This window comes from Marmota monax, unplaced genomic scaffold (assembly GCF_021218885.2).
Source record: "Marmota monax isolate L192 unplaced genomic scaffold, Marmota_monax_Labrador192_F-V1.1 WCK01_AAM20220418_F8-fsc00031, whole genome shotgun sequence".
Taxonomy (NCBI): Eukaryota; Metazoa; Chordata; class Mammalia; order Rodentia; family Sciuridae; genus Marmota; species Marmota monax.
In genome coordinates, this window is record NW_026695197.1 from 7,295,340 (window position 1) to 8,179,145 (window position 883,806).

At 40.1% G+C, this 883,806-nt stretch overlaps 5 protein-coding genes, 1 long non-coding RNA gene and 1 pseudogene across 23 annotated transcripts; 3 read left to right on the forward strand and 4 right to left on the reverse strand.

The window, feature by feature from the left end:
• Nucleotides 1-5,100: 5,100 nt before the first annotated feature.
• Nucleotides 5,101-58,372, forward strand: Mocos (molybdenum cofactor sulfurase). The gene is made up of 16 exons (XM_046428452.2): nt 5,101-5,264; nt 5,399-5,804; nt 12,454-12,543; nt 15,232-15,298; nt 16,412-17,053; nt 18,933-19,009; nt 20,906-21,105; nt 25,709-25,825; nt 27,172-27,621; nt 29,315-29,477; nt 37,248-37,326; nt 39,561-39,685; nt 43,738-43,843; nt 46,911-47,049; nt 52,016-52,120; nt 53,877-58,372. The coding sequence occupies exons 2-16, from the start codon at nt 5,663-5,665 to the stop codon at nt 54,027-54,029; spliced, it is 2,655 nt and encodes an 884-aa protein (XP_046284408.1). The 5' UTR covers nt 5,101-5,264; nt 5,399-5,662; the 3' UTR covers nt 54,030-58,372.
• A 10,991-nt stretch (nt 58,373-69,363) lies between these two features.
• Nucleotides 69,364-530,397, forward strand: Fhod3 (formin homology 2 domain containing 3). Of its 12 annotated transcripts, XM_046428244.2 has the most exons (29): nt 69,364-69,660; nt 123,761-123,867; nt 136,594-136,658; nt 261,218-261,285; nt 265,899-266,004; nt 332,459-332,553; nt 353,641-353,752; nt 359,881-359,975; nt 366,592-366,735; nt 379,356-379,597; nt 401,173-401,253; nt 403,854-404,210; nt 404,701-404,778; nt 431,814-431,948; nt 437,087-437,137; nt 443,574-443,788; nt 461,491-461,769; nt 467,673-468,559; nt 479,445-479,603; nt 486,865-487,047; nt 488,591-488,710; nt 489,779-489,940; nt 493,204-493,394; nt 496,980-497,172; nt 501,135-501,158; nt 503,049-503,223; nt 517,723-517,884; nt 529,832-529,951; nt 530,053-530,397. In XM_046428244.2, exons 1-28 carry the CDS (start codon nt 69,496-69,498, stop codon nt 529,912-529,914), a joined length of 4,734 nt encoding a protein of 1,577 aa, XP_046284200.1. In that variant the 5' UTR covers nt 69,364-69,495; the 3' UTR covers nt 529,915-529,951; nt 530,053-530,397. The 12 variants fall into 12 exon arrangements, with proteins under 12 accessions (XP_046284200.1, XP_046284199.1, XP_046284203.1 ...); XM_046428243.2 differs by having other exon boundaries at nt 529,832-530,397; XM_046428247.2 differs by having other exon boundaries at nt 431,850-431,948; nt 529,832-530,397.
• LOC124081885 (transcription initiation factor TFIID subunit 13-like) lies at nt 123,207-123,649 on the reverse strand. The gene has a single exon (XM_046428257.2). The coding sequence runs from the start codon at nt 123,598-123,600 to the stop codon at nt 123,226-123,228; it is 375 nt and encodes a 124-aa protein (XP_046284213.1). The 5' UTR covers nt 123,601-123,649; the 3' UTR covers nt 123,207-123,225.
• Nucleotides 326,385-326,502, reverse strand: LOC124082027 (small nucleolar RNA U13; annotated as a pseudogene).
• On the reverse strand, nt 440,746-457,341 carry LOC124081886 (uncharacterized). The gene is made up of 3 exons (XR_006848176.2): nt 457,122-457,341; nt 450,204-450,350; nt 440,746-449,114 (listed from the first exon to the last, which is right to left on the reverse strand). It is a non-coding gene; the product is annotated as an uncharacterized LOC124081886 (long non-coding RNA).
• Nucleotides 530,398-537,471: 7,074 nt separating the features above from the next.
• Nucleotides 537,472-572,554, reverse strand: Tpgs2 (tubulin polyglutamylase complex subunit 2). Of its 2 annotated transcripts, XM_046428441.2 has the most exons (7): nt 572,249-572,540; nt 563,839-563,918; nt 553,890-553,977; nt 551,746-551,874; nt 543,453-543,566; nt 541,920-542,080; nt 537,472-540,523 (listed from the first exon to the last, which is right to left on the reverse strand). In XM_046428441.2, the coding sequence occupies exons 1-7, from the start codon at nt 572,433-572,435 to the stop codon at nt 540,296-540,298; spliced, it is 987 nt and encodes a 328-aa protein (XP_046284397.1). In that variant the 5' UTR covers nt 572,436-572,540; the 3' UTR covers nt 537,472-540,295. The 2 variants fall into 2 exon arrangements, with proteins under 2 accessions (XP_046284397.1, XP_046284398.1); XM_046428442.2 differs by lacking the exon at nt 543,453-543,566 and having other exon boundaries at nt 572,249-572,554.
• Nucleotides 572,555-572,687: 133 nt separating this feature from the next.
• Kiaa1328 (KIAA1328 ortholog) lies at nt 572,688-866,231 on the forward strand. 6 transcript variants are annotated; one of them, XM_046428260.2, is made up of 12 exons: nt 572,688-572,796; nt 579,562-579,597; nt 580,328-580,473; nt 595,092-595,186; nt 623,469-623,584; nt 688,896-689,023; nt 740,118-740,240; nt 746,154-746,827; nt 756,099-756,206; nt 811,045-811,226; nt 823,262-823,370; nt 863,600-866,231. In XM_046428260.2, the coding sequence occupies exons 1-12, from the start codon at nt 572,739-572,741 to the stop codon at nt 863,808-863,810; spliced, it is 1,986 nt and encodes a 661-aa protein (XP_046284216.1). In that variant the 5' UTR covers nt 572,688-572,738; the 3' UTR covers nt 863,811-866,231. The 6 variants fall into 6 exon arrangements, with proteins under 6 accessions (XP_046284216.1, XP_046284217.1, XP_046284218.1 ...); XM_046428261.2 differs by lacking the exon at nt 756,099-756,206; XM_046428262.2 differs by lacking the exon at nt 740,118-740,240.
• The last annotated feature ends 17,575 nt before the right edge of the window (nt 866,232-883,806 follow it).

The window sequence follows — 883,806 nt, forward strand, 5'->3', positions numbered from 1 at the left end:
CTGTCTCTAAATAAAATACAAAATAGGGCTGGGGATGTGGTTCAGTGGTTGAGTGTCCCTGGTTCAATCTCTGGTATCCCTCTCCCCCCACAAAAAAGTTACAGATATTGCACAGCAATGAGAACATACCAAATTGCCAACTTAATGTTTAAGATGGTAAATATTATGTTTGTTTTACCACAATTTTCAAAAAAGTGATCCAAGGCACACCATTTCCCAGAATGTTGTTATGCATTTTTTTAAAGTGTCATAAAGTAAAATATATCTGGGAAACACTCGGCAAAATAAAGTGAGATATCTTGAAGCTGTGCTTTGGAGGGTCATTACACTATCCTTTAAAAACATTTATATAATTTAAATTTGCCTATAAAACTTTTTTATTTGTTCTAATTATACATGATAATAGAATGTATTTTGACATAATATACATATATGGAGTATAACTTCTCATTCTCTGGTTGTACACTACGTAGAATTACATTGGTCATATAATCATATATGCACATAGGATAGTAATGTCCGATTCATTCTACTATCTTTCCTAGTCACATTCCCCTTCCCTTCCCTTCTTTCCCCTTTTTCTAATCCTATAAAACTCTTTTTAATATTTATTTTTGAGTTGCAGTTGGACACAATACCTTTATTTTATTTATTTATTTTTATGTGGTGCCAAGGATCAAACCCAGAGCCTCACATGTGCTAGGCAAGCGCTCTATCATTGAGCCACAACCTCAGCCCCCTATAAAACTTTTACTGAAGAAAGAATGAAGCCAGTTGGGGTGGTGCATGCCTATAATCCCAGCAGCTTGGGAGGCTGAGGCAGATCCTCCATTCCTCAGCTGTTTTCTCCGATCATGAATTCAAAGCCAGCCTCCAGATAAGAGTCCCAAAGTAATTGATGAGTCGGGTATAAATGGGTTTGGATCCAGGTTCACACTGGCTCTCACTGTGGGCAAGCTTCCCCTTCTCTTCTCTATAAGTAAAAATACTAGTGTATCAGTCTGGCTTACATACAATGGTGTGTGAAAGAAAATGCAAAATTGTCTTTCAGTTTGTACAAGTCAGAAAATTTCTCTTTAAAATAAAAGAAGTTCATTTAGGCTGACCAAGATAGGCATGGAACTTCTTAATATGATCTGGATCTCAGGCTCACTTTATTCTGCCATCTGTGGCTTCTACCTGCCAGCATGGCTGCTTGTCCTCCTGCCATGATCTCTGCACTCCAGATAGCAGAAAGGAGGAAGACATAAGGAAAAGCCTGTCTCTAACTTTAAGGACATCCTAGATAGTTCTGCCCAGATCTCCTGGGCCAGAGTTTAGTTTTGTGGCCATACCTAGTGTTAAGAGAAAAATGAGAAACTAAATCTGTATTATAGATGGCCATCTGCTCAGTGAGAATTAGGGTGTTTCATTCTGGGAGAAAGATAACAAATGATAATCTAATTTCATAAAAAGTAACCACTTCATAGATTGTTTTGAGGATTAAACGGGTAATGCATAAAAAGAATAAGACAACAATACTTTGCATCTATTGCTATTATGATTAAATACAGCTCAGTTCATGCCACCTCCTTTACTTCTTTCCTTCCTTCTTTCTTTCTTTTTGTTTCAAATACTTTTAGTTGTAGATGGACACAATACCTTTATTTTATTTATTTTTATGTGGTGCTAAGGGTCAAACCAGTGCCTCACTAAGCAAGCGCTCTACCACTGAGCTACAACTCCAGCCCCTAAAAGCCTTCCTTAATCTCTTTGTTTCAAGTATTCCTTCCTTTCTCTGAATTACATAGTATTTGATACTAATACATAATACTTTTGGTATCTGCCACTTTATTCTATTTGTGTATATGTCTAAAGCTATTTCAATAAGATGCTTTCTGTTTTAAGAAAGTCATCTCCAATAGGCAAAAGGGATTATTGGCTCACATAGGACAGGTTTCAGTAATAGTTTGATCAGGTTCCTATTTCCCTTTCTTTAATTTTCTCACCTCTGCCCTTTCCAGGTCATTTTTCTCCTAAGAGTGCAGAGGAATGCAAACAGTCCCTGAGATTACATATTTTTTTGCATATAACCTTTAAACATCATGTCCCTAACTTTCCTCTGACTGGACTATCCCTACATGAATGACAGGGCAAGAGAAAGCCACACATTGAGTGACTGGGGCCAGCATGTTGGATGTAATGAAACATGAGATGACCTATCCTGGAGCTGGAGGCATAGTCTGACCACATGGCTGCTGTGTTAGGGTGGTTTTCTAAAGCAAAACCAGGGGCAATGGGTGTTGGATGGGCAACCAATGCAAGCCTATTATAGAAGCCTACCAAAGTCTAAACATTGGGGCATTAGATGGTTTTCTTTTTGTCCACAGCATCTAGCACAGTGTATTATCACATCTTTGCTGAATCCACAGTAAACTTGAGTTAACTTGACCACACAGATAGTTGAGAGAAAAAGCATTTGCAAATGTAATTAGAATACCTGGTATCCAATCCTTTCCCTGTCTTGGTGGCATAAAGAGGAGGCAAAGAGCAAGAGGTAGGTAAGGTTTCAGCACAGAGTGGACTAAGAAGGGGCTGGCTGGGCCTGGCCATGGACCTGCTCCTGAATGAACACAGGGAGCCATGCTCCCAGGGAAGCAACTTCAGGAAGATATTCTGGGTGTTCCTGCCCTCTCAGTCCTGTGGTCTGCCTAGTACTGGTGGGTTTTTGTTGTTTTGAACATTTTGAGTGTAGATATAATGGAGCCTTGTTCCCGACCATGCCATGATTTCAAGCTGCCCTTTTAGCTTCTATTCACAGCAAAGGTCTCATTTCACTCCAGGGGAGGGAGCTTCCTGGGGTTTCTGGTCCCTCTTTCCACTGCTCTCAAGTTGCTTCAACCAGGGCACACTGCCAGGCTTTAGCAGAAACCTGTCCCTCTGCTGTGCCAGCCTTCTTGTTTCCTAGCTACCTTAATATCTAGCTCTGCAGGATCTCTTCCTTAGGGAGGTGTATATTTCACTCTAACAGGAAATACTAAATTAATTTCATTATCCAAACCAAACTTGGCCTTCTTGGAAATACCCACCCCCACATCTTGACAAATTGGTAGAAGGTTTGATCCATCCTAATTGTAGCCACACTACCATCTCCGTCCTTGCCACCAACTTCCTCCAAGACTGAGAGGCAAAGGTCTTCCAGGGCTGGCTTGTGAGACAACCTCTAATCCATCTCCTAATCGGCCTCTCAGCCTCAGAGATGTCAATGGCATTCGGCTCTGGTTCTCTCCCTCGACTCAACCATCTATGGCATGAGGCAGGAAACACTTAAGTGCCACTGATCCCATAGCTCCACCAGCTTTCCTGAGCTTCTGGGCTGCTCTCTTCACAAGTCTTCCATATGACTCCAGACACTGCATCCATCTTGAGCTCTGCACCTGAATTTCCACTTATAAGTCCTGATTCAAGCTCCAAATTGTCTCCTTGTGCCTGAGCCCCATCCTCCCTGCATTCACTTGGTCTCCCCATCCCACAGCACCACATACTCCCAGCCAGTCCTACTTAGGCTTCCTTTGTTCCTGAATTCAAAACTTCTATACCACCCAGGCCTCAGATCAGCACTCACTGCTCCTCACCAGGAGAAACACTCAGATCAGCACTCACTGCTCAACCTCTGACAGTCCTGTCTACAGTCTCCCTGAAATCAACCCCTCCTCAGTGCCACCAAAGATCCAGTCACTGTACTACAGTGAGACTCCCTAACATCTTCCTGTCCCTACCTGACCAAGGCCACATTGCAATCTGACTCCACTCATTTCTCTTGCTCTCCATCCCACCCTTCATCCCCACCGAGCTCCAGAATGTCCCAGCCTCATTGAATGTCCTGCTTCTGGAATCTGCTGAGCCATTTGCTATCTCTAGGCTCTTGCACATGGAATATTGTCTTTCCTCCCCCTGCTTCCTCTTCTGGGACCCTCTGGGAAGGTATCTCTGCATTCTCCTAGTAGGGAAACTCTCTTCCTGTCGGCCTTGGCTTTCAGCAGAGAAGTCCTCTGCTCTCATTGTCTTTCCAATGTCTACCATGTTCCTTGTAGGAAGCAGCTGTCCAAGAACACCAAAGGAATGCCCCTTGACAAAGCCTCAGGCTTCATCTTCAGGGACTGGAGCCAGAACAGTTGCAAGAATTTACAGCTGGTTTCCCTGTCCCCAGTTTTCACAGCTTCATCTAGTCTGGCCATGGTCATTAGACAGGTCTACTTAAATCACTTCTAGGGGCACTTTTGCTCCAAAGCCTTAAAAATTAAATTCTAGCTCCTCAGCATGAGGTTTCTTCCTCTACCACCACAGAGCCTAAATCTGAGAAGCACTCATCCACATTTGGCCAAGTGAATGAATGAAAGAAATTGTGAATGAAGGTCTTATATATAGAGGACATTCTTGCAAATGGATCCTATTGATAGGGGACCCTGTAAGTAGGGTCTGTTAATCTGAAATCAAGGGCATTTGGGGAGACATCATCATGAGGCAGGGAAGGGGGCCGTGGGAGCTAGATCAGGGACAAAACCTCGTGCAATGGGAGAGAGTGCGTAATTGAGCCCATCTCTCCTGTCTGCCCAAATGGGTAGGCAGAAAATTTTCAGGTTCTTGGTGAGAGAGGTCTCTAGGAGAGGAAAGAACTGTTTCTGCAGAACTGGCCTTCTGGGACCTCAGCATGAAACAGCTCAGATTCCTCTTAGACTACAGGACCGACAGTTGGACCAGTGAGGCAGGCCTGCAGCATGACTGTAGGCACAGTACCTTCACACTTCCTTACCATTCGCCTCACTTGGATTCGAAGTCCTGGTCTCCTGATCTCTGGGTAGCCCACCACGTACTTGGGATCGCACAAGTACCCCACACTTCCGGGGCGTACCTGGCCCACGATTAGTGCACCTGACACCTTCAGACCCCCAGCCTCACACTTCCCGCTCCTGGTTTTCCGGCACCTCCCTGCTTGACAGACTAATGCCCCGGGACACTCTGCCGGGGCTCTCCGGGTGCGGCGCGAAGGCGGAGCAGAGGAGGCGCTCCCGTCCGGGTCGCACCCAAGCTTCCCGGTTCCAACCGTGCGCAGCCGCAGAGAGCTTTATTAACCAGCTTGTGGACTGCGTAGTGATTTTCCTATCTACCCTTTGCTTAGCCACATTCTCAGAAACGCGGAGCACACGTCCCACCGGGGAGCAACAACTGGAGAAATCCAAATCTCTTCGTAAACGCCCGCTGCACAGAGGCCGGCTCACACTACGGTGGGTGAAGATCCCCGGGGTCGCCGTGCGGAATAAAATCACGGTTTTCAGGATGGCCAGCAGGGAAAACCCTAGGTTGCTTTGTGCACCTGCATTTCCATGACAAACAGCTAAACAAGGATTTTGCATTCCAGGTGTCTGGGCAGCTCCGCGGGCTACACTGGGAATTCCTTCAAAGAGGCAGCAGAGCGGGCTCTCGCTCTCTCGGCTCCAGGTGTAAAAAAGGCGGACCGAAGTGAAACCCCTGAGTCAGCGCTTCCGGAGAGAGCGGGACAGTCCCTCGAGGCGCCGCCCCCGGGTCACGGACCGGTGCTGCCCCAGAGGCGCGGCCGGGGCGGAGTCACCGTGGATCGGTCTTATGTACCTCCCAGACCCTGCCGGCTTTGACAGCTTGGGCCATGGCTAGCGAAGCGACAGAACCCGGGGCCGAGCTGCTGGCTTTCACGCGGTTCCGCGACTCGAGCGCGGCGCGCCTCGCCTACGGATACGGCGCGCGCAGCCTGCTCGACATGCGGGAGAGCGAGTTCGGCCGCCTGGCAGGTGAGGGGGCCGTGCGGGGCACGCGGCTCCTGTAACCCACAGAAAAGGCGTCCAGCTCCAAGTGGTGGCGGCGCTGTCATTCAGGGCGCGTTTTGAATTGAAAAGAGTAGGAAGGATGTCTCCACGCGTCGGTTTCATGGAAGTGGCTCCCTCGTCTATCGCTCCAGTGGGACAGGACCAACCTAGATCCTTTCCACCTTTCCCCAGCCCTGGCGAACCCAGCTTAGGATTCTTCTTGCCCTCCCGTCCCCTGTATTCTAAAGGTCCAACTACACCACGGGTGTTGCAAAATGCAAGAGGTCCAGCGGCCTTGACTTCTCTGATGCACGCCCTGAGACAGGAGCGGTGCGTGGGCGGCCAGCCAGTGGAGTTGGGAGAGTGGCTCTGAGGGATCGCGAGGTGGGGACCCAGAGGCTGAGGTCGTGGGGCAGGGGTCTTCCAAAGCGGCACCCCAGACTGCGCTGGCAGGGGCCACGAGTAGCTTTTATTTCCCAAACCTCATTTTTCTCATTCCCGCAGTTAGAGCAATGCCTCCCAGGTCTTCCTAGCTCTAGCTCTCTGGGGGATTAGAAGAATTAGCGAACCCTGCAATTTGAATTTTCAAGAACAGGACAAGCCAGTAAATTGGACACGAAGATCGGGATCGTGGCGTGCTTTTGTGGAACCTGTTGATTGAATTGGAAATCAAGATCGAGCTGGCGATGACTGACCCCAGCCCCACTGCTGCGGGTTCGGGACTCACCCTTGTGCCAGGAACCTTAGGGGTGGGGGATTAGTCAAGCCTCAGAACCCTGTGCCCAAGGGTGGAAGCGGGCAGATGAAGTGGACAGGTCAGGGGCCAGGGCACCTTGGTTTATTTGTCTCATCGTGATAAACTGGTGACTGCTCCTGTTTGTGGCAGGATAGCAATGATTTGAGTCGTTTCCTTGTTTTCTTTTTCTTTTCCTTTCTTTCTTTCCTTCCTTCCTTCCTTCCTTCCTTCCTTCCTTCCTTCCTTCCTTCCTTCTTTCTTTCTTTCGCTGTTGTAGATGGACCACATGCCTTTATTTTATTTATTTTTATGTGGTGCTGAGGATTGAACCCAGCGCCTCGCACATGCAAAGCAAGTGCTCTGCCACTGAGCTACAGTCCCAGTCCTCCTTATGTTTTATAATGGTAACTCCCCCCCCCCTTTTGGTAGGCTTTGAGGATCCTGGCCTCCTCCTTGTGTTGTCCCCTCTATATTTAAGTAGAGAGAGTCAGGAGGGACAGGGTGGTCTTTGCCAGCCTCTCTACTCCCTGCCTATTCTTCCATGTCACACTGTCACCTGCTGGACATATCCTTCCTCCCTCTTTCTCTCTCCTTTTTATTACAGAAATTTCCTACCACACAGAAATAAAGTCTTATGCTAAGAATACCCACAGGTGCAGAGGGAGGGAGGCCCTCTATTCTTTTGAAGCAAATCCCAGTCTGTGTCATTCAGTCCATAATGCTTCCAGGACTACACCTCCTTAATCTCCTAAATCTCCTCTAAACTTGGATCCCTGAATTGGCTGACTTCTCCCAACACTATCCTGAAAAGTAGAGGTACTTCTGAGTTCCTCCTGGTTTCACTCTGATCCCTCAGAGATAACCCTCTTACCCACCCCCACCCCCAGAGACTTTTTAACATCAATTGTATTTGTGACCGTGTTGTGTGTGTCCTCTATTTACTTAGTGCAATTCCCAGTATTTCCTCTACATTTTGGTTGTCTGGGAGTCTCAGAACTGGTTCACTTTTTCCCCCTTATGGAAATAAATGAACTGGAGAGAGGGTAGGAAAGATCCAAGCATCCAACCAAACCAAACTAATATAACCTTCACCTTCTCTCCTTTCCTCTCCCTACTTGAAGGTTTTCTGTGGGTTTGAAAGTTTATCTGGCTAAGTGTGGGTCTGTATAATTAAATCCTGAACCTTTACAGCTGAAACGTTTTACCCAACCCGTTGGCTGGGAATTTCCTTGTCTTAGCGAAGGGAGCATATTGAATACATAGATTTAGTTCAAGTAGTTCTTGAAGACTTAGGGAGCTGATTGATAACAACTCACTGAATGAAACAGAGAATGGCAGAGGCATGGCTCGGAATAGACCTGGAATTCTTTTTCTTGGTTATGAGTCATTTGCCTGCTTCTAATGTCAGCTAAAACTGAGAGGTGTTTACTCTGTCCCAGGCACTGGGCTGGGTGTTGTCATATATCAACTCATTTAGTCCCATCTGCAGATGTAGGAACAGGGTCCCAGAGTGGTTAGTGGTGGAGCCAAAATTTAATCCAGATTGGTTCACTTGGGTTCTGCACTGTTAACCACTCTGCTGCTCTACCCACCCCCAAATCAGACCTTGGCTGATCTAACACCGTTGCTCCCCCCTACCCCAAATTAACTGTTGGACCAAAGGTCAGAGAAAGCTTTTTTAAAAATGGTTCTCCAGAAGACTCTCATCAAGGGGCATGGAGCTTCACAGGAGTTACCTGGGTCTCAACTGTGTATTGGGGCTTCATGTGTACACTGTTGGGCCTTGAAGCCTGGATGAACAAAAACATTTCTTTTAATTTTAAAGTTATGTTTCTGAAGCTTTAATAAAAGAGAACCTTATTTAAAAAATTTAGACTATGTAATACATTTTAATGGTATCAGATTCAAAAGGTGCCAAATGAAATTGAAGAATGGCCAAAGAACCTCTCCATAATTCTAGCTGCAGCCATCGTAACCACCCCAGAGTCAGTTGCTGTCAGTTGTGTCTTGTGTGCCTTTCTGGTGGTTGTCTATATTTGTATGTGTGTGCACTTTAAAGAAAATGTTTCTTAAGTGAGCCATAGCATTTCTCACTACCTGCCATAGTTTGCATTTATTTGTTTATGGTAATTCTCTGCCACTATCAGGCTAGCTTCTGTTTTGTTCATTGTTGTGTCTTCAGCTTATATACAGTGCCTGGTACAAAGTAAGTGCTTAATAAATATTTGTTGAATGTAAAAACACTCAATAGACTAGAAATAAAAGAAAATTTAATGAACTTGATAAAGGTCATCATGAAAACCTCCACAGATAACATCATACTTAATGGAAAAAGACTGAAAGCCTTCGTCCTGAGATATGGAACAAGACAAGATGTTTGTTCTTACCACTTTTATTCAACATTATACTAAAGGTTCTAGTTGGGGCAATTAGGCAAGAAAGTGGAATACAAGGCATCCAGATTAGAAAAGAAGAAATAAAAAATGTATCTATTTGCTGATAACATAATCTTGGATGTAGAAAATCCTAAGGAATGCACAAACCAAAGTAAGACAATTAAAAATCTAGTTCAGCAAGCTTGCAGGATATAAGATCAATGTGCAAAGATCAAGCCAATTTCTATACCCTAGCAATGGATATTATAAAAGTGAAACTAGGAAAATAATTCTTTATTCAACAAGAATAAAACATACAGGAAAAATTATCAAAATAAATAGAAGATAGGTGGGTTCCATATTACCTACCTTTAATCCCAGTGACTCGGGAGGCTAAGGCAGGAGGATTGCAAGTTAAAGGCTAGTCTCAGCAACTTAGTGAGATCCTGTCTCAAAATAAAACATAAAAAGGACTGAGGATGTAACTTAGTGATAAAGTGCCCCTGGGTCAATCCCCAGCACCAATAAAATAAGTAAATAAATAAGTGCAAGACATACAATGAAAACTGCAAAACATCATTGAAAGAAATTAAAGACCTAAATAAATAGTAAAAGAACCTGTATTTGTGGATTGAAAGACTTAATTTTGTTAAAATGGCAATAATCCCTACACTGATGTACAGATTCAATTCAAATCTTATAAGAATACCAGCTTCCCTTCCCTTTGCCCCCACTGGAGCAGCTTTGATAAATTTATTTAAGTTTGATTATCTAAGTACTTAAATGGAAAAATAATGTTAGTGCAAGAGGGAAAAAAAGTATTCATGAAACAGTGTGCTTTTTATGTTTTGTCTAACATAATATGACATTCTTATGAGATACATTAATACTCTATTTTTAAAATAAAGATTTTACCAAGTTTCACAGTTAACAAGAAAAGGATTTAATATTAAAATCCTTCTTTATCCAACACAGTATGTAGGCCAGATTTGCTCTACCTACTTCAGAATCATTCTAGCTAGCTGAGTTTTTGCAGAAATTGATAAACAGATCGTAAGATTCATATAGAAATGGAAGGACTCAGTAGAGCCAAAAAAATCTTGAAAACAAAGTTAGAAGATCCACACTTCCTGGTTTCAGAACTTACTGCAAAGTTATAGTAATCAAGACAGTGAGGTATTGGCATATGGATAGACATAGAGACCAACAGAACGGATGGCATACGGATAGACCAACAGAATAGAATAGAACTGTTGGTCGAGAAACACATGCCTCTGTGGCCAGTTGGTTTTCATCAGGGATGCTCAAACTGTTTAATGGGGGAAAGAATGTGGTCTCTTCAACAAATGATGTTGGGACAACTGGATATCCACATGCCCTCTCCCTCACACTTTATTCAAAAATTAGTTCAAAATCAATAAAGACCTAACTGTAAGAGCAAAACGTATAAAATTGTTAGAAGAAAGCACAAACATAGATCTTCAGGACATTGGATTAGGTAATGACTTATGATAACAAAAACTTAAGCAATAATAACAACAGAAAGAGACAATTGGATACTAAATTTATTTATTTAAACATTTATTTTTAGTTGTTATTGGACACAATACCTTTATTTTATTTATTTATTTTTGGGTGGATCGAATGTAGTGCATCACACATGCTAGGCAAGTGCTCTACTTGTGAGCCACAACCCCAATCCCTTGGATACTAAATTGAAAAACATGTGTGTTTCAATGGATACAGAGGATACTTCACTGAATGGACACAAAACATATGTCCATGTAAAAACTTGTGCATTAATATACATGGGAGCATTGTTTATAATAGACAAAGTGAGGACAATCCAAATGTTCCCATGCAGATGAATGGATGAACAAATTGTGGTATATTCATACAAAGGAATAATATTTAGCCATAAAAAGAGTGAGTTCTAATACAGGCCAAGATATGGATACATTTTGAAAACATAACACCAAATAAAAGAGGTCAGATACAAAAGACCTCATATTGAATGGTTCCATTTACGTGAAATGTTCAGAATAGGCAAATCTTTGGAAACAGAAGATTAGACTAGTGACTGCCGGGGTGAGGCTGGGGGGACTGGTATATGAATGATAATGGTTATGGGACTTCTTTTGGGGTGAATAAAAATGTTCTAAAATTAGTAGTGACAGTTGCGTAACAGTGTTAATACACCAAAAATCACTAATTTCACAGCTTGTGGATTATATATCAATAAAGTTGTTGTAAAATAAAAATTCACCCTACCTGACTAAAAAAAGATATTGCTAAGTGAACAAAGGAACAAATGGATCTATTTACTTTGTAGGCTGTGGAAAGTGCATCTCAGAGTTTGTTCCATAACAGTGCTTATAATGTACTAGGATATTCAATAATTGGGTTAGGTAATGACTTATGACAACAAAAACTTAAGCAACAATAATAACAAAAAGAGACAGCTGGATACTAAATTTATTTATTTAAACATTTATTTTTTAGTTGTAGTTGGACACAATACATTTATTTGATTTACTTGTTTTTGCGTGGTGCTGAGGATCGAACGTAGTGCCTCATGTAGGGTATTCAATAATTCTTTCTTTGAAGTACATGTTGATAGATGTTTGTCCTTATTCTTTTGCTATTACAGTAAATATTGCACTGAATACCCTCATATACAGTTCATTTCACAAAAGCTTGGGTCTTTATAAGATAAAATACCTAGAGGAGGAATTGCTCTTTCAAAGAGTATCTGCATTTTAAAGTGCTACTTATGCTGCCAAATGACTGATCCATTAAGCTGTACTGAAAAAAGAGAAAGAGAAATCGCTGGAAAATTTAATTGCTCAAATTGTTATGTACGTGTACAAATATGGCATCATGAATCCCACTAGTGTGTATGATTATAACGCATTAATAAGAATCATAAAAAAAGAGTTGTACCAATTTCTAGCCAGTAGGGTGCTGCCTAGCTTTTGCCCCCATAGTGAGACATACAACCTTTTGATCTCTGCCAAGCTAACAGATAAACCATGGTATTTTATGTTCATTAAATTTGAATTTCTTTCTACAGGAGAGAGACTGGAAGGTTTGTTTCTTTCTCTCAAATTCTCTGCAGTTCTCATAGCTATTCTGGGTTTGAGGGTGAACCCAGGCTCACCCATCAGGGGAGTGCACGGAACCTCCAGGACAGGGTCTGAGTCACAGCTGTATTCATCCCCAGGGTCTTTGGGCACCTCCACTCTGTGGGACACTGGTCCAGCTTCATAAGAAAGCTGGTTAGTCAGGAAGGCTCTCTGAGGGTCTTAAATGTCACTCAACATTAGAAGGGCATTTTCTGCCATTGTTCATGCCTACACTTGGATTAAGAAGCTCTTATCAAGAGGTGCAGGGACATCAGTGTCCTGGTGTTAAAACATTGACATGCATTGAAGGGGCACTGGTCAGACTCACACAAACCAGATGTAGATGACTGGAAGGTCTATGAGCAACAAATTGCGATATTTTTTTTCTTTCTTTTCAGGAACTGTCTACCTTGACCATGCAGGAGCCACCTTGTTCCCCCAGAGCCAGCTTACAAGCTTCACGAATGATCTCATGAAAAATATTTATGGTAAAGAAAAACACCCCCAAATTGACTTTAGCTAATTATATATGCAGATGATTAATCTATGTTTAATAATGTTGGATTAATAGATGGAGAACATGCTGTGCACACAAAGCTGACTAAGCCCTGTATCAGATGGGAAGTCAGACAAGCACCCAGGATGATTCTGTACCAAACACATGTTTGGGATGGAAGGTTCTCGATCAGGGATAAATAGGTTACATCCAGAAGAAGGGGTCTGTGTCTGGCAGGCACAGAAGTTCAAAGGTGCTGTGTTCGGTGTTGTGAGTGACTCTACAGTGTAGAGGGTGGAACAGCAGGAGGGACACACTTCATTCATTCATTCATTCCATACTTATTAAACCACCATGGTACATGGGCTTGGTGCTATAATGGGAGAAAAATAAACACAGACCCTTTCTCCATGGAGACTATCATCTAGTCCTGGTAGACAAGACTATAATTAAGTAATCTCCAAATAAATGTAATTAACAAGTGCGTGAAGGGCTTTGAAAAGGTGGCTGGCGCCATGGGAGTCTACATCTGCCGAGAGACAGTGGGGTTAGCAGTGTGTACGCCAAGGAAAGCTTTCTTGGGAGTGGAGTGGATGCTGAAGGATGAGCTGAATTTCACTTGGACAAGAGGAGGAGAAAGCCTGCAGGTAGTGGTAACAGCAAGAACCAAGATCTGGTAGGGGATTCAGGAAGCAGCCCAGGAACACAGAGGGTAGGAGGGTGGTAGAGGTCTGTGTAGAGAGGGAGGTGGGGGCAGGGCATTGGAGATGCTCTGAAGAGCTTGATGGTTCCTCTAAGAACAATGGGCAGTCACTGAGGGTATTAATCAGCAGCACAACATGATCAGAAGATAACCTTGGATGGAAAGGAAATTTGTAATACTAGCCACAGTAGCAGTTATAATATTTGTAATGATAATAGTGATAATACCCATCTAGGGCTCAGGTATTTCTCAAACGCTTACATGTGTTAACTTCTGTTCATCCTCACAATAACTAAAGAGCTATAGGTTCTGTTATTACCCTTGATTCATCTGTGAGCAATTAGGGGCCCAGAGAGGGTAAGTAACTAACCTGAGGCTACACAAGTCAGGAAGTATTGGAGCTGGGAGAGTTGAGTTCTGAATCCTGACATTTTAACTCTAGAACCCAACCCCACACTCCCACAGCTGTCTCAGTTCATGACAGTCCTGTTATGCTATGGTAAGGGCTTTGAATCATGGCTCTGAGCAGACAGCAGATCTTTAAATCTGGTGAAGCTTTCAGGGAAGGTGCCAGTGAGGAACTTTATCTTGATTTTAATCTATGATTTGCAAAGAGCCCCGCAGTGTTTCTGCTGTAATCTTTACAAGAGCTACAACTATGGGAAATATGTAACCCTACGAGATGGCTGCAGAGAGATTCAGGGTGTCCTGATGATGCAGGGCTAAAAACCAAGGTGAGTCTGATTGCTTCAGTAGCCATAAATCCAGTGTGACCCTTCAGTGTGGTCTAGGGGAAAAACAAACGAAACACAAACTAAGGCTGTGCACACTGTCCTGCACCTTCTGAGATGCTGGTCCCCAGCCCCTATATGTCAGGCCTTTCAGACATCTGGATTCATGTCTGAGAACCAAGTTTTGAGGGAGATTCCAATACTCTGGGACACACAAGGAGGATACAAAGAGGGGGGAAAAGACTAGAATCCATCAAAGAGAAGGGTGAATTTGGGAGAGCCTTAAGTTTTGGGAGTGGGAGGATGAGGGGACATGTGCTGGCCCTTTTATGTATCCAGGGTGGTGCACTTATGCAAGGACAGTGCCAGCAGCAGGGGTGGGAATGGCAGGGCACCAAATGGGGACTAATAAATGGTGTCATGGTGTGATTATGCTTGGAGGAGAGGGCAGGCTCCTGAGGTTGTGCCTCTGGCCACCTCTCGCGGAACCTGGCCAGCTACCTCTGAGCTGACTGCTAGCTCCCAAACCCTCTTCCTGGGTCCCAACTTATTTTACAAGTAAGAGAAGGGTTTTGTTTTATTTGTTTAAATGGCTTTATTGAGTTATATTTTACATAACCCAAACTTCATCTATACAAGTCAACGATTTTCAGCATTTTGATTGAGTGATTGCAACCATTGCGCATCAGCTGGAACATTTTCTTCCCACCCCACCCTGAGATTCTCCACACCCATTGACAGTTAATCTTTGTTGCCACTCCTAGCCCAGGCAACCCATAATCTACCACTTTCAGTATCTCTATACAGTTGCTTTGCTAGATCTTTCATGTGGTCTATGGAATCATGGTCCATGGAATCATGCAACAAGTGGGCTCTCGTATCTGGAACCTTTCACTTAGCATGCTTTTGAAGTTCATTCACGACATAGTAATTTGTTCCTTTTTATTGCGAAAGAATTGTCCTTTGTGGGGAGGTACTGTATTTTGTCTGTCTGTTCACTAGTTAATGGACATTTATGTTATTTCCAGAATTTGGCCTTAATAGAGCTGCTATGAACGTCCATGTGCAAGTCTGTGTGTGAACATAAGTTTTTATTTCTTTTGGGTAGATTCCTAGGAGTGGAATTTCTGGGTCATATGGGTCTTTTATGCTTCGACCTTTAAGAAGTAGAGGGTCAGGGTTTTGAAGGGACATAAAAGGAGAGATCATGGTAGTAACTCTAAGGCTTTGTCTTTGTAACCTGCAGGTAATCCTCACAGCCAGAATACCATCAGCAAGCTCACCCATGACACTGTGGAGCACGTGCGCTACAGGTGAGCAACAGGGACACCAGCCTGAGCTGACCACCTTGGTGGACACACTTCCTTCCTAGCACCTGCCTTAATCCCGAAAAAGCTCTGAATGGGTTTCAGGAAGATCACACTTAGCTAAGAAGCGATGCACTCATGACAACATAGTCCGGGGTCAGAGGACAGGAAAGCAAGAATGCATTAAATGTAGAATGGGGCTGACGAAACACAGGTATGTGGCTTTGAGGTCACATAGCTGTTTGATGTGCCTCTGAGCATGTGTCAGAGTGCCAAGGAGTGAACCAGGTTCTGAGGTCTTGTTCTCAGAAAGAAGAAAAGCACTGCTCCACTTTTCATGTTTTATTAGGCATCTGTTTTATTCCTATGGTACCCCCCCATAGGAATAGTATTTGCATATTAAACAGCTCATTGTACTAGTATTTGCATATTATACAGCGCATTGTACTTTTCCACATAATTGGTTTCTGGAAAATAATTTCCAGGTGGTCCCTAAAGTTACTTGGATTGACACAATTTCTTGTTATTTCAAATTTGAAACTAATACAGTTTTTGCAATCGGGTTGTCAGTATTAAAAGCTATGTGAAATAAGCTGATGACTTAAAACTTGTCACAGAACTAGGGAAGAAGTGTCAAGTAGAAGGGCTTTTCAACCAACATTTAGGTCATTGTTGATTTTTGTCATTCAGGTTGAAGATGGGATTTGTGATTGTGGATTTGAGCCTGATCTCTCCCATGGCTTTCTCAGCCTCCCACCCTAATTTCACAATGTGGCTAAGCCTATCGGGATTTTTCTCTAGCTTTTCAAGTAGAGATGTCCTTTCAGCAGAAAGAAAACAACATAGTCAGGTCTGGTGGTATGCCCCTGTAATCCTAGCAGCTCGGGAGCCTGAGGCAAGAGGATCAGGAGTTCAAAGCCAGCCTCAGCAACTTAGCGAGGCCTTGCCTCTAAATAAAACACATATACACAGACACACACAGAGAGGGGTGGGGAATGTGACTCAGTGGTTGAGTGTCCCTGGATTCAATCCCCCAGTGCCAAAAAAGAAAGAAAACAACCTTCAACCATTCAGCGCTGGAGCTGAGACCAAGGCTCTGCATGATGCTCTTTCTTGCAGGATCCTGGCCCACTTCCACACCACGCCAGAGGAGTACAGCGTGATCTTTACTGCTGGGAGCACAGCTGCTCTCAAACTGGTGGCCGAGGCCTTTCCATGGGTGTCTCAGAGCCCAGACAGCAGCGGAAGTCAGTTCTGTTACCTCACCGACAGTCACACCTCCGTAGTAGGAATAAGGAATGTGGTCATGGCTATGAATGCCACATCCACCGCGGTCAGTCCAGAGGATATGTGGTCAGCCAAGGAACAGGGTGCTGTGGCCTGTGATCCAAACTGCCAGCTTCTGCATCTCTTTTGTTACCCAGCTCAGAGTAACTATTCAGGAACCAGATACCCGCTGTCCTGGATAGGAGAGGTCAAGTCGGGGCGGATGAGCCCCGTGAGCGTGCCTGGGAAGTGGTTTGTGCTGCTGGATGCAGCCTCCTATGTGACCACCTCGCCTTTGGACCTGTCGGCTCATCAGGCCGACTTTGTCCCCATCTCCTTCTATAAGATCTTTGGATTCCCCACTGGCCTGGGTGCTCTGCTGGTCAATAATCGTGTGGCTCCTCTCCTGAGGAAGAACTACTTTGGAGGAGGGACTGCCGCTGCCTACCTTGCAGGAGAGGACTTTTACATCCCAAGGCAGTCGGTGACTGAAAGGTAACTTTGCCATGGGGGTGGCTGGTGGAGTCTCCAAGGCAGGTCTGGCACATGCAGCCTTGGGATTGTTCAAGCCACGGGGTCAGGGGAGTTAGACATTGTTGGCAGGGATAGGCTGGTGGCAAGGCTCAGATCTGGGAGGCAGAGGTCACTGGAGTGTGCCACAGGCTTCATGGTGACCTCTGCCCCTGTGTGTAGGCTTCTTCATAGTACTAACCATAGTACTAACCTTTCATAGAGGTGAACAGGCCCACAGGGAAGTAAAGAGGTCATGGGCCAGATTGTGATTCCGTAGCACCCACAAACGGTGGCAGCAAATTGCAACAATGATCTTGACAGAAAACACCCTAAGGAACAAGAGTGCACCCAGTCAACAGCAGCTTGGGTCAGATCTGGTTAGCAGAAAAATGAACTGAGCCAGAGGTCCCCAGGCCTGCACTGCAGGGGTTGGAGCCTCCGTGAGCCCCCACAGTGAGTCACCGAGAGAGTTTGAGGGCTGGCTGTCACTGACCCTCAGTGGGCAAGGCCTTGCCTAGCTTTGTTGGCTTGTGCTTCTTCCTCAAGCGTTAGGGCAGGAGGTATGGGTCATGGCCAGGATTCTCCCAGATGGTGATGGCGAGGTACTGATAGGCCAAATGTGTAAGAGGTGAAAATGTCCCCTGACCCAAGGTTCTGCTGGTCTAGCAGCAGGGGACACCATGGAGTTGGGATAGGGAACTAATCACCCTGCTAGTTGAGGTTGCCACTAGATGCTAACTAAACCTTCTGTCTGCTGGGCATGGTGGCTCACGCCTGTAAGTCAGTGGCTTGGGAGGATGAGATAGGAGGATCTCAAGTTGAAAGCCATCCTCAGCAACTTAGTAAGGTCCTAAGTGAGACCTTGTCTCTAAATAAAATATAAAAAAGGGCTGGGAATGTAGCTCAGTAGTTGAGCATCCCGGGTTCAGTCCCCCATACAAAACACAATTAAGACAAACAAACAAATACCAAAATTGAGTTCTTTCCCTTGCTCCTGACTTCACTTGGTCTCTGATTAAATGAGCTTCCTCAGATAGGACTTACCTTGAGACCTGGATTAATGTAGCCACCAGCCCTTCTGCTTATGCATCTTCATGGCACTTACCACCCCCTGCCATGTTCTGTGTGTATTTGCTGGGTTTTATTCCTTGTTTCATAGAATGTGAGGCTGGAATGGCAGGGATCTCACCTACATTGTTCACTGCTGTATCCTTAGCAGCTAGAACAGGGCCTGATACACAGTAGGAGACTATAAAGATTCAATGAAAATTCTAATGAAATTAATAATTATGAAATTCAAACATAACAAATAATTTGGTTACCAAGAAATTATGTATATACTGTATAAATAAAAGCTTTGCAATTTTTAACCCAAACCCGTGGTTCATATGCTTTGGAACCATAGGCTCCTAAAGAATCTCTCAGCTGCTTCGCTGATCATTCTGAATTGGCATCTTGTCAGTGGTGCCCTCTTGTGGTCAGATGGCATTATTTCAAGATATTTCAAGGGCAGTTATTTCAAATTCAAAGTCAAGTCCAAATTCTTCTTGGGGGCAGCAAAGCATCTTTTGTCTCCTTAGCATCTCAAGATGGTGAATATCTTTTAGGTACTTTTATCACAACTGCCAGCCTGCCCTAGGAAGTTTGAAGTAGTTGGAGAAAGCTGAAGAGCCAATCAGGGCTAGAGACAGCTTGGCTCTTGGTGAGCAAAGCCCCTATTCAGATGGGAAAAGTAGTGTCAAAGGCAAGCTATTAATAGATATCACTCTGGCTAAAGTCAAACCCTGGCTACATACCTCACAATTCACATGGAGTCTGTTGGCCACAGCTTGATCTTCTTCCCCTCACCCCATGGTTATAGGTTTGAAGATGGCACCATTTCATTCCTTGACATCATAGCACTAAAACATGGATTTGATGCCCTGGAGCGCCTCACAGGTCAGTGGACATTTTATCTGTATGGAATTGCTTGTGGTCTTGAGGGATTCCTGGCACGGGTGTGGTTCCTGCAAAGGAGACAATATCAATGGAAGTAAGTAATACATAGTAGCTGGACATTGAATGCAGTTAAATATGACTCTAAATATCTTCAAAACAACTTCTGAAAGAAAGGGAATGAGAAGGGTTTTGGGGGGTTGTTTTACTTTGCCAGCTAAAAGAACATTTTAGCAGGTGGGAGACATTTCAAATCAGAAGATTAATAGCTGCACAGAAATGGAGGTACTGTCCTCATTCTCTGAACTGGAAATGGTTATAGATCCTGAGGTTTCATTCAGCTGTTGTCCTGCTGGATCCTCTCCACAGCCCCCCCCCGCCCCCCCAGGAGCTGATGACAAGGCTGTCTCATCCACAGAAGAGTGGAGGGTCAGAGAGGTTAAACATCTTCCCAGGCTGGGGAGCTGGGAACTGGGAGGATAGGATTTAAACGCAGGTCTTACATAACTCCAAACCCCTATCACTGTCTCTGTCACCAGCTTTTGTACAATGTGCATCTTCTTTCCTGATAAGTACTCAGGGGTGTGGACAGGTGGGGCTGCTCCCCAGAGGCTGATACACAGACAGATGCCTTTTCCCATCTCACAGGGATGACACAAAGGTCCACGCCCGGAAGAAGACTTATCTAGTCAGCATGGCTCACTCATGGTGCTGTGCTCCTGGCCACTCCTTGAGAGGCCGAGTATCCAGAATTGGACGTGCTGCCTGTACCGTCCATTCAGAGTGGGACTGTGACTTAGCAGTTAGGCAGCCCTTCCTCCCTCTGTCCTGTCATACTACTAGGACTCTCCAGGTCCTCAGCCTCAGCCCAACCCTGGGGCAGATGGGATTCATGGAAGGGAGGGCTGCCCTGATGGAGGTGTAAGGAGTAAGTGGGCCTCATCCAGGACCAAGGGAGGAGCTGGTAAAGATGGGCATAGAAAAACCACTTTCCAAGGAAAGGTATCAACAGGACACTGAAATCACAGGTGGCAGGGGTGCCTTTAAAGTCAAAAGTTTGATAATATCAGTCCCTAATATGGCAAACTTTGCTTTTTTATTTTCCTACTCAATTGCTTTTTCAAACAATGGTGGTGAAATATACATAAAATAAAAATTTCCATTTAGACCATTTTAAGCATGTAACTCAGCAGTTTTAAGGACCTTCACATTGCTGTGCATTAATTGCCACTACCCACATCCAGAATCTTTTCACTACCCCAGACTGAAACTACCCCTGAATCAATAGCTGCTCATCCCTTTCTCTTCCCAGCCCCTGGTGACCCCTGATGGCCTTTCTGTCTTGCCTTGTAGATATTTTATGTGAAAGGAATAACACAATATTTTTCCTTTTGTGTCTAGCTTATTCCACTTAGCATGTTTTCAAGGTCTGTTCGTGTTGAAGCATGTTCTCTTCATTGCTTTGCATAATTAAAATGATTTAAACATTAGCAGGCACAAACAACAAAAAATGATATTTAAAGAAAACATACATTTCCCCAATCTGCTACCAAAGAGTATAAATTATCTACATGTTCAAGTTCCATTAAGTATGCATATATATGTATACATGTGTGTATATGTACATGTACATACATATTTAAAATACATATATATTTAAATAAGAGGTACAACAGAATTCCTATGGAAAAATTCTACAGAAACAGCAATGTCAAACTAATTTTTAGTCCCAAAGACCTAAACCTTTGTTATAAAGGCAATATCCTACCATACTTACAAGTACTTAAAATTATTACTATGAGGACCAGGTTGATCAGTTGTAAGGATCTTGTTTTCTTAAAAATGAGAGGGCCTTTCACGTAGAATTCCTGACACTCGGCATTTCACCTTTGTTTTGAGGTGGCATGGAGAACATCAGGCAGCACACCTTCACGTTGGCTCAGTACACCTATACAGCCCTGTCCTCTCTCCACTACCCCAATGGAGCCCCTGTGGTGCGGATTTACAGAGACTCGGATTTCAGCAGCCCTGACGTTCAGGGTCCCGTCATCAATTTTAATGTACTGGATGACAATGGGAACGTCATTGGTTACTCCCAGGTGAGTTTTCTTTTCATCCTGCTGACCCTCTTCCAACAGAATTGCTCTTCCTGGAACTTGGGAGCCTTTCTGAGCCCTGGAATTTGCAGTCAAAGCCTCTGTGTCCCGGAAACATGGTGACAAAATTCAGGTGCTGTTGCAAGAGCCACCTGGCTCTCATTCAGAGGCTTCTTAATGCTCACTTACACTCAGAACAAGCTTGGCTATGTATTTTTTCAGCCCTCTTTACTCAGGCATGGTTGAAAGTTTCAAATTGGAAAGAGAGAGGCTGATTCTTCTGATAGCACTGGCAATGGCAGGGTACAGGTGACAGCTTGGCAGCAAGGGAAGACACCCTAAAGTAATCTAGACAGAAAAGTACTAGGGACAAAATACCCCAGCTGAGGTATTTCATGCACAGACTGATTGGTACTCCATGATACATGAGATTCAACAGCATTTATTGGTGTGTTATTTGAAATTCAGAGTTTTTTTTATGAGACATAAAAATGATTCACTTTTTTTTTTTTAAACTCACAAAAGCCCTTATTTCTGCCTATTTTTTGCATATGATGAGTTCAAAGGTTTGGTGAGTTGGCTAAAGATTTTCTGCCTACTCTGCATGTATTTTCTCATTAAAAAAATGGAAACTGTGCTTAGCAGGTTGGGAAGTATTTGAGTTGGGGTCCATTTGATCATAAGTTTAGAAGAAAGTATTTATCTTCCCCTGAAAGCCACAATCCCTATGCACCTTTGATAAATTTCAAATATCCCAAACAAAATCCATTTCCTAGCCAACCAGTGTGGTGCATGCCTGTATTCCCAGCTATTCAAGAGGCTGAGGCAGGAGAATCCCTTGAACCTAGGAGGTTGGGATCTGCCTAGCCAACATAAGGAGGCCCTGTCTCAGAAACAAAAACATAAAAGTCCATTTCCAAAGGAACCTCTGCCCCTGCTCTTCTAAAGAGCCACAAACTTTATAAAGAACACAAAGGGAACTATTCTTCTGGGGGATGCTGCTCCCCATTAACATTTAGAGAAGACACTCTACAACCCCAGGTGTCTCTTGAGTAATTTGACAGTGCAAACTCCCCACTCCCATGGCCCTCAGCTCTCTCACCTGCCACAAAACCAGCCCAGCACCACCGTGAAGCATGTAATTTTAAATGTTTTGCCTGTGTATGTTGGGGTAGAATATGCATCAAGAAAATGCATATTCTTAAATATGTTATTCTAGGTAATTGGTAAAATAAATTTTACTCTTGAATTTAAAGTAAATTTGTATTTCCTGAGGGACTGAGAGAGGGCAATGGGTGACCATGATGTGTCCCATGGCAGGTGTCGCTGGAGGAGAAGACTCAAAGAGGAGGAGTCACCAGACTGAGTGAACAGAGGGGTGCTCACTCCCTGAGGTTAGGCACAGGGCCAGTCTTTTCCTTTGAGCATTGATAAGGGAAAGCACCCCGTGAACTTCACAACTGGGGTGTAGCCACCTGCAGTGGTTCAGGAAACTCCAGTTATGGTTACCCTGGGCTAAGGAAGCTTCACAGTATGGGAATTCCACAGGGATTTTGATAGCCTTCAGAAAGATCTGATGGCATCATGGTTGGGTTTGGTTATCTCTTTTTCTGGGGCTAAGTGAAAGAATTTAACCTTCTATGTGAAGTCTTTGAGCTCTTGTTTTCAATTTCCGGGTCTCCTAATTTTGTTCTCCCCACTGGTGGGGGTCCTTACTGTGTATGGTGACGAAGACATGGGATCAGATTCTGACCACTTCTTGCTAGCTCTGTGATCTTGGGTAAATTGTCTTAAGCTTTCTAAGACTCTAAGAAACGAGGATGACAATATGCCTTGCTCATATTGTGGTTATGAGGGTGAAATGAGATGTAATATATACACATCACTTACTACAGGATCTGGGATAAAGTAAGGGCTCAGTGAACATTGAACACCAAGCCTCCTGGCTGGGATGCTTCTGTGCATTGCACTTGGGCTTATTCCCACCCCTCCCTATGCTCATCCTGCCTCTGTGATCAGCCTCCTACACCTGGCTGGGCCTGGGTGAAATTCCCTAGGGATGAAGGCAGGAGGAGACTGACTCATAAGTGGGAAATTGGGACAGAGTGTAAGCATGGTTGCAGTAATGTCTTCCCTCCACATCCTTCTGCCAGGTGACCTTGACACTCCTTCCATGGAAGGCTGGGGCCAATATTTCTTCCCTTGTATCTAAGCCAGTTTGTGAATCACTTGTAACTAATAGAATATGACACAGGGGACCCTGTGTGGCTTTTAAGGCTAGGTCAGAAAAGGTGATGGCATGTTTTGTTGCCTGGAACACTCAGTTATGGAGCTCTGAGTTACCATGTAAGCTGCCATCTTGTCCCCTGAGGTTGCCATGCTGGAGGGAGGTAAACCAAATGGAGAGGCCACGCCCAGCCACTATGGTTGTCCACCCTAAATTGTGATCCCTTCCAGCATTGTAATCAGACACCCAAATGAGTAAATAAATGGGTCTTCAGATCATGTCAAGCCTTAGACTTTGAGTCGTTCCAGTTAGGACTTGAGATATGGAACAGAGAGAAGCCTCCTCTGTGAGCAATCTGAATTCCTGACCCACTGTCACTATGAGCACAATACAGTGGTTTTTGTCTCATTCTACCAAGTTTGAGTGGCTTGTTTTACAGCAATGCTAACCAGAACAGTGAATATGGGAGAGGAGGGATGGCCACTGGGGGCTTCTATTGTCCTTTCTGATACAGCTGGTCTGGGAGAGGGGCGGGGCTTCCCTAGATGGTGTTCTGTGAATGGAGACTGGACACTGAAGAAGGAGCTGGCTGGACCCAGAAGTTCTGCCAAGTCTCACCTCACAGTGCAGAGACCTCCAGGACGTCACTAGTAGTCAAGGGTGAAGGGACAGAGTTGTTCTCCAAGGACCTTCAGGTTCAATCCAGAAAATGAGATGGCTTCTTCTCACTCTGACAGACCAGGGGAGATGGCAGAGCGAACACGTCATGAGCTTGACAAGGGACTATGGGAGGCACGGTTGCTCAGCCAAGAGCCAGTCTGACTGTGGTGACTGGTGGTCTGCAGGGGACACTATGTTCCTTGTGGCTGCCTCTGGACACTTGGTATGTGACGTTCAAAGGCTTACCCATGTGGGTAAGATGTCTTTGTTTCCTTGAATGTAGTTAGATGACTCTCTCCCTGAATTCAGCCTGACCTACCTGGGCTGAGGACCCACACAGGGTGCCCCAAGGGAGTAGAGTCCTTGACTCACAGCCAAAGAGTCGGCACAAACATTCCTGTGGGCTCAAGTGAATGTGAACCACCTTCCAGAGTCTTTAGAGATCAGAAGAGACTTGGGAACTTCTGAGTTCCCAGCTCAGACTGAGCGACTATTCCGGTTGAACCCAAAGTTTGAGAAACATGAAAAGGATATGCATATGACACAATGATTTCCAGATTGATTGAGAGCCCAGGTGGTGCTACTGGGAATGGCACCTTGCTGGGGCTGGCTCTGTGATCAGACCCTGTGGCAGCTGATGCCAAGGAGCTGCCCAGTGGCGCCAAAGTGTTATTCTTGTGAACTTTGCTGGAAACATCTGGGCTCATGGAATTTCGCCTGAATTTGATATTTTCACTTTTCTCAAGCATATTTCTGTAATTTGACTGGCTGAACCTTTGTTTCCAAACATTTATCAAATCTTTAATAAACCTGTCATAGAACATGCCATTTTAGAGCAAACTTCCAGTCTCAGACTATTACTGAATCCAGGTCCAGGGGCTCATCCCACTGAAAAATCAATGTCTGAGAGAGAAGTGTTGGGGGGAAAGAAAGGTTTTATTCAGTAGCCAAAAATGGAGAAGAGGGAGTTTTACTCATAAATCAGCATCTCAGCACCAAGGGATTGAGGGTTCTGGGTATAGAATAGGAGCCATGAAGAGGGAGGAATACTCATGTCTTTTCTGGGGATAGATGGAGAGCTTCCAGGAACCTGAGGGCTACCTCTTCACTACCTTCATAGTCTGGTGTTTCAGGTCATGGCACCTAATAGGTGTCTTTAGCTATAAGAGGGGAGAGACCAGGCAGGTCTGGGTCAAGTTATAACCCTCTGTTGTATTTTGGGACAAGACATTTCTGAAATGTTCAACAATGTTCTATGTGCAGAACTACATAGAATCTGACCTAAAAATGAAGGCCCTAAAGGAGACAGATACAATCTGAAGACAGAGAGGTCAAGTCTTTTCATTTCATTCCAGTCACTTCTCAGACACATGTAGGCCCAAGTAAGAGTCAGTGTTTTCAACAAAAGTAGCCATCAGGTCCCTGAAGAGTGATGCAGGCAACTGTTGGTCATCATAACCCACATGTCAGAGGAGGAGCCACAGCATAGCTGGTGGGAGACTCATAAGTATTGCCCTTGCCCAGTCATGTGACCTCAAAAATCAGTGATTTTTAAATCAACTAACAAAGCTAGAGGGTTTATTTAGTTTTTTTCCTTAGTAACAAGATCATTGTTTTATTATTGGGAAAGGCCCTAAATGCTGACCTGAAACTCTCCCAGGCAATTAGAGTACCACTGGACATCTGTAACACCTGCTGTGTGTCATGTTTAATCCACAGGTAGACAAAATGGCCAGCCTGTACAACATCCACCTGCGAACTGGCTGCTTCTGCAACACTGGGGCCTGCCAGAGGCACCTGGGGATAAGCAATGAGAAGGTCAAGAAGCATCTTCAGGTCAGTGCCATGGCCCAAGTGCTGTGACTCAGATCACCGAGAGGGGGTGGGGAGGGGTCAGCTGCACTTTGACTGGTCATGTGTCTGGTGGGGCTAGTTCTTTGGCTTGATTTCTTGTGGCCTATTCTGAGGCTATACAAAAGAAAAGGAGGTGAATGAGTAGAAACTACTTCAAGATATTATCTTGATGGCAGTAGTTTCTGATTCACTTTTTACTTTGAGGGCAGAAATTTAAAGGCAGAGAGAGCTGTTAAGGAGGCATGTGCAAGGACACACCCTTAACTAGTTCAGCGTTCCTTGGGGACAGTCCCCTAGCTAGAGTGAGCCTCTCTACAAATCGTGAACTCTTCTCTGGCTCTGGGGATTCTTTGTTTCTCAGAATCCCTGCCTTCCCTTCTCTCCTGGGCCAAGGTTTTGCACTTCAGGGTGCAGTCTGTTTTGAACCATTTCATAAGAGTAGAATCGTTTGAGTGGCAAAGAGCCCTTATTTATTTTGGAGGTTTCTAATTTTGAGTTTCTTTTGATTGCTGCTGAATTTGTTTGTACTAGATTCCAACTAACCACAAACTGGATTTTATTTAAAAGGAGTGATGGGGAAGAGATGGAGAGAAAGAGGGTGGGGTGGGGAGAGAGGGAGAGAGAGGCTTAGAATAAATGCAGTTGTAGATGCAACATTTGATTGTGTGGAACGGCATGGTCCCATCTCTTTGGCTGACTGGACTGGAATTAGCACTTGGGAGGTGTAGCCTTATATGCTACATTGACCGGTGATCAGTACCAGGCAGCTGGGCTAAGAGATGGACATCTTTCTGCTTCTTTCCTCCCTTCTAGAGGGGACACTTAGGTTGACTTGGGCCTAAGTCATTTAGGGACAGCATCTCTCTTTCGTTCATGTCAAGGGGCATCTCTCAGGGATGTAGGCTTCTCTTTGGTTCTCATAGGGACTGAGGGGCTGGCCAGCAGGTATTTCTTTTGCTTCAGCCTTGGTTTTACAGGGAAGCCAACCCTCAGGGCTTGTGAAACTCTGGTCTGTTCTTTGACCCCTCTGTGGCCAGCACTGTGCCAGCTCTGGGTTCAACACTTTACAAGAAGTATTTCTGCTAAGCTCTTTCACGGCCTTTGAGAGATTGGTATTGGTTCACAGCTAAACAAAATGGGGTCCAGGAAGCTGGCCCCTGAGCATTCAGAGCTGAACCCCGTGTCTCATACATGCAGCGCATGTTGGTGTAGTAGGTCTGTTTTCCTGGGTTAATTTTAAAATTGACAAAATTTGTTTTACAAAACTGTTTCTGATTGATCCAGAAGGCGTGAGTCCCTCTGGCTGATTTACCTCCCTTGTACTCCAGGCTGGTCATGTCTGTGGAGACGACGTCGACCTCATAGATGGGCAGCCTACAGGATCTGTGAGGGTTTCATTTGGATACATGTCTACACTTGAGGACGCCCAGGCCTTTCTCAGGTTCATCATAGCTACCCGCCTGCGCTCACCAAGTGATCAGCTTCCTGCTGGTCCCAGGAAAGCTGGAGTCCCATCAGCAGAGGGCAAAGCCCAGGACATGCCTGCTGTCACAGACAGACATGTCCTGCCTCAGAATGACATCGGCACAGGCTCTGGGGTTTGCCCTGACTCTCATCCAGGTTCCAATGCCATGTGTTTGCATCCACCACAAAGTGAGGCCACCAGAAACCAGCAGCTGTCTTTGGAAAAAGCTGCAGGTGCCCTGCATGGGGACCATGGGCCACGCGTTGTCACCAACCTTTACCTCTACCCCATCAAGTCCTGTGCTGCCTTTGAGGTAAGAGCTTTTGCTGCAGCACAGAAACTGCTTCTCTTTGCTTCCTCTATGGGATTTTTTTTGAGGGGGATAAATTGAAGAAAAGATGTAGCAGGTGAAGAAAAGCATGCAGAAATCAAAGTACTATGTCAGCGTTGTCGTATGAAACGCTGTTCTCATTCTCGTTCTGCCTCTCTACCTACAGGCTGACTTCTGAACATGATTCTGCTCATGGGGACCCTGGGATGACCCTGTTTCTGAGTGTCACACACCTGTTAGTCATTATAGCTGTCACTTTCCTTGAATGCACGTGCTAGCTCCTTGCTGAAGCACTTAACATGCTTCATTTTATTTGATCCTTAAAGCAGCCACACGAGGTGAAGGGTGACATTATCCCTATTCCATAGATGTAGTTCATGAATGGATTAAGGTTCAGCACTCTGTTCAGGTCACCTGTAAACAAATGACAGAGCAAGGATTTGAACATGGGTCTGCTGACCTTTGGGTCCATGCTCTGAGATTTGTTCTGCTCAGAGCTTCCTACAGGAAAACTGTACCAGCCTTCTGTATCTATCTATGGTTCTGCATCTGTTGATTCAATCAACTTCAAATCAAAACAAATTATTTTAAATGCATCTGTCGTTAGCATTTATAGACTTTCTTTTTCCTTGTCATCATTCCCTAAACAACAGCACATAACAATTATATTGTGCTAGGTAGTACCAATAACCTGGAGTGTGAAAGTGCATGGGAGAATTTTTGCAGGTTATCTGCAAATACTGTACCACTAATCAAGGGGTTTGAGCATCCACAGATTTTGTGTCTATGTGGGGAGTCATGGAACCAATCCCCCACAGATATTGAAGGACAACATATGTTATATCTGCAAACATATTGGCTGGGCCCTCTTTGCACCTGGGGGACAGGAGTCTTCCCTTGTCTGGCAACTAGCCCTGGTTTCCAAGAAGCCATTTCTCCTGGTATGGCCAATCTGAGGCTCTCTTTCTATAATCTCCATGTGTGTCTCAAGTTCCAGGCAAATATTCCAGACTCCTAAGCCTCTGGGATGACAGGCTCTCTGGCTCCTCATTTGACATACCAAGGTCAGGGCTGTTTGTTGGCCTGTGTTTCAGAGTGGTCCCATAAGGGCCTGGCCTCCAGGCTAAGATCATAAACCAGCAAATTCACTTCTTCCTGAATGAACGCAGGTGAGGACTCCGTGTTCCCCTTACCAATGAGGGATCTGTTTTCATAGATGAGTTTTGTTCTCTAGGATAAGCAAAAAGATGGCCCAGGCAGGCATTGGTGTCCCATTTTACAGATGAGGATATGGAGACTCAGTAGAAATTTATTTTTCCATGAACCAATAGGCCTATAAGACTAGAGTTACAGAATGAGTCTTAACATCTCATTCCTCCAAACTGACCTGACCTGGTCCTAGAATGACCATTTCTTCACCCAGTTCTCTCTGTTGGAGAATAGTATTAGACATCAAGATCTGGGCAGTAGGTATAATTTGTATTTTGAAGGGAAATCTCGCTCCCTGCTGCCTCCATTTGCCTTGTTCTCTTCCTCCACTTTCTCCTCCTCCTCTCTTTCTTCCTTTGAGAATATGTGCTGAATTCATGAAGTCCATCTGGATTTGTGCAGCCCCTGTTCAATAATGTGAAGATCAGTTTTGCCTTGGTCTAAAATACTCCTACCTTTTGTTTAGGTGACCAAGTGGCCTGTAGGCAACCACGGGCTGCTGTATGACCGGAGCTGGATGGTTGTGAATCACAACGGCATTTGCCTGAGTCAGAAGCAGGAGCCCCGCCTCTGCCTGATCCAGCCCTTCATTGACCTGCAGCAAAGGATCATGGTCATCAAAGCACAAGGTCTAAAAGGGCTCCTTCCCACAGGGCGGCTTTCCTACTCGTGTGATGGGAATAGAATGGCTTTTTTTTTGTTTTTAAAGTTTTTATTCTACTTAGTTGTACATGACAGCAGAATGCATTTCAATTCATTGTACACAAATGGAGAGCAACATTTCAATTCTCTGATTGTACACAGTGCAGAGATGCACCGTTTGTGCAATCATACATGTACCTAGGGTAATGATGTTCATGTCATTCCACCATCTTTCCTACCCTCATAACCCCCTCCACCCTCCCCTTTGCCTAATCAGAAGTTGGAATGGCTTTTCTTTTATTACATATTAAAATTATTCTAGACTAAGTGAAATGGTACCCAGCAAAATTTCCTTTTGTTTTGGAAAATTTCTTGGGAGAGGTGACAACCCGACCATTCAATCAGTAAGTAACTAGGTATAAACTTTGAAATTATATGATGCCCTTTTTACCTATATTCTTTTTTTAAAATATTTTTTTAGTTGTTGATAGACATTTTTTTAATTAATTTATATGCAGTGCTGAGAATGGAACTCAGTGCCTCACACATGCCAGGCAAGTGGCTACCACTGAGTCACAGCCTCAGCCCTTTACCTATATTCTTAATTCTTTCTCTTGTTATAATATGTACTGTAGGCATTAACTCTTCCTTTCTCAGTGTGTGGTGCTGGGACTCCAATCCAGGGCTTTGTGTATGTTCAGCAAGTGCTCTACCGTTGAGCTATGCCCCCAGTCCTAATTCTTCCTTGCTAATAATTTTTATTGTGAACTAACATACAGAAATGTATAGACCAGCTCTGTTCAGAACTTTCTGTGATGATGGGAATGTTCACTATCTAGTCCAATTGTTAACAACCAGTCACAGGTGGCTAGTGGGACACTGGAACTGACTCTTAAAATTTATTCAATTAATTTAATTTAATTTAATTAGTTAAAGGTGTCTAGTGGTTAGTGTTGGACAGCAGAGGAGAATAACACAATAGACAATTATATCATCCACACTTCTAAAAAATCTTAACTCTTGGTCACATTTCCTTCAGATTCTTCTTTCCTCCTTTTTTTTTTTTTTAAAAAAATAAAGAATAATAATAATAAATATTGCAAATAAAGTTGAATTTTTATTTGTTCTTTTTAGGTACACATGACAATAGAGTGTATTTTGACATATTGTACATATATGGAGTATAGTACATCCTAATTAGGATCCCATTCTTGTGGTTGTACATGATGTAGAGTTTCACTATGGTCTATTAATACACACATATAGGAAAGTTATGTCTGATTCATTCCACTGTCTTTCCTATTCCCATTCCTTCTCTCTTCTCTTCATTCCTTTGTCTAATCCACTGAACTTCTATTCTTCCCTTCTCCCCCTGTTGTGTGTTAGCATCTGCATATCAGAGAGAATATTTGACCTTTGGTTTTGGGAATTGGCTTATTTCATTTAGCATGGTAGTCTCCAGATCCATTAATTTTCCAGCAAATGTCATAAAGTCATTTTTTTATGGTTGAGTAATATTCTATTGTGTAAATATACCACATTTTCTTTATTTGTTCATCTGTTCAAGGGCACCTAGGTTGGTTCCACAGCTTAGCTATTGTGAATTGAGCTGCTATCAACATTGATGTGGCTATGTCACTGTAGTATGCTGATTTAAGTTCTTTGGGTATAAACAGGAGTGGAATAGCTGGGTTAAATTACAAGTTTTTTGAGGAATATTCATACTATAAAGCTGAATTATTCTATGTACCTCTCCTAGGTCTTTTTGCTCCTCCTTCCTCACCCTACCTACCATTTACAGAATATTAAAATTTCTCTCCTAACTTGTAACTGATCTTTTGTGACATCACATTTTCATATATATACATATATTTGAAATTTTATTTTATTTTTTATTTTTACATGGTGCTTCGGATCAAACCCAGTGCCTTACACATGCTAGGCAAGTGCTGTACCACTGAGCTACCACTGCAGCCCAACATTGTTATATATGTATGATTGTTTTCTTGGCTGTATGTTCTTCTGTTCCAAGTTTTTTTTTTTTTTCCTTGAGCCAATAGGCCAATATTACTAGAGTTACAGAAGAAGTCTTGTGAGCTCATTCTTCCAAACTGGTGGACAACTCTTGGCCTTCTGTTCTCCCATATGTGTGTAGCCAACTCCATAATCCACATACAGAACAACTCCATCACCCCCAAAGAATTCCCTTATGCTAGTTCTCTGTAGTCTCCCCTTCCCTGCTCTTAACACCTGGCAACCAGTGATCTGCTCTCCATCACTGTAGATTTATCTTTTTGAGAATGTTCTATCCACAGAATCATACAGTATGTGATCTTTTCAGATTACCTTCTTTCACTCAGCATGATGCCTTTGAAATCCACCCCAGTTACTCAATGTAACAATGTAACAGTAGTTCATTCTTCTTGATTGCAGAGTAGTATTCCAAGGTATGGAAGTAGCAGAGTGTATTTATCCATCTATTCATTGAAGAATATTTGAATTGTTTCTAGTTTTAAATAATTTTTTTTTATTTTTGCTTGTTCACTATTTTTGAGTAGACAAATGGTATCTTATTTAAAAAGTGAGTTTCTTTTGTTCCAACCTCTGTCTCCAGTGTCTTGGGAACCCTTCCTGAGACATCTCAGTATGTATAAGCCATTATGTACAAATAGCCTCCAGCCAGGTCTGCAAACACCAATGGACTGACCAGCCCTGGGGGCTTGTGGCTGGACAGCAGCCTCCTGGAAACTAGGCCTTGTGCCACACATAAGCCAAATATTGTGTTGCCCTTGACTCTGGCTGTTGGACACAGGATTATAGAAATTGGAGATGTGGTTAATTTTCCCCTCCCCTGGAGGCATTACAGATAGCACTGTCCAGTTTTGAGCAATTATGAATAGAACCAATGTGAGCATGCATGTGCAGATATTTGGGTGATAAAAAGTTTTTATTTCTCTAAAAAATAACTAGGAGTGAATTGCTGAGTAATACAGCAAGAATATGTTTATCTTGAAAAGAAACTGCCCAACTATTTCTTAGAGTTGTACCATCTTGCATTCCCAGCAAAATTGGGATTGTCCGAATATTTTTAAAAATTTTTAAACATTTATTTTTATTTTTAAAATTTGTTCTTTTTAGTTATACATGACAGTACTCTACTGTCATGTATAACTAAAAAGAACAAATTTATACAAACATGGAGTACATTCTTATTCTAATTAGGATCCCAGTCTTATGGAGGCACATGATGTGGAGATTCACTGTGGTTCATTTATATATGATCAAAAGAAAGTGAAGTCCGATTTATTCCACTGACTTTCCAATTTCCTGTCCCCCTCCCTTCCCTTCATTTTCTTTTGTTTAATCTACTGAACTTTTATTTTTCCCCTACCCCTCTTGTGTGTTCGCATCCACATATCAGAAAGTACATTTGACCTTTGTTTTTTTGGGGATTGGCTTATTTCACTTAGCATGGTAGTCTCCAGATCCATCCATTTTCTAGCAAATGTCACAGAGTCATTATTTTTTTATGGCTGAGTGATATTCCATTACATATATAGGACACCTAAGTTGGTTCCACAGCTTAGCTATTGTGTATTGAGATGCTGTCAACCTTGATGTGACTGTGTCACTGTAGTATGCTGATTTTAAGTCTTTTATTTATATAGTGAGGCATGTGATAACTGGGTCAAATGGTGGTTCATTTTAATGAAAGTGTAATATTATTTCATGGTTTAGTTTTCATTTACTTATGTCTAATGATGTCAAGTATCTTTTGGGGGTATTATTTATGCCCTTTACATTCTTTTGACCCCTGAATTACCTAGAAGTGTTGTTTAAGTTCTAAATGTTTGGAGATTTTCTTCTTATCTATTATTGATTTGAATTCCATTAAACTCTCCAAAAGAGAAACATACTCTGTATGATTTTAATTCATTAAAGTTTGCAAAGGTTTGGTTTATGATCCAGGATATCTTCTGTTTCCATGAACATCTCATGTGTATTCTGCTGTTATTGGGTGGAATTTTCTACAAATGTCAATTAGATCCAGTTGGTTGATGGTATTATCCAGTGTTTCTATGTAGTTGCTGATTTTTCTGCCTATTAGCTCTATTTTATCACTGAGAGGAGTGTAATTATGGCTTTGTCTAATTTTACTGAATATTTCTGTTAGTTTTGCTTTACTCAGTATTATATCTTCTTGGTGGATTGTCCCTGTTTAAGTAATCTCCCTCTTTGTACATGGTAATCTTCCTTGTTCCAAACTGTGAAGTATGAAATTATCTATCTGATATTACAAGTGACCCCAGCTGTCTCTTGATTTGTTGGCCTGGTATATCATTTTCTATCCTTTCATTTTTTCTAACTTTGTTGCTATTTACTTAACATACCTTGAAATTCATCTATTTAATAAAGTTTACAGTCAGTGTTTTCTTTAGTGTACTCTCAAGGCTGTATAACCTTTACCACAACCAATTTTAGAACATTTTCATCAACCCCAAGAAGAAGAAACTCTATGCCCATTTGTAGTCACTTCCCATTCCCAGGCTCATTTCCAGTCTTTGGCAACCACTAACCTACTTTCTGTTTCTATGTATTTTCACATTGTAAATATTTCACATGGATTGAATCATACAATATGTGATAAGCTTGTTCACTTGACATAGTGTTTTCCAGAGGCATTCATGTTGTAGCATGATCAGTACTTCATTTTTATTGTGGAATAATGTCCCACTGTATGGTGTGCCATATCCACTCATCACTTGGTGGTTATTATATTGTTTCCTAAATTATTGTCCATTTGTATATCTTTTTCAAAAGAATCGCTTCGATTTTTTTTTTTTTTTGCCTGTTTTAAAGTGGATAATTCGTCCTTTTTATTATTGACTTGTGAGACTATATGTTCTGGATACAAGTCCAGAACTTTACAATTCTTTCAAGTATTTGATTTTTTTACTTAAATTTTTTTTTTTGTACCAGGGATTGAATCCAAGGGCACTAAACCACTGACCTATATCCCCAGCCCTTTTTATTTTATTCTTAATTTTAAGGCAGGGTATTCCTAAATTGCTCAGGGCCTCTTTAAGTTGATGAAGTTGTTTTTGAATTTGTGTTCCTCCTGCCTCAGTCTCCTGAGCCTTTGGGATTACAGGTGTGCACTGCCACACCTGGCTAATTTTTGACAATTTGATTATTTGTGTCATAGTGTGCATGTCTTTAGGTAAATTTTATTTAGTGTTTTGGGAGTTTCTCAGATCTGGATGTCCATTTGCTTCCCTGTATTTGGGAAGGTTTCAGCCATTATATCTTTGAATAAACTTTTTGTTCTTTTCTTCTCTTTGGACTCCCATAATGGGTATACTGATCTACTTGATGGTGTCTCATAATTCCCTAATTTTTTTTCTTCTTTCTTTTTTGCCCCCTCTGAATGAATTTTTTTGCAGGACACATGCTTAAGTTTACTCATCCATTCTTCTGCTTATCTAGTTTGCAGTTGAAATTTTTTTTTTTTTAGTTCAGTTATTTTGTTCTTTAGCTCTATAATTTTGGTCTGGTACTTTTTAATTTTTTATCTCTTTGTTAATATATTCACTTTGTTCATGAATTGTGTTCTCTCTCTCTCTCTCTCAATTGTAGATGGATACACAATACCTTTATTTATTTATATGTGTTATATGTGGTGCTGAGGATTGAACCCAGGGCCTCACACGTGCAAAGCAAGTGCTCTACCACTGAGCCACAACCCTAGCCCATGAATTGCCCTCTTTATCTTGGTATCTTTTATAAGAGTTTGAGAAATATTCTTTATCAGGTAAATCATATAGCTCCATTTCATTAGGGTCAGTTTCTGGAAATTTCTCTTATTCCTTTGTTTGGAACATCTTTTTCTGATTTTTTCATTTTTCTCAGCTCTCTATGTTGGTGTCTGTGTATTAGACAAAGAAAAAACCTCTCACAGTCTTCATGAACAAGCCTCATATGGGAGAAGACCCTTACCAATGAGCCCAGCTAGAGATTCAGGGTCACTACTAACTCTTTCTCTCCCTTAACAGAAGTTGGCAGCTTTGGATTTTTGTCTGTTTGCTCTGAGAATAGGGAGGATCAATGGCATCTACCAGTTCAAGTTTCTGCCTCCCTTCTCCCCTTGGTGGCTTAACTATGCCAAACTCATGCATAGCTCCGGGCTCCAAGCTATGAAGGCAAAAGCCAATCCTCTGGGGAGTTCCCTTGGAAAAGTTGGGTACTGACTATGTAAACCAACCCTTTCCCTTTCCTAGGTGAAGCTGAGAGATAGGGGGGTTCTTTTCCTAATTATATGGTGCTGCACTAGGAACAGGGTCTCTGGGGATTAGGTGTAGCAAATCTCTCTGCTGCCTTCAATGTTTTCCCAGGGTAAAGAAGCCTTTTATTTAATTTCTGATTTCCTGTTTCTTCTAATAATTGTGGTTTTGTTATATTCCTTTCCAATTTTTATTTCTCTTTTTCTTACATGAGCACATTTTTCTAAGTTTTCTTTGGTAATGTTGAATGGAGCAGTAGTGGGACTGACTCGAATGGAAAGTTTCCGATATTTCAAAAATAAGAATGATGTTTACTTTGGAGTTTTAAAAGATTTATTTTTTTTTCAGGCTAAAGTAGTTCTTATTTTATAAAACTTTTATCAAGATTAATTGTCCATTCTTAGGAAGATAATCTGTTGGTTATCCTATTTTTCTCCCACAATCTATTAATGAGATATTTTACATTTGTGGATTTTTTTATATTGAGTATCCCTGATATCCTGAGAAAGAAAAATACTACTTGGCAGTAATTTTTTTTTTCTTTTCTTGTGGTACTAAGGATTGAACTCAGGGTCTTGTGCATGCTAGGCAACTTCTATACCATGGAGCTACATCCCCAGTTATTGGCAGTAATTTTTAAATACATTCCTGGGTTTCATATTTTTGTATCTATTTTTGTCACTGAGAATGATATATAATGTTCTCTTATTGGACCCTTATTGTTCAAGTTCAGGTACCCAGGATATTAACATGTTAATTATTGTTATTTTTCCAATGCATGTATGTTACACACTCTTTTATAAAGAAGAAAGTATAACTTTCCAATCCTGCTGACAAAGTAAGTTTTATTGTTATCATTATTAGTTTTTTTTTTTTTGCAATAATGATGATTGATGCAGGAATACAATTTGATGCTGATTCCCAGGGATTGAGAATTTTGACACTCTATGCGGATGTCTTTATGGAATGCAACTTCATGCCTGATTGCTTATTTCTAAAGATTTTAATGTACCTTAGGGCTGGGGTTGTAGCTCAGTGAAAGAGCACTTGCCTAGCATGTGTGAGGCACTGGGTTCGATTCTCAGCACCACACACAAATAAATAAAATAAAGGTCCATCAACAGCTAAAAGATATTTTAAAAATATTGAAAAAATAAAGAATTTAAGGTGGCTTAGAGAACAATGATCACAGGATGTGGGGTAAAATGGAATAGAGAAATCTTTCAAAGTAATTTACAGATTATGGATGCAGTTGTCCCTACATAGAATCTTTCATGAGAAAATTGCTTAAAGCACATGCTCTTGGTGGCTGAAGAAAATCTTTGTGTTATTAAAAGGTTTCCAGGACCCAGACCCTTTCTTGATGCAACCAAATTCCAGTGTCATTGAAATTCCTGTGTATTTCAGGGCAACGGGCTTTTCTTGCATAGCTGTTCTTTGTACGTAATGATGTTTGTCTTCATCTTTGTTCACTAGGGATGGAACCTATAGAGGTGCCTCTTGAGGAAGACAGTAAACAGGCTCAGATTTGCCAGAGCAAGGTCTGTGCTGACAGGTGAGACTCTGAAGCAGGTAAAATCCTGGCTGTGTTGGCAGGGTGGCATGGAGGGGGACGAGGGCATTGCCCTGAGGAACCCCTCGTTGGCCACACCCTCCATCCACTCTGCTGCATGCTGCATCCTGATCACATGGGCTCCATGGAATTCTTTTTTAAAAAATATTTATTTTTTAGGTGTAGATGGACACAACACAATGCCTTTTATTTTTATGTGGTGCTGAAGATCAAACCCGGGTCCCACCCGTGCTAGGAGAGTGCTCTATCGCTGAGCCACAATCCCAGCCCCTCCATGGTATTCTTCACACCTACCAATCATGCTCCTTTATCAAGTCTTTGTGCTCGCTGTCCCTTCTGTTTGGAATGTTCTTCCACTGCTTAGAACTCTACAGGGCTCATTCTCTCCCTCCCTCAGGGCTCTGCCCCAAAGCCTCCTTCTCAGATAAACACCTGACCACCCACAGAAGTTGGCTTCACCTCTCTATTTGCCCTGCTGTATTTGTGTCCTTCTCATTTATTGTTTCCCACATATTGTGTGTGTTTATTTGTTTTGAGTTTCTCCCACTAGAATGCCTGTGTTCTCCCTGCAGAGTGTGGAACACTGCTAGGTAGAGGGCCGGAATAGTTTGGAGGCTACTGCAATAGTCCAGAGCAATCCGATGGGGAGGGAAGCAGTTTGGCTCACATTTTGCAAAGACTGGCTGGTGGGTGGAGAATAGGTAGAAGAGAGAGAGGTGTAGGCAGGAAGGCCAGCTGAGCAGCTGTGCTAGCAACACAGGTAAGATGAGGGGGAGGACGAGGGTCAGAGAGAAAATCAGGTAGGCATCAGAGGTATTCTACAAACAGAAACACCATAACCTGGACTAGCTGATGGGTTGGGTGAGAAGGCTGAGGGCAAAGGGGGTGTCAGGATGTCCCCAGGTTTCTAAAGTAGAGTGTTCAGGTGGTGACTCATATATACCATATAATAGTGAAGTATTACTTAATCTGGGTTGTTGATGATAAATCATCTGCTAAAGTCTAGGAAATGTAGAGTGGGATTCAATGTGACAGCACTTCTTTTTTATTTCTTTTCTTTAAATTTTTTTTTTTTTTTAGTTGTAGATGGACACAATACCTTTATTTTATTTTTATGTGGTGCTGAGGATCAAACTTAGTGCCTCACACATGCTAGGCAAGCGCTCTACCACTGAGCCACACCCCCAGCCCTCTTTTTGATTTCTTGATGGTACATGTTTGTTTATAAATCTCTTTACTGAGTACATCAAATGTCTGCACCCCTTGTGATCTTAATTGAAAATGTGAAATAGCTTTCCAATCTTATGGAAAACCTATGCCATCTAATACCAACCAATTCTACGCCTGCCCCCACAATAACAGCTGACTATGTAACAGTTCAGTAAATAATGAAAAGTTTTCATATGTTAATTACCTGCTAGCTAGCACAAGGAACTTGATAGTGGGTAGGTCTAGTAGGTGGTAATACTGCATGGATATCAAACCAGATTACGTTTCTATCTGCACTGCTGTGAACATACACAATCATACAAATCATGATGTAATATATTAAATACTAAAGTTACATTCAAATAAGATTCAAGACATTGGTGTCCCTGGGTGGAGGATCCCTTTGGGACTCTGAGGGGCCACATCCCCAGGAAAGTGCTTGAGGGAGCTTGTGAGATGACTGTCAGTACAGTTGAGCATCTTGGGCCCAGTCTCCACTCTGGAGGCTGAGGAGTGGAGCAGCTCTGCCTTTTCTTCCTGGCACTTTGCACCAGCTTAACTATTTTGGCCAATGTAGACATTCATTCTAGTGCATTTTCAGTTAGGACAATGATTTTTGGGCAAATATTTTTTTTTTTTTTTACATGTTGCTACAGCAAATCTTCTGATAGAAATCTTGCCATCTAAGAACATGCTCAGTTATTTATCAGGCTCATTCCTGATTGTACATTTCGCTTGGCTGCATTGTGAGGAATGCAGTGTTTTGGTTAATAAAGCTTTTTGGATAACTAAAGGTTAGATGTATTTACCGTTGGAACATCAGTACTAAAATAAGGAACATGGACTTGGGTTTCAAAGCACAGGAGAGAGAGCAGCAAAGAGGTTTCCTGCTCTCTTGCCACCTGCTACTTCAGGATGTCTTCTCCTTAGGGGCTTGTGCAATATTCTATTTTTAATCTGACTATATAAAAGTTCATCTTTTTCTTTACTTTTTTTTTTCTTGCCAGAGTAAACACTTACGACTGTGGAGAAAAAGTTGCAAGCTGGTTGTCAAAGTTTTTTGGCCGTCCATGTCACTTAATCAAACAAAGTTCAAGCTTCCAGCGAAATGCAAAGAAGAAACTTGGAAAAGGTATTACATTTTAGATGGATTCTTAAAGAAGAGACCCTTTCCTCTGGCTTACTCTGCACGTGTCAAAATCAGCTGATGAAATTGATTTATAGGGCTACTTTCACACATGCAGAAAGCAGGGGTGGTCCCCCCTTAGCAGAAAGCTGCTGTGGTGACCCCAGATCAGTGGAAGAGTGGATGCCATGATCCCCCAAGGAGGTCAAGGAGGGCTTAGCACCAACTTCCCGATCCCTGCTCAAGCCTTCAGCCTCCGTCCCATATGTTTAGAAGCACAATTCAGTTGTGGCTTGCTGTGTCCTCAGATCAGATCTGGAAACAAAGAATACTGGGTTTTTAGTTATGTCACCAAAGAGACCTGAAACCTTGACAAATCGTAGAACCCCCGGTGCCTCAGCTTCTGTAAATCTTAACTACTCAACTTTTAAGCATTTTGAAATTTTCCCCACTGTGAGCCATTGTTATAATGAAGTGAAACAGTACAGAAGAAGGTTCTTGGAAAGTCCACTGGTCCTTGTGTGCAGAAAAGATCCTTTTCAGGTGTCACTCAAATGTCACCTTCTCAGGGAAACCTTGCAGCCCACCCCCTGCAGAATTGGTCTGTGCTTGAACCTCCTCAGTGGCCTTCCCTGTTAGATTTTGTAAATGGGCTTTTCTCATTTTGTTCATCCTGTGTGATTTTCACTATTCTTTGTTCTGTTTTCCTTCTCCTAGAATGTAAACTCTGTGAGAACAGGGATTGTTGTCTGTTCCCTTTGGTGCTGTATCTTGGAGCAGAACCTAGCATGTAATAGTTGCTCAGTAAGTGCTAGATGAATGACTGAATGGATCAGTTACATTGCCAGTTGATTTAGAGATGAGCTGGCCTAATGACCAGTCCCAGAGAGACTGGCTTGTAAATATGAACAGCATTTTGACTATTAATGATCAATTACCAGGGGCTTTCCTAGGTTAATCTATGAATCCTTGAAAATTTCTGATGTAGAGAGGAGTCAAAGGGTATAATCTATTTAGACTTTTAAAAGTTTTGGAAGGAATTTGACTTGCTGTGTGATGGGGAAGGGACAATTTCATGCTTATTTCATTGACAAGATTAATTGGTAGCATTTGGATGTGGGTAAACTTCAAGACATGATTAAAGGGGAGAAAGAAATGGGCATTTCCATGGATAGAGAAATGCAAGTGTGGGATTTTTCAGGATTGGTACCACTTTTATAAATTACCTGGAGAATGAGCAGCAGTGAAATCTCTAAGTTCCAATCATTCAAAGCTCCTGCTGCAGAGCTGGGTTTGGCTGGGTCCTGGGAGGCTGGCTGAGAGTATTGCGCCTTGTTCCTGGTCCTGTGAAATGACTTCTCTGTAGACAGCCACACTACAACATAAAGAATGTCACGTCATGAAGGTCCACATGAAGGGCACAGGGGTGTGGGAGAATCCTCTGCACTTAAAATGAACCAGAGGGCTTCAGAGGAGTGTACAGTTACATTTTAACAGGAAGCAGGGGTTTTCTAGAGGTGGGAAGGTTTCTCTGGAGCAGTGGGAGCAGGTGGCAGAGTTTAGGAGGGTCCAATGTGGGCAGGGGAGTGCAGCAGGAGAGCTGGAGAGAAGGAATGTGTGCCACTGAGGGGTCAGTGCTTTATCTTGTGGCTGCAGGACTCATTAGTGAATTTTTAATGGGGGCATTTCATGACCCCACTTGTGTTAGAAAGATACTTCTGGCTTGGCATGGGGGCAGCATCAGCGCAGGAGACTTGGAAATCAGAGATTCAGCGGGAGTTTGGGGCCTGGGTGTGGCAAAGGTGTTAGGTTCAGACACAAGCCTGTCACCTGCACCTCAGATCTTTGAACATTTTTGCATTGGCACATCTTAGGAGTCTTTTTAAAAGCCACATTCCCCTCTTGTATATTTTTACATCCTTTAAATTTTTAAAATATTCTAAACAGTTGAAAAGGATGTTATTTCTAACACATTATAAATATTATCATTTTAAGGTAAAAGTTGTTTGGGGCTTTTTTCAACATAACCAGTGAAATCTTAATTCTATACAATTTGAATCTCGTGAGTATTCTTTTTTATATGTCTTTTAATGAACAGAAATTGTCTTTCTTTTCTTTTTCTTTCTTTCTTTTTTTTTTTTTTTGGTGGAGGGGTGGGTACCAGGGATTGAACTTGGGGGCGCTCCACCACTGAGTCACATCTCCAGCCCTATTTTGTATTTTATTTAGAGACAGGGTCTCACTGAGTTGCTTAGCATCTCGCTTTTGCTGAGGCTGGCTTTGAACTTGTGATCCTCTTGCCTCAGCCTCCTAGGCTGCTGGGATTATAGGTATGCGCCACCGCATCCGGTTCCTTTTCCTTCTTCAACTTTTATTTTCTTCCCACTTCTTCTACAGAATTTTATCTTAGTGTTTTATATTTTATGCTTGAAGTCTTTTATTGATCACCCTATCACATTTGTATAAAACTAAAATTGAAATATATTAAATTTATTTTGGAGTTTTCTGTGATCATAAAACTCTATGTGTGTTAGGAAATTATTATTTTTTGGATTGAGTTTTTATTATAATTTAAACAGTATCCAATTGATGAAAGCAATATAAGTATATTATATATTTTGAAAACCACTTATTAAACATAAAAGTAAAAACTGCTGAAAATTAATCCTTTACAGAACCAGCTGGGTTCCCAGTCACTGGTTCCCACATCTGTGAATGAGTCACTTATGGCCAGACCTGTTTATGCTCAGCATGGCTCTCTTCTGAGAAACCTCATTTTAGTAATAATGAGGGGTTGGGGGGGCAGGAAGGAGGTTTTGGTTACCATACTGTCACTCAAACCTTTCTTCTGAACTTCGTGACTGAAGCACAGGGATCTAACATTAAAATGCCTTTAATCATCTGTCACTTGAAAACTTACTTAGGTTCTTTAGTTTTGTGTTTCAGTGAAGAATTAGAGTCCATTGGACTTACCGGGAGGGTCATTTGCCCAAAACTTTGGAGACATTTTCTCAGCCCTGGCTCTAGGGTTTTGAATGGGGCTTTTGTTTGCCATTCTGGATATTTTCAGCCCCCAGGGCCAGTGTGTCTTAGGAGACCTGTGGCCTTTCCTCTGTGAAGTGGGAGAAGGGCCTTTTGTGGAGGGGCTGGGATTGGACTTCCCTTTTCTGGCAGAGTCTTTTTTTTTTTTTTTTATCAGTGAGGGTGAATGGAAGTAAAGGAACTGCACATCTCATGTACTCTGGGATTCACAATCCCAGTTTGGAGATATTCACTAGGCCCAGACCCAGCCAACCCTTTTTATCAACAGGTAGGGTAAAAATAGTGAGGGCGGGCCCATCAAACAAAGCTGAGTGATAGAATGCCAGAGGATTTGAGGTTTCTTTTTAATAGTTTTATTTTCCTTTCAGTAATTAAAAATCTTTCATTATTTGTAAAGTCAATATCTTTTCCTTGATTAGACTCAGAAGTTCTTCCTGGGCCTGCCGCCTTATCAAGTCCCCTGCTTTGTCCTGTCTCAGGGAGAGCTGCACCCACTCCACCCCTCTACCTGTCTCTCCTGCTCTAAGAATCGCCTCCAGGTCTTCATTGTTGAAATTTATTATGTTATTTTCTCCATATTATTTAATTTATTTATTTTTTTTGTTATCAGGGATTAAACCCAGGGGTGCTTACCCACTGATCCATATCCCCAGCCTTTTTAATTTTTATTTTGAGAGAGTCTTGCTAAGTTGCTTAGAGCCTCATTAAATTGCTGAGCTGGGACTGAACTTGGGATCCTTCTGCCTCAGCCTCCCAAACTGCTGGGATTACAGGTGTGTACCACTGCACCTGCTTCCTCCAGATTATTTTAAACTGAGCATTCTAGAAATTCATTTTTCCTGCTTTTTGGGAGGTCTGGCCCTATGCTAAAAACATTTTTGCTTTTGCCAGGGTGTGATTTTCTTTCCCCTTATAGAAATTGTGTCTACCTTTTGAAAATGCATGTTCATGCAAACAAGATTCATTAACCTTCCAAGAAAGCAAGCTCTTCTTTTTCAATGCTCCATCATTTTCAGATCTGCCTCCTGGCACAGCAGCTACCCTTTCCCTGGTGAATGAGGCACAGTATCTGCTGATAAACACATCGAGTATTCTGGAACTTCAGCAGCAATTATGCACCAGGTAAGATCCCTTCCTTGGAACTAGCAAACCAGTTAACTACCTGCCCCTGGGAGTGAGGCCCAGCTCCTACCTGCAGAGGAAGGCTCTGAGGGTCAGTGAGTTCAGACTTCATTTATATATGAGCCTGCAAGGCTTAGAGAAGTCAGCAAGCCCTATTGACCAGTTCCTATTAATCTGCCTGAGGGTTCTCTTTTCCACACTTTATTAGTCAGCTTACTGTTACTATAATAAGTACCTCAGAAAAAAAGTTTTATTTTGGCTCAAAGTTTTAGATGTTCTAGTCCAGGTTGGCCCTGTTGCTTTGGGCCTGTTGTGGCACTTTATGGTTGGAGCAAAACTGCTGACCTTAGGATGGGCTAATGAAAAAAAGAGAAAGAGACCAGGGTTCCACAATCCCTTTCAAAGTTCCCGCCCTGCTTTGCCAGTGACCCTTCTACTAGACCTTACCTCTTAAAGTCTCTACCACCTTCCAATACTGCCACAGTGTGACCAAACCTTTGCCACATGGATCTTTGGGGAACACTTAAGATCCAAACTATAGTATAGCATCTTCCAATGCTCCTTCTTGACACCCTCAGGATCTTAGTGGAGAACCCCTAGTTCTCATTTCATTGTTCCATTTCATTCATTCATATATATATAGTTGGACACAATACCTTTATTTTATTTTTTTATTTTTATGGGGTGCTAAGGATTGAATCCAGGGCCTCGCATGTGCTAGGGGAGCGCTCTACTGCTAAGCCACAATCCCAGCCCCTCATTGTTCCATTTCTTAACATTTGTTTTAATTAAGTTGCCATCAATTTGACCCAGTTTCATTGCCCACCCTCCTATTGTCTCCTGTCCCCTAGGATCCCTGCCCTACTTCATGCAGGCATTTTGAGGACTGAGAAGGAGTGGCTGTAAAGCTTTTAAAATTGTAATTTCAGGGGGTTGGGGTTGTGGCTCAGCGGTAGAGCGCTTGCCTAGCACATGTGAGGCACTGGGTTCAATCCTTAGCACCACATAAAATATACATAAATAAAATGAAGGGATTGTGTCCATCTACAACTCAAAAAAATATTGAAAAAAATTGTAATTTCAGGCATGCTTTATTTGTCAGTTGCACCATCAGACAGGGCTAGCACCCCTGCCTACTCATTCCCACCCAGGACTCTTCTGAGGGTCCTGACAGTGTTAGGAGGTCACCTCAGGTCTAGAAAGGGTCTTGGTTGGGCCACCCCTCACTGTTCTTTAGAGGAAACTGAAATCCCAAGATAGTCAGACTATTAGGGAAGACCCCACTCATTTTGCCAGAGCTATGATAGCACTCCTCATTCCTATTCCACTGGCCAGGGACACCTGTGCACATGCCAGGAGGACTGAAGCTGGGCCTCCTGTGACGCTCATGTGCCACGTGGTCATGTGCATGCATGTGCACACTCAAAAACAACTTAATGAAAACAGCCAACAGACCCTCCAGGGTCTCTTAAAAGATAGGTTTGTAGAAATTAAATACAACAGTCCTCCTTTGCCATAGATCAGCTTGTCCTCCTTCTGAACAGAATTGTGACAAAGTTTCAGGGTCTTGTGTGTTCACTGAGTTTTCTTGGCCCGAGGGACCCTTATTCACAAGCACTCCAACCAGGAGAGAGTGGGTCTGCAGTTGTGTGGGATTCTTGGTGTGCAAAAGATAGGAGGTGCATATAGACTTACTGCAATCCTAGTTTCTACCAGGAGGAGGCGACATTTTCCATCATCTGGTTTAGAGCAATGCTGATGAATGGCGCAGGCAGTCAAAGGTGGGCCCTGACAGTGTTAAGAGGTCACCTCAGCAGTACTGAGCCCATGACTCAAGGCGAGGGTTTCTGGGGCCCCTGTATGGTATTTTTTTCTGTGCTGAATCTGAAAATTCAGTGGAGTTTCTCATGCACAGTGGCTTTCAGACTTATAACTTCCCCTTTTACAAAACACAAAGAAAGTGTGTATATCCCAGAATGCAAATTCAGAATCAAAGGACTTTAGAACTGCAAAGTGCTAACCCTCTCATTCAGCCAAGGAAGCTGCTGTTCTCATAGGGTGTGGGAGCTGCACATGGCTTGTGGTGAATCTAAACTGGTCCCTGGCTTTTCACATGCCCTTCACCATCCAGAAGGAATTGGTATAACCTTGATAGCCCTTCTCCCCCAGTCCTGTAGCTTTTCAGTTCTGTTTCCAGGGCAAATTCCACCATGTTCAAGGACCCTTGCCTGTGACTTAAAAACAAAACAAAACAAAACAAAACAGAAGTACACAGAGTGCAAAAACCATAAATACAGAGCTCAATGGATTTTTACAAATGGCTGCATCCATATAATCCATGCCCAGATCAAATAGAGGACATAGCCCAGAAACTTCCCTTATGTTCCTCTTAGTCAACCCCACTGAGGGTCACCTCTTTTTTTAACTTTTTTACTTTAGATAGTTTTACCTGCTTTTAGACCTAATGTAATGGGATCATACCGAGTATGTTCTTTTGCTGGGGAAATGTTAAGACTTATTTTCAGTGCATTTCTCTGCGTGGGGGTGAGGGATGCATAGAGGTTCAGAGCACCATTTTGTGGTAATAAACAAAAATTCAAAACAAGAATGAAAAAAATAGCAAAGGCTGATTAAAATTGCAGATTGGGTGAAAGTCAAGAAACTCCCTCTATGTTTCTTTATGATGTTTTAATATCCAAAAGAGTGTGTGGTCTTGGTGCTTTTGTCAATTAATCCCATTGACAGCTGTTTGAATATCTTGTCCCACTTTGTAGAATTGGTGTTTTCTTAACCAATTTATTAATTGGAACTTTGTTCATATGATTTCCAAAGTCCTTCATCTCTTCAACTAGGTCTGCCTTTGTGGGCTGCTCCCTGGAGGTGAGACTATATCTCAAAGGGGTTGCTGATGTGTCCTTAGCACATGAGTGTCTCTTGGCCTTATTCTCTCAGGCTGGAGTAGAGTTGATAAAGTCAGGCATTGGGTGGCAGGCATGCTGAATTATTACAACAGTGCAATCATCTGCCACCCTCCCTCCACTCACCCTTTTTGGTATGTCTAAAACAGTGATGAGAATGGAAAGAAGGAATTATTCCCGATGAAAGATCTCATCTCGCGTTTCCGTGCCAATATCATTACCAATGGAACAAGGGCTTTTGAAGAAGAGAAATGGGGTGAGATCTCAATTGGTCCCTTGAGATTCCAGGTAAGTTCCAGGAAGTTCTAACATCTTTCCTCAAGGGTTGCCAGTGGCGATTGACCTCAACCCCATACCTGGGTGGTGACAGGTGGAAATCCTTGTTTCTTACTCAAAGAATCTCAGCGGAAGGACCTCAGCATTTTGGGATGCCTCTTAGAATGGTCTAACCTTTACTTCTTATGAGTGTGCAGTGGTCAGTTTCAGATAAGGAACAGAGAATGTGCCCCTAGACCATCAGAGGGCTTGGTGCGGTCTCTATGTCATCATCACATCTAGGCTTAAACTCTGTTTTCTTAGAATGTTTGTCTGTAAGAACTCATGCTCCTGAAACTTGGGTTTCTGCCATCTGGAGCACGTGGAGGGGGACCCAGAAGCCTGGTGATCCCTCGATGACCATGTTCACTCCATCTCCTCCATGTGCTCTGACTCTGTCCTCTCTGGCAGCTGGGGAGGAGATTGCATGCAGAGGGAAAACCACTGATGCCATCTCTCCCCAGGCTCTGAGCTCCTCAAATCTTTGGGTTTCAAAAACATGAGAAAGAGAAGAAGAGTCTTAGGTTAAAATCTGTACTTCACATGCTGATAAGTCCCCGTGAGATCTGACCCTACTGTCCTCTAAGCCCATCACCCCTTCTGCTCTGTGTCTCTGATATTAAACCTCTTTCTCCATCCCCTAAACAAAATAACCCACTTGCCTCTGCACCTTGTCTTTGCTGTCCCTTCTGCCTGGCATGTGGCTCCATGGTCCCAGGTCAGAGAGTACCTCCTTGGAAAGGATGGCCCTGATCCACACACTCTGCATGGTACCTGCTCATCTCATCCTTCCAGAGCATATGAAGGTGGAGACCAAAACTGTTTTGTTCCCTGCTATACCTCTTAGACCTAGAATGGTCCTGGCCTGATTAGCACCCAAGACGTAATTGTTGATGGAATGGACAGGAAAGATAAGAAATAACTAGGGTCAGAAGGATATCGCATCTGCAGAGAATGCACTCTGCTCTGCAGAGGGGAAGGAAATTGGTTTAATAATAGTAGTGTATTAGCCAGTGGCATAAACTGGCTTTAATATGGCTCCCTTGCATGCAGGCTCTGCACTGAAAGGGACCATCACCTGACCATCCAGAAAAGCACTAAATGTTTAGTGTTCATTAAAAAATTCCAGATCTGGGACAGGGGAGGGGGTAAATTACATGATATAACAAAAGGTCCCAGGGATCTCATTTATTCACTTAACTCTCAATCTTCCTCTTGTCTTGGCAGCTGACCTTCCACCATTCATAAAGCTATCTTTTTTCTTTCTCAGATTCTGTCCTACAGACCTGTCTCTGGCTCCGGCCCTCCTGCCGTTTCTCCTCGTCCCTCCATCCTGACCTCCTCTACTCTTCCTTGTTTCCCATCATGGGGTCTCTGCTGTTTTAAAGATGCCTGCTCTTGAATACCCTGCCTGGCACAAAGTAGGCACTAAATATTTCTTATTGGCTATATGAGAGAGGGAGGGAGGATGAAAGGAAGAAAAGAAAGAAGAAGAAGAAGAGAGAAAACTAAACTAGAGTGGAGCACTATCAGGAACTCACCTGGAACAGGTACCTGAGACATAAATACAAGGAAAACTCATTAGTCAAGGAACCTTTCTGAGATGACCTCTCCTCATGCTTTGTTGTCTGTAGGTCGCTGTTCTGAATAAACAGCAACTAATAAGGCTAAGATTTGCCTGCCCTTTGGCTCAATGATGTTACTGCTAGAAATTATTTAAAAAAAACTCATACAAGTGTGCAAAGACATATTACCAGATTACTTATTGAAGTAATATTGTGATTTTGAAAAATTTGGGAATATCCTAAGTATCCATAAGGAAGTTGGTTAAGCCAATTACGACAGATTCATAAATGGAATCATGGACAATCATTAAATAATTATAGTTAACACTGTGTCTTTTAGAAGGTCTTTGGAAGTTTTTTGTTTGTTTATTTGTTTTAGTTTTTGATGGATATAATACCTTTATTTATTTATTTATCTATGTGTGGTGCTGAGGATCTAACCCAGGGCCTCATACATGCTAGGCGAGCGCTCTGCCACTGAGCCGCAACCCCAGCCCATGGAAGGTATTTATTGATGATAATACTCTGTGTTGAAGCAGTTGCTCTGAGACTGGCACATCTCTTTTAGAAAGCAATTTTTTTTTTTTACCAGATATCATTAGTCATAAATACTTTTACACTGTTGACTTTATCATCTTACTTTGGGAAGTGGATCCTTAAACAAATCCCAACAAAAAAGAGAATTGTGTGGATTAAAACCTCTGCTGCAAAATTATTGAGAATATTTATGTGGCTCCAAAGGAGAAGAGCTAAGTTTATCAGCCCACGGGAATGCCAGGTCATCCATGGTGAAAATTGCAAAACCCGAGGATGAGGTGGTTCTTCCTGCCCTGGTGTGGAAGGATGTCCATTGTGCATTGTGGAATAATTGGAAAGAGACCTAAGTGGCTTCTCAGATGTCAGGGTGTGTCCACACACTGCAGATGTGTGGTTGTATGCAGTTTTGTGCCAGGATCTTGGATGAGCCATAGTCCCTAAACAGTGTTTGTCCTGAGGATGGGAAGGGGAGACCCTGAGAAGTGTTTTCTCTTTTCTTCCTTCAAGCTTCTGGATTCTTTGACTTAATTTTCAATGAGTTTATATGCACAAGTTTTAAAAATACCAATTGAGTACCAGAGAAAAGACCTAAGAGGACAACATCCTAAGAAAATTATTTTCTTTGGATCTGTACTTGAAGAGGGAAAGTTTTTCTCCTTCTGCTACTTTGAGAAACTGCTTTAAGAGGGTCTTTAGAACAAAGTGACAGGATTTGTACCCAGGATGTTGTCTATTGGGGGGTACTGAGGTCTAGACCTGGGGCTGGTGGGCTCTACTGGGTCTTGATGTCCCTTCCCCAGGTGCCAGGTCCAGGGAGTCTGACATTTCCTAGCTGAGGGCAGTTCTGGCTCCTGTTCCATCTCAGGGATCCTCGTCTATAGCAGTGATAGTTTCCACTGTTGAGCATGATCGAGTGCCAGGCCTGGGCTTGGCATCTCAGAAACAGTGTCCGGAATCTTTGTCAAAGCCAGCTAAGCTGCTGGATGTGGAGATGAGGTTTGGAGAGATGGTGGGTCTGCTGAGCACCAAGGGCAAGCTGTGGGACAGAGGTCCAGTAGAGTACACCTTGTTTGAGTGGCCTGGGCATCTTGACTTTGGTACCACAGAGAAGTTATTTCTCCACTAGTTTAATGCCCACTGACCAGAATGTGATTGATAAGAACAGGCCAAGACACTTCCAGAGTAGGCAAGTGCTTCTAATTTTAGTGCCCATGAGCGAGCAGAGGAGGAATGGTTATAAAAAAATCCAGTAGCTGGGCTGGGTGATGTGCTTCTGTGGTCCCAGCTACCTGGGAGGCTGAGACAGGAGGATCATTTGAACTCAGGTGTTCATGGTCCATCTGGGCAGCATAGCAAGATCCTGTCTCAAAAAAACAGAAACATAAACATAAACCCAACAAGCAGTAAATGAATACCTTTGCATCTTTTATGTGTGCAATCAAAGAAATATCTCACTACAGTTAAATTGTAAACTTCCTTTTTAAATATTAACATTTGTGGGGGATTTTCTTGCTATCAAAGCAGTAAAAGATCATGGCAGGCCACCGAATGTAGATGTTCTACTGCAGTATGACCTGTGTTAGGCAGTGTGGTATTACGTTTCATGTGTTTTTGTGTGATGTATGGATGTATGTACATAAGTATACACACACACTTTAAAAAATTCACTCTAAGCTGGGCGTGGTGGCACACACCTGTAATCCTAGTGGCTTGGGAGGCTGAGGCAGGAGGATTGCAAGTTCAAAGCTAGCCTCAGCAACTTAGTGAAGCTCTAAGCAAATTAATGAGACCTTGTCTCTAAATAAAATATATAAAGGGCTGGGGATATGGCTCAGTGGTTAAGCACCTCTGGGTTCTGGGTTCAATCTCTGGTATCAACCAACCAACGAACAAACAAACAAACAAAAAACCAAAACCAAAAAAAAAAAAAATCCCACAAAATACTCTAATAAAAATAATAATAAATGAATAATAAATGAACAAAGTGACAGGATTTTTACCCAAGATATTGTCTATTGGGCGGTAGCTGAGGCCTGGGCCTGGGGCTGGTGGGCTCTACTGGACCTTGGCATCCCTTCTCCAGGTGCCAGGCCCAGGGAGGCTGGCCAGGCCCAGGCTCCATCTTATTTTCCTTTACATTTCCTGTTTACTTCACTTATAAAACAAATATTTCCCCATTATACTTAAAAAACTTTATACATTAATTTTTAATATAGGTCACATCTATGCAGCATAGTCTGCGTCACCATTCTTCTCTACTATGGCCATTTATGATGTTATCAAGTTTTCCCTACTATCAATGATATGAGGGCAAATCCTCACATTTAACACTGTGTTTGCACTTCTGGTTCCTTTCTTAGGTCAAATTCCTAGACATGAAGTTTCTGGGTGAAGGACATAAGCACATGAAGGTTGTTTCTGATGGCTTTCCCTCAGTGGCCCAATGCTTACCCTCTGGGGGTTTCTCTTCTCCCAATTTGTTTTTCTCATCACTGAGTGCTTTCCTTCTTTCCTTCCTGATCTCCCAGACCAGGCACTCTTCTTTAAGTCCTTGCTTTTTGTTTTTTTTCCTCTCCCACAGTCCTGGGATTTGGACCCAGGGCCTCCTGCATGCTAGGCCACTGAGTTACACCCCCACTGCTACACTGGTCTTTTTCTTTTCAGTGCTAAAGAAGTAGCTTTTGGGTTAACAAGCAGGCATTTGGAGGAAGTGCCACTTTGGGGCTCTGTACTTAGGCAGGAGGATTGCAAGTTCAATCTGTATGATTTCTCCTTGCAAAGTGTGATGGTCTGGTTACTTTCATGGCAACTCTGTCTTTCCCCATCTCACCTGGCAGGTTCTGGGGCCTTGTCACAGATGCCAGATGATTTGCATCGACCAGAAAACTGGGCAACGAAATCAAAATGTTTTCCAAAAACTTTCTGAGAGTCGTGAGAGAAAGGTAGGCATGACTGCAAAACATAATACCCTGTTTAAAAATCTTGGTGCATGATTGACACCAGAACTATATTTATAATAATGCCAAGTTACTTTTACCAGTGGAGAATTTGCTGCACATTCCAAGGCTGGTGTGCTAGTTTTAAGGTCCTGACCTTGTCTGTGGCTCCATCTTATTTTCCTTTACATTGGTTCCTCTTTTTTTAAAAAAAATACGTATTTTTATGTTTGCAAATTTTGTCGAGGACATAGAGAGCATCAAAATAAATAAGGTTATTTCTTTTGTCCCAATTATTCTTTTCTTCACTGTAGTGATCTCATGGAGAGTCAAATGCCTTACTGTGAATAGAGTAATACATAGATTCAGTAAAGTTTACTATATATATATATATATATATATATATATATATATGTATTCCTGCCAGTTTATCTTCTTGAAGGTTAAAATGATTAACTGTTGTTGTTATAGATTCCAGGTTATAAAAGTTGAGCTAACATGTTCATTCTTAGGAACATTTGTTTTCAGTCTCATATTTTCTTTTGAGACTCTTTCTTGGTGAAGAATTCCAGGGAGCCAAGGAAGCGATCATGAAGCATAAAAGAATTCGAGAAAATTAACGGAAATAATGCAAACATTTAATCAATTTCTAACACTAAGGTGGTAGGGTAGTTCATGGTTAAATGTTCTGTACTGTGTTCATTCAAAAGCAGGGTTTTAGGGCTGGGGATGCAGCTTAGTGGTGGAGCACTTGCTTAGCAGATGTGAAGCCCTGGGTTCAATCTCTAATAGATTTTTAATAGAAATTAAAAAAAGCAGGGTTATGTTCCACAGTTTTTGTCTTATACAAGTGTCTATATAGATGTGGTCTGCAGAGGTATTGCACTTGAGTGCTATACCAAGACATCTGCCCAGTTGATGAAGGCTACATCCACTGGGGATATAGTGCACACAGAGGTACCTACAGAAGGGATGGGTGGGCCCAAAGTCTCTGGTATACAGGAGTACTGTTTCTCAGCATTGTTGCACAAATCTTTTATTTTTTAAATTTTAGAATACTTTAAGATAGAAAGTTGCCAAGAGAGTACAGAGGGGATTGTGTACTCTTTACCCACATGAGCATAAGTCTTAAGGAATGAACTTGAGATTTAGTTAATTCCCAAGCCTGCAGCCTGAGAACAAAAGCATCCACAGAGGTTACGCAGGAACTAACAGATCTGGGGGTATATCATGTTCTCCTAAGGGTTCTTACTGGCTCACTTTCATTGATGGTGAACCTTAGGCAGATTTACATAATTTTTCATTTTGGACCTTCCATCTATATTTTGAGGGAACTCAGAGAGCTTAATTTATAATTTTTAATTCTCAAGGAAAAGTGCAGAATTGGCCATTTTGATTCCCAAATGACTTTTGCATTATGGAACAGAGGAAATCAGCCTGGCAGAGGTCAGAGGCTAAGGGCAGATAAAAGATGCTTCTGCAGGAAGCACAGGATGTATGAGAAATGCAAAAAGAATCACCTAGCTAGAAAGCCATGTGGGGTGACTGTAGGTAGAGGACACCTTGGAAAGAGAACCTTTGAGGTCTGGAATTAGGATTATCCTCATGTTCATTGTATTCTATTATGTAACAGGTAGAACCTACCAAGTAACTTGGCCCAGTGTGTTTCTAGAGATCTAATTTTATTGTAAGGATTATTATTTATAAAGTTGATTTAACCACTAAAACAACCTAGCCTTTCTTGTCCCTGTTTTGTTCACAGGTGAACTTTGGTGTATACCTGATGCATGAATCTTTGGATTTATCTTCTCCATGTTTCCTGTCTGTGGGATCTCAGGTGCTCCCTGTGTCTAAAGAGAATGTGGAACTCCACAACTTACCTGCTCTGAAGAAACACCAGGATGTTAGCTCCTAAAATTTGTGTGCATTAATTTTCTTTCTTACAATGATTTCTGCTATTCTTAAGGTTTGGTTTAGTAGAACTTGGTCTTTAAATAAGGACAGTTCTTTTCTTTGGAGGTAAGCGCATGCTGTCTTCTGCTTTCTCTGACTTCTTACTCTGCACATCTGCAGAGGCTGCACCCAGAAGAGCAGTTCCGAGGCCTCAGGACTGAATACTGTGCCTATACCTGGTGAGGCTTTCATATATATTTGAAATATGATCTGTTGTGGTCAAAGGAAAAATTCTGTTTTAAAGGATGGTGTCTCCTTATGTTGCTCAGGTTGGCCTTGAACTCCTAGGCTCAAGCCTGCCTCCTCAGCCTTCCCAATAGCTAGAATCATAGGTGTGCACAGGCTCCAGATAAAGTTTTTATGAAATGAACTAGGACTCTTGAACCTACTATCAGTCTTTATTTCACCATTTTCTTAGGAAGAATCTTCAGCCTCTTTCCAACTTCTCTGTGCTGATGAAGGGTGTCTATGCCCACTGATCTTGAGGGCATGAGATGTCCCTGTCCTCCTGTGTACATGGTGGCAGTGGGCCCAGATTAATGACCACATTCCTTAAGGGGAGTTTTGACCAGAATATTTATATGATGATCCAGGAACTTCCTGTTTCTCTTACTTCCTGTCCTTGACCACCATCCTTGTCCCCTTTTTAGTTGACACTTTGAACATAGTTCACAAGTTTGAAGTTAATCAGATTAGTGCAGGGGCCAGACTGGATTTTGTCTTTTTTTAACAAATTCTTTCTTCTGTACAAGATAACAGGAGCTAAGTGTAACATTGAGGTAGGATAGAGTACTGGGGGAAAAATGAGGCATTTGGGAGGGCTCTTCACATTTATGGTGTTCCTATTCCTATTTATCTCACTGAGAATCATGTTTTTAGCTCCGTTTTCTAGAGGAGAAGCCAAGGTTCAAGGTAATTTGCACAAATCCACCTAGTTGGTAAGAACAGAATGGTGCTCCTGACAGGCTGTGCATAAAAAGTACTAAAGCCTATGTTTAAATCTTCATTGTTGTTGTATAGAAATAGGACTTACTTTCATGGGTCATCTCATATCTTGTGACCTTTTGAAACTTGACAATTTAGTTTTTCAAAAAAGATGTCTTTTAGAATTTGTTCATGAAAAATCATCTTACCTTGAATATAAGTGTTAATTTTTCCTTTTTCATCTCTATAAATTTTATTGCCTTTTGACTTATTGCCCCAGCTAGAATTCCAGAAATATTGAATGAGTGTCTTAAGAGTGGATATACTGCTGGGTACAGTAGCACACACCTGTAATCCCAGTGGCTCTGAGGTTGGAGGATTGTGAGTTCAAAGCCAGCCTTTGCAACTTAGAGAGGACTTAAGCAAGACTCAGTGAGACCCTATCTCAAAATAAAATATAAAAAAAGGGCTGGGGATGTGGTTTAGTGGCTAAGAACTTGTGTTCAATTCTCAGTACACTCCCCCACCCCCCAAAATAGTAGTTATACTTGTCTTTTCTCAATTTTGGGATAAAGTATTCAATCTTTCATTCACTGTATGATTTATTTATAGAAATCTCATAGATCAGCTCTATCATATTGAGAAGATTCCCTTTTATTCCTAGGCTGCTGGAAATTTTTATTATGAATGGATTTGAATTTTGTTAAAATTCAGAATGATTTAACTGCCTTGTGATATGATCACTTGCCTTTTCTTCTGTGGGCATATTCATGGAGGGTTGCATTGATTGATTCCCAAATATTGAAACAGCCTTGCTTTCCCAGGTAACCCTGTAGGTTTGCTTTGCTACTATTTTGTTGAGAATCTGTGTTCATGAGGGATACTAGGTTGTATTTTTCTTTCCTTGTATCGTGTGTCTTGTTGCTAAAATGTCTAACTACAAAGTGGATTTGTCTCTTTCTCTTTTCTGCTCTATCCATTTTTGATTTATGAAGCTACATTTTTTTGGTGCATTCACACTTAAGCTTGCTGTTTTCTCAATGAACTGCTTCTTTTATGGACATATAAACTCTTTTAATTAGTAATTTTCTTTGCTCAGGAGTTCGATATATGTAATGTTAATATAGCCATTACTGAGAATTATGGGCCCCCTGTCACTAGTGAACATAAGTTCTGAAATTCTTTAAAAAGTGGCAAACTTAGTTCAGAAGTCTCTAAAATGATTATACATTATGACTCTGTAGGGTTTACTTCAAGTATACTATATGTTGCTTTTATTTTAGAAAATTAAACAATAAGAGATTTAAAAAAGCAAGTCTAATTATCTTAATAAATAAAGAAAACAATTTTGATAAAGCATCAACATTTATAAACTAGTAATTTTTTAGTAAGTGGAAGGAATATTCTGGCAAACAACACTAAATGCTGTAAAAAGTAAGTAAAAATCCCTGTGGCTTGATGGAGGCAGTTTGGGTGGCAGTAGACATGGTGGTGATTTGCGGTGCTGTGCCTGGCACAGTCTGCAGGAGTCTACCCTGTGCAGCCTCCATGACTGGTTCTTAGTCTTCTGGGGGGAACCTATGAGTTACACAATATCCTTTAATCCACTTCTTTTCTGCTTAATCTTGCAGGTGTTAATTTTGTTGTTTCTAAGAATTATGATGGATACAGAACCTGGTATCTGATTGTACCTTACTAAAATACCACCCCCCCAAGCCCATTATTGGCTGAACAGAGGAGGAGGGATAGCAGATAGTAAGGTTCTAAATATTTCAATTTGGAAAGTAGATAACTTTGTTACACCATGGTAAAATATTTGATCAAACTGTTGTCTATTGTCTTCGGAGACACCAACCTCATGCCAACGAAATGACGTGTTAGAGTAAACAATAGGAAAAAAATATCAGAATATTGGGGTTCCTTTTTTGCAGCTTCAGCAAAGTTCCGAAGGAGAGAGATAAACTTGGGCTAGAGAGAACCACATCAAGGCCACAGCCGTCGTGCTGTTAGATAAGAAATCTGAAATAATTAAGGTAGACTGGACTTCCAGAAAGCTTTGAATGTGTAGTACCATAAAAACCTAATATAGCCAAAGAACTCAAAGTTCTTGATTAAACATTGTCACAGGGGCTAGGGTTGTGGCTCAGTGGTAGAGTACCTGCCTAGCATGTGTGAGGCACTGGATTCAATCCTTAGCACCACATAAGTAAATAAAATAAAGTTAAAAAAATTGTCACACAACTTTTAATATATAGAGTTGACCAAAATAATACCCCTCAATTTTCCCCAAGAGCTTTGTATTAGCAAAAGTACCACCATCCTGTATTAAAAGGACTGAAACTATTGGAAATGTATAAACAGAATTCTAGACCTCTTTCTTCCTTTGGGAAGAAAGAGGGACAACAAAGCTACTCAGTTGAAGAAATTGTGTATTCTGCAGAGCACAACCCCTTTTCAGAAGTGGCCAATGCAGGTTATGGAAAGGAAAAAACTTTCAGAGGTTGGATCCCAGCTCACAGAGAACAATAAATTGATACAGAAATAATATGCCCATTGTGGGAAAAGTAGAAAATACAGCTGAGCAAAAAGAGAAATAACCTCTGAAGCTGCCACCCTGTCAGAGGAACATAAGACCCTGAATGCTTTGTGCCTAGGATTCTAGACATTTCTCTGTGCAAATACTAACTCCTGTCCTTTATTGTGTCTTTTCTTAATGCTTATTTTCCTCTGTTCTTTATTTTTGATGGTCTCTCCAGGATTCTTGCAATAAGCTCAGTTCTTGTGGACTTTCTGGGCAGCTCTTTAGGAGATAAGTGCCTGGTTTAATCATCCCTTTGAAATCTCGTCTTGCTGTTGTTCTGGGCTCCATGCATGTACCTGTCATCTCCTCCTAGTCGTCTCACTAGCTATAGTCAATGAGTATTTATTGATTGTTGTGATGATCACCATGCTTGGTGCTGGGGACAAAAAGATGCATTTGATACCTACAGCTCCTACAGGGCATCTGAGGAGCTGTCAGATGACAGTTGAGCAGAAACCAATAAAATAATTAGTCATTTATTACAACATTATTCTCATGAGGAAAACCACCTTTTCTGTAACTTGCTTTGCTGTTTGGAAATTAGAGTGAAACACTTAAAACACACTGTTTAATTGTTCATTCCGAAATGTATCATATGGCACACAGTAATGGATTTGTTTTATTGTTTGTTAACACTTTTTATTTTGCAAATAAAAATTCTGTCATCATAAAAACAAACAAACAACCCCACTGCCCCCACTGTTTGGTCCCTAATTTAAGAAAGAACATATAAACCTGTTGAAATATGGTTTCTGCTAAGAAGTCCCAACTGAATAAAAATGCTTATGTTGAATTCATAATAGTTGGACTCTTCTAACATGTTTTGCTTGTGGTTCAAATTAGCTGGTTCAAAAATAAAGTTACTTAATGATGTGAGTCATTAATTCATTCAGCAACATTTAATTCTGTGGAAGCTGATAGCTTCCCACTCGGTTATAAAATGTGGAAGAAAACAGATCATTTGGTGAAGTGGCAGAGCAGTATATTGGAATTTTGACTGTAGTATTTAAAATTGATACATACAAAAAAGTATTCTTCTCTATACATTAAAATGTGCTTATTTCCTTAACAGAGCTTGTTAATTTCAATATTTGTGAATGAAAATTGATAATGCCTTATGGAACTTTAATTCTTGCAACTCTATGGGATAGGTATTTAATCTTTACATTTTGTAAATGAGGAAACTGAGGCTTAGGTTAAGTGACCCACTTAAGATCAGGGAACTTGTACATAGCAGGGGTGAGATTTGGGCCCAGGTTGGTCTCTTCACTGTTGTGCTAAACTGGCTGTATCTTTGTAAGTGTGGGAACTGTTCTAAGCCCTACAAGTGCGTTAGATCACTTGATCTTTTTTAACACATGTATGAGCAAGCTACTACTGCTATCAATCATCTCATTTAGAGATGAGGAAACTGAGGCACAGAAAGGGTAAGTCACTTGTCTCTGGTTCTTGAGCTGGTAAGTGGTGAGGCTGGGATTTGAACTGGAGCCTCTAATTCAGGTGTCCATGCTCTGTTCACCTCACTCATATTGTTTAATGAATGAACAAATTGCTTTCCTTTTTACATACCTCAAAAACATGATAAAAAGCATCGGTAAGAGATACAATCGGGAGCTGTAAAGGCCCCTGTACCTCCCATTTTCCTGCATTGTGAGAAAAGGAAAAGCCACATGTCTTGCATTCAGGGAGCTTGGTGGTTCATATAGGCCAGCAGAGGGCTGGACATCCAGCTTTAGCAGATGTTCAGGGGCAGGGCTTGTGTTAGTCAGGTTTTCATCTCTGCGATCAAAATACCTGACAAGAACAACACAGAGCAGGAAAAGATTCAGACCAACACCACTGCTTGAGGCCTGAAGTGAGGCAGAACATCATGGTGGAAAGGTATGGTACAGGAAACCTGCTTAGCTTGTGGTAGATGGGAAATGGAGGTGCAGGAGGGACTGGGGACAAGATAAATCCATCTACGATTTGCCTCAGTGGCCTACTTCTTCCAAATAGGTCCCACCTCCCCATAATCCATTCAGCCAGTATTGGGTCAATTCGTGGATGAAGTCAAGGCCCCTATGATCTAATCACCCCCTAACAGCTCCACCTCTGAACCTTGGTGCATTGGGGATCATGCTTTCAACACAAGACTTTGGGGGACATTCCAAATACAAACCATAATAGTTTGGGAGGGGGAAGGATAAGAAATTCGCACTATGATAGAGCAGTGTCATCTGTGGGGGAAGCAGGAAGCTAAGTTTGACCTTTCCTGTACACTTCCATCCATAAGTTTCTGGCCTCCAGGGTCCTTGGCAGGGGAGATGACGTGTAATTTGGGAGCATGCCCCAAACTTTCTGCAGTGGTGAGGGAAGTTAGGTGCTGGAAAACTGGCTCCAGTGAGTGGCATTTGCTCTTTAGTGACCTTGCCTTGATTAGAAGAAAACATCAGGACCAATTATGCCCCATCTTTATCAACTTTCCTTTATCTAAAACAAGGGTGGAAAGTTGCTGAGGAGAGCACCAGCTACAGGATCTAGTGTGTAGAGATCCTCTGTTGGAACCAAACACTGGCTGGTACCTGAAGAGGGTCCTAATACAAAGGTCCTGCCATGCACCCTAGTAGCAGCAATATCCTTCACTGGGCACAGGGTATTCTGAGCACCCCAGATCATTGAGAAAGGCTGGGGCTCTTTCTTCCACAGGGAAAGGTTGCAGGTGCCCTTGGAAGCAGAAGGAAAGCTAGGATGCACCTGGCAACATCTTGCAATCTGTCCTTTTCCAATCTCTTCTCATGCTGATGAAGTTAACTTCTACATATTTCACTGTGCAGATCCCCAAATTAATATCATGGCACATACTACTGTTTAGAAGTGAGTTACTATGTCTCACTTGAAAAGTGAGGAAAACCACAGTACTTATCTTATAAAATTGTTTTAAGAATTAAAGGAGACATTTTGTGTTTAGTACAATATCTTAAAATTATTAAGTCATAGGAAGCCAGGTCTACCACCCAGTGGCAGCATTAGGTCAGTGCAGATTTTCATGTCTTCAGGAGATTGAAAACTAGTTCAAATGGGATCAGTAAATCTGAACAGAAGACTGACACACAGTATGGCATTTTGGACTCTGCCTGGCTTCCTGAATGGACCAGATCTGAGAAAATTTTCATTACTGAAGTTGCCATCCTTTAAAAGTTAGTTCCTGAGTTATTTCTCAGATTACTTTTCAACCTACTTTGCATCCATCATTCTTTTGGGGTCTCCTATTTTCCTTAGGATTTTTTTTAAATGCTACTTTTAATTGGGTATTTTGCCAGGTCTGTCTGTTTCTTTCTTGTATGTATGACTGTGCTCACACACACAGATATATACAGAGAATGGTTAGTATATAACAAGCTTATATCTAGCATAATGTAAGGTAGCATAACATAAGCATATGCAACTCCTTGGCGCTCTGCACAGGAACATGAAGGCCTAAAGAGAGCTGGCCCAGCGGCTCTGGTTGCCATCTATGGCCTACACCTTTGCTCTTTCAACCTCTGAGCCATGAACCTCAGAAGTGTAGAAACCTGAGCCTATACACCCAAATGTCGTCACTCTTCTGTAAACAGCTACCTTCTCAGGTTAGGGGTGAAGTGGGGTCTACCCTTAAAAGGATGATTTGGAGAGGAGGCATATAGAAGCCTTGGACACATGTTCAGAGCCATTTGGGTAAGAAATTATTTTGTTCCAGGTGCCCAGAGAACAATCTAGAGGGAGCAGCTTGGTTCGTACATAATATCTCAGTCCTATTGACTCCTAGGCCTGTGAGGGCCAGTGTGAGGCCTCTAAGGCATGGAGTCCAAGGTTGGGGCCCTTCTTGCTCTGAGCTAGAGGTAATACTGGTAAGAATCTGGATAAAGCAAACCACCCCAGAGAGGGGACAAAGATACTCAAGGAGAAATCTGTTTCCCTAGTGGCTGGGTCTGTAGTGAAGCCCACCAGGTGAAGCACCTCAATATACCTAAGAGCTTCTAGTCAGCTTCCAGAGTCAGAGAGTCATCCACAGAGCATAGGAGCAGTGCAGCCAAAAAACGAAAACCTGAAAGAAAATGTAATTATTGATAGCGAGATATTTTAAAGACAAAACCCAAGAAACTTTAAAAATTAAAAATGCAAGTGCAATAAAATTCAATATAAGAGAAGGAAAAAATACTTGAGAAATTTGAGAAATTCCTCCAGAAAGTAGAACAAAATAATCAAAGAGACTAGCAAGACAGAGAAGTTATAAAAAATGAGAGAATTTGTTTAGTGGTCCAACATGCAAAAAAAAAAAAAAAAAAAAAAAAAAGAAAAAAGAAAAGAAAGAAAAAAAAAGTTCTAGATAGAGCAGAGGGCTGGGGGTATAGCTCAGTAGTAGAACACTTGCTTAGCACACGTGAGGCCTTGAGTTCAATCCCCAGTAGGAGGGAGAGGGAAACAAGCAGAGAACACTGTGGAGAGGACATTATCAAAGATATGATACAGGACATTCCAACAATGAAGGACAGAATCTCAAGATAAGAAAAAAAAATAACAATGCACTGATAATCTGGAAAAAGAGCACAGATCAGCATAGCTCATCATAAATTGTCAGTATATTAGAAATCATAAGAAGGTTCTAAAAGAAGAAAGAAGAAAGGAGGGAGGGGAAGGAGAGGGATGATGAGGAGAGAGAGACAGAAAAAGAGAGTGTGATCCTCAAAATTCTGAGTCAAAATCACTTTTGGCATAGAATCATATAGCGCCATGTATTAGATTGTTAGGAAGCTGACTGCAACAGTTTCTCCTACTCAGTGACTTTCCAACAATGTGTTTTACTTTCTTACCATCACGGCGTACAATGTATCTTCCCATTCCTTTAATGTCTGGGTGGCCTTGGCTTACTTCCGTACTCCAAAGTAGAGAGAGAGAGAGAGAAAAAAAAAAAAAAAGACAAAGCATAAAATCTAAGCCCAGGACTCAAGAGGTCCTACAACTTTTGCTGTTGACCTCTGAGAATGGTACCCTGAAGACCACCAGTGTGCAGAGGCCAGGCCTAGCCTGCTGCATGAGAAGCCACCTGGAGACAAGATGAGCAGTCCCAACAGAAGTCTCCTAGACCAGTCAACTGACAGCCAGCATATATAACCAGACTCAGAGGGAGGCTATTTTAGTCCATCCAGCTCTAGTCAAGCTTTCAGGTGACCCCAACTGCATGAGTACCCCAAGATGTGCCCTCTCAGATTGCTGGTCCACAGAATCGAGAGCAAATAAAATGGTTACTTTAGGCTAGTGCATTTTGGGGATGGTTTGTTGTGCAACAAAGACTAAATAAAATAGAAATTGGCCTTAGCAAAAATTTGAACTGATTAACATAGATTTTAGAATCAGGCATGGGGCACAAGCTGAGAAAGTGGCAAGGAAGCTTCTGTTTGAATCTGTGCACAGATGAGAACTTTCAAGAGCAACTCCTCAGATACAACTCCTTCGATCCCTAGACATTGATCTCAAAAGACAAGATACATGCCTCTCATTCACCCAATGTACCATGGTGAGACTGGGGCAGAAGAACTTCAACAGGCACTCCTATTTATAAATGGAGAGATTGGGAGACACATAACAATTGAAAACTCTGGCCAGGTACATGTTGCCAGCTCCTATTCCAGGAGAGTAGGACCCAGTTCTGCTCCCAGGGATAGTCCCCAAGTCCACTATTCTCCTGGCTCTAAGAGCACCATGCTATGATAAAAGATTCCATTTCCTAAAGAAATGGCACCATGCGTTCACCTGAATACTTCTCATAGCCTGCTTCTTACCTATTGCAAGTTGGAGTTACAGAGGCCTCTCTTTTCTTTCCCTTTTTCCACATTTTTTTTACTTGATGCATTATAGTTGTAAATATTGATGGGATTTATTGTTACATATTCATACTTTCATACAATGTAACAATATAATTTGACCAATATCACTCTCTAGCACTTCCTCTCTTCCTCTCCTCCCTCAGTCCCTTTCCTCTCCCTTTGTTTTTTAGGAGATCCTCCCCTATTTTTGTTTTCCTTTCTAGCTTCTGTATATGAGAATAAACATATCACCCTTAACCTTCTGAGTTTGACATATATTGCTTAATATAAAGGCATCTAATTTCATCCATTTTTCCTGAAAATGCCATAATTTAATTTTTCTTTATAGCTGAATAAAACTTCACTATGCATATATACCACCCTGGGATATATATACATATTAATCATTCATCCATTAATGGACACCTAGGCTGGCCCCATCGTTTGGCTATTGTGAATTGTGCTGCCATAAACATGGGTCTGCATGTATCAGTGTAGTAAGATGACTTTAATTCTGCAGGGTAAATACTGAGAAGTGGGATAGCTGGGTCATATGGTGGTTCCATGCCTAGTTCTTTGAAGAGCAAAGGCTTTTTTTTTTTTTTTAAATTTTGTACAATCTTAGTCCCTTTGATTCAAGGTGGCAGTGCTTTTAGCAATACAACTATCTTAAAAACTTTGTAGATTTTTAATGAATCATATTAGGTTTATTTCACATGTCAAATGCTATATTCAGAATTCTTTCTTCTTTGGCCTGTCAGGTTGCTAGGGAACACAACCCTTAGGGCCTTAGAAGTCCCTTTGTCTACATAAGAGGATCAACTAGGCATTGCCTTAAATATCTCTGAGATTTTTAACAAAAAGGTTTTATATACACATTTTAAAATTGATCTTTATCAAGGTAATTTCTTACTTTGGTAATCTTTTGCTATCTGGATAGGCTTGGGGCTGAGAAATTGTTTTATTTTATAAACCAGGAAATATTAGGCACTTTATAATTTCTCTAAATTCTGCTTCCAGAGAGAATTTATTATAATATACAGCTAGAAGAAGGCAACAAATACTTTCAACATTCTGCTTAGACATCTCCTTTATCAACTCTCTAAATTCATTACATTCCTTTTGTGTCTTCTACATTATTGTAGGCGATTTCACTTTGCCAATTGTTCATTGTTATATAACCCAGTAACCATTTTCCCCCTAGTCAGTAGCAATTTTCTGAGCACTTCTCCTAAGCTAGACCTGGCATCTTGAAATGGTAGTCTTTGAACAGTATTCCAAGAGGGTGAGAGAAGATGCCATAAGGTCTCTTGAGACCTAGCTTCAGAAGCCACACAACGTCATTTGTGCCATATTGTTTTGGTCATCTCAATTTACAAAGCCAGTTCTATTAAAGGGATGAGGGAATAGGCTCTACCCTTTAATGACAGAAGTGGCAAAGTCATAGTGCAAAATAGTGGAGATACAAGGGGTATGAGGACATTTTTATTGTTGTCATTTTTGCCACCAAAACTACTATACCAAGGCAAGTATGAAGACAGTGAATAAAGGTGCTCTAGGGCATGATAATTCCCAAAGATTTACCTTTCTCAGAAGGGTATATGTATACTTAAGGGGTTTCTACAAAGGAATCTGCAGCATAGGTTTGAGAGAGCCACAAAGACCAATTTGGAACAAGATAGTGAAAGACTTGATGAACTGTTTCCATCAGGGGAAAATGCGGAATTGAGAGGTTTTGACAATGTTTACAGAGGCATTTTGTTTCCAAATCTTTATTGGTGCATTATAATTATATATAATGTGGGATTCATTGTTATATATTTGTACACACACATACCAAAACAATATGATTTGGTCAAAGACAGGCATTTTCTGAGCTATTGAAAGGATATGAGAAGACTTAGTTGTTCAAGAAAAAAATAATAAAAAAATTGAGCTGTGTGTGGTGATACATGTCTGAAATCCTAGTGACTTGGGAGACAGAGACAGGAAGATTGCAAGTTTGAGGTCAGCCTGAGCAACTTAGTGAGGTCAGTCTCAAAATAAAAATAAAAAGGGCTGGGGATGTAGCTCAGTGGTAGAGTGCCCCTGGGTTCAATTCCAAGTTGGGGAATTGAATAAGGAGGGACCAGGGGGTAGGAAAGATGGTGGAATGAGATGGACATCATTACCCTAAGTATATGTATGAAGACACGAATGGTGTGAGTCTACTTTGTGTACAACCAGAGACCTGAAAAAATGTGCTCTATATGTATACTATGAATTGAAATGCATTCTGCTGTCATATATAAACAAATTAGAATAAATTTAAAAATTATAAACAAATTAATTAAAAATTTTTATTTTTATAAATAATAGAATGAAGAGCCTTCTTAAAAAAAATAAGTTGGGCTGGGGATGTGGCTCAAGCGGTAGCGCGCTGGCCTGGCATGCGTGAGACCCGGGTTCTATCCTCAGCACCACATACAAACAAAGATGTTGTGTCCACCGAAAACTAAAAAATAAATATTAAAAGATTCTCTCTCTCTCTCTCTCTCTCTCTCTCTCTCTCTCTCTCTCTCTCTAAAAAAGAATAAGTTAAAGATTTCATCTTAAGTGCCCATCACTGAAGTTGTAAGATTAAAAATAACACGAATTCCAATCCTAAAAATATTCTGGTTTAGTGGGGTAGGCAAATGATAAGATAGGGTAAACAGGCATTTATAATGCAACCTGGAAAGTGCTACAGTTGAGACATAGTTAAAGTTATTTGAAACTACAGAGGAAAGGGAGACAATCCTTGTTTAGGTGGAGTTGGACATAGCTCTCCAGAGTTGGTGTTAGAAATGAGCGTTGAAGGACAGGTGGGTTCACCTGTTTACTAGACAGTAAGAGCATTCTAGGTAGACACGCTCACCATAAATAAGCTCAGCCTGTTTTGCAAAGGGTGATACATTCATTGTGACTTGAAGGCAGAATGTTAAGTGGAGGAAAGACCAAGATATGAGCCTAGAGAGGTAGACAGGGGCAGGACTTAGAGGCCCTCCTGAGTCACGCCAAAGGGTTTGGAATGTAAAGACTTTAAGGTGTGGCACATCAAATGTATATCTTAGAATGATTACTAGTTCTGGGGCAGTCAGTGGAAGACTACATGCAGGATGTAAGACTGGAAAAAGGAGACACTTTAGAAGACAGGCATAGGAAATATCCACTCATTCATCAGAAATTTATTGTGTGACTTCTCTTTGCTAGCCATAGAACTAAAAGTGGTATGTCCCCTGCCCAGAGTTTTCCATTTGTTGGTGGCATAGAGAGTAAATTAACAGTAACAATTACTGCAATGCCCAACACTGCAAGGGCTTGGAAGGCATTGGAATCAATGGACAAGCAGGTAAAGCAGTCTTTTACAACCTTGCAGAGGAGGTCCTAGATGGGCAGCTGGGTTGAGGTGTTGGGTTGAGGGTGTCATTTTGTGTGGTGTGATAACCAGGGTAAGATGTTGAATTGCCTCATGAAAATTGGGCCCTAGAAGTAAGATGAATGGGCTCCTTCATGAGTATAAAGTTATATGTCATATACACACAGATTGAGGTGTATGGAAGCCAGGGAATTTCAGGAAGAATGTGAAGAGGGCCAAGAAGAGCACAGAGCCAAGGACTCCAAAAGGAGCTGAGAAAGAGGAAAAGTGAGAATCTAAATTGGGTAGATCACTGAGGCTGAAGGAAATAGTTTGGGAAAGGAATGGGCCATGGTGACATATCCTGCCAAGAAAGGCGAAGGCAGGATTGAAGTCCTGCTCCTGGATGAGGCAATTAAGCTGGCATTGGTGATCTTAGAATGGCAGAGATGTTGCCCTCTGGCGCCATTAAATTGGGCAGAAGAGGTGATGAGGATGCTGAGAGGTGAGTGAGTGTCTTTCTCTTTTGGAAGCTGGTTAGGAAGTGAGGGAGAAGAGTCAGTTTTCATAAAGATATAGCTTTTAAGGTGGAGAACACTTGAGTATTTATTCTCGTCAGGCCTGGCTACGTTCTTTGTGGGTTCCATGCACACAATGAAAATGCAGGGCCTATTGCTAAAACATTCTTAAGAATTTCAAGACACCAATGGCAGAGCATTAAATCAGTTTGGGGGTTCTTTTGAGAGCAGGGTCCTGTGTGGCTGCATAGGTTGCACATCAGGAATCTAGTCCTGATTCCCAGGGGGAAGGAGCCCAGGGAGAAAAGGGGCTGTAACTATATCAGGGCATGATCCAAATGGGAGAGGGGGAATCTAGAGTCTAGGTGGAGGCAGATCCTTGAGCAGAGAAAATCTGGTCATTTTCTGAGAGGGCAGATGGAGAGTGGCCAGGAGTGGGTACTAGAAGTTCATGTTTGCTAAGCTTCATCAGTACCTGCTGGAGAGACTGATTTCCTACTGAGTAATCCATGGGTGGAGAAAAGTGGCAGAAGTTTGCAGCAGCATGAGGGGAGGGGGATGCCCACTGAGGGAATTTAGGGTGATAATGGATCACAGAGAGGCCCCGAGGTCAGTAGGCACTTGGCAGATAGGGCAGGAGTAAACCAGGGACTTAAAGGACAAGTGGGGCTGAAGGAAGGGCATGCAAGGAGACATGAAATGATGGGCTGGGATCCAAGTTAGCCCAAATTCAAGAAATAGGTGGCCAAAAGTTCTGGTTTGACTTTCAGGAAGGAGGGAGGTGGATGACCAAAGTGGGAGCCTGGGAAACTGGTGTTAAAGGTGTCGGGTTTATGGGTTTATTTATTCTGGCCTTGAGGAGATGGAGAGGTTGGTGTAGGGCCTGTCTAGAGGACTCAAAGAGATCAGGAGCAAAAGTACTGAGAACCAGAAGCTCAGCTGGAAGGGGCAGGAGTACCATGGGATGATGATGATTATTTTAAGACCAGGCAAAATGTACACTTACGGTGGGGAAGGAGGCCCCACTGAGGGAATGATTAAAGCGTGAGGCTTCTAAGTATGAGATAAGGGTTTCTTAAGGAGCTGTTTCACAGAGACTTAGGTGTTAATAGTGATTGGATGTCGGGCGACCTACAACTTCGAATTGAGCTAGAGCCTGGGAATGGAGAGAGCCGTTAATTCTCACTGGAAACAAAGGGGGTCGCCCGTGAGCAGCGAGGAGAGCAGAGCAAGGCAGCGCCTCCTCGCTGGAGGAGGTTTCCCTCTAAGTCCCTAGATTACGAGGGGATCCCGGGTTCTCCGGCACCGTCCGCAATCCGGAGACCTCACCGGAAGCTCACGCCTTTCCCAGGCTCCAAAACGCCCAGTTAAGGCTTTCAGAGACCTAACTGGGGAGGGATGCGGTGATGATGCACAGCCCAATTAGCGTACCCCGGCCAGGCCCTGCGCCTAGTCTCGCAGCCCTCCAGGCCTCTCCTTGTGCCCCGGGGTTTCCCCTAAACTTGTCGTCTGAGAAGAGCTGCCTGGGGTCCCCGGCTCTTCTCTCTCCTCTAGCCTTCCTTCTCCCCAAGAAAAACCTCCCGGAAGCCCACATCTGGGCTCCCGGTGCTGGGAGGCGATTCCCTCACCCCCTGGTGCCCAGCTGGGCTTTCACGAATCCGGGCAGCAAGAAGCCGGCCGCTGCCACTTTCATCTGTTAAGGGTTACCCCCCCCCCCCGCCCCAGGTGGGGAAAAAGCCGGAGGGCGGCCCTGTCTCCCAAACCCTGTTCTCAGGGATCCAAGGGGCTGTAGCGGGGGCCAAAGCTGCGGGGCCACGTGCAGAGCAGTCTGCCGGCCGTGCGTTCCGGCCTGCCGTTGCCACGCGTTTTAGCGCTGGGCTGCGGATGCGGAGAGAATCCTCCTCCCTTTACTTGTCGGAGCTGTAAGGGTCGGGTGGCTCTGGGCACTCGGGTCCCGCGCAGGGTGCAGCAGGGAACGCAGGAGGGGAGGAGCCGGAGCAAGAAGGGAAGGAGGGGGCGCGCCGGCCCCGCCCCCGCCCCGCCCCCCGCGGCCGGAGCCCGGGCTGCAGCCGGGCGCGCCGGAGCCTGCGAGCCCGCGAGCCAGCGAGCGGCGGCTGCGGCCTCCCTTACGCCGAGCGATCGGGTGTCCCGGCCCGCGGCCCCGCTGACCCCGGGGCCCGTGCCCCCCGCGGCAGGGATGCATCATGGCCACGCTGGCTTGCCGGGTGCAGTTCTTGGACGACACCGACCCTTTCAACAGTACCAACTTCCCCGAGCCCAGCCGGCCGCCGCTGTTCACGTTCCGCGAGGACCTCGCGCTCGGCACCCAGCTGGCCGGGGTCCATCGGCTGCTAAGGGCGCCGCACAAGGTACGACCCGGTAGGGCAAGCCAGGTTCCCTGGACTCGGCCCCTGCCGCGGTGCGCGCGGGGGTGTGGGCGCCGCAGGCGGGCTTGACTGGGCGCGGCCCCCGGGGACAAGCGCCCTAGCGCAGATCCTTCTCCACTTTAAGCGGAGGGGCTCTGGGTACCCGCGGACTGGAGCGGAATCCTCTTGGGCGGGCGGGAAGGACAGCCCCACGCTCTGGCTCAGAGCTGGGGCCGGTGCGGCCGAGCAGGTGCGGTGATGGCCGGAGGCGGGATGGAGAAGGTTCCCAGTTGCGGGCCGTTAGATCGGTGGGGTGGGCGGGGTGGGTTTCAGATGCCTGTGTTTGGCCCTGAAGAAGGCGCGGAAAGAACCTAGGGGAGAGCTCTGGGCGACGCCGGAGACAAAACCTCTCTTGGGCCTCTGGGGAGCTGCGGGCGGCCTCGCGACCCTCGCGACCCTCGCGACAAAGCATGCTTCCCGGGGACACCTCCCCTTCTTTGCCTCGGGGGGCAGCGGCGAGGACGCCCACCGCGCACTGCGGTAGCGCACACAGTATCCCCTTTTTCTTCTGAGAAGCAGGTGGCCTTGGAAACCTTGGAGGAGCGGTCTCTGTGGGAGGAGGGGTGGGGGTGCGGTGTGGGGGGCGGCGCGCGCACAAAGCCTTAGCCTCGGAGCCCCAAATGAGTGTCCCCTGGGAAGAATGGTTTCTCAGTCCACCCGTTAGAGAGTTTTCTTTCATTCTTCTTTTTAAAACTCTTTGAAGGAAGACAGCGTCTTGTGAAGTGATTGTTCTAAAGAGTAGGGTATTGAAAGCTAATCATTTAGTTACCCAGAGAAACTCTCTCACTTAAATAGATTTACTGCACCTTGAAGAATTACCACTTCGTTATATTTTCTGCGTAGGGTTCATGTCAAAGCTTGGAGATGATTTGTTCCTTGAAGATCAACATTGACAAAAATGTGGCAAGATAACCCTTGATGCCAAGAAGAACAAAAGTGATTTTGAAAAATTCTTCATATTTTCTATATGGTGTTCACCTGCTTTGGAAGTACAAGAGGAGGTTGTTTCTGGAAATCAATGGACTTTGACAGTGATGTTTACCCCTTCTATTAGTATATCAGTGCTTCCTCTACCCCACTTAACTAGCAATCCCTTTTCAGGAATGAGAACTGGGGCAGTCCCATCTCATTCTCTTATTGGTGCAGGATGGTTATACTTATTGTACATGAAAACCTTTCTGGCCATTAAAAACACCCTGGATTGGGGAGACAGAGGGACAGAATGCTGTATTATGGGTTCAGCTTATCAGAATCATTTTAGTAAATTCTTTGGTTCTTCTCAATCTGTGGATTCAGTTAAAAGTTTTCAGTTTCTTCTACATCATGATTATTCCATTCATTATGGTCTCTGATTACAGTGATCTTTTGTTGAAACCACAGAAGACTCATAATTGTGGCCTTGTGACCTTGAAGTGGTTTCCTTGGATTTCATACCCTATATACATGGGTTGACCTTTCAAGCTGCAAACTGAAGTATATTTTTATGTTTCCATGGAAGAGCCCCAGTCTTGATCCAGTGTTCTTGGCATGGTAGGAGGAAATCCTGGTGTACCCCTCCTCCCCACCCCCCACCAGAAGCCACAGGATAGCAGTTGCACTGGCTCACAGAATTTTCTAAGTTGTCCATTGTGGGACAAACAGAAGATAACTTACAGAGACCCTTAACTCTTGTCTTGAGGGCCTGCCAGCCTCAATCTCAGAATCTTTTGAGCAAAAACTCCTGGAGCATATTCATATGATTTGTATTTTTTTCCCATTCAAGAGCAGAATTTAGGGCATTTATGTAGCTAAGTGCACATTCTTATCTTTAATTTCTAGGAAATTTATTTATTTATTTATTTATTTATTGTATTGAGGATTTTTTTTAAAATTTTTTATTGTTGGTTGTTCAAAACATTACATAGTTCTTGATATATCATATTTCACACTTTGATTCAAGTGGGTTATGAACTCCCATTTTTACCCCTATACAGATTGCAGAATCACATCAGTTACACATCCATTGATTTACATATTGCCATACTAGTGTCTGTTGTATTCTGCTGCCTTTCCTATCCTCTACTTGTATTGAGGATTTAACCCAGAGGCACTTTTTAACACTGAGCTACATCTACAGCCCTGTCTATTTTATTTTATTTTTTTAAAAAATATTTATTTTTAAATTATAGGTGGACACAATAACTTTATTTTTATTTTATGTGGTGCTAAGGATCCAACCCAGTGCCTCACGCATGTGAGGAAAGCGCTTTGCCTCTGAGCCCCAGCCCCAGCCCCTCTATTTTATTTTTTATTTTTTGGTACAGGGGATTAAACTCAGAGGTGCTTAACCACTGAGCCACATCCCCAGCCCTTTTTATTTTTTACTTTGAGACTGGGTCTTACTAAGTTGCTGAGGCTGGCTTTGAATTTGCAATCCTCTTGTCTCAGCCTCCCAAGTTGCTGGGATATAGGCGTGTACCACTGTCCCTGGTTCCAGCAGAAATCTTAAAATTGGATGATCCACCTATGGTACAAAGAGCTAGTGAGTTTTAAGCACTTGTCATCCCTGCATGTGCTCCACTGGGGCTCTCAGTGCATGATCTCATTCAATACTACACAGCTCCAAGAAGTAGGGACTTTTGTTTTCTTTACCTTAGAGATGAGGAAATTCACTTAAATGACCTAGTTTCTCTGCTTAGAGTAGGGAGCTAAAGAGTCTAACCAGGCAAGCCCTGGTTAGACTCTTCACTCCCAGGACCAGCTGTCTGGCCGTAGGCAGAAACTGTACCTTCTGGGTCTTCAGATCCATTACCTTGGGCTGTTCACCCAATCACCTTTGTGTGCCTGGCACCTTTTGGCCTGAGGGCAGGTGAATGTTAGAAGCATGAGTAAGAGCTTGCGGAATTCCTGGTCTGGTAGAGTTCATAGTCAGAGGTGGGAACTTATATTACCAGCACTTCTGTGAATTAGCTTATGGTGAGAGTGGACTAACTGTTATTCCAGGAGCCTGCCACAAGTAAGCTCTCTGGGGCTACAGAGAACACTTCTCCCAGATCCACCGACTTTGACCTTGGCAAGATGGGGAGTTGCTTTGGGCAGGGGGAGGGCACTCTGGGTGGTGGAAAGGGGACAGCATGAGCATGGAACGTGCACACACTCCCAGTGTTCTCAGATGTCCTGCATGTTCAAGTCTCTGAGGGAGTAACTTATGATTGAAGTAGATTCCCCCAATCCTCACAGAAAAATACAGTGCATTAGTGTGTGGCTGGATGAGTTTTCACACACACAGGTAACCAACCTGGAAAAAGCTACCCCAGAGGAACTCAATTTTTAAAGCTGGTGTAGGGATTCTCTTGTCCCGGGAGCCGTTGAACTGGACAACCTCTAAGACCTTTCTGGCTGAAGCTTAAGCCTGGACATCTTAACTAATGATCTATTAATTTTACTGATCTCTGCTGATTTCATTAGAAGTTATTCATTAAACAAAACTATTGTCTTGGACAAAAACAATATATTATACTTATTATGCTTTATCTCCTTCCTACCCCCTACCCCGGCCCCACCAGCTGACAGAGCTGGGGAAATAAACAGAATCAAACCAACCAAAGAACAAAAAACCCCTACCAGCTTTTCATAGTAGGTAAGATGATTAAATAAATCATTAGTTTGGTAATAAAAATGGTCAAAACAGGAGAGATGTTCATTTTGGTGGTTATGTTTTGGCTGCAGTTAGTGAAGCCTTTTGTTTTTGTCTTCAAATGATGCATAATTAGGTGTTTATTTCTGGCTTAATGATTTTAAAGAAAAGTTGTAATTATAGGACTTCTAATTTAAAAAAAAACATTGCAGCAGAATTAATAGCATAATGGGCATTTTAAAGCATAAAATGTGTTTTGGATTGTCTGATGCTAAAGGAATTTAAGGATCCAAGGATTATCTTTTTTCCTCTTTGATGGACAAAACTGGAATTGTAGAATTGTAGATTTTTTTTTTAACAAAGTGATGACTATTAGCATACACATCAAAACAGTAAGTTTTAAAAATGATGTTGTAATTTAATTCAGAAAATGTTTCATTGCCTGCTGTAGGTTAGAGAGACTAGTTATAATAGCTACTGTGTCCTAGGCATTTGTCTGAGTCAGGGACTATTCTAGACATGTGTCTATTCACCAACCCCATAACCATCCCCGGGCCAAGTACTGGTGATATTGCATGTCATACCAAGAGAGACCAAGACTGGAAGGAAGCCACTTGGTCACACAGTTTGAAGTTGCAGAGTTGGCTTCTGACATCAGATCTAAGCTCTTAGTGACTCTTCTTTTGTGTCTTAAATGTTCTCCTTCCAGGCAGCTGTCCACATTCCAGCATGCATCCTCATTGGATAAGACTTGAATGTTCCCTGATTGTTCCTTTCTCACTACCTTTGTTTTGGTGGTTGCCTTGTTGCCTCGGCTATCCCGTCTGTAAACTAACCCATGACAGTGAGGATTAGATCTTCCTACTATATGGAGTGTGGGTTGGGCATCATCTGGGCCTTTATTAGAACTGCACACTCTCTGACCTCCCTTGACCTGCTGAATCAGAACATGCATTTTACCAAGATGCTTTGGTGATACCTGTGCATGCTACAGTCTGAGCAGCACCTATTACAGGTGATGTAGCTAAGTCACTCAGTGCAGGGTTTCTCACTGTTTCTTATGTTTGCAGATAGCTTCCTTGAGGGCGAAGACCCAGCTGCCCATTCTCTATGTTGCCTCTAGAAGCTAAGTAGTGCTAAGACAGGGTGTGCACTAAGTTGATTGATTGGTGTTAGTTTTAGAACACAAATCCACTGGTATTATTGCACTAATGAATTTCCACCTTAATCCTCTTAAGGGACACATCTGTTTGCTACATTACATTAAGATTTTTAAAAGATGAGATCATTAGTAAACTTGGCAAGTGTGTCTTGTCATAGCATCTTAGGACAATGCTGTTTAAGAATGTTGTATGAATTGCTCAGAGTATCTTGGTATAAGTAGAGTCGAATTTGACTCCACTGTAATTAGCTCAGTTGGTTGGAGCCTTGCTATTGAGATCAGGATCATGGGATTGAACCCTTTATGGGTCAGTTGGCTTTGTTTCATGCATGGCCACAGATCTTGTTGGTAACCCAGCCAGACACCCAGCAGGTGCTGTCATGGCTCCTTGCAAGGATCTGGGTTGGAACCAACTGGTAGCAATCTTTGTGGGGGTCAGGGATAGCATTTGATGAGCTTGTTCTGGGGACTGTACTGTAGGCCCCCCTATGAAACTTCACGTATCCCCATAACAACTCTAGCAGGCAGACAGAAGAGAAATCCTCAGTTAACAGATGAGGAAACTGAGGAACAGCTAGGATAAGCAGGTTGTCTAAGGTCACACTGCTTTGAGTGAAAGAGCTGGGACTTAAGGTCAAGTCTTTTTTTTTCTTCCAAAGCCTGTAGCCAACTGTGTCCCATTATTAGAAAACCAGCAGAGCACATGCTGTCTGTGAGGGTGGGGGTGGGGTGAGGGTGGCTGCCTGTCACAGGGCTATGATTTAAATGGCTCTGCTCTGTTAAGTCCTTCCAGGGTTGACGCTCTGTGTCTGTGCCTTTTGTCTTAAGAGTCCAACCTGAGTCCCTCTGGAAAACTAGGGGACTGTCTTTGCCCTCCCTCGCCAGACTGAAATGCTAGTTCTTACTGGTGGCAGCTTTAAAACTGATTAACATGCTGAGGCCAACCCACGAACACCCCTCCCCCACACTCCTTTCTTCTCGTGGTTTATTTCTTTCTAATGATGAAACTTCTGAACACTTGGGAACTTTTCTTTCTTAAGACAGAGGACAGCCACCGCTTCTCACAACCTCCACATCTTATCTTGAGGTCTACTCCTGTTGGCTGTGGCTGACTTGGCAAGGTCCCCCGACTGAAAACTGCCTTTCTAATCAGCATAGCTGGGTCCACCTCTGCAGGTCATTTGCAGAGACTCTGTTTGTCAGCATTTGTTCCTTTACAGAGACATTCAGACTTTTCTGGGCTTGGGAAAAGAGGGAGGTGGGGAATGTTTCTAGGGCTTTTTCTGAACTGATGAAGAAAGAAATAGGGACAATTAAGTCATAGTGAATATCAAGCCTTATCATAGGGATGTAATCAGCAAACTATTGATTATGGGAAATAACATTTCTCCAACAAATAAATTGCAAAGGAAAAAAAAAAGAGGGGCTTGGATTGTGGCTCAAGTGGTAGCGTGCTCGCCTGACATGCATGAGGCACTGGGTTCGATCCTTGGCATCACATAAAAATAAAATAAAGATATTGTGTCCACATAAAACTGAAAAATAAATATTAAAAAAAAGTTTTAAAAAAAGAACAGAAGGAAACAGCACATGAAAAGAGGTTTGAAGCTGGGCATGCCTGCTTGTAGTCCCAGCTATAGGAGAGTCTGAGGTAGGAAGATCTTGAGTTCAAGTCCAGTCTGGGCAGGTCTAAAAAAGAGAGACTTGATTTGAGACGTATCAACCAATGACAATGTATGGTTCTAATTGAATACTGATACTGATTCAAACACACACATTGAATGTATGTGTTTAATAAATATATGAGTTGATTGGGAAACTTTGAAACAGTGATTGGCATTTTATATTAAAATTAATTTTAAAGTTGTGATAGTAGTATTGTGGTTGTGTTTAACTCAGTATGCCCCAATATCCTATGTATAAAAACTTAAATTGATTTATTAACTAGAGTACAATGTTTGTGTAAGATTCTTGTCTTGGTAACCTTATAATATCCAGTCAAATTGCTATTTTCCATGGTGGTTTATGTCTATTGCTTTCCCCCTACTTCTTTAAATGAGGTCAAGTAAAAACAAAACTTCTAAAACAAAAACAAAAACACAACACAACACAACAAAATAACAACAACAAAAACCCTTAAACTGAGCAACAATTGATACTCTTACATCTTTCCCTAAGTACTCATGGAACAAGGTAGATCATGAGTTAAAGCTGTAATGTGGGTATATATGGGGAGGGGTCAGTCTTATAATATTTTCTATGCTTTTGCATATGTTGAAAAACATTTTTTTTTTTTAAATAAAAGAGCTAAAACATTAGTTTGAGTTTCAGTGTTCCCTTTGGGATCAGGGCTTTTCCATCAAGCATCACTGAGCGTGGTATGGCTAAGTATCAGTGAGTTTTTCGTCCTTTCTCTATGGACATTTTTTCTTCCCACTCTGGTGATCATGTTCTCCTTAGGATCTTAAAAAGACAAGTGTAGGCATCCGACTGTTTATGGTCAGATTGTCTTTCCAGGCTCAGTCATCTCCCAGGATGAAGTCAGTGATTGCCAGTTACATAAACTGTTAGGTTAGTGAAGGACATGCTGAGGTAGAACTATACCTGTAGCTTTAGTATAGACATCCGCATTTTTAAAATCTCTAAGTCAAGATGTGGCTAAGATACAATAAATTATACCAATCTAAAGGCATTGAGTTTCTTAGTGGCTATTAGAGCCCATGACTTGCCTGGCATGGACACAACAGGCTCTTTTTTTAAAAATATTTTTTTAGTTGGACATGATACCTTTATTTCATTTATTTATTTTTTATGTGGTGTCGAGGATCGAACCCAGTGCCTTGCACATGCTAGGTGAGTGCTCTACCGCTGAGCCACAACCCCAGCCCTACCACAGCAGGCTCTTACCTCTTTCCTAGTAAGCCAGCTTCACCTTCATCTTTGGTATGCCTCTAAAGAGCATCCCAGGAGACAGTGAACAGCAGGCATGCTGTAATGTATATGAAAATATAAGGCTATATGAAAATATAGCCCTTATTATTGCAGTCAACTTTTGATTTTTTTTATGGTCAGATGAACCCATTTGTGTGTTAACTATTGAGGGGGAGAAAGATGGACCATTTTTGAAAGCAAAAATTTTAAATTACTATGAATCAACAAGAATACCTACCTAGTAGTTTTTCTATTTTTGGAGACATAGAGTAACAAATGGAATCTACATTGTATCCATTTACAACTTGGGAACATAACTTCTCCTTACTAATTAGTTTGTAACTTAGATGTTAAAAGTTAGATTCCAAGGAAAAATGTTTAGAACTTAATGTTGGGGAGGGGGGGACTTAACATTTTTGAATAAGTTGAAAAGGAACAATGTTAATAACGCAATTCAATGTAGAAAACTATCCTTGGATTTGGAAAAGAGGAAGCAAATAAATTTCTTGAGCACTGTATCAAATATTTTTTAGCATTATTAGAAAATAAATGAGAAGAAAGCTTCTTTAGCATAGTCTGCTTCTTCATGCCTGATTTTTATGGTAGGGAATGAAGTGCCAGAGTCTTAACCAAGATTATATGAGACAAACCCAAGATTTTTAAAAGTTCTCAGAATGAAAAATAACCAAGGCATCTTCTGACTGGTCCCTTAAATCTGAAGGGGATTTGGACTTTATAGCAAATAAATTGATGGGCAAGTGCCCTGGAGCTTGAATGACTAGAACTAGCATACTTAAAGCAGGTGGGTGACTCTGAGAGTGGGTCCTTGGAGGAGAGAATGGGGACAAGGTTCATTCCTCTGTACCAATTGTAGCCATTCACTGGCTACAATTTTGAATAAAGATGTTTATAACAGTTACATTTTATATCACTTATGTGCCTGTTTTATCTATGATTCAAGGTCACCTTCTCCAATCTTCCCCTCATTACAATTTTAGCACAGAATCAGTGGAAACAGCCCTCATGACTAGGTGGTGATACTAGGATTGAGACAACTGGTTTAAACAATGCTCTGTCTCCTATTTCTGAAATTTCATTAAATAACAGCAAAATGTAATATCATTAAAGGTGCTATACCCCCAAACCTAGCTTTCAACCCTTGTGAATAATTAGGAGGAGGCTTCTTTTTGAGAGTCATTGTTGCTATTTCTCTAGGCACGCTGTGTGCAGTTGGAAGGGCTTAGGGTAGACTCCCTGGGAAGCAGTCAAGGTCAGGAGGTTGGGGGGGTATCCAAGTTGTGGGGAGTACAGCACACTGTTCAGGGCTCACTCTGTATCATTTATACAGACAGGGTGTGTTTCTGGGCTCTCTGCTCCATTGTCTGTCTATAGTTATTGTGCTAACACTACACTGTCTGTCTGCCATTTATGGTTAAGTCTTGATGTCTAAGGACGTGCAGGCTTCCTCTTTACCTTAGAACATAGGCATTAGCAGGGAAATAGGAAAAGGTTAGAGAACTAGACATGATCCCTTCAGTGGATTTTAACATGAAGCAGCAGCTTGGCAACAGGTTTGTGTGGTTAGCTACAGAGCAAAAAGTTACTTTAAAATGAGGGTCAGATCATGTCACTCCTCTGTACCAATCCTTCTTTAGGCACCTCGTCATTCAGACCAAACTCCAAAGTCTCCTACTAGTTAGTGGCTGGTTCACTGATCTGGGAGAGCAAAAAGAATTTTTTTTTTTGTCTGTTTTGTTACTGGTGTAGCTCCAGATTGTAGAACAATGCCTGGCACATAGTAAATGTGCAGAAATATTTGTAAGGCTTTTTTTTAAAGGGGGGCACTGAATTATCATAATTTAGAATTGGAGGGAAGAGTGGTCTCCTCATCCCAGATGTTTCCATGCAGAAGTCCCAACTGTAGAGTGTCTAATGAAAGTACCTTCTGTCTTCTTCCTGTGACTGATTGCCTCCAAGGGTAGGCTCTCCTGTTTCTGAGCTGCATTTATCAGATGACCATTCCTCCCTGATTTTTTACTTGGAGAGGTAGACTCTCATCTCCCAACAGATGGGGACAATTAATTGGTTGGCTTTGCCTGAAAGGGTAGAAGTAGGATGGATGAGCTGGAAGAACCATGACCCCAGGGTATGGTAACATGACCTGTAGGTAGTGCCTGAACCAGGTAGCTGGAAATATTAAACCTGTTACCTTTCTTTATGATGGCAGAAGTAAAAAGCTTCTTTTTTCCTTGTGACAGATGACTAGTGTAGGCTATTTCTAGCACTCAAGTTAATATATGTTTCTTGGTATTTGCATGCCTTACCCTACAGCATCTTCACACAGCAGCTGTGAACTGTATGTGGAATCAGGTGATGCTGTTGGCAAGAGGTTACACTGACAAAGCTAGATTCCATGAGCGAAGGACCAAGGCAAGGTTTAACCTTAAATGATAAACGACATCTGATCCCATTACCAAATGAGCATGTGTATAAGTTTGTAGATTACAGAAAAGCACATTGAAAAAATACAAATTCCTTTTCTCATCACCCAAGGGAACACCTCCTAACACTTTTGTGTCTTACCAGAATTTTAGTATCTATGAATATTAAAATATTTTATCTGAGTACTTTTCCAAGTCATTAATTGTGCATAGGGCACATCATTTTTAATGATAACATGGTAATTGAGTCTGTGTGTGGACCACAGTCCATGTGACCATTGCCCCCACATTTCATGAGGGAAAGTGCTTCGTCTCCTTTAATGTCTAATTTGTTCCATGCTTGGTATCTAATAAATATTCATTAGATGCATGCATGCATGCATAAACGAACCATTGAATATTTAGGTAGTTGCCAAAAAACAAAGCAAAACAAAACAACAACAAAAAAACCCCAGATAATGCTCTAATATGTATACTTGCAGAAAAAAATCTTCATGCTTGTATCTGATTATTTCCTTAAGATAAATTCCTAGATGTTTAATTGCTGAGTTGAAGGGTAAAGGTTCCATCTTGGATGGGAGAAGTTTTCCCCATTTTAAGTATTGGAGTTGCTTGGAGAGCTAGTCTCTAAATCAGGGTAGCTGGTCGAGAGCTGGGTGAGCCATGAAGCCCAGGGCCAGCCTGACTTTTTCCTTTGTATGTAGCTGGAGTTATTGCCAAGAGTGACATAGAGATGACAGTTGAAACCCTGAATAAATTATGTGTGCATATCCCATTTCCTCTCCCTTCTTGGAAGGACACAGTCATGCTGGGTTCTCCCCCAGTTGTGCACTGTGCTCCCCCTACCCATGACCCCCTGGTTCTTATTTTATTCTGTGGCTATATCTCCTGGACAGGTGAAAAGCTCCAGGAGCAGGGAGGGTGTCTTAGTGCCTCTTTTCCTTCAGAGTTCCTAAGATAGTCCCCGATACATTATATATATTTATGTGCAATTAACAAGGCACTGGGATGTAGGTTAGCCTGGCTGATCCTCCCACAACCCTGAAAGGGGGTGAGATGGACATCCAGGCGCCTATCTCATATTTCAAAGAATGTTAAAAGGGAAAAGTATAGTATATATGTATATATGTGATGTTTGTAATATTGGAAACATGTTTGTAGGGTGGGCCTTTAACCTTCAAGAGCTATGTCCTCAGACCTTTGCCACATCCCTGATCTGTCCATGTGATACTTATGAATTGTAACTTCACAAACTGCAGGTGAGTCTTGGGGAGGGAGAAAAGAGTTGTAAACTGTGCTGAGTGCAAGGTCCCTGAGGCCTGGGCAGCTGTGGCAGCATTAGCAGTTGTGATTAATGGATCTGGAGAGACAGGAATGGTGAATGCAGAGTCTGACTCTCCACATGCAGAAATGCTGCCTTTTGACACTCACGGAGGTGCTAGGTGGAATTTGTTTCAGGTGACATCACTCACCTTGGAAGGATCTATTACCCCTTCCTTTCTGTTGGATAATAGCCATGGCCATAGGTGCTCAGGCTGGCTTCTGATTGAAGCTTCCATAAACCACCAGGCCTCAGCAGTACCTGAGTGGCTAGTGTCTGGGTGGCCAGCGTCAGGAGGTGGGTGAGGCTATCCAGTCTTCCTCCAGGTCTTCCATTCAGGCTCAAGAGCACATGTGTCTGGAAGTAAGGAGAGGAGAGCTGTGGGGCAGTCCTGTCTAGAACAATAGTCAGTGATGTGAGTGGTTTTTTGTTCCCAGAACTGGGTGCATTTTTGTGGACAATGATTCATCACTGAATAGGCCAGTATTAGAATCGTGGCGTGTCTGTGCAGTTTACAAGGCACTGGGATGTAGGTTAGCCTGACTGATCCTCACACAACCCTGAAAGGGGGTGAGATGGACATCCAGGCGCCCATCTCAACGACAAGAAAGGTGCAGTCAGGTTGGTTGTCACCGATGCACAGTAGCAGCCTCCCACAGGGCCACAAGACTGGAACTTGGTGCACAATTTTGGTCCTTCATGCCTGACTCTCTGATGTGGGCTCCATAGCTTGGTCTGTTGGAGATAAGTGAACAATTTTGACATCCAGTGAAGTGTGTCAAGTGGAGAAAATCAGGGAAAAATCCAAACTGAGTTCGGATGGTGTTCTGCATAACCAGTCAGTGATGGTTTTTACATGGTCTGGGGGTTAGAATTGGCTCAGTGGAAAGCTTCACTTCTATTGAGACTGATGATTCCAGGAATATGAAAATTATCCCTTTTCTTGTTAGGATTTTTTTGGAGAAATAAGTCATAAACACCATAAAAAGCAAAGTAACAACTGAATACATCATATGACTCACGTCAACATGTGATATAGACCACCAAAGCTATAGAAATGTCAGGCTTGGGAAAATTCCTTGTGAATTGCATGGTCCTGCAGGCCTCCTGGGGAAAGGGTGTTAAACCCCACCTGAGATGAAAAGGCAGGTGGAGGGTGCTCCATGCAGGTGAGAGGCAGGCAGGTCTTGGGAGTCAGGATCAGCCTTGATAGCTCTATGAATGAAGATGGCTTGCATAGAGGAAGGTGACCCTCAGCTGTGGGTGCCAGGACTGGGTGGGTTCCTGGGGCTTGACTGGGGAACTGGGCATGTCATCAGTGAGCACAAAACCATTTCAAAAGTTACTTCCACTCTCCCTGAGAAACGTGATGGGAAAGGAAGAGAATAGATGGGAAGAAAACAGTTATAAAGAACAGGTGAGGGAAAGAGGAATGGGGAAAGAATGGAGATGAATGGATAGGTAGTCACTGAAAGAGTCACCTACCAAGATATCTTGGGAAGGAGGAGAGAGAGGCAGTGCCTCAGAGGGTGTGCTGGCTGGGCAGAGAGGGCAGGGACTCCCGTTGTCCGTGGGTCTGGCTACTGCTAATTCCTGGTGAGCTGATTATTCTGGGTGTTAGCCAATGAGGGCTTAGGACTTGTCCCTTTACAGGGGCCCTTTCTCCTTCCTCCCTTTCACAAACATCTGTGGGTGTCTGCCTGGTGTCAGACTCTGACCTGGAAAAGTAAGTAAAAGAACCAACACCGAGCGTTGGCCAAGCGGCAGTGGCTCTGCCTCTGACAGGTCTGTGCCTTCCACGTTCCTTCTCCTAAAACCTTGAAGAGTAGCACCTGCCTCACGGGGCTGTTGTGGACAAAAACAAAAAAGGGCCACTTTTTTTTTTTTGTATGTCACAGGGGTCTATGTGGCCTCCAGCCCCAGCTGCCTGTGGACTGCAGCTTCTTATGGACCCCAGCTTCATCATTGCGTTGTCCACAGTTGTGTGCTGCCAGACCTGCTCTCCCTGCCCCACCATGGCGTCCCCACCCTTAGCTCAGGTCCCTACCTTTGACTGCCAAGATGTAGCAGCTCCTAGTGCAGCCCTGCCCTACCTGCCTGCATTTACCTGTCCCTTTTTCTCTGCCCTTCTGGCTTAGGCCAACTCCTTTCCACTTTACCCTGGACCTCCATCTGGATCCTTCCTTTAGTATTTAAACAGCCTAAAGTCTTCTTCATCCAGAAAAGTCCTCTTCCCTGGCTTCTCATTCAGTGTTCTTTCTTCCACCCTTCCCTCTTCTGCATCTTAGAACTGTCTTCCCTCCCTGTCCCTTTTGTTCCCTCCAGTTCCCATCCCTACCACCACAATGAACCTCCTCTTGCTAAGGTACTTGTTTTTGAATTCAGTAGATACTTTTCTGTCTTTATCTTAACATCTTAGCAGCGCTTGCCATTTCTGCTCTTTCCTTCTGAGGAATGCTCGCAGTTCTAAGTTCAGACGCTAGGATGTTCTGGCCTCTCTGTTCCTCCCTTGTCCCAAGACCACATCTTCTCTGCACAGTCAATCTGCTTTCCTTCAAGGACTTTCTGATGACCTTATATTTCATATCTCTGGTCCAGGTCTCTCTCTGGACCCTGAGGCCAAACACACAGCTGCCTCTTGGACAGCTCAGGATCATTTAGGAGGCTGCATCTCTCTTTATCTCTCTATTGTCTCTCCACAATGCCTCATGGTGGCTTCCAGGTATTTGGATGTCCATGACAGCTTAGGACTCCAAAATGATAGGGACAGGCAGATGCCATCTCACCATTACTAATTAAAAGGAAATCACTATGATTGGCTCTCATTCAAAACAATATTATTGTTTTGTAGGAGAAATGCCAAAGAATTTGTGAATTGAAAAAAATCATATACAGTAAAATAAACTTTTATTTTTGGTGTGCAGTCCTATGAGTTGTAACATATCGTAGGTCCTTATAATTGCTACCACAAATAGGATACAGGACAATTCCCAGGTTCTCCCTCTGCAGGCAGATAGAGTTTTGCTTTTTCCAGAAAGCCACATGAACAAAATTATTTATTGTGTAATCATTTTGTTTTCTTTTTATAATGCTGGGGATCAAACACAGGGCCTCACACATGCTATGCCAGCACTCTACTATTAACTACATCCTATGTTGTTTATGTTTTTATTTGGAGATAGGATCTTGCTAGGTTGCCCAGGCTGGCCTTGAACTTGTAGTTCTTTTGCCTAACCCTGTTAAGCTGCTGGGATTACAGGTAGATGCTACAGTGTCTGGCTAGTATATAATCATTTGAAACTGGTTTCTTCATGCTGCATAATACCCTTGAGATCCATTTAAGTTGTCAGGTGCATCAACTGTCCATTGCTTTTTATTGCTAAGTTGTAGTTCACAGTACGGATATACCATAGTTTGTATTTCTTCATCATTGAAGGACGTTTGGGTTGTTTATGATTTCTGATAATTTTTAATAAAAGCGGCTATAAACACTTGTGTGCAGATTTTGTGTGAACGTAAGTTTTCCTTTTTCTATGGTGAATTCCTAGAAAAAATGGGAGGCTCTCTCCTTAGCAGTATAGTCAGGAGGGTTGTTTTTTTTTTAAATTATTATTGTAATGACAAATACCCTTTGTCACAAGAATTTAGACTTCAGAGTCTAAATACTTTTTTAAAGTACTGCCTACAGAAAGGACCATTCATTTTGATTTCATTTAGCTATTCAACTGTTCTTTACTCCTCAGCCTGCTGAGGCTTTGTTGTGGATGGATCCAGATGTCCTTGTGTAGCTTTGTCACCCTGGACTCTGATGTTAGCCAGCACTTGCTGTTTACCTTCAATCCACTGCTTTTGCAAAACAATGATACCTGTGGCAGGGCTTTGAGGGACTCATTTCTCAAACCCCACAGAGCACATATGGATCACCAGAAATTCTATCAGTTGTCAAGATACAGTTGGCCCTCTGCATTTGCAGGTTTTGCCCCTTGGAGTCAAAATATTAGAAAAACATTTCATCTGAACAAATACTTTTATTTGTTGTCATTATTTTCTAACTTTCTATGTAACAGTTACATTGTATTAGGTATTATAAGCATTCTAGAGATGACTTAAACTATATGAGAGGATACTTAAAGTTTTTTTTAAATACCTTTTATCTTATTTATTTATTTGTACGTGGTGCTGAGGTTCGAACCCAGCACCTCGCATGCGCTAGGTGAGTGCTCTACCACTCAGCCACAACCCCAGTCCATACTTAAAGTTTATATGGAAATACTATGCCATTTTACATAATGGAGTAGAACATTTGCAGATTTCATTATCTGTGGGGTCTTGGAGCCAATTCCCAATAGATACCAAGTGACAACAGTGCCATCAATAAGTGAATGTACTGTGATCATTGTGCACTGAGAAGAAATGAGAAGTGATGGAGCCTTGTGGCCCAGTGGATGTGGCTCTTAGCCTACTTCCTTAGCCACCTAAGACCTCAGATTCCAGATCTGCCACCTGCAACCAGTCTTCCCCCTCCCATGTGTCACCCTAAGTGTGCAGAAGCCTTGACCAGGTTCCCTTATGAATGAAAATGGGAGGCTCTTGCAGAGGGGTTCTGGGGGTTCAGGTGGAACTTGGGGGAACCTGGTGCAGCCTAAGACTTTGAACTTTGCTTGTAACATTAGTTGGTGAACAGCCCTTTGGTTGAAAGCCAACCTCAGATCAGCTGTCAGGGAGGACTTCCATGAAGCCCAGAGCTTGTATTCACAGCCTGCTCCATCAGTTCCTCTGGTAGCCTGGGGACTGGAGAAAAGTCCCCAATCTGTGATGTCCCATCGAATCCCAGCAGAGCTCAGTGCTCAGTCTGTAGGTTCCCTGTCACATCTGCCAACAGTCTGACTTTTGAAAACATGATTTGGTGTCCTGATGGGTGGTGTCTCCCCTTGGTAACCTGCCCCAGGGCTGCGATCTGCCAGGCCCTGAGGTGGCTGTTGTGTGGCCGCTGTTGCTGCTGCAGCATGTGCTGCTGTGTGCTGAGACAGCCATGAGTAAGACCAGAGCTAATCCTCAAGCGAGAAGCGGGAAGGGGAAAGGAGGGGCCGTGCCCTGGGCCTGAGGTTTCTTTGTGTCTCAGGGCTTTGGTATCTTTAAGCCTCTTTTCTTCCCCCACACTCTTGGAGAGCCATTGCTCTCGTTAAAAAAAAAAAAAAAGTTTCTTGGCTTGCCTGGTCTGTAAAGCAGAAAACCCTGGCCTCCTTAGATTAACGTATGCAACTCTGCAAAGTCTAAACAGTTTAAATTTCATTATTCTGCACGTGTTTGTGGGGGGACTAGAGTTTGCCAAAGCAGGAGGAACCTGTGGGGGGTAAGAGAGGCTTTGCCCCTTGTACACTTGGGACTGTGTTTTGCCTCTGTCCTCTTGGGCAGGTAGGGAGAAACCTGGAGCCCCTTGCCATAGCTTTCCCAATCTGCAGCTGTTCAGAAACAAAACGGAGTGTCCCCCATCTGCTTGCATGAGCCACTGGGGCTAAACATCCCTCATATGGGAAGAGGGGTCTGCGCTTTGGCTTTATGAAGCTGTGTATATGTATTTCAAAGTGTATTTTGATCATATTGAGCAGTCATTTGTGGTGGAAGGGCCTTAAGTGTCCTTAGTGTTTCAAAAGTTTCCAATCACTTTATATAAGTCTCAAAATAATCAGTGGCTTGAGGCACAGCTGTTAAGACCAATTATACCACCCACCTAATGCCCTGTCATTCTGCAGCACTGTTCCTCTTATTGTGTGTGGGAGTGTGTGTTTGGTACTCAGTATTGAACCCAGGTTACTCTACCACTGAACTACACCCCCAGCCCTTTTTAATTTTAAGACAGGGTCTCATTAAGTTGCCCAGGCTGGCCTTGAACTAGTGATCCTCCTGCCTCAGCCTCCTGAATAGCTGAGATTACAGGTGTGCACCACTGTGCCTGGCTGGGCTTCACTTTTTCAGGTTAGGGTCTTGGTTTGTCCTTCTAGGATCAATAACTGGTAGTGTGTTGAGAAGCAGTGTGATGTTCTCAAAGCACATTGCTCCTGAACCTAGGTAATTAGTTGTGTTATTAATTTGTATGTCCACTCAACTCTTTTATTGAGCTCTGGCTATGTGCTAGACTCTTGTGAGCTCTGAAGAAATAGCAGCAAACAAACAGACAGAGATCCTGACTTCTGTGGGTCTCACATCTGTGGGAGATGCAGATAAGAGGGTAAATAGAACAAATTAGCAAGTTATGTGGTATGTTGGGAGGTGACCAACCCCTCTTCCTTGGCCTTAGGTCCTTCATCTTCAGAATGAGAAAACTATTTCCTAATTTCCACTCCTCTCTGTATTTCCTTGTGAATCTATTTTGCTGCATTTCATAAGGATATCTAATTTTTTTTTTTACCTGTAGATATCTTAATGAGAACACAGAAGTGTTTCCAACAGTGTGGTTCTGCAGTATTCTCTTGGTGGCAGTGTTTGTGTCTCCGCAGGTACGCAGTGGGATGTGGTATCACTTGATGGTCTATCTAGGAAGAGGCCAGAGCTGATCCATGCTCTGGGGGGTTTGGTTAGCCCAGCACTTCCAGAGTGGGCTGTAGGAAGGTGGTCAGGCACATCTAGAAACTGGTGTATGTCTAGGGGCTGGGAGGTCAGGAAGGATGGAGGGACCCAGTTCTTCTCAGGACATAGCTCAGACTCCAAGGCTTCTGGATCATGGGGCTGTGGAGTGATTTTCTTATTTTCTCTCCTGGCTCAGGACTTTTAGCAATCTTTGTTAATACATATTGCAGTTATAGAATCAATGCAACTCTTGCTTTCCCCTTAGTTTAAAACACGTGTACCCACCAAACACTAGTCACCAGTTAAGCTTCAGGGGCTGTGGGGAGGAGGAGGTAGCAGATGCCCCTTTGGAGAGTTTGAAGTTGGCTGGGGATGCCTAGTGCCTGGGAGCAGCAGTCGGGGCTGTCAGCCCTTCATGTGAGGTGCTATCTACAGTAGCTGGAGAACCAAGAGGTGAGTCCATAGCGAGGGACAGCTGCCCTTCCACGGAGAAGAGGAGTTGGTTTTCTGCTATTGCCTATGTCAACTCTGCCATTTCCCCTGAGCCACAAGGCAGGATGTAGAGCTGCAGGTGACATGCATGCTCTTGGATGCTGTGCTCTCTCTGCTGCATCCTCTAGCTGGAGTGCGAGAGAGACCGCAAAGCCTTGCAGGTAGTAAAGCCAGTGGCAGAACCTACTGCCTCAAGAACACTATCTTTGGATGGCTTCTGAGAGTGAATTTGTCAGCTTTCTGGATGTGAGTTGGTATGGTTGGTAGACAGGACCCAGTGTTAGTATGGCTCCTCCCACTTCCCTTTCTTTCAGAGGAGCTGGGTGCTAGACTATTGTGTACTGGGGGAAGGTGGGGTATCTAGAATGGTGGCAGGCATTGGATGAAGGGAAGAATGAGAACAGGTGCCAAGATCGGGTATGGGGTCAGGTGTGAGCAGGTGTCCTGAGGTTAAGTATGAGGAGGGATGGCAGAGTGTGATGCCATGGTCCTTGAAAGCAAGAGAGCAGCCTGGCTAGGGTGGAGGGCAGGAGGGGAGGGAACTGCCTCAGTGGTGAGAATTATGAAGCAGGCACTGAGGCTGGCGGAGAGGGAATTGTTCCTGTTGCTGGATTCAAGTGCTTCACTTCATTTGACCACAGGGTAACTCTGGGAGTAGGGGAGAGGTGTGAGGAAAGGGTAAGTAGGGGTGTTCTGATGCACTTGGGCCTGTGACCTTCAAACCATCATGGGCTGTGGAGTCCCACAAAGAGTGTCTGCATTTTTGAGTCCAACATGCTATTTGAGGCCTCCTCCTTCTCTGCAATCTTGCCTCACAGAACTTCCCAAGCTGGATGGGAATTTTAAGGAAGTCTTTTAAGGCAGTCTTGTAAGGAAAAGCATCTCCTTTGCCATGACGTTAAGTGGAAGAGTTCGAGGGTGTGCCCTGTTGCTTGTCTTCGTGTCCCACATTTTCCTTACCATCTACTTTGCTTCTTTAACAAATCCTTTTGCAGCCTGGGCAGATTGCACCCAGGAGAGAACTGTTGAGCTGAGTCCAAAGAAGAAATGTGGTCTGCTGAGAAGAGCTTTGCTTTCTCTGGGTCTGTTTTGTGCTGTGGTAGCAGAAGACCACAGGCTGGATAATTGTTAATAAACAGAGACTTTTTGGCCCACAGTTCTGGAGGCTGGCAAGTCCAACATTGAGGGCCTTTTTGTTGTGCCACCCTGTGGTGGGAGGGCAAAAGGAGGAGAGATGGCCAAACTCATTCTTTTATAAGAAACTCACTCTCCAGTAATGCCACCGGTCCAATTCACTAGGGTAGAACCCTGTGACCTAATCACCCTTAAAGGTCCCACCACCCAATACCACTAACTGGGGAAAGTTTCCAACACATGCACTTTGGGAACATATTAAAACTGGAGCACTTTGGATCATGTGGCCAAAGACCTAGGAATTTAAAATTCTTTTTTTTTTCTTTTTGGTACTAGGGATAAAACCCAGGGGCACTTTACCACTGGGCTACATCCCCAGTCTTTTTTATTTTTTTATTTTGAGACAAAGTCTTCTTGCTAAGTTGCTAAGGGCTTCACTAAGTTGCTTTGAACTTGTGATCCTCTTGCCCAAGTTTCTGGCATTATTGGTGTGTTCCCCCCAACCCTGCCAGAATTTGCTAAATATTTTCAGCTCAGCTGCAGAGGTTGAAAGTGAATGTGGGAATGATGGGCATGACCAGGTCTGTCTGCTCCCTGCTCTCAAGAATAGCAACCTGCAGAACCAAAAGAATGATCTTTCATACCACAAAGAAACAAATTTGAAAAAGATTCACTTGTCCTTGAAAATCAAAGGAATAAGGAACATATGGAACATTTTGGGATGATGAAAATTTTCTATACATGACGATTCACATGGGTGAATACATTTGTCAAAACTGATCAAACTCTATAATCAAAACCCATGCATTTAATTGAATGTGAAGTATACTTTCCTAAAGGTGACAAGAGAGGACTTTTGCTTCCTGCTAGCTTATAGTACTCCTATCCTCTCTCTGCAAACAATGACAAGAAACTGAGTAAACTATAAATATGTGAGAAGACATGTAAGTAACCAGGATTTCTTGGGTCAAGATATTGGAAAAAAGAAAAATTAACTGAGGTGAGTCCAACATTCTTTGAGGAATTTGTTGAGTATTAAGTAGCACAGGCTGCTTTAAAGTTACAGTGACAAGATGCTTTTGGTGTTGGTGCAAGGGTAGATAAACACACACATTGGGCCAGTGTAGACTCTTTTTTTTGTGTGTGTGTGTGTGGGGGTACCAGGTGGCACTAGGCCACTGAGCCACATCCTAGCCCTATTTTGTATTTTATTCAGAGACAGGGTCTCACTAAGTTGTTTAGCGCCTCACCATTGCTGAGGCTGGCTTTGAACTTGCGATCCTTCTGTCTCAGTCTCTAGAACTCCTGGGATTACATGCTTGTGCCACCATGCCTGGCTCAGTGTAGACTCTCGAAACATACCCTCAGACATATTGATGATGATGGACATAGGCAGTTAGATGATTAATTGAATTTTTAGCAACCTATGCTAAATCAATAGATAACCACATGGAAACAAATAAATCTTGACCCTTGTCTTGCACTGTATACAAAATTCAATTCCAGATGGATCATAAATCTAAAGGTAAGGTAAAACAATAAAGATAAAAAAGGAAAATATATTTAATACTTTGGGTAGGCAAAGATTTTTAAACAGGATACAAAAGTACTAGCTATAAAGAAATAAATGGGATAATTTGTTTTTTTCCTTTCTTCATTTGTGCATTATAATTATACACAATAATGGAATTTGTTGTTATATATTTGTACATGAACACGATATAATAATACAAATTGGTCAATTTCATTCCCTAGTTCCCTTCCTAAATGGAATGATTTTGAACACATTGAAATTAAGATCCTCTCTTCATTAAAAGTTCCTAATATGAGCAAAAAGGGAAGTCACATAATGGGAAAAGATATTTATGTGTTCTTTATCTGTGAGTATGTCATTCTTGAATGAAGAACTCATATCCAAAATATACGAGGGTTCCTACCAAATAAATAACAAAAAGACAGACAATCCAATAGGAAAATGGCGAAAGACTTGAACAGGCACTTTATTCATATGATATAAAAATAGCCAATAAACTTTATTCATTGGGAAGTACAAATTAAAATCAAAGAGATACTGCTGCATACCACCAGAATGGTTACAATTTAAAAGCCTGATAAAACTAAGAGTTGGCAAAGATGTGGAACAAAGGAACATCCACACATTCACTTTTTAAAACTCTTCAACAGCTATGGAGCTGAACCTTTATATGCATGCTCAATGACCTAACAATTCCACAGTTAAATATAGACCCCAAAGACATATACAAAAGTGTTCATGGTAATGATCTATGAGATAGCAAAAAGCTGAATGCAATATCCATCCACAATGGTAAACTACAATATATTCACACAGTAGAATACTACACAGGGCTGAAAATGAATGTACTGTTATATTCATGTAACAACATGAATGGATTTCACAGACCAGTAAAAGAAGCCAGGCAGATGAGTATATACTGTACATTTATATCAAGTTCAACTAATTTATGATTCCATATAAGTTAATAGTTGTTTGTAGTGGGAAGGGGCGTTATCGACTGGGGAGAGGAGCCTCTGCAGCACTGGCAATGTTGTTTATTTTTCTGAGTGACACTCAACACAGAAGTGTTCACTGAAAATTCATCGATAGTTACACTTTTCTGAATGTGCTATGCTTAATAAACTTTTCTTAAAAATACGGAGGGTAGAAGCTGTTGGCCTTCAATCTCTTGGATTTTGCCTTTTTGGAATTGGAAATCTGGAAAAGGGGGAAGTGACGATGAAATCCAAGACTCTTTTCAGATGATCTAACTTCAAGATCATACGGATTAATCCTCCTTCCAAGGTGTGCCAAGTGCCCAGTCAACAATGGTCTCTGAAGAGCCCGAGGACCAGGAAGCAGTGAGATGCCCATTTCCATGGCCCCTTCTGTCCTCAGGAGATACTTGGGCTCTGTGATCTATGCTCTATCCCTAAGAGATGGTGCTGGGTGCCTGCCCCGCTCCCCATTCCCCATCTTAGCCCTCCTTTTTACTTATTCTGCTGCAAAAAGTCAGAATTCTTGCTAGAGAGCCCACACTCACAGACTAAGAAGACAGAAGGACATTTATTAAAGGACAGATGTGAACAAATTAGTATTTTGTGGACTGAGATATGTGCTAAGATTGAGCGTGTAGTCAAACTTAGACCCAGTGCGCACTGTAGAGGGCTGCTTTGAGTGGGCAAGAAGCTGAACAAAAAGCTGTTTCAAAAAATTGATGGATGGATCAAGAAAATGTGATATATATATATATATATATATATATATTTTTTCAGTGAAATATTACTCAGCTTTCAAGAAGTGTAAAATTATGGCATTTGACAGTAAATGGTTGGAGTTGGAGAATATCATGCTAAGGAAAATAAGCCAATCCCACCAAACCAAAGTCCCAATGTTTTCTCTAAGATGCGGATGCTAATTCACAATAGGGCGCTACGGAAGATTAATGTTACCTTAGATTAGGTAGAGGGAAGTGATGGGAGGGGAGGGAGGGGATGTGGGGATAGGAAAGATAGTAGAATGGAACATACATTATTACAGTATGTATATATGTGACTACATGACCAATGTGATTCTGCAACATGCACACTCAGAAAAATGAATCATTATATCCCATCTATGTATGATAGATCAAAGTGCATAAATGCATTTTATTGTCATGTATATCTAATTAACAAATTAAAAAATTTTCAAAACTTGGAAAAATAAAACTTCATTTGGTCCAATAACACTGATTCCTGCATACCAGGGAGCAGGAGTGGCCTCTCTGAGGGGTTTATCCATGCGTGTGGCATGGGCAGTCAAGCCATGTCCATCTTTTGTGAGCATCGTGGTCAAGTCAAAATAAGAAATTACCTTTGCAAGTGCCAGGGTTTTCAATCTGGCTCCATCTTGGTTAATAGGGAAACTCACAATGAGTCCAGGAAAGAAAAACAAGAAACTTTGAACAGAAAGATTCAAATATGCCTGTCCTGGGCATAATTGGGTTGACTTCAAATCCTGCTTGTTTTTTAACCTGACTAGATAAGTTAGAAAAACTCATTAACTCCTTAACAAAAAAAAAAGTGTCCATAAAAGAATCTGTTCTTGGTTCCTAATTAGTACTGCTTCTCATACTACTCAGAGTTGAAAATTCTGTTCACTGATTTAATGGACACTATGTTTAAACACTGTAACCTTTTCCCACGTCTTTAATGCTAACATAGCATTTCAAATTGTCATGCTTTTTGAGAAAATATCTGAATTATCTGGTTTGTGGAAAAGTCAAGAACATCATTGGCTCAGGAAGGAGAGACCTGATGAGAGCTAGTGCCCTGGCCAGCTGGCCTCGGCTGCATGTGCCCTTTCTGGGCTCTGACTCTGGCATTGTTCATCCAACGATTCAAGAGTTTTGCCCTTGCAGGGACCAGCTATCTTCCAACCTGCCAAAAATAGGCATGAAATCAGTTGCTTTCAATGGTATCTCTGCGAAGTCTGTCACGAGGTTTCTTTGAATTGGGAGATTCTCCTGCTAATTTGGGAAGCAGTTCATGAGGCTCTCCAAGGCGGCCCCGATGTTTCCCTGATTCCCCAAGAGTCAGCCCTTTCTCCACCAATGCTGACAACACTGACTGCGTCTCCTTTATTTCTATTTTTAAAAATTGTCTTCATCTCAGGTAAAGAAAACCCACTGGAGGGCTGGCAGAGCCCTGTGAGAATATTCACGGGGACTGGATACATTAGTGCCATATAGTTTCTTTTTTTGGTTTGGAAGAAAGTCATTGTCACAATAATATACAGCAAAACAAGCAGTAGGAACAGGGAGATTTCCCTTTTTCTAAAAAGTGTCACCTATACTCCATTAATATACATTCTTCTTTCCTGCATTAAAAAATTTTTATTCTTTTTAGTTATACGTGACAGTAGAATGTATTTTGACATATCGTACGTAATGGAATATAACTTCCCATTTTTGTGGTTGTCCATGATGTGAGGGTAACTGGTCGTGTATTCATATATAAACATAGGAAAGTTATGTTCTATTCATTCTACCATCTCTTCTATTCCCATTCCCCCTTCCTTCCCTTTGTCTAATCCAAAGAACTTCTATTATCCATTTCCCCTCTCCCCTTATTGTGTGTTAGCATCTACATAACAATAATTTAACCTTTGGTTTTTGGGGATCGGCTTATTTCACTTAGCATGATAGTCTCCAGTTCCATCCATTTACCATCAAATGCCATCATTTCATTCTTCTTTAAGGCTGAATAACATTCCATTGTGTATATATACCACATTTCATAGCAGCTTCTTGGGGGTACTTGAAATGAAGCAAATCCTCAAAAAAATATTGCAGTGTGAGCTAGCCGCTGTCAGATGCTTTACCTGTAAAATCTTGCCTCCTCACAATATTTCTGTGAGGTGGTTGATAATATTCTCCCCTGGTAAGGAAGAAGTTGCAGAGAAATTCAGTAATTTGTGTAAGGTCCCATAGCTGGTAAATGGCAGCTCTGGGGATTGACCCAAGCCTTCCCTCTGTACCACCACTATGTTGGCTCCTGCAACTATTTTTCGACAGGTATTTGAGTCTCCTGGAAGGTCTGTGGGTCTTGGTGGAAGTGGGGGTGGTCCATGAGTTTTGCAGTTGGGAAAGTACTGTCTTCTGTCAGGGATTGACAAACATTTTCTATAAAAGGCTGAGGCTAAGTACTTGGGGCTTGGTAGGCCATCTAGTCTCTGTTGCAGTGACTCAATGCTGCCCTTGTAGCATGGAAGCACCACAGCCAATACTTCACTATCTGTGTGTATGTCTATGATCACCCAACACTTTATTTATAGAAAGAGATGATAGGTCAGATTTGGCCCATGAGCCACAGTGTGCTGACTCCTGTTCAGTCCATGCTGTCTTCTGTTCTCAGGCCCCACACCCCTAGGTACTCCTACCTTCCTGGTAAAGACGTCACTCTGTCATCTTGGGAGCTTTCCCCTTTATCCATTCATTGTCAAAGTCACACATTCTACTCATGTTTGAGCAGATGCCACATGCTGAGCGCTGCGTATAAAGCAGTGGCCAGAGTGAAATTCCTGACCTCATGGAACTAGCATTCTGGTGGGAGATGGATGGGTGTATGTCAGGTGGTGAGGGGTAAGAAGAATGGGACAAAGAGGTGCTTTTCTACATGGGGTGGTGGAGGAGGAACTCTAAGGAGGGCATTGGAACAGTGTCTACAGGCAGGAGGAGAGTAAACCTCATGCCTATCAGAGTGAAGTACATTCCTGGGAAGAGACCATACGTGCCAAGGTCCTGAGGTAGGAGTGTGCTTGGCAGGGTTGAGGATCAGGCAGGAGTCCAGAGTGACTGCAGTAAAGGGAAGAGTGGAAGGGGAGAAGTAGACCGAGAAGGGGAGGTTCATATAGGGCCTTATAGTCACTGCAGGGCTTTACAGTGGCAGCCACTGGAGGGGTTTTGAGCAGCAGTGTTATGATTTGGCATATAACACGGGATTCCTCTGGTTTCCAGGTGGGGAGAGCCTGAGTCTGCATAGAGTTGGACGCCAGGAACCTCAGGAGTAAGATGCCAGTGGAGAAGCCCAGAGTTTCTAACTATATTATGACATCAGACTCCTCTGCTTCCCCAGAGGCTGTCAGTAGGATGGAGGAGGAAGAGAGTGGTCAAAGATGACTTGAGTTTTTAGCCAGGGGAACTGGAAGGAAGGATAGACTGCCCTTTGCTGGAGGGCATACAGTGGGGCGGCAGGTTGATGAGGAGCTCAGTTCGAACATTGAAATTGTCATGTCAGTTGAACATCCTAGTGTGGATGTCCAGCAGGCCATGGATGGTCAGTTAGGAGTCCAGGGAGGGCTATACGGGGGGAGTGGACAACATGTAGATGGTTTTTATACCATCTACATGGGATTGCCCAGGGAGTGAGACAGGTTGGAGAAGGTTGGAGATTGCTGTCTTCTCTTGCCCCTGGTCCTCTGCCCCTGTTGACTTCACACATTAAGGTGCTTCCCTGAAACCACTTTAGTAGCTTCATTCCTAGTCTGTTACCTATGGGGCCACCAGGGAATCCAGGGCCCAGTTCCAGCTGCGTTGCTCCCCTCAGCCGTGCCTGAACAGCCTGTAGCAGAATTTGCAGGCACCTCTGTCTCATGCATGTCGCCCTCTCTGCCCTACCAAGGGACAGCTCACTGTTCACCCTCACTCGGCCTGTGAGCAAAACAGTGGAGTGCAGTAGTTCTCATTACTTGTCCTGGGTCTTCGTGGTTCTTCCACTTGGAATCCACTCCCTTCCCCAACATTATGTAATAACATGCAGCCACTGTGCTAAAGATTTAGAAAGATTCTAGAGTGAGGCCAGTCATTGTATTGCAGACTCACCTCTTTCTATAATTTTCCCTCAAGATGATGACAATGTGTTGGAGATGTGATCTCAGCCATGCTGTGGCCCTCGGTAGTGGGTGGCTTGTGTGATGGGTGTGGGTAGTGCAGTGCATGGTGGTACTGGGGAGATGAAGAAAGAGGGAGTAGATGGATCTTTTTACCTTTTGATGGAGGAAAATTGTATTGAAGAAAGGATGAAGCCAGCTTGCAGTGTGGTCCTGCCCAGGAGTGAGCAGCCTCCCATGCTACATACAGATGTCTTGGAGATGCCTTGCTGTCCCAACAGGAGAGAGAATTCCAGGGAAGAACTTAAGCAGGGACTCCAGGGTACTGCTGGGCCACCACTGACAGCCTGGGACTTAGGAAGGGTCAATAGTTTTTACTTGCATATACCAAGTCTGATCAACTGATAATACCTGCCTTCAGGTCAGGTCTCAGAAGAAAGAAAGACTTGACTGATTACTCACATCTGCCAGGGAGTACATGGGGCCAAGTATTTGCAATTCTTGTCTAGGAGGGTGTTTCCAACTACTGAGAGCTGCCCCTACTGAGTTCAGAAGTTCTTGGCACTCCTTATATACCCATAGGTAATTATGCTGTGTGAACCACACACCCACCAAGTTAGATCTGGCTTGAAATTTACCAACTCAACTACAAACTAGCCTAATCTTTAAAAAATGGGTTAGGCAAAAGCCATAGTTTATTTTTATTTTTATTTTTTGATGTGTGTGTGTGAGTGTATGTGTGTGTGTGTGTGTGTGATTTTTTTTGTGTGTGCTTTTGTGCTTTCTGAACATTGTTGTTTCTGTGTTCTGCATCATGAAGTGAATTACACAGAAGCTTCTAGAGAAGTAAAAACAAAACATCTGCGAGAAAAAATATCCAAAGTAGCATGAGATTTTCTTCATCAAAAGGAAAGTGATGTTTGTGAATGTATTTTGAGCATTGTCAAGTGCTCTATAAATGTAAGGACTTATTATTGTGCTTCGCTTGAGGAAAACCAGCTTGGCCATAATGTTAACAATTACAGAACAGACTTGCCTTCTTACCGTTCCTTCCTACAATTAAGTTCCTCCTCTTGGAAAGTAAAGAGAAACACTGGGATGGGCTTTGCCTGTCCTGGGTGAGTCCTGGCTGGGGAGGGCAGGCTGAAGACCTGGAAACGTGGCTTGACGGGCGGAACCACCATTGATTTGGTTGCCGGCTCATCCAAGTAGGGATCCAGCCTCTGAAAAGTTGGCTGTTGCTTCCTGTGCTTGACATGGATGAATTGACATCTGGACACACATGTGGGGAAGCCAAACTAGTAACTGAAAATGACTTTGCCTGCTGGACAGCCTGCTGTTTATGGTCACCCGCTCCTCCTGCTGCAAGGCCTCCTGTGGATACCACATCAAGGTCAGGGGTATCTTGCTCAAGGAAGCTTCAGAGCCATCTCTCTTTCCATTCCAGCCAGAGGGTGCTCAGTACCCAGCTGACGAGTACATGAGTGAATGAGAATGGAATCAGTGAGGTGGCACAGAGCATCACAGGCCAGGGACTGAGCATGCTCACTTAAAAGTGGCCACCTCTGCTCCCTATTTTTTTTTTTTTTTTTTTGAGAGGAGACGTTCCTACTGTTTCCTGACCTCTTCTTCTGACCCATAAGTTCTGATGACATCCAGTTCCCACATGCTTCTGGGTACTAATCTCATTGTATGGTTTTGCTTTTTCTTATTTCATCCAAAGAGGCGTATACCCAAATATTTCCCATTTTCTTTTGCCAATAGGTGAAACATTATAAACAATAAGGTGTAATTTCCCCAGCTGGTGTTCATTGGAAACAGACTAGGAAATATTCATTGTTAGTAAGTGTTCAAAAAAATATTCAAGAATATTCAAGAGGAGGGCTTACATTACTGTACTTGGCTTCTCTATACTTAAATGACAAAGGGACTGGATTGATTACCTCAAATTACATTAGAAGTTAGTTACTATGATTTATATGGACCCCTTGTTCTTTGGAGAACAGAGCTTGCTGGTCGGGATACTCCATAACTGCAGGGCTTCTGTGGAGTGAGAGTTGGGGCTGTTCTGCTGTAGTAATCTGGATCCCACCAGGGGAGAGAAACCATGCAGTGATTTAAACAGGGGGAGTTTAACATGAAGAATCATTAAATTATGATAAAGGAGTAACTATAGGATCAAAGAAAAATCTTTACGTTTCTGCCGGGTAGGGCTGAGGGTACCTAAGGAAGGAAAGTTGGAAAAGGTTCAGGCTTGCTGGAGAAGGAACAGTGGAGCACTCTGGATGGCAGAAGAGTTTGCTGGTTTAGCCAGTCTGTAGTCATGGTGCAAATAGGAAGCAACCTCCAGATTTTAGATGGGGTGGGGAGTGCAACTGGTGCTGGTGTGGTTGTTCAAGGGGGTGGGTCACTGATGTAGGCAGGATGTTGGGCAGGAGGCCTGGATGTACTTTGATGTCTGTGGGAAGCCAGGTGTGCATACCTTGAGGGCGGCGGGAAGGTGGTTGCTATGCTGTGCAGGGGTGGTGAGTTTGCTGGAGATGGCATGTTCTGGACGTCCTCTCACCCTTTCCCCAGCAGCTCCTCTCTCCTGCACTGTGCTCTCCAGCCAGCACTTTCTGCTGAGGCTTAACATTATGCTTATTGTGAAGGAGAAATGCCTGAATGACCTCTTTCCAGAATTACAGAGCATGTATTGAAGGGTGAATTTGGAGCTGAGAGGCAATCTGTTGCTAACTGGCATACCAGAATTGCCCTTCCTTGCAGCATGCAGGGCCCCAGATGTCTGTGAGGAAGTAGACTGCCCCCCACAGCTTTGCCGTGGGCAGCTGGGTCAGCTAAGGACAGAGGCCTAGATGGGGGATCAGGATCCTCTTTCACAGTCCTGCCAACAGCTGAAGCAGAGCAGTACTCCTGCTGGAGATGTGTGTGACTTCAGGACTTAAACTTGACCGATTGTGTTTTGGGCAGTGGGAATTCTGATGGCTCACTGAATGTGCCTCTCTCTCCCACTCTCTTCAAGTCATCTGTAGGCACAAAATGCTTGGAAGATGTGTGTCTCCACAGTCTTGGACTGCTGCTCTGTCCAGTTCAGGAGTACCTGGGAAGAATGTTTCCTTATCAGTGCACATCAGGCGAGAGAGCGGCTTCTGCACCATTGCTGTGACCTCTGTGGCCCAGGTTGGGGTGGGTTGGCATGACCATAGAGCTAAGGTGGCTGCCAGGTTTTATTTCCTTAGTATCCTTCTGCATGGGTCCCAGCCTTGGAGACTCTGACTTAATTGATCTGGAGCAGAGATCTGGCGTCATTATTCTTTATATTTTTTTGGGGGTAGGTGGATACCAGAGATTGAACTCATCAGGAGCACTCAGCCATTAAGCCACATCCCCAGCCCTATTTTGTATTTTTATTTAGAGACAGGGTCTCACTGAGTTGCTTGGTACCTCACTTTTGCTGAGGCTGGCATTGAACTAACAATCCTCCTGCCTCAGCCTCCCGAGCCACTGGGATTACTGGCGCATGCCACCATGCCTGGTGTCATTACTCTTTAATAGCACTCTAGCCCCTGACATGTGGTTTTAAAGTGAAGCCAAGGTCAAGAAGCTTGGTTTGAGCCCATCTCTGTCCCTGGAGTGGGCCACTTAGTGCATTTCTGTTTGTTTGTTTTGCTCATTGATGGTGGCTATGAACATTTTGAAAGCAGAGATTGTTTTCTTCTCTTTGTACATCAGTGCCCCCCCATCCTTGGTGAATGGCAGCTGCTCCATAACTTCCACCATTCTGATCAGGTAGGGTTTCCTTGAGCAGTGGAGGTGACTGTCCTGCCAGGTGTATCCCAGAATCAGCTCGGACCGTCATCAAACATCCCTCTCTTTTATTTATCCAGAAAGTCTGGGATGGGACTTGTCTCCACCGGGAGGTCTGACTTGCTAGACTTTATCAGGGATTCTCACTTGGCAAGGGAGGGAGTGAGAAAAATGAGTCTTGGGGAAGATGGCTCCGGGGCCAAGACAACTGACCTGGCTGCCTTGGTCCTGGAATCTGGACCTGCTGACATGTAGGGTTGGTTGTCTGTCAATTCTGATTGAGGAGTTTGTTTACAAACAGAAAACATTTCTTGTAGTTCTCACGTAATTCTGTGGGAAGGATTCAGCTACGGTTGAGCCAGTCCAGAGGATGTGCAGTTCTGTCTCCTCATTTTTGCTTGGCGGGATCTAACACGAGCTATCAGGGCCACTTTCAAATGTGAATGACACAATCCATTTGTTCTCCCTGTAGTGGGATGGGGTGGAGGTGGGGAGAGTCCTCTGTCTGACCACAGTTCTCAAAGTATGGTCCCTGGACTAGCAGCTTCAGCATCACCTGGGCAAAGTGAAATTTTTTTTTTTTAACACTTCTCTCTCTTATTTATCCAGAAAGTGTGGGATGGGACTTGGAACTGTTTTGTGTGAATGTCTTCAGAAAATTATCCAGGCTTAAATTTGAGAACTACTGCTCAGTCCAGTCATCAAACTGAATGGACACAGTGCATCGCAGCCTAGTTGTACTTTCTTTTTCTTTTTCTAACTTCCTAGGCTTTTCCTTATCCTTCTTTCTTCATGTGTACTTTAAAATATTTTTTTAGTTATTGTTGGACATAATATCTTTATTTAATTAATTATTATTTTTTTAATGTGGTGCTGAGGATCGAACCCAGTGCCTCACATGTTCTAAGCAAGCACTCTACCACTGAGCCATGACCCCAGCCCATCCATGTGTACTTTAAACGAATTTTTCATTTGTTCTTTTTAGTTCTATAGAATAGTGGAGTCTATTTTGACATATTTATCCAAACATGGAGTATATCTTATTCTTTTTTTTTAATATTTATTTTTTAGTTTTAGGCGGACACAATATCTTTATTTTACTTTTACGTGGTGCTGAGAATCGAACCCAGGGCCTCACGCATGCTAGGTGAGCGCGCTGCCACTTGAGCCACATCCCCAGCCCAGTATATCTTATTCTAATTAGGATCCCAGGATCCCAGTTCCATGTGTACTTTTTGTATGCTCCAGTGCTGGTGATCTTGCTCTATGACCTCCACCACATGTGTCCTCAAAAATCAGCGTCACTCAGGGCTTCTAAGAAATATGAAATCCTGATCCTGCTCCACCTGCTGAATCAGAATCTCCATTCCATTGTAGATAATTACTACAGATAACCAGGAGGCACTGGTTAAACCACTCTGATTTAAAAAAAAAATAAAAAAAGTTTTAATAAAACTTATCTATCAGGGAATACAGAAAAAGCCCAGAGAAGCTAAGGCACTCAAGTTCAGGAGCAGTAGCTTGTGCCTTAGCCTCTCCCAGGAGCAGGCTCTCTGGTGTCACCATGGGTGTACCTAGCTCACCTTTGTCCTAGTAGGAGCCATATTCAGATGACCTGCTTTTGAGACAGAAACCATGCTTCTGTCTTGCATGTGTCTTGCATACAGCAGGTATTTAATAACTGTGCAAGGATTTCAAAGATTCTGTATTATGTAAGGTTATCGTTGCCTTTCTGGAAGTTGGAGTCCCCAGTATGGAAATGAGGCAAGTCAAGGATGTTTTTGGCTGAACTTTTCATGGCCATAAATCTTAGTGCAGTTACAGAGTGTCTCAGCCTGGAACCTCTGAGTGACAGTGAAGCTCAGGGAAAGACGATTGCATGCAGCTCTCATTCATAGCCAAGATTGCTCTGTACCAGGAAACCTACTTTCTGACCTACTGCGAAAACTCTAATTAATGGATTTAGGTTTTACTAGAATGAGAATGTGAATGAGAGAGGGTGCGAGAGAGAAGGAATTGTCCTGGATGCCATTTTGGCTCAGAGATAAGGGACTAATTTAATTAATCCCGTGGAGTGCCCTGGCAGCTGGTGAGAGGCGTTCTGACGCATTCCAGAAGCCACCTTCAGTCCAGCACCCCTGGCTCCATGCCTGTCTTTCAGTAGGTGTGCCTGAGGCCTGTCTCCATTCTCTCTGGCCTTGGGAGCAACTGCAGATCATCAGGGCCTGGTCTGGGCTTGTGGATGCACATGGGAGTCTCCTAGAACAGTTGTCACCATGGAGTCATAAACTCAAGGTTTTAGACCTGTCCAGCATTTCTCAGCTCTGCCTCCATAATCCAGCTTTGTAAGAGAGATTTCCTAATTAATAAGCGTCAGAGTCAGCTCCTTGAGGACCCTGATATGGATGCTGCTGTCACATCCCTGTTAGATTCCACAGCAATCTGAGGCTGAAAGTTATCAAAGGTCAGATTCTCCAGACTCTTAAATAGCTGTTCCTGGAGGCTAAGGGTGCAGAAACTTGGATGTTCTTGTGCTTCTGCCAGTCTCTGCTACTAGACAGCAAATGTTCTGAGCAGTAGGTACAGGGGAACTAAAGTGTGATCAGTTCTAGCCCATTTGAGCATTACCTTCACTCAGGGTGCATGAGGACATGTGGGGATGCTGGGTGCTGGTGTTATGGGTAACCTTGTGAGGAGGACAGGATTTAAGACATGTGCCCCCATCAGACATATCTGGAGCTACAGCATTGGCCAGAGCATTTCTCATTAACATCTGGGAATGATTACCCTCTGCCTAAAACCCAACCATCCAGCAGCTGTAAGAAGCTCCAAGTTTAGCTAAATGAAAGCAATGGAGGAGCAGCTGTGCTCACATGCGCTCCTCCTTAGAGATGGCAGGTGCAAACTGCTTTCCAGAAACACCCCCAACAAATCCCTTCACTTTGGGTGCTGAACCGGAAAGGCACCAAGTCCAGTCCTGTCACAAACATGCAGTGCCCTGCCTGTGATTGAAGCCACTTGCACAGTTTCTGGAACCTGAAGGAAATTTTGATTTTGGCTTAAGTCAACATCGTAGCATGTGTTTTAGCTGCAAAGAGTCTCTCCATTTTAATAAGATCCTGCCTGAGAGTGGATCTGAATCTCAGAGAGGATGGTTGAGAAATTCAAAATTTCACAGCAGATTCTCATTCACCAGAAAACATGCTGTGTTTAAAATGGTCATTGATTCCAAAAACTTAATCCTCAGCAATCTTAGATTGAAAGTTATTTTTTGTGTCAAAGGTCAGATTCTCCAGACTCTCAAATGAGCTAACTCAGAACATTCCTAGGGTCATGGATTGATAATTTTTACTTGGCTACAGAAGTGCATCTCATGCTCAGTGAATGTGACCTCTAAGTGCTCCAGACCTGCTTATGTGTTAGCCCTGCTCACAGTGGCTTTGTAACACGGATGATCCCACAAGAGGCATTCACTTTTTCTCTCCAAATATGTCTCAGAAATGAATCAAAGATGGCAATGTGTGTGTGTTTTTTTTTTAAGGGGAATATTTATTTGAAATGTATGGCATTACAAATGGGAGTGTTTCTCTTTTGCTGTCCCACAGGTGTGGCAGGGTATCAAGCATCCCACGATGGGGCTGTTTGCTGTGGATTGAGACACATGGAAAGGAGGGGAGGCAGCAGATGCTGATGTAGGCATCTGGGGCTCTGAGGATCTTAAGACTGCAGGAATCTCAGCGAGCCGCTACAAGAAGAGGTGTTTTGTTGAGAGATTCCCACTGATCACCAAACCAGGGCTGTCTGGTCAGATAGTTAATGAATGACTAAGGGAATAGAGTAAAAGACACTGCTGGCTTTGAAATTATTTGGTTATTCAGAAGGTGTTAGGTAGAGTGATTCTTGTTGTGTATAGCTGAAAATAAATGAAGAGATTGCACAATCATGCATGGTTGAAGGAAAAACGGCTTTTGAGTCCTCTGAGCTAGTGTCATAGCACATGAGCCAGTGGGCAGGTGTCCAGGAGACTTGGATAGTGTGTGTTCAGATGGAAGGGTGTGTGCTACTCAGCCTGGCCTCTCTGGGCCTGGAAAGGAAGGCCTAGGATTTCTGGATCTTCCCATTCTTCAAGAGAAGCTTGCAACCTGGATTTTTATGTACAGTCTCTCTAGTTTTAACTATTAACAATTAACCATACAGGCCAAACTGGGCATGGCAGGTAACTTCCCGTTTGTACCAGATGTCTGCCAGTCTCCTCCGTTTTACAGCTGGGATGAGCTGGCATGGGGTCCTGCTTCTGGCTTGGCTCTGTGGCTTGTTTTCTTTTCTTCTTCCAGGGCTGTTTTCTGGGGATGCTCTGAATGACTCGTGTTCTCAGGGTTTTCCTGGCTAGCAGGCAGCTCACCCTTTGGAATTCTTGAAAGCTTTCCCTAGAAGTCCACAGTGGCAGCCAGCTGGACTTCCTCTGAGGTGTAGCTTCTGCTCCTGGGCCCTTGGGTCATGGATGCCAGGTGGAGCTGGCATCTTGGCATGTTTGTGTTTTTTCCTAGGATCTCAGGGCATCTTTGCTGGTTTTTTTGGCTAAGACCCTGAGATGTACTTACTCAGCATGAAGAATCCCACCTGGAGAGCTGGGGACTAGGGGAAGAGGGACAAGTTCTGAAGAGATGAGGGCCCTTGAGGTTCTGCTCTTGCTTTTCTTCTTTCTCTCCCCTGGGGAAGTTGAAGTGGTATCTCTGGCCTCCTCTCTCAGAGTAAGGGCTTCAAGTTCCTGTGTCATATCGCCTTGGAGTGATGGGAAGTATGTGGCATCCTGGGAGCCACCTGCATAGACCCACAGAATTGGGATATTTGGGTGTGACCCAAGAATCTGCATTTTAAGCATACCCCAGGAGGCCACTGTGCACACAGAAGTTTGAGAACCACTGATGAGGGATGGCAGAAGTCCTGGCATCAGGGTCTTGTGATTTCAAGTTATGTTCCACAAGCCTTCCACGCAGGAATGTGAGTGGATCCCAGAAACCCACATCAACTGGTTGGCTCTGGCCCACAGCCCCAAACCCAGCAGCCAGTGTTAAGTGGTAGCCCATGACCAATGTCCTGGGTGTGTAACCAGAGCAGTTGCACAGGGCCCCACACTCAGAAGGGAACCTACACTTGGGGTTTAGTACTCTATGACCACAGTCTCAAAATTCCTTTTATTTTAAAATATGTGTCTTTTAAGCCGTTGAGGTTTGATGAGACAATGGAACTGTTATTATTGACACTTGGCACCTGTGCTCATGTGCAGCTGGGCCTATCTCTGCTTTCTACCTCCCTGTGACACCGTACCATGCCTTCTGCCCATGGGAGCTTGGGTGCAGGCATAGAGAAGGTTAGGGTTGGGCATGTATTCTGTGTGTTGAGTGGTGGGGTTGGGGTTGTAGGCACCGTGATTCTCTATGTACACTTACTGAGTGTCTCTGTGCCTCACAAACTGCAGTAGTAAATAGCAGATTTAAAAAAATCCAGCAGTACTGGTAGAAGGAGAGACTGCTAATGAAAGGAGAAAGGTGTTTTTTTTTTTTTTTTCTTTTTGAACACGAAGACCCACATTTTCAGTTGACATTACAAATGATGTAGCTGGTCTGAGTGATGTTGTATATAAATCCTGTTCTTGCTGGGTCTTTCTTACTGGTGGCTCACATCCATGAAATAATGTCACCCTTACTTAGGTCTTTTTCTTATTTCAGCAGGTCTTTGATCTAATGATAATATGCAAAGTGTTCCATGTGTTTTCAAGTTTCTTTATGGTATACAATTTAGTATGTTTCTTCTGGTGAATATGAATAATAGGAATTTAATAATGCCATAAAATATTAAAAGTTCCTGGTGAATTTTGTACAAGAGTTTTAGGATTTAAAAACCGGGGGGAATCAGTGAGGGCCGTCATATTTGCATGGTTTCTCGAACCACAAAGCATTCTGTGTACAGTACAGTCTAGCTGTGAGTGGTTCACATTGCCTCACCTTGTCAATCAAAGCAAGCAGGGTACACTGGGGACTCGGTGTGTGCTCAGTCAATGTCTGCAGAAGAGCAGGGTGTGAGGATTGGAGTGTGCGTGTCTTGGCAAAGCTTTTTATTGTTTAAAGGGATAAGCAGCTGACAGCACTAGGCCTACTTATTTCCTTGTGGAAATCTCCATAGTCTGAGTCTCACTTCACCTCTCAGCAGCATTTTCAGTTGTCCAAGTGGAAAGATTCTCTTCCCTTGGCTTGGAGGACAGGCTTCTCTTGGTTGCTCTGTGGTCCCCCTGGCTGCTGTTTTTCTTTGACCTTGTCTTTCAATGCTGGAATTGCTGGGGACTTGCTCCTCTGCCTTTCTTTCTTCTTCATTCTGTGTTTTGTTGCCCAGTAGCTAAGAACATGGTCAAAGGAATCTTTGTGTTTGCTACTAATTGTGATGATCTTAGGCAAGTCATTTTGTCAAGATATAGGTTTCTGTGAGTTTATGCTCCACAGTTTTATACCAATTGAAGAGGAAAATAATCAATGGACATTCCTCATGAGCTTGTGCAACCATTCATGTTAATTTTTGTAGGTAAATAGTGTTTGTGGCTATTGCAAGGTAGATGTTTGGGCATCTGCTTCTGGCTATCGTGAACTAGCTCATGGAAGATGAATCCTCTTACCCAGGACAACAGAAAAGCTAGCTAGAGGACGAAAAAATAGGATTGAAGGCTCTGGAATCTACCGAAGCAGCCAAGAATGATCAGGCCAAGATGTCAGAGAGAAAGGAGATTCAGTGAAGTCACTCTCACTGGGTGGGACACACTCAATTCACTTTCACCTCCCATTTACCAGTTCACCAGTGACAGATGCAATCATAAAGAGGCTGAGAAGTTAAGCAGTGCTAACAGCAATTTCATAGTACTGGGGAGAAGAAAATGGAGATAGGGCTCATTAAGGTAGAAGGATTCTAGGCATTTAGTTTAGACCCCTAAAGATTACATCCAGGAAATAAGAACTAGTGAACAAAGACTAGGCTGTACAAAGATTGAACCCCAGTTTTAAATGAGTTCAGGTCTTGATTTAAGATGATCTACTTCTGTGGCTTCCCAGAAGATAAGGAAAATACTCACTATTATCCAGTGTCTTTGAACATTTTCATAAATAATGATTAAGTTTAACAAAACTTTACCTAGTATGTCTAGAAATCTGACTAAGAGAAAGAGCAAGATGGGGGGGGGAGAGAGAGAGAGAGAGAGACAGAAAGGGGGTGGTGGGGGAAGATGATGTATTTTATATTTAAAGAAACTGTCAGACTGTCTTCCAAAGTGGCCGCATCATTTTATCATTTTACATTCCCATCAGGATGTGTGGTGGTTCCAGTTTCTCCAGAGCCTTGCCAACTCCTTTGTTTGCCTTTTTTTTAATGTCCATCCTAATTAATGTGAAGTTGTATTTCATTGCCTGATTTGCATTTCCCTGATACCTCTTGACTTTGAGCATATTTTTATGCAGTTATTGGTCATTTTTTCCCCACTTCGGAGAAATGGCTATTCAAATCTTTGCCCAGTTTTAAATTGGGGTATTTGCCTTTTTGTTGTTCCTTTGTAAGCATTTCTTGTGTATTCTAGTTTAAGTCCCTTATCAGATATGTAATTTATAGAAATCTCCCACTGAATGGGTTGTGTTTCTTTTTCTTTTTTTGATGGTACCTTTTTTGAAGCACAGAAGTTTTTAATCTTGATGAAGTAAAATTTACCTATTTTATTTTGTTGTGTACTTTGGTGTCATATCACCTTTACTTTGAAGGACATTTTTGCTGGTGGATACAGAATTAGAGATGAGCAGTTATTTTTCTGGGAGTATTCTTAAACTACTATTCCACTATCTTTTAGCTAACATCATTTCAGTAGAAACATCAACTGCTAGTCTTACTATATTGCTCTTTGAAGATAATCTATTTTTCTCTGGCTGCATTTTCTCTGTTTTCTTTATCTTTAATTTTTATTAGTTTTGCTATAATGCATACACATGTGGTTTACTGTGTATTTGTCCTGCCTAGCACTTCTTGAACTTATTAATTGATATCATTTGTTGGCTTTAGAATATTTTGACCATTACCTTTTCAAATATTGCTTCCATCCATTCTCTTTCTTCTCTCATTGTTGTACTTCAATTCATGTATTTTAGACCCATGGCCAATATGCTTCTTAGGCTCTCTACTACATTTCCCATTTTCTGCTCCTCATGAGTTGGTCTTATTATCTTCTTCTGATCTATATTCCATATCATTAGTTCTCCCTTCACCTGTGTCTATTTTTCTGTTGAGCCATTTATTCCATTCTTAATTTTCATATTTCTCATCTCCACAATTTTTCTTGAATATTATATATTTGTGTTTTGCTTTGTTAAATTTCCCTGTCTTGCTTTTTTTCTTGAATGCATTTTGTTAAAGTTGTTTCATAGATTATATCCTATAACTTTAGTATCTGAACCACCTATAGTGAATTAAATATCAGTAGTGATATAACACTAATGAGGCTCAAAGACATAATTCTAAGTGAGAGAAGCCAGTCATGGAAGAACATACACTGTATGATTCCATTTATATGAAATGTGCTAGAATAAGCAAATCTATAGACACTGAAAGTAGATTAGGATTTCCAGGGGCCATAGTGTATGTGTGTGTGAGAGAGGGTGGGGGGAGAGAAGGAGGGAGAGGAGATGAGCAGGGAGTAGGGTAAATAAATGAATGAATATGATAATACCTGCTAATGTACATGTAGTTTCTTTTTCAAGTAGTGAAAATATTCTAAAGTTGACCATGGTCACAGATGAACAACTCTCTGAATATAAGCCAGAGAATTATATACTTTATGTAGGTAAACTATGTTATGAATACTATATCTTAGTAAAGCTGTTACCCCCTAAATGGAGGGTAAATAAAGATGCTTCTAGAAAACAGGACACTGAGAAATTTTGTTTTCAGCAGACTCTGAAAGTTAGAGAGTTCTTGAGGAGGAAGGAAATTTTTATAGATAGAGGCACACAAGTGCAGGAAAGAATGAAATGCAATGATTAATGGTGTGTATAAATTTTCATGAATATTGGTGGCTCAGGGTATATGATTTCATGGGGTTTAAAATACATTTCTTAATATCTCAAAAGGTATCAACCATATCAAAGTAGTGTAGTGCCCTTAAATTGTCTTGGTAGTCATAACACTAATTTATAATAGGTTTTGCTGAGTCAGGAATATATGCTATTATCTATAGGCTGAGTTACTAAAAGAATTAATAGAATGGGTAACTAGGAAAAAATAGAATAATATAAAGGAATCATAGAATAATAAAGAATAGTAGATTAAACAAAATGTGGCAATAAAAAAGGAAACTAGAACATGCAGATTAAATGTGATACATGTACATTTGAACCCAAACATCAGCAATCATTTACATTAACAGACTTTTATGACATGCTTTTATTAAAAAAAAACAAAACAGATTGAGTTAAAAAAAGAAAAACTTGTATTCTACTAATAAGAGACATCTTAAATATATGGCCAATGATGTAAGTAAAAACTAGAAGATAAACCATGCAACACTAAACAAAAGAAAGTGGTATGGTCGTATTAGTAGCAGATAATGTAATGTAGTGGTTAAGGAGGAAATCTCATAGTGCTAAAAGAGCCAGGGCACTAGGAAATATTTGTCTGCAGTCAATAAATAGCCAAAATAAACAAATCAGATATTGAAAGAATTAGGAGGAAAACCAGAAAAAACTCACTTATAGTGGGAGATTAGTGCGCTTCTTTGCATAATAAGCAGATAAACAGCAGTAAGCATAGAGCAGACTCAAGCATCCTGCAGCTGTTGAAGATGTATCCTTTTCATTTATTGGGACACAAAATAAATCTCAGGAAGTTTCAAAGAATTAAAATCATATAGAGTCTGTTTTCTGACCACAGTGACATTCAGCTAGAAACCAACAATGAAGATACTAGATTTGAAATGCTTAGATATTTGGAAATGATGCAATATACTTCTAAATAACCCTTGGTTCAAAGAAGAAATACCATTGGAATTTAGAAAAATATTTTGAGCAAAGTAAATGAAAATATGGCATATCAGATCTTGTGTGTTGTAGCTAAAATCTATGTAGAAGAACATTGTAGTCTCAAATGCACCTACAGTCTTCTCTTGTGGGGGGTTGGATTCAGGACCCCCTCCCCCACAGATATCTAAATCCATGGATACTCCAGTCCCTTACATAATAACATGGGGTAGTCATTGCCTGTAAGCTATGAACATCCTCTTGTATACTTTAAATCATCTCTAGATGACTTACATTATCTGATACAATGGAAATGCAATGTAAATAGTTGTTATACTGTATTATTTAGGTAATAACAACAAGAAAAAATGTCTGTACATGTTCCCTACCTACACAGTTTATTTTCTGAATGTTTTTCATTTCATGGTTTGGTTGAGTCCTTGGGTGCAGAATTGGCAGATATGGAGAGCTAAATATAATTGAAAAGAAAAACTAAAAATCTTAAGATTTTAGAGTTTAGGGGAAAAAACCCCCACAAAGAATGTAAGAGAACATTATATGTCGAAGACTGTTTTAACAAAGAACAGAAATGAACGTGTTAGAAAACAAACTTGCAATAGAGGAAAGGCAATGTCATCAAGAGTTGGTTCTTTGAAAAGATAAGCAAATCAATAAAGAGCCTCTCTTAAGTTGTGAAAGAAAACAAACAAACACAAAACAAAACCACAAAAACAAAGGAAGCATGAATCACCAAACTCACGAATACGGGGAACCACTACAGCCCCTTAAGACATGAGGGGCTTGTGCAGGCTCACCAATGCACTGGTGGATTCCAACTGCAACATGTTTTTGTTTTTTGGTACCGGGGATTGAACTCAGGGGCACTCAACCACTGAGCCACACCCCCATCCCTATTTTGAATTTTATTTAGAGACAGGGTCCCACTGAGTCGCTTACCACCTCACTTTTGCTGAGGCTGGCTTTGAACTTGCGATCCTCCTGCCTCCTGCCTCTGCCTCCTGAGCCATTATGATTCCAGGTGTATGCCATCATGCTCAGCACAGCCATCACATTTTTATTCACACTCAAACCCTGAAACAGCTCCACTTGTTTTAGATACAACATATCAAAAACAAAACTCCCAATTTATCCTATCTCCCTGACACCAAATAGCTTTTTTTTTTTTTTAATTGTACTAGTGATTGAACCCAGGGGTGCTTAACCACTGAGTCACATCCCCAGCTCTTTTAATGTTTCATTTTGAGACAGGGTCTCACTAAGTTGCTGAGGCTGTCCTTGAACTTGTGATCCTCCTGCCTCAGCCTCCTGAATCTCTGGGATTGTAGGCGTATGCCACTGTACTCAGCCCAAATAGCTTTTTGTTTAGTGTTTGCCATGTTGATAAATGGTACCAGCACTTATTAATTTGCTTCAGCAAGAAACTCAGTATTTTGGGTCTCTGGTGGATCCTTCCACATCCCCTCACTCCACAGGCCTCTGATTTTTCCTTCTTCCCTCCCCTTTTGCCTTCTATCCCCCTTATCCCTTACCTTCTCTCCATTTCCATCACTTCTACTGTTTTCCAAGCCACCTTCAAATTGACTGATTCCAGCAATGGTGACTACATTTATCTCTACATTTTCATCTGCATGCCACAGAGCTGGTCCTGCACACATCCGCTTATAGCTCTTCTCTTGAGTCAAGTCTAAGCTCAGCTGTGGCCAGGAGCCTCCTGAGAGCCCTTGGATTTCATTCATTTGGTGCCTTGACTACTCAGACTCCTGTGGCAAGGCTTTTGCATCACTGTGTTTCAGTCCCCAGGATGAAAACAAGAACCAAAGCCACAAAGGTGACTCACTCGCTGTGCTTCTCAATTTCCTGAACTCCAACTGGCTGCTGGGTGATCCTCCTGCCCCCAGTCCTGAGAGCTCCCTGAGACCTGGCCTGTCTTGCTCACAGTCACAGCCTAGCACGGAACATAGGAAGGGACTATTAACCTAAATAAGTGAATAGATGAAGAATAATGGATAATAATAATCCTGAAACAGTGCTGATACTATTTTTCACTTGAATAATGTGATACAGAAATTAGAAAAGGTACCTATAGACATAAATATGTTCTAGCTTTTTCAAATAAAAAATGTATTTTTGGTAATTTGTGTATTTGATACGAAAGCATTCAAAATAATTCAGATATTTACCTACTTACCAAGTGTCTTACTCTAAATTTAAGCTCTTAATGAGAGACACTTGCCTTTGTGTTTCTGCAGAACTTGGCAGAAGCTCTTGCTGTTGATTGGTGAGCTATCCATGTTCAGGGTTATGGTCTGGAAACTACCTAAATCAATTTCAGGACATTGCTAGTCTTACTTAGGTTGGTGGTCACAAATAGCATAACTTATCAAAGGTTTCTGAGGAAGTAAAATCCAACCACTTTCAAAGAATATGTACTCACACTATTTAATCACCTGTATGTGTTGGATAAGTATAAGTGTCCTTATAATTTGTCCTAAAACATTTATTAAAGTCCCTGTGTGATATTTATTCTGAAGAGCCTAAATGGGTCTCTAGGATTGTAGAAGGGCAGTGGGATTGTTGAGGTTAGTTGACAGGACCTATTTTCTTCTGATATCATGTAAATCAGTCTTTTGGTCTTTCTCTTTAAGGAAACTGACCAGGGTTACTTGTATTTCTAAACTTAGTTACATCTCTGTAGGAAACTAATATTTTTAAATGATGAAATGCATCATATTGTTACCCCTTGGAATCCATGGGGGATTGGTTTCAAGACCTCTGTGGAAACCCAGATCTGTGGATGTTCAGGTTCCTTAAATAAAATGGCATAGTATTTTCATGTACCCTACACCCATCGTCCTGTATAGTTTGTTATTTATATATATCATATATATATATATATATATATATATATATATATATATAATGCCTAATACAATGTAAATGCTGTGCAAATTCTTATACTGTATTTTTTAGGGAATAACGACAAGAAAAAAGTCCAACATGTTCAGTACAGATGTAATTTTTTTCTGATTATTTTTACTTCACAATTATTTTAATTTGTGTATGTGGAACCCGTGGCTATGGAGGGCCAACTGCACATACTAATGAATATATATGAGAGGTATACATATTCTGAAGGATATTGAAATGAATAACATGTCCTTACTGTCCATTTTAGGACAGTGTGTGAGTCTTCCAACTTGTCCCTCTGCAGTAGTTATTATAGGGAGCCATTGCCCATAAAAGCCTAAATGATCAAACATGTGTTGTGTTGGTTTTATTAAGAATTGCAAAAGGGACATGTGATTCTGCCTGCTGGAAAGCTCTCTTTCTTAACTTCTTTTGTTTATTGTCTAAGTCTAGTTTCTTGTCTCTCTTGTGTTTAGAAGGAACCACAAAATCTAGGAAAGCCACAAGCTTCATGGCTGCCTAGCAGCAGAAGTACCATTTGAGGGAGGAAACGGACATAGCTATTCTGCAGGTGACCAACTGAAACATGTTGACTGCTTTGGTGCCACTCTTCGACTGGGATGAGTTTGAGTTGGGATGCTCAGGGGGCTGACAGTAAGCTTATTTTTGGAGAGAGCCAGGGCTCACAGCAATGCTTCATTTCTGAGCCACGAGTGGGCTGATTTGTGGGCATGGGACCAGTGCAGTATGAAAGGCCTGAGTTTGCAGTTGCTTGAAATTCTTAACAATTCTACTTTTCAATTTGCAGTTTGCAAGTGGAGTAAGGTGGAACATGTTCTGGGGTCTTGGAGCCTCAATCCACTTGATTTCTCTTCCTGCTGCCTCCTCACACTAGAAGGGGATCTCAGCTTACTGTTCCTTCATTTCCTATTTGGCTTTCCCCTTCTTGCTTTTACCCAGTGTCTGCTGCTGTCCTCTGCCTCCAGCAGGGAATTTGGGCTTTGGGGGAGTCTGGGTTAAGTGTGTGTGTTCGTTGGCATCTCAGGGCTGGGCATGTGCTGCCCATCCCTGCCTTGAGCTGGCTGTATCATGGTGTATTCATTAGGCAACTTATGGAGGCCAGTCAGTCACCTACCACCCATCCAGATACCGAGCACTCCAAGGGTGAAAGTTGCCTTGCCCATCTGCCTTCAGCTGTTATGACAACTCACAGGAAAGAGGTGACTGACTTAAAGTAACAATCGTGAAGTGTCTTATAAGCCTATGGGTCTCTGGGGCATTTGGTTTAGGCTAGTTTGATTTCTGCTGGGCTCCCTCCTGTCTCTGTTATCAGCTGGTGGGTCCTCTGTAGGCTTGAAGATCCAGGTTGGCTTCCCTCAATTGGTAGAGTTCCAAGAGCAACCAGAGAGGGCAACCCCAGTGAGCAAGTGCCCTGCACACACCTGCTTTGTCATGTTTACTACCACTCCACTGGGCAAAGCAGGACCTAGGCCAGCCCAGACTGCAGGAGTGGAGGAAGAATCTGCCTGTCAAGTTGCAAAAGCACCTGGGAAGGGTGTGGATGCAGGGATGGGGGGATGAATCAAATGACACAGGCAAGTGATGTTGATTTGTGCTTTTCTTTAGACTTAGTTTTTCTTTTTAAAACTGGCATCTATTTTTCTACTTCTGAATTACTACCAACATTACTTTAAAGGGTAACCTTCAGGGACTGGGGCTGTCGCTCAGTGGCAGAGTGCTTGCCTAGTACATATGAGGCACTCTATCCTTAGCGTCACATAAAAATAAACAAAATAGAGGCCTTCTGTCCACCTACCATTACAAAAAATAAAAAATAAATCAAAAAGGGTAGCCTTCATGTATATTTATAGAGTGGTTCTGTAAAAATCTATTTAGGGGTTACACAGAAATTTTATTGCCTAGACTAGGATCACTGTAGACCTGCTGCCAGAACCCAGATAATCATTAAACTGCCCCAGTAACACTCCACTTCACTGGCTTAAGGAAGGGAAAGAATATATAAATCGAGACGTGACATCAGCCTTGTTTTAGATGTTTGGGGTTTTTCTGGGATGGTGAACCAGCCTGCTTTTTTGAGCACACTCTCTTTGTAGGAACAGTCAAAAGAACCCCAGAGGGACTTTGTATAGCCTCTCTACAAGGAGCAGAGGGCTCTTTCTCTGTCTCTAGAGAATGAGGGTCCATTTATATGGTGTGTTTTGACCCTGGGGGAGTGGCACAGAATGCAGCCTATCTGGAAGGACCTTATTGTGGATCTGGGACTGACTCCCTCCCGAGCAGCCCACCCCCTGCCAGAATCCTGGCCATAGGTTGACAGCCCGCAACCTGATCTGAAGTCTCCCTGCTGCGCCACTGTCACTACCCCTAAATTCCCTAATCGCCACCCTTCTATAATAGCCCTGTAATGCTATCTTCCCACATGGCTCCCTGCTTTGTCTTATGTCCCAAAGTGCCACCAAACCTACAGCCAAGAAAGGAGTGCAGGGGACGTGCTGCCAGGGGATCAGGGTTGACATGAAAATTGTCGGAGTCAGGAAATTCCAGGGCCCTTAAGTCATCCGGGAAGATATTTGACATGAGAGGCCAAGGGAAGGGATCAGGTTGCTCCCTGTAAGCAGGAATTGAGGTCAGGGATTGGGCTGGCAGGGAGGTGTTGGAGTCCTTCACTCTGTAGGGAAATTTGGATATTTCTGCCTAAATCTTTATAATAATGCAATTGGAATTAACCCCAGTCACTGCCCATTGTTTTGGAAGTTTATAACATCAGCTATCACTAACAAGATTGAAGAATTTCCTTTAGGGTACTTATCAATTTGTTTATTAAAATGATAACCGAAGCTGACCCTTGTCATCTCCCAAATATCTAGGGGATTTTACTCTTTCAGTGTGTCATTCCATCGGAAAAACCCTTTATTCTTGCTCCTTGGCTCATGTGATGGTTTAAATATTAATCTCACATGTCTGGGTGCAAGACTAAGGCAGGGCCTGCATTGTGGAATGGCTTGGGCAATGTGTGCTGACTTGTTTGGCATCCTCACAGTGCACCTGTGCTGTTAGGATCCCCTTTGGGCACTTGTGTCTCATTTCTCTAAGGGCAGCTGATGTCTGATTTTTTGCCCCCATCCCCACATGTGCTTCCTGGGGAACTCAGACACACATAGTCATCTTTTCTTTTTCATTTGAGGGACTCACTAGCACAAATGAGGAAGGACGTGCCCACCCATTAATTATGGGATTGGGATGATGACTTCTGGCTCAGGAAGTCATCCCAATGGCGGTTTTCCTCCTGGAAGGGGGACTTGGGCAGTTGTATGGAGGATATTTGGGTCTCTCATAATTACAGTGACAGGAATGCAACCGAGGAAGAATATACATACATTTGGACAGTTGATTTAGATGGCATTTTACTTAATTCTGTTTTATTTGCATGTCATACTTACTCAATGAATCCATCTTTTTGAGGGAAGGAAGTGTTTCTGTGTTCCTGGATACCCTGCCTGTGTCTGGCACATAATTGGGTCAGAATAGGGCTGTGGTGGTGGTTAATGATGTCCAGAATGTGAGGAGAGGAATGGTGAGAATGGGCAGTTGGGCTAAGTGTGGTGGTGGTGGTGGGGTCCTGTGTCAGAAGGCTGGGGAAATTGTATTATTTCCTGTTGTGATTTGGGGACAGCCTGGAGCACATTGAGGTAGATGCCTGGCAGGCCAGGAGATGTCCAGGAAGATGGGATAGTCACTTTTGGTTGATGGGAATAAAATCAGAGAGTGCAGGATGGAGATGATATGCTAAATAGCCCGCAATGCCATTAAGGACAGGACTATATCTGTGGCCATCAGTGCACCCCTGCTTATGCCCCAGCTGAGGCTATGGGTACAGAGGTTACGTGGGAATGGAGGGGACTGAAATCCTAAGCTAGGGAGCCTTAGCCCTTGTCTCCACTGAGTAAAAGGGAGGGATATAAGAAATATGCCCTGGCCCTGGCCTGGGTAGCTTCTGAGCACTGACTGTTAAAGTCTCAGGAGTTTTATGAGTCAATTGTTAAACACAGTTATTATTAAAAAATTGAGTAATAGAAACTTATAATTGAATAAAAAGATTTAAAATTGAAGGTAGTAAGTATTCAAAACACATCACTTTCTAATCATCTGACTGCTAATCTCTGCTCCTGAGGGAGGGTACTTCTCACATAGTTGTGGGAGAAAGACTGTATTGGTGAGTTTTTGTGTATCAGTGACCCCTGTTGGTATTTGAAACAGACTGGTGGGAGCATTTAGCCACGTCTATGCACGCTTTCTGCTCCAGGGTAGCACTTCCTCTTGCTCTTGGTTTCTCCCTGGGCTGAGTGTGGACCACGACTTCAGCATGACTCAGACCCTTTTGAGGAGAAGCAAAGACTCTTGATCCAAAAGCTCCTTTCTCTGGACTCAGATGTTTCCAGGGGTGGAGGCAAAAGAAATTGTTATGGCTTAAAGGGCTTTCGTTATGCCATCTGCTAGGCTGCTGATTCTATGTGGGATTAAGCATAAGTAAAAGTGTTGACACTGCCAACAGAACTAAGTAAGCTTTATTAGTTAATACCAGCTGTAGAAGTTAAAAGAAAGAACACGTTTCCAATGACGACAACTATACTAATGGTTGTGTGTGTTAACAAAAGTCCAGTTCTTAATGGAATTTTCCACCTAGGGATGATAAATTCTTACTTCTGTTCACTGGTGACCCTTGGCTAAAGGGGTGTCTTTTGCAGCAGACTTCCTGTTGGCTGCTGCCATAGACCAGGGAGGGCACTCTCTTCTGTCTTTTTTTGTTGTTGTTGCTGTTGTTGTTACTGGGGATCTAATCCAGGGGCACTTTATCACCCCCGGCCCTTTTCATTTTATTTTTTTAAATTTTATTTTTGTATTTTTTGGTACTTGAGATTGAACCAGGGACACTTAACCACTGAACCACATCCCCAGCCCTTTTTGTATTTTATTTAGAGACAGGGTCCCACTGAGTTGCTCAGGGTTATACTAAGTTGCTGAGGCTGGCTTTGAACTCACAATCCTCCTGCCTCAGCTTCCTGAGCTGCTGGGATTACAGGCGTGTACCACTGTGTGGGCTCCTTTTTATTTTTTATTTCAAGACAGGTCTCACTGAGTTGCTGAGGGTCTTGCTATGTGACTGAGGCTGGCATCATACTTGTGATCCTCCTGTGTCAGCCTCCCAAATCCCTGGGATTACAGGTGTGTGACACTGCAGCCAGTTCCCCTGTATCTTTTCCCCAAACCCTGGCTACACCTCTGACACCACAGTAAATGGAGTTTGGCCATTTTGATTTCTGTATTTAAATGCCTTCATAGATCAGATGGTACATCAATGAAGTGCCACTCAGGAAGGCTGAAATACACCCATATGCCTTTAGTTTGTCATTAGAGAAATAAGACAAGTGAATAAAATAGGATTAACCTTCAAATGATTTAACTTGGTATTTCTCACAAATACTAAAGAACAAATTCCTTTCATTTTGTTGAGGGATGTCAGCATTAAGGAAGTGTGGGGTCTCTAGCAAGAATTGTTACAGATGCCAATTCTGAATAAGCTGACAGTCTAGATTTTTACATGTTGAGGGTATTGAGCAAAGCTTTCCCATCATAAGAGACTAATTCCTTGTTTGAAATCTCACTTAGAGTGGCTTAGAGGCATTTATCTAGATGTTTTAAAGCACTCACATATTTGTCTTCCCTTTTCCCCAATCTCCTGTCATTTTGGCTGAGAGTCTTAACTCACCAACTAGATGAATAACAAAAGCCACTCTTACAACCTAAGAAACCAAAGGTGAAGTTATACGTTTGGATTTCTTCATAATGTTAATCTCATTCTTCTTTGTTAAAATGATTTTTCTATATTTTGAAGTGTAATCATTCTAAATATAACAAAATCCCTTTTTCTAATACTTGGAATTGAACCCAGGGCTGCTCTACCACTGAGATACATTCCCAGCCCTTTTTATTTTATTTGGAGACAACATCTCACCAAGTTGCCAATATTAGACTTGAACTTGTGATCTTCCTGCCTCAGCCACTGGAGTAGATGGGATTACAGTTGTGCACCACTGCACCCAGCAACAACCTGGTATTCTTTTTTTTTTTGCAGTATAAATAGCTGATATTATTGTTTAGAAAATAATTACAAGAAAAAATTCTGTTCAGTACAGACACAATTTTTTCTTCTCCCCCATTTTTTTTTAAATCGGTGCATTATAATTATATATAATAATGACTTTTTTGTTACACATTTATACATGCACACAATATAACAATATAATTTGGCCAACATCCCTCCCCAGCACTCCTCCCCTTTACCCCTCCCATCCCTTTCCTCTATTTATCTCCCTTTGATTTTCATGAGATCCTTGCCCCACCACTTTCTTTTCCTTTTTTCTCTCTACTTCAACAAATGAGAGAAAACATACAACCCTTGACTGCCTGAGTTTGGCATACTTTGCTTAACATATGGTCTCAAATCCCATCCATTTTCCTGCAAACGACATAATTTCATTCTTCTTTATAGTTGAATAAAACTCCATTGTGTATATGTACCACATTTTCTTTATCCATTAATCTATTGATGGACATCTAGGGCAGTTCCATAGTTTGGCTATTGTGAATTGTGCTGCTATAAACATAGGTAAGTATGTATTACTGTAATATGATGATTTTAACTTTTCAGAATAATATACCAAAAGGTGGTATAGCTAGGTCACATGGTAGGTAGTTCCATGCCTAGTCTTTTGAGGAACCTCCATATTGATTTCCCTAGTGATTGTACTAATTTACGATCCCACCAACAGTGTAAAAATGTTCCTTTTTCTCCACATCCTTTTTAGTATTTATTATTGTTTCTATTGTTTTTTAATATTTATTTTTTTTAGTTGTAGCTGGACACAATACATTTATTTCACCTATTTATTTTTATGTGATGCTGAGGATCGAACCCAGGGTCTCGCACGTGCAAGGCTCCACCGCTGAGCCACAACTTGAGCCCCTTATTGTTTGTATTCTTAATGGTTGTCATTCTGACTGCTGTGAGACGAAATCTCTGTCTTGATTTGCATTTCCATAATTGCTAATGATGTTGAACATTTTTTCATATATTTGTTGGCCATTTGTATTTCTATGTAATTCATTTGCCCATTTACTAATTGGGTTATTGTGGGGGTTGGTATTAAATTTTTTCAGTTCTTTATATATTTTAGATATTAATCCTCTGTCAGAAGAATAACTAGCAAAGATATTCTCTTGTAGATTCTTTCTTCACATTTTCAATTGTTTCCTTATCTGTGCAGAAACTTTAATGTGATGCCATCTCATTATTAACTGTTGGCATTATTTCCTGATCTTTAAGGGTCTTAAAAATCATCGCCTGTGCCTATATGTTGGAATGCTGACCCTACACTTTCTTCTAGGAGTTGCATAGTTTCTGGTCTAATTCCTAGGGTTTTTTGATCCATTTGGAGCTGATTTTTGTGCAGACAACCTGATATTCTTAATAACTTATCACAGCAAAGGTTTATTTCTTGATCTTGTCACAACCCAGGATGGGTCATTGGAAGCTGGGCAGCTCCTCTCTTCCGTGTACATGCAGGAACACAAGCTCCATTTATCTGGGGCTCTTTCGTTTTCTGGGGTTTGGTGTCTTCCTCTTTTTCCTCGGTGTCTGGCTACAGGCAAGAGTAGAAAGGTGCAGGGGTGTTATGGCTAGGCTTCTTGGGGACTTTCTTCACTTTCACCCACATTCTATTGTTTGTACTTAGTCTGTGACCAGAGCTCAACTATAAGGCTTGGATATGTAGCATTTGTGCCCAAGAAGAAAAGAGAATGGGGTTGGTAAACATGTGGCCTTGCCTTGGTCACATCAGAATGCCCAATGACACAGCTGCATGTTGGAGTGTGATGAGTTTTCAAGTCCCTTGAGGGTCTTGATCCATAGAGAAGATGTAGAGTACAGTGGCTCAGTGCATGACCTTGACCAGACTGCTAGTATCTAAATCCCAGCTCTACCATTTACCAGATTGTGACCCTGGGTGAGCAACTTAATATCTCTCTAGACCCAAGTTTCCTTATCTATAAAATGGGTTTAACAATAGAACAAAGAGTTCTTGTGAGAATCAAATGATTTACTGTGCCTATGTATTCAGAAGAGTTCCTGGAAGATAATTAATGTTAGTTGGTTAAATTTAAAAAAAGGAGACTAGTGACAAAGAGACCTAATTTCCTCTTGTGTGTGTTGTACTTTGGATATGTTGCCATTTGGATGGAACTGGTCTCTTTGAGTTCAACTGTAAAAATGTTTATTGGATAACTATTATTTGCAGTGTGCCAGGTGTGACCATAGAATCTAAATAAGTAGGCCTCTCACCAAGTCAAAAGAAACAGCATGTATTCCACACCAAATCTGCCTTTTAAACTTGGTGACTCTTAATCCATGGTTACACCAGCATCATGATCTTGGTCCCCACTGAGCAAATCCACAGCTTTCTCTGTACCCTCTGAATGGAGAGTGGCAGATGCCTAGTGCCCAGAGGGCTATTTCTCCTGCCCTGTCTGTCTTTTGGGCCTGTCAATGCCAGTCCTTTAACAGTTGCCTTGTCTGTCCACTTGGTACCTGGTTTGTTCCTGATCTATTTGCACTAGTGTATTACCTCTTCTAGTTAGGCTGCACAGTTCATCATGATGCTTGCTTTTATTTTTATTTTTTTTCTCCTTAAATGCAATTTTAATCTTTATTTTAAGCTAAGAACAATAATTTAATGCAATAAGCTAAATTCACACAAAACCTGTATACTCTGAGCTACAAAAGTGGGTTTTGTAGCTACCTATGGTTTTAGTCAACTACACATTTCCACAAGTACTTACAAATATGTTAAAAAATACTCTACCCCAAATGCTTATCCTACCATTAGCTTATTAAACATTAGTACCCATTCCTTCTACTAAAAGTAGATGATCAGGAAAATGAGTTCTAAAACTTAAAAAGTAACCTAAGTCCCAAAAGGTTTTAAATCAAAAAAAATCTTTCAACATGGAAGCATCAAAATGAAACTTTAAGTTTCTAAAAAAAAAAAAAATCACTCTTTAGAAAATATTAAAACAAATTATCATTTAAGACACATAAACATTTTTATAAAACTTGTAGTTTCAAATATCATCTCCTTAAAAGAAAAACCAGTTCACTATCTTTAATAACATCTCAGACCACTGTTGTCTAAAAACTTCAGAATATGTAAGGCATATGTCTCAGCTGTCATAGTCAAAATGACATCTAGATTTCACCTATTAAGCAGCTATAGTATAGCTTATAATGGCACAAGTATACCTAACACATAAATACTCCTTCATCCTTTAGATAGGCAAAAGTCAGAAGGAACTGCATAATTTGTAAGGTATTTTAACTTACATGTAGTCATTAAAACTCAGTAAGTAATTCAAGTATAGTCATGTAAAGCCAGGCAATTAAAGGCTCAAGGATCACTCTAAAATCAAAGACATGAAAATAAAGGCTGAAACTTTGTTTTTCCATCTTTCATTTACATGCCTAGATATTAGGACATTACTGTACAAAATACACAATTATTGTATATGATTTCCACAGAAGATAACGAAATTTCATGAAGTACAAAAATTATCAAGATCCGTAGTTTGCTTCATCAAATGCTTTTCTAGCTCGTTTCAATTCTTCATTCTTGGTAAGCAAGTCTTTAGCCCTAGCAAACTTCCTTGGGTCCTTTCGAATCAAGAAGACGATATCTTCAATTTGTACTCCACCTTGTCTTCCAATTGACATTGCCTTGTGGGTCATTTCAGAGATGAACTCTATGACAAGGTCTTCAAGAATATCCACTGACTCAGTGTAAGGATTCTGGTCATCCCCAAACCCATACATCATACATCGTAATTCTTTAGAAAAAAGTCTCTTTCTTTTACCCTGTCCACCTTCTGCATCTCCTCCAATTTCTTCATTTTTCTCCTCAAAGGTTGGGTCTTCTTCCTCATCTGCCATCCCACTAGCCTGCCAGCCCACAGCGCCTCGCTGGCTAGCTGCTGGCTGGTTTTACCCATGATGCTTGCTTTTAAAAAACACTTGAAAGTTAATGTGACTTCTGCACAGGATGCCCCCACCCCAACAGCAGACTGGGCTTAACACATTCTTTCTCTCACAGCTGGACGACTGTACTCTGCAGCTGTCCCACAATGGCACCTACCTGGATCTGGAGGCCACACTGGCAGAGCAGCGGGATGAGTTGGAAGGCTTCCAGGATGACGCTGGGTAAGAGCAACTGTTGTTCCTGCCGACTGTTCCCCACTTACCAGAATATGTGGTGCATTGGTGGCTTCAAATACTTTGGAGAAATCACAGTAACTTTGACCTCTTCAAAAGGGTCCTGCAGGTGACTCAGTGGTGACTGCAGACCCTTTTCCATTTTGAGGAGCTTTTCCTGATAAAGCGACTCAGGGATAGCCCACCCAAGGAAAATTTCTGGCATTTTAATCAAACACATGGTACTTACCCTCTAAGTTATTTTTCCATTTAAATATCACAATTAAATGAACATCTTATGCCTGTAATTCCAGTAGCTTTGGAGGCTGAGGCAGAAGGATCACAAGTTCAAAGCTAGCCTCAGTAATTTAGCTAGGCTGTAAGCAACTTAGTGAGACCGTATCTCAAAATAAAAAATATAAAGAGCTTGGGATGTGGCTCAGTGGTTAAGTGCCCTTGGGTTCAATCCCCAGTACTAAGAAACAACAAAACAACAACAAAAAAACCCATCAATATCTTTCAGATTTTAGTGGATTGATAACTGTTTTAAACATTGTTTACAATCATCTGTTGGATATTTCATTTTCTTGGCAGATGCCCTCATGGATGGTTTTATAGGCTGTTATCATATTTCAACTCATTACAGTGGAGAAAATAATTATTAATTATGTTCATGAACATCAAGTTACATTTAGCCTACAGATTGCTTAATACTGAGTGAAGCAATACTGACATAACAAACCAGAGGTGTGTACAGAAAGTGAAATCTCTGTTGGATGTGCACAAGGAGTCAGCCATTAGGTTACTGAAGTCACCTTTTGATGGGGCCCCTGCCTCCCTTTCCACATCCCCATCCATCTTCAACCAAGTGTATCTCTGATTTTATCACTTTCCTTAGAGACCTTCAGAGGCTCCCTAAATAATGCTCAGGTGTCTTAATCTGGTATTCAGAGACCCCCAAAAGTCATTTGAAGCTACCTTACCCAATTTAAAAATACAGTCAGGTAATAACTGTCTGAGAGTATTGATTTTTCATAAATAGCTCAAAGAGTGGGGAAAATAGCTCGAAGAATTGGAACCTTCTTAGTGTTAATTTCATGTAGCTGACTCAGGAGTGAGCTGGTGGCCTCATGGGTTTCCCATTTTAATACTCTTCACAACTATGGTCATTCTTCTTCTAATTGTTCCTCTCTCCCACTGAAACTCCATGATGTCACAACTGTTCCATCTGAATCTCTAGCATCTAGCACATTATAGGCATTTAGTGGATATTTGTGGTCAGGTGAATGGAACAATCTTTGAATTGATTCCTGAGTGGCATGGCCACTGAACACCAAGGAGACCAAGAGCCTTGACAGGATCTAGCAAGGATCCTGAGAACACCCTTCATGCTCCCTGTGTGAGGGCCCTAACAGTAGTGGATGCTGGGAACCACCACCATAGGCCCATCCACCACACTCTGGCAACACGGGTGTCCCTCAAAGAACCTTTCTGGCCTCCCTAGTCACACCAGAGTCTACTATCCATCATTTTAAAAATTAACATTATAGACTGATAGATCAGGGAAATTCCATTGTGATATTTTTTTAACAAGTATCTGGCAATGACATTCGTTTATGTAAGATGTCAGGGTGTAGGCTGGATGACAGTCTAATTGGATGACTTCATGGCTCATTGATCAAACAGACCCCAGGAGTGTTATGAGTAGATCATTGTCAACTTGAAAAATGTTTAAAGTGGTGTTATGCTTGAAGATTTTGTCCTTTTGATTTTGTTTTCTTTTTTACCAAAACTTGAATAATTTAGAGATGGCAGCTCAGGGGGAAAAGTGTTGATGTATCAGACGACAGTATAAGAATAAAGGGTGAAGAAGGAACTAACATTTATGGAGCATGCTAAAGTTACATTTATGCTAAGCTCTATTTCTAGACACCTATTTACACTGTCTTTGTTTAATAGTTCATTTTCATAAGAGTCATGTAATTGTATTCGTTTGTATCTATTTTTTCCATCTCAGACACCTGAAGTTCAGGAGTTAAATTACATGTCCAGAGTGGTAGAGCCAGGAGGTGGTGAGCCATATCTGAACACAGGTGTGCCCCAATTCTCAGGTCTATAGTCCTCTGCCACCCCAGGCCAGGGGCTTCTGGGCACCAGCCCTTCAGGGTCTACTCAGCATGTGCATTGCACCTTTGGTGATGGGTGTCCGGTTTACACAAGGACATCCATTCTGATCTTCAATACTGCTTCCAGTGAGAACAACATGTAGCCATACTGCAGAGTGGCTCCCGGGAAGACACCTTTGCCACCATGATGCATCACTGACACTGCAGCTCCAACTGGTGACACCAGCATCCAATTGTTGGGTGTTCTTCCACAGCTGCTCCCAAAAAGCCAGGGGATCCTGGGGCAAGCTCGCCAGGGATCATGGTGCCTGCTTTATCATTTTGCTCCCTTCTGAATCCCCACCTGGCCACGGGTCCTATGGTATCTTGAGCCTAGATACCATTTTTGCACTCTAATAGTGAGAGATGCTGGGAAAATGAATTACAGCATGAAGAACAGGAGAGACTTAAGACATGGGGAATGGCAAACAAGGGAATTTGGCCCAAGAGATGGTGGGTAGCTACATTTTGGACACACGTGTCTCAAACTCACCCCAGAGGGAGGTTTTATATCTTTGAAAAGGTCTTCATTTATAGTGACCCACCCCTTGTCCTTTGGGACACAACCAAGATGACATCCCCTTATGGTCTGAAAAAGTGTGAAGGAGCTACCTCTTTTGATCTCCGGGTGGGGGCCCCTGCCTGTTCCTAGTCCAGGTTGCAGAAAACCTGCCAGGTTACCTGTTATCCCCAGGCTATTTACCACCATTTATTTATGAGCTCGGGAAGCACATAGCAAGTCTGTGGGCACTGGCCAGCAAGCAGTGGCAGATTGAGCCCCGCCCACATGGGTAAGCAGGGTCTCTGGGTTATTTGCTGTGTCAGTTGCACTGAGGGTCCTTATTAGATCCTCTCCCAGATGTGTGGCGTTTGGCGTAACTGTGGCTGAGAACTCACTTATCCCATCATTAGGAGTTAAAATAAAATTATTCCCTGGTTAAGGTTTGGCCTTTTGAGGTATGAAAGTGGCACAGGGAGGTATTATTTTGGCCTCTAATTTCTTTGTGTAAATGATAGGAAAATATCTGCTAATATTGTGCCCATCTGATGAATATGGATGGAAATTGTGGTATTTTTCGTATGGTGTGTTCTGAGTCGAGTTTCCTTGCTGGAGGGCTTCGTTTCTTTTTCTTGTCCACTATGCTGCTCTTTTGTGCCAAGACTAAAAATTAACTTATCTGTTGTTTAGAGTTATCACTCAGGCTATCAAAGAAGAGGAGAAAGACCTTCAAAAGTGGAAGGACAAAGCAATTATTATGCAAAAAAAGAAAAAGAAAAAAGGGGCAGCAAGGTCTGTCCATTGCTTTCCACGGCCGGGAAAATTAGCAAGGAAAACATGATGCAGTGGAAACAGAAGCCTCGAAGCCTCTAGGTTATTCCTGACCCCGCTACTGTGTGACCTTGTGCAAGCCACTTTAAGCTTCTGATAGTTTACAAAATGGGGACATTTATAAAATTTATTTATACAAAAAGGACAGTATTTCCCAACCCCATTTCTCTCTCTGTGTGAGCAGGGTCTCCTGCAGGGTCTCTGACACCCCTGTTGGGTGTTGCACAGTGGTTAGGGATATGGGCTTTGTGTTTAGTCTCATGGCTGGGTGACCATGGGGATACAACTGCACCTCTCTGAACCTCAGTTTCCCTATAATATTATCATGATACTGACTCCTTGAGTTGTTTTGAGGTAAAATGTGATGATGTACCTAAGACGTTAAGTTAGTTCCTGGCACTCAACCCACACATTCAAAAATCGTAGCCATTGGCACAAATATAGTAAAAATTTGGGAACAGATTTTACATTGAAATGGAGGTTGTGGAAGGAAGAAATGAAGAATCTCCCTTGCTTCTTCAGACAGTTAGCTTCAGCTGAGAGCAGGCCTGCAGCTGAGGAACTTGTGGGATCAGTGGTGAGGGGCACGAGGGGTCTGCTGCACTCACTCCCCATGCACAGCACAGCTCAAAGTACAGATCACCCACACCTGCCCCATTGCGCTGGGGGAGAAGCTGACCCTTCAGAGGACTGGGGACTGTTGGGGTGAGTTCAGTGCTAGAGTTAGGCCAGCTGCCCCCGAAGACTCTGGAAGAAACTGCTTAGAAATACTAATCTCTAGTTTCTGGGCTTCAGGAGGTTTGGAAAGGGGCCTGAGAATCTTGTTTTTCAAAAAAGCTGTCCCAGGTGGTCCGATGTTTGGTCAGGACCTATAGCAGTGGTTCTCAGTCTTGGAAAATATTGCAAACAACTGAGGAGCATTAAAAACTCCACCTTCCACGCTCAGCCTCGGGCTCATAAAATTAGCACGGGGAGCGTGGGCCCAGGCCGTGGCAGTTTTAAAAGCCACCCCAGGTGAGTCCCACGTGCAGCCTCGGGTGAGAACCACTATATAAGGGAGTCAGCATTCTCAAACGGGCTGCAGGACGCCAGAAGAAGTAGAGGTGCTTCTATGTTGACTGCATAATGGGCTCAGAGCGGCTGGCCAGTACCTCGCCGTGCTAGACTGCAGGACAGGAGGAGGAAGACAGCTGGTAAGTGTGGGGGCCTGAGCTGGGCTGCGGGGTGTGGGCTGGAGTCTGCAGAAGACAACTTACCTGAATAATAGGAGCTTTCTCAGAACCAGTCTGATGAGCGGGGTGGGCGGAAAGGACTTGGAGCAGGGGTTGGTCAGGTGAGGGCCACTGTAGGGACAAGAAGGGAGTGACCTAAACCTGGTGGCTGAGAATTGTGAGCCTGGATGAGTCAGGGGAGGTGACGGACGCTGTGACTTAGGAGGCTTGGTACCAGCTTGTGTGGAGAGGACAAATGGGCCCATGACATGAAGTGGAGTGTGTGTGGAAAGCGGGAAGTGGTGGAGTTCTCACTGGCAGTTTGGGGAGGGGGGTGTATTTATACATTTGAGGTTGTGATAAGCCACGATTAAGTTGTGAGCTGGTCCGTGAGAGCTTGGCCTGGGACACAGGTGAGAGGCATCAAGGACCAGAGAAGCTGGGAGATGACTTGGAGGGAGGGTGCTGCACACTTCGGTAAGCCTTATCCCTGGGGGACAGGCAACAGAGTGAGGTGAGATGAGTAGGATCTGCTGGTAGGGACCAAGGGGTTAGCTGTTACTCAGGTGGCAATATTTGGATGACCAAGTATTATATCTCGGCAAAAAGCTGAGTTTAGCTGCACGTAACCAACAACCCAGACAGGGGCTCACCCTGTGTAGAGTAGGGATAGAACCCAGGGTGCTTAACCAGTGAGCCACCCGTGTCCCCAGCCCTTTCTTCGATGGAGCCTTGCTGAGTTGCTTAGGGCCTCACTTAGTTGCTGAGGCTGGCTTCAAACTTGAAATCATCCCGAGTCTCGGGATTATAGGCATGGGCCACGGGGCCTGGCTACCATTTGTATATTTTTTCCATGGGAAAAGAAAGGATATTAATATGAAAAGATAGTCTTCAGACTGGAAGAAAGCATTGATAAAGCATATATTAAAGGATGAAGTCTTTAAAAACTCCATAACAAACCAAACCACCCAATTACAAATAAGACTTAAATAGAATAAGGCTGCACGTGGGACTCACCTGGGGTGGTTTTTACAACTGCCACTGCCTGGGCCCACGATCCCCGTGCTAATTTTATGAGCCCGAGGCTGAGCATGGAAGGCGGAGTTTTTAATGCTCCTCAGTTGTTTGCAATAGATTCTAAGACTGAGAACCACTGCTATAGGTCCTGACCAAAGACCGGACCACCTGGGACAGCTTCTTTTTTTTAAAGAAGATTCCTTGCCAAGGAAGACATTAGGGTGGTATATGGACAGATGCTCAATATAATGTAGTTAAAACCAATCCCGTTACATCCATCTTAGAATGGCTGAAACCCCAAACACTGATGCCATCAAATGCTGGTGAGCACGTGGAACAGGACATTTCCTCACTGCTGGTGCGAATGTTACTTTAAAACAGTCCGTTTCTTGCACTGTAACAGTGGGTGGCCAAGCTCCCAGGTAGTTATGCAAATGAACTGAAGATTTGCATCACCACAAAAACCTGTGCATGAATGTTTTTAGCCCTTTTCCTCGTAATTGCCCAAACCTGGAAGCAATCAAGTTGTTGTTTAGTAGGTGAGCAAACTGCAGTATATACATACAATGTTACTCGGTTATTTAAAAGGGCTATCAAGATGGAAAACTCAGAGGAAAAATATTCATATTGTGAAGTCTGTGAAAACTCTGTACCGATTACAAACCTGGCCTTCTGTAAAAGGCAAAACTATGGCCTCAGTAAAGGGCTTTGGTGGTTGCCAGAGATGGGGATATGGGGGCTGTGTATTGGAGTGAGTAGATGGAGCACAGGGGCATTAGGGTGATAGGACTATGCTGTCGTTAGTGTTGGCTACAGGACATATTTGTGAAAACCCTTAGAACTGGTCAATACAAACTGAATCCTGAAGCAAACTGTGGACTGAATAATTGGTACACCTGTCTAACATCTTGCATGGTTACACTTGTTAACAGGCAAGGTGGTGTAGGGTGTGGCCACAAGGGTATCTTGGAACACTCTATTCCCTGCAATTTTTCTATAAACATCCACTCTAAGAAAATGGTGGATAACTAGGCTATTTCAAGGACAATGTTGATTCCATGGTGTTCCTAGAACTCCAGCTCATCTATCTTTGCCATCCTATGGGTCTGGCTTTAGTCTTTCATGCTTTATCATAATTACAATATGGCTCCTCCCATTCCATTATACAAAGGCCTAATGCCCCTGTGCTCCATCTACTCACCCCAATACCCATTATATGAAGGCCTGTATTGGCTAGGGCACAGACTTCTCAAGTCAAATCTTAAAATATGACAGCTAAAATAAGTTTAGGGCTGGGGATGTAGCTTAGTGGTCAAGTGCTTGCCTAGCATGGGTAAGGCCCTAGGTTTGATCCTCAGCATCACATAAAAAATAAGATTAAATTCTTTTTTTTTTCTTTTGTGTGTGAGAGCCCAAATCTAGTCCCCATTCTTGGAATTGGTAAACCAGGTATGGCATCAACAAAACAAAGATCCTATTTCTGGGTTTGAGGTGGCTGCTTTAATTCTTACTGTATCATCCTCATCTCAGCCCCTTGAGGGAAAAGAACAAAGGGAGTGTATCCACATTCCTGTTGCCATAACTTCTCTCATGCTGTTGGCCAAACTTGAGTTCATGGTCATACCATGAATTGTGGACTTGTGTCAGCTAACCTTCTCCATTACTCTGGATATTGGGTGACGGTCGTCCCTGCCTCAGAGGGAAAGGGTGAAGAGATCCCTTACTTATCCTTAAGGCTGTGTGTACCCTGCACAGATTCTTTTTCTAGAATGACTTTGAGATAACCCTCTAATCTGAGGATAGCATCCTAACATCTAAATATTGGTGCTCGCTGGGTCTGCTCCCCCTGTTTAAAGAGCTTTCCAGAAGCTCCATCAGCAATTTCCACCAATAACTCGCTGAGAACCTTGCTGCATGGAGGATGTACATTGTCACCCCAGAGAATGTTTTTAAAATACTTTTTAGTTGTCAATAGACGCAATACCTTTATCTTACTTTTTACGTGGTGCTAAGGCTCAAACCCAGTGCCTCAACACATGCAGGCAAGTGCTTTACCACTAAGCCACAACCCCAGCCCCAAATAATGGTCTTTTTATAAGACGGGGAATATGGGTACAGGATAGGTAACCAGCAGTGCCTGCTCTGCAAGGGGAGAGGTGCTCTCGAAGAGAGCAGTTAAGTACACCAGACCACAAGGTCGGGCTTCGAGAGGAACCAGGCATGTCAAAGAGATTGAAGATGCCCTTGGGAAGTGGGAATCCAAAGCATAGGGGAGCTGAGGATGGTGGGGGATCAGTGGGATTGCCTGGAAACTGTAGATGTGTCAAACAAGGGCTTCTCTGCTTTTGGAGGAGAGCCACGTATAGAAGGTAAGAAAAAAGGGTCTGAATATGGGGGGATTTAAAGCATGCACAGAAATGAACAAAATGGGTCTTAACTCTTACATATAAGTATCAAATTCCTAGGAAAGTCTCCATAGCCTCGGGTTAGGCAATAGTCTTAGACATGACACCAAAATCACAAGGGACAAAATGCAAATTGGACTTAATCAAAATGATCTCTTTTACCTCAAAAGATGTCATTGATAAAGTGAAAATTTCAGCTTCAGAATGTCTTCAAGTTGCATCTGATAAGGGACTTACAACTAGAATAGAATTTTTGCAATTTAATAATAAACCAATTAAAGCAACAAGGGATTTGACATTTCTCCAAGTAAAAATACAAGTGGCCAATAAGCAAAGATGCTCAACATCGTAAGTCCTTAGGGAAAGATGGATCAAAACCATGGGACGTCACTTCACACTTACTAGGATCAACATGACAGTAACGTATTGACACTGGACCCCTTATACATTACTGGTGGGAACATAGTACAGCTGCTTTAGAAGAATCGGTGTGATAGTTTCTTAAAATGTTAAACTACATAGCCCTACAATTTTATCTCTAGACATAGGCAAATGTTTTATCTCTGGGAAAATTTGTTTTTTGGTACTAGGGATTATACCAGTAATCGAGCCACATCCTGAAACCTTTCTTTAGTATTGGAGATGGGCCTTGCTAAATAGCTGAGGCTGACTTTGAACTTGACATCCTCTGACTCGGGGATTGCAAGTGTGTGCCACAAAGCCTGGCTTACCTAGGTAAGAATTTGTACTATTAACTCAAATGGAAACAACTTGTCCCTCAACAGATTTATCGAACATTGTCTTGATAAGAGACAAATCCTTGATAAGGATTTATCAAGAACATTGTGTAGCACTTACCGCATGCCAGCTAGCCAAATGCCACATGCATATCCAATAGAATACTACTTGGCAATAAAAAGTGAAGTATGTGTCATGGGATGGATGAGGCTTGAAATCGGACCCAGCAGAAGAAACCGGACACACAATGATGCTGTATAATTTGTATGAAGCGTCCAGAAAAGGAAAATGTGTAGAGACAAGGTAAACTAGTGTCAGGCTGTGTGTGGCACTAGGCAATGATGGCAGATGGACATGAAGCTTCTCTTGGGCAGTGAAGAAAAATTAGATTTTTGCTGATTACTGGTGTATTAATAGTTGTACAGCCATCAATTTTATGGTCCCTAATCATACCTCATTAAAGGCTACAAAGATGTCAAGGAATGCTCATGGATGAGATGCTGGCTGAGCTTGTGACAGATTGGGCTGGGTATGGTAAGTTCCAGCTTTTGGGATGAGGAATTATGGTGGAGGAGAGAACAGCAAAAAGATAGTGGAACTGGCCTCTGAGAAAGCACCCAGGAATCAGAGCTTTGGTTCCCTCTGGACACATGCAGGGGCTTCATGCTTGGGTCACAGGATGTATACTGCAGGGCACTTCCAAATTAATCCTGTGTATCTTGGGACTCCTTACAGTTAGAGCAGATAGCTCCTTCCTTGGAGATCTGTTGCCAAACACTACACAGAAGGGACAAGCTTTAGTAGGGTCCCTTGAAAAAGTTCATGTTAAATCCCTGGAGTTTTAATTGAGCAGGAAAGAAGCAATAACAAATGGGTCATTGCTGTGGATTCTTGAATGGGTGATAAAAAGGGAGAGAAGGGAAAGATGGGAGAGATGGAAGTAACAAGGCAGACTGACATGAAGAGGAGTGGATAGCCAAACAATTAGGACAGGAATGGAACAAGGGAAGTGAAGGTGGCTTGGAGACTGCCACCCTGTACCCTCACCAAGAACATTGTCTAGCACCTACCACATGCCGGGCATGTTCCTAGCACACTGTTTGCGTGTTCCTCTCACCCTGCAGAGAAACTAGGCATTATTATCCCATTTTACAGACTTGGGTTAAGTAACTTGTCAAAGATTGCACAGCTGGCTTGAGTCTGGTGTTTTCTTAACCCCCACGTCCCCCAGTGTAATGGGAGAGACCGGAATATTTTGGGAGGTCAGTATAATGGCAGCTGGCTCTTAGACGTTGAGCTTCTAAGTAAATCTCAGCATGTACTTTTACTAGCTGGTGACTGGTTGAAATCCCCCTTCATATCTTTATCCCCAGGCAGGAGTGTTGACTGAGGCTTCCAGCTCTGGAAGCTGTTAAGAAATTTCTACTTGGGCAACTGCAGAGGGACCCTGGTCTTGCAGGATAGTTAACCATGGAATTCTAACCTTAAGATTGGTTCTTATGAGACTGGAGGAATATTTGGGTCACTAGTTCCACTGTTGGTACCAAAATGATCAAGCCTTTGACTCTGCTCAAAGGCTTTGACCCTTGCTTTTATCTCAAGGTCTTTGGTTTTCGGCAAAAATGTGCCCTTGAGAGGGATGGAATGGAAACACAGGCTTCTGGGAGCCTTAAATGGTTAAATCAGATTTTTGCTTCCCCAAGGCCATAGGCATAATAAGAGAAACTCGTGTTTTCTGAGAATCCAGGAAGTTTTGGGAAATTTAGTGGTAGTGCCATCGCATCCCTTATGCACAGGCCTTGACAGGCATTCTCCTTGAGTTGCACATCTGTTTTAGATAATTCCATTGTCACTGGGGTGGTGTTGGCCTTGGATGTGGCCTCAGGTTGAGGTATGGCCACTGGTTCGGAAGAGCAGCTGGACTTGAACTAGAGCCGTTTCCCTGCATTGGCCACGCTGATAACAGGACTGGAATCCTCCCGGAGCAGTTAGGTCACACTGAGCTGCCTTCAGAGTTCTGGTACTCCGTATATTCTGCCCCCCCCCCCCGCCACACTGCTACTGAAGGGTGACTGGGAAGATGTAGTTGTAAAGGGGCTCTGGCACACCCATCTCTGGGAGATAAAGGGTTATTAAAGTGCTTACCCTAGTGTCCAGTGACAGCTTCTCCAATTTAATTTCTGCAACATGGAAGCTCCAGGAAGGCAGGTACCAAAGTTTGTATTAGGAGTCCCTGGAGAAACCATACCAATAAGCTCTATCCAGATAACCCAAGAAACTTTAGGGAATGGGCTTATGTAGTTGTGGGGCTGACCTGTGGGTAGGCCAGAAAGCTTGCAAATGCAGGTTAAGAACTGCCGTTGCTGTCTGAACCCTCTTGTGAATCCTCCAGAACTTGGGGTATTCAGAGATGTTATCTTTGGCCAATTCATGGTCTATCAAGGATCACATGATGCTTACTATTGAATTACAACTGATGTGGGTTACAGAAATTCCTCGGGATTGGAAGCCATCAGGGCTTTATTCTTGGCCGGGTAAGACAAACACACCTGCTGGGCCTGCCCTACCTCAGAACATCTTCTTGGCAGTCAAACAAAAGGAAGTCCAATAATTCAGTTCAAAACACCTAATGGAATTTTTTTTTTTCATAGGATAACAAGAGTTGGAAGAAAGTCTGTCATAATTTTTTTTTTTGAGGAATAAAATTTTGCAGAAATCTGTTCATAGAAATCTCAAACCAGACTTATAGACGGGCCAGGTGTTGAGTATTTGTAACCTTTTTAAAACTAATGCCCAGCATGTAGGAGGTGTAAACCAGTCAAACACAAAAACGGACAGGCTTCACTGCAATTCAAAGGCAGCCCAAGATTCTCCACCCCATGAGCAGTTGCTGGGCTGAAGGCTAGCATGTTTCTAGGACTATAAAACTGGTTTTACTAAAGAATCAGCCTGTTTTAATTATCTGATCTCCAGAGTAAAAATAACCAATGCAGTCACTACTGTGGATAATTCATAACTATATTAACAGTGTGCCTTGGTGAGTTCTAGGGCCTCTTCTCACAGCCACAGCACCAGGAAGTAGGAAGCCATGCCCAGGCTTTCCCCGTGGGGAGAGATGAGGCTGGGACAGAATTCAGCCACTAAGTACTGCTGACACTGTCACACTGTGGCCCTGTTTAACCTCTGCCCCTTGCCCATGTGTCTAGGCTCAGGGTCCCTGTTCAACCCCAGGTAGCAAGGACTCAGGTTCTCTTCTTCCATATCCTACCTGATGCTCTGTACTTCATAAGGCCTGGCACTATGGAGGGTAGGCCCTGGTAGGAGTGGAATTGGGGAGGACCCTTCTCACTGAGAACCAGAGACAGACAGAAACTAGTGCGATTGGGGGTGGTGTCAGTTGGCCTGTAAGTGCTCTTCAGTGGATTCTCGTCCTGAAAGAGGACAGAAAAAAGCGGAGACGACTGAACTTATACCCGGCAGAACAGCTCTGATTGCCCTGTGATTTGTTTCCTTTTCCTGTAACTATATAAAAAATATAGCTATGGGAATGATCAAACAATTGTTACATTCCAGGAATTTCACTTCACAGACCCGGTTCTTAAAAAAATTTCCCAGCATAATCAAGCATGACTATGTGCAAACTCTGTGGATGGAACGAGTTGATGGGACTTGACAACAAAACACATGTGCCAATCCAACAAAATTGGTCTGTTTTTGCTTCCTTGAAGCCCTATAATGTTGCATTATTTCAGGGTAGATTCTGGTTCAGTTTGGGATCCTGCTTATTAGAAATCTTTCAGATGGCTGTTGATCAACAGCATTGGGTAAATTTGTTGACTCACACGCTGTTTTGTCACTGTTTTCCTTAGGAGGGGCAAGAAGCACAGCATCATCTTGAGGACGCAGCTGTCCGTGAGGGTCCATGCCTGCATCGGTGAGTGACACCTACAGCAGGGCATGTTTGTTGTTCATACTTAAAGATCAAACATGAGCTGAGAAACATCACTGTTACAAACTCGGGCATGTCATATGCTTAGTCCACGCCTATTGTGGGCTCTTGTAGTTTTAGTGAAGCATTTTGAGCAATGATTTCGAGTCCTGTTTCATCTTGGCTGCTTTTGCTCTTCAGATGTGACTGGAGCTTGAATTTCAGATTGCTAGTGAGATTCTTGCAGTGCTGGGACAGAAGAGGTTCTTCCCGGGCTCTAACCAGTGTGAGCCTCTAGTCTTTGGTGTGATCCTTCAGGTGCTTCTTGGTGGATCTGGGAAGCCCATTTGTGGGGAAGCAGATCTGATGTTCTAGGCTTGGCCAGATGATTGGAAAGGAAATCTTGGGTCAGTGAAGGCACATGTGGATATAGAGCAAAATGGTATTACTTGGATGAATATACTTGAGGTTCAGAATGGCTTGCCCGAGGTCAATTAGACACTGCAGGGACCATTCCTGTAGCCACTGGTTTTGCTGAAACCCTTGGTTTCCTCACCCGGAGACACTGATTCAATGGTGGAAAGTAGATTTCTTGCCTAAAATGGGCAACCTCATGTAAATGGTCTATAACATTGTGGCCCGTTTCCTCCTGGCATTGGGTCAAGTTGAAGCAAGAACATAATTTTCTAAGAAAAGGAACTAAAACTCACTTTGTGTGGAAGTACTTCATATCTGTAATTTTGCTTTTAATATACGCAGTGGTCTTCATTCAGGTCTCTAATTAGAAAATAATTTTTGTTGAGTCCTAGTCTGCACCTGGAATGTGGTTTCATGGGTGGAGTGAAAGGAATAGTTTCTGGTGGTTTTTCCTTTTTGCTTTCTTGGAGAGCAGGGATGGATGGGGGGAGCTAGAGATGGAGAGGAATCTGTCATTTTACTTGCAGTGAAGTGGTGAGGTTGCAAGTAAGAATGAGGCTCTGACTCTGTAATCAAAAGTGACTACGCAGGTGACTTCAGATGGGAAGGTCAGGATGTTGGGAGGATTTAAATGTTTTGGGAAATAAGTCGAGGACCTGCATCCAACCTTGGCTGTTCTACTTTATAACTGCTGGTAGCACTGAGTGACTGTAAAACATACATGGGCCTTGAATTATATCTAATCACTTGCTTTTTAATTACCTGTCCATAATTTCTGTTATATGTATCAATCATTTCTCCCTAAAGAAAATGCATGTAACTCATCACTTTGGAATTTGAATAGGGGAAAGTTTATCCAATCTAGGATAAAGCCAGGCACATCATATATGCTGAGCACAACTAAAGGTCAACAATTACACATAGCTGACAGCCTCTAGACACTTGTGACATGAGTATACACTGGCATTTCCTAGGGACAGGAAAACGGACTGTACAAAAAGGCTCAAACTCTGAACAGACTCCTTCTAAAAACAAACTATTTTGCAGTATATACTTAAATTATATCAAGTACAGGAGTTTCTCCAAACAACTTCAATGTTGACTCTCTGCATTAACATCTGTATTCTGAAGTCCTGTGTGATGGATGAAAAACGGCCATCCTATCCCATGGCGTGCTCAGCACAGTAGCCAGCTGAGCCAACCCTTGACTGGGACACTCCTGCCTTACTGCTGCAGGGGCTCAACTGGTTGGTGAGTGTGTGTGCACTTAAACCTCCTTATGTCAATTGCACCCATCATTGGAATTATGTAACTTAATGATCCCCAAGTATTTTATAAATGGAAGATATGAATATACAAGTTACTGCTTTGAAAGTTCACTGGATATTCTGTGGAAAATAGGTCATTACAAAAGCATTTGTCAATATAAGTGGGTTATAATTCTGAGAAGTGGAGAATGTGGGAAACCTACAACTCTTTCTTGGTGCTGGAGATTGAACTCGGGACACTCAAACACTGAGCCACATTCCCCAGCTCCACTTTGTATTTTGTTTGGAGACAGGGTCTCACTGAATTACTTAGCACCTTGCTTTTGCTGATGCTGCCTTTGAATTCCCAATCTTCCTGCCTCAGCCTCCCGAGCTGCTAGGATTACAGGCCTGTGCCACTGTGCCTGGCTAGAAGATTCTATTGTCAACTGTCTTTGGTTCTTGCTTGAACCAGAGGGGGGCGGAGGAAACAGATGGGAAGTTGTAGACCATGTTTTTAGCATGGTTCATGAAAGAAGATCCTTGTTGGAAGTCCAGTGAGTAGCTTCTCAAAGAACCAGTTTGGCCTCTTCATAGGTAAACTGTGGCATGTGGTCCCTGTAGGTACAAGTTTTCAAAGTGTGTACATTGTTTTTTAAAGCATTTTCTGCTTTAATCAGCTTTTACCATTAGTTACCTCAGGCCTCAGTATGCCAGATGAGAGGGCTTGAATGTAAAATGAACACTAACACCCAAGAAAGCAGTTTTTTTTCTTTGCATTAAAACACTTGTTTCATTTTCTGTTGGCAATATCTGGATTTATTATAGCACTAAACAATATCCTTTGGCTATGTATAGAAAATGGAATGTATGCGTCATGTTTATGAAGCACCTCCTCCATTGTAACATTCTCTACTTTTCCAAGGGGCAACATCAGAGCAGGATTTCTTTGAGGTGTTGTTTGGCTTCTTAATACCAATCTCCAGTTGAAATTACAAAGGAAATGGCAACGGGTGGGGTGGGGGGAACCCATTGGCTGAGTCCTCCTTTCCTCTACAGATAATATCCCTTCTTAACCCTGTGAGATGAATTACTGTGGACACTGGACATAGCAGCTGCTGATGTTAGACTAACATCACATCCAATACCGCAAAGACCCTCCTTTTCTAGAAGGATCCAGTGTCATGACACAACTAAACCAGCCAGGGTCACTCCAAGTAAACTTGGACTAAATAAAGACAAAGTAACTTTTATTTGGGTTCAGTGACCACTCCTCAGCCACAGCTCCCACAAAGGGGGGCAAGGCAGGCAAGAAAACACCCCTCAAACCCAGGTTTTATTGGTGAGAAGCCATTCAAATGCCGCAAAGGGTTAGGTTTCGGGGGGTTGAGTCTAGCTTTGTGATGTCTTGCTGTCAGCAGATTGACATGGTGGAAGATCACACCTGCCTCATGTGCTGTAATCAAAGGCAGAGCACATGAAAGGGACACAGACGTGCACAGCCCTGACATGGCGGCAGCACCAGTCCAGTCAACTCTGCTGTGAGCTCAAAATGCTCATAACTCGCATCCCGTGGCTGGCTTGCCATAACCCAGGATCAGCTTTTGTCTTATGGGTCTAAAATACTACTAAATGCATGTCTCCAAGTCCTGTCTTCCTTATCCTACCTTCTCTTTCCCCCTCATTCCTGCTTTTATTAAGTATAGGAATGTTCAGAATCCAGGATGGTGTTGACAAATTGGAGGTGACATGTCTTTGGCATTCTCCATTTAACTCTGGAGCCCCGTGGGATGAGAGTGGAGCTTCATGGTTAGCAACCAGCAAGCCTCACTAAAAATGAAGGCTACAGGGGTTCTGCTTTGATAGTCGCAGCCAGATCTGAGATGGGTCTCTTCTATAGTGCTGTGATTCTGATGGATTTGTCAGGAGATTGCAATGAGATTCTGGTATAGCCCTTGGTCCTTCATTCTCTAATTTTTCTTTGTACATTTTTAGCATGAACACTTGATGTAACACTGCAGCAAAGAACGCATAACTTGCCTTTTATTTTTTGGTGCTAGGGATTGAACCCAGGGCCTTGTGCATGCAAGACAAGCAATCTACCAACTGAACTATATCAACTTGCCTTCTTAATACAGCTTCAGTCTAAGAAAAGTATGGATAGCCCTATCGTGGGCATTGGACTTATGCCTAGCAGATTTTGTACTTAGACATGAGAAATGTGCACTTCATGAGGTTGATAGGGATCAAAAAGTTCATTTTTCTCAGGGATCCTATTTAGATACCAGAAAACATTCTGATGGCTAGGTATTTTCATGCAGAGAAAAGAGCTCAAGAATTGTGGGTGAAAGAATAGAATCAAGGATATAAAACATGAAATTGTTTAGGATCTAAAATTTGTTTTCTACTGGTAGACAATTTTGCATTTCTGTTTGGCTCAAAATCTCTTGTGCTTCACTTCTCTGAAGTCTTTCTATTAAGGAAGTAAATCCTGTCAATTGATTCTGAGACCCAGAAAGCCTATGCTTATGCCTACCAAAAGAGTAAAAGGGTAGAATTGGCTGAAGATTCCAAAGTGTCACTTACATTTGAAGCTGAAAAAGATCAGCTTGGCACGCGGTCTTCGGAGGCATTTCTCCACAGCCTAGGTGACAGGTCTGCCCATGGAGATGGGGTGTGAAGAAGCTGGCAAGGTGGCTGCGAAGTACCTAATCTCTGCATGAGATTAGCTTCCTTGCTCAAAGGATCAAGTTACAGGGACAAAGACGATTTTAAAGGAAGAAAATGTGAGAAAAGACTGCTTTGTCCATTGATGCAGTAAAGCAGACTATTTCCAGCAAGGGAAACATAGTGAACAAGGCATCGATACATAATTTGCAAAGCATTTTCTTGTAAGCCAAGTCACACAGCTGTCTATGCTCTGCATTTTAGTATGGCTACAACAAAGAGGTGAATTGCAAATAGCGGAGCACTTCTTCAAAAGCGGCCTTCTAATGTGAATGAGGGGGTTCATTTCACATGCCAGCCAATTTTGGGAAGTGGCCGCCTGGGGCACAGTGTTGAGGATCCTGAAGCCTTAATGGGAAAGGATCCTGTGATAGCATCGGCTTGTATTGGTGAAGGTGGCCTGTGTTGTGTGGGGTGGAGCCAGGTGAGGTACGAGTCATGTCTAAACCTCTTGCAGTGACTTGAGTGTGGGGTCCTGGGCTTCTGGATTCAGTGTGGGGAGTAGAGCTGTGACCATGGCTCCCACCACCCTCCCTGCTCTGCTCCTGCATCCTTCTCGGGCTTGGCCTTTCTTAAGCTTATAGTTCTGTGTGGTTCACCCATCCTTTACCTCTTCCTGTGCTTTCTGACCAGGCCGGGTACCACTCCCCTTACCTCTGAGCATCTTTCCCTCTGCTCAGATAAGTTTAAGCTGTCTTCTCACAGGTGGCAAAGTCCTCCTGGCCCTCACAGGGAGGCACTCTGCCAGCTTCCTTTTTTGGCACCACCCTGGAGAGGGCTTCAGGGGGTTGCTGAGCCATGGAGAATTATCTAGATCTCAGTGCAATTTTTCCCTGCTTCTTGGCTAGGTGTCTGTCTGAAGTCTGTTAGAACTAGGTTTTCTCTGGGAAACAGCAAATTACCTTTTTGACCTTTGTGGGCCTGGCAGCACCTTTGGTGATTCTGTGCTGGGTAACAAAGACAAGGTGTTACCGAGCACAGTGGCTGCCTTGGCAGCACTGTACAGTGACGTGTGATCTTGGGTGCTGTGGGGCCCATGAAGGTGCTGCTGGCCCTCTGCTGTCCGCCCAGAAGCTCACACCTATATCCACTGCATGACTGAGAACTGGAGTCAAGATGACTGTTCCCTGGTTGAGACCCCCTGACCCAGAGCCATTGTACCCTCTTGTCCCCACCCCCAGATTAGGCTTTCTGTATATTCAGGCTTTGGACGTGGACTTCTTGCGGATCCCATTTTGCTTTCCAGCTACTTCAGCTACCTCTGCCATCAACACCACTGCAACCTTGGGAGCTGCCTTCACGCCTTGTCCCTAGACTTTGTGGTGTCCAGGCTCACCAGCTGTGCACATCCCTGGAGGCATTGGGTGCAGTGGTTACTATTTTTGCCTCCTGGGACCCATCTGTCCCTCATTCCATGAGAAGTGCTCATCCTCCTGCAGAGCCTGGTATAAATGGTCTCCCATGCAACAGGGGACTTCAGGGCCCTTTTTGAAAACTACCTCCCTTTTATACCTCAAGAAGTTTGTGACCCAGTTTTGCCTGTGGTTCTCTTTTCAGTGTAAAAACAAGCTCCATGGGTTAATCGGATAAGTACCTCCCGTCATCTGTTTTCTTGCTAATCTGCCACAGGTTCCAGGTGGCAGACTCCCCAAACGTCCATGTTTCTAAAAGGCCCTTGGATCTGGGTTGGATGAGATTTCTTAAGTCTGCCTGTCAGCTGCTGACCACTCTAGGTGGCCACCTTCCTAAAGTGCCTTATCTGTTGGATGTGCTGATCCCCATGTCCATCCCCAAGTCCTAAATGGGAAAGAGTATGAGCAGGATGTGAAACTTGCTACAAGTCTTGTTAACCTTTGTTGGTCTAGTTTTGAAATGCTAGTGTCCAGTTCTGCTTCACATATTTTCACAAGTGCTGTGACTTCATGATACGTAAGTCAAGAATGAGCTTTTACCCCAAATGGAAAGAGCAACTAGAGAATTCTTCACATCTTTTTAGTTGTAGTTGGTGCTAAGGATCAAACCCAGGCCCTCGCATGTGCTAGGCGAGTGCTCTACCACTAAGCCACAACTCCAGCCTTGGAGAATGAACTTAAAGCTTGGCTCTAGTGCCTGCAGACCTGCAGGTAAACAAATGCAGGAGATGAAGACGCACCTGTTGAGGTAGCATGAGAACCTGCCAGATATGGCCAGAAATTCAGGACACTTATAGGAACCAAGAGGCATCAGGAAAAGAAATATGGATGTGAACATGTGAATTGAAGATCTCACGTGGCAGCTTTGTTTGTTTGTGCTCTACCCCTCCACCCCTGCTCTACTTAAATTACTTATTGTATCTTTAGTACTTGATCTTTCATCTCTAAGGATCTCAAGATAATGGAATTTGAACACTGCCTTAGAACCATTATCTGTTCTGTTCTAGTAATCGCATCCTGGTCACTTAGAGGATCATGACATTCTGGCAAAACTGATGGAGAATGTAGTCATATTGGTGAGCATACGTGCAGCTAGGAGATGGGAGATATGTGCTGGCAGTTAGACTGTGAAATTGCTCTCCAGAAAAACCTTCAGTTTTAACTCCTGGTAGGGAAGATGCTATGCTTTTGAGTGACTTCTAACTGGACTGTATACACATGCTTTTCCCCCTTGCAGGTCTGGCCATTTTTATGCTACAGCACAAGCTCTACTGATGGTAGTTTGTGCCCATGACTGTCCCCATAGAGGGACAACTTCATTTTTGTCAACAGTAGGTCGATTTTTGGGAAACAAAAGCTTTGTCTTGCTATCAGATTTTGACATTCAGAGATTCGAGGAGGATGGATGCTCACTAATGTCTCGTTAAATGGAGTTCTCAAGATTGTGTTAAAGTACCAATCACAAACCACTGAGACCCATGGAAATGGATTCCTGGGGGATCTTGGAGCATAGTCCCATTTCTGGTCTAGAAATACCTAATGGGTTTTATTTTAAAACATACATGTGTGTAAGACAGGTAAAACATATAACCAGTTCAAGACTTAAAGAGGGTAAAAGGCACACCTGTTGCAAGGGCTGCTATCTCAAGTTCATGCACTGGAGTAATAGGGACGGGATAGCCAAAGGGAACTGACAAAGTTTGGATATAAACTGAGGAGTGGGATAGCTGGGTCAAATGGTGATTCCATTCCAAGTTTTCTGAGGAATCTCCCCACTGTTTTCCAGAGCAGTCGCACCAATTTGCTATCTCGCCAGCAACGTACGAGTGTGCCCTTTTCCCCATATGCTTGCTGACACTATTTTTATTCTTGACAACTGCCATTCTGACAATGGTGAGATGAAATCTTAGTAGTTCTGACTTGTACTTATCCAACTACTAGGGATGTTGAACATTTCTTATTTTTTGGCTGATTATATATCTCCTGAGAAGTCTGTTCAGTTCCTTGGCATGTTTGATTGGGTTGTTTCTTTTTGGTATTAATTTTGAGGTCTTCATATATCCGAGACTAATGCTCTATCTGTGCATGTGGTACACATTTGCTTCCATACTGTAAGCTGTCTTCACTGATCATCTCTTTTGCTGAGCTCTTTACTTTGAATCCATCCTGTTTATTGATTCCTGACTCTATTTCTTGTGCCTTAGGGAGCTTAAGGAAGTCGGGGCCTAGTCCAACATGAAGATATGGGCCTACTTTTTCTTCTAGGTGCAGGGTCTAAAAAAAATAAAAACCAAAAAAACTTTTGTGCATGGTGAGAGATAGGGGTTTAACTTCATTTTGCATATGGATTTCCAATTTTCAACCATCATTTGACCCAGCTATCTCCTTGGTGTATATCCAAATAACTTAAAATCGGCATAATATAATGACATCGCCACACCAATGTTTATAGCAGCTCAATTCACAGTAGCTAAACTAGAACCAACCTTAGATGCCCATCAATAGATGAATGGATAAAGAAACTTGTATATACACAATGGAATATTATTCAGCATTAAAGCTAGAGAATAAAATTGTGGCATTTGCAGGTAAATGGTAGAGCTGGGGAATGCTAAGCAAAGTAAGCCAATTGCAAAAATAAAAGCTGAATGTTTCCTGAGTGGATGGTGATCTGTGATGGGGGAGCATGGGAAGAATGCAGGAACTTTAGGCAAAAGGGAGAGGTTAAGGGTAGGAAAGTGGTGGAATGAGATGGACATCATTACCTTGGGTACATGTATGACTGCATGAATGGTGTATCAATACTGTGTACAACCAGAGAATTGATGATATGCTCCACTTGTGTATGATGAATTGAAATGCATTCTGTCGTGTACAACTAAGTAGGACAAATAAAAAAGCTTCTCAATTGTTAGCATAGTTGAAAACGACAGAATGTTTTGTGGGTTTAATTGTGCCCAGAAGCAACATGCTTTATCTGTAATCTCAGCACTGCATCGTGAGCATGTGGGCTGGAATGCAAGGACTTGGAGCAAACCTTGACAAGGGATGGGGCCAGACACACAGCTCATACCCCACTTCTTACCCTTTACAGTGTATTTACTTCAGATCCACTGGCCAATTTAAGAATGGTCTTAAAATTAGTGACTGTCTACATGTTTCAAAAGTAGACAAAAGCCTACAAAGATCATTGGTTGGAGAGGAACTCTATCAACAAATGAGAAGTCCTGATGGTTTATCTGAGTCCCTAATTACTGACTCACATTGGCAGTTTGGTTCTTTCCCACCCAGTTTCATAGCCTCACTATGCCTCTGAGCCATAGAGGAGCTGGGAAGGTTAGCCCACAAGTACTAAGTTGTTCTCTCAAGGTTTCGGGACTGAACATATAGGATGCAGGCTGGAGTCCCTGATGGGTGTTGCCTGTGCTGACCTGGTGCTCTTGTGTCTAGCTCATGGAGCCCATCTCAGCCCTTCTCCAGATATAAGATTGTAGAAGCTAAGGTCCTTCCAGTCCAAGAAGCCTGAGCAGTACTGGCAGAACTTCTAAATGTCTTCTGAAACACTTTCTGTGAAGTGTTTCAAAGGCTTCAAAGGATGGGGTTCTGGCTGAGCGCCAGTGTTTGAGATTGCCTGAAGGGAAGGTAGGTTAGCTGAGAAACTGGTTTTGGCCCTTGGTGAGCTTTGTTTAGAAATCCTTCTGAGCCAAGCTGTAGATCCTACAGAGGGAGGTGGGACTTCTGGTCCCTTCTAGGCTTCTATCTCAACTGACACACGTGCCTTAGTCAGCCCTCATGTTGAGAAATGCTAGGAAACTGGCTCTTCACTGACTAGAACATCATATGGTGGTCTCTGGATTTAGGAGGTGCCCAAAAGGAACCAGGAGGGACTAGCTGGAAGCTGGGAGTCCTCTGTGCTCCTGACTTTGCCTTGGTTCTTGTCTGAGAAGGTCTATGTGGCATGGACGCTGTGCCTGGTAGCACCTTGCTCCCAAGTCCTTGAAAGTGGACCATTTGGTGCCCTCTGTAGAACAGAGGGGACCCCTAATTGTTTCAGGAAAGCGGGTAACAGGGATGTAGTGAACATGAATATATCAAGTTTAATTCCTTCAGAAAGAAATTATAATACTTGGTCAGAAGAATAAGATGATGAACAGAAGGTGAAGAGTGAAAACCTGTGAAAGTGAGTAGCATGTCACTTCCAGGCTGGCTCCTGGCCCTGCAGGTGGTGTGGGAACCTGGAGCAGTGCTTTCTGGTAGCCTGCATGTGTGTTGGGCAGAGTACTGTGACCACGAGTGCTGCCATGGTCACGTACGTTGGCCTGGAGCAGTGTGAGCATGAAGCTTGGGCCTGTGGTTGGAGTGCAAGTGGAGGTGGTCTGAGCTGAGGTGGGACTAGAGCTTCTGTAGCTCTCTGTTCAAGGTGGCTGCTCCCATTCTCCTGGGGAATGGGGTAGGATGCTATTGTCCTCAAATTCTTTCTTGTTAAGCCAATAAGCAGCAGCAGGAGGACACTTCATTGAGGGTGGTCTATGGACTTTGTGTTAGTGTTCCAGGGGGACCGTTTCAGCTCAGTGTTGGTATGGGATGACTTTGGAGAGTCTAGCCCTCCTGTAACCTTCTCTCTGGTAAACTTCCTCCTGAGTTGGGATTGTCACCTAAGAATGGATGAATGGAAGGAGCATAGCTCTTGGGTATGAGGATTTTGTCTGAAAGCAATCTGAATCATGATCTCTGTGCCATGATAAGCCTGAGGTCGGGTGACTCGGAGTCTTGTGCTCCATCCGAGTTAGGACTAGGGCCACCATTATTGAGTACCTGCTGTGTACAAGGGGTTCAACAGGTTATCCCATGTATCCTCCTGACACATTAGGGGGAGAAATTCAAAGAGGGTTGGTAGCTCACCCAGGGACATAGGCCAAACAGAGCTGGTATTAAAACCCACATCTAACTTGTAAATAGAAAAGAATGGTCTTGTTAAATTAGGCTATTTACTGCCCCCAAATTTTTTTATACAGAAATTTCCACTGAGCACTTAATGCTTACTTTCTACCAGGCACCAAGGAAAGATCTTGGTAGATGTCATCTCCCTTAATCCAGACAGTAACCTCTAGATGGGAATTAGTCTGGGACATCATAGATGAAGAAACCAGGCACCCACGGTACAGCTGCTTAGCTAAGAGCCCTCAGTACAGAGCTGAGATTTGGATTCTGGTCTGCTTGACTGCAGGGTGTTGTGCTCAACCTCTCTGCTATTGCTCTGTCCTTGACTGGGAACTTAATGTGGCCATCTCTTCTGGCTGAGCCCTTCACTAGTACTATTACTGACCAATGAGAGAACACGGGTTCCAGCATTAGACCCGAGAAGCTGTGACCTATCCAGTGACTCCAGTTACCAAAAGGGGGTGATGGTTCATTTCTGAACAGTCAAGAGAAATAAATTCATTGGTCCTGGATCCAGTCAAGCTTACATTTGGTGTTGACTAGTGAACCCAAGAAATGGGAAAGAGGGAAGTGTGTGCTTCAAAATCGGATAAACTGGAGTTTGAATCCGAGCCTGCCTAACTATGAGCAAAACTACCCCTGTAGGCTGATCTGCTCCCTCAACAGGGAGGGCAAGGGGACCTCATGCCTTGACCTGGTAGTGATAGAAGCCCTCAAGCATATGTGGGCACAGGTCCATGCATAGTGCCCTGCCCATGCTAATCCCTGGGCAAATGGTGGCAGATAGTATCATCCTAGAGAAATTTTTTGTCTTGTTCCTGTACAGGATATTGGAGCAAAATATAAATGTGGTTATGGAGCAGTTCTTACAGGAAGGCATCTTTAGAGGCTCTATTCCTAGAGGCAGAACTGACTTGCATGCAATACCTGCCTTCTAATTCTCAAAGGGTCCCACCTTCCTCATTCAGGACTGGATCCCTGAATTGTATTAAATGTTAAACTTGGGCAAGAAACTTTAGATCTCTTAAATAAAAGTTCAAGTATGGCTTAACTAGCATGTTTAAGTTTTAGCTGCTGGGTCTTTCTTGATGGGTAGACTGCTTTGAGACTGGCTTAACGTCCGTTACACTTTTTTCCCCAAAACTGGAGTTGGTCGACCCAAGGCCTGGGGGCTGTTCTGATCTCGGGATTCCTGTGTAGCTACTGGCACTGGGGTCAATGTTGTGGATCTCTTCAACTATTCCACTTTTGTGGTACTTAGAATACTCAAGTTATGGTAAGCACGGAAGAGTCAATGTTCCCTGAGAAAACTCCCCTCTGCTGAAACAAGCATGTCTTATAAACAGGTGGTCTCTTTGTGCTCTTGGGTTGTATTATTCTTAAGGATGCAAAGGAAGGACTGGAATGGAAAAGTGAGCATTTACTTAGGCATTAATCAGCTGGACGTGTGAAAAGGAATGAAAATAACAAGTGCCAGTTATAACCTACAATTAAGTTGAAATTATCTAATCACTACCAAAATAGCACAAATGTAGGAGCTGACATTTACAAAACACTTGGATTATGCGAGTCTAGTAGCATGTAAAACATGACCTGTTTTTCACTATTAAATAAACACTAGTGATGGCAGTTTTTAAAAATTACTCAGATAAATTTACCATTAGATATGTATCTGGAGAGCTTTTTCTTTTTGACTTAGGCCTGGGATTTCTAAAGCTGTCTCAGGAGTTTGTGTGGCCCTTCCTGTCTTGTCTCCCTGCATGGTTTAGTGCCTCCTGGCACCCTGGGTGTGGGGTGTGGGTGCTGGGGTAAGTGTGATGCTGGTGGCTGAGAAGGAGCTGACCAGAGATTGGCTCACAGGCCCCTGGGAAGCACTAGTGTGCCACAGAGCACTCGGCACTTCATCAGAAAACCATAAAAATAATTATCAGCCTGTTAGGGACTTGGAAAAGAAGCTCCACAGATCTGTCCTGGCAAGGAATTCCCAGGCCTGTGTGAGTCACCCATGTTGCTGTGCATTTTCTTTGAAAGATGGATCTGGAGATCAAGCTAGGCATGTTGACTGAGATGCCCTCAGAATGCCTGGAGCAGCTCATACCAGGCTTGTGGAGGGCACTGCTGGCACAAGTGGGCATCGGGATAGGGATCCTTCATGCAGCCTGGCCTTGGGGATGCAGGTGCAGCCTGTCCTCCCTCTGGCTGTCCACCAGCCTTTGGCTTTTTCTGAGGCCTGATCTTTGTCAGGACTTGCTGTATCTGATGGTGGGTATTGGGGTTCTGAGCAAAGCATGCCATTAATGGATCAGGTGAGAGTTTACTGACCTGGGCCTTGTGGGAAGGAGTTCAGGTGTCACTCACAAATGAAGTTGTGCCTAGAGTCTAAATCTTTCAAACATGCCAGTTTTTTTAAAACAAAAACGATCTCTTTGGAGTGTCTTCATTTTGCTAATGCAAATGGTGTAGGAGCCCAAACCCCAAAGCAGCAACCAAAAACATGCCCTGGACCATGGCCTGGATTAGGTCCTGCTCAGGCCTGAGGGTCTAGACTTAGCACAAGGGTGTTGGCCCTCCCACAGGATATCCTGCTTGAGGGGAGATGGTGGTCAAGGGAGGAAGAACAGGATCTCAATTCTGGAACTAATATTGTCTAGCAACTGAACTTGGTATGTCACTTTGATCAAAGATGGGGAACCCTCACATTTCCCTTATGAGCTTCCAAAAGTGAGCCTAAAGGGTATATTTGTTCAAGAACCGGGTCTCTAGCAGCCCTGCAGGATTTTCATTAACATGAGCTTGGCTGATGTTACTGTCAAGATAGTATCGGACTGAAAAATGCCACTATCGTTGAAGTTACGTGTGAAATTTCCAGACTTCCACTTGAAATCAGCATTCAGTTAATGTCTAGTTTGTGCAACCACTATGTGTTACAAAGCATAGGCATTTAAGTTAAATGAGATACAGGTGGGCATCACAGCTCTAATGTCTACATGCTTGGTGTCTGTAACACTCAGGTGAGTTCTGGATTGGTCATTGACATGACTGTTGGCTACTGGATACTTGTTACTTTCTCATATCCATCAGCTGTGCTGTCCCTTGTTGGCAGGGCTTGGGCCCACCAATCCTGTGTTCCTCAATGCTTATAGCACCATTCACCAACCACTGGCCTCTTCAGTGGTGCATTGTGATGTGTCAAAGCACATCTGGTGCAGTATGCTCTCGCAGCAATGACCAGGGTTTGTGCCAGGGCAGAACTCGGAGGTACAGTCTTCACCAGAACAGCAAGCACAGAGAGAGGCTCTGGTTGCACTCCCAGCATGGTGTCATTTAGTTGTAGGCTTACTCCTTATCTTTGACCTCAAATACTCTGAGCTTAGAAGAACAAAACTCAGGGTACCTCCAGTTTCCACTCAGCTTGGCACAGCCATGCTTCTTCAAGCCAGAATCACTGCAGAGGGAAGGAAAGCAGGAACAGCTGCCCATCATGACTGCACACGTGGACACAGCTCATCTGCCTAGATTGCAAGACCTGCAGGAGGCGGGGCTAGATCTGAAGTACCATGTCCCCAACTCCTGCACATACTGTCAGGAATCTATGGGGATTCTGGGATCCACAGGTAACACTGCTCTTTCTCTCCTGAACTGAGACACATGGGCAAACAGGCAGGCAGATAAAGCCTTTCCAGCTTATTTAGCCAAAGGGCTTCCAGACAGGCTGTCGCCCTTCCCCGAGCAAAGTCCTCCAGGGTCCTCAGAACACTCGCTGCTGAGCGTCACCTGCTCTGCCTTTCCGCCTTTTATCCTTAGGAAAAAAGGGAAAATGCTGGAAAGCCACAAGCATACCCCTGAGGGGCTGAGATTCCTGTTCTCTCTACAATAGAGATGAATCCTCAAATGGAAATGAAGATCCATGCCACATCCTCTTAGGGTCTACAGGTAGAGGACGCTCATCCTTAAGCTATGCTCCAGGAAAGGACAGTAACTGAGTCCACTGAGAAGCAATGGGGTGGGAAGTGCATAGGACTATTAGAGGCTAAAGTCCACACACAGCTCTGGATGGGCAGAGAATAATCTAGATCTTATGACCAGTAAAACCAAAAATTCTGACACTCAGTTTGGATGTGATGTGTTCTGCCTCATCTCAAGCCCCGAGGAATGGAACCAGCCGTCCATGGACTGAGACCTCTGAAACCATGAGCCCCCAAATAAACTTCCTCCATTTAAGATTGTTCTGATCAGATCTTTTAGGCACAGCAGTGAAAAAGCCAACAGACACCAGACACAGAATCCTGTATATTCTCCAGGAATTGATGTACCAGTGATAGAATCTAGATAACTAACACTGCAAGAACAGGTGTGGCAAATGCATTCCTCAGTCTTTGGATCTGAGATTTGACCTCCAGCAAAAGAATGTACTTGAACGGGCAACTTTCCCCCACTGTCTTCCAGGGCCTTCCCATGGGGCTAAGCTACAGTTCTAAGAACATATCCCGCCCCTTTTCTTGATATAATACAATAAGATTTCCTTTAAAAGTTTTGCCAGGTGTGGTGGAGCACATCCATAATCCCAGAGGCTCAGGAGGCTGATGAGGATCGCAAGTTCAAAGCTGCCTTAGTAACTTATTGAGACCCTGCCTCCAAATAAAAGGGCTGGGGATGTAGCTTAGCTGTCAAGTGCCCTGGGTTCAATTAAAAAAAAAACAACCCATAAGTCTAACTTTAAATACGCTTTGGAGAAAGTTCAGATGTGTCTACCCCTGATTCCCAGTGAGTTATGGGCAGGGGTGGAGACCATGTTGATCTTGGGGCACAGGTAAAGGGAGCTTGACAGAGCAAGGAGTCTGGGTTTTCTAGAAGCCAATCATGGAACTACCCTGAGCCTCAACTTCCCTATCTGAAGTCCGAGTGATATAGCAGAGAACCTGTGCTTACCATGTGATGGTGGTGGTTATATCTGGAGAGATGCTCTGCTCCCTGTAGCACTTGGAGGGAATGAAGGGAGTTTTTATGATATTGAACACTTTAGGGCAGGGCCATGAAATAGGTCATTTTGCCAAGGGTTGGCCTGTTCCTAGACAAGTTCCAGGGTCCCTGTTTGCAGGGATGCTTGCAGGTACCAGGAGTCCAGTGGGGTTCCTTATCCAGATTGAGTTACCTTGTTCATGGAAGAAGCATCCTCCTCATAGGAGAATCCCACACGGGATCCTGTGGACAATGGAAAATCCAGGGAATGGGAACTTGGGCAAACTAAAGGCCACAGTGGGTGGCATGTTATGGATCTTAGCAGGATCTAGGAAACCAGGGCTATGAAGCCAGGGATGACCATGTTGACCCTGGTTCTACCTCAACATAGGTCACTTAATCTCCCAGGCCTCAGGTGACTATCTCAAAGTGTTCATTGTGCATGCCTCAGTGGTTTTGGAGTGCTTGGGTAAGATAATACCTCCTGCTATCCCAGCTTCTATTCTGGTGACTTTCCAGACAAGATGAGTGGTCCATGACTTGTCAGATTTTGAGTTCTATTCACAGGTCCCAACATACCACAGGGAAAATAGCATATGGTCTCCCATGCTCCCCACAGATGAGATGGGGCATGTGAAGCACTTATCACTCCTGGGTATAGTTGGATATGTTAGGTCAGCTTTTCACCTGTGACCAAAATAACTGATGTAAACAACTTATAGTAGGACTTATTTTGGCTTATGGTTACAAAGGTTTTAATCCCTGGTTGACTGGTTCCATTGCTTTGGGCCTGAAATAAATGCAGAACATCATGGTGGAAGGGTATGGCAGAGAGAAGCTGCTCCCTCATAGCAGCCAGGAAGCAGAGGAAGGGGCAAATGGCCAGGAACAAGATGAAGTCCTCAAGAGCATTGCACTCCCAATGACCTTCCAACCATGCCCTACCTGCCAAAGGTTACAACCTCAGTCCATTTAGCTATCAATGTGTTAATCCACTGAGGTCAGAATCTTCATGATCTGATCACTTCCCCAAAGTCCTGCCTGTGGTCCCAGCTCCCAACACAGGAGCTTTTGGGGGACATTCTAGATACTAACTCATAGCAAAGACTCGCTGCATATGATTTCCAGTTGTCCTGCCTGGTGCTGGTCCCCTGTGCAGGAGGGTGAACTCTGGAGTTGGTGCCTGGTTCGTACTCTGGATCCATCTATAGGCTTTGTGAACTTGAGCAGGTTACTTCTCCCTGCCTCCACTTCCTCACCTGTAAAATGACAGTTGTTGGGAGGGGTCAATGATAGTCTATATCAGGCACTCAGCACAGCACCTGTCATGAAGCAGACACTATGTATCGGGTAGCTATTCTTGGCTTTTGTACAATGCACACCACATGTGGGTCTCAATATTATCTATGTGAATAATAGGAAGAACTTTGAGATTGTAGGAACTGGAAATATCAGACCAGATTCATCTTCCCTGAAGTGCTGAGATGTAGTGGCCAGAACTGCATAGTATCTGCCTTAAAAGTGTGTGTGTGTGGGGGGGGGGGTGGGGGAGCCCTCTGAGCAGAGGACAAAGGGAAGCCTGGTCCTACCCTCCCAGGTCCTAATCCTAATCTTCCAACTGGTCACTAGGGACACAGTAAGGCAGAGCTTGACTGGGACCAAGCAGGATGCATGTCTTGCTTGCCTTTTGTCTGGCCTTGCCTGGGTTTTGTGCTTGGGCAGCTAATTTATACCTTGCTATGGAGGAGATTCTTTTTCCTTTGGCTGCTGTAATGGCAGATGGGAAGGGTGGCTTTAATGAATTACTGTTTTCTTTTGGAGATTAAGCTTTCATTATAAATATAATTGCTGACACACAGCCTTCTGGTAGTTACATATCATTTGCCAATTAGGATAATGGTCTCAAAGTCCCTTGGAAAGTGACATGGACAAAGTTAAGCCTGTAACTAAGCTTGGGGTACTGGCGAACGAAGTGCTTTGCCAACTGGAAGCGATATGTACCAAGTCTGCCCACAATAAGCTTGTGCTAAGAGGTCTGAAAATATTCATGACCTTCGAGAAAGATTAAAATTAGTAGGAGAAACACTGCAGCCAGCTCCAGAAGTTTGTGATGTGGTCATTCCGGAGTGTCTGCCATGCCTGCCGCATGCTTCTGGGACGACTGAAGGGCAGAATGCTGCACTGATTAATTCAATAATGTGAAAAGTATCTAGGCTTCAAACGAGGGATGAATGTTGGGACGTTTCCACTCCTTTTGGAGTCTGGGTCTCTTGGGTACTTTCTCCATCTTGGCAAAGTTGACATTTTGGGCCAGATGCCTCTTTGTTAGGGCTGTCCTGTGTACCGTAGGATGTTGAGTAGCATCTGGTCTCTACCCACTAGATGCCAGTAACAATGCGTCAGTTGTGATGGCAAGAAATGTGCCCAAACAGTTCCAGATGTCCCTCGGGAGGGGACAAAAGTGGCCCTGATTGAGAACCACTGCTCTGGAGCTGGCCCCAAGTAGAGCTGGAGAGGGGCTTAAAAAGCTGCCAGCAATCCCCACAGTAGCTCAGTGTGTGGACAGGGTGGTGAGATGGGACTGATCTGCTCAGACAATTGACTCATTCTCCTAGGAAACCAATACTTCTGCAGTGCCAGCTGTGTGCCTGGTACTGTGTTAAGTCAGACACTCAACGTGGGAGAAAATGACTCTGGCATTCCGAGTAGCTTAAGGGAATGGTAGTTTTGACTGGTCCAATTGACCCTATTCTAGGGTTGTCATGGCCCCAAACTGGATTCTGGAGGTGTCTTATGTGGGCAGGGAGCTAAACCCTCTGGATCTTACCGCCTGGTTGTAAATAAAATGGTGTTGGTAAGAGACGAGGGAGAGGAGTGGTTTGAAACTGTGGAAGGATTTGTGGGTAACAAAGAAGGGGCTGAGGGAGTGAACAATGAAGAGATGCCAATGGTGTGAGCAGGAGCAGAGTGAAGAAGTTGGCAATGGAATGAATCAGACTTTCTTTGAAAGAGATCAAGGCTGGAAATGGCCTTTGTGTGGTAGTGGTTAAGGAGTTTTGGGCTGAATGAAGACCTGCGTTTTTTTTGAGTCCTCTACTGGGGAGGATGTTTTCTGCCTCATGAGTTCATTGTTAGGTTCAGACAAGATACCAATTTAAACAATGGGCCAACCAGATGAAGACTACTGTTCAGGTCTCTGTGTAGACAGTCTTTATAAACAATGACATTTTTACCTTCCCAAACAGAAGAGAAGAGAATCGCTGAAATTGGATTTTGAATATGGGGGTAATGGGAGTAGAATTTAAGGGAGAATATTCTGGGATGAAATAAAAACTTGCTCAGAGGAGTGGGAGATCAGGGTGAGGGAGAAACATGTGGTCTAGCTGACCAGCCTCAACCAGAGCACTGAAAGGGGCCCTGCTGTGTGGGGAAGGGGCTGAGTGGTTGGAGGAAGCAGAAGTTAGCCCAACTTCATGGCTGACTGCGGTGACACTTCCTCCTCCCCCAAGTAATGGCAAGTGGAGTATGTACAGTACTAAAAGGACACACAACCTGGACAAACATGGACTTGAGACATTACAAGGGACAAAAGATACCTAGTGTCTTGGTAAGTTACTGCAGCTGGTTATTGAAAGCTAGTGCTGAACTCTCTGGTAAAAAGACTACTGGAACTAGAACCTAGATAGTTCTCTTAATAGGAAATTCACTTGAGATAGTATGAAGGAAGAAGCCACAGAACATGCCTTGAGCAACAGGACTCATTTAACCAAACAAAACAAAAACCCACCCAAACATTGTTTAAAAATGAGCATTTCTTGGGTTGGGGTTGTGACTCAGTGGTGAAGTAGCTTGCCTCATACATGTGAGGCACTGGGTTTGATCCTCAAACACAATACACCTTTATTTCATGTGGTATTATCTACAACTTAAAAGAATTAAAAAGGGCATTTCTTATGCTTGTTTTTAAAATATGCTAACTTTTTTTTTTAAATCTCAGATGCACCCCCCTGCCCCTACCTCTTTCGCCAAACTCTTTCCGAAGCTCTGATACCCATGGAACATGGCAGACTTGGGCCCTGGTTCCCTAGAGTCCCTAAGGGCCACATGGCTTACAACGTCAGTGTACAGATGTTTCACTAAAGTATATGTAGGTTGAACTGGGTAGGGAAACGAGCTCATGCTTTGAAGAGATGAGTAGAGCTCAGAAGCCTAGAGGAGGAAAAACACATTTCTTTTAGTCGGTTTGTATCTGCCATGGCCTATGGCAAGGGACCTTGCACTAGTTGAGAAATACCAGGGAGTTTTCACTTGAGACAGACTTCAATGACCAACTTGGAATTTTACATGAAAAGAGATTAATGTGCCTAATTTACTCTAGCCAATGAAAGCTCATTCTATATCTTGTTTATAAATTGATATGCTCAAATTATTTACTGGTTCCTGTATACAGGGTTACTCACATTCTCAAAGTAGGTTGGATTTAGCAATTAAACTAAAACTATGTTCTTATCAATGCAATGATTTCAAAATTGAGTCTCAAAGGACAAAGTGAACAGTATCTCCAATCCCTGCCCTAGTCACCTGGTTTGTAGGTATCGTATCGCGCATCTTTATGCGTTGGTCTGTGTGTGAGCAAGTGTGCACACATACAAATGCACATGTAATGCTCCACTATCTGATATCATTATTTCTTTAGCTGCTTTCTCTTGAGGCCACCAAGTAACTGAAGCTTCATCAATGCTGAATGGAGTATAAATACTCTCGAGTATTTATGCTGGCACAGGAGGAAACTCGGAAAACTAAAGGCTTTCCAACCCAACATGGTAGGGGGTGAGTATGAATCCAAAAGGGAGGGGCTCCAGGAGGGCAGCTGACTTTGGGGAAGACGGCCATGAATTCAGTTTTGGGCATGTTGAGGTTAAGATAAGGATGACTGTCTTGTTTAGGGAGGTGGTACTGGAGCTACATGGGAGGGGAGACTTGGTTATTAAGCTTAGGGTTGCTGCTGATGCTGCAACAGCTGGGCGCTCAAGGGGCAAGTGTCGAGATAGGACCTGGGGAGATCCAGAATGAGGTGGCGCAGCATGGAGGCAGTGGAATGTTGGAACTGGCAGGCAGGGATCAGGAGGGGCAGCCGGATGTCCTTTGCAAAGGATGGCTGCAGTTTGGAATAATAGTTTAGTTAAATAAAAGATATAAAACATTACACAACATAAATTTATAGCTTTAATGAGTTCATTACAAGCTGAATACTCCTGTAATCTTCCCCCACAGGGGTACAAAATAAAGCTTTGTCTGCTACCTCAGATATACCAATTTCAACTCCTTCTCTCCAGTAAAACTTATCTGGGCTTCAATAATCCTTTGTTTATAGTTTTAACACCTAAATATGTGTCCTTAGAACTGTTTAGTTGACCCATAGTTACTGTGTTTTTATTAGTCTCGGGTTCCTTCCTCTACCTTCTCAAAACAACTAAACCCCCTGTGCCTAACATCTATTGAATCCAGTATTCTGTAGAGGGTTCAGGTGTGGGCAACAGCATCTGTCATGTTTTCTGCATATTGGCCACTGATTCTAAAGGGTTAATGTGACTCCCCCAGTCTGAGAAGACGGCAAGGGGGCAGCTGTAGCCTTTGGTCTGAGGACACTCAGTATCTGGTACTGTTGCCTAAATAGCTTGATGCCTAGTCATTCACTAGTGTATAAAATGTGATATTCTAGAACTACTGTTAGCTTTCCCTTGCTGTGGCCAAAATAGGACACAACTTAAAGGAGGGAAAAGTTTATTCTGGCTCATGGATTCAGAGGTTTCCATTCATAGTTGGCCAGCTCCATTGCTCTGGGCCTGAGGTGAGAACATCATGGCTAGAAGGTCATGGCGGAGAAAATCTGCTCAATATGAACAGTGTGGCAGCTGAGAAGCAGAGTTGGGGAAAAGAAGGGCTAGAGAAACCCTTCCAGGGCACACCCTCAGTGACGGATTCCCTCCAGTTTGGCTTCTTCTCCCAGTAGTCCATCTAATAGATTAATCGACTGAGGTCAGAGCCCTCATGATCCAATTACTACCCCCCAACACCCAACCCCACCAACACAAGACTTTGTGGTTTGCACCTGGAATGTCCTCAAAGTCATTTCCTTTAAACTGATTTGTTATACTTCTGTAGAGATGTGTTACAAGTATCTCTTCATTGGTCACCCGGAAATACACTCCAACTGGGAAAGACTGAATAGTGCCTAGATTTTTTTCACATCTCATCAAGATAATGATTGACTTCATGAACACATGAACCTAAATGTATCTGGGTTTGATCAACTGCAATTACTGTTTGAAGGTTGAATTGTTGGAATTTTGGCCACTGGAACCCACCTTCCACGTAGCTTCTTAACCCTTGGTGTTCTTGATAGCTTCCTCTTACTGGTATAATCGGCAAGATGTTTCATTCCTCGGCACTACTTGCCCCAGGCCTGGAATTAGCCATTGCTCCAGGAAAGCCTGGATTTTTTAACAAAAAACACTCAAGACTACAGTACGTAGTGCTTCAATAATCATGTTGCTATTGGGTTGTCCGTATTTCTGAGCTGCTTCAGTGGACGAAACTGAGTTATGTTTAGGCATATGTTCAATATGTGTATTTATCTAGGATCAAATAGCTTATGAAAGCATACTGAACACAAAATCAAATTCTATACTACAAAGTTTTCATATAAACTCTGTTGCACTGATGTCTTACTTTTTCTACCCTAAGTATTCAAGTTCTCAAGAACATAGTAGACAGAACTAGAATATCCCATATTCACTCATTCTACTTCAAACTCCATTCACGGAAGTCCTGGAACAATACTAATGTCACAAGTAATGTAATAGCTGAGAACAGTGGAGATTGTTTTCACTTATTTTTAGTAATTTTATAACTTTTTCAGAATGCATAGCCCTTGCAAATCATGTTTTCTTCAGCTTAGCTCCTGTTGAAGTCCTACAAGTACCTTCATGTTTAAAGTTCACCAACTCTTATGATATTACTAGTTATTTTGTATTATAAACACTTCTCTAGATTAAGGGGTTTATTGAGGTTAAACACTTCTGATAATTTCAAGATACCATTTTTATCCCCCCCTTCATACATACGTAGTAATTTTCCAGAAGCTGACTTTGAACATATTAAACACATAACAGATATGCAATTCTAGTTGTTGGGTATTGTAAGATAATAAATGACTTATGAAAATACAAACATTTTGGAACAGTTCTTTCCCCCAAAACATGTTATTTGTTAGCATATACTAGGTAAGTTGCTTTAAAAAATTTTAAATGTTTCAATTTCTACTAGGTAATTTGTCTATAGATCCACTTAAACACAACTCCTTGGAAACCTCGAGTTGAAGAATGTTAAAGTTGGTGATTAAAATTCTTTTTTCAAAAGGGCTGAGATTTTGTATGTTAACATTAGTATTCATATTGAAAAATTTGCTATATAATGTTCATTTTCTTTTGTATAAAGTGCTAATTTTGGAAAGTAATACTTATTTCTTAAATCACTTGTTTTCACTGATTCCCCAAAAATACACATATTGTAGGAAAATTTTCTTAGTTTTGTGTTCCCTTGCTTTGGGGACTCATTTGTATTGTAGACCTTCTTTGCCTATTTGCAATGAGTGACTGTCTATACATCAAAGAAATGAATATGATGCAAAAGTTTAAAGGGGGACATTTCTCTAAATCTCTAAAGCATTATCTGTCATGTTTCCTCTTCTAATTAAGTCTTTTAAATTCAAATTATTTGAGTTCTGTCATCTCAAGTTTTCCTAATTACAATTTGTTATATCGTTTCTCTCATTGTGAAAAGTAGGTTACAAATTTGTTTAGGTATGCCTTTTTTAACATGTTTTCATTGTCCTTGGGGATATTTGTTTAACTCCTTTTTCTTTATAATAGCTCTGCATGAGATTTGACCTCAATACAACTGTTGCTCATTTCTAGGAAACTAGTTTTCCTGAACCTTGATAAAGAGGCTTGGTTCATAATTCTTTGAGCTTGCTTGTCTATTTATGATAGCACCCAGAAACATGACTGAATTGGTTTATTTCTGGCGTCTGTTCCTCTCACTTATATTTTCTCCATATCTTACCTTTACATTATCTTCCTCCATTTTGCTTCTACTTGGAGCAGTTTCTCCTAAGTACTGGGGGCCAGATGTAAAAATAATTTTTAATTCTTTTTAGTTGCACATGATGCTAGAATGTATTTTGACATACATGGAGTACAACTTAACATTCTTGGTTGTACATGATATGGAGTTACACTGGTTTTGTATTCCTATATTGAACATGGGAAAGACGGAATGAATTAAACATAATAAACATGATTTTCCTATCACCCATCCCTTTCCTTCATTCTTCTTTGCTTAATCCAATGTACTTCTGTCTGGGGCCAATTTTAAGAATGTACAAGGACTAGATGGCTCTAGAGCCTTGAGCCCAAGATTTGGGCTTGTTGACTTTGCAAGTTGTTGGATTGGTCAATGTCTCAGTTTAAGCTGTTCCCAAACAGACCTGCTACTCTATCCAATGAATACTTGCTATTTTGGGTTCTCTTGTTCCCAGGTCTACTGGGTGCCTCATTGCTTCCTTTCAATTTCTCTTGTACAGACAATAATACCCTGCATATCTCATGGCTGGTGGTGGTTTGTCCTCACCCACTTAAATTTTAGTGTTTTGGAATTTGTTCTCACCCACTTGTATTTTGACATTTGTCATTTTATAAGTTTTTATAGGGTCTCTGGCTGTCTGGTTACTTTTAAAGATGCTTTCAGAAAATGATCTGTTTTGAGACTCAAAGTTGTAAGGGTAGTCTAGAGATTATACCCTTCCCCCTACTATGTTTTTGAGGTTTTTAGATTTCAGAAGGTTATTGTTATTGCCTCCACCTTTATTGAATTCTCTCCCCATTGGTGATCTTAGATACAATTTTTATGAAATTCTTTCATAGAATCTAGTTTTTCCTCTAACCCCCTCCCCCAAAAAACTCCACAATAACAAATGGCTTCAAGATAGAAGTTTCCTACTACAATGGGAGAAAGTCCAGGGGCTTTCTCAAGGGCTACTGTGAGTTTCAGAGGCATCAAGGATGTGGTTACCTCTAGTGTTTCTTAGCAAGTCTCCTTACAGTGTAGAATGTTTGCTTGATCTCTGGTCACTGCTGCTGTATTCCAGGCAGCAGAGAGCTGAGGAAGGGCTTCTTGCTGCCTTAAGACTTCCTGGGAGTTTTCTCAAAACACTTCTGCTTGCCTCTGGCCAGAATTGGCTTACAGGTAGCTGTCAGTCATGGAAATGAATCCTTTTAACTGGCTGCATATCTATCTGGAGTAATAGTGGAGTTCTTTTAATGAGGATGGTATTGGACTAGGTAAGCTGGAAAAGAATGGGCTTTTCCCATATGCTTGAACAGACTTATAGAAAATTGGTAACTATGCAGGAATTTAAAGGGTATTTTGAGTATGATTTTAATTGGAATACTTATCAAAGCAAATGAAAGCAATTCAGTGCTCTGAAATGAACTTTTTGCACATACCTTGAGATGCTGATGGTATCAGTGTAGATTTGCAGTGTCTTGGAGGTGGCTGTAGTGGGAAAGATGGCTATCATGGTCTTCCCAGCTGTGGTTTCTGTGATGCTGTTCTTTGAATAGTGACTCCGAGTCCTGAGGGCACTACAGTGTGGATTGAGGGAGTTACTTGGCTTAATCTTGTCTCTAGCATTAGGTAACCATGCACCTAGACTTTGAACATATGCACAATGGTGAGTAGTGAGGGCTGGGGCATCTTTTTTTTTTCTTTTGCACACTGGAACTTCACTGATACACTAGAATTAGAGTCTGAGTCATACAATGGTGTCTTGCGTGAAGTCTTGGGTAGAGAGAAGTCTCTCCTTTTTGACATTATATATGGCAAATATTCATAATCTTTAGATTTTTAGTTTAATTTTTATCATACATCAGAATACATTCTACTATCGTGTATCATACATAGAATATAACTTCCCATTTTTGTGGTTGTAATGATATATTACTGGCTGTATGCTCGTAGACGAACATAAAAGTTAAGTATGATTCATTCTGCTCTCCCATTTAAATTTTTTAGTTGTAGTAAAAACATGCATCGAACTTAACATTTTTTTACTTTTTCCACATTTTTATTGGTATGATAGTTATACATAGTAGATTTGTTATATACTTGTATATGTACACATTATCACAATATAAATTGGCTGATCTCTCCCCAGGACTTCACCCCTTCCTCTCTCCTACCCCTTGGTCCCTTTTCTCTACTGATCTTTTACTGTTTACTTGAAAGCATCTTTAATTTTGATAAACAAAAGTATTAATGAGGTTAAATGTGATATTTCAACAAATGCATACAGCATAGCATGCAGTAATCAAATCTAGCCTCTATTCAACCTTACACTCCCTCCACCTCTTAAACCATTGTATATTCTGATTGGCTCTCTATTTTGACCTCTATTTTGAGATAATATGCACTACATGTCTTCTGTGTTTGGATGGAGCCAGAACATTAAGTAAAATAAGCCATTTTCTGACAAGATTTCAGTTAACCAGATGACCTAAGGGACTCCAAAAACTCAAGTAATCAAGTTAAAAAATAATAGACACTTTTCAAAATGCAAAATACAAATAGGGAAAAATATTAAAGGCTCAGTATCATTAGTCATCAGGGAAGTGCAAATCAGAACTACTCTGAAGGCTAGAGTTGTGACTCGGTGGGAGTGCTTACCTCACACATGTGAGCCCTGGGTTCTATCCTCAGTGCCTCATAAAAATAGACTGTGCTCATATATAACTAAAAAAAATTCAAATATTTTTAAGCAGATATACAAAGGATATTTTTTAAATGCCCTAACTTTTTTTTATTGCTAACCATTAAAAAAAAGCCTGCTGCTGATAGATTAGAGTGATAGTTCTCTAAGACCCTCATACCACTGAGACTAGGGGAAAATGTCTTGTGCTGTGACTTCAGTTGCTATAGTTGACGTTTTTTCCCTTGTCATTAAATCCTATTCCCATTAAAGAAACATAAATCGGGAATCTTAACATGAGCAGCATGTGTGTGGTGCAATTATTCACAAGTCATTGCTTCACTTGCAGGAAAGTGGATGGAACTAGACCATTATGTTAAGTGAAATACTTCGAAGTCAGAAGGCTAAGGGTTGTAGGTTCTCATACACAAACTAGAGGAAAAGGGGTGGGGGCAGGATGTCATGAAAATCAAAATGAGATCAACAGAGGAAAAGGATCAAGGATGGGAGGCAGGGAGGAGGGGCAGTTCGGAGGAGTGATATTGGCCAAATTATATTGTGCATTCACCTAATAGATGTGTAACAAATCACATCAACATACACAACAATAATGTAATAAAAATGAGGAAAATAGTCATTGCTTCCAACTACCTTCAAATACCAACAGGTTCTTCTCTCAAAGTTCAAGGGCTTCTTTGATATAGACTCCAAAAATATACTATAGCTAAAACTACATATTTTTATACTCTACTGATCTTTTTCTCTGTAGAAGTTCCAACCTCATCTTCCTCTAGCCTGTGCATACGAGAGAACATACGACCCTTAAGCTTCTGAGTTTACCATTTTAATTGCATAGTTTGGTAGTGTTAAGTACACCCACATTGTTGTAGAGCCAATCTTCAAAATTTTTCATCTTTTAAAAACCCTATTAAACAAGGCCCATTTCCCACCCCCACTTTCATTTAGGTCCTGACAACTCCTAAGGCAAATGATACTCCATCATTTGTAACATTCTTTCTAGATTCTTCTGTCACTGGAGAACCAAGTTGCTTCCACTCTGGTTCTTGTGGATAATACTGCTATAAACATTGATATATGAATGTCTGAGACCCTGCTTTTGAGTATTTCTGTGTATAGATACACATGGAAGTGGTGGTGACAGATCATATGGTAGGTAGGTGTATGTTTAGTTTTTTTGAGGAACCAGCGCATCATTTCCTGCAATGGCTGCACCATTTTACCTTCCCACCGACAACCCGTGGGTGTCGGTTTCTCCACATCCTCAACACTTACTATTTTGATACAACTTCTAATGGGCGTGAAGTGAGACAGCGGTTTGGAATAGCTGCCATTATGTTTTTAAATCCTTAATTGTCTCTAAGGGAAGAAATCCTAAGGTATCCTCCCCAGAATAAATAGGTATTTGGAGTATTGCAGGTTTTCAGGTGGCCCAGGTGCAGCCACCTGGACTTAATGAAGCTCCTTATGCACTTAGAGTGCTGTGGTTGACACTTACTGAAACTGTAACCTCACTGTAATTGTGCCTGTAGGCTGAGGAACTAACTTAAAAATATAGAGTAAGTACAGAAGTTAAAGCAAACTGTTTCTTTATAAAAATCTTCACAGGGGAAACTGGTTTGCTTTTTTCTTTAAATGCAAAGAATGAGTTACTATTCCTTAAACGACTTGCTGTTTTTTTTTTTTTTTTTTTGGAAGGGTTGAAACAATACTCGTGAGATGCTGAGCTCTGAATATTGTCATTACTTCTGATTCTCTCCCCCCCCCCCCCCCGGAATAAAACTGTCAATGTAACTAACATCCTGCTGTAATTTTGGAAGCTGGTGTTCAAGTCCCTCAGTGGTGATACAAATGAGGTCCTTTGCATTTGCAGGGTAAATGGAGTTGTAGAATAATGCTAAGTGAGGTAAGCCAATCCTGAAAAACCTAAAGACTGAATGTTCTGATATGAGGATACTGACTCATAATGGCAATGAGGGAGCATGGGAGGAATGGAGGAATGTCAGGGTGAAGGGGAGAGAAGGGAGGGGGGAGAAAGGGTAATGTCTAACTCATTCCACTTCTTCTACCTCTAAGTACATGTATGAAGAAATGAATGGAGTGAAAATACTTTGTATAGTGACTTGAAAAACTGCTGTAATAGGAAATGACATGTATAACAAGTTAGAATAAACTTAATAAAGGAAGAAAAACAAAAACAAAAGAAGGTCCTTTGGTCATAAAAACCTGGAATCTTGGCTTTCAATTTCCCCTTGGTTTCTGCTGTTGGTCATTCTCCTTTGCTATTCTGTGTGTTCCGTGCTTGTTTCACCTTGTCATTCTGGAACACCTTTCTCAAGTCATGCTTGCTTTCCATGTTTGAGGATGTTATTGACTGACTAGCCATTTTAATAGAACTGAGTTGCTTGAATGATGAAATTTAAGTGCATAGTTACATAACATTAAGTACATGTTATTGTGTCCCCTCATCCATCATAATCATCCACATCCAGGTCTCATCTTGCAAAACAAACTTAATACGCATTGAACTATTGCTTATTGGTCTCCTCCCAGTCCCTGTTGGCCCTCATTGACTTGTCTCTACAAATGACTATTCTAGGGATCACCTATATGTAAGTGGAGTTAAAGAGTATGTCTTTTTGTGACTGGACTTTCTTTACTTGGATTAATATTCCCATGTTTTGGCATGTGTCAGAATTTCTTTTTTAAGGCTAAATAATAATACATTGTATGTACATACCACATTGTTTAACAACTCCTGTTGATGGATGTTCTATCTCTTGGTTATTGTGATTGCTGTGAACATGGGTATGTGAATGTCCAACATACTTCTTTTAATTTTTTTGGACATATACCCAGGCATGGGTTTGCTGGATCCCATGTTAATTTCATAAACACACTTTTGAGAGAAGGAAACTGTTGCCGTGCCATATTGGTTTGGATTTCAGTTCAGTAGATGCTGAGCGCCTGCAGGGGGTGGAGCCGGCTGTGGTCTTGCTGGCTTGTTCTGTTACAGGGTCATAGGATGTCAAACAGCTGGCAGGTGAGGGGGATCATTGCACATGGACCCTCATGCTACCTGAGCAGAGCTTTAAGCCAGTGGCCCTGTACTTATCCACATGTGCTTTGTACTTTACAGCCTCTGCCCCAAGTTCCCATCAAAATAGGTAAAATTCTGACCATTTTCTGCAACGAAGAAAGTTGGTAGTACTCCGACTCTCTGGCCATCTTTGCAGGGATGCTTCTGAATGCAAGTGTGGTGATGAGGGAGGCATGGGGCAGAGATAGGGACTGAAGTGTCCAAGTGTGGCATACAAGAAGAGGTGGGTCTCTTCCCTTGGTGTCTGACTGCTGTTCCGTGGGCTCTACACTCAGTGTGGGATTCCTTGATGTAGTACTTTTCTACCCCAAGCTGCCTATTTTTCGGGATTGAGTGTTAAACCTTAGGTCTGACAACAGACACCCCCAACCTGTGGGAAAGGGACACTGATGTTTGAAAATGGGCTTAACATAGTTCTAGGCCTTGAGTCTAGATAGTGTTGGAGCACTGGAAGGTATAAGCCGTTGGCTTTCTTCCATGGCCCTGAATTTCCAGCCTTGCCCAAGTTGTGTCCTGTTGACTGAGGACAAATGTCCAGGTCAGGGGTGGTCTTTCATTTTTACTTCTGTGGTCTTCTCCCACCTGCACCCTTTTGGGACTGAGTTATCTCACTGTCTAGGCACATGTTTGGGCACATGATTAATCCCCATCTGAAAACTCGAACAGAATATAGTGAGAATCTTCTAAAGATCTTTGAACTCCATTAGGCTGCTGGTTTAACAATGAACCATGGGAAAGGGTCTCAATATCCTAGAATCAAGTATCTCCATGACATATTGAGACCCATGTACAGCCATGGTCTGGGGTCCTGCCCAATCCCTGAGCTCACCCTTGGCTGGCTGGTGCAGGAGGAGTGATACTAGACAGTTTACCCCAGCTGCCCATGGGGCTTGCTGCATGTCCCTTGGTTGGCCAGTCTCATGCTCAGGGCCCTTCTAGCTCCTATGCCTTTTCCCCTCAGCTTTGGCCCTGCCTGGGAAGCTCATTTGGACTCAGAACCTCAGACAGAGCTATTAGTGGGAATACAACATTTTCTCTAACCATTTCCGGGTAGATGCTTCTGGTTCCCATTCCATCTTGAAGACCACACAAGGGTGCAATTGGAGGACCCTCTTGGGTTTGGAGATGAAGTAGCTGATGGCTGACAGGCCAGGCATGTGCCTGAGGGCTCAAGCAGAATTTGACTCCAGTCCCTCTGAGCTATAGTCCCTTCACTTATCTCAAGAAAATAATATGGATATGTTCCCCAAAATTGGGTAGGAAGTGTTGAAAGCACAAATCCCAGCAGCAGGTGTCCTTCACCTCTCAGTTGGCCATGCTGCTTTCTGCAAACCTTCTCTAGCTTGGGCTGTACCTAGTAATTTATGGATGTTAACTTCTCAAGGTTTATTTTTCCACACTTATAGAGCCATGGAAAAACTGGAAATATGCTTTTGAAGAAATAATTATGTGCTAGACATGCTCCATCTCAGACAACTAGTTTTCACTACATGGTTTTTAGATATTACAATAAATTGTTACCTCTTTGTGGGAATAAAAATTAGAACTCCTGTTCACTCCCCTTCTAAATGGATGGGGGCAATTTTAAGCTTGTGTGTGGGGGGGTGGGGGACAAGCAAGAATCAACACCTCTTAGGTCTAGTGGGGAGACAATTGATGTCTCCAGACCAGGAGCTTGGAACCTCAGGCCCCGCCCACAGGCCGAATCCTCCGTGATTCTGAGTGAATCCTGCGACATTCCAGTCTGAGAAGGGCTGCTCTATTGGGTTTGAGGGAGGCCTATGGCCTCGGGAAGAGTGGGCAAGAGGGGCACTTCTTGATCAGCATGTCCGCCAGATACTGGGGCAGGGTGGCTCAGGGCGGTGATGGTGGCTGGGAAGTGGAGGTCTTGCAAACATGACGACGAAATGGGTGCTTCCTCAGACGTGGGATCCTCCTTTCCCCTCTGGACAGAGGAAGAGAACCCAGTCTAGAAGCAGAGTAAAGAGGTCAGAAAGAAGGGTCAGAAGGGTAAAGATACTTGTCACTGAGGGAGTTTTAAGGAGAAATGGAAGGGATGAGTTATAAGCTTTGACCTTGGCATCTTATGTTTGAAGATGGCAGGTTGGGCCCTTGGTCCAGGGGAGAGCTTGGTCACTCTGGGATTGCAGTGAGCCACTGGATGCTATTTTAAAGGAGCAATTTTCTGAGCATTTGGATGTTATGCACGGCCTGTTATGGTCTGCAATCATTGGTTCTGTACATGTCAATTGGGGGGGACATAATCTCCAAAGCAGTACTAGTAAAGAGACTTGAGGGCAGAGCGTTGATTGAAAAGTAGTAAGTTGCCTTTACACAGACCTTTGCCCCCTATATAAACCCAGAACGTTACAAGGGACAGATTCTTACCAGACAGAGTTAGCTGCAGCTTTGACTTTTGGCATCCTTGCTCAGAAATGTGAGCAATAAATTTAAGTTACTCAGTCTAAGGTATCTTGTAGCGACTGGCATGGTAACATAGGTGAGTATTGCATTCCTTTTTATGCTCAAATAACATTCCGTTCTATGGACACACCATATTTTGCTTATCCATTCCTTAGTTGATAGACATGTGGGTTGTTTCTATTGCAGAATGCTGTGAACACCTATGTATACGTCTGTGAACATGTTTTCAACTTGTAAATGTTATAGAATTCTCCTAAAAAAACACATTGGTTTCTTTAGGCAGGAGAATATTTTAAACACGGTGCTTTTGAATTTGGGATTGCTCCATTATAACCCTTGAAGGCTGGAGAAGCCCACAGGGAGCAAGGGGAGGGGAAGGGAGAAGTACCAACTCAGCTGGAGTTGCCCACCCCCTCCCCCTTTTCTAAGGCAGAAAACTGCTGAAACTTCCCGTGTGGCATGCCAGTCATATTCTGTTCTTGGGTTGTTCATCATGGCAGTGAAGAGGCCTTTTGAGTAGGACCTACTCACTACAAATTAAACATCTAGGACTGCAAACAACCGGAGTGCTTATCTGGATCAAGCTTCGCTTCACATACATAACTCTCTGGAGTATTTACCATTTTAAAACACACACACACACACACACACAAAATAATACAATTACAAAAAACGCATGATTTTATTGTATGTTAGTATAAATGTATTTGTATGAAATCGCCTATGCATACATGTGTGTCTGCATGTGTATACATACATACATAAACATACAACTTCCTCCTCAGAGGAGACCGTTCCAAGGTCTTGAAGTTAGCAACTGGCAAAGCTAAGACTAGAGTCCACTTTCCCTGACATCTGCTTCTTAATGTGACATTGTGTATCCTTTTGGGCTGTTCTCTTCCTTTGTCTAGTGGGAAACAAATTGGCTTTCTGCGGGGTGGAATTATGTAGCTTTCCAAATTTTAAGGTCTTACCCTGAATGCTGGAGCAGTTCTTAGTATCTGAACTAGAACCACAATGAGTTTCCATCAGCTACAGAAAAAACCAACGTTTACAGAGCAGCATCTTTTATTTCACATCTGCTGAGAGGCATGTCTGCAGGGCTGAAGCTGTGGTCAACAGCATTGTAAGTTAGAAACTCGAGCTGGCAAAGCCAGAGGAGCACTCTCCTTGCTTAGACTTGGCGAAGCCATACGATGAAGTAAAATCTTGCAGGACAGTTCTGTTGGGAAGGGTCCATGGGTGGTACAAGGCATAGGGTCTGGGCTTTCTGAGGTACTCGGAGAAAATCCTCTAACACGACAGCTGGAGCAGTCTTCACCTAGCCACAAAAACCCTGGGAAAGTTGAGTGGTTCCAGGGCTGTTTCTTGACTTGCCTCCCTCCACCCTTCCCCCAAGGGACCTACCTGGTAGTCACCAGCACCCTTCTTTCCTCTGCACCCTTCTCCCAGCTGCTCACAGAATGTGACTGGTAGAATGGAGTAGGCATTGCTTAAAGTGAGTCGGCACACACTCTAGTGTAAAGTAGAACAAAGACACATAACTCAAATCCCATAATTCTCTTCCCATCTCTTAAAAACGTGTTCTGGTATTATCTGCAAGATGAATAGCCAGACTTCTGTTTGTACCATCTACAGTATTGCAGCATTAAAAGCCCTCCCGTGTGCCAAGACTATCTTACAAATACAAGGTGACATCTATAATCGGTCTGAAATCCTCAAATTCTAAACTTTTTTGCGGTGTTGACATGTGAGTGGAAAATGCCATGAAACCGTCCTGCGTAAAACTATTAAATACTAGGTTATCTTTGGTCTAAGTGAACAGCATGTGTAGAAAGCATAATGAATTTGTGCTTGGGCCCCATCCCCAAGACACCTCGTTTTGTATAAAAATATTTCAACGTCTAAAAATCCAAGATTGCAAATACTTCTGGCCCCAACCATTTTGCATAAGGGGCTCTCAACCTCCATATGTACTAAATGTAGAATTGGTCATGGAGGGATCACATTACTGTCTTCAAGATATGCTCCAGTAGATTGTCAAATTTATTGTAAGTTGCTGGCCAAAATCAGTTGTTTTTTTTTTTTTTTTTTAACTATCAGTTGAAGACATCTTAAAGGTAGGAGTGGGAGTAACTGACTCCGCCATGTGAGCAGTTGCAAAAAACTGGTGCCCGGGCCCCGTGGCTCTCTAGGCATTGGGCTGGGCCTTTGTCCTTTAAGAGCCTTTCCAGGTGACTCTCACGGGTGGCTAGGGCTGAGCGTGCTGGACTACTTACTTTATGCCCCAGTGCCTATGGTACAATTTGAGCCAGCCCTTGCTCTGTGTCCCACCTGTGCTGAGCACTTTCCTCGTTCTTGCCTCATTAGCAGGAAAGTTCTATTGTCTCCTTTACATAGAGGTAGAAATTGAGCTTCCTCGGGTTAAGTAATTTGTTGTCCGTCCCCTGTCTCCCTTGAAAGTTTGGGAAGGGTTAGCCTCTAGCCCAGGCCTCTGACTTCCTTCTGTGTCCCCCTCTGGACTCTCATTCGACAAGGATTTCTAGAAAGCTAGTTCTAGTCCATCTAGAAAGCTAGTTCTAGTCCATCTAGAAAGCTAGTTCTAGTCCATCTAGAAAGCTAGTTCTAGTCCATCTAGAAAGCTAGTTCTAGTCCATCTAGAAAGCTAGTTCTAGTCCATCTAGAAAGCTAGTTCTAGTCCATCTAGAAAGCTAGTTCTAGTCCGGTCACATGCTCAGATGGATCTGCTTAGAATGCTGGTGACAGACCTCCCAGGATGGAAACGGAAGGGTCTTGGGTCCAGTGTTGGTTCACTTCCCACCTGACCTCTTGTTGATCTGTGATCTCAGGTAATGCCTCCTGGTTCCTACTTCCTTACCTGCCTCCAAATTGGGGAATGTAGAGCCCTCCTCGAATGGCTGAGTGGGGGGAGGTGTGAAACGAGATGGAGGCGTGAAGCCATAGAACAGTGACCCACACACAGGAGGAATGCAGGTTGTTGCTGTTGTAACACTCTGTGCCTGACTTCATGTTAGTCCCCAGATCCCTGAAGGGCAGATGGTCAGGTGTCGCTGCTCAAGTATATCTAACCTGAGGTTGTAGATTGCATAGATCTGGGTAAGGCCTGAGCCCTTGCATTTCTGACAAGTTCCTAAGTGATGCCAAAGGCTGAGTGTTTAGCTCCTGGGATTCACATGCACCCAGTCTAGTAGCAGAATTTCCAAGGCAAAATTACATGGTGAGCTAGTCGTCTTTATAGACTAATGTGTCCCTTCCTTCCCAATCACCATGCCTACTGTCCTCATGGTGTGGCACTGTGTCTACCCTTCATCTGGAATACTCTTAAAGACCTTCTAGTTAGGAATCATGGGTTATATAAAAAATCAACTAGATATCTATACTCTGATATGAAACCAGTGAGCTAGTAAACAATACATCTTTTGTCCTTTACAACATGGTTTTTGTGAAGTTACTGTTCATTTTTTTTAAGAGAATTTTTTTTTTAATGTTTTTGGCGGATGTTGTCCTTCACAACATCTTTGTAGGTGGTGCTGAGGATCGAACCCGGGCTGCACGCATGCCAGGCGAGTGCGCTACCGCTTGAGCCACATCCCCAGCCCAATTTTTTCTTAATAAAACATCAGATCCTATCAGACATGGATGTGGGGTTGAAAGTTCAGGGTTTGATTCCTGGTTCTACCCAAAGTACCTGTTTCCCTTGACTTCTTCATTCCTCCATTAGCGCATCTGTGAAATGGGCCTAACAGAACCTACAGCTCTAGGTTGTTAAATGGAAATGGGGAGGTGGCTCAGATTCCACTTTTTTGTCCAACTATATTCTAAGTAAAAAGTCCTCTTAGCAAAACAAAAGATTAAAACATAGGCCTCAGAGGTTTGTCTTGCTCTTTCCAGTTTCTTTGGCATCATGACAAATGGACGGGAAATGCTTACAGGATGCAATTTAAAAAAAGTTCTATGTATTTTCTGCCCGTTACTTGATATGTGATATATCAGTGTAGGATTTTGTGAATACATAAAACATAGGTGAAAAATCTAATAGTAAAAGAGGGAATGAAGTTAAGGACCAGAATTTATACAACTCAAGATGAACAAAGGCTATATGGTTCATAAAATTCCCGAGGAGCCAGCTGTGAACATTTTTATCTGACCACCAAAATATGGAACAGATGTGCTTCTTGTTCACAGGGAAGAGTTAGTCTTGACTGTGGCTGAAAGGTTCATGTATACTAGGAATTGCATAATTTTCCATTTTCTCCCTTTCCTTTGGTTTAAATGAAGCAAGGCTGTGTTTCAGTTGGAGATGATACTTAATTTTGCCTGTGGGTTCCAGAAGCTGAATAAGCAGTTCAGTGGTGCATTAGTGCAGTGCTAAGCTCATAGTAGGTTTTTGATAATGGCCAGTTGGCAAACTCATTCCAGGAGTGCAGACTTTGATCTGTCTTAGGGTCACAAGGTGACCTTATCTGTCCTCCTTAAAGCAAATTGGCACCTGGAAATGCTTTTCAAGGCAATGAAAAAGGGATGCTTATTTTCAGGGATTGCTCCCTATGCTGGTGCTGGGTCACCTGTCACACTGTATGGAGTTCTTGGGCATTGCCGCTTCCAATGAATCTACTGAACTATGGCCTGCAACAGATGTATCTGCACTACCTGAGCTGGCTAGCTCACAAGCATATTAACCCTCTTGCCTTGCTTTACTAAGTTCATGTTTTTAAAATTTGTTCTTAGTTATACTCCATGTCAGTACTTTTCTACTATCACATGTAACTTACTATTATAGTTCTACACAATGTAGAGTTACACTAGTTGTGTATTCATGTACAGACAGTAATGTCATTCATTCTACAGTAATCTTGTGTATAAAAATAAATCACAAATTTGCCACTTGAACCATCTTTTAAACTTTATTCTAACTAGTTATGACAGCAGAATGCGATTCAATTCATATTATACAAATAGAGCACGATTTTTATGTCTGGCTGAACAAAGTCACACCATTTGAGTTCTCATAGCTGTACTTAGAATAATGTCTCATTCCACTGTCTCTCCTACCCCCATGCCCTCTTCCTTCCCCTTTGCCCTAACTAAGATTCACCTATTCTTTCCATGCTCCACCCAATCCCGTTATGAATCAATGTCCTTATATTGGAAGGCATTTGGTTTTTTGGGATTGGTTTACTTCACTTAGCATGATATTCTCCAACTCCATCCACTTGCCTGCAAATGCCGAGATTTTATTCTTTTAATGCTGAGTAATATTCCATCATGTGTATATACCACCTTTCCTTTAGACGTCTGTTGAAGGGCACCTAGGTTGGTTCCATAGTTGAGCTATTATCAACATTGATGTGGCTGCGTCACTATAGTAGGCTGATTTAGTTTTTTGGGTATATACCGAGGAGTGGAATAACTTGGTCAAATGGTGGTTTCATTCCAAGTTTTCCGAGGAATCTCCATACTGCTTCGCAGAGTGGTTATACCACTTTGCAGTCCCACCAGCAATGTATGAGTGTACCTTCCCTGCACCCCCCATCCTTGCCAACAGTTACTTGTAGTATTGATAATTCTGACTGGATTTTATTATGCTTTGGAGGGCTGAATTTTACATGTGAGTTTCCTATCAGCATTTCTTTTTTTTTATTTTTAATTTTTTATTGTGGGTTGTTCAAAACATTACAAATTTCTTGACATATCATATTCCACACTTTGATTCAAGTGGGTTATGAACTCCCACCTTCACACCATACACAGATTGCAGAATCACATCAGTTACACATCCATTTATTTACATATTGCCATACTAGTGTCTGTTGTGCTCCGCTGCCTTTCCCATCCTCCACCCTCCCCCCTCCCCCCTCCCCACCTCTCCCCTCCCCTCCCCTCCTCTCTCTACCCCCTCCACTGTATAACCCTGAGGGTCTCCTTCCATTACCATGCAATTTCCCTTCTCTCTCCCTTTCCCTCCCACCTCTCATCCCTGTTAAATGTTAATCTTCTTCTCCTGCTCTTCTTCCCTACTCTGATCTTACTCTCTTTATATCAAAGAAGACATTTGGCATTTGTTTTTTAGGGATTGGCTAGCTTCACTTAGCATAATCTGCTCTAATGCCATCCATTTCCCTGTAAATTCTATGATTTTTGTCATTTTTTAATGCAGAGTAATACTCCATTGTGTATAAATGCCACATTTTTTTTATGCATTCGTCTATTGAAGGGCATCTAGGTTGGTTCCACAGTCTTGCTATTGTGAACTGTGCTGCTATGAACATCGATGTAGCAGTGTCCCTGTAGCATGCTCTTTTTAGGTCTTTAGGGAATAGACCAAGAAGGGGAATAGCTGGGTCAAATGGTGGCTCCATTCCCAGCTTTCCAAGAAATCTCCATACTGCTTTCCAAATTGGCTGCACCAATCTGCAGTCCCACCAGCAATGTACAAGTGTACCCTTTTCCCCACATCCTCGCCAGCACTTGTTGTTGTTTGACTTCATAATGGCTGCCAATCTTACTGGAGTGAGATGGTATCTTAGGGTGGTTTTGACTTGCATTTCTCTGACAGCTAGAGATGGTGAGCATTTTTTCATGTACTTGTTGATTGACTGTATGTCCTCCTCTGAGAAGTGTCTGTTCAGGTCCTTGGCCCATTTGTTGATTGGGTTGTTTGTTATCTTATTGTCTAATTTTTTGAGTTCTTTGTATACTCTGGATATTAGGGCTCTATCTGAAGTGTGAGGAGTAAAGATTTGTTCCCAGGATGTAGGCTCTCTATTTACCTCTTATTGTTTCTTTTGCTGAGAAAAAACTTTAGTTTGAGTAAGTCCCATTTGTTGATTCTAGTTATTAACTTTTGTGCTATGGGTGTCCTATTGAGGAATTTGGAGCCCGACCCCACAGTATGTAGATCGTAGCCAACTTTTTCTTCTATCAGACGGCGTGTCTCTGATTTGATATCAAACTCCTTGATCCATTTTGAATTAACTTTTGTGCATGGCGAGAGACAGGGATTCAGTTTCATTTTGTTGCATATGGATTTCCAGTTTTCCCAGCACCATTTGAAGATGCTATCCTTCCTCCATTGCATGCTTTTAGCCCCTTTATCAAATATAAGATAGTTGTAGTTTTGTGGATTGGTTTCTGTGTCCTCTATTCTGTACCATTGGTCCACCCGCCTGTTTTGGTACCAGTACCATGCTGTTTTTGTTACTATTGGTCTGTAGTATAGTTTGAAGTCTGGTATCGCTATACTGCCTGATTCACACTTCCTGCTTAGCATTGTTTTTGCTCTTCTGGGTCTTTTATTTTTCCATATGAATTTCATGATTGCTTTCTCTATTTGTACAAGAAATGCCGTTGGGATTTTGATTGGCATTGCATTAAACCTATAGAGAACTTTTGGTAATATCACCATTTTGATGTTAGTTCTGCCTATCCATGAACAGGGTATATTTTTCCATCTTCTAAGATCTTCCATTTCTCTCTTTAGGGTTCTGAAGTTTTCATTGTATAAGTCTTTCACCTCTTTTGTTAGGTTGATTCCCAAGTATTTTATTTTTTTTTTTGAAGATATTGTGAATGGAGTGGTTGTCCTCATTTCCATTTCAGAGGATTTGTCGCTGATATACAGGAATGCCTTTGATTTATGTGTGTTGATTTTATATCCTGCCACTTTGCTGAATTCATTTATTAGCTCTAATAGTTTCTTTGTAGAGCCTTTTGGGTCTGCTAGGTATAGAATCATGTCATCTGCAAATAGTGATAATTTAAGTTCTTCTTTTCCTATTTTGATGCCTTTAATTTCTTTCGTCTGTCTAATTGCTGCGGCCAGTGTTTCGAGAACTATGTTGAACAGAAGTGGAGAGAGAGGGCATCCCTGTCTTGTTCCAGATTTTAGAGGGAATGCCTTCAATTTTTCTCCATTCAGAATGATGCTAGCCTGAGGCTTAGCATAGATTGCTTTTACAATATTGAGGTATGTTCCTGTTATCCCAAGTTTTTCTAGAGTTTTGAACATAAAGGGATGCTGTACTTTGTCGAATGCTTTTTCCGCATCTATCGAGATGATCATATGGTTCTTATTTTTAAGTCTATTGATGTGGTGAATAACATTTGATTTCCGTATATTGAACCAGCCTTGCATCCAGGGATGAATCCTACTTGATCATGGTACACAATTTTTTTGATATGTTTTTGTATCTGATTCGCCAGAATTTTATTGAGGATTTTTGCATCTAGGTTCATTAGAGATATTGGTCTGTAGTTTTCTTTCTTTGAAGTGTCTTTGTCTGGTTTAGGTATCAGGGTGATGTTGGCCTCGTAGAATGAATTTGGAAGTTCTCCCTCCTTTTCTATTTCCTGAAGTAGCTTGAAAAGTATTGATATTAGTTCCTCTTTAAAGGTTTTGTAAAACTCTGCTGTATACCCATCCAGTCCTGGGCTTTTCTTAGTTGGTAGTCTTTTGATGGTTTCTTCTATTTCCTCAATTGATATTGGTCTGTTTAGGTTGTCTATATCCTCCTGACTCAGTCTGGGCAGATCATATGACTTAAGAAATTTATCTATGCCTTCACTATCTTCTAATTTATTGGAGTATAAGGATTCAAAATAATTTTTGATTATCTTCTGTATATCTGAAGTGTCTTTTGTGATATTGCCTTTTTCATCCCGTATGCTAGTAATTTGAGTTCTCTCTATTCTTCTCTTCGATAGCATGGCTAAGGGTCTGTCGATTTTGTTTATTTTTTCAAAGAACCAACTTTTAGTTTTGTCAATTTTTTCAATTGTTTCTTTTGTTTTGATTTCATTAATTTCAGCTCTGATTTTAATTATTTCTTGCCTTCTACTTTTGCTGTTTTGCTCTTCTTCTAGGTTTTTAAGATGAAGTATGAGATCATTTATTTGCTGGTTTTTTCTTTTTTTTTAAGGAATGAACTCCAAGCAATGAATTTTCCTCTTAGAACTGCTTTCAATGTGTCCCATAGATTCCAATATGATGTGTCTGTGTTTTCATTTATCTCTAAGAATTTAATTTCCTCCTTGATGTCTTCTATAACCCACTGATCATTCAGTAACCTATTGTTCATTCTCCAAGTGATGTATGCTTTTTCCTTCTTTTTATCGTTGATTTTCAGTTTCATTCCATTATGATCAGATAAGATGCATGGTATTATCTCTACTCCTTTATATTGTCTAAGAGTTGCCCTGTGACATAATATATGATCTATTTTTGAGAAGGATCCATGTGCTGCTGAGAAAAGTGTAACTGCTTGATGTTGGGTGGTATATTCTATATATGTCAAATAAGTCTAGGTTATTAATTGTGTTATTGAGTTCTATAGTTTCCTTATTCAACTTTTGTTTGGAAGATCTGTCCAGTAGCGAGAGAGGTGTGTTGAAGTCTCCCATGATTATGGTATGGTGGTCTATTAGACTCTTGAACTTGAGAAGAGTTTGTTTGACGAACATAGCTGCACCATTGTTTGGGGCATATATATTTATGATTGTTATGTCTTGTTGGTGTATGGTTCCCTAGAGCAGTATGTAGTGTCCCTCTTTATCCCTTTTGATTAACTTTGGCTTGAAATCTATTTTATTTGATATGAGTATGGACACTCCTGCTTGTTTCCGAAGTCCATATGAGTGATATGATTTTTCCCAACCTTTCACCTTCAGCCTATGTATGTCTTTTCCTATCAAATGCGTCTCCTGTAGGCAGCATATTGTTGGGTCTTGTTTTGTGATCCATTCTACTAGCCTGTGTCTCTTGATTGGTGAGTTTAAGCCATTAACATTTAGGGTTATTATTGAGATATGGGTTGTTGTTCCAGCCATATTTGTTTATTTCTGTTACTATACATGGTTTGTTTTCCTCTTTGATTATTTTCTCCCCCCTTTACTGTCCTACCTCCCACTGTTGGTTTTCATTGTTATTTTCCATTTCCTCTTCCTGTAATGTTTTGGCGAGGATGTTTTGAAGAGATGGTTTTCTAGCTGCAAATTCTTTAAACTTTTGTTTATAGTGGAAGGTTTTAATTTCATCTTCCATCCTGAAGCTTAATTTCGCTGGATACACAATTCTTGGTTGGAACCCATTTTCTCTCAGTGTTTGAAATATGTTATTCCAGGATCTTCTAGCTTTCAGAGTCTGTGTTGAAAGATCAGCTGTTATCCTGATTGGCTTACCCCTAAATGTGATCTGCTTCCTTTCTCTTGTAGCTTTTAAAATTCTCTCCTTATTCTGTATGTTGGGCATCTTCATGATAATGTGTCTAGGTGTGGATCTCTTATGATTTTGCACATTCGGCGTCCTGTAGGCTTCTAGGATTTGGGATTCTGTCTCATTCTTCAAGTCTGGGAAGTTTTTCATATTATTTCATTGAATAGACTGCTCATTCCTTTGGTTTGGAGCTCTGTACCTTCCTGTATCCCAATGACTCTTAAGTTTGGTCTCTTAATGTTATCCCATATTTCTTGGATGTTCTGCTCATGGTTTCTTAACAGTCTTGCTGAGCTGTCTATGTTCTTTTCCAGTTGAAATACTTTGTCTTCATTGTCTGATGTTCTAAGTGTTCTACTCTGCTGGTAGTATTCTCCTTTGAGTTTTTAAGTTGGTTTATTGCTTCCTGCATTTCTAGGATTTCTGGTTGTTTGTTTTTTTATAACCTCTATCTCCCTGTATAGTTGATCCTTTGCTTCTTGGATTTGTTTATGTAATTCATTGTTGAAGTGATCTTTCATTGTCTGATTTTGCTGTCTAATGTCTTCCTTGATACTCCAGATCATCTGAAGCATGTATCTACTGAATTCTTTATCTGACATTCCATCTGCTGCAGCTGTTACCTCTTCTAAAGTTGCATTGACCTGCATTGCTTGTGGTCCTTTCTTTCCTTGTCTTTTCATACTGCTTGCGTATCTTTCCTGCAGGCGCGGGCGGCGGCTCTGCTCTCTCCTTATCCCAATTGGGGTGTCGTGGCTACCACGCCGGCAGGTTACTGGGCCTGTTCTGTGCGCTGGCGGCGGCTCTGTTCTCCCGCTACTCCAATTGGGGTGACAAGTGTACCATTCCGGCAGGCCACCAGGCCTGATCCGCCGGTCGGTTGCAGGTTTGCCTACCCTGCAGGCGTGGGCGGCGGCTCTACTCTGCCCCTACTCCAAATGGGGTGACGTGTCTGTCGTACCGGCAGGCCACTGGGCCTGTCCCGCTGGTTGGTCGCAGATCTGCCCAGCTTTCGGGCACAGGTGGAGGCTCTGCTCTGCCCCTACTCCAATTGGGGTGTCCTGACTACCCTGCCTGCAGGACGCTGGGCCTGTTCCTGGCACAGGCGGCGACTCTGCTCTGCCCCTACTCCAATTAGGGTGGTGTGTGTACCATGCCGGCAGGCTCCTGGGCCTGATCCGCCAGTCTGTTGCAGGTCTGCCTACCTTGGAGGCGCGGGCGACGGATCTGCCCTGCCCCTCCTACCATGCCTGCGGACCCCTGGGCCTGATCTGCAGGTTGGTCACAGGTCTGCTCACCCTGTGGGCACGGGTGGCGGTTCCGCTCCGCCCCCACTCCAATTGGGGTCACGTGACCACCACACCGGCAGGGCCTGATCCGGGCGTGGGAGAAGGATCTGCTCTGCCCCTACTCCAGTTGGGGTGACGTGTGTACCACACTGGCAGGCCACTGGGCCTGACCCGCCAGGCTGTCACAGGTCTGTTTACCTTGCAAGCGCGAACGGCGGCTCTGCCCTGCCCCTCCTACCACGCCCATGTACCACTGGGTCGCGGGTCTGCCCACCTTGCGGGTGCAGGTGGCGGCTCCGCTCCGCCCCCTCTCCAATTGGGGTCACGCGTTCACCACGCTGGCGAGCTGCTGGGCCTGCTCCGGGCGCTGGCGGCGGCCCGGCGGCGGCCCGGCTCCTCCCCTCTGGCTCGATGACAAATTGAGGAGACTCGGGTGTCTGTGCCTCACCCCCCTACCAAGAGACCAACTGTTTCTGTCGCCGCTGGTATTGATGAAGTTCTCTCCTCCGCCGCTTTCTGCTGACATCAGATCTTTGCCATGTTGGTATCCTATGCGAATGGCAGCATTTCGTTCCCCTTGCCGGGCATCCAAAGCAACGGGTGAGTCCTGACCGGCCCTCAGCAGGACCCGGACCGAGAAGCAGTTTCCTCGGGCTCCTAGCCCTGGGCCAGGGAAGTTCCGGGAGCCAGAACTCAGCTGCTCCTTGCTCGGTGTAAGCTCCTATAAGGGAAGGCTCCAAGAAGCAGTCCCCGTGGGCTCAGTTCCGGGAGCCGGAATTCGGCTGCTTAGTGCTTGGTCTCCTATCAGCATTTCTGTATCTGAAAATAGTCTTGGATATATGGATGAGGATAGCATGGTTTGTATGACAACCTTTTTGCATGGGACTAAGAATGGGCTGGTGGGCAAGAAAGGATGTAAATACCTCTTACTAGTGACATGAAAAGGAAGTGTATTTGGATTAGCAACCTCTTTTGAAAACCTGCCCACCTCTGGTATACTAGTCACATTAGAATGAGTGAATTTGATCTAATTATCTTAGATCTGGCTATGTGGACTAGGTGTCCTTATTTCTGGAGTGTCATTTGGGAATTTTGGAGTTAATGATGCTGTATGCTCTGGGAAACTCAAGAGTTAGAATAAACCAGCCAATAAAAGTACTTTATTAAAAAAAAAAGGCTGGTAAAAAGCCATACACTAATGGTATGTCCCCACCAAATGGTACAATCTGACCACATGGGGGTTCTCATTCTGGCTTGTTGCATCACCGGTCTTTATACCCGCCCTTCCACCTCCTCACCCACCAGAGATAACTGAGTGAACATGCTTCTATGCCTGTTATGGGATGAGGTCCTGTACAAGTTCAGAGCTCTGCAGATCATTGGTGTGCAACAACATCTCGGTTCACTGGATCAGGGATGAGGTTCTTTCTGCCTACCATCCCCTGATTTCCCTCCCTGTCTCTGCTCACGTCTCATCTTGCTCCTCCAAGGATTGCTTGTTGCCATCCCAGTCACCAAAGTCCCAGCAGGGAGAATGAGCCAACAGCCCTTCCCATCAATAATGATGGTCACATAGTCAATGTATTACCATATGACTATTTCCTCAGTCATTTCATGTTTTATACAGCCCAGAAATATGTCCCTTTAATGTCAGTCCTGAGGCCCACATCCTCCATGGAAATGCTCTACCACTGCTCTGGGGTTGGCTCCTCGGACTCGATATTCTTGGTCCCCATGTTGGACTCAGTCCAGCTCTGGCCAGATCCTAATGTCAATCTCTGGCTCCTTCCTGCCGACTCCTTGGCTGTGCTGGTGCCCCTTGCTGGCCACCCAATGCCCAGTCCAAGTAAAGCCAGCACTATGTCTTGGGTATCAGATGCAACATACTCTACAATTCCCACTTTGAAGTATACAACTGGTGGACTTCTTGTATAGTCAAAGTTGTGCAGCCATCACAATTTTAGGAAATTTCCATCATGCTCAGTAGAAAATCCATACTCACTTGCCCAAGACCACCATTAATCTGCTTTATCTATAGACTTGCATATTCTAGACACTTCATTATAAAGGGAATCATGTGTGGCTTTTTGTATCTGGCTTATTTCACTTGGTGCGTTTTCAGGGCTCAGCATGTTGGAATATTTACTGGAACTTCTTGCCTTTCTGGCTAATCTGTTGTAAAGAGATGCAACGTCTTGTTTATCCATTCCTCAGCTGATGAACCTGTGAATTGTTTGAACTTCTTGGATATTATGAATAGTGCCGATATCAACATAAGTCTGTGTGGATCTGTGCTTTCATTTCTCGGGTATACACCTAGAGTGGAATTTGTAGGTCACATAATTGCATGGTTAATACTTTAAGAAACTGCCGTGCTATTTTCAAAGATGCTGTACTATTTTTCATTCCCACCAGTATGTGAAGGCTTTTTAACTTCTCCACATTGCTTGCTGACATGTTATTGTCTTTCATTATAGCCACTTCAGTGACAATGAAATTATATTTCCTTATAACTTTGATCTGCATTTCTCTTATGGCTAATATTGTTGAGCATCTTATGTGCTTATTAGGCATTTTTATCTGGGGAAGTATTCTTCAAATCCTTGACCCTTCTAAAGACTATTTGGCTTTTTGAAAAATGAGTCATATATTGTGGATACAAGTCCCTTACTAGAGAAGTGACAAGCAAATACTTCTCATTCTTTAGTTGTCTGTTCACACTCCTGAAGTTCCTTTAAACTGGAAAAGTCCAACTTTCCTATTTCTTTCCTTATGTTTGTGATTTTAATATCACATCTAATAAACCATTGCCTAGTCTGAGGTCATGCAGGTTCACTCTTCTGTTTCTCTAGTAGTTCTACCACATTGGCTTTTAAACTTAGGTCTGATTAATTGCATATGGTGTAAGGGAGTTACAACTTAATATTTTTCCATTTTGATGTTCAGTAACTTTGGCATCTTTTGTTGAAAAGACTATCCCATTTTTGTTGAATTAATACTTTAAAACTCACGAAACTTAAGTACTTTTGTAGAGTTCTCTGGGATAAACACAACTCCTCAAAAGGGTATCATTTATACTTTGATTCTGAATGAGGAATTGATGATATGTACTTGAGACTAATGATCAGAAAAGGATGTTTGACTGAATTCTAGTTCTAAGACTATGGATATCTGGTCTTGACACCTTTGGTTCCTATTTTTCAGTGGTTTCCATTTTATTGGCTGTTTCCTACATTTATTTCTCCTTTTAGCCCATTCTAATAATCTGGAGTGCCCATGTTTTAAAATACTTGAAAATATTAAACAGGGATGAGAGGTGGGAGGGAAAGGGGGAGAGAAGGGAAATTGCATGGAAATGGAAGGAGACCCTCAGGGTTATACAAAATTACATACAAGAGGAAGTGAGGGGAAAGGGAAAAATAATACAAGGGGGAGAAATGAATGACAGTAGAGGGGGTAGAGAGAGAAGAGGGGAGGGGAGGGGGGATAGTAGAGGATAGGAAAGGCAGCAGAACACAACAGACACTAGTATGGCAACATGTAAATCAATGGATGTGTAACTGATGTGATTCTGCAATCTGTATATGGGGTAAAAATGGGAGTTCATAACCCACTTGAATCAAAGTGTGAAATATGATATGTCAAGAACTATAATGTCTTGAACAACCAACAATAAAAAATTAAAAAAAAATAATAAAAGAAATACTTGGTTATGAACTCCCAATTTTACCCCAAATAGATTGCAGAATCACATCGGTTACACATCCACATTTTTACATAATGCCCTATTAGTAACTATTGTATTCTGACCAACTTGAATCTAATGTATGAAATATGATATGTCAAGAGCTTTATAATGTTTTGAACAACCAATAAAAAAAAGAAAAAAAAAAGAAATACTTGAAAATAGAGCAATAACCTCCATAAATACATCATTACCACCTGGCCTGAGTGGTCAGGAGAATGTTGCAGTTAACCTCTAAAATGTGAGAGGAACCAAGGTTCTCATTCCTCTTCCCCAGATAAGGGAACCCATATGATTTGAGTGCCATTTAGCCCTCTCCTTCCTGCCTCTGATCCTATAATGAAGCCACCATTTGGCCATAAGGAGATTGACCTGCCTGCTGGCGCGCTCAGTGAGTCTCCCCTGCTTGAGGCAATGGCTTGGCTTCTCCTTTCTGTCCCCCACCCACAGGCTCCAAATATAGACCGTGTCCCTGTGGACCATCTGCAGGGTGACAAATGGATCACTGGAGTAGGATTTGAGCTCCTTACGTAAAGTGTGCTCTGTGCTTGCCTAATTTTAACCAAGACTGTTGGTGGCCCAGCCTTACCCTGTGAAGGCAGCAAGAGGGTGTGTTTAACAGTGCTCAGAGCCACCGCCTTAGGGGGTAGATGGTAGGGGAATAAAAAAAATGCTCAGACCCAGGGCTTGCTATAGCACTTTGAGCAAGATATGAGAAAGGGAATTTGTACAAATGCAATGCCCTTCTCTGTGTGCTCAAAGCTGCATTAGAAAAAAAAAATTGGAGAATTGGCTACTCATTAAGAGAACTACTTGAGTTCTAGATCTTAAACTAAAACTTACAGAATTGTCTCACTAGCGGGGAGAAGTGGTGGCATCCTTCAAAATGCAGTTTAAAGTCAGGTGATAAGTGGCAAGGAGTGAAATGGGACTTGTCCTTGAACAGCTGGGGAAGCTGTGCTTTGTGGAGGGATGCCTGTCCTCCCTGTGAGTGTAAACTGGCAGAAATCGAGCCACCCCGATGAACTTACTCCTCCCAAATGCAGGACTTAAAAAGCAGATTCTTCTACCTTAGGAAAAGGTATTCTGATTTTTTATAAAATTTCTTATCACTTTAGATTTTTTTTGTGTTGATTAGAAGAAATTTGCTGTTGAATTTGAACAAGCTCTGTGACCATGGTTAGGTATAGAAATCTAATACTGAAAATATCAAAGCTAGTATTTCTTTCTTTTAAATGATCAGTTTGAGAATTTCCTCATCTTCCTGCCAGCATGCACTGGTGAGGGTTGTCCCTGCAGCTTGGTGAGGGCACTGCCACTGGGGAACCTGGTCAGGGAGTTCAGTGCAGGATAATCGGCAAGCTGGGAGACTAGTAGCAGAGGACACACCTTTCCTAGACATGGTTTCCTAGTTACCAGGTACCCTGGTTCTCGGCAAAACTCACCAGAAACTGGTCAAAAAGGTAAACTGTTGGACTCATTCTGGAAAATATAAGTAACATTGTTATGAGATGATTGGGGGGTGGGAGACCCTAAGATCTCTTGGTGATGGGGGATGGTGATGTCCCACCCACCAGGGGACGAAGAACCTCTTTCCTGGTGAGCAGTGCTGACCACTAACTCCACATCCAGAGTGCGAACACGGGGGACCCCTGTGAGACTGAAACCTCCTCCTAGGGGTTTCTTTAATGTTTCCCTGAGTTTAAAACAAAAAAGCGACAAACTGACATGTTGGACTTGGAGCCCAGGGACATGGCCAAGGGTTTCTGTGCAGCTGTGCAAGGGATCCTTTGCCAATCAGCTGACCTGGCATGACTGGGGCTGCTTTCTTTGTGGATAGCAAGTTGTTTTTGGAGTTGATTGCCATGCAGCACCAAGTTCCGATCATTCAGTCCAGCTATAGCCACACCCATTTGGGCAACCTTAATTTATATATCATTCATGGTCAATGTTGAGGCTCATCACTCATTCCCAGGTATCAAAATACTAACCCTTTCCTTATCTTCTAGAACTTAAAATGTCCTACATGTAACTTAAGTAACATGCATTTTTAATGTGGCAAAGTATGTATAATATAACATTTGCCATCTTGACCACTGAGTGTACACCTCAGTGGCATTAATTACACTCAATTCTTTGTGACCATCACCAGAAAGTAGCCCATCTTTTGCATATTCCCAAACAAACTCTGCAACTACTGAGCAAAACTTGCCCCCTCCACTTCCCCTCAGCCCTTGTAACCTCTTCTTTCTGAATTCACCTGTATAATCTTAAAGTTGCATCTTCAAAAATTTTAAGTTGGGCTTAGAGGTAGGTTTCAAAGGAGTGCTTGAGGTCTTAGTTTTTCAATAGAACCCACTTAAATCACAGGCCTGCCTTATTTTGCATACTGTACAGTTGCTAGGAGAGTCAGAAGATGGAAGCCACAGTGGCCGTTTGTGAGGATCTGTCCTGCTGTGTGCAGGAGTGGCTGGCTGCCTGGAAGTCTGATCCCAGTTGTTCTGCATGGCAACCTGAGCAAACTATTCCTCTGGGCATGGACATGAAAGTTCCATTGCTTAACAAATTAAAAAGCAAATCCTCCTGACCTCAAGGAGTTAATTTGTTACTTCAAGGATGCACAAAGGACACACAAGGGTGGCCCATGTACTTCAACCCGTTATTTAGCAGTGACTTCAGAGCCAAAGGTGACCACAGTTCAAGGTGGGCTGCTGCCCAGAGTGCTAGAAAGGCCCTGCCTCCCCTGAAGCTGTTGGTTCATCTAGGTCAACTCATTCCCGGATATTTTTTGGTAACTGGGGCTAGGCCTTGGGATGAACCAGTGGCCCCTGCTGGCCTTGGGAATAACATAGGTGTTGTGGCTGCTACTGTCACTATGTATTGAGCACATTATTAGAAACTCCTTTGGGCCTAATTTCTGTGGCCTGGGACTAGGGTGTTTCAGGAGCTTTAACCCTCACAGCTCACATGAGGGATGGCAATGGGTTTAGCTTGGAGAAATGTCAGCTCACAGGGGTCAGATCAGAGCTGTGGAGCACCTGGTTGGCTGTGGCAGCACGGGGCGGAGTGCCCTTTTCAGACCGTTGCTCTTGTCAAGACATGGACGCTGGAGTAGCTAAGAGACCTTGGCAGTAAGTGGTAAGGGTCCTGAGGAGCAGGGCCTGCAGGGGGAGGTGTTGGATGCCTCCATTTCTGGACCCTGTTATGATTCCCCCTTTTTTTTTTTTCTTGGAAGATGTGGGGCCTCATTGTGAAGGCTGAGGTAGGGCAATTGGAGAATGAAAGTGAGTTGGCCAGTGTGTTCCCTCCTACAGAGGAAAGGCCTTGCCTTGCTGCCTTTTTGCATGTTGCATGCATATCAGGTTTATTCATTCCTTCATAACAAGTTAGCCAAGTTTAGTTAGTGGAGAGGAGTGAGGTTCCTGAGATGGATAAGCAGTGGGGGTGTGAGGAGGCTGTTGATGGTAAGGGGGTAGTCTGCAAGGATTTGTCAACATTATTAAAAACTATGTTACATAAATAAGCCTGTCCCAGAGGATAAATGGCCCCTTTTCAGTTTTGTTTCACTTAAGTATTTATTACCTGAATAAAAGTTTAATTGCCTAATGCTTTAAAGTTTACCAGACTGCAGTAAATCTATATTTAGTATAAACCCAAGTAGTAGCATAAGCCATCTCTAGTAGGATGAAAATTATCAGCATGTTCTCTCAAATCCTAAAAGAAATATCAAGTTCTGGACTACCTTTCTCCCCCCCGCCCCCCACCAAAAGACATTCTTGGTCCATCAAGTAATTGTTTCCAAGATCACACATCAAGGGTTGCATTTCTCCTTTTCATGCTTTGGAGTCAAAGACAGATGTAAATCTGGTCTTCTCCATGAAGACTCGGTATGGAAGACTGTCTTCCATACTGTTAAACTTGTGAAGCAACTGGGAAAATTTTTTCAAACACATATCTGAGTATCTCATACATGGTACTTCATAATCATCTATGATTATACTGAACTACATAAATCGGTATGGAGGTTCCTCAAAAGACTGGTAGTGGGACCACCACATGACCTAGCTTTCTTACACATTAACATGGATCCAAAACCTCTAAAGTCAGCATATTACAAATAATGCATTCGTGCATGTTCACAGCAGTGCAATTCACAGTAGCCAAGTTATGGAACCAGCCTAGGTTCCCATCAGTTCATGAGTGGGTAAGAGCATGGTGTATAAACAAGAGAACTCTATGCAGTGGTGTGAACCAAAATTTATTTTTCAGGTAAACAGCACTAGAGAACATCTTAAATAAAAGGTGCCAGACTGAGAAAGTCAAGTGTCTTGTTTTCTCATGTAGAAGTTAGGCGGGTGGTGGGGTGGGTGCGAAGATATTGATGGAAAATAGAAGAGACCAGTAGAGGATGAGGGTTGAGAGAAGTGAAAGGAGAGCCACTGAGTACGAAATGGACTGAATTATTTGCATATATGAATATATAATAATGAATCACACTACTTTGTGTATTTATAATGCACCACTTAAAACTGTCGGTAAATGTCATATTTTTTAAAGGAAAAGATGGATTGGGATTGGGTTGTGGCTCGGGGGTAGAGCGCTCGCCTAGCACGTTCGAGGCCCTGGCCTCGATCCTCGGCACCACATAAATAAAAATAGATTGTCCAACTACAACTAAAAAATATTAAAAGATGTATTGGACATCACTTAGTGTGATGGGCAATTTGCTCACCTGGTAGCTGTGGCCTGGGCTTGAGACTCAGGTGGCTGAATGAGGCATCCACTCATTAGTACATCTCCCTGCACACCCATGTGATAGCACTGGTTTTGTTGGGTCTCACTCCTAGGAATTACGAATACAGCGTTTGAGTTTGATATTGTTTCCAAGAGCCCCTTCTCCGTGCCTGAGGCTGCCAGTTTTGAGGCTCTGGGTGCCTCTGTGTTAAAGCGATCTCTCCATTCCCTCTCCTCCTGTGGGATTCTCTGCTAGCCTGTCCTCCATCCCTTTGCAGGATATTCCTGAAAAGCGGTTCTAACTGGGACACTGTTGCTTTAAAACCTTCCAACACCATCCCCCGACTCCCTGGTTTTCAGGCCACCTGTGTCTTCAGGATGCTGTTCTAGCACCTTCTCCTTGGTTCTGCCTCCTGTCCGTGCTCAAATATTGCTTGTCTAGCTTTCCCTTGTCTGCGAAGAAGCAGTTGAAAAGAGGTCTCTTTAGAGTTCTATTTCAATGACGGGCATCAGGGAAAATCAGAATATAAAATACATGTGCTTTTATTTCAAGAGATCATTAGGAATCTCTAACCACACACTTCACATCGCTCTTCTATGTGCTTCTGAGCTAGTGATAGTTTTTATCCTGTCATCATCCTTTCTTAACCGTCATGCCCTCCAAAGACATTGGGAGAACAAGCCACTCTGCAAACTAGCCTTAGAAATGATGTTGACATTTTTTTTGTTTACCAATTTTCACTTCCTTTATGTATCTAATTCACTACTATGAACTGTCATTGGAATGTTTTTGGTTTCACAGGTTTTTTTCCCTTAAATGCACTAACAAAAAGGAAACCTTAGGAATACTCATAAGGTGCAATCGGGTTTTTCCTTCTTCCACCAAGAGTGACACTTGTCAGTTTTCACCATGGTGATGTACCATCATCCTGCTCCTTCAAATGGAAATCCCTTTGGCATATGGGAATGCTGTGGATTCAGTCTGTTTAGGCCAACATCTCTTCCTACGTTCAGAGTGGTGCTGGCATCTCAGAACAGATGGGTCACTGGGTTCATAAATGTTATGTACTCTGAGGGAATTTCAGAGATCTGCATTTAGTGTTCAATTCCCAATGAAGCCTTTCAGGGTGGAAAGTTGGAATAAAACACTTCTCATAGATTCACAAAAAGCAACACGTGCTTTCTACAAAAGTGTTTAGAAGATGTTCCACATTAGCCCCAGTGCTTCGTTGGCTATCTGAGTCAGCTTTTTCACGGTTATCACTAAAGGATCTGACCAGAACAACTGCAAGGAGGAAAAGTTGGAGGGCTTGGGGTTTCAGAGGTCTTAGTCCATACAGAACTGGCTCCATTCCTCAGGGCTTAAGGTGAGGCTGAATGTCATGGGAAGGAGAGGGTGGCAGAGGGAAGCACCTCCCATCACTGATCACAAAGCAGAAAGTCCACTCTCCAGACATACCCCAAAGCCACTTTCCAATTCCCACCTTCTCCAGCCACGCCCTACCATCCAGTTATCATACTAACCCAATCAGTGATTTAGTTCCTTGATTGCGATGGTCTTAATCCTATCATTTCTCCTCTGAAGTATATCTAGTATTGTACAACATGTGGGCTTTTGGGACAAATTGCATAGAAACCATAAACATTGGCCCTTGGAGACTTGGATGTACCATTGAGCCAGAGCAATGGTGCATGCCTATAATTGCAGCTACTTGGGAGGCTGAGGCAGGAGGATTGTGAGTTGGAGGCCAGCTTCAGCAACTTACAGATGCCCGTCTCAAACACTGAAAGGGCTGGTGGATGTCATTCAGTGGCCAAGTGCCCTTGGTTGCAATCCCTAGTAACCCAGAAAAGAAAAAAGGGGTGGGGGGAACCCATCAAAGGCTGGGGAGCAGTACTGTAAAATTGAGGCCTTAGGGAGGTGAGGTTTATCATGCTGAAAGTGCGTGGAAGGCACGTGGCAAGGTGTATACTGTTGCTGCCTGGTTTTGGCTGTGGGACACATATGGTCCCCTTGATCACAACCAGAATTCTATGGCCAAGGAGGAATTTCATGAACAGGAAGGACTAACTGGTCAGGGAGGAAATTCTCAGTGTTAGGAGAGAAAGGGTAGAAAAAGTATAGGGATCTAAGAATTTACTAAAACCAAGGTCTACGTGCTTTACAAGTCTGGATCTCATGATGAACTCCTACCCAATATCAAATTTGGGGAAACTGTTGTGAAAGACTGGATGCCATCAAAGGAATTTTAAAAAAAATTACAACTTGCTGAATTCCCCTTAGTCCAAGGGTGCTTAAGAGTCCGACTTTCCAGCTGTGCAGTCATAAGGAACTAGGACTCTCCCCCTCACTACTTGGCCTTGCTGTGACTGTCCCCCTTGGGCTCAAGTAGAGGCCTCCTGGACAGCTGGTGGCCTGCACAGCTGTAGTGACCCAACTCTAGCATGCCCCCTTCCTAAGGCTGGAGCTCCCAATTTAGCTGTTGGGTTTGTGCATAAAATGCCACAGCAGACATCTGAGCTCTCGCATTCTGTTTAAATAAAAGGGCAGATGCTTCACACATGTTTTCACGAATTGACACAAACCATGGAAGGAAAGAATGCTGATATTCAATAGGAACCCTGTAGCAACTTGTTACTTGTAATTTTTAGGTTTACAACAAGAGCAGATGCAGAAAGCAAACCTGCATCTGTGCTGACATGGGATTAGGAGTCACTCCTGCTCTTTCAAGTGCCTGAACAGCCGCAAGTGGGGCATCTATAAATAGTGAGTGGGGTCTGATGGACCCCAGAGGCGGGATGGTTTCTTCAGGCCAGTGTTCTTATGTGGCCACATGTGGCCAGGGAGGAACAGGGCCCTGGGGGAGGGAGTGGCACACTCTTATCAAGAAGAGCAGATGCGGGAGCCATGGAATGAGCCTGTTGAGGTGGAAGACCTAAAAATAGGGCTGAGAAAGGGTTTGCCTCTCTGGAAGATACTGGCCTACTTGACTTGGAGGCCGTTGGCTCTCAGTGGACTGTGTTAAGTCACACTTGCTGAGCTCTGCTCTTCCTGGGCTCCACTGTCTAATGGAGCTGAGGTTCTCTTTGCCTGCAGAGGCTGTGGGCTCTGAGCATTCCTTCCAGTTGTGGATTTATAATCTGTCCATACTGTGGCTTCTTCATGACAGTGCCAGGCATGTTCCACTGTTGGATTAATTGAAATGGAGATGAACCTCAGTTTGAGCATGTAGACTGTGGCTATCAGAGGCAGAGAGGTGTATTTGGACTGAGGTATATGGTCTTGGCATCACCAGCTAGTAGGGTACACTCGGGAAATGAACTAACTCAGGCCAGTCTAGGACATCACTCACTGCCTGGAGAGGCCACACAGCTTCCTGATCACACATGGTGGTGGGCCAGTGCCTCTGTGCTGCCTCAGGAAGGCAGCAGTGTGGGACCTGACAGTAGACTGGGACCCTTCTGTTAAATAAGCTAATGAGTTTTATATGTGGATGACTCTTGTCAGCTCAAGACAGCTGTTTTTATACTCTTTAGATGATGCTAGGGTAGAAGTTTGGTGTTAAGTATTTCCCTTATATTAAAGGGTTTTGAAAAGTGGTATTTGCCTGAAATAAGAATCAGCTTATGAGAAAGAGGCAGGATCCCAGCACGTAGCTGACAGTTTGGCTAATCTGTGATTAGATTAGATGGCTTCATACATTCTTTATCTGTTCTAGAAACCTCAGGATCATCAGGATCTGTCCAGTGGCAATAAAGAATAAGTGGAAAGCCTTAGAATCTGACTAATGTAAACACCAAGTGGAGACACATCCTCTCCTGGTTTTTCATTTCAGCTGTTGAGTAGCACTGGATTTTTGATGGTTATCGCTGTCTTTCACCCTACTTTTTTTTTTAAACCCTAGAGACAAATGGTGAGGTTAAATATGGCCATGACTCAGATGTTCAGCCAAAGTCTACAGTAGTAGCCAACAAGATAGACACTGTCACATGCAGATCCAGCACCTGGGCCCAGGAACTTTTCTTAGCATTCACTGAAATGGAAACCACTCTGGTTGGCCTTACTCTGGTAATATGATAATACAATACGCCTGGGCATTTTCTAAAATCTAAAACACTTTTTAAATGAAAAATTGATCAGGTTGACTTGCTACGAGATGTCATGAGTGAGGATACATGCACAGCTGAACTGGGTCTGGCTGTTTTGCCCAAGAAACAAAAAGGAGGTACTTTTGAATGTCCAAATACTGACAGTCATCAACTGAGGCAGTTGGATAGCATCTTTCAAAAGTTGGTTCTCATTCCTAAAGTTAGCTGATTCTGTAAACTTCAGTTGATCCAAAAGTTTATGGAGTTGATACTTCAAGAATCTTAAACTTTGCAACCTAAAATCACACTGAGATGGCCTCTGATTTGTTTTTGAAATAAACTTTAGAATGAGGATTACAATAAGTGGTGACGGGCTTCATTTTTTCCTCCCCTTAGAAAATGTTTCAGAGCCCTCAAGTTCGCGCATGCTATTAACAACATAAATGCAATTCTGAACCCAGTGGGGATTGCTGGCAGATCCTTTGGAGCCAGCGGGTAAACATGAATGACTTACTACCTGGATGTCCAGCTGGGATTGCTATGAGGGTGGTGGTTTTGGGTCCCCTGCAGTTCTAGAGAGCAATATGTCCAAGCTTGTTCCTGGGTGGGAGCACCTGTGTAGATTGTCTGTAATGGAGAGGGAGGTACCTGAAGAACTACAAAAGAGGTAGCCTAGGAATGGATGGGGAAATTGTGGGCTAGAAATACAGCCCAGAAGGGAATAGCCCAGGCCTGTGGATCCCAGTATATCCCAAAGCCCTCCTTCTTAGATGAGTGTACCACAATCACTTTTGGACCCAGGATGGTGCTTCAAACAAGGTGAATAGTACTCTAATTTTAGACAGCTTCTTAATTCTGAATTTAATTTTTTCCCCCTCCCTCTTGAAAAGGTAGCAAATCCACATAGTTCTCAAACTATAGAAAAGACAGTAAAATATCCCACCTCTTACACCTTCTGACTTTGCCCTCTACTTTTTTGCCCAGAACTACCCAATTGACCATTACATGTAATCCTTGTTAAATACATGTTTTTTAGATGAAAAATTTACCTTAAAAAATAACATTATGCACAGCTTTAAAAAGTTTTTTTGCTTAGTATTTCTCTGGGCTCTTTCCATGTTAAATATCTCCCGCAGTACATAATATTTCACAATATGTACATAGCAATATTAATCTATTCCTGTGTATGGCTAGTTGGTTTGTTACCTATTTTTGGCCATGGTAAAAATTGCAGTAAATAACTTTGTATATGGTTTGGTCCTCCCTATTCATTGCCTCCATATCTGCAAATTGAACAAACTGTGGATTAAGAACATCTGAAAGAAATTGTATCTGTACTGAACACGTACAGACTTTCCCCTTGTCATTACCCTATGAAACAGTATGCTGTATTGGGTATCACAAGTAATCTGGAGATAATATAAAATATACAGGAGGAGATCTGTATAGGTTTAAATACTGCATCTTATGATATACCAAGGATTAGGGGATCTGCAGGGTATCCTGGAATGAGAATCCCCTGCCAATACAGAAGCAACTATATGTGTGCAAGTTTTTCTGTAGGATGAATACGAAGAGGTGGGTCACTGGGTCAAATGGTCTGTGCACTTACAATTTTGAGAGTGCTGAAATTCCTTTCCATAGGGTTGTGGCCCAGGGCACCCACCCAAGGGAGAGTGTATAAGCCAGAGGTCTAGCTCAGCCTTCAGCTTGGTCGGGGAGTACCCCGCCTGATGTTGCAACAGCAGCTCTGGCTGAGAAAGCCTTTTGAGAAACAAATCTCGGGGACACTGGTTTGTGTATTTCTAATCTAAGACTTTGAATTTAGAGAAATGCAACCCTGACTGAAACAGTCATTAGCATGTATATGGGAGAAGAGCAGTCGGATCAAAATTCTTAGTGTTTTTGAATTGGAGAAGGGTTAATATTTCTGTCCTCAAATGGACCAAAAAAAAAAAAAACAAAAAAACAACCCCCCCCCCCTCCCGACACACACACCAAGTGAGAGGTAGGTTAGGTAACGGTCTCTTCTTGTTCCTTTCCTAGGTCTCACTTCCCAATCACTGCTTGAGTCAGAGCTCAGCTTCTTGGTGTTAAACATGTGCGCCCCCCCCCACTCCCCGGGCCACTTCTCTGCCTCCTGATGCGCATGTCCACATCCTTATTATACTTTCAAATCTAAGGATTTTTGATAAGAGTAGTAAAAGTTTGAGAACTCTATAGTGTTTGATTTAAAACTGTTTACAATTCTGGAACCTTGATCACATTGGGTTGAAATAAGGAATGAACAGGTATGGAAAAGCGGGTTAGAAATGGGCTGAACTGAATTTGGGTGAAGTTCTCAATCTGTTGAATGCTGAAATCATCTCAACACCTTCTGAACATTGGAAAAACGTGGAAAGATCTAGAAGCGTTTTGCTATCGTAAGTTTGAGAATTCTTGAACTAATTGAGTGTAGATGGTCAAGAATATGTGCAGTCACTGAGTACATGGAGAGGGGCTGTGTTGGAGGAAAAACTGCAATGCATCCATCTGTTTTGCCGTATAATGGTGCACAGTAGCAGTACCTGGAGGCCTCATAGAAGGGAGTACATGCAATGGTCAAGATTGGAGAGGACATGGGACAACATCACATACCTGGGTCTGCAGAATAAGCACTGGATGTGGAAAGAGAAATGACTGCAAGTTCATAAGCAATGTGCCTTTCAAGTGCATTTATTAACAGTGGTATAGAAAGAATACAGAGGTAGAATAGCATTTTTAAAAACCGGAGAATCCCCAGTTTCTTGTTTTCGATGGCAATCGCCACCTTCTACTGTACACTCAGTTCTGTCACTTTTATAAAAGTGTCCTAACATGATTGACATTCTAGGGAACCATTTGAGCATAACAGATCTCATGTTTGTGGTGCAATTCTGTTTGCAGAAGCTGCGGGTGAATGAGAATACTGCACCCGGCTGAACAGAGCTATAGAGGAAAACACAAGCATTCATGTTCACACTTGAAGCACCTGTCTGCTTCTGCAGTTCATTTTTCAACTATGTCCAAACACCCGTGGCATTGCAACTCTTTGTGGGAAGGTAGGAGTATTGGGAATAAGGCAATCTCTCTCAAGCCAGGAGATCTAATGCCCACTTCCACAAGCACACTTCATACTTAAATATTTGTTTCTTAACCATTCAGACTGTGTACAACTGTGCTATAGTTCTTACTTCATCTTTCCCCCGTATAGCTTCTGGTTTTCATGGTAAGGTTTTTACACAGCTTGGTGATTTTTTTTTTTTTTTTTTTTTTTTTTAATGTGTTGTTGTGCCCTTGCAGAACTGAGCATGACGGGCTAGTTGTCAATCTTGTCCTCTGCCTGAAATGCCAGCACATGAAGGCAGAGCTTTTTGCTCCCTGTTGCATCCCCAGCACCTATGTCAGTGTCTGGTACAAAGTATAGGTTCAAAAAAATCTGCCAAATGAGTCATCTAACGTGGTACCCAAACTTCCTAACTGTATTCCATGGTAAATTCATGTCTCTTAAAGTTAAGAGATCTAGTAGAGTTCAGATGTCTAGCTTTTTGGCAAATAGTACTTATCAAAAGGTGGAAATGTGAAATAAGGGTCAGTGTTTTAATACGTGGATTCAGACAACTTCATGGTCTAATAACTTATTCAACTAAAAATTAGAAAAATCAGAATAGCAAAAGTGACCAGATGAATGTGAATATAGTTATGCTCATGTAATAAAATGAGATCCCAATGATGGCATTTGACTCAGTTTAATGAATTAAAAAAAACTCTAAAATTGTCACCTTTCTGAATTTAAATCAGTTGCTAGGAAGGAACAGTTTTTATCAACTGAAACTTATGTGTCAGGGCCTGAAGCAATGATATTATGAACATGGTTAATGTTTACTAAGTGTGTACACTTATAGATACGTGCATATACATCTTTATTTTACATTGCTGTAACACAATACAATGGACTATGTAACTTAGTTAGAAAAACTTACTACTGAGGGCTGGGAAATCCATTGTCAGGAAGCCCGCATCTCGTGAGAGCTTGCATGCCACACCACAGTAGGGTGGAAGCTACAAGGGCAAAAGGGGGCTGAACTTGTATGTCTCAGGGCAGGGTGGTTCTAGAGGTTAAACCCAGCACTCCTGCACTTAGCTTTGCTTTTGTGATATCCTTGCTCTTGAAAAGGAACCTATTATAATGCAACAACACTGATCCATTTAAGATCTTTTTAAAACTTATTCTAACTTGTTACATGTGACCACAGCATGGATTTCAGTTCATAGCACACAAATGGAGCAGTTCTTCCATTTCTCTGGTTGTACAGTCACACCATTCGTGTCATATAGGTACCTAGTGTAATGATGTCCATCTCATTCTTTCCTCCCCTCCATGCCCCCTCCCTTCCCCTCCCTCTCCTTTGCCCTATCTAAAGTTTCTCCATTCCTCCCATGCTCTTCCCCACCGCCCCCATTATGGATCAGCATACTAAGTGGGATCTTAGACATCCCCGACACAACTATGTCTAACACAAGAACTCTGGGGAACATGTTCAAACCACAGCAACATAATGTGATGTGTCTTATGTGGCGACTCTGGAAAGCGCTCCACCAGCATTGCTTATTTTCTTTGACACACTCCACAGTAGTCCTCTTTCCTCAAATGAGGAAGATGATGCAGCTGGGAAGTGGAAGACCTGGCTCCAAGTGTGGAGAGCACTTATGCTAGGGTAGGTTTTGATGGTACCAGAAGGCTCACCCCACCCTAATCAGGAGGAGATGGAGGTATATGTGGAAACTAAAAATGGGATGGGCGTCCAGGCTACTGGAGCATGGGGAGTTCTGGGCTGGGGAGCAGGTGTTTAACTGCTCTCTGTGGATGGCTCACCTTCTATTGACCAGATGCATTGGTAGGTTCTCCATATTGAAAGGAGCCAAACTTGCCCAACGAAGCAGAAAGTATAAACATGTACATGAAAGATTTCTTGGAGCCCTGCCTTTTTCCAAGTTTTGGACTGCTTGCTTTTTGTACACTTAGACACTGGTTTTTGGATCTAGACGCTTTTGAAAGTGCATTTATTCTGTATGTCCCAAGGCTGTCTTTTTCTTTTCTATAAAACTCAATGTGCTCACTCACACAGTTAATAAGGGGCATTATTTACTCACTGCCTACCAGTGAGGTAGGAATTATTTTTGGAAATAAGGACACATAGTGGAAAAAATGGCAGTCATGACTGGAACTCAGGGCTGTATTCAGTTATTCATTTATGCATTGTACATGTCACGTAATGAACTGAGGTCTTCCTAGAAAAATATTGGAAGAGATTTGAGACAAATGATTAAATTCCTCTAAGTAAAAAAAAAAAAAAATCAGAATAATGGAGCTCTTGGCTTCAGAAGAAAATTGGGAAATGGCGTAGCAATTAAAGAACATAGAAGACATAGATTGTAAAAATGATAACTGTAATGCAAAAGATCACACTGGAAATGATTTTTTAAGTTTTAAATTTTTACTGGACAGAACATATTTTGACATGTGATACAGGGGGTACAACTTCCCACTCTCGTGGTTGTACATGATGTGGAGTTACACTGGTTGTGTGTATTCATATAAACATGGGAAGATGACTCTTTAAAACCAGGTTGATCCTACCTACCCCCACCAAAAAAAAAAAAAAAAAAAAATCTTGGCATATATGCAGAACATGAATCTTGGCATGTCCTGTGCTGTGGACAATTTTCTATCACATCCCGGAAGTGCCTCTTCGGCCTCATCCTGATTTGGCTCTGTAGTTTCATGTAACGATAGCAATTTTAACAAAGACATCCTCTTAACAAAGGCATCCTTCCCTGCAAAATCGGGTTGGTTTCATTGCCTTGGGAAAGACATCTCCAAATCCTTTAGGCAAACTTAGTTGCTATACTACATTATCCCAGATGGTTGTCACTTTTATGAATTCAGTACGCTGGGTTGTAAACATAGCCTCAAATGGCTGAAGGGTTTTCCATGGGTCTAGGTTAGGTTTTATCTGTATCCATGTTCATGTCACCTGTTCCAGAGCCTTAGGTGCATTGTCAGTGTTTGTGAAATGGGTAGGTAAATGGATGATTTAGATTTCATTTATTCATCACATAAGTGACACACGGTTAATATTGTTTCAAGACAATTGCAGCCACTATGACTGCATGGTTTCTATAATTGCTAATTGCATTGTTTCTCAAAAGCAATTCTTAGAAATCTGATATAAAATAATTTTTGAACAAGATGATGTTGGAGGTGTCTTCTGGTGGATCACAACTAGGAAGTGTTAAAATTTTATGTGTTTGTTGTCCTCCCCCTCCAAATTGTAGGTATTCTTCTAGGCCTGAGTGAAGCACTTCTCACTCGCCTGCTCTGTCCTTTGTTGGCTAGACGTGCCTCATCAGGAATATCTAGAGATGTCTTTGACTTGGCAAACTGCAAAATGCCTCCTTCCTCAGCTCACTTTGCTGTGAGAAATAGTCCGCTCTTGCGTGCTTTAGTACAGGAGCTTGACTACAAGGAAATGGGTGTGTCTTTAGGGAACAGGGAAGCCAGAGGTGCAACCAGGCATTCATAGAGAACGTGGGGAGTAGCAGTCCTTGGGAATTGGAAGAGGCTCTGCCTGTCTGACTTGATGGTCTCTTGTGTTCCCTAGCCTGGGGTAAGTGCCTCAGCTTTTGGTTATTTGCTAACTGGAATGTTTTGGTGGTTCTTGGAACACAGCAACATAATGACTATGCAAGGGACCATCATGACCATACTTCCTCTCCGAATTTTCAGAGGCACAATCTATGACCTGGTGCTCCTCCTCACTGGGTTCAGACAGCAATGGCCAGAGAGATGGGATCACTAGGCATCCAGTTTCAGGCAGGATTGTAAAAATGCATCTTAGCATCTATAGGCTGGCTGGGCATGTCAGATTTCTCTAGTGAAACTTAACATTGTTGACTGCTGCTGAACACACTTTAAGGGGCCACATGTCAACATTGCTTGGGATAGAGATGTACACCATACTGGTACCTTCAACTTTGGCCTGAGTGGTTTCCAGGTCTCATTAGACATAGAAAGCAGTTTCTCCCGAGGTCTCTGCCACTAGGATGTCTGGCAAAATAGCACAGCAGAGTTGATGTCATTTCTGTGGCTTGTTGTGCTTTGAGAAGCAATGCAGTGAGGCAGAGGTTGTCATCAGGGTATGATGTACGTCTGTGGAAGGGGGACAGAGGGACACGTTGTATAATTGCAGCTACTCTTAAAAGATGAACAGACTAGGGGTGGGGGGAGGAGGTAACTAACCAAAGAAGCTATAACTGAGATTCAGGGTCCCAGCAAATGGGTATAGCAATGTCCCAACTCCATAGTAGGTGCTGTGTGGTAGGGGTAGGAGTCACAAGGTTCTTTTAACTTATAGACAGCTGCGGTGCTGCAGCTGATTTACTTTGAAACGACCATGTTTTGTCGGTTGCCAAAAACAAACAAAAAAACTCCTTTGCTGTGGAAAGAATGGTTTCTAAACATCTCCTTAGCTTGTTAGTGCAGGTAAGAATTCTTGGGATTGGAGGAAAACTCGGGGCAATGGTGGAAAGGTGAAGAGCACCTTGCAGAGGGTGAGAGGATGTGGCAGATCTGACGGTACCAAGGTACAGATGTGTGCTGGTGGAGTCATGTGGGGACAGCATGCACTGTTGTAGGACAAGGCTCTCCTGTTCCATTGGACCATCTAGAAGATAGTATGTCAGCATTGAGGGAACTGTAAGGTAAGGAGGGAGGCCTTCAGAAACACGGATATGCTAGCAGACCTGGGTTGTGATCACTGGGAATAGATGCCCATTGCCTTTTGAAGGCGCTAAACCTTGGAGTTGATCTCCAGAGACCTTGAGGTTCTGGGTGTGAAACTGAAATGAACATCAGAACCCAAGAGACTCCATCTCTTCTTGGAGCCAAAGGATCTTCATTGGACAGAACAAAATGTGGAACTTTGACAGTTTCTTAATGTTGACCCAATTTAGACTATTTTCTTCAGCATGATCTCCATGGGAGAATAAGCCAATTTTTTTTTTTTTAAAAAACACATGATCTCCATGGGAGAATAAGCCAATTTAAAAAAAAAAAAAAAAAAAAAAAACACATTGGCTGCAGAATCACTAGGAACCAATATGGGTGAGCTAAGAGTAAATGGTGCTAAACCAGCTTGGGATAACATTGATAGGTCTGGTTTGGGGGGATAGATTTGGTAGGGACCCTTGTATTATGCTTGTTGGTTATACATTAGTGTTAGTTTGAAGGAGCCAGTTTGTTTACAAACAATCTGGTTGTGTCATGAGAATGGAATGGACAGACTCATTGGATGCCAAGACTGTCATGTTATCATAAATCGGTGTCCTGTATCTGAAGAACTAAAAACAAAGTTGTCTGATAAAACAGCTGATAGGAATATCCAATGTTACATAACAAAGTACAGACTTCAAGAGTTTGAAGTTGACTGAAAGGTAAAAACATAATTGAAGTAAATGCTCTGCCTCTTAGATTAAAAATGTTCTTACAGGAGCATGGAAAGTGTCTTGAAAAAGCCGCATTTGTATAAAAGACCTTTGTGTTCTAGTTGACTGTGTTTACAGAATAGAAAGCTTTCAGGATGAGCTGGTCTGTAAAGCTTTTAAAATTCGTTTAAAAGGACAAAGTGCCCACAGCTGCAGTGCTCTGCAATCTGTATGTTAGAAAGATCCTGACTGTTCAGAGGGAATCCTGACAGAATAAAGGCAGGAGGAGAGTCTTGGATGGCCAGAGGGCCAGGGTGAAGCTTGACCTTGAGACCCTGGCAAGGATGAGCAAAGCTCTCCCCAGCCATCAGGTTTGTCCTGGGGAGGGAGTGGAGCTGTTTTGGGCAGCTCCTGGGGGCAGCACCACCTCCTGGGGTGGAGGTTACTGGTGGACAGATTGGATTCAGATTTGGGCATGTTTGATGGCGGGGTTGGAGTGTCTTCAGTGGGTGAAGAGCTGAATTTGGCCTCTGAGGTTTCTTCCAAATCTCAAATTTTTCAGTACTAGACAGTCCACATTTCATTGCAATTTTAGAGCCACTAACACATGGTTTGGAGATGGGTTTATCATTATAATTTGGGTTATGTAATACTATAAAAGGAAGTGGTGATATGACTAGCCCTTAAGTGGGAAGGCTCAAGGAAGTTTACAGAGAAGCAAGAGAAGCCACGACTGTTTTTGCAGAGAGCGAGTTTTGTTGGATGTAATTCTGATGAGGAAAATGAACTGTTCCCTTAAACAGTGATGGAAGAGAGCATAAAGAGGCAGTGTGGGTGACGTGTCTGCAAAACTGCAGTTTGTATTCAATTGGTAAAGGTTGACACTGCTGGAAGGAGATGAGGATTTAAAAAAAAGTTTTTGATTCTTAGCATTTCCGCTTTCCAGTAATCATAGCTTGTGACCAAGCAAACCCTGCTTCTCGGGGCCCTGTGTTTTACAGAGCGGTTATTACAGCTGGCACGGGGACTAGTGACCCACTGGGGCCATGGCTGTCCTGGAGATTGTCTTCTGAAAGAGACCCTGATTGCTCTTTATTTTTGCCCATGTTTTACTCTGATCTATAATTTAAAATCCATTCTACAAAGAGTCTACAGAGCGCCAGCTGGATGCTTTGTTTCAAGACCTTTCTTTTTTAAAATGTTAAGTAGGACTCCTGATTTTGGTGTTTGCTGTTAGAAGCTGGTTGAGATTCATTTCTTGGTTCCCTTAACTTCAGTACATCAGTTAGCATAAATTTCCAATTCGTGATTTTTCTTTAACAGTCCCTCCTGTCTCCCCCCAAGAAAAGAGGCAAGGGAGCCCTCTGCCAACTTGGCCTCCAGTGGGTTTTGGAGGGAGTCTTTTTTTCACAGCCTGGGAGACTGATTTCAGGGAGCCTGAGTCTCTGCCTGGTGCCTGCTTCTCTTGGTTATGTTGGAAGAGGAAGATGGGACCAAGTGTCTGTGTATTCACTAGGTCATTGTCAACCACAGAGGGCAGTTAAGTGGCACTTTCTTGCAGTTCTTGAAAAGCAGATGCTTAACTGATCTATAACAATTGCTGGCTCTTGTATTCAATGCTTTATCATGTTTGGATTATTTTTTTGGATGCGTGGGTCTTTGATTTTTTTTATTCTCTACCTTTTAATGACTTACCTTTTTGTTTTAATAGCTCTTCCACTTTCACATACTGAATTTCCTACAAAATGATTTCTACAATCTGCACCTCATCCCTACAAAATGATTTCTACAATCTGCACCTCATCGGATACTGAGCTAGATCTTGTCATATTCCACTTCAGCTCTGGAATTTGTTTCTTCAGAAAATTGGACAACATACATTGTTACTACTCTCACTAGTGTTTTCAAAAGAACTTCAAAGATCTTAGTAATTTAGCTTCTAGGAATTGAGTGTAAATCTTACAAAATACAAAACGTAAGCGTGTTCATCTTAAAGCATTCTTTGCAGTAATGAATTCTGATAACACCACCCCATTAGACAGTTGGTCTTTCTACTTATCTGCATATTTCAGCATTTTGATGTGTTGATTTGAGTTGCTTCAGCTAGTGGGCCGCAGAACTGCCTCTTTTACAAATGAAGGGGGGACTAGATGGGCTTTAAACTATTTTGCAAGAACAGTTGGTGTAGGGAAAAAACAGTCATGACTTAAAATGCCTTCTTACTTGTCTTATACCCTGGGACTTTGGTTCCAGGAACTATGGCAAGTGGGATATCCTCCACTCACTACTGCAGGTACAAAAAGCTTCCAAATGTGATGGATGACAAAGCATGGGAACCATGTGAGGTAATGACAGAGCAGCTCCATGAATGCAGGACACCTCGAGACAGTATGCAGATAAAGTGACACCTGAGGCCTCAGGAGGATAGGGATCTCTGTTTAGGATTTCTGTTTAAAGTCAGGTCTCTAAGACTAAATTCTTGGTGAAAGAATGAACCTCACAAAATGCACTCCCCAAAGCTGGGGAAATAATCAGGGATCTTGTAGGCTTGGCTAGGCATGATGGGATTTGTACCCCTCCAGGTCTGTCTTGATTTGAGTTGGGGGTTTGAAGTGACATTATTCTGTAAGAGTCCCCAAGCTGTTAATACACAAAGCATCCCAGGCTGGCCATGCCCACCTTTTCTAAGATTGTCTTTTTAACAGTCGTGCTGTACGAGTTTCTCACACATAAACATCCTACTGAAGATGAGCACAGACTCGAAAACTAGGCTGTTCTGCAGAACCATGCTCCATACCTGAGACTTGGCATACAAGGTAATCAATGCTGGAGTTAGAATGCTATAAAGTTAAACATGGAGAAGGTGAAAAAAGTTGGAGACAAAAGGAGGAATTTAAAGGATAAAAATAAAGATGCTCTGAACGGTGAAAAAAGTAGATATGAAAAAAATCGACTATGAAGTAAATCTGAAAACTCGGTGGATAGGTTGGGCATCAGATGAACAAAGTAGAATTCATATTGAAAGGTACACTAGAGAAAATGACTCAAGTGGCTCAGAGCTGCAAAACCTTCTAGGATATTTTCTGGGAGTTCTAGAAGAACACAGGGTCCCAAAAGATAACCTGCAAATCATGAAAGCTAATGAGTATTCTAAAGCGGCGTATAACTTTAATGTGTAGTTGGATTATGGTCCCAACTCTTTCAGCCATTGACAATTTGACTTCTCTGACAGCTGGCCCTGTATAAAGCCTGTCTTTCGTGCTCTCCTCTCTGGGAGGCCCACTGCAGTTTTCCTGTTCACCAGCCCCCACCCCACCTCCTGATAGTCCCATTTCTGTGGGGGCCACCCTTACCCTGGGGCATGCAGTTGTGCTGGAGGCTTGTCTGGGAATCACTTGCACCAGACCTTTAACAGAGGCCCCTGAAAAGATTCACTCGGGGTGGCCAGTACCCAGGCCCCTCTGCTTCTAGCCCTTCCAAGGCCTGGAGATGAGACTTTGCTGATCTGGAGGGCCACAGCATACTTCCAGTACAGTTCTTCTGCTTATCTTATCCTGTTACACTCCCGCTTGAACTCATACAAACTTAACTGACTTACTACATATTTAACCTCCCTGTTTTTTGGAAAAAGGAAAGAGAAATGTAGGAAAAGGTTACTCCTCACAGGTCAGAGACCTGGCTGAAGTTGAAGCCAGGCCTGGGGTGTTCCACAGACTGCTCTTGGCCACTCATTGCCATAGCCTTTCTCCAAGTGGGCCCTGCTGTCCAGACACGAGGTACTTCCAGCCTCTACCCTGCTCTCCTTGCCCAATACTGTGTGCTCCAGCATCCCTAGGGATGGAGACTTGTTGAACTATATTTTTGGACTCATTGTTTAGTTTTTAATTGTTGAGTAAATGAGCGCCAAAGTACTAGCTTAAAGCAACATGCATATTTTGTTTTCCTGGTTTACATAGGTTAGGACCCCGACATTGCTTAGCTGTTCCTCTACTGAGGGTCTGAAAAGGAGTCGGCCAGGCTTTGTTCTCATCTGAGAACTGAATTCTTCCAAACTGTGCTTAGTTTGGTTTCTTGAGGTTGTCGGACAGAAATCCTCAGCTTTTCCAGACCACCTGGTCTCCTCTCCATGTGGCCTTCAGGTAACATGGTCATTGCTTTTTCTAGGTCACCAGGAGCACTCCTCTGCTGTCTTACCTTCAGGTTCTGTGGAAAGGTTCTCCTGACTAGGACGGGCCCACCCAGAATGATCTCCCCTTTGACTGACTTGAGGCCTATTGATTTGGGGCTCTATTACATTGGCAGAATCCCTTCATCTTTGTCATAGTATAACAATCACAGGGGCACTATGATCATATTCACAGGTCTTACCTACATTCAAAGAGAGGGGATTATTCAGTGGGTGCAGCAGGGAAGGGAATCTTGGCTGTGCTTGTATAAACATTTACTCACCTAAGCCTTAAAGAATTGCACGGGATTAGTCAGTAACAGTTTTTTCTTGTTTAAACTTTTCGCCTCAAGTCCATTCATACTTGATGATGTCACCAAACTTGCAGTATAGGAATTAGCTGTAGTACTACTCGGAGCAGAGGAGACAGGTTATCAAATTGGCTCAATTTCTGAGAATATTGGGATTGTACTGGATCAAGAATATGCTGGTCATGTCATCTTGCACAAAGTTATTCATAAGTGTGGTTGACAGATTCCTGCCAAGTTGAAATCTTGTTACCCTTTCCTAGTGAGGTAAATACAGAGAAAGCATTCAAACACTGGTAATTGAACATTGCCACGGAATGCAACAATAGTCAAATTTCTTGACCAGAATATAGGACAGGTTGGGTATTGGACTCATGTGAAGAGTTAAGTGTGACAAAAATGGAGTACCAATCACGTTTAGAACTGTTACAAGATAAAACTTTAAACTTTGAGGTATAACTTTGAAATATGCACCCTTTTTGGGTACTAGGAATTGAACTTGTGGGCACTTGACCCCTGAGTCATACCCTCAGCCCTATTTTGTATTCAGAGACAGGGTCTCGCTGATGCTTAAGGCCTTTGAACTCACGATCCTCCTGTCTAACCCTCCCAAGCCACTGTGATTACAGGTATGCACCACTGTGCCCAGCTAAACATCAACCCATTTTAAGCAGTAGTTTTGAGTTTTGACAAATGTGTACACCTAGGTAAATACCACTACCAAAATCATACTATGGAATGTGCTCATGTTCCCAAAGTGTCCTTGTTCCCCCCCCTCTCAATCCGGGCCTTGTCCACTTTTCCACCTTCAGCTCCAAGCCACTGGTGATGAAAGATACGCTTTTTCTGCCACTATAGATCTCTTTTCTGGAGTCGCAGAAAAGACCTTCCTATGCCTTTATTTTTTTTGACCTGGCTTTTATTCATGATTTTGAGATTTTCATTATTCATGATTTTGAGATTCATTCATGTTACATGTTACCAATGGTTCATGAATTTTTATTGCTGATAAGCAAATTTGTACAGCCATACAATGGACTATTTATCATTAACATCAAATGTTGACTTGCATAAAGCTGTTATCATTTGTTCTACATTTGTCCATTTTTCTGGAGTTCATACCTAGGATTGGTGAATCTTTTGTAGGTTTCATGCTACTTTAAAAACTGTCAACCCCATTTCTAACAAGAATATACCATTTATACTCCTTCAGCAGTGTTTCTGGGCTCCACGTCCTTGCCAACCCTTGCTGTTCCATTCTTACTATCGTGGGTCTACCAGAAGGACTAGTGTATCTCATTTTGGGTTTAGTTTGTATTTTCCTGATGACCCTTGATAATCATTTCACATGCTTATTGGCCATGCAGATAATGGATACACAGATCTTTGAACTATCTACTGTCATTGTCCATATAGGCATATTCTTACATCCAGGAGTTCTTCATGTATTCTGGTGACATGTTCTGACAAATGTATATATTAGGATATTAGGGATATTTCCTGTCTTCCTGGGGCTTTTTACCCACAGGAGTAGAGGCTTTTACTTTGAGGAGGCTCAATTTATCAGGTTTTCACCTTCATGGTTTACACTTCTATGTCCTACCTGAGAAATATTTTGCCTATCCCAAAGTTGGGAATATCTCCTCCCTCCTCTTTAGCAGAAGTTGTATGGTTTTTTTTAAAAATTTTGATGGTGTTAATTTACATGGGTGATGTCAAGTGTGGGTATTGACTTGAGTACCATTCATTGAAAATGCTGTCCTTGCCTACTGAATTACATTGGCACATTAAAAACGAATTGACAGTACATACATGGGTCAAAGTATGCATTCTGTACTCTGATCCATTGCCCTGTATATACTTAGTAGTCTCATACCATACTGTCCTAATCACTTAATTACTGTCTGCATCTTGATTAAATCCTCAAAATCATTGGCAAATTTGTCTCCACTATCCTACGTGCTTTGCATTTCCATATACATTTTAGAAATTGGATTACTCCAATTTTAACTGGGGTTACAGTAAATATGTAGACCAATTTGAGAAACTAACTTCTGAATATACTGAATCTTCTGATCCATTTATCAACTACATTTTTAGGAATTCAAGTTCAGTGTTGTACAGTCTCCAGGTATAGGCTTAATACACAATCTAATTCATTTTTGATGCTATTAACATAAATTTTCAACTCATTGGTCATGTATAGGAATAAAATTGGTATTTGCACATAACTTTATAACCTGAAATATTGCTTAAACTCGGGACTTATGGTCTCTTATTAATTGGAACATTACATAAAATAGTATACATTGAGATGTTTGTATATGCACATAACTTAGTAACCCAGTACCTCCCTTCTCTCCCTACAAGTCTCCATCTTTTACTGATCTAGTACCTTTTTAATGAGATTATTTAAGATTTTCTACAGGCATAAGTGTTATGTGAAGTATGGTACAATCTAAATATCAATTCTCAATATATAGTAATTATTTGTAACTTAATTGATGCAAAGCAAATTTTAGTGGACTTTAAGAAAAGGCTCCTTTCTTAAAGGAACAGTAGCAAGTAGCAAACTAAATGAAGACAATGGAAGTCATTTCAAGATAAAACATCTGTTTTACTTGGTGATATGAATCCTTTCATATTAAACTTTGTAGTCATAATCAAACTGCTGAAACTACAGTGTCCTATTTTGTGAGAATGTGTTGCTAGAGAAGAGATAGACCATGAATGTCTGAATGATACTGACATATAAATCAAGGAACTATATTGCCTATTCTTAGGAAACCTAAGTATTAAGCCTATGAAGTATTTGTATTAAGTAGTTAAGACACTACCATAAGACTGCATGAAACATTTTTGGAAATGTTGGATGAATTAATTCAAGGAGAAGTATCTCTTTATAAGGATAGTCAGAACTTGGTTAATGACACAGAAAACTACCTCATAGAAACAAGAGTCAAGAATTTTTTGCTACAGCTTAAATAATGAGCAAATTTGCTATTGTGGCAATTCTATTAAATGTAATTTGGACATGATGTAGATAATGGTGGAAGTCTATTTAGTTTCAATGCTGAAACAATTCTGAACTGAATAAAACTATGAAGAAATACATTGCCAATAAGTGTTTGGGATTACAATTTTCTATAGGAGAGCATGTTCTGACAACACTGTTGGAACTACAGGAGAATATTCTGGGGCAAGTGCATGGAACAAAGGGTTCAATGGAATTGTCTTTTTGCTTCATTGAAAGTTATTAAGTCCCCTGAAGTCAACAGAATGCTTTTGCTTAGTAATGGTGTAAGAATTGTACAACATAAAGGCAGAGCTGTCGAGGATTGTGCTTCCAATTATGTAAGAAAGCTAACCATAAAGAACTGTCATTACATGCTGATGTATGGCTAGTGGAGTATTCATTGAAAAATGTAAAATAAGCACAGTATCATCTTAAAGACGAGGAAATAAATTGTTCTCAATGTCTTCTCTTTTTTTTTGTACTGGGGATTGAACCACAGGGGTGCTTAACCACCGAGCACATTTGCAGCCCCATTTTGTGTCTTAAAGACAGGGTCTGAGTTGCTTGGGGGTCTTGCTAACTTGCTGATGATGGCTTTGAACTCATGATCCTCCTGAGCCACTGGGATTACAGGTGTGTACCACCATGCCTGGCTTTGCTCTCAATTCTTGAAAGGTATGGATTAGAAGTCAGATTGGCTTATTTGTAATCCTAGGTATTAAAACTTTGATGCAACAAATCATGTTTTTGTAATAGCAAGCAAGATCAAAGAGCAAAAATGAAAGGTAAGTTTGAGAATAGTTTATAGACTAATACTCCATGAATTGATAATACTCCATGAATTGAAGTATCAGTATCTGTGGAGTAGATGATCTGTTACATATCGAGGAAACTTTATTACTAAAACTTAAAGGAATCAAAACACTATTTCCTATGTTCATATATAAATACACTAAATACAGGACCAGTGTAACTCCACATGTTCAACCACGAAAATGGGATCTTAATTAGAATAAGTTACTCTATGTACATGTTAGAATTTTCTGTAAAAAGAATTAAAAATTTTTAAAAGTAAATGACCCATAATTGACAAATGAAAGCCTACAAAGATAAACATCCCCCCCCCCCAAAAAAAAAACCCTATGCCTAGGAAATTTATGGATCTAGTAGCTACTAGTTCAATGAAATTTATTGATAACTGCACAGGATAGACTGTAGAGCTAGCAACTATGAAAGGATTAAGGATGTATGCTGAAAATACAGCCCTCACTTGATTTTAATCTTGGATGAAGGCTAAAAACTGTTCTGAGCTTGCCAAAATTATGCTAAAACTTCTTTACTTCCTTCAATAGACCTGTTAGTAAAACAAAACATAAAAATAATTTAAACTCTAATCTTCGCAAGTAGCTTAGTTGATTTAACCTAAATAATGAGCAAAAAGCTAATTTGTCTCATTAAAAACTTTGAATATGGTGTATGCCACTTTTCTTCACTATATGCATATTGGGTTTCAATACAGAGATCTATTTAGTGTGGTACTGGGGATCAAATCCAGGGCTTCACACATAGTAGGCACTCTAGCACTGAGCTACTCCCAAGCCAGAGAATCTATTGCACTTGTAATTCTTTGCATGGGTGACAACAGAGTAATAATGACTTTCTATATTAATTGCCTGTATGCTTGCAGTATGTAATGGTTTCCTCTTACTGGAAGTTTTGTTTAATCAGATCACATCTATTAAAGAATCTTGTGTATCAAGTTTAATGATGAAATGCTTGGCATATATTTATGTAGCATTTATTTCCTTTATTAGTCATTACTTTTTATTGCATTTTTATGAAAGCACTGGCCAACGGCAGATTTGAAGTGATAAGGAAACAAACCCGTCCTTTTATCTGGATAACTTGGAAAGTGCTGAACTGAAGTTGTGGTTTCTCCTCGAGAGCACCTAATTAGGATGCCAACCCCACGTCTCCAGGTGCTTGGAGGGTTTGCTTCTGGGTTTGTTTCAGGCAGTTTCTACAACATGACTGTTGGGAGTCTCCATATAGCCCTCAAGTTTGTCCACAAAGCTGACAACAGAGGGTATTACCTAGAAACATTTCTCTAAAACGTACTAAGCGGATCATGGTAGTTTTCAGAGTGTCTTCCCTCCCATTTTTATTGGTGCATTATAGTTGAACATATTGATGGGATTTCTTTCATATTCATGAATGCACACAACAGAAGAACATAACTGGGCTGATGTTATTCCCTAGCACTTCCTTCACCCCTCCCATCCCTTGGTCCCTTCTCTACTGATGTCCATTTGATTTTTTAGGAGTTCGTTCACGTTTTTCTTTTTCCTCTAGCTTCTGCATATGGGAGGAAAAGTGACTCTTAAACTTCCCATGTCTGACTTATTTTGCTTAACAAGGTGGTCTCTAGTTCCACCCGATTTTCCTGCAAATGTCATAATTTCGTATTTGTTCATGGCTGAATAAAACGGCATTGTGTGTGTACCTCATCTTTATCCATTCACATGTTAATGGAACCCCAGCTGGTTCCACAGTTTGGCTATTGTGAATCCTCAGTATGACTTTCACCTCCACTCTGAGGACCCACCAAGCTCCTTAAATCGAGCCTTTCCTCATTGACCCCATAACTGTCGGGTGGATTTACAGGCCACCAGCAACCTCTTCATTGTCAAATGCCAGGGACCCTTTTCTTCAGTAATGTATAATAATCATACATATTAATGGGGTATAGTGTATATTTTAACACATGTATACATTGTGCACTGGTCAGGATAACTAGCAATTCCCTCTAGTGCCATTTTTATTTGGAGACTTCCTGATCCCTCTTCTAGATCCTCATAAAATATGTAATTGTAGACTTCTACTGTGCTGCAGAACACCATCATTTCATTCCTTTCAGATAACTGTTAGTGCCTGTTGTCCCACATCTTTATCCTCTTCCCCTCCCTTTATAACTTCCAGTAATTACTATTTTTAGATTTTTCTCTATTTAAGCATGAGAATATGATATTTGTCTTTGTGATCCAGCTGTCCCACTTCTGGGTATATATCCAAAACAAGAAATTGGTGTACTAAATTCCTCCACACGCATGTCTATTGTAGTACTACTCACAACAGCTCAGATGCAGAACGAATGCAGGTACACATCAGTGGTTGAATAAAGGAAACATGTTAATCATGGAATACTACACAGCAATGAAGAGAATATAAATCCTGCAGAGTTTAGTAACATGGATTGAACTACAGGGAATTTGTGTGGCTATTTTTTTCCCAGCCCTTCTTTCAAGGGAGGCTTTCACCATTAGTCATTTGAAACACCTTTCCCCACTGATGGTCCTGGAATAGGCTCCCTTTTTCTGGAAGCTTCTGAAAATCTGCTTTTCTGCCTCATCTACCCACATTTGATCCCTTTCTCAGGTCTTACTCTCCTCTGCTTGCTTTTCTAGTGTCTTTCAGCCCAGACCCTATCCACCCTCACTCCAGCCTGCACTTGTGTTATGTCTAGCAGCTCTTCAGAGCATATCTAGTTGGCAAAAACTTGCTGATGGTCACCCAGTCTTGAGGCTGGGCTATGTCCCCTTGCACCCATTCACTTATTATTGAAAGTTTGTTTTGGTTCTTGCTGTTGCTGTCCGTTGTCTGAGCACCTTCCAGCCTTGCTTTCACTGTCTGTCCTGTGCAGCCTCAGGCCTTCTTTCCTCAGAGCACTGAGACATGGCTCCCCATCCTCCTTGCAGCTCATTCTCCACTTTGGTGCCTCAGTGTTTAATCAAAAAATCAGATCTGATCCTGAACTGGTATGTGATATCTGGGTGAGACCAAGACCTTTTGCAGAGGGCATTTAGGTAGGACCAACATTATCTGGTACTTCAACAACCACCTGAATCTCAAGGAGACTTTGCTAGAGAAGGGTTTGTACATTCTTGAGCAGAGAATGCTAAATGGAAACAACTACATGGCACTTCATTTACTTGCTTTCTTAAGCTGGAAGATGCTCTCCCACAGGGGTGAGGGCAGATCTGCTGACTCAACTCACTGATTCACTTCCTGCAGATATAACCAGAAATGATATTTGACCACTATCTGGTTATCCCTAAGCTCAGTGAAGTTAGCACCTGAGATGCAAAACCCCAGTGACTCTTCCAGGGACTTCATGTGAATGACACTTGAGTAGGTCTGGGTGGACAAAAGTTGTTTCTAGCTTGGACCCAGGTGAGGCAGCTGGGGACCAGCAGGTCTCTGCTTTAAGTAGCTGAGAATTAAACTAATCAAAAAATGGGAGGGCACTCGGGTTAAGCCAGTCATCACTCTAGAGACTGGTGCAGCTGTCATGGATCAATCTTTGTCACCAGGGGGAACTGACTCTTCATGACACTGGCTGTGGCTACTCATCTGGTCTCCTTGCTAGCTGTCCTCTTTGGATGAGCTCCTTCAAAGAACCATATGTGGGCTGGAGAGGGAATGAAGCACCAGCCCACCGAATCTGTACCCATCAGATGAAGGGGCTCCACTGGGTCTCCATGGCCCTCCCCGAGCTCCTGTTCTGACCCCAAGGACCACCAGTGTTGCTATCCTCACTACTCCGAAGAATATCTTGAGGCAGGAGTGGCTGAGGCTGTTCGGGAATTTTTAATAATAAACCTATGCACCTTATGGTATGTGTGGGGGAAACTTCCTAGTAAACTCTACTAATATCTCCTCACTTATCGACATACTTCACATACTTGTCATTTTTAAATGGCTCAATGGTTGCATTCCCCTAGGTTGCCTTGATAGCCCGTTTATGTAGACTTTGCTCTGAGGCTGGGCACTTGGCACATCTCCAGTCGTGTTCCCCTTGAGTTTTAGATGGCGGGGCTGTGACTACCTGATGAAATTACTTCCACCCCCAGCTTCTTGCCCAAGTTTGGCCTTGAGTAAGCTCTTCAAATCAGCAAGTCTCCTGGTCACCTCGTCTTAGAGCCTGTAACACTCAACAAGCATTTTTCTTTTTTTAACAATGTTTCCTCATTGTCATTACATAATCACTTGTAAGAATCGGCCTAAAATCATTTCTGAGATCCTCATTTCCACAAGGATGGCCTGCTCCTCTCCCTCTGTCTTCATAGCCTCCTCCTGGCACGCTGAGTTCAAGAAAACCACCTGGATAAGCAGGTGTGACCCTATAGCTAGCACGTGGATGCTGAGGTGTCCTTGCCACAGGCTGTCAACCAGTGTAAGAATTTGCACAGGCCAGGCATTGTTGTAGACCCTGGGAAACACAGAGGGGTGGGTACGGCTCCAATCCCCAGCAGGGAGAGGGAAGGAAAAGGCCAATTGTACTTGCCTATGGCAGGTGCTAGGATAGGTGGAGCGTCAGGGTTCTGTGGGACAGTCTGCCTGGACACAGGCCTCAGTTGAGCCCAGAAAGGCTTCAGGACACTTCCTCCGACTTCCTGCAGGCTGCTGGGTGGCTCCATAGCTGTTGGAGTGGGCTGAGCCCTTGCTGGCAGGCTTCTCAGCCTTGTGTGCTGGTGGGCTCTTTTATTTTAAGCTCATGGTACAGATGATGTATTGGGAAACCACATGTTACAGGGAAAGCATCACACAGCCCCGCCATACAGTTGCCTCTGCTGCTTCTTAGACATCACTGACAAGCACCGTCTCAACATCACGTTGTGGAAGCACTGCCTGCCCTGTGCGGCGAAATGTACCTACTCATGGAATTGGAGTCACCAAATTCTAGTTGAGCTACAAGGGACCTTGTTCATGTTATAGGGATGCATTGCCCAAGAACAAAATGAGAAAGGCCAAGTCAAACTGTTAGGAATTCTGACTTCAGTCCACGAGGGTTGAATAAAGCTGCAGAGCCTAATAAAACTAATAATCGGAAAGTTTGCTCTGAGTCATAGTATGAGACGGTGTCACTATTTTTCACAATCTAGACAAGTCTCAAGGAGTCAGCAACAAGGAGTCCTTAGGAACTTCCAGACACTGGACATGCCCTGTGTTTCTAGAATGTCCGCTCCTCCCTCCTGTTCCCCCACATCCCATGCACTTTCCCCTGCTTCATGTACCATGTTAGCAAGGTTGTGGTTCAAATATCTAAGTCTAGCATTTTTTTGAGTTGAAAATAATCTATGGAGGCCAATGGTTGACTCATGTTTCAAGATGTATTCATGATAGTATGTATTTGTCCTACAGAAGAAGGCCAGTTCTCATATTTAGCTCTAAATGAGTGGGTTTTAGTCTTTGTAGACAGGAATTTTTGCTTCTAAGATATATCAGATGATCTTGTTGTTTGAACTTCTTGCAATTAATATACTCATTTCTCAGTCTATTTCCTTGTCTCAACTTCTAATTACACAAGGAAAAAAATGGGCAAATTCTGAACCAGAACCTGGGACAATTTTGTTAAATTTTATTAGCTTTTCGTCTTGAGTTAACTTTGGACCCCTCAAAGTTGCAAATATAAACACTTTGTGTATGTCCTTCTCCGTTTTCTCAAATGTTAACATTTGAGCCACAGCATAAGATTGAGACTGGGAAGTTAACATTGCTACAACTTTATTAACTCTTGTATAGACTATACCTCAGACTTTAAATTGTCCCAATGCCACCTTTCCTGTCCCAGGGTCCACTTCAGCTTCCAGTCCAGGATTACTTTCTATTTTAGTTTATCATGAATCCCTCATCTCTGGCAGTTCCTCAGTCATTCTTTTAAATTCATGACCCTGATGCTTTTGAACAGTAATGACCCAGTTGTATTGTAAAATATTTCACAAGGTGGTTTTGTTTACTTTTTATCAAATTCAAGCTATGCAACTTTGAGAGAAACACCATGGAAGTATATCCTCCTCGGTGCAGTGTAGGTGGAGGTATCTGCTGCCCCCATATCTCCTTCCACTTGCTGAGAACTCTGGGGAAGGTGCTTCTGCATATTTTCTCCACTGGAGAGTTACTGCTTTTCTCCTTATCCATGAGCATCTTGGCAGGAGATGCTCTAAGATCGTGTAACTTCTGCTTCCCATCAGGCTGCCACTTTGTCAAGAGCAAGAATCACTGAAGACAATTGTTTACTGTGGTATTTGTCAAATGGAAATTATGTTTGCATCTGCACTGCATAATTGGAATTCCACTGTGAAGAAGAGCTTCCTTTCTATGTTGACTTACCCATTTATTAATCAGTATGGACTCATGGGTACTTGTTTCATGGATTTTGACCCATTATGATCATTTTTCTAGCTCAGATTGTTGGATCATTGGGAGATCATTAATGTTGACATATCTTCTAGACATTCCCCAATTATATTCATAGACATACACATGAGGTATATTTACATACATAAATCTTCTAATATCTTAGGAAGTCTCATGTTTTATACCTTCCCTGCCTTATTCTGGAATTGGCCATTTCCCCCAAGAATCCTGTTTCCTTTTAGTGGATAGAAAATGGTGTTTAGAAACCAACATCTTGGAGGCCAGGTATACTCGTGGAGTATCATTGGTCTTATATCTTAGAGCACGGAGCTGGAAAACGCATGTAAATATGTTTGTGTACTGATGTAATCTCTCCTAATCCAATATTTCAAATCTTTTTCACTTATTTGTAACTCCTTTCTCCATCATTTGTTTTCAAATACACACAAAACGTTTTCAGAAACTAACCTGTGTGTCTGTGGAGGCGGGGGAACCCTACTAATGAGAACACAACAGTTTATTGTACAACCCCCCCTTAGCTTCCCAGTATCTAGGGAAGGTATTGTTTTCCAAAGTTATCCGAGTTCTTTCTTTCCCCCACCTTGGTAGGGTTATAGTATTTGTAGTACAGTTAATGTGAAGAGTAATAAATGAATCTGTTTTGAATTCCCCTCAAATCTTGGTTGGTTGATAGTTCTGTTTCCTCACGTATTCCAAAAGCTATGACACAAAGCAGACTTGAAGGAGCTATTTACATGCATTTCCATCACCCTATTCCCGTTCCCCTTCTTTACACCTTGTTCCTTCTTATAGATAATTGGTCTCTTTCTGGTTTATTGTTGCACAAATGAGCAGAGAAGATAGACGAGCACTTTCTTATGTCCCTCTACCCCGCTTTTGGTTAAATACGAAGGGATATACACTTGTCCTTTGCTTTTTTTTATATGCAGAATGTTCTGGAAGTCCAGAGGTGGTCATTTTTTAACAGTTGTCTTGAACTTCACTGGCTTACTGTGTCAGTTTATGCAATTCTAATGCATGAAAAGTTATTTAGGCTGTGGTCAGTATTTTTCAATGACAGTTCTGCAATGCACAACCTCATGCATGGGTATTGTGTTTTCATGTTGTTGGGTAAATTATTGTCAGTGTAAACTCCCAGGAGTAAGACTACATACAGTTTGAATCTTGCCAAATTACTTCCAAGAGATTGTGGTAAAGTTGTCTCATTCAGACTACCTTATCAAGTTGTGACTGCATGTGCCAAAGATGGCCATCTGATTGGGTATTGCAGAGATTGGCATAGGTTTCTCTGTTGGAGAGGGGACTTAACCCCATGCCCTTCCCCTCATGATGTCTTATAAGGTCAACAGCCCCGTATAGGGGAAAAGCAAAGTTCCACAACTAGATCTGAGACTTAAATCATGAATTCAGCTTTCCCAACTGAGAGTCTACAATCTGCCGCTCTTAATGGTGTATGAAATGATCCCTTGGGGAAGGAGCATGAGCTGGGGTTGGGGTGTTGGTTTAAAAAAAAAAAAAAATCTTGGTTTGAGGTCTGCCTTGAGTTTTGGCAGAATGACTCCTAAGCAGACATTTTGTTTAACTTTCCTCAAAATGAGAATGATAAATAGTAAGGTATGGAAAGTACTGTCCGTGGTGTCTGGTTGGGTTGATGTGGTTGATCTGAGGAGTAAATAAACTGTACATGGAGAAGTGATTTCCCCTCTCTGCCCTCTAATGCTGTTCAGTTTATTTGAAGTAAGAAGAGGGACTTTAAATCACTCCATTGACCATGAGGCAGTATTTAAAATGCCTACACAAATAAGCTTTGCTTTCCCTCAATATTTCACAGCCTAGCTAAGAGTATGACTAACAGTTTGAGCCTTTGCCTCCTCCAAAGTTGTCCCTTTCCAGGTGAAGATGACCCTTTAGTGTGTTCCAGAATGGCAGGCATGTCTAGGTAGTGACACTAAAGCTCTATTTAGCTGTATCAATCAGGATCACATCCACTTTATCTTTACTGAAAGTCAGATTGAAACTGAAGTTGCACTTCTAAATCAATGAATAAAAAGTTCCTGACCTGTCCTGGGATTCCCCAGTGCCTGTGGTTCCATCCACAGCAGTAGGGTCCCCCCTCTGAGCCTTCATTCTGTCCTGGCTCCTGTCCTGGGCAGGCTCAAGGACTGGAACTTCTGACTGGGAGAGCAGATGTTAAAGGGTTTAGGATTACCTGGGGAACTATGCAGTTAACCAGACGAACTGCAAATAAGGGACTGAGCCGCCTGGACAAAGCAAGATGTTGGAAAACCAGACCTCATAGCTTGTGGCAGCCACCCAAGGCCTGGCCTTGGGGATCCAGAGCATCAGAAACCTGGCCCTCTTCAGCCCGGAAGAGTCCCAGTAGTTACAAAATGTCGCATCCTTGTCAGTCTGAAATCGCCACCATGAGGAGCCAGCCATGAGTCAGGCTGGCTTTTAATAGCTCTGAATCTACGTATTGATTTCTCCTACTCAGCAGCAAAGGTCTCTGTGGGCATTTTCCATTTCCAATGTGCTCTTTCTTAAGCATCCCCAGAGAGGTCGGGGATGATTTCTGATCAGCAAATGTTGCTGTCCTTCAACACGCATGTCCCAACTTGAACCCATTTTGAAGGGAAAGACTTCTAAAATCAGTATGTGCAAGTACAGTCTTGAAGGAAAGCCTCCTGGTTGGCTTTGGCCAGTTCACACACCAGCCATACACCAGCTCAACTTGAGTTGTTATCCACCCCCTCAAACATCCCTCAGGCCTTAGTGGACTTCAGTACATCAAGGGTTATTGAATGTATCTATCTCTGGCCACTAGAATGAGCTATTGAAGGACAAAACTTGGCTTATTTGGTCACTGTCCATCGGCGCTTCCCAACAGAATGCTCTACAAGGAGTATAATGGCTGACTGGGGTGGAGGCGGGGAGAACAGAGCCTGCCTCACACTTCCTCTGCTAGGGAGGTCAACAGTGGCAGAAACCCCCAGAGCTTTGTGACCTTCTGTGACCATATGAAAGATGTTCCTAAACACCTGTGCAGTTCCTTTTTGTATTTGGGATGAGTTTCTATACATAGGCCATGGCATCTTTGTGGGTTAGCAATAAGGATTCAGGATACACCTGTGGTAGTATTCCTCAAAATGGGACTTCCAAGAAGAGTTCGGACAGGGCCCTAACTGCTTGCCTCTGCTGGAAGGTCAAAATCTTTTTTTCTTTGACTTGTTTAAAAAAACTCATCTGGACTGTGCCCTTTGCTTCATAAAGTTTATAAAGTTTCCATGACTGATACCCAAAGATGTAGGCAGTGAGACATTGCCTGTGTTTAAAAAAACAAAACAAAACAAAACAAAAACACCAAGGGAGAGAATTAAATTACAGCAGATGGGATAGAGAGAAGATGGGATGGGAGGGGAGGGGTGATAGTACAGGATAGGAAAGGTAGCAGAATACAACAGTTACTAATATGGCATTATGTAAAAGTGTGGATGTGTAATCGATGTGATTCAGCAATCTGTATTTGGGGTAAAAATGGGAGCTCATAACCCACTTGAATCGAATGTATGAAATATGTCAAGAGCTTTGTAATGTTTTGAACAACCAATAAAAAAAATGATACTGTGGATGGACTAAATCAACCTATGGATCAATTGTCACTTTGGGTACCCCAAGGTATGAGCATGTGTCAGAGGCCCAGGCCAGAGCATCTCTCAAGATGTGTCATCTGCATGTCTTTGTGCTTAATCTGGGGCTTGACGTATGACTGGGCTGTAGAATGTGACCAACACTGAGCATCAGCTTGACTCTACCTAATCTGTGGAGTTTTCTTACCTGAGCTGGCCTTTTCCAACAGGGTTGTAGTCTACGCAGGTGTACACTGTACTGAAGAGCTTGGGGATGGTGTGGACTGTTTCTCTTCACTGATGGGAAGTTCCAACCTCAGAAAATACTCCAAAAGTTGGTCAATGCCTGCGATGGTCATTACAGCATTATTTAGAATACTGATCTGAAATAGGCCTTAATATGTAACTCAAAAAGGCAGAGTTTATTTGAAATATCATGCACTTGTTAACATAGTTTCAGCCTGGAATAAGGACTGTCACTAAGGTAAAAAGTGTTCATATTAGGCTAATATGCACATCAAGATGTAGATCTAAGCAAGAAACTGGTTAGCTGGCTGCCACTGAGGAAGGGGAATCAAGTAGCTGGAGGAACAGGAATGTATTTCTACCTGCTAGGACCTTGTGGCTCCAGTGGGAATCCGTTGCTTGGTGTGTGGGGTTTTTTCCCCCCTCAGTCTTTGCACTTGTGCTATTATTCATGTCCCAGACATCATCTTCCAACTTCATGAAAATATTGCTCTCTGGAAATACTGTTTACCTGTTGTAACAGACTGTTAAACTGTTAAAGATGCCATTCAGTGTTTTTCTCTGAATCCTTAACTGTTGAGCCCTTCACGGTTACCTTTTAAGGTGAGGGTAATGAACACTTGCTGTACCTTCAAATCACCCAGCTAGTTGGAGCAGAGCTTCCAAGGGTTTGTCTGGAGGGCTGGCAGGCTTCTCCCCATCTCCTCCCATCTTCCCACCCTGCTCTTGGAAGCAATTTGTCAGGATGTCCCAGCCCCTTAGTTCATCTTCATCTTTCACAAGTGACAGAAGAATTCATAGATAACTCATGTTGGCCGGGGCAAAAACCTTTGACATGAGTTTTAAGTAAATAAGAATCTTTTGACTGCCAGAAATCCAATGACTTCCACTTTGTTTCTACAGTTGGCAGGATCTGTAAAGGGCTGGTTGCACCCTATTCCTGGAAGAACTGGGAGGTAGGAGGTTGTTGGAAAATGGAGATAATTGATTTTCTTACCTATAAATTGGGGAATGATAGTCTTCCTTGTGAGACTGAGGGAGAGGGTACCAATATCATCCTTCCCCCACAGGAGTGCTCAGTAATGTTAGTAATTCTGCTGCTACCCTTGGCCTGTGACACTGCTGTAATCTCTGCACTGATAAGATCTTGAAGGGAAAAGTGAAAACTATGAAAAGTAAACAGACTTACTTAACCAAAATCAATGCAATACTTGGTAATAGTAATGAGCATGGTTAAAATTAAAAGGTTTCTAAAGTTGTAAAACAAACTAAAAATATTCAGAAATCACTTATGATTTTTCCCCAGAGTGTTTGTGATGACTCAGTTATCTTGTTTAGGTTCTTCCAAATTTGATTGGTCAAAACATTACGTAAAGTCACTTGGAAACAGCAGGCATTGGCCCCTCTGTCTACAGTTTCCATTCTCCGGAGTAGCTTTCAAAGCCAATTATCACGTCTCCATAGTTCTAGGTGGTTCATCATATTGCCATGTTGATCTTCGGCTTTTAGGAGTCTTCTTTTTTTCTTTCTAAAATGAAAGATGTTTTGCTCTTTATGACACTCCATGCCAGACAACATATGTGGACCCATGCTGATGCAGACACAGGCACATGTGGGGAGACACAGGTACCACAGAGGCCTTTACCATTCTTCCCTGACCCTCTTGGTGTCTTATGTTGTTAAATGGGTATCTAGTATTTGTTTTTACATCAGTATTGCTCACACTCAAATTAGATAGTAGACTGACTGCAGTTTTTCCTCTCTAGTAGAATGTTTTCTTGGAAATAACCTTATTTTTCTTGTGCTTACTTTTCTATGTACTTATTTGTGAACTTTGTCAAAGAAAAATTACTAACTTGTTTGAGCTGATAGAATTTCTGATAAATCCAAACTTTTTCTGGTAGACTTTTATTCCAGAGCCTATTCCTCCAACCTCTTCTCACCACCTCCTCTACCCCTTTTTGGCCTTGTAGTTGAGGCTCGTTTGGTTCCTGACTATTGGGCATGGGAAAGGATATTCCACATCTAACTGGAAACTTCCAACCTTACTCTTTGAAGCCTTGCCTTTTATCAGCTTCTAGAGAGACCCTACTTTGTACGTTCCCGAGCCCTTTATGCGTCATGGACTGACATGCTTCTTATTGCTCCCAATGATGTTTCAGAACATGTGCTTACTCAGTTCTCCTTGCTGGGCAGGCCCACCTTTATGATCACATTTAACAGAACAGAGTTAAACCCCCCAAGATCAACCAAAGCTGGAGAAGAAATGATAGCAGGGCAGGGTTATCAGTAGCATTTCTGAATCTAGAGGACATGTACCCACTCTGCCCTGATCAGCTTGAGGTCTCTTATTTCTCATTGATTCCCCAGTATGTGCCTTGCTGTCCCCACCCACTGCTGTCCTCTCTGCAGAGCTGTAAAAGCAAGTCCACCTGCCTGTTCCCCATGGTCTGGAAGAAAAAGTTAGGATTTCTAGGGAATTATTCTAGGATGTGTGGTGGGAGGAATTGAAGTATTTTTCAGTGTTTCATAGATCATTTGCTTAGTGTCTACACAATGGTGCTGTAACAATTTTTTTCCCCAGGGGCTAAACTTTAATACAATCCTATCGAGTCAGTTTTCATTTAGATAGATGCTGGCAATATTTTGTCATCCTAAAATTGTCTAGGCATAATAGGCAAATAAATGTATTTAACATGGGAAAGAGTCAAAAGAATTTTTAAAACAATTAAAAAAAAATGAAAGCCATGCTATGGGCCTGCTATGCCCAGACTGAATTGGTAGTCACTGGAGCATACATGGAAGTCTTTCCCCCCACACCTTTATTCCCCACACAGCTAGTATACGGGGAGAAGGTATAATCGGATTAGGCTCAGACTTTCAGGAGAGTGGCAAACTCATTCTTATCCATCTAGGGTTTGGTCCTCTGCTTTGTGTCTCTTAGAGGTACCATGTCAATGGTTGGAGCCACCTACAACTTCAGTCACCTGGGCATTGTACCCTAGTGCAGAAGATCTCCATATAAATGTTGAAGGCCATGTGTATCCCACGTGTCCTGGCATTTAGATCTGCTATGCCCGAGGAGCTGTACTTTTCCAATGTTTTCCAGGCCCCCTGTGGAGTTAATGGGCTTCAGTTCCCATTGAACTCCTTTTGTCCTGAGCAGTGAACAGTGACAGGTGAGCACACCTCTGGCTCCTGGTGCAATTATAACTAACTGTGGGCCTCAAGCAAATCCCTTAGCTATGCATAATTTTAGCTCTTGCATGGTCTGGGACAAATCAACTTCTGACAGTGATTGGAGAGTAGTTTTCCAACACATGCAGATTGCCCAGGCTTTATCAGTTGTATCAGCTAGAGAGCTTGCAGGCTAGACAAGTTGATGGTTTTTCCTTTCGAGATAATAGAAGAAAAGGCAAAGGCCACCATCTGATGCAATGCATTAGAAGGCATTTTAGGGGCTGGGGATGTGGCTCAAGCGGTAGCGCGCTCGCCTGGCATGTGTGCAGCCTGGGTTCGAGCCTCAGCACCACATACAAAGATGTTGTGTCCGCTGAAAACTAAAAAATAAAAATATTAAAAAAAAATAAAATTAAAAAAAAAGGCATTTTAAAAAGAATGGTCTTTGCTCAGGAAACAATATGGGTTTCTAACATCATGAGTAAGAATGAAAGATCAGGGCATAGATTGACCCATCTTGCTGCTTTCAAACTGCTCATCGAGGCTGTTCATGTTCTTGGAGGTTACTAGAAGGGGCCGGATATTGTTAAGGACCCTCAAGGGTGATGGTATCAGTAATGGTGCAAGAAATGCCTTCTAAACTGCCTTCTAAACTACCTTCTCATTTTGACTGTCAGGGCTGCATCAAGGTTTGTTAGAGCACTGCGTGTACACATCCTGGCTCTGTTGGCCCATGTGGAACAGAACCCCTGAAACTGGGATTCCCATCTTGCCTCTGTCGTGGGGTCACAGTGCTACTTGGTGCTAACCAATGAGTCAGAAGAAAAACATCAGTGTTAAGTGTTCATCTTCAAAGGAGTCCGTGCTCAAATGGGAATTTGGTACCTGCACCTTTGGTTTTGTGAAATGGTGAAGAGAAGCTTTGGAAAGAGATGGGTGGATGGAACATGGCTATGGCCGAGTTCCAGTAGGTCAGGGATAATGGGAGATAAGGCAGAAAGGTCTGAATGTTTTGGAAGTAGAGCTGTTGTAAGGGAAGAGCTGCCAAGATGGGTGTGACTTGGGTGAGGGAAATGAAACACTGAGGGTTTTTTCCTAGGTGTGGATACATTTTCAGGAGACTCCAGTATGGACTAAAATGACATTGAGGAATAACTTGATGTCTGGCTTGCATTTTATACAGCTGTGAAGATTACTCAGGTTGGGATCATCCTGTCATTGCTGTCATGTGATGTCCTAGTGAGGGTTGCAGCTATTAGCTTTGGTAGATTCACTGAGAAAAGCATCTTCAGATGTGGTCAGAAGCTGTTTATTTTAAAACAAAACCAAAAAACCCTACAAGCTTCTGTGAAGAACATCTGGTTTTTGCAAGAATTTTGGCTTAAATACCAAAGGTGTTTGAATCTAGCAATAAAAAGGAGCAAATGGAAGGAGCACCTTCTGTAATTTGCTGCTCTTGGTGAAGTTGAAACTAGTTGCCAAGGGTTTGAAAGTCTTTCTGGGGAGGATAAAATTGAGGGGGACCACAGGAGCAGCTGACAGGAGTAGAGGTGTGTTTGTGCCTCAGGTACTGAGTTGTCCCTGCTCTTTGTTTTTCTGGGAGAGATCCCTAGAGTTAATGAGTCAGCTGAGCTCAGGAGGTCACTGCCTGGAAAGGGTCTAGGGCAAACTTTTGTTTTTGCTTCATGCTGGGTAGTAGGCAAAGAGCTATGTAAACTGATGGTAGCCTCATAATCTATGTGTTGTTTAACGTTCTAATGATTCTGAACACTCAGAGGACTTAGAAAGCCTTGAACTGTAGGGATGAGGTGGGCAAGTTCTAGAGTACCCAAGAAGGAGGGGAACATCTCAAAACCCATGTCAAAACCACACAAGGCGGGGAGCAGGTAGCTCCCTCTGCCTTCTCATCCACCTGTTTGCACATACCTATAACAGAATGCTCTGGATTAAAGCCAAGAGACTACATTGAAGCAATAGCTAGTGCAGTGTTAGTGGCTAGTCAGAATTGACTGGAAGTATTTGGAGTTTGAAGAATGTACACGCTCATAAGAAGGCCTTTGGTGAAGTGACAAAGGACGGCATTGAGCCTAACTCGGTGATAAGACCGAGCAGTGAAAGAGGGAGTTGGTTTGGGGTCCCTCTGGTTGCTTTTTTGTGATGGCTATTTCAATCTCTTCTGATTAAAACAAGAACTGAACAGTTACTAAAACATTTTCTGATAGTGTTTGCTTCCGTCCTCTTGCTGCTGACCTTCACGAGCATGTCTGTGTACCTGTTGCTGCAGAGATCAGGAGAGGTGAGAATTGAGGCTGCAGTGTCTCCAAATTAAAATAAGTCCTTACTTCTGAGGGCCTCTTACCTGAACCTCTGCTGGCCTGTAACCCTGTCTGGCTCTGGGGACATGGAGCAGTGTCGGGTGTTTCAACAAGGCATGTCACTTGCTCTGAGTAGAAAACCAACACCTGCTCCCCATGAAAGCTCCAAGGGAGGTGCTCAGTTGAACCCCTGGGATGACTTGGCTTACCTGGGTCTCATGGGGCTCCCCTACCACCTGTATCATATTTCCTTTCACACAGGTTTTGGAAACTAGAGATTTTCCCTGATGTTGAGTTTTCCTTGACTGCGTCACTTTTTGCCCTGACTTGGCTTTGCCCATCAGTGTCTTTCGTAACAGTGTCCGGTTCAGCCAGGAGTTGGGTGACATTTCCTCGACTATCTATGCTTTGTGAGAAAGTCACTCTTGAAGTTATTGTCCTTGGTCCATTTTCTCTCCTTGCCTGTTCTTCTCAGCACTCGTCAGCAAGTCTTTATACCCCGACTGCTTTGGAGAACAGGATCTAGCCTAAGACGAGAGACATTATCAGTAATAAACAGGAGCTGGCATTCTAGTTGGGGAGCTTAACACATCCATAGGAAAGCAAATAAGATGGAACAAGATAAAGTGGCTCACCTGTGCAGTGTGGTCACTAGAGAGTGGGAAAGCAGTACGGTCACGTGAGGCATGAGGATGTTTTGATCAACAAAGGACCATGTATGATGAGGATCCCAAAAGAGTATAATGGAGCTAAGAAGTTGATACTGCCTAGTGACACTGTCATGGCCACAATATTATGGCACAATGCATTCGCATATTTGTGATGGTGCTGGTGTCAATAAGCCTCATATGCTGCCCCTCATAAAGATAGCATATAGTTACATAAATTATGTAATACTAGAAAATGATCGTAAATGACTGTTACTGGCACATTTACTTTTCATTGTCTTAGAACATACTTACAAAGTTTACAGTAGGACAGTATGCTATGTTCCAGTAGCAGTAGCTTCAAACATGTTGTGTTCACTGCATCTCTTGGTTGTATCAAAAGGCCACATTGATTGACTACCTAGGTTTGTCTGATGTTCACACAACACTTTTCTCAACTTTGCTCAAAACATACCATGTCGTTGTTACGCATAACTGTAACCTGAGTTTGATATGAAAAGGTTCTGTAAAGAGTAACTAAGAGAAACTGAATGCAATCCTGCTCAGACCCAGAGCTCGGCATTGGGTAAAGGGCTTCTGTGACTGGGCTGCCTTTGGGGATGGGCTGTTGGGGGACTTGGATGGCAGTTGCCAATTTGTCTTCCCATGAAAGCATCATGTAGAACAGTCAGGTGTTCATAGATGGCCCTGGCCACCTGCCGAGCAGGAGAGACATCCCAGCAACTCCGCTCATCCTCAGCTTTGAAGGAGAGAGGGAGGCCATCGCCAAATAGGATACTAGATGATCATGTATACGAGAAAGATGTTTTGGTTTTATCCATTTTAAAAAGTGCACTTAATTTTAGAATAGTTTTAAATTTATAGAAAAATCGTAGAGATAGTACAGGATACACATCCACTCAATTACTTCTGTTATTACTCTAACAGCTTATACTAAAGAACTTTTGTCACCCTTGTTACCTAAAGTTTCATACTTTATTCACATCCCCATTGTTTTTCCTATTCCAGCATCCCATCTAGGACACACCATTTAGTGGTTACATCTCCTAAATTTCTTCTTGGCTGTGACAAATTTATTTTAATCTTGAAAATTTTGATCAGTACTGTTGAATGTTTCATAGAATGCCCCCTCAATTGCAGTTTTTCTCTTGTTCTAATTTTGAATGGGGTAACATGTTTTGGGGAGGTAGGTCAGCACTTACTTTGATCAGGGACTCTTGTTAATGTGACTTGCCACCATTGATACTGACCTTCAGCACCTGGCTGGGGGAGTGTCGGGTCTATCACAAAGTTCCCCGCCCACCCCCCTTTCCATACTGTGCTTGTAGGAAGGAAGTTACTATTTGTACCCCAGCCTCAAAGGGTAGGGAGTACTCCTCCGTGAGAAAGTTACGCTTCTGCCTGAGAATTTGTCCATTCTTCCTGTTTTTGTTCAGTCATTTATATCAGTGTGGACTTGGGGATATTTGTTTTATACTTTGGATTATAATCCAATACTGCTTATGAGCATGGATTTTGTAAACCACACGTCACTACACACATGACATATAATCACAGCATTGTGTTAACCTGGAGGTCAGTTTCCCTGAAGCTTTGCTCTTTGCTATTATCTGTGGAAGCCCAACAAGCTTCATAATATACAGTGAGGGCAGTGGAATCCAGAAGCTCCTAACTTGTGTAGTGGTTTATGGGAACATGTGTTCAGAGTGCCAACTGATGGCAAGTACAAGCGTTCCACTTCTGCTGGAGGTAACTCGGGGGAATCGGGATTCAACACTACACCTATCACTGTGTGACTTGTATTAGTCACTAAATCTTAGGTCAAGTCAAGACATTAAGACTATATCGGAGAACTTGTGGGAAATAGAGGAGCCTTTGCATCTGATGGGGGACAGATGATTATTAAATTCCCTACCTACCTGACAGTGACTGGTGACTCATCTGTTCTGAGCTGATGACAATTGTTGAGATTGGTGAGTCTCGGTACATGGAGGGACCTGAGACTGAGTGGAGAGGTTTCCTCACACAGCCAAGGATAGTTGGTTGGGAAGGGGCTTATCTGAAGTCCCCAGCCACCTCTGCTGCCATCCCATGCTCTGGAGGTACCTGCCTGCTTCCTTTTCTATTGCTATCAGCCATTGCTTCTGAGCAATGCTCCTCTTTTTCTCTTGAGACAACACCTTCTTGCCATTCCTCTCCTCACCTGCTCCTAAAGGGAGAAGGAAGCACCTAGGAACACCTGCAGTCTAGGATTCCCTTCATTCCTTCCTCCTCCTCCTCTGCTAGATTTCCGCTGAGGGAATAGTCTATTGGTATCTGCAGGGTTGGGTGAACTTGGACTGGTTTAGTCCCTGTGACTTTGCATTTACTTACTTATTGTTTGACAGTGACTTGGCTCAGTAGTATGCTTGCCTGACATTGAACCTCAATTAGAGGTATTGGAGGACTTAGAGAATCTGCCTTCAAAGATTATCTACTTATAGCCTCCAAATTCACTTTTGTAGGCTAGCTTGGGAACTCATCCAACATAGGAAACATTGCTTTCTTTTTCTTTTTCTTTTAATATTAGTTGTTCAAAACATTACAAAGCTCTTGACATAGCATCTTTCATACATTTGGTTCAAGTGGATTATGAACTCCCGTTTTTACCCCTTTTACAAACTGCATAGTGAAACTACTTCTTAATTTTAAGTAATTTACTAATAGGTTTTTGGAATACAGATAGTTGGTCTTGCAGAGTTGGGGTTCTGCCTGTGTTGTATAAGACAAAGAAGGATTCCAGTGAGGAAGGGGTGATGTAGTGGAAAGAGTGTTGCACCAGGAGTTGGAAGGCCTGTGCCTGAGTCATGGATCTGTTACTGTGATCCTGAGCCAGTCCCTTCTAAGCTTGAGGTTTTCATTTTTATTTTTTTTTTAGTAAAATCAAGTTGAATAAGATCTGGAAGATCCTTTTCAGAATAAATAACTTATTTACAGAATAACAGATAAAAGTGAACATGGTCGATAATTTTTATTAATTTTTTTTTAAAAAATAACAATGCATTATGATTACATGTATACAGCACAATTTTTCATTTCTGGTTGTACATAAATTATGTTGACACCAATACGTGTCTTCATTCATGTACTTCGGATGATAATTTGTATACAAACCAGTGTTCATTAAAGTTTTCTAATTAAAAAATATTTTCAGTTGTAGATGGACACAATACCTTTTATTTTTGTGGTGCTGATCAAACCCAGTGCTTCACATGTGCTAGACAAGCGCTGTGCCACTGAGCTGCAACCCCAGCCCCTCTAATTTATTTTCTTTATAAATAGAAAATGCTGGGCTGCCTTAGTTTTTCTATACCTTGGAACATGTGTTCAGTTGGATTGTTCGCTGGCCACTAGAAAAATGGAGAAACATGTCCTTGTGGCTGGTAGAGCTACTGAGGGTACAAGGAAGTAGATTTCTCTTCCACTACTTTAAGTTCTCGGATTTTTAATCTACTAGATGATTATGTTAATCTGTAAAAACAACTTCACATTCTTAGCCTTAGGACCTTCCCAGGAGTTTCAAGACAGTATCAAACAGTAATCTGTCACCCATTGCAGCTCAGATAAAAAAAAAAAAAAAAGTCCATAGGCTTTTTTTAAAATGTGAACTTTTACTTAATTAAAACTGTTCAGTGAAATTCAAATTAGTCAGCTGGCTATTTTTGATTTCCATTTTTGAACACTTAAAATTGAATACTTAGCAATTTCTTTCTGATAAACTTGCAGGCTGTGAAGCATTTAGCCCAAGTGACAATAGACTTGTGGAAAATGTAGTGCCATTTTTATCTTTCAGTGATTTTCAACTCATGTACTAGAAGCTAGAGAAATTCAAATCCAATCGTTTCTTGGACATGCTTCACAGATGTATAAAATAATAAATGCATCATTAATGTATCCATTTTTATTTGGGTTCCTGTTTACTAAAAAAAATACTAAGACATGATATTCACTTAAACAAAAAACTGATAAATGTTGTCACTCAATAATAGAGGAAGGAGTTTTTGCAATATTAGAGCTGGTTGCTTTCTCCTGATTTTATTTGCTCAGAAGAACCTCATACTTTCAATAACTGGCATTCAACTTGGACCATATCTGTGGCCAGGTTGATAATTCTCTTGAAGCATGCCACCACACTTGAGTTTTCAGATGATTATGTCCATATTGACGTGTGGAAGAAATGAACTGTATGCCTCTCTGATAAGATATCTGGGAAAAGGATTAGCAAAGAACAAATCAGTTAAGCAATAAACATTCCTTTCATTAATCACATTTGAATGGTTCCTAAGGACATTTTACTCTTAAAGATCTCCTGAAAGCTATTACTGATATTTGAGATGTGCTGTGAGGCCAACTTTTGGGTACTTACAGAAGCTTTGTGCTGTGCTGGGTGATGCTCAGTACCCAGGGGGCTCAGGCCAGGGATGGATCAGCTCCTTCACAGTGAGTTGGTCCCAGCCAGGGAAACTTGGGTCAAGAAGATAAAAAATTCCATCAACTGACACTTGAGAGACATTGCATTTCTTTTCCTTTGGTGACTGCCAGTGTGATAACTTGCAGAAGTGGAAACGATCTGTGTGCAAGTGGAGAGAAAAAGGGAGGGCCAGGAGAGAAGGACCTGGATGGATCCCCAGTAGGCAGGGAGAAAGAGAAGGCAGTGCTTAGACTTCAGTGGAAAGAACAATGACCTGTCTTTTGGCCCTCTTAATCCCTCACTGTCTCTCTTCCTTTTTTTTTCCTTCAGTACCATAAGGCCCTGAACATACCGAGGAATTGCTGTCTTCCTGTGTCCTTTTCTTCTCTGTATGCCCCCCGTCCCCACCCCGTAAACTACCAATGGGATACTTTTTAATACCTCTATTTTGCTCTTATTTAAAGTAGTGGGATGATCTTAGGGGAAAATGTTGGACATGGATCTCAGAACTTTAGAGGAACTCGAGCAACGATGGTTGTGGCTGCATCTGACAGTGGGCCAGAAGTGTCCCAAGGCCTGGGCTGCCCAGGGATGAGGCTGTAGCCTGGACTTGCTTCTGCAGAGCTCTAGTGTGGGAGCCAGGAGTTGGCACAGAGGGTAAAGGGCCACCTTAGTCTGATGTGGAAGACGTTCTGGTTCATTTTTCTTTCCCTGATACTAACATTCAGGAGTATGAGAGATGACTTGGCTGGTAACCTGATGTCTGTAGGTTCACCAGACATCCATGAGAAAATGATTGACCATCCACACAATGATATAAGTCATATCTAAAAGTACACTTCAAGGCCAATACCTACTGATCGATCCTAGGGTTCTGAAGTGCTTTGTTTAGGATGACTTGAGGCCTCGTCTGGGCTTGGTGGGCACAATTAGTATTATCTGCCATGAAGGTCAGGGGAATTTTTTTTTTCTTGTGTGAATCCTCCTAAATTTTATAACTTCCCCATACACAGATATGTTCTGCCTTACTCAGACTGCATCTGAGACTGGATTTGACCTCAATTCTACAGCATAAAATTAGAACAAGTTCTGGAAGTAGATAATACTTGTCAGTAGCTTGTCAACAGTCTGGCTTCCTTTTCCTCTCTCCCCTCTTCAACCCCGGTACCTATAAATCCCATGTAATCCTGCCATTGCTGCACAAATGAACACATGCTCCCTGTCCTGCCAGGAGCTGCCCATGCCCCTGGCTGGGGTGGATTTCATTGGTCCTAGATTTTCCAGGAGAGGAGGGGGCCATCTCTGGTTGTCGCACAGGAACATGATTCACTGAAAATGGGCAAATTGCCCTTCAAGCCTTGCATGAACTCCTTTGAGGTTTTAGAATCTGGCCAGTTTCCTCAGACCTGGCCACTCCTGACCAGCAAGACTGTGGACCTTTAAAACAGGTGGACATATGTGACCTTAAGCGAATAAGAGGCGGGCTTCCCTCCCTTCATTTCTGTCTTAGGAAACCAAAGCATCCACCTTTGTTTCCTTTTTGCTTTATGAGGTTTTCTTCTAGTAGCTCTAACAAACCTCAAGCACTGAGCAGCATGATTTTGCTTTTGGAGTATTTAGAAAGTTGTGTATGGAGTACTGTCAACATTTAAAGCTAAAAATATGCTTTTCACTGGACCCTGTGTTCTGAGAACAACCTGTGCTGGTCAAAGAGCTGTGACCTCCACCTATGGTGGCCCTAACTGCTTTCCAGCTGGGGACACCTCCTCCATTCTGGGGAAGAAGCTCAAGGTTGCTGTAGGCTGACCCAGCATCACTTTCAGGGGGAGACCATGAGGAAGTATGGAGGCTACAAGGGCAAAGGCTTTGAGCCTGTACTCAATTCCCATCTCCTTACGTTGTTGCTGGCGGGGAAGGTCCCATGACTTCTCTGTGCTGAGTTGACTCAACTTATAAAACTATTCCTCCTTACGGGGCTGTTATGAGGATTAAGAGCATGCGTTCCACTTGGAAACCATGTGGTATCTAGAAGTACTCCATGCTGGCCTTCGTATTTGATGGACATTGTCCTTTAGGACGTGCTTCATTTACTACCCGGCTCTTGGGAAACTTGGGTGCTCTCCTGCTGTGGGCAGGAGAAGAATGACTCTAGGTATCCTGTAGGCTTGTGGGACATGGGGACACCTGTTAAAATAAATCCAAAGGACCCCCAACTGACTTGCACTGTGAAGGCAGAGGGTTAGTCTGTCCCACAGATGGACAGGTGGGTGGCACTTGAGGGTGTAGAAAGGGGAGCAACAGAATAAGAACCTGTGGATGCTGGACTCGCAGTGCTGACTGGCAGCTGTATTTTTCCTCACGGGACACCAGTCTGCCTAGGTCATCTCAGATGCCCCTGCCACTTTAATGATGCTACAGCACTGAGGTTTAGTGTGGGTACTGTTCCCCTAGTCTGGGTCATGCAACAGGGAGCCCATACACGGGGAGACCCAGACAGTGAGGAGGACGGGGCCATTAAGGAAAAATGTGAGGCTAAGAATAGCCAGCTACATATGGTGATAAGGGTCCAGATGGTCGGGGACGTCAGCTGGGGACAGGGAAGGGCGGAGGTGGTAGAGAAAGAACAGGGTGATAAGATAGGACACAGGAATGTAGTTCTGGGGCTCTGGGGCTGTGTCAGGGAGCCCTCCTGGCTGTGCCCTGCAGGTGTGAGCAGATGAAAGGACCAGCTCCAACCTGAGCAAAGCACAGCATTTGAGAGCTGGCGGGTTGTTAGTGGGGTAAAATTGCATGATACCCTTACTCCCTAGGCACTTCATAGGGACCCCACTCTGGCACTTCATAGGGGAATCTGGCTCAAATGTGCAAAGGGACCTCAAGGTTGGTGGCAGAGTTTAGTCCCACCCCAGGTTTTCTGGATCCTTCTGCAGGTTTCCTCCTGCCCCTACCCCAGGCTCTCCCATGGCTGGACTGTCCTCCGCAGGAGCGCAGGATGCTTTGAGGGCTGGCAAGCATGCAGCGTGAGTAATCCACTATAAACATAGAACCCCTTCTAGGCAGCGGGTCTGAGAAAAAGACTAGGCCTGTACCTTCCTGGAGCTTGGGAAGGGGAGGAGATGGGTATGAGTATTTATTTCAAATTGTGGCAAGTGCTAGGAGGACTGACATGGGCTTCAGGCTTTGTATGCCTCAGGACTTTGGCATCACTGTACTTGGATCTTCTTTCTGAAACTAACTGCTGTGAAGATCGCCAAGACTTAGTGTGACATTTTCTGTTTTACATGTACCCTATATTCTTGATCCCAACCCCCAGCTTGTAATAAGGGCAGAGCTGCAGAATTGAAGATTGACCCTTTTGGGGTTGGATGGTGACTATTTGTTCCTTCTTTGTGAAACTTAATTAGGCCTTTCACCTGTGGTCAGTTTTTGTGGATTTGGATGCAGATTAGGGGGCATATGCAAACCACACTTGGAGGTCTCTAGACTGAGTCTAGAGCTGCCATCTCTGCTTGATCAACAGTGTGGACAGTGAACTTATCCAGGGCTATGACAGTGAGGCAGATTAGGGCTTCAGGCTTGTTCATCTCTACCCTTGATCCCATGCACCGAAGGCTGGCTGAGCTTCCCTTGAGGTATTCACCCCTTAGTCCTTTGGTACATGAACACCAAGCTACTTCATAAACATCCAGAAAGCAAACCCTTTGTACTCGGCTTTGAGTCCACCAAGAAGCAGCTGATGCTGGGACAGAAATAACTTGGCAGACATGTTGGGCCTGATGGGGTTGTGAGGCCTCATCACCTTTGGTTGGATCTTAATGTGAAACCAGTTGGAGTTCTGACCAGGACTTAAGAGTGTTCAAGTTGTTCTGGAGTTGTGAGCTGCAGCTTAAGCCCTGAGGGGAGTCGTCGGAGGGTTAAGCGGGTGGCGGTGGGTCTGTGGGGAAAGCGCCAGTGCTCTGTGGCTAAGCCAGAATAAGCATGATTATTTCCACAAATCAAGCCATTTTCATGCATATTTCCCCTTGTGTCCTGACCTATGTAATTATGGAATGCATATGTGTGGGAAGGAGTCTTTGGAAAACTAGTTCCTGTTCTTTGTCAAGAGGCTGAAAAGCTTAGGAAATTGGTTCATGAGGAGATTTTGTAGTGGAGAGCTGGCAGGAGTTCCAGATAGTGGGAGAGGTTGGCTTGCCTGGGGCAGAGGTCGTACTGCTTTGTCCCCTGGAGCCTAGCAAAGATGAAGACCTGGTGCATGAGGAGTAGATGTGTGGCAGTGGACATACTTTTAGAAACTCTGGATGGGTTTCTCTTCTATCCCCAAACTACACTTCCTTTTGTGGGTCATTGTCTTCCTCAATGGTACCCGCCTTATAGGCGATGCTCAGCAGTGCTGTGAATGAGCACCCCATTATTTCTCTGGCCTCACTTTCCTGAGGTGCACTGAACAGGAAATGGATTAGCAGAGATGGCAAAGGGTTTTATGGTTTGTCTAAGACACTTGTCTTGCAGGGACAGGGTAGCTTTATGGGGAGGTTTCTGGGACACAAATCCTTCATGGTATGGGTAGAGGGGATAGCAGAATATATACCCAAGGATCCTCCCGGTGGGACTTTACAGGTCTGAGAGAACAAAAAGACTTTGCAGAGTTCCGCACTCTTCCTGAGAGGGCAGAAAAGTGGAAAGTTAACTAGAGGTTGGTTCAGATTCCTCCTTTGCCCTAGAATGTGAGGGCAAGGGCTTAGACACTTGGATATTGATGTCCTTGATAGCCGTAAAGGATAACAAGGCCAAGGTCATGGAGTTGGAATAACAGGTAAAGAGCCTAGCCAGGTGGTAGGTGGTGCTGAGTGAATGGCAAGCTTCTCATGGAGGTGCCCACAGCTGACCATGGAGGTGCCCACAGATGACCATGGAGGTGGTGGCACCTGCTTTACCCCTCTAGAGCAGAGGCGTGAGGGTCTTGGCTGAGAATGCCTGTGGCTTACGTATCAATGTCCCAGAGTTAAAGATGTTAATGCATTTCTGTCCAAAAATAAACGGGAAGAGGGGGTGTGCTTTTTCTCAGAGGGTAGATGCAGGAAGCTGAAGATGCTGCTCCTGGTACTCTGCCCAGCTTGCAAAGCAGAGGAACATGAGCTCTTGCCATGTGGATGCTGTCTCGAGTGTCATGAGTTCTGACGGCCACGCTCCTTCCTCCATGGTGCGCCATCTAACCCTGAGGCTGCACACACCAGCCCTTGTATCCTGCTTGGTCACATGTCCCCTGGAGGTTTCTTGTAGCTACACAGCCTCCCAAGGCTTCCCAGTTGTTATATGTGGAAACCACTCGCTGTGTTTCACTTGGTCACCCTGTGTCCCCAGCAAGTGACTGGACCAACTGCCCTGCCCTTAGTGGCTCCTGATCTTTTCCTTAGCGCTTGGCTCACTTAGTCCAGAGTGCTGAATTTGCAGTGTTCTTCTTGAGGCTTGGTTCAGTAAATTGGAATCACCAGAACAAAGATGGCAAAATTTCCCCATGGGATAATGACACTGTTTAAAGGTGGTTGTTTTTTTGCTACTCTCGCAAATGCTTGCTGTCTACGCACAGTATAAGTGATGTTTTCTTTGCAGCACATGAGAAGATTATTTGCTTTAGGGACATAGCTTCCAGAGTGCAATTTTGTTTCCATCCCAAGGTTGTTTACATGGACAAGAGGAATGATTTTCATAGTTCTTTGTGGGCAGTTACCAATTACCTGTGAAAGACTTGGACCTAAGTAGAGAAGCAATTGTTTCTAGTCTTTCAGTATCGAGGGTTCCTGAAAGCCAGCCAGTTCTAATTGGGGATAAAATTTTTAAACTTGGATAACAATCTTGCTGTGAGTAGGGGGTGGGGGAAGGAAGTCTCTCAACAGAAATGGAAAGGATGCTAATTGCAAATTCTACTTCTTGGTACTGCATTTTGTCATAATCATAAATAGGATCTTTACCTGATTTGTTAGAGATGTGACTTCTCCAAACTTTCAAGGTTGACTATCTGGAGTGTTTTTGGCTAATGCTTCAGAAGGCTGTGAGGAAGCTCAAGACTGCTGATTTTGATACCATGCCAGCTAGTCTTATGATAGTCCTACACAGGTTACTATGACATCATCCGTCTCTTATGAATGTAGAACTTATGCAATGTCACATGCAGTATGTGGAGCTTAGAAGTTTTAAACAGCTTTATTGAGGTAAATTTACACACCACAGGATTCATCCTTTTAAAGGATACAATTCAATGGTTTCTAATATATTCACAAAATTGTGTAGCCATTGCCAGTACCTAATTACAGACTTTTCCCATCATCCCTATGGAAAAAACCTCATTGCTATTAGCAGTCACTCCTGACTTCCCATCTGCTTCTAGTCATAGGTAACCACGCAGCTACTTTGAGTTAGCTTTCTATTGTCACAGAAGAACTGGGAAAAATGAACTTAAGGGAGGAAAGGTTTACTTAAGTTCAGTTTCAGAGGTTTCAGTCCATGGTTGGTTGGCTACATTCTGGGACCTGTGGTGAGGCAGACCATCACGGTGGGAGCTCTGGGTAGAACAAAGCTGCTCACCTCATGGTGGTCTGGAAACAGAATGAAAGGTGGTGGGGTTTACAATATCGCTTCAGAGGCACAGGCCCAATTACATAACTTCCTCCAACACAGTTCTACCTCTCAAGGGTTCCACCACTTCCCATAAGCACCACAGGCTGGTGTTCTTGGCATATGAACTTCAGAGGGACATTTGTAGAGCCAAACCATAACACTCTCTTTGCACTTGCCTATTCTGGACCATTCATATAAATAGAATCATACAATATGTAACCTTTTGTTATTGGCTTCTTTCAGTTATTACACAACTTCTGAGCTTCATCTGTGCTCGGACATAAGTGCTTCAGTTTTTCCTTCTGCTGAGTAATATTCCACTGTATACCTACCATTTAACTTATCCATTCAGTCAGATGATTCAGTTTCCAGTTTTGGGCAATTGTGGGTGTAATACGTCTATGAACATAGGACATAGAGAGCTAGAACTTGAAACCACTGATATCTGTGTGTGATTGTCACTAACACTTTACATCTACTCCAAACGGTCAGAATCTTATAATAGGCAGGTCACTAGAAGCATACAAATCCAAATATGAGCCTCCTTCACTTTCAGGCAGGACATGAACTCAATGAGGTACTCCAACTTGATGTACTTCACGTGTGGTCCTTGGACCTGCAGTGCCAGCTTCTTTCTCCTGGAGACCGTAAGAAATCCGGCCCTTCAGAGCTGCCACAGACTTGCTGAATCAGACCCTATACTGTCACTCAATCCTTTATCCCTGCTAAACTCATTCAAGTATGAAATGCTACACTCACCCAGCTAGATCTAGAGCTGATTTCTAATTACGGGGGAGTTTAACTCCTCTATATAGCCACTGGACATATTCAGAATGCATTGTTCTACAAGATGAACTTATGTTCAACACACAAGTTAATGGACCCATAGCCTTCCCACTTGGTCACAGTGGAATCAAAGTAAAAGGAAGCCGTGTTAGAATGGCATTGTTTTCCAAGTCTGTTGCTAATCCTCAGGTACCGTGTCTGGCATCCCTTTAAAAACCTTTTTTTTCCCCCATTCCGTGGGAATGTATCAGTTTGGTAAAGGAAGCTTTATATCCCAGAAGGAAGCTTTTGAGGTGCATCCGTGGTGTTTAGCAACACTTGGAACCCATTTTGAAACAAATCTGATCCCAATACTGCTGATCCCCAATCCCACCTTTTTGTCGGATGTCAGTGCCACATGACCATATCAAAATTCTCCAAGTATTTGGTTCTTTTACTTTTTTCACTTATTGACCCTGAACAGTTTTCACTAATGGATACTACAAAAATATATCCTAATACCTAGGCATCAGAACAGTAAAAGGATTGTGGGAGGGACTCGAGAACCATCTTGATTTTGGGGTGATCCTGTTAAACACCTGTACTCCCAAAGTTTCACCTGTTCCTTTGCTCTACTGACTGCTATGTCCATAGGCACAAAGTCCTTTTGTTTGGTCTCAGGAATTCAGTCCCTATAGGAGGGAGATACTAGTGGTGATGGGAATGGAGGGGAGAGGGTAGGCTTTAGACATTGATGGTTGTCAATTTTGGCAGATACTCTAAAGTCAACTTGTATTCTGTCCTGGTGGTGATTAGGGGTGTTAACACTGTGATGCTGAGTTTTTAGACTAGGATGCAAATCCCAAACTGAGGGCTGAGCCCTCAGCTTCCCTGAAACTGGAGCCTTAGAGCTGGATAGTCAATGGGGTCAGAGGAGGCTGACCCTGGGAAGGCCAGTGTCCAAGGAGCAGTGGATGAGAGGGTGAAGTGGAAGAGGGTAATCCCTGGACACTTCAGAAGAACCTTGGTGGCTGAGATCTGGTGTAGTTGGCTTAGTGGTTCCCCCTGTTAGACTACTTGTGCCTCTACTCGGTACCAGTCTGAGCCTCTGGGGTGGCTCCCGTGTGAACCAGGAGGGCCAGATGCCCTGTGGCTTTGGACTAGACTAGCTTCCTGAGGCTTATGAGCCTTAGTCAGTGTTAGGCCCTTTGGATACTTTAGTCCATTCTCTATTAGATGAGCCCAAAGCTACCTGGAACTCGGGCTGTTTCTGTCTAGTTTTAGGCCCAGGTCTTCTGAGGAGGCCAATGTCCTAAGTCTCCCAGGGAGAAGGGTAAGGGTTTTATAGTACCAGAATACTCAAGGCATCGAGGTCTTCTGGGCAACTGGGGTCATCTGCATGTTGTGGAATGCCGGGGTCTTATGTGTTTAGGTCGCTGACAATGAAAATGAGGAGTGAGGGGGCTAAAGAGATTTTTGTGGAGAAAAATAATTCCTATGAAACTAGGGTTATATAAACATCGTGTAACAACATTTCCTGGTAGTTCTAGGTATGAATATACCCAAGAGAATTAAACGTTTTCTACAAAAGCTCGTTCACTAACATTCACAAGCGCCCAAGGGTAGAAAAACCCAAAAGTCCATCAACTGATAGTTAACCAGTGTGATGTATACACACGGAAACATTAGTCACAAGGTTCTGATGTATGTATGGCACGTGCAACACTCATAAACCTAGTTAAACAAAAAGCCAATACTCAAGTCCACATGTTGCACAAATCCACTTGCATAGTTACACGCGTTCTTTGGAATAGGCAAGTGCATAAGATAAAAGACTAGGGGTTGCTAGGAGTTGGGTAAGAGTGTAAGTGGGTATATGTTTTTATCAGGGTGATAATGTTCATAATCAGTGGTGGTTGTTGCTGAACTCTTGGAATGCACTAAAAATCACTTGTGTAGAAGGGTGTATTCTGTGGTATGTGAAATGTGTATCAATGCAAAAACAAGGTTTGTGCCTTCACTTGGAGAACACAGGATTTGGATTATTCTGTCATTGAATCTAGAAGGGGCTTTGCGGAGTGGGGTAGGAGAGTGGACCTTTCACAGCAATGTTCACGCCACTTCTCCCTGCAGTGCCTAGGTGCTCTTGTCCCTGCTCAGTGATGTGGCTGCATCTCCTTGTTTTGATGGACCCAAGTCTCACCTGTTCGTGGAGACTTTAGGAGCTTGGTAGCATCTTGTGGGGCTGAGTGACACTTGGGAGTGCTGTCTTGCAGGGCCCTGGTATCTTGAATGATTGGAATTCTTGGCCGCTTTATAGACCTTGCCGAGACCCCAGCTGTGTGTGTTGAGGACTGTCACTCCTCATTGGCTGCTATAGAGGATTTTTACATAGAAGACCAAGTAGTCTAAACTCGGGAGTGAAGACTAAAACAGCAACTGAGAACTCTAATGAGAAAGCTGTGCCGTGGAAATAGACCAATACAGAATTTCTGAGAAACTTTCTATAACATTATTAGGCACAGAAACTATTATTCACATTGCTTAGTTTGAATGTACATATAATTCCTCACAAGTGTAGGGAACATACAGCAATCTACAGGGGTATGATTACAGGAGATTTACTTCACATGTAGGTACATAATTGTTCACTACTTTTTTAGAAATAATAAAACTGGAGCTTCTCAATGGTACTGTATTTTATAATTGGAAGAAACAGCATTCTCTAGGCCATATTTTTACCTATCTAAAGTTCACATGCTGGGGCTGGGGATGTGGCTCAAGTGGTAGCGTGCTCGCCTGCCATGCGTGCGGCCCGGGTTCGATCCTCAGCACCACGTACAAAGATGTTGTGTCTGTCGAGAACTGAAAAATAAATATTAAAAAAAAAATTCTCTCTCTCCCCCCCTTTCTTAAAAAAAAAATAAAGTTCACATGCTTAAAGTCAGTGTACATCTCACTAGGTATGTTAGGAAAAGTTGACCCAAAGATTGGTCAATAGTATTTATTCTCAAAAGCATTTTATAATTACAGTGATCTACAGTTACAAAGCATGTTCTTTTACTCACTCCACCTACGATCCCATTGCTCCTCTGTTGAGGTGCTGCTACTTGTCAGTGCTGAGCATGTCTTGAATGCTGATCATGTGCCCTTGCCACGGAATTTGCTCTCCCAAGGTGCATAGTTGGTTGACTTATACCATGTTCCTGCTGGATGCTGCTGGTGAGGAACATCATATAGGCTTCCAGGGGGTCTGGAGAGGCATGATCCTCTCTGCCAGGGATGTGTGATGTCACCAGGTAGGCAGGAAGGAATCCTTATCTTTAGCCACCTGTATTCCTGTTGGCCACAGGATTATGGGGTACCCTCACAAGGCCAGTTTCTCATGATCATTCAGGCCCCCACAGAGGGTGGGCAGACAGTGGTGTAGAGTGAGCTGGGAGCCCAAGGCTGGCAGCTCCTATGGTGATCCGTTTCCCACATCCCTGAGACTTCTGCATGCAAGTTCTGTGTTTTTGGGCCCCTGTATCCAGGAAGGGGCTGGAGGATGTTTAAGTCTCATTATGTTTAAGTCAGCTCTTAACCAGTATGAGTCACTGAATCCTTATGATCAAAGGCAGTAATTTTGCCCCGATTAGCTGCTTCAAAGCAAGTTATGGGGAAAATTAGGAATTGTGAAGCAAATTGCTTTTCTTTGATGCATAATTCAATCTCCTGACCTTTCTTCCAAGATCTGCTATTCAGCATAAGAATTCAGGCTGGGTATAGTGAAACTCAATATGTGGGGCAGAAGGGTAGAGTTCCATTAAACCACAGGTCTCCTTGAGCACTTTCTTTACCAAGCAGTGTTCTGTCACTATCGGCATGTGAAAGAAGTGTACAGGGTTTTATCAGGAAAACGGAGTTTGGAAAGTAATACCTGCACATGGAAAAGCTGTCATACAGTGTCAAATGGTAAATCGGCTATGGCAAGCTGAAGGGTGTTAAGGTCTCAAAGAGAGGAGAGCAGTCATGGCTGAAGTTGTCGGAGGATGGACTTCTGAGGGTGGATGTCAGAGGTGGATAGATTTTGACAAGATGAGGGAACTCAGAGTGAGACTTGGGGTGGGGAAAGGGGTATTGTTAGATGTATGGAGTGTCTTCCACTGAAGGCAAGTCCCTAAAGCTGGACAGAGGCCTGTAGACTTGATGAGGCAGGAAACACTGATAGTGCCTAAGGAGGGTATTACCTGATGAATACTAAAGGAGATCAGATTGTATTGAATATTAACCACTTTTCAATGAATTTTAGTGCCACAGTGACCCAAGAGATCATTGAGCTCAAAGCCCTTTATTTAGAGGGGAGGCAGCTGAGATCCAAGAGATCAAATGATTTCTCCTGTACCAGAAATTTGGGGGGAAAAGTGTACTAGCAGTCTGTATACACTCAAACAATACCAGGAATGTACTGGGCCAGTATGACGGGAAGCACAGAAGTTATAAATCTTTGGCCCTGGGATGCCCAGTCCAGTGAAAAGGTACAGATGTATAAGAAGTCAGTAGCACTTTCAGAGACATTGAGTCAATATGGCAGGGTACAGTTCTTGGCTCGGAAATCTCAGAGTGGAAGAAGTGGCAGTCCCTGAACTGCGATGGTCCAGGAGGGAAGCCCATGGCATGCCAACACTGGGAGGACCAACATGCTGATGCCCAACACTCACTTTGTGAGGCCTGTATTTGGGAAAGACTTGACCAAAGAACAGGGATCTGTGAGGCCCCCGAGAAACCCAATGTCTTTTTCAGGAGGAAGTGGTTGTAGAGGGCTCACGAAGGGCAGCAGTTATTTGGTTTCCTGTAATGCTGATGTATAAAGATTTAGTCTTTTCATGTCACTTTTCTCGGTCTACCTGTCCCCTGTAATGCTGGCAGAGTGTGTTAGTCCAACCATGGACATCCCATGTGTTTTGATGAATGTGGTATCTTTAATAGATTTCCCTCCTTCCTTCAGTCCACTCGACAAATACTTGGGAACTCGAATTCCTCCACAGGATTCCCCATGCTGAAAGTAGCCAGAGGGATCTTTCTAACGCATGTTGAACTGGGCCTCACTTTAGTTAAAACTGCTCAGTGGCTTTGTTACGTGTCTCTTCTCTTTGCCATCCATTTATCCAGCTGAGTTACTGATAATCTCCTCCTCTAGACTCTGGATGCCCACCTCTTCAAACCATCCATGAGACTGTCACTCTCGTCTTGTAGACTTACCACTTGAGGTCTTATTTTGTTATCTTTAAGGTTTGAAATATCAGATTCTAAATACAGCTTTTACTGTAAGTATAAAGACCAAATCTGGACTTTTAAAAACTTTCAGATAGTCAAATCAAGTTCCAACAACCACACCAGATTCTTGGGCATTGTTATCCCTCCCCTGCTTGCCTTCCTGGTGGCTCTCCCTGTGTGTCTTGGTGTTCAGGTGTTCACACCTACTACAGATATGGTGGTTAACATCTATTTTGCAGAGATGAGAATGAGTTGTATGAATAAAATATTCAAGAAAATTGAAGTTATCCCTTAAACTTCAAAAACTTAAGATGGATACTATTCATTTCCTGTGTCTCTTTTGTTTAAAGGACCCCAAACCAACTTGTATTTTAACCCTTTCTGTGGTTTGGGGTGAATGGCAATATAATGGGACTCTGGTCCTTTTCATCTAGTGACCAACCTTTCAGGCTTGTTTTCTCAACATGTGAGTGTATAACCACTTAAATTGCTACTGTCATAAGTTCACAGCTTTTGACCATTTCTGGCATGTTTTAGTTGGCCTGGTTTTCTTAATAACAGCATTTTAAGAAATGTTGATTGGTTCATAAAAAGCCATCTTGGGAAAGTATAATTCTTTAAAGAACTTCTTTAGTTGCAGGTGGACACAATCTTTTGTGGGGCTGAGGATCGAGCCCAGGGCCTCATGCATATGAGGCGAGTACTCTACCACTGAGCCACAACCCCAGCCCATGGGAATGTATAACTGTTGAAATAAAATTGTTATGTGAATATTCATTATCCTTACATCTGAATTCTTAAGCTTTTTCTAATATACATCCAATACAATCAAAAGATTATGTGTGAAAGTGATCACTTAAAATGAAACACATGCATAGATGTATGAGAAAGGGACTGACACCTCCATTCCTCCTTCCCTTTCAGTCTCCTGCCTAGGTAGGCTGGTGCAGATGATGTCCTGGTTCTGTTTCCCCAAACCAAGGGAGGCTCTTCTGCAAACCATTCTGCCCACAGCTTTCTTCTTGCAGCAGCTGTAGGGGGGCTGGGTCAAAAACAAACCATGCCTGAAAACTGGTCATCCAGAACTGGGCAGAACAAGCTGGTAAAACCAACACATCCAAATTGCTGGAAATTTATAGGTAGTGAAGAGAAACGAGCAAATTCTGCCGAGTGGATTTAGGCAAATGGACTCTGACAAATGGTCTGCTTCTATGCACTGGCACCTTGGAGGCCTAGGGGAAGGCGGTTGATCCTTGAGACTTGACTAGATCTGTGACGCACTGTGCAGATGCTGCCACCTCCCCAATGCTGCTTTAGGTACATTTTAACCTTCCCACCTTATGCCTTGCACTATGTGCTGCTTCTCAGTTGCTGTGTTCCAGCACCTGGTCATAAGACACATGAGAACCTTAGACAAAATTTAATTCTGTAGGCAAAAAGAATTGCACAACTATTGGGAGATGGACGTTGAATGTCCATACATGTTTCCATAGTAGAAAATTGGGGGAAGCTGAAGTGCCCATCTGGAGGAAGAAACGATAACTCCTTCTGGCCTAAAGACATGCAACATGAAGCTTTTGCCTGTGGCTTCAAGTAAGTTATTGTTATTGATACATTCTAGGTATTCAAAGATCTTTTCATCCTCAGTTGTTCTGGAGTTTGCAGTTTCTGTAAGACTGTAGAAAAACAGGATAGTATCATTTTACTTTTAACTCTTTGGACTATGTGCAAAAAACCCTATGTTCAGGCAAATGTCATCTCTCCTGAATTTATCTTTATAACCTGATTCAGTAGAACAGACCAATGATTTCAATGAATTTTGCAGTGCATTTGTGTAAGAAGACACTAGCAATTATGTGCATTAAGGTTCATCATCACACCAAAAATTGTTTCCATTTCTTCCCTCTGCTGGAATCCCCACTTGGAGAAAAGCAGTTTTTAGGTGCTATCTTGGGCCTTTCATTCCTTGTGGCATTAAGGAAGTATTGATACTTGTCTAAAAACTCACATCATTTCCAACCAAAATTTCCCTATGCTGGCTGTGGGCCAGGCTGGGGAGTGTTTTTTGCATTTGAAGAGCATCACTGTTTTTTTTTTTTTAAATGTTTTTATGGCGTTCTCCAGTACGTATTGGAAAGGAACCTTAATTTTCCTCAGCTTACATTGAAAAGGAGAAAAGCATCTGAATTAGAGGAAGAAGGGGAGTGGTGGAGAGTCATTGTTGCTTTCTGGGTTTGTTCACTGGTCTCTTTTCTCAGTTTGCCTCAGGAATTCCTGCAGCCAGCTGTAATCAGTTATTGAAAGACTTTTTTTTTTGGACCATAGCTGTTGAGTGAGCCAAAGCTCTCCCTAGGACTGCAGGGTTTGGGAGGAGACAATGAAAGGAAAGGCAGTATTAACTGTAGGGAAAAAGTGAGATGGGATTTCCTTAAAATGTGGTAAAGGGCTGCAAAGGCAGAAAATTGTGCTTTTTACCTAATTTCCCACATCCCTTCTTCATGGTCACACCCCCAAACGGGATGCAACAAACCTTTTTCATATGGCTCTTAAAAAAAAAAAAAAAAGTGGGGGGAGCATTGGGGTTCTACTGGTACCATGGACAGATACCAAGTGAACATTTTGATGTCTTGAATTTCAAAAAAGCATCTTGCCACATAGGATGCAAAGGATAAAAATTGGAGTTTCACAATCACTTCCCAAGTCAATTAAACATGAAAATCAACGTCAAAAATAGGATAAACAATTTTCATACAAACCACCAAACACAAAGGTATTCTTATGGGGCTGATATTTTTAGGCATTTCTTTTTTCCTATGAACTGAAGAAAGTCTCCACACTACCCCAGCTTGGAGCTGATTCTAAACCTGTTAATCTAGTGAGAACAAATTAATTCATGTTTCTTACTTCCAAATGATGACATGAAGGGAGCTTATTTCTATTTTTTTGCTAGGATATGGGTTAGTTTAAAGGAATTATTTAGGCAGAAAGTGGGTGTGTGTCACTTTATCTGTCCTGATTCTGAAAGTTATTCTTTGCTCTCAAATTATAAAAGAGGGTGGAAACTGACATCAGACCCCCTCATTCTTAGGGCGGAAGGAAGAAGACTGATCAATCTACCAAATTTGACTGTGCCTATTATGTCAGTCCCTGTTCTGGGGACATAGTCATTCATAAAGGTCCTGGGGAGAGTCATTTATAGAGCAGACAACCCCCTGCAGAGTTTTGATTTCAGTGGGGGAAGACAGTAAATAAGTAAAATATACAGTTGAAAAGATGAGTACTGTAAGAGAAGCAGGCAATCGATTCCAAAAGGAAAGTGTATTTGGGTGCATGTCTATGATTTTAAACAGTGTAATAAGGGAAATACCAGGAGACTTTGCCAAGAACATAGATGTGAGGGCATGAACTATGTAGGGACAAGGGGAGAGGAAGGATGGCCGGGGAGGTAGTCACTGTATGACCACATGAAGGATGATGGCTTAGAGCAATGGTGTTAGCAGAACAATGGTAGAAAGTTTGGGATGTGGGAGTTCTTCACGGATGGGACTGTAGGAGAGATACTGTCCCAAGTATCGGATGTAGACCCCGTGGTTACCAAAGCAGAGTTACCCAAGACTCAGTTTATCCTGTCTCATGCATTGTGCCAGCTTGCAAACTCCAAGAGCAAGCCTGTTCCTTCATCTGTTATGTCTCAGGGAGTCCAATAGGTGTGTGTTGGCTTCAGTGGAATTGACTATACTCCAAGATCAGCACTTAAGACACACACAACATTGTAGAATACCTACCAGGTTTATGGTGTGTGACTCATCTGTGGTAAAAAATGATAGCCAAGGGCCTGGATGGAATCTTCCTGAGCCAACCATACCCACCTTAGTGAGTGGGCACCCCTCAGAGCCCTGCAGGAATGATTAACCATATGCCCAGGGGGCAGTGGTTCTGAGTGTAATCCTGGAAACATCCACCACCAAGGGGCACCACCTGTGCATTTGGTAGAATCTTGGACACCACCCCAGCTCTATGGAATTCCAAACTGCATTTGGTAAGTCCCCAGAGGACTCTTGTGCACATTCAAGTGAGAAGTTTAAATGTTAACTACTTAAAACGTAGCATAGAAGGCAATCCAACTATTCTTAGCAAGTCCTCCTTCATGGAGGCAACCTGTGCCTCTCATTGGGTCCCTTTGAGAGGATTTCTTGAAATCTTTGTCATTCGTCCAGTTCCTTTATGTTGCAGAAATGCATAGGCTAAACTTTCTGTTTTAGTTATACATAACAGTAGAATGCACTGACACATCATACGTAAATGGAGAAAATTCTCTCATTTTTCTGGTTGTACATAATATAGAATTCTACTGGTCGTGTAGTCCTGTAGGTACATAGGATGATAGTGTCTGATTCATTCTATTATCCTTCCTCCTCCCAGACTCTCCCTCCCCTAATAGCCTAAACTTTTGATGATTATTTTGGAGCGCCTGTATGTATCCCTTCTATGTTCCTCAGTCTGTCATATGCACACTGGGGAGGAGTTGCCCTTCAACTTTACTTGATTCATAGACAGTAAAAAGGTGCTTCCCCGACTAAGGCTGACTCTGCTTTAGTATCCCCCTCAATACAGGTATTAACTGGTAACAGAAGGCTAAAAGTCATCTTAGGTCTTAGAACATGAAACATGGGCAGCCTCATAATTTCCAGATGAGGAAAAACAAAACTCCGCTCCCTTGCAAAGCTAAAGCATCAGTTTGGGTGCCTGGTTTTGTCCTAATGGCACCTTCATCGGCAGTGGGTGTTTGAGGGAGCCTCTAAGTGTGGTATAATGACGGGTATTCATGTCTCTTCCTGGGGCCATGTGGAGACACAGGAAAATGCTCCAGCCCCCCGGGGGGTGTGGTGAAGGCTGGGGCCCTGCTGTCGGACCACAAAGATTACTGAGGGCACTTTCCATGCCTGTGGCTCTGGCCTGCGTGGAGGAGGGGGAAACTGAAGGGAGATCACCCTGGGGGCAGCAAAGGCAGCCATTCCTGCAGCTCCCCATTTCTGGTCTATAGCTCTAGGTGACACCCTGCCTCACAGTTCGGCATCTAAACTGCCACCAAGATAAGGACTCGCAGAAGACATAGGTCAGTTTTTTTCCCCATTATTTGATTTTTTTTTTTTTTTTTTTTTTTTTTCCTCCTGTGATATCTCTGCCCTTGGGAGAAATGGCAGTGGCTGTTTGGGCCTTTGAATGTGGGTGGTAGACTATTGTGAACCAATGAGAACTTGATTCTTGGTAAATGTAACTTTAAGTCCCTCTTTCCACCCCGGCTTTTATCACAAACCTGTCTGAAGTTGACTGACTTTCCCAGCCTGAAATAATTCAACCAGTGACTGGCTTGCCCCATTCATGGTGATATGGGGACTGCATTGTGATGATGGGACAGTGGTCACTTCTGCTTCTGTCAGTGGTTTGTGGCCTTAACTTTCTTCTAAAGGTTCACTTGGCTCAGACTGAAGTAAGAATTGATGATGAAGCCACCGGGGAAGAGTAGGAAAAAGCAAGCTTGTGAGCTCCACAGGTAGCCAGTCATGGTCCACAGCCGGTGGGTAATCTCCTTGCAGCTCCCAGCCCCTGTTTCCCATAATTCCTTGAAAACCAAGTGACATGACATGAATGAATAAGCAGACCCCAATGTGAAACTGGTACTGTGGGCCACAGACCCTGGAGGGGAAGGGAAATTCGACAACTGGGTTCCAGAAGTGAGCTGAGGAACAGTGTGGGGAGCCCTGTGGGAGTGCTTTTCATCTAGTGACAAATGGCATCTGTTGGAAGACACCATCTGCATTCAGTGAACCTGAAACCTAGCATGAATCGGGGTACATAATGGCAACATTGTGGTGATTGAATATCAGAAAGTGTCACTCGACTGACCTGCCATGAGCATGATTGATAACCATTCCAGGAATCAGCCTGTGGCTAACAGGAAATGACAATGTCCATCACAGGCCAGCGAAAGTTCCCCAGCAACTCCAAGCTGTCTCATCAATGAGCACTGTCTATTTCCCCAGCCTGGAATGCTGCCCCAGCCTTCCTTCAACTAAGCGGCTGGCTTACTTACCCAGCATTTTCCTGGGGGGTGGTCTTCTCAAAGCCTCTCTAAACCCCACACTGATAAGGGCCTTCCTCTGCTTCATCACGTTTTACATTAGATCGTGCATATCTATTTGGGAGTCGGTTGGCTTTGCATTGCTGTCACTAAAATACCTGACAAGGAAAACTTAGAGGTGGAAAAATTTACTTTGGCCTCCAGTTTGAGGTTCAGTCCACGGATGGTCAACTCCATTGCTCTGTGCGGGACTTGGGGTGGAACCTCATGGTGGAACAGTGTGGTGGAGGAAAGATGCTCAGTTCATGACAGCCTGAAAGCCGAATAAGCTTGAATGCAAGGAGCCATGGATCATAATCCTCAAGGGCACACTCCTAATGACTTGATTCCTCCAGTCATGCTCTACCTGCCTATAGTTACCACCTATTGGTCTATTCAAATTAGTAGCCTATCAAATGGGTTATTCACTGATTTGGTTATATTCTCAATCATTTGACCCCTGAAAATTCCTCCATTGTCTGACACGAGCTTTTGGGGAACACCTCACATCCAAACCATACAGGGTCTCCTATCAGATTCCAGTTCTTCACAAGCACCATGTTGTAATCATCTTTGCATTCCCAGCCTAGGTAGCAAAAATGAAGTTTCACCTCTTGTTCGGTGAATGTTGTCACCATTGCTTACTGGAGCTCTGGCTTCCCCTGCCTTTGCCCTGACAGGCTCCTGTCTCCCAGCCGTAGCACGAGGGGCCCACTTGCAGAGTTCAGCCCCTGGGTCACCAGTTTACCTTATCTGTACCTTCTCGGAGTGCTTTCAGAGTCGGTAGTAATTTGTGCTTTGCTTTATATCCATGGGTTGCTATATAATGATCCCTTTGTAAGTTTTCAGGGCATCTTGTGTCTGGTGTTATCTAGAAAGGAAACGGTAACTTAAGGTAAATGAGTCTCCTAAGAGTTGGAACTCCAACTGAATTATAGACTCTCTAGGATCAGCCCTCCTTTTCTGTGAATTTTATTGAAAACAACTGACATGCAACAAAATACACTTTTAATGCATAGTTCCAAGACTTTTGACAGCCATATATACCATTACAAGCAGGACAAAGGAGATTTCCTTTAGAGTTCTTCCATGCATCTTCCTCATAATCCTCCCTACCCCCAATCCAGGCCTGCACTGATCTGCTTTCTGTCTCCATAGATCAGATTTGTCTTTCCTAAAGCTTCATATAAATGGAATCAGTCTTTCATTTAGTATAATGTTGGAATATATCCTTGGTTTCACATGAGCCAGTAGTGTTTGTACTGTGGATTGGTGCTGTTTTGTATAAATGTGCCGTGGTTTGCTTGTTCAGCAATGGATATTTGGGTTGTTACCAGGAGAGTTTTTGCCACTATGAATGAGGCCACTATTGAATCTTGATGAAATATTTTTTACGAAAGTTTTCACTGTCCTTGAGGAAACTTCTGGTAGTAGCATTGCTGGATCTAAGAGTAGGTGTGGATTCCTGTTGACAGGAAGATATCAAACTGCTTCCAAAGTGGTTGCACTATCTTGCATCCCACCAGCAGGGGATGGGTCTTCAGCTGCTCTGAGCATTCAATAACCTGTATAATCGGTCTCTTTAGCCGTTCTGTAGTGTAATGTACCAATCCCTTCTTTGGCAGATGGAAAATATCAAGGGTCTTGCCTAAAAGCACGTAGCTAGTCAGTGCTGAGCCTCGGGTCCCTGGGCTCTGGTCAGGGCAACAACACTGACCTGGCTGATAATTTCCACATCACTTTTTTAAAACAATGATATCCTTCCAGGGTGAAATTGAAAGCCCACTGGTGCCCTTATAATAGAAAGTAAAGGTTTTTCTCTGAAGTAACTGCTTGCACTTAGCTCAGGGTCACCAGTCCCATCTCCATATTGGCCCATTATTCATTGGGTAGATGATGAGCAAATAGTCAAATTCATAAAAAAAAAAAAAAAAGTACATAGGATGGTTGGGAATGCTAATTTCCTTGAAGCTTCCAACTGTACACTCTTCTTCTTTGTAATTGAGGTCCCCCAGCAACTTGAAACTGCCTCCCCATTGTCTCCTGGTGATATTCTCAAACATACCGCATTCCCTTTGTGTTCCTTCAGGGGCAGAAATGCTGATCCTTGCCATGGTGTATTTTCACTGCAATACTTTGCAACAGCTAAAGAGCACTCTGGGCTCAGCCCTGCATAGCATGGGACCTACAGCCTGGAAATACAGAAGCATCGGGGTGGGTGGGAGGTGTGTGCAGCTTGCTCTTTTAGTGACTAAACCTTTGGTTAGATGTGAATTTATTGCAGGACAAAATCAATAAAGTTTGCACTTGTTAAAAAAAAATGCAATGCTATACTTCTGTGTTTTTTTTTTCTCCCCTCCATTGTTTAGTGAATAAACCCTCCTTAGAAAAGCTGTTTAAAAACTCAAATCTTTGCTCGGGTCCAGTTTTGTTTGCATTATAGGCTACTTGCCATGGATGGAATAGCTGCTTCCATCTTGAAGGATGCTTAGAGGGCACTGGCTCCATGGGGTTGGGCAGGTGGACTCCTGAGTTTTGCCATCTCTGCTTAGTGACATGATTGATACCAGATTGTTCCCTTTTGACCCCAGCTAATCATCCTTACCTTCTTTCTAAGGATTAGATATCTACCTCTTTTTCTCAGGGTATAGGGCAGGAAGGGTGAACATTTTCCCAGTCAAGAGTCAGTGACCCCAAGAAGGAAGAGGCCCTCCCTTCCAGGGAGTGATGGTGCCTTGGAGAGGCACCACCAGGGCCAGTAGGGGCTGACTGACTCGGGTGACCCTCTCACCTCAGTTGGGAAGACCCAACAGGTGCTGGGAGATGCCTTCCTGATCCTGGGTGCAGGGCCCAGGAAAGGCCTGATCATCCCCTAAACCTATGGCCATAGGTAATTTTTTTTTTAGAAATTCTGCTGAAGCCTTGGGGGTTGGAGGATGAAGGCGGGTGAGCTGTTGACATATGCCAAGTTCTTACCAGCAGTGCATGATCATGTAGCTTCAGAAGGTTGGAATGTGTTTTGATCCCGTTTGACTCAGTTGTCTTCTCAGTAATAGGAATACCTTCTGAAATGTGAGCGTTATTTAGGAGTCTGGGTGGTGGTAGTGTCAATTATGGCGCAGGAGGCAAGAGTGCAAACCAAGCACAGGAGCGAGCAGTCCATGGTGTGAGGATGTTACTGGCAGGGAGTATACAGGTGGTGTGGATAGGGGCTCAGGATGCATGGCTAGTAGGGTTTGAGAGTTTATTCCCAGGGCTGGATTGTTTAGCAAAGGCTGAGATGGCTCCATCCTGACTGTAATCAGTGCCTTAATGGTGTGGAACACCTTCTCATGCGTCCTGTCCTTGGGCTGCTGGGTCTTAATGGATTTGGGGTCTTTGTGTTGGGGGTGGAGTTTTTCCCAAAATTCCTCCCCAGAGAGGGGAGCAGAGTTGGGCTTCACACTCCATTGAGAAGGATGGTCCCTTGTGGATGCCAGGGAATCTGGATCCTTCCAGAAGAGTCCAAAGAGGGCTCCTTTGGTTCAGGAAGCTTCCTTTTGTGCCCTGACAGTAGCAGTGAGAAGGGCAGAGCTACAGGGCTATGACCACCGTTGTGCTGCATGCAGCCTTCTTGGAGAAGAACCCCACGCTCGAGCAAAACCGACTTGGCAGTGCATGTCCATGGTGGTTTTCAAACGAGAACTAGGAGATGTGGAAGGTTTAAAAATTAAGAGAAATAGAAAAGCTGAATAAAGTATCTTGAAGGTTCTGCAGATCCCCGATTAAGGGTGAAGAAAACAAGAGAATGAAATGGAGAAAGAGAAGGCGGGTGGGCAGTTAGTAGAGCCATGTGCAGCACAGGAGGTAGATGGAAAGCAAAACCCCCACCACCTACCTTGCCCCATGTCTCCCTGCTGCCTTCCACATGCAGAGGATCTGATGACAGAGCAGTCTGTTGAGGGGAAGGCTCAGAGGTGCAGCCACTTTTGGTACAGGTGCGGTGTTCTTGGATTGGACAAGAGAGGTCACCTCTCTGCAGAGGGAGGAGGTAGATCTGGGTGATCTCTGAGGACCCTCCTCTTCCTACCATTCTTTGATCCTAGAGGCTAAAAAGTCTTTTTTGAAACAGAATTCTGTTCAAGCTGATTCAGGCTTTTTTGCTTTCTGACGGGGGATGATTTCAGAAGCTCAAAGACAAGAGAACAGAAGTATGCTTTACTAGATTCCCAAAGCTAACTCACTTTCTCAAATTCAGAGAGGAAAATAGTTTCCCATGAATTCATGCAGATGGGGATATGAAGGGTTTAGCCTAGGCTGTCCTCAGTGGGGATGAGGATGGTAATAAAAGATGAGCAATCCAGTACCTCATTGCAGAATTGAAAGTCTTTTGCAGCTTCTTGGTCAACAGCTCCGTGGAAGTTGTTTGCCCCCCTATATTAAGGGGGGAGGGGTTTCCCCACATCTGACACCTCCCTGGGGCCCTGCATCTGTAATTACTGGGCTATGCTTTTTGTTGACTCACTGAGCATCCTGAAACTTGGGTTGTGCCCTGAGTATGGTTTTACTTACCTATCATAGCCCTTGTCCCATAGAACATGGTCAGTGAGCAAGGGAAGGAAAATGGAAGGAGTCAGAATTGCATGTTCAGGGTTACCAAAAAACATCCTGGATTCCCAGGGTCTTAAATTGTGCTTTTCCCTTTGGCACTCAGAGTAGGCATAGGCATGTGAGATTCCATCCATGCTCAAGGATCCCAGGTTAATGGAAGTCTGGCCGTAGATAGACTGATCCCCCTCATATTAGTCATGTATACCAAGCACTGACCATAGGTCAGACACTGCCAGGGACTGAAGGGATACCAATATGGATTGGAGTTGGCTCTGCTGTGGGAAAGCACATAAGGGTGCCTCGAACCATGAGGAATGATTTGTGGCAGAAAATGCCATGCCCTGGCTCCAGGTCATGTGTATGCAGAAGTATTGTAAAGAGTCATACATGGGGCTTGTGGTCTGACTTCCTGTGCATTTGCTTTGGATAATTTTGGGAAAAAAAAATTTAGGGGTGTGTGTGTATGTGTGGGGGGGTTATTTTATGAAAAAAGGAAAAGATTAGTCCATAACTACCCTTTTTATTCTCTGGCTTCCTGTTTTTGATCTTATGTGAGTGTAGTGCATTTGTTACAATTGGGTCAGTGTTCATATGTTAAGGGCATAGGTCACATTAGAGTTTATTCTGTTATATATTAGATGGGTTCTGCAAGTGTAAATGACGTATCTGTCATTAGAGTATCATACAAAAAAACTTAAATACTCCCAAAATCCCCAGTGCTTTACCTATTCATCCTGCTTCTCCCCACAAACCTTGATCTTTCTATTCTCTACTTTTTCTATTTCAGAATGTCACATAAATGGTTCCATGGACATGGTATGTAACTCTTAGAAATTGGCTTCTTTCAATTAGCAATGCACATTTTAAAGTTTCTCCATGTCCTTTTGTGGTTTGAGAGCTCATTTCTTTTTATCACCGAACAACAAATTCTCCCTTGTATGAATGTACTGCAGTTTATCTACCTGTTGAGGTGTATCTTGGATGTTTTGAAGTTTTGGCAACAATAAACATAGGATATGACTTTCATGTCTATGGTCATGTAGCCAAAGGGACATGACAGAGTGGGGCTGTCTTTTGGGGCTAGGCCCTTTCACAAAAGGCAAGACTCCCAAATGTTCTCAGGTTTGACTAACCTGTAAAGCTATGACCAGGCTGGATGTTGGGACCTTGGGAATTTGAATGGAATATGATCTTCCTGTGTTCTTTCCAGCCCTTGTAGCCAACTTGGTCATTTAATTATTTATTGAAGGATTAAGTGCTGGGGACATGAAGGTAAATTATTCACAGATGGAACATCAAGGAGGTCACGCTTTATTTGTGGGGGAAGATTTCAAAAGAACCAATCTTTTGAACCAATTTCAAAATATTGAGAATCTTTAAATATCATGAGAAATGAACACAGAAAGATGGCACCACCATCAACACTGATTTGAGCCCCACTAACAAGTGCATAACAAAGGCAAATGTGAGGAATCCAGAGAGGGAGGGGAGGACTTCTGCAGGAGTTGCTGACCTGGTACCCCAGGAGGAATGAGATGGAAGCAGAGAAATGCCGTTCCAGGTCAGCATGTGAAGGCTGGGGAGTGAGGCTGCTTCTGACCCTTGATCACTGCCCAAGGAGAGTGCTCGGCTGTCTTGGGAAGGGGTCTGTTTCATGAAAGTGGCCTAAGCTGCTCCAGTGTCCCATTCTAAAGGCCTCCTAACTGCTCTCCTATTCCTACCCATTCCCTGTCCAACTCATCTGCCTTGACCTGATACGCAGGCCATGAATTTGAGAGAACCCTATTTCATCAGAGTGCTTTTCTAACTTCCCTTCAGAGCTTTGTAACTGCCTATGAGACAGTTGAAATGCCACAGCATGGCCCCATAGGTCCCTCTCTGTGCCCACTCTCCCCACAGATCTGGACGACCTCATAGCTATGCACCTGCCCATATTCAAACACTGCCTAAGTGGTTGTCCTCTTGGGACACATGGCTTTGCTTTTATACCTTGTGCTTTCTGTTCCTCATGTGGCCATTTTATACAGCAGTTCTCAAGGTAGCTGATCTTGCTCAGGGTCATGTCATCTGAATCTTCATTTCTCTGTCCCACACTCAGTTTTGCCACTCCAGGGCCCTAAGTGTTGCTGCCGCTTTCTCACATGACATTGTCCTGACACTTGTGTTGTCTCCTCCACTAGGCCATATAGTCTTATTTGACTGAGACTCTCTTCATGTGTATTTGTGTTCCTAGTGCATAGCATGGTATCTGTTGATCATCAAAACAATAAAACATCTTAATGACTATTACTCCAAATTATTTAAGGAATGACAGAAATCCAAGGGAAATTGGATTTAAATAAGGCTTTTAAAAATGTTTAATCTGTTCTAATTATGTGACAATAGAATGCATTTTGACACATTGTATACAAAGGGAGCATAACTTTTCATTCCACCATCCCTTCCATCCCCTCACCCTTTCCCCTCACTCCCCTCTGCATAATCCAAAGTTCGTTTATCCTACCAGCTCCCTCCCCAACCCCCATTATGGATCAGTATCCACTTACCAGAAAATATTTGGCCTTTGAATTTCGGGGTTTGGCTTATTTTGCTTAGCATGATATTCTCCAGCTCCATTCAATTAAAAAACGATTTCTTAAGCAGTCTTTTGTCTTATTGGGTCACATGATCCTGCCATCACTCCTATTTAGCGTCCTCTTCATCAGGCTGCTATGCTGCCACTCAGCTGATGGGAGGATGCTGTACATGTGTCCTCTACCATTCCCACAGGTGGGTAGGAGGAGCCAGACTTCTCAAAGGCCTTTGGTTTTGTCTGTGTGTTCTCTGAATTTACATGGCATCATAAGTGTTGTGGTTAAGACTTAAGCAGGTTTCATTAGTTTGGGTGTTTACGTTATTTTTTGATCAAACAGAACATATGGTCAATTCCATTTTTATTGGCCATTTTCAGTCTTTTCCATTTCCGTGAACCTCCAATCTCAGGTCTGGGCCCCGAAAGCAACTATGTCACCTCTTAGTTTCTTCATCTGTAAAATGGAGATGTTTGGTCAGATCAAGAATTCTTCCCTGGTAGTCCATAAAATCTTCCAAAAGCCCACTGGAAGTTTCCATGTACCTGTGCCTTCTGAAACTGTTTTTTAATGTCTGAATATATTTTTGAATACTCATTAAATCAGTGTGTTGTTCCAAGAAACTTAAAATTATTGGAAAAAGATGACTTCCAAAGTTAGACCTAGCCATTCTAATTAAACCAGTTTTCACGATGCCTTTTTCTTTAAAATATCAGCCTGTAGCTGTGCATGGTGGTGCATCCTTGCAATCTCGGCTACTTGGGAGACTGAGGCAGGAGGATTGTAAGTTTGAGGGTAGCCTGTTTTGAGACCCTGTCTCAAAATTGAAAAAAAATTAAAATATTACCATGTAATAATGAGGCAGCAGTTGCAGGTTGAATTGGAGAGTACTTCCTGGTGATCCATGAATCACCTGAAATGTCTGAATTCATGAGAAGAATATCCAGAGTGGAATCCTTGACTCACTCAGTGCCAATAAGAATTTAGGCTGAGTGCTTCCTGTCTTGGAACATCACCCAACCCTGGCCATTGTTTTTCTTCAGACAGTCTTTAGTCTCATGAAGTTGATTTTTTTTTTTTCCCCCCATCTCTCTGCCCAGTGTCTGAAGAGTACATCACAGTTCAATTCCTGGTAGACAAGGAGCTCATTTCTTATGGCTGCTCCTGAAAAATCAACAGTTGTACACTCCATAGCTGATAGTTTCAAATGTAGGCTCGGGCATCTTGCCTCTGAATGTATCTCCTTTCAGTGTGGTGGATTTTGTATCTGCACAAGGAAAAAGGAAAGTCATCTTCTGCCCTGAGCAGAGGAGAGAATCCTAGGTCTTGGCCCAAGTTTTCCCTTGGAGTGCTTGGCTAATGTGTTTGATACTTGGTGATAGAAGAGTGTTTCGTAATTATCGATTTGACAAGCCTGGTGGCTTGATATTCTAGATGCATCTTTCACTCTACCACATACCTTCTCAAAGGTGATCTTGGTTCTTAACCTCCACATTCTCTACTGATTTAAAGTGGTTCTAATTCCCCCCCCTGTTTTTTTTTCTTAATCAATGTTCTTCATTGTGCTTTTGGCTGAGCAGGGGGCACAGGACACCTTTGGCTGTGCTTTTCAGCACTGATGTTTGTGGGCCACACAGGGAGTTTCCCAATGACAAAGCAGGCATGGTCTCCATTGGCCTTTAATTTTTTGCCCTCTACTTTTTATAAACTAGCTTAGAGTATAATATACTAATTGCATCTATTAAAGGAACAGTGCTCACTTTAAAAGGCAAGAAACATGGAGAGGAAGGATGAGGGCACAGTTTCAAAGACTTCGGCAAGGTTCAGACTAGAGCTCGCTACCAAATGTAGGCCACTAATTGCCCTTTACATAAAAGCTAATGTTCTGCAAATGATTGCAACCTGGGCAGGGTTAGTTTGAAAGGGGTAAAAGAATATATATTTTCCTTTCTTCACTTAGGGGCCAAGCCTGGACTGTGCCTAACTAACAATAGGGATGTAAAATTAGCTCCCTCTGGATCTCCTCAGCTGCTGGAATCCATACCACATCTTCCTTGGCACTCTGCAGGCATGAGTCTCATGAGTTGCTGGCCACTCCTCCAAGCACTCTCGAAATTTCAGGAGAAAAGCCACCCTTTACACTCCAGCCTGACCCCAGCCCTGCATTTCTGCTTTGAGTTTTAATATTATACTTTCTTCACAGTGACCAGGAAGGGACCCAGCTCTATCTTGCTTGCTCAGGTACCTTTTTGCCCTTATGCTCTGACTTTGAGCTCTCCTGAGTCGGTGATAGCAACCATAGCTGTCCCACATTCTCTCCTGGTGGAGGCTGCATCGGCTTTGTTGGCGTGTATTTATGGCTGAGGAGGAGAAAGGAGAACCTCTGTAGGGTCAGAGAAACTGGAGGTGAAGCTGTATTGCGTTGCTGCCCTCTTGATGGCTTAGGGTGGGCTCCAGATACCTCTTGGTCTATGGTGTATGGTCTTGTTTTACACCGCCTGATTTTTCTTTGGGCAGTAGACACTTGGAATTCCTTCCCTTGGCATTCAGGCTGTTAGAACAATCTACACAGTGAACCAGGTATAGTTGGGGGAGAGAACCTTGCAAGCTCAGCTCCACTAAGCACAGGCAGAAGCCACACATGCATATGAATCTGCACACACGGACTTACACATGAGAGCACAGCCCATAGAGGATGGCACTATATTGCAAACCTAGGGAGTGCCAAGGCTAGTGATCCTCCTGTGTCGAGGAGGACTTACACCCATGTAACCCAGGACTGGGACTCATGCCTGAATCCACATAAACAGGCTGCTTCTAAAGGAGTAATTGGAGTTCAATAGGAAATGGGCCCAACAGTGTCCGTGAGCCCTTCACCCGCTAGACTTACTTGAAGGGGGGGAGGCCTGTACCAGCCGTGGTAACCGTAGAATGCCTGGGGTCTTGAGCTCAATGTCACTCAGTGAAAGCTCCAGCCCATGCTTCCCATGGTGATGTCAGGCAGCAAGAAAGCCAGGACCTGAGCTATGAGAAGGAGTGCTTCTCCTTTAGGCCTGTAGGTTTCTCTGAGCCACATCAAAGGGTGCTCAGCAGTCACTTTTGTGGGCAGGAAGTCTGACATAGGGGAAGGGCTTGCTGGATCCTCCCCTGCCAGCAGGAATTGTACCTTCTGTAAAGGACAAATTACATGTCATTTATGAACATCCTTGGTCCCTAGTTCTTGCTAAGATTCTAGGTAAACTGGCGTCTCCTGTCGGTGATAGCAACCATAGCTGTCCCACATTCTCCCCTGGTGGAGGCTGCATCGGCTTTGTTGGCGTGTATTTATGGCTGAGGAGGAGAAAGGAGAACCTCTGTAGGGTCAGAGAAACTGGAGGTGAAGCTGTATTGCGTTGCTGCCCTCTTGATGGCTTAGGGTGGGCTCCAGACCCCTCTTGGTCTATGGTGTATGGTCTTGTTTTACACCGCCTGATTTTTCTTTGGGCAGTAGACACTTGGAATTCCTTCCCTTGGCATTCAGGCTGTTAGAACAATCTACACAGTGAACCAGGTATAGTTGGGGGAGAGAACCTTGCAACCTTGAATAAGCAGAACAAGTTGGCATCTAGGCTTTTTTTGGTGCCACTGTTTAAAAAAATAGCTAGCAATTTTTTGAGTTAGAATTAAGCACCGTGATTTCGTTTCCTACCATGGTGTTGGCTCTTTGTAGAGAGGGATTGTCTTGTCTTTTCAAAGATCAGTGCTCTAGAGTAATACTCGTTTCAGTGAATATTTAGTTATTTTTATTTCAACCATATTGAAGATGATTCCAGTATTGCTTTCATGTGATGAAGGGATAACATGCTTTTAACAAAAGCTGACATTTGTTAAAATGACTTGCATAAGAAAGCTACAGGTTTGGAGTACTTTCGCAGATGACATCTTTGTAAAAATGGAATGGCACTAGCAGGACCAAGCGTGGCTCCTGCAATGTTAAGCAGACTCCATGCTCCCAAATGTCCTGCAGATACCAGTACTGAACTCTCCTATGTATCCTTAGCACCTTGTAGCATTACCCACTGGCCACCTAGTCATTGTGGCATACTTGTCTCTCTGAGTTATACAAGTCAGCCCAAGTCTTGAGCTAGGGAATTTGAAGGCCAGACTCGTCCTTCTACCTTGCTGTGGGCCGGGACCATCCTTAAACATGAGTCAGTGCCCGTGCCTGGGGAGGAGGTAAGGTTAGCTTCTAGAGGATCATTGCAAGACTACAGGGAGCGAGTTAGTCTATACAACCATCTCACAGCATTTGGGTCTTCTGTACTGCATGGGGAAGTGGGGCCCATAGGTGCGTTCAAGGCCACCAGCAGACCCAGGAAAGGGGAGGGCCTCTGAGGCTTTCTAAGCATAAATGAGGAAAGTATAGGATACAGGGGCTCTAAGGCCAGGAAGGAGTGAGGTAGAAGGATGCATTGTTTTGGCTACAGAGATTTTCTGGGTGTATGTGGCCATCAAGTGGAAATAGCTGTAAAACTGGAAAAGGGTCTATGACAAAGTGTTAAATAGTGATTTAGAGAAGGAAGCTGGGGGCCAAGAGTGCAAATCTGGGTGTATCTTGTTACACAACTCTCCTGTCTCCTCTCTGCCATTATTAGCAGAGTGTGTGAATCATTCTTTCTGGAGTGAGGGCTATATGTATGTGTATATATGGAATGGATGTGTCCGTTCCCTGTTCCTTTTTGAGTAGAAATTGTTAACCTTCATAACCCCTTTGTATTTATGCCATCTGTTGAGTCACATGAATTAATTTACATTCTTCTTTATTTCAGAAAAACTGTACAACTCTTCTGGACGAGATTTAAGAAGGGCCCTTTTCTCCCTGAAGCAGATATTTCAGGTAAAAAGAAAAAGGTACTTCAGGTCCTGTTTTGCTTTGCTTTGGGATTAGATCAAAGTTGCTGTTCATTACCAAAAGAAAGGGCTCTTTGGATCACACTTACAAATCAGGTCAGAATATCCGTGAAGAATATTTTATAAAATCAAACATTTCAAATATAAAAAGTAAAGATAAAAATTATTGAATCATAATTTTGCCATATTTACTTCATCGAAAAAGAAAATCTATATGAATATAATTGAAAATCTGTTCCCTAATACCAGCCTCCCCCAACTCCTGCCAAGATCCCCTCTCTGTTGAATGGTATTTATCGTGCACATGTATGTTTCCTTTTTCTTGGTAAATATTCAATGTGGTAACCTTGTGTTCACTTGATGTCCATTCTGTGCTGCCTGCTGCCTGCCCCAGTTTACTTATGGGTATAGGCATGATGGATGATGCAGCACTGGTCAAGTATTGCATTATATAAACAGAGCACAAGGTGGGTGGGTGGTTGATCTTTTGGCAGATGGTTAGTTTCCAGTGTTATCGTTACTACAGTGTTGTGAACATAGTCTCTTGCATGTGTGGAAGTCTCCATCTTGGGTTCCATCTTATCCCTCCCTCTCTCCCCTCTAGAGTCTGCAGTTGGGCCATACTTACTGTGTCTCCATAGGACCACACACTACTCTTCACTCCATCTTTCCAGCCTGCCTCTGTCTCCATTGCTCAGCTTCAACTTTCCCCCTGAGTATTGAGTTGTTGGTAGAATCACAGAAGCTACCTACCAAAGGGATTTAAACACGTAGTTTCTGTACCTTTAGTGAAGACACCCCATGCCCCATGGACTGATTATAATAATTGAGGGTAATGGTGTAGGTATCATTGTGAGGGTGTGTGAAGCTTTAGAGTTCTTAAAAAAAAAAATTATGATTCTTCAGTTAAAAACTTTCCTGAACTGAATGGGAAGTATCAGAATGAACCCATAGTATAGATTATCTAGAAGCATCTGTTTAAAAGAACTGAAAGCATAATCATAAAAAGCAATGAGATTGCAGGCTAAAACTGCAAGGAAGGAATGAGAGCGGCTTGGAGAAGTGGCTCATTCTTGGTGTGTGTAGGAAATGTTATAAACTTGGAACCTCTTACTGTACAGAGAGCGGAAGCTATCAGATGATACTAGGATTATTTCTAGAGGCACTGGGAAGCAAGTTACAGGGTCTCCTGCTGACTGACTAGAGATGGGGCAATAGGCAGTGGGCCTAAACACATCAAATAGGTTTGAATTAATGAAGTTATAAGTACGCTAAAAATAACAACAAATTGTCAAAATGAGTATGCAAAAGATGTACTTATGAGAAAATGTTAATGAAGTAGCTCACTATTTTGAAAATAGGTGAAGATTTAGAATCTCAATTTTCTTTCCTTTTCATATGTGAACTTGAGGATAATCAGTAGTCAGGAGGAAGTCTCATTTGTAGCAGTATCCCAGCTAGTAAGGACTACAGTACTACAGATATAATTAAGCCACTAATGAATCAATGGATCTGTGTATCAAGCATCAGGATTGCTGTCATGATAGAAATAGGATACAATCAGATATTATGTACCTCCTAAGAGGAAAAAATGCCCTGTGGTCAAGCCAAGATCCAACCCTGGATGTGATCATGCCTCTGTGTAGTAACCAACTTATAAATGATCCAGGACAGATGTATGCTAAATTTGTACCACAATGTTGTAATCAATAAAATCTAGATGGATCTCTCCAATGATTAAACTTCAAGGGGAAAAAAATAACCATGAATGTCAAAGCTGTTGCAGTTATATCAACTAATTATGTGTGGATCTTATTTGGATTCTAGGACAAACTGTCAAACAGTATTTATAAAAGAGCTGGGAATTTGGTTAATGACTGGATTAAAGTATTGTTAATGTGACTATATATTAAGAGTTCCTAGAGTTTGGATATACATCATTTAATCTATAGTTTTCTGATATGTGACATCTGAACTTGATTTAGACTGACGGGAGAGACTGGGGGTGATGGGTGAAAGAGGGTTGGCATAAATTGGCACCTACGGTTGTGTATAAATTATTTAAAATGAAGAGTTAATAAGCCTAACCAGGTTAGTTACTACAGAGTATATGTTGCTCGAATTCTCAAAGCTGCTGTTTCCACTATTAAACATATTTCTGTGTGGCCTGGTTAGCAGTGTAGAGTTCAGGAAGAAGGTGCTTGTTACCAGGAGTTGGGAGTGGACTTGAAGGCCACACAGGTGTGCACAAACAGCTCTTGGCCACAGAGCAGGTCACTGGGGATTAACTGGATTACACAGGCAGCAAGCTGTCTGGGGCTGAGATTGCCACCTTCTCTACCCTTAGGTCCATCTCCTGTTTGCTATGTGTGGAGATTCTTTTTGAAACTAGAATTTTTGAGCTTAAACAATCACGACCATTGATCATCTGAACTGAGTATTCCTCAAATGACCACAGGTTAATGCAGTTATAGAAGATTCCGAACTGCAGCCATTAATCACTGGTTAGTGCTAACATACATCCCATTTTAGTCTGACACCAGTGTTTAAAAAGTCATATTTATGCCTGTTTGGATATGTGTTCAAGACCTAGCACACTGCCAATTTGGAAGATTTTCTGTACATGTATTATCCATCAACTTGTCTCTCCTAAGTGCCTTATCTACATGTGTGCATACATTTTAAAGTTCTGAATTACTTCTATAAACACTGTCTCGCCTGTCCAGTGTTTTTTCCGAGAGCCTTTGCCAGTCCGGCCTCTGCTATATTACTATTAGTGATTAGCTTGAGCCATTTCTTGAGCTTGTCCTCACTTTTTCACCATGAAGTCATGTGTGAATCTAGTTTTAGTTAAAGTAATAAACATTTGTAACATGCTTGGAAAAAACCTGACTAGACATGAGCTCATCTAAATGTCCACTTTTCACATATGCTGGTGGAAAAGGATATGGATGGAGAGAGAATTATTTTTTATTTCCCTTCTACATATGAGTGTAAAGTAATTTTCCAAAAACTCATGACATTGTCCCATTTTCTTTCTTCCACAGTCATGATTATCTCAAAGTCTGAGTTAACACAGCTGTGTTTCATTACTTTCAGGGCGCAAGCATTGCTCACCCACCCTCCCCCCTAGAGCCAGCTCTGACCCTAGAGTGCTGTCATGGTTCCCAGGGTCCCTTTGCTGCATCTGCCCACACTTGGCTCAAGACCCCCATCCATCCTATTGGAAAAAAGCATAGGAATCAAAGAAAAGGGCTACTTTCACGTGGGGACAGGAGAATTACACCAGTTCGTCTAAATTATTTTTTCTGTTAGAGATAAACTGTGGTTGCTGACTATTCCTAGAACAACCGTTTCATTATTCCATTAAGTGTTCTACTCTTTACATCACTGAGGTTTCTCATTTTTGCCCTGTTAAATCAAATAATGGATGTCCCAGCCTTATCCTAGATGTATTTGAGACGAGGCACACTGTTCAACTGAGGAGCTCCCAGTTTCAATGGAGAAAGCAGTGATGGAAAAACCAGTCTCATAGGGCTCCACTGAACTTGGTTGGTACCAAGAACTGTCAGGGTTTGGGGATTGGCCAAACATGGTTAAATGGTCTTGGTCAAGCACTTTTTGCCACTCTTGAGTCTTAAACTATCTGATCTGTAAAGAGAATGTAGTATTAGAATAGTGATTCTCGAATGGGCGGCCCTGTAGGATTTCCCAGGCAATTCCAGGGTCCTACCCTGGAAATTCGGATCAAATCCATCTGCATAAGGTCCTACTTGCTAATCCCTTTAAAGTTCCCTAGATGATCCTAATGTGAAGGAGTCAGGGATGAGACCCATCGGAGCCTCCAAGTCACCCAGAGGGCTCCTTAAACACAACAGGCTGGGTTTGGGTGGGGCCAAGACATTTGCATTTCTAACAAGTTCCTAGGTGAGTCTTGCTGCCTTCTCTGTGGGTCTGTGTCCTTTGGGAACCACTGAATTAGGTCACCTATGTTCTTTCCATGTCCTGCCTTCCACTGACCCAGACCACCCTGGCTCTTTGAGGGGTGGTGTGGCTAGTCCTGAGCTCAGCTTCCTTCCTTGGCCTGCTAGCAGCACAATACAGAAGGCTGAAGAAATGGGTTCTCAGAGAGCATTTGCAAGTCTCATTGTAACTACTGTCCCGTGACTGTCATAACACAGAAGTGGCTTTGAGTCCTTAACTTGATGGTCTATGCTATAATAGAATGTTTCCTATAGTAAAAATCCAGCCAACCTTCATGTGGCCAATTCCTGTGACCTGTGGGGGAGGGTGGCATAAATCCTGGTAATTTTTGAAGAATGAAAAACAGTCCTACCACTATTTCTGATAGGGAAGGAATTCATTTGTTCTTTCCTTATTAGATTGCCCAGAAGGCAATAACTGATCTTCACCAAGTGACAATGTGAAGGCTGTAAAATTCCTTGGCAAGAGTTAAGATGCTTCATTTGAATAGAGCAGAACAATCCTTAGGGGTCATTCTGGCTTCAAAGGCTTGTACTTAGTTTGAACAGTGCAGCCTGGATGAAAGATGGGTGGGGGACTATATTTGAAGTTTAAAAAATTTTTCTTTCCTGTCAGGATGACAAGGATTTGGTGCATGAATTTGTCGTGGCTGAAGGTCTGACGTGTTTGATCAAGGTGGGAGCTGAGGCGGATCAGAACTATCAGAACTACATCCTGAGGGGTAAGTCCCCCCTGCACGGGAGGCCAGCGTTCTTCCCCAGGAACTTACACTGAGAGCTTTTTAAAAGACTCGGACTCCGGAGTGTGGTGGTAAAGATTCCTTTTGGCAGAAGATGGCATCTTCATAGGCTTGTAGCAGCTCCTAGTAACTAGTGATGGAGTTTATTTTACTCCCTTGCCCATGGAGCCTCCTCCAGGTTATGAATAACCTACAAATGACCTCAGAGTAAGTGGGCTTGGTAGAGTCTGCATTTTAGCAGAATGCCACCCAAACCAAAGAGGATGACTTTTTATTTCTTGAAGGAAAATCTTTTCTCCAACTTGAGTTATTACCTGGGGCTCTTGTGAGGGCACACACCCCTCATCACATCCTCCTGTTTCTAGCTGGAAAGGTCTGAGGCGTGGGAAATTGCATTGTTGCCAGGTTTTTCTCACTAATAAAAGGCTCACGGGTCACTCCAGTTGAACTGGGCTAACTTGGCTGGGCAAAATAACCACACAAGAGACACAAATACCTTTTTCTTTGGGGTCGCTGTGATGGCTCATCTGACCTTCAGGGTCCACAGGAAGAGCGAGAGCATGTGCTGACCCTTTTTATTGAGAAGCCATTCAAATGAGGCAAGGGGTCAAGTTTCAGGGGGCTGTGTCTATCTTTATGATGTCCACTGTCAGCAGTTTGACACCTGGGTAGGCCACACCCAAGGGCACAGTAAAAGGGGACACACACAAGGCACTTCGATGGAAGATTCTATCCTAAACAGGGCAAGGGGTTATATTACAAAGGAATAAGTGAGCATAGCTCCACCCGTGGGGCTGTAGCAAGACACACCGATGCACGAGACACCGAACCTCCAACCTAAGAAGGGTGGGGAAACTCTGCCACATTCCTGAAACTGAGTCACACTCCCCGGCTGGGTGCTGAGGTGCTCAGTCATGTGTAAGGTTGGTCTCCCACACTTGTAAAGAGGGATCAAAATGCTGCCTCCAGAATCACATGTATAAGGCAGCACCTGGGTGGCAATCAAAGCATGGATTCCTATTGTGCTAAGAGTTGATGGTCTTTTATAGGGTGGTGGTTTTTTTTTTTTTTTTTTTTACCTTCATCAGACTACTGTTTGATTTTTTAAGAAAAACAAACTGGGTAGATAGGGCAGGAATGATTAAGTTGCACCCTGGGAACTTGCTGCTGTGAATAGTTTGGACCTACAGGAGGAGAAAATTCCTATAGATCAATATTATCTCCATTTGATAGTTGGGGGGGAAACCCTCAAAGTAGTATTTTGCGTAATAAAGTCACTTCCCCTGGGGTGTACAGCCAAGCAGTGGCTGTGCCCAGGCATTGGGACACTTCAAGACTGTTGTGGTTTTGCTCCCTGTCATCCTGTGCCTGTGACCTCACAAACTGCATGTTTGTGTTCACGTTAAAAAAACAAAAAAAAACTCAAAACGTTTTCCTTGGGTGAGGAGGAAAAACCAGAGATGTAACTTAACATCATCTAACCGTGGTTGAGTCGGGCAGGCAGCATGACTGTCATTTCACTATTGTGTTTCGATCCGAGTTAAGATGTTTCATTTGAATAAAGAACAATCCTTAGGGGTCATTCTGGCTTCAAAGTCTTGGACTTAGTTTGAACAGTGCAGCCTGGATGAAATCTGGGTTCGGCATTGCTGTCTAGTCTAGTAGAGTTTGTCTTCCCTCAATTCATGGAAAATCATTGCCTTAGGGAGATCCCAAGGGCTTGTTTAACATGGATTTTTCAAGTTGGTGTTAATTGCTTTCCTGGGCTTGGATAAATGCTGGGTGAAGGAGAGTGTATCTTCAGACACTAGTTCTGCACTCTTGAGTTGTGTGTTCATGGCAGAGTCTGTGAGGCTGGGGACTTGGCTCCTTATGCCATCTTCTGCCTTTTCCTGAACTTACAAGTCCTTAGTTTTAAGTTTTTCATGGGAGGTGCCTTATTGATGAGTTTTATGATCCCTATCCTTCATATAATCTAAGCACTTACATAGAAACTGTAGTGGTACAGGTAGACCAGTTAACCACAAACCGCCCTGCTGTGTTGTATCCAAAGGCAGCTGTCTTCCTGTGTGGAGTCAGGACAGGCCTGGATTCTCATTGTCTTATTTCTATGCAGGCTGGTCCAATACCTAGAAAAGGGGAAGCCATAGAAATGAGGACGACTTCCCCTAGTTGATTTTTATTGCTTGTAAGATAGACAGTCACAAATCAAGCCATATGACAGGAAATATACCTAAAATCATCTCACTCTGAATAGTGGGTTCAAACCGACAGTATCTTTTTGTTAAAGTATGCATCATTTTAACTTTACCCCCACCCCCCCAAAAAAAGTCATCCCAACAGGTGCACCTCTATGGAAGTAGCATGGTAACTACCCACAAGTTTCTTTATTCCTCAGTTCCTCAAGAGCGTAAGTGTACTTGTCTACAAAGTGGTCGTCTGTATAAACATCTATATCCAATTCTGGGCGAGGGACTTGGTGTTATCACTGTGGTCGATCCCTTTTATCAGAACTCTCCCCAAGGTCCCATAGATTAGAAATGGATCACATGACCACCTGAGTTAGAAGGGAGGTGGGCAAAGAGTTTTGGCTTCTTGGACTCAACAGAAGAGGCAGAGAGAAAGGCTGCATTTGACCTATTATTGGTCTTTGCCACACAGTTGGAACCCTTCCTAGTCAGCAGCAGGAAGAGCCTCTTCACAACTTTATAATGCTGAAAGAATGTCATGAGGGAGCAGACTAAGCTCAGTAGCTGCATGAGGGAGCAGGCTAAGCTCAGTGGCTGCATGAGGTCCCAGATGGCAGAATGGGTGGACTATGATACGCAGCAACAAAAGATGGTGTTGGCACAGGGAGCTTCAGTGCAGCTGCCTACCTGAGTACATGCTGATCATGATGCTCACAGCAGTCTATCAACCTGCAGTTTTCTGGTGCACATAGGTGCCAAATGCAGTTTACTGAATGTTGAAGTATGAGAATGACCACTCATGACCCCGTGAGAACCATCTGCTGCTTCTTTGTCCACTTAGAAAATGTGAGTGAGGCAAGATCCTCGCTGCAGATAGCAATTCCTAAGATGTTGAGGAAGTCCCGTGTTTGCATCATCACCACCAGAGCCTCATCTTCCAGTAGTAGCCATGTATGGGAGACCAGAGAGCTCGTCACATTACCTGAAAAGCAAGTGAGTGCTTATGCCATCCGGTCACTGCAAGACAACGTGCTTTCCCACAAGGTGCTTTGGCAAGCTTGTTCCATGTTCTCTGAGTCTTAGATGACTCGGGTAACCAAGACATTGTGCTAACCATCAGCACATTTTGATGTATCTGGTTGAACTGTGTGCCAGCAAACGTACTTTCTGGAGCATGGACAGGTTTCTTGGTGTGACTTCCTTCTAATACAGGGAGATAATCGTTTATTTTCATCCACATGCTGAGTCACCTCTTTGACTCTGAAGAACTTCTCATGCAGGCTTTTTTGAGGTTGTGCTCAGCTGCTGACAGCCTCCAGGCCTGTATAATCGAAAACAACCCTTGAACTGTTTGTATGTGCTGGGCCATGCTGCAACCATATTACACTGGGTGAGGAACAGGGAGGCCAAGTGCAGATCAAGAGACAGACTTGAAAAGGGTTTTACAATTTGGCTACTTGGAGCTCTTGGGGAAAACACTTAGGCCACTTGGAAGGTGCAGGGGTGGGTCTTGAGATGGGTGATGAGGGGACCGTGGGCCTGCACCTTCACTGTGGTTTCTGAGAAGGAACAGATGAGGAAGGGAAAGTAGGCTAGTAGAATTGGATAGTTTGAATAACTACAGTTGGGCAGAGAGTAAAGGGAGTGATCAAGGCTGGTGTAGGGTGACCTGGGCTGTGACATTCTGACATGGCTAGTGGTTGGGGGTTTGGACTTCATGGCCTGCTTAGGAAGGGGGAAACTGACCTCCAGCCAGGCCCTCAAAGCTGGGTCAAGACAGCCTTTCAAAAATGCTGCAAATGGTAGGGTGCGTCCATTGGCCAAGTGCCTTGGAGAGGCATGTCCTCAGTGGAGTCGCACTGAATGACCACATGTGGCTCCTGCAGGCTTGAAGGAAAGACAGGTCTAGCATAGCTCACGTATCTGATAGAGCATTTCTGGTTTCTTTATTTTTGTGCTCAGCCCTCTTTTAGCTCTTTTCTTCATGAAAGCCCAGGAATCATTGCTTTCAGTTGAACGTGTATCCGAGAGGTAAAGATAGGTTTGAGTTACAGGGCCGCCAAGTGCTCTCCACAACTGTGAGCAGGCTGCCGGGAAGAGGCCTTAACTGCACAACACGGAGGAATAATATTTATCTGACTTATTATTCTTGGATGGGAGTAGCTAGTGATCTAAAGTCTTTCAGGATAGCCAGTATTTAATATAAATGTACTGTGGAATTCTGCACTGAGTAATCCTTATATAAAGGAGGACCTAGAGTGGTATATTCCTGGGAACTTCCCGCAAGCATTGCTGAGCCCCTGCTATGGACCATGTGCCACATCAGGCCTGAAGCCAAGAGCCAACTCTGCCCCCGGATACTTGCCTCTTATGTTGTCACATGTCTTATATGTATAGAAACTGCATATCCGTGGCATACTCTGGAGGAGGAAAGAGAAAGCAATAAACCTAGCTGCCCTTTCTGGTTGTATCTCAGGGAAGCTGCTTCTGATGGGCAGTTGCGTACGGAGACATTAGATAGGGTTACTTCACTCAAAGCAAAATGCCAATTAACCAGAAAATATTTCAGTCTTTATCAATTATTTTTAAAGCTAGATAAGATCTTAAAACTCAACTTTACATTTTTTCTTCTAGAAGGAAAAGTTGGAGCTGTTTTTCCCCCCTTGCCCTTGTGTATTAGTTTTAAGGGGTATTGACTTGTAAAAACTAGGAGATATGACATGTTAAAATCTAGAGTTGCCCTTGTTTTCTTTTTGAAACTGGAATCAAATTAACTATTCCACTGTTGGGCAAGATATTTAGAGGTTTTCCTACTAGGGCATCCTCTGACTGCAATCAGGATGCTTGGTTGGATGGTGTTTGGTCTCTACATCATTAGAAGAAAAATTAGTATAAAAGCTGTTTGATATCAGAGAACAGATGGACACAGAATGATTCGGTGGTGATTAAGCCAATTTCCTCTGTCCCAGAAAAATAAGTGGAAAGTTTGTATTTGGCGTTTCAGAGCAAAGTGGGTATTGAAACTAAAGGGTATTAGATGACCCCACAGTGAGGGAATGAGCCCAGAGTGTATGCTGCTCATTGCCTGAGCCAAGGTTAGATTCTCGGTTACTGATTTCTATCAAATGGCCCAGTCTGACTCTCCTCATTCCTCCTAAACCTGTGCCATACCCCACTATGGCTTGGAGGAATCCCTTCTGCCTCTTGCAGGGGCCGGGTTTCTGCTCTTGGTCAGGACTTCAGGGGTTAATCACTGCAGCTGCATGCCTCAGCTGTGTTCTGGATGTCACAATTGGACAAGTCCCAGTGGCATCCCCAGCACCAGGTGGATGGAGGCCAGTGTCAAGGATAGTCCTTCCTTGCTTGATGACCCTCTCGTTGCTGAGTCAGTGTGATGGTGACTAGTCTCAGCATGGGATCATGTTAGCTGTCACAGACTGGCTGCCTATGGGGTCAAATTGGACCTGCAGGTATTTTTTGATCTATGTAGTATGTTCAAAAAGCTCAAATTTTCCAAACATAAGTTAGACTTGACATAAAAACATGGGTCTCAAGCTTTTCTTGAACTCAAAGTCCAAGCCAACATAGTGCTCATTGTGGCATGACCACAGATAGTTGGAGTTAGAAGAGGCTGCTCCCTGTGCATGGTGCACATGGAAATGGGTTGCCACAGTCCCTACTGCTCCCTAATGTGTCATCCCTAGCAAATGTGAGGCACTGGGTTTGATGCTCAGCAGCCCATATAAATCTCCATCAACAACTTGGGGTGGGGGTAGAGATACAGACCTGGGCAGAGGGAAGATGTGAAGATACAGGGAGAAGACTGTCCTCTACCAGCCAGGGAGAGGAAACCAATCCTGTTCATTCTTCTGTCATGGGTTTTCCAACATCTAGAACTTGAGGAAATGAATTTCTGTTGCTTAAGCCTTCCTGTTCGTGGTGTTTGTTACTGCTGCCTGCGCTGACTAATCCATTCTCTTGGCATAACATTCTCTGGGAATTATTCAGGCAGAAGTCCTAGGAATGGAGCTGCATGTTTCCTGATTTAAGGCTGAATAATTGCTCTTCAGACTGGCTGAGCAAAATTATCTTCCCACCAGTGCCCCTTGTTTCTGCTCATTTACCTGATGCCGGGGTGGGTATCATTCTTAGTCATCTGTGTCCTTCCTTGGTGATGACACATTTTTGTCAATGAACTTGTCATTTTTAAAAAGTAATTTTAGTTGTCATTGTGCTAAATTTGTCAATTGACATGGGAAGAATTGACATCTTTACCCAGGATCCTAAACTACTGTTTCCATGTACTTCCGATGCCTTTTCGGTGCCGTCTGTTTCTTTTGGTGTAGAATTTCATGCCTCTTCTCCCTCCACAGTGATGGTCTTTCCTATTTCTCATTTTTGAATTGGGCTGGATGCTTGCCACAGAATGAAGCAAGAGGACTCTTTTGGGTCCTTCTGCTGTTTGCTTGTTCTATCCACTCAGTTTGAAGTTCCCCTCCTCCAAAGCCACCTCCTTCCTTTCCTTGAGATCGTTTGCCTCAATCAGGGAGCACTGTGACTTGGGGCTGGGAGTCCTTGGTTGTAGCAATCACGCAGGAAAGACAAAGGCTCACTTGAGAAGTACTCCCTCCCAGAGCCAGTGGCATGTGCCCTGTGTTCCCAGGTTTAAAACTCCCTGCTTTTCGTGATTACATTGGTAGTATGTCTGGCAAAGACTTCTCTGTTGGTTCTTGCCTCACAGCTGCAGGTAGGGCCTGGGAGGATGGAGAGACCAGGCCATTCACAGCCGAAGGGTGTGGTCTCTGTCTTGTTTACTCCTTTACTGGAGTAGCCAGAGCCAGTTTTTGGTGTCTGCTCTTTTGTCCTGGAGTGTCTGCCCTCAATGGCCTGCAGCTAGGGATGCAGCTTCCAGGTAGAACCAGCTACATGCCGAGTTTGGTCAGGCCAGGGAAGCCATAGCCTGCACTACATGCCTTTCTGGTGCCGCTGTTGTGGGTGTGTGGTGATAGAAATGCTTCCCCAGAGTCCTCTGAGGGTCCCATCTGGAACCTCATTTGTGTTCCTGGTGTGCCCTGCAGCAGGCCTGCACCCTCCTGAGAAACTGAGACTGCCAGCACCTATTCTTGTGTCCTCTCTATTCCAACCCATCTAAGGGCCAAAACATGGACTCAAACTGGGATGGTTCACAGCTTTCCCACCCAGATCAAGGGATACTCCTGGGCGCTCACCTGATATTGCTGCATCACTTCCTATAGCAATGCATCCTCTGGGAAAGGTACTAGATAATATCCTCATTGTACCTTCTGGACCAGCTGCAGTCTTTGGTGCATCTGGATGGGCCTGTTTGGGTCAGTGGTAGGCAGTCATTATACCATTAGTCTTAGGTCTCCTGAGATTTCCTCTGCATTTGTGCTTCTCTGGTCATTTGGGTCAATTTGCCGGAGGGCATTTAGAAGCCTCCTTGTTTCCCCATTTTTTTTTCCTGGGAATGCCGAGTTGGCTGAGTTATCACTGCTCAAGGTCTGTCCTAACATTCTGCCAGCCCTCAGCACTCTGTGCAGGAACGAGGTGCAGGTGGTCAGGGGAGCTTCTGCCAGAGGAAGAAGGAAAGGGCAGAGTCGGGTCCTGACCTTCAACAGGACCAGATGCCCTTCATTTCCCATTCTTGAGGCAGAAAAGGCATATAACAGAAGAGGCACGTGTCAAATGTGCCCCTGAGCTGCACCACGTTGTTAACAGCAAGTGGTATTTGCTGCCAGTTTCTGACTGGAGATAGGCACGTTTAATTAAGATGGTTTTTGTGTTCCAAAGTACTCCTATAATTAGCAGATGCTCATATCTGGGTAATCTGAGTTTATGCTTAGGAAGACTTTTGTTTCAAGTGTTAATTCTTTAAGCAGAAAGTTACTGAATATTGTTAAATGCAGCAAGCATTAAGTGATGACAAATAACCTACTGGATCAGTCTTCATTAAAAAAAAAAAAAATGCATAGCTGGAGGTACCTGGAGAACTCTACCTCCAACCTGCAGCATCATTAGGCTGAATCATATGAGCTTGCAGACCAGACATTTTCCTAGTTTTTACCTAGAGAAATGGCAAGGTGAGATTTTAACTTGGTTGAATTTCACTGTGCATTCCAAATACAACCACATCTCTGTGGAAAGTTGGGCTAGTTTTAAGGGCCCCACACAAATCCTTTTCACTCCTGTGCAATGGGCCTCTGAGTGCTTCAGCTGAAAGAACCATTCCTGTCTATTTTGGCCAGAGATATCTCCAGAATTGGTCTCTTACAGAATCTCCATCTTCCTTTTATCAGAGATGAGGGAGAAAGACGAGCAGAGTTATTTGGCCGTTCCTATACACAGTGTGGAATTTTCCAGGACCAGAACTCTGCTGTGTGTTCATCAAGAATTTTTCCACTTTACTCGGACCAAAGATGTGTCTCTGCATGTGTCCTTTGCTTGATCAGTAGGCTTTTCCTGAGGAACTGCTGGCTAGGTGTACCTTGAAGCATAATCATTGCTTCCTTGGCTGTAACTTTATCTCACATGTGGTCTTCCTTTATAGGGCTTTGGCTTAGAAATCCAGGCTTATGATAGAACAGAATGTCTTTAGCAAAATTGAAACTATTTTCTTAGCTAGGATTTGCTGGGAGGAAAACAGTGGGTATGTTCATAGAATCCTTCATTTTGGTCTAAAGGGCTCTTGGTGGACTGCATCAGCCTCCTGGCAGGGAACCACTCTTCCTGATATTGTCTTCTCCTGCCACTGATGTCCCACAGCCTAGATGATACTGACTCCAGCCCTGTTGACTCATCCATGTCCTGGGTCTCTGCATCCCCAGTTCACCATGTCCAAACCTGAAGCCAATATTGTCACACCCTAGTCAGCTCCCTGAAACTTGGTTTATCTCAAAGAGCACAGTCATCTATCACATTGAAGCCGGCCACCTGGGGGCCATCCATACCCCTTTTTACCACTCACCTTCTGTAATTGTAAACGATCAAATCCAGAGTTCTCTACCCTTCCTTCCAAGTCTTTTCATCTCTTCATTCCCAGAACGGCTTTTGAGTTTAGAACACCATTTGTTCTTTTCTAACATTCTACCAGCCTCTGACTCATCTGTTGGCTTTCAGTCCTGTTTCACTTAGGTCCACTTCGTGTCCTGTTGGATGCGTTGACCTTCTGCATTGCTGATCTGTTCTCTATAGTTTAAATCATTTGGTTTTTTCTCATCCTCAGGGTGAAGCCCTGGCCCTTCCATGTGGGTAGGGCCACCTGCATCCTGACTTGGTGTCTGTGGGCCACTATAGACCAGTCTATTGGAGCTACTGGAGACTGTACCTGCTGTCCCTGGGGAGGGTTCTGTTTTCTCCTGCAGCCTGTGAGGTTCTTGAACACCCTCTTTACCTGGTTCACATGTTGTATTGTGTTTTTCTCGTTACCAAATTTGGCTCAGTGTCTCGGAGATTTTAGAACATGGTTAGCTGGCTTCACTGCTTTGGAGCTAAGATGAGGCAGAACATCAGGGCTGAAAGGTGTAGCAGAGGAAAGCTGCTCAGCTCACGGAAGCCAGGAAGCCCAGAGAAGAGAACCAAGGACGAGATAGTCCTCAAGAGCACACCCCTAGTGACCTCCTTCCTCTAACGATGTCCATTCTGTGTACAGTTTCCACCACCTCCTGGTAGTCCAGACACCAATGGATTAACCCACTGAGGTCAGAGCCCTTGTGATCTAATCACTTCTCTAAAGCCCCATTTCTGGATATTGCTGCATTGGGGACCAAGCCCTCAACACATGAGCCTTTGGAGGGATGTTCTGGATCCAAACAGTAATACATTTTCTTTGCATGCTATTTATCCTCTAAGGTAGGGCTCAGATGTGACATTCCCCAGGAGACCTTTCTTGACCCAGTGTATTGGCCCTCTGGGCATAGTCTGCTCTTCCCACTTACCTCACTGGTGAAACACATTTGAACATACACCAAGGGTCACGGACCCTCGGTTAATTTCTTATACCATATTTGCTGTTGTCAGGTTTCATCTTCGCTCTATAATGTTCTTGAGGCCAGGAACATCCTAGGATGTGGTGAAAACTGGCTGAATGGGGTAACAAGTAAACAAGAGTGTCTGAGGAAGCTGCTGATCTGTACTGATAATTTGAGAGCACCAGAATGTGTTCATTTGGAGCTTTAGCCTACCCGGTCTTGTTTCTAAAACTCTGTGGCAGAGTTTTTGTTTTCTTAGCTAAAAATGCCAAATTATTGAATTTTCTTTTTGTTAACTTTCGCTAGTTTAAGATATATACCATTGGGTCCTGCTAGATTTAAAGGTCACGTATTCTGTATATAAAATACATGCACACATGGATTTTACTGTATAATCTGTTCCTTATGGAGAAGCATTATTTACCTGCCTCAGAGACAGATAGAGCGGGAGTTCCTTTGTGGCAGGAACAGTGTTGTACAAACACAGCCCCAGCACCAGCCTGCTCCTTAGTGCCTCATAGATAATCAACAGATAGTGGGTGACAAATGTTGAAGGAGCAGGAGGGGAGTTCCTGGAGCCATGCATGAAGCTATGTCTTGGTTTTGTTCTGGAGTTCACTGAATGATTGTGGGTAAATACAAAAGTTCTTCCAACAACTATGCAGGCCTTGCTCAGAAGACGTGTAATTGGGAGATGGGGGTTGCATGAAAAATGATCAACTAATATATAGGGTTTTTATTTGCTTTGGTTTTCAGTATCATTGTTATCTTGTTATCCTGTGCTTTCGTCACCTACCCCCAGCTTCTTAACGCTGAAATCTCCCAAAGTCGGGGAGAGTTGACCTTGATCCACTTCTGGAGCCAGTTCACATAGGGAAGAGTCCTTCATAGCCTCCCAGCTACAGAGTAACTTATGCCACCGCTGGGCCCCCTGATTATCCCGGAATTGCTCTACTCTTTTTCTTCTGAGGAACCCCATTCGTGGGGCTGGGCTTGAGCCTGCAAGTGGTCAACTGGAGGATGAGTTTAGATGCAGTTAGCTAAGGAAGGGGGGATGGTTTTGGAGGAAGTGACAAAATTGTTGGTTTTCAAAGGTGGATTTGGAGCAATAAATATAAGTTATAAGAAAGTGGGTTTTGACTGAAGGCAAGCTCCAAGAACCAAGTTGGAAAAATTAGTTGACCTCCCTTGCCAACATAAACTGATCAGTAGTGCCTTTCTGGAGCGGTCTGTTGAGGATTCTGAAGCCACATCCAGCATCAGCAGGAGTGAGCGCCACAGCTGATTAGTGATGTCTGTCAACAGCTCATGAGGTGGGAGAGGGGGCAGGAAGACTGTATATGGCATTTGGTTATTTTAGAGAATACAAGGCATTTTCCAAATGTTTTGAGTTGATTTCAAACAGGAGTGTGGCCAATAGTTTTTCCAATCACAGATAACACTACTTTGGATTGGAGATCCTTCAGCAGAGATTAGATGACGGGTTAGGGCTGCTGGTTTGGGGTCAGGGGCTACTGGATGACTTCTCAGATCCTTTCCATGTCTGTGATCCTGTGGTTCCAAGTAAAATATGAGAAGCAGAAGTGATGACAGCAGAGCTATTTGGTCCTCTGTCGTTCTCATACTTACTTGATGTAGGATCCCTAAACTGTTAACAAAAGTATATGGTCCCATTGTCACTTCAGAAAAAGTAATTGGCTTAATTTAAACATAGAGCCTAGCCAGGTCACTGTTTAGAAACAAAAAACTTCCCTTGGTTCATGCTGATCTACAGGCTCTGGAAGGGTTGGTAGAGTGCAGTTTCTATGCAGGAATTTACATATGTATAGTGAGGCCAGATGCATAGCAGACAGTAGTGGGTTTGCAGCTTCAGAGCCTGAGAACTGGGACCCAAGAAGGCTTGCAGAAATACCAGGAGTTTGGGCTAATTGGTCAAATCAAGCTGGACGAAAAAGCCAGTAGTACTCCTGAGTACCCCAGGTAGGGCCACCCTCACTTCCTTCCCATCTTCCTCTGTATCCACAGATGTTCCCAGCAAGGTCCATAAATTTTGTGCCCTGTGTGTATCTTATTGGTCCCACTTGTCTTCCTATATTCTTTCCCCAGTTCCTCTTTGGAAGTTTATGTAATCATCACCCTCCCCTGAATTCTAGGGGTTTTTGGGGTCAATTCCCACCCTCCCCCTCTATGGTTGGGGCCTCAAAATTGAATTCACTTATTCGTGTTATTAGATCACTTCATGTAACTTGGTCATGTGGGGGTTCAACAAAAGATAGCAGAGAACACAAACTAATGACCAGTTGTGTGATGAAAGCCCAGAATGAGGTATTAAGGAGAGTGAGCCTAGAATATTGTAGAGAAAGTAGCTTAAATACTGTCATTGGAATTCTAAGATGGTCCAGAATGTTCCTCAAATTGGTATATACCATGCATAATCCTCTCCCCTTGAGTGCAAGCCAGACCTGTGAGTATCATGGAATCATGATCAGGTTACATTATATAGCAAAGGTAACTTGCAGATGTGATTAAGGTTCCAAATTTTTTTGAGTCATGATTATCTTGTATAGAATGGGCCTAGTAGATGGGACCTTAAAAGAAGGTCCAAGAATCAGACTGTGTTCTGCTGACCTTGAAGAAGCAAGCCACCATAAGTTGTACAGCTGCAAGGAAATGGATTCTGCCAATAACCACAAGAGCTTGGAAGAGGACCCCAAGCCTCAGAGGGGACCACAGTCCCAGCTGACACCTCGGTTGCAGCCTTGTGAGACCCTGAGCAGAATGCCTGGTTAAGCTGTGCCTGGCCTCCTGCCCCATGGAAACTGAGATGATAAATGCATGATGTTTTAAGCGAAGTTTGTGGCAATTTGTAATACAAAGTTAGAAAAACAAATATAGTTACAAAGAATCTCAATACAGCACCATCTGGACTTGCTAAAATTCATACAAAATGCCTATGCTACCTCAGAAGAGACAGAGGGCTTTGGGGGAGGGTATAGGTGAAGGTTTCATAGGACAGCAACTTTTATTTCTTCCTTGGCTTTTCGGGCAACTTGATAGCATCCATTCAAACTGGACTCCTCTCTTTACTGTGCCTCTTCTTCCATGGTCATCTCATACCACCTGGGCAGGCCCTCATGCAAAGGAAACGGGCTCATGTGAGTCTTAGTGGTTGCTGATGTTCATGCCCATTCAGATAAAGGATGCTGACACACACAGATGAGCAACTAACGGGGAAGACAATTCAGAAAATTAAAAAACTGACTAAACTGTCAGTGTTGAACAAGCACAGCTGCTGTGTAAATATGGGGCTATTTCAGGAAGAGAGATCTTGGGTGATCCCGCCCGTGAAGACACAGGACTGGGGCCCTTCTGCAGAGGTGGTCTTGCCTCGTCTTTGTTTGCATCCCCCATTCTGCATGCCCTGTGCAGAAGTCTGCAGTGGAGGCAGAGGGGCTCTGGCCAAAGCCCCTCACTACAAGGAACTTGGCAAGTGGCTTAGGACAGGAGCCATCTAGCAAGGATGGATATACGTGGAAACACTGCTAAGTTTTGGATGAGAATCCTGAAAGTCGTCCCTTTCCCCTCGTCTCAACTTTGCTTGCATCAGCAGTATGTTTCCAAAGGTAGTTGATAAATCCTAAGTAGTTCAGTCCTATATCATTCCTTTCAAAGACACAGGAAACAGTTACTCAGTTATTCTTTGCTTAGTCGTTCAAGATGTTTGCTTTTCATAATTCAGCTTTTCATTTTTATAGTCAGCTTAACGTATCATGTTTCATGGGAATTTTGTAAAACATGAAGTGTACTTGAGTCAAATGCTCATTCTCGTGTAGACAAAAGCAAAAGGTTTCCAGTAGCTATCGGGCTAGAAAATAAAGGAAATGTGGAATGTGATGGTTTTGTTTCTGAATTCTGTGTGGATTTCAAAGTCTCTACATCAGTTGAAGTCCTAATGTGGAAGATGCTTAGAACAAAGAATGACTAAAGGTTTTGTAACTTAGTTAAAATATTAGCTTTTTAGACCTAGTAAGAAGCCCTTTCTGTTCCCCATCTGCTTGGGCTAGCACATTCTCTATGAAGCCTGTGTCTGGATGTTGTGGCTCCACAAACAGTGGCCAACCAACTGCTCTTTCCAGTGCCTAGCAGGAAGATGTTGGAACCATTGTCCAGGCTCTGGCTCCTCTGACCCTCCTTTATGGAGCTGTGCCTGGAGCAGGTGTTAAATTGTAAGATTTTTGCTGCTGTACATACTAAGCCACAGAAGAGAGACATCTCATCTGAGTCATCTGTCTAAATTAGGTTTTCTGACTTTGCACTGAGAAAGGAGTTCTCAAAGAACTGAGAAGCTTCCTTGTGCCCTCTGAGTGTCCTCCAAGCTGCCAAGTCATGAGGGACAATAGCAGGGCAACCTTCCCCTTAACCTGAGGAGCCTCTTGATGAAACAACTGGTTGTTTTCTTCACTTTGGTCTTCGTACCAGGAAACAAAACCTGATTGCAGGACACTGCAGGGAGAAATGGTTTTGTGCTGTTGGCTTCTCATGTGGCTGACAAAGGTGGTGGGTGGAGAGGAGCTTCTCGATCCCACTGCTTGTGTCAGCTTCTGGGTATGAGATACTGAATGCAGTGGCAGCTCTTGCAAGGTACCATTTGGGAGCACCATTTGACAACAGAATGTTAGGGCAGCCATGGGGCATGCTCACTAGCTTGGCAGTGTAGCGGAAGTGAGAAGGTATCTGAACCACTCCATAGGACAGTCTCCACTATGGCTCTGGGTTGGGGTCTACACGAGGCCAAGCTGTGTGGGGGTGTCAGAATCTTCAGTGTGCTCCATCTCTGCTGGTGCTGACCCTTCTGCCACCTTAGCTTGCTATAGGCGGTCTCTCCATCTTTTGTGGCTCCTTTTCTGGGGAGTTCTTCCAAAGAATACTCCCAGCATGTGACCTTCCTATCTCACAGTATTTGTAACTATTTGTCCCTGCTCTCCTCCCTGATGGAGTCTTCCTGGAGGACCACACCCTCTGTTTGTCCTCCATCACTCAGTGACTGGTGCTTCAGTGATAGATGCTTCAGTTATGTAATCAACCAGTGATTTCCCACCCCCCCCACCCCCTCGCCCTAGAGGATATCAGAGAAAACAAACCCTTAGCACAAGGATTGGTTCCAAGGCTTCTCTGTCCTATCTAGAAGGAACTCATATGTACATGATTATAGCCAAAGTCATGTCCACATATGTACAGACAGAGGTGTTCTTGGCTTCTCCCATTCAGGCTGCCATACTTCATGGTGGGAAACTGAAGTAGCCCATTCTTGAAATAGTTGGCTGGGAGCAAGGTCCTCTGCCTTTCTGATCACAGAACATGGTGTTTCTCAGGAATCGAATCTGCCTTGCAATTGCTCACTTCCTTTCTGCCTGTGCAAAGGGCACAGTGCTGAAAAATTCAAGGGGAATTTCAGAATGTGCTTCTCCATTGCCCTCCAGGATAACAAATGCCCTAACCTGGGTGGATCTGAGCCAGTATTTTGTGTCTGTTCCTGGCTTTCTGTTAGCCTCTAATAGCTTTGGAAGTTCATCCCTATGGTCCTCTGGGTCCTGGGTGATCTCAGTCATTCAGGTTTTATTTCAAAGCCATTACCAACACTGCTAAAATGCCACCACCTTTCTTTATCAGAATTTTTAGAGTATTAAAAAGAGGACATGGAGACTGGGGCTGTAACTCAGTGGTAGAGCGCTTGCTTAGCATGAGTGAGGGGAACTGGATTTGATCCTTGGCACATAAAAATAAAGGCCATCCTGTCCATCTACAACTACCCCTCTCCCCAAAAATGAAAAAAAAAAGGACATGCTGTAAGATTATACCTTGAAGGTTTTGAGTGCTGAAAAATTGACCTCATTGCACAGCTTCTGCCCTTTGAGAAAGCTGTGCTGATGCGCATTACCTTACCCATTCCCACACCTTCTGTGATAACTTGCTGTGCTGAATCACCGTTCATCCTGATCCTTGACATTTAAGTCCCTGATGATGGATTAGTATTATCTGGATAGAATGCCATGCATCACAGGTTAGTAGCTCATGCTCTCAGGAAGGGATTCTGACCCTAGGCAAACCTCACCATCTTTTGCTGCTTAAAAAAAAAAGGGTGTGTATCTGGAGGGCAGATGGCAGCTTTCTCATTTGGAGTGTTATAAATAGACATAGTTGTTGGTGATACTCATGCCAGCTTTGGATGGTGCTTGTCTAGATTTAGCTAAGCAGCACAGTGTTTAACTGAAGAGTCTATTGATGGAAGCTGCTGTGGTTTTGGAAATGTGGCAGCAAAGAAAGATGGGTTTAAGTACCGATTCCTTATTGGGTTGATAGTTTGACATGCTCCTTGTTTAGCTGTCGAATATGATAGAGTAAGGCAATGGCCCAATCTTTCCAGTATTTTCATTATCGAGATTGATCAAGTTTCAGAAGCAGTCTACTTCAGCCACTTTATCTCTTTTGTTGAGAAATTGCATTTTGTTATCTTTTCAATGTGAAAAATGCAGGGTTTGGGGGGATTGTTCATTTTTCTTAGAACTGTAAAAAGGACAAGGTGGCTTAAACTTTGAACAGGCCATGTGATATAGAATTCCAACATTTGGACGCCACATCTCCAAAGTTCCCCACTAGGTTGGTAGCACACTTGATGAGGGTTGGTAGGATCTAGGAGTACCACTCTTGACCTTGAGAACCTCTGCCCCTTGATGAGTCTCCCAAGGCGGGAGGTTTGGGCATGTAGAGGTGTGGAACTCATGACTTGGAATCATAACCGTGGATGACAGTACTCTCATACGTTGATAACTTTCCTTACCAATCATGTTTATGAATTATTTTAAAACACATTATTCATGACCTTTATCGAAGTCTAATGAATCCTCATGCACTTACCACTTAGGCCAAATCAGATTGGTCATTCTTATTTTAGGCTTTCTGACAGGTAGCACCTTCTCCCCACCCTATTTTCCTTTGCTTCATGCCCTTCTGTAGTGTTTGACAGTCTGCCATGCTATGTGTTGCCTGGTGGTGTTTTTCTCTCCACCCCCACAGGGGCAGAGGCTTCATCTGTTTTACTCTATGGAGTGTCCCCCTGCTAAGAGCAGCCCCTTGACAGTGTGTGTTTTTGAGTGCTTATGGAAATAACTAGTGGCCATAATGATACTGTTAGGCTTTTAAAAGCTCTCCAAAGGCCCGTGTTGCAGGCTTGGTCCTCGGTCCGTGGCACAGGAAGTCAAGTCACTAGGAGTATGCCTTGAAAGGGAAGTTCGGTACCCTAATTCTCTCCTGTCTTTGCTTCCTAGTGGCTGTGAAATGAGTAGCTTCCTACACCAGGTGCTCCCCACCATGATGTACTTCCTTGCTACAAGCCCAAAGGCAACAGGCCAATGATAGATTTGGCCCTATAACTGTGAGCGAAGATGAGACTTTCCTCTTTTAAAGTTAGCTATCTCAGGTATTTTGTTAGTGAAGAAAAGCTGAATAACACATGTGAGATTCATGAATGTTGACAATGTGGCCTCATCTGTCCATTTTCACTACTGGATAGAACGGTTCCCTGAATGTACTGCAATTTCTTATCAGTTTTCTTGGTCCCCATTTAGATTGTATCCAGTTCTTGGGACTGCAGACAATGGCAGCATGAACATTCTTGTTGTGCTTCCTCGTACATTTCTGAGTTTCTTGAGCCATACCTAAGAGTAGAATTGCTGGGTAGAGGATATATTCATATTCTTATCCTGTTATATTGTGTGTGGGTGAGCCCGAGTCAGAGCTGCTCCTTCTGAGCACAGGAATCTGCATTTACGGTGGGTTGCTTCTCAGTAGTTGGGACTCTGAGTAGTCTTCTCCTTAAGGCCCTTGTGGTAAGTGACCATGTGAATGAGATCCTGGAGTCTTTGGGCTGGGAAGAGACTTTCCTTGGCTTATTTCCACTGGTTCTCCAAGGCCTTGCCTCTGTGGCCGTGGCTAAGCTATTTCAGTGTCCAATCCAATGCCTGGCCAGGTGGACAAAGGATATTAGAGTCAGAAGGTGCGTTAGGAGCCCCCTGCTTGGGCCTTCTCATTTTAAACATAGGAAACTGATGTCCAGATGGCTGCAGATTTGCTCAGTCTCCCAGTGGGACATTGAGCTGTGGATGTTCCTCAGGCAAGGTGCTTTCCACCTTAACAAAAAGAGGATCCAACAGCAAAATGTACAAACAGCCTCCATCTCCACTCAAACATCCTTTGCTCTTCCTTATGTCCTTGTGGGTATTCTATATAAGCGGTGTTCCTCTTTCCTCTTTGATAACCATGGTTCTGCAGTTTTTGTCCTTTTGGTTTTCAAACTGTGCTTCGTGTTCCCTGTAGGTGTGCCACCTGCCTGTCCCCCTGCTCAGCTGCCTCTGCACAGATCTCCCTATCATGTGGCTTCATGGAATCTCAAGTTTCTCCCATACCCTGAATCATTCCCCTAAATGTATTTTCTCCATAACTGTAATTTGGAACATCAGCAAGGCTCTGTAATTTCAAGTACACTGAAGTGTGCAGCATCTGTTTCAGGACATAAACAGCTGTGACTGTCACGATTCAGTCTTTACTCTTGGTCTGCATGCTTGGGGAAACTCGAGTGCCCTCGTCTGCCTTTTTCTCCAGCCACTTTCTTTCAGCCCCACCCTTCCTGGAACAGTAGAAAGGAAGGGGTCCATCTGCAGTGGCTTTTCAGGGCCCCAGGAGTGGGGCCCCGCTGAGGCCTCTTCAGTGCATCACAGCCAGGGGAAGCCCTGCTGTAGTCACGGTCTGTGTCCAACCTGGCTGAGGGTGCTGCTGGCTTCCTGCTCCACTGGGAGGGCTTCAGGGCTTCTGGTACCTGCTCCATTTTGGGTGGGAGACCTGAAACCAAAACCTTCCCAAGAGTTGTTATCTGTCAGGTTCATTGTTCCACTACCGTTGTGTGGGGAGCCAGGGGGTCTGTTTTATTCCATAAATCTGGGGTCCCTGTGAAATAGGAATAGCACGGTACCTCAACTAAACTTTGACTTACGATATTTCAGGCTCGAACCTAAGATTTCTCTTGAGAAAGATTCTGTTGTTAAAACCAAAAATTTAGATGAGGTGATAGGCAGTGTGAGTCAAAGCCCCCTTTACGTGGTGCCTACTATATTGGATGGTTTCACTGACCCCAGTATGACATCCTGCTCATAGGGTAGCATCTGCCACCACTCCTGTGGGGGAACAGTTTTATAAGGCGCGCCCCCCCCCCTTGAGCTATTTGTCCTCTGCCGTGCTGTGCCACCTCAGGTGACTATATGTGGGATCTGGACCCAAGCCAGTGGACCCAGGATGGGGTTCTGGAGTAGATACTGCTCTTGGGTCTATCGGGACTTGCCCTGCCCTTTCCCCAAGCAAACCTTTCGAGAGCTTGGATATGGGCCGGAGCTTGAATGCGGTGCACCTATCCTTTTTTTTTTTTTAAAATTTTTTATTGTTGGTTGTTCAAAACATTACATAGTTCTTGATATATTTCACACTTTGATTCAAGTGGGTTATGAACTCCCATTTTTACCCCATATACAGATTGCAGAATCACATCAGTTACACATCCATTGATTTACATAATGCCATACTAGTGTCTGTTGTATTCTGCTGCCTTTCCTATCCTCTACTATCCCCCCTCCCCTCCCCTCCCCTCCCCTCCCCTCCCCTCCCCTCCCCTCCCCTCCCCTCTCTCTGCTCCCTCTACTGACATTCGTTGTCCCCTTATATTATTTTTCCCCTTCCCCTCACTTCCTCTTGTATGTACTTTTGTATAACTCTGAGGGTCTCCTTCCATTTCCATGCATTTTCCCTTCTCTCTCCCTTTCCCTCCCACCTCTCATCCCTGTTTAATGTTAATCTTCTTCTCATGCTCTTTGTCCGTACTCTGTTCTTAGTTACTCTCCTTATATCAAAGAAGACATTTGGCATTTGTTTTTTAGGGATTGGCTAGCTTCACTTAGCATAATCTGCTCTAATGCCATCCATTTCCCTGTAAATTCTATGATTTTGTCATTTTTTAATGCAGAGTAATACTCCCTTGTGTATAAATGCCACATTTTTTTTTATCCATTCATCCATTGAAGGGCATCTAGGTTGGTTCCACAGTCTAGCTATTGTGAATTGTGCTGCTATGAACATCGATGTAGCAGTGTCCCTGTAGCATGCTCTTTTTAGGTCTTTAGGGAATAGACCGAGAAGGGGAATAGCTGGGTCAAATGGTGGCTCCATTCCCAGCTTTCCAAGAAATCTCCATACTACTTTCCAAATTGGCTGCACCAATCTGCAGTCCCACCAGCAATGTACAAGTGTACCCTTTTCCCCACATCCTCTCCAGCACTTGTTGTTGTTTGACTTCATAATGGCTGCCAGTCTAACTGGAGTGAGATGGTATCTTAGGGTGGTTTTGATTTGCATTTCTCTGACTGCTAGAGATGGTGAGCATTTTTTCATGTACTTGTTGATTGATTGTATGTCCTCCTCTGAGAAGTGTCTGTTCAGGTCCTTGGCCCATTTGTTGATTGGGTTGTTTGTTCTCTTATTGTCTAATTTTTTGAGTTCTTTGTATACTCTGGATATTAGGGCTCTATCTGAAGTGTGAGGAGTAAAGATTTGTTCCCAGGGTGTAGGCTCTCTATTTACCTCTCTTATTGTATCTTTTGCTGAGAAAAAACTTTTTAGTTTGAGTAAGTCCCATTTGTTGATTCTAGTTATTAACTTTTGTGCTATGGGTGTCCTATTGAGGAATTTGGAGCCCGACCCCACAGTATGTAGATCGTAGCCAACTTTTTCTTCTATCAGACGGCGTGTCTCTGATTTGATATCAAGCTCCTTGATCCATTTTGAATTCACTTTTGTGCATGGCGAGAGAAAGGGATTCAGTTTCATTTTGTTGCATATGGATTTCCAGTTTTCCCAGCACCATTTGTTGAAGATGCTATCCTTCCTCCATTGCATGCTTTTAGCCCCTTTATCAAATATAAGGTAGTTGTAGTTTTGTGGATTGGTTTCTGTGTCCTCTATTCTGTACCATTGGTCCACCCGCCTGTTTTGGTACCAGTACCATGCTGTTTTTGTTACTATTGCTCTGTAGTATAGTTTGAAGTCTGGTATCGCTATACCGCCTGATTCACACTTCCTGCTTAGCATTGTTTTTGCTATTCTGGGTCTTTTGTTTTTCCATATGAATTTCATGATTGCTTTCTCTATTTCTACAAGAAATGCCGTTGGGATTTTGATTGGCATTGCATTAAACCTATAGAGAACTTTTGGTAATATCGCCATTTTGATGATGTTAGTTCTGCCTATCCATGAACAGGGTATATTTTTCCATCTTCTAAGATCTTCTATTTCTCTCTTTAGGGTTCTGTAGTTTTCATTGTATAAGTCTTTCACCTCTTTTGTTAGGTTTATTCCCAAGTATTTTATTTTTTTTGAAGATATTGTGAATGGAGTGGTTGTCCTCATTTCCATTTCAGAGGATTTGTCGCTGATATACAGGAATGCCTTTGATTTATGCGTGTTGATTTTATATCCTGCCACTTTGCTGAATTCATTTATTAGCTCTAATAGTTTCTTTGTAGACCCTTTTGGGTCTGCTAGGTATAGAATCATGTCATCTGCAAATAGTGATAATTTAAGTTCTTCTTTTCCTATTTTGATGCCTTTAATTTCTTTCATCTGTCTAATTGCTCTGGCCAGTGTTTCGAGAACTATGTTGAACAGAAGTGGAGAGAGAGGGCATCCCTGTCTTGTTCCAGATTTTAGAGGGAATGCCTTCAATTTTTCTCCATTCAGAATGATGCTAGCCTGAGGCTTAGCATAGATTGCTTTTACAATATTGAGGAATGTTCCTGTTATCCCTAGTTTTTCTAGAGTTTTGAACATAAAGGGATGCTGTACTTTGTCGAATGCTTTTTCCGCATCTATCGAGATGATCATATGGTTCTTATTTTTAAGTCTATTGATGTGGTGAATAACATTTATTGATTTCCATATATTGAACCAGCCTTGCATCCCAGGGATGAATCCTACTTGATCATGGTGCACAATTTTTTTGATAAGTTTTTGTATCCGAGTGGCCAGAATTTTATTGAGTATTTTTGCATCTAGGTTCATTAGAGATATTGGTCTGTAGTTTTCTTTCTTTGAAGTGTCTTTGTCTGGTTTAGGTATCAGGGTGATGTTGGCCTCGTAGAATGAATTTGGAAGTTCTCCCTCTTTTTCTATTTCCCGAAGTAGCTTGAAAAGTATTGGTATTAGTTCCTCTTTAAAGGTTTTGTAAAACTCTGCTGTATACCCATCCGGTCCTGGGCTTTTCTTAGTTGGTAGTCTTTTGATGGTTTCTTCTATTTCCTCAATTGATATTGGTCTGTTTAGGTTGTCTATATCCTCCTGACTCAATCTGGGCAGATCATATGACAAGAAATTTATCGATGCCTTCACTATCTTCTAATTTATTGGAGTATAAGGATTCAAAATAATTTTTGATTATCTTCTGTATTTCTGAAGTGTCTGTTGTGATATTGCCTTTTTCATCCTGTATGCTAGTAATTTGAGTTCTCTCTCTTCTTCTCTTCCTTAGCACGGCTAAGGGTCTGTCGATTTTATTTATTTTTTCAAAGAACCAACTTTTAGTTTTGTCAATTTTTTCAATTGTTTCTTTTGTTTCGATTTCATTAATTTCAGCTCTGATTTTAATTATTTCTTGCCTTCTACTTCTTTTGCTGTTGTTTTGCTCTTTTTCTAGGATTTTGAGGTGAAGTATGAGATCATTTATTTGTTGGTTTTTTTCTTTTTTTAAGGAATGAACTCTAAGCAATGAATTTTCCTCTTAGAACTGCTTTCAATGTGTCCCATAGATTCCGATATGTTGTGTCAGTGTTTCCATTTATCTCTAAGAATTTTTTAATTTCCTCCTTGATGTCTTCTATAACCCATTGATCATTCAGTAACCTATTGTTCATTCTCCAAGTGATGTATGCTTTTTCCTTCCTTCTTTTATCGTTGATTTTCAGTTTCATTCCATTATGATCAGATAAGATGCATGGTATTATCTCTACTCCTTTATATTGTCTAAGAATTGCCCTGTGACATAACATATGATGTATTTTTGAGAAGGATCCATGTGCTGCTGCGAAAAAAGTGTAACTGCTTGATTTTGGGTGGTATATTCTATATATGTCAACTAAGTCTAGGTTATTAATTGTGTTATTGAGTTCTATAGTTTCCTTATTCAACTTTTGTTTGGAAGATCTGTCCAGTGGTGATAGAGGTGTGTTGAAGTCTCCCATGATTATTGTATGGTGGTCTATTAGACTCTTGAACTTGAGAAGAGTTTGTTTGACGAACATAGCTGCACCATTGTTTGGGGCATATATATTTATGATTATTATGTCTTGTTGGTGTATGTTTCCCTTGAGCAGTATGTAGTGTCCCTCTTTATCCCTTTTGATTAACTTTGGCTTGAAATCTATTTTATTTGATATGAGTTTGGACACTCCTGCTTGTTTCCGAAGTCCATATGAGTGATATGATTTTTCCCAACCTTTCGCCTTCAGCCTATGTATGTCTTTTCCTATCAAATGCGTCTCCTGTAGGCAGCATATTGTTGGGTCTTGTTTTGTGATCCATTCTACTAGCCTGTGTCTCTTAATTGGTGAGTTTAAGCCATTAACATTTAGGGTTATTATTGAGATATGGGTTGTTGTTCCAGCCATATTTGTTTATTTATGTTACTAAACATGGTTTGTTTTCCTCTTGGATTATTCCCCCCCCTTTACTGTCCTACCTCCCACTGTTGGTTTTCATTGTTATTTTCCATTTCCTCTTCCTGTAATGTTTTGCCGAGGATGTTTTGAAGAGATGGTTTTCTAGCTGCAAATTCTTATAACTTTTGTTTATTGTGGAAGGTTTTAATTTCATCTTCCATCCTGAAGCTTAATTTCGCTGGATACACAATTCTTGGTTGGAACCCATTTTCTTTCAGTGTTTGAAATATGTTATTCCAGGATCTTCTAGCTTTCAGAGTCTGTGTTGAAAGATCAGCTGTTATCCTGATTTGCTTACCCCTAAATGTAATCTGCTTCCTTTCTCTTGTAGCTTTTAAAATTCTCTCCTTATTCTGTATGTTGGGCATCTTCATGATAATGTGTCTAGGTGTGGATCTCTTATGATTTTGCACATTCGGCGTCCTGTAGGCTTCTAGGATTTGGGATTCTGTCTCATTCTTCAAGTCTGGGAAGTTTTCTCGTATTATTTCATTGAATAGACTGCTCATTCCTTTGGTTTGGAGCTCTGTACCTTCCTGTATCCCAATGACTCTTAAGTTTGGTCTCTTAATGTTATCCCATATTTCTTGGATGTTCTGCTCATGGTTTCTTAACAGACTTGCTGAGCTGTGTATGTTCTTTTCAAGTTGAAATACTTTGTCTTCATTGTCTGATGTTCTGTCTTCTAAGTGTTCTACTCTGCTGGTAGTATTCTCCATTGAGTTTTTAAGTTGGCTTATTGCTTCCTGCATTTCTAGGATTTCTGTTTGTTTGTTTTTTATAACCTCTATCTCCCTGTATAGTTGATCCTTTGCTTCCTGGATTTGTTTGCGTAATTCATTGTCGAAGTGATCTTTCATTGTCTGATTTTGCTGTCTAATGTCTTCCTTGATACTCCAGATCATCTGAAGCATGTATATCCTGAATTCTTTATCTGACATTCCATCTGCTGCAGCTGTTACCTCTTCTAAAGTTGAGTTGACCTGCATTGCTTGTGGTCCTTTCTTCCCTTGTCTTTTCATACTGCTTGCGTTTCTTTCTACTTGGTGAAACTGTTGTGTTTTAGAAAATTTTTTCCCCCTATATATTTATATTGCTCTTGTATAGTTGAAAAGTCTCCCTTGCAGGGTCGGGCGGTGGTCTGCCTACCTTGCAGGCGCGGGCGGCGGCTTTGCTCTACCCCTCCTCCAATTGGTGTGAGGTGTCTACCACGCCCGCGGACCCCTGGGCCTGTTCTGGCGGTCGGTCACAGGTCTTCCTACCTTGCAGGCGCGGCTGCGGCTCTGCTCTGCCCTTACTCCAATTGGGGTGACGTGTCTACCACGCTGGCAGGTCACTGGGCCTGTTCCTGGCGCGGGTAGCGGCTCTGCTCTGCCCCTACTCCAATTGGGGTGACATGTGTATCCCGCCGGCAGGCCACCGGGCCTGATCCACTGGTCAGTCGCAGGTCTGCCTACCCTGCAGGCGCGGGCGGTGGCTCTGCTCTGCCCCCCCTCCAATTGGTGTGACTTGTCTACCACACCCGTAGACCGCTGGGCCTGTTCCAGGCGCGGGCGAAGGCTCTGCTCTGCTCCTACTCCAACTGGGATGACGTGTCTGTCGCACTGGCAGGCCACTGGGCCTGTCCCGCTGGTTGGTTGCAGGTCTGCCCACCTTTCGGGCACGGGTGGCGGCTCTGCTCTGCACCCCCTCCAATTGGGGTGTCGTGACTACCACGCCGGCAGGTCGCTGGGCCTGTTCCTGGCTCGGGCGACGGCTCTGCTCTGCCCCTACTCCAGTTGGGGTGACGTGTGTACCACACTGGCAGGCCGCTGGGCCTGATCTGCTGGTCTGTCGCAGGTCTGCTTACCTTGCAGGCGCGGGCAGCAGCTCTGCCTTGCTCCTCCTACCACGCCCGCGGACCGCTGGGCCTGATCTGCAGGTTGGTCGCAGGTCTGCCCAACTTGCGGGCGCGGGTGGTGGCTCCGCTCCGCCCCCTCTCCAATTGGGGTCACGCGACCACCACGCCGGCGAGCCGCTGGGCCTGCTCTGGGTGCATGCCGCGGCCCCGCTCCTCCCCTCTGGCTCGACGACAAAGCGAGGGAGACTCGGGTGTCTGTGACTCACCCTCCCTACCAGGAGACCCACTGTTTCTGTCGCCGCTGGTATTGATGAAGTTCTCTCCTCCGCCGCTTTCTGATGACATCAGATCTCTGCCATGTTGGTATCCTATGCGAATGGCAGCATTTCGTTCCCTTTGCCGGGTGACCAAAGCAACAGGTGAGTCCTGACCAGCCCTCACAGGCCCCGTCTCAGTCCTGTTGCCACTGCCCACGAAGGCTCGGTTGGTATTTACCTCCACAGTACTCAGCAGGACCCGGACCGAGAAGCAGTTTTCGCGGGCTTCTTAGCCCTGGGCCAGAGCAGTACCGGGAGCCAGAACTCGGCCGCTCCGTGCTCGGTGTATGCTCTGATAAGAGCAGGCTCCAAGAAGCAGTTTCCATGGGTTATTTAGCACTGAGCCTGAGTAATTTGTCTGCAAGCCGCAGGCGAATGGCAGCCTGAAATTACCTGTTCTATGGCTGAATGAGCTGTGATCAGATGAAAACAGGGATGGTGACGTCAGCTCTCCATGATGGTGGCCGCTGGTCTGACCGGTGTGGAGAACTGAATTGGACCGCTTCCTTCCCCCGTCTCAAACCCAGAATTCAGCACTTAGTACGGTAATTGCACAGCTGGCAGAAACCCATGGAAACTGCAGCGCTGTATCCCTGCGTCGCTATCTCCTCGTTTCCCAGTATGCGCTGCAGACTCTAGCCGCAGGGCGATTTGCTGAATAGGCTGTGTGACCCTCCGTGCGGACAAATCTCTCGCATTTGAGCCCCCGTAGCCAATCCTCGTGCGATGGAAATCCTTCCTCCAGGTTCTGGAGCACCCCACTATTGCTCGAAATTCCTAACAAGATAGCCTTTAGCCGTCCTGACTCGTCATTCTCCCACACTGTGACGCGGCACACGGGGGCAATGCACTCCCCCAGCCGCCATCTTCCCCCAGCCGCCATCTTCCCCCAGCCGCCATCTTCCCCCAGCCGCCATCTTCCCCCAGCCGCCATCTTCCCCCAGCCGCCATCTTCCCCCAGCCGCCATCTTCCCCCAGCCGCCATCTTCCCCCCGTGCACCTATCCTTGTATATTCCTCCACAAACACTCCTCTGTCTGCCATGTCGTGATTGCTGTCTGAAGCTACCTAGGAACTTTGTGTTTAGATTGCATGCCCACATGCTCCCATGGCCAGAGGGATGGGGCCTTTGCAAAATGAGAAAGTAAAGCAGTGACAGAAAAGTCATACTGAAGGCCAAGCACGGGGCTGAATTGTGTTATTAGTTGTAGAGAAGGAATTCGAGATACTGTCTTGTTGCCTGGTCTCCTTAATCTGTCCACTGCTGGGTCGGGAAGGCTGCATTGGCTTCAGGCAGACTTGGAACCTAAATGAAGAGCCCGTTCTCTGGAACAGGAAATGAACAAGGATTCACTTGTTGGTTGTGGGGGCGGGTACAGCTGAAAAAATCCCTGGCCTGAAGGAATTATGTGATATGGAAATCTCTCAGCAAAGCCCTATAGTTGTGAAATTCATTTGTTCCTTAATATGTATTGAGGATTGCTAAGTGCTGGACATAGAGAAAAATGAGGATGAAGCCCCCACCACACTTGCTAGCTGGGGAGGTCAGCCACCACCTCAGTTGCCATCACCATGTGGTCATGTTGTGACAAAAGAATCTCTAAAGACTTTTGTAGGTACCAAACAGCCCAGTAATAGATGGGGAGGGGAAGTGGGGAAGAGGTGATAATTGAATCAAGTCCTGGGGTAGAGTAGGTTAGGGGTGGAAAATGACGTGGACATGATGGGCAGGGGACACGGGGAATGAATTAATGAAGGTGAGGGACAGTTCAAAGCCTGGTGCATCCTTCTGTTTGGGTGATAAAAGCAAGAGGTGGCTGGAGGAGGAGCAGGGCCCTGTGGTACTCAGGTTGGATGTTCCTCAGAAGTTTGAACTCTTCCATAAAGCAGAGCCCTGAACACTCAAAGGCCCAGGTGGGAGAGTGCCACCGTCCTTCAGGTTTGGTTTGGGGAGAGACCTTGGGACTATGGAGGTGGGTGAGTGAAGGGTAGGTCCTGAGCCCAAGCAGTGGGATGAAGGAAGCAGAAGACTTACACTCTTCTGAGCTCCTGTTCTATGTGGGAGATAGGCTGAAAAAGGGAGGCATCAGGTGATGAACGCACTTTCAGCTAAGTAATAAGGTACCCTCATGTCACCAAGTTAAGCAGAGGACAGTAGAGGAAGCACTTTGAGGGGTGTGTTGTGGAGTTGGAGCTGCTCATGGGAATTTTATGTGGACCTATCAGTGGGTAGTAAGATAACTGAGTTGAAAACTCGGGTGGGAGATTGGAACAGGTTCCTCAGGTTTGGGAAGCATCAAGGTTACCTGGAGACACAGCAGGGCAGCTAGGCCTTGAGGGCTGCTCTGGGCCCTGCTAGCCTGGGTGCTGGGCTCTGGTGGGCATTGACTTCTCTGTCACTAGGATTGAAGGACATCAAATATAACCATTCAAGTACTATGAAGTCACCTTGTGGCCAAGGTGGGAAGAAAACATAACATTCTACAGTCCAAGCAGGTGTCGGGGTGCAGCCTGGTGACTCTAGGGTGGTGGGCGTGGTGCACAAGGAGAAACTAGAGAAGCCAGGAGGAAAGCCTGAGGTCGAGCAATCCCTGCAATCCAGGAGGCACATGCTCAGTCCCTAGGACATAGGGCTTCAAGCATATTTGACTGTTTCCTTATTCCAGCACAGAGGAGCTGGGTCTCGGGATACTTTCATCAGAAACTGAAACATTGAGGTTCCTTTGAATTTGAGTTGAAATTGAACCATTTAGTGAAAATGTACAGCCTGGTTTTAATACAGGATCTCAAAATCCTCAAAGGCAATTTCTTCTTGTGTAAGCTGGAGATAAGATACTTGTATTTGTTGGTGTAGGATTAAATGGATGGTATACATAAATAAAAGGGACTTGAGATTGGCTCACAAAATCCGGAGGGAGGCAGTCCCACGATGGTTCTCTACAGACTAGAGAGCCAGAGGAATTGGTGGCTGCTCGGTCTAAGAAGCTGGAGTCTCAGAACAAGAGGATCCAGTGATACTGCCTTGGTCCAGGAGTGAAGGCCTGGAAGTTCCCTAGAGAATTGCTGGTTAGAGTCCACGTTGGATGAATGAAGGAGCTGACTGACTTGCCCCCCATGGGGCTCCTTCCTCCTTTTCCCATCTTTTGCTCTGTCTGAACCCTCCACCTATTGGATAGTGCCACCCACATTCAGATCTCCCCACCTTAGTTTACAGTCCCACATGCCCCTTATTCTGGAAACATGCTTGTAGGTGTAGCCCCCGTAGTCTTTTTTTTTTTTTTTTAAATTTTTATTCATTTTTTTTGTGGTGCTGGGGATTGAACCCTGGGCCTTGTGCATGTGAGGCAAGCACTCTACCAACTGAGCTATATCCCCAGCCCCCTCCCCCAAGTCTCTCAATCTTGGCCATCTCTCAAATTGAGCCCAGCACTGCCTGGACCAATTGCTTTTGAGTTATCGTGGACTGGAACCTTGAAGAGATGAGAGGGGAACTGTCTGGAATGCTGGGGTCTCCTTTCCCTGGTTTTGTAGCTACTTGCTGAACCCCGTGGTTAGACAGAAGAGGGCTTGTTTCCCTGGTGCTAATGTGCAAATGCCAGGTTTAGCTTTTACATCACTCTGCAGATTTGTTTCTGAAGACCATTCAAAACCCTCAGGCACATCTGTCAAGGTTTCCCCACCACAGGGGCTGAGGGCGGCATGGAGATCCTACTGGGCCAGCGTGGGCCACTTTGATGTCTTTGTAATGTTTTCCTGACTCTTGTGCTGCTTGTTTTACTAACTTGGCCCATTTGTTCTCTCCAAATCCACACCGCACCATTTCAGGAAACCCATCTTTTCAGATTAGGGAAAAAAAAAAAAAAAAAACTGTTACCAACAAAACAACAAAATGCAGTGCTACCAAAACTGTGCTCCAGACACACTGGGCTGTGAGCCGAACTCACGGCTCAGTGGGTGGCCAGCTGTTCAAGTGAGGTGTGAGTAGTTTTTACCCTCTAAGTGAAAGTCTTGTGCTCTGCACTGATGGCTTCATCCAGAATTGGAAGAACCAGCATGGATCTGCAGACCCCGGGGACACACGCCCATGTGGTGTCTGAGTGGGCTGCAGAAGCCACCCTCCCCTCCCCTGCCCTTGGTCTCATGCTTCACCCCTAACATTCCTAGTTAGGAGTGGTTGTGTGGATCTGAGTTGTAAACAGTTGAAGGTTATCAATAGTAAACAGCCGGGCCACTGAGGATAGTTGGCTCGAATCCCTTGAATTGGGCTCAAGGTTATTTCACTTACCTGAAAACAGAACCCCCCTTGGAGGGGAGGGCTGCCCAACTGTGTAAAGTTGAACCTAGAGAACAGATTAAATAAATGTGCCTGCTATTTTTGAAAGAGTTACCGTAAGATAAATTTAATGCTGCTTAATTGTGCTTTATTTAATTTTTACAAAATCAGCATGTCTTTGGTTATATGACCTGGCAATATTTAATAATATCCCAAAGGCTTTCTACTGGTCTGTTTATATTATTTATGCCAGAGTTTGGCAGACTTTCCTGTAAAGGACCAGAAGATAAATATTTTAGCAAAATTGAGACTATTGAGTAGGTACCATAATAATGAGAGATTTTTTTACTGACCAAACTCAATATAATAGTAATAACTGAGTACAATGCTTTTATAACTCAGATCTAATGATATGGATGGAATTTTGAGAGAAGATAACGTTTCACTTAACTGGGATTCAAAGTGTTTCTTATCGAATTGAATGCAAATGTTGATCTATAAAAACCATTCTTTGCAGCCGTGCAAAGACCAACTTTGGCCCATAAACTGATTTGCCAATCCCTGATGTATACAAATGATTTGCTAGGAAAATTCTTTTGTCTTCCCCACAGATCAAGGTACCTGCCTGTATGGTCCTGGACAAATACTGTTTCATCCAAGTCTGTTAGTGTTAATTGAACACTGTAACACTTTGATTTTTAAATCAAGGCTCCGTATGTTTGCTTAATTATGCAAATAATCTCCTGTTATGACAAAGTAAGTCATGCCCCGTGGTGCGTGTGCGGGTGTCTTATGGTTGGCTGAGGACTGCTCTGTCCAGTTTCTCCCTGTGTGCTGTCTCCCTCTGGGCCCTGTGTGACCCTGCACATGTGCTGTCTCCTTCCCCTGCCTCTGTCCCTGCAGCCACCTGCCAGACCAACTTCCCTGAGTACAGCAACTCCCTGCTGGGGGCAGAGTGGCCAAGCAGCATTCTGGCTAGGATCAAAGAAGGGAGGACTGGGGAAGGGCCTATTGCCACACTTGTGCATTTTTACTGAGCAGAGCCTGCCCGTGGGGTGGGTGATGGCTGCATCCCACGGTGCCAGTCGGGACACACATTCTGCTAGCAATCTTGGCCCAATGCATATTCCCAAGACAAAGTCCTTTTCCCCCTTATTTCAGCTGAAATACTGTAACTTTTCAAATGGAACCTTTTCTAGAAATAACAAAATAGGAAAGAAAAACAAAAGTAGACTAAATAGAGCTGGATGAAATGTTCTAACCTGACTGAATCTGTGGCCATGGTCCCCTAATCACCCAGTCCTGGCCCCTTGCCCTCTTGATTTAAAGCCCTGGCTTTCCTTACTGCCTGTCTGCAATATTCGGCGGTGCTTCAGATGTAGCTTCCAGGCTGAAGCTCCTCGTTGGGTGGTCACTTTATGCAGGACACCCCATTATTATGCTCTAACTTCAGGGTGAAGGGCTCTGACCTATGTTGTCATCAGAAACTCATTCATGCTTGCTGTTAGAAGATGCCAGTTTCTTCCCTGCCATTCTCAACATTCCCACTTGTCACTCTGAGTTCAAACTATTGCTCTGGGTTTGCTACCACATCTGACTACCCTCTAATAGTTCTCCATACTCTTCAAGAAGAACTAGTATGATCACATCTGTCTGCAGATGAGGTCCTGGCTGGCTGCCCCAGCACCTTAGCCAGGAGTCAGTGAAGACCACGTGGTTAACCAGGACTTATACCCTCACCTGCTGGTAATGAGGGGCCCTTATTGATGCTCTTGCTGCAATGGAGTCAGAGGCGGCCAGGTGTACTATCAAGACTTTCTACTGTGCAGTTGAAATGAGGCAAAGTACCAGAGACAGAGGAGGACACTATAATGAGATGATCAGGTCATTTGGAAGCCATATCAATTCTGGGTGTGCATGCCCCAAACAAGCTGCAAAATGTGTGAAGCAGACACTGGTAGAACTGAAGAAAGGAATGGACAAATTCATAGTTAAATCTGAAGACTTCAGTATCCCAATGCTAGCAGTTGTTAGAACAAGCAGAAAAATCAAGGATACAGAAGTCACTAATACATTAACCAAGATGCAATCAATGTTTATGTAGAACACTCTACCCAACAATAGCAGAAGACACATTCTGTTCAAGGGCCCAGGGAATATATACCAAGGCCATGAAACTAAACCTTAACAAACTTTAAATAACTGTATACCACACAGAGCGCATGTGTTTCTCCAGCCACAATGGGATCAACCTAGAATCCAAGGTAACAGGAAAATCTAATGATCTGGAAATCAAAGAATACTCCTCTGAAAACCTGCAAGTCAAATTCTTAAAGAGATTTTCATTTACTATTTTAAAAATTTAACACATCAAAGCAGTAAAAGCAGGGCTGACAGGAAAATTTTTAGAACTAAATATTTACTCATTTCTGACTAATTTTCTAATATAATCTGAGCTTGCCACCTTCAGAAACTTACGAGCAAAGACCTAAAATCAGAAAAAAGAACAGAAATTGGTGACAATAATGAAAATGACAGTAGATAACATATTGTTTCACTGCTTTTTATTTTAAAATATAAGTAAAAATAAGTCTGTAGCAAGAATTGCAAACAAAACAAATTACTGATGTTGGGTATGAAAAGGATTATCCCTACAGATATCAAATGAGTAATGAAAGAAATACTACAAATAACTTTACCCAGAAAACTTTGACAATGTCAATAGAATGAACCAATTGTCCCTCAGTGGGTGAATGGTTAAACTACAGTTAATTCATACCATGAAATACTATTCTGTAATGAAAAGGAATGAACTGTTGGCACATATGACCTGGATAGATTTCAAGGACGTTAGGCTGACTTACAAAACCAACTTCCAAAGGTCACACAGTGATTCCATTTGTACGACATCCTCAAAATGGTATTAATTAGATGAAAACCAAGGTTTTCCAGGCATTAGCAAGTGTGGTGGTGGGGTATAGGAGAGAGGTGCCTGTGAGCTAGTAGCACGAAGATCTTTGGGTGATGTAATAGTTTTTCATTTGACCTTGGTGATTGTTATATGAATCTGCACACAGATGAGATGATGTGCCTCTACCCATGCACACTGCACCAATGTGAAATTCTTGGTCTTGACATTCTCCAATAGCCATGTAAGATGTAACTCTCGGGGGGAAATTGGTAAAGAGTATATGGAACCTCACTGTACTACCTTCGTGTTTTTCTGTGTATTAAAAAAATCCCTAGGCCTCACCTGTTACTTGGCTACCACCAAACACTCCTGCCTCCTGTTTTTTCCTCTCCCCCTACCCCAGAAAACACACAACTATCATAGGCTACATTAATAACGTCTGTTTTTGATGACAGGATGCCAGGGTTTCCCTGCTGTCACCAACTCATTTGCTTTAATTCTGTGCTCCTGACTGCAGTCTTTGTTTGTAGATGAGTAGCTGGAATCCAGGGCATGATGAAGTAACTGGGGGAGGACTTGCTGGGGAGGGCGTGTCCTAACTTGGGACTATTGACATCTCCAGGAGCATAGACAGTTATACTATATGTAGCTCCAGAGGTCAAAACCAGATCGTGTGGCTGGAAAGTGTCCAGAGTGAGATTGGGCTCAGTATGAGGAAGTCCTTGTCGATATCCAGAGAGGAAGATGGGCCCGGGCTCTTCCACTGCTCAGATGTGGGCAGCAGTTCAGTGAATATCGGTTTACGAATCGGGGTAATTGTTATGTGGGTGGTGACTGCGGTGGCAGAAATGGGGCTCCATAGCTGCTTTCATTAGCATCCCAAGGCTGCTGGCAAATAGCCATGAGAGAAAGCCAACACCAGGTGGGTGGAATCGGGCAACAAAACTGTAAAATGGACAATTTCTCTATTGACTAGTTTTTAATAAAAACATTGTATTTTTGACATATTATGCACAGATGGAATACAACTTCGCATTCTGTTGTACATGCTGTGGAATTACACTGTTCACATACTCACACGTACGCATGTAGGAAAGTAACGTCTGATTCATTCTACTAACTCCCCTACTCCCAATCCCCCTCCCTTCCCTTCATTCCCCTTCATCTAATCCAAATTACTACTTTTTCCCTACACCCTACCCCCTCATTGTGAGGTAGCATCTAATATCAGAACATTAAGCCTTTGCTTTTGGGGTTGGCTTATTTCACTTAGCATGATAGTATCTACACTATTGTAAGAAAATTAAAACCAAGCAGGACTTTCTAGGGTTATTTATGAACTTGTATATACAAGTCCCTGGGTACAACTTGCAGGATTTAAGGGTGTTATGCTTATTAGTCTCCTGGAATGGAGAGAATAAAAGCAGGTGGCTCTTGAGAAGCCTGGTTCTGATGGGGCCGTGAGGTGGGCACAGCTCGGTGGTGGGGGGTGTCTCTGCACTTTCCTACAAAGACTACTTCTCTACAAGGAGGCCCTGCAGAATCAAGTGGGTTTCCTGTTGCCTCTGGCTTCTTGTCACCTGCATTTAAATCATGATCCCTTTCATTATATCGCTTCAACAAATAAGCTTTCCACATACATCAAAGCAGATTGCTTAATGACTACAGAAGAACTAGGGTGGCATTGGCATGAAGTACTGGGCAGGTTGGTAGGGCCTTTCCCACTATGGTCCTAACACGCAGCATCAGGGCCTCAGGGGTCTCGTTAGTTTTTGCTGAGCGTACAGAGCACCTGTATGTAGGTTCCTTCAAGGTTTCTTTCTGGTATAGCTCTCAGAATCGTAATGGCTGAAAGTATAGGTTAGTTGGTTAGTTGAGACTTAAAAGCCTCCATGAAGAGATCTCCATGTCGGGCATCCTTGTGGCTGGAAGTTGGGGTTACTGGAGATTGGAGGTTTACCTGGGGAGAAAGGTGTTTTCCATGCCAAATGCAGAGAGCTGGTGAGGGGCTTTCTGATGAAGCTGATAGAGTTGAAGTCACTGATTTGACCCTGCTGTGATCTATAAGCCCCTTCCTGCCAGGTTATGTTCTGCTTGCTCAGTGGTACTGTGCCTAGTGATAGAAGTAGGCACTGGGGGAGAGGGTGGGATGGGAGAGTGATAAAAAGGGGTGCTGGACTAGACAGCACATTGCAAGGAAGGAGCTGGAAGTGCCCTACTTCATCTGATGTCCCTGTTTCCAGGCCCCCTGGTAGGAATTCATTCACACCCACATGGGCCTCTACTTCTCCTAGCTTGCTGCTTCAGCTTGGTTTGTCTCAGCAACAGGAAGAACACTTGGTTCTGTTCCTCTTAAGGCAGCTTTCCAAAAGGATTAAAAGAAACTTTGCTTTTTTTTTTTTTTTGCTTTCAATTTCAGCAGTTAGAACTCTGAAACGGGATATGCACGTGTGTGTTTACTCATTCCAAACAAAGTGGGAAATGAACCGGTGGTCAGTAAAATGTGGAATGAGCCCCAGGATATTAGGATAACAGGGAAGCTGTTACTGGGTTAGGGTTCTATGTCCAAATTCTGCTAAAACCTTTTAAAGTTCAACCTTCTTAAAATTGGCATCAAATCTAACATTCTATTCATGGGACAGCATTGGAATTGGACCTCAGAACTGAATTGAACTCAATCTCCGTATTATCCCCCTTGGGAATCTTGAGAAGTTAATGCCCTTTCTTTTAAGTACATGGAGATCTTCTGATGACAATACTCTATGCTTGTGAAGTATCCTTGGCTAATAACTAGCCTGAGGGAGAGGTAGGAGACTTGTGCCAGCATCTCAAGGCTCCCAGGAAGTGTTCACCCTTGCTGGTCCAGTCCTCACCAGCCCCACATCAAAGCTTTTTTTTACAAATGGGAATTTGGATCCCAGTGCGTAAGACTGGAATTAAAAGGCCAACAGGCCATGTTAAGGCTATTTATAATAAAGATGGTTTTAATGGGTTTCCCCACAGCTCTTTGTAGAATGAGTACCATCTTGTCTTTATGAAGACAGATGTCCTGTGCCAATTAGATAGATCAGAGCTAGAGCCCAAACAGGAAGTCGAACGCATCTTGATGGCTATGATCAATGTGCTTTTCAACTCAAGGATTTCAGGGGATGGAGATGCGTTTTTTTTGTTTTGTTTGTTTTTTTGACAAACTTAGGTTTAAAATTTATTTTTAAGGATTAAAGAAATTATCATTACTTTTAATATATTAAAAAGGGGGGGAAACGCTGGGGTTAAAAAACAAACAAACAAAAAACGCTATGTGGCAACTAGGGAGGGTAAGACAGGAGGATCACAAGTTTGAGGCCAGTCTGAGCAACTTAGGAAGGCCTTAAGCAATTTGGTGTTGAGAGAGGATCTCGCTAAAGTTAAAAAGGGGTAGGGATGTAGCTCAGTGGTCAAGTTTCCTTGTACTTAATGCTTAGTACTTGCAACATCCCTCCCCCCAAAAATTCTAACACTATTTTTTAAAAGTAAACTTTGCTAGATGTCACTTTTTCCCCCCCATGAATCAACTAGCTGAAAAGGAATTGTTGGAAAACGCACGTTTTTCCTAGTTTCAAAGTTTTATTGAGGAGGTGCGAGGGGATGGTATATCTGGACCATGAATTCTTGAGATTTGGGCACTTTCTTTGTACAAGCTAAGCATTTGTAAATTGTCAGAGGTGGTTCATAGTTTTTAAGTTTCAAGAAGCACTACGTAGCCAAGAGACATGCTATTTTAAAAAAAAAATGTACAAAGCTCAGAAAGCAAGGAGTAGCTCTATGTGATACTTCATTTTTTTGGGTCAACTTGGCAGGGCCAGTTTCCCAAGTTATGTGGTCTAACATTCTGAATGTTTCTGTAAGGTGTTTTTTTTTGAGGGGGGGGGGCATGTCATGTAAGGAGGTAGTCTTTGAATAACCAGATTACCTTCCCTAATGTGGATGGGTCTCATCTAATCAGCTGGGGACCTGGATGAGCAAGAGAATGATCTATCCAGAGCAAGAGGGAATTTTGCAGTAAATAGCTCTCAGACCACAAGTGCAATATCAGGTCCTTTCTGGGTCTTCAGCCTGAAGGTCTTTGGACTTGTCATTCATCTCTTTCTTGGTCTTGAGCCACCAGTCCACCCTATAGATCTTGAACTTGACAGCCTCTGTAATTGTGCAAAACAATTCCTTAAATTAAAAAAGAATATTCATTTTTCCTTGTCCTATGTATAAAATATTTTATACACATACATACACTCTTGGTTACTTTTCTCAGGAAAACCGTAATATAATTCCCTTTTGGAGGGATCCATTAACACAGAAATCTGATTAAGAAAATAAATTGGCCAGCACAGTGACACATGCCTCTAATCCCAGTGGCTTGGGAGGCTGAGGCAGGAGTATCTCGAGTTCAAAGCCAGCCTCAGCAAAAGCAAGGCACTAAGCAACTTGGTGGGACCTGTCCCTAAATAAAGTAGGGCTGGGGGTGTGGCTCAGTGGTCAAGTGCCCCCGAGTTCAATCCCCGGTACCTACCAAAACAAACTGCATGGTGTCTTCCTGGATAGCCTGGTGGGACCCTTTAGCTAAGAAATTCTAATCGGTTAAACCACCTAGGATGAGCAAAAAGGAACATTCTTGAAGTTTCCAGATGCTGGAAAGGTTTTGAAGCACAGCTGGCCCCAGACGTCCCCCATCCGTGTGGTATTGTGTGGGAGGTGAACAGCAGGTCCCTGTGTTGGCTCAAGCTGAGGTTGCTCTGAATGCTATGGAAAAGACACCATGTGTGACCATGTGCTGCTTCCCCCAAACTTGTTCTCTTTACTCTTTAAATTAGCATTTGGTACGACTGCCAGTGCTGAGTGTTTCAAAAAACAGTTCCATTTCTTAAAATAAAAGTGTTTATGGAAAAAGATCACGCTTCTAATCTCTTTCAGTTATTTATTTCTGTGATGGAAGCTGGGAACTGTCTGAAACCCCAGATGAATTGTCCTTGGAGTCGGGCAGGAGGGGTGATCGAATATCACTGTAGCAACTGAAGTCTTCAAACAAAACATATAAAATGGCTTTAACTCATTTATGGGCTTCTGGCACACAGTAGGTGTTCTTGAACTATGTGGTGTGAATGAGAGGTTCTTGAACTGTTCCCAGGCTAGGTGGCTGGAAATGTGCTTTTTATCTGTAGCCTCTTGCTTGAGGACTGGGGCAGGAAGGTGTTAGGCTTGGAGAATGAGCTGCTGAGCAGACTTCAGGAGGAGGATGTGGGGTGGAGAGGTTGGGTCCGAGGCCCTCCCACCCCCCAGCTGAGCTACCCTCAGCCCACTCAGGTAGTTAATGAGGAGGTGCAGACGCTGCCTGCTCACTACTGTCAACTTTCCTTTTTACTTCTTGTTTGTTTCCTGGGTAATTGCCTCCAGTCTGTGGGTGAACGCTTTATTAGTTGGGGCCAAAGCCCAGGCATTCTCTGGCCTGATGAATCAGGTCGCGTCTCCAGGTAGCTCCCGGTGTGAGGTGCCTGGCACCTGAGTCATTGGCCGTCAGGTGGCTTTGGACGCTGTCACGGCAGCCAGCTCCCTTGGTGCCTCTGAATGTGGAAAAAACTTAGTGATCTAGAAGGGTGGCCACAGCTGAAAAGAGCAAAGGAGACACAGGGTGCCGGAGCAGTTGGCGTTTTTTGCAGGAGACCTACAACCTAGGTGAGTTCGTGCGGACAAGTCGGGGCTTGGCTGCCGAGGACCACATTCCCCTTTCTGGTGAAGCCTCTCAAGTGCAGCCACCTCCTTCCTCAACATCTTCCCCAGGTGTGTGTGTTTTTTTTTTTTTTTTTTTGTTGTTGTTTTTTGTTTTTTTAGCACTGGGTGCTTTTCCAGCAAGATAATACTGCCTGCAAAATCTGTTTAAAGGTTTCTAATTTTTAAAAAGTAAATGAAGAACAGCCTTGCTTCGGTAGCTGGGATTTTTTTAGGTGGCAGTTCTAGAAAAATTATGTAAACATTCTTTTTCTCACACTTCTAACTAGGTTAATGATGCTATCTACCTGGTATTGGCATGAGGGGTCCACGTGGGATTGCTTGCAGATTCTCTCCTTGTTGGATACTAGAACTTGATTAGCACTTGCGGTGTAAACGTGTTTGAGAGGATAGGTACTGTGGCTTGAACCCAGGGACACTTTATCACTGAGCCATATCCCCATCTCATTTTAGTTTTTTGAGACAAGGTCTTGCTAAGTTACTGAGTCTGGTCTTAAACTTGTGATGCTCCTGCCTCAGTCTCCCGGGTTCCTGGGATTACATGTGTGCGGTACCAAGGTCACCTGGCAGTGGAAATGTTTACCTGCCTCAGCACTTAAAAGTTGACCCATGATCACTCTCTCTTCCCGTCTCCTCCCTTTTTTTCTTCCCCTCTCCTTCTGTTTTCCTTTCTCTTTTCTGCCTCCTTTGCTTTTGATCATCAAAAATTGATTCTGTGTCTGAGGAGCTAGGACCTGCATATACGCTACTGATGAAGACAGTTGTGCCTAATGGAACTTTCCATTTTGGCCAAGGTGACTAGCAACAGATAAAGGATATAAGTAATGACAGGTGGTGGTAACTGCTGTGATGAAAACTAGGGAGAGGAGTTGAGGGCTGTGGGTGTGAGGTGGGCAAACGCTGTTTTATAAGGGGTGGTCAAGGAGAGCCTCTCTGGATGGTGACCCTTCACTGAAGAGTGGACAAAGCTGGAGAATACTCGGCACACACATAAAAAGACAATCTTCTGAATCTTGAGCAACCAACAACCTGCTGATATCATCTTAGCTCAGAGATGGTCATCATGATATATTTTTAAGTTTGAGAAACCACTTCTGCATCTGTGTTTTGATACATACAGGGAAAGTGCCTTTTCCTTCACTTGGATCAATCTCTGCCTTTATGGAGGATGCTGTTCAAACTTGATGATTCAGCAGAACATACCCAGGAAGGAGAGCAGTGGGGTGAACCAGTGGTTGGTTCTCATGAAGCAGTAGTGAACATTGCTGCTTTGATATGTGTATCTGAGTAAAATGGCTTACAGATGGTTTTGTCTTTTGAAAAATATGCTATTTGATATCTTTTTAAAAAGCTGTTTAAAGCCAGTGTATGTCCCTACTGCTACTGGGAATGCAGGAAACGGGCAGCATGTAAGAAGTTACTGTGAACATTGCCCCCAAAAACCCCTTTCCTAGAGAGGACTCTCCATGTGGCGTGAAAGGCTGCATTTTGGATACAGCCAGTGTGAAATCCTTCCCGGATCTGTGGGTGTGTCAAGGTAGGGTTCTCCTGGTGAAGTGTGAGCTACGTGTAAGGGGAAGCCCTTTTCCACAGGAGTACAGGAAGAATTTCTGTTCGTTCTGCTGTTCTCGGGCTGCTGCTGCACTACAGCTCACCTCGAGATGCTTCTGGTCACCCTGTGTCTCCAGTGTCACCACCTTAGGGATTAATTTTCTCCCTTGGAATAGGCTTACTGCAAAGGTGCCCAGTGGCACTGTAGCTGTTAGGATTCTGTTCACAACAGCTCCTAACATCTTTCTTCAGACTTGGGATGTTTCATTTAAAAAATTGACCTAGGGCACCTTAAGGCAGCCTGGAACGTGTTTGCAGTGATTGGCTGGTTGAAACTTTGATGCCATTCCCAGGGGATGGCCTCTGTGGAGCTTATTGGTTTTTCAGATGCTGTTCTATTGTTGGCCACAGTGGTATTAAGGAGCAGCTCTGGAAAGTAGCTGCTCTTCCATATCCAGCTCCAGGAAGGGAGAGCAGCAGGCTGGAATGGCCATTAGGGCTGGTGCAAGTGCTTCTGTGACAGCACAAGGAGAGTTGATTTTTTGATTTGGACTTTGGGATCTCCACTGAATTAGCCCATGGGCAGATTTGCTGGGGCACCAGTCTTCCCACTGCTTGCACACGGTGTGCTCCGGCATAGTAGTAAACGGGTGCTGTGGAGGGACCCTAGCACATGCAGCTCAAGGAGGTTAGCAGTGACACAGAACACTTGCTCCATGCTGAGTCTCAAGTGCTGGCTCCCCCAAATCTGTCAGCCATTCTTTTACTCTAGTTATGGGAAAATCGGTATAAGAACCTAAAGCAAGAAGTGACTTTGAAGCCAGTGTTGCCCATGGACATGGATAAAGTGTCAACTTGTCCTGAGTTGATCCTGATGAGTGTGCAGTCTGTCACTGCCCTAAGGCATCTCCTGGGAGAGCCTGCATCCCCCCAACCCCGCCCCAGTTCTCCGCCTGCCAGGAGCGAATTGGCTGTGCTCACAGGGACACTACAGGAAGTGGCATCTTGAGGGATGGAAGGCATGGGGGTGTGTGACTGAGGAAAGCTTAAGCCCTTAAAGCCCATGGCAGCACCAGGGTTGGTCCATCAAGGTGTGATGCACTTGATGGGTGGAAAGTTTGCCCCTCCCTCCTCCTCAAGGGTCATGATTTCAAACCACACCAATGGCCAAGACTTAAAGGAGAACTACCAGAAGTAGGAAAGGCTTTTGGTGTTCTTTTTGAGGTAGATCCGTCACCAGTTGAAACGGCTCATTATAAAACCAGACGCAAGGAGCTTAAATATTTATCTCCACAAATACAATAAGACAAACCAGGGAAGAAGGCAGAGAAGGAAGTTCAGAAAGGAAACAATGTTGGTGGGAGTTGGTCACCCACTGAGTTTCACAGATCTGTCCTTTATTCCCACAGCCAACTTGTCACCTTGTCAGGCCCAGCAGGAGCCGAGGCGAGGGTGCTGTTGGGCAGGTTCCTTTCCGAAACCTGCAGATTAGATCCAGGCCTGGGAGGACGAGGATTACAGCAGAGGAGTGAAGTTTCGATTGCTTAGTGTTTAAGAAAAAAGTTTGTTCACTCAGACATCAGCTGAAAGTTGACTCTCTGCCAGGCATTGTTGAGCTCTGGGATGTGAAGATGCCCCAGAGAGATGGCACAAAGCTCTGACATGATATGCTGGGGGAGAGTATTAAGTCACGGTGGTGTTAGTTTTGTAAACTATTGTCTTTTGTTAGGTAACTATTGATATTTTAAGGCATAATTTACAATATATTAAAATGTTGACACATTTTGACACGTATGCACTGGAAAAACCATTGCCTCAACCAAGATAATGAATGTATTCATCATCCCAGAGTTTCCTCATGCTCCCTGATAGGCCCTGTGGTTCCCAATGTCTCCTATTTCTTCCCATCACCACTGATCTTCCTAACACCATAAGTTACAGTCTGATTTGTACAATTTTATGTAAACTGAATTATATAGTGTGTGTTTGTTGCTCAACTTTCAGCAGAATTTTTTGGAAATTCTTACTGCATGTTTTGATTGCTTTGTGGAAGATGCTGTAATTTGGATCATGAATGTCCCCAACGATCCATATGTTGAAGGCTTGCTTCCCTGGATGTGATACTATTAGGAGGTAGTAAAACCTTTAGAAGATGGGGCCTGGGGAGAGGAAGTTAAGTTATCGAGGGAATGTCTATGAAGTAGATATTGGCATCCCAACTCCCCCTCCCCTTCTCTTCCCTTCTGGCCATAAGGCTAAGAAGCCTTATCTACCAAGCGCTCTTATTGCAATGTCCTGTGCCACCACAAGCTCAAAGCAACAGGATCAAGTGACCACGGACCAAAACTTCTGAAATCACCAGCCAGAATGAACCTTTTCTCTTACTAAGTTGATTAGCTCCAGTGTTTTGTCAGAGATGGAAAATTAATAGAAGAGTAGCATTCCATTGCATGGTTTTACCACAGTTTATTCATCCATGAGCTGATGGGTATTTGGTATTTCCAGTTCTAGACTGTTCAAAATAAAGCACTGGTGAACATTGGGGTACAAGTGTTTGTATGGACATATGCTTTCATTTCTTTGTGGTACAAACCTAAGAGGGAAGGGTTGAATCATAAGGTAGGTGTATATTTAACCTTTCAAAATGCTGCCAAACATCTCCAAAGGAGTGGGGCCATTTTATATTCCCACAGTAGTGTGTGACTCCAGTTTGTTCATCACATGCTTTTTGTTATGTGCCTCACTGAGGTTTTAACTTCCATTTACCTAGTGACTAATGATATTGAATCTTTTTATGTGCTTATTCACCATCCATTCATCTCTGGGTGGAATGTTTGTTCATCTATTATCTAGTTTTTAATTTTCCTGTTCCGTATTTTTTCTTACTATTTCTCTTATTGACTTCTTACTGAGACTTCCTTAATATTCCAGATATAAGCCTTTTAAATCTGATTTGCAAGAATTTTCCCTACCCCGTAGCCCCCCGTTCTATTTTCTTAAGTGTCTTTCAGAGCAGTCACTTTTAGCTTTGAAGACATCAAATTTATCAGTTGAACAATGCATTAGTGTTGTATCTGAGAAATTTTTACCTAAATTGGTCAAAAAGATCTATTGTCATTTTTCTTCTAAAATGTTTGTACTTTTAGATCATACGTGAAAGTTTTTAAACTATCTTGAATTAGTTTTTGCCTATAGTCTGGATCAAAGTTATATTACTCTACCAGTGTATGAAGAACTGTTCCAGTACCATTTGTTAATACAGCGTTTCCCCCCCCCCTGAATTATCTCAGCACCTTTGTTAAAAATCACTAATCTCTATCAATTATGGGACTCTATTCTGTTTCATTGGTCTATGTGTCTATATTGATGCTAATGCCATACTGTCATGATTATTGTAGAATAAGCCTTGAAGTCAGGAAGTTAGAAGTCTTCTAGGTTTGTTCATGTCTTTTGCTTTTTCAAAAGATCTATACTTGGTCCTTTGAATTTCCTTATGAATTTTATTTTGCCTATCAATTTCTATGGCGGGGAAGCCTGCTGGGTTTTGATTGAGCATGTATTAAATCTATAGATCAATTTGGAGAGAACTGATATCTTCAGAATTCTTTTTTTCATCCATGAACATGGTAGTTCTCTCCATTCACTTAGGTCATGAATTTCTCCAGGAATATTTTGTAGCTTTCAGTACATAGGGACTACATACCTGTTTTGTAATTTATCTCTAAGAATTTTATGGTTTCAATGTATTAAATTGTCAAATTCTAATTGCTCATTGGTACCATTTAGATATGCAACTGAATTTTACATATTGATCTCGTGCCATGCAATGTTGTTGAACTTAATCATTTAACTAGTTTTCATAGGATTTTTCTGAGGTGTTCATATCAGTAAATAATGCCAGTTTTGCATTTTTGGTCCAATCTACATGTCTTTGAATTTCTTGTACTGGCTATAACGTTAAACAATGTTGGGTAGAAGTGCTAGAGTGGAAATTCTTATCTACCTATCTTGAGAGGAACATCATTCTTTTACCATTTGATAGTGTTTCTAGAGGGTATTTTTTTTTCTTTTTTGTTCTTTACCAACTTGAAGTTTCCATTGTTTCCTTAGAAAAGGAATACATGTTAGATTTCGTTAAATTTTTTTTCTTAAACAGTATTTTATTGATATAATTTAAAATTGTTAAACAGGGACAAACTGTACTTGGTCATGATGTATTTTAATGTTGCATTTGGTTTTCTAATTTTTACATAGTTGCATCTTTGTTCATGTTGCTCTGTTTTTTTTTTTTTAAATTAGTTGTCAGTGGGCCTTTATTTTTATCTATTGATACGTGGTTCTGAGAATCGAACCCAGTGCTTCACACATGCTAGGCAAGCGCTGTACCACTGCGCCACAACTCCAGACCTGTATTTTTCTTCAATGCATTTGATGTTGTTAGTGATTCTAGTCTCATTGGGTGAACCCTTCAGTTATCTGAAAGAGTTTGGGTAGGATTGTCATCATTTCAAACTTTTTGGAATTTACCAACATAGGCAGTCACCTGGGCCTGGGGAAGCCTTTCTGGGAAACATACAAGTACAAATTTTATTTCTTTAATAATTATTGGGCCATTTAATTTATTTATGGTTCTTGATTGACACTTCACTAGAAAGTTTCAGTCAAAGAAATTGGTCTATTTCATGTAAGTTGTTGCATATTTTGGCCTAAAGTGGTTTTTTCTGGTACTTTGGGTTGAACTCACAGGCGCTCAACCAGTGAGCCACATCCCTAGTTCTGTTTCTATTTTATTTAGAGACAGGTTCTCACTGAGTTGTTTAGTGCATCGCCATTGCTGAGACTGGTTTGAACTCGTGATCCTCTTGCCTCAGCTGCTGGAATTACAGGCGTGTGCCTCTGAGCCTGGCTGGTATTTCTTATATTTCCATATGTGCAGTTTATAGTGTTATCAACAAGGCAATTTGTGGTGTCTTTTCTGATCACCCTAGATAGAGTTGTATCAATTTTATTGATCTTTTCAAGGAACCAGATTGATTTTTATCTTTGTCAAATTTCACCAATGTCATCTTTGATATTACCCTTCCTGTTTACTGTGGGTTTAACTTGATCTTTTTCCCGTTTAAGGTGGAAACTTCCGTCATTAATTTAAGACCTTTATTGTTTATAATTTGGACATTTAGTGCCATAAGTTTCCCATACTTCTCTTTACTAGTGCCTGATCTATTTTGATGTGCTGTATTTTCATTTCTGAATACTTCGAATTTCCCTTTTGGTTTTTTGCTCAACCCTGGCTTATTTAGAAGCATGTTACTTATTATAAAAATATTTGAAGATTTGGCAGAGATCTTTCTATTATTGAAGTTAATTCCATTGTTCTTGGAGAACATGCCTTGTACAACTGGAATCCTTTAAATTTATTGAGACCTTTTATCGGTCACAGTCTGGTCTGTTCATGGGTACTTGAGCAGAATGTACAATCTGTGTGGAATAGTCTATAAATGTCAATTAGGTTAAGTTGGTGGATAGTTTTTCGAATCTACATACTGACTTTGTCTTTTATAGATTGCTGTGTGTACTGTTGAAGTTTTCGACATTAATTGTAGGGTTTTTAAAAATCGGTTTCTGCTTCAGATACTCAATTCCTCTTCACAAATTGACCTCTTTACTGTTATGAAAAGATACTTTTTCATCTCTGGCAATATTTTCTGAAAATCCTTATTGGCTGAAATGAATAGTCAGTACTATTTTGTTTGGATTAGCATTAGCCTTGTATATTTTTTCATTTGTCTACTTTAAGTTTATTTTTGCCCTCACATGAGAAGTTTGCTTTTATAGGAGTCATCTAGGGTCTCGCTTTTTTATGCAATCTCACTCTAAATTGGCTTATTTAGATTATTTAATTTAATTTGACTGTTTAGGATTGAACTTATAATTTTGCTTATTATTTGTCTCATCTGCAACTTCATTGCTTTTACCCCCTATGTGCTTCTAGAATTATTAAAATTTGTGTAGGTTTTTTTTCTTGCTATAGTTTCTTTCAATGGACACCATTGCACTAGGGATAATAGTGTATATTTTTAACTCATCAGATTTTAAGTGATATTAAATCACTGTAGACAGTATAAAAATCATTCAACACCATTGTCATACCCTTTATTTTCATGTGTATTGTAAATTCTATATAACATTGTTACGTTTAAGCAGTCTATTATCTTTTCAATGAGCTTTAATAAATGTAAAATAATACCATAATAGTTACCTTTTCAATGTTCTTTATTCTTAAAGATGGATGGTGACATTTGGCACCATTTCCATTATGCCTGAAGGACTTCTTTGTAGTGCAGTCCTGCTGTCGGTTAATTATTTCACCTTTGCATGTCTGATAAATCCTTGGTTTTTCAAGTATACTTGCATGGGGAGTAAGACCCTAGGTTGGCAGTCTGTTTTTATTATAAAATTTCAATTTTATATATGTATTTAAAAATGACTAATTCTTTCCCAATGCTCTCTAAATCTTGTCTTTGGATATCTTTCTTCAAATTTATTCTAATTGGTTTATATGACAGCAAAATGCATTTTGGTCCATTTTACACAAATGGAGCACAACTTTTTCATTTCGCTGGTTGTACGCGATGTAGAGTTGCACCACATGTGCAGTCATACATGTATGTAGGGTAATGATGTTCATCTCATTCCACCATCTTTCCTTCCCCCCATTACCCTCCCTCCCATTTGCCCCATATAAGTTTGTCTTCTCCCCACGCCCCCTCTCCCCATCATGGATCAGCATCCATTTACCAGACAACATTTGGCTTTTGGGTTTTGGGGATTGGCTTACTTCATTCAGCATGATATTCTCCAACTCTATCTATTTACCTGCAGATGCCATAATTTTATTTTTTATCAGTGCTTTTAATATGTTCTGTTCTCCTCTCACATCATTTCCACCAATAAATCTGCCGTTATTTGTCTTTATTCCCTGTACCTGTGTCTACTTTATTTCCCTTTATCAGTGGTTTTGATCAATTTGGTCTGAATTTATGTGGTTTTCTTCATGTTTCTTGTGTTTATGACTTATTGAATATCTTAGATCTGTTGACTTAAAATTTTCATTAAACTTAGTGAAATTCAGTCATTCCCTCAGACATTTTTGCCCTGGTCCATCTTATCTCCTTCAGGGACTCCAATAAGAAATATGTGCCACAGCTTACCAATGCTTGGTTTACTTTTAAATTATTTCCCCCTATGTTTCATTTTGGATAATTTGCATTAAGTCTTCCATTTCATAAATCGTTACTTTCATTGTTTAATCTGCTGTTAATTCTATCAAAGTTCAGTTTGGATATTGTTAATCTTTCATATCCCTAACTTTTTGAATATAGGGGTCCTATTATAAGGAGGTTTCTAAGGTTCTTGACTGATATTCTAATATTAATTTTAATAGATTAATATTTCTCTAGTCTTATTTTCCTGCTTCTTTGAATGCCTAGGTAGTTTCTCCACACATTTTAACTTGTACTGGTTGCATGCTGATGTTTTTGTACTCTTGCAAATATTTGTAAAGTTTGTTCTGGGACACAGCTACATGGACAGTTTTGTTTTTGCATATTGCTTTTGTGTTAGATGGAACCAGAGAAGCATTTAGTTTGGGACTAATGATTTCTTGTGAATAGAACAAGATCTTTCTGAATGGTGTACCAAGTGCCCCAAGAGACTTCGTAGTCCGGCCGTGGTAATAGTCCTGTATCATGCTGGTAACTTTCTTCCCATTCCCTTTGGAGGTTCTTTTCCTGTCCTCAGGAACTCTGAATACTCACAGGGGACACTCGGTTGATTCCCAGGTTTCTTTCTTGGGCATTTCTCTGCTATATTTCCTCTGAAGTCTAATTTGCTCCCCTAGGTCTTGTAACCTGGGGAGTTTGAGCCTTGCAGGCTTCCCCTCCACTGTCATGGCATAGAATCTTCTCAAGGCAGTAAGCTGGGCTAGTTGAGGACTTAACCTCCTTTGTTTTCCAACTTTCTGAAATAGCATCTGTGTTGCTTGATGTCTAGTATCTTAAAATGAGTTGTTATATTTAGTCTAGCTTTTTGTATGTTTCAGAGAGGAGAAATTTGATCCATGTTTCTCTTGGCCAGACACACAAGTCTTGCAACCATTTGTATCTAAAATGTATTGACAATGTGTAGTGACCTACAACAAAATGATTAAACATTTTCACCTAATATTCTACCTCTATTGTTAAATGTTACAAGTTTATAGAATTTCTAACATATTCAGCATTAAGACACTTAACGCCAAATTTGTCAGATATATTAAAATTCACAGCATATCATAATTATAACCTCACAAAAGTATACATTTGTATGAATAAAGACTCAGAACACAGTCAGCCCTCTGGATCCATAGATTATACATCCATGGATTCAACCAACTGTGCGTGGAAAGTATTAGGGGGGGGGGAAAGCATCTGTACTGAACATGTACAGATGTTTTTCTTGTGCTTATTTTCTGAACAACAGTATAATAACAATCTACAACATATAAAGGATTAAAAGTAATCTAGAGATTTAAGTATATGGGAGAAGGTATGTAGGTTATATGCAAATAATGTGCTTTTTTTTTTTTAAAGGGACTTTGAGCCTCAGTGGATTTTGGTATCTACAGGGAAGTCCTTGAAGCAATCCCTACAGATATCAAGGGGTAACTGTACACAAATGATGCATCCGGCACTTCAGGGAAATGGAATTATTTCCTCCTCATTTAGGAAATGTATTCATTACTGCATTAGAATGTATCAACTTAGAATTAATTTGATCATCCATTTTGAACTATTATAAAACATTACAAACATACAAAGGAGAGAATAAATACGTGTGGACATACCACTGACCTTAAAAAAAAAAAAATCGGCATTAACAATGTAGTTGAAGGACCTTAGTGCAGGAATTTGTAATTACCTTTTGTTTTCCTCTTTGATTATTGCTGTGCTGACCACTGCATATATTAATCTCCAGGCCATATGTAGTACTGTTTTTATTTTTGCAAACTATTAATAGGATTATACATATTTTCTGTGATGTTGTCATTAAGTATTCCAAAGACCTCCTCATGATGAAGTGTGTTTCTGGATGTATATAGTTTCATAATCTTCCTTTGGATGGAATTAGATTGCCTTAATGTTTTACTCTTAAAAACATGCTAAAAATTCTTGTCTCTGTACATGTGTGGATTTCTCTAGGTTAGAGTATATAGGTATGAGAAAATTTGTAGGCTTTGGGGTTGATAATTGTTTTATGTAGACAGATTTCATAACCTCTCAGGTATTACCTGTTCTCTGGAAGTAAGCTTGCTTTATATCTCCAGGTACATACTTTTTCCCATATGATTCTTAAAAGCACCATAAATTCCACTATTAATTAGACCAACTGATACTGAGAGAATCTGGAACCTTCCAGATTTATCTGTAATTGTCTTAGTTACCTAGCATTAGGAGAGTCTTGTAGAATGTCATGTTTATTTTGGCACCTTTCATGAATGACTGCTGATGCATAAAGTCACTGTATAATGAGGCCCTTGGAATTTGCCTGCTTGGGCCCACCTTGGACTGAATTCCTCTTGGCTACATCATAGTCAAGCTGCAGCGCTTCCTGCCAGTGTCCATGTTCATGTTCAGATCCTGTGCTTGGCTAAGCTGCCAGTTCTGCCTTCTCTGAAAGGCTGTCCTCCTTACATGATGGGAAGAATCACCTGGAGACAACCAACTGGGTCCTCTTCACCTATTGTTAAACACTGTCTTCTCTCTTCCGATCTCAGACCACAGTCGGTCATCACTTTCTAATATTCCTCCATGATTTCTTGGAGGAGAATTCTGCAAAAATTGGCTGGTTTTCAGGGCTGGGTGATTTGGGAAAGTCTGTGGTTTCAAAGACCTCCAGGCTTTGGTCACCTTACTATCTATTGTAGAGCCATCTCAAACCCACTACACAACATTGTTCTTTGTTTTCTGAGGACCCCTTATTCTGCTACAGCATCATCTGTTTCAGCAAGAGGAGGAAGGAGGGTAAGATGAGTGACAGCATATGGTGTGACATCAGTCCCTTCTCCACTGGGAAGAAAGCTGTTAAAATAGGTCCCTTGACTTTGCTCTGGCCTCCTTTCTAATAGGCTGCCATTGGCATGTGATTATTGCTTACTAATTAAATACGACTCATTTGTAGCCCCTACCCATACTTGCTCCCCAGAGTCCCTCTACTGTATTTTAGCAACTTACCTGGGTACAACATACATCTTAAAGATAGTCTTTTACTCCCTTTGTCAGGCCTGAACTCTCCCTGAGGATGCGTGTGTTTTGGTTATCCTCACGGTTTTATCCTTACCCAAGAGGACTTGATGTAGAGGAATCAGCATGGTTAGTAGATGATAATCTGAAGTGATTGCTGTTAAAATGTCTGTCTTTTACAAATTGTGTAAAACAAAGGACCATGTGGATTCATTGCTAGGGCCCCTTCCCAGACCTGATGTGTGGGAAGGAAGGACCTGGAGGCGTAACACTGTCCCACAGTATGAATTACAGTGTATTAACCACCACGGGGGATGCACCCTGGAGCCCTTGCCTCTATTAATGGCATGTGCACAAGCACAGGGGGAGAGGGATATTTTTCAAAGTATTTTGAATCTTTTTGGGCAACCTGAAATCACACTCTACACTTTACCTCCTTGCTAGTCTGACTTTTTGGACGTGGTCCATTCCACTGTGCCTTTGAGCAGCCGGAGTGAGTGTGCCCCATCTTGGCTAAATAGACTAGCATAAAGGGAATACATACTGCTCAAACTCTTAAGAACTCTGCCTTTTATCTGAAGGTACTTTGGGCTGAACGAGAGCCCAAAGCTTACCTTATAAGTCAGGGCTTGTTGGAAAGATGGTTGCAGGGCCCTGGAATAAGAGCAGTGGAGTGTGTTGGTACAGAGTATCCATGGCTGGAAACCAGGTGAGGAAATGCCCTTAATGACAGGGAACTGTCCACTTAGTAGGTGTACAGTAGTTCGCCCATGATTGCTTAAGCTTTCATGAGACTGATACATATATATTTCTGTCATTTGACTGTCATTGCAGTTCCTTGAGAAATATCTCCATGTGTGCTGGTTTGTGTTTTTCCTCTGAGGAGGAATTTGAAGCCCCAGAGGTCAAACCATGTGCTCACAGTTGCTTGTTGAGTAGAGACAATGCCAGGTGGCCTCAACCCTGAGTTCCTTTGGCTTGAGAGCCCAGACTTGCAACACCTCCCTGGCCCGCCTCCTGCTTCTCCCCTCAGGCCCATCATGGAGCATGGGGTTCTGTCGGTCTTCACTCCTGACTGATGCAGTGTTCGGTATGGTACGTTTGGCCAAGGTGGTTCCTGCCAAATGGGCCTAGCAGAGTGGAGTCTGGCGTGTCACAAACGCCGGGACAGTTCGCATAAGTGCATGCGTATGGTGGTCTTAAAAGCTAAGCATTTGGGCCAAATGGAGGGCAATACTCGTCACAAATAGATGCATACTGTGCTGAAAAGTTTTGCTGCAGGCCTCTTTAATCTTTTCAGTTAAAAAGTGACTTTTTTTCAAAGTCACTGTCTGCGAAGCGTATGTTTTTCAGTTTAAGAAATTATGGGTCACAAGGCAGTATTTGTCAACTTTCCCCCATTATCTACCTAAGGAACTTCTAATACATTTTGTTCTTAATTACCCTCTACTCTCGGCTTCCATGAAATTTGAATTCTGCCTCTACACTGTATACTTATGTGCTATACTTCTGTGAAGACCATGAACTTTTGTAATATTTATTCTGTTTCTGCTCCCAAGAACCAGTGTTATTTCTTGCTCCTGTAGGAAATTCGTGGTCTACAGTATTTAGTTTCAGTAGAGGACATGAGAAATGCTTGTATATTTTTAGAAATAAAAACAAAATACTAATCACTGACAGCCTGTAATGACTATTAGGATGGCAAAACAATTCATGTCTAATGAGCATGTAATTATAGCTGCCAGGAAATAGCTATTAAATAAATGGAATCTACTGCATTGGCCAAGGAGACGGGATGGGTGGTGGCAAACAGCCTTGAACGCATGGCTTTATTGCCTGGGTCGGTCTGCAAGGGCTGCACAGGGCTCGGATTTATTTGCACACAAGGTGACACCCCCAGAACTATTAGTGCATACTTCCAGGTCAAAAGGCCATGCCACCTGCATCTGGAAATCTTTGTCTTGCTGTTACGATTTCTGCGGTGGGCCTTACACCATTTGTTTTCAGCCAAGGAGTATTTCTGATAAGACTTTGACTTTTTATTATTGTGGAAAAATACATATCATTAAACCATTTCAACCATTTTAAATTGTAATTCAATGGTATTAGTTACCTGTGCCGCCGCCACCGTTGTCAAAACTTTCATCACCTCCAATTCGCTACCCATTAGGCTGATGTAGCACAGAAGAGGCTGGAGATGGATACCTGAGGAATTACCAGGAAGCAGGTTTATTGGCTGTAGCCAGTTCAGAGGGGCTTTCATTTAATAAAATTTTCCTCTGAACTGGTTACAGCCAATAAACCCAACACTAGCTTCCTCAGCTGGGGACTGTGGGTTTGAGTCCCATCTGGGTCACCAAACGATGTCCTGTGTCTGACAAGAAGAGGAACATAGATGTTACAAATATGGTGGGGGGTTCTCTTTAATAATGGTAAGGGTTTTCTGAGGGGGGAGTCTCTGGGCTACTTCAAGGCAATTACTCCACGGTCTCTCTCCCCCTCAACCCCTCTTAAGTTGCCCATACTAGATATTTCACATAAGTGCCATCATTATTTGCTCTTTGTGTTGGTTTACTCCACTAGGCATAATATTTCCTCAGAGGTCATCCATGTCCATGTCGTAGCATGTATCTGATTTTTAAATGTATCCTTTAATGGATCCATATCAATGTATTTGCATATGTTTCAATGTTGGAAGGCAAATAATAGTGTGCATAATCAACCCAGATTTTAGCCACTGTTTTCTCTTCAAAAGGAGATTCCATTTTTCCATCTTCTGTGAGCATCTAAACTTCAGAGCTGACAGATAACTGAATACGGTCAAAATTAGATGCTTTCCCCCTTTTTGATTATGATATCTTATTTAGTGTGTATCATGATCTACAAAAGTAACATTAAAATACATTAAGCGAGCTATAACACACGGAATTTAGATTTAAATGGTAGGCAAATGACTACATTGGAGCTTCATTTTTAGAAAATCTCACTGTACAGATCTACAGTGAAAGTCCTCTAAGAATCTAAGATTCTTGTAGATGTTACTATATTATAGTATATGAGAATTGTAACATAATATTTAAGAGTTGAAATTTAAAACTGTATAAAAACTTGCAGCTGTATGCCTTTGTAAACATGTGGGAATCATTTCCAGCAGCTGGGAGTTTGAGGTGAGGGTCAGGATAGGACAGGCTGGGCTGAATGGGAACAGGGCCACCTATAGGTCCTTATGCCCAGTTGTCTGCCTTGTTGGTGGATGTGAAAGATAGTTATTGGGTATTGGGGCAGGTGGTGGGGCGTGTGTTTGCTTCTGGTTTTAGGTAGAGGCAGGTGCTGCTGCCTGACAGGTATGCATGGAATTTAACTTTCTCCATTTCAGTTCCCGATGCCATGTCTTTCCTTCCTTTCCCTTGGTATGTGCTTTTATTTTAAATAATTCTCAAAAGCATATTTCTGATTTTTTATAGGGTTTTGATTTATATAGTTGTATATTAAGGCAGATTTGTAGAGTCATCTGGGAAGCCTGGGATGGCAGGCAGAAACATCTAGTAGAAGCGCGCCCTCTAGTGCCAGTCACTTCACAGTGCATACCCACAGGGGCCTTGGAGTACTGTTGGGAAACATGGAACTTGGGAGCTGGGAAGCTTTGGAGGTCTTTAGGTTAAATCTCCATGATTCTCAGATGATAATTAGCATAACAGCATCAATAAGCACTGCCTGAGAGTCAGCCTTGTGCTGTGATCATATGCAATCTTACTGCAACAACATAGGATCAAGTTTGGATTTTTCTGCTTTACAAATGCATAAGCTTTGGGTCCAGAGCCTGAGTATCCTGTGCTTTTCAGAAGCAGGAAATGGTGAGGGCATTTTAAGAGCCAGTATGCTAAAAGTGTCCCTGGGTTTGAGTCCTGTGAGTTCTGCTTGATGCTGTACTGTTCTGAAAGGAGAAATGAGAGGAACTGTTTGTATACTTCTCAAGTCCTAGATGGTCACCTGTCTTCTGCCAGCTAAGTGCACTCCATCCTGAAAGAAACTTCACTTATCTTCCTCTGCCTCCACAAAAATCTTAATTACTTGGACTCATAGCATCCACAGGCTTCCCTGGATTTAGGTATTTATGAGCTCCTTCTCATGTGCTTGGGCTTAATTATTCTCTCCAAACCTCACATGCCTTGTGTCTGTCACCCAACAGGCAGCAATGCCATTCAAGGGTGGATGCCCTGTGTCATTCCTCCTGCATGGATCTCCTCTAGTAGGAGGAGCCATATCTCCCAGGGTCACTGGTCAAGTCATTATCTCTTACTCAGGATGTCATACCAGGTCTCTGTGGGAAAAACACATGAGGGTGAGTAAAGCCACTCTGGCTGCTACTGACCCTGTAGAGTCCATTTCTGGTTCATTTCATCTCTAGTTCTGACTTGCTGTGGGGAGGCTGTGAGCTCACTGGTATTTCATCAATGGAAGTCCTGGAAGATCATTATACAACAGATAATTAAAAACGACTATTTTTCTTTCCATAGAGAAATTAAGAGTCTGCCAAAAATTAGTAGAGGCTCAAAACCTGCTAATGTATTAAAATTTTCTTCATTCCTTTGGTTTCTCCTTATGTAAAGAATGGGGGGGGGCGTGTTGTGGAATGAGAAAGACTAAGAGGCTGGGGCACTTTGGTCTCACCAAGGTCACCACAGCCTAGGATAATGAGGCCATTCCTGTTCTGGTGACTGGATAGCAACGCCCTTGTTTAAACATGGAAAGAAGGTGAATTACTAGTTCAGAAGGAAATCGGTTTTCTGTATGGTATTAGATGGGAGAAGAGGCAAAGCACTTGACCGCAGAGCATCCTTATGGGAAGGAAAGTTGAGAAAGATCCACATCAGTGATACTAATTGAGGCCCCTCACACCCCTAGAGTTACTGATTAGCTTAAAAGTATTAAGTGAGAATCTTGGTCCTGAATTTAAATTTAATGTTGGACTTTTTTTTTTTTTTTTGCATTGAGATGGGCGTTTTATGTTTTTTTCTAACAATGATGCTTTAGGAAATTTGTTAAAATACTGCTTAATGTCAACAGGGAACTCAAAACTTTGACACCTTGTTGGAGCTCTTTGTGCTGATTAAATTCTTGTCTCCAGCCTAGAATTGGCAGCATATTCTCCTTAATTTTCATGCAGTCATGGGTGTTGAAAGAGTATTTCTTTGACAGTTGCCCTTGGGGAAGACTGAGCCAGCACTTGTTATTTAGGGCAGACAATTAAGAGGAAAAAAAAGTAATGTGGAGTCCAAGGTGGTCATTTAGTTCCAAGAATGTCAACATTATCAATATGTTTACAGTACTTAGGTGTAAGTTGGGGGCTTTGGTGAATAATGGAAAGTAGAGATCAGCGAATCCATTTCAGTGTTAATCAGACCATTAAAACTCAGTTGTCTTAGTTGAAATTCCATCTTCTAGATGAATTAACTCTTCCCAAAAGAAAAGGTTTGAGTGGGATAGGGGTGGGGGGCGGTTGTAGTCTTTTCTCCCCTCTGTGGAGTTTTCTTTGAAAAAATACAGCAAGAGTTTTTAAGTCAGAGACCCTACTCAGTTCTAACTTGAGAAAGCATCGTGCCATCTTGGTGTTGAGTGTGGCCCTCCAGGAAGGACTGTATCCAACAGCATAACAGCATCCCTGTCTTCATTCCTAACAGGTCACTGGTCATCCCACTAAAGCAAATCCCCAGTGACCACTGATATATTTCTTGTCACAGAATATTGTCCTTGTGGTGAGGGAAACTTATTTTTTCATAGGATTTATCTATTTTTTTTCTGTACTTTCGTTAAATAGGAGTTACTTCCAGACACATTTTTCAAATGGTAATGTTTCAGTGGCTCTGGGACAGTCTGTCACCAAATCAGTTTTGCCCACTAGGTGGTGTGTCACTGAAGTAATGGGTTTTGTTAGTTTATTTGCAAGATGGCCAAAAGTCGGAGCCTCAGGTCTGAACTTCACCTTCCCAGTGTTGGGATTTGGGGGCATATATGGAATTAAAAAAAAAAAAAAAAGTCTGAGGCTTAGAAAGATTATCAGATAAAAAAAATGAAATAATCAGTAATCTGCTCATGCGTAATCGAATATAATGGTCCTTCATAAGATGGATGTTAAGGAAACGGCAGCATTTGTGTGTGTAGTTTGGGCCTTCTGATATCAAAAGGTCACTCATTGGACACTGTACAGGCCCAAGTGAATGGTTGGTGGTTTCAAGCAGTTTGAGATAAGAATGAACTCGAGTTCCTGAAGGAACTTTTAGATGACCTTGCCTTCTCTACTGGAGGTGTCACCTACAGCAAGGTGAACAGGAGTATACTGCTTACCCACCTGACCACTAAGATTGGGGATAAAAGCAAGCAGCTAAAGGCAAGGGAAGCTCAAGTTTATCCAGATTTCTCCTTGGTTTCAAGTCTTCTGTTGATACTGCTTTTGGAAAAGAAAATGAAGAGTGGGAAGACCAGAGTCAAACCAAAACACTCGGGCTTCCCTGAGAGGAATCTTTTGTTCGTGGTAGAACTAGTCTCATACAAGTGGATGCTTCCTTTAAAAACATGAAAAGGGCTGGCTTACAAGCAAAACTTGTAATATATCTGCAGTCATTAAAAGTGCACTAATAAAATGGCATTAAAAATACGTCTATCCCCCTACCTCCTTGGGAAGGTGTTCCAGTGTTTGAATCTCTGCCCATTCCCAGATCCCAGGTCTGTCTTAGGGTGAAAGGAAAGACGGGACAGGGGGCTGATTAAATCTAGACAACAAGGCAGCGATCTTTAATAGCTCTTTATTTAACGAACCAGATGGTTCTGCCAACAAGAGATTACCTGTCAACTCTTTCCGTGGCATTTTTGGTGTCTTTGGCTGAGGAGAAGGACATGAAGAAGCAAGCACACAATGAATTTGGGATTCTATTCTTGTGCCTCCAATGTACAAGAAATTCCTCTTAAAAAAAAAAATCCGTGCTAACTCTAGTTTGTAGAATGAATATATATTTTATATATGCTTGATATGAATGCAAGGAATGTGAAACTAATTGAAAATGGATAGACTTGAAATCAAAGCCCTGAGATGGCAGCAAAAGGTTTGGAGAAATGGGGGCCTTGGATGGTCTAGGCAAGAAGCTGGAAGGTCTGGCAGGCTGGTAAGAGGCAGGAGGAGCCCAGGGCCCTTCCTGAGACGAGAGGAAGAAGCAGCCCTGTCTAGCTGGCATGTCTAATGCTGAGGAACATGCAGTGGTAGGAACAGCTATTACAGATTGGAAATGGGGCAGAGGTCAAAGGTTAGAATTCTTGGGACCAGCAGTTTCCATAATCCAGGAGTGATGCTGGAAGCTAGACCTGCAGCAATACTGGAAGGAAGAGAGCTTTCAAAAAGAAGGGAGGTAGAGACAGAGGGAGGAATGAGAAGCTTAGACTGAGACAGAACTCATGGTGGACCCCAGGCTACCATCCACATCACGGCTGAGGTGGCTGTTATAAAGTGAGAGCAGAGAAAAGTTTTGATACTGGGTATGATGGTGTAAGGACACGTGACTGTCATTCCCACTGAATCTAGCTATAAAACCTGGAGAAAAAGGCACAGAGGGCTTAGAAGAGTCAATGGTGGTAAACAGACTGGGGGAGAAGACTAGAACTTGAAATAGCATTGAACAGATGGTGCTTTTCACATACGCATCTGGCGTTCTTGGTCTGGACTCACATTGGTCCCAAACCCCAAAGTGGGCATTGGTGTGGGCAGAGTTCCAGAAGCCTTCAGCCTCTATTTTGAGTAGTAGACCCCAGATGGCATGTTTTTCTATTTTCTGTTCCCCGGGACCCCACTCCCAAGGTGATACCTGCTGTGGGAACAGGGAGGGCCTGTGGCTACCTAAAACGGAGTAGCAGGGTGTAAATTTGAATGGGAGGAACTATGGTCACAAGAGGACTGAAGTGAACTCTGGTTATATATTTTTTTTCTTCCTTGTTCTGCTTGGCCCCGGATGTGTATGCAGTCATAGAAAGCAAGTGGCTGAGTGCATGAAATAGTGCCCCAGCTCTCTGGCTGAAAAACTAGAAGGGAGAACCTGAGGAAATCTCTAAAACTGTCAGGAAGATAATGGAGGAGGAGGAAGGAGGAGGAGGGGTTCAGGAACCTGACCCTGAAAGTTCTGTGGAGTCTCTGGGCTTACCACAAGCTGTCAAAGCATGAATCTGCTCCAGGCAGCACACCAAAGCCTCTGAGAACCAAACAAGGTAGTTCACTGCCCGAGTCCCAGGCTGTCCCTGGTACTCTTACAGGACTGATCCGAATGGTTCAGAAAAGGCTTTGAAAGCTGAACGGACATTGGATCCACAGACCATGAAAGGAAGGTGGGTCAGGATTGGAGGCTCAAAAGGCATCAGGTTAATTGCCTGGTTAAACAAAAATGCCAACATTTTCTGTAATATTTAAACAAAAGCCAGAGTTTCATAACATAATCTTCAAAATATCTAGGATATAAGCCAAAATTACTTGGCGCACAATAAGCTAGGAAAATCTCAACTTGCATGGGAAAGACAGATCAACAGACCCCAGTGCCAAGGTGATACAGGCACTGGACTTGTCGAAGTACTTAAAGCAGCTATTATAAAAGTGCTTCGGAAAGTAAGGGTGAACCTGTTGAAACAAATGGAAAATCCCAACGAAGAAATAGAAGACTAAAGAGACCTGATGAAAGTTACAAGTGAAAAACATAACTAATAAAATATAGGGAGCTCACTGGATATGCCTGGTAGCAGATTGGAAATTACAGAACTCAATTCAAACACATCAATAATTATATTAAATAAGACTGTCTAATACAGTTATCAAATGGATAAAAGGAATAAGACCCAACTAAATGCCTACATGAAATGCACCTTGAGGATAATGCTAGTTGGAAAGCAAAAGGATGTAGAAATCATGCAAACACTAAAGAAAGCTCAAGTGGCTATACTAATGAGGAAGTACTTAAGAGCGCAAAAAGAGGAAGATGGACAAAGACATCATAATGACAAGAGGGTTAGATCACCCAGACAATTAGAGCTTTAAAATACATAAAGCAAAATGACCTCAAACAGAAAAATCCTGTTATGGAAGAGACTCCAACACTGTTTTGGTGATCAATAGAATCGATAGACTGAAAATCAGCAAAGTTTTGGAGGAGCTGAACAGCACCATTAACCAACTAGTTCTGATGTTTTTTTAGACCACTCCACTCAGCCACAAAACAATACATATTCTTGTCAAATATGCACATTCACCAAGATAGACCATATCCTGGGTCATAAAACAAACCATAACAAATTTAAAAGTGAAATCATATGATGTATTTTCTGACTCTAATGGAATTAAACTAAATCAATAACAGAAGGATAACAATATGTACAAACTTAGAATTTAACACTTCAGAATAACCTGTTAAAGAGGAATTCTCAAGGGAAATAGAAAATATATTTTCCACGTCTGATGGCGTAACAAGGTGTAGAGGAAGGCACATCTCACAATAGCGTGAACTACCCAATCATCACACTTATGAACCGAAGGATATTTAGTACAAAATATCAAAATTTGTGAGATACAATGCACATAGGATAGTTTTAGAGCATCTCATGACTATATTAGAAAATTCTAATCAATAATAAACATCTACCTTTAAGAAACCAGAGTAAGAAAAGTGAATGAGGAGGAAGGAAACATAATAAACATAAAATTTGAAAACCAAGAAATGATAGAAATCAATGGAACAAAAAACTGCATCTTTGGAAAGACGAATGATGAACAAGAATGACAAAGTGGGGACACTCGATTCCAACATTAGAAATGAAAGGAGCCTGGTGGCACACGCCTGTAATCCCAGCAGCTTGGGAGGCTGAGGCCGAGGATCTGAATTCAAAACCAGCGCTAAGCAATTCGGTGCTTAATACAAAACAAGGCTGGGGATGTGGTTGAATTCCCCTGAGTTCAATCCGCTGCCTAAGAGATACAGCCTACAAATATTAATAATAGAATAGTGTGAACAACTCTGAGCATTCAAAATTAATACCTTACATAAAAGGACACATTCCTCAAGTGGGTCAGTTCCTTATAAACCACAAATTACCAAAACTCGCCCAAGATGAAATAGATAACGTGACCCAGCCCTATTATAACTACTACTAATTATAACTGCTAAAGAAATTTGCAATCAACCTTCCGAAAAAGTAATCTCCAGCCCCAGATGGTTTCCTGGCAAGTTCTACCAAACATTTAAAGGCAAAACTAATTTTATACAATCTCTTCCAGAAAATAGGAAGGAAAACTTTCCAACTCATTTTATGAGGCCAGTATTACCATAATATGAAAACCAGACAAAGATGGGATACCACAGACCAATATTTGTCATGAACAAAGATGCAAGACTCCTTAACAAAATAGTAGCAAATCAAATCCAGCAATATATAAAAAGAGCAACATGCCATGGCCAAAGGGATGCGAGTCTTGTTCAGTATTTGAAATTGAATCAGTGTAACGCACTACTTTAACAGTCTGAAGGAAACCCACATCGTATGAGTTGATGAGTTTTGTCAAATGATTTTCCGGACTCAACAAACTCTTAGCAAACTAGAAATTGGAGGAAATTTTCTTACCTTGGTAAAAGGTAGTTTACAAGAACCTACATCGAACCTTATGCTAGTGAAAGACTAATGACTCCCCCCAATACTGGGAACAAGGCAAGCCCACCCAGCTACTCCTATTCAACATTATACTCAGTCTTGACCAGTGCAGTAAGGCACAGCAACTGGTATAAATTGGAAAGGAAGAAACTGTTCTTGTTCACAACACAACATTGTCTATATAGAAAATGCAGTGGAATCCACAAAAACAAATCAGTAAAACCCAAAACATCCAAGAATTAATAAAATTGCTATAGGATCTGAGGCTAACACACCAATTTTGTTTCTTTATACTAATAAAAAAACTGGGAATGGAAGTGTTTTTAAAATACCATTTACAGTAGCTCCAAAAAACATGAATTTAACAGAAAATGTGTAGTAGAATTGTAGTTAAAAATTAAACTAACAAAATACAGAATCTAAATAGGCCTACTGGGTATGTGAACTCAACATAGAGCAAGGATGTCAGTTCTCCCAAAATTTACCTACACATAGTTCCAATATTTTCAGAAACAGTTTTTGTTGCTGCTAGAACTTATGTGAAAAGGCAAAATAACAAAAATAGCAATTTTGAAAAGCTGAGAGAAGTGGGAGGAATCACATTCCCGGTACTTCTGATAATGGGTCTTGCCTAGGGCCAAATAGACTAGTGGAACGGAAAGAGACCCAGGTAAACACAGCCAAGTGATTTTTGGCAAATTTGCAAAAGCAATTAGAGAAAGGAAGTCTCTTAAACGGTGTTAGATCAGTCGGACATCCATATTTAAAAAAAACCAAACTCGATCTAAACCTCATACTTTATACAAAAATTATCTCAAACTTTATCATGTAGTTATGCAGAAAGTAAAACTCCAAATGTCTTACAAGAACACAATTTTGGTGAGTTTGGGTTAGAAGAGTTATTGCATTGCATCTCATGGTGAACAGTTGAGTAAGGCCAGCTGTGAGGGCTGGAGGGCTCGCTCCCCAGCCTTGTGCCTTAAGGAAGCGTTTAAGACATGCTTCTGATGGTGCAGGAGTGAAGTTTGATGGTAGTGAGGTAATATTTAAGGTTACGATTCATTGAGAACTTACTGTGGGTCAGGTACTGTTCTAACTGAATCCCTACAACATAGGTACTATAGAACTACTCATTTTTGAAATTGAGAAGTCAATGCACAGAAAAATCGATAATTATGCCAAGATTAAGTTCCACGAGTGGCAGAAAAACTCAGATCGTTAATTTTCATGGCTCCTATAACAGTCTGTTTTTTAGGACGTCTACTTTTCCATTGTGGGTTTTATTCTCAGTCCACCTGCAGGTTGCTGAATCTGCTGTTGAATCCTAGCACGACATTAACCCACTTGAGTCTATTTAGTGCCATCTTGTGTCTGGAGTGGATTTTGCAGGAAGGATTGCTTCAGCATGAAGACTGGGTACCAGCAGGCAAGCTTGGATTTTGCATGTCAAAATTGGATGCCAAGTCAGTGTGATCAGGAACTTGAATTGGACATGAACTTTCTGGTACACACTTCTCGAGTGAGATCAGTTCGTATAGTTTTGGGGAAAATGAAGTTGGTGGTTAACTCTTCATTGGTCTTCTTCCTTCTGTAGTAGTCTCCCAACTTCTAGACATTCATGCCCTAATAAACCGTGAGCAGTTAGGTAGAGACATTTATTCCTAGCTTATCTGTTTTCAGGGTTGGTCCTCTCCATAGGCTGTACTTTCCAGAAATTTGAAGAGCCCATTTATCTTCCTGTGCCATTAAGTTGATATGTATATATTAGAAAATGCTAAAATGTACTTCAAGATTGGCTTTTCAACAGTGAAACTGAGAACTGGAAAAGGGCTGTGGGGCCAATTCCCCTTCCCTAGAGTCTTGACCCTTTGGGAGGAAAAGTGGGGAAAATGTGGGCAGGATGTGCTGAATTCTCTCGGCTCCTCCATGAAGTTGGGGCTGCATCTCTCGGAAGGAGGATGGATGGGGACGAGTCAAAGATTCTAAAAACAGCTGGGTGTGTTGGCACAAGCCTGTAATCCCAGTGGCTCAGGAGACTGAGGCAGGAGGATCACGAGTTCACAGCCAGCCTCAGCAAAAGCGAAGCACTAAGCAATTCAGTGAGACCTTGTCTCTAAATAAAATACAACACAGGGCTGGAGATGTGGCTCAGTGGCCAACTGTCCTGAGTTCAATCCCTGGTACCCACTCCCTTCGCCCCTGCCAAAAAAAAAAAAAAAAAACTATGAAAAAAGCATCTCGCAACCTTACTCAATCTTATTTTTTCCCCTTTTACATATTGTTTACTTTCCTATTACAGAAGTGATTTTCATACTTGAAAATGGGAAAACAGGAGTAGGAAAAAGTACATCCAAAGACCATATATTCAGTCTTAATGCTTAATATTTTATGAACTTTCCTGCTAGGTACAAGGATTTGAATGTTTCATTGAACTGATACACTTTTATACCTGCTTTTTAATTATCAAACATTTTATTGACTGGGGCATAGCTTTGAGTTCTGGAACCTGGCTGGTCACAGTGTTGATTGATTGACTTGATTTTTTTTTTTTTTTAAAAGCTAGTCATGTGCCAGTGATGAAGACTTGGTCACATTCCTTCACTTCTCAGTCTGCTTTTTCCCCCATCAAATAGGAGTACTAATAACCATTATGCAGACTGTTAAAATAATAACATGCCTAAAATCCCCCCCTCAGAGCTTATACACAACACTAAATAACTGGTAATTTAAAAAAAAAATATAGCACAAAATATCCTACCAGGGTTTCTACTGTTTGCCTTAACATCAGGGATATGAAGTTACTTAACCTCTGAAGTGTCATTTCTCTTAAAAATATATTGCCAACTTAACATGCTATTTCATAATTGTCTCAATTTGTGTTTCACTATAGCCAGAGTGAATGATTTTGTGTGTAAACCAGCTTATGAAATGATTTTGCCTTCTATTGGCATTTAGTGTTTTCTTAACAGGTAATTTGAGCTATTAACACAAGAAATTAATCTAATGTTATATTTGCTGTTATATACATAATCTGGTATTACATTTTTATATCAGACTTGATTTTCTCGGTATGTTATATCTAAGGTGAGAAATAATTGTGATCTTTTTATGAATTTTTGCCTATATTAACAAATGACAATATTATGTATTCATTTCCGACCATTCTACCTCTTATTAATGACTTTTTATCTTACTAAATTCGTCTGAAATTCTGTAGTGTTAAATTATCATAGACTTAAGTTACCATCATTTAAAAATATTCCTGATTTTAATAGGAATATGTCCAGTGTTTTACCACTAATTACAATGGTTTTATTCCCAAATATATACTGTTGATTGTGTCAAGGTTATGTCAAAATCATCTAAAAATTTTTTGAGTTCATGTGCATAGCAGTTTTCAGAATCATTATTGTTTGGTCATTTTCTGTATAGGATAATTTTCTAATGTCACAGAATTGTATAATTAAAATTGGTGCATACTCAGTATTCCGACTTGCCATTTTCAGTCACCACCATTTTACATATTGTTTCCTACAACCTATGTGTAAACTTCCTATTGTATATAATGCATAAAAAAGATTAAAAGAACTATCACCGTATTAAGAATTATCGTTAAGTTATGGAATTATGAATTTTCATTTTATTCATCTGTTTTTCCAAATTTCTAAAATGAGATGTCCTACTGCTACCAGCAAAATAAAAAAAGTTGCCTAACAATATCAATGTTATATCAATTAAGGATGAAATGATTGAGATCACACGACTTAAGGAAACCTACTCATGTTGGGTGTTACTCTATTCATTATCTAGAGTCCAAATTATTTTGATGAAATGGAGCTGAAAAAATGGAATTAATGTTTAAAAAGCAATATGACTTGTAATTGTGCCTTTTTTTTATACCGGGGATCGAATTTAGGGGCATTTGATCACTGAGCCACATCCCCAGCCCTATTTTGTATTTTAGAGACAGCGTCTCACTGAGTTGCTTAGCACCTCGCTAAGTTGCTGAGGCTGGCTTTGATCTTGTGATCCTCCTGCCTCAACCTCCCAAGCTTCTGGGATTACAGGCATGCACCATTGTGTCCGGCTTGCATTTGCTTTTTGGACAATGACAATATGTGAATTAAGACTTGGTGGGTGAGCGTGGTGATGCATACCTGTAATCCCAGTGGCTGGAGAGGCTGAGAAGGATCAAAAATCCAAAGTCAGTCTCAACAACCTAGTGAGGCCCTAAGCAACTTAGTGAGACCCTTTCTGAAAGAATAAAAGAAGAGCTGAGGATGTGGCTCAGTGGTTAATCATCTCTGGGTTCAATCCCCAGTAAGTGCCCCCCCCTCCAAAGAAAAAGGAACTTGGTGTATAACAAATGACTTTCCCATAACAGACATCAGAAAATCGGAAAAATCTTCAAAGGAAATTATAAGTACTAAACATGCACTTAGTTATTTAAGGGAATAAAATTGAATTAGCTTGTGGTGGTCCTGTAGGACCTGCTGACCCACTCTGGGTCCTCTTGGCTCCAATGGGGGGGGGCCAGACACCATTGCATGCTATCTTTGTCCTGTCTGGGTTACACAGAAGTACAGGAAAGTATGCATTTATTCATTAAGGTACACATAAATGACAATCACTGGATTTGGTATTTTCATGTGTCTTCCACATGTAAGGAATATATCCTTTATTTTGATTTAGCCAATACTTTCTCTCTGAAACGAGATTTAGCTAATTTCAAAGCTCAGTACTTTTCAGATGTGGTTCCTAAGATACTGTGTACTTAAGTATGAAAATCTCAATATTGTGATCATTGTTTATATAGATGTCCATAATGTCTCCTTTTTTCTTTCTATAGCTTTGGGCCAGATTATGTTGTACGTGGATGGGATGAACGGAGTAATAAACCACAATGAAACCATTCAGTGGCTGTACACTCTTGTTGGCTCAAAGGTAAGAGAAAATTATGATTGAATATTTTGTTCGGTTTGCATACCGTATGCCTTTCTTTTACTTTCTCTGAGATGGTTTGGAAAAATGAAATCCTGTCTCAGTATAAGGAGGATTACTACTTTACAATTCAAGTGTAATTTAAATCTGCAAACAGTTTATGAAATTTCAATTCAGCTTTATTCAGCTGTAATCAAATGGGTTTGGCACCTTTAGTTTTCAATGTTACAACATAATACTATAGCTGTAGTATCTATGTACCTCCTGTATTTCATGTTCTTATCTGTTAAGATACTTATGTACCTCTTCAAATGTTGTGCACATGTATATGCACATCAATATGTGTACATTAAAGAATTTGAGATTGCCTCTACCATCAGTTATAAAACCAACCAACATTTATTAAAGGTGTACCAGGCACCATGCTAGGTGTCTTACAAGCATAATCTAACTTAATCCTTGTGAAATCATTCTCAAGGAAATAATGTCCTTATTTTGTAGTTGAGGAAATCACACTTGGTTATAAGAATCTAATCAATTTTTCTTGGCATACACCTGCCCAGCTGTGGCTTTACTTGAGATTTCCCCCACACCCTGTGGAAGTGCTGCCAGGAGGCAGATCCACCTCTTCACTCAGTGTGCCTGAAGCTAGGTGAAGGTCTGGCCTTGTCCCCTTTAGGTTCTGGGTGGTGAGGATGTTAATGACCTGGCTGGAGGGTGTTGGGGGGAGAAGTGAAGAGTCCTCTCCTGGGCAGGTGTGTGGTGCAGCAAGGCTAGGGTAGGGGTGTGGGAGAGGAGAGAAGTTACCCTGGGCAGAGGGTTGAGCAGGGAGCATCTTGGGGACCAGATGTGGAATTTGAACAGATTGCAGAGTGAACATAATTTTCTTGGGTCCTTGCAGGGGATGTGGTCAGCCAGACCCTCTCTATCCCATGTTCACTGCCCACCCTGACTTAGGCAAGACCATGGACGCTGGTTGAACCACATTCTCGGCTCTTGTTCCTTATGTTACTTCTTGGGGACTTTACTGTCCCCCAGATCACTCAGCTATGACTGATTAGTGTGTGGCCAGCGTGGTTCTTGTCTTGGGCTGTACATTCACTTTCAGGCTTCCAGGCTCCTGGCGATGGTGCCCTCATGTGGCAGGATAGCTTGTTCTCTGTGCACGCCTCCTGGGTCCCAGGGCCTTGATTTCCCCCCACCCCTGTTTCCTCCATTTTCCTTCCTCTCTATTACTGATGAGAATTTTTTTTTTCCTGTTTCATAGTAGAAAAAGCTATGGTTTCTCTCAGGAGATTGAAAACCTGCCCTCCCTTTTCTTTTTTTTTCCTATGGAAAATGGAAGTGACTCTATTTTGAAACTGATACAAGTGACCTTAGGAGGATAGTGGAATGTTGAGTTTACTGGGATGACTTAGCCAGGCGGAGGGAAGATTAGTATCTGATATCCGGTTTCAGTGTTTGTGTTTTCCGTGTGTCTATTGGGAGCCCTTTCCAACCTGCATGTTCATTGATCCCTCCCCAAAGCTCCCTGAATGGTCTTGAGGACCTAAAAGCTAGTGAGATGGGCGGAAATTTTACAATAAAAATGGACTTTGTGGTACATATGACAACTGAATTAATAAATCAGTAGTTTCATTATAAGCTTATCATGGCTATAATAAACTCCAACAACCAGTCCTGGTCCTAAAAGATCATGAAACCTAGTATACTCAGCGGTAGGAAAGTGAGACTCTTATTACCTTTCCAGGAAGGAAATAGAATGAGGGCAAGATTGGGGTGGTGGGGTGGGAACAGGGAAGAGAATCAGTCTGGGCAGAGAAGATAGAGGGTGTCATGGTCTGAGTGTGTCCCCCAAGCCATGTGCTAGAAAGTTGATCTCAATGTACCAGTATTGGGAGGTGTAGCTTTTGAGGAGGTGTTGAGGTATCGAGTCTCTACCCTCATCTTGGAAGTAGAGGGACTAAGTCCTCACCAGCTAGCACCTTGGTCTCGGATTTCCCAGCCTCCTATACTGTAAGAAATAAAATTCTGTTCTTGACAAACTACCTAGTCACAGGTATTTTGTTTTAGCAGCACAAACGGAGTAAGGGAATAAAGCACAATGATGGGAAGAGAAGTGAGAGAAGGTAACAGGGAGAAAAAGGAGATGAGTAAAAAAAGAACAGCGGTAATGAACACACCTCTTGGTGCCCAGCCTGTGGTATTGCAACAACTATGGGGCAATTGTTCTTTGGAATCATGTTGTAGGGAAAATAACTGAAACAATACATAGAAAAATCCTCACTGCATTTCTAACTAACATGGAGAAATCATTGGAAAGCCTCAAAAGATGAGTTTGGAGGAATTGTGCTTTCCTTGCAAGGCACACATAGTGTGTGCTTACTTTCTGGTTCCCCAGGGCTGCTTCCCCACCCAGCTGGGGAGCACTGGACCAGCAGGGACTTCTGTCTCCATCTTTAATCTTTCCAAAGGCAGGTTCGTAATAGTCACTGGCTCTTGACACCATGAGAACAGGAAAACAGCCAAGAGCCAGCCTGTGCCTTGGGGCTCCTACTGCTGTTCGACAGAAGGACCCTGGTGACACCCACAGCCCGTGTCCTAACTCAAGGTGATGTCAGACGAAAGTCTTGCGTGATCCTGCAGGGTATGCTCAGTTCCAGGCCAATGGCTGAAATTCAACAACAGCAGTAGCCATTAAATTTATTCTCTGGATAGTTCTAATGAAATCCCCTCTTTACAAAACCAGAGCACTATCTGCAGAGACTTCTCCCCAACACCACTCTGCATAGTGAAGCATCTGAAAGCAGTAGCTGCACCAAGACCTTAGGTTTTGAGAACAAAGTCTATCCCCTCTCTAAATCTGTAAACTGGGGTGAATCAGCTGCAAAAGATCTTCCCAGCTCAAGTTGAGTTAAATCCAGGGTAGCCTGGGTACCAGCATTTTCCTTTGACAGAGTCAAATTCTCTCTCACCTGAGAGCTTTGCTTTGATGTCCTCTTTGCCTTAAACAGGCACAGAGCTGATAAAGTAGTGGGTTAGAAAGACCTTGTCATTGTTTTCATAATTCTTTCCCTTCCATGAAAGGCAACAAGATGTGATTTTGCAGCCTGCCAGAGGGTCATTATGCAATGCATATTTGCAGATATTTGAAACTCATAGCCAGAGAAAACGAGGCACTTGAAGCCAAATAATGACTTTTTAAAAGAAAGAAGTGTTTTCAGTAGTTTATTTTTATTTATAAGAGCCCATCTTTAAACTTGCCAGTGAGAGGTGAGAGGCAGATGCCCATCCCATGACTGGTCACGGGGTGTGGGTTTTTTCTCTTCATACATCTGGAATTCTAATTAATTGAGGTAAGATGATTCACTACGTACAGCTTGGCCTTTCCCCACCCTAACTCGGTCTCTGGCCCACTGGGGTGGCTCCAGGGGCTTCATGACTAGCAAACCCTCACCTCTTTCCCAGTTTTCAGGGATACTTCTGATGCTTGCCTGCTCTGTATCTGCTTCCTTCAGCTGTGCCCCAGGTTGCTGATCACACAGATCTCCAAACTTACTATGTACTGGTGTGGAGGTGGCCAGACTTCCCTCCTCCTGCAAAGTCCCTGCTATTGAACCTGAGTTGGGGGAGTCCTGGCCACAGTGCCTCTGTGTCTCAATGCTTGCTCCTTGGAGCTGTTGCTGAAAGTTTCCTATTGGGACAGTAGGACAAAGAAGTGACATGGCATGTAAAATGGGGGGGGGGTAGAGGAAGGAGAGATGGGCAGACTTAGGGATGGGGCAGTGTCACAACTGTGAGGTGACAGTGCCTGGTTCAGAGCTGAGCAGGAACAGGGAATGTTAGAACTGTGACATCTTGAGGAACGGGGTTTCTGGATGTAGAAAAATGAGAGCAAGTCAGCTCTGGGAAGCGGGGAGATGGCACTACCCCTGACAGGAGTGCAGACACTGAAAATTGGGATTCATTGGCATATTTGAACGCAGGTTAGAGATGAAGAAAATGCCCCTGAGGGGAACTCAGCAGGTGCCTTGTGCTGCCTATGCTCCAGGAAATAATGGCTGATCAAGGGGAAGAATCTGAGAGCCCTGTGGTCTGCTGTCTGTGTTACTATGAGACCCACCGGAGATAACCCCCAACATAGTGAGATTTGCAGTATGATGTAACAGAATCCTAACCTTGAAGAGATGAAGTCACTTTAAAGATCCTCCTGACATCACAAGTCATCCTCGATACCAGGAAAGAGTGTTGTCTCCCTAGGTGAACCAGCCATTATTGGACTCTGGAATTGGTGAAAAGTTGCCTTTTGGGAAGCATCTTTTCTGCCGTCAACCAATTACCTGTGCTTTGCTTGCTAGAGCAGCACACCTGGACTTCTCAGACTATCTAGCACTAGAAGGCATTTTTCTTGTAGCTCTGTTCAAACTGCATTCATGGTTTCTATGCATGTCCCTGGGGACCTGTTTATTCCAGTTTCTTATACTGGTGATGAGCTTTTCTGTGCATCCCAACAGAAAGACTGTAATATGCTGGCCTTTTGGGATAGAAGACATTTTTCTTACATAAATTCCACTCCTGCTTCCTTGTGTGTCTTGACTGCAGTCCTGGGCGCTGCCTCAAACTGAACAGGCAATCCACTAAACCTCCCAGAATTTTTTCCCCATACAACTAGGTCTGCCAGTTTTTTCCTGTTCATGTCTGTGATTGATTGATATCTAAATGCAGAGCTTTGCATTTTTCCCCTCATTGATCAGACCCAGAGGTCCAGCCTCAAGCTGATGGATTTTATTTTATCATATTAACTGTTGGTGCTAGTGTTGTTTTTTTTTAACACAAATTTAATAAGCAAAACTTATCTCTCACAGATGGAGATGGGGAATGGGACAGCAATAAGGCATACATAAATTGCTGCAGCCTGCATGTTGACAGAGATGGGTCAGGACACTTGGGGCCATCGTGCAGTCAGAGGGGAAATGTCGGACTCAACCACACAGCTACCTTTCTTTACCGGGCTCAAAAGTCTTTCCTGAAATCAAGATAAACTTCATCTGCAGTAATTGCTGGAGATTTGGGGCCCAATCCCCTATTATCTTTTGGATAGATTATCTCCCTTTTATGGATGAAAAGATAATCTATAAAATGGGAAAACTAGAGAAGAAGAAAAAACAATGAACCTAGCACTTGGTATCCAGTATTAGTAAGAATCTTCCTCCTCCACCCCGCCCCCGCCCCAATCCATTGACCCTCTAACTTAGAGATGTGCAGTTTGCCATGACCTGCTCATCTCGATACTACCAGTTCCTGGTGTTTTCCCTTTATTAAATTTTGTACCAAAGATCAAACCCAGGGGAACTTAACCATAGAGCCAATCCTCCAGAATCCCCCCCCCACCTCCAGACACCCTTTGGGACATAGGATTTTGCTGAGTTGCTGAGGTTGGCTTTGAACTTTTGATCCTCCTGCCTCAACCTCTCTAAGTCTCTGGGATTATAGGTGTGTGCAGCTAATACCCTGTAATGTAACTTTTCCTTTTCTAACTGCCTGAGACATTCCTTCATAATTTCTCTAGATAATTTGTTAGGTATCTTTGGGTTTAATAAGCTGTAGGATATGATTGTTTGGACTTCATCAGTTCTCTCCCTTTGATAGAGTTATCTGCCTGTCTTGGCTGTCCACCCACAGACCTGCACCATGAGAGACTTTCTAGGTCTCATCCCTGCTTCTGACTTATCCAAGAGGGTCCCTGGACAGCAGCTGAGGGGCTGCCAGTTCCCTTTCATCTGCAGTTTTTCAGGTCTTCGTGTTTTCATGGTAATCCACTTTCAGTCTTCGGCAATTTGTTAACTATGAGTTTTTCTTGCTGCATTGTACGGTGGCTCCATCTTTCTTTCCTCCCCTGTCTCAAAGAGGCCATTGCTGGCATCCTTCCTACTTTCCCTGCTGGAAGGACAAATGTCCCTCCTCAGAATTCAGGCCACTTATTTTCCTACCATCCTAGCTCCATGAGCTAGACGAAGTCACATTGAAGATCCACCTGACATCACGAGTCATTCTTGATACTACTATAGGCAGAAAGGGACTGCTGTGGTTTTTAAAAAGTTAAGATTTCAATGATTATTTGGCTTTTTCTTGTTCAAGAGTGACATACTCTTTCCAGCTTTCTAAGTCGAAGTTCAATTTTGAACGTTAAACTGTCAATATATTTAATACTACTTGATGGCTCCGTATATACTGTCCGGCAGCCGCACCTAGAGGTTGCAGCTGGGCTGCGTGCCGAGCCCTGTCCTCCGAAGGCTGGACTGCAGCCTCGAGCGTCTCTGTGGCCTGTTCGCCGCTGCACCTTCGGGCAGAGCCTGCTCTGGGGTCGTTCTGCACCCCCCTGCCAGGGGACCCGTGCTCCGGAGGAGGGGGACGGAGAGCCGCGGCGGCAGCCGCTTGGGCCCCTGGGGCCTGGCACCGGGCTGAAGAGCTGCGGAGGCCAGGGCGGCTCTGCTACGGGCGCAGACAAGCGCGGACGCTTGCCAGGGCGGCTCTGCTACGGGCGCAGACAAGCGCGGACGCTTGCCAGGGCGGCTCTGCTACGGTCGCAGACAAGCGCGGACGCTTGTCAGCGCGGCCCAGAGTTTCATTTCTAGAAATCTGGACTGGAAACAGAAGCAGCAGTTTGTATAATCCCAAGAACTTGCTTATACCAGGAAGCTGTAAGGGCAACATGAATATTACTGAGGAGATGTAACATGGTGGCAGGCGCAGAGAGATCAAGTCTCTGACATCTTCAACTGTGAGGGCATAGGGAGCCGTAAACTGTCTAAATGCTGTTTGCTCAGGATCACTAGGCAATGCTGAGCTGACGTGGATCTGGGGTGTACAGGCTGGACCCCTCAGAACACACACACAGAGCCCGAATCGGAGGCAATTAAGCTCCGGTTCGCCTGCTTCATGTGACTCAGCACTAACGATCCCGCTGAAATAATTGGCCGGCCCTTAGGAACTTACAGAGGTAAAAGCCAACCGAGCCTTCATAGGCAGTGGCCACAGGACTGAAACGGGGATTGGGAGAGACAGTCAGGACCCACCCGTTGCATTGGTCATCCGGCAAAGGGAACAAACGGTCACCATTTGCATGGGATATCACCATGGCAGAGAAATGGCGTCATGGGCGGAGGAGATAACTGCAGTGAAACCAGCGCGACAGGTGTGTAATCCCCTAGCCATCTCTCTCCACACAGCGGGGGAAACCTTAAGGGCCACTCCCAGCTCTCCTGTGAACGCAATAACCAGACCGAGGGAACCAGGAGTGGCGCAGGACTCGCGGCGCGGAACTCCCGGCTACCGCTCCCACCAGTGCTGACAACTGAGGTCTCTTGCACCAGCTACCGGGGGCGTGGCTACAGGAGGGCAAGCAAACTCGCTGGGGGATCTCAGCCCCAAGCTCTACAAACTTAGGGTCTGAGGGAGGCAAACAGGGAGAGTGAGCCCAGGTGTTCATGAAAACAGGGCTCCCAGGAGCAGCAGACCTGGCGTGTAGACAGTATTGTGGTGAGCGCCACAGGTGAGCACGGCCTGGCTTGAGGAAACACAAGACAAGGCCCTAGACACTCAGGATTGGAGACCCGCCCAGTCTAGGAGAAAGAGCTGCTGCACAGTGAATGGTTCCCACCTATTGACAGGAGAAGCTTGGCCCAGTGGGCACAGCTCCACCTACTGGAAGAGAAGTTAATAGAACTCTAGGACTGCATTTATTATTATTATTATTATCATTTTTTTTTTCTTTTCTTTTTCTTTCTTCTTTTTCTTTCATTTTCAATTTTTATTTGTTGTTGTTCTTTAATTTTTTTTCAATGTTTCTATTTTTTTTAATTTTTTTAATTTTATTATTATTTTTTTTTTAATTTTAATTTTCATTTTTTATTATCACTATTATTTTTGTTAAAATTTTTTTTCCGTCTTTTCTTTCTTTCTTTATTATCTAATCTTTGTTATTCTTGTTTCTTTTGTCTTTTCATTTCTTTTCAATCTTCTTATTCCCCCTTCCTTGAATTCTACCTGCCTACTCTCATTCTCTTTAGTGACTTCTTCCCTTCCCTTCTAATATCTTTCCTCTCAAGCATCAAATAAATCTATAAGAGTAAACAGTAACTCAGCAGTCAAACAGAACAAGAAGTAACATGAGCAGCATAAAAAAGCAAGGAAGAAAAGGAGTACAAACAATGAAGGACAGCCTAAATATTCAGGAGGACCTAGAGTCAGCAGAAAAATGGTCATATAAAGAACTCAAGGAATACCTTAGACAGATGGAATGGAACCTTAAAGAAGATACGAGACAGCAAATCCAAACAGTGAAAGAACACTTTGAAAATGAATTACATAGACAGATAAAAGAAGAAGTTAAGCATCTTTATCAGGAGATTGAGATTATAAAAAAAAACCAAACAATAATTCTAGAAATGAAGGAAACAATAAACCAAATTAAAAACTCAATTGAGAGTATCACTAACAGAGTGGAGCAAGTAGAAGCCAGAACATCAGATAATGAAGACAAAATATATCATCTTGAAAAGAGCCTAGCCAACTCAGAAAGGCTGGTTAAAAACCACGAGAAAAACATCCAAGAGATATGGGATAACATAAAGAAACCAAACCTACGAGTCATCGGGATAGAAGAAGGTACAGAGATTCAAACCAAGGGAATGAGTAACCTGCTGAAAGAAATAATTACAGAAAACTTTCCAGAAATAAAAAAGGAAACGGATATACAAATTGTAGATGCATACAGGACACCGAGCACACAAAATCACAGTAGACCAACGCCAAGACACATTGTTATGAAGATATCCAATATACAGAACAAAGAGAAAATACTAAAAGCTACAAGAGAAAGGAGGCAGATTACATTCAGGGGTAAACCAATAAGGTTAACAACGGATTTTTCATCACAGACGCTGAAAGCGAGAAGATCCTGGAACAACGTATTTCAAACACTGAAAGACAATGGATGCCAACCAAGAATTCTGTATCCAGCAAAATTAAGCTTCAGGTACGATAATGAAATAAAAATCTTTCATGATAAACAAAAGCTAAAAGAATTTGCAGCCAGAAAACCAGCATTGCAAAGCATCTTGAGCAAAACACTACACGAGGAAGAAATGAAAAACAAAAACCAAAACCATCAGTGGGAAGTGCCTCTATAAAGACAGAGGGCGGGGGGAAAGCTAACCATGGAGAAACAAACTAAATTAAAAAAAAAAAAAAAAAAAAGAAGATAAATAATCAAACATGGCTGGAAGTACAAACCATATATCAATAGTAACTCTAAACATTAATGGCTTAAACTCTCCAATAAAGCGACATAGGCTGGTAACATGGATTAAAAAAACAAATCCAACAATATGCTGCCTCCAGGAGACACATCTGATTGGAAAAGACATACACAGGCTGAAGGTGAAAGGTTGGGAAAAAATATACCATGCACACGGTCCTCGTAAGCAAGCAGGGGTGGCCATCCTCATATCGAATAAAATTGACTTCAAGACTAAATTAATCAAAAGGGATAAGGAAGGACATTATATACTGTTAAAAGGAACCATTTACCAACAAGACATAACAATTATCAATATTTATGCACCAAATAATGGTGCTGCGACGTTCATAAAACAAATTCTCCTCAAGTTCAAGAATCAAATAGACCACAACACAATAATTATGGGTGACTTCAACACACCTCTCTCACAATTGGACAGATCCTCCAAACAAAAGCTGAATAAAGAAACTATAGAACTCAATATCACAATCAACAACCTAGACTTAACTGACATATATAGAATATATCAACCATCATCAAGTGGATATACTTTTTTCTCAGCAGCACATGGATCCTCCTCAAAAATAGACCATATATTATGCCATAGGGCAACCCTCAGTAAATATACAGGGGTGGAGATAATACCATGCATTTTATCTGATCATAATGGAATGAAACTGGAAATCAATGATAAAAGACGGAAGGAAAAATCCTACATCACATGGAAAATGAACAATATGTTACTGAATGATCAATGGGTTACAGAAGACATAAAGGAAGAAATCAAAAAATTCTTAGAGATAAATGAAAATACAGACACAACATATCGGAATCTATGGGACACAATGAAAGCAGTTTTAAGAGGGAAATTCATCGCTTGGAGGTCATTCCTCAAAAAAAGGAAAAACCAACAAATAAATGAGCTCACACTTCATCTCAAAGCCCTAGAAAAGGAAGAGCAAAACAACAGCAAATGTAGCAGAAGGCAAGAAATAATTAAAATCAGAGCGGAAATCAATGAAATTGAAACAAAAGAAACTATTGAAAAAATTAACAAAACTAAAAGTTGGTTCTTTGAAAAAATAAATAAGATCGACAGACCCTTAGCCATGCTAACGAAGAGAAGAAGAGAGAGAACTCAAATCACTAACATACGGGATGAAAAAGGCAATATCACAACAGACACTACAGAAATACAGAAGACAATTAGAAATTATTTTGAAAACCTATATTCCAATAAAATAGAAGATAGTGAAGACATTGATAAATTCCTTAAGTCATATGATTTGCCCAGACTGAGTCAGGAGGATACTCACAACTTAAACAGACCAATAACAATAGATGAAATAGAAGAAGCAATCAAAAGACTTCCAACCAAGAAAAGCCCAGGACCGGATGGGTATACAGCGGAGTTTTACAAAACCTTTAAGGAAGAATTAATACCAATACTTTTCAAGTTATTTCAGGAAATAGAAAAAGAAGGAGCTCTGCCAAATTCATTCTATGAGGCCAACATCACCCTGATTCCGAAACCAGACAAAGACACCTCAAAGAAAGAAAACTACAGACCAATATCTCTGATGAACATAGATGCAAAAATCCTCAATAAAATTCTGGCGAACCGGATACAAAGGCACATCAAAAAAATTGTGCACCATGATCAAGTTGGATTCATCCCTGGGATGCAAGGATGGTTCAATATACGGAAATCAATAAATGTTATTCACCACATCAATAGACTTAAAAATAAGAACCATATGATCATCTCAATAGACGCAGAAAAAGCATTCGACAAAGTACAGCATCCCTTTATGTTCAAAACATTAGAAAAACTAGGGATAACAGGAACTTACCTCGACATTGTAAAAGCTATCTATGCTAAGCCTCAGGCTAGCATCATTCTCAATGGAGAAAAATTGAAGGCATTCCCCCTAAAATCTGGAACAAGACAGGGATGCCCTCTATCACCACTTCTATTCAATATAGTTCTCGAAACACTGGCCAGAGCAATTAGACAGACGAAAGAAATTAAAGGCATAAAAATAGGAAAGGAAGAACTTAAATTATCACTATTTGCAGATGACATGATTCTATACCTAGAAGACCCAAAAGGGTCTACAAAAAAACTACTAGAACTAATAAATGAATTCAGCAAAGTGGCAGGATATAAAATCAACACGCATAAATCAAAGGCATTTCTGTATATCAGCGACAAAACTTCTGAAACGGAAATGAGGAAAAACACTCCATTCACAATATCCTCAAAAAAAATAAAATACTTGGGAATCAACCTAACAAGAGAGGTGAAAGATTTATATAATGAAAACTACAAAACCCTAAAAAGAGAAGTAGAAGAAGATCTTAGAAGATGGAAAAATATACCCTGTTCATGGATAGGCAGAACTAACATCATCAAAATGGCGATATTACCAAAAGTTCTCTATAGGTTTAATGCAATGCCAATCAAAATCCCAACGGCATTTCTTGTAGAAATGGATAAAGCAATCATGAAATTCATATGGAAAAATAAAAGACCCAGAATAGCAAAAGCAATTCTAAGCAGGAAGTGTGAATCAGGCGGTATAGCGATACCAGACTTAAAACTATATTACAGAGCAATAGTAACAAAAACAGCATGGTACTGGTACCAAAACAGGAGGGTGGACCAATGGTACAGAATAGAGGACACAGAGACTAATCCACAAAGCTACAACTATCTTATATTTGATAAAGGAGCTAAAAGCATGCAATGGAGGGAGGATAGCATCTTCAACAAATGGTGCTGGGAAAACTGGAAATCCATATGCAACAAAATGAAACTGAATCCCCTCCTCTCGCCATGCACAAAAGTTAACTCAAAGTGGATCAAGGAGCTAGATATCAAATCAGAGACTCTGCGTCTGATAGAAGAAAAAGTTGGCTCCGATCTACATATTGTAGGGTCGGGCTCCAAATTCCTTAATAGGACACCCATAGCACAAAAGTTGATAACAAAAATCAACAAATGGGACTTACTTAAACTGAAAAGTTTTCTCTCAGCAAGAGAAACAATAAAAGAGGTAAATAGGGAGCCTACATCATGGGAACAAATTTTTACTCCTCACACTTCAGATAGAGCCCTAATATCCAGAGTATACAAAGAACTCAAAAAATTAAACAATAAGAAAACAAATAACCCAATCAACAAATGGGCCAAAGACCTGAACAGACACTTCTCAGAGGAGGACATACAATCAATCAACAAGTACATGAAAAAATGCTCACCATCTCTAGCAGTCAGAGAAATGCAAATCAAAACCACCCTAAGATACCATCTCACTCCAGTAAGATTGGCAGCCATTATGAAGTCAAACAACAACAAGTGCTGGAGAGGATGTGGGGAAAAGGGTACTCTTGTACATTGCTGGTGGGACTGCAAACTGGTGCGGCCAATCTGGAAAACAGTATGGAGACTCCTGGGAAAGCTGGGAATGGAACCACCATTTGACCCAGCTATTGCCCTTCTTGGACTTTTCCCTGAAGACCTTAAAAGAGCGTACTACAGGGATACTGCTACATCGATGTTCATAGCAGCACAATTCACAATTGCTAGACTGTGGAACCAACCCAGATGCCCTTCAATAGATGAATGGATAAAAAAAATGTGGCATTTATACACCATGGAGTATTACGCAGCACTAAAAAATGACAAAATCATAGAATTTGCAGGGAAATGGATGGCACTAGAGCAGATTATGCTTAGTGAAGCTAGCCAATCCCTAAAAAACAAGTACCAAATGTCTTCTTTGATATAAGGAGAGCAACTAAGAACAGAGCAGGGAGGAAGAGCAGGAAGAAAAGATTAACATTAAACAGATACATGAGGTGGGATGGAAAGGGAGAGAAAAGGGAAATTGCATGGTAATGGAGGGAGACCCTCATTGTTATACAAAATTACATATAAGAGGTTATGAGGGGAATGGGAAAATAAACAAGGAGAGATATGAATTACAGTGGATGGGGTAGAGAGAGAAGATGGGAGGGGAGGCAGGGGGGATGGTAGAGGATAGGAAAGGTAGCAGAATACAACAGTTACTAATAGGGCATTATGTAAAAATGTGGATGTGTAACCGATGTGATTCTGCAATCTGTATTTGGGGTAAAATTGGGAGTTCATAACCAACTTGAATCTAATGTATGAAATATGATATGTGAAGAGCTTTATAATGTTTTGAACAACCAATAAAAAAAATAAAAAAAAAAAAAAAAAAAAAAAAATATATTTAATACTATGAGATATCTACTCAATAAATTCTATATGGTCCAGCCAAAGGAAGTTACCAGAACATTAGTTCCTTGAATTGTACTATTGTTTTAAATCAATACTGGATACTTAATTTTGCATTTACTGCTTCCAAGTTACTTAAATTAATATGTATTTCATTAAGAGGAATTAGGTAACACTAATTTTTATAATGGAACTGATCCTAGATTGAAAAATTTATTGGTGTTATCTGGAAATCTTTACTAAAAAGTAACATTGAAAAGTTTTCACTTTTATGATTAGTGTACTCAATGTAAAACTCTAGAAATACAAAGTTTTTAAAAATACAAAAAAAAGACTAACTTTTGGTACCTTTCTGATTTTTTCATTGAATTTTGCTTATACTATTAACTCTGTATTATAAGCATTTCCTGTTATTAGGCATTAATTATCTGATAATATTCTTTGTGGTGTTCTGTCATGTAGTGTTTTTCTTGTATTAAATAATCAAATCGTTTGATTCTCTATCATATTTAAAGAGCCTTGCATGTTACGTGATAAAAGCCTATTTTGTAGGTGTAGTTTTGCATTTTTTGTCCCTTTGTCAACATTTTATTCAGTAGGGTTTTTAAACTCTGCAGGGTTTTAATGGTGCATGCTTGCGCTGTTGGTGTGAGGGCTACTGTGGGTGCACGCCACCCACTTCCTCTTTGGGACTGTTGCTTTTCTGCTGTTCCTGGTGTTCACATGCAGAACACTTACTCAATTTCTAAGATTTTCCCCATTGGTGATCATCTCAGTAAGAGAAATAAGTGGGGAAAGGTTTCACAAGTCCTTGTTCTTGGAAAACAGTGGAGTGAGAGGCCAGAGGTTAGTCCAGCCCTTGATGGGGCAGACCACAAAGGCACCCACTGTCTAGGGCAAGTTCAGTTTCTGCAGTGCACTCTGGAATGGTTGGCTTCAGGAAGTTGGTGTAGCTCCTTCACTCTCAAGAGGCTTCTAGATTAACCAGAACAACATCTTAGCAAGTCACATAGATGCTGTCTCCATGTGGACAAGGAATAGCAGAGGGGATGGGACTTGGATGCTGCTTCTCATGGTATCCAGGGCCTAGCAGCTGAAGAAAATACAAATGTGAGTTTCTAACCTGGAAGAACATTCAGAATGATGCAAAAACTCCGGAGCAGCCAGTGTGCTGTTCCTCTGAGGAGAGGGACACTGTCTTCTTCTAGAAGTGGGGGGCGGAGGCTCCCGGCAGGTAGACCTCTACAGTTGCCCTGCAGGCTCTGTTTTCCCTCTGCCAGCGCTGACAACCCCCTTTCCCATGGGCTTCTGCCTCTCTCCACCTGCCAGCACTTACCTGCCAGCCCTTCTCCACCCACTTCAAGGAGACTCTAGCGAGCTGGCTGCCAAACCCTTCTAACAGCACCTTCACATACCTGAGGCTAGTTGTTGTCCATTGGCATGTTTCCAGAATGGAATAAAAAGTTTAAGGAACTCTAATAGACATACACCTTAAGTGGACAGAATTATTATTTTTTACTTGTAAGCAGTATACAACATTCTAAAATGCTGGTAAGCTTGTAAACAAAATGGCAAAGCTTTATAGATGAAGTTATCTTACCAATTTCCAATTGTTTTAACAACCAGAATCCATTTATATAACATATATTCTGTCTTCATGAAAAATGAAACAAATAAAATCAAGCATGTTTTTCTAACCCATTTTGTAATTTAAATCCGGAGGTTTGGAAATTGTTTTTTTATGGTTGTTGGATTTTTAGAAGAGGAATTAGAAATTTGAAGGTTTTTTGGAAGACTTTTATTTCTACTTAATGAGCAGCATATTTGACCTGCTAAGTGCAGTTCTTGTGTTTCTCTAAGTATAATAAAACATGAGAGTTCTAGTTTGTTTTGTAAAAGTATTGAGAAATGGGCTTTTATTCCTTTCCTGTACATCTGGTTGTAACGTTTTATCCAAAACCTAAGTACCCAGGTTCTGAACAGGCTGACTCCACATCCTCACTGGAGGTTATTCTAGAAAATAAAATGGCATCAACACCATCCTGCTATCCTTCCTTCTGGCAAGTGTCTCCCTGAAAAAGAGGTGACATTGTAAAACTAAAGTTATTTATGGACAATGGAGGCTCAGCTTCTGGACTAGGCTTGACCTGGCCAGTGTTGATTTCCTGGGTCAGCAGGCATCTCTGTTCCTCTGAAGGCTCATGGTCTTTGTTTTATGCTAATGAGGAACAGGGTGTGCAAAAATGATAGCTGTGACGAGGTAAAGCCCCGCTCGGTCATCCGCAACATGTACCAAATCACGAAGAAATCTGCAATGATTGATAGTGGCCATGTTCCTCTCCTCTGTACTCTACTACATGAAGAGATTGTCTGATTCCTGTTACATACTGAGATTTTAACTACATCTCTTATAATAAAAATAACGTTTTGTTATTCTAATGGGAAAACTTCAAATGGAATACTAGCCTTTCTTAGAATGCAAATAAAATTTAGGTTACAAACCTGAAGGGCAGAGTCTAGTGCCTCAGTATAGTTTCTCCAGATTGAGGGAAGGGGGATTATTTGTGCAAACAGGAGCCCAAATGCCATCACACAGCTCTGCAGCTCCATGGAAGTGTGACAGCCCGCTCTGAGCCTCCCCGTCATCCTTACTCCAGGACCTGCCCCCTGGGAAAACTGTTTATCCTCGGCTACCTGGCTCTGAGGGTCTCCAGTACAAACATTCTTAGTCTGTATGATGTGGCGGGTCAGGGTCCCTTTGAAGCAGCTGTGTGGTCATCTCCTTGAAGCAGAGTCCTGGCTTTGTTACTCCCTCACAGAACTGGCTGCGTGCTGGGCATCTGGAAGCAGCTGCTGATGCTGACAGTGAAAGTGGAGAAATTTGGATTGGGAGGTAACTTAAATGGTGTCAGCCAGTTCACTGCCATCCAGGTCTGAGTTCCTTTCATGACAGCCTTTGGAAGCACCAGCAGAACCTCCAGAGATGGAGGAATTGGCTCCTACCCCATAAGCTAGTTTGTCTTTGGACCCATTATGCAGATTCCTTGTTGCCTATGGCCCTGTCACTGCTCAGTCTTTCTGTAGCATCAGATGCTCCCCAACAATGAAGATTGGTTGTCATGGATTTCATCTTGGGGCTGGATGGGCAGGTGTCTGAGCATTGGATCACCATAGCAAAACCCTCCATTACACTATCAAGGGGCACCTGGAACAGCTGAGAATCAGATTCAGACGGACGGATGCTTTCTGACACATTTGGGGTGCTGTCAGTTCCAGGCCACAGAATGATGTGCACTCTGGCATCTGTGTGGCCTCCTCCCACTCCTCCTTGGTGATACTCTTGGTGCTACTTTAGGTCTCTGATTTTTCTTCCCAGCTGGTGTGGGCTGGGACTCTCAATAGCTGCTCCTATGCAAATGTGTCCACAGTTGGCACAAGTGGCATCAGGGTTGGATTTTTAAGAGCTTTGAGGTGAACAGTACATGTGGACCTGGAGGAGTTGGGGGTGTGGTCCCCATGGAGGCTGTTCTAAGCTTTGGAGGTTGTTGACTGCATCCTGGATACATAAGGGCGTTAAATTAAGCAGTTTCTGGATGAATGAGTTTGTCATAGAATTTTCTCAGTTGTCTTTGTATTTCCAGTGGTGCTAGTAAGGAATTTCTGAGGAGGAGCCTCTGAATGCTTTTTGATGATTAGTTAGGACATGCTTGCAATTCGGGCTGGGTATTTCCACAAAATCAACGTTCTGATGCTTTCTTCTTTCTACTTCAACTATCTGATACATTTGCTATTAACTTACATAGTAAAACTTCCTAAAGTACATGAACATAAACTTAGGTTTCTATGAATTTGGCTTCTATTGAGTCTAAAATTATGAATCATAAAAGTTTGGGAACTTTTAAAAAGTGAAACTATAGTGCCAAAAAAGCTCCAAGCAGCCTTCGCAGCAAAGGAGAGGATAACATGAATAGGCATGTTAAAACTGAGGGGAAAGGAAGACTTGGCTAGAAAACAGTGGTTCCTTCATTAGCCTTGGAAGGGAGAGTGGTTTGGGCATTCTGCGTGCCTGAGACCATGTAGGTCAGGGCCCCCCCGTGACCTCACGAACGCTTGGAAGGAACCTTTATGAGATGGGCATGGGGGCCCCTGCTGGGACCCACTAACAGGGTAGGTGGGGTTGGGCAGCAGCCAGGTTCTTTCCCAGGGAGGCATTGAGAAGGTTTAAACCACATAATAACAGTCTACCCACTGAGGAAGTCGCCAAGCTTGGACTTGCTAGGATTTTTATTTACATGAAGCAATTTCTTCAGCTCTAAGTGTATAAAACAGTTTATTATAGCATATCTTCCCTCTGGTACCCCCAGCCTTGTAACTGTTGAGAAAATACTCTCAAATTCACTCTATTCCCAGTGGGGAAGCAGAGGAGCATTTGGGGAAGAGAGCAGAAACCTTGTAACGAGTTCAGAGTCCTCCAAGGCTGATAGTCTCCTGCGTGGGGAGGACGTGCCTGAGGATGATGCCCACGGTGCTATGTGCCCTCCGCATGATTGTGGTGGGGCCTTGGCTCACCTGCAGACTCCAGAGGTGGCAGCTGGAGGCCAAGAAGACTTGGTGCACACATTATCAGGGTGTGACGGGTTGGAAAGAGGAGCCTCAGGATGGGCTGGTTTGCCCTTTATGCACAGTACTGATGAGCAGCTCCTCCTGGGGCAGTGTCTCTACTGCTCGGTAACTGTGTACTGAGGGACAGCAGGTGAACACATGTGGGCTGGGCAGCCCTTCCTGCCTCTATCTCTGGATTCCATATGGTACGTCAAAAATATTCCAAAAGTAATCATCAGTACTGAACATGAAAGACTCTTTTTTTGGGGGGGGCCATTATTACTGAAATATCACAGTATAACAACCATTTGCATAGCATTTATATTGTGTTAGGTGGTATTAGTAATTAAGTGTGTATATAGGACATGCAAATACTGTTTTATCTAATTCCACCCATGGACTGTGGTATTCATGGGGGTTTTGAAGCCAGTTCCCAGTGGATACTGAAGATGACTGCATAGCAGTTTCAGGTCTTGCTAAAGGATGTGAAAAGCCAGGTGTGGTTGTGAATGCCTATAATTTCAGTGACTCAGGAGGCTGAGGCAGGAGGATCACAAAGTTGAGGCCAGCATTGGGAACTTTTTTTTTTTTTTTTGGGGCACTTAAAACCCTGCCCTTGTGCAGAAAACCTCGATGGTTGACATTTGCCAACTGGGCTGCTTTGCTCTTTATCTTTTTTTTTTTTTTTTTTTTTTTTTTTTTTTTTTTTTTTTTTTATTTTTTTATTTTTTTATTGTTGGCTGTTCAAAACATTACATAGTTCTTGATATATCATATTTCACAATTTGATTCAAGTGGGTTATGAGCTCCCATTTTTACCCCATATACAGATTGCAGAATCACATCAGTTACACATCCATTGATTTACATATTGCCATACTAGTGTCTGTTGTATTCTGCTGCCTTTCCTATCCTCTACTATCCCCCCTCCCCTCCCCTCCCCTCCCCTCCCCTCTTCTCTCTCTGCTCCCTCTACTGACATTCGTTTGTCCCCCTTATATTATTTTTCCCCTTCCCCTCACTTCCTCTTGTATGTACTTTTGTATAACTCTGAGGGTCTCCTTCCATTTCCATGCATTTTCCCTTCTCTCTCCCTTTCCCTCCCACCTCTCATCAGCATTGGGAACTTAATGGGACTCTTTAAAAAAAAAAAAAAACAAAAAAACAAACTAGGGATATGGGGACAATGACTTGTGGTTAAGTGCCCCCTGGGTTCAATCCTTAGTACAAAAAAATAGTTAAAGGGTGATTAATCAGTGATGAGGTATTAGCCAAGGGCTCTTCAGATGGTGTCATGGAGGCGTTCTCCATGAGGGGATTTTTTTCAGCCCTGAAGGATGAGAAAATGCCAGGCCTGGGGTTGGGGGGTCTAGTTCCAGGCAGAGAACAGCAAGGAGGAGCTGAGTCATGAATAAACTTGGCCTGTGAAACACTCACCTAATTGAAGAGCCGATGGAGGTAGTAAACTGAACAGGAGTGGAGGTGATCAGAGAGGAGGCTGGAGAGCGTGCAGAGGCCAGGACCTAATGACTGCAAGAGCCATTCAGGTTGCTGGCCATGACAAGGTCTAGGGATGGTGAGCAGGAGGGTCGAGTAGTTACTCTGGCTGCAGTGTGGATACTGGAGGCACAAGACTGGGGCTCAGATAGGAGACTCAAAGGAAACTGTCACGTGCTGCTGGAAGTTGAGATAAATAGGCTTAGAGACGTGACCTTTGGGATTGACAACATGGAGTCCACTGTGGGTCTTGAAAAGACTAAAGTGGTGGTGGTAGTCCCATGAGTGAAGTTAATGTGAAGTTAGAAAGGGCACTCAGGGGCCATAGTCACTCTTCAGGGAAGTTTTTCTATTAATAAGAGTTGAGAACCCTAGGGCACTGGCTGGAAAGAGATGTGGAATCAAGGAAAAGGTAGTTTCTTAGGTAACACAGCAGAAAAACAAAGACAAGGGGACAGAGGTGCTCATGACTTTAGAGAAGTGACTTGGTGTAGGTGATGTTCTATTCTGTTCCCTGTGGACTTCCTGCTCCTTCCCTGGAGTTACCTGGCATCTCCTTGTGTCCCTACCACTTTAATGTGAGCAGATACCTCTGGGAGGCACTGGCTCTTCCTCTTGTGCAGAACAAATGAAGATGATGTAGCTGACTGACCACAATATGGCAATAGAGGCTCAGGGGTAGGTGAGGGGGTCATTGAGTGACTGACCTGTTAGTCAAGTGGTGGATTCATTCAATGAGCAAACATCTCCGAGTCCACTCTGGGCCAAGTGCAGTTTTAGACTTTGGAGAAGCAATGTAAATAAGCCTCCCTCTTCCCTTGAAAGAATTCAGTGCTATGGAGGTTGCAGGGGTGGGCACCAAAAGGCATATGGCTTGGGTGGAGTGTACAGTTCAAGATCTCTGAAGTCTGTGTTGCCCCTCACAACTGCAGAGCATGAGGGGCCTAAGAGCATGGGTTCCTAGGTCCCAGGGATCCTCCTTCACATTCTCAAAAATGGGTGATCTGGCTCAGGTTCCTGTTACCCAACCTGGCTGTTGTGACCTAGGGCAAGACATCTAACAGAGTTGCTGGGATCAAATGTAGTAGCAAACTGAGTACACACTGTCCCATTTGCTGGAACCTGTGAGGTGTATGCTGTGCAGCCAAATGTCCCACATTCAAATTCTGGTTCTATTTCCTATTAGCCCTGTGACCATAGACATGGTCCTTTGTGCCTCAGTTTTCTGGTCTGCATAATGGGGAGAATACTCATCTCCGTCTGCTGATGCATCCAATGAGAGATTAGTGAAGGAATCACCTGTGTAATTGCTAAGAGGAACACCGAGGCCCGGGAGGTACTGGGTGTTGATTACGGTTAGGAGAGTGTACTCAAGTCCAAGGCCATGTGTACACTGCCTGATGGTTTTGTTTTTTTCTTCTAGTTCCGCCTGGTGGTGAAGACGGCCCTGAAGCTGCTGCTGGTCTTTGTAGAGTACTCGGAGTCCAATGCACCTCATCTCATTCAGGCTGTCTGTGCTGTTGACACCAAAAGAGGTGAGCAGTGTGTTTGCCCCTTATACCAAGGCAAAAATGTCTGTGGGGAGGATTCCACGTCTCACAGCAGAATGAGGAATTGGCACCATTTCCTGTATGGACATCTCACTGCAGAAAAAATTTAGGATGATCAGTACACAGAGATCGGGGCTGGAATGTGCTGGGCTGATGAAGGCCAAGTGCAAGAGCCTCCCCAGGGTGGTCAGGCACTGCTTGCCTTTACTCTTTCCCAGCTCCCACTGAAATCCACAGAGAACCAGCACCTTGGCCCCTTCCTCTCCCCACTCCACAGCACTTTCTTGATCCTGACTCCTAGACGTTCCGCAAACCTTTTCCCTCTTTCCCCATGCGCCTCTTTGCTCAGGCCACTCAGTGTCCCTCATCACCCTGAGTGCAATTGGAAGATTTTCTAAAACAGATCTGATCATGTTCCTCATCTAAAACCCGCCATCAGCTCCCATGCCTACTGTGTGAAGCCCCACCCCATGATACCCTTCACCTGGCTTAACGAACCACCTGCCACTCATTTCCTGTCTGCTCTGCACCATCCATTCCCACCTTATTTGGGTGCTCTTGGGAACCTAACATGTTCTTTGCTGTATTGTCACCATTGCTGGTGTGCCCTGCTCACAGGCAGGATCTGTTTCCCAGCTTGGTGTCCTAGCTCCACCCCCACTCCCACCCCTGTCTGAGCTGGCAGGTGGCCAAGAGGAAATTCTAGATATGGATTAGTGTGTGCCATGCTAAGGCCTCTCTAATGGCATGAAGCTGACACTAAAATTCTGGAGATTTTATTATGTTTTCCTCCTTAATGGAACCCAATTAGGATTATCACCATCCTCACAAAGACTTTTCTCTTCATGATTATAACAGTAACATTACTGTAGAAAATTTGGGGAAAAAATGTAAAGGCAATCAAAAATCACCTTTGATCTCAACAAAGATAATGGTGAACATGTTGATGTGTTTTCTTAGAGCTGTGTGAGCATATGCAGAGTTCTGTACAAATCTGCCTAGATGTGACAGTCGGGAAGAACAAGGGGCCTAATATCGCTTTCAGTTCAATCCAGTTGTGTCTGAGTCAACATTACTCTGAGATATCCTGTAAGAAGTTGAATCCAAATGCAAAGGGAGGTAGTTTCCTAGTTACTTCGAAAGTTAGGATATAAGTTAATGCAAGCCATTCAGGATCCTAAATTGGGGCTCCACGAACACACAGGCAGACATCGGCCCCAGGCACGATGGGTCCAAGCCAGGAGACAACTCCAGGCCTCAGTGTGGGTGTGTGATGAAGAGGAAGCTTAGTGCACAGACAGGGTCTGGGAGGTGGGTCCCAGAAAGGGCAGGTTTCCCACCACCACAGCATCTTGCCACCTGGTGCCAGATAAGAGCCTTTTGGCCAAAAGCAGATCCTGTGCTAGCCAAGAGTCCTTAATTAGGATGGCTGATGGCTCAGAAACCAGGTCTGGTTTTTCCAAGCCAGAGGTGGGCATTTGGGAAGATAGTAAGGTAGCTCCCTCCATTTGTCCTTGGAGGAATTGTTCTCCATCCTCCGACTCTGGAGGTTACATTAGGATAATTAATGGGCTCTGTCATCTTGTTCTAGATTTCAGGTAACATGTGGGCTCTTGCCATGGCAGCACGTTAGAAGGGGGAACTTTCTCATGACCTTGGCGTCATTCTTTGGCTTTGCTGAGCTGGGAGCTCAGAGCCTCCTTCCTTCATAAGAGGCCTGTTGTGAGAGTGGGAATGATCCTGAGATTAACCCAGGACTTGGTGCCCCACATCCAAGATTCAGCCACAGCCCTAGCCAGGGGCACTCTGCTATCCTGAGTGTCTCCACCAAGCCAACATGATGGCCATCTTTTTCAGTTAGTAAAAATAGAAAAGCTAACGGATTGTTTTCTCAGTTTTGTGGGGTTTTCTGCCCATAAAATGTCTTATACTTTTGCCAACTGCTATCATCTGTCTGCTACTGCACTAGCAATGAAAAAAAAAAAAACACTAATGGAACTCAGAAATAGCTTATCACACGTGGTTCAATAGCATGTTTCTTTATGGACATGGGTGGTCTTGGCTGTGATTTTATAATACATACATATAACATCATCCTATTTTACTGCTAATAAAATTATTCCAGAATCCTATGATGGAATTAAACATAAATATGTCATGGTTTTCTGCAGAGAGCAACATGACTGCCAGGTGTGTTTCCACCTAGGATTTAGAGGCAGCTCTCCAGTTCTCACATGGACCAGAGAGCAGCCCCAGGTGCCAGAGGTGACCAGGGACAAACTGAGCATGTCTCTTTGTGCACACATATACAAACAAGCCATAAATTTTACTCAGAGTGGCTTTAGATTCCTTCCCCAGCAGGGTGAATGGCATGCTATAGACAATCCTTTTTTTTTTTTTTTTTTCAGACTAGAAAAACTGTCAGATTCAAGGAATCAGCACATAAAACCAACAAAATAAACTATAGGTCCTCAAACATCATTACCACCTCAAGCAAATGCAGTTAGCCCGGAACAGAGTCCTCTGATTGCTCTACAAACATCATGCGTGGTTGCCTGTGGTTTAACCAGAAGGCTCATTCACAGTGTAGCCAGTTTGCTCTGTGGCCTAGAGTGGGCCACTTAAAGAACAGGGATAAAACCTGAGGTGGTCAAATTCCGTATGGGTAGTAATTATTATTTATGAATGACTGAAAATTTATATTACCTCATTTGACCCAGGCAATTGGACTTCCGTTCAAGAGCTAGAGTAAAAAGGTTAATTGAAGTTAGTTCCTGGGCATGGCTTGTTATTGCGCCTATTTGCTGGGTCCCCTAGATCATCTTCTCTTCTGTTTGCATTTTCAACCACTTTTCCCTTCTGGTGACAGGCCTGGCCTGGTGGGAAGAAAGGCAGCAGAGCTCCTGGTAGCCCTTGAGGGGGCTTCACTTTGTTACTATATCAGAGACTCCTTTTCTTTGAGGTCTTCCCTATGGTGACTGACAGGGTGTTGGTCAAGAACTCGCTGCTCCCTGAGCAGAGGACCTCCCCTCCGTTTGCCTCTCCCACAGAGGATGGGGCAAGGAACCAGACAGGGTAACTCATTTCAAAATTTCTGTCATAAATCTCAGGTCATATTAACTTGGCTCAGCATAGCTTTTGAAGTTCTGTTTTTCATTTGAATGTAAAGTGATGAGATATGACATAATTCTTAAACATGTGTCACACATGATTAACGGGGTTGGGAGGGTGGAGTTCGGCCATCCTTTTAGGCGATCTGTTTCTGCTTGAGAACATACTGATGGGTGAGGAATGTTCAAAGCCTGGTGGAAACTCGAGGTTGACAGAACTCCAGCTCCATCTCCGCTGTCCTTTACAGAAATGCCTCTGGGGTGTATATCCATTATGGAGAAAGGCATGGAGCACACCAAGAGAATCTTCTGTTCAAGTGTTAGGCCAGCTTGCGTGTGAATTGTGCTGCTGTCTTATTTTGCTTTAGTTTTAACAGAGGCGAGTAGGAAAGTCCTGAGCCATTTCTCTCTGCTTATTTATTCTGGGTTAAGAGAGGCCCTGTGCTTTGGTGAAACGAGAGGGCTGGCTCAGGAGTCTGTAGAAGGTCCGCCCTTGGGTAACCGTGGATGTCACCACAAACCACTACCATCATAATTATAGCCACTGATGTTCAAGTGCCTGTTGTGTAACATGATTCTCCATATCTTCATGTATACTCAGTTATTTGGCAAGTATCCGCCATGCGTATGCAGACATCAAGAAATGACAGGCTTACAGAGCCTGTACTCCAGCATTTGGGGAGTCGGGGCAGGGAGAGACAGATAATAACTGTTTTCCAACTATCCTGTCATTGCTAAGGAAAAGACAAAGTGCTTTTTTTTTTTTTCTCAGTGACACCTTGAAGAAATACTGCAAGGTAGATGCTTCTACATGAGTCTTCTGACTTGACCTTCATTCCACTGCTCTGGGGCCCAGTTTGTCTTACGTAAAGGGGTGGGGTTGAAGGGCTTATTTCGATACAAAAATGCCCCCAACACACATAGTGTGGAAGATGGAGGATGAACTTAGACTAATTGGTACTGATGGAGCAGCTCCTAAGAGTCCCAAGTGCTGGTGCTTTACACAGGTCTAGCCTACACCCCACCAAAGTTGTTTTTGTTAAACCCAATGTTTTCTCCCCTTCGCCTTCATTCTAAATGGTACCAAACTATCAAAGGGAAGAGAGCATTCATCCCAGCAGCATGTAAATATATGCATGTTCCCAGACTTAAAATCCTTAAATGATAATAGAATCGGGAACCATAGATGGATAACACTTTTCTCAGTTAAAGTAAGCTCGTGTTTGAGTGTTCTAATCATAATGGATTAGATGATGTGCACGCACGCAGCGCACACACACGTATGTGTCCGTGGGATGGGGGGGGCTGTAGTCTGGCTACTCTGGGCTGCAGGCCTCTGCTACTTGACTTTTTCTGAGCCCTGTTGCCTCTTTAGCTTCAAAGTAAGAAACCAGGAAGCAGTTCTGGGTCTGCTAGTACTACTAGAAATTCTTGGCTCCAGTGTGTTCTCCCTTACGCTATGTTCCTTTTAACCACAAGTGGGTAACACTCTGACATGTTTTATGCTGAGGTTTGGTGCTGTGTGTGAATGATAAGCAAGAGCAGAGGCACTCAGCTCTTGAGCTGCACCTGGATAGTGAGACCATAGGCCTACTGACTGCATTGATTGACTGTTACTTTGGTAGGGTTAAAGAACAACTACGCTGTGGTGTAGATTTAAAAGAACTTCAATATCAGCCAGGATAATTTGCCTACTAGCAAGGGAATGGAGCATGCCTTTATGCTCAGTTTAAAAGGTAATGGAAGAGTGACTTGATAAGACTTTGAGTATCACTTGGTGGGAGAGCCAGAAGATCTCAATGTGAAACTGAATCTGTCTCACGTCTTTAATCCTCTTATTTCCTTACTGTGTGCATCTGCTGTCTCATTCTTTTAAAATTGCTCTAGCTTTACCCACTTCCTACAGAAATCTTTATTACTCTTCAGCATTTTATTGAACACATTATGTGTCAGGTAAGAGCACAGAGATGAATAAGACAGGTATTTCTCTGACCTTGGGAAACTTGCATGTCAAGGCTGTAATCAGCTGTGAGTGACATAAACCATGCAAGGGTCAGAAGTTGGAAACTACTAAAGTTATTTCAATTTTACTTTCATCATGCAAAAATAAGCAGTGTCCCTTCGAGGCTTTTATAAAGAATTTCAGGTCCCAAACCAAGAAGCCAAGGGCAAGGCGATGCTTGCTTCACTTCAAACATTGCTCTCAGGTGTGGGAAGCCATGTCAGGAGAGTGTTTCCCCCTTTGCAATCTTGCCTTGTGGGTCCTGAATTTGATGCATTTTCTTGCCACCTCTGAGCCTGGGGAGAGCTGCTCATGGGCCTTCCCATACAGAGGCCACTCATGAGCCACCTCTTGTCCTAAGCCCTCTATAGCCACTCCCACTGCAAGATGCCTCCCTCACTAAGTGATGCGATTAGCTAAATGCCTGCCTCTCTTCAGCTGTTCTGGGCCCATATTTATTCTTATGTCTAACTGCTCCTGTAGATGGTAAACCTATTGCAGACAGCTGCCCACTAGACTTTGTAACTGGCTGATACCAAGGGACTAGAGGAGCATTCTTTTTAAGATGTTTGTCAGATAGGTGAGTCACTGCTAGAGTGCACGAAGAACTTCTGCATGCCATGGGACATTCAGAAAACACCTAGGGGGAGTTTTCCCAACCTGAGTAAAGTGTATGGCCCAAAAAGTTGCACATGAAAAGAATTTTAAAAACTGCATATTGGATATAAAGGGAAACTTTCAAGTGAGCAGATAAGCATCTTGATGCTGGAGAATTTATGATATTTGATTAAACAGGATGAAGCTGATATGGTACAATGTTGCCTCTAGGATATCTTAATTCTAAGCATGCTCAGGTCCACTCTCAGGATATTATCACAAAAATTTGGCAGTTAAAAGACACTGCTATGATGTGGGTGGGGGGGAAAAGTCCTTGGATATACTATGATGTGAACTGGATATTGTCAAATTATTGTTTCTAATGATTTTTGCTTCACTCATAGGCATTAAGCCCTGGTCAAATATCATGGAAATCCTGGAAGAAAAAGATGGCGTTGACACGGAGCTGCTGGTTTATGCAATGACTTTGGTGAACAAGGTTGGTTGATGTGTTATGTATCAAATTGTGCCCTCAAAAGATATATATTCACATCTTAACCCCTGTACCGGTAAATGTGACCTTATTTGAAATTAGGCTCTTAGCAGATGTAATCTGGTGATGATGAGGTCATCAGGGTAGACTCTAATCTGGTGTGGTGTCTTCATGAGAGGAAAGAGACACAAGGAAGATGATGTGAACATATGCATGCAATGAAAACAGTCATGTGAAGACCCAGAGATTAGAATGACATGTATATGAGCCCAGAAGTGCTGAGAACGGCCACCAACCATCCAGGACGAGGCAAGGAGGGAGCTTCCCATCGAGCCTTCAGAGGGCGCTTCCCATCGAGCCTTCAGAGGGCACAATGGCACTGCCGATGCCTTAATAGCAGATTTTCAAATTCCTGCTTTAAGCCACCTAGTTCATGGCACCTTGTTTTAATAGTCTGTATACTAATATGTAAAAACCTAGTTTTTCCTTCACAAGCCACACTGTGTGGAGACCCCCATCATGGCAACTGGAACCCCAGCTGCTTCACAGGAGAAAGCCCTTCAGGCTGTGCATGGTGTGTGTGGATGCATGCACACAGATGCCTGGGCCCATGAGGGTCTGTGGGTGTCTATATGCTTTTATGCTTTGGTCTTTCCTAGTAAAATGAGAAAGTTGACAGCAGAAATTTTGTGATTGTTATTCCTATTAAGGTAATTTTAGGGTATATCTTAAGAATATCAACAATTTTACTCTAAAGAAATAGTTCACAAAACAGGAAAAAAGTCTTTTGTTCCATGGGGAACTAAGTTTGGATTCCTTGGGCTGAGATGAGGTTTCCTGTGAATGGATCCCATCCTCCTTATATGAGAATGACTGCATCTTTGCACTCCTGTCTCCCCTTCACGTTCCTCTCTGGTCACTGACTACTTGCAGGGCAGTAGCCGTCCTTAGACCTAGAGATGCTTTGAGGCAGGGGGTCCCATAAGGACCAGATTTGGGACTGGAGCTCCTTTTTTGAATTGTTATACCCTGGACCCAAGGCATCCTTGTCAACCATCCTGTGGACTTTCCTCATGTGCTCCAGCTTGTTGGGTGGGAACCTTCCAACTGTAGTGATAATAAAGGCTTCAGAAAGATCCAGAATCCCATCCTGGCATGTAACTGGAGAGATGTTTCTCCTGATGAACCGAAGATGCATTCGTAGAGCAGTATAATTATAAGGAACCCTTTCTCCCACTCGGTAGTAACATGTGCCCACTAGAAGGATTGAGGGTGTAATCTGCTGTTTCCTCAGCAGTCTGTGGACTCTGCTTAGGAGCCTGAAACAGACCCCAGTGTTCAGAACAACCTGCCACACAGTTGGACAGGGTAGCTTCCTCCATGACTGGGGAGGTGTTGCTAAGTGGAAATACAATTGTTCTTTGACTAGATACCACAATAAATCCCAAAGGGACTCGAGAGTTCAATGTAGCCCATTAAACTTGAGGGGGGGGGGAAATGTAGAAAAGGGGAGTTATATTTGTCTAGTTGGTAAAGATGCCAACTTAAATTGAGACAGGCTGACTTTGCAAGAACAAGGAGTTTATTTGGGATAGCAAGGGATTGCAGTCTGGGATACACACACAATGGGAGGTCACAGGCACGTTCTAAGAGGTTATGTTTAGAAGAACACATGTAGGCTGTTCTGAAACAAAGATCATTAGTTGCAGGAGTTGGAGCGAGCTCATTGGGGGAGACAGCATTGTTAGCCAAGTATCCTTAAACAAATAGCTTATCTGGAACACTGCAGTTTTCAGGAATTCCTTGGATAGTTCGTAACATGGGTATACGTGCATGAAGGCCCATCTTTTGTGGCGGCCTGGCTCCGTTCTGTTTAGGTTTGACATAATTCGATTTTGGTAGTGACAACTTTCACGAAGATTCTTTTTACTAATGAAATCAATAAAAGGTTCCAATGGAAGGGATTTAAATGTCACTGCATAAAATTGTTAATGGTTTTGTTTGTGAAATGAAAAATCACAAACTATGCTAAAAGGTAAAGGATAAACTACAAAATTGTTTGCCAGAAGCAAGGCCAAAAAAAAAAAAAATCTTAAGTACATTTTAGAACCTAGTAGAAAAATGAAAAAACATTAAAGCAACTAAGAATAAAAAAAAAATTCAGTGAATCAAAACTTTTTTTCTGCAGCTACATGACAATGATTGCTTTTTAATGAGATGTCCCTTGTTGGTGAGCCCATAGGAAACTCTCATATGTCCCAATGAGAAATGGAAATGCACACAACTTTTCTGGTGCAAAGCCTTAAGAATTCTGCCACTTAAAAATCTATTTGTGTGCTAACTTCATGTGATTTGAAGCAATTTTCTGGTTTTTTCCCCCTCAAATTAAGGTCCTCTATTTCCTGTCCTTTTTCTGTCCCTGACATTGTTTTGTTGAAACATTAGAATCAGCAAAAATAGAAAATACTCTTGCCTGCAGTTCATCACAATCCATACCAATAAAATTGTCTGTTGTATTGGAAGAGGCCATGCCCAGTCGTGTTTAGGATTGCAACAGCACCTGGGTGACATGGGAGCTCTTGTCAGTTGCTGGCAAGGACACAGTGCTATGGGACACAGTAGGTGTCTCCTCTGCTGGATGTTGTGGCATTTAATGTCCAGGAATGCCTCCCTTGCTCCTTTTCTTGTGGCGGTTCTCATTTTTTGTTCTGGCTTAGGACAAGTCCAGAAAGCTCCTGGAGGATACTCCTCCAAGTGGTAACCCTTTCCTTAAAAAGGTCAAGAGACTGCTGCCACTCATACTGGGTTAGGCGTGTTTATTGCCCCAGTGAGTAAGATGCTCTGAGATACCAAACAGAATAGCAAATTGAAATGTTAAAATGGGTCTGGAAGAAAAAAAAATGCAGACTCTGAAATCTGGGAAATTATATTGCAAGTTGGGTGGTTTCTAACTTGTATCGATTTCAGCAAAATAAACGGTGGTGTAATAACGTGGAATTAAATAAATTTGACATTTTCATGGCAAAAACAAGGACAACAAATCCTAGCCTGCCCAGGGTTCTGAGACTGAAGTGGGCCTCTTTGTTAAGGGATGTTAACCAGACTCATTATCCCCCGTTTCCCCCCACCCCTTGCCCTGTCCCTTGTCCTCAACCAGGGCTTCAAAAGATCAGAGGGAATGTGAGAAATTAACCCCTTCTTACCCTGATATTATGCCCTGTATTGACCCAGCTGAAATCCCCTTGATACTCCCCTATTCTGGGGGTCTCGGGTATGGATCAATGTAAAGTAAAATGAGGCAGATGCAGGGGCATGAATAATAGGAGAGGTTACTATGGGACTGCCCTGGGGAGAGGAGCTGCTTCCAGGCCGAGGAAGTAATTAACCCATGTGGCATTCATACTGAGTTTTTTGCCTGTGTTCTTACATTTTGTTACTTTTTAAAGAGCACACAGTAAAATGAACTTTCCCTTTTGGTCTACAGCTCTTTGAGTTTTAATGTACGGATGGATGGATCTCACCTTCACAGTTAAGGGACTGATTTCGTTTTCCCCATGTTCTTTCATAGTGACTTCCTGACCCTCTTATCCGTAACTCTTGGGGCCTTGTTTATTCTCTCATCACTACAGTTTTGTCTTTCCAAGAATGTCAGATGCAGTCATACCCCTTGAAGGCCTGGCTACTGTCAGGATAATGCCAGAGATCCTTCTGTGTCCTGTCTCTGTTGTGAAGACATGCTGTGTGCTTATACCTTCTCTGGAAGGGGGTTCGGTATATAAAGCTTCCCTCCCATGCACGACACTGCTGGGAATATTGGCATGTAGGCTTTGCCACACTGGTTTTATTCTACAAAAAAAGATTTGATGCAATCCATAAAAACCCAAGGAGTGGGGGATGTCCTTTGGGACATGCTTTCCCTTTAGGAGATTCCAGTAAAGAATTCCTTGTCACAAGCCCTGCCAAGACAAAAATCAGAAAGTGGAAGTTGGAAGCACCAGGTATCAGGTGGCTCTCTTGTGGTATCTGAGGGTAAAGGTGGAAAGAAATTTCAGAGTCATTTGGCAAAACTGTCACCTTCACCAAACGCAGGCAGCCTGGCAGTGAGGGTGACAGGGTGGAACTTGGAGGAGAGGCCCAGGGACATGTGGGAGCTTGGTAAATTAACTGAACTTGTTGGAGAATCAGCTGAAAGTAGATAAATGCATGTTTCTGGGAAGTCTCCCCACCCCCCATCATAGGCGGAAAAGGAAGCTGTTTGTATTTGTGGTGGAAGGACCAGCATCTCCCCTACAGCCAGGCATGAGAGCTGGAGTCCCCAGGCTTGGCTCAGATTTTCACAGCGGAAATGACAAATGACCTTTCAATACCTTTGATTTTGTGCCTATTATTGAGTGAAGGCTCCTGGAGTCTGTTTTGGTCTATAGATTTAGTTGTTTAATTACTTAATAGTGATCCCCCTACCCTTCATGGTTGGACTCACTGAAGCGATGGAGATTAGGTCTAGGATTTTAATCCCCTGGAAACTTCAGAGTGAAAGAAGGTCAGCTGATTTCAGGTCAGGAGGAAGGGGAGTGGAGAGGCAGAGACATCCTTCTGGCTGTGTAGAAAGTCTTAATTCTGATTCTAAATGTTGAAGTGCCTGCTTTCTCCAAGTTGTATATTTTACAGGGTCTATAGGCAGTAGGGCATCTCTATTTGTCCCCTGATCCTGGGACTGGTATTGCCATTTTAAGAAGTTCTAGAGTTCTTGTTGGAACCAGAGGATAATTGTCCTGATAGGATTATTAAACTTTCTTGGTAGTGGGAACTGAACTTCAGTTCTGAGCTACATCTTTTTAATTGCTTAGCCTTGCTAAGTGGCTGAGGCTGATCTTGAACTTGAGATCCTGCTACCTTTGCGTCCCGAGTCTCAGGGATTGCAGGCTTGCACCACTGAGCCCAGCTGAAAATGGGATTCTTTGTGATTTCTTGGTTCATGATAGAAGCAAGCGCTTGGGTGACTCTTGCTACTGGTTATGCAGTGTTGACTGTCACATCAGTTGCCCTGGGTTCATGCTTGGCCATGCACATGTGAGAATCTGTTTACTACAGCTGATTTACAGGCTCCTCTCTCATACCCAAACTGTACCTTTTACTGGAGTAATTCACTACCACACAAGCCTTTTTTCATGAGTTCCTAATCTTTTTTTCTCCACTGTTTTATTTTTTTTAATTTTTCAAAAAATAAATGACAGCGGAATGCATTACAATTTTTATTACACATATACACCAGTTGCAATGTGTAGTATTCTCTTACAGAATAAAGAGGAATAAGCCATTTTGGGGGTTATTGGTAGATTTCCCTTCCAGTCCTTGACAGCCCCAAAATAGATGTCAGAATTAGGGCTGGAAATGAGGCTTTAGAAGCCTTGATCTAAGGTCTTCTGAGGCAAGTTAAACCTCCTTCAGAGTCACTTTGGAAAGCATGCAGTGTTCTCAGAAATGCAAAGGTGGTGAAGTAGGTAGGGAATGGAGACCAGTATCTGAACTTTCAGCCCAGAATAACTCCTGCAGAATGCAGGTGTGTGCATGAAGTGGAGACCTAATGGCAGCTCTGAGCTGGGATTTTATCCAAGGACTTCCTCTTGCCTCAGGCAGATCCTGTCTTTCCTTGGACCCCTCTCCCCCTCCCTGATAAGACTAGTGGCTTGAAGTAGTTTTCCCCAAGGCTCCCTCCCACTTCTGAGCAGGGACCTGGTCTGAGCCATCCTCCTCCTTTGAAGAAAGGCAGAATTCAAAGAGGAGTTGGCTTTTTCTCAGGTTATGTGTTTGTCTTATGGTTGCCACTTTTAAATTTCTCTTGTTTTTCTGAGTTTCATAGAGTGAGAGGAGGCCCTGCTGAATTAAAAGGGAATCACTAAATTATTATAACACCAGCTGTTGGTGTATTGATTATACTAGGAGTAATCCCAAGGTATATTAGTTTTCTATTGTCATGTGACAGAAATTTAGTTACTAGGATGGCATGCTTTTACTATCTCACAGATCCTGTGAGGCAGAAGGCCAGCATAAACCTAGCCAGGGTCCCAGAGGGCTGCAATCTAGGTGTCGGCCGGGGCTGTGGTCCCCTCTGAGACTTGATCCTCTTCCAAGTTCTTATGAATATTGGCAGAATTCATTTCCTCACAGCCAAAGAACCCACGGGGGTCTTGCTCCTCCCTAGAGACCAGGAGGATAATCTGTTTCTGGTCTCTGAGTCAGTGAAGACCTAAGCCCTCTTTTGAAGGACTCACTGGATTATTATTCAGAACAATCTCCCCTTTGATTAACTCAGAATCGACTGATTTGGGGAACTTAATGACACCTGCAAAATCCCTTTGCTTTGCTGCATAACATGAGCTTACAATGATGTGACACCCCACTGTATGAGTATTGAGCCCATATTCAAGGGAAGAGAAGCAGGAATCTTGGGCTTTATCCCACCCCTCACATTAAGGAGTTTTCTCGCCCTCCTGAAATGAATGTGCCATCTGCTTGTTCTATATTGTTATAATCAAAGGCCACTGGCTAACATGTAAAAATGCTTTCAGAACCTTGTGACTGTCTCTTAAGTCGTGTCTGTATTGGGTTCTTCTTTCTCCAGACGTTGTCAGGATTGCCAGACCAAGACTCCTTCTACGACGTGGTGGATTGTCTGGAGGAGCTGGGTATTGCTGCTGTGTCCCAGAGGCATCTGAACAAGAAGGGAACTGACCTGGACTTAGTGGAGCAATTTAACATTTACGAGGTAATAGAACATGTCATTTGTAAGTCATCTTCAGCTTCAGCAAATGTCAAGGGCAGAAGTCACGTGCGCTGTGGACCAGGGGTTCTGGGTGTGGCATAAGAGCATCCACATCAATTGAGGGGAATTTGCTCAAAATGCGAGTTCTCAGGCCCCTGCAGGCCTATTAAATCAAATTCTGAGCGTGGGCCCAGCGATCTGTTCTGTAACAGCCTTTCCAGGAGGCCCTGATATTTAAGTCTAAGACCTTTGATGTAGGGGAAACTTGGAGCTCTTTTATTTTTTAGAACATGGACCCTGTCGGCACCTTCAGTCAAGGAGTAAGGGGTTGGGGGAGTGTGTCAATGAGAGAGATCCAGCTACATAATTTGTAGGTCCCAGTGGAAATCGGGGCCATTTTGTGGGGATAAAAAGTGCTTTTAAAGATACTCATTTTTTTTTCCTGCCTTTATGATCTCTCACCTTCTGTGTGGTTTTATATTTTTTTTTGTTTTTTGGGGGTTTTTTTTTGCTACATTACATCATAAGGAAAAATTAAAATTTATTGGGAATATTACTGCTCATCTTTGTATTATGCAATGTCAGTTTAAAATGCAAATATAAGGGCTTTAAACTTGTGGGCAGAATCGGCAAAATTGTCCCACTCATAATTCGTAGCCCCTGTGTACACGTATTTCATTCTTAACCACAACAGGGGAAATGCTGTACAAAATCAACTGGACTATTTTCATTTCATTTCTCATTCTGTGCATTCTACCAATGTTCTGCCTTCAGTTTACTGATGAGTGAAGCAGGGTTGAAAGAAAAAGGATCTCTGGGTTGCTCTGTCTTGTCATGTTTTCTCATTGTTTCAAGATAAGCCATTGACTTAATATGGGGAAGTAACAAAGCGATAGAGGCGCTCGGGGTGTTTTCTCTCTGCAGTCAGCTCCCAGAGCTGTTGGCACCCCTGCTTGCTTAGCTGTGGGTCTGTCTCACTCTCACATATCTTAGGTCTACCTGATCCTATGCTCATGAGCGACAGGAATCGCAGATGTGGATATGGTACCTATCTCCTCTGCCTACAAGCATGCTCCTGGGTGCTACTGGACTCGCATCACACGGTTACAGATAAAATTTATAGGAACAGAAGCTCATTAAATCAACCGCAGGTCCCTTGTGAGCGTGGGCCTTGTGTAGCTGATCCCAGCTCTGCTTTAGATTATGTAGCTTGGTTTCATGGCCTGTTGAGTTGGGGGGAAAAGATTCTAATATTCTGCCTGAGTGCATGTACCTTAATACATATAATCAATTCTCTAGTTTTTCACATTTCAATTATTTCTGAAGTTTCAATTATAAATGTTACGACAAACTTCTTCATTCTTAATTATTATGTATAACTAGAGTTCTAGGGGAGAGATTTCTCAGTTTAATGGTTCCATTGTGATCTTTATGAGGTGGAAATGGAGACATTGACATGTAACTCATTATTTTCTGCAAGTTAAGTGTCATAATAACTCGAGGAACAGCAGAATTGTATTTATATACTCTGGAGAAGAAATTGAACGCCAGATACTTGCTTGCAGAACTGAAAGCTCCCCACATCTGCTCATCTGGTCAGATCTTTGTGCCCATCGTTTAGGCATCTTCTCCAGCTAAGATTTCTGTTTTTCCCTACTAACCTGTAGCACTGTAAATCAGGTGGTGGAGGGGTATGTTCTCATGGTTCCTAAAACAGCAGGAAAGAATAATAAACTGTAGGAGGATGGGAGTTACAGGGAACTGGTTTACATGAAAGCAGAAGACAGACTTTGGTTATCTCCTTTCCCTCGGCCCTTCTCCACCCTGGTCCAAACTTCTATCTCTGAGACTCTGCTCCATCAGAGGTGCAGAAAATCCCAGCTTTGGATTCTATAGGGTGCTTATATATCTAGAAGATGGCATGATGCGTGTGAAAGTACCCTTAATAAACCACTGGGCAGAGTATTAGAGTAGCCTTGATATGTGCTCCAGGGCACTAGAAACTTCTTCCTGCTCAGGTGCATTTTGTTTCTTGCCTGTAGGGGTGCCTCCCCATCTTCCCCTCTCCCTCTATGCCCAAGTTTTTAAAAGTTGCTGTGTTTTTGCCAAATTTATATTTGAGCATCAAGTATTTATCATTGACAAATGTAGCATTTATAGATCATTTAAAGAAAGTAAGACAACCATCTATGCAATAGCTTCAAGAACTAGAAAATTACTGCTTGGAAGCATCCCAGATAGCCCCTTTGATGTCATCCCACTACCCCCACCTCAAAATTATCTTTTTATCACTTTACCTAAAAGCAGCTTAATCTGTGAGCTAACACAAAGGATCAGATTAGCAAGTCAGAATTGACCACAGATCTTGCCCACTAACTGTACTAATAATTTTAAGAATGCAGGCTATTGAGGTGCATGTGAAGCTGGGAGCAGTCTGAGACATCCCTTGTGACTCCCCAGGTCCTTTCCTCATGTATCAGACATGTACTTTGACCAATAATAACAGACAAGATCCCTGAAGTTTCCGGGTCACCTCGCCCAGCGAAGAACATTCAGTTATGAAATATTTTCACATCCTTTCTCAGATTCATAGTTCATACACCCATACATTCTGGGTTTATTTATTCTTAGGAACATCTTGTTAAGGGCATTCCAGGAATAAGAACTCAAAACAAATATTTGTAGTCTTATTTTTTAGGTATTCCAGTTGTTAGCACACTTAGATTAACTGCCATCACCTGGCTGTCTCTTTCCCCAGAAGCATCTATCCTCTAAGGACTGTAAGGACCCCAGACCAGATGCTTTAGTTACCTCCTCCCAGTCTGTCCCTAAACAATATATTGCCAGTTTGCAAGCTCCTTATAAACAAAATCATATTTGGATCCTTCTACTTTGTGCCCCTTTTCTCAACATTTTTGAGACGGACACCAAAATGGGGAAACCTAGTTTGTTCATTTTCACTAATATATCACCTTTATTTATCTTGATGGATGTTGGCTGTTTTACAGTTGTGCGCCATGGCAAACGATGCTGCTGTGAGTGCTGTGCTTTCCTTGGGCTGGGTGGGTGGGTGGGTGTGGATGCATGAAGTACATGTTTAGGTATCAGTTTTATTCATGCTTCATAAAAAATACTTTAAGTTTTTTCTTCACATACTGGAGAAGTTCACATGGCATTTCATTCATTGCCTTTGAAGGCTTGTTAGAATTCCCTTGGGAAATTGTGTAGACCTGTGACAGTATGATAGGGGAGGATAAAGAGTGGGGGAGACCTTTGGTGTCTTAATGTTTTTTCTTATGGCAATTTGTTTAAACTTCCTAGCTAGGAATGGTGGTGCATACCTGTAATCCAAGCTACTCAGGAGGCCAAAGCAGGAGGATGGCAGGTTCAAGGCCAGCCCCGACAACTTAGCAAGACCATTTCTCAAAAATTTAAAAAAACAGCTATGGATGTAGCTCAGTAGAATACCCCTGGGTTCAATCCCTATTATCAGAAAAAAATAAAAAAAATAATAAACTTTTCCCTAACGGGATCAATTTTCTCAATTATAATTGCCTAAGAAGTTGTATTTTTCATCTGACTTAGAAAATTAGGAAAGACAAAGTATCTAATGAATGTTTTAAAGTTGGTCTTTCATTAGTTATTACTTTAATTCTTTGTAACATTTCCCTCTTTTTCACCTCTAGTTTAACTAGTGGTTTATTCATTTTTTCCTCCAATAATTTTATGTATGATTTATATTGTTTTTTGTTATGACTTGATACATTTTGCTTTTGTCTTTATAATTTGAGTTATTTTTCTAAAATTTTTTTGAGTTGGATATTTCTTTTCATTTACCCATCCTTGGATTCCTGTACTATAATTCACCTGGTTGTGATCCTTTTAAAAAAAGTATTGTTGTAATTCTGTTTGCTCTTTCAGATTTTTGTATCCATATTCATAAGTAAGCTTTGTTGGAGTCCCCTCACCCCTATTCTTCCTTCTCTTTGCTATACATCTTTCTCAATTTGAGCAGCACTGTTATACCAGTATCATAATAGACTTCCTGGATACTTCCTGCACAATGTTGCTGGTGGCTGTCTGGGTATCGCCAGAATGTCTCTGTTCCTCCTCAGTGTCATCCCTTGACTCCTCCTTCCCTGTCCTCTCCAAATCATTGTTATGTCCTATTCAGACCTCCCTGGTCAGTTTATGACCTGCCTATGATTCACCCTGGTGCTTTCTTCCAAGGCCCACAGCTGCCTGCCTGCCTGCCTGCCTGGCTTCCTGGTTTTCACCTTCAATTTCATTCATTCATTTGAGGCTTTCTGTATGTCCCACACTCTAGTAGGGATGTAAATAACAGATAAAAGATCTGTCCCTGTTTCCAAAGACCCTCCATTCTGTATTCTAAAGCAGGTAGGTAGCTGTTTCCCCTAGCAGCTAGATACAGTGATGCAGAGGGACCTCTATACCTGACATATCACAGCTGAAGCCTGCACCCTAAATGCAACCGAGTCCTACATGAACCCCTTATTTTCTTCCCCCAAACAAAAATCCTTTGTTTCTCCACCTCTACAAACAGCAGTGTCTGTGAAGTTATAAATGTAGAGTTGTCCTGGACTCCCTTATCTTTCCCGGGTTCCCACATTTAGAAGTTTGATGTCTGAAAGACTTTGACCCTTTCTCTGCATCATTCCCTAGCCCTGGCCCTTGTGGTTTCTTGCTGGTACTATTTATTGCAAGATCTTCTGATTCATTCGGCCATCAATTTTTACAAAACTTTATTAAGCACCTTAGTGCCAGACACTATCTAGGACTCAGACATAGCAGTGAACAAACAAGACCAGACCAGCACCCTAAGGGGGTGTAGTAACCAAGTGCACAAGTCAGAGAACCCAGGACTGTGAGCATGCCTCTCCAGAGGCAGATTGAGAGCTAGGCATGGCAGCTCATGCCTGTAATCGCAGCAGCTCAGGAGCCTGAGCTGAGGCAGTAGATCTTGAGTTCAAAGCCAACTTCAGCAACTCGGCAAGACCTTGTATTAAAATAAAAGCGGGACTGGGGATGTCACTGAGGGGCTTAAGCACCCCTGGGTTCAATCCCTGGTACCCATCCCCCCATAAAAAAAGATTGCGGTAGGGGCAAGGAAGGCCCGTCTCCTGTGATGGTCCAGAGGAGGAAGAAAGCACTGGAGAAGGTCCATCTTGGCAGCTGTGGAGGTTTGGAATGAAGGTTGGGGTTGGTGGAGTAGCAAGTCCTGGCACAGTAACCTGTGCACAGTCTGGAGACACTGGTGTCCTACAGGGGCTGTGTCTTTTCTCCTTCCTAATACCCTCTGACTGAAAACAATCTGCCGTTTCTGTTTAGGAAGACAAGAATGAGTGACCTTTTCGTGACCAGCAGGATCAAACCTACTTGGGACAAAGTAGGTTTGACTTGAGACAAAGCCCTATATATAGTCTGTGGCCTTCGTGCCTGTGTAACATGGTCTTCACCACTCCCAGATGTCTCTGGAGTTTCAGCCACACTCGACTTTTCATTCCTTGGGCAGGAAAGGCAGGTCTTTTGGGGAGCTTTCCTTTATCTGTTCTTTGCTCAGCCTGGGTGTTCTTCCTTCCCATTCTCCAGTGGCCTAAGTTCTCATTCAGGAATCCCCTGAGATACAATCTCCATGAAACCTTTGGCAAGTAAAAGGGACTCCTGCTGTTTGCACCCCCCCCCCAATCTCTACTGTTTGGATCTGATGAACAAGCCATTTGTCTCTGTCAGAACCATTGCTAACAGTCCACAGGAGACTTTTGGCTGTCTGTTCCCCTTTGAGGTTCCCCAAGTCACGTCTCACACTTCTATTTAGCCTGGGGGCACAGGTGCCCAGAGAAGTCCAGTAAAAGCTCTCATGAAGGTCGCCTTCCACTATCATGCATTTTATGAGTGTTGGCCAGGTGCCCTGAAAAATACTTCAAGTTAACAGAATGTTTCAGGTCTTAGGCAGAGGTGGGGGCAACAGGGGGGCGGGGTGGTGTCCACAAGAAACAAATATAGCCCCATTGCCAGCTCCACTATGTATATGTAGGGGCAGTAAGAAAATTGTCATTCTCACACAAGACTTTGAATATTCTCAAGGGCCTGCAGAGAATTTGGGTGGACTTGTAGAATTCTTTCTAACAGTGAAAAATGTCTGGTGGCCATATGTCCTGGACTTTCTGGGGACAAGCCCAATTTCATGTAATTTAATTCCATTTCATAAAGGTGATTTGATCCATGTTTAATTAAATTCATTTGAATTTTTATAGCCTCATATGATTTTTCAAATACATAGATTGCCAGAACAAAAAAAATCTTGTCAATTTATGTGTGCTAACTTTCAGTTCTGAATATATGGTCTCTGTAAGGGGAAAGGCATCTTAAGGCTGAAGACTTTGAGGGTGAGAAATAGCTCTTGCTTTTAGGACTAATTCGTAGATTCTATTAAAGATTCTTCCATTTTGTAGGTGATAAAATATGTAACAATCATATTTTGCTGTATAACATACACCCCAAAACTTAGGGGCCTTGAACAACAGAGATCACAATTCTATGGGTCAGGTCTGGTTCTGGTTCTGCTGGGAGATTTTAATATACCTGCAGTTGTCTCATGGATTGATAGGGACAGAGTGGCCTCACTTACCTGCTCTGGAATTTGATGCTGGTTTTTGACTGGGCCACCTCTTCTGGCCCACACTTCTTTGCATGATAGCATTTCAGAAAGGCAAGACCTAATACATGAATGCTTTTCGAATTCAGAGGCCTGCATTATATTTACCAATGGCCCAGAAGCCAAAGCGAGTCTTATGGCCAAGCCTAACTTGGGGAAGAAACGGCACAAGGTGAGGAAGCAGGGAGGTGGGATTTCCTGGGACCCAACATTGACAGTCACAGTGCGTCACCAGCAGATCCTCGGTGAAATGTTACTGTCACACCTATTTCACCAAAAAGCTGAATTGGATTGTATGTGTGAATCAGAAGAAGGTATGAGATAGCAATATAGAAAAGGAGTGCCTCTGTTAGGGGGAGAAGGCTGGGTGCTGAGAGAGCAGCAATATAACAGTATAAACGCCAACTGAAGGGGTTTTGATCTCCCTTGGAGATGTTCAGATTGTTGGTGTAACACAACTTTAGAGCATGCACAAGGCCCCAAGTTCATTTCCCCTGTGTGGAAGGGGAAGGAGGAGGGCAGGAAGGTTGGTTCTACTTGTTACCATATCTGATATTAAGTGGAGCCAATAGTATGAAGGTTCATTCTTTAGAAATCCTTATTTTTAGGGATATAAATGTACTTGCAGATGAGACAACATGATCTTGAATTTCCTTTTTAAAAAATTGGCTATGGGGTCAAAGGAAGGAGTGGGGTGTAAATGGGACAAGATCATGAGTTGGTAACTGTTGTACAATCACAGGTGATGAGCACATCATGGTATATACTCTGCATTCTGTATGTTTCAGAATTTCCATGACAAAAAGTGAAAAAACTTAAAATGGGGCTGGGAATATGGCTCAGTGGTAGAGAGCACTTGCCTAGCACGTGTGAGGCTCTGAATCTAATTCCTAGTACCACACACACAAATGGACCTACACACAAATACATGAAACTACCATGTCTATGGTCCAATAATCCCACTTCTGGGTTTTTATTCAAAAGTTTTAAAATCAGAATCGTGGAGAGATTGGTTTCTCCTATGTTCACTGTAGCATTATTCACAGGAGCCCAAGTATGAAAACAATGCTGATGGATGGATGAATGGTTAAAGAAAATGTAGTACGGATACACACTGGAGTATTATTCAGCCTTTAACAATAAGAAAATCTTGATATCTGCAACATGATTGAACCCAGAGGACATAAGTGAAATAGACCAATCATAGGATGACATATTGAATGATTATGAAACATAATAGCCAAACTTTGGAGAAGCCAAGAGAAGAATGGTGGTTTCCACAGGATAAGGGGAGGGGAACATGGAGAGTTGCTAATAGGAATAAAGTTTAAGTAATAAAGGTGAATAAGTTCTAGAGATCTGTGCAACATTGTTAACCATATTATACACTTAGATTTTAGATGTTTTTATTGAAAACAAGTCTATCCGCAGATTTTTTAAATTTAAAAAGATTCAGATCATTCAGTGGCCTCAGACTGGTAGAGGTTGTCATAGCAGTTGAGTTGCTCCTAACTACTTCCTGGTTAAGTGGGGGTGTGCAAGCCATCAGTGCCGAGTTCTGGATCTTATTTACTCCTTGCCTGAGGTTTAAGTTTACAATGCTTTATATTTAACTGAAAGATCTAGAAGATAATTGATGACGGGTCCAGTGAATGGGTCACTCCCATCATTTGGGAACCATTAGAGATCTTTCAGCGCAGACTCACTCTCACCCTGTTCCCCTGGAAGACTCATTTCCCTAGTAGTTGATCATAACTGACACTCGCCACAGATGCTGCAAAGCCTGGTTTCAAGAGTGGTTCTCTCTAGGTGTTTCCTAGGCCTTTGTATTCTTGACTTTGAGCTGCATGGGTTCTAGCATCTGAAGGATTTGGAATGGCCACTCTGGCCCTGTATGTGCAAGTGAAGTCTCTCCTCCTGACATCCCTGGCACTGGTAACGCCAGAATTCTTATAAAAACCATCAGTGACACTAGGCCAAATTTTCATGGTACATTGTTCCTGGGGGCCAAGCCCAGAGCTGCCATTGGTTCTGCTGGGATTCTGCATCTACTCGCCCCCTCCTACACTTTCATTTTTTAAGGAAATATTTTGTCAAGGGTTGGAATTTTAGAAAGCTCCAGGTGAGTTCTACTTGATGTTGCCTTGATAATTTCCCCAGATTTTTATTTTCCTTTTCAACTTTGATTGTTTCCCTCTTCTTTGATGCAGGGCAGTGAAAGCAGATTTTACTCTGTGCCTCCTTGGTAGGAATTGAGTGGAATGTTATTTGATCCTTAGGCCTCTGAGGTTAGACAAGGAATTAGAAATATCTGAACTCTACTCTAAACCCTGATCTTCTCATCCCCAATGTGTGCTTAATAAGAAGCAGAATCAATACTTCAGGTCAGAATAAGTTCAAATGGTCTAGAATTTTCATATCAGAAATAAAAGAAGAAACAATGGACTAGAAATGTTCAAAACTACTGCCCCTGGTAAGGTGTGTGCTGGTTCTCAACTCTTCTCCAAAGGATGTTGCTTAAATTTCTGAAGTTGACAAATGTGACCAAATGCATGATTTCATTTTTAGTTACAACAGAAAGAAGGGGACTCCTGAGAAAATGTCTAAAGAGATTTTATAAAGATAGAGCTTTAGGTGAACTCTTATCAAATCTTGCCTCCAACTTCTCAAAAGATTGTTAAATTGCCTTCTTACATCCGAGAACTTATTATGAAATGCATCTGTCATGTAGATAGAAGAGTTTACCCTAAATCCCTCTTACCTGAGAGCTGGAGCTGGAGGAAGCAGGGAGTAGGGGCAGATCGAGGAGGACACACACCTGTTCATAGGCTGCATGACTCAGGTACTGGTAGGGCTGGAGTGGGAGTGGCGAACCATCTGGTCTCAGCCCAGCTCACCTTGTTAGAATACCAGTGTGAAAACTGTGGACTTGAGGCAATTTTTGATTTTTGCAATGACCAGGTTTTTCTATTGATGGGCAATGTTAAAGCCACATAATATGGTTAGCTATCTGGGTCTTCACATTGTTTCCTTTCTCTTACATGGAAGGACTGGGTTATGAGTACTTACAAGAGTAGAGAACTTGCATGCTTAGGGACTTAAAACCATGTGGCTCCATAGTTGCTGAAAGAATGCTGGACTTGGTGGAGCCTGGCTCACCTCATTCTGTGTAATGGAGGAATTTAGGGACATCCTGGGCCACTTCATCTAAGAATTTGTGTGGGGAAAGGGCATCCATTTCTTGGGTACCAGACAGAGGCTCATCTCTACATGCTTGATGCCAGTTATCCTCATCACAAATCTGCAAATAGTGTTCTCACTAGGTGAGCCAGAGAGGGGGCAGGGGATTTGTGACAGGCCACACCTGGTTCATACGTGGCACAACCATCATGATACAAAGGTCTAGGCAACACCAAAACTGGTGCTCTTTTGCTATTTTTTTTAACTAAAGCTTTATAGTTATAACTAAAACTTTTCCTTCCCATCCTCCCTCCCTTCTCTCTACTAGGCTTCCTGTCACTCATCTATTTATGTTTGATTGGTTTTATCTATGCATGAAGGTGGGGTTCCCTGTGGTACATTTATACATGCACATAACATGATTTTCTAAGAATTCATTCTGCTTTGCCTCCCCTTACCCATCCCTCCACTCTGCCTCTTGATCTATTTCTTCTACATTACTGATCTTTCCTGAGTTAATTTCATTATTTTGCTATTACAATAAACAACAAGGTGGCTGTATCATTGTGATATTCCAATTTTAGATCTCTGGGGGAAAATACCAATTAATGGGATAGCTGGGTCATTTAGTGTTCTATCCCTAGTTTTTAAAGGAATCTCCATATTGCTTTCCAGAGTGGTTGTACTGGTCTGTAGTCCCACCAGCAGTGTACAAGTGTTCCTCCCCCTGCCCCACAATCTCACTAGCATTTGTTTTCTGTTTGTATTCTTGATCATTGCTGTTCTGACTACACTAAGATGAAATCTTGATTTGCATTTCTTATTGCTAGTGATGCTGAACCTTTTTGGTTGGCCATTTGTTTCTTTTGAAAAGTTTAGTTCCTATGCCTACTTATTGATCAGGGTATTTGTTTTCTGGATAACAATCCCCTGTTACTAGGAGTAGCTGGCCAAGATTTTCTCCTTTTCTATAGATTCTCTCTTCCCATTTTTGCTTCCTTTGCTGTGAAGAAGCTTTTTAGTTTGGCATCCCACTTATTGATTCTTGATTTATTTCTTGCACTTTGACAGTCTGAAGTCAGTGCCAGAGCCTATATGATGGAGTATACACCCTAGTTTTCTTCTAGCAGTTGTAAAGTTTCTGGTATAATTCCTAAGTTTTTGATCCATTTTGAGTTTTGTTCCAGGTAAGAGATGGGGTTCTAGTTTCATCTTTGTATGGCTATCAAGTTTTCCCAGCACCATTTGTTAAAAAGGCTATTTTCTCCAAAATATATTTTTGGTGCCCTTGTCAAATATGGGACAGCTATAAGTATGTGAATTTGTCTCTGTCTTCTATTCTGTTCTATTGATCTTTGTGTCTTTTGATGCCAATACCATGCTGTTTTTGTAACTATATCTCTGGAGTATAATTTCAAATCATGTATTGTGATGCCTCTTGTATTCTTCCAAATTTAAGAATTGTTTTTCCTAATTGTGAATAATGTCTATGGGGATTGCATTGAAACAGTACATTGCTCTTGGTATTATGGCCATTTTCACAATATTCTGCCTGTACCAGAACAGGGGAGGTCTTCCCATTTTCTAAGCTTGTCTTCAATTTCTTTCTTCAGAGTTCTATAATGTTCATTGTAGAGATCTTTTACCTCTTTGGTTAGATAAATGAAAACTCATGCTCTTTTGATGGTCCGTTCTTAGAGTATACATATAAAAAACTAAAGAACCAGAGATGCAGATGGGTACAGCCTGCAGCTAAGAGGAGTAGGCGAGACTAAGGAGCAGAACTGGCTGCAAGTTGGGAGAGTTATATAAAAGGCCAGACAGTGTGCTCTAACTGGAGTTGAGAAGTCCCCGAGTAAAATCCAGGATGGAGCAAGATGAAGAGCTGGACAATCTGGGTTTCTGCAGGGTGCACCAATTAGATATGAGACTAAAATATCCCTTGGAAAATGGAAAAGTATACAGTGCCAGTTGGTGCAGGTTTCTCCCATTAAAGCCAAAGTAGCAAAGTATAAGTCAGTTATTCTCTGCAACTGTACATCACTATTAGGATATTTAACAACAATAACAACAACAACAACAACAAAAACCAACAAAACCTTATTCTAGAGGTCGAGTCTGTTCCTGTTGTGTCTTGTGACTGCACGTGTAGGCTGTCTAGTGGAGCTGCAGGTTCCACCCCCAACCCTGGGCTACAGCTGAGGGTAGCCTGAGAGCAGAGCGGCTGTCAGCCAGGACTCTGAAATCAAGCAATACACCTGCTGAACTAGGTGCCCAGAAAGACTTACGAAGCCGCGGTTCTTGCTCTGCTGGATCTCATGGCACTCATCTCTCTTGTGCTCTTCGCAGCACCCTCTTTAGGAAAAGCAGCTCAGAAATGATCAGGATGTGGTCCCTACTGGCCTTCAGGAGGGTCTGTGACACCTGGAGCAGAGAACAACTATGGGAGGGCAGGGACAGATGAAGGCCAAAGAAATGCAAATGCTCACAGCAAGGGTGACTTAGATCTCATATGATTACAAATTTTACTCAGATTTCCTTATGCTCTCAGTTGTCCTTTATGTACCTGTTGTATTGGAAGAATGAACGTTTTTTTTTTTCAGCCTCTGCTTGGCTTTGGGAGGCACAGGGTTGGGAAGATCTTGCTGTGAAAAGATGCAATAAACAGCCTTAAAGCCACATTAGGGCGAACCTGGCATGCTAAGTTACGGCCCAAGTCATAGGCTGTCAAATCTGACCTTGCCCTGGGTATGCTCTGCTTTTTCAGGTGGCGCTCAAGCATGAGGATGGTGAAGAGATAGCAGAGCCACCCCCCAGTGGGCTCCGGGACCGCAGGAGGGCCAGCGTGTGTTCTGGTGGCAGTGGGGGTGAGCAGCAGAGCATTGACCGCAGGAGGAGCCGCAGGCACTCGGTTCAGACCCTCAAGAGTCCGCTGTCGGCTCCTACCAGTCCCTGCTCCCTGTCAGCTGCTGCCTTCAAGCCGAACCAAATACGAGACCTCTGTGAAAAGTAAGTTAAACCCAGTGTTGGGAGAGGTGAAGGGTAGCCCCCCAAAGAGGGAGGGAGGCCATGAGCCATAGATGCCCACGGCCATTGGCTCTCCACCAGCCAGAAGAGCCCCTGGCCGTCCCCCTGCCTTTTCTCTACCATGAAACCACCAATACCAGGAAACACCCCCAGCAAGGCACACCCTGGTGTGCAGAGACTTGGTGACCTTGTCTTCAGCCACCTGTGTTTTTATATTCTTTAATATCTCCATATCATTCATATCCATTCAGAAAAGCTTTTAGAAAATGGAAAAGAATCCAAAACACACAACTTTTGTCTATAAATACGGTAGGCTACCACAGTAGTATAAAATGATAGACTCTTGAGAAACCTGTAGCAAATCACAAAATTGGTTTTAGTTAAGTATAATAAATCCGTGTAAGTTTAGAAACATGTATTTCTTTATATTTCAGTAAATTCTTTCATTTAGTTCAGTGAAACATGTTTATTGAGTGTCCACTGTGGGTCAGGACTACTCAAAGGCAAGCAGATATATAACTAGAAGTGGTTATGGTCTGTGTCTTTATGAACCTCACATCTGGGCTGGGAGGGAGAACAAGAAAGAAAGGAAGAAATGAAAAGATTGACAATCCTGTGAGAAATTATTTAGGTTCAAAATTTGAAGTTTGATCCAATCTGAGGAAGCCCAGAGTGATTCTGAAAACCTCCGGTACGACACAGGGATGGCCATGCTCTCTGGGATCTGGCGAGTTGTGTACTCCCCAGCAGATGCTGTCCATTCACTGGGAAGAAGCGCTTTGTGGACCAGTCCATAGCGCTGATTCATTCATTTCCTGCTGCTGGTGGGAGCAGTGCTTATGTCATTTGGAGCTTTTGCCCCCATCGAAGGAGACATTCCTGGGACCAAATTCAGGTCACCCAGCTGCAAGATGAACAAGAAAATAACTTGAAGTTGCATGAATTTTTGAAAGTGTACCATCAAGATGTGCCCCCCAGTCTCTGAGGGAATACTCTACTATCTTCATCACCAAGAAGTGGCCCAGGTAGCTTGGACCTCATGGAGTCATACTGGGCATGTACCAGGCTATATCTTTGGGTACCTACCACCCAGAAAGTAGGAGAAGGGTATGGCCTCAGAGTGACATGCAATGTACAAGTTGTAAGTTGAAGTTGTTTTTCTTGTTTGTTCTCTTTAGATACTCAAGACAGTAGAGTGTATTTTGACATACTATGCGTACATGGAGTATAACCTAAGATCCAATTCTTGTGATTGTACATGATGTGGAGTTTCGCTAGTCAGGTGTTCATATATGAAGTAGGAAAGTTATGTCTGATTCACTCTACTGTCTTTCCTATTCCCATGCCATCATTCCCTTTTGTCTAATTCACTGAAATACTATTCTTCCCTCCCACCTCCTTTTGTGTGTTACCATCCACATATTGAGGACATTTGGTCTTTGGTTTTTAGGGATTGATTTATTTCATTTAGCAAGATAGTCTCCATCTATTTACTGGCAAAAGTCAGTCATTCTCTTTTTATGTCTGAGTAATATTCCATTGTGTATATATACCACATTTTCTTTACCCATTCATCTATTGAAGGGCACCTAGGTTGGTTCCATAGCTTAGCTATTGTGAATTGAGCTGCTTATGAACATTGATGTTACTGTGGTACTGTAGCTTGCTGATTTTCTTTGGATCTATGCCAAGGAGTGGGGTAACTAGGTCAAATGGTGTTTCCATTCCAAGTTGTCTGAGGAATCTCCATATTGCTTTCCAAAGTGGTTGTACCAATTTGCAGTCCCAACAGCAACGTGTGAGTGAACCTTTTTCCCCACATCCTCAACAGTATTTATTGTTGGTTGTATTGAAGTGTCTTTCTATCTCATATCCCCAGGGACACTTCATCTATGGGTATCTATGTTGCTGAGAGGCTCTGTACAACCAGTTCTGTTTTAGTGAGAAAACCTCAATTTTCCATCAGGTTGACGAATGAGAACATTTACCATGAATGCTGCATTTGGTGATCTAGGATCTTGAAGAAACTAGGTCAATAATATGCAAAGAAAAGGCCACCGAAATGCTGCCCTAGCACTGCTCCTAGTTAATGGCCCTTGAAAGTTGAGGACACCGTACATGGGGATGGGGAGAAAAATATATATTTAAAACCACCAATGAGGTTAAGATGGTAGTGAAGGGGGTCCCTGTTCTGTTGCTCTGACTTGTGTTCCTGGCCTGCTTCTTGCTGTTAGACTTCTCAGAGGTTGTCAGTTCAGGTGACAAAGCCTTGGGATGAATTGGCAAATGGTGGCCAAGAGAACCATCCTGGGCACTGTTCATAGTCCTAAAATTCTGGGCTTGGTGAGAATGAAACAGAAGGCTGGGGACACTTCCCTGAATGCCATTTGTTTCATCCTTTTCAAATAAGATGGATTTTTTTCATTTTACTCAAATTTTATTGCCTTAACATAAATTTAATAGTGCTTGAGGAAAAATGCATTTTTCAGCTTATAGAGATAGAAAACTTGTCTCAACATTTTTTTTAAATTTATTTATTTTTTATTTATTTATTTTTTGGTGGTGCTAGGTGGGGATTGAACCCAGGTCTTGTGCATGGGAGGCAAGCACTCTATCCCCAACCCTGAGATAGAAAACTTGTACGAATGTGTTACAAGGTGACTTCATCCATGAAGCCTGTTGAAAGAATTTTGCCTCTGGTCCCAAACTGACAGACAGTTTGTCAAGGAGAGAGTGAGATGGAAGGGTGGCAAGAAGCAACATGGACAACAGGCCCTGCTCAGTCACCTGCTCACCATCAGCACCTCACAGTAGTACCTTAGCATAAAGAAGCCCTGTGTCTCCTACAGACCTGGACATACCCGGAAGCATGCCTGACCTTAGTTGCTTTTTGTTGCCTGAGCACCCTGGTCATACTTCTCACTTGCAGCAATGTGCTTGCAGATGCTACCCATGAGGAATTTGAGGCTGGATTTTATCACTCTGTGACCCCAGTGACGAGCATACCTTTTCTTGCAAAGGAGATAGAAATATGTGTAAGGTTAGAAAGCAATTTGTGTTGTTAAAACACTTATGGAACTCTCTATTCCCGTGGTGGTCTTAGATCCTTTGAATTTAATTCTCACGATGATCCCCTGTAGGATCCAAGCATCACTATCATCCATATTTAACAGAGGAGACAAAAGGATAGGTGCCTTGTGTCAAATGGCAGGACAAGTGGGTGGGTTAAGCCCAAGTCTTTGGTCCTTGACTCTCAGTTTTTATTGAGGTAAATACAAAAATTAAAAAAGTTGAAAAGGAGATAATTTCAAAGTCTCCCTCCAGGTCTAAGCCAGCTAAGCTGTGTGCCGTTGTTCTAATAAGGACTAATCAGCTTCCTAATTCATATTGCTTTACTTCAGTTTCTTAAATAGCTCCACAAGGCACCTTTACCAGGTAAGAGTTTCTTGTCATCTGTCCCCTAAAAGCATCTTAATGTGATTGTGTGCCATGAGTTTCAACTATGCGCTTAAAATGTACAGATCTGATTGGAAGAAAAATGTGGGTGCTTTTTATTACCAAGAAAATTATTTTGGACACCTAATTAGCAAAAGAAGTTTAAACAATGATTATGTATAATCAGTCTTAGCACTATAAAGTTTTTGAAATTCGTTCATCCCAAAGTGGGAGCCAAGAGATGGGGTACACTTACAGGCTTAGTCTCACCCTTTCCTGAATAGCCCATTATATCCATGCACATATTTATCATATATTTCTGCTTTCTGGGAAAATCTCTGACCCTCCCTCTCCAGTTGATTCTGTGTTCATCTTGGATTTTCCTTCATCAATACCCAACAGGCCTCTGGATGCCAGTCTTTGATATTGAACACTGCACAGGACTTAGTGCCTGAACTGTAAGTTTCATTCTGTTGATTTCCACAGAACATTCCAGCCTGAAGAGGTAATTTTGAATTTCATTCAGTCATTGATGTTAGCCGTTGTGCCATCCAGCATTCAGTCATGTGTATATTTTAATATACATGGAAGAGTGACTTGGCCAAGAGTGGATGATGATGACTGTTTGGGGAGGTGGAAGGTACAGACCAGTCCCGTGTGCCCCAAAAGCAGAGGTCGGCCAGCTTTCTCTGTCTGGTGCCAGATAGTAAACACACTGAGCTTTGCAGGTCGGACAGGCTCTGTTGCAACTATTCCACTGAACTGTGCCTGTGTGGCACAAGATCAGCCATCAACAACAGGTTGGCAAATGAACACGGAGGCATTCCAGTGAAATTTTATTTATGACATTGAGGTTTGAATTTAACATGTCGTGAAATATTAGGCTTCACCCTCCCAACCATTAAAAATGTAAAAAATCATTCTTGGTGCACAGGTCATCCAAAATGGGTAGTGGGCCAAATATGGCACCAGTGTCTTAGTTTGCCAGTCCCTGTTCTAAGGGGCCAGCTTTTTTGAGGGAGGCTAGAGGAGGAAAATGGCCTGGAATTGGCCAAGGGGAGTGTGTGGGGTAAGAGAAACTCATTGTGCCATGTGAGAACTGTGCTCTTAGGTTTGGAGTTACAGCAAGGAAGTTAAGGGCTCAGTAAAGGGATCAACACTACAGGGAGTCTTGAGGGACAAAGTAGGAAATTGAGGAAGTTAGAGAAGGGCAGGAGATAAGTCAGACTGGGGAGCAAGAGGCTGGTGGTAAGTCCAGGGAAGGGTGGAGAGTTGGGGAGGTTAATGCAAGCTGATATTACCTCCAGTGGTCCGTTAAGGCAGTGGTTCTCAACCAGGGTGATTTTTGCCCATCAGGACACCTGGACCCATATTTAGTTGTCATACCTGGAGTGTGGTGGGTAGAGTCCAGGAATGCAGTTTTGGTAAGAATGTCCCCTTGCCAAACAAAGAATATATCTGCTCTAAAGTGTCAAGAGTACTGAGTCAGATAATTGGTTAATAGTTGTACCTCCTCCTTGGGGCGATGCCCATGTAGGGAATGTCTTGGCTGTTGGAAAGGGTAGCTTTCTAGAAGCACATGGAACCCTCCCTCCACCAGTGTTCCTTAAAGGCTCCTCTGCATAGGTCAATCTTGACTTTTTTCAAAGAATATTGTAGATTGGTTAAAACATGAATTGACAGCACGTATTTCAAGTTAAGCAGTATCCTTTGGTACTTGACAAATGCCGTGGAAATAGGATTTCTTAGCAAGGAGATTGAGGTTGTGTTTAACGGCTGACTGGGCTACTCTGGGCTACAATGTGTAAGTCGAGTCCTTTTTTTCTCTCCCCTCTATTCAGCATAGTTTTACCCTTCAGATTCTTGGGATATGTGAATCCTCTTAGGGAGGTAGAGGCTTGACTAAATCTCAAACATAGCCAGTTCTGATGGCTCCACATATATCACATTACAAAATAATTGACATCATGGAATGTGACACCGGCATAAAACAAGCTGTCAGGACAGAGACCTGATTATGTAATAGAGGTGTGATAGTCTACAGCCAAGTTCCACAAACCTGTTCGGAGAAGAAAGGACACGGGCCAGTCTGATCAGAGATGTCTGGAATTGAAGAAGGGGCATTGAGGAGAGCCATGGACAGCTTTCCTCTTGGCTGCTGAGATTTGTCAAGTGGTGGTCAAGAAGTGAGAGTTCAGTATGAGAATTGCTGATTTCCCTATGTGAGTTAGACTAGGGATAAAGATAAGCAAAAGTAACCTGATATATGTGGCACAGAAGTGCTCATTCTCATATACTGCACCTTAATCAGGCCACAGACCGAGCCCTTGAGCTCCCAGTCAGGAACCCAGAAGTTTGACCTGCAGACATATCTGACCCTTGGGCAGCAAAGAGAAGATGCGGCTGGGCCTCAGCTGATCCTGGAGAAGGGAATCCAGGAGAGGCCAGGGCCAAGAGGTGTGCTGACCAGGGAACAGCTCACCACCCAAGCTGCAAGGGGAAGAGGAGGAGCTTAGCAGAGAGCTCGTGTGGGGCAGAGAGAGGTTGCCAGCATCTCAGGCCATTCTTGGGCTCAAGAAGAGGCCGTGGCTCCTAAGGAGCAGAGGAACACTGTTCTTCACAAGTGCTCCCAGGGAAACATTTGGGATTCCTGTAGTGTTGGACAGAAGGTGGAAATGTTGAAGTAGAGGAGAGGAGGCCAGAGCCCTGTTCCTCAGCAGCCATGTGTCAACTTACATATGGCCATTGCCTCACAGTTTGTCCCAAATAAATAGCAACTCTGCAGTCATAACAGCTGCAACAACCTCCAGCCTTTATTGAGAACTTGTCAGACATTATGCTAAGAACTTCAGGTACGCTGACTCCATTTTCTCCAGTAACTCATGGCCTAGGTTCTGTCATTGCCATGTGAAAGGAGGGGAAGCTGAAATGCCAGGAGTTTGAAGTAACCCCCCTGAGGTCCCACAGCTCATGTATGGAGGAGCTGGTTTTAGAGTTGAGTGGGTCTGACTCCAAAGTCCACTCCCTCAACATTCTTGATTGCCCATCTTTCTGATTCTGTAGAAATAAGACAGACTGAGGAGTTGGCAATGAGGAAATCATTAGTAAATATACACGTCACCGTGTTTGTTACTTCTAGAGTTTTTCATATAAGTACATGTAAAAATCATGGCTTAGTATCCCACTGCACAGATATATCATGATGCCATAACTCATTTCACTCTGGCCCAATTCCCAGTTCTTTTCTGGCACCAAACTTGCTGTAATGAACATACACATGTTTATGTATACTTACCAGCATTTTCACCTTTTTAGAATGAATTCTTACAAGTGGAATTCTAGATCAAAGAGTATTTGTATTTTAAATATTCATATTACCATATGGTTCCTTAAAAAGGCTGTAGCAGTTTTTGCTATATCATCAGCCAATCATTGGCTATTTTTCCACTATCACCAGCACTAGATGCTATGAGTTTTTCAGATTCCTAAGTTAAATGTGATGACTTTTAATTTGTATTTATCACAACTAGTAAGGTTGAACATTTTTAATTGCTTCATATAAAGGAATGCTATTGACATTTCCTGTTCATCGTACTACCTGTTTCCATCCTCTGCTCCTTTGCCTCCTGCATGGCTTATCTGTTTTAATTGAGAGATGGCTACTCTTTATTTTTCTTAAGGAAATTTACAGATACAATGTGCACTGTAAGTATTTTTTGTTTTAAATATTAGCTTTTGGGCAATATTATCTCCGTTGCTCAAATATCTATCAATGAAACTTATGATGTCTCAGTGTGAGTGTCCATGGTGTTAGTCTTTTCCTATGAGGCCTTGAGGTGTCAGGTTTGCTCTTGCCAGCTGTAACCTCTGTTGTCCTGGGGAAATGCTTTGCTCTTCATCCTGGAGTATCTAGAGGGCGAGGAGTGGTAGCTGCCGTGTGGGAACCAGCCCAGATGAAGGGCTCACGTGCCAGCTGCTGTGTTAGGCCATTTTACATGTACTGTAAAGTCATGGAGGAGGAGTTAGTGTCCTTTCTACATTACAGATGACAAAGTGGAGGCACAGAGAAATAAGGAGCTGGCTCCAGAGCATAGAGGCAGTAAGTGACACTGCTGGTTTGGGACCTATGCAGTCATGGTCCAAAGCCTGCCCTCGAAAGCAAACATCCCTGGAGCCACTCTCTGGTCCTGTACAATGTGTTCAGTGGTGATATTGTTTGGTCTTGTAATGATGAATTAGATTTGTTGGGAAAGCAAGAAAATCATTCAGAGCAAATGTTTACTTGAACTGGGAAATCCTAATGGGCTGTATTGTTCATTGATTTTTTTTTTTTTGTTCCTGAATTAATAATTGATTGCCTTTTTTTTTAATGGCATGAAAATCAGTTTCTGAAGAGGTGTTCTCAAAATGTATGTTCAGAGAAATAACTGCAGCATTGGAGTGAGCCTTCCTTGTTAATGACAACTAACCTGCCGTTACCTGGGTAATGGAGGAAGGAAGGCAAAAAGCACAAACTCCTGGTTGAGAGGAAACTGCATCTGACTAAGCCATCCTAGTGTTTCAGGGACTCGCAGCCAATACACACCAGTTAATGGCACGGTGGGTGGTGGGATGAGAGGAGCCAAGCCCTGGAGCTGAGCCTGGGGGAGGGGGGAAGGCAGGGAGAATGTAGGGATATAGTCTACTATGTTCCTTCAGGAGTAGGGAATAATATTGGCACCTTTCCACCAGCCAGGGAAAGCAGTGGGCAAATGAGGGACCCTAATTATGGAACCCATTGGGTGGGTGAGCTCATCTTCCTGGTTTTTTTTTTTTTTTTTTTTTTTGTTGTTGTTGTTGTTTTGACAGGAAGGGAGATGTGTTTAAATGACTGAGTTCTAAGGCAGCATCTTGCTGTCAGGTCTATCATACTTGTCCATTGAGCTTCGTTGCCAATGTTACCTGCAGAGTCTGCAGCAAGGTAGAAGAGCAGCCCTCTGTCTTTTCTGGTAGCAGTTGTCAATGAGCAATCAATATGCAAGGAAAAAAAACTACATGAGACAAGTAGGTGTTATATAATGCTAACCTACCAAAAAAAAAAAAAAAAAAAAAAAAACCTGACTCAGGTGACCTGCTTTTTCCCAGCTCCTGGAGGTCAGTTTCACCACAGGAGCAGGTATGATGTTAGAGAAATAAGTGCAGCATTGGAGTGAGTCTTCCTTGTTAATGACAACTAACCTGCCATTAGAACCTTGACCTTCTGGCTTGACCTCTGTCTCCTCCTGTGTAAACTCAGGATGAGGATACCTCTTTAAGAGGTTGGTAGGAGGGTAAAGGCACAAGTATGCCTTTCAGTGGTGTTAGTCACTCCATGCCCTGGAGCTTTCCCGGATATTGTTCTATTAAAGAAGGTAATTGTTAAATAAATATGGACATGAACTGGAGAGAATATTTCGTGCACTGGCATAAACACGCTAGAAGGTTTCATAACAACCAGATTAACAACCACTGGTCCCATGTGCTGCAAGTAGCTACTTGGAAGATTTATCTGATGGTAAATGATCTGTTATAAACGGGATTCACTGACTGGGCTGTGACCTCCTGAAATAGGTATGACTGGAACACAGCCAGTGATTCAGAGACGTCTGGATGTCTAAAGCTATTCCTGAGTATGAGTAGCAAAGTGGGCTCAAGGGGATGAGCGAGAGTGAGCTGGAGAGAGGAGAGACCTCCATCAAGTAGAGATGGACATAGAGGCATGAGGAAGAAGTCACTTTGCAAAGCTCCTGATTTCTGGAGTAGGATTTCTGAGCACTTGAAAATTCACTCTGACTAGATTGTGGATTTTGTGGGGCATTTGGATTTTGCAGAGTTGAAGGTGGTGATCTATGTAGAGACTAAAGAAACTGGCAGACTTTTATGCTTAAAACTGAGCAGCTACTGGTGATTTTCATGTGGAGAAGCGAGATGAGGGTTGTGTTCAGCAAGAGTGTGGAGCTGGAAGCATGGGGTGAGGAAGAGGAGGCCACAAATAGGGAGACCTGGAGGGGTTGGAGCAGCATCCAGGGTAACAGAAAGCAGGGGGAGGTGATAGTCGGGGAACACGGTTTGTGGGAGAATGACTGGATTATGTGGTGAAGTCAGAGCTGACTCCCAGGCAATCCAGGGTCATGGGTTGACTTTAAGAACACTTGGGAAGCTTTGGGCAAGTTAAAATGTTTGAGGTACCTATGGGTGAGATGAGCAGGAATTCCCCCAGTCGGGTGGAAGGCACTTCTGAAATTCCAGTGCCTATAGATAATAGGTGAAGCTGAGGCCATGGCCCAGTCAAAATGCAAGTAAGCAGAGGAGATGACAAATCCCTGGAAAAGGAGGTGTAGAACCATCATCTCATGACATGCTGAGATTGAAATCATCACCTGCTTTCCAAGTCAGGGAGTCCTTAGATTGGTTATCTTCCCATATGAGTACTGCTCAAGCAGGAGTGAACACCTGTGGCACCAGGTTTCAGGAGGACTCAAACTGTTCACTTAGAGTGATGAACACAATTGGGACAGAAGGTCAGGTTCATGTTCTAGGTGAATCTTTGACTTCTTTTGGCGCCATACTTGCTTGCTTCTGATCCATCCTAATCCCATATCTCCTGTAATGTGCATCCTGCCATCTCACAGTCTGCATGTTCACAGCCTTTGTTCCAGAGCTTGATTTTCTCAGGCCATCCATGCAGGTGTGGATGCGGCTGGTCCCACTGAGAGGACACATCTCAGAGTCCGTGCACATGGCAGGATGCCTTTGAAAGTTGAACAAAGGCTTTCTAAGCAGCACTCAGTGGAGCTAATTGAATCCAGCCATGGCAAAAGGGATGAGGTTGTGCGTGCTTGATAAGTCTGCAGAGGGAGCCTGGTGGTACCACCACGCTGGTGATAATTAAACAGGGGACTAAAATCCTGGCAATGGAGGTTGAAGAGTCCCCGTGCAACAGCAAAAGAAGTCTTTACTGGACACAATGATGCTGGTGAATTGTTTTGCAAGGGAGCCCTTTAGGCTTTGGTAATTGAGGATTGGCCCAGTGAAAGACCTGGCTAGACTAAGGTCAAGCTTGTGTCACTCCATGTCTCATTGAGCTGATGGTAATGACAGGAATGTTGTGCTCATGTTGAAAAATACTTTCTCTAAATGAAGTAATTTTCATGTTTCAGAGACTGTTCAGAATTCACATGGGCCATAATCATAGTACAGATATGATGTCCTATAACCTCCATTTCATCCATCCTCCTCCTAGTGGATGTGGGATGTTGTGAGGAGGGGCAGGGAAAGCATTAGAGGCAAGGGCTGGGAGCTGGTAGAGTCCCTGTGCACATGAATATGGTCAGAATGACCCTGGCATACAGGAAAGACTCTGGCTTCTCCCAGTTATTGAAGAGGTATTTTCTTCCAGCCACAGACTTTAAAATAGGCAGAAAGAGCCTAGCAGATAGGAGCATGATGCTAAAGTCAGATATCCTGGTTTACTAGCTGTGTAACCCTGGGAAGACTTTTTCTTTTTTCTTTTTTGGTACCAGGATTAAACACAGGGGTACTTGACCACTGAGCCATACCCCTAGTCCTATTTTGTATTTGATTTAGAGATGGGACCTCACTGAGTTGCGTAGCGTCTTGCTTTTGCTGAGGCTGGCTTTGAACTTGGGATCCTCCTGCCTCAGCCTCCCAAGCCCCTGAGATTACAGGCATGTGCCACCACGCCCGGCCTGTGAAAATTCTTAAACGATTTGAGCCTCAGCTCCTAGTATGTAAATAGTGGTAAAATAGTAGCTACTCTCCCAAAATTTCCCATAAGGACTAAAAGTGAGCCATATAAACTGCTTCGCATAAAGGTACCCAACATGGGGTTTAGTTTGTGGAGTAAACAGGTGACTGCATCCCTCCCAGGGAGAGCCTGTTTCCCCAGAGGTCCTTGGGGAACAAAGCCAAGCAAGGAACAGAAAACCCTGTCCCTCGGAAAGCTCCCTGAACTGGAGGCAGCCTGGGCACATTTGGGATGGGCTTCTGCAGCCTGAATGCCTTCAATTGTCCTGAGGGAGCAAATATCCCAAAGAAAGGGTGACTCAGTGAGGAATCCAGAGACGATTGTACCACACTTCAGGAATACTCTATTACAGTATCCACATTGCCCCAGAGAAATACTTTCATTCCTGAGGTTTCTCCCCCTGCCCAGCTGTGTGGTTCTGGTTTCATAAACATGAGATTAAAAATTGACAAGAGACAAGGCCCCTATGAGGAAGTGGCCAGTGAGGGCTGGCTGCCTGCTGGCATTTATCTCCCAGACGTCCTTGGACAGGACAGGATGGGTGAGGAGAAGGGGATCATGGTTGCCCATTGTGGCCAGGCCTTCCAAAATGGAACAAACAATTACTGGACTTGAGAAGGTATTTTTCTACGTATGTACATATAGTAAGCTTTACAAAATTGTTTCCAAATAAAAGGGCAATAATTTGGATCTCAAAAATGAGAAAAGGAAAATTAAGAAGTGCCTTGGACCTGTATTTTTCTATTTTTTTTTAGTTTTAGGTGGACACACTATCTTCATGTGGTGCTGAGGATCTAACCCACTGCCTTATGCATGCTAGGCGAGTGCTCTACCACTTGAGCCACAACCCCAGCCCCTACATTTATTTTTTTTCTTTGTGTTTGTAGACTTGGGTCCACATCTATGATAGCTCATCTCTGTAAATAAATAAGCCATTAGAACAATCCAGGGTATGTTAGTTCAGAGTAGCCTTATTTTTGCAGATTTCTTTCCATTGACGTTTTATGAGTGTTGTTTTTAATGACTGGATTCTGTTGAAGTCATTTTCATTCATTTCCTCAGTTTCTATTTTCTTTTGCCTACCATATTCTTCGATCTGAAAATATAATGGTGATCCTTACAAAGCTCAGCTTAATAAGATAGTTTGTGCAAGTGAATGTTATAGAGAGTAATCTTGGAAGAGGGCTTTTGAAGTAAGCAAAGAGCTGTGTGGTAGAGGGTAACAAGATGTGTCAGATTTTCATAGATGTGACAAGACTCTTGAAAAGAACAACTTGGAGGAAAGATTTATTTTGGCTCATGGTTTCAGTCCATGGTAGCTGTCTCCGTTGCTTTGGACCTGAGTCGAGGCAGAACATCATGGAAGAAGGGCATGGCAAAGGAATGCTGCTCAGATGAAGATGGCCAGGAAGCAGAGAGGAAAGAGATGGTGACAAAATAAAATCCCCAAGAACCTACTCTTCAAACAGTTCCCACCTCCAACTTCCCCCACCCTCCCCCATAGACCATTCAGAATTAGTCCACTGATGGGGTTAGAGTCTTTACGATCCATCACTTCCCCCAAAGCCCCACCTCTGAACACTACCACATTGGACACCAAACCTTTAACAATGAGCCTGAGGGATACTTCAAATCCACATCATAGCACAGGGATATAAGGATGGTCTCTTGAGAACTTTCAGAAGGGCACAAGTATCTGGGCAGACATGATCATTACAACATCACTTATAGTAACAAGGAGATGAAGAATGGCTAGATAAGTTAAATATGAAATATCCATAGGAAGGATGAACCAGGTATTATAGGAAACATAATACCAGAAATATATTTTTCCAAATCATTCGCTATATAAAAGGATTGTAAAATGTTCCAGTTTTTTAAAAAATTTAGATATTTACTCACCAACTTTATAACAATTGTTGCCTCTGGTCAGAGTATTTCATTTTTATCAGTAATACACTTTATTAAAAGGAGTATGAATTCCTATAATTCTTTGGAAAAGAGGGTAGTGGTATGGGACTGGTACAGGAGCCTCTCCAGGCATTAGGCTGAATTCTGGGAAGAATCGTCTAGGACGGGAATACCAGGTTCAGTGGCAAAGGGAGAGGACAGCATGGTGTACCTGGGCATCTACCAGGTGTCTGGAGAGGTAAGCTGGTCCTGTGGAGGGAGAGGGCCTACACAAGATGTGGTCGCACAGTGAGCTGATGATTCAGGGCTTTGGAAACCCCAGCATGGAATCTGGTGATTATTTGATATGTGATGCTTTGCACATTCGAAGAGATGCCTGTCTGCCTGATGGACAGATTGGAGGTAATGAGAGTGGAAGTGGGCACAGATGGTACCTACTGATGCAAAACCCCTGGGAAATATTGGTAGCTTAGCCTAGGTCAGTGGTTTTCAACCCTGTGGAATATCTAAAATAACCCATGCTGAAACCCCATCCTAGAAGAGTGGCATGCAATTTCTAAACTGTCCTGAGAATTCATGTTTTTAAATTATTTATCTCAGGGTGGGGGCAGATCACCAGGCTGGAGGTTGCTACTGGTTGTAGAGAGACATGGAGGGTTTGAGGCATATGTTAGAGAAAGAGTCAGTAGGCCTTATTGTTGGATATCCCACTCCTGTTCTAGGATGAGTTCAAAGGTACAGTGGGGACTATGTGAGTGTACAAGGCACCCCAAGGACAGGTGACATGTGTCTGGTTCCTTGGTGATCGTCTTCGCAGATAATTTTGACTCTTTGCTGATTTTCTTTTTTCTTCCTGTTATCTTGTTTGTATATAGTTCATTCCTCATGGACATCTCACCAGATGAAGGTCAATGAAGGAGAAAGCTAAATGCTCCCCCTAACAAGTCAGTGTGGTTACTGTTGATAATTTAAGGGCATGACTTAAGCGGGTAGAAAACGGAAAATGAGGTTATTGGGGAGAACCCTGGCTGAAATACAAGGTTTGGGGTTTATCCATAGAGTCCTATTATCTGTACTTGATTACCATATTAAGAATGGATTGTGGTTAGTTCAAGTCCAAAGCATGTGAAAAGGCAATTAGAAGTTCCAGGATGAAACTGAGTCATGAATTTAAAAAGATTACCACACACTGAAACTCTGGAACACGTTTGTCATCATCCTGGTGGTTACATTTGATATCTGCTTAAATACGGAAATATCATGTCTCGTTTATTTCTCAGAGGCTTACACTCACAAATACTCTTCTCCATTGCTGAAAAGCACTAGAAGGAGAAATTGTATGAGAAGTGCCATTACAGACTGTGTCTCCCTTATCCAAAATTCTTGGAAACAGAAGGGTTTGGGACTTTGAATTTTTTTTCCCCACATTTTGGAATTTACTTAAGGAGATATCTTGGGAATGAGACCCAAGTCTCAACAAGAAGTTCACTTATGTTGTTTTGTACATGCCTTTCTTGCACGAAGATCATTTTATTCAATATTTTTAGTGCACCTGTGTTTTGACTGAGACTTATTACATGAGGTTAGGTGTAGAATTTTCCGCTTGGGATGTCATGTGGACGCTCAAAGTTTTGGACTTTAGAGCATGTAGATTTTACATTTTTAGATAAGGGAAGTTCAACTTCTATTTGCATTTTTTAAAAAAAAGTTGATTGGAAAACACAGATCAATAACTATACAACTTCCAGAAGTAGGAGAGGAAATCTAATGTTCACAGTTTCCTTTCTTCACCTACAACAACCCTTCAGAACTGGAGGCTCCTGTTCTGCTGTTATACTTTATATTACAGGTAAGATACAAGAACCTCTAGGTTGACCCAGGTCTTGAGACAGATTCAAGCCAGACCTGAGGCAGGTCCTCTAGATGGTTTCTTTCCTCAATCTCAGCCTGGAACTATACTGTGTCCCCACTGTTTCTATGATTTCACATAGATTTGCAGTCTACCTTTATCCTAGTTTCATTTCTTTCTCAGACCTCTCAGGGACATTTAAAGCAACTAATAACTGTGACTGAGAACCAAGTTTTTAAAATATTTTATTAAAATCAAATTTATGTGCAAAAGTAGGCAGAGGCCTCTTAATCTCTAGCTATCACTGGATTAATTTGTTTTACACTCAAATCTGCAATCCCAGCTACTAATTGTGTTTTTCCTATTGATGTTTACATTCTGCAGATGTAAATTCCACTGTATTAAACTACTCCATGCTTTAGCAGTAATAGCATGATGGGTCCATTCATGTTTGATTCTAAAACAAAAAATAGCAAAATAAAGGCTTGTGCATTGAGGTGCTGGCCAATGGTCCAGCTTTTTGGGTATGTCAGGATCCATGGGCTGTTCTTTATACTCCCAAACTGCATGCTACAGGGACAATAAATACCTTCCTGTCTGACTTTGGGTTTTCACCATGGAAACATCCAGCAACAGCTGGGCTTTGTTAGATGTCTTTTAATTCACTTGGCTGGTACAAATCTTTTCAGGGATATTTTATTTAATTTGGTGGATACCAAACTATTTCTAAATGAAATTACTGCTTCAGATATTTGTCACAACTGATCATGATCACCAATTGGAAATTGTGAAACTGATCTTGGGTCCTGGGTAATCTAGAAACAGCCTTAAAGTTAACATGTGAGACACTGAGAGGCTATGTGGAATCTGCAGTTTTAAGTATGTGCAAACTGAGCCTTAGAGGCACTTTGTCACAGATTTAGCAAAATGTTTGAAATATTTTTTTCATCTAATTATGATATAAGCTGTGTACATTTTACAGAACTAAATGGGGTATTTGAAATATCTACTCATCTTTGGCCTCCCAAATTTGCTCTAATAGAACTGTGAATGTCTTTCAGGACACTTGCATTTTCCAGGATAAATTCTTTCTGGGATAATTATGTGTGTGTCTTTCTCATGGGCCTATAACACCAAGGGTAGGATTCTTTCTTAACCACTATACGCTAATGTTTCATATAAGGTTCAATAAAACATTTGTTGATTAAGGGAAGGTTGAGACCCTGCCTCATGGACTGCTTTGCTTTTTCAGAAATTTTACTTCTTGACGCGCGCGTGTGTGTGTGTGTGTGTGTGTGTGTGTGTGTATAAAATGTTTTTTAACTACTACTACTAGTTGCCCTTAGCAACTCAGTGAGACCCTGTCTCTAAATATTTTTTTAAAGGGCTGGGGATGTACCTCAGTGGTTAAGCACCCCTGGGTTCAATCATCATTTCTAGTACTGGGGTTTGAACCCAGGAATGCTTAAGCACTGAGCCACTTTCCAGACCTATTTTGTATTTTATTTAGAGACAGGGTCTCACTGAGTCACTTAGGGCCTTGTTCAGATGCTGAGGCTGGCTTTGAACTTGTGATCCTTCTGCTGCAACCTCCCAGGCTGCTTGGATTACAAGAGTACACCACCTTGCCTGGCATGACTTTTTTTTTTCTTCATTTTTTTTTGTACTGTCATGTGTAACTAATGACTTACTTTTAAAAACATCCTAATTATATGGATTTGGATTTATTTTACAGAATATTAATATAAAGAATATCAGACTCTGACCTAATTAAAAACTACAGCATTACCCCAAATTTATCCCTTTCTGCTCACTCTCCCATCCCTAGGCCTGGTACCAACATTCCTAAATATGTTTATTGTAGACTCATGTTTTTATTTATTAGCATTATCTTATGTAGATATATGTAAATAACGTATTATACAACTCTGCATTTTTTAACTTTTAAAAAAAAATGTGCCTTGTGTGTTCGTTTGGCCTTCTTTTCCTCCATATTTTTTTTTTTTGGTCATATGCATCGTCATAGGAAGCCGTCATCCATTTTTTACCACCTGGAGTAGATCACATTCTTTCATTTTTTCCATTGATGGGCATTTGGGTCATTTTCAGCTTTTGACAATTCCAAGTAGCACCACTGAGAACATTCTTAGACTCTACATGCACTTCAGGATCCCAAGGGAAGGTTTCTCAACCTTGGCACTGTTGACATTTTGCACCCAATAATCCTCTGCTGTGGGACTGTCCTATGCATGGTAGGGTGTTTCTGCCTTGTCTTCTACCACTAGTCGGTAGCTCCCTTCCACCCAGAGGTGACAACTAAAAATGTCCCTAGGCATTAATGAATATCCCATGGAGGATTGGAGTGGGGACAGGTAGGGGACACAGAATTGACCTGGTTCAGAACTGCTACCTTTGGGTATAGCAGCGCCACTTTTAGATCATGATGTGTTTTATATCATGCTTGTGTTTTTGAAGCCTGAGACATGACATTAACCTGAGACCCAAATTTTAGAAAGTTAAATTAACTTTGGAAACTCTGTGCCTTTGAGTTGCCTCAAATCTTGAATTGCTTTCAATAAAAAGGATCCCAAGGGAAGGTTTCCCAGCCACTAGTCCTGGCCGGTCGCTAGTGATAGTCATGTGACAAGTGTATGATGTAACCTTGCTATTTATCATAGGAGTTGAGAATATGGATCCCAAAGAGCTTATGATGTAGGTCAAGGTAGCTATATTGGAGGGTGAAGAATGGGAAAAACGGGTAACATAAGTGGAGGTCACAAAAGGGAAAGTGTTGCTATCCATGGTGCGAAAGGCTCACAGAGGACTGTGCCTTCTGTCTTGGGGCCATGAAGCTGAGTGGTGTTGGTGGGGGAGGTTAGATTTGTCCTCAGGGCCTGAAGATGATGGAGACAAAGATGATCCTAGTTAACAGCTAAGACAAGCTGATGTGCTTACTGTGAGCCAAGTCTTTTGCATATTAGTGCAGTCCTCTCAGGAGTCCGGTACTGATCTACCCCACATGGGTGCAGCTGGGAAGTGGTGGGCTGGAGAGCAAACCAAGCAACCTGGCTGAGAACTTCTCCAACCACACCTGGGTTAGTAAATGGAATCAAGTCATTTTGGAGGGTGGGGTACAGTGTTTTGATTTAAAGAGGAGAGACCCATGGAGTTGGCAAGGTCAAGTGCTTTCTGGGTAGACTGGAAGTAATAACATCTGCGAATGCCTGATGAAGCTAAGGGAAGGTGGCTTCAGGCTAGAGGTGGTGAGGACAGTTTGAGGTTGGTGCTATTGAAATGGAGGAGACAAGGACTGTGGCTGGTAAGGGGCGGCTGTGAGGGCATGCTGTGCCATTTTTTTGGAACAACAGATGAAATGTATAGTTAGGGCTCTGACATTACAGGAGGCATGCCACCCTCATTGTTCACCTGGTCTCCTTGCTTCCGATGGAGGTCCTGCCAGCCAGGTTCCTGAGACATGGCCATGAGATTTTGTCGGGGCTTCCCTCTTCCTTTCTGCCACATCTAATTGGTCACCAGGTTCAACTGAATCATCTGTTTTAATCCTGTTCCAGGTCCATCCCTTCCTCTTCGTTTCCGCAGCTGGTCCCCCTACCAGCCTCTGTATTGAAGCCTGTGTGACTGATTTCAAAACTTTACACATTTTAAGGAATGGGGATTACAGCTCAGAACCCAACCTCACAGAGAGGATAATAGATTCCAATGAAGTGGGGTTTGTCCTGGTGTACACAGGTTTGGTTTAATAGTTTTAAAAAATGCAGTTGTAATTTCTTACATCTTAGAAAAAGGGGGAAGATCATATTGATAAATACATAGAAAAGTATTGGACAGAATAGCTTTAGAACCTTGATATAAGCAAGAAAAATGTCAGTTTTTATTAGTATGATAGTTATACATAGTAGTGAGGTTCATTTTGATGTGTTCATATCTGTACGTAACATAATTTGCTCCACTTTAATCTCTACTACTACCACTTTTCCTCCCCTCCTCTCTAACCATACTCCCCTTCCTCTTCTCTACTGGTCTTCCCTCCTTCCTTCCTTTATCTTGGTGCTCTATAGATACACATAAAGGTAGAATTCACTGTAATATACTCATACATGTACTTAGAAAAATGTGGTCTGTTTCTCTCCTCTGTTCTTCCCCTTTTCTATCCCTTCTTACCTTCAATTCCTTTCCTCTATGCCACTGTTTGGGATCCTCACCTTAAAAAAAAAAAAAAAATTCCTTTCTCTAACTTCTGCATACCAGAGAACATTGGACCCTTGACTTTGAGTCTGAGACTTGACTTTGACTTATTTCACTTAGCATAATGTTCTCCATTTCATCCATTTACCAGCAAATGACATAATTTCATTCTTTATGGCTGAGTAGAATTCCATTGTGTACATATGCCACATTTTCTATTGACGGGCACCTGGGCTGGTTCCATAACTTGGCTATTATGAATTGCACTGCTATAAACATTGATATGCATGTATCACTAGAGTATGCTGATTTTTTTTGTAGAATAAAAAAATTTAGAACACAGTGCACAAAAGCACTGATAAATAATAGGACCTTGTTAAGATTAATAACTTCTACTCATTTAAAAGGACATCATGAAGCAATCACAAAGGCAACACAGGGAAAAGATGTTTGTAACATATATAAATGCCAGAGGGCTTATATTCAAATTATGTAAAAACTTCAAGTGTAAAAGAAAAGTCAATCTAGTTTTGAAAAAATAGGCAAGATACTTCAAAAAAGGAGATACCCAAATGGACATTAAAAGTATGACTATGTGCCCAAATTCATTAGTCATCTGAGAAAGCAAACTAAAACCACAAGAAAACAGCACAGTTCAGATGGCTAAAATAAACAAAATATTAAATCTTAAGGATGTGGAAAACCAGAATACTCATATATATGGAAGTGTAAATTAGCCTTATCATTTAAAAAATAATAAAGATGAACTCGAGCATATCTTATGACCCCCAAATCCTGTCTTTGGATGTATTCAGCACAGCAATAAATTCACATGTTCATTAGAAGTCATGCGTTATAATGTTCATAATAGGCATTATTTAAAATAACAAAACTGAAAAGTACCCAAATATCATCTGCAGTGGCATGGATAACAAAACTGTGGTATATTCAGGATAACTAAACTGTCCTATATTCACTAATACATAGGATCGTTCTATGTATTAATGAGAATGCCTGGTATTTAAATACACACAACCATATAGATGAATCCTACAAGTAAGATGTTGAACAAACGAAACTACACACAGTATGATTCCTTTTAGATAAGAAAAGCAAGCAAATAACTCATGCTCTTTGATACAAGTTGGGGGAATGGAAGCAACTGAAACGGGCTGTGAAGGGGGTGCTGATTAGAAGAGGGAATTTTGTGAAAGCTCAGTGATTTGTGTACATATTTTATACTTCAGTAATAAAAACAGCTGAAGGAGAACGGTGCAGAGGGGTTGAACATCTTGATAAAGTGATGCCTGAAGGCAGGAAGATGATGGTAGGCAGATAGAAGAGACAGGTATTCTATGCAGGTGAAGGATTTGGGTGGGTGGCTGCTGTGGTTGGGGAGGAGGATGGCCGAATATCCTGGTGGACTAGTTCTGTATGTTGAGATCCAAAGTGTAAAGGGCTGATATGAGAAAAGGCAAAGATCCCTGCAGTTCAGGAAGGCAAGGGATTGAGAAGCCCGGCAGGGCATTGCTCAGGTATTCTCCAAGGACAGCCATGTAAGTCAGATGTTGTCTGGGCTGAGACTGAAGGAGGGTAATGACACAGCTATCAGAATCTTTAGTTTATACACATTTAGCTGCAAGGATAAAACCTAACTTAAATTCTTCTTCTTTTTTTTTTTTTTTTGCTTAAGATAGTCTGTGAAAGGCTATAGCAGAGCTACATTCTCCTCTTCCCTTTTCAGCCTTGCTTTTCTTTAATGGGCTTTTGTATAGGCCACCTTCTCCCATCAGAAGGTTCAGGCAGCTCCAGACTCAGGGTGGTGTGAGTTATTCCTGAAAGCACCAGGAGAAACTTCACCTAATATGTGTACCCTCCCTCGAAGAGCAGGTGGATCGGCTTCCCTGGAACCCCACATTGAGAATGAGGAGAGGCCATCCAAAGTTGTATGTCCGCCACAGGGTTAGTTAATGCCAGATTGACCTGCTCCTGGATGGTTGCTAACCAAGAGGGATATGATGAAAATGTGAGGAACTGGTCATCACCAAGAACATGATGATTCTGTATGAAGGGGAAACCACATAGGAGGCTCAGAGTCCCATGGTGGGGGTAGCGGCGGGCAGGATGTTGTGCAAGGTAGTGGGATCCGGTCAACTTGACCAAGAAATTTGACCTCTTCTGGGTTATGGTGTCTCTTCCCCACAAGTAACGTTCCTCGTCTCAGAACTCACTCTCCTAACAGATCGAGAACGCTCCTTTTCATTTCGGCCAGCTGGACCTGCTGCTTTGTCTCATCTCTGTCTGTAATGCTCATCTTGCTTTTTCCATCTTGTCTCTGTGTGCCTTTCTCTCTTCCTGGCATTGTCTCAGGGATGAGGAGGAGGAACCAGTCACGGAACCCAATTCAGAGGAGGAGAGAGAGGACGATGCCCAGTGCCAGGGCAAGGACAGGTACCAAGGGTTGAACCCTCCCAGGCTCACACTGAACACCTAAGTCTCCTCCTTAACAACAGTTTGCTGCCACCCCTTTTAGTAATCTCCGCCCCTGCACTTACCCTGTGCACGGAACCACAGAATGACTAATCTTGTGGAAATAACTGAGCACATTTTCATTTGAGAATAGCACTTTGTAATTCAACTCCTGCCTTCCATAATTTATGGAAAAATTATGCAATTGGTTTTCTCCTATTCTTCCCTCCCTAAGTGCTTTAGTTCAACCAGATTGACAATGACTGAAACGACCCATCTTTAAGATTTTAGGTCTGTTAGCATGTAAGATGTGTGTTTCCTTCCTCCTGCTGATTTTGCTAATACAATGTTAGATAATGTGTGTGGATGAGTACTGTGTTAATGATTCACGTATGATTTTTTTATCCAACCAGACAGGAATATTTTTCACTCTGGTATTTTTTATGCCCAGAATCACTAACATAGTTGTGCAGACTTTGGGGTGAGTTTGCTGTCCTCTGTTCACCTCAGTAAAGTGCTTTTTTTTTTTTTTCTGTCTTCAGGTACCTTGTAATGTTTTAAAAACTTGTATCCATTTTCTCAAAAATTTTTTATTTAAAAAAAGGATGTCATTTTCCAGTATTCAAAAATTATTCTGAAATCGAATGGCTTCCTTCATTTAGTTGGTTGCCATTGCAAATTAACATTTTTTTCTACAAATGAGCAAAATCAAAAGGATCTTAGATGAATTAGAGCAAAATATTTCTCTTGTCAACCTCAATGTTCATGGGGTCCCTCATCTGCTGGGCTGTCTGTGCATGTGTAAGTCTTTGTCTCTGAGTTTTCTACCATTTCCCAGCATCACTGACTCCTCTCCAAACCAAGAAACTAATGAGTGCCTCCCCTCCCCCTTTGAAATATCTGCAAAAAACCTAGCAGGATGTGGACAGAAGAAAGAAATGATAGAAAATTAGTCACATACATTAGAGGGGAGGAGGGTCAGCAGGAAACAGCCCATGGCCCATGCTGATGTACCAGGTTAGTTATGGGTCCTCTGGGAAGGAAGTTTGGTTGACAGTACACTTTACTTTGAAAATGAGTCACAGGAAAGTATGTAGACTCTTATAAATAGACTAGTATGACTCCAAGTGTGCTTAAGAGTGAGTGTTTAGTCTCATCCAAAGACAAGCAGATATTCACATGGTTCAGGACCTGTAGACTGGCTAGAATAATCTTGCTGAAAAGGGCAAACTTCAGAGACATCCCTAGTGATGATGTGCTGCCTTCGCCTAGGATTGTTGTCTTCGCAGGTAGATGATTATTCACCTTAGTTCTTGAAGTGATGCTGGAGGGCGTCCTTCATCAGAGACTAGTTAGGCCTTTCAATTTTAGGAAATAAAAATGTGCACATTAAACATGGAGTTTAATCATAATACCTACGTGTGCATTAACTTTGATCTAGATGTTGCTACTTAGTGGAAACTTAAAGTGCCAGAAGAGATTGCCACTTATGCAGGGCTGATCTCCCTCCTGCTCTGTCTTCCTGCTGGATCCTACTTACTACATGCTCACGCCCGTGTTCCCATGGTGCTATGCACTCCATAGCATGGCAGTGTGAGCTCCTCCCATCAACCCAAGGAAAACTTCCCCTTTAGACAGGTGCATCTCTGAACTGGAGGTAGGAAAGGAAACAGTTCAAAGCTCATGACTGGGAGTCAGGCTCTCCTGGAGAGGGCTCTGGTTTTGAAAATTGTGGACTCTAACCCCATTTCTCAGGTGGTAAAGGTATGTGTTAAAGTATTCAAGTTACCAAAGCCAGTCCCCAAAGATAGGAAGATTTTTTTTTAATTGAGGATGTTTAAGGCATACCATATGATGACTTGATGTGTCTATACATTGTATATTGATTATCATAATCAAATGAACAAGCGTCCACCACCACCCATAGTTACCACTTGGGTCTATGTGTGTGGGACCCGTGGTCTATAACTGGGCCTTTCTGGAGAAGCCCAGATGTTGAAGGCTTGGTGACAGGCACTAGAGAGTGCAGTGCATGAAATCTCTCCCCTCATCCCTACACCACCTCCTTGGCTCTCATTCCTCATGGGCGTTTCTTTTTTTCTCCTCTCTATACCTGTTTCAAAAAAAGGCTCTGAAAGCAGTTATAGATAGGCCTTTTGGATACTTCAAGGTTGGGCTTTTTAGCAGGAGGACAGATCCTCTATTTGACCAAGACAAATAGATGAAGTTCAAACTGTGGAAATTCAAGTGCCAACACAAGCAGCAGGGAGTGACGCAGGAGAGCCTTCAAGATTCTCACAAATCCCTCCCAGAGCCCAGAGCCCAGACTTGTTCTGGGAGATGCTTCCCTGCACCTCTAACCCCCAGCCAACCAACTGGGCAATCCAGGGGCCAAGAGTGACAGACAATCTGAAGCTTCTGGTGATGGGTGTTGATCCTGTGCTCAAGAAACACAGCTGGAACTGGAGTCAATGGCTACCACAGAGTGGGTTTTACATATGTCTTTCTTTCTCTCTCTAACTTTGATTCTTTTTTCCCAAATTTCTTCCCTCTCCTGCCTCCCTCTCCTGCCGGGCCAACAGAGATACCAGTCCTGCCTTAGAGCAGGGCACCACTGAGAAGGGTACTGCTCCCCAGAGTTCGGCGCTCCCAGACACCTCAAGTGACACCTTACAGGAAAAACGGATCCCAACCAGCACAGCAGCAGGGAATCTCCTGCACAGAGCATCCTCTGGGCTTGAGGCCACCCGGCCTGCCCTCCTGCCACCCCCCAATCCTGCCTCAGCTTCTCGGCCCCCCTCCACCACACTGAAGGTGTCGCCAACCACAGACAAGCTGCCCTACGTGCCCCACAGCCCCTTCCACCTCTTCTCCTATGACTTTGAGGATTCTCCCTTACCCACCAAGGAGAAGGAAGCAGAACCGCAGAAGGAGAACAGGTAGATTTGCCCGTGTGGGGCCCTTTTGAGGTTAACCTGGGGGAGAACACAGCACCTTAATTGCATTCTGTGACATGTCTTCTGCCCAGCTTGTGGGGTGTAGTCAGAGCGGACAGATGTAGCCTAAACTAAATCCCTGACCACTGACTGATCAGTGACAAGTATTTATATAAGAGGCAGAGGACCTGGGGGTATAGCTCAGTGACATAGTGTATATGTGCCTTGCACGTATCAGGAGCTAGGTTCAACTTGCTGAACCACCAAAAAATAAAATCACTGTAGATAAAATGCAAAGGAAAACTGTCATGTGTTTGAACTAAAAAGATCTTTTGTTTTAATATAATTGCAAACGATGGATTTTTAAACAGTCTGTCAAAATCTATCCATCTCACACCCACCCATCCATCAGCATGGAGAACTTTTGAACAGCAGGCAGGGGGAAGTGCTTCCCCCTCCATACAGCTTGGTGAGTGGGTTTTCCTTCCTTCAGCAGTTCCCCTGACTCTTCTCCTTGGAACACACACACTGCTTCGGAGCCTTACAACTTCCGGTCTTTCTCTTCTAATAGGTGGGTGTCTTACTATTTCCTCCTTTCCCTATTCTGTAGCTGTCTGTTTTCTAATATATGCGTTTTTCGTCTCAAAGATTGCTAGTTGATGACACACAATTACAGTTTGAGCCACTTCATGGGGCCTTGATATAATTACACTACTTAACCATGATCATTTAAATAAGTTATATAATAAGAAATCTTACTGGCAATAGGGATGGAGATGCACAAGTCCAATCACTGGTAAGTTTAACTGATGTTTGCCATATGAATGCTCTTCATTATTGTCTGAATTAGGAGCTCTCTGCTGGGGTAGAGAACTGGGGAACAATGGGATTGTATATTTCAAACAGTTGTCTGCAATCGATAGTTGATCATTCTGATTGGCCACCTCACGTTAGAATAATAATAATTAACATTTATTACAAGCCAGGCCCTGTGTTTTCCATGAAATTAGTACTTTCAAGTACCACTTAACTCTTAAATAGGTTCTATGATGATCCCTTATTTGTGGAGAGGAAACTGGGGGCATAGAGAGGCTAAGCAGTTTAACCCGAGTCACTCAGCTAGCGAGTGGGAGAACAGACAGCCTGTTCCACAACTGGGTCCTCACCTGAGCCTTGAATCACTGGCTGTCTCTAGCAATCTGTTGCTGTCTGCTCTGGGCTTGCCATACCTCTGCCAGGGGTCTTTGGGCAGATCCTTATCAGAACTTTCAACAGAGGCCTGTATTTGGGGGGCCCTGAGCCTGGGTGCCTGGCAAGAAGCTGTACCTCATTTTAAACGAAGCCTTATAAAACCTGAACCTGGAGGGTGGCTGTTTCACACCATGAAAATGACCAATCTCCAGGGTTATCAGACCTTCCATCTAATAAATAGGAGGAGTAATCTGTGGTCACTTGCTTACCTATAATCTAAAAGATTTTTGAATCTTGAAGTTTTAAGTAGCCCGTCTAAACCATTTTTAATCATAAGTTTCAATCGTTGTAAAGGGTGTAATTTGTCTATGGGGTATGGGTTGATTTTTGTCAAAACCTTCAGATGTCACTCACTCAGTTACTAAAACATCTATATATACCTAATTGGCAGAACCAGTCCTCCGTCAAATGATATCTAATTTCCATCAGAAGTAGCCTGGCTTCATGTTTCAATTCAAACAAGCCAGCTCATCTGTGTCCCTGTGATAGCCATCTCTCTCCAGGGGCTCAGGTATGTGTGCAGGTAGATGGAGGTCAGGCATGAAGCCTTGCTCTGAATTTGTCCCTGGATAGATATAGCACCATCGTCTCCCTCTAAGAATTCCTGTGGGACTAGTTGCTTTCCCAAGTTCTACCTCTGCTTGGCCCCCTGGAGTCTACAAGGCAGTGGCCCATTTGGCCACCACCCACTTGAGGTTTCTTCTTTCTAAAAGTGGAAAGCAAATGTTGGGGAAGTCCTTTGGGGTGGCTCAAGCAGATCCACAGTAGGAAGAGTAGCGCTGGAGCTAGTGAATCTGAAAATCCATTTCCCCTTGTTTCCATGATGGCTTTGTATTCCTCTGGGGGTTACAGCAGAGTTTTTCTCCTGCTTCTCATAAGGTAAGTTTTTTTTTAATTGCTTTTATTTTTTAAATACAGGACAGTGAAATGCATCACAATTCTTATTACACATGTAGAACACAATTTTTCATCTGATTGTATATAAAGTATGTTCACACAAATCCATGTCTTCATACATGTACTTCGGATAATAATGTCCATCACAATCCACCATCATTGCTAAGCCCCTGCCCCCTCCCTTCCCCTTCTACCCCTCTGCCCTGTCTAGAATTTGTCTATTCCTCCCATACTCCCCCTCCCTACTATGAGTCAGTCACCTTATATCAGAAAACATTCGCCATTTGTATTTGGGGGATTGGATAACTTCACTTAACATTATCTTCTCCATCTCGATCCATTTACCTGCAAATGCCATGATTTTATTCTCTTTTATTGTTGAGTAATATTTCATTGTGTATATATACCACATTTTCTAATCCATTCATCTACTGAAGGGCATCTAGGTTGGTTTCACAGGTTAGCTATTGTGAATTGTGCTGCTATAAACATTGATGTGGCTGTGTCCCTGTAGTAAGCTGTTTTTAAGTCCTTTGGGTATAGACTGAGGAGAGGGATAGATGGATTAAATGGTGGTTCCATTCCAAGTTTTCCAAAGCTCCATACTGCTTTGAGTTTGAAATACCTCAAAACTACTGGTTATCTATTGGTCTATTCCAAGTTCAAAATCCTGGGATTGGCCAGGTGCAGTGATGCACACCTGCAATCCCAGCAGCTTGGGAGGCTGAAGCAGGAGGATCATGAGTTCAAAGCCAGCCTCAGCAACTTAGCAAGGCACTAAGCAACTTGGCAAGATATTGACTCTAAAATGTAAAAAGGGTTGAGGATGTGGCTCAGTGATTAAGTGCCCCTGAGTTCAATCCCTGGTACCCCCACCCTCCCCAAATCCTGGGATTGTGGTGATCATCCACAGTTTTAAGGAATGAATCAAAAATGACTCCTGGTGCTCATCAGAACAGTGCCTATGTGCACTTTAGGAGCTGTTCCTTTGACCAGGAAAAGATAACTTTGGCAACCTCATCTTTCCTGGCAGGGTGTAAACCACGTCAGTGATCCTGGACTTTCTGGTGATGGTCTCTGCTTCTGATGGGGCTTACCCAGGCCCCAGGTCCTTTCTCCTATGGTCTCCAGTCTTCACCACTATGTACAGACATGGGGAGTGAGAGCAGTAGGGACATGAGTTACCCAGTCGAGTATGCTTGTACCCTGAAATGCAGCTCCGTCCTTGTGAAATGAAGAACGATGTTGGTTTAACTGAGCAAAGTTTACAATTGATCTGATGAGAATTTCAAGACTGTATAAATATTGTGCTTATTGAATTTTCTGATGTTCACTTGCTGTGCTTTTCATAGGCCTGTGTGGCCACAGATTTGACTGCTCAGTAGTTGACTGCAGTTGAATAGGTTGTGTAAGAGACCCACCCGTTAGTCATAAGGAACCCTCCCGGACTTATATGTAAAAACGCTGAACAGTGGAGTTGTCTGATCCAGTTAACTTGGCTGAAATTGAGAAGCAAACTTGGGCAGACGATAACATATTTGAATTAATTGCTTAGTCATTAGAAAAACCAAAGGAGGGAAAAACACATTATGCTTGTTTTATTTCCATAACGTCATTGAAGCAATTTTAGCAACGCGATCCTGTTAAAACATTCTGCAGGATGAACACTTGTGGTCAGGGGGGATTGTTTCAGCTGCTGGGGAGGGACAACAAACTGAGCGTCCAGACAGCTGGCACTTGTCCAGGCTGGAGTTGGTGCACAGTGGAGGCAGCCCAGCCTCGTCCCTGGAGGCTCTGGCTCCTCGTTCCCTTCCTCACGGCAGCTCTGTTCTCTGCCTTTTTCTTTTTCTTTTTTTGCTTTTGCTTATGAGCTTTTCTCCTCCCTTCTCTCCTTTTTATGGTCTTTTCATTGTTCTGGCTTCTCCGTGGCCTCATGAAAAATCAAATTAATGCTCACTTGGAGAAGCAGTTAATCTGCTGGACCTGTGGAATGTTAGGTTTTTAAAGAGGGGAAAAGAAAAATGCCCAGAAACCAGGTCCACGAAAGTGATGTGTTAACACGGTAGGACAGCGGGGTGAAACTGTGTGGCGAGTCTCCACCTACCTGGCAGCGTGTCTGACCCAGAGCACATGCCCAACATGTGACACCAAATAAACAAAGGGCTATAGCCAAGCTGACCCAAGTCGTCAGCACAGGATTTGAGGAATAGAAATATTCTCATTTTTATTATGATAATGTTCGTTCTTTTTGGAAACTGAAATTTCATCTCTATTCTCCTTTTTAAAATAGAGGTCCTATGTTTACATTGTTAACTCATAGCTTTTTACTTTTGAGAGTATTTTTATACAGTTGTGATCAGACACTACAGTTTCATATCCTGATATTTTCATTCAGCTTATATGTCAACATTTTCCACATTATCGCAAGATAGAATATTACAGAACCATTAAAATGATTATCAGTAAATAATATTGGATTTCCTTAGCCATTCCTGCATTGAACCTGATTGGTTAGTTAACCACGGTCTAAATAATGTGTTCCAGTGAATAGTTTCCTGCATGTCACTTTTAGTGTATAAATAACCATGATGCCATTTCATTACATTAGGTCCCCAAAGTAGAATTATGCTCTTCAAGGATATATACACTTTGAAGTCAAATTGCTTTTCAGAAGGGTTAATACTAATTTCAGTTGCACATTTATCATAGTGACCTTTAGGGTTCCACACACCCTAACACAGTACCCCTAAACAGTTGAGAGTAAGGAGCTGACCTTGCCCTGTGCCCAGGTAGGCTGAGAGACAAAGCTCTCAAACCTTATCATTTGTAACGAATCATGGGTGTCTGGTCCCATAAAAGGGCTCCAAATAATGATTTGTTTTCTGCTAATTCTGAATAATGACAGCAAAAAAAAAAAAAAAAAAAAACTGCCGAAGGGCATCTGTTCTGAAGACAGCTCCAGAATTTTATAAATGCTGAAATTCCACTTGTCACAGATGACATGGAAATGATCAAAGCCCATGTAAGCATAATGGCTATAACTTTGGTTCAGGAGAACTGTCGGATGAAAGTCTGGATGTATCTGTAAATAGTAAGCTGGTCCAGAAGGCCTGGGCAGAGTTTCCCCTTTGTCACAGGGCATGTGATGGTGAATGAAATTGATTCAGAAGTATCTAAATCGGAATGATTAATTTTAGTTTCCTTGGCCCAAGTGTATGATGTTTTCTACAGAACTTTGATAGAATTAACAGTCATGGTACCATCCTGAGAGGCAAGAAATTGTGTTATGGTTCAAATGAAAATAACTTGGATTCTTAATTTATGTTAGCAATTAATTTCAATGTACATTTAAACAGACAGGAAATGTGAGGGTTTTCTTTAAACCCTTTTTCATAAATCCTGCTGCCTAATGGTTTGGGACTTTGAGAAACTTCTCTAATGAGCTATTATCAGAACAAAGCAGTTAGTAAATCCCTGTGGTCTACATAATCACTAATAGTGACAGTATTTACTGAGCTGTTTTGCAAAAATTAAGATGGTTTGCTCAAACTTGGTGATGGGTTGACTTGTTCCTGTTCCTCCAGTCTTTTCTCCCCAAGTGAAACTTCTGCACTTTTTAGATACAGCAACTTTGGTAACAGGTCTTTCTACTCCTCAAGATTCTCATCTGGACCCAGTGTGCCCCCCATACCTTTATCTCTCACCCCCACCCCCAGGAGGGCAGGTTGAAGAGGTGAGTCTGTGAGGATTGCTGACAGCTCACTGTCTTCAAATGAAGGTAAACGATCTGATGAAGCATAGTGGAAGGGAAGGGACAGATAAAAGGCAGAGTCAGAAGCGTTTCTTGACAGAAGCAGTTCCAGAGGCAAGAAGGTTGCTCCATCTTTCACACTGCAAAATATTTTGTTAGAGGTGATTTGTTGCTATTATCATATCACCCCCTCAACATGCTTCCCAGAGAAAGTATAGAAATGTCTTCTAAAATATCTGTGAATGTTTTTAACTCACACCTTAAAAATGGTTCAGAAGTTATGTAAGCTCTACAATTTGTCTTAGGCACATTAGTTTTTACCTTCGAATGATTAAATGTATGTAAGTCAGAAGGTAGTGGTACTATGTAATTAATAAGAAGGTAAGGTGCTATAATTAATCCAGGACCTACCAGAAGAGAGAAAAATTATAAAGGTACATGGAAGGAATTTAACTTGGCAAGAGTATTAGACCACCAGAAATTCACTGATTATTCCTCCTAGAAGCCAGCAGTTGCACAAGGATGTGTTTACAAGGGAAAGGTAAGACCTGTAATTTTAGAACAATTAAAAGTAGTTACCCTTACATGGCAAGAGTGCTGACTGCTAGGGTTCCAACTCACTCCCTTGGAAGTCATTTAATCCTTGAGGGTAAAATACCAGTTATGCTAACCTTTACCTTAGAGGGTGATTTTGGTGAGCAAGTAAAAATGTCCACATACTGTGTGAAGTCCCCTGGGTACAGAGGGTGATGGCACATAACTTCCAGCAGCTCCTGATTCATTAGGAATTGCAACCCAAATCTAGGTCTGAGTAAATCCCAAATTTAAAGCAAGCGGGACTATATTTTACATGCAAGTCCTTTTCTGTGTATTGTGAAGTGTGTTTTGCTCTGTTCTGCTGGTGATAGGTGCTTTTGTCAGATTGTAGAGCAGACCAGACTTCACAATCCCAGGAAGAAGGGGTATCCAGTGGGATTTGCCTAGCTGCATGTCACCATTAGCCTAAAATGACATATCACTCCTGTGGTGTCAGATTCTCAGTTGCCACAGCCCAGCATGGCCCTGGGTCTGGTGTTCTCGGGCAAAGTTGAGTCTCGGTAATAAGGAAACCAGCTGATGACACTGAAGGTACCCTTACCTGTCTGTAGCTCTGTCCTTTAGCCTAGGGCACTTTCTGTTAGGATGACTACTTGAAGAGATCACCTTAGAGATGACACTTGTCATATAAGATGCAAGATTTGGGGCCAAAAGAGGAAGATTGAAGTTGGACTCAGGATACTTGATGAGTCTCTCACATCAGCTAAGTTACCAATTCTTTTGGACTAGAACAGGGCTATGTTCACTACTGTGTCCCCTTCAGTACCTGAGGCCTGGCCATTGTAGAACTGGGGTAAGCACTGGTTGAAGGATCTAGTGAATTCACCATTCACTGGTTGGGAACGGTTTAGAAGTCCATTATATTAAGAAGCTGTAATGACAGGAGATCTAAGTTGTCCCCAAGCTTATTAAAGGCCTGGGTTTGGGGATGTTCTTCCCAGGTAAAAGGAAGCCCCAGGCTCTACCTACTTCCCAACCCCTGGAGAGCAGGCCAGGTTTTAGCTGGCAGGTCCGGGACCAGATCCTGAAGGATTCTTGTCTGATTTCCTTCCCTGCTTGGACTCCTTGCTGTGCCTTTGCTGGAGTGGTGGTGAAGTTAAACCACGAAGGGTTGGGCTGGGTCCTGGGTGCCTTGAATATACTCTGGGAGGAGGATAGACTTTATCCTGAGATCATGGGAGCTGTTCATGTTTGGAAGTGGGAGAAGAAGCCAACTCTAATTTTTCAGCAGCAGAGACTGAGCCAGCAGGGGAAGCAGAATGAGTGAGGGTCCAGGCTTGTACAAGTGTGTGCATGCTAGAAACGGGGAACTAAGACCTGGTGGAAGAAAAGCAAAGTGGGTGTAGAAATGTTTGGCCTGGGGTATGCAAAGTGTGACGCCAAGGGAGATGTACTGGAGGCTCCAGTGTGGTGAGAGTCCAGTCCTCAGCTTAAAGCAGGGATGGTGATTAAGTCCTCCAGAAGAGTGCACACCCTGAGACCAGGTCACTAGGGAACAGCAATGGCAGGAACAGCTCCTCTTCCCTTTCAAGTTGCACTATTGCTATAGGAATTTGGTTTGCTTTGCTATCTACTGGCTCCTGTCAGTTAAGTCATTCCTAAGAATTTATTACTTACTTTACATTTGCATGTCTTTTGACCATCACTGTGCGGTTTTGAAAAATCATGCAATGAGTCATTTGAAATATCATGCCCAGTTTCATTAATACCAGGAAGCTCCTGGCTGCACCACCGCTGCTTTCTCACACCATGCTAGCCTGTACTCTGTGACTGTAAAAGTAAAGAAATGTAAGGGCTGCTCAACTCACACCATTGTCCAAGCATATTATGTCAGTTGCACTTGTGAAAACAGTTATTTTTGCAGTTTATTTTTTTTTCATTTTGACGACTTAATTCTTTAAGTGACTATTTTTACTGAGGTGTAAACTCAGTAGAACTTGTAAGATTTTGTTGTTGTTGTTGTTGTTATTGAAATGTTTTATATACACATATATTATTGAAACCCAAAGGAAAACTCTCCGGAAAGAGATTGAAATATTAGACAATAGTCACATATATTTTTGCAAAAAGAACCCACACCTACCATCAGCATACCCCTAACTAATGAACATAGCACCAGAATCCTGTAGAGTACTAGAACTTTATAACTCCATTGCCTTAATTTAGAAACCGGCTCAATTTTCTTAAATCCTAGACAATCAGGCTAACTAAACAACCCCTTCAAGCCCTTGGGGCCACTTGGAAATGCAACTGGGCATCATCAGGAGCTTAGAGTTTTCCATTTATTCCAAATGTGTTAATATGTTGGATGCTAATAAAACTTGGAATGATAAATGGACGAGAAAGAAACTGCTGAAGAGAAAAATGCATAAAATTAAGGCAAGGCAGGAGTATTAAAATGAATCCATCTCTAGCCCTCCTCTTACAGCTTTACTTAAAAGTGCTCTTTTAGAAACAGTGTAGCATTAATTTTCATGAAACTGCCAAAGCACAACAAAAATCCAGAACTATTCACACAGACCCCTGGGGATATAATATGCAACTGTTTAATGAAAGCAGACTTTATAAATGCTTCAACTTTGAAAATGTACTTTTTAAGCAAAGAAGTTCTAAATATTTCCTTTTTGAACACAACACAATTACTGGAATATGTGAACCATTCGTTTCAAATATTCAGATGAACAAATGAGCAATAATTACACCACAAGCGAGTTTGCCGCCTTGGGGAAGGCAGAGGGCTTTTCTCATCCGCGCAGTGATATCTCCATCTTGTGGGCATTTTCAGAAATGGCGGCTGGAGGCTTGCTCACTGGTGATGACTTTAAATTTGCGAGGGCCTGCAAGGGAGTGATAATTCCAGGACCTGGGATGATGGTGCATTGAGGCAGTCTGTCCTTGTGCTGGGACTGGGGAGTCTACTAAGAATGAGGTGTGTGCTGAAGTGCTCAATGAGAGGATGGGGGATCTGTGGGCCGAGATTGCAGGGAGACTTCCCTGTGAGCATGTTAGGCTAAAACTTAAAAAATTAGAATGGACCTCAATCATTCATTCTGTTCTTTCCACTTAGGATATCATTGTTTACTATAAACCACCGTTACTGCCTGTTTTACAGATTGATGTCCAGAGCCCTCGAAAGAGGTAGAAAATGGCCTGGCCCATATAGCGCCACAACAGTTTTTCCGTTCTTCCCAGATTATAAGCCCCGTAATGACATTCCTCTGCGGAGTAACAATGGATAAGAAGGGGTAAATAAAGGATGTGACATTTTGTGCTGAGTGTATATACTGTGGTCAGAACACCTAACATGAGGTGTGCTCTACTAACAAATTTAAGTACAGTATCTTGTTAACTACAGGCACTGTGTTATGCAACAGATCACTTACTTTCTCATTGTATATAACCAACTGTATACCCACTGAACAAGTGATTCCCCACATCCCCCTTTTTACATCCCCTGGAAACCACCATTCTATTGTCTGTTTTTGACATTTTAGATGCCTCCTATGAGAGGAATCATGCAGTATTTATCCTTCTGTGACTGGTTCACTACAATTTTAAACTTTATTGTTTTATGAGTTTTACATATATAAGAATAAAATTAGAAAGATGTGAAGGGAAGTAAGGTGCAAGGGGAACTCCGTATCCTTGCAGAAGCAAGAGTTCCTAGAAACTTCTCATGTCTACTTCCAGGGTCATGTTTATATAAGCTTGTAAATGTTTAATAGTTTTACTCAAATAATCACTACACAAACTATTCTGCATCTTCTTTTTTTTTTTACATAAAAATCCTGTCTTGATTCTCCTTCCATAGCAGTACTTGCAGCTGTTGCATTTGTTCAATTTTAATGGCCATGGTGTGCTTCTTTACCTGCATGCTATTCTATATACCTAGACTGGTCCATGATGCTGGGCCCCAGCCTTTTGCTGCTATGAATGATGTTGCCTTGTAATACTTACCCATGTGTCATTTTGTACAGGTGTGGTTATGGATTCTGTAAATCAAAATGATTACACATTTTTAAATTTTGATTTTTTTTTCCCAAATTGGTTTTTGCAAACATCATACCAATTTTGATTCTCAGTCATGCATGAGAGAACTTATTTCCTGACACCTTTGCCAAGAGGTATTAAACTTTAAGTTTTTGTGTGGTAGTAATGAAAAGTTGTATGTCATTAAAATTTTAATTAGCATTTCTATCCTGACTGTGATTGAACATGCTTTCAGGATGCTTTTATATTTCCTACTTTGGGTTCATAGTTGAGAGGTTTTTTTTTCCCTTATTGAATTGTAACAATTTATAACATGGGAAAGGAGTAGCAATTGTTTGCATCAGCCATTGGTGTTTATATTTGTGGAGTTCTTAATATAGAGAAAAATGTCAGTTTTCCAAATCTGTTAATTTTTCCTATCTTTCAGGTTTTGTGTTCTGACTGAAGAAAGCCTTTAATCCCGTGGTTTCTAGTAGCACTTCTAGAGCTCTGCTTTTCACGTCTAAATATTTTTCTACTTGGAAATTATTTAGCAAACCAAATTATTTTGGTGTGAGGAAGGGGCCCAACTTCCACATCTTCACTCATTCTAATACCTTTTATTGAGTAGGCCACCCTTTCCCTACTGATTAGTCATATACCAGCAGGAATGCGGCCTGTTTATGTGTCTGAGTGTTCCATCTGTTCCCTTAAGAACATCGTCTGTCTCTTCCATTGTGTGTCTTCCCTGATCAACCATCCTGGGCTAACAGGAACTACTACCCTTCCTCTCAGGGTTTACCATTTCCTTGGTAGTCATTGCAGCATGGCTGTATCATACTATCTTGAAACAGGCCTGTTGTCGTTCTTGTTGTCCGCCGTTTTGAAGTTTTGTACAGTGATTGCCGGTTCTGGGATAAAGAGCACATATTGGGATGCTGGGACCCAGTAGTGGGAGCCTGCTGTGCTAAGCAGTAGCGTCTCCTACCAGCTCAGGCTTCCTTTTATTGGAATCTTCCTTATGACCCACTTGGATACCTGCCTCCATCACTTGGGTGATGATTCCTCTCTAAAATGTTTCCTCCCTGCTCTTCTAGAGTTTACCTGCTGAACTGCCTTTGATAATTGCTCCACATGGAACTTGCTGCTCCTTGTGTCTTCCTCTCCTAATGGCCGCCTCCCAGTGGACCATTTGTTCTGTGTGGACCTGGATGCTGCATCTTTCCCTTGCTGTCTGCTTTGGCTTTGGTGATTTCTGGTTCTGACCTTGCTATATCTCTATGCACCTTAATGTGGTCCTGAAAGTCTAGTTTTTGGAGTACTGTGCTCTTGGCAAATATGTGGTCTGTGTGCTTTTCTGGATCCCAAATACTTGAGGGCTGCGTTTCATCACTTGATCTGTCCATTTGTTTTAAGAAATTGTTCCGATGGAGTTGAAAGTCCCACTGTCCAAAGGAACACATTTAAAATTTTTAATTTGATCACAGTAGATTTAAAAAACAAACTAAATATCACTGAAATTTGAAGAAATCCCCACAATAACACACAAATCGGGATAAGAGAGATGACCTTTCTACACCATGGCAGTAGGAAAGAAAAGGTACCAGCACAGCCCGACTCCCTGCCATTCAAACAAAGAAGCCGTGTGCGCCCTGTTCAGTGCAGCTGCAGGCTTCCCACTTGCCTGCTGCTGGCTCCTGATAGCAATCTTGTTACAAACAATGAAAGTCCCTGTAAGGCAAAATGTGGTCCTAATTAATTGATGGTGTTACATCCAAAGTGCACAAGAGGAGGAATGAAGGTCCCCCATTGTCTGAGAAAGTTTACGTAAGGTCTGGCTCCTGCTGGCAGCTTCCCGTTGCGACTCTGGGCACTGGAGGACCTGGGCTTTGAGTCAGCTCCCTGCCCTGCCTAAGGACTCTGGGTCCTCAACAGATGCGAGAGATTCTTTGTCCCACATCTGTTAGGGATCTGACACCTTCTCATCATTTCTACCAGCCTAGATTTAGTTCAAGATCTGTGTCATGCCTGGACTATACATTTGTGGTGATGCGTGTGTCAGGTCCTTACTGAACTACAGATCTGAGCCGGTGACTTTTCCTGCTTAGAAACTGATAAAGGTCATATGTAGGAGTTCTTGTGTGGCCCCTGCATGCACCATTCAGCTTCACTAGTGTGCCCTAACTGTATGCAAACCCCACACACATTCTCCCACGCCATGGACATACCAGCCTGGCCTGAGTTCCCTCCTTTATATTTGCTGTCTGTCTATCCTCTTTCCTTCCTTCGTTTGGTTCCTCTTCATCCTCCCAAGACCCAAATAGATGACATCTGTTCTGAGTAACTGATTGCCCAGAGTTATCGTACACTTTGATTCATACACCTCGGTTCTGGCTCAGTCCTTGGAGTCATTCTGTTTATATGCATGTTTCTAAATTGAGTCTCACCCTTTGGCCTGTGATGGTACCTGGGTCCTACAAAGTCACTGAATGCAATGGTTTGCCTTTCTGACCTTGCCATATTAAAAGATTCAGAGAAGATGTTAAGAGAAGCAGGTATGTGCCCTGGGGAATCCAGTGTTCACATGGATTTGAAAGATAGAGGTCTTTGTGTTTGCAGGGGGTATATTGCGCTGTTCTGGTATTCTCAGTCTTCTGCCTTTAGGGCTTCTTCACTCTTGTACAGCACCCATTTCTGTATTTTCGTGTCTCTCCTGTTGAGGCTAGGAGACACTTTAGAAGCAACTGTTCCCTCACATCTTCAGGGTCCCTCACAGCCAGCTCCTCTGCTGCTTTGTTAAATAACAAATGCACGGGCAGTTTTTAACCTTCCTGAATTGTTTTTTTTTCCCCCCCCCTTTGGAAAGTGGGATTTTTTTGAAAAATTTCTCTCCTCCTCCGCAGGAAGTGTGTGCATAGCAGCCTTAAGGACTGATACTGTAATTCCTTTTGCAAATGAGAATATCTTGCTCAATAGTTGCAAATCAGATGAGGTCTGTAGCAAGGAGGGTAAATATCCCCCAATGAAAACCGTACAAGGTGAAGTGTCACTACCTCCTCCCCACAGATGTAGACAAAGCTAGTCAGTGCTATAAACAGAGTCCTATGTGCCACCACCACTTTCTATGTCCCCTCTCAGTGTGATGGGTTTCCAGCTGCCACTGGCTATAGTGGTTTTGCATTGTTGTACAAAGATCACAGAGCAAAAGGGAGTGTGTGTGTGTGTGTATTGAGATTTCCACTGAAGATGATGTCCTCCCAGGTCTTCGATATTTGTTCCCTGATCCCATTTCCCCACTCCTCCTCTCAAAGCCCAGCAATGAGGATTCATTAAGTTTTACTGTTTTAATGGAAGGAGACTGTTTCTGGGTTGATTTTTGGAAATCTTGTACATAGGATGCACAAGACCTGTACACTCATGAATTTCATTCAGAAAATATTTATTGCTACTCCTAATGTTCCCTGTGCTTGGCATGGTAACCCAACACAGATTGAATCAGACCCAGTCCCTCACTGCATAGGGTTTACACATCAGTGGCAAAAACAGATGATAAGCAAACTGTCAGCAAACGGAGTTTCTGTTGTCATAAAAACTGTGAAGAAAATGAATCTTCCTAAAGAGCTAGAAAGAAAGGCCAGTGGGGGCCTGGCACAGGCGCTTCACTCTCAAGAGACACCCTGGCAAAGGGTCTTGGAAACTGAGTCACCATAAGATTAAATGGCGGTTTGACCTGAGACCTTCCTGTTGGGGATCAGGGAGACGGGAGGTCCAGAGGGAGAGAAAGAAATGGAGTGAGCCCACATCTTTCTTTAAAATGCAATCCTGAAAAACTGTATGAGCTGAGACTAGAGTAAGTTCAGGGGTTAGAGTTCAAACTGATGGATGTCAGTCCAGGCCAGCAAGACCTGGAAGCCATGGAGCTAGTGGCAATCGGTGCTTCTGGAAGCTGCCAAGAGAATGATTGAGTTGCATAAGCCAAGCAGGGGTGGACCTGGACCTGGAGCTGGGAGGAGAAAACTGGCCTCCCTGCTGCCAGAGGACTTGCTCAGTCTTGGACAGAAGGATGGAAATTAAAAGGGAATGAGGGAATGGGCAAGAACTGCCGAATGCCAAGGTCAGGGCCTACAGCAGAGGCCAGAAGATGGGCTGAAGCGTGACGACAACCAAGGCCTGGAGGACTGGCGGCGTGCTCTGCTCATGAGCCAGCACAGTAACCTGAGACCCCTCATGGGACCAACCTCCTCAGCGCACTGCATGCACCCTGCCATTCCCTCCCACATCCAGGAAGCTCAGATCTGCACTCAGGCATGAGTGCAACCAGCTGGAGAAGAGAAAGCAGGAGTGAGACTTCAATTCATATCCCTGTCTTGGACGGTGGGCATAGTCAGGATTGTAGCACTGAAGATAGGCAGTAGTTATGTGTTTCTTGGAGTTACCTCTGGGGTTCACTCATTTCATCATTATTGTTCGGATGCAGCTCCAAAGATGTGAAAGATCCTTGTGTTTCCTTGTTTTAGGGTGCTGTAGTTGGGATGTTGAATGTTTCTCAAAGACCCATGTGTTAAAGGCTTGGTCCCCAATAACACTATTGGTGGAAACTTTACAAGGGAAGTGTACAAATTGCCCTCAACAGGGATGTGAAACCCTGACACTTTCCTCTCTTTGCTTCCTGGCCATAAGGCAAGTGGTTTTGCTCTGCTGTGATACGCTACCTTGCCACAGACCCAAGAGCAACCGGGCAACTGTTCATGGATGGGAACTTCCCAAGACTGTGAAAACAAACCCTTTATAAGTTAGTCATCTCAGGTATTTCATCATGAGGGAAAGGTGACTAACACAGGGTAGGTGAATGACTTTTACAACTAAGCATAACAGTTACCTCTCGTCCTGTCATGTTTAGATCAAGGTGATGCTCAATTTCACAGGTTGTGAAACCATGTCACTGTTCAACATCATTTCATTCCCATTTTATGATGACTTTTTGACCTTTAAGCTTTCGTATTAAATTTTCTGCTTGAGAATTGATAATTTCAAATACCAGACACTTTGTGAACTTAGTTTGACGTTGGTTAATATTTTACCAGACATTGTTTCTAAGATAGATAATGTTAAATGTTTCAGCATTTGGCTCTTCTAGTAAGAGCTTATGTAACTCAACAAACAATATTTTAAAGCAGTTTTTGCAATAAAATTATCATGAAAAACTATTTAAATTTGGGCCAGTGTATTACCACAATCAAGGTAATGCCCATATCCATCACCCCCAAGAATCTTCTCGTGCCTCTTTGTGGTTCCTGCTGTCCTTCACTATCCCTGAGTAACTGCTGATGGGTTTTCTGTCAAATTTTCATTTGTGTTTTCTATTAATGTAATAATGAACTCTTTAGGGTGGGTCGACTTAATTAGCTAAATTTTTGAGATTGATTTATTTTACTTTGTTTCAATAGTTCATCTCTTTTAGTGCTGAGTAGTAGTCATTATATGAACAAACCACAATTTCTTTGCTTACCTGTTGGTAGGTACTTGAGTTGTTTCAGACTTTTTTTTTTTTTACTATGAATGTTTTTTAAATAAATTATTCCTTTGTATATGTGTACTGGGGATCAAACCCAGGGCCTTGTGCATGCCAGGCAGACACTCTACCACTGAGCCACATCCCCAGCCCCTAGTATGAACATCTTATATACAAAAATCTTTGAACTTTCATGTGTCTTCATTTTTCTTATATAAATGCTTAGCAATGGAATGGTTGTGTCATACATGGGGGTTGCATGTTTAGCTTTTAAAGAAATTGCCAGACTGTCTTCCGGAGTGACACTATACCAGACTGAAGCCTCTTCAACTTTCAAGAAAGTTATTTAGATTAGTATTACTTGTACCTTAAATAGTTTTTAGAATTCAACAGTAAAGCCATGTGGTGCTATAGCTTTCTTAGGGGAAAATTTTAAACTATAAATTCAATTTATTATTTGATATGAATCCATATTAGATCATCTATCTCTTCTTCAGTGAGCTTTGGTGTTTTTTTGTTTTGTTTTGTTTTTGTCTTTCAAGGAATTTTTCTATTTCATGTAAGATGTCAGATTTATTGATATACATTTGTTCAAGGTAGTCCCTTAATGTTTCAGAATTTATAGAAACTGTAGAAGTGTCATTTCTCACTCTTAATATTGGTAATAGGTGTCTTTTTCCTGATCATTCTGGCCAGAGGCTTATCAATTTTACTGATCCTGAAGAATCATATTTTTAAATTTCATTTGATTCTCTATTTTCTATTTTATTGATTTATATTCTTATTTCCTTTCTTTCTTTGGGTGAAACTTATCCCATATTTTTCTATCTTGGGAAAGAAGGTCATTGATTTGAGGCTGGGTTTTTTTTTTTTTTTTTTTTTTTTGGTTCTGGTTTTGTTTTTTGAGTGTTTTTTTTGTGTGTGTGTGTAGGCATTAGTATTATAAATTTTTATGTAAGTATTGCTTAAACTGCATCCTCTAATTTTTTGTTTTATTTTCACTTTGTTCAAAAATATTTCTCAGATTTTCCTTTACTTTGTATATTATTTTGAAGTGTTTATTTGGGTCCCAGGCATTGAACTCGGGCACTGGAACACTGAGCCACATCCCCAGCCCTATTTTGCATCTTATTTAGAGATAAGGTCTCACTGAGTTGCTAAGCACCTTGCTTTTGTTGAAGCTAGCTTTGAACTCGTGGTCCTCCTGCCTTAGCTTATAAATACTTGTGGATTTCCAAATTATGTTACTGATTGCTAGTTTAATAAAATTGTATCAAAGAGCATACTGTGTATGGCTTGAATTCTTTACATTTATTGATGTATCATGCCAGATTTATCATGGCAAATATCCTGTGTGCACTTGAAAGAACATGTACCTGATGAGGTTAGGTGGAATGTTCTGTAAATGTCAATCTGTTTGCTAATATTGTTGCAATATTCTATGTCCTTAGTGATTGTGTGTGTGTACACATTCTATCAATTACTGAGAAGATAGGAAGAAATATTATAATTTTGGATTTGCTTATTTCTTGCAGTTCCATTGGTTTTCCCTCATGTATTTTGGAGTTCTTTTATTAGATGTATAAATGTTTATAATTCTTATGCCCTCCAGGTGACTGACCCTTTATCATTTGAAATTACTTTATCCCTGAAAACATGTTTAATTCTTTCATATATTTTACATCCTTTTGTTTGAATATAAATTAGATTTTATATTTTAAGTACATTTTGCAAGCAACCTTGTTGGATTAAAAAAAAAAAAAAAAAACTGATCCCTGTCCTTTCATTAGGATGTTTGGGTCAGTTATTTTTTAATGTAATTATTGATTTAGTTGAATGTAAATCCATGTACTCTGTGTTTTTTCCATGTCTTCTTTTTATCTTTTTCTGTCTTTTGAATTGTGTATTCATATTTTTTTGTCCCTTGTTGACCATTCTGCAGTACCTCATGCTATTTTGTGGTTGCTTTGGTGTAAGTAGTGTTCATTTCAACTTACTGTAGTCTACCTTTAAGTAGACTATATTCATGCACAGTACAAGTCCTGCAATAGTAGACTTGTGTTTCTTCTCCTAAGGCCATTATTGTGTTTTACTTTTAAATGTGTATTGAACCTCATGATACATTGTTGTTAATGTTCGTTCTACACAGTATATTATCTTTTAAATATGCTTATATAATAATAAGGCTTTATGGAGCTGGGGTTGTAGCTCAGCAGTAGAGCGCTCGCCTAGCACGTGCAAGACCCTAGGTTCGTTTCTCTGTACCATTAAAAATAAATAAAATAAAGGTATACTAAAAAAATAAGGCTTTATATCTATTCATGTCCTTTTCTGATTATCTTTATTCCTTTGCGCAGATCAACATAGCCAGGTGGTACCATTTACCTTCTGTCAACATTTTTGTTTCGTAGGGCAGAGCTAGATGATGAATTTTGTTTCTGTATTTGTGCCTGAAAACTCTTCCCTGCAACTTTTTGAAAGATAGCTTCTGGTGGATAAAGAATTACAGGTCCATAGGGTTCCCTTCCTTCCTTGATGTTGCTGTTTTCTTCTACTGTATATTGCTTCTGACAATGTCTTCAGCCCCTTCACTTTTGTACCTCTGTGTGTAGTGTATCTTTTTTTCTTCTGGCTTCTCTTAAGACTTCCTCATTATTATAGGTTTTTAGCAATTTGGTTGATATGTCTTGGTGTAGTTTTCTCTGTTTCTTGTGCTTGAGACTTATTGAAATTCTTGAATCTGTGGGTTTACAGTTGGATTTTTCAGTACTTATTTCTTAAACTTTTTTTCCACTTCTTTTATAACTTTAATTACATGTGTACTAGGAAACGTGAAATTTTCCTGGTTTATTGACACTCTGTTGATTTTTTTTTTTCTTCATTATTTCTGTTTCATTTTGAATAGTTATATGGCCATGTAACTAATCATTTTTTTCCTGCAGTGACAATCTTTCAACTGGGTTCTTTTTTATAACTTATGGAGTAACATGCTAAATCTTTAGCTTCTTGACTGTGGGCTATAGTTACAGTAACTGTTTTCAGGTTCTATCAACCACTTCTGTTCTCTGTAATTTCTGGATTAGTTTCAAATGATTTATTTTCCCCCTCATTATGGCTTGTGTAATTAAACTTCTTTGTATAGTCATTTCTTTATTGGATACCACATCTTAACAAATTTTATCTTGTTGGGTGCTACAAATATTCTTGAGCTTGGTTTTGATGTAATTAATTCAGGAACAGTTTGATCCTTCTGGGTCCTCCATTCTTAGCTTTGTTAGATTGAACCAGAGCTTCATTTAGTCCAACATTTTTCTACTTCTGAAGGAAGACACTTGTTAGAACTTGAACCATTGCCCCCTAGATTACCAGGTTTTTCCCTCTGATGGGAACAGCCCTGCTCTCTGTAATCTCCAGACACTGTTTGCTCTAATTCTTTTGAGTCTTTCTCTTCTTGGCCTCAGGTAATTTCTTCACACATGTGCTGATCAGTCCTCAACTGAATAGTTGATTGAAACTGCAGATGCACTGAAGTCTGTCTCTGTCACCCCTTTCTGGTACATTGCCCTGCCAACTTGGCCACCTTGGCATCTCCATACTCCAGCTGCATCTCCTCTACTCAGACTTCCCGACTTCCCTTCCTGTCACAGCCCAAAAACTTTCTCCAAGCAGTACATGAGGGCAATACCGGGAAATCACCTCTGTTGCTTCTCTTCTCTCAGTTGTCATGACTTGCACCATCTGATGTCCAGTCTTTGGTGTGCCATTGTTCTGTACATTTTGTCTGGTTTTCAGTTATTTCAGGTGCAGGCAGATCTGGCTCTTGTTACTCCATGTTTCCTGAAAGTAGAAATCCCAAAGCCCAAAGCTAGCTTTTCTTTTTTTTTTTAAACCACCAAAATAGACCTCGAATTATATGTAGAAAATATATTGTGTTCAGTGTGCCAAGATTTATTTTATGGTAACTTGTATTGGTAAAGCTAATTTCTCTAAAGAGAGAGAAAAGGAAAAAGCATGGACATAATGGGATTGCGGTCTGTACATCTATCCACTTTCTGGAATCACTGATATAATTGAAATTGAATTGGTGTGCATTGACACTCAGCTTGAGATATAACAGGATAAGTGTGGGGGGAGGGAGGATGAGGAGATGAGGACCATGCTCTGAGTTTACAGCCTCATTAAAAATGGTGTTCATTCACCAGACAGTTAAAGATCAAGCCAATCATTTGTAATGATGTGCCACATGGATACAACTAAGGGTTCGGGGAAATAACATGTCCTCTGTGATCATTAAGGGAGGTATCTTGAAGAACTTGGGGAAGATAAAAGGGGAGAGTGTTTCAGGAAGCAACAGGCTGGTAAACAAAGAAGACTGGCCTGTTTGGGAAGCAAGGTAAATAGCTTGAGTAGCTGGGGGACATGAGATGAGTTTAGTTGATCGGTTAGATTGCAAGATGACTTTAATTGTGCCTACATTCAGATTTTTTTGAAAGTCAACGAAAATGTACCAGCTTCTTCTGACAGAGAAAATATTCTAAAAACCCATCCTGTTTCTTATTATGTAAGAAAACATTAAAACGACAACCGTGGCTTAAAACAACAAGGATTCACCAAGTGATTCTGCTTATTTTCTGTTTTGGCCAGGCTCACCTTGAGTGGACTCAGCTGGGTGTGTTTAGGGGTTAGCAGCCAGATGTTGGCCTTCCTGGTTATCTGTATCCAATGATTGGCCCACTACCATTGGTGCTGACAGGGTTGCTGGGCAGTGGGCTTGTCATCCAGTTGCCTGGTCCCAGCTTATTTATGTGGTGGCACTTGCTGGGCTCTCATGGGCAACATGGGAATAACCTTTGGTGGGCAAATGGTTCAAGCCTCTGCTTTTATCATGTCTCTGATTGATACATTGGCCAAAGCAAGTTCCACATTCAGCCCAGATTCATTTTTTCCCCCTCACATATATTTTTATATGTTGCTGAGGATCGAACCCAAAACCTCACATATGCTAGGCAAGCGCCCTACCACTGAGTCATAACCCCAGCCCAAAAGACTGTTTTTTGAAAGAACCTGCCACAGCATTTTGTCTGTTTGGTACACCCATTAAAAACTGTGTAATAAATGAAGAGGATCAGCCTGCTGAGTGTTGAATTTAAAGTTATCACTGCTCAAAAAGTAATTTACAGACTAGCTGGCAAACTTAAAATTATGTTTTGCATGGTTCTCAAGTGTTTATTTCACTAATATATTTTCGTCTCTCCCATTTGCCTTAGCTTTATCTTTATAAAGACTTCTCATTTTTGTTTAGTCTATTTGCAAATTATTAGGTCAACAAATGCTGACCCATCATCTAAAAAGACTGTTTACAACAACAAAAAAAAATTTCCCGCTCCACTTTTGATCAAGTTATCTCTGTCAGTTGTGTTCGCACAGTTTGGGCAGTGGGTTCGCTCTGTGAAGAGCCAAGAAACGTTCCAAACAACTCCAGGTCCAGATCGGACTGGTTGGGTGTCTTGAGTTGTTTGGGCAGGTCACTTTGCCACTGGAAAGGCAGGGAAATCTTGGGAAAAGGAAAAGTTATTGTTTATATGAAATTCCCTTGTGCTATAGAACACATGTAACTTTATAAATCTAAGAAATCATTCTGCTTATCACATATATAATTTTGGTTCTTCCTGGAACCAGTCCTTTTGCTACTCAAGTTAGCATAATGGAGATAATGCTGAACTCATGAAAAAAACAACGTAAGTCTTTGGACTTTCCCTCTTCCCCTCAAAAAATGGGGGATGGTATAGGAAAGAGACTAAGCTAAGGTAAATGCTCCTAAATGCTAATTACCATGTGATAGGCTTTTGGGCAATAATGAACACTCCCAGAAAGCACAAAAATTGAAGCAAAGTTGGAGTTCCAGAAAGCCCTGTCATGTGGTCAGGAGAAGGAGAATACAAATAACATTAACTGAGGGGAGTTCCTCAGTACTGCTGTGAGCCTTCATGTGAAGACAACCATGTCATGTAAGCACGTACCCCTGATGGTGAATTCTGGGTTAAGATATCACATGAACTCTGGTGCAGAGAGAAGGCAGCTTTGATAATACTCACTGATTTTGGATTTGGCTCTGTCAGTACAATTTTATCTAAAAATTTAAACCTAAAATTTACTGTTACTTGCAGGGCTATTTCATGCTGGTATAATTTTTTGTATTCTCTTTCTCTTGTATTAGTAGTTAAGCTCCTTTGAGCTTGGGGTACTCCCAGAGATGGGAAGCTAGGTAACAACTCCCAGGACTATCGGCACCATGAGTTGTCGGACATGGTAAAGACCTCTTGTGTATCCAGGGAAGGTTGAAGGGCCAGACATACACCATCTTTCATGGCCATCTTCTGCACCAAAGATCAGAGCCATCAGGTGTCCCTGGCAGATTTCTTAGCTTTGTGGTCTGTTGTTTAACATGTCTTCGTCCCTTCCCATGTGGTTCTCTCCTGAGTCTGTCCCTTTGCTTACTGTTTCCACCACCTCTGTCTCTTACATTCTGTGTCAATTTTTATGCTCAAAAGACTTGGGTTTGTTTTCCATAGTTTGGCCTCTTAATTGGGTCTCATACTGGGCCACTAAGAGCCTCCTACCTGCAGATCTATGACTTCTGTTTCTCCCCAGCTGTCAGTTCAGAGTCTGAGTGTGGATCTGCAATTAGGTCAGCCTTCTGCACTGGAAGCCTCTGGTGACACTGCACAGCCTGCCTTTGGATGGCTGCTTCAAGGCAGGAACCTACTCTGCTTTCACTCAGCTGGTGCCAGGGGACAGGGCCTTGTGCAAGCAGCTCCTTCTCCATAGATCATCGTCATGTGTTTTCCTATAGAGAATGGGCTAGGGGTTGGAGGCAGCACTGAGACTGGGACCTACAAGTTGTTTTCAATTCATACTTCTTACTCAATAGTTGATCGATTCTTCAGGCAGTATGGTTCTTCCACGTGCCAGGCCAGAGAGATGAGCCACAAAATAGGATCTGATTCCAAAACCTAAGCTGTCAATAGAAAATGTAAGAACATATGGGGGGCAATGATAAAGACACAATTTAAGGTGGTGATCATCTCTAGGGAAGAAATGAAAAAAAGTAATTATGCTGATAGTGTACTGTGACAGGTGCTGTGCCCATGGTACTCTCCATACAAGAGGTATACGAGAAGGGATGCTGGTCAATGTGGACTCTGGCCTTACAGGCCAGTTTAAAAGCCCCACTCTTCTACATCCTCGATGTAACTTCTTTGTGCCTCAGTCTCCTCATTTTCTAAAGGGGACAATGAGAAAACTTGGTATAAGAGGTTGTATGGATTAAAACAGCTGGTTCTATCTGCATAAATGGGAGCTGCTACTACCAGTCATTTTCTACTCGATCACAGGCCCTGTTCCAAATGTTCCAGTGAGGGAGGCTTTAGCCAAATGAAGGCTGAGGGCCAATTCTGGGATTAAATATTGCAGCTTCTGTTGCTCAGAGTATATCATCCAGTCTCTGGCAAACTCTCCCCCTCTGGCCTCTTGCCACCTGCTTTCCTATGGCTTCACTTGGTCACAGCTGCCTTGGATGTAACTTTCAGATGACTTCAGCTTTCCAGGTGTATTTTCGGGTGCTACACAGTCCTGACGACTGATCCAGCTGGTAGCCATGATGGGAAGGTTCATGTGGAACCCCTGCCCGCTGGCATCTCTCTGGCTGGTAACTGCCAGGGTGATTCTCCAGACATGGTTTTTTGAATTGCACTGTGCATCCCTCTCCGTCGCCACCTACAGATTTTACATTCCAACATGCAATGTGGTATCTTTTGAGGGCCTACCATGGCCCAGATGCTATTTGAAGGAAATTCATGCAGACATTCTCATTTAAACTATATGGTATCTCATGAGTTGTATGTATGGCTATCCTCGTTTTACAAAGAAGTCAACAGTGGCTTGAAAAGGTTAAGTGACTATCCCCACTAAAATTTTCTCATTCTAAGCGCTATGCTCATTCCTTTACACCACTTTGTCCCCAAACTAGCTAAGAAACACTGCAACAACTTCCAAACACTGTAGGTGTTTCTAGAGAACTTACTATAAAAGATAAATGCTTTTTAATGGTATCTTTTATATTTTACCATGCTAGCTTGAATTTGGGAGATCTTTTTGTAGTGATGATTTGGGCTATTCCCTTTGTATGCTGCAATGTGGCATTTGTATTACGTTGAGAAACTTCCAGAAATAGGATTTGTAGGACCAGGTTGATACTGCCACGTGCTGAGCTTATCTGGGTGGCAGGAGACCTAGAGAAACTTAACTTTTGAATATTGTATTTATAACTGTTTCTAGTATGACTAAAATGGTTTATATATATCCAGGACAGACAATCTCAGAGTCCTTTAATCTTTTTATGTTATAGGGATCAGTTAGGGCACGAAGAGAATGGATCTGAAATTTTACTGTTGGGTTTAGCCTGCATTTCCTTCTCCTGATTTTCTAGTGAAAATGAGCATCGTTCACATGTTTATTGGATATTTAACTTTGTTATTCAGTGAAATACCTATTATTCTCTGCCTGTTTTTTTCTACAGGGTAGTTTATCTTTTTCATACTGATTTTAGGGTATTATATTTGTACAATGTATACAAATCCTCTGTGGTTTATACATGTCATAAGTAGCTGCTTCTAGGCCATTGATTTTCTTTATTATGTGGTTTTTCAGTGTACACAAATTTTAAAATTTATACGTATTTATCCAGTTTCCTTTTTCATCTAAAAATTTTTTTTCTATCCTGGGATATAAAAGTTGTAAAGGTTTGCTTTTTTCACTTAAACTAGCTAGATTTTTTTTGTTTGGGTGTGAGGCAGAGCTAGTTATATTTTACTCTTACAGCTAACAGTAGTCCCAGCAGCATTTGTTAAATAGTCTTTTACTTTCCTTGAAGATATGTACTGACATATCTGTCATGATTCTTTATTCCATCTATATGAAATACATACATGTACATGTTATACGTAATTTATAATTTAATATAAAATTTAATATGCAAATCAAAGTAAAATATACATTTTAATTTTATAATTTATATATAATATATATAGTGTATCTTGTATATCTTGAGCATCTATGTCCTGGCTCTACTCATTCCATTATTCCACATTTCAATTCATGCACTTGATCATTGTGGTTATAGAATAAATTTGATATCTAGTGGGACCAATGCTGTTTTGTTCTTGTTCAAAATTGTACTGATTATACTTGGGCCTCAGCTTGTAAAGTTTCATGAAAAGTCCTTTTGGGAAGTTGAGTTAGAGGTATGCATAAATTGTATTAATTGAGGAAAAGAAGAATTGGTATCTTGACTGTATCTTTCTATTCATGAATATGATACAATTTACCATGGACTTGAGTCTTTCATACATACTAGGCAAGTACTTTACCAATGAGAAATACTCCCAGCCCATAATTGAGTTTTAAAATAATATTTTATAAAAATAATTTTTATGGTCATGAATTATGAGTCACATAATTCATAGTTAACTTATGGCTAACTTAGTAAGGTGTATATGAAAATACAGTTGATTTTTGTATATTTTGCATGTAGAGACTTACTGGACTTGTTAATTTTAATAACTTGATCTCTCTACATACCTGATAAAAGTTATCTGCAAATGATGGCATTGAATTTCTTATGTTTTTTATCTATTCTTCATGTATTGGCTAGGGCCATCAGAACAATGTCAAATATGAGCAATGATAGGAGCATCTTCATATCATTTCTAACATGCAATTACTTGGTGTTTCAGCTTTAAGAATAATGCTCACCATAATTTTTTAAAATGTCTCTGCTGAACATCCATCAGATTAAGAAAGTTTTCTTCTATTTTTAAGTTTGATAAAATTCTTATAAAAATAGGTGTACAACTCAAAGTTTTTGTTCTTTCTTTCCCTTTGTCTTTGAATTTATTCAGTTTTCTAATTGTTGGATTGATTACTCACTAACTTTTGCTCTTTTTAATATAAATACTTAAGCAATAGATTTATTTCTAAATATGTTAGAAGCATCCTACAAACCCTGATGTACAGCTTTTTCATTATGGTACCCTTTGTGTATTTTTGAGCTTTCTGTATTTTTCTTTTTTGACCTGAGTTGTTTAGAAGTAAACTAAATTTTCCAATTATGTAGATTTCTTTTCAAATTTAGCTTATTTTCAACTTGATTGCATTATGGTCATGAGGGAACCAATTCTTGGCATTCATTCAAGATGGTCAGTTTTTAAAAAGTCTGTGGATCTAATGTATTTTCTCAAATTTGGGGTGCTGGGTTCATCTATCAGATAAAACTCATTAACCCTGTTATGTCTTTAACAATTTCTATCAGTGTACAAGAGATAATAAACCCCTTCACTTTGACTGTGGATTACATTAGTTTCATATAGCATTTGAAAACTATAACAGTAAATCAAAGAAGACAGAGGTCAGATAGGGCAAGGTCTGAACTTATTTTATATGAAAGATAAATCTGTCTATGCCCAAGTGTCCAGGGTTGATGTAGAAGCTCCACTGTGAGCCTGGAATATAGGACTTGGTTACAGGGCCAGTGAGTTTTTTTTTTCCTCCACTTCCTTCTCCACACCAATTGACAGCCACAGTTGACTCACCTTTTCTAGTGAGAACAGCTGTGGCACTCATGGCAGAGTATGTGACATCTTTCTCCTGCACTAAGAGGCCTTGTGTTCCCCACTATAAAGGCATATTTGAATTCAAGTATTATTTTATCCCAGCTATATCCTTCAATAAATTGAAAAAAATACATTTCATAAATGTTTATATCTTGGCTTTGGAAGTTTTGTTGTTTCATAAATGAAAGCAACAACCTTCAGAGGCACAACAGACTCCCCAGATAACCCCTTTATTTGTCCATGGAGTTACCTGATTTTTCTCTTTCCCACCCATTCTCTGCTGACATTTCTTATGATCTTTACCCCTGTGATTCCCCACCAAAGCATCTACATAGCTGACATCCCCACAATGTCATCCTTAGTGAATAGACCAGACTGTGGTGTTAACAAGAGCCAGGGATCATTCTTTGAACATGGGAAATTCTTGATACAGGGGAAATTTACTTAACTTTATTTGCCTTTTAGACCATTGCTGTTCTCATCTGTCTTCTCAACATCTTTTAAGATGACACTGTTGTTTTGAGGTTCCATATTTAAAAAAACTGGTATATGGTAAAATATCTTTAGTACATGCTTAATAGAAAACATTTTTAGTTAGAAAGGTGATTCCAGGTTATCAAAGTCTTAACATAGATCTTAAAGATATATTTTTTTATTTTATGCATTTTACTAAAATACTTTCTATTTAAACAATGCCTGTGATTGATGACTACTATATGCCAAGCATGTTGCTTGGTATTTTATGTAACCACCTTTTTGTCCTAGCAGTGCTTGAAGCAGGTTGCCTATCACCATTGACAGACAAAATTCCTGAAATCAACCTGAGACACTCAATAATTTTCCCCAAGCAGTGCCTAGATACTGGCAGCGCCCTCAGTTCTAACCAAGCTGAGACTGATTCCTGCTTCAGTACTTTTAACAGTCCAAGCAACTAAAACATGAACTCATTGTACCTTCAGGTCATCACTGAGTGGTCTTCTCACATCATCCTTTAGGCAGCACCAAGAGTCCCTGGCAGCAGAGAGAGAGAGGCGGCGACAGGAGAGAGAAGAAAGGTTGCAGAGAATAGAACGGGAAGAAAGAAACAAATTCAAGTAAGAAGGATTTAAGATTCTTTTAACAATGGATTGCAGCTCAAATCATCTGACTTTATAGCTGTGTATCATCAATACGGTGCCAAAATGTACAAAATAATGTATTTGTTTTTAATTCTGTGTATATCTTTAAGGAAACAAGACTTACCTACAGTAGGCTGGAACTGGTTTGTTCTGACCTTTCTCTAACCATAGGGCAGGAAGAGCCAAATACAATTAGGGATTTGTGTGTTCCTGGGTCCTCCATTATCCAAAATGGTTCTATCCAGGCCTTCCTGAGGACAACAGAGGCTAATTGCCTTAATCTGATTTGCTGTTTCTCTCTAAAGGTCCTCATGTTTTATTCATATTCTATTGGATGCCTCAAAGAAAATGTTTTTCTTACTGTAGCAATCTTTAATATTATTTTATATATATTATTGTTACATATGTATTTTATATATACTATATATAATATATGTATATGTGTGTATATATATGTACATAGCAATAATAATCCCATTTCATGATGGAGGAAAATTCATTCTGTTGATTACCCCCAACCCATTGCCCCTTGATTTCCAGGTCTCTGTCCAGCTTCAAGGATGTTTCCCTGTTTGTGGCCTATTGTAGATTTCATGTCTTGGGTTGTCTTCCCCCACCGAGTCCAATGTCCCTCCACTTCTTCCTCTGCTAGTTCACCTGTTCTCTCTCATCTAGGACCACCTCCTTCCACCCCCATCCCTGGTCTTCATGGAATGCAAACCACTTGCTGAATCTTTCCTTACACATTTTCATCCATTCCCTCTAAGTTTACCTGCTTTCCATTTCTACTTTTCCCCTACTTCTGTACTGTACTCCCCTTCTTCATCTTCCTAGATCTCTCCTAGAGCATCTACATGATCTCGTTGTGGCAACCTCTCACTATCTCTGCATCCTGTTTCCTTCCTTCAGTTCCTCTGCTAATTATTTCTATTGATCATTCTCAATTGGATCAATAAAGGATGTAAGGCATTGTCAGTGAGGACTTAACAAATTGAACAACTTAGTTTTTCTCCAGAAGCCAGCAAGAGTATGTGTAATTGTAGAAATGATAAAAATTGCTGGGTGTGGTGGTTCATACCTATAATCTCAGCAGCTCTGGAGACTGAGGCAAGAGGATCACAAGTTCAAAGCCAGTCTCAACAATTTAAGGAGGCCCTAAGCAACTTAGCAAGACCCTGTCTCAAAATAATATATAAAAAGGGCTGGAAATGTAATGTGGCTCAGTGTTTAGGCACTTCTGGGTTCAATCCCCGGTACCAAGAAAAAAAGTGATTGTGAAGTTGTTAAGCGATAACTCACTACTTCTTGGAAACAGATACCCCAAGTTCATGGGCAAAATGCTAATCCTGGCTTTTATAAGAGTGGGTGTATGAATCACGTGAAGTAAAGCATTGCTGCTTTACCATACTTAAGTGGCACACCCTGAGCTGTCATACTTCTACTGAAAGATATTGGAAACGTCATCCCTGTATTCACATTTCTCATGAAGTAGTTTGAAAAACTGGTCTTTTCTGTAACAATTTATCTTTAAAACTCCTGGAACTAGTTAAATGCTTCCTGATTTATGGCTTTCTGAAAGATCTGCATACTTTGCCACCAAATAGCAACAGGGAATTTGACTGAAAGATGTGGAAAATTCAGAGATTAGCCTACATACCCCAAATTTTTGATTGGTACCCTATCTTAAAATGCTGTCGATGTTGAGACAAATGAAATTGGCACATTGTTTCCTGTCACTCCTATCGAATCACTGAGTACACGCATAAATCATGGACAGAATCCAGAGCTGAAAGCTCTGAAAGAGCAGGTGAGTGGAGGGAGGAGACGAGCATTTAAAATTCCACCAGGGAGAGTTCACTATTTTTCTCCTGTATCACATGACATGACCTCAATGGCAACCCAAAACTTAGAATTGCAAATCAATATAGACCAAAAGAACTCCAAAAGAAGCCCTCTTTTCCTGGACTGAGGCACAAGGGAGTTCCTAAGGATCAGAGTAGAGAAATTCTCCATTTTTACTTTTTTTCTATTTCTCCTGGCCCAGCTTCCAAGCAGTGTTGTTTCAAAGGCACAGGATAGCAGTAATACCCAGGCAGGTGCCTACACTCTGATAGGAGAGCCCATCCCCTGTCCAACGGAGCAGTGGCCTGGTGACACTAGGCAAATCATTTTCCTGTCTGGCCTTCTGCTGTTCTGCTGGATAAAAGTGCAGTCAGCAAAGTATGCAACAGAGCAGGGCAACTAAAGCCACAAGCTTTGACTGAAGGACCAGCAAGGAAACCAAGGAAGCCTGAAAGTGTTAGTCACAAAGAGCAGGGAGATCGAGTGAGCACTCCTGAGCCCATCTCTGATGTGTGCAAGTGAAGGCTCTGAACGTGAACCGCATACCACAGCTTTTAAAAACTAAATAGAGGATCATCACCCAGGTCCCTGACTCGTCAATGGGTGGAGCACACAGGGCCTGATGTTAGTAACACTAAAAGTAGATGCAAACTGAGTTAATATTGGAAACAACATCAGAAGGCAGGCCAGAACTCACAGGCTGAACCTATCCTGATTGTCTGCTAAAACAAAACAAAAATCAAGATTTTTTTGGTAGAAATGCCCAGAATCTCATTATAGGATATTTAAAATTTATAGACAACAATTCAAAATAAGTTGTCCTGCAAAGAACAGGAAAAAAGCATTTCTAAACAATATTTTTATTGTAGATGGTCATAATACATTATTTTTATGTGATGCTGAGGATCAAACTGAGTACCTCACTTGTGCTAGGCAACTCTCTACCACTGAGCCACAACCACAGCCCAAGGAAAATTTTAACTTGAAAAGATAATCAAAAGATAACCACAAAATGAAGAAGATGTCATAATTATTACAAAAGACTTTAAAGTAGCTACTGTGAATGTGCTTCAAGAAGTAAGGACAGTTGAGCATGGTGGCAATGCCTGTAATCTCAGCAACAAGAGAAGCTGAGGCAGGAGGATTGAAAGTTCAAGACCAGCTTCAGCAAGTTAGTAAGGCCTTAAGTAACTTGGTGAGACCCTGTCTCAAAAAATTAAATGGGCAGGGGATGTGGCTCTATGGTAAAGCACCCCTGTGTTCAATCCACGGTACCCTCCCCCAACAACAACAACAAAAACAGGAGGAGGACAAATGTACTGGAAACAAATGAAGAGGTATCCTGCGAAGAAAAAAATGCAAAAAAAGGCTGTATACATACATGTAGAACTCAAAAATGTTTTAAATCAAAATGAAAAATTACGTTAGCTGAGCAACAGAAAAGAAAGGAGTCGGTGAACCTGAAGGTGGTACAGTAGGAATTATCCAATCTGAAAATGAAACAAATTGAAAAATATGAATAGGGGCCGAGGTTGTGGCTCAGTGGTAGAGCGGCTTGCCTAGCATGCATGAGGCGCACTGGGTTCAATCCTCAGCACTACATACAAATAAGGGAAATAAAGGCATTCTGCCAATCTATAACTACAAAAAAAAATTTAAAAGTATGAACAGTTTTTGAGACCCATGGAAAACATCAAAATGTCTAGAATTCATGTGTAGAGTCCCCGAGGTATAAAAGAATAGGAAAAGAATGTGTTGTAATATATATTGAGCCCCTTATGTGTGACACATGCACAGAGAGTTGAGGATTAGACTTGGATACCCTGCCATAGGAGACTGTTCATAGCTGTCTGCCATTTGCTCTTGGTTCCAAATGATTTTCACTTCTCATTTAAGAGAGCAGAGATACCCAGCAGAACGACTTTTTTTTTTTCCGGAAAGGAAGCTAACATCAGGACAGAGCGTAGGCAACTCAATTATAGTAATTGCAATTCCATATTCTGAGAATGAATGAAATGAGATTTGAAAAAGGATATAGGAAGAGCTTCACATGGTGGTCTCTAGTGTTATCTGAAAGGACACCTCTCACTGGTTTCATTAACTTAAATTGTTCACCTTTCTGTGATTTTTTTGTTATTGTTCCTTATCAGTTGTTGTTTTTGTTGAATGTGGTTTTAAGCTTTCAAGGTTATGAGAAATTTTATTTCTTGTGTGGAAAATGATAATGTTTATAAGTGATGACCAATCTGAGTCCTAGTTGCAGCCCACCCCCAACCTACTTCAGTCTTCATGAAGTACTGTCCCTTTTAATCCAGTTAGGGACTCTATTCAGTTAGGAATAGAATACTAAGCTCCATCATGAGGGTCATTGTAGAAAACCATGTCTTGATTCTCCAGGAAAATAAACAGTCCACTGAGAGGTGACTGACCAAATAGTCTTAAACTCAGATTCGAGTTGGAACTTGATCAAGAGAAAAACAAAATGTTAAAGTTGAACAAAGATGGGCATCATATGGATGCAAACAAAGAAAAAGTCAGAGCTCCTAACATTCCCGACCTAGAAACTGAGAGAGTGATGATGGGGAGAAAGAACCCTGGACTATGGAAGGAGTGTCCAAACTGTGGAGTGCAACAAAATGGCCACAACCTTTGGGCACACATTGATTTTTTTTTTTTTTTTTTTTTTTTTTTGGTGTGTGTGTGTGTATGGGGGGAGATTGAACCCAAGAGTGCCTTACCTCTGAGCTACATCCCCATCCCTTTAATATTTTTGAGAGAGGATCTCAGTTCATGAGGCTAGTCTTGAACTTGGTGATCCTCCCGCTTCAGTCTTCCAAGTGTTGTAATTACTTGTGAGCACAACCCTGCCTGGATGAAGTTTATTTCATGAGATAGATATGATGGAACTACTGGAATTCAGTCAAATATTAATTACCTCCAATATCTATTGCCTACTCATAGTCACCACATTTTATAAATGTATATTTTAAAACTTCTCTTCCTCACTACTTACCTTTCCCCCCCCATAGAGTAATTAATAGTATTGCTGAGTGAATCCTATTTTTGTGTTTTTTGATGTCTTTGTGATTTTATTGAAAATCCATTGTTTAGAACTTTTAAAGTACAGCCTTTAAACTTTAAAAAAAATTCAACATGTTTTTCGTTTCTGAATAGCAGGCTTTCATGATATCTTGTTAATAATAACTTTGTAATTTTATAAGCATTTAATTTTATTATTTTCCTTCCCCGTTTGTTCTGCATATTTCTATTAGCCGAGAGTATTTAGACAAAAGAGAAGAGCAAAGACAAGCAAGAGAAGGAAGGTTGGTATCTCTTCTTTCCCATTCTAACCAAAAGGTATGTGACTTTGCACTGTTAACCAAGCATGCAGAGGAGACTGTGTTCATTAAAATATATTAACTTCTTAGGCACCTAAAGCATTGTGTAACTGGCATTTTGTGGGGGAGGACCGCAAAGAGTGCCATAGTTGTGTAAGTTTTTCCAGGTAAAGTTTTATCATTTAGTGTTATGGTGAAATGTATGTGTGCTCCTCTCCAAATGAGCACATTACTATTACCTTACTGACACATGGTACATGTATTGTCACTTAACTGCTGGGATCTGTCCTTGAAATTACTTCTATGGGACCATTGTTGTATATATGATCCATCAATGACCAAAACACCATTGTGCAGTGTATGACTGTTTGACATGGCATGGACCACCACTGCTCAGCCCAGGTTAGATACCTTTAGCATGTGCTTCCATGTCACTTCATTGCCATTCCTTCAACAAATATTTGAGCGTACACATAGTAAGGGGTGATAGACACACCCAAGAGTCACATATGACTCTTGCTGGTTGCACCTGATCATACCCCCGTCTCCTGAGTTGCACCCAGCTTCTGAGTGTCAGGAATTATGCCTATGGTTTACCTTGCTTCTCCCAGTGCCCACGACAGTGTGTGGCATGTAGTAGGCACTTAGGAATGTTATGTAGAATAAACAAATGAGCAAATGAACCAGCAGCTTTATTTTAAGATATTCAAGCTGTAATCTAGCTTATTAACTTCAGTGGAAGCAGGGCTTGAACCCCAATAAAAATAGTTAGCGTACTCAGTGTTTGATAAATCTAGGTAAACATAAAAAAACTGGTTTTAGACAAGTTTTTACCCTCTACACTGTACAGACTGCAGTTGTCACCTCTGCCACCAGATGGTGTTACAGCATGGAGAGATGGAAAGGCTCATTTTACACCTTTTGTACTGGAGCCAGCTGGGAACCTAACAATTTCTGGACTGTGCCAATAAGATGTGGAATCATGCTAATTTTTTAGACACCATCAGCTAAATAGATCAAGACAGTCTGAGCAGAGTGGAGACTGTCTGTGCTCAATTAAAAAATTAGGTGCTTAAGTCAGCCTCATAAATAAAACTACAGCAATGCTTTATTTTCAACATTCTATTAGATTATTGTCATCCTAACTACCAGTTGTGGCTAGTAAATTCAGAATGAAAGATGCTGGTAAGGAAATAAGAAACTTCTGTTTCTCTAACCAGTGTCTGTTTATAACATGGGGTGGGGGTGTATAAATTACACTCCCTCTTACTGAAAATATTGTTGACTTTCTGCCCAGGCTTAAGGAATTTTTTTTAAAGTTTTTCCTCCATAGTCTATACTTTGAGCTTCCTACAACTTGACCATCAGATTATATAGGCAAAGCTTGACAGCCCCTGGGGAAATGTCAAGGTGCTTTGTGGTTCAGACTGACTTCAGAATTTTTCTGAACCATTGAAAAGCCAGGGGTGGTTATTTGCTGCTCTTTTTTCCAATAAGGGCTTATGCCTGGCAGACTTGTATAAAGGAGGTTGTCAATCCTCTCCTCCCCTATTTTTCTCTGCCTTTGGTCCTCAACCACAATCTGCCCATCTGCCTGGGTTGCCTTAGCAGGTGCAGGAGGAGACTCCCCATGGCCCCATGAGGGCTCCTTCCCTCAGCCCACTTTGGGGTTCCACAGAAGTTTGATAAAAAGCAGCCAATAATTTTCCTTTGGTTTGGATCAATCACTTTTTTGGGTAGTTTGTTTCTTGAATTACCTGGTGATAATTAGAGTGAGGGAGAGAGACTCTAATCCCTATGGAAAGTTTTGAGTATTCCTGGTAATCCAGGAAATAATAAGATCTCCAAATATAATGGAATTTGGAAATAAATGGAGCAACTAAGTGGAGATCAGAGGTAGAAAGAGGTTCAGAAATAAGAAAGGACTCCACCTATTAACTCTTCAAGATAGAGTATGGGGCGTTTCCAGGATTCAATGTGACTCTTAATGAAAAGACTCAGAGAATGATGGCCTGAGTCATGACCAATGGTTTCTGGGTTTGTATCATGTTAGTTGAAGAAGATAAACATTGCTTTGCTATGTTGAGGTCCAGTGACCATCCAGTAAAATTTTATTTCATATCTTTCCATGATTTCAGACAAACTTTCATTGACAGTGATAGACCAGGAATGTTTCTATGGAGTTGCTGCTTCTATTTTTTTAAAAATAGAAAAGTTTTTATATGATCCATTTAAGGGAAGTGCATGAATTTTTCAGAAAGTGGAGTGGAGTATAAGGAGATCCAGTCTGGGGACATGTTGGGGTGGAGGTGGGGTAGTTGGTACATCAGTTTGGCCTAGGTTTTTTTTTTTTTTAGTCTGAGGGGGGAGCTGGGTAGCAGGATCCAAAGAGGAAATGCCACCTGGTGAGCATGGCTTTCAGAAACCAAGCACAGGAAGATTTAGGGGCTGGTTTGGGAGTTTGGAATTTATACACAAAAGTCAACAATGAAGCAGTGAGAAGGGATTCTGAGCATTGCTTAAAAGGACTGAGAATAGAAGTTAGAGGAGCTAAGCTTGGGAGAGTTTCCAGGAGGAAGGAAGCAGGAAACATCGTCGGTGACTAGATTTAGGTTAACCTTAGGTCGGGTTTCTATAAAGTTCTGTGCAAAAAGCCTGAGCCACAGCTCCAGCCCTGCCACTAGACCCTGTGGATGCTGGGTTTATTCCAGCAGTTTACTTACCTTTCCTTTTCTTGTTTATTATTAAATCTCTGCTACTAGAGTTCTTAGCACATGACAGGGACTCAGCCAATGTCCAGTCAATAAGTGAAAAGATGAATGAGCAAACAGGATGAGGCACAATGAGGAGAAATGGGAATGTTTAGATGAAGGCAGCAAAGGTGGAAGGTCTGTGCCTGGGGCCATGCTCTGTAGAGTGGAAGCCACACCTCCGGCTTTGCACAGGAGGTTCCGTCATGCTCTGTTCATTGCTGTTGCTTCATGACGCAGTAGACACATGACAGCCACTGCATGGGCTGATGGGCTCCCCAGATCAAGTGTGTTTGGGCCCCTGAATGCTGGGGCTTTTAATCACTATCTAAGGGAAGGCCATGATACAGGTCCAACTTTCTCTCCAGGGCTCCAGAGAACCTGTGGGCAGGAGGGTCGCTCAGCTGTAACTTCTCACTGCTGGCTACTATGCCTCTTTCCATGAGTACCAGCCCACCACCCTCACCCCGATTGCTATAGACAAACACTGCTGCTCCTCTTCCAGAAAAGTTCAGTGTTATTGTGAGCGCACAAATGACGGAGTCGGGGAGCAGATCTCAGATCAGCAAGCTTCTCTTTATTCTGCAGCGGGGTCAATCGGACAAACACCTGCTGTGGCTCATTTTCAGGGATAAAATGGCTGCTGGCCGCGAGGTTCTGGGCTTTATATACAATCTTAGCAGAGCTAGGCCATGGGAGGAGTTAGTCACTTTTGGCAGGGCTCCTTTGGGGGGCAGGGGGTTGGGCCAGGTCATGGGAGTTATGTTGACAGGATCATTTAGGGTGGGAAGACAGGTAACACTGTCTCTCACTCTTGTCCTCCGTGACACTCTGCCCCTGCCATTTAAAAAAAAAATTATATATATATATATATATATATAAACAGATAAAGCACACAGGACACACTTGGACATTTTAACCATTTTAAGTGTATAGTTCAGGAGTTTAGTACTATCAGGTATATTCACATTGTTGGGTTACCAGTCTCCATATATCCCTTATCTTTTTAAACAGAAACTCTGTACCCATTAAACACCATACCTCACCCCAGCCATTTTTGTCTACCACGTAAACATCCTCATTCTTTGGGATGATTCTGGTTAAACCATTGACTCTTCCCCAGGATGGCATCCGCAGACCAAGGGATGCATAGGAGTAGTCTTTGTATTTTATCTATTCTGGTTCTAGGATCAGCAGCTGGGATGAGAGTCCCCCAGAATGTAGTGTGAATCCTTTGTTTGCCAGCCCATGCCTGCCCACAGGGAAGTATAGGGAAGGATATGGAAATCCAGGACCAAGGCTGGACCAGCTAACACGAACCCCGTTTGGAAGTCTTCACCCTGTTTGGAAGTCTTTTGTGCAAGGCCTCATTACCATACTTTCTGGTTTCCTGTTCTTGGATTCTGATCTTCTAGACCTCTGTGGATAGTCTTATTTGTACTTCCTTCCTTGCCTGCCCCTTTCTCCTGTCCTAGGCATGGACTCAGTGTGAGTATGCCTGGGCTCCCTCTTCCTGGCCTGACAGCATTCATGGCCTTGAGTAAACTGTCTGAAAAGCTTCTAGGGGTCTCAACATACTGCCATGAAAATCCTTTTATTTCCCAGCCTGGCAGGGGATGGAGGGCTCCTTGCTCATCTTAACTGAGTTCAGAAACATGTTCTTTGTTAACTTTTTTACCTTTTGTGTTAGTCAACAACTTAGAGGAAAGGTTTATTTTTGACTCATTGTTTCAGAGGTTTCAGTTCATGATTGGTTGGCTCCATTGTTCCAGGCCTGAGGTGAGGCAGAGCATCATGGTGGAGGGGTGTGTTGGAGGAAAGCTGCTCATCCCCAAGTAACCATGAAGCAGAGAAACGGGAAGAATGGGAGGGGCTGGAGAGAAGATAAATCCACCCAGGACACGACCCCACTAACCTCCTTCCTCCAACTAGGTCTCACCTCCTAGTAGTCCATTCCATCATCCACTGTTGAGGTCAGAGCCCTCACTTTCCAGAAGTCCCACCTCTGAACACAAGAATCTGGGGAGATTCCAGATCTAAACCATGACACCTTTAGAAGAGGTGATGTTTTTGGCAAAGAAGTTCAGAGTGTGATTCTTTCTGGGTATAGCCTCATCCCTTGTGAGGCATCTGCTCTGGCACCAAGCCTCAGATGTTTGTACCAGGAAAGCAGGCTCACTGCCCATGAAAATGAAATGGGGTGCCTTTGCTCCTTGGCACCCTGGGCCACAGGTGGGCCTGTGCAGGTGGAGGCTGCTGTGCAGGTTTCTCCCTGTGCACTTTGCCTGCTCTCCATCAGCCGACAAATGCAAGGCACTGAGGGAGAGAACAAAGGATGATAATCTTCCTTGTTCTGAAAAATCGTATTAGCTGCTTGTTGAAAACAGACGTACACATGTGAAAAGATGACTATGCCAGGCCGTAAATGTAAAATGCCATCCAAGTTGAATGGGCTACATATCCGACATGAGTTCAGAGGCAGGACCGAGATCGCTTCCAGCTGTGGTGGTCAAGGCAGGCTTCACAGAGCGGGAAGCACATGCAAGAATGGGTGAAGGACAGTCTGCCTTTGTGCTGGCCGGGAGAATGGGTACTGGTGACAGGGAGCCACGCCCACTGAAGGATGGGATGGAGAAGTGCATGCTTTCTAAATGCATCCTTCGTAAAGATTCTAAATATGTGCTTTGCCTTTCTCATCCTGGTGAATTAGGAGCATCATGTCCAATGCCTGGGTGGGTCCCTGGTGGGTTGGGAGGGGCTGAAGCAGTGCATCCGGATGGGTGTGGAGTGAGGGTCCCAAGTAAGCTATTTCACAGTTCAGCGGTAGGTAAGATCCTCAGAGACCTGCTGCAGCTGAATTCTGCACAAATAATGGTGGGTAAAATCAGCAGACATCTGGACGAGGCACATATTTCAGAGTTATTTTGGTCTGATCTATAAAGCACACTATGAGGAATATGATTGGTAGCTGGTCTTAATAAACAGTGGGTTTTGCCTGCCTGAAATGCAAAACAGATGTATCTTTGTTCTTTTAAACTGACTTTGATGAATAAACTATATGTGACGTCAGGTCCAAGCTATTGGATGTCTGAGTCCTACTCAGAAATATTTTAGAATATAAAAAAAGTTTCCATGGTTGATGCTGAAAGAACAAAGTAAATTCCAGTTGCATTGCTGTTAGCATTGAAGCAGGTTCAGAAATTCCGAGAGGCCTTCATCCAAGCAGACCCTTTTGTTATTTTGGGACCATTGTTTCTCTCCATCACATCGAGTCCAGGCGTGTCCTCCTATTTCGCAGCTGTGCGCTCTGAGGGTCTGGTTCTCAGCTGTCACTGTTAAAGCTTCTAAATGATTGTTATTACTATTTTGCTTATTGGTGCAAATGGTTCCTAAAAGAGCAAAACGGAATGCTGCCGCAGTGATGCAGGATCTGGGACTCTGCGATGTGGCCACTTCCCGCAATTTGTTTGCTTATGAATGATGCAGGGTTTTTAATCATTAGCATCTTGGCTCCGCTGGGTGTTTCTGGCAGACTGACCCTCCAGTCAGCTTTGCGCTGCGCTCTGTGCACCAGGAAACCAGCTCACCCTGCAGGTGTTTCATCCATAAACAAGCATCGGCCACAGGCTCCTCTTTCTTTTTACGGAAACCCTTTGGAATTTAACTTTCAGATACAAGTACTTGGAACAGTTGGCAGCTGAGGCACACGAGAAGGAGCTGAGAAGCCGGAGTGCAAGCCACGGCAGAACTGACCTCTCCTTGGACCTGACCTCACCGTCAGCCCCTGCTTTGCCTGCCCCTCTGAGCCAGAACTCTTCATCCTTAAACCCGAAAGAGGCTCTCCACGTGTTACCCTCTTCCCTAGGAACACCTCTGCATCCCCAAGGTGAGTTCAGGGAGAGTAGAGGGAAAACAGATGGGTTAACATCAGACAGGTTCTTCTGTGCAGCCTTAAGGATTCCAACATGCGAATTAATGTGAAGACAGTCATGACAGGTAAGTTTGGAGAATGGCTGCAACCTGCACTGTCAGTAGACATCTTCAGAGCCACTAATAGTAGAGCAAAATCATTTCTAAAAGTGGCCATTGAAAAGGGAGAGTATAAAAAATAAGACACACCTAATCCCAGACATCAGGGTCTTAATACTTTATAATTTGGATATATGGGTCTGCTCAATAAAGCGAGCAATTTTGAATTTTCTTACCCTGGGAGCTGTTAGGTTTAAATTAAACTGATGAATAACAAAATTAATGAAAGCAAAGAAAATGTAGACCTAATTAAGATAGAAGTTAAATACTAAAGAAAAAAGTTAAAATTACTGGCACATGTTGTGTATACCGGCTATGTGCAGACTGGCAGGCTCTCCTGGAGAAATTCTGTCTTAGTTTTATTTGGAGAAAAGCAATAATGTTGTTCACTGCAGCCTTGAGCATCAGCTGTCTCCCAGATTGCTCTATGCACTATGGGTTTGTTTTCTTTCACATTAACCTGCAGCATGGTTCTCAGGCATAGGTGCTTGCACAATGCATGCTGGTTAACACTGCCGTGAGCACTGTTTGGTCTTATTTAGTGTTATGGCTTACAGCCCAGTGTAGACTTAGCCAAACAAACACAGCAGAGACACTAAACTTTTAACTCTAGGAGGGTTGACTAAATATGGCATAAAGTTTAACTTAAGCAAGACAGTACTCCATGACCTCAGCAGAACTGGATGTAATGGAACGACATTGTCTATCCAATTTTTTTTGCTGGCTCTCGAACCTCAGAGCTCATTCTGCAGGAGCAGGCTGGCTCCACCACAGCTTTCAATCATGTCTAGTTACTCCTGGTCCTTAAGCCATAGAAGATTGTCCCAGGCAGATGGGTCAGTCATGGATGAGTAATGTCAGTCTGAAAATATTGAGACTCTGAGGATCAGGAAAACAGACTGATCCGTGACAGCCAGTGCTTTCCAAATGCTGCCTTCTATCATTGCTGTGTCTACGTTGTGGTACTTCCAGAGGCAATATAAAAAAAAAAAAAAAAAAAAAAAAAACTCCCTGCAAAGTTGTAGCTCAGCACTTAACCTTGGGACTTTGCACTCAAGAGTTGCACCTTCAGTCTTTTTCTGAATGATTATGTAATCCGGGAGATACAGAACAGCCCCAAGCTGAGAGGGACCTGTTGGTATCTATTCCTGGTGTTTTTCCTTAAAATTTTAAGCTTAATATTTGTGGCAGAAAATGGCCCCTCAGGTATTTTGTTCAATCAGAGCTGAATTTGAGGTCATCCTATCTTTTAAAACAGAATATGTTAAACTAACTTCAAGAGCAACACAGATAAGTGTTTTGCACATATACATAGCATGCATTTGGGAAACACTAGTTATGTCAGTATATTTTCAGGAAGATAAATGGCAAATGTCATTTTCCTCTTTGGTGAAAGGGTAGAAATGGAGAAAATGATTAAGTAAAATCACACAGCTGATAACCTGTATCTGAATATGGAATACAGGGCTTGAATTCATACATAATTACAAATTAGTAAGACAGCATCATATGGTGATGTTGGTTTTTTTTCCCTGGGGTAAAAAAAAAAAATTCTTTTAGTATCTAGAAGAGCTATCCATCATGTTTAATAGTTCAAATCAGAACCAGCAAAGAAATCTAGTTTCCTTGTCCTAATGTGTAACTGATGAATAAAATTGGAAAGGATAAGTATATAAAAATTCCATAAGAGAATGATCTCAAAAAGAAGACTTGAGGCTTCCTTCTGATTTGAAGAGTTTTGCCTTTATGACAGAAATCGTGTTGGGGTGCCAGAAAGCTTTTTCTCAGTCTATTTTGTTATTCTTTGAAACATCCTGGTAGCATCTCATTGTTGGGCTATTTTGACTGGATCCTCTTTTTTTTTTTTTTTTTCTTCCTTCCTCTCATATTGGGGATTAAACCAGGGGTGCTGTACCACTGAGCTACATTCCCAACCTTTTTTAGCTTTTATTCTGAGACAGGGCCTCGCTAGGTTGCTGAGGCTACCCTCAAACCTGCAATCCTCCTGTCTCAGCCTCCTGAGTAACTGAGATCACAAGCATGTACCACCATATCTAGTCCAAGTCTCATTTTCAAATTTTTTAAAAGAACTTTTTGCTTATTCCTAACATTTATTACATCTCAACATCTGGAGGAAGAATAAAAAGTATAATCACACATGTAGATGTTTGTCTTGCATCAAACACCTGGCATTATGTGGTCCAGTTTTGCCAGGGATTTACTCCCTTTTTTGCTCTTGACCCTTATGGAATCATAGGATCAAAATACACTTCACATTTTGTGTAGCAATCTGTCCCTTCCTCCCAAATGCTATAATTTAATATCATGTTGTGCATTTGGATAATTAGGGAAATGTTATCCTTATTTTCCTGAGGCTCAAATGGGTTGGAAGATTTGCTTCAGATTTCCTGGCACAATGCTGGGAGGAGAACCAGGTGTTCTGACCCCATCACAACCATTTATCATGGTTCCACAGAATTCATGGTGGTGTACAAATCTATACTGCCCCATCCTTAAGCCTACCTTCTCCCTGCACACTTCCCATTTCTTACCACAGATAAAAATAGTTGCCTGAGATGTGCTTTCTTGCATCACATCTACAGAAATTGTGGCCTATATTTCAGAATTGTATCTATAAGAAAAGGAAAAACTAATATTTATGATTGACTTACATAAACTTCCAGATGATTGTTCATTTTATGGAGTCTTTTACTACAGATCTTTATACAGATTCTGAAGAGCTTTTAAAAGCAGAAAATACAGCATTTAAAAAAAAATCTTCTCTAAAATGTTTTTAGAAAGAGAAGGGCTAATGGTTAAATACCAATAGCATTATGTGCCATCTAGTGAGATCTGTCAGCCAAAATTCTTCCCAGCTAAATCTGCTGTAACTCTTGTATAAATGATGCCACTAACCCCCACCATCAAGTCAAAATGTGTTTGAATTACTTTTCCATCTGGTCCTCTTGTGGCTCACAGCAGATGTGTGTCCCAACACTGCCTAGACTTAGTGGTGATGGTCTCAGTATTTTTCCTCTGTGTAAAACTACTAGGCCCAAGTGAGGAAAAGATATCTGCATGTGTTCTCATTTGTACTGTTCAGAAATTGGTGCAGACCATTATCTGAAAGTTCAGGTATAAATGGTAGGGTATCTCTTTGCATCCATTGCTGTGAAATCCTTACCTTAATTTTTACAAAGCCCTGGAGATTTGCATCAGAATATCTAATAAATTTATGTCCTATTATTAGGAAACTCATAGATGATTCTGAAAGCAAAAAAGTCGTTGTCACTGATTGGAGAAAATACTGTGTTCCTATTGGGATAAAATTCTTTAGTACGATTCTTCAGAAAGTTGTACTGAGGATTAAATAATAATGCATGTGTCCATAAATAGCCAATATAGCCAAGTAACCTATCATCCCCATAGGTATCAGACCTAAGTAACTTCTTTCCTGGAAACTAGGTAGAGAAAAACCATTCACCTAAAAACCAGATTTTTTTTTTTTTTTTTTTAAGAGAGAGAACTCTTTTAATATTCACTTTCTAGTTTTCGGCGGACACAACATCTTTGTATGTGGTGCTGAGGATCGAACCCGGGCCGCACGCATGCCAGGCGAGCGCGCTACTGCTTGAGCCACATCCCCAGCCCCTGAAAACCAGATTTTGACAGAGGTCCCTGTAGTGTGTCCTCGGACTGAATTGCCTTCCCCAGAGAGCTAGAACTATGTCTCCACCTTGCTCTGTCCCTCACACGAGTCTCTCCTGCGGTCAGGTGGAGATAAATGAATTTTCCCAGTGGAAGAAGGCTGCTAGCAAGATTTGATAAGTGACTTTTGTCCGCTAGCTGCTTCATGGAAGCATGCATACTGGCTAGGTTATTTTTGTTGGTAGCTTGACAGCCCCATGTTGTACACAGCAAATGACACTTTGGAGATGTACTTGAAAATTTTTGCCACACTGTTAATTTTGTGTCAGGAAACATAATATTCAACAGTTGTTTCTTTTTCTACTTATTTTTATATTAGATATTTCCACGTCTCCCTAGTATGACTCTGGGGATGTATGTCCTATCCAGTCAAGCTTTTACCAAAATTACTGACAACAGCATTCTGATATTTTTCTCTCAAGCATTTAAAGTAGCAGCAAATATGACAATTCCTCCAGCCTCCTGATCCTCAAACCTGTAAACAAAGCTTAGACATACAATTATGAGATGTCTGCTAAAATGGATAGTCACTTTTCAGGGAAGCAGCCATTCCTCATCCTAGCTGGGGTTATTGTTAGCATCAACTGAACATCTTTGTCACCTTCATTCTGTTTAATATGTTTGACTCTTGTTCAGATGTAGGCATTCTCTTAAGTTACCTAATCTACACGGCATAAGTCATGAAACATCTGGAATCCTATTTCCACCTGGCAATGGAATATCATTAGTCATTAGCTTCATGCTTGCTGGTTCACTAGCATAAAGCTTTTGGACACCTCCAGTCTAGTGCTTCATGAACTGGCAGGAAACCTGATTCTTTGTGGGTCTGTGACTCTGGTCTGCCCTGTTTCCCCTGGACCTCACCTGCTGCTTCTTGATACCATTCGTTCAGTTAGAATCTCTCGGGAGCTGTATCCAAGGCCAAGGGTCTACCTGCTACACCTGCTGTGGGGCCTTACTAAGCGGCTTTGCCAGTCATTGGATTTTTTTTCTCTTGCTATTTCTCATTCTCTAAAAATGTAAAAAGACAACAAATTTTTCATTTTTTTTTGCACTACGGAGATTGACAGTTTCCTGAAGTGTTTTTTTGCATGGTATTTCGACACATTACATAGTCTTTCGTATTTTTGAAGTAGACAAAGAATAAACCTTAAGACAAAGCACAGGATGGCATTGGAAAACTTTGTAAAGGACATTAATTGTTAAACATGGTAATTCCATAGGCATCATTGGGTGTCAAGAATTATGAACATTCTGAGACTTAATCTATTTATAACTTACATGAAACTTATGCCTACTTATAAGGTATTAAGTAGGACTGCCACTGTATCATGGAAAATGGCAGAAGATGCAAGATATCAAGGTCATACACAAAGGACTTTGTTACTTGTGCAAACAGTCATTTTTCCTAGCTTCATTTTCCATATTTGAAGTGGGTAAGTTCCAATGATACCAGTCTACACAGTGTGAAGAACCTGAGGAGAGAGAGACTCTGATCATTTTTTTTTAAAAAGTTTTAGTTGTAGATGAACACAATACCTTTATTATTTTTTTAAATAAGATACTGAGGATCAAACCCAGTATCTCACACATGCTAGGCAGGCTCTCCATCACTGAGCCACAACCCCAGCCCCTCAGATAATTTATAATGGGCAATAAGCATGTCTCCCTTTCATTCCTGGGTAGGCAATTATAGTGGGTAATAAAGGAAATAGTGCTTTGTTCAAGAAGGGAACACCAGTCTTCTCTTGAGAAAGATATTCCAGATCAAAAAAAAAAGTTATTGGTGCCTTTGTTTGCAAGACTACAGAAATATGGGAGATCCGTAGACAATTGTTTCCACCCCCAAATTATGATGATTTTTTAAGTAAAGTTTACTATTAAGTTTGTCTTAAGTCTGTTTAACATAAACAATTTTTGAACAGCAATTATTTGTCCTCATTTAACAAAAAGGAGTGTCAGGGGCTGTCACCTACATCTGGAGGTGTTCACAAAGAACCTGGCTTATTGACTGGGTGAGGCATCAGTGCCTTTCAGTCAAGGTCCGAGCCTTGGGTCAGTGCTTCCAGGTACCCTCAGGAGGTACCAAATATGATGCAATGAGAATTCTTCAGTGTTTGGGACTTTGGGTTTCCAGTCAATAACTGAAACCTAAGAAGTAGCAAAGAGTAACAACTCTCAGGCTTCTTCTAGCATCCTTATCTGAGCTCAGGAACTTAATCTTTTTTAAAATATTTTTTTGTATTTGTACACAATAACGTTATTTTTATGTGGTGCTGAGGATCGAACCCAGGGCCTTGCACATGCGAGGCGAGTGCTCTACTGCTGAGCCATAACCCCAGCCTCACTTAATCATCATTTTGTCATCTCTGCCACTCCTCCTCTCCCTCCAGTACCCCCTTGCCCTTCCCCTATCCACCCTGTAAAGCATTTGTTCAAAATGACACAGTACCTTCAGTGTAGCCAGATAGGTGCACATTGATTTTTTTTTTTTCCAGCCCCTAAAATTATGCTTTTTCAAGAAAACCCCTGGGTTCAGAGACCCTGCAGTGCATTTTATCTACCTCTGAATGTGGCATGCCTTTTCAGTCTTTTGAAGATGGAATTTCTCTGAGAAAGCTGCCTCTGGCAGATGCTTTGGGAAGTTCCAGTAGCTTTTGTTGACTTTTTGGATCCAATCTTTCTAGATCCTTCTGCAACCTCTAGACAATCTGCAGAATGAATGTGTTATTTGACTTTCATATCATCTACATTTCCCTTGCTTTCTCTTAATGTTTCCCATTGTTTTGTTGTAATCTTACTACTCCTTTTCTGCCTGCCCCTGAAGTGGTTGGTGGGTTTTCCTGACTTTCTCTCTAGTTTCCTCGTTTCATCCACACCCTCTCACCACGCCCTCATTTTCCAGGATTGTGATTTTTAGTTACTTTTTAGATGCTGAAACCTGCCATGTCTCTTTCTCAGTCTTGGCTTGCTTGGGCTTAGGGGGGGAGTGTCTTTCACCTTTTCGGATCTCTCCATCTAAATGCCCCTCCTACACCTCAGGCTTGCCAGGTGCCATTCTGAGGAACATTCAGATGGGAGGTGTTTCCCATCTTCATGCATAAACTGCTGCCTGTTCTCAAACCAGCTTATACCTTCTAGTTCTCATCTGGAAAAGGCCATCTCTGTTGGACCAGTCATTTAAGCTGGAAGATTATAATTTTTGGCCTCTCCTTCAAAGCTCACCCCAGATCGGGTCAATCACAAAGTGTTCTGCTTTCTCTCAAATCGGCCCTCTTCCCTCCTTCCCATCACTGATGGACATGACCTTAACTATCACCCATATGAACCATATCAATTGCTTCTAATAGTTTTCACTGCTTCCAGGTTCTTGCAGTAATCCAGACCCCCTTCCCCCAAATCACATCTATTCTTAGATTCCGACATCCTCTGGTGGTTCTCCATAGTCTACAATGTAAGTTCATATCTTACATGGTGTTTAATTACCCTTTGGTTTTTTGGTTTTTGGTGGGGTTTTTTTGTTTGTTTTTTTGGTCGGTCCCTACCAGCTTTTATCAGTATAACAAACTACTACTAGTACCTGAAAAGAGCCATGTTCTCTTAGGTGTACATCTGAGCAGAGTCTGCTCCCTTGATGCCCATTGGACCCTTACTCATCTAGTTGAAGCATTTTTCTCTTCTCAAAAGCCTCCTTTGATTCCTCTTGTGTTTCCCTTTTATCTTGCACTCATTTAGGATACAGGACTTATCACACAGTGAGATAAGTGGCCCTCCCACTTATCTGCATGCTTCTCAGGAGAGGGCTCACACCTGCACTTATGTCTGCCACCTCCTGGACTAGAATTAGAATAGGCATTCAGTAAATGCGTTATGAGTTGGCGAATGAACAGGGAGAAGTAGACACTTCCATCTGCCAAGAATGTTGTGTACCTTTTACCCAGAAAGAAATTTATTACGTGGGCCATGGATAGAGGACATAGATTTGACTGTATAGTCTATATTATGAGGGCAGAATATATAATGTTGACCTAATTGAGAGGGAACTTTTAGAAAGATCTGACATCATATACCTGGGCCACTTATATCTGAAAAAATATGGGAGAAAATTCTGATGATGATTCTTAAAATTGTGATAGTTAAATAGTTGTCTTTTAAAATGCTGTCTTATAAATATAAATCAGTATGGTCACTATGGAAATCAGTATAGAGGTTCCTTAAAGCTAAAAATAGAATATGTATGACCCAGCTATACCACTCCTTGGGACTTACCCAAAAGAACTGAAGTGTTCGTATATATTAGAGATACATGCATACCCATGCTTATTGCAACAAAATTCACAATACCCAAGTCATAGAATAAGTCTAGATGTCTGTCAACAGGTGAATGAATAAAGAAAATGTATATAGTTTTATTCAGCATAAAGAAGTATGAAATTGTCATTTGCAGGTAAATGGATGGAGCTGGATACCATAATTTTGAGTGAAATAAGTCAGACTCAGAAAAGTATGTTTTCTCTCATGTGAGAACCTGTGGGGGAGGGGAAAGACTGTATGAAATTAGAAGGGAGTATAATAGGAGGAAAAGAAGGTGGAAAGGCATTGGGAAGTGAAATTGATCAAATTATGGTATTATGTATGTCCAGATATGCCACAATGAAACCTAGCATTCTTTATAATGAATATTAACAATAAAAATTAAAGTGCTCCCCAAATTCATTCAGCTGCTATAACAAAATAATATAAACTGTGTGTCTTATAAACAGTATTTCTCAGTTCTTGAGGCTGGGAAATCCAAGACCAAGGCACTATCATTTGTAGTGCCTAATATAAGGGCCCTCTTTCTGGTCTATAAATGGTGCCTTCTCACCATGTTCTACAATGATGGACGCTATCTGAGGGCTCTGTCTCTTTAGTAAAGGTACTCGCCTTTTTCACATTGGCTCTGCCCCAATAACCTAAAGGCCCTGCTTTCTGATACTACTACCTTGGGAGAAGATCAATAACATAATGCGGTGGGGGGACGGGGGTGGTGGTGCAGGGAGAGGTAAGCAGCTAGTCCATTGCTTCTCTTATTTTAAAGTGAATTTTATTTCAATTCCACATCTCCTTTTCTTTGTGAATTAAGTGCAGATACACTGGGTTGTTAAGAGGAAAGCCATATCAGTTGGTCAGGAAGGGCTTTTTTGAATGAGAATTCAGAAGTGATTTCTAGCCATGCCCCTATCTCAGGCTGGCTGGTTCTGCTTGGTCATGGTCTACAGGCAGGGGCTTGGGATGTAGTTCAGTGACACAGCACTTACCTAGCATGAGCAGGGCTCTGGGTTCAATTTCCAATACACACACTCACACACCCACCCACACCCAGCAGGAAGAGCTATTAAGCTATTAGTTTGAACCTTATAATATCTGTTCACTGTGGTTTAATAGGGAAGTTTAGCTAGAAAATACTCTGAAGATAAATCTTTCTGAGTTTGTGATCTAGCCCTGTGCCTGGCATATGATGGGTCTCAAATATTTATTGAATTAATGAATTTTGCCTTAAATAGGTGCATCAGTGCACCTATTTAAGAGTAACCACATCCTGCTAAGCTTGAATAACTGAATTAATCAAAAAACTCAAGCTCAGGCAGGCATGGGTAGTGTACGCTGTAATCACAGAAGCTCAGGTGCTGAGACAGAAGGATCTTGATTTCAAAGCCAGCCTCAGCAATGGTGAGGCCCTAAGCAACTCAGACCTTGTCTCTAAATAAAATACAAGATAGGGCTGGGGATGTGGCTCAGTGGCCGAGTGCCTCTAGGTTCAATGCCTTGTACCCGCCCCCAACCCCCCAAAAGCTCTAACCATTTATGTACAAGGCGCTTTTATTTCAGGACTGACCATTTTAATGTTAGAGTGCACTTTTAATGAACCGATGTTTCTGTCTGAGACTTGAGGAGAGTTAGAGGGATATTGGAAAGCACTGCCAGTTTGGAATCAGTGTCTTCATTCTTGAGGACAGGTTCCTCTTTGTCCTTGTGAGAAAATGGGTGTCTGGTTAACCCAGGTGCTTTACCAGTCTTACTGGGCATACAAGAACAAAGGTAAGACTGGAATGGATCCTGTTTGATACATTCAAACCAAAATAAGACGTGTCTGTCTGACTTAAGAGAACCAAACAAGCTCAGAGGATGTCTTCATGACCTAGGGTTGGTATTTTGGTTTGATTGCAAGATAATGAAATATGTAGCAACAGATAATCCAATAATCCTTAAACTGCTTTTTCAGTTTCCATTCATACTGAGAAATAGAATATTCACTGTGTATATTAAGAGCATAATAATTGGACCTGGAACTGGCCGCTGCTTTTTTATTGTATATGGGAAGCTATGCTAGAATTACATCATATACATGTTTGATCAAGCGAATTCAATCAGAAACATAATCTGAGGGGCAAGAGGGGGTAATGGAATTTATAAGTTAAATAGCCCTTATAATCCTTTCCAGTATCCAACTCAAGTCCAAGTCCCTGAGCAACATGACATGAGGGATGTAGATCTGTTTTTTTGACAGGAGCCATTCTTGATTGCCATGTGTCTCTTGTAGCATAAATTATGTGCTGCATCAAATGTGATTTTACAATTTAAGTATTTGACCTTGGGGTAACATGGCCTGTGAGGGCAAACACAGATCTTCTTAGACTGCCAATAAAGCTGAATGAAAACTTTGATCGGAGGGGGCTATGGGACCTATAAACTAACACCTTTAAAGGAAGCTTAAAAATTGGCTTACACATGAACCTGTTTAGATAGTCTAGCTCAAAAATTTGAGAAAAAAGCTGGACTTAAGTTTTGAGAACAAATGAACCATTAAATCAGTATTTTGCAGGTGATCATATGGTTCTTTTATAAAGTTTGAGTAGCCAAGCTAGTACGCATCCAGTAAAGCTATTCCTGTGAGTAGAAATTCTCAAACAGGGTGATTTTGCTCTCTAGGATATCTTTGGTCATCATGATAGAGGGCAAGAAATAGGTGGTAGATGCTAAAAGCCTCTCGTAAGTAGAAGCCAGGGATGCTATCATTCCCGCAACAAGGAATTATTCGTCCCAAGTGCCATGGGACTGAGGCTGAGAAAGCCCACTTTAGATGAGTCTTAGTGAACAGCTTAGCAAGACCTGGATCCGTACCAAAGACAAAGTCTAAAGAATTTTCAAAGTTGTGAGTTTTTTCTCTTGGGACCTTTTTTCAGATTTATATGATTAAACCATGAGTTTAAAGTCGATGGTGTTAGCTATTAGCTCTGAACTGGGGAGGTCTCTGGAATCTACATAGTTTGGGCAACTATTATAGAACTGGCGGGCCCAGCCTTTGGTTTCATAAGACCTGCCAGAAAGCCCAAGTCCTGGCAGAGTCATCTAGACACTACCACAGACTGAAACTGATTGAAGCCACCCAAAGATTTATTAAGTTTCGCTCTTTCAACCAGCAATTCATCTTTTCAAAGAAAAGTTGCATGACAGATTCCAAACGGATACTCTGGACTCAGCTGTTGGGGACATTGATGAGAGCAGAGTTGGAATGTTCGTGCCCACTGTACTTTTTTTTTTTTTTTTTTTTAATAGGCAGGGCTTTTCAACCTGGGCTCCAGTCCTAGGTGTGTGTCATGGGCTCTGCTTGTAAGTGAGGCTCTGCTGAAAACAGGTGGCATATACTCAGAGGTGGCTGAAGGCATTCTATGTAGAACTGGCAGAGGTTCTGGGAGGTCAAGGGGCTGTCAAAAGGTGGTCAGGCACCCAGAGAAAGCAGCTGGAAACATTTTCCCACCTTTAGATATGAAGGAATTTGGTGCATGACTGGGATTTTGTAAGTCATAGCCAGAGGACAGAGACCATGGGAGGAATTAATGGTTTGAAAACCTCTGCCACACTTGTTACCCCTGTGAAGGGACCACGGATTTATGACTCTAGCCTCTCTTTGCTCCAACTTTTTTTGCTGGTCCTTCCCAAGGGTCGTCTGTCTGAAAGTGAAAGGAGCAAAAGTGGGCAGTGTTCCCATAGAGGAGAGCTCCTAGGGCACAAAGCAGGACAGAGAGCAGTCTGCGGGAGCAATCTGAGGGTATCCAACCAGCTGTGTGGTCCTGGGCAAGTTGCTTAATCTCTCTGAATGTGCTTTCGCATTTCTCCCGAAGAGACATTAACTTCTACTTCATGGTGTGAGAGTGGGAACTGAATAGGATGATGTAGTATGGTTCCTAGCAGAGTCCCCCAGTGAAGAAGGCACTCGATATATATTAACTTTGTTTCCCTCACTTAAAACCAGGGTCTGACCTGCAGTGAGGTTTGGGAACTAGATGAGGAGGTAGTGTTGGGCATTTGCAGGGACCCAGAGTGATGGTAGGTAGGAACGAATTCTGCCCCAGGGGACATCTTCAGGTCCTTCGTCACTTCTCCCCAGTTCTGTGATCTGCATGAGGGTGCACCACCCGATTCTCCACCCTACTGGGCAGGCTTTTTTATCCCCGGGAAAAACACCAAGATGCTCTGTCTTGCCCTGGCTTCTCGTGTCAGTGGAATCCCATCCTCTCCAGCCACGTTTACTCCAGTAATGTCCATTTCCTGGGATAAAGAATTTCTTGCAGTGGCTGTGCTAACTCTAGGTCCTTCCCCCACAGGATTGTGACAGCGCAATTCTCTGTAGATCCCTTTGTGACACAGTGAACCTCTTCATATTTCTTATAAATGATCCATCCCCATGTTCTTTTAATTAGCTTTTTTTTTTCCTCCTCCTCATATTCCTCTCACCCCAACCTTAAAATCTAGTTTAAAGCCCTCTGAATCAGATCAGCGCAGTTCTGGCCAAGTGCATTCTTCTGCTCTTTGCTAAGTGCATTCTGGCGATGCTGAGCTCTGTCAGGCTGCTCTCAGGCTGCGGTCCAGGGAGACAGATCCCAGTTTTGGACTCTGTGAACACTGCCAGGCCATCTTTGCCATGTCCTCTTTTCACTTCCAAACTCTCACCCCCTGCCAGGAGAAGGGCTGCCTGGGCACCAGCCCAAGTCCTTGCCGTCCTCCTTCCTGGCACAGCTCCAAAGATGCAGGCAGATCTCTGTGTCCTTCCATCTGAGGTTACGGACCCCTGTGTAAAGCCCTGGCAGCTCTTGCCCTGAAGCGTTTGCTGAATCACAGTCATTCCTGAGCCTGCCTCGAAGATAGTGCCGTGGGGCCCTTACTAGGGAGGAGACACCCTGCCCCTTCTGTCTAGCCCCCTTGGCAAGATGCTGTGTTCTGCTTTTCAGCCTCAGCTTTCTGGGGGTCATCACAGAGCCCTCCCCCCCCCTAGAGGGGTCACGGGGACTTCAGCAGACAGTTCAAGTGAAATGCCCTATAGTCATTCCTCAGAGGAAACCAGCAGCCCTGGCCAGCCCACTGCTTCCCTCAAATGTGAACATGACACAGCTCTTCCCCCCAGTTCATAAACCAGTGTTCCTTACCCGTGCCTGACTTACCTGCAGGGTGCTGGGTCCTCCTTTGTTGTCTTCTCTCGAGCTGGCTTCTCACACCCTCTTCATCACAGGGTGTGCTCCCTCAACTGTTTGTGCAGCCTTGACCAGAGCTCCCACATAGCTCATAGGAACACCTGAACTATTCCCAGGAGGAAGCATGCCCGTGACACAGGCATAGGTTGGGAGGCCTCTGGACAAATGAAATGTGACCTGTCTCTACCTAAATCAGCTGTCACTGCCCTTAGGGTAAAGTCCTAGGTCCTTCTCTCGGGCACATGAGGCCCATTGACCCAACCCCCAATTGCTGTCCACCTTCCCTTGCTCTCTGAGCTCCCACCGTACAGGACATCTTTTACTTCCTCTGAATGCTGTGTGCTCCAGGGCTGTGTGTGGCTCTTCCCTCTGCCCAGAATGCTTTCCCCCTTTAACTCCCTCTCATATTTGGAGACTCTGCTTAAATGTCCTTTCAGCACAGAGATATAGCTCCCCTCCAGACCTTGCAAAAGACCCTTACCATATTTTCAGGGAGCCATGCTTTTAATCTTAGAACATATATAACATTGATAAGTGTTTTTTATTGTCTGATGGGAGCTGAGAGGCTAGAATTTTCCCATGCTCATTGGAAGCAGGACATTTAGGATCTGTGTGTGTGTGTGCACGCGCGCGTGTGCGCACGCGCACGTACACACTAGGGATTGAACCCAGAGGTGCTTAACCACTGAGCCACATGCCTACCCCCTTTTACTTTTCTGAGATAGGGTATCACTAAGTTGCTGAGGCTGGCTTTGAACTTGAGATCTTTTTACCTCAGCCTCCCAAGCCACTGAGATTACAGGCAATGTGCCATTGTACATGGCAGGATCTTTTCTCTCTGCCCTTCTACAGTCTCTGTACTGACAGAGCTGGGTCTATCTGGATCAATGTGTGTCTCCACAAACACCATTGCTGGGTCAGAGAAAGGCTCAATAACTATTGTGATTAGTAGCAGTTAGGAATGTAAACCCTGTGCTTTGAAAGATCTTAGTTCCCTATAGACCACAGATTTACATAGTTCCTCCTGCTTCCTGAGGACTCTATTCGTAGATGACAACTTTCTCTGTATCTGTCCATGGAGCAGCAGGCCTGGCTTAGGGACAGTGACTCAAAAGGAATGGTTGTGCATATGTGAATGGGGGTGTTGAGGAGGTCTTGATGAAAAAACAGGAATGAGGAGGAAGAACATTCTGAAATTGGCATAGGGTCTTAGAGGTCATCCTGGTGCTTCCTACTGACCAGAACTGACAAGAAATTTGTGAGCCAGTACTGGCTTTGCGAACATCTGAGGACCTTCCAACATGAGAAGATGAGGTAATGGCTCCTGGGGACATTTTGCCCTTGTTGTACCTGTGTTTGATTAAAACAGCTAGGAAAGGGCTATAGCACAGAACCTGGCTGCTCCCTCCAGGCCTCCTTGTCACTGTATCTAGTACACACTGTGACCACTGCAGATAGGTTCCTGTGTCCCTAGCCCCATAGTGAACTTCTTTGAAGGCAGAGGTGTGTGGGGTTGAGGACATGGGTGCTACCGTAGTGCACGGCTTGTCTGTTTGCTCTTGATTATCATCTTTTCTCTTAAATCTTTGCTTATTTTAGTTGACTTGTGTGTGATCATTTAATTTGTTCATCATCAGGACAGCCTCACATGCCACAGATTTGCAGTCAGACTTTTTGGACACAGTCATGTGTTCTGGGCAAGAGGCAGCTTCAGAAATGATTAACTCCCTTGTTATTAAAAAAAAAAAAAAAAAAAAAAGTCACTTGGGTGATTGGAATCACTGACTTGAAGATCTGAGTCCATGCAGTTAGGCTTGGAATGAAATGGGTCTGTTTCTTCCCATGAGGGTGTGGCTTTGCCACTGCTTATATGTCCATTACCACACCAGTCCATTCAGCCCCTAGCCATTCAGGGGCCACGTTGCTGCATGAGTCTCATGTGTCAAGTGGAATAAGGCGGTGGGTTTACGTGTGCTGAAGTCAAACAGCCATCAATCATGGATCTTCTCTACTCCTGCCCAACCTCCTGGGGATGGTGAGTAGACCTGGCTGTCCCTGCCGGTGACAGAGCCACCAAGAGGCCCCCAACCCGTGTTCCCCAGATGCTTGCCATTGAAAACTCAAATGCATGCCACATGCCAGGCTGCTGGAAGTGTGTTATTGTTTTGATGTGGCTATTCTGAAGTTAAGTGTGCACAAACACACATGCTTTCTGTCAACCAAATGATGACGCTGCCATTGCTGAAGCTCTGCCTTTGCCATGCTTGTAAAACTAATAGGGTTTTGTATCTCTTGGCTAAATACTATATTATCAAATAAAAAGAAATTTCCATAAAAGTCTTTCCACACCAAAGGGGATTTTTTTGAAAGTCATATTCACTCTTTTCCATTCTGTCGTCCCCTTCTTGCAAAACTGTACAATGTGCCCATTCTCCAGCACACGGGCTCACGGTGTTCTGCCCTTTGGCTTCTTCCTGGTACTGCCAGCCTGGGCATTTTGTCTAGGAACTGCTCTAACACCGCCTATTCCTAAAACCTTCCCTCTAGGGACAGCCCCCAGGTGGCAGAGGGCCTTTGTTGCCCCTGCTTCCTCCCACCAGGCTCTTGGAGGGAAGGAGATTCCTGGTCTGGGCTGGAGTCCGCAGCTGAACATGCACAAGGCATAATTAAACCCCAAACAGGCAGATGGGGAGGGCTCATTCCTCCACCCCCATATCCTGCCTGAAGGGCATTGAGGAGATTCCCGTGGAGGAGGTTTGCTTCTCTGTGTTTGGAAATCGCCCAGGAACACAGCAGACAACTGGCATTTCATACTGCTTCCCTCCGTGCCCAACTTAGCTCCCTTGTTCTCAGAGGAAGAGGTCAGGGGTACTGTCCCAGGTAAGTCCTGGCAGAATGAGTTCTTACTGAGCAGCTGGGGACCCCTGCCCAATAAGGCCTGGATTTTCCTTCCCCACTGAAGGGTTGAGAATGCTCTGCATGCCCCATCACCAGTTGTCACTTGAGCCTGCAGAATTTCTCCATAGAGAGCTGCCTGATCTGCCTATTCCTCTAGGGTCCAGGCAGATGTAGTTCCTGCTATCTGCATATCCTGCCTGGATTTCTTTATCTCATATAGTAGTGTGTGCCTAGGACCTGAGCACTGCCCTTGGATGCGCTGCCAGGATTCCAGCAATGTGGCCTTGCCCAGCCCCAGGGTCCTATCCTCAGGAAGGACCCATCCTCCTCTGGGTTGTGCATGTGGCAACTGGCTCAGAGGTTTTTGTACTATCAGTCATTTTGCTGCCCATTCACAGTTCACAGCTGATGGCTTTGCTCAGCAAAAACATGCATAAGCCTGACTGCCATTTCCCTGCTCCCTAGTGCACAAGTGAGAATGTAAGCATTTCATCTTGGTGTGAGCATTCAATCACCAGTCTTGATGGGTTTATAAATAGTCTTTAATGCCCATGAGTGAATCTTTTAAATGTTTTTCAAAATCGTGGACTAACTTTACATGATGAACAAACATCATCCAAGCAATGGGTGATATGCCTCGTTGGTTTAGCCAATGTTTCAGAAAACATCAGGATGCTGCTGCTTGTCAGATCGATTCCCTGTGGATTTTGTCACTTTTCACCAGAAGAAGTTAAAAGAGCATGTGTTTTCTATTGCTGTGTAGCAAAATACTGCACACACAGTGATTGAAAACGGCATTCGATTATTGTCTCCCGGTTTCCCTGGGTCAGAAGTCCAGCTTGGCTCAATTAAATTCTTGGCCTTGCCTGTCATGAGGTGAAAATTAAGCTGGTGGCCAGCTGGGCTCTGATTAGGAAGCACTGGGAAGGGTCCACCTTCAGGCCCATTCAGGAGGTAGGCAGAACCCACCCAGTTCCTTGCACTTGTTGAACTGGGGTCCCTGTTCCTTGTTTTTATTCTCAGCTTCTAGAGGCCACCTTCATTCCTGTTGCATGGCCCTCCATCTTGAAAGCCAGCAGTATGTGAAAGAAGATCCTCCTGCTTTTCACCTCTCTGGCTTTCTTTTCTGTTGCTAATTGGAAAATTCTTGATTTTAAAAGGTTCACCTGATGGACTTGGGCCTAATCTCCATATTTTAAAGTCAACCGATTTGGGACTTTTATCTCACAATCCAGGATCCTTGCATGCGGTACCCCCTCCCCCCTTAGTATCTGACTGGATCACCGGGGAACAGGAATCTTGGGAGCCATCTTGAGACTTGTGTTCATCACAGAGCAGCACAGAGGAATCGACCTCACATCCGTTCTCCCATCTTAGGTGACCCTCCCCTCTGCCAAGAAATCCCTGTTGTCAATGTACTCTCCACTCTTATCTTCACCAGTGAGTGCTGGGGATCCTGAGCCTGAATTGGAGGCAGAGGCAAGGCAAGTTGCCAATGAAGCCAGCCAGGACATAGCCTCTTCCCAAGGGGAAGCGGAGAGTGAAGGGGAGCGGGCACTGGAGCAAGAGCCAGAAGAGCGAGCCTCCCTCAGTGAAAAAGAGAGGCAGAACGAGGAGGTGAACGAGAGGGACAACTGCTCGGCCTCCAGCATCTCGTCCTCCAGCAGCACCTTGGAAAGGGAAGAGAAGGAGGACAAGGTCTCCAGGGACAGGGCAACTGGTAAATGAAACCCCTTTCTGCAGGGAACCCCAGATAGAGGACCTGGTTTGCTGCAGAGCCTGTCCATAGGCTGGCCTCCAAGGTGAACTGCTGGGACAGCTCACGTCTCGAGCTATATCACCCAGCATCTGGACAGGAGGAGTATGGTCACACTAACAGCATGCTTCTCCCCCAAATCCTCTGCCCTGCTGTTGCATTTCTCACTTCCACAGGGAACAAAAAGGGCCCAGGCAATGAGTGCTTTTCCTGAAGAATGAGCCTTGGAGGAGAAACACATTTCACTATTTGCTTAGTTGTTGATATTAGTATGGGTGCCTTTTTTTTTTTTTTTTGGTTTCTGATTTCAGTTTAGAGACATGTCATATTGTTATCTACTCCCTACTTTCAGAGGGAAATAGATTTATTAAATGAGTGTTTCTGAAACTTTGTGGTTCACAGTGTATTGAGGTCAATTTGATATGCTAAACTGGAATATACCAAATTTAGGTAGTTTTCTCCATTGTACTCAGGACTCCTGTTTTTCATAGATGTACATGCATTTTCTTTATGAAATTTTAAATATTACCCCTGTTATTAATTCAGTTCACCTGAGTATGGGTACTTTGTAGTTAAGGATCAAACGGAATGCTAGATTATAGATTTGGCCCCTAAGGACCTCACCTGAGATTAAGGAGATACCCCAGAAGGTTATAGATGTTGTTAATTTTATAGAAATTAACAAGGCATTTCAGGTTATAGATGTTGTAACCATTCACGACATCTGTGACACCACCAGGTTGATTTCCTGATGTGTGTGCTGTCAGGGTGTGCTGCCTTCCTCACCAACCCCTCAATAGTGAAGCCTAATCGTACAGGCTTCTCTCTGTAAAGCTACATACAAGGGACACATCCTCAAGTCCCAAAGCTGTAGAGGGACTAATCAGCTATTGCTTGTACTTGTTAGTTCCCAGACTGAAAATATATTGGCTCTGAAGCACAGAAGAATGAAAGAAAAAGGAATGAGTGAATAAAATTAGTCTTCTAAAATACCTGTCAATCAGTAGTATAGTCTAAAATAGTTCCTTTTAAAATATTTTCCAGTTTGGATGTGCCACTTGGTTTTTTTTTCTAATCATGATATTATAATTAAAAAGTGAGAATTTATTAATTTATGTCCTAGAAATTGCCCTCAAAAATCTTGTGTGTTTAGTTGAAGATGTGCCAAAAAGCATTACACAAATTGATATTTACTTAATTTCCTTCAAAGTCAGATTGTAGTTAGTATCACAAATTCTACTTGTACTATTGATGCTCATTGAAATTTTGATCATAGCTCATAGCGCACAGGGTGTATGGTGAGTCTTCTTGATCACTTTGGCCTTAAATCATATTTTATGTATTATGAGTAGCTTTAAGTATTACTCATCATATCTGGGTTTAGCATGCCCCCAAAACATCAACAAGTTGGATTAGTAAAAATAAGATGGGGAACAAAACTTTCTTGGATCAGGTTGTGCAGTATTTTTACCAAATAAGGTCAACTTTCCAGAAATGGAGACTGCTACCAGTGAAGAACCATTGACTTTCTACTAAAAGTGGATGGTGTCCAAGTTGTGTAGACTCAGGAACCAGGATTTCACAGTGATTTCTCTCCAGTGCTGTGAAGAGATTTGATCATGTTTATTTGCACTAGCTTATTGGTTTTTAAAAACCCCCACTGCTCCTAGGCACCTATAGCCACAGAGTCAGGGCAGTTCTGTCATAGTAGCTTTTGCTTTCAAAATGTTCTCAGTTAAATTATAAACTTTAGAGGTAATTGAAATTATTACCAATATCATTTCTAATCATTGTGTCTATTATTGACAAATGAGTGGTCAGCCTGAAAGGGACTCATCTTATTCCAGTCAGGTGGTGCTATTTTTCTTTCACATGTTCTGCTCTGTGGCCCGAGTATGAGAAGCTTTGACATAGCATTCATTGCCCTTAGTTAAAATCACTTGTGTAATTGTCTGTTGTTTACACTTAAATGTCAGCTTTGTGATGATGAAATGTCTATCAGGTTCACTGTGAGCCCTCAAGTCCTCACTCTGTGCCTAGAGCACAGTAGTGTCTCACAAAGTCATCAGTGGGTAAATGAATGAAGAGGCGTCTGGTCCCCTTGTTCTTGATGTCAGTGGAGCCCAGCAGAGAGCTGAGCCTTCATCCTCACCTGGCATATACAGTGGGTAATACTGCATTTGGAGGGAGCGCTAGTCTGCAGTGATCTCCCCAACCCAGAGTCAAAGAGGACTGATAGGGAACATAGCCTCCACCTCTACCTAGAGACGATGATGCAATATAAATCAGTGGTCTGCTTTCCCTGGGAAGATGGCTGTGGGACCAAGAAGGTGGGGGGAACTGAAATTTTGTCAAACTCATCTGTGCTGAGACAGTGTGAGTCAGCACCCTTGCCAGGGTGATGACAGCATCACACACCAGGGAGCTAAACACCTATTTCCACCAAGATCTGAATGCTATACCAGGAAAGGGTGACTGCCTGCTAAGAGAGAAGATTCAACAGGATGCAAATAAGACACAAACTTGCTAGGATATGATTGAAAACTATCCACCCTATCAAGAACCAGAGCAAGTACAACTTGAAAAAAAGAGCCAACAGATGCCAACACAGATGAGTTTCACATTGGAGTTATGTGACAAGAATGTTGAAGCAGCCATCATAATAAATCTTCAGTAACTCAGGATGTACATGAAGAAAATGAAGTTGAATATGTATGAAAAAGAACCAGGGGTAAATTACAGAACTAAAAGGGTTAATAACCAAAATAAGTGCGGTGGATTTAATTAATAGATTAGAGACAACAAAGGAAATAGTCAACTCAAAAACAAGGTCAGTAGAAATAAACCAATCTTAACAGAAGAAATAGCAAAAAATTGATAGACACTACAGTTCCTCAGAGACGAGTGGAACTAATAATAATAGGTCTGACATCCTTGTCACTGGAGTCTGGAGAAGGAGCACAGGGCTAAAAACATGTTTGAAGAAATACTGTCCAAAAATGTCCCAAGTCTGTCAAAAGGCATAAACATCCAGGTTTATGAAGCTGAGACAACTCGAATTTGGTCCAAAGACATCCACACCAAGACAAATAATAAACTTATGAAAACTAAAGAGCTAAAACAAAGTTTTAAAGGAGGCTAGAAAGAAATATGTGACCAATAGGGGAACACTGATTTCTGGGAGAGCTCATCTACACACACAGAAGCCAGTGGGAAGGGCACAGCATTTTATTAGTGCCAGAAACAACTGTCAACCATAAGTTCTGTATTCAGCAAAAGTATACTTTAAAGAACAAAGGGAACATAAGGCTTTCTCAGATGAATACAAACTAGGAGAATCCATCACTGGCAGACTTTCCCTTCAAGAATGGTGGAAGGATCTTCTCTAAACAGAAATGAAATGATAATGGAAGGCTTGTAATTTCAGGAAGGGAAGAACAGAATGCGTGGAAACAGGGTAAAGAAAATAGACTTTCTCCTCAGAGGTTTCTGAAATAATATTTGAAAGTTGAAGCAAAAGTTTTAATATCATTTGATATAGTATTTCTCTATATATAGAAGAAATTTCAGATAATTTTGAAAGCATAGATGGTAAAGGGAACTACACAGAAAAGTTTTCTTCATTGCATTTAAAGTGGTTAAACATCAACACTTGTAGATCACGGCAGGTTAGTGTGTATGTTATAACACCCACAACAACCACTGAGAAAAATGCTTTAATGTACATAAAAACACTAAAAATAATTTCTAAAAAATTCAAATAATGCACAATAACCAAGAAAGGAGAAATGGGGGGGGGGACCAAAATGGCAGACTTAAGCCCTAACATTTCAGTTACTTTAAATTAAGAGATTGACAGTGGATTTTTTGAAAAGCTTAATTATATGCTGTTATATGCTGTCTGTATGGAACTGTTTTCAAATATGATGACCCGAAGATTGAATGTTAAAAGTTGGGAAAAGGGATATCAAGCAAACATTGATCAAAGAAAAGTAGAAGTAATTATGTTAATATCAGATAAAGTAGACTTCAGAGCAAAGGAAATTACTAAAGACAAAGAGACACCATAAAATGATTAAAGTAGATAAATGATAGAATCAAAGTATGTTTTATGTGTATATGAAAATGTCACGCAGAAATCTATTATTTTGTATAATAATCTGCTAATTTTTAAAAGACATAAAAAGAAAACTAGCCAGGTACAAAAACTATCTAGAAATACGCTTTTCCCTGTTGCCAGAAAATGAAAGGCCAACATTTCCCATCAAATGGAGAAAGAACCAGCCTGTCTGTTGAGCCTCGGCCACTCACCTACTGTCGCATTGAATAGTAGGACAACTTTACAGGGACAACTTGTGCAGGCTGGGCCCAGGGTCTTGGCAGTAGAGTGTGATGAGGAAAGTGGCTGGATTCTGGCTGTAACATGAGGATTTAGTCAGCACAGGAGGCTCCTTGGTATGTAGAAGATGAAAAAATAGGAGTTGAGGGTGATCTCAGTGTGTTTAGAATTGGCAGCAAGGTGCATGAAGCCACCCCAGCTGAGAGCGCAAACCACTGCAGAAGATGCTATGGTGAGGGCAGAGAACCTGGGAATGTGAAAGCCCTGAGACTAGATGAACTGATGACTATAAGAGTGGGGTAGATGAAAAGAGGAGAGCAATGGACATTCAAAGGAAAAACAAGGAGAAGTCGGGGAAGGAGCAGCGGAAAGAAGGAAAGTGAATGTTGCATCCTGGCAGGGGATGGAGAAGAAGAGGGAGATCAGCTTTGTCTAGTGAAGGTCACGGTCACTTGGAAAGGAGCAGCTTTGAAGACCATTGGGAACAAAAGCTCTATTTGATTGAGTTCTAGAGAAAATAAAAGAAAAATTGGAGACGGTGAGCAAAACAACTCTTATACTCTTGTAAATGGTGTGACCTTAAAGGAGAAAAGTTGGGTGACTGGTGAAGACAGAAATGGGGTCAAGAAAGTCTACTTGGTTTTATTTATGGGAGAAATTAAATTACTCAGCCTGGGGTTTGTAGCTCAATGATACAGCACTTGCCTAGCATGTGTGAAGCCCTGGGTTCAATTCCCAGCACCACATATAAGTAGTAAAGGCCCATAAACAACTAAGAATTTTTAAAGTGAAATTATTCATATTCTTCCAGTAGGAGAAGCCTGGGAGATGCAGGACAGAATAACTGGCATGGGCTCCTGATGTAACAGTTGAACCCTGCTAAAGGACAATTTGTGGATAGTCACAGGAGGGAGGCTTCTGGTTTTAGGTGCAGGTGGGAGGGTAGAGATGGATTGGAGGCTCTGGAAGATCTTCTGACTTAATCTGTTAAGTTGGTAAATTAGGCGAGGTAATTAGCTGAAGATGAGATGGGAAGGGAGGAGAAGGGAGGGGTGTGGAAAGTTCTGGTGGTGGTAAGCCATCATGAACTTCACTTGAAGCCGATGGCATGGTTTGTATGGATACAGAGTTGGAGTCTGGGGAGAGACAAAGGTAACCTTACAGCCCCTTTCCAGTGCCTGCTCTGGGCCAGGGAACTGCTTCCTTCCCTTTTTTATATAGTTAGAAAAGAGGCCCCTTGCCTGTGACCTGGTGGGTCCTGACCAGCTGCCACAGGAGGGCAGAGAAGGTGAGGAAAATTTCTCCCGTGAACCCAGGTGGGAGCCAGGAGCACTATGATACAGGGAAGGGGTCCTGGTCATGGAGCAAGCCGTCAGTCTCAGGCCTTTCTGCTTTAATTGCTTTATTTCAGTGTCTTTTTCTGAAGTCACTGCATGTGTCCTGTCCCTGTGTCCCCTCATTGGTTTTCTCATGGACGTAAAGCCTCCTTGCCACCTTCTCATTTTTATTTTCTTCTGTGTGCCTTCAGGTGTGTGGTCCGCAGGCATTCAGGATGGAGGTGTAAATGGACAGTGTGGCGATATCCTCACCAACAAACGGTTCATGCTGGACATGCTGTATGCCCATAACAGAAAGTCCACGGATGACGAGGAGAAGGACGAGAGAGAGACCAGGAGCAAGGAGCCGGAGGCGGAGGCGGAGGCGGTAGCCAGCCTCGCCTCCAGAATATCCACCCTGCAGGCCAACTCTCAGGCCCAGGACGAGAGCGTCAGGAGGGTGGACGTCGAATGTTTGGACAACCGGGGAAGCGTAAAAGCATTTGCTGAGAAATTCAACAGCGGGGACCTGGGGAGAGGCCCTATCTCTGAGGATGGGTCCAATGACAAGGTCCCCGAGACAGCACCTGCGCAGCTGAAAACAGAGTCCGACTACATCTGGGACCAGCTCATGGCCAATCCTCGGGAGCTCAAAATCCAAGACATGGATTTCACCGATCTGGGAGAGGAGGACGACATTGATGTCCTGGACGTGGACCTGGGTCACAGGGAAGCCCCAGGACCACCACCTCCACCCCCGCCCACCTTTCTGGGTCTGCCACCCCCGCCCCCACCGCCCCTGTTGGACAGCGTCCCACCTCCTCCAGTCCCTGGTAATTTATTGGCTCCTCCTCCTCCAGTGTTTAACTCTCCTCAGGGCTTAGGGTGGTCCCAGGTACCCAGGGGTCAGCCCGCATTCACCAAGAAAAAGAAGACCATCCGTCTGTTCTGGAATGAAGTCAGGCCTTTTGATTGGCCATGTAAGAACAACCGCCGCTGCAGAGAATTCCTATGGTCGAAACTGGAACCCATTAAGGTGGACACTTCCAAACTGGAGCACCTGTTTGAGTCTAAATCCAAGGAACTGTCTGTCACAAAGGTAGGTCTGGGCTCTAGCATGCTTCTTGATTTGCATTGGGGTAGGGCTGAAGAAATAAAGACCCCACCCACCCACCAGTGTAACTTTGGCTATTTGGTTTAAAAAAAAAATCTGACCTTTAGGATAGTAATCCTGTGGCACATGCTTGATGTAAGTTATGTGAGTGGAACATCGCTTCTATCATGCAAAGCAGTTTTCAGAGACTCAGATAACTTTTTTTTTTAAGGTTAACTACACAGAGCACAGTCCAGTAGCAGATGTTAGATAACTAGAGGAAAGTGGCCTTGCTGATTTAACAGACTCAGTCAATGTGTTTACCTTCAGGGATTGTGGTTGATAGTAGTACCTTGAATTTCATTTGTGGCTCCTCAATGCTTTTACAAAGACAATAATTTGGTGACATTTATTTGGATAATCCCCTAATTGAGACAACATAGTACAACAATCCTGATATTTCCCAATGGCCATATATTCAGCATCCTATAAATATTACAATGCATCTAAATTTCATTTTTTAAAAAGTATTTTTTAGTTGTTGATGGACTTTTATTTATTTGTATGAGGTGCTGAGAATCGAACCCAGTGCCTCACACATGCTAGGCAACCTGAGCCACAACCCCAGTCCTAAATTTCTTATTGTTCGAAAATGTTTGGTAACCTGTAAACCTTCCTGCTGTGGTATTAAGAGATGTTGGGTCCACTTTTATAGATGGGAAACACTGCCCATGAAATCATGGTTAGTGAGGCAATATATCAGAACACAGCATGCGTGTCTCACCAGTACAATGCAATAATGTCTCCTTCACACATTTTAAAGAACTAAGAAAACAACCAAAAACAAAAAAAAAAAAACTTGTGACTCAGGGTATATTCCAGTTTTAAAACAGGCTTGAAACCATCTGCTCTCCTTAGGAACTTGGAGTGAACATTGCAAGTGTTTGTTATCATGAGTCAATTAGAACTCTATATTGCTGCCCTGTCCTTGAATCATCTTTTGGGGTGAATAAAGCTGCCTGAGTCCGGCCTTCAGAACTGACTGAAGAGTAATACACAATCAGCCCTCCATGTCCATGGGAAGTATTCAAAAACTTTTGTCTGTACTGAACATGTACAGACTTTCTTGTCGTTGTTTCCTGAACAATAGTTTAACGACTATGTACATAGCATTTATGTAGTATTAGGTAACATAAGCAACCTAGAGATAAAAGTATATGGGATGATGTGCATAGGTTATATGCAGATGCTATGCTACTTTATATAGCAGACCTGAGCCTCTGAGGATTATGGTGTCCTTGAATGGTGTCACCAATCTCCCATGGATACTGAGGAACAAGTATATTGAGAAATTTTGTGAAATTGATTCTAGAAGTTGAAGAGTCAAGCACCAATTCTGAATCCAAACTGTGCAGGACAAGAGTACCCTACAAACAAGGTAGTGCCTGTCCTTGCTGTGCGATGCCAAAAGGCCAGTTAGGGGAGCTGTCATTGATAAATTTCCTCTTGAAACCCATGTTGAGGCTCTTAAACTACTTGCCACTCTTTGCTGGTTGGCATTTGCCCCAGTGTCTCTTTCTGCCCAGTCTGAGTGAGGATGTGATTCTAAATTGTTTCCAGCCTTAGGAATCCCCTCAAATAAAAATTAAAGCTTTCTCATTTGTAAACCCAAACTGCTGAGGTCTAACATTAAAAAAAATCATGTTACTCTTGCATTTCAGTTAAAAGTGGGTCTAGCTTTTGCCCTCTTAAGAAAATAACACCCAGGAAGGTAGTGCTGGACCCTTACTCTTGGTGTGCTTGTGTCCATACTGGTTCCACGTGGTGTTGAGCAACCCACATGCCCCTTTCTGATTGTTACATTCAGACTGGCATTTGGGAGAACAGCTGGGGTTAAGACAGCAGTCCCTGGCTGCCAGAAGTCACCCACAACCTGCTTTTCTGGCACCACCCCTGACCCACTGATCCAGTTAGCCAGCCTCCTCCTCCTCTTCCCCCCCTTCCTCCCCCTTCCTCCCCCTTCCTCCCCCTTCCTCCCCCTTCCTCCCCCTTCCTCCCCCTTCCCCCCTCCCCCCCTCCTCCCCCTTCCTCCCCCTTCCTCCCCCTTCCTCCCCCTTCCTCCCCCTTCCCCTTCCTCCCCCTTCCCCCCTTCCTCCCCCTTCCTCCCCCTTCCTCCCCTTCCCCCTTCCCCCTTCCCCCTTCCTCCCCTTCTCCCCTTCCCCCTTCCTCCCCCTTCCCCCTTCCTCCCCTTCCTCCCCTCCTCCTTCCTCCCCCTCTCCCTCCCCCCCTCCCCCCCCTCCCCCCCCCCTCCTCTTTGTGTGCTCTTTCTGCAGGTTGTGCTCATCACCCTTGGAGTTTGCTGGTGAGAGGCTATCCCTTGACTCAGGGTTGAGAAGAATGAAAAAGAGTAATGGTTTGGCAGCATAGGCACTTCTAACTTACTTTTTTTTACAATGGAAATAGTAAGACTAAGTTGCCCTGAGAAGACCCAAAATGAGTGATTCACCTGCTCCCTCCTGTGCTTGGTTCCATGTGGCTAGATTGGTTGATGATAAGATTGGGGTTTCTGTCCTCTCTGTACCTGGAGGTTTCATTTTTACCTGAACTATGTAGTTACCTCTTAAAATACTGTAATGACTAGCCGATGGATAAATGTTTGCCTAGTTTTTGTCCAGTGTGGACATAAGAGGAAAGTAATATACAATCATCCCTCCATATCCAAGGGAAAATATTCAAAAACTTTTGTCTGTACTGAGCATGTACAGACTTTCTTGTCATTGTTCTCTGAACAATAGTTTAACAACTATGTATGTACATAGCATTTATGTTGTATTAGGTAATATAAGTAACCTAGAGATAAAAGTATATGGGATGATGTGTACAGGTTATATGCAGATACTGTGCTACTTTATATAGCAGACCTGAGCCTGAGGATTATGGTGTCCTTGAATGGTTTTGTCACCAATCTCCCATGGATACTGAGGAACAAGTATATTAAGAAGTTTACCAAATTGATTCTACAATGAGACACAGGAGCCTGTACCTTTGGGTTTTTGGAAAAGAAAATGTGAGCAGGAGCTTATTTTAAAAGGTGACCAAAAAATATTCAAATTAGGACTAAAACACATCACTTTGGAGAGGTGTATCCATTTTGTGTATGGTCTCAATTCAGACATAACCGATTTCACTTCTGTTTCTAATCATTGATTTTCATAAAAAACAGCTGTAAATAGCCACTTCCGAATTCTGGCTCATGAGAAGTTTTTCATTAAACACAATAGACTGAAACCAAAATGAAATAGACTTCACAAGACAGCAGAAAACAAAGGAAATGGGTTTTAGTTTCCATTGGAAAACTAACACCAGACCCTAGTTATAAGGCATGGCTGTGACCATCCAAGTCACCCCCAAACAGTCACAAGCCAGAGCCAAAGCTGGAGTGACCATTTAATGAGCATGAAAAGGGCAAAAAGATGTGCTTTTTGGTTTCCTTTCAAAATAGTTTCTGAAACAGGATCCCCCTTTCTCAGCAGGAAATATATACAGCTTTGTAGTAAGATGACTTTGGTTGTGTTTTGTGGAGAACGGCAGAAATCTTGTGCTAAACTGCATGTTGTATTTCTGCTGGTCTGAAATGTGGCGAATCACATAGGAGATTAAATGAACCCCTGGAAAGATGTCAGGGTGAAAAGCTCCTGCAAAGCTTATGGGTTTGACATGAGGATCCCCAAGAGGTGGCCTCCCAGCTCTTGCGCCTCATCAGGGACAAGTTATCAGCAGACCGAGAAAGGAAAGGAATAGAACAGGAGACCAGAAAGACGAGGACTTAGTTTCCCTTTGGGGGCCTGATGGTATCTTGCTTTCTTGGGCTCACTAGGTTTTCATGGGGGTGGGGGGGGCTCCTGGATGAATTTGGAGATTAGTTTAACTTCATTTACCCCTAAATTTCAGAATACATCAGAAACTACTAACGGTGACTTTTAAAGCAAATTTGGGGGTAGTGATTTGATTGATTGGAGGATAAGCCCGGCCTGGGCTGTTTATAAAGCACCTCAGGGACTTTTGAGTACAACCAAGGTTGTGACTTGATGATTTAAAGTGACAAATGAGGCACCAAAAGGGCATTGCCTCCCTATCACCACCTCCCACAGTGAGGCTCCTCATCTATTTTCCTGAGATGAAAACCTCCCTATACTATATTCAAGGTCAGGGCATAAGGGAATATATTATTTTACTTAACATCAACCTCAGACAACCTGAATTCTACCTGGAAATTCGAGAGACAACTTCTATGCCTGTTGTGCCAGCACAGGTCCTCATGTATGTTTCCTGGTTAGGGTAATAGATGCATGACCACAGAATGTCTGTTTAATCACTGGCCTTTGCTACCAGAGACCCAAAGGGCAAATACTGGACGTTAGTATTTTTTTCCCTTAACAGGAAGGCAAGCCTATTCTGGTGAAAATTTTATGCCTAAGTAAAGGCTTTTCAGTTTTTTTTTTTTTTTTTTTGAGACTGTTATTTATTATTTTTGTGCCTTACACTTTTGCTGTGTATCTCACCATCTCCCTTATTGCAAGGAAAATTCCATAGCTGTCTCATCCTGGAGACATCTATATTATTGCATCCTTGTAACTGCCCCTTTCTCAATGGACAGTTTGGAAAAGGTCCTGTGACATCACTCTTTGGCCAGTGGTCAGGGAGCGAGGAGGAATGATTCACCATTTCTAGAGCTTTGGAGCCAGACCAGACCTGGGGTCTCCAACAGAGATGTTGAGAAGTGTGCTCAGAGCTGGGTTGCCTTTCATGGAAGCGTTCTAGGACTTTGCAGTATTCTCCAAGACTCAGGGTTCTCTAAATAAACCATGTCCTTAGCCTCGTTTCTATTTTCAAGCTCAGGACCTCCTGGGATGACATGTTCTATGTGTTGAATGTTTTCTTTTTAAATACTATACCTTCGATTCCTAGTGAAATTACCACTTAAAAATTCAAAGGGGGTGATTAATTGTGTTGGTATTTCCAGGAACTTGAGGCTTAATGGTTACTGTGTACTATTTAAATTTGCCTCTCCACCTTTTTAAAATCTGCGGCCTGAATCCTCATGCTTCTCTTTCCCCAAACTTGCATAACTCCTGAGGGAAAGTTAAGGTCTTTTCTTCTCTCTAGGATGCTGATCCAAATCAAGTTGTGGTCATTCTTGTGTGGTGGTTGCCCTTCCCCCAACAACCACTGAGGATCAGGTTTGGGTCCTCATTTACAGGTTCTAAAAATATTCATTCTTGGAGGCAATAACTTGTTTTATCCAGAAATCTGACTTCCATATCTCCTTTCTGTGAGGCATTTTTTCATCCTGTGTGTATCAAGCATTAGTGTTAAGCCAGCCAGCCCTCTGGGCGGGGTCTTGACTCTGTGTGTGGCTTATTTCAGAGGAACCCCTGTAACTGGCTTACTATTTTAGCAAATATTCCTATCACCCAATGTGACTTTTGGCCTCTAGGAGAGGCTGAACTTGCAAGGTCCTGTTCTTGGGGCTGCTGGTTCTAGAGAGGGGATCTCTACACAAGTAGCTCACTGCCAGGTAAATCTGAGGCTGCAGAAATAGCCACAGGCCTTCCTTCTGTTAAGTCTTGGCATTTAGCAATTACCTCTTAGGTTGGCTCCCTCCTCTGTATGACAGAAGTCCTGTGAGTCTCTTAGCCTCAGGTGCTTCCCAACTGAAGTCTCATTCTGAAGGGACTCACCCCTGTCTTCCTGAAAACTGTACCCTGACACCCCCTACCCCCACCCACAGGCAGCTTGAGAGAAAGGAGCCAAGTTGCCTCCATAACCTCCTTCCTGTCCCTTCTAAGAGTTTTCTGCTCCTCTGGGCACAGAGGGTAATTCTCTGTCTCCCTGCCCCCTCTCCCTACAGTGTTCTTCGCCAAGTCAAAAACAAAAACAAAATCCCTACATGGCCTCCAAGCCCCAAGCATTTCTCCCAAGAATGTTCTGCTCTGGAATAGAAGGGGCTACTGGGGCGTGCTGGAGGCTCCCTGGTGGGTTGCAGCTTTGTGGGAGGAGCGCTGCTTAACTGGGTTTTCTGGTACTAAATCAGAGCCGGACTTTTTTCCAGCATACCTCTTCCCTCCTTAAAGCAGTAAGGAGTTCTTCTCTCTTGAGTTCTTCTGGACATATTTGGGAAAGTAACATGTTCAGAGATAGCCCCTCAGTGGTGTTCCCCACACTGCTTCCATGGACCCTTTTGCTGATCCACCCTGGAGATAATTGTTCCTGTTTGAGTATCCACCCATCCCCACTGATGCCTCCTTCCAACGACCTTTTCTCCCTGTTCTTGGAACTTAAAGAAGGCGGCAGAGGTTTGGTGGTTGACTTTTCATGAAAGAATTGTCTGAAATGTCTTCAGGTTGCAGTTGGTAGGGATGGAGAGGTACCCCAGGCAGCAAGAGGGTGCTCTGAGGAATGGTACACCCCAGCCATTCCGGCCCTTGGCTATTCCCACACCAGCCTGTGTTCCTGCTTTCCCCTGGCCTTTTGCCTACCCGAAGAGGAAGATGTCAGTGGGTCTACTCTGTTAGTGTTCACTCGCTATATTATTCTGTTAGACTTTTTTGGTCCCATATTAGGAATCCTTCTCATGGTAGATTCTGGGTCACTAATCTTAGTGTCTTTGTTGAAATCCCCTGGGCCATTATATGAGTTCTTCTACCCTGTCATTCTGTTCTCTTCTATCATTCCAGCTATTCAAGGGTCTGTGCTACACATTTTGTCAGTTTTGCAGTAAGCTTTGATGGCGGAGTAGATATTACATGTAACTCTCCTTTTTAAGAATATTTTTGACTTTTTAAAATATTAAACTTACAATTTTTGTAATTCCAAAAACAAATCTTCTGGAATTTGAATAGAATTATTTTAAATATATTAGATCAGAGAGACCTAATTATACTTACAAAATTGACTTTCCTATCTAGGAACATGATGTTTCTCATTTATCCTATTCGTCTTTTATTACTTTCAAGAAAATTTCATCACTTTCTTGCTGTAGCCTTTACCCTGTAATGATATTTCAAGAAGTTTGGAGTTTCGTTTCCTTGTTTGGGTCTTGTTTTGGGATGTGTATCTATCAAACGTAAAATGACTTTTCTGCCTAGAAACCTTGCCACTTCGTTCCAACCCGTTACCTCTTCCTCATCACATTTCACCACCACCTCCTAGATGCCTTCAGAGAGGGGTATTTGTGTGTCTTCACTAGGACCACTCTGCCTTCTCTGACTCCTGCTTTATATCCCCTTTCTTTGACCAATTTCCTAATTTTCCAATTGTATGTAAACTATGGACAATCGCCACTTTCTGACCAAAGAAATATACAATAAGGAAAAGGGTATCTGAGAAAGACTTGGTAAATGTAGAATGGAGGGTTGGGGAGAGAAGAGTCTGGAAGTGGGCATGATGGACTGGTGTGAAACTGAGTGCTGGGAGTCAGGCTCAGGTGGAGGTGGCAGGTATGGAGGAGGAGGAATAGGCATGGCAGGTTTTATGGAAAAAGGGTGGGCAGTACTTCCACTGTTGTGGGACCATGTGGAGGATATAGTGAAGCTCATGATTGTAGATCTGGGGCTTGATCCCAAAGGACAATCAAAATGAATCAGAACTGATGACTGATCATCCTTGGACATGGTCATGGGCTCCAAAGCTTAGAGAGCTTTGGCTTGCTCTTGCAGATGTGACTCTGGTTCTTATGGGAGGGAAGGAGATGAGGAGACAGTCCCATCTGACCCGCTCCCTCATCTTGGGCAGAATTGACCAGAAGACGCACAGAAGACACACTTGGTGTTCAGCAACACCAAGTAGAGCTTTACTTTAATTATCAAGAGTGGCATTTAAAACGCCTCTTGCTACAATCCAGAAATTGAATAATTCAATTCCAGGTGTTCCTTCTTACCTTTCCTTCATGCCTGGTAGATGTGCTCTGTGGGGACAGCTCTCCCTGTTGTCTCAGCTTGTTCAGTAGTTAATAGTGAAGTGTGTGGACATGTCCATCTCTGTAAACTGAGTCCTACTGAGATTGGAACAAGATCATGTCAGCTTCAGAGCCACTATGGAGGTTTTGTGTTTGACATAAATGGACATCGGCTACCAGGAAAGAAGCTGAAACCTGAGTGGTGGTGCTTTTCCAAACTGTTTGTGGGCAGCTGTTCATGGTGGGGCTGTGTCTCCCCAGAGGGAAGCATCCTTTCCTCATTTGTACAGAGGCTCCAGCTGGCCTAGCTGGGCTTGCACATGTATCACTCCAGGATCCTTGAGTGTCAAGGACAATATGGATGAGAGGCTGAGGACTGACAGTTCCCAGATTATCCTTGCTGCATGACCATTACTTTGTTCCTTATGCTCATAAGACGTTCTAGGGACAAAGAAGAGAAAGGATAAAGGCCTAGCTTGTTGGATCTGTCCATTTTTAATTAGGAAATCAAAAAACCAGAACTAAGTCACAGGGCCAGATTCAGGTACAAAGAGGGTTTTTGTTTTGTTTTGTTTTTTAAATGGACGTATTGCCAGCTAAAGAAGAAATGAGAGTCCTGGTGGTGATCAGGCAGGAGAGAACAGATGCTGAGTAGGTGCTCTGCAGAGCCTGGAGAGGAGGCACCCCAGTGCTTTATCACAGGTTATAACATCTCCTCCTCACTGCCCATATTCTGCATTTTGCAAAAACTTTGTCATTCCTTCTTAGTGTTCCACATAAAACATACTATTTTAAATTAGATTTCAAGACTAAATTCAGAATTTTTGGTTTATTTGGCTAAATATATAAAAGACAAAGCCTGCCTTGCAGAAGGGGAAGCATCTATGCCACATGTCTCTGGGAGCCCCTGTTCAAAGCCAGTGACCACACCCGCAGGAATTGCCCCTCCTGGCCACCAGGCCCCCAAACAGCTGGGATGTCTTCAGTTGTTTTCTTCATGAAGAAATTTGAGTTTATTCCCAAATGCATATTTAAGGATCTAAAATAGAATGTGAGCAATTAAGTTTGGAGGGCCCAGGAGAACTTTAGTGGGGCTTCAATCTGGTTCTCCTTGGTGACTTCCATGTCTAGTGTTGCCTCAGGCCAGCTTGCCAGATGGCTCAGCTGCTCCCAGGCCTCATTTTCTGCTTCAAAGGAAAGGGTGAGAGTGAGAGTGGTTAGGAAGCACCGTAAGCCAGCGAGGGCTGGCTGTAGAGTGTAGTCAGAGTCCCTTGGCCGGCCCCTGAGGTCTTCAGGGATATGGCCCCATCAACCTCCAGCCTCATTCCTGGCAGGTCCCAACAACCTAGGCAAAGATACTGCCCATCTCCTTATCCTTTGGACCCAGGATAGATCCCAGGTGTTCTTTAGGGCGGAGCTCCAGTGAGTTGTAGCTGCCTCACAGTGGAGCCCCCTTGCAGTGAACACATTTTGTCTCTGTGCTGTGTGTCTTCCTTCAGGGGAACCTGCTTACTCATTTCCCGTTACTCAGGGCATGCATCAGAATGCTCATCCTCCCAGCTGTGTGCGCCTCAAAGGAAACATGGGCAAGAGCAGATGTGCTGGGCCAGGTCTCCTTTCACTTAACAACTCCCTTGTCACCTACAGTTCCTTAAAATTGAAGGGGAAAGTTTTGGGGGAGGAGGGAGTGTTGTGGTTTGTGGTCACAACTCTGGGTCATGAAACATGTTGGCTCAGCACCTCGCACACCTTCATTTGCTAGGGCTACCATAATAAAATGCCACAGACAAAACAAGCATTTATTGCTTATAGTTCTGGATGCTGGCAAGTCCAAAATCAAGGTGCTGGCCAAGTTGGTTCCTGCTGAAGGTTCTCTTCCTGGCTTTCAGATGGCTACCTTCTTGCCATTTGGTATAAGGAGAGAGCTACCTGTTTTTGTTTGTTTTCTTATAAGAATACTAATCCTATCAGGTGGACCCACCCTTGTGACTTCACCTAAACCTAATTACTTCCTAAGGCCCCACCTCCAAGTACCCTCACATGGGGAGTTAGGGCTTCAAGATAAATTTTGGGTGAGGGAGCATGCAGACATTCAGTCTGTATGCTAGCCCTGGGCTGCCTACAGGGATGAGAGGGGCCTAGGGCCTGCCTCCAAGGGGGACCCAGGCCAGCGGGGACACCATGCACAGGGTTCTATGAGGATGTCAGGATACTTCTAGTTCCCTGTTCTCTTCCCCAGCCTGAGCCTGCCTGTACCTCTTTCTTCTTCATCAGCACGTGGCTTGCCATCTCTCTCCTGTAGTGGGCCCTCTTCATCCACCCAGTGGGCAGCTGCACAAATGACTAAGTGTGGCAAGAAAGGCACAGGTGACCTGATAGAAAGGACACGGGACATTTGAAATGGGCAGGTGGACCCTGAGGCAATGCAGCCAGAGATCTTGGTGTGTGTGTGGGGGGGTTCCTGTCCTCTCAACCTGTGCACTCACTTCTCCATGCACACACCAACCAAGACACAAGTTGACACCTTACAGCCCACAGGAAAGGGACTCTGAAAGATTTTACTATTGTTTTCACTGCTTCTGTGAAAAAAACAAAAACAAAACCACAGGTTATAGCTGTCTCACAGTTGAAAAAAAAAATTTTTTTTTTCCTTGCAAAATATCACATTTTCTCCCAATTGAAGGAAAATCTATTTTATTTTGTAATGTGTCTGACTCACAAAGTTCCATTGCTGACCCAAGTTTGGCAGTGTCTCAGAGCCCAATCCTTGATATCTCCCTTCTGGACTGAGCAGTAGCCAGTCCTCGCCTGAGCTGCAATTGGGGCCATTTGTTTTCATTTCTGAGTAAGTGGTGAGTTTTCTTTTAATACTGAAACACAGAAAGGACCCATGGTGATGCATTAATCTTGGATTTTCCTTGTTTTATCACCAAGAAAACTGCTGCAGATGGAAAAAGGCAGGAGATCATCGTTCTAGATTCCAAGAGGAGCAATGCCATCAATATTGGTCTTACGGTCCTGCCCCCTCCAAGAACGATTAAGATAGCCATTTTGAATTTTGATGAATATGCCTTAAACAAAGAAGGAATTGAGGTAAGAGAAGCTGTCAAACATTGTTTCTGTTCTGAAATTTATCACATGCATAAAATGTACTTATTATTTCATCCAAAGTGACTTTCCTCATAGGCTGGCTTGCCGTTTTTTCTGTCCTCAAGAAGATTCTGAATAATAATTTTTTTCATATTTACTCCACAGAGAGGCAAGCCTCATTTGCCTATGAAGTTCAAAGACCCTCCTTCTGCAGTTCTTGTACTGACCTCCCTCTGATCACACACGCTCTGCCTATCTCAAAATGGAAATAGACTGTCAGAACCTCCTTAGGAGGCTGCTAGGTGGTTCTTTCATGTCATTTTACATCAAATATGTTTAGCAAACAATTTCAAAGATAAGGTTTTCAATATGTGATCACATCTGTGTAAAGGACTTCGTTTCTGTCTTCGCGCTTGTTGGGATATACAGAGAGATGTCTTGTTAAATAACTGGAAGAACTAAACCAGTTGAGGCTGTAGCCCTTGTTGATCTGAATGTCAAAAATGGAGAGAGATTAGGTGACATGTCTGTGGCTGGTAGGTGGCCCAGCTGAAGCCATGGTTCACCTGCTGTGCCAATGTTCATGTTCTTCCACCAGGCCATCATCTTCACCATGGTGCCAGTTTGTAGCAAGTGAAATCTCTTACTCTAATAATGAAATGACAGGTGGAGCTAATGGCCATCCCAGAGTCCCCTATAGGGGTGTTGTAGTCTTAGGAGCCACTTCATCAAAAGTGGGAGGTTCTAGGAACATTACTTTGTGACATTGAGTGACACCCAACCCATCCTCCCATTGACCAGGAGCTCTGGACTCCTTTAAAGCCTCTCCATGATTGGGTTCATTCATGCACAGTCTCATTTGAGCATGGAGGGAACCAGTGAAATCTGACCCCAAAGAGGGGGAGTCGGTTTTTGCCAAAAATGTGAGGAAGGGTTGGGTCACAGTGCCAAACTTGCCCACAGCCCTGGGTTGAGAGGCAGCGATGGGCACACAGTCTGGACCCTGTGGGCCCTGTGTGCCTTTGTGCTTTGAAAAGTAGAGGCTTTCAGAAGAAAACTTGCTAAGAGGCCTATGTGGGGTCCACTTGTGTCCTCCAGAATTCATGCTCTCCCAGAAGAGAGCATGAGTTTTGGAGGACACAACTGGCCTTCCTTGGAAATGGGTCTCAGGGATATAATCAAGTTAAGGTGAGATCAGACTGGATTAGGATGTGCCCTAAATCAGATGACTGGTGTCCTTACAAGAAAAGGGATGTTGTTGGGACATAGACACAAAGAAGAATGCCATCTGAAGAGAGAATGCACATGTGATGACGGGGGTAGAAATTAGAGCAGTGTGTTCATAAGCCAAGGAATACCAGGCAAACAACAGAACTGCAAAAGAGGCCAGGAGCAGCTCTGCTTCAGAGAGAGCATAGTACTGCTTAGTCCTTGATTTTTGGACGTCTAGCTTCTAGCACTGTGAGAATAAATTTAGTTGTGTCAAGCCACCTAGTTTGTGGTACACTGTTATGGAAGCCCTAGGAATGCATATGAGGCTCAAGCAACTGGAACAGGTACAAGAGGGAAAATGCATTTCCTTCCTGGCTGGACAGGAAGTTGTGCCCTAATCCCTGAAGTCAGGCAGAATATCCAGGTGGGCACAAGGCAGAGCAGGGTAGGGGGATAAAGGAATGAGTTAGATACAGCAGGCAGAGACAGAGATGTTCAGGCAGCAAGCAAGAATGGTCAGGCTCAGCCTCTGTGTGAGGCATCCTCACTCTGGGGTCCTCCAGACTGGTAAGGAAGAAGGCTGTGGCCTACCATTCTGTGAACTTGGATGAACCAAGTGTGAAGTGGTTTTGAGAAGCAAGTTATAGGCTCTCTCAGATCGTCCTGTTTACAAGGTCCTTTAGAGCTTGCAAATGCTTCAGTTCATACATGGAGAGGTTTCACATACAGCCAGAGCCAGCCCAATGAAAGGAAAAAAAAAATGACAATTTCTCCTTTTAAAGATCCTTCCCCTCCTCATCAGGAAAACTTGAAATTCCATCAGAATTTGAGTTTTGCCTTTGTTTTTTTCCTGAAATACAGCTCTCCCTGGGCTGGGAAAGTTTCAGATAATAAATTACTCTGATTTTAGAATGAACCAATTACTCTTTTTCCCTGTCTGAGCGATTGTAAGTTGAGCACCCTTTTGATCCATTAAGGAATGTAAGAGTAATAACGATGCTGATGGCTATAGGAATAAACACAGCACTAGTCTGGCTTTCATGGGTTTCTTACTGTGGACTGGGCACCCTATAGGTGTTTTATAGCACCTATAGGTACACACTGCTGTGCTTAACCTTAAAAATGAACCAAGTGAGTCCCAGCATCAGTCTGTGCCAAACTCACAGAAACAGGAGATTGTGCAGAATATGAGCCCTGAAGCCTGAGTTCAGGGTGCAGGGCTTGGAAGCATATGGCCCAGGAGTCCCTCTCAGGCCTGGGCTATGTGACCCTAGAATGGGAGGGAATCTGAAAAGGGGTGAGAAGCACACAGGAGCCAGCCCAGAGCCCCTCACAGCACTGCCAATGGCCTTTCACCCAGGAATAGCTGGTGGGCAGATAGTTTGAAGTGAGAGAAAACAGCTGCAGAAAATACCAGTAAATCCTCACTGAGGTTTTATTGTGTCATAAGTCCTCAGTAAACTCATTGAGTCACAGTAGCACTTGGAGTTACAACATTTTGATCAGTTTTCCTCTAAAGCAAGTTTCCGCACACAACACTATTGCCATTTGGAGTTGGACAGTCTTTGTTGTGGGGCTGTCCTGAGCCTTGAAGGATGTTTAGTAGCATCTGCCTACCTGAACCTTGACCCATAGCCCCAAATCACTCCAGACATTGTTTTACGTTTCCTGGGAGTAGAATCACCCAGGCTGAGAATCACTGATCTAAAGACTTCCTGTGTGAATCCAGGGACTGTGTATATCCCTCAGCAATTCCCAGCATGGCTGGGAAGACTCCAATGGAAAAAAGTACTCTTGAAAGTGTAGACTCCAGGCACTCTGACATCATCTTCTATCTCTGGCCATTGATCTCAAGGGACCAGGAAGGCATATAAGAAAGATCTAGATCCATGTGCTGGGCAGTACCCAGAGCTGATTTAGTAGGTTTGTTGTTCAAGAATTAAATTGAAACTGAGATGGCAGCTGTGAACTTACAGATCTTTGCTAATAAGATTTCCAGCTAATGCCCAAAGAGCCTTTCGCCAAACCGTCTGCTTCTTGAACACATGTACCGTGGCCTGGCACCGTGGCTTAATAGGGCCATTTGAAAGTTCTGTATACCTAAATGTAATTAGGATGTATTAAATGATATCCTGTGGCTTTGCTTAGCAACCAGTGGTATGTATCTGGGTTTATGATGCAAACCTAAGGGAGCAGTTAACTTCATTAAGGAAGTAGTATTTATGAAGAATATTAAATTTGAGAAAATCATTTTAGGGCCATCTCTAAGTAGCATAATGATATTTTCCAAAGTAAGATGTCATCAAATTATCACAAATGGAAGTATGAGGAGTCCTCCTTTTTATTTTTTTTCCCTTTTTTAATTTTTAGAGTTGGTCTACTTAGAGGGCAGCACATTTGAATGGTCCCAAATGAAGTCTGACTTGGCTCAGTTTGGTTGTGAGGCCTGACAATATCCTGGTAACAGACATTTCCTTCAGCCATTTAGGCAAAGCTACAGCATCTCTCTAAATAGTTGGTGTTATATGAGGCCTGTCTCTAGGTGGCCAACTGGGTGATGGACATACTCAATTGAGCCTGCCCGTGGAGAGTTATTGTTGGCTTAGTAGGACCAGGGAACCAGGATGCTCTGATCATTGGACACAGCTGTGCTGTTAATTTTGCACTTCCAATCTCCATTAACTATGGAGCTGGTGCTACGAAAGGACACACAGCCCTTAGGTGGGTTTTTAGCTCTGTCTTGGTTGGTCCAGCCTGGTCTCAGGCGAGTCATTTCAACTGTAAGTTTGATGAAATAATTTCTGCCTAATGTGCCTCAAAACGTAGTCACCACGAAGAATCCTGCTTCTGTATACAATTAAAATGCTAATTTAAAAAATAACAGGGAGACCAATTAGAGCAAGGAGACCCAGGGGAGGGAGGAAGAGGAGGGTAGAGAAAGGGAAGGAACTAGAGAATGAGATTGATTGAATTATGTGCATGTATGAATATGCTATAACAAATTCCACTGATATGTATGATTATAATGTACCAATTTTAAAAAGAATGAAAGGTGATACTATCAAGATGCTTTAAGGTTTTCCCCCCTAAGTTGCTATATGAAAATAAGTACATGGAAAGAACATTTTCTCATGAGAATATGAAAATTGTATATAAACCAAGCTCAGCCCTAAATTTTCTGCTGTTATCACCCAAATCCTCATTGTAGATTCTTACTCAAAATTCTAGCCAGGGTTCTGTTCACAATCACAAAGCAAAATAATGACTCATTATGGTCTTACTCCAGGAGAATTAAATGGTCAAACCCAGTACTATGTGGGTTCATAAAAATGGATATTTTTGCACTGCTTTCTCTGAAATATACTTGCTTTTGTATTTGAAAGTCATATCTTGAGAAGCATTAAAGGGATATTGTCAGGAAGATAGCTGAAAATACTGTTATCACATTCAGGTTTTGGTTTTGTTTGATGTTTGTTTACCTGCAATACCAAATGGTAATTGTAAAATCATCAATAAACCCATTGATGTGGTAGAAAAGCAAGTAAAAATGTTAACCTTTTCTTGTTAACCTTTGCTAATGGAAAAAGGGCCATTGGGCTCACAGGAGGTGGCTTTGACTTGCCAATTCCACTGTCTTATGGCTACTCCTATTGTCAGTGATGTGTAACAAAATAAAGCAAAGCAAAGCAAAATGACAGATGGCAACCTCATAAGTCTTCAACAGTGAACAAATGGTTTGAATTAGAGGAGTGAAAAACAAAAGTAAAAATGTTTGACTTTCTCAAAGGAACAAAGCAACCAAATTGTTGCAGGAAAAGGCCTTCTGAAGGTTATAAAAGGTGTTGGCAATTTTTTGTTTTGGAATGCTTGTCATGCCTAAAACAATTTAAGCATTAAGGAAATTAAAATACAAACTTTAGTTTTTATTTTGAAAACTAATTTGGTTCAAATCATGGATTAAGAGGCGATATCTACTGGAATTGTTTATTTTTTAATGCCATCTGTGTGGACGGTGGGCCATGAGCCAGGCAGTGAGCGAGCAAGAAGCCCTGTAACTAAGTAGTTCTCCTGATGCTCAAATTCCACCCACATAGCCTCAGTATTTGGAGTCATAATGAAGAGCAAGTTGGAAGGGACATATCCGAGGGCCCACCACTTGTCGCCTTCTGTAGCCTCACTCTGTGGCTCAGAGTACACGTCTTCGAAGTAGTTTTACATCACTAGCTTTTGATAGGGACACCCAGCGTGTTAACAGTCTCATCAAACTCAAACTGCTTCTATCGTACCCAGATAAATCCTGAGGCACAATAATATAAACACCCATGTATTTGGGGACTGGTTCCATTTTATTTTGTTATTAAGTTTTTCATTTTGGGGGGCTAATATAGAATAAAATTGACCTTTTTTTTTGGATGGACAGTTCTAGGAGTTTTAAATCATGTGTAAATTCATGCAGTGACCACTGCAAGCAGGATTTAAAGCAATCCCAACTCCCCATACAGCTCTTCTCTGATTGTATATTTACTCCCACCTTCAGCCCCTGGGAACAAGCGGTGCAAATACATCACTGTGGTTTTGTCTTTTGGAAATTGTCATGTAAATGGAATCATATCGTGTATAACCTTTGAGTTTGGCTTCTCTCACTGAGCATGATGTCTTTGAGTCATCCACATCATTGTATGTACATAGCCCCCTCCATCCCCCAATTGAACCCAGGGGTGCTGACCAATGAACTACATCCCCAACCCTATATATGTATGTGTGTGTCCGTCTAGGACAGGGTCTGGCTAAATTTGCTGAGGCTGCCCTTGAACTTGTGATCCTCGTGCCTCCCCTTCCTGAGTAGTTGGGATTTTAGGAGTGTGCTGCTTGTTCCTGGCTATAGTTTATTCCTTTTATGGTCCAGTACTATTCTATTGTAGGGATGTCCCATAATTTGTTCATTTACTGAAGAATATCTAACTTGAGCCCGGTTGTGTCAGTTATGAATAAAGTTAACACAAATGTTCACGTACAAGTTTTTGTGTGAACTTAAGTCTTTGTTCTAGAGCAAATACCCAGGAATATAATTGCAGGGTTATAAGGTAACCTCTGTGTTTAACTTCTTGATAAACTACAGTTTTTTCCACTCTATTAATAGTGTCTTTGACAGCAAAAATTTTTAATTTGGATGGATGAAGTTCAGTTCATCAGTCTGTTCATTTTGGTATCATGTCTAAGAATTTTTCCCTCACATGGGTCACAAATACTCTCCATTTTTCCTTTTTCTAAAAGATTATGCTATAACGTTTTACTTTTAGATCCTTACAATTTTCTATGTAATCATGTCATCTGCAAATAGAAATGACTTTACCTTTATGACACTGTGATTATCTGTGTACAATATTAAATAGTAATGGTAAGAGTAGATGGAAATTTTTATTTTTTAAAAAAATATAATCAATATGAAATTTGAACTAAGAAGAATCATAATCATTCTGGTGTCTTTTTGCCTTCACCTTTCTCAACTGATTTTTTTTTCAGAAAATAAAAATAAACAAGTACATTGTTTTTTATTAATAGATAGGTTTATAAATACCATTTTCATTTTTCTTCAGATTTGAGTTTGATATTGAAGTATTATCACTTCTAAGTTTTTAAACAGTTAAATATTTAATGTCACATGAACCAAAAGTCAATCTGAGTTCTTTGATTCATTTTTTTAGTTCTTAAGTTAATCCATGAAAAGTGATAGAGCATGTATTATTGACCTGTTTCGCTATATTTCCTAGGGAAGACTGAGTTGTTCTCCAATTTTCTTTTTCAATTCTTTTACTTTCATCCCCCTTTTTATTCCTAGAATGTCCTCCTTGTGCAAGATCCAGAAAATTTGGGGCAATTTGCTTAGAGTATGTTTGGTTATGATAATATAACACCCATATGTGACTGAGACACATATACCAGACTCTTTCTACTACCTGGTTGGAAAATTATAAAATTGAATTTGAAAACATCAAAGGGGTGTGGTAGGATCCATTACTGCGAATATTTTCTATCATCCCATTTTTTCCAGAAAATTCTAACCATGATTCCAACTGAAGAGGAGAAGCAGAAAATCCAGGAAGCTCAGCTGGCCAATCCTGAAATGCCCTTGGGCAGTGCCGAGCAGTTCCTCCTCACGCTGTCCTCCATCAGTGAGCTTTCTGCTCGGCTCCACCTCTGGGCGTTCAAAATGGATTATGAAACCACAGAAAAGGTAAGCATTCCATTAAGAGAGGCAGCCAAAACCACATAGGATGGCCCATGTTTTTTTAGTCATGAATATTAAGGTAGCGAAATCTCATTCTTGACGCAGGATTTTCAGGGTGAGTTGAAGATGACATTGTTGTATTATCACTAGCTCTGATGTTACTTGTGTCCATGCTGACTGATCATGAAGGGTTATTCTAAAGTATCTGGCACCAGCCTCAGACACTTGCTTATGAGTTTGTGGTGAGTGATTAAAAATAATTAAAATTTTTTTTTAGATTCTGTATCTTCATTGTAGAAAACTTAGAAAATACAGAAAAATATAGTATATTTCCCGTCATCTATCACCTCATCATTATCACCCAGACTGCCATTGACCATGACAGCAGGTCTCTGGGGGGAATATTCTCAAAGGAAGGTTACAGATTAAGCAGATTACAAGAAGTTGAGAAGAGACTAGAAGGAAAGAGACCTCAACGGGGAGAAGCAAAGGGAGAGACTCCTCCTGAGTAGGGCATGGAAGGCACAGGAATCTCCCTTGGCCTATGTCAGTAGGAGTGTTTTTGCAGGCTGAATGGCAGCCAGTGGAGAGGGGTGGGGGGGAGAGATGGACACCAATTACAGGGAAGCTTAGCTGAGAAAAACCATCTAGAGAAGGAGTCTGAAGCCCAGGTGTAGAGGCTCTGGGTCTTTCTCTTCTGGAAGAGGAGGTGGCATAGTCTTATGCTGAGGGCCAGATGGATGGCAGTGGGTCTAGGCTACTTCAGAAGGGTGCTACAGGTTGAGCATTTCTAATCGGAAATCCCAATGCTCCAAAATCGTAAGCCCTTTGAGTGCCAACGCAATGATGCAAATGGAAAATTCCACACCTGATCCCATGTGATGGGTTGCAGTCCAACCACATCAGGTGCACTAAAAACAGTTTATAAATTACCTTCAGGCTATATGTGAGAGGTATATATGAAACATAAATGAATTTCATATTTAAACTTGGGATCCTATCCCTAATACATATCATTGTATTTATGCAGATACTCCAAAGTCCAAAAAATTATGAAATCCAATAGTGAGCAACCAAGGCTAAGTATGCCTAGAGGGGAATGGAGGAGATAGGTGGTCCAGGAACAGTGGGGCCACAGTCTCTACAGTCATCTGCTTACAAGGAGAAAAGGCAAAGAGCAGGACTATGCTTTCAATGCTGAAGCCTCACAAGGAAGATTCCTTGGGAATCAGCCGTGGTCAGAGGAGAGTGAGAGGATGGGATGACCTAAGGGTCCTGCTTGGGCTTAAACTTGGGTAGAGACAGGGAAGACACGGCATGTGTGACCCAGCATGAATTCCATTTGGTCTCCACTGTGGAATTGATGGGGAATAGGTTCTCCCTGCTGCTGTTCAGCACTTTGTCATACCTAGGAGCAAATGTCCCACGGGGGAGACTGCCCCATGCTAGAGAGAACCCTGCTTATTGTTCCTTACACCAAATGAAAAAAAGTAGCCAAATTGTCCATCCTTTTTCACTTTCTGTTTTGTTTTTTTAAAAAAACTGAAAGGAAGTGGCAGAACCACTTTTGGACCTGAAGGAAGGAATAGACCAGTTGGAGAACAATAAAACCTTGGGCTTTATCCTGTCTACTCTCCTCGCTATTGGGAACTTTCTAAATGGAACTAATGTAAGTTGTCCCTGTGCCTTATCCTCCTGCCTCTCGTGTCACAAAATCCCTGCCCACCGTTTGTTGATGAAGGTTGTACCTCTGGTCCCCTAAAGCACAGTAGAATAAACAACTTGTGTAACTTTTTTTTTGAGAGAGATAATTTTTAATATTTATTTTTTAGTTTTTTGCGGACACATCTTTATTTTTTATGTGGTGCAGAGAATCAAGCCCAGCACCCCACGCATGCCAGGCAAGCACATTACCGCTTGAGCTACATCCCCAGCTCAACTTGTGTAACTTTTTTGATGAAATCTAGACGTGGTTTTTGTCTTCAAAATATTAGAGACCATTTACTTGAACTTGAACCCTGCCACAAGAAAGCTTAAAAAAGTAAGCGCACTATTCCTTACAGAGTGTGGCTACTCTCAAAATTGACTTGGAAAATTTTCATGTACCCTGTTCTTTTTTCTCTTGACCTTCGCTCTCAACTATTCTGATTTTTATGATTAACTTGTCATTTTTTATTTTTTAATTGGTGCATTATAATTCACATAATGCTGGGGAGTTATTATGCCATATTTACACATGAACATTAACATAATTTGATTAAACTCATTTCCCAGTAACTTCTTTCCCTTCTCCCCTCCTGCCTCCCTTCTCCAATCCACTTGCTCTACTCAACTGATCATATTGTGTAGACGTCACTGTGGCATATTGGTATGTGGACATGGCATAATTTGGTAGATTGCATTTGGCTCTGGCCAGGAAGTAGGCATGCAGCCGGAGGGGAGAAAGAAGTTATACTTATGCAGGTGTCCGAGGCGGAGTCCCATAGCACCCTGATTGAGGGCTGAGTCCTGGGGACCTGTCTCTGGGCTGTGGTAGCAAAGGGCTGGAGGTCCAGGTCATTTCTGCTGTGTCTGGTCCACGTGTGATCAGCAAAGGATGGAGTGCATGGCCTGAGAAGCCCGAGTCACACAGAAACTAAATATTGGCTACTGCAGCTGCGCATTGATTCTAACCATCTGTGCTATTCTAAGAGCCTACATAAAACTTGTTTTTCTCATCTTTAATGTCACAAAACAGGCCAAAGCGTTTGAGTTAAGCTACCTCGAGAAGGTTCCAGAAGTGAAAGACACAGTGCACAAGCAGTCGCTTCTCCACCACGTGTGCACCATGGTGGTGGAAAACTTCCCAGACAGTTCCGATCTGTATTCAGAGATTGGGGCCATCACCAGGTCAGCCAAGGTACGTCAGTGAACACGGAGGAGCTGGCCTCACCTTGGCCTCCGCTTGTTGGATTCTCAAACCCTCTTCTTAGACACACACATGCTCTAATAAATATGACCCACAGCGCCGCCTGCATTCCCTGCTCTAGAGTCCGTGGATAGGATTCATTTCATGCCTTTTTCTAATGAACTTTTAAGATCTTTTTCCTATCTCTGGTTCTCAGATTCTTTCCTACTGAGGTATGTGAGGCTAGTCTGCCATCCCAGTCCTCACTCCTTGGGAGTGTTACTCACCAGGCTGGATTCTCCAGAACATTCCAACTGCACAGCCTGTTTTAGGTGGGCCAACAGGTCAAAAGAATGCCATCTGGCTCTTGAGATGTCCATACAATGTCACTGTGAGGTGTGGAGCTGCAGGGCATGCCTGGCCTGGCTCTGCTGCCCACAGATTGGCCATCCGTACAGTCTTACAGGGAACGTTTTTATAGGGCTGTAAACAGTATATAGCATTGGCCCCTCGGCTGCAAGCTCTTAAAGTGAGTGCAGAGTTAATCTCTTCATGAGCATATGGTTTATTAGAAAAGAGACAGTCACAATATGTGGACCCCAGCTGCCTCCAGTGGAGGAGTATCGCTGAGACTGAACAATGCCCAGAGGAATCTCAGACACACCAGAATTGGGAACGAGGAGAATGTGGGAGCACCCTTGAAGAGGGCACAGGAGCCAGGCCTGTGTGCAGGCACCTCCTGGGAACACAGCAGCTACAAGTGCTGGGACACACCAGAGCCCAGGGTAGGAAGAGGGGACAGAACAGAGGACTGAGTGGGCGAGGAACAGAAGGAGAGCTGCGACGGTCCTGTTCCAGGAGCTTGCTCACTCCCTGCATTCTCCCACAGGACTGACTGGTGGGGACCTGGTGGCTGGGGGCCCTCCTCCACCTCTCAGGAGTCACAGGCTGGTAGCCACAGGCACACCAATCAGGGGCCCTTCAGCTGGCCTCATGGTGTACCTACTACCTTGAGGCAAAAAGAGGCATGGAGAGCTGACAGGGCTTCACAGAACAGAGTCCCTTATTTAACAGGCACTGTTCTGCCATCTTTGCAATTATGACCTCAATTTCCTGACTAAGGAAGAAAACCCCTCTAAGAGTCTACGCAGAGGGTCCTCCAGTGGCTGCTCCAACACTCTGTGAGCACCTTCTCAGAAGACGGGTTTTTTAAGAATTTGAGGCATCTGCCTGTCTAGATCCCCTCCATCTGGGTCCCGGTTCCAGAGAGACCAGAGCAAATTGTTTCCCTCTTTTCGTGCCCTGTGGTTTTGCCCAGGGCTTCACCAGCTAGAATTTGCTTGGAACAAAAGTGGCCCTGGCCTAGGAATCCCAATACTAGAACAACCCCAGTGACTGTCCTGGGCCCCTTCAGTATCAGGCCTTTCCCAGAAGCCTATTGGATGTTTAGTTGTCAGCTAACTAATAGCTGCATAACTAGCCTTAAGATTGGCCACAAAGCCAACACTTCAAATAGCTTCTACCCCCTGACTTCAGCAACCACTAAATGACTCTTGATCCAGATGCTTGTGATTTGCCATAGGAGGCCAAGAGGGCATCAACCACCTCTTCTTAGACTTCATTCCCAGAGCCTTTTTGGCTGTAGAGAATCAAGAAATTCAGACCATGCAAAGTCCTGCCTGGGAGGGGGGCGACTTCCTCCTGCTGAGACAAGATCTTCTCACAGAATCTGCCTTTGTTGTCTTTAGCCCCTCCCATGTCCTTCTGAGGGTGAGGCTTTTACTCTGAGATCACATGAGCGAGTCCTTACTGGGCATCCTCCAGGACCTGCTTGTATAACCACTGTCATTGGTACCTGAGCAGAGGCTGCTTGCTCTGTGTGTCATTTTCTCCTTCTGGATTTTTAGACCACATTTATCACTCACTGTTCACCTCACGCCCCTTCTTTCAGCCCACCCATTTCTTTATCCCCTCCATCCCTCTGAATTACTCCCCCCAACCTTGGGTACTCAGGGGCACTCAACCCCTGAGCCACATCCCCAGCCACACACCCCCCCTTTTTTTTTTTTTTTTTTTGAGACAGAGTCTTGCTAAGTTGCTTAGGGCCTCACTAAGTTGCTGTGGCTGGCCTCGAACTTGCAATCTTCCTGTCTCAGCCTGTCCAGTTGCTGGCATTACAGGCATATGCCACCATGTCTGGTCTCTCATTTTTCCATCTCACATCTCCCTCTATTAAATGTAGCCCTCAAGTGTGTTGTTTTAATATTTATTTTTTAGTTGTAGTTGGACACAATACCTTAATTTTTACATGGCGCTGAGGATCGAACTCAGGACCTCGCATGCTCTAGGCGAGTGCTATACCACTGAGCCACGACTCCTGCCCCTCAAGTGTGTGTTTTTTTTTTTTAATTACTAAATAACCCTCTGATTCTCATAATTTTTGCTCTAGAGATTCTGTAAAAGCATTACTTTAGAAAGTCTCATTTTGGGCCACTTCAGTCAATGCAAACTGTTGGCACTTCCCTGAGTACACAGCAGGAGCTCTGCCACATCTCTTCTTTGTGTAGGTGGTTTGCATTTGTTGTTGACATCTCTGGTGGGTGCTGTACCCCTTCAGCTCTTGGTGATCACCTGTCTATACCATGAGGCTCCTTGAGAACAATGATTTGGTTTCATTTAGCATTTGTCTTCGTCATCTTAGTGCCTGGTTAGGGGGGCCACTGTGTACCTGTTGCTCCATGAATGTTTGTTGAATGTATGAATGGGGGATGAGTAAAATAGTTTGTCACACAAACTATGAAGGAGATCATGGCAAAGAAAAGCTGGCTGCCCAAAAGCTGGCCCCAGAACTGCAGAGCCATCCACATGAGACCCGGGTACATTCCTCAGCCTTCAGTGAAATATCATCCCTGAAAAAACGAGTGTGCTCTGAAATTTTATGAGACATCTACTCAGTTCATCTTGTACTAGGTTCTTTGATCTCATGTTTTAACTTACAGTTCCCAAAGACTTTTGTAACATTTCTTTCCAAATTAGGCAAGCAAAAGGTAACTCCTGTGTTGGGTTCATTTGGAGAACAGTTTTTATCGCTAATTTGATTTTGAGATAATGACAAATACACATGTGAATAATTTTTAGGTCATAAATATGTTTGTGTTTCAAGATGTAAATTGGGTTTTGATGTCTTGTTTTTTCCCAGAGGCACCGTGGTCTCCTGGTTGGGGTTGGTGTCCGGTTGTTCAGTGCATTTGCAGTGTTCTCGCTCTGATTTTCAGGTTGACTTTGATCAACTTCAGGATAATTTATGTCAGATGGAGAGAAGATGCAAAGCTTCATGGGATCACCTCAAGGCAATTGCAAAACACGAAATGAAACCAGTTTTAAAACAGCGAATGTCAGAGTTCCTAAAAGACTGTGCAGAGCGAATTATAATTTTAAAGATTGTCCACAGAAGGATAATTAACAGGTAGGTGTATTGAGGAACTTACAAAAAAAGAAATCACTACACTACCATGTTAAAAATATTCTGCCAACCAGGATCTGAAGGTTAGACTTATAAAAATGTTACTGTACATTCTTGGTACACAGTACATCACAAAGTGTACCTATGATAAACAGCTTCATGGATACCTAGTTGTATGTATGACAGCTTTGTGGATGACAGATGTCTGACAGCTTTGTGGATACCTAATTTTTCATGCATAATAATATATTGAATGTTGAAGGTGGAAGGAATGTCAGATAATTTCATCCAAAAATCTCACTTGATCAGAAATCGCTTCTGTAAAACCTGTCAAATTGTATGCTGCCTCTCTGCAGTTGCTTGACAGTTCTACCTCCAGGGAACCTGTTCCCTTGCATGGCAGCTCTACTTGTTAGAAAAGTTCTTCCTTTATCTGATCTACTGTCTGCCCTCTGAGGACCTTCCAGTTGTGGATTCTCCAGTGGCTGCTCCAATGTCCCAAGTGCCTGAGTGAGGGCTGGGGTCCACCACAAGTGCTCTCTGGACTAGTCTTCCTCTGAATCACTGGATCCAAGAGAACCCTGGAGACATGGCAGTGATGGGTCAGGCCTGGCTTTTACCCACAGGGAGGTTGGCTGGGCATAACATGGCTCCATGTCTGTCCAGGCCTGTTCTTCCAGCAAGTAGCTAGCTGCCCAGGACTAGAATGCAGGTCCTTTAACTTCCCAGGCCAGGGCATTTCCTGCCATAGGCCCCCACTTGCTTCTCCTTTGCTTCATCACAGGAAATGGTTGTGGGACCCTCAGCCTCCATCCTTCCCTTTTCCCCTTCTTATTTTCGTTCAACCCTCGTAGGACTTTGAATACCCTGAGTCTCTCATCTGAACATGAGCTTCCTCCAGCTTGTATCATTTGCTGGGTCTTGAGGCAGACGGTTGAGGGGGGTAGTTTTAAAAATGTTGGACAGGAAAGAAAGAAACTTCCCTCTAGGTCGAAAGCCATCTAGTAATCAGTACTTTTGGAATTTATTTGTTCAACTATAAACCCCTTTAACTGTACTTCATCCAGACTTTCCAGTTGCTCTCTGGATTGGGGGATCTTATGAAAGATTTTGTCAAATTTCTTACTAAAATTAAAATACATTATGCTTTTATCATGGTTAAAAAGGGGAGACAGGGAATGAGAGCTGGTTTGACCTTCATGCTTTGTATGTTGCAAGCAATTGCCAGCTTAAAGGAAAAAAAAAAAACTATGAAAATAAATTATTTCCATTTGGAATATCATGAAACTGGAACAACTTTATAAAAGTCTTACAAAGTTATTATGCTTAGTTTTATTAACCATTTTATCCAAGATAAGCACTCATTTTAATAACGAGTGTATTCCTTGTGAGATGTTTGCTTTAATTGTTCCATCTAAGCTGGTCGCTTGGATGGTGGTTGCTCCCGCCTGACTCAGATTCCTGTCTTCTGGCTGTCAGCCCATCCCACTGGGAGTGACCAGGATGGGCCAGAAATTCACTAGAATTATGGTGGGTAGTAAAAGGAGTGTGGCTAAAAGGGGTACCAGGTGGTAACAAGTTCAAAACACCTAAACCACAGAACCCTGGGTTCAAATGAAGGCTTTATCAGGAGCCCCTGCATATAGAACTGATTAAGGTAGGAATTTCTAGAGATGGATGACTGAGAGCCCAGTTGCTTTGCTTCACTTTTCCCTCTAGCATTTCCCAGGAGATGAAGTACTCACCCAGCTGTGAGCGTGATTCATGTGGCTCTCTGCTCTAGACAGCAAACAGCTGGTACTAGATGGCTTGTCAGGCCTATGGGCCTCCCCAGTGGAGTGGCCTCCTCAACCTTCCTGCAGACTGTTAGCTCCTCAGCTGTGTGTCCCTCCAGGTGTCCTACATGCTGCACAGGGGCCTGAGGCCCTGGGATGAGCTTCTTCAAGGAATAAGCAGGGGTCCAGTATGGCTGGAGTCATGAGAGAGGAAGCCAGAGAAGTAAGGGGGCCAGTCAGGCAGGGCCTCGTGTGGATTTCCATTTTGTTTACTCATTCATCTGTTGATGAGCATCACTATAGTCTTTTCCCACTTTCTAGCTATTAGGAATAGCGTTGCTATGAACATTGGTGTGGAAGGTCTTATGTGTACACATTTTCATTTCTTATGGGTATATGCACAGAGGTCCTATGGTAGGTCTATGTTTACCTGCGAAACTGCTGGACTGTTTTCTATGGCAGCTCTGTCTTTGTATGTCCCCACCAGTACTGTAAGAGAATTCCAGTTTTCTCACTCTTCCAGTGCTGCTGCTTGCTTTTTGATTACAGCCATCTTAGGAGGGTGTGAAGTAGTACTTCCTTGTGGTTTTAATTTGCATTCCTCTATTGGTTAATAATGAACATCTTTTTATGTGCTTCTTGGCTATTTGCATATCATTTTAGGAGAAATGTCTATTCAAATCCTTTGTTTATCTTTTTGGCATTGAGTTGTAAGCTTTGTTTATTCTGCTCACAACTTCCTTTTCCCACATATGATTTGCAAATATTTGCTCATGTTCTGAAGGTTCTCCTCACTCTCAATGATAACCTTTGTAGCAAAAAAGTTTTTAATTTTGATAAGTTTCAGTTTATTTTGCCATTAGTTGTTTATGCTTTTGTTATAATCTTTTTGAAAAAATTGTCTAATCCAAGGTCAAAAAGATTTATACTTTGTTATTGTTGAGTTTTATGCTAGTGTTTTTTGCTAGTGTTTTTTTGAGTCTCCTTGATTTTAAATACAAGTTGTGTTTGTCACAGGAAAGAATAAATTAATGTCTCTCATTAGGGGAAAACATTTAAGGGAGGCAAATTGCAGTGATCAAAAGCAAAAGTTTTGTCTACAAATAGTGATATTTATGTAGTACTATTTGTTTCGCATAGATTTGTTTTTATCTTTGTTCTCATTTCCTGATAACTGAAACTTTACAAATTTTAAACAAAATTAATTTTTAGTTTATAAATTAAATAGCTGAAATAAATTAATTTTGTTCTGTTTATTTGTTTCCTAGCTAAATTACAGTTCTATGTAATATTGTAAGAAGATATTTCAAAATATTTACTCAGGAAAAACTTTATAAACACCAATTAGAAACTATAAATTAACATGTTCATGTCTACTCCAAGTATTCATTAAAGGAATTGCTTTTTTTTTCTCCCTTTGCCTTTTTATACAGGAATTTCTAAGCAATATTTCTTTATTCTTATCCAATTCTTGTATAATGTAGAAACTATGCACTATTTTCCTTAATACTTTACCAGTTTTCTTAGGAAGATTTACATATCCATTAGAAACTGTTGAAATTTAGATATGCAAGAAGTAATTAATTCCTTGAAGTCTTACCACCTAGACATAACCTCCATGGATGAGAAAATGAATTGAACTTGACTTCGTTTGCATTTTTACTTGAGAAGACTCTTGAAACTCAGAGCCTCAGGAGTGAAGGATGGTGGCCTCTCACTGAGAACTTGGCTCATTGGTTTCTTATGGAAAGATTTTGGATCAGTAATTTGGGTTTCTTAAAACTAAAGTTGCCATTTCTGTTTTTCCTTGCAGATTCCACTCCTTTTTGCTCTTTATGGGCCATCCACCTTATGCAATTCGGGAAGTGAACATAAACAAGTTCTGCAGGATCATTAGTGAATTTGCACTAGAGTATCGCACTACCAGGGAGAGGGTTTTGCAGCAGAAACAGAAACGGGCCAACCACAGAGAGAGAAATAAGACCAGAGGGAAGATGATCACTGATGTAAGTTTCATGAACTCTCTTTAGGTCACTTATTTTGAAAGATCAACCATCAATCCTCCCCAGAGTTTGGGAGTTGTGCTTCCCCCATTGCCATTATGGGGTGTGTGTGTGTGTGGGGGGGGGGGAATATTGTCTCTTCTTAAAAATGCTCTCCAACTGTTCCTCTACCATTTCTGTCGGAATCTTCTGTGTAACAAATGAGGCCTATTAAGGTTGGGAGGCTGGAGGAGAAATGCATAACCCGTCTTTGTATGTTGTGTGATGCTGGTGACATTTAGATGCTTGATTAAAATTGGAGGAGAAAAACATCAGAGGTAATACCACTTATCTAGAGGAAGACAGATGTGTTGATTTGGAATTGATTCAGGATCTTAGTCATTGTTACAATGTTATATAACCAGTCGGTTGACTACCATTTGGGGCATATGAATAGAGAAACTGATGTGGTTGCTCTAAGACGTAATGTGACGGTCCCTCTTCAGTCCCTTGAGTTACAGAATATCAGGGTGAAAAGATACCAGAGGACAGTGGATCCAGCATAAGTTTCCCTATGGTGCTGTGGGGTGCCCCTGGCCACTTGTATGTCTCCCCATTCCTGAACTCTTTATCTTCACCACCTCAGCCTTGAGCCTATGCAGGCCTCGGGTACAGTGGGCATGTAGATGGGACATGCTCCATAGGCACAGGGTGGAGGGACCCACTAGCCAGAGAACAAAGATAAGCAGGTCCTTCTTTCTTATGTCTCTTCATGAAACATGCACACCTCATCTATTATTTGGTAAGCTGTAAGTCCAGTTTCAGGGGAAAGGAAAAAGTTATGTGGGAATTCTTTTCCTTACCATTTATTTTTTCTTGGACAAACTCAGGAAGAATAAAGTCAATTTTCTTTTAATACTGACAGATCGTACTTGGGACCTGTTGAAGGTGTGTTTGGATTTTTTGGTTTGTTTTGATGTTTGGATTGGTACCCATGAACTTCTCCCACTTGTGCTTGTTTGAGCCACACAAGATCTCCAGTGATACAGGGAATGGAATGAGTACAGGAATAAGTCACAGGGATTGCCATTATCAGGGGAGGGGAGGTGGAAATCTCAGCTGAACTCAAAGTAGGCAGATTTCTTTGGGGGTGGGAAGTTCATTCAGAAGACTTCAAGGAGCCTGCCTTCTCTGCCCGGAGGCATGCTCATGTTGTAGGCAAAACAAAGGGAACATGGTTACTGCTGTCTAAGAGTCCACATTCCTGAGAGGTCTTGACTTCACATGGAAATCCAGATTCCATAACCAAGAAATTTTACTGTAGTTTTAAGACAGTTCTAAGTAGAACCATGGACTAATCAATCCTTTTAATCCCCTACCTCTCCCTAAGTTCCTTATTTCCTTGGAACTTTCTGGACCCCGAGGGAGCACCAAGCCACTTTTTTGCAGAAGGACCCCTTTCTATAGCCCCTGGCGGTTCTAATTGCCAGGACTATGAGCTCTATCATTTGTCTTCTGAAACCTGGGTTCAGCAGAATCTTTAGCCTTCTGGAGGATTCAGGAAGCAAACTGAATGTGTTTGGGAAAAATACAGCCCACATTTCATTCCTAAGTATTATTTTTAAAACTTTCAAAAAGGAATAACTTATTTTTCTGGAAATGAGACACATTGAAGGGCAAAAGACACAGCCCAGCGTGCTTATAATTATGAAAACACATCAGCATTTCTTGCCAAATTCTTGAGGTTTTTTAACAGATCCCACTAATTGTTAAAATTCCGTCCTCTGAGAATATTTGGCTTTCTCAGCTATAAACAGAGGTAATTGTTTCTAGAGTTTGGTCTAAACATATTTAAATTACCATTAAAATCTAGAGACAATCATTGTTCCCCTTTTATAGGAAACTATCATCCCCCTCTGTAGAAGAGGAAGTCACGTTGAGAGAGGCTAAGGGGTGCACCATGAAGTCCTGGGATTTACCAGCCTGGATTCTCACATTTTATTTGGGCTTTTGTTTGGTGGATTTTGGCGGTTCTGGGGATTGGACCCAGGGCCTCACACATGCTAGGCAAACACTATACCACCAAGCTACATCCCCGACCCTATTTGTTTGAATTATAACAGCAGCAGGAAGGGCTTCAGTGCTCATTCCCATCCTAATCCTTGTTTTTATAGGTCAAAGTAGCATCATTCATGTGGGAAGGCTGCCATCTGCTGGAACACTGGGGTATTGTCACCAAGGCAAAACAAAATCTCTAGTTTTCCCTGTGCTTGTTTAAGAAATGCCCTGCGCTGCGGTGGGCACCAAGGAAGATGTGCGTAATGAAAGACAAGATCACACCCAAGTACATCATAGTATGATTAGAAAATGACACACAACTGAAACCACTGAGTCAGAGGCTGGGCAATGGATTCAGAATCAAGGGCCCCCGAACATCATTAGCTAGAAGTTCATCACTTTTAATATAGATGCTGAATAAAATTGAGGGTGGAAATGGTTGCAGTTAAATTAAGATAAGTCTGAGGGTAAAGTCTGAAGACTGCTTTCATCGACTCGGCCCCGTGTCAGCTCTGGAGTGCTGTCCCTCCTGTGCCCTCTCTGCTCATAGGCATGTAACAGGTCTTTTTTCAGGATCCAGAGGTTCCCCCCAGGCAAGGCTCAGCGAGAAACTTACTCCTTATCTTTCTATCCCAAGCTGTTCTAGACCAATGGTGGCATAGGCAAGGGAAAACTAGGCAGCTATGGCCCTTTTTACTGCTGGCATAATCCAAATAAGTCGTGAAGTAAGCCTCTTTCAACCCCAATAGTTTCTTGTATTGAAGTGGAGTGAGGGTTGGTGTTAGAGATTCTGTATGTGTAGCATTCTGCACATGTGCTGGCTGCTGAAAACAATGCCAGTCATCCTGGTTAAAAATGTCATAAGACAAAAGAGACAGTGGAGCAGGACCATCGTCTCTTGTCATAATGCCTTTGGTGGGGCAGGGCAGGATGTGATATACTGGAGACTTTCAAAAGTGCAGTCAGTTCCCATGAAACTTGTATCTGATTTGCTGGCATGGTCTATAACCTTGGTGGAAGCTCTCAAAAATTGAAGTTGTGCTTAATTTAAATCAAGAGACTTAATAGGATTTTTTACCCCCAATATATATCTAGAAAAGTGACCCTTCACTTGAAGTCAAGTTTATCTACTGGTAAATTAATTGAAAGTACAGGGTCAATTAAGAATGGCCACCATGAGGGACAGGTGAGGTTGTATACAGAGCTTAAACTTCATGTGTCTGAGGAGAGAGTAATATGACCCATTCTGCCCAGAAATTGTTCAGCTTGTCCTTTCTGACCTATACATGGAAGAATCATTGTTCCCAGGCCCACTGGCCTGGGCAGGAAGGTTTCTACACTTCAGATGAGAGGTGGCCAGCTGCTGATGGGCAGAGCCAGGTAAATTAAGGTCAGTCCACTTACACCCTGATGACCAGCTGGTGGTGATGCCTCAGTAGAATATGACCACCAAAGTCAGCTGTGGTACATGCCTTTAATCCCACAACTCGGGAGGCTGAGCAGGAAGGTCACCAGTTCAAGGCCAGTCTGAGCAATTTAGCCAGGACCCTCTCTCAAAAATACAAAAGGATAGGGGATATATTTCTCAGTGGTAAAGCATCCCTGTGTTCAGTCCCCAGTACTGGGGGTGGGGAGAAATGTGGCCATGAAGTAAATAGCAGGGCACAGAGCAGAAAGTAAGGTCAGGAGACTCTCTGGAAACAGCTTGTCTTTACTGAACAAGTATCCAGATGAGGACAAGGAGAGCAGGGCCTACCAGCTCCCAGTTCAAGAGGGTGTACCCTGGTTATGGTGGCCAGTTTTTTTTTTTGTTGTTGTTGTTGTTTTTTGTTTTAATGTAATGTGACTTTAAGATAATCTCATCTTTGACTTCTGTGCCATCTAAGAATCCTTCTATTTTTTCTGTCCTGTCCTGTCCTGTCGGGTAGACTGATGACGAGGATGAAGTTGAGGTATGACCATTTATAAACGTGAAGAATACCACATTTGACCTTTCATGTGTGCCGTAAAGTCTAACCTAACATAATCAGCATGAGATGTCAGCACCATTTTGTGCTTTAAACCATGCATGGGCATTTTCTGGTTGGTTTTCATTTGACCACTAACCATCTGATGAATTCTTGTCATGCTGTGTACTAGGAAGTGAGGGGGTTGACTCCATCTTCCATCTGTCCCAGAGTCCAGGCTAATCAGTAGCCTTGTCACTAATGGTGGGTTCAGGGGATCTTTCCCTACTGCTAGAAAACTGAACGAAGAATTTTACCTTCAGCCACCTTTGTGAGTTTTTTGGCAACTCAAGTATGAGAACCAGACTCTAGAATAACTTACATAAAGAATCCTAAGAGGAAGTGAGGCAGTGGCCACGTGCCACACCAGAGCCTCTATATCACCAGCTCTTGGGCAGCCTCTGCTGTTTGCCCATTTCCTTGACTGGCCCCTGTGGCGTTGATGTGTGTGCAGAAGCAGGGGCTGCTTCCCCTGAAACTGGGTTCTGCTTCAGAGACCAAACTGGGCCTCATTGACCCTGGAAAATGAGGATGGAGCAATGTAGATGGTACAAAGCCCCAGATGTGTCCCAGACTCCTGGCTGTGGCTGAGACACTGGTTGAAAAGAGGAAGCCAGGAAACTGTGAAGCTTGTCTTTGCAGATGTTAATCTGACTTTTTGTTCTTCACCAGATGTTTGGCCTTGTATATACACAGTACTCTAGCATTGCCTCTTTAAAATATATATGATCTGCCTTTTTGTTCAGGTAAACTTAGAGGAAATCATTGTAAGTTTGAATTGCTTATTAAAATAATTAAATTCTTGCCAGGTGTGGTGGTGCATGCTTGTGATCCCAGTGACCCAGGAGGCTGAGGCAGAAGAATGGCAAGTTTGAGGCCAACCTCAGCAATGTAGCAGAGTCCTATCTCAAAAAAAAAGGACTGGGGATATAGCTCAGTGATAAAGCACCCCTGGGTTCAATCCCCAGTACTGATAGAACTAAATTTTTTCATAATCAAAAGTAGTGTTGCCAAATTGTTTCAGCTTGAATTTACTTGTCATGTTCTGTACTATACCCTGACACTAACCCACATGGGGCCTTTGCAGGCCATGTTTCCATGAAGGGCCTCATTTTCCTTTACGATGAAGTGATCTAGATTCAGAAGAACCCTCCCCAACTCTTAACGTGCCATGATCGAATCCCACTTTTGCAATTCTCTCATCATAACCAATATTTATGAGAAATTTGCCTGCATTCTAGTTTTAAAGTTTAAAAATAAAGCTGAGTACATTTGATTAAGAAGGTACGTTTCAGTTCTCACATCAAGGCTTCAGTTTGTTTTCCTTAGCTCTTTCCAGTTGCTCCGTCACTCCTAGTGGACGACTACTGGGGAGTCTGAGCCCAGAGAGAGCCACTCCAGTGGATGATGTATGGGTGGACTTCCTTCTGGGGCCGGTGGCTTCTTTTTCTAATAATTCATCTTTTGTAGACAGATGTCAATTGAGGGAAAACTATGGTCCCATTTGCTGGCAGAGCAGAGTTCTCAGTCTTTGTGACCACGCTCCCTCTGCTTAGTGCCACCTCTGCCCATATGGCAGGATTCCCAGGCCGGGAGTGCAGTGAGTCTACAGTATCCCTGGAGTTAAGTGGCCCAGTTGTTTTGTCATTAGCTGACAACCTCAGTGACAGATGTTTTGTCATTAGTTGATAACCTCAGTGACTGTCGGAACTTATGGGTCTACAGAATGCATACAAAACCAGAAAAGATAGTTTCCCTCAATGAAACATTTTCTAAGCTTGATTTGGCTTCCTGGGGAGTCTTCCTCATGTCCTAACACCCCTTTGGTTTTTGCAGACTGGCAAGCTCTCTGGCAGTTGTCCGGTACCACCCAGCCAGCCGCAGGGTCTGAGCTATGCCGAGGATGCAGCTGAACATGAGAACATGAAGGCCGTACTGAAAACCACCTCCCCTGCCATGGAGGATGCCACGCCCGTGCTGGGCATCCGCACACGCAGCCGGGCAAGCAGAGGTGAGCCCTGGTGGGTGGGGCATGTCGTCTTGGGTTGGCCACCTTGGGGAGTCAAGTCTCCACTACAGGATACAGATCACTGTGCCCAGTGTATGGCCACAAAGGGCCATCAACCTTCCTGAATTGTTGGGACCAACTTAAGCACACACCTTCCTTTACCGCTCACCTCCAATGGCTGTGTCTCAAAACCAAACAACACTCCCCAAGAGACACATTTATGAACACAGAATTTATTATAAGTGAATCCTCATGAGCTAAAGCTGAGCTCAGCAGTCTGCATCCTGAGAGCCAAATTTGGTCTGCCTCCTATTTTTGTAAATAGTTTTATTAGAACACAGCCATGTTTTGTGTATGGTCTGTGGCTGCTTTGCACCATAACGGCAGAGTTAAGCCATTGTGACAGACTCTAGGCTCTGCAGCCCAAAAGAGTGACTATAGAAAAAGCTTCCCAACCCCTGGTGTAAAACACTACCCTTTGTGCCTTTTTTTACATCCTTAGTAAAACGGACAAAACTAAAAGTTCAAGATGATAAAGACTTTGGCATTTCCAGGTTTTAATTATAACAGATTTTTTCTTTTAATTTTAAGAATTAAGGATCTGTGTGCAGTGGCACTTGCCTATAATCCTAGGAGCCTGGGAAGCTAGTGCAGGACGATCATGAGCTCAAAGCCAGCCTCAGCAATGGCGAGGCACTAAGCACAACTCAGTGAGACACTATCTCTAACTAAAATACAAAATAGGGCTGGGGATGTCACTGAGTGGTCGAGTGCCCTTGAGTTCAATCCCTGGTACCAAAAAAAAAAAGCATTCATGCTTCTCTGGATTAATCTGATATCATGTTAGTCCTCCTAAATTCTCTGCTATAGGTTAAAATCCATACCACATACACTGACCTATGAGGCCCCTGTAATCTGGGCTTATTTTCCAAATTTGGCTTTCATTCATTTCCATGTTGTTGGCTCCGCCCTTCTCTAAATACCCTACATATCTCTGAGTGTCCCCTGTTGTTCATGCTGTTCTCTCAGCTTGGAATGCCCTTCAGTCTGGCTGCTCCAGTTTCTGTTCACCTTCAGACACTATTTGCAGGCCCTGTCCAAACCCCATCTCTTCAATGCACTCCTGAGGTCCCTGTTTAGGCTTCCTAAAGAGGATAAGCTTTAAAGGGAATTAACTGCTGGAGATGGTCTGTCTCCTCTTGGTGTTTACTTAGCACATGCTATGCACATGGCTAGAAGAAACCATAGAGTTTTGTCTGAACAGAATGCTTTGGAGTTTAAAAGAGGATGCTGGTAATAATTATGCTGGTACAATAAATACAACTGAATATGCCAGGTAAGCTGGGCTGAGGGCTAGCTTATTACAGAAACTTGGTCATGCATGCAGTGCCTACCAAACATCTTCTAAGACTCTGATAAGCCTTCAGGCCTCCAGGAGTACAGGAAGAAGCAGCTAGAATCCAGGGGGCCATGCTCTAAGAGCCCCCAAGAAGGTTCACCAGTGACTTCCAGTTGATTTACTCACTGATCATGCTTTCTAGAGTCTTGCTGTTGTCAACTTTTTTAAAAATGTAAAAGTAATTATAGCAGCAATAACTTCAACAGGAAAGGAAAACGTAAATGCTGCTGCTAGTTTTCTCAGAGAAGGTGTGTTCCCATCACATAATTCATATGGCTTTTTGAGGTTTCCTGAGAACCAGAGAGCCACAAATCCTCCAGAGAGAATCTTGAAAGATGTGCACAGGTTGTGTTCTAGAACCTTCAGAGTTTTGTGGATTTGTACTTCAGGATTTTTAACAAAGTTACTGGTTGGTTTGTTTACTTCATGTGAATACAGTAGATTCTAATTCCCCTTTCTTCCTTCATGTGGGACTTTGGTCTTTACCCTGTAATAGGACCTTTACTTTCATGTTTAGCTGAATATGCTAGAAGGAAGGTAGCCTCCATCCATCTTTGCCTCAGTGTTGCACCGAGACACAGGTGACAGTAGAAAAGTCACATCTCTTACTACAACCTTGATCCTAAGCTGTACCCTCAATATTTGCATATATATTACATCAAACAATCAAAGATTAGGGTCCTCGAAATTTGATCTGTCCAAATTCTTTGACTACTGAGTAGTTTTAAGATGTGGAATTAGGAGAAGAAAATAAATTAACATATTTTGGCAATGAAAATGCAGACTATAGTGACCAACTTCAGAAAGATGCAGCTCAGGAGAACACAGCCTTGAGCATGACATCATGCATTCTGATGTCTGGTTTGAGACAAGGCCTCCATTCTAAGATAGGACAGAGAGCGCCCATGTAGAAACAAAGAAGAAAAAGTAGGGCAAGTCAGAAAGTGAAGAAAATACTATCATTAAATGCTGAGCAGTAGAAACTCAATCCGGAAGAATCACAAAATAAAAATAAACTTATGGTTCTACAGAATGCATAAGTTGTTGAGGCGAGGGGATTCACTTGCTCCCTGTGGTACCCAAAGGCCTCACACATCCTGGGTGAGTCTGTGCCTGGCAGCTTTCACAGGCTTAGTGCCCTGGGCTCAGTGGGGCCAGCAGGAAGGTGCAGGAAGTCATTAGTGTAGGCACCATGTGACCCCAGCCATCAGGCCAGAGCCTTGAGCCTCTGTACCTTGGTGGATGCCAGAATGGTGCAATGGAGTCCATCCTGGGAGGAGGAGTCAGGTAATAGAACATAAATAGGCTGTTGATGTCTCTTCCCAACCAGAAGAAACCAAGAGAAAAACTAGTGCCAGATTTCTTCAGTATGGGTTCATTTTCGCTGACAGGTGAAAGGGCTTAGAGAGGGAGCCTTTTTAGTTTGTCTTCACATTCACTCCTCTCTAAAGAGACTTCTGCTTCCAGGCAGCATGCAGTAAGGAGTGGCAAGCCACCACTCCTGCTACCATGGCTAGAATTTTAAAAAATATATAACAAGTTAGAAATCCCTCTTTTAAAAGACACTGTGGAACTATGTGATGAAAGAAGACTTGAGAAAGCAGAATTTTGGACAAGCTGAGATTACTCCTCTGGGAGCATTTGCGGAATTTGGGCACAGGCTAAGAACCAGGCTCACCATGGGTGGAATGACTCCAACAGCAAAGATAAAACAGTAGAACTCATACTAGCCAGGTGGAGCTGGCATAGAGATTAGAATTGAGGAGCACCGAGTACAGGGGATTTACTCCATAAGACATTGGCTAAGTGTATCACTGAGCGGGCAGGGAGTGGGTGGGGGCCCTGGGCCAGAAAGGCTGCCAGCGACCTGCCGTTTCCAAGCACTGGGGATAACACACATGGCAGAGCAAGCACACAGCTCTCATCCTCAAGATACCTAGAGAGAAAGGTGGACTAATTTCTTAGCTAAAACTGCCATTTAGCCTCAAGCTAGCTCAGGACCTTGTCACATCTATTAACAGAAGAAAAGGAGGAGACTCTAGAGAAAAGTAACATTGATCTCAATCACTGAAACTATAAAATATCTGAAATAAGGACCTAGTGGATAGGTTCAATAGCAGTTTCCAGCAAGAAGAGACGGATAATAGAAAGTGTACAAATTGAAGCATGGTAAGAAAGAAGAACAAAGTGTGAGATGTCTGGGACACACTTAAATATCTAATGTGTCATTGGAGTACCAGAAGGAGACAAGGGATAAGAAGAAATGTTTGATAATAATTGAAGGCTGGGGTTATGGCTCAGCGGAAGAGCACTCGACTAGCATGTGCAAGGCCCTGGGTTCAATCCTCAGCACCCCATAAAAATAAACCATAATAAAGAAAAGGTATTGTGTCCAACTGCAACTAAAAAATATATATATCAAAAATAATAGCTAAGAACTCCTCCAATTGATGATAGGTGTTAACTCAAATATTTAAGAAACTTAGCAAGTCCAAGCAGAATAAATAGAGCCATGTCATAGGCAAACTGCCAAAAAACAAAGAAAGATAAAATCTTTATAACACAGGAAAGATGCATTCCCTTCCAAGGACCAGGATCAGGAAGTATGGCTCACTCTTCAAAAAAAAAAAAAAAACCCAGAAAAAAAAGACATTTTTAAACTGCCAGAAGAAAAAGCTTATAACCTAGCAGTCTATCTCCAGGGAAATTGTCTTTCAGTGATGAAGGCAAACATTTTTTATATTACAATAATATTAATATCTACTTTGGTATAATTTCTTTCCTGTATACTGTTTAGATTTCTAAAAGGAAAAAAAAATACAGTATTTTTCTTTCAAGCTATAATTTCCATATCTTTAAAAATGAAGCCAAAGTGAAATGGTATTATGCTATTATAGTCTAGAATGTTCTATCCCCTCCATGACATCTCAGTATACATAAATGACTTGCCAACACTTGGACAACTGAGATGAGACACATTGGCTCCCAGGGTATGGGAAGAAGTGTGGGCAGTATTCCTCTGATGGCTACCTGTGGGTACCAAGTTTCTACCTAGAGAAAAACATCCATGGCCAGAAAGAATGAGAACAACTGGAGTTCAGGCAGTGAGGACAATAACCAAGCAGAGAGGAGATTAAAAGTAAAACCAGGAATGAGGTCGCAGGAGGGAATGAAGTCATCACAAAACTGAGGTTTGACAATTCTGGACCCATGGCAAGATGTTCCATTTGATCCTCTCTGACAATTGCATTGGAAGCAGATCCCTGGGGATGTGTAAAATGGAGATGGGAAACATTGGTAATTCTCAGAGGGAAAATTAGAGGGTGCCTTCATTTCTGGCCCAGTGCTCTGAAAATGTCTTATGGGTAATAAACATAATTGATTGAGCTTTGTGTGTATTTTTGGAAGGGTAGTTTGACATTTCAAGATAAGACTCAGAATTATAAATCAATAGGCAAAAGGGAAAATAGGAAATTGCTAGGCAAAACAGTTGTGCTATTTGATTGCTCTACTTCAAGGAGGGCCATTGTCACACAGGCTCTATAGTCCTGGTCTGAAAGCTGTGCCATCGTGAGTCCTGCCACCTGCAGTTACAACACTTAAACCATCCTAAGAATGTGGAAAAACTTGGCAGCAATTTCAAAAATTCACTTCTGGGAAGAGTCTGTTTTTAAAAACATTATTAATGCTGAAAAAAAAATGGCATTCTGATAGGAGCAAATAGACCAAGTTCCCTTAGGAATGAGCAGGGAAACTAGAGTTGGCTCTGCATATTCCAGGGCTGTGGATGCACTCCCACTAAAAAGCTAAGCAAAATAAACTTCAAGAACTTGATCAATAGTATCAAAAAAGAAGAGAAAAAAAAAAACAAAACCTCATCATTTGAAAACATCATTGTCCTGTAGCTGCAGGGCTCACCCATGCAGGAGACAGAACACCTGGAGTTCTGGCACTGATCTTACAAAGTGTGAATTATTTACATGTTCAGTCACATGAATTTTACTGGCAGAAGTTATGAGTACATTATAGCATATTTCATATTTGCAGTAAAATTTCAAACACGTGTGTCCATGAAAATCACAATGCACTGAACTGTGCTCCATTGTTTTCAATTCGATCCATCAATTTGTTTTCTTCATTCATTTCTAGTCAGGTGGTTCCAAGCCCCAAAAGTTTTTAAAACGTCAGTAGGGAAGACAAACTAACGTGTTTTAAACATATGCTTATTAACATACATTAACATTAAATTTTTAAAATTTTACCATTTTATTTTTTTTGGTTTTTTTTTGTCATTTTAATTTCATTCTTTTTTTTTCAATTTTTTTTTTTTAATTTTTAATTGTGGGTTGTTCAAAACATTACAAATTTCTTGACATATCATATTCCACATTTTGATTCAAGTGGGTTATGAACTCCCACCTTCACCCCATACACAGATTGCAGAATCACATCAGTTACACATCCATTGATTTACATATTGCCATACTAGTGTCTGTTGTGCTCCGCTGCCTTTCCCATCCTCCACACTCCCCCCTCCCCTCCCCTCCTCTCTCTCTACCCCCTCCACTGTATAACCCTGAGGGTCTCTCTCCTTCCATTACCATGCAATTTCCCTTCTCTCTCCCTTTCCCTGCCACCTCTCCTCCCTGTTAAATGTTAATCTTCTTCTCCTGCTCTTCGTCCCTACTCTGATCTTAGTTACTCTCCTTATATCAAAGAAGACATTTGGCATTTGTTTTTTAGGGATTGGCTAGCTTCACTTAGCATAATCTGCTCTAATGCCATCCATTTCCCTGCAAATTCTATGATTTTGTCATTTTTTAATGCAGAGTAATACTCCATTGTGTATAAATGCCACATTTTTTTTATCCATTCGTCTATTGAAGGGCATCTAGGTTGGTTCCACAGTCTTGCTATTGTGAACTGTGCTGCTATGAACATCGATGTAGCAGTGTCCCTATAGCATGCTCTTTTTAGGTCTTTAGGGAATAGACCAAGAAGGGGAATAGCTGGGTCAAATGGTGGCTCCATTCCCAGATTTCCAAGAAATCTCCATACTGCTTTCCAAATTGGCTGCACCAATCTGCAGTCCCACCAGCAATGTACAAGTGTACCCTTTTCCCCACATCCTCGCCACCACTTGTTGTTGTTTGACTTCATAATGGCTGCCAATCTTACTGGAGTGAGATGGTATCTTAGGGTGGTTTTGATTTGCATTTCTCTGACAGCTAGAGATGGTGAGCATTTTTTCATGTACTTGTTGATTGACTGTATGTCCTCCTCTGAGAAGTGTCTGTTCAGGTCCTTGGCCCATTTGTTGATTGGGTTCTTTGTTCTCTTATTGTCTAGTTTTTTGAGTTCTTTGTATACTCTGGATATTAGGGCTCTATCTGAAGTGTGAGGAGTAAAGATTTGTTCCCAGGGTGTAGGCTCCCTATTTACCTCTCTTATTGTTTCTTTTGCTGAGAAAAAACTTTTTAGTTTGAGTAAGTCCCATTTGTTGATTCTATGTGCTATGGGTGTCCTATTGAGGAATTTGGAGCCCGACCCCACCGACTGTAGATCGTAGCCAACTTTTTCTTCTTTCAGACGGCGTGTCTCTGATTTGATATCAAGCTCCTTGATCCATTTTGAATTAACTTTTGTGCATGGCGAGAGAAAGGGATTCAGTTTCATTTTGTTGCATATGGATTTCCAGTTTTCCCAGCACCATATCTTGAAGATGCTATCCTTCCTCCATTGCATGCTTTTAGCCCCTTTATCAAATATAAGGTAGTTGTAGTTTTTTTTTTTTTTTATTGTTGGTTGTTCAAAACATTACATAGTTCTTGATATATCATCTTTCACACTTTGCTTCAAGTGGGTTATGAACTCCCATTTTTAGCCCATATACAGATTGCAGAATCACATCAATTACACATCCATTGATTTACATATTGCCATACTTGTGACTGTCATGTTCTGCTACCTTTCCTATCCTCTACTATCCCCCCTCCCCTCCCCTCCCCACCCCTCTTCTCTCTCTACCCCCTCTATTGACCTTCATTTCTCCCCTTTGTATTATTTTCCCTTTCCCCTCATTTCCTCTTGTATGTTCTTTTGTATAACCCTGAGGGTCTCCTTCCATTTCCATGCAATTTCCCTTTTCTCTCCCTTTCCCTCCCACCTCTCATCTCTGTTTAATGTTAATCTTCTTCTCATGCTCTTCGTCCCTACTCTGTTCTTAGTTACTCTCCTTATATCAAAGGAGACATTTGGCATTTGCTTTTTAGGGATTGGCTAGCTTCACTTAGCATAATCTGCTCTAGTGCCATCCATTTCCCTGCAAATTCTATGATTTTGTCATTTTTTAATGCAGAGTAATACTCCATTGTGTATAAATGCCACATTTTTTTAATCCATTCGTCTATTGAAGGGCATCTGGGTTGGTTCCAAAGTCTTGCTATTGTGAATTGAGCTGCTATGAACATCGATGTAGCAGTGTCCCTGTAGCATGCTCTTTTTAGGTCTTTAGGGAATAGACCAAGAAGGGGAATAGCTGGGTCAAATGGTGGCTCCATTCCCAGCTTTCCAAGAAATCTCCATACTGCTTTCCAAATTGGCTGCACCAATTTGCAGTCCCACCAGCAATGTACAAGTGTACCCTTTTCCCCACATCCTCGCCAGCACTTGTTGTTGTTTGACTTCATAATGGCTGCCAATCTTACTGGAGTGAGATGGTATCTTAGGGTGGTTTTGATTTGCATTTCTCTGACTGCTAGAGATTGTGAGCATTTTTTCATGTACTTGTTGATTGATTGTATGTCCTCCTCTGAGAAGTGTCTGTTCAGGTCCTTGGCCCATTTGTTGATTGGGTTGTTAGTTGTCTAATTTTTGGAGTTCTTTGTATACTCTGGATATTAGGGCTCTGTCTGAAGTGTGAGGAGTAAAGATTTGTTCCCAGGATGTAGGCTCTCTATTTACCTCTCTTATTGTTTCTTTAGCTGAGAAAAAACTTTTTAGTTTGAGTAAGTCCCATTTGTTGATTCTAGTTATTAACTTTTGTGCTATGGGTGTCCTATTGAGGAATTTGGAGCCCGACCCCACAGTATGTAGATCGTAGCCAACTTTTTCTTCTATCAGACGGCGTGTTGCTGATTTGATATCAAGCTCCTTGATCCATTTTGAATTAACTTTTGTGCATGGCGAGAGAAAGGGATTCAGTTTCATTTTGTTGCATATGGATTTCCAGTTTTCCCAGCACCATTTGTTGAAGATGCTATCCTTCCTCCATTGCATGCTTTTAGCCCCTTTATCAAATATAAGATAGTTGTAGTTTTGTGGATTGGTTTCTGTGTCCTCTATTCTGTACCATTGGTCCACCCGCCTGTTTTGGTACCAGTACCATGCTGTTTTTGTTACTATTGCTCTGTAGTATAGTTTGAAGTCTGGTATCGCTATACCGCCTGATTCACACTTCCTGCTTAGCATTGTTTTTGCTATTCTGGGTCTTTTATTTTTCCATATGAATTTCATGATTGCTTTCTCTATTTCTACAAGAAATGGCGTTGGGATTTTGATTGGCATTGCATTAAACCTATAGAGAACTTTTGGTACTATCGCCATTTTGATGATGTCAGTTCTGCCTATCCATGAACAGGGTATATTTTTCCATCTTCTAAGATCTTCTTCTATTTCTCTCTTTAGGGTTCTGTAGTTTTCATTGTATAAGTCTTTCACCTCTTTTGTTAGGTTGATTCCCAAGTATTTTATTTTTTTTTGAAGATATTGTGAATGGAGTGGTTGTCCTCATTTCCATTTCAGAGGATTTGTCGCTGATATACAGGAATGCCTTTGATTTATGCGTGTTGATTTTATATCCTGCCACTTTGCTGAATTCATTTATTAGCTCTAATAGTTTCTTTGTAGAGCCTTTTGGGTCTGCTAGGTATAGAATCATATCATCTGCAAATAGTGATAATTTAAGTTCTTCTTTTCCTATTTTGATGCCTTTAATTTCTTTCATCTGTCTAATTGCTCTGGCCAGTGTTTCGAGAACTATGTTGAACAGAAGTGGAGAGAGAGGGCATCCCTGTCTTCCAGATTTTAGAGGGAATGCCTTCAGTTTTTCTCCATTCAGAATGATGCTAGCCTGAGGCTTAGCATAGATTGCTTTTACAATATTGAGGTATGTTCCTGTTATCCCTAGTTTTTCTAGAGTTTTGAACATAAAGGGATGCTGTACTTTGTCGAATACTTTTTCCGCATCTATCGAGATGATCATATGGTTCTTATTTTTAAGTCTATTGATGTGGTGAATAACATTTATTGATTTCCGTATATTGAACCAGCCTTGCATCCCAGGGATGAATCCTACTTGATCATGGTGTACAATTTTTTTGATATGTTTTTGTATCCAATTCGCCAGAATTTTGTTGAGGATTTTTGCATCTAGGTTCATTAGAGATATTGGTCTGTACTTTTCTTTCTTTGAAGTGTCTTTGTCTGGTTTAGGTATCAGGGTGATGTTGGCCTCATAGAATGAATTTGGAAGTTCTCCCTCTTTTTCTATTTCCTGAAGTAGCTTGAAAAGTATTGGTATTAGTTCCTCTTTAAAGGTTTTGTAAAACTCTGCTGTATACCCATCCGGTCCTGGGCTTTCCTTAGTTGGTAGTCTTTTGATGGTTTCTTCTATTTCCTCAATTGATATTGGTCTGTTTAGGTTGTCTATATCCTCCTGACTCAATCTGGGCAGATCATATGACTTAAGAAATTTATCTATGCCTTCACTATCTTCTAATTTATTGGAGTATAAGGATTCAAAATAATTTTTGATTATCTTCTGTATTTCTGAAGTGTCTGTTGTGATATTGCCTTTTTCATCCCGTATGCTAGTAATTTGAGTTCTCTCTCTTCTTCTCTTCGCTAGCATGGCTAAGGGTCTGTCGATTTTGTTTATTTTTTCAAAGAACCAACTTTTAGTTTTGTCAATTTTTTCAATTGTTTCTTTTGTTTCGATTTCATTAATTTCAGCTCTGATTTTAATTATTTCTTGCCTTCTACTTCTTTTGCTGTTGTTTTGCTCTTCTTTTTCTAGGATTTTGAGATGAAGTATGAGATCATTTATTTGTTGGTTTTTTCTTTTTTTAAGGAATGAACTCCAAGCAATGAATTTTCCTCTTAGAACTGCTTTCAATGTGTCCCATAGATTCCGATATGTTGTGTCTGTGTTTTCATTTATCTCTAAGAATTTTTTAATTTCCTCCTTGATATCTTCTATAACCCATTGATCATTCAGTAACCTATTGTTCATTCTCCAAGTGATGTATGCTTTTTCCTTCCTCCTTTTATCGTTGATTTTCAGTTTCATTCCATTATGATCAGATAAGATGCATGGTATTATCTCTACTCCTTTATATTGTCTAAGAGTTGCCCTGTGACATAATATATGATCTGTTTTTGAGAAGGATCCATGTGCTGCTGAGAAAAAAGTGTAACTGCTTGATGTTGGGTGGTATACTCTATATATGTCAATTAGGTCTAGGTTATTAATTGTGTTATTGAGTTCTATAGTTTCCTTATTCAACTTTTGTTTGGAAGATCTGTCCAGTAGCGAGAGAGGTGTGTCGAAGTCTCCCATGATTATGGTATGGTGGTCTATTAGACTCTTGAACTTGAGAAGAGTTTGTTTGACGAACATAGCTGCACCATTGTTTGGGGCATAAATATTTATGATTGTTATGTCTTGTTGGTGTATGGTTCCCTTAAGCAGTATGTAGTGTCCCTCTTTATCCCTTTTGATTAACTTTGGCTTGAAATCTATTTGATATGAGTATGGACACTCCTGCTTGTTTCCGAAGTCCATATCAATGATATGATTTTTCCCAACCTTTCACCTTCAGCCTATGTATGTCTTTTCCTATCAAATGCGTCTCCTGTAGGCAGCATATTTTTGGGTCTTGTTTTGTCATCCATTCTACTAGCCTGTGTCTCTTAATTGGTGAGTTTAAGCCATTAACATTTAGGGTTATTATTGAGATATGGGTTGTTCTTCCAGCCATATTTGTTTATTTCTGTTACTAAACATGGTTTGTTTTCCTCTTTGATTATTTCCCCCCCTTTACTGTCCTACCTCCCACTGTTGGTTCTCATTGTTATTTTCCATTTCCTCTTCCTGTAATGTTTTGGCGAGGATGTTTTCAAGAGATGGTTTTCTAGCTGCGAATTCTTTAAACTTTTGTTTATCGTGGAAGGTTTTAATTTCATCTTCCATCCTGAAACTTAATTTCGCTGGATACACAATTCTTGGTTGGAACCCATTTTCTCTCAGTGTTTGAAATATGTTATTCCAGGATCTTCTAGCTTTCAGAGTCTGTGTTGAAAGATCAGCTGTTATCCTGATTGGCTTACCCCTAAATGTAATCTGCTTCCTTTCTCTTGTAGCTTTTAAAATTCTCTCCTTATTCTGTATGTTGGGCATCTTCATGATAATGTGTCTAGGTGTGGATCTCTTATGATTTTGCACATTCGGCATCCTGTAGGCTTCTAGGATTTGGGATTCTGTCTCATTCTTCAAGTCTGGGAAGTTTTTCATATTATTTCATTGAATAGACTGCTCATTCCTTTGGTTTGGAGCTCTGTACCTTTCTGTATCCCAATGACTCTTAAGTTTGGTCTCTTAATGTTATCCCATAGTTCTTGGATGTTCTGCTCATGGTTTCTTAACAGTCTTGCTGAGCTGTCTATGTTCTTTTCCAGTTGAAATACTTTGTCTTCATTGTCTGATGTTCTATCTTCTAAGTGTTCTACTCTGCTGGTAGTATTCTCCATTGAGTTTTTAAGTTGGTTTATTGCTTCCTGCATTTCTAGGATTTCTGTTTGTTTGTTTTTTATAACCTCTATCTCCCTGTATAGTTGATCCTTTGCTTCCTGGATTTGTTTGCGTAATTCATTGTCGAAGTGATCTTTCATTGTCTGATTTTGCTGTTTAATGTCTTCCTTGATACTCCAGATCGTCTGAAGCATGTATATCCTGAATTCTTTATCTGACATTCCATCTGCTGCAGCTGTTACCTCTTCTAAAGTTGCGTTGACCTGCATTGCTTGTGGTCCTTTCTTTCCTTGTCTTTTCATACTGCTTGCGTATCTTTCTTGCAGGTGCGGGCGGCGGCTCTGCTCTCTCCTTATTCCAATTGGAGTGTCATGGCTACCACGCCGGCAGGTCCCTGGGCCTGTTCTGGGCTCTGGCGGCGGCTCTGTTCTGCCCCTACTCCAAATGGGGTGACGTGTCTGTCGTACTGGCAGGCCACTGGGCCTGTCCCGCTGGTTGGTCGCAGATCTGCCCACCTTTCGGGCACGGGTGGAGGCTCTGCTCTGCCCCTACTCCAATTGGGGTGTCGTGACTACCCCACCTGCAGGACGCTGGGCCTGTTCCTGGCACGGGCGGCGACTCTGCTCTGCCCCTACTCCAATTAGGGTGGTGTGTGTACCATGCCGGCAGGCTCCTGGGCCTGATCCACCGGTCTGATGCAGGTCTGCCTACCTTGGAGGCGCCGGCGGCGGATCTGCCCTGCCCCTCCTACCATGCCTGCGGACCCCTGGGCCTGATCTGCAGGTTGGTCACAGGTCTGTTCACCCTGTGGGCACGGGTGGCGGTTCTGCTCCGCCCCCACTCCAATTGGGGTCACGTGGCCACCACACCGGCAGGGCCTGATCCGGGTGTGGGAGAAGGATCTGCTCTGCCCCTACTCCAGTTGGGGTGACGTGTGTACCACACTGGCAGGCCACTGGGCCTGACCCGCCAGGCTGTCACAGGTCTGTTTACCTTGCAAGCACCAACAGCGGCTCTGCCCTGCCCCTCCTACCACGCCCATGTACCACTGGGTCGCGGGTCTGCCCACCTTGCGGGTGCGGGTGGCGGCTCCGCTCCGCCCCCTCTCCAATTGGGGTCACCATGCTGGCGAGCCGCTGGGCCTGCTCTGGGCGCTCGCGGTGGCCCGGCTCCTCCCCTCTGGCTCGACGACAAATTGAGGAGACTCGGGTGTCTGTGCCTCACCCCCCCTACCAGGAGATCAACTGTTTCTAATTTTACCATTTTAAACATTTACCAACCCCCTCTCCTCTTCCCCCCGCCCCCTCCCCCTCCCATTGGAAAAAGCTGACTGTTCTTTGGCTTCAGCCTGGGATTACCTGTGTTCCATAGGCAATGAGTTTGAGAACTCTAACTACAGACTTTTGAAATTGTACATTGTAAATTATTTTATTACAAGATAAAGTGTAGATAGTAGAAATAAATGATTTTGAACATGTTGTATATTTTTCCTCCTGTAGAAACATTCACCATCATAGAAGAGATTTCATAAGGAAATTATCACAAAGGCAAAGTTCTGGACATATAAATTTGCATTGATTTCCAATTATTTGCCATTACTTGGGAACCCATGTTTAGGTGGTGCTTTTTGCTTGCTTAGGCAGATACCTTGACACTAGACTTGGCCTGTTTGAATATATAGTTACTCATAAATACATCTTTCTGGTCAAGGAGCAGGTGATTTTTCATTCTCCAAAGGAAAAGATTAAGTCACTATCCACATTACTGATTGAAGAGGGCAATCCTATTACAATTTTGAAAAGCTAAGTAATTAAAAGACAAACTGTGTATTAAAAATTCCTTGTTTTCTACTTAATATATGAGAAGGTAGGGTTAGTTCACATTTACTAGGTATACAACCACTCATAGAAAGGTAACTTAGTAAATCTCTTGGTGGGCCTCTCTGTACATTGCTGGGTATCAGTGATGTACATAGTTGGGTACAGCATGGATCATCTGCCCTTAGGCGATCACAGGGCTTGGCAGGGGTAGAGATACTTAACAAAGACAAGAACATAGTCATTACGGGGTATGAAAAGAATATGAAATAAATGCCCTAGCACAAGTTTGGGCAGAGCCTGGAGGGTATTAGTCACAAGTGGGTCCAGCTAAGCACCCTGAATATGTCACTCTGAGGCTCTGACTCTGGCTTTGCTGAGATCCATCGTTGATGTCAGGAACTCAAAGAAGCAAATGATTTGTCTTTTGTGTTTTCTTTCTCTTTGAATATATTGCACTCTGGTTAATTTTTCAGGATCCACTAATTCATGGGCTATGGGAACTGAAGACTCACATACCATCACAGACGATGCTGCAGATGAGATCATGGACCGCATTGTCAAGTCGGCCACCCAAGTGCCCAGTCAGCGAGTGGTGCCAAGGGAGAGGAAGCGATCTCGGGCCAACCGCAAATCTCGTGAGTGCATTTGAGGAGGGGTGAGGGTCTCAACCCTGGAAGGATCTTCCTTTATATGCTGTATAACCCTGAAGGGCAGAGATCCAGAGGCAGCTTCCATGAATCCTCAGTAGCTGTCTCAGTGCCCACCTGTAGCTCTCAACAACAACAACAAAAACCCACTGAAAGGTTTCAAGTTCACTACCAGTGTTGGTCTCTATAGAGGAGGGGGCTCTGCTGCACCTGACCAGTTTGCTTGCTGTTTGTGGCCAGGCCTCCCACAAGTCATACTTTGTCCAGGAAGGTCTGCAAGGTCTTTAAATGTTTCTCATGTATTGGGGTGAGTGCCTTCTTTGCCAGAGGGACCCAGGACCACTTTCCTGCTGGGTTAGAAGCTTGTTCCCTCAGGGGTTTGCCACAGCCCACCTGCATGTCAAAGGTGAAAATCAGGGTAGCAAGTGATTTGATGGTCATTAGGATGCTTACAATATATAATGTTAGCCTAGGCAGATCAGTTTTTTTCCCTTTCCCCACCAAACAGGATTTAGGACATCAAAGAAACTGATTTTCCCCTTTGGTCTGAGCCTGCTGCCTGCTCCTGGAGCTGATGGGTGAGGAGCCTCTGTTGGCTGTGGCTCTGTGCCAAGTCTCACATAGACCACTCGGTAGAGAAATGGGATCCCTGTGGGTCCTTTGATGTTTCCTTGCATTAGCTATGGCCCAGATGTTTCAGGGGAGCTCCTGGGCTTCAGCCCTTCGCTGTGTCACTCAGTCCCAGCCTCTACCACTTTGCCTCTGAGATTGAGGAATGGCCGGGAGGAAACAGAGCCTGGTTGCTCCATTGTTCTGTACCCCAAAGTGAAAGAAACCCTAGGAAGGTGGGTAGTTCACTAAAAACTCAAACACATGGTGCACCCAGCCTGTGCCACCCATGAGATTCACACAGAAGGTGACTGGATGCAGGGTCATGCTTCTGCTTGACTCCTTGCCACGTTTGCTTCCAGGGTGTAAAAGATGCTAAAGCAGGTTCCTGCAGCCTGTGGGACCTTGCTCCCTTGATATAATCTGTTCAGTTTCTAATGGTAATTTTTCCTAAGAAATAAAAAACAGTTGGGGCTGAGGATGTGATTCTCATTCAGTAAGATGGGTGGGCCACAAGTCTGTTGCTAACAAGTTCCTAGGTGAAGTTGATGCTGCTAACCCTTGGTACTCATTTGAGTGATGAGGCTCTTGAGCTGTGATTACCAACTTTGGATGCCCCTCAGAATATTCTGCAGAGATTTTTAAATTCCAGATATTTTGGCTTACTCGGACCAACAGCTTCAGAACCCCAGGGGTAGGGGCTGAGGGTCCTGTCCCTTGGGAAAGTAGGGGCATCCTCAGGTGACAAATCTTCTCCAAAGGGGCAAGGCTAATCCACTACTAGCTGAATGCTGCATACCAAATCGCAAAGTTGCTCCAGGCCAATGTGGGACTTCCATTTTTGCCTATCAGAATAGTATCAAATAGTACAGGTTTTAATTTACATTTCATGCACATGAGGAAGATTGAGCCTCTTGCAGTATATGACTTGTCTATCATATTTGTCCATTTTCTCTTGCTTTTTAATAAAAAATCTTAGGTAGCTTTTTAAATGAAGCTTGCAAAAGGCTTTTTGGGGTCTTAAGTGGATTATCTACAATAGTAGCTTTTTTTTTTTTTATTGCTTTCCTGTTAATTTGATAGACCGGTAACCAAATGGTAGAAGCCTTGTATCTGTTAACTCCTGGTCTTAACAGATATGAGAAATCTCAGTGCAATAATGACTCTGGTGTGTTTCTGGGAAAAGCCTGTGGGAGGTGGACTTGGGGAGAAGAGTAGAGAAAGAATACCAGGGCAGGGAATGTGTGACAGAGGTGAGCCAGGAACCGCAAATCAAAAGGTTAATGCATGATACATCGACGTGGCCAGTCCTTGGAAGCCAAAGGATTGGGTACTTCCTATAAGTTCCATGACTGCATTGGCCCTCTCAGTGATCTAGAAAGAGTAGGATTCATAGATTTATAATATCACTGAGCACAGTAACACAGTCATAAATAATTTTCCTCTTCAGTCCTGAAAGAGCCTGTTTTGTGGTTGATATAGAATAATTTCCTGTGGTATCATTTTCATTCCAATTTTATCCCATATATTCTTTTTATTTAGCCAAGCACATTTTTTCCCCACAACAAAGTTACTATAACAAATACAGTACCATATACATTTAAATGTTTATCTGTAACGGGTTTCATGTATTAACAATGGCACTGTCAACAGACGAGGAATGTTAGGCTTTGATTTTTGTTAGAAAGGAATGGTGAGCCTCAGCTTTTCACAAAGGGTTAAAGGAGTAAGAAAAAAGCAATTTGCACAATCTATGTGAAATTTAGTGGTTTGGGCCTCACTGTGGAGCAATGCTGTGTTTGATTGTTTAATGGTGGTGCTGGGGCAAGGGAATAATGAATAACCGACATGTTTGGGCTATAACTCATTTGGCTAAAGACAATTATAGTCCACCTAGTGCACAAAATCAAACAGAACCCATCCCATAACCTGGAAATTTATGACCTGCAAGCCACTTGAGGATCCTCAGAGATAATTAAATGTCTGCTTTTGTGTGTAATGCTGGGGATGAGGCCTATACACTTCAAACAGCCAGCTAACACATGCGTGGCATGTCATCACATGAGACATGTCAAGGGCGTCTTAATCAGATTATAGATCCTCGTGGCTCACTTTGCTGCTTTTCTAGCAAGTGCCAGTCAGCGTCTTTATTAAGCAAAATATTTCAAATGGCATAGATGATTTCTAACGTGCAGAATGGTCCATCTCCTTCATCTCATATATTCTTTGATTCTAACCAAGGTTCTCCAGTTGGCTGGTGACCCTGACCCAGGGAGAAAGTTCCCAGAGCTCTTTTTTATGTTTTCATATTTTGGTTTCCCTTTTCAGCATATTGGAGCATTGTTTTGTCCCAGGGCTAATTGTCCTCTTAGGCTCCCTAGATGTTGGCCTTGACTAAAATATGGTGTAGCTCAAGGACATTTGAGGGGTTCTCCCAAGTTGGATGCTGCAGGGCAGGCTCTGATAGCTGGGGAGGAGAAGCAGCTACCCCCCACCCCCATGTCACATTCATTGTTTCTCATCTTGATCCTATCTTAGAAGGAAGGCCTGCTCAACTGGTCACCTGCCTGTCACCTTGAGCTTAGCGCTAGGGATTAGGGACTTTTATCTTTTTCCAGCAGAGCCCAGGCAGTGTCATGGTTGAAAGGCCAGTTGCCCCATTTCCTGCTGAATTTTCCTCCATGGGGGTTTCTGGGCACTGCTCATGATGTGACCATGGAGTTTCGGGCTCAGGGACAAATTTCTGTAAAAATATCATCACTCTGATATGACCTACAACTAGTTGGGAACTTAAGGTTGGCCATACTTATGAGAATAGGTGGCTCAGTGGGGAGATGTCTCGGTCTACTGGGAAAGGAACGGGCGCCTCTGATTGTGCACCCTGATCCCCACCCCTCACACCATGATCACCTCCCTATTGTATATGTGTGCATCCTGTAAGCATCAACCTTCCTCTTGAAGGGTCAAATACTTCATACTCATTTGATGTGACTAGAATCTTATTTCTTTTGCAGAATATGGGAGGATTTAGCATGCTATCTGATAAGTCGAGTTTCTTAGAGATAGAAAATTATTGAATCTTAAATACTATTGAATCTATTTCAGAGAAAACAGAAGGCAAGACTCACAAAACAGTAGATTCAGCCCTGGACCAGATCAGTGCATAACATAATTCACTTGTCCTTACTTTTTCAAAGTGGTATTTGAAAATATCCAGGTTTTTTTTTTTTTTTAACCCATTAAGAAAAATCTCCCTGTTTTATTTAAATAGTTCTTCCTTCCTTACCCTGAGCCAATTATGTTCTTTCATAGGGGAAGTTAACATGGCAATAGGCCAGAGAGCTTTTTAAATTAATGTTCTTGGAACAAAATAAAGATGTCGGAAGAGACAACCAGGGTTTCTCGATCAGATTCTTCTCAACAATTGTGTCATTAGAATTTACTCAGCACTTCATGATATTTAGAACTCATTAAAGATGGACTGACCCCTCATGCAGCTGAGGGCACCCACCCTATACAACACAGGACAGGAGGATAAATAGAACAATTCAAGAGAGTGCTGAAGATCTCCTTGAACCCAGGTAGAGGAGTCAGAGGGCAGCCCGGGCTCCAGAGCAGATTGGGCCAGAGGCCAGGACTTCAGTATGGCAAAACATCAGGAAGCTGGGCTCAGGTAGAAGCCTCAAGGTGAGAGAGATGGATCTAGGGAGAGTACAGAGTGCTTCACTGCACTCAATGGGCGCTCTGGTTGCTTCATTTTGAGATAAATCATCCTCCCAAAGAAGGAACTGGCACACTGAGAGAGGAGGCAGGCCTTTCAGTCCCTATGTCTGTCCAGATGCCAGAAACCCATTTGGCCCAGAGCACAGATTCAGAAGGAGGGAGGAGCAATGAAATAGGAATCTGAGAATCTGTCTCCTGTCTCCCAGAGCTTTTCTGAGGGTATAAGAGAGTGTTCTGGAAAACACCCTGCACCTTCCTGATGGGATGTCACAGTATTTCATTATCTTTGCCACCAAGTTCCAGTAAAATCCATTTTTACAGTTGGAGATTGACACGTGCATTCAACAGAAATGGTGACGGGATTCCCCACAGTTACTTGGCCTCACAGAGCTGCAGGCTTCTTGGGTGCACTGAAGGCAGTAGTGCCAGCCCCAGGGATGGTTGTTAGGCACCTGTGACAAGTTCCCACCTGCCCCTCTCCTTCCCTCCCTGCCATCTAGGTTCTTTTGTGCTTCTGTTCAAGAGACCTCATGCAGGTGGGGATCTGAAGCTGCCTGCAGATGCCTAAGAGCTGCTATGCACACAGCCATACCTCCTCAGCGGTCACTCTGCGCTCTTACCCCCACCCCACACTGTCCACCTCACCCCAGCTGCCTCTAAGTAGACCAGACCTATGTTCCCTGCCCCCAGCATGCTGGTGTAATGGCTTTGCACCTGGGCACACACAGGCTACAGTGTTGGCACAGGTTTTGGTTAGTATTGTTATGACATCCAGACAGAGAACTGATGAGCTGGACTTAATCTGGAAGGCTGTGTAAGGCAGTTTTGTCTGGCCCAGGAATTGAAATACTGCTGAAAACCCAGCCTATGGATTCCTGAGGCACCCTTCCCTCTTATGTGTAGGACTTCCCAGGTTGATGTGGGTTCTCCCAGAAACAGTTTTGAAAACTTGTTTCCTTTCTTTCCTCCCAAGCCCAGTTCTGCTCCACTCCTCAGTCCGTAACATGACTCTTGGGCAGCAGCTGGCTTTTGTGTTTTCACTGATTACCTTCTGTTCAGTTCCTGCTTAGAACCGAAGAGATTCTTAAGTAGCATGGAAGCTAATGTAGCCAGTTACAGAGGAATATGTCATTGTAGGGGCCCTGCCACACCAAGGAACCATAGCCAGGCCGGTGACAATAGAAAGTACTTCATGCATGAGCATGAGGTGTCTCAGCATGAGTGGACATCATGTCATTAGGTGGAACTGGGAGACTTCAACCCTGTCACCACAAAGCACCTTCCCGAGGGCCCTGCCTTTCCCCTTATCTTAGTCTGAGAACAGTGATTTAAGTCAGGGTCCCCTGGGGAAGGTACAAATGCAGTGCCATGGGCTTCTCCCAGAGACCCTTGTTCACTGGTTCTGAAGTTGAGATTAAGTTGGGTAGGTCTGGGAATCTCTGCTTTGTTGTTGTTCCAGGTTGGTTTTAACTTTTTGAAAGTTTTTAGATATACAAAGGAGTCACAAAAATAGAACAGAGAATTGCCTTGCATTCTTTACCCAGCAGCCCCCGAAGATAACACCTTGTGTGGCCACAGGAGAATTTATCAAAACTAAGAAATCAACATTGGCAGGATGTCCACTCTCCCCACTTCTATTCAATATAGTTCTTGAAACTCTAGTTAGAACAATCAGGCAAGAGAAGAAAACAGGATATGAATAGGAAAATAAGAAATCATCTGTTTCTAGATGACATGATCCTATTCTTAAGAGGTCCCAAAAATTCCACTAGAAGTCTAGAGATGATAAACAAATTCAATAAAGTAGCAAGATCCAAGGTCAACATAGAAGAATCAAGAGCTTTCCTATACTCCAGTCATGAATGTGCTGAGAAAGAAATGAGAAAAACAATTCCATTCACAAAAGCCTAACACCCACCCCCAAAATGTGGGAATAAATCTAACCAGGGAGGTAAGAGACCTTCTAGAATTAAAATGATAGAGTCCTGAAGAAAGAAACTGAAGATCTTAGAAGATGTAAAGACCTCACATGTTCATGGATAGGCAGAATTAAATTGTCAAAATGACTGTATTACCAAAAAAGCAAACTACAGATTCAATACAATCCCTATTGAAATATTAGCGAGATGCTTTCACAGAACACAACAACAAAGTCCTAAAATTTATAAAGACCTAGATAAATAGAAGACCTAGAAGAACCAAAGCAATCCTGAGTAAGAAGGGCAATGCTGGAGGAGGCATGATACCTCATCTTAAATTATACTACAGAGCTATACAAAATTATACTACAGAGCTATACAAAACAGCCTAGTAGTATAAAAACAGTACTAGTATAGAAATAGACACGAAGATCAATAAAATAGAATTAAGAAACAAATTCACATAGTCGTCTGATACTTGACAAAGATGCCAAAAACATAACATTGGAGGAGAAAGCCTTTTAAACAAATGGAACAAACTTGGTATCCAAGTTTTTATTCTTAAAGAATAAAACTAGATATCTGTTATGGTTTAGATATGAGATGTCCCCAAAAGTTCATGGGTGAGACAATGTAAGAAAGTTTAGAGGTAAAATGATTGGGTTATGAGGGCCTAACCTGATTAGTGTATTAATCTGCTGATAGGGATTAACTAACTGGGTGGTAACTGTAGGTAGGTGGGGTATAGCTAGAGTAGTTGGATCATTGGGGATGGGCCTTTAGGGCATATATTTTGAATGTGATGGGGGGAGTCTCTTTCTGCTTTCTGATTAACATCTCCTGAACTGCTTTCCTCTGCCATACCCTTCTGCAATGATTTCTGCCTTCCTTCAAGCTCAGAGCAATGGAGTCGGCCAGTTGTGAACTGATACCCTGAAACCATAAGTGCCAAATAAACTTCCTCTTCTAAAATTGTTCTCGTCAGTTCTTTTGGTCACAGTAGTGAAAAAGCTGACTAAAACAATCCCCCTCTCACCCTGCACAAAAATTAAAGTGGATCAAAGGCCTAGAAATTAGAAACATTGCAACTGTTGGAAGAAAAATAAGGATAACACCAACATACTGGTGCAGGCTCAAGAAATAAAACTGAGAAACAACAGTATGCTTTAAAGCAAAAAACTTCTGCACAGTAAAGGAAACAAGAGCATGAAAAAGCAATCTATAGGAAGGAAGAAAATCTTTGCCAGTTCTTCTGCCAACAGGGAATTAATATTCTGAATAAAGTAAGTTTAAAATCCAAATAAACACCCAGTCAACAAATGGGCAAAAGATCTAAATAGACACTTCTCAAAAGAAATGTAGATGACCAACAAATACGTGAAAAATGTTCAATATCCTTAACCAGGGAAATGCAAATCAAAACTACACTGATACTTCATCTCTAGTTAGAATGGCAATCATCAAGGATAGAAATAAGTGCTTGTAAGGATACATGGAAAGTACACTCATGCCTTGTTGGTGGGGCTTCAGATTAGTACAACCACTTTGAAGAGCAATATGGAGATGACCCAAAAGAGTAGAAATGGAACCACCATGTGACCCAGTTATCCTACTCATTGGTATTTACCCAAGAGATCTAGAATCAGCATGCTATAGTGACGTATGCATTACAATGTTTAAAGAAGTGCAGTTCACAATAGCCAAGTTATGGAACCAGCCCAGGTATCAACATAAGAATGGATAAAGAAAGTGTGTGTGTATACATAATGGAATTTCACTTAGCTATAAATAAGAATGCTGTCATTTGTTGGTATGTGTATGGAACTGGAGAACATGCTAAGGGAAATAAGCCAGATTCAGAAAGTCAAAGGTCAGTGTTCTCTTTTATATGGGGGCTAGAAAGAGATCCTCCTGTCTCAGCCTACCAAGTAGCTGAGATTACAGGGATGCATCACTGTGCCCAACCATTTCAGGCATCTTAAACTTCTATGCAGTACCTATGATCTTAGGCACACTGCTTCCAGGGTAGTAAGTATAAAATCTTTAGAATATTAAGGGTTAAAAACTTATTTTCAAATCCTGTTCAACATCATATGCAAACACACACACACACACACACACACACACACAAAACTGTCAGTGATCTGAAGGTGAAAGATCAGAAATAAAATTCTGTCATTTGGAACTAAAGTGGTTAGCTCATCAATATGAAAGATTGTCAGCATCCTGCCAGCGATCATCAGGGCACAGCTGTCTCCAGTGTGGCTGTGATCTGAATGGCCAGCCCAACACCCTTCTCCACACTTACTGTGTAGGTGATCAGATCTCTCTGTAAACTCAGTAAATGACAACTGCTGTCCCCATGGCTCTCAAATTCAACTTGTTTTAACCAAGAGTTACCATTTTATAGGATTAAAAAACTTCCTGATCTCTAAGGGTGGAGGAGAGGAGAGAGAACTTGTTTTTCACCTGATTCCCCATAGTCCTGTGCTGCATGTTGACTGAAGAGGTGCCCTGCTTCAGAACCCCTCCCCCATCACCATGGCACTGAGAGCTGTCACAAGTGTCTGGGGCACAGGGTTGCTGCTGGTGCCAGCCAAGAGACCCACACTGTGTGGAAGAGCCTTGAAGCAGACAAAGATAAACATCCAGTCTGCTGTTAAGCAACTTCAGGGATGGGAGCCAGTCACGTGGGAGAGCATTCAGTGGGATGCAGAAATAGGGAATGGAGCAAGACCCAATATGCTCACTTGACAATAACCTCTATTTGATGGAAAAATTAGAGGTTTAGTTTGTGCAGTTCCACATGCTGCAGCCTATTTGTAAGCACCCTTGTTTTCTTATTCCCTGAGCACTGTTTTGCTTTTTGGAAAACTTTGAGAGCCAACTCCCAACCTGGACACATTCTGTTGCCCTGAGGGTTTCTCCTTACCCTTCTTCCCTGTCAGAACCTGACCTGGCTCCTCCATTTGCAAGCACTTGGCTCAGGGAAGATGCTCAGGAATATTTCCTGAATGATGAACAGACTGACCACCATGATGGATGAATAATGAATGAATGACAGGCATGGCTTGAATCAGGGCACAAAACTGATTTCAACTCATTACTTTCATTCATCTTTTCAAGTGGCGAAGTGAACTAACTTTGACTCTTTAACAAAGGGGAGGGGTCAGTACTCAGGTTCTTTTATGTTACACAAAGAGGGGTCAGTACTCAGGTTCTTTTATGAACTTTATTGGTATTGATGTGAAGGTACACAGTAAGATCCATTAATGGGGCATATTTTTCTATGACTACTCATTTTGGGGGGAAGTCATTTGGCAAGCAAAGGGAACTAAGCCATGCTGGCTTTCCCCCATGACAGAGGACCCTTGGACCCTGGTCAGAGGGTGTGGTAAGGGGGAGAGGATCCCTCGTGGTCTGAAGCATCAAAACTGAGTGGGAACCCACAGGGGTAAGCACAGCCTCTCTGTGCAGTGAGATGGAGAGGCTGAGGCAGCACCAATTAGCTTTGATCTGTCCCTGATTCCACTGCAGATAGGCCAGCCCAAGGCCCGTGTCTATGAGATTATTACATGAGCTAAAGGTGTCAGAGCCCTTATGTAGGGTTTTATATGAACTGAACATCAGTTACAGGACTAGAGCAAATGTGTGAACAGAAGCATTTAAGAAACATTTTCAAACACCTTCATGGATGAAATTCCTATCAGTCTGTGGGGCCTCTCTAGTCTTTCACCCTAGAATATGTTCCTACATACACAGAGATGGCAGTCTCCAGGCCGTGTCTATGCTGCCTTCTATGGTTAATGGAATTTGAAATGCCTGCTAGTACAGCATGCACTTCCTCAGGCAGTATTTTGAATCTTGATAAAGTAGTCTTGGCTGTCTTTCCTTTTTGAGAAGGGGAGAGATTTTTATCTTATTTTCCTCTATTAAAAATGATCTTTCTTTAACAAACACTTTGTTTAAAGCACAGAGGCAGTTATTACAGTTATTACAAACTAGTGTTTTTATTACTGCCCCACAGAACAAATTCCATTACTCAGTTATGTGTAGTCTGTCTGCGGTCAAGGCTCTGGAGCCAAACTTTTGGTCTGGTTGAGTTAAGTTGGGAGTCTAAGGGGCCAGTTTGGGGAGGGTGAGCGGGTACAGGAGATGCTGCAGATAGATAGGTCTGGGGCCCAAAGCTAGGTTTGGAAATAAGAGTGGCATGATTTGGGGGTACCCCTCACCATTCTTAAGGAATCCATATTTAATGTCTGAGATTTCCATGAAACTTTCAATTCTTTAAATGTTGAGCATCTGATAGACTTGCTATAAATGATTTGTTGACTAATCAATGCATTAGATACTGGCTCCTATTCAAAGACATTTATTAATAGGTGTTAGTCTCTGTTCATTCCACCATGAGCCTAGGTCTTTCAGTTCTTTTTGTTAACTAAATGAGCTTTTGTCCATGTGTTGATGAGGTAGGGAATTTGGGGTGTTGCCTGCATTCCCATGAGGTGAGCCCCTGGCTTCTGAGGGATGAGGGGAATTGGGTCTGGCAGGAGAAAGGGAAAGACACTAAGGGTGAGCTTGACCTTTGTACTTTGATTAAAAGCCTGTTTTCATCTCAGGGAATGGCTGACTTGGGATTTAGAATGGAAGGTAGATCCATGACACAACTCTTTTGAAAATAGAATAAATACCCTGGACTCTGTTTAACCTTAAAAGAAATATAGAGCAGGCCAAATATGATTTGTAAATTAAGGGTAATGTAATTGGTTGATCTGTCAAATGAAAGGACTTATCTAGGGAGGGGCAGCTGCTTTCTCATTCACCCTGATCCAGCCTTTATTCCGACATCCAAATTGATCAAACAATGGGAAAAACCATATTGCCAAGATAAACACAGAAGTCTGTCAGTTAAATGTAAGCAATGATCCAGTTTCCAGCCATGAGCACCAATGAAGGTGTGGTCACTACCTTCTTGAGCTTTGTGTTATTTTGTAGAAAACATCCCCAAACCCACCCAGAAGTTTGGTGATTTTTCTTCAGTGGTTTTGCTCCTTGGCATCCATTCCGCAAGGAATCGCTGTTCACTTTAATCATTGTCCCCAAGGGTCCTTTGATAAATTGAGACTGAGACCCATAACACTCATAGAGAAACTCATCCTGTCTGCTGCCCTGGGTCTTTTAACACCTGGCTGCATGGAGCCATGAGTTCTCCAATGTGTCCCTAGCTATCCTTGCTCCTTCTGCAGACCCATAGGGTTGTTGAAGTTTGCTGATCCCCTCACCATGCACTATTTTACTTAATTCCTATCACTGAAGTGCCTGCGTTCCCAGGCTTTGTGATTACTTTTCCAGCTCTGTTAACACTTTGTGTGCTGGGCAGAGAATGAGCTCTCCACTTGCCGTGAGCACTTGTGTAGTTTGCACCCGTTTCTCAGAAGCCGCCTCCTCTGTCCCCTCTTTATTAGCCCCAGTCCATGCCCCTTTCCCTTCTGGACAGTATCACCTTCAGCTCACCCTGTTGTATCCCCAAGATCTTTTCTACCCTGGGTGCTTCAGCAAGAGCAGGGTGTTGTGCAGCATTCCTGGGGGTCCTTGGGGAGAGGGGAGACTGGTGTACTGACTGCTGCATGCCTCGCTCATAATACCTCCTTCTCTCCTTGTGTCTCTGGCTGTGATCACTGCAGTGCGAAGGACCCTGAAGAGTGGCCTGACTCCAGAAGAAGCCAGAGCCCTGGGCCTGGTTGGCACCTCCGAGCTTCAGCTGTGACGTTCTTGGGGCACCCTCTGAGCAGAGAGAGTACCAGCTCCTGCTGCGCAGAACCCCTCTGGTGGGGAAGCAGGGGAGACTAGGTGTCACCACTTGGCTTCAGTTGCCTGTTGTGCATTGACGTGGATTTCCAGGAATCTCCTGCACGAACTTTCCTCCTCATATCAGCCATGTTTCTCTTGTTTCCTGGACACTTGGTTTATTAGTTCCAAAGCGTGACACCTTTTCTGGGCAAGCAGCAGCCCTTTTAAGGAACAAATCACTCCTGTCACAGTTGTTATGGTAATATGAGGCAATCTGATTAGATTCACAGACTGGTTCTCCACAACACCAAAATATCCAGATGTTAAACTCCAACCTTGTACACAAAAGAAAGCACAGATTGTTTACCAGTTGTGGATTTTAGATGTACTAAATGTTTATACAAATTCATAAATGTACACCATGTTTCAAATACTAAATAAATAGAGTTTAATGCCAAAATGAGAAACTTTTCTTGTCTTGGGTGTAGGATCTTATGAAGGCTTGACTCTTTTTGGTTTCATCAGGACCCTTGCTTGGAATGACCTTCAGGCCCTTTGGCTGACATTTCATTGACAGAGTGAGTAGCACCAGTGATGCGCTCTTGGACACTCCTAATTTAAGCAGGCATAGTCCTTGTTGCAGGATGTATTACCTGCTATTAACCTAATATGTACCACCTTATCTGTGAGGTTTGAGGGTTTGTTTTGATGCAAGAGCACAGTTGAGTGGCTTTTTACACATCTGAACTCTTCTGCAACTCACTTTGTTGCCTTTTTTGTGTTAAAAAAAGTGCCCCAAAATTTACCTAAGTCACCACCAAAATAAAGTTTAAAGCTCTATCTATAGAGAACAGAATTTTACATTTAGAACTTGGCTTTCAAGGTTTTAAAGACCTAAGGTGTCCAGAGAGGAAGGCACTGTGAAGGGCGCTCAGCAATTACAGGACACACTTGGGACCTGGTACCCAGGAAGTGATAGAGACCTCAACAGGAGCTCCTTGGCCCAGGGTCACATGGTTCCCTATGAAGAACCTCTGACTCCAAAACCAGGGAAAGGTAGGACACTGCAGTTGGTGTTTTCAGAGGTTGGAAGATTATTCCATCTTTGCTTCACCTTCAAAACATCTGTGCCTCTACATCTGGAATATGTGATTTATAGATAACATGCAGTAGTATTGCCTAAGAGTCAAAATAACATATTCACACCATAGGCTCCTGTGAGTGTCACCACTGATGGAGAGACAGCTTTTTCAAGCAGAGATTAGTGAAATGATTCCTGGTGGATGAAAGCACCCAAGGAGAGCCTGGAACTGTAAGTTAAGTTTGTAGATTATAGACCATCGAGTTTATTTAATCACCTTATTGAAAAGGATACACGGTTGTTAATATTAATTTCCCTTAGGGTCCTAAATAATGTGTAATATTCCACACTTGATTTAGTGGTTTATGAGGGCATTTGTTTGTTACCTTGGCACTGAATACAAACATGGAAAACTATCACAGGGGATAGTGATGTATAAACAGAAGGAAGTGCATTTTTGTCACTTTGCATTTCCTATTAGTGAACAAATACTTTGATGCTCTTTTATGGGCCCTTGTCATTCTGAGAGTTGTTGCTTTAGAAGGTCACATTCAGAAGGAATGAATCTAACATTAAGTTTAGTAATTAAAACTTCTAACAGACAATGTTAACTAATTTCTTGCTTACAGCTAGTGAAGAGGGTCTCTTTTATTGGGGATGGCATTTTGAAAATATTCGCTGTAGAATGGAAGTAACATAGGGCAGAGGCTGCCACCCTCGTCTCCAGATTGGACTCCCCTGGGTGCATAGAGAACTTCCATCTGTGTCCCTCCACCAGAGATTGCTATATAGTTGGTTTGGAGTGTGGCCTGAATTTTGGAATGTTTAAAATGTCTCATCTCCTTCCCCTGGGTTCTAATGTGAAGATGACTGTAGAAGCCATTGAGTCACAAGGTATTTTTTTTTTTCCCTTTTTCTTCCCTGGAGTAGGGGTCAGAGATTAAAGATGGTATTTTTGAGATCTTGGGAAAACCAAATATTTGCCAATACAGAACTGGTTATAAATCACTGTTGTATATCTAAAATAAACAATAGAGGACTGGATCTCCAGGACAGCTAATTCAGGAGTAGCAAGGGTACTGCAATCTAGGATATGGTGCCAAGGTGAGCTATATGGTGCACTGCGAGGCCCATTTGAGGAAGTTGGGGCAACAGGAAGCTCTTAAAGACAGCAGGGAAAAGTACATGTACTGGTTACAGAGTCTTATCACAGGCGTTGACAGTTCATTAGTGGAGGCTGTCAGGCAGGTGTTCTTATGCTGGTGGATAGCTGTCTTTGTACGGCTAGCTGTCCTTGTGGACTAGCTGTCCTTGTGTGTGTTTCATGGAGCAAAGTGTGGCTTAGAAAGAATTTCCTGTGGGTTTTTTTCCCCTTTTTTATTTTTGTATAGGTATAATGTGCAAATGCCCCTCCTTCATGGCCTTTGGGCTCCATATTATTAGACATAAAGTGACTTTATTTTGATATCGGTAACTTCCTTTTTAAAAATTTTTTATTCTTTTTAGTTATACTTGACAGTAGAATGAATTTTGACATACATACATGGTGTATAACTTCCCATTTTTGTGGTTGTACATGATGTGGAGTTACACTGGTCCTGTATTCATATATGAACAAAGGAAAGTTAATGTCCAATTCATTCTACTTTTTCCCAATCCCATTCCCCCACCTCCTCCCCACCGTCCAATCCAGTGAACTTCCACTCCTCCCTCCCTCTGGCTTATTGTAAGTCAGAATCCTCATATTAGAACATTCAGCCTTTGGTTTTGGGGATTGTCTTATTTCACTTAGCACGATAGTCTCAGTTTCATCCTGATACTGAGCTGTGCATTAACTTGATGATGTGAAAGTTACTGATCAACTAGGACATGTTTGTGCAAAGCCTTCCTCATGCTGTGTATATAGTCAATGATGCCAATCTTTTTCCTGCCTTTTGAAATCCAGAAGAAAATGATGAGTTCCTTAACATTTTTCAAGCCCCATAATATGGGAGGAACACAGGAGTGGTCTGAGACACCACCTCTTGCCAGCACCTCTTTCCTTCACCCAGAGAAGTGCTACTCAGTGGCACGACAGAGATGCTACAGGAAGTGAACCCAGAGGTGCCATTGGTCAGTGTCACAGGGTATTCAGAATGCACCAGGGAGAGTCTTTGTGAGCCCTGCTTGTGGGGTAGCTCTAGAACCTTCTGTTCTAGATCATTTCTCTTCCCACTGGATTGTTCAGTTCTACTGAGGGAATACAGCCACATAAAAAATAAAAAGGTCATACATGAGCTTGGATGAAAAATCAGACTGTATTTTTAAACTTGATAGTTGGTAGTTTTTAGTGAAACTGGAGGATATTTTCTGTTGCCTTTTTCCTCTCTGCTCTCATCACTTAGTCTGGCTGCCTCTGTTGGTTTTAATCCAGGATATTAAGTTCCCTTAAAAGACCTTTGAGAGGCATCAAAGCAAATGGTACCTTACACTTGCAAGATGCTGTTGCTAATTTTTCTGGTCATTAGTATAGATATTCTTTCACCTTGCCTCCATATGGATGCTGGTAAAATAAAATTTAAAAAAAGCAAAACAGTATTTTTGTTGTTGTTGAATACTCCTGGGATTTGATTCCTTTGGAATCTCTCTTTTGCTTTCTGTTTTAAAAATATAAGGAATTTGGAGATGGAGAGTAAGGTTCACAGGGACTTCAAGGGTTGAAGACCTACTTTATTTTTCTTCTAAGGTCCATTAATGAATGTATGCAGAAGAGCAGGAGCCAGGAATAGAAGACTTGGTTTCCAGCCACTTTTTTGGTGAGCTCCATTGTCTGTAGCTCCCAAATCCACTGTTTGTGTTCACAGCCCTGAGATGGTGTACCACCAAATGCCACTATAGTATGCTTAACAATGGCCACCCAAAGGTCCTAATTCCTAAAGTCTGTAAATGTTACCTTGTAAGGGAGATGAGTTTGCAGATGTGATTCAGTTAAGGACCTTGATCTGAGATCATCGTTGATTGGGTATGCCCTAGCAATTTGTTATGACAGCCACAGGAAACTATACAACCACAGCAAATACACACGGAGGACCTGTTATACAGGCAACTCTGTGCAGGGCTGGGGAAAAAGCTGGGAACTTACCAAGAGCCAAGTGAAGAAGTTACCAATTAAAATTAAAATTTTAGTTTATCAACCATTCTGAAGCCATTTCTGGTTTTGTTTTGATCAGAAATAATTTTATCAGAGACAAGTAAAAAGAACACTGCATTGCTTAAGGTATGAAATTTCTTCACTTTGCAAAGTAAGGATATAAAAATACGTCAAAGAAGATGGTTATTTGCTAGAAAAATGATTTGTTTGCTAGGCAATTCAGAGGGGAAAGCTAAGTTTGATTTTAAAAAATAATTAAATATTACTGAAAGCATCTCTGAGAGTACTTGATATATATTTAATAGAATTCATCGCCATTCTGTTTTCATTTTACATTTCACAAAAAAATTGAGCATGAGAGGTGCTGAAGATCTTTCCCTAAGGACACAAGAAGGAAGTAATATATCCTGTTTGTGTCATTAGTTGCTGGTTAGTTTTTTTTCTTTTAGAATCCTTAAGACAGCTGCATGTTGGATAGTCATGGTCAGCTATGCTTCTAGGCACAAAATATGTGGCACACAGTCAATTGGGTGAGATTAAACCAGCCTGACTGCTTGTATCTTTGATCACCCTTTGGCTAGTCCTCACTGCTTTCATTCCTGTTGTCTGGGAGGCCTGCTCACAACATATTTTATCCATGTGAGTTGGATATTGAAAACATCTGGGTGGATGGCCTCATTCTGCTTGCTACATCTATCAAAGGTAGGTACTAGATAGGGCCTAGGTGCTAGATGCTAGGAAGCATACAGATATATAATTAAAGATGCCATTTCCAAGACCACAAATGAAGATACACTGTATAATAAAAAAGATTTTTGAGCCACAGCTAGTGAGAATGGCAAGAAGTAGTCTACAAGATAATATCTGGATATCAAAATATTCAGAACATCGGTAATACATTTTATTATGGCCGTTTTTTCCATTAATTTTGCTTGGTTGTCTGTTTCTATTGTTCTTAAATACAAGGCAGCTCTGGAATTTTGCAAAAAAATTTGAATGGCCGATTCAAGTTTAATCTATTAATGGTTAATGGGACTCCATACCAAGTAGGATGGCTTTCCAGAGTAGTACAAGTCTCCATCTCAACAACCATTGGAAGAGACAGGTAAGATGACTGAAGTTCACTGAGCGGTACTGACATGAAGCACTACATCTCAAAGAGGGCCCTTTTTGTGGGGTGGGGCTTTACAGTGCTCTGAGGTGAAGGCACAACTATTGGTGTTTAGGCACAGGAGAACAAGGTAGTGTTTTTTTCCCCTCAGTTTTTAAAATTGCATTGTAATTACACATAATGGTGGAATCTATTGTGGCATATTCATACATGAACACAATATAAGCTAGTGTTTTGAAGGAAAGGGAGAGTAGAGCTGGGTAGGTCATATAGAAAGTTAAATAGAAAACAAAGTTGGGATCACATTACAAAGAATGGGGGAAAGAAAGTACTAACTTCTTTGAATTAACTAACTTTACCTGTGTACGAGCTCTTTTAATAATCACAGTTAACACTATAATGGAGGCTACATATGTTAAAGAGAGAATGCTCAGATAGAAAAACAATCTAGTCAGGGTTGGCTCAAGCCAAAAAAGAAAATTCATCACAGGATCCCAAGAAAAAAGAGCACAGCTAATGTGGAGTTTTACTTACCCAGGGTCTGATAAACTGTAAGAAAAGGACAAGAGTATAATGTACAGATAACGCTGCCAGGAAATCTGTGAGTGGCTACTGAATTGAACAGAAAAAGGAATTTATAATCCCTAGAGCAACTGTTGAAATCTAAAACAAGGTAGAGATTGAAAACTGACAGATTGGAATTATTTAAAAATTAATTATAATTGGATGAGTAAATAGGGGTGTAGATACATGGTCATAATTTCATAATTGTTGAAAAGTAGGTTTTGGATGCAGGGTTTCAATATACTATTTATCTTTGTAAATGTTTACCACTCTCCATAATAAAAAGTTTAGGGGAAAAATACATTATGCAGAAACTTAAAAAGGATCATTGATCCCGTTTATTCCATTCTTTATATATTCCTTACTGGATTCTCCATGCAATACAAGCAAAGTTTCAGACTTAGCACTACTGAAACTAGTCCAGTTGATTAAAAATCTTGAAGCTGGGAACCTTGCCTAACAATTTTGATTTAGCAGGTGTGGAGTAGGATCTGGGTACCTTCCTTTCTACACGACTCCAGTGACACTGATACATGTTTGGAAGTTTGGAGAGCATAGCTTTGAAGGATAGATTCTATGGGATGTCACGCACAAGCTGACCTTATTCATCTCTATTCATGGCTTGGTTACCTCCCTGCAAGCAGCATGACGACAGGGAACTTAATGAATAATTTTGACTACATCAATGTTTACTGAGGCATTCTGCCATTCATTTTTTTTTGTAACTTCAGCATAGTGTCTTTTTCCTGGGCAGTTGATTTCTTAGAGTGTACATTGCCATTTTAATTGCTTTAGTTTCAAAACATAAACCTCCCGGGTGTGTTTTCCCCATTTAACAAATTCAATCTCCATATTGGGCCAGCTTCACAGGCAGGTGACCTGTGTAGTTGCACAAGAACCCACACTTGGAAGGACCTCACATTTGGTTTTCTGCTCTTGCCTGACTTATCCTTGAATTTGTGTTCTGTAAGTGAAGTCTGCTGCAATAATGGAACAAAAAACAAGGGATGTGTTTGTCCACTGTTCCTTAGTGCCTCATGCACAGATAGCCTTTAGAATGCTCTGAGAACACAGGATTCTTGAGGATCCATAATGTGGCAGAGCTCAGAATAAAAGCAGTGAAACTTATGTAACTGAATACAGAGTGCTGGGAGCTCCAAAGTCATGCTTTCCATTTGAACCAGACTTGCTAAAACACAGAAAGAAGGCAATGGTACGCTAAGAAACACAAATAACCAAGGAACCCCATCATATACATTCTTTCTCATGTTGTTTCCCTTTAGCTAACTACTTGTGCTGAAAAAGATAATAAAGAAGAAAAGGAAAACATAAAGCAGTCCATACTTCCTTTTTTAAGTCCTGTATTCATCAGTAAGCTAGAGGTAGAGTGTGTTAAAACGTGCACATATCAAGAAGGGAAACACTGATTGAGTTTTGTGTGATTTTTCTACTGTTCTAGTAAGATTAAAATACATATGCACATAGTGTATATATATATATATATATATATATATATATATATATACACACACACACACACACACAAGTTTGGGAAAAGGAAATTGTGTAAATTTGGTGATTCTACATGGGTAAATGCTTTTATATTTGCAATTAAAATGCACAATATAAAAAAGAATGGTAAAATGCATACTAATTTAAAAATTTTAATTTTCCTTATAACAGTATTAAGGAGCAAACAGAAAACATCACCATAACAAGTTGTAGGAAACCATGGAAGAAAGGAAAAGCACATTTTAGGGCCTTTAATGGTAGTTTTTTCTGATTTTTGAACAAGAGGTTCACATCTTCATTTTGTACTGAGTCCTGCATATGATGTAACCAGCTCTGCTTTTTCATCACTCTTCCTTCTGAGGCAGGTCTTGAGCTTTTCTTTATCCTAACTGCCTTCCTTCTACAGTCTTTGGAAGACTCCCATTGATTGCCACTGGTTTGAAGGGCACTATTGCTCTCCTGGTTCTTCTGTTGTTTCACTTATGGAATCTAGAACTGGACCAAAACTGAACTGGTCCTCCAATGGGCTCCTTGGGTACTATAGGAAGGACATCTGTGGCAATGAAGAATGACATGCCTTCTCATTTTCTTTCTAACCTTGTCTTGAAGAAGCAGTCAAATGCTGGACTGGTGCAATTGGACCTCCCTTGAATTGCTGCACATTTATAAATGCTCAAAATGTAATAACCTAAACAATTAATTTAAAAGGGGTAAAACACTTAAATTAGGGAAAATTTGACACAGGCATGTCATGTACTTGTTAAAAAAACACAAAAACATTTGAATGTCCACGCTGAATTATATAAATGGTTAGCTATGGAACTGCAAAGGCCAGAGGTGCTGTTATTTTAAACATTTTCCATTAGAAGTTAGCCAGAATAGCTGTCATGCTGGCATATTTAAAGCAACTGAATATGCTGTTAATGTGTATTTTCTTTTGGGGGGGCGGTGTTGGGGATGGAGCCTAGGGCCTTGTGCATGCTGTGAAAGTGCTCTACCACTGAGTCATGTCTCTAGCTCTCCCAAAGACTTTTGAACACTAGTATTTCAAGACTTAGAACCATTACAACAGTGGTGAAGCACCCATGATCCTTGAAGGCCAACTCTTTACCTTGTTTTCCTCAGGGGCTGTGTGAAGTAGTAGATGGAGGGGGATTGAAAGCCTCTTTTTCATATCTATCACTATAATCAGCAATCAAAACAAAAATTTAAAACTTCATAAATACTCAAAGTGGTGTCAGAAGTGCAGGTGAGCAATTGTGGGGACTTCTTTAAGCTCCCTGGTGGGCCATGGAAGAGCAAAGCCCTGGACTGATTAGCAGATTGAGGTCTGCAAAGAAGAGAGTCTAGGCAATCATGGAAGAAAAGTCAGGAAAGAATGAGTGAGCCAGTCAGGACTGAAGTGTACAGATGTAGAAGGTCCTGCCTCTCACTATTCAGCAATGACATTTTCCAACCTTTGGAATTTCAGGGAAAAAACTACAGTCACTCAAGGATCCTGAGGCTGGGTGGGTGATAGGATTTCCCTGCTGAGAAGTGGAGTGAAGGTTTGCTTGTGCACACTGTCAGGGCTGCAAAGTTAGAAAACATTCTTTTTTTTTTTTTTTTTCTTTTTCTTTTTCCTTTTTTTTTTTTTTTTTTAATTTTTTTTTATTGGTTGTTCAAAACATTATAAAGCTCTTCACATATCATATTTCATACATTAGAATTGAAAGCCTGAACAACTCTGTAGAAATTCCATTAGATGTACATAGTAGGTAAATTCAGGTTTATCTTGTGTCAAATATTAGGCACATGTGGGCTGGCTAGAGGTCTAATACCCCTACGTGTCTATGGGGAAAATGATTTCTGAATTACAGGAAACTTGCAAAGGAATCTTGGAATTCCATCATATTATAAAGGCTTTCCCATCCTAAGTATGGCCAATGACAAACCAGGGTGGGACTAGACAAGTCACAGCAGGTAGAAAGCTGCTGTTAATATTAACAAGTTTCATTAAAACTCTATGAAGAGTTTTCCAACATGATGCCTGGGTGTTTTTACTTTTAAAGGGTTAGACTAAAGTACAGAAATACATCTCAAATTTTTGGCAAATGTGTAAACATCACAAAATAGAAAGCAAACTTTAAGAAACTAAAGGAAAATGAACAGAGTGAAATGTATTCATTAAGAACATACAATTGAATCTTCTAAAGTTTTTATGAAACACTGCAACCCATTAAGTTTGGGTATCATCAACAAAAGAAATTAACTAATCTGAGTATGAAAATATTCTACTGTAGTGCTGTCCAAAACAACTTTCTGCAGGGCTGGAGTTGTGGCTCAGTGGTAGAGCACTTGCCTGGCATGTGTGAGGCCCTAGGTTCGATCCTCGGCACCACATATAAATAAATAAAGATCCACTGACAACTTAAAACAATTATATATAAAACAACTTTCTGCAAAGAATATGTTCCATATCTTTCTACTGTCCAATATTTAGTCTAGTAGCCATGTGAATACTTGAAATGTGACTAATGCTACTGAGGTTATGAATTTTTCATATAATTTAAGTTTTTATGCCACATGTGACTAGTTGCTACTGTTTGAACAGTGCAGTTCTAATGCTTCAAGGGTCAAAACCAGGGGTTTTTTGGAGGACTTTTCTAGCTAAGAGATTGAGGGTTGGGTACTGATAGAAAGGAAAGCTCAGTAGACCTCTCTGGTCCCTTAAAGAACTTAAATTCACAGCTTTTGGAGGCAGGAACTCGAAAAACCCACTGTGAAGAACTCTTGGGGATAAAAACTCAGGATGCCCTTCCAACCCCTGGCTAATGTTGGAGGGCAGGGGGTGGATAAAATGGCTGAAATTTTGGTTACTTGGGAAGATGCCTATAGTTACATGCAAAATCTGAGGTTGGGGCCATGAGTGCATGGAAATCACTGCTGTGGGGCTGGTGGAGAGCCGATAGTGGGGGTGCTCACTTCCGGACAGGGTTTCCAGGTCCAGAGGAGGGTTTAGAGGTAGTAGGACCCGAGGGCCCTTTCTGGCCACCTGCAGGCTGCACAGCCGCTTTCTTTTTTGGAATTAAGGGCTTGTTCTTGCTCTTAAACACTTTGCTAGGATCCAACTTGTTCACAAAGGAGTCGGTCTCTTCCGTGAGCAGATCTGTGTTGTAGGTGATAGGTTTATACATGCTGAACCATTGCTAGAAGGCAGAATTGGGAGAGAGGGTCACAATCCAAAGGAACAATGCTATTCTTTGTGCTCTTTAGTGGGGGCATAGGGTTTGAAAGCTGAGGACACAAGAGTACAAAATCTGAAACTCGTATCAATTGGTAAAATTCATGCACAAATCTAAATCCAAAAAAATGCCAAATTGAGCACATGTCTGGTCCCAAGCATTTCAGATAAGATATGAAAAACTGCCTTGAATAATCTATTAGATCTTTATTTATGCAAAGTGAAAACTTGGCCAGACACAATGCTGCTTTATGAGGCATCCCTAATAACCTCTAAATAAATGTAGTATGAAAACTAAGACCTTGAGTATGCTGTTTTCTTCTTGATCTAGGGACCAGTGTCCTTCCACCTGCCCTTGAAGTAGCATTCCCCACCAGCACCATTCCCCCAGGGGAAGTATGACAAGAGGCTGGTGCAGCCTTCCTGATGGAAGATGTGTTAGTGCTCTCTTCCTTACTGGCTTTCTAAGCTGCTCAGGGCAAAGGGCATTCTCATTTATTGACTTTTCTTTGATCACAACCAACTCACAATGTTTACCTGACGGAAGGTGTCAGTATGGGATATTTGAGGAAAATGAAGCTTTCTCAATAAACATAGTAATATAGTGCCAGAGATGAGTCCCTAATTTCCTGCTAATTTAGTGCTGTGAGAAACTACCATCAAGGAGCCCAGACCAGCTCATTCTAGTCAAAAGTTCTTCTTGCCACACTGGGTGTTTTCAAACCAGGGATTGTATCAGTATTACTTGTCATCTGTATGTTTGAAATGGTGCCCAAATGTGTAGTATAAATGAGTCAATCCATTTGACGGAACACTCAATAGTCATTAGGACAAGGCAGCTCTACCTCAACTGATGATGGACTGTTTAGTGAAAAGAACAATGTGAATAGTACATTATACTTGTGATTTAGCAAAAAGGAACCAAAAATCATATGCTTGCATGTGTTATATGCAATGCGTATCTCTGGAACCGTACATAAACTGGTATCCATGGCTGCCTCTGTAGAAGTACACTGGGAGAATAGGAAAAAGAGATTTACTTTGCACTCTTTTGAGTACATATATTTGCCAATCCAAAACAATCAATTAGATGTAAGCCCCTAGTAACAATCAAAGATGGAAACATCCCAGGTAATTCTGAGGGTCAGCTATGTTGGGAGTCACTTGACTAGATCAATATTATGTGACACTGTCTACTTAACACTGTAATCAGACGCCTTGCTTTAAAAACACGTTTCCTGGGTTCTACCCCAGACCACTTAAATGGGGAAGTTGAGAATCTGCAATATAATCATTTCCTCAGAAGTTTCTGATACACATCATACTCTGAGATGACAGGTGTTCCCCCTCCCAGTCCTTACCTTGGCTTGTGGGCTAATACCATAACTCGTGAAGGCATACTGCCACTGGGGCAGGCCCAGGTGGGTGATAAGCAGGCGATAATAGGCAGTAAAGGTATCTGTGAGAAAATGCCAGTATAATGCTCTGTCCAGAAACCAGATCTCAGTGTCTTGGGCTGATGCTAAAATAGTAGACAAAGGAAGTAAGTAAACACTTATTTCCTTGTAACCATAAATTAGTCAATATATACTCACGATTTTAAAATATTCAATAGTAAAGGATATAAAATAAGGTAAAAATTCCGTTTTCTCCTTTTCCAACCTCCTAGTCACATTCTCCAGTGGCCGTTTTTACAGATTCTTGATCAGCCTCTTTCTATCTGCTGGGCACACACTGTGGTCTCAACTTTCCTGATGGAGGCAAATGAGTGGCTCAGGCTTTTTTGGAGGTCTTTCTTGGGAGCCAGAAATGCTGTGAAAAACTACTATAATAGAGTCTCTGATGTTCTGGGTGACAGAGGCATTATCATACCAGCTCCTGCCTTACACCTGTTTCTGACCTTTCAATCTTATTAGCTCACTGGTTCATCTGTTGTTTATACAGCTATAACATCTCTCTAAGAGGCCCACATTATCTGGTCTCTTTCTTTTTCAAAACTGCTTATGGTCATAAAACATTTTCATTTGAATCTCTCCAGTCTAAGTAATCCAGAATGATAGACCACTGTCTTCAACGTTATTTCTCAATTTCTTTGCTTGGCTTTCCAAGCTCTGCATGAGAGACAGCAGTTTGCCTTCAGGTTTCATCTCTACATCCCCTAGATGGTTCATGTAGAGCACCAACTTGGAATAACAATTCCATGACATTGTTTTTGCCACTCCCTGCAGTATCTAATTCCAACTATAGTTCAAGATGCAGCTCAAAATCTGTTTGCAAAGATTCTTCAAGTTGGAGATAATCTCTCCTTCCCCCAGAGGTAAATCCTGATGTCTGTACATTCTCCCCCCATCTACTGAAGATGGCTTGCCCTTGTCCAGTTCTGTAGTTTCAGTCTCAAGGTCTCAACTGCCTTTGGGTGGGGGTAGCAGTTATGCTCAAGGGCACAGAGCCTCACTATCCACCACTGGCCCCCCTTTCTCATGATTTCCCATCTGGAATTTTGAGGTCTAATAAATCAGGTTTTATTATTATTAACTGGCCTAGATACAGAAGTATGAAAAAAAGATAATGTGTTTCCCGTATGTTTACTAAATGTATGAGCTTGCAGTGAAGGGTCTATAAACAGAAGGGCTATTTCTTTTAGTTTATCTCACCTATTATCTGTTGACTGTTTTGTAGTAATTCACATATGAAGATGGCTAAAGAAGACTAAAAATTAGCCTACAGGGGGTGCTAGAGAGGGCCAAAGGGGCTTTCTAAGTCTTGCCACACAGAAAATCTAGAAGCACTTCAAGAAGCCAGGGAGGTATGTGCCTTTTGTGTGATGGCTGACAAGTAGTCAGGCAAGATCACACCCAGACTAGAAGACTACAGCATCCCATTGTGATTCTTACCTGGCTTCCCACTTTTGTAAACAAGGCAAACCTTCCCATTCCCACTGCATGAATCCAGCTCAAATATCACATTGCGAGAGTCAAAGTGAGGTTTCTCTGGCTGGTCCTCACTTGCTGCAAACAAACAAACTCATCTCAAACATACTATTAAGTAGTATTTTCCAAAAAATTCCATAAATTCCTGATCTCATTGATGGATTAGGCCTTCTGTCTGGGCTGTCCCATTACCCATAGACTTTGTCAGAGAATTTGGGGGAAGGTAACAGGAGGACCTGAGTTTCTTGGGAGTGGTACCACATAAAGTCAGAACAAATTGAAAGACCTGACGTTGACATTGTTCTATTCTTTTTTCAGGGACTGTTTATTATGTAAAAATAGGATATCATACACATTATCTGAATCTTGCTTTTTATACAATAATACCATATGGAAAACCCTTTAAGTAACTGATTCATTCTTTTAGTGGCTGCTTGATGGTTTGTGGGAGTCTATTTCTCCTATTGATAGGAACTCACCTTATCATCAATCTGCTATGAATTCTAAAATAATTATGACTGCACATGTTCTGGTGTTTTCCTTATGCAAAGTAGGTTTCTTGTAATAGAATGGACATCGTCAGATTGTTTTTCATAAACGGTCCTTGCTTTTGAAAGACATTTGCAATAGGTACAGAATTCTAGTTTTAACATTTTTTTCTTGAGTATTTTATCTCACTTGAATTATTTCTAAGTAGACATATATCCTTTGCTCCTTGTATGTAATCTGGCTTTTTCTTCTGGTTGCTTTTAAGATTTTATTTTTTATTCCTTGTTATGGTTTGGCTCTGGAATCTCCCCTAGTTCATGTTGAATGCCTGGTCCCCAATGTAGCAAGGTTCATAAAGGCTTTTAGGAAATGACCAAACGATGAGAGCTGTAACCTCATCAATTGATTAATCCATTTGATGAATTAATAATGTGAACGGACTACTGGCTGTTAACTATAGCTAGGCGAGGTGATGCTGGAGGAAGTAGGTCACTAGGGATGTGCCCTTGAGGACTGTATCTTGTCCCTGGCTCCTCTCTCTGCTTCCTGGCTGCCAGAAGAGCCGTTTTCTTCTGCCACCATGTTACGACTTCATTTCAGGCCCAGAGCAATGGAGTATGCCAACCATGGACCGAAGCTATGAAACCATGAGCCAAAATAAACTTTTCCTCCTCTCAGTTGTTCTCAGCAAGTAATTTATTCACAGCAACAAAAAACTAATACATCCTCATTTTGAGCAATTTAATTATGATGTTTTTTGGTATCACTTCATGTTTCTTTTTCCTGGTCTAATGAGCTCAGTGAATATATCAGTTTATAATTCCATCAAATTGGCAAATCTTTGGGTCATTACATCTTCAAGTATTATTATTTTCTGACCCCAACCCCTTCTTTCACAGACTCTAATCACACATATACTATACCATTTGTTATTCCCCAGTGCATGGATGCTCTTTTTACAACTTTTTTTCCTTTCTGTTACTTTGGATAGTCCCTATTGCTGGGTTCTCCATTCTTCTGCAATCTTTTCTTTTTGCCACCGCTAATTTCGTCCAATATATTTTTCATCTCAGACCCTAAACTCCAAAAGCTAAACTTGGAATACACAGTTTCTAATCTGTACTTTCAAAGACATACAGAATAAAGTTGTAACTTTTAATATCTATACATGCTAATTCTAAAATGTGTGTCAATTTAGGGTTGGTTTTGATTAACCCACTTTCCTCCTTATTATAGTTGTATTTTTTTTTTTTTTTTGGCATGCCTGATCATCTTTGATTAGGAGACAAAAAGTGTTAATTTTACATTGTGGGGTGCTAATGATTTTTATATTTCCATAAATAATCTCGAGATTTATTCTTAGACATAGTTACTTGGAAACAGATACTTTGGGCTTTGCTCTTAGATTTGACAGGCAGGATCAATGTAGTGTTTATCTATAGCTAATTATTCCCCTTTCTAAGGCAAGCTCTTCCATGTACTTTAATGCTTTGTGAATCATGAGGCATTTCAGCTTGCTTAGTCTTCTTGGTCCTTTATGAGGACTAGACATTGTTCCCTCTAATTATTTTCATCGGTTTTTGTCATTGGCCTTGGGCAGTTTCTTCATCACATGTGTCTATCAGTTCTTTGCTGAAAACTCAAGGGAACCCCTCATAGAATTCTGGAATTCTCTCTTTAATCGGCTCTCTGTTACTCAGTCCTATGAACTCTAGCTGCCTTAATCTATCTGGGCTCACAACTTTGTCATCTCAACTTGGGGAGAACAATGGTCCCTGCCTGGGTTCTTCTTTCTATCCTGTGGACTGGGAACTCTCAAGGAAGTAAACTTGGGAAATTATACGGCTCACCATGATTGTTTCCCATTGCTCACAGCTCACTGTTCTTTGTTGCCTAATGGCAATGTCCTAAAAAACACTTTGTATATTTTGTCTAGGCCTTCCTTTAACTGTTGTGCCAGGTGGAAAGAGAAATTTGGCCTCTGTTACTCCTGCTTGGATGAAATTAAAAGTCTAGACTGGTGATTCCACCAAAATTTTAGCAGCCCTGCATGATGCTAAAAGTTGGGGCAGGGGGTGGGGGTGGGGTAGTCTGCCCTTAGGTGAAAAGCTGTAAAAAGAGCAAATTCCTGCAGTGAGGTTCCCTTCTGCTAAGTGTAGTTTTACACTCCAGTCTTTACCTGATTTTGGCTATTCTCCAGACCTTTCAGGTAATTGTTTTAAATGTTCTTCTGGATTGTAGAGTATTATCTGCCATTACCTTAGAGCATAAGGTCACCATTTGAATCCCCACCCTCCACCTCAAATCTGCAGTACCACTGTTTCAGTTCCTCCCCTAAATTTTAGTTTGGTTTTAACTCCATGTATGCATTAGCATCTTGTTGTGTGGTCTATACCTGGGAATACTGGTGGATCTCTTAATGGAACCTGTAATTTGTAATGGTTCTTGTAGCAGGGTTTTGTATCTAGTTATATTTTTAGTAGAAACTATTTTTTTGAAAAGTTATTTACAAAAACAATTTGAGGCCTAGGATAATGTTACTCCCTCTAGGGTGGATTTTTCCCTTTATATAAAAGGGTTTTTTGGGGCTGGGGTTATGGCTCAGTGGTAGAGCGCTTGTCTCGCATGTGTAAGGCCCTGGGTTCGATCCTCAGCACCACATAAAAATAAATAAATAAAAGTATTGTGTCTATCTACAACTAAAAAATAAAAAAAATTAAAAAGTTTTTTTTTTTGCGATATATTTCACCTATTTTAGCATTCACTCATTTAAATTGTACAGTTCAGTGGTCTTTTAGTATATTTACAAAGTTGTGCAATCATTACCATTATTACAATTTTGGGGCATTTCTCTAGAGTGAATTTTTATTTGCATCTGCCATTCTCTGAGATTAATAACCTAGGATTAACTATACTCAGTTTTGGGATTTAACACTTTCTGGATCACATAAATGACTCACACCGAGCTTCAGTCCATGTGACCAACAGTTACTTCTGGTTCATCCTTGCTCCTAGGGTTCAGGTTTTCACTACTCCTTTACAAAGAGCATGGTCCCATCTTTTCCGGGCCCTAGAATCCATTTTATTCCCCTTGCTCATAAATGAGTCAAATTCCCAGCTTTTCAGCAGCCTTTCTTCCTCCTTTGAAGAGGACAGTGTACCTTAGACAAAAGCAACTCCACAATCATCTCCCCTGGATTTCTGTGTTCTTCTGGATGTTGATCTGATACCATACCTTAGCATATTGTTAGCTCTTTCATGCTTTTAGGAAAACAATTGTTAAATTTTTCCTGCTTTTAAGTCTTCAGCAGGAAGGCTGCTCTGAATAATCTGCCATTACCAGAAAAGGAAGTCTCTTCATCAGTTTAAAAATGTTTCTGGAAGATAATATACAGGTAAGTTTTGCTTTTGCTTTTTTTTTTTTTTTTAATCAATTTAGTAGTCTCTATCTTTCAAAAAAGATTCAATCCCATAAAATTTATGTAATGATTGATTTATTCCTCTCATCTTAATGTTATATATCTTAATTATTAAGTCACTTCCTTTTCTTTTCTTCTTCTTCTTTTTTAAACTCCTGTCATTCAACATTTCCCTTATTAGACTGGAAATTTTAGTGGGACGTAGTGGCACAACTCTATAATCACATTAGGAGGATGACATGTTTGAGGCCAACATGGCCAACTTAGCAAGATCCTGTCTCAAAATACTGAGATGATGAGTTTATTCTTATCTACCCCAGACAAAATAGAGCCAGCAGGTCTTGAAAGAGTGTGGGCCTCACTCATGCTTGTGTGTCAGAAATAGAACTATCACAAGGACTTCCTAAAGCCCATCAGGAATTCCTTCACATCCTAGATGCAGCTCAAACTCATATACTTTGCTCTCTGTACACTTATTTTCTATTATCAAGGTTTATTTCAAGAAAATATTCAAGACTGCTGAAATTCAGATAAGACAACTGCCTAGCAATGGCTGTCTCCACCAATGGGCTAATACCAACTGCTATAATGACCGGATACCAAAGAACCTTATTTCAGGTAAACTTCTCCTTTGGGTCTTTAAAAGCCTGCCCTTACCTCAGCCCCTCTGGGCGCACTTACGGCTTTTCACAGCCTCTGCATCCTACATTGGAATTCCCCATTACTCATTCCCAAATAAATGTGATTTTTCCAAGAGCCATCTGTCTGTATTTTAGGTTGAGACCTGATTACCTTTGTTTTTTGATAATTAGATCCATGACTATCTTTATTTGAAAACAATATACCATCATTTCTCTAACCAAATGGGATATACAAAATTCTAAGATGATCCCCAAGATTACTGCCTCCTGGTATATACATCTCACATAATCCTTTCCTCTGAGGGTGGTTTAGGACCTGTGGATATGATGGGCAGTCATTCCCTGGATTGGGCTACATTAAGAAAGTTCACAGCACACTGGGAAGAAATTTTCCTGCTGGCTTAAAAGCTGCCATGATGTGGAAAGGGACATATGGCTTATATCTGAGGGCAGCCTTAACTTGCTTGGAGTGAACCCTGGCTGAAAGTCAGGATTAAAATAGGAACTTAAGTCCCACATTGCAAGAAACTAAAAGCAATCAACCACAGTGAGCCTGGAAGAGACCCCAGTGCCTCCAATGAGATCAGTCTCAGCCAACATTATTTCAGTCACTAGGGTTCAGCTTCAGATAGCTGCATTCTCTGCTTGGCCAGCTGTCAGCTCCTTAAGAGGACCCAGCTGACCTGCAGTTTTATTCTTGATTCATAGAAACTTCTAATAAATAAATAAAACTGATAATAAATTTGTGTAGTTTTAAGCTATTAGATTTGTAGCAATCCGTTATACAGGAATAGAAAACTGGCACACCAAAGCTGTTTTCTCCAGCAAGTTGTTGTTGTACTTCTTTCCTAAAGTAAAATAAGATCTTTCATTTGTTACCCCTTCCCTTTTCTCTCAGTTATCCATTATGAGGACCACTGAAACCACTGTTTTAATTTGACATTTTGGTACTTTGTTACAATAGCCCTAAGTGGCTTAACAGAAATTTATGGTCTGAAATCAAAGTGTCCAAAGAATATTCCTCTGAGGACTGTGGAGAAGAATCTCTTCCATACCTCTCTCCTAGCCTTTGGCTGTTTACTGGAAATTTTTGGACTTCTTGTAGAGGAATTGCCCCTACCTCTGCCATCATCTTCAAATGGCATTCATCCAATATATGCTTGTGTCCAAATTTTCTTTTTATAAAGCTCACCCTATTCCAGTATGATCACATCTTTTAATTAAGTCTGCAATTTGGAAATAAGGTCATATTCTAAGGTACTGAGATTTAGGACTTAAATATATCCTTTTTGGGGGGTGGGGAAAGGGGGCAGAATAGGATTTAACCTAGAATACTTTAACTATCCTCTCTCCTCACATTTGAATTAAACTGAAATGGGATAGCACTTTTTAGAATATTCTTTGCACTATACTCAAGAGTTCTTATGTAACACATTTTGAGCCCTTACAACTTCCTTCTTATAACCAGAGGTATATTTAGTCTGTGAACATAGGACTCTTGATTTTCACTCCTTTTTCTCTTGGTAACCTAGAAATGTTTTTTCACCATCTTCTAATTCCCACTGATATTTCCACTGATGTCTGATTACTACTCCTGTACAATTTCTTCTTCTTTTTTTTATTTTTAAAAGATGAACACAATATTTTATTTATTTTTATCTGGTGCTGAGGATCAAATCCAGTGCCTCACATGTGTGAGGCAAGCTCTCTACTGCTGAGCTATAACTCCAGCCCACAATTTATTCTTTTTGACTAAAAGCTTGTCATTTTTTCCTTATCAGGATATGCTTAGATGTTTGGGGCTTTTTATTGTTCTGATTTAGGATTAGGTTGAGTTTTTCCAATCTGCAGAGAAATTTTCTTTTGTTAGTATTTATTTATTGCCTTTCCATGTCTTCTTTCTTTGGCACCTATAATTGCAATGAAAGGTGTCTGGATTTATTTTCTACTTCTCATACTCTCCTACTTTTTTTTCTTAAAATTCACTTCTCTAAAATTTACTTACCTATGTTCTATAATATTCATCGCACATAATTTTTCTGTCTAACTCAGGTGTCAATAATATTTGTATTTTCGTCATTTCATTTAGTCAATTGTTTGAAAATCTTTGTAATTTTTTTATCTACAGGATGTCTCTGGGCTGTCTTAAAAATTTCAAATGTTCTTGTGCTTATTTTTGTTTAGATTTTCATCTGTGTGCTCTAGCAGTTTTAGTTCTCTGGTTGTATATTCTAACATTTCTTCTGATGTCTTCTGATTGTCTGCTGAGTACCCTGAGAAAAGTCAGTATTTTTCTGTTTACATTTTAATGAGACTTAGATCTAGTTGTTAGACTATTGCAGAAAGCATGAGCCCAGCAGGTGCCAGAAGGCCAAGTGGTCTTTATACCTGTAAGTATATAGGAGCAATATGGTCCCTACCCCTGGCTCAGTACTTATCTTGAGGCCCCTCTACAGAGTACTCCTTTTCTTCCAGACTCATGGGCAGGAAAGACCTAGTCTGTGTAACTACTTCTTTGCCTTTTAGAGAAACCCTATCATACACTTATTAAACCAATGTGAACTTTTCTTACTGCTGGGGATTCCATAGTTTTGAGTGACAGGCTTTTTCTTGGACTCATCACTTTCCAATTTTTGTCTCTGGACTCCTGTCGCACTGTTCTCCATTTGTTTGTCCAGTGGAGGGAGAAAGCCTTACATCAGTTCCCTCTGCCAGAGCTTAAATAAACCCCCAAGACCTAGACGCTAGCTGTCTACTCACTATCCATTCTTCTTTTCTTTCGTAAACCCCAATTCTGCTTGAGGAGGTAATATTGCACAAATAAAAATATCTCCCAAGACTTCTTCAGGTCTAGTTGTCAGACTATGGGTGGCTTTTTGACTCTGTTCTGACCAATGGCTATTGGGAGAGACTTTTGAGAAAAACTGTTTTCCAGATAAAGTGAGGAGAGATTTGCCAAGGGCTTTTTTTTTTGCCATTGTTCTTTGTTTTTTTTTACCCTTCCTCTTCCTGTCAGAAACACAGACTTGAACTGGGAGGTAGAGCCCACAATACTCAACCATGAGGATGAAAACCATACCAAAGGCTGGTGCTGCAGGAAGTGAGAGGGAAACTTTCACATTCTCAAGCAGCAACTTTAACCTAGTTCCAGATTTCATGAGAGAAATTAACCACTATTTAGTTTAGTTACTGTAACTGGGTATCTGTTATAAGCAGCTAAATAATTCTGATAGAAGAAGCCCTAACTTGAGGCTTTAACAGCTAATAACCCTATGAGCCATTACACTTAGAAGTAAAAAAGAGCTTTAAAGGTAGGAATGGAGAGGAAAGGGGCTGTATTTAGACTGTCATATTCCCTGAAACCCCCTGATACTTAAGTACTAGGTGAAGCTTAATTTATAACATTTATTCACTCACTCAGCATGTACTCATTAAGTGCTTACTGTGTACTTGGTACTGAACCATGAGGAAATAAAACAAAGATGCCAACCTTGATTTGCTTCATTAAAATTTCCTTTGTTGGTATAGGCTGTTGCTGCTGCTGCTGTTTTAACCTTATTCCCATGGTTCTAAGGAGCTATGAGTGGGAAGGGTTTTAGTTTAGTGGAATATAATACAGTGCCACAACCTCTTCCCATGGTCCTCAATATTATAAAAGGGAAGCAAGCAGGTTCATTTCTAACCCAAAGCAGAATTTCCTCCAGATACCTTCGTATGTATCATCCTCCAGGTCTGCCAGAGTTGGTGCATTAGGAAGTGAATACATGGAAGACTGGTTGAGCTGAGTCAGTTTTGAGATGCTGTTAATTGTCATGCTGCCCAATGGAATGATGTGCTCTATGGAGACATTAAAAAGAATGACAAAAAGTTGACAGCCTAGTTACAATGGTCATCATAAGCCCAGCTATTGTTGGTCACATGACTGAGGCATTTGATGAAAGGTAGGAAGAAGAGGATCAGTCACCACATGGCCCTAAGCACCGGCCTTTCATGCAAAACAAAACAAAACATGGAATCAGGGGCCACAGGCAATGAACAGTCCCTACTACATTAGGGTATGGCTACAGAAAAAGTTTAGAAAGGGATACTCAAGAAGAGCTAGAAAATATGAACTTAGGAACCTCATTTGAAGAGTAAATGACTTAAAAAATATTTCCACTCTCTCTTGCCCTAGTTTAACCAATATGCTGCATAAACAATTATACTTTACAAAGGAGAAACAGCTTTTGATTATATAGTGGACTTTTCTCTTATTATAAGCTTTTCTCTTATTATAAGATATTTTCATGATGGAAAATATCTCTCATCATTTTCCCTTACTCAATGGAGAGAAGTGGCAGCCCTTCTCACTTGGTTCTAGCCTTCTGTGATTAGGGTATAAATAAGGAACAGGAAGACTGCATATTTTCCTTATCTATTGTATAGAATCCTAGACACAAGGTGGCACACAGACTTACAAATCTGACTTCTAGAAAAACTGGAATGCTTGAAAGCAATAAAACAGCTGGTATAGACCATGGACTGTTTGAGGAGAAGAGAAGCTGCCTTTACCGTCTTTTCTGTTAACAATGTAAGCTATTCAGTAAAGAATGGGTACAGTAATCATGATAAAAAGACCAGGACTAGGAAGATCAAGTTACAGAAAATATTGCAATATGACCAGAGACTCATTTATAAAATAGTCATGTAATATCTCTTCTCTGAGGCAGGCTTGTGAGGGAACTAACCTGCCCTCATAATGTGGGCAGGGAGTGTCTGTCAGTCAATCTAGTCTCTGTCCCCTGTCTATTGCTCCAGATCCCAAAGGCCATAGCCATGGTATAAGGGAACGTACTGCTGGTGACAGATAACTTTTAGGCCATTGAAAAAACAATTTGAAGTAAAAACTAAAGTTAAATGTTCACTAGTAAGCTATTAGAATTCTGTTTCTCTGGTCAGCTATGGGAGACAGTCATAAAGGCTTCAGGAGTCACCAAAAAAAGGTAATTCAGATATGTGGGCAGGAGGTGGAGGCAGGAAAGAAAAGTCAATTCTGTGAAGCAGAAGTCTCTCCTCCTTTGGGTCAGCAATGGGGAGGTTTAGGGTACTTCCTAAGATCTAAGCAAATATGGGGATGGGGATGTTGCTGGAGTGGGAGGCAATAAAAGCTAACAGGGATGAGGACTGGCAAGTCTGTGTCAGGAATGGGCTGGACTCCGGCAGCTAAATCAGAATTTCCTAGCTTATGAACTTCTTTAAGTCCTCATCTAAATGTGCAGTAGCTGCAAGCTCTGACATGTATGAAGTTGAGAGTCCCTACACCCATTATGCAAATGTGTTAGTCTAGACACATTTAAAGCAAGATGACATCCTACAAACTGAGGCAGATGGTGACTGAGGCTGAGGTGGTACAGGAAGAGAAGGTAAGGTTCTGATTTGAGGGTTAGAGCACTGAAGTCTTCACAATGGTATGAATAAAGGAAGAGTCTGAAAGAGAGGGACACCTGCTCCCAGGGACCATGGGTCTTTCCTGCAGGTTACTCTGAGAAGTCTGCTCTGAAGTGAGGCTAGCAGTTCTAGTTTTTTGTGTAATAATTAATGTTTTCTTCCATTCTATTCCAACCCTATTTATAGGAAGCCTCTAAATTAAGCTCGGAGACCAGTACCAGCTAGACACTGGAACAGGGTAGAAGTAGGTAAAGCACTAGATATCTGTTAGCTTTAGGAGAAAAATCACAGCTTCTGAATGTGGTACTCAAAAACCCAGAAAAACTGTGTAGATTGAAAGACTCATAAGTTGTGAGTGCCCAGAGCTGTCCCACCCAACCTCTCCACCAGGGCAATGTTCCCCAACAGCAAGGAGGATGACTTACCATCCAGTTTCACACTCCATGTCATATGGAAGCCATTGGTCATTAGGTAAAAGTTCTTTAGATCCTCAGGCATCACACAGTTATTTTTCTAGAATCACAAAGCAACCGAGCATGAGGTCGGGGCTAGGAAGGAGGGTGTAGGCCAATGCCTCAAATTGCTGGGGGCATGATTCACCATATTCAGATCTCTGAAACAGAAAGACTGATAATTATCTATAAAACTATTAGACAGGTATGGGGGCCTGCAAATGGAGTTATCACCCCCTCCCCTTTGTTTTACTTCACTAGATAAAGCAGATTAGGTGTCTGCTCTGCCACAATATGCCCTAATGGCCAGCTGGAAAAGGAGCTCAAAGGCAACAAGCTGAGGAGACACAGGAATGTGATGAGAGAGGAGGCCTTAGTAGTCTGACAACATTCGAGCAAGGCAATCATTATCAGGAATTTCAGATCCATTCTCTTATATTACCTTCTGAAATAAATTATTGGACAAATAAGAACATCTTAAAAATAAACTCCTTTTTAACTCTGTCCAAACTTTTATCTTATTGGATCCTTCTAAGTTGTGATACCATTGTGTATGTCAAGTTCACTTTAGATCATACTGTCAGTTCTAGGCATCCAATGGATGGGGAAGTATTATGTAGCAGGAAAATCTGAGTTCACTTCCTGATTTTTGTCATGTATGTTGAGTGACCTTGAGAGACCTTGAGCATGTTGTTTTAACCCTATGAACTAAGACTAAATCTACAAAACACTGGAGGTGAGGAATATAAGCTTGTCAGGAAGTGGACTAAGAAATTATGATTTTAGCTATAGCATCTTCAAGAATGATAAGTGTGAGGACAGTTTTAAGCTTGCAGGTGATTTTAAGCAGTACTTTTAAAAATTATTAAATAGACAACTCTCATTTTAATGAATCAAGTTTTAAATTTCCTTTAAGAACTAGAATATGGACTCTGACAGATTTTTTTCCCCCTCTTGTTACCACCCAACTCCCAATCTCACAGATGTGAAAGTGAAGGGATTTGCTTAGGTTAATTTATTTCCTACTTAGTAAGTTATATGGAGTTTGGGGCTTTGAGTGCCTCCTGTATGGCTACATTCTCTCTTTGCAGAGAGAAAAAACATACATACAGAATGCCTTTCTCCCACTCCCAGGATCCTTGCAAAGGAAGCCTACAGTTAATGCTATTCTGACAAGATTTGTGCTCCTATGCTCCAGAAGATCAGCATCCACTTGAAGATTTTGATCACCAGTACCATCTAGTGGTAGAGATAAGAAAATAGCTACCTATCAGTTTTTTGTTTTTTTTTTTTTGGGGGGGGGTGGTACTAGGGATTGAAACCTGGGGTATTTTAAAACTTAGATATATCTCTAGTCCTTTTTACTTTTTATATTGAAATAGGGTCTCACTAAGTTGTCCAGGCTGAACCTCCTGCTTGCTTCCCTTCCTGAGTCACTGGGATTATGGACCTGTGCCACTACTCCTAACTACAAGCCATTCTTAATGGGGCTTCCATGAGATTCCAGAAGAGGAGGACAGGTAGACTACCTAGCATTGTTCATCTTCAAGTTAGGCTGAAGAATTTCAGCAGTAGTATTTACACATTTGTTATAGCATTTCTTTTACCCCAAAATGAAATTTTAGTGTTTTTATACCAGAATTTTTAAAAATATTCAAAATTCATAAAATAGTAAAAAAGTGAAATCAAATAATAGATTTTAAATGCTTATATAAACTTATAAATTGTCAAATGAATCAAATTCATGAAAAACATTAAGTCTATACTATCTGATATAATGGCTGGTAGGACCTGGCCCTGTTGCATATCTTTCTGCCCCATGCACCTGAGGTCCTACAGTGTTTCCGTTCTTTCCTACAGTGTTTAGCTTTTCTGAGTGGGATTTTCAGGATACTGCTGCTTTTGGTGGCTCCTATGCCCTGGCCAACAATTCAAATTACTGCCAATAAAGCAATATGCCCACTTCGGAGAGCTTCTCTCCATAGAGACTTACGATCAGCCTTCTTTTTGGAGGGATGTGGAGGATATGAAAGGGGGAAGGAAGAAGATAGGCAGAAGGTGAATGGGAAGAGGGGCATCTTCAGATTGGAGGGAGAATCTGAAAATGAAAAAGGGAGAATAACCCTGTTGACCAGAATCTAGAATGACAGCTAACTGCCACAACAGGGTACTGCTCTCTCTAGTCCAATGATGATTCTGTCACATAGCTGCTAATTTCCAACATTTTCCCCTCCTTCCAAGGAGGCCAACTGCAATAGTTTCTTAAGCTACTATAAAGAATAAACCATAAACTGTTATTACTTCATCAGTTGTGGGAGCCATCAACTAGAATCCCAGAAAACTCTGATGAAAGCTGCCTGAGCCTGAAGCTAAGTGCTGTCCACTGTCTCCTGCTTATCTTCGTTACTTCTGGACAATCCTGCACTCCACAGTTCTCTCCTATTTTAGTGGCGACATCATCTGGGAAGGGAGCTGGGCAACAAATGCAGAATCAGGTCAGCAAAGGGACCAGAAGATGGAAATTAGTGTTTATGGAGGGCTTGTCCTTGCTGAGTAGTTTTCAACTACAGCCAGATGAAGGGCTGCCCATGAAACCCACCAAGAAGAAGAACTAAAATTTTACTGGAAACATGAAGCACTGAGCGTAAGTGCATCTAATGAAACTTTTCTTGGGGAGGACAGTCCACCATTTGGAAGGAAAACCTGGTCTGTAGAGGGATGACAGAATTCTGAAATATTCTCAAAGTCCCTCCTAAGGAAAGGTGGAGGGTTCACTAGAAACTATTATTTTGTTGAGTAGGATATAAGAATTTGGGACCAAACCAAACTGCTTAAGACCAAGAGGAGAGGAAGCATACTTTGCTCCAAATCCTTTCTCTACAGCAATATCAGTTTCCCTGTAAAAACACATGGTATAGTATAGATTTTCCAGGGACATCATGACAGTCTTCAGAACAGTAATGCCTTCAGGCCTAATTAATCATCAGGCATCGAGTTTTACAAGGAGTGGAAGTTGTGGGGTTGGAGGAGAAAGCTTCCTATCATAGCTTTCTTGCTTTAAAGCTCCTGGGTGTAGTAGTCTCAGGATTGAAATGAAGGACTGTGGAAAAGCAGCCAGGTGGCTGACTCTGACTCTTGTGTTTTATCTAATTCATTCATTTATCCAATATTTATTAAGTGTCTTTTATAGAGTAAATACTGTGCTGGGCATTAGAATCAGGAAAGAAGGAATGTATAGAGGAGACTGTACCAGACATATGGGTTGCTTATACAAATCCACCTTTTTCTTCCTTCTTGACAAAACCCTCATTTTGCTTGAGATAGCATGTGTCTTGTTAAATATTTACTTTTAAGACGTCCTCTGCAGTTAGTGCTTGACATTAAGATGTAAACACAAGTCCAAAGAGGTTTTCAAGAAAACTTTCTCTCTCCTATTAAAAGGTGATGGATGTGGCTGAAGACAAACCCCTCACCTCTTCTTCCTGCCTTGAGCTTGGATATGATAGGCAGGGCTCTTGGTAGTCATCTGGCCACCATAAAGGAAAAGGACAAAAGAATTCCAGATATAATGGCTTATCACTGTTAGGGCTGATGAACCAATTCCAACTGTCTACATCAGTACTTACTACCTGCGATCTGGTAAGTGTTCTGCAGCTGTGGGGGGTGGGGAGGACATTAAAGAAGAGAGAGGTAGGACAAAAATCAGAACAGGCAATGCTTTAGAATTCAAGGAAGAAGATTTATGGGTAATTAAGATGGCTTGCTAGAGGTGCCTGGCACACTTCTCTCCATAATAAAGGAAGTGTCTCAAACACTTCAGTGAAGTGCTAGAATACAGCAGAGATATGGCAGAGACCTTACAGAGCACAGTGATATACAATGGTCTTTAAGCACATGACATCTACCATTCCTTCTCTAGACCAACTCTAAATTATGAGGGACTATGCTTGACAGGGAAAGGGTAATAAGCAGGAGGTTCTAAGCAATCTTCACTCATGCCATGGCCATCTGAGACATTTGCTCTTGGAGAAGCCTGTAGCCCTCAGAGGCCTGAAGCTGAGTTTGGGAAGTTGCTAGCTTACCACGCAAGTGCACTATCCTAGAGAAAAAGAGCCCAGCCCCCGTCATTGTGCTCTTACCCAGCCCCTACCTAGGCTCCTGCTGCACAGCAACATTTTGAAACCTTTCTACCCAGGGTCCTGTGGAGCAGCCAGGCAGATGTCCCCAGAAACCTGGCTGACCTTGCTTTTTGAACCAGCTAAGTGCCCCACTCACTCATCCTTAGTCCCAGAAAGTAGCTGGGGAGCCCACCTTGAATGGCTCAGCCTAGAGGTCTTGGGAAGCATACAGGTAGCCCTGCCCATCTAGAAGCTGGGGTGGGCAGGGGAAAGCATCTGAGCAGTCTTCTCTGACTGGCTTGGCTCACTGAGGCACCCCAGGAAGCTGATGGGAAGCCCTACCCATCCTTCTGCAGCCCCAAGAAGCAGCTCAACAAACTGCTACCAGAAGCTTGGCCTGTAAAGGTACTGAGAACCATACAAGAGATCCTGCCCTTTCCCCTTGGTCCTGGGAAACAACTGGAAAGCCCTCAGAGCAGGCTGGCCTAACAAGGCCCTGCAAAGTCACCTGTGAGGCCCCTTGGATACTGACAGGTACTTGGTCTGAGCCCACTAGTATGCTCCAGTGCCTATGCAGCCCTCAGACTAGCACTCTGCCCCACTGGGCCCACTGGACCCACTGGAGTGGCCTTGCCTCCACATGACCCGTGGAAAATGACAGGTTTCTGCACCTGCAACCAGGTGCACTGCACCCAGACGTTCCAATGAACATGTACCACCATAGAGAGATGCATCCTAGCTAGCAGTGCAATCCCAAATGCCTGTGGCCAAGGCCAAAGAGACATCTGTAGACATGGCTAACTTTGATTACTCCTTAAGAAGATACATGGACACAACATTAAAGCACCCACCTGGAATGAAAGTCAATGTAGCATATCCAACCAACATGCTAGGATAAATCACAAAAACTGGAAAATGGAATTATATCAAACTAAAAATCCTGGGTAACAGCAAAGGAAACACAAGGGTGAAGGGACAACCTACAGAATGGAAATATTTTCAAACTCTTCATCGAAAAAGAGATTAATTCCAGAATACATGTGGAACTCAACAATAAAAACAAAACAAAAATACAACAAATGCTGGTAAAGATGCAGAGAAAGGAGAATTCTTATATACTGTTGCTGGGAATGTACATTAGTATAGCCATTATGGAGACTGTGGGGAGGTTCTTCAAAAAAACTAAAACAGAACTACCATATGATATGGCAATCCAACAACTAGGTATATATCCAAAGGAACTGCAATCAGTATGTTGAAGAGATATCGTACTTACATGTTCACTGCAGCACTATTCACAAGAATCAACTTTGTGTCTATCAACAGAGGAATGGATACAGAACATGTGGTATTTATATACAATGGAATATTATTTGGCCACAAAGAGAAATTCCATCACTTGAGGCAAGGTGGACAGAAGTGGGGACATTATGTTAAGTGAATAAGTCAGGCACATAAAGACAAGTAACGCATGTTCTCATTTACATGTGGAAACTAAAAAGTTGATCTCAAAAATGCAGAGAATAGAATAGTGGTTACTAGAGTCTGGAAAGGATGCGGGGGAAGGAGGAAGAGAGGATAGTTAACTGGTACAGGGATGCACTTGCACTCTGTATATATACTGTAGAAAAAGTGAGGCTGAAAAGAAAAAGGATATTCTGCCAAATCATTTGGTCTCTGTGAGCCATAGTTTTGCCATCAGTACATCGAATTTTTATCTGGGGATTGGAGAATCTAATCCATCAAGAATCATAAAACACTCAGCAACTATGCAATATCACTGAAATGCTTAATAATAACAACAATAGGATTTTCCTGGCACCAAGATGCTGTGAGTATTAAGAGGCACATGCTTTCACTGTGCCTGAAAGATGAAAAGCTCAGTAAAGACATTAGGTCTTACTAAATACCAACATTTACACAAGGCAGGCAGCAGGCACAGTGAACATGAATCATATATAACTGCATAAAGCCAGGCAGATGGAAACTGCTTTTCAAAGACAGAAAGTGTGAAATATATTAAAATGGGAAGAGGCTATTTACTTTTTCTTAGGATCTGCAGTAGGTATTTGGTCATTGAGGTTTTAGTTTTCAATCTTTCTTCCTGGATCTGTATCACAAAGTCACAATATATTAGATTATAGCTGGATGAGTCCTCCAGGAACACTGCTTTCAGACCACCTATTATACACATGATAAAGTCACCCAGAGAAGTTATAATACTTAGTCAAGGGCCCAGAGCTGGCATTAGACTTCTACTCCAAGCTGTTCTCCTCACACCACAGTGCCTCCATAACTTTTCTGCTATGTCATATTTCCAATTAGCTTCCAAGAGAGCTTCCAAAGGGGCAGGGGCAGTGGCAGGAAGCCTCTTCATGGAGGACCTTTTCTAGCTATTTATGTAGTTGTGAACACTGAGTATACCATATGAAAGCTATTCCCTAGTTGGGGTGTCTCCAAGCATGGAGGTCTGTAGATCAGTTCACTAGAGAAGTAGATCCAGCTGTTCTCTGGCACAGGCACTTCTGGAAGCAGGCACAAGTCAGGGGTGGCTCTACCAAGCATGCTGCTATGGAAACAGGCTCTTCAGTAACCTTTTGAGTGAAGAAAGGGGGAACTCCCAACCAGCTCAAAACTTCTGTTCTCTATTGCTTAATACACAAAAGTAGGTACAAAATAGTATGTAGTATATTGCCCCATTCTGACTGAAAAAATTTATTTAAAAACATTTTTATGCTTTTGAGAATCTGAGAAATTCTCTTCCCAGAAACATGCATGTACCTAACACATCTGACATACATTTCAAAGACTCCAGGGACCACTGGCATTGTGTACTTCTACCCACACACAAAATCAAAATATGCTGACTAGTATGTCTATGTGGTAACATCCTAGAGGACTTTTCGTTGTTTTAATCCTTTTTTTGTTTTTTCCATTTTTTTTTATGGTGACCAATGTTTTGTTTATCATGACATAAAAACAGCATTTTAAAACCAAGGTACACACTTCAAATTCTATCTTCTACATTTGATTGTTAACTTTCAAGCAACCCACAGGCCTTCAAAAGCCCAGACCCTCCAAGCACAAGTGAAAAAATATTTTTACATTACTGATACTAATATGGTTTGTACTCCTTAATTAGCATATTTGTACTTTTATTTTAAGTAAAGGATTCAAAGGAAAATTGTAAATAATGTATTTTATGATTCAAGGTACTTTCACAAAAATCCTCCTACTGAGTATGTCTAAGGAGAATGTGCCATTATCTATCTTAGTTACTTTAAAAATCTCTTTTTCCTTTCTGACCTGTAATGGCTATTCACCCAGCTCTGTAACTGCATTCTCTAGATGTCATTCCAAGCTGAACAGGGAACCCCAAAATGGTGCACTGTCCAGGAGGCTGACCATATTTCAATGAGATCCACTGCAGACAATAGCCCTGGGAATTAGTTATGGAAGGTATGCTCCAAATGAGTAAACTATATTATAACTGGTAAAGCCAGGACAAATGGATAGTCTTCTCCTTAAAGAGTTCTGGGAAATATATAGTACAAGAAACAAGGGGGAAAAAAAAAAACCCTTTAGAAATTGCTTCATTAAGTAAGTGGAATAATATGTCTTAGCCTTAATGGTGTTCCACTTTGTTCTCTCACCCTCCCACACAGGTCTGACAGGATCAGCTGGTTCAACATTTGCTCCAATGTCTGTTTGTATGCTAGTACCATGTTGTTTTGATTACTCTAGCTTTGTGACATATTTTGAAATCCCAGTGTGATACCTCCAGTTTTATTCATTTTGGTCAAGATTGCTTTGGTTATCTCCGGTCTTTTGTGGTTTGACATGAGTCTTAGGATTGTTTTTTCTATTTCTGATGAATGACATGGAAATTTTGATAGAGATTACATTAATCTGTAAATTGCTTTGGATAGTATGAACATTTTAGTAATAAAGTAAAATAAGTCAGCTACAGAGAAACGAATACGGTATGATTTCACTTACAGTGGAATCTAGAAAAGGCAAACTCTTAGAAGTAGAGTAGAATGGTGGTTCCCTGAGGTTGGGGGTGTGGAAGGGGAAAGAGGAAACATTGGTTAATGGTTAGAATGAACAAATTCTGGTTCCACTGCACAGCACAGTGACTACAGTTAAAAATGTATATTTCAAAATCTAAGAAAGGATTTTAAATATTCTCACCACAAATAAATGCTAAAAATATCTGAGATGAGGGAAATTCTAATTAGCCTGACTGGATCATGCTTCCATACATATAATGTATACATATGTATATATACATGTACATTCCATATATGGAATGTACATGTATATATACACACACACATTGAAATATTTGAAATACCACATCAAACCCCATAAATACATAAAATTATTTGTCAATTAAATTTTTAAAAAAGGAGTTCAACAAATAGACACTATATGAAATTCCCTTTTTCTATTATCAGCTGTGAATTGAAATGGAGGTGGGAGCTGAGAGAGCCCTGAGAAAAATTGAGGTGCTGCTGAGCTGAAGTCCTGGAGAAAAACCTCAACTACCAGTTACTGAGCTTCCAGAAAAGCTGCTGCTGGCTCAGTGTGGGAGCAGATCATGCTGGCAGGACTAAACACACAGCCAAGGGCTGCCTGGCTGCTGAGGGCAAGATACCTAGTGTTGTCTTCTATTAGAGAGACAGCCATGCATAGGAGAGAGGGTATGTGTTTAGAGGAAGGCAATTCTGAGCTCGAATTCTGGCTCTGTCACTTGGTAATTGTGGGACCCAAAACAATTTCTTTAACCTCTTTGAGCTTCAGTCTCTTCATCTATAAAATGAAGATACCATGACTACTTTGTGGGGTTATAAGTCATTTCATAGAGAATAACTTAGATGATATGTGTTAGCAGATACTTATTAAATCACAGGTTTATTTCTTAGCCACCAGAGCCAGTCAGATCTATTTGCTACTCTACAGCTATTCAAATCTTTCCAAAGCAGAAAACTGACCTTCTCAGTTTCTTACTTTAAACATTTCATTGGCTACTCTTTGCTCTCGAGATAAAAAACAAAAATCCTAAATGTCCTGGTCCTTATGATCTTGCTCTCCTGTGCTCCATTTTTATGTTTCATGTAATCCTTTCCATCTCAAAGCTCTGGGACATATCGAAAGCCCCTTCTTCCCAGATCCCATCTGCCTGGTTAACAACTTCTCATAGCTGCTTTGGGAAAACCTTTTTTCAACCTCCAGACAAGGTCAGGGTCCGGAAAATTCTCCCTTCATCTGTATTTCACAGTACTCAGTCTACTTTGTAATTATGCTTGTAACAATTTATACTGTGTCTTAGTAAGATCAAGAGGAAGAACAATGACTTTTAAAAAAAATTACCACTGAATCCCCGGGTTCAATAGCAAGCACCACACCTGAATCATTTTTGGAGCTTTAAAGTTTTATTGAATAAATGAAAGACCAGAGGAAAATTGGAAAGCACTAGCTATGGATCTGATTAGTAGTTATTTAGGACATTTAACTATATTCTGGCCTGATACTTAGTAATATGTTTCTTTTCCTATCCTTGTTGGATTTTCAGTGTAGTTGTACATAATTTCCAATATCCACTGCCTTCAAAGGTTTACCAAGGCTGTGGGGGTAGGAAGGGGGGAGACATACTTCATGCAGGGAAAGTGGCCATTCCATAATGAAAGGCAACTGTGGCTGATGTAGAAATAAGTTTCCTGCCCTAATGTTTCCTTCTCAGGGGCATGTAAGTTGACTTCTCTTTGTTGGGAGATGAGGATGCCACAAACAACACTTACTTGTTCCCATGAAGAAATCATATGACGTTCAGCAGGTGCCTTTTCTAAGATGGTCACTTCTGTCACACCTGGGGAAGATTCTGGAGGAAGAAAAAGAACATCATGGTCACTACAAGCCTTTAGTACCTCTGTAAAGTTGCAATTGGCCTATTCTCACATTTCTACACTATAAATTGATTGTTGATGGCTGTCCTAGAACCATCTGGTCCCTCTAATGAGCATTTATATCCCCTGTGACAAAAGTAAAGAAATGGCTGGACACTCAGTCTTGTAACCTAAGATAATGGTACAGTCTACCGGGTGGAAAGAACACCAACAGAATATACTCCACATTCAATCACTACTTATTTAACTTGTTGAAAAGAGAAAAAAGATCTTTTTCTAGTGATTTAACACCAAACTTCTCAGTGAGCTAAATATATATATATATATATATACACACACATACATACACACACACACATACTTATGAAATGGTGAAAAGAAATAAGGAATAGTAGTACCTCATTAACTATTTTTTAAATATTTTTTTTAGTTGTCAATGGACCTTTATTTTTTTATTGATATGTGGTGCTGAGAATCGAACCTAGTACCTCACACATGCTAGGCAAGTGCTCTGCCACTGAGCCACAACCCCAGTCCCTCATTAACTTTTATAAGATGCAAAACTTGCTAACTTTTCTTCTAAATAAAACTCATCCTGAACATGATATTCTACTCTATGAGTTTCAGGGCTTAGAAGCTAAGCTAACATTATGAGAAATGTATTTTTGTCTAGAAATATACTGGGAACAAAATAAGTCATGTCTTTCCTCAGTGCTGGAAAAGATCTCCAAATAATATGGTCTGTGGAGCTGTGCTTTATTACTCTGAGATAAAAGAGAAGTCATCTGGGAATAAAACATATTCAATATCTCCTCCCACATTCTTCACTTGTTCTATGGTCACCCAGTCTTAAGATTTTTTTTTTTTTTTTTTTAGAGAGAGAGAGAGAAACTTTTTTTTTTTTTTTTTTTTTTGGTAGATGGACACAACACAATGCCTTTATTTTTATGTGGTACTGAGAATTGAACCCGGGTCGCGCCCATGCTAGGCGAGCGCTCTACTGCTGAGCCACAATCCTAGCCCTTAATTACTTTTTTTTGGTTGTAGTTGAACACAAGACCTTTATTTTATTATTTATATATGGTGCTGAAGATCGAAGCCAGGGCCTCCCACATGCTAGGAAATCACTCTACCACTGAGCCACAACATCAGCTCCCAGTCTTAACATTTTGAAGTCCTTAGTCTAAGACATAAAAATCTGTCATAAGAGCTTTTATGGTTTATGCTAGGCATACTGGCGTATGCCTGTAACCCCAGTGACTTAGGAGGCTGAAGCAGGAGTATTACAAGTTCAAGGTTAGTCTTAGCAACTTAGCAAGGCCCTAAGTAACTTAGTAAGACCCTGTTTTAAAATAAAAAGAGCTGAGGATATAGCTCAGTGATTAAATTCCTCTGTGTTTAATCCCCAGTATCCCCCCCAAAAAAAGAAAGAGAAAAAGAAAAGGTTTTATGGTTTAAATTCTCCACCAAAAAGATATGTTGAAGTCCTGACCTCAGTACCTCAGAATATGACCTTATTTGGAAATAGGCTTATTGCAGATTTAATTAGTGTTGTTATGCTGGAGTAAGGAATAAAGAATAGTACCTCAGATTCCAGCTCATGATATGATGATGGAAGACTGGACTGATGTAGCTATAAGACAAAAACTGCCAAATTCTCATGAAGAGATAAAGGCAGGATCTATCCCTAACAGGTCTCAAAATGAGCATGGTCCCTGCTAACACCATAATTTAGATTCTAGGCCTCCAGAACTGTGGGAGAATGACTTTGTTATTATATGTCAGTGTGATCATTTGTATAGCAGCCCTAGAAAATGATCCACTTTTTCTGTGTGATGCTGCATAGATTATTCCTACTGTCACCACTCTATTTTATATCATGGTCACTGCAAGCCTTGATGAAACCACAGCCACAAAATCTCTTCCTGCTCTGTCCCAGCATACCACTAGAAAACCTTGCCCATACCTAGGCTTGTTTCCTATCCAATTTTGTTCAGTTCTTCCTCTGGCCTGGAAGATAGGGGCCTTATTATGCTTGATTTTTATCTTTCTTCCCAAGTTCAAATCCTCTGCTTGGACAGTGTCAGTTAGTTCACTCATTGCTTTTATCCCTCCAACATCTCCACAGTGAAACCTGTACTCCTTTCTCAATATGCTATCCCCCTTTCCTGATGCACATACCCAAATGTGTTTGTTTCTCTCTTCATCTACCCAAATCCTACTCATATTTTAAAGCCACAGTCAAGTTCCACCTCCTCCATAAAACCATTACTACAGATTACTACAGCTCATAGTCATCTCTGATTTTCCTGATACTCTATTCCATCTTCTGTAGGTTCAGTGCTACATGTTTGTACTTGATAATATACTATTTTTAAATGATATTGGTTGTTTACTTTGAAGCTCTAGAAATACTTTATACAAGAATTTAAAAACTGAAATTAGTTTTTAAAATTTCTAGGAATATGGCAGACTTCTAATTTAGTTTTATGTGGTTCACTGATTCTATGATTATACGCTTTCTATGCAGCATAAAAGTTTCCTCCAAGGATGTGGAGGAAAAGGTATACAATGCTGGTGGGGCTGTAAATTGGTGCAACCACTCTGGAAAGCAGTATAGAGATTCCTCAAAAAACTTGAAATAGAACTACCATTTGACCCAGTTATTCCACTCTTCAGTATATATCCAAAGATCTTAAAATCAGTATATTATAGTGACACAGCCACATCAATGTTTATAGCAACTCAAGTCAAAATAGCTAAGCTATACAACCAACCTAGTGCCCTTCAACAGATGAACAGATCAAGAAAATGTGGTATATATACACAAAATATTACTAATCCATAAAAAGAAATGACTTTGACTTCTGTTGGTAAATAGATGGATTTGGAGACTATCATGCTAAGTGAAATAAGCCAATCCCCCCAAACCAAAGGCTGAATGTATTCTCTGATATGTGGATGCTAACACAACAAGGGGGGAGGGAGAACAGAAATTCAGTGGATTAGACAGAGGGGAATGATGGGAATAGGAAAGACAGTAGAACAAAATAGACATAACTTTCCTTGTTCCTATAGGAATACATGACCAAGGAAACTCCATATATGTACAATCACAATAATTGGCTCCTAATTAGAATACGTTATACTTCATGAAGGTATAACATGTCAAAATACACTCTACTGTCATGTTTATTGAAAAATAAATTATATATATATACAATGTTTTCTCCAAGTTGTCAGAAAATTATAGGATGCAGTAACAGCCCAACTAAAAATTCTGGATTCTGCCTATTCTCTGGTCTTTCTTTATTCATTTAGTAATTGTATGGCCTGAGATGAGTCCTCACTTCTCTTTGCCTTCAGTAAAATAGAATACTACTATTTCCCTTGTAGGGAAAGTAGGAGTGAGAATGCTTTATTCCTGCCCCCGTTCAGTATTCTAAGACACTGGAAGCATTGTGCTATAGTGGGAAAAGATTGAGCTTCAAGCCATTAGGCATGGATGAATCTTTGCCATGTGCCTGACTGGTGGGGATGAAAGAGTCTGTGTATCCATCCCTTCAAGGGTGGTCCCACTGGGCACTGAATAATAAATGTTATTATTAACATTTTAGATAAGTATATTGAGGCTGAGAGTTTAAGCCACATAGCCAGGTCTCTCCCAAGTATGTCTAGTTAAGAAGAGTGCAAAAGTTTACGTGCAAAAGTTGCTGCATGTTCCTTAGCACAGCTCTATAGAAATTATCCTATACAACTTCAGAATCTAGCTTTCATCAGTCTTAATAACCTAACACTTCATGGGCAGTAGGACAGAATATAGAACTCTTTGCCAACAACCTGGGTGTTTGCATAGTGATGACCTCTGATTATACGCTTTCTATGCATCATAAAATCCAAGGATGTGGAGGAAAAGGTATACACTACTGGTGGGGCTCTAAATTGGTGCAACCACTCTGGAAAGCAGTATAGAGATTCCTCCAAATGGTTAGAATAGTACCACCATTTGACCCAGTTATTCCACTCTTCAATATATATCCAAAGGTCTGGTGTCCAAGGATGCAAGTGGACACATAAAATTATTCACTTTTTAAACTTTGTGGTAGTTTATTCCTACATTGAGTGCTATCAATTCCTTCCTTCCTTTCTCCATTGTGAGGTGAAGTCTGTTTCTCCACCTCCTTAAATTTGGAGTTGACATGTAACTGCTTTGAACAATAGAATACGGTGAAGACATGCTGTGCCAACTTTGGACTTAAACTTTAAGAAGACTGGCGGTTTCCCTTTTCCTTTGAATCCTGAGTCATCATATTCAAATTCAATCTATTCTCTGGAGAGACAGGTCATATTGAGGAACACTAAGGAAACCAGACATGTTAGTTCAAAAGCCATCAGATAATTTCAATCCCAGTTGCATAGAACTGCAAACACTTGAGCAACCCTAAATGAAGTATCCCAGCTAAACCCAGTCAATCCAAGAACTAGGAATGTTAGTAATTTGTTTCAAGTCGATATGTTTTGGGGCGGTTTGTCACCCTGCAACACTACTTCACAGTGTAACATACTTCCCAGTAGAAAACAATCCAAGTCAACAATCTCTGGAGTATTTAACAAGGATTTGTTATATCCTTAACTTGGTGAAATTACTACCAGATATTAAGAATTAACGAGAAACTCACTGCTAGTTAAACAAGACAAATATGCAACAAAAGTGAAAACTTCAAGATTATATAATTATGTGTTAAAATAGGTGATAATGACCCTAAGGACCACAGGAGTTGAATGCAGAGGGAGGTTGATGAAGACTGAACAAGTGAAAGGAAGATGTCAGAAATAATGCACAGCTCATCTGGCCCTTGAAGGATGATGTGGAAGTTACTGCAGACTGGTTCAATGAACACCTACTTCTGCTTCCTCCTAGTGTGCACACCTGTATTTTAGAGATTGGACAGCTAAAAACTGCATTTCCCAGATTCCACTGCATTTAGGATTCCTCAGACAAACAAAATTCCCATAAGTTTGGAAAAGGGATAAGCAGGTGATGTAGAGGGCAAATGCAGAGAGGAGACCTTCTCACAAGCATAATTTCAGAGGTATTTTGATCTCATCGGGTTGGGTATTGCAATGATGGCATCAGCAGCAACATAACTTTTTAAACACTAAGCTTCTTTATTACATTAACTGCAGGTACTTCAGGTATTACTACTTAACACCTTTTTTTTTCTTTATTTGCAGTAAAGTTCTCATTGTAGAGTCTGCTTCAGGTCTCCCAATTTTTTTTAAGTTACTGCCCCTTAATTGATACCTTTCTAGCCTTAACTAGCTAAAGTGCATATTGTTTCTTATTCTAGCCAGAGTGTATTCTATGGCCTGCAACTAAGAACCTTGACAGATACAAAGAATTTGGGCTTGGAAAAGAGGCTTTCCAAGACAGGTGAATATGCACAGGTCAGAGGAAGCTGTCACTTACATGATTTAAGAATTCTGGCCACAAAGCCAGACAAAGATATAAGAGGCTTTGTGAATAGTAACCAAATTAATTTCCCAGTTCTTCCCTAGCAAGGTTCAGGTGGGGCTTTTAAGCAATAATTGAATCATAAGGGCTATAATCTCATCAGTAAATTAATCCATTTGATGAATAATTTGAATGGATTACTGGGTGGTAAGCAGGGGTTGGGTGGGTGTCAAGGCCTGAAGATTAGGTCACTGGGGGATGTGCCCTTGGGGATTATATTAGTTTCTGGCCCTTTCTTGCACGTCTGTTTCTTGGCTGCCATGAGCTGAGAAGCTTGGTTCTGTCACACCCTTCTGCCATGATGTTCTGCTTCACCTTAGGCCTAGAGCAACGGAGTCAGCTGACGATGAACTGAACCTCAGAAACTGAGTCCCAAATAAACTTTTCCTCTTTGTTCTTATCAGGTATTTTGGTCACAGCAGTAAAAAGCTAACACAATAGGGTCCCCCCACTTTTATGTATTCCTTAGGGTTTTCTATATATAAGAATGTATCATCTGTAAGTGAAGAACTCTTTATTTCTGATTTTATTTCATTTTTCTGCCTACTTACCCTGAATAGAACCTCTAATACAATGTGTACGAGTGGGTAAGAGGAGAATTCTTGTTATTGAGAAAAGACCAAATATAATAGGCCTAAGACTGAAATTCTTGTAAAATTGCCCTGAGTTGGCTAGAAAACTGAATCTAAGGAGGGTTTTCATCATTTTCTGATAAGAATGATGTGCCATATCTAAAGTATTATTGCAAACAATATGGTTTATGCTGAACACCTGTTTTTCCTTAGAGAGTCTGGAATTTTGGTGCTTGGTAGGTGAAAGGTACCTAGATGACTGATTTTCAATAAAAGTTCTGGACTCCTAGCCTCAGGTAAGCATTCCTGATACACATTTCAGATATACTATAACAACATGTTGCTGGAAAAATTAAGTACTTTCGATGTGGCTTCACACCTGGTTTACTTGACATCCCTACAATTATCTTTCTCTTTGCTGATTTTGCTTTATATCCCTTTTCTGTAATAAATCATATCCCTGAGTATGACAATCTTCCCTGTCTTATAATACTCCCAGGGAACATCAAATTTGGTGTGGACTTGGGGACCTCTGACTTTTTTGTTGTTGTTCTTGATCTGAAGGGGGAAAGCTGTCAGGCTTTCAGCATGATGCTAGCTGTGGACTTTCTACAGATGCCCTTTATCAGCATGAAGAAGTTCTATCTCTAATCCATTGTATTTTTAGTTTTTTTTTTTTCTTTTTAAAATCAAGAAAGGATGTTGGGGGTGCTGGGGTTGTGGCTCAGCAGTAGAGTGCTCGCCTAGCACATGCAAGGCACTGGGTTTAAGCCTCAGTACCATATAAAAATAAACAAATAAATAAAATAAGGGTTAAAAAAAAAAGAAAGGGTGTTGGATTTTATCATGTGCTTTTTCTGCATCAATTGAAATGACTGTATTGGTTCTCTTTTATTCTGTTAACAAATTATATTAATTGATTTTCATATCTTAAACTGCACATTCCTAAGATAAACCTTGGACTTCTATAAAAGACAAATTAAAAAATTTATTACATTCATAATTTCAATTAGTGATGTGGTGCCCATTTTTTTTTAAAGTAAGTTAAGGAAAGAGCAGGAAGGATGGATGTTGTTACAACTATATTCAGGGATGGCTTCTCTGGCATAATAATAATTTCATCAGAAATCTGAATGTTGTGAGGGAAACATTCAGAGGAAAATAATTCCAGGTGGAAGGCCAAACAAATCGCAAAGAGTTTAAAGCAGAAGCAAGTTTAGTGTGTTTAAAGTCATAGCCTTAATATGGCCACCCTGTGGCCAAAGTAGTGAAAACTAACAGATGAGAGCAGATCCTACAGGGACTTGTGGGGCACAGCAGAGAAATTTCAAGCATATTATAATTGTGATGGGAAGGCACTGAGGCACGCTTTTCAGTCTGCTTAAGACAGCCTTTCTCCTCCTTGGTAGTGTGGCTAACTCTTATTTATCAATGAAAATACAGCATCATCTCTGGGACATGTTCTTTAATTTCCCCCCAAAGCCAATCACCTCCTCTGTGCTACTTCTGAGCAGTGATAGGTTACTGACCTCGTTTCATGCTACTGTTCAGTTTTTCATCACTAACCCCAGCATCTAACAGTAGTGGTTCCTATTGTGTGTGTGTTAGTGGTGACTGAATCCAGACTTTGCACTTACTAGGTGCTACCACCGAGCTATATCCCTAGCCCATCAGGGGTGGTTACTAAATAAACGCTGAATTAAAGAAAAACTGTAACCCATCCAGCGGCACAAGCTTTGACTCCTTTCTGACACTTTAGGTGCAGCACAAGGAGGAGCTTGGCGGTTGATGCTTTCTTAGGGAGGTTGGCTGCATCATTCCCTCAGCTCACTCTGGTACCAGAGAAAGGCTTGGGTTTCAAGGATACCACCTTGGCTAAGAATGCCTCTTGGGAGACCCGGCCCCCCAAATGCCAGGTGCTTACTGTCTTCCCTTTGCACTTCTTGGCGGGTCTTTCAGGTCCTGGAAGTGGGCGGGGAGAGGGGGAATTTCCGGCTTCCCAGCTCTTTCTGGGAACACTCCCCGCAAACTCTTACCGGGCAGGTCACGCACCCGGGTCTCTCTCTTTCCCTCAACCACCGATGTCAGAGCAGCGACGCCTGCTCCTACGCAGGGTCTAGCGTCGTGCCGTCCACCCCACACATCACCTCTCCACCTCTTTTCTTCTCCAAGCCCCCTCGTCCCAGACTCGACTTCCCCTGGCTCTCGGTCCCCTCACCTAGGATGCGGGTGATGCCCAGTGTCAACTTCTCCAGGTGCGGCTTGCTGCAACTCAGCTGCGAGGGCGACGCCTCCTCCATGGCTCGCGTCCCGGCTCCGCGCGCGGCGGAGACAGCGCCTGAGGCCGGTGAGGAAAGCGGGGCGGGCCGAAGGAGGGCCGGACCCCGCCTCGGCGCCTCGGCCATGCAGTTCACGGCATGCCGGGAGCTGTAGTTCTCGGCGCCTGAGGGCGCGGCGGAGAGGAGATGGGCGGCCCGAACTGGTCGGGCCACAGTAGTTCCTCCCGGCGCTCGTTCCCGCGGCCCGGCGCTGCGCTCCACTCCGCACCACTCGGACCCCGCCTCCCTTTCGCCCTGACCCTCTTGCCCCGCCGCAGCCGGCCGCGCAAGCGGGGGCGGGCCTCTGCGCCGTGCGTCCAATGGGGACTGAGACTGGGGGCCGGGGCGTGGCGGCCTCGGCGCAACGCCCCGAGTGGCGGTTGTTTCAAGATGGCGGACGTGGCGGGCCCCTCCCGCCCAGGCACCGCGGCGTTCTGGAGCCGCGACTGTATCCTTTTGCCCGGCTGGCAGGGGGCGCCGGCGCCCTCCCCCGGCCGAGGGGCGAGCTGTCGCGTGGGACTCTGGGTGGCCAGGGAAAGCGCGATCTAACCCGGAGGCGGAGACGCGCTGTCCGGCCTCAGTCTAGGTGCCGGGCTCCCTCTCGCTTGGGTCTTAGGTGTCACCAGACAGGAATTCCAGGTGTGCGACACTGCACCGACGGTTCCCAGCCCTCCTTGGCGGTGAGCTTTGAAAGATGGCCTAGTCTTGGCCCAGCCTGGGTCCGGGAGGCTCCGTCCACCGACCCTCCCTGTGTAACCCAGGCGGACAGAGTGTAGGCTTATGGTTGAGGAAGAGTGGATGTGAGCTGGACAGGGGCAGTTGCTGGCCGGGCAGGGAGATTTTTGTCTTGATTTAGAATTGCCCATGGTCTATGCTGTTAGGCTCAAGTCAAAACTTTGTCGGACTTTAAGGGCCTTTCAGTGATGTTACATTTTCGAATTGAGGCTTTAGGTGTAGGGCTTGGTTTCACAGAGATGTGTTCTGGTGGTGCTGATTACAAAATCAGGTGCCTAGGAAGGTGATTTACAAGTAGATCGCGGGTCACCAAGGGCAGGGCTTGAAATTGTGCGATTGTTTGGAGCCTTCCATCACCGTGGTAGTAGTCCCAGTTCAATATCCGTGATGTTTGCTTGACAGGGCTATTTTCCCCCTGGGTTAGGTAGACTGTTGTAACCTGAGCTTTCCTCCTGGTAATTTACTTTTAGTTCCTTAGAGGCGCATTACCTGGGAGAAGAAATGCAATCAGTGTTATTGGTTACCTGCAGAGGCAAGTCTTTTTGTCTGTTTTCGAGGATTGGGGTTGGCGTTGAGATATTGCTGTTACCTTTGGCGGAATCACTCTTTAGACATTCTACTTAGCTCCCAGTGAAATTTACAAAATTGTATTACCAGTTCTCCTTATTGAGTTACTAGGATTAGAGTTTCATATGAAGAGAGGACTATTTTTGCATTCTTTGCTGCTGGGTGTTTAGTATTATGCAATTACTAAACAAAATTACCACTTGTCTCTGATAGGTTGGTAAGAATCAAATGAAATCATGTACATACACTGTGGATGAAAGTGCACTTTAACTGTCAGTAGGGATGAGAAGAGAATATGTGCATGGGGGACAACTGGGCTGAATTAGGAAGTCCAGAAATTGGAATGAACCTTTCCTTATGAAACACTGCCTCTGTATTGAAAGGATTTTGAGAGACAGGAGATTCTTATCTCATTATAACAATCAATGGTATTGTTCTGATATAGAATAAGTGGTTGGGGGTGGAATGACAATTGATTGCAGTGGGACTAAGTTAATTATCAAGTGTGTGGAATGACGTATGCTCTTGGATTTAGCAGCTCTGTTCTCATTTATATAGATGTCACTCTATTTCATATAGAAAAGTCACAAATACACCCTATGTCTTATATTCTCACTCTGAAATTTAATATAAAATACTCATCTACTCAGTGATGTTGAGGAACTGAAATTGTATGGGAAAAATAGGATGACATTCTGTAGAAATTCAGATGTTGGAAAGGAATTGCAAGGTTACTAGCATCACTTGTTTCCCCAGCCCAATCCCTCTGATGACCAGTTAACATCCAGCCTCAGGTATTTTCATTTCAAATCATCATGGGGCATAAAAGCAGTGCCAGATATGATTTTGTTACTGAGAATTTGCTGAGAAGCATAATGATAGATATGAATCATTTTGTTTATTCCTATGGGTTGATTTTTGATTTCTTTTCAGTTACATTGTTGATTGCCCAGACTAACCCAGAGCCTTAGTAGTAGAATTTTCAATAGAAAAGGGTCAAATAGTATGCAACTATGATCTCAAATTCTTTTAATACCATTGAAGAAAAGATTTTCAATGCTCTCTAATTGTTTTGAAAAGCAATTAGAGAAATCTGACTGAGAGATTTGTCAATTCTAGAAGTTTCCATCATGAGGACAGATCATTACCACATTTAAAAACTGCTGCTGTGAGTTATGCATCTCCTACACAATGTGATTCAGTAGTGGTGTTTTGCACAAAGTATGTCATACAGAGGCCTCATGTCATAGTAAGTGTAAATGATGAGTATGCCACATTGACATTTTATGAGTTAAATCTTCCAGGAAAATGTTGGTTCAGTTGTAAATTGCTTTCCTCCTTTGTAATAGTTTCTGGTAATGTTAGAAGCAGTTAGTGTTTTTGCAGTATCTAAATTTGATTACTTACATGCACTTAAGTGGATTATCATTAATTATATTAATGATTTGATATTAACAAATATGAACTGCAAGGGACCTTGTCAAGAACATTTCAGTAGCTATAATCTCTGCTATTGAGTTCTCAAATAAAAATAGGCAAAACCTTTATGTGAATGTAAAGATAATATACAAGCTCAGGTCTCTGTGGTCAATAATAATTACATATACATTTGTTGCTGGTGATTACAACTGAGAAGATTAGAGTGGGTAGCACTATACACTTATTTCCTACACTGGATATCTAGAATAGAGATGCTTCTTCCTTTCTTTTTTAATATATATATTTATTTTTTAGTTATAGTTGAACACAGTACCTTTATTTATTTTTACTTTTATGTGGGGCTAAGGATCAAACCCAGGGCCTCACATGTGCTAGGTGAGCTCTATACTGCTGAGCCACAACCCCAGCCCAAGATGCTTCTTTCTAACCCTTCTGCCTGTGGATTCTAATTACTCTTTTAATTTGGGGGCATTTAAATAAATTGGTACCAGCACTAAAAATGCTTTACAACTTGCTAATTCTTGTCACATTGAGATGTTTCTAAAGTAATCAAAGTAGAAATAAGGTGGCACGGAGAACGCAATAGCAGGTTCAATATGCATTTGGTATATATTATGCCTCTTCGACTTCTCCTTAAAGTATATACTTGTGGGTAAATCCTGAATAATAAGATAATGAGATGAAGATAAGATTACATATTACTAGAAAGAATAGTGTGGATGAAAGCATTTTCAAATATTTTATTTGAAAGCATTTTCAAATATTGTTGAAGTCAAATTAACTTAGAAGGTTTTTTGTATTTAAAAAATTTTGTATGGATATAGTTAGAAGTAATAAGTTTTGTTTACATATTTCTTCAATATCTTTATTTATTTATTTTTTATGCGGTGCTGAGAATCAAACCCAGTGCCTCACATGTGAGGGTCAGGTGCTCTACCACTGAGCTAGAGCCCCAGCTCTTGTTCACATATTTTGAATGAGATAGAGGAAGAACACTGAAAGTTCTTGTGTCTTATAAAATTAAATGTCAGTTTCATTCTTTCACAGATGGCTTACTGGGACCCAGAGGCTTCTTTTATGTTTGGGGAAATCATCTCCCTCTTGTTGATTATATTTAAGTGAGATAAGGCCATGAATAAGTAACATGTTTTATGTCTAATAATTATAGGTATTTTGGAGGCAAATAAAGCTGGAAGGGGGAGGTAGATGGGTTATAGGAAGAAAGAGTTTTGCCATTTTAAGTACCTATGTGGTTTAGGAAGTAAAAGCCTCAGTCAGAAGGTGGCATATGACCAAAGTCCTAAACACAGTAAGGTAGGAAATCATGAAAATATTGGGAAAGAGCTATCTGGATAGAAGAAATCAATGCAAAAACTCTTGAGGTAGGAACTTGCATAGCTCATTGACAAATGTAAGGAAACCAGGAATAAATGAAGGGAAAACTGGTCCCAAATGAGGTGATAGGGTGAGAGATAAGATCTTGAGCATGGCCCTTGTAAATACTTGGATGTTTAATATGAATGATTTTAAAATGTTCTTTATCAGCACTAAATAATGGCAGTTAAGGAGTTACACATAGAAACATGGGAAAGCAGTTAAGAAGTAATTGTAATACTCCTGGGGAGAGGAAAAGGTGGCTAGGATCAAGGTGATATTATTGGTGAGAAGTGATAGGGACTAGGAGGGGCTAGAGTATAATTTGAAGCACCAACAGAATTTTCTAAATGTGAGCTATGAGAAGAATCAAGAATAACTCCTTGTTTTTGTTGGGGGCAGCTGGAAGAATGGAATTGCCTCATTGAGAAGGGAAGGCTTTGGAATAGCAACTTTTGAGATGAAGATTAGGACTTAAGTTTTGGACATTTGAATTTTAGATATCTTTTATAATCAAAAGGAGCAATGTCAGGTTTAGGGGATAGGCTCCTGTTAAAAATTACTTTGGTCAAAGTCAACTTATTTATGGTATTTAAAGACCTGAGAACTGAATGAGGTCACCAAGAGAAAAAGAAGATGTAGGAAAAACTGGGCCTTGGGTCACTCCAAGGTTTATAGGTTAGGAGTCTAATAAGACGACTGAGCAGGAATTGTTAGAAAAGTAGGAGAAAAATTATGAATATGTGGTGTCTTTAAAGCTAAACAAAAACGTATTTTAAGGAGAGTGTTTTCTGTGTCAAATAATATTAACAGAATCGATTAATGGATTTTTAACAATACAGAACATTGTAACTATCAAAAGTAGTTGTATTGGGTTGATGGAGTCAAAAGCTGGATTGATGTAGGTTTAAGACTGGGAAGAGAGGAGTTGGAGACAGTAAATGTCTCTTGAGAAGTTTTGCTATGAAGGGGAGCAAAGTTGGTGTAGTGGTTGGAGAAGAGGGTTTTTTTTCTGGAAAAAGTTTTTACATGTTTCCATGCTAATGTAGACAGTTTAATAGGAAAAATAATTGAGTCAGGAGAAAGAAAGGGATAATACCAGGAGCAATACCCTTTGGTAAAAAAATTTGTATAATGGTATGTTGGTATTAGATAGGAGCAAGAACTGTTCATCTGTAGCAAAAAGAGAAAGCAGAGTCTATGGGCACAGATACAGGAAAGGTCAGTAGATATGCTGATGGAAGCCTGGGGAAATTGGTTCTGTTTTGTTTTAAGAAATAGGAGGCAAAGTTATTAGCTGACACTAAGGATGGGTAAAGTTGTCAAGTTTGAGGAGAGAAAACAAAGTAAGAAATACTTGAGTTTCCAAATCAAGTTGAAATTCAGTGGGGTCCAGGGGCTGATCTCTTCCAATTGTGAGCAGGCTCCTTCATAAGTGATGTAGGGAAGTGTTGAGTTATGTTTTCTAAGACCTGAGTTATGTTAGTCTTTCCATAGGTCATCTTTGGAGAAAACTGAAATTCTTCATTACTGTACCCTTCTACTTAAAAGTACAGCCATTTATAGAGGTCTAGCATCACTGTCATGAATCACCCCCCCCCCCCATCAGATCTCTTTTCTAAGTACAATTCAAATAGCAAATAAACATAGATTGAGCGCCTGCTCTACTTACAAGGCCCTGTGCTTGTCCTAAGGAATATAAAAAATATGAATAATGTTTGTTATTGAGAAGCCTGTACAATTTCATTTTTTAAGGTTATTTTTAGATTGGATATCAGTAAATTTAGAAATGTTCTTTCTGCTCTCACACTAGTTGCTGACAGTTTCTTTGGAGTGGAGGTTCTAACATTTTCGTTTACTTGCCTTATATGTCTCCTAAAATCTAAGCTCCATCCCTGATGTTTGAGGAAATTGAAAATTTAGGGGCACTCATTATTAGCACAAATCTGAAACCTATGATGATAGTACATGTGCTAATGCCGAGATCTGTGAGAATACAGCTGGCAAACAGTAAACACCATCTAGCATTCCTAGTATTTTTATAGGATTCTAGGCATTTCCAGTCAGTGTTCCCTGGAAAGACTAGACTCTATTACTATGGTTGATAAAATTGCTCAGCTAATTGACTTTTTGAATGTGTTACATCCACTCTAGCCTTTTCCAGAAGCCTACAGTTAATAATTGCTTTTATCCAGAAATCTTTGAAAACATTGTACAAAAGAACAGAAAACTTTGGAATTTTCTAGATTGTTTGAAAAGAAAATTGTTTCTAGGCTTCTTTTGTGGAAGTGTAACAGAAGATTACCAAAGTGTAGACCTCGCTGGATAGGGTTCTGAATAGGACTTTGTTTCTAGAAAAAAAGCTTATGTTGGCTCTCTTTCTATAGCAACATTATGATTTTACCCTTTCTAAATTTCTTCTTTTGAAATGTAAAATATTTATTTATTTACTTATTTATTGGTCTTAAATTTCTTTCAGTTTCAGTAGCAGGGCTTCATGGGACATTTCATGAATATACTGCAGAAAAATAAATGTTGCCTTTGTGTTTGCTCAATTGACTTGCCAAACAGTGTTTGTTCTTCAAAGCTAGAGCCTGTCTTGAAATTATTTATATTCTTTATTCTAAAATAACTTGTCAGTTTCTCAATAATGGGCAAACTGGAGCACGAATGGAAAGAAATCTAATAGCAGAACATATATTATAAGATATCCTATTTGGAAATAAGATTAGATATAAGTTTCATGGAATAAAGCCTTCAGAATTTGTATGAAACAATTTGTATGTGACTATATAAAGATGAATTTTTAAAGAATATTATTTTGCTACATTTAATTCAATTGCTTGGGTTAAAGTAATTTAGTTTAGTTTTGTTTTTAGAAGTTAGTTGTAAATTCCCCAGTCAAAAGAGATGAAGAATTGATAACAGACATGTAGGCACAACATTTGGATATTGATATAATCTTACTTTTTTTTTATGGTGCTGGGGATTAAATCCAAGGCCTTGTGCATGCAAGGCAAGCACTCTGCCAACTGAGGTATAGCCCAGCCCCTGATATAATCTTTTATAGTATTTTCCTTTATGTCTTCCTTCATAGTTTCTGACGAAGAACAATCAGTAGTATATGTTCCAGGTATGACTTTCTATGTTCAAATTTGGGAAACCTCCTTTGCTTCTTAAGTGTTAGGAGAATATAAAACATCAAGAAATCCTTCTTGAATGCAGGACAGTCCTTCAAATTCTAAATCTAAAATTGTTACTTCACAACAAATTCAAAAATTCAAGTTATTTTTGTGTATTTGACCAGACCCTATTGAGGTTTAAAATACTGATTCATCTTGGGCAGTGGTTGGGCAAATCAACTTTTAATGAACTTGTAAACTATTTCACATATTATGAAGTAAGAGATTCTTTGAAAATTTCTAAAGTGAAAAATAGCCTAAATTTAATGTTTTGAAAAGTGTGGAAACTTCTTGATATAGGGATATTAAGAGACTCTCTAAAGTTTATTGGTGGCTAATAGAGAAGTAGTAAAATGGAATCATTGAAGGCATCCTAATTTGGTGAAAACTATCTTTGATTTCTCTTAAGTTATTTATGGTATGTTGTACTTTATTGGTTTTAAGGTTTAGGACTGTTCACTACACCTTTTAAAAACGTTCCCAATGGCTTTTTAAAGTATTTCTCTAAAATATCACCTTTTCATGATTCATTGAATATTAAGAGAACTTTAAAAGAAGTTTATAAAGTTTTTCCTATAAGCTCCCATAAAGTAGAGGATACTAAGGGAGAGGTTTATGAAGGGAGGGTTTAAGAGAATGAGAAAATATAATTTCAAAATCTTGTTTAATGAAAATCCTTAGGAATTTCTACAGAAGGAAATACCAAATCAAGACACAAGTTGATAAGTCCAAAAGCTGATGTTAGAGGTAATAAGACTTTCAGAGTGGCTGACGCTTCAGTCTCTGTGAAATCTTTAAAAGCTGCAGGAGATTCAGTAAATGAACAGGTGAGTATCCTAATTTTTACTTTTTCTTATTATTCATTTTTTAAAAATAAGTACTTGCCATTATGGGTAGAAGAGCCTTTAAAATAACTTTAGGTGATCTGCAAACATTCTTAAAAGATACAGAAACTTCTAGGACCTTTGATAATGCTGACTATGAATATGAAATATCTATATAATTCAAAGGTTTGTTCCAAAATATCTAGACAAACTTTAAGGCTTAGCTAGGAAAATATAGTATCTTATGTCTCAAACAATCTACATTCTGATCTGTATGGCATTAATGAATCAGATTAACAAGATTTTTTTTAAATTGGATATCATTTATGAGTTTTGTTCTTGTTTATCTGTTGATGGATAAACCATTATATAATAATGACACTTTATTAAGGAAATTTCACCAGCATTATTATCATTACATTTACTTAGAAAATAATATCATAAAGATTCTCACTTTTCATAGCCCTGTTATCGATTTCTTCTCATCTTTGTCTTTGCATGTGCGCTTTCTTTTGGTGCAAGTCCTCTCTGATTGCTTTATTTTACTTTAGTTTTTGTTATATTTTCTCTCAAGCAGAGTTCAAGTCAGGCTTTGGAATCTATATCTTTTGGATCAAATCCTCCTGCTGCCTGTTTTTTTTTGAGATTACCCATGCTTTTTCTTTTCCATATTATCTATAGCTAGAGACTGCATGACAACAAGCCAAAAACATGTATTAAGAATTGTAATGCAAAAAAAAAAGAATAGCATTACCTTAGATTAGTTAGAGAGAAGTGAAAGGAGGGGAAGGCAGGGGATGTGGGGATAAGAAAGATAGTAGAATGAAACAGACATTATTATTTTATGTATGTATGTGACTGTATGACCAATGTGATTCTACAATATATATAATCAGAAAAATGAGAAATTATATCCCATCTATGTATGATATATCAAAGTATATAAGTGTATTCTACCGTCATGTATAACTAATTAAAACAAATAAAAAAATCAAAAACAAATAAATAAATAAATAAACAAGCCAAAAACATTTATCAGACTCTTTATAGAGAAAATTTTGCAATCTTTAATTTATATTCTTAAAGACATTTTTAATATCTAGTTTGTTACTCATGATTATGTTTAGTACTCTACAGGATTTAACTGTGATTGTGATTTCAGAGTTCATCTATATTTAATGCTTATCATTATTTAATTTCTTTTTATGGATGAAAACATTTTGCTTATTCATCAGTTAAGAGACTTGTGATATTTCACTTTTGGGCTGTTGTGAGTAATTATGCCATGAACATTCATATACAAATTTTTTTTTGTGGAAATATGTTTTCAGCTTTCTTGGGAATATAGTTAGAATTTCTAGGCCGTATGGTAATTATATGTTTAACCTTTTGACAAAATGCCAAACTATTTTCCAAAGTGGCTACATCATTGTGCAATTACTACCAGCACTGTGTGTGGCCTCCAACTCTCCACATTCTCACTGTTTATGTCCATCTTTTTGATGATAGCAACCCTAGTGCTTGTGAAGTGGTAGTACATTGTGATTTTAATTTAATTTCCCTAATGATTAATGATGGAGTATCTTTTTATGTGCTTCTTGGCCATGTCTATATCTTTTTCAGACAAATATCTTGTCAGATGTATTTTAATCAAATTGTCTTTTTATTGTTGAGTTATGAAAATTCTTTTTAGATTCCATTTCTTAGTCCCTTGTTAGATATACAATTTGCTAGTATTTTCTCCCATTCTATGCAGGATTTTTTTTTTTTTGGTGGTTTTAATTGTGATAAAGTTCAATTTTTCTAGTGCTTTCTTTTGTTTCCCTTGCTTTGGTGTCAGATCCAAGAAATTATTGTCCAATCTAAGGTCACAAGATTTATGGTTAAATTTTCTTTTGTTTTATAGCATTAGCTCTTAGTCTTATTAATCTTTGTTCCATTTGAATTAAATGTTGTGTATGGTGTGAGGTATTAACCTAGCTTAATTTTTTTGGCATGTGGACATCCAGTTGTCTCAAAACATTTGTGAAAAAGATTGTCGTTTTCCTTTTAATTGTCTTGGCATCCTGTCAAAAATCTGTTGACCATAAATTTAAGGGTTATTTTCTGGACTCCTTTTTTTGTTCCTTTGATTTATGTTTTTTATGTATGCCAGTTCTGTCTTCATTAGTCTAGCCTTGCAGGAAGTTTTGGAATTGGGGAGTCCTCCAAATTTGTTGTTCTTGAAAGATTGTTTCAGCTATTTTGGGTCCCATGTATTTTCATAGGAATTACAGAATCGTCAAGTATTTCATACATTTTAATGCTATTGTGTGTGGAACTGTTTTCTTAATTTCTTTTTAAGTCCACTGTTAGTATATAGAAATAGTTCATTTTTATGAATTGATCTGGTATCCTATAGCCTTGCTAACTTTTTTTTTTTGGTAAATTCCTTATAATTTTCTACATAAAAGATCATGCCATCTGTGAATAGAGATAGCATTACATATTACTTTTCAGTTTGGATTCTTTTTCAGTTGTCTTTTAAAGAGATCTAAAAAATCAAACCAGTTTTTTTAAATCTACCCATGTTGTTATTATTTTTGGTATTTTTATCCTTTTGTATATGTCTTAAGTTTTCATTTCATATTTTCTTTCAGGATAAAGGACTTCTTTAACAGTATAGTGAGGACACTGGAAATGAATTTTTTTCAGCTTTTGTACACCTAGAGAGTATTTTGCTTTCATTTTTGAAAGATGTTTTTTACTGATTATAGAATGCTCAGTCGACATTTTTTTGTGTGTGTTTAAATGGGTTGTGGCTCTATTCTCGTTGTCTTGAGAATCCTGAGCCTCATTTGTAGCAGTTAGCAAATCAAGCATTATGCTAAATTAATGAAACATGAAGCTGATGTTTGTTGCAGAAACATCTGGACTTTGAGAGGAATTATGGGCCAGGCCCATCTCTGTGTGCTTGCAGCCAACTGTAATGAGCCTATGTATGTCAAATTGGTGGAGGCCTTTTGTGCTAAGCACCAAATCAATGTAATTAAGGTCGATGACAACCAGAAACTAAGAGAATGGGTAGGCCTCTGAAAAATTGTGAGAGGGCAAACCCCGTAAAGTGGTTGGTTTCAGTTGTGTAGTTGTTAAGGACTATGGCAAAGAATCTCAAGCCAAGGAAGTCATCGAGGAGTACTTCAAATGCTAGAAATGAGCAAATAATTTTTTTTTCACGTTCCAAAAAAAAATAAAAATTGCATTGTTGCTTGTCTTGCACTGTTTTTGAGAAATCCACTGTCATCCCTATTTTATTCTTCGTGTGTGTGTGTGTGTGTGTGTTTGTGTGTGTGTGTTTGTGTAAATGTGTAAATTCTGGCTGCATTGAAGATTTTCTCTGTCACTCATTTTGAACAATTTAGTTTTAGTATGCCTTGGAATAGTTTTCTAAATACCACTTTTGAATGGGTTTTATTAAACTTTTGGGGTCTATAGGTTTATAGTTTTCATCAAATCAGGAACTTTTCAGCTCTTGTTTCTTCAGATATTTTCATAGCTCCTCCTTTTCTCTTTTGATGACCTCACTTAAGCTTGAATTATTTCACAACTCTGAGGTCCCTTGCTCTTTTTTTCTTTTTGTTGTTCTCTATCTTAGGATGATTTGTATTCCTATTCCTGTGTCTTCAAATTCATCAACCATTTTTCTTCTGCAGTGTCTAATTAGCCACTGATTTCATTCAGTGCATTTTTCATATGTAACAATTTAATTTTTATCTCTAGAAGTTCAGATTGGGTCTTTTATTTTTATTTCTAACTCTCACGTCTCTACTTAACATGTTCAGTCATTCTTCTGGCTTCTCGAACATACAGAATATTGTTAAACTAATTTTTGCTGTTTTTGTCTACCAGTTTTATCACCCATGTTATTTATAGGTAGATTTTAATTGAATACTTTTTCTCTTAATTATGGCTTATATTTTCCCACCTCTTTGCCTGCCTGATTTTTTTTTTTTATTGGATGTCATCAGACAGTATGAATTTTACCTTGTTGCGTATTTTTGTATTTCTAGAAATAATCTTTAGCTTTATTTTGGAACAGTATTATGTGGAATTAATTTGATTCTTTTCAAGCTTGGTTTTAAGCTTTTAAAGGTGATCATGGGATTTTTTTTGTTGTATGTAGTTATGTTTTATTTCTTTTCACTAATAAGGCTTATTCAGTTATTTTAACTGAGAATATTTAATGTAAAGAGTTGTTAAGTATGTGCTAGAAAACCAAAAGTCCAAAAGGGAATATTAAGGAATCATGAAAGTAATAGCTACAAGAAACAACCACCAATCTCCAAGGTTGGGTGAACAGGCAGAACAAGTTTAAATTATTAAGACTTAGAAACTTGGGGGAAGGGCCCCTTATGCTGGAACTTGGATTTTTGATGATGGAGCACCAGGCTGACTGCTTCTGCTATCCCTCAGGAGATCTGATAAAGGCCAGTTCTGCAGGGGCCGATAAAAATTAGAAACTAAAATCAGCTGTTCTGTAAGTAACTCAGGGCTGACACTGACAGTACTAGGAAACAAATAGGAAGGGATATGTCTTTTCTTCCTCTAACAACATCTGGTCTCCATTTAGTGGTAGCAGCAGAATTTATCAGAGAGCTAAGTGACCAAGGAGAAAAGAGGTTTCTAAAGTCCCAACTTCAGAATTTCAAAACAGAACATGGAAGTTTTTGTTTAAAGACCAAAGTCAGTAGCATCACAACCAGTACATATATAATTCCATTGTATAGATATGTCAGTGTTTGGTTGTTCTCTAGATGGTAAGACATTTGTGTTTTCAAGTTTTTGCTGTATAACACAGTGACTAAAGTTTTCGTCTATGCGCAGGAGTTTCTCTTGTTTGATCTTTCACTCACTGCACCACTGGTTAAATATGTTTTCATAGGTTATCAGCAATTTCTCTATTGCCAAATCCAGTGCCTTCTTTCCCCAATCTGTTTGACTTTTTCAATTGTTAGCACTGCACAATTGATCAATTGATTGATCCTATTCTCTCTCTCTCTCTCTCTCTCTCTTTTTTTTTTTTTTTTTTTTTTTTGTGGTGCTGGGGATTGAACCCAGGGCCTTGTGCATGCAAGGCAAGCATTCTACCAACTGAGCTATATTGAGCTATAACCCCAGCCCCTTGGCCCTATACACTCTTTAAACTTTTTTTCTCTACACTATTATGTTTCTGATTCTTATACTTTTAAATGCCAATCTAAATTTAAATCAACTGCAAATTTTTAATAAATCTTAGCTTGGCACTGAGGATGTAGCTCAGTGGTAAACTACTTGCCTGTCATCCGTGAGGTCTTGGGTTCAAATGCCAGCACCACACAAATAAATAAAAAGTTCTCTCCCTGACATAATGGGGAAAATGGTATTTAAAAAAAATTTCTAGCTGATTTTTAAAAAAATTATCTTTTAAAAAATTTTTGCTATAATCTAGAGTTATTAAAGAAAAAATTTAAACACAGAAAGGTATAAAGGAAATAAAAATTTAAACATCATCCATAATACCACACATTATCTTTTAAAAACCATACTGACTTGAAATTTCCACCTTTCCAATTTCCTGCTTGGACATTTCTACATGAATGTCTTGCTGGCATCTTAAATTGAACACACTCAAAAGCAAACTCATTTTATTTTCACATCCTCTTTCCTATTAGGAAATCCTTCTCCACCTTTGATTCTTACTATTTCCAGAATTAGTTTTAGGAATCTTTTGGTTAGTCTTGGCTACCTGAAGTAATTGTAGTGACTTACTTAAGTAGTTGCACAAATGCCAAGAATCATTGTTTCTTTTTTTTTTTTAAATGTTACCTGTGATTCCCTGTGACTGCCTGAGTTATATATATATATATATACCTTTAAAGATCCCTTTTAATGTTGCTAAAGGACTGCAGAGAATTTTTTTTGTAGCCTAAAAAATAGGATAGTATAATGTTTAAGAGCACAGACTATGGAACCTATATTAGGTCCTGATTCTGCTGTTTAACTGCTGTAACCCTGTGAAGGCTATGTACCTTCAATGTAAAACAGGAATAATACCTTAACTGCATTGTTGTGAAAGTGAAATGGAATAGTAAGTACAAAGTACTTAGAATATTCTTGACATATAGTAAACTCTATGTATACATTTAGCTGTTACAATTATTATTCTTTGATCTAATACTACTATTACAGTGGACCCTAGAGTATTTTGAATGCTTAGTAACTGATACTTCATCTGCCAATCTTAGTGTATCTTTAAACAGCCTTGAGACTATGGTTTACTAAAGGTTCTCAGTATCTTTTTGGGCGAGTGGGGGAGCAGAAGAATACTGGGGCACTTGGCCACTGAGCCACATCCCAGACCTATTTTTTATTTTATTTATTTATTTATTTTTATTGGTTGTTCAAAACATTACAATGCTCTTGACATATCATATTTCATACATTAGATTCAAGTTGGTTATGAACTCCCAATTTTACCCCAAATACAGATTGCAGAATCACATCGGTTACACATACACATTTTTACATGATGCCCTATTAGTAACTGTTGTATTCTGCTACCTTTCCTATCCTCTACTATCCCCCCTCCCCTCCCCTCCCATCTTCTCTCCTTACCCCATCTACTGTAATTCATTTCTCTCCTTGTTTATTTTCCCATTCCACTCACAACCTCTTATATGTAATTTTGTATAACAATGAGGGTCTCCCTCCATTACCATGCAATTTCCCTTTTCTCTCCCTTTCCCTCCCACCTCATGTCTCTGTTTAATGTAATCTTTTCTTCCTGCTCTTCCTCCCTGCTTTGTTCTTAGTTGCTCTCATTATATCAAAGAAGACATTTGGTATTTGTTTTTTAGGGATTGGCTAGCTTCACTAAGCATATCTGCTCTAGTGCCATCCATTTCCCTGCAAATTCCATGATTTTGTCATTTTTTAGTGCTGCGTAATACTCCATGGTGTATAAATGCCACATTTTTTTTATCCATTCATCTATTGAAGGGCATCTGGGTTGGTTCCACAGTCTAGCAATTGTGAGTTGTGCTGCTATGAACATCGATGTGGCAGTATCCCTGTAGTACGCTCTTTTAAGGTCTTCAGGGAATAGCCCGAGAAGGGCAATAGCTGGGTCAAATGGTGCTTCCATTCCCAGGTTTCCCAGGAATCTTCATACTGCTTTCCAAATTGGCCGCACCAGTTTGCAGTCCCACCAGCAATGTACAAGAGTACCCTTTTCCCCACATCCTCGCCACCACTTGTTGTTGTTTGACTTCATAATGGCTGCCACTCTTACTGGAGTGAGATGGTATCTTAGGGTGGTTTTGATTTGCATTTCTCTGACTGCTAGAGATGGTGAACATTTTTTCATGTACTTGTTGATTGATTGTATGTCCTCCTCTGAGAAGTGTCTGTTCAGGTCCTTGGCCCATTTGTTGATTGGGTTATTTGTTATCTTATTGTCTAATTTTTTGAGTTCTTTGTATACTCTGTATATTAGGGCTCTATCTGAAGTGTGAGGAGTAAAAATTTGTTCCCATGATGTAGGCTCCCTATTTACCTCTCTTATTGTATCTCTTGCTGAGAAAAAACTTTTCAGTTTAAGTAAGTCCCATTTGTTGATTCTTGTTATTAACTTTTGTGCTATGGGTGTCCTATTGAGGAATTTGGAGCCCTACCCCACAATATGTAGATTCGAGCCAACTTTTTCTTCTATCAGACGCAGAGTCTCTGATTTGATATCTAGCTCCTTGATCCACTTTGAGTTAACTTTTGAGCATGGCAAGAGGAGGGGATTCAGTTTCATTTTGTTGCATATGGATTTCCAGTTTTCCCAACACCATTTGTTGAATATGCTATCCTTCCTCCATTGCATGCTTTTAGCTCCTTTATCAAATATAAGATAGTTGTAGCTTTGTGGATTAGTCTCTGTGTCCTCTATTCTGTACCATTGGTCCACCTGCCTGTTTTGGTACCAGTACCATGCTGTTTTTGTTACTATTGCTCTGTAGTACAGTTTGAGATCTGGTATTGCTATACCTCCAGATTCACACTTCCTGCTTAGAATTGCTTTTGCTATTCTGGGTCTTTTATTTTTCCATATGAATTTCATGATTGCTTTCTCTATTTCTACAAGAAATGCCGTTGGGATTTTGATTGGCATTGCATTAAACCTATAGAGAACTTTTGGTAATATCGCCATTTTGATGATGTTAATTCTGCCTATCTATGAACAGGGTATATTTTTCCATCTTCTAAGATCTTCTTCTACTTCTCTTTTTAGGGTTCTGTAGTTTTCATTGTATAAATCTTTCACCTTTTTTGTTAGGTTGATTCCCAAGTATTTTATTTTTTTTGAGGATATTGTGAATGGAGTGTTTTTCCTCATTTCCGTTTCAGAAGTTTTGTCGCTGATATACAGAAATGCCTTTGATTTATGCGTGTTGATTTTATATCCTGCCACTTTGCTGAATTCATTTATTCGTTCTAGTAGTTTTTTTGTAGACCCTTTTGGGTCTTCTAGGTATAGAATCATATCACCCGCAAATAGTGATAATCTAAGTTCTTCTTTTCCTATTTTTATGCCTTTAATTTCTTTCGTCTGTCTAATTGCTCTGGCCAGTGTTTCGAGAACTATATTGAATAGAAGTGGTGATAGAGGGCATCCCTGTCTTGTTCCAGATTTTAGAGGAAATGCCTTCAATTTTTCTCCATTCAGAATGATGCTAGCCTGAGGCTTAGCATAGATAGCTTTTACAATGTTGAGGTAAGTTCCTGTTATCCCTAGTTTTTCTAATGTTTTGAACATAAAGGGATGCTGTACTTTGTCGAATGGTTTTTCTGCGTCCATCGAGATGATCATATGGTTCTTATCTTTCAGTCTATTGATGTGGTGAATAACATTTATTGATTTCCGTATATTGAACCATCCTTGCATCCCAGGGATGAATCCTACTTGATCATGGTGCACAATTTTTTTGATGTGCCTTTTTGTCTGATTCGCCAGAATTTTATTGAGGATTTTTGCATCTAGGTTCATCAGAGATATTGGTCTGTAGTTTTCTTTCTTTGAGTTGTCTTTGTCTGGTTTTGGAATCAGGGTGATGTTGGCCTCATAGAATGAATTTGACAGAGCTCCCTCTTTTTCTATTTCCTGAAATAACTTGAAAAGTATTGGTATTAATTCTTCTTTAAAGGTTTTGTAAAACTCTGCTGTATACCCATCCGGTCCTGGGCTTTTCTTGGTTGGTAATCTTTTGATTGCTTCTTCTATTTCATCCATTGATATTGGTCTGTTTAAGTTGTGAGTATCCTCCTGACTCAGTCTGGGCAAATCATATGACTTAAGAAATTTATCGATGTCTTCACTATCTTCTATTTTATTGGAATATAGGTTTTCAAAATAATTTCTAATTGTCTTCTGTATTTCTGTAGCATCTGTTGTGATATTGCCTTTTTCATCCCGTATGCTAGTAATTTGAGTTCTCTCTCTTCTTCTCTTCGTTAGCATGGCTAAGGGTCTGTCGATCTTATTTATTTTTTCGAAGAACCAACTTTTAGTTTTGTTAATTTTTTCAATAGTTTCTTTTGTTTCAATTTTGTTGATTTCTGCTCTGATTTTTATTATTTCTTGCCTTCTGCTACATTTGCTGTTGTTTTGCTCTTCCTTTTCTAGGGCTTTGAGATGAAGTGTGAGCTCATTTATTTGTTGGTTTTTCCTTTTTTTGAGGAATGACCTCCAGGCGATGAATTTCCCTCTTAAAACTGCTTTCATTGTGTCCCATAGATTCCGATATGTTGTGTCTGTATTTTCATTTATCTCGAAGAATTTTTTGATTTCCTCCTTTATGTCTTCTGTAACCCATTGATCATTCAGTAACATATTGTTCATTTTCCATGTGATGTAGGATTTTTCCTTCCTTCTTTTATCATTGATTTCCAGTTTCATTCCATTATGATCAGATAAAATGCACGGTATTATCTCCACCCCTTTATATTTACTGAGGGTTTCCCTATGGCATAATATATGGTCTATTTTTGAGAAGGATTCATGTGCTGCTGAGAAAAAAGTATATCCACTTGATGATGGTTGTTATATTCTACATATGTCAGTTAAGTCTAGGTTATTGATTGTGATATTGAGTTCTATAGTTTCTTTATTCAACTTTTGTTTGGAGTATCTGTCCAATGATGAGAGAGGTGTGTTGAAGTCACCCATAATTATTGTGTTGTGGTCTATTTGATTCTTGAACTTGAGGAGAATTTGTTTTATGAACATCGCAGCACCATTATTTGGTGCATAAATATTGATAATTGTTATTTCTTGTTGGTGAATGGTTCCTTTTAACAGTATATAATGTCCTTCCTTATCCCTTTTGATTAACTTAGTCTTGAAGTCGATTTTATTTGATATGAGGATGGCCACCCCTGCTTGCTTACGAGGACCGTGTGCGTGGAATATTTTTTCCCAACCTTTCACCTTCAGCCTGTGTATGTCTTTTGCAATCAGATGTGTCTCCTGGAGGCAGCATATTGTTGGATTTGTTTTTTTAATCCATGTTACCAGCCTATGTCGCTTTATTGGAGAGTTTAAGCCATTAACGTTTAGAGTTACTATTGATATATGGTTTGTACTTCCAGCCATGTTTGATTATTTATCTTCTTTTTTTTTTTTTTAATTTAGTTTGTTTCTCCATGATTGGCTTTCCCCCCGCCCTCTGTCTTTAGAGAGGCACTTCCCACTCATGGTTTTGGTTATTGTTTTTCATTTCTTCCTCGTGTAGTGTTTTGCTCAAGATGCTTTGCAGTGCTGGTTTTCTGGCTGCAAATTCTTTTAGCTTTTGTTTATCATGAAAGATTTTAATTTCGTTGTCGTACCTGAAGCTTTTTTTTTTTAAATAATTTTTATTTATTTTTATTGTTTAATTTTCGGCAGACACAACATCTTTGTGTGTATGTGGTGCTGAGGATCGAACCCGGGCCGCACGCATACCAGGCGAGCGCACTACTGCTTGAGCCACATCCCCAGCCCCAGAGCCACATCCCCAGCCCCCCTGAAGCTTAATTTTGCTGGATACAGAATTCTTGGTTGGCATCCATTGTCTTTCAGTGTTTGAAATACGTTGTTCCAGGATCTTCTCGCTTTCAGCGTCTGTGATGAAAAATCCGTTGTTAACCTTATTGGTTTACCCCTGAATGTAATATACCTCCTTTCTCTTGTAGCTTTTAGTATTTTCTCTTTGTTCTGTATATTGGATATCTTCATAACAATGTGTCTTGGCGTTGGTCTACTGTGATTTTGTGTGCTCGGTGTCCTGTATGCATCTACAATTTGTATATCCGTTTCCTTTTTTATTTCTGGAAAGTTTTCTGTAATTATTTCATTGAGCAGGTTACTCATTCCCTTGGTTTGAATCTCTGTACCTTCCTCTATCCCGATGACTCGTAAGTTTGGTTTTTTTATGTTATCCCATATCTCTTGGATGTTTTTCTCGTGATTTTTTTACCAGCCTTTTTGAGTTGGCTAGACTCTTTTCAAGATGATATATTTTGTCTTCATTATCTGACGTTCTGGCTTGTACTTGCTCCACTCTGTTAGTGATACTCTCAATTGAGTTTTTAATTTGGTTTATCGTTTCCTTCATTTCTAGAATTATTGTTTTTTTTTTTATAATCTCTATCTCCTGATAAAGATGCTTAACTTCTTCTTTTATCTGTTTATGTAATTCATTTTCAGTGTGTTCTTTCACTGTTTGGATTTGCTGTCTTGTATCCTCTTTAAGGTTCCATTCCATCTGTCTAAGGTATTCCTTGAGTTCTTTATATGACCATTTTTCTGATGACTCTAGGTCCTCCTGAATATTTACGCTGTCCTTCATTGTTTGTACTCCTTTTCTTCCTTGCTTTTTTATGCTGCTCATGTTACTTCTTGTTCTGTTTGACTGCTGAGTTACTGTTTACTCTTATAGATTTATTTGATGCTTGGGAGGAAAGATATTAGAAGGGAAGGGAAGAAGTCACTAAAGAGAATGAGAGTAGGCAGGTAGAATTCAAGGAAGGGGGAATAAGAAAATTGAAAAGAAATGAAAAGACAAAAAAAAATAGAAAAGAAAGAAAGAAAAAAAATTTTTTAGAAAAATAATAGTGATAATAAAAATGAAAATTAAAATTTAAAATAATAATAATAATAAAATAAAAAAATTAAAAAACATTAAAAAAAGTTAAAGAACAACAACAACAAAGAAATGAAAATGAAAGAAAAAAAATAATAATAAATGCAGTCATAGTATTCGATTAACTTCTCTTCCAGTAGGTGCAGCTGTGCCCACTGGGCCAAGCTTCTCCTCTCAATAGGTGGGAACCAATCACTGTGCCGCAGCTCTTCCTCCCAGACTGGGCAGGTCTCCAATCCTGAGTGCCTAGGGCCTTCTCTTGTGTTTCCTCAAGCCAGGCCCTGCTCACCTGTGACGCTCACGACAATACTGGCTACATGCCAGGTCTGCTGCTCCTGGGAGCCCTGTTTTCATTAAAGCCTGGGCACACTCTCCCTGTTTGCCTCCCTCAGACCCTAAGTTTGTAGAGCTTGGGGCTGAGAACTCTCAGCGAATTTGCTTGCCCTCCGGTAGCCACGCCCCCGGTAGCTGGTGCAAGAGACCTCAGTTGTCAGCATTGGTGGGAGCAGTAGCTGGGAGTTACGCGCCGCGAGTCCCGCGCCACTCCTGATTCCCTTGGTCTGGCTACCACGCTCATGGGAGAGCTGGGAGGGGCCCTTACGGGAGAGCTGGGAGGGGCCCTTAAGGTTTCCCTGCTGTGTGGAAAGAGATGGCTAGGGGATTACACACCTGTCACGCTGGTTTCAATGAAGTTATCTCCTCCGCCCGTGATGTCAGTTCTCTGCCATGGTGGTATCCCATGCAAATGGTGACCGTTCATTCCCTTTGCCGGGTGACCAATGCAACGGGTGGGTCCTTACTGTCTCTCCCAAGCCCCGTTTCAATCCTGTGGCCACTGCCTATGAAGGCTTGGTTGGCTTTTATCTCTGTAAGTTCAGAGGGGCCGACCAGTTATTTCAGCGGGATTGTTAGTTGCTGAGTCACGAGAAGCAGGCGAACTGGATCTTGAATGCAGCCGATCCGGGCTCGGTGTGTGTTCTGAGGGGCCCAGACTGTTCGCCCCAGATCCATGTCAGCTCAGCATTGCCTAGTGATCCTGAGCAAACAGCATTTAGACAGTTTACGACTCCCTATGCCCGCGCAGCTGAAGAGGTCAGAGACTTGATCTCTCCGCGCCCGTCACCATGTTGGATCTCTCTGAACTCTTAGAAGAGTAGTTCTCAGGCCGAGGTCGAGGCGCTTGTCCAAAGTCCCACTTTTAACTCAGTGGTGGAAGGGCCTCTAGTGATTCTTCTTTAAACCACCCTGGGCAGTGTTCTCACGTGTTGCTTTGCCCACTGTCACCCAACACTAACAGATAACCGGTGTCCCCAGCTTCTGCTGAGCACATGGCCCTGCCAAAATCAGATGACTCCTCCTCCAGCCATGGACACCTGGGCCAGCCTCATCCCCCTGGCAGAGGGCAAGGACTGGGTTTCCTCCTCCTAAATGGGACCCCATTTCAGCAGCATTACATGGTGAACTGTGTGTTGCACGTGCTTCCGGTTAGGGCACTTTACTGAGCCTGAGGTCCTGCACGTCCAGAGCAAGTTAGCACCAATTACCCCTGAACTCTCTCTCTGACAGTCCTCAGATCAGCCCTGGTGAAGATTCCGGAAGAAGGTCAGCTCAGACTTTTTGTGGATGAGGAGGCCACTGTGGCTCTCCTTGCGGGGGCTCCAGGGGAAACGTTCTGGGACGGCCACCAGGAGCGCTGTGCTGCAGGCCACGTGGGCAGGGTGGTCGGGCCTGGCATCCTCGCTGGGCACCCGGGGAGGAGGAGGGTCTTCCTCCCTGGAGAGCAGCAAAGATGGGATCATAAAGGGCTTTAGCCCCAGGCAGATGACAAAACACCGCTGGACCTCGGGTAGCACAGAGGAGCCCGCTTCTCCACCGGCAGGCGGACCCCTCTACCCCCACGGAATCATGTGGCACTGCGGGGCTAGAGGCTCTCAGCACTGAGGGATGCCTGCGTGGGATCTATTTTTTATTTTATTTAGAGACAGGGTCTCGTTGCATTGCTTAGCATCTTGCTGTTGCTCAGGCTGGCTTTGAACTGGTGATCTTCCTGTTTCAGCCTCCCAAGCTGCTGGGATTACAGGTGTGCGCCACAACACATGGCCTCACTATCTTCTATTAGGCACTTGTTCTTGTGACATTCACCAAGGGAAAGTTGTTTTCCTAATATTTTCTAATATTTTAGTAGGAACATTTTTTTAAAGTTTTTCTTGTGTCACTTTCTGTGTAAATTCCCTGGTATTCTCTGGTTCATCATCAGTTCCTTAGTCTGTTTTGAGCTCACAGTAGATTTAAATAAAACAGGTAAATGGTGTTCTAGTAGATGAAAGATATCTAAGAAATTTTACTTTCCATGCTTATTTTAATAGGATTTTCAAAAGATTTAAAAAATATTTTTAGAAAAAGTTAACCAAAAGATTTTGTTTTGTTTTGCTTTAGAATTTCTGCGATCGAGGAATGAAGAGTGTATCATTAAAGGATTTATGTCTGGAAGACAAAAGACGCATTGCAAACTTAATTAAAGAATTGGCCAGGTGAGGTTGGGGGACCTTCTATGAAATGCATTATTATATGAGAGACAGCTCTTTTTGAAAACAGAAAATTGCCAGTATGTTTTGATGTCATTATGTCATTGATCTTATAGGAGCAAAGACTTTTAATAAAAAGACTGTTACCCAAAATATCACCTCCTTTCAAGGACCTACCTCCAATGACCTAACTTCCTTCCCCTAGGCCCTACCTCTTTAAGGTTCCACCATCTTCCAGTAAGTAGCATCATGAGCTGGGACCAAACCTTTAACACATGAGACTTTCAAAGATGCTTAGCCAAACCAAAGCACATATTTTGGGAAAGATCCACTGGAACTATTCCAATATACTGTTTGCTCTGAAACTGACTTTCAGTAACATCTATCCATAGAACCATTGCCTGTTATAGCTATTACAGTGATCTTCTAATAGTTACTCTATTTTCCATATTTGTTTCACATTAATTGGAATTCTTATTTAAGAATAAACTACCCTTTCTGCCCTAATTATTTATTTAGCTTAGTATTTATTTCATTTTTTTATTTTTATCAATATCAGAGGCATGAATATTTATTTTATTCTTATTCAAAATTCAGAAATAAAATGAAGTAGCAACATGATACTCTTTTGTTTCACACCAAAAAAAGACTTTGTTTTGAGATCATTATAGATTTACTTGGCAGTTTTTACAAATAATACAGACAGAACACATCCCTTTACCCTGTTATCAGCAGTGATATTTTGCTGAACTATAGTACAATATCCTACAACTTTACCCAGTTTTTGCCAGTGATAATATTTTTTAAAAATATTTTTTAGTTGTTGATGGACCTTTATTTTATTTATTTATATGTGGTGCTGAGAATCGAAACCAGTGCCTCACACATGCTAGGTAAGTGCTATACCACTGAGCCACAACCCCAGCCTGCCAGTGATAATATTTTGATTGACTATAGTATAGTATCAACAATTGACATTGAAAGATTTCATTAATGTTTTACATATCTCATCAATTTTAAGTACTCATTGAATGTGCATTTGTTTTTATGAAACTTTATCACATGTGGGTTTTTGTGTACAATCACTATACAAAACAGTCCTGCTACAAGGATTACTCTTGTTGTCTTTTTAACAAATACACTTACAAGGTCTTTTTAGACACTGTTTTCCTTCTTAGCCCTTAACCTAATACCAAGCTACCACTAATCTTCTTTCCATCTATTCTAATTGTTACTTCAAAAAAGTTGTATAAATGGGATCATATAGTATGTAACTGTTTAAGATGGGATTTTTTCAATCATCATTCTCTTTACATCCATCCAAGTTGTTACATTTTCTAATACTTTGTTTCTTTTTATTGCTCTATGGTATTCCATAGTGTAGAGGTAGTGCAGTTTGTTTAACTATTCACTTTTTGAAGAACATTTGGGTTGTGTCTAGTTTTTGACAGGTACAAACCAAGCTGCTCTGAACATTCATGTATAGGTTTTGTGTAAACATACAATTCTTTGGGATATTGTATCCTAAGTGCATGCTTGTAAGAAACTGCTGAACTACTTTCCGCAATGATTGTACCATTTCATATTCTCAGCAATGCAAGAGAGGTCGAGGTCCTCTGAATTCGCTAACAAATTTGTTGTGGTTAATTTTTATTTTAGCAAGTCTCATAGGTGCTTATTGCTAATATCTCATCTTGATTTTAATTTGCATTTATCTAATGGCCAGTGAGGTTGGACATTTTTACATATGCTTATTTCCACTGTATTTTTTCAGTGAAATGTCTGTTTATTCATTTTCTTGTTTCTTACTGGATGTTTGGGCTTTTTTATTGTTGGGTTTTGAGGTTCTTTATATGTTACTTATCCTTTGTAGGCTATGTAGTTTCCAGTTATTTTTTCTGGTCTGTAGCTTGCCTCTTCATCCTTTCCCAGGATAAACAAAAAGTCTTATAAAAACAAAAAGTTTATAAAACAAAAGTTTTTCATCTCAACTAGATCATTCTAACATTTTTTTTCTCTTTTAAGTTCATGATTCATTTTGAGTTAATTTTGCATACTGTGTGATGTCTAAGTTGAGTTTTTTTGTTTGTTTGTTTTAATATTGGGGATTGAACCCAGGGCCTTGCACATGCCAGATCAACATTCTACCACTGACTGAGCACATCCCCAGTCCTGTTGAAATTTTTTTGTGAATGTTTGCCAGATTTCAGGATGGGTCATGTTTGTGTGGACTCTTCCTGGGTTCCTTGGTTTGCATTGATCTAGGTGTTTATCCCTTTTCCAATGATCTAATTACCGTACAGATGGAGAATAATAAACCTTAATACTGAGTAGAATGATGCCTTCTACTTTATGATTCTCTTCCAATTTTTTTTTTTTAGTTTTTCTAGTGTTACTCTTTCCTGTAATAATTTTGGCATGACTTTGTCAAACTCTTTCATAACTCTGCTGATTTTTTAATATATATTACATCAAGCTATTGATCAGTTTTAGGAAGAAATGAAGTCTTTCCTATCTTGAGTCTTCTAGTCCATGAATATGCTAGTCTCCAATTATTGAAGTTTTATATTCCTTTGTGACTTTCAGGATATAGGTCCTATACACATTTTTTTCACATTTACATCTAAATATTTAATTTTCTTTGGGGTAATTATAAATGGTATTATGGTTTTAATTTGGATTTTTATATATTTGTTGATAGTATATAGACGTGATTGAATTATATTTTAATCTTGATTTCTGAAACCCTGATGAATTCACATATTAATTCTAGTTTTGCTGTTATTCCTTGAGGTTCTTTTATGTCATAATTATTATTGTTATAAATTATGACATAATTATTATTTTTCATAATTATAATTAATGCAAATAGACACTTTTATTTTTTTATTATTTTTTTTTTAAAGAGAATTTTTTTTTAATATTTATTTTTTAGTTTTCAGCGGACACAACATCTTTGTTTGTATGTGGTGCTGAGGATCGAACCCAGGCCGCACGCATGCCAGGCGAGCGCGCTACCGCTTGAGCCACATCCCCAGCCCCCAAATAGACACTTTTATTACTTTCTCTCCAAAGTATATGTCTGTAATTTCCTTTTCTTGACTTATGCTGCTGGCTAAGATTACCAGTGCTATGTGAATAGGAATTATGAGAGGACATTCTTGTAATATTTATAAATTTAGGTGGGAATGCATTCAGTCTATCATCAAGTCTGAAGTTAACTACTGTAGTTTTATAATTTGGCAGTATATCAGATTGAAGAAGTTCCTTATCTATTCCTAGTTTTTTGTTTTTACTTTCTTTTTTTAAGAGTTGAGTGGATCCAAGATGGCATGCTAGAGGGAGGCTGTATTCTGTTTCACTCTGTGACCTGGGATTCTATTAGTGGGAATACTGTTTCTCTGTAAGTTATTAGAAGAACCCCCACAGCTGCTCCCACGCAGGTCTCCAGACCTCAGCGTCAGCACAGAACTCCCAGAAGCTCACCCATTGGCCACCATGCCTGAGTAGAACCACTGGCATCAACACGTGCAAGGGACCCCTGGCTGCCCATCTGCACAGGAATCCTGGCTGCTGCTCCCGTATGGACCCCCATCTACCAAAATGGGACTTCCGGTAGCCTCCATCTTGGAACACTATAGCCACTATCATAGTCCCCTACACACACCTGGGGACACTGGACAGGGTCTGGAGACCACTGCCAGCCACACACTGCATGCCATAGAGCTGCATCTCTGAACACTCCCACGCAGCTGGCCCAACCTGACCCTATACCCCATCTGTGAAAGCACCCGCCTCCATCTTGGTATACCTTTGTCACCATGTATAGTTGGGGCAACTCCCAGCTTGGGACACCTGCTTGGGGCCTGGAAGCAATATCAAGGTACCTATAGTCCCCAACTCCGCCCTATCCCCCGCAGCCACTAACCTGGCACAGTGCTTATGGTACACAGCCAGTCCATAGATTGCAAAGCCTGGCCCTGAACTGCCCATTACTAAACAGCTCTCCGCCACAGGTGCACAGTCCTCAGAACACAGGCCATAAGACCTTCAGAGATAGAGGTTCCTGATTAGGAAGTAGAAAGAGAGAGGGTGAGTGAGATACAGTTTAGAGACTAAATTAGAGACCAGGAATTATGAGGTCTACAGGCGATATAAGGAGATAAGACCAAGTCCCACATCATACTAGTGGGCCCCAAAGGAGATCCTTGGGGTGTAGTCTCCCATTAGGGACTAGCAAGTACTATATCCTACCTCCAGGAGCTCTGCCCCCAAGCCAAACCTCACACCCTAATAACCTTTACCATCCTGAGGGTGGAAATACCAGCAAACAACAGACAACCTCACCTGTTGGCTAAGAAGGGAAGCAGGAAAGATACTGAACTTCAACAAAGACAATCCTTGTATTTTCCTTCAAGATTGTTTTTTCTCTCTCTCTCTCTCTTTTTTTCCTTCCTTCTCCCACCTTCACATCCACAACATTTGTGAAACCAAGTACTTTTCATGAATCAGGCTACTAAGGACTGGGATGTCTGAATAGTATATTACTGTTGTATTGTATATTCTTTTCTCTCTTATTTTTACATTTTTACTTTTTCTTAATTTTTATGTTTGCTTTTTGTACTCTCTCTATTGTCTTCCCATTTACATATCTCCCCCAAAATAATTTTCTCTTTTCTCCTGCTACTAGCCAACTTCTTTAGATTCTTCTCTCAAGCTTCCTAAGATCTAATAACTCTATATCCTTGCCTCATACCTCCTTAACCCCTTATTTTACATCCCACCCCTGGTTCTCTATTTGTCCACCATCAGAAACTATAGACCCTTTTGCAAACCTACTGTTTATATTGTAGATTGTGACAAAACCATAAATTTCTTAATAGCAGCTATTTGGTTTAAGGCTGTATATTATTTGTATTGGGATCTGTTAATATTGTTCCTCCCCCTTAAAGGAGAAGTATTGGAACCCTGCAGGGATACTATAGGGTAAAAACTGTAACACCTCAGATCCACAGTGCTAGAAGAGAAGACACATGAACAACATGAAAAAACAAGGTAAGAAAGTGCCCCAAACAAACCAAGATACTACATTATTAGAATTATGGCCAGCAAAGCAGAAGAAATTACAGAGAAGGAGTTCAGGATGTACATAAATAAAATGGTCTATGAATTAGAGGATGATATAAGAGAGCAAATACAGGCAGCAAAAGATTATTTCGATAAAGAGCTACATAAGCAAATACAGGAAGCAAAAGATTACTTCAGGAAGGACATAGAGGCTAAAAACAAACAGGAATCCTTGAAATGAAGGAAACAATAAACCAAATTAAAAACTCAATAGAAAGCATCACCAACAGATTAGATCACTTGGAAGATAGAACCTCAGAAATGAAGACAAAATATATAATCTTGAAAATAAAGTTGACCACACAGTGAAGATAGTAAGAAACCATGAGCAGAATATTCAAGAATTATGGGATAACATACAAAAACCAAATTTAAGAACTATTGGGATACAGGAAGGCATAGAGTTATAAACCAAAGGAATGAACAATCTATTCAAAGAAATAATATCAGAAAATTTCCAAGACATGAAGAATGAATTGAAAAATCAAATACAAGAAGCTTACAACACACCAAATGTATAAAATCACAACAGATCTACACCAAGGCACATTATAATGAAAATGCCTAGCATACAGGATAAGGAGAGAATTTTAAAAGCCACCAAAGAAAGCAATCAGATTATATATACAGGGAAACCAATTAGAATGTCTGCAGAATTTTCAACCTAGACCCTGAAAGCTAGAAGATCCTGGAACGACATATACCAAGCTCTGAAAGAAAATGGATGCCAACTAAGAATCTTATAGTCAGAAAAATTAAACTTTAGATTTGATGACAAAATAAAAACATTCCATGATAAACAAAATTTAAAAGAATTTACAGTGAGAAACCCTGCACTATAGAGCATCCTTGGCAAAATATTCCATGAGGAGGAAATGAAAAACCCATAATGAAATTCAGCAAAGGGAGGTATTATACTAAAGAAAAAATCAATCAAAGGAGAAACCAAATCAAGTTAAATTATCAAAAATAAACAGAAATGACTGGGAATACAAATCACGTCTCAATAATAACCCTGAATGTGAATGGCCTAAACTCACAATCAAAGGACATAGACTGGCAGATTGGATTTCAAAAAAAAGACCCAATAATATGTTGCCTTCAATAATACGTATTTTCATCTCAGAAAAATACTTCCATAGACTGAAGGTGAAAGGTTGGGAAAAAATATACCTCTCACATGGACTGTGGAAACAAGCAGGGGTTTCCATCCTCATATCAAATAAAGTAGATTTCAAGCCAAAGTTAATCAAAATGGATAAAGAAGGATATTTCATACTGCTTAAGGGAACCAAAAATCAACAAGATATAACAATTATAAATATATATGCCCTAAACAATGGAGCATCTACATTCATCAAACAAACTGTTCTCAAGTTCAAGAGTCAAATAGACCACAACACAATAATACTGGGTGATTTTAACACACCTCTTTCACCACTGGATAGATCTTCCAAACAAAAGCTAAATGAAGAAACTGTACAACTCAATAATATAATCAATAACTTAGACTTAACAGACCTATATACAATATTTCATCCATCAGTGAGTGAATAAACTTTCTTAGCAGCACATGGATCCGTCTCTAAAATAGACCATACATTATGCCACAAAGCAACACCTAGCAAATACAAAAAAGTAGAGCTATTACCCTGCATTCTATCAGATCATAATGGAATGAAATTAGAAATCAATGATAAAATAAAAAACAGAAGCGACTCCAACACGTGGAGACTAAATATTATGCTATTGAATGAACAAAGGATTGTGGAAGACATTAAAGAGGAGATTAAAAAATTTTTAGAGGTAAATGAGAACATTGATATAACATTGAAATCTCTGAGACATTCTGAAGGCAGTACTAAGAGGAAAGTTCATATCATGGAGTTCATTCTTTAAAAGAAGAAAAAGTCAACAAATAAATGACTTAACATTACATCTCAAAGCCCTGGAAAAAGAAGAATAAATCAACACCAAAAGCAGTAGAAGACAGGAAATTAAAGAATTAAAATCAGAGCTAAAATCAATGAAATTGAAATAGTTGAAAAATTGACAAAACAAAAATTTTGTTCTTTGAAAAAATAAATAAAATTGATAAACCCTTATCCATGCTAATGAAGAGAAGGAAAGAGAAAACTCAAATTACATCCATGATGAAAAAGGAAATATCATGATGGACACTACAGAAATCAGAAGATAATTAGGAATTATTTTGAAAATTTATACTCCAATAAAATAGAAAATATCAAAGGCTTGAAAGATTTCTAGAGTCATATGATTTGCCCAAACTGAATCAGGATGATATACACAAGTTAAACAGATCAGTTTCAAGCAATGAAATAGAAGATGGTATCAGAAGCCTACCAACCAAGAAAAGCCCAGGATCAGATGGATACACAGCTGAGTTTTATAAAAAACTTTAACAAAGAACTAATACCAATACTCCTCAAATTATTCCATGAAATAGAAAAAGAGGGAACACTTCCAAACTCATTCTATGAGGACAATATCACCCTGATCCCAAAGCCAGACAAAGACATATCAAAGAAAGAAAACTTTAGGCCAATATCACTAATGAACATAGATGCAAAAATTCTCAAAGTCTGGCAAATCAAATACAAAAACATATCAAAAAGATTGTGCATCATGATCAAGTGGGATTCATCCCAGAGATGCAAGGTTGGTTCAACATACGGAAATCAATAAATATAATTCATCACATAGACTTAAAGATTAAAAATCATATGATCATCTCAATAGATGCTGAAAAAGTATTTGACAAAATGCAGCACCCCTTCATGTTCAAAACACTAGAAAAACTAGGGATAACAGGAACATATTTCAACATTTTAAAAGCTATCTATGCTAAACCCCAGGCCACCATCATTCTAAATAGAGAAAAATTGAAAGCATTCCCTTTAAAAACTGAAACAATCCAGGGATGCCTTCTTTTATCACTTTTATTTAACATAGTTCTTGAAACTCTGGCTAGAGCAATTAGATGAAAGAAATTAAAGGGATACAAATAGGAAAAGAAGAACTCAAACTATCAATATTTGCCAACAACATGATTCTATACCTAGAGGATTCAAAAAATTCCGCTAGAAAACTTCTAGAACTAACAAATGAATTCAGCAAAGTACTAGGATATAAAATCAACACTCATAAATCAAGGACATTTCTGTACATTAGTGACAAATCCTCTGAAAGAGAAACTAGGAAAACTACCCCATTTATAATAGCCTTAAAAAAAAATACTTGGGAATCAACTTAATGAAAGAGATGAAGTACCTCTACAATGAAAACTAAAGAAGACCTTAGAAGATGGAAGGATCTCCCTTGTTCTTTGATAGGCAGAATTAATATTGTCAAAATGACCATATTACCAAAAGCACTATACAGATTTAATGTAATTCCAATAAAAATCTCAATGACATTCCTCATAGAAATAGAAAAAGCAATCATGGAATTCATCTGGAAAAATAAGATACCCAAATAGCCAAAGCAATCCTTAGGAAGAAGAGTGAAGCAGGTGGCATCAGTATACCATTTTAAACTATAGTAATAAAAAGAGCAATAGTAATAAAAATGGCATGGTATTGGCAGGAAAATAGACATGTAGACCAGTGGTACAGAATAGCGGGCATAGACAAACCCACATGAATACAGTTATCTCATACTAGACAAAGGTGCCAAAAACATCTATTGGAGAAAAGATAGCCTTTTCAACAAATGGTGCTGGGAGAACTGGAAACTCACATGCAGCAAAATGAAACTGAGTCCCTATCTCTCACCATGAACAAAACTCAACTCAATGTGGATCAAGGACCTAGGAGTTAGACAAGAGACCCTGCACCTAATAGAAGGAAAAGTAGATCCAAATCTTCATCATGTCAGATTAGGCCCCGACTTCCTTAGCAAGACTCCTATAGTGCAAAAATCAAGAATCAGTACATGGAATGGTTTCAAACTGAAAAGCTTCTTCTCAGCAAAAGAAACCATCAGTGAGGTAAAGAGAGAGCCTACAAAATTGGAGCAAATTTTTATCACATGCACATCAGATATAGCACTAATCTCTAGAATATATAAATAACTCAAAAAACTTAACATACACACACACACACACACACACAATCCAAAATAACCCAATCAATAAATGGGCCAAGGAATTGAACAGACACTTCTCAGAAGATGATACACAATCAATCAACAAATATATGAAAAAATGTTCAACATCTCTAGCAATTAGAGACATGCAGATCAAAACTACTCTAAGATTTCATTTCACTCCAGTCAGAATGGCAGTTATCAAGAATGCAAACAACAATAAGTGTTGATGAGGATGTGGGGGAAAAAGGTACACTCATACATTGCTGGTGGGACTGCAAATTGGTGCAACCAATCTGGAAAGCAGTATGGAGATTCCTTGGAACCATCATTTGACCCAGCTATCCCATTCCTTGGTTTATACCCAAAGGACTTAAAAACAACATACTACAGGGATGCAGCCACGTCAATGTTTGTAGCAGCACAATTCCCAATAGCTAAATTGTGGAACCAACCTAAATGCCCTTCAATAGATGAATGGATAAAGAAACTGTGGTGTATATAGATAATGGAATATTACTCAGCATTAAAAGAGAATAAAATCCCTTATGTTCAGAGGCATCAGCTTCTTCCCCATCCAATTTACTTTTGTTTTCCTTCAACCCCCTTCCTCTGAAGCCATTTTTTGAACTGTCATGTGCCACCTGAGCCTCCAGTAAAAACAAAAACAGGCTTTAAAAAAAAAAAGAAAGAGAATAAAATCATGGCAGGTAAATGGATAGAGTTGGAGAATATCATGCTAAATGAAGTAAGTCAATCCCCAAAAAACAAAGGCCAAATGTTTTCTTTGATATGTGGATGCTGATCCATAATGGGGGTGGAAGGGGGAGCATGGGAGGAATGGAGGAACTTTAGATAGGGCAAATAGGGGGGAAAGGGAGGGGTCATGGGGGTAGGAAAGATGGTGGAATGAGATGGACATCATTACCCTAAATATATGTATGAAGACATGAATGTTGTGACTCTATTTTGTGTACAGAGACAAGAAAAATTGTTCTCTGTATGTGTACTATTGTTCTCTTCATGTGTACTATGCATTCTGCTGTCATGTATAACAAATTAGAATAAATAAATTTTAAAAGATGTTGAGGTATTGCTGGGTTTCTTGAACCTAAACTACTGGGTTCAAGCTGTCATGCTGCCTAAGCCTCCCTGGGCTATAGGAATACACCTCTTATACCTAACTCTATTCTTAGTTTTTATTCAGATTACTTCCTGGATTTTGTTGGGTGCTTTTTTCCCCCTCTGTGTCAACTGATATAATATAATCATATGAGTTTTCTTCAGCTTATGTCATGCTAGATTATACTGATTGGTTTTTGAATGTTAAACCAGATTTGCATAATTGTAATAAATCTGACTTGTTATAATTTCTTTTATATGTTGTAGAATTTGATTTGCTATCTTGTTGGGGATTTTTATACTAAATTTCATGAGAAATATTGATCTGGTTTTCTTTTTTGTACTATCTTTGTCTGATTTTGGTATCATAGTAATACTAACCTCAATAAGTTACTCAGGAATTGTTCCCTCTTCTTCTCTTTTCTGGAACAAATGGTAGAGAATTGCTGTTAATTATTACTTAAATGTTTGTTAATATTTTCCAGTGAAACCATCTAAGCCTGAAGATCTATTTTTGCAGATTTTTTTAAAATTAAAAGTTTAGTCTTTTAAAGGTTATAAGGTTATTCACATTGTCAGTTTTATCTTGATTGAGCCTTGAGAGTTTGTGGTTTTGAGACTTATTCCATTTCTTCTAAGTTGTTGAATTTATGAGCATAAAGTTATTAATAGTAGTCCCTTATTTTCCTGTTAATGACCATGGAATCTGTAGTGCTTTATTTCTCACCTTAGTGATTTGTATCTTTGTCATCTTACTATGTTTATCAGTTTTACAGACTTTTCAAAGAACCAACTTTTTGTTTCATTGATTTTTTCTATTTTTTCCTGTTCTCTACTTATTGATTTGTAAAAATTGTTTGCTTTTTATTATTTCTTTCCTTATCATTGCTTTTGGCTTACTTTGTTCTTCCTTTTCTAGACTCTTTTTAAGGTGGGAACTTAAGAGACTAATTCTGTTTTTAATGTAAGTATTTAGTGCTATAAATTTCTTAGAATGTTTTTACTGAAAACCTTAGTGAAACCCCTTTTTATATTTTCTTTTAAAATTATTTGATTAAATTGTAAATGTGGAACAACTTCTTAACTACATATGTGCTTAATTTTTTTAAATAAGAAAACATTGCATCATATTACACCATGATCTTTGTCAATAGCTTTTCAAAACTTTGAGAAAAATCTTTAAAAAGACTTTACATATCACCTAAAATGTATAAATTTAACATTATCAAGGAAGGAATGCTTCTATACTCTGTTTAACAGAGAAATAATTAAAACACTAAGAAGCTGTCTCAAACATATTTTTTATAATCCTTTCTCTGTCTTAAGGAAGTAGTATTAAATAATCTGACCCATTCACAAATGGCTCTCTGCATCTGCTTTTTTTTTTCTCCTTGTATTTTCAATTCAGTTCTGTGTGTTTTTAAAAATTTTCTTTGATACTTTGATCTGTGGATTACTTAAAACTGTGTTGTAAAATGTCTAAAGTGTTTGGAGATTTTTCTTTCTCTCTCCATTAATGACATATATAGTTTGGTTCTATTATGTTGAAAGACCAATTAAAAATTTTTTTTGAAATTTGTTTCATGGTCTAGTAGATGGTCAATGGTCATGGTCTTGGTAAATGTTCATGAGTGACTGAAAGAGTGTTTATAATTTTAACTCTCTTACCTGACATAGAGAATTTTCTTTTCTTTCTTCAATTTAGTCACCCTGTATGCCATTAATCCTCCATCTCTGTTTTTCGTCACTCTACTTCTCAGAAGCCTCCTTTACCCTGCTGGAACTCTGACTCTCTATTCTAGTCCATTGATCGCCTTCCCATGGATGCCCTCTTCTTTCTGTTTTCTAGTCCAGGCTGTGCTCTGTCAGAATGCCCTCCTTACTTCCCTCTGGTTCTGACTTTGATGTTGGGTCCTTTTTACTACTTGGATATTCTCCCCCTCTACTTAAGCTTTCACGTCCTATACCAGTCCATCCCTGGTGGTTGTGCTCACTTACCTTTGCCTCTGACTCCACGTGTTGATCTGCTCCCTTGTGTTAGATGCCTTTCTCACCCACCACAGGTTCTGTCATTCCATACCAGCCTGCCGCTTCTTGAGGATAACTCTGTTCTCTCTGACATGTGTTAGCCCCTAGGTTCAATCCCCAGTACTGGATGGAAAAATAAGTGTTGTCTTTGAGTAAAGGATATTTAGATGTATTTCCTTGTTTATGAATAAACACGTAGCTTCATAGTTAAATATGACATGTTATATAAAATATGATAAAAAAGTGTTTGCTTTTATGTTCTACCTGCCTTTTCTGGTATATTATTTTTTAAGTCAATAGACTTTTGAGTAAATAGAAAATAATTATGAGGTATTAGTAGAAAATTATTACAAGGCTGTAGTTTTAAATGTTCTTTTAGTTTATTGTTTCAGAAAAAAAAGTTAGCTATGAAGAATGACATTTCAGTTATGGTTAAAGTTCCAACCAAATGCAGAAAAGTGTCAGAAGATTTAGAAAACTTACATATTTCTATGACAAATTCAAGTATAGCATACTTAAAATACTGTCAGCTTGTAAGCAAATTCACTGGCATTATTTCAGGGGAGGATTACTGAGATGAATGTGCTTGACACCCCCTTCATGGCTATTGTCAAGTATATTTTCAAAAGGATATAATATTCATTAGTTCTCAGCACAACATACAAAACAAATAGCATGTTGTTCAACTATGTAGTGGCATGCAATATAAAGGCAAATTGCTAACTATAGCTTCTTTTTAATGGTGCCTTTAAGGTTTAAAGCATCCTAACAAGAGCAAGACCTGTATTAAAAACATAAACAAACAAACTACAGAAAAACAACCAGGGTCTTTTTAGTAGTGTTAAATGGGAAAACCATATATGTTCCCATTCCGAGTGGCTTACCTATATTGTGGAGGGATTTATTGAGGCCCTGTCCATGAGACCCTCTTAGTATATTTGTTGATGTTATATATGAGAATCAAAAAGATGCCTAAAAGATCTATTGATGGTTCTAAATGAAAATAAATGTGAATAAAAGATGTAAACAAAATCTAGAATTGACATAATAGGTAAGAACAGGGTAAAATATAATGGTGATAAGAACAGGATATTATATACCTAGTTGAGTTAAAATTCAAACCAAATGAAGGAAAAGTGTCAAAAGATTTAGAAAAGTTATATTCCTATGATATATTCAAGTATAACATATATTAAGAGTTTCAGCTCTTATGCAAATACACTGACATTATTTCGGGGAAAATTGGAAATTTATATTAGAGAAACACCTTCTGGTTAGACCTGATAGATTAAAAAAATAAAATAAAAAGGATCCATAATTCTCTCTCTCTCTCTCTCTCTTTTTTTTTTTTTTTGTACCAGTGATGGAACCCAGGGATGTTTAACAACTGAGTTACATCCCCAGACATTTTATTTTTTATTTAGAGACAGGTCTCCCTACATTTCTTAGGGCCTCACTGAGTTGCTGAGGCTGGCCTCGAACTCATGATCCTCCTACTTCGGCCTCTGGAGCTGCTGGGATTACAGGCACATGCCCATGGTGCCTGGCTAATCCCTGGTTCTTTAGTTATATCTTGTAGCTAAATTACCTGAATGTGAGCCAGCAAAAAAATTCAAGAAAACAGTTTTAAAAGTCTGATATGAGTTACTAATCTACAAATGCCTCTTCAGTAATCTGTTTATACTCAAGGAACTTTTTCATTTGGGTTAACTATAGTAATAAAAGAATAGACTACAAATGTGAATAAAAATGTACAGGCTAATGAAGAATAGATACCACAAAGATAAATTAGGGGTAATGTGAATTATTTAGCTTGTGAAAGAGAGTGCTAAGGGATTAGTTGATATATGGCTTTCAAATAAATAAGGGGTTTCCCTGAGGTGTCTAGCATTGATTTACATTTGAAGAAGGATAACTGGGATATTGATCTTTCTGGGAGGTATTAGGATAGAGAGAATTCTTTTTTTTGAAGTTGTTGAATTAAGTGACCTCAGAAAGTCTTTTACAGTAAAATTAATGAATTGTTTGCATAGATGGGGAAAGCAATGCTTTTTATGGGCACTTGAAAAAATTAATGGCTTTGCAAAATATTGTAGATTGTGCTGAAAGACGGTGACCATTTTCTATATATGTATTTTTTAATGAAACTTTTTAAGATGGAGAAGAGTGCCAAGCACTAATGCACAAAGTGTTCTATAGACTTTTTAACATTTTAAACAATCTTGATTACAGTTGTAATTTTTGATGTATACAAACTATGTTTAAAGAAGCTTGAAAACAAAACTCCCCCACTATTTCATGTCCTGTGCCCCAATGCCAAATAATGTATTGTTCCTCAGTAAATATTTATGCATTAACTCATCTGAGGATAGCATTCTTTTTTAGGCCCAGGTACTCTGATTTTTCCCAGAGGGTAGTTTGCTATTTCTACTTGACCTTTCTCAGAAGAAGAATAGAAACTGTAACACCATTAGATTCCATTGTAAAATGAGTAGATCATTATTTTATATTTTTCTGTTTTTTTTTTAAATTTTGACTTTTGGGTTATAGTTAAATATACATTGCAGTACAATAGGAAAGTTAGACTTTAATTTTTCAGTGACTTTTTTTTTGTCTTCCCATTAAAAGCCTTTATGGATTTTGGGGGGCAGGAGGCTGGTATACAATAGTCTTTATGATGGATTAAATAGAAAATCTTAAGAGAGGGAATCTTTAACTTGTGTTAAGTAGAAAGGCATTCTCTGAATTTCAGTGGAGTTTAACATGTAGTTAATGTGCCAAACTTTATTTTCAGATGTTTTATTTTGAACTCTATAATTAAAAGAACATTTTTTTGATAACTATTATACACTCAACAGTCTTTATCATGCTTCTGACCAGACTAAAAAGGAGTTAGTTTTTTTCTACTAATTATTTTTCCCTTTTTCATGGCATCTGGAAATGTACAGTGGCATATAAGTATATAGAATCAGATTCTTCATTTATGGCAAGAAAACCAAAGCCTTTTCATGTAAGTATGGATAAGTATGGGTAATCTCTGACGCTGAAGGATCTACCCAGAATTTCCATGTTTTGGTTATGGAAAGTGGAAATGTCATCACTGTAGGCTTATGTATGACATATGTGCCATAGCATTTCAGTCTTGTCTTAGGCATTTTTCATTGTAATGTGCTTTTAACCCTGTGCTTGTATATGCTAATTAATTTCTTTCATAGTTCATCTTTATATGCCCATTGTAGTGAATTCAGATTTCTTAGACCTGAAATAAACAGGAAACAGGAAGAATCATTGGGAAAAATAAGGGAAGGGTAAAGACACAGATTATCAGAAATCCTTATACGAGTACTAATTTAGGTTGCAGCCTCAAAACTGGAACTGTGAGGTGAATTATGGCATTTGAGAATTGGGTATTCTCAGGTTAGTACTTTATAACTAAAAGTGTTTGTTCTTACCATATTAATTTTCAGATTTTGACTGAAAAACAGTCATAGCTCACTTGCTATGTGATGATCTTTTTCAAAGCATTTGTGGAAAAGATAATTTATTATGTTACACTGACATTTTTATCCTAATGGATTTTAAAGTAATTTAATAATCCATGATATAACAAAGGTAACTGGATGTATGTCAGAGCTACTTTATGTTAACTCTTTCAGAGGCCAAAAAATGCATCCTTATTCACTTTAGTGTATTTTTCCTTCCATTTTAATTTACTTGAAATTACATAATTATTAAAACTGTGCAATTTAAAAAATGAAACTGCAGATAAAATAAAATCCTTCATGGAAACTCCATTCCCTCACCTTCACCCTCATCCATACACTCACCGCTTATGTTTAGGTGGGATTTCATTTTAAATTTACAGAAAAGTTACTAAGATTGAATTTCCATATATGCTTCACCCAGTTTTCAGTATATTTTTTCAATTAAAGTAGTACAGTTATAAAAACTAAGAAGTTAACATTGATGTAATAATGTTAACTAAACTGTGGAATTTATTCATATTTCACCAATGTCATTTTATTAATATCATTTTTTTCTGATTTAATATTTAGTTCAGGATCATACTTTGCATTAGGTTGTCACATTTCCTTAGTCATCGCTAACCTGTGATAGCTCTTCAGTTTTTTATAATCTTGATACTTTTTGAAAGAGTATTAGTTACATATTTTATAGAATGTTCTTTAATATGGATTTGTCTGTTTTCTCCTAATTATATTCAGATTCTGTATTTAGGGCTAAGAATACCAAAGCCTTTTCAGATTGTTTGATTAGGGACTATCTGAAATTAAGGTTTTTTTAACTGATGAGGTTTCCCTTAGGCACCTGATTAAGACGGTGTCTGCCAGGTTTCTCCATTGTAAAATTATTTTCCCCTTTTATAATTAATAAATATCTTAGTTCTTTGGCTTATAATCTAATGTTGTTTTATGTTTTGTTGCAAAAATTGTACCAGCTTTGGAAATTGAAAGCAGATGTTAGGGAAATATGAGCAAAACCAAATAAATACCAAACAAGTAGATAAGTATATATAAATAATTATGTAGGTAGGCTTAAATTATTTAGAGAAGGTTGTTCTTAGTCTTACAATAATATATAAAAAGGTGGAACAAGAACTATAAGCCCAGGATATTTCTTGAAACTCTGAGGTTGAGGGGTAAGCTGAGGATGAAAGGTAACCAACGAACTAACCTGAAATCTAAGGGGACTTGTGCTGACAGGAAAGATAGGTCTGAGTGCTAACTTGGGGCAGACACAACTGCAAATAGACAGTACATTGGTGGGGACCAGATGTGGGCAGGTAAGTGTGGGTAATCCCTTGAACTACAAATATAAAGGGAGGTTGAACTCTCTTGACACATTTTTCCTCTATTTGTCCCACTTAGTGAGAGCCCTTTTGATAAAGTGTTCCTGGTCTTGGAACTCACCATCGGTGCTGAAGATTAAACACCGTAGAAATAGGTGTAGAAAACAAGTTTTATTTATTCTGGATGCCTATGGAGGGGATATACATACATATATATATATTCCCCAGAATCGTCCTCACCTCTTTTCTTCTTTAAGTATGTGCCTAAGGGCAGGAAGGAGTAGCACAGGGGGTAATTGCTAGTAACTCCTTGGGCCGAAAAGTGCAATCTGGAGGTGTTTCTTTGATAACTAGCCTTCTTCTCAACCCCTATCATTCATTACCTACGTTGACTTTCAGGTCTTTCTTCGCCCCTGCCTTAGTTTGTTGAGGAATATGACATTTTCTGTCTCCTAGGCCAGGCAGCACTGTAGGTTTTTTGGCAGAGAAAGCATGTGGTGACACCAGGGCAAAGGACAGGTAGCTGAGTATCAATGAAAAGGAAATTAGTAAATAGTACTCCTAGTCACCTGATTGCTAATAGCCTGCTGGAAGGGGAAGGATCACATTTTCCAACACAAGCCACATAGGCAGGATGGGAGGAGGGAGTATGAGAAGAAAAGAAACCTGAAATCTACAAAAGGGGCAAGATACCCCCACTCCCTTAGGTTCAAGCTCTGGTCCTCCTGCTCTCTGGAAGACTGACTCTCTCTCTCTCTCTCTCTCTCTCTTTCTCCCTCTCCCTCTCTCCTCTATTCTCTCTCATTCTTTCTCTCTCTTGTTTCTTAAATAAAATTTACTTTTTGCTTTTGCCTCTGCATTTATTGGATGTTTAATCTTCAACACTGGGGGAATGAGGACCTGATCCTGATTTTCAAGACCAGTTTCATGGGGAGTCAATACAGTAGGCTCATTTTATAGAATTATTCTCTTAACCTCATGTTCCCGCCATCCTCATCTATTTATCCCCTTACAAAAGGAAAGTTCTGATAAGGCATTCCCCTTGGTGCAGGTCAGTTGGAGCAGAACAGCTGTTGCTATGGAAAGGAGATGAAATATTTCCTGGATCTTTCTCCTCTATCTCCCTTCTGTACCAAAAAACAAAGTTCAGGAGGAGGAGCAACATTTTGTCCTTAGGGCATTCATAAAAACTACCTGTGGCAGAGTTTTTTTTGGGGGGGGACGGGGGGGGGGAACCAGGAGGGAGGGCAGAGTACTTAGAGTTCTTACAGGTCCTAGAACTTGTAGGAAGACTGGAGCACTTCTGAAGACTCAAGACATACAGAGACAAATTATCACAGGCATAGTGAGAAAGACAACAAAAGAAACTACCTCAAACCGTATCCCTACCACCATACTAACAAGTGTCTGGTAAGAGTAGAAACTCATTCAACAGACCCTTTTGGTGGGAAGACAAAGTTGAGGGTAGAGCTGACCTCAAAGAAGATCATCTGACCCACCTGAGAGAAAGTTATGCCTGGAGAAATTTGAAGCCTGAGGGTCATCATAGTAACTATAAACTGCAAACCCACCCTATTCCTGATAGACTAACAAAATCCCTATACTGAAAATCTAAGTAAAGGAAAGTTCTGCCCCTTATTAGTAGTTGGAATTAAATACCTCAGTCCCTACTGTCTTACCTAAAATGTACAAATATCAGTAAAATATGAAGCGAAGCAGAGGAAAAGGGAGAGGTAAAAGAAACCAGTATAGAAGAGACAGAGCAACTGAAGGTGCAGTTAGATAAAGACATTGAACAGTGATGATGAATTTAAAATAACTGATTAATACTTTAAAATCTGTATTAGTAGCTAGGAACAATGGTGTATACCTGTAATACCAGTGACTTGGGAGGCTGATGCAGGAGGATCATCACAAGTTCCAGACCAGCCCAAGCAACTTAGTGATACCCTGTCTCAAAAAAAAAAAAAAAAAAGAAAGAAAAAAAACCCCTGTATTTTCTGTGGCTTCTCATTGTCATAAACCTTAGCTTAAAACACTGTTAAGACTCTTGTTTGATTTAAAGTAATGTTTTTAAAAATTTTTTTTAAATAAAATGACAGCGGAATGCATTACAATTCTTATTACATGTATACGGCACAATTTTTCATATCTCTGGTTGAATATAAAGTATGTTGACACCAATTTGTGTCTTGCTACATGTACTTTGGATGATGATGTCTATCACATTCCACCATCCTTGCTAATGCCCTGCCCCCTGCTTTTCCCTCCCAACCCTCCTCCCTATCTAGAATTCATTAATTCCTCCCATGCTCCTCTTCCTTACCCTACTATGAGACAGCCTCCATATATCAGAGAAAACATTAAAGCAATTGTGAGGCCCAACCTTAATCTCTTGAACACATCTTTTGATGTTTGACAGAGTTATCAACTTTAGTCTTTCTGAAGTCTTAACAAAAATTTTATCCTTGACTTTATCTCTAGACCATGTTTCTTCTGGTGGTATCCTGGATTTGAACTTTGGCTCATATGACATTTCTTAATTTTAGTGTTTTACTATGTGGAGAGCCTGAGAATTTCTGAAATCATGAATCCTTATTCCTTTTAGTTTAATATTTTTTTTCCTTCAGTATATCTTTCTCTTCTCCCAGTTTACTGTAAGCACTAAGAAGAAAGCAAGTAGCACCTTCAGCACTACTTGGTAACTAGCTTCCATTAGAACGAGCAAGATAGAAGAATAAGCAAGATAAAAGACACTATTTTTTGTCACCTAATATTAGATATGACATTTTATCAATTTTGAGGATCACTTTTTTCAGCCTATACTCAGTGACAGAGAGTTAAACAAGGACATGAATACCAGGAGACACAAACCACTGGGTTACTTTTTTGGTTTTCCTAAATTACCTTATATATTTTCTGTAGATTCCTGAATATTTTCATATACATAATGATGTCCACTGCATATAGTTTTTTTTTCTTCCAGTCTGTGTACATTTTCTTTTCTTGCCTTCTTGCTCTGGCCACGACCTCCAGTCAATTTCAAATAGAGATAGTGTCACCTGAGAAGAGGTGTCTCAGAAGAAGAGTCTCTGAGGAGTTTCTGGAGGGAAGGGGGAACTTGACTCAACACCATCAGGGTTCTTGGCATACTTAATGGAAAAGAATTTTAGCAAGTGTCAGTCAAAGGCTTAGACAGTTTAGTTAGGAAGGTAGGTATGCATTCAAGCGAGAATGTGTGTAGTCTCAAGAGAGTGGTATCTTTTGTGTTAAAGCAAGGAATATGCATTCAAGGGAGAATTTGAGCCATCTTGAAAGTGAAAGATGTGGTTTTAGGGTACCAGTCTCTTCTTTGAAAGAAAACTTGGTGTGTGGTGGGTATAGGAAAGAATGTAAGAATGTTATCAGTCTGGTAATATTTTTCTGGTGATATCTCAAGACAGTTTCTGGTGATCTGGTCAAATCTCAGGATTCTTAGTCTGATGTGGTCTTTGTTATCTGATTGATAGATAGTTCTGGAAAGTCACTTAATTTATAGAATCCTCAAGGAATAGCATCTGTCTTTGCATAATCTATTTATTGGGGGGTTAATTAATAGTGCACTAGTAGATTTATAGATTTTCCAGAAATTTGGGAGTAACAGGCCTGGAAGAGAGATAGGCTTAGGGAAAGACAGGCCTGGAAAAGTATGTGGAACTTTTAAATTAAAATTCTGTTTTCTTAGCCTTACTTTTTGTCTAATCCTTATTTCTTCTACTTCAATAGTGGGTAGCTGACGTTCTTTTTAAAGGATTTTTAAGCTATATTTATTAGATAAATTGGACTATAATGTTTTCCTCCCATAATATTCTTATTAAATTTTGGCATTAAGATTATGGCAACTTCATAAAATGAATATTACCTGAACTGAAAGAGAAACAGTAAATAGTAACTTTAATCAGTGAAGTTAATTTTAGGGGGGCAATTTAAATGTGTTTAAATAATCAGATGTTTAATTGACTTTTAGTTTTGTATATCATACTAGTACCTCCTATGTTTTGTTCCTTAAAGTTGTGACCTATTCTCAAGATTTAAAAAACTGTATGTATCTTTCTCAGTTATATCTGTATCTAATCTTTTTCTCTATATTCAAATTCATTTTGCCATTTCCATTTTTAATATCTTAACCTATCATATTAATTGTATAGGAAATTTATGCATTCTACTTTTTATCTTAAAATTCTTAGAGTTTTTATCCACTTATACTTAAAGGAAAACAAGAAAATCATTCCTTAGTAGGAATATAGTATGTATGTAGTTCAATGTTCAAAATGAAACCCTATGCACATTAGTGTTTTACCATACTGAGGCCCTCAAATAACTCTCAGACTACACATTGCCATTCCAATTAAGCCTTTATTGCTGGCCAGCGGTGGGCACTCTACTCTCTAAAAGCAAGATGATGGTCAGATTGGTGCACCCCCTTCAGTTTGGCCTCATATTTAAGCCAAAAAAAAAAAAAAAACCACAAAGGGGATGTTAGGGGGTTTAGCCAATGCAAGTAAGCCAAGTCACAGAAGCAGGAGGTTGCAGTCAGGTGGTGGGAGGCTTAACCAATCAGAATAAGCCCAGTTACCCCAGTTATAGAAAGAGAGCCCAGTTAGATAGTTCCATGTTCTTGAGGGTTTCCACAACAAAAGGAAAAACAACTTGCCCCCGTCATGACCTTTCTACTTGGCATGGCTGTTTCACAAAATGGAGTCACTATAGTCAAAGACTTCTGTCTCATCACATTAGCAGTGACTCCCCACTTTCTGACAGCCTTTTACAGCCATAGGTAACCATTACTTTATCTGTTCTGGAAATTGCTTATAAATGGAATAAATACAATATATGGTCTTTTTAAACTAATTCAATTTTTTTAAACATAGCATAGTTATTTCAAGGTTTATCCTTGTGGTATGTAGCATGTATCAGTACCTTATTTCAGTTTATTGCTAAATAATATTTCATTATATGGACAATGCTATATTTTTAAAATCTATTCATCTATAGTAGACATTTGGGCTATTTTACTTTCTGCTTATTACAGGAAATGCTGCGGTGAACATACATGTACAAGTTTTTCTGTACATATGTATTTTCATTCCTGTAAGATGTATACCTATGAGCTGGTCATGTGATAACTTTGTTTACCTTTTTGAGCAATTGCCAGAATGTTTTCTAAAAGGGATATACCAAGTTACATTCTTACCAGCAATATATTAGGTTCCATATTTTCCATAGCTTCAAGTAACATTTGTTTTTGTCTTTTTTGTTTTAGCCATCCTAATAGGTATGTAGTCATATCTAATTGTGGGTTTAATTTTCATTTACCTAATGATGTTGAACATCATTTTATGTGCTTGTTTGCCATTTGGGAATCTACATTGGAGAAATATCTATTCATATTACTTTAAATTGAGTTATCTTTTAATTATTGAGTTCCTAGAGTTTTTTTAAAAAATATATAATTAGATCTCTTAATTACAAATATTTTATCTCATTTTATGCATGGTTTTTTCCTTTTTCTTTTGATTAGCATCATTTAGAGTATAAGTTTTGATACAGTTCAATTTATGTATTTTTCTCCTGTTATTTGTGTTATTAATGTATCTTAAGAAACCATGTCCAATCCAGGGTTTTAAAGGTTTATGCTTGTATTTTCTTCTAAGAGTTTATTATTTTAGCTCTTAATATTTTGATTTTGATCCCATTTAGACTAAATTTTTGTATATGTCATAAAATAAATACTCACTTCATTCTTTTACATGTGGATATGAAGTTATCCAGCACTATTTATAGAAAAGACTGCTGTTTCATCCTTCCATTTTCTTGGTGCCCCAATTGAAAATCAATTTACTGTAAATGTGAAGGATTTTTTTGACTGTGCATTCTGTTCTATTGACCTATATGTCTTGTGTTCACACCAACACCTCAGTGTTTTGATTAATGTAGTTATCTAGTAAGTTCCAAAATTGGGAATTGTATGTATTCCATCTTTGTTCTGCTTGTTTTCAAGAATATTTTAGGTATTCCCTTTCATTTCTATATAAATTTTAGGACAAACTTCTGCAGAGAAGGTCATTAAGATTGTTTGCATTAAATCTGTACATCAGTTCAGGTACTTCCATCTTAACAATTTTAAGTCATGTAACAATAAACATGGTTTTCATTAATTTAGGTCTTAATTTCTTTCAACAATGATTTGTAGTTTTCTGATATAAGTCTTGAGCTTCTATTGAATTTATCCCTTTATGTCTTACTCTTCTTGAAGTTATTTTCTTGAAGATATTTTCTTGATTCCTTTTTGGTTCTAAGTTTTTTTTTCTATACAGAATCATATTGTGGGAAATAGAGATGATTTTATTTCCTCCTTTAGAATCTGAGTGCCTTTCTTGCTTTCTTTTTATTTATTTATTTCGTATTGCCTTGAGTATTATTTGATACTATGTTGAATCAAAGTGGTAAAAGCAGCCATACTTTTCTTGTTCCTGCACACAATGAGAAAACATTCAAATTTTCATTGTTAAGTATGATGTTAGGGATGGATTTTTTTAATAGATGGACTTTCTCAGGTTGAGGAAGTTTCCTTCTTTCTATTACTGAATTTTGTTTTTTTAAAAGATATTGAATTGCTATTAGATTTTTTCAAATGCTTTTGTATGTCTATTTAGATGATCATTTTAAAAATTCTGTTGATAGGTTATCTTATGTTAATTGATTTTTAGATGCTGAACCAACTATGAATTCCTGGAATAAATCCCAATTGGTCATGATGTATAATCTTTAAGATATAGTGGCTTGTAGTTCTTACGACCCTTTTGAACATGGATCACTGGATCTTTGATCTCTGAAATCGCCTGATACCTTTAGGCAGTACACTTTAAATAACGACCAAATGTTGAAATTCATCCAGAGGGAGTTAAGATGATTGCATTGAAATATTTTTTTAATGTTTAAATGTCTTCATTTTTTCCCCCACCATGCAGTTACCCTTGCTCGGAAGGAATATGCCCCTTTCTGCTTGCTAGAAATACTTGTGAAATCTGTTTCTTCCTTCTCCAAATCTTATTACTACATTGATATTCATAATTTCCAAAATGCAACCAACATGCCCAAGTAGGAGATATTAAATGGGGGAAGACACTTAATCTCGTTGATCCCTAGGTGGGCTGCAGCAGCAGTTCTCTCTGGGATAGAAACTTTGTTGACTTGGCCTTGTCTTTCATATTAGTGTAAAAGTATTCATTCCTGGAGTATTTGGGAGAATATTAGAGATATGTAAGGTCATACAAAAGGCCTTTCTCTTAAACATTAGTTTTATTAAAAATTTTAGAATAGGTGAACAAGGGGCCATATGAGATCACACATACATGCCTGTTATCCCAGTTTCTCAGGAGGCTGAGGTACGGATGTGCCACTGGATTCAATCCCCAATAACACACACACACACACACACACACACACAATAGGGGTGTGTGTGGGGGGGAAACTTTTTATATTAAAATAGACAAGACTGTTTCATGGAAAGACATTTAAAATGTACAGGAATTTTTAAAGTAAATTATAGGACTTCAAAAGAAATTAAGTACTTTTGACACAGTTTTCAGATCCACTGTCTAACTGAAAGGGTATGAATTCTCTTGTTACATAAGAATAGATTTTGTGGAATTCTTTGAGAAATAGTCTGAGGTATTAAATAAATGATGGTGATGGTGATTTTTGTTTTATGGATAGGTTATTGTCCTCCTTATAAATAATTGAAAAACCAACACTGTACATATCGTCCTGTTTAGAATTTTAACCTTTTTATCCTATTAGACAAATAATTCCCTTTATTGCATTTAGATTCTCATTTTGCTAACTAACATTGCTGTATTCTTAAGTGAGGTGAGGCTAAGGTCCTTTTTATGTTACTTTATGTTCTCCAAATACTTAGATGAAAATTGTAGATCATGATACCAAATGTTTTCTGGTATATGTACCTTATTTCAAATATTATTGAACGTAAATGAAACAAGAAGACAGATTCCAGAGTAGACAATCAAATCTTGAGTTTGCTTTACTGGCAGAATCTCTACCTTTAAAGTCTGTATTAATATACTTGCTCATATTAACTGTGCTAATGGACTGCAAAGAAGCCATGCATATCTTTAGATAGACCTAGGAAAAGTGTTACCCTTTGTTCTTAACACAGCTTGTTAATTTTATAGCCTTTCAGAGCATAATAGTTACTAAAGGATAGTCTAATCACAGCAGTGTAAAAGATTTTTTTAAAAGCCCTGTTTAATAGTATAGTAGCAAATATTTCAAACATACTTCTGAAACTAAATTTGGAAAAAGAGTGATTTTATCTAAACAAAGCACTTTAAACTTTAGGAAAAGCTCATCACAGACTCTGGCATTATGGAATATACCAGTACAAGCATTTTTTGCCTTATAGCATTGATCCTTAGATATTTTTATGGATCTTCTTCAGGTTCACCAATGTGAGTGAGACAATTTTGGGGTATACCTGTATGTTTTGAGCTGAGAAATGCTAGAGATCTCTGCATTAGATTAATATCTTCATTTAGGTTAATGTTAAGGTAAATTTAGTAGTCTACCGTTTTTTTTTTTTTTGTTTTTTTTTTAATGGCCCTGTAGCATCACTTGGTGAAGAAACAAATCTGTGGGTACTCTTCATATCTATATGGCTTTTAATGAATGATATTGAAACTACTGAGAGCCCTTGTTTAGTTCACTTTCAGATACCTTGTATTGAGTAAAGTTATTGTGATTAAATTTTCCTATAGTACATATTCAGTGAGTATTTTTAAGTAAATACAGTGAAATGTTTTCTTTTCAGTTATGTCTTCAAGATTTTACCAATCCAAGCAGAGAGAGATTTTGCCATGTATTTCCTCACCTTGACAGTATTTATTCTTTCCTTATATAACATTTATTTCATCTTTGTTTCATGTAGACTGCTACAGATTTATCACTTCCTTTGTTTCATATTTATCTGCATGCCAAATTTCATATCTTTATACTTTTTAATATATCTACTTCTCTCATCCTATGGAATGTAGTTTTTGCATAGATTATAGTATTGTATGCCTTAACTTTGACCAAATATTTGATAACTTCTTAACTTTTTTACAAATATTCTTCATATTTTTAAAGAATATATATGCGGAACAGGGTAATTTAAAATATAGTGAAGGAAATTCTAGAACTTTAGATGGGAAGGGTTTTTAGAATTGTTTAGTCTAACTTTTTTTCCTTTATAAATGACAATAATAAAGATGTTCAGAGAGGGCTGGGGATGTGGCTCAAGCGGTAGCGCCCTCGCCTGGCATGAGTGCGGCCCGGTTTCAATCCTCAGCACCACATACAAACAAAGATGTTGTGTCTGCTGAAAACTAAAAAATAAATATTAAAATTCTCTCTCTCTCTCTCTCTACAAAAAAAGATGTTCAGAGAGATAAGCAAACTTTGTCAAAATTGCTGTTAAAGATTTTAGTACAAGTGTACTTGAGAATAGTGACAAAAAAAGGGAAGGCGTTGTGAAGAGATCTGAACAAAGAAGTCAAGATAACTTGAAAACAGAGTATAAATCCTCTCATATGTATATATTTGTTTTGTGGTCTGGATTCCTTGTAAATACATTAGTTTTAGAGATTACCCTATTAAAAAAAAGGGGCCTGGGTTCCATTCATGGGCCTAGTAGTATGTTAACCATAAATAACATAGCTTAGGCAAATGAATGTCATGATGAGCCAGGAGAAGTTAATCTATTTATTGAGCACTAGTGTGTGTTATGTACTTTCACACATTATTTCAAAGACAAGATACAAAAAACTGTAGAACATCCAAAATTCTAATTTTCATTCATTTATCTGAATGTCTTTGTCAGAGGGCAAGTAAATAAGAAAGCCTGTTGGATTCCTGTTATTCAGAAGTTGTTCTTAGAGTTGAGTCTGAAAGAATTATATTTAGTAACCGAAAGAAAATTTTTAGATTCCCCATGGATTTTACTTCCACCTCTCCCTGTGTGATCTTATAGGATAATTGTGTTTTATCCTTTTTATTGAAATAAGCACCAGTAACAGAAGAATTCAGGGTCAACATCTCTGTAGAAAGCACAGCATGAAAATCAGGATTGGTCCTTCATACACTTTGGTGAATTGTAAGTCTTATATTGGTTAGGTTTTGGGTGTTTTTTTTTTTTTTAAGATTTTTTTTTTCCCCTCTATGTTATCTCATCAGAAGCCATCCTTTTTTGGTCTGATTAAGTTCAAATATTTTTCGAAGTTAAACATTAATGACAGATTTCTTTGATCACTTTTCTGGACTAAGAATAAGAATGTTGCAAACCTTCCATTATGCTAATGCCATCTTTTTACTTCAGTCCAATTATTTATATGCTTACAAGGAATGCAGAGCATCAGTGCTGGGAAAAAAATGATTGCTTGTATATATTTAGTAAAATATTTAAGATATATGTTTTCTATTTCATTGACAGGATTTAAATAAAAGTGTGAAAACTAAATCAAAACAAATTGGTAAAAATTTTAGCAATAAAAAAAATGAAACCTGTGTTTTAAAAATTGGAGCATTTTTCTGTCCTGGATTATAATTTAGCACTTGTGTTTTTGTAGGACTTTATATATCTAAGGCGTTTCTTATGATTAGAAACATTCTTTTTTCTATTTTTGTACTTGATTTATTTGCGATACTAGGGATTGAAGCCTGGGACATTCTATCTTCATCCTTTTTTTTTTTTTTTTTTTTGAGATAGGATCTGGCCTCGAACTTGAGATTTTTCCTGCCTCAGCTTCCTGAATACCTAGGATTACAGGCATGTGCCATGATGTCTATCTAGAAACATTCTTGAAGTAAAAATAACAAACATATTTTGTAACAAAGGTGAAGAAGATTGCTTTATGAGAGAGTAATTTAAAAGTCGAAAACACAGAGCAACCCTGAAGAATTCAGCACACCTTTGGAAGAAATTAAGTTTTGGTAAACTGCTGCTGTAGGCACATATTTTGTATTCTGATGGTTTTTTCTTTTTTTCCTTATTTCTTTCAGAGTAAGTGAAGAAAAGGAAGTGACAGAAGAACGACTGAAAGCTGAACAAGAATCATTTGAGAAGAAGATCAGGCAGTTGGAAGAACAGAATGAACTGATCATCAAAGAAAGGGAAGATATCCTTTTTGAAAGTCCTCTTTTTTAACGTGCAGAAAGTTTTGACTCTTTGATGAAGAAAATGTAAACTTCAGAGAAATAATTGCTCTAATTTATAACAGGGAATAAATCTGCATGTGCTGCCATTTCCAGGCAATCAGAACGACACTAAACAGCATGTGCTGTTGCTGCCTTTGTGCTTGATAAGGCCACCCAGCTGTTCAGCTGCTGTTATTATGCTGCGAAGCACATATTTGTCAACTAAAAAAGACAATAAGAAATTTGGGCATTAAAATGTAGTGTTGGAACTTTACTAAATTCCATTCCACTACTGTAATTGAGTCTGAACCTCATTGTATTTTGTATTCTTTCTTGCTAAAGCTTTGATAGTTTCAAGGAATTCTACCCTGAAATCGTTTTTTTTTTTTTTTTTTAAAAAGTCAGTTGTAATGTATAGATAATTGATAAATGTTCACACTGCAGCATATAATCACCAAACAATTCTCACAGAGCAGAAAACTTTTGGATTTAGAGTTAGAGGTAGGGGTGTATGTGTGTGTGTTTATACACATTACATTGTTTGTAAGAGAGTGAAATAATATTTTAAGTTAAAAGTTGTACTTAAAGGGATATATGAGCTAAAATAAGAATATTTCTGAAGTGTATTTTTAATGTATTGAGGTATTATGGAGGTAGAATTACTTATCTTTGGGTGTTTTATGTAGTGGCATTGATGTAGAAGAGAAGTGACTATCCCTGAAGTTAAGGTGATGGATTTGCCAGCTAAACTAGTGTGTGAATGCTTGAAAGAACCATTGTCCTCATTGACAGTATCATCATTTACTTGATTGTTAGTAATTATTTCAAAGATTCTGCAAATGTCCAAAATGGTCATATATTGACACTTAAGTATGCCTTTGTGAATACCAGAGAAATGGAAGAATAAAGATAAAATAATTAGTTTGAAAACTACAAGACTGTGACCATTAAAAATGAGTTCTGACCCTCTATTTTTCAAATAGCGGGTGTGCATGTAGGAAATTCATGTAATTCAAATTGGAAAGCCTGGTCACAGAGTGAGTCCCTGTTTGTTTTATAGTTAGGAAAACTCTGTTCTACTTTACTAGCTGGAAAAGTGGAATCTAATTTCAGTAGACTATTATCTTTATTCCTCTCTGGATCAAGATTAGTGCTTTTCAGACTTGATTTGCTGAGTAGAACATTAATAAGGCTTATTGACCCCACAATTCTAAAGGAGTAGTCTTTTAAAGGCCCTTCCTATCCCCCATATTTCTAGCATTTCAATAATTATCTAGGGCCTTGTCTTTGCTTTTCCTACTTTGATTGTATTTCCCTAGGCAACCCTCAGGCCAGACCTTGTTCTTCCTGCTACTTTCCTCTCCAGGTTAAAGAAATTCTGTTTAGTCAGAATTCACAGCACACATTGCCTAGCACTTTCAAGAAATGGTACGTTAAGAATGCCTTTTTTGCAACGAAATTTAATTTATATAAGGCCTGTTTTTTTCCTCATATAATAACAACTCTGGAGATAGAAGGCCTCTAGCATTGATTTGGCGGCTTAAAGTTTTCAGTGCTAACATCTATAATTCTAGCTTTTTCTAACACTTGCTCCAATTCTAGGAATCACATTAGCATTAAGGCAAGAAAAGAAATTAGAGGAGAGGTCCTGGCAATTGTGACTCTGCTCCTTTTTTAAAACTTATAAAAATTTTCTCAGAGCATTCCTCAGCTTACCTGGTAGTCTTTCATATGACATTTATTTGTTATGATGTTTATATGTGGCTGTGCTAAGCTGTAAAGACAACTGAAAAAGTGAATATTTAGCTCCTCTGACTTATGCATTGAGGAGTGAAATTGGCATCTTGCTCTGGTAGCAGAAGAGGGAAAATAAGAATTCATTTTTATATGGAGAGGAGGTGGTGATGCTTTGATCTTCCTTGGACAAAATTTATGTATATAATCCAACAGAACTTGGGTAAAAGTTGGGTAATGGCAAGAAAGATTGGTACTAGATAATTTAGAAAATTTAGAAAGCCTGGTCACAGAGTGAGTCCCTGTTTGTTTTATAGTTAGGAAAACTCTTTTCTACTTTACTAGCTGGAAAAGTAGAATCTAATTTCAGTAGACTATTATCTTTATTCCTCTCTGGATCAAGATTAGTGCTTTTCAGTGCTGAGGCAGTCTAAACTCAGCATGGCTAGAAATGGTTTCTTTTGGAAAGCTAAATGTTAAGATACCTTGGGTGATCTTTCATGTTTTCCCATGATTTATCTCAGGGGTCAATACACTGCTCTTGGGGGGCCAAATCTAGTAGGGTACCAACTAAATCTGACCACACCCTTCTATTGTATATGATTTATGACTGCCTTTGTGCTCTAGTTGCAACAGATAGTTTCAATAAAGACCCTGTGACTCTCATATAGTAAAATATTTACTATGTGATCCTCTACAGAAAAAGCTTGCTGACTCCTGATCTCTTGTCTAAGCTAGAAAAGGAGAGAAAAGGCACATAAATGAAAGTCAAGGAGACATTTGACATAGTTAGACCTATTTCACATATAAAAAGGGAGTTAGTTTGAGTAGTCTTTATTGGGAATGAGAACTGAAATAAATGTTAGACTGGCTTAGTTGGTGTGATTGCTCTAATATTGATTTATATATATATATATATATATATATATATATATATATATATATATATATATAGAGAGAGAGAGAGAGAGAGAGAGAGAGAGAGAGAGAGAGATATTGGGGATTGAACCCAGGACCTTGCACATGCTAGGCAGGCAGTCTACCACTAAGCTACATCCCCTGCCCTGCTTTAAGATATTTTTAATCATCAAAGATAGGTGGTATAGAATTTTATTGTTAAAAAACAAAAGGGAGAAAGAAAGAATGATAAAAACAGTGACATTCATGGTTTTTATTCCAAGTAGGTTGCTCAGGTACTAATCTTTTACCAGAATAAACCTGTCAAAGGTTAATATAGATGATTTTACAGTACATAAAACTCTATAAAACTTAGAAACATAAAACGAGGTTGTAATTTAAAACAATATAATTTTAACTACAGATACATTTACCTATCATACATGAATGATTCAAACTCTTTTATATACATGAAGTCAGATAATTTCAGCTCATTTTAAAGTCTATTTCAGTATGAGGAACTGTATCCATGAATTGTAATTTTTGGCATTTTAAAGATGTGTTTCACCAGATTTATGTTTTTTTTTAAGTTCTTGTAACTTGATTTATTGATCAACTATCAAACATAGACCAGTCCTTGGTGACAAAAGCAAAGATGTTTTACATGTTTTCATTAGAATCTGTCTTTTGAAGGATTTGTTCATACAGAAAATTTGGAGTTTATTAAAACATTAAAATTCTTGATAATTTTCATCTTTGAATAAAGAAACCTTATGTTTTAAGACAGAATCATATAACTGAATATGTCATTTACAAAGCCAAGCTGTTTGATGAACCAAGTAGATTTTTGCCTCACTGAATGAGTATATAAGGAGAGATAAATCTGACACTTAAAGTGAAATATGGTCAATAATGATAATTCTGAAACATGTTAGCGTGTAATTGTATAAGACTTAGCTATTAGATAAATTGATTAATATTTGAACTTGTAGTTCTGGAATATCTAACTCAGATCAATGGTGGTATAAAAAGCTTGCACAAGGAAAGTAAAATCTAATGTTTGATGACTTCACTGTTTTTACTGGCATAGCAAGGAAAATGACAATGAAGAAAGCTCTGTGTACTTTAGAATCAAAATCCCATTTTTGCATTGACTAGCTGTCTGACCCCTTGGAAAAGTTACTGAATTTCCCTGAGTCTTTTTTTTTTTTTTTTTTTTTTGCTTCTAAAACATGTAAATAACTAATCATATCTTATTTGCAGACCTGTTGAACTTTGAAAGATTCTTTACATTATACGTGTAAAGAATCTAGCAGTGACTTCTACTCTGTAGGTACTGAATAAAAGTTAGAATTTTAAATTTTGAGTACTGTTAATATGGATGAAGGATGAGATAACTGGCCCCTCTGTTTGTCATTTTTGTGCCTTTGGACACCAGGGTTTTAATTATGTTATGCAAGCACTTGGGCTGCTTAGAGGCTTAGTAGGAAGGTGAAACTGATACTGTTCTCTGCTTTTTCTTTTAAGCTACATGGAAGGGAAAACCTCCCAGTACTACTTTCACCTGTTGGTCCTTCATTAGAAAGAAACCAAGATTTAATTTCCTCTCCCAGAAACCAGACTGATGGAGAAGTTTGTGTTTTTATTTCCCTTCTGGTTTGTTTCTATTTTCTTTCTGAAGTTTAAAGATATTTGAAGCTCTTATCTTTGGCCCCATTGCATGATCATTTTTAAAAACCTTCCTGTAGGAAGAAGGAATTTTATAGCAACTAACAATTTTTTAAGCAATGTTTTAGACTGAACCAAAAGTTTCATTATGTCTGTGGTAAAAGTAGGAAATGCACAAGAATTTCATCTGATTATATAAAAGTGATTACTGGCCCTACAGTATTCAAAGCTTTCTATTTAACTAATCATCTCTTTTCTTCTAGGAGTCAAACTGTTATGATTTTTAATGCAGGCTAAGGGCTATACTGTAGGATGGGTAGAGTGATGTAAGAGAGAAGAGAAACATAGTAGAAATTAGTTTCATAGAACCCAGGCTTCAAGAGAAAGGATAAGTCCTTTTCAGTGATTCTTACTAGGCCTCCATAAGAAAAGGCAGATCACCTTTAGTTTTTTAAATGGTTTGGGGCTAATTAAAAATCTACACTTAAAATGGAGAAGACCCAGAGGTAAAAGAAAATATAGAAGAAGAAAGGGTACATTGATGTCTGACAGTGTAGTTTACTAATATGTTATTTAGCAAAATACGTTGCCAAAAACAGTATCACCTTTGATGGATTTTGGACTTTTTGTTTTTGAATAAATACTGTTTTTAAAAAATATTTACATTTAAACATTGAGTGATAGAATATTTTTTGTGTACTTGGATGAAGCTGTTTTATTCTATTTAACAAGCCCTAGAATATATTATTTATTAGTCTAGTAATTGTCTTTAATGCTATAGGAGTTGTGTTGCTCCATAGTGCTGTATAAATTTAGCAGGTTTTGGACCATTGTTATTTTTTTTTTTTAATTTTTTATTGTTGGTTGTTCAAAACATTACATAGTTAGGACCATTGTTATTTATATTGTTTTGGGATATCATTTTAACTCCGAATAACATTAAATAACTTTTTTCCATTTATATTACAGGGAAATAAGCATACTTAAGGAAAGAACCGATTGTTTCTTTTGTTGTTGTCCTTACATAATTAAAAGTTATTTTTGTTCTTTTAAAAATATTTTGATATGATTGCTAGTTACAGGGACGAATTGATGCCAAATGTTTATAAAAATAAAATAACTATATACTTAAATAATTATTTTTTCATACTTAATTTTATTTCAATAAGAACCTTTAGGGGTTAAGTTACTCTTTGAGAGTAAGTTATATTTACATTTTTCTGGAACTCATCCAGGAAATAAGAATATAAAGAAGTACTACTTCATTTGCTCTGGTCACCTTTGTGTACACTTTCCTTACATGAGAGTTCCTGGAGCTGTCATGTGGTTAATAAATTCATTGTCTGGCATTTAGTTTTTGAGCCCATTGTAGCTTAGAAGCAGAAAATTAGAAGAAAGGAATGGAGCTCTAGTGAGAATATTGAAACTGACAGAAGAGTTGACAGAAAAACATAAAAACACTTAAGAACTGAAAATGTACAGAAGTTTAGAACTCTACCCACCTAAAGATATCTTAGGGACTTCAGTATTACAGTATAGTATGTAGTAGTCTCATACTGGTGATTTTGAGGCATCAATAGAACAAATTATTTTTATCCCTTGTTCCCTTTGAACTCTGCTAGTACTTCTGTTAGTTAGACATCTGACATTTATAAATTGCTTTTCTGTTTACAGATCATGTTCACATATCCTTTGTTAATCTTTAATAAGCTGACTAAATTAGGTAAGGCAGATACTCTTATCCTCACTTAACAGATGAGGATACAGGTCAGGAGAGGTAGCTGAAACAGACCAATTGCTTAGCTAAGAGTGTCTCTCTTGACACCAAGTGTTCTGTTCTTTCCATCCTACTCAGTTATTTCTGCACTGATGAATCATACAAATATCAATAAGCCTGCCTTTTCTCGACTGCTTTGTAGTTAAAGCACAAATTTATAAAAATTGTTAATATATTCTCTGGTGCATTTTACTCAAAATTGGTTCAAAGATATTTTTGGTACTCAAAAGATAAAGTAACTTTTGCAAGTCTTAATTTCATTGTACATAGCATGCTAATAACTATTAACCAAGCAAGATGATCAAATGAGGTAACATATGTTACATTTTTTTCAAAAACACACAAAGTTTTAATTGAGGCTCTACAAAGTATTCTCTTGCCTTAAAAAAAGTTTACAACATACAAAAAATATTTGAAATATCTTGCACATTTTTTCAGACAGTGTGTTCTATGTGAAGTTTTTCTTTTTACCTTTAGAGCCCTCAGATTTCTATTGCCTAGAGAGTGGCTAGCTTTCTAATTTTTGAAAAGACAGTCTAACTTCTGAGGCAAAATGTTTTTTAATAAGATAAAAAAGCATCCTTTAAATTTTTTGAAGCAGTTGTAAGGAAGTTCTTGTTAGGTTGACTAAGAATTGCTAAGGAATCTTAGCATCATATACTGCTCTGAGAGAGCATAGAGGAGAGCTCAAGGAAAAATAGTGGAGAAATAAAACTGATAAAAGCTATGATTGGATTGAAAATCAACATTAGAATGTTTTATAAATCTGTGTCAGGATTAGGTTTCTCTGTATGTAACAAGAATGCAAAAAGTAATGGTAATCAAAACAAGATGTGTGGGGGTGTTTTTTTTTTTTTTTCATGTAAAATATATCCTCTTAGCAACTTTAGGCATGTATGGTGACTCCATAAATTTTAAAGAGCCACACTCTTTCTATCATGCTATTCTAAGCTTTAGCCACTGTGTGTACATTCTAGGCAGCAGGACCTTCTGGACGGACAGTCTGTTAATTTTGAAGAGTTTGCTCTCAATTTGTTTTTAATTTCATTTTCCTATTAAAGAATTTAGAAATATAATTGATTTTTATGTATTGATTTTGTGTCTTTTGACCTTACTCAATTCTTACTTATTATTTAAGAAGTTGTTTGACACATTCCTTAGGATTTTATGTGGAATCATGTCAATCTGCAAATGAAAAGTTTTAGTTGTTTCTATTCTTTACATCCTTTATTTCTTTTCTTGCCTTATTACAGTACTTTCAGTTAGTGTTAAGTAGAAGTGATAAGAAAGAATATCCTGTCATTTTCTATATCTAAGGAGGAAATATACATCTCATCCTAATTTGATATTAGATATACATTTTTGGTTTGATAAAAGCCTTTCTTTAATTTTGAAGAATTTCTACCCCCGTTTTGTTGTTTGAAGAATCTGTCTTATTCCTAGTTTGCTAAAGGTTTTTGTTGTGTTTTCTTTCTCCTATTTTTTAAAATCATGAGTGGACATTGATTATATGTAGCACTTGACATTTTATTATATATTTATATCTATTTCTCTCATAAGACATCATTCCTGTCTTGTGCACTATTGTATACAGAGTCTAGTACAGTATTTTGCACTCAGTCATTGAATGGATGAGTTGTTAAACCAGAGTTGCTTGATCAGAGAACAACTTTAGAGAAAACTTACATTTTTCTGCTGAAGGTGCATAATCTGGCACTGTGCTACCACCTGCTGATAGTGGATCTGAATTGCAATAAAAGTACCTTGGCAGACAAATAAAACTGCATATGATTGAATTGATGTAATAGTTATAATTTTCAAATAAATATATTCATTATATATAATAAGACTATGTCTGAGATTTCATAAATATATTTTATATTTAGGTGCTGAAGTGTTTTCTGTTTTCCTGAATCTTAGGTAAAGGATGAAGGATCAGTTAAATTATATATATTAAAGAAACAGAATAAATTGTAAAAGTTGACAGAAGTGGAGTGAGAGCAAAGACATTTCTTTTTTTTATTTATTTTTTAAATACATGACAACAGTGGAATGCATTATAATCCTTATTATACATATACAGCACAATTTAGAGAGCAAAAACATTTCTATATTTGAATTCCTACTCTGTCATCATTTCCTTACTGTTAGGTACTAGCTAAACAGGAATTTTAAAGATAAAAGAAGAATTTTCTAGTTCTTAATATTTTATACTAAATATTTAACATATCTTAAGAAAGTATAGCTGTGTCCAAGAATGAAATTTAAGGCTTATTTTTAAGAATCCAATCTGATAGTTACTCAGGATTCACTGAGAGATAGTGTAGAACTGAGTGGGACTTAACTATTATATCAGCAGTATCTTAGAATGAAGCCATCTATCCTCTACACTGTTGTGATTACCACTATGTATTTTTGTCTCTTAGCCTTCCTTTAAAAAAATGGACCATGTGTTAAATATATGTAAGTAAAATTTTCAAGAATGCCATTCAAATATTAAAATTTTTCTTACTGTTGTTTAAATGGTTAATCATGTTGTAAAATATTAATAATTTTCCAGAGAAGTTATTCTTTCTTCCCATCAAAATACCCTAGGGTGATAGTTTGGGGAGTACTGTTTTAGTAATAAAGATTATCATGTGGATGAGTTCCCTAGAAGGCCCCATGATGGTAATACCCCTAGATTTTGTCTTTAAAGAAAACTGCTGAGAGGCAATAATTTTTTTTGTATGTGTCCCATTTTCATTAATGCATGGTAATTGATGGAGTTGCAGTGACTTGTAGCAGTAATGAGTTCTAAACATAATAATGCACTCTTTTCTAATAAGTGAGCACTGCTGGGGTTTAAAAGCATACTAAATCAGTTGCTTTAGTATGAATTTATTAGTTTTTTTCAGCATTAGCTTTAATAGTAGTTATTTACATAAGCGTACATCCCATTAACCGCCATCAGGGCTGGAAAACATGCTGAACTGTTCATATTTTCATATAATTATTGAACATAATGGTTTCATTTGCATTTCTAAACAGTGATGTTTCTGTCAGCCTTGGAAATAGTGTCTTTACGCAGTCCCTATTTCACATCCACTTATTTGACATCGTTAAATTTTATGCTAATGTACTTCCCTAGAATATCATCAGTAGGACAGATGCTTGTGCTTTAATATACAAATCAGGGATGCTTTTCCATCCCCCAAATGGCAAAGGAAGTTTTAAAAAAATCTGCACTTTTAGATATAGAGTCCGTCTCCATAAAAATAGGTTTATAAAATAAAACTTTCAGGGTTAAATATTATAATCTGGTTGTCTCTTCCAAATGCTTTAATATGAAAGCTATCTACCTGACTAGGGTTAGTTTTCTTGTCTTGGATATGGAGAGAAGTCTTTGTAAAGATCCTGTTGCTTATGAATTTAGAGTTCTGATTCTCAAATGTTGATCTTGAGATGCAAGTTTTTCAGTACTTTTGAATACATCAGGCCACAGTGTTAGTTTTTAAAGTATTCTTTGTATTTTTCTGAATATTTGTTCCTTTAGTCTCTTAATCTGTATTGTAAAGCCTGTGGTGTAAGCTGTTATGTTAATGCTCTTGGACATCTTAGCTTTTTGTATGCATTTAGACAATGTTCAGTGTGAAAGTATGAGTCACTTGGTGGGGCAGGCATGGCAAATGAAGCAGCAGAACTAATACAGAAGGACAGCTTTATGGACAAACTTCTTGCCTTTTGGATATATATATGTGTACTATCAGCTTCTGTTTCTCCAACATGTGAATGCTTTTTTGAGTGCTGTCACTGAGATGCTTGGAAATTTTAAAACAAGAGCAATTGATTAAAGAATGTTTTGGGAGTTGACTCAGGTGTTTTTGGTGGTGGGTAGGTGAGCATGAAGCCAGTAGACTTTTTTTTTTTTTTTTTGTCTTTGTGGGTCTTTTCTTTCTGGCTTAGGGCAGCATTTTACTGTTGATTGTTATGGACCTGCAGTGCTAGAGCTGACTCTGCACAGTTCAGAAAGCAAGGTTGGCACTCTAGCAAGATAGAGTAAGAAACAGCTTTGAGAGGAGTTCTTGCCCCAAATTACTTGCTAAAAATATATTAGAACTGATATAGCATAAAACCGATGCAGCATAAAAGGATTATTTGGATAGAAGTATTATTTGGCTTAACAGGTCATGAGACAACTAAAATTTTTGCAAGGACTTCTGTTCTTTGGGGAATTGCCAAGAAAGAAATTTGATAAGAGTTGTGAAGAAATTACTATAGAGATGGAGTTTATAGCTATTCATTTTTACTCCAGCTTTTTCCTGAATTTTCTATATGATCTCTTAAAATTGTGTGAGGTTATTACTTCTTACAGTCATGGAATCATCTGAACTAGCATGTTGAAAACTTTGATCAGGCCCTTCTGTCTAGGGAAAATGTCTTCATTGTTGCCAGATCTGTTGGCACATCAGATGTCATATATGGAAGTCAAAAAAAATTCAGACTATCCAGCCTCACTTAATTGTAAGTGAGGCAATATTTTCATCTCTTTGTTTTTTTTTTTTTTTTCTTTTTTGGAATTCAACCCAGGGCCTCACTAATGCTAAGCAAATGCTCTGCCACTAATCTATATCCCTAGCTTCAATATTTTCAGCTCTTTATAAAGCTATTTGTGATTGCATCTTTCAGCATCAGTCAGGGTTTTGTTTTGTTTTGGGTAGTGGCCATTGACCATAAAAGGAGAAAAACATTTCCTGTCACCAAAAAATAGGAATTACTTTTTTCCTCCCTGTACACTCTTCTTTCTTTTCTGGACAAAGGTTAGCATTGACATGAAAAATTCATCTGCTATTCAGTACTTAAGTGCAATGATATTTAATCTGACAATTTGCTCCTTAACATCTCTGTTGCTATTGAATTTAATACCTTCAGGCAGCAACAGAGGCATGTTTTTAAGGGTTTGTCACCAGATTCTAATCTCTGACTTTAGTGAATAAAAGATATTTAAATTATGATTTAGGACAACTTCCTTGTACACTTTATGTAGGTTAAAAATTCTAGCTGGGGGCTGGGGATGTGGCTCAAGCGGTAGCGCGCTAGCCTGGCATGCGTGTGGCCCGGGTTCGATCCTCAGCACCACATACAAACAAAGATGTTGTGTCTGCCGAAAAACTAAAAACATAAATATTAAAAAAGTTCTCTCTTTAAAAAAAAATAAAAAATAAATTTAAAAAAATCTAGCTGGTCGTGGTGGTGCATGCCTGTAATCCCAGCGGCTAGAAAGGCCGAGGCAGGAGAATTGTGAGTTCAAAGCCAGCCTCAACAAAATCGAGGTGCTAAGCAACTCAATGAGACCCTGTATCTAAGAGAAAAAATATAAAATAGGACTGGGGATATGGCTCAGTGGTCGAGTGCCCCTGAGTTCAATCCCCAGTTCCTGCCCTGCCAAAGGAGAAATTCTAAAAATTCAGGTTGTCTATAAGGTAATAGCCAAATGGAAAGATTTTACATGTTCAGTTGTACTTATTTTCTTTTTCTGTGGCTTGGGGAACATAATTACCATTTTCTTTTTAAAATGATAAAAGTATTTCGAAATAAAGCTTCAGCACCATGAGATTCTTGTGCTCCACCTGTTCTGAAGGGCTGCAGGAACCCTTTGGCAGCATTTGTATTTCACCTTCTCAAGGAAACTTTAGTTCAGGATGTTTGATTCTTTTCCATGCATATATTTTCTTTATTTTTTCCCTTGTTAGCCATGACAGAAATTACTCTTAGAATCCGCTGTCTCCAAGAGATATTTGCAAATTTGAATCACCAAATGGATGCTAGAAGGTCTAATTTGACATCACAGTTAAAGAATTTTTCAGATCTCTCACATTTAATTTCATTTCACTTACATTTTATTTAAAATAAACTATTAAACCTCTCTTTTAAACACAATGGAAAAGTCAGCTAAATGATGTTTAATGGCATGTATTTACAGTAATTCCAGTTCAATCTTATAATCATATTTGTGCAAGTGTTTCTGCTCAGTTCTGTGGTGAAATGCTTAGGTTTTAACAGTGGGGAAGGGGAGGGAGAACTCCAAGAAAAAGAAATCTGAAATTAATGTGATTGTAGGGGAAATGTTGGAAAAGAAAATTTCATAGAGCTCATTTAGTGATCAAAACACCTGAGCTCTAAACTAAGCCAGGTAGGTAGAAAACTCTGAGATGAGCACAAATCACTGATCTTGTTGTTTTCACAAATTTGTCACTGTAGATAAGGATAGGACATAGAGTGAGTTCTATTGCTATTAGGTAGATTATTCTTAAGATGTCACATATGTGGTTAAAAACTTCTTTATGTATATTGATTTTTAATCTACTTGTTCTGTCAGTTGTGAAGAAAGGGATACTAAAAATCTCCAGGTACGATTGTGGATTTATCTGTTTATCCTTGCTATTCTATCTGATTTTGCTTTACATTTTTTGAAGAGTCATTTTTAGATGTACAAAGGATGGAGATTATCTCCTCCTGATGAATTGAACCCTTTGTCATTATGAAATGACCTAATTTATCCCTGGTAATATTCTTTGTGCTGAACCTACTCTAACATCTATTGACAAGTGTTAGCATGGCATCTTTTTTGTATGCTATAACTTGGGTGTCTATATTTAAAGTACATTTCTCATAGCTAGCAGCACATAGGTGGGTCTTACCTTTTGATTCAGTCTGCCTTCCATGGCTTTTAATTGAGATATTTAGAATCATTTTATATGATTTTTAAATTTTTTTTAGCTGGAGGTGGACTCAATACCTTTATGTATGTATGTATGTATGTATTTATTTATGTGGTGCTGAGAATTGAACCCAGTGCCTCACATGTGCTAGGCAAGCACTCTACTGCTGAATCACAACCCCAGCCCCCTTTATATGATTTTTCATACAGATAGGTTTGAGTTTTACATTTTGTAATATGTCCCTTTTGACCTTTGTCCCTCCTTTCCTTTTTTCTGCCCTCTTTTGGATTAACTGAATATTTAAACAGATGTATATCCTGTTGGCTTATTAAAATTATAACTCTTTAGTTTGGTATTTATTGGTTGCTGTAAGATATGTCTACATACCTTTAATAGTCAATATTCTAGTGCTGGCTTATACTATTTTAGCATATTATGATACTATGGCACCATTTTTTTCTTCCTAATCATTATACATTGTCAAGATACGTTTTAATTTTATACCCACACCTTACATTGTTGTTGATCAATATCTTTTAAGGGAATTTAAAAAAAATTCTTTTATCTTTACTCATGGAATTGCTACTCTAGTGTTCTACATGGCTACAGTCCACATTTCTGTTCATTTACATTTCCCTAAAGATGTGATTTTTATCATGTTGTCACATGCTAATTTTCTATCTGTATATCCTTTTGTTGAGGTGTCTATTTATATATTTTGCCCATTTTTTAAGTTGAATTACTGTTGAGCTTAACAAATTTTGTGTATGTTCAGGATATAAGTCCTTTACCAGATACGTGATGTGATTTTTTTTTCTTTTAGAAAATGATTTTTAAATTTCTTTTTTCTTTGTCTTTTCTTTCTTTCGTTATACATGTCAGTAGAATCTATTTTGACATAAATATAAAATCATGGAATATATCTTGTTCTTTTACAGATCCAATTACCTCACCTTTCCCTTCTTTTTCCGCACTTCCCATTCCTGTCCTTCTATTGATCTTTCTGCCATTTACCCATAGTTATTATTTTTCAAATTAATTTCTTGTTGATATACACAATGGTGAGATTCACCATAGTATATTCATATATGTTAAGAAGTTTATGTCAGATTCATTTTACTGTCTTTCTTTTTCCTATCCCCGCTCCCTTGCCTTCATTCCCCTTTCTAATCCACTGAACTTCTGTTCTCCACCCACCTACCCCCACATTGTGGGTTAGCTTGCATATATCAAAGAAAACATTTGACCTATGGTTTTGGGGGGATTGTTATTTCCCTCAGCATGATAGTCTCCCGATCCATCTATTTACTGGCAAATGTCATAAAGTCATAGTTCTTTATTGCTAATACTTTATTGTGTCTGTATACCACATATCTATTCTTCTGTTGAAGGGCACCTAGGTTGGCTCCATAGCTTAGCTATTATGAATTGTGCTGCTATAAACATTGATGTGGCTGTGTTTCTGTAGTATGCTGATTTTAAATCCTTTATATACCAAGAGTGGGATAACTGAGTCAAATGGTGGTTCCATTCCTAGTTTTTTGAGGTATTTTTATACTGCTTTTTAAAGTGGTTGCACCAATTGAAGTTCCACCTACAATGTATAAGTACCCTTTTCCCCCACATCCTCACCAACATGTATTGTTGCTTCTATTCTCGATAATTATAGTTCTAGTTGGAGTGAAATAAAATCTCAGTATAGTTTTAATTTACATTTCTCTAATTGCTAGAAATGTTGAGCATTTTTATATATTTGTTGACTGTATTTCTTCTTTTGAGATCCCTAGACATTAATAACTCTATTTTGGTTCTGGGACTCCATCTTGACCTGAAACCAAAACTTACAAACTGCCAAGAAAAATAAATTTAAGATGCCTTATTCCTTTAACCCCCCCCCCCACCACCACCACCCAAGGTTCCTGAACATACAAAAAAACTGTTGTTACCCAGCCATCTGCACCCAAGGTCAATTTTAGCTTGCTCTTGTTCTTTATCCGAAAGATATATAAGCTTTCATTCAAGTGATACTGGCTGCTGCACCTTCCACAAGGGCAGCCTGAACGGATATTCTTGTGATAAATCAGAGCTGTATCTCTCATGTATATTTGTGCCAGCTACCGTAACAGTTCCTTTGCCCATTTATTGATTGGGTTATTTGTTTTTTTGTTTGTTTGTTTGTTTTTTGGTGTTAAGTTTTTTTTTGTTCTTTGTACATCCTGGAAATTAACGCCTATCTGAGGTGCAGGTGGCACATTTTTGTTTTTTCCTTTTGTGTTGGCCCTCTCTTTATGCTCTTCAGTGATGTGCAAATACTTGCTCCCATTTGTAGCCTTCCCTTCCCTTTTCCTTTCCCTTTCCTTTCCTATTACTGGGGATTGAATCCAGGGGCTACCAAGCTACATCCCCCATCCTTTTATATTTTGTATTTTGAGCAGAGTTTCATTAGATTGTTGAGTTTCATTAGATTGAGTTGCCCAGGCTGGCCTCAAATTTGTGATCTTCTTGCCTCAGCTTCCCAAGTTGCTGTAATTACAGGCATGTGTCATTGCACCTAGCTGTCTTCATTTTCTGCTCTTTTACAGAGTAGAAGTTTCATATTTTGATAAAATTTAGCTTTATTAATATTTTTCTTTCATTTTCATGCTCTTGATATTATCTAAAAACTTTTCACCAAACATAAATTTATATGGATTTTCTCCTATGCTTTCTTTGAAAAGTATTATCACTTTGTTTTATAGTTGCATTAGTAGTCTATTTTGAGTTAATCTTTACAAGGTGTAAACTCTTTGTGTCTAGGTTCATTTTTTGGCACAAGGGCATTCACTTGTTTCAGTACTATTTGTTTAAAAGTCTGGTTCTTTTTTACTGTCTGAGTCTAGAGAATTTTCCCCTTTTAAGATGGGAACATTTTTAAGTACAAATTCAAATTAATTGCAGTTTGGGTTATCTATTACTTATTGAGTAAGCTTTAGTAGTTTATGTCTTTCAAGGAATTTTTCCATTTCATCATTGTTTTTAAATTCACATATATAAAGCTGAAGTAACATAGGAATTTGGAGATTAACTGAATCAATTTCTTAACCTATATTAATATTTACCAACTTGTAATAAAAGCATCAAATTTCTTTCTTCCTGTTTGGAATATGCTTTAAAAAGGAATGTATAAAACATGGTCATTTCCTCCTACTGGAAAAATTGATCATTTTGTCATTTCTCCATCTTTGAGCCCCACTATGTAAAACCCAGAATGATTTCTTTTTGTAGCTAAAACTGACCATATTTTTGCAAACTAACTTGGGAGCCTGTGTGTCAGGTGTGAATATATTTATATGAGATTGCAGGACAGAATTTGCAGCTGTATGAATCCAGAATGTATATTAATTGTTACTTGCATACAGACATAAACATTGCTAATTATTTATAATGAAATATGTATATTGGGCTCTTTCCTCTTTTTATAATATATAACATTATGAAATGAATGAACTTCATTGATAGTTTAAGTTCACAGAAAAATCTGTATTTCCAAAGCCAAATTTGGCAGCCTTTATTATCTATCTTGGCTTACTGAATGGTGTCAGAATTGAACTAGAATTTGTGTGTGGGGTAGATTTGGTCCCAGTTCTTTATTCCCATCCTGTATATAGTTTTTCATATGACTTGGCAGATATACACATGTGTGTATGTACGTGTGTACACACATATAATCACACACCTTTCTGTTGATGTTTAGTGTCATCATGTAACTTAACTGGCCAAATAGAAGATTCCTGAAGTGATAGCTAGCATGCCATTTTGAACCTGGGCTTTAAGAGGGCATTGCATGTTTTTTGCTCGCCCTCTTACTTTTCTGTCATTTTCTTGAGAAACATGCCCAACAGAAGAATCAAATATCTTTAGAAATGATCAGCCCCTAACTTCCCAGTGGAAACATGCCATACATTATCATCAGTAACACAAAAGCTCTTCTGTGGCTCCTTCTAATCGCTATCCCCTACTTTTTTAAGGCTGAAAATATTCCATTATAGATATATGCCACATTTTCTTCATCTATTCATTTGTCCAGACATGGGGGTTGTTTCTTTTTCTTGGCTATTGTGAATAGACTAGATAAAATAGATAACAAATTATTAAAATTAATTTCATCTGATGTTACTTTTTAAAATTTTATAATACAAAAATATTCTAAGGTAATGCCAAATATTTTAATGTGTCCCATTGGACTTTTCAAATCAGTCTTATTTTGTAAACATTTTGAAGGTTTATTACTTTTGTTCTTCTTTTGTATTTTTATTATTAACACTGGTCACCATTCTAGGAAATTTGTAAATTTTTTACCTTATGATGATTGTTTGCTGACATACCACAAAACACATTTTAGTATTTAATACTTTTTCAGTATCCAATGCACTTTCAGCCTTTAATCTTATTTTGAAGTGATAAGTTATTTAGTGATAGATGCTCACTGCAATGATTTTTGTGAATTTGTCTTGACAGTTTAATGAGGATAATAAGTTTATAGTTTGTCAATTATTTACTTTTGAGAAACATACTTAGTAATATGAACTTCAAAAACACATTCTTAGTTTTGAGTATGCTCAGTTGGGAAAAAATTTCTTTGTAATTTTTTTTCTTGTGTATGTGTGTGTGTGTGTGTGTGCATTTGCATGTGTTGTAGATATAACCCAGGGCCTTGAGAGCATCCACCACTGAACTATATATACCTCAAACCCTGTCATTTTTATGATTGAAAACACTGTGTAAATCATTTTAGTCTTTGTCCCCTAAAGCCCATAATACTTAATTTAATTATTTTGTGATGTATATTTAAGAAATAAGATTAAATATAAAAGGTATTTTTCATAGCCACTTATCAAGATTGCCTGTAGTGATAAGAGTAAACTGACTAGATAAGAAAGAATAGTGGCTATTATATTCATGTTTGTAGCTCAGAAAACAAGCTCACAACTTTCCCAGGATTAATTAATTAGTAAATAGTATGACTAGGCTATGTTTTGTGCTTTCATTGTGGTATAATTTCATTCTAGGTATAATTTCCCCTACTTAATCTGCTTAAGATTCATTTTCCATTTTGAATCTTCAGATTTTTCATTGGTACTGAAAGTTTTTTATTATTTCTTCATGTATTACTGTTGCCCCATTCATTCTTTGTCTTCTAGAATCTAGAGTAGGAATATTTTAGATCACTTTATTCTGTTTTTCATATTATTTCATATTATCTGTTTCTCTGTGCTTCATTCTATCTCAGATCTCCTATAATCTATTTTTCTGTTTTTTCTTTCATGAAGCATATTATATATATTTTGTGATGCATAATTCCAAAATATGAAACCTTTGCAAGTTTGTTTATGCTGCATATTGTTTTCCTTATTTTCACTTATGATGTTTCCTTTTCCTGGGTATTTACTGAATTATTGATTCAGTTGCTTATTGACTTTATAGATGTGTCTTTGTGAATTCTTTGGGTTTATGATGAAGATAAGTTTTTCCAAAGGAGGCCTGAGTGTTTTTTTAGGGTGGTGTCATATGATGATCTTGTAATCAAGAATGATCATTTTTTACATTGAGGAAGTATAAACTTTCCCTGAAAATATACAAGAAGACAGTTTCATACTTACAAATTCTTAGAATAAATTTGTGTACCACTTCAGTTTTCTCACTTTTTTACCATAATATCTTTATTATGGTAGACTGCTCAGTTATTCACAACTTTGTGTGTGTGTGTGTGTGCGCGCTAAAGCAAATGAACATGGATTGTATAAGGGAAGATTTTTTGATAAGATAATGGAGAACCTTAGGCATGTTGCTGGAAGAGGATCAGTTATAAGCTTTAAGCTTTGATTATTATCATAAAACTCCCAAAGAATCTTAAAACAAGTTTAAAAACCCTCCTTGAACTAAGTGAGCTTAGTAATATTACAGAATAAGAGCAACATATGAAGACTTGCATATATATATATATATATATATATATATATATATATGTATGTATATATGTATGTATGTATGTATTTTTTTTTTTTTTTGGTACTAGGGATTGAACCCAGGGGCATTTAACCACTGAGCCACATCCCCAGCCTGTTTTTCATTTTTATTTTTATTTTTTAATGTGACACGGGGTCTCACATTAAGTTGCTTAGGCTGGCTTTGAATTTTCAATCCTCCTGCTTCAGACTCCTGAGTTGCTGGGATTAAGGTGTGCACCACCATGCTCAGCTAGCTGTTAAATTTGATGATGCTTATTGATGAAGCTCACTGAATTATTACCAGTTTTTCTTTTTAAAGCTCATTTTGTGGAAATTTTATTTTAAATATATATGGAATTTTTCAATTCTAAAGTATTCATTTTATTTCATAGTTTTTTTTCTGTGCCCATTTCCTTATCTGTTCATTATGAGCTTAGTTATAATAACTTTTTAAAATCCCTGTTGGATAACTCCAACAGATGTGTCATTTTAGGGTCTATCTTCATTCATTGTCTTTATTGGTCACATTTTATTTTATTTTATTTATTTTGGTACTGGAGATTGAATCTGGAGCATTCTACCACTGAGATACATCATCGGCCCTTTTTATTTCTTATTTTGAGATGGGTTTTGCTTAATTATACAGGCTGGCCTTGAACTTGCAATCCTCTTGCTTCAGCCTCTTGAGTAGCTGGAATTACTGGTGTGCATCATAATGCCCTGTTTAATATTCTTATCATTTTGTATTATTTCTTCCATATTGTGATTGATAGATACCCCTGGCATTCTGTTTAAATTCTTCTGAAGAGTTTTACATTTTGTTTTGTTTCACCTGAATTCAGACACCAAACTCTGTGTTTTGAAATTACACAATACCTGAAATCTGTAATTAGTTAAATTAGTCCTAGCAGGGCTGCTTGAAGACTTCACTGATCGTATATAATCTCTGTGTCAGCCAGAGATTTAGACAGTTTAAAACAGGATTTGTTTTAAACTTCCTTTCTTTCTCCTTCCTACAGTATTCCTCCTCAATTTCTGTTTGCCATTTCTATCCTTAACTCTATTCTCTGATTTAATAAGTAAGATTATTTCTGAGATTTATCTGTTTTGTTCAGCATTGACCAGAGCCCGCACTCGGGTACAAATCTGTGAAAACAGGGAATTAACCCAATGTTTTTCCTTTCAGTTAGTTGGTAGCTCCCCTCCCAGTTTTTTTTCTCTGCTTCTTATTCTTCTTTTGTGCCTTTAGATGATTGTTTTCCATGACTAGAGTTTTTATGTCTAGAGCTTTAAGTTGTCTGTGGGAGGGTTGGTTCAAAACATTACAGGAAGGTAAACTCTCCTTATTTTTCTTTTGTCACATTTATAGCAGTATCTTTTCTTTTATGCCTTATATTCCAAGAATCTTGCAGGGTTCTATCAATTTTATTTATATTTTAAAAGCCAACTTTAAAAAATTTTCCTTCTTTAAAAATTTTATTCCTTGATTTCTTTTCTTAAAATTTCTGTACTTCCTTCCATTTAATTTGGGCTTAATCTGCTCATCTTGTTCTAGCATCTTAAGATGGAAACTGAGATTATTGCTCTTAAGAGTTCTTCGTTTTTAATAAGCTTAAATTTAAAAGTATAAATATCCATCTAAACCATCTAAACTCTGCTTGAACAGCATCCTACAAATTGCGTAATGCTGTATTTGCAATATCTTTCATTCTGAAATATTTTTAAATGTTTTTTATTTCATTGACATATGAGTTATTGATTTCTTACTGTTATTGACTTCTAACTTAAGCTTTTTATGCTTAGAGAACATAATCTATAATTTTGGCCTTTTGAAATTTAATGAGACTTGTACTGTAGTCCCATATGTGGTGCATCTTGATGAACATTTTATGTGCATTTGAAAAGAATTTATGTTTTACAGTCAGTGGAATATTGTTTTCTAATTTGTCATTTGGATTAAGGTACTGATGATATCATTTGAAGCAATGTTACTAAGTATATATGCCTTTGCTGTTATGATGTGCATGGAATATGTACTCTTTTATTATTGTAAAAATTTTCCCTATATCTGGTAAAACTTCCTGAAGTCTGTTTTGTTTAATAATAAACTCTCTTATGCTTACTATTTGTATGATATATTTTGTTTTGTCCTTTGTATTTATACTCATCACTTTTATTTCTCTTATAGATAGGTCATGCTTTTTTCAGCTTGACAATCTCTTAATCATGAGTTCTTACTCTATTACATTTATTTAATTATTGCCATGATCTTTTGTTATGCTATTAGTTTGCTATTCTGTTCATTTATGTGTGCTTCGAAGACTCCTTTCCTGCCATATTTTGTATTAATTGAATATTTGGTATACTATTCTGATACGTCTATTGGAATTTTAGCTGTACTACTTTACATTATTTTGTTCAGTGGTTGCTCAAGGGATTATAATACACACTTTATCAAAATTTGCTTTGAGTGGATATTGTACTATTTTTTTGTTAAAGGAATCTTTTAAAAGTCAAATAAAATTTACCCTATACCCTGTGAACCCTAATTGGTTTTACTTTTTGTAAATGCCCTGTGTATTAACTAATTCCCCTACTCTGGCTAGTGGGAGTACTACTTATTTTTCACCCTGTGTAAACTCTGGCATTATTCAGCTTTCTGCACTCCAGTGGTTCTTACATTGGCTACAGGTATTTTACTCCACTGAATTTTCAGAGTAGTACTCAGCCAGAGTCAGCACATCCCTCTAGAGATCTCCAAAGTGCTCTCTATGCAGCTGTCTTTTCTCTGATATTCTGCCCTGTAAAATTTAGCATCTTTGCATACTTCAGCCAGAGTACCAGGATCTGTTTGGTGTGTGCAATTGCCTTTAGGGAGTAGGCAGGACTCATCTCATCTTTTTTTTTTTTTTAACCTTTTCTTTAGCAGTATTATCCTCCACTCTCTCTTCTCCAGCATTTTAAAACAGTTATTTAATATATTTTGCTTATTTTTGTAGTTATTTATGATGAGAAGTCTATTCTTTTTCCAATTCATCCTTCCTGGGTACAAGTAGAAGCTCCTAAAAAGGTAGTGTTAATAGTCATGATTACAAGACGGTTTTTTTGTTTGTTTGTTTTGGGTTTTTTATTTTTATTTTTATTTTTTTTGGTTCTCTGCAGTTTGTTTAGGTTCAGTAGAATTCTAGATATACTTTGACTTTAGGACATTTCTGATATTAAATTTCATAAACTCAAAAAATCAAATTAGGAGTTATATTTTCACTAAATTTTTAGCAGTTATTCAGCTTGTAAGTTTACTATGACTTATTTGGTCCAAATTGTTAGAATCTTCCAAGACTCATATGAATGACTGAATTTTGGCAAACTTCCTATGATTGTTTTGTATTTTAAAGACGTACTGCTAGTACTTACTTTTTCTTATTCACATATTTTTAATAAAATTACTTAGCTTATTTCAGAAGTGCTGTAGAAACTTTTGAAAATATATATATTTTTATTCTTTTTAGTTATACATGACAGTAGAGTATAAATTTTGACATATTTATGCAAACATGGAATACATCTTATCCTAATTATGATCCCAGTCTTGTGGTTGTACATGGTATGGATATTCACTGTGGTGTAGTCTTATATGTACATAGGAAATGTGTGTCAGATTCCCCTCTTCCTTCCCTTCATTCCTCTTTGGAAAATTTATATGTATATTAAAAAAAAAAAACAGAGGCAAACTGTCTGTAGTTAGTTTAATTATTGTACTTCCCTTTTATTTTTTTTTAAGCCTACATAGATTTCAGCAGGATGGGACAAGATTTAACACTACTCTGGTGCTTTTCCAAACATTAATGCCATTTTCTTTATTTGTGGTGTCTAGAATGTGTCTCCTCATCATACGGTTCTTAAAGGATGTAGGGTCTGCCTTCTCTTCCTTTCATTTTCTGTATGATGCCATACTTTACTTTGATTCAAACCTGACTACCCACCTCCCCCAGTTCCATTTCTCAACTGGTGATTTGGTTGGTCTCTTTAAGTGAAGCATGGAGTTGCATCTATTTTCATTAGTAATAGAAGATGTTATATTTGAGATTAGCATCATCATGAAAAATCATTCATGCAGAATCCATCATATTATAGGTTCCTCTTGATTAAGCTATTGATAAATTAGTTTGTATTTGGCCACAGAGATTTATGTTTGGTTCCATGTTTAAGACTTAGGTGCTTTTTAAAAAAAAATTGATTCAGATTTACTAGATTTGCCTGTGGATGCTGATCTGAATTGATTACTTCTAAAAATGTTTACATTTGGACTTGTAGAGGTAATTGTTCTTTCCTTTGGTGAGAACGTTTTTTTTTTTTTTTGTTTGTTTGTTTTTTAAAGAAACTTTAACTCAGTAGTTATGTAAAGCAGGTTGACTATTCATATTTAATGGAGAACACAAGTATTGAGTTTGTTTGCAGAGTGTTACAATATATTGGTATATCTTAACATGTACATATTGCTACATGTACAGAAGTATTTAAGATATTTATAACTGTTTTTTTAATTTGTTATAATTATTTATGCATGACAGTAGAATGCATTTTGACAAATTGTACACAAATGGAGCACAATTTCTCATTCATCTGGCTGTACATGATGCAGAGTCATACCAGCTGTGTAATCATACATGTATATAGGGTAATAATGTCTGTCTCTTCTACCATCCTTTTCATCCCCACATCCCCATCCCTCTTTTCATTCCCTTCTGCACAACCCAAAGTTCCTTCATTTTTCCCTACCCCACCTCACTGTGGATCAGCATCTGCTTATCAGAGAAAACATTCAGCCTTTGGTTCTTTGGGATTGGCTTATTTCACTTAGCATGACATTCTCTAATTCCATCCATTTATCTGCAAATGCCATAATTTCATTCTTCTTTAAGGCTCAATAATATTATATTGTGTATACACAGTTTCTGTATCCATTCATCTGTTGAAGGGCATTTAGGTTGGTTCCATAGTTTAGCTACTGAGTTGAGCTGCTGTCAACATTGATGTAGCTGTGTCACTGTAGTATGCCGATTTCAAGTCGTTTGGGTACAAACTGAGGAATGGGATAGCTAGGTCAAATGGTGATTTCATTTCAGGTTTTCTGAGGAATTTTTATAGGGGTTGCACCAATTTTCAGTCCCACCAGCAATGTAGGAGTGTATCTTTTCCCCTACATCTTCACCAACACTTATTGTTGCTTGTATTCTTGATAATTCTGACTGGAGTGAGATAATTGTTCTGAAATTTTCTCTCCTTGATGTGTCTCTACCTGGTTTTGCCATCAGGATAATACTAGCTTTGTAGAATGAGTTTGGAAGAGTTCCTTCCTTTTCTCTTTCATGGAATAATTTGAGGAGTATTGGTATTAATTCTTCTTTGTAGGTCTTGTAGAACTCATCTGTGAATCCGTCTGGTCCCGGGTTTTTCTTGGTTGGTAGGCTTTTGATGGCATCTTATAGTTCCTTGCTTGAAATTGATCTGTTTAAATTGTATATGTCCTCTTCACTCAGTTTGGGTTGATCATATGCTCTAGAAATTTGTGTCTTCAAGGTTTTCTATTTTACTAGATTATAAATTTTCAAATTGTCTTCTGTATTTCAGTAGTGTCTGTTGTGATATTTCCTTTTTCATCACAAATTTTAGTCATTTGACTTTTTTCCGTCCTTTTTGTTAGGGTCGCTAAGGGTTTGTCAATTTTATTTATTTATTTTCAAAGAACCAGATTTTTGTTTTGTCAATTTTTTAAATTGTTTCTTTTGTTTCAATTTTATTGGTTTCTGCCCTGATTTTAATTATTTCCTATCTCTACTTTTGATGTGGGTTTGTTCTTCTTTTTTTAGGGTTTTGGGATATAATGTTAGGTTGTTTATTTTTTTCTTCTTACCTTTACTTTTTCTTCTTTTAATGAATGAGCTTAATACAATGAACTTTCCTCTTAGTGCCCAAGAGATTTTGATAAGTTGTATCAGAGTTCTTATTTACCTCTAAGAATTTTTTTTATCTCCTCCCTGATGTCTTTTGTTATCCATACGTTCAATAGTATATTGTTTAGTCTCCAGGTGTTGAAATAGCTTCTTTTTTAAAAAATTTTGTCATTGATTTCCAATTTCATTCCATTACAGTGTGATAGAACGCAGGGTGGTAACTATTTTTTTGTGTTTGCTGAGACTTGCTTTGTGGCATAACACATGGTCTATTTTGGAGAACGATCAATGTGCTGTTGAGAAGAAAATATATTTGATGGAATATATATATATATATATATATATATATATATATATATATATATATATAAACAGATATATATATCTGTTAAGTCCAAATTATTGATTGTATTATTGAGTTCTATAATTTCTTTGTTCAGTTTTTGTTTGGAAGATCTATCCAGTGGTGAGAGAGGTGTATTAAAGTCACCCAGTATTATTGTGTTGTGGTCTTTTTGGTTCTGTGTTTGAGAAGAGTTTGGTTGACATACATAGATGCTCCATTGTGTGGGGCATAAATATTTGAAATTATGATATATGAATTAAGCAGTATGAAATGTCCTTTCTTTTCACTAGGTTTGGTTTGAAGTTCACATTATCTGATATGAGGATGGAAACCCCTGCTTGTTACGTGGTCTGTGTGTGAGTGGTATGTTTTTTCCCACCCTTTCACCTTCAGTCTGTGGATGTCGTTTCCTGTGAGATTAGTCTCTTGAAGGCAGCATATTGTTGGGTCTTTTTTTTTTTTTTTTTTTTCAGTCTGTCAGTGTATGTCTCTTAATGTATGAGTTTAGGCCATTCACATTCAGGGTTATTATTGAAATATGATTTGTTTTCATGGACATTTTGGGTTATTTTTGGTTTTTAACTTAACTTGGTTTCTCCTTTGATTGGCCTTTTCTTTAGTGTAGTTCCTGCCTTTGCTGATTTTCATTCTTGTTTTTCATTTCCTCCTCCTGGAATATTTTTCTGAGGATGCTCTATAGTGCAGGCTTTCTCATTGTAAATTCTTTTAACTTTTGTTTATCATGAAAGGTTTTTATTTTGTCGTCAAATCTGAAGCTTAATTTTGCTGGATATTAGATTCTTTGTTGGCATCCATTTTCTTTCAAAGGTTGGTATATGTTGTTCCAGGATCTCCTGGCTTTGAAGATCTGGGTTGAAAAATTGCTGAGATATGAATTGGTCTCCCCCTATATGTAATCTGATTCCTCTCTCTTGCAGCCTTTAAGATTCTATCCTTATTCTGTATGCTAGGCATTTTCATTATAATGTGTAGGTCTGTTGTAATTTTGTATATTTGGTGTCCTGTAAGCCTCTTATATTTGATTTTCCAATTCATTCTTCATGTTTGGGAAATTTTCTGATATTATTTCATTGAAGAGATTGTACATTCCTTTGGTTTGAATCTCTGTGCCTTCCTCTATCCCAGTAATTCTTAGATTTGGTCTTTTGATGCTGTCCTATAATTCTTGGGTATTCTATTCATGGTTTTCTAATAATCTTCACTGTGTGGTCAGTTTTATTTTTAAGATTATATACTTTGTCTTCATTATTTGACATTTTGTCTTCCAAGTGATCTAGTCTATTGGTGATGCTTTCTATTGAGATTTTTATTTGGTTTATTTTTTCCTTCATTTCAAGGATTTACGATTTTTTTTTTTCAGAATCTCTCTCTCTTTCTTGCAGTAATCTTTTGCTACCTGTATTTTCTCCCTTATCTCTTTGTTGGAGTGAACAATGATTGCCTGTATGTGCTCTCTTATCTCTTCATTGGAGTGATCACATTTTACATATTTGCTCATTTAAGTCTTTCTTTAATTCACAGATCATTTTAATTATGTATATTCTGAACTCCTTCTCTGACATTTGATCAACTGTGCCATCCATGGATTCTATTATTGTAGTATCCTGGTTTATTTGGGGCACTTTCTCCCCTTGTTTTTTCTTGTTGTCTAAGTGTCTTCCTTTCTTGCAGTGCTGGATCTGAGGTATTATAGTTTCTACCCTATACTCTTATACTGTCCATGCAGATTATCTGTATACCTCACCTTGGTGTTTGACTTCCAGACTTTGCTGGTGTCTCATGGTGGATGCTACTACAACTAAAAGTGGTGACAGCAATAGTGGAGATGACGCAAGATCACAGTGGGGATGTCCCAAGATAGATGCAACCACTTTGGGAGTTGGGTCTGAAAGGGTGGGCCTTACAATCGCTTTGGGCTGCCTGTTCCGAGATGCAATGGCTTCTAGGCCTTGTCTGTTATCACAAGGTAGAGGCTACTGCATGGGTAGGACTATGGCCGTGGCTGCCATAGTGTCCAAGATGGAGGTGGGCTAGGCTTGGGCTCCCAGGTAGACCCAGACGTGGTGCCGGGCCTGACCTGGGCTGCAGCTGCAGTATAGATGGCATGGGTCTGCTGGTAGATGGGGCAGACCTGGGCCTAACTTGGTTCTGGCCTCCCATATAGGGCAGTGGGGTCGGATGGGCTAGGGCCTGGATCCAGTATAGGTCAGTAGATCAACGGGGGTGGTACTGGGCTGGGACCTGGGCTCCAGTGGCATGGGTCTGCTGGTCAACCAGGCTACAACTCATTTTAGATAAATGGATAACTTGAATGTCTCTATTAGAAACATTGAATTTGTAATTAAAAATAAGCAGTTGAGAGGTAAATAAATCCTTCAGGACAGAAGGACATATCCCAAGATGTAGAGTCACAGGTGACTGAGACTGTATATAACAGATATAGAATATTTACATCATCACAGAAAGTTCTATTGTCACAATGTGTTAAAGAACTTTTAGAAGCTTGATTTGATTAAAGTGTAACCAACAGTGATGGAAACACAGAGGCAGGTTCAAAGGCAGTAATACTGGAAAGATAAAACAAAATCCAAATTCAGTGGCAGAGGTATTTGAACTGAGCCTGTGAAATACAAGCTGGGATGGTGGGAGGATATATAGTTTTGATTATTTAAGGTTGGGGCTGGTGAGTTGATCTGATTTGTCTTAAAAGAATCTTTCTGTCATAAAGATAAAAGGGTAAAATTAGTGTTCAAGAGCTCACTGTCTAGTAGATCAGTAGTCCACATGAGAGAGAGGCTAAGGACTAACCTAAATCAGAGACAATGAAGATACAAAGGAATAGACAGATTAGACTGCCAGTTAGAGGTAGAATATGAAGGAGGATTTGTTGTGGGAGCTAACAGAGTCCAAATGACTGATTTCTGGATCAGGCATATAGAGATGGGATGGTACAAATATGGGGAAACAAGTTTCGAAACCAGAATAAGAATATAATTTAATTTTGGCCATATTAACTTTGAGGATAGGCTCAAATTAATTAAGATTTAGTCACCAGATTAGTTGGCTTTTGAAATGTTTGAGTTTAGATGAGATTTCCCAGAGAGGACATAAACAGATACATACCAAGGACAGACTGCAACATTTTTTAGGTGTAAAATGATTGGTCTTTATAATAAAAATGAGATGCAGTAACTAGAGAAAAAAGAAGCGGATTAATAAAGAATGGTGCCGAAAAAGAGACCAAGGAAAGTAACATTTCTAGAAGGGTTACTGGACTAGAGGACCCATATAAGAGAACTCTGAGCCTATATTAGATTTGAAATGTTTAGGAACTGAATTTGTTCAGTCACCAACTGAATCCAGACTTTTGGAGTGGCTAGTTTTGCAGGTAATATTCATTTCATCTAGTTTTCTCCTTCATTCTCCCTGCATCATTTTTTCACCCCTTCGATTTCTTCTAGAAAATCTTGCAGCTTTTTTTCGTGTTGTTTTTGATAATGTTGATGTTCTATTGATGCTTTTGTAGCTTCTAAGTCACATCTTCAGAATGTGAGATTTCTTAGGCATTCTTATGTTCATTCTACAGTGAAGTAAGCTCCTGGGACCGATTATCTGGAAAATGGAAAATATATATGTTGATCCAAGAATAATTTGTAGTTCTTATTTCAACTTACCTGGCTATCCTGCCATGGCCTACGTAAATATTTGTTATTAGGAGGAAAGATTAACAACAATTTCACTCATTTTCTTTCTTTTCCTGCTTTTATCCTAGCCACCCTTTACCCCAGAGGGAGAGTGTGTGGCTGTAGTTGCACATAATATGAAGACCAAGTCCTGTTCCATAATCCTCCATTCATAGTAACCTTGAATCTTCCTTCTTTCCTAAGGTTAATTTTATTCAGATCTCCTTATTAAATTTGTTTCTTGCAGTAAATTTGAGCTAACAAATGGGATAGGGCTTGTTGTTTGGTTTTGTTTAAGAGGATAAAATCCCAGCTGGAAACATTTACTTTATCTGACCATTTTATACCCATCCTGTATTAAGGAGTAACAAAAAAAAAATAATTAGTAAAATGGGAGAGAGGGCTGGGGATATGGCTCAAATAGTAGTGCACTCGCCTGGCATGCGTGAGGCACTGGGTTCTATTCTCAGCACCACATACAAATAGAATAAAGATATTGTGTCCACCTAAAGCTAAAAAATAAATATTTAAAAAAATAATAAAAAAATAAAATGAAGGAGAGAAGAGACAATTCTTTTTTTTTAATGGAAAAATTTCAAGTAGTTTATGTATATTCTTCCCTTTCAGGAGATAGAACTTACTCTTCCCATCCTGTATTCCTGAGATGAGGCTAGACTGAATTACTTCATCCAAAGACTAGCACATGAAAAGGGAAAATGATAACTTTACAGTGAAGAAGCTTGGTGAAAACTTTTTAAACCAAATTAATATCACCATTGTCTTTTGGATAGCTTATACCGCCAAAAAGATGTGTTAAGAATGTCCCTTTACCTCTATTTCTTTCCAAAAATCTATAACCCTGTTTTAACCATGAAAAAAACAACAACAAGCTCAAATTAAGAGACATTTTACAAAAATGCCTGGCCAGTACTCCTAAAAACTCTTAAAGGCATGAGAAGCAAGAAAGCTGGAAAACTATCACAGACCAGAGAATGAGAAGACATGCTAACTACAACCAGATGCAATATGCTATCCTGCATTAGCTTTTAGTACAGAAAAAGAACATTAGTGGAGGAGGTAGTGAAATCAATTATTTTATAGAATAAAGAGTGGCGTTTAGTTAGTAGTAATGTAATAATGTTGGTTTCTTGGTATGACAGATATACCATGATAATGTAAAATGATAATGACAGGGAAATCTGAATAAAAGAATTATGCAAATTCTTTGTAGTATCTTTGCAAATTTTCTGTAGATATAAATTTTTTTCTAAAATAAAAAGCTTATTAAAAATAAATTTATTGATCATAGCACTATGGCAGAACTGTTACCTGAACAATGTGCCTTCCGTGAGCAGAGACAATTGGTATTGGTAATAATTTTTTCCTTGATGTGATTATTTTCACTGAACTTCAAGGGAGGGAAAAGAGAAAAATGATTCTGAACAGGAGTGCTCTTGTAAGAACAAGTGGGTGCAGTTCTATTCAAAAGTAATGAACATAGTATAGTTAAAGGCCAGGTATTTTGTTGCCTAGAAGTGTTCATCTGTTTTGTTTTATTTATTTTTTTTTTAATTTTTTATTGTGGGTTGTTCAAAACATTATAAATTTCTTGACATATCATATTCCACACTTTGATTCAAGTGGGTTATGAACTCCCACCTTCACCCCATACACAGATTGCAGAATCACATCAGTTACACATCCATTGATTTACAAATTGCCATACTAGTGTCTGTTGTGCTCCACTGCCTTTCCCATCCTCCCCCCTCCCCCCTCCCCACCTCTCCCCTCCCCTCCCCTCCTCTCTCTCTACCCCCCTCCACTGTATAACCCTGAGGGTCTCCTTCCATTACTGTGCAATTTCCCTTCTCTCTCCCTTTCCCTCCCACCTCTCATCCCTGTTAAATGTTAATCTTCTTCTCCTGCTCTTCGTCCCTACTCTGTTCTTAGTTACTTTCCTTATATCAAAGAAGACATTTGGCATTTGTTTTTTAGGTATTGGCTAGCTTCACTTAGCATAATCTGCTCTAATGCCATCCATTTCCCTGTAAATTCTATGATTTTGTCATTTTTTAATGTAGAGTAATACTCCATTGTGTATAAATGCCACATTTTTTTTTATCTATTCATCTATTGAAGGGCATCTAGGTTGGTTCCACAGTCTTGCTATTGTGAATTGTGCTGCTATGAACATCGATGTAGGAGTGTCCCTGTAGCATGCTCTTTTTAGGTCTTTAGGGAATAGACCAAGAAGGGGAATAGCTGGGTCAAATGGTGGCTCCATTCCCAGCTTTCCAAGAAATCTCCATACTGCTTTCCAAATTGGCTGCACCAATCTGCAGTCCCACCAGCAATGTACAAGTGTACCCTTTTCCCCACATCCTCGCCAGCACTTGTTGTTGTTTGACTTCCTAATGGCTGCCAATCTTACTGGAGTGAGATGGTATCTTAGGGTGGTTTTGATTTGCATTTCTCTGACAGCTAGAGATGTTGAGCATTTTTCAATGTACTTGTTGATTGACTGTATGTCCTCCTCTGAGAAGTGTCTGTTCAGGTCCTTGGCCCATTTGTTGATTGGGTTGTTTGTTCTCTTATTATCTAATTTTTTGAGTTCTTTGTATACTCTGGGTATTAGGGCTCTATCTGAAGTGTGAGGAGTAAAGATTTGTTCCCAGGGTGTAGGCTCCCTATTTACCTCTCTTATTGTTTCTTTTGCTGACAAAAAACTTTTTAGTTTGAGTAAGTCCCATTTGTTGATTCTACTTATTAACTTTTGTGCTATGGGTGTCCTATTGAGGAATTTGGAGCCCGACCCCACAGTATGTAGATCGTAGCCAACTTTTTCTTCTATCAGACGGCGTGTCTCTGATTTGATATCAAGCTCCTTGATCCATTTTGAATTCACTTTTGTGCATGGCGAGAGAAAGGGATTCAGTTTCATTTTGTTGCATATGGATTTCCAGTTTTCCCAGCACCATTTGTTGAAGATGCTATCCTTCCTCCATTGCATGCTTTTAGCTCCTTTATCAAATATAAGGTAGTTGTAGTTTTGTGGATTGGTTTCTGTGTCCTCTATTCTGTACCATTGGTCCACCCGCCTGTTTTGGTACCAGTACCATGCTGTTTTTGTTACTATTGCTCTGTAGTAGAGTTTGAAGTCTGGTATCGCTATACCGCCTAATTCACACTTCCTGCTTAGCATTGTTTTTGCTATTCTGGGTCTTTTATTTTTCCATATGAATTTCATGATTGCTTTCTCTATTTCTACAAGAAATGCCGTTGGGATTTTGATTGGCATTGCATTAAACCTACAGAGAACTTTTGGTAATATCGCCATTTTGACGATGTTAGTTCTGCCTATCCATGAACAGGGTATATTTTTCCATCTTCTAAGATCTTCTTCTATTTCTCTCTTTAGGGTTCTGTAGTTTTCATTGTATAAGTCTTTCACCTCTTTTGTTAGGTCGATTCCCAAGTATCTTATTTTTTTTGAAGATATTGTGAATGGAGTGGTTGTCCTCATTTCCATTTCAGAGGATTTGTCGCTGATGTACAGGAATGCCTTTGATTTATGCGTGTTGATTTTATATCCTGCCACTTTGCTGAATTCATTTATTAGCTCTATTAGTTTCTTTGTAGAGCCTTTTGGGTCTGCTAGGTATAGAATCATATCATCTGCAAATAGTGATAATTTAAGTTCTTCTTTTCCTATTTTTATGCCTTTAATTTCTTTCGTCTGTCTAATTGCTCTGGCCAGTGTTTCGAGAACTATGTTGAACAGAAGTGGAGAGAGAGGGCATCCCTGTCTTGTTCCAGATTTTAGAGGGAATGCCTTCAATTTTTCTCCATTCAGAATGATGCTAGCCTGAGGCTTAGCATAGATTGCTTTTACAATATTGAGGTATGTTCCTGTTATCCCTAGTTTTTCTAGAGTTTTGAACATAAAGGGATGCTGTACTTTGTCGAATGCTTTTTCCGCATCTATCGATGATCATATGGTTCTTATTTTTAAGTCTATTGATGTGGTGAATAACATTTATTGATTTCCGTATATTGAACCAGCCTTGCATCCCAGGGATGAATCCTACTTGATCATGGTGTCCAATTTTTTTGATATGTTTTTGATTCCGATTCGCCAGAATTTTGTTGAGGATTTTTGCATCTAGGTTCATTAGAGATATTGGTCTGTACTTTTCTTTCTTTGAAGTGTCTTTGTCTGGTTTAGGTATCAGGGTGATGTTGGCCTCATAGAATGAATTTGGAAGTTCTCCCTCTTTTTCTATTTCCTGAAGTAGCTCGAAAAGTATTGGTATTAGTTCCTCTTTAAAGGTTTTGTAAAATTCTGCTGTATACCCATCCGGACCTGGGCTTTTCTTAGTTGGTAGTCTTTTTATGGTTTCTTCTATTTCCTCAATTGATATTGGTCTGTTTAGGTTTTCTATATCCTCCTGACTCAATCTGGGCAGATCATATGACTTAAGAAATTTATCGATGCCTTCACTATCTTCTAATTTATTGGAGTATAAGGATTCAAAATAGTTTTTGATTATCTTCTGTATTTCTGAAGTGTCTGTTGTGATATTGCCTTTTTCATCCCGTATGCTAGTAATTTGAGTTCTCTCTCTCCTTCTCTTCGCTAGCATGGCTAAGGGTCTGTCGATTTTGTTTATTTTTTCAAATAACCAACATTTAGTTTTGTCAATTTTTTCAATTGTTTCTTTTGTTTCGATTTCATTAATTTCAGCTCTGATTTTAATTATTTCTTGCCTTCTACTTCTTTTGCTGTTGTTTTGCTCTTCTTTTTCAAGGATTTTGAGATGAAGTATGAGATCACTTATTTGTTGGTTTTTTCTTTTTTTAAGGAATGAACTCCAAGCAATGAATTTTCCTCTTAGAACTGCTTTCAATGTGTCCCATAGATTCCGATATGTTGTGTCTGTGTTTTCATTTATCTCTAAGAATTTTTTAATTTCCTCCTTGATGTCTTCTATAACCCATTGATCATTCAGTAACCTATTGTTCATTCTCCAATTGATGTATGCTTTTTCCTTCCTTCTTTTATCGTTGATTTTCAGTTTCATTCCATTATGATCAGATAAGATGCATGGTATTATCTCTACTCCTTTATATTGTCTAAGAGTTGCCCTGTGACATAATATATGATCTATTTTTGAGAAGGATCCATGTGCTGCTGAGAAAAAAGTGTAACTGCTTGATGTTGGGTGGTATACTCTATATATGTCAATTAGGTCTAGGTTATTAATTGTGTTATTGAGTTCTATAGTTTCCTTATTCAACTTTTGTTTGGAAGATCTGTCCAGTGGCGAGAGAGGTGTGTTGAAGTCTCCCATGATTATGGTGTGGTGGTCTGTTAGACTCTTGAACTTGAGAAGAGTTTGTTTGACGAACATAGCTGCACCATTGTTTGGGGCATAAATATTTATGATTGTTATGTCTTGTTGGTGTATGGTTCCCTTAAGCAGTATGTAGTGTCCCTCTTTATCTCTTTTGATTAACTTTGGCTTGAAATCTATTTTATTTGATATGAGTATGGACACGCCTGCTTGTTTCCGAAGTCCATATGAGTGATATGATTTTTCCCAACCTTTCACCTTCAGCCTATGTATGTCTTTTCCTATCAAATGCGTCTCCTGTAGGCAGCATATTGTTGGGTCTTGTTTTGTGATCCATTCTACTAGCCTGTGTCTCTTAATTGGTGAGTTTAAGCCATTAACATTTAGGGTTATTATTGAGATATGGGTTGTTCTTCCAGCCATATTTGTTTATTTCTGTTACTAAACATTGTTTGCTTTCCTCTTGGATTATTTCCCCCCCCCCTTTACTGTCCTACCTCCCACTGTTGGTTTTCATTGTTATTTTCCATTTCCTCTTCCTGTAATGCTTTGGCGAGGATGTTTTGAAGAGATGGTTTTCTAGCTGCGAATTCTTTAAACTTTTGTTTATCGTGGAAGGTTTTAATTTCATCCTCCATCCTGAAGCTTAATTTCGCTGGATACACAATTCTTGGTTGGAACCCATTTTCTTTCAGTGTTTGAAATATGTTATTCCAGGATCTTCTAGCTTTCAGAGTCTGTGTTGAAAGATCAGCTGTTATCCTGATTGGCTTACCCTAAATGTAATCTGCTTCCTTTCTCTTGTAGCTTTTAAAATTCTCTCCTTATTCTGTATGTTGGGCATCTTCATTATAATGTGTCTAGGTGTGGATCTCTTATGATTTTGCACATTCGGCATCCTGTAGGCTTCTAGGATTTGGGATTCTGTCTCATTCTTCAAGTCTGGGAAGTTTTCTTGTATTATTTCATTGAATAAACTGCTCATTCCTTTGGTTTGGAGCTCTGTACCTTCCTGTATCCCAATGACTCTTAAGTTTGGTCTCTTAATGTTATCCCATATTTCTTGGATGTTCTGCTCATGGTTTCTTAACAGTCTTGCTGAGCTGTCTATGTTCTTTTCCAGTTGAAATACTTTGTCTTCATTGTCTGATGTTCTATCTTCTAAGTGTTCTACTCTGCTGGTAGTATTCTCCATTGAGTTTTTAAGTTGGTTTATTGCTTCCTGCATTTCTAGGATTTCTGATTGCTTGTTTTTTATAACCTCTATCTCCTTGTATAGTTGATCCTTTGCTTCCTGGATTTGTTTGCGTAATTCGTTGTCGAAGTGATCTTTCATTGTCTGATTTTGCTGTTTAATGTCTTCCTTGATACTCCAGATCATCTGAAGCATGTATATCCTGAATTCTTTATCTGACATTCCATCTGCTGCAGCTGTTACCTCTTCTAAAGTTGCGTTGACCTGCATTGCTTGTGGTCCTTTCTTTCCTTGTCTTTTCATACTGCTTGCGTATCTTTCCTGCAGGTGCGGGCGGCGGCTCTGCTCTCTCCTTATTCCAATTTGGGTGTCGTGGCTACCACGCCCGCAGGTCACTGGGCCTGTTCTGGGAGCTGGCGGCGGCTCTGTTCTGCCCCTACTCCAATTGGGGTGACGAGTGTACCACGCCGGCAGGCCACCGGGCCTGATCCACCGGTCGGTTGCAGGTTTGCCTACCCTGCAGGCGCGGGCGGCAGCTCTACTCTGCCCCTACTCCAAATGGGGTGACGTGTCTGTCGTACCGGCAGGCCACTGGGCCTGTCCCGCTGATCGGTCGCACATCTGCCCACCTTTCAGGCACGGGTGGAGGCTCTGCTCTGCCCCTACTCCAATTGGGGTGTCATGACTACCCCGCCTGCAGGACGCTGGGCCTGTTCCTGGCAAGGGAGGCGACTCTGCTCTGTCACTACTCCAATTAGGGTGGTGTTTGTACCACGCCGGCAGGCTCCTGGGCCTGATCCGCAGGTCTGTTGTAGGTCTGCCTACCTTGAAGGCGCGGGCGGCGGATCTGCCTTGCCCCTCCTACCACGCCTGCGTACCCCTGGGCCTGATCTGCAGGTTGATCACTGGTCTGCTCACCCTGCGGGCACGGGTGGCGGTTCCACTCCGCCCCCACTCCAATTGGGGTCACGTGACCACCACACCGGCAGGGCCTGATCCGGGCGTGGGAGAAGGATCTGCTCTGCCCCTACTCCAGTTGGGGTGACGTGTGTACCACACTGGCAGGCCACTGGGCCTGACCTGCCAGGCTGTCACAGGTCTGTTTACCTTGCAAGCGCGAAGGGCGGCTCTGCCCTGCCCCTCCTACCACGCCCATGTACCACTGGGTCGTGGGTCTGCCCACCTGGCGGGTGTGGGTGGCGGCTCCGCTCCGCCCCCTCTCCAATTGGGGTCACGCGGTCACCATGCTGGCGAGCCGCTGGGCCTGCTCTGGGGGCTGGCGGCGGCCCGGCTCCTCCCCTCTGGCTCGAGGACAAATTGAGGAGACTCGGGTGACTGAGCCTCACCCCCCTTACCAGGAGACCAACTGCTTATGTCACCGCTGGTATTGATGAAGATCTCTCCTCCACCGCTTTCTGCCGCAGTCTGGCTGGGCACAATCAGGAGCCACTTGTCAAAAGAAACTAACTTTATTTTTAGAACCACACAAGCCAAACAAAACAGCCTCTCAGGAAAAACCCTCAGAGCCTCAACTGCCACCACTGGCTTTCCACAAGCCTCTCTCTCCCCCACCAGCTTCTCTCCACCTCCCACAATCCTCCTGCTCTTGAGGCCGATTGGCTGGGTCACGTGGGCGGAGCCAAAAAAGTCCCCCAATGAGCAGCTCCGTGGTCTGAAAGGGCAGGGAAACAGCCCAGTGAGCATCACCGCAGAGGAGCCAATCAGCTAGATGTTGCTGGGGCCGCTGTGAGCCAATCATCAGCCGGCAGCTGGAAGTTTGCTGGCAGCTGGAAGTTTGCTGGGGCCCCTTCGGCTGTGGCTCTCAACATCTCCCCCTCTCTGTTTAAACAACAAGCATGTGGCTTAGGGACCGTGTCTGTTAGGCAGTCCAATTCAACATATGGTCCTTACCCGTCATCGGATGAACTGACCTCTAGGCGTCAGCCTCCTGTCTTAGGTTGGTACCACTGCAATTGGATCATACCCGTCACTGACTACCGGTCCAGCATACAGCTATACTTGTGGATAGGTCTTTGCACCAGTGGGGGGGTGAGGTTCTTTGCCTCACCTCTGTTGGCCCCCAAATTTTAGACCATCACTAGTAGAGGAGGATGCAAAATGCCATGACATTAAGCCAATTGAGGGCTCCTTTGAAAAATTGTACCACCGGTGACATCATCAGCAAAAATACTCCAGCACTACCACAATTCGCTGTACCAACAGATAGTTCACAATGCATACAGGTGAGCTCACAATGTGTCCAGGCAAGTTCTGCAAGCAGTTCAGTGATGGCTATTGTAGAAGCTGTAGATTGGTTTTATCTTTGACTTCACCAGCACTGGGATGAAGATAGGAATTCTGGCAATAATGGCTAAAGAAAAAATTATGTAACATTACAGAAGGCACTAAAAGAAAACAATTTTCTTAACAATTTACATTGTCTTCACCGGCACTGGGATGAAGATAGGAATTCTGGCAATAATGGCTAAAGAAAAAATTATGTAACATTACAGAAGGCACTAAAAGAAAACAATTTTCTTAACAATTTACATTATCTTTAAGAGAATTATTAAATATAATGAAAAGGAAAGGTGAAAATAAACAAACAGATCTGTTAACCTTCTTTTTTGTTTACATATTAAAACAATCCTCAACAGTTGTTTACCCAATTTAAATTAAACCATATAAATCACGTTAAAAAAAATATTTGGATCCATTTTATCATGAGCACTCATCATATATGATATATGGACATACATACATTCAAACATATAACACAAAACACAAGTGTGCACACATAATATAATACATACAACACATAACATTATAGTAAAGGCCTTATAACTTTTTACAGGTGAATTCTCCATTGCAATGTTTAAAAACTCTATAGTCAAAAAATAGAACTGATCAGCAAAACATTAACCTAGGTCTGTATGAGCTCAAAAAACAAAATAGAACTTCATGATATGGCAAAGGGCAATAATAAAATAGATATTGAAAAAAGCATCCTGGTTCTGTTGCAGATGTAAGAATAGCCAAACTGGAGTTTTGGATATCAGTTGTTATGGATTTGAGCCAAATCATCTTCTTTTTGGTCTGTAGAAATCGCTTTAGTTAATCTTTCTGGAATCCAAATCGGCTGCTGTTCTCCCTGTGGAAACACATAAACAGACCCCCGACTCCAGACAATCACTGGGTCAGGACCTTGGTTAATCTCTCTGGAATCCAAATCGGCTGCTGTTCTCCCTGTGGAAACACACAAACAGACCCCCGACTCCAGACAATCACTGGGTCAGGACCTTGGTTAAGGATAAGAGAACTCCTAAATAATTAATTGGAAAATTAGTGCAGGGATAGTAAATGCAAAACGTGGACTATCCTCAGGATGAATTGGAATATGAATATGAATTGGAATGCAGAAGGTTGTATATGTCCTTCCGCTAATTGTTGTTTGACCAGGTCATGGGCTGCTTGTATCTTTTCTTTAGTCAGGGGCCACTGAGGAACCCATACTGGTCTTTCTGATTTCCAAGTAATTTTTATTGTCTCAGTGGCCCTTTCTGAAAATCCAACCCATGTCTGTCTGTTCCTTGATCTATTTGTATTGGTGCTGCTATACCTTGTTCTTGTTTTTCTAATCTTTTTCCTTTCCTAAAACCTTGTCTAGTCATAATAGTGGGTGCATTTTGGTTGATGTTATTTGTTAATGTCAAACCTAATTGATCTAGGACATCTCGTCCCCATAAATTTATAGGAAGATGATCCAATACATATGGCTGTATAGTTCCTTCACATCCTTCAGGATCCTTCCAATCTAATACCATTGCACTTCTATGGGGATTAGTCGCCACTCCTAGGCCTCGAAGCGTTTGAGTGGCTTGTTGTAATGGCCAATGTTTTGGCCATTCTTGACGAGAGATGATGCTAAGGTCTGCACCTGTATCTAGTAGCCCATTAAATTCATGTCCTTGAATATTTAGTTTTAGCATGGGGCGAGAATCTAAATTTAAAGAAAGCATAGCCCAATCTACACCTGTGGAGCCTAATCCCTTGGAACCTCTTTCTACAGTACGACTGGAAAATTTATCATGTAGGCTGGGTATTATTAGTAACTGTGCTATTCTATCTCCTGGTGAAATTACTGATATACCCTTTGGAGAACTGGCTATAATTTTTATTTCACCTTCATAATCGGGATCAATTACCCCAGGACTTATCATAAGTCCTTTTAGAGTAGAAGAGCTGCGTCCCAATAATAAGCCTACTGTTCCTTTGGGAAGAGGTCCTTTCACCCCTGTGGGAATGATTTGAACTCCCATCTCTGGAGTTAGTACTGCTCTGGCGGAGGCGCAGATGTCCAACCCTGCACTCCCTCTGGTTTGATGAGGGATCTGATGGACAATGTGTCCTGGGCACTACCCTGATGGGGTTGCTGGGTTCCTCCAGTGCTCCGTATATTTGTGGTTTTGGGCCCCGGAGCATTGGGCCCCCCTGTCCATTTTTTGGCAATGGAGCCCGATGCCTTTCTCCATGATATCGTGGATAAACACCTGGTCCTTGTTCGTTTTTTGATAATGGAGTACCCTCTATGGTGGTTTGAGAACGGCATTCATTAGCCCAATGTCTCCCTCTACGGCATCGTGGGCAAATACCTGGTATTCTACTCCTTTGATACCTAGTTTTGTTAAACCCTCCTCCAATGGGGCAATTCCTTTTAAAATGTCCTGTTTGTTCACAATTGTAGCATGTTCTTGGCCTGGCATCTAAAGCCTGTTTTACTGCAGCTGCCACAATTTGCCCTTGTTCATTAATGTCTCTGGCATCTAAAGCCTGTTTTACTGCAGCTGCCACGACTTGCTCTTGTTCATTAATGTCTCTACATAATTTAATATATGTGTTTAAATCTTCATGTTTCCATGGTCTAATGATATCTCTGCACCAACGATTCGCTTGCTCATAAGCCAGGTGTTTTAGTAATGGCATTGCTTGTTCTGTATTCCCAAAAACTCTGGTAGCTGTTTGAATAAGCCTATCTACAAATTCAGCATAAGGTTCATTAGCTCCTTGTATTACCTTAGATAATTGACCTTGTAAACCTCCATGTCCTTGTAAAGTCTTCCATGCCTTAATTGCATCTGCAGCAATTTGTGCGTATACGCCAGGATCATATGCAATTTGTTGCTGCTGATCCTCATAAGGTCCCTTTCCTAACAACATATCTAGATTTCTCTGAGGATAACCAGCTGCTGCATTTCGCCTAGCCGTCTCCTTGCAAAATTCCTCATTGGCAACCTTCCATAACAGGTATTGTCCTCCATTTAGCACAGCTTTACACATATTAGCCCAATCTGCTGGCGTCATGTTCAAGTTGTTAATGGATTCGACCATGCTTACAGTGAAGGGTGCTTGAGGACCCTAGGTTGTTACAGCCTCTTTTAGCTGCTTCACTGTTTTGAAATTTAAAACTTGGTAAAATCGCTGCCCTCCTGCCTCAAATACAGGGCATGTTAATATTTGAGATCTTGTCTCAGGATCCCAACTATCAACTGCGGGGGTTGGGGACCTCCCAGCATATGGAGGTGGCCTTGTTAGTTGGACACTTACGTCCTCTGGTGATAGAAAGGTGTTAGTAGCAGTCTCCTGTAGAGGTGGTGCTGTTGGTTGGACACTTACACCCTCTGGTGATAGAAAGGTGTTAGTAGCAGTCTCCTGTTGTAACTTTCCCCCTGATGGCTTTTTCTGTTTTACACTTTCTTTCTCTGTCTGACTAGCTTGAGAGGCCTTCTCTTTTACTTGAATCTTTTCCTCTGTCTGACTAACTTGAGAGACCTTCTCTTTTACTTGAATCATTATGTCTTCTCCTTCCTCTACCATTGTCTGAACTGAAGGCTTTGGACTAAGCAAACAAGATATGAACGTCCACAATGGCAATGTGCCAACTGGCAGAGTCCCTGGGCTTTTCTTTTCTATTCTTTTTAAATCTTCACCATGATGGTTCCATTGTGATATATTTAACAACTCCTCCTTAAAAAGCCATGGGCTACATTTTTGTATTGTATCAACGTATGCCCTGATTGTTCTTGATTTTACTGAGATGCCTCCTTCCTCTAACAATTTACTTAACACTCTTTCAGTTTGTTTTTTACTAATTTCTGATCCCGTATTTCTACTATAATACAACCCAACAAGATGACGCGAAACAAAACCGAGACAGAATGAAATAAAAAGGGAACAACAAAAAGTCATTATAGCCTTTCTATCCTCCTGACATGTGCATCCGTCCTTTCTCCCTATCTGTTCCTCAGACGTAAATAGTTTTTCCTCAGATGTGAGCGATTTTTCTTCTGTCTCACTCTTCTCCAGGGACAGGCAACTTAAAACAAAAGTGAAGCAAAATAAAAGAGGAATCTTAAAATGGCTACCCATCCTCTCGCCCTGCCCTCAGGGGCGAGCAGTTTCACTTACCCTCAGTCGCTCCCCGTGCGAGCCACCAAATGCCGCAGTCTGGCTGGGCACAATCAGGAGCCACTTGTCAAAAGAAACTAACTTTATTTTTAGAACCACACACGCCAAACAAAACAGCCTCTCAGGAAAAACCCTCAGAGCCTCAACTGCCACCACCAGCTTTCCACAAGCCTCTCTCTCCCCCACCAGCTTCTCTCCACCTCCCACAATCCTCCTGCTCTTGAGGCCGATTGGCTGGGTCACGTGGGCAGAGCCAAAAAAGTCCCCCAATGAGCAGCTCCGTGATCTGAAAGGGCAGGGAAACAGCCCAATGAGCATCACCGCAGAGGAGCCAATCAGCTAGATGTTGCTGGGGCCGCTGTGAGCCAATCATCAGCCGGCAGCTGGAAGTTTGCTGGGGCCTCTTCGGCTGTGGCTCTCAACAGCTTTCTGCTGACATCAGATCTCTTCCATGTTGGTATCCTATGCGAATGGCAGCATTTCGTTCCCCTTGCCGGGCAACCCAAGCAATGGGTGAGTCCTGACCGGCCCTCAGCAGGACCCGGACCGAGACGCAGTTTCCGCGGGCTCCTAGCCCCGGTCCAGGGAAGTTCCCAGGAGCTGGAACTCGGCCGCTCCGTGCTCGGTGTAAGCTCCTATAAGTGTAAGCTCCAAGAAGCAGTCCCCGCGGGCTCAGTTCCGGGAGCCGGAATTCGGCCGCTTAGTGCTTGGTGTATGCTCTGATAGTAGCAGGGTCCAAGAAGCAGCCTCCGCAGGCTCCGCAGCCCTGAGCCAGCTGTTCATCTGTTTTAGAAGAGATTCTGTAAACCATGCCAACTCTAGTATTGAAATAGGAAGTTTTTGTGTCTGATGTTATCAATATGTTGATATCAATATGGCTTTCTATTTTAGGAGCACAGAGCAGGATGAGTATGTGGTGTGGTAGTAGTGGTGGTAGTTGTTGTTATTGTTGGTGTGGTAATTATTACTGTTTATGAAACTGTTAAGGGAAGGAGATACAAGTCTTGACCTGTCAGGAGAAAAAAACAACAGAATGGTATTGTGATTAAGAGTATGGATTTTGGTGTCACACCTGGCTCCATAGCCTCAAGCTGTGATAGATACTGTGCAGTTTACTCAACTTCATTTATCTGTTTTTTCATCTTCATCTGTAAAATGAGATATTAATTTACCTCTTGGAGTTTTTGTGACACATAGAACAGTGTCTGATTTGGAATATGTGATCAGTAAGTGTAATATCTATTGTTCTTTTGCTGCATGTAATTATCAATAGTCTCATAGGACTAGGGATGTAGCTCAGTGATAGAGTCCTTGCCTACCATGTGCAAGACACTGCATGTATCCACACTGACAAAAAAAGAGAGGAGGGTGACTCACAAATGTGGAATATTGTTGCTGTTGTGATATATATGTGTTTAAATAATTTAAGATCTTTTTTTTAATGTGTTGAAGCTTTTCTCCTTTTGACTTTGGTTTTCAGCAATTTTTGTGTGTGTGTATGTGTGTGTATTCATCTTAGAGTTCTTTGGACTATGATTTGTTCTGTTTTAGTAGTTAATTTTGCAAAGTTCTTGACAATTATCTCTTCATATATTCTTTCTACCCCTTTCTCTCTGGTTTCCTTCTGAAATTCAAATTATACATTTTATGTGGTCCCACAAATATGGAATACTCTATTCTTTTTATTTATGTTTCATTTTGAATAATTCCTGTTGCCTTGTTTTGAGTTCTTTGATTCTTTTCTGTACTCAAAAGTCATCAAAGGAATTATTTCTTATATTGTATTTTTCATTTCAGGCATTTCCATTTGATTGTTCTTAATACAGTGCTGAAATTCCCCATCTGTTCAGGCATATGCCCATTTTTTTTCACAAAATTTTTTAAAAAATTATTTTAAAGTTCCTGTTTAATTCCAATATCTCAGTCATCTCTGAATCTGGTTTGGTTTGTTTATTACTTTATCTCTCTGATATTGGTGGAATGTTGCCCCACACATAGTAGCTTTTTTTTCTCTTCCCCTCTTCTCCCTACTGAGTGAGAAAAGTCTGTGGAGGGGTTGGAGTTATGTACAGATGTGCCACTGAGGAGGACTCTCTCAGGTCTGTTGCTCTACCCCGATTGTTTCTTAAAAGCTTCTGGTAAGGAACTATGGAAAAGACCTAGTCAGTGAACACATACTTCTGTTGTGTCTGGTGCTCCCAGGAATAGCTAAACTTCACACTGGCTCCCACTCAGCCTTTAAGAATTGTTAAAAATTGCAGCTGTGTTTTGTTTTGTTTCTTACCTCCCCTTTATGGCCACCTTTTTCCTTAGTTCTGTGCCTTGTTTCTCCTTAGAGTGTCTTATCCCACTGTGGAATTTAGTTCACTTAGTTGCCTTGCTATTTCAAATTTCTGTTGAGTCCCAAAAGTTATAATTTATAGTTTACTTGGCTCTTTCTTGTTTTGAATGTGAAAGCAACATTCTCTTGAGACTTTCTGTATTCTAAACAGGGTGGCCCTCTCTTCTAATCATGATGTGTTTTTTTGTAAATGAGTCAGATTGTTCTAAGAAGAAATACTTCACATTTACAGAAGTGCCTTTTCTAATTTTGAATCTTATAATAGTAGCTTTTAAGATAATTAAAGAAAATATTAGTAGCAAAGCATGAATGGATAGGAGCATATTCTTTTTTTAGATATTTATTTTGTCTTAATTTTTTTAGTTGTAGATGGACACAATATCTTTATTTATTTTTATGTGGCGCCAGGGATTGAACCCAGTGCCTCACACATGCGAGGCAGGTGCTCTACCACTGAGCTACTGACCCAGACCCAGGAACATATTCTTTAATAGGCATTTTGGAGTACTGCAAGATGTTGTAAGTTGTTGGAGTGACTCTAGTTGTACATCATAATGTTTTGATTCTGTTATGTTTAGAAGAATGGCCTCCTACCATACTTGGCATCTAGTTACAGGATCCACTTTATGATTATTGTTCTACCCTGTGATTAAATCAGATACAAGCAATGACCACTCATTTTTGTCTTAATTACTCTTCTGTTTAAGGTGAAAAGAGTACAACATTCAAAATGAATCTGAATATTATGGTATAGTATAAATGCTATGACGATTCCACAGGAATTGACAATAATCATTAAGGGCTGGGGTTATAGCTCAGTGATAAAGCACTTGCCTGGTGTGCATGAAACCCTGGGCTCCATCCTTACCACCACCACACACACAGGAAAAAAAAAAGTCAAAAGTTTTCTTTAAGCTTAAGGACCTCTACACTTTGCCTTAGTTACCAGCATTTGCTATCTACTTTCTTTGTGTTTTTGTCATTCAGTATATACCTCTGTTGGTTATGCGTGTTCTAAAGTTAAGTCACTAGAACTGTCAGCATAGATGTTTCTTGCTTATACCTGATATCAATCCATGAAAAGCAAATAAAGAGGCAAAGCCCTGAAACAATCAAGAAGCGTTTTGATGAGGATTTAAATTTATTGTATTTTATTTATCTGGATTTGTATTTTTCGTGGTATTGAGGATTGAATTCAGGGTCTTAAACATTCTAGGCAAGTGCTACTACTGTACTGACCTTTTTCTTTGTAAGAAGTGAGAGGACTTCTGGTTTTCATTGGCCTCTCTTATAGTAACTTAGCACCAGCACATATTTGAAGACTTTTTCCTCTGACTTTTAGAAATGTGAAATATTAATTTACTCTGTAACTTCAGTTTTAAATCAGAGATAAAGTGGTCAGTAATGTAGCATTTTCCAAGGTTTTTGTTGTTTTTCGCACTAGGAAATATATGTTATGATGTAGATTTTTAAAAATTACCAATCTTACCTATTTTATGTTTTAAAATTTTAGTTTTATTTGTTTTAACATTTAATAGTTTACTTATGCTCTTTCATATTCTTTATAAGAATTTTTTTATCCATAGAATTCTACCTTTTGTATTTTATCTCACAGAAAGTGTGATGTATAATTTAATAAAATCAGTTATAAAAGATTTAAGCCATATGCACTTAAATGTAATGGTCTTTTTTCTACTTTCTGTTGGTTTATTTTACATCTTCAAGGGAGCATAGAGGAAAAAATGAACAAAGAACTGAGTTTTTATTGAAAGTAAGCTTATGATGCTCTTATTGTTTTTATGATACAGACTATACTAGATACCTCAATGACCATAAACATTTCCAATAATCAGTCCTTCAGTTTGCATTAGGAAAATGTTTGAGATCTTATTTAAGTATTTCCATAACTGACATTTGTTATAATTACCCTGAATGAAAAATGAAATTCAGCAGTAAATATGGGAAAGTAGCTCCATAGTATATTCTGAAGCATTTGCTCTGAGGTAAAAAGCAAGAAAACTAAGGCTTTTTTAAAAATTGTGTACTGTTCTTTTGCTTACAGAATTATTAGAGCAGGAAAAATTAAATATTGGAACTAGTTTCAAATACCAGTTTTTAATCAGTGTAGAAAAAAAATGAAAATTTAATCATCTTGGATTTTTCAGTGCTTTACTGTAGATATTTTATGTCTGCACCAGTAACTTTCATGACGTCTTTATAGGTCTTTTTACCTTCAGAAGGACAGACTTCTACTTCAGTAATGGAGCGGCAGGAAGATAGTCACAAATTGGGGTACAAGAAAAAGTAAGAAAAATAAGCATGTTTCTTTAGTTTGGCCAGTTTTGTTTATTTTCTAGAGTGGGGATGAAGGAAAGGATGAATTGGATCTCTTCCTTATTTTTTAGCCTTTGCATGATTTTTCTAGTATCTTTGTTTTAATCATTTGGGTTTGATGTAGCTTACACCATGATTCTTCTCTGTCACTGATCATATTTTTGCCTATAAATAAGGGATCATCCTTCCTATCAGATAGAAACGTACTAATAAATCCAAAAGTCCCTATTGTTTGTTTACATGGGAGGTCTCCAAAGCTCTCAAATATTTAAGATATATTTCCCTGCACATTGTTTATTAATTTCTAGAGTAGATTCCTCACTGCTTTGTTTAAATCTGAGTTAAATGATTCCAAAAATGGGTTTTCTACCAATTTCTCTTCATTCCATAATCTATCCAGCTGTTTACATATTAGGAAACAGTGTTGTCTTCCTGGGTAGTTGGTAAAAATAATCATTAATATACAGACTACAAGATAGTTTACAGTCAGGGCACACAATCACGAAGGTTAGCAAGAACTAGTAGAGAAGATACTTAAGGCAAGGTTTTAAAATGGTTTTTGAAAGTTGCTAGATTAATTCTTGATTCATTTCATAGCCTTCATCCTTCCTGTTTTTCTTTTACTATATCTTCTGTTTGAGTGTTCTAATTATAAATTTTCTTAAACTCTGTTTTTAGATTACCATCTTTTTGAGAATAATTTTTGCCTTGGTTGTACCTGTCCAGATTACCTGTGAGAATGATTTTTGCTTTTTGAAGGATAATGATTTCTTAAATTGAATAAATTCATAAAAGTCTAAAGATAATAATGGTAAAACTTGGGGAAAGGAAAGGCATATATTGTGGCAATATGATAAAATAGGTCTGTAATAAATGTGTGCTTTTGTTTAAATATTTGACCAAATTATCAAATGGCTTATTTATCACTCTTAAAACCTTGTCACAATGATCTCGGAGACCATTTTCTTTTGGAGACCAAGTAATTCCCACTCATCATTTCTCAGTCTATTTCTCTTGGAAACTATGGGAAAGTTACAGCCATATTTTTTTCAGTTCTCAGACCTTGAGCAGGGTTTTGAAAAATTACCACTCACAGACTAAATCCAGTCTACTTTCTGTTTTTGTAAATTAATTTTTATTAGAACACAGCCTCACTTGTTATGTATTAACCGTGGCTACTTTTATGCTACAATGACAGAATACAGTAGATTCAGGAAAAACTAAATTTAAAATACTTATTATTTGATTCTTAACAGAAGTTTACCAAAGTTTTAGTGAGATAGAAGTCATCCATCCAAAATGAGATTACTTAGATTCTCCTTTTTTCTTTTTCCTCTTACCCATACCTAAAGTTACATAATAAAAGAATTAAATTTAGACCTCTTTTGGCATAAACATGTCAGGTTTTATTTTAAATAACAAGGGCATTTTTCCTCGTTCTTGTTAGACGCAACCCGATTACTTGTGTTTCCTTTCACATAGCAGTGGCCATTAATACCCTGTGCTATTTGGAAACCATGTAGTTGTTTAGTGGGGATTTGATTTTTGTTTGATTTGGTTTGATCTTTGTTTTCTTGCTTTTCTATTATATATGTTTATGGGAAGACATGTCCTTCCTTAGGATTCTTCTCCATGCACACATAGCAGATGGGTAAAGAACAGATCAGGAAGGAGAGAAGGAAGGGTGAATCTCTCAGCGCTTTGGAGCTTCTTAATGAAGCAGTCAGGTTAGTCTGTGTCAAATATATGCTATGTGTCTAATAGGAGGTTTAGGAGAGAGCTTTAGAAAAGAGGGATCATTTTATCAAAGAATTTCTGGGTTCTTGGCATTTTAAATTATGTAGAAGTATTTGTATTAATGAGCGTTATAATGGTTTCCAGCAAAACTGTGATAAATATTTCTATCATAATGAGTCTTATAAAGATGCCATTTTCTTCTGTGCCTTTCTGTTCATTATAACCAGGACACTCAGTGTGGTGCATTTATGTATAATTGGGGAAGAAAATGTTAACTCTAGTTTTTAAAATGTTTTATATAATCAATGAAATATGTCCCAGGCTTGAAACTAAAATGTGAGTTGCTGTTTTTTTTTGTTTTGCTTTAAATTTTAATTGACAAATGATAGTTGTATAATTATATATTTGGAGGTACAGTGTGATGTTTTGATAATGTTACATTGTGGAATGATTAAATCAAACTAATGAATGAATCCATTATCTCAGATGCTTAACTTTTCTGTGGTGAAAACATTTGAAATCTGCTCTCAAATTTTTTGAAACAAACAATGTATTGTTATTTATTATAGTCATCATTCTGTGCAATCGATCCTTAAAGGTTATTCTTCCTGAGTAAATAAATTTCTCCATTCATCCCCCAACCTCTGGTAACCACCAGTTTGCTCTCTGCATCTATGAGTTTTGCTTTTTTAGAATCCAAATATAAGTGAGACCATGCAGATTGTCTTTCTGTATCTGGTTTATTTCATGTAATATAATATGTAATATAATATTTTGTAGGCCTATCTGTCTCAGATGAAGGAATTTTCTTATTTTTAAAGCTAAACAGGTGAAGAAAATGTGGCATATATACACAAATACTGTTGATACTGATGATGGACATTCAGGTTGCTTCTATTACTTAAGAAGTAATAGAAGTATTGTGCAATGGAGCTGCAGTGAACAGGAGAGTGTAGATGTCTCTTTAGCATACTGATTTTAGTTTCTTTAGTTTTATATCCAGGAATGGGGATGCTGGATCATATGGCAATTCTACTTTTAGTTTGGTTGTATTAATAATTTATATTTCCATCAGCAGTACACAAAGGTTCCCTTTTCTCCACATCCTCATCAGTATTTATTTTTAATAGCTGCCATTTTAATAGGTGTGAGGCGATGTCTCATTGTGGTTTTAATTGGATTTTTCTGATAATTAGTGATGGTGAGCAATTTTTTTTTAATATCTGTTGGCCATTTGTGTCTTCTTTTTTAGTGGGGGCAGTGTTGGGGATTGAACCCAGGGCTTTATGTGTGTGAGGCAAGCACTCTATCAACTGAGCTATATCCCCAGCCCCTGTGTCTTCTTTTGAGAAATGCTTATTTAGGTCCTTTGCCACATTTTTACAATTAGGCGCTGTTTTTTTTTTTTTTTGTTTGTTTGTTTTGGTTTTTTTTGTTTTGAGTTGAGTTTCATATGTATTTTGGCTATTAGCTCTTTATCAGATATATGGTTTGTAAATATTTTTCCCAATTTGTTGATTGTCTCTTTATTGTTTACTGTTCAGTAGGCTTTTAGTTTGATATAATTTCATTTATATATTTTTGCTTTTGCTTTCTGTTTTGAAACAATGTCTAAGAAATCTTTGCTCAGATTGGGGGATAGTAGGACATTTCTTACTAGTTTTCTTCTAGTAGTTTTATAGTTTTAGGTCTTACCTTTGTCTTTTAATCACTTTTGAGTTGATTTTTCAATATGATGTGAGTTAAGGGTTTAATTTCATTCTTATGCATGTGAATATCCAGTTTTATCAATACCATTTATTGAAGAGACTATCCTTTCTCCATTGTGTTCTTGGTAGATTGCTTTGGATAGTATGGACATTTTGACAATATTAATTCTTTCCATTTAGTTGTGTTGTCAACTGTTTCTTTCATCAATGTTTTATTTTCATCTCTGGTTAAATTTTCTTCTAAGTATTTTATTTTTTGATGCTGTTGTAAATGGGATTGATTTCTTAATGTCTTTTTCAGATAGTTCATAGTTAATGTAAAGAAGTGCTACTCATTTGTATATATTGATTTTGTATCCTACAACCTTACTGAATTTTTTTTTTCAGTTCTGACAGTTTTCCAGTGACATCTTTAGAAGTTTCTAAATATAATTCTATCAGCAGAGATATTGTCACTTCCTCCTTCCCTGTTTGTATGCCTTTTATTCCTTGTCAAATTGATCTGGCTAGAATGTTCAGTACTATATTGAATAGAAGTGGTTAGAGTGAGCATCATTGTCTTATTCCTCATCCTAGGGGAAAAGCTTTCAATTTTTCACTGTTGAGTTTTGTTACTGTTTGGATCTTAAACATCAACCAAAAGCTATGTGTTGAAGTCTTGGTTCCCCAATGCAACAGTATTTATAGGTGGGCCCTTTGGATCATCAGGGCTCAGACTACATGAATAGATTCATTTATGGATTTATAGTTCAGTGGTTCTGAGGGAAAGGCTTTGTTATAAAAGCATGCTCTGGGCTTCCTGGCTACTGTGAGCTGAGCAGCTTTCCTCTACCACGTGATTCTGCCATGATGTATTGCCTCACCACAGGCTTAAAAGCAACTGGGCAAATCAATTATGGCTTTGAAACTGTGAGCCAAAAGAAATATTTTCTCCATTAAGTTGATTTTTTTCTCAGGTATTTTGTCATAGTGACACAAAGCTGACTAATACAGGTACAATGTTAGCCATGGGCTTTTCACACATGGCCTCTATTGTGTAGAGGTATATATTTCTTATATGCCTAATTTGTTGAGAGTTTGTAAGGATGTTGAATTTTGTTAAATGCCTTTTGCATTTATTGAGGTGATTAATAGAGGTTTTTTTGAACAAATGTTTGCTGTTTTGCATGTGTATATGAAAAAATATCAATTTTATATGTACTGAAATAAGAAACTTCTGTTTTAGAAATTAATACTTAGACATTTTACTAATTTTATTTCAATTATCTTTTGAAGTAAATATTTTGAGTATTTGTAATTTATGAAGATCCATATAGTTTGTGTTTCAATAAGATTAGACCAACAGAATAACACAAATTTTTAAAAATAAGCTTTCCAGTTAATTCCCTATAAAAAATATGACTTTGACAAAACAAAAACTGCTTTTCTTAATGCTACAGAAATGCAAGATGGGCAGAAATTGAACCTGGAACTTCTATTATAGTAGATTAGTCTAAGTCTTCTCACCAATCCTCCTGAGGCCCAAATATTTTCTTCAGTCACCTATCAAGGCTTGTTAAGTGCAAACTGTGACCTCCATGGAGCAAGGCCAAGAATTTGACATTTCTTAGGATCTCCACGGTGATACCTATGCTAATGTTCATTGACCACACTTTCAGACTTTCCACAGGACAGTAAGTTTTTTTGTTTTTTTTTAATGGCCTGTTGACAATGTGGAAAGGTTAAATCCAGTATAGACAAACTTCTTACGTTGAAGTTGATAAGAAAGATATGCAGTTGAGAAAGATGGATATAATTAGGAAGCATTAGATATAAGAAAGAGTATTAACTAAGTGAGGGACTATGGATTCTTTTTTTTTTTAATGTTTATTTTTTAGTTTTCGGCGGACACAACATCTTTGTTGGTATGTGGTGCTGAGGATCGAACCCAGGCCGCACGCATGCCAGACGTGCGCACTACCACTTGAGCCACATCCCCAGCCCGGGACTATGGATTCTTAAAGGTTTTATCTTGCCTTCCCTTTTGTCTGAATGAAATGCTGGTATTTTTCAGAAAATGAAAGCCTATGAGAAACTTCTTTATTTGCAAAAATAGCTTTTGTGGACTGTTTGTATTTTTTATTCATTCTTACTTCCTAATGGAGAGATTGTTTTTCTTATGCAACTTTTGGCTTAAGTTTTTGAATGACGTATGAACACAAAGAATCTTCCTGTTTTTTGTCAGTTGATCCTTTATTCACCTCAGACTTTTGGAAAGATCTTGGTTCTCAAAGGAGGGACACAAACTATGTGGTATGATTAACAGCTTGGATGGGAAAAGTGAAAGTTTTAAAATTTATGTATTTTAATATATGTTAAAGTATATTTTACATACACAGATTCACATAAATTAATATTTTCTCCTGAATACTTCTAGAGGTCTAACTGAAAAGATAGCCTTTCTAAAGTGAGATAGGAAAGGTCAGTAATACTCTTATAGAAATGGACATATAAAACACATTTTTAAAATCGCAAAGTTTGGATATTATTCATAATTACTTTGATCTTATACACCAATGTACTAGAGACACTTTAATAAATAAAGAGACATATATATTCCTAAAAAATCTCCATACTCTGCAAAATCATGCCAAAAATGGGTCTAGCACTCAAAACTTTCTCAGTTAGACTTTCTTTAAAAAGAGAAAAACCTAATTAAAATGATAGCCTAATTTTATACATATTAAATGAAAAATAAATATGGTACTTGTAAAAGTGAACATTGAAAAGTGAATATTTAACTCAGCTAAAGTTATTATGAAATGGTAGTGGAAAAAGATTATTGAAATTGGATGAAAAGTTGTAACATCAGATGTCAGTGGGTGTGGCTCATTGCATGACGTGAACCAAGGTAGCTGGCAGACATTTGAGGTATGAGTTCTGTGGGTACATATTTTGTATATTCCTACTGGACTTGGGTCAGCTGGGTGTAGTTTTCCACCTGCATCTGGTATATCTCATAGTGATACATTGGGCTCAAATTGTTTCCAAATAAATACAAGGCACGGAAACAAATTTAAATTTTCATAACAAGCGTTATAGCAGAATTGACTATATGTGAAATTTCACACTTTACTGGAGAAATGGGACTTTTAATTTTATTGCAATTCAGTTCCACGAGCACCAGGGGGGGTAGTAGGTTCACATTTTGCAGTAGCACTGACCAGTGCTTTTCTTAGTTTTGCAGCTGCACATATGGTAAATTATTATCATTTTATGGTTACAGTTATAAGCAATTTGGTAGAAAACTACAGTTAAATTATGCAGTGTTACTTTTATTTGTTTTAATTTTGCAATCTAAATATATTTTTAAATGAGAAAACAAAACCCAGAACAATTTTTAGTAGGAGGAATAATCCTTCCTGTCACTTAGTATTGGGCTACCCAGTAGATCTTGCATTTCACTTTTAATTGATCTCTTATGAATTTTGAAAATTGGAGCACATAGCTGTGAGTACATTATATGTATTCTGGGGAATGAGTGTTTTTAGCTACATTATCTTGACTCCTTAATAAAAAGGACACATAACAGGCAATTAAAATGACAAAGGCATGCATTTTTAAATTCTCTACAAATTCCTAGAGATAAACCATTCCCAAATTTTACTCACTGAAGAAGCCCTACAAATGATGCTGAAGCAAATTAACATCCTTGAACCCTATCAGGATTTGTTGCAGTGCTACATAAACTGCTCCCTGGGTCCAGGTATCAGGGCCCATCAACATCTTTACATAAACTCTTGGTCAAAATTGAAGGTGCTAACAATATTAACCAAGATGCACAAAGCACCTGCTTTGTTTTGGACTTATATATTCAGATTGAGTGGCAGATAATTAGTACAAGCTCTTATAATGAAAGTCATTGTAAACTAACTTATGATTTGCCTTGTGTCAAAGAACTAAAATTTTGCTTGTGGTTTTCACTTAAGTGTACAACTGATTTCATTATCAAGGAATAAGCTGCTTGATCATGAAAAACATTGCCAATAAAGTAATGTAGTGTTTATATTCTTTATTCTATTAGTAAGTAGGCCATATCAGTGATTTTGGTCAATGTGGTGAATTATTTAACATATTTTTTGTTGGTCTTTAATCATTTAAAAACAATTATTGTGTGAGTAATATAGATAGTACTTGAAAACAAGTCATTTGGGTGTTAGAAAGCCAAATTTATTATTAAAGTCTTATTGATGACAGAGAAAAAGAAGAAATTTTATTTTGATGGATAACATAGTCCTTAATTTTATTTGGTGTGAGTTTTCTTTATTGTCTATAGGTTATCCTAAATTAATTGATTTGTATTATACCAGATGCCATTTTTGGATTCACTTCAAAGGATAATCAAGTCAGGAACTAATCATGAGATATTATTCTCTAATAAAGTAAATTTCATCTTTTCTTTCTTTTTTTTTTTGAGAGAGAGAGAGAGAGAGAGAATTTTCCAACATTTATTTTTTTAGTTTTCAGCGGACACAACATCTTTGTTTGTATGTGGTGCTGAGGATCAAACCCGGGCTGCACTCATGCTATACGAGAGCGCTACCGCTTGAGCCACATCCCCAGCCCCAGATTTCATCTTTTCTTCAAATGAAATGAGCATGAATTAGCATTTTCTTTATAAAAAGTGACATCATTCAACAATATTATGATGATGCTCTGAAAATAGGATGTTAAAACGTTTTTGAGCATTAATTTTTGTTATTTAAATGTAAAAATCCAACATTTTTTTTTAATTTTTAATATTTATTTTCCAGTTATCGGCGGACACAACATCTTTGTTTGTATGTGGTGCTGAGGATCGAACCTGGGCCGCACGCACGCCAGGCGAGCGCACTACCGCTTGAGCCACATCCCCAGCCCTAAAAATCCAACATTTTGATTTGAAAATATTGAAAATGATTAGAGGAATTAAAGGTTTATCAATTTTCTTACCTCCATTATACAAACTCACTGTTGCCAAATATGTGTACCTATTATATTAGATAATAATCTTGTTTTCAACATGGGACTACTATAGAACCTTATGTTACACTGCTTTTCTTGTATACCTAAGAAATAGAAATTTGGGGATCACCAGCATATATATTGAATTTTAAGCTATGGTAGAATATAAGGTTATGGAGGAGGCAATAAAAGTCAAATGGGTTCTAGGACATTATAAGAAGGAATGTATACATTTCCTGGGAAGGAAATTAAAGAAAGTCAGTGATGTTTTAAAAGGAACATTCAGTAAGGAAGAAGCAGAATGGACCTATAACTTTGGAACCAGGGGAAGACATCCTTTGAAGGAGAATGAAGTCGAGGAGGATAAAACCTGAAATCAGATTGGTACATTTAAAAATATGTTAGAGAATACTTGTCAGGAATACAATGTAAATGGAATGAGGGATAGAAAAACAAATTGTATTGAGTAAAAAGTAAATTGGAAATGAGAAAATAGAGACCATGAGTATGTATTAATCTTTTCAGAGTTTTTATAATAATGTGTGGAGAAAGAAATGTTGTCAACTTGAGAAGAAAGCTCCAAAAAAGACTTTTCTTTGGATATGCTTAGTTGAAGGTGAGAGGCAGTAGCCAAAAATTAGTGAAATCATATCAAAGAGTAATATATGGGACAGTGTCCTGAATATAGATATAGAAGATGAAAAAATCAAGAACAAGTGGAGAAGTTTGTCTTAGAAAACAACCATTCATTTACTCATTCCTTCAACATTTATTGAGGGCCAAGACTTGAAGTAACAATGTATTTAGATGGTAATTGTGAGAGTTGAGGATATTTTTAACTATCATTGTGGCAATATACCTTTTCAGGGAAATAAGATGTACCTAATTATGAGTAAATTTTTTGTTTCTAGATGCAGTTGCTTTTTAACTTTTTAGTTATAAGTTTTTTTCCTTACCTACATTGGATAGTAGGTAAATATAATTTCATCTGTCAAACATAATTTAGGAAATTCAAGAGAAGAAGGAAAATATCTATTCATATTTGTGCTCTTTCTATTCTTTATTCCTTCCTGATGTTCCAAAATACCTTTCTTCTTCAGTTCCTTCCTGTTTAGGGAGTTAGCCATTCTTTTAACTCCATATAGTGGCAATAAATTCATCGTTGTCATTCACCAGATAATTTCTTAATTTCTCTGTTTCTGAAGGATATTTTTGCTGGGTATAAAATTCTGCATTGACAGTTCTTTTCACACTTGAAAGAATGTTTTGCTGCTTCCTTCTGACCTTCTTATTTTGTGATGAGAAATTCATGTTGTTTTACATTTTTTCCCTTTAAATAGTGCTGCTTTTCTTGCTTTTACTTTTTTTTTTTTTTGTATTTAGTTTTCAGAAGTTTGATTATGATGTTTCTTGACATGAATTTTGATGGAATAATCCTTTGGGGGATTTGTTCAGCTTTTCTTGCCAAATTTTTGTGAAATTTTTAGCTGTTAGTTTTTTCAAATACTTTTCCAGTTCTACTTCTTTTTGCTTTTTCCCTGATATTCCAATGACATAGACATTAAAACTTTAGTTATAGTCTGAGTGGTCCCTTAGGCTCTGCTTCTGTTGTTGTTTTGTTTGTTTCTTTTTTAGTCTACTTTGTTTTTTGTTCACACTGGATAATGTTTTATCATTGTATTTTTAACTTCATTGTTTCCCATGTTCTCCCCATTCTGTTGTTGAGCCCTCCAATAACCTTTTTAATTTGGTTATTGTAATTTTCAGTTCTAAAGTTTCCATTTGTTCTTTATATCTCCTTTTTCTTTGCTGAGACATTCTATTTTTTCATTTGTTTCAAGCGTACATAATTACTCATTGAAATATTTTGTGATGACTGCTTTAAAATCTTTTTCAGATAATTCCAACATCTGTGTCATTTCAGTATTGGCTTCTGTTGATTATCTTTTCTCATTCAAATTGATACTATCTTGGTTCTTGGTATAGCATATGGCTTTTAATTGTGCTCTGGACAATAGTAAATGTTATAGTCTCATTTACATCATCTCTTTTAGCAGATACACCAATCTAGCAATACACCAATCAATGAAGAAAAGGCTCCACTTTATTAATTCCAGATTGTGGGGTAAAAATTCAGGGTACCTATTTGTCCTTCTTTGACACTTGTGATTGGGCATCTTGTAGCTATTGGGGTCAGGGAGTGGGCAGGAGTGGAAGTTCAGCTATCTACTAGGTCTTTGCAGATACTACTCTGGCTGAAAAGGGCAGGTGCTTCCCAGATGGCTTTCACTGTTTGCTGCTTATTAGCAATGAAAGTCTTGTCTTCCCATTTAGCTTCCTCCCATCCTATCCTTGCAAAGAGGGACATTCATTAAAGCTATATTAGATGGGAGTAGAACTCCAGGCTCCCCAGGAAGCCTCCACTGACAATCATAAGGGTAAAGGCAAAAGTCAGGATTAAAGTTCTTTGCTCCAATTCAGTCTTCTTTGATATCACTCTTGAGAGAGAAAAAAAATGGGCACAGTGAAGGGATTCCTGAAAGTCTAGGGGTAGGGGTTGCAGTTTTTTCTGTGGTGTCTGGCTGAAGTAAGGCATTTCTTGTCTAAAAGTTTCTCTCTAACTAGGTTTCTTTTCTTTCTTTAACTTCTTTTATTTATTTGTTTTCCCTGTCTTTGCATTTCTGGGTTGTTGACTCACTTCTTCTCCAGCTCTCACTACAGGAATGAAGCAAAAATAAACAAAAAACAAGCTACTTACTGCTGTCTTGTCCCTGGCCAGTTTGCCTTCTTCTTTCTTTTTTTCAGAGTCATGTTTGTTTTGTTTGTGATATCCATGAGTTTTAGCTGTACTTAGTAAGCGGAGTAGGGAGAACTATATTACTCCATCTTGTCTAGAATCAAAAATCCACTACATTTATTTTATTTTTAATTTAAATTTTCTTTTCTGTCTGCTAACATGAACTCCACTTTCTGAATACATCCTGTTGTATTTATATGCCTTGCCTTAGTCCAAAAGAAAAATGTTTTTCCATCTTACTGTAAAAATGGGTGAGCTGATTTAACTCAGACTTACTTTTCAAGAAAAATCACCACTAGACAGAGACTAAATGTGCAAATGTTCTGCCTCCTAGCAGATTTGCTTAAGCAGTCACACACCCACATATTTAAAAACTGGAATAGAAATCATTCACTTTAACTATTCTGTTCACTATTTTGAATTTTTTAGTAGGTCTAAATCTCTGTTGTTGATCTAATATAATAAAATCCAAGGCCTTGAGGCTTGTTCTTTTAAATGTTGCTTCTTGGATTAATTTAGTTTGTAGTCAATAGTGGTAAAACAGTAAATCAAAAACTAAGTTCTTGATCTTAGTAATACTGGAAAACTTTTCTCCTTGAGTATTTTTGGATCTTTCTCTATAACATTTCCTGAATGCAGGGTCAGGCAAATAATCTGGTGTTTTATCAATTTTTTTAATATCATTCTGCTAAATAGTCCATATAAGCTCAATTACATTAGGAACCAGTGAAATGAAGTTGTTCATAAAATGCTTTATTACCTTCAGCCTTTGTAGCATTTGCTGAGTTTAGATAATAAACTTCCACACTGAAGTTACTTAATTTTTCTCTGAGCAGTAATTTATATTTGTGTTCAGTAGTCTCAGTCATTTTCAAAGAGGAAAATAATGAGATATTCTTACTACTTTTTCCAATTTGACCTTAATATGTTAAATATGATTCCAGTGTATAAGTATTCTTTTCCCTTTCACTCTAGTATTGATACTATTTTAAGGAATTTGATTTTTTTTACTTAGAATTATTAATATTAGGTGATATTTTTAATGCCGCATTAAAAAATTTATGCAGCTCTGGTGTGAGAATGTTGTTCCCAAAGGCCATAGCTAATGGTCTGGCAGCATTGGGCTGAATTCATGAATCATGCTGTAAACTTAGATTTAAAGTATGCCCAGGAAAGGTAAAAGGTAGATATCTACTTGAAAGTAAGAAACGAAAAATGTGATTGTTTATTTTTTCCCATGGACTCTTTCCCCAGTATAAATTATTAAGCCCTATTAGTGATATTTATTAATTATTATTATTTCTGTAGTCAACCATAGTAGAAATATGATACCACTTTGAAAGTTCAGAATATAGTCTCCTTTTAAGGAAGAAAATGGGTTATTTTGCATCTCATATTTTGTTTTCTACATGCTTCCTTCTCAAACAAAAACAGTTGACCAAAACAGATAAAACAAACCCACAAGCATCTAAGGATGGATTAAAAGGAAGAAGCAAAGGAATCTGATAAAGCATGGTACTTCAACATGAAGGAATGGGGGGGCCTCCTCCCACTGATATGGAATAGGATTCTCAGAGATGATCTGTACACTCAGTGTGTGCTGCCTAGACCAGTAGCATCAGCATCACTTAGTAGCTTGGTAGAAATATAGTTTTGGGCCCTCCTGAGATCTACTAAGATGATCAAAATCCGCTAAGAAAATCCACAGGTGATTCCTCTGTGTATTACATTTTAAGAAACACTGGTGTCCTCCACATCCCAGCTCATTGGCAGAATATCCTTGCATCAGTTGTTAACTATTCTGTGTTGTAGATTTATTTGTAAAATGAGACTAATAACAGTACCTCATGATAAGAATTATAACCAATATCTTTATTGTACTTAGTTTAAACTATCTGTTTGTATGGTGCCTCTATCTATAGATATTCTAGCACCTGTTCCTGGTGATAATCATTTAATAGTGAGATAGAGGATGGTAGTACCATCTGTCTCTTAGAAGAGAAGGCTTATAAGGAATCTGAAGAAGAGGGAGATGACAAACACAAAAATGATGTAGCTGGAAGATGTAATATTTGAGGAACACACAATGCCACTGGGTTACTTAGTTTGGACCTTTTAAATTCAGTTTACATTTCTGCTCAGAAATGAATGATTCCACACAGCAGCATAAATAGTTAAAATAGACAAATATAGGCTATGAAGAGAGAACAGGTATCACATGCATTAAAACTAAAGCTCTTGAGGAGTTTTAATTTAATGCAAGAACAAATCTCTTCTTGAAGATGGGGAACAAAATGAGATGATGCCTCTCCACAATAATTTAATAATAAATTAAATTATTCCTCAGGGCTAGGGCTTGTAAAACTCACAAAGCATTATTCACACAACCTCACTGAGCACCTTTCAGGATGTAGAGAGCTTAGCATATAGACTAAACTTTGTAAGTTTACCTTACAAAGAAACTTCACAGGCAAAGTGTTGTGATAACTTTTTCTTCCATGATTCTAGGCTAGTTCCTACAGCTCATAAATGGCTGATTTGATTTAAAGTAGCCTTTCCAAATGGAAAATAGTTCTACTTTGGTTCTTGTTGAAATATGGTAATTTTAAATAAAAGAGAAATGTTTAAGCAGTCTAGAAGCAAAGAAGAATGCATGGCTTTCAGTAGAAATGCTTTTGCAACCTTTTCTTTAATGTTCACAGTGAATACTTGAGAACTTGTATTCTTTTACAGTATTATGTTACAAGAAAACTATTTTAAAAAGAAATCAAAGGACTGATCAATCTGACACTTTGATAGCCTGCTTTTTAGGATATCTGCATATAAACTTTCAAATATGTGTTCTTTTCTTTAAGGTTAGAGAAATAACTATTGGGTTTCCATTGTGTAGATGGTTCCCTGAAGACTCACAGTCCCTAAACACCTAGAGCAAAACAGAATTAAATACCTTCACATCTCAGTTCCAAGTCAGTTTTTGCCCCATCTGGCTTTGCAACTCTATAAGAAACAAGGTAGAGACTTAGCTCAAAAGGAGCTGGTTAAATATTCTAATTTGACATTAGACTTTTATCAGTGGGCTGTACTCCTGCACAGATCACAGTTTAAGAAAAGAAATTCTTGTCCTGCTCTGCTAACCACATCATCTTGGAACCAGGTTTGACTTTATCAAGAACTCATTTTCTGTAGTATAAGTTGCTTGCCCAAAGTTTAAAGTGTTACCAAGTACCAGAATTAATGTTTGAATCAGGACACTTCAGTCTGTCCTTTTCTTCAGCTATATTAGTGCCTTGTACTGCTTACGCCTGTTACACAGTGTGTATGTGTGTATATGTGTATGTATGTGTGAGAAAGAGACAAAGAGAGAGAGAATTTAACTTGTTCTTTTATTCTTATTTCTGTGAAGTAGGCTTTAGGTTTACAGATTTTATTAGATTCCAATTAAACATATTTATTGATTATTTCTTAGATGAAAGCTTCCTTCGTACATTAGAAGATATATGATTTCCATTTTTCCACTGTTAGTGATTCTAAATTGATATTTGTTTAGGCATAACCACCAGATTTTACCATTTTAAAGGTACATTTTTTTCCTTGCTGTAAGTAAATAATATTGATACCGTTTGAATATCTTATTAATTAACCTTTCATCTAATGCTTTGTTGTCCATTGATGATCCTTGCCTGAATTCATTATTATATTGGGATAATTTTTTAAAATTCATTTTAAGTAATATCTAGTATTCTTCTGTACAGATTTTTGCTTTTTTTCAGACTAAATATTTGTAAAATTTCCCATATTCTGGATTTGTCTGTTTCTTTCAGTTAAAATATTAATAATTCTTCTGTAAGAGGACTTGCATTTTTTTTGTTTCCATTCTTCTCCCCTTTTGAAGTATTTCTATGAGCTGGTGTGTTATTTATTCAATTTGGTATTAATTAGCAGATTATTTCAGTGTATAAATTGTCTCAAATTTGGCTAATGAGAATCTCCTTTAGGCTAGCACCTATTCCTTTAATGAGCCCCCATCTATTTGTCTTTGGACGTTTTCTTGCATTAGCATCATAAGATATTTGAAACTCATTTTGTAAGTTCCCTGTCCCATAATAGGATTCAGCTATTTTATAAGTAATCTTGGTTCCAAATAAAGGAGACTTTTTTTTTTTATGTTTTACTTTTCTCCTCTCACAAATGCCTGTCTTTTCTTGGTTCTGTATTAAGTCAGCATTACTAAGTACCAAACCCAAGTATCCCAAGCATTGGAGACAAGGGTAAAGTGGCGCAGCACATGGGGGTGGAGTCTGCTGGGCCAGAGGAATTCTTCCAGTTTAGGACAATTTTCTTCTACTGTGACAGCTGATGGGTAGTATATCCTGGCTCTGGTCCTTCCTTTTCCCTCTACCTCTGATTTTTCTTTTACACAGTTTTTATTATTTCTCTCATCTCCCCATTCATTCTGTGCCAACATATTCTATGTAATATATTTTATTACATAGAATATATATATATATTTTAGAGTTAAACCTTTAAACTTTACAAAATGATCATTTTCTATAGCCATTTCAGTTAATTAATTGGATGTTTAGGTCTTCATGTGATGTTAACATTAATTTTTATTTATTTATTTTATGCTATGAAGCCTTTATTCAAAGAGATTGTGATGACTACTTATCACAAATGGTGGTGTTTAAATGGTGCTTAGACAGATTCCAGTGTTAATTTTAGTGTACACCTTTTGTTAGGTTTGATCTTCCTTATCTGTTACATAATCTTTCCTGTCATTTGGCCAGGATTGAGTCAAATATGTCTTCTTTTCATTAACAACCCTTCTCCTCCCCAAATCAGTAAAGAGGGCATTTTACCCACATTTTCCTAGCATTTATTATTCTCTCTCCAGATGGAGAACTGCAGTCCCATTGTGTTAAGGAGGAAGGAAAAGCAGGTCATTTTGAAATCTGGTAAAATCAGGAAAGACACAAAAAACTGATGAGGATAGGACTACTTGTTTTTATATTCTGCCACATGGCATGTATTTAAATGAATTTGCCTATAATTTGTCTCAAACACTGACATTTAACTCCTAGGCTGTATAATTGTGCTTGATTTTTCCAGAGTAAAATTCATATTCTGTGACCAGGCTAATATGTTCACCTACTATAAACATTACTTCCTATGTAATAGCTAGAATAAAAAAATTCTTTTTATATACATAATGGCTGGTAGAGACTCCTGGGATCACCACAAATCATTCCTTTTTTTAAAACGCTTGCTGACAAAAAGCATGGAAATGTAAAGCCAACCTGTCTAACATAGATTAACTTTGAAAACCTTTTAGATTATTTAGACCACCATTCACGCTATTGTTGTTACTGTCGTTAAGATACCAGGTATTCAACAGACTCTTCTAATTAATGTATTCTCTAAGCATAGTAACCTATCCTTTTACTGTGAATCAGTTCCTCTTTTATAAGCCATCTTTGGCTCCTTTTCTGTTAAAGGTTAATAATGAGAATAATGAAGCAATTGGTTATTTATGCAGTTATGATTGGGAAAAGTTATTAGAATAGGAATCTGCCCAGAAGCAATGAATAGGTTATGAAAATGTTAAGGAATACTGAAACCAGTCACCATTTTTGACATTTAAGAAATATTACTTCCACCCTTAATCATGATGACCCGTTGTAAAATTATTTATACAGAATAATCCCACTGAACAATAATTCCTACACCAACAGCATGCATAAGTAAGTGTTAAGAGGGAGACTCAAAAATGATCTGAAGAAAAAAGGAGCCTGGGGAGAAAATTACCACAATGAGATGTTTCTTGGCTAGAAACATGTCTCCCAGACACTTGGTCATGAAGTTAGGTGACTTTTTGATTATTTTCATGTTCAGCATTTTTCAAGTTTTAGGGACTGTGAGAGAGGATACCCCAAGGTAGATTGCCATGTTCTTTATACCACACTATAAAGAAAATTCCCAGCTGATGCATTGATTAATGACACATTGACTTATCTGATGTTAAACAAAATAAATGACCAAAATCAAATTTTAAATAAAAAAATTATAATCCCTTTATGTTTAATATGTTAGGAACTTTCTGTGTAAATTAAGCAATAATTATTTTTACCAATGTCATCATTTCTACTTTGCTCTTTATAACAACTTGATTGAGATATAATTTACAGAAAATAAATTCACCCTTTTCAAGTGTACAACTAAAAGTTTTTGAATATATTCTCAAAGACGTGCAAACATGACTACAGTTTCATTCTAGAATATATTTATTGTCTTTTCCTCCAACCCCATATCTTGCAGTTATTCCCCATTTCGTCTCTCCCAAGCCCTTGCAACCCCAGTCTACTTTCTATTTGTATGGACTTGCCTATTCTGGATATTTCACATATGTGAAATCATATTAAATGCACCTTTTCGTTGTGTACCCCATTCATTGAACACGGCATTTTCAAGATTTTCAGCAAATAGCAGTATTTCAGTCTTTTTATGGCCAAATAATATTCCATTATATATCTAGTTCACACCTTGTTTATTCACTTATTAGTTGGCGAACATCAAGGTTGCTTTTGTTTTTCATTGTTACCAATAAAGCTGCTCTGAATATGCATGTATAAGATTTTTTTGTGGACATGTATTTTCATTCTCTTGGGTATATTTTTGAGAGTATACAGAAGCTCAGTGTGTAATTTTCTGAAACACTACCAAATTGTCTTCCAAAATGGCAACACAATTTTGTATTCCCATTAGCTATGTTGAATGGTTTCACTTTTTCTACATCCTTGTTAGCCACTCGCTTAACCACTCCCTTTTGTTAGTCTTTTTGATTGTGGCTATCTTAGTGTATGTAATTTTGCTTTTGATTCTTATTTTCTTAATAGATAATTATGTTTAGCATTTTTTCTGTGCTTTTTGACCATTTATATATTCTTTTGGAAATCTGTGCAGATCCTTTGCCCATTTTTTAATTGGGTTAATAATTTATTGTTGAGTCATAAGAGGTCTCCAATGAGGTCTTTATATATTCTGGATACCAGTCTTTTATCATATATGATTTCCAACTATTTTCTCTCATCATGAGGATTATATTTTCCATGTTTTTACACTTTGAAGCACAAGGTTTTTAATATTGAAGTCCAGTTTTAATCTTTTTTTTTGGGGGGTGCTCATGATTTGAAGTGATCATCACCTAATCTAATGTCAAAAGTTGTACTTTTGTGTTTTTCTGAGAGTTTTATAGTTTTAACTCTTGCATTTAGATCAGTGATATATTTTCATTTTATTTTGTACATGGCATAAGGTAGGAGTTTATTTTACATGTATCTGCATTTGTTTTTATCTGTTCAAATCTAAAGACATGAGAAATAATTTTATCTTTCATGGGATGACCATTGCTACCCTCTTTGTGAATTGTTGTTTTATGATTAGGGGGGAAATATGTGTATTGTTTCCATCTGTTGACTGTATATTTACCTTTTTTTGTTACTAAATATTGTTACATTTCTACCTCTGTTTATTGAAAACTGAAAAAAAGTAGCACTGATTATGCAGTTTGGATCCATTTTTTAAATGTTTTTCCCTTAATTTGAAATCTTACCTCTTCAGCTACAGTACAGAGAATGCCAAGAACTTCTAAGTCTCTATCAGAAATACCTATCAGAACAGCAGGAGAAGCTCACCATGTCTCTTTCAGAACTTAATGCTGCTAAAACGCAGGAACAACAGGTAAGCATCTGTATTTTTACCCTTTTTTTTTTGTTTTAATGGACTAACAAGATGTCAAAAGAGTCATTTGCTTTTGTTACACAGTATGTAATATTGTTTTAAAATAAATTTGCAGATACTGCATGTGATTGAGTTGTTGTCTTTTGCCTTCCTTTCTTCTTTTCCTGGGTCTCAAAAGTCAGGAATAATTACCTTAAATAGGCTAAGGGTCAGTGGGAATTCTCTTGGTTATATGAAAAAGTATAAGAGGAATGGTAAAGAAAATGCACTTCTCTGTTACTCAATGAAAATCAAATGGGTTGTGTGTTACTCATTTCTTTTGAAATGCACTTAATAAGCCTTTACTAATTCATTTATAATTCTTACAATAAAAGTGACTTGATGACCCATAAAAACTTTAAATTGATAAAATGTAAATATTTTGCACATTTGCATATATTTATTAATCACACAAATATTATTTATTCATACATATATCACTTAGTAGTATTATATGATTAAATGAATGTTCAGAGTCTTACCAGTTTTGATGTAAAACAAGCTCTAAAGACACACTCCTTGTCTTCTGGCAACTGATATTTGTCTTTTATGTCTGTATGGGCTTCAATATTTAGGTGAATGCAAAATAAACTTTGTGTTAAGACATTGTAGAAGTGATCAATGTATTTGTATTAGATAATGTATTAGAGCATTATCTTTCCTCTTGAACAGTAGAAATCCTAAAGATCCTAAAGATTTTTGCAAACATTCTAAAAAACATCATTACTGTTCAACCTAGAAACAATTGTTTCAGATGAGTTAAGAGTTCTGACTGAGGTAACTTCAGTTTTGAGCTTGAAGTTTGCACATGAGGAAAAGTCAAAATAGATAAATGATAATAATAATAATAATTCTGCTGGAATGTGGTATTGCTAATGAGACTTTTTGTTTAATTATAAAGTTAAATAGTCATGTAGTGATAAAGCACCTTGGCATCTTAATTCTAATTTTATTTTATGCATTTTAATGTGTATGTAATATGTAACATATATCTTAATTCCAACTATTTTAATACTGAACTACCTTTGAGTCATAGTACCACTTTCAACAAGCCCAGATTGTACTGTCAGTTCAAGAAGCTACACCATACTTCTAAAAACCAAAAATGTAAGATGATGTCATGCTCTTTATACTATTAAGCTCCTCACAGCATGAGAGTTCTGTAGATAAAAAGAATAAGATTAACAGCTGACTTTTCATCAGAAACCATGGAGAATACAACAGTGGGATGCCATATTCAAAGAACTGAAAAAAAAAAAAAGTTCCTTGGCAATGCAGCAAAGCTATTATTAAAAAGTGAACATGACATAAAGACATTCCCAAATAAATAAAGATTGAGAGAATTGCTAGTGTGCCTGCTTTACATTACATATCAATAGAAGTCTGTTCAAATTAAAGGAAATAACATAAAGCAATAACTTAAATCTATGCAATGAAATAAAGAGTACCAATAGAGGCAATTATGTATTTCCTCTTAAATTATTTTAAAGATACTTGAACAGAATAATAATTATAAAAGTATATTAGTGAGTCTATAAGACAGATGCTGTGTGTGTGTGTGTGCACGCATGCACACATTTGCACAAAGGAAAGGGAGGGAGAGAAAACTGTATTAGAACAAATTTTCTATAAATTCCTGGAATTAAGTTAGTGGAAAGGAATTCAAACTGTGGTTGTTCTCAAATAATGAAATCCTTACATGTGAAAATCCTAAGGAATTTACAAAAAAACTGATAGAACTAACAAATTCACAACGTTGCAAGATACAAGATCTAAATGTCAAAATCGATTTTAGTTTTGTTCACTTTTAATTAAAATTAAAAATGAATATATTTAGTAAAAGAAGTGCAAGATTTGTACAGTGAGCACTACAAAACATTGCTAAGAAAATCTAAATTAATGAAAACAGGTTCCACATTCATGAACTACTCAAATGCTCTTAAAATGGTCTTTCTTCCCAAATTGATCTGTAGATTCTTGTGATCCCTATCAGAATTCTAACAGATTTTGATAAATTTTTTGATGGAAACTGATAAAAGAATCCTAAAATTTATATGGAAATGCAAAGAAATGAGAGAAACCACAACAATTTTGAGAAACATGAGTGAAGTGGAGGATTGTCTTTTATAATTTCAAAATTTATTCTAAAACTATAGTACAGTAGGAAGCATTTTAAGATGGCCAACACAACCTTTGTCCTCTTCTACCTTTGCTCTCATGATTGTGTTATGATATATAATCAATCAAAAGATTATCTGGATAGGCTCAGTCTAAGGACATGAGATAAATAGAATTTTTTTCTGGCTGGGAACAAAAGACGAAGTTAAGAGACATTTGAAGCATGGGAACAATTTAACACACCATTTGTGACTTTGAAGATGGAGGGAACTTGAAGCTAAAAATAGACTGTGGCCAACAGTATAAAAATTAAGATTTAAGTCCTACATCACAAGGAACTCTGTTCTGTCAAGGGTCTGCATGAGCATGGATCAGATTCTTTCTTAGAAATTTTAAATTAGAGCTCAGCTGAATGTAGTCTTGTAAGAAACCAAACAGAGAACCTGGCAAAATGTGCTTATACTCCTGACCTATGGAACTGTGTACTACTGAATTTATAATATTTTAAGGTTCTGCATTTGTGGGAACTTGTTATACAGAAATAGGCAACAAATGTACACAGTATTCAAGACAGTACAGTACCACCTTAATGGTAGACATATACCAGAGGATCAAAATTGAGTTCAGAAACAAACCTTAACAAATATGGTTAATTGGCTCTGTAGATCCTAATTTAATTAAATGGGGACAATCTTTTCAACAAATGATGATGGAATAAATAGACACTTAAAAACAAGATTTAGACCCTTATATATTTAGAGCATTACTTTGCACCATGAACAAAAATTAACTTCAACATTATTCTGATATTCAGGACACTTGCTTTGAAATTTATGGGAAATTTCTTTTATCATATCACTTTTCACTGGCTTATTAAATGTTTTGCTTGTTGGTATGTTTTGCCATTATTATACCATTATTATAGACCAGTTGGTACCAATATGAGAGAAGGGATGAGACTATATACACTTTTTTAACAGTCATGCATCCTTAATTATTCCAGATTTTCAAATCAGGCTTAATTAAATAGTAATAAGTACTTGTGAAATTCTTCTGATTTTTACTGGCATATATGAAAACTAAAATTCTATAGCTGTATAGTTGCAGTTTTGTACTCTGTTTGTCACTTAACATATTTTGATATTTTCTACTTTGGAACTTAACTGTTGGCTACAGTAGTGCTCTGTTAGATAAATATATTTTAATCATTTTAATATAGCTGGCAGTGAAGATTTAAACTCTGGCTTTTATCACTTGAATCTTGGAAATTGTTCTTTCTTGGAAATTGTAATTCCTCTTTGTGCCAAAAAACTTCTAATACATATCATGAAATCTAGTTAACTAACCACAAATGCCTGGTAGGCATATGCTCTTTAAAAAAAAAAAAAAAAAAAAAAAAAAACTTAAAGACTAAGTTCAGTGGATTTTTACCCCCTCAGGATATATGGCAGTTTTTCTCACCTTTGAGTTTTTGGAAGATGAAAATATAAAGTAACTGACTTATATTTTCAGTTATCTACTGCTATTTAACAAACTATAATACTCCACAACGAGGTTGTGAATGGCATTGAGAAAAGCTGAGTGGCTTTTCTACTGACCTTGCCTGCAGTCATTCATGTAGCTGCATGGAACTGGCATTACAGCTATGACCCTGGCATGACTGGGCCTTTCTCAGTCTTTTCATGCTTACTTATGGCCTCTGGCTCCATGTAGCCCTTGAACTTCTTACCGAAAGGCTCAGGGCTCTCAGAGCACAAAAATGGAAGCTATCAAGTCTCTTTACAGATGAGACTCAGAACTTGCCACGTGTTAAAGTGAACAGATTAGATTTAAGGTGAAGAGACTAATGGGAGGTGTAGCTATTGGAGGCCACCAGTGTAACAGACTATTACAAATGCTGTCTTACAGTCATTTTAATTTTCATTTCTCAGATTACTACATCTTTTCATATTATGTATCTTCCAAATTCTTTGCCAGGTTTTGTCCACTTTTCTTTTTAAGTAGTTGATCTTTTCATATTGATTTATAGACATTCTTTTTATAATCTGGATGTTAAATATTTGTTGGTTGTATGTATTACAAACATCTTTGACCAATTTATGGATGATTCACTGTCTTTATGGTGTTTTTGATGAATGGACGTTCCTAATTTAATGGCAGTTTAATTTATCAATCTTTTATAGTTTGGGCTTTTTGAGTCCTTCCCTTTTCCAAGGCATAAAATATTGTACATTGTCTTCTAAATGTTTTATAGCTCTGTCTTATATATGCAGGTTTCTAATGCACTTAGAATTGATTTTGGGGATTAGTGTGAGGCAAAGGGCTCTCTCTCTCTCTCTCTCTCTCTCTCTCTCTCTCTCTCTCTCTCTCTCCATATATAGATAGATTTTATATGTGTGTGTGTGTGTGTGTGTATATATTTGGCCATAAGTGGCTATTCTTTATACCATTTTCTTATTGTTGTTTAATTCCAACTTTATATGTCCCTCTTTCCTGGATCTGTTTTACTTTGTTGAAGTAGCATGCAGCAGTTCTGAGGGGGAAAGCTCCTAACAGGAGACTAATATGTAATTGAGCATTTCTATAAATAATGTGATTGAATAATTGTAGTTCTTCTGTGAGGGGATAACACTTGAGTTGTGACCTTGGATATTAGAATTCAACCATGTAAGGAACCAGGGAAAGAATGTTCCTGGCAGTGGCAGTAAGAAATATCCCATCAACTGGGAGAAAGAGGCACTTAGAAATGTTAAAATGAGAAGCTGAATAAGAAAGTCATTATTCAAAATGAAGTAAACTATAAAAACAAGGTGTGTTTCTGAGAGGATGAATATTAGAAAGGAGATTCCTTTGGCCTCTACATTTAGAACACTTTATTTCAAGTATCTGGTTTTGTGACCATAGACTGGCATCTTTCTTTGTATGAAAATAGTCGCACATCCTGTGTCTTCAGTGACAAGTATTTACATATTTTATGTTTGTAGACTTGCAATTTTTAGCACATATCTGTAAACAAAACTTGAATGATCCAATCTCTGCAAAGAATACAAATGCTAAAACCTTGATGATATGAAAGAAATTGTAACACTGTTAACATTTGAATAGTGAAAAGGAGGAGAAGAGGTGAAAGGAGGTGTCTGATACTGATTTTCTCATTTTATGGAATGGAGGTTCAAGAAACACGGTCTGAAATGATTACATTAACTAGATATTATAATTATTCAGACTTTTTTGGGGGGTACCAGGGATTGAACGTAGGGGCACTCGACCACTGAGCCACATCCCCCCGCCACTTTGTATTTTATTTAGAGACAGGGTCTCACTGAGTTGCTTAATGCCTTGCTTTTGCTGAGGCTGGCTTTAAAAGGTTTTATATACATCAGTATTTTTTTAATATTTATTTTTTAGTTGTAGTTGGACACAATACCTTTGTTTGTTTGTATGTGGTGCTGAGGATCGAACCCAGGGCCTCACGCTTGCTAGGTGAGTGCGCTACCACTGAGCCAAAACGCCAGCCCCATCAGTATTTTTTTAATTATTTTTTTATTTATATATGACAGTGGAAAGCATTACAATTCTTACTACACATATAGAGCACAATTTTTCATATCTCTGGTTGTATACATAGTATACTCACACCAATTCCTGTCTTCATACATGTACTTTGGATAATAATGTCCAACACATTCCACCATCATTTCTAACCCCATACCCCCTCCCTTCCCTTCCCACCCCTCTGTCCTATCTAGAGTTTGTCTATTCCTCCCATGCTCCCCTTCCCTACCCCACTATGAATCAGCCTCCTTATATTAGCGAAATCATTTGGTATTTTGGGACTGGCTAACTTCACTTAGCATTATCTTTTCTAACTCCATCCATTTATGTGCAAATGCCATGATTTTATTCTCTTTTATTGCTGAGTAATATTCCATTGTATATATATATGCCACATATTTTTTTTTATCCATTCATCTATTGAAGGGCATCTAAGTTGGTTACACAGTTTAGCTATTGTGAATTGTGCTGCTATAAACATTGATGTGGCTGTGTCCCTGTAGATTGGTGTTTTTAAATCCTTTGGGTATAGACCTAGGAGAGGGATAGCTGGGTCAAATGGTGGTTCCATTCCCATTTTTCCAAGCAATCTTTATACTGCTTTCCATATTAGTTGCACCAATTTGCAGTCCCACCAGCAGTATATAATGTACTTTTTTCCACACATCCTTACTAATATACTTATTGTTTGTTTTCATAATAGCTGCCTTTCTGACTGGAGTGAGATGATATCTTAGAGTAGTTTTATTTGCATTTCTCTAATTGCTAGAGATGATGAACATTTTTTTCATGTATTTGGTGATTGATTGTATATCTTCTTCTGAGAAGTGTCTGTTCATGTCCTCGGCCCATTTATTGATTGGGTTATTTTATTTTATAATATTTGGTGATTAGCTTTTTCAGTTCTTTATATACCGTAGAGATTAGTGTTCTATCTGATGTGTGAGGGTTAAAGATTTGCTCCCAAGATGTAGATTCTCTATTCACCTCACAGATTGTTTCTTTTGCTGAGAAAAAAACTTTTTAGTTTGAGTCCATCCCATTTGTTGATTCTTGGTTTTAATTCTTGTGCTACAGGAGTCTTATTAAGGAAGTTGGGGCCTAATCCCACATGATGGAGATTAGGGCTTACTTTTTCTTTAATTAGATGTAGGGTCTCTGATTTTATTCTTAGGTCCTTGATACATTTTGAGTTAAGTTTTGTGCATGGTGAGAGATAGGAGATTAATTCCTTTTGTTGCATATGAATTTCCAGTTTTCCCAGCACCATTTGTTCTCCTTTTTTGGAGAAAAGATAGCCTTTTTCTAATGTAAGATAATTATAATTTTGTGGGTTAGTCTCTGTGTCCTCTATTCTGTACCATTGGTCTACCAGTCTGTTTTTGTGCCAATACCATGCTGTTTCTGTTATTATTGCTCTGTAGTATAGTTTAAGGTCTGGTATAGTGATTCCACCTGCTTCACTCTTTCGGCTAAGGATTGCTTTAGCTATTCTAGACCTCTTATTTTTCCATATGAGTTTCATGACTGTTTTTTTCTATTTCTATGAGGAATGTCATTGGGATTTTGATCAGAATTACATTAAATCTGTGTAATATTTTTGGAAGTATGGTCATTTTGATAATATTAATTCTGCCTATACAAGTATTAAAGACCTAACAAAAAACAACTTTAAAAAAGGTAGTAAAGGTGAGGTGAATTCTGTCAGAGTGAGGAAAACCCTGGGTCTTGCCTAATAAATATGTAGGTGTAATTGAAGAAGAAATGTCAAAATACTAGAATTGTGCCAGTTACACTAAAAGTCAGAACTGGAGAAGAGGGTGTAATTACCTCTGGATAGTGAAGGTAGGAGTAAGGGAACACAGACTTTTTATTTTCCTTTTTCTTTCTTTCTGTCACTGTATCTGTAGTCTGTGTTCATATTACTTGGCAAATTATGCAACAGACTAAAAAGAAGCTAAAGCTTTGGCTCTGTGGTAGAAGAACTAAAATGATTATGGAACACTGAGGAATATCAAAGTCATCTAGACATACAAATACTATATAGACTTACAAATACTATATAGTTTATTAAACCAATTATGAACTTTTTATATCAAGAAAAATTTACCCTATCCTAGTATAATGGGAGCAAACCTGTTTAATTTGAGTTATAAATTAAAATTATAACAATACCGTGTATACATTGGTTCATTTGACAAACATCAATTAGTGGGGTCAGTCTCAGATTGTTACTCTTTTTATGCCTGTCCCTTGTGTGCTTCAGGTAGTCTAAAGGAAACCTCATGGTAAGTTTGCTGAATAAACTTAGTTATATTTATTTATACTTTGAAGTACAAAGTTTTGAATTAGGAATAATTTTTGAGATTATCCTCTTCAGTGATGAGAACCTTTTCTATAACACACATAACCAGCAGTCATTACCTTGGTGGATGGCTCACCATGTGGTTTTTAAAAGGTTATCCTGATGCACATCTTCTATGAGAACTACTCATCTCATCCAGCCTCTTCATTGGCAGAAATAGAAACTTAGGTCCTGGGATTTACTTGATTTGATTAGTGATAGAGTATAGCTTGATTCCTAGCATCACACATTTCTTAATGTTCTAGTTTTGAAAACCTGATCTCTTTACTTCTGCTGTTATATATGTGATTTCCATTTAATGTGAGTTCTTTCTTGTCTTTTTCTGCTTATTTTAGTTTATATATCTTCTTCTTCTTCTTTTTTTTAAAAGCCTTTAAAAGTCCTCTCTTTCTAGGACAAACTTCTTCTTAAAGAGGCCTTCAATCCACAGCCCCTGTTTCAGCCTCATTTTTAGTAATATCCATTGTTTTCAGTTCTGAGCTAATACTTTATTGCCCTCCTTCTAAATTAGGATTTTGCTTTGTTCTATAAAAATCAGTTACCAGTTATTCACCTACTTCCCAAAGCTTGGTTGGTGTTATTTTCTTTTCCTTGTGAATGTATTGTACAAACATACACACACACACACACACACCCCTACACCCCTGCTGTATACTCATGCACACATATACCTCTGTCTCACTACCTTTTTATATTCCTTTTCTGTTACTCCTTTTCTGCAATCCTCCACCCCCAGAACTAGGGACTGAAACCAGAGGGGCTCTCTCTCACTGAGCTATATCCCCAGCCTACATCCAACCTTTTTGTTTCGGTTTTTTTTTTTTTTTTTACATTTAGAAATAGGATTTTTCTAAGTTGCCCAGATTAGACTCCAACTTATGAACTTCCTGCCTCAGCCTCCTAAGTAGCTGGGATTAAAGGTGGGCACCACTTTATCCACCCTTGCCACTCCTGTACTATAAAATTTTTATAAGTTTCACAAAAAAATTTTAATAGCAAAGAATTGCTGTTATTTTAGTAAAGCAATCAAATGACGTGATTACTCTTAAAATTGTGTACATGATTAAACTGTTTTTTGTATTCTTACTCATTCTTAACTATGCCTTGTGATTTGTCAGAGGATTGAATTAGGAAAACCTTGAGGTAAAAGTGAGGTAAATCCTGTCCCATCTCTCCTTTCCTTTGGGGTATAGGAATGTTCTCCTTTTGCTGATGGTTTTCAGTGAAATTAAATTAGTACTTTTCTGGTTTTCTTTTGAAACTTAACTGTGCATCAGTTATTGGAGCAGAAGAACTTATTGTTTAGGTACAAGTTGATTATAATGATAATAATAACTACTGTTGTTTATTGATAATTTTCCTATGCCATTTGATTTACAAACATTTTCATTTATTCTTAATATACCATAAATTATCAAATGGCTATTATAAAGTTCAGTAACTTGCCCAATATTATAGTTGTTGTTTGGCACACTATTCAAAACTTTGTCTACTCTAAAATCCGCTATTTACCTTATTAGGCTTATACTCATTTTAATAGCAACAGCAATAAAAATGATAGCCTGAACTTACATAGCATTTACTCTGTACTAGATACTATATTACACTCTATGTGTATGTTGACATATTTCTTACCTTGACTTTATGAGTTAGGTACCATTATTATCCTCTGTTATGGAGGTCAGAAAGATTAAATAACTTTCTCAAAATCAATCACTAAAGTTATAATGTGTGGAACCAGGATTCTAACATAGTTTTTTAGTTGCTATTGGAGTGGATGAGAATTTTATATTTGTTTTAACTGATTACTGAGTCTGTTAAAAGGACTCTAAACTTTAAAAATAGTAAATAAATAGTTATTTTTCCTTCCAAGCTCTGAGAAGGTAATGTGAAAAATAAACATCTTATTACAGCTTAAGACTTCTGGTTAGTCTACCAGCCCTTGCCAAGAAAAAGTGAATAAATGCTGGTGGAGGAAGAAAAGGAGGAAGGGGGAATACTCCGTATTACTACATTAGAGTTCTGGAGTTAACACCTGCAGATTGAGAAAGAGCTAAAGAATTTTCTTTGAAGTACTCTCTTTATTTTGCTGTACACTTTAAAATTGTTTCTAATTCCAAGATAGAATAATGTGTATTTCATGCAGTCTTAACTATATCAGGAGGCAAGGCCATAGCTGAGCTGAAAGGTGGAAGGAGCTCTAATAACATTGTAAAGGTGCCAAAAAAGCCCCAGATTGTGGACTTCCAGATACCTCATTATGAGAAAAAGGAAACATAAGCTATTTAAGCCAATGGGTTTCTCTTTCTTTACGTTGTTTCTAATTATCTAAAAGGATTCATTTAGAAAATGGTAGTCATAAAGATTAAAATAGCTAAAATGTAAATTGTCAAAAAGCCGTAGGCCCTAAAGAGAATAAGGAAAAACTTACCATAATATATTTGGACCAACAGACATTTTATGAAATGTCTACCTGGTGAAATGGAAGAATATAAAATCTGACAAAATATCAAAATTGCTGACTACAGACATAAATTTGCCTATTATTGAGAAATTAAAGCTATCTTAAGAGAATTTCATACCATTTTGTGAATCTCATTTTGTTGAGGCACTTTTCTCTCAGTGTTATACTATATATGTATGTATTCTGGTGCCATAATTTGTTCACTTAAACATCACTAGATCTGTGGTTATCTTAGATCCTATAGGGACTTAACAAACTGCTTTTACCTCCATTGCTTGTGGTTGCAGATCTACTAAAAGGAAAGTGATTGAGGTAAGCTACAGATACACGTGGAAGAGTACCAGGTAAGTTGATTTGGTCCTTTGAAATCCTTTTCTGATCATGGGGGTAATATCAAAGCTAAAATATATGTCTAGCCTTGGAATCTGATTAATAATACTGTCATTTGAGATTATACCACACTGAGATTTAAGGGAATACAGTATGGCAATAATTGACAGAAACAAAAAATGAAAAAATTCAGCGTAATATGAAGTTGCCTCATGCCCTCAAGAAAGTGGAATTTATTACGTTCATGCTAGTTTTAGTTGTCACAGAGCAATGGCATATTCAACTAAATTATAGGTAATCAATAAGTAGCCATTTGTGGAATATGGGAAATTTAGTGTACTTGTAAATTTGCACCTATGATAAGCTGGTTCTCACTCAGAATTTAAGAGGTGAAAAATACCCCCAAATATTCTAACCTATGTCTTCTAATCCATTCCATTGCAATGTAAGGAAATATATGGACTCTACCTGAAAGGACTTTGGTCTAAAAAAGGAAACAGTAAATACATACTTGATCTGTCCACTAATACCTAACATAACCAAAATAGAACTCTTGATTTCCTTACCAAACCTACAACTTTCTCATCTACCCAGCTCAGTAATTGGTACTCCCATTCTTCCTGTTGCTCATAAGTGATTCTTTTTTCTCTTATCTCAGATCTAGTTCATCAACAAATCTACTCTATTCTTTCTTCTAAATATATGCCAATTCCTACTATTATCACCATATTGTTCTCACTCTAATCCAGGTGCATTTTTCACCTGGAATAACCTGAGTGAAATAAAAGTCTATATTCCTATAAAAAATTGTGTTTATAGTAGTTATATTAATAATCACTAAAAAATTCCAGGTGGGCTTTCTCAGCAAAAAATAAATAAATAAAAGAAACAAACTTTGATACACAACTACATTCATGAATCTCAAATGCATTGTGCTAAGTGAAAGAAGCCATACTCAAAAGATTATATGCTATGTAAGTCCATTTATATGACATCCCAGAAAAAGAAAATGCAGAATCAGAAATAAGTCAGGGGCTGAGGTTTCAGTAGAGGTCAATTCCAAAGGAACATAAGATATTTTTTAGTAGGATGGAATTATTTTTTTTGTGTGTGTGGGGGTATTGCTTGAGACTGATCCCAAGGACTCACACATACTAAACATTCACTCTTCCTTTAAGCTATATCTCCAACCAATTACCCTAATTTTTAATTTTGCAAAACTATATCCTAAGAAGGATGAATCTTACATGTAAATTGTACGTTAGTTTGGAAAATAATGAATGAGTTGTTAGTAATAGCAAAAGATTGTGTCAGGTTGCATGTGAGAAACCATTTTAGGTATTTTGATCAGGAAACAATTTAATTCTATAAAACAAGTTTATATAAAAGCTTTGATACTATGGCTTTGTAATATAGTTTAAGGTGTGGTATTGTGATGCCTTCTGCTTCACTCTTCCTGCTAAGGATTGCTTTGGCTATTCTGGGTCTCATTTTTCCAAATGAATTTCATGATTGCTTTTTCTAGTTTTATGTAGAATGTTATTGGGATTTTAATAGGAATTGCGTTAAGTCTATATAATGCTTTTGGTAGTATGGCCATTTTGACAATATTAATTCTGCCTCTCCAGGAGTATGGGAGGTCTTTCCATCTTCTAAGAACTTCTTCAATTTCTTTTTTCAGTGTTTTGTAGTTTTCATTGTATAGCTCTTTCACCTCTTTTGTTAGGTTGATTCCGAAAGTATTTTATTTTGTTTTTTGAGGTTATTATGAATGGGGTAATTTTCCTAACTTCTCTTTCTACTGAACATCATTGATATATAGGAATGTAATTGATTTATGTGGGTGGATTATATGGAATTTTGTGGATCTTCTAAATATATAATTATGTCATCAGCAAATAGTGATAGTTCGAGTTCTTCTTTTCCTATTCATATCCCTTTAATTTCTTTCTCCTATCTAATTGCTCTGGTGAGAGTTTCAAGGACATTGTTGAATAGAAGTTGTGAAAGAGGGCATCCTTGTTTTGTTCTAGTTTTTATAGGGAATATTTTCAATTTTTCTCCATTTAGAATGATGTTGCTCTTGGGTTTAGCATAGACAGACGTTAAACGATACTAAAGAGCCATAGTAATAAAAAAGTTGTAATATTGGCACCAAACAGACACATAGACCAATGGTACAGAATAGAAGACACAGAGACAAACTCATATAAATGCAGTTATCTCATAATACACAAAGGCACCAAAAACATTCACTGGAGAAAAGATAGTCCATTCAACAAATGGTGCTGGGAAAATTGGAAATCCATATGTAATAAAATAAAATTAAGCCACTATCTCTCACCATGCATGAAACTCAATTCAAAGTGGATCAAAGACTTAGGCACTAGAACACAGAACCTGCACCTAATAGAAGAAAAAGTAGGCCGAAATCTTCATCATGTCAGCTTAGGATCTGACTCCCTTAAACTGACTCCTAAAACACAAGAAGTCAAAAATTAATAAATAGAATGGTGTCAAACTAAAAAGCTGCTTCTCACCAAAGGAAACAATAGCATGAACAGAGCCTACAGAATGGGAGATAAACTTTACCACCTCCACCTCAGATAGAGCATTGATCTCTAGGATAGAAAAGAACTCAAAAAACTTAACAAGTAATCCAGTCCATAAATAGGCTAAGGAACTAATTAGACATTTCACAGAAGAAGAAATACAGTCGATCAACAAGTATATGAAAAATATGTTCAACATTTCTAGTAATTAGATAAATGCAAATCAAAAGATTTCATCTCATTCCGGTCAGATGGCAATTATCAAGAATACAGACAACAATAAATGTTGGCGAGGATGTGGGGGAAAAGGTACACTCATAAATTGCTGGTGAGACTGCAACCACTATAGAAAGCAGTATAGAGATTCCTCAGAAAACTTGGAACAGAACCATCTTTTGACCCGCTGTCCCACTCCTCAGTATATACCCAAAGGACTTAAAAATCAGCATACTATAGTGATGCAGCAACATCAATGTTGATAACACAATAGCTAAACTATGGAACCAACCTAGGTGCCCTTCAACAGATGAATAGATAAAGAAACTGTGGGATATATACAATGGAATATTACTCAGCCTTAAAGAAGAATGAAATGATGGCATTTGCTGGTAAATGGATGGAGCTGGAGAATATCATGCTAAGTGAAATAAATCAATTCCAAAACACCAAAGGCTGATTGTTTCTTCTGATATGTGGATTCTAATTCACAATAAAGGTGGGGGGAGGGTAGAGAAGAATAGAGTTACTTTGGATTAGGCAGGAGAGAGTGAAGGGAGGAGCGGGAAGTATGTGGGTAAGAAACATAGTAGAATGAATTTGACATTATTACCCTATGTGCATTTATCACTACATGACCCATGTGATTCTACATCATGTACAACCAGAAGAATGAGAAATTATACTCCATTTATGTAAGATGTATCAAAGTATATTCTACTATCATGTATAGCTAATTAGAATAAATTAAGAATTGAAAATATAAAAGCTTTGGAAAGGCTAAAGAAACAGGTCCTAGGTTAGACATCCAGTGATTACCTCAGAACAACAGAACTAATACACTTAGACAACACTGGAGCTCTGCTAAAATTAGGAGCAATCCATTTGCTGCCACCATAACTTTCTGAAAACTCAGGGAACTAATAATAGACTCCCATCTATGAGATGTAGGGGTTAGGAAGCCAGATCTTCAAATCCTTGGTGATCTGCTACAACTGCTGCAAATTACCTAGAAAATTGAGAGGTGTTCCCTGGGATGTCACAGCAGGAAAAAATTCTCATATTTTCACCTTTGCCTTGTCAGAAGAAACAGAAAAAAGGAGACCTCCAGAATTACGTGAAATAGGCAAAAGCCAGTGGCCATGACTGCAAAGGAGTCTGCAGTATGTGATTTGTAGCTTTTCAAATTTTACAATTAAATGGAGGGTGAGATGAGGTGGGATGAGCCAAGACTCAATAGTCAGCATGGAAGCTAACTTTCCATTAATAAGAGACTGTTTAAATAAATCATGGTGTGTTATACAGTAGATGAAGGATTTACCCAGGTGGTGGGTGTTCCATAAGCCAGAATGTAATTGCAGTCTTGCATGTAGGTTAATAAATGCAAGTTATTTAAATGTTGAACTCTTAAATCTAGCCTATCATAGCCAATGTCTATATTGCAGTTTTGGTAATACTGCTTTTAAATTTGTGTTACAAACATTGCTATTTTTTGAAAATAGTTAAATAGCTTCTTTTTGCAAAATTAATTTGAAATATCACAGAACAAGTTATAGTTATTAATATTCAAAAACTGTACATAAATTTAGAAAACCAAGAATTTTTCAAAATGATAAATAATATAAAAAACCTCTAAGAGTTTCTAATGGGCAGAAAATCAGCTATACAGATAAATGGTCAAGTTTATATGAAATCAGTGACAAATATGTAGTAGAACACAATCTTATTACTTGACCGTGAATTACAAAAATTGCCTTCCAAATGGTGTATGGACCACCTTCCATAAAGGAATGGCCTGATGGCATCCTTTTGGTTTCACCTGCTAGAAGTAGTTTGCATGTTTATGGTCTGTGTTCTTGTGTGTACCTACATATACGGGAATTGGTTCTGGTAGACTCATTAGAAATTAAAGCACCAGAGAAAAAGTATTTTCATCTATGAACAAAAGTAATTTTTTTTCCAGTGCTGGGATCTAACCCAGAGCTTTGTACATGCTAAGCAAGCACTCTACCACTGAGCTATACTATTAACCCATGTGTCTTGTGTTCTGTACTCTCTCACCCTCACAAAATAAAGTTCAAATCACACGTATTTTTAAATAAAAAATAAGCAATTTTACTTTTTAAGTATATAAGCAATGAGATTAGAGTGAATTGCTTCAGAAGCTAAATGACCAGACTTCTCCTAACAGATTTTAATTATTTTTATAGTTTTTCTCCAGTTAAGACTCAAAATAGCCATTTAAAGTAAACTAGAGCAGCTTTTTCATCTTCATTGCAAACTTCAGACCCTAAACAAAGCATGAAGCTGGGCAGTGCACTGTTTAATTTTCAAATTGGATTTTTCATTATGTTTTATGATAACTTTTTAGTTGTATCAAGTTGCATCTCAACCTTCTGTTTAGACTCAAAAAGATTTATGGAAAATGATCTGGGTGCTTATTTGGACAAACAAATGCAATAAATCAGCTTACTCTTTCAATAAAATGTTATTAATAGAACACATTATTCTGTTCAATATTATGTTATCTTTAAAATTAAGCAGAACATTAGTGGCAATGAAACTAGTTTCAATCAATACACTCCTGTAATGAAACCTATTGTATGAGAAATTTTTCTTTTTAAGAATGGAAAATGCCTTTAGCACAACTACCAAATTCTCTAGAGATACCTTTCATAGCTTCTTTAAAAAAAAAAAAACTGGTAGGATTTCTTTGCATTTGTTTTGGTGTTAAGAATGTAGTTTCTTGAAAGCTTAAGCAGATAGAGCATGAGTGTTCCTTACAGGCTTTTTGTTTAATTGAGGAATTTAGTTGGCACTTGACCTGGCAGGAACCCAAGTATATGCCTCATTGAAATTGTCACGGAGGATTTTAAGAAAGGCAGAAACTCTGGAAAGACTCAGAAATATAAATGCCAATTTCTCTTCTGATCTGATAGAATTCCTGGTTAATTTAAAGAATGAAAATGAGTAATTTCAGATACAGAAAATAGATTTCAACGTTTCAAAACTTATATACCATGATAATTTACTGAGATAAGAGTCCTGGTTTGGATTTTCAATGACCCTCTATTTTCCCAGTTGAAATTTCAGAATTACGGCTTTGAAATCAAAGATGATTGAAGTATCAGGATAGTATTGCATCCTCTGTTACCTACATGATCACTTTGGAAAACTGAATTTGGCAGGTGCTTCTGTTGCCCTTAAGATAACAAAGTACTTTTGAAGAAGGCTGCTATTTAATAATACAACCTGAAAATTAAAGACCCTTGGATGTTAATTTGCATATATCTTCCAGGGAAAAACTCTTTAAAAAAAGTTTATTAGAGATAATTTTGCTTGACACATTGTGTTGTCACATGGAAGTTTAAAGAATCTGGAAACTTGTCAAAGTTCCAAATTTACTCCCTTACCTTCTGCTACTTTCTATTTTTAATCTGAATGTAAGAAATAGAGACGTTATCTTACTGTGGTTTTGTTCTCGTTGAGTTATGAAGAAATTGTTGTTTGGGGAGATGAGGATTATGTTAAGGTGAAAAATATTTATGAAAATACAAGTCATAATTGCACATTCTCTTGGCTTAAGATAGAGTTTCCATAGCCCATCAGGCTAATAATTTGAGCATATTGCTGTACAACTCTAATAGCAAACAAATGAGCTCTACACTCACTGAATACTACTAGTGATGTTTTATACACATCACACTTACTTCTTTCTGTACTTTAAATGCAAATGATTGTCATTTTTTTCATACCAGAGGGATACTGCTTTATAATCTGCATTGGAATTTTATTCTTACTTTACTACACCAGAAAGCAGTAAACTTTATTCTAACTTTATCTTTCTTAGTTCCTCTTCAAAGCTTTGAAATGTTACGTTTCTGAAGGAAAGTTCATTTTTGTGTTATTCATATGTATGAACCTGTGAACCATTTTGTTTGTTTTCTGTATAGATAACCATGATTATATGTGGACACTTTGGCAGAGAGGGACAAGGAGCAACTAATTGGTTATCTCTGCTAAATCTTTTTTTTCCCCCCACTTTTTCCAACATTTTAACATCATCTATGTTTATAAGGGATATTGATCTGTAGTTTTCTTGGGATGGTTTTTGTCTGGTTTTGATATTAAAGTGACTCTGGCTTCACTCAATGAATTGGAAATCGTTTTCTCATTTTATTTTTGTCTTCCAAGTCAATTTCTCCTCCTCCTCCTTTTCTTCTTCTTCTTCATCATCATCATCATCACTGAAGCTATCAGGAATGGAGTTTTTGTGTGAGAACATTATTAATTACTACTTCACTTTTTTTAATTTACATTGGAGTATTTAGATTTTCTGTTTTGTCTTCATTCAATTTGATAGTTTCTACCCCTCATAAATTTGTCTATTTCATTTAAGATGTTACATATAATAGTGTTAAACATTTGTAATATTCCTTTATTATCTTAATATCTATGGCCTCTGTGTCTGTGGCATATTTTCATTTTTGATTTTGATCATTTATATCATTTTTCTTGACTAAATTTAATTGATTTTTTAACAAAGCAACTTGTATCATTTTGTTGTTGTTTTCTGTTTATTTCTGCCCAGGTTTATTTTTTCTTCCTTCATCCTATTTTATTTAACTTGTATTTCTTTTTCTAACTTGCTAAAATGAACATTTAGATAATTGCTTTGCAACTTATTTTCTAATAAGTCACATGCCAAATTATGATATTACAAAATGACAGGTCACATATACAACAACACTAGTCACATAAGATTATATCACCTAGGTGTGTCATGGACAACTTAGTGTGAGTACATTCTGCTGTTCACACAAGGAAATTGCCTAGCAATGCATTCTGTCATTAAGCAATGGATGACTACTAGCATTTAAAGCTACAGCTTTCCCTTTGAGGATTCTTTAGCTGCATCCCACATATTTTGCTGTGGTTTTTTTTTGGGGGGGCGGAGGGGGGTTATTTCAAAATATCCATTAGTTTAATATAATTCATTATTAGTTCCATTAGTTCATTATTTAGTTTCTGAACAGTTTATAATCATTTATGAGATTCTTACTTATGAGATCTTTGCAGGTTTCTCAGATGAAATTGTCATTTATTTTTAAGTTAATTCCAAGTTCTTGAAAATATACTTCCAAGTTCTTGAAATTATTAATAGACCTTTTTTAGACCCAGTAGTATGATTATCTTGGTAACTATTTCATCTGCATGTAAAAATAATTTGTAATTGCTAGACATAATGTTCTGTCTCTCTTCATATATATATAAATATTTGTATTATTTATAAGTTTATATATGAATATTTATGAATATTTGTATGTGATATGAATTATATGTAAATATCTACCAAATATGTGTATATGTAATATATATTACATGTAACATTACATGTACTATATAATTTATCTACATATACTTATATTCATACATTTATACATTCAAATATTATGACAATATATTGCATATAATATGTTGCATGTAATATACAGATATATGTAATGTATTTTATATTTAATATTATATATCATACTAATATATTACATGTAATGTATTACATGTAAATATATGTAAATACTCATATACTTATATTATTTTCTAGGTACTGTCATATTTTGTTCTGCTTTTTCCATCAGTAAATAAAAGAGAACTTAAATTATTCAACTATGATTATGGAGTTATTTTTTCTTTTATTTCTGTCCATCTTTTCACCACACATTTTGAGTTTCTATTGTTAGATGCATTTACACTTAGGATTGTTAGGACTTTTGTTGTATTAATTTTTATCATATTTAAACATTGCCTCTTTATTTCTTATTATTGCTTCTTCAGAAGTATACCTTATTTGACATGAATATGGCACTCCAGCTTTCTTATCATTAGTATTTGCAAAATATTTTATCCTACTATTGCCCCATCATTTCTTTATAAAGGGTTTACATAGTACATAATCAGGTTTTAGTTTATAATCCAGTGAGACAATCTACCATCTTATAATTTATTTTCTAGCTTTCACTCATTTTTTTCATTTTTTTTCTTTAGGTCTTCCCACTTTCCTTTCACTTACAGTTTTAGTGTTCAATAACTAAAGATTGTTATCTTTGTTTTATTTTAGGTAGTTTCTATAGGGTATGTAATATGCACTTTTTAAAAAAATATTTATTTTTAGTTATAGGTGGAAGAATATCTTTATTTTATGTGCTGTTGAGGATCGAACCCAGTGCCTTATGCATACTCGGTGAGCACTCTACCACTGAACCATAACCCCAGCCCACAATATGCACTTTTAAAAGTTTATTTTAAAATAACATTTTGCCACAATCTTAGTGTACAATGTATAATTCTATAACAGAATACTTTTCCTTCCCCATCCACTCTTTCTATTAGTGTCAAATATTTACTTCTACATATTATGAACTCCTCAGTTTCTCATTATTATTTATTTTTCATTTCTAGTAATCCATATTCATTTTTGGATCCATTTTTCATTTGTTATTATTTTATTTATTTTATTAATTTATTTATTTTAATTAGGTATATATGACAGCAGAATGCCTTTTGATTCATTGTACACAGTTGAAGCACAACTTTTCATTTCTCTGGTTGTACACGATGTAGCATCGTACCATATATACGGTCATACATGTACCTAGGGTAATGATGTTCATCTCAATTGATTTCATCTCATGCCAGTCAGAATGACAATTATCAAGAATACAGACAACAGTAAATGTTGGCAAGGATGTGGGGGGAAAGGCACACTCATTCATTGCTTGTGGGACTGCAAGTTGGTGCAATCACTCTGGAAAGCAATATGGAGATTCCTCAGAAACCTTGTAATGGAGCCACCATTTGACCCAGCTATCTCACTCCTTGGTCTATATCCAAAGAAATTAAAATCAGCATACTATAGTAACACAGCCACATCAATGTTTATAGCAGCTCAATTCACAATAGCTAAACTGGAAGCAACCTATATGCCTTTCAATAGATAAATGGATAAATAAACTGTGGTATATATACACAACAGAATGCATTAAAAGAGAATAAAATTATGGCATTTGCATGTAAATGGATGGAATGGAGAATATCATGCTAAGCGATGTAAGCCAATCCCAAAAAAACAAAGGAAGAATGTTCTGTCTGGATAAGTGGATGCTGATCCATAATGGGGGGGAGGGGGTGGGATGGGGTCCAGGAAAGATGGTGGAATGAGATGGACATCATTACCCTAGGTACACGTATGTGTTTACTTTTAAAATTGTTTTTAGTTGTAGATGGATACAATACCTTTATTTTATTTATTTTTATGTGATGTGGAGGATTGAACCCAATGCCTTACATGTGCCAGGCAAGAGCTCTACTACTAAGCCACAACCCAGCCCCTATTTTATTTATATATGAAGATGTTTGTTTATGGTCACACAGATCTTCTGGCAATACATTCAATTTTTTTCTTTTATATATATATATATATAAAAAACAGTGGAATGCATTACAATTCTTATTACATATGTGGAGCTCAACTTTTCATATCTCTCATTACATACATAGTATACTCACACCAATTTGTGTCTTCATATACTTTGGATAATAATGATCATCACATTCAACCATCATTAATTATTCCATGCCCCCTCCCTTACCCTCCCACCCCTCTGCCCTATCTAGAGTTCCTCTATTCCTCCCATGCTCACTCTCCCTATCCTACTATGAAGCAGCCTCCTTATATCAAAGAAAACATTCGGCATTTGGTTTTTTGGGATTGGCTAACTTCACTTAGCATTATCTTCTCTAACTCCATCTATTTACATGCAAATGCAATGATTTTATTCTCTTTTGTTGCTGAGTAATATTCCATTGTGTATACATGCCACATTTTTTTTTTTTTACCATTCATCTATTGAAGGGCATCTAGGTTGGCCCCACGGTTTAGCTATTATGAATTATGCTGCTATAAATATTGATGTGGCTGTGTCCCTGTAGTATGCTGTTTTTAAGTCCTTTGGGTATAGACCTAGGAGAGGGATAGCTAGGTCAAATGGTGGTTGCATTCCCAATTTTCCAAGAAATCTCAATACTGCTTTCCATATTGGCTGCAACAATTTGAAGCCCCACCAGCAGTGTACGAGTGTACCTTTTCCCCACATCCTTGCCAACACTTATTGTTGTTTGTATTCATAATAGCTGCCATTCTGACTGGAGTGAGATGAAATCTTAGAGTGGTTTTGATTTGCATTTCTCCAATGGCTAGTGATGATGAACATTTTTTTATGTGTTTGTGGATTGATTGTACATCATCTTCTGAGAAGTGTCTCTACAAATCTTTGGCCCATTTATTGATTGGGTTATTTTTTGTTGTTGTTGTCTAGCTTTTTTGAGTTCTTTATATACCCTAGTAATTAGTGCTCTATCTGATATGTGAGGGATAAAGATTTGCTCCTAAGATAAATTCTCAATAAAATTATGGCAAATCATATACAAAAATATATCAAAATTATCGTGCACCACGATCAAGTAGATTTCATCCCAGGGATGCAAGGTTGGTTCAACATATGAAAATCAATAAATGTAATTCATCACATCAGTAGACTCAAAGATAAGAATCATATGATCATCTCAATAGGTGCAGAAAAATCATTTGACAAAATACAGCACCCCTTCAAGTTCAAAACACTAGAAAAACTAGGGATAACAGGAACATATTTCAACATCATAAAGGCTATCTATGCTAAGCCCCAAGCCAACATCAGTCTAAATGGAGAAAAACTGAAGGCATTCCCTCTAAAAACTGGAAGAAGACAGGGATTCCCTCTTTCACAACTTCTATTTAACATAGTTCTTGAAACACTGGCCAGAGCAATTAGACGAAAGAAAGGGATACATATAGGAAAAGAAGAACTCAAATTGGCACTATATATGATTCTATACCTGGAAGACCCTAAAAGTTCCACCAGAAAACTTCTAGAACTAGTAAATGAATTCTGCAAAGTAGCAGGATATAAAATCAACACCCATATATCAAAGGCATTTCTGTATATATCAGTGACAAATCCTCAGAAGGGAAATGAGGAAAACTACCCCATTCTCAATAGCTTCAAAAAAAAAAAAAAGAAAGAAAGAAACTTGGGAATTGACTTAACGAAAGAGATGAAAGATCTATATAGTGAAAATTACAGAACCCTAAAGAAAGAAATCAAAGACCTTAGAAGATGGAAAGATCTATCTTGCTCTTGGATAGGCAGAATTAATATTATCAAAATGACCAAACTACTAAAAGCACTATACAGATTTAATGCAATTTGGATCAAAATTCCAATGACATTCCTCATAGAAAAAGCAAATTCAATTATTCTCAGCAAATTTAATTATTTTTGATTTTCTGAAAATGTTTATTTCATTCTCTTTTTCTTTCTTTCTTTTTTTTTTTTTCAGTACTAAGTATTGAACCTAAGGCCTCATGCATGGTAGACAAGTGCTCTACCACAGAACTATGTTGCCAGCCCCTTACTTTTAATTTTTATAGGAAGTTTTGCTAGTTATACAGTTCTGGTTTATCATGTGCTTTTTTTCCCTTCCTTCACCATCTGTTTTTAAAATAATTTAATTTAATTTATTTATTTTTATGTGGTTCTGAGGATCAAATCCAGTGCTTTACACATATTAGGCAAGCTTTCTACCACTAAGCTACAACCCCAACCCCTTTACCATTTTTTAAATATTGTATTATTTCTTCTTTTTTTCTTAATTTTTTAAATGAGATTCTGCTCCCATTTAATTTTTTGTTCCTCTGTAGGTATTGTCTTTCTTAATCTGCTCTGAAGATCTTTCAGTAACTACTTCTGAGCATCGTGACCATGATGTGCATTGGTGATATTCTCTTTGTAGTTTTTCTACTTGGGTTTCACTGAACTTCTTGGGTTTATGCCTTCATAGTTCTTTTGTTCCACAATGTTAATTAAATGTTCTACTCCCTAGTTCATCTGAACATTTTGACATTTCTATTATTCTCATTCGGAGGTACTCAAACTTTACTGTTCTCCTCTAACTTTTATTTCCAGACCAAATGTATTTATGACAAGAATATACCATTAGGGTGCAAGAGGTTATTAATCCATTAGTAACTACGTTTCATTTATCATCATTTAATCATATTAGTAGATTTTTCACAAAGTACTGTATCATAAAGTTGACCCAGGAGAAAAACCTTTCCTTGTGTTGACTCAATGTTATTTTTATTAGGGGTTAAATTAATTCTTATAAGGAAATGCTAATGAAGATACAAGATCTGCCCAGAATAACTGAACCTAGAATCAAAACCATGAACTTTGGTTCCCAGCCCCAAAGCCAAGACTTCAGGAAATATATCTGTCTCTATGGTACTTATTTAAATATTTACTTCACTTTTATTACTTTGGCCCCTCAAATAAGTACTCCTTATAAATTTCCTATTATATAACAATTTGAGATTTCTTTAATTATAATCTTACAATAAACCTGACAATCATAACTTTTCTTTCCTTAAATTTTCGCATTTTTTTTGTCCAATGAGATCAGGACTCTTTTTTTTTTCCATTATACCTAACTTTTTTGTTTTCCTAAGAATACTAAATTTATATTGTAAAATCTAACCATTGCATTTAAAAGATAGTTGCAGTGAGAAATTCCATTTTGGAATATCAGGGAACATGCTTATTCACCAATTTTCACAGCTAGAAAATTGGACAAAATATTGACAATTGGTTTCCAACATTGGACAAGTTGGACAAGGCAGTGCAAGTCTATGATCCTTGGAAGAAGGCAAACAAATACAAGGGCCCTGATTTCTATAGAGGGAAATTCTAGCAGAACATGAGTCTCACTAAGTTATATAGAGACTAGAGTTCAGGAATGTTGAAGTGGCCAGAAGTTGTAGGATAGAGTCCCAGAGAAGAAGCTCTGTAGAAAAAACAATTGATTAATCTGCACAGAGGACTGTTATGATCCTTTATGTAGAAAATCAAAAGGACTACAAATAGCATAGTCATAACTTTAGCAAGATAACAGGATACAAAGTGTAGTACTCTTTTTGTTGCTGTTCTTTTTACATACACGTGACAGTAAAGTGTATTCAGACATATTATAAATACATGGAATATAACTTCCCATTCTTGTGGATGTACATGATATGGAGTTACACTGGTCATTTATTCATATATGAACATAGGAAAGTTATATCCAATTCATTTTACTCTTTCCTATTTCCATCCCTGTTCCCTTCATTCATTCCCTTTTGTCTAATCCAGTGAACTTTTATTTTTCCCTCCCTCCACCTTACTGTGTGTTAGCATCCACATATCAGAGACAACATTTGGCCTTTGGTTATTTGGGATTGGTTTATTTCACTTCACATTATAGTCTCTAGTTCTGTCTATTTACTGGCAAATGCCATAATTTCATTCTTCTTTATGGCTGAGTAATATTCAATTATGTATATATATACACCTCATTTTCTTTATCCATTCATCAGTTAAAGGGCACTTAGGTTGGTTCCATAGCTCAGCTATATTGTGAGTTGAGCTGCTGTAAACATTGATGTGACTGCATCACTATAGTGTGCTAATTTTAAGTCCTTTGGGAGTATACTTAGGAGTGGGATAACTAGGTCAAATGGTGGTTCCATTCCAAGTTTTCTGAGGAATCTCTGTACTGATTTCCATAGAGGCTGCACCAGTTTGCAGTCCAACCAGCAATGTATAATTGTACCTCACCCCCATCCTCACCAATATTTATTGTTGCTTGTATTCTTGACAGTTGCAATTCTGACTAGAGTCAGATGAAATCTCAATGTAGTTTTAATTTGCATTTCTCTAATCACTAGAGATGTTGAACATTTGTATAAGATTCTTAGAAGTACTCTTAAGATGAATGTGGTGGCACATGCCTGTAATCCCAGCAACTTGGGAGGCTGAGGCAGGATGAGCACAAGTTTGAGGCCAGCCTCAGCAATTTAGTGAAGCCCTGAACAACTTAGCAAGACCCTGTCTCAAAAGAAAGTATAAAAAAGGGCTGGGAGCCAGGTGTAGTAGCACACACCTCTAATCCCAGTGGCTCAGGAGGCTGAGGCAGAAGGATCACAAGTTCAAAGCCAGCCTCAGCAACTTAGTGAGGCCCCAATCAACTCAACAAGACACTGTCTCTAAATAAAATATAAAAAAGGGTTAGGGATGTGGTTCAGTGATTAAGCACCTTTGAGTTCAGTCCCCAGTATAATAATAATAATAATAATAATAATAATAATAATAATAATAATAATGGATATAAAATGTGAAAAAAGGAGGAATGGAAAAGTCATGAAAAGAACTTCAAATATGGGCTGGGGTTGTGGCTCAGTGGTAGAGTGCTTGCCTAGCATGCTTGAGGCACTGGGTTCAATCCTTAGCACCACATAAAAATAAAATAAAGATCTTGTGTCCACCTAAAACTAAAAAATAATAATTATTTTTAAAAAAGAACTCCAAATATGTCTTCTTTCCTTAGTTATATATAATCCACCAAGACAAGACTTTTAATGAAAAAGTAATTTACATATGGAAGATATTTAATGGGACAGAATTAGTTCTAGTATTCACAAAAAAAGGATGAATGATTGATGTTTAGGAGGTCAGAGGTGGGAAAGAAATTGTGTGCACCCCATTGTATGAAGTGAGGAAACAAAAACATCCTAATTGATACTTCCCAGAATCAGAATTGATTCGTGATGTCTGAAGACATTTACTAATATATGGTTCTCAATATAATGGTTCCCAGAAGCATGAACATTACCTGGGTAGCTTTTTAAAAATGCAGATTGTCAGGTTCCACCCCATACTTACTGAAATAGAAACTCTGGAGTTGGGACCCAGATATCTTTGCTTTAGCAAGTTCACTAGTTGAATTTCATGAAAGCTAACATTTAAGAATTCTGTGCCATTGCAATGGAAATGTCATCTATTAAATTGCTTGTGAGTCCTTTCACATGCAGAGACTTATGAATGTTTCCCAAAATTATCTCCTTGGTACAGACAGAAATATTTTCTATCAGAAGATAATCAATGTACTTAATCACACAAATGATGGAAAACAAGAAGAGTCTCTAAGATAGAAAATAAGCAAAATTTACCTTCAGGTCTTCAAGTCTCTCCCTCTTTCCTGTTTTTATCCATTCGTATATGATGTACTTTTTCTGTGATTGATATGTGTTGTTAAGGTGATTTAAACTAATTTTGGTTTAGAGTGAGATAATGGAATATGCTGTTTTCTGTACAGATTAGTCCTTTAAGCTTAAAAAGGTTTTCAAAAAAAATCAGTTTGAAATGTATGAAAGCGATGCATTTTATTTCAGTGTAGCCTTTCCTGGTTTAAGTTGCTGCTTTTTCCCCCCCTTAATCCTTATGTTTTCTTTTATCTGCTTCTCTGTTTTTCTCTGCTACCATTTCTCCATGCCATCTCAGCTTTCTTACTATATTTCCCTCAAAGCCTGCCTTCATAGAAGAAAAATTTTGTTTACAGTCAGATTTGTGTTTAAAAATATTAGGAAGGCCTTATCTTAATGGGAGCTTCTTGTTTTCCCAATAATGACAAGAAAAAAAAGTTACCCCATTATGTAAACATTTGATTATCAGTGGGCATGGTTGCTACTGCCTAGCACTTTTGCTCAGAAAGCTGCAGTGTAAAAAGAAACACAGCTGGTCTGGGTGGTTTCTGGAGAGCATTGACAGATAGCACATTTGTGACATCCAAGTTTAAAATACTACTAGAGAAAAAGCATATTCTTCTACCCTTATCTCTGTAAGAGAAAGGTTTCATTGAAATAATAAAAGTAGGCTGACTACAGTAAATGATTAGGACTTAGTTAATAAGTCTGATAGACCCTGGGTATCTGTCCCTATTGAAGTTGTGTCAGTCTCCAGAGGTGAGATTGATTGGTGGAAACCCTTTACGTACAACTCATTAGGACAGATGGTCTGTGTTGAACAGATGATGACATTTTGGCATGTACAGATATTCCATACAATTTGAGTTGATTAGTTCTTATTGACACATGGAGAAACATGAATAATGTTGCCAATATGCCTTGTCCGTGCTCACAGCCACCTGCTCTTTTTTTTTTATTTTATTTTTTTTATTGGTTGTTCAAAACATTATAAAGCTCTTGACACATCATATTTCATACATTAGATTCAAGTTGGTTATGAACTCCCAATTTTACCCCAAATACAGATTGCAGAATCACATCGGTTACACATCCACATTTTTACATAATGCCCTATTAGTAACTGTTGTATTCTGCTACCTTTCCTATCCTCTACTATCCCCCCTCCCTCCCCTCCCATCTTCTCTCTCTACCCCATCCACTGTAATTCATATCTCTCCTTGTTTATTTTCCCATTCCCCTCACAACCTCTTATATGTAATTTTGTATAACAATGAGGGTCTCCCTCCATTACCATGCAATTTCCCTTTTCTCTCCCTTTCCATCCCACCTCATGTATCTGTTTAATGTTAATCTTTTCTTCCTGCTCTTCCTCCCTGCTCTGTTCTTAGTTGCTCTCATTATATCAAAGAAGACATTTGGTATTTGTTTTTTAGGGATTATTTAAAATCATTGACTGGACTACCTTCCTAGTTTAAATGTCCAAGTTTGCTCTCTCTTTTCACATGAAAAGTGCCCTAAGAGTCCAGGTTTATGTTGTTGTTCACACATACATGTGCACATACACACACCCTTGCAAAGATGTTTTAGGATACACACACACTCCTGCAGTAATTGTTTCAGTACAGTGCTCTATCACCTTTTTCAGTTTGCATTTAGTCTAGATTAAGGAACTAATTTATAATTTGTGCTCTTTAAGCTGTTGCAAATAATATAACAGCTTAAATAATCACCCCAATAATGACCTCAGCCAAAATGTATCCAATTTATATGTCACAATGACTTCAGTCCCTAAAAATATATATATTATAAATATTCTTGCAATAACTTTTCATCTGAATTTTCATCATCACTCACTCTTAGCTGTAAAGAAAACAACATCTGGCCCACTATTTAAAGTGCTTGTATTTTCTATTGTCCTTACAGTTAACTTCTTTCCAACCTGTTTTCTACAAACTATATTGTTCACTATTTACATATAGACAAGAGCATATAAGGCTTTGCGTAATAAATCTCTCCCTGAATCAAATGACTTTTCAACTAACAGACTCTAAAGGCCCATCTGAAATGAAATAAAATTGAAGTATGGCTCTTCCACATTAATGACACAGGTTACCTATCATAACAGATCAGATCTTGCAAAGATGGCAGAAATCCTAAGGCAAGTAGCAGATGATGTAAGGTTTTATTAGGCTCTGTGGTTCACTTCACTCTCAGTTAAATAGCCCTGTTTTTATTACCTTTATGCCACTTACCAGTGACCTCCTAATTTTGTTGTTCATGTCTTTACACTAGAATGTTTCATTAGGCAGGTGCTTTGCATTCACTGATGGTTCCACATTACTCAGAATGGTATTTTTATGTGGATTTATGCAGTCAATAAATACTAATAAGTAAATGAGTGAAAGTTGTCTTTTTAAACAGATTTATTTTAAAATGTGCCCATTTTACGTACATAATTCAGTGGTTTTGGTAAATTTATAGTGTTGTATAACCGTCACCACAATCCAGTTTGTGGTGATGGTTATACTTTGATCACCCCAGAAGGATTTCTCATGCCCATTTGCAATCATCCTACTTCTACCATTGGGCCCAGGCAACCACTAATGTGCTTTCTATATCTGTGAATTTACTTTTTCTGGGTGTTTCATATCAATGGAGTAATATCATGGGTAACCACATGCATTTGTTTTGTTTATGTCACCATCATCATTTTTAGGTTTATTCTCATCATAGCATTTATCAGTGGACTGTGCCTTTTTTTTTTTTTTTTTTTTTGTAAATGGGGTTCAATTTTTTAGATAGTCTCACATTTTTGGTCCATTCACCAGTTAATAGATAATTGTGTTTTTTCCATTCTTTTAACTACTATGAGTAATGATGCAATGGCCATTTGCAAATTTTGTTTGTAGACATGTTTTCATTTCTCTTGCATAGAGAGCTAGAAGCAAAGTATATAGAAATACAATTGTTAGTACATAGACATACAGTTGATGTTTATATATTTATATTGTATCCTGGTACCAGTGTCATATGTATTTCTGTCATTGAGTGAAACATAATTGTTTTAGTCAGCTTTTTCACTACTGTGACTAAAAGATATGACAAGAACAATTAGAAAAGGAAAAGTTTATTTGGGGCTCATAATTTTAGAGGTTTTAAGCCATAGGCAGCCAGCTCCATTCCTCAGGTCTTGAGGTGTGACTAAACGTCATGGTGAAAGAGTATAATGGAGGGAGGTGGCTCAAGACATCACACCAGGAAGTAGAAAGACTCCACTCACCAGATACAAAATATATACCTTAAAGGCATGCCCCAAATAACCTGTCTCCTCCTGTCATACCCTACCTGCCTTCAGTTACCAGTTAATCATTATCAGGGAATTAATTCACTGATTGGGCTAAGGCTGTCATAACCCAATCATTTCACCTCTAAGCTTTCTTGCATTGTCTCACAATGAGGTTTTGGAGGACATCACATATCTAAACCATAACAGTCATTATGTGGCATATGTCTGTATATGAGTATGTTTGGTGTCCCACAGGTCTCTGAGACTCCTAATTTTTCATCACTTTTTTTCCTGCCCTTTATGTTGCAAATTAATATGTATTGCTCTTTTTAAAATTATTGTTATTAACTGATTCTGACTCCTGCTATTTCCCATCTACTGTTAAAACCATCTACTGATTTTTCATTTCATTTATTGTACTTTTCAACTCCACTGTTTCCATGTACTTTTTGTTTTTTTGATCTTGTCTCTTTATTGAGATTCTCCATTTGTTTTCATTGCCATTAGCATACTTTCCTTTAATTATTAAATGTGTCAGGTGCTCTTTTGTTGTTAGGTCTGTCAACACATTTATAGTAACTGCTTTGAAGTCTTTGTAAATCTAATATTTGAACACCCCCCACACATTTATTTTGCAATTTTTTTTCTTAATATGGATCTCTCTTTTCTATTTTTATAGTTCTTGTAATTTTCTATTGAAAACTGGACATTTCATTTAATATATTGTAGCAACTCAGACTTCCAATCCCTTCTTTTGAAAGTTGTTGACACTGCCTTTTTGTTTGTTTGATGACTTGCTTCGATTCATTCTGCAGGGTTTATCTCCCCTACAGTCTGTCCATTGATATCTCAGCATTTTTTTTAAAGCTCAGCTTCATAGAGGACAACCCAAAATATTGTAGTTTAACTAGCAAAAAGCCAGTTATTTTCCAAAGGGTATGCTCATACACTGGCTTCCACCCTGTGCCAATGACTGTGAGCTGGGGAATGGCTTTTCTTTCTACCGTGCCTTCTCATATCTGCATGGTAAGATATTAAATTCAATATGTAGATAGTTAAGGACCCTCTCTAGTCTCTATTGAATGTGCTCCCAAACTTGAGCATGGATATTTCCTTCTGGACCATTGGGTATATAAGGAGCTTATCAGAACTCCCAGTTAACTATCTCCTTTCCCAATATCCCTGTTAAATTTCTGATTGTCAGTCAGTTCTGCTATAAGGTAACATGTTTCTAAAGGTAACCATGCTGTGCAAAATCACACAGTAAAGCCTTATGGCTTATGGGAAAGGTACATATTTTAAAGCATCTCAGATTCCAACATCAAGGACAATAATATTGATATAAATATCATAAATCATGGACTAACACTTCAAGCATTTTACTTTCTAACTTTATTTAAAGCTCCATTTAACATTCTTTTTTTTTTTTTTTTTTTTTGAGGACTAAGTAGGAGGAGTTCCTAGATATATTGTTAAGAGTATCCCTTTTTACCTTTAAAATGTATAGCAATAGACCCTGGGATTACAGAGAATGTAGATACTGTTTCAAGTACACTGTTGATGTTATTCATTATCTATACTCCTTTCCTGGAACTTGAAGGTGGTAAGGAAATGGGCAAGTAGAAATAATACATTCAGTTCTATAAACTGGCGTGTATTTCTCAATATAAACATGCTACGCAAAATGACACGATAAAAAATGGCTTGTGAAGAAAATGGATTAGGGGCACAACATTTAAACACTTAAAAGCCTCACTTTAAATAATAATAATAATAATAATAATAATAAGGATCTGGGTTGGGGTTGGGGGTTCAATGGCAGAGCACTTGCCTAGCATCTGTGAGGCACTGGGTTCAATCGTCAGCACCACATTTAAAAAAAATAATAATAAAGGTATTGTGTCCATCTATAACTAAAAATATTTTTTTAAAATAAGGATCTAGTAAAAATAAAAGGAAAGTTTCATGCATGTTAAATGTTAAAAATACATGTGTAGACATATAATAAATTTGGCAGCTTCCCTTGAAATAGACCTGAGGTTGGTTTGTTGAAATAGATGCTGTAAGAGTTGCAGCTTGTGACTCACCGTGAAGTGGTAAAAGCAGGGTTATCAGAAACAAGAAGAAAAGTTGTAATAGCAGCTGTAGAATGTTAGCACTCTGAAGTAGGAGTTGGCACTAAAATTCTAAGTAATATTTTGGCCTTAAATTCTGAAGCATATTTTTCTGGATTTGGGATATAGGTCTTTTGAGGTTTGCCTTTTTAATATCTACCTGTTTTCTCAAAACTGTAAATTTAATTCAACGTGTAGCCTTCTCCAGTTGACTGCTAGAAATTGTTTTGCAACTTTATATCTATACTCTTAGCTTTGCTACGCAGTTGAAGTGCTATTTTTGAAACCACTAACCCAACCATTACTAGCATGAAAAAGAGCCACTTTTACATGTGGTGGTGATTTACATTTAAGATCTTTGTAAATGGAGCCCTTCCTCTTTATGAAATCAATTATTTTGCTCTTTGGTCTTCATTCCAAAGGCTCACCACTCTCCATTTCTCTTATTTCCTCAGGACTTGTTCTTATTGACTTCATAGTCCTTGAAATTATATCAGCCAGAGGCTTTATGGGTTTGTGAGGGTTTTTGTTGTTGTTGTTGTTTTTTACAGAGTTGTCTCTTATAGTCCCCAATGGGGATTGATTTGTGCTTGTTGCTTACCCTTCTTCTCAATGCTTTAAGCTTCTCTTTTACACTTACTGCTTGGTGTTTTGTAACCAAAATGTTCAGACATTTGGGGGATATTGATTGACTTTCCTTATATTGAAAAGTTCACAAATGGGAAAGAATAGCAAAGCACAAAGCTTAACTAAGTATAAGCTTAAGTATAACTGAGATGATTGGTAGTTTCAGTTTTGTGCATTTTGTAAATGCCTACATGGTTCCATTTTCAGTGTTCACCTAGTGTTTTCCACAAAAAGAATTGTGCATAAGCAGACATGAAATTTTATGTTCAATTTTTTCCCTAATATATAAAGCACTTTGGAACAAATCCCCTTTTTCAGAACAATGTTACACAAAACTGACTGGATTCTGGATGATTTAGGTCAGTTCTTCTTAAACTAAACTGTGTGTGACAAAGAACCAGGCTTGAAATATTTTGTTTTTAACCTCCATGGACTAGTAAAATTCCTTACAAATGAACTACTAGAAAAATGAAATAAATGACATATTCTTATTAATAGTTTTAACAATCATAAATTTTATTTCATTAAACAAATTGAACAAATGCAACAGGACTAAAGGAATCATGAAACCTTGAATTGAAAACATATATATATATATATATATATATATATATATATATATATATATATATACATACATACACACACACACAGTTGATTAACTTAACATGGAGAATGACTTACTCATCACTTTTTATTTGCAATTTTAAGAAAATATATGTGTAAAGTCACAATTGTCCCATAACAAATGCCTTTACACACTTTGAATGAGCACCATATATATTAATTGCACTATATGCCAATATTTAGAGTTTTCAATATGATAAATAAGCTTGTTCCTAGATTGGTAGTCTATGCAGTGGGGTGATCATAATGATAGACTCTTTTTTGTTTTATTAATACTTATGTTAGATAAAACTCACAATGATATATTTCTAGAAATGAAATAAGAGATTTTAAAGAAATTTCAATAGGCTCAGAATATTCACTCATAGCTTTTAACTTTTGTTCAAAGTGAAGGAAATTCTGGTGTCTTCAAAATTTGTCTCCAGTCCTTTACTATTAACTAGTTTCAACAATTCATCTTACAAAACTGTGGTTTAAATTTAAATTCTTTCAGTGAAGGAAATGAATTTTCTGTGCATAGATCTTCATTTGATGGAAAATAAATTTTAAAACATTGAATTTCAAGGGAGTTCAGTGATAATTTTTCACAAATGCACAGTAATCAGTATCATCATTTACTTCATGGAAATGATGGAATAGATCATAACAATCTTTAGTGACTTTTCCACACTACTACCATTCATTTTTGCTCTTCAGTCTTATCTGCCATTGAAGACCATATTAAATTTTCACTGCATGTAATAATTAAAAATCAGTTAAAAAAATACTAAAGATATCAGATAAATAAATTAGATTAGCTAAATAGCTCTGTCTTTAAAAACTGACTCCAAATTACTTCCTTATGTTGCAAAACACTTAAGGTCTGTTGCAAATTCTCAATAGAACTTTCCCACTCAATATAACCTTAACATTATAGTAAAAGTTGTTGGTATCTGTTGTTGACTACTGTATTACCAAAGATAAATAAAATAATCTCAAAATTTTATTCATTTACCTTTGTGAAATTCACTTTACTTTTTTTTTTACCAGATTTCCAAACATGCTATTTAATTTATTTATTTTTTTAATAATGATACTTTGTAAATGAAGGAGCCAGTGTGTTTGTTTATATTCTGACGTATGTGGTAAAATGTTTCCTATTGCTTCTGCGCTGTCAGAACACACAAAACTTCCAGACCATATTTATGCACAGTATAAGCTGTCACAGTTTTATACATGTTCTGGACTCCTTAGAGTTCACTATACATACTCATTTTCATAATCTATATTCTTCTCCTTATATTTTCCACTTTGTCTGAAATGTCCTATTCTTTACACACTTACACATTCCTTTAACATTAATCAACTTTTCTTTCTTCCAAATAATCAACTTTTCTTTCTTCCAAAATGTAGTTTAAATGTCAACTGTCTTACAAAAACCTTTCCCTCTTTTGCCTCAACTGAAGACTAATTTCCCTACTACTGCTCTTTGCATATAACAATCTTGATAAACTTTATCTCATAAAACATTTTCCCTCCTTAGCCAAAATTTCAGGGTCTTGAAGGTTGGGGCTCTGTCTTATCAAGCCTTATATTCCTGATACCTAGCATACTATACCTGGCAGATACTTCCAGATTTCAGTCCTGTCTGCCCATCTCAATGTGTAAGATTTTACAGAAAATGAGGATAAGAATTCTGAAAGTGTTTATCCATAATATTGTTTATATAAATGATTCCTTTATGTTGTTAGACAAATGTGCAATATTTGGCTTTTGGCTGTAGGACTTTTGTTCTTTCCTCTGTATCTCTCATTTAATTATTGTAAAAATCATTCCCACCAAAATGTCCACATCATAACTCCCACATTTAGTACTGGAGTAGCACCCAAAGCATGGAACAGAAGGGAAATATTTGAGTTTTTAAAAAATAGTTACAGGACAATATTTGTTTGTTATTATCTTTTTATACGTCATATGACACCATTAATTGAAAAAGGTTTTGGGGGGAAATGCAGTTAACTTCTAAAGCCCTGCTTGTTCCAAAGTTTCATGAATGTTTCTTTGAACATAATATTGTATGTCTCAAGATGTACCCTCCTTGTTTATGATATAAGAGACACCTGTATTTTTTTAAAGAGAGAGAATTTTTAAATATTTATTATTTAGTTTTAGGTGGACACAACATCTTTATTTTTATGTGGTGCTGAGGATCGAACCCAGCACCCCACGCATGCCAGGCAAGCACGCTACCACATGAGCCACATCTCCAGCCCCTGATTTTTTTTTAACACAACTCAAAAGTAGAAATACTAGGCAGTTGCCTTTTGTTCAGGTCTTATATCTTTCTACCTGTTAATTATCCTAACTTTTGTTTACTTTAGCACACATTTTATAGTCTTTAAATGCACTTCTGGTTTTAAACACTTAAAGGAATATTTTAGAAAATAAGTCTGTGCTTAAGTTGAAACTCTTATCCCCAAAACCCTTTGATTTACTATTTCACAGATTTAAACTAAATAGGTTCTAGATTCCTTTTTTTTTTTTTAATTTCCTCTGAGCAGTGTAAGACATAGTTGGGATTTTTATTATTATGCTTATAGAACTTTTTATTCAATTTTAAATACTCTTAAGAAAATGTACAGGGTAAATGACTCCTAGAGTACATTAAATTTTAAGATAAGTTAACCATCAAGCCCTTTTGGGTATAAGCTGGGCCATTTAGCTCCTGTTGCTTCTTCATCCTACATAATAGTTCTTCAAAAAATATTCATTAATTTAAGTGTCTTATTTGTAACGGAAGTTATCATTGAAATAGGAGATTAAAAAGAAAATTGTCCCAGTCTTCAGGTTCCATATACTATATTGGAAAGGAACCAAACTCTATGAAAAAATATAAATAAATAAATTTAAAATAAAAACTAGTATTTATTGAGTGTGTATTGTGTCTTGTTGAGGAGGTAGCAGTAAACAGCTTACATGGTTTCTTCTCTCAAAGAGTTCACAGTTTCCATTTAGAGAAAAGTCTATAAATACTTAAACATCACAAAGAAACTTAGAGATGTGAAAACAGCTATCATTTAACCACAGTGGAACAGAATGAAATAAGTTCAACAGTAAAGAATGAATAAAGTGACACCAGTCAGACCACAGAGGAAGCCAGCGGCCACCATCTTGGAGAGCTGACGTCACCATCCCTGTTTTCGTCTGATCGCAGCTCATTCAGCCATAGAACAGGTAATTTCAGGCTGCCATTCGCCTGTGGCTCGCAGACAAATTACTCAGGCTCAGTGCTAAATAACCCGCGGAAACTACTTCTTGGAGCCTTCTCCTATCAGAACATACACCGAGCACGGAGCGGCCGAATTCCGGCTCCCAGAACTGCTCTGGCCCATGGATAAAGAACCCGTGGAAACTGCTTCTCGGTCCGGGTCCTGCTGAATACTGTGGAGGTAAATACCAACTGAGCCTTCATAGGCAGTGGCAACAGGACTGACACGGGGCTTGTGAGGGCCGGTCAGGACTCACCCGTTGCTTTGGTCACCCAGCAAAGGGAACGAAATGCTGCCATTCGCATGGGATACCAACATGGCATAGATCTGATGTCATCAGAAAGCGGCGGAGGAGAGAATTTCATCGATACCAGCGGCAACAGAAACAGTTGGTCTCCTGGTAAAGAAAGTGAGTCACACACACCCGAGTCTCTCTCACTTTGTCATCAAGCCAGAGGGGCAGAGCAGAGCCCAGCTGGCGTGGTAGTCACATAACCCCAATTGGAGTAGGGGCAGAGCAGAGCCGCCACCCGCGCCCGCAAGGTAGGCAGACCAGCCAACCACCAGCAGAACAGCGCCAGTGGTCCGTGGGCGTGGTAAGAGGGGCAGGGCAGAGCCTCCGCCCGCGCCTGCAAGGTAGGCAGACCTGAGACAGACCAGCGGATTTGGCCCAGCGGCCTGCCGGCATGGTACACACGTCACCCCAATTGGAGTAGGGGCACAGCAGAGCATTCGCCCACGCCCGGATCAGGCCCAGCGGCCCGCCGGTGTGGTAGTCACGTAACCCCAATTGGAGTAGGGACAAGGCGCCTCCCGCGCCCGGAATAAGCCCAGCGACCCGCCAGCGTGGTAGACATGTCACCCCAATTGGAGTAAGGGCAGAGCAGAGCCGCTGCCCGCGCCTGCAAGGTAGGCAGACCTGCAACCGACCGGCAGGACAGGCCCAGGTATCCGCGGGCGTGGTAGACACGTCACACCAATTGGAGGAGGGGCAGAGCAGAGCCGCCTCCCGTGCCTGCAAGGTAGGCAGACCGCCGCCCGACCCTGCAAGAGAGACTTTTCAAATACAAGAGCAAGGGGGAAGGAAGATGGCGGCGAGGGGAGTGCATTACCCCCGTGTGCTGCTTCACTGTGTGGGAGTATGACAAGTCAGGACGGCTAAAGGATATCTTGTTAGGAATTTCCAGCAATAGTGGGGTGCGCCGGAACCTGGAGGAAGGATTTCCATCGCACGAGGATCGGCTACGGGGACTCAAACGCGAGAGGTTTGTCGCACGGAGGGTAAAACTGCTTATTCAGCAAATCGCCCCGCGGCTAGAGTCTGCAACGCGCGCTGGGATAGAGACGCAGGGTTACAGTGCTGCAGTTTCTGCCAGCCGCGCAAGCACCGCACTCAGGGCTGAATTCTGGGTTCGAGACGGGGGAAGGAAGCGGTCCATCTCGGTTCTCCACACTGGTCAGACCACAGAGGAGGCCAGCAGCCACCATGTTGGTAAACTGACGTCACCATACCTGTTTTTGACTGACCGCAGCTCATTCAGCCATAGAACAGGTAATTTCAGGCTGCAATTCGCCTGCGGCTTGCAGACAGATTGCTAGGGTTCAGCGCCTGGGTGCTTCTTAAAATCTGATCTTATCGGAGTGAACACCGAGCGCGGGGCGGCCGAGTTCCGGCTCCCGGAACCGTCCCGGAACCGCCCTGGCTCAGGGCTGCGGAGCCTGCGGAGGCTGCTTCTTGGACCCTGCTACTATCAGAGCAAACACCACGCACTAAGAAGCCGAATTCCGGCTCCCGGAACTGAGCCCGCGGGGACTGCTTCTTGGAGCTTACACTTACAGGAGCTTACACCGAGCACGGAGCGGCCAAGTTCCGGATCCCGGAACTTCCCTGGACCGGGGCTAGGAGCCCGCGGAAACTGCGTCTCGGTCCGGGTCCTGCTGAGGGCCGGTCAGGACTCACCGGTTGCTTGGGTTGCCCGGCAAGGGGAACGAAATGCTGCCATTCGCATAGGATACCAACATGGCAGAGATCTGATGTCAGCAGAAAGCGGTGGAGGAGAGATCTTCATCAATACCAGCGGTGACATAAGCAGTTGGTCTCCTGGTAAGGGGGGTGAGGCTCAGTCACCCGAGTCTCCTCAATTTGTCCTCGAGCCAGAGGGAAGGAGCCGGGCCGCCGCCAGCCCCCGGAGCAGGCCCAGCGGCTCGCCAGCGTGGTGACCGCGTGACCCCAATTGGAGAGGGGGCGGAGCGGAGCCGCCACCCACACCCGCCAGGTGGGCAGACCCACGACCCAGTAGTACATGGGCGTGGTAGGAGGGGCAGGGCAGAGCCGCCCTTAGCGCTTGCAAGGTAAACAGACCTGTGACAGCCTGGCGGGTCAGGCCCAGTGGCCTGTCAGTGTGGAACACACGTCACCCCAACTCGAGTAGGGGCAGAGCAGATCCTTCTCCCACGCCCGGATCAGGCCCTGCCGGTGTGGTGGTCACGTGACCCCAATTGGAGTGGGGGCGGAGCGGAACCGCCACCCGTGCCCGCAGGGTGAGCAGACCAGTGATCAACCTGCAGATCAGGCCCAGGGGTCCGCAGGCGTGGTAGGAGGGGCAGGGCAGATCCGCCGCCCGCGCCTTTAAGGTAGGCAGACCTACAACAGACCTGCGGATCAGGCCCTGTGGCCTGCCGGCGTGGTACACTTGTCACCCCAATTGGAGTAGGGGCAGAACAGAGCCGCCACCAGCTCCCAGAACAGGCCCAGTGACCTGCTGGCGTGGTAGCCACGACACCCCAATTGGAATAAGGAGAGAGCAGAGCCGCCGCCCGCACCTGCAGGAAAGATACGCAAGCAGTATGAAAAGACAAGGAAAGAAAGGACCACAAGCAATGCAGGTCAACGCAACTTTAGAAGAGGTAACAGCTGCAGCAGATGGAATGTCAGATAAAGAATTCAGGATATACATGCTTCAGATGATCTGGAGTATCAAGGAAGACATTAAACAGCAAAATCAGACAATGAAAGATCACTTCGACAACGAATTACGCAAACAAATCCAGGAAGCAAAGGATCAACTATACAGGGAGATAGAGGTTATAAAAAACAAGCAATCAGAAATCCTAGAAATGCAGGAAGCAATAAACCAACTTAAAAACTCAATGGAGAATACTACCAGCAGAGTAGAACACTTAGAAGATAGAACATCAGACAATGAAGACAAAGTATTTCAACTGGAAAAGAACATAGACAGCTCAGCAAGACTGTTAAGAAACCATGAGCAGAACATCCAAGAACTATGGGATAACATTAAGAGACCAAACTTAAGAGTCATTGGGATACAGGAAGGTACAGAGCTCCAAACCAAAGGAATGAGCAGTCTATTCAATGAAATAATACAAGAAAACTTCCCAGACTTGAAGAATGAGACAGAATCCCAAATCCTAGAAGCCTACAGGACGCCGAATGTGCAAAATCATAAGAGATCCACACCTAGACACATTATCATGAAGATGCCCAACATACAGAATAAGGAGAGAATTTTAAAAGCTACAAGAGAAAGGAAGCAGATTACATTTAGGGGTAAGCCAATCAGGATAACAGCTGATCTTTCAACACAGACTCTGAAAGCTAGAAGATCCTGGAATAACATATTTCAAACACTGAAAGAAAATGGGTTCCAACCAAGAATTGTGTATCCAGCGAAATTAAGCTTCAGGATGGAGAATGAAATTAAAACCTTCCATGATAAACAAAAGTTAAAAGAATTCGCAGCTAGAAAACCATCTCTTCAAAACATCCTCGCCAAAGCATTACAGGAAGAGGAAATGGAAAATAACAATGAAAACCAACAGTGGGAGGTAGGACAGTAAAGGGGGGGAAAATAATCAAAGAGGAAAACAAACCATGTTTAGTAACAGAAATAAACAAATATGGCTGGAAGAACAACCCATATCTCAATAATAACCCTAAATGTTAATGGCTTAAACTCACCAATTAAGAGACACAGGCTAGTAGAATGGATCACAAAACAAGACCCAACAATATGCTGCCTACAGGAGACGCATTTGATAGGAAAAGACATACATAGGCTGAAGGTGAAAGGTTGGGAAAAATCATATCACTCATATGGACTTCGGAAACAAGCAGGCGTGTCCATACTCATATCAAATAAAATAGATTTCAAGCCAAAGTTAATCAAAAGAGATAAAGAGGGACACTACATACTGCTTAAGGGAACCATACACCAACAAGACATAACAATCATAAATATTTATGCCCCAAACAATGGTGCAGCTATGTTCGTCAAACTAACTCTTCTCAAGTTGAAGAGTCTAATAGACCACCACACCATAATCATGGGAGACTTCAACACACCTCTCTCGCCACTGGATAGATCTTCCAAACAAAAGTTGAATAAGGAAACTATAGAACTCAATAACACTATTAATAACCTAGACCTAATTGACATATATAGAGTATACCACCCAACATCAAGCAGTTACACTTTTTTCTCAGCAGCACATGGATCCTTCTCAAAAATAGATCATATATTATGTCACAGGGCAACTCTTAGACAATATAAAGGAGTAGAGATAATACCATGTATCTTATCTGATCATAATGGAATGAAACTGAAAATCAACGATAAAAGAAGGAAGGAAAAAGCATACATCAGTTGGAGAATGAACAATAGGTTACTGAATGATCAATGGGTTATAGAAGACATCAAGGAGGAAATTAAAAAATTCTTAGAGATAAATGAAAACACAGACACAACATATCGGAATCTATGGGACACATTGAAAGCAGTTCTAAGAAGAAAATTCATTGCTTGGAGTTCATTCCTTAAAAAAAGAAAAAACCAACAAATAAATGATCTCATACTTCATCTCAAAATCCTTGAAAAAGAAGAGCAAAACAACAGCAAAAGAAGTAGAAGGCAAGAAATAATTAAAATCAGAGCTGAAATTAATGAAATCGAAACAAAAGAAACAATTGAAAAAATTGACAAAACTAAAAGTTGGTTCTTTGAAAAAATAAACAAAATCGACAGACCCTTAGCGATGCTAGCGAAGAGAAGAAGAGAGAGAACTCAAATTACTAGCATACGGGATGAAAAAGGCAATATCACAACAGACACTTCAGAAATACAGAAGATAATCAAAAACTATTTTGAATCCTTATACTCCAATAAATTAGAAGATAATGAAGGCATAGATAAATTTCTTAAGTCATATGATCTGCCCAGATTGAGTCAGGAGGATATAGACAACCTAAACAGACCAATATCAATTGAGGAAACAGAAGAAACCATAAAAAGACTACCAACTAAGAAAAGCCCAGGTCCGGATGGATATACAGCAGAGTTTTACAAAACCTTTAAAGAAGAACTAATACCAATACTTTTCAAGCTACTTCAGGAAATAGAAAAAGAGGGAGAACTTCCAAATTCATTCTGCGAGGCCGACATCACCCTGATACCTAAACCAGACAAAGACACTTCAAAGAAAGAAAACTACAGACCAATATCTCTAATGAACCTAGATGCAAAAATCCTCAATAAAATTCTGGCGAATCGGATACAAAAACATATCAAAAAAATTGTACACCATGATCAAGTAGGATTCATCCCTGGGATGCAAGGCTGGTTCAATATACGGAAATCAATAAATGTTATTCACCACATCAATAGACTTAAAAATAAGAACCATATGATCATCTCGATAGATGCGGAAAAAGCATTCGACAAAGTACAGCATCCCTTTATGTTCAAAACTCTAGAAAAACTAGGGATAACAGGAACATACCTCAATATTGTAAAAGCAATCTATGCTAAGCCTCAGGCTAGCATCATTCTGAATGGAGAAAAACTGAAGGCATTCCCTCTAAAATCTGGAACAAGACAGGGATGCCCTCTTTCTCCACTTCTCTTCAACATAGTTCTCGAAACACTGGCCAGAGCAATTAGACAGACGAAAGAAATTAAAGGCATAAAAATAGGAAAAGAAGAAATTAAAGTATCACTATTTGCAGATGATATGATTCTATATCTAGCAGATCCAAAAGGCTCTACAAAGAAACTAATAGAGCTAATAAATGAATTCAGCAAAGTGGCAGGATTTAAAATCAACACGCATAAATCAAAGGCATTCCTGTATATCAGCGAGAAATCCTCTGAAATGGAAATGAGGACAACCACTCCATTCAAAATATCTTCAAAAAAAATAAAATACTTGGGAATCAACCTAACAAAAGAGGTGAAAGACTTATACAATGAAAACTACAGAACCCTAAAGAGAGAAATAGAAGAAGATCTTAGAAGATGGAAAAATATACCCTGTTCATGGATAGGCAGAACTAACATCATCAAAATGGCGATATTACCAAAAGTTCTCTATAGGTTTAATGCAATGCCAATCAAAATCCCAACGGCATTTCTTGTAGAAATAGAGAAAACAATCATGAAATTCATATGGAAAAATAAAAGACCCAGAATAGCAAAAACAATGCTAAGCAAGAAGTGTGAATCAGGCGGTATAGCGATACCAGACTTTAAACTATACTACAGAGCAATAGTAACAAAAACAGCATGGTACTGGTACCAAAACAGGCGGGTGGACCAATGGTACAGAATAGAGGACACAGAAACCAATCCACAAAACTACAACTATCTTATATTTGATAAAGGGGCTAAAAGCATGCAATGGAGGAAGGATAGCATCTTCAACAAATGGTGCTGGGAAAACTGGAAATCCATATGCAACAAAATGAAACTGAATCCCTTTCTCTCGCCATGCACAAAAGTGAATTCAAAATGGATCAAGGAGCTTGATATCAAATCAGAGACGCGCCGTCTGATAGAAGAAAAAGTTGGCTACGATCTACATACTGTGGGGTCGGGCTCCAAATTCCTCAATAGGACACCCATAGCACAAAATTTAATAACTAGAATCAACAAATGGGACTTACTCAAACTAAAAAGTTTTTTCTCAGCAAAAGAAACAATAAGAGAGGTAAATAGGGAGCCTACATCCTGGGAACAAATCTTTACTCCTCACACTTCAGATAGAGCCCTAATATCCAGAGTATACAAAGAACTCAAAAAATTAGACAATAAGAGAACAAACAACCCAATCAACAAATGGGCCAAGGACCTGAACAGACACTTCTCAGAGGAGGACATACAGTCAATCAACAAGTACATGAAAAAATGCTCAACATCTCTAGCTGTCAGAGAAATGCAAATCAAAACCACCCTAAGATACCATCTCACTCCAGTAAGATTGGCAGCCATTATGAAGTCAAACAACAACAAGTGCTGGCGAGGATGTGGGGAAAAGGGTACACTTGTACATTGCTGGTGGGACTGCAGATTGGTGCAGCCAATTTGGAAAGCAGTATGGAGATTTCTTGGAAAGCTGGGAATGGAGCCACCATTTGACCCAGCTATTCCCCTTCTTGGTCTATTCCCTAAAGACCTAAAAAGAGCATGCTACAGGGACACTGCTACATCGATGTTCATAGCAGCACAGTTCACAATAGCAAGACTGTGGAACCAACCTAGATGCCCTTCAATAGATGAATGGATAAAAAAATGTGGCATTTATACACAATGGAGTATTACTCTGCATTAAAAAATGACAGAATCATAGAATGTACAGGGAAATGGATGGCATTAGAGCAGATTATGCTAAGTGAAGCTAGCCAATCCCTAAAAAACAAATGCCAAATGTCTTCTTTCATATAAGGAAAGTAACTAAGAACAGAGTAGGGACGAAGAACAGGAGAAGAAGATTAACATTTAACAGGGATGAGAGGTGGGAGGGAAAGGGAGAGAGAAGGTAAATTGCACGGTAATGGAAGGAGACCCTCAGGGTTATACAGTGGAGGGGGTAGAGAGAGAGGAGGGGAGGGGAGGGGAGAGGTGGGGAGGGGGGAGGGTGGATGATGGGAAAGGCAGCGGAGCACAACAGACACTAGTATGGCAATTTGTAAATCAATGGATGTGTAACTGATGTGAATCTGCAATCTGTGTATGGGGTGAAGGTGGGAGTTCATAACCCACTTGAATCAAAGTGTGGAATACGATATGTCAAGAAATTTGTAATGTTTTGAACAACCCACAATAAAAAAAAAAAACAAATACAAGAGCAATATAAATATATAGGGGGAAATATTTTTCAAAAAACACAACAGTATCACCAAGCAGAAAGGAACACAAGCAGTATGAATAGACAAGGAAAGAAAGGACCACAAGCAATGCAGGTCAACTCAACTTTAGAATAGGTAACAGCTACAGCAGATGGAATGTCAGATAAAGAATTCAGGATATACATCCTTCAGATGATCTGGAGTCTCAAGGAAGACATTAGACAGCAAAATCAGACAATGAAAAGTCACTTCGACAATGAATTACACAAACAAATCCAGGAAGCAAAAGATCAACTATACAGGGAGATAGAGGTTATAAAAAACAAACAAACAGAAATCCTAGAAATGCAGGAAGCAATAAACCAACTTAAAAACTCAATTGAGAATACTACCATCAGAGTAGAACACTTAGAAGATAGAGCATCAGACAATGAAGACAAAGTGTTTCAACTGGAAAAGAACATACACAGCTCAGCAAGACTGTTAAGAAACCATGAGCAGAACATCCAAGAAATATGGGATAACATCAAGAGACCAAACTTAAGAACCATTGGGATACAGGAAGGTATGGAACTCCAAACCAAAGGAATGAGCAATCTATTCAATGAAATAATACAAGAAAACTTCCCAGACTTGAAGAATGAGACAGAATCCCAAATCCTAGAAGCCTACAGGACGCCGAATGTGCAAAATCATAAGAGATCCACACCTAGACACATTATCATGAAGATGCCCAACATACAGAATAAGGAGAGAATTTTAAAAGCTACAAGAGAAAGGAAGCAGATTACATTTAGGGGTAAGCCAATCAGGATAACAGCTGATCTTTCAACACAGACTCTGAAAGCTAGAAGATCCTGGAATAACATATTTCAAACACTGAGAGAAAATGGGTTCCAACCAAGAATTGTGTATCCAGCGAAATTAAGCTTCAGGATGGAAGATGAAATTAAAACCTTCCACGATAAACAAAAGTTAAAAGAATTTGCAGCTAGAAAACCATTTCTTCAAAACATTACAGGAAGAGGAAATGGAAAATAACAATGAAAACCAACAGTGGGAGGTAGGACAGTAAAGGGGGGGGGGAAATAATCAAAGAGGAAAACAAACCATGTTTAGTAACAGAAATAAACAAATATGGCTGGAAGAACAACCCATATCTCAATAATAACCCTAAATGTTAATGGCTTAAACTCACCAATTAAGAGACACAGGCTAGTAGAATGGATCACAAAACAAGACCCAACAATATGCTGCCTACAGGAGATGCATTTGATAGGAAAAGACATACATAGGCTGAAGGTGAAAGGTTGGGAAAAATCATATCACTCATATGGACTTCGGAAACAAGCAGGCGTGTCCATACTCATATCAAATAAAATAGATTTCAAGCCAAAGTTAATCAAAAGGGATAAAGAGGGACACTACATACTGCTTAAAGGAACCATACACCAACAAGACATAACAATCATAAATATATATGCCCCAAACAATGGTGCAGCTATGTTCATCAAACAAACTCTTCTCAAGTTCAAGAGTCTAATAGACCACCATACAATAATCATAGGAGACTTCAACACACCTCTCTCGCCACTGGACAGATCTTCCAAACAAAAGTTGAATAAGGAAACTATAGAATTCAATAACACAATTAATAACCTAGACTTAATTGACATATATAGAATATACCACCCAACATCAAGCAGTTACACTTTTTTCTCAGCAGCACATGGATCCTTCTCAAAAATAGATCATATATTATGTCACAGGGCAACTCTTAGACAATATAAAGGAGTACAGACAATACCATGCATCTTATCTGATCATAATGGAATGAAACTGAAAATCAATGATAAAAGAAGCAAGGAAAAATCATGCATCACTTGGAGAATGAACACTAGGTTACTGAATGAGCAATGGGTTATAGAAGACATCAAGGAGGAAATTAAAAAATTCTTAGAGATAAATGAAAACACAGACGCAACATATCGGAATCTATGGGACACATTGAAAGCAGTTCTAAGAGGAAAATTTATTGCTTGGAGTTCATTCCTTAAAAAAAGAAAAAACCAGCAAATAAATGATCTCATACTTCATCTCAAAATCCTTGAAAAAGAAGAGCAAAACAACAGCAAAAGAAGTAGAAGGCAAGAAATAATTAAAATCAGAGCTGAAATTAATGAAATCGAAACAAAAGAAACAATTGAAAAAATTGACAAAACTAAAAGTTGGTTCTTTGAAAAAATAAACAAAATCGACAGACCCTTAGCCGTGCTAACGAAGAGAAGAAGAGAGAGAACTCAAATTACTAGCATACGGGATGAAAAAGGCAATATCACAACAGACACTTCAGAAATACAGAAGATAATCAGAAATTATTTTGAATCCTTATACTCCAATAAATTAGAAGATAGTGAAGGCATCGATAAATTTCTTAAGTCATATGATCTGCCCAGATTGAGTCAGGAGGATATAGACAACCTAAACAGACCAATATCAATTGAGGAAACAGAAGAAACCATAAAAAGACTACCAACTAAGAAAAGCCCAGGACCGGATGGGTATACAGCAGAGTTTTACAAAACCTTTAAAGAGGAACTAATACCAACACTTTTCAAGCTACTTCAGGAAATAGAAAAAGAGGGAGAACTTCCAAATTCATTCTGCGAGGCCAACATCACCCTGATACCTAAACCAGACAAAGACACTTCAAAGAAAGAAAACTACAGACCAATATCTCTAATGAACCTAGATGCAAAAATCCTCAATAAAATTCTGGCGAATCGGATACAAAAACATATCAAAAAAATTGTGCACCGTGATCAAGTAGGATTCATCCCTGGGATGCAAGGCTGGTTCAATATACGGAAATCAATAAATGTTATTCATCACATCAATAGACTTAAAAATAAGAACCATATGATCATCTCAATAGATGAGGAAAAAGCATTCGACAAAGTACAGCATCCCTTTATGTTCAATACTCTAGAAAAACTAGGGATAACAGGAACATACCTCAATATTGTAAAAGCTATCTATGCTAAGCCTCAGGCTAGCATCATTCTGAATGGAGAAAAATTGAAGGCATTCCCTCTAAAATCTGGAACAAGACAGGGATGCCCTCTCTCACCACTTCTGTTCAACATACTTCTCGAAACACTGGCCAGAGCAATTAGACAGACGAAAGAAATTAAAGGCATAAAAATAGGAAAAGAAGAACTTAAATTATCACTATTTTCAGGTGACATGATTCTATACCTAGCAGACCCAAAAGGCTCTACAAAGAAACTATTAGAGCTAATAAATGAATTCAGCAAAGTGGCAGGATACAAAATCAACACGCATAAATCAAAGGCATTCCTGTACATCAGCGACAAATCCTCTGAAATGGAAATGAGGACAACCACTCCATTCACAATATCTTCAAAAAAAATAAGATACTTGGGAATCGACCTAACAAAAGAGGTGAAAGACTTATACAATGAAAACTACAGAACCCTAAAGAGAGAAATAGAAGAAGATCTTAGAAGATGGAAAAATATACCCTGTTCATGGATAGGCAGAACTAACATCGTCAAAATGGCGATATTACCAAAAGTTCTCTATAGGTTTAATGCAATGCCAATCAAAATCCCAATGGCATTTCTTGTAGAAATAGAGAAAACAATCATGAAATTCATATGGAAAAATAGAAGACCCAGAATAGCAAAAACAATGCTAAGCAGGAAGTGTGAATCAGGCGGTATAGCGATACCAGACTTCAAACTCTACTACAGAGCAATAGTAACAAAAACAGCATGGTACTGGTACCAAAACAGGCGGGTGGACCAATGGTACAGAATAGAGGACACAGAAACCGATCCACAAAACTACAACTATCTTATATTTGATAAAGGGGCTAAAAGCATGCAATGGAGGAAGGATAGCATCTTCAACAAATGGTGCTGGGAAAACTGGAAATCCATATGCAACAAAATGAAACTGAATCCCTTTCTCTCGCCATGCACAAAAGTGAATTCAAAATGGATCAAGGAGCTTGATATCAAGTCAGAGACACGCCGTCTGATAGAAGAAAAAGTTGGCTACGATCTACATACTGTGGGGTTGGGCTCCAAATTCCTCAATAGGACACCCATAGCACAAAAGTTAATAACTAGAATCAACAAATGGGACTTACTCAAACTAAAAAGTTTTTTCTCAGCAAAACAAACAATAAGAGAGGTAAATAGGGAGCCTACATCCTGGGAACAAATCTTTACTCCTCACACTTCAGATAGAGCCCTAATATCCAGAGTATACAAAGAACTCAAAAAATTAGACAATAAGAGAACAAACAACCCAATCAACAAATGGGCCAAGGACCTGAACAGACACTTCTCAGAGGAGGACATACAATCGATCAACAAGTACATGAAAAAATGCTCACCATCTCTAGCAGTCAGAGAAATGCAAATCAAAACCACCCTAAGATACCATCTCACTCCAGTAAGATTGGCAGCCATTAGGAAGTCAAACAACAACAAGTGCTGGCGAGGATGTGGGGAAAAGGGTACACTTGTACATTGCTGGTGGGACTGCAAATTGGTGCAGCCAATTTGGAAAGCAGTATGGAGATTTCTTGGAAAGCTGGGAATGGAACCACCATGTGATCCAGCTATTCCCCTTCTTGGTCTATTCCCTAAAGACCTAGAAAGAGCATGCTACAGGGACACTGCTACATCGATGTTCATAGCAGCACAGTTCACAATAGCAAGACTGTGGAACCAACCTAGATGCCCTTCAATAGACGAATGGATAAAAAAAAATGTGGCATTTATACACAATGGAGTATTACTCTGCATTAAAAAATGACAAAATCATAGAATTTGCAGGGAAATGGATGGCATTAGAGCAGATTATGCTAAGTGAAGCTAGCCAATCCCTAAAAAACAAATGCCAAATGTCTTCTTTGATATAAGGAGAGTAACTAAGAACAGAGTAGGGACGAAGAGCATGAGAAGAAGATTAACATTAAACAGGGATGGGAGGTGGGAGGGAAAGGGAGAGAGAAGGGAAATTGCATGGAAATGGAAGGAGACCCTCAGGGTTATACAAAAGTACATAGAAGAGGAAATGAGGGGAAAGGGAAAAATAGTACAAGGGGGAGAAATGAATGACAGTAGAGGGGGTAGAGAGAGAAGAGGGGAGGGGAGGGGAGGGGAGGGGGGATAGTAGAGGATAGGAAAGGCAGCAGAACACAACAGACACTAGTATGGCAATATGTAAATCAATGGATGTGTAACTGATGTGATTCTGCAATCTGTATATGGGGTAAAAATGGGAGTTCATAACCCTCTTGAATCAAAGTGTGAAATATGATATATCAAGAAGTATGTAATGTGTTGAACAACCAACAATAAAAAATTTAAAAAAAATATATAAAAGAATGAGTTATGTGCTCTTGGGGTATCTAGGATGGCATAAATAGTTTGAGCTGAGAGAATAGGAAAACCACAAAGAAGGAAGTGGTGCCAATACAATTTTGAAGAATAGGAAAAAAAGGAGTCAGGGCATTTGAACAGTAGGCAATTAAGTTACTGATTTTTTTTTTTTTTATTGAATTCCAATTTAAATATCTTGGGGGTTTTTTTTAACAATAAATTAAACCAGCTAATAAACAATGGCCTAATTTTTAAAGAATCAAGATTCAGTACTGTATAACTAAATTCTAAACAATTGAGTCTCCCAGAAAGGGCTGGCCCTGTAAAGACCTCTGTGCTTTCACAGATGCTTCTCACTAGGTCTCTTCTAGCTACTTCTACAGAGTAAAAATGAGTATGGAGCTTCACAAAGATTCTGCTCTTTAATAAATCAGAACAGTGATTCACTTTGAGAAATCTAGTTAATAAATAGCAATCTGGTTTTTCATTCTTCTTGTTTGGTTATACTTCTTGGTATTTCTTAATTACTGCTTTTCTGGGAGAGTTTCTTTTCACTATCTTTAATTAGAAATACAGTGCAAATACTTTTCCCTCTCAGCTAGTAGCATAAATGCAGTGTAAACTCTGAGCTTCATTTCAGGGACAGTTGGTCACACTCACAGTGTTAACTTTATATTCACTAGAAAATTTCTGAAGAATTTTGTGTTAAAACTTTCCTTCTTTTGATACAAAGTCATCTTATTTGCTCCTTCTTAAAAATAAGACTGCTTTGAAACATCTGTCTGCATACAATTCTTGTTTCCATTCTAGAGACTGATTGTTATTGGAGGGACACGAGAGAAGTCATTGAACAACCACGGGAGTGCCCTTTGTGAGCTCAAGGATACAATCCATGAACACCAAGAGGATGATGGCAAAAGAAAATTGATTGATGTATGACTTACTATGGATTATTGTCTAGTACTGCATTTTTTAACTGAAATAAGTACCAGTTGGCTTTATCCTTGAAATATGTTTTGTTTTCATTTTGTATCTCTGAAGGTTGTTCTCACCACTTCTACTAGGGTGTTACTTTGTCTTTCATTTATCTGATTTTCTATAAAAAATTATTTTACCATTTTATGACTTCATTAAATAATTAAAACTAGCTTTATGCTTCTGTTTCCTCGATTAGATTTAGAAAACTGTTTAAACCTACTTTTTTGTGTGATTACAATCATATGTGAATGCATTTTGAGTCAGTAACATGGCTGTGGTGAATGGTTGTCCCGTTTTAATCCATTCAAAATATTTAGTATCATCACCAAAACTATGCATTTGCCTTATTCATTCTTCAGTTGTGTATTTCAAATCTAGGAGCCAAACATAAGTCAAGGTAATGATTTAAATTCTTTAGTATATGAGTCATAAGGCAGTAACAGTTAAATCTGCAATTTGCTAGAGGAAATAGAACCAAAGAACATTCAGTAATCTTGTTATAGGTCGGTCAGTTGATAGTATTTACTGAATGGTATGATTTCTCAGCCAGTCCTTTTTAATTTCTCTCATTTCCTTGGAGTATAACAACCTAATCCCTATTTTTTAAGCTCTTAAAAATAGCATAAACCATAGAAATCATCAAACCCAACTCCTTCTTTACAAATAACAAAATGACTAAAATAACAACTTTAAGTAACGGTTATGGAATTCCAATCACAGTCTTATGACCTCAAACTGGATTATACGGTCAATTATTCCATGCTGTCTATTCATTTGTATAGCAACTCAACAAATTCCAAGTTTGGGAAAATGTAATAATGATTTAGAGTCTGGTAGTTACTGAGTTACTGTTTAAAAAAATGTTGGCAATCCTATGGTGTGTATATCCTAGGACTTAGTATGGCATTTGGTACTTGTTGCTAGTGTTCTGTCATTTGTGTGTTCTCTTGTGCCTTCTGTGTACCTATATTCTTTTAAATCTCATAAGTATTGACTTTAATGTCTTTTAGATTCAATATTTGTAAGTTGTGTCACAGTCCCTATGGGAACTAGAATAAGTTATTAGAGCTTTGCAAATGTGTTCAACTGCTGCATTCTGTTATTTTCTCTTCCACTGATGGCCTACTGCTTTAGCTGCTGCACTGTAGAAGAGCTTAAACCTCTAGGGCCCATTAGATTTAACTTGTTTACTGCATTGATATCTATATGTTAAATGACAAGAGAGTTCAGGTTATTGAATAATGTAAAATTCAACTCTAATTGGTGTCATATGACCTGGAAAAGGCCATGGATGATGCCAGGAGCATGCTGTGAATTTCTTATAAATAATTCATAAATTATATGATTCATTTGCCTGGAAGTCTTACTAAATGCAAGAGTTTATAAGTTATAACTGATGATATAACACCTGTAAGTATTTAGTTTGTATTGCTGGAAGGTAATCTACCTTGATGATCTTCTAGCAAAATCTGCCAGTATAGGAGAGTTAATTGCACTAGGGAGAACAAACATTTATTTGGGACGAGATTTTGGCAAACCACACAGTGCAGTTGTTGCATTACGTATTTTCTGTCAGTTTGTCAACTGGTCTATGTATACCCAATGTTAAAAATGCAGCATGTCATTCTGTCCTTTAATCCACATTAACTCCACATTCTCTGGGAAATATAGTGACTTCCTCCACACACAGTAGTTTGGGTTTAGAAGTATTTATTTAGTTCTTTGAACTGCTGAATTTCCAATAAAATAAAGAGAGGAAATTTTTAAAGTTATAAAAATTTTATAAGGCTGTCAGTGGGAAAACAAAAATCATTAATAGGGTACCTTCCAGAATAGGAAAATGATTATTAACCATCAAAAGAAATGAATACCAATAAGACCCATTGGTACTATTGACTATTGTACAGCAACTCATGAATGCATTGGAAGTAATCATTTCCTAAGAATCCAAAATTAATAACAGCCTGTTGCAAAAAAATATTGCTACATTTTAGTTTACTTTCTTATGGGTCTATAGCAGAGATTGGCCAGTCCTATAAAGATGGTTTATAGAAGCATACAAAACATCACTACTTGCTGATGGTGTTTCACAAAGTAACACTGCATTTATTGCTTGTTAGCATGTGAGAACATGGGAAAATGCTGGATTACCCTAAGAATAGTAGGTGATTCTTTATGTGTTCATGTATGTGCTTACACATATGTGTGTATATATACATATATATGATCATATCACACATGATTATATTATAGGCAACATATATAATGCATCATAGCATCTTAAGATTTCAGAAAATCCTCCAGCTGAAATTTATTAATATTTAGTATTATAAAATTCTTCATGTGTCTAAGCCAAGTCCCAACACCTGTTTTTTTTTTTTCCTTTCTTTTTTGGTACTGGGGATTAAACCCAGAGATGCATAACCGCTGACCCACATCCCCAGCCTTTTTTAATATTTTATTTATAGATAGGGCCTCACTGAGTTGCTCAGGGCCTCACCACGTTGCTGAGGCTGTCTTTGAACACATGATCCTCCTGCCTCCTCAGCCTCCTGAGCCACTGGGATTATAGCACTGCTCCTCACACTTGTTCTTTTCTCAGTGGTGTTTTTCCATCTAGTCATTAGTCTGTGCTACCCAAGTTAAAAGATTATTCTCCAATTCTGTCATAAGTTAAAAAATGCCTGCATTTTCTTTTGTGACATGTCATAGAATGCAATGTCCAAGATTTCAAGACAAATCCAAACATGCTACTGATGTAAATGCAGTTATTTTATCTATAGTGATTCCAACTGTTTTATCTGTTGGGATCTATAGATCATCTTTTGGCCTAAACTTTTTTTTTAATTGTAGTTTTTCTATCTTTATGTGTTTCTTTGCATGCTTTTCTGCCAAATATCATTCTCATTTTTGATTAAGCACCCAATTCAACATATATTCCTTACAGAGAAAACCTGTAAATGATATGTATGTCAAGTCTTACTGCTTAGTTTTCTTATTGGATTTTGAGTGTATCTTAGCGTATACAAATATGTAATTGGGAGAACATTCAATGTAGTCGTCAAGTTCAGTTGACAAACAACAGCTGGCCAAATCTAGCCCACTGTATGTTTTTATTACAACTCATGAGCTTTACATTAGGATGTAGGAAGAGAGAATAATATTTCATAGAATGGGAAAATCACATGAAACTTAAATTTCACTGTTCATAAATAAGGTTTTACTAGAATACATCTAGATACATTCATTCATGTATTATCTTGTACTTTTGCATCATAAAAGCAGAGCCAGGTAGTAGTGACAAGGACTGTATGTATGGCCTGCAAGGCTTAAAATATGTACTGTTTGTCCCTTTCTTGAAAAAGTTTTCTGGCTTCTGTTGTATAGTCTTAAAAAAAAAACAAAAAACAGCTACATACAGCAGCATAGATTAATTTAACAAATATAATGTTGGGTTAAAGATGCCACACACAAAAGAATATATATCATGTGGTTTCATTTATACTTAAAAAATAAACAGATAAAACTAAACTCTGGTGTGGATATCTAATCAGAGAAGAATTGAAGCAAAGAAATTAATCAGGTAAAACTTAGTATACTCATTCCCTTTGGCAGGAGGGATAGAACAGCCATGAAAGGTCTCCCTGCAAGCAGTGTTTAAGTTCTTGGATAATGGTTATGTGGGCATCGCCTTGTGATCATTAACTGAAGTGGACATTAAAGAAGTGTTTTTTTTTTTTTTTAAGTGATAACATGGAGTAATGGAAGAGCAGGATTTGTAGTGAGACATTCACCTTCCAGAATCACTGGTCTGATAAACATCCTGCACAACAAATAGAAATTAACCCCTCAAGTGATAAAAATTTCTCCAGAGCAATCTCACAGAACCAGAACTGAAATAATGATCAGCCAGAACATAGTTTGACCAAAACTGTTTAATTATGCAGACCTCTCACCCTTGCCCCAATTTTTCCTCCATTTAAGCCTAAAAATCCTGCTGAAATGCTGGATCTCATTTTCCCTTCCCATTGTGGCCATGTTGGTGAAGGTTTTCTTTCCTGCATTTCACTGAAAACTTTTCTATTTAGTTTTTTGGAGCAAATGGGTAGGTAGACCTGGTTTTTTGGAACTGCTGGAGTTAGGATTCTGGTAACAACAGAAGCAATTCAAAAATTATGCTGAATTGAAGAAACCATGTATAAAAGAGTGTGTATTATTTGGAAATTGTGCCTCAATTTTTAAAAATTCATTTATGATTTTCTAAATTAGAAATTTGTTATCTAAGTTAATATTATGTATCTGGGGTTGTGGAGCTGGGGTTGTGGATCAGTGGTAGAGTACTTGCCTAGCACGGTGAGGCACAGGGTTCGATCCTCAGCACTGCATAAAGATAAGTAAATAAAGATATTGTGTCCATCTGCAACTAAAAAATATTTTTATTCTTAAAAATATTATGTATCTAAATGTTTCATATTAAATCTGTATGCTAGAAGAAGCAGTTTAGGACTTTTCATTAGTTTAAGTCTTAATTAAGAAAAATTGTATTTGTAAATATCCCAAAGTAGTCATGGATCAGTTCTAGAAAAAAAACCCGAACCTGGCTCATTCAAGCCTGTTGTTACTCTCATGTGTCCCAGAGGCAATGTCTATCTTCAACTCCACTAATAAGATAGCTTAATTTATTAAATTTAGACTCTAGCAGAGAGTTTTTTTAATGTCTTTTCTCTTTCTCCTGCTAATTAACTAATTCAGGCTAGTCATGGATTCTAAATTTTCTTCAGTTACTGTGAACCATAACCCAATTTGAATTTTTTCCTAAGGTTATATAAACAGCCATGCTTACTGAGCATGTATTATATACAAGCCCCAATACTGTGTATATAGAGATATAAATCTAGCTCCTGCCTTCAAAAGTTATTGAGACAGAGAAGTAAATGACTCTGAAACATACTAAAGTTTGAGAATCATTTACCCTCAGGCTGAGTTTTGCTCTCCCTGATAGAACAAGCTTAAGGCTAAAATATAGGAAAAGCTCACTGTCTTGACCTGTCAGCAGTAATTTGCAACTACATCTTTTCTGTCCTACTATATCCTGTTGAACAGCTTAATTGAAAAATCACTTATGTTTGTAATTGAAATTAACTATGGTTTATATTTAAATAACGGTTTTTGTTTAGAATTATATATTGTTTAAAGTGGTTGGTTTTATCTGTGTTTCGTAAAGGTATTTATAAAAACTCATCACATTTCTAGCAGTAACATCCTATTTAGTATAAGGCAAAATGTTTTACATCAAACCCCTTCTGTATAATGGCCAATCAAAGGGTATTTAAGGTGGCTGAATGGATTTCTTGGCTCAGTATTCAAAAGTAAACATTTTTAGACATTAAACTTAATGTTTTTCCCTTTTCTCAAAGTTGAGTTTATGTAACCTTCATTATTTGCAACTCTTAAAATCATCAAAGTTCTTACTTAAGCAGCATGTAGCAACACTATATTATTTTCATCCTTATATGGATTTTCTGATATGTAGAAATTTGGTTGAAAACCAATATAGTTTTCTGGCACATATCTGCTTAGCTATAAGAATGCTATCATTTAATTTTTAAAAAAAATATTTTTTGAGTTATAGATGGACACAATACCTTTATTTTTTTACATGGTGCTAAGGATTGCCTCGCACATGTGAGGCAAGCACTCTTCCGCTGAGCCACAACCCCAGCCCCAAGAAATACTATCATTTAGTTTTTAAGAAGATAAAACAAGCTTTGTTTACATGAACACGTATCATTGATTTTTGAAAAACCAAAAGAAATAACTTATTTTATCATGCTTTTATTTGACAAGAGACATTGTTTTCTTTTTTAGGTAACCAATAGGAAAAGTACTCCCCGGTCTTCATCTGTAGAACTGGATGGTTCCTACTTGAGTGTTGCCAAACCACAAACTTGCAGTCAAACCAAGGGAAGGCCGAAGTCTGCAAACCAAGACTCAGCTTCAGAATCTCATATGGAATACAGGAACAATTCTTTGAAACCAGTAACCTTTCATCATCCCAAAGAGAATCCAGACAGGGTGTCATCAGAGACCAGAATATGTAATTATGAATCTCCAGGGAGAAAACCAGTGGATACAGCACCATCAGAGAAACCTCCACCAGAAGAACTGAAGATGAAGGAATGTCTACATATTAAGCCTAGTTCGTCTAGTCAGTGTCGTGGTCACAGATCTTCTGAAAATGAAGATCATGTGCATGAGAGCCATCCTACAAGCATAGTGTCTCAATGTTCCAAGACAGATCCAGAATCATGCAGTTATTGTGGGCTTTCTTGGGGATCTCTCATGCATGGTGGAGGGGCTCTGCAACCCAGTGAAACTGATGTCAAAAAGCAACTCTCAGAAGATAGAAGGAAACAACTGATGCTTCAGAAAATGGAGCTGGAAATTGAAAAGGAGCGTCTTCAGCATCTGCTGGCTCAGCAGGAGACAAAACTTCTCCTAAAACAGCAGCAGCTTCACCAGTCTCGGCTAGATTACAATTGGTGAGTCCTGCTTATTCTTTTTAACAATGTCTATAGTTTGGAAAACACATATAAAGTAGTTGGTATATTACTTCAGCAGATGTGTAGGAACAGAAATTCTTCCAGCTCTTGGCTTGGTCAAAATGTATCATGACTATGCCTACAAATTAAATTCCTGTCTTCTGTGAAAGACAAGAAAGATTACCTTGTCTTCTAAAATTTTAGATTAGAAGAACTACCTCTGAGCAGTCCAGTGTAACTTGGTGGATTTCAAAGATAATATTTTTAAATGATACTACCATTGTACAGAATTGATGTCAACTCTTAGGTATTAAGTAAAAACTTGAAATTTCAGGGTATGGAATCAGATTGTGAAGAAGTGTTATTAGCTGTCATCATTGCATATTTATGTCTATCTGCCATTATATAAATATATGTAACAAATGATAGGAACCTTCTAAGTTTAACCCTTTCTGGTCATGAAGCAAAACCTGTTTAATAACTGATTCTTATAAACCTATTCACATTTAAACTGTTATTTTAACAGTTCTTTCCTAAAAACAGTGTCAAAGCTAAATTGCTATTCTAATACTATATAGTGGTCAAAATAGTTTCATAGCAGAATCATAAAATTTGCTTAATTTATTCAAGAAAAATAGTAATAAATCATACAATTTTATTTAAAACAATAAAATATAGTATTCATACTTTTTAAAAGTAATAAATTGCAAGTTTTCATAGGGAAGTGCTTTTTTATCTCTGCCATTTCCTTCTTGGTCAAATTGCCCATTTTCCCTTGTACACATTCTTACTAGATGCATGCATCACAGACACAGTGACAGTTTATTTTCTTTTACTTCTTAGGGTTGATTTTCTTTCACTTACAGATTATGCCTAATATTTGTAAAATTTTAATTGCTTTGAGAGTCCTGGTATTTTTCTTCTCAATGTAATACCTACTTTTCTGGGACATACAAGTTATCCTCCTCTTTCTTTTCCCCCTTTATTGAAGAGACCTGGAAGCTTTCAAAGTAAATGAAAATGAAGGCTCTTACAGGATTGTCACCAAAGACTGCAGTTGCTTCATTTTTATGATCCCAATCCCTAATCCTCCACTTAGTGTAGGCTATCCTGGGAACTTAATTTAAGAAGCATTCATTGAATGTCTGGAATATGTGAAGTATTGTTGTAGATGCTAGGATAAGAAATGATTCAAGTTTGGTCTTTATTTTGAAGAGAGTACAGTCTAGCAGGGGAAAATGAATAATATTAGAATAGGCATCCTATTCATTTGTGTAGCATTATATATTCAGATAATACTGGATAATGATAATATAGTCTATATTGTTCTGTACTATCCTAGCTTATATAAGAGATCTAGGAAGCACAGCATTTAAGCAAGTTTTATATATGTATAAATTGCAAAATGTATACATATTCATATATATATTTTTAAACTTTATTTCATAGTAAGTATTGAGTCACAGGAAGTTGCAAAAAACAGCACAGAAAATTCCCATGGATCTTTCACCCAGATTTCCCCGTTGGCTATGTCTAGCATAAGTATAATACAATATTAAAACTGCTATATTAATATCGATACAATGCATGTTTGTATTTTTATGTATGCCATTTTACCACATGTGTAGATATGTAAAGCCATCACTACAATTAAAGAGCAGACATATTTTGTCACCATGAAGATTGCCTTTCCTACTACTCACCATTTATATTTCTTCTTCTGAAAAATTTCTGTATAGTTCCTTTATTCATTTATTGATTGAGTTATTTGTGTTTTTTGTTTTTGTTTTCATGGGTTTTTTTAGTTCTTTTTATTTCATAGAAATTAACACTGTATTTGAGGTGCAGGTGACAAAGATTTTCTCTCATTCTGTAGGCTCTCTTTTCACGTTCTTGATTGTTTTCTTTGCTGTGAAAAAACCATGTTAGTTTGATGCCAAGCCATTTATTAATTATTAATTTTACTTCTTGCGCTTCATGAGTCTTGTTGAAGAAGTCAGTTCCTGAGCCAAAATGTTGGAGTATCAGACCTACATTTTCTTCTAGGGTTTCTGGTCTAAATTTCTAGGTCTTTGATCTAGTTTTAGTTTTGTGCAGGGTGAGATTCAGAGGTTCAATTTCATTTCTATTATATATGGATTTCCAGTTTTCCCAGCACCGTTTGGTGAATAGCCTATCTTTTCTCCAATGTATATTTATGGTGCCTTTGTCTAATATAAGATAATTGTATTTATGTGGATATGTCTCTGTGTCTTCTATTCTGTTCCATTGGTCTTCAATTCTATTTTTGTGACAGTACTTTTTTGTTAGTACAGCTCTGTAGTATAATTTAAAGTCTGGTATTATGGTGTCTCCTACTTTTTTTTTTTTTTTTTCTTGCTGAGGATTGCTTTTGGCTATTCTGAGCTTTTTCCAGATGAATTTTATGATTGCATTTTCTAACTTTATAAAGAACATCATTGGAATTTTGGTGGGAATTGCATTATATCTGTATAGCATTTTTGGTAATATGGCCATTTAACAAAATTAATTCTACCTACCCAAGAACACGGGAGAGCTTTTCATTTTCTAAGGTCCTTTTCAATTTCTTTCTTTAGAGTTCTGTAGTTTTCATTGTTAGGGTCCTTCACTTTTTTTGTTAGATTGATTCCCAAGTATATTATTTTCTTTTAGGCTATTGTGAATGAGATGGTTTTGCTGATTTTTTTTCAGCTGCTTTGTCATTGGATTATAGGAACACAGATGATTTCTGGGTGTTAATTTTGTGTCCTGCTACCTTTCTGAATTTGTGAGTTCTAGAAGTTTTCTGGTGGAGTTTTTTTTTTTTTTTGAGTTTTCTAAATATAGAATCATGTCATAGGCAAACAGAGATAGTTTGATCTCTTCTTTTCCTATACCTTTAATTTTTTTCTTTTGTCTAATTGCTCTGGCTAGAGTTTCCAGGATATCCCTGTCTTTGTTTCTATTTTTAGAGGAAATGCTTCTAGTTTTTCTCCATTTAGAATGATGTTGGCCTTGGGTATATTTAGTTATGTTCCTACTCTCCCTAGTTTTTGTAGTGTTTTGATAATTCTTTCAAAAAACCAACTTCTTCTTTCTATTCAACTATGTTGAATAGAAGTGGTAAAAGAGGGCATCCCTGTCTTTGTTTCTATTTTTAGAAGAAATGCTTCTAGTTTTTCTCCATTTAGAATGATGTTGGCCTTGGGTATGTTTAGTTATGTTCCTACTCTCCCTAGTTTTTTTAGTGTTTTGAATATGAATGGGTGCTATATTTTGTCAATTGCTTTTTCTCCATCTATTGAGATAATAATGTGATTATTTTCTTTAAGTCTGTGTATGTGATGAATTACATTTATTGATTTTTCATATGTTGAATCAAACTTGGATTCTTGAGTTGAAACCTCCTTGATCATGGTGCATTATCTTTTTAATGTGTTTTTGTATGTAATTTTCCCATATTTTATTCAGAATTTTTTCATCTGTGTTCATTAAGGACATTGTTCTGAAGTTTTGTTTCCTTGATGTCTATGTCTGGTTTTGTTATAAGGGTGATACTAGCTTCATAGAATGTGTTTGGAAGATTTCCCTTCTTTTTTGTTTTTTGGAATAATTTGAAGAGGATTGGTATTCTTCTTTAAAGGTTTGGTAGAACTCTAATGAGAATCCTTCTGGTCCTGGGCTTGTCTTCGTTGGTAGGCTTTTGATAATTGCTTCAATTTCCTTTCTTAAAAATTAGTCTGTTTAAATTTTCTATATACTCTTGGTTCAATTTGAGTAGGTCATATGTCTTTAGGAATTTGTCCATGACTTCAAGATTTTCTACCTTATTGGAGTATAAATTTTCAAAATAATTTCTTGCTATCCTCTGTATTTCAGTATGTCTATGGTGATATTTCCTTTTTTCATCACAGATTTTAGCAATTTAAGTTTTTTCTCTCTTTTGATTAGCTTGGCTAAGGGTTTACCAGTTTTGATAATTCTTTCAAAGAACCAACTTTTTCTTTCATTGATTTTTTTGAAGTTTTTAATCTCAATTTCATTGAAGCTTTGATTTTAATTATTTTCTGTCTTTTTGATTTTGGCGTTGGCTTGTTGTTACTTTTCTAAGGCCTTGAGATATAATGATAGATTATTTACCTGCTAGCTTTTTTATTCTTTTAATGTATGAGCTCAATGATATAAACTTTCCTCTTAGAATTACCTTCATAATGTCCCAGAGATTTTGATATATTATATCTATGTTCTCATTTGCTCCTTTTTTTTTTTTTAAATTTCACCTCTGATTTCATCTGCTATTCATTCATCATTCAATAGTGGATCTATGTTATAGTTAGTTTCATTCCATTATGGTCTGATAGACTATATGGTATTATCTCTGGTTTTTTGTATTTGCAAATAGTTGCTTATGGCCTAAGATATGGTCTATTTTAGAAAATATTCCATGTGCTGCTGAGAAAAATGTGTATTTAGTAATTGATGGATGAAATAATCTATATATGTCTGTTAAGTTTAAATTATTAATTATATATTTTAGGTCTGTAGCTTCTTTATTAACTTTTTGTGTGTGTATGTGGTGCTGGGGTTTGAACCCAGGGTCTTGTGCAAGTGAAGCAAGTACTCTGCCAACTGAGCTATTTCCCCAGCCCTTTATTAAGTTTTTGTTTGGGAGATCTAGCTAGTTTATGTGAGGCATGTTAAAGTCACCCAGTATTATTGTGTTATGGTCTATTTGATTCTTGATATGGAGAAGGGTTTGTTTGAAATAAGAAGATGCTCCATTGTTTGGGGTATAAATATTTGCAAAATTGCTATTTTCTGTTGTTGTGTGATTCACTTAAGCACTATGAAGTGACCTTCTTTGTCTCTTCTGATTAACTTTGGCTTGAAGTCAACTTTATCTTATGTGAGAATAGATACTTCCGCTTATTTACAAGATCCATCTCAATGATATGTTTTTCCCATTGTGTCCTATTTCTTTTCAGAGATTTTTCTGGGTGTTTTGTTTTGTGTTGTTTCAAGCGGGTTCAGAAGTGATTTTTGAAACATTATGTATGTTTTAATATTAGATAATTCCAACATTTGTATCATCTTGGTGCTGGCTTCTGATGATAGTTTTTTCTTATACAGTAAGATTTTCTTCATATGCTGAGTGATTTTCAATTGCTTTTGGAATGAGATATTCTGAGTTTTACTCAGATATTCCATTTTAGCAGGAAGATCTCTGACACTACTATAGCAGAGGGGTTGGATGCCTTGTTAGAGCTAGTGGAAAATGGGAAAATAGCCTCCCACTTGTCCTTTGTTTGGAATAAGGAAGTGAGGCTACAGTTTTTCCCATGATTTGGGGGCTGGAGTAGGGTACTTAGTGTTTTGAAGTTTTTTGCCTTGTAGGACTACCTCTTTCTTGATTCTCTGATAAGAGAGGGCAGGCTTCTTGTGCCTCCCCTCCCCCTCTCTCTCTTCCTCCAGGCTTTTGGAGTTTTCTGGTGAGAGAGGGCAAGCTTTTTCTCTCTCTCTCTTCTTCTTTGGAGTTTCTGGGTTGCCAACTTTTCTAATATATCCAAGGTGTATGAGGCAAAAAGAAAGCCCTAGAAACTCATCTTGTTCCTGTAGATCTGGTCTACTTTTTCTGCTTACCTTTTAAAGTCTTATTACAAGATCCATCTCAATGATATGTTTTTCCCATTGTGTCCTATTTCTTTTCAGAGATTTTTATTTCAATATGACATCTAGGTGTTTTAGTTTCAGGTGTAGGGAGAAGTATATTTACTTCTGTTCCAGACCTGGAATTCCCTAGAGATTTTAGTGAATAAGACAGCCATAAATATGTAAACATTCAGTGCATTCAATGGGTCAAATGATTTCTAATTTTCTTCCAATTTCATTCATCCAGTAACTCATAGGACTCAGATTTCATCAACTATATTTCATTTTCTATTCAAAAATTAGACTTTTATCAAGTGAGCAAAATACTTTGCAAAGTACAATTATCAGGAAGGTCTATAATATAAGTCTCCTAATAAGAGGAGAATGCCTATTTTCTGTCATTAGCCTTGAAATTTGTTACTTTTTTAAAAAACTCTTAAAATTTATACTTATCTGAAAAACAACTCAACTGAGCTCATTCAAGTTCCTTCTTGGGTTCAGATCTCTTTATGCTAATATCCTTTTAATTTGTTTGTGTCTTATGTTCTGCCAAATTCCCCTCCTTGAAATGGCTGTTATTTGACTTTAGTGCATTCTCCTGGATAGATTGAAATTACCTTTGGAAGACATTATTTACTTTCAAGCTTTAGGAAACCCCTGGGTATTCCTTTGGGACATTTTCAATCTTCTTGGGAAGTTCTTGTGATCTAAATGTTTATAAACCATCAGACGGTGTCCATTTGTAATACTCGCCATCCATAGAACTGGTCAGCCTACTTTCTGGGGCCTTAGTCATCTTTTAAAGAGTTTTTGTGACTCTTTGTGAGTCTTGGCCATCATAGTTCTGCCATTTCATTTGTCCTTTAAAGCTCTAGTCATAAAACAAAATTCCCTCTATCAAGAAGTGAGTGAGATGCCCAGATAAGCCAAAACTCAGAGCATTTTTAATTCCATGGCTTTCATCTTTCATTCCTCTGCTTAACTTTTGCCCTGAAAGTAAGCTGGTCTTCTGTTGTGAGCTGGTACAATGCAGAACTAGAAGCCTAAATTTATCCATTTAACTAATCAGTATCACAATTCATATTTCTAGGCTGAGAGTTGCCCTACTCTCTGGCCTACTTTTTAGATTTACGTAATTTTATCACTCACAATTTATCTGATATTCAACTTTCTGCACATTAGTATCCTATACCAAGAATATCTCTCAAACGAATCCTCCTAAGACATTGCCTTTATGGTACCACTTCTGGATTTTAAAAACCCATAAGAATTTCCTACTGGATTATAATATCTATTCAAACTTGTGTGCAAAACTTTTTATAATCTGTAATCACCTCTCTCCCCATTTGCCCCACTTGTACTGAGATATAATTTTCACCAAAGGTAAGTTTTATCTCCTTGAACCGTTCCCAACATGCTATTTATATTTCTTCCTCAAACCATACCTTTTCTTCTGATTTAAATATACTTTGCTCTTTTACATTTATCTACTCCTTATCTATTCATTACAGCACAGTTAAAACCCCTCTACTTAAAATTTTTAGGTCTAGTTTCTTTCTTAGCTAAGTTATTGCACATATACAAAATTGACCCATTATTGTTTGATGTGAAATGTAGTTCTATAATTCATTTTAATTCCCCTTATTTAAGCAAACATTTACTAATCCCCCTATTCAATACAAAACTATATGAGAGGAGTATCAAATCAGCAAGACTTGGTCTTGACTCTCAGTATACATAACATAATCCTACTTTCAAATTTATACATAATTTGAAATTTTATATATTAAAAAACCTCACTTTAATTAAATTACTAAAGTAATACTTGTCATGCACAAGCATTGTTTATGGTGCTCACAATGCTCAGGAATAATATTGGGAAACAATCTATAATTACTGTCAAGTGAGTAGTATAGAATTCTTAAAGTAGTTCAGAATTTGAGGATGAACCTGTCATATTGGAATAACACTTAAGCATGTTATTAACATTTACTTAAACTCTACTTAACAATTTATTCTGCTATCTTGATATTACACAATGGTCAATAAGAGCTTTCAAAATCTTTATGAACCCTTTCTAGACTGATCTGAGAGGATTTATCCAGAATAGTGTTTATCACATGCCAAGAACTACCTTAAATCCTTTTTGGAGCAAAGTAGTGTATGTATTATGAATAAAAATTAAGGCTAATTATAGATATTTAGTCCAACACTGCAGTGCACATTTTTAATCTCAGGTTCTCAGGAGGCTGAGGCAGGAGGACCACAAGTTCAAGGCCAGCCAAGGCAACTTAGCAGTACCCTGTTTAAAAAAAAAAGAGCTGGGGATGTAGCTCAGTGTTTGAGTACTTGCCTAGGTTGTGTGGGCTCAATCCTCAATATCACAAAAAAATTAGTAATTATCATTGTTTCCCACTCTTATAATATTCTTGAGTATATGTACTTTATACCTAATTATGATTAAAAAATATGCCTTTATCATTTAAAAATGTGTTACCTTAGATGAATTATGTGTCTGTGCCTTGCTTTAGCAATCTGTAAATATAGAGTAATAAATAACTACTTCATAGAGTAGTCATAAGGATCAGCGCAACAGTATATGGAAAGTGCATTCCTTCAATGGTGTCTTATATCTTCAACATCATCATTTCTACCACTGCTGCCAACACTGCTCTGACTGCTTCTATAATTGCCTGATTTTTAACATTTTACATTTGCATTTAACCTACCTACGTCTGTGTCACTACCAAATATTAGTCTCAGTTGTCTCAAATAAACAATAAGTTCCTAAGGGTGATTAATCTTTATAATCTCTTTGTTTATTCTTATGTATAGATAGCTACAATTATAAGAAAATGATGATACCATATGAATGGTGTTTTTACCTCTTCATGGTGTGTGATTTTATAGTTAAAGAATATACTTATACAAAGAACCAGATAACATTTCTACAAAACAGAGAATGGGTAGTGTCACATATTTGGTATTAGTAATTGACATCACTTTTGTGCTGATTTCAACAGCTTTGCCTTCTCAGAACATGTGAGTATGGGATTTTGGTGTCTTCTAATTCTTATTTGTCTGTGTCCCAGAGCAACTATTTAGTCAGTGAGCTGTAGACCCAGCTCTTTGACATGTGACTATTAGAAGTGGGGAATTCCCACATAATATTGGACATGATTAATGATACTTAAGTTACTAGAATTCCTGTTTAGACTTTAGTGACCAAAATACACTAAGCAATAGAGTGAGTCTTTAAATTTCTAGAGAATAGATTCAAAGTACTCCAAAAGCATCTATAATTTTGACTTTTTAAATTATATCATAAACTATTCTCTTATAAATAAAGAGAACAAAGTCAATTTGTGCTTATTTATGTATGTTTAGTAATTATCCATTTGTTTGTTAGTGGTGTGGGGGAATTGATCCCAGGGCCGTGCACATGCTGTGAACCTGCTGCAGCTATACATCCAGTCTACCCATTTATTTTTGACAAAGGTTTAATTTGAAAATGATTGCTGGGAAGCTACGGATCTAGTTGGAAGAGCATAGTTTTCCAGGGATTATCAGTTAGCCTCTCAGGCTCCTCAGGATTAGAAATTCTCTAAATTTATTTTTACAGGTTAAGAACTCAAGCTGTATTTAAGTCTACAAAACTGGTTCCTGACAAAGAATTTACTAAACCCCAGGAGCCCAATCTGGATATGAATGGGAGTGATCCTGGACCAAGGTAAAAAGAGCTGGGTGAAGGCAAGATATTATACTAAGGACTTAGATATTTAGAATATGTTTGGCATCAAATTGTAGCTTAATATTCATTTTTATTATTTTTGACCAAATTAATAATTGTCATAAAATTTTTTGAAAAATATAGAAAAATGTGAAGAAAATAAAAATTCATTCATAATCTTTGAGCCCTTTCTCCTATTTTTCTTTATATTATTTATATTCCATATTAAGTAATAGGGACTATGCTTATATAGATTTTTATTTACTTTTTCATACATTTTTTATCTCATTAAATATTTTGTGAAAATATATTCATTCATAGCTGGGTGTGGTGGCACATGCCTATAATCCCAGCAGCACGGGAGGCTGAGGCAAGAGGATCATGAGTTCAAAGCCAGCCTCAGCCGTCCAGAGAGTAGGGCAACTCTCAGCCTAAGCAACTCAGTAAGACCCTGTCTGTAAATTTAAAAAAAAAAGTCTCTATATTTTTTTTCATTCATTCATTCAACAAATATTTAACATGTGGCAATTATGCCCCAATTAGCCTGATATTCCATAATACAGAATTTTGCTATTATAAATAATTTCTTAAAGAATATTTCTCTGAGTTTTTTACTTTATTTCTTCCTATTTCCTTGGCATAGATATCTATAAGTGCAATTAATAACTAAAACATATATGAATATATGTAAGATTGTAGATTCATATTGCCAGATTGTTTTCTATAAAAGTTAATTCCATTTATGCCCTCAAGGCAATGTTTAAGAATTCTCACTTTATGAAATTTTAGGTATTTGAGGCCATTGTTTTTTCTTTTTTTCTCTCTATTCTCTTTCTTCTCTCCTTTTAGTATTCCAACTATGTATATAGTAAACCTGTAGATATTATTTCATAAGTGCCTGATAACTGCTAATTTTTAAAAATCTTTGTTTTTGTTCCTTATATTGAATAATTACGATCAACTTATCCTCAAGTTTTATCTGTTACTTTCAATCTGTCGTTAAACCCTAAGGGGTTTTTTTTTTTTTTTTTAAGTTTTGGTCGTGTATTTCACTTCTGAAATTTTCATTTGGATTTTTGTTATAATTTTATTTCTCTGATGAGATTTTGTAATTTATTCATCACAAGCATATTTTTCCTTATTTTCTTGAGTATGGTTATAATTCCTTTCAAGTGCTACTTTTAACACTTGAGTCATCTTGGGGTTTATGTTGTCTTCCCTGAGTATTAATCATGTTTTCCTGTTTTTTTATATGTCTAGTAATTTTAGATTTGTTATGGTCATTGTGAATGGCTCTGAAATTTAGTTATATTCCTCTGAACAGTGTTGACTTCTTTGTGATAACAGGCAGTTAACTTGCTTGGACTCAAACTCTGAGCCACAGAGGCTAGCCTGGAGGGTAGGTCCATTGGACTGGCCTGGCACTGGGCTAGGCTGAATCCTGGGACCATGGGAGCTGTCTGCGAGAGGCAGGTCTGGAGACTACAGCTGCTGGGGCCAGTCTAGAGGCTGGATCCACAGATTAGCCTGATGACTTGGGCTGCAGGGGCTGGCCAGGTGATCCGGCAGGCCTAAAACCTGAAGCCATTTGGTCTAGCATAGTGCTAGCTGTGTGAGCCTGAGTCTGTAGAAGCTGACTTGGTACTGGGGCAGCCCCTAAGTCAGAGCTGTAAGGGAACAGCCTGGCACTGGGACTCACCCAGAGCCTGGGGCCTTTGAGGTGAGCTAGTGGTGAAGTGGGCCTAGGGAAGAAATTCAAATTTGCCAGGCAGGCCCGGAGCCTGAGGCAGAAAGATCCTACCTGGTGCCAAGGAGGGCCTTGCTGCCTGGTGTCTGGGGCCATGTGCATCTATCTACCTAACACTGGGTTTTACAGGGGCAGACTTGGTTTGGAGATCTGGAACAAAGTCTGATGCTCACTTCTCTCTTCTTCTTCCTTATGGAAGGTCTCTTCTCACTGTACTGCCTAGAGTTAGGGGAGGACTGATAGCAGTAGTATAAAACTGTCCTTCCTGCCCTCTTCAGTACATCTTACTTCTGTGGAACAAATGGGTGCTATACTCTATCACCTGCTTTCCTTAGCTCTTTCGAAGGTTTCATGTTGGAGAGTTGTTCACATTGATTTTTTTAAAATTTTTTTTGTAGTTGTAGATGGACAGAATGCCCCTATTTTATGCGTTTATTTTTATGTGGTGCTGAGGATCGAAGCCAGTGCCTTGTGCATACTAGGCAAGCAGTCTGCGCACTGAACTACAGCTCCAGCCCGTTCACATTGATTATTTACAGTGAGAAGCAAGTACTTGGAAGTTCTGTTTTGGCATGTTGCTGGTGTCCTCCTTCAACAAACAGTTTTAACTATTTTAGATGTTACCTATTTTTTTACTTCAAACTTATATGATCATGAAGCATTGACATTTTGCCGTGGAAGATGATTTAGCCCTCACCAATAACCATTTAATGTCTCTTTTTCTTCCTTTTTTCTTTCTTCCCTCTGGGACATCCCTCCCTGTGTTTTTCTGTCTCTACTTTTCTCCCTCTCCCCCTCTCTTTAATAACACATCCAAACACACTATTTCCTTCCATCTGTCCTCTCAATATGTCTATATCAAAATAGTTTTAAGACTGTAAATACTGTATGCATAGCTAAACCTTGTACTTTATAATTACTAAATTTAATTTCTATATAATAAATTATTTTCTCTAGAGTTTAAAAATGTCTATTTAGCACAGAAAAACAAATATTACATGATCTCATTTACTTGTGAACTTTAAAGAAATCAAATTCAGCTGGCTTGGTGGCACATGCCTGTAATCCCAGCAGCTCTAGAAGCTGAAGCAGGAAGATTACAAGTTCAAAGCCAACCTCAGCAACTTAGTGAGGTCCTAAGCAACTTAGTGAGATCCTGTCTCAAAATAAAAAATTTAAAAAGGGATGGGAATGTGGCTTAATGGTTAAGCACCCCTGGGTTCAACTTCTGGTACCAAAAAATAGTCAAATTCATAGAAGCAAATAGTAGAGTGGTGATTGCCAAAAGGGCCAGGAGGGTTGGGGGAATGGAAAGATATTGGTCAGAGTACCAAGTTTCTTTTAGCCAGGATGAATAAGTTCTGGAGGTCTATACAGCATGATGATTATAGGGAACGATGTATTTTGCTTTGAAAATTGGTGAGAGTAGATCTTAAGTGTTCTTACCTAAAATAAGTATATGAGATGATAGATACATTAAATAGCTTGATTTAATAAGTTCACAATGTATACATATATCAAAACATTGTATTGTATATCATGAACATATAAAATGTCAATTTTTTAAAATTTTTAATACAATAAAAATGTCCCATTTAATTTTCTATGAATTAATTCATTACTCATTCACTCAAATATTTATAGAGTATTCGCCATGTTTTAGACTTGGGGAAAAAAGCAGTGTATAAACAGACAAAAATTCCTGGCCTTTTAAAACAGACATTCTCATATCTACTCATTCTCACCAAGAAACTATAAATCTCTTAATATATTCAGTCACATCAATTATTCTATCATATCTCTTCATTTCTTTCATATGTTGCTTCCCCCGCCCCTTTCATCTTTTTTTTTTTAAAGATATCCTTCCTTAAGCCAAATAAGACAAACTCAAGAAGTCAAGGGAAGTATGTTTTTTTCTCATATGTGGAAGCTAGTTAGTAAAAAAAATGTGGGGCAGATCTCATGATAATAGAAGGGGGACCTGTAGAATGGGGAGGGGGGTTGTATGAGGTACTAAGAACCAAATTGTATTTTATTATATTATATGAATGAATAGATGTATAACAATGAATTTCACTATTATGTATAATTATAATGCACTAGTGAAAAATAGATTCGGTTATTTTCTAGGTTTGCTGTCTAGTGATGTCATTCTGATATTTCCTTATTCATCATCCTGGACATTTTCTTTACTTTTCCATATTATATATTATATTTTCTTTTTTCTAGATTACATATTATCCTCTTTTTTGTTAATACTCCTTCATCTTACTGAAACATATCCTTTAATACCTTACTGAAAAGGAGTACAGAGGCAATAATTTTTTGAGATGTCATATCTCTAAAAAATATCTTAAGGCTTTCTTCATGTTTAATTTATAGTTTAACTCTTTATAGAATTCTGAGTTGGTAATTGTTTTTCCTCAGAATGGATTAAAGATTGTCTTTCATTATCTTCTAGTTTCTAGTGTTGCCATTAAAATTTTAATTTTTAATTTCTGTGTGTGTATTTGTGTATGTAAGACCTATGCTCTGTGAAAACTATTTGTATCTGAATTCCTTTAAAAAAGAATGCTGGCTGGGACTGTAGCTCAGTGGTAAAATGCTTGCCTTGAATATGTGAAACACTGGGTTCCATCCTCAGCACCACATATAAATAAATAAAGGTACTGTATGTTCATCTACAACTAAATAAATATTTTTTTTAAAATGAATGCTGCTGTGCATTAAAATTGGGCCTTTTTCATTCAGTATACTGCACAATCAGTGGACTCTTTCAATGAAGAAACTTCCTTCAGTTTAGGGAAATTTTCTTTGTCACCGTGTCCAACCTCAGTTTTTATAATGCTTCTTCCCAGAACTCCTCACATTCAGATGTTGAATCTCTCAGAATCATTTCATTTTCTTATTTTTCTCTCCTTTCATATTTGTCTTTTTTCCTAGTTTCTAAGATTTCCTGAACTTTATCTTTCAGTGCTTCTATTGAATTTTATTACTGCTTTAATGATCAACTTCCAAGGACAACTTACTCTATGAATGTTCCATTCTTGTTTTGTATGTATGATATTTTGTCTTACCTTAGAGGATATTTATAATAATTTTTGAAGTTTCTTTTGTTTTTAGTGCATTCTTTCTGTTTTCATCAAATTCAATTTTCTTTTTCCCACAAATGTCTGATGATTCATTTATATTTATGAGCAAAACAGTAAAAGGCTATTGAAAGCTCTGAGTATATATAAGCAGGCTTTCTCAACTAATGGACTTCATTGTGATCAGGTAGAAACCCTGGTGACCCTTTACCCCTTGCCCTTAGATCCCTTCTTTTGGGTGGGCAGTTCTCCTATCGGTAAATTTTATGCCTGGGTTGGAAGAAGAAATAGGAGCATTATATAAATTTGGCTTCCTTTTTAGTCATATTTTCATTGCTGAAAATACCTGAGAAAATTACACTTAAAAGGAGGAAAGGTTTATTTTAAGAAACAGAGAGGAGAGGGGAGGGGAGGGGGGGATTGAGGTCCCAACATTCCCTCCAAGTGCATACCCCCAGTGACCTAACTTCCTTCCACTAGGCCCCACAGCCTAAAGGTTCTACTACCTCCCAGTAGCATCCAGGTTGGAAATCAAGCCTTTAGTATATGGGCCTTTGGGGGGCATTTAATATTCAAACCACAGTAGCTACCAATGAGGGGAGCCCAGTGGAAGAAAAAAAAGACCCATCCCTTATTATTATGTAGGCTTTCACCTAGTCCCCTTTTTAACTGTATGGAATTTATGCCCATAACTCTATTTTTCACCTTTTCGTGGAGGTAAACCTCCAGTCTTTACCACCAGATGGGGACAGATAAGGAGGGCATCTTGGCTTTTTAAATCTGTGAGAGATTTTTCATCCAGCTGTGCTTTCACTTCCTCCTTAGGCCTGACCTTCACTGGCCTTCATTCAGGTTATCTGTTCCTATACTACAACTAGCAGATACTTCTGTTTTAATATTTCTAGTTGGCTAATTGAGTTTCAACTCATCCATCTGCTTTCCAGGCTTCTGAAATTTTGTGCAGCCACATAGATTTTTTGTTGTTTCTATTCTTTTACTGTTATTTTTAAGCAGTGTCAGAAGGGAACAGAGGTAAATTGGCTAGCCAATGGTGATTTGAAAAATTAAATAACATTTGGCAATTTTATAAGTGGAAAGATAGAATTCTGTTGTCATTTTCAGTTTCCCAGTATTCGATTAGGATGAAAATTTTTCTGTGTCTTTTTTTTAACCCTTTCTGCTATTGCTTTGTAGAATTTTCATTTCCTGGCTATGTCCACAGTTTTTATGTAAGGGCATTACATTTCTGTAGTTGAAATGTCAAAACTTTTTGTTGAATTGTTTTTAATTTAAAATATTTACTTATTAGTGCTATTCATGTTTATATCTTTACTTATTTCCTTTCTTATTTGCCTACCATATTAAAAAAATTGCTGATAAGCCAAAAAGAAAATATATTCCTAATATCATCTAGAATTATCTTAGTATATAACTTCTAGATCTTCCTTATGTATGTGTTGTGTGTTTAAATTCTAATGCATCTTAAAATATTAAGTATTATTAATACTAATTAATATTAATAATATTTAATATTAATATTAAAACCCAACCTATGGCTGGGTTTGTGGCTCAGTGGTAGAGCACTCGCCTAGCACGTGTGAGGCCCTGGATTCCATCCTCAGAACCACATACATACATACATACATACATACATAAATAAATAGAATAAAATAGAATAAAGGTATTAAGTCCAACTACTACCAAAAAATAAATATTAAAAAAATATTTTACCTAAACTTTGTAAAATTTAAAAATAAACATTTCTCATATAAAAAGTAAAACATTCAAAGGCATATCAAGAAAATATCATTTATCTTTCACCCCATCTTCCATTCCCTATGCTGACTGTCTTGGTTAAATTAGTATTAGATCCCTTATGGGTATCCTTCTAAACCTTTCTGTATGTGCACAAATACAGACATCTGTGCACACTGGACATCAGACAACACATCATATTTTTTCTTTGAATGCTACTTGATGATTATTATCGATCCTTAGATATAGAAATTTAGTAAACAGAATAATTGTCCCTCAAAGATGTCGATGCTCTAATCCCTGGAATTCTTGAATATGTTACCTTATATAGCAAAGGGACTTTATTTCTTTATTTTTCAATTTTATTTATTTATTTTTTTGGTATGAGGGATTAAACCCAGGGGCACTTAACCACTGAGGGATGTACCCAGCCCTTTTTATGTTTTTGAAATAGAGTCTCACTAAGTTGCTTAGGGCCTCACTGTGTTACTGAGGCTGACTTTGAACTTAAGATATTTCTGCCTTAACTTCCTGAGCCACTGGGATTACAGGCATGTGCCACTGTGCCTAGCAGCAAATAGACTTTAAAGGCAGATGTGATAGAGGGGGATGGACCTTGATATGGAGACATAGTCCTGGATTCTCTGAGTGGGCCCAATCTAATCATACAAGTGCTTAAAAATAGGGAAACTTATAGCCAGCACCAAAAGAAGAAAAGAAAAAAAAAAGTGGAGACACTTCCCCTGCTGGGTCAGAGACATGGGAGGGGAGGAAGAGAAATTAGAAGCATGAAAGTGACCTAGTCGGCTGTTGCTGGCATTTGAAGATGGAGGAATGAGGTCACAGGCCAAAGAATGAAAGTAGAAGCAGCCACCTGCAGGGGATCTCCAACTGCAAGGAACTGAAATCTGCTAATAACCCAAATGAGCAAGGAAAGAATTTGTCTTCTACGGCTCCAGAAAGGAACATGGCCCTTCCAACACCTGAATGTTAGCCCAGTCCTTTCAGTGAGACCTCTGTCAGACTTATAAAACTGTGGAATAATACATTCATGTTGCTTAAGCCAGTCAAGTTGAGGTAATTTGTTGTAGCAGCTATAAAAAACTAATAGAAATACTAATTCATTATTTATTATAAATGCATGACAGTTCATTGTTTACATATGCACTGTAACTTTTCCAGCCATGTTTTGTATTGCAGAACATTTAAGTTCTTTAATACTATGCACAATATTATAAAAGTACGATTGTAATACATTCTTATGTTCTGGTACTTTTGTTTCTTTTTTAGGAGAAATTCTCAAGGATAATATTGCTAGGTCAGAAGTTATTTTTACAAAGGCTATTTTGATATAATTTATAATTATAAATTATAATAGACCATGTTAATTTTCTTTTCCAAAAGACTGTAGCAATTCATACTCCCCCACTTGCCATTTATAAAAGTTTTCATTACTTACAGTCAGATAGGGATGGTGAATGCTTTGGAAATTTGTGCTCTAATTGAAGGATTGAACATGCTTCAAGGTTTCCAGGCATCTGGCATGCATACTCTAAATTTAAAAAAAATATACACTGCTTCAAAAATATATTTTTAATATGCCTCTGATATACTTGTAGACCTTTCAAAATGTTATTATACATTTTAAGAATTTGAAGAAACTCTTGAAACTTCTTCTAATGTCTGGCAGTCATTGGAAAGCCAAGAATTCTCTGTCTCATAAATTATTTAATCTAATGTGAGATTAAAAGAAATAAAGACAATAAATTCAGCATTTTCTTGATTCAGTTGATTAAGGCAATGATGTTGTCTCCACGTACCCTAGGAAAAGGTCAGGGAGAGGTCAGGGGAGAATACTGTACCGCCTCCAGCAGCCTTCATAGAATATTCAAGCTAGAATGCCTGCTGATTGTAGAACATATAATCAAGAATTGTTATGAGAATGACCTTCTCTCTACCTTGCAAGCTCTTTGACTTTAATAGAACTCCCTAGATAAAATTTAATATTAAACTAGATTTTGTTTATTTGGAAATTTAAATTATGCTAGTATTAAAAATACTCTGTATGTTTAAAATATTAAACTTACTCAAGTGAAGCATTAAGAATTTGGAGCTAAAATAAATGAGATAATGAGAAAGTGAAAAACATATTTTTTTATAATTAACAGCTCATTTTGAGTTAATTATATACAATTACCAAAATCTAATTGCAATTTATTTTCTATTATCTGTTGGAAGAATCACAGGCAAGGGAGCTTACATCGCTGCCTTCCTGCATAAATGCTATAGCATGAAAATAAATAATGTGTGAGGACTTAATGACAAATAAGAGCAAATAGTAGGGCACAGCTGAGCCAAACCATTGGAAGGTAATTATCGCGTGAAAGATGGTAATGACTTACAAACTCACAACAACTCTGACTGTTTATAGGTCCTTTGGTTTGTTTTTAGTGAGTTTGTTTGATGTTTGTTTATTGACTATGCAAAGATGACCCTCATGAATTAACAGTTTTGTAATTCTGCAGACTCCTAAAAAAATCAGACCATTTTTGTACTTTCCTATAATATTCAGCAAGTCAAAAGAAAATCTTATTAAACCTCTACTAATTTAAATAAGTAAACCTTGCTAAGTCCTTCCCAAGAGATAAGGAAGCCATTAGTACTCTAGTTGTAGAATTAGGCAAATATACCAATATTTATTATTTATTCAGAATGTAAGGGCTAGGAAAGAAACAGAAGGAAAAGATTTCTATAAGAGTTACTTAATAAGATAACTCAGAGAAGACAAGATAGAATTTTGATAGGCCATGGATAAGAACCTAACCTTCTTATCTGAAACACACAAATTAGAGGTAGGTGTGTGTGTGTGTGTGTGTGAGTGTGTGTGTGTTCAGTGGAAAGAGAAGGAAAGAGTCTGAGTAGGGAAAATGAAACCAAAGATTCCATTAGTAAATTAGGCTGCATGTGAGAATCTGAAAGAGTAAATAGAGTGACAGTATGAAAAAGTTTACAAAGAAAAAGGCTGTCGAAGTGTTTTGTTGTTTTCATATACCTTCTGGCCATTTGTAAGTCTTCTTTTGAGGTATGTCTGTTTAGATCTATTACAAATTTTTATTTATTTATTTGCTGTTGAGTTTTTAAAGTTTCTTATATATTCTGGACTCCTTGTCATATGTGTAGTTTGTAGATATTTTCTCCACTTTCTGTGTTGTCTCTTCACTCTAATCAGTGTTCCTTTTTCTGGGCAGAAGCTTTTTTAGTTTGATGTAATCCCATTTGTCTATTTTTGGTTTGATTGCCTATGCTTTTTGAGTCTTATCTAAAGTACCTTGCCCTTTACAATATCCTAAAATGTTGTCTTCTAATAGTTTCTTTGTTTCAAGTCTTATATTTATAAGTCTTTAATTCATTTTGAGTTGGGATTCTTTTGGTTTTCTTTCTTTCTTTTTTTTTTTTTTTTTTTGTATATTGTATTTGGGATTGTTCCCAGGGTGCATAACAACTGAGCAACATCCCCAGTTCCTTATTTATTTTTATTTTATTTTATTTTATTTTATTGAGACAGGATAAAGTTAATTTGCTTGGAGTCTTGCTAAGTTGCTGAGACTGGCCTCAAACTTAAGATCTTCCTATATCAGACTCCCAAGTTGCTGGGATTATAGGGATGTGCCACCATGCTTGGCTTTGAGTTGATTTTTGTAATTGGTAAGAGGTAGGGGTTCATTTTTCTCTATAACGATACCCAATTTTAGTAGCACCATTTATTGAAAAGACTATGATTTCTCCAATGTGTGTTCTTAGCATCTTTGTTAAAAATCAGTTGACTTTGTCCATGACGTGATTCTATAAAAATTCCCAAAAAACTCCACCAAAAAGTTTCTTGAACTCATAAATGAATTCAACAAAGTAGCATGATATAAAATTAACACACATAAATCAATTGTGTTCCTATACACTAATGACAAATAAGCTGAAAGAGAAAACAACTATTTCATTCACAATAACCTCAAAAAAATTAAAATAAAATACTTGGGAATCCATGTAACAAAAGAGGTAAAGGACTTCTACAATGAAAACTACAGAACTCTAAAGAAATAAATTGAAGAAGACCTTAGAAAATGGAAAGACCTCCCATGTTTTCAGACAGGCAGAATTAATATTGTCAAAATGGCCATACCAAAGGCACTATACAGATTTAACACAATTCACATAAAAATTCCAATGATGTTCTTCATAGAAATAGAAAAGGCAGTCATGAAATTCATTTGGAAAAATAAGAGACCCAGAATAGCCAAAGGTGAGGAGCAAGAAAAGAGAAGCAGGAGGCATCATAAATTGTACTACAGAGCTGTACTAACAAAAAAGGCATAGTAATGGCACAAAAATAGAATTGAAGACCAATGGAACAGAATAGAAGACACAGAGACATACACACATAATTACAGTTATCTCATACTAGACAAAGGCACCATAAACATACATTGGAGAAAAGATAGACTGTTCACAAAATGGTGCTGAGAAAACTGGAAAACCATATATAGCAGAATGAAATTGAATCCCTGTATCTCACCCTGTACAAAACTCAAAGTGGATCAAGGACCTTAGAGACCCTGCACATGCTAGAAGAAAAAGTAGGCCCAACTCTCCATTATATCAGCTTAGGAACAGACTTCCTAAATAAAGACTCCTAAAGCACAAGAAGCAAAATCAAGAATTAATAAATGGGATGGCATTAAACTAAATAGCTTCTTCACAGCAAGGGAAACAAACAAGAACATTAAGAGAGAGCCTACAGAAAGGAAGAAAATCTTTACCACCTGCACCTCAGAGCATTAATCTCTAGAATTTACAAGAACTGAAAAAAATTAACACTAAAAAAACCAAATAACCCAACCAATAAATGGGGCAAAGGAACTGAATAGGCACTTCATGGAAGAAGAAATACAAATGCTCAAAAAATATATGAAAAAAATGTTCAACATCTCTAGCAATTAGAGAAATGCAAATTAAAACTACACTGAGGAAAGGGGAAGATGGCTGCGAGGGGAGTGCGTTGCCCCCGTGTGCCGCGTCACAGTGTGGGAGAATGACGAGTCAGGACGGCTAAAGGCTATCTTGTTAGGAATTTCCAGCAATAGTGGGGTGCTCCGGAACCTGGAGGAAGGATTTCCATCGCACAAGGATCGGCTATGGGGGCTCAAACGTGAGAGATTTGTCCGCACGGAGGGTCACACTGCTTATTCAGCAAATCGCCCCGCGGCTAGAGTCTGTGGCGCGCGCTGGGAAACGAGGAGATAGCGACGCAGGGATACAGCGCTGCAGTTTCCGCAGGCTTCTGCCAGCTGTGCAATTACGGTACTAAGTGCTGAATTCTGGGTTTGAGACGGGGGAAGGAAGCGGTCCAATTCAGTTCTCCACACCGGTCAGACCACAGAGGAGGCCAGCGGCCACCATCTTGGAGAGCTGACGTCACCATCCCTGTTTTCGTCTGATCGCAGCTCATTCAGCCATAGAACAGGTAATTTCAGGCTGCCATTCGCCTGCGGCTTGCAGACAAATTACTCAGGCTCAGTGCTAAATAACCCGCAGAAACTGCTTCTTGGAGCCTGCTCTTATCAGAGCATACACTGAGCACGGAGCGGCCGAATTCCGGCTCCCGGTACTGCTCTGGCCCAGGGCTAAGGAGCCCACGGAAACTGCTTCTCGGTCCGGGTCCTGCTGAGTACTGTGGAGGTAAATACCAACCGAGCCTTCATGGGCAGTGGCAACAGGACTGAGACAGGGCCTGTGAGGGCCGGTCAGGACACACCCGTTGCTTTGGTCACCTGGCAAAGGGAAAGAAATGCTGCCATTTGCATAGGATATCAACATGGCAGAGATCTGATGTCATCAGAAAGCGGCAGAGGAGAGAACTTCATCAATACCAGCGGCGACAGAAACAGTTGGTCTCCTGGTAGGGAGGGTGAGTCACAGACACCCGAGTTTCTCTCGCTTTGTCATCGAGCCAGAGGGGAGGAGTGGCGCCCGGAGCAGGCCCAGCGGCTCGCCGGCATGGTGGTTGCGTGACCCCAATTGGAGACGGGGGGGAGCGGAGCCGCCACCCGCGCCCACAAGGTGGGCAGACCTGCGACAGACCGGTGGATCAGGCCCAGCGGCCTGCCAGCGTGGTACACACGTCACCCCAACTGGAGTAGGGGCAGAGCACAGCCTTCCCCCGCGCCCAGCTCAGGCCCAGCGGCCCGCCTGTGTGGTGGCCACGTGACCCCAATTGGAGTTGGGGCGGAGCGGAACTGCCACCCGTGCCCGCAGGGTGGGCAGACCTGCGACCAACCTGCAGGTCAGGCCAAGCGGTCGGCGGGAGTGGTAGCAGGGGCAGGGCAGAGCCGCCGCCTGCGCCTGCAAGGTAGGCAGACCTGCGACAGACCATTGGATCAGGCCCAGCGGCCTGCCGGTGTGGTACACACGTCACCCCAATTGGAGTAGGGGCAGAGCAGAGCCGCCGCCCGCACCAGGAACAGGCCCAGTGACCTGCCAGCGTGGTAGTCACGACACCCCAATTGGAGTAGGGGCAGAGCAGAGCCGCCACCCGTGCCCGAAAGGAAGGCAGACCTGCGACAGACCATCGTATCAGGCCCAGCGGCCTGCCGGTGTGGTACACACGTCACCCCAATTGGAGTAGGGGCAGAGCAGAGCCGCCGCCCGCACCAGGAACAGGCCCAGTGACCTGCCAGCGTGGTAGTCACGACACCCCAATTGGAGTAGGGGCAGAGCAGAGCCGCCACCCGTGCCCGAAAGGAAGGCAGACCTGCGACCGACCAGCGGGACAGGCCCAGTGGCCTGCCGGTGCGACAGACACGTCACCCCATTTGGAGTAGGAGCAGAGCAGAGCCTTTGCCCACGCCTGGAACAGGCCCAGCGGTCTGCGGGTGTGGTAGACAAGTCACACCAATTGGAGTGGGGGCAGAGCAGAGCAGCCGCCCGCGCCTGCAGGGTAGGCAGACCTGCGACAGACCAGCGGATCAGGCCCGGTGGCCTGCCGGCATGATACACACGTCACCCCAATTGGAGTAGGGGCAGAGCAGAGCCACCGCCCGCGCCCGGAACAGGCCCAGTGACCTGCCGGCGTGGTAGTCACGACACCCAAATTGGAGTAAGGGCAGAGCAGAGCCGCCGCCCGCGCCTGCAAGGTAGGCTGACCGCCGCCCGACCCTGCAAGGGAGACTTTTCAACTATACAAGAGCAATATAAATATATAGGGGGAAAAAATTTCAAAAACACAACAGTTTCACCAAGCAGAAAGAAACGCAAGCAGTATGAAAAGACAAGGGAAGAAAGGACCACAAGCAATGCAGGTCAACTCAACTTTAGAATAGGTAACAGCTGCAGCAGATGGAATGTCAGATAAAGAATTCAGGATATACATGCTTCAGATGATCTGGAGTATCAAGGAAGACATTAGACAGCAAAATCAGACAATGAAAGATCACTTCGACAATGAATTACACAAACAAATCCAGGAAGCAAAGGATCAACTATACAGGGAGATAGAGGTTATAAAAAACAAACAAACAGAAATCCTAGAAATGCAGGAAGCAATAAACCAACTTAAAAACTCAATTGAGAATACTACCATCAGAGTAGAACACTTAGAAGATAGAACATCAGACAATGAACACAAAGTATTTCAACTTGAAAAGAACATAGACAGCTCAGCAAGTCTGTTAAGAAACCATGAGCAGAACATCCAAGAAATATGGGATAACATAAAGAGACCAAACTTAAGAGTCATTGGGATACAGGAAGGTATAGAACTCCAAACCAAAGGAATGAGCAATCTATTCAATGAAATAATATGAGAAAACTTCCCAGACTTGAAGAATGAGACAGAATCCCAAATCCTAGAAGCCTACAGGACGCCGAATGTGCAAAATCATAAGAGATCCACACCTAGACACATTATCATGAAGATGCCCAACATACAGAATAAGGAGAGAATTTTAAAAGCTACAAGAGAAAGGAAGCAGATTACATTTAGGGGTAAGCCAATCAGGATAACAGCTGATCTTTCAACAGACTCTGAAAGCTAGAAGATCCTGGAATAACATATTTCAAACACTGAGAGAAAATGGGTTCCAACCAAGAATTGTGTATCCAGCGAAATTAAGCTTCAGGATGGAAGATGAAATTAAAACCTTCCACGATAAACAAAAGTTAAAAGAATTTGCAGCTAGAAAACCATCTCTTCAAAACATCCTCGCCAAAACATTACAGGAAGAGGAAATGGAAAATAAGAATGAAAACCAACAGAGGGAGGTAGGACAGTAAAGGGGGGGGAAATAATCAAAGAGGAAAACAAACCATGTTTAGTAACATAAATAAACAAATATGGCTGGAAGAACAACCCTTATCTCAATAATAACCCTAAATGTTAATGGCTTAAACTCACCAATTAAGAGACACAGGCTAGTAGAATGGATCACAAAACAAGACCCAACAATATGCTGCCTACAGGAGACGCATTTGATAGGAAAAGACATACATAGGCTGAAGGTGAAAGGTTGGGAAAAATCATATCACTCATATGGACTTCGGAAACAAGCAGGAGTGTCCATACTCCTATCAAATAAAATAGATTTCAAGCCAAAGTTAATCAAAAGGGATAAAGAGGGACACTACATACTGCTTAAGGGAAACATACACCAACAAGACATAACAATCATAAATATATATGCCCCAAACAATTGTGCAGCTATGTTCATCAAACAAACTCTTCTCAAGTTCAAGAGTCTAATAGACCACCATACAATAATCATGGGAGACTTCAACACACCTCTCTCGCCACTGGACAGATCTTCCAAACAAAAGTTGAATAAGGAAACTATAGAACTCAATAACACAATTAATAACCTAGACTTAATTGACATATATAGAATATACCACCCAACATCAAGCAGTTACACTTTTTTCTCAGCAGCACATGGATCCTTCTCAAAAATAGATCATATATTATGTCACAGGGCAACTCTTAGACAATATAAAGGAGTAGAGATAATACCATGCATCTTATCTGATCATAATGGAATGAAACTGAAAATCAACGATAAAAGAAGGAAGGAAAAAGCATACATAACTTGGAGAATGAACACTAGGTTACTGAATGATCAATGGGTTATAGAAGACATCAAGGAGGAGATTAAAAAATTCGTAGAGATAAATGAAAACACAGACACAACATATCGGAATCTATGGGACAGATTGAAAGCAGTTCTAAGAGGAAAATTCATTGCTTGGAATTCATTCCTTAAAAAAAGAAAAAAACAGCAAATAAATGATCTCATACTTCATCTCAAAATCCTAGAAAAAGAAGAGCAAAACAACAGCAAAAGAAGTAGAAGGCAAGAAATAATTAAAATCAGAGCTGAAATTAATGAAATCGAAACAAAAGAAACAATTGAAAAAATTGACAAAACTAAAAGTTGGTTCTTTGAAAAAATAAACAAAATCGACAGACCCTTAGCCGTGCTACCGAAGAGAAGAAGAGAGAGAAATTACTAGTATACGGGATGAAAAAGGCAATATCACAACAGACACTTCAGAAATACAGAAGATAATCAGAAATTATTTTGAATCCTTATACTCCAATAAATTAGAAGATAGTGAAGGCATCCATAAATTTCTTAAGTCATGTGATCTGCCCAGATTGAGTCAGGAGGATATAGACAACCTAAACAGACCAATATCAATTGAGGAAATAGAAGAAACCATCAAAAGACTACCAACTAAGAAAAGCCCAGGACCGGATGGATATACAGCAGAGTTTTACAAAACCTTTAAAGAGGAACTAATACCAATACTTTTCAAGCTACTTCAGGAAATAGAAAAGGAGGGAGAACTTCCAAATTCATTCTACGAGGCCAACATCACCCTGATACCTAAACCAGACAAAGACACTTCAAAGAAAGAAAACTGCAGACCAATATCTCTAATGAACCTAGATGCAAAAATCCTCAATAAAATTCTGGCGAATCAGATACAAAAACATATCAAAAAAATTGTGCACCATGATCAAGTAGGATTCATCCCTGGGATGCAAGGCTGGTTCAATATACGGAAATCAATAAATGTTATTCACCACATCAATAGACTTAAAAATAAGAACCATGTGATCATCTCGATACATGCGGAAAAAGCATTCGACAAAGTACAGCATCCCTTTATGTTCAAAACTCTAGAAAAACTAGGGATAACAGGAACATACCTCAATATTGTAAAAGCAATCTATGCTAAGCCTCAGGCTAGCATCATTCTGAATGGAGAAAAATTGAAGGCATTCCCTCTAAAATCTGGAACAAGACAGGGATGCCCTCTCTCACCACTTCTGTTCAACATACTTCTCGAAACACTGGCCAGAGCAATTAGACAGACGAAAGAAATTAAAGGCATAAAAATAGGAAAAGAAGAACTTAAATTATCACTATTTTCAGGTGACATGTTTCTATACCTAGCAGACCCAAAAGGGTCTACAAAGAAACTATTAGAGCTAATAAATGAATTCAGCAAAGTGGCAGGATACAAAATCAACACGCATAAATCAAAGGCATTCCTGTATATCAGCGACAAATCCTCTGAAATGGAAATGAGGACAACCACTCCATTCACAATATCTTCAAAAAAAATAAGATACTTGGGAATCAACCTAACAAAAGAGGTGAAAGACTTATACAATGAAAACTACAGAACCCTAAAGAGAGAAATAGAAGAAGATCTTAGAAGATGGAAAAATATACCCTGTTCATGGATAGGCAGAACTAACATCGTCAAAATGGCGATATTACCAAAAGTTCTCTATAGGTTTAATGCAATGCCAATCAAAATCCCAATGGCATTTCTTGTAGAAATAGAGAAAACAATCATGAAATTCATATGGAAAAATAGAAGACCCAGAATAGCAAAAAGAATGCTAAGCAGGAAGTGTGAATCAGGCGGTATAGCGATACCAGACTTCAAACTCTACTACAGAGCAATAGTAACAAAAACAGCATGGTACTGGTACCAAAACAGGCGGGTGGACCAATGGTACAGAATAGAGGACACAGAAACCGATCCACAAAACTACAACTATCTTATATTTGATAAAGGGGCTAAAAGCATGCAATGGAGGAAGGATAGCATCTTCAACAAATGGTGCTGGGAAAACTGGAAATCCATATGCAACAAAATGAAACTGAATCCCTTTCTCTCGCCATGCACAAAAGTGAATTCAAAATGGATCAAGGAGCTTGATATCAAGTCAGAGACACGCCGTCTGATAGAAGAAAAAGTTGGCTACGATCTACATACTGTGGGGTTGGGCTCCAAATTCCTCAATAGGACACCCATAGCACAAAAGTTAATAACTAGAATCAACAAATGGGACTTACTCAAACTAAAAAGTTTTTTCTCAGCAAAAGAAACAATAAGAGAGGTAAATAGGGAGCCTACATCCTGGGAACAAATCTTTACTCCTCACACTTCAGATAGAGCCCTAATATCCAGAGTATACAAAGAACTCAAAAAATTAGACAATAAGAGAACAAACAACCCAATCAACAAATGGGCCAAGGACCTGAACAGACACTTCTCAGAGGAGGACATACAATCGATCAACAAGTACATGAAAAAATGCTCACCATCTCTAGCTGTCAGAGAAATGCAAATCAAAACCACCCTAAGATACCATCTCACTCCAGTAAGATTGGCAGCCATTAGGAAGTCAAACAACAACAAGTGCTGGCGAGGATGTGGGGAAAAGGGTACACTTGTACATTGCTGGTGGGACTGCAAATTGGTGCAGCCAATTTGGAAAGCAGTATGGAGATTTCTTGGAAAGTTGGGAATGGAGCCACCATTTGACCCAGCTATTCCCCTTCTCAGTCTATTCCCTAAAGACCTAAAAAGAGCATGCTACAGGGACACTGCTACATCGATGTTCATAGCAGCACAATTCACAATAGCAAGACTGTGGAACCAACCTAGATGCCCTTCAATAGACGAATGGATAAAAAAAATGTGGCATTTATACACAATGGAGTATTACTCTGCATTAAAAAATGACAAAATCATAGAATTTGCAGGGAAATGGATGGCATTAGAGCAGATTATGCTAAGTGAAGCTAGCCAATCCCTAAAAAACAAATGCCAAATGTCTTCTTTGATATAAGGAGAGTAACTAAGAACAGAGTAGGGACGAAGAGCATGAGAAGAAGATTAACATTAAACAGGGATGGGAGGTGGGAGGGAAAGGGAGAGAGAAGGGAAATTGCATGGAAATGGAAGGAGACCCTCAGGGTTATACAAAAGTACATAGAAGAGGAAATGAGGGGAAAGGGAAAAATAGTACAAGGGGGAGAAATGAATGACAGTAGAGGGGGTAGAGAGAGAAGAGGGGAGGGGAGGGGAGGGGAGGGGGGATAGTAGAGGATAGGAAAGGCAGCAGAACACAACAGACACTAGTATGGCAATATGTAAATCAATGGATGTGTAACTGATGTGATTCTGCAATCTGTATATGGGGTAAAAATGGGAGTTCATAACCCACTTGAATCAAAGTGTGAAATATGATATATCAAGAAGTATGTAATGTTTTGAACAACCAACAATAAAAAATTTAAAAAAAAACTACACTGAGATTTCATCTTACTCCAGTCAGATTGGCAATTATCGAGAATACAAATAACAATAAATGTTAGCAAGGATATGGGAGAAAAAGTTTACTCATACATTGCTGAAAGGACTGCAAATTGGTGCAAGAACTCTTTAAAAGAAGTGTGGAGATTCTTCAGAAAACTTGAAATGGGACCACCATTTTGACCCAGTTATCCCACTCCTTGGTATATACCCAAAGGACTTAAAATCAGCATACTACAGTGACACAGCCACATCAATGTTTATAGTAGCTCAATTCACAATAGCCAACCTATGGAACCAACCCAGGTGCCCTTCAACAGATGAAGGAATAAAGAAATTGTAGTATATATACACAATGGAATATTACTCAGCTATGAAGAAAATGAAATTATGGCATTTTCCATAATGGATGGAACTGGAGTATATCATGCTAAGTGAAATAAGTCATCCCCAACAAACCAAAGGTTGAATATTCTCTCTGATATGTGGATGCTAACCCATAGCAAAGGAGAGTGTGGACGAAAAGTATAGAAGTTCATTGGACTAGACAAAGGGGAATGAAGGGAAGGGCTGGAGATGGAAACAAGAAATATAGTAGAATGAATTGGACATAACCTTCCTATGCTCATATATGAATACACAACCATGTTCATCATGTTCAACCCCAAGAATGGGATCATAATTATAATGGGTTGTACCTTATGTATGTATATGTCAAAATATACCCTACTGTCATGTAAATCTAAAAACAACAAATAAAAAAAAAATCAGTTGACTTTGGATGTGTGGGGTTATATCTGGGCACTCAATTCTTTTCCATTGGTCTGTATGTCTGTTTTTATGCATGAGTATATTGAATTCATATGTGAAATACAGATAAGTTGACTCACAGAAGTTGAGAGTAGAATGATGTCATCAGATGCTGGGGAGAGTAGGTTTAGGATTTTCCTATTGTCTCTCAAATTCTTTTGAGTTGTAATGTAAAAAGCTGTTTCTTTTTCAGTACTTTTGTCAAAGCCACATTTCAGTTTTAAATTCTTTATTTTGTGTTTATCCACTCCTAAGTAATATATATATATACACATACATACACACACACATACACACACAAAGACTTATGTGAATGTTCATATAGCATTATGTGTAAATAATATCCAGTTAAAAGGTGTAAACACCCCAATTTATATTTATATTTATAAATAATATCCAGCTAAAATGTGGAAACACCCCAATATCCAATAATGGGTGAATAAATAAAATCATATATCCATATATTGGAATATTTAGCAATAAAATAAACACTGTGTGCTACAACATGGATGAATCTTGACAACATGGTAATTTTGATTTCCATTTATATAAATTGTCCAAAATATATATATAAAGTAAGTAAGTTATTGATTGCCTTAGAATTGGGAGTTGAAATGGAGAGTAAACTACATGTGGGAATGAGGTTTCTTCTAGGAGTATAAAAAATAATACAAAATTAGATTATGGTGATGTTTGTACAATTCAGCTTACTAATGATCACTTTATCTGGGTGAATCTTATGATATATAAATTGTGTCTCACTAAAACTTAAAAATTGTTCTATTTATACTATTGTTCCAAATTCAAAATAAATATTACTAAAAACGAACAAACAAAAATGGTACAAAGCTTTGCTGGCTTTCATACTGCATCAGCTTTTCCCCTTTTTTCTCAGGATTGCCCTACCCGCTGCCTTCTTACAATATTTGGGAATGGCTTTTTTTAAACTGAATTTTCCAACACGTCTGGTTACAACCCTTTCTGAATCCATAACAGGTAACAATGTTAAAACAAGTTGGAGCAAGTACTGTTCAAATCCTATTTGTGAGACCTATATCTTGGTGCATAAAATTGTTATGTAACCAACAACATAAACAAGATAAATTGATGATAAATATACAATTTATTAAACCAACTTTTTCACTTCTTATTGTAAGTAGTAAGGAAGATGGTCTTCACATTACCACTCTGATTCCTTCCATGCCTTAGGCTGGCTTTGAATACCCTTCAGGAGCAAAAGTTCATTCTTATACTCCATTCCAGGGCCCCTCACTTCTTGACCTTGTCACAAACACTGGCTTTAAAAGCATACCCAACAAACAGAAATGTAGGCTACTTAGGGCTCCACCAAGCTGTTACCTATACATAATTTGTTAATTTGCAAATTGATGGCATTTTAACAGGCAAGGAAAACCTACTGCCCTCTCATATTTGGCACAGCATATCTTAGAATTTACTTCTTCACGTATATTTCCACATATTCTTGGATCTAGATAATTTTAATCAGTTTGCCAACAGTGCATTATTAATTTGTGGGATAAGTATTTTCTAAAATAATAATTCATAGATTTTTTTCAAAATGTTAGATTATCTTACTACATAGGCTTTTCCCAAGGTTTAATTCATATGTGTATGGGAATAGCATGTAAAGAGAATCATCAATAGAAATTAGAGATATTTCCTGAAAAACATTGTTAGTAGCACTGGTTAAATACAAGGAGCTAGATAATAAATTGTGTAAATATTTACAATTTATCTGATGCCCACAAATAGATGGAGTGGTGGTGGTTCTCAGGCTGTACTCTAACCTACTTACACAAATCTTTTTGAAAGTACTTTTCTTCCTAGCCAATAATGTTAGTGTGATTGGGGAATTGAAAGTTTCATTGCCACTTGAGTTTGCTTGCTTTGATAACTTCATCCCCAGATTTATTTGGAATAAGAACAGTTTGATTTCCTTTTAGACAATAACTACCTGTTCTACTCCAATCTGAAAATTACACGTTCTTGTTACAATATGGAGCAGAGTGAAAATTATTTCCTAGAAGCTTTAGAAGAAAAGTAGACTTGAAGGGGTCAGCTGTGTAAAAATAATCACTTATATCTTAGCGCTCTTTTTTCAGGTTCCATTAAGTGGAGACTAGTCTGAAGCCTGCAATAGTTGGTAAAATCCAAAGGACTATTTCTGCATATTATTATCTAGTTATAAAATATGTTCCAGATGAGGACTTTTTCCTGTAAAATAAGGAATCTGTATACATATTGTGTTTTGTTTATACAACTAACATATTTGCACGTTACTTATTCTGCAGTAAGAGGAGGGAGTGAGGACTGAGGCAAAAATGGAATGAAGCCTGAAGCATTGGCACCAAAGACTAGGTATTAAACCCAGGGGCACTTTACTACTTACCTACATCTCCATTCCTTTTTATTTTTATTTTGAGTTAGGGTCTCCCTAAGTTACCCAGCCTGGCCTCAGACTTGCAGTCCTCCTGCCTCAGCCTCCCAAATTGCTGGGATTACAGGCATGTAAGACACATGCCAATAAATGAGTAGAGGAAATGAGGCCAAGAATAATGATTGTTAAGTCAGTTTATTCTTGTTTTCGGAAGTCTTAAGAGTTCAGTCTGAAGGGATATAAACTTTTTAGATGTCATAAAATATTTTGATTACCACTGTTTTCAATTTGCTTTTCTCATTGCTTGGAAATAGTTAAAATTTTCATTTTTGGATTCTATACAACTGAAAACAGAATAAACATACAAACACAAAACAATAAGCACGTACATTATTTAATTTGTGCAAGTATTAGTATGTAGGAACTTTCTGGATCCAGATTCCATCATATGGATACAGATTCACAGTTTTGAAGGCTAGAAGTCCTAGATCAAAGTGCCAACTTGATTGGGTTCCTGTTAGGACTCCCTTTCTGGCTTTGAAGATGTCTACCTTTTTGCTGTGTCCTTTAGGTAGGAAAAAAGAGAGCTCATCTAAACAAAATGGCCTTCCAAGGGCCCTTTTTTCAAATACCATCATATTAAGGATTAGGACTTCAACATATGAATTGAAAAGGGGACACAATTCAGTCCATATCTTATGTGTATAAAATAATGTTGGCTATGTACAAAAATATATGTGGGTTAGTATGAGAACAGTAATGTCATTGGGGTTTTGTTGTTATTATTGTTTCTTTGTTTATTCTTTTCCTTGTGAATGATGCAAAGTTACATTAGCTGAGATGTAATTAGGAAAGTAGCACTTTGAACTTATAACAACAAAAATGAGTAATTATTTCTGATTCCTTGTGATTTGGTAAAGAGATAATTTAGTCTTTGATGCTTTCTCAGTAAAGGAAAGTGTAGAAGAGCAAGATGGTAAAGGAATAGTTTTAATCAAGAAAGAAAAGTTTTGGTAGTTCATTCAGAGAGCAAGCCCCAGAGCCTCAAGGAGACTGGAAAGGCTCCTGTTCTGCCTGAGAATGACATTCTTGAGGAACTTTACTGGGATGAACTACAGAGGTTGCGCACTGTGCGTCTGAATCATATAACTGCTTTATGTGTAAGCAGTTGTCTTTGAGAGAAAATGGGAAAAAAAAATGATGCCTTTTTAAGTGTCACCTTATCAGAAAGTTTGTGGAGTTTCTAGAAAGAGTGAAGAAACTTAATATAAAAGGAAATTTTAAGTATAAGACTCTGAGCGAGTGTGTTAGATTTTAGAAATTTCTAGCTCTCGGGTGGGAAAAAGCACTGTACAGAAAGTGACAAGTGGAAAAGATGACAGCTTAAAGAGAAGAAAAGCAAGCTCTGTTCTATCATGCTAATACTAAAGAGATGGTGCTTTTTAAAGGATCGTGATGACCAAAATAAACCAAAAGTGCAAAGATGAATTTTGAAGTTTTAGAGTTTAAAGGGTCTTTAGTGGTATAGTCCAGCCCTGTTATTTTATCATTGTATAAACTAAATAAAGAGTTTTAAAATAGGAGGAATAGAAAGAGGATAAACTATTTTAAATATCCAACCATATGAAATAAACAAAAACAGTAAAACTTTTTTTTTTAAGTTTTAGTAAAATTGAGGAAATCTAACATCTTCTATAAGAAGAGAGTTCATCAGGTTAGTAATTATTTTATATCCATTTGGAGGTGACCCTGTGTAGAGATGCCATAATTCATAAAAAAAAGGGTACCATCATGGTAGGGCCTATGTCTATATAAAATATTGTTAAGAATCTGTTGAGACTTTTAAAATCTAATTATTCATATAAGTATCAAGATAATGACCGTCGGTCACAAACATAGAGTTACAATGTAGATTAATGTACTGAGACACTAGAAAAATGGTTCTTAGCTCTAGGTAGATGACTTTAAGAAGAACACCAAGAACTGGCTGTCCTACTCGAGAGACAGTTCTTGGTGTTTAAAGTGAACACAGAGGAGCTAATGGAAAAAAAATTACAACCTTTTTGCTTAGTATAATAAATGGGATATAACAAACTAGAAGAAAATGTCCTGTTTGACATGAGAAATATCTGGGAATTGTTTTTGATCGCAACATGAACAGACTTACATATTCAGCTTGTCAAACTTAAAATGAAACACTTTTACTGGACTGTTTCTTGAAGGAAAATGGGCCTTATATTTGTTATTTTGATGAATCAGTGAATGTGAGATGTTTCGAGAGAGAGAGAGAGAGAGAGAGAAACAGAGAGAGAGAGAGAGAGAGAGAGAGAGAGAGTGTGTGTGTGTGTATGTCTTGTGTAAAGCATATGACTGGCCATTGAAACCAAGGAACTTTGAATCATGTCCAAAAGAGATTATTGCTGAAGGGTGAAACTGAGGCCTCTGGCCAAATCCAGTCAACAGATACAGCATTTAATATTTTTTAAAAATTTAAATGGTATAATATGCAGCTAAAAAAGAACCCCAAATAAAAGCAATATTTTTAGAATAGGCAGAGAAGGAGGAGCCTGCTGTAGAGACTGAGACAAGCAGTGAAAAAAACTAGAAAACCAAGAGAAAATGATGTCATAAAAGTCAAGAGGGAAAAATTATTTTAGGAAGGGAATGATATCATCATATCACATGAAAGAACAAATGTGATAAGGATGAAAATGTGCCTGTTGGACTTAGTAACAAACAGTAGCAGTGGAAGATGAGAGATTTGGAATTGAATGGAAGGTGAAGAAAACTGTAGTGATAAAAGGGCCTAGCCAGAAGAGAAGAGGCCAAGAGCAGTAGCTGCATGCAGATGTGGAGTTGAAGGAGGCTTTTGTTAAACCAAAAACAAATTCAAAAATATTTGAATGTACATGATAAAGAGGCAATAGAAGTGAAGAGTTTGAAAATACAGGAGAAGGTCTATCAATGAAATGAGATCCCAGCAATATAAGAACTGTTAGAGTCTGTATCACAGGTGGCAGAACTATCTTTAACCATGAGAAGGAAGACTTTGCCCAGTGTAACAGGGAGGACTGTGGAAAGAACAAGTATATTTTTTTAATTTGTTCTAATTAGTTATATATGACAGTAGAATGTACTTTGACACATCATGCAAAAATGAAATATAACTTCTCATTCTTCTGGTTGTATGTGATGTAGAATTACAGGTTGTGTAGTCATGTATGTACATAGGGTAATAATGTCTGATTCATTCTACTATCCTTTCTATTCCCATAACCCCTCCCCTCCATTCATTCCCCTCTGTCTAATCCAAAGTAACTCTGTTCTTAAGTCCATAGATTTGTTAGCATGAGGTAGAAGGTGTTCCCTTGTGATGGTCTCAATTTTCCCTGCAAATCAGTAGGTGAGATGGTGTGCTTGAGTATGTAGGTATATCAAGGAAGGTAGAGGGCTAATGAGGGTTAGTTCAAAGGTCTAAAGAGTGGAGAAGACTTGAAGTAACTTCTGTGAAAACATGAGAAGTAAAGGAGAGAAAGATGACCGGGAAAACACATAAAACATCTCATGGCATTTCAAGTCCAGCTGATTTTAGGAATGGTGAATTTGTACAGCCTTTTTATGAAGCTGATCTGCTAGAGCATTGAAGTAGTAGTATGTGTTGGGAAAATACACACAATTATGGAATTCCATTATCCTGGGAATGGATCATTACAATACAATACAATACAATACAATGATTTAATAGCTCTGGGTTGAAACCAGGCTGCACCTATTACTAGTTGTATGAACTTGGGCAAATTATTTAACCTTGCTTACTCTTAGTTTACCCAGCCTCTCCAAAAAAACTTTATAGAGTGGTTGTAAGCCTTAAGAGAGAGAACCGTCTTACTTGTTTTACTGAAAAGCATTTGAGTAAAATCAGAGAGAGAAACTGGATGTTTTGTTTTATGCTTAAGAATTCTTGATTGGCTGTTTTCAGAACTTTATATCATAAAAGTAGATGAAGGCCACCAGTAGAGTTATCATTTTCTGCCCAGCTCTGGCAGATGAAAAACTGGTCATAATTAGATGTGTAGCCAAAAACTTAAAGAAGGCAGAGAAGAGAGAAGCAGAATTTCCTGGTCTGAGACTCAAAAGTAGAAGAGTAAAGAGAGCTGGGAAGCTATCAAAAATATAATACTAACCCTGAAAATATAAACTTATTGAGGGATTAAGAGAAAATTCTTTAGATCATAGCTACAAAAAACAGGAAGATATAACCAAGGGTAGGTATAAGAGGATTTCATAAAGCAGTAAGAAGTCTATCAAATTGACTATATCCCACAGTAAGTTTAGGGTTTTAAAATATGCCATGGATGACAAAAATAGATAATTTGATTTGTCTAAAGGATTAAGAACAAACCAAGAATAAGCTTTTTGTTTAGGACCTGTGATATGTAAACTTATCAAAGAGAATGAAATGCTTATCAATTCATGTTTTTTTTTTCTTCTGGTAATTGGAATTGAACTTAGGGGTGCTTTACCACTGAGCTACATCCCTAGTCCTTTTTATTTTTTTACTTTGAAACAGGGTCTCACTAAGTTGCTGAAACTGGCCTTGAACTTGTTATCTTCCTGTTCAAAACTCCCAAGTTGCAGGGATTACAAGCATGTGCCACCCTGCCCAGCTCAATTCGTATTTCTTCCCCAAGGTAAATGATCTTTGGAGAAGGATAAGTGTAACCATCATTGGTACAAGAAAACGAAATTAAAAAATAGATGAGTTTATTTAAAATTCAATTCTTCCTGCTTAGTTTACATATATCTTAGAATAGTAAAAGTATTTATAGATAAGGTTGCCCAGCCTATATTGGTAACCTTGAGAATTTATGGAAAACTGTGGAAGTGCCAGTAAAAGGGGCAGGGGGATTGAGAGAGAGAGGCAGAGAGAAGAGAGAGAAAGAGATTCTGTTTATTATATACCAATGAACTAGATGTTAATTCTGGACATGATTCTTACTTATAAAATAATTTCTGATCTAAGAATGCATACTAAACACACAGTTACCACTTTCCTCTAAAATACCACTATGTTGACCAAAAAAAAAGATATTAGGAAAATCCAAACTTGAACATTTTTTCTCAACCATTTCAAAGAAATTTGTACGTAGTTGCTCAAGCCAAAAACTATATTAAATTACCTTAACTTATTTTTCTCCTTCCTTCTCCTTTCTTATCTAGTTCATTAGTAAGTTATTTCCAATAGTAAATAAATTTATGTAACAATAATGTGTCAAACAATATTTATTTCAAAACCAATCTATAGGCAAATGCAGAAAATAATTCTGGTTGCATAGTAGAGAGTAAACATGGTGAATACCATTAACATGCAGTCGAGAGGCGGAGGCTACCAAGAGAGGTAGGAAGAAGTACAGAGGCTCTAACTGCTTCCTCCTACCTACTTCAGAAGTAAGAAATTGTTTCTAAAGTTGGTGAAACATGAAACAAAAGGGTGAATATATTATTCAAGGATATCCAAATAACTAATAGACTTTCAGTGATATAATTAGTAAAACAAGATAGGAGGAGAGGAAGGAGAAGTCTGAGCTAAAGCTTTTCCTATACAGAAATGGAAAGACTCTAAAACTAATTAAGAAATTGAGGTTTGGGGCTGGGTATGTGGCTCAAGTGGTAGCGCCCTCACCTGGCATGCGCGGGGCGCTGGGTTCGATCCTCAGCACCACATAAAAATAAAATAAAGATGTTGTGTCCACCGAAAACTAAAAAATAATTATTAAAAAATTCTCTCTCTCCCTCTCTCTCTCTCTCTCTCTCTCAAAAAAAAAAAAAAAGAAATTGAGGTTTATATGTTATATATAGCTTTTTGGTTTATATGTAATACATGACATAACCCTCAGAAAAACTCAAAACAGAAATAAATGGGAATAAAAAGTACAGGGCAGGAAAGTTTTAATTTCCATTAACATCATGTTGTTATATTAAAAATTTTAATTCCTTCCATATGCTACTTATTTTAAAAATGATTTGCCACCAAGATTATTAGCCTAATCTCAGTTCATTTTTACAAGGTTCCTGGACATGGAAGATCAGAGTAATATGTAATAAAATATATTGATTTCATAAAGGCATTTGAACAAGGGCTTTTATAACCACTTATGGGCAAAACAAAACAAAAAAAGGACTTAGATGTAACTGATCTTCAGTAAGCATTTCACTATCATGTTATTGTCAGTATTTTTAGCCAATAGTTTTTTCATATCTTTTGACACTGGTGGGCTAGGGATATTACTCAGTGGTACAGAGCTTGCCTAGCATGCATGAGGCCCTGGACTCAATCCCCAGCACCACAAAAATAAAATCAAGCCTCTTTTAGGCCATTGGTGATTCAAAGTAGAATCAAAATTGCTCTTGCTCCTGTAATCCCAGCAACTTGGAAGGCTGAGGCAGGAAGATTGCAGGTTTAAGACCAGCCTCAGCAATTTAGTGAGGCCCTAGCAACTTAGACACTGTCTCAAAAAATTAAAAAAAGGGCTGGGGGCCTAACTCTGGCTCAGTGGTTAAGCACTCCCTGGGTTCAATCCCCAGAACCCCTTCAAAAAGAAATGCCTTTGCTCCTAGAGCACGCATGTGTCAGTGATGGTTATGTGAAGTCAGCATTATGAACCCTAGATTATTATCTTTCGATTCTGTGTTTACAGTGCTTTTGAGCAATGCAAGACAAGTTTGCATCTCTAAATGAATGAAATAGTAGACATAATATGTTTGTCACAGTTTATTTTTCATGGCTCAGTGGTTATTATGTATTCATATTTAACAACCTCCTGCTCCAGTTCCTTACTTTTCTTCAATAAGCAATCCAGTGTCACATCTAAAAGTAAGGGAGTTTTCTTGTTTGTGGGTTGTTGTTTTGTTTATTTTTTCTTTTTTTTTTTTATGAATCATACTTGCTGCACAGGCACAGAAGCCTTTTTGCAAAAGAGCACAACTCAATAGAGACCAATTTCAAATTGCAGAATTTTAAAATGATGGTTCATTTGGTGACTGTATAGAAGCCAGTAGCAACGAACATTCTATGAAAAAGACATATAAAGGACTATCTTTTTGCAAATTATATATAACTACTAGCATTAAGGTAGCATAATTGATTTCCTTTAAACTGGTCACCCTAGGGTAATTAAAGACTTTCATTTTATCCTTATACTCTGGAGCTTTCTTCCTATTGGAAGGTTCTAGGTCAATTGAGTGCCAGGGAGTGCCCCATAAAAATGATAAGAAATTCACAGTTTTAAAGCTCAAAGCTAGCTTGTCCAATTTATGATCCTTTTAAGTGTTTTCTTTGGATCCCTTTAAAATGCTCATTTTAAACTGCCTATCAGCATTGCTGCTTAGGGATCTCAAATGCTAGGCTATTTTTTCCTTTTTTTCCCTCCCAGTTTTCTGTTATATTCTCATTTACCTTCAGTAGATGATGATTCCATGAATAGAACTCACTAGCAAAAAAATTAAAAATGAAAAATTCAAAATAGCTATTCATTTACACAAAAGTGCCTGCAATCAACAACTGAGCCAGTTGTGAGGCCCCCATGATAGGGAATGGTGTATGTGTACTTATGGTCATCTTGGCCATATGAAAATCATAAAAGGTTCTGTGGCATGCGTTTTTTAGGTTTCTTATAAAAGTTTAATTGATTATAAATGTCACTTCACCAGCTTGCTTGTAATAATAATAGTCCTGGGAGAGATTTTTTTACTGTGTTTGATGCAAGAAGACAGTGAAGCCTCTTGACATCTAAGTAGCTGTTTTATTCAGTAGTCAGACCCCCAAACACTTGATTCTGTAGAAACAGAATGGTCTTCAATAGAATGGCCTTACTTTTGTGATACATCTTGAATAGGTGAGTTTAACATGAAACTCTTGCTCGTTTAACAGAGAATATATATTCCTTGAATGTAACTCCATAGCCTGATTGAGGAGTTTGGGGGGTTTTGTTTGTTTGTTTGTTTTTGATACAGGGTCTTGTTATGTTGCCCAGGCTGGTTCGCTCCAGGACTCAAGTGATCCTCCTGCCTCAGCCTCCCTTGGGTGGTATTTTAAAACTTTGTCACAAAAATTTTATTGAGAATGCAGGAATAGGGCTTATTTTAAACATGTTGTTATCACTGCATAACAGCTGGAAGGCTTCCTGCTTTACCCTCTGCTAAAATTTTGAGGTTTCCTTTAATTCATAGCAACTGTATTTGCAGTAGCCAAACCCTGAAATCCACACAGATGTCCTTCAGTGGATAAAGGAACCATGGTAAATATCTACAAAGAATGCTACATAGCAATACAAAGGAAGGAACTATTGATACGTGCAACAACTTAAATGAATTTCAGAGGCTTTGTGCTAAGAGAAATAACCTAGTTTCAAAATCTTGCATCCTGTTTGATTCCATTTATATGGCATTTTGTAAAAGACAAAAACTGTGATGGCCGAAAACATAGTGATCGTAGGTGCTGGGGATGGTGCAGTGGAGTCTTTTAGGGTGATGTTTCTACTTTGTGTTTAAGTGATATCTTAAAAGAATCAATGTGTTAAATTCATAAAACTTTATACCCTAAAAAAGTCAATTTACTATGTATGTATTTTAAAAATTATAAATGTTGGCATGAAAAATTTTTCCTGCCTTTGATCTCTGGAGTCTTCCACATTGATGCCACATTCAGTTTTTCAAAGGACATATTGATAAGTATTTCAATGGGCTCATCATTCATCATGCTGTGTAGAGTAGCAGTACTTATGCATTCTATTCTTAGGACCTCTTTATACTCTTAAATAATATTGAGGACCCCAAAGGGCTTTTATGTAGACTGTATCTATTTAACGTAATATTTATTAATATTTACCAGAAGAGAAATTTTAAAAAAATTAAAAATTCATTCAAATGCAATAATAAACACACTAGATGTTAGCATAAATAATTTATTTTTGTGGAAACAATATTTTCCAAACAAATTCCTTCATATTTTTTTCAAATCTTCTCTTTAATATCTCCCTTAATAGACAACATCTTATATCTGCTTCTACTTTCATACTATTGTGATATCACATATCATAGACCCCAGGAGAATTTCACTGTCCAGGATGAAAGTGAAGAAGACAAATAACACCATAGTATTATATAAAATATATTTTACATCCTTTTACCATACTTTAGAACCACTCACTGCTTTCTAGATAGCAGAAACATTGCGTGGTCCTCATTTACATCTTCAGTAACACTCTGGTTATGTGTTGATTTACCATTGGGCCTGGTTTTCTTAGAGAAATTTCACACATAGCCTTAACTGACCTCCATGAAGTTTTTGACATTTTCTTTTAATTTCTGATAATAATTTTAATTATTATGTAATTGTTTAATTATAATATAATTAATGTTGTAATGTTTAATTGTTATGTAATTATTTATTTTAACTGTTATGTAATTATAGCTATACAGTAAAACTAGCAATTGTACAATTAACAATTATCAGTCAAACATATATGGTTAGTAACAATAATAACTTTTCTCAAAAAGTATGTTTATTAAACATCATTTTTGGAGTGGCCTGTGATTCTAAATACAAATACAAATTTATTTTGATTATTTACTGAGACTATTTTCTATGCACAACTTAAAAAGAAAAAAAATATACTTTTTTTCAATAAATGTTTAGCTATCTGGTATTATAGATTGAATTAGCCCTCATTCCAAAATTTTATATTATGTTCATGGTTTGTTAGATGTTTTGGCGTAGTATAAACATATCCTCATAGTGTCTCTCTCATCTTATGCCAGATATTTGAGGCTTCATAAATGCATGCTTTGACAGAATTGAAATATGGATTGTAAACCTAAGAGTGACTAAAAATGGTTCATGAAACAGGAAGGGATGACAACTGACTCTGAGTTCTGTTATCCTGATCCCACAAATGCTTTGTGGATTGTAATTGTTTCCTCGGCAGATATATGTTGAGGAAACATATCTGTGTGCCTCCTCATGGAAGGCTTTGCTAGTGACTCAGAGTAGAGTAGGGCATGGTTTCCACCCTTAGGAAATAAGTTGCATAGCAGACAATCTTTTATACTTTTGTTTGTACCTATCTTTCTTAGTTTGTATTGAAACTGACATTTTCATCTTTCCATCCAGTAACTTAATACTTTTCAGAGTTAAAAAGTACTTATTTTACATTTAAATATGCATTCCTTGACTTAAAGAGCTATTTTGCTTATTGAAGATGAAGCAAAATTCTGAAAAGCATTTCCTGAATTAAAACAACAGAAAGAAATTAGCTGTTTAGTGATCACTACAGCAGTGTGTTTTATTTAGCACAGATTCATTGTCAGTCTCTCTCCCTTTCTCAGTTGCTGCTACTTCAGTCCAGAATTAAAATATTTTAACTCATTTATGAAATTCCAGCTACATTCCCTTTAATGAGGAGCAAATTAAAATCTAAAGACACCAAGTATGAAGTAAGTGTACCTTCACTAAAAATGAGATTTAATTTAATTATATGATGAGGGTCATATCTTTGTATGAAGTGTGCTGGCCTGTCTCTTGAGTGCTCATTTTAAAGTGCCTATCAGCATTGCAGCTTAGAGGTCCCATAGAGATCTCAAATCCAAAAGTCTCTGCATCAGTGCCTCATTCATATTCCTTCCTGTTTTCCCAGCGTACTCACTGCATCAGTGCCTCCTCCATCTTCAGGCTCCGTTCCACTCTCATTCTTCTCCTCTGCCTACAAACACCTTCAAGGATCTTTCTTAAAATAATTTTTAAAAAATCATTTTGCCTTGCATTTGACCTATTATACCATCTTTCTTTTCTTTGGTCCGAACTTCTTAAGAGCATAAATCTAATTTTCTGCTTCTACTTTCTCACTTTTAATTTATTCTTAGTTTGCTCTGTCACTCAACTGAAACAAGGCTCCCCATGGTCAGTGTTTTCCTCCTAATTTTTAAAAAATTCACTGCTTTTCAGTCCTCATGTTGTTACTTGACTTCTCAATAGTAAGTGACGCAGCTCACCTTTCTAGAATCTTTTACAGTGTCTTCTTGACACTGGTCTTTCTTTCTCAGCTTATCTCCCAGTTGGAGATTATTTCCCTGTTGACTTTTGCTTCCTTTGTCTCTTACTTCTTTTTCCTCCTCTCAGTAGACCTTTTTCTCTATAGGTAATTAATTCATTCCCAACTTCAGGCCATATTTCTATGCCAATAACTCTAAAATATTTATCTCAGTTCTCAATTTTTTTCTTTCTCCGTTCAAATCTATCCTTATAACTTCATGATAATATTATCTATCCCAAATGACTTATTGAACCCTCAAATTAAGTATCTCCAGTTCATGTCGGGCGTGGTGGCACACGCCTGTAATCCCAGCAGCCCAAGAGGCTGAGGTAGAAGGATCGCTAGTTTAAAACCAGCCTCAGCAATGATGAGGTGCTAAGCAACTCAGTGAGACCCTGTCTCTAAATAAAATACAAAATAGGGCTAGGGATGTGGCTCAGGGTTGAGTACCCCTGAGTTCAATCCCTGGTACCCCCACCTCAAAAAAAGTATTTCTGGTTCTGATCCAGTTATCTCTGCCTCCCCTTTAAAAATGACCTACTCTTTCTCTGTAATTCTCAGCAATTATAGCATCCATCTGTTCAGCCAGTCTGTAATAACTTGTTGAATATCTACTATATATTACTCTAAACCTTATAAATGCCATCTCATTTAATAGCAATAATATAAATAACAATAATAGGAGATAATAATGGAAGCCAACTTTTAGGTAGTGTGTATGTGCTGGGAACTCTTCTTTGCATATTACATGTTAATTCATTTAATCTTTACAATAACCCTATGAATTAAATACTGTTATTAACCTGGTTTTATAGATGAGGAAGTAAGACCCAGAGAAGTTGGTGGGTTAAGAAATCACATGTATCTGAACATATAAATAGCAATAGAGTATCCAGTTCTGACACAAAAGCTAATATTCTCAACCACTAGGCTGCCCTAACTGTCCCTCAGGGTTAGACTTCTCTCTTTCCTACACCAGACACATCTAAGTTTCTGCCTCTAAAGTCACTATTGTGGACCAAAGAACATTATTCTACCCAGCGTATCCAAGGGATTTAGCATAAATTCTCCAGTAAGAAAACCACATATTTTGAAACCAAGTATCAAGTCCAGTGCCTTTTACATAATAAATAGTAGTAAATTATCATTCCTTTTAACTTACTTTTCATTACTACAATGTCATCATCATTCCCCTTCCACCCTTCCTCTAAGCTTCCTGCTTGTGCTGCCTGTTTCCTATAGCATTTTGTATACACTGCCTTCATAACACCTGCTACATTATGTAGTAATTTTTAGCCACCTATTTCTTCTTATTTACCTACAACTATTCAAATGTAATTATTTATTTCTTTGTATACTTTCATGCCTGAATACAGAACCAACATATAGTAGGCTCTCAGATAATATGTATTGGATATATATGGAAATTAAATTTTTATTGATGATTCTGGAGTAGGAAGACAAAGATCTGATAGTATATAGAGTATTTCATTTTTGAGATTTTATTCTTTAAACTCTTTAGTCTTAAAATATTTTTTCCATTTACAGGACAAAATTTACATTCTCTGAGGGAATGAAGATTTAGTTGGGACATTGAGGACAGTTATTTTTAAGATGAGTTCTAAGTGGTCTTGTTATGTGACATCTGGCTTCATATCCGTTGGTTGCCAAGGATACATGGAAATGGTAACTAGAAACTGGTACAACACAAAAAAACTTGAATTCTTTCTTTCATAGGTGGAATTTAAATGCTTGCTTATGGTTATCATTGAAACTCCCTCTGCTATTTGAGTAACTTAGCATATTAGAGGATCCATAATATTCCATTTATAGACCAAGCAGACCACTTTTGCTAGATTGACTTATTGAGATGAACAGCTAACACAAGTTAAATTCCATCATCACATCCCTACATTAATTTTAACATAAATTTAGTTGGTGTTAAATGGGCATTTGTTTTTATTGATTCAAAGATTGGACTTTTCCTCCAGTAAAGCCGTATAATGTATCTATATGGTATTCTAACTTGAGCAGTACATAAAGATTAGTAAATAAGGCCCCATTAAAAATACTTAAAATGTAAGTAACATGAGTCCCTGTAGCATTTCTAATGTCCATTAATGCTTATTCTGAGGATCAGAGCTCATTTTACTGAGCCATTTAGTCAAACCGTGTGATTATTTAGAAAGTTAATTCATGCATACTAAAATCTAGCTTAAGTAATGCAGAGGGTAGGAGGTAAAACTCTATGGAGACGATAGTCCTTTTTGTTATTTAATGATCAGCCATAATTAACTTGCAAATTTGAAATAATTAGAACAAATTAAAGGTATTTAACTTTGCCTCCCTAAAGAAAAATTCAAATTGCACCAAATGCAGCTTTAAATTATTCAAGTCTCAGAGGTCTAGGCTAGATTTTTTTTTTAATGCCTTTTCTATGATGAGAATACCAATCTGCTTTTTGTCAGAAGGCATCCTATCAAGTAATTGTTCTTTGTGTTAATAAATGACAGCTATTCTTCTTTGTAAAAGTATTTCAGTCTCCCAAGACTACATCAGCATTTCCATGGCATTTTAATTCAATAAAACAAAAGGTTAATGTTTTTCTGCTTTTTAAAGAATGCAAATACAAGTGGTTTTCAATTGGTCCTGAATGACATTTAAATTTTGCCATTCAAGCTCAGACTATCCCGATATAAGTATAAGATTTGGGCAAATCAGGAAAAAAGTTCAAGATGCTTTGGATTATTACAATTTCATTGAATTTAAGGAACTGAAGATGTTTTTCTTTCCCCACCCCAAATCAGGACTACTCAAAGTTTCCTATTTAGTTAGTATTTTATAATATTAAAATATGGAGGTATAATTCAGCAAAATCTTAGTAATTTAAGGATGATTTATATGGCTTAACAGTTGAACATACTATGGCTTTAATCCCTCTGCTATCTTGACTTTGATCATTTTGCTATCACTTTTAATATATCCAACAGATACTAAGTAACACTAATAGAAAGATATTCCTAATAATTCCGTATGTGTCAGTGAATGAACATATTGAGCCATAACTCCCCAGTGCATTTTGCACACATTTTATCTGGGCAATGTGAAATGATAAGAAACACTATTCATTTATCAACTAGATGTTATGGCACATGGTACAAACGTATGTATTCAGCACATGTTTCTTCAGTCAAGAATCTGATTCTATGTAGTTGGGTAAATAACTTTATGTAATGATTAATTTCGAGATATCTCAGTATATTTAAAAGTCTGTTAGTTAAATTTTTCACCTTTTTCTTCTAATTTTTATCAACTTTGTTGAAAATAATTTATGCTCAATAAAATGCACATACAAAGTTTGATGTCATAAAGAACAAATGTAACACTACAACTAATACCCTAATAAACATTGAAAGTATTCATCACCTAAAAAGTACTTTGTACTGTGTTTTAGTAAGTTCTCCCACAAGTCCCTGCCTCAATCAACCAACAATCTGATTTCTATCACTTCAAATCATTTTGCATGTCCTAATTCCTCAAATAAGTTGAAAGGAAAGTGAGGAACAGGGAGACAGGCAAGTAAGAACTGAAAGACAGAGACCGGGCAGAGATACACAGGAAAGTTTATTTGTCAGAGCTGACAAATAAAGGCACATCTCTCCCTAGACAGAGAGAGACAATATAGGCTTGGGTTTCAGAGACTTTTATCAGGCAGACTCAGGGATTAGAGCCGGAAGGGTCCTAATGAGGTGGTGAAAGGTTGGGTTGATTTGAGGGAGTGTGGTGAGCCTTTCTCAGAAATGCCTTTGGGCGAGAAAGCAAAACTTTTTCTTAAAATACTGGCTGTTACTTAGGTGGCCATCCAGATGCTAAGCAAGGACATAAATGAATGCATACATTACGAATGTGTCTGGCATCTTTGATTCACCATGATGTTTTGGAGATATATCCATATTGCATGTTTCAGTAGAGCATTGCTTTTTTTCCCCATAATAGTAATTCATTGTAAAAGTATACCACAACTTGTTTATCAGTTAATTTGGACTCTTTCTAGATTGGAGGAGGGGAAGGGAGCTGCTGTAATTTTTAATTAAGTCTTTAGTAGACATGTTTGAGTTTTTTTCTCTTAAGCAAATATCTAGGGGTAGAATCACACTTAACATGTTATAATTTTCTTTTTAACCATATGTAATCTAGCCAAACTGTTTTCCAAAGCTATATGGGTGCTTCTTGACTTACAATGGGTTGCATCCCAATAAGCCCTTCATAAATTGGTGAGCAAAAATGTATTTAATATACCTGCACTATTGAATATTGTCACTTAGCAACATAACACATTGTAGAAAATCAATTATTTTCTTAGTGACCATATGACTGGGAGTTCTTGAAGGAATATTGTACCCCACATATGGCTAACCTGAGAAAAATCAAAATTTTAAATTTAAAGTAGGTTTCTACTGAATATGTATTGCTTTCACACCATTGTAAAGGTGAAAAATCATAAGTCAAATGATTATAATGGAATGATCTGTTTAACAGTTCCACCAGTAAAGGATCAGAGTTCTGGTTATTCCACATCATTGCCAAGGCTTGGTATTATCACTTTCATTTTAACCATTTAGTGGATGTGTTTTAGTCAGTTTTTTCATCTCTATGACAAAAATTCCTGACATGAACAGTATGCAAGTGGAAGAATTTATATGGGGTTTCAGAAGTCTCAGTTCATAGACAGCATACTCCATAACTCTGGGCCCAAGATAAGGCAGAACATCATGGCACAAGAGCATGACAGAAAAAAACATTTCAGGACATAGCAACAGGAAGGAGAGAGAGAGAGAGAGAGAGAGAGAGAGAGAGAGAGAGAGAGAGAGAGAGAGAGAGAGAGCGCTCTGCTCACCAGATACAAAATATAAACCCCCAAAGGCATGTACCCAGTGACCTCCCCCCCCCCCCCCCCCCCGCCAATTACCTATCTCCCCCCCAATTACCATTCAACTAATCCATATCTGTGGATTAATGCACTGATTTGGTTAAGGCGCTTATAACCTAATAATTTCATCTCTCAACTTTCTTCCGTTGTCTCACACATGAGCTTCTAGGGGACATCTCATAACTAAACCATAACCATGTGGAATGTCTTATTACTGTGGGTTTAACATATAGTTCTCTAATAACTAACAATGGTGAACATCTTTTTTTTTAAGTTGTAGATGGACACAACACCTTTATTTTATTTCTTTTTTACTTCTTTATTTTTAAATTTAGTTTAATTAGGTATATATGACAGCAAAATACATTTTGATTCATTGTAATGATTGTAGCACAACTTTTCATTTCTTTGGCTGTACACCATATAGCATCACACCATATGTGTAGTCATACACGTACCTAGGATAATGATGCCTATCTCATTCCACCATCTTTCCTGCCCCCATGTACCCTCTTATTTATTTTTTTATGTGGTACTGAGGTTTGAACCCAGTGCCTCACATGTGCATGTTAGGCAAATATTCTATCACTGAGCTACAACTCCAGCCCTGGTGAGCATCTTTTAATTTATGAGTCATTAATACATCATCTTTTGCAAAATATCTGTTTGAATCTTCTAACTTTTAATTGGGTAAACCATTTTTAATTGGGTAAACAGTCCAATTATTGAAGGTAGACTGCTTTATGCATTTTGAATATAAAATATTTAACAGATACATATGCTATGAAACATTTTCTCCCAGTATGTGCCCTTAATGGTATTTTCAAAGAGCCAAAGTTTTTAATATTGATGAAATTAGGAAGATATTCTTCTGTGTTTTCCTATAGGTTTTGTATAGTTTTACCTTTGCCATTTAAGTCTGTTATCCATTGTTAATACATTTTTGCATGATATAGAGCTCAAGAATCATTCTTTTTCCATATATATATATATATATATATATATATATATATAGATATAGATCGTTATTTCATCATCATGTATTGAAAAAAACTTTTTTTCTCATTGAGTTGTCTGATGCATTTTCAAGAGTCCATTGAATATGCATATATACATATATTTCCACATTCACAGATGCATGGATTTCTGTTCCGTGGATCTATAGGTCCATGCTATGTCAATACCACACAGTACAGATTACTTCAGTAAATCTTGAAACCAGGTAGAATAAGTCCAATCTTGTTTTTCTCATTAAAAATTCTTTTGGCTATTCTAGGTTCTTTACATTTTAGATTCAGTTTATCAACTTCTATTAAGGAAATTATGATATGATTAATTTGGTGAGAATTGATATTCTAAAACTATGGACTTTTCTGTTTTTGCAGGGGGTGAGTACCAAGGATTGAACTCAGGGGCACTTGACCACTGAGCCACATCCCTAGACAGGGTCTCACTAGGTTGCTTAGTGCCTCACTTTTGCTGAGTCTGGCTTTAAACTTGCTATCCACCTATCTCAGTCTCCCAAGCCTCTGTGCCACCATGCCCAGCTGTACTTTTCTAATACATGAAAATGATGGTGTATCTTTATATTTATTTAGATTTTGTAAAATTAACTCAGTAATGTCATGTAGTTTTTAGTATAACTGTCTTGCACATTTTAATTTAATGATAGTATATTGTCAAAGTTTTGTTGTTCTAAGTACCTACTTGTGTACTACAATTTGCTAAATGTATGTTTTCTACCAATTTTGGATTGTTTTTTCCTGTTTTGTAGATTTCTTAAGATATTCAAGTTCACAATCAAACTGAATAATAACAACTTCACTTATATCCTTCCAAGCTTTATGACTATCATACCTTTTCATGCCTTATTTTATTACCTAGGACTTCAGTACAATATAGAATAAAAATGGTTAAAGAAAAAATCTTAATTTGGTCATAAATTTTAAGGAAAAGTCATTTAATAATTTACCAAAGTATGTTGAATATAGGTTTTTGGTAGGTACCCTTTATTAGTCTCTTTTTTCATTGCTATGACAAAATACTTGAGATTGGCTGAGTTTTATAAAGAAAAGAGGTTAATTTATTTTTAAAAAAATTCTATAGTTGTAGATGGACAGTATGCCTTTATTTGTTTTAATGTGGTACTAAGGATAGAATCCAGTGCCTCACACATGCTAGGCAAGTGCTGTACCACTGAGCTACAGCCCCAGCCCAGAAAAGATGTTAATTTAGTTCAGTTTTGGAAGATGAAAGCCCAAATAACATAGTGCTGGCTCTGGCAAAGGCCCCATAGCACAAAAGAGTACATGTAAAAGGAGGAAGGAATCATTGCAAAACAGGATGCCAAAGAGGCTAGGGTCCTATAATCCTTTCTAAGGGCACTCTTCAAATTGATAAGAGGGCTTCCCACTGATCTCTCCTTTTTTTTTAATTGATTTTATTTTTTGAATACATGACAGCGGAGAATGCATTACAATTCTTATTACACATATAGAGCACAATTTTTCATATCTCTGTATATAAAGTGTATTCACATTAATTCATGTCTTCATACATCTATTTTGGATAATAATGTCCATCACAATCCAGCATCATTTCTAACCTCCTGCTTTCTCTCTTCCCCTCCCACCTCTCTGCCCTATCTAGAGTTCCTCTATTCCTCCCATGTTCCTGCTCTCTACCCCACTATGAGTCACCTCGTATCAGAGAAAACATTTGGCATTTGTTTTTTTGGGATTGGCTAACTTCACTTAGCATTATCTTCTCCAATGCCATCTATTTACCTGCAAAAGCCATGATTTTATTCTCTTTTATTGCTGAGTAAAATTCCATTGTGTATATATGTCACATTTTTTAATCCATTCATCTACTGAAGGGCATCTAGGTTAGTTCCACAGTTTAGCTATTGTGAATTGTGCTGCTATAAACATTATGTGGCTGTGTCCCTGTAATATGCTGTTTTTAAGTCCTTTGGGTATAGACCTAGGAGAGGGATAACTAGGTCAAATGGTGGTTCCATTCTCAGTTTTTCAAGGACTCTCTATACTGCTTTCCACATTGGCTGCACCAGTTGCAGTCCCACTAGCAATGTATGAGTGTACCTTTTTTCCCCACATCCTCATCAACACTTATTGTTCTTTGTCTTCATAATAACTGCCATTCTGACTAGAGTAAGATGATATCTTAGAATGGTTTTGATTTTCATTTCTTTAATTGCTAGAGATGGTGAACATTTTTGAGTACCTTTGTCTAATAAAAGATAATTGTAATTTTGTGGATTAGTCTCTGTGTCCTCTATTCTGTACCATTGGTCTTCCAGTCTGTTTTGGTGCCAATACCATGCTGTTTTTGTTACTGTTGCTCTGTAGTGTAATTTAAGGTCTGGTATAGTGATGACACCTGCTTCATTCTTCCTGCTAAGGATTGCTTTAGCTATTCTGGGTCTCTTATTTTTCCAGATGAATTTCATGATTGCTTTTTCTGTTTCTATGAGGAATGCCATTGGGATTTTGATAGGAATTGTATTAAATCTTTATAGTGCTTTTGGTAGTATGATCATTTTGATAATATTAATTCTGCCTATCCAAAAGCAAGGTAGATCTTTCCATCTTCTAAGGTCTTCTTCAATTTCTTTCTTTAGGGTTCTGTAGTTTTCATTGTATAGATCTTTCACCTCTTTCGTTGATTCCCAAGTATTCTTTTTTTTTTTTTTTTAAGGCAGGAATGGGATAGTTTTCCTCATTTTGCTTCCTGAGGATTTGTCACTGATATACAGAAGTGCCTTGATTTATGGGTGTTGATTTTATATCCTGCTACTTTGCTGGGATTCATTTACTACTACTAGAAGTTTTCTGGTGGAGTTTTAGGGTCTTCTAGATATAGATTCATATCATCAGCAAATAGTGCTAATTTAAATTCTTCTTTTCCTATTTGTATCCCTTTAAATTCTTTCATCTGTCTAATTGCTCTGGCTAGTGTTTTAAGAACTATGTTAAATAGAAGTGGTTAAAGAGGGCTTCCTGTCTTGTTCCAGTTTTTAGAGGGAATGCCTTCAATTTTTCTCCATTTAAAATGATGTTGGCCTGGGGCTTAGTGTAGATAGCCTTTACTATGTTGAGATATATTCCTGTTATCCCTAGTTTTTCTAGTGTTTTGAACTTGAAGGGGTGCTGCATTTTGTCAAATGCTTTTTCTACATTTATTGAGATGATCATATAGTTCTTATTTTTGAGTCTATTGATGTGATGAATTACATTTATTGATTTCCGTATGTTGAACCAACCTTGCATCCCTGGGATGAATCCCACTTGATCATGGTGCACAATCTTTTTGATATGTTTTTATATTTGATTTGCCAGAATATTGAGAATTTTTGTATCTGTGTTCATTAAAGATATTGGTCTAAAGTTTTCTTTCATTGATATGTCTTTGCCTGGTTTTGGAATCAGGGTGATATTGGCCTCATAGAATGAGTTTGGAAGTGCTGCCGATTTCTCTATTTCCTGAAATAAATTGAAAAGTATTGGTATTAGTTCTTCTTTAAAGGTCTTGTAGAACTCTGCTGTGTATCCATCCAGTCCTGGGCTTTTCTTGATTGGTAGGCTTCTGAAAAATGTCTTCTAATTCATCACTTGATATTGGTCTGTTTAAATTGTGTATATCTTCCTGATTTAGTTTGGGCAAATCGTATGACCTAAGAAATTTGTCGATGCCTTAATATCTTCTATTTTATTGGAGTATAAGTTTTCAAAATAATTCCTAATTATCCTCTGTATTTCTGTAGTGTCTGTTGTGATATTACCTTTTTCATCACATATGCTCCCTTCTCTTCCTTAGAATAGCTAAGGGTCTGTCAATTTTACTTATTTTTTCAAAGAACCGACTTTTTGTTTTGTCAATTTTTTCAATTGTTACTTTTATTTCAATGTTATTGATTTTAGCACTAATTTTAATTATTTCTTGCATTCTACTGCTTTTGCTCTTGATTTGTTCTTCTTTTTCTAGGGCTTTGAGATGTAATGTGAGGTCATTTATTTGTTGACTTTTTCTTCTTTTAAGGAATGAACTCCATGCAATGAGCTTTTCTCTTAGTACTACTTTCATAGTGTCCCAGAGATTTCAAAATGTTGTGTCTATGTTCTCATTTACCTCTAAGAATTTTTTAATCTTCTCCTTGATGTCTTCTGCAACCCATTGTTCATTCAGTAGCATATTGTTTAGTCTGCAGGTGTTGGAAAAATTTTTATTTTTTATTTTGTCATTGATTTCCAATTTCATTCCATTATGATATGATAAAATGCATGGTAGTATCTGTACTTCTTTGTATTTGCTAAGAGTTGCTTTGTGGCATATTATATGGTCTATTTTAAAGAAGGATCCATATGCTGCTGAAAAGAAAGTGTATCCACTTGATGCCCGTTGAAATAGTTTATGTATGTTAGTTAAGTCTAAGTTATTGATTGTATTATTGAATTCTTTAGTTTATTTATTCAAATTTTGTTTGGAAGATCTACGTGGTGAGAGAGGTGTGTTAAAGTCACTCAAGATTATTGTGGTGTAGTCAGTTTGACTCTTGAACTTGAAAAGAGTTTGTTTAAACATAGCTGCACCATTGTTTGGGGCATATATATTTATGATTATTATGTCTTATTGGTTTATGTTTCCCTTGAACAGTATGTAATGTCCATCTTTATCCCTTTTGATTAACTTTGACTTGAAGTCTACTTTATTTGGTACGAAGATGGAAACCCCTGCTTGCTTTCACAATCCATGTGATTGGTATGATTTTTTTCAATCTTTCACCTTCAGTCTGTGTATGTCTTTTCCTATCAGATGAGTCTCCCGGAGGCAGCATAATGTTGGGTCTTTTTTTAATCCAATCTGCTACTCTATGTCTTTTGTTTGGTGAGTTTAAGCCATTAACATTCATGGTTATTATTGAGACATGGTTTGTATTCCCAGCCATATTTGTTTATTTTTGTTATTTAACTTGACTTGATTTTCTTCTTTGATTAGTTTTTCCTTTAGGGTACTGCTTCCCTCTGCTCATTTTCATAGTTGTTTTTTGTTTCCTCTTCATGGAATATTTTTCCAAGGATGTTTTGTAGTGCCAGTTTTCTAGCTATAAACTATTTTAACTTTTGTTAATCATGGAAGGTTTTTATTTCATCTTCAAATGTAAAAGTTAATTTTTCTGGATATAAGATTCTTGGTTGGCACCCATTTTCTTTCAGAGCTTGATATATGTTGTTCCAGGATCTTCTAGCTTTCAGGGTCTGTGTTGAAAAACCTGCCATTATCCTAATTGGTTTTCCCCGATATGTAATCTGATTCCTTTCTCTCTTGGCTTTAAAAATTCTCTCCTTATTCTGTATGTTGGGCATTTTTATTATAATGTGCCTTGGTATGGATCTGTTGTGATTTTGTACATTTGGTGTCCTGAAGGCTTCTTGAATTTGGTTTTCCAATTCATTCTTTGTGTGTGGAAAGTTTTCTGATATTGTTTCATTGAATAGATTGTTCATTCCTTTGGTTTGGACCTCTATGCCTTCCTCTATCCCAATAACTCTTAAATTTTGTCTTTTTATGCTATCCCATACTTCTTGAATATTCTGCTCGTAGTTTCTTACCATTATCACTGTGTTGTCTATGTTCTTTTCAAGATTATATATTTTGTCTTCATTGTCTGATGTCCTATCTTCTAAGTGGTATACTCTGTTGGTGATGCGTTCATTTGAGCTTTTAATTTGTTTTATTGTTTCTTTCATTTCAAAAATTTCTGTTTAGTTTTTTTTTTTAAGAACCTCAATCTCCCTGTTGAGGTGATCTTTTGCTTTATTTGTTTATGTACCTCCTTGTCGAAGTGATCTTTCAATGCCTGTATTTACTCTCTTATATATTCCTTGAGTTCACAGAATACTTTAACCATGTACATCCTGAACTCCTTCTCTGTTATTTCTTCTGCCATTGCTGCCAATGATTCTAATGATGTGGTGTCTGTGTCTTGATTTGTTTGGGGCATTTTCTTCCCTTGTCTTTTAATGTTGCTCGTGTATCTTCCTTTCCAGCTCTGTGGGTCTGGGGTGTTATTGTTTTTACCCTATAGGTTTGTAGTGCTCTTGTAGGGTTCCAAGACCTCTCCTTTGTGAGGAAGGACAATGTTAACAGATCCCAACATCAACAATATACCACCTATGAACAATTTGTTGTTATTAAGATGTTAACAGTTTAGTCTCAATGTACAAATATGTTGGATTCAATTATTATCTAAAATATAATCAGTAGTTTTGTAAAAAGGTTTACAGTTTCTGATGGTGGACAATGAACTGGGGGTGGGGCATAGGGCAATATGCTGTGGAGGTAGGATGTGAGGATATAGAGTTAATATATCTTAGGAAGTGTGAAAGAGAAATCTAATGAAGAGGGTTAGTAGCAAGAGCATAGACAGGAAGTAATTTAGGGTAGGCAAGAACATAGGAAGACAGTAGAGTACATCAAACAAACACACCTATGTATTTAGAAAAATACAGGATGTTAAAATAATAAAATTTAGAGGGGGAAGGAAAAATGAAAGAAGAAAAAGGAAGAGAAAAAAAGGGCATATACAACACCTCTATCTTATATTATTCAGATAATTCAGTCCTCAAAATTCTATTTCATGCAAAGTTCTTGGTTTCACATATGTTGGGGATGTGAGGGCTGGAGGATAGATGGGTAGAAGAGAAAAAAAAAAACTCAAAGGATTGTTTCTAGTTTTAGAGATCCGTATCTGTCCTGCTTCCCTTCTCATCCAATAGGTGGGGTTGTCTGTTGTAAGCTGGTGTCTCTTCCCTCAGGATGGTGGAGGTAACCAGGGTGGGAAGACTGGTCCTGGTTCCTGGTGCAGGGTGCCTGCACCAGGGTGCGGGGTGCCCTGCAGGGAGACTGCACCTCACTGGCCTCTTTTTTAGACCACTCATGACTTGAGCACCCAGTACTATCTCCCTATCTTCCCTGAAGATTTTCTAGTTCCTGGTCTCTCTATTAGGCTCCAAACTTTAGCCCTCTCTCCCTCTCCCTTAGCAGTTCCCAACTGAGGAACCTCTCACAGCGGGTCTCCCGTGGGCAGCGCCCTGGTGGCACGGCACACCTGTGTTGGGCAATTACTATGTTGGGTTACCGCCACTGGGGAGAGGGGGAGATTGCAAACCTGGTACCTGGCTGCTGGAGATCCATCTGGGAGCTGCCCACCTAATATGGCGAGAATGTTGAGCCAAGATGCAGGCAGCGAGGTGTCTGGTGAGGTGGGGGGAGCCAGGAGATGGCATTGTGCAATGGGTAGGTAGCAGCTGAGTGACCTGCGTGGGAGTGGAGCAAAGTCTTGGAGATCCGCAGATGTGTTGATAGGTGATTCTGCTAAGGCGCTCTTGAGATCTTGCTGGAATGCTGAGGCTAGAAGCCCTGCACAGGGTCACAGAGCTGGTGACATCTGTGAAGAGCATCTGTCTAGGGGTCTTCTAATACTCTCAGAGATGCAGTATTCCAACTAAGTGAGATCTCGATCAGGGAGCAGCACAGAATGCTGCCTCCCTCTGGCCCTCCATCTTCCTCCATCCACTAATCTCACCTCTTAGATTCCATACCACTACCAAGGGGAACAAGTCCTAACACATGAATCTTTGAGGAAAACCACATTCAGATCAAAGCAAGCTCTTTACCAGGTTGAAAGAAATTACCTTATATTCCTAATTTGCTAAGAGTTCTTATAAAAATTTTGTCAAATGCTTCTTCTGCATGTATTATACAATCATATGCTTTTCCTTTATTCTTTTAATGTGATCATTTACCTGATATTATTTTTGGATATTAACTCCACCCTGCATTTTGGAAAAATACTCACTTCTCCATGATGTAGTACCATTTTTATATGGCTGAATTTGTTTTGCTGATGTTTTGTTGAGGATTCTTGTGTCATAAGTTCATGAAAAATACTGCTTTATGATGTTCTTATAATAACTTAATCAGATTTTTTTATCATACGACACCATAAAATTTGATGAGAAGTCTTTTCTCCTATTTCTGAAAGAATTTGTGGAAAATTGTAATTTTTTTTCTTATGTGGGGGCCTTTTTCTTTGTGGGAATATTTTTTATTTTGAATTTAATTTCTCTGTAGGTAAAAGATTCATCATATTTTCTGTTTCTTCCTTAGACAGTTTTGACAAGTTGCATTTTTAAGAAATATGTGCATTTTGTCCTGCTTTCTCTATCAACTGTTAACAAAAGACTATTAAATTCTCCAGATATTATATTAATTTTTCTACATTTTTCTTTAGTCTTATCAGTTTGTGCTACATATATTGTGAAGCTCTGTTTTAGATGCATGAGTATTTATGATTTTTATGTCTATCTGATAATTTATCTCATCATGATGAAATATTTCTCTTTATCCCTGGTAATAGTCTTTTTATAAATGTAAATTTATTTGATAGTATATAGCCATGACAGTTTTTCACATGAATTGTTTACATGGCATATTTCTTTCTATCCTTTATGTCAACCTGTTTATTATTTTTTTTAAATATGACTCTGTGAGCAGTATATGTTTGGATTCTTTTCTCTAGTCTAACAATCTAAATTTAACCTAACTATTAATACTGTTAGATTTACATATAGTATTTTGCTTTTTGATCACCCTTCATATTAATATACTTTTTTCTTTTTCTTTTTTGGTTTGCCATTTCTCTTTTTCTGTTTCTTTTTGAAAAAGAAGGGGAGGATAATATTTTTCTCAGTTTTCTATTATATTTAATTAGGTATTAAATAAGTTATGTTAGCTTTTTCACTGCTGTGACCAAAAGACCTGACAACAACAATTTTAGAGGAGGAAAAGTTTTATGAGGGGCTCAAGTTTATTTCAGAGATTTCAGTTCATAGATGGCTAACTCAGTTACTTTGGGCCTGAGATAAGGCAGAAATTATGATGGATCTTTAGCATACCATTAAAATAGTAAAATCATGATGGAAACATGTGGAGGGGAAAGCAGCACAAGACATGGAACCAGGAAGTAGAAAGAGAGAGACTTCCTCTCTCACCAGAGTCAAAATATACCCCAAAGACACACCCCCAACCACCCAACCTAGCCACACCCTACGTGTTTACAGTTACCACCCAGTTAATCCCTATCAGGGGATTAATGAACTGATTAGATTAAGGCTCTCATAATTCATTCATTTTACCTCTAAACTTTCTTGTCTTGTCTCACACATGAGCTTTTGCGAAACACCACATATCTAGACCATAAAGAATTTTCTATTACAATTTATTAGCTCTTTAACTATACCATTTTGCATTTTTAAAATAATTTCTGTGGGGATTACAAAATGCTTCCCTAACTCTAAAGTCCATATCAAAGTAATATGATATGGACTGTGCCATTTTATGCAGAATGCAAGGTCTTTTCTATAAGTACGTTTACCTTCCTATTCTTTGTGATATTATTGTCATATGTATCTTATCATAACTCAGTATATTATAAACCCCACAACACAATATTATCATTTTTGTTTTAAACACTCATATAATTTTTAAAGAAATTAAAATAAGACTAAAAGACACAGTCTTTTATGTTTATCCACACATGTACTATTTCTGATGCTCTTCATTGCTCTCAATATAGATCCAGATTTCCATCTGGTGTCATTTTCCTTCCACTTGAAAAACATCCTGTTGTTTCTTGTAGCACAGGTGTGCTGACAACAAATCTTTCCTGTTTTTATCTGAAAATATTATTTCTCCTTCCTTTTTGGGGGACATATTCATAATATGTAGAATTCTGAGATGACAAGTTAGTTTGTTTCCTTCCAGCATTCTAAAGATACTACACTGTCTTCTGATGTTAACTTTTCTTCCTGTTATCATTCTTCTGTATAATTAAAACTTTTCTCTTCTTTCCAGTATTCTTTTATCTTGTTTTAGATCATTTGATTGTTAGATCAATGTTTTTCATCAAAATTGGAAACTATTCTGCATTACTAATTAGATACATTTTTTTTCTATTTTTTTCCTACCCATTTCTCAGTGTCTTCTCTTTAAATAAGTTATGCATGCTTGTTAGACACTTTAACATTGTCTCTAAGATCCCTGAGATTTTGCCAATTTTTCTTCAATTTTTTTTCCTATATGTGTTTAAATAAGATAATTTCTATTGTCTCTATCATAAAATTCATTGAACATTTCCATATTCCAATTTTTATATCACTCACCATTATGTTCAGATCTTGAATTAATTTCCATCTGGTTCAAATTAGAGTTTCAGCATCTCTGCTGAAACTGCCTGTATGTTCATTCAGTAAGAGCATGTTTTCTTTTATGTCCATCAATGTATGGGCCTTGACTTATGATGGGGTTACATCCTGTTAAACCCATTATAAATAAAAAATATCTTAAGTCAAAAATACATTTAATATACCTAACCTACCAAACATTATAACTTACCTTCACTTACCTTCAATATGTTCCGAACACTTACATTAGCCTCTAATTGAGTAAAATCTAATACCAAGTCTGTTTTATAAATGTGTTGAATATCTCATATAATTTATTGAATACTGTACCGAAAGCAAGAAACAGAGTAAATTGTATGTGTATGGTTTCACACCATTAAAAAGTTGAAAATTGAATTATCATAAATTAGGAAACATCTTTATTTATAAAAGCTAATTTTTAAAATATTTTTTTAATTTTTTTTTAGTTGTAGATGGACAAATACCTTTATTTTGTTTATTTATTTTTATGTGGTGCTGAGGATCAAACCCAGTGCCTCACAAGTGCAAGACAAGCTCTCTACCGCTGAGCCATAACCCCAGCCCTATAATAGCTAATTTAAATAAAGTCCTTATATCTAAATTCATAGCTGGGCCATCTTTTGGTTAATTTTAATTAACTAATTATATTCCTTGACTGTAGGTCACATTATCTTTGTTTTCATGTTTGGTAATTTGTGTTGTATGCTGGATTTTATGGATGATAAGTTTGGAGATATAAATTTTATATGATTTTCTGTGTTATAGAACAAGGGCTTGCCATAAAGCCATGGTGGCCACAAGGGTCCTTAGTTAACATTTCTTGTGATTACACCAGAAAGATTTCAGATAGACCATACATAGTAACAGGCATGAGTTTATTCAAAGAGATAAGACAATGGAAGAGTTGACAATCCTAAGGAAGAAATGGAGAAAGTGGGTTCTTTCAGAGAGGAGAGGGACAGTGTGCCCCTCCTGTCCTCCACCTTTGTTTTTAGCGGGGGGAGGTCCCTGGGAAGTTTGCAGGGAGTCCTACTCAGGTCCTTCCAAGGCCCCACTGCATATGGTCTTGCCCAATGCAAGCGGGGGGGGGGGGGGGGGGGGGGGGGGGGGTTTTACTATTTTAATGATATGTTAAAGATCCAAGACAACTCTGGGTCACTTTGACCTGTGCTTGCCAGTTCTAATTGGAACTTGTTCTTACAAATTTTATGGTTGGGGGCTTTACTTTTAATTATCCTGTCTCCCTAAGTTCTGTAATCTGATCTGTGTAAAGGTCATAAAATTATGACCCCCTTCAGGTTAACTTGTGTTGTTCTTACTGGAAAGGAGGAACCTTGTGGCCTGCACTTCTCCCGCAGACAACAGGTTGTTTCCTGAGAAATATAGCATATCCTATTGACTTAAGTCAGTCAGGGATGCCTATAAATTTCTTTTTAAAAGAAAACATGTGGGAGTCAGCATGGTAGGTCCAGTTCATAGAATTATCTCCTTAATGTCATGTTCCCACTGCTCCTATCTTTCTGTCACCTACCAGTGAGACAGTGGGCAGGAAAGTTACATTCCATATGCAATCTTCATCATCTAGGGCATGAGGACAGGTATCTCCTTTTTATTTTTTTCCCCTCTCTCTAGAACATGGCATCAGACTTGATCTTCTGGGGCTAGTCCCACTGTAATCCTTCCAACATATTACTTTTCTGGATGTTAAACCTCACAACAATTTACATTTTGTTGTTGTTGTTATTGTTGTGGTTGTTAATTGATGCACAAGAATAAAAACATAAGGAGAGGTGCTATACGGTCTGATGTTTTGTGAAGATAACTGGTTTTCTGGGTTCTGTAAATCTGGAGAAAGATGATTTAATAGTTAACATCTTACTCAGGTGTGGCTTTTCTTTAGAATTACAATGCTAGGTAAAGGGATGGAAACAAAAGTAACTGTTAGGGTGTTGTCCCTGTAATAGAACCTCCCCATAAGTAAAACCACAGACCTGTGGAAGCTTTGCTTGAGAATCCTACTTACCATTCAAAGAAGAAATAATGATACAAGCTCACTGAAAGGCTAGAGCAGGATTTATCAACCTTGGTACTCTTGACTTTTGATCAGATAATCCTTTGTTGGTGGTGGAGAAGAGGGCTGTCCTGTGCATTGTAGCATGTTTAGCAGAATCCTTGGCCTCTATTCATTAGATACCAGTAGCAACCTCAATTATGACCAAAGCCTTTCCTGAAATTGCCAGATTCCCTCTGTGTGGCAAAATTCTGTTCTACAGGATTTAGAACCACTTGAACTGGAGGAAAAAGAAACCTTGCTACTCTAGAAGAATACATTGAAGAGTTTAGGCTAACTAGTTTCAGGCATGTAAAGTTATAGAATCAATACAGGATTAATACTTACATTAACATAGATGAATAGGTAAATGAAAGAGAGTCCAGAAACAGACACCCACACTCGTATGCTCAGCTGTTTTTTTGGTTGTTTTTGATGCCAAGCAATTCAGAGGGCATCTGCAGAATAGAGCAACTTAGCATAAAATATCAGAGCATTTGTGGGATGGAGGGGGCTTCCCTCCTTGGGGCTATACTGGTGTTAGATGTTGGCATATAAGTGGAATGAGGAGGAGTGGAATGTGGAGGTTGGCCCTGCATGAGGTCCTATTACTGAGAGGTGTAAGGAGGGCTTTCTCACACAAGGTTAGCCTAATCCAGGATGGCTGAGGGTAGTTTTGTAGGATAAGAATAATTTTTTCTTCAAGTGCCATAAGGTTCGTAGTTGAAACTGGCCACTATAACAAACAGACTGACAAGAGAAAAACAAACATATATAAATATTTGGCATGCATATTTCATATATGCAAAGGATACACCCTGAGAATCAGTTGTTCTAAGGGGTGGTTTAAAATTCAAAAATCAGTAATTAGAGAAATGACAAGACAAAGGAAAAGGACTTTCAGTCTCTTAAGGTCCACAAATTGGCAGAAGGTAAATAAAGATTAGTCATTAAAACTTGTTAATATAGATTCCTGGTGTGTCATCTTTAAGTGATAATGGCTAAAGCTGTCTTTGGTGGTCAATCTTTATTCTCCCTTGGGTAGAGAAGTGGGGTATCATTTGTCTTTATCAATCTAAGGCCTGTTTTAGGTAAATGGAGGCCAGAGAGCTTTTCTGTATTTTTTTTCTTTTAATTGTCCTGAGCTCAATAATCCTTCATATTTGGTGTGACATTTTCATACAGAGGTGCATTGAACCTTCTGACAGTCCTCCCAGTTCTTATTCTTGACTGGAGATTACCTCTTTTCTAGGCAGTTTAAGCATCTTATTACTTAGACTTACTTTTTGAGTAGCTGCCTCTATGTGTCTCTCAGTCTTCTTTTTCTTAACTTTAATTTTCACATTGTTACAGGCATGAGGAAGATAAATCGAAATGTCATGAGTCTGTGGTGAACTTCAATTAGAAGGAACAGGCTAGTGGAATAGTGAGGGCTAACACATCAGAATATTCCTAAAATTTTTATTCCTAAAAAATAAAATGTTTTAAGAAGAAATGTTGGGAACACAGTTTATTAATGAGAGAAAAAAACCTAATGTTATGTGAAGATCACTGGTTTTCTGGGTTCTGTAAATCTGGAGAAAGAGTGCATGTGTTATGTTTACTAAAATACCTTTTACTCTATATTCAACTTGTTAACTTTATGATGAAATTATGGAAGTGTTATGGTGCTGGGGCCTTCTGAGAAACTGAAGCAATGCAAAGATCCCCCCTACAACTCCCAATCCTTGTGACCAAGTCAGAAAGATTTCAGACATGTCATGTAACAGGAATGAGTTTATTGAACGAATAGCAAAAGGGAAAGGGGGGCCCTCTCAAAGGAAAAAATGGGTCCTCTCAAGAGAGGAGAGGGACAATGTGCCTGTCCTGTACTACAGTTTTACTGGGGGTCCCAGAGACATTTCCAGAGAGTCCCCCCAAGGCCACCTCTTGACTTTTGACTGACAGCAGGCTGACATAAGACTTTCATATCCCCCACTGTATGGCAACTGTAGGTCACCTGGGCCCATACTGACCTGTTCTAATTGGATTCTCAACCAAACATTCTTATAGATTTTATGATTAGGAGGAACTATCCTTATCTCCCAGAGTTTCAAGATCTAATCACAAAAATCTCCTGAGTTTCTCCCATGGACACTGTCTTGGGGCCTGCATTTCTCCTGCAGTTAACAGGTAGTTTACTGAGGAATGTAGAATATCCTATCCACTGAGGCCAGGCAGGGCTGCAAGTAAATTGCTTCTTGAAAAAAAAAAAAAAGCATGTGGGGGTCAGCACAGTGGGCCTATTTTATAGAATTATTCTTTTAACCTTGTGTTCCCACCATCCTCATCTGTCTAATCCCTAACAGAAGGATAGACCCAGGTGTTCTGCGAGCACTATTGCACTACTCCTTACATACCCTGGGTCCATAATAAATATTGAGTCACACTGGTAATATTTTAATCTTTAATGATCATATTTTAGTACTTAGGAAACATTTTAGATACACAAGTCTTGTTTTACCATACCGTTTATCCTATAAATATTCCAGTCCTTAGTCATACTCTTTTTTTTTTTGCTAACTTTATTTATTTATTTATTTTTATTTCTTACATACATGACAATAGTGGAATGCATTACAATCATAATTATCCATTCATAGCACAATTTTTGTGACTATATATATAAAGTATGTTCACACCAAATTATGCCATTATTCATGAGCTCTTATTTTTTTTTCATTACAATTCTTAATCATACTCTTTATTAGCAGCTTCATGGGTCTGAGTCTCATTTCTCCAACTCCATATGTAAACATTTTGAGGATAAAGACCATTTCTCTCTAAAATTATTATGGCAGGACACAAAATAGACCTTTAGGAAATTATTCAAATTAAAGGTCAATAAAAATAATAAGAAAAAGCAAATTCTTATTTCCATGAATTGCATTTCGACTCATGCTGGATTTGAATATCCTTGTGTGATCTGTATCCCCTTCTGTGCTCTCTACAGTTCATTCATGTTTGCTGTTTCAGTTTGTTAAAGTCAAAATGTGATGGATGGCTGCCTGGAACCTCATTGTCCTTTAAAAAGTACCACCGTTCCCCAAGCAGTGGAGAGAACAGGAGGGAGAAGAAGACAGTTGGGTTTCAGTCGCATGTAGAAGATGATGCCGAGTGGACAAGTCCAAAAAAAGATACATGTAGACCCCAAAGAGGTAAGTTTACATCTGTAGTAGCAAAATGAGAAGCTGCTGGGGCAGGGTGGTTGCTGGTGGTGCTAACCAGTGAACACCAAATGATTTCCTAAAACGCTGAGCAAGAGTTAATGTTACAAACTGACATGCGCCTATGGGCCATAGTGGTACAGCTACTAGATTAGTGAACTTCATCTGTATTTCTCTTAAAATACTTGTATAGAAACACTGTCTAGTTTCTCATACTTTCAGTTTGTAAGCATAAACTGTAAGAATTAAGCATCAAGTATGATCATAAAAATGATGTTTAAAGTTAGTAAAGAGGACAAATTGTACACAAATCTTTCCTGTCATAGAAAACCCTAACAACAGTTAGTCTTCAGTTTTCTGGAAACAAAGAAGGTAGGGAAGTCATCAGCAGCTCCACTTTGTGGCTAAAACAGAACTTCACAGTCTAAATTCAGATATTGCCTAGCAGTCTTTCAAATGCTAGTAATGCTTCCTATTTTATATGTGGTAGATTTTCTTGTTGCCGTTGTTGTTTTGTTTGTTTTTGGTTTGGGGGTTTTGGTACTGACGATTAAACCCAGGGGCACTTTTACCACAGAGCTACATCCCAGTTCTTTTGATTTTTTATCTTGAGACAAGGTCTCACTAAGTTGCTTCAAGCCTCCCTGAGGCTGGCCTCCAACTTGTGATCCTCCTGCCTCAGCCTCCCAAGTTGCTGGGATTACAGACATGCACTACCACATGCTTTATGTGTAGATTTTTAAAACAAATCAGTTATAAATAAATGTGAAATGTTAAGTGAAGGGAATTTAATTGTGTTTCCCAGTTTTTCCTAGAGTAGCTCTTGGCTTAATCTATCCTGACAGCCTTAAAGGAAGAACTTAGAAAGTGAATGAACCTCACTGTACAGAAAAGATGCACAAGAAACAAAGAGCCAAGTGGTCTCCAAACCCCTTTCTGTTCACACCTTTTTAATACATCTCTTTTTCTGCTCAAAACTGCTAACCCTGATTTCCTTCTTATATACTCCCTTTTTTCACCAGGCAACACTTTTCTACCTCTAGGGTTGAGCAGTCAGTTTTTCATAATGTCTCTAGCCACTCTCATATTTATTTATTTGAGAATCACCGTGCTTCCTGAGAGGACCTTGCATGTGTACCTCTCCCTACCTTTTCTCACCTGCTGCCTGCTTTGTCAATTTTTGTTTGTTTTTTTAACTATGATTAACCTACAGATTGTTTAATCCCCTCCCAGGTAATTGACAGATACTAATTAATCTAAACTTCAAAAGGAAAACTATCCACCATTTGAAGAAAAAAAAAAAAGTACATTTTGTTTGGCATAAAGCAAATGCTCTGCAAGACTTCCATTTCTTTTGAAAAATGCAGAAGCTTCTTTTTAGACTTTGCTACCAAAACTGAGCAGACTTACTACATGAGATAGAATCTTCTTTATTTTCTCTTGCATTAATCTTTCAGAGATGGAAAACTCTTACTTCAGCTTTCTCTATTCTTAGCCATTGCACTTTGGTCAGTGGAGAACTAGTCAGAATTGGTCTGGTGGTTACACCACGAGGCTTAACATAGTCTTCTGTTAACTTGTCAACAAATTCATGTTGTGTGTCAGCACTAAAATAAAATGGCAAAATGAGAAAAATATAGTGTAATAGCAAAAGGACAAATAACTTGTGTTATTGGTTAAGACCACAGCAACATTAGAAAGCAGCAATTGAAAAGGCACTTTGAGAAAGGTATCATCAGGCCGGCCCTTGTGTGGTGGAGGTTAATCTGTCCTGGGCCCAGCTACAGAAGACGGAAGCCTGGAAAGGGCTTGTGTCCAAAAAAAATCAATTTCTAATTTGAAACAAAATCATTTTTGACTAACAGAAGTTCAGAACCCATTACTTTTTGCTGTATAGTCTGCTGACATTTCAGCACTTTCTGTTGTGTACAATGAATCCTAATAGTCATTTTATAATGTTGCTATACCAATCAATTTAACAAAGAGAAAGCTGTTACAATTCTGCAAAGTTTTCAGGAACAGTTTTCACTCATTCACTCACGGTTTTATTTTTTCCATAGGTTTGTATTTTCTTTTCTTTTCTTTCCTTTTTTTTTTTTTTTTTTGATGGAAGGGAAGTTGTAGTATGGCAGTGGAAAAAAAGACATAGAAAACTTTGTCATCTTTTGAAAAGAGTTCTTATTTTAAAGTATTCACAGAAACTATTAACTGTTTTCTAGTCATGCAAAAGACTGTCATATATTTTTCCATCCTTTAATTAGCGAAAGTATGATTTTGTAAAGTATGATTTAATTAAAGGAGCTAACACTGACCCCTTGAGCTATTCTGCCCATTGCAGAGCAGGTATATGCAGAGGATGGTAAGGGCAAAGTTATTGTGTTGGCATTTGCTGTGGCACCCAACCAAATGGGAAGCACAACTTTCCAAGGAGTATTACAGCGGGTTTGGATGCCTTGTTTATCATAAGGCCAGTGACCTAGCACTAATTGCCTAAGTTACACTGCTTGGTTGGGCACCTCCTTAATTGCTTTCCCCTCTTTATTGTATCTGAATTTTTTAATATACAGTTCTTCTGTTTGATATCCTTTGTTTCTTTTGTTATTGCCCTTTCATCACTAAATACAGCATAGGACATTTACTGCAGGACCGTTAATCTTTATTACCAGTCTCTTACTCCTTTACCTCTCCAGTCCTCCTCACCCTTCTGCCAACTTTATATGCAAAACACATATGAGAAACTAGACTCTTGAAACAACCTTGTGACACAAAAATATGTAAAGTATTATTAGAATTACACTGAAAATATAAACTTTTTCATTTGTCAATACTTGGAATGTTCTTGGCACTGTCCTTTGCTGTAAAGCTTCGCCAAGAGCCCCCTTGTACATTTAGAGCCATCCTTCTGTTTGCTTTTCTTTCATGGATCTCTAAAGTCCCCTAAAACTTTAAGAGAAACTGATCCTAGAGTAATTTGGATTTAGCTGCTGGTATTGACTATGGCCTTCATTTTGTCTTTGGGGTTTTTTAAGTTATATAATCTTATACAGTACTGTCACTGGTTGAGGTCCACTGTGTGGCTCCAAAACACATTTTTATTTTTACTGGAAGAGAATTATTGTAGACTTGACCAAAATGAGGACTAATCTCAGAATCTCTTAGTGGTTCTTCTAAATGAGCTTGTGCTTGCAATGAGTGAGTGCTTTTCATGGCCCATGATGGATTTATACAGGTGACTTGATAAAAGAAATAAGAAAGTTGGGGTATCCAAAAAACAGAAACCATGTCCATCTTGCCTGTAAGAAGCATTCATTTATATTTCCCTTTTTATTGCCACCATTGTTTTTATTATATATTTAATCATAAGAAAAAGTACCAAAAGATAATACTTTTGATTCCCAGAGGTGTGAGATAAAAGATATGCTAAATATTGATGCCTTTATCAGCAGCACACAGAAGACAAGTATGCTTGAAGGCTATGAATAAACCCAGACGTGTAGAATACATTATTCTGCTCAGTTCACTGAAAAAAAAGAATTTCAAATGTAACAGGCTATCTTTAAGAGTTGAAGTTGCTATACTGAAGTTAATTGTCACTTAAACCAGAGCATCTATATTTCTCATCCTCTACAATGGAAAGAATATCTGAAAATACTATATAACTTACCTACATGTTATATATGTTTTATATCTTCTCTCACTAGAAAATAAACCCCATATATTTACTATTGTTTCCCCCTATCGCCTAGAACATTGCTTCACACATGGTAGGTGCTCATTATATATTTGTTGAATGAATTAACATAACATTACATATATTGATTTTTCTTTCTATGCCCTTGTTCCATTTTCCCCAAATAAGGACCTAATCAGTTAGACCTTTTGACCTCAGTGCCTGCAGTGATTTAGTGATTTAAGCAAAATATATGCTTATCCCTTCAAAGTCCTTATGGTGATTGATTGCTAATGTCAAAAAAAAAAAAAAAAAGCAGTAGAGTGGAATCTTAAGGACAGCACTGCCTTAGGAGTCAAGAAAACTGTGGGGATTTTTTTTTCCATTTCCTTTTACTCTAATTTAGGCTTAATTTATGTACAATAAAATTGCACTGGCCTTAGATGTACAATCTGATAAATCTGGCAATTGTTTACAACCATGTAACCAACAATTAAAATGTAGTGCTCTTCCATTATCACTTAAAGTTCCCTCATGCTCCTTACTGGTCAATGTGTCCCCTGCCCCATGCCTCTCTCCTTGGTTGCAGATAGCTGTCATTTTACTGTGACCTCACGTGGCCTTTTCTTCGTGTATATGTTCCTGGTATTTCTCCCTCTTCCTGTAAGGACACCAGTTCACCAGTCATGCTTGGTTAGGGCCCACCCATAAGACTTCATTTACCTAATTACCTCTTTGAAGTCCCTACATACAAATATAACCATATTCTAAGGAGGACTGGATGTTAGGACTTAACATGAACTGGTGTCAGGAGGCGGCAGGATCATAATTCAGTTCAAAACAACTATTTTCTTTCCAATATTTATGCCTTTTATTTCTCTTTCTCATCTAATTAGATTGCCTGGGGTTTCATTACAATGTAGAGTAAAATGGTAAAAGTAGACTTCTGTGCCTTGCTCTTGATCTCATAGGGAGGGCAATCTTTCACCAATTAAGTATGATTTTTGCTATATGTTGTTCATAAATGCCTTTTATCAGGTTGAGAAAGTTCCTTCCTGGTTTGCTGAATCTGTCATAAATGGGTGTTGGACTTCATCAAATCTTTTTTTTTTTTTTTTTTTTTTTTTTGTGCTACTGGAGATGATCTTTTTTTTATTGTTTCCTTTTCCTAATTTAATGATTACACTGACTGGAAGCCACTGAGCTGCTGGGGTGTAATGTATTTTCTTTTTTTCTTTTTTTGTAATGACCTTGTCAATATTTTCCTATCAGAGTTATGCTAGTGTCAGAAATGAGTCAAGAGCACGTCAGTGAAAATAGTAGAGTTGTAACTCCAGTTGCTCATTCCTCCCCAGAAACAATGAAGAACTTGCCAGAACCTCTGAGAATCAGTTCATCAGAAGATAGTAAAACTTTTATAGAAACCAAACACGTTAAACCAGGAGAAAGGCCACTGATGATAGTAGAACTTTGTGGGGTTTTAACTTAGCTTTGCCCTGGCCTCTGCCCCAGTATGGCAGCAGTCTTGAAGATGGTGGCCCAAGGTCTAGGTGAGAGTACCTAGTCTCAGAGTAAGCAGAGCTAACCCTGTTCTCAAGGAATTAGGGGTCTGTTTTGACTACTTGTGGATTGCCCACAGGGCTGCTTTTGTTTTACCTAACTCAGCACTTTCTCAGGGTAGAGAAGCATCTACCTATAGAATATTCTTTGTATAAAGACACGAATGGTGTGACTATAGTTTGTGTACAATCAAAGATAGGAAAAATTGTGTTCTATATGTGTAATATGAATTATAATGCATTCTGCTGTCACATGTAACAAATTAGAATAAAAAATAAATTAATTAATTTTTTTAAAAAAGAAAAAAAGCCAGATGAGCACACTGCTGTCACCTGGAGTAATATAACAATATTGAGGCAAACAGGAAATGCACCAAAACCCCAAAAGCTAGATAGCTTCAATGAAATACACAACACACCCAAACTGACTCCACAGTAAATATAAAATCTGAATAGGCCTATAACAATAGAGAAGAATTAATCAGTAATCAAAAACCCTTCAACAAAAGACAAGCCCAGGACCAGATAGATTCACTAGTGAATTCTGTAAAAAAGAATTAACACAAAAATTTTCCCAGACTCTTGCATAAAACAGAAGAAAGAATAAATCTTAATTTATTTAAGAGGCACTGATACCAAGGCCCAGCAAATATTCAACAAGGTAACTCTAGACCAGTATCACTTATAAATATGGGTGAAAATATTCTCAAGAAAATAGAAGCAAGCTTAATGCAGCAGTGAGTTAAAAGGATTATGCATCATGACCACGAGAGATTTAGCTAAAGAATTCAAAGGTGGTTCAACATTCAAAAGCAGTGTAATTGATTACTGGAGAAAAGGGAATACCACACAATCACCTCAATTGACATAGAAAAAGCATTTAACAAAATATAACATTATTTCGTGGAAAAAAAATGATGAGTAAAGCAAGAATAGAAGAGACTTTCCTCAACATGACAAGGAGCCTATAAATAAAACCTATAGCTAGATCATACTCAATTGTGAAAGACTGAAATTCCCCCCCTACGTTTAGGAATAGGACAAGTGTTCTCACTTTTGCCTCTTCTATTCAACATGTACTGGAAGTTCTAGCCAAAGCAAAAGACAAGAAAAAGAAATAAAACACATCCAAACTGGAAAGAAAGAAGTTAAACTATCTCACATGATTATATGTAAGAATATAGAAAATCCTAGCAAATGCACAAAAAAAAACTGTGAGCGATAATAAATGAATTCATCAAGTTTTCTGGATAGAATTCAACACACATGCGCACACAAACACAACAAAAAAACATTGTATTTCCATATATTAATAACGAACAATCTGAAAATAAACTGAAGGAAACAATTTTTGTATAATAGCATCAAAACAGTAAAATATCTAGGAAATAAATTTAAGCAAGGATGCAAGGTTCACACACTGAAAAGTACAGACATTGCTGAAAGAAATTAAAGACCTAATTAAAAGGAAAGAAATTCCGTATTCTTGAATTTGAAGGCTCCCTGTTGTTAAGATGGCAGTACTCCACAAAGCAACCTACAGATTCAATTCCTATCAAAACACTAGCAATATTTTTTGTAGAAAAGGGAAACCTGATCCTAAAATCCATACAAAACTGCAAGGGTCTCTGAATAACCAACACAATCTTGAAAGAGAAAGTTACAGGACTCACACTTTCTGACTTCAAAACTTATTATAAAGCTACTAACATCAAAATAATGTGGTACTAGCATAAAGAGAGATTTATAGATCAATAGAATAGAATTGAGCAGAAATACCAGCAATGGCTGGCTGCTATTCAGTGTATAAATTCATATAACTCATTTGGAAAACAAATTTGGCACTGCTTATTAAAGATAAAGAATAAATATCTTACATCCAGTAATTTTATTCCCAGGTTTTTATAATAGAATCTTATACACAAAATGATTTGCCTACAGATATATTCATAGCAGCTATATTCACTTAGGGCAATCTAAGCTATGGTAATAAGTGGACAAAAAAAAAATCAGTTCTTAAAGAACAAAAATTTCCTTCTCTTCTAACAGTTCCAGCTTGGGGGCAGACTGATAGCACCTCAAAGAATGATGGCTCAGCCACTTCTGGTGCCTTCCAAGATCACCTTGGGCATTGCGGTAACACAGGGGTTAGCCAACTGGACCATGAGCCAAATCTGGCTTGCTGACTATTGTTGTAAAGTTTTATTGGAACACAGCTGTGCCCATTTGTTTATGTATTGTCTGTAGCTGCTTTTGTGCTACAATAGCAGAGTTCAATAGTTGTGACAATGGCCATATGGCCTACAAATTCTAATGTATTTACTATCTGACCCTTTATGGGGAAAATATTTGTTGACCCTGCTATATAGTAGTGAGCAAGGAGGGAGAACAGTATGAAAGTGTACACATGGAAGGTTTTTATAGGACAGCCCCCAAAGTGGCACATATAACATCCACTGGTTTTCTACCTGACCACACACAATGACAAAGAGGACTGGGAAATATAATCTAGCTGTGTACCCAGGATGAAGGAAAAAGTGCATATTTGTGGATAACTGGTAGCTTCTGTCACAGCAACATTCTTCATAATAGTCACAAACCAGAATTACTTAAAACATCCATCAATAGCAGCATAGATGTTTAGAAAGTCAGCAGTACATACAATTGAGTAGTATATAGCAAAGAAAAAAGCTCCAGCTACATAAACCATCAACATAGATAAACATTTCAGACAATATTAAGCAAAAGAACTCTCAAAATAATGTTTAAAATATTTCTGTTTTTATAAAGTCCAAAAGTAGCAAAACTAATCCATGTTTTTTGCCAAATCAATAGTGTTAAAACTATAAAAGGATAAATGGGAATAATTATGAGAACAGTGGCTAACTCCTGGAGACAAGAGGAGGTGTGACCAGTGTTCCTGATCTGGGGAGGGTTTACTCTGGCATTTTCTTTATAATTTATGCTTTAAACTAAACTGAATATGTAATATGGCTTAGCTATTTTTAGGATGCAGAATAAAACAAAGAAACCAGAAACAAGAGATTTCTAATCATTGAGCCTCAAAAAAAAAAATTTGTCTTATCATGTGATGTTGATTGATGGAGGAGCAAACAGACTCAGCTACATAAAAATAGGACATGAACCATTGTGTCCAAGTGCATCTGTGTATGCAAAAAAAATTGTTCATATTTATTTACATGAGTACTAATGTAGTCTCATGTATTTGTTATATATGTATTTATACATGATTTGATTAGCCTAATGGATAATATTCTTCCAGTACTTTTGTTTTTAAAAAGTTTGTATTGTCCTTGTATGTATGCACATGTGTGAATATATAGTTCCATGAATATGCACATAGGTAATTTGTGATATACTTATTAAAAAATAGAGCTTAGAAATTTAAGAATAAGAAATAGTTACACTTGACCTATAACTAACAGTAAACATCCTCAACCTTTTGGAAGTTTCATATGCTTTCAGAATTTGATGAAAGCTATGGTCCCTTTCCACAGAAAAAAATGAATGAACACATATATACAGATTGGTGTACCTACAGTTATGAGGTATTCACACACTCCTGAAATATATCCATATATTGTAAAAGTTCCTAGCCTCTCATTCAGATTTTCTTCTTAGATTGTCCCCATCAAATGTCAGTTGTCTCAACCAATTTTTGAAATATCAATGAAATATCAGAACAGAAAAAGGTAAGACATTAATGTTCACATCTTCTGTTGTAGTGACTGGAAGATATTTAGATTCTATCACTAACAGACATTTCTTCTTTCCTCTTACCACAAATCCTTCAGTTGTTTTCACTATTATTTGCCTGTCTTAATTTCTCCTGTATCACCCAGGATTCTGCCCAGATGGTGGGAGTCGTGAACTTCTTCATCTGCCTCGTACTGTCTGCTGTACTCTGTTCTAAAATCTTCTGCAAGACTATTCTATCCAGAGATCAGTTTGGATGTTTTTCTTGTTGTTACTATTTTGTTTTATATTTTTGAGTCCATCTAACCTAATAGTTAGAAATCTGTGATAGAGAGCCAAACAGACCTGATTACATTTAAAATTCAGCTTTATCTTTACAAGCTGTGTGTGTTGGACATGCTGTTTGACCTTTGCAGTTTCTATTTTCTTGTCTGTAAGATGAGGACAATAATATAATTTAAAGACTGTTACAAGGATTAATGATAATACATTTAAAATCATTAGCAAGATATAAGGACATAGTGATGTTTAATAAATACTTCCTGAATTGATTAAATATTCAGCTTTGAGGTTTTTAATTTATTACTTTTGCTAATATAAGTCTCTCTGCTTCAAATTCCATGCTCCTTATTCCTTCCCATTAAGATTCTACCTTCTGCATCAAAACTTCCCTAATCCTATAGATTTGATCTCTTCCACTTCTTAATTCCTGAAACTTTTCATATAATTTTTATAGCAGCATAGTGTAATGGTGAGAACTCTCCAACCAGATTGCCTGGTTATAGATTCCAACTCCATCACTTAATAGCTTTGTAACCTTGGACAAGTCATGTAAATCCTCTTTTATTTTTCCTTTTCTGTAAGTTTGGTATGAAAATATTATAATATATAAAATAGCAGAATTCTTATGCAGATGCAAACAATTCAAAGAAAATATAAAACTATAGAGAGAGCTGGAGGAGGTAAGAACAGACCCAGGCAGAGACTAAGTATCCACAGCAAATGGGTATATGGAGCTTTTTTGAAGGAGAAAATATTCCAAAACTACTGTAAAATTAAGTAAGTATCTTGAAAAGAAAATTTTAAAACTGACTTATGGCTCTGCTTTTACAGATATATAAATTTACTATATCAAACTATTCAATTAAAATTGGTAAATTTTATGGTATTCAAATTATACCCCAATGAATCTGTTGAAAAGATGGATGGACAGACAGATGGATGGATGGATGGAAGGGGGGGAAGAGAGAGAGAGAGTGTTAGAATAGTATATGTCTGGCTCATCCTCCACGCACTCTGATTTAGCTATTCTTACTACCCTATACTACCTTAGGTTATCTATGTTTGTCTCATTTCCTTAGTCTCACACCTTCTTTCCCCTCCACATAAACAAAGCCTGAGCTTAATCCTGGCACTGGTCCTTGCCTATCATAGGTACTCAGTAGATATTTACTGACTGAACGCACTCTATGGACTAGTGTACATTATGTCTAATATGAATAGGTGCTGGATTGGGTGAAGGATCCTGAGGTTTGTGTATGCAAAGAGGACTGAATTATACATTTAGACAGATGGTCTTTTACATCCCCATAATAGAGAATATTTGGTTGTAAGTATATGACTTTTGAATACCAAGGATAATAATCATCATTTATGATAATCTCTACTAATGTAAGACTTTGGCCTGCTCCAGGCCTGATTTTCTCGGGTCACACCTAAACTATTGCCTTTCTTATAGTTAGTATACTCTGCTTTTGGCATTTAAGGTCTTGAATTCCCAACACTCCCAAACCATCTTCGTTACTCACTCTTTCCTCAAAGAATGAGGGAAATCTTGCCAAATAACTTATTTGTTTTAAATTTGTTCTTTTACATGACAGTAGAGCACATTTTAGCATACACAGAGTATAACTATTTCTAATTAGAATCCTCTTCTGGTGGTTGTACATGATGTGGAGTTTTCCTGGTCATGTATTCATATATAAGGATAGGAAAATTATTTCAAATTAATTCTACTGTCCTTTCTATTCCCTCCCCCCCTCTTCCCTTCATTCCTCTTTGTCTAATCCAATGAACTTCTGTTTTTCACCTCCCCACCCTCCCTTTTTGTGTTTAACATCTGCATATCAGAGAGAACATTCAGCTTTTGGATTTTGGGGACTGACTTATTTTACTTAGCATGATGTTCTCCAGTTCTATCCAAATAACTTCTTAATGCATTCTGGGAAAGTTTCCCAGGAACCAGAAGAAAATTGTGAATGGGATTCTTGTAGTCTTCCAAGATAAAGACAGAGATATTTTGTGGTTTTTGGAAAATAATAAATAGAAAATAAAATAAAAACAAAAAAATCTTTCTGTTAATATCATCTTTTCATTTAGCACTCCAAAAGAGAAAAGTAATTATCAACTGAACATTGTTTGGTAGAAAGAAACAGGAACCAAATCAGCCAGTATTTTGGGAAGGTAAACTGTTGCTTAGGAATCTGCCTGAGGCCCAGAGTGAATAGTTAATTGAACATCTCTTTTAATTAGAACATGTTGTAGCCCAATTTGGAGTTCTTTAAAAAGACTTCCAAGATTTATGTTTACCTTGAAAGCTTCTGAAGAGGATTATTATAAGTTGGAGCATTAGGAGGTACAGAGTATTGGAATTTTCTGATCTGGCAAAGAGAAAAAAGATTCTTTCTTATGATAGTCGAAGAGCACAATATAAAAACAACCTACCTTCTTGGACATTTTCACAGTAAACCCAAATCTGCAGGAATATGATAGGCAATCAGGTGTAATAACAAAACCTCTAGTTAATCTATTATTACAGAAGTTGTATAGTTTTTAAAAATGCATCAATTAAAAAATGTGGAAAGAATAACAAGCAAAAAATGGCATTTTGGATCTCTGATGTTTACAAAAACAAAATAACTTGAGGTTTTTTTATCTGCATTGTTCCATTTTGGGGATTAGGGGGATATCCTGGTCTTTGAAACTTGGAAATATCTATAATATCCGATCTGTTACTCAGAATGGACTTCTTTTCATTTCTTTTTATTGAATGTTCAATTATTTCCTTTTTGTTCATACAGGGACAATTATAGGAATTAGAAAAGACGCTTCCACATCTCCTATACAAACAGGAAGCCAAAAGGAGCTTGTAGCCACAGCCCCATCATCATACCAACACAATGCTTCCCGGTAAGTTTCAGGGATTCTTTGACTTAACATTCTCCATATGAGAGCATCTTCTTAGATGTTTTTTTAAATAGTGATTGGAAAAATCTTGACAGTTCTTAGTGGCGCTTACTCAATAGAGAAATCCTTATGTTAAAGAATATGGAATTGGCCATATTAAGCCACATGGAATTCTTTTCTCTGTACATGCACTTTCTTAATTAATCATGGCAATTAGCAAGAATTTTTAAAGATACCCAAATTAATCCTATCCTTCATCAGAAAATCTGCTTAGCAGTAGATCCTTTCCAGTTTATCATGGGTTAGTTATACATTGGAACTATAACTGAATTAATTTTGAAAATTATAGTGGCTTTTGTATTAATTAAAAGTATATCATTGTTACTTGTACTATTAGGAGGGTTATCATTTGATCAGCCATTTCTAGGGTCAGGGAAAGAAATACATTATTTTAAATTTATCATATCTAATAATCCAACTCCCATTTACATTGAAAGCTCACTATACAAACATCAGTACCAGAAGGATTTGGCTTATGTTTCCTTGGGGATCTGATTGGTTTTGAGTTCTTATGTTCTTAACATTTTATTAGATGAATATTAAGTTTAAGACTTAATTTGTAGTTAATTCACAGTCCATTGGAATTTCAAAGTAAAAATGCTTAAATTATTGGTCTCAAGGCCAATGATTTCAAAAGTGTACTGTAAAATTTATTATTTTGGTTTTTGGTTATTTCTGAAGGGAGAGAAGCATTAACTCTTTCTCCTCTAGAGGGTTGTGTTCCAGACACATTCAGTGGAAATACTATTCCACAAAAGCCAAACCTAGGCATCCTTAAAAACCAAATGGTTCATATTTTTGTGCCTTTAATTCTGGGGCCAGAAGAGTAAGCATAGCATCATAAAGAAATTTTGAGAAATGACTCTAACACACAGGATAATTATAATAGTTGCTATTTTAACTGTGTGCACCAGCACTTTGCCAAGACCCTTAATGTATTATCTAATTGAATCTTCACAATCTTCTGAGATGGTACTATTATCATCCCCATTTTAAAAATTAGAAAACTGAGAATAAGAGAGATTGAGTGATTTGTCTAATTTTACATATCCAATAAAAGGACATGCAGAGCCAGCATTTCAGACTCCAGATTCGTAATCTTAAATATTTTTGTGACAGCTGGCAATGACAGTTTCCCATTGTGGTGGCCACCCACAAAGACCCACAAGGAGTTGTGATTCTGGAATGTTGTTGGGACTCCCTCTTTGGACCACTTAACACTGTGCTTGGAAGCTTGTGCTCGAAGAATTTCCATCTTGCTCTCCTTTTGAGGGGGTCTTTTGGAAGATTTAGAATTAAAGAGGGGTGATGATCTACATTTTGAGTCTCAGTTTTACTACTGTTAGAGATTAAAATGAGATTTTTAACATCATTTTTAATATATTTTTGGTGATTGTATTTCAATTTAAAGAGAAGCATGAAAAGAAGGAATAAAATGTTTCACTGTAAGGGTTTTGTAAAACACCCTCAGCACATGTTTTCTGAATGGACCATATTAACTTTATAGAGTTTTACAAACCCAGGTTAAAATTGCTGTGAAGACTCACATTTATAGACTTTTAAAAATGATTATTTATCTCTTAGTCCTTGATGCTACAGATCAGCTAAATATAGATTCTCAGAAGCTGTATAAATAATGAGCATTTGGCTAAATAAAACAATGTGTAGCACACCAAATTTTATCCTTAGACATGCACAATGGCATATTATAGGTCTATTATACAAGGTGCAGAGTTGAAAACAAGATTCAATAGTATGAAAATCAGTTACCAGGAAGGCCCAGTGGGTGCTTTGCAGACTCCAGAATCAGGAGTATTTGAATCATTCTTATTGCAAAGTGTACAAAAGGCCTTTTTTTATAGACTACTTTTCAGTTATGTGCAAACGTGTAATGCAAGAGGAATGCCTGTGATTCTTCCTCCTAACAAACCTTTGAAGGAACTGAGGAGACCCTGAGGAAAAGCCTTCCATCCACCCTAAAATTCCAAGAATGTTTAAGATTTGCACTAGAGGATGCGGTAGTTCAGATGCTGGTGAGAAATAGGTTTTCCTTTGTTCTCTGAAAACACCTGGAAGTGTCCAATATCGTTCCTTGTACAGCTGAAAAAAACAGGCATGGCAGAGTCATCTTTCTCATTCATAGTGTAGGCTGTTAATTGTTCTCTCTGCTGGCTGTCAATATAATGTGAAATTTTCATTCCCCATTCAAGATGGAAAAAGTTGTGGCTGAAAATGTTAACATTTGCATTTTTATTTGTTGATTTATTTAAAGGACAGCCGCTCCTACAGCAATCCATCACTTGGTGACACCCCAAATATGAATAATGTATTGTAGACTTGTGGTTACAATGTGTAATAAGTGCTAGAGACAGTAAAGGAATGTTAACTATGTTGCAAATGTAATATTTATCGACTCATAAAGTTTATTGCTTTCGAGGTTCAATAATACTGACCATAGGACATTAATATCACTTATCCTGATTTTAGCTGGGCACCTTTGTATGTAGAAATATTCATCTATCTCATGCTAACAAAATAAATATGTAATTTACAGCACAAGCAAAGAGGGCATTACAGTCTTCCATGCTAAGAGCTGCAATGTTTCTTTCTCTCCGTTTCACATCCAGCTTCAAGCACTAACTGCATACTCCTGAACTGACAAGGATAGTAAGGACCATGGTCATCTTGGCACAAGAGGGTGGTGGGACTGAATTAAACGGTGCCATTCACTTCTGCTTGGTTAGGCAACACCACATAGATCACTCCACCTGGAGAGAGGATGGGAAGGACTTTTCTTCCTGTCATTTCAAATACCTGGTGGGTAGGTGAGCCTCAGCTCTGAAAGAAAATTGAATGAATATATACCTTTGCTGCCATGAGGCTAAGTCAGAGTTTACCAGTTCTACTGGTGAAATCAATTCCAATGTGTAATTAGACCTGAGCAGGTTACCATTAGCTTCTCAAATTAATGTGTTATGAGCACAGATGTTACTGATAATTAACCCTTTTGTGCCTTCCAGGATTAGGTATGTCCATTGCTAACAATCAAGAATAAAGGAAATATCTAACACCCAAGCAAAAGAAGTCGTGTTAATTAGCAACCATCAACTGTAATTGTCATCCACATTAAGATGCAGAGTTATGTATTTCTTTGATATAAATAACCTTTCTAATTGTACTTGATGTATGCCAATTTAATCAAAAAGTATACTTGCAACAAACAGATCTTTGCATTAATGTAGTTTGGATCTTTATATCTTTTATTTCAAATTGGACTGGGAAATAAGTTTTATTATAGCTGTATATCATTTTTCTGCTGGTTTCTTTCTCTATTCATGTATGTAGATCTGATACACATTATATTAAAATGTAGGTAGTATCTTTTGGGAGTCACTTTTTAAAATACTGATCAAGTTTCTAGTCTTATGACAAAATAATAATGATTGTTCCAAACTGATAAGCAGAAGCAAACACCAGGCCTGTGGTAGCAGTATTAAATTCTCAGTCTCTGAACCAGAAGGTGACTAAGGCCTCTTCTCTCTGCTCTTCCATGATTTCAAAAGGGTTTACAGCTGGTACTCTTGCAATCCCTTTTTCTGTAAGATGTGAAGGAAGAAAGGCAAATCTCTCCAAATCATGCCCAACTAGTGAATTCTTGAAACTGAAAATGAATTTAGCCTATTTCTTTTTTAAAAAAAGTTATTTATTTATTTTTTAGTTGTAGATGGACACAATACCTTTATTTTATTTTTTTTTTAATGTGGTGCTGAGGATCAAACATGCTGGGCTCTACCACTGAGCTACAGCTGCAACCCCAAGAATTTAGCCTATTTCTAGGAATTGCACTTTGCCTTTTCAAAAAAAATTTTTTTAAAGAAAGATTAGGGTTTTTCTTTTTTTAACACAACACAGAAGTATCAACAGTTTTTTTTTTTTTTTTTGAGTTATTGACAGGAGAGCATTTGGTAAAGCCTGTTTTTTCTTGAGGGGGTTTAGAAAATATTTGAATATATACTTTAGAAGACTTGATAGCTTATTTGGAGGCTTTAAAAATAGTTTAACTTGTTCTTTTTTAAAGATCTTGGTCCTTTGTTGTCAAACCATATGCTTAATGTATTTTGAAAATTTTGCTGTAAGGTTGCACATTATTAAGTCTAATGGCCTGTGTATGGCCATGCTTACAGGCAACTGTACACATGCTGCCTCATGCTGGCTTGTGAGATCCTCATGCTCCACTGAGGCTAACATCCAAGCACCAGGCCCAAAAACCTGGTGCCGTACTCACCCAAGCCCAGGCTGGAAGAATTCTTCTCTGTCTCGAAAACAGTCATTGCTTATTTTTACCTTAAGTAACTTGACATGAAAATCCATTTGCTTCCACCACCATTTATGATAGCACAGCCTTCAAAATACTAAAACAACATGTGACATTTGGATCCTTGGCTGTGATATGAAGAAAAACATTTCTGCATGTTACTCTTTCTACTTTCTGGATGATACTCCAAGATGAAAAACCATGAGCAGTTCAGGCACCATTTAGTTTCCCACATCACATGGCCAGTGACCATTCAGATTGAAGAGAAAGGAAAATCATATAAATATGCTCTTCTTGATTATAAGAGTAAACTTGTTAATCTCAGCAACAAAATTCTGGATTGGAAGCTGCCAGAAGATTCAAACCTACACAAGTGACATATTTTTATTATAATAATAAATTACTTGTAAAATAATATAAATTATAAAATAGAATAGAAATATAATACCCAAAATTATAATTACTATTCACAGTTCTTAGCATAGTACTTCAGATTTTAAAAATGCTTTTATCATACAGTATTTCATTTAATTTGTACCAAAACCCTGTGTGGTAAGTAGTATCCCATTTAACAGAGAGAATGAGAACTGAGAGAGAATGAGCAATTGGCAAAGGTCATTATAAAGGAGCAGAAAAGACTTGAAAATGGCTGCTTCTTTCTTTATTTTTTATTTTATTTATTTATTTGTGTGTGTGTGTGTGAGAGAGAGAGAGAGAGAGAGAGAGAGAGAGAGAGATTGGATAGTGAACTCAAGGGCACTCTTATCACTGAGCTACACCCCCAGTCCTTTTTTATTTTTGTTTTGTGAGAGGGTCTCGCTACATTGTTGAGGCTTGTCTTGAATTTGCCATCTTCCTGCCTCAGCATCCCATTTCTGGGATTATAGGTTTGCACCACCACACCTAGCAAAACTAGTTTTATAATCCTAAATTTCAGTATTTTTTCATTTTCTATTATTCCTAAAACTGAGATTTGGTTCTGTAGTAGGAACACTAAAATAATCAAATTCTGGTAGGGTGTGAATCACACAAACTTGCTTTAAGCAGTGGAATTTGTTTCTGTAACTGAATAGGAAGAAACTACAGGCAAGTGAAGCTTCTGTGGTTCATTTATACACAACAGCCCAATTGCAACATTTTCTTGCATTTGTGCCCAGTATCACAAAACCTTTTTTAAAGTCAAAGTCAAACTTTCTTTTTACCTCTAATGTACACAAATGGTGTCACGTACCCAAACCAGATTCTCTCATATGCCTAGCAGAGGAAATAATCATGTGTTATTCTTTGAGTGGCAGAGAGGAATAAGCAAAATTAAAACCCCAGACCTCTGCAGGGGTTTGTGGTAAGTTTGAATAACAGACCCCACTCCTCTGTTTAGTTAAAGCATGTGAATGATGACTACTTCTGATGATACTCAGCTGTTACTCACTGAATGCATACTGTATGCCAAGTATTGTGTTTGGCATGTGGAGATATATTTATTTATGTGTTCATACAAATTAAATATTATTATAAAGATTTTACAGGGCTGGAGTTGTGGCTCAGTGGTAGAATGCTTGCCTAGCACACGTGCAAGGCGCTAGGTTCGATCCTCAGCACCACATAAAAATAAATAAATAAAATAAAGGTATTGTGTCCAACTACAACTAAAAAATATTTTAAAAAAAGATTTTACAATGACTATTAAAAATTAGTTTCAAAATATTAGATAGAATTTCTTCTCAAACTTTTCAAAATGAATTTCCTAAAATGTACACTACCAGATCCTAAAACTATCATTATAGCTTTTTCTGCCTTATACACTATACACAAAGTAGCATTAACTATAACTTTTCCATTTTTAGTATATTGTAAATAATAAAATAATACAAGACCTAATGACATTATGTTCATAAATTGATGACAATGAAAAGGACTAATGTATAAACTTCAGAAAAGAAGGTGTTAAATATGTAAAAGAAAATACAGTTATAAATAAATCTGTCTTCCATGTTTAACCAGAAGGGTGAAAAGCCCAGCTATTCAGAAGAATTTTCATTTAGTAAAGCTGATAGCTTGGAATTCCTTGACAGCAACTCCATTACCACCAAGAACAGTTGATTGCATGAAAATTCTCATGTTTAATGAAAAGATATTGCTTTTAGTTAAGCCATGATTTGCTGATACTGTAATTCTCACTCTTAAAAACCCATTAATATAATCATCTATACTTCTTGAACACCCTTGCTTTATAGATTTAGGAAGTAGAAACAAATAGGCTAAGTAGCAATAATAAAGATGTAACATAATTCCAAGAAATGAATTCAGCTTGAGGAATCCTGTCAAGGCATTCTTCTCATAAGTAGTCACTTACACAGAATTCTAGACCTTGGCTTCAGGAAATCTTTCTACAGGCCTAAGTGCCTGGTGAAATTTTCATAAGGAGCTATTTTATTCTTCATGCTTTTCTATATTTTACAAATGTTTCACAACAATGATATATTGCTAACAGAATTTTTTAAAAAACAATATTTTAAGTTAAAACAAAGGGAACATATTTGTAGTGCTTTTTCAAATTTTGAAAAAAAATTCAAAATTTTAATATTTGTTCCAAGTAGTTGCAACCCCCCCACACACTTTTTTTAATCTCTTTTATAGTTGTAGTTGGACAGCATGCCTTTATTTAATTTTTTTTTTAATGTGCTGAGGATCAAGCTAGCTCACACATGCTAGGCAAGTGCTCTGCCACTGAGCTACAGTCCCAGCCCAAAAGTGCATTTCTTTGTCAGCTCAGCAAAGGTGAAGATTATGGTTCCTTGGTGTGTCTACTTAACTCTGAAAACTCTTTGATTAGTGACACCTGTTCAGTATTGCTAGTCCCTGCTATCATTTCACAGTTTTTAGCCCCATGAAATGCTATTTTAGAGTTGTTCATTTGCTCCAAGGTCATAAAATCCCCTTAACTTCATGAAGATTTTGGTGGGTACGTCTTACTATTCTTACTTGAATAGTTTATTTATAAAGATTATTTTATATGTTACCTAATGTAATCATCACAATCATGAAAACATAAAGCTCTAAGAGGCAATTATAGAACAATTAAGAGCCCAGGTATAATAATTATAACACCTAGGTTAATAGGCCTGGATTTAAATGTTAGCTATGTGATTTGAGCAAATCTTTTATTTAATCTATAAAATGGGAATAATAACATTTTCCTCATAGGCATATCATAAGGATTAACCAAGATAGTGAATGTAAAGTACTCAGCACTATCCTAGTATTTGACTAAGTGCCTCTTAAATAGTAACTATCATGCAACTTACCAAGATCACACAAGCAATAAAAAACAATTTGGGACTTGCTCTTGTGATTCTAGGCTCAAACCTAATAAAAGTTTAGGCATATGGTTAGGTTCAATCCTGAGGAGGACAACTGGTTTGTATTTTTGTATTTATATTTGTATTACAAATATGCCTGTGACTGTATCATGCTAAGCCCAATCCCTTATGTGCAAAGATTTTAACTTGGTTAGCCATACTGGGCATTTCAACATTAGCTTGCTTTGTAGGAAACAAAGTCTTGTCACCTAGAATAGTGCTTCTGAATGATACTGACGTCTCCAACAAATGACTTGAGTGGCAGTTTCTCTGCAAAGATGTGGTTTAGAAGCAGTCATAAATGATCCTGCATTCAAGGGATTTTCTTCATGCAATTCACTAAATTTTTCCAGTGTCTTAAGATGACCCCTTCATTTGTTTTTCTTCTAAATAGGGAAGGAGGGTGGGGGAGTAAAATCCTTGGCTAGATGATAGCTAAGATTTAATGTTATATTCCTAGGACATGTGTTTCTGAGTTCACTTAAGACCTTCCTAAAGTTATTAATAATGGATTTTGTCCTCAATATTAGCCCTTTATAAAGATTCTGAAAGGGTTTAATTGCCTTCAAGTGGTAGTTATAAAACCTGTTTGCACACTGAGATTCCATAGGAATTCTTGTAAAAAAAATACCTATTTATAGGCCTCACCCTAGATTAATTGAATCAGGATTGCTAGGAATGGTCAGCAGTGATGTGCATTTTTTAAAAAACTTTTTAGAGTTTTAGATGGACAACTTATTTATTTTTATGTGGTTCTGAGGATTCAACCCAATGCCTCACACATGCTAGGCTAGTGCTCTGCCGCTGAGCTACAACCCCAGCCCAGTGATAATGCATTTTTGATTTTCAAAATTGACTGTGATACACTTGGTCTTAAGACATATTTAGAAGTCCCTACTTCAAAGTTGCACATCTTCTCACTGCTTAATCCCAGCATATCAACATTCTACCTTTCTTCTTTCTGCCCCATCCCTAATCCCAGGCCTATTCCTCTGCATTAGCATTTTTCTTTAGCTATTGTCATCCTCTCTCTAAGGATTTATCAGGATACATTAATAAGCCTATAGTGAAAAAAACATGAAAAAGCCCTTGAAGAATCCCACCTATTAATCTAAATTATTGAAATTGGAGATAAATTATCAAGGCTAATTTTTTTAATCACAATTTTGTATGGAAAGTTTATGTGGAAGTTGGCTGAGTAGAGGTACTCTGTGCATGACTCAGCAAAGAAGAATCAGGGCGACAAAGAAAAAAACTGTATTTTCAAAAGAATGAGACAGGAACAATTCTGGAATTAGCAAATTGATGGGAATCCTAAACAGCATGAAGAGTTGGAAAGGCAACATAGAGAAGAGACAGAGCAATTCACAATTTCAATACCAGCTCACCAGTGGTGCTCCTTGCAAAAGTAAGCAAGAAAGTACCAACAACCTCAGTCATACCAGCAGACTAACAGACCTAAATGCAGAATTCCACAGTGCTTAGAAGCTTTAAATCCAGTTCAGGGAACTGGCTGGTCTAAAAGTGACTCCTCTGTTTCAATGAAGTTACTCACTTTGGACCTCCCCCAAACACCCAGAACTCAGACCATTGTTAACAGCCACTGCTAGACACTATCTTGACCTAGGTGCTGGCAGTCAAACCCTGTGCCCTGACAGAATTCATACCCCACTTAGCAGAAGACACCACCCTCATTATCCTGCAGCTTCAAGAACAGTGGCTGCCATAGCCTCAAGCCTGAATACCACCCATGTTTGTCCCATGGAAGTTAGAGAAGATCTTCTTCTCACCCCAAAAGTTTGGGACTGTAGCCACTGCTACAGAGTCCTGGCTTCAACCATATCCGTGCATCAGGAGCTTTTGATCCTGGTTTATTCCTGTAACTCCAGGAAAGCAGCTGCCAATGGCTCCATCCCGTTCCAGCACCTGCACTTGACTGGAAGGACTTACAAAAGTTCTTCCCAACTCATGACCTTGGGACTACAGTTTCTGGTGCAAAAAGCCTCAGCATTGTTCGGCTTGTCCCTGGAGACCAGGGGATGGGCCCATGTGTGTTCTTCAGCTCTAGGATTATAACTATCAACACTGCAAGCCTTGTCCCCACTAAAGCTTTTTCAGTATGACCAAGGGCTTATTTCCACCCATGCCCTACAAAATGAGGGCCACAGATACCAAAGCTATAAATCTCAACAGTACCTGTATTCAACCTGCAGGATCCTTTGGAGTTCTCCCCTACATCCTACATTTCAAGGGGCATAGATACCAGCACCACAAGCCGAAATGTTACCTCCACATGCCCCATATGACCTAGGGAACATCTTCATAGCCCATAGACTTCAGAGCATATCTACTGGTGACAAAAAGATCCTATACCATATCAGGTGGAATTCTTTCTGAGAATATAAGCATGGTTCAACATATACAATCAGTAAATCTAGTATCAACAGAATGAAGGGCAAAAACCATATGATTACTTCAATAAACTCAGCAAAAGCATTTGATAAGATTCAGCATCCCAGGCTTGGGAGATAGCTCAGTTGGTAGAGTACTTGCCTTGCATGCACAAGGCCCTGGGTTCAATCCCCAATACCACACATACACACAAAAAAAGATTCAGCATCCCTTTATGATAAAAATGCTTAACAAATTAGGTGTAGAAATAACATACCTTAAAATACTGAAGTCTATATGAAAACAACCCATATCCAGTATCATGCTGAATGGGTGAAAGCTGAAAATCTTTCCTCTAAGATCAGTAATAATAAAGGATGTCCTTTTACCATTCTAATTTAATATAGTACTGAAAGTCTTAACAGGAGCAATTAGGAAAGAGAAAGAAAGGAGACATCTAAATTTTGACGAAATAAGTTAAATTATCCCTATTTGCAAATGCATAATTCTATACATAGAAAAAACTAAATACTCCATCAAAAAATTATTAGCACTTATAAATGAATTAAATAACATTACAGGATACAAAGTCAAGGTTAAAAAAAAGAATATCATATTTATATACCATATACCAATAATGAACTTATTGAAAAAGAGAGAAGACCTATGAGCCAGCTGAAATGGTGCGCAAACAAAAAAAAAAGAAAAAGAAAAAGAAGACAACAATCCTATTCACAAGAGCTACAAAAAAAAAATTATTTAGGAATAAACTTTACCAAGGAAGTAAAACATCACTACAATGAAACATATAAAAAACTGATGAAATTATAGAGGAACCAAGAAATGAAGAGATATGATTCAAAAGAATCAATATTAAAATGATTATACTACCAAAAGTGACCTACAGATTCAATGCATTTTCCATCGAAATACCCAAAACTTTCTTCACAGAAATCAAAAAAATCCTGAAGTTCATATGGAACAACAGAAGACCCAGAGTAGCCAATGTGATCCTGAGGGGAAAAAATAAAACTAAAGTGTAGGAAGCATCACAATATCTGACTTCAAAACATGTCACAAAGCTATTGTAACTAAAAGTGTGGTACTGGCACAGAAGCAAACACATAGACCAATGGAACAGAACAGATAATCCCCAAAATTAATCTACATTCATAGATCAGCCGACTGATTTTTGACAAAGTTGCCAAGAACATACAGCGAAAGAAAGACAGTCTCTTCAGTAAAAAGTGCTGGCAAAAAAAAAAAAAAAATTGATGTGCATATGCAAAAGAATAAAACTAGATCCCTTCCTCTCATCACACATAATCAACTCATAAAGGATCAAATATCTAGAGGTTAAACGTGAAACTATGAAATTACTGCCAGAAAACCTAGGGGAAATGCTTCTAGACATTGGTTTAGGTAATGATTTTCAAAATAGGACCCCAAGGGTACAGACAACACCAGTAAAAAATAGACATATGAGATTAAATCAAACTAAGAATCTTCTGCACAGCAAAGGAACAAATTAACAAAATGAAGAGACAACCTATAGAATGGGAGAAAATATTTTCAAACTAATCATCTCAATGATTTCAATATTATCAAGGGCTTATTATGACTAGGGATTGATATCCAGAATATAAAATGAACTCAAAAGGTTGAAAAATCCAATTTAAAAAAAATGGACTAAAGAACTAAACAAAAGAAGACATCTCAGATGGTTGACATTTCAAATGGTCGACATCTCAAACTGAAGAACTATTTCCAAAGAAGACAAGTACATGTAAAAATGTTCAATTTCATGAATCATCAGAGAAATGTAAGTCTCACTCCAGTTAGAATGGCTATCATAAAAAGACAAAAAACATACTGATAAGGATGTAAAGAAAAGAGAACTTTATATACCTTTGGTGGGAATGTAAATTAGCATAGCCATTATGAAAGAGTAAAAATAGAATTACCATATGATGCAGCAATTCCATTACTTGGTATATATCCAAAGGAAATGAAATCATTACAACCAAAAAATACTTTCACTTCCATGTTTATTGTAGCACTCTTCACAAAATATGGAATCAGCCCAAATGCCCTTCGGTGGATGAATGGATAAAGCAAATGTATGTATGGAACACTATTCAGCCGTAAAAAAAGAATGAAATCCCATTATTTTCAGCAATATAAATGGAACTGGAATTCATTGTGTTAAATGAAATGAGTCATACACATAAAGACAAATACCACATGTTTTCACTCATTCGTGGAAACTAATAAGTTTAGTCTTATAGAAGAACAGAAAGGAATAGAAGTCACAAGATACTAGAAGGAGCAGGATAAAAAGGGAATGGAAAGCAGTTCAATAAGGATCACCAAAACAGAGTGCAGGAATTACTTCCAGTTCTTCATTAGCACAAGAGGGTAACTAGTGGTTAAAACAATCTAGGAAATATTTCAAAATGACTAAAAAAGATTATGGAATTTCCAACACATAAAAATGACAAATGATTAAAGAGATGGAAATGCTAATTACCCTGTTTTGATTATTGTACATTGTATACATGTATTGAATTACCATAGAGATGTAGAAATATTGTTTCAGTTTTTTAGAAAGACTTATGTGAACTCATCATCTATAAGAAAACTCTCACCAAGCAACAAGAGAAAGACTCGTAAGGAAATCATCCCTTATGTTTTCTACCTTTCTTTCTCTTCTCTGCTTTAACTTTCCTAAAAGAATTTGTCACCTTCTAATATATTATTAGTGTATTGTATTTATTATCTGTCTCTCCCTGTCTCCTGCCTCACATAGAATATGAACTTTATGAGCCCAAGAATTTTTTTTGCCAAATCAATTGTTATATCTCCACGCTAATGCCAAGTCTGACGTTCAATAAATATTTGTTGGATGGATGAATGAATGATCATAAATTGAATGTTTTCCTTTTAAATTACCAGTTCTTATAGGCAGGTATTTCCCTTTTTGTCTTCCCCAGGTCTACAAAACATATAGTTTCTACCAGTTTTCTTCACTTCCTGAACTTCCTTAACATTTTTATCTAGCAGAAGGTTTTCCCATCTTGTAACTATTGGAAAACATTTTGCTTTCAGGGGATTTCCAGACGGCATGACAGCAGATTGTCAATTGTGAGCAGTGTCAACATGGTTTCTGCACTGGGATTTGATTGCTTAGACAGTGTCAGTATCACTGAGGATATCAGATATGCTTTGCTTAGCCATTCTATTATCTTTTGTCATAGAGCTTCTAAACCTCTGCTTTGGCCTGCAGCTTGTTTACTGCTTTGGTTTTCTCATTAATCCTCCAATGTAGACAAGCATGGCTTAGAGAAAAGGGTATTAGAATTAAAGTCCAAAGATGTGGATTCATCTATTCATCTACCACATACTAACAGCACAACCTTGAAAAAGTACCTTGACTGCATTGAACCTAAGTTTTCCAGGCTTCTATTTGTCTCCTGATTTCAAAATTTCTCTCCTGATTTCAGACAAACTTGAACACTAGGAAGTAAAACAATGAAGAAATAATTTTTCAAAAAATAATGACATAGTTGATTTCGTAATAACATGATTTAAAATTCTTATCAGAAATGTTTGGGTTTATGCTGGTCAGTAGTTTAAAATGGTAAGTCTATAAGCAAACTTAGCACCATGTCATTTATAGTATGGCACAGAGTAGTTTCAGGGAAAGCACTGGCCTTCCCAGGTGAAAAGGGACCCTTTTGGGTTTATGAACATGTATTTACTGAAGGTTTACTTTTAAAATTTTGTAATGAAATCCTACCTAGAAAACATAAGATCTTATTAGAAGGAAGACTCCAAGAGAAAGACATAGGAAGGAAAAATAATATCTTGAAGTCTAAATTGAGGTCATCAGTCACATTAAATAAAGGTGATCATATACAATGGCCCATGTGTAACTGGGGGTTCTTCATCCATGGAATTAACCAGCTTTGGATCAAAATCATGAGGAAAATAAATTTGGGTCTGTACTGAACAGGCACACACTTTTTCTCTTGTCATTTTTCACTAAACAGTACAGTAAAATAGCTATAACATTTACATTGTATTAGGTGTTATAACTAATCTGGATAAGACTTAAAATATATGGGAGGATGTACTAAAATTATGTGAAAATACAATACCATTTTACATATGGGACTTGTACCTCAATGGATTTTGGTAACTAACAAGTGACCAAGAACCAATCTCCCACAGATAATTAGGGACAACTGTGTTAGTCTGCATGCTTGCCCTCCAGAAAGAATGATCAGAATTGTGTGTAATAGTATCAAGAATGCCATTTAGCAAATCAAAAACTATGTCAGCAAAGATATTTCTAATTGGAAAAGTAGAATAATGTGGATAATAGTGATTGGTTAATGTATATTCAAGTCAACTGAACATTTTTTTATACAAAGCATTTAAGTGTATATACCATTTTTTAAAAATTTAACATTTTTTATGTTAATGAGTTAAGCCATTTTTTATTAGCTTATTTTTATTTCTTGTGGATAAATTCATTTTAACATTTTGTGTTATCTATAAGTTTTTATGAACTTAAAAATAAAAAAGATTCATATGAAAGTTCTTCATATACAGTTAAGTGAAATGAATTAATATTGTTATTTTCATTAGCCTTAAGTCTTCCAAATCTATCTCCTCACCAAAATGTCTTCACTGTGTATTTTTAGGGAATATGAATGTACTTTTCCATGTATAAATCTTAATACTGGCTGAGCATCCCCAATCCAGAAATCTGAAATAGAAAATGCTCTGAAATCTTAAACTTTTTGAGTGCTAACATGACACTCAAAAAAAAAAAAAAGGTTAAGATGTTTGTATTTGTAGGGTCAGGAAGTTCTAAGGTAACATCTATCCAAATATTCCAAAATTCAAAAACTCCAAAATCTGAAACACTCCTGGTTTCATGCATTTTAGAAAAGGGATAGTCAATCTGTTATTATCCATGAAAGAAAGATTGCGAGTTAGTCTTGAAGCTCAAGGGCAGTTGTCCATTGCATTGATTGCCTGTTTATGTAATAAGGCTTTCTTTGATTTGTTGTTATTGTTGTAGTGGGTATGTACTGAAGTGTGAGAAGTTTGAGTATTATCAAGATTGAAAGCTCACAATCGTTTTGCTTGGCCCCCACCCCTAATGAAACAGTCCAGTAGCATAAGCCTCTTGACAGGCAAGGGAAGAAAGATTACTATTCTTTATGAGAGTCTAATTTTTCCTTTGGGAGAGTCGGGAAATTCTGAGATGGGTTGGCATTGGTATTAGCATAGGGACCCTGCTTCAAGTTCTTGTGTCACATGAGCTACTTGAAAGCTACATCCACATTCAGGACAAGGCATGGTAGCACATGCCTATAGTCTCAGTGACAGGAGATAGAGGATTACAAGTTCAAGGCCAGCCTCAGCAATTTAACAAGACCCTGTTTCAAAAATTTAAAGGGCTGAGGACATAGCTCAGTAGTAAATCACTTCTGGGTTCAATCCCCAGTACCATAAGAGAAGGAAGAGAAGATCACAGCCAGCAGTTAGACTGAGGAAGAAAGTCTTATGTGTAGTACCAGCACAGAACTGTAGAAAGCAATAGCCTGCATATGGAATCACATGTCTTACATGAGCCATATATAATAAAGAAGATAAAAGTCTTGGCTTATCTATTTTTTTAGATATTGTACATTCAATAAATAAAAGGATGCTAGGAAAGTTCTGGAGCTCTGAGCAACCCTGTCTGCTGAGGCACTTTAAGAGCCAAGATGGAAAGTCCATGCTGAGGAAAGGAGTGTTCAGCTTATTCCTTCTTGGAAACTGTCTTTTTCCTATACCCTGGAAGAATTCTGCCCTATAGAAGTCACCACAGTCATGTGGTTGGCACTTGTTCTAACCTGATGAAGTCTGGAAGTGTTTACCTTGGGATGCATGCCATACTGGCTGTAGAATGGACTATTTACCACAGATGGCATTTGATGCAGGTTTTCATTTGGATTTTTTAGTGATCTCCATTAATGAAGTAGTACCATCATCCTACCATGGGTAGAGGAAATGATATGCCAGCTATCCCAAGGGGATCTTCAGTCAGTGTCCCTTCATTCCATTGAGCCTGTGTCTACTATCCTCACAGTCTCAGCTCATGACTAAGAGTGTACTGCTCCTAAAATAAAACTTCTCTAATGACCAATTGACAATACCTCATGGTAAACTCCTGGCTTCTGTGCTTTGGAAGGAAATGGACTGGGAGTAGAAGAACTAGATTCTGGTAAAAGCTGAGGTGATGCTTCTCCCCAGGAGTGGATCATAACTGTAATCCACTAACATGGAAATGAACAAGCTAATTATAATTGTGGCAGAACCAAGACTGGCAATGGCACTGAAACCACTGGGAACCATGACCCCTGTGTGGATTTGGGAAAATTGGGAATCACTGGCATTGCAGTGATGTTTGTGTAAGATCCACCCTCAGCCAGGTCCATAGTTCTCTTTGTTCTTGGTTTGGTGCTTCTAAGGCTACACAGCTTTTCTAGGACTTTCCCCTTCAGTTTTATGCTTTACCACAGCTGACCTCAATTCTTTCATCTTCTCCCTTTGGGTATAAATATTTTTTGAACAGTAAAATGTTTCTACTAATGTACAAACTATAGGTCACTTTTACTCAAACCGGATTTCATGGCAGGATTTTAACACCATATCATTACTTCAGTGGTATCTTTTATATCAATGAGAACATTTTACTTTCATGCCCTGTAGATTTCACAGTCTTTTGTACACTTTCTGCTCCTGTTGTTGCATAAAGGGTAAATCTCTATCACCCTCATTTTAGATTGAAAGAAAGCATAGTTGATCCATTTGAAATGTCCAAATAAAAATCTGCAGGCAGAAAGTCATTAACAAGAAAATTTTAAAAAGAATTATTTCTGCTAATATGTTTTTCCATGTGGGTGAATAGGGTCCCATGGCTCAAAAAAAAGGAAAACACTTCTCTGCTAACGTTCATTACTGATAGTGTTTCATTAGCACAAATTATCATTGATTTCTTGGTTGAAATACAAGATATCCTCAAGTATTTGTGTATAAAAACCCATCAGAGGGAGCAAGACCTTCAACTAGCCAGTTCTGGTAAAAAAAAAAAGCAAATAAAAAAAATTCTCCTTCACATAACTATTTAGAAAAGAAAAGGAAACACAACAGAGAGAGCTGATAGTATAAGGAAAGTCTGGAATTGGTTAATAGCAAACATGATGGAAACAAATTAGACCTTATTATTTAAGTTGGATATTTGATTAAAATAAATTATTTTTAAAATGAAATAAAAAGCCTTGTTACAGAAGTTTTTTATATCAGAGGCTTAAGACCAAAGATACCACAAAATTATAACAATACTATAAAGTATTTAACATTAACTTCTAAAAATACATTTATGTAGCCTTTACAAAAATTATGAAATACTCTGTAGCCTATAATTAACTATTGCAAATTCACTTTCTTGCTACCATCATCAACCCATAGTCCTAAAGTCAGATTTAAATCGCTAGATAATAATTAGGTATGACATGGGCAACCAGTATTTACCTCCTCACAATACCAACCATAATCCTTTTTAGAGGACTGTGATAAGTGTTAGGAAGGATTCATTCACACATGAAACCTATGAGTTTTTAGAGAAACTACTAACTAATTGGCAGCAACCACTTAAGCACTTATGTTTATCTGGAACAATTGCAGTGATCCTATAGAATTTTTTCAGTAGCATTTAAATTATAATGAATATATTTTCTTGCAGTCCTTGTTCTCTTTCACTATTATGCACTTCTGTCTTTAGATAAAGAGAGTGTGTGTGTGTGTGTGTGTGTGTGTGCGCGCGCGCATGAGCACGCTCATACACATGCTGAGAATTGAACCTAAGGCCTCAAATATGCTAAGCATGTACTGTACCACTGAGCTGCACCCCCAAACCTACATGAAGTTTTTCTAAATTGTGAAATATCTCTGGAAGCTAAAAATGTAAAAGTTTCTTTTTGGTGTTTGCCATTCCATGAATAAATAAGAAAGAAGCAGGAGGTAATTAGGTATATTTAATAAAATTACCTAGATTGACTTTTCAGCAAGTTTGATTATTGATATAATAATGTGTCACAACCTGCATGACTGTTAATTCAGAAACGGTGAGAGGTGATGAAGGATTAAGAAAAGACAAATATACAGAGAGAGTAAAAGATGGGGCCAGGTGAGTACTATCTTCTGATGGAGGAACAATGACCCAGAGCTGGCTTCACACATTTATTATATAGGTTTTGTCATCAAAATGTTATTTGTGAGAAAGTTTCTGGAAAGCAGGCAAGCTTGAAGGTCACAGCACAGGAGACATTATGGTTATCTTGCTCTGTTCAGAATCTTCTACCCCTAGGAGTCAGTATCTGTGATTCAAGGTTAAAACTGAAATCTCTGGATGTTTCCCCAGAGAGACCAAGGGCCGATGTCACCACCATAACACTAGGATTGTTAACCCTGTACTTTTGCACAGGAAAATGTTAACCTTATGCTTTCATACAGGGGAATCCCAGCACAAGTGCACCACAACCACAGAGTAATTAGACACCTTGATTCACATCACTGCTCCCCACAGTAATGTACATGTTTCTCTCACACCACACCTTAGGAATGCTACAGTGTTTTAGTGTTTCCAATTGGGCAATACAGAAATTTAATATGAAGTACAAACACTGCTATAAAATTGTGGTAAGTTGTAAAAATGTTTCCATCTTTATTTGTGAGACAAGAATAAAGTATGTATTAAACTTAATTCAAAAAATTAGGGACTGATGTTGTAGCTCAGTGGTAGAGTGCTTGCTTAGCATGGGTTTAATTCTCAGCATCACATATAAATACATAAAATAAAGTTCCATCAAATATATATATATATATATATATATATTAGAATAAAACTTCTTTAAGGAGGAAAAATGATTACATGGAATCTTCATGGTTACAAGTAACACAAAAGATATTTCCTGGAGGATGTTACTAAAGATTGCTAGTTGCCATACCACTTTTTCAGTTTCCAGAAGCAGAGATGTCTTTGGAAAATGCTATTTCTTCACCTGTGTAAGCATTGACTTTTGTTTTGGTGCAATCATGCTAATTCTTTTTTTTTTTTTTAATTAGAGCATTATAGTCATACAACTGGTTTGGTTCATTTTGACAAAAAATACATGCTTGGAATTTGATTTACTTAATTTTAGGCTTTGGTATCCCCCACTTTCCTTCCCTCTACTGATCTTTCTTTCTCTCATTTTATTTATTTTTGATTGGTGCTTTATACATATACTTAGAGGTAGAATTCATTCTGGTATATTTACATATGCACATAGCATGATTTTAAATTCATTCCACATTTCCTTCCCTTTCCCATCCTTCCTCTCCTGCCTTCTCAATCTCCTTCTTCTACTCCACTGGTCTTCTGTATGTCTTTATAATATCCAGTCTCCCCACTTTTCTGCTTTAATTTGCTCTAGCTTCCACATATGAGGGAAAGTATTTGACCCTTGATTTTCTGAGTCTGGCTTATTTCACTTAGCATGATATTCTCTGTTTCCATCCGTTTACCAGCAAATGCCATAATTTCATTCTTCCTTATGACTGAGTAAAACTCCATTATGTATATATACTACATTTTCTTAATCCATTCATCTGTTGATGAGCACTAGGGCTAGTTCCATAATTTGGCTATTGTGAATTGTGCTGTTTGCATTGACATTTGAACTAAAAAAGAATGTTATTCTCTTGCTCTGAGCCTCTCTTGAGACACCAAAATAATGTTGGATTTCACTTGAACATATCCCATTTATTCATTCTTTTTCCTCTTTATTTCCATATATCATTTATTTTGACCCAAACCAGGGTCAGTTTCAATTATTATGCTGGTCCAGTGTCAGCTATAATGAACCAGGAGACCCTGGTCTCCCCATCGATCTCCATTGGATTCAGTCTCTCTTATTTACACCTCTTGTATTTCAATAACAAATTCATTGGGCTTTTCCTTGCCATTCAGTTTTCTAAATTCTTCCAAACTGGAAATGGATTTTTCTAGGGGATTATTTATGTACTGCCAGAGCACTGGGAGATGACTCAATTAGCCCTCCTGTCTTGGTAATACTCCTTTAAAACTGTTTACTTTCCCCATCAACATCTACTTCATCCTTCCCTTGTTTTTGTATTTATTTGGCTATACTTGTTTTTCCTTTATTGACTCCCTTTCCTTATATTCCTCCCTCTTTACTGAATGGTCCTAATTATCTTAGCCTCAGTAAGCTTATTAAAGTAAGCAAATCAGATATGGTTTCCTGCACTGTTCTGTTGTTGTTGTTGTTTGTTTGTTTGTTTTTTACCTTTATATGTGTGTGTTTAAATACTTCATTACATTCATTACATTGTCATTACTATGCATTCACTGAAATACTATAGTTCATAAAGTGACAAGAAAGTATTACTTTACCATCTTCTTTTAGGTAGGCCTATACTAGTTCTTATTCTCTCCTAGTAACAAAGAATAACATTAAGCACACTCTAATCATATCTGTTAAGGTGGCCTTATCAGAGGTATATTTGTTGGGAGAGCCAACCAGCATGGCTTGCACTCCCAGCCTATCAGCACTTCACCTGTAACCCTTTCTTTGTAACCCAAGAGCAGAGGGGTGTAATACACTGTTAAATTGGAAGAATCTCAGGTCTCTTCCACAGAGCTCCTATTTCAGCTCAGCTTATCATCAATTCTAATCTTCCAGCTTTAACTGTGGCCCTGAAACAAGAAGAATACCTTACCTCCAGCCCAATCTGCTCCCACTAAAATATCCCAGAATACCTGATTTTACTTATAACTCACTCTGTGACACACACAAAGAGAAATTGTGTGAGGGAGGGGGTCTTGTCTGCTAGGTTGCTCCCCCAAATAGGTTCATACAAAGGTTACAAAACCCATCTATCTATATTACCTTTTTCTTTGAAAAGTATAAATAGTCACAAAACAGAACACTACCATTTGGTTTTATAATTTTACATTTAAGACAGGACAAATTATGTTATAGAATTTAGTTTATGTTTGTAGCATCAAACATAATAAATGCATATCCATATGTGCCCTGAACTTTCTAAAGTGCACATTAGTAAGCAGGAAAACCTTCCATCATTTTGGCCTGGTAGAATTTACAAGGCAAGCACTTCCTCCTCTTAGTTTTGGTTTCTGTGTTGTTCTCTAGCCAGCTTACTGCTTTTCCTTCTGGATCCAGCAGGTAACATTCCTTGGCTACAGTCTGCCTAACAGTGCTTGTCTCTCAAGACAGTAAAAGTTAAAATATATAAATTTCACTTGTCATTCTGCTTTCCGGTCATATTAAATTAGGCTTTAATTTATGATTAGTAGGAAGTTATAATTCTATAGAAAAGAGAACATTTTTTATTAAATGGCCATTATTTAACATCATAATTTTACAAAATGATTGAGATGCTATAAAATATCTTAAGTTTTCTAGTACTTGAAAGTATAGCATGGGAAGCAGAGGAGGTGGTGGTGTTTTGTTTTAATCTGTGTGTAGCTCCTACTGTAATAACAGGAAGAAAAAAAATTTAATTCAATTTTTTGTAGTTGTACAAGGTATAATATTTGCTCAAATTTGCTTTCAATTTCAAAATCTCTGAGATCAAGTACTTTGTTTTCATAGTGATAGTCTTACCAAAACTCCTTATGAACAACAAAAAACAAGAGTAGGCATCTTATGAACCATGACTGGTAGGAATTATTGAAGAAAATCGGGTAACTTTCAGGAGGTTGTTTCTGTGAAGACAACTCAGGACTATTAGCCAAAAGAGAAAATGATACAGGGCTACATTTCCTCATCCAGAACCCTTGAATATATTTTGAATTTCACTTTTTAAATAAAAAAATAACATGGTGCATATGACACATGTGAATCTGCATAATGTATAATTATTCACATTAAATGGAATAAACAAGTATATAAGCCCATATCAGTTCAGGTCAGATTTTATGACTATAAAAGTTTGGGTTTGGTCTGATATTGCTATCAAAAAGGTTATTCAAAAAACTTGAGTTTTCAGTACTATCAGTATTTCACAATTGCAGATAAAGTTTAAGGATCAGTTTAATCCTTGTATCACTCTTAGGCATTTTATTTTATTCATTTCTGGCTCAGGAATTTCCATAAAAGGAAATGTCTCTGCTTTCCTTCAAATAATTTCTTGGTACTGTTCTCCTAGGCAAAATGCTCTAGGTTACACAGATTACAGAAGGAACCCATTAAAGTATTTTATACCCAGTAGCATTGAATATTAACTTGTCAGAGACATAAAAACAAACTTTTTATAATTATAGTCTTAATATGAACAAATTCATAAGGATATTCAGTGAAAAATAAGACTTCTTCTCACATCAATCTCCCAGCCAACTATGCCCACCTTGGATTTAAGTGCAGTTACTTCTGTGTCCTTTCAGGAATAATTATGCATATATGATTTAGGCTGTATATATGAATACATGTATTATAGAACTGTTTGATGATAGGAACAGTCTTAATGCAGTAAACCAGTCCACTAGTGAACAGACATTTAGACTTCTTCCACGGTTTTGTGATTACAAAAAATGCTGGGGTGAATATTATATGTGTATCATTTATACATGTGAATAGATAACTATAGGATAAATTCCAAGAAATGAAATTGTGAGTCACAGATAAGTTCATTTTAAATGCTCACAGATATTGCCAAATTATGTCAGTAGAGGTGTACAACTTATTTCCCACCTGCAATATTGAAAAGTACCTGTTTTATTCCTCTTACAAAAATATAACCCAAAATTCGGTACTTTTCCAGTCTGACCTATAAGAATGGTATCTTGTAGTTGCAATTAACATTTCTCTTATTATAAATAATATTTCTAAAAAATAATTGTTTTTGCTTTTGTCCATTTTTCCACTAAGTTGTTAGGATTTTTTTTCTTTTTGACTTACAGGTGCTCTTTTCCTATGAAGACTAGCCCTTTTTGTAGTATGTCATGTATGTTTTTGCCAGCTTATTTTTTATCACTGAACTTAAGTTGTATGTCTTTTTTTCCCATTCAGAAGGTTCTCCCATACAAATGATTTTTCTGGTCCTTTGATTGGTTATACATTTGATCTATCTCTATATACATTTCATGTCTCTGCATTTATTTCATTTCACTCTACATTCACTCCTGTAGTCATTTGTTAATGACACTATAATGGGACATTTATCTGGAATTTTTTCTGATCTATCTAGCCCCCCTTCTCTGACTACATCCTGCTTTCTAACAATAATTTTTAAAATAATCACAGCAATTGCGATTATTTATTAAGCACTTATTCTATACCAGGCAAAGCACTGAAATCATGAATCCTCAGAAAGGTAGTAATTATTTTTACCCCCATTTTATAGATGAAGAAACTGAAGCTTAGAAAACTTAAGTAAGTTGCCCCAAATCCCATAGTTAGAAATTAATAGAACAAGCCTGGCTTAATGACACACTCCTATAATCCAGCTACTCAGGAAGCTGAGGCAAGAAGATCACAAGTTTGAGGCCAGTCTGGGCAACTTAGCAAAACCCTGTCTCAAACTGAAATTTTTTAAAAAAGGGGTTGAAGGCTGGAGTTGTAGCTTAATAGTAATGTACTTGCTTAGAACTTGTGAGGACTTGGGTTCAATCCCTAGTACCAGGAAAAAAATAACTTGATAGAGCCAGGACCCAAATCCAGCATCGAACTTTAGAGGCTGGCCTCTTATAATGAGTGCAGTATTTTTATAAATATTATAATATTATAATATTATAATGAGTGCAGTATTTTTATAAATATTATTAATTTGGACCTATTATCAGATATTACATAGTCAGGTTATAATCAGCCTACTAGGATGACTAGTTTATTACTATCCTTAAATAACAAATTTCAGGCATGCATATTCTCAAATTCTTCCATACTACCTGTGTCTCACTGATATCTGAAAAACCATGCTTTTTGCATTATTCTGTTTCACATTACTATAATGAACTACCTAAGAAATGCTAACTTTATTTAAAAAAAAAAACATTTATTTAATTCTCTTTTGCATGCTGAACCACCAAACATATAGGCTTTGGTTAGGCTCGTCCTCCCTTTGCTGCATCATCTCATGGCAGATCTCAGTGGTAGGAGTGCCTATGAAAGGAAGATTGTCAAACAGGAAGCCAGAGAGATACAGGGTGGGACCAGGCTCAGGCTTTTATAACAACCTTCTCATGAGAACTAACCAGGTCCCATGAGAAATATCTCCATCTCTTCTAAGGGCATAGCCCCACTGACCCAAGGATTTCCCAATATCTCCACCTCTTAAAGGTCTATGACCTCCCACTATAATACTAAGGACCAACCATTCACATATGAACTTTTGGAGACACAGACAACATCCACATGGTAGCATCATTTAAAATTGTGTAAAAAAAGAACAAACATCTATTAGAAGTATGTATACATGTGAATTTAACCTATTGAATTGTAGTTCATTTAAATGATAATTTGTCAGAATAACAGTTTCATTAACTGCATCCACTTTTGAAACCCTCAGCATAATAAATGATACTAACATATCATTTGGCATAGAAATGGCATATTGGCATAGAAATAGGAATTCATTTTTCCAGCCATTTCAGTTTACCTGGAGCTATAGAACTAAATAGCATTAAGAAGTCAAAAGAGCATAATGGCTCCAAAAGCTGAGGCAGGAGAATCATGAATTCGAAGCTAGTAAGCAACTTAGCAACACCCTGTGTCTAAATAAAATACAAAAAAAGGGCTGGAATGTGGCTTTGTGATTAAACGCCTCTGGGTTCAATCCCTAGTACTAAAAAAAAAAAATGTCAGAAGACAACCTGTAGGGTCTCTAACCTCTAAGACACCCTGTGCTGGATGATGCCTTTCTCATAGGCTGTGAGGACTAGTTGGCATAATGTGAGAAAACACTGCCTATCACATATGAATCTCTGAACCCTATAGAATTCAGTATCTCAGAAAGGAAGAGAAACTAGATCTTTATGAACCTTAGCTGAGAATTCCTGAACCCATTAATGTGTCTTGCCATTTTATTTCTTCTCACTAAAGCAAGTCATATTGACGTATCTTACATCAATATAATAGAAAAGAAGTTCAAGAATGGCATACTTAAAAGGAAATGTTTTCAAGCAGGTTGCCCTTAAATCAACGCTAATGACCAAATACTGTTTTTTTTCTCATAAGATAACTATAACAGGAATACTAATATTAGATAGATTAAGATAGTAGAAGCTATGGGGAACTCTTAAAATTAGGGCAGTGGCATATCTATAAAATAGAACACTCTGCCCCAGTTTAGAAAAATTATGTAGATCTATATTCACTGTTGTGGAATGATCCCCCAAACATGCTGATAAGTGCAAAGGCAGATCACAAATCCATACATAAGCATGGCCCAATTTAAGTTTGTAAATGCCTGTTTGTCCATGTCTGTGCACTTGAATATGCACATGTATGCATGTGATTGTACTAAAAAAGGATTTGGAAGCATATAAACTTAACCAGTGATTTAGGGGAAGCTGCATAGGGTTGGCATTTGGATGGGGAAATGGTGTGTTAAAGGGACTTTCTTTCTTATTTAATTTTGTGTATGTGAATTTTATAATGTAAGCACATTTTCATATTTGAACAATTAAAAGGATTTTTTAAGAAAATAACTATAATAGTGTAGTTTCATTCACTATTTATTGAGTACTTGAACTTAAAGATATAATGGTAAGCCAAATAAATGTGATTCTTTTTTTTTTTTTTTAAGAGAGAGAGAGAGAGAGAGAGAGAGAGAGAATTTTAATATTTTATTTTTTAGTTTTCGGCGGACACATCTTTGTTTGTATGTGGTGCTGAGGATTGAACCCAGGCCGCACGCATGCCAGGCGAGCGCGCTACCGCTTGAGCCACATCCCCAACCCAATAAATGTGATTCTTATCCTCAGATAGTTTCTAGTTTAATGAGGGAGACAGAGTAAATAAATAAACTATAAAATTAAATAATGATAAATTAGTGATAACTGTTATGAAGAAAAATACAAGAGTATTATGAGAAAAAATAACTGGAGAAATCTAATTTTAGATAGTTGAGGTTAAGGAAGGCTTTTCTGAAGAAGTGATATTTTAATTGATTTCTGGTAGGATGAGCAATAGTCTTCCAAAAGAAGAATTAGATGGTTGGCATTCAAGTTTTCTTTTTCTTTTTTGCGTGTGTGTGTGTGTGTGTGTGTGTTGCAGGGGATCTAACCTATGGCTTTAAACATGCTAAGCAAGCACTCTAACACTGAGTTTTTTGTTTTGTTTTTCTCCCCACTACTAGGCCACCGAGCTACATCCCCAGCCTTTTTTATTTTTTATTTTGACACAGGTTCTTCAGAGAAACAGAACTAGTAGGAGAGATTTATCTTTAAGGAATTGGCTCATGCAATTTGTGGGGTCGAGAAAGCCTGAAATTCACAGGGCAGGCTAGCAGGCTGGAAACTCTGGTGGGGAGGCAGGGTTCCTTCTCCTTTAAAACTTCAATCTTGTTAAGGAAGTCAGGACCTAATACAACATGATGAAGATTTGGGCCTACTTTTTTTTCTGTTAGGTACAGGGACTCTGGTGTAATTCCTAGGTCCTTCATCCACTTTGAGTTGAGTTTTGCACAATGTGAGAGAATAGTGGTTTAATTTCAATTCACTGCATATGGATTTCCGGTTTTCCCAGCACCATTTGTTGAATAGGCTATCATCTTACTAATGTATGTTTTCAGCACCTTTGCCAAATTAGGTCCTGACTTCCTTAACAAGACTCCTAAAGGGCAAGAAATAAAATCAAGAAATTAATAAATGGGTGGATACAAACTAAAAAGCTTCTTCTCAGCAAAGGAAACAATAATGTAAGAGAGAGCCCACAGAGTGGGAGAACATCTTTACTACACACATATCAGATAGAGCACTAATTTCCAGTATATATAAAGAACTCAAAAACTCAACACCAAAAGAATAAATAATCCAGTCAATAAATGGGCTAAGGAAATGAACAGAAACTTCACAAAAGATATAGAATCGATCAACAAATATATGGAAAAAATGTTCAACTTTACTAGTATTTAGAGAAACGCAAATCAAAACTACTCTAAGATTCCATCTCACTCCAGTCAGAATGACAATTATCAAGAATACAAGCAACAATAAGTGCTGGTGAGGATGTGGGAGGAAAAGTACACTCATACATTGCTGGTGGGATTGCAAATTGGTACAACCACTCTGGAAAGCAGTATGGAGATTCCTTTAAAAAGTTGGAATGGAACCACCATTTGACCCAGCTATCCTACTCCTTGGTTTTTTATTTTTTATTTTGACACAGGTTCTTCAGAGAAACAGAACTAATAGGAGAGATTTCTCTTTAATAATACCCAGAGATACAAACCAAGGTAAAATCAGCAGTGACACAGCTGCATCAGTGTTGACAGCAGCTCAATTCACAATAGCTTAACTATGGAACCAACCTAGATGCCCTTCAATAGAGGAATGGATAAAGAAACTGTGGTATATACACACATGAAATATTAGTCATCTTTAAAAGAGAATAAAATTATGGCATTTCCAGGTAAATGGATGGAATTGGAGAATATCATGCTAAGCAAAATAAACCATTCCCAAAAAACCAAAGACCAAATGTTCTCTCTAATAAGTGGATGTTGATCCATAATGGAGTGGGAGAGATGGGAAGAATGGAGGAAATTTGATTGGGCAAAGGAGAGGGAGGTGAGGGAACATGGGTGTAGGAAAGATGGTGGAATGAGATGGATATCATTACCCTAGGTACATGTATGACTGCACATATGGTGCAACTCTACATTGTATACTACCAGAGTTATGAAAAGCTCTGCTCCATTTGTGTACAATGAACCAAAATGCATTCTGCTGTCATGTGTAACTAATTAAAACAATTAAAAAGAAAAAAACTTCGATCTTAACTCTTAAGACCTTCGACTAATTGGATTAGACCCATCTACATTATGAAGGATAATCTGCTTCGCTTAAAGTGAACTGATTATAACCACATCTTTAAAATACTCTCACAGCAACATCTAGACTAGTGTTGTTTGACCAAACAACTGGGCATCATATCCACCCAGTTGACACATAAAATTAGCCACCACACTACCCTTGTTAACTGAATGTCTCTGGAAGGGATTGACAGGATCCATTTTGTATTTGTTAAAGTTCACTCTGGCTACTATGTGGAGGGGAACAGGAGTAAAATTTAAAAACTCTTGAGTCTATTGTGGTAGTATAGATAAGAGAAGGTAGTGACTGGAACACAAGGGTTGAAATGGGATACAAACAATCAATACTATAAATGTATTTAGGATGTAGAACCAACAAGACCTTACAGGGAAGAGGGCAGTACTGAGGGGAGATATCAAAGATGACTCTAAGGATTTTGGCTTCAGTAGTAGAGTGGATGAAAGATATTTTGTTTTGTTTTGTTTTTGTTTTTAATGGGAAAAAATAGAAGAGGAAGAAAATATAGCTATGAGAAAAGAGGTAAATGTGGGGAAAGGTGAAGACTTAGACTTAAAAGTTAAAAGTTAAATTACGTGAAAAGGTGAAGACTTAGACTTAAAAGTTAAAAGTTAAATTACGTGAAAAGGTGAAGACTTAGACTTAAAAGTTAAAAATTAAATTAAGTTATTTAAGTTAAATAACTTAAAAGTTATTTTGAGATGCTTTGAAATACCCAAGTGGAGAAATCAATAAGTGATTAGATTTTGAAGCTTGGGCTAAAGATAGAAATTTGAGAACTGGCACAGAGATGCTATGTAATACTGAGATCTCAAAGAGAAAAGACCTCTGAGCTAAGTACACAGGAATGCCAGTATATTTAAGTTAGATAGAAGAACAGCAAGCAAAGGCAGTATCATTGAGGGATGGCCCAAAGCAAGAAGAAATGGAGGAGGTTGTAATGTCAAGGAAACCAAGAGCAGAGAGACAAGTGTTTCCAGGAAGCAGACAGGATCACTTCTATAGAATATGTGTGAGAGGTCAAAACAATTCAACTGTCCATTGGGTTTACCCCAAGAGGTTATTTTGTGACTCTAAGAAGAACAGGTTCAGGAAAACGATCCAGAGAAGACCAGATTCAAGCAGTTGCACACTGAATAAAGGGTGAAAAACAGATAATGCAGGCTACTGCTTTAGAAAGCTTACTATAAAGAGAAACGAGTTAGGGTGGAAGCTAATGGATGCTGTGTTTTAAGAGATTTCTTTTTAATTTGTACTCTCAAAGTTTTCAAACACATACAAAAAGTAGAGAGAATTTAATGGATCCATAGGTTTTACAGAGTTTCGAAAGTCTTCGGTGTTCTGCCATTCTTATAATCTTCCCCCAAACTTTTTTCTTTGATGAATATTTTAAATCAAATTCCAGATATCTTACCATTTTCCCAAAAAATACTTCAGTATGTATTTCTAACAAGATTTTTTAAGCTTATAACTGTAATACCATTATTCCAACAAAGTAAAATTCCTTAATATTAACTACCTATTTATTTTCTCAGTTTTCCTTGTTTCAAAAGTATATATTTGCCATTGCTGTTGTTTGCATCACTATGTACTTATTGCATTTGGTTGATAGATCAAAAAAATTCTTTTTATCTATTACCACTTTTTCTTTCTTTTTAATGTAATTTATTTGTTGAAATAACTAAATCATTTTCATAGAATATCTGGTTCTTGGCTGGTTGTATCCTTGAGATGTCATTTAGTCTATTCCTCTGTACTTTGAATTTCATGTAAATTGGCAATTAGAGCTAGTGGTTTGATTAGGTTAAAGTTTAATTGTTCTAAGGCAAGAATCCTTCATAGGTGATGCTGTGTACTTTCTGTTGTAACATATCAGGAAGAAGATAATTATTAGTTGTCCTACTTTTAGTAGGCTTAAGATAAATCAGTGGACTCAGATGATGTCATCCTGATCCATCTATTATAAAGGTCCCCATCAACCTTTCACTTAATGGTTTTGTCAGCCATTGATGATTGTTGACTAGATCAGGGGTTGCAAAATGATGATTTTTTTTTCTATTGTTGTTCCCCCTGAATTTATTAGCTGTAATTTCTTTCTAAGGAAGACCTTTAAGGACAGATATTTTTAAATACTAAAGATATTAAAGCATGCTTGAACGCTGACAGTAATGATTCAGTTAAGAGAGAAAATGTGAATTTGAAGAAGGGATGATCGAATGATGAAGATCCCCCAAGAAGGTGTAAGGGGATAGGACTCAGAAGATAGGAAAAGGTCAGTTTTTGTTGGAAGATTGTCCAGTAATAGAGGGGAAGAAAGAAGTTAGGTACAGATGCATTGAAGTGGTAGATTTGGTGGTAAGAAGAATACTGTAATTCCCTGTAGTTGATACTTTTTCAATGAAATATGTAATACAGGGCTGGGATTGTGGCTCAGTGGTAGAGCACTCACCTAGCATGGGCAGGACCCGGGTTTGATCCTCAGCACCACATAAAAATAAAGGCATTGTGTTGTGTCCATCTACACCTAAAAAATAAATATTAAAAAAAAGAAATATGTGATATATATATATATAGCAAAAAGTAGGGAAATTAGAGATTATAAGTTTTAATTCTACCTTTATATTGAATGAAAACATTTTTTAAAAATATGAAAATTCCTGTAATCCCAGTGTCTTTATTGGCATCTCCAAAACTAAAATGATATTTTCACATAAATCTCATCTTCCAAAGGAATTCCTAAAAGCTGTCTAATATGTTTAGGGAAGGAAATATCAAGAATTTTTTCAGCTTGGTCTTTCTATCCATGTTTTCTCTATCCCTTCCTGGGATCTAACCTTGATTCCTAAAACTGAGCATTGTCTTCCCTCTTTGGTATGTTGGGTGACGTGCCCTTTTTACTCTTCTTACCTTTGATGTTCACATCTGTTATGGGGATCTCTTTTAAGCAGTCAGCTTGGTTTAATATCTGTGCTTATTTAACAACTAAAGATGACATAGGATTACTGGCATTTCAGATCTGGCTAATATATATTATACAACTGATGCATCTGTTATCTTTCTTGTTAGTTAATACCTGACGTTGATTTGGATTGCATTCACAAACATTTTTTAAAACTTAATTATTTGCCTCTGAGATCTTTTTCATTTCATAAATGCCTTACTTGTCTTTTTTCTCCCTGAGTAGCTAGAACTATGGATTGTCATTACCTTTGTAGCCTGTATCTTTCTTCCTATAACTTTAATTTGGGTATTCTGGGAAATGTGTTAGGTTCTGGCACCACCAGAATGCAAATCCTAAATCTGTTTCCACAAGTTTCCCTAACCTTTAAGCAAAACAATTAACATTTCCCAGCAGGTTAAATTTCTTATTGGCAAAACTTGAATGCCATAAGAAAGCAAGATACATTCACAAAGCATGATCTTTTTTGTATGAAATTTTTTTATTAGGGCATTTAGTTATACATAACAGTGGGGTTCATTTTGATATAATCATACATGCATGGAATATAATTTGCTTTATTTCAGTGCCTAATACTTCCTCATTCCCTCCCCCATTTTCCTTCCTCTACTGATCTTCTAATTTTTTAAATTGGTGCTTTAGATATACATAAAGGTGAAATTCACTGTATATGTATATAGCCTAATTTGGTCAATTTCATTCTGCAGTTCCTCCCTTTTCTGTATTCCTCTACTCCTCCTGATTGTTTTCCCTCCTCCTTCCTCTATTCCTCTACTCCTCTGGTCTCCCTTCTATTTGCAAGGGATTACCCCCCTTTTTTTCCTTCTTTTGTTCTAGTTTCCAAATATGAGAGAAAACAATTGGCCCTTAACTTTCTAGGTCTGGCTTATTTCACTTAGCATGATGTTCTCCAGTTCTGTTATGGTTTGGATGTGAGGTATCTCCCAAAAGTTCCTATGTAAGACAGTGCAGGAGGGTTTAAAGGTGAACTAATTGGTTATGAGAGCCTTAACCTAATCATTTCATTAATCCACTGATAGGGATTAACTGGGTGGTGACTGTAGGCAGGTGAGGTGTGACTGGGTGAAGTGGGTCATGGGGGCATGCCTTTGGGTTTCTCTCTCTCTACTTCCTGGTGTGATATTCCCAGCTGCTTTCCTCTGCCACACATTTCCACCCTGATGTCCTGCCTCACCTCAGGTCCCAAGGAATGGAGCCAGCCATCCGTGGACTAAGACCCCTAAAACCTTGAGCCTCCAAATTAACTTGTTCTTGTCAGGTCTTTAGGTCACAGCAGAAAAAAAAAATCTCTAAAACAAGTTCCATTCATTTACCAGCAAATGCTATAATTTACATTCTTACTTATGGCCAAGTAAAACTCCATTGTATACACATACCACATTTTCTATATCCATTCATCTGTTGTTGATGGGTACCTGGTCTGATTCTATAACTTGACAATTATGGATTGCTCTGCAGAAAACAATTGATGTTTCACTATAGTATGCTGATTTTAATTCTTTTAGATAAATATTAAGGAGTGAAATAACTGGGTCATATGGTGGTTCTATTCCTGATATTTTGAGGAAATCTCCATACTGCTTCCCAAAGTAGTTGTACTAATTTGAAGTCCCACCAACAATGTTTGAATTTATCATTGTCAACACTTATCATTTGTATTCTTGATGATTGCCATTCTTACTAGAGTGAAATAAAAGGTTAGTCAGTATAGTTTTTGATTTACATTTCTCTGATTTCTAGGTATGTTGAACATTTTTTGATATATTTGTGGGCCATTTGTGTTTCTTCTTTTGAGAAATGTCTGTTTAGTTCTTTTGTCCATTTACCAATTGCATTATTTGTTTTTCAGTTCTTTTTCTAATATTCTGGATATTAATCCCTTGTCAGAGGAGTAGCTGGCAAAGATTTTCTACCATTATGTAGGCTGTTTCTTTAAGCTCTTGTTTTCTTTGCTGTACAGAAACTTCGTAATATGATGTCACCCTAGTTATTGATTCTTGGTTTTATTTCTTGAACTTTAGGAAGTTGGTGCTAGAGTGTTGTGCCAGTGTTTTCTTCTAGCAGTTGCAAAGTTTCTGGTCTAATTTCTAGGTTTTTGATCCACATGGAGTTGACTTTGTGCAGGGTGTTTCATTCTTCTACATAGGGATGTCCAGTTATCCCAGCACCATTTGTTAAAAAGGCTGTCTTTTCTCCAACATTTTTTGGCATTTTTCTTAAGTATCAGGAAAGCATGTTCTTAAAGCATGTTTTTGAAATTCAAATTAAGATCTTTATCAGAGTACTTTTTCAAAGAAAATGAAATAACAGGGATTGTATTTATCCTCCCACCATTTGAAATTACTAAAAACAAAATATATGAAACTGTTTTCATACATTGTACATTAAATGCACATGTCAGTTATCCCTGAAAGAGGAGAAACAAATGAAATTAGCAATACAGTGACACTCTTTGACAGCATCTCAGGAACTTCTGTGGAGCCAGAGCAGTTCATTGACTTAAGGAGGCAGAGTTGGAAGTCTGAAGAGGCCAAAACCGCTGGTGTTTGCAGGACAGAGAACTAAATAGGAGAGAACTACAAAAAGAGAGTACTCTTGATATCTGTACATAAAGTTGTTCAAAAAGCTAAAATTGGGAGGAGCATAGATAGTCAATTTAAAACAAGAAAAATTATTCAAGGTGTTTCTCCTTCACTCTTGATGGGTTGAGCACTGTTAGAGATTCAGTTCAGTGATACTGAGTCAGTAACAAGTCAGTGACCATGACTGGAGATTTCTCCTCTAGGAATAGTTTTATGTGGAACAACTACAGGCAAGAATATTTTCAAAGAAGTTGACAGAACACTAATTCAGTACAACCTGAAGTGGAATCTGCTGAAATGAATTATAATTGGTGTCAGAAAAATTATGGATACAAAAGAAAAAGGTTTAGACAGATTTACAAAGGTTGTGAAAATGTAAGGGGTTTGAAGTTTATGGTTATTCATTATGTTATTCATCAGCTTCTTTGAGGAAAACATTTTAATTTACATTTGTTATTGAATCAGTAGTGTCAATGGTGAAATTTATTTGTTTTCATGGAATTAACCATCACTGGTTCCTTTAATTTTTGTGAGAAATAAAGGATAAATGTCATGACTTGTGACAGTCACAAGTGACATAGCAGTGGTAAAGTTCTTTTGTGATTTTTTTTAAGTTCAGAATTAAGAATGAAATTTTTCTGAACAAAAACGTTTCTTACAACTTGAAAATAAGCTTAGTCTTGAAAATAAGCTTTTGCTTTAGACTTTAGTGTTTCTTAATGAATTCAACCTAAAATTGCAAGGCACATGGGTGCTTATGTATAAACTTATCCTGTGATAGTCATTTTCAATGACAGCTAACCTTACCTGAATCACAGGTAGTTTCATACTGTTTATGTTCTTCTGTTGTCAGAAGTTTAAACAAGAAGTGAGACCTCTATTCTCCACAAACTGGCAGCAGATATATTTTCTGAGCTCAAACTACAGATTTTGAGCCTGAGTATAAGGACAAAGGAAATTTCTCTATTGCAAATTCTATTTCACTGTGCAATTAAAACTTCTACCTATCAATTGAAAGTGATTAATTTGCCATGTAATGACAAACTAAAAGGAATATCAGCAGAAAAATCCAGTATAATTCTACAAATGTTCACCTAAAATCTTATACTTATGGACTAATAACTATATTTGACATGAGCTATCTATATGAAAAGACATTTTTCATAGATAAAATATATAAACCTCTTATTATAGTTCAGCATTAACAGGTGAACATTTTCAATTTGGATGGCAGTGATCATTAATTTTGAACCATAGATAAGAGAAATGTTCTGCCCACTCCTCCCAAAATTTCCACTTTTCTCAGACCTGAATTTTTAAACTATGTATTTGATTATTATTCTTTAACATTTTGTCAACAAAAATGTTTTTGTTGACATTTGTGTTGACAAAATGTTATGAAATATATTCTTTCCTTTATTAATTAAGCATATCTGTGTTGGGGCTGTAGCTCAGTGGCAGAGCTCTTGCCTAGCGCATATGTGAAGCACTGTGTTCGATCCTTAGCACCACCTAAAAATAAAGGCTATCATCTACAACTACAAAAAAAATTTTTTTTAATTATATCCTCTCATGAATTTGCCTCTTGTCCAGCAAATCCTAAAATATGTACTACTTGGTCTTTTATGATTTTTTTTAAATTCCAGTTCCCATTCTTAATTCTCACAGACTTTAAGAACTAAGATATAGAATTTATCACTACCTAGGGCCTATACTGTCTACTGGGTGAGACACATACAGGACTGATCCAAATAGCCTGAAAGTGCTTTTAAAATTTAACTGTTGGGATAACAGTGCCTCAAAGAAGACAGGTTGAAATTTATCAATTCTGGTTGAACACAACAAAATCAACATTCTTCTTAGAATTTAAATAAAACCCAGAGTCTCGTAGCATGACATTAAAAATGTCCAGGATACCATCCAGAGTTACTCAGCATTTGTAGAATATTGAACATCTCAACTTACAAGGAAAAAGATAATCAATGAATGCCAAACCAAAGAATTCAGTAATACTGAAATTATCAGATAACTTTAAAGCAACTTGTAACTATGCTTCATGAAGTAAGGGCAAACATTCTTTAGATTTGTATAAATCTATAAATTTTTGATATAAAGTTTTAGCATAGTAATAGAAGGTATAAAGAAGAATCAAATGCTTATTTTAGAACCAAAAACATAAAATAACTGAAATAAAAATTCACTGGATGGGCTCAATAGCAAAATAAGAATGACAGAAAAAAGTGAGTGAATATGTGGGTAAATCAATAGAGACTATCCATTCTGAACAACACAAAGGAAAATTTAAAAAAAGAAAAGAAAAAAAGAAACAAAGCCCCAGGGACCTGTGAAAGAATATCAGAAAGAGAAGAAGGAGCATTAAGTAGGGGGAAAAAAGCACTAGAAGAAAATTTCTCACATCTGGTGAAAGAAGATTTAAGAAGCTCAGCAAGTTCAAACAAGATTAACTCAAAGAAATCCACTCCAAACATCATAATTAAATGTCTGAAAATTAGAAAGTAGAAAAAATACTGCAAGTTGCCAGAGAAAATTGACAGCACATAGAAGAACAATGATTTGAATGACTATGTGTTTCTCATCAGAAACCTGGGGAGTACAATGATGCACAATAGTTTTAAAGAGATGAAAGAACTATCAAGCCAGTGAAAATATCTTTGAGGAATAAAGGTGAATTAATTACATTCTCAGATGAAAAAAAAAAAAAAAAAAACTAAGAGAATCCATCATCCAGCAGACTTGCTGTAAAGAAATACTGAACTGTCCCTGTTCACAGATGAAATGATTGTCTATTTAGAAAGCCCATGGACTCTATACAAGCCTCTTAAAACTAAGCAAGTGTAGAAGGGTTGCAGGATAAAAGGCCAGCGTACGAAATGTGATCATGTTCCTGTATACCAACAGTGAAAACTGGAAAGTGAAATCAATACCAATAGTAGCATTTACAATATTTCCAAATAATTGAAACAGTCCACCTATAGGTAGTTTCATTCATAATAGCAATGAAAAGATTTAGAAAATTCCTAATAATAAGCCTAAAGGAAATTTCTAGAACCTCACTAAAAATATATTTCCTAGATAAAATTATTAAAATGACACATTTATTTCTTCTCTTTTTTGAGATAACAACAAAATGAGAGTAAAATAAGTTCTTGAGTAGCTAATCAAAACTAAAATATTCCTAAGAAGTACTGATGGATGAAGTTCTTTTTAAAAAAAATTGTAGATGGACAGCATTTATTTTTGTATGTGTTACCAAGGATTGAACCCAGTGCCTCACTCATGCTATGCAAGTGCTCTGCCACTGAGCCACAGCCACAGCCCTGGATTAAGTTCTTCACTGTAAAAGGAGAAAAGCATGAGTACTGAAAGACTTGCAAATTTGATAGTGTTGAAACAGTGTCTCTTTGATGGCCTCTACTTTCCCTGAAGTGGGAAGCAAGGCCATCATTTAGGATAAATAGTGAAAAGTGGAAATAAAGAATTAAAAAAAAATGTTCAACACTCACTTAAAGTTAGTATATGGAGTACATTTTGAGCATTGACTGAAGGAATAAGAGATATGCTTTATTACATTTCAAAAGACTTTTGAGTTTAATTAAGTACTCTTTGGGGAATTGGTTAAAAACACTAAAGTGTATCCAGAAGATGAAATAATCTGAAATCATTAAAAATAATGTAAAATATTGCTATGGAAAAATAGTCCCAACATATTAAGTGGAAACGTAATTTATAGAAACTGTGTAGAAGAAGAAATTATGGATGAAAAATATTTTTCATAATGTTAGAAATACATTATGAATTTCTCAAAGACTATTTGTCCAAAGATCTTAAAAGTTGCCTAGGGAAAAAAATACTAAAACTTAAACCATGAGACTGCTCATTTCTTCAACAAATATGTAACACCTGCCTTGCAACAGATACCTTTACTTCTCACTAGAGATAGCAGCAATAAGCAAAATAATTACCCTAGCCTTATGAAGCCCACTATACTAGTAAGGGAGATAGGCAATTAATATTAAATAAATATTTGTATAAAGATATATGCACATAACATTCTAAATAATACTGAGTGATATAAAGAAAGTAAAATACCATAAATCAGTAACGTGACTATGAAGTGATAGTTATTTTGGATAAAGTGACTAATGAAGGCCTTCTTTGAGAAGGTGACATTTAAATAAAAACATTAATGGACAGACAGAATAATCACAATTTAAAAGAACTGCCTAAGCAGAAGGTACAACACAAGCCAAGGCTCAGAGGTAACAATCAAGGGCAATAGCAGGTTCTTAATCTGAGTAAGTGGATTGATGGAGACTAGAATTTGCAGAAAAAAAATAAGAGTTCTGTTTTGGGTAGCTTGAGATGTCTATTATACATCTAAGTAGAGATATGAGTAGCGGCTGAGTATGAGTCTGGAACTCAGGGGCAAGGTTGATGTTATGCCTAAACATTTGGAAGTTATTGATGTTAATAAAGGCCACAAGAGTAGACAGGATCACTAAGATATGAGAGCTAAGGATTGAGTCCCGGGACATTCCATCAATTAAAAGGCAAGAGAAGAGGAAGGTGTTGGTGATCTAGAATAGCAGTCAGAGAAGGTCTACTAAAATCACAAAAGATCAAAAAGGGAGTGGGAGACGGGAACTCTGGAATCATGGTTAGCTTCCAAAGGAGTATAGCCTATGGAATAGACCATGAAATCAGTTACTTATGTCCAGGCTGTTCTTGTACATCATCTCAGACTAGCCCTTTCTTAAGTTGGGAGCAAGAAGCCAAGTCAAATCAACAAAGGCTACTACATCTTGGATTTTATCACATATATCTTCCTAGCTCAGAGGCAAAGAAAACTAGAAAGAGCTCTAGGAGAATAAAATTAATGTCACCAAGCCTGGTCAGAATAGGACTGGTAAAGGAGATGAGATAAGCCTTCCACTTATCACTGTTCACAATGAAGCTGTTGAAGTCAGCCTCTGTGCCCAGGAAACTCAGAAGGCTGGCTCTGTGAGGAACAGAGGCAACATAGTTAATGCCCATGGCTAAAATATGCCAGGTGTTTCAAAGAGTGTTATTTTATGGATCTGGATAAGTGATATATCCCTTTTTAATTATTCAAACATCAAACACTTTCAGCAGGGTAAGACCAAACTGATCAACATTATAGCTGCCTATCACATGTCACCTCAATATAAACTAAAGCATACTGCTCACAGAACACAATCTGATAAAGACATTGTTCTTTTCTGATGTTTAGGGCAAAATTCCATAGGAATTTGTTTTTATTTTCCTTTATGTCATATGTAATTCTTGTGTTCAATTGGGTGATTTTCAAGCTTTGCTTTTTAAAATAGGTTTGTTGCTTTTTAATCTTCCAAATTATTTGGTCTCTTCTGATAGTAAAAGTATGGTCAATACACTTAGTAAATGAAATAAATTAAAGGTAGAACTGAAATCTAAGCCCTGCCTACCATAGACTTTCTAATTCTTCTCCCACAGTGTAACCCATGGTTGAATGTCGCTTCTAGAGAAACGGAATTTTTTATGCTAACCGCAGGACCATACAGATAAGCATTTGTACTTTAGGGTAGATGAATTTTGCAGGAAATATAGCCTGATTACAACTAATTATACTATACTGTTTTAACTAAAATATAGTTGGACACAAACATTTTCTTCTTTTACTTTGATTATATTTTTTATTTATCATGGTGAAAAGATTGCAAACACACTAGTCTGGGAAGTCAAGAGGTCTTGTCCTAAAAACCTCTTGGCTCTGCCAATGACTTGCCCCATGACTCTATTTCATGTCTACCTTTCTGGACCTTAGTTTTCTCATCTGTAAAATAAGAAAATTATTACAAATTATGTGGAAGACCCATTTCTCATGGGGTAGGCATTGCTAGTATTTGCCAATACCCATTTCCCTTCCCCTTTTGGTAGAGACATGACTGGTTCTGACCAATCAGGAAGCATTATATCACCTCCAGGCGACAGAAAACCTACATATAATTCCTCAGTCTCTCTGCCCTGCCAAGACGATAGAGAAGCCCATATGTTCCAGGGAATAGATCCACTGTCTGCCTGGACTTTCTTTGCAATAAATTGTATCATTACTGTTATTGTGATTACTTTTCCCACTCCATAGTCTGTCCTCATAAGTTATAAAGGAATGTTAGAGGTCAGCAGAAGAGCTTACAGGCAGCAGGGATCTTGTTTTTGAAGTCCTTCTGGTGTTTTCCATCCCTGAAGTTCCCCCAAGGAAGCCTCTTGCACATGATATGACCTGTGTAAGATGGGCTTGCCCTAGACAGCCCACCTCTCCTGGGCTTCTTGTATTCTAATGTTCTAATAGTCTGATCCTTTGCTGACTGAGTTGTGTGTCTTACAGGTATGAGACATCTCTGTTGGATTTAGTTCAGTCTCTGAGTCCAAATTCTGCTCTCAAACCTCAGCCCCACACCTCCAAAGAACCCGTGGCCTGGAATCGCAGTGCTTTTCGACTCAGTTCTCAAAAGTCAACCTGGAAGAAGATGGGGGCACGCAGGACCCCTGAAGACCTGGAAGAGAATCAAATTCTGGAAGATATATTTTTCATTTGACTCCAAAGCACATGCTACAAAATTTGTGGGTTTCTTCACCTACCAATCTAGGGTGTTAAATTATTTCATTGCAAAGTGTTGTATCTCTCCTTTTACAGGAACCTGTCTCACTGGCATCTTGTTATATATTGAATATAGAAATCTTTCTAACAACCCACAGTGTTTTGGATCAGACCAATCAGTAGAAACACACTAAAGGGAGGTAGGCCAGGGGATGGTATCTTTTCTAAGCCAAACAGAGATTAAAAATGTAGGGTACTTTCTACATGAGAGACACCATTGCATAGCCAACATCATTTCAAGAGCATTCCCTCCTCAAGCTTCTGCTAGAAAAGTTGATTCTCTTTTGTACATGAGGAAAATCTTTCCACTCTAAGGTCCTCAAATATAAAAGCAGCCCTTTGTAACAAGCAATTTCAGAAAGATTTTTTTTTTTTACCTTCTTCATCCTTTTCTCTCACCACCACCTCTATCTAAGTATGGTCATTGAATTCTGAAGTTGGAGCTGGTACCCCTACCATCACAAGTAACACTGGGGACCAAGTGTCAGTCAGTCTTAGTAGCCATCAGCCTGGTGGCTGCCAGTCCCATTACCAAAAGGCTTAGTGGGCTGGAACTTGTATTAAGCCACCCAGCCAATCCTTGGAATTGGAATTTAATCCAAGAAGCATTAAATCATATATTTACCTGGGGAAATCAAGTAGACAGACAAGTCTGAAACACTTTTCCTATTAATGTTCAGGTACCCCTTCAGTTTCTCAGGATGAATATAAGCAAGCTCTAGGAATTTCCTGTTGACCTAAGTGTGAAGTTTGTTCATCCATTACTTGTGCTCTTGTGAACTTGCCATGGTTATATCTAAGGAAGATGGCACTAAAGGAAGAATGGCATCCAGCTGCTACAGGCTGATTAGCTTCCTCTGGCCCTCTCTTGCCCTCCAAGAAGATGAAAGACCCCCGGTTGGACCAGGCCCTGCATGTGCTCAGTCTACGAAATCCATGCCAAGCAGCCTCCTTGTCTAATTATAGCTACTCCCTTGAAAAGTTGAAAATCATTGCAGATTCCAATTTCCTTTTAAAGTTCACCCCTATAAAAGTAACCAAATCAGTCTTGTCCCATTTCAAAAAGCCTTTGGAATACTGAGCTTTCTTTGGTGTGACAGAAGTGGGTAGATGGCAAACTGAGAAGCCCTCAGACATTTTCTCAAAGTTAAGTTTCCAGAACTATCATTTCCCTGCCCCATGTGTCAAGACCAGCTCAAGTATACCTTTTTCCATTAGATCAGCCTAAATATAGTCACCTGTTTTGAACCCTGATGTCCTTACTATTCTCTGCAGTGAGAGAATCCAGAGGATCAAGGAAAGAATTATTATTTCTGTAAGAGGCTTGCTTACCTTTAGAAGAATCATAAACACAAAAGGCTTTTTTGAGTCACATGCCCGTGAATGGAGTTTAATTGCTTTTTAACCTCCCCTAAATGGGAAACTTGAAGAGAAAAAGATGGATTTTCAGCAGAGCATCAATCAAGACAGTTGTCTTATGCCAAGTCCCCCGCCAGTTGCTTTTCTCTATCCTGTAGACGTTTTATTGGTGTTGGTGTAAGGATTATAGGATGTGGATTTGTATAGAATCTAATATCTCCATGACTAATTCATAATATATGTTAACATTTTAATCTGATTTAAATCTACTTTGAAGTATATATGCAGAAACTTGAGACTTATCTAATTGCAGACTATCCTACTGAGAGAGGGTCTAGAACAACAGAACCTTCCCTCCTCCAGTTTGTTTCCCAATAGTGGCTGGTTGGATATTGCTTTCTCAGCCTCTCACTGTTTCCCCAAAGCAAGACTGGATATTTATTGAGGGTGCTACATGTAGTGCTTCCACATTGTCCACCCCGGTACCCACCACCCCATGAGAGAAAAACCAATCAGTGTCTATAAAATGGAAAAGGACAGAGCATGTCCATTAAAACTCCCTAAGGCCCAAAGTGCTTGAGTTAGAAAGTCAAAGTTAATCAAGGAAAAGGTTTTGCTGATGTCAGCCTTCCAGGAGGCACATTTATGTTGATCCAAACCCAATCCCCATACCACTATGGGGTGGAACTTATTCAGAGCACCCCGAATGTCATGAGGAGATAAGAACCCTCTCTCCATGTGGAGCCATTCTTTTTACTTGGCTCTCTGCTTCTAGCACCGAGTTCATCCTGGAGATTTGATGGCCAGAGACTGTGGGAAGGAGGGGAACCCTAAGGGAGCAGAGCTGGGTGCAGTCTGCTAAGGAAGGTAGAGGCTCTGTCAGACTCCTCTCAGCTCACACTTTATCCTCAACTCAGTGTGTGTTATTTTAATGTGGGCAAATGTTTATAAATATATGGAATTATAAGCTAATAAATTATCTCTGTGGCTGTTTTCCCCATGTGGTTTTAATACTCAATTATCTCCTTCAACATCCCTCATCAGATCAGTGGTCTATAGCTTGAAAGCAAGATCTGAGCCCCAGGTTAACAAAATATTTTCCTCAGTACTTGTTAAAGCAACAGGAGCTTGTGGTCAAGCAGAAGAAAGGAAATTGTGTGCCATGTCATCACACTGACACCAAGCCTCCTATGGGTTCCATGGCTGCTGGATTCAATCTATACACATCTTTAAGTCTCTTCTATGTGCCTATACCCATAGCTGCTCAGCAAGGAAGAATGTCACAGCACTTAGAGACAGGAGACATAGTCCTTCCTAAGTTAGCTTTATATGCTGGAAGAATGGGTGTGAGTGTTTGTGTGCTTGTAATGCCTAGTTCTGAGTTCAGACTCATGGTTGCAGCTGGACAGCCAAAGACCCTGTCATGCCTCCATCCCTCAGAAGCAGACGTAGGAAGAGCAGAATCATCACTCAGCCAGCTCTGAAGCTGAAAATGAAATACATGAAGTTTTCCTCTATTCTCATAAGGTTACCCTTGAGTCTAGTGACAAAACCAGAGATAAGTGATCTTAATGCTCAGATGAATGACTTGGCAGCCAGAGGACCAACTTCATAGATGAAAGACCAGTTACATGCTTTCGTGGAGTTGCTGTTCAAACAACAGTTCCTCAGCCCCTAGGGTTCCATTGCTCCATTTGGAAGTGCAACCTTTTAACCTCTCAGGCTTCACCTCATAGCTCATTTTCCTTCCCTGTCATCTCCACTACACACATAGACATACGCAGAAGTGGTAGCACCTTGCCTTAATCCATTTGTGCTAAAGCTGGGTAATTTGTGAAGAGCAGACATTTATTTCTCACAGTTCTAGAGGCTGGGAAGTCTAGGATTAAGGCACTGGGCAGTTCCCTTGTCTGGTGAAATTGCACCCTGCAGAAGGGCAGAAGGCTGTGTCTTCTGAAAAAAGGGGAATGGAGGGGATGGAGAAACTCGAAAGTCTACAGGGTTTCTCTTTGGGATGATGAAAATTGTCCTAACCTTGTGATGATATTGGCATAACTTAATGCTCTAAAGATGGCTAAAGTATATATTTTAAATCAGTATATTGTATAAAATGTATTATGTCTCATAAAACCAAAAGAAGAAAAGGAGGGAAGAAGGAGGGGAAAAATGAAAAAACTATTCATGGCCTTGATGGCTGGCTGGCTAGGAGTGCTGGAAAGTCAGGGGTAAAATCAAGTTGGGCAGACCAGAGAGGTTATCTCTGGTTGGCATGCCTATTTGGAGAGCAAGATAGTGATGCCACGTGAAGACTATTTTTTGAGGACCTTAATCCCACTGAGGATTGCCTAAATGACCTCTCTAAGCCCCCACCTCTCAATACCATCACTTTAGCAACTCCCGAACTTTGGAGGATACCAACTAGGTAGAAAATGCTGCTAGCCTTTTCTGCCTGTCTCCACCATCAATCTATCGCGTTCTAGTCACAGAATTCTATGGCTGGATTGGACCTTAGAGCCCATGTAATCCATTACTTCCATTTTACAAATGAAGATAGTTCAGAAAAAAATTGATTTGTCTGAGGTGCCACATCCTATCAGTGTCAGGTCTGGCTGCCAGGTTGATGTCCTCACTGCAGCACGTCACCTACCTGATCTGGTATTCCAACATGAGCATTTTCAGTGCATTTCACCACCATCTCTCAGGAGGGAGCCCTCACAGACCACTTGAGCCATGGTAACATATTCATTCCTCAGGAGATCTGAAGGTTGGTGATCCTCAAGGATTATATGCCTCTGCCTATACCTTCTTTCTGTCTTCAGAAGTGGAGGACATGGGAAGTCTATCTAAAGAATATTCCCAGGGAAAAGAGATATATCTCCAAATGTGATTGTCTTCTCCAAACAATGAGGCTGTTATAGTCCTAGTGAAGACCTCTTCTGAAAAAAACTAAGACCAAAATGAGGGTGAGCCCCGCCCCCTTGGGTGGAGGAAATGGTAGCTATTTTTGTAGAAGTAAGCCAGTAGGTGGGTACTTGAGTCCAGTAGGAACTATCACTAGCATATATTGCCAGTGTGGCAACCAACCACACTCTGTGACCTGCCAGATCTCAAGGCTGGTCCTCAGGTCCTCATCAGTGCTGTGGTCAGTTAAATGCCCCTCCCACTGGGCTCAGCATCATGTTAGATGCTGTTGATCCCTCTGGGGAAGTGGCTAACAGTATGAGCAATGAAACCAAGTGGTACAAATCTCACTAGCACTAATTATTAACTGAACGATCTTAGGCAAAATAGTCACCACATTGAATGTAAGTTTCTACATCTGAAAAATGGGAATGATGGTGCATACCTTTCACAGTTCGGCTGAGGCAAAACACCAACCTCTCTAAGCCATGTCCTTATCTATGACACAGGGATAATGCCACCCAGGGTTGCTAGGTGAATTAAATGAAATAAAGTGTCTACAGATTTACCTCACACTTGGTAGGCACTCATAGACAAAATACATGAGATAATGTTATGAGAAGGGCCTACGAATGCTGGATAGAAGACAAAGCTTCAAACTTGGGAATTTTTTTAATTGGTGCTCTTAGTTATACATGACAGTAGAATCCATTTTGATAAAATTATACAAGTGTAGGATATATCTTATTAAGACTCCATTAAATTTTTAATAACAATAAAATAAGAGCCATCAGTGAATTTTCCAGTGGCTGGTAGCAGGCTATAAGTACTATGGTTTCAGGATAGCAGATTCTGGGCTGCATTTACTTAAGTTTTATGGGCAGAGGAAAAGAAGAAAGAGGGGTTTGACATAGACTTTGAAAGAGTATCTCTAAAACAGAGTGGAAGGTGACTTTATGGGAAAGTGCAGAAGTTGAGTACTCATTGGCAGACAAGATGGATTTGAACAAATGGTGAAGAGGTCATGGCTAACAGGTGAGATGAGATACTAGTAGAGAAGGTATGGAAATAAGCTGAGAGGTTGAGCCCAAATTGTGCAGAATGCTAAGTATCAGGCAGTGAAGTATTTTATCCTTCAAGCAATGAAAAGCCATAAAAGATTTTGCAATTATTTGTAAAGGAATATCTATTTAGGGGACTGAACATACAGCACGGTGCTTAGCATGTATGAGGCCCTCGGTTCAATCACTAATAATGCAAACAACAACAATCTAGTTAGCTGTAGTGTCACTCTCAATTAGGATGAAATAAGGAAAATAACATGGAGTGCCTACCAAGTACAAAGTAAAGTCTTTAGATACTTTATTTCATTTACTTCATCCAGCATCCCTAATGAGTGAATGGTATTATCCTGGTATCATAGACGAGGAGACAGCTTGGAGAGATTGAGGAGATTGAGTGTCATGCTTCAGCCAGAAACTCTCAGAGCTGTGATTGCACCAGGGGACTGCAGCTGTCTCTTCTGCACTCATGCCTGTTCTAACACGCAAGTCTCTTCATGCTGGTCTAAGCAGGTGAAACTTTAGGCAAAGACTCCAATTATGAGCTATTGCCACAGGCCAAGTTGCAAGTTTGTCACTCCTACTTTACCCCATCAGTCACCTCTTAGTTTTGTGCTGATTGTCCTAAATAGAAGGGTATATATATTTGATATACTACCACCATCAAACTTTCCAATAGTCCTCCCAAGTCTAGATCTTGTATTAAACCACCTAAAGGAGAGTTATGGGCTATAGACCAAGTACACCTAGAATATGACACACATGCTGGGGACTGAGTTGGAGAGAAAGACCTCAACTGTAGCATTGTCATCAACTTGGCCAGATTGAGAATGTATACTGAAGGAAGTCAAGATTGCCACTGACAAGATAAATAACAGGGCCTGGAGCGGGGGTCCTAGGAGACCAGCAAGTGATAGAGGAAGAGGTCAGAAATTACTCCAGTGGAGTGGATAAGCATGTTCAGCCCCAATAATGGCAATGATAATGGTAAAAGGAAAGATTTTAGATTTTTTATTTTGATAGCCTTCGTACACAGCCAATGGAAATGTAAAATGTGAATCTGCTTTGGAAAATAGTCTGGCAGTTGCTAAAAATGTGAAACAGTTAAATTATGACCTAGCAATTCCATACCTAGATATATACCCAAGAGAAATGAAAAGAAAGGGAAACTACTCAAATGTCCATCACCAATGAATGGATAAACAAAAATGTGTTTCAGCCATATGCTAGAATATTATTTGGCAATCAGAAGGAATGACATACACTTAAAAACATGAAGGAACCTTAAAAATACTAAGCTAAATGAAAGAAGCCAGGAGAAGACCACATATTGTCAGATGTCATTCATATGACATGTCCAGATAGAAAGTCAATTAAAGGTCAGCGAGGGCTAAGGGAATGGAGGGTTTGGAGGGGATGGAGAAACCCTAAAGTCTACAGGGTTTCTCTTTGGGATGATGAAAATTGTCCTAACCTTGTGGTGATGGTGGCATAAATTAATGCTCTAAAGATGGCTAAGGTATATATTTTAAATCAGTATATTATATAAAATGTATTATGTCTCATAAAACCAAAAGAAATAAAGGAGGGAAGAAGAAGGGGAAAATGAAAACACTATTCATGGCCTTGATGGCTGACTGGCTAGGAGTGCTGGAAAGTCAGGGGTAAAATCAAGTTGGGCAGACCAGAGAGGTTGTCTCTGGTTGGCATGCCTGTACACACAACATACATGAATCTGCTTAGTAAGAACTGGCACATAAACCTACATGTGTACTCTGATAATTTGTTTCCCAACATGGGATGCATGTAGGTGTGAAGAAAGGAGCTCCTAGGATGTGCAAAAATTGGGAACTACTGTTAAAGAACAAAGAGAAAAGGCATGGACAGGAAGAATTTGTGGTGAGGGAAAAATTTTGTGGGGTGGTGACTAAGAATGATAGAATTATCCAGAACAAGATCAAAAACCTACACCCCACACGAGGAAGGCAGGAATACAAACATCAAGCATGTGGCATGGAAGCCAGCAGGTATCAGGAAGAAAACAGCTCTTACCATGTACCATAGCCCTGTGTGCCACCTTCCTCAACCCTTATGAGATGGGCCTCTTTTCATAGATTTTTAAAATTATTTAAATATATGCGTTTTTCTTATAAGCCTTCTCAAACCCTTCATTGACTACACACCTAATACATGAAGTTGATTTATTTTACACCCAATAATAAAAATGAGGCTTAGCAAGATTTGCCAAGTTTGTCAGCTATTAAGAAGTAAAATTCAAACTCATAGATTGGTAGGATCATTATTCCCTTCTTTCCCTGTCTTCCCTATTTCCAGACAATCTCTAAAAGCATCAAGACACATTCTATTTTGTGTCTTTTTTCTTTTTTTTATTGTGGTACCAGGAATTGAACCTAAGGGCACTCTAGCAATGAGCTACAATCCTCAGTCATTTTCATTTTTTCTTTTGAGATGGTCACAGTAATTTACTGAGGCTGACCTTGAATTTGCTATCTTTCTGCCTCAGCCTCCTGAGTCTGAGATTATAGGCAAGCACCATGAACCTAGCTCATTTTCTATTTTTCAAACCTACCCACTTCTCTGTGTCACTGCTAACATTTCTCTTGTACATCATTAGTCTTTCTTTCCAAAGGACCTGGATTCATCCTAGAGCATGTGCTCATCTCTGCTTTACTCTTATTTTTTTAATATTTATTTTTTAGTTGTGAGTGGATACAATACCTTTATTTTATTTTTATGTGATGCTGAGGATCAAACCCAGTGCCTCATGCATGCTAGGTGAGCACTCTACCTCTGAGCCCCAGCCCCAGCCCCTTACTCTTATTTTTAAAATAAGTGGAGATCATAACTTACTTATTCAGGGCTATTGTGAAGGGTAAGTAAACTAGTGTATGGAGAGTGCTCAGTGCAGAATATAAAAAGCTCTCAATGAAGACACCTATTCCAGTTTTATTCTCCAAGAAGCTACCAGGGTCATCATATCATGTCATACCCCAGAAGAACGTGCATTTCCTTTTGCCTTTGAGATTCTGGCCTTGTGAGCATAGTCCTCAGGACTCTTCGTGACTTGATAACTGCAGTCTTCAGACCTCCAGCCCCTTCTTTTCCCACATTCTTTCTCTGCAGAGTGTGCTCCAGCCACCCTGAACTTCCATCGCAAGTTCCTAAAAGTACCGTTCTTCAACTGACCTCCTTATGAGCATCCTAAGCCTTTATCACAGCATTTATTGTGCTAGAATTTACTGATGTGACTCCTCTTTGGATTGGAAGCCTCAAGATGGCCAGAATGTGATATAAGTCTTATTCATCAATAATTCCTCAGAACTCAGCATTATTCCTGACACCTTGTAAGCCCTTAATCATTCTTTTTCAGATAGGTAGATAGGTGGGTGCGTGGGAAGGGATAAATGAAATGTCTATGGCTCCCAAATCCAGTACTTTTTGTACCACCCCAGTCTGCTCACAGCTCTCAACAGAGAAGTTAATGAGGGCCATACTGAGACGCAACTGGGGAAAGAAGGGGCTTGGGGACACCTCTTTTGCTCCCTCCACAGTGACTTATATTTTCTCTTTCAAATTTAAGATTTGGAACTTCCCTGCATCAAATACCAAAGGACTTCCCAGTGCTCACAGAGCACAGAGCATATCCCTTAGAGAAATACATGGGACTCTTGGGCTGTCTCTCTTTTGTCATCTCCCTCCATCTCTACTCCCTCTGCTCCTCACTTCCATAGGCTGCCCACCCTGCAAAGACATCCTGCTCTTTCCTGCCTGTGTGATTTTTCCAGGTACCTCTCTCCAGGGTGAATTTTTTCAGACTTAATTGTCACCATCTGCATGATGTTTTTCTAGCCTCTCAGGCTTTGTATACTCCTGGGTCCAATAATACCACGTAGGGCCTTGTAAGGCCTACTTCACTTGGTGCCATATTGTTTTGTGCATGGTTTGTTTTTCCTACTAGAATGCTAAGTGTCCAAACCAACATATAATCTCCTTGGAGAACCCAGCCTCACCACTTGTGAGCTGTGGAAATTTAGGCAAAGTTATTAGACCTTCTGAACCTCAGATATAATAATTTATAAAATCACTTGTAAAAGTGAAGGTGATAATTCTACCTTATGGATTTGGTGCCTGGACTGCTGCTAGCCCTAGGAACTAGACCAGAAAAAAATCAGAATGATGCTGTCAAAGTGCCCATGAAAGTGGGGCTGCCAGGGTGTCCAGGAAAGCTAGAGGGGCTGCTTGGAACCCAGAGAAACCAGAAGGCCCAGGAGCAAGAAGCAGTGTTAGTGTGTGGGAGAAAATAGAAGAAGCCAAAGACCTGACCCCGTGTGAAAGGCAGACAGGGCATCAGAACTGTCCTCTTCCTCCCCTGAATCCCCAGCTAGACAGCCTTGGCTGACACCTCTGTGGCACCATCACACAGCCACGATCTGACCTTTGCGAGGGTGCCCTGTTGCCCTTCCCCTGTTAGGAAACTGTGGTTGCCCCTCCTTGATTCTTCCAGGTGCCACCCCACCTTGCCCTTCTCCCACTATCCTCCATCCACTTTTAAATCCCCTCAGTCCAGTGCTGAGATGCGGGAGCCAGAGGAAGGAAAGATGGGCGTCTTGCTGCTGCCAGGTAAGATGGGATGAACTTTACAGCGCATTTTCCACGTTCTCCTCCCAGCTGCAAGTGATTTAAACTTGTTGGATTTATATAACATTGGGAAATAGTAAACTGTGTAAATTTGCTATGTTTTCCGAGGACAGTTATTTATGGAGGGGCATTTTTAACTCAAGTACTAGAGTGTTAAATCATTATAATAAATTCATGCTATTCAGACTTTCTTACATTGTAATAAATTTTTTTCTAAGCATGAATGAGGAGATCCATGATTCCTCTAATATACCATTATGTATTTCTTCTCAAAATGACACAGCTTACTACATCAAGTTAGAGAATAATAGAAGGAGATTTACTGTGTTGGAGGAAAAAGTTGAGCAGTGCTGAGAGTGAGAAGGTTCTTGGGAGCCACAGTGTCAAGCAGAACTCCTACCTCTTTGTGGGCTTGTGCTCCAGATGGGAGGAGAAGCCATGCCAGGGGCACACCTGGCTGGAATAGCAGCCCCTCAGCCTCCCACCCATGCTTTGAGCAGATAAATGGAGCCAGGAACCCCAGTGGCCTTCTGTCACAACCTATCCAGGGTCAGGTGTCAAAGTAGGGTTCTGGTAGTAAAAAAAAAAAATCTGTCTCTCCATGATGACAAATCTGTGCCTAAAGCATCAGTCTGGGTGAAATGCTGTCTTCATAGAGTTCTCTCACCTCCCTCACTGCTCACCTGGGAACTGACCTGGACCATAAGATTCAGAGTTTTCATCAAATTCTCAAGGGATCTTTGATCCAACAAATTCAGAACTCATTGGGCTTGAGTGAGCACCAAAGAATTTTCTCACTATCTACAATGTGTTTGGTCAAGTGCAATGACACAGTTCCTAACTTCTAGCAGCATATGTTACAGCAAGGCAGAAAGTCAAGTTGAACTGCAATTAGAATTTCCTGGAATAAATACAATGAGAAATGTGAATAGCAATCCCTTCCCATGCAGAGGAGCAGTAGTTTAAAGGCATAGAGACAAGGACCCCCAAGGTGAGTGAGCTCATGAACAGCCTTGAAAGGTAATCTTGGTATTTAAACCTTGAAGAGCAGTGGGTCCCAGTGGGAAGAAACCTGCATAGAATGCATAGCTTCCTTGGTGCCCATATGAGGCCTAGGTTCAAGTCCTTGCTCTGCCGGTATAACTGTGTGTCACTGTCCAGTTCCCTTCACCAGTCCAAACTATCTATCTGCCATCGCTATCTGCACAATGTTGATAGCATGCATACCCCACCTGCCTTTGCCTGGCTCACAGTGTACATGGGGGTCTGATGAAAGGTGTCCATGTACCTGCTGGGTAGACAACTGCACAGGGCATTATACACTTGCTGTGCTCTCATGGTGTATCTGAAGGCTGGCAAGGGGCAACAAGCCCTTCTGAAGCATGGAGAAAGCAGGGGATCCCATGACAGCCCAGAAGAACTGGGCCTTCCCACTCCCAACCATTGCTGCTTCCCTGCTGATTGCCACCACCTTAGGCAGTGCTTCCAATAGGGCAGCCCACCACTTCCTCATCCCAATTTCAGAGTGCCATCTACCTACCTCTGTTTCTCCCACCAGATGTAACTTCATTGTCCCATGCAAGGGTCTTGGCTTCTGGAGACCCCTGTGATTCTCTAGACCCCAGCAGGAACAACCAAGAGCTGGGACCTCTGAGCTGTGGTTCACATGGTCTTCTTCATTCATTGGGGTGCCTGTGGGTAGCTTGCCACACTTCCTCCTCCCCTCTGTACCCCAGACTCCACTCCCCACCTTCACATCCGTGCCTTCTCTCTTCTGAACAGAATTACTGCTGAAATAGTTTTCTTTGGCTAGTCAGACTGTTCCTGGGGAGAGGGGTGAGATGGACATTCCCATCTCTTTCTGAGCCAGGGCTAGTTAATGTTTCCTGAATGAGTTGGACACAGAAAAAAAACAAAAACAGTATCCTCCAGTATCCTCATCACACTGTCCAGGACATAAACACCTTATGTCTGAGTTTGGGGTTTCTCTTTTTTGGGTCACTCAGCATGTGACCTGGAGCTTATCCATAAAATTCTTGGTCCAGTTGACTGCTAGCTGTCCCCAGGCTGTCCCAGCTAATGTTCAGAGAAAAGTTTTAGGACTGTACAAAGAATCCCTGCAGCTTGCACCCATATGCCCTGAAGTGAACATTTTAATTCATTTGCTCTGTCATTCACTGTTTCTCACACAAACACCCATACAATTACTTTTTTTTCCTCAAAATATTTGAAATTAATTGCAGGCCTAAGCTTCTCTTTCAGCATGTATTTCCTGAAAATAAGGATAGGCTCTTACATAACCACAGTATAATGATCAAAATCAGGAAGTTAATACTAAGACAGCACCATTAGCTAATCTAACCTATTGATCTTATTTACATTTTGTCAAAGATTGTACTAATTAATATCCCTGACAAACAACAAACCAACAAAAAAATTCTAGCCAAGAATCCAATCCAGGATCACAAGTTGCAGTTGGTTGTTATTTTTCTTTAGATGAATACAAGTCATTTATTTTATAGTCTGTTACCCAGTTTGGGTTTGCCTGATGTTTCCCAATGATTAGAGTCAGGTTATGCATTTGCAATAAGTGGTGCAGTGTCCTCAGTGCATCAGAACAAGGATCCTTGGTAGCTTTGTTAGATTCTTAGTGATAATTTTGATCACCTGGTTAGGGTGGTGGTGGTGGTCAGGTTTCTCCACTAAAATAACTAACTTTCCCTTGGTCTCTTGTAGCTATCTTGTGAGAGATACTTGAAAAACTATGAAGATGCTGCTTCTCACCTGCCTTTACCCATCCATTGATGACTGGGCACATTTCATTTAAATCCTTAGTCTTCTCCTGGCCCCTCCCTATTCTCTTCCACTAGCCTAGCACTAGGAGGGGGGCTGGGAAGGAGACAATTCACTTTCACTTTGTGTCTCCAGGGCCTTCAGCTGAGACTGGAGCTACAAATTCTGAACAACATAGAACAGCATGTGAACCAGGGCCATTGAAAGGAGCTCCACTTTGGAAACAATAGGAGGACAGAAGATAGATGCTCAGTTTGAGGTAGAGTCCTCTGAAGTAGATGGACCTTGGACTCTGGCTTAAGAATTTGAATGGCAACAAGTGCTGGCGAGGATGTGGGGAAAAGGTACACTTGTACATTGCTGGTGGGACTGCAAATTGGTGCAGCCAATTTGGAAAGCAGTATGGAGATTTCTTGGAAAGCTGGGAATGGAACCACCATTTGACCCAGCTATTCCCCTTCTAGGTCTATTCCCTAAAGACCTAAAAAGAGCATGCTACAGGGACACTGCTACATCGATGTTCATAGCAGCACAATTCACAATAGCAAGACTGTGGAACCAACCTAGATGCCCTTCAATAGACGAATGGATAAAAAAAAATGTGGCATTTATACACAATGGAGTATTACTCTGCATTAAAAAATGACAAAATCATAGAATTTGCAGGGAAATGGATGGCATTAGAGCAGATTATGCTAAGTGAAGCTAGCCAATCCCTAAAAAACAAATGCCAAATGTCTTCTTTGATATAAGGAGAGTAACTAAGAACAGAGTAGGGACGAAGAGCATGAGAAGAAGATTAACATTAAACTGGGATGAGAGGTGGGAGGGAAAGGGAGAGAGAAGGGAAATTGCATGGAAATGGAAGAAGACCCTCAGGGTTATACAAAATTTCATACAAGAGGAAATGAGGGGAAAGGGGAAAATAATACAAGGGGGACAAATGAATGACAGTAGAGGGGGTAGAGAGAGAAGAGGGGAGGGGAGGGGAGGGGGGATAGTAGAGGATAGGAAAGCAGAATACAACAGACACTAGTATGGCAATATGTAAATCAATGGATGTGTAACTGATGTGATTCTGCAGTTTGTATACAGGGTAAAAATGGGAGTTCCTAACCCAGGTTTCTTTTGATTCCTATTCTGAATTGGGGCAAAGTGGAACCGAAGGGCCTTGCCAAGAATATGCCAGGCATGGTTACTTCAGAAGGGGCTCATGGACAGCATCCCCCCAACCTCAATTCTTCTCATGCAGTCAGTTAACATCATCAAGCATCTATTCTGTGCCAGGCACTGACATTAATGCTCAAGCAGTTCTTGATTGATTAAAAGGATGGATGCCTTGAGCCCAGAGTGCTAAGGTCACAAGTTTCTCCACTAAGATCACAGCACACAGGGCAAGGCAGCAAGTGTCTTCTACCCAGAATCAAGAACAGAATAAAATGGTGGGTGAAGCACTGTGCTTAGTCCTCTCATTCAGAGTGAGTCTAATCTGCAGGGTAAGGCTGTGAGCACCCACATGGTATGTCTCCTCCTCTGCCCTCTCTCTTCATTGCCCCCTCCCAGCTCTTAGCAGAGAACTCCAGGTGCACTGGAGTTGGGCCAAGTCTTTGAGAGTCAAGACAGCTTCTCACTCTGCAGAGGAGGAAACCAAGTTTCCAGGACAGGCTTGACCCTACTCTCTGACCTGCACTTAGGCTGTGTACTTTTATTCGGGGCTTGAAAATGCAACCGGGCTTTTGAGACACAAGTCATACATGGACCCACAATAGGGAGCCTCTTACACGGTAATATGGTGACTCTCAACTCAAGATCTGCCATCAGGAGGACCTGGGCTCAACTCCCAGCTCTGCTCTTCACCATAGGACTCTGCACTCCATTTCAGTTCATCTGCACCAAGGGGCCAGGGCTGTCAGGAAGAAAACTGGGATGCTTGGTGACAATTGATCCGTTAGTGGACTGGTTTTAAACAAGCCCTGTACTTTTCCCCCAGCAAAATCCCTTCCCAGCTATGACATCCTGCATTTCTGCAGACAGTTTGGAGTCCTTTGTTTCTCCACATGCTCCACCCTCAAGTCTACTTACCACCTACCTGCTCACCCTCCAACACTGGCCCAGGTGTCTCATCCTCCCCATTTGTTTACCCTCCTCTGGGCTGCCCGGGCTCCTGCACATTCTACCATTCTATTCTGTGATGAATTGTCTTTTGTCAGGAATCTCATATGGGGCAATGGGTACAGCTGATTTTTTTTTCTGACTCCATTACTTTCTTGCAGTGTGATTTAGGGCAAGCTACCTACCTTGTCCAACCTGATTTTTCATCAGTAAAAGGAAGTTGATGGCAGAACCTTGTGGAATTACTTTCAGTATTAGAGATGACACCATAACATACCTTGTACTGTGCCCAAAAGGTTGCTTCTTGTGCACTGTCTTCATCTCTTCATCTCTAATCCTTAGTACAGTGCTGATATTTGGGTACATACACCATAAATATTGGTTGAGCAAGTTAGGGAACAAATAAACTCCCCCATCCCAAGGCAATTTTCATTTTAAAATGAAAATAAAAGAAAACCCAACGATGGGATCCAAGGTCCTGAGCAGGACTAGAGTACAGGGAGGAGTTGGGCAGGTATATTGGGTCTGCCCAGTGGCCCTCATGTCTGTTATATGGGCTGCCAGGAGCCCACATCTTGCCTGTCCAGAGTGAAAATGACTCACAGTGGCCTTGCTTATGAAGCCCCTCTTTGGTCTCCAAGAAGAAAACAGAGAATTGAAGGGAGACCAGAATGGCAGCTCTGGTCTCCTGATTTCCTGCCACCCTGATGACCATGGCCCCCAGAGTTTGGCCCCAGGAAGAGGGAAGACTGAGAGGTGATGGCAAAGGTGAGTCACTTTGGAGACTCTGAAGACAAGAGGCATGTTCACATCTCAATCAGAGATGGTTAACATGACCTTTTTGTCCTAAGTGATGGAGTCTGCATTGATTTTAATAATTTGCTCAGGCTTTTCTCCATATTTCAATGTCCTGGGAAATAAAGCTGTCATAGCCCAAAAAGCTTTCAGATTTCAGGTAGCTAAGAAAATGTTAGGAAATATTACATTTATTTCAATTTAATTTCCTCTCCTTGTTAATAAGAAAAACTAATTAGGTATTTGGGATTTTTTTCTCATCCTAAACAAATACTGTCCCATTTGTCCCTACCACTAGCAGGTGCAACCAGAGAGGAGAAACTGTGCACCTACTAACAACATGTCTAGTAACTTGTGGCTCAGATAATCAGAGAGAGAAGGGAAGAAGCAGTTGGCACCCCAGGCAACACAATGCTGCCATTTCTTAAGAGAAAAATGGGGAATGTTAAGGAAAAAAGGTAGAAGAAGGGAGGTGAGAGACATGAAATAAGGGTTGGAGGGGTGCAATTATGACAGCATGTATAACCAAGGGGGAAGTTGCAGTCCCAGGGAAACAGGAGGTAGAGACCAGCAGCACAGTTACATACACAGAACTGGGTTTCAAATCTGGGCAATCTCATCAAGTGACCTAACCTCACTGAGACACCATTTTCTCAGGGATTATGGCACCTACATCATAGACTTATTGTGATAATTAGATGAGATTCTAATTAGTGACTATTTTAATATGTATTTTTTAGTTTTTGGTGGACACAGTATCTTTATTTTATTTTTATGTGGTGCTGAGGATCAAACCCAGTGCCTCATACATGCTAGACAAGCTACCATAAGCCACAACTCAGCCCTAATTAGTGACTCTTAACATTGTCTAGCTCAGTGAAAATACCAGTAAGCAGCTATGTCCATGCCTCAGAGTGGAGCCACAATAGTGTGACAGAGAGCCCCCAATCCTCTCTGTCAGTGGTCCCCACATAATTGCTGCCTAGCTCTGCATCTTTACACTTTCATGAGGATGGAACTGAATTCCTGCCACCAACACACCCCACATCCCTACATTTAAAGACCATGGTAAACAAGAAAAACTGGGAATGTTGGTTGCCTCTAGGGACAGGAATGGGTGACTGGATTCAGGCATGGGAATACTTCATTGTATCATTTTTCTTACTTTTTGAATATGCGAATACATTGCCTATTCAAAAAGTTGGGTAAAAATTTTAACTGCAAGGACCAAATTAGTAGGAAGCCTGAGGCCATGTGAATCAGAAGGAAGAGGCTACAGACAGCAGCAGCCACAGCAGCATTGGGAATGCACTTGGGAAAAAAAAAGGGCAAAGAGGGCAGACGTGGCAAGGGATCATCAGTTAATTGGGGTCCGTGGAAAAGAGCAGGGAGATTCAGAGGCATGTGTACCTCAACATGACAGGAATCCTCCAGGAGTGGCATGGGATGACTGGACTTCACAGAAAAAATGAGCTAAGTGTCCTGCTCAAGTTCAAGCTGCTTCAGTTACGCTGGGCATTGTCATTGGAGTATAGGAGAAGAGGAGAGGCTCACAGCCTGAACTATCCATTTTGAGTACCTGTGCTATAAAAAGAAATTTGCAGAGTCCTTGGGGGTGGAATGGAGCTGTTTGTGGCTGCATCTCGTTTACTTCTCAGCACTTTGGGCATGGTATTATCCCTTTTTAGAGATAAGGGAACTGAGGTTCAGAGAAGTAAAACAACTTGTCCGAAATGATGCAGAAAGTATTGGAAAGAACTAGGGTTTGAGTCCTAGTCTAGAATCAAAGCCCATGCTTTTTTTAGTCTGAGACACTAGCCTCCCCACAGCCTCTCCTAATCTGGGCACCTCTTCAAAGGTAGAAGCAGCAGTGCAGACGTTCAGAGTTCCCTGAGGAGGTGAACAGTTAGGCTGGCAGGAGGAAGAAGCTGGGGTGATAAGGAGGGGCCTGGGATCTGGTTTTGGCTCCAGCCCTAGGCTGGTCTCGAGGCAGCCAAAGTATTGAGGACCTGAGAGTGGGGTAATGGGGGGACACATAACCAAAAGGAGCAGCAGGCACAGCAGTATTGGGAATGTGCTTGGGAAAAAGAAAGGGCAAAGAGGGCAGATGTGGCATGGGATCATCAGCTAACTGGAGTCCATGGAAAAGATCAGGGAGATTCAGAGGCATGTGTACCTCAACATGACAGGACAGCTTAGGGAAACAAGCAAGGTCAGTAGAGGGAGGAGGTTGCCAAGGAGCTTATACTTGTATACTCTCATGGGGAGGGAGGTGTTGATTACACGCTTATTCCAAATATAACATTAGTACCGCTAAAATGTCATCTTTGGAACATGCCTTAAGTCACCTGTAATTTGTCCATACAGGCAGTAAACCCCACATTGATTCAGATGTGACTGTGGGAAGTTAGTTTTCTATTAAAGGCGATACATCAATAGCAGCTAATAATTTTTGTTGGAGAATGGACTCTATTTTGGAAAATAGCCAAGTCTGATGCTGTGTGTCCCTGAGCTCACTATCCACATGTCCCTTCATCCACCCTACCAGATAGACAGGATGGGTTCAGCCTGATGTAATTTGAACATGGTCCCTGAAGTCCTTGTGCCCTGAAAAGCTGCATATTTGCCCACACTGGTAACAGCAGCTCTGGAAGATAGAGGCTGGGCAATGTGAGCCAATGGGGAGGCAGTGGCATGTACATGTCCTATGCTATTTGGTGTGTGTATGAGGGGCAGGATCCTGCACAGAGTCAGATCTGTCTTCCCTCCCCTAAGCATCCAAAGGGGATTTCAGCCATTAAATGAAATAGCTCAACAAACATATTCAAGTTACATCAAAAAGAGAAGGGAGAGGAGAAGGGAGAGAAGAAAATAGTGAGGGAGAAGTTATGACACAAGTGATAGAGGCAAGCACTACAAGTACTTTGGAAGTGCTGTTGGGGTAGGTCCAGTCACCCCGAGTCACCAGGAGGCAGGCCCAACCCAGGAAAAGACTGTAGAGAGGCCGCATTGGCTAGACGCCCCCCAGCCATTAGATCTCAATACAAGATCACTGAAGGGAAACTGAAGCACCTACCAATGAAACAATTAGTATCTGACGTATGCATCAAACTGATTCATGAGCTGATGTGTGGTAAAGTTAAGGGGCGGGCATATGGGGGTTCATTATGCTGGTATCTTTACTTTGGATTATTATGCTTGAAATAACAAATTTATAATTATAAGTAAAAGGTCTCTTACAAATGGGAGAGCTATGAAGGAGCCACATGCCCAGGTAGGATACTAGCAGAGGAACGTAAACCCAAGAACAAGCAGGAATCCATGAGAATTTGCCTTGGGTTTTCTTGTCACTGCAAGCCAGGAGTTCCTAACCTGGGAGTGATGAAGGAGCATCCAGGATCCCTACTTCCTGAATTGTTGCCAATTGACCAGAGAGTTTTCATGGAATCAGTGACACCCCACAACCCCCTGCCCTGACCCCTGCCCCAAAAGTTAATAGATTGCATTCTCTTAATTTGTTGAGAATTGTTGAAGTTGTCACCCTCTGGCAGATTCAGTGACATTCAATGATAAATATCCAATAGAAACCATGGGTTTGGATAGGTTGAGGCTCAAAACATATAGATATCCCCTGCCCCTTGCTCCCCAGAGAATTCCTTAAGAAACACCTTTCTGTTCCTTGCTAGTGTGATAGCCAGTCTGACATCCAGCCCCTGGCAGCCAGTTCTTCTAAGAAGTCCAGCTTCCCAGAAAGGGCAGAGCAGGCTGACTGACCCCTGGGCTCACAGCCTGGTGGGCAGAGAAGGGAGATCAATTTTGGGGGTAGTGCTTCTGTCTTGAAACCATCTCTACATAGAAGTGAAGGATTTGGCTGAAACATGAAGGTCTCTTCTCTACAGGCTGATCCTCACAAGTTAGAAACATGGACCTGGTCCTCTGGTACTGGGAAGAGAGATGGGAGGCAGGGAAGGAACATAGGGTCCAAGTATTGTTCTGCAGGTGGGGCTCTGAGGTCTGCCCACCCCCCACCCCCAGTTCAGAGAAGACAGATGAGGAAGCCTGAATCTATGCTGCACTCTCCAAGGAGGAGGGCCTAGACAAACACCCTGGTCTCCCAGGGTTGTCTTCCCTCCCCTAGGCATCCAAAGCCACACAGCACCCTGCCCCTCATCCTGGAAAGTGGTGGAAACCCTTGGAAGGAATCTTCCCATCCCTCTACCATCTTGCAAGGCAGAAGGGATGGGGGATGCCGGG

Excerpts from the sequence above, each read along its gene's own strand:
- Mocos (XM_046428452.2), top strand. The coding sequence starts at position 5,663 with ATGGCTAGCGAAGCGACAGAACCCGGGGCCGAGCTGCTGGCTTTCACG. Across the intron at positions 19,010-20,905 it reads TGCCCTGGAGCGCCTCACAG|GTGGCATGGAGAACATCAGG; the intron begins GTCAGTGGACAT and ends CTTTGTTTTGAG. Across the intron at positions 43,844-46,910 it reads CAGCAGCAATTATGCACCAG|TGATGAGAATGGAAAGAAGG; the intron begins GTAAGATCCCTT and ends TGTCTAAAACAG.
- Fhod3 (XM_046428243.2), top strand. The coding sequence starts at position 69,496 with ATGGCCACGCTGGCTTGCCGGGTGCAGTTCTTGGACGACACCGACCCT. Across the intron at positions 136,659-261,217 it reads GAGGGTCCATGCCTGCATCG|AAAAACTGTACAACTCTTCT; the intron begins GTGAGTGACACC and ends TCTTTATTTCAG. Across the intron at positions 497,173-501,134 it reads GAGGGAAGATGATCACTGAT|ACTGATGACGAGGATGAAGT; the intron begins GTAAGTTTCATG and ends CCTGTCGGGTAG.
- LOC124081885 (XM_046428257.2), bottom strand. The coding sequence starts at position 123,600 with ATGGCAGATGAGGAAGAAGACCCAACCTTTGAGGAGAAAAATGAAGAA.
- Tpgs2 (XM_046428441.2), bottom strand. The coding sequence starts at position 572,435 with ATGGCCGAGGCGCCGAGGCGGGGTCCGGCCCTCCTTCGGCCCGCCCCG. Across the intron at positions 553,978-563,838 it reads TGATTTCTTCATGGGAACAA|AAAAATAACTGTGTGATGCC; the intron begins GTAAGTGTTGTT and ends TTGTGATTCTAG. Across the intron at positions 542,081-543,452 it reads TTACAAAAGTGGGAAGCCAG|CATCAGCCCAAGACACTGAG; the intron begins GTAAGAATCACA and ends CTACTATTTTAG.
- Kiaa1328 (XM_046428260.2), top strand. The coding sequence starts at position 572,739 with ATGGCGGACGTGGCGGGCCCCTCCCGCCCAGGCACCGCGGCGTTCTGG. Across the intron at positions 580,474-595,091 it reads GAGATTCAGTAAATGAACAG|AATTTCTGCGATCGAGGAAT; the intron begins GTGAGTATCCTA and ends GTTTTGCTTTAG. Across the intron at positions 740,241-746,153 it reads GCAAAAGAAAATTGATTGAT|GTAACCAATAGGAAAAGTAC; the intron begins GTATGACTTACT and ends TTTCTTTTTTAG.